At 48.4% G+C, this 1,007,521-nt stretch overlaps 14 protein-coding genes and 1 long non-coding RNA gene across 42 annotated transcripts; 5 read left to right on the top strand and 10 right to left on the bottom strand.

The window, feature by feature from the left end:
• Positions 1–11,627: 11,627 nt before the first annotated feature.
• On the bottom strand, positions 11,628–28,360 carry HTR3A (5-hydroxytryptamine receptor 3A). Its single transcript, XM_075909264.2, has 9 exons — positions 28,294–28,360; positions 20,427–20,593; positions 19,649–19,693; positions 18,509–18,618; positions 16,333–16,502; positions 15,612–15,772; positions 13,959–14,169; positions 12,537–12,770; positions 11,628–11,926 (listed from the first exon to the last, which is right to left on the bottom strand). Exons 1-9 carry the CDS (start codon positions 28,358–28,360, stop codon positions 11,628–11,630), a joined length of 1,464 nt encoding a protein of 487 aa, XP_075765379.2.
• Positions 28,361–46,106: 17,746 nt separating this feature from the next.
• HTR3B (5-hydroxytryptamine receptor 3B) lies at positions 46,107–74,971 on the bottom strand. Its single transcript, XM_089773284.1, has 10 exons — positions 74,890–74,971; positions 71,693–71,698; positions 63,438–63,598; positions 57,197–57,241; positions 56,435–56,544; positions 54,738–54,907; positions 53,963–54,120; positions 48,327–48,537; positions 47,118–47,318; positions 46,107–47,035 (listed from the first exon to the last, which is right to left on the bottom strand). Exons 1-10 carry the CDS (start codon positions 74,969–74,971, stop codon positions 46,764–46,766), a joined length of 1,416 nt encoding a protein of 471 aa, XP_089629410.1. The 3' UTR covers positions 46,107–46,763.
• An 8,718-nt stretch (positions 74,972–83,689) lies between these two features.
• USP28 (ubiquitin specific peptidase 28) lies at positions 83,690–132,092 on the top strand. 14 transcript variants are annotated; one of them, XR_016347861.1, is made up of 26 exons: positions 83,690–83,844; positions 95,618–95,695; positions 97,715–97,847; positions 103,147–103,252; positions 104,529–104,691; positions 105,861–105,947; positions 106,620–106,757; positions 107,260–107,333; positions 107,670–107,749; positions 108,253–108,401; positions 110,970–111,097; positions 111,292–111,387; positions 111,940–112,116; positions 113,158–113,378; positions 114,266–114,336; positions 116,494–116,722; positions 119,496–119,699; positions 120,534–120,673; positions 120,857–121,042; positions 122,359–122,454; positions 125,027–125,205; positions 125,298–125,376; positions 126,002–126,081; positions 127,728–127,851; positions 127,976–128,099; positions 128,941–129,077. XR_016347861.1 is itself a non-coding variant. In XM_075909764.2 (26 exons), the coding sequence occupies exons 1-26, from the start codon at positions 83,788–83,790 to the stop codon at positions 131,018–131,020; spliced, it is 3,447 nt and encodes a 1,148-aa protein (XP_075765879.2). In that variant the 5' UTR covers positions 83,690–83,787; the 3' UTR covers positions 131,021–132,092. The 14 variants fall into 14 exon arrangements, 13 of the variants coding, with proteins under 13 accessions (XP_075765879.2, XP_075765880.2, XP_075765878.2 ...); XM_075909764.2 differs by lacking the exon at positions 127,976–128,099 and adding an exon at positions 130,845–132,092 and having other exon boundaries at positions 107,673–107,749; positions 128,941–129,139; XM_075909765.2 differs by lacking the exon at positions 127,976–128,099 and adding an exon at positions 130,845–132,092 and having other exon boundaries at positions 120,579–120,673; positions 128,941–129,139.
• A 3,471-nt stretch (positions 132,093–135,563) lies between these two features.
• On the bottom strand, positions 135,564–136,954 carry CLDN25 (claudin 25). Its single transcript, XM_075909779.2, has one exon. It carries the CDS (start codon positions 136,936–136,938, stop codon positions 136,249–136,251), a length of 690 nt encoding a protein of 229 aa, XP_075765894.2. The 5' UTR covers positions 136,939–136,954; the 3' UTR covers positions 135,564–136,248.
• A 17,275-nt stretch (positions 136,955–154,229) lies between these two features.
• On the top strand, positions 154,230–165,215 carry LOC102445763 (G protein-activated inward rectifier potassium channel 4-like). Its single transcript, XM_089773264.1, has 3 exons — positions 154,230–155,255; positions 159,158–160,412; positions 164,633–165,215. Exons 1-3 carry the CDS (start codon positions 155,040–155,042, stop codon positions 164,998–165,000), a joined length of 1,839 nt encoding a protein of 612 aa, XP_089629390.1. The 5' UTR covers positions 154,230–155,039; the 3' UTR covers positions 165,001–165,215.
• A 4,204-nt stretch (positions 165,216–169,419) lies between these two features.
• Positions 169,420–191,364, top strand: ZW10 (zw10 kinetochore protein). The gene is made up of 16 exons (XM_075909237.2): positions 169,420–169,624; positions 170,059–170,193; positions 171,880–171,981; positions 172,811–172,888; positions 173,022–173,181; positions 175,248–175,388; positions 176,847–177,038; positions 177,996–178,159; positions 179,463–179,645; positions 180,131–180,369; positions 182,476–182,547; positions 184,292–184,461; positions 185,337–185,467; positions 185,956–186,087; positions 189,489–189,691; positions 190,941–191,364. The coding sequence occupies exons 1-16, from the start codon at positions 169,508–169,510 to the stop codon at positions 191,059–191,061; spliced, it is 2,340 nt and encodes a 779-aa protein (XP_075765352.2). The 5' UTR covers positions 169,420–169,507; the 3' UTR covers positions 191,062–191,364.
• Positions 191,365–219,447: 28,083 nt separating this feature from the next.
• On the bottom strand, positions 219,448–333,558 carry LOC102462950 (tubulin-specific chaperone cofactor E-like protein). 3 transcript variants are annotated; one of them, XM_075909746.2, is made up of 31 exons: positions 333,347–333,558; positions 331,575–331,649; positions 326,550–326,699; positions 321,393–321,532; positions 318,475–318,656; positions 316,250–316,506; positions 311,531–311,657; positions 308,645–308,761; positions 287,332–287,396; positions 282,991–283,124; positions 280,907–281,194; positions 271,554–271,691; positions 270,013–270,178; positions 265,712–266,124; positions 264,718–265,288; positions 260,833–261,425; positions 257,826–258,399; positions 254,563–255,173; positions 252,485–253,046; positions 247,118–247,317; positions 240,781–241,164; positions 239,142–239,428; positions 236,649–236,929; positions 233,627–233,737; positions 229,096–229,298; positions 228,118–228,281; positions 227,118–227,366; positions 225,729–225,891; positions 224,455–224,542; positions 222,744–222,860; positions 219,686–221,284 (listed from the first exon to the last, which is right to left on the bottom strand). In XM_075909746.2, exons 1-31 carry the CDS (start codon positions 333,486–333,488, stop codon positions 221,184–221,186), a joined length of 7,653 nt encoding a protein of 2,550 aa, XP_075765861.2. In that variant the 5' UTR covers positions 333,489–333,558; the 3' UTR covers positions 219,686–221,183. The 3 variants fall into 3 exon arrangements, with proteins under 3 accessions (XP_075765858.2, XP_075765861.2, XP_075765859.1); XM_075909743.2 differs by lacking the exons at positions 308,645–308,761; positions 311,531–311,657; positions 316,250–316,506; ... (3 more) ...; positions 331,575–331,649; positions 333,347–333,558 and adding an exon at positions 288,468–292,730 and having other exon boundaries at positions 219,448–221,284; XM_075909744.2 differs by lacking the exons at positions 219,686–221,284; positions 222,744–222,860; positions 224,455–224,542; ... (19 more) ...; positions 287,332–287,396; positions 333,347–333,558 and adding an exon at positions 299,064–302,426.
• A 214-nt stretch (positions 333,559–333,772) lies between these two features.
• LOC112547518 (uncharacterized) lies at positions 333,773–412,452 on the top strand. The gene is made up of 4 exons (XR_012897767.2): positions 333,773–334,361; positions 344,053–344,222; positions 375,513–375,615; positions 412,240–412,452. It is a non-coding gene; the product is annotated as an uncharacterized LOC112547518 (long non-coding RNA).
• On the bottom strand, positions 351,775–720,749 carry GRIK4 (glutamate ionotropic receptor kainate type subunit 4). Its single transcript, XM_075909747.2, has 20 exons — positions 720,596–720,749; positions 580,775–580,906; positions 478,779–478,943; positions 465,537–465,634; positions 460,907–461,072; positions 450,553–450,731; positions 442,239–442,292; positions 422,202–422,363; positions 412,231–412,383; positions 410,200–410,304; positions 396,664–396,771; positions 395,345–395,548; positions 377,294–377,407; positions 368,795–368,904; positions 365,668–365,841; positions 365,055–365,220; positions 360,850–361,075; positions 358,729–358,857; positions 354,031–354,149; positions 351,775–352,928 (listed from the first exon to the last, which is right to left on the bottom strand). Exons 2-20 carry the CDS (start codon positions 580,854–580,856, stop codon positions 352,563–352,565), a joined length of 2,880 nt encoding a protein of 959 aa, XP_075765862.1. The 5' UTR covers positions 580,857–580,906; positions 720,596–720,749; the 3' UTR covers positions 351,775–352,562.
• On the top strand, positions 565,673–568,088 carry LOC149521708 (uncharacterized). The gene is made up of 2 exons (XM_089773389.1): positions 565,673–566,510; positions 567,031–568,088. Exons 1-2 carry the CDS (start codon positions 566,021–566,023, stop codon positions 567,489–567,491), a joined length of 951 nt encoding a protein of 316 aa, XP_089629515.1. The 5' UTR covers positions 565,673–566,020; the 3' UTR covers positions 567,492–568,088.
• A 19,273-nt stretch (positions 720,750–740,022) lies between the features above and the next one.
• On the bottom strand, positions 740,023–852,969 carry ARHGEF12 (Rho guanine nucleotide exchange factor 12). 4 transcript variants are annotated; one of them, XM_075909528.2, is made up of 41 exons: positions 851,158–852,969; positions 806,874–806,897; positions 805,690–805,778; positions 804,062–804,118; positions 791,191–791,289; positions 790,663–790,712; positions 789,727–789,784; positions 788,776–788,954; positions 788,016–788,093; positions 787,261–787,380; positions 785,825–785,959; positions 783,731–783,802; positions 781,852–781,944; positions 780,755–780,865; positions 780,293–780,391; positions 778,890–778,932; positions 778,394–778,499; positions 777,642–777,779; positions 777,107–777,139; positions 776,084–776,198; positions 774,404–774,509; positions 773,845–774,054; positions 773,016–773,145; positions 772,210–772,245; positions 771,290–771,444; positions 770,736–770,882; positions 768,854–768,939; positions 767,469–767,594; positions 766,247–766,361; positions 760,073–760,173; positions 759,783–759,860; positions 757,095–757,170; positions 756,565–756,732; positions 755,922–756,009; positions 752,940–753,029; positions 752,705–752,784; positions 752,140–752,361; positions 749,361–749,843; positions 745,886–746,196; positions 744,983–745,055; positions 740,023–744,381 (listed from the first exon to the last, which is right to left on the bottom strand). In XM_075909528.2, exons 1-41 carry the CDS (start codon positions 851,187–851,189, stop codon positions 744,371–744,373), a joined length of 4,623 nt encoding a protein of 1,540 aa, XP_075765643.2. In that variant the 5' UTR covers positions 851,190–852,969; the 3' UTR covers positions 740,023–744,370. The 4 variants fall into 4 exon arrangements, with proteins under 4 accessions (XP_075765643.2, XP_075765641.2, XP_075765644.2 ...); XM_075909526.2 differs by lacking the exon at positions 851,158–852,969 and adding an exon at positions 832,099–833,691; XM_075909529.2 differs by lacking the exon at positions 804,062–804,118.
• Positions 852,970–856,834: 3,865 nt separating this feature from the next.
• Positions 856,835–880,044, bottom strand: LOC102463935 (TLC domain-containing protein 5). 7 transcript variants are annotated; one of them, XM_089773303.1, is made up of 5 exons: positions 879,906–880,031; positions 874,015–874,214; positions 870,235–870,617; positions 858,854–858,978; positions 856,835–857,401 (listed from the first exon to the last, which is right to left on the bottom strand). In XM_089773303.1, the coding sequence occupies exons 2-4, from the start codon at positions 874,211–874,213 to the stop codon at positions 858,886–858,888; spliced, it is 675 nt and encodes a 224-aa protein (XP_089629429.1). In that variant the 5' UTR covers position 874,214; positions 879,906–880,031; the 3' UTR covers positions 856,835–857,401; positions 858,854–858,885. The 7 variants fall into 7 exon arrangements, 5 of the variants coding, with proteins under 5 accessions (XP_089629429.1, XP_089629430.1, XP_089629428.1 ...); XM_089773304.1 differs by lacking the exon at positions 856,835–857,401 and adding an exon at positions 857,411–858,684; XR_016347837.1 differs by lacking the exons at positions 870,235–870,617; positions 874,015–874,214 and having other exon boundaries at positions 857,390–857,401; positions 879,906–880,044.
• A 4,733-nt stretch (positions 880,045–884,777) lies between these two features.
• TLCD5 (TLC domain containing 5) lies at positions 884,778–893,023 on the bottom strand. The gene is made up of 3 exons (XM_075909629.2): positions 892,869–893,023; positions 890,594–890,793; positions 884,778–887,717 (listed from the first exon to the last, which is right to left on the bottom strand). The coding sequence occupies exons 2-3, from the start codon at positions 890,787–890,789 to the stop codon at positions 887,179–887,181; spliced, it is 735 nt and encodes a 244-aa protein (XP_075765744.1). The 5' UTR covers positions 890,790–890,793; positions 892,869–893,023; the 3' UTR covers positions 884,778–887,178.
• A 3,453-nt stretch (positions 893,024–896,476) lies between these two features.
• POU2F3 (POU class 2 homeobox 3) lies at positions 896,477–977,802 on the bottom strand. Of its 4 annotated transcripts, none has more exons than XM_075909801.2 (14): positions 976,301–977,802; positions 961,334–961,387; positions 960,519–960,587; positions 943,681–943,715; positions 922,418–922,522; positions 919,718–919,820; positions 915,957–916,039; positions 913,205–913,387; positions 909,883–910,024; positions 907,813–907,949; positions 904,973–905,134; positions 901,107–901,173; positions 900,037–900,172; positions 896,478–898,538 (listed from the first exon to the last, which is right to left on the bottom strand). In XM_075909801.2, exons 3-14 carry the CDS (start codon positions 960,577–960,579, stop codon positions 898,499–898,501), a joined length of 1,254 nt encoding a protein of 417 aa, XP_075765916.2. In that variant the 5' UTR covers positions 960,580–960,587; positions 961,334–961,387; positions 976,301–977,802; the 3' UTR covers positions 896,478–898,498. The 4 variants fall into 4 exon arrangements, with proteins under 4 accessions (XP_075765915.2, XP_075765916.2, XP_006133699.2 ...); XM_006133637.5 differs by lacking the exon at positions 976,301–977,802 and adding an exon at positions 969,618–969,821; XM_075909800.2 differs by lacking the exons at positions 961,334–961,387; positions 976,301–977,802 and adding an exon at positions 969,618–969,821 and having other exon boundaries at positions 896,477–898,538.
• Positions 977,803–977,945: 143 nt separating this feature from the next.
• Positions 977,946–1,005,316, bottom strand: OAF (out at first homolog). Its single transcript, XM_075909804.2, has 4 exons — positions 1,004,755–1,005,316; positions 982,749–982,883; positions 981,710–981,890; positions 977,946–980,282 (listed from the first exon to the last, which is right to left on the bottom strand). The coding sequence occupies exons 1-4, from the start codon at positions 1,004,977–1,004,979 to the stop codon at positions 980,008–980,010; spliced, it is 816 nt and encodes a 271-aa protein (XP_075765919.1). The 5' UTR covers positions 1,004,980–1,005,316; the 3' UTR covers positions 977,946–980,007.
• Positions 1,005,317–1,007,521: the final 2,205 nt, after the last annotated feature.

Below are 1,007,521 nucleotides of genomic sequence, written 5' to 3'. Positions count from 1 at the left end.
ATTCCATGGGGGATTCTCACCGTTGGGCAGTAGCCTTGGGCCAGTGAAAGGTTTGGCCCCTTCTGCCCAAATAGGGAGCAAACAGCACCCACCTGGTTCCCATCCAACAGGATTATCGGGAATCTGGGTAATCTGGTATCGGAATAAACTGAATCCTGGTACTTACAGAGTAAACAGAGAAGCAAGGAAACAGCCACGGCAAGGCAAAACAGGCCTTTCAGGGCAGGGAGATGGAGGTGAGAAATGAATTGGAGGTAACGGATCTAATCTAGGGGAGACTGGTAGAGGAAGATAGCAGGGGGAAGAGAGGGAGGAAGGCACTGGAGAGAAGGGAAGAAGGTGTGTGGCTTTTGTGTGTGTGTGTGTGTGTCTGTCCTCTAAGTGTGTGCATGCCGGTTCTAGGGGGTGGGGGGGAGGAGCATGCACATGCGGTGTGCATGTCTCTGCCCAGCCTGCGCGTCTGCGTGCTGGTTCTCTTCCCCCCTTCGTGTGTGCATGTGCCCGCAGGCCTGCACGCGCCTCGGATCTCCGCCGCCTTTGCTGGCTCTTCTAAATGTGTTCTGGGCTCACCAGGGAGCTGAGCAAGTTTGCTTCAATGAAAGTGAACTCGTTCATTTAAACCTGACTATAGAGTACTCCGGCCCCCTGCTGTGTTAATTATCCTGTAGTTCTAAACTGATTGCTGTACACTAAGCTTAAACCCTCCTTTATTTATTTACTGACTACATTAACAGCAAAGCCTGCGCTCCTTTTATCTAGTTGCAAACTGTATGGCATGCTGCACTCATGCTCTTATTTAGCGGCGCGATACAATCCCATCATGGGGTGAGGCAGGGGCTGTAATTAATATATTTTCTCTCTGCTTTTTCCTCCCTCTCCCTCCCTTTCCTCCAGCACAAGGCCCTGGGAAGCAAGAGCAGCTTGTGACAGCACCTTGGTTAAAAAGCCCCCTGCCCATGTGGGTTTGGAGGGGGGGCAGGAGTTGACTCTCCAATAGCCCCTCTATACTGCTCCACCGATGGGGCTCAGTGCCCCCACATGCAAACAACCCCCCCCGCCCCCCACCGCCCATCTGCCCTTCACAGAGCTAAACCCCAGCTGAACACACGCAAGCGTGCCGCTAAGCAGAAGCTGCCTCGTGGGTAATTAGCACCGAGCTCTCCCAGCAGAGGGCGCCGCTGCCGTTCTGCATGACCTACTGCAACCCCCGCCAGGACAGCCCAGCCAGGCTGTGGCGTTATGGAAAATGTCCAATACAGTTAAAGGTTAATTATGGGGACGCCCCAGTGCAATTAGTATCACTTCATGCAAGGTGCTGTTTCCAGCTGACATGGCTGATGAAAGGCGCAGTCATTATCCTGGGTGCCAGCAAACTCCTGTGTCCCTCCACGCCCTGTGTCCCTCCCTTCATCGACTCGGTCTTACTCGCCCCTTCCCAGTGCGGCTTGACTCTTCCTCTTCTCCTCCCTGCTGTCTCAGTGATGCTAGAGCGTCTCTGGGGCAAAACAGTCTCCCCAGGTCACCTCCCGTCCACTTGTTTTCTTCTCTCTCAGGACCTTCCTCTTCTCCTCTCCCTGTCTCTGCTTGCCCCCTGTCCTCACGCTGAGGTGTTGGTGGGTACGGCGCATGCAAGGTGCTGGGGGTGAAACATGACGGCTTTGTCTCCGCACGGGAGGCCTGTGCCCAGCGCCTCTCCGAATCGGGCCCTGGAGGGAAGGCTGGTGAGGTTGGGCGCTCAGCAAAGGGGACACCCACTTATCATGCATGGAAAAGCAGGTCCCCGAGTCGAGTGCCCAGAATCATGAGTCATTTTTGAAACATCTCGGCCCAAGGGCCTGGTCCCCGCCTCTTGCAGTCTGGGAAATGGGAACAAGTCTCACAAAGCATCAGTGGCAGGAGCCCAGTCTCTCGAGTCCCTTTAAGTGTCTCTAGCCGAGAAAAGACATAAGTCCCTTGCTGGGAATGGAAGGTGGAGCGAGCTCGCCCCCCGCGGGCGTGGGCTTTGGGCCTTGCAAGGGTGACCGGTGATCTTGCATGATAGATAGCCCCCCCTCGCCCCGGCCCTGCATCTTGCCTCACAGCGAGGAGGGAGCCCCCGCCTGGCCCCCTGCATCTCCAAGGTTTTTCTACAGTCCTCAAAGTTCACCGGGGTTCCTCAAAGAAAACTTCCACTGTCCTCATGAGGGCTTTCGGCTGAGGGGGCCTGATTCCAGCCGGAGCAAAGGGCTAGGCAGGCTTGTTTGCAGCAAGCCTTGCTCCGTGGGCTTTAATCCCTGGTTTATCCTGGCTGCGGCCTTCCCTCTCAGGCCCCCTTAATTCCATGCCCCTCCTCCCCCCCCATACCATAATCCACTGGGATCCCGCGCACAATAGCTATAAAATCCTGGGGGCTAGTTGGCCTATTAGCGAAGGCCCTTCGGACCGAAGCGCAGCGGCCTTGTGCTGGGAGGAATGCGGACTATTTATCCTCCCTTGGGAGTGACCCACATTCCTCCCGGAGACCACCCAGCTCTCCGCACAGGCAGGGGCGCTGAGGAAGGGGGCTCAGGCGAGGTTAAACGCCCAGGTCCTTGTGAACGCCATGGGTCGAGCCCTCCCGGCGGCTCCCCCTGCAATGCTGAGGCCTCTCGGGGCTGCTTCTTGTGGGCTTCCACGGTGGGCTGTGCCAAAGCTGTAGGGTCGCCCTTTGGGATCGGTGAGCCAGTTGGTTTTGCTATGGGGGGGGTCGCCCTGTGGGCTACTTGAGCTGCATTAGCTAGGTGCAGGCGTGGCCACTGGGCCGTGTCACCCCAGTGCCCGCAGGCTACGTCTCCGCACGGCCCCGGTCCCGAGTGTTTTCTCTCCTCGGCGCAGCTGCTCCTTTGAGATGCGCCCTGTCCCGCTCCAGAGAAACACTAGACTCCACTGCCACCGTGTGGGGAAGAAGAGCAGCGGTGTGGAAACGCCGGCTGGCGAAGGCCCAGCAGGAGCCGAGCAGGCCCGTGGGTAGGTGTTTATTAGCATGAACTGACCCAGCGCGCCGATAACGCTCCCAGTGGCCTTGCTGCTCTGCTTTCTGGCTTAGCACCAGCTGCCTCGGATGCTGGGCCGCTAAACTCCGACTGCCACAGCCAGAGAAATGAATGCGTCTCCCAGCTTCCCCTGGGCTCCCTCAGATTGCAGAGACGAGCCTGGCCCTGCGACCCGGGGCAGGGAGGCTCCCTAGGGGCTGAGCCAGCTGTGGGCAGTTAATTCATTTCCCCTCGCTGCCGAAGAAAGGGCGCTGCGCTGGGGGGTGTTAAGTCTGGCAGTGAGCAGCAAGGAGCAGGATCTCTGGGGCGCAGGAGAAGAGAATTGGGATGCACCCCCGTTTCCACGGGGCCCGGGCTGCAGTGACATGAGACACACTAGACTTTTGCTGGTGACTTTGGCGGGGGAAGAGTCCTGGCCCTTAGAGGCTCGGCTGTGGTGGTGATGGGGGGGGGGCCTTTCAATCTCTCTGCTGCAAAGAGAGATTGAAAGTCTTCCCCCCACCACCACGGCCAAGCCCAAGTTGGGCCGGTCCCACCTGATCAATATGTTGGAGTCGACGGGTGCTGAAGTTGTCCACGAGATGCTGTACTCGAAGACAGATGCTGACTTTGCATTCTGGCGAGCGTGGCACAGACTGTGCAGCAGCCCTGGCCAGCAGGGCGAGCTCGACGTGCGTTGCGTTGACCCCATGGCATCCAGAAGGGCCAGTCGGACGCCGCCGGGAATCAGCCTTACTCAGGAACGGTCAGACGCTCGGCCAGTCAGAAACCCGTTGAACTTTCCAAAAGGCTTTTTGAACGGCTGTTTCACGTTGGCAGAGGCAAAACCCGGTATGCCAGCATGGAGCATACCCTGTCCACAAACGCCGGGCTAAGACCCATTGCCAAGGTCGCTGAGGTGAGGATGGTCCGAGCTCTAACCTTGACCAACATCCTCTGGGAGCTGCTTTACCACGAAGTTTTTCCCTACCAGCATTTTGGGCAAGTTAGAAAATTGTCCCCTGGAATGGGGCAGTGGTTGCATTAAATTAGGCACAACTGGCTCACTGCTGCAGCCACCCCTCAACGGGAGTGGAGATGAAATCCTTCTGAGCATTTGGCCTAACAGAAAGGAAGTTATTAGCGAAGGGCCATTGTTACAGGATCAAGGCTTTGTCTGATCATCCACGGAGCAGCTGGGAGCTATTATTCGGTGACAATGTTCTGTTCCATCAACATTATGTCCTCATTAAACCTTTATTAGTAGATTAGATTCAGATTTATTGATTTTTTTTTTGAGAGCGAGAGGGGAAGATCCAGGCTGGCGATCTCAAGGAGACCTCTCCAACTTTCCCCGCACTCTGAACTTCTCCACACGGACTAGAAGGGGAAATCTTAACCTCGAAGAGAGACACCCGAGCCTCTTGTACAACCCTGGCGCCTGCCCTTGGAGTAGACGTGTGTGAACAGCTGAACGATCAGGCAGTATTTCGATAATACTTCAGCCTCGTTTTGAGGGAGATACCCAGGTCTGGTGGCTCAGGCACTGATGTAAGACTCCGGAGTACTAGGTTCTAATTGCCGCACTGCCGCTAACGTGGGGTTGCAATCTGAGTCCGTGCCCTCCTGAAGAACGGTCGGTGGTTCTCTCCCTGTGCCAAAGGGGAGACACGGCAGAGAGGGGACCACCACAGTCAAAGCAGAGCCTGACCACCTGGCCACTCGGGCGCCCTTAGTCACGCAGGATAGTTCTGCTGGAACCAGTGAGCGGGGGTGCTAGTGGAGAGGCCTTGGATCAATGGTTGTAGCGGGGCTGTTGGATGAGTTCTGGGCGGAGGGATGCAAGGGACGAGATCGGGGCGGGTGGAGGACAGACCAGAACAGAACAAGAGAGCCAGGTGGAGAAACAGGAGAAGGGGAGGAAGGTCAGTCGCTGGGAGGGGTAAGAAAATAGGCGCAGGTTAGAAGTCAGGTAGGTCGAGGGTCCCCCTGCCAGTGTTTGATCAAATGCCATGGGACCATTGCCACTGCAGCCCTGTTTGGAAAGCCGGGGACTCCTGGGGTTCAGAGCCTGTGCTAGAAGCACCCAGCGCCCCGTCCCAATCCCCCACTGCAACTCCTTCCCCCTCCTCTTGCAGCCAGACAGAGGCCTGCCTCCTGCAGCTGTGACTGCCCTGCCCTCTCCGCCTATGTCCTTGCCTGCTGTTTCTAGCCTGCCTCCCTCCTCTGCTGCCTGCCGGTTCCCAGCCTGGTGGTGGGACGAGGCGGGGATCCCAGGAAGGGCGGCAGGCTGCTTAGCCTAGACCCCAGCATGCGTTGATCTGTGGGGCAGTTCCAGCCTACCCCAGAGGCCTCACCTGCCCTTGTTCTCTGGCCTCAGTGGGTTTGTCTGTGGGCAGTGAGGCGCCCAGCCAGGCAGACGTCGACTCCAGATAGCTTGGCTGCTCCTGCAGTGCCAGCGGAGGCTTGTGGCAGCTCCCAAGCTCAGCCCAGGTGCAACTACATCCACACGGCTACGTTTAGCACGCTCGCTTCATCCCTGTGGGCCCCAGTGGGCCGACGGGTGCCGGCTTCAGAGGGGAGTTCAGACTCACTTGGCCACTGGCCTGTCCACCCTGAGAGGGGGCCGGGTGGGAGATGGCGTGTCCAACGTGGACGCCTGCCTGCTGGGCCTGTGCACCAGGCATGGGCCAGCACTGAGACTGTGGCTGTAGACCTGGCCATGCCATACAGCTAAGCGGCTCCATCCCCACGTAACTGACTACCCAGCAGGCAGCTGTACCCCTGCCAGCCGTCCTGTTGCTCCGTGGTGCCTGTGCGCCTGCTCCTCCATTTGCTCGGCCCCGGTGTCCCAGCAGGAGCGAGTGCAGGGCACGGGGATGGGTCCCGGCTGAGCCTTGGTTCTCTGGAAGCTTGAGCTGGGGGGGGGGAGGTGGGTGTGGTTTGTCAGCTCTCTGGGGTGGGGTCACACCCTCTAGGGGTCTTGGGGCAAAGCCTCAGGGACATAATTCCCTCCGCGTTCTCCTCCCCGCCCACACCTACGTGGTAGGGCCAGCTTCTCTGAGACCAAGGAGCTGCCTCTGCAGGCAGGGGGAGTAGAGTCTGGCTAGGGGTCGTCTGCCCATCTGACCTCAGCATAGCCTGTGGCTTGGCTTGTTGCCACAGTGCTGTCTGGCTGCTGGGACACACTCCCTCCCTCGCCCCAGAGCGGGGTGCATGCCGCCTGCGTAAGCACAGTAGCGATTATTTGGGGTGGCTCTCCTGGTGCCATCAAGGGCTTGGCACAAAGTTGGTCTTAGCATTCGAAGGCAGCAAGTGAAACATGCTTCCCATCCTGCTCCCAAACATTCCTGCCCCCCAAGATCTGCCCGGCGCGTTGCACTGGCTAAAGGGATGGTCCTTTGGGTTCTACCCAGTCTTACATCACTAGTTCCCCTGACCCCAGGATCTCCCACAGCCATTGGCTCTGCTGGACAGGCAGCACCTGGAGACGTTCCAGCGGGGCGAGTCCCAGGCCTCTCCAGGACTCGCTCTGACGGTAATTCTGTACGAATTCCTCTCCCAGGGTAGCAAAGGTTGCCCCCTGCATCCCAGCTCAACCCGTTGCAATGGGAGACCTAGCACTGGAGTGAGACGGGGGCTATTTGCGCACCCAGCAGCGAAAGCAGCATTCCCATGCCCACACCGGGTACCGGCGAGGTCCGTGCCGACGTGAGCCCCTCGGCGGGGAGGGGCCACTTCAGTGGGCCGATTGGATTTGTCTGTTGAAGCGTTTGATGTTACATGAAGGCAGCTCATTCCGGAGGATGTTAATTGCCCGTTGCAGTGATCAGATCTGTAGCACCATCGATCTCAGCGGGATCAATGGACTGATTTAGTGTCTTACTAACTCTTTAGCTGGACACCTCATCAATAGCCAGCCACTTACCGGCCCTCCGCACATTAACACGGGTCGTGCTGCCGAGATCCCGCCCTGCCCTGGTCGCCAGCTGCCACTCATGGCTGAGTTTTCTTGCAGGTGAAGACTTGGACCTAAGCTTTGGAGCCAGGCCAGCCGCCGGCCCACAAATAGAGATGATACCTGCTCAGTGCAGGTTCTCACGGCTCTGCCGGGTGAAGGGGAGGCTGCTCTGGACAGACTGCTGCCCAAGGACAGCGAACTACATGAGCACGTGGGGGACACCCGCACGGACCCTGAGGACTGGGTGAGAGATAAAGGGGAAGGCTGAATTGAGGAAGAAGGGGAATGGATGTTGGGTGGCTACATAATGGGTAGCAGGTTTAAAACTAATAAAAGGAAGTTCTTCTTCACACAGCGTGTTGTCAACCTGTGGAACTCCTTGCCAGAGGAGGCTGTGAAGGCTAGGACTATAACAGAGTTTAAAGAGAAGCTGGATAATTTCATGGAGGTTAGGTCCATAAAAGGCTATTAGCCAGGGGATAAAATGGTGTCCTTGTCCTCTGTTTGTCAGAGGCTGGAGAGGGATGGCAGGAGACAAATCGCTTGATCATTGTCTTCGGTCCACCCTCTCTGGGGCACCTGGTGCTGGCCACTGTCGGCAGACAGGATACTGGGCTAGATGGACCTTTGGTCTGACCCAGTACGGCCGTTCTTATGTTCTTATGTGGGAGGAAGATTCACATGGCCTTGTCCTAGTCAGACATCTATGGGGTTCGGATGGCAATGGCTCTGAGTTTTGAGCTAAGTATCTGCTGCCTCCTCTCCCCAGTTCCTGCCTGTGCCCCGCATGGCATTCAGAAGGTTACAGCATCTCTGGGAACCCAGAGCTTTTCTCCAGGAGCACTGTGTTTTCCTGGCAAGCAGTAATTGCTACATGTGTATTCCTCCTCTTGAGACGTTTTTAGCAGGTTTTATGTCCTTCTGAGGTCTCGTATTTTTGATTTTGTATATATATTTGTATTGCATTTTTTAAAAATTTGTAAGCCGCCTCGAATATTTTAAATAGAGGGGTGGGGTAAACATTTTATGTAAATAAAATTGCTTTAATTAGTTAATTACAATTCAGTAGCTCTGACTCTGAAACAGTCAGCACCAGACCCCTGGTAGGAAGCTGTGACAGGGTGGACTAAGCCCTGAGGCCCCCTGCTGGAGTCCTGCCACACTCTGCCCCAGAAAAGGGACAGTAGAGAGGTCCTCCAAGCAGGCTAGAGTGGCTGCATGGGAAGCAGCCAATAAGGGGCCAGGAAGGCCCATAAAAGGCTCTGCAGAATGGAGCGGTAGTTAGTTGCTGTATAGTGACGAAGGAATGGAGACTAGCCAACTGGTTGGGAGACTAGTAGTGCAGTGGACAGCTCAGTGTGGAAAGATCACAGTAAATAGAGCCCTGCGGTAAACGCAAATTGCACAAGGCCATGGGAAGTGGCCCAGAAAATTAAAGCACCAAGTGACACATTTCCTTTGGAGTCTTAGTACAGCGCTGTCCCTTGGTGCTGTGCACAGTGGAATTAGCCCAGGGCAGGTTCACACCTGGGCCCTGGAGGAGGTGGCAAGCAATCCTGTCAGCCCACTGATTTCTTCCCCTTAGCCTGTCATCTCTCCATGAGTGCCTTCCAGCGACTGGCAGCAGAGGGAGAATCTGAGGGAGGTTTGTCGGCCAAGCACGCAATGTGGGCAGGCAGGGAAAAGAGAGATGTGGCTGGTTCTGATGAAATAACAGGTCAGAGAGAGAATCAGAAACAGGCCCAGGCCCCTAGTGCTTTGTTCAATGCTGATGGAGATAGTGAGAGCAACTCTGTGTGTGATGGGGACACCATCAGGGCTGTAGCTGAGGCGAATGGGGGGATGGGAGGAGAGGAACTAGGCCAGATGTGCAGGCAATAATAGGTGCTAGGTGGAGTCAAAGAACAATGAAAACACTAGGAAGCGACCTGGGAGGCAAGTCCCTGTTCCCACCTTGCTCCATTTCTTCCTGCGCTGGCCACAACTTGGTTCCATTCAGTCACCTCTGGCATTTCTTGCCCCCTCCTCTTCACACCCCGTCCCACCATGCAGCCTCATCCTTTAGCGCTGCAAACGGCAGATCTGTCTGAGTCAGCCATATGAGACAACACCCAGACCGAGCGCCCAGGGACTACAGAAGTGTCCAGTGACTGCAGGAGGCTTGGTGTTTCTGGATCCAGGAGAATGAAGTGTTGTATCCTCCAGTGTGGTCCTGGTATTGCCCTCACCTCTGCTTTTCTCTCCTTGGTGGGAAAAATATATCATTTCGCCATCTGTGCTTGCAGGGGCATGGGTGCTCCCGGGTTTAGTATAAATCCCAAGGACCCACCCAATCAGGGTGGGAGAGGAGAGATATGTGTGAAGTATGCAATCAAAATGATTGGGGGGCTGGAGCACATGACCTACAAGGAGAGGCTGAGGGAGTTGGGTTTGTTTAGTCTGCAGAAGAGAAGAGTGAGGGGGGATTTCATAGCAGCCTTCAACTTCCTGAAGGGAGGTTCCAAAGAGGAAGGAGAGAGGCTGTTCTCAGTGGGGACAGATGGCAGAATGAGGAGCAATGGGCTCAAGTTGCAGTGGGAGAGCTGGATATTAGGAAAAACTATTTCACTAGGTATCCCGGAAGAACTCCGCCGCGTCCAAGGAACACGTTTGCTCTTCTGCTTTTTTTTTGTGGAAGAACAAATGCGCTCTTTTGGAGAGCCCTGTGTGCCTCGTTCTAGACTGGGCCAAATGGCAGAAAAGTGATCTGAAAAAGCTACGCAAGTTGCAGAGTGCAATTTGCATAGATTTTTCCGACAAAGGACTTCATTGTAGACCTAGCCTAGGAGGGCGGGGAAGCACTGGGATGGGTTCCCTAGGGAGGTGATGGAATCTCCATCCCTAGATGTGTTTAAGTCTCGGCTTGACAAAGCCCTGGCTGGGTTGATTGAGTTGGGGTTGGTCCTGCTTTGGGCAGGGGGAAGGACTCGATGACTCTTGACGTCTCTTCCAGCTCTAGGATTCTGTGATTCGATGCACTTGGAATTCTGGGGTTCTGCGGTGCCCAGGCTACGAGGCAACCGTGAGCAACGTGCTCGCTGGCAGAGAGGCAGGGATGGTGGCAGTGACTTTACAGTATTGACACCAGTCCACATGGTGTTGGACTCCCAGCCCACCCTGTCGCCTTCAGTGTCTACGAGGACTTCATGCCCCACCGCAGACTCAATGGGCAAAGAGAACAGCTGGGATAAAATGACCAAGGAACTCAGAAGAGATGGCACAAGGGATATTAAAAGGGCTCCTCCTGGCCAGCACCCCCACAGATGCCCCAAGGGCTTAATCATAGTGTGGTCATACTGAGGCACCCCCCTCATGCACCAGGATGCCAATGTGCTAGGTGCTGCCCCAATACAGCAGGGAAAAAATGGTCCCTGCTCTTCACCCCCGTGCCCAGCGGTGTTGCGAACAGGCTGCTGCCTGAATTAGCTCAAAGGGAAGGAGCAAGAGAGTTCTCAGCAAAGTTGAGAAGCATTGAACCAGCCCTGGCGCGCACAGGGTTAGATCAGCCTTCTCCTGAGGGCTCTGTCCCTGGTGCTGAACTCCTCCAGTGCCCATGGTGTAGGGTGGGATCTCTGCTCCCGTGGAGCAGGGTTAGGCCCATGCTGAATAACGTCACTGGAAATGTTTTCCCAATTCTCTCAGCTCTGCCCTGCTTTCCTGTGGACAGCTTGCCCAGGGGCTGCTCCAACTTTGCCCATGGGCAGCTACATGAAGTCACTCCGTGGACTTCAGTTTACTTAATAAAACATCCACTTTATTGTTTAGTTTTTCACAATCTCTTGGGTGAGGCCACTGAAACTGGTCCCCGCGGGCCGTACACAGCGCGTAGACTACAGGGGATGCTATTTACAAAGGAGCCATGCCATCGAATTACCGGCTGTCCCTGGCAGCCTGCGGCTCTAGAGCCTTCACAGAGACTTGCTTGCTACACAGGAACTGGAAAGAAATGCTTAAGCGAGAAATTCCTGCTTGCTGAATTATATGGTAAGAGCGAGGGCGAGAGATGTAAGGGGCTGGGAATGCACATGGATTGCCACAGATGTCAGGAAAGCGCCCTCCTGAGCCAGCAAAGCACTGAGATGGCATGGAGAGGCCTGGGTTAGGTGGCTGGGAGTCCCGCCCATGAACCAGTGGATGGATGTGAGCCTTCCCCCTCACCTCAGTTTGGATCTGGACTGGGACTGAGTCACCCTTGAAAGGTTCCAGTCATCTCAGTGGCCAGGAATGTCTGAACCTGGGAACCGTGCACCATCAGGCTCCCCTGATTCCTTCCCACCATCACCTGCTTCTGCCGTGTCTGGATGCACAGAGGGGCCAGCCTCTGTGTTGGGCCATTGCTCTCTGCTTCCTGATGGAAATGAGAGAGGGGTCGGAACGGGACTGGGGGAGGAAGGAATTGGAGCCTGGAGAGGGGTTAGGCCAAGGTTAGTGCTGGCTCAGGTTTAATCAAAGCTTGTTCATCTCTCAGCCTTGGTGGCTGGAGCCCTTCCACTCCTGTGCCAGTGCCGCCGAAGAGCAGTTAAACCCTGGATCGCTGTGTTTAGAATATACAGGGGAGCCCGTGGAGCTGGGAACGACCCCTTGAAAACGTGGCAATGGCGCATCCCGTCACTTGGGCCTGCGCGGGCCAGCAGGGCTCATGCATACTGCCAGACAGACCAGAGGGTGCCCAGCGTGATGCTGTAGGCCAGCACGGCCACCAGGTACGCCCGGAAGAGCAGCACGTCCAGCACGTAGCCCACTTGCAGCCACTCGCGGGCGATGTCCCGGAACTCGTCACGCTTCTCCAGGAACTGGCGGATGGCCGCGATCTCCTGCAGGATGCTGTCCGCCACCGGGGAGCTCTCTCCTGGCACCGGGGAGGCCGGCGCCGGCCTTGCGCCCGCCGCCCTCTCGAACTCACGGAGATTCTCGCAGCCGTAGTGGTTCTGCTTGTCTGCAGGAATGAGAGAGGATCCTGACTCTCAGAGGTCCTGGCATGTCCCTGCTGATGACACTGTCCCAGCGGAGGGGTTCGCAGCCCCCCTGCCCAGTGTCTGGCCCCAAACTCACCCCTTCGAGCAAACAGACACCAAGGGTTAAATCCAGTGAATCTGATCACTGACGGTCCCTTTTTTCTATGTGCTAGGCCAAGGAACTTGTGTTCTCCAGAGGGGTCATGCTCTGGGGCATTTGCCCTGAGACTGGCGGGGAACCCGGCCACTCCAAGTCAGTCACTGTCTCCCGAGTGGTGTGGCCCAAAGGGGATCCTCCTCTCCTGCTCCTTCATGTGCCCCATGGACTCCTTGGACAGAGCTGTTCCCCGGGCTCCCGCTGAGTGCTCTCATGTTTGGGGCTCAAGCCCTGAGAGGTTTGGGGCTCCACGCTGACTCCATTATGCAGGCTCAGGTGTTTTGCTGCCGCACAATGGTTCAGCTCCACCCAGGGAGCTGAGAGTTCTCCCTAATGCTGTGTGGCTTGTTCTCTCTACGGTGGCGATGGGAACATGCTGCGAAATGCCAGATTCCTGTGGCCCTGGCACCCTTCCCCAGGGCCCCGGCTCGTACCTGTGCTGTCGTCGTCCTCCGGGCGCCGGCTGATCTCGGAACTCTGGGTCCTGCTGGGGTAGAATTTCTTCCTGTTCCGGATGCAGAGCAGGATGGTGGCTCGTTCCAACACCAGGCGCTTGACCCAGTCGGGCACGTGAGGCTGCAGGTCCTGCTTGTGGACCAGGCGCACGATCAGGATGGTCTCCGTCAGGCTGATGACCAGCAAGGCCATGCACACGACAAAATAGACGCCTGGGGGGAGAAGGCCATGGCCGTCCACGTTCAGCAACGGTCAGTCTCTCGGCTAGCGCTGGGCACGGAATAGGGCTGGGCCAGGCTGAGCTCTCTGGTCACCTCTTTCCGTGAGGTTAGATCTTCCTCTTGCGCACTGGGACACCAGGCAGCTCAGCGAATCCCTTCAACTCTGGCCCAACCATCACTCTGGCTTTTCATGCCTACTTGCCCACCCCACAGCTCTAGCTGTGTCCCTCAGAGCACTGATACCCCTGTCCTGATACCCACCCTCCTCCCGCCAGTCCTCCAGGGGGGCCAACAGCCTTGCCGGCCCCTAGACAAAATGGGGGGGGCAGCTCCATGCTCCTGGAAGGTGCGGGGGTGGGGACAGCCAGCCATAGCACCACCCACACTGTGTCGCCTTCCCCCTGCCAGTCCTTAGCGCTGCCTGGAGAGCACTGCCTGGGCCTCTGGCAGCTATTTAAATGGGGCTCTGGCCATCCCAGCTGTGGCAGTAGCAGCATGGGTGACTGGGAGCCTTGGGCCCTTTTGAATTGCAGGACCTGGGGCAACTTGCAGTCCGCAAGTACACATGCATGCCCTGTAACTCTGACCCTCAGCAGACCCCGCTAGTCCAGCCTTGACCTCCCTAGCCCCACACAGCTCTGCCAGCACACCTCCAGCCTAACCCATCGCCCCTGTCTCCTGCTATCCCAGCTCTGGTCCTCTCCCTCCCACCCACCACCGCTCTGATACTGGGCCCCACATCCAACCTACCCCAAAGTTCCCTCTAATTTTTTCCAGACATATGTGGAATGCATTTTCTTATGTGCACTGATGGATGTGCACCACCAGTAGAAACACAAGCTGCCTGCTCAGGCACTGCGGGCACTGTGCTAATCAGCTGGGTAGCAGCCGAATCTCTCCTGGGTGGCCACCCAAGCACACATCTTATAGGGAACACTGAGCCACAGCCCCCCACTTTTGTCCAGTGCACTTTCCTACCAGCTCCTCTGTCCACACGGTTCAGCGGCCCCTGATTATCCCCACCCTGAACTTTGTGGCTCTGGACTCCGCGAGGGAGATGGATGCTGGCTTTCAATCGGGGATGTGTGAGCACCCAGGTAACCATGGTGACGGGGCTCGACCGCCGCACTAGCCAGCACCCCGACAGCAGACGGGGTGGCAGAGCGGGTGCTGTCGTACCTATCAGTGGGGTCCCGATGGCCGTGGCCGGCAGCGTGTCTGACACGATGATCAGGAAGACGGAGTAGCCCAGCAGCAGGGTGATCTTGAAGGAGACCCTCTCGCCACTGTCGGGCGGCAGGTAGAACCCCACGATGTCCATGACCATCAGGAAGATGCTGGGAAGCAGCAGGTTGACGGCGTAGAAGAGGGGGCGTCTCCGGATGACCACCTGCCAGCACAAGAGGGGAGGCACGTGGAGGGCCCCAGCAGGGAGTAAAGGCTAAACTGCCTGGCTCCCCCTCACCTCCTGGCCAGGCACCCATCAAAAACAACACGCCAAGAGCTTTGCAGGGAACCAGGGGTTTGGCTGCTGGGCTTCTAAGGCACCTCCAGCATCGGCCTCTCCACAACTGTCCCCCTCTCGGATGTCAGCAGCATTAGCCCCTTCTCACCCCGAGTGGGCTAATGCAGGAGCCCTGGTCTGGCTTCAAACAGGTGGCAATAGCTTGGCAGGGCCTCTGTGGAGCTGAGGTGTGTTACTCCCTTACTGCCCCCATTCTAAAGGTCGGGCCCAGGCCCGTGGACACAGCACAGACTGAGAGCCAGGGCATCCTACGCAGCTGGCCTGCCTTTCCGTCTCATCTGTGTCGCTGCCCCACCCGGGCGCACTCCGGGCTCCTCACAGATCATCACCAGCTGCCCAGTAAACCGAATGGTACGCCGCACACCAGCTGTGGCCGGGGTCCTTGGACCTTTGGCGCTGGAGAGCTTTAGAGCTCCGTGGCTGTGAGACGGCCCAGAAGCAGAAGAAACTGCTCTGCCCAGGAAGGGTGCCCCAGTTATGGAACCACGTCATGCTGGGGGAAATGGCCACTCATCTGGGTCAAATAAACAGATGGGGATTTGGTAGCAGCCTTCAACTCCCTGAAGGGGGGTTCCAGAGAGGATGGAGAGAGGCTGTTCTCAGTGGTGATGGATGGCAGAACAAGGAGCAATGGTCACAATTGGGGGAGGTCTAGTGTGGATATTTGGAAAAACTCTTTCCCTAGGAGGGTGGGGAAGCGCTGGGATGGGTTCCCTAGGGAGGGGGTGGCATCTCCATCCCTAGAGGTGTTTGTCTCGGCTTGACAAAGCCCTGGCTGGGTTGATTGAGTTGGGATTGTTCCTGCCTAGGGCAGGAGGCTGGACTTGATGATTCCTGAGGTCTCTGCCAGCCCTGGGATTCTAGGATCTATAATTCCAACAGGATCGGCGCTTACGCTCTGGGTGTGTTTTCTGGATGGTAGAGTAACTCTGGTTCAAACGGGGTGCTGAAGGGGGGCTTTGCTGTCTGTAGGCAGCAGTGGAGACAGCCACCCGGTAGGAGCCAGGCTGAGTGACCTCATTTGCCTCTTCCCAGTGAATCGGGTCCACTCAGTGCACCTCCCACCTAGGCTGCTCCCTCACTGTACAGTGTTCGCCTTGAGTCCTGCAACCGCCCTTGTAATCCCCAGCAGGGTACGCAGCTCGGCGCGTGCGGAAGGGTTCACTTAGCAACCCCTCTGCATCATCTACAGCCAGATGATCAATCGCACAAGAAGCAAGCAAACGGCACCCATTTGCCTTCTGCCTCTTGGGGCTTCCCCTGCTCCCGTTCTCCCCACACGTGCCCTGGCGGCGGAAGGCCCTTACGTAGAACTTCATCTCGGCGTAGCTGTCGCTGCCCTCCACGCTGAACTCCTGGAACTGGCTGAGTACGTAGAGGAGCTCCCACTCGCCCTGGTTCATGAAGACGCTCTTGTCGAATTTCACCAGCTCGGGCTGCCGCCACAGGGAGATGTTGATGTCACGGACTAGGGGGGTGGAAGAGAGGTGGGCATCATGGGTTGGGGCCCAAAGGGGGGACAGCCTCCCTCAGAAATGCTGCTACGCTGCCCAAGCCCCAAGCTGCCTTATAGCTTTGTGCATCTCCCTTCCAGCCCACGTTCCTCCTTGTTCTCTAGGACGGACCGTCCTGAGTACGTTCCCTATGTACTAGGGCCAGTTAGTGGGGCGAGGCATCACCTGCACGGAACCAGCATGTTCCCAGGGGCTGGGATTGCTCCAGGTCAACCTGTGCCCTGCTAGCTCTCCCCACGCCTTGCCCCTCCTTGGGCTGGAGGCAGCAGCACTACAAGCTAAGCCCAGGCTGCCTGTGCCAGTGAGACCCTGCTGGTCGGGGCGGGGGCATACTGTAGTGGAAACGGTGCCTTTTACGAGGTCCATGGGAACAGAACTGAGACCCACCAAGTGGCTGCAAGCTCTGGAGTCCCAGACAAGGTCATATTGACCTCCTGGGGGCTGTCCCGAGCCCTCCCCTCCCATCCCTGGAGGGCTTGGTGCAGCGGGGATGGTCGGGACACCTGCCACGTACTGTTGTGCAGCCAGCTGGTGAAGGTGAGCGAGCAGTTCTGCACGTCGAAGGGGAAGTTGTAGATGTCCAGGCTGCAGGCAGTCACCACCTGGATGGGCTTGAGGTTCTTGACCTCCCCATGGGAGCGGACATAGACGTACGGGATGTCCGGGGACTTGCCCATGTCCACGCTGATGGAGACGCCAAGTAGGATCCATCCCCGTCAAAGAGAAGAAGAAAAGGCAGAGCCCTCTGGTGAAATGCCAGTGTGCTGCAGTGACTGGGAGCATCCCGAGTCGGTGACAGCTCAGCATGTTTCTCTATTGGGAACGGGAGCAACTGTGACACCCCTAGATGTGACCCTCGGGTTCCTGGCAGGGTGTTGGGCAGACAAAGCTCAGACTGGATAGCAGCATGAGCCCACACAGAAGTCTCTGTTGAGAGCCTGTTGCTGCCGGCTGACTCCTGCCCAGGAGCTGAGCAGCCCAACCTATCCCTTAGCCAAAGAAACCTTCCAGGTTATTGGCTCTGTGAAGCCATCTCTTCTCTCCAGTGTAAACCCCCCCCTTCAGTTCCCCAGCGTCACCCCCACTCAGCCAACCTATCGCTCCAAAGTCTCAATGGACGACACGCCTCTTTGGATGGCTAGCGCTACAGTGCAAGGCTGGATGTACAGCTCCAGCCCGGCACAACATGTCTGTGCTTTGAACAGGTAGGAGTCTGCCATAGTCGAGGGTGTTTCCTAGGATTGTTCCTGTGCTACAGCTTCCTCTTGTTGTCACTTCAAACCACGGAAGGGTTTGCTTGTGCCAAGACAATGGGATGTGCCTAGAATGGGACTGTTCATAAAGGCAAAGAGAAAAGAGACAGAATCCCACCTCCCATCCAGAACTGCCCGAGCCCCCCCTCCGGTGCCTGTTAGGGAGGCCGGGGGAGAGAAAGGACTGAACCTCCTGGCCACCACCAATTCATACAGGGACGTTGCTGGCTGTTCCCCTTCGCTAGAGGGGAACAGCCAACATCCCTCACTCTGGCTGGGGAGTGCAGGGGGCAGATAAATCTGGACCTGCCCCAGCTGGGGGACATGTACCCTTCCCCAGCTGTGCACCCTGGAGCTGCAGCAGCCATGGAGAGGCGCTTCTCACCTGGCCACAAGCTGCTGAGGTAAGTGAGAGCTGGGGTTGTCCTCTCTCCCTAGGGCAGCCTGCATCCAGAACCCCTCCGCCTCGGCCCCACCCCAGCGCCATGATACAAAGGGAGCACGGGCACTTGTATGTTCCATAAAACTGCTTGTCTGAAGGACCCGCACCAAGCAGCCCGTCTGGTCCCTTCCCCAAAGAAGCTCCTACACAGTCAAAGGACAGACCTGTCGTGCAATGGTTCCCCATGGTGACCAAGCTCTCGGCCATGTCTGGGAACAGTGGGTTTCTGTCTGTCACACGGTTATCAATACCCCACAGGAGAGCTGTGTCCTGAGTCTTCCCAGCCAGCAGGGGTGGGAAAGGCCTCGAGGAGGCGGGAAGGGGCTAGTGAGCCAGTAGCTGGGGATTAATTTTGATTGGTTCTGGTTTTGTCTTTGGAAACAAAGGGAGGGCAATGACTTTAGCTGGGGGGCTCTGATTGGTTGTTTTTTGGGGGGAGGGAGTTGGTGAGTTTGAGACAGGCCTATACATTTGCAGTTTGTTAGCATTACCAGAGGCCATTCTGAATGGACCGGCTCCCTCTGCTTCATCCAGGGGACACCTCGCTGAAGTTATCCCGCTGCACAAAGCAAAGCCGTAAAGTTTTTACGGGCGGCGGGTGCCTGCGCTCGTGAAAGCTTCTTACGTCCTAGCAGAATAGCGATGGGGAAGAACAATAGATTTCTTTCCTGAGGAAGTGTTGGCAGTTCTGCAGCTGCCCCTGCATTGTGTTTCCTGTACAAAACCTTCCGCTGAAGATCTGAATTCCTCCCCAAATGCACCCCGGGTAATTATGAACATTTATAGTTCGCCAGCATTGGAAATGTCCCAACTCTGAGCTATTCCCATCTGCAGTGTGCGGGATGTGGGGATATTGCCAGCTCTGTGCAAAGCAGCAGCAGTGCTGGGAATATCAAGTGGGATGTGAACTTGCGGGGAAGAGGAGAGAGAGTTAAATCTCACAGCTTTCTTCTGGGGCCTGGTAGGCAGGAGTCCAAGAACTTGGCTGCACTTACAACTCATTGATGAGGATGTCCGGCACCCAGATGCTCTCAGTGGGGAGGGACAGCTGGGTGATGTTATCAAAGTCCTCTGGGTTCCACCTGAGAAACTCGTCAATCCAGTGCTGCAGAAGTCAGATAAGAGGGGACTTAAGCAGGCGGATCAATTCCAGGCCAGTGGCCCATAGGTGCATTCCCCGCCTCTGGCAGGAGTCTTAGATACAAAGCAAGGCGACTCTTTCCAATTATGGGACTTGCCCCGCTGTACAAAGCTTTCAGTATTCACCCGTTCCCCTCTAATCCTACAGCCGCTTGTTATCCTCCAGTGGTTTCCACCTCGCTGCCCTAAGCTGGGCAATTTATTGTCCGTGTGCCCATTCTCAGAACCAGAGGGTGCTGGGTTTTACGTGCTGGCTTCACCATGCATACGGGGATGTCTCCTTGGTGCAGGAGCAAGCCTGTGCATGGTTTTAATCTTCTGGAGCCTCTGTGGATATATTAGCGTCCCAGCTATTTGTCTGGCTGCATTCATTTGGGGAAGGACTTAGGGGAGCTGATAGCTAGCAAGAGTTCTTAGGGCTCTCCCAACCAGGCAGATGCATAGCCAACGACAAAAGGAAGGTGTACTCGGGGAGCTCTGGGGGAAAAGAAAATGAGGAGAATAGGGATTCCCAAGAGATCCCCCATTGATTCCAATGTCCCACTATGCTCTTTCTATCCTGGACCCTGGGGAGTGGAAGGAAACTCCTACCTCTCCATATGAGGGAAAGGGGAGTGGAGATACAAGTTGGTAGCTGGCCAAGTCGTCACTGTCAAGTGATGGCTGGTTGAGCTACAGACACTCCCGAGTGGCCTTCAATGAAGCAGGCAACATGTCTTCCTTCACAGAGCCATTGACAATTTCCAACAGAAAGTCCTGATGGGCCAGCACCGGCCAAGAAGCACCCAGAAGCACCTGGTTCCTGAGCACAGGTTGCTGCATGCAGCATGCTCAACGGCTGCCTGAGAACTCGCCACGTTACTGTGGGTGCCCCAGCTGCAGAGCTAAACGCTACTGACCGTGGAAAGGACCTGGAGAAGTCCCGCCAAAGGAGAAGGGACGAGTAACCCGTTAAACCGGGGCTTTGTAAAGCTGGGAGGCTCCCAGCCACTCACCTGCTGGTACCAGATGTAGGTTGTCAGCACCTGATTTTTTTCATCCTGTTGGAAATAAAAAGCAAAGGTGAAATTGACAAAGGGTGTTTGTGTCTGAGACCGGCATTCGCTGCTGCTCACGGAGGGGGCCCGATGTTATCAGGAAGGGCTGGGATACGAATGAGATCAGATTCCAGATGTCAGTGAGGAGACAAGGGTAGAAGACAAGGAGACGGCAAAGGGTAACAAGCAAAAGAGCCTCTGATTGTGGATCCCTTGGGGCACTGAGGGACTTTACGTTCTTCCACTTCCCCCCCAGAAGGCCTGGCTGTCCTCTCACTGACCTCCAGATACAGCCATTGGTCTAGCACCTTTTAAAGCAAACTTCGGAATACGGGGCGTGCCTGGAGCGTCTCTGATTTCCCCCGAGAGGCCCGGCATTCTACCTCCGCATCCACACCTGGCTGGCTTCTGAGGTCGAGCTTTTCTGGCCTGGTGCATTGAATGTTATTGAAATACACCCAGGCCATGTTTTCAAATCCCATCTGTGAGTGGGGGGCTGAGCGCTTTGGAACCCCACACCTTTAATGAAGTACCGCCGGGGTTTGAGCCCTCGAAGACGTGGTGCCAAGTGATTGGCCCTAGTTTACCGAAATGGGATGCGTCCCCTCACTTCACCCTGGGTGTGGAAAAACTTAGCGACATGTGAACCGTCCCCAGGCTAAGCGGTACCTTCCCCCAGTCCTCAGCCTCAGACATACGAGGTCTGTGGGGCTCAGTGGCCACGCAGAGGACTTACCACGCTGAGGATGGCATAGACCATGACATCGATGGCTACGTTGGTTGTTCTTCTCCAGTCCTGAACTGGACGGACGCCCTTTTTGTAATGAGTCAGCAGGTAGTCGGAGAGCTGGAGTAAGGCTGGCTTGGTGCCGTTCCAAGTTGTCTTGTTCCCTTTCCGACTGGCTAAGGGGGAGAAAATGACATTTGTCCTGGACTCTTTTCTGGGTGTGAACCTTATCAGTACGTCCCTTGTCTCTCCATGTGGCTGCATCATCTACACCAAGTTAAGTGACTTGGCTCGGGGAAAGCGGTAGGCTTGCCAGACGCTTTCACCAAAAATCCCGAACACGGCAGGAAAAGGACTTGGTTGAGCAAAAAAAAAAAAGGGGGGGAGACAAAACTTGTTGATCAAAAAAAACCCAAGGAGACGAAAGAACAGGAGAACAAAAAGAAACACCTTTAAGAATCACCGCGCTCCTCACTTCCCCCCGCTCACGCCAGTCGCTGCAGGGGAAAAATGTCCCCATCAGCTTTCCATCCAAGAAAAACAGAATATACCAGACATTTTACAAAAATTGGACACCTGGCAACCCTAATCCCGCCCCGGACTGGCTCCATGTGACTCCTGACAAGGAGAGAACAGTGAAATACTGCATTGGCTCATCGTGGGGTGCATGGGCTAGGTGCAACGGGGCAGCTTGCCTTGTGGGCAGCAGAGCCTGGGGCTAAGCCAGCCCTGATTACACGACCGGCCCCAGCTGGGGGAACCAGGTGATTCCAGTACGAAAGGAGCGGGAAGCGGCAGGGAAGGGGACGCGAGGGCTGCAGACGCTGCAGGGTGCAAGAAAACGCCTGCAGGACTCCTTCCGCAGGAGAAGAGCTCAGAATCAGGGGAGAGCAAGACGGTTCTCCAGGCAGACAGGCCTGGGACAGGCCCTATCCAAACAGGGAAGAGACTGCAGTAGCCCAGCTGGAAAGGGCGGTGGAGGAGGACGTACTCCAGACAGGCGGTGCTGAGGAGCAGGATGCAGGCATGTCGGGAGGTGGGGGATGTGCCCCCCTGCGGCGGGGATGCAGACTGAGTTTGCGCCCTGTCAAAGGCTCTGTGCTGGTTTGGCTGAGGAGGGAGACACTAAATTGGGGTTGGAGCCTGGACGGCCGTCCTGTACCCACAACACTAGAATCATAGAACCATAGAGCTGGAAGAGACCCCAGGAGCCATCAAGTCCGGCCCCCTGCCCAAGGCAGGACCAATCCCAACTAAATCAACCCAGCCAGGGCTTTGTCAAGCCGAGACTTAAACACCTCTAGGGACGGAGATTCCACCCCCTCCCTAGGGAACCCAGCCCAGTGCTTCCCCACCCTCCTAGGGAAATAGTTTTTCCTAATATCCAACCTGGACCTCTCCCACCGCAACTAGATGAGACTCTCGTGGGGATTGTTTGAACTACCTATAAACTGTAGGTTCTCCAAGGGCTCTGAGGAGGGGAAACCGAGGCAGGGTTCTTAGCAACCTCTGCCCCAAAGGGGCCCTTTGGTGGTGGCTGCCTGCTTTACCAATGGGAACAGAATTTACCACAAGGCTGACTGTCAGATTAAAGTTGTAATTTGTGTTTTCTTTGCAAAAGGCCACCCTCCTCGCTCAGTGGCTGGGGAGCTCCAAGCCCTGTTTCCTTGGCTGTGGGAGGGAGCTGGGTGCAAGGTGCCATGTGAAGGACTCGTGGCTCCCAGGTCTGTTTATCTCCTGGTTCAGGGCAGAGGAGAGGCTGCTCAGGCCTGGGGAACACACCTGAACCTCTTTAATCCGGCACTGCTGGGAAACAGGGTTTGCCAGATTGCAGATTTTGCCAGGCCAGGGAGGGAATGGCAAAATCTGGTACCTGTGTCCCCGGCCGCTCCCAGGTACCAGCCTCCACTGCTATGGGAGTGGCAGGGGAAAACCTTCCAATTGAGAGCATTGCTGCACTGCCAGCGCCACAGCCAGGGGGGCGGGGGAGCAGTAGCATGCAGAGCCATTTCCGCCATGGCCTGTCCATGCCCTGGGTGTTCCCAAATTAGGGACACCCCGAGTAAAATTTCCCTGAGTGTTTTTAAATAATTTTTGCCCTGGGAAGTAGAAGGGGCAGGAGTAGGGGAAAGATGCTGAAGGAAAAACCAAGGTGTTTACCTCTTGGTTTGATTTTTAGAGTGTATCTGTGTGCCCCGAAGGCCTGACCCAAAGCCCACTAAAATCAATGGCAGTCTTAGCATGGACTTCAGTTGATGTTGGATCAGGTCCTGAGAGCTTCATACACTGCAAAGGCTTCCAAGTGGTCCTAGCCAAAGATTTCGCTTCCAGACTCTCTTGGAAAGCAACAGCAGAGCAGCTGGTTTGCCTGGATATCTGTCAACTATCCATTCCTTGGCTGGTTTCACGCTGCCCGGCCCCCCCACTCAGCTGTGAGGCGGGGACCGTTTAAGGTCTTGCTCGTGCACCACTGAAGTCAATGGGAGCCTCGGCAAACCCTAGGAGCCTACGTTTTCTGCAAGCCGCCTCCACGCAGCATCCTGGTGTTCCTTGCTGCTCGGCAGACATGCTAGCTGGGCTCCTCCTCACCTTCGGTGTTGAGCTGACCCAAGGAAAGGAGCTGCGGCTTGCAGCTCTTCTACCAGCCAGAGAAGCGCTAGCAGAGCTTGTGTGATTAAAAACGAAGGAGGGGCCCGTTGCAAGTTGCGATCGCTGTGACTCCCCCGCCTTAGCAGGCTCGTAATGAAACGCTGCTCCCGGTGTGAGGCCTTCACACCAATCAGTCACAATATTACTGTTAAACCTTCACAACGAGTCCGGCGGTAGGGTGGGGGGAGGGACTGCGAGAGAGTGAATTTCCAGGCGCTGGTCCTCATCGAAGGGCTGCATTTAAAGAGGCATGGCTTGGTTGGTTTGTTCTTGCCGAGGGAAAGCTTTTTCAGATAGTGGAGGAAAAATGTGAAGAGCAAGGACAGTTTGGGGTTGAAGTGCTGGTCTGGGACTTCCAGAGATTTAGCTTCAAGTTCTCCCCCTGCCACAGAATCCCTGTGTGACCCTGGGCAAATCACTTAATTTGGGTCTGTTTTCTATCTGTAAAATTGGGGCAATGATCCTTCCTTATTTCCTTCCACGCCAAATGCAGTAAGAGTAACTGGTGGGGGATAGGTTTACTGTACCCCTGCCAGTACCTGTCCTGGAGAAAGGGGTTTGAACCCTTTCACCAGAGATGTGCTCATCTCGTAGTTAACTAGCCATACTCGTTAGTATTTAGACTTGATGGTATCTTGAAAGTCGGGTCTCTAAAACATCCCACAAGCTCTCTGCATTAATGCTGTGAGTATTAATCGCATAATAGATTGTCCTCACACCTCTGGGCAACATTCCTGTTTGCAAGGCAACTTGGGAAGTGAAAGTCCAGTCAACGCCTCAGAGCCATCTTTTCAGTTCAGCCTGCAAACATGGCCAACTAACACCAGAGCACAATTCCTATGGAATCAGAGGAGCTCGTTGGAACAGATCTCTAGGAACTTGAGAGAAGCTGCCTAGAAATGGACCTTTCATCTTTTAACAAACAAAAATGCTTTACATAGGGCCTACAATGCCTCCAAGTTAGGGCTCAGACCAGCCCATCCCCCGGTCTGTGTAAGGCAAAAGAGGATGAGAAAAACACATGAGAGCTGCAGAAGGAAAAGAGGCTGTTTGTGCTGTAGATTCTGTTGCCCTCTCTTCCAAATGGGCCTTAATGGTGCAGCTGGTCAAAGCTGGCTCACGAAGGTTTGCTTTTGAGGCCTGCCTTGCCAGATTCTGTGTTTGCAGTGGTGTTGTAGCCATGTGGATCCCAGCATGTTAGACAATGTGGGTAAGGCAAGATCTTTTATTGGGCCAACTTCGGTGGTGAAAGACGCATGCTCCAAAGAGTTTTTCTTCAGATCAGGTCTGTGTACATTCAAAAGAGGAGAGAATTTGGAAGAATTTACCTACATCAGTAGGTAACCTAGCCTGGGGGTGAGTGTGCGTGCACATACGTGTAAAATAAATAAAGCTGGGTGGGAAATACATTTCCCAAACTGAGAATAATTCAAAATTTGATTTTTTTTCATCCAAAATCACAAATGTTCCCAAATCAGCCTCCTCCATCAAATGGTCAGGTGACTCAAAGAGTTTAGCAGCGACCGTTCTGAAACAATTCAGTTTTCTCTTTTCCTGCTTGAATTAGCTTAAAGTTGGAAATGGAACCTGGAAAATTGGCATTTTTTGTTTCAAAAATGTCAAAACTTGGACAAGTTTAAAACGTCTTCTTTCAAGGCTCACTAGCACTTTTTGGATAAGTAGGCTTTTTTCATACAAATGCCATTGCTCAAAAAAAAAATCCTGATTTTCTTTAGTGTTTCATGAGCATGCCTTGCCTGGTTCCAGAGGGTGTTTCTAACTCAAGCCATTGCTGTACTGCAACATGCATACTGCTAGTTTTTGCATGCTTAGCCCTTGTCTGACTCTTGCACAAGAAGATTTACAGTACGGCGTGGTAAGAGAGGGCTTCTTGCGCAACAGCTATGCTCTTTTTCAGGTGTAAGCCCTCTTGCGCAGGGGCTCTTGCAGAAAAGGGCAGTGTGGACACTGGGTGGGGGTTTCTTGTGCAAGAAAGGCCTATGGCTAAAATGGCCATCGGAACATTCTTGCGCAAGAGAGCGTCCACACTACCATGGATGCTCTTGCGCGAAAGCACACCTCACACATGGCAGCGTGGACACTTGCGCAAGATACTGCCAGTGTAGACATAGCCTAGGTGTGTGGGTTACATCTACACAGCACTTATTTCGAAAGACAGTGCTCTTCCTCCGATTTCCCTTATTCCTCCTACACTGAGGGTTACAGGAGTCAGAATAAGAAGTCCTCCAGCTTGACTGTATTTTGACATTATTTTGAAATAACGGCCTGCTGTGTAGACGTGGACTACGTTATTTCAGAATAGGGTTGCAGTGTAGATGTACCCTTTTGGGGAGTTTCACCTTTGAGCCTTTCCCTTTTGCAGGCAATTTTGGGATGAGAAAAGGCCAGCCCAGCTCTTCAGCAGTGTTGCTGCTGGACAGCTCCCAGCGCAGCTGCCAGGAGCTTCAGCAGGAAAGGGAAGCCAGGATGCAGAGATTTCTCCCCCCCCCCTCCCCCCCCCAAGCCTAGAGAGTGAGAACCGGTACAGGTGGCTAGGAGACGACTTGACATTTAGGGTGAAAACTACCCCAGTGCTGAGAAGTCAGCTTCCATCCTGTGAGTGGCGGGTTGGCCTTGTAGCCCCTTTTTCCATTCGATTGGAGTCTTCAATCCATGAGGACAGGGGACTGGACTCGATGACCTCTCGAGGTCCCTTCCAGTCCTAGTATTCTATGATTCTATGATTCAAGCACAGACCTTTGTTGCTGAACTATGCAAATCAAATCAACCACAGTCTTTTTTCCAGAAACGAGAGCCTGAAACATACACCTTTGCAAGTTCATTGCATTTCTAAGGAAAGACCAAGGTCTGATTTGATGGGATTCTGCCCCCCACCCCTCTTTGCCTACATATCTGAGGAGAAATCCTCATTTTTCTGCATCAGTTTCGCTAAACAAAGAAGCTGCCTTTTTCCTTCCAAGTGTTTTCTATTGTGGCTTCATGCACAGGTCTCCTGTGTGGAGAAATGAGACATATTAAGGCGAGTTTCCCTAGAAGCGCGGCACTGTTGGCACGTTGCTACTCCTACCCCTGGGCTCCTGAAGGCAAATTGAGTTTTCAGTAGCCCTGTAGCTCGTCTCATTGTCGGATGAAAAAAGAGAAATTGTCAGATGTCATCTAATCCTGTCTCTTGTCTCCCAGTGTGTAGGAGAAGGTGTAAACCCCCAGCGATACATAGCAAATGCTTGGAGATGTGTATAAAGCAGGATCCATGGGGGTGATTTTTTTCCTTCAAGCTTCCTGCTGATGTTGTTTCTAAAACTCTGTGTTTCCTTGAGTGGCCAGGTGCGCTTAGGAACAGACCCATGGAGAGGGGTGCTCAGAAGAAGGGAATGGAAGGGAAAACAGTCCAGCTCCTCATCTCTAGTGGGCTTGGCAGCACACTGAAGAAGGAGGGTAAGTGCCCAAAGCTGATTAGTCATTTTCAAGCCAGATGCTAAAAGTAGACTTGGCACTAAGGTGAGGCTGGGCGAGGATGGGGTCTGTATTATGTGTGGAATGGAATTGGAAATAGCATTGCCTGGCATGGGAGGACATGTGGGAGCCAGGTGCACAGCACAGAAGGAGGGTGCACATGTCTGCATGCACAATGATGTATAAAGGCATTCGTGTCTCTGAGAAATTCTTGCTGTTGATGGTGAGTTTCCTCGGTCACCCTGTGGTTTTTGTAGGGGCGGGGGAGGGGAGTGGGGTTTCTCTCTAGCCCCAGCTTTCAAAGTGAACAACGCCATGAACAATGTTGGTGGCTGGAGGGGTTTAAGATGGGACATTTGCTTTTCGTGGAGCAGCCCATTAGTGAAGCATGAAGTGATTCGGGCGGGAAGGGGCCAGCATTCAGCTGCCTGCTGCATCCTCTGCTGTCTAGGTTGGGTTCTGGCCTTGTTAGACCACTTCTGGGACAGTGGTTTCCTAGCTGATCTCACTTTTTGCTCTGTCGTTGTGTTTCTCTCCCACATCCCCATTAAATATATTTGGGGCCCGCTGGTAAAAAATCCACTGAGGCTGATTACTTCTCTTGAACTATGCTGGTGTCCCTGGCCTCTGTTTGGCAGAGGCTGGAGAAGGATGGCAGGAGACAAATCGCTTGATCATTGTCTTCGGTCCACCCTCTCTGGGGCACCTGGTGCTGGCCACTGTCGGTAGACAGGCTACCTGGCTAGATGGATCTTTGGTCTGACCCAGTACGGCCGTTCTTATGATTTACTCCAGCTCAGAATCAGATCCTCTCCTTCCTGGATTTGTCATTGATTACTCATGACAACAATTCCTTCCTTCCCTCTTTTGTGGCTTTGCTCTAATGATAAACTAGTGCGTGAGTTTGGGGGGCCAGAAATGATGGTCAATGAAAGAGTATTTCCAACCTGCCTTTAAAGGAAATCCCAGCTATCCCCTTACAACTGCATGCGTACCTGAATGTTGCTTCCCTTGCTCAGAAAAGTGCACAAAAACAATAAATAATCATTCCTAATTAATCACGGACAGATAGCTGTAGAAGTCTGTGTTGTTTGGAAGTAGGAGCATGGAAAAACAAGCCCAGCAGCTGTTTTGTTAACTGGCATTGGAAAAAATGCAGTCCTATGTTATGAAAAACAAAGCATTTGTAGTGATAGAAATGTAGCCGTGTTAGTCTGGTGTAGCTGAAACAAAAAACAGGACTATGTAGCACTTTAAAGACTAACAAGATGGTTTATTAGGTGATGAGCTTACGTGGGCATCTGTAGGGAATCTATTTACCCAGCTCAAACACTTGGGCAACAGGTTCCAAACGGATACATAAATCACTGTGTTCACTCTCCACTTTTAAATTCTCTCTCACTGAACAAGTTTAAACTTTTCAACTCTGCAGCCTTTTAACCAGCAAGTCTACAGCTGAGTGGTACTAAAACACCCTTTTAGCCTGTCACACCGGCTAGTGCTTATTTCTCTACTTCAGAGCCTGACCTGCAATTGTGGTATTCCTATGAACTTGCAGCATCACTTAACCTTTTCCATAACCTGGGCGGAGGGTTTCCCCCTTTTTCAGGCTGTACGGACCATTGGTTTCAGAAAGAAATGCATGAAATAGTCCAAACCAAGGTACCAGGTTTGTGTTAAAACACTCCTTAGAGAAGCCCCCTTCACCTTCCCATAAGTTTTCTTACCTTCACTTTCCCGTAAGTTTCCTTACCTTCACTTTGAAACTTGAAAGTGAACAGCAGCAGGGCAAGAAATGCCCAAGGAACAGACGATGTCATGGCTTTGATCCAGAGGGTCGCAGTCTTTCTTTGCTCCTCTTCCCAACGACTCCACACGTAGGACTGAGTCTTCTGGTTTTCCTCCGCTGGCTCTCCTTTTCTACTCTCCCAACTCTCCCCCTTCTCCCGCCCTTCTATCCTTCCCTCTGCAGAGAAAGGGAACCGCGTCAGGGCAGCAGGTATACCTTTTCCTTTCTTCCCCCCAGCGGTCAGGTTTTTGAAAATGCCTAATTAATCTTGCAATCAGACTCCTCTGCTGCATCCAGTTTCAGGCTGAGAGGATAAAAAAAAAAGGAACACACCCACCCCGACTGATGTCACACAGGACAAATGCACAGTGCCTTTCTGTCTCTTTCCAGCCCCAGCATGTCTGCATGAGGTTAACCAGGGAGGCAATTTGTTACCTGAGACTTAGCTAAAAGCTGTTTCAGATAGAATTGATGGTGATGGTTTTTCTATAATTCATTTTCAATGTCTCATCTTTGCTGTGGACAGAAACCTCCAGTTTGAGATTGGAATTTAATGGGGATGAATCATGTTAACTATCTCTCTGCTAGTGCGTTGTATGAAAAGAGAGTAAGGTTTCCTGCAGCTAGATTTAATAAATTACTTCAATGTATGTATTCCATGCACACGAGACCTCTGTTAAAGCTCATGTGGCCAATGCAAGAGCATGGCGACTTTAAAGTTCACCCACTCAGTTTTGATTTGCCTTCACATAGGAGCCACCTGTGGGTAACTGGTGTGTGGTCACTGAGAGTTGATTTCACACTCTCTGTTCAGTTGAACTGGCTAAATTGATGCGGCTGAATTGATTGCACTGGGGTTAGGCCTGTGTGATGGCAAGTCGGGGTTCCCCTCGATCCTGGAGCCCTGTAGCGGCAAGAACAGACTCCACCAGCCAGTAGAACGGAGAGGGTTTATCGCGTCTCCAGGATACAGCACAGCATAGACATGATGCGGTTACAGGAGTCAAGGCCAAAATGCTTCAGACCTCTGAGGTTAGGGGGTCCATGCCTCCCCCTCCCCCCCCCCCCATATCCCTCAGTCCTCCGCTTAGGTTGTTCCTGATGTATCTCAGTGTTCTGTACCTCGGTACCTTCGGTGGTCTGAACTGTCAGGGGCAACGTTGTCTGGTCAGGGACATCCTGGCACGCTCCTGACAGGACATCTACTCAGTCAGTGATGATAAACTTTCGGCTGCGTACGTAACTATCGGTATTCCCTTTATCTAGAGCGTTAGACCCCATGCACTTGAGTCAACACAGGAGATCTTTGGGGCTGTGTCTAGACTACATGCCTCTGTCGGCAGAGGCATGTAGATTAGACACACAGGCAAAGTCAAATGAAGCCGCGATTTAAATGATAGCGGCTTCATTTAAATATACATGGCTGCCACGCTGAGCCGACAAACAGCTGATCATTCCTCGTGGGATGAGGTTTACCAGGGCTGCCGACAAAGGGCTTTGATGTCAGCAGGGGAGCGTCCAGACTAGCGCGCTGAGCGGACAAACAGCTGATCAGCTGTTTGTCGGCTCAGCGTGGCAGCCATGTAAATTTAAATGAAGCCGCGATCATTTAAATCGCGGCTTCATTTACCTTTGCCAAAACAACAAATTTACATGGCTCCGTCGACGGAGCCATATAGTTTAGACGTACCCTGAGAGGCCCCGGAAACGACAGATGCAGACAAGGTTTGAAATCAATCGAGCAGGTTTATTGTCAGATGCGAAGCTCTACCAGTTGGTAACAGAGATCAGTACAATGTTACACCACCGGGCATTACGGCCCGCGTTGACAAGGTACCAACACCGGGCCAGCCTATTGCCATATAACAGATATTAACAGCAGTCAGTTAAAGTTAAGCTACTGTGCGTTCTGTAATGACACCTGCCAATCAAGCACCTAGTGCGCCCCCCAAGGTCGGCCGGAGAGCACCCTTTGCGGTGTCCTTTTATAGACCGGTACAAACAACTTACATCACTTCTTTACGTACCAGGTTGCCACCCTCTGTTGCCTAGTTACCACCCCTCACCTTACGGAAGGGGGGCTTACTTACTATCCGTCATGCTGTCAATCTCGAACCTAGGTCGCTATACGCATTAGTTTTTGGGGAGTCTTTGTACCAAGACATTTCTTATTAAGATGTTCCGCTCTCCCCTTTGGCTCACAGTCTGTACCCAGTGCCTCCCTGTGGCCTTCCATGCTCCACCTAACTTACACAGTCACACAACTATCAGTAGGGCCTCTTTCTTGGCTCTTGTGTTACTGAATCAAAGTCTTGCTCACTAGATTCTAGGCCTGTTGCTGTTTTCATGTTACAGGCCTCTATTCAGGCCTGCTGACTCCATGTTACTGACCCTCAACTTACTACAGTTCCCTTCATGGTTTCTAGCCAGCAACTGACCCTTCCCCCCCCCACAGCTGGTGTTCGTCTCCACCTCCCTCCCTTTGTCTCTCCCCCTGGGAAGAGCTTTGCTGGGCCTAGGTGTCTGGGCCAGTACACATGTGGGTGAGTCAGTGGGAATTACACATCACAGCTCAGGGGGACACCGGGTTACAGGGCAGACAGCCCCCCCGCAACGTCACAGCCTGCTGATTTGGATGTCTCTGCTCAGGCATGTAGGGAAGAAAATAGATACATGTGCATGGTGCACTTGTAACCACCACCAAGGTGGATTTGAACCTCAGGCGCTGACTATAGGAGCCTCTACCCTCTGAGCTAAAAGCCAGCTGTCTCCTAGCCTGTACTGTAGAGGTCTCTTGATCTTAACTGTTGCAGTGTTCTAGGTGTCACTTGCATTACTCAGTAACCACGCTAGGTGCATGGGTTACACACACACCTGTCTAGGATATTACAACTCTCTGATTACGTCTTCCATTTATTTGTTCCTTTGTAGATACAAAAAGACGGTTTTTTAAATAATACAAATGCATACAGGGATAAGGACTCATTAAAATCCCTGGTCTGGACACCCGTATCACTCCAGTGACTGCAGTGGTGTGACTTGCTCCTGATTTACACTGATGCAATTGAGGATGGGATCAGGCCCTTTGTTACATTTCAAACTAGAGCTGAAAACATCTTCCTCCTCTTGTCCTTCCCCCTTACTACCCGGTTTGTGTCTTTCTCCCTGCTTTTGTGTCACTCTGGCATGTCTACACTACATTCCTCTTTGGAAAGAGGAATGTAAATGAGCCCAATCAAAAATGCAAATGAAGCGCGGATTTGCAAATCTCACGCTTCATTTGCATTATGGCGTGAGAGCGCTTTTTCGAAAAAGGGTTTTTCAAAAAAGAAATCGCAATCTAGACGGGGTTCTTTAAAAAAAACAAAACACCCTTTTTTGAAAGAACCTGTACTCCTGGAAAAAAAAGAACCCGGACTCCTGAAAAACCCTTTTTCAAAAAAGCATGCTCACGTGATTATGCAAATGAAGCACGAGATTTGTAAATCCACACTTCATTTGCCTTTTCGATCAGGCTCATTTACATTCTTCTTTCAGAAGAGGAATGTAGTTTAGACATAGACTCTGAGGTTTATTTCAGGATTGCACTGCCAGAAGGGACTACTGTGAAAATCTAGTCTGACCAGCTGGACAACATGGACCTAAGGACAAGCCCAAAATAATCCCTTGAGCTGATCTTTTAGAAAAACATCCAATCTTGATTTTAAACATTGATGGAGAATTCATTGCTAAGTTACACCTTTTTTCCAGTCTGGATTTGTCTAGCTTCTGGATCATGTTCTACCTTTCTACACGAGATGGAAGAGTCTTTATTTAATGTGTTCCTCAAGTAGGTACAGGTTGCATCTCTATAAACTGGAACTCTCTGGTCTGGCAACATTGTCTGAGGGGTGAAGCCGACAGCAAAGGGGCCTGAAATGACCTCCCCTGGTTTGGCAAAATCTCTCATCCGGGTCCAGTCAGGTCCCGAGAGTGCCAGACCAGGGAGGTCCAAACCTGTACTCTTAGGCTACAGCTACACGGCCACTTTTTTGTGGAAGAGGATATGCAAATCATGCTCACATTTGCATATCTTCTTCCGATTCTTTTTGCGGAAGAGGTTTTGCTGCTAAAAAGCCCCATGTAGACGGAGCCATTTGTCAGGAAAAAAACCTTTTTCGCAAGATCCCTTATTCCTCAAAAATCGAGGTTTACAGGATCTTGCAAAAGGCGGGGGGGTTCCAACAGATTGCCCCGTTTACACGGGCTTTTTATCGGCAAAACCTTTTCCGCAAAAAGAATCGGAAGAAAATATGCAAATGAGAGCGCGATTTGCATATCCTCTTCTGCAAAAAAACAGCCGTGTAGCTGTAGCCTCAGACTGTCAAGTTACCCTTTAACCTTCTCTTTGCTGAACTAAATAGATTGATCTTTGTGAGTCTCATTATAAGACATGTTTTCTAAAGGTGGCTCCTTTCTGACCCCTCTCCAACGTATCACTATCCTTCTTAAATTGTGGACATCAGAACTGGATGCGGGATTCCGGCACCAAATACAGAGGTATAATAACCTCTCTCCTCCTGTTTAAGATTCTCCTGTTTACGTATCGAAGGGGAACAGAAGCACTCAGTGCCATGTAGTGGCCAAAAGAGCTAATGCATGGTGTCCTGGTAGCCCTTTTGGCTGCCACATTGCACTGAAAGCTTTCTGTTCAGCTGATGATCCCACCTGATTTGTGGGTTTCTGTACAGTCTGCACAGCAGATACTGTACAAAACGAAGTTGACCTACTGCTTCCAAAGTGCAAAGCACACATTCAGTGTGGCGTGTAATGGTCAATGAAACTGGATATCTTTATTTAAAAAAAACCAAAACAATCCTCTCTTACCAAAGCCAAATGGCAAATAATCAATATGTACCAAACAAATGAACTTTTAAATGACTTGATCCATGCAGTTAATTCCCCATAGGCAAACAAAACTCAGAGAGCAAAACTATCCCTTGGATATTTACGGAATAATCTGATTGTGTTTATGTGCTATCACAGGGGTACTCTTGCAGCTAGCCAACGGTTGGGGTTTTTTATGTGTTTCATTCTTTTTAAAGTTTTCTCTGGGTCTTTCTTATTTTTATGGCAGTCACATGCAGGAGCTACAGCCAAGGATGTGCCAACCCCAAACATTCAAAATCATGAGTCAGGCCTCAAAAATCCTAGGTCTGAAAAGTCTCATGGCTTAATACATTTTTGGTGTCTTCTTTTCATTGTTGTTTTTGTTTAGGGTTTAATTTTTTTCAGTAGAGAGATGCAAATCTTTTCCTTATCCGTGAGGGATAGAAACTATTTGAAAAGAAACTCCAAAAGATGATGCCAGGGGCTGCAACTTTAAGAAGCCCTAAATACCAGGAGATTTACAGCAAAATCGTGAGGCTTGGTAGCTGCCCTGTAGAGATGTCAGAATTTAACCGGTTAACCGATAAGCTGATGCTTAACAGTTACTCTTGATGGTTAAACTCTACATGGGCCAGGATCTGGGAACCAGCAGACCTGCCAGGCTGGAAGCGAACTGTGTGACCCATAGAATTTTGATTGGTTCCATGGTTAATATTTTTATACTTTTTTTACATCCCTGCAAGTGGGGCCTTTAGCCTCGGCTGCAACTAAAATGATCATTATTAAAATTGAGACGCAGGTAAATAGCAATGGGAGCGGCTGCTCACTGTTGAGGGAAAGTACATCTCCCTGTGGCATGGATAAAGTTTTTCAGTTAAGTGCCATGCCGTAAAGAGGACTCCTAGGGGAGCAGCAAAGAATTGGGCTCTAACTGAAGGGAGCAATCCAGGACCCCAAGGGGCTGCAAGGAGTGTGATCACAGGGTTGGGGGGTTGTTTTGTTTTTTTGCTCACAGATGCTACAGCCGTTGAGCCTTCCCTGAAGAAATTTGCTATTAATGGAACTGATGGCAAAACAGATCAGCAGGAATTGGCGCCCTCGGCTGCGGCACGGTGCAAATTGCATCAGATGGCAGCGTGGAGTCACTTAAACAAGATAAGAATTAGTGCGGGGCCCTGATGAACTCCCGCTCGGCTGCCAGGAGTTGTGTCAGGGAAAGGGAGTGCAAAGCCAGGGCTAATTTGATTTCTCGGCTCTGCGAGAGGACGACGAGTCCCCGCCCGGGGAGTGCAGACAGCTCAGAGCGGTTGGCTGTTATTGAATCTGGATAATAAAAAGCACGCGCAGGACTGCTGGCACAGATCCAGGGACCATGCCCCATGCTGCCAATACTGCCCAGCTGCAGGTATGCCCAGGTGGGCATTGCTAACGCCCGAGTGTAGCTACTGCAAAGGGGCTTCATCTGGGAATGACGCACAACGACCACCAGGCGAGGGGGATACGGTAGGATGATACATCCAGCAACCATCTCATGAATGGGCTCCCCTTGTTGCCAGCTTCTTCAGGGGCTGAGGACTACACCGGCCATGTGGACGATCTGCCTCCTTGCCTTTTGAGGGCACATTGGCTGTCAGGAGAAGGTTGATGTGTGGGAGCTAGAGAGGAGACACAGGCCATCTACCCTGGCACACTGCATTCCTGCCCCTGCCTTCCTTGCACCTGCCCCATTCCTGAACTCTGCAGAGTAGCTGTCCTTGAAGGAACAACCCTGAAGGCGCATAAAACCCTCTGTGAAGCTGTGAAGTGTTAGCAGATCCCAAAGCCCTGGGACTCGTCCTTGGGACCATTGATAGCCCATACATCGGAGCCATCCATTGGAGAGAAGAGGACAGTGTGTTCCTGCACCTGAGTCCTTCGGCCTTGCTTGCACGTTGGTCGCAATGTCAGGCAGGGCTGAAGTGGCCAAGAAGAAGGAAAGCCAGGGTAGGCTATGGGGCAAAGCCAACTGAGGGCCTAAGAATCAGGGAGAAGGTGGCGTAAGGCCTGGGCACAAAGTGTGATTGTGGTGCTGGGCCTGGCGTGAGGGGAAGCTGAGCTAGAGTGAATGTAGCCGCAAAACTAACTGATTTTTCTCCCCTGGAGTTTGTCTTCATTTTTCAAGAGATTTTAATGTTACTTCTTCAGCCCTTCTAATACTGGATGTCTAATTAGTGTGCTGTATTACACACACACACACACACACACACACACACTGCACGTTAGGGGTTGGTCTGTTGCAATGGATGCCCGCTGGAATGGATGTGTTTTCATGGGACGTGATCTAAATTGGCAGCGTCCGGATCAGATTTACTTTCTGAAATGGCGTAATGGGATTTTATTAGCTTTGTAATCTGCTGCATGGTAATTGCTTTTCTGGGAATCAAAGCACTTGGCATCCAGAGACTTTAAGAACCTCAAGAAGAAAAGCTGCTTTCCATCACGGTTTGCCCTGTAACTAAGCCTGAATGGTACCTAGCTAGTGCGGCTCTTGATGCATCACAGAGTAAAACTTTCCAGAGTTCGGGGTGCCAAAGTTTTGAAAATGGGACTTCTGAAAAGATTAACCTTGGTAAGTTATCCAAACCAGGGATAGGTTAGCCGGAGCCGGTGTCAGAAATGGACAGTGGTACAAAATAGATGGTGTTGAGTCGTGAAGAACAGGGCTGGAAACAGCGTTCATATCCCATGAGAATTTGAGGGGTTTTCTTAGGGGGTTAGGGAATCTGTCCTGAATCAGGACAAAAAGATGATATCTTGAAAATTTTCATGAACCATAGATATGCAGATCAGGTCAGTTGAAATGTTTTGTTTCAGTTTTGACCTTTACAAAATTAACCTCTTTTTAAGTATACATTAAATACAATTTCTAAATGAAATGTCATTTCAAACTTTGTTTTGGAAGAGTGTTGAAGTAGGACTGTAGGCAATTCCCAAACTTGCAATTTCAAACTGTCCATTTTTTTGGTCCAAAGTGAGAGATTCTTCAAAACTGGGAAGCATCTGTTTTGAAATTTTTTCCAATGGAAAAACATTTTGTCAAAAAGATCCCAACACAGCTCCAGAGAAGACTCTCTTGGGTTTCCTATTCACCATTGCTAAATTTTATTAGGCACACTAGCAAGTGAGAGAAATCGCACACCACGCTATATTCAGCCATCAGAAGGAGTTACCTATAGTGGTTCTTCATTTCCTGGCTTATGCTGTATCCAGAGAAATGAAACACATTGGCTACGTCTAGACAGGCATGATTTTCCGGAAATGCTTTTAACGGAAAAGTTTTCCGTTAAAAGCATTTTCGGAAAAGAGCATCTAAATTGGCACGGATGCTTTTCCACAAAAGCACTTTTTGTGCAAAAGCGTCCGTGGCCAAACTAGATGCGCTTTTGCACAAAAAAGCCCCGATCGCCATTTTTGCGATCGGGGCTTTTTTACGCAAAACAAATCTCAGCTGTCTATATTGGCCCTTTTGCGCAAAAGTTTTGTGCAAAAGGGACTTTTGCCTGAACGGGAGCAGTATAGTATTTCCGCAAGAAGCACTGATTTCTTACAGTAGGAACTCAGTGCTTTTGCAGAAATTCAAGCAGCCAGTGTAGACAGCTGGCAAGTTTTTCCAGAAAAGCGACTGATTTTCCGGAAAAACTGGCCAGTCTAGACACAGCCATTCAGATACAAATTGGAGCACTGGTTGCGTTGGTATATTCACTCTGAATAAACTTTTGGTTTTAGACTTCAGTGAAGAAAGAATTTGCCTCAAATGTGGCCCTCTCACATGATCCAGCCATGGTTGCCTTGGAGCTGTACAGAACCTGACGGAAGCTTTCTTTAAGGACTTTGTGAAGACCCCTTTATCCAGGTGTGCTGCATGCTTTGCTTAGGTAGGTTAAATCTGCATTGTTCACTGCTAGGGCAATTCGTGAAAGCATCTGCTTGTCTCCCATCTCCTGCTTCGGAGCTGTTGGCAGGTTTTCTTTCTCTAAGTCCTGCAGAGTGTTTCTTCTCAGTGTAAGGCGCAGACTCAAGATTTCTGACTGAGGCCGGGTGGGTCATGATCATGCTGGTCTTTTGTTTTCCTCCCTTCCTATCTGTTTGAGCGCCTCCAGCCTCCATCAATATGGAATTCAGTTGGAATGAAACTCCTCGCGTGCTGTTTACTTGTCCCACCCTTCAGTTTTTGTGTCGAATGTCTCTAATCATTGGTCCCCTTGGGACAGCACTTGAAGAACAGCGGAAGCACTTGGTACATTGGCTCGTGTCTTCACATTTTCTCTGCTGTTTCCTCGTCACTTTTTTCTTTCTGAATTGAGGGTGAATCGGATTCTTGTAACAGTGATGCTCTAAAAAGCGATCAAGGTAGAGTCCAGCCCAGAGCTGCCAGTGGCTGTACAGCCATCGGTCCCTGCTCTGCTGATGTACCTCAGTCCTGACCTATGTCCCACCTGGCTATGCCAGTCTGAGAAAGCTCTGCAGCCCAAGATTACAGACCCCGTCCCCCCATGTTTTCACTGTTCTGTTTCATACTGGGGAGGCATGTGATTGAATAGTTCGAGCAGTGGGCAGATAGGCATGTCTTGGCTCCCTTCTCAGCCCACTCCACAAACTTGCTCTGTGACCTTAGGCAAGTCACACTCTGTGCCTCAGTTTCCCCATTTGCACAATAGAACGAATTGCCTCTGGAACTGCAGCTCCCATTAATGAGCTGAGGATGAATCAATGGCTTGCAAGCAATGTTCCTTCTAATCTTTTTCCATCCATGTGTGATTTTTTTCCAATCCATGTGCAGAATAAATTGTGTTATGTGCATCGAGGCATGTGTGACTGTGCACCAACAGCAGAAACACAAAACCTAGCTGTAGGGGCTCTGCTAATCAGTGGGGCGGTATTTGAATATATCCTGGGTAGTTGCACAAGCCCCTGGCTTACAGGGAACACTGGTTGCAAGGCACTTTGTAGGCCCATAAAGCATTGGATGGAGCTACAGAAATGCAAAACTGGATCTAATATTTGTCCAGCAAGATTCGTTTACACTTGAAAGTGAGGGTCTGCTCTGGAAAGTGACTAAGGGGCACCCAGCAGTTCTGCATTTGTCTCACAATAACTTCTTGGTCCAATTTTCAAGGGAAACTATGGCTTCTCCCACCCGTAGCCATGCGCAGTCCAGTTGGCGTCAAAGTCCAGCCGGCTTGGTGTCACTGCCAGGGATACAGATCCCAGGGACTAACTTTGCCTCTGTAACAGTGTTCCCTGTAAGCTATGTGCTTGGCCCGCCACCCAGGCGAGATTTGCCCAGCTGGTTGGCAGAGCACCCCCAGCATGTCGTTCTTTGTGTGGTGCACATTCACACATGATTAGGTGCACATGACAAAATATATTCTGCACATGGATGGGAAAAATGAGAGATACCAAGAGGCCTGTAAATAGTCACTTTTCTGACCATAACTACATGGTCAGGCTGCCACGGAAAATAGAGACTCTGTGTGTAACAGACTGTAGGCGAGAGAAGGAAACTTAATATTTCCCAAGAAGCAGAGTAAAACATCCATTCTATTTTACCTGCTCCCCCCCCCCCCCAGGGAAGCTACACCCCCACTCAGGTGTCTGTACAGTAACCCTTCACATTACACTCTCCCTAGCTCCATCTTGAATACGATCAAGCCCCAGCCGAGAGGGATTCGGACCATTAATGCTGCTTAGGTCATAGTTTAAAATCACCTACAAAGGCAATAAAGCAGCCTCTTGAGTCCCACCTCCTGGGAGACGTCGGAGATGGAGAGCCAGAGGCGGGGGCATAAGGAAGGACAGGCGAATGGGAGGTTTAAAAACGAGCTCAGGGTGAAGCAGCAGTTGGTAAATTGCAGCTCACAGAGTCATTTCTTCTTTCTATGGAGACAGCTCCCTATAAAGGCTAATAGGTTTTTGAAGGATATTGGGCACAGGAAGACGGGTTGCGCTGCTAGGACTTTAATTTAGCTTAGGGAGCCGGCTGGCGTTCCCACAGGGCAGGGAAACATGTCGTGGCTCCGGCGCTCTTGTGGCCTGCCGACGCACACGTGGCCTTGAACCGATCTCGGCGCGTGGGGCTCTTGAAGCCAGTCGATACTGGAGAACAGGAGCTGAGCTCGGACCACGGACTGATGCTGCCGTGCTGGCAGTGTCCTGCCCTGCCCCGGCCTGGCTGGCGCCCCTTCGAGCGAGGCTGGTAGGCCGCAGGCCTCTGTCCCCGGTAGCGCCTCATGTAGAGAGGAGTGCCGGTGAGAGGCGGTGTTTGCCAGGAGTGAGGGTGAAGTCGGCAGCTTCTACCACAAGAACGGAGCCTCCAGCAGAGCTGGTAGGGACCGAAGAGGTGACCAGGCATTCCGGCGTGTATGGGGCGGGACGTGTGGATTTACACCTTGTGGGCGCTGCTTTACCCAGGATGCTGGACAGACCCCAGAACTCAGTGAAATGCTGCTGACGCCATTGGACAGTGCCTGGGGCTGAGGAGACGCGCAACCCAGGTGCTTTGTAGACCCTGCAGGGGCTCCGTAGAGGGTGCTCGAGGCCTCGGAGTCGAGAAAGCGTCGTCACAAGCCTGTCCGCCCTGGCCCCACCATGACGCTGAGGCTGCCTGCCAGGGAGTTGATGCCTCAGGACTGTGCGTCTGCTGCGGTTTGACACGCCGAGGCCTGAAATAAACACTGAGGGATGTGTCGGGGGGGGGAGTAGAGTCAGAGTTGCTAGTTCCAGTCACGTGTTGGAGAAGGGGGAGAGAAGCAGAGAGCTTGGGAGTTCTCTCGCCCAGCCGGCGCTGTTGCTGGAGCAGCCGAGGCGACAGAGCGGGCTCTCTCCAGACACTAGGAACGCGGCTTGCAGGAGCCTTGCTTTGTCCTCCTGGCGCCGAGTCTGCGCTTGCCAGCGGGGCCTGCCCCAGGAGCCCACCTCTGAAACGCCCAGGCCTCTCTCCCGCGGCGACGGGCCCACGTTCGGCAGCTGGGGCAGCATCAGGCAGGCAGCCTCTTACCCCGTCCAGCCCTAGTGGGGAATGAAGATGCGCTCGGCCCAGTGTGTTGCACGAGCGTGAGCCCCTCCTCGGTACCACCTGCCCTCTGAATGCCTCCCTCTGCTTCTCGGTCGCCTTTGAAATCTCAGCCAGAAACACCTCCCTGTCCCTTGCTCCACGGCCTCTGAACCGCCCTTCCCTGGCAGTTCTCTGCTTGGTGGGGGTGCTTCCTGCTGTGTTCTGGGAACCAGCTCCCACAGGCGCTGCGTGACACAAGGAAGCATCAAGGCCCGGCCACAGCTGGAGAAGCAAACCCTGTTGGCCAGCGCTGCGGTTCTGGTGGTGGTGGTGTGTGTGTGTGTGTGTGTGTGTGTGTGTGTGTGTGTGTGTCCCCGTCCCCAGGGTTTACTGAATGATGTGTGTATGTGTGTGTCCCTGTCCCCAGGGTTTACTGAATGGGGTGGGTGTGTGTGTGTGTGTGTGTCCCCGTCCCCAGGGTTTACTGAATGGGGTGTGTGTGTGTGTCCGTCCCATGCTGCGGTTCTGGTGCAGGGTTTACTGAATGCTCTGTGTGTGAGTGTGTGTGTGTGTGTGTCCCCGTCCCATGGCCCATGCAGCCCCTGGGTAAAACGTTGCTGTGATTGAGCTTTATGGCCCTGCCAAATGAAGCACAAACTTAAGTATATCACCTCCCTGATCTGATCGGTGGAGGCTGGGAGCTGGTTTCAGCGTGAGGCTGAGCTGAGTTACACATTCCACTAATCACATCACTGTCATGGGTCATTTCCGATACTGATGGTTTTGCTCTGTGCTAGGAACCAGACTCTCGTAAACGCCTCGGTGCTGCATTGTCGTACTAATTATGAACACATAAATGTCTCCTTAGGTAAATAACTCACCGTAAATAGAGGTGGACGCGTAGACGAATGGCTTAAATGGCTTTGGTCATGTGCTCGGGGATGGGAAAGCCACAGGGCGCCGAAGCAGCGTGAAGAGTCGGGCCCCATTCAGTCGGATCCCTGCCCTGGGATCCCCTTGCAATCGCACCCGCAAGAGGGCGGCTTGGTGTTTATAGAATCCCAGGGCTGGAGGAGACCTCAGGAGTCATCGAGTCCAGCCCCCTGCCCAAAGCAGGACCAATCCCAACTAAATCAACCCAGCCAGGGCTTTGTCAAGGCGAGATTTTAAACACCTTTAGGGATGGAGATTCCACCCCCTCCCTAGGGAACCCATTCCAGTGCTTCACCACCGTCCTAGGGAAATAGTTTTTCCTAATATCCAACCTAGACCTCCCCCGCTGTAACTTGAGCCCATTGCTCCTTGTTCTGCCATCCCTCACCCCTGAGAACAGCCTCTCTCCCTCCTCTTTGGAACCCCCTTCAGGAAGTTGGAGGCTGCTATCAAATCCCCCCTCACTCTTCATGCCAACTCTCTCCTTGATTCCTCTGCCAGTGAGGGCTGGGTCCCCGTTGGGTGCCAGCTGGTGACTTGTCCCTTCCCCACTGCTCCCCATCAGACTCCTTTTACATCAGCCACCCGTTGGAAAGTAGGAGCTTGGGTCAGTACCTGGGAGGGCTGGATGTGATAAAATGTATCGTCTCCCATCCCCGGGTGCCTGGTCCAGCCAGCCCCCAGGACTTGCGTGTTGGTCTCCTCCTCCATCACAGTCTGAGCAAAGGGATCGGCCCATGGGGGCGAGAGAACGAGGGTGAGAACCTGTTTGCTGCACCGTGGCAGAAGCAACCTGCTGCGAAGGGGCAAAGGAAAGACCCCGAAGCAGCTGGGAACCTGCCCATGGAGCCAGGAGCATTCTGTCCGCCCATTGCAAACGAGAACCGTGCAGCCCAGAGACTGAACAGTGGTTCCCAATCTTGTCAAACATGTGCACCAACCTGGCAGGCGAATAGCTCAGCTGGAGTGGCCAGTGGACCCCCACCCCCCACACACACCTCTCCAACCAGTGTGCCACTTTGATGACGAGTTGGGGGTCCCCCCGATCCTGCACCCCGTCTGCAACAAGAACAGACTCCGCCAGCCAGTAGAACGGAGAGGGTTTACTGCTTCTCCAGGATACAACCCAGCACAGACGTGATGGGGTTACAGGAGTCAGGGCCAGGATGCCTCAGACCCCTTGGGTTAGGGGTCCATCACCCCTAACCCCTCAGCTTAGCCTGTTCCCTTCATCTTTCCCGCCAGCAACTGCCCCTTCCCCCAACACTCCCTTCTTTCGTTCCATCCCTTCCCTTGGCCGATAGAACCGGTTCCGTCACTGTCATGGGGGCCCTCCAGACGCCCGCTGCTGGGCAGTGCTCACAGACAGAGGCCATAGGGGTCCTCCACAGCCCAAGCACAGCAACCGGCAAGGTACCGACACGACATCACAGCCACTAACCCCACAGTGACCCAAATCCCAGGCTCATAACTGGAAGCAAGCTAGATGGGAGGCAGACTGCTGCATCTGGTGCATGTGGCCGAGAGCCTGCGTCCATAGACAGCCAGGAGCTAGGCCTGCTCAAAGGAGAGCACTAAAAATAACAGGGTAGCCCAGGCAGCCCAGACAGCAGCTCAGCCTAACCCCCCGAGCCTGCACCCAGAGGGTCAGGAGGGACTGTACTGTCAGCTGGCCCACGCTGCTGGCCTTGCTGTGCGGCTCCATGCCACTGCTGGGAGGCCTGCTCCTAACTGCCACGTAGCCATCAGGGCTCATCACTAAGGGCAAGATAACGATACCGTCAATCAGTTTCTATCAGGCCTTATGCTGTGAGAAGCCTCGTGGAGTTTAATGGAGTGAACCACAATCTGGAACCCTTTAGATTCCTGGGGTACCAGAGAGAAACAGCTGACGCATGAATCCAAGGACCGAGGGATGAGAACTGGTGAGCTTGGAGATGGCACAGGGGGACAAAAGGTTGTTGTATTCCATTAAGGGTGGCATCTTTCCAAATCCCAGGGGTTTTTCTGCTCCTGATGTCTATTCCTCAATGGCACTTCTGAGGCATAAGGACATCCCTTTCAAACTGGGCCCCAAAATGTTTTTAAAAAGCCTTTTTATGCTGAATGCACTAAGAAATGAATGCATTTCCATGAACCAAGCCAACTAGAACAGTCGTTTCTAAACAAATGAACACTTAGCTTCAACCCCGACAGTGCTGAGAAGCCGTTAGGGAAAGTGACTGTCAGCACTGGTGGACGTTCCCACTGTTTGCATTTCTCTCTGTTTGGACAATCACTGTATAAAGGCTGCCATGTCATTTGGATGTTTTGACTGTACATTTATTTTTAATATTCTAAAAGCAATGCACCTCTTACCAGCATGTGATCTCTAAGCAGATGGCGTGTCTCATAATTCATAAGCCTGATTTCAACTGCAACTGAACTAATCATGTGTATGTTCTGTTGCACAAAGTGCATGCACACAAGGGAAGTTCATTTCAATAATCTTTGATCTGGCCCAGCCAAGGCAGTGGGGGATCAGTAGGAGCTTGATAATGTGATGTTTGCAGAACCCAAATAAACTGGATTCCCCTTATGGATACACATCTCAAGAGAGTGTCTGTTGCCTTCTACACAAAAGTGCTTGACTGTAATGATGATGACCAAAGGCTAACAAAAGATCCCATTGGGGATGAGGAAGTAAACAAATCAGTCTCTTCCAACTGTGATTTTCATTGGCTTTATTCATTTTCATGAGGGCATGTGATTGTGAGAGGCATAATGGACCCGAATATATATATATATCAGCAGCATTCTGAAAACAAGATTTTACTAGAGTGATAAGAAAACAGCTGCAAATTGTCTTCTGATCTCTATAATAAAATTAAACTGGAGCAATAAATAACCAGCCAGGGCAAGCATCACCATAGGAGGGAAGATGGGGCTTTTCCACCATTTTACTGTGTTTCGTTAGTTAATTAATTAGCAGCAGCGCAAAGTGCTGGGCTGCTTGGAGGGGACAATTGTAAGTGTGTTACTGTAAAAAAAAAAGTGTTCTGAAATGGTGCTTGATGTAATGCACACAACCTGACTTTGGCGTTAGAGGGTGTCTACTCCACCCTGCCTTCTGTTCAATCTCCTTTGGAGAGCTCTCTGATAACTGATTGCCACGGGGGCGCTCGGATAGTTGCAGAAATGGGGAAAGCTCCACTTTAAATGGACTCACTTTGACAGGGTCATATTTGTTAGCAATGGAAAGCTCTCTGCCCACAGGCCCTGAATCAGAATGTGGACAGGTGATGTCTTTCCACGAGTGGACATGGACCTGTGTGGGTGGAAGGAGGGGAAGCAGACACTGGCGTAATGCTGAGGAGGAATGGCTTATCACAAACCAGCCAGAGCATTGCTTGTACTGGATAAAAGCCTTTGCTGTCAGCATAGAGATGGTATCAGAGGGGTCGCCGTGTTAGTCTGGATCTGCAAAAGCGACAAGGAGTCCTGTGGCACCTTATAGACTATCAGATGTGTTGGAACATAAGCTTTCGTGGGCAAAGACCCACTTCGTCAGATGCATGCATCTGACGAAGTGGGTCTTTGCTCATGAAAGCTTATGCTCCAATACTTCTGTTAGTCTATAAGGTGCCACAGGACTCCTCGCCACTTTTGCATGGAGATGGTAACTCGGCCTCAGAGGCCAGCAACAGGGCAGACGGGTTGTGCGTTGGGTGCTAGGAAGGGTTGAGCACTGTGAGGTGACGTTTCCTGTTCCTGGCCTTTAATTCAAAGAGAGTTTGCAAGGATATTTGGCCCTCCTACAAGGCCTTTCACCTGGGGAGCTCCAGCTGCATTGCAAATGCTCCCCTGCCTTGTGAAGCAGGCAGATTTTGGCTCCATCTAACAGAGCAATACATCACGCAACAGAGAGGTTTAAGTGACTTGCCAGGAGCCACTCGATGACAGAGCTGAGACTAGAACCCAGCAGTTCTGGCTTCCAGTTCCAGTTGCTCTGAACACTGACGTGCTTAAGCATTTGGCTGGCTGTGCATGGACTTAAGCATGTCTTGATGTGTTTTGTCAGATCTGTGCCTATGGGCTGTTGGTTATGCCAGTGTTTCTCAACCTTTTTTTTATAAAGTACCCCTTTTTTTAAAAAAAATTATAAGTACCCCCAGTACCTACAGTTTTCAGACCCACCATTTTTTTTCTACCGTTGCAACACATTTGTTTAAATAAAATTGTAGCCGGGCAGGTGATGACGTTTTTGGGTGTAAAAAGTACAAAAATAATAAAATGCTTAAAACTTAAAACAAAAATTCAGTTTTCTCCAAATTTCAGCTGTGTTGACATACCCCCCCCCCCCCCCCGACTTCTCTCGAGTACCCGAAGGGTGTGTGTAGAGTCTAGACTACAGGGTTCTTTCGAAAAAAGTGGCCTTTTTTCAAAAAAAACTTCCCCTGCATCTAGACTGCTGCTGTGTTCTTTTGAAAGTAAATGTCTTTTTTTGACCATGGAAAATCTCTTTTTACGAGGAAGGATGCCTTTTTTCGAAAGTTCTCTTTTGAAAAAAGGCGCTATGTAATGCAAACTGTGCTTTTTTGAAAGAGATCATCCGGACTGCCTGGGTGCTCTTTCGAAAAAGTGGCTTGCTTGTTTGAAAGTAGTGGTTGTAGTCTAGACATTCTTTTTCAAAAGGGGCTTTTTCGAAAGATACTTTCGAAAAAGCCTCTTTCGAAAGAGGCTTGCAGTCTAGATGTAGCCGAAGGGTACTCATACCACTGGTTGAGAAACACTGGGTTATGCCACTCAGCCCTGTGTAACGCAGAGCTCACCACTAAAAGTGTTTCCACAGATGCAGAAAGCAAAAGGTCCCATGGTGTCCGGAGGGGTGGGAGGGGGGGCAGAGGCTGGGAAGTACCTGCAGTTCTGGGTATAGGTGAGAGCTGACTGAGTGCATCCCACCTGCTCGACTGTGGAAGCCGGAATGTCTCAGCCAGCTGTTGGGAACAGAGGAAACTCTGCAGGCATCTGGGTGCGCACAGTCTGGGGAAGCGCCTCCCAGCGGAAAGTAGGGAAGATCAGGACGAGAGAGGTTGCTCCCACTGGTGGAAGGGGCTGGGTGGGGGTGGCTCACAACCTGTCTGATGTTCTTCATTTCCTTAATAGCAGTGGAAGCATTTCATGGGCAATTGGCGCTCAGCATTAGCGCGGCGGTAATGAGCGGCAAGAGACCGCGGCAGGTAACGGCTCTTTGTGGGGCTTCTGTGTTTTGTTTCGTTGTGAATTTTAATTCTGGAGGGAAGGTGCTGGAGAGATGAGCTCGGAGACCAAACTCTCTGCAGATCGGCAGCACGGGGAAGGCCTCCTGGAGGGCGAGGTGGAAGGCGACACGTCATCGCTAGCAGCAGGTAAAGATCAGCCTGCTCTAGATCAGACATGCTGCCTTACCGGTGAAAAGGCCTGCACCCCCCCCCCCCCCCCGGGGGCCAGCTAGTCCCTCTGACCTGGATATGGAGCCCAAGAGATGGACACTCCGTGTTCCATTCCCTGGCCCCGTGAGCCCAGAGGGTTCCCCCCTGCATTGATTGTACCTGCATCCCTGGTGTTAGCCCCGGTGCCATCACTGGGAACTCCAGACCACCCACAGGGAGCAGAGTGTGACGGCATACACCCCCAGGGTCAGGACGTACACCCAGAACAACAGTCTGTCCAGCCGGTAGCACAGCCTGAGCCACTGGACTTCCAGCTGGCTGGCCCCTTCCAGTGCACGGAGCTGGGAGCCAATCCGGAGGAGCTCTGCCAGGATCTTCTCCATTGTGGCCTTCTGGGACATCATCGCCTTCCGAGGCTCCTCTCCGGTCCCTTCCGCCTTTTCCCCAGGCCACGAGCAGCCTGCAAGGACAGCAAAGCATGTTCCACCAGGCTGCAGTTCAGATGTGCCCGGGGTGCCCAGAAAACCCAGCCTGGCCTGTACCTGCACTGTCGCCCGTGGCTTGCAGCCTGGGAGCCTGGGCGCTCTCTCCAGGGATGCCTCCGTCTACGGCACTGCCCACCCTGCATCTGGAGAAGAGCTTTTCCCGCACAGGGTCTTCCCCCAGATGAAGGAACTTTACCAGCAGGATGGACTTGGACAGGCTGAGAACCAAGAGGGCCATGCAGACTGTGAAGAACACGCCTGAGGCGATGAGGGAAGAGAAAGGGACGTTACTGAGTGGGACACGAAACTGCAATCCCTGAAACCGTCCCCCGCGGGGTGTCTCCACTGCAGACATGGGGCGGGGGCACCTGAACGTGTAGCTAGACCCAAGCGAGGTTTGATCTAGCTCGGGCACAGCTAACTCAAGGAGCAACAGTCGGGGAACCATGGTGGCAGCGTGGGCTGGCCACTCAAGCATGGACTTAGAGTCGTTTGTTTGTGTGGGGCTACTCTGCTGCCGCAGCTTCCCAGCTCGGTCGGAGCTAGCGCGGGTACGTCCTCACATGGTGCGACCACCGCTCCCGGTTATAGTGCGGCTGCGTGCTGAAGCTCTGCCCGCCCTGGGGCTTTGATGTGTTTTCAAGCAGTGTCACCAAGGTTTGCATCCACTGGGTTTAAAAAAAAAATCACTGCCCTTCATAACCTACATCAACCTGGCTCTGACTCGCACAGTGCTTGAGAAATACACATCCAGCCCCCGCTGGGCTGGAAATGTGAGACACCCAGGGTGAGGGCGGTAGCCCCAGCGGCTGAGCGGCTAGCAGAGCCAGGCAGGATAATGGTGGTGGTAGGGTTTGCAGTGCATGCAGGGGATCTGCAGCACTGTTCTTTCCCCAGAGGTCTGTTGCCCGAGGATGTGCTCGTCAAATCAGGGTGTGCCCTAATGCAGAGTACTGGCACCAATGACGGCTGCTCAAGACAGGCCCTGCTAGGTCAGAATAAGGCTCCTACTCAGCAGGGGAGAACTGGAGGAACGTCACTCAACACTTCCCTGCAAGGAGAGTGAATAGATCCCGGAAGTGTCTCCCTAGGGCAGCTGTTTAATAGTGCCCAAGTCTGCCCATTTTAAACCTCATCTGGAGTCTGAGTAGGAGAAACTCGTGGCTCTTCCTCATCTCTGACCTCTGGTGTTTGCAGATGAACAGCCTCACGTGTTCCCATAGAAGAGAGTCCCTACCATCACGGCCCTGGCCGGACCCAGCTCACCAATCAGGGGAGTGCTGGCTGCGGTGACTGGCAGCTGGTCTGACATGTTGACTTTGAAGACTGTATAGCCAACCAGCACGCTGGTCTTGAAGGTTATCCTGGTGCCACAGTTGGGTGGCAGAAAGAAGCTGGCCAGGTCAATAAGCATCAGGAACAGGCTGGGGATCAGCAAACTGACCACATAGAGCAGGGGCCGCCTTCGGATAACAACCTAGAGCGGAGAAGAGAAGTCAGTGCTAATTCTAGGCCTGGCCTGAAAACAACGGAGTGCGGGATTTTTAGCGTCTTTGAAGATGCGGCGCTGGGGAGGCTATTCTGTGGATGCAGGGTGGAGCAGGGGCGGGGGAATGTTACAGTGCCAGAGAGAGACATGGCCAAACCTTTTGTGAATTCCCAACCAGCTTGAATTTTCTCCTCACAAACCCGGAAGGTTTTGGAGGCTGGCAAAAGCTTTGGGGAGGCTTGTTCACATCTCTCTCCATGTGGTTCCGTTGCCTCTGGGCTTTGCAGATTCAGACAGACGTTGGAACAAAGAGTAGTTGCTTTTGCCATGTTTGTGGCTCAGTAATGATGCTAACCCTCCTTGCCATTCATCCTGGGTACAGCTGTGCAAACCTTCCTGCTGCAAAGCCAGTAGCCTGGAGAATTCACCTAGTCTGGGCTTCAAACGCGGAAGCACAATCAGCTGTGCCATGCAACAGTGTTTGGGGCCCTGCGAGCTTTTAATGAAAACCCAAAGCCATACATTTTACTGTCTCTCTCTCCCACTGGGCATGACATTTTTGAGACTCCAGTTCACGGCTTTGTAACTGGGTCCTTCGTGAGTTTTCTAGGGGGTGGAGTGGTAAGTTCTGGGTCCAGTGATCATCTCCAGATCTATCCACAATGTAGTTTAACCCAACTTGTTGGGCTTGGTTTGAGTCGTGCCATCGCCATGATGGATCTGAAATTTTTTTAATCAAACCCCACCGGTCTCAAAGCAGATGATGAGAAAACAATTTCCACAAGAAACTGCTGCAAGACAGAGAAGCGTTTTTAGTAGGGCTATCAAGCGATTAAAAAAATTAATCACCATTAATTGCGTGCTCTGCCCCTTTTAAATGCTGCGGCACTTCAAAGGGGCAGGACAAATGAAGCCGGGGATCAGCTGGAGTGCCCAGCTGATCCCTGGCTCCATGTTGCGCTGCCCCTTTGAAGTGCCAGACCGGCACTTCAAAGGGGCAGCACTGCATGGAGCCTGGGGTCAGCTGAGGACTCCAGCTGATCCCGGGCTCCTAATGCACTGCCCCTTTGAAGCACTGGAGCAGCGCTTCAAAGGGGCAGAGCAGCATTAATGCCTGCGATTAACATGTTAACAAAATTAACGTGTTAATCATTCCCTGCGTTGATTGCAGGCGTTAACGCACATCAATTGACAGCCCTAGTTTTAGTGAGAATCGTTTCCGCTCAGAATGTCAGACTGAGACGCAGAGGTGAGGAAATTAGGCCGGATAGCCTGTTCCTTCTTTCCACTTGTGAGAGTCCGTGTCTTGAGCAGCACCAATGCAATTGCCCCTGTCTGGCCAGTGGTGCCATGTGCCTCAACGTGGTGCTCTTGAAGAGCAAAGTGTTGGCCCTGTGTGGCATGCTGCCATGTGAGATCTTACCCTTCTTGGCAGGGGGAAGGAGAAGCAGGCGCCTTGCAGGAGTTCCATGGGAGAAGCATCTGTAACTGGCTGGGTCCTGCACCCAGGTTCACATGTGGCACAATACAACCAGCTTCTCCCAACTTCACTGCCCTGGCTCTGATAGCCAGACACCAGGGCAGACGTAGCTAGTCCATGGAGCTCCCAGCTAGACATGGGATTCCCTGTGGCTGCATTCTGTGTCTTAAGAGCCGGATGGTGCCTAGACCCCCCGTTCTTCCCACTGAGCTAGCAGGCGTCCACAGAGGGTCGCCTCCTCTTGGCTAGGCAGGTAGGGCGGGCACTGAGTGGACCTCAGCTGGAGTCACTCTGCAAATCTTACACCAGCCAAACCCCATCCTCTCTAACAGGCGACAGAAGTTGATGCCTTTAAATTCTCCAGCACCGGGAGGAAAGCACTTTCGTTTCAGTCGTGTTCTCCATTAGACACCCTTCAGGTGTTAGCAATATTATGCCACAATTTCATTATCCATTAACGCCAGGTAATAATAAGTACACAAAGGTATTTGCAGCCCATTGCTGGTAATGAAGAAGATCAATCTCATTCCGAGCATGTACAGCCGCCGCACATTGGAGATGGAATATTACCCAGGGTTAGGCATGAATTGTCTCCGTGATAGCAGACCCCACCGGCACTTAATTTTGCATGACTGTCTTTATGGCGCCGGCAGAGATTGACACCCAGACACAGGTTTGCCGCTAAGTTTGGTACGTCCTCCCTCCCCCACCACACACGCCTCAGCCGCACAGGCTGCGATTTCTCTTGCAGATGGGAAAGTTGCAATGTTCTCTTGCCTGGGCTTCTGCGGCAGTCAGGTGACACTGGCCCAAAATCTGGTCCAGTCATGCAGGGCTGACTTGTGATGTTTTCCAGCTCAGCACGCAGGCTCAATGCCCAGAGGCCCCCTTGGTGAGTGACTTGGGGGCACGGCTCCCTTGGTTTGCCCTTGGGGGAATGGGAGGGCACTACCGACCTGCCAGTGCAATACACCCCATCAACCCCCAGCTTCCTACAGCACATCCCTGAGTCTGTCACTCTCTAGTCCACTTACTTTCCTGCTGTCCAGGACCCCGGTGTTTGTCTGCCGCCCCCAGGGCTCAGAGGAATGGGTCCCAGGCTCAGCACTGGCATACTGGTCGTGACAAGCATCTGCATGTGGGGTCCTCCAGCTGAAAGCAGCCCCGGCACCAAACATGGCCTGAGGCCTGCATTGTACCCGGCAGGTCCCAGGGGCAAGTGCCAAGGGAGCACCTACATTCGGCTGGGGCCGAACAGCGTCTATACTGTAGGTACAGGAGCAGGAAAGAAGGCAGCTCCAGTGAGGACTGCTTACATCATACAGCAGGTAGGCAAGTAATTCGGTCACTTAAGAACAGGTGCCTGAGCGCTAGTGCAACGTAACATTCAGCCCCAGGGCAGGCACTGGATTTCCAAGGCAAACACACTCCAAAGTCTCCTCTCTGCACCAATCTGAGCCACCAGAAAGGCTCCAGCTGCTCAAGGCAGTAGTGGGTGCGCCTGCGAATGGCTTTTTGCAGAAATGCAAACAGATGAAACCTCTTCCTTTCCCCATGGAACACTGCCAGTTTTTCAACCACAGCTCGGAACCAGACACTTGAAACACTTTAGGGTTCGGATTAAAACCCAGAAATCTTGTTCCTGGAAGGGGGCTGGGTTTTATAGACATCTTGAACATGGTAATAGAAAACACGGGAAAATTCAGCTACGCGTTTGAAAAAGCCACTTCCCGTCAATTTTCTTGTTCACGAAAAAGGAGGCCCTTTTCCCTAGCACAGGTTGGGTTCTCCCTCGACTGGCGGGCCGTTCTTATGAAGCACTGACCAGCCAGGTAAGGGTTCTGAGTGTGCATTAAAGTTAGCCCTAGTGGGCCTGATCGGAGGGACACGTGGGTAAATTGCAAATGACTGCACTGAAATCTGGTAAAATACCCTGCATCTTGGCCCTGCACTCAGTCACTGTTCCCGGGTTCCTTTGTGCCAGGTCTCAGAAACCACCCGGTTTGTGCTTGGCTCTGGGGTATGAAAGGCAGGGGGAGGGGCTGAGCGTATGGTGATTAGCAAGGGGGCCTATTGGAACCTGGTGGGGGCTGGGCAGCAGTCCACGAGACCCCAGCTGTCTGATAAGCCTCCGGTTTCCTGAAGCCCCGACTGTGGAATTTCCAGCTTCCACCAAACGGGTGCGTATTTCAGCTGCGAGCCAGATCAACAGCTCACCCTTCGTACTTTTCCCTTTAAATGCGCTTCATTATTCGCACCAGCATTAATAATGTTTGCAGGCTGCTAGCTTTAAAATTAATGAGGTGTTTAACTCTTAGTCAAGAAGCTCATCAAAACAGCAACACATTTTCGTCCTCCAGCACGCAGTGTGGACAAATTAGCTGCTTCCCCTCCACCCTCCAGCCTTCTCCAGCGAGGAGATGGGAGCCACTGGCTGTCTCCTAAATGCTGCTGCTTGGAATGTAGATGCTGCATCACACAGGAAACAGATGGACAGCAAGTGTCCATGCTGGTGTGACGGGGACAGAGGGAGGAGACCACCGGCTGCAGCCCGGTTCAGTGTCAGCGCTGGCTGATCCGTCCTGCGCTACACGCTGACCGCCTTGGCAGCTGGCACCCTAAATCCCTGTGTGCAGGCGTGATGCTCTGCAGGCCAGGCAGTGGGGTCTGCAGGCTCCTAGGCTACTGTTGGGTTCATGATGCCACTCAAGCGCTCTGGCAAAAACAGGGAGCAGCATATGGCTTCAAACACCCCGGCAGTCCTGCCCATGGAGGTCCTACCCGGAGGAACCTATTGAGTGTCCCGTCTTGCCCAAGCACAGGGCCATCCTTATCCATATGCAGAATATGCAGCTGTGCAGGGCACCAGAAAATTTGGGGCACCGCTGGGTCCTAACGCCCTCTCTCCCGCCTCTTCCCAGCCCCGTTCTGTGGCTCTGCTTCCTCCAGAGAGCCAGTTCATTTAAAAATGAAGAGCCTGCCAGACCTAGGAGCAGAACACAGACCCTGCGACAGCGCCATTCAAGTGGTACTGAAGCCATTTAACAGGCATAGGCCAACCCCAGGTCTATACGGTTAGTGTTGGTCTACAGGACCTTAGTTTAAAATTTGCTTTAAAACTGTTTCATTAGTGTGTGGGGTGAAGATTATAAAACCACATCTCTACAAAAATCACCATCCCCTCCAACTGCCATTGGGCAGAAGAGCACCGGTTTAATAGTACTGCTTCATAGTACCACGTAGGGTCCCAGAAATCCTATGGGTGGCTCTGCTCAAGCACACTGTTTAAGGTGTAGGGCAGGGGTACTCAACTTTGGAAGTCCCTGGGGGCCAAAATGATACTCACAGCACATGCCAAGGGCCGCAACTTAAGTGTGGTTGCATGTACATGCAAATATATATGCAAATAGCTTCTTTCACGCTTATGGGCATGAATACAAAGCACTTCCCACAATGCCCTGGTACTCTTGGTACCTCTTCACTGGGGGCTAGAAACGATGATGCCCTGCATCTGTCTGTTCCACTTAGGCCTCCCCACCCTGCCCAATGGGAGAAGACCAATGGGGGTTGATCTCCAAGAGCCCTTCTCTTGGGTCGGATCATGTGGTAACCAACCGGGGATGTTCCCAGCATGCAGCTGGTGGTGCCTCTCTTGTCTACCTCATCCTCAATGCAGGTACTGGGGTATTTTACAGCATAACCCCCTGGTGTCTCCCTTGCTCCTGCCCTCATCTGCGTTTACCCTCTGCGTGGTAGCCACCCACTTCCCAGTGGTGGTGAGAACGTGCGGCACAGCGAAGCCCATGTGCTCATGATGGACTCCAAGACTCCGAGGCCCAGCGCAAATCGTTCAGAGGAAGCAAATCGAAGGAGGGGAGATGGAAGGTGCCAAGAGGAAAGATTAGAGGCAAAGGAGAAATAGCGGAAACCTACGTTAAACTGAATCTGGGCAAAACGTCCCGTCTCCGTGTGCAGGACCCAGGGATGTGAGGGCACTGACAGCAGCTCCCACTCGCCGTCCTCCAGGAACAGGGTCTGGTCGTTCTGAATGTCCTCGCGGCTTCTCCAGAAGGCGAGGTCCACGTCCTCCACTGAGAATGACACGAGCAAAGGGCTGGCAGTCAGGGACAGGGAGGGCCTGGGAACAGAGAATGTTCTCACCCCATTTCCTGCACAAGCTGCTAGTGGCCACTGGGCTGAGGAAGAAGCTTCGCTGGCCTCCTCGAGGGTCCCAGCAAATGGCGCAAGCCCCATCCATGCAGGGATTGCTGTGCAGAATGAACACGACTTGAACTAACTGGATCCCTAGCAGACCCGTCCCCATATCTCTCAACTCACTTTTCCACCCCACCGGGCTGCAGGATCTTGACTGTGGCCATTGCGGTGGGTCTCTTCTCAGCCAGGCTGGTCTTTTATTGCTAGGGGAGCCCGAGCAGAGGCAACGTCCAGCATGACATGGAGCTGGCTGCCCTGCTAGTACAAGAGCAAAGCAGCATTGGGGACCTACGGGTGCAATCCATAGGGCACCTCCCTGGGCAATGCTGAGCTACGTCCTGCAACCCAGGCTAGTCGTGCTGCTCTTCCCACTCCCCAGCTGTGCTTCCCAGGAAAATAACCCTCACTGTCCATAGGAGGCTGGCTGGCTCTTGCGTGTGGGAGCCAGTCCTTGCACATGCTCCTTTGCTCGGCCGAGGCCTGGCCTGCCCACCTGTGTGCAGGATACTGCTGAAGGTCAGGCTGCAGTTCTGGGCATCGAAGGGAAAGGCGTACGTCTCCAAATGGCACGCAGACACCACCTGCACGGGCTTGTGGTTCTTGATCAAGCCAGCAGCATTCAGGTAAACGTAGGGGAGATCGGGAGACCTGTTGACATCCACCCTGGGCAGGAGAGGTGGGTTTGTCGCACAGGGACGGGGGCGGGGAGACACGAGGCCTTTGTTACGTAGGTAAAGACAGGGAGGCATTGAAGCTTGAAGAATAGAGGCCAAGACTTTCCAAAGTGGCCAGTGATTTATGTGGCCTCCCTGGGTACGTCTAAACTACATGCCTCCGTCGACGGAGGCATGTAGATTAGCCAGATCGGCAGAGGGAAATGAAGCTGCGATTAAAATAATCGCGGCTTCATTTAAATTTAAATGGCTGCCCCGCTCTGCCGATCAGCTGTTTGTCGGCAGATCGGGGCAGTCTGGACGCGCCGCGCCGACAAAGAAGCCTTTCTTGATCGGCACAGGTATGCCTCGTGAAACCAGGTTTACCTGTGCCGATCAAGAAAGGCTTCTTTGTCGGCGCGGCGCGTCCAGACTGCCCCGATCTGCCGACAAACAGCTGATCGGCAGAGCGGGGCAGCCATTTAAATTTAAATGAAGCCGCGATTATTTTAATCGCGGCTTCATTTCCCTCTGCCGATCTGGCTAATCTACATGCCTCCGTCGACGGAGGCATGTAGTCTAGACACACCCCCTGAGAGGCCTGCTTGCTGGGGGTTGGACGGGGAGGTGCTGAACACTTTCTAAAAATCAGGTCTCTTCAGAGCACCTCAGATAGGGGCCCCCAAAATGTTCCTTTTCAAAAACGTGGACCAACGTCCACATCTGTGCATTGCTCCCGCCTCCACCCTCCCATAAAGCACTCTGCAAACTACTCCCACAGTGTCGCAGCAGGGGAACCAGGGACTCAGGCTTGCATGGTTGGGGTGGAGCTGATCTTTGGCTAAGACCCTGTGAGGACATGGAAAATGCTAAGGGCTTTTTTAATGTGGACAGCGCCAAAAGCCGAGTTGAACTACTTTGACTTCAGCTACACAATTAACGTAGCTGAAATTGTGTATTTTAATTCAACTTCATCCCATAGTGCAGATGTACCCTCAGTGAGCAGGAACGCAAGTGTCTGAACTCTCATGTGATACTACAGGTGTAAGGATGGTCCAATGACCAGGGGCTTAGTAAAATCCCTAGGTTCAAATCCCTGCTCCATCTGGATGACCTTAGTAACATCACTTAGTCTCTCTGCCCCTCAGTTTCCCATCTGTTGAATGGACATAATAGCAGTGCCCTGCCTTGTTACCATGGATACTGTGAGGATGAAGCCATCCAGCTACTGTTGTGGGGGCCAGGGATGTATCTGGCGAAGAATACCTGTGGCACTCAATTTACAAGGCTCAGAAGGAGGAAGTGCCAGGCTGCAGAGAGGCTGCCTTACACCTGAGACTATTAATCCAGTGCCTGCCAAGCTTTCAGACAGCGAGTCCAGAGCCATCAGAAACAAGCAGCGGTCTGTTCTTTCACATGGAGGTTTTTGGTCTTGCTGTGAGCAGCGGCATGGTTTGCACTGATCAGCCAAAAAGAAACCCGGAACCCACCCCAACATATTGGAGTGCAGTAAAACTCCGACTCGGTCCAAACTCACAATTCATTGATGATGATATCCGGAGACCAGATGGTGCTGAGTGGCAGGGAAATCTCCCTGATACCGTCATAGAGGCTGGAATTCCAGGTAAGATATTCATCCTTCCAGGTCTGTGGGAGGGAGAATGGAGAGCGTGATTCCCCAGGTGGTTTCCCATATTGTGACTTGGCAGGGTGGGTTAATGGAGGTGCCTTGGTGAATCTTGAACCATTTGGTTTCATGATTTAGGGGACGGTTGGTCCAGAGAATATCTCTATATTGGGAATGTGATCATTGCTTGATCACCTGAGCTAATGGCCAAGAAAGAGAGGCTCAGGCTAGCAAGCGAATCCTACTTTGCTTTCTGCGGGATAGAATTTTATAGGTGTGTAGGGTGGATATTGTCATCGGAACGTGGCCGTTTTGCCTGTTGCCAGGATCTGTACAATCAGCCACTTTCCTCCGCTCTACCATCCCCATCTTATTCGTGGCTCAGAAAATGCATTTCTTAGAGCCTGCATTCTCTGAGAACTGCCTGTGTCCAGAGGGGATTCAAATGTGAAAAGAACATCCCTTCCTCTCCCCCTTTCCTCTCCCCCCGCTTTTTATTCATTTCAGGGTCAACATTGTTGTGCTGCCTTTGGGTGAAGGTGCACTCTGCACTGATCGTTACAATATTAACTGAGTCAGAAAGCAAACAATGTATAGTAAATGCTATAGGGCAATTAAGTTCTCTATCTGCTTTAACATCACATGTAGTTGGAACAGGAAGTATTCACTTACCTGCCGAAACCAAATGCTTGTTGTTAGCTTTTGATTCTGTGTATCCTGTAGGGGGGTGAAATAAAATCAAATGTTTAATGAACTACACAACTGACTTAATGAATGGTAAAGAGACAAGCCAACTTAAAAATCACACTGCTCTCAAAACAAGCAGGCTCTGCTGTTCCTGTTGGTATTACACATAACATCTAAGGTTGCTCTACATGAAAGAAATTAGCTAAATATTATCCATTATTTCTTTAGTGTAGTGTTTGGTACATTCGTCCCATAGAGAGTCATTGGGGTTTTACACTGAAATCCATTAGGTGCTTTTGAAAAATCTCTCCCACTCTTTGTATATTCTCAGTTTCAAAAATGTCCCCTCTATAATCAGGTAGATCCTGCAATTACCTGCTCCCAGCTGTAATATCTGCTACAGAGGAGAGTCACATTGGCTTTTCCAGGACTACTCACTGTTGTAAGTGATGTGCCTGGTAGCAGCAGTTTGCAAGAATGGGACTTGAGCGAGTGAGCGTCTCCTGTGCTTTGTGTGGGGCTTTCATGCAGTAACATGGGATCGAAGCGCATTGATGAGATAGGAAAATAGCATGAGCCCTGTGTATACAAATTTGTGTACATTTTGTAAACACCTTTCTTTGGGATTCAGCTGTGCTCCCGTGACTCTTACCTGTTGCTTTTGTTGTGTGAAGAGCTAAAGATACAACAGCAAGTGTGCTTGTAAAACCACCAGACCAGCCAATCAGGGAAGACTTTCAACTCATTTATTTGATCATTTCAGAGGGGTAGTTTTCTATGTTAGTTTTCTAAGTTTTTTCATTCATTTGAAACTGACAAGATTTCAATGTGATGGCATCCCTTTACATTTCTCTTTGATAAAACCAGGCAATGTAGAAGGATCCTGAAGTCTGTTTGGCCATCACCTGGCCTCGTGCCTGCCTTCAGCTCCCATTTGTGATTTCTCTGACAGTGCAATCCTCACTGCAGTAAATTATCTTTGATAAAACAGCACTTTGGCTGCACTTGACACTCTAAATGAATCATCAGTTGCTCTTGCACCCTAATTAGTTACTGTGCCATTAATCAGGCAGCTAAGCATAATACCATATTCTCAGCAAATTCAGGGCTAAAAATATGAAGCTGAGTTTGTATTTAATCAGAATAGTCATAATTTTTCAGAAGGTGTTGCCTCAGCTGCTGCTGTGTTACATCTTTGTCTGTGTGGATTTTCCTGCATAAAACAGAACGTGTGACCTCAAACTAGGTGTATTTTTATGGCATATAGAAATTGCCTGCCTTTGGAATCATTCAACATATTTTCTTTTTCCTCTTTGGCTCTTGTTTGTACTGTGGTAGAATCCTGAGGCCTCTAAATATACGCTTAAAGCTTGGGAATGTGAGCAGTGATGCTGCATTACTTGCAGATATGTAACTGTAGGATCGATGCTGTATTAATTCTTGAGGAAAAAAAGTTTTCTCGAACGACAAGTATCTCAGGATGAAGCAGAAGCACAAGTTGTAGAAAGAAGGCTCCTGTGGAATACAGGGTAGGAAACTTCTCCCAAAATAGATTTGGAATAAAGAAACTAGTTGTTAAGGAAGTGTGACTCCCATCTTGGTGGAATGAGAGAAGATGCAGACTGGGAGCTTGGAATTTGTATATTCGTGCCATTTGGAAAGGGGATCAAGCTTTTCCTGGAAAAGGTGGTGTAGGAAATCACTGGAGACAAATGAAGGAATGGCAACACACCTTCCAGAATCCCTGGATCATCACACAAGCGATTGCATTGAGAAGAAACAAGCGTGGCCTTTGGGTACTCGAGAGAAGTCTGTGGGGTACATCAGAACAACTGTAATTTGGAGAAAACTGAATTTTTGTTTTAAGTTTTACAGCTCTATTATTTTTGTTCTTTTACACCCACAAATTTCATCGCCCGCCCGGCTACGATTAAGTTGTTTACACAGATGTGTTGAAATGGTAGAAAAAAATGTGTGTGTCTGAAAACTGTAGGTACTGGGGGTATGTATCATTTATTTATTTTTTTTAAAGAGGATACTTGATTTTAAAAAAAGATTGAGAAACACTGGCCTATTCAAACACCTTTGCATGGAATACAAATGACCTCTTTCCCCCTTTAAGGGGAGACGTGCTTCAATATCCCAGACAGGACTTGGTGCACACATGCAAAATTAAAAAATGATGTATCAGACAAGCTCCCTTTTGTTTGGCCACTTCCCTAAGCTCCTTTGTAACGGCTCAATACCCAATATGTCCTGTTCTGGAGGCTCTCATTTGCCTGCCTAAGTAATGATCTAACAGGTTTTTTCCCATACACATCTATGATCCCATGAACATTCATGAGCTGTAAAAGGTGAATTCCAGCATAGACAACCTTCACCTAGGGGAGAGCAGGCTGCCGTTTCGTTCACCTGATCGAGTTGCCGCTTATGGTTTACAATGCTAGACTTGTGCAGAATAGATGCCAGGCCAGTTCCAGATTTGGACAAGAGAGGGACTCGGCTAAAGTTTGTCAGTTCCGCCGAGTGGACAGCAAAGAGACCGGCCCCCTACAATTGACTTGACTTGAAGATATTGATTTTTGTTGCAGAGAATGACTTTTAATGCACTTTCAACTAGTGTTCCCTATAAGCTGGATGCTTGTTGAGATTCAAATGCCTCCCAGCTGATTAGCGGAGCATTCCCAGCTAGGTTTTCTGTTTGTATGGGTGGTGCACATTCACACATGGCTTGGTGCACATAAATTATTCCATGCAGAGATGGAAAATATCTTCACATGGATGGAAAAGATTAGAGGGAACACTGCCTTCGATCCTCATAAATCCTTTGATTACATCTTAAACCAAAATGATCAAACTGCAGTATCATAGGCCTACCAACTGTGAAGCATCTGGATCACCCCAGCATCTGGATTTGCGGGTTCACTCCTTCCAGCTCCCCCACTAATGCATATAGTCCTTGAGCATGCCTTCATGGGGTTCAGCAATGGTGCCATCAGCACTGTGTCTCTTCCCTTTTTTTTTTTCTCACCGAAAAAAGCTGTTTGTTGACAGCTATCCTGCACTTCCTGCTAGATTTCCTCCCTTGGCCCACAGAGATCCCAGTCTTGGAGGAGCCAGGGGTGAGAGAGGAGGAGAAAAGATGTCTGAGGCTAAAACTTGAATCTTTTTTGTCAAGTGAAACAAGAAGTTTCTCAATGCCAGCTGGCTGGCGTAATTGGTTCGCTTGTGGTATTATTCACGGCTCTTCCCTCTTTCTTTTTCAGCTACCTTCCATCTTGCTTGTTAAAAGCGAAGGATATTTTGGAGAATTGGAATTCATTAGTCTTCCTAACAGAGGGAGACTACTTAGACTTAAATTGGTGGTTAGCAAATATACAGATAATTCCCACACATGCTTATTTATTGTCTCCAGTTCGGCAGACTATAGAAACAGATGCCTCAGCGTCTGTCTGGGAGGCTCTAGTCAATGGAGTGGAATACAAAGGTATCTGGGATTCGGAATTGACGAAACTCAATATAAACAAATTGGAACTCTTCTCCATTGATGAGATTATCTCCCTAATCAGGTTTCCCCAAGGTACTCATAATAACTTGATATTCTCAGACAAGACTAGTCTTTTATGGACAGGAAACAGGAGGCAAAAGATCACAATAGAAGTCAGAGGCAGTGATGAAAATAGGGTGAGAGCGCGTCACACAAAACAATGGTTGCTGAACAGTTTGTCTATTAGTACATGCACCTGCTGGAGTCTCTACTGCATCAAGTCCTTTAAAGCCTACAGCTTCTTGATGACACTAGCTCTGAAGCCAAGTCTCTGATTAGATTTATCTGAGAGCACGAACATGCATTTGTTACAGCCAAGAAAGCAGAGAATACCCTGGCTCTTTGTACTACTGCACTCCTGGTCTGGTAGAATCACTTCGCCCAAACCCCACGAGCTGGCATCTAACGGGGTGAAGATGATGAATTCAGAATGTGAAAGCTTTGCCTGCATACTCTGTAATTCACCACTTCCTACTGTGTACCAAAGATTAGGAGGGTCTGGTTACAGTTAAAATAGCTTTAAAAGCAAAGCCCTGCTAGAGCTTCCGATAGAGCCTCTTTCTTTTAGTTACTGTCACCCCAAAAGGCATTTTCCAGCTCTGCTATGTCCCATTTTCTCCTTGTGCAGTGACGAGGGGAGGTACAAGGCAGGAGGATGTGCTACGCCCCTCTAGAAAAGAAGAGGCCCTCACTCCCTTTATTTACACCCAAACTTCAGATCTTTACGTGCTCTGAAATGCAATCTCACTAATTAAATAGCTGCGATATTAGAGGCAATTACAGTGTGTAGTTATTTGTTAATTCATGTAGCATATTTCATATAATTAATACTGTGCCTCATTCCCCGCCTATGCTAATACACTTGCCTGCGCCTCAAATACATTTCAGCAGCTCCCAGAATATCTAAGCAGCTCAGGTTATCTGAGGAGGCAGTTTGATTGGCACAGGCCTTCTGACTGTGCTGCCAAAATGAAAATTCATATTTTAATATACCCTGATGTGTGCTATTAAGAACATTTTGGTTCATTAAAAAGGAAAAAATTCTGTGAGTCTAATTTAAATCTCACTGGCTATTTTTGTTGTCTCTTTTTTTTACTGCTTGTGTTTCCTTCATGTTGGACGGTGTCATTGACTTGCTCAGTTCACTTTACTTAAAGTCAAGTTTCTTTCAAGGCTATTGCAGAAAATTGCCATAGCTGGAACAACATTATTCCCAATGGACCACCCATACACATTCCACAGTGGCTGCAGCTATTTCCCCTGTGCTATGCTTCTGAAATAGCGGGGGGGAGGGGGAGAAGCGTGATACGTTGTGAATGTTGAGTTTGATTCCTGCAATGATATTAATAGTACCCTTGGAATATCTACACTTAAGATCAGTAGACCCTGTGATTATAGAACCACAGAACACTAGAACCAGGAGGGACCTTGCGGGGTCATCAAGTCCAGTCCCCTGCCCTCATGGCAGGACCAAATACTGTCTAGACCATCCCTGACAGGTGTCTGTCCAACCTGCTCTTCAATATCTCCAGTGATGGAGAGTCCACAACCTCCTTAGGCAATTTATTCCAGTGCTTAATCGCCCTGACAGGTAGGAAGTTTTTCCTAAACCTCCCTTGCTGCAATTTAAGCTCATTGCTATTTGTCCTGTCCTCGGAGGCCAAGGAGAACAAATGTTTCTCCCTCTTCCTTGTGACACCCTTTTAGATACTTGAAAACTGCTCCCGTGTCCCCTCTCAGACTTCTCTTGAGACTTTTGTGTCATATCCCAGTAACAGACAAACATTGGGCTTCTCTGACCTGATCTGGCTGCAGCTGTTTCTTAAACGAAAAGGCATGGAGAGTCTGTTGCTCTCTCCCTCTAGCACTGTGACGTGTAACACACTCAGCACATAGGGGCCAGAAGCATTTTGTCCATTCTTTGCTGCTCCTTCCAAATTTCCTGGCACTTGGAGCTTAAGTTTCTGACCTCTTCCCCAATCTGTATCTGTTTATATCATTTTCTGGAATCCCAATTGTCTCCAAAAGCACCTAACCCCTTAGGCCAATGTTCGTTACATGGTGGTCACGTCTGCTCTGAGCTCTTTGTGAAAATGTCACTTCCTGGTTCTCTGTACCTAGCAAAACATTATTTGAATGTGGGTTTCTAAAACTAAAAAGGGGAAGTTTTAAACCTGGGATTTGCAACATAGCTTAAAAGAGCTAACACCCAAGTGATAAATCCCATTCAACTGAGATGTTGGACTCTTTTAGGTTATTTGGTAAATCCCAGGTCTCAGTCTCTCAAAACTGTGCTAACTGAAACTGATCAAAATAGAAGATTTACAAAAGTCTGTATTTGTCTGTCTGTCCAACCTTTAGCAAAACAATCTATTGCTAAAAATATGTCTTCCTTGCACTGAGTCAAAGGATTATTTCTACGTTTTCTCAGCCTGAATTCAATTGACCATGCTGCTTTTAAAAATTTCTTTCTAGCATTTTGAGATTCCAGGAACTCTGATTTAAAAGGAGCAAGGTGGAAGGAGCAAAGTGGTTTGTCAATAAACACACAGCTCCTTCTGCAGAAAAGCAGCACGTGCAGCCCCTGACATCCATTCAACTCCAGTCTCCACCCAGCGGATGCTACTGTATTATGAACAGCAGGACGCTAGTTGTAAATAAGCTTGAGGTTCTGTTTACCACATCCAGCACTGCATGGACAAAGAGATCAAGGTAAACGGTCGTGGCCTTTGACCAGTTCCTGACAGGTCTCACTCCTTTGTTGTAATTCAGCAACAGGTGCCTGGTCAGACGGTGCAAAGTAGCATTTCTGGGCCGTTGGGGATCTCTGGTTGAGCTTCCTGAAAAACAAATGAATTTGCGTAATTAGACATGGCCAGCGGAAGAGGAAAAGTGGTTAGCTCTTGCTGTTGTTGCTGAGGCTGGGTTTATTTTTGTACGGGCTGAATCACTGCGAATGGAGTTGGGGCAGAGATGGGAATTTCCTGCAATATGCGTAGAAGAACCTGGTTGAATTTGCTGGTGTCGTACTTTAGGTCGGGAGGGCATGTAACCTTTGTAGGGGGAGATGTGATAGAAGGGAGGCCTGGGGAGTCAAAAAAAACTATGCTGGAAATATACCGGACCAACATGGGACGATGCGTGGAAAGTGGATTTCCTGGGGAATCTCTAAAGAGAGTTTAATGCAAGCTCTGATTATGCAAAAACCCGGCCCCTCCAAGCTTGGGGGGGGGGGGCATGTTCTTCTACTGACATGATCTAGAACACCAAGCTCTGAGGCCCAAAATGTACAAAGCAATAGGCTGCTCTGCCAAGTTTGTGTTCTGGCTCTGGCTCTGGCTCTGGCTCTAAAATGGATGAATTTGTGACCCCAGGGAAAATCCAATGCTGAGCTTGAACTTCTCGTGTTACACTGTTCGTAGCCCTCAGACAAAAAGTGATGCTGAGGTGCTGGCCTGCTTAGGCATCCTAACTTGCTGGGGAATAGCCGAGTGTGAAGCAGAAAGATGTGATGCCTTAAGACCCCAGTTTGGAGGAAGTGCGAGATGTGTCTTTGCCCAATAAAGATGACAACTGAGAGCCAGAAACCTTTGAATGGGTGCCCTCCAGGGACCACCGAGAGGGGCAATACAGGTGCAGTTACTCTGAACCTGATACAGGGATAACAAAGCACTTTACATATAGGCCTTTGGTTTGCATCTAGCATCGGGCTGGTAGTTGCCAAAAGTCCTTGGCTCCTGAGGATTGTTTGGCGGCCTTTCTGAAAGGAATGGGTGGCTTGAAGTTCTCAGTGTACAAAAAGTACCCCGTTCAAACAGTGCAGTGACGGGCAGAGAGAGGCACCCGACAAACGGATCTCTCCCGTGCAAGTCCCTTTTGCTCCACTCTGGAGCACATGGGGCAGAGAGCGTCTGGATCTGTCTGTGCTCTCCCTGCTCTGTGGATGCTTGGAGAGAGCCAGTCTCGGGATGAGGCTGATACTGTTCACAGGCACTACGTTCACATTTTTCATTTTTACTTTTGGGTAATCGATTGGTTTCTTGTTAATGACATTTCCTTCCATGGTCAGTGGGTCTCATTCAAGATTTAGACAAGGAAGCTTCCTGTGAACTCGAATTTAGTGAACCCAGGAAACAATCTGATTTGGAAGCTCATGAGATTGTCTGTCTGATCTTTCCTCCTTCCCTCCTAACCCACACCCCTCAGATGCACTAACCCGAAAAGCCAAATCCATGTCTGCATAGTAAAAACAGGGGGTGGGGAATCCAGCTTGTCCTGCAACAGGGCTCCATGGTCCTTGAGCCGTACGGGTGGAGGGGAGGGAGAAATGAAGACCAGCAATTGTATGTGACAGATTTCTGAGTGCTCCCTCTGAAATGCAAAACGATAGTTTGCTCACAAGCTCCGGCAGGCCTTGGGGAGCGCAACCTCATTGGGCTGAAACAAATTGCCCAGGCACGTGAATGAAATCTAATCTGCAGTGTCCCATGCGCGCCGTCGCCTGAGCACTCGGTGCTTCTGATGGCGGTTTTGATGAGCTGCTGAAGGTCTGAGAGATCCAACAGGAAACTGTAAATGAGATCTCTCTTCCCGGCACGCCAGGCCTGCTCATGCCCATTCCTTTAGGAAGCATGTGGTGCCGCTAGCCGCCAGAGGCGGCAATTTCTATGATTTATCAATGTCATGGAGAACAAAATGCTAACGACTCTACTGTCGGTGCCCTGGCCTGGGCCGAGAAGGAGTCACCTTCGATCTCATCAGCGCTGCGAGCCAAACGAGCGTTTCATTCTCCCGCAGCAGCCTCGCCTGTTCAGTGCCCCGGGAAGGCCTCCCCCTCGGCACCGTTTTCATTTGAATCAGAGCAGTGCCTAAGATCCCAGCTGAGACCCCTTCACGCTTCCTGCCAGCTCAGCTAGGGGATCTGTCTATTACAGGCCTGCACAACATACAGCCTGCAGGCCGCATGCGGCCTGAAGGGGCTCACTGTGTGGCCCATGACGACTTTCGGAAACAACTTTCGCTCTTCTCCACCTCCCTCCTCTCTTCCGCTCTCCTCGACTCCCCTTTTGAATGCGGCGCTCTCTTGTGCCGGCACCTCTCCCCCTGACATCAGGGACGTATGCACGTTCTGGCCCCGCCCTACGTCCGCGTGCGGCCCCGCCCCCGCTTCTGGCTCCAGTCCCAGGACTTGGCCCCCCTGCACGCCGCTCAGCTGGGCGGCTGCTTGTACGGCGCAGACCGCTGTCAGAATGCCATGCTCCCCGTGCAGCACGGGGGCCGCCCCGTCACAGCTCGCCAGCTGGTAAAATCTACGCCCCGTCGATATTATAACTTGGATCAGAGTTATTTCTTCTCTTTGTGTGCGAGTGTGAGTCTTTGCCTTGTGTGTGAATTTATTCAACAAAATCTTGACACGCCTTGTTTGGTTTGTTTTTTTGATTGACAAAAATGTTTAGCCCGCGTGTTCGGTATTTTTTGGGAGAGCATCTGGCAACCCTACTTGCAGCCCGCAGCTGTTTTCTTTGGAGTAATATGGCCCTCGCCGCTTTCCGAGTTGTGCAGGTACTATTGGCTTGGGGGCGAGGGGACAACTCCTGCCTGAGCCTTCCCTGTGTTCACTAAATAAGCACAGCTGCCTGAGCAGGGACCCCACTTTTTGGTTAAGTCAGCACCAGCATTCGGACCCTGGAGATCAATTTGCACCAATTTGTTACCTGCCGTGAACTGGGATCCTTTCTTGAGAGGCCAGCAGATCCTGTGACGGAAGCAGCACATTCCCCAAGATGGCCTGGGTCATAGTGGGCCAGATTCTCAGCTGCCATAGCTCTACTGCAATCAACAGGGCTTTGCCAGGGGTGAGCCAGGTAAGCGTCTGATCCAGCCCATTTCAATGGCGTTCTTCTTGAGCATTCTCCCTTTCCTTGCCTTCGCTCCTGTCCAGCTGGACACAGCTCTCTGCAGTGCCCTTCTAAGTGTTTGCTATTGGACAGTGGCATGAGACGGAGCCTCTGCTGCAGGAGCTGCTATTGCTTCATATGTGAGCCTGGAGAATAAGATAACCCCAGGGGCTGAGTTCTTCCAGCTGGAGTCACTGTCATCAGCCACCCTGCCTGGAGGAGGGAGCATAGAGTGCAAGACCAGCGTAGACTTGTCCATCGAATCCAGCATCCAGATTCCAACAATGGCCAGCACCAGATGCTTCCAAGGAAGGAATGGGTTTGATAGATGTAAAATCATCTGTACCCCCATAAAAGTCCCATCCTTATCCCTAATAATTATGTATTAGATAAAAACCTCATGTGTTGGGCTTTATTCTCCCAATCAACACTCTTTTTTGTTAGCCTAGTATAAGCAATTCTGACTTGGCATTCTTGTTATCCACAGAATAGTCCAATTTCTCTTTGAATCTTGCCCCCTTCTTTGCTTTTAAGGCATCATGAGGCAGTGAGTTCCACAGTCTAATTTCACAGCAAGCGGGGGTAAATATGATCTTTTATCCATTTCAAAGCAGGGAATGCAACTCCAGGATTCACACCCCCTGGTTAATCTTTCTAACCCAGTGGTCCCCAACGCGGTGCCCGTGGGTGCCATGGCGCCCGCTGGGGCATTTATGTGTGCCCACCAAGTGCTCAGGGCCAGCCCCGCTCCGGGCACATGGCGAATGCACGGTGCCAGTCCTGGGCACACAGCACCAGCCCCGCATGCATGGGTGGCCCCGCTCCTGGACGCGCGGCTATGGGGGCCACCGGCCACGGGTGCGTGGCAAATGTGCGGCCCCGTGGCTATGGGGGGCGTCAGCCCGGGGCGCATGGCGAATGTGCGGCCCTGGGCGCAGGGTGAATGTGCGGCCCTGCGCCTGGACACATGGCACATGGGGGGTGCTGGCCCCAGGCGTGCAGCAAATTGGTGGCCCCACCCCCAGATGCACGGTGTATGGGGTCATCGCCCCTGAGCACATAGCACATGCACAGCCCTGCCCCCGGGCACGCGATTGGCCCCGCCCCTGGGTGCCCGGCAGCTCCAAAAGTTTGGGGACCACTGTTCTAACCACTCAGAAGGTCAGGCTGCTTTCTGAGATATATAAATTGCAAAATAATTGCGTTTTGGTTCTGAAAGCAAATTGGCCAGAGCAGGATTAATTACAGCAGAGAGAGATTAAGAATGTAAGTGACCATTAATTAACACGACATTATTCCTCTGAGAGCTAATGTGACATTCACATGAGCATTAGACCAATCCCAAATCAGCACTGTCTCAACGGACACAGAAAGAATCCACCAAGAGCAGCTCAGCCAGGGTTTTCTCTGGGACTTCTCACGGCATAGGAGTATAATGCAATAATCTATGCTATTTATCACCATTAGGAACATTTTGGACCATTGAGGGTGGGGAGATGCTTGTGAATGGAAACAGACTGGAAATTAGCCTCTTTTCTATTCCGTCTTCCACTTCTGGATACTGTCGTTAACCACTCTGGTCTGTGTCTGTCTCAGGCTCTGTGACCCAGATCAGAAGATATTGAGGCTCCTAACTTGCATTGCAGTGAATGTGGCATTGCTTGGAGTTGCACACAACGTTCAAGGGGAGGCTAATTCCAATGTGACGCCGCATGCTGGAGGGAAGAAGCAAAGATTCTGATGGAGCAGGGAGGCAGCTGAGCCCTCTCCTACAGATCAGGATCATTCCTGTAAGGGGCACAAGGAAATCACATGCCTAAGTCTCATGGATTCCCTGGCCAAAGAGGCAGATTGATAAAGGCACTTATATGCCCAACGCCAATTCATTTCAATTGGTTTAGCAGGAGGGCTAAACACCTGGGCTACCTCTACACTGGCATGATTTCCCGGAAATGCTTTTAACGGAAAAGTTTTCCGTTAAAAGCACTTTTGGAAAAGCACGTCTAGATTGGCAGGATGCTTTTCTGGAAAAGCACTTTTTGCGGAAAAGCGTCCGTGGCCAATCTAGACGCTGTTTTCCGCAAAAAAGCCCCAATCGCCATTTTCGCGATCGGGGCTTTTTTGCGGAAAACAGAACGATGCTGTCTACACTGGCCCTTTCAGGAAAAAGTCTTTCGCCCAAATGGGAGCAGCATAGTTTTTCCGGAAAAGCACTGATGATTTTACATTAGATCGTCAGTGCTTTTCTGGAAATTCAAGCGGCCAGTGTAGACAGCTGGAAAGTTTTTCCAGAAAATCAGATGATTTTCCGCAAAAACTTGCCAGTGTAGACACAGCCCTGGTTTTTACAATCTGGTCCAAAGTCCTCAGCACTCTGCAAAACGGAACTTGTCAGGAATCAGGGAGCATTCAGTGCTTGCACTCCATATGAATTTGGGGGATGACACATGCACTCCTTTTTCATTGCCCTTAGATCAGCTCTCTCTGGACCACTGTGCAGTAGGTTCAGTCTGTCTGCCTGGAATGGGATTTCCATGAAATTACAGTTCCTGTCTGCGTGAATCCTCCCACAAGTTCATCTGATTTAGTGAGGACAGTGCATGCCGCAGGTCTTGTCACATAATTTCACAACCACGATGATCAGCCGCTGGAAACACTTGGATGCTGCCAAAACCCCCAACTAACACACACACACTGCACACCCCAGGAGCAGAAGCGCTACTGAAATACAAGACCTACTCCGACACCAGCTGCCAACGCGCTGTCCCTGTCCAGACAGATTGTTCTGGTTTTCAGGTGACCCCTGGTATAAAAATCAGGAAGGAGGATATCTCCATTTGTACTGGTGAGAGACACAGTCTGATACATGCAGTCAAATGCAAGGAATTATCTGTAGATCTCTGCCGCTGAAGGGAGGAAACTGAGCCAACTCCTCTTCTGCCACAGAGACAGCAAAGTCACGTCCTTGCAGAACTCTTCCAGTCTGTGCCTACGCTGCATCTACTCTATCCTATAGGCCAGCACTTCTCCCTGCAACATGCTAACTTCTGGCTTCATAGAGCATTGAGACACCTGGGTTTGAGTCTGATCTCTGCCCTGCTTTCACTGTGTAACCTGGGACAAGTCACTCATCGCTTTTGGGCCTCAGTTTCCCCCTTGTAAAATGGATCTAGCTATACTTGTACCTCTCCATCTGCCTGTCAATATCATGCCGATAGCTATATTATCTGACATCGTGAGGCATTTGTAAAGCACCTTGAGATTTTCTGAGGGGTGGTTATTATCTGGTGTGTTCACAGCGGCATGTGTTTTTCGTGGTCCTCTCTCTAATGTGACCTGTGCAGTGTATAACTTGTAAGCTCAAAGGGAATCTGCACAACAACATCAGAAGGCATAATCCCCCTGCAGATTCCAGGGGGAAAGTTCTACTCGATGGAGTGAATGACAGCACAAAAAATGATCAATTGTAGGATGCTGGCATTGAGTCACGATTCTAAGATTCTGCATCCACTCATCACCCTTGAGACAATGCACGAAGGTGACACCACCGGCCTGCATTCCAACCCCACGTTTGGAAACGTTATAGACTGAAACTGAAGTGAGTCCCATTTGCAGCCTTGCACAGAGGTGGGATTCTGGACCCAACGGGATCTCTCACCTTAGCAAAGCCGCCCATTCAGATTTTAGTTTTATTAAAATAACATTAAACTCCAACCTTATTTACAAGGAGAACTGAAAAACCTTTTGAGCATAGGTTTGGCTCAATTTGGTGGGAGACTGATGATAAAATAATAAAAAGCCCTGGGGACTTTTCAGAGACATGAATGCCAGTGAAAACGAGAGGTCTGTTCCCCTGAATTGTAACATGGTGTGGTGGCACGTTGGGGTTCCCCTCGATCCTGCACCCCCATAGCAGCAAGAACAGACTCCACCAGCCAATAGAATAGTGAAGGTTTATTGCCTCTCCAGGATACAGCACAGCACAGACATGATGTGGTTACAGGAGTCAGGGCCAGGATGCCTCAGACCCCCTTGAGATGGGGTGCCGGGCCCCTTAGATTCCTAGCCCCCTCCTTAGTCTGTCTTCTTCATGGTTCCAGCCCAAGACTCCCCTTCCCCCAACACTCCTTTCCTTAGTTCCCTTGCTGCCCTCAACCGGTCTGACCGGTTGGGTCTTTGTCTCTGTGACCTAGGCAGCCCACCTGCTGGGCACTGCTCACAGACAGAGGCCAGTAGGGGTCGCCCACAGCCCACAGCATAGCAACCAGCAAGGAACTGACACTACATCACAACATGTGGATGAATCAATGGGAATCACACATCACAATGCAGGGGGACACCGGGTTACAGAGCAAACAGCACCCCCGCTACGTCACACACGGCCCATGCAAACCTCCCAGCCTGAAAAACTGCTGAGGAACTTTACATAGAAAAAGTCTCAGCGGGGCAGCTGGGTTAATCTGTAACTGTACAAACAACTAGTAGTCCTGTGGCACCTCAGAGACTAACAAATGATTTAGGTTATGAGCTTTCATGGGTAAAACTCACTTCACCAGATGAGTCAGTCGTTACATAGAAAATAAGCCACTAACTCACTCCTTTTTTAACCCTTTCTTTTCTCTGTTACGTGCTGGAGATAGTCGCGGCTATGTGCGTCTGCAGTATGAGGCTTCTGTGCATCGGTACCACGCACGTCCTAGTGCGCTGTAGACCTCTGAGACTTTGATGGCTTACCCCTTGAAAGCACTGTCACTTTCTAGACTCGTAGTCAGAGGAATGCTTGCAAAGATCCTGTTCATCTTAATTATATCACAAAATTAGACCCATCAGAGAGGAGCAGCACCATGGGGTCACCTATTCAATGCGTCCCTTCAGGGGTAGCACAAGATGGCCCCTGTAGTATGAATTCTAGTCAGTTATAAAAAGAGAGTACATAGTGTGTGGGTATACATACAGTAACATTATATATATAATACAAAATCATATGCAGTGTTTGCAGGCATGGGTTACATCACATATCTTATCAAATAAACTTACCTGAGGCTAAGAGGTTAAGAAGAAAGAGGGACATGAACACAGCCGCCATCTCATCATCTGCAACATCTGGCTTTGTCCAGCACTCCCACCATCTGAAGCTTTTGAAAGTGAAAAGTAACCGTGTCTCTCTACCAGGCACCGTTCCTCACTAGAGTGGCATTCTGTCTAAAATATCCAACGGGGGCCGAGGTGAATGGAACGGTTACCTGGACATTTCTGGGCTCTCCTCTAGCTCTGAAATACCCCAGCCCCTACTGATCTGGAATTGGATTATAGGCAGCGTTTTAATTTCATTGACATTCTAGCGCTAAGTGAATAATGGAATCCAAGGCTAGTCCCCAGGAGAGGAAATACCATGCTAATATGATTTCCTTTAGTGCTCTTACCTGAGGCTGTGCCTGTCGCTGACTTACAGCATGCTAATTCCATTAATAATTGAGGCCCAAATAGCTGCTTTAAATCAGACTTGTGCGGCAGCGTCTTCAGCATTTGACAATAGTTACTGCACTCTTGAATTACCCTGGATAATGGAAACCCGCTATTGTTTAATGAAGAACAATCGCTAACAGTGCAGGGGGAAAAATCCTGTCTGCTTTTTGTCTTTCCTGACTCTCTTTAATTAAAAGATGTATTGCACTGTGATTAATGGAAGCGCTTGGGTAGGGGTTTGTTTGGCACATTTCAGAAAGGGAATGAGACGCTCCCTGACAGCAGGATGATTTCAAAGGCTGTTCAGGCCCCTTCCAAACTGGCATCTACAAATAAAAGGGGGAGCTTAAGTGGCATGAATGCACTTGCTCTGTCTCTGGCTTTATGGTAGAAATGGGCCCCCTGGATCCAAACACCTTTCACGTTGCAGCTTAGGCCCGTGGCTGGTCGTTATGCTGCGGGTTAAAACAAGGAAAGGGTGCTATCTAGGCAGCTGCGATGTCGTTGGGGACGGTGTCGACCCAAGCAGAAGTAGAGCTTCTATCCTGGCGGTGGCGTTTTCTCTGGATAGTGGGAGATGTATCCAGTGCTGGTTTTTATCCCCTAAGGCCACCAGTGCCCTGGCAGAATGTCCCCTTTCTCCCTGTTCTCTGGGGACTGTGAATGTATCAGTCTGGCAGATCGGAGGAATCCAAGTGACCTTTCCTCTTGTTTGGTAACATGTCCTGCTGCCCCGTAGCCAGGAGCGAAGGGGGGACAGGGCGTCTCCATAAAGGTAGACATGGGAAAGGTCTCCCCAAGGGACAGTGTCTGAAAAGTCACCAGGGTGGCGACTCCGACAGGACTGAAGAGTCTGCTCCATTGCTGTCTGTTCAGACACACCAGCCTCTCCCCCTTTCTCCACTCCTCCTCTTCAGAATCCCCAAAGAATCACAGGCTCAGAGCATCAACGGTATCGTTGTCCAGCTCCCACTCGCTCCATCTGGCATGCTGACTGTCACCAGGCAAAGGTGAGAGCGAGTGCGTCTGAGATGACCCACTTGAAGGGATGCGTGCAAAATTCCTGTGCACAGAAACCTTCTCAAGGTCCATCTACCCTGCGGTAAGAGACCCGTGGCATGGCAGTAGCAGGTCTGGGTCGGCTGACTTGGGCTTGCAGGGACTTGGGCTGCTGAGCTATAAAAAGGTGGTGTAGACGTTTGGGCTCTCAAACCTGCGGGGGACAGGGAAAGGGAGTCTGAGCCCATTCTCCAGCTTGAGTGCAAACATCTACAATAACGAGAAGTCCCGTGGCATCTTACAGACCAGTGTTTCTCAACCAGTGGTATGAGTACCCTTAAGGGTACTGGAGAGAAGTCTGGGGAGTGCGTCAACATAACTGAAATTTGGAGAAAACTTAATTTTTGTTTTAAGTTTTACAGCGCTTTATTATATTTGTACTTTTTACACCCCAAAATTTCATCACCCACCTGGCTGCGATTAAGTTGTTTAAACAAATGTGTTGCAATGGTAGAAAAAATGGTGTGCGTCTGAAAACTGTAGGTACTGGGAGTACTTCTAACTTTTTTTTTTAAAGGGGTACTTTATAAAAAAAAAGGTTGAAAAACACTGTTATAGACTAACCGATTTATTGGAGCATAAGCTTTTGTGGGCAAAGACCCACTTTGTCTTATGCTCCAATCCATCTGTTAGTTTATAACAGTGGTCCCCAACCATTTGAGGTTGCCGGGCGCCAGGGGGCGTGGCCATTCGCCCGCCGGGAGCCAGAGGGCAGGGACACTTGGGCCCCCGGGGGCGGGGCCCCCTCCAAGGGCCACACGCCCAGGGCCGACGCCCAACACCCCTCCTCCCAAGCACCGCGCACCCGGGCCCTGCGCTCCCCCCATGCGCCCAGAGCACGGGCGGCCAATCCACGGCACTCCCGGGGCTGGCGCTCACCATGCGCCCGGGGCCGGCTCCGGCACCATGCATGCTCCACGTGCCTGGGGCCAGGCCAGCCCCGAGCACTTGGTGGGCGCACACAAATGCCCCCACGGGCGCCATGGCACCTGCGGGCACCGTGTTGGGGACCACTAGTCTATAAGGTGCCACAGGACTCCTCATTGTTTATGCAGATCCAGACTAACACGGCTACCCCTCTGATACTTGTCAACATCTACAATACTATTTTTAGCCCGAGCCCACCAAGCCTTGGTCAACAGCCTGGGCTCTGAGACCTGGCGGGCTGTGTTTTTATTGCAGTGTTGACTTACCCTCATAGGCTCAAATCCTATCTTTCTTATTTAGGCAAAGCATCCACTGAAACCTCTCCCAGTGATGTCAGTGGAGGATTTTCCTGGGTAAAAGTGGCAAGGTCTGAATCAAACTGCAAGCGTTTTGATCCGAGAACAGAACCATTCTACGTTCTGCCTCTGTTCATTCTCTCCCACGGAGTGTCACTAGATAAGTATTTGTCCTACGGCTGTGCTGAGATCTACACAGAGATACGTAGAAAGCCTCTTGTCCACCCTTCTTTAATATGTTCTCTTGACTGTCTGCGTGCCACTGAATGGCCATGGTTAATGATTTACAATCCATCAAACCTTCATTAACTAAAGTACCCTCAGCCTTGTGATCCCAGCATTATTATTCCTAGCGGGTAGACAATTGTTGCTAGAATGTGTTTAGCTTTGTAGAGACGTTGATACCAAGGCAGTTCAGTGAATGCTAAATCCCACTCCATCCATCATTCTGGAAAACACCATACAAGCATCTAGCTCAGCACTCACCTGCATTTGCAGTTTGTTTCCCTCCACGTAGCGTCTCTCTAAGTCGGCTGATGTCTTCGTTGGGCATTAGTTCGATGCACATGTTTTATGAACGTTCTTCTCGTGGACTCGTTCTTTAAATCCACTTTCTCGAACAAGAGAGCAGTCCACTTCTCCACGGACCTTGGATTGTTTGAGGGAGGACTGGCCACTCACCACAGAATTCTCCTGTGCCGTTTTCTCTGTATTCCTCTGGCTGGGGTAAGAAGGGGGAAAGACTTTGCCTGTGGCAGACAACTTGAGGAAAAGGGACTGCTTAGCTTTGGAAAATAGAAACTCTGGACGTGATCTTGGAGATTTTGTAAGGGATCTGCTAGATTCCTACATGGAGAGGGTATTATATGGACCCATTGTTGCATGCTGAGAAGGGGGAGACCGGAGTAGGCCCTTAGAAGGACCTTTTCTTTCTAAAACAAAATACAGGACTATGTAGCACTTTAAAGACTAACAGGATGGTTTATTAGATGATGAGCTTTCGTGGGCCAGACCCACTTCTGTGGGTCTGGCCCACGAAAGCTCATCATCTAATAAACCATCCTGTTAGTCTTTAAAGTGCTACATAGTCCTGTATTTTGTTTCAGCTACACCAGACTAACACGGCTACATTTCTATCACTTTTCTTTCTAAGCACTCAAAGGGGGTGCGTCTAGACTGGCAAGATTTTGCACAAAAGAGGCCACCTGTCTACCCTGGCCATGAGAATTTGCGCAAGAACACTGACATTGTAATGTACAAAATCAGTGCTTCTTGCGCAAATACTTTGATGCTCCTGCTCAGGCATAAGACCTCTTGCGCAAGAATACTTGCCCAAGAGGGCCAGTGTAGATAGGAACGTTAATTTCTTGCGCAAGAAAGCCCGATGGATACAATGGCCATCGGAGCTTTCTTGCGCAAGAGAGCGTCTACACTGGCACGGATGCTTTTGAGCAAAAGCAAATCTTTTGCGCAAAGGCACATGCCACTATAGACGCTCTCTTGAGCAAATACTTTTAACGGAAAAACTTTTCCGTTAAAAGTATTTGTGCAAAATCATGCCAGTCTAGACGCAGCCAAGCTGTCTCGACTGATCTCCATAGAAAGGAGCCATGAGACACTGCTGAAAGGAGAGGAAGGCTGTGACGCCGGAAGCCTGTGTGGAATTGGGTATTGCCATGGAGCAGAAGATTTGGGAATTTACTCGGATCTGCCTGCTGCTGTCCTGTGTTTTTTTCCTATTCTTCACCTCCCTAGATGGTAGGGCAAGCTGGGGAATGTGTGTTCAGTCACTTGCTGTCACCTGCTGATGGACACGAGCAGCAAGGATAACTTGTTCTTCCTCTTCTACGCCCAAACGACTCCAGATCAGTTCTGTCATTTTGATTTTGTTCTCTGACCCACGCCACCCATTTTCTTTCTCTTGCCCTCCAGGTTGCGCCCCGAGGTCACCCTGTCCTGTTTGCGTTGGAGAGCTGGTGGGGCTTTCTCCAAAGCATGTCAGCATTGCTCCTGAACTGACAGGCTGCGGCGCTGAAAGATGCATCCTCCCCTACCCGGCGGGGCTAAGCGTGCTTGTTCTTGGAAGGATGGGACAAGAGAGACCAAAAGATGTTTGCAGAGGAGGTGGGGGTGTGGTGGTTGGGAGCTTCCTAAAAGAAACAGAATGTGTTGCCTCGTGGGGATACCGTAGCACTGGCTAGGCACTCCAACAATGGAAATTTAGGATGCTCTACACAGAGTACATTTACACTGCACTAAAATGGGTCTGCTAACACAGGCTCATAGGAGTTGGGTTGTGGGGCTGAAAATTATAGCGTAGATGCTCAGGCTTAGGCTGGAATCATGGAACGCTAGAACTGGAAGGGACCTCAAGAGGTCATCAAGTTCAGTCCTTGCTCTCACGGCACCAAGCACCGTCTAGATAATCCGTGACAGATGTTTCTCAAAGGGTCTCAGCCTGGTCTCCTGACCAAGCCTGGGCATCTACACTGCAAGTTTTTCACCCTGCAAGCCCAGACCCAGTCACACTACAGGTTTTCATTGCAGTGTAGACAAACTGGGGGGGGTCACTGCAGAAGAACCTTGCAGCTGCCCCTTTGCCTACTGCATGGTGCATCCTTGTCTGGTGTCCAGGGTGAGCTGTGCTGGGAATGTTTCCTTAAATACCCTTTGTATTCAAGTCACTGGGAAGGCAGCGAAGTAGCCGTGGCCCCTCCCAAACGGATGGCTGCTTTAACAGGCTGCAGAAGAGTTTATTATGCAGACGTAATAAACATAATAAGGAATGTGTTTATTATGCAAACAGCAACTGAGTTATGTGTCTTTTAAGACTACTAAATAGTTTTTAATTACTGCTATATCAGTAAATCCCATAAATATGCAAATGCAATTAGTTCACAAAATAGGCCCTAAATATCTTTATTCCTCTCCAACAAAGTTCTTTGAAGTTAATCGCCAGCTCCTTTTGTTCACTCCCTTGGCAGTTGTGCTGAAATGGATGGGAATTATGACAGATGTACAAAATCAGGAGGACCAGATTTTTTTTCTGAGAGCCACATCTGGACAGGCAGGGACAGAAGACTAAGGTGGGGGAGGAGGGGAAGTGGCACAGAGAGGTTGAATGAAGAGCTATTTCCTTCCCAACTGGAAGCTAGACCATCTTGTATTTCCATGCCACATTTGTGTTCCGTGGTGTTCAAGACATGTAGCTCAAGATAACCCTCTGTACGGCACAGATCATAATTAGAGCAGGCCAGAAGATGACAATCTTGGTTCAGGAGAAGTTTTTGAGGCCTTGGAATGTGTTTGTTCTGAGTTGGAATCAAAACAGAACCATGAAATGCCAGTGTGCCAAAGGACAGGATTTTAATTTCCCTTTTGCTCTGGTTAGAAATGGGCAGAGCACCCTAGACCTCAGGAACTGTCCCAGCAAAGGCTTAGTTGAAATGATCCTGTGCTTGCAAAAACATTTGCACTTTGACCAAACAGCATATTTCAGCAAAAATTCATTGAGTCCCAAAAATGTTCCAACCAGCTTTACATATAGCTTATGAAAGAGCACAGAAACGAGGAGGCATTGGCAGTCAGTATCAGTGTATTTTAACACTCTTATGCAAAGTCATTTTTCCTGTCCTAAAGAGTTTGGACTTCCTAAGATACTCCATAACTCCAGAGTCCCCCTCCCTGCCATTCCTCCTGCCCCTTTGTTCTCCCTATTGTATGCTTCTACCAGATGTGGCTGTGGCTCTCGTGGGGGGTGGTGGGGGGAGAGATGGAGGACACAATCCCTCTGTAATAGCAGTCACAGCAGTGGGAATAACAGTCACAGCCTTCTATTCCAGGATACATCCCCGGGAGTTGAGTGAGAGGCTGTCCATGACATCCCGTTCCCCCACCCCCGACGGCACACACATTCTGGGGCACCTGGGAGAGGAGGCTATGGAACTTGGTGAGGTGCATGGGGATTCTGTGCTCCAGATGCTTTTTCCGCACCTGTACTAGATACCTCAGAAGTTGTTTGCTTCCCAACCAGCCTCAACACCTCATCCTGTGTCTTGCACGCATGTTCCTTGCAGGCTCTCCTCCTACTCAATGTGGATGGTTGTAACATTGTTCTCCTCCAGGCATGTGGGGCTGTGACCCAGATAGACCATTTGCCTTTTATCTTCTGGTACGCCTGCCTGAGCTCCTTTATTGTCATGCGGTACTGCTGGGTGTCCCCAGGGGAACTGACAGCCTCACCCCGCCCTGGGCAGGATGGAGTAGCTGGCTCCGCACCCCTGGAAGGGGTGGGAACTCAGGCAAAAGGGGCGATGCTGATTCATGCCTGGTGTCGCCTTGGCTGCCCTGTTTCTGGCAGCGAGTCAAGAAGCCCAGTGTGGCTGGCTCTGGGTCCTGCAGAAGGGAGATCCACGCCTGGAGGCCAGTCAACTGCTGTGCTCCAAAAAGAAGCCAAAAGCCTGTGCGGCAGCCCAGCTGGGGGCAGGCGACTAAGACTTCGGAGACAGGAGGGGTCCCTGCAGGAAGTAGGGACTTCAGGCAGCAGCCTGAGCCAAGAGCTGGAGTGGAGACCAAGCAGCAGCCTGGCTGGGAAGCCGAGAGCCAGTTTTCTTGACAATTTCACAGCTCTGTGATGACAGCCAAAAATGTAAGTAACGCAATGTTGACAGCAGTGGTGGACAACCTGCAGCCCCCAGGCCGCCTGCAGCCTATCTGGGTTCTCCGTGTGGCTCACAATACATCGTATCGTTGCCCATACGCAGGTTGCCAGATTCCACTGCTTTCTGTCCGTGTTGTTTTTTTCCTACCAGTATTTAAAGCGACACCAAAGGGTATGTGAAGTGAGGAGCGTGCTGATTGCACACAACACCGAGAGCTGTGTGCTTTCTGTGCATCCTATCAAAGCGCTGCTATGGTTCAATCAGTACCCCCCTCTCAAATTCTAGGCACACAAGCGCAATTAGCAAAACTACCCTGGCCCAGGAGACCATCTGGGTTACAACAATCTTGCAGTTCCTTGAGATGGAGGGTCACTCCCGTGGCCTACTCACTAGCCTAGGTTGCCCATCTCTAGTCTATAGGGACACTGTGTTGCCCTAGCTACATTAACTTAGGCCCTATGGTGCTCGTGGAGATGGAGTTATTTGGTTGGTGCAGTAGAGCATTTGCATTGGTGGGAGCAACACTGTAGGGTGTTTGCTGACATAATTAGGTCAATGTAAGGCAGCTCATATTGACCTAACACTGTAGTTTAGAACAAGCCTAAACTAAAGTTCCAGCTAAACTGTTCTATGAAGTCAGCATAGTCAGAGTGCCATCTTGTGGCACTGGTGACGAACTTGGCTTTTTTTTTTGCATTACTGTCATGATCCGCCCTAGAAAAACGCAGTAGATCATGATATAATTTGATAGGCAGGGTGGGAATGATGATTCCATGCTGTGGAAACCGACTACATGAAACATGTTTCTTTTTGTGTAACAGAAAATCAACAATGACTCAAAGCTCTCCTAGCGCTCTGAGTAAACCAGCTCTGTGAGAGGAGTAGTGAACAGTGGTGGGAGCGTGGTTCCCATTGCTATAGCCTGGTTCATAATGGTATTTTACAGTGCTGTAACTTGCTGCATTGGAAAGAAAGAGGGTTTCACACCCGAGCCAGAAAGTTACGGGGCTGTAAAGTGCCAGTGTAGACTTGACCTAACTTCCTAGGCTTTCTCCGCATGATAGGTAGAATTATCAGTTTGTGAATGCTCGAAGAGGCTTGGCACTTTAAACAGAGAGGCAAGAAGAATCACCCGTGCTGTGCTCCTAATACTGACTGTCTAGTGAAAGTCAGTTGCTAACAGATCATGGAACATCTACCTGCAGGGGTACAGGCTTTAGGCCTACAGAAAGGCAGTCGTCCTAACATGGAGTTCAGTTTCATAAGGCACAAGCAATACATGTCTCTATGAAGAGAAAGACATACTATAGGAAATAGCCTGTGGTGGATGCTAATAGCTAATGCAGCTCCAGCCATTAGAAGGCAAAGTAGGGAAAACACTTCAGCCAGAGCTGTGCAGTTTCATGGAATACTGGCAATTAAAAATATGGCCTGCTTTTTAGCTAATGAAAGGACATTTTGCACCACATGGTTAACAGAGAGGGGGCCTAAAGTTAGGGGGCTGTCTACAGGTTGACCACCATCCCAGGGAAGGAGTATTTCATTGGTGCACAGCTTCTCTGCCACATCTCTCCTGCTATAGGATCTGTAGTCACAGGAAGGGTTGCGGGGGAAACTTGACCAGTCCAAAAGCCAAATGGCCTCCTTAGCTACCCCACTTTACACCTGTTGTTTGGTGTCTTACAAAGCCAGCCCAAGATCAGGAATGCAATGATGGAATAAAGCTAGTCTGGGATTCCCTCCTGTGACCTGTGCCATTACCCATAGCAGAGGATTTAGCCATGTATATATTGAAAATACACTTCCTCGGTGCAACGTCTCAATAAAACTGATATAATTTTACCATTTCCCTTTATTTTCCTCCATTGATGTGGGCATGTTTTTCACTGCAATCAGCTGGGCCAGTGAACAAAACAACGAGGAGTCCTGTGGCACCTTATAGACTACCAGATTTATTGGAGCATAACCTTTCGTGGGCAACGACCCACTTCGTCAAATGCATCCAACGAAGTGGGTTTTTGCCCATGAAAGCTTATGCTCCAATAAATCTGTTAGTCTATAAGGGTACGTCTAAACTACATGGCTCCGTCGACGGAGCCATGTAGATTTGTTGTTTTGGCAAAGTCAAATGAAGCCACGATTTAAATGATCGCGGCTTCATTTAAATTTACATGGCTGCCGTGCTGAGCCGACAAACAGCTGATCAGCTGTTCGTCCGCTCAGCGCGCTAGTCTGGACGCTCCCCTGTCGACATCAAAGCCCTTTGTCGGCAGCCCCAGTAAACCTCATCCCACGAGGAATAATGGGGCTGCCGACAAAGGGCTTTGATGTCGGCAGGGGAGTGTCCAGACTAGCGCACTGAGCGGACAAACAGCTGATCAGCTGTTTGTCGGCTCAGCGCGGCAGCCATGTAAATTTAAATGAAGCCGCGATCATTTAAATCGCGGCTTCATTTGACTTTGCCTATGTGTTTAATCTACATGCCTCTGACGACAGAGGCATGTAGTCTAGACACAGCCTAAGATGCCACAGGACTTTTCGTCGCTTTTGCAGATTTAGACTAACATGGCTACCCCTCTGCTACTGAACAAAATAACTGTTTTATTTCAATTTCTTTCAGGATGTTTTTTCTAGCTTTCCCATGCTATCTCCAAACTACAATATTTGGGTTTCCACAGGGCACGGGAATGTTTTTAGGCAAACAAGCATTGTCTTCGTTCACATTTTCAAAACAATTTCAGGACAATATTTTTGGAAGATTAAATGCTTTTACAAATATTTTGTTACAGAACATAATATGTTTGTTGTTGAATGGCGTGACAGCACCAGAATCAGGCATGTTTCACCAAGGTTTTGAGAATTGCACTTTGTGAACATGAGAGGACAAAAGCCCAGCAACTCAATAGTTGTAGTTTCAAGTCTAAAACATCAACCAGCAGAGCTCATGTTTCCAGGGCTGATTCTCTCATCCTATTAGTCTTTATGTCGAGGTAGTGCCTGGAAGCCCCAGTGAATGGGCCAAGACCCAGTATGCTACAGGCTTTCGTGGGCCAGACCCACTTCCTCATGCCAGAAAATTGGCATGACCATTATATATATATATACACACACACACACACCATGGTATATGCCAATTTTCTTCCACAATTTGACCTGAGGAAGTGGATCTGGCCCACGAAAGCTCATCACCTAATAAACCATCTTGTTAGTCTTTAAAGTGCTGCATTGTCCTGTCTTTTGTTTTAGCAAGACCAGGCGAACACAGCTACATCTCTGTTACTATACTACAGGCTGTGCAAGCACAGACCAAAAAGACCACCCATCCCACAGACCTTACAATCTTAGCAATGAGCTCTTAAGTTTACATTTTTCAAAAATATATAAAGAACTGGAGCTTGGAGCTTGGCTAGTCAGTATGATAATTAATCAACTCAAAGAGCGAGGATGTTTCCAGGTATTAACTAGACAGCACGTGCTGACTTTGAGAGCACGTGGCCGGCTGCATGTTTTTATGAGTGTTGCTGTGGAGGGGAATACTGCCTAAGGAAAGAGGGAATATGGGCCATGAGTTACAGCAGTAGCATAGGAACAGAGCGGCCTGGCTGAAATCCCTAATGTGCCAGATGAGGACAGTGAACTGCCCAGACATTGTGGGAACAGCGGCCAGGTAATTACCTTAGATAGCTGTACTGTGCTATGGGCGCTTGTTTGCTTTTCACATTGATTATAGCCAATTTGAGCGTTGTCAGGAGCTGCCTGGAGTAAGTGAGCGGGGCCTGGTGTGGTGCTAGGTTCCTATACTGCTGTGAGGCGCTGGCATGGTGACGTGCTGGTACCCGAGCAGTCTGGGGGAGGAGGGAGCGGTGCCAACGCAGTGCCAGGCTGCGGGAGGCTTGGAGTGAGCAGCCCCTCACCTGGGGCTAGATCCTGCGTGTGCTGGGACCAGGCTGTGTGGCTGGAGCCAGGCCAGGATGGCTCAAGGGGGGGAGAAGGCAGCATGTGAGTGGGGGGGCGAAGGGCTGCCCCAGTGTGAGTGGGGGGAGGGGCGATCTGTGTGGGGGAGGGGCTGTGGGTGGGGGGCAGTCTGTGGGGGGGTGAGAGGCTGGGGGGGGGCTGTGTGTGGGGGGGAGAGGCTGTGGGGGGTGAGGGGCTGTGGGGGGGCAGTCTCTGGGGGGTGAGAGGCTGTGGGGGGGTGAGGGGCTGTGTGGGGGGGGGGGGGTGAGAGGCTGTGGGGGGGTGAGGGGCTGTGTGTGGGGGGGGGAGAGGTGGGGGGGTGAGGGGCTGTGTGTGGGGGGCAGTCTGTGGGGGGGTGAGGGGCTGTGGGGGGGTGTGTGGGGGGGTGAGGGGCTGTGTGTGGGGGGGCAGTCTGGGGGGGTGAGGGGCTGTGGGGGGGGGGGGCAGTGTGTGGGGGGGGAGAGGCTGTGGGGGGTGAGGGGCTGTGTGTGTGTGGGGGGGTGAGGGGCTGTGTGTGGGGGGGCAGTCTGGGGGGGTGAGGGGCTGTGGGGGGGGGGGAGGCTGGGGGGGTGAGAGGCTGTGGGGGGGAGAGGGGCTGTGTGTGGGGGGGGAGGGGCCTGCGCCTATCCGTGGGCGGGGCTACCCGATGGCAGTTACTGGCGGGGGCGCGCCGCGTGCCCAGCCTCGGGGGAGCGGGGAGCGCGCGGCCGGGGCCGGGCGCGCGCGGCGTTTTCCCGCGGCCGGTGGGGGCGGCCGCGCGGGGCCCGGGATGACGGCGGAGCTCCAGGCCGGGGCGGCGGAGGGCGGCGCCGAGAGCCAGGGACCGGTGAGAGCCCGCGGGGCCGCCCCCCCCCCCCCCCGAGCCCCAGCTCCCGGGGCAGGCCCGGCCTGCGGCTCTGCCCCCCCCCCTCCCAGCAGCCACCGGTTGCCGCAGAGACCTGGCGGCGGGAGACCCTGGGAACCCCGCCCCCACTTCCCCCCCCATGGTCAACCAGTTACACGCAGCGTTGCCCCCTGAGTCCCTGGGGGCAGATCCTGGCCAGCCCCCCCCTTGGGTTAGTTGCCCTCCCTAGGGGGGCAGTGGCCACTTTCGGGGGGGGGATGCTCCATGCCCCTTGGGTAGGGATCCCCCAGGGTGGTTTTCAGGGGAGTGTTGAAATCGACATGCCCCTGGCCTAAAGCAAGCGGGGGGTGGAGGCTAGTCCCTGGGCAACATCTGTTCCACACTCAAAATATTAACAAGCCCCAGTAGTTCCTTAGTGTACTTATTTTCCAGAATTTAAGCTAAAAAGGTGACCCCTGCCAGCTCAGAATGAGCCATCCCAGAAAAGTTGAGCCTGTGCTCAATACTTTCTCAACTTATTTTCCAGAATTTAAGCTGAAAAAAGTGTTCCCTGCCAGCTCAAAATCAGTCATCCCAGAAAACTTGAGCCTGTGCTGTATACTTTCTCAACTTTTAAATTAATAAAGTAAAGGGTTCATAATATAATATTTGGGACTTGCGCAATGTATACCCATTTAGTGCATGTTAAACTTCTTTGCCTTACGTGCTTACAGGTATTATTACAAAGTTAACCATGTTGTGGCATTTACTTTATCAGCTTTTCATGATGTAATGAATTTATTTTTTGAAGGGGAAGAGATCTCTTTGGCAGACTTGCAGCATCTTTGAGGAATGATGTTTCCTATGATAAAGGGATGATTTGCTATATATGGATGCTAACATTAGTCATGTTCTTCCATCACTGTGCTGCAGTAACATCCATGTATTTGAGGCTTAACACTTCATGTAATTTTAAAACAGTTGATGTTAGCTAGCTAGTATCAAATGGGAAGAATTTTAAGACTTGTCAGATCAGAGATATTAATAAAGTTGTCTTCAGCTTTTTGATGGCAGTGCCTGAAACCTAAGTGTGAATGTTCCTTGATTCTGATCAAACTGAAGTCTTTTGTGATGTCTTCATTTTCTTCCCCATGCCTGTGCATCTGAGAGAGAATGGAAACCGCTTTCATAACACCTTGACTATGGAGCTTCAAGTGTCTGCTGAAGATCTTGCTTGGAAGTTTCAGAAGGGTAGCCGTAGAGCCATGTCTCAGAGGGGTAGCCGGGTTAATCTGTATCTACAAAAACAGGAGTCCTGTTGCACCTCGTTGTTTTTGCTTGGGAGTGACTGTGCCAGAAAAGCACCCCTGTATTCACGCTCCACGGACAATTGTAATAATTTTTGTACACCATATACCTTTTTAATGTGTCATTAGAGAGCTAGTTAATTCGTTGGTCAGTAATGTCCTGGTGAAATGTATGTGGCAACAATATAAGTAAAGTTATAAATATACGCTAAATTCATGACCTATGTGTGTTTACCATAAAGTTTGGGGAGTGGGTAAACCTGTTTCTCAGAGACAGAGGACAAAGCTGGTGTCATTTATCAAATGGCCCTTCTTTGTCAAGAAAGAGGGACATGAACAGACAGATTTGCCTCTTAGCAAACAACATTAGGGAACATCTTTCATCACCAGGTTTCTTGATTGCAAACTCACAGTGTATTCAGGGAGTAATCCTCAGGAAAATGCTTTTCAAAGGTTGGTTGAACTGTAAAGATGAGGGGCAAAACCACTCCAGTTTATCTTTTCCTATCCATCTCTCTCCTTTCTACCCAAACCACAAAAGAAACAGTCCTTGGATGTTGGGAGCAGATGTTGGTCTGCTAATTTGCTCAGCAGTGTTGCTGGAAGCATATGGTAAGGGTCTTCAACTTGAACCAAGTATAATTTGTTAAGCTTAGTAGTAGTAAGCATTTTGTTCTAGCTAGAGACATAAAGGGTAACAAGAAGATATTCTACATATATATTAGAAGCAAGAGGAAGTCAAAGGACAGGGTAGGCCCATTGCTCAGGGTACGTCTAGACTACATGCCTCTGTCGCCAGAGGCATGTAGATTAGGCTACCAGGCATAGGAAAATGAAGCGGCGATTTAAATAATCGCCGCTTCGTTTAAATTTACATGGCTGCCGCGCTGAGTCGATCAGCTGTTTGTCAGCTCAGCGCGGTAGTCTGGACGCATGGGTGTCAACATCAAAGGCATGTGTCATACCTTTGATGTCGACACCCGCGCGTCCAGACTACCGCGCTGAGCCGACAAACAGCTGATCGGCTCAGCGCGGCAGCCATGTAAATTTAAACGAAGCGGCGATTATTTAAATCGCCGCTTCATTTTCCTATGCCTGGTAGCCTAATCTACATGCCTCTGGCGACAGAGGCATGTAGTCTAGACGTACCCTCAGTATAGAGGGAGAAACAATAACAGGAACCTTTGAAATGGCAAAGGTGCTTGATGACTTTTGTGTCAGTTTTCACCAGGAAGCTGGATGGTGACAGGATGCCTAACATAGTGAATGCTAGTGGAAATGGGGTAGGTTTAGAAGTTAAAATGAAAAAAGAACAAGTTAAAAATTACTTAGAAAAGTTAAATGTCTTCAAGTTACCAGGGCCTGATGAAATACCTCCTCTATCAGCGTCTTGAGTATTCTAGGATGCATCTGAGCCTTTAGCTATCATCTCTGAAAAATCATGGGAGAGATTCCAGAAGACTGGAAAAGGGCAAGTCTAGTGCCCATCTATAAAAAGGGAAATAAGAACAACCCAGGCAACTACAGACCAGTCAGTTTAACTTCTGTGCTAGGGAAGATAATGAAGCAAGTAATTAAGGAATTCATCTGCAAACATCTGGAAGATAATAAGGTCATAGGTAACAGTCAGCATAGATTTGTAAAGAATAAATCATGTCACATCAATCTGATAGCTTTCTTTGATAGGCTAACAAGTCTTCTGGATAAGAGAAGGCAGTGGACGTGGTATACCTAGGCTGTGTCTACATTGGCGTGATCTTGCTGCCTGTCTACACTGGCCGCGAGTTCTTACACAAGTACACTGACGTTCTAATGTATGAAATCAGTGCTTCTTGCGCAAGAACTCTGATGCTCCTGCTCAGGAATAAGCCCTCTTGCGCAATTGTTCTTGTGCAAGAGGCCAGTGTAAACAGGCAACATGAATTTCTTGCGCAAGAAAGCCCTATGGTTAAAATGGCCATCAGAGCTTTCTTGCGCAAGAGAGCGTCTACACTGGCATGGATGCTCTTGCGCAAAAGCACATCTCTTGCGCAAACGGACATGCCAGTGTAGATGCTCTCTTCTGGAAGAGTTTTTGCACAAGAACTCTTCTGCAAAAGAGTTCTTGCACAAGATCAGGCCAATGTATACATAGCCCTAGACTTTAGCAAGGAATTTGACACAATCTCACATGACCTTGTTATCAATAAACTAGGGAAATACAACCTAGATGGTGCTATTATAAGGTGAGTGCATAACTGCCTGGATAACTGTTTTCAGAGAGTAGTTCTCAATCATGCTGGAAGGGCATAGCAAGTGGGGTTGTTCAGGAGTCTGTTTTAGGACTGGTTCTGTTCAATATTTTCATCAACAATTTAGATGATGGCATAGAGTACATTTATTAAGTTTGCAGATACCACGAAGCTGGGAGGGGTTGCAAGTGCTTTGGAAGATAGGGTCAACATTCAAAATGATCTGGCCAAACTAGAGAAATGGTCCGAAGTGTATAGGATGAAGTTTAATAAGGACAAATGCAAATATTCCACTTAGGAAGGAACAATCAGTTTCACACACACAGAATGGGAAGTGATTGTCTAGGAAGGAGTACTGCTGAAAGGGAGTTAGGGGTTATAGTGGACCACAAGCTAAATATGAGTTAAAAAAAACCCAAACATGATTCTGGGATGCATTACCAGGAGTGTTGTGAGCAAGACACAAGAAGTCATTCTTCCGGTTTACTCTGCGCTGATTAGGCCTCAGTTGGAGTATTGTGTCCACTTCTGGGCACCATGTTTCAAGAAAGTTGTGGAGAAATTAGAGATGGTCCAGAGAAGAACAACAAAAATTATTAAAGGTCTAGAACAGTGTTTCTCAACCTTTTTTTATAAAGTACCCCTTTAAAAAAAAAAAAAAAGTACCCCCAATACCTACAGTTTTCAGACACAACATTTTTTTTTCTACCATTGCAACACATTTGTTTAAACAACTTAATCGTAGCTGGGCTGGCGATGAAATTTTTGGGTGTAAAAAGTACAAAAATAATAAAGCGCTATAAAACTTAAAACAAAAATTCAGTTTTCTCCAAATGTCAGTTGTGTTGACATTACCCCCCCCCCCCCCCCAGACTCCTCTCAGGTACCCCTAAGGGTACTTGTACCACTGGTTGAGAAACACTGGTCTAAAAAACATGACCTATGAGGGAAGACTGAAAGAACTGGGCTTGTTTAGTTTAGAAAAGAGAAGACAGAGAAGGGACATGATAGCGGTTTTCAAGTATCTAAAAGGGTGTTACAAGGAGGAGGGAGGAAATTGTCCTCTGTGGCTTCTGATGATAGGACAAGAAGCAACGGGCTTAAATTGCAGCAAGGGATGTTTAGGTTGGACATTAGGGAAAAAACTTCCTACCTGTCCGGGGTAGTTAAACACTGGAATAAATTGCCTAGGGAGGATGTGGAATCTCCATCACTGAAGATATTTAAGAGTAGGTTGGATAGACATCTAGGTTGGGCTTGATCCTGCCGTGAGGGCAGGGGACTGGACTTGATCTCTCAAGGTCCCTTCCAGTTCTAGCATTCTGCGATTCTTGCAACTATTTCTGACTTTAGTGTCTAATACTTACTTAGAACCTATCTCCTTGTAAGTAAGGAAACTTGTTTTATTTTTCCCCTTTAATCTAGAATTGTGAATTATATGGAGCTATACCTATCTCATAGAGCTGGGAGGAACCTTGAGAGGTCATTGAGTCCAGGCCCCTGCCCTCATGGCAGGACCAAATACCATCCCTGACAGACTTGCCCCAGATCTCTAAATGGTCCCCTCAAGGATTGCACTCACAGCCCTGGGTTTAGTAGGCCAATGCTCAAACCACTGAGCTATCCCTCCCCTGTTTGGGTAGCTTCATTTAAGTTTGCAAACTGTTGTATATTGATCTCTTTAACAGGCCTAATATACCAGGAGAGGCCTGGACAATGCAGAACACTTTTTTTTTTTTTTTTGAAGGGTTGGGGGAGAAATCCAGGACTGGGCGTTTGTTGAGGTCACCTTGCAAGTAGTAGCCAAGGCTGCTGAAAGGCAGCATGTGGCTTGGTGTTTGTTGACAGACTGCTTGGGTAAGAGTTGCTGGACCAAGGCCATGGCTGTACACAGACACTCAGTGTGCAGCCTGCCACTGTTCGTGAAGAGTCCAGGTTGGGAGCTACAGCAGCAAAGCATTCTGAGGCACTCCGGGTTGCCGGGTGGAAGTGACAGTACCTCGCTGGCTTGAATTGCTCCCCAGAATGTAATAACGATAAAGAGTGTTTCCAACTTGTGTTAATGGGCATTTTTTTATGCAGTGGGTTTTGGATCAGGCTTGTGATGAACAAAGACCTATGATTGGATCTGTAAGGTGGGAGCAGTAAAATTATCCTGGGGGAAAGTAAGCTTAGTGTGAGGTTGCTGACTGACTGTGCAGAAGACTGAATTATTTTATGGTAGGTATACCGAGCAAGTAGTGAAAATGTAAGTTTCCCTCATCACTGCTAATATGCCTCAGCGCTGATGTGGAGGGACATGTGTAATGTGAGGAAGAGTTTGAACTTTATGGTTCATTCATTCTAGGGATGTAAGTGACTTGTCGACTACCCAATACGCAAATGCTTATCGGGTAGTCAAGTAGGAATTCAACTAGTCCCTCCCTCTCCCCCTTGCTATTGCTATCAGAGAGAGGCAACAAGTGGGGGGAGCATGAGCCGGTGCTGGGGGTAGTTGGCTTAAAAGCCAGTTCCCCCCAGCACCGTCTCCGCGGCGGACAGGGGAAGCAGAGGGCAGCGGGGAAATGGCGTGAGAGATAAGATAATCCATTCAAGGATAATCCATTCAAATTTGCTCCAAGTTGAAACTAGACAAATTGAATGTCTTCACTATTGGGAAGATTGACGCTGCAGCAGTCAATCTTCCAGAGTTTGATTTAGTGGGTCTAGTAAAGACCCACTAAATTAAACACTGAGAGCTGGTAGGCCTCAATTCATGAGGAGTAAGGAAAGTTAATGGAAACATTTGCTCCTGTCGACTTTCTGCTGTAGAGACAATGCTGAAGGTTGTCAAATCCAGCTACGCAATTAACATAGCTGGAGTTGTGTATCTTAATTCAACAAAGCCTTAGACTGGACATAAGGTGTAAATTTTTAACTGATTAATTTACTATTGGAACTATTTATTAAGGATTGTGGTCGAGTCTCCATCATTGGCAATGTTTAAATCAAGATTGGATATTTTTATAAAATCTGATCCAGGAATTATTTTCGGCAAGTTCTCTGGCCTAAGTCATGCAGGAGACTGATGATCACAATGGCCCCTTCTGGTCCTAGAATCTGTGAAGTCTGTGGATACTATTTCTGCCTTTAAAACTCCCCAGTAATTCATTTTACCTCTTGCTTTTATTAAAACACCCACCGTTAACTTCAGTGCCATGTACCAGGACTCACCTTCTAAAGTCTTTTTGTGAATGTAGATTGTACTGCTTGCCTTTAAAGGACTTAATTAAAACTGTATGTATGTCCATAGACATCTGTAACATGAAGAGAACATGAATAGATTTACTTCATATCTCATTTAAGTTTGAAAGGCCAGGGACTTGCCTAGAATACATTCATAAAAATTGGGCCCAATACAGGATGTTCAGGGCACCTACATTGTTTAGATAATTTAGCTGTTCCTTTCCTCTCTTCTTTGCTGTGGTGTATTCTAACTCTTATGGGTTCTACACTGGAGAAATCAGGGGAAACAGGTGATTGATTTTGTTTGTTTCTAATTGTACATTTTTATGCTGTCCTAATGTCAAAATTGTACGAGACTGGATGTACATTAAAGCCGTGGCCAGCTATTTTCATCCTTCAGTCTAGCTAGGTATTGGATTGCATAAGATCTTGCTGCACAAGTGCTGGAAAGGTTGTTAATATCTATCTGTACATTTTTAATCTTTTTAGTATCTATTTTCCCAGAATGATAAATGTGAAGTAAAACTGCATTGGGTAAAGGCCACCTATTTTGCGTGCTTTTTCCATGCAGGCCGCTTCATGCAAACTGTTATTTTTGCAGTTCCTTTCTGGAACCAGTGTATCCTGCCTCTATCCTTTCCTGCTTTAAATCCCTCCTCAAAGCATAATAGTTCAGGTAGTTTATATGCCCTAGTCATTTTAAAACAACAAATCTAGGACTCTCATCTCTTGCAAGGGCTTGTCTACACTAGGGATGCAATAGTGAACACATGTACATGGTTAACTGATGAGCCTGGTACTCCACCAGGACAAGAAGAGTAGCTAGCATTGACAGGAGATCAGCCCCCACTGACCTTCCCACTTGCAAGACACTGCAGTAAGTACAGACGGTCCCCGAGTTGCGAATGGTCGTGTTACGACCGTTCGCATTTACAACCAGAGCTCCCATGGAGCGCTCGTGAAGGCGGTCCCCGAGTTATGAACGCGACCCGTGCTTACACACAGCGAGGTCGCTATGTAACTCAATGGGGTCCGAGTTACGAACAAATGGAGTTATGGCCAGATGTTTGGTCTGTAACTCGTTCGTAACTTGGGGAGAGGCTGTATGTCAACTTCAGCTACGCTATTTATGTAGCTGAAGTGACGTAGCTTAGGTCAACAGCGGGGGTTAGTAGCCATATTACTTAGTTGACCACACCATCATCTTCCCCTCTGTCAGCCACGTGTTGTTTATTGTCCTCTTCTGTTGCTATAGACTTAATTTATATTGTAAGTTCTTCTGGGCAGGGACTCCCTTTCTTGCAATGTGCCAAGCATGTTCCTGGGGCTGCCATATATTATAATTGTTTCATTTACTAATGTCAAGTTTCCAAAGTGGCACAACACAAAACAGTCAGAATAGAGTGGTGATTTTTAAACTGTTTAATATATATGACAGTTAAATACGCCAGTGTGGATTTGTTGGCACTTGCCAGTGCTTGTTTGCCATGAACACAAGTCCTCTCAAATATGTTGTGTAGAGGAAGCCTTCAGTTGCTAAAACCCTTGTCTTATGACTGACATGCTAATGCAGTAAAATGTGTCCTCACAGAGCACCCAAAGAACCATAAAAAACTAATTGGTCCTCTCCTTGTTCTCCCCTCCCTCCCCCTGCAAAATGCCCTGCTGAGCAAAAGTTAATCAACAGGACTATAACTTGGTGTGGCTGCAAAATTAGCAACATGATATAATTGGTTTGCTTTTGTGAAAGTATTCAACCCTGATCCTCAGAATGTTGGCATTTGATCAGCATGCAATTTCCCATTGTACTGCTGGTAGTCATAAGAATTTCCTGTTTCTTTTCTCTCATGATTAGCTTCAGGGTTGGGGAGAGTTTAGATTCAAGAATTAACCTAAATGTATATTTGAGGGTGAGCAGTAAGAGTGTTGCTTTCTCAATAATTTTTTATTTTTGTCATTTTAGCTTTTTATATATAGTAGATTATGAAATGGATAAAGATTGTGAGCTCTTCAGGGCAAGCACTGTGGTTCACCCATTTCTTTAAAGCCTTCTGTACATTGGTGTTTCTCTGTATTTTATAATGTTTCACAGTGAAAGAGCATCATTTGAATGATTGCTGTTTGTGCTTTCGATGGATGGTTGGAAACAAAGGTGACTTGCTTAATTCTCATAGGAAAACATGATTCCAATTAGATCTGAATGTGTAGATTTACTTTTATCAGACAGTGGGAAGAATCTTACAGTGGAATCACAGAGCAGTAGATTTAGGATGAAATAATTGCACATGTTGGTGAGATTAAACTTTCTGGATAGGACTGAGGGTGGGCTCCGAAAGAGCCTGGTTAACATCCAGTATGTCAAATGTTCGTGGGGATTTCTTTATGGGTGCTAATATCCAGGGGCGGATATAGGGCAGGGCGAACGGGGCGCCCGCCCCGGGCCCCGCGCTTCAGAAAGCCCCGCACATGCGCGGTGGCGCCGCTGTGCATGCGCCGTGGCAAAGGGGGGGCCCACGGAATTACGCTGCCCGGGGCCCCGCAAAACTGTCATCTGCCCCTGCTAATATCCTTCCTACACTCCTGATGGTTGCATTACAAAAGTGTATCTCACTCTCTTATTCCAGAAGCTTCAGGGGGTTGCCGAGTTAGTCTGTACAGAAAAAACCAACAAATGGTCTGGTAAAACTCCAATCATCTTAAGAAGTGGGCTGTGCCCACGAAAGCTCATGATACCATCTACATGTTTTGTTAGTCTATAAAGTGCTACCAGACCATTTGTTGTTTTTCTTTTATTCCAGTTGAAAGAAACCAAATGATAGAGCTGGAAGGCTGCTGAGCTGAAATGTTTCTTAAGAAGGAAGAATTGTCATGGACTAGAATAATTAAGAGCTCTGACTCTTCATGAAGAATTGACCTCCCCCTCCCCCAGCTCACTTCTGTCTCTAAAGTTATTCATAGCTTTGGGATGCTTAGACAGTACAGCTGATGACTGTTGCTACAAAAGGACAGTCCTTTGCTTCAGTGTTTATTCTAGAACTGGTAGTTAATACAAAGTAACTAGGTCTTATGAAACATTTATTAGGTTGAAGATGTGTAGTGGATGATTATCATTAGGCTTGGCAGAATTCACTTTTTTGGTAATTTTTTATGGGTAATATTGATTATTTTAAACTTTTTTTCATTTTTTTTTCTGATTTTCAGTTACAGGAAATTATGGGACACCAAACCAATAGTTATTTAATGACACTAGGTATTGAGAGTCAGAAAGATAAAGCTTTATACCCGTTAAAACACATTTTGTCAACATATGTCAAAATATATAAAGAAAATAGCTGTAAATCAAACTCTCATAAAGTATCAATCAGCATTTTCTTACTCTTTGTGCAAATTTTGATAATTATGTCACTTTGTGTCTGTGTGGTGAAGTTCAAGTTTGACATTGACCAAAAAAATATAACCCTTCCACAGCTCATTCAGGCATGTATTTTAGATACTTATCTTACTCCATTGACCACAAATTCTTTGTCCAGTTATCCTCATGCATTTTGGAGTGGATGAATGCTTTTGCCTACTTGTAAGACTGAAAGGAGTCTTTCCCCCATTCTGCTGTGGGAACCCTAAGCTTTCAGATCTGACAGACCAAATGCAGACCTTTCCTCCTGACTAATATTGTTTTACTCATTCTGAAGGAAATAGGACCTCACAGTGCAATCTGTAAAAAATAGGTGTAATGAGCGCCCTGGAGTTAATAACTTTTAGCAGGCCAGCTTCTGCACCAGCTCTAGCGGTCAAGGGCAGCCCTTTCTACCTATTCCCAATAATCCATTCTGGATGTTGTATAGGCCTGGATTGCTCTGAAAAGGATTCTCAACAGTGAGAATCGATCTCAACTTGAAACCAAATGCAGGCTGGAAAAAAAGATTTCTGGCCACCAAAGCCATCTGCAACTTCTGATCCCTTGCTGCTCCTTGAGCTTCTCTCAGTTGCACACTTAATTGACAAAGAGTGTCTATCTTCCCAACATACAAAGAGCATATATACTGTCCCTACCATGCTCTTGAGCTGCTTCTGCAACCAGCCAGAATCACCTCCATCTTATCCAGTTTCAACTTCATCAGTCTCATTATCATTAAAGCCCCTGTTTTGGCCAAGCCCTGGAAAAGTAGACATTCTATACACTATCCAAATGCAGTGAAAAAGAACTGTGAAACTGCATATCATTCCCATATTGACAGCTCCACATCCCAGACTGCCCTGTTATCCCCATAGAAACCTCAGACACAGTAAATATAAGGAATAAAGCCCTGAGGAACCGTGCATAGGGTCATAGATGTGCAATTTCTATTTTTGTGACCTAATTTATTCCTAATGTTTAACCAGAGAGAGAGAGAGAGTTGAAACCTAAAATAATGCTTCTCATGGTCAGGGACTGGTTGTAGTCACCATATTGAAAGATTTTGGGGATGGTAACTCAACCAACAAGCAGCCAGCTACCCAAAAATTCAGCGCTTCTTGTCGGAGGAGGGGAAGAGGATTTTCCAGGTCCACAGTGCTGAATATCTCTGGCACCCTTATTGTAAGTGAGAAGTGACACACACAAGTGGCATGTGTAACAAGGCTTAAAATAGCCCCCCACCAAACCCACATAAATTCCTTGGGCTCCTTATATGTCCTAGTGCACATGCTGCTTCTCTTTTGAGAGGATTGATTTACATGGGGCCCTGATGCCTCCCCTCCCCCCCAGTGTAACTATTGGTATTTTTACCGTTTCTCCTCAGGCCATTTAAAGTGCTCTTTTAAATACGGACAAAAATTAATATTAGTCTGAAAGTAAATTGGAAGAATTCTAAACTATTCAGCTTGAAGTCTGACAGTGTCGTTATCTCAGATTGTTCAGTCTTGCGTCACTGTGTTAATCAGAATTACAAGTGAGCCCCTGACAAGCGTGGCAGAAGCTCCGTGTCTTTTTCATTCACCTCCTTACATGAGCTTTCTTTGTCCTTTGTAATACAGAATTGGCAAATGCTCTTAAACCGCTTGCGAGAAATCACAGGAATTAAGGATTCCTCCTTTCTTCATGCAGCCCTGAAGGTTAGTATGTTTTTTGTGAGATGCTGTGAGTGTCGTCATTGCTCTGTTGAGTGGAAATCTCTGCTGACTTTGTCTTGTTGCTTGTGCTAGTTCGAGCTTTAATCTGTATATAAGATTTCAAGAGCTTTCTGTAAATTTTGAACTCCAAATAATTGTTTGGCATTTGTAATATGCAAATATTAGAACACTGCTTGATTTTTAAATGCTCGAAACTGGACTTGACAAAAGTAGTAGAATATGTGCTATAGGGCACAATCTTGTATACAGGAGGATGGACCAAGTCACCTATTACGTTTTCTCCTGTCTAATTTTTGTTGTTTTAAATACATGAAACCCCGACGTGGGTGGATATAAGAGTACAGCATATGGCTGAAAGAGAGTAACTCTTCTTGGGATGAATATCCATTCTTCTAAATTTTGGATCAAACTACAATAGGAGCAATTCCCATACTTTTCCAGCAGTAGGCTAGAAGAACCTGCAACTATGAGTGTTATGCTGAGATGCTATAATCATTTCTGAGAAACATTGATGTTTGGCCTAAGTGGGCTTTTTCATGTATGTTCTGAAGCATAACAGTAAATAAAAATGTGGTGTAAAGTATGTTTTCCTTCAGCTAAATGGTCTTCACAATTCTACACAGCTGAAACATCCACCACATACTTGTGGTTTGTGCTTTCAGACTTGTGATCATTTTTCCAGAACTGGGAGCACAACAACAGATGCTATAAAGAGAGGCATAAGAGAGAATACTGGGTAGTAGTAATAAAAAATAAGAAACACCCTTCTGGAAAGATCCCTATTTGTAAATCACAATGTGCATTATAAATTGAAACAGAAAATTGGGAGGGAATTGAAGGTAGTGTAGTACTAATATTATCCAGTCTGGAACCATAGGAGATAGGCCTTCTCTTGAGGCCTGTCAGATGGAAGGTGGCTGTTGCTGCTGATTGTGCATGAGGAGACCTTTCCTTTTTTTAAAAAGTAGGAAATTAACAAATAGCAAACAAAAACATCCCTTTGATGTTTCTTCAAGTGGGAATTGTAAAATATTAGATTAATTCAAGACAATTAATTGATTACAGAGTTTTGGGAGAGAGAGAGCTTTTTGCTAATACATTTTAACATTGCTTTGTTCCCTAAATCGTCATAGGCCTACCCGAGTTATTGTAAGTTCTTTCTCCTGTGAAACCGGCTCTACTGTCTGTGTTTTAGCATGTGGTTCTTGTAGTGCCTTTACTTACTCTTAGTGTGCGTCTACACTGCAGGGCTTAACTCTAAATAAGCTACGCAAATTGGGCTCCGTCAGTTGCATATCTTATTTCAAAATAGCTTATTTCGAAATAGGGAGCGTCTACACAGCACTTATTTAGAAATAGAGCACTCTTCCTCCAACTCCCCTTATTCCTCGTACAGTGAGGGTCACAAAAGTAAGAAGTCCTCCAGCTTGACAGTATTTTGACACTATTTTGAAATACCTGCCTGCTGTGTAGATGCAAACTAAGTTGTTTCGGAATAGCTCTAATTTTGAAGTAGTGTTGTAGTGTAGAGGTATCTTTACAGTTATAAAGCAGTTCAGAGGACCGCACTTCTTGAGGACACAGTGCTCACGCTCATTAATATTGCCTCAGCTGAAGAAAATGCTTAAGCACATGCCTAACTTTAAGCACATGAGTAGTCTCATATCTATGGGCTACTCATGTGCTTACAGTTAGGTGTGTGCTGATATTAGAGCCTGTGACTGTTCTAATCTCTTTTAAGGGAGACAGGTTTGACTTAAGGATACTTATGGTAAAGGATGAATCCTAACTATTTATCATCTGAGAAATTTCAGATTTACAATTTTAACTTCTTGGCAGTCGGTTTTTTCCCATGGCTGAAATCTGACTTGCTGTTACCGTGTTCTCTTTCATGTAGATGGTGTTTATTTTCACTCAGATGTATATAAAAGAATCTAGAGTAATGCTTGGCAATTCCTCCTCCGTTCCCTACTTCCCCTCCTCCCCATTTTCTCCTCTTAGGCGGCTAATGGCGACCTAACAGATGCAGTCACCTTCCTTACTGAGGAGCATGTTAACGAGCCAGGCCAGGAAGCCGTTGCTGTGGAACCGTCTGACTGTGAAGGGAGTGCTGTGGGCAAAGAGCTACCCACCAGTAGGTAGTTTATTCTTATCTGGAATATTGTGTGCACTTGTGGTTGCTCTTTCTCAGAAAGTGCTACGGGTTTACCACTAATAAGGAATTACTGGAGGTGAAATACATTCCTGCTGGGCTAGCATAAGGCCTGTGCCCCATATAAGCCTCGCTTAGCCCCTTTTCACCAAACTGACAAACTGTCACTTTTAATTTCAATAGCAAGGCAACAAGGAATAACTAAGTCCACTTGATAGCTCCTCCTTTTTGTTTCACCCTTTCTGTTGCATAGGCCAGAGACAGCTCAGGTGGCAGGGAGTCCTTGCTATTTGAATCCAATGTCAATTAAGTGAAGTGGTTAAAGAATATGAAGGCTTAACAGGATATGATGTTGCTCAAAATGGGTTCAATTTAATGGACCTCTTTATTAGACAGTGTTCATTTGTCTTGCACAAATATGTGCTAGACTCTTAGATTTTTTTTCTTTGTTCATTGCTTTACAGCATACTTTTTCATCTAGAATTTGGATATGGCACAGTCACGTGTAATTCTAGCAGTAACAGATTGTTCAGTAATTGTCATCCTTACCTTGACATTAACTGCGTATTTTAATCTGATTCTCATTTATAATCTTATTTAACTCTTGTTTGTTTTCAGGTGAATGATATTAAGAGTGATTCTTGAGTGTTCAGTGGGGTTTTATTTCTGTGGCTCTCTTCAGGCTCATGGGGTCAGATTCTGTATGACCAGTGTTTCTGAGAGTAATTGCACTAAGCTGACATTTTTTCCCAGGTCAAGTAAACACCTCTTAAGTAATTGGCAAAATGTCCTGTCTTTCATGAACCATGAGTTTCATGGTAGAACTAGCAAATACTGGTTGCTGATGACAACATAAGGATAAGAAGGAAATAAAATAATCACTAAGTAAGGTCCTGCCATCCACCAGTCAGCACGTAAAATACAGGTGGCCTTGTTGTACAGGGTTAGAATAGTTTGGTTTCTGAAGGGCTTTAGCCAGGATTGGGACTAAAAAGCACTCACTGGGGAAGGCTTTGTAACTCAGCCAAAAGGAGCTCACTGTTTTTTATCCATTTCTAGTACTCTTCAGGTAAGGAACAACTATACCGAAGACTGGAATGTAGTGCCATAAGCAGCATTCAGGCCACTTGCCTGACTGACATTATTTTTATTTTTAAAATCGGTTGTCTGATAAGAAAACTTCATTTGCAACAGCTGTTCCCGGAGGCTCATGTTTTTCACTGATCACTCCCCCAGCACTGAGCACCTTTTGTGACCTTAAGGCTATGCCTTAGCTTAGAGAACTGAGCATCCTTGTTAAGACATGTACTTCTTTCTACAAATGCCTGTTAGCAGCCTGGGAACAACCAGTTTCTTTTGTTACAAGAACTTCTATTCAGTTTCTCGTTCTACTAGAGAAGTAGTTCTTCATTCACTCACATGTTGACAATTTTTGAACTTACTTTAGCCTCTAGTGCTCCAAGTACCAGTAGGATATTAGTCCTAAGTATCTGTGAGTATGTCTGTACTATAAATGATACTGATGTTAGAGTAACAATGAGCTACACAGGCACTACCAAGGCCCACTGATAGTCAATAGGGCTTAGTTGATTTTTAACATTTTACCTAGAGCAACTGGTATAGACAGGCTTTGATGGCATTAGGTAAATATCCTATGCCCCATCTGCATTTTATATTACACAATCGCTACCACACTCACAGCTGTGTTGCTGATGTTAATTGTTGTGAAATAACTACTGATTTTCCCCCTAAACATAGCTTACTGCAGTTTCTTCCTGGAAACAAATGCCAAAACCTGCATTTTGCAAGAAGCTTGGTTGGGAATATAGTATCTGGTGGGGGTGGGGATCCATGCTTCACATATCTGTAGCTCAAATACGTATTTTTAACATCTGGGTGGGGCTTACTTCACATTTCAACAGGTTCTCGCTGCTCAGCAGCTAAATCTGTTTAGTGTTACTGCACGGCTGAGTAATGCTACTGACAGTTAGAGCGCATAGACAATAGGCCAGATGACAGTCTCCCAGACAAATTACTGTGAACTAAGAGTTTGATTACCAGGGAATTGTTTTTAAAAGCAATTACATGCTTTGAAAACAAACAAAAAATATAACCCAAGTATAAATATAAGGAAACTTGTATATAAATCTAAACTTGCCAGTAACTAGAATGAATTTCTTTTAATCATGTGAAAGACAAATATTCTGCAAAAACTGTGTCCCCTAATTGAGCTGCCTGTTATGCACTAAACAGGTTTATAAAATAAACACCATATTCACAAGTAGCTGGAGTGGGGAGGGCAAGCAATTACATTTTATTCTGTTGTTTAAGGCCCATCTGTTTCAAAACTGCTGCCTACTTCATTCTCTTATTCCCAAATAGGTGGCAAACAAAGTGAGCTTGTAATTGGCTGAGCATTCCTAAGACTCGGTTTAGGACCAGTGGTATAGTGTCTGACTTGAATTTGACTCCGGTCTTTGCAGAAAACATTAACAAACTAAACCCCTTTATTTCTTAAAGCCATTTTGGTAACTAACACTGGGGGAGTGGTAAAAAATGAAGACCACTGGACATTAATACAGAGCAATATTGCTTTGATAAAGCCAAATGTAAATGTATGCATCTTGGAACAATGATTTTTAGGCTATGTGTACAGAAGCATTGAGTCTGAAAAAGAGTTGGGTGTTCTGTTGGATAATCAGCTGCATGTCAACTTCCAACATGACGGTGTGACTAGTAAGGCTAAAGCAATCCTTGGATGCATCAACAGAATTTCAAATAGGAATGGAGAGGTTATTTTACCTCTGTACCTGGTGCAACTGCTTTTGGAAAGCTGTCAGGTTGTGGCGCACATTGTTAAGAAAGGATGTTGATAAATTGGAGAGGGATCAGAGAAGAACCATAAGAATGATGAAAGTGTTAGAAAGCATGCCTTAGAGTTATAGACTCCAGGAGATTAATTTGTTTACCTTCGCGGAGAGAAAGGTTAAGGAAAGATTACAGTAAAAAAGTACTTAATTGGGAAACAAATATTAAATAATGGGTTATTCAGTCTGTCTTAGTGAATCATGTTTCACCTTTCTGACTGAAAGTTGAAGCTAGACTGGAAATAGGCATACAGTTTTAACAGTGAGGGTCATTAACAGGGTTCCCTGTAAGGTGTGCACCTGCACAGGCGTGCGCCAAGAATTTCAGTCCCACACACCCCCTCAGCAGAGCTGCTCAGTGCGGCCCCAGCTGCTCCCAGGGACAGAGCTGCATGGCAGGTGACTGCCTCCCCACAGGAGTAGCTGGGCAGCCACCATGAGGCCCACGTGGCGCCTGCCGGAGCTGGAGCCTGAGCCGCAGTCCTGAAAATAGCACCATGGCCCGACTCCAGTCCCAGTACACGGGGTAGCTGCCCGCTGTGTGGCCCTGCCCCTGGGCACCGCTGGAGCCGCAGCTGCTGGGGCCGAAGCTGCAGTACAAAAAATAGCACTTTGCGTTGTATCATGCAAGCAAGGTACTAACAAACTTCAACAGGCCTTTATTTACCAAAGGTGAAACCTCTTTACAAAGCTGCTGCTGCCCCCTCTGTAGCTCTTACTCAGCCCTGGCTCATCTCCTCCTCCTTCCCCCACTGTTTCCTGTGCTTCCAGACTCCCAACAGCCAGTGCTCCCAATTCTAATAATTACAAGCAGCATCTAAAACACTACCCTTTGGCCCCGGCTTCAGTCCCGCACACAGGACAGCCGCCCGCCATGCTGCCCCGCCCGGCAAGTGCAGGTGTCAGGATGGCAGGAGTTAAGGGAAGGGGCAGGGGAATAACTAAGGGGAAGGTGGGGGTGAGGAGAGGAAGGGACTGGGGCTGAGGGGAGAGGAAGGGGTCAGGGCAGGAGAAGAAAGGGGAATGCACTCAAGGGGAAGGGTGGAGGAGAGACAAATGCCAGGGGACCAAGAGGAGACAATAAGGGGAAAGGGCAGGAGGAGCGGGGGTTGGGAGGAATGGGAAGGTGTCAGTGGCAGTGGGAAAGGGGAGGGGACAGAGTGATGTTGAGAGAAGGGATGGGAGGAAGGAAGAGGAGGGGGAGGAGTGGGTGTTGGGAGAAGAGGGGTTGAAAGGAGGGGTGGGCATGAGGAAGGCAGGGGATGGACAAAGTCTTGGGTGAGGGTGCAGGGGGCGTGAGGAGAACTGGGGCAGAGCGTGGTGAGGGGATGGGCACCAGGGAGGAAGAGGGCAAGGAGGGCAGTGAGGGAAGGGAGAGGCACCAGGAGGGTTCAGGGGGTAAGGGAAGGTGCAGGTTCCAGGGGGATTTTGGGGGTGAAGCAGAAGAGCAGACATGGGGAGAGGAGTGGAGTGGAGGTACGGGCACCACAGGGCAAGTGGGTACAGGGAGGTGTTAGGAGAGGGGATGGGGAGGGAGGCTAGCGGAGGGGTGGGCACAGAGTGGAAGGGCAGGTGCAGGGGTCAGAGGGGATGAGGAGGGCTGGACAAGGAGGATGAGGAGAGCTGAGGGGTGTGAGAAGGGCAGGAGCCAGGACAGCAGAGGAGAGTGAGGGGTGGGGTGGGAGGGCAGCAGGCACCGGGGGAGCAGAGGGGCCAAGGGGAGGATGAGAGACATGGCAGCAGAGGGGAAAAGGGAGAGGTTTAAAACTTGGGTGCCACAGTGGCACATCCAAACAAGCGCACGTGACTTCAATATTAGTGCACAAGACAAAACTCACTCTGCTCCCGGATGGAAAATCCGAAGAGGGAGCACTGGGCATTGAGCACTGGAACTATTAGCACGAATTGTGGGGGATTCTCCATCGCTGACCATTTTTAAATCGACTGGGATGTTTTCTAAAATACATGATTTAGGATTTTGTGGGTGTGGAGGGAGTCCTGTGGCCTGCCAGAGATCTGATTAGATGACTGTGATGGTCCCTTCTGGCCTTGGAATCTGTGAGACTGTGGTACTAGCAACTTTAAGGCTCTTTCATTTTCAGTTTCCTTTTCTTAGACCAGTCCAAACTGCTTCTTACCCGCTTACCTTAATGAAGAGGCAAGGAAATCCTGTCTTTAAATAGCATTGTGGCGTGCATAATAGCTCACTTCTAGATTACAGAATATTTGGTTGGTTTTTAAACTAAAAGGACACAAAGTTAATTTAATTTTTCAGTAGAAAGTTGTGATATTTCTACATTTAGATTTAATGCATTAATGAAGCAAAACTTTAACATTGTTTGGTTCTTGGATTTCTTTTTAGTAATGTTTCACTGCTTCTAGCGTAAAACTGATAACTCCACTTCAATTTCCAGATGCAATTGATCTAAAACCTGATAACAAAGATGACCTCCAGGCAGTCATTGCTCTCAGCTTATTGGAGTCTCTAGAAGTTCAAGCAGTGGAAAGAGATGCTAACAGGTCAGTGAACGAAGACTTTGTTTGTTTGTTCTTTGCTTATGCATGCACCCTGGGACTTTATTCAAAGAGCTTTCTGTCAACTGTAAAACAAACATTACTCATTGAACTTAAGAGCAGTTAGTGGTATTAGAAGGTGCTTTGGCTGTTGCCCTCTGGGAACTGTAGCCTATGTACTTTGTGTTGGACTTGGAGGGACTGCTTTAGTGGCAGCACCACAATATCAGATTTAAGGACCGACGATAGTTCCCTTCATGGCCCATCCTGTCCCTGCTGCTACTGCCTTTGTGACCAACATAGTGGGTTTGTGGCACCTGTCCACTAAGATCCGTACAGAGACCTCCTGCCTCCATTTCATTTTACGTAGGTTACTAAACACCTATTTACTTTGTCCATTTTTAACGGGGGTGCATTTGTTGAATTTGTCTTCATTAACTAATAAAATACGCTCCGTCTGCAAATCTCATGTGCAGATATATGAAAAATAATGCCTGAGGTACTGTTACACATGCTACCCCCAAATCTCCTCCAAGCCCTGTTTGATTCACCCACCAGTTACAACTCTTCTTCAAGAATGGAAACTCTGTGATGATTATGAGTATCTATCAGCACAAGAACCAGCGCAGTGGGGCCCTGGTTTGTAATAAGGATGTAAAATAGCATTTAAAATATAACTGGTTAAGCTATATGTTTAACCAGTTAACCACCTCCATGGGGAGAGCCGTTGGAGCAGTACACCTCAACCATGAGGTGGTGTGATGGGCCCGGCCATGCACCGGTTAACCCATTTCCAGTAGGCATCATCTGGTAAGTGTGATGCTTACCGGGTAATCGGCTATCAGGGTTTCCCAACCTATGGGTCAGGACCCAAATATGGGTCACCATTACATTGCAAAAGGATCGCCAAGTGTCTCCCCACGTGCCTCTCCTCTCTCCTCTCCCCGTTTTTGAATTGCCTTGGGTCACCAAATCTTCCTGAATTGTCAAAATGGGTCCCCATCTGGAAAAGGTTGGGAACCGCTGGGCTAACTGCTTACCTATTTACATCCCTAGTAGTGCTGGAAGTGGTAGGCACTGTATGCCGATCTGTGAGTCAGATCCATGTATGTCTCCTGTTCAGCATTGGATTACAGTAGCATCCAATTCCTTTGGTCTATTCTGTGTTTTGACTAGCCAGCTTACTTACCAAAGTGAGTGTGTGTCCTTTTAAAAAAAGCTGACACAACTTACATGTGATGCTTTCTTGCAATGTGACATTTGCATTCTTGTTCTCTGACAGGGCCCACAAAGCAAACGCTGCTGAAAACAAAAATCGCTCCAAAAGAAAACGGTGTGAAGTCTGGGGGGAGAATCCCAAGCAGAATGAGTGGAGGAGAGTGGATGACTGGCCTGTTGGCATGAAGAACATTGGAAATACATGCTGGTTTAGCGCAGTCATACAGGTAGTGCAATGGTGACAGTAATAATTTACCTGTTTGTAATGCTTGCCACCTTATGATCAAAACATACATTTCTTGGAATTAAATAAGCTTTGCAGCATTTTCATGGTGGAAGTAATTTCTGCTTTTTTGAAGGTGGGCAAATGTTGGCACAGAGAGGTTAGGTGATTTTTCTCAAGGTCACAGTGAGCCAGCTTGCTATTCTGTATTTCTCCATATTCCTATCAATAACTTCATATTAATATAAAAAGAAAAACTGGGTATCTTCACCCTGGGATGCAGTTTTTTGGGAGACCACAATACAGAAATAAAATTTGAGAGCAGATTGTGCAGGTCTGCCAGGTTTCTGCTTCTAATTTTAAACAAAAAGGATCGAAAGTACGTGGTTCTTTGTGTGGCAACATATTTTACTCTGATCCTGTTCAAAAACAGCAGCCAGGTCATCAGAGCACAAATGAGATATAGAAAAAAGGCTATATAAATATATTCATGTCTTTATTATTATTTACAAATGTGTGTTCTGTGACATGGTGCAATGGCAAAATGTCTTGAAAGCCAGATTGGTAAAGTAATGATCATGTAATTTTACTGGAATGAACACTGTCTCCACATCACATGCTGTATCAGATTCCAGTTAATGGAGTACAGTGGCTTAGATGCTTGCACTAATAAGAAACTAGTCTGGTGCATTATTAGTGATTATTATGAGTGATTAGTAAAATGAAAAGAGACAGCAGAAAGAAAAACCCAACACATTGAATTCTTCAGGCTTTTTTACATCAGCAGATAAGTGTCAGGCATGCTTTTCCCCCCATTTTGTGGCAAAGTGAGGAACAATTACAGAAATGCTTCTGGAGTAGGGGTGATTGGTTCCTTTGCCTCTCATTCAGATTTCCAGTATGAAATGGAAGGATGCTCCTCACGCCTTCCCAAGAGGTTTCTCTTAATTTACTGTAAACATTTAGGTGGGTTGGAGGGAGGGAATTGAGTGTTCAGGACGGGTAGAACTGTTAAAGGTTTATACTACTTAAGGAGAAAGTCATCCAAGAATTTGGGGGTGAGTAAGAAAAACATAAAGTCTGCAAGAATGACTTGGCAAATGAAGATGAGTCCCAAGTCTAGACTTGCGTTGACCACCATGAAGTGTCTTTTTAACTCTTCTTTCCTGTCAGTCTCTCTTCCAGCTGCCGGAATTTCGTAGGCTGGTCCTTGGTTATTCTCTCCCACAAAGTATGCTTGAGAATTGTCGAAGTCGCTGTGTGAGTTCTCATGGAAACTCCTGACCCTTCTGGGGGATTCTGGCAATTAGTATTGGTGACTATAAAAACTGACTTGCTACAGGTAGACAAGGCTGGGAAATCGCTCTTTGAGAAAAATGTGTGGTCACAGAAATGGCTGAGAGTCTTTCCTATAGCTATAGCATTTCTCAAAAACTAGGAACTGCAGAAAGAGTGGAAAATCTATGCCTTGTTAATCTGTTTTAATGATTCCAGAAATTCAGAACATGTTTCCGTGTTCTCAGTCTCCTCTTACGTCCCCTTAATACCCAACATCTCCAGCTCAAGTCTGAACTTCAGAATATTAGAATACAGGTTGACCACTTTATTCTGCATGCCATATTACTTATGGCACCTCTTCTAATCCCAGATTTTCAACGTTGAGGAACTACTGCAAATCTTTCAGTTCTCTCATGTACTTGACTCGAGGCCAAATCTGCTTTCAGGAAATATCTTTGCATCATAGGAAAGGAGATACAGGTTCCTAACACAAGACATTTTCTTCTGAGCCTGTCCATTGTATTACTGTCCCTTGTGCTGGCCCTGTTAATTTACTTTTTCATATATGTGTCTGTCTTGTATTGAGCATCTTGTAATGCACGCTCTTACTTTGAATTGCAGTAAACTATTGTGATCTCTTCTTTTCTAACGCAGGAAAAGAGAAATATTGCATTCATGCAGGAACTTCAGTGTCTCTTTGCTTTAATGCTGGGGACACAGCGTAAATTTGTAGATCCGACTGCCGCACTGGAAATTTTAAAAGGTGCATTTAAATCTCCTGACGAACAGCAGGTAAAATGGATAAAATGTCTCTTTGCTTTTCTCAAAACAGACCTAACAAAGATATAAACAATCATGTTTCACTTAATGAAACTTTAAATCCAAACGATTGCCTGTCTCTGTTTTAACTACAAGTGTGTGTAAAACCACCTCTTAAAGGTACATGATAGTGAAATGTACATGCATACAAAAAAGACAGTTAAATAGCCAATGTGAAATTTGTCCCTTCACTGCTATCTGAATTGCTGGTAGGGACCACCGGATTTGGAACTTGACTTCTCTATGTTCTCAGCAGAGTTTCCTCTGACTTAGTACACTGCTTCATAAGGTGTTCATCTTTGACCTAGAATAGTAGTAATAACAGTTAGTTCGTATAGCTCATTCACATGGTTCAAGATACCACAATAGTTTTGTGAGTATATTTGAAAAAGTGCGCGATTTTAATAAAACCTATTTACATCAAAACATTTTCTTGTTAGAATCTTTCACACTCCAGTTTCTGTCTCTCTTCCAGCAAGATGTGAGTGAAGTCACACACAAGCTTCTGGATTGGCTAGAGGATGCATTCCAGTTGTCTGTGAATGCAAAGTAAGTTTTTATTGTTTGAGATGTTTTTACTTACTGTTCAGCAAAATTGATTTTTAATGGTTGATAGATGCTAGGGTTTAAATTAATATTTTAAGCAAACTAAAAAACCGATAATTTGCTGCATCAGTCAGGATAATTTCTTTTTAGTAGGGTTGTTAGGAAGCATTTATTCGGTAATCAGGTAGCCGACAGAAATTTTGTCAGTTACATGATTAACCAGTAAGCAGCTCTGCATTTAAAGACGCTTGAGAGCTGGCTGGCAGGCACACTGGCTCGGTCCTGGTAAGTGTAACTCTCCCATATGCTAACACAATGTGTACACTCTCCTTTTGAAAGCAGCAGCCCTCAAGACAAATCAGAAAACCCAATGGTGCAACTCTTCTATGGGACTTCCTTGACTGAAGGGGTCCACGAGGGTAAGTAAGGGATTTTTTGTTTTACTTTTAACTTTCTTTGAGTGGTTTGAGTGATGCTGGAGTACAGATTTACAATGTGGTTTGTGACATTGTGTGTTGTTGCAGTTTCTTGGTGAGATTATCTGATTCTCCCATATTACAGCAGGCATACAGATAATATTATTTCTATATAGTTGTCCTGCTGCTGTTGAATGTAATGTGAAGTTTGTTCTCTAAAGGATAGTATCCTCTATTAAAATCCTCACCTTCATGAGCATAGAATTGTAAAAAGTTCTCACCTCGAGAGAAGATGAGCCAGAGCGAGCTAATGTCTCTAGGGTAATGCTATAGCTAAACTGCCTACCTGCTGCCTGATGAAAGCTATCAGGTGATTTGCGGCTAGATCTCATGAAGTGTTATAAGCTATTGTTTCGGTAGGAAACGTATTGTTGCATATGCTGGAGAGGAGAGAGGTTTTAGTTGTTGTTTTAAGGCAGTTTGTGTTTTTCTTCCCCTTTATTCAGGCAAGACCTTTTCAAAGATAGAGACCTTTGGCCAGTATCCCCTTCAGGTAAACGGTTATCAGAACTTGAACGAATGTTTGGAAGGGGCCATGGTAGAAGGAGAAATCGAACCACTTCCTTCTGATCAGTCAGTGAAGTATGGACAAGAGGTTGGTTGCATGTGTTATTTGCTCTTCTTCAAAGGAAGTCAGTGCAGTGCAGGGAGGTCCCATTGTATCTTAATAACTTAAAATGGTGGCTGTAAACATTCCCTCTTCACCATATGTAAAACAGTTCATGGTCAATCTGTTGAATGTACATAATGTTATATGTGAGCTGATAGCCAAGCCACCCCGCCGTAGTTCGTTTGTAAAGACATTGTTGTCCAATGTAACTTACTCCAGGAGTTTACCCTTTTAAAAAGGTGCCTGCTTCTGATGTAAGTGTGATAAAGTCTCTTTCTTTCTATTGAAGCCTACCTGTACCTGAGTAGGGAAGAACCACTGCCTCCATATTTTCGGAGGGTAAAAGTACAGTGCTTAGCTCTATGGTATGCCATTTGGAATTTGTATTTTTTTTCTCCCTGTTCTAGTGTGCATTTCATTGTAACTCTTAACCTTCTGCCTGTTCTGATTTTTTTCCTTTTTTTTAATTACTCAAATCATAAGCTGCTTAACTTTGTGACAAAGTAAAAAGTTAAGACACACACACAGCATTCAGCCTCACTTTATATATAAAAGCAATAGATAAATTACACTGCAGAAAAGAGCAAATAAAATGATGGAAGGATTCATGTATTTTGAAGGCAGACTAAGGAAAATTAACTTATAACTTTTAAGTTATATTAAAAGGATGCTGGAAGACAACTCTGAAGAAATTTTTGCAAAGGTTGGTGATAAAAGGAGGTGGGAAAAAGAAGTTTCACTCATTAGATGAGTGCCTGAAAGATGAATTGAGTGACTTGAACTAAAAAAAAGAAAAAGAGATTCAGCTTCATGATGAGTTTGTTTATAAGGCCCATCTAATTTTACAATGGGCCGCTTTAGTAACTGCTGCTCCTGTGTTAGTACCACTCAGACACAGCTGATGCAGACTTCTGGTCAGATTGGTGTAATGCAAGATCTTGGGCAGTATGAGTAAGAGGGAGCTAAATATTTGATAGGAAAGATCTTTGGCTTTTAGATGCTTTAAATCGATAACTGGAAAAGTAAGGGAAAGTGTCTCAAACAAGGACATAAGTTGGGGGTGGGCAATAATTTTTTGACAGGGGCCACTTCAAAAAATTTTGAAGTGGCCCCGGGCATGCTCCTGGCAGGGCAGAGGAAACTTCATGCATTTACCCCCGCTCCTTGGCCCTAATTGGCCTAGGGGTGGGGGAGCAGCAGGGCCGCTTGACGAGCCGGATCTGGCCCACGGAGATCCTTTTGCCCACCCCTGACATAAGTCAAGGAGTATTGCTTTTATTTTTAAGAGATGTGATTGGAAAATTTGTGCTCATTAATTTAACTTCCCAGGATATCGTGACTAGAGGACTGCATGATAGGGGACATGGAAAATAAAGTGCATTTTATCTTTTGAGACATTAGGTGAGTGTTTTGAAGTCTGATATGTAGCAGGATTAAATAGAAACCTGTTTCTTCACCTAGAAAACAGTTTTATAAACATTTCCTTTTTGTTTGTTATGAGGATGTTTGGTTGACTTTTTTTTCCGAAAGGGCTATGATACATGGCAGCTTCCCTTTGTATACATTAATACTGGTCCTCAGAGTAAATAGTATTGGTTCATTTTTATTGTGTGGATGAATTGTTGTGTCTTGGCTTTCTGATATGGGTCTTTTAGAGCAATACAGACGGTCTCCGAGTTATGAGTGGTCGATTTATAACTGTTCGTACTTACGACCAAACCTCCCATTAAGCGTTCGTAAAGGCGGTCCCTGAATTACGAACGCGATCCGTGCTTACAAACAGCGCAGTCGCATGTAAATGAATGGGGTCCGACTTACGAACACTTCGAGTTACAACCAAGTGTTTGGTCCATAACTCGTTCATAAATCGGGGACCGGCTGTATTAGTGTAATGTAGTGTAGTGTTGGATCCAAAAGGGGGAGGGAACTGTCTGTCTGGCACTGTCTCAGAACGTGTGAAATATTCTTCTTGCAATGGATGTTAGAAATATTCTTGAAAGCTGGGAGCAAGGGGAAGTATAAATGCAAATGCAAACAACCTTTTTCAATGTGGCATTTAGAACAGCACTCCAAATACCAGGAAGTTGGCTCTGTCATCTGCGCCTCTTACGCTATACAGTTTCTGAATAGACCAAGAGAGTAGTTGAGTGCACAGAGGTTGGTTAGGGGCTGCTGTTTCTTGAAAATGTGAAGTAATTCTCCTTTTCCAAGGCTCTGGGCCTACTCACATTGTTTCAGTGTAGCATCTGCCAATTTACTCTAATTTTGCTTCTTGATTGGATGGTTGTCTCTCAATCTGTGTGGCCTGGGCATCAAATATCGATTTTTGTGGATATTATTTAGCTATGTTTTGTATGGTGAAGGTCTAAAATCAAAGTGGAAGTCTTATATTTTGTAAAATTAGGCTTTCTAAATAGCATGTTGATTTACTACACACTTTCTATGTTTGAGGGGAAAAAGTTATTTGGGGCAGAATTACTTGTTGATGTACAATGTGCCATTCAGGAATCCTCTCAAAATTTGTGCCCTCATGGGGGCATTTGTCTTTTACAGCGTTGGTTTACGAAGCTTCCTCCAGTATTGACCTTTGAACTCTCCCGGTTCGAGTTCAATCAGTCACTAGGACAGCCAGAGAAGATTCACAACAAACTAGAGTTTCCCCGGACTATTTACATGGACAGGTGAGATGTTCCAAGATTGTGATGTATTTCAAAGCTGATTCTTCACACTTTGCTCTGGTTTATTTTAACTAGAGAAATAGAGCACTGGGTGAGTCTCTGAGCAGGGAAATGTATGCAAATGAAAGACCATACATAGCTTGAGGTATACGAATCTCACTCAGTCACTTTTTTCCGGGGGGGCGGTGTTTGTTTAGGTATTTGTACAGAAGTAAAGAGATTATTCAAAAGAAGAGAGAAGAGATCAGGAAGCTGAGGAAACAAATAGCGATTCTGCAGCAGAAATTGGAAAGGTAAGCATCCACCTTTCCCCCTCTTCCAGAATTGGTGTTTTTCTTTTTAAACAAGGCATAAAATTGAGTAAGAGCGATTTGTGTTCAAGATCTTAATTTAAGTAACACAACAATTAGTTATTAGTATAACCAGCAACTACTAGGCATTTATATTTTATAATAAATACTAGAAGACTTACCCAGTGTTGCTCGGGTCCTTCAGGGAAGGGGTTTAGGGGACTGCTGGAGTCAGGGCAGGATGTTGAGGATTCCAGGGGCTCCGGGCAGAAGGTTGGGAGTGTGAGAGGTTCAGGAGGAGCCGCCGGGGAGGGCTCTCCCTCCCTCCTGGTCCCTCCTGGGGCAAAGGAGGGCATTCTCCTTCCCCCAGCCCTTCCTGGTCCTAGCTCTTACCACTTAGAAGGCATTCTTGAACAAACAGGCAGACAGACAGACAGATGGACATTTCTAAAATACATAAATTACGGCTTGCTCATACTGTTTTCCTCTCAGCGTAACATGAGTTGTGTGAGGATTCCCTTAACAGAACTCTACGATCTTGCTTTTGTTCTTTAGATACATGCAATATGGCTCTGGCCCAAGCCGTTTCCCATTACCTGACATGCTGCAGTATGTTTGTGAATTTGCCAGTACCAAGCTACCATTAGTTCCCTCTGCTCAGGACTCTCGGACAATGCCAACTCAGTCCCAAGCTGAGTGCTGTGTTCTGAATGAACCTCTGCAGCAAAACAGGTGAGGAAAAGAAAAGGGTTATTGGCTAAAGAAAGAACTTTCATCTTTAAGGAGCTGTCAAGTCAGTAGTGGGCAACCTGCGGCCCATTGGGGTTCTGCGTGTGGCCCACGAGACTTTTTGTTTACCGTGGCCCACACACAAGGTTGCTGGATTCTGCTGGTTTTTGTCCATATAATTGTTTTCCTACCGGTATTACAAAAGTGACATGCACTTGAAGCAAAGGTACATGAAGTGAGGTGCGTGCTGATTGCACACAACATTATGAGAGCCGTGCGCGACCTCTGCATCCAATCAAAGCACTGCTATGGTTCGGTTGGCACACCCTGCAAGTTCTAGGTACGCAAGCGCATTTGGAAGGACTACCCTCTCCGGGGAGACCGTCTTGGTTAGGACAGTCTTATAGCCCACTGAGATGGAGGGCTACTCATGCAGCCCATGCACTAGCCTAGGTTACCCTTCACTGTGTTACGCCGTGTGATTCGGTTGTCTAGGCACTTAGAACCATGGGGACGTGTAGTATGAAAACTTAATAAAGATAGGCCAGGCTGTTGAATATCCTGCTCCCAGATGGATGCCGCCAATCTGTGCTGCTAACACTCTGCAGCCAGTTAGTGCTTTTTTCCCACTCCAGAAACACAGCCAAACTGCTATATTAAAGCAATAATCTTGAGATAATTTATGTAAAATCTTTGCATAGTGTTATCATCTTTTGTTTCATCAGTCATTAAAATAGTGCAATATTGAATTACCACAAATCTACCCACCATGGTTGGCTTGCGCTCTAAATTTTAAGCAAGCAAATAAATGAGTTCTCCAGTAAAATAGGAAGGGATTGTTAGTGTTGTGGATTGTGGACTTTAATAAGCTTAAATGTTGCCAAGCTGTTTCCTGGCTAGTGAATAAGTATAAGCATGGCATCATCTCACATAGAAACTTGTATGTTCAGATCTTGAATATTTTTAAAGCAATATCTACTTGAGAGTGCCCTCTGGAAACAGCAGCCTGAAAGTGTCCATCAGTATGTGGCTTTTGCTTTATAGTGTATTAGAAACAGAAAGTACCGAGAGCATTGAAGGTGCTGCATCCATTTTGATAAACCCTTCACCCCAGCAAGAATGTGTGAGCAAGATGCCCCAGCCCTCCTATTTACCAGCGGAAATGTCTGAATGCCCGGCTCCTCATGTGGTCACCGAGGAGGAGATGAGTCTTGTGAGGACATGCCTGCAGCGCTGGAGGAGTGAGACTGAACAGGACATGCAAGGTTGGCCCAAGTATTTATCACGTAGAAAAGATTTACCAGGTGTCGCTCGGGTCCTTAACTCAATTAATTTTTGTTTTTCTTCGTTTTAAATCATTGCTTTGGGGTGGGGCTGCCCAGGGAGACAGGAAAAGCCCAGCCCTCTCTCCCCACAGTAGCTTGGGGCCAGGTGAGAAGCACCTCTCCATGGCTGCTACAGGTTCAGTAGGCACAGCCAGGGGAGGGGTGCATGTCCAGGTTCATTTCCCAGCCAAAGTGAGGGATGCAGCAAAGTCTGCACTTTCCCCTCGCTCCCTGATGAAGGGGAACAGCCAGAAATGTTTCCGTACCAATGGAGAGTGAGGCACGCCAGTCCTCCTCGCTCTCCCTAAAGGGTGCATGGGGGGGTAGGAGGCGCGGGGTGGGAGCAGTCCTGGAGGGGAGTGCACCCCATCCACCCTCTTTCACCTGCCTAGTGATTTGGTTTCTTTTCTGTTTGGTTTCATGAGAAGCAATCCCATTCCAGGCACATCCTATTTTTCTGGTACAACCAAACCCTTATCTCACTTTAAGCTGTGATAAGAGGAAGCTGCATACCACATTTGATGGTTTTAGCACTTACCGTGTAGGAGTTCTTGAATGGACTTATAGATGGATGGACACAGAGAGACAGATATGTACAAACTCTCTTGAATATATAGTAGAAGATGATGTGCAGTATACACACAGGGCCCTGGTCTATTGTAAGATAAGCATGCACAACTTTCCATTAACTTCTGAGGCAGTAACTGCAATAGTGTACGTGAGGGTTGGGATGGGTCTGTATTCTTATTACCTCCATGCTCCCATGTCTGGGATGAAGGGTGGCGCTATATAAAACAAAGTTGATCAGTGTTTGTTTTCCTCATTAGATCTGAAGGACCGTATTACCAGAATCAACCAGTCCATTGATCAAATGTATGGTGACCCTGTTCTCCGTCAGGTAGGAAGCATGGCTTTGTAGGGGTTACATATTAAAATGATATAGTGCTGCTGATGCGTAACTGTGGCTCACATTAATATTAGGAAAAGCTGCATGCACAAACAGAGGAAGTGGACAAAAAAGAGTCTTATGCTTGTTTTGCCACGTTTTGCTTTAAAACCAAAGACATGCCTTTGTGAGATTGGAAGTTACTTATTTGGAATGGTATTTTTAGTAGGTTAGTAAAAGCATCCATGAACTTGAAAACAAACTGGACATAATTTATTTAATATAATCTAAGATAAATGCTTGTCACTCTTAGTTTCTCCCATTAGCACTTGGATACCTGTACATGCTAAGATGAATTTTGTAGAGTTATAGACTTCTGGATTGATCAGACACCCTGAAAGATGAACTCCCTATGTCATTGCATAGTGGCAGAGTTGTAATGCTCTAATACAGGGGTGGGCAATAATTTTGGAAGGGGGGGGCCACTTCACAAATTTTGGAAGTGGCTGCAGGCCACTTGGAAGGGGCGGGCCCTTGGGCGGAAGGGACGGAGTTGAGAACTACCCTGCTGGGTACGGTGACCTTATTTTCTGAACCAGCTGCAACTAGTAAGAACGGTTTACTGTAAATTATAAATTAGATTAAGCGTTTTAACTTTTGCATGTTAGTTTATCAAACTTAATTTTAAATAAAGTAAAGTATTATGTCCAACACGAAAGGTTTCAGTGTTTTCTCTTATTTATGGCAGGGGTGCAGGGTTGGGGGTCACTGACCCACAGAAAAATCAGTTGGGGACCACACAAGTGAGAAACAAACTAACTCCTCCAAAACCCCCCAATACTCACTGATGTGGCCCCAACTGAGACACAGGGTGAGGGGAAGAGAAGGAAGGAACTGAGGTTCAGGGATTCCCATAGACCAGATTTACTTTTCTGGGGTTCTGGAGTTAGTGGATATTATGGACCCCCTTAGGCTCTGGGGTAGGGACAAAATCCAGGAGTACAGTGTGCAAGACAGATCTGCCAGCAAGTAGGATAGGGATGGGGTGCAGGATCTGGGGTGCAGAAGCAGTCTGGGAATAGGGTGTCTGGCCAGGAGAGAGGGTGCAAGAACAAGGGAGAGTGTTGGAGCAAGCTGTGGGTGCTGGGTCTTGGAGTGGGGGAGGGAGTGACAGGATGGGGGTAGGGAGGGACTGGGCATGAGAGGGAACCTTACCTGGCTTCGTGCCCCCTTGCAGCAACGCTGTCCCAGCCAACCCGAAGGGAGGCCCTGCTGCTGTGGTGGCCACACAGTCCAGGGCTGGTCCCAGAGGCACTGCGACCACGGCCGTGCAGCCTGGGGTCAGCCCCAGGCCACGTGACCATGGCAGCAGCACCTCCGGGGCAACCTGGGGATGCGTGGCCATGGTGCCTCCAGGGCCGGCTCCAGGCTGCGTGGCTGTGGCAGCAGCGCCTCTGGGGTCTAGCCCTAGACCGCGTGGCCAAGGTGCCGTTGAGGAGCCTCCTCCCCAGTGCTGCCTCCTCTCCAGCAGCTGCACGGGGGGGAAGAGGGGCAGTGCAGCTCAGGCTGAAGCCTCAAGCGCCAGCACAAAGCCTTCAGCTGTGCCCAGGTCGCTCAGCTCTGCACAAGCTCAAAGGGGATGAGGAAGCCCTGTGGCCGCAGGATGGGAGAGGAGACAGGAGGCCTCCATCTCTCACAGCCTTGTGCTTTAATTCCGTTAGAGGTATGCTGTTATAGGCCACCTTGCTTGAGAATTTTTGTTGCAGATTTGATTGTGGAGGGTGTGGCACCAAGCTCCAGTTATCTTTCCCCCCAGCAATAGAAAGCCAAAGGACTCCTATCTGCACATCATGGGCCTTGGCAAGCATTTTAAAAAGAGCTGTAGTAGTAAGAAAGTCATCAGATAATTTAGATGAAATATGGCAGGTCTGGGTACCAGTGAGCTGGTCAGATTTAGGATGTCACAGTGATGCTGGTAGTGGATAGAAGTGTGTTTAAGATGAGCTCCTCAAGGGGAGGAGAATCAGTTTGCATCAGGAGATTGAATGTATGAATTGACAAATTTTAAACATATGACAATTGTGAATGTCTTCATAGATTTTCATAGGAATTCAGAATACTTCATTCATTAATGATAAGCCTAGAAATCATCTCAATGTGAATTTTCAGGTCCCTTATCGCTTGCATGCTGTCCTGGTTCATGAGGGTCAAGCAAATGCTGGTCACTATTGGGCCTACATATACAACCAGCCCCAGAAAAGCTGGCTTAAATACAATGACGTCTCGGTGACAGAATCATCCTGGGAAGAACTAGAGAGAGATTCATATGGAGGCCTGAGGAATGCCAGTGCCTACTGCCTGATGTACATCAATGATAAGCTACCCCACTTCGTTTCAGGTACTGGAACAAAGACACTGGTAGCACTAAGTCAGTTGTGCAGTGTGTGTTGCCCTCAAACCATTGAACTACAAAAGGTGCTTTTTAATGTAATGTTTAATAGGCAGCAAGTTTAAAACAAACAAAAGGAAGTTTTTCTTCACTCAGAACACAGTCAACCTATGGAACTCCTTGCCAGAGGATGTGGTGAAGGCTAGGACTTTTAACAGGGTTCAAAAAAGAGTTAGATCATAGGTTCCCAAACTTGGCAGGGGGGCATGAAGAGATTTCAGGGAGGGCCCGAAGCGACCCAGCCCTCTTCCTCCCGCCCCTCCCCCAAGAAAGAGCCCAGTTTGTCCGGTTAAAATAATAGGTCAGTGGAGGGATGATAGGAGTTACTATAGAGAACTTTCTGGGTGTCTGGCTGGTGAGTCTTGCCCACATGCTCAGGGTTTAGCTGATCGCCATATTTGGGGTCGGGAAGGAATTTTCCTCCAGGGTAGATTGGCAGAGGCCCTGGAGGTTTTTCGCCTTCCTCTGTAGCATGGGGTACAGATCACAACTGGAAGATTCTCTGCATCTTGGGGTCTTCAAAGTATTTGAAGGCTTCAATATCTGAGACATAGGTGAGAGGATTATTCTAGGAGGTGGGGGTGAGATTCTGTGGCCTGCACTGTGCAGGGGTCAGACTAGATGATCATAATGGTCCCTTCTGACCTTAAAGTCTATGGCTGTGTCTACACTGGCATGAATTTCCGGAACTGCTTAAAACGGAATACTATTCCATTTTAAGTTTTTCCGGAAAAGGAGCGTCTACATTGGCAGGCTGCTTTTCCGGAAAAGCCCTTTTTCCGGAAAAGCATCTGTGGCCAATGTAGACGCGCTTTTCCGGAAAAGAGCCCCGATCGTCATTTTCGCGATCGGGGCTTTTTTCCGGAAAAGACTAGTGGGCTGTCTACACTGGCCCTTTTCTGGAACAGTGTTCCGGAATAAGGACTTATGCCTGAGCGGGAGCAGAATAGTTTTTCCGGAATAGCGGCTGATTTTGTACAGTAGAGCATCATTGCTTTTCCGGAAATTCAAGGGCCAGTGTAGACAGCTCGCAGCTTATTCCGGAAAAGCGGCTGATTTTCTGGAATAAGTGGCCCAGTGTAGACACAGCCTATGAGTCTATGAGTGTCCAGGGCAGACTTCAAAATGGCCACCTTAAAAGGGCAATGCCTGCTCTGTGCTTAAAAGGGCAACTTTTTTTGGCCCCAGTCGGTCCCCTTTTTTTTTCCTCAACAAGTTTTGCTGCTAGTTTTTAGGGGGAGGGCAGGGTTGTGAGAGTGTATCAAAAATCAAAAAGGGGGCATGATGCCGAATCACTGAGCTAGATAGATTCATGGAGGTTAGGTCCATCAATGGCTATTAGCCAGGATGGGTAGGAATGGTGTTCGTAGCCTCTATTTCTCTGGATGGTTTCCATGGTGGGTGACGGGAGGGATCACCTGAGGATTACCTGTTTTGTTCCCTCCCTCTGGGGCATCTGGTATTGGCCAATTTCTGAAGAAAGGATACTGGGTTGGATGGACCGTTGGCCTGACCCAGTCTGGCCATTCTTATGTTCTACTTTTTTATTTGGTTTCTGATAGCTAGTGGTAACATAATATACAACGCACCCAGTCGCTTATACAGCCTAACATCCCTCCTGTGCCTGAGATGAATTATCACTAATGATAACTGATCCTTGTAATTGTGTGTTTACAATGCGTGAGTGTGTAAGCAGCTACTTGCAAGCATTAGCATACATGTGGCATTGTACAGCTGTTGGCCATCTAGCAGAGTCTAATGATTTCATACATGGCTCATTTTGATATAATAGAAACAAACAATGCAGCAAGTAGTACTGCAGAATCTAGTTAATGGGAATGTGTAAGTTGAAACAAGTTCTTGTTTGTCTTTCTAGTGCTATGGCATTTTAGTTTCTAAAATGAACCAATCCTGCACTTTTAATTAGACTTAATATACATTTTGTGCTTTTAAAGACCCTTGTACTTTTACATATTTTTTATAAAGGAAAGAGTCCGAGATAGGGCATTATTATTTATTAGTATTAGATATATTCATTTGATTAACTTGAAGATTTAAAAATCAGTTCGCCTTGCTTTCTACCCTAGTTATGTTTTTTCTTGAGCAATACTATATAACTAAAATGCCTTTATTAACCCCAGTGTCTTAGATATTTCAGTACATGTATAAAATCACTTCCTGCCTGGGAATCCTTTCTGTTTCCTACCTCTGGTATTATGTAGTTTTTGAAGTGCAGAATTTTAAGCGGATCTCCCAAGATTTTTGGTTACCATCGTTTTAAGCCATATCTATAGCATTATGATAGGCATTGGTAAAGAAAAATCTATGCCCTCTCTCAGCCCTGATAGCTACTTGGAATGGGTTTACTGAGCTCAAGAGTTCCATGCGGTAATGTGCTTTTTTATGGTTAGTTATTATTTGTGTTACCATAGTGCATAAGAGCACTAGTCATGGACTAGGACTCCATTGTGCTAGGTTCTGTTCAAACATAGAACACAAAGATGGTCCCATACTCAAAGAGCTGACCATCTAGCATCTTCTCGTACCTTGTTTACGCAACATCTTGAATTCAAATTCCAGGAAAATGTATTTGTTTACTACTTTGTTTTTCCAAACCATTTGATCAGTCCTTTTAACACTTCTAGATATTCCTCATTTGCAGCAATATTTTATCCTGCTTCTGTATGATTTGTTGCTAACTAAAAATCGTGCTTTTCTCCAGATGATGATGATGATGCAAAAGCAGGACACTTTCAGAAAGAAGTAGAAGCCCTGCCACTTGAACTTCAGAATTACATACAGGAGGACAACTGGAGGCTTGAACAGGAGGTGGAGGAATGGGAACAGGAGCAGTCCTGCAAGATTCCTCAGATAGAGTCTTCAGCTAATTGTGAATCTCAGGATTTCACTTCTGAATCGAGACAAGGTAACATGAGATGGGTGGGTTTTCAGATCATGTTCCATATCTCTGTAATAAATTCCACCATAATCTGAGCCTTTCATAACAATTTTGAGTGCCTGAGTAAAGCTACCAACTCACTTCAGTTACTGAGTTCCCATCAGCAGGAAAAAAACAAATGTTGTGTTACTCGTGTGAGCTTGTGCTGATATCTACATAGGAATAGACATGGCATCCAGTTCGAACATTTTGTTGTGCTTCACAAACGCAGTTGTGTGTAATATTGCCATTGAAATGTAGCCACTTCGGTTTAATAAAGCACTGCTTTGTACAGTGATTTAGGTCAGGACATAAAGAAAAATCTTTTGAAAGGGGTGTGTATTAGTGTATTAAAAATTGCAGTACAGATGTTGCAGCTTGAACGGAGATTTGCACTAGCCATTCAAGCTCAGATCCAGCCTGAGCTGTCTCCTGAGCTGCAACAGCACCACTTCTATTTTTAGCATGCTAGCTTGAGCCCCACTAGCCCAATTCTCTCTCCCTGGGCTGGGAGGCTTGTTGGCAGCTGTATTGTGTGTAGATGCACCTTACTAGAGCTTACCGTGAAGAACCTGTAATTCCAAATGTTGACTTTTTGAAATGTTGAGTGGTTTGCAAGGAAAATTTGAGCTGGCTCTTCGGTAAGAAAGGAGGCTGCAACCAATTACAAGGTCATAGAAAGCAGAGTCGCATGCTTAACAGTGGAGCAAAGCATTGGTCCCCATGCCTAGTCAATATAAGGTACAGCCATCCTGTTTACCATTTTCCTCTCTTCCATTTGGATTTGTGCCTTCCTGCTGACATTACTGACTTTCCAATCAGACACATCATCAGGCTGTGAACGCAGCATTTGCTCGCTCTCCTCAGAACATGCCAGGATCACCAAGGACCAGACTGCCCAGGCCATTGCAAATACAGCAAATGCCTACGAGAAGAACGGTGTGGAAGCTGCTCTGTGTAAGGTGAGACTTCAGGACATAGCCCTTGAATCAGCTGGTTTTGCATCTTTGTGTTAACAAACCTCTGTCTCTCGTGTGCTTGTAATTCTGCAGCCCTGCTGCATTGAGCCAAACCCCTTTCTACTTCACTGTTTGGTTTTGGTTTTTTTCTTTCTTATTCTCTTTCTCCTTTTTCTGCTGCCACAGACAAAGGAGGCAGAACCAGCGAAGGTCCAGCTGAGAGAAACGGCCCTGACAGTACAGTCAGAACAGCAACAGGATGCTAAGGGGACAGAGTCTGCTGCCCAGCCTAGCTCGCAGGTTTCTGAAGTGGAGATCCCCAGAGTGGGGAAGATTCTGGTTAGATCCGATGCAGATGGATATAATGAGGAGGTACAGAGCCCAGTGCAGGAGCTAGTTCTTTTTCCACCATTAATCTTTGCAATGCACTGGTGGGCTGCTTTGGGGCTTTCTGGAGATTTGTGCAAGCGATGGTTTGGGCATGAAGCAGTGTGTAGTTCAAGCATGTTTTTCCCTCTGTCATAAGCAGAGAGGTTGGATCCAGTTGTTTAGCAAAGCACTTTTTAAAACAATTTGAAACGGCGTCAGAAAAGTCACTCTGTAAAAGCAAAACCAACCAGGAGTCCTGTGCGTCAGATGAAGTGTTTTTTACCCACAAAAGCTTATGCTCCAATAAATCTGTTAGCTTTTAAGATGCCACAGGACTTTTCGTTGTTTTTACAGATACAGACTAACACGGCTACCCTTTGAGATCTGTAAAAGCACGCACTCCATCTTCTTACACAATAGATCCATTCCAGTTTTTGATTGTAAGTCCCCTTCCTTTCCTTCCTATCACTCATATCTAAGCTATTTCTAGGGCACCTGGCTTCACAAGGGGTTTATGCATATTTTTTTCACCCAGTAGTCAATGGATTTGATGCTATATAATCATTTTAGTTGTCAGACGACAATGTCATATAGTCAATGCCGTGTGACTTTTCCAGTCATAGGTACTGGATCAGCTGCTGGCAATTGAGTCCCATTATGACGTTCAGTATATCACATCAGGCATCTTAAAAATGTTCAGTCTTTTTTCTAAGTACAGTTGCACATCAGCTACACAAATCTCTCTGCGAGAGAATTAATTTGTCCAGACAGTTAGTTTACATGGGAATTGAAAGGGTTTGGTGTGAGTCTAGCATTGTCTTTTTCATAAATCAACATTTATGTTTCGTCTCAAGTGTTTTATCAGTGCAACAGCTCCATCTGTTGAGCTAGATGTGACCTGATTGCATTAAATATACACTTGTGTTGTAACGCTAGCAGAGTAGAATGCTCTTGCTTCAGGCTTGCTCTTCTATGAAATGGTAGTTTTACAAAATACTCCACCAACATGTTTAGTGTGCTCTGTATTTTTGCTTACTTTCACTTTGGGGCAGAGAGCATGCAGGACTAGTTGGGGCGCTATAGTGAAGGGTTCAAGCAGCATGAGTAGTGCATGCATGCGGTGGACATGTAATTATTGTGTGCAATAAAATGAAATTTGTAGCCTAATGGCAGCTCTGGGGTGTACCATCTCCATTCATATCTGGACAATTTTTCCTTACAACTTTACCTTTCTTGAACATTTTTTTCTTTTATCACTACAGCTTTTCTTCTGTTCCTCTCTGTTTTTGTGTGTGGGTTTGTTGTTATTCTTGTGGTAGGTGATGCTTAGCCCAGCCATGCAGGGTGTGATCCTGGCTATTGCTAAAGCCCGTCAGACCTTTGACCGGGATGGGTCTGAAGCAGGGCTTGTTAAGGTACCCTTTTATTTTCCTTTTCTTACATCTCTTAATGCACAAGTCTGATGTTTTCACTGCTGTTCCAACATGTTACAAATGTGAGTCGGTTAGTTCTCCCTCTTCCTATGTTCAGCTATGTTATTTTTTTTTCTTTCCCACATTTCTGTTTATCCACTCCATTACTTGTACTGAGAGGGCTCTGTTAAAGAGAAATTGTCAGGCTAAAATCATTGCAGTGTATAAGCATCCTTTCTTGTGTTAAAGATAATGCTCTAATCTGAAAGATTTTCAAAACTCTGATTTGCCTTCCACTGTCACTACTGTTTTACTACTTGCAGTTCTCTCAGTTTAGACAAGTAAAATAAACGTTTCTGTTTCCACTCCATTTCTGGTCCTCACTGCAAGAGTCTGCAGTGTTTAGTTTGCACAGAATGTTTTTGTTTAAAACCACACGTGCACACATTGACTTCTAAGATAATATAGAAATATTTCCAGTAGTCCTGGGTTGGGAAAAGTTTGTTGTTGCTCCCTTTCCAAGCTTGCATTTGGGGGCAGATTTAATCTAATGTCCATTTAAGTGTTAATATTTAATGAAAATGTTGGGTGTGGGCAGGTATGTAAGTCCAAATTTGGTGAATACTTATGTTGGCATTTACCTTTAGTTACATTAGTCAATGCATTCCTTGAGTCAAGTTAAGCATATGCATTGCCCTCATTTGTTTAAAGCAAAGGATTGAGAGTCAAGAGACCTATGTTCTTGTCTCATCTCTGATCATGACTTGCTGTGGGACCCTGGCCAAATCTCTCCACTTCTCGCTCGCCCCAAGTGCAAAAATGATACTTACTGTCTCATAGGAGCATGTACGGTTTAATTACGTCTGAAAAGCACTTTGGAATCCTTGGGTGGAAGCTGCTTTGTAAGTGCTCAATATAATTATCGCCAGAAAATACAAATTAAATTTTAATCATCACCAGGCCATATGTGGTGTGTAATTAAATTTGGGCCATAAACGTGCACATTTACTGTAGGAATTTCTGTAAAATATGTCCTCCTAAGCTTATGCAATGGGAAGAGAGACTTGAAAGAGGAAAATATTCCTGCACAGAGAGCAAGTCATTGCAAGTTCAGGCTAGACTTTGTAGATTAACAGCCAACGTTGAGAAAAAAAAGGCTTAGGAAAATTAACCCAGCTCACCCTCTGATTGGCTTCCAAGTAGTCATAAATTACACCAGTGACTTTATCATTGTAATTGGGAACGACAATCAGAGGTGACTTTTGGTTTACCGTCTGTCATGTATTACGTCTCAGAATAACATTTTGCCCGTTATATTCTTGTTCCTCTCCTATTTTAACAAAGATTTGAGATGTCCATGAAGAGTTCCTTAAAATGAGCCACTGGCAGTGAGATATCTGACAGTGCCTAAGGGAGTTAGACGCCCAACCCCACTGAAAGTCAGTGGAGCTGGTGCCTGCCTCTCTTGGGTTCCTTTATAAAGGTGATGGGTTTTGCTCAAGGCATTGACTGATGTGACAGCCTTGTCCTTATGTAGTAGGGATGGCATACCAGTTGCATGGAACTGTGTTCTGAGTTGGGACAGAAAATCCTCTAAGATGTCTGGTTAGTCTGTTGTGCTCACATGCTGAGGGTCATATTGATCACTTGATTTGGGGGGAAATTCTTTTCCGACCCCAACCGCTGTGACAGGGACCTTGGGGGATGTTTTACTTTTTTGTTGCATTATGGGACATGGTTTGCCTGCTGCGGTCACCTGATCAAATCTCATCTAGTCAGTTCCCTGCCATCAGAGGGATCTGGGGCGTTGGTGGCACCTCAGTCTCTCCTGTTCTTTGCCCAAGGCACACAACAGTGTAGTCTTCTGAGCACTAAATTCATTAGTTCAGGGGTGGCCAACCTGCGGCTTGTGAGCTGCATGCACTCTTCCCCCCTTAAAGTGCGGCTTGTGAAGCCACCCCTGTGCCCCAAGAAATAGTCCCTAGCCCCCGGCTTCCTGTGCTCATCAGGGAGCTGTCTGGTGCGGTGATTAAAAATGGCGCTGCCAAGATGGCAGGGGCTGACGGAAACCTGATGTGGCCAAAAAGCCTTTGTCTTTTTTTTTTTTTCTCAATAACTCGGGGTGGGGAGGGTGCGGGCTGTGCAGAGAGCTCTTCCTTTTTTTCTCTCTCAACAAAAATTGCTCAAAAAAAATTCTTGTGTGGGTCTATGCATTTTTTCCGCCACTGTTTTTGGCTCTCTTTGTTTAATGGGTTGGCCACCCCTGCATTAGTTTAACTGACTGCTGGGCTCTGCATATGTCTGGAGGATGTATAATGGCATATCACATACAGGGCATCTCACTAGAAGATCTAATGGTTCCTTCTGACCTTAAACTCTAGGAACTGTGTGCCCAATGGAATATTCCCTAAACAATTGCTAGCTAGTGTAAGTAGCAGTAAGGCTTCTCTGCACAGAATCCTGCCAAGTTATTGGGTAGGCATAGCCTTGTAATCAGCCTTCTCACTGCAGGTTTAAATTTCAGTGTGCAGCAATAATAAAGAACGGGCATTTAGCATTTGCTTCACATTGCTAGGCATTCCGTGAAGAATACTCCCGACTGTATCTGCTAGCTAAAGAGACCCCCACACCTCACAGTGATCCTCGGCTGCAGCATGTGCTCATCTACTTCTTGCAGAACAATGCTCCCAAACAGGTAGTGGAGCGGACCCTCCTGGAGCAGTTTGCAGATAAAAACCTCAGCTATGATGAAAGGTACATTCCACAGGGTCCGATATAACGACTTGCTGATCTGGGATTCTGTAGTCTCATCATTCTCCAATTTCTCTGTCTGTTTCCCTGAGCAGGTCAATTAGCATTATGCAAGTAGCACGCGCGAAGCTGAAGGAGATTGGTCCCGATGATTTGAACATGGAGGAATATAAGGTGAGGGACTAGACCTTCTTCCTTTCTCTCTAATGCCTTTGTGTTGGAGGTGTCTCAAAGCAGTGAGCAAGATATTGGCAGGGCACTGGCTGTGCAAACACAGCAACCATTACACACCAGTGGGCCTCTGCTGTATGCTCAGAAGCATTAGGAGCTGTTTCCTGGGAAGTGCTGATCAGGACAACAGGGGTTTCTATTTAGCTCTACTCTTTTCAAAAGGTGCTGTGGGATACTGTGTATGAGCAGAATGGGATGTGTAGCTAACCTCTTCCCCCGTATCCCCCAACAAAGCACCAACTGCAGGAGGGGGATGTGGTTTGTGATTCACGCTTTTTCTAGAGGATGCATTCGGCACGCTCAGTTTGGAGTTAAACATTGCCCGAGATCATCTGTCCTGCTGTGTTCTGGAGCTTTATGGGGAAACAGAGAGGATGAGCATGTTGGGATCCTGTCCTAAGCTTGAGTGAACTCATGTTCCATGTCAGAGCTCTCCCTGCCAAAGGCTGAATGAGCTAACACATCAGGTTTTGCGGGTGTATGTTGGGGGAGGGGTGTCCCAGACACTCATGCACATGAAAGCTTACAGTTGATTAGCCTGTAATATTTCCTGTTCCCCCCCAAACAGAAATGGCATGAAGACTACAGTTTGTTTCGCAAGGTGTCTGTTTATCTGCTGACCGGATTGGAACTCTACCAGAATAGAAAGTAGGCTTAATTGAATTACTTTTACATTTTGGATGAATCCGTGAGGTAACTGATACCTTAAAAGCACGTGTTCCTCTTCCTATTGCAACTTAGGGCCCTTTGTGCTTTGTTGCCGACCTGCCCGTGCCCCTTGCTGTAAAGGCTCAGAACTGACCTTGAGCCAGAGTGTAACTGTTGTGCTGAGTCAGGAGATGGTTTTATGCCATGGCCTCTTACAGTCCCCAGTGTGTTTTCCTTAAGCAGAACTTTGCATTCTGGTCCTTGGAGAGGATTTAGTGCGTTAGCTGCCATTACTGCTTGGCTCTTCGCAAAGTGGGATGAAAATAAAACTCTTGTGTTTGAAAACCATTTGTCTCATATCCTGGAATATTGATGTGCTCACTGGGACATTGAACTGAAAAGTTGGGCTTTCTGCTCTCCCACCCCACATACTGTGACCAGACAGCTGTATGGAGAAGGAGAATTCCCATCCCCAGAGGATGTCAGAATTCGGTTTGTTCCAATTTGGAATGCAAATTGCAAGTTTTGGAATTCTCAGCAAATGGAATGAGCCCTGGCTCTAGGAGATCTTGCTTGGCAGGCCTCCCTGGAGCCATGGACGCTGGCAGCCCTGGGGTCCCCAACTCCAAGGCAGTCCAGCAGGCTGATAAGTTGGCAGGAAATTAGGCAGGTCAGGGAGTTCTCCATCAGAGCTTGGTTCAGCTTCAGTCTCACAGAATGTTTAGGTCATAGGTTCCCAAACTGGGGGGTGCACGAAGAAATTCCGGGGGGGGGGCGTGATCCCCTCTCCTCCTCTCTCCCTCTCCCCCCCCCCACCCCGGTCAATCCCTCCCCCAGAAAGAGCCCGGTCCGTCCAGTAAAAAATTTCGGAAAATACCATGTGATATGTCCAGTATTTTCTGTTCTTCCTGGCTCGGGCATCCACCAGAACACACATAGCACGGGCTGGCTGGGGCGGGGGGAGGATGGCGCATCCTGGGCAGATTTCAAAATGGCCACCTTAAAAGGGCAACTTTTGAGGGGTGGGGGGGGTCAACAACTTTTCCCAGGGAATACCAGCACCTTTTTTTTTTACTCTGGTCCTGAGAATTAAAGGGCCCACGACTGTTTTTTGGCCCTAGTCAGTTCCTTTTTTTTTTCTCAACGAGTTCTGCTGCTATTTTGGGGGGGGGGCATGAGGGTTTCTCAAAAATCAAAAAGGGGGCGTGATGCTGAAAAGTTTAGGAAGCACTGGATTTAAATGAACTCGCAAGTTCTGATGAAAACGTATTTCATCAGAATTTTGTCATCCAGCTTGAAATAAAACCCTGGAGTCTATAAAGAAAAATACTGTCCTCCAAACTTGTAAGAGTGTCTTTCATCTCCAATTTCCCGTTCAAACCAGGAGAAATCTAGTCTAAAGTCTAAATACAGGAGTTGAAACCAGACTGTCCAAGTTTCCCTGGGGCATAAGGAATGCAACCCTGCCTAGCATAGGGGATGCTCTTGAGAGGACGGATGAATGAAAAACAGAGAGGGGAGCAAATAACACTGTCTCAGCTGGGGCAGGGGCCGGGGGATCTGGTGTGTGTGAACAGCTTGACTATAGCTTTTGGAATGTGTGTTACCTGGTGTGATGGTCCCCAACACTCTTCTCCTTCTTCAAGGTATCAGGAAGCACTGAGCTATTTGGTGTATGCCTACCAAAGCAATGCTGCCCTGCTGATGAAAGGACCCAACAGAGGGGTGGATAAATCACTGACTGCTTTGTACAGAAGGAAATGCCTCTTGGTTTGTATCTTTGCCTCTTCAACTGAAAGTGAACAGTCTCGGTGGCAGACTAGTCAGCCTTAAATATTCAGCCCTTCGAGCTCACGATTTCCGTTCACATGTGAAAACTGTGTCTTTTCTCCAGGTTGCTCAAAGGCTAAATGCATCACGCACCTCCTTATAGACACCGTACGAGGGCTTGTTGTTAAACGGCCTTTTAGAGAAGGGATAGATGCTTTGGATTTCCAGCCATTTGCTTTTCACAAAGGGTAATATCTCTTCTTCCTTCCCTGGGGGGAGCCAGCATTGCCTCTTCCTTTGTAACCAGTGTGAGTCTTTTGCTGGGCATTGGGGGATGCGACTCGCCTTAGGAAAGGAATAAGCAGCAGTGGACTGAGACTTATTTTTAGTTTGTGCTTCATTGTGGCTGCTGCTGAGGCCAACGTAATTATATCTAAGGCACCTATTATCATGGCATCTGCTCCTCCTGCCAGCACTCGACAGAAAATCTAGGAAGCAAAATTCAGGGAAGTGATTTGAGTTTGGATCTCAGGGAATCCATTTGGGGTTCCTGGAGCTGTGTCTTAGCATCTCCAATACAAAGATGTTTGTTTACTTTAGAGAGAATTTTGGAGCAATTTATTCTCTCTCACCTAATCCATCGAAGGTGGCAGTCCCCTAACTGTGGCGTGTGCCCACATTCGGGGGAGAGGGGACAGCGGCAGGCGCTGGGCCAGTCCCACAGAGGAGTGGGAAGGGGGCATCACCCAGCCCTGCTCTGCCCCAGCTGCATTCCAGCCTTGCCCCCAGTTGCAGTGCTTTCTGCAGTACTGTGGTGTCATGCTCAGCCACGGCCCCAGCTGCGGCTCTGCTCCCCACCACAGCCCCGGTGCTGGCCCCTCTTCTAGCCTGGACTCAGGGGAGAGGGGCGACCAAAACAGTTTGGGGGTCGCTGTTCAAAGGGTTACATGACCTTGGTGCATACATGCAGCGCCCATTATTCTCAGGTGGAGGAGTCATGGGTCATGTGCAACTTTCCCAGGAGCCTGTTCATTCTCCGAATTCGGAGCTTTCTTTTCCAAATCTCTACGACCCCTAATTCTCCCACAGAAGCTGAATGACATGGCAGCGGCCCAGTTTGTGAGCAGCGCCGAGGCAGATGTGCTGGAGGGCGTTAACATCCTGAATGAGCTGATCATCCCCTGCATGCACCTCATTATCAATAATGACATCTCCCAGGATGACCTGGATGCCATTGAGGTCATGAGGAACCGCTGGTGCTCTTATCTCGGACAAGAAGACATGGATGGTAGGAAATTGCCGAGCGGCTTGCTTCCTTTAAAATGTTGAGTGGTCAGGATGTTCTACTGGTCTAAACTGGAAAAGGATTTATTGCCCATTTCAAATCCTCCTGAAGAGTCTTAAGATTTGCCCTGGATATGTACCATGTGCCTGCCTTGGCAATTAGACTGGCACCAAAAAAAGTGTGCTCATATTTAGAGTGAATTGTGTTATGGAACAATTTGATTGTCCTTCGGCCACAGAAAACAGATTCTTGACCATTGAAGTGTAAGAAGTAAATGATTTTAAAATATGTGAAATAGGTAACTTGATTTCATCTGTCCTTTAGGATTAGCACTGAAAGCTACATTTCAGCCAGTGCGATTGCGCTGACACACTAACTGTGTTTGTTCTGCATTTCCTTTCATGGGCCAGAGTTACGCTGCCACGACTCCTTTCGGCCTAGGGAAGAGAACAGGCTTGAGAGTCTTAACACTGCTCATTTTAACCAGCAGAGGGTAAACTTGCTGCAGGAGAATGAGGTAGAAATATGAAGGATTGTTCCTCAAATGCTGCTGCAAAATAGAAAGCTGGAGAAATTTACAAATTTGATCTTCTTATAAACTCCTCCATTTAAAGGACACCTAAATGAGAGATTTGAAAGGGGCAGGCAGAATGCAGCAGTTTCCATCTCTCCTTGTGTTGTGGGGGCCGAGTCTATTGTCACTGCCCTGTTTAGTCATGTTGTATGTAAAACGGTTTGTGTAGTAGACTAATTCAGTTGATTTTTCATCTGTCAGAAGAGGAAAATGGAGAACTGTGCCCTTTTATATTTGCTCTTCTGTTGGGGCTACAGTACTGCATCTCTCTCAGAGAAAGGGGTGTCTGCTTTTGCATTTTCAGAGGGTAACAAGGTTAAATTAATGGAGATTGCCTATCTCCTAGAACTGGAAGGGACCTTGAAAGGTCATTGAGTCCAGTCCCCTGCCTTCACAGCAGGACCAAGTACCATCCCTGACAAATTTTTGCCCCAAATCCCTAAATGGCCTTCTCAAGGATTGAACTCACAACCCTGGGTTTAGCAAGCCAATGCTCAAACCACTGAGCTGTCCCTCCCCGTGAGGTTGACTTGTTTGATGTTGGGCTTTGCTGGACCAGCACTTGAAAGGTGATCATTTGTGAAAGACTAAATAATGCCTGGCCCATTCTAGATATAGTGCAAATGCAGGCTTGTAAGATGGGGAGTGACTGAGTGGTAGCACTCTGAGGGTTAGAGAATTAGGTTTGGAGTGACTGTGTCAAGTGGCCTGGATTAAGAAAAGCCAGATTGGTAGTTGCACTAGTAACATACTCCAGATATATTGCTAGTAACTTCACATCACTGGTTTGCCAAGCAGCTAGATTGTAGACTGTACATGTGTGCAAGACAGGGGCAGGGAGTGAGCTTGGTTTGTTTTTCTTTTCTCCCTTTTGAAACATATGGTATTGGTTCCGGAGAGAAACAAGATACAGGATTTATATAGACCAGTGGTCTGGGCTGGGTTGACATTGTCTCTCCTCCATTAAACAGTACACATCACTGTGCGCTCAGGGTGAGCCGGGTTAGGCTGTGGTAGATAATCACATAAAAAGCATAGTGGGGTTTTGGGTTCTGACACTAAAACCGGCTGTGTTTGGCCTTTTTTGGTAACTTCCTGTTTCAGTGCATTTGACTCTTGCATCCTCCTCCACAGCGAACCTGCAAATGAAGTTGGGCGAACTGCTCCCCAGGCTCCTGGACTGCTCTGCAGAGGTCATCGTTCTAAAAGAACCCCCGAAGATCCGGCCCAACTCCCCCTATGACCTCTGCAGCCGCTTCGCAGCCGTGATGGAGTCTATTCACGGGGCCTCGCCTGTGACTGTCAAATAAACATCCAACTTTCCGGCCCTAGATGTGACACGTAGTAATCCACCTGTCGGTATAATGCCCTGTGTCAGACCACATTTGAATGCAAGAGGGAGAATAGGCAGATAAAGATGTTTCATACCCAGATGCAAGCCATGGGTGTTGATCCAAAGGAATGCAAAGCAGTATTGCACTTTTAAGAAATAATTGTCAATTATGCAAAGGACAGGAATCACGGTAGCAAGATGGCACAGCATATGGCTGGTGGTAACAGCTGCTTCTCATCCCCACAACAAAAAAAAGGGGTTGTGTCTTCGTTTCTTGCCACTTTCAAAAAATGTCCCTTAGGCGCAGATACTTGGGATGGTCACAACGGCCGAACAGGAGAATGGTTCATTGACAAATAAGTGACACTTCTTAGCTTTATTTCCAGAAAGTATGTCCTCGCCTTTCTAAATTCTTAACTGAAAGAACTTATCCATTCAGATCTTGCCAAAGTACTGCTGGCAGGAATTGATTTGGGAGACTGAGAGACAGTGAGGATTGATGGAGCACAGTGTGTATAAGACAGGCAGTCATGCATGCAGCTGCATATTTTACTTGAGTGAAGTCAAACAGGAAGTAAAGGTGTCTCTCGTCTTTTTACCTGTCAAACAAATATGCAGGGCTCTTTTTGTGACAGACAAGCAAATACTGACATATGATGGAACCTAATTTTAAAAGATTGTCTTCTGCACCGTATCACTGTGATGATAATTACTAACTAGCTAAAGGAAATAAAAGCCCCAAAGGGAATTCCTCTCTCAGATCTGAAAATACTTCCTTCTCCACCAAGGTTATTGGTGAAAAAATTGAGCAGTGGACAATAACGTTAAAGCGTGTATATTTGTAATTTTTTTTGTAAAAATTTACTGGGGGAGTGAGGGACAGAACCACAGCGGAACACTTTTTAAGGGCAGCCTATGTTTTATTTGAATGACAAAATTGTTGAAACCAAAATGTTCTGAATAAATGGGGGAAAGAATTCCTATTTGATAGGACTATGCAGGTTTTATAAATGTGCAATAAAACCATTTGTTCTATTTTAGATGTGAAATAGCTCCCTCTCTGGTTTTTTTCCTTTGCCGTCAAGTTTTACAACACTTCTGTGCCTTGGAATGAACAGAAGAAATGAGAACATTGGCCCACAAGATCATTTTAATCTTTCGTAAATTACAAAGGTTGAACCTACAAGATAGCTTTGAGGCCGGCCTGCCAAACCGGTGCTAGTTCCTCAGTGAAGAAAGAATGACATCTAGCGGCAGAGAGGGTTCTATGCTTTGTTTGTGTATGGTGGGTGGTTTGCTTTTTTTTTTTTTTTTGCGGGGCTGTGTGCTGGGGATTTTGTGTCTGTGTATTTAAAGCAAATGGTCCTGTTTGGTTTCTTTAGTTGTTAACTAAAGGTAGTACTGTTGATTCAATCCATCAGTCATTGACTTTGCACAAATCTGTCACTAACGACTTGGCAACACTATTGTTTCTAATCACATATTAACATACTCTAAATTGTAGAAAAGATACAGAAAAAATATGGTACTAGTCACGTTCTACCCTGGGGTTAAAAATGGTTAGCAACAAACCTAGGGTTTAAAAACAACCAGCATAAGCACTTATTGTTTTTGCTATAGTTGTCAGTGCATCAGAGTCTCTTGTGTCCTAATGTAAGTTAAAGAAGGGTGAAGCTAGCTGTAATTTTTTAGTAGCTTTGCGTTGCTGCTTCGAATTTTTCTCCTGGCTTGTTTTGTGTCTGAGTGTGTGTTTGTTTTTAGTTTCAAGATAAATCATATAAATGTAGTTGCACATTCCCTTTACTCTGGATTAGCTTTTCAGTTGGAGACAAATTTCTTGAATCCTTCCTTGGGGCTGTATTCTTTGTCCTGTCAGACATCAGCCCATTTCACAAAAATTGAGGCCTAGACAAATGGAGCCACTTGTAGAGAAACTTTCTGTATCCTACTTCTGGGTGAAATTCACCCATGTTGAACGTTGGATTACCTGAAGCTCTTTCACCCGCTTGTCCTCCACTGTACGTATTCCAAAGAAGTTGACACACGCTGCTTATTGATGCTACCTGGTTTCTCTTGAAGCCTCCTTCTTAGGACAGGCCACCCAAAACTGATTCCTTTAGAGAGCCCCACTTTGTATTGGAAGTCATTTTGCAGTAGATTTTATATATGCAGAATGCCTTCAGGAAGCAGCCATTTCCAAGATTCTGCAGTGAATAATTCAGTTGGATTAAATTAGCAAAGAGGGGGGAGAAACACTGTAAGATCCTCCAGCCAAACTGTTTATTCATTTGGGACTGAAATCTTTGAGTTTCATATTCAGTTGCTAACATCAATCTACATTATAGCAGAACCATTACCCTTTTTATAGTTAAGCTTCTGTTAGCATTTCCCTAGCAAAACATAGATTTATTCCAACAGTTCAAAACACAGCTGTAAAAATAAAATACCTCCCAGATGGAAACTCGATGGGCAAACTGAAGATAGACATTTATAGGCCCGGGTTAAGAGTGCAAGGAGTGAAGGGCCTTTGATATTTCAACTTCCTGGCCTTATTTGTGTTTTTTATATTGTCCTACAGGGCTTGCTTTTGCAAGGTGGGCTGGTAGTGACTCTCTCATAGCCTGGCTATTACTCTATTATCATCTAGTTCCAAATCACTCCCGAAATCTGTTTTTGGTAGTTTCAAGTCTGGCTTGTTATGGGAGGAGCATAGTGTCTGAACTATCGCTAACTCTTTGTCTCCCCTGTCCTCCAAGTATCCATCTATTTTGCCACACAGGTAATTTCTCGTCATGTCTTTACTCCGTGACTCTGATAACAATATTTGCCATTCACCACCACTGTGGACTCTCTCTTATCCCTTGTGCAATGTTGGGAGTCTCGTAGAAGATGTGTCATTTTAAAGACCCCGTCTGTGCAATAACCATACAAGTCATTGCCCTGCAGAAAGCTATTGCGACCAAATAGGATTTCCCCCATTCGCATCCTCGTGTATAGAATGTCACTCTTTGTATACTCATGGGGATATTTCCCTGCCCCATTAAACTACTGCCAAAAATATAATAACCAACAGATCTCCAATCGCCACACAGCAAACATCAGATATTAGGAAATTAAAGGACCTGTTTATTATAACACATATATGCTTGAAGAGCCCAAGCTAGTGCCAGGGAATTTCATGGAAATCCTCCCATTGACATTGGATCAAGCTTTAAAGCCACAAACACAAACAAGCTTTAAAGCCACAAGCTTTTAGCCCACGGAAGCTAAAAAATCTGGACTGTCACCACAATTCTGTACTCTCACTTTTCTCTTCCCATTATTCTCCGTGTTGATTTCCCAGGGGTGCAGATCACAGTAGCACCCGACATCCGAGAGTCTCCTTTGCCTTTGTCATTTTGGCAGGTCCCTGGAAAGCAGCGAACCGTGTGTGTGAATCTTTGAAAAGCACATTCCACCAGGCAAGCATGTCCTCCTGGCCCGCTGCATTTTGCATCTCTTCATCCTTATTACAGAAACAAGACTCTCCGCTGCTGCTCATACAGCCCCTGAATTGTCTGTTGTCAATTTCCACGGCAACCATCCCTGTTGCCACAAATGCAGAGTTTTGACTGGGTGTGGGGCAGCAGGGAGGGAAAGGGGGTTGGTTGCTTTTGGGAGGCAAAGTCAGTAGCAGAAGCAATCCTGGTTCTGTGCAAACTCAACCGACAACGGCAAGCAGCAGAATTGGCTGAAGCAGAATGTCCGTCAGCATTTTCGGTGGGTTCCTTTCAGTTCTTTTTAACATGAGGTTTAAGGTTCTAATATGTACACACTTGGGACCTGGTCCAAATCCTGTTAGAGTTCTTCTGTGGATGGTGGATTAAGCTGTGAGTGTGAGACTGCATCCCCAATTATCCATGCAAGCAAAATTCCCATTCATTAAAGAAATACTGCATCATTTCAAGGAGGCAGAGGGAGGGTAGATTATTCAGAAAGATCAGGCTTCCTCAATATCATTCTTTGGCCTGTCTGCAATGTTTCTAAAATGTCCGGGGTTCAGCCAGGCTAGGAAAATCTCTGCGAATAACCTTGCTCTATGCATAATGGTATCTCCACTGGGACAAAGAGAAGATTACAAAAACAAACTTTTAAAGCCAAAAGTGAACTTCTTTGTTTCTCCAAAGAATTCTGGTTTTGGATGGGAGCTTTCTTGCTTTGATCTCATTGTCACAGACCTTATCTTAAGCAAAGGTTTTAAAAAGAACAAAACAGAATTGTTGAATAGTTCTGTAGCATCACATTTACTCCTGATCAGGCTAAAACAAGTATTTAACAGCTTTATTCCATATAACTCTTTGTAGTACCAGTAAGTGCATACAAACGTGTGTGTGTGTGTGTGCGCGCGTGCATGCGTGCGCGCGCGCCAAATGAAAATTTAGAAGATCTTCAGAGGAACAGTTCAATTAAAATTGTTATACACAAGTGATCTAAAAAAGAATTAAAATGGATAGTTTTCTAATTGTGGATCTGATATTTTTATGATTTCACTGAGTAGTAAATATATGGGTGAAATCTGCCACTGACTTCACATCTTTCATAGACATGGAAAATGGATTTTTAGTATAAACTGGCTTTCTATAAGAAATTTTTTGCTAGATGAACAAAAAGATGCCACTTTACTGCAGCATTGCTCTGTAGCTAAAATCTTGCTAAAATCTTCTCCTTTTATGCTGTTCAGGATGCAGTTACTTTTTGAGAGCACAGAAACATGTTGCCATAAAATTGAATAACTTGTGGTGGAATTCATTCCTATGAATAGATGTAACTTACCTCTTCCTTCTCCCCCCCTCCCACCTTTTTCTCCCTACAATGAACATTGAAGTATCAAGAACTATCAGAACTGTGTACAAATGTTACTTTCATATCAGAAATGTTCAAAGATGCTCAAATAGACTAATCAATAAAATGCTGCATTTAAAATGTCACTAGAGATATGAAGTGCTCGTTAGTTTTCTGTGTTCACCTTGTTGATTCGGTAGTTCAAGGCTCAGTCTGCAAGGGTCAAAGGAAAAGTGGTTGCTATTTAAAAGTTTCAAACACACAGGAGGAGAAGACCAATTGCAAGACTTAATCATTCCTTATGCACAAAAAAGTAGCTAATAATTATGAGAACTGCCTCAAAATCTGAACTAGAGAGCTGTAGAGAATCCTGTGCTGAAAGTCTTAAATTACCAGATCTGCATTTTTGGGGTGCGAGTGTTGTCTCCCGTGTCGCGTTGCTACTGGATCTTGCAGCGTTGGTTCGTGGCAAGCTGCTAAGGGCATTGATGGCATTTCCGTCCCTTTCACACAACTTGAGGCGATGAGGAGCAGCCCACCTACTACCAGGAAAAATCCAGCAAACCAGCCCAAGAACATTGCTTCCCCAAATTCCCATCTAGGTACAATTTCTGAGACGGTTTCATCCCAGAATTCATTCACAGTGGTATAAGCGACCCAGGAAACTGGAACGAGGGTCATAATTCCTGAGATGCCAAAAATCACTCCTCCGCAAAGCGCTAGCTGTTTCTTTAGAGAGGTTTTTTCTTCCCATGCCTTGCAACAGTCCAGCCCACAACTGGAAATCAAAACTCCAAGAAGTCCCGATCCATTAGAGAAGGACATCAAAATCCTGGACACCCGCAGGTCCAAGGGCAGAGCCAAGAACGACTCGTAGCTTTTACACTCCATAATCCCTTCCTCTTGCATTACGCAGACTTGCCAGAGCCCCATGGTCCAGATCTCCATTTCATTCAAGTCCAGGTTGAGGTTCTTCCAGAGTGGCACGAAAGTTGTAACGCAGGATGAGACCCATCCAAAGAATGAGAGAAATATGCTTCCCAGTTGAACCTTCGTGTTACAGCTCCAAGCCATGCTGAGGCCGTGTGAGTGAGCTGTGTGCCGGTCAAGATGAGTTTGGGTGTTTGAGCAGAAGCTTTTGGTATTAACTCTTTTGAAGCTGTGCTACAGAGTTGATTTCCATGAGTATGCTGTTTCAGTTGGCGGGCTATTGACTGAGCGCTGTTATTTGTTTCTAGCTTTCAGAGGAGCAGCGTGGGGGAAATTTAAGCTTATACCACTAATTCCTGGGTGTGGCCACAATTATTTTCATGTTTTGTTGGTTTTACTGGATTAAAAAAAAAGGAGAAAGGATTCTGGCAGGAGTGCTTTCCAGCAGGCCAGCCAATTCAGTGCTGTACGGCAAGGCATCAAATGATCAGCCACTACTGCCGTATGTGAGCTCACGTGAAAACAGCAGCTATGTGACTCTGCAACTACTGCAGCATGGGTTTCAAGCAAAACACACTAACCTAGCCCAGCCCACCTCAGCCCTCTTGGGCAGGTTCAGCTGCTAAAAGCAGGCTGTGAGTGAGGGTCTGTTAATAACTGCAGCTGAGATTCCATCCTGCAAGTAGGTGTCCACGGTGCATTCAGCACCTGAAGGATGGACTTTGCAGTATTTGGAGCAAGTCTGGTCTTGGATCTGGTTGTCTCTCCAGTCATTTGGTGCTCCTCACTTGGGGGTCATCCAGCATGCTGGCCAGGCTTGTACGGTTAAAGCCAGTACTAGGAGCAATAAAGGCCTTCTGTTGACTTTTCTGCCTGTTCTGCCTGTCCGGGTGATCCTGGCATGAACCAAATGCTCCAGGAGCCCTGTGTGAGGGCAGGTGGAGTAAAGCACCCAGGTGCATTTCAGCATTGAACATGAGAGAGAGAAGCAGCATCAAGATGGGCATGGGGAGACGGAGGCGGAGGAATCGGTTCTGTGCTGGTGGAAGAGCAGAATTGGTGCAGCTGGATTGGTTTCAGGTTAGGGATGTTAAATATCGGTTAATTGAATAGTCGATTAACCTCATGAATTCTTATTGGTTACTCAACTATTCTATAGTCCCTAGAGGTGGGGCCAGAAGCCAGTGTGCTCTGGGTCACTCCCGAGGAGCCCCCTGCCACTCTGCACTGCTGCCTCTGGGGCCAGCTTAAAAACCAGCTCCCCACGTGGACTGTTTGCCTGTCGCCCCGCGCTGCTGCCTCTGATACAGATGCAGCAAATTGGGATGGCAGCAGCCCCTTTTCCAGGGGTGGGCTCTGAGCTCCTGGACCCAGTGCGAGATGGAACTGAGCCGGGCTGCCTGCCCGCCTGGCTCCTGACACACTTCAAATGCAGAGTAGTAGGGGTAGGTCCCGGACCCGGCACAAGCTGGAACTGAGCCAAGCTGCTGGTCAGCCTGCTGGAAAATGTGGGGGGGGCGGGGGGCGTGTCGTCTATGGCATTCACCGATACGCTTTTGCTTATCGGTTCATCGACTCCACTATGACGTCCCCAGTTTGCAGGGTGTTACCCCTAAAACCGTTTCAGCGGGAAGAGGAGGGCGTGGCACTCGGCCAAGGCTGTCACAAGGCAACCCAAAGCGCTGCTGTCTGGCAGCAAGTCCCGGAGAGTCCCGGCCCCCAAGAGGATTAAGAAAAGGCTGATTAACCCCGCCCCTGCCAGGCTTCAGATACACTGCAGGGAGAGGCTTGGCAGAGCAAGTGCCTCTGGCGACATGGCCGCTCCAAGAGTTTCTGGGATGGGGGCGGGTGAGACGAACCCTTGAACAGCCAGAGAAGATGGGGAATACTTGAGCCAGGCCCCTCCCCCTCTCTTAATGATTCCAGCCTGATGAACGACTCTTTATCCCATTCTCAGAGGCTTTTAAAGTGCTGGCTCCTTTTCAATCCGTAAATAAATACCCAAGGAGCGTGGAGTGGCACAGGGAGATATCAGAGGTGGGCAGGCCTTTCTGAGAAACCCCTTTGCCTGCATCTCCCGGGACTCGCTCGGCAGGCAGGGGAAACGCTACCTGTTTGCGCAGGGCGGGGGCTGGGAAGGCTGCCGTCTGGACAGCGCTTCCATAATACGCGGAGTGACCGCAGTCAGCTCAACTCGCCCTTTCCCTTCCCAGAGCTGGAGGCCTTTTACAAACGCTGGTGAATTACAACTTGCAAGCTGCACGAGGGGGAGCCAGGGAGCGCGTTCTGGGATCTGATGCCAGGGTGGTGGGCCTGATGCAAGAACCTGAAAGGAACAGCTGGCTGTGTTACAGGGAGGGGGCAGAGCAAAGCAAACTCACTTGCCCCAGGTTCCACCCTCTGTCAATGACAAGAGTTGGAACGGGTCTTGACTCCCGGTCCTGCTGCTTTAACCACTGGGGAAACCTCCTTTGGTACATATCCTTGAAAACCATTGTCTGAATTCACCTCACCAACTGCTGACGTTTGTAACCCGACAGCCCTAGGGGGAAGGAGCCCAGGGTCAGCGATCAGTTACGCTGAATGGGAACCGGTTCCCAATCATAAAACTATATCTGGTTTGTTTTGCATGATTCTATTATTGAGTCAGGCCCATTGACCCACCAGCTCCTCCATCCCCCACCCAGGAATGATTCCAGCCTGAGGAACGACTGGTTACCAGTTGCTTCCAAGGAAGGCAAAACTTGTGTCCCGTTGATGACAATCTTCATCTTGCCTCTCGCTGGTGAGTAGCTTCTGGCTTGAGTCAGTGCCCAAGGAGATGGTGAAATCCATTCTCGCCCCTCCTCCAGATGTTGCAGATTCCATCCTGAACCCAGAAACTCTTAGCCAGGCCTTGTTCTTATAGTCCCACTGGACAGCAGCAAATGTCAACCCTTCTAGAAGGGGAGCCCCCGAAGTTGAACCCCTTCCCAACCTTCTTTCTCAATGGGCTCTTAGTGCAACTGCCTCTTTGGCCTTGGAGCCTGATGGCACGCCACAGCCTCAGAAAAGGTTTTGCAACCTTGGATCCTCAGGAAAACCTCATGAGCTGGTCCGTGCTGTTATCCCCATTTTAGGGACAGAGCGACCAAGACCCAGATTGGTGCAAATCTATCCTAGGAATTGGTGGCAGAACTGGGAATAGAATTTAGGAAATCCTGGGTATGGGTCCTGTTTTGCAGCTGAAATAAAACACTCTGTTGTTGTTTTTTAAAAAGACGGAATACGTCATATAGAAGGTCTTAAGTTTCTGTTTACAGTTCATTCCCCGTCTGTTCCTCTGTGCACTGATACACCAAGGGAACACAATGTCCAGCTTTTAGAATTTTGTCTTTATTGGGGGATTAGCGACTCTAATCTCTCACTCATCTGCCTCCTTTGTTATCGAGAGGGATATTAAAGGGCAAGACTTAAAATGACTGTCTCCCCCTTGCCATGGCGGTGGTGGTGGTGATGCTGCAGCCATTCGACACCACTTGCAGGGCTGGGCTCAGGGCATCTCCACTTTGGATTTTCAGGTGGTGTCCATGTTTCGTGTCTGGGTCCCCCTCCAGCCACCTGTGCTTTTTAATGTGGATGGTGGGAGGGTCAACCCAGCGCTGAAAATCCAGAGGTGGCTGGAATGTACCAAAACTGAAGCTCCAGGACAATTTGGCACAATGGGTGTATGGAGTTCAGCTCCCAATGTACCTAGTGCCTTGCGCTTTCTGGCCTAAATGGAACCTGAGCTCTTTCTGAAAGTCCGGTCCCAAGTGCTCTTGTTCCTCGGCTGGAACCAGCGGCTGCTATTTGGTAACGTCATCCGGGGAGCTTTGGCATTGGTGCAAGCAGCTGGAAGGGTCCATGCCAACAAGGATGGGGGTGCACAGGAATGATCCACCCTTCCCAATTGATGTCGAGCCAAGAGAACCTCTTCAGTAATGAACCCTTGGGCGCCTGCACTTCTCTTGGGAATAGGGTTGCCAGGTGTCCAATTTTCACCTGGACTTTCCATTATTTGGGTCTCCTATCCGGGGACACAACTTTGGTCTCCCCCCCCCCTTTTTTTTTCCTCGACAGAATTTTTTCCCAGTGTTTTTTTTGGGTGGGGAGGGGTGGTATTTTTTGTTAAACCATCTGGCAACGCTACTTGGGAAGTATGGCGCACTTGGAAAAAAAGTGTGCGTCAGAACTTGTGTGCGCGCGTCTGAGGCGTTGCTAGCGCCGCGCTTTCGGGCAAACAAGCCGTGTCGTCTCACCCCGTGGGAAGGGTTTCTGTCGCTCTGTTCTCAGTTGTCAGCGCTGCTGCTTCGCTGCTCCCGGACCAGGTTCCCGCCGGCCTTTGCGGCTGAATGGCGGAGGAGAGCTTGGAGCCTGTGGCACTGAGCTGAGATGCAGTTCTTGTGTCCCGGCGCGGGGGGCAGCCAGGTGAGGAGACGCCTCTGGGCATGAAGCTTGTCACTCGGCCAGGCTTGTGAATCAGCACACGGCAGCAACTTCCGGATGGGCACCGCCATTCGACCTGCCCGCCGGCGGGCGCTCAATCTGAGTCCAAAACCCAACCTGTCCTGGGTCAGAGGAAACCAGGCCAAGCCATCTTAGGGCAGTGCACCTCCTCCACCCACTGCCAGGGAGCCATTTCCTCCGCCCGCTGGGGGGGAATGGCTCTGGCGGGGAGGGGGTGTTCAAAGGAGCCTAAGGGAGTTAGGTGCTCACCCCTGGTGAATTTCAGCTGGATTTGGGAGGACAAACACCCCAGCCTTTCAACTTGTGGGCAACACAAAGCCTGGCCCAGCTAGGATTGGAGAGGGAGGGCAGGTCTTTGCTGAGATCCCTCCCCCGGAGTCAGGCAGCCCAGCGGAGTAAAATCCCTGCCGGCCGTCTCCGAGTCATGCCGGGGGATGCTGCCCCGCGGGGATGCCATGCAGTGCAGCTGAGCCAAGTGAAGACCAGAACTGTGTCACGGGAGGGGCGGCGGAACCTCATGGACAGCTCCGTGTTTGCTGTGGGAGCAGTGAGGCCCCGTGCAGGGGTGGGGGGTTAGTTTATTGCTGATCTGTAGACAGCACAAACCTGAAACCCCTGGGGGGGGCTGTTTTAAGGGGGGGGTCTCCTGGGACCTTTCCTTCCGGCTGTGGCTGTGGCTCTGCCTCTCCTCTGCAAGCGGCGAACTGCTCCCAGCCTGTCGCTTTGGAATGTCTTGGGGAGCAGGCGCCGCTCCCCGCCCCTGCCGTCTGCCTTCCCTAAGGCCCTGCGGGCAGCCAGGATCCTCACCCGCACCAGAGGCCAGGGAGGCTGCTCACAAAGCCCCTTCTCTTTGCATGACCGATCCCAGACACCGGGACACTGACGTTCCCGAGCAAAACCTCCCTACGGATGCGCTGGGCGATGCCTTCTGCTCCCCTGGGGAGCGCAGGAATGTCGGCAGGGGATCGGCTCCGGGGGCGCCCCTGCCCCCTCCCGAAGCGCGGTCCAGGGCACTGCGCATTCCCCGGTGACGTGCGAGGTGGCCTTGCACGCCCACGGAGCACGAGAAGCCGGTTTCACTTCATTCTTCGGTACCTGTCACTTGGTTTGCAGCGCTGACACTTGGCTCCGTGCCCCCCCCCTTTGTCTGGCTCGCGCCCCCACCCACGCCTGCCCAGAGGGGCTGGCTCGGCCTCTCGGGGCCGCACGGGGCGGAAAAATGAAGCGAAGCAGGCTCCTCGTGTTCCATGGCCCCTCCCCCGGTGCTGGGGTTCAGCCCCCAGGCCCGCAGGGTGTGGAAGCCCCATGCTGAGTTCGGGGGCAGCCCTGGGTCATGGGACCCGGGAGAAGAGGGGGATTGCTGGCCGGGGCAACAGAACCATCCACTTGGTTCCAACTTCCTCCCTCCAAAAGGCGCCTTCAGCAGCCACCTGGGGCAAGCCCTAAGGGCCCCGTTCTGGCGTTCCCCCAGGGATGCCGCAGCCCCCGCTAGCTCCCCGCTGCACTGTGGGCGCTGGGCCGGCGCCCGCGTTCTGGTGCGTGACTGGGGATCTCACTAATCCCGAGGGGAGGGAATTCTGCAGTCGCTTCTGGCCGGGGGCCATGGGGCCCGGCTTTGGCAGCTGCTCGGTTTGAGCAAACGTCCTGAGGCCCAGAATGTGGGGGGGGGGGGGGGGAGCAGCTTCTGCTGAGCTTGGTGGGAGACTCCGGCTGCTCTTTGGCCGGACTCATCCAAGGGGGAGCCAGTTCCCAAGCTGTCACCCGGCTACGGCCAAGGGCAACCTGGGCGTCGCTCTGCCAATGACAGGACGGTGGGGTCGCCTCAGTGCGGCTGGAAGGGGGGGCCCACGAGACCCAGGGTATGTCTACACTACCCCGCTAGTTCGAACTAGCGGGGTAATGTATGCATACCGCACTTGCTAATGAAGCCCGGGATTTGAATTTCCCGGGCTTCATTAGCATAAGCGGGGAGCCGCCATTTTTAAATCCCCGCTGCTTCGAACCCCGTGTAGCGCGGCTACACGGGGCTCGAACTAGGTAGTTCGGACTAGGGTCCTATTCCGAACTACCGGTACTCCTCGTGAAACGAGGTGTACCGGTAGTTCGGAATAGGCACCCTAGTCCGAACTACCTAGTTCGAGCCCCGTGTAGCCGCGCTACACGGGGTTCGAAGCAGCGGGGATTTAAAAATGGCGGCTCCCCGCTTATGCTAATGAAGCCCGGGAAATTCAAATCCCGGGCTTCATTAGCAAGTGCGGTATGCATACATTACCCCGCTAGTTCGAACTAGCGGGGTAGTGTAGACATACCCCCAGTCTCCCAGCCCCGGGGGGAGAGTTCTGGCTCTGGCCCATCCCTCCCCCATCCCTTGCCCCTTGCTAATGTCACCTCTCCCTGGCCCCCTCCCAGCCATGCCGGGCATCTGCCCCCTGGACTCATTCCCACAGGCTGCTAAGCCGACTGTGACAGCAACTTCCAGTCACTCCTGCCCTGGGATGCGTTGGCCATACTGAACATGGCATCCAGCGGATACATCCCCGGCCCGTGTGGCCCAACACTTGCTCACTAGGAAACTGTGCTCGTTACAGGTGACCCCCCACACTTATGACCTAATTGGTTTCTGGAGAACTGTCGTAAGTCGCGCCCTTAATTCCCACAGGTACTGTAATAAATGGCGGAGCCATTCCTAGAAACCCAGTTCATTCCCTAAAAATACCACCATGGAAATGGAGGAAAACGGGACTCAGTCGTTCAGATAATGCACACACATAACGAAATGGGGCGGAGACGCGCGCGGGTCAAGCAGCAGCTGCAGACTGGTAAGTCTGACTAACCTTGTGCGCGTCCTGTTTTGGGAGGACGCGTGGAGTCGGTCGTACGCCGTCATAAATGCGAGCTGTGGACATAAATTGGGGGGGGGTTAGGAGCTATCTCGCATGAAAAAAATGGTCGTTAATGCGGGGGGTTGTAATTCGGGCGGTCGTAAGTCGAGGGTCACCTGTATTTCTATGGCTACCGTTATCCCCGGGATCCCAAAGCATATCGCAGGACTCAGTCCTGTTGTTGAGAGGGTTGTTTCCAAACGACCTGCAAGGTATTAACCGGGGAGCAGAGGGGAAAGTAAATGGGTGCACGGCTCTGGCCAGAGCTGGCTGAGTTGCAGCAAAAGCCAGCAGGGAGCTATTGAAAGAGCTGGTGGGGACCCGGGTTGCAATGGGACAGACATTGTTTACCTGAACTCTGACTGAAAGTTACCGAGAGAGATTAAACTGTATTAATAACCCGTGGGCTGTTTCAGGCACTGGCTAAGCAGTTATATATAACCGGGATGCCACCTGTGCTATTTTTAACCGCCTCTCTGTAGGGATCTAGGTTTAAATGTAGCATGTGGCTGCTTTTAACAGCCCGGGGAGCTTGCACAGCACGGAGACGGCAGTGATAGGCCGCGGGCTCGATCGGTACCATTGCCGGAGAACACACGGCCGGTTTTAGATCCAGGATCAGGAGCAGTCACTGGGCAGGCCTGTGCTAAGGAACCACCTGGCTGAATGAAAGTCACGAGCTGCCAGTCCTTGGGTGTTGTCCCAGCTGAGAGATGGCATGGGGGGAGGGGGGGTGATGTTCCCGACCCACAGCTGACGCCTCCCAGCCAAAGACAGAGAGGGAAAAACCCAGGCTGTGGGACCTCCTGGATGCCAAAGCAGGGACAATCCCCTGTGGGAAATTCCATACCGGACTGGGAAATCCCTTCCAGCCTTCCCCGGCAGGCAGGGGCCCAGCCCAGCTGTGTCTTTGGCTGGACCCTGTCCCTGCCGTCGCCCTGCCGCCTCCCGCTGACTGGGGCTCGCTCCCTTGCTGCATCGTGTTTTTACCCAAACCGTGAGCTCTTTGGGGCAGAGCCTGTCCCCTCCGGGGTGTGTGCGCCCCCCCGATCCCGGCCAGGGTGCTAGGCAGTATGTAGTGCTCCCTACAAAAGCTGCATGGGGAATCCCCAGGCAGGAAGGGGCTGAACCTATAAACCCTTCCCCGGGTGGGGGGGGCTGATTGTGGCCCCCTGCCATGCTAGGACACTGATCCCCTATTAGAAACCTAGGACTGGGCCTTTCCCCTTTCTCGCACCTTCCAGCCGAGGCCCTTGGGTGCGTCGCACGTGGGCGCTCGGCAGTCGGGCCGGGCGGTCGGTGTGATCCCACGGGGCACAGATGGGGAAATGAAGAGGGGGAGACCCTTCCCAATGGGGCTAGATTGGGGCTGGGTGGTGCTACCCCCCCACAAACAATCCACCATCCTGAACGTCTCAGACGGAGAACCGAGGAGTCCTGTCCCCCAGCGCTTTAGCCAGAAAGTGTCCCGGCTCGGTTCCTTGGGGCGGGAGGTAGCGCCCATTGTGCTGACGGCGAATGGGGAAGCCCCCTTCTGCGTGTGGCACAGGCCGGCGCGGCAGCCCGGGGAGATGAACCCTGCCAGCTCCTGCGTCTCCCCGGCGGCCGGTCTCCTTGCCCAAGCCTTCCTGATTAAATCATCTTGAGGTAATTCTGCATGTCATTGAGCCAGATTAGCGGGTGACCTTCTCCCAGGAGGGGATGGGGGCAGATGCCGAGCGCCCTTCGCCTGCTCGCTGCCAGAGGCTTTGCAGCCAGACCTGGGGGGAAGATGCATGCGGGCGGCTGGGACTCCAAACCCTAGACTGGCCCCGGCCCAGCGACCCGGCTCCGGGTTGTGCCGAGAAGCTCCGTGGGCGAGTTGGCCGGACAGAGGGGGGGACATCTGCCCTGGCAGGGCCCTTGGCTGTAAAGATGAGGTAAGTGCCTTGCTTCCCAAGACGTCTGCAGACGGTGGGCTCGGAGCTGGGCGGGGTCTCGTGGCTAAACACAATCGGGCCCTAGGAGGAGGTCTGAGCCAGCCCCCGTTACGGAAACCCAAGCAGCTCTGCGGCGTGAGGCCGCTCGGTGGGCGTCGGGAGGGGGGGAAGCGCAGCACAGAGTGGTGGAGGGGCGCAGTGCGGCTCGGAGTGGGCTCCGGCAGGCGACGCGGGCTGGTTTGCGTGGCCTGGTGCAGCAGGGACGTTAAGCCGGCGGCTCCCCCTGAGAGACGCCTCCACAAAAGGCTGGTCGGACGCCTGGCTCCCCTGGGTCAGGTGGACAGTGTGCCGGACGGACGTGGATCGCTGGGCAAGGACACAAAACTGCAGCTTCCTGCTGCCGGGGGGGCAGGGGAAGGGCCTTTCATCTGAACCCCACGCTGGCCCTCTGAGGCCCAAAATTCCCCCGGTCAGCCATTTCTGCCGGCAGCACTGCTCCCCTTGACTTTGAGTGGCCAGAGAGTGCCTGGCTTCCAGGGGTGCAGGGTGGGCCACCTCCCCTGTCATCCCAGCTGCTGCCAGGCAGGGTCTATCGGACCCAGCTGATGGGAGCTCGGGGCTGGCCTGCTCCTCGGGCTGGTGAACTGGGCTTGGCCCCAAGGAACTTGTAGCAAGACCAAGGGCTGAACAGAACCAGGACAAATGGAGACGGGGCATTAGCCTGAGAGGCCGTCGTTAGAACCTGAGTGGCGCTCACGCTGCGGGCGGTTCCCACACACTTCTCTGAATAGCAGCATCAGCCGGCTGAGCTGGGGTGGCAACAGTTTCTCTCTTTCTTATAAAGCAGGGCTGGGGAGCCTGTTCCGGGTCGGGGGCCACTGACCCACAGAAAAATCAGCTGAGGGCCACACACAAGTGAGAAGAAAAAAACCTCCCCACCGCCGTCGCTGGCCCCTGACTCAGAAATAGAAGCGTCCCGCGAGGGGAGGCAGCTGGAGCACCAGTGTGGGCTCCCCAGTGCTGAGTGCGGATCCAGGCAAGCCAGGGGGGCTGCATCGGGTCCCCAGGCCTTAGCTTCTGCAGCTTTGTTATAAAGTTTGAAATATTGTGTCCCATGTTGCATGTGGCCTAGAAGCCGTCCCCAAATATACATTTGGGCCCAGTTCATCCACCAAGGGATGACAGAACATGGCTGGAGGGGAAACAAACCCAGCTCCCTACCAACCCTGGCTTTCCAGCAGTAGGGTGACTTTGACCCATGGGAGAATTGTAATGACAACTTAAGGTAAATCTGCCCCTAGCTGGGATAGGAATGTACAAGGGCTATGAATCCTCATGCCTCAGGGCATAAACTGATCAATATCTTAGAAGAAAGATGGTCCAGTTGGGAGGGTGCAAGCCTGGGACTCAGCAAATTCCAGTTCAGTTGTCTGCCCTGCCACAGACTTCCTGTGACACCTTGGGAAAGACACTTAGCTGCTCTCTGCCTCACTTTTCCATCTGTAAAATGGGGATGACAGCACTTCCTTACTGCTTGGGGTATACTAATGCTTGTGATGGGTCCAGATCTTAATGGGGGCTAGATATGTAGCTTAGATAGGCAGCCCCTGGGGACAGGAAAGTAGCCAGGATACGCGTGTGGGGAGGAGACAGGCTGGAGCTACCCAGAGCTCATTCATCTCTTTCTCGGTGTGAAAGCTTGTCTCTCTCACTAGCAGAAGGGGAGTGGGCCAGCGGCAGGGAAATCACCGAATCCCTTTCTCCACAATGGGGGTGGCCCCATCCTGCCCGGGATAGAGACCCAGGACGCTGGGTGGGTCGAGATCGGGAGCTCGGTGAGATGAGTCCCCGCTGGGCAGGGCCAGTCCTAACCAATTGGCGGCCCCGGGCGACTGCCCGGCTCGCCCGTAGGGTTGCCAAAAGGTTTCAAAAAAAATACCGGAGAAAAATTTGTCAAGCCAAAAAAAAAGGGGGGGGGGGTCGGGGAGTAACCAGGGAAACGGGGGAAGGATTTGGGAGGTCGGGCTGAAATGCAGTCGCGGCCTGCCCCTAACACCGGCTCAGTCGGCAGCACCTTGAAAATGGTGGCCCTGGGTGATGCCCGGCTCGCCTGCCCCTAACACCGGCTCTGCCACTGGGGTAGCACATCAGTGTGAATCGGGAGAGCCACCCCGGCCGGCGTGCCATGGTCTCAGCAATGGGGTGTTGAACTGAGCACAGCGTGCTCAGGGCTCTGTTGGGGGCGTGGGGGACTCCCCCAAAGGCGACACCATGGATCTGGCTAGTCCCGCGTGTCCACCGTGTTCAGCAGCTCATTGACCTAGTCGGGTGCACAAACTGGCAACCCCGCATTAGCCGTAATCCTCGTCGGGCCCGGCGTGGGGCTTGTCTGGATGAACCGGGAGCGCGGTGCCAGCCGGGTGCCAACGTGGGCGGCTCTTGAACCTGCCGCGCACGGCGTGGACCCTGCTGCCGCATGCGCACAGCCCCCGAGCGCTTTGGGAAGGGGATAGGTCAAAGCAGGAAGTGGTAGTGTGTGGTAACAGGGTCCCCATGGACCACTAGCATGCAGCAGGCTAGTACGTGGTAGATTACACCCCAGCTTGCCGCACACTCACTGTTCATCCAGACAAGCCCTTGGATTATTGCAGCACCTCAAAGCGCTGACGAGCTAGGTGTTGTATAAAACAGATTGCCAGGGATAGCCCCTGGTCTAAAGAGCTTACAGTCTAAATAGACTAAAAGAGGCAGGAACAACAGAGGGGCGCAGGAATTGGTCCTAGAGCGATTAGAACTGAGGTCTCCTGACTCATAGTCCAGTGCGCCCTCCACTAGGTCACACTGCCTTCTCCAACAGCCCTCGCGGCTGAATTTTCTACAATAATTTTCCCTCCTCGGCAGTGCAGTCTGGCTCCCTCAGGCGTGGCCTCTCCACGTCTGTGAGCGGTGTGTGTGCACTACCCTCGCACAACGTCTGTTCTCAGCTGGCCGCTGCGGCCAGGAGAAAGGGAATCGTTAAGGCCCGTAATGGTTTCTGAGGTAAATTACCCATCGCAAAGCCTGAGACACAAACCTTCCCGTCCACGTCCTGAGAGTGAGAGAGAGGAGACGCAGGGGTCGGTCACGTCTCCTCCTTTTCATTCACGTGCACAGATAGCTGCTCTTTTGGGCCGCTGGAGGCGGGCGTGGACGTGTGTGAACGCTCGCGGGGACTGGCAGGAGGAGAGTCAGAACATGGCATCTGTGGGTTCTGCGTTCAAATCCAGACTAGGTTGGTGGTGGCCAGAAACTGCTGCCGTGTGATGGCCATTCCCTAGAACAGGGGCTGGAGCTCTTGGGTCAGCCAGAGAACAGCTTCTGGGACTGCAGTAGGGGGGTGACCCCTTGTGCTGCTCCAGTGGAGAGAACAGCCAGAGTGGGTCGGCCCAGGAGTCCATCTAGCCCGGCGTCCTGGCTTCTGACGGTGCCAGGCGCGTCAGAGGAAGCGAACGGAACCGGGAAATTATCAAGTGATCCATCCCCCGTCGTCCAGTCCTGGCTTCTAAGGGTCGGACTGTAGGGTCGCTCAGACGGGGGTTGCATGCTGTGGATCTTGGCTCATAGCCATTGATGGATCTGGCCTCCATACACTTACCTGGTTCTTGGAGCTAGTGTACAAGAGCCACTAATGGGAGTTTTGCGAGGCGGTTCTCCAGGCGAAGGAGGGGCGATGATGGGAGCCTGGGGGTAAGCTGTTGTTTGGTGTGTGGGGTGGGGAGGGAGCAAGCAGTTGTTTGGGATTTTTGGTGTGTGTGTGGGGGGAGGGGGGGGTTGCACTCACTGCCTGCCTGAAAGATACCGTCTGCTGCGCTTGCTTGTCTGTTGGGAGGTCCATGTGCTGAGCTCGGCTCATGCAGTGCGGGGAGAGAAGCAAACCCACGCGATTCGGTGGACTAGCCACCCAGCTCGTACACAGGCTGCGGGGAGGCGAAGCCACGGAACGTGGGAGCAGCCCAGGGGCTGACATTTGGTCACACAAGTTCCCTCTCTTGGTTCTGAAGAGCGACCGAATCCAAGCACCTCACGTGTTCCCGGCCAGTTTGCAAACATGGGGATGGACTAAACTCCCCACAAAAATTGCTGGCTGCGAGTTATTCGCCCCGCTGTGGCGCAGGAGCACTCTGGGCCTGTGGACAGGACGGGTTTTTACTAGGGAGGGGAGCAACTAGTCGACTATCCCATAAGCTTATCGGCAGGGCTCACAAGCAGCAGCGAGCCCTGCTCGCCAGCCACGTGGTTCTGCACTGTGCGCATGCACAGATCGCTCTGCGCCGGCTCCTCCGGGGTGTAATCTACTCGCCTCAGGCAAGTCAATTACATTATTTGTCGAGCCCTGCTTACCAGAGCATTGACTAGTGATGCAACTAGTCACTTCCCCTCCCCCACACTTGCTGCCCCTGTCAGAGAGAGGCAACAAGGCAGGGGAGCAGGAGCCAGTGCTGGGGGGCAGCTTAAAAGCCGGTTCCCCCCAGCACCATCTCCGCTGGGGGCAGGGGAGGTAGAGGCACAGCGGGGACTGAAGCCGCCTTTGCTTGTACCGCTTCTGCTGTGATTCTGCTTTTGAAATGTACAAAAGCCCCAGCGAGACTCTTGTACATTTCAAAAGCAGAAGCCCAGCAGGGAGCGCAGGGCGGGCGGGGAGCCCCCTACTGGTCCCACGCTCCCTGCCGGGCGTCCTTGTGAAATGCTACAGTTCTAAGGCCGACGCCCTTATAGACTAATCGAATAGTTGATGGAAATTTCATCGACTATTCGATTAGTTAATCTAAATTTAACATCCCTGGTTTTTACCCCAGTGCAAACCCCTGTGTGCAGATGCAGTTCCAAACTGGGCAGAGCTACAGGGGTGTGATATGGCTACGTGGGGAGTTCGCACTAGCAGGTCTCTACCAGAGATATGGCCTGTGGCCTGCCAGCGTGGGAAGACTGAGCAGGGGTGGTTGTAACAGCAGAGAATGGAAGGAAAGGGCCGTGGGCCTTTGCTTTTCCCTCTTTCTCACTCTTTCGGGAGGTGAAACATAGAATCACAGAACACGAGAACTGGAAGGGACCTTGAGAGGGGATCGAGTCCCGTCCCCTGCCCCCACGGGCTAAGAAATAGCTTCGATCCTGCCCAGAGCCATGTCCAGGGCTCTGTCCTTGACGCAGCATGTGGCAGGATATAAGCCTTGCTCCTCACTGTTGTAGCCATGCCCGGCCCTGTCTGGCTTGGCCCTTTGCTGCCGGGCGCCTCTCCCTTGGGGCCTGGGCTTAGGAACAAATCGGTTTACTGACTCGTCTCAAAGCAGGGCCCGCTCTGGGCCACATGACCCGTTCCCAGACTCTGCGCCCTCGTGGCCTCTGCCAGACCCAAGAGCAGCTCCTGGGGAAGGCCGGCTCGTCTTGGTGGGACGTGGTGACTTCGATCCTTGGGGCCGTGCTGTTCTGTCTCCTAATTGGCTTAGCCATCTGGTATTGCACTGAGACCCCCCGGCAGCTCCTCGCCCCACTTCTGCTTTCAATCCATTATCTTAATGCACTTGGCTCGGGAGGGGAGAGCCCACACAAGGGCCGAAGCCAGAGCCACCTCAGGGCCTGGCTCCCGTGTCTGTTCTTCGCTGCCTTTGCAGAGGCCTTCCTGGCCACGATGCTGGTGGGATGGAGCCCTGAAGAGCTAACAGAGGGGGATTTGGGGCTCCTGGGGCGGTGCTTGGCCCGGGACCATCCATGCGCCGTGTGGGGGCATCCCTCAGACCTCTCTGCATAGCCCTGCCCCTCCCCCTGCAGATCTGGCAGAGACAAGGTGGGGCAGAAACGGGCGTGGGAGAGACATGAAACACCAACGAGCTAGACAACTGGCAAATGTTGCCAGTACCATTCGGAAACCTGAGAGCGCTCGGCCGTGTCTGGGCCTGGCAAGAGCCAAGTGTTTTTATTACTCATATCCATAATTATGATGAGGTTATGATTTGTGTGAAGGAAGCAAATACAGGCCCCACTTATGGACCCTGGCTAGGTTCCCCACGGTATAGGGCCAATCTCTTTCTGGGTCTCAGTTTCCCATTGTTAAAATGGGCACAATAGCATTTCTTACCTCGTCGGGGTGCGGTACCTCTTGGCCTCACACCACTGTGCTATGTTCCACGGTTGGTAGATCCGGGTTCAAAAGGGTCCTTCCCCCTGGTTCTAACAAAGGTGCTTCTGTACCTGGCAGGCTTCCCGGCGGGAGGAGATGTAAGCAGACCCGGCCGTTCTCACCCAGAACGAGGTGCCAAAGCCATTGTGACCTGCCGCGGTGACATTTTTCTTGCTGGCCTTGGGGCTGTTTGTGTTTCTAAGTAGCAGTTTGGGTTCCCTCCAGCTTCCCTTTCTATGAAAACCTCTATTAAAATAAACACGACTTTTTGGAGTGCGTGAAACGCGATCGCAAGACAAAGCGCTGCGGCTCTATTGACGTCACGCACGCTGGCAAAGGCTTCAGACGTCTGTTTTCTATCAATGAAACCCTTTTATTAACCTGTGGCTTTGGGCAAATAGTGGGGCTGTCATTAATGAATGGCCTGTCCCTCCCTCCTCTCCCCCCCCCCCCCCCCCAAGCAATCATGCAGAATGATAAGCTCAGGGAACTGATTTGCTGGGGATTTATGTTTCGCTTGGTTAATCCACTTCCGAGCCCCACATCGTGTGTCCCCCTCCCCTTCCCATCCCCCCACCCAGATTGTATCTGAATCTTACACAAGGTGCTGCGTCTGTGCTAATGCAAAGTCTGCCATTCATCTGGGACTCGGCTTAGTCCCTCGGCGCTCGGGACAGATGCTCTGGGTTGTTAATACTGCACAGCAACAGGTGGGGGGGATTTCAGCGAGGCCTTTCGGGGCGCTTTAGCTCTGCAGCCTTCGCACAGCTGCAGAGGAAGATGAGAGGAAAAGTCACAGCTCTCGAGTCAGAGACCGGATCCAAGTGTAGGCAGGAGAAGACCCGGGTAACACTTGCAAAAGGATCTAAGGGACCGAGTCACGTAAGTCCCATGCTCAAAAAGAGGGTTGGCAATGTTCCCTCTCATCTTTTCCATCCATGTGCGGTATAAATGTGGATATGCGCTGAGGCATGTAGGAATGTGCACCACCCGAAAAAAAAAACCCTAGCGGCGGGCGCGCTGCTAATTGGCTGGGCGGCTCTGGAATGTCTCCTGAGCGACCGCACAAGGCCACAGCTCACAGGAAACACTCAGGGTTGGGCACCTATGTCAACACTGCAACAAAAAGACCCACAGCAACAGAACTCCGAGTCCCGGTCAGCTGGCTCAGGCTTGCAGGGCAAAGCTGTGCAAGAGTTGCCTCTTCTTGGCTGCAATAACATGGGCTCTGATGCCTCCTGTCCTCGCCCGCCTCCCCTGGGGCCTCGGCTAGTGGGCAGAATTCTTCTGGCTGCTTCCTCTTGCCATCGCAATGCGAAACCCCCTTCCCTGTCTCGTTTGAAATGGGGCTCGGGCTCCCTGCACATTGAGGAGCTGCTGAGTGGGCACCGCCCCGTGCCCGTCTTGGGAGGCGGTTGCCCTGCTGTGGCTAAAACAGGGCCCGCCTCCCGTGTGGACGTGCGGCGAGCCCCGGTGAAGTGTCTCCATTGGGTTTTGCGCTGGTCTAGCTATAGCAATATAGCTGCATTGGTGCAAATTTCCCTGGGCTGCCTAGAACGGTTTCCCTTAGGCGATGTCTACACTTGCAGCTTCTTGCGCGAGAAATATGCAAATGAGGCTAAGCGTGGAATATCACCGAGCCTCATTTACATGCCTAATGAGCCGCCATTTTGCAGAAGAGGCTCTTGCGCCAGAAGGAGCTGTCTACACTGTCTACACGGCCCCTTCTTGCGCAAGAAAAACCTTCTTGTGCAATGCCGCTACGCCGATTATTTTCAGGAATAACGGCATTGCGCAAGAGGGGTTTTCTTGCGCAACAAGGGGCAGCATAGACAGCTCCTTCTGGCGCAAGAGCCTCTGGCGGCTCATTAGGTATGCAAATGAGGCTCGCGATATTCCACGCTTAGCCTCATTTGCATATTTCTTGCGCAAGAAGCCGCGAGTATAGACATCGCCTTAGAGAGGAAGGGGTAAGAGCATTCACCTGGAGACCTGGGTTCTGCCACCGCCTTCTCGTGTGACATTGGTCGAGTCACTTAGCCGCTCTAGCAGTGGTTATGGGGAGGTACTCAGCAATCTCCAACAAAGCACGTTGGAGGCTCAAGGGACTGTGGTCTTAGCAGTTAGAACAAGTGTCGGAGACTCAGAACACACAGATTCATGTCCCAGATCTTCCACACGCTCCCTGTGCGACCTTGGGCAGGTGGCTTATTCTCTCCGGGCCGCCGTCCCCAGTCTGCAAAATGGAGATCCCACTTCTTCCTGCTCTCACAGGGGGATGCCAGGATAAAGCCGACGATGTCTGAGCGGCATGTAGATCCTGCTGTGAGCAGGGCGACAGAAGCAGCTAGCTTACAGACTGATCAGCGGAACTTCCCCCCGGCTCGGGAATACTGGGTTCAAACGCAATACACGTGCAGGGCTCTCCTGGAGCCTGTCAGACTGAGATCAGACTTTCTCATGGCACCAGGGTAGCCTGTTACAGCCCCTCGGTGCGCCACCCAGCCCTGGTCAGCTGGACGTGGGGTCTGCAACACGAAGCCACGCTCAGAGGTGAGGATCTGGATTCTGCCACGCCAGCCGGGCTGCCCTCTAGCCTGGGGGCAGGCAATGGAACCCGAATCCGGCCTGTGTTCTGGAGTAAGGCCCCCAGCCCCATCGATAGTGATCTGGCTTTTGTCACAGGACTCCCCCACGTGTGCTGGTTACCGTAACCCCCCCCCCTTTGTTTTTTCCTGTGGCAGGATCCCCCATCGGAGAAGGTGCAAAGCCCTGGGGTAGCCCCGCCCGGCCGGCCCAGCCATGGTGCTGCCCGTGGCCAGCAGCAGCATGGAGCTGCAGCAGGACAACGGGCTGTGTGTCCGCAACCACGTCGGGAACTGCTGGCTGAAGCGTGAGGAGCCTCGGAGCCGGAGGAACTCCATCCCCCCGGTGCAGACGCCCACCGCCAAGCACATGCTCGCCTACCTGCCCCGGCCCCCGACGGACACCAGCCGATACGGCACCTTCCCGCAGAAGGTAAGATTCCAGGGCGCCGTTGGACGTGCGGCTCCGCCTGGTGCAAGCAACAAGCCCCGCCCCTTTTCCTGCAACTCCCCTGATCACCCTTGGACCACGTAGCTGGGAAGCAGAACAATGGGACAGGCCTGGCCCCCGTCAGCGGGCAGGTCGTTCCATTCCGCCTCGCTCGCTTTGCCCCCGCCATCGCGGTGTCACCCGGATCAGGAGTCTTCTGAACGGCCTGTCTTGTGCTGCTGGGCAGTGGGAAACGGCCGCCGGGCTGCTCCCAAGTGGGGGCTGCGTCTCCGCACGGCTAGGTCGGACACGCTGGCAGAGCCCTTTGGCTGAAGGGCGCTATTGGGGTTGCCAAGTATCTGGTTTTCACCCGGACAGTTCGGTATTCGGGTCCCCTGCCCAGTAAAAAAACAAACAGAAAATACCAGACATATGAAATGTCCGGCATTTCCTGTATCCCTCCGGCAGAAGCCTGACGGGACAGTTTTCCCATGCCACATCTGCTGGGGGCAGGGTAGTGAGGAGCACAGGGCCATTTAAAGGCACAGCGACCTTCCCCCCCCCCCCCCCAACTTAGTTTGCCATGTTTGGGATTTTTGTTTAAAGCAGCTAGCAAGCCTAGGCCCTATGCAAATAATATTGGCTGCAGCCAAGCCTGGAGTATATTGTCTAATAGGGTAGCCAACTGTTGGACTCCACTCTGGGTTCATTCTTAAAGATGTTCAAGGGACTTCCTGACCAAGCTTAACCGAATTTCTTGGCTAGAGACAAAGCAGTCCAACGCAACAAGGGGACATCCCTATGCCCCTGCCTGTAAACAGTTCTTATCTCGCAAAAGATGTGCTTCAAAGACATGTATTTCAGTTACAGATTGTCCCTTGGTGATACCCATAGGGGGAACCGGCTCGGGCGCCCCCGGAGCAGTGTGCACGTGCCGTGCTATATAGGGCACCTCGGGTCCCCTCCCCCTCTGTTCCTTCCTGCTGCCAGTAAGTGATTGAACTTGCCCACCTCAGTGTTTGCTGTCACTCCCTTTTCCAGTCCATTGCACTCTGTTTTCCCTGTAAATAGTTGCTACTGTTAGTTTACTGTTGTTCGTTAGTTAGCGTTCGGTACCATAGGGACAACGCCTCAGGCTGGGACATGCCCCGGTGGCTGGGCTTCAAGTCCTGTTGCAGTCGGCCCACGGCAGTGAGCGACCCCGACTGTGACTGTTTGGGGTGCTGAGGAGAGAGGCACATTTGCAAATGGATTGTCTTGCACCAGAAAGGACAGGGGCATCGGTCTTGAGGCTCTCCCAGTGGAACCCGCCTTAGCTCTGGTGCATGACCCATCACACCGTGCACTGAGCACTAGCATGTCGGTGCACCGTGCCCCGCTAGTGCCGTTGGCCACCCCGCACGCGTTAGCCCAGGAAGGGTAGAGGCAGATCTCCGGGGCCTAAGAAGAATGAGCCCAAGATGCCGGCCGCCGCTGACTCTTCTACTGCAGCCCAGCCAACCTCCAAGGCTCCTTTGGAATGAGGCTCTCCGCCCCGCTCTCCGAGTAGCGTTGAACACCCCCGAGAGCCCTCGACGCCAGAGGCCTTGCAAGCGGCCCAGGACATCATGTCAATACAGGCGCTGCCCACACCTGTAATCGCAGGACCACGCCATAAAGGGAAGCCTCCCACGGCACTGCCCCGTTCTCTGGGGACATGGCTCCCTTTCGAGAGGGACATCCAAGGTCTCCTCTGCAGGGGGAGGGAGGCGCAGAGCCTGATGCCGTCCCCTGAAGGATAAAGGTTCCACAAACGACTTGAGGGAAGACTCGCCGAGACGTAGGTGCAGCTGTCCAGTGGCATGTACCCTACTAGCATAGATGCTCTACCTGGGACTGATCCTCACCACAGTCGGAATCTCGTTCGTCGGGCAGGTTGCTGGTACCACTCCATACAGGACCTCCCCTCTGATGGCATGGCCCTATTCAGGCCCACGCCACCCCCTGCACACTGGCATTATACCTCCCGGAACCTGCACAAAATTTAAGCCACAAGCTTCCCTTCCTCAGCCTTACCAATCCCGACAGGACGTGGGGCGGAGCAAATATAAGGGGTTCAGGAAAAGGCCTCAAGCGTCCTCCGAGTCAGGCTCCACCCATCCAAGTGCCCTTTTTGAGAGGACACCCGAGGACAACGTATCTCTCTGACTGCCAGATCCTCCCCCGCATTATTCTCTCACTGTTTGCGCCTCTTCCTCCCTGCTTGGGGCTCTACGGACCTTTAGGTCCCGGGAGGGTGAGGCAGGGCCCTACGCGCCAGTTCACCTCCACCCATCCCCCATCCCTTTTCAGGGACCCTTCTGAGGACATGCAGGAAGTCGAAGGGTTGCTGTGAATCGGGGCAGTGAAGGAGGGTCCCTGCTCCAAGAACCAAGGGTTTTATTCCCTGATTTTTTGGATCCCCAAGGCCAAGGGCGGACTGAGCCTCATCCTGGACCTTCGCGACTTGAAGGTGAGGCTCAAATTCCGTATGGTCTCCCTGGCCTCCATCATCCCCGCCCTGGATCCAGGAGATTAGTGCGCTGCCCTCGAGCCAAAGGACGTGTATTTTCATATCGCCCTGTTCCAGGGGCGCCGTTCGTAGTAAGCACCAGCCACTCCCAGTTCACTGTTCTCCCGTGTGACCCCACCACGGCCCCTCAGTGTTCACCAGATGCACGGCGGCAGTGGCGGCCTTTACTTTTTACATTGACAGAGCAAAGTCGTTCTGTAAGTCACCAAGCTCCTCGTCGAGAATGAAGCTCCCAGTACCCGCACAGAGGATCACGAATTGGCTAACTTCATGCATTCAGATGTGCTCCCAGTTGGCACGGGTCAGTCACCCCCACTGCTCAGGGCACATTCAACCAGAGCGCAAGCCTCTTCCGCAGCCTTCCTCGCCGACGTACCAGTCTAGGAGCTCTGCAAAGCCGAGATGTGGTCCGCCGTGCACACTGTGCCATTACACAACAAGCGAGGGAAGAGGGGGCCCCGAGGTGCTCTATACAGCATGTCGTGTGTGTGCCACTCTAGGGGGCATGTGAACCAGCTCCCCTGTGGATACTGCTAAGGGACAATCTTCCGGCACCAGTGCATGTGGCGAGCACACACACCTACACTGAAGGGACGTGAGCGGCACATCTCAAAGAACAACAGGCTTTCTTTGTTCTGCACGTCTCTGATCTCTGCTTTGGAAATTACGTTCAAAGCCAGCTGGGTGCAGAGATGCATCCCAACCTGCGCCGAGACGCACCTTTCTCATGTCTTGGCCCCCACGGGCTTCCTGTTTTCTGATGCCAAGACGGACTTCAGCCTGGCAGACGGCTGCGGAATACCTGACGTCACGGACGAACAGAATTGTAGAGTGAGAATCATTGTCCGTTAATGTATCTTCCCAATTCTTAAATCTGCCTCGTGCATCTCTCCAGTGTATATTGTATTAATACTGCATGCATAATGCCCATTCATGTATATTCATGTGGACTGGAACGTGCCCAGGCGTGGGTGGGTGGCTGGCGAGTCTAAAGGGTATCGAAGTGCTGAACAAGCTGCAATGAGTTTGCCCTACATAACAAAATTCTTGCCATTTCCCCTCCATTCTTTACCTCTTGCTTCCTATTTCCCATCCCTCTGGTCTCTTTAGTCATCGGTTGTTCCTGCACAGAGATGAGGCTTTTACTTAACTTGGTTGTAGTGAGGACTGGGGACTCCGTCTGGTCTCAGTGTTAATAATTGTGTGGGGGGAAGACAGCAGCTAATGGCCCAGCTGGGACGGGGGCCCCGTTGTGCTGCACTGTACACCCAAAGAGTAAGGCTTAATTAGAGCAGACAAAGGATTGGCGGGAGAACAGGTACGTGTCTCTTGACTGGTTCTTTTCCCCTTGCAGCCTGAGATGATGGTCGTCCCCACGGCTCTCTTGGAAGAGCGCCAACAGCAAACAGACCCTGCGGCTGAAAAGAAAAATGCCCTGATGTCAAACTTCGTCCCCCGCTCCTATGGCTCAAACATCCCCAATGACAGATCAGCCCTGCCGAGGAGACTCAGTATGGTGGAGCAGACCAGCGCAGGGGTGGTGGTACCCATCAAGCACCGGCCCAGCGTCTCGATCAACACCGAAGATCTGCCCAGGTACCGCCGGGCGTCGCGCAATGATCCCCTGCCTCCTCTCCGGGACATCAACACCCGGTGGTACCCACGGCACGCGCTCAGCGTGCCCAACATCCCCACCTCAGCCCGAAAGAAAACGCCTACCCGGAGCTTCGTATCGGTGCCCCCCTCGGAGAAACCTCAGACCCGGCGTTGCAAGCTGATCCACGATGATCGGCTGTTCACCACCGCCAACAAGCAGCAGCGGCAGCGCTACGTGACCAAAATGGGCAAGTGCCAGGTCAATCTAGGCCGCATCCACGAAAAGAAGAGGTTCCTGTCTGACATTTTCACCACCATTGTGGACCTCAAGTACCGCTGGTTCCTCTTCGTCTTCATGATGTGCTACATCATCACGTGGGTGGTCTTCGGCATCATCTACTTCTTCGACGCCTGGGTCCGGGATGACGTCAACCACATAGGAGACCCGGAGTGGAAGCCTTGCATCGAGAATGTGGACAATTTCATATCTGCCTTACTCTTCTCCGTGGAAAGTCAACGGACCATTGGGTATGGTTCCCGGATTGTGACAGCCAATTGCACCGAGGGCGTCATTTTGCTGATGGCTCAGTCCATTGTCGGCTCCATGATAGACGCTCTCATGGTGGGGTGCATGTTCGTCAAAATCTCCAGGCCCAAGAAGCGCGCCCAGACCTTAATATTCAGCAAGAAGTGCGTCATCTCCCACCGGGATGAGAAACTCTGCCTGATGTTCCGCATCGGAGACCTCCGGGACAGCCACATGGTGGACGCGAAAATAAGGGCCAAACTCATCAAATCTCGGCAAACCAAGGAAGGGGAGTTCATCCCCTTGGAGCAGTCGGAGCTGAACCTGGGCTATGACACGGGGGAGGACAGGCTGTTCCTGGTGGAGCCGCAAATCATCTGCCATGTCATCAGCGAACACAGCCCCTTCTGGGAAATGACGGCGGAGTCGCTGAAGAGGGAGCAGTTTGAGATCATCGTGATCCTGGAGGGGATCGTGGAAGCCACAGGTGGGTGCTCCGAGGTGGGCGTGGGAAGGTGTTATCCTCCCCCAGCTCAGGGGCTGCCCCGTACTGCTAGGCCCAAGGGGCACTGTTATTGGTTTTCCTTCCTTTCCCCAACTACCGGGAAATGGCTGGCAAGGGGGTCAGGGGTCCGCATTGGTATGACATGCCCTCCTTCTGCATCCTCAGCCAGTCTCCTCAGGGCACCCATCAGGGCAAGGAGCCCTCCCTGCCTCCCAGGCTGGCTGTGGGTCTGAAAAGTGCATTGAAGGTGGGACGCTGGGCGGTGATGAGTATTATTAACCCATTGCTCTGATCCAGGACAGATCCAGGGTGTCTCGCAAACAGGTGGGGGCGTGGGGTCGAGGGCCCGGCAGTGCGATCTGGTGCAACGGGAAGTGCCATATCAGACTAAATGGCCCAGTCACCTGACCTAGATCCACCTCTCCCACTGGTTGGTCCCCTCATCTGTCACAGTGAGGCTGAGGGCGGAGACCCCCCTAGATAGTCTGTCCCCCTGCTCTAGTGAGGTGGGGCGGACGTGAACTAGGCGCTCTCAATCCCTGCATGCCCATCAACAGCTACTTAACACGCTTGAGCTGACTCATGGATTTGTTTGTTTGAAAAACATCCAAAACAAACTCTTCAGGCAGCCGTTGGCACCTGGGCAGCTGGGCAGACCTGGATCTCATGGTTACATTGAGCCTTGGCACCATTCCTGGGGACAAGGCAAAGAGTCGCTGGAGTACAGACTGTCCTTGAAGATGCAGCTCCAGATGCTATGGCGGGACATGTCCTTCACCTTCTAGGTGGAGCGGGGCAAAAAACAGATGTTTTGGTTCGCGGACTGTTTTTGAAAAGTTGAAACTAACCATTTTGGGTCATATTACAAATGAACGTTGAAAACATTTCCGGTGATTCAAAAAGTGAAAGTTACGAAAAAAAATTCACTTGCCCCCAAACTAAATATTGGTTTGATTGTGAGCGTTTTTAAATGCTTGGAATGTGTTACACAAAAATAAATGTCAAGGAAATTTCAAAACGGAAAGTTGATTTGAGAGAACCTGAAGTGTCTCGTTTTGAAAATGTCAAAACCAAACGTTCTGATTTCTTGGGTTTATTTTCAGAACAATTTGGCAAAACAGAAACAAATCCACGAAATGATTGTGTCACCAAATGAAATTTTTTTCCCCCAGGGAAACATATATTTTGGTGTCACAATTTCACCCAGCCCTGCTTCCATGTTTTACAGGCCCTAGGAGTTTTAGCCAGTTCTCTCTGGTTTCACCACCCTTGTAGTAGCAGTGATTTTCAGCAGCCTGTCAGTTAACCCTTCTCTCTGAACGTCTCTTAGAGTGTGGGCTCCCCATTGGCTGCTGGTGAGTCTCCCTCAGCCCTGCCTGGAAGAGAAGCACCATTAGGAGTGAGAAAGGAATCCACAATCCATGGCCCAGTCAACACCACGATGGCAGGCAAAAAATGAGCCAGGACAAGCTCATCAGTCGAGCGGGCTCTGGGGAACAGTATTGAACCCTTCCCCTTGAGGTCATGGGCGTGAATTGGGCAAAGGTGGGTAATGAGGAATGGCCAACAGTTAACGCCACCGGATGGTTGCTGGCAGCCAACGTGAGGCCTCTCCATTAATCAGTGGAAAAAGAGGGGCATTGTGGAAACCACCATCGCCTCTGGAACTGGTTGGCCTCCTTGCTGGCAGTCTCAGCAGAATTGCTGTGCACTGAACGGGCCATGGAGCCTTCTCTGCATGTCACAGCCGGTCCCTCCGGCTCGGGATTGTAGGTCATTGAGCTAACGTGGAGGAAGCCTGCTGTGGCTACCCACAGGGTCAGTCCGGCGCTTTTCACCAGCATGACATTGACTTAAAAACGGTAGGGAGCTAAGGAAGGGTGAAAGTAGGCCTCAAATACTTACCATGAACGCGTTAGAGAGTAATACGGTTCAAGACCACAAACTGCCAACTCCCATGATTGGGGAGAGGGGGCACAATCCTTAAAACCCCAGACTCTGGAGTCACGAGATGAATGAGGATCTCCACTTTTGCCTTCATAAACACTCATTTTCTAGCCCTCACGGTTGCTGAGAAAAGTGTGAAAACAGGAATCGGAAAGACTCCAACCCGAAAGGCAACCAGGACAAACCAGAAAGGGGTTATTTTTAAAAATATCTGTATTTGGAAGCCCATCTCCTGGGGTTTTGTGGGGGGGGAGGAGTGTGGGATGAAGGGGGGCTGCTTTGTGATTTTTAAATGCCTGGGGTTGGTGACATTGGAACTGTGTTCATTACAGGTGTGTGGATGGCTGATCTGATGCAACAGTGCTGGATATGAAATTTTCATTTTGATATTTGAAGCTTCGTTTTCCTCCATCCCTTTCAAAAACCCGAGATTTTTGTTGTTCACCAGTTCCCCACCCCTCCCCGCTGTCTCTCTTTCCCATACCTTCTCTTAGAGCACCCGGCATTTCTGACTCTTCTGCCCTGCTCCCTCCTTGTAGCATCCTTCAGTACAGACTTCCCAGCTCTGGAATAGGCTATCAGATGAGTTGAGCTCCCTCTGCTGGTCTTTAGCTCATGGGCTAAGTTTTCCATTTTCATGCGTGTCTCCCCAGTGTTTCAACCACATTCAACATGAAATTAGGCTAGAACGAATTCTTCCTGGAACAGTCTTGGGTGGGACTAGATGGATAACGCAGGAGCGTCAGAAAAATGGTGATTTAAAAGCACAAGTTGGAGGTTTCCATCTATAGTTAAAACTTGGGTGAGACTGTTTCCTCCCCAGCGGGGGAAAACCCTGCTGTCTTATAAAGCAGTCCGGCCCATTCTGAAGATAACAATAGTGGTTCTTCACACGTTATAAGGCTCAGGGATGAATCCTCTCTAGCAGGGGCAATAGGCCCATGTGCAGAACTATTTTCTTGCTCGCTGTCAGAGGGGAGGCAAGAGCTCCTTACAATCTGGTGGCAAATATTGACCCACCATTTCCAAAGCCTCTCCCAGTGCCTTATGGATCCAGTTCCTCCCAGGGACCAATGCAGACTTGTTCTGCACAGAGCATCCTCCAGAAAAGAATTCTCTCTAGCCTCGTTTCATGGTGAAACATTGGGGAAACATGCATGTAAATGGAAAACTAAATCGCTGCTGTCAATCTACAAGACTCTGACTGCAATCCTGGAAAAACTCCCGTCATTTGAAGAAGTGGGCTGTGCCCACGAAAGCTCATGATCCCATCGACATGTTTTGTTAGTCTATAAAGTGCTACCAGACCATTTGTTGCTTTTTAAATTTAGCAATCCTAGGGCAAGTCAGAGTTTGAATAAAGGAGAAAGCCCCAATGGCCGAAAATCACAGACACAGTTGTTACACTAGCCCAGTGTTTCTTATACTGTGCTTCACGGCACACCGGTGTGCCACGGAGAACAACAGAATTCAAAATAGCCACCCTTAAAGGGGCAGGCAACCTTTTTTTTTTTTTTTTGGCTCAATAACTTCCCCCCTGATTCTTTTCCTCCCACCCCCGACCTCAACAAAAAATCCTTGGTATTCCTCAAAAAAAAAATTATTGTTTGGTCTTCCTCGGTCTAAAAAAGTTTAAGAAACGCTGCTCTAGCCTGTAGCTCGGAGCCAGAACAGAATTGGTGTCCTATTGTCTATTTATCAGTATTTTGCCCAGTCTAGTTTTTAATATCTTGATTTGAGTGCTAGTAACTGCTCAAATACCCATTTAGCCCAGGAAATTTACCATTGGGAGGAATTCCCAGGTGGTCTAGACTAGAGGGTTGTGTCTACATTGGCATCCCTTTCCGGAAAAGGGATGCTAATGAGACACTTCGGAATTGCAAATCCGTGGGGGTTTTAAATATCCGCCGCGGCATTTGCATTTACATGGCTGCCGCTTTTTTCCGGCTCGGGGTTTTTGCCGGAGAAAAGCGCCAGTGTAGACGCGATTCTCCGGAAAATAAGCCCTTTTCCGGAGGATCCCTTATTCCTACTTTCAAGTGCCAGCTGGTTCAGAGGAAGGTGCAAGAAACCCTGCAGCTATGGGATAACCTGTCCCCAAGCAAAGTTTCCTCCTGGCCCCATTAGTCAGCAGTTATCTTCTGCCCAGGAAACATGTGGGATCACATCAGTGCCATGTCCCTTGAACAGCGTGCAGTGCAACGCAACCTGCCCGGCTGATGGTCCTGACAGCACATGCTTCTTTCTCGCTGCAGGAATGACATGCCAAGCCCGCACATCGTACACGGAGGACGAGATCCTTTGGGGACACCGCTTCGAGCCCTGCATGACCCTGGAGAAAGGCGCCTTCCGGGTAGACTACAGCAGGTTCGAGAAGACGTTTGAGGTGCAGACCCCAGCAGCCAGCGCCAGGGAGATGCACGAACTGAAGGAGATGGCACATCAGGACCAGTCCACCCTGAGCTTATACTGGGACCACTTGGTGCATCCCTGCTTGTCCGCGGAGCTGAATGACGTCCTGCTGGACGAGTGCCCCGGGGAGGAAATCCTGGCTAGACTGGATGCCTCTAACATCCTAGAGGAGGAGAAGAGTGCTGAGTTCCAGACCCAGCTCAGTGTCTGAGCTCCCCCCAGAACAGAGGGACAGGAGGTGCCTCTGTGGGTATCTTGTCTGCCCCAAGGAACAGGGCTGCAACTTTGCATCCTGAAACATCCCCGGGGCAAGGTGCATGGCTGCTCTCCAGCCAACCTGAACGTGCATTGAAGTTTCCTCCAGTTAGCTCTGGGGTGGAGCCGTTCTTGTGCTGCATCTCTACAATATAGGCACTTAATGCTACCTTGGGGACGGGGGAGTAGCTGGGGCTGGGGCCATGTGGAACAAGGCCTTGGGCTACACAGCCCAGGGGCTCATCAGCCATTGATGGTGATGGTGGAGGACGTCACCTTCCCGGCCAGGGTAATGTGATGCCCCCGGCGAGGTCGTTAGCAAGAGGGGTCTCACTTGAGACCTCTAGATCCAAAAGCGTAAGCATCTACTGCCTGCACGACATGACCAGGTTTGCCTGCTCCAGGGCAGTGACGACTGCACGTGTCTAGCGGAGCGTGGCAGAGCACCCCTCTTGTGTCGGCAACAGGAGAGAAAACGATGCAAAACGGAGACAATCCTACTGATACGGCCCTCGGGCTGAGTGCATTCTCCTGCCGCCATGCCGTGTCCTTCACGTACTGTGGGGACTCAGAGCTGTTGCTTCCCCCCCAACGCAGCTCAGGCCTCACATGGAAAGTGTCTCACACTGACAGTGCCATATGGAACTCTCTCTGTCTCCTTCCTTCCTGTCCCCAGCCTCTCCACACATCCAGCGTCTCCGGCTCGCACTGCAGCTAAGTGGAATTATTTTTGCAAAGTGTCTTGTGATAAGGTCACAGAAAAAAAACAAAGTCAAGAGGTGATTAAAATCTCTTCGAAGCACAGAGCAGGGTTGTGTTGGTGTGTCTCCGGGTGTGTGCATTGGGAGGTCAGACCTTCAGTCTACAGCACCACGGGCTGCTGTGAGGGGCTGAGATTGGGAACCGGAGCCTTTTGCCACGCGGATATTGGTTCAGAACTGAGCCCCGCTCCTCACGAGTCTCAGGCACCTCACTCCCCCTGGAATGAACAGGAGTCGAGAGCATGAATGCCTTGGAGGAGCTGGGCTTCGGTCCCTCGCTCCCGCGCTTATAGCAGGAGCAGGCTGAGGCACGGCCAGCGACATGCCTGCAGGTCTTCACGGTGGGGGAGAGAAATGCTGCGGCAGCTGCTGGTGCGTGTGGTGCAGCATTCTAGGAACCGCCAGTTTTTGCGGCAGAAAATATGCTAATGAGGGACTCATTTGCATGAGCTGTGATCTCATTTGCATATTTTCTGCCGATCCAGTTTTGCGCTTGCTTGTTTTTGCGCACAAACAAGCCACAGGGCCATTTTCTTTGGGCGCAAAAACCCTTTTTTGCGCAAGATTCTTATGCTCAAAAAAGGAGGTTTCCCTCCCCTCCCCCGAACTGGTTAGGCTTCAGCTTTGCTTCTCGTCAACCCCACGTGCAGCTCCACTTCCATTGGAAACATCTTCTGTCGTTTCCATCCATCCAGGCACACGGGTGGGGCTGGGCGGGGGAGAGAAGAGGACAACTGCCTTAGGACCTGGGGCTCCTGGCGACTGACAAAATGGCCGTGGCCAGAGCCACAGGCTCTGTAACTCACCACTACAGCGCTGCATAGTCTGCTTCGCACAGCACTGCAAGGAGCCCCCAGCCCTACCCCATCCAGGAGCTCAGAGCTACTGCCCCCTGCGCTGAGGGGCCGTGGCTGTCCTGCCTCCATCCATTAATCACTGGATTTGCCCCCTCCACAGAATAAAGGAGCAAATCCATCTGTACTGCTTCTGCCCCAGCCTGTATCTAGTCTTATGTTAATAGTGGGAATGAAGTTATAGTTTTCATTTTTACTGACAATCTGGCTCTTCAGCTCACATGTATAAAGCCAACGCAGCGGGCCATGAGATGCCCAAGCTGCTGACTGCAAGAAACTCCGTATTTCTTTGCAACTGGAGCTGTAGGCTGTATCATTTGTCTGGGACTAGCATATAAACATGTTAGCTGCGAGCAGCAGCCTAGGATAGTTATTTAATGAAAGCGAAGGGGAGAGGGTGTAGATAGGTACTGTTAAAAAAATCTCACATGACCAAAGCAAGTGTGAAAGATGGCCGGCTGCAGCCTTAACACTGGTCCTTTCCCTCTCCTCGCTGTATCGGAAGGCAAAGCAGCAGGGCTTGCACTGTCTGAGATATTTGGCATCTCTGCATGCTTAGAGTCTGGTATATGCAGCAGGGTCACCATCAGATGTACAGATTAACTCCATCCATCTCCTGCATCCCGTGCAACAGCTGAAATGGAGAGGGGAGCTAACAGCTGTTCTTATGAGTTCCCTGCAGTTGCGTAACAGAATGGAAAGTGGGTTAATCTGTTTCCTTTGCCTTTATTTCATAAAAAGGGGAGATTGCTAAGGGTATTATCTAAGTCATATGTTCCTTGCTGTGTTCGCCGGGTGGGATTATCTCCAATATTATGCAAGCAACCGAAAAGAACCCTATTTACCACTTGCTGATCCCAGGTTTACTTGGAGCTGTTTTTAGTTTTTAATTGTACTGAAGTCTGCAGGGAAAAAATTGCCAGTCTGATACAGCTACAATCTGTGCATGCTCTAGTCCCTGGGCAGCTGTATCTCTAGTTAATCCCCTGTCCTGTCCTGTCCTGGCTAACCCCTCACTCCACATGGAAAATACACTCCCGCCTCTCCGTTCAGCAACAGCACACAGCTACACTGTGGAGGAGCTGCTAACAAGCAGCTTAAAGACCTGGGAGGTGTTGCTACATGTGAAAGAAATGTCATTTCTTGCATCCAGCTATAGAATCGCAGTAGTAATGGGTCCTTCTAACCCTAGAAGCAGCCACTCATTGGCTGTGTCTAGACTGGCCAGTTTTTCCACAAAATCAGCTGCTTTTGCGGAAAAGCTTGCCAGCTGTCTACACTGGCCGCTTGAATTTCCGCAAGAACACTAACGATCTCATGTAAGATTGTCAGTGTTCTTGCAGAAATACTGTGCTGCTCCCGTTCGGACAAAAGCCCTCTTGCGCAAATCATTAGTTCCCACCAGCTACACTGCTGGGGCAGGCCCTGCATACCCAGGGCTCAGGTCCAGCAAAGGTCAAATAGTATTTAAAGGTTACCTGCAGCATTCTGTATCTTTCACTGTGCAGGTATACAGCTAGCCTCGAAGGTTTGGCTCCAGAGCAGTGATACTCGGCCCTCAGTGGTTGAGGGGCCAAATTAGCAATCCACATGACCGAAGAATGACAGTGTGAATTCATTCTTTCACGTTTACATATAAATCTGCAGTAAATGAGATGGAAAATATTTATATATTCCCACAACAGCCATGGCAAAAGCATCCTTATCACTAAGAGGACCTAAAACAGTGCTCCCCAACCAGTAGATCAGGATCTATGGTAGATCTTGGAGCCTCTGACAGGCGATCTTGACTAGTTTAGGCAAGAGGCTATCAGGCACAGCATGGTCAGCTGCTCTTTCCCCTCTGCTGCTCATCTCCTGCCCTTTGCCGTGGAGCTGCCCCTACCTCTGGGGAGCCTTCTGCTTTCTAGGCAGGGCAGGGAAGGAGGAGGAGGGGGCTGATGTCAAGGTGCCCCCTCCCACTCTGTATCCTTTCTCCACAAAGCAGAGAGGGGGGTACAACAGGACTTGGGGTGGAGTCTGCTGGCTGCTTTAGGGAGTGGTAAAAGACCAAGGGGGTGAGCCTGCCTTAGGTAAGCAGTGCCCAACTGGAGTCCACAGCCTGAAACCCTTCTCCAGTCATGAACCACTTCCTATACCTGCCCTAGCCTCCCAGAGCCTGCACCTAGAGCCCCCTTCTGCAACCCAACTGCCTGCCCTGAGCTCACTCTCAATCTTACCCCAAGACCAGAACTTGCACCAACCCGCTGCCCCAGCCTGGTGAAAGCAGGGAGGATGGAGGGGGGGGGCAGGGTGTTTGGGGGGAGGTAGATCTTGCATTGCACGTAAATTCAAAAAGGGATCTGGAGCTTCCAAAGGCTGGAGCCCCCTCCCCTCCGGAACCACCAGCCCAAGAGCTGCAGGAGACAGAAAAGCCCCTTTGCAGCTTCCCCCTCCCGCAGTCACTGCCGGGGGGGGGGTCTCAGTGCGCCCCGGGGCTGCTGCAGCGGGCCGGCCCCTCCCCCACTTCGCAGCTGCTGCCTCGGCAGGGCGAGGAGCGGCCCCGCCCCCTGCGGGTTGCAGGCCCCGCCCCCGCCAGCGGCCCAATCAGACGCGGGGCTCGGCCGGCGGCGGACGCAGGGAAGGGAGAGGAAAGCAAAACAAGATAGGTTTGAGCCAGGCCGCGGCCCGTAGGCTCCCCCGGCGCGGTGCACGCTGGGCGGTGTAGTCCCGCCCTGCCCCCCCGAGGGGCGTTGCTGGGAATTGGCGGCCCGGCGCTGGGCGCGCGGACTCGCTCTCCCGTGGTGCCGCGCGGCGGCGGGCCGTTGGGCGAGGAGGCGGCCGGGCCCGAGCCGGGCGCGGTGTCCCCATGGCCGCCCCGTCCGCCTCGCTGGTGGCCGCGGTGCTGGCGCACTCGGGCCGGCTGGAGAAGGAGGATCTGGGCGCCCGCATCGCCCGGCTCTCGCGCCAGGTGGAGGAGCTCAAGGTGGGGGGGGGGAATTGGCCGAGTTGGGGAGAAGGGGGCGGGGGGGGGAAAGAGGGGGGGGGGGCTCTGGGGAGGGGGGGAGGGGGGAATAGGGGCGGGGGGGGGGGGCTCAGGAAGGGAGGCGGGGGGGCTCTGGGGAGGGGGGCGGGGGTGACACTGGGGGGGGGTTCCAGGCGTTTCCGGGCGGTGCCGCTGAGGTTCATTTCCCGGGGGGGGGGGCGTTGGGCTCCTGTCCAGTGTCTGTAGCGAGGGGGGGGCTGTGGGTGCGGCTCTGCTCCAGCTCTCGCCTGTGAGGTCCCCTCGCAAAACCGTCCTGCCCCTCAGCGCTGTGGGTCGCAGGGGGCTGCCCTGGGGAGAGGGGGTTTGGGCCCTGGGCTTTCTCTCTGGGGGGGGGGGGTTGCTGTTCCGCTCCTGAGTCCAGCCCCTCTACCTAGGACGAAGTCTGCAACATGATTAACAAGAAGTACAACGAGTTCCTCCCGAGCATGGAGAGCGCCGAGGACTTGGTGTCGCAAGTGGACAGACTGTGCAGCGACATCGACCTACTGAAATCCAGGATTGAGAATGAGGTGACAGCAGCAGTTCTGCATTATCTGAGTCTAGCAGCTTTCCTCCTGCATCACCCCAGAGCAGTACAACTCCACTGATGTGTAGCATGCTCATGGCTGCACAGGAAGGCAAGGGAAGAGGAAAGCAAAATATGGCTAAGGGCTGCTGGGTGAAGCTCCACCTCTTATAAAACGTGTCCTTGTCTGAAACATACTAATTTATAATGTGTCAGACCTGCAATATAAATAGAGGGCAGCTATAACTTATTCATTATTTATGTAATTGTATGTAATTTTCCCCAGTGTTCATTACAGTAGTTTCACAGCCCATCATGTATCTTCTTGAATTATTCTTGAAGCCTCCCCCATTGAGATACAGAGGAATAATCTTTATTTTGCTGATAGGGGAAACTGAGGCACTGAGAGGCAGTGTGTTTTGACCGAAGTGTAACAGTGATTATGTGTTTGCAGCTGAGAAGTGAACCTTGTGTTACTATACATTGATTGCAAAACTGTCCACCTTCCCCTGGCTACTGACCTGCTTATATTTTTGAAGTGGGTCATCTAATCCGTACCCTTGGGCTAGTCCTCACAACTCTCACCTGTGTTACCACTCTGGCTTCAGAATGCTACTTAGAAAGGCTCTACAGTAGGTGGGAGACGAATCTGAATCCTTTCTTTGCAAAGGAGCATGATCGTCTCAAAAATTATGTGATGTGAAAATAATTTTTACATCTGATGCTAATTATGCTGTGTTAAGGCTGAAAGACTTAACCGTTCGCTTGACTTGTCTCTTTATTTGCTGTGAATTTATTTTATGTTTCTCAGCATAGACAAATAACAATCACTGAAATCAGTTTCATTAGTCAAGTGTTGCAGGAAATTGTTTGTTTATTTAACTATTGGGGGATTTTTTAAAAGAAGAAACTCCTGTATTGATCTTGGATGGCTGTGGAAGCTTTTTAAATGTATACTTTTGGCCTAATTCAAGTTGACATTTTTTAAATTTAAATTTAGAGGACTGTTAAAGAGACTCTAGAATCTCAACAATGTGTTTTGTTTTGTTTTTTAAACTGCAGTTTGATAGAGCCATGTTTTTTTTAATTCAGAAATTCCTGTACAATAATACTTCTTTTAAAACTTTTTGGCTACGTCTACACTGGCCATGTACTTTGAAGTAGGAATAAGAGATCCTCCGGAATAGGGCTTTATTCCGGAGGATCGGGCCAGTCTAGATGCTTTTTTCCGGCTTATCTACAAGCCGGAAAAAAGCGGCGGACATCTTTATTTAAATCCCACAGGGGATATTTAAATCCCCCGCGGATTTCCCTATTCTGAAGTTGAAAATTAGCATGCCCCTTTCGGAAAAGGGGCCAGTGTAGACGTAGCCTTTGAGTTTTTCTTCTCTGTTGTTTGAAAGAGTTTTTCTCATGAGACTAAAACAGGCTGAGCATATAGAGAAACTGTTATACAAATTGCTGTTGAATGCACTTGGTAAATACACTGGGAAAATAGAATATTTTTTCTTACTAATTCCTTGCAGTTATAATAACCATAGGTGTTGTTTGTAACTTTGGGAGGTACATCCATATTATGCAGCATGGTGGTGTTGCCATGTTGGTATTATTTTTTCAATGGAAACAGCTACATAGTCTTTGATTACTGTAATGAGTTGATGAATGCTTGATGTCTGTGTTGCTTTTCTAGGTCCAGAAAGATCTGAATGTGGCTGTTGCAGAATTTACTGAATTGAAGCAGCAGTTGGAGCGAGACTCATTGGTTCTAAGTGTGCTGAAACAGTTACAAGAGGTGAGGAAGGAGACTGGGAAAATGGCTTCAGATCACTACATGTTTCTGTTTGTTTTTTCCATTCACATCTGCTTGGGTCTCCGTAGTGAACTAACAATTGTGACTCTTCTGTTCCTAGTCATGTAATTTTTAAAAAAATGCGCCCGCTAATCTTAGAGCTGAAATTGTATTTGTGTGTGATTGTGGAATCATAGAAATGTAGGTCTGGAAGGGGCCTCAACAGGTCATCTCATTTCATTCAGTTCCCCACACTGAGGCAGAACCAAGTATTAGACCAGTGGTTCCCAACCTGTGGTTCGCGTACCCCTGGTGGTCCATGACTTTACTGCAGGGGGTCTGTGGAAAGTTTTAAAATAATGATTGGCCCCACCGTGGTGAGCCCAACCCTTTCTTTTCTTTTTCTTTTCTCCCCCAGAAAGAGGAGTCTGTGAAATGTTAATAGATTGAAAAGGGGTCTGTATGCTTGCAAATGTTGGGAACCATTGTATTAGACCATCTTGAATAGGTATTTGTCCAGACTGTTCTTAATGACACAGGTACCACAGTCATCCTAGGTAATGGACACAGTACTCCAGCTGAGACCTTATTAGTGTTAAATAGAGTACGAGAATTACTTTGCATGTCTTCCTTACAATACTCTTGCTAATTCATCCCAGAGTGATGGTCACTTTTTGCAACAGTGTTACATCGTTGACTCTTATTTAGATCCTTTTCTGCAGTATTCCTTGTGAGGCAGTAATATCCCATTTTGAATTTGTGTTATTGATTGTTCTTTCCTGAATGTGGTACCTTGTACTTTTTAAATTTAACTTCTCTTTAACTCTTTCAGTTTGATACAACTATTAAAGACTACAGTACTGCATTACTGGAAAAGAAGTATGTAGCAGCAGCTCGCCATCTGAAAAAGGTAGTAACAAGCTTCTCTCCTATATGTAATTAATAATATCTTGTGATATTATCCCTGTCATTACTTGCCTGTCATCTGATCCATTTGCTTGGTTCCTATGCTCTGTGCATAACTACCTTCCTCTTACTGCTAGGCACGAAGTAGTCTGCAAATGCTACAATCCCGCAAAGGCTTTGAGCTGAAGGTTCTGAAAGCGCTAGGCATGGAGCTGACGGTGCAGACCCAGAATATGCTCCATCACCTGGGAGAAGAGTGGCGACAAATGGTTTTGTGGACGCTTCCTCCTTCAAAAGGTGCTGTACATTTCAGTTTGGTTCAGTGACTGAAATGATCCTGGCTCAAAATCCTCTTCAGAGCTAATCAGTTAGGGTAAATCTACACTGCAGAGAGATTTCAGGATACCAAGGTATCCCGAAATAACTACCCCATGTCTTAGAAACACACCTGTTGTTTTGAAATAATGGGCACGCTATTTCACCATCCCTGTAAACCTTGTTACGTAAGGGTTAAGGGGTGGCTTGAAATAACGTGTTATTTCGAAATGTGGTTCTGTGTAGACAGCGCCAAATTTTGGAATAGCCTTGAAATAAGCTACACAATTTGCATAACGCAAATCGCATATCTTATTTTGAGTTTAGGGTGCTGCATAGATGCACTCTTAGTTAATATAGGTGAACCAGGGTGGATTCAGCTACCCCTTCCTGCCAGTGGCATACTTCTAATGGCATGGGATTGCTTGGAGGCAGTGCCCTTTGGGTTTCACACCATGTGGAAGGAGGTTTGGAGCTATACAGGCAGCTTGCTACATTCAGTGGCTCTTAAAATGTATTTGACATGTTTTTTCTGGCCCAAACAGCAGTATTTCCTAGGGAGTGATATGAGAAGCCCTGAGAGTTCTCAGCCTCTAGTTCCTTTGTCAGTCATGAGGCCAAACCTGAGAGGCTGTAGGATTTCTTAGGCGTTGTTGGTGTCAGGTTGTGTATTATTGAGAAACTGACTTGCCCCATTAGCTGGGTGAGGCTTCTGAAACCTTTCATCTGGATGAACATGCTCACCTAGCAATGGCTTGTTTTGCAAGTTACTCCGCCTCCTCCTGTTCCTTAGAGCCTTCGGTAGTCCCAGGCAATGAGGGAATAGCAAAGTGTCCTTTGGGATAAAAAGTACTTGAGGAATAAAAGAGAGAAGATGAGTTTCATCTGACCTCGTTTTTCAAACTGTTGCACTGATAATTGAAGCCATGTCTGAAGCAATACTGATCATTTAATACATTCGGGGTGTTACCACTTCCTCTGTGCCATGTGTCTGCTCTGAGTGAGCCGTGGGTGTGAAGTATGTCTGATGCACAAGCATTTTTCCAATTCGGTTTTGTAGGAAAGTTCTCATCCTAGGAGACACCCTTCAGTTAGAGCTTTCATGTGCCTTCCGTTTCATTTTCTTGTCTATATCTATAACTCCTTGAGCACGTTAGCAAATCCAGATTGCTTGATCTCAGCCTTCCAGATTCACCAGGAAAATTTACCGGGCCAGGCATTAAAAGAGGATCACCCACTCCCCATGATGACTATAAACACACACTAATGATATTTGATTTCTGATGAGTAGAACTGTGCGAAGCTGCTTTAGCTGTTTAGGAAAATGTAAACATCTGACACACAGGCAGTGCCAGAGGTAAGTACTTCAGTGTCCTCTGAGCCACAGCGATGCCTCAGGTAGTAAAACAAACTCTTGCCTTGGTTGAGATTATATTGGAGGAGGAAAAGTAATTATGGCCTAAATGTTCTTTACGTCCTAAATTTGCACAGAAATTGAAATGGGGGAACTACTTCCAGACCCATGTAAAAGACCAACACAAGCAGCTTGCAGGATGCTGCTCTTCAGCAGAGAAGGATTCTGGTGCCAAGTCCCTAGGCTGGCAAGAGCTGATCAGTACAGGCAACCCCCGACTTACAACCAACCTGCTCCGGCCGCCACCTCCACCCAGCACAGCCCCCGGCCAGCTCTGGCCCAGTGAACTGGGGACTACACCTCCCAGGAGGCAAAGCGGACCAGGAACGGAACCCTCATTTTATCATTGCGGCTAATGGGAAATAAGGGTTCGACTTACGACAGCTCGACTTACGACGGTTCTCCAGGAACCAATTAGGTCGGAAGTGTGGGGGTCGCCTGTATATGGAGACCAGGAGCTTGATGCTGTATCCCAGACATCCTTGAGATCTCTCTGGTTTATGGTCGGAGAACTGAGGGGAAGAAAGAGGAGCTTAAAGTTTTGCTTTGGTGCCCGTCCGAGTAGTTCTGTAGACTGTCCGCTCCTCTCTAGCCCAGTTCTCACTGTAACGGAGATGGTTATGCTCTCTTTTAGAAATCAGCAGTGCAGAGACGGTGATGCAGACGGAGTTGCACTTACACACCATGCCAGTGAAGGACGATCAGATCACTGGTGCTTCTGTGCTCCAGGCATTTGCTATCCTAGGAGAGCTGCGCTTCAGGCTTAAACATTTTGGTGAGACAGACCTCTGTGTGTCCCATGTACGGAACAGAATGTGGTAAGAGGGAGGCATTTTGTTGATTGCCAACCCCTCGGTCAGAGAATTCAACCCTTCCCTTGCCACACTGGCCTCTTCCCACGGCCAGGGTTGACTTTCCGCAGGCAGCCCCTCTCTGAGGAGTCTCTCAGGAAGGAAGGATGTTTTGTTTTCGTCCCCTGTTGTGTTTTTATTTTCCCACCCCCTTGCCCATTCCCTCTGCCCAGTGCTGAGGGGCTGGTAGTACTAGAGGCAGTATTGTTCCCCTCGTGTGGCAGCCCCCTGGGCTGGTCCGAGTGGTGGAATTGCAGATGCACAGGGATTCCCATACTGGAACAAAACCTGCCAAACCACACGCCCTGCCGCATCCCTCTCGGACCTGCTATGCCCCCTGACTCGTGCAAATTGAATCCCATGACCTCTATTCACGTGCAGCTCCCTGGAATTATTTATCCCTGCCTGTCGAGTTGTCTTATTACCTCCTTTTGATCTGTGGTTTTGTGGCTCAGTGGGCTCATGTTTAAACCTGTTTTCTGGATGCAGTCCCCTCCCTGGCAGAGAGCCAGGCATTTGTTTCAGGCTGTTGCAGGTGATTATAATGGCAAGTCGCAGTAAAGCGATTAGCGAGCTCTGACAGTGGCCAGCAGGTAGTGTCACCTACCTGGCTTTGTAATTCTACTATATATTTGTCTTTCTGTGAGCCTGTGTGTTTGGAAGAACTTCTCCTCAGTGGTACCAGCGAGGACCGCCAAATTCTGCACGCAGCTTCCTCTTATCGTAACTTAAAGCAAGGTCAGGGTTTGGATGCGCCTGGGATGGGATTACTGCTCCTTAAAGAGGCAGAATCACCAGGCAGGTAAAAGGGCTGGCGGGGGGCTGCCCCCCGGTTCACATGGGAACATTACACGGGAAGGGGAAAATAGTTCCCCTTCGTCAGGGAGCGAGGGGAAAGTGCAGTTGGCTGCATTCCTCACTCTGGCTGGAGAGCGCAGGGGACAGATGAACCCGGATCTGCCCCAGGCAGGGACATGCACCCCTCCCTGGAGCTGCAGCGGCCACTGAGAGGCACTTCTCACCTAGGCCCAGGCTTCTGTGATGACAGAGGGCTGGGGTTGTCCTCTCCCGGGGGCAGCCTGCATCCTGAACCCCTTTTCCCCCACCCCAGAGCAGTGATTCAAATGAGCATGTGCATTTTAATTGTATTTTCCAAACCCCCTGAGTGAGGCCGAGGAAATCTTCTAGTAGTTCATCATTTGATTTATAAAATCATGGGCTCTTTGCAGCTACCCAAGGGGAATATTCTTCATCTCGAATCTGAGCAACCCTCAGTCCAAGGTGCCCATCCTAGCTAGTCCCTCTTGGGCAAAGTGGAAGCAAACAAGCCGACCTGGCTGCCTACTGATGCTGAAGATCAATTCTCTGTCTCCCTTTCTCAGGCCAATTGCTGCTGAAGTACATCCTCAAGCCCCTGATCTCTTATCCCTCCCTTCGACCCCTGCTGAAGGAGCAGCCTGACGCAGCTGTCTTGCACTTTGAGTCTGAGAAGCCTAATCTGGAGCATTCGTCCCCGGTGGAGGTTTTTGGCAAGATCAAGCTGGTGCTTGAAGTTCTTCACAAACACTTGTTGAGTAGGTAGTTTGTCCCCTGCGGGAGATGCTGCTCCCCACAGCTGGCTCTTCTAGCTGTTGTGGAGGCCTCTGGGAATGCTTAGCAGTAGAACAGCCTGGTTTCCACCAGGCCCATGGAGCCCTTGCTACCCAGAACAGTGCTATGGAAGTGCCCTGAGATGTTCCGTTATAGCTCAGTGCGGTTTGCAAAGCTTGGCAGCTTTCAACACTGCAAACCTGCCCTCGGCTCCCTCTCTTTGGGCCCCTTTAGTCTTTCCAGCTCGGTGTGCCTCCTCCCGGTGGCTCTACAAATCGGCTTCCCGCCTCTTTGGTGAGAAGTGTGACGGGGGGGTCACTAATGCAGAAAGATGGGAATTCCTGAGAATGGAGTCCCTTCTTAAAAACCCGTTGAATTTCCTTGTCTCTGAAGAGCAGCCGACAGTATTAAATGGCGAAGGTGGGGTTTGAGTGACGGCAGCTGCAGAGTCTGTGAGCATTCAGGGAAAGCTCCAACCATGAAAAGGAAGAACAAAGAGTGTTTAGCTTGTAGGGCATCTTAGAAATGCTTTATTTCTCTACAGAAAGAGCTCGCCTCAGACGGCCAGTATTGCAAACTCATCACTTTGTGAGAAGCTCTGGGGCTCTTGAGGAAAAAAAGCTGGCACGTGTGATACGATCTATGGACAATTCTGTGTAGGACTAGTCTTGTGGAGGGTCTCTTGACAGTGTGCGAATGGGGCACATTCCAGGCACTGAGCAAACTCCTGGGAACACAAGTTTAGCCTAACAGGGCAGGGAATCCTGTAAGCCTAGCACATGGCCTGAGACCAGAGAACATCAGATGAAGGTGCAACCACTGACCATTTCTGTCCTGAGCTCACCATGGGGGTGTGGAAGGGATTGAGGGGTTCAGAGAAGATCTGCCCCTTGCATCATGTTTATAATATCCATTTGGGCTATATTTTTTTTTCAATTCAGATGTGTGTCTCGATGAGTGTGGGGAAGACGACAAGGACTCCAAAGTGGTGGTGTCAGAGATGCTGGGTGACATAATCTGGGAGGAAATGTCCGACTGCCTCATTCGGGACTGTCTGGTGTACTCGATTCCAGCCAGCAGCAGCAAACTGCAGCAGTATATCGAGGTAGGACTCAGACCTAGGCCTGAAATCCATGCGACGTAAAACCTGGAAAGGCAGATTCTGCAATCCCGGGAATTGTCTGATCTTTAACCTCTGCTACGATAGGAAGGTCCAAAGTCAGTCTCTGCCTTAAGCTGTGTCTCCTATTCCTGCGGCACCAATGCTGGTGCAGTGTTTTTACTGTGTATTTTGCTCTCTTCTGTAATTGAACATGCAAATCAGTCCTATGCAGTTGAAGAGAGCAGCATCCAGTCTGTGCGCTCCACTCCAACAAGCTTAAGACGTTTGGCTTTTGCTAACAAAGCTGCAATCGGCATGAGCCCTCGAGCAGAAGAACTCCCCTTATAAAGAAGAGAGGGTGGCAGTGGGGGTTGGGACTTACTCCCTCCTTGGTCCAAAATAGCCCAGATTTGGTGTCTTGCAGGGTATGTTGCCGAGTGAAGGCATCCTTGCTAGTAGCTGGCTGACCAGCCAGGTTCTAATGGAAATGATTTCACTGCTGTAGAGACTTAAATTGAATTGTATTTACAGTGTGATTAATGGTATTACAGGGTCTTTATTATTTTAAGTCTAAATTTAAACAAACAAACCAACCCAGAACTTAATCCCACTTCACAAATTCTATTTGGTGCCTAATTTCTGTTGAAGTCAATGGGAGTTAGGCACCTAATCAATATTTCCTGTAGTCGTATCCATCCATGGTGGATTTGTATCCATCCATGTGTGGAATAAATCCTTCTTTGTGCACTGAGGCACATGGAAATGTGCACCACCAATAGGAACAAAAACCTATCTGTGAGTTCTCTACTAATCAGCTGGGCAGCATTTGAATTTCTCCTGAATGATCACACCAGTGCCCAGCTTGCCGGGAACACTGCTTCTACCCGCCTTTGAGGTTCTGGGCCCTGGTGCTGGTAAAAGGTGCCAGATTGACTCCTGGATCTGGGGTCTATTTCCCAGAAGAGCCAGTAACAGCAAAGCTTCTTTCATTCCACTTTTCCACGGGGTGTTCCCTTTTTTCAGCTTCAGTCACTCCTTGGCTCTGTGGTTGAGATTAACTGTCTCCCCTTTGTCATCAATGTCCACTGTAATATTTGTGTGCTGAATGCATGTTCCTGAGCCATTGACTGAAACAGACATCTCACATGAGCCATGGAAGCGCTGTCAGGTGGTTACAGTTTGAGATCATTACTGACAAATCAGATTCAAAGCTGTAATCTCAAACTTCATTCTACTGCTTGATTATTAGCTCATTGCAACTCATAACCCAGAATAGTGTGAACATTGTGCTCAAATGTCTTCTCAGGTGATTAAATCTACAGAAGAATTTGAGAAGAGCTTGAAGAACATGGGGTTTTTGAAAGGAGATGCCACGGACTTACTGAAATACGCCCGCAACGTCAATTCTCATTTTGCTAACAAAAAATGCCAGGATGTGATTGTGGCAGCCAGAAACTTGATGACCTCCGAAATACACAACACTGTAAAGGTGCTAGAGATGGCAATTTACAATGCATCGGTGTAAGAAACCACCTAGCTACTGAAGGAGAGTAGCTTAAAAATAAGTCTGTGTTTTATAGAGGGTTGTTTTGGTTTTGTTACTTGTGTGAATTCTACAAGAAATAGTTGCTGCTGAAAGTTTTGAATAGTGCATTTCTGTAGGGCTGCTTAGTCTAACTACCAAGCCAAATATGAGTTTTAAAATAATGGAATGAAGCCTCTTCAGGACTAGATGGCTGGTTTTACATGTTTCTGTTACGTGATGCTTAAGAACGAGATTGTTGACTATTATGTATCACACCTATGGAGCTGTTAGCATGCTTCATGAATCTGTGATCCTCTCACACTAGCTCTGGTGGAGTCCCATGGAATTCACAGACTGGTGTGCACAATAGGGTCTTTGAAATTCATTGTTAAACTGTATCCATTCTCTAGGAACAAGGTTGTGATGTGCCGCTTTTCTCTCCTCTACAGGTCACACCTGATTGCTCCATAGCAATACCAAAACTGCCCAACACTGGGGCGGGTGATAACGTAAAAGCCCCAGAAGCCTCCAAAACAGCACCCAGTGAGCTGACGCATTTGGAGAATGAGGCCAAACTGAGTCCTCATATGTTCTCTCTGCCTACCTGCCGCATCAGTGCGTCTGTGGAGAAATTGATGGACTTGGCTTATCAGACCCTGTTGGAAGCTACCACTAGCACAGATCAGTGGTAAGAATTCAGATTGGTGAATGAAGCTGAAGGGATGCTTTTGAAATCGGTAGCTGTTTAAAGGACCAATGCTAGCAGGGCAGAGAACATCATTCATGTAAAACAATCAAGGAGAAATTGTTAATGAAAGCTGCTGATTTGCCGGTTGGAGAGCAAATCTTCACATTCATCCAGCAAACAGGAATAACCGCTGTGCAACTTGCGGTGCAGCCAGCTCCCCGGGAGCAGAGCCAGAGGTGGGAGTCAGTACACACTGGAAGCCGGCTTAAAAGCCAGCTTCAGGTGCGCATTAGCTCCTGGGGAGCCGGCTGCTGCTCTGCACTGCGGGCGCATGGAATTGTGTCATCACTTACGTTTTCAGTGGTTACACAGTTACCTGCTTTTTCACATCCCTAGCCAGTGTGGGGGAGGGTGAGCCGTCTGCTGTCCTACCTGAATGAAAGCAAAGAACGTGAGTTGTGTCTTTGGCAGAGATTTTAAGGATCCAAGGCTGTATTTGTCTGGCCTGACAACTGACGACCATGTCTGCAGCGACAGAGTGTTAATTTTTCAGGCATTTGTGTGTGTGTTGCGAGGGGAAATGCCGTCTCACTCCGGACATGTGGGCTGTGATTTTGTGTGTATGTTGCGTGGGGAAGTGCCGTCTCACTCCGGACATGTGGGCTGTGATTTTGTGTGTGTGTTACGTGGGGAAGTGTCGTCTCACTCCGGACATGTGGGCTGTGATTTTGTGTGTATGTTGCATGGGGAAGTGTCGTCTCACTCCGGACATGTGGGCTGTGATTTTGAAGCTTGCCTCTATCTTCAAAGCCCTCTTGGGTAGCACTGCACAGATAGCAGGTATGCAGGTGATGCCAGCGCCTCGCCCTCGATGTGACAAGCTTACCAGAGAGCGGAGCTGTTCCCTCCACAGGATGATTCCGGGTGGCTGCCCCAGACCATGCGCTATGGGGCGCCCTGTGGCAGCCACCTCCACTGTCCTATGGACGAGATGACAGGCCCAGTGCATGGTGGCAACAGGGTTCTTCTCCCATCCACCCCCACTGTCCCGCACTCAGTGTCCTGAACAGCCACGGAGCCTGCTCCACTGCTCTGTGCCGCCCTCTCCCAGCCAGCTGCGCTCCGCCCCTGACAATTCATCCTGAGCAGCCGGGGAGAAAACGAACGTGCGTTAAATTACTTGGCTTGTCTCCCTAGGTCAGGTTACGGTTAGGGTAGCTTTCACCTCTTCGGTGGCTTACAGAGCATGTTTGCTTTCAGAACAGGCTGCGCTCGAGGGTAGATGGCACATGGCCTGGCACATTAGGGTCCTGACACATACTCCTGTTCACTACCGTAGTGCAAATAATCTACAGGAGTAGTGGTTGCTAGTCACCACAACGTGTGCCTCCTGCTGCTCCCTACCACCTGCTGATTCCCCAGCTCCAGTAAGGAAGATCGTGGAGGCTCTTTTCCCCCTCCCTTGAGGAAGAAAACGCAGGGCAAGTGGCTGTCCGCAGCTCCGGAATGAGCAATGCTTTCAGCTGTGCTTGTTCCCTTTGCGGCGTGGCAGAGGTAGTGAGGACCAGGGTTATCGTACCAGCCTTGACCAAGCAACTGAATCGTCTCCTCTTTGCAGCCTAAAATGGGATTTCAAACGTGTCTTTGTGTGTGTCTACCCTGGAGCTCGGGGTGTGATTTGCGGCACAAGGAGGCCGACACACGCTAGCTCTGATCAAGCGACTGTGCTAAAAAGTGCAGTGTAGGTCCAGTGGGACAGGCGAGCCAAGTGAGCATGTATCCAGACTTTCCCATGGGCCTGTACTGGGCATGGCCAGCCCATCCTCTCACCTAGGTAGCTGTGGCTGCACTGCTGTTTTTAGCATGTTAGCTCGATCTGCGCTGCCCCAGATGTGTCTTTCCCAGCTAGAAATAACACCTCCAGCCGAGGTCCTGCTGGAGCTTTTGAAAATTATCCCTTCATCTCTCCTGGTTCTGTTTGACTTCAGGGTCCAAGTCAGCCATTGAATTCTTCCTACTTTCAGCCCTGCGTTAGGAATGCGCCAGTTGCTGCATGCATTAGATCCGATGGGAAGATTGTTAACAGGAATCTTGCTTGCCTTGCAGTTGTATCCAGCTCTTTTTCTCGGTGCGAAATATCTTCCATTTGTTCTATGACGTGGTGCCAATTTACCACAAGTAAGTGTGTGAGTGTTACATGGGTGCCTGCCTTAGGGAGGTGGGGGGAGCCAAGCTATTGATTTATACTCCTCCTCAGTTCTGTGTTTGTCTTGGGTGGGTTTTGGCATGGTGGACAGATACTCCCTTCTCCTTTGGGAAAGAGCACTGAGCCCCCTCCTTAAAATCACCTCATGGAATAATACCTAGTTTCTCTTTGGTGCTTTTCATTAATAGGGTCCCTGCAGAATCTGTCTCTGTAATCTTACTGCAAGGAAACTGGTTTGTATATTTCATGTAGGCAAATAAACTATTTATATCCCTTCTGGACCCTGTGTATGCTGGAACACAGATAGTGCTGGCTACAGCTAAAGCATTATCAAGCCCGTTGGAACATCTCTGGCTACGTCTAGACTACATGCCTCTAGCGACAGAGGCATGTAGATGAGGCTACCAGGCATAGGAAAATGAAGCGGCGATTTAAATAATCGCCGCTTCATTTAAATTTACATGGCTGGCGCGCTGAGCCGATCAGCTGTTTGTCGGCTCAGCGCGGTAGTCTAGACGCGCGGGTGTCGACATCAAAGGCATTTGTCGACCGCCCAGGTAAGCCTCCTGGGATGAGGTTTACCTGGGTGGTCGACAGATGCCTTTGATGTCGACACCCGCGCGTCCAGACTACCGCGCTGAGCCGACAAACAACTGATCGGCTCAGCGCACCAGCCATGTAAATTTAAATGAAGCGGCGATTATTTAAATCGCCGCTTCATTTTCCTATGCCTGGTAGCCTCATCTACATGCCTCTGTCGCCAGAGGCATGTAGTCTAGACGTAGCCTCTGTCAGCTGTCATCGGAGATGGCCTAACCTGGCTTAGTCAGATGCTTCTTTGTGGGCAGGAATTTGAATCCCAATCTAAGCAACGATTTTTAGACTCACCCCTACATGGGAATGGTCTGTATGCGTTTTTGTAACAGCTAGGTTGGAAACTTGCCTCAATCCATTTGCAAGCCACAGCATGGACATGGCCAAAACCTTTCAACCCCACTGTGGCTCGTTTTGTGATGTGCTTCCCTCCCCCAACAGCTGGTGTCTTTCCCTTGGGGAAAAGCAGTGGCAGGAACTGGATTTGAGGACCGAGAGCCCTGCTACAACCCAATGCTTTTCCTCTCCTGCTTCTCAGGCTTCACTTGACATAATTTGATTCTAGACCTGGCTAAAGTGTGTGCATGTCTACACTAAAACCACTACAGACCTGTGCTGCTGCAGAGCCTCCATGTGGCTGCTATCTACTGCCGGCAGGGGTTCTCCTGTTGGCTCAGGTAATCCACCTCCTCAAGAGGCAGTAGCTAGAGGATGGAAGAATTCAACCTACTTCTGTCTATGCAAGGAATTAAGTTGACTATTTATGCCGCTTGGGATAGGACTTTTACACACCCCTGAACATTGTAGCCAACCTCTTCTGCTTGTGTAAAGGTCTACAAAGGTGATTATGTTGTGCTGCCCTCTCAGCGTTCACTTCCCATTGTACGTGAAAGTCCAGAGGCCACATGCTTTTATTCTAATTGTCCCTCGTGTTGCTTTTGATTAGGTAGCAGCAGCATTGATCTGAGAGTGAAGAGAGCTTCTTGCTTATTGAGTGTCTAACCTGGACCTTTTCTGAACTATAGAACAATATCAGGGCGTATTTTTATGTTTAGAGTCCCAGATCTGATTCAAAATGTCTCTTTATTTCTTCCCTTCTCCTCCTCCTTCCTCCTCGGGTAGAGAAAAACTTCAGAAACTACCCCAGCTGGCGGCCATTCATCACAACAATTGTATGTACATTGCCCATCACTTGTTAACCCTAGGACACCAATTCCGATACCGCCTCACCTCCGTACTGTATGATGGAGCAGCTACCTTCGTGGATCTGGTGCCTGGCTTTAGGAGACTTGGTAATTTTACCTTTCATACTGAAATACACTGACTGGCACAACTTCCTCTCGTCCCAGTGTTTATGTTGAGAAGTGTATAATCGAAAGGGAACTTGGTGGTGAAAGCAGGGGGCTGGGAATTAGGAACCCTGGCAGCGTGTGACCTTCAGCCAGTCACTGAACTTCTTTGTGCCTCATTTTTTTGTTATCTATATAACAGGATAGTGCTTCAATGAGGGTGGTGGCTGAACTAGCTCTGAGATGTAATTCAGCTTAACAGGGCATTAGATGAAACGTGTTAGGAAGTGTTGAGAGTGATCAATATTAGAGTAATATTGGCCAAAACATGGTTTATTCTGCATCGATCTCCAGTCTGGTCTGTCAGTCTTATTGCTTTCAGTGGGAGTCTGCATAGCTAGGTTTCCATTTTCAGTTCCCTGATGGTGTCACTCAGGAGGTGGTTGTGCTAGAATATGGCTATGTTTACACTGCAGGGAAAAGTCGGGAAAAGATACGCAAATTGCAAACCGCAAGTGCATCTTTTTATACTTTTCTTCCGAAAGAGGCTTTTCCAACATTTTGCACACGCGTGCGCACACATATTTGTGGATTGGATTTTTAGGAATCAGAAGTGGGTGAGATCTCACATACTGGGGCAAGGGGTGAGAGGTTTCCCTAGCTCTGTGCCGAACGATATATGCCTGGCAGAACGGTACCACATACCTGTTCTGTGAGACAGGGAAAGGTAAATGTGTTTGTCTTTTAAAATGGATCCTAGTCTAATGGCAGGCTTGTGTTCCGGGGCTGAATGTCTCCGAATAGGCACATCAGATATACTGCTTACATCGTCTGAGGCTGTGGAATAAATGGCTTCCTCTTCTCGTTTGCTCCGCCAGGGATGGAGTGTTTTTTGGCCCAGATGCGTGTGCAGAAAGGAGAACTCCTGGAGAGATTGTCAAATGCAAGGAATTTTTCCAATTTGGACAACGAGGACAACTATTCTGCAGCAAAGAAAGCAACACGACAAGTGAGTGATGCCAGCCAAAGGGCAATAAGGATTCTAGCGTAAGGGATCTCTCTCCTCCTCCTCCTCCTCCTTCCCCCCCCTCCCCCCCCCCGAGTAGTAGCAGTAAGAATTCTTAGCATGGATGTAATGCTTAGAATTACAATGGAATTGAAAGAACTTGTTTTCATTTGGGTTTGTTTCCCTTTTACAAAAACTGAAAAATGTTCATTTGGATTCCATTCACTTCAAATCAATATGAAAGGGTGTTTTTTTTATTTTGAATTACTTTTTAAAAAATTAGATTTTGGTAAACTTTCAATTTTTTTCTATTTTGTTTGAGCTGAGTTGGTTTTTTTAACCTCCTCTAGATTCAAGCCCAAAGTACTATTTTTTTTCCTTAATCCGATACCTTACTCTGCTTTGGAAAATGAGTTTATAGCTGTGCCCTATCATCTTTAGTGTCTATCTTTGTTTATGATTCTGGCTAAGGTGGAGTTGTTCTCTTCCAGGTACTGCACCAGCTAAAGAGACTTGGCAAAGTATGGCAAGATGTGCTTCCAGTCAATGTCTACTGCAAGGCCATGGGGATCTTACTGAATACAGCGCTCAGTGAGGTTATTAATAGAGTCACGGCTTTAGAGGTAAGGGGTAAATCCAAGTGCTCTACATATCAAGGATCAAACGTTATAAATAAGGTACTTGATTACCTTGCAGATGAGCTTGCAAGAGTCAAGTTTCACGGCCACTATTGACTTTCCCTGATATCTAGGATCCAGTGTAACAACAGAAATGCTTCAAGCTTCCATCATCCAGAACTGACCGAGACCATGCACACCAACTGGGTGAAATCCTAGTACCATTGAAGACAATGTTCAGTCTCCTATTTGCATAGTGGAGTAGGCAGATTTTACTTTTAAGTGGTGCCCTCAGGACTTAGCAAAGCGTACTGGGAGGATGGAGTTTGAAAGGCATTTGCAAAGTTTCAAAGACAGATTCTCTGAGTCTTGTGTAGAACAGATGTAATTATTTTGAAATTTCCTGAAAACCAGGGAATTGGAAATGTTTTAATTGCAGAAACATCAGAAACACAGGGATTCCAAAATGAAATGTACTTCTGGGATTTCCAGCAGCTGCTCAGTGAAATGGACATAAAACTTTCCAGTTTCACTGCTGCCCACTACGGAATAGCAGCTGTTAATCTGATATGAATCATACTAGCTATTGCATGGTATTTCAGGGTCTGCTGGCTCAGGGGACCCCCAAGACTTCCAAATTCCCATGCCAGCTGGCTCCTGGGCCTTCCCAACCCATGCAGACTGGGGAGACAGACAGCCTGGTAGTCCTGCTCAGTGGCTGGGAACCTGGAAGCTCTGAGAACCCCCGCTCCCTGCTGCAGAGCATGGGGGCTGTGCATGAATCTCTGCATCCTAGCAGACACCACAGACTAAAATGAGTGCAGGATCTCCATTGCAAAAGTATGCTGTATTTCCCTATACAGTGTCTGTTAAGTGATTGATAGGTTATGCTGGGACAAGAAGTAAAATGAGCATGTTTAATTGTTGAAAGGAAATACCATTTCATACCAAATGACAGAAATATGCTGATCCAGCTGAGATCTGTCTTCTAGTCTCCCTGAAGAAAATTAGACTATGGACACAGGTTGGGAACTGGCAGGCCCGTGAACATGAGAGAAGACTGAAAGAATTTGGAAAGGAGAAAATAGAGGGGACATGATAGCAGTTTTCAAGTACCTAAAAGAATGTTACAAGGAGGAGGGAACAGAACTGGACACAATACTCCCAACTAAGGCCTAATCAGCGCAGAGTAGAGCACAAGAATGACTTCTCATGTCTTGCTCACAACACTCCTATTAATGCATCCTAGAATCATGTTTGCTTTTTTTGAAACAGTGTCACACTGTTGACTCATATTTAGCTTATGGTCCACTATGACCCCTAGATCCCTTTCTGCCGTACTCCTTCCTAGACAGTGCTTCCCATTCTGTATGCGTGAGACTGATTCTTCCTTCCTAAGTGGAGTACTGTGCCTTTGTCCTTATCAAACTTCATCCTGTTTACCTCAGACCATTTCTCCAGTTTGTTCAGATCATTTTGACCCTATCCGTCAAAGAGTTGCAACCCCTCCCAGCTTGGTATCATCTGCAGACTTAATAAGTGTACTCTTTATGCCAATGTATATCATTGATGAAGATACTGTACAGAACAGATCCTAAAACAGACCCCTGCGGAACCCCGCTTGTTATGGCCTTCCAGCATGATTGTGAACCATTAATAACTACTCTCTGAGAACGGTTATCCAGCCAGTTCTTCACACACCTTATAGTAGCCCCATCTAAGTTGTATTTGCCTAGTTTATTGATAAGATCACGTGAGACTGTATCAAATGCCTTACTAAGGCTAGGTCCACTGCTTATCCACAAGACTTATCCTATTAAAGAAAGCTATCAGATTGGTTTGACATGATTTGTTCTTTACAAATCCATGCCGGCTTTTACCTATCACCTTATTTCCTTCCAGATGTTTGCAGATGAATTCCTTGGTTACTTGCTCCATAATCTTTCCTGCCACAGAAGTTAAACAGAACGGTCTATAGTTTCCTGTGTTGTTTTTACTTCCCTTTTTATAGACGGACACTGTATTTGACCTTTGCCAGTCTTCTGGAATCTCTCCTGTCTTCCATGATTTTTCAGAGATGATAGCTAAAGGCTCAGATACCTCATCTGTCAGTTCCTTGAGTATTTCATTGGGCCCTGGTGATTTTCAGACATCTAACTTTTCTAAGTAATTTTTAACTTGTTCTTTTTTTATTTTATCTTCTAAACCTATCTCCTTCCCACTGACATTCACTGTTAGGCATTCCTTCATCATCAGACTTCTTGGTGAAGACCGCAACAAGGAAGTCATTAAGATCCTCTGCCATTTCCAAGTTTCCTGTTATTGTTTGTCCCTCCTCACTGAGCCTACCCTGTCCTTGGTCTTTCTCTTGCTTCCAATATATTTATATAATGTCTTCTAGTTACCCTTTATGTCTCTAGCTAGTTTGAGCTCGTTTTGTGCCTTTGCCTTTCTAATCTTGCTCCTGTATACCTGTATTGTTTGCTTATATTCATCCTTTGTAATTTGTCCTAGATTCCACTTCTTATATGACTCCTTTTTGATTTTGAGATCATGCAAGATCTCCTCTTTTGCCATGCTTTCTATCTTTCCTATGCAGTGGAATAGCTTGCTTTTGAGCCCTTAATAATGTCCATGCCAACTCTCTTCAGTTGTTTTTCCTTTTAGTCTTGCTTCCCATGGGACCTTACCTACCAGCTCTCTGAGCTTACCAATATCTGCCTTCCTGAAATCCATTGTCTCTCTTTTGCTATTCTCCCTTCTACCGTTCCTTAGAATCATGAACTATATGATTTCATGATCACTTTCACCCAAGCTGCCTTCCACTTTCAAAATCTCAACCAGTTCCTTGCTATTTGTTAAAATCGAATCTAGAACAGCTTCCTCCCTAGTAGCTTTTTCAATCCTAGCATGACATCACCCTTGTTTACCCTTTTAATGTAACCCAGAGACTCTCAACACATCTGTCTCCTACGTCCATCTTCACCTCAGTCCAAGTGTGTACATTTTTAATATTTCAGGCAATACCTCCTCCTGGTTTACCCCACCTATCCTTCCTGAGTGACTTCCCTGTAAAGTGTTCAAGCTTGTATAATAATGTCCCTTGCTTCTCAGTAAGATGTTCTGAATTCCAGTGCTCTTTGAAACAAGCATAGATACTGTGCTGAGCAGATGCCAAGAACTTGTTCAAATGCACACATTCATAAATAAGGGGGTTTTTTGGGTTTTTTTTGGCGTGGCAAATTAGGAAGCAGATGAAACCTGGTGTGTCTCATGGTATGTTAAGTACAGTTCAGATGACTGATTTATCATCTTCACAAAGCTTTCTGTTCCTTTCATGTCACTTTCTGCCCTAAGCACCGGAAAACACTTAATTGTTCATTTGCTCCCCCTCTGTGCAATTCTAGGATATCTCTGCTGAGGATGCAGACAGATTGCACTTTCTATGCAGGGCTATACTGGAAGAAGGACCTCTGGTGTTCACTCCATTACCCGAAGAAAACAAAAATAAGAAATACCAAGAGGAAGTTCCAGTCTATGTTCAGAAATGGATGACGTTCAAAGAGCTGATGATGATCCTACAGGCCAATCTCCAAGAAATAGTAGATCGGTAAGCATCTTTCTTCTAATACACACACACACACACACAAAATTTTTTATAAAAGTATTGATAGATCATGCCATCAAATCTGCAGTGTTCTCAATTCAAGGAATGCTGTGGGCTTGAAACTGCATTAATTTTAATAAAGGATGTCAAATAGTTTTGGATATTGCAACTACCTATAATTTCTCCTGATTGGTTTTTGCAATTTTGTGCATTTTGCATTTCTTTGCGAAAGAGCAACGCAAATGAGAAACTGGCTGAGCGTGTAAGGGAGAAGTGAAAATGACTATCTACAAAATGCTGCCCACAGGCAGAAACCTGTCAAACCAGACCTATTTTTTTCTCTCTTCTCCCATAAATAAACATAATCTGGACCTGCCTTGTGTATATCATGGCCTTCTGTCCACCACTTTGATGTTTTCTGTGCCTACTTCCTGTTGTATTTTCCTGTGTGGCCAGTTTGAACTTGAAGATGCTGTGTCTTGCTCCTTTAGACAGGCAAGGGAGACTCGCATGAATTTTACAAAAGAGTTGGACCCAAAAACCTCAGAAGGCAACAATAACTGGCAACAGATGCCTGGAACCAGGCTGTCCCCATACTTAGTTTCTCCAGAAGCACCTTTGACGGGTGGGGATAACCGACTGTCTCAGCAATCTTAGCTTAGAGGCACAAAGCACGTGGAGAGCAAATGGGAAAAGCAACTTCTCCTTTAGACCCAAATGCTCTGTCACAACCCGCCCTCCGAGCGCCTCACAACAGCTGTCGGAACAATTTGGGATCATCCTGAATGCTCTGGTTCCGCCCCCGGCCTTGCTGTCCCAAGAGCTGGTGACTTGCGTGGACACTGTAAATGCAGGCAGAGCAGGCTGTAAGCTGATTGTGAGTTTGAGGCAGAGCAGAGGGAGCACTGTGTGTAGTGAAAGTCCCCAACAGCAGGTTGCTTTGTTCATATGGCCATTTACCAGTGGACACAATTTGTGTCCACCGTGCATGCCGGCAATCAGCTGCATTTGAGGCTGCAGGAACAGGCAGTGCCTCCTCGCTCTACAATTAGTTGTAACCATACCAAACGTCATTTGGCTGTAGCAAGAGGAAGTCATGCAGGGTAGAACTGTGCTTGTCATGGAAACTCAGCAGCTTGAAATATTCAGGAGTGTAGGACTGTTTGTGGAAGGAAGGGCTATAGATCTGGATTGGTTATTGGTATTGGAGTTACACAGAGCACTACACTGTTTCCCTTTTCCTCTCTTCCAGATGGGCAGAGGGCAAAGGGCCCCTCGCAGCTGAATTCTCCCCCGTGGAGGTAAAGAGTTTGATCCGAGCCTTATTCCAGAACACCGAGAGGAGAGCAGCGGCCCTTGCCAAAATTAAATAGCCTGTGATTAGTCCTGCACAACAGACTTTTCCCAGGTCTCAAATTATCTGGATTTTACCCTTTTTATACCAGGCTAAATCTTTACAAAGGCACTTTCTGGAGGCCTGGCCAATGGGGAAGAAAACCTCTTGCACCTCAGCATTTATAAAAATCAATGCAGATTTGCTTCCTGAAACAAAGGAAAATACTGTGGCAGTGGCTCTTATTTACTGCATCCACTTCCCAGAGAGCGCACTGTTACGTGACAAAAGAGCTTGTTTGTAGCACAGAATACATCAACATTTTTCTCATTTATTTGTAGAACAGACTGCTTTGAGAAGTTTTTTCTGTCTGCTGTTATGCAAGTGCTAAGATGTCCACTTCCTAAAAAAACCCACACACATATTTGAGCTCTGCACGGCAGAGATATAAGCCTAAAGTAACTTCAATGACAACACACATTAACTCCTTAGAACAATAATGAATGTTGGTAGAAGGGCTGTAGAATGTCTTGTCTGAATAGAGGGTATGTACAGCAAAATATCCCCATGTAACCCACTATAGCACTACGAGCTGTTCAGCGTCTAATGCAGTACCTCTCCAAACTATATTTCTCACAAAATAGTCTCAGTAACTTGCAGCCTGAAACATCCCTGTTTCCCTGAGCGTCTCTGCTGTGTTCAGTGCTCTGCTACTACATTTGCCCACATCACAACTGGGGGTCTTGGAGCCAACTCAGATCCTCCCGCCGGCAGCTGCATCTCCTCCTTGCACAGCTCTCATGGCCACAATGCACGGAGGTGGGGTTGTTAGCTGGAGCAGGCACCAGGTGAGGCCTGCAGAGACTAGCTATCCTGTGCTGTCTGAAGAGGGGCATTGCTAGCAGTTTCTCACTTGTTTTCTTTACAAACATCTTGTAGCCCATGTTATCCAGCAATGCTCGTGTGACAGTACAGGGCTGACCCTTCCTCTTCCTCCCCCCCATGAGACAGAGCCTGCCACTGCAGGTGGACTGGACTGCAACTTAGCTACTTTCATATCTTGCAAAGGACACTTCATTCAGCTGCTGCTGGGTTGGTCATTAACACTCTGGCTGGTCTGTTCTGTCCATGCCATGAATTCAAAGTAATGGGTCTAATTTATAAAGCCAGACAGCAGAGTAGCTACCTCCTAGGCAGTTCTGTCCTGCAGCTGAGCTTTGTGTCTTTGACCTGACAACAGCACTCTCGTGCAGGGAATGGGAGCATGTTTATTGGTGACTGGTAGGTCACTGATGTACCACAGCAAATATTTTTCACTTGTGCTTGGGATAGGAATAAATCCCTTTTCTGTTGCACAAAGGTAGGGGGGAAATGAGCAGTCTCTCTCGCCTTTCCCTGATCTGACCAACATCAAACCCCAGTAAACTGAGCACCCTTAGGGAACTTCTACAGTGGGTTAGTCAAATTAAGATACACAACTTTAGCTACGTTAACTGTGTAGCCGAAGTTGAAGTATCTTAACTTTTGGTGGTGTCTACACAGCAGGACACTGAAGGGAGAACATGCTTCCTTCCCCGTCCCTAACTTGTGAGATGAGGGCTACAGAAGTCAGAGTAAGAAGCCCATTACTTAGAAATGCCACCACTGTAGACGTGTCCTTGGGCTCTACAACCATGGGGCACGGTCCTGAGCTGCAGCTCCCATCCCTTCTTGTCAGGTGACCTGGGGTTACTTCCAAGGGCTCTGCCATGTGAATGCAGGGCCAGGCTGGCTTGGGACCTGGCCTGGTAGGTGAAGCTGCAGCACAGCGGGTTGGGTACAGGTTTGGAGTCATTGGGTGACTAACACCGTCTCTTTCCATTGGGGCAAACTCCAGGGAACTGCAGCGGCTTTGTACACGGCCGTAGTGCCAGCTTGGAGTCAGCAGGCATGCAGTGCTAAGTTGGACAGTGACAGGAGGGTGCGTTAGCTCAGTACAGGGCACAGACACACCACACAGGATTCAGGGGCACTAAGGATGGGCCTACTCAGCCCCATTTTAGGCACCACAAAACCCTGGCAACCAAGGTTTTGCTCTAAAGGTCCCCAGACTGCCTCTGTCTGTGAGGCACTGGCTCACTGGATGCCTAAGCCCCCTTCTCAAACCAGGCACAGAGGTATTGCCCTGCGGCAGCCCGCCTCAACTTGCTGCAGCCGGGCAGAGAGCGCTAAGTGGTTGGGGTGCTCAGCCAGGGTCTGGAATGGCTTGGCTCAATTTCCCCTCCTCTGCCAGCTGAGGAAAGCAAGATTGAGGGCGACCCCCATCGTGCTTGCCCGTAACCCTGACAGGTGCCCCTCTAGGAGACTCCCCCCTCTTCACATCAGGCAGAGGGGAAAGTGGAAGCATGGTCACCCCCCCCCCCCCCCCGCCCACGTGACAGGTGAGGCACCAAACCTCTGGGTAAAAGCCACATAGGCCTCCACGTCCTTCCCCTTCGGCCCTTGTGCATTTTGCGGCCTGATAGGGATTACACGGCAAAGGCATGTGGCTGGGTTGCTGCTGTTAGCTAGCCAGTGGTCAACAGCACAGCCTGAGACTCCCTTGGTAATCGAGACCATGAGGGGTGATGCTTGCTGAGAAGGTACTTGAACCTCCATTCCCCTTCTCCTCGGTGACAATCCAGCCCCCGGCATAAGACATGTTCTTGGGGGGGCTGGTGGTGGTTACAACTCCTTCGACAGAACTTGTCCAATGTAGGGCCATATTCACTAGGACGTATCACCAGCCAGCAGCTCTGTGCAGACTCCTGCTTTGGATCCACAACCAGACGTTAGGGGGGCGGGGGCCGGGTTGCCTTTATGGTGCTGGAGAAGGGCTTACAACATTGGTCTCGTGTGTCATACAAATGGCCTCAGAGCTGGCCTAGCAGGCAGTTAGAGGTGGAGGGTCCCTTTGGGCTGGGGGGTCAATAAATCTGAAATGAGAGCCAGCCACTGCCCCTTTGCAACTTGCTCCCTGGTCCTGCGGTTTGGGTGCTTGGTGCAGACACAAGCAGGGTCGAATCCCTTTGAGAGGCAAGTGATAGGTGAGTGCTACCTGGGGCAGGGCATGCTCTCAGAGCCCTTGGCAGTGTGGGGGTTACGGTGCTTGCTTGGTGTGCAGGTGCCCCTGGATCAATCCCCACTCCTCCGGTGAGAGTGTAACCCTCGTACTCTAGTAAGAGGTGTTGGCAGACCCTCTTGCTATTTTTCATTAAAAAAACTGTGCTGCTGAGCAGTAAAACCGCCACGATCAGGACACACGGCCTGGCTGCAGCAGGCACCCCAGGGCACTTCCCTGCTCTTTTGAGGGGTGTGATCTGGGGCTGCCACCTCCTGGGGAGAGTCACCGGTGAGCGATCCCTATCTCCACCCCCTCACTGGCCCAAGAAGTCAACCGCCTCTTGAGAAGGAGCAGGGGTGGGGACAAGGATGGCCCACCCAAAGGGCAGTCACCTAGGAGGCAGGGGATCCCGGCGCAAATCCCCACCAAACAGCTGAGGGGTTCGAACCATCTCCTACAACCCAGGCAAGTACCCTAACCACTGGGCTAGAGGTGGAGGTAGCCTAGAGCCCAGCCCACAGCGCATTTCGCTAAAGAGGGAGGCCGGCTCACCCAGTCACAGACGCGGGGGCAGGAGCTAGCACAGATTGGAACCCATGCAGCAAACCCAGAGCCTAGCCGCTGGCCTACAAGAGGGACCTGCAGGTGCGCTAGGTCCAGAAATGGAACAGCACCAACAGGACGTCCACAAACGGCCCCAGAGCAGACAAACCCACACCTGTGCAGTCCAAGGCTACAGTGGAACTGCTGGGCTATCAAGGAAGCCTGAAAGACGCCCTGGCCAAACCAGCATTTAATCACAGTGGCACAGCTTCCACAGGCAAAAGGGAGGCCAGCCCCACATAGCTATGGGGGAAAGCAACCCAAAGTGCTCCTTACAAGACAACTGATGGGGGGGGGGGGGGATTTGAACCCACAGCACCTGCACACAAGCAAAGCGGTTTAACCACAGGGCAAAATAAGGGCCTGGCTCTGTCTTAATATCATTTAGCTAAAATGTATCATCAGCGTCAACAGCGAAGTCACAGGGGCCCTCCGCCCGCTGTATAAATCAGACACATACACAGGCTGTATGATCCCCACACCCACCAACCAGCGGCAGCAAGGGGACCCACCGCCCTCCAGGAAAACCCACCACTGGCCTGGAGAGGAAGCCTCACCTCAGGCCAGCGGATGCACCTCCCCTGGAACAGGGCAGCAGGCGAGCCTGCTTCACAGCCCCTCTCCTCGGGCACATTAACACCATAAATGGCCACACTAGGTCAGCTCAGTGGTCTGCCTAACCCAGGCACCAGTCGTCTGATAGCGGCCGATGCCCAGACGCTTCAAAGGGAACGGACAGAAGAGAGCAATTCGCCAATGATCCGGCCTCTGTCGGCCTCTCCCAGTAGCTGACCGCGGGAGGCTTAGGGACACCTGGAGCACAGGACTCTGTCCTCGACGATCGTGGCTAGAAGCCCTTGGTGGGGCCATTCTCCACACAATGCTTGTGTTTTTACTGAACCCATTAACAGGCTGGCCTTCGCAACACAGACAGGCTAGGCTGACAGCCTGGCAGGAAGACATACCGCCTTTGCTTTGGGTGCAATCGGCTGCTCTTCATGCCCTCGGGTCACGCTGACGCTTGCGTTCTGTGAAGGGGTGAATAACACGACTCTTCATGCAGCCTGTGGAACACCTCGTCCGAGGGTGTTAAGCCCAGGACTTTAATGGGATTCAAAAAAGAACCAGCTAAATTCACAGCGGTTAGGTCCATCTATGGCTACAAGGCAGGATGGGCAGGAACGGTGTCCGTAATGGAGAGCAGGAAAGGGCTCCCTTGACGATTCCCAGTTCTATTCACTCCCTCTGGGGCCGCTGGCATGGCCGCCATGGAACGACTGGGCTAGATGGACCTTTGGTCTGACCCGATATGGTTCTTATTCATTTCTCTCCACTGTGTACAGAGCTCTACATATCCCCACCCCCCGCCTTTCCCATGGTTTCCAAGCTGGAAAGGGAACAGTCCCAAGTGAGGCCCCTACCCACTAGGGTAAAGGTTCCATCCGTGGCCACTAACAGGTCGATCGCGAGGCAGCCGGGTCCCCCTCCTCCCCCCATTTCCCCCTACACCCGACAGGCCCCACTACCTACCTCCAGTGAAAACGGAGGCCGTGCCGGCTTCCCGGGGGTGGACGGAAGCCCCGCAGCTTAGCATCACTTCCGGGGGTTCCGGAAGCGCGCTGGCTGCTCTGCCGGGTGCGCTGCGAGAGGGGGGTGTTGACCCCGGAGGAGGAGCACGGTGACTTCCCTGCACCGGCGCAGGAGGGGTGAGTCCGCCCTGGGGCAGGCACGCGCGGAGGTTTGGCTGAGCCACAGGAGGGGGGTTTGGCCCCAGGACAGATGGGAGCAGGGGTCGGCCCCAGAGGAGGCACGCGCCAGGTTCCCTCGGGGGCAGGGAGGGGGGAGAATCTTGGGAGGAGGCAGGTGCATGGGACTCTCTGCCCCCACTGGCCCCCAATCCCTCTCCCCTGCCTCCTGTTCCCTCTCCCCACTCCCCCGCCTCAGAAACCTGTCCCCACTGGCAGCCCGTCTCCTGCCGTCCCAGCACCCTGTTCCCTCTCCCCAGCCTCAGAAACCTGGCACCCTGTCCCCTGCCGAAGCACCCACTAGCCCCCTTCCCCAGTACTATGTCCCCTGCTTCCACCAGCACAGTTGGGGCCACGTTAGTGAAGCTTGGGGGGAGGTTGGAGGAGGGTTTTTTTGCATCGCATTTGTGTGGCTTTTCTTGGGTCGGTGACCCCTGACTCAAAACAGGTTCCCGCCCTTCTCAGAAATAAAGACAATGCGTTGTGTTTGATACAGTATTTTATTTAAAAATGAAGCCTGGCCAACCAACGGCCAATTGGGGCCAAGCCCCCACCTGGCCACAGCATCATAACACTCCTGCACCCCCTTTCCCCCAGACCCTACATCTGAGCCTATCATAGACTGGACCCCCCTGCCCTGAGCCCCTCACAGACCCCAATCCAAATTCCTGAACCCTCACATCCAGAAATCTGTGGCTTGCTTAGTATCCCAACCCTACATCTGACCCCATCACTCCCCAGCCTGACGCCCCCTCCCCAGCCAGCATCCCCTTCTCCACCTCCTCCTGCATCCAGATTTCCTCCCAGAGCCTGCAACTCTCATCCCTTCCCACACCCAAATCCCTCATTCCCAACCCAGAGCCTGCACATCCTGTCTCAGCCCAGCGAGGTTACGGCTAGTCTGCAGGAGTTTTTCAGGATTCCGGATATCCCAGAAAAACTCTCTGCATCCAGGGATGCATTTGTTCTTCCGCTTCCTTTAGTGAAAGAGCAAACATGCTCTTTCGGTCTCCCCTATATTCCTCTTTCTATGAGTTTTTCTGACATTTGGTCCAGTCTAGACAGGCCAAACGTTGGAAAAACTTCTTCCTACAGAAGAATTGGGGGGGAAAAGCAGCAGTAAAAGGGTTAGGGATAGCAAGTGATGGAGAGTAAAGAGGGCGGGGCTTCAAGGAAGGGGCGGGGCAGTAGATCTTGGCTTATTCTGTCATTTAAAAAGTGATCTTGGGTATAAAAAGGTTGGAGACCACTGGGTTATGCAGTTGGCCTCAGCCTCCTTCCCCCTCACCTGTTCACTGGTACCTCAAGAAAAACACGTTAGGCACCTGAGGGTTTCCTGGCCAGAGATCGTAAGCAGAGGTCAGTGCCTGGTTCGATCTCCGTCTCCCTGCCTGAGGAGTGAGTTGAAAAGGATTCCTTACTCCCTCACGTGTGAGCCCTGTGAGAGATTGCCCGAGCTGGGTTGCACTTCGTAGCGTCTTGAGGCTGTGCCACTGCTATTAAGTAGCAATCGGGCCAAGCACCAGCTTCCATCTCCGTCTATAGTCCAATGCTCTGAGTGCTTGCCAGTAAAGCAGGGTCAACTCCTTCTTCAGCTTGCTGAGAAAGGACTTGAGCAGCTGTCTCTGAGGTGACTGTTCAAGTGCTGGCCTAAGGAGTACGGCCTTTGCAGTTCTCTGCTCCTATTGTTCCACTTTCATTCCATACGCCCTGTGCAGTGTGGACGTGTGCTGAGGAGGCTGGGATTAGAACCAGACTTCCCCTTTATGCTTGCTGAGAAGGGATTTGACCCTCTGCCTCTTAGCTCTCAAGTGCTGGGCTAGGTGCTATTCTGAATTTTGTCTCCCATGCTGTTTTCTGTGGTAGCTGCTCCCCTTTAGGCCAAAGCTACAGCAAGCAGTTGGCTGTGTTCCTAGGCTGTTGGAGGTTGGGTACTCAAATCTCTGACTCTTCCTTGGTTGATCTCTTACCTCTCAAGTGACCGGCCTAAGAGCCGGGCTAGAAGCTGTTCCGATGTGCTGGCTCCCTCAGTGCGTTCTATTGAGACTTCTGTCACTGATAAGCCAGCCGCGACTGAGTGGGAGCCCCTCTGTGGCCTAGAGATGAGGGTGCTTTCCCCTTTGCAAATCCTCTTTATACTTCCCGAAAAGGGATTTGAAGGATGAACTTCTACCTCTCAAATGAAGGGCCTGAGTGCTGGCCTAGGACGTGGAAGGGCCCCTCAGCCTTTCTTGTTGGCGGGGGGGGGGGGGGGGGGGGGGGGCAAGGGGGAAGAGGGCATCCAGTAAATATGAAGTGAGAGCTGGCCAGTGCCCCTTCGCGACTTGCACCATAGTCCTGTGGTTTGGGTGCTTGGTGCAGTCACAAGAAGGGGGATGGGTTCAAATCCCTTTGCTGCTGCCTGAGATGCAAGTGCTACCTACCTTGCTAGTGCTCCTTTAACAATATATTAACTGGGGCAGTGCAAGCTCTCTGAGTCCTTGGCAGTGTTGGGCTTAGGGTGCTTGCTTGGTGTGCAGGTGCCCCTGGATGGACTCCCCACACCTGATGGGAGGGGGTGTGTGTGAGAGAGTGTAACCCTCATACTCTAGTAAAGGCCATTGGCAGACCCGCTTGCTATTTTTTTAAAGGTTTTGTTGCTGAGCAGTAAAGCCCCCAATCTCTAGTCCACTGTGATCAGGACACATGCACCAGGCCTCTTGAAAAACAGAGGGGGTGAGGACAAAGATGACCCACCCCAAAGGACAATCACCCAGGAAGCAGAGGATCCCAGCACAAACACCTGAAGGGTTCAAACCAGCGTCTCCTACAACCCAGGCAAGCGTCCTAACTACTGGACTAGAGAGGAGGTAGCCCAGAGCTCGGCCCACAGCACATTGCACTAAAGCGGGAAAAGCTTCAACAGGCAAGAGAGGGGCCGGCTCACCCAGTCACAGAAAAGAAAGGGGACAGGAGCCAGTGCAAATTGGAACCCACGCAGTCTAGAGAGCAAGCCCAGAGCATAACCACTAGCCTACAGAGGGAACCGCAGGCCCAGACACTGAAATGGACTTGTATTGCTCTCAGATGATACGGGGGAAAGCTGCTGACTCCATAACACAGAATTGCTGCTGTGTCCCCACCTGTTCAATCCTGGATCTCAGTAGGTCGATGTCGCTGCACAGTCTGTCCACTTGCGACACCAAGTCCTCGGCGCTCTCCATGCTCGGGAGGAACTCGTTGTACTTCTTGTTAATCATGTTGCAGACTTCGTCCTAGGTAGAGGGGCTGGACTCAGGAGCGGAACAACAACCCCCAGAGAGAAAGCCCAGGGCCCAAACCCCCTCTCCCCAGGGCAGCCCCCTGCGACCCACAGCGCTGAGAGGGGCAGGATGGTTTTGCGAGGGGACCTCACAGGCGAGGGCTGGAGCAGAGCCACAGCCCCCCCCTCGCTACAGACACCGGCCGGAGGCATGGGCGAGACGGGCAGCTGCCCAGTGCGCCAACTGATGGGGGGGGGGCGCCTGATGGCAGCTATAAGGGACATGTGGTGTCCCTTACAGCTGCCATTAGGCGCTGCGTGCCCGGCTCCTGCAGCGCTGGCCCGCCCACATCCCCGTGGCGCCGGCCAGCAACGCCCTTTCACCCATGGCCGTGGGGCCCTACATGGCCCGGCGCACGCGCCAGCAGCGACAACCGGGCTGGACTGGGCCATGCTTGCACCGTGCACCCTAGGGGCGGGCCCCGGGCTGCGCGCCAGTGGCCATAGCTGGGCCGCACATGCACCGTGAGCCCCGGGAGCGAGCCTGCGCACCCTAAGGGGGCGGGCCAGCTCCCCACGGGTGGGCCCACGCATGCACCGTGCACCCAGGGGTGGTGCCACGCACCCGTGCCCGGGACGCCAGAATACCTCGGGCCGGCCCTGATAAAGAGCATGTGTACATGTAACCTACACACCTACTGTAGTTCACTGTCCCATGCAGTGGCACCTAGACCACAGCAACAGATAAGATTTAGAGACCTCTACAACATAAGCTGAGCGCCAGCTGGCTTTATAGCTTAAGCTATAGAGGCTCCTATACTGAGATCCCAGGTTCAAATCTGCCTTGTGGTGGTTACATATGGTTGTTGCTACATACACAGCAGGTGGCTCCAATGAGTGTTTGCTCTCCCATTTATGTTTCAGTCTTCTGCAGAGCTTTGTAACTGGGGGGTGGCCAACTAGCTTAGTAAAGAGGAAAGGCATTTGCTGACACACCCTTCCCTCTACTTCCCCGAAACTGGCTTATGGCTATCAGTGTGCATTACTCCAACATGCTTTATGCAAAAAGGTCATGAAACCTATCCATTTTACAATTACAATCTGCTGAATTGGTGTGTCCTATTTTTGTGCATATATCATCCTTGCTTGTGAAGTGAGAAATATTACGTGTGAGTCCCTTTATAAGTCTAAAGGTGCTAATGAGGGCTATTCGTGATTCTTCAGGTACTTAATGACTCAGTACTCAAACCAATGACTTGTATATGGTCACGTTTGTCCTGTAAACCCAAACTATGGTTGGTCCTAGAAAGACGTGTAGACGCTCTCTTTCGAAAAAGCACCGTTTGCATGCAAAAGCACCTTTTTTCGAAAGAGTACTTTCAAAAAAAGGCATTATTCCTCGTAAAACGAGGTTTACCACCATCAACAAAACTGCCGCGTTCTGTCGACAAAACCCTGTGGGCTAGACACACCCCCAGTGTCAATTCTTTCCTGAGAAGGAGCGCAGCTGCTGTACATTTCTCGCCTTCATTGACAGTGTCCAAACCTCATAAGCTTTCTCCGTAAACTTTTACACGGGGTAAGGCTGATTTAGTTTGGATTTTGGCCCCTTTTTGGGGGGTTGCTGAGCCCACCCAGAGCTGGTTCAGTGTCTGTGTTGCTCAGATAGAGGGAGGTAAGCTGAACTCTGGGCCGTGTCTGGGGGAGAACACAGAATCTGGCCCAGGAGGACAGGATGTCCCATTCCTTTCTACCAGAGAGCAGGAAGCAGGCATCAGTGGTTTGATCAGCACAACAGGGAAAGCCCTAAAGCAGGCATGTCCAAAGTCCGGCCCGCGGGCCAATTGTGGCCCGTGTTCCGGTTTAATACGGCCCCCCAGGTAATTTGGCAATATCTATCTTTTATGGCCCCCAACGAATCCATATGTATTGAGATGAATACATTGTAAAATCTCAGTTAATGTCAGTTGGTCTAAATCAGTTATAAATATATTTGGACACAACATGTATACTTGGTGTTATGTTCCTGTTCATATTTTTTGAAGTTAAAAGTTGACAGACAACCTTTATTACCAATAATATGTAATGTACTTTACAATGTTCCTGACATATTTCAGCTTCCTGGATTTTTTTTTCATCTGGCCTTCAGATATGAAAGGCAGAGTGATTTAACACCTGTTTAGATTTGTCATCCATGTGACGAAATGAAAAGTATGCCGTTTGCAATAAACTTTGCATAAAATAGTTAATTTGCATTTAATTTTAATGGTTCAAAGAATGTCAGGCAAAATGGTCGGCCCTCACGCGTGTTCACTTCATCAAATCTGGCCCTCTTTGAAAAAAGTTTGGACACCCCTGCCCTAAAGGGAGTGCTGCGATGTGCTTCCTCCAGTGCCCCACCCCAGACACCAGTAGCCTATGGAGAGAGAAAAGTGTGGTGGTTGCTAATACAAAAACCACTCTTGAGAGACGCACCTGAAAAGATGAAATTCAGGAAAACAGTAGCCTATTGTGTGAAGCCCCCCATGGCCCACGCTGTCCCTGGAGGTAAGGGGAAGTGGCTAAGAACTTTGTATCTTTCTCCTTCACGTGTTCCATCTCAGCCCAAGCAGCGTATGAGCCCAACTGCTCCCGATGGGGGCAGGTTCCTCCTTAGCTGGTGCCACCGGTAGGTAACGGCTGTTTGTTACTAGCCGTGGTGCTCTAGGTGTAGCGGTGAATGATAATTAGGATCACAAGCTTTTTAAACAGAAAGGAGTCTGTCCCACTTGCATATTCAGCGTCCCTCTGAGATGCTTTTCATTCAGGCCTGTGCCCTGAAGGTGAGGAACAGACAGGAGCTAACGTAGCGTGAATGGTAGCAGCCCTGGCCTGCTAACTCCTGCACCTGTAGATACATCTCTGTATTAATCAGAGATCTGTGTATTATCATAGAATCAGAGAACACTAGAACTGGAAGGGACCTCGAGAGAGCATCAAGTCCACTCCCCTGACCTCGTGGCAGGACCAGGCACCATCTAGATCAGGGCTACTCAACATGCGACCCGCAGCCTGTTTGTTTGCGGCCCGCGGTGCAGTTTGGGTTACACGGGGCTCAACACATGGCCCGCAGGTGGGAGCAGCAGGAACCTTTGCCTGCAAACCCACACCCCTCCCTTCTGGGTGGTCTGGAACAACCTCCCCCACTCCCCCTCCCCCCTTTAATCTTTAAATAATATGTTTTAATGGGTTTAATGGCTGGTGGGGAGCTGTGCCAGTCTCCACCAGATAAGCTTAACCAGTCTCACCCTCTAGTCTCTGGTCATCTGAAGAAGTGGGTTGTGCCCACGAAAGCTCGTGATCCCATCGACATGTTTTGTTAGTCTATAAAGTGCTACCAGATTATTTGTTATTTTTAAAGTTTATCCTCTAGTCTAAACATTCACATCCCCAATTAAAACTAGATTGGTTAATTCGACAGAACTACAAAGGGGAACAGATACCAGGTTGACTGGAAACATTAATTTTTAAAATTAGAAACAGCCAACATATTTCATGCCCGTTTTTTTTACTGAGTTTTTGAAGCATGCAGCCTAAACAAAACCTGATAGTGAATCCTTTCCCGCAGATCACTAAAACCAGGGAAAGGGCCAAGCTAGCCAAGAAGAGTTAATTATACTGTTTCTCTGCATGGCCCAGTTCTGCCATAGACCTGCTGGATGAGCTTGGGCAAGTCAAGTCACTGCTCTGTGCCTTTGTTTACCTAGCTGTAAAATGGGAAGATACTGCTTGTAAAGGAGGTTGAAATAAAAACATGAGAAGTGCTATACAATAGAGCAACAAGATATGATTAAAATTGGATAAGGAGAATTAGAGGGAGCACAGCAAGTTTGGAAGTCAGACTTTTCTGTTTAGCTTTTCCCCAACACATTAAATACAGACTTGCATTTTGAGTCATATGGCTGGTATCGTAACTCCCCCGCCGCCCGCCCCCAGTAATGTCACTATTTATTGTATCTGCATTTGGCTGCTACTTAACTAGAATGGGGGCCTGCATATACTTGAAGGTCACTACGATCCTCTAGCTAGCTTGGCTCCTGCATAACACAAGTCAGACAATTCAACCTGATCTCTCGAGCCGTCGCATAACAGTAACATCTATTATCAGCTGATGTGTGGCTATGCACTACTGCCTTCTGCTCCATGCACTCAGAGCTGTTCAACTGTGTGTCATATGCCCTTTACTGCCAATGGTTAAGTTTCCTTAGCTCAGTGAGTGGGGAACTATGCTTTTGGGAACAGAGATCAGAGTTTGCTCTCTAATATGATGCATGCGGCCAAGATGCCAGGCATAAAATGATCATGAAGTTATCAGATGATTTTGAACTCTTAACATAAGAGCTTCCATATCCCCCTCTCTGCAGGATTATGAAGTGTTCATGGCAAATTTGTGGGCTGGACGCTACCAAATATTACTGCCAGCCAAGATCTGCATTACTCAGCAGTGGCAACATCAGCATGGAAAGGACCATGGTTAAGTATGGTGTTGGGGAGAAACCCTAATTTACATGTTAGGCTTTTGACGGACGCTGCAAACATCGGCATGGTCTTTGCGGTGATAAGTGGTCTGTGTTCTACCGGCTGACAAGCCTGCAATTTTCAGCCTCAGCCTAGAGTAAATTAAAAAGTTCAAGTTACCTTGAAAATAGGTTTGTAATGGAAATAGCAGCTCAGTCTTAGCTGTGCTGTCTGGAATGAGATGCTCCAGGCAGGCTGAAAAATAGCTCTCTCTAGCGGGTACATCTATTTGCATTTTCCACTCTAGACACTAGGCCAGGTAATTGGCTTTCAGTGCAGGCATTCGCCACCCACAGCGCAGGCACTCCGGTCGGAAGCCACTCTGCAGAATTAGCAATCACCAGCGCAGCGAGGGGAATTAGAGGGCGTGGCTCTGATCAGTCCGTGGTCTCCAATCTTTTTAAGCGTGAGATCACTTTTGGAATGTAAGTGCAATCCAGGATCCACCTCAAACCCGAACACCCTGGCCCTGCCTCCATCCCGCCCCCTTCTCTGAGGCCCCGCCCCTGCTCACTCCAGCCTCCCTCCCCCACCCGCACTCACTTTTATCAGGAGGGGGTGCAGGGATTTGGGGTACAGGAGGGGTTCAGGACTGGGGTTGGGGCTCAGAAAGCAGGCTCCAGCTGGGCACAGGTGGCTTCTGGGGGGCGGTGCAGGGCGCTAAGGCAGGCTCATACCTAACCTGGCCTTGCACCACTCCCAAAAGCAGCCAGCAAACTCTCTCCAATCTGCCTGCCTGCAGAAGGCTCCCAGGGGCGAAGGGCACCTCCAAGGAGAAGCAGCCCCACAGTGCTGCAAGGGGCAGATGACGTGCCGGCACTTGAAAGCCTCCTGGATCACCTGTCAAAGGTTCCAAGATTGACCAGTAGCTCCCGCTCTACTCGCTGGTGACCCCTGGGATAAGTGAAGTGGCTAGATTCCTGCTCCCTTTTCAGGCCATCTCAGTGCTAGTTTCTATCGCTTCCCTGGGCAGTTTGGCTGCACGGGCAGGAGGCAAGGCGGTAGACGCCAATGCTGCCCGGAACCAGCTGTTTAAGTGTGAGATCCATGCACAAGGAGAGGGCTGCAGGCTGAGCCATCTCCGTCCTGCAAATTGCACAGGGAAATTGCACAGGGAATCGGCCCAAAAGCACAGAACCGAGCTGCTCTTGCACAACCCCTCGCCCCTCCCACACACACATACCTCCCCTACTTAGCGTCCACACAGCTTGCTTTCAATGGGGCTGCACTGTCCAGGAACAGGAAACGCACAGGCTGTGTCTAGACTGGCCAGTTTTTCCGGAAAATCAGCCGCTTTTCCGGAAAAACTTGCCAGCTGTCTACACTGGCCGCTTGAATTTCCGCAAGAACACTGACTTCCTACTGTAAGAAATCAGTGCTTCTTGCGGAAATACTATGCTGCTCCCGTTTGGGCAAAAGTCCCTTTTGTGCAAAACTTTTGAGCAAAAGGGCCAGTGTAGACAGCTCAGATTTGTTTTCCGCAAAAAAGCCCCGATTGCGAAAATGGCGATCGGGGCTTTTTTTGTGCAAAAGCGCGTCTAGATTGGCCACGGACGCTTTTCCGCAAAAAAGTGCTTTTGTGGAAAAGCATCCTGCCAATCTAGATGCGCTTTTCCGAAAATGCTTTTAACAGAAAACTTTTCCGTTAAAAGCATTTCCGGAAAATCATGCCTGTCTAGACGTAGCCCCTGGGTGCTAACACTTGGCAGGTCCTAGCAGGGACAGCGTTGGGGTGTGTGAAGGAATGGCTGCTCTGTGCATGGGGGAACCCCACCTGTAAATGCTGGGAGGGTGGAATCCCCATGGAGACTTCCTCCCCTCGTCCTCTTGGGTACGGGAGGGGGAGCATCCAGGTCTCAGTTTTCAGTGCAGTAAACAGTCAGTACCCTGAGCACCTTGTTTCTCCTGCAACCTTTCTAGGGACGTACTGCCCAGCACCATTATTACTCTGACCTCACATGGCTTGCCCAGATCTTTGTCTACCCCTTTTATTTCCAAATTCCTACTGGAGGCGCTCGTGCCCCATGAGTTTGTAAAGGCGCATGAGGTCCATGCCTCTTGCTCTTGTGACTACCAGTGTTGAATTCCTGGGTGGGGCTTTTGCCATGCAAAACGCTTGCATGAAAGAGATTCTAGGCTAGGCTGGTCCTCTGGGTCTGGCTGTGATTTCTGCACTGAGGGTGGCGGTAAGACGTGCCTTTGATTTCTATGGTCCTTTGTGGATTCCACAGTGACTGGGATTATAGCAAACAAGCAGCTCTGCTAATGTCTAACTGTGTTCATTAGATCACAGCTTTTCATCAAAAGAAGAGGGGTCTTCAGGCACTTGCTTGGTTTTGTTCCTCGGAGGGTTTTCTGTGCAAGCAAAAATACATCTGAATTGCATCTGGCTATCCTCTTTCATAGGATCAGAGGCAGCAGCCAGTGAAGCCTCGTCATGGGAAACCATCAAAGGAGGAAAAATCCAAGTGAGTCATTAAAATTGGTCCTTGCTTGCATTGCAAATTCGCACCAAACGATCATTGATCCAGTCGCTTACAAGCACAGTTTGCTAGCGGAACAGGTAGGATTGCAGGAAAGGGGCTTTTGCTTGGCAAATTAACTGAGGCATAGGGAGTTCCTGAGGCATGGGGACATTCTCTCTGAGGAGGGGAAGGTACTAGGCTAGGACTCAGGCGCCCTGTGCTCTGTTCCTGGCTCTGCCTCCGGCCTGCTCGGAGACCCTGGGCAAGTCACTGTAACAAGATAGGGGTAATGATACACTAAAGCCCTTGCTTCCATGGGAATCAATGTGGCCCAGAACCTATGGCTGTACAGGTGAGATCAAGAGCATTGGGGTTATCATGGGCAACTCAGCCCTTTCTTCTACCTTCACATCTGTGCTCTGAATTAAACCCCATTCGCCACCCCTCCCCCAAATACAGGAACAGATGTGACATTAGTCATCGTTACACCAGCCACGGCTTGTGCATTATCATCCTTTTCCCTTCCCCACACCTCTTGTCCCTGCACCAGACTGGGATCCGTCTAGACCAGGGGTGGGCAATACATTTCACAGGGGGCCACCTAATGAATTTTGGTAGGTGGTCACGAGCCAGCTCAACCCCAGAAGGGGCAGAGCCTGAGCAGAAGGGGTGGGGCTGGGGACTAGCCTCCCCCCAGATTTGTGTATCATAGAATCATAGAGCTGGAAGAGACCTTAGAAGGTCATCAAGTCCAGCCCCCTGCCCAAGGCAGGACCAATCCCAACTAAATCAACCCAGCCAGGGCTATGTCACGCTGAAACTTAAACACCTCTAGGGATGGAGATTCCACCCCCTCCCTAGGTAACCCATTCCAGTGCTTCCCCACCCTCCTAGGGAAATAGTTTTTCCTAATATCCAACCTGGATCTCTCCCACCACAACTTGAGCCCATTGCTCCTTGTTCTGCCATCTGCCTCCACTGAGAACAGCCTCTCTCCAGCCTCTTTGGAACCTCCCTTCAGGAAGTTGAAGGCTGCGCTTTGAATTAAAAACACAGCAAAGGGCTCCAGCTCCCAGCCCTTCTACTACCGCAGAGCCTGGCGGCTGCCTAGGGTTGCTGCAGCTAGTTAAAAGGCTCGCGGCTCCGTCCCCGGCAGGGGTAGCGCCACAACCTGGAGCCATTTCAATCGGATCCTGCTGCCTGAGCCACCCCCTGGAAATTCAGTGGCATGGGCAGCAGGATATAAATAGAGCGGCCAGGTGTAGTCCCCAGGCTGCATCTAGCCCAGCCCTGGTCTGAACAGACATTTACTACTCTGCAGTCGTATGGTGCCTGATCCAGCAGGGCTTGGATCTCGGCTGGTGCTGGGGCACTGCTCAAAGCGTGATTAGTAATGCAATAGTGGGCAACGAGTCACTTTGCTACTGACGCCTTCTTTGCCGTGTAGGCCAAGACCGGCCGAAAGTGACTTTCCTAAAAGTAACACAGCACCCAGCCAGCCCTTGAAAAACAAAGCATCTCGTACTGGGTCAGACCAAAGGTCCATCTAGCCCAGTAGCCTGTCTGCTGACAGTGGCCAGCACCAGGTGCCCCAGAGGGGGTGGACTGAAGACAATGATCAAGCAATTTGTCTCGTGCCATCCTTCTCCAGCCTCTGACAAACAGAGGCCAAGGACACCATTTCTATCCCCTGGCTACTAGCCTTTTATGGACCTAACCTCCATGAAATTATCTAGCTTCTCTTTAAACTCTATTATAGTCCTAGCCTTCACAGCCTCCTCTGGCAAGGAGTTCCACAGGTTGACAACACGCTGTGTGAAGAAGAACTTTCTTTTATTAGTTTTAAACCTGCTACCTGTTAATTTCATTTGGTGTCCTCTAGTTCTTCTATTATGGGAACTAATAAAGAACTTTTCTTTCTTCACCCTCTCCACACCGCTCATGATTATTATTTACCTCTATCATATCCCCTCTCAGTCTCACAGCACGGAGGTGCGTGCTGGCTGGGCCAAGTCACTGACATGGGGTATCTATGACACCCCATCGCACGCCCGGCACCTTCGTGCATATTGCCATGGACTCGGTGTCTATGGCACTTTACAATTCTGTGCCATGCACAAGAAGCTTGCGGGGGGGAGGGAGAGGGTGACACAAAGTGGAGGTTTACACAGTCTTGTCTGATATGCAAGTGCATGTAGCTGGGTGTCGACATTGCTCGCCAATAATAGGAATTGCTGTTTGCAGGTAATTAGCACTCACAGGACACAGCGTGTGTTGAACGATGGGCCAGGCACGTGCGCCACATTTCCAAGCAGCACGGCAAGTGGAGTGGAACTAACGCCTCTTCCTGCTCTCCACGAGATTACAGGGAATCATATTCGCTTGCATGACAATTAATATTAATTTGAGTTGCAGCTTTATGACTTGGGGGGGGGGGGGGGCGTAGGGAAGGATGGTTCTGCAGAAATGCAGCGTTAGCCCTTGGAGCAACTGGGCATCTTCATTCTAGCCCAACGAGAGCCAGTGCTTATGGCAACAGCCTGATCTGCTTCAGCTGCACGTCCCTTCCTCCTCGGGCCCCCACCTGCCTCCCTGAGATATTGACGTGTAGCGACTCAGTGCTCACCGGCCCCAGCCAAGCTCCTGGGCCTGCAGGGCGCTCAGCCTGCAAACAGCTCCTGCCCTGACGAGAGGGAACCAGATTCTGCCATTTGACTCTGGGCCATTACAAACATCGCTCTAGGGCCAGAAGGGGCTACTCTGCTCTCTCCCTGCATCTGGGCCGGCAAACCTCCCCCATGCAGCCCCACACAAAGCCTGCCACTTCTCCTGAGCCTGCACAGAGTCCTGCTCCTCTCTCTCGCACTCACACCCACCCAGAGTTTGGCCTCGAGCTTCAAAGGGTGCAAGTCTTGCTGTCCCCTCTGCATTCAGTAAGCGACAGGACTGTGGCCCTGAGTTACTGGTTGGCTGTATTGCACATGTCTGAGCTAGAGATTTCGGACTATCGGGGCGGTGGCAGACTGGAGGGCATGGGACAGCTGGTGCTGCTTTGGGGCATGACGACACTGGTTAGCCACTGGTGGAAAATTCCCCTGCTTAGTGGCACAGAGCAGCTGTAATGGACCCTTTGCCAAGTCTTCTCAGGGCCCAGCTTAGGCCAAGTGTCCAGGGGCAAGAGGGGTGCCCTCGTGCAGGGATATCCCACCCCTGTTAGCTCCTGGGGAGAGCTGGGAGGAGACTGGCAATTCTGTTTCATGGAGGGTTTTGCTATTTTGGTCACTGGATTCGTTCAAACCCCAGAATTTCTGCATGACAGGGCAATTGAGTCTAGTGGACAGGCTGCCCTGGGGGTCCCTGACCGCATGGCAGTCCAGCTGGCACGCTGACTTCCCAGGCCGCCCAGCAGCTCAGCAGGCAAGCAGCCATGAACCCGGACTTGCAGGCTCCACACCAACAGGAAAACCAGGTAGGTTTCCGGTGCAACCCCATTAGAACGCAATGTGTCTCCTTGACACATGGCTGCTGCACCTTCCTCCCAGGGACTCAGCATGGGACCATTGCCCACACGGCATTAAGGGGGCATTGCTCAGCTGCCGCGTGTGATGGCAAGCAGGCAAAAAGGGCAGTTTTAATAATCCAGGGAGCCTGAAGCTTCTGCAAGCGGTTTCAAACACGCTCCCAGCAGCCCAGCTAGGCCACGCCAGAGCTCAGTGACCTTTTCTGTTTGCATGCATGGGAGCACAGCAGGCTGAACAGGCAGCCGGTTGGGAGCGGCAAGAAAGGTTATGAGTGGCTGCCAGAAAACAGTTCCTTTTGAAAAGTAATTAAGGCCGCTCTTCTCTCTCTCTCTCAGGTTTGCTAGCGAATAACGTATTGACATGTTTCTCCTGGAGCATTGGATCGGAATGACTGGTGCAGATAAGGTGGGATCTTAGGGGCAGGAGTTGCATTGCAGAGAAAGAGCCTTCTTCTTAAAACCATGCTCCATTCTGCTTATTTAATAACTGTCAGAGCATTCCACGTGTGCTTTGCCGAGGGGAAGCCGTGTAACACTGCTACCAAGTGGGCAAGTATTGCTACCTTCTCCAGGGAGGCAGCATGACCCAATGGGGGTGTAGGGCCCTGTGCTAGCAGTCAGGAGAACAGCTCTCTGTGTGACTATGGGCGAGTCATTGTGCTTCTGTTTCCCCCATACATGGGAATGAGCCCTGAAGTGCATTGAGATCTACAGAGGACATGTGCTATCTCTGAGCTAAGAGTTGTATAAGAATGAAGGCATGGGCCTGACCCTTTGTAAATAAAGCTATCTGGCTCGATGCCCAATTACACTGGAGCAGAGCTAAGTGACTCTGCCAAGGTCATATCGCAAATCAGTAGCAGAGGTGGAAACAAATTGCTGGGCTCCCCGACCCGAACCACTACATGCACTCTCCTGTAACAAACTGCAGGGCCACGTCACTGCCATGTAATCCTTTGATGTGAACTTCATTCACCAGTAAGGGGACTGTCTTTGGAGGAATGTCACTAAACAGGGGAAACTGGGAGGGCATGTAGGTTAGGGACACCTGGTTCTATTCCCTACACTAGTCACTGGCTCCCTGACTCACCTTGAGCAGATCACAGCGTCTGTGTGCCTCGGTTCCCCCATCCACCACACGGTTACTTTAATTTTGCACTAGCACCAAGTGTGTGCAGTATACTAGATAAAAAGTGCTCCAAAGCTCTTCCACTTGAAGGGCTCAGCCCAGTTCGTATGAAACCAACAGGCACAAGATCAGTCCCTAGTGCAAATGCCTGCAGTGCTGGAGTCACACAAGCAATCACAAAGCCTGAAATGCTCCATAGGGTCCAGGAGTTTCTCAAAGTGGCACCAGCTCTGTACACTGGTGTGCCAACCACCACTGTATGCCGGTGGCATTCTTGCAGCGCCCGGGAGAAAGGCATGCGGAACAGAGCCTCCACACGGAGGACTGGAAATGCATTTTTTGTGCCCCACAATAGGTTGACCCTTTCTGGTCCAGCAACATCCGTGATCCGGAATCACTTCCGTGACCTGGATGTCCACTCATCAGGAGTGTGGCCAAGTCTCCTGCAGATCCATAGTCAGTTTACAGCTACCAGTCCTGGCTCTCACTGTTCTGTGCTGTTTAGCCTAATTTACACCGAATGTCTAAGATCCCTGCAAGCAGTGGAAGTCTTGGCAATGCTGCTGGACCAGGGTAGGCAATTTTTGGCCGGGGGGCCACTTCAAAAGGAAGGGGCGGGGCCAGGACGCTTTGGGCTTCCCCACCCCCAGATCATGATTGGTCTGGGGGTGGGGGAACCCCTTTGACCCCCTCTTCCCACTAAGCACCCAAGCCCCTGGCGGTGGGAGGAGACTTCCCGTGCTCCCCCACCCCCAGGCCAATCAGCGCCTGGGGACGAGGGAGCACGTGAAGCCTCCTCCCGCCCTGCCAGGAGTGTGCGGCGGAAGAAACTTCGTTTGCTTCCCCCTGCCCCCAGGCCCTAATTGGCCTGGGGGGGGGGGGGTGGCAGGGCCTCTGCGGGCTGGATTAACCCGCTTGGCAGGCCGGATCCAGCCCTCGGAGGCCCTTTTGACCACCCCTGTGCTAGACTAACAGCTGTTACCTTTTTTCCGAGGTGTGGCTCCTCCACGCTGCTGCTCAGACACCTTACCCGAATCCTCGTCTCTCCTCCCAGGTTGGATGTTTGATATTCTCATCAGGCAGTTCCCTAGCATTCAGGAACAGCAACAGCAAACTACTTCGGAAAATGTTCCCCAGGGAGATTTCCATCAGAAAGCTTTTACAGAGGTGGGAGGTTACCTCGGTGTTTTAGATGAGTCTTGTAGTTCCCCTGTACAGCAAGGATGGGAAAATCCCCCAAATCCACGCTGCACTACTTAGATCGATGCAGGACTAATTAAGAAGGAAGGGTTGAATGTAACAGTCAGGTATTATAAAGAGCCGTCCTCTGGATTATTTGTTTCTGCTAATCCCAGCCTGCTCTTTCCACATAGTAAGATAGAGACAGGCCACGATTAAATATTCTGAATTTTTTTTAACCCTTAGAGGGCTAAATGTCTTTTCCTCCCCCAGGCCTCTTCTATACTAGACTCTTCGGCTATGTCTAGACTGCCCCTCTTGCGCAAGATAATATGCAAATGAGAGAAAGTGGTGAATATTGCCACGCCTCATTTGCATGCTTAATGAGCTGCCATTTTGCGCAAGGGGTTTTGCGCAAAAAAGGAGCCGTCTACACAGCTCCTCTTTGCGCAAAACCCTCCTCTTGCGCAAGACCCATTCTGCTTTCTTTCAGGAAGAATGGCTCGTGCGCAAGAGGGGCGTTTTGCGCAAAAAGCAGCCGTGTAGATGGCTCCTTTTTGCGCAAAAGCCCCTTGCCCAAAATGGCGGTTCATGAAGTATGCAAATGAGGTGTGGCGATATTCACCGCTTTGCCTCATTTGCTTATTCTCTTGCGCACGAGGGGGCCGCCTAGACGTAGCCTTGTTGTATCACTGCACCACTGCAATTCTTCCAGCTGCATGGGATGCTTTTGCAGGTGATGCTAAACACCCCAGATTCCCACTGTCTTTGCACAGTCATTAGAGATCCCATAGCACAACTCATCACAGGATGCAGGGACACCTGGGTAAATGCCTAATTGCCCCACCCGAGGTGGCAGCATGTCAGTGGTTTCTTATTTACAGTGCTTACAATTCCACCTGGCACACACGGGGATGGTACGTTAACTTGACAGGAGCACAGCAACATTTCATAGTCATCTCTGTAGGTCAGGTGGAATTTTAAGGCTTGGGGGCTGCACATAACTCTCCACCATGAAAATCAGTATTGGGTCGATATTTTCTTTGTCAGCTATATACGAAACAGCCACTAGATGGCAATAGAGCAAGCAATTTTAAATTTATGGCTACGCGGAAAGAAAAATAGACCCTAAACCCCTTAGAATTTACAGACTTTCTGTGCCTAAAGGTTTTTATTTCTCCAGACTCTTAGCACCTTGAATTTGAATGGATATTGCTTTGTCTTGGATTACTCCAGAGACACACAGTTCTTGATAGAATCTGAAACAAAAGCTGTAGCTTGACTTATATCCCTGAAAATTAGATGTCTTTCTGTGTGGCACGTCAAGTCTTCTTTGTTTAGCATCACTTGCTATAATATGTTGGTTTAAAGAAAGCATTACGCACCCTTTTTGTTTCCAGATCCGCTTCTGGCCTCTGTGTATTGTCCATATTAAGTCTGGGATTTCTCTTGTGTGTTCTAGGCTTTAGAGGTTATCTTGACTGAACTGACTGACGTGACAGAGGAAGACATGGCAGATCTACTGGAATATGAAAGCAGCAGAGGTAGGCAGATGCATTTCTTAAAGGCTGCTTCTTGCAGAGCGGAACAGTTCATGCACCTGCCTTAATGGATAGCAACGGGCCATGAAGAAATTCAGGCTGGAAGCGAAAGGAAGGCTTATTAGAGGGGGGAAGCTCCAGAGCAGCTGCCCAACGGGAGCGGTGGGGGCAAACATCTTAATTAGCTGCGGGAGACAGACAGGCAGATCTCTGAATAGCCTGCAGGAGGGGCTATTCCATCTCGGCTCCCTCTCCAGCAGTGTGTTCTATTCTTCCATCTCCTCTGAAGCAGGAGGGACGTGGCTCTGAGGTAGCACCAAGCTTAATCTCTCTCAGATGCTTGGCTAGCTCATTCTGAGGGCCCAACTCACTTAATACTAAGGTGGGACCAGGAAGAAGTTTTCCCCCAGCTCAGTGTGTCCCAGGTCAAATTGTCAGTAACCGGGGGAGGGACAGAGCAATCGACTCACAACCTTGCCAAGCCCAAATTACTCGTCTCCTGAAGGGAGGCAGTTTTCCCCTCCAGAAACAGTTACCATGCAGGATAGGACAACAGTAGGGCTAGATCTACACTGGCGGGTTCTCGCGCAAGAACCCGCAGAGCGTCCACACTGCCCACCCGCTCTTGCGCAAGACGATTTACAGCATGGCGTCAGAAGACAGGGCTTCTTGTGCTATGCTTACACAAGTGTAAGCCCTCTTGCACAAGAGGGCAGTGTGGACGTGCGGCTGAGGTTTCTTGCGCAAGAAAGCCCTATGGCTAAAACGGCCATCAGAGCTTTCTTGTGCAAGAGAGTGTCCACACTGCCAAGGATGCTCTTGCACAAAAGCACATGGCAGCGTGGACGTGTTCTTGCACAAGAGTTCTTGCACAAGAACCCTTGCACAAGATGTTCTTGCACAAGAACCTGCCAGTGTACACATAGCCTCGGTAGCCACTTCCCTATTGAGGCCAGTGTTCCAGTTAACGCCCCTATGCCAGGAATAAGACACCGTCTCCAACACAGCTACTCAACACATGGCTTGCGGGTCACATGCGTCCTGCGGCCTGTTGGTTTGCAGCCTGGGGCTGGGAGCTAAAACAAAAAAAGGAGTCAATAGACTGGTCTCCTGTTGAGATGTGTTTTTGTAGTTAAATTCCTGGGCTGTCATTGCTCATTAAAAGTGCTGTCAGATGAATGGAAATTGGGTAAATGTTGCATTTTATGAATATCAGCAGAACTGACTTAAACAGGGCCTGTGTGTTGTGTAGCCTTGCCTTAATTTTGTACTCATGCTCGTCAGTGTGAGAAGCTATTTGCATCTATTTGCATATCTATTTGCATGTACATACAACCACTCTTAAGTTGCGGCCCGCGGCACGTGCTGTGAGTGTCATTGTGGCCCCCGGGGCTTCCAAAGTTGAGCAGCCCTGGCCTACAACATAACGCATCTCAGGCTAAGCCCCCAAACAAAAGCAGCACAAGGCCTGCGGTCTGTCTGTCCAGCATCCTTCCCCCTAGTCCCAGAACCAGTCCCTGCTTGTGGCCGATACTTGTGTTCGGTGCCATCTAATGGCAGGCTCATGCTGGTGTCTGTTGCTTGGTCAGCGTATACAGGCCAGGCCAGCTAGTATAGCTGCTGGGCTTGGGCCTGATGTTAAAGGCAGACACCCTCTACCTGCTAGGTGACTTCTCCCACTGCCAGGCCAAATGGAGACCCTTTCCCCTTCCTATTCCACGTATCCCTGCCTGAATCAGACCCTGTGCTCTCACTTCCTCTACTTCCCTTCCTGCTAGACCTAGCTAGGGCCCCAGCCCTTCCCTGGGATACTCCCCGTTCGACATGGCTGGCTACTGGCCCAGCCTTGTGCCCTGCCTCTCTGAGCCTTGATTTTTTTATTTGATGTTTTTGGCTCTTCTGGTTGCTGCTCCAAGAGCGGCATCTTTGCCTCCCAAGAGCCGTTTGTCAGGCCCTGCTGCACTGTCCGGGCCCCCATGTCCAGTCACACCGTGGTGGAAGCCAAGCATGCTTTGTCTGTCACTTTTAATACCTTTTTAGATGCCTGATTGGCAGAGAAGCATGCGGGGCAGAGCTCAGGGTGGACTCCTTCCCCCGTTCATCACCACAGCATGGAATACACCTCTCTCCATATGGGTGGAAGGCTGGCAGGTCAGCAATCCTGCAGGGCAGTATGCATCTTGCTGGGGGAGCTGGATTCCTGTGCTCGTGGGCACTAGCCCAAACTTCTTCCAAGATCCCAACAACCACCAATCCTTTTGTTAAGTTCAGTGGAAAAACCCAGAGCAAGAGAAGGAAGGCACCTGGGGTCTAGCGGCTGTTTCTGCTAGGTAAGGGACAGCAGCTGCACTTAGAATTCACACCTAGCCTTAATCCAAATCAGCTTTCAAATGGAGACAACATGTAACACTTTCTCCGTGCTGAATATAAGCCGGAATCATGCCCGTTTGGAGGGCTGGAACATGTACCGAGTGTTAAAAGTGTCTAATACGATCGGGTTGTACCACATACAGTGTGTGGTACTGCAAAGCCCCCAAATAAATACTAAGTAGGTGAGGGGTCTCCAACCTTTTTAAGCACGAGATCACTTTTTGAATGTAAGTGCAATCCAAGATCTACCGCAAATATCAATGCCCTTGCCCCGCCTCCTTCCCTCCCCTTCTCTGAGGCCCCGCCCCTGCTCACGCCACCCTCCCTCTCTCACTTTCATCAGGCAGGGGCAGAGGGCTGAGTGCAGGCTCTGGTCTTGGATTAAGGGCTCTGGAGTGTGAGAGGGGCTCCGATCTGCTCCTGGGGCAGGCCGTTGGGATGTAGAAGGGGGTTCTAGGTGCAGACTCTGGGACCATGTTTGGATACAGGGGTGCTTACGGTTCAGGAGGGGGGGGGTCATGACTGGGGTAGGAGTTCAGAATGCAGGCTCCAGCTGGCCACCGCTTACCTCAGGTGGCTCCTGGGTGGTGGGGCAGTGGGGCTAAGGCAGGTTCAGCCCGGCCCTGGCCCTGCACCACTCCCTAAAAGCAGCCAGCGATCTTCCCTCCCAAGTCCTGTTGTGCCCCCTCTCTGCTCTGTGGAAAAAAGATACCGAGTGAGAGGAGGCACCTTGACATCAGCGCCCTCCTCTCCCTCTCCTGCCCTGCCCCAGGGTGGGGCAGCTCCAAGGCAAAGGGCAGAAGATGAGCAGCAGTGTGGGGAGGGGCAGCTGACGTGCCGGCACTTGGTACCCTCCTGGCCAAACCAATCAGGATCCCCATCAGAGGCTCCAAGATCTACCAGTAGATCCCGAGCTATTGGTTGGTGAGCACTAAAGTAGGGTGTCGTCCATCGTATAAAATGCACAGCGCAAGACGCTGCATCAGCCAAAATCCCTTTGCCAAATACTGCGAGCGATAGGGTTGTTTTTCCTCTCTCAGTTGTGTGGGTTGGTTTATTGTGCTGCTGTTTTATGCATCAGCCAGACTTCAGCATGCAAAATTAAACCATCATGGCTAGGAAAGAGCCATATTAGTCAGAGCGCAGCCATTCCCAGCTCCCTTGTGCGATTGCATGAGAGGAAGTGACATGCAGGGAATGAAGGATCACTAAATATTACATGGTGATTGCACTGTCCTGTTTTTTGTCTTTCAACACTTCACTGCGATGGCTTATCCAGCCCGATTTGTCAATGTGCTGGGAAAAGAGGTTCGGGCATATAATACAAGCTGCCTGCGTTTCCCTAGATGATACAGGATTGCAAAGAAGACGATACAGAGGAGCTATTCCACTGATCTCCCCTGTATGATTTAGGTGTCTGTGTTTTCTAAAAGCAATTTGGCTTAGGAACGCTACACTGGAAATTTTCTTCCTCCAAGGTATTTGTCATCATTCCCTCAGTGAAGCTGCATAAAAACATATTGAGCCGGATTCTGACGCTTCTCCTCCCCTCTTCTGCTGGCTTTGTACAGCTCTGGCAGTGCAGAGAACTGGCCGAGGCAGCCTCTGGTTTAGGATCATAGACAGAACACTGCTGCACTCCAGCAATGTTTAGGTAGCAGAGAGGGCCGGTAGGGTGTGTCTGTACTGCACCCGTAGCACGAAATAAGCGAGGCAAATTGCGTAGCTTATTTCGAGTCAATTTCGAAATAGCTTATTTCGATTTCAAAATAAACCGCTATTCCAAAACGCCCCTTACTCCTCGTGGAATGAGGTTTATGGGGATGTTGGAACAGCGAACCTGTTACATTTCGAAATAACAGGCTTGCTTCAAAGGCACGGAATAGCTATTTCGAGATACCGGAAGTATCCTGAAATAGCGCTGCTGTCTTGACATACTTATAGAGGGCATATGATAGCCAGCACGCTTTAGAGCAGCGCTGAGGTTTCTCTAAGTGGTGCTAGGATCCAAAGTTCTGAACTGGGGGAGGACTCGAAGGGGGCAAAATGCCACTTTTCCCCCTCACCACCGCTGAGTACAACTTAGCCACTGCATTCTCCAAGTATTGGCCATCCTCATTTTGCACATGGAGGAAACGGAGCCACAGAGAGGTTAAGTGAGTGGACTAAGTTCATGCTGCAAATCAACAGAAGGTCAAAATATAGAACACAAACTTCCTCTTTTCACCACCAGGCCAAGCTTCCTCTTTCAAAGCACGAGGAAGGCAGTGCCATCCCCTAACAGCGTTACCGAGAATTGACTTGGCTTCAGCCTTCTTCAGATCTGGTGGCCACGTCATTAAGAACAGGATTAAAGCAAGGAAGGGAACCCTCTTCCCGTATGTTACGGGATGCAGAGGGGCCCTTCTGAGCTACACTGAGAACCGAACAGAAGCAAAAGCACAGATTAGCTGAATAGATCCCAAGATCAGAGGGACCATTATTATCTAATCTGACCTTCTGCATCAGCCAGGCCAGAGATCTTCACCCAGGCTGTGTCTAGACTGGCAAGTTTTTCCGCAAAATCAGCTGCTTTTGCGGAAAAACTTGCCAGCTGTCTTCACTGGCCGCTTGAATTTCCGCAAAAGCCCCGACGATCTCATGTAAGATTGTCAGTGCTTTTGCGGAAATACTGTGCTGCTCCCGTACGGGCAAAAGTCTTTTTCCGAAAAACTTTTGTGCAAAAGGGCCAGTGTAGACAGCAGAGAGGTGTTTTCCGCAAAAAAGCCCCTATGGCGAAAATGGCGATCGGGGCTTTTTTGCGGAAAAGTGCGTCTAGATTGGCCACGGATGCTTTTCTGCACAAAGTGCTTTTGTGGAAAAGCGTCCTGCCAATCTAGACGCGCTTTTCCGAAAATGCTTTTAACAGAAAACTTTTCCGTTAAAAGCATTTCCGGGAAATCATGCCAGTCTAGACGTAGCCCCAGAGATTTCTGCTTTGAGCCCTATGACCTGGAGCTGCAAACAGTGCACATCTTTCAGAAAGGCATCAAGACTCTTAATTAAAAGATTACAAGTGATGGAGAATGTACCACGTCTCTTGGCAATCTGTTCTGATGGTTAAAACCCTGCATTTTATTTCCAGGTTGATGTTCTTTGATTTGGAATAAAGAAACAGCCCTGTCTAAGAGTAGGGAATTCATGTGACCTTGTGTCCTCAGCTTTAAATAAGAATGAGCATTCAGCACACCCGGAAATGAGAATATTTGAACACAACATTTATTTAAGAATAAAACATGTTTAAATTACCTGGCTGATTCATATAATAAAAAAAAGGAAGGGGGAAGGTTCACCAAGATGTGAACCAGAAGAAAACCCAGTGGCCAAAAGCTGCTTTTTGAGTACAAAGCGATCATTATTTGCAGACAGCAGACGCATACTGTTAGAGGAAAGGAACAGCAACTGGGGCTAAAAAAAATTTAAGATTTCAGAGCGTGTCAAACCTTTCAATCATCTTGGCATTAAATTGCATCGGAGACAATTCATTCCTCTCCATAGGCACATTGCTACAATGGGCTTTAATGGCTGTTTGGCAATTGAGAGAACGAGATGAGTACAAGCAGAGTGGCGTTGTGACGAGTGCTTGCCTCTGATCAATTACGTTTCTTACTGATACTGCGTCCTCGACAGACTGGGTGTTCTTCAGTAAGTAACAGAACCCCCATGGGGTCAGGAGCAGAAAATGTCCCTGCTGTGACCAGCTCATGGTCTAAAGACAGGACAGAGAAGAGAATGAAGGTGAGTGACGGGAGTCGGGTGGATCATTAACACACTTCGGACCAGAGGAGCAGCCTGGGTCTCAAATGGATTTGAAAGCAGGGCTGAGAAGGAGTTTGAATGGTGGGAGGACTGATGCTCAGGGGGCATGTGGGCGCGAACAAAGGAACGAAAGTGGTGACTACGCTGTTCATTGCATCCATCCTAACGATGCCGAACTGGTTTAAGACCGGGTTCCGGGATATACCCCTGCGTCCACGCGACCGGTGTTCTAAACTATTTCCCCGCCTCCCACAACCCTCGGCACAGCTTCCAAAAGCAGTGGCGATCAAAATGCCTCCTAGACTAGCTGAATAGTCTTAACCTTTCTGTTTCCACAGTGGTACCAAACCCATTCAGACCGATCGGCTTTTTAGCTTGCTGAGAGCCGTGGCTGCGCCAGCCAGTTCATGCACCCCCTAAGGGCTGAAGTGGTTCTTACACCAGTAAATTTCTCTAGCACGGTCAAACTTAGAGGGCGCAATCCAGAGGGAGGCCTGATCCAAAGCCCACTGAAACACCGCTATAGATTACAGTCGATGTGAGGCTCTTAGTGGCAGGGTCAGGAAAGGGGGAGCAAGAGGGATTGCTGTGAGCAGAGAGGCCGGGGAATGTGGTAAGGGTGTCAGACAGGTGCCTGTAATGAATGTGAAATCAGAGGGGAAGCCAGTGTGAAGACTTGAGAAAAGAGGAAGATCCTGGTCAAATGTTTTCTCTTGTGGGAAATTCCCCATTTCTGGCTGCTGTTCCCTCCCACTGTAATAAAGTAGCTCGTCACGTCATTTAAATTGCTTGACCATGCAACTGACTTCGGTGCTGTTAAAAGCATTTGTTGTCGTCTGTGGTACAGGCTGTGAGTTAGGGGCACATGCTTTTATCCTACAGGGATTTAGAGTAAGTAAATTACAGTACTTTAAATAGAAGCCTTGAATTGATTACGAGGTTGGGTCTGATTCATAGATAAAACGCCATAGTGACAGCTGGGTTACGATGAGAAGAATGAGCCAGGCCTGAGGTTCAGCGGAAGAGCTGGAGGCTACAGAGAAGACAGAACAGCGTTAAAACCCCCCAAAGGCATCGTTACACACAAGCAAAGGCGGAATCATTGAGAGATCAAAACGGGAGAGTCTCGAAAGGCAAACTCCTGTGCTGTGACAGCTTACGTCTGCCAATCGAGGACGCGAGTGATAGTGATATCCCCGTGCAATTTAATAGCATCCTTCAGCCAAGGAGCCGATGGTGCTGCACAAGGCCCCTGGTGACAAAGGAGGTATTGTTATTGTCACAAATGAGGAAAGCAAGGCCCTGCGTTTTCAGAAGTGCCCTGCGCACGTGACTTTCAAATTCTATTGACTCGATTTTCGGAGGTTCTGAGCACCGGCATGTCCCGCTGACCTCAGCAAGATGCGTGTGCACTCAGCGCCTCTGAGACATGTTAAAATCAGGTCCCAAAGTATCTCCTACTTGGGTGCCCAAGAAAGGAAGCACCCCAGCCTCGCTGGTGTTTGAGCAGGAATGGCTTTCCCAGGAATCAGGGTCAACACCTGGAACAGATTCCAGGAGCTGTGACTTCTCACTACCCCTCTCCCTGTTCTAGCTGCTGGATGCCAGTGCTTCCTCCCCCTCTTTCATTCCTTTCATGTTCTGTGAATCAGAGAATCCCAGGGCTGGAAGAGCCCTTAGGAGTCATCGAGTCCAGCCCCCTGCCCAAGGCAGGACCAACCCCAACCCCAACTCAGCCCTCCCAGCTGGGCTTTGTCGAGCTGGGACTTCAAAATCTCTAGGGATGGAGATTCCACCCCCTCCCTAGGGAACCCAGCCCAGTGCTTCACCATCCTCCCAGGGAAATAGTTTTTCCTAATATCCAACCTGGACCTCCCCCACTGAAACGTGAGCCCATTGCTCCTTGTTCTGCCATCTGCCAGCACTGAGAACAGTCTCTCTCCATCCTCTTTGGAGCCTCCCTTCAGGAAGTTGAAGGCTGCTCTCAAATCCCCCCTCACTCTTCTCCTCTGCAGACTAAATAGACCCAACTCCCTCAGCCTCTCCTCGTAGGTCAGGTGCTCCAGCCCCCCAATCGTTTTGGTCGCCCTCCGCTGGACCCTCCCCAATGCGTCTACATCCTTTCAGTAGCAGAGGGTCGAGAACTGGACGCAATACTCCAGCTGTGGCCCCACCAGTGCCGAATAAAGTGGAATAATCACTTTGACACACTTCTTGATTCATTTTGGTGGGCTCTTATGTCCGTTTCTTTTTTCCAGACGTTCCCTTCAATCTCATTCCTCACTCATCTCTCTTAATTTTGCAGATGGGCCCAAACCCTGGTGCTGGGTCTAGTTTTGAGTTGTGTGTCTTAGGGACAGGCCTATTTTTCTCGTGTTCTCCCAGACGGATTTGAAGGAAGAATCACTTTTCCTCTGCATCACAGTGCTTTTCTGGTTCCCCCTACCCAGGCCGATTTCCAGCCTCCCGAAGGCAGCCCTTGACATAGTCACCTCTGCAGCTCTTGCCATCTTCTTGCAATGTCCCGGTGACACAGCTGCACAAGGGCCCATCAACCCTGCTCGTGCAGATCTGCTCGCAGCCTCCGTTATCCTCACACCAGTCTAGCCCTGGAAGAGGAGAGGTCGGGCGGTCAGCTAAGAGCAGCTGTGGCAGTTGTACGGAAAAGGGCAGAGCAAAGCTTGATAGCTACAAATAACCCTGAGAGCATTTCCTTGATTAAATCATTCCGCCCTTCTGCATTTACATCCAGCTCGAAGGTGTAACCTGCCACTGAAGAGTATGGGGGCTTTGTCAGACTCACCCACGCCGATTCTTTGGAGGGCTCTGCACATCACTTAGCACCGGAGATCCTGCTCCCACTTAAACCAATAGCAAAATCATGGACTCCAAGTGCATTAATCTGAGGTCAACACATCAAGCCAAGCCCTCAAAGCATAAGCTAGTGCAGTCTTGATTGGCCATGGGCTACTCATCAATCAATTCTTCCTCCAGACTAACACAGAGAGGTGGAGCTTGAGGAGAGGGTGAAAGATGAACCTCTTGCTGGTGAGGATCATGGGGAAGTGGAGAGAAGGTGGCGAAAAAGACCCGGGGGAACAGAAGACGGTTGTGGTGGAAGAGAATTGCGATGAACGGAAAACAAACGAGGCAGCTATTCCCTGCAAGAGCCTCTCTCAACCTTTGTTCATTTTCTGTCCCCTAAAAATTTTGGAATGGGAGTGTGGACTCCTTTGGACACTTTAGACGTGTTCTAGAGCAGTGTTTCTCAACCTGTGGTACGAGTACCCTCAGGGGTACTGGAGAGAAGTCTGGGGGGTACGTCAACACAACTGAAATTTGGAGAAAATAATGTGTGTGTTACGTTTTACAGCGCGTTATTATTTTTGTACTTTTTACACCCAACAATTTCTTTGCCCGCCCGGCTACGATTAAGTTGTTTAAACAAATGTGTTGCAATGGTCGGGGAAAAAAAGTGTGTGTCTGAAAACTGTAGGTGCTGGAGGGGTATTTATAATTTTTTTTCTTGAAAAAGGGGTACTTTATAAAAAAAAGTTTGAGAAACGCTGTTCTAGAGCTCTCAGGGAGCCGTGGCCTACACAGGCGAAGAGTCACTCCCCTAAACATCACCTCCCTGGGGGCTGGCAAGGTATGCTCAGCATTTCTAGTAATGGGAGCATCTCTAGGGGGCATCCAGTGACGGGGATGCCTGGAACTGGTGGCTGCTTTTGAGAAGCTGGGTCCAGGGTAATAGCCATACCTAGGAGAAAGAGAAGGGGAAGGATGGATGGACAGACAGAAGAGGTGGTAATGGGTGTAGGACGGATGCTCAGAGAGGGGGTTGGGGAGAGTAAGTGGCTCCTTGAGGCTTTCCCTCATGCACAGACTAAAAAGTGGGGGTAGCTCAGAAGAACCAAAAAAATGAACCAGACCATGAACCGAAGTGAAACTGACCAACTCAGCGTTAGTGCCCTGCTACATAAAATATAACAAAACAGGAAAAGCAAATGGTGAAAACTGGACAGTGAAAATCAGATACTTCCTATCTGAATACATTCGGATGAGGTTACGAACACCAGAGAAGGGCCTTTTTATTGAATCTTTATGATTTAGCTTGAGCTTCTCCGTTTAATAGTCAAAGGTCCAGACTAGCTTCTGCAGGAGGGCAAGTTTTTCTCCGCGTTCTTAGCGGTGCTCACTTACGCTTTCTCCGGATGGGCCCTACCGAGATGATCTGCTCCTTGGGCTCTTTGGTATACTCAGCGGCCATCCTGGAATTCTGGGGGCAGTTCTGAACAAAAACAAGCGCACGCGGCGGTTACGGCAAAGCTCTTGTGATTATGGTGCACTAGCCTCTAATCTCAAACCCTGCTCCCATTCAGAGCTATTGCAAGGCCCCCACTGAGGCTGTAGTGGTGTTGGATGCTCCCATTCAGAGAACATAAGAACATAAGAACGGCCGTACTGGGTCAGACCAAAGGTCCATCTAGCTCAGTATCCTGTCTACTGACAGTGGCCAGCACCAGGTACCCCAGAGAGGGTGGACCGAAGACAATGATCAAGCGATTTGTCTCCTGCCATCCCTCTCCAGCCTCTGACAAACAGAGGCCAAGGACACCGTTTTATCCCCTGGCTAATAGCCTTTTATGGACCTAACCTCCATGAATTTATCCAGCTTCTCTTTAAACTCTATTATAGTCCTGGCCTTCACAGCCTCCTCTGGCAAGGAGTTCCACAGGTTGACTACACGCTGTGTGAAGAAGAACTTCCTTTTATTAGTTTTAAACCTGCTACCCGTTAATTTCATTTGGTGTCCTCTAGTTCTTCTATTATGGGAACTAATAAATAACTTTTCTTTATCGGCCCTCTCCACACCACTCATGATTTTATAGACCTCTATCATCTCCCCCCTCAGTCTCCTCTTTTCTAAACTGAAAAGTCCCAGTCGCTTTAACCTCTCTTCATATGGGACCCGTTCCAAACCCCAAATCATTTTAGTTGCCCTTTTCTGAACCCTTTCCAAGGCCAAAATATCTTTTTTGAGGAGAGCTATTGCAAGGCCCCCACCGAGGCTGTAGTGGTGTTGGATGAGCATCGATAAGGGAAAATTCTGGCCTTCTTCCCCCCCGGACTTTTGACCTGAACTTGTTCTACTGGGTGGGAGTCCATGCACTGGGGCAATCTGTGTGCCAGGTTCTAGAAGGATGTGTGTGGAGACAGGAGCGGCCCTAGATGAGCTGCCGGCAACTGGCACCCTAGGCGAAATGCGCAATCGGCGCCCCCACCTCCAAACCCCTCAATGGCCGTTTAATTTGGAGCCCCGGGCAACTGCCTAGTTTGTGCCTATGGACGGGCTGCCACTGGGTGGAGAACAGAGGAATGTTACGTAGCTCTATTGGGCGTTGTTCTCCTACCACACAGCAGCCTTGGAGGAATGAGTCTAGCAAGGAACACCCTCCCGGCCTGCACACACGTACTATTTTGCAGGAGTATTTTTCTGAGTCACAAAGGGAGACGGCGCAGTGGAGATGAACCTCGTCGTAATCCCCGATGAACTTGAAGACGGTGACGTGAAAGCGACAAGTCAGGGACACCCCATTCTCCTCAATGCCAATGGTATTATCCTTAATATTTTGGCAGCTACAAGAAAAAACAAACAAACGGTGTCTCAGCTGGGTTCAGTAAATTCTCAAAGATTCTACAGATCCCCAGTGCTTGTGGGTTATGGCTACAGAGAAACTAAATCATTCTGTTCACTAGCTGTTACTTGAACTCTGGGGGAGAAGAGCTTGGACTGTTCTCCCCTTATGAGCTCTCTCAACCGTGGAGTGTTCAGAATCCAAGCCCCATTTTGGTTGCGTGAGGCCATGACTTATTAAAAAAACATTTCCCCTTAACTGCTTGCTGCAGAGATGTAAGTAAACTGATGCATTGTCAAGCTTTTCTGATTATTAATAGACTTCCAAATTCTACTGCTCCTGCCATGCAAGGATCTCAGAGTCTTTACACCAGTAATTAATTACAGATCATGACACTCCCAGAAATCCTGAGAGGTTACCAGATGCGCCCCTGTCATACCAGGATTTAATGTCAGAAGCAAATGCACAATGTGTTCTGTTCTCAGCCCTGACCCTGTCCTGGTGCTACAGAAATGCCCACTGACTTCACATGCTCAGTCTGAAACACCCAGGGCTTAATTTTTAAAGGCGTAGATCTCTCATGCTCCAGGAACTTCAGCAGAAGCTGTGTGAGCTCAAAACTATCTGAAAATTGTGCCGTTTGGGTGGGCCCTAAACTCGGGGAGCATTTGAACATTTAAGCCCTTCCCTTTTCTATATCAATTTCTACATCTGGGCTATTTTGCTAGATTGCATCCCTTTTTCGTAAAAGGGATGCAAATTAGACGTATCGCAATTGCTAATGAAGCGGGGATTTAAATCTCCCCCGCTTCATTAGCATAAAAATGGCTGCCGCTTTTTTTCAGCACGGAGCTTTGCCGGAAAAAAGCGCCAGTCTAGACGCGGATCTTTCGGAAAATAAAGCCTTTTCCGAAAGATCCTTTATCCCTCTTAAAATAGACAGCCAACTGCAGCCTGCTTTTGGGTTCTTACAGTGTGCACGTAGGCGTAACACATGAGCACCTCTGGCTTTTTCCTTGGGATGTTAGGAATAGCCACAGATGCACAAATCAGTGATCCTTCTTTTTTGGTATTGGCAGCAGACCTTAGTGCATGCACCAGAGGAAGAAATATTCCTCCTGTAATGTTCATAGGTTCAGATCATATGGGGTTGTACACCAGCCAATGATTTGTAAATCCCCAAACAAAAGCCAAACCAAGAGAAAAATCTTGCCAGATGTCACTGACCCTCCTTCAATGATGAAGTATCTGAGTTTGTCATTGCTGTCCCGAGAAGGGGTTGCATAACATTTGTTCAGCGTTAGGATGAGGTGGGTAGAATCTGCCCCAACAACGAAGACCCCGACATAAAGCACGTCCCGGGTGGTTAGAACCACTTCACCCTGCCGGTAAGGGTGCTTATAGGATGAGTTCTTGTACAAGGCCATCTTGGTTATGAAACTGCCTTCTTGTGTGGGGACTGTCAAGTTAATCACACTGAAGGAGAGAAACAAAGCTCATGAGAAAACAGCAGAAAGACGATTCTCTACAAAGGGGGAAGAGAACGGATAGGGCCTAAGGGAGAGGGACTAGGAGATGGAGCTTTTCATGTCGACATTTATACCACTGAATACTGCAAACCTGAAAATTGTTACTGCCCAATGGATGTTTGGTGGCTGATGTGGCACCAGTTTGAAGCCCTCAATCGTACAACTGCTCCCATAATTATCATAGACTGACAGGCATATAACCGAGTCCAAAGGCTGAATGGGCCATGCAGATTCCCTAAGAGTGCCCCCAATAGGCCAAGGTTGAGATACACTGGCGGAACAGCATGAGAGAAACTAGCCCTCCCGTGGCCCGATACTGTTCCTGTAATAATCATCCGTTTGACCTCCTTTACAACAGAGGCAAAGGAATTTCACCCAGGAATTCCCGCATCAGACCCATATCTTTTGGTTGAGCTCAAACACACTTTTTGGGAAAAAAAAGGCCACTCCTGATTTAAAGACATGAAGTGATGAAGATTCCATCGGGACCCTCGTTTGTTAGCTGTTGTGGTTAGTTACACTCATTACTAAAATTAAGCGAGCTGTCTTCTCCAGGTAAATAGAGGAGACTTCAGCCTCCCTGCTATCATGCCTGCCTGCTTTTTTCTCTCTCTCTCTCTCTCTCTCTCTCTCTCTCTCTCTCTCTCTCACACACACACACACACACACACACACACACACACAAAAGTCAGTCTTACCTAAGCATTGGCCTCACTACCGAATCCAGAGAAATTTTGATATCAAGCTCATACGCGCACGAGAATTCCACATTGATAGTTCTGTCCCGGGTGATTATGTTTCCAGTGTTATTTGCACTTTCAATCCACACAGTGTTTTTATACACGATGTGAGTGCCATTGGACTGTGCAGGAGAAAAAGAAACAAACATTATTCTTTTTTAGTTCACAGCTCAGAAAGCAGCATATCTAAGTCATTATGTAAAAATAATCTGCAGACTGATTGTGAACTGTTTCAGAGGCAAAGTCAGCTTTTTATTTTATATTGGTGCCGCGCTTGGTACAATGGGGCCTGGATTCCTGCCTGGATTTTGTGGACACTGAGGTACTAGATTATAAATCACAATGATAAATCAGTTTGTATCTTGCTGCTAGACCGAAAAAGATTCTGCCTACAGTTACATTTATAACAGCACTATTCATCATAATGGATCCCAACCCAACACATGCACACTACATGCACCACTAAGATGCAACCACCACTGGGCACAGCTCATCATCTGTTTAACAGTCCTCACAAATACCATGTCCCAGTGAAATATTAAGCAGGCGAAATGGAAGCACCCAGGCTGGAATTTGGACAGAACGCAAGTGCTAACACCTTGTATCTTCTACCGTGCACACACACACACGTGTTTAGAGCTGTCTATTAGAACCCAAATATAGAAAGAAATAACCCACCCCGTGAAGAGTGTGTATGTGATCATCCCCTAATGTAATTTAATGAAGCACTGAAGCATTATTAAGGCATTGTGACATGTGAGCTCAAACAATAAACCTGCCACTAAAAGGAATGCCCGTTTCTCTCTCTCCTTTCTTTGCTTTCGGTTCAGCTCTGTGGCATGTTTTTCCATGTATCACCCTAGCAGCATTTGCTTTGTAACAATGCGCCATTAAACATGAGCTGTCTCCCCCGGCTCCTCTCCCGGCATGTCTCACCTGCACAAGGTTTCCGCAGTTCCCCTTGGTGTTGTTGATCTGGAAAGAGATGAAGTCTTCCCCTTCGATGCCGGGGCAGTGACGGTCATTCACGCGCACGCCTTCTCTCTCAAAGCCAAGCTGAAAGAGCTTGCATTTGGAGATGGAAACTTCCATCTGTGCCGCCTTGCACGTCACCTCTGCGTCGATGATGTCGTGCGTGTCTAGGGACAGCACAGGTGGTTTTAAAGGACAGGAGCAACTCAGAGTCAGCTTTGAGCTGGCCAGCCAGGAGGGGAGCTTCTGGGCACATCAGCATTAGAGATTATAGTAGAGGTGGCAACCTGCAGCCAGATGGCTGCATGTGGCCCATGAGGGTTCTGTGTATGGCCCACAAGACATTTGGTTTACTGTTGCCCAGGCTACCAGATTCCCCTGCTTTCTGCCTGCATAGGTTTTTTCCTATCGGTAGTACTAGACACTCATGTAAAGCCAAGGCATGTGAAGTGAGCTGCCTGCTGATTACACAAATATTGGACTGGAAGAGCCGTGCGCTTCCTCTGCATCTAATCAAAGCCCTGCTACAATTCAATCGGCACACCCCGCAAATTCTAGGCACACAAGCACAGAGAGCAAAACTACCCTACTCTGGGAAACCATCTTGGTTAGGACCATCTTGCAGCCCACTGAGATGAAGGAGGGCCATTCATGCAGCCCACGCACTAGCTCAGGTTGCCCATGACTGGATTATAGATCTGCCGGTGATTGTGCCCTCAGGAAAAGCGGAGCCCGCAAGAGATGTATCAAACAGAGACGAATCTGACCCAGAACGTGAGGTGTGACAGTCCAACCGACCCCACTGACCTTGGCAAATTCAGATCCGGATCTAAAATTCATGACTCCGACCCAACTCTGGAATGTCCTAAACTGACCCCCATACATAAGCTAAGCGACAAAATGAGCCACAGTACCCAGAGCTGTTAGATGAGATGAGCGCGGAAGAGCTGAATTGCTCAAAAGAACAAACTCTCTCTGTAGGCTCAGTTTGCACCCAGAGTTGAGTGGCAGGGGCAAGGTGGATTGGCTGGGAAGGCGAATGCTCAGATTTGCTCCTGCAGTTCATTTCGTGGCTGCAGGTTGCTCCCCTCCTCCCCGACAAGGAGACTGCTGCCCAATCCTGGCCGAAAGCATTTACAGTGGCTGCATAGGCCGCCGCCTTGAAGGTGGCCAGCCAGCCAGTTATATGCTGTGGGCTCTTCCATCCATACAGCATCAGTGAGTCACTCCAAAGGCAACCCTTGGAATTCAGAGCGAGATGGTGTCTGACTCACACATCGTGGGCGGGAAGTTGGGTGACCAGAGCACACATAAAACTGGGATGGGGTAGGGAGACAACAGACACCTATGGGAAGCAAAGCCTTGATTATTGGAACTGTCCCTATAAAATCGGGGCATCGAGGCACCCTAGGCGGGAGGTCCACCACAAAGGGAAGCGTGACAGAGCCGAAGGGGATGGCTTAGTTGTCTCAGCACCAGGTATATTGGTAATGAGATCTGATCATTCCGAGTCTATTCTCTGGAGCAGTCGGTTGAAATCCTGGCAGCACTGACTCATTCATCCAAGGGAGTTGACGATGGTGCTTCTAGGCCTCAACATCTGAGCTGTGTTGTGGACGTTAAAGATCACAGGAGAATTTTTCTAACAGCATTGGTGGGATATTCTTGGCCTGACGTCCTCTCCCTGGACACTCTACAACAAACTGATCAGCTACCACCTTCCCGCCAGGGGTGGCTGCATTTCACTGATGCATGTGGAACAGCCTCCCACTGGGCAACGCATCAGGGCGTCTGATCCCAGAGCTAAGAGCATGAGCTGCTCCTGTTTGAGCTCACATCTAGGCCCCCGGTGTGAGGGGCTATAAGGGCTCTTATTCTCTACAGATGGGTACCAGGTACCACGCACCCCGGTGGGTTATATAGGTAGCACTTTGGGAAGCTTTCGGATAAAAGGTTCTGCATGAACATAAGTTGTTGTTATTTGTAGTGTGATAGCCCCTAGAAGACCTACTCCTGGACCAAGACTGGTCTGCACTGGGCAGACACAACAAAACAGCAACTCCAAAGAGTTCACTGCTTAAGTATTATTATCCTTGTGATACAGACAAGGAAACTCATGCACCGAGCAGGGAAGGGACTTGCTATAGTCACACAACAAGTCTGAAGAGCAGAACTCCTTAAGTCCTGACTCCGCAGGCATTGGCTGTAACCACCTGACCACGTTCTCCTAATCCCCAGGACTTTTCCGGAGACTTAGTATGTAATTTTTATCGGAATGTTATTTGTGCTGCCTTCAGAGTTTCATTATTTGTGCAAAATGGAGCCCGGCAAATTAACTGTAACTTCATTAAGATGGATATACTCGGAGCTTCGGAGTGTGCGTTTGCATATATTACCAGCACTGCCGGTGCAGAGCCCTAACCGAGCTGTTGCGATTGCACTCTCTGTGCTGCTTCTTCTGCCTGCTGCGTGGGTGAGTCCTTGTGGACGTGCCTACGAGCTGGCTATTCTTCTGCATCATCGTGCAGGCCGTTCGGAGGACGACACGGTCAGAAAAGTTGCTAATGTTTCCTAAACGTTCTCGGCACCTCACTCATGTCCTGCAGCTTAAGCTGCCTGATGCTTCTTCGCTCTTGGAGTTGTAACAGAACAGGCCCGAGACGTCAGGACACCGGTGATCTTTTCTCAACTCTGCCAAAAGTGATCTCGAGAACATCTCTTAAGAGCTCTGTGCCTCAGTCTCCCCATCTCTAACGTGGAGATAGCACTTCTCTGTCTCCCAGGGTGGGGAATTAATTCAGTGTCTGGAAAGTGCTCTGAGATCCTCAGATGGAAGGACTAGAGGATGGGAAAGTGACTTTATTTGGAAGAGTTTCGGATAATGCATTTGTAAAGGTCCTTTGCATGGGGGATTGATAGGACACAGCTCAGACCCCCCGTGCTGGCTTACACAGTTTCGGGGGGAGCAGCGATTTTCTCAAGGATCTCTGAGCAGATCTAGGAGTGGCTTTAGTCACTCTTTGTCACACTTGTTTCTGTGGCTCCCTCTGTGGAGCTCCTTGCCCAAGGATGGTGTGGAGACCAGGACTTTAACAGGGTTCAAAAAAGAACTCTGAGGACTGGGGGTTCTTTTCTCACCCGTTTCTTTTTTTAACATATGCCAGATTGAAGTTGACATATGTCATTCTCTCCTCTACCTTAGACTAAGCACGTTTCACATGGGCTGTGCTATCATGTCATTCAAGCCGGGGGTGGGGGCGGGGGTGTGGTGGAGGGGGCGGGGAATGCACGCATGGTACAGAAGATGCTTCAAAAGTAGCTTGCAAAACCCAATGCCTCTGGACCCTGTTCATGGGCCAGCTGCTCCTCGTTCCCCATAACTGCAAGGTGAAGAACTGGGCAGATTTTTATTACCAGTGAACTTTAGATGACAAGCAATTTCTATCTATTGACTGAGGAGGAGAGGACTGGGCAAAACTGATTTTTGATTTTTAAAAATGTATGCATGCTTTTATGGATATACTCGGAGCTCCCAGTCAATTGAACACAAGCCTGGCTGAAGTAGCAGAAAACACGTCATAGGACACACTCCTGCCCTGGACGACTTTTCAGTGTCTAGGACTGAATCTTCATGTGGGGTAGAGCTGCATAGCTTCATCAAAATCAGAAGAATTACGTCAGTTTACGTCTGTTGAGAATTTGCCCCTGAATTTCCTTGATTGTATAAAAGTCTGTTCAAGGCGGGAGTCGAACTTCTGGTTTTGATTAGCATTCTATTATGTTACTCCCCAAACTAACATGTTGCATGGTTTTGCATTTTCCGATCTTGCAACTTTGATGAGTTGTAACATTGCATCATTCCATAATTCTATTAGAAATCACAAGAAGCATGCACTGTTTTGGGAATACATATAAATTGTAAAGCGATTTACCTTTTTTACTTTTTATTGCTTGTTTCTTTATGAAAAATCAATAAAAAAACACCAAAGATCTCTCTCAATTTTTTCTAGTGGAACCTGATTTTAGATGAGATTGGATATGTTGGGAGTTACAAATTAATCCTACCACACCGTGCTCTCCCACAGCACATTCTATCTGAAGATCTCACAACACTTTCCAAACAGTAGTGACGTTAGCCTCACAATGCCAATGTGAAGCAGGTATCATTAGTCCTGTTTTACAGATTGGGAAACTAAGGCACAGGCAAGTGACTTGCCCAGGGTCAAAATGCAAATCAGTGGCAGGGCCATGAGTAGAACCAAGTCTTGGTATTTTAACCACATAAACACCTTTCCTCCCTGGCATATTGTAGTGCCACTGGATTTGAGGTTGGAACTTTGTGTGAATCTGAGTGGGAAGTGGTTGCTGAAGGAATTGGCTTATTTAAGTCCCATATAGATATAAAAGACCCCTTTGTAACTTAGTTAAAAAGACCAGAGCCAACAATGCAATTAACCTCCTGAGATGCGGAACAGACGCATGTGAGGTCACTCACTGTTTCCATAGGGTGGAGGTTCGATACAACCACACAATTCTCCTCCATTGTCAAGTTCACAGCTTCTGTTGGGACAGTCGGCCCCCACACAGGGATCTTCAACCACTCCTGCTAAAAAGGAAAAGACAGACAAAGACACCAACTTTATTTTCACACCAATATCCAGATAGTTTGTTATTACACCACTCAGCCCCTGAAGTGTTGCTAACTTGTGCAATTTATGCTCGTTGATGGGTTTAAAGCACCAGTTCTTGGAGTCATATGAACACATGACACACTCAGCTTTCCATTTAAAAAAATGTAAGTTTCTAGACCTCCTGGTTGCAGAGAAAAGCTTGAAAGCATAAAATGAATCTGACCTAAAGACTCGGGAACTAGAAGGCTAAGAAAAATAATCTTCCATATTATTTTTAAATTCATGTGTGTGTGTATATATATATATATATATATATATATTTTAAAAATCACATGATATTTTTAAGCATTTCTCATGATTTCTTGGTGCTGGATCTGTGAATTTCTGAGGTTAATAATGCTGCCCTCAAAGTCATTACTCAGGTGAGGACTGGACTCCCACTGAGTCTAGAGAAGGTAAAGTCCCCAATGCATGGACCGATATGAACAAACAATTTATTCAGCGTAGGCTTCTGGCTTTACAAACAAAGCATCAGCTATAAGTCACCAATGGGAGAACATCTCCCATGTTCTTAGCCCTAGTTGAGGCAAATGCTTGCCAGAGCCAGTGTGCCTTGGAAGTGTGTGTGATCCAGCTAGTATAGACTACATGGGAGACCAAGTTGCTTCCAGACAGGGTCAGTGTCTTGTTTCTAGACCTGGTTGGAGACTGAACTCCCTACCCCCACCACTGAAAATTTCCACTTTTCAACAAAAACTTGAAAACCAAAATATTTGTATTCCAAAGTGTTATTTTCATGCCTCATGGAAGTTGGAGGTTAGGTACCTCAAAGCTCCTTTTCTCCTCTATAGACCAGGATCCCTGGTCAGACTATGTTTCCCATGATGCACCATGCTCTCCCCTTTTCATTGGTGAGAGGATGCATCACAGGAGTCCTTGGTCATGCTGTATCATGGGAGTTGTAGTTTAGCTGGGGAGCCCCGTCCATAGAGGAGAAAGGGGACATGGAGAAAGCAAGCTACTGCTCCCATGAGGCACCATGGCAGTTTATCTGAATGAAAAGATTTTGGTTTTCAGGCCTTTTGTTTTGCTATGAAACATCAACATTCGCCACAGAAAACATGGACTCTCTGTGAAAAAATGCCAAAATACCAAACCCCCCACCCTCCCAGAAAATAAAAAAAAAAACCACTGAGGAAAACATTCTGTTGAGGGGGGAAAAAAGGGGGGGAGACCAAAGTTGTTGAACAAAAAATAAAAAAGGACACAAAGTTATTAAGGAAAGAAAAAAAATTAAAACAGCATGGCCCCTTTCAGAGTATCTGCAGTCAGAATAAGGATAGGAACAGGGGAGAAGTTGAGCACTAAGACCCAGGGGAGGCCATTTTGTTTTCTTGATCAAGCCAGAACGCAGCTCCCTGCGGAACCAGGTAAGCAAGGGGCCTGGGGGCAGGGGGCTGGGCCCAGTTTCTGAGTGTGTCGTAGGGTTACCAGGTGCCCGGTATTTTCGCCTCATGGCCGGGAAAAAAAATCAGAAAATACCGGACATTTTGGGTGTCCGGTATTTTCTGAGTTTTTTTTTTTTTACCGGACAGGAGGCAAAAATACCAGACTGTCCGGGTCAATACCGGACACCTGGCAACCCTAGAAAAAAATCCAGTCATTTCAAAATCCAGTATCCCACGGGAAACAGTTCAGATGAAAAAAATTGTAACCAAAAATACTTGTCCCCTCTCCTCAGGCTAGGACAAGCTCCCACAGCAGTGCCTCCGCTGACTCAGCCATCTTGGGAGCACATGGGGATGGAGGCTGCCTTTAAGGTAGCCAGGTTCCACATCATCTAGGGGAACCTATTGCTAACTGCTCCGGCTGACTGCTCCGATTGACTCTGCAGTCTGGCTTGCTGCAGAGCATGGTGCTTCTATACGATAAGCGGTACCAGGCCTTGCCCACGTGGGAGGCCAAAGGGGCAATTGCTCCAGAGTCTGGCAATTCAAAAGGACCCGGGGCTCTCAGCTGCCACAGCAGCTACTGCCGCAGGGCCGGCACCCCAGACCCTTTAAATTGCACCTAGGTGTCCGGTTTTCACCTGGACAGTTTGGTATTCGGGTCCCCCGTCCGGTAAAAAAAAAACAGAAAATACTCAACATGTGAAATGTCCGGTATTTCCTGTTTCCCTTGGACAGGGCTGGCCCAAGCCCATTTGGTGCCCCGGGACCGGGTGCGCAGCACTGCCCCTGGGCGCACGGCACATGCGCTGCCCAGCCTGGCCTGGTCACCGCTGCTGGCGTGCACGCCGAGCCGTGCAGAGCCCCACGGCCGTGGGGGGTAGGGCGCTTCTGGCTGGCGCCACAGGGCCAGCGCTGCGGGAGCCGGGCGTGCGGCGCCTGATGGCAGCTATAAGGGACGCCACATGCCCCTTACAGCTGCCATCAGGCGCCCCCCATCGGTTGGCGCCCTGGGCAGCTGCCCGGCTTGCCCATGCCTGCGTCCGGCCCTGCCCTTGGATGGAAGCACAGTGGGGACTATTTCTCTCTGCCCTGTCTGGCGTGGGCGGGGGAGTGAGGAGTGCAGGAAGCCTTTTTCTTTTGCTTAACAGCTTTAGTCTCCCCCTTTTTTTTCCTCAACAGAATTCTTTCCCAGTGTTTTTTTTTGGGGGGGGGGGGGGATTTTTTGTTAAACCCTCTGGCAGCCCTAATTGCCCTGTGCGGTGTGATGCACTCTGGGAAGCACTGAGAGCTGCCCCAGCTCCGCCCATTCTGCCTGAGGCCCCGCCCCTTTCGGGACATGGAACCACCCTTTCTCCCTCCTCGCATAGCGGCCTGGCGAGTCTGTCAGCCCCCTGGGCAGTACCAGGGAACGGAACAGGGCTAGAATAGCTCTTACAGCAATTCTCCTTCTCGATCCACTCGGTGCTGAGGATCCCGAAGGAGCGGCAGGCCTCCCCGTAGGCAGCGAGAGAGCCGCAGAGCTGGAACTTCTTCTGGTTGTAGCAGCCGTCGAGGAAGCACGACTCGTAGAAGGGCAGGGGGTCCAGCAGCCCGTAGCAGGGCTGAAAGAAGCCTTTCATGTCCGTCAGCTTGAGGCAGTAGCCGTCGCTCTGCAGCTTCTGGATCTGCACGTTGTCGCAGGCGGCGGCATACTGGGAGTACTGAAGCTCGTTGCAGCTGGGAGCGAGGGATTACACAAAGGACATCAGCCTGGAACTGTGTGAAACAGCCAGTCCCCAAGTCCTCTCCTGAGGTGAACCCACAGGCGAACAGACCACTCAGGTCACCTTGTTTCTGCATTATTACCCCACCTGGCCCAAGGCAGACTGTCCAATCCCGTGGGTTTCCTAGTTCTTTTCACCTCTCATTAGGAGATGCTCACGTGTCCAGGGTGAAACTCACCCCCGTGCAGAAAGCCAGGGCAAGGATTATGGGCCTCTTGAATCCCATGTCAGCCAGAGGTTGGGCTGCAATCCTCGGGCTGGCCCTTTTGAAGAGGAGATTTTCCCCTCATCTTTTATAAGCATCTCTTCATGCCCGAGGCCTCTCTTTCCATGCGCCGAATTCGCCCCTTCCTTGCTGACATCCACAATCGCAGGCGCATGGGATCCGCAAATGTGCTGACGAACCCAAGTGCCACTGCTTTACGCACTTTCCCCATCCCGCCCTCTTTGATTAGGAGTTTCAAAGGTACCCAAATCCTACTGAGCATGAGCAGCATTTGATCGCCTCATTCCTTTAGACAGAACTGTGTAGCATTCTGAAGACTAACAAGATGGTTTATTAGGTGATGAGCTTTCGTGGGCCAGACCCACTTCCTCAGATCAATTTGTGGAAGAAAATCAACACAACCATATAAAATTGTGCCGATTTTCTTCCACATATTGATCTGAGGAAGTGGGTCTGGCCCACGAAAGCTCATCACCTAATAAACCATCTTGTTAGTCTTTAAAGTGCTACATAGTCCTGTCTTTTGTTTCAGCTACACCAGACTAACACGGCTGCATCTCTATAATTTCTTTAGGTTATTTAGAAAAGTCCTGCCTTGACACCTCCTGCTCCCACAGCTAACTCTGACTTGCGCCAACAATCACATCTGTAGCCGTCACCATCTGAATGGCAGAGTCTGTGCTCCCCATTCGCCACGTGTGCCACTTTGGCAGGTGCAGAGGGAGCCTTTGAAAACCTGGCCTAATCCCCGCACTCCTTAAACTCCTGCGAACGCCCGTAGGAATTTTGCATGTGTAACTCGTGCCCACGCGGCACGGCGCTCTTTCCCCCTCTACCATCGGTGGGGACATGGAGAGCTAACAGAGCCGGGTCCTTCCGCTCAAGCAGTAGCGGCACCTGGTCCAAGACATAGCCAGGTTCAACCCTCACGGCCTATGACCCGCTCCAGGGGTGCAGCAAAGTAAGTGGTGGCCTGTACAGGGATTTGAGCTGGGGAGATCTCTGCAGTTTGGGACAAACTTCTCCATTCAGGGGAATGAATAAGCCATACCCAGCTGGTGGAGCGTTCCGGGCCATGTAGAAAGATTGACATACCCGCTACACCATGGGTTCCCAAACTGGAGGGTGTGAAGAAATTCTCGGGGGGGGGGGGGGCATGAGGCAATTCCCCTCCCCCTATCAGTTCCTTTTTTGGCTCAACAAGTTTTGCTGCTATTGGGGGGGAAAAGGGAGAGAAGGGGGCGGGAGGGTTTGTCAAAAATCAAAAAGGGGGCGTGATACTGAAAAGTTTGGGAACCGCTGCGCCACGGGGTGGTAGCGCACCCCCAGGAGAGCAGGATATTGGCGCAAAGCTGCCTTCCAAATGGGCAAGTCCAAGGAGCTTTATCCCCTTTTACACCAAGGCTCCTTTACCCCATTTTGGCAGTCGAGGAGCCCCAAAGTGGGTGTATACGTAACTTACACCCACTGGAAGACCCTTTTGCAGAACCAGAGTGGCACAATATGGCCTTAGTGTACATGACCCCGCAGGGCGAGGGAACGGACTTTTTGTCGTATGTTAGTACAGCCCCTAGCACAACCGGGGCTGGCATCGAGGTGCGACTGCCACACAAATGAACCTCACTAACGAGAGTGAAACCAGCCGGGCTGTAGAGACGTTACTCTACAAATCAAGGCAACTGCAGTGCAAGTGATCTCATTTCGATGGGCGAGTTGAGCCCTCCGACAGAATTCTGTTCGGGGCTAGACTCCATGGTGCGGGTCACACCCCTCCGGATGATTGTTTCCTAATAAATGCAACAGGGCTTCTCTTTCCGAGCCTATCCCCCTGCCATGAGCTGTGGATGGGCCCCGGGACACAACATGGGCCCCCACGAGTGTCAATGGCCAAACACCCACTGGCTCCCAGAGGAGTCTACACCCCAAGCCCCAGGCTCACCTCTTCTGCATGCCGTTGGTTTTCCAGCTCTGGGCCAGCACCACGCTGCTGACGACCGGCTTCCCCCGCAGGGTGACGTAATCGTCCGTCTGGTCCCCGTTGAAGTTGCCGCACAGGCCGCACACTTTGTTCTGCAGCCGCTCGCTGATGCTGATTTTGATGACGTTGAAGCCGTTGTAGAGGATCTGGATGTCCGGGCTGGTGTCGATCACCAGGAAGCCCTCCAGGCTGTAGATTTTGGTGGACAGCCCAGTGACAAAGGGGATGGTCACTTGGGTGCCATTCACCTACTCAAGGGGAGGAGATAAGGCTGAAGCCACTCACCTCTCAACGCTCTGCGACTGTACCGGGTAGGCACAGGTCCCCGTAGCGGGCAGCACAGGGCATGTTGCTGCCAGCTCCTCCTTGCCTTCCCTGCATCTGGCCAGCTCCGTACGGGAGGTGAGACGGGGCCAGGATCCTGCCTCCTCCCTGTCCCTTTTGGAGCCTTTGAGCATCAGAGGAGGACGTACTGCCTGGTATTTGCAGTGGATTGTGCCAGCCCTGAGCACAGGGGAAGCGCTGGGAAGCAGGGACCCTCTGTGTGCTCAGCCCCTATCACCAGGGCGCTGGCCTCTCGTTGCTCCCGCAATGGAAATAATCAGGAGCCGGCGCAGCCGAACTCCGTCCTCAAACCCGTCACACGTGACGGCTGCAGGGGAGACGGGACGGGGGAGGAAGTGCTGCAAACACCGTCCCCTCTGATCAGGCCTGCCGACAGGGTGGGGCAAAGAGGGCCACTGGCGATTCAGAAGGGTCCAGGGCTCGCGGGCACTGCCACAACAGCTGGAACCCTTTCAATCACCGCTGGAGTGCCAGGCGGCACATTCCGGGCAGCTCTGAGGGCTGGCTGCCAAGCCCCACCCCTTCCACACAAGGCCCCGCCCCTTCTGGAAGCATGAAGCTGCCCCTACCCCCCACATTGCCCACGGGCCCAGCAATCCTGTCGGTCCCCCTGCCTTTATCTTCTGTCTGCCCTCAAGCAAATGGCATTGCCAGCCACTGCTTTCCCCACCCCCAAGCAGAGCTTCCGAGAACCTAAAAGGGGAGACGAGCCAGAGACTCCATGAACTCACTAGAGCCTTTGCTTTTGCCAGCTTCCCTGATAAAGAAGGCGCTCCGATACTACGGTGATGGGCTGAACACAACACCCTAACAGAGCCAGTGTACAGCCTCTCCCCGGCTTACGAACCGGTTACGGACCCAGCAATTGGTTGTAACTCGGTTTGTTCGTAAGTCGGACCCCATAGAGTTACACGCCACCGCGCTGTTCGTAAGCGGATCGGGTTCGTAACTCGGGGTCCGCCATTTACGACAGCTTTGGTCGTAAACACGAACGGTTGTAAGTGGACTGTTCGCATCTCGGGGACCGGCTGTAGTCAGGGATATTTTCCTAGTGCGGGGAGCAGGGACAACCAGGATTGGAGCCTTTCCACTTTGGAGAATCCCAACCCAGCCCCGTCTCTTGGGGGCCAGATAGTTTCCCTCCTCCCTGTCCTGGTGAACTCTACCCCACCCCTGCCAAAGCCCTAGAAATCAGCCAGTCCGAGGAGCGGCTTGTCCCTTGGGAATTCCTGGAAACCCCCGACTAACGCTTTACCTTGATGGTGTTCCGGTCGCTGATGAGGATCTGCTCCTCGTTGATGTAGAAATACACCGGGGAGATGACGGTGAGGTTGGGCGACGACCACTTGTCGAAGTTGATGATGAGCTGGAAGGAGAAGTCAGGGAGCTTCTGGCAGATGGTGGAGAGGACGAAGGCGCAGTTGGCTGGGAAGTGGAGGATGGCGCCGTCGAAGGTGCGGAACACCCCGCCGCCTGCCGCCAGGCAGTAGGAGCTCTTGGTGCTGAAGCAGCCGCGGACGCCGTTGCGGAGGGCACACTCCTCGTCCGACTTGCACTGCCGGGGGTCGCACTGGATGAGGTTGCGGCGGAAGCAGCGGCAGCGCCGGGTGCAGTCGCTGTTCCAGAACAGCTGCTTGGGCTGAAGAACAAAGCGAGAGGAAAAGCCATTTTACTGTGGTGGGGAATGAACCTGCGAGAAGGCCCATTTCCTGAGCCTCTGGGCTCACATAAAACTGTAGTACTCTAGACGCTCTCAGCACAGCTTCTCACCAGATGTGCTGGCCCAACCTTGTTGCAGTTGTATTCTGGTAATGCCTCGAGGTTCCAGCTGTGATCAGGAGCCAATCATAGGGTTAGAAGGGACCACCAGGGTCACCTAGTCTAACCCCCTGCCAAAATGCAGGATTGTGCTAGGCACTGTACATACACACCGTAAAAGAGAATGCCCCTGAAGAGGTGGCAATCTAAACAGCTCAGATTGACAAAGGGCGGGAAGGAGGAAGGATTATCTCCACTTTGCACTTGGGGAGCTGAGGCCCAGACAGATAGGTGACTTGACCATGGTCATCTGGAGAGTCAGTGGCATGAACCCAGATCGCACTATAAGTCAACTGTCCTGGTCTCTGTCAGACCTAGAGAGATTGCATTAGGGTCAAAGAAGCGCTCTGCTGCCATCTCCACTGGAAATGTAAATGGCAGCTTGTCAATTTGGACCACACAGGCTCAGCTAAGCTGCACTTCCGGATAGAATTTATGACACACGGTTAACACATCAGCCAGTAGAGGGCAGTGGTGACACGTAGCTGCTAGCCGTAATGTGGCAATCTCCGATCAGAGCATTGATTTATCCCGTCCAATCGCACCCTGAGATGTGGCCAATACCTGATCCTTCGGCACAAACTGAAAAAAAATCCTATAATGCCAATAGCACAGTATTGTACACAGAGTCTTTGTGGAGCCCGGGCAGTTTCCAATGATGCCCTAAAGCCTGAAACTTAATTAGCCTTTTGCAGAAGCACACACCAGCGATGAATCACCCTGAAATCAGGCAGGCCTTTGAAAAAGTCCATCCGCAGGATCCGCCACTACGCAGCGCGATTCAGTGGACAAAAGGGCGACCACCAGATAAAAATAATCCAACTTCACTGGAACCTTTGCAAGCTGCAAAAGGGAGGAAATTTGAAGTTGCCGTTTCCACAGCAACCCTCCCCTCTTTCATTCAGGCTTGCCAGGCTATAAATATCCTGTTGACCAACTTTTTGTACAGAACACAAATTGACTGTCTTCAGCCCCTGTATCAGATTCACAGAATAATTGGACGGACGGGCTTGCTTTGCTCCTGATAAGAATTTAGGCACTGCAGATTCTGAAGGAGAAAAACAGCCCTCAAAGGAGGATGGATGAAGACGACGAGTAAACAAGCCAGGCTTTGGGGAAAAGCATCCTGCATTGGGATAATGTTAGCACAACAGACGTGCCGTGGTGGGTTTTTTCCCTCTGTCGAGACATGCATTCAATCTCTTCCAGAGACAGATTTTCAAAGGGTGGATTCCTCCCATGAGCCCACCATTTTCACCCACGCATACATACTTTCGGGCACAATCGGTCTGTATGTGTGGAGTAGTGCCTTGGGCTAAATTCCATCGCCCATGCAAGCAAAGGATGGAATCTAACGCCCTTGCTTGCAAATAAGCTTGAACAACGGCATGCAAAATGGTGTGCTGGGAAGCGATGAGAAAGGTAAGACTTGAGACGGAATGGTGACATTCCTGAAAAGCCAGGATCGAAGAGGCCAGTTTTCAAACGTGGGCTTTATTACTACCCTCTGGTCTACAGCAGAAGTTGTCAACTTGACTGGTTTAGTTACAGTGTGAATCCCCCTCTTGGAGATATTGGAGCTTCTGCCGGTCCCAATGTGCGTTACCAGTAAAACTGTGTCTACACTAAAGCTTTTGCTGGTACAAAAATTTCAGGGGGAGGGGGGAATCATTCCCCTATTCAACACTACCAGTTTCTAGGCCTGCCCTTGGGCAGCTAAGCCCACCCCAGTTCTGGACATGCAGCTCAGCAGAGACACATGCTCATCTGACACCCCTGAGCCAGTGGACTCAGTCATTTGATATCCTTGTTCATCAACTTCCTTTAATTAGTGTGAATTAAGCAGAGAACCCAGGAGTCATGACTGCTAGTCCCCCTTCCCTAAGCTCCCTGGCCGTTTCTTCCCTATGTCGCTAAGTAACAACATAGAAACAAGGTGGGTGCGGTAATGTCTTTTATTGAACAACTTCCTTTGGTGAGAGACAAGATTTCAAGCTAGGGTGACCACGTGCAGGGCCGGTCCGAGCCATTAGTGCACCCCCGGGAGCACGTCCCCACCCCAGGCACTCGGCGCATGTGTGGCCCCGCCCCCACCCAGTCCGGCAGCACTGCGTGGCACCCCCTACAATGGGGCGCCCCAGGCGGTAGCCTGGTCAGCCTGTAACTTGGGCTGGCTCTGACCACATGTCCCTATTTCCTAGGGACACTCCTGATATTTGGGGCTTTTTCTTATTTAGGCACCTATAACCCCATCCCACCTGTCCTGATTTTTCATGCTCACCATGTGGTCACCCTATGTCAAGCTCTGTATTTACCTGAAAGCTTGTTTATCTCATCGACAGACGTTGGCCCAATAAAAGATATTACCTCACACAACTTTGTCTCTCTCATATACTGGGACTGACTCGCCTTAACACTGCGACACACAAATAACAACATACAACTATCCCTTAACTGGCCTGGCATTCTCAATTACTCTGTGGCTAATGTCCTTCCTTCTCAAGCATCCCTCGTTTTAGTCCCAAAGTGAGGCATTTGCCGCATCAGCTGGATGGCCTCTCCCAGTGACTGTTGAAAATGGTTTTCAGCAGAAATGCAGCACCATGGACCTAAAGGGGCAGTTACTGATATTCAGGGAAGGAATCCCTCTAGGAACTGTGTAGCCCTCATCTGAGGGCTTCCTGTGCCCCGTAGCTGGGTTTGAGCATTTTGAGAAATGCTAACCAACTTCTGGGCCTAACCGAAGCCAAGAAGGAGGAGAACGAGATGTGAGGTGTAAGCGACTGTAAAGCTGTATGGATTAGCAGCATGACAGCAGCAGACCTGTTGCTATGCCATTATCACCACCTCTTTATTACGGTAGAGCCTCGGCGCTCCATCAAGAACCACAATCCTTTTGGTGCTAGACGCTGCACACACACAGAACAAGACAACATTTTTGCATCTAAAGCAAAGGATTTTGGTCAATGAACCTTTCCATGCTGCTAGCTAACAGCAGCAGACGCTTGACTCTTGGCAAGAGACCCTTCTCGGCAGTTCTGACAATCTACAACAGCCTTCTCCACGTCATCCCTCTCCTGCCACATCCTCTTGATTCTTCTCTTTCCTCTGCTGTTTATTGTTTTAACCCTGTGAAATCCATCATGAGATTCAGAGAGCCTGACTCCTGCCTCTCACTTACATCAGTGACAATGAGGAGGAACTCAGTAGAGTTGCCTGGGTTTAAAAAAGGGAGAAATCAGCTACACCGATTCATGCAAATGCTGCTATGCGAATTAAAGTTTCATTATGTTATATTTTTACTGCAAGCTAGACGAAGTTTCAGTCTCATTATTAAAAACGTGTCGTTCCGTTGCAAGGATTAGGCTGATGAATATTACATAACCTGAAGGACTATATGGCTAAATACATTAAGGTTATTAATTATGCTAGGATCCGTCTCTAGATAACGGCAGGGAAACATACTCTGCATTCCTGCTTCACAGCAGTGTAGCTCACACAGGCGAGAAACTGTTAAATGGGCCCACAAATTATTCTCCAGGAAGATTTCACCGTCCCACAGCCCCAGTGGCAGAGAGCAGAACAGAATTCTCATGTTTACACCCAAAGTTTATTGGAGGCCTGTCCAATTAAGAGGCAGCAAGGGGCAGAAGAAATAATAGCAGATGGAAAGTGTTTCCTTTCTCTATTTCTATTCTTATTTAGGAACCATTTGGTTTCCAATTCCGGGAAGAAAACTGCAGAATTTGCACGGTGTGTACTAAAATGTGGTTTTTTTTCCCATGAGGAGAGCCTCTGAAAGGCACTTTCATTTAGATACAATATTGCCATCTTCCCAGAAGCTGTTAGCTAAGAGACAGAGAAAAAACAGAAGGTGCTTACTTCAGAAACAAAGGAGGGGAAAACGGGCCTTTTGTGCACAGGGGGACCAATCCGCATTTTCCCGGAGGCTCAGTTTACAACACTAGGGTGGCACCAAGGGGTCTTGAAGCGACTGGAAATGACACTGAGGTCCCTTTGCTTCCACAAAGTGGTGCAAAGCAGCACCAGGTCCAATGGTCCCTTGAAGCTGCAGGCACACGGCAGTAGCAGAGTCATCTGGTAGCTGCTCCACCTCTCATGCGGCGGAGAGCGTGGTGGGCACCCAGGTCCCCAGGCTGCTGTAACCCGCAGCTGCTCTTCTTGGAACAGGGGGGCAGGAGGAAGGAGAGGTAAGGAGAAGGGTGAGGGAGGCACTGAGTCCTGCTGTGTGTGCCAGACTTTCCTGCAGGAACCCAGAGCAGCAGCTCTTGGTGCCACAGGAAGCCTTGAGCCAGCTGGGAGGAGACAGCATCTCCTGGGGGGCTCTCCTTAAGGGCTGAGGCTCCGGGGCGGAGGGGTGTACAGGGTCTCATGGGGGAGAGGGGAGGGCAAGGTTCTTGCTTTCCTGGCTTTTCTCACTTTGGTTTCCAAAACTCGGGAGAGTTAATAGGGCCTCCGCCCACGGCTATGCACGCGTGTGCAACCTGTGTTTATACCCATTGATTGACACCTGGCACTTTCCAACACCACACAACATCGTCAGACAAAAAAAGTGCGAGCTGGCCTAAGGAGTGCTCAGGGGAGTTTGCAGCCCACACAGAGCCAAGGGGGGGATCTTAAGAACATAAAAACGGCCAGGCTGGGTCAGACCAAAGGTCCATCTAGCCCAGTGTCCTGTCTGCCGACAGCGGCCACTACCAGATGCCCCAGAGGGAGGGATCACAACAGGGAATCTGCATGTGATCCTCCCCTGTCACCCACTTGCAGAGAAACAGAGGCTAGAGGCACCATCCCTACCCATCCTGGCTAATAGCCATTGATGGACCAAACCTCCATGAATCTATCTAGCTCTTTTTTGAACCCTGTTAAAGTTCTAGCCTTCACCGCATCCTCTGGCAAGGAGTTCCACAAGTTGACCGTGCGCTGAGTGAAGAAAATCTTCCTTGTGTTTGTTTTAAACCTGCTGCCTATTAATTTCATTTGGTGACCCCTAGTTCTTATATTGCGGGAATAAGTAAATCACTTTTCCTTATTCACTTTTTCCACACCAGTCATGGTTTTATAGACCTTTCTCGTATCCCCCCTTCGTCTCCTCTTTTGTAAGATGAAAAGTCCCAGTCTCTTTAATCTCTCTTCACATGGGACCCGTTCCAAACCCCTCATTATTTTTGTTGCCCTTTTCTGAATCTTTTTCTGGCCTTGCTTTGGCCATGGGTAAGTTTTCCAAAGAGAATCCAGACAGGTGGTCATTTAAGAATTGGGTACCCGCTACAGGATCAGGGTCTGGGAGCCCAAGTGCCTGAGGCCACTTTCCGAAGAGATTTGGAGCAGGCCTGCACTCCAGCAAAGGCCTGGCTGCAGCCACGCACTAGCTTTAATCTAGCTACCCCAGACCGGGCTGGCGTAAGCTACGGTTGCTAACGGCCGTCCTGAAGCCAGCATCGGGATGTCCACACTTGCGTGGTACGTGGCAAGGTCTTAGTGCCAATGGGAATCTGGCAGTGGGTTGTTTCTACAGGGGGTAGCTGCACAGGTATGGACCCGCCCCCTGTGTGGATGTGCTGCACTAGTATAAAAAGTGATTTGCACGGGGGAGCAGTTCCCGGCTGATGGGCATCACTTTTTACACTAGTGCAGCACATTTAGCCCTATGGAATCAGGGAGAGAAACCAACTCAGCACTGTCTGAAGAGGAAAAAAGGGGGAACGAAACAAGGGAAGGAGGGAGACGAGGGAAGAAGGGGATGATCCTACCTCGTAATATTTGCCATCTAAGTAGCAGCCGCAGTTGTGGGGGAGGATGCAGCTCTTGCCGTTCAGGACGTACCCAGAATCGCACTGGCAGCCTTCCACGCAGTAATGGTTACAGTCGCTTTTCAGCCGGATGGCGGCGCAGCGGGGCTGGCACACAGTCACACAGCTCTCGTAGTGACTGTTGGGGGGGCAGCTGACAGCTGGAAAGCAAGGCACAGGGCTCAGCCTGCAGGAGAAAACACTTTTGACGGACGGATCACCCCTCCCCCACAGCAGCGCAGGGCCGCAAGCGTCACTCTCGTGCGAATACGGAACGATAGTGTGGAACGGCAGGTGTTCGCACGGACTCCCTCAGCTACCTAGCCCCCCAACTCCAAGGGCTAAAGAGAAGCAAGACAAAGTTTGGCACATCCAAGGATCGCAAAGCACCTTGCGGACGCTGATGAAGATACATCCCCAGCAGGGTAAGGCACGTTTATCTCAATGTTACAACCGAGGGAAACTGAGGCACAAAGGAAGAAATTGATCAAGGCAAGGAAGAGAATCCAGACAGCTCAGATCTTGGTACTTTTTAGACTATCAGAGACTGATTCCCCAATGCCTTGAGCCCTAGGCATTAAATGTGGATACAGTCTTTCATCTCCACTTGCTAAACACCAAGGGAGAGTGCTGTTCTGCTCTGCTAAGTCACAATTTATATTCCACCCCAGAAAAGGCTGAATTTTACTGGTGAGTGAAGTCATCTTGATATTAGGTTAGCTTCATTTGGGATGGAAGCTGCTGCATTAATGTAAGGTGATCAGCACAGCCCTGGGTTATCGTGAGCCACACTCAGAGCCAGTCTTAGGGGTGGGCAAGCTGGCCAGTCACCTACGGCTGCCATTTTCAAGGGGCCGCTGACAGAGCCAGTCTTAGGGGCGACCTCCCAATTCCTCCCCCCAGGTTTCTCTGGTTACTCCCAGACCCATTGCCTGATACATTTTTGTCCAGTATTTTTTTTTAAACCATCTGTCAACCCTACGGGCGAGCCGGGCAGTCGCCCAGGGCCGCCAATTGGTTAGGACCAACCCCGGCTACACTTAAAACATTTCCGTTTCAACATGAAATCCCGTAAGGCTTCCGTGGTGAGTTCAGCGTTGGGGAGATGGGGTCCCCCTGTTTAATCTTTCACCTCTCGAGGGCCAAGCTCCAATCTCAGCTCAGGTGGGAACAGTTGGCCTTCCATCCTTAGCCCTCATTGTACACAGGACAGAAACCATCTCGCATGGCCAGTGGTCTTTGCCTGGGAAAGACTCGTAGGGCTCCGTCTGGCTATGTCAGAGGCCCTCTAGCAGAACTACTACCCCGCTGTATATCAGCCACGCAAGCGAGCATCCAGCAAAACACATTCACTTAATGTACTGCTTTCTTTTCCTCCTCCTTCTCTATGCTTCTCTGGATTCAAATAGTACCTAGAAACCACAGCCAAGATCGGGGCTCTATTAGTCAAGGCATAATGCACATGCTATGAACCAGTCTCTGCCCCAAAGGCCTTACACTCTTAAAATATAAGACTGAGGAAGAGGAGGGGAAATGGATGGACAGAGAAGTAAGGTGATTAGTCTATGGCCAGAATCAAGACTAGACCCCAAGGCTAACAGAGAGCCAACCTAGCACCTTATCACTAGACTACATTATCTCTCTCCCATCACCCATGCCGGCCTCCCTCTAGTGTCCCCACCTCTGCATTGCCTCGCCTGCCTTCTGCGCTGTTCAGCTCACAGATACAGAAATGGAAGCCAACCCCAGCTTATGCCGTGCCTAGCTCCAGCCGCCATGAGCACGCCCCGGTGCTCGACAGCATTATGTTTTCAGTCATGACTTTGCGACTAGAAAAAAAAGAACGAATGAAATTTAATTTTAAATCTTGTTAGTGATGAAAATTACTTTTCGTCTGATTTGCCAGATTGTCTGTCTGCTGGAGAGGTTTGCAGCTCCATGTATGAGGGAGTGTAATTGAACGATGCATTGTAATCTTATTGACAATAGCAGGCAGTGTCATTAGAACAAACACATAATCTTCCCCCTCCATATAACTAATCAAATTCTTGTTTAACAAATGAAGAATAGCTGCTGTCTTTTGAACTTTGGAGTTAACCCATTCCCTCCTTGGATGTGCTGCAAGGCGCAAGATGCTCTAAACTGTGTGGCTCCTGACTATTCAGCTATGCTCTTTGTGAGTTGTCTGTGGAGTTTGAAGTGGGGCCCTTCAGCATAGATCTTGCATTAAAGGAGTAGTTCAATTAGCAGGCAATAGTAGTAGGCTATCATCAATTGGCCCAGCCAGTGCTTTTTTTGTGATGGTACTGCCTGGTACTCAGTACTGGCATCTCCAGACACAGTACCGGCACCTCTGTACCCAAATGTTCGACAGTCGGCTGGGTCACATGTCTTAAAGGGGCCGTGTGTCTTAAAAGGGCAATGCCGGTTCCTACCCTGTCTTTTTTTTTTGCTCAACAACTTTTCCCCTGGAGTACCGGCACCTTTTTTTTTTTTTTTAAACAGAAAAAGCATTGGGACCAACCATTACAAGTACATCTGTATAGGGGGAGCCAGCTACAATACTCTCATGTCCCTTGTGCAACAGAAGCACCACCCCCTGTATGCGTACCACCCCCTCCTTTGTGATGGTGTCTGAGCAGCTCACAATCATGAATGTATTTATCCTCACAGTACTCCCGAGGACAGCACCATCCCCTTCTTACACTGGTGAAACTGAGGCACACAGAGAATAAGTGACTTGCCCAGGGAGTCTGAGGCAGAGCCAGGAATTAACCCTCCACCTGCTGAGTCCCAGGCTGTGCTCCCTCCATTGGGCCACGCAGAGGAGAACTTCACCACATCCCTGGGCTGTTGCTGAAGCCCTTGGCTAGCTAAGATTGCAGCATGGTCCGGGGACGGCGTTAAAACTCAGCCAGGTTCCTTAGCCACCCGAGCCACGCTCGGACTTTGCTGGGGTGCGACCCTATTGCAAACAGGTCCCTGACAGCTGAACTCGCATGGACAGGATCCCTGGCCCTGTCCACAATACATTTGAGCTACCAGGAAGAGCTGGCTAGACAGTCCTAGCTTGGAGGGACTGGCTTCCAAATAGAGCTGAGCCCCGGCAACTCCCACGGAAGTGGCTACCCCACACGTGCCAGATCCCTGTTGTTAAACATGCCACGAGGCCCAGCTGCAGGTTTTGTGATGTGGTTATCACACAAGAGGCTGCTGGCCCAGCGCACACCACGCAGAACATGGCTGAAAGACGGTCCCCGAGCATGCCAACGTGTTGTGCTTTGAGCCGGCTCGGGAGCAGACCTGAGCAGACAGAAACACAAACCAACAGCCCGTCTACCAACACAGTCACACCGGGGAATCCGGTTATAACTCACTTGCCTGCTAACCCGTTTACAACCATGGCTCTCGACTGTAGCGCTGACTGGACCGTACCTACGTTCCAGACCCAGGAGATGTCTGGTTTAAGTTTTCGTTTGCACCAGACTTTAGCCTATGTTCAAAACACAGCGAAGGGCTAGTGTGCAGTACAGGCTGGAGTGCTGCAATAGGATCCATGTGGGGAGATGCGTTGGTACCAAACCCATGGTCTCGCCATGTGATGGACTGCAGAAGTGGGTTGAACCCCGATTAGGGGTCACTTCTCACAGTTGCATCTGCAGTGTAGACAGGGCTGAATCGAAGGCGGCGGCGTGTGTAGCACCAGGCTGCTAACTCGGTTCTCAGGAGAATAAAAACCCTGTTCTTCCAGACTGGGGAGACCAAGCTAGAAACCTCCTTGCATCAACCCCAATAGGTCGCTAATCCTAGCACCTGAGTAGACTAACATACAAACAATGCCCCTTGACTATTACACCGACAGGCCCAGCATTTCCCAACAAGCCTGGAGAACTACCCAAGGCAAATGTAATTCCTGCCAAGTGCTTAGGAAACCAACCGATTTAGTGGCTGCCCCATAATTCATCCTCCCACAACTCCATTTCCTTTATGAATATGTTGACATGAGAGATAATCTCCCATGACGCTGGCACTCATCTCTTTCACGCTGAGTTGTTTGTTGAGCTATTTTTCTTCCCTGTCTCTTGTCACTAGTCCCATTCAAGCCATTATTTTGGGGTTTGTCATTATTATGGGACCTAACCCTGGTGGTTCTCCTTAAGACTCCCACGAGTGTCCGGGATTCCTCATCTCCATGCTCACCACCTCTCCACCTCAAAAGCCAGACAGCAAGGCGCTTCTATTCATCCCCCGTGACAACACCATCCGCGCATCTCAGAACGTTCCAAAACATTTCCTGTTCTACAGAGGAGACGTTCTACACCACAGGCCAGTGAGGAAGCTGGAAAGGGAACTCAGGTGTCCTGGTTCCCAGTTCTGTGCCCTACCCACTGGGAAACACTGTCTCGCAAGACTCAACCCTGCACAGCGGTGTCTAGAGGTTCTCACAACCACACTTTTGGTGGCCTCAGAGGACAGCCACCACCTCTTTCTGGTGGCTGCTCTGACCACTTTCCCCAAAATCCCTAATTAACGTTGGGAAAAGAAAACAGGCACATGTCTGTGTCCAAATCATTGTGATTTTTTTGTGTAGGGTTGTGGGTTTGGGGTTTTAGGCAAACTCACACAGAATGTACACTTGTCTCTATGTGTTACTGGACTGAAACAGACACTACCACAAATCAGGCGCTTTGCATGTGTTGTCTTTTGTTGTTGTTTCTTCTGTCTTTTTTGGGGGGGGGGAGGAGGTTGCTTTTTCCTTGCGTCTGCTGCTGTGAAGAGTGATAGCTATGTGATGGCTAATATCGCTTTTCACAGATGCAGACTTGCTAGCTGGCTGGGAGGCCCTGGAGAGCAGAATTAACGCACACGCCAATATCCCTTTTCACACCAGATTTACTCAGCCGTGGCAAGCTGGGGAGGCGGGGAGGGAGGCAGGAAGGGCCAGGGGCAATGGGAGCAGGCGGGTGGTAAGCCCAGGTCATCGATGCAGCAGGGGTCGGGGCCATGGGGGATCCTGGGGCCAGAGCCCATATAGCAGGAGCCAGGACCCTCAGGTCGGGGTCTGGAGATGGAGCCTGTTCCTGTGTGGCTGGAGCCCCACAATCAGAGCCTGCCACCCACCACCCCAAGGCAGAAGCTGGAAGCAGGAGGCCCACCACCCCCAGGACGGTGGGGAACTCACACTGGCTGCCTGCTCCTCCAAGGTTTGTGGCCCCAGGAGGAGGCAGCCCACGGGGAGGGTGAAACCAGCTGAGGATCTCGCCCAGAAGCAGACACTCCCCCAACCGATTCAGAGGGGCAAAGGGAGAAGGGGGAGGTTGTGCTCACAGCATGAGGTGAAGTTCCTCCAGCCGGTGACGGCTATTCCCTGGGTCTGGCAGGTGCTGGCGTAATTCTGCAGCCAGCTGCAGGCGGTTTGGACAGCTCCCCCGTCGATGCAGGTGTCGAAGAGGCAGTTCTTGTAGAAGAAGCCGGGGTGGACTTTACTGTGGCACTTGCCGAAGACGCTGCTCTTGCTGGGGATCAGGCTGCACAGCTGCTGGGGTTTCCAGAACCCTTCCACCTTACTGCAGGTGGGACACCGGTCTCCACAGCCCACCTGGCAGAAGGTGTCCCGCTTCACCCAGCTCTGCCCGAAGTCGTTGACGCTGGAGGCCGCCAGCCCGGCGGACGTCTCCAGCTCGTCGCTGGGATCGCCATTGTAGCGGCCGCAGAGGCCGTAGGTGTTGTTCTGGAGGCTTCGCGGGACGGTGATGGAGAGGAAGGTCTTCCAGTCATAGACCACCTTCAGCCCGAAGTCGCTCTCCACCACGATGTGGAAGCCGAAGGCGAAGATGTTCACCTTCCCTTGGCCCAGCTTCAAGGGCAGGTACAGACGCTCGTTGTTAATCTGCAAGGACACAGGAGAGATTAGTGATCCGCGAGGACTCAAAGGCAGGATGCAGGGATGCCATTTGTTTTAGGAGAGGCGCCTCGTTTGTGGGCCAGGCGTGGACTGTGATGCAGCTCTCAGAAGAAGAAAGCGATAATAATTATAACGACTGTAGCCTGGATGAAGCACTGGAGGAGGCTATATTTTACCTCCACGCTTTTTCTGGACTGGGCTTCCCTATTCCACCCTGCATGCTGTTTGTGAGCACCTCTGTACCAGGACTGGGGTAAACGGTGCCAAGAAACCAGCTACGCAACAGGGATGTCTGTACTGGAGTCGCAGGGTGCGACTGCCACTCGAGTAGACGGACCTGAGCTAGCTTTGATCTAGCCACCTCGAGTGCCTGAGCAGTGAAGCTACAGTAGAACAAGCCTGCCTAGACCCCAGGGAACGACGCAGGTGGCTAACTCATGCTGAATCAGTTGCTGCTGCCGCTTCACTGCACTGGTACCCAACGTAGCCGTATTAAAATTAGCTCATAAGAACGGCCAGACTGGGTCAGACCAATGGTCCATCTACCCAGTGTCCTGTCTGCTGGCAGTGGCCAATACCAGGTGCCCCAGAGGGAGGGAACACAACAGGGATCCCTCCCCTGCCTGTTCCCAGCTTCTGCCCAACAAAGCCTAGAGACACCCTCCAGGCCCATCCAGGCTGCGCTTTGAACTTCGACGTGTGGACAAAACCCCAGTTACCCAACAAGTCCTCCCTCCTCGTGCAGCGCCCGACTGGAGTCCCCCCGAGCGTTTCCCACGCACAGACAGCTTGCGGGCGTGGGCCCTCCAAGGTCACTTGCTGGGGCTTTACCCTTCCAGAGAGCACAGCTACAAACAGCAGCACTGGAATCATTTTCGGGGGGGGCGGGGGGGGTGCTGAGCTGTGTCCCCCCCGACTGCCCACGCCCCTCCCTGCCCCAGGCTGGGACCACAGCTGGAGGTGGCTGCAGAGTCCTGGGCACCGGCCAAGAGCAGAGCCCCAGGCCCAGCGGGCAGGACCCCAGATGGCAGCAGGGCCGGTGGCTAGGACGCTGGGTGGCAGCGGGTGCAGGTTGACAGCCAGGACCCCAGCTCAGGGCTAGAGGTGGAGATTCCAGGTACAAAACCTGAGGTGCTGCAGCGCCTCCTTGCACCGTTATTCCCCGCAGCTACGGGCACAAACACGTCACTGTCTCTGGAAAGCGATGGCGGCAGCACCGGTGAAAACAGAAGGCCCCTTAAGGAAGTGAAGGCAACAGGCAACTTCCCGAAACGGGCAGCCGAGCATGCGCAGATAGGAACGATAGGAATTGTGGAGACAGGATGCGTGTGGGATGCAAGAGCTGCAGGGGACTTCAGACCATCAGTGAGGATCTACCAAAACTTTACAGCTTAGCCTCAACTCCTGCCCTGGCCCCCGTTAGCTGGCCGCGTGTACTGTGCTCAGCTGAGTCCCGCCTGCTGCCTGCCCCGCCACCCCTCTCCCCGCCCAGCCGACTCACCAGCACGGTGTACTTGTAGGCCCGATGGATGACTATGTTGTAATTGAAGACGTTCACCTCAACTTGTTTCACCCACAGGGCCAGGGACGGGTCCCGATCCTCATTCTTGGCCGTGACGGTGAACAGTGGGAAAGTATCCGACCTCTCCACCCGCTGCCTGGAGATGGTCGTGCAAAGGACCAGAGGGCAGCTGCTCTGAAAGTCGAATGAGAACCCGTCGAAGGTCAAGTAGTGGCCGTAGCCGGACACGATGCAGGAGGCGTCCGTGCGGGGCTGGCAGGAGTAGAGCCCGTTTTCCTCCAGGCAGTATTCGTCGTCCTTGCAGGAGATGTTCTCGCAGTGCACGCTGTTGTCGGACCCGTTGCAGTAGCAGAAGAACTGGCAGTCGATATCCATCCAGAAGGTTTGGTTGGTGAAAAGCTGGTGCCCTTCAAAACTGCAGCCACACTCGCTCCTGGGGACGCACTGGGCGCCTTGGAAGGCAAAGCCCTCGTCGCACTGGCAGCCCTCCGTGCAGGTGTCCACGCAGACGGGGCCGATGACCAGGGCTTCGCAGGTCTCCATGCAGGTCATGCACTCCTCGAAGTGGCTGTTCTCGGGGCACTGGAGAGCTGGAGGCAATGAGCACAGGCAGCGTCAGCGTTACCGGAGAGGAAGGGGCCTCGCTCCCCGACCAGAGCGACTCACGTCAGAGCAGAGGATGAGACCAGGGGCGCGCGGGGGGCTGGGGACTGGGCCGCACAAGGGACTGTAAAAGAAAACAGCGCCACCCCCGCCACTCCCCTGCGCCTCCCTGTCCCGTTTTCACCTCCCGCCGCCCACTCCTCCCTCCCCACCCGGCCTTCGAAAGCCGGTTTCTGCTCATCCTCTCGGCTCTGCAGAGGCTTCCGGCCGCCCAGTTCAGTATTGCCCTCTGGCGCCTGAGAATCTCCCTGGACTTTCTCCCCCTGGCCTCCCGCTCAGAGCCCCCTCCCCCTCCACCCCATCTCTCTGGTCTTGTCCTTCTCCCTTTCCCTTTGACCTCGATCTGAAACAGCTGCCTCTGCCAGAGACGCTGCGCTCCCACCTTCCGCCCTGTCTCCGGCCTTCAGCTCTCAGCTGCCACCTTGTCTGAGACTCACCTTCCTCCCCCGCCCAGCACTTACTGCCCCCCCCCCGGCTGCCAAATACCCCCCAGCAAGTGGCAACCAGGCTCTTTGCCCTTCCTTCAAGTGCCCCGTATCCCCAGGCCTTCTCCTTTTACTTCCTCTGCCTTCCCGTTCTCTTTGTCGCTTTCACCCACTCTCAGCTCCACACGTTACCCTTGATTGATGCGTCCCCTGCACCGGGACCAATCGCCCCTCTGCGTATCCACTCCACCTCCCCTCCGCCTTTGGGAATCCTTCCCGCCTTCTCCGCCTCTCGGCACCTTCCCAGCTAGGGATGGAAGCGACTCCTCGACTATCCGATAAGCAAGAGCTTATCAGATAGACGCCTAGTCCCTCAACTAGTCACTCCCCCCCTTGCTGCCTCTATCAGAGCAGGGGGAGCAGGAGCAGGAGCCGGTGCTGGAGGGATCCAGCTTAAAAGCTGTTTCCCCCCCAGCACCATCTCCGCAGGGGGGCAGGACAGGCAGGAGGGTAGCGGGGACTGGGTGTGAGCTGGGAATCAGCTGACTCCCAGTCCCAGACGCTGCACCTCTGCTGTTTAAAAATCAGATGCGCAGCTGGGGGGACCCGGCGCAGGCCGGAAATCAGCTATCCCAGCACGCGCAGCGTCCCCCCTGCTGTGCGCCAGCTTTTTAAATGTATTAAGAGTCTGTTGGCTCTTCATACATTTAAAAGGCAGAGGGGTTATTCCCAGGGCTGGGGGCTAATCCTGCTGCAGCTCCCTTGCTTATCGGCTAATCGACGAGTCGATGGAAAACCCATCGATTAGCGGATTAAACTGCAGTTAACATCCTTATTCCCATCCCTCGTGTATTCATGCGTGTCTCATCTCCCGGATCTCAGCACCATGTCCTGGGAGATGCTGAGCATTCTCTAACCACACTGGTGTCAGCGGTAGCTCTGGGCACTCAGTACCTCACTGGAGAAGAGCATAGGCATGGGAACTAGGGCTGTGGGGGGTGCTGCAGCACCCCCAGGCTCCCGGCCTACCGCTCAGAGTCCCGACTGCCTCCCCACATGCCACAGGCTCTGTGCCAGTCGCATGCCCAAGGACCCAGGTGCTGCCCTGCACGCCCGGTGCTCTGCTGCCAGCTGTGTACCCAGGGTACTGGCTGCTGACCCACACTCTTGGAGCGCTTCCATGAGGAGTAATGGTAGTTCGAACTAGGAAGCCTAGTTCGAACTACCTAGTTCGTGCCGCGTGTAGCCGCGCGGCACGGGGTTCAAACCAGCCGGGATTTAAAAATGGCGGTGCCCGGCTTATGCAAATGAAGCCCGGGAAATTCAAATCCCGGGCTTCATTTGCAAGTGCGGTATGCCTACATTACCCTCCTAGTTCGAACTAGCGGGGTAGTGTAGACATACCCTTACTATCTAAATAGGCAAGCTGGACAAAGGTAGGGGGAAATAGAGGCACAGAGCAAGAGCGTGACTTGTCCGAGGTCACAAAGCTGAACCAGGAATAGAAGGTCAGTTCATATGACTCTGAGGGCCCTGCCCATTAGACCATGCTGCCTCTCCTTCCCTCTCCCTTCCACAGACTCCCATAGGCTCTCGGAGAGATGAAGGCTGGTTCATTGCCTCTTATGTACTTCTGCACTGTGGTATTTTTACATTTGCTTTTGAATTATGAATGTTGTAACATCAACGGCAAGTTGACAGCAGTAGCAAACAACATGACTTATCTAAATTACCCTGTGCTGATGGCTTCCACTATTGTTAGAATCCATCTGCAGTTCTGGAACACTCGTACCCAGTGTAATAAAACTCCTGATGTCTCCTGAAATGTTATCATGCAATTACTTAATGGGAGGACTCTTTCTCCAAGGGAAAGGAACGGCTTAAAAAATAGCCCGAGCACAAAAAAGCAACAGCTTTGTGTCTTGGTGTCCAAACAAGATTATGTTCTTAATTTGTACAAGTTGCCCATTTACTTGCCAATTCTTCCAGACAAGTACAAATGTGTTCTCTCTGCGACACAAGACTCTACTTTACTATGATGCTAATGGGGCAGACGCAGGTGCTCATCTGAATAAGCTGAAATTGGCGAAAAGCCACTATGAAAACAAACAGCTCTCCCCACCCAACGCCGACCGAAGACGTTCTCCAACTTACGGCAAAAGTTGAAGCTCCTCCATGGGCCGACCTCCACTTCAGCGTTCTTACAGGCGCTAGCGTAACGAGCCACCGAGTCGCAGAGCTCCGACTGGTTCCCCCCGCTCTGGCACAGGCGGAAGAGGCAGGTGCGGTAGTAGGCCGAGGCGTTGACCACGCCGTGGCAGTCCAGGAAGGAGCTGTTGGTGGGGTCGTTGATGAGGCCACACTTGGCGCGGCTCCTGTAGGACTTGAGGAGCTCTGAGTCGTTGTGGCAGGCCTTGAGCAGGTCCCCACACTCCCCATTGCAGATCTCGTCGAAGGTGGTCCAGCTCTGCAGGAAAACCGCCAGGTTGTCCGTGCACTTGCCGTTGGGGAAGCAGAATTCGTCGCTCTTGTTCCCGTTGTAGAAGCCGCACAGCCCGCCGGTGCAGTTGAAGTAGGTGGTCGAGAGGCGTATCTGCAGCACGCCCAGAGTAGAGTACTGGATACTCACCAGCCCCGCGGCCTCGATCACCGTGCCGTTCTTGCTGCGGTAAATTTCCAGTTGGCCGGAGGGGAGGAAAAACGGCAGCTCCACGTCATAGCCATTGACCTGCAACGGAAGCGCACGGTGGGTGTGGAATGCTCACCGATCCCACCGCTGGCACCATGCTGTGCTATTGTACTGCCCCCTCCTCCCGCAGCCCACGCAGAATGGACAGCGAGCACCTCAAGGGGGGCTACGTTATCATAGGGTCTCATGACGCTGCTGCTCCTTAAACCAAACCCACGTGCTGCCTGAAAACAGTCCCCGTGTGACCAGCCCCATGCCACAGCACGAGAACCTCTGACCCACAGTACATCGCCCTGGTGAGAGCCGAACGGAGGAGCTAGTGGAAGAAACAGGACAATAAGGGAGGGCCCCTCGTAGCTAGGAAGTAGGCCAATCCGGTTGAATGTGAATTGAGGCTGTTTTATAACAAGCCCCTGGCCATCTGGGAACCATACAGTACAATGTCTGTATTACAAACACTTTGGGAGCAGGGACTTTTTACTCCATGTTTGTGCAATGCACAGTGGGGTCCATGTGCATGGTTGGATTGCTAGGTGCTACCACAATATGCATAAAGAACCTGAGCTAGAACCAAAATTCTCCGTCAAGAAAAAGCACAGGTCTCTTACACTTCAGCTATAGGAGAGTCCCCATTAGCAGTATGGAGCCTCTGACACACAGGAGAGCTGTTCTGATTGCAACCAGCAGAGGGCAGGGATGTGCTTGCACACTCCCCAGCGTGTTGCAAAGCAGTGGTAGGGCTGTGTAACTGCAAGCATGATGGAAGAGTATCACACAGCTGCATGTACAACAGCAACACCCCTTCCATGCGGGCATTGGTGGCAAGTAAACCTATCTATTTTGAGTCTGAATAAATAAGAATTGCAGCCAGCTTGACAACCCATGTGTCTAGAGCCCATTCATCTGTAAGCAGCTCTTGCTCAAAACAAGGTTGCAGGGACAATTTGTAGGTCACACCGTGGATTTTGGATTTTTTTTTCAATGCATGTGTCCTGGCCCAGGTTGCTCATTCTGGAAATCAAACAGCGATTTATCTAACCGACAGCAACGTCAACTCCAACTGGGATTTGGCCAATCAAGCTGTGCTCTTGCGGCGTCTTGCATCCTCCATCCCCACTAGCAAACATTCAGCAAGTGGGGCTTAGCTGAGATTTGCAATAGCGACGTTAGTTAAGGACGCACGAGTCAGAAGTGCATCCTTGCCTCTCTCCTGTGGTTGTCCCCTGACTCAGCCGGGCTAGAAGAGCAAACGCTACAGTAAAGCAAGCAAAGCCTCACAGGCAGCAAAACTGTTAGGTAAGAAGGTTCCGTGTTTTCCATAGCTGCTTTGTTGACTTTAACTACACTGTAACCCCAGGCTGTGCAGACAGCAGTGTTTTAATAAAACCCACAGACTCGCAGTACAGGCATTGTACATTGATTTCTACCTACATCCCTTTCATCTTGGCATCCATTCAGATTGTCCATGGGCCAGTTGTTCCCAGCACCAGCTTTCCCACATGGCATCTGGACCTGCTACAAATTAAACCCTTCATCTTCCATGCTCTGTCTCATTCTGGAACATCTGTTTTCTCTGCTCAGCCTCCCAGCCCGCCCTCCTTCACCTCTCTCCGTTAGAAGAACAAAACAATCGGTTGCAAATAATCCACCTGCAGCTGGGATTTCTCGGTTGAGCAGGGCTCAGGCTTCAGGACTGTAGAATTACAGTGGAGATGCTTCAGGTTGGACTGTGAGACCCGCCCGACTCATGGGGTCCCAGAGCTTAAGATCAAACATCTACCCAGCAATTTTGCAGCCCTGCAGCCTGAGGGAGTTGACACAGGCCAGCCATGGAGTTTTACTGACAGAAACCCGCAAGGTCTTTGGAAAGGACAGAGGTTAAGGATGGGATTGGGGGGCAGGTCTTTTGAAAATCCCAACCTAAATGTCCACCGGCATGTTTTGGGGTTCACAGTGTTGTCCAGTGGGAAGAGTTAGAGCTGCTGGATTCTAATCCCAGCTGTGCCACTCTGCCTCAGTCTGCCCCTCTGTAAAATGGGGACAAATTATCTCTTTCTGGAGAAGGAACTGTGGGTTCACCACTTATAACCTCAAGCCATCCTGCCTAGAGTAATGGCAAAATTGATTTCTAATGGCCCCAGTAGAGCAATCTTTTGTCAGTCCTCAGACCCTGGGCGCATGTGGGCACCTACCCATGGCTACAGCCTAAAGGCCTCATGCTTGGAACGCCTCTGAGCACACGGTACATCTGGCCTGCTACCGGACCTCCAGGGACGGGGGCACCACAGCGCTCACCATTAGCTCCTGCAGTGGAGTTGGTTACAAATGACGTGCCTCTGTTGAGTCACATGTGTAAAGAGTTCAGCAATTCTCAGATGGAACACACAACGGACGCACAAAGCTCTCTCAGCAGAGAGAGACGCCCTTCTCCCTTCCCCTCTGTGGAAGATTGCCCCTTGCGGGGATTCTTACTTTGATATCAGATGTGCTACTGCCTCCAACTTTGACCTCCTGACCGGCCACCTGGATCCTCAGGGGTCGTAGCCAGCTAGGGCTGGATTCGGGTTTCTTTTTGCTGATGTCGACCTCCAGGAAGTGCGGCCGGTCAGAGCAGGTTTTGAGCAGGGTGTAGGAATGCTCTGGGGGGAACACGAAGGCCACCCCGTCGAAGGACTGCAGCACCTGGTTCTGGCTCACCAAGCACAAGCTCTCCCGCTTGGGGTAACAGCCCCGATAGCCGTTCTCCACCGCGCACACCTCTCCTTCCCGGCAGGTGGTGTTCACACAGCTGATCTCTGCCCCGTCCTCGCACCGGCACCGCACCGTGCAGTCCACGGTGGCCCAGAAAGACTCTCCGATGGCATAGTACCGGCCGTCCACGTCGCAGCCACACTGGTGGAGGGGGACGCACTGGTCCGTGCTGAAGACGTAGCCTTCGTTGCACTCGCAGCCCTCGGTGCAAGGGGAGCTGCAGGACAGCGGAGCTGTTAGAGCCGAACACGTCGCCGGGCAGCTGCTGGTGCAGACCGAGTAGTGGCTGAATTCTGGACACTGGACAGCCGTGGCTAGGAGGGGGAAGGTGGAGGAGACACTGTTACAAGGCAACTCATGCTTTGGGGACCGTTTTCTGCTATAGGCCTGAGCCTCTGGGGGCATAAATCTGCATTGAAACAGATTGTCCCTTTTGCACCCAAGTGTAGATTTTAGCCACCATTGCTGCTATCACCTAACCCTGATTTCAGTGTAGCTGTGCCTAGTTCACACAGCAGAGAGATGAAAATGGGGCTCTCAGTAGTGCAGAATCCACATGAACCATCCTTTTCTCCCATTCCCACCCATTGCATTTCCTGTCCCATTGCAATCCCGTAGCAGCCTGAGTTTCTCTCCCACAGCTCCTCATCTGGGCTCCCCCTCTCTCCTGGGGTTGTCCCCTGACTCAGCCGGGCTAGAAGAGCAAACGCTACAGCAAAGCAAGCAAAGCCCCACAGGGAGCAAAACCGTTCGGTAAGAAGGTTCCGTGTTTTCCATAGCTGCTTTGTTGACTTTCACTACAGTGTAACCCCAGGCTGTGCAGACAGCAGTGTTTCCTACTACAGAAACATCAACTGGTAAGAATAAGAGATGAAGGGAGGGGAGGAGGAGAAGAGGGGGAGGAGGAAACAAGAAATCAGGGAGGAGAGAGACTGCAGAGCTATCCTTACTCATACACAGAATATGCAGCTGAGTAGGGCACCCAAACATTTGGGGTATTTGCCAACCCCAAGTACATACTGTCAGTTTCTGAATTTACCGTGTCATTCTATAGGACCTTGGTTTAAAATCTGCTTGAAAACTATTTCATTAGAGTGTCGCTGAAGATTATAAAATCACATCTCTAAAAATATCAACATTCCCCTACACCCGGGCTGTTGTTGGGCAGAGGGGTACCAGTACAACAGTACTGCATAGGGCCCCACAAATCCTCAGGATTCCCCTGAGAGAACGGGAAGAGACGAAGAGAAATCAGGCATGACTAGGGGCTGAGGCATAGACTTTCCTAGAGAATTTTATGGACTCAGATACCATTCAGGTGGTGGCAGGAGGAATATATCAAATGGAATATGTCAGCCCCTTTTAACTATTTCATTTTTAAGATGCTAATAGACTATTTATTGTTTTTTAAGTTTTTCCTTTTACAGACTGGCTCGGCTATCCCTTTGAAACTTATCTACCCAATGTCCTTTTTCCCCTCCCCTCCAAGTTTTTCCTCCTTCCCTTCTCCCCCATCTTCCCTTATTTATTCTTGGTTCTGGACTTCCAACTCTCTAGTCATCTGAAGAAGTGGGCTGTGCCCGCGAAAGCTCATGATACCATCTACGTGTTTTGTTAGTCTCTGAAGTGCTACCAGACTATTTGTTATTTTTTAAGTTTTTCCTGTTACAGACTAACTCAGCTACCCCTCTGAAACTGTTATGTGATTTTATTAATTATGACTATTTCCTTATTAATCTCCTGGACCATTATTATTATTAGGCAGTCATATACCATAACGATAAGCGAGCAAACATATCTGCCTGTCCGTCTACCTATGCATAGCAATGATGAACAGACAGAAAGGAAGTATGGTGATGGTAAATAGAAACCAGACATTAGTATTCAATATTATCGCTGACATACTATATGGATTCTCTCTCTTTAATATCAGTCCCTTACTGCTCTCTCGCTTATCCTCAGGCAGCATTGTTTGCAGTGTTGTTGCCAGGTTGGTCTCAGGATGTTAGAGAGACAAGGAGGTAATAACTTCATTGGACCAGCTTTCATAGGGGAAAGAGACAGGGTCTTGAGTGCCAAGGCTGAAGAAGAGCTTTGCATAAGCTTGCCTCTTTCAGCAACCAGCATCGTTCTGGGATGCACTGACAGGAGTGGTGTGAGCAAGATGACAGAAGTCATTCTTCCGCTCTGCTCTGCGCTGATTAGGCCTCAATTGGAGTATTGTGTCCAGTTCTGGGCACCGCATTTCAGGGAAGATGTGGAGAAACTGGAGAAGGTCCAGAGAAGAGCAACAAAATGGATTAAAGGTCTAGAAAACGTGACCTAGGAGGGAAGACTGAATGAATTGGGCTTGTTTAGTTTGTAAAAGAGAAGACTGAGAGGGGACATGATAGTGGTTTTCGAGTACCTAAAAGGGTGTTACAAGGAGGGAGAAAAATTGTTCTTGATCTCTGAGGACAGGACAAGCAGCAATGGGCTCACATTGCAGCAAGGGAGGTTTAGTTTGGACATTAGGAAAAACTTCCTAGCTGTCAGGGTGGTTAAACACTGGAATAAGTTGCCTAGGGAGGTTGTAGAATCTCCGTCACTGGAGATATTTAAGAGCAGGTTAGACACCTGTCAGGGATGGTCTAGACAGTGCTTAGTCTCTCAACGTCCCTTCCAGTTCTAGGGTTTTATGATTCTACCTTGTCTCTCGTCGCCAATGCCACATAACGAGATTGCCATGACGAATGACTATTACTCCCCCAACTGCTCTGTGGTTGACCCAGCTCCACCCGCTGGTCGGCAGAGGCGATTTACCCTCTTGCTTTAACCAGTGAGACAGGTTGCCGATGGCAGCCCAGAAAAAGGCAACCGTGCCCCTTCTGCCATTCTGAACTAGGATACCTGTGTTGCCAACGCACACTGGGTGCATCAGCTTTAGCATCCCTGGCAGTAGGTGACAGTTCAAAGAGAGCGAGGTGAACGTCCTCCATTATACCCTCTTTCTCTCTAGATCATTCTTCTTTTCTGAGGTGAGGTCCCCCCACCCCCGCCCTTGCACTCCGGGAGTCAGACACGAGTAAAAGTCCTTTCCTGACACGTCATAGAGGAAGGGCGGCCTACACCCTGCAGTATGAGACATGGGGCCCCATTCTCCTTGCACTCACTGTGGTGTAAATCAGGAATAACCGTGTCAGCTGAGTTACCTCTGGACAAAAGTGGGGCAAAAGAAAAAGCGGGTTGAGGGCCCTTGAGTTAGCATCTCACCAGATGGCAACAGTCGTTACGTTAGCCAGCCCTGACTTGCGTTCAGCCACCATGCGCGACACCAGCCTGGCGTTCCGCTGGGCGCTCGAATTTCCCTCTATTTGTTCAACACTCTAACTGCCCTTTGGCTCCTTCAGGCCTCCCTTTGTCCTTCTCGTCTTGCATTTCCGGACTGAAAGGAGGGACTGTTTGGCTTTCCCTGCAAATCTGGCTGCGTCAGTCAAGTTCCTGCCGGCTTGTCTCTTGACTTACCTCAGGCAGGGTGTTCACCTCAACAGGAGTCTGCTGCAGGCCCCTGAAACCTCCTCCCACCTCCCGAGGGCGGCCTTTTGGCTGGAGTACATGCTGACTTACCACACCCTGTCTGGGCTCGCCAGTCTCCCACTGGAATCCCAAGGGCTTGGCACACCAAGGCGTAAGCCTGGATCGCCTGGCAGAGACTGGTGCCGTTGTCCCGGATACTGCATAGGTCATACACACAGCTGTGGACAAAGGCCGTAGGGTCCACAATGGCCCCGCATTCCCACAAGGGGCCATTGGTCTTGTTGATGAAGCCGCAATAGTCGGGCGTGAAATAGAGAGACTCCATTGCCGCGTCACAGAAGCTGCAGTTGTCTAAACAGCCTGGGGAGCATTTCCACTCGGGGTGGTACACTCGCCAGCTCTCCCCCAGGTCCAGCACGGACACCGCCAGCCTCCCGTCTGAGCGAAGGGTATCGTCCTGAGGGTCCTTGTTATAGTTCCCACAGAGGCCACAGGTGGCGTTGATGTAGGTGCCCGGGACAGAGATGGAGGCATAGTGTTGTCCATCATAGGTCACCAAGACACCAAAATCAGTCTCCACCGCCGTGGACAATCCGCTCTGGTAGATTTTTATCGCTCCCAGTTCCAGGGAGAGGGGTAAGGACATCACCAAGTCGTCCACCTGCAGGAGCAAAGCAGAAGAGTATAATCTCGCAAAACGGCAGGGTTACCGCACTGTTAGGAGCTCAGGCGGGTGGTTCTGCAGAAGTTCCCCTGCAGTAGCTGAACTGGATCCCAGAAATGGGCTGCTTCCGATTTTGGAATCCGAGCAAGATGGTGAATTGGGATCCAGCAACTCCAACCCAGGCCCAACAAAGTTCGGAGAGGGGGTTAGATTTTAGGGGCCTGGTTTGGGCCTTTCTAGTTGTCAGCATGACCTACACTTACACTCCCCACCCTTTCCGAGGAGTCTTACAAAGACACTGGCCCAGATTCTCAGCTGGTACAAATTGTCATAGACCCGCTGACTTCAATAGAGCTACACCGCTTTGCATCAGCCAAGGATCCGACCCAAGGAGTTTTCCTTCTTTGCTGGGGCTCTTACCTTCACTTTCCCAAAGCTCCCTTTGGGGATCACAATCTTGTGAGAATAAACCTCCACCGAGATATCCTTCAACCAGGAGACAGAGGAGCCCCCTCGGTTCTCATTCTTGGCCTCCACGCTGAAGAAAGGCAGGTTTGATTCTGGCCAGCACTGCCTGGTGAGGAGGTAGGCGCAGGAACCCTGGAAGTGAAAGAGGAAGCCATCGAAGGTGTGGTAGTGTGGGTCTCCGAACACCACGCAGGTGCTGCTCTCCACTGGCACACACTGGTAGAACTTGTCCTTCGGCTCACACACTTCGTAGGGGCCACAAGCCATCTCCTGGCAGAAGATCTCATTGTTAAAGTCCAGGCAACGACACTTGGTGGAGCAGTTGGCGTTGTCCCAGAATATCTCCCCTGGGTGGAGAAACTGCCCTAAAAGAACCCCGCATTGCGTTACTCGTCAGAACACAGAACTCTGTGACATGACACAGAAGAACATTCAAGAGTTCCACGTCATTTGTTCTTTCTGATTCAGGTCCAACCATTCAGAAAACAACCCTTAAGAGCCGGACTGCCTGCTCGGTACTGCTCAGACAGGGCATCCGACGTGATACAGAACTTGCCGTATACAGAGCCTTCTAGCACTGCAACACTTCACATCCCAATTCAGAAAAGCAATGGAAGCACCGGCTTAACTTTAAGCAGTTGAGATGTCCCATTGAAGTCAATGGCACTACTCATATCATATGTTTAACATTAAGCATGTGCTGCAGTGATTGGGTGAATCACGGTCTGTTAATGATGGGGAAAATCAGGTCAATTTTCTAGTTTTGAGAACTGCTCAAACTATTTGGCAGTGGGGGTAGAGGAGAAAGGTAGGTGCACGTAACTAGTTTGGGTACATGAACCTTCTCTCTGGAATTTAAGGTCACTATGTTAAATCAATCTGTTTTAGTTACCCTTTATAACGGTGACTCTGAATCTACTGACATCGTTCTGTAATTACACGGTAATCAATCTTTTGGATAGCTATAGTTATTCATTTCACACAAGTGGAAGGTGACAGTAATTAAGGAACAAACACAACATCACCTGAGTGTCTGATTTCTGAAAACTGTATGTACTAACTATAAAACCAAAGGCATGGCTGGCCTTGGGTTATATGAATTAGCGATTATTAATTATTAAACAGCAAACTACACTGTTTTGTGAAGTCTGGTTCATATTTTTCTACCTGAATGGCTACGTGAAAGGAGAAGAATTTAGACTGGCAAAAGCGAGTCCCCAGTAGAATCGCTCCATCTGCTCCTTCTTCACACCCTCTCTGTATTTGTTTTTCACTCTTCCCACTCTCTGCTCATCCCTCCCCAGATTTTCCTCTCTCACACACACTCTCTGTTCCTTTTATCCCTTATTTGCAGCAGAAAAATCTCTCCTAAGCATAACGAGCCCCCAATTATATTTGCTTTGGAGCCAACCTTCCAAGCCCATGGTATTTGAGTGGGTTCCAAATGAGGCAAAACAAACCTGCTCAGACCCACTTCCTACCACCAGAAATCTGAGATTCTTCTCTTACAAATGGTATTGAGCTAGGAGCGGGGATTTCCATATTCAGCCAAGGGATTTCGATGCACTGCTTTCCTTAACCTGAGGGTGGAACTGCAGGTCGAAGCCCCTTTGCAAATGTCAGCATCGGTGGGTCAAGTTTAGAACAGAACGGCCACACTGGGTCAGACCAATGGTCCATTTAGCCCGGTGTCCTGGCTTCCGACAGCGGCCAATGCCCCAGAGGGAGTGAACAAAACAGGGAATCATGAAGTGACCCCCTCCTGTGCTGCCCATTCCCAGCTTCCGGCAGACAGGGTCACCAGCCCTGCCTGTACCTCAGCCCTTGAACTTTTTTATGGGCTCCGCAGGCCTTTTGGTCTTGGCAGAGCTACATCAGCACCAGCTGAGGGCTGTATATAAACAGACTGCACATCTCAGACCAGGGTGCATTTTCAGTCCTCGACACTTCAGGCTTTCAGCAGCAAGTGAAAATTCTGTCTCCTTAGAAAGGTTTCAGGAGCGAAGGAGACACCTGGGAGTTTTATTTGAAAATGATAATGCCATCATCTGTCTGCACCGCATGGAGCGCTTCTATCCCTTTATACTTATGCCCGGGTAGTGGCACACCGGGCAGTTGGTCCTGAATTGATCCTGTGCATAACAGTGGCAATTCGTAATTCAGAAGCAAGGGAAAGGAAATTGGGATTTTGTCTTTTTACACCGATGGCATTTCCCTTGGGCCTGCCAGAAGAAACTCTTTTGCTGCCGATACTCTAGCTTATATGCAATGCAAAGTACAGGGATCACAATCCTCGCTGAGAATTTAAATCCTTAATTTCAGGGTTTATAACTTTGGGGTGGGGCAACGCAGGCTTTTCATTACAGTCGGATACTAAAATCACAGAAGGACGGGAATGAGGCCAGCATATATTATAGCTTCCCGGTGCCATTAATGAGTTACACAGCCGCATGTGAGACAAAAGAATGGACTAGCAGCTCTTTATGGGCCCATTTGCCTCTTTTAAAATGCTGGGCAGTTAGGCCTTCTTCACGCGAGCAAATTGTCCTAATTATCAACACGGGTGCCAAACGCAGCGACGGGTACAGCAATCACAGTGGAGATAGGAAGCCTGCTTTTTGCACTCATCCTGCTTGAAACCAGACAAAGCTGCCCCCGTGCAAATCGCAGCTTAGCCTACATCTAAACTAGATTCCGAATCAACACTCTGAGATCGATCTGCTGGTGGTCGATTTAGCGGGTCTAGTTAAGACCTGCCAAATCGACCGCAGATTGCTTTCCCGTCCACCCTGTTACTCTAGGGAAGTCAGTGGGCGAGTTTCTCCCATCGACCCCCACAGCACAGAGCCTTCAGTAACTTGATTTAAGGTAAGTCAACTACAGCTATATTATTCTCATAGCTGGAGTTGCATAGCTTAGCTTAAATCGACTTCCTGTTATAGTGCAGATGTAGCCTGATAATGGCCTACCCCACCGATTCCCAACCGCTGGGCTGAGGACCTCTGGCTGTCGGGCCGGGGCGGCTCTGGTGGCCGGGGCTGGGATGCACAGGTCCAAATGTGGCTGTTGGGAGAGGCATATCCTGCCCCACCTCTCAGCCAACCAGCACTGGGCAGGGGCGGGGTCTCTTCCCGGACACGGAAGAGTGCTTTGCTGAGTGGCAGGAGGTCTATGCGGAACCTGGCACGGCAGCCTTAGAGCAGCTGCGACCCAGGCAGAAGCGCTCAGCTGGTGGGTGGGAGGCAGCGCAGGGCTAGGTGAGGGGTCGGGACAGGCACTGGGGGACCCAGGGTCAGGGCTAGTGCTGGCAGGCTCTGGAGGTGGGGGGCTGATACTGGGGGGCACTGGTATGTCTGGGATTGGGAGCTGGCACTTGGGAGCTCTGGGGGTGGGGCTAGTAGTGGGGGGCTATGGGGACAGGGCTGGCACTGGGGGATTCTGGGGACAAGGTTAATATTGAGGACTAGGGGTTGGCACTGAGGGAGCTCTGGGGGGTAGGATTCAGTGGGGCTCTGGAAACAGGAGGCTGGCATTGGAGGGTCTGGTGGTGGTGGGCTCTAAAGAGTGGGGGTGACACTGAGATATTTGGGGTGGGGGGCTGCCACTGGGGGGGATGCAGGGGACTCTGAGGTCGGTGGCTTGTGCTGGGGGCAGTGGAGGGGTGGGGGGGCTCTAGGGGTTAGGGCTGGCACTGGGAAGTTCTGGGGGCTAGGGCTTTTGGCATAACAGTAACATTTTATTTGCGTATTTGCATACTCAATATTTGCATAATGAATATGAAAATATGCAAATAAAATTTTGCCAAAAATTTGTGAATGGATTTGCCAGTCCCTGGTATAAAAAAGGTTGGGAACCTCTGGTTTACCCAACCTATGCCACTAAAGGTTTGCTACCCAGGGATGAAGTCTTGGCCTCACTGGCAAAACTTCCATACACCACAAAAGGGTCAAGACTTCCCCCTGGCCCAGGAGACCATCATGAGAAAATGCAGTCACTTGGGCACGGTCCTCCAGTGACTCAGAACGTTAGCAGCCAAGTCTCCTGATTCCGAGTTCCCATGCTCTAACCACTAGGCCAGTCTGCCTTTCCAAAGAGGCAGCCTGCATCCCAGATTGTTAACCATCTACCTTTATGTGCATTGCAAAGCATACAGGCAATACAACAGCAAAGCAGCATACTCTGCCACTGACTTTCAAACGGGCTCATCTTGTGTAACTTGGTAAATTTCAAAGACACGAAAGAGCCATTTTTACCTCTCAGGCTGCAGCCATTGGCCGGGTCAATTTCTCTCCCATCAATTTTGAATACCCAGCGTCCCGGGACATTTACATTAGTTGTGTCTTCGATACTGATTATCTCTGGGGTCCTGGAACCTGGAATGCTAAAATAATTGGTGCTGTTTCCACCATTGAATCCTGCCTGAAACACAGAAAGAGCAAACTTGACCTCAAAACACAGTAACCATTCTTCCCTTAAGTCTGTTCTCTCATATTTCTTACCTTCGCTGTCATTAATAATCCTGATTTGTCTGCAAATTTCGCAGGTAATTATCTCATGCTCACCTCCTCTCTCAATTACGTGATCAAGTAAGATCCAGATGGCAGCTCCAGCAACAGTGTACATACAAAAGTCCCACCGGGAAACTATTTAATTGGAACTGACTGATTTTTTTAACTTACACTTAATGATGTATTATTATTATTATTTTAACTACAAAAAGGCTGCTTTGTCAAAAGGAAATCTTCTGTTTGTGGCTGTTTTATCTGGCTGCTTGCTTTGACACACAAATTGAAAATGATTTTTTTTGTTTTGCTTTTAAAAAACAAACATTTTCAGGAAAGGCCTGTTGTTTTCAGGAGGTTTCAGTTTGCAGAAACCACACAAAATATTCTTTTTCTTTTTGATTTTCAGAGAAAAGCAAAACAATTTGTGGAAGGAAGAAGAGAAAAAGAAAAGGGAGTGAGGCGATGGATGGATAGATGGGGTGGGGGAGACAGTGTTTGGATTTAAAAAATGGTCACTTCACAGCCAGCTCTCAATTTCATGTGTCTGTAGCTACCTTTACAAGGTTAGGTATTCAACTTTTATCAAAAGAAAGAAAGTACATTGTTCTCTTCTCATCTTCATTTCATCTCCCTCCTCTTCCCCATATAATCTGGGAAGAAAAAAGAAAACCAGCCCCAAGGATGCATCTACACAACAGGGCTAAACTCAAAATAAGCTACGCAACTCGAGCTACGCTAATTGCATCGCATAAGTCGAAATAGCTTATTTCGAATTTGGGCGCGTCTACACAGCACTTATTTCGAAGTAGAGTACTCTTCCCCCGACTTCCCTTCCTCCTCGTACAATGAGGGTTACAGGAGTCGGAGTAAGAATTCCTCCGGCTGGACATTATTTCGACATGATGTCAAAATAACTGCTTGTGTGTAGACGCGCACTTTGTTATTTCGAAATAACGTCAGTTATTCCGAAATAATGGTGCTATGTAGACATACTCCAAGTGACCAGCCAATCTCCTCTGTGCACCTGCAAGTTCCCTTGGTCTACAGATCCCCAACTGATCATCCTTGGGGAGTGTACTTGAGACCCCTGGATCTAAAGGCATAAATCTCAAATGTTTAAGCTAAACAACCTGGTCTAGCTACTAAAGGACAACAAAAGTTGTGCTGCGTTAAGGCAAATCATGACTTTACTAGGTCTCATTTCTCTGCTGACTTTGTCAGGACAAGGGCAGTTTGGAGGGTAGAGCATAAACAGAGATGATCACACAGATGCACAGAAAGGGTTTTACCTGGGCCACCACTCCACCGAGTCCAGTTAAAGGATCGCCCCCACTTGCTGTTCCAGTGGTCCAGGTTATTGCTTCATAATTAAACATCGCAAACGTGGACACCCCATCTGAAATCAGGAGCGCTTGAAAGGTGTTCACCTATTTAAAACACAGACAGGCATGCTCACAAAGCGAGGTCATCTCTTCCTCATCCTTTGCCCACGTTTTCTTCTACATCCATCCCTCATGAAATGCCATCATGAAGATTCCTAATTAAACAACCATCTGATAGCTGTTCAGCTCCCCTTAACCACGTCCCTAGCTGTCCAGAGCAGTTCCATGGGGGACACCACAGGAGACAGATTAGAGCTGTGATCTGCTTTCGCACCAAGAGATGGCAGCATGAGAACAAGTACCGACAAAGCAATTAGCTGGACTGGATTGCTTCAGCCTGTTATCTTAGTGTTATTCTAGCTCAGCTTTATTCATCACAGTGTTATCTTACTGGGTTACCTTCCCCATTCAGATGCTATAATCATATTAACAATGGCTTCTACAACAGTCAACAGCGTATTGTGCCCACGGAAATCTTGCTTTCCCAAGCTGCAAAACTTTACTGACAAACATCACATGGTTCTTAAGCAACTCTCCAATTTTTAACTATAAATGTTTCAGATAAATTCACCGGGCAACAAGCCAGCACCTCATGCTAACAGGAGGTACCTTGTCACCTCCTAAAGACGACACAAACACGAGCTCTTGCCGATAGGATCCCAGAACATTGTTCATTAAGCCCTGTCCTACCTAGATCCATGTGAGATATTCCTGCGTCCCTGGGAATGCATTTGCAGAATCTGCTCCTATGACCATCCTGGCAAACACCACTTGAAGTAATTCAAACTTACCCATCTAAATTCCACCTGCAATTCCAACTGGTTTTGGTATCCTTCATGCCTTATCCGAAACCATTCTTCCTTGGTCACTAAATTCTGCTTAGCAGTCATGCTTTCATCCCGCCAGACGGCCGTCTTTCGATGATGGGTGAAATGAACCACGTATGTTCCCTCAGTTACTGAGGGTGTAATTAATCGAAGTCGGTCAATGTGGTTTGAGATCTTTGCATGGCTAGGGAAGGGCACCGTATTATCATGTAATGTTAAAAAGTCCAGATGACTGACAAACACATAACACGTCATCCAGGACCAGATAGAAAGGGATAGAAAATAAGACACAGAATATCTTACTGCCCCTGTATAAAACTATGGTACGCCCACATCTTGAATACTGCATACAGATGTGGTCTCCTCACCTCAAAAAAGATATTTTGGCCTTGGAAAGGGTTCAGAAAAAGGCAACTAAAATGATTAGGGGTTTGGAACTGGTCCCATATGAAGAGAGGCTAAAGCAACTGGGACTTTTCAGTTTAGAAAAGAGGAGACTAAGGGGGAATATGATAGAGGTCTATAAAATCATGAGTGGTGTGGAGAGGGCCGATAAAGAAAAGTTATTTATTAGTTCCCATAATAGAAGAACTAGAGGACACCAAATGAAATTAACGGGTAGCAGGTTTAAAACTAATAAAAGAAAGTTCTTCTTCACACAGCGCGTAGTCAACCTGTGGAACTCCTTGCCAGAGGAGGCTGTGAAGGCTAGGACTATAACAGAGTTTAAAGAGAAGCTAGATAATTTTATGGAGGTTAGGTCCATAAAAGACTTTTAGCCAGGGGATAGAAATGGTGTCCCTGGCCTCTGTCAGAGGCTGGAGAAGGATGGCAGGAGACAAATCGCTTGATCGTTGTCTTCGGTCCACCCCCTCCGGGGCACCTGGTGCTGGCCACTGTCGGCAGACAGGCTACTGGACTAGATGGACTTTTGGTCTGACCCAGAACAGCCGTTCTTATGTTCTGAGCCTCCACTGATGTGAGCAGACAGAGCTCTGCTGAAATCTAGGTAGCTGTGCCGATTTACAGGATCTGGCCCACTGGAAAATGGCCCATGGCAGTATATGCTAGTACATAGATATAGATAATAGACAGATAGAACCCAAACTCTGTGACTTCCACTCCATGCATCTGACAAAGTGGTTTTTACCCACGAAATGTTAAGCCCAAATAAATCCGTTGGTTTTTAAGGTGCCTCAGGACTCCTCATTGTTTTTGCAGAAACGGACACCCGCAGCCACCCCTCCGAGTCATGTCAAAGCACTATTGGCTTGGGACAGACTTCTTATGGTCAAGTCGTGCCATTTTGCATTTTTGCTTAAAGTGCATCCATGGTTTTGAGCATCATTTTCAAAAGAAACCAGAGGCGCAATTGCACTCTGGGTTTTCATTATTTATTTAGTATCATTTGTGGGGTGGTAACTTCCAGCAGTCCCAGTAATGGAGCACGACCCCGCTGTGCAGGAAAAGAACCCAAAGATGGTCCCGGCCCCCAAAGAATTTACAGTCTAACTATAAGACATGCGGCAACAGGCGGCTACGGACAGACCAGCGGGGGAGTACAAGGAAAGAGCGAGACAGTATTGGTCAGCGCAACAGGCCGTGATACCAGCTCACCAGTGGCCTAACGACTATATGAGTTTTCTAGGCAGGCAGAGTCTGAAGAAGGATAATGCAGATGTTAATGGGGATCAACACCCTGCTGGGCGGGGCAGCATGGGAGACAGCATTTAAATTGAACAAGCCGGCAACCACTGGGCAATCAACAGCGGGAGTCGACATTTTGATGATGAACGAGAGACAAGCAGGGCAGGGATGTGCCTGGAATGGCACTGATGTCGAAGACAGGTAGCTTGTGTTTGACGTGCTGGAGACGGGGCAGCCACTGTCTTTACCTGCAGTAGATCAGGGATACAGTGGGCCCAACAAGTCTCAAAACGCACCCCAGTGTGAGAAAGAAATGCCTTTCTAACTTCCACTGACATTTCTATGGATTTTTTTTTAATACGCTGACAGTCGATTCTTTTTTTTACCCAGCCGATGTATTTCCTGGTCTTTGTCAACTCAATTTCCAGTACTGCAAGATAGCAAACTTAAAAAGCGTAAAATCTATAGCCCGCAGTGCCTGTTGGAATGCGGAACATGACGGGGGAAAAAAATCTCTCTCGGCAAGTGATTTTCCACTAAGTGCAGCCAGCCCCGTGACGGGAATATTCACCCCAGTGCAGGGGAGTCGACTGTGTGGACTCCTGGCAATGTGGGAGGGGGTAGCTCTGTGCTGCTGGAGGGGGCGGGGCCTCGGGCAGGAGGGGTGGAGCCAGGGAAGCCGGCCCTCCACGTTGCTGGACCCCTGCTCTGACTGCCACTGCTGCCACAACAGCAGCAGCAGGGCACCCCCGGATCCCTCTGAATCACTGGTTCCCAGGGCAACTTCTTCCTTTGTCTCCCCGCCGTGCTAGGGTTACCAGAGGATTTCAAAAAAATACCGGACACACGATCTCAGATGGGAGGGGGCCAGCTGGGAGGAGGACGTGGCGAGCGGGGCTGGCCAGGGGAGATTTTGGGGGGAGGGACGGCTGGTGGGAAGCAGGGCTGGCCGGGAGGGGTTTGGGGGGAGCGGGACTAGCTGGGGGGAATCGGCCAGCAGGGAGTGGGGCTGGCCAGGAGGGGGTCAGGAGGAGTGGGGCTGGCTGGGAGGAAGACTGGGGGGCGGGGGGAACCGTCCAGCAGGGAGAGGGGCTGGCCCAGGCACACGCAGATCCCGGGGTGCTGCCTGTCCCGCGCATGGTCCTGGCGGGGCGCATGGGCATGTCCGGCCCCTCCTCTCTACTGCATAGTTGCGTATTGCCCAGCTGGTAGACACTTCACGCAGTGTGAGCGTGTCTACCAGCCAGGCAGTACGCAAGGATGTCCTGATACTCATGCTAATAATAAAAGTTACTTATTTAGAAAATACCGAACATTTCTATTTTCTCACTTTGTTTCCCAGACAGAAAGCTCAAATACCAGACTTTCCGGTTCAAAACCGGACACCTGGCAACCCTAACCCCACCATCGGCAGGCCTGCCCCGGTGAAAGAAGCTTTGGGTCTGATCCAAAGCCCATTGAAGTCAATGGAAAAATCCCATTGACATCACAGCCACTAGATCAGGCTCTTCAGGTGCAGCTGTACCTTAAACAGGTTTACATAAAAAAGCACCATTTTACCCAACCAGTCCCCTGCCCCCAGGTCCTGGGAAGTCAACGTTAAGGTTCCAATCAATGTCAATGATTCACTGGGTGAGGGAATCCAGAGGAGAGCAACAAAAATGATCAAAGCATCAGGAAATCTGGCCTATGCGGGAAGATTAGGAATTCTGGGTCTGTTTGGTCTTGAAAAAAAATGTCAAAGGTTCCAGTTAGAAAATGTTGAAAGGAAACTATTCAATTTTGGAGGGTGGAGCAGGGAGGCTAACCCAATTATTCAGCAAAATCAGCACAAGTTCACAAAGCGTATCAGTGTCTCCAAATCTGCATTTTTTTGTCTGAGAAAGTTTTCAGCTGAAAATGTTGGCCTGTCTCTAACCCCTGATCCCATGTGTACTGAGTTACTCTGCAAAGCAGGCATTAAGAAATGTCGTGCAGGTTTTCTGCATTGAGGTGAATTCCACCTTCCAAAGTTGCAGATTCTATTTTACATGTCCATCAAAAGCATTCCCTGATATTGTACAGAAAAGATGCTATATACCAAAATAAATTGCATTGTGTGCAACTTTTCCAGCAATACAGGGATCTCAGTACTGCTTCTGCCTCAAAACAGTTTGAAACGGTGTGCCAATGAGATTGGAAAAATGCATTAAATTTCAAACAATCGCTAACAAATAGAAAGGAACAGGGTTCTCTGTCATCACTGACTTCTTTAGAGATCAGACTCTTTTGTGTCTATGGCGTGACAAGGCAGCTAATCCAGCCCAATCGTCGGCAGGGCTTCCCGACCAATTATGATAAATCTTTTACTGCATTGATTGTCACTGTGATAATGCTGTCGATAATCTTTTTGATTTCCTACATCTATCTGGGATTTCAAAGCAACCGTTCAATTCAGACTTCTGAAACATCCAGACTGCCCACTCAGATTAACATGGCATAGAAATAACTCCATAGTAGAAACCCATAAAGTTCTCAAATGAGCTAGGTTGCTTGTGCCCCCAAAGGTCCTCATTTTCTGTTCCCAGGCGCAGATTTGTAAGAGAATGGATTGATTTCAGCCACAGATTAATTTATTGTGGCATTCTGGAGATGAGAGTTTTCTTCAGAAGCAGCTTCAGGTAGGGAGAAAAGAACTTGCTTTGCCTCATTTTGAAGTCAACCTGGCCCGGGATGTTTGAGTCGAACTGAAAAAAATTATCGGGCTCGCCTTTAACTCAGAGTAGGAATGGGAGGAGGAGGATCAGAGAGTGGCAGAGAGCGATTACAAAATCCAGGTAAGGGGCAAAATAAGATGCATGATGGAGCAGTGAGTGGGAGAAAAAATTAGAATGAAAACCTACAGTCCTCCATCCTTCCTGCCCTTGTACGCCATATGTTTCTTTCTCCCCCCCCCCCCATTGTACTTGGTCTTTTATTTACCTTAGAGTATCCACAGTGCTTGGTGCTGTACAGTTAGGCTACGTCTACACTGGCATGATTTTCCGAAAATGCTTTTAACGGAAAAGTTTTCCGTTAAAAGCATTTTCGGAAAAGCACATCTAGATTGGCAGGATGCTTTTCCGCAAAAGCACTTTTTGCAGAAAAGCGTCCGTGGCCAATCTAGACGCAGTTTTCCGCAAAAAAGCCCCGATCGCCATTTTCGCAATCAGGGCTTTTTTGCAGAAAACAGTACTGTGCTGTTTACACTGGCCCTTTTGGGCAAAAGTCTTTCGGAAAAAGACTTTTGCCCAAACGGGAGCAGCATAGTATTTCCGGAAAAGCACTGACGATTTTACATGAGATCGTCAGTGCTTTTCTGGAAATTCAAGTGGCCAGTGTAGACAGCTGGCAAGTTTTTCGGAAAAAGTTGCCAGTCTAGACACAGCCTTAGAGTAAAATAGATAGCCCCTACCATGGGCAGTGTGTATACGAGGCAAGGGGAGGCAATGCCTTCCCTGGGTCTTAGTGCTCAACCTCTCCACTCTTCCGATCCCTATTCTGACCCTTCTTGAAAGCTACAAATAGCAGGCTGTTGCAGTTTGCAGACGGGTGACTCTTAGGATCTGTTAACTTAAGTGAATAGCCTTCCAGCTTGCCAGACCTATTAGCATAAGATCGAACCCATGAAAGAGCCATTAAGTGTCAATGAAACTATTTAACAGGCATGTGCCAACCCTGAATTTACTGACAAAACCAGTTGTGCATTACTATGTCTACAGGACCTTAGTATAAAATTTGCTTTAGGTGTTTCATTAGTTTGTTGCTAAAAATTATAAAATGACATCTCTAAAAAAATCCACACATATTTAGATGCACAATTGAGTATTCAGCATTAGGCATAAATGCTTGGATCTTCAGACATACAGATTTTAAAATAAATTCTTCAAAAGACCACCATTATCTAAAATACACATTGTAATTTTAATTAAAATGTAAACTTGCTTCCAAAGTCTTCCTGTACTTTCTATCCATCTCTTTCCATCCATCCTTTCACCTCCCTGTTAAAGAGAGCCCTTAAACTAAGGGACAACATTCCTTTTTTTCCAGTTAGCTGAATAAATGAGTTTCCTTTTTATTTCTGACTATTTGATTAACTAATTTTAAGAGACTCCTCCACCAAAACCAGGACCTTACTAAGATATAAAATCCATTGTTATGCCTAAAATTTTTGGGAATATTTTTATCAGCAACATTTAGTGAAATATCATAAACATGTCTTGTTATGAAAAAATATCACACAATAAATTAATGCTCCTTTTTTTCCTAAAAGCAATGAACTTTGTTATGAACACACTAAACCGGTCTCACGGGTTAATGTAAAATAATGCCTTTGTTTCAGTGAGTTTAAAATCTGTAGTAATCTGGTAATGATGACTTTATGAAGGCTTCAGAGTATATTTATAAAATCCGTTTAGAAATACTGATGAAGAGAATGTAAAACAGAGAAGGGCTGCATCGTGTATTCCATAGTATTTAATGTTGTATTCAGCAGGACAACTGACTTGTTCTTACTACCAAGTTTTTGCAAATAAATCTGACAAAATTCATGGTATATATATAAAAAAAAAAACTATAAATGACATTTTTATTCCCAAATTTTAATTAAGTACCTTCTGCACGTCCAGTCTTCACAATCTGGCATGCAGTGGAAAACGTGCTCCATTTGCTTTAGAAATTTTAGAAAAGTTTTTTTTTCCTTCCAAAATGTCGTTTGCTACATTTGGGTTCAGGGATTTGGCTGCTCTTGGTGGGCAGAGAGAAGAGGGAGACCATGGGGAGGGGGCGGGGTCTGGATGAGGCAGGGGTATGGTATGGGTGTGGTCACAGGCTGGGAACTTGACTGGCCAAGCAGCAACTTCACCCACCACCTGAAGTTCCTACCCCAAAGAATTTATAACCCGGTACCCGGTTACCCAAATCGTGCAATGCTCTCCAGGCTCAGAGACTTCTCCCACGCGGAGCCCCACTGAAGCCAAAGGAGGCCTACTCATGCCGATCACATCTCAGAATCAGGATCTCCCGTGGTATATTCTTTGGGGCAGGGCCTCTACTAAATGCCTGTACAATGCCTGGCAGCACAGGGCCCCTAGACACCGCTGTAACGGAAACATGTGTAGGTTCACATGACACACAAACACATTCAAGTTGTTGTGCAAGACTCTTGTTTGTATCAGATCAGCTGTTGTGAGCCTACTGTTACGTTCACGGCACAGGGAGAGAGATTTAAAAAAATCATAATACCCCGTGCCTGGAAGGTTGTGTAGCACTATTATATCTCAGACTCCAGTACCCTGACAGACAACATCCGAAAACCGGCCAGAGAGCAAGCAGACTGCTTCCTTAATTCAGAGAACCACAATTCATCCCATTTTGCTCTAACCTGTCTGCCTGTCGACTGACTGATTGCAGCCTTCCCCACAGAGCTCCCTAGGTCTGCAAGCAAGCTTAAGAGGCCACTTACAAACTAAAGTGACAGCCAACCATTCCAATGGAGTTTTCAATTACCCCACAGCTACAAAAACTTGTCTTTAAACTGAATCATACTTTGGAAAAAAAATGAAGGGCAGGGGATTACAGCTTTGCAACCTCAGAGTTTCATACAACTTCAAAGGAAACCAAATTTCTCATGCCCCTATTGAAAGAGAAACTGAATCAGCATTCTGCTAATAAATATTTGGCCCGTCTTTATAAACTGGGTGGAATCCAACATCTGAAGGACTGAAGAAGCAGATAAGCATGATGTCCATTTTACAGATGGGAAAACTGAGGTACACAGACATTGACGGGACTTGCTCAAGGCCACAGAGCAAGGCATGGATAAGAAAATTGACTGAATTTTTGTATCTAAGCAATATGTAATCATAATAATAATTAGCTGCTCCTGTAAAATGACTGCAGTCTTGAATTGAGATTACAGACCCACTAAATTAGCTGCTGTACAAACACATGGTAAGAGACGATCATTCTTTTCTTTGACAATTTCAAAAGTTAACTAGATGTTAAGTAAGGGTGGGAGAAAATAATTATATTTACTGATGGGAACCTGAGGAGCAGAGAGATTAAGTAATTTGCCCAAGGTCACCCCAGAAGTAAGTGGCAGAGTTAGGAACTGAACTCAAGTGTCCCGCATCCTAACTCATCCATCTGTCCATTAAGTTAGGCTGTGTCTTACCAGTGTAGAATGCTTCTATACTATCTTAGCGTAGCATGCATAGCAGGAACACAAATACTATGCTTACTGGGGCAATAACAGGATAGCAAATCTACTCCGCCAAGTGAAAGAAGCTATCCTGGTAAACGTGGTACGAGTAGCCTTAAGGGTACTTGAGAAAAGTCTGGGGGGTTACGTCACCACAACTGATATTTGGAGAAAACTGAATTTTTGTTTAAAGTTTTACAGCACTTTGTTATTTTGATCCTCTTTACACCCCAAAATTTCATCGCCCGTCTGGCTACAATTAAGTTGTTTAAACAAATGTGTTGCAATGGTAGAAAAAAAAATCATGTCTGAAAACTGTAGGTACTGGGGGGACATTTTTTTTTTTTGAGAAAGGGGTACTTCTTTAAAAAAGGTCGAGAAACACTGTCCTAAGGGGTTTTGATGGCACTGCTCTGTCAGTCAGGTTCACACCCCGTCAAACTCCCAACTGACATCACGCTCAAGAGTCTGTGGCATAAACCTGGCCCCCGCATTCCTGCTCCAGAAATCAACACCCTTCTAATATCATCGCACGAGCAAAGAGACTGAAAGGGGGTCTCGCTTACGGGGGTCGTGCTGCTGCCTCCATAGAAGGTGACCTCGTCCCAGGTGACCACGAAGAGCCAGACGGCGGAGAAAGAAGACAGGTTTCTGAAGTATTTCCGGATGTCTTTGGAGACTTTCTTCAGGAGGGCAGGGTCCGTGCTCTCCCGGTAGTAGATCTCTCCTCGGATTCCATTGTGGACGTCTGCCCAAAATGGAGCAATAAAGGCTCGGCCATCGGCAAGGGGGAAAGGCTCTGGGGTGAACTGGCTGACCAGCACGTTGAAAGAAATCACGCCATTGTTGTTGACCTAGAAAAGGAGGAGAATGGTGTGATTGAAGCAAACCCAGGCCTTGACTGCGAGCCGAGAACTGTCAGCTGAAAATTATTCCCGGGCTGATGGCGGTTTCGGTGAAGGCTGGCGTAAGCAATGATGTGATGTAAATAGGCCTATCCATCTAGGCCCCTCATCGCTCTAGCGAGCGAAGCCTTTGCTAAAAGACCGTGAGCCGGGGCTAGGAAGACAGAGATCGGGAACTGCCCCGATGAAGGCTACTTGGCCACAACAGTGCTCGGAGAGGAGCCTCTGTGTATCCACGCCTAAGGGGAACAGTCTACCAGGGAGATTTTGTGCCTGACACAGCTGGCGCCAGGTTGCTGGGTGAGGGCCCATTGACAAGAAGAGGGGACAAAGGGAGCGGTTGCCCCTGCGCGTGGTGATTCAGAAGCTCTCGGGGTTCCCAGCTGCTGCTCCGGGCCCTTTAAATCGCTGCTGGAGCCCGGCACGCTCCGTGCACTGATGCCCGCCCCTTCTTCCTGAGGCCCTGCCCCTTCCAGGGGCTCATAGCCAGCCCCCCCAGCCTTGCATAGGGGCCCAGCGAGGCTGTTGGTCCCCCTGGCTGGGTGTGTTCAATTGAATTAAGTTTTAGCGAACCGTTCTGCAGGGTCCTCAGTACTGGTCTGGTTTGATCCAAATAATTTCAGGGACTTGGTTACTGTCATGTTTAGGGTGATGATACGTCCTGTTTTTAACGGGACATTCCCTTTGTAAGACCTCTTGGCGCCCCAACTTTTTTTTCAAAATGGGCACATTGTCCCGTACTTCCCCTGCAGGGGGCCGGGGGTAGGAACCGCCCATGCTCAGCCGCTGAAGCCCCAAGCACTAGCGGTTCCCCTCTTCTCTCCACCCTGCATACTGCAGGGCACTTCATCCCTGCAGTAGGGCAGGGGGGGTAGGGAGCCACTGGCCACTTGGAGCTTCAGCCACTGGAGCCCTGAGCGCTGGAGGCTGCCCCCCACCGCTGCAGGGCTAAGCGCCAGCAAGCTCCCTCCCCCACACTTGGTGTCCTGTATTCGGCATGGGGACATATGGTCATGTCGAGCCGTCAGTGCTAGGACTTCAGTGGATCCAGGGACACTAGTGCTCGCGTGCTGGGCACCAGACAACGCAACAAATGCGTCGACCACAAGTGAGGATGGACAAAGGCCACTTGAAATAAAACCAGAGATTCCCAGCCTGAGCCTCCATGCCTAGTCCTTGCCTGTGCGTGGATAGCTGATGCTCAGAGAGCATGGGTCTGAACAGTCCCCCTTCGAACAGCTGGCACACCCAGACCCCACGTTCCAATCCTGCTGCTGGGCTGACGGGATTGGTCAAAGGCGCACAACAGAGCTGGCAGTTTCCTTCCCCCATGCCCGTCTTGCTGTGAGGCCAAGAGAAAGCAGCAGCAGCCCAGAACTTTTTCAGGCACCGAGCACACAGTGGAAGGAAACTTTGCCCCCGCTGCATCTGCACGCTCTTGTTTCTTGTCAGGCATCGGGACTAATGCTCACGGCATCAAGGCCTTCGCTTTGGCATTTAATCACCTGCAAAGATAATTTATTGCCGGGGATATTCCCTCCCTGTGAACATTAGCCCATTAAACACCCCTTTGACTTTTTTAATCATAAAACCTATCAGTTCATGTAATCTAAGAACTTGTCAGGTAGGCACCGATAAATCTTCCACATCTTGAACACCGGGAGCGCATGCTTCAATTGCAGCTGCTAACGAGGGGGAAACGAGTACAAGAGGACAGCATCCACTGCAGCCTGGCCTCCACTTACATAAATGCTCCGGTACGGGACTCCGAAGAAGACCAGCGGAATGGACAGCTTAATCTCCGAGGAGCTGCCATCGTCCACTTTGGGCGTTTTGGTATCGTTCTGCCAGAACGGATACAGAATCTCCATGGACTGAGCTGGAAGAGGAGGGCACGGTTATTGGAAGGAACTGGTCCCGTTCTCGCTGGCTGCAGCGGTACAGGATCAGGCCCACAGCATCACGCACCCTGATGCGCTTTACATACTTGGTGCAACACTCACTACTGAAATGCAGCCACCTCTGGGGGGGTGGATAATGGCAGCTGCTTAAAAACATGCCCCCGCACTGGGCAAGAGTTTAGAGCAGAGGGTGAAAAGAACAGACTCTGCAACTGAAGCCGCAAGAGGGATTTTATATGGGTGGAATGTCACTACCTAAACTGGAATTTGGCCAGGCACATTTGATGGCACTTTCCCAGTGGCAGTAGGTGAATTCCTGACTTTGGAAGGCAGGCTAAGGCTAACCCCCAATCCCACCGACCCAGTCCCCCCATTGTGGCCACTGGCGCCTGCTTCTTGGCCCCGGAACCCAAGGTTGCTGGGCAGCGCAGCTCCAGCTGCCCCCTGGGCACCCAAGGGCTGGGCAGGTGGCCCGGCCAGCCAGCCCGGTGGCCCGGCCAGCCCTGGCACCCCCCACCCAGGCAAGCCTCCAGCCCAGCCTGAGCCCAGCCCCAGCTCTGGGCTGCTGGAGCGCCCCCAGGAGTGCACCACAGTCCTCAGCCTGCCTGTCCCAGCCTCTACGAGCGGGCAGGAGGGGACCTAGTATATAGAGAGCATGTGCGGGGCCTGACCAAGCATTTTAGGAAGGCAATGCTTTCCCCTGCCTGTGATACCCACCTCCCATGCACCTCCCCTGTATAAACTGCGACAGGATCCTTCACGCACCCAAATGATCAAAGGCCTCTGTTCCAAACTGCAGTATCTTCTGCAGCACAGTGCCTCCTAACACCATGGCTGGGGCATTAACTCAGCACTCACAGACTCACAGACTTTGAGGTCAGAAGGGACCATTATGATCATCTAGTCTGACCCCCTGCACAATGAATCTCACCCACCCACTCCCGGAATAATCCCCTCACCTCTATCTCAGATATTGAAATCCTCAAATGGCTTAAAGACCCCAAGATGCAGAGAATCCTCCAGCTGTGATCAGTGCCCCATGCTACAGAGGAAGGCGAAAAACCTCCAGAGCCTCTGCCAAATCTACCCAGGAGGAAAATTCCTTCCCGTCCCCAAATATGGCGACACTCTTTCAGACAGAAGAGCAGCAAGGAATAGGGAGAATGGTCCAGCGGGCAGGTTGCTAGCCTGCGACTCGGGCGACCCAGGTTTAATTCTCTGCTTCTCCTCAGCTTTCCTTTGTGACAAGCTATTGAGTCTTTCTGGGCCTCCATTTCTCACGTGTAAGATGGGGACAACAGCACTGCCCTGCCTCACAAGGGAACGTAAAGATAAATACGTGAAATATCGGAGTAATGGGGGCCAGATAAATACCTAATATAGACAGATGGATAATGACATCTGCTGAATTAATATCCCTCCCTGTAGCACTCTGCCTTTTTCTTTGAGCTCTTCTATTCACATAGCAACCAGGTCCGGCCTTGCTCAGCTTATGACAGGATTCTAAGGCAAAGTCTGAAATGCTGCTGTTAGGAAATATTTGATGCGCTATCCTATTGGGGGTTTTCCACTAAATTAAAGATGTCACCACAAGTATCTTCTTTCTCCCTATGTCTTTTGACAGAAAAAAATTAAAAGCCAGTTTTCAGCCAATGATTTTCCAACAAAAAGATGAAATTTGCCACTGAAAATGTTGATAAAAACTAGGCCCGTTCAGTGAATTTTCCCACGGGGACTAGAACTCCATTTTCCACCAGCTCTAATTGCTAGGTATACAGTAGCGGATTATGCCTCCATAGAAACAGCTAGGCGGCCAATAGTGTGCCATTCACAGACATCTGTTATAATATAATTCTCCGTTTATTTAGCCCTATGAGGTTATCTACCACAGAGGGAACACACTTTTCCTTAACGAGAAAAAGAAATGCACCGTCCTCATTATATTCAATCAAAGCTGACCTGCGGAGCTAGCCTCAAAACAATTCTAGCTCTGTTTAAGTTGATTCAGGATATTCTTTTATCTTCTGGGTCCTAACCTGCAATTTCATAGGCTGCTAGCTGATGGGCGATTGCTCTGAGCCTGGGTTTTCAAAAATGCAGTGGGTTTTCTTCCTATTCTGTGCAAGTATAAGCTGCTTGGCTGTTGTAACATTTAAGAGCCTTTTGCTGCAATCTGGTTGATAATAGGGACGGGGGAAGCTGACCCTTTTAGGAAGGTTCTAACCAATAGAGCTTTCTAGCTCAAAAGAAAAATACCTGATCTGAAATCAAAAGTCAAAAAATGGCTTTTTTTTTTTTTTTAGGAGTGTCTTTCTGTCTCTCTCTCTGGCTGTGTCTACACTGCACCCCTTTTCTGGAAAAGGGATGCAGATTAGACACATCAGAATAGCAAAATCCACGGGGGATTTAAATATCCCCCGCGGCATTTGCATTTACATGGCTGCCGCTTTTTTCCGGCTTGGGGATAAGCCGGAGAAAAGCGCCAGTCTAGACGTGATTCTCCGGAAAATAAGCCCTTTTCCGGGGGATCTCTTATTCCTACTTGAAAGTAGGAATAAGAGATCCCCTGGAAAAGGGCTTATTTTCCAGAGAATCACGTCTAGACTGGCGCTTTTCTCCGGCTTATCCCCAAGCCGGAAAAAAGCGGCAGCCATGTAAATGCAAATGCCGCGGGGGATATTTAAATCCCCCGCGGATTTTGCTATTCCGAAGTCTACATTAGCATCCCTTTTCCGGAAAGGGGTGCCAATGTAGACACAGCCTCTATGTATTAATTTCCACACTGGAGAGAATTATAAGTGGTGTGTGACAGAGTCCTGAAGGCATGACTACACTTATATACATATTTGGTAAGGGCTATCACAAATATCCTATTGCCGAGTAGTAAAATAAGTCATTTCACAGCTGTTATGTATCCAGCAGGCTATTACAGCTGAAGTCACAGCTATAAATTATTGATTTTTTTTAAAGTGTGGTACTTAGCACAACCCTTTAAGCAACCACTTTTTAAGCACTAGCATTGGAGTATAACTCTGCATGTGTAGCTTCTCCTGTCCAAATATCCCAATAGGCTTGGCCAGCAAAGGAATCTAGTCTCAATGCCCAGAGCTGCAGGCAGATTATCCTCATTTTGCAGGTGGGGAAACTGAAGCACAGTGGTTAAGTTATTTGCCAGTCGCCACACAAGCAAAACGGCAGGCATCAGGATCAAAATCTCAAGCAACACAACCTTAACCACACCAGGGTTAAATCAATCCTGTGCTGTAACTATGCGGAGAGTTACAACAACAAAAACACTGCCCTCCCACAAAACACCTACCCACAACCGGCCCCATTCTGCTGTTCTCGACCCTCTCGATAATCAAGTTGAAATTAAAAAAAAAAGAACGCAATAAAAAATCTTCTTCAGATTTTCATGTGCCTTTTACAAAACCACACACACACACAAACTTGACATGGATGGAACTTTTGTGGAGTGAATTATCTTAATACATGTTTCCTCAAGGCTCTATAAATCATCAGGGAATATCAATGAGGATACACCTAAGATTTGGAATATGGAGGACTCCACAAACTAAGCCGAAGCTCAAACAAATGTCATTTAACACAGTTGTATGGTAGCTTGACATTTCTGCAGAATCTTTCTTCTCACTCGACTTTCATTCTACATAAGTTTGCCTGGCAAGCCAACTATCCAAACTCTAGGGAAGTTTTAAAGTCCTGCTTTCATGACAACAGTGGTATCATCCCAAGCTCCTGAATTGTGCACGAGGAGCTCAGAATTGGGTAGAGACTCTTTAGTCTGTTGGCTACTTTGACTTCATATTTGAAAGAGAAAGGGCGAGATGTCAATTGCTCTAGCTCCATTGATTTCAGTGAAATGATAACAATTTATGAGCTGAAGTTCTGTCTCTCTCACTGTGAATAAATGTCATCTGTGGAAAAATGTCATGTATATTTACCAGGTGAGGCACACAAAAAATCTATTTGTTTTCCCTTTGGTATTATGATTTAAAAATAAATTAGTCTTCTATTGTACTTGCTCTCAGACAAGGGGCTGTGTAGAAATTTTGCAAGGCTTGTTATGAACATGAAGTTTGCATGTAGCAAATTTCCGAGGCAAGCGCTTTCCTATTGTAAATGTCGAGTATCAGTATCCGAGGACCAAAAGTCAGAAATACTAACCTTGCTGCTGTACAATGATGAACACAAAGGCCACCCAGGTTCTAATGAGTGACGGATAATTCATCCTAAAAAGAAAAAAAAAAGCAATGGATCATCAATCCAAAACTGTATCTGCTAAGCAAATCTCAGGCTGATTGCTAATAGGGCCTTGCAATTGTGTGATCGCTCCAGAGATGCAGAAATTTGGGAAATGTCTAATCCATGAACTAGACCAAAAATGATGAGCTAGGTAGGTAGTGTAATGAAATCAAGGAGGATAAAACAACCTACCCTACAGGTGCTCTCAGGTTAAATGTACAACACAATTTCAGAAATAAACCAGCATGTTGGAATTAATGAATAGCACTTAGCTCCTAGTATGTATTCAACCCCCCTATTAATCCAACACAATTCTTTGCTGATTGGCTTCAAATATGGATATTACTGCTGGCTTTAAGATGAATAGCTTTGCATTGTTAGAAAATGAGAACGAATTATGAACTGTAGTGTGTTTATATAGTTAGAAGACTTCAAATGTTAGTTTAACTATTCCTTCGTACTGAGTGGTAATACAATGATCACTTAACATTTTTGACTGATGTGAAGGAAGCCCAAATGTTTACACAGATTGACAACTTCCTTGCTATAAAGAAATCAGCTATATACAGAGCGGTGAATCTGGGTAAATTAAAGAGAAATGTTGTATGGTATTTTAGTTTCTTTTATGCCTGATATTTGTTTTATGTTATTTATCAAATAGGAAGTATGACTAAAGTAGCTGTTTTGATTTCATTACTTTATCATTTTTATTCATTAAAGAGAGGGAAAAGTTTCTTGTACACACTTATATAAAGCTACAGTGTATACACAATATGCACAGGGGGTATATGACATTCAAGTATAAATTATATAGTGACCTCTTTACATAGAGATAATAGTTGCACTTCTATACTTGACATTAAATGTGTATCTATTCATGCATTATTTTACATCTATGTCTGTATTTCAACAGTATAGACATTAAATCTCTACATAACAGATCTATAGATCTATTTATATAATGGAGTACACATATCTAGTTGTATTTATTTCTAAATGTCACATATAATGTAGATGGATAGCTGGACACACTTTCTATAGATCTACATATTACTTACACTTGAATCCAATTACAATGATGCTTGAAATAGTGAAACACCACGTATAATCAAGTCGAATGATAGTTCCAACTTCTCCACTGCTTCTCAAAGTGTCAATTGCAATTAGATTGAAAAAATAATCTTGCTTACAGCAAAGTTGTTCTGGGGTGAGAAAAATTAATTTAACTATGAAAGGATTCTGCTGTATTCCTTACTGTATAAAAGAAGCACGTATCATGCTAGGGTTGTATATAGATCTTAAATCTACGTTACTGTGGATTCATTAACTGAGAACACACACAATGACTAGCAGAGAATATAAATGTACTGCATTAAATCTTAAAAGATGTAAGTCTGGGGAACCAGCACAGAAAATAAAGGAAACAATGCTTAATTTAGTATATCTCATAAAAAAGCAATTTCTTTAAAAAGTATTAAAAAATACCAACCTGTTTTGAAGAGAAGGGAAGAAATTAAGTCCGAATTTTTAAATTGTATCTTGGTAAGCCAGGGGAAAACTTATGTCAATGAAGAATACATTTCAGAGCTCTTTAACCAATTATCGCTGATGTCTGAAATGATGTCTCAATCCCTTTTGCTCTTTCAATTGAAAATTCAGTTTTTCTCTGTGTTGTTTTAGGGCCAGAATAGTGTTGAACTGCGATCACAACTTTTTCCTCTATTAATTAATGGTAAATTAATCTACAGATCAGGTTCTGGGCTGTAAAAGTGAAGAGATTTCTTTCTGGCAGAACCCCCTCCCCCAACACTTCAAGTAGAGATAGATAGAAATGTCAGTAACTTGGAGCTGGATTTGTGGCTGTTCTGATCAGAATCGTTTTTCACTAGAGCGAAGAAAAAAAAAACCCACAAAAGAAACAAGCCCCTTCCTCCTTTGTGTAAGTGGAAAAAAAAGCTTCTATATAGTGTTACAGAATTAGCATTAGACAGCATAGGGATAAAACATGAAACAAAGTTAGAAATGTCAATGACATTAATTTCCCATCAAAGTCTTATTTGAGTTTACATAAATCAGCTTAGTTCAGGCTTTGGCAGAGAGGAGAATAAAAACTATCTAAAGAAAACAAGTTCTTTCCAAAATCTTCAGATTTTATTTCTTCTCCCGATCCTCCCAACCTAAGAGGAAGTGGGACTGACCTGCTTTGGAAAATGGATTTGGAGAAAAGAAAAGCCAGTATTTATATTGCAGTGGCATATAGAAGTCAGCATCTCATTGTGCCAGGTGCAGAATAGACACCCTAAGCGAAGACCCCGGCCCAAACTGCTGATAATGAAAGAGCCTGACTCTTGCCCCCAGCTGAAATCAATGGGACTAAATATTTTAAAAAATCAGTCCATTTGTTAATGTAGTGCAGGATTGGGGCCAATAAATCAAACAAATTTGCTGAGTAAGAGCACAACAAAAGGGGGAGGGGGAGGCAGAGCAGAAACTCTTTAAAGGAAGACTTTAGGTTTCAAATACTTCCCCGCATGCTTAATGCCACACGTGTGCATCGCCCTGCGGACTTTAGTGGGGCTACCGGTGTGTAAAGTCAAACATGGGAGGAAACGTTTGCAGGATCTGGGCCTTACAGTAAGTTACAGAGACAAACCCCTTACTTGTGAACCTGATTCCCAGTCTATTGAAGGGAAGAAAGCCCTTCAGGGGGAATCTAGAGATTCTTTTAATACTACCTGCCATTCAGAGCATTTGGATTCCTTCCAAAGGCAAAAACAAAACAAAACAAAAAGGCCTCTCTCTCTTCAGACGGCTCTTCACAGATTACCTGCAAAGGGAAAATAAACTGGGCTTGTACTCCTGTGTGCTGCGTTATGATGAATACAGAAAAACGGAACATACCCTTTTTTCCTCTGATTGTTCTGGCTTTAAAATTCAGCTTCTGTCCGACTTAGGAAGTCCTATGATAACTAAAGTTGCTTTAATTTTACATCTTGCAATTGGGAGTGAACTTTCTATCATCTGGATTTTTTGTCTCTTTTGGGTCAGGGCCTCTAGTTTTGTTATGCCCTGGCTAGATAGCATTGAGCACATTATGCCTCACCAAATGACTAGTAACAGTATAGTAATATCTTTACTTTCCACGCTGAGGCTCAACACAAGCAAACAATTCAAAAATGCTGAGTTAGATGTTTCCAGTGGCTTGTTCTAAACCAAGCGAGCTAAGGTCAAAGTCGTGGTCAATTATTCCTGACCACATAGATGGGAACTACCGTCTTTTAGCGAATATACCCCGCACCCAAATATACCCCGCACCTGAATTTACCCCGCGTTTTTTTTTTTTTGAGTTAAAAAAATCTTGTATACCCCGCACACGAGTATAACCTGCAGGGTATACAAGGCTGTGCTGGGGGTATATTTATGGTGCGCATGGGGGCGGGGCGGGGGGGAATTAGCCAGCCACTCACCGCCCAGTTCCTGCGCAGCTGCCAGCCTCCAGCCGGGGGAGCGCTCACCGCCCAGTTCCTGTGCAGCTGGATGAGCGCTCCTCCTGCCCCTGCCTACGGCTGCGGAGAAACCGGGCAGTGAGTGCTCCCCCACCTGGAGGCTGCGCAGGAACCGGGCAGTGTGTAAAAAAAAATTTGTATACCCCGCACCCGGGTTATATTCACAAAATTACGGTAGGTCAAATAATTTCCCAATGTGAGACTATGAACTAGATTTAAAAAAAAAAAAAACAGTTTTCTGAACCCGATGCTGGAGTCTGGTGGAAAGTCGATTTTTTCCAAATACAGATTGAACCTTTCTAGTCTGGCACCTTCGGGACCCGACCGGTTCTGAACCAGAGACTTTGCCGGCTCATGGGAGGTCAATAGTGTCTAGCAGCATGACCAACACTTCCACTGCTTACTGGATTCTCAAAAGACATTTGGGGTAGATTCAAGCTAAAGAACAGCCCACAACAGAAAGCCAGGACGGGTGATTTTAAATAAACTTTATGGGCCCAGGAGAAATGTGGCCACACCCATGAAAAGCGGACACCTGGCTAACTAAGATAATTCCAGACCATGTATGTTTTTAGACCAGAGAGATTCAATCTGAAGTAACTTCCACCAGGGAGAGTGTCACCCATCTCCCAATTACACCTCCCCTTATTGCTGAAAGCAAGAGAGCTGACCTGCTCTCTTACAATTGCTGCCTGCATCTGCATCCCTTCCTCTACAATATGGGTGTGAAAGTTTAACCATGTAAATGTTTAACTTAAAAGCCTGGGCTATATCAGAGGCAGCATCTTAGGAGTGGCAGCTGGCTCCCTGGGAGTCGGGCTGCAGGCAGGAGCTGGTGCTTGCTGGAAGCCAGCTTAAAAGCCACCTCCTGGCACACACCAGTTCCCAGCTACCTGCCACCCCACATGTAACAGTGTAATGGCTGAATTTTTCAGTAGTTACATGGTCAATAAATTACACACATTTTAATGTCCCTACTCTACAGAGCTTTAAAGCTCTCTCTGTGCTTCAGGACAGGTTCCTGATTCTGTTTCAAACCTGGCTGACAAACCTAGAGTTTCATCTAGGAAGCACAGATATTAAAGAATGAAAACTACCCAGCAGATGGCTTCATTCGGCTTTGCCAGTGCAGGACTGCTTCCTCCCTACCCTGAGATTATGCCATCTATTCTAATTTTAAATGGCATGAAATGGGGCTGTGGGCTACCATTCAGCAGGAGAATAGAGCTTCCTGTCAGGGAACGGTTGCTACTATTCAGATAATTTTTCCTTTCAATTTCATCTCATTATCCCATTTATCTCTAGGGCTCCTTTGGGATGGGCAGCCTGAAGGCCACATGCGACCCATCAGGGCTGTGTATGTGGCCCACGAGACATTTTATTTACGGCTGCCCACACACAGGGTTGCCAGATTCCGCTAGTTTCCATCCACAGACATTTTTTTCATACCGGTGTTATTAAAGCGACAAGCACGTAAAGCCAGGGCACATGATGTGAGGCACATGCTGACTGCACACAACAGTGACTATGAGAGCTGTGTGCTCCCTTGGCATCCAATAGCAGTCCTGCTACAGGTCAGCTGGCTCACCCTGCAAGTTCTAGGTACGCAAGCGTAGTGAGCAAACCTACCTGCTGTGTCTACATTGGCATCCCTTTCCGGAAAAGGGATGCTAATGAGACACATCGCAATTGCAAATCCGCGGGGGATTTAAATATCCCCCGCGGCATTTGCATTTACATGGCTGCCGCTTTTTTCCGGCTTGGGGATAAGCCGGAGAAAAGCGCCAGTCTAGACGTGATTCTCCGGAAAATAAGCCCTTTTCCGGAGGATCTCTTATTCCTACTTGAAAGTAGGAATAAGAGATTCTCCGGAAAAGGGCTTATTTTCCGGAGAATCACGTCTAGACTTGAAAGTAGGAATAAGTAGAAAGTAGACTTGTCTAGACTTGAAAGTAGGAATAAGAGATCCTCCGGAAAAGGGCTTATTTTCCGGAGAATCACGTCTAGACTTGAAAGTAGGAATAAGTAGACTTGTCTAGACTTGAAAGTAGGAATAAGAGATCCTCCGGAAAAGGGCTTATTTTCCGGAGAATCACGTCTAGACTGGAGCTTTTCTCCGGCTTATCCCCAAGCCAGAAAAAAGCAGCAGCCATGAAAATGAAAATGCCGCAGGGGATATTTAAATCCCCCACGGATTTGCAATTGCGATGTGTCTCATTAGCATCCCTTTTCCAGAAAGGGATGCCAATGTAGACACAGCCACCCTGTTCTGGGAGGCTGTCTTAGGCTATGTCTAGACTGCAAGCCTCTTTCGAAAGAGGCTTTTTCGAAAGATACTTTCGAAAAAGCTTCTTTCGAAAAAGAGCACCTAGACTGCAATCTCTTCTTTCGAAAACGTGAGCCGCTTTTTCGAAAGAGAGCACCCAGGCAGCATGGATACTCTCTTTCGAAAAAGCACAGTTTGCATTCAAGAACGCCTTTTTTCGAAAGAGCACTTTCGAAAAAAGGTGTTCTTCCTCGTGAAATGAGGAGTACCACCGTCAAAAGAGAAGCTGCATTTTCTATTTAATTTCAAAAGAACGTGGCTGTAGTCTGGACGCAGGTGAAGTTTTTTCGAAAAAAGGCTACTTTTTTCGAAAAAACCCTGTAGTCTAGACACAGCCTTAGTTATGACAATCTTGCAGCCTGCTGAGATGAAGGAGGGACACTCATACGGCCCACTCACTAGCCTCGCTGCTGTCGAAGACACTTCAGTTGCTATACTCATAGCAAAGATGGGTGCATCCCTAATGGTAGGTCTACATTGCGGTCATGGGCTGTGATCACTGTTCACAGACATACTGGAGCTAGATTTAATCTACCTAGGTCTGTAAACGTAACAGGGAAGTTACAGCAGCGTGGTCTCCAGCACTAGAGAGAGACTACCCCGGTTCCAGGTGGGCTTGTGTAGTAGCACAAAAATATATGCTTCTTTGCTCTGCCGCTTGGGCTAGCTAGAGATGTTAAAGGTGAACCAGGTAAGAGGTTAATCAGTAAGCATATGCCTTATCCGCATGCTTACCGGCTAACCCAGGGTGGGGAAGATAGCCTTCGTGGGATCGATCCGGCTCGCCAAGACCTTTGATCCAGCGCACATACGCTCTGCAGCTCTCCCGCCCCCAGGCCAATTGAGATCTGGGGATGGTGGAGTACATGAAGTCTCCTTCCCCTGACCAGACACACGTGGTCCCAGAGGGAACCACCAGCTGTTCGAAACAGCTGGCAGTTCTCTCTAGGCCAGTGTTTCTTAACCTATGTTCCACCGCACACTGGTGTGCTGTGAACAACTCACAGGTGTGCCGCAACCTCTTGTTTTTGTCACTTCGTTTTTGTCTGACAACTATTTTTTTTTAAAAGAAAATCTTCATCGGTGTTCCACATAAAAAAATATTGTTTGGTGTTCCGTGGTCTCAAAAAGTTTGAGAAACGCTGCTCTAGGCACTGTGCACCCCTGGCAGGGCAGGGGGCAAAGACGTCACGTGCGCCCCACAGCACCTGATTGACTGGGGGAACGTGCCAAGTCTCCTCCCACTTGGGAGTTCAAAACAGCTGGCAGTCCTCTCTAGGTGCCACACACCCCTGGCAGGGTGGGGGGAGGAGGCAGAAAGACTTCCCCTACTCTCCCCACCCCCAGGTCAATCAGGATCTGTGGGCGAGGAAGCACATGAAATTTCCTGGCCCTGCCCCTTCTGGGGCAGCCCACAGCCACTTCTAAAATTCATACACTGAAATTTCAAAAACTATTGCCCACTCCTGGGCTAACTGGAGCCTCCCGCGCCCACACCCAGAGAGGCCCGGCAAACAGGGTCAGAATGGGCTGCGGGCCCTGACGAGCCCCTACCCCCGGGGCTGCAGCAGGAGGGGCAAGTTAACTATTCTGGGTGGTTTTTCCATCCCGGAGAGCGCGGGAGATGGAAGCTAGCTCAGGTACAGCTACTGGAGCTGCAATCACATCTCTTGCACTACAGACAACCTCTCCGTCTGCCTGTGGCAAGAGGACCATTCACTGATCGTGGTACTAGATCTAAGAATTTAGTCGTCTGTTCTGTACAAGAGACTCAGGCCATAAGAGGGATTTTTCCTCACTCCTCCAGGCGGCAGGTTAGTCATAGAATAATCCAGATTATGTGATTTATTTAATATGCTCAGATTCTACAGCACAAGAGGGAGATACAGTGTGCTGCGTGTTGACAACACACAAAAGGGACCTGGATGTCGCATGGGGACTGGGGACGATTAAACCTTAACCTGTAAGTCACTTGTGGACACCTAGGGTGTGTTTAGACTACGGAGTTTTTTTGAAAAAAAAAGTGGCCTTTTTTTCCACCTGCATCTAGACTGCTGTTGCATTCTTTTGAAATTAAATTGAATGAACATGGCAGTTTTTTTCAAAATTGGTAAACCTATTTTTACCAGGAAGAAAGAGCTCTTTTGAAAAAAGGCGTTCTTGAACGGAAACTGGGATTTTTGGAAAGAGAGCGTCCAGATTGCCTGGGTGCTCTTTCGAAAAAGTGGATCGCTTTTTTGAAACTCTTGTGGCTGTCTAGACGATCTCTTTCAAAAGACACTTGTAGGCTAGACATACTCTTAGGGCTATGGTGTTTTACCCATGAGAGCTCATGTTACTATATATTCGTTAGTCTGTGAAGTGCCACATGGCTACACTTTGGGGTTAAGTCTTTCTGCACCTCCACGGGTGCCATCAGTGCTAACACAAACAGCGCAATGCTCCAAATCAAGTCACAAGCTGAAGAAACAATTTCTTACTTTTAAAACCAATTTCATGTACTATTTTTATTACAAGCAATAGCTCCAAGCTATTTACAAACAGCCAAAACCATGCCATTCAATAACCTGACCTTAATTGTAATGGCTCTGTCTTTGTGGATAAAACTAATTTGACTTGAACGGCATGGTGAAGGGGCTGAGTCATAGCTCATGGGCTTTAGTTCCACTTGTGCCCGGATCATCATGCCCCGAGGCAATTTTGCTCAGCAGAAAATTAAGTACAGCAGCTTTGGGACTTTGTAAAGCACAGTAAGAATCCTCAAATAGAAAGTGCGCCTTAGTATCCACTGTGGTGATATTCACAATTGTATTAAAAAGCTATTATCATCAGTGCAGTTTAAGTTAACCAAAGTATATGGAATCAGGCTTTATAGTCAAGAGGGCAAAGTAGCAAATTATGTTGCATAGGTGCTTGGTGGATGCAGGGGAAGAACAGGGATGAAGAAATAAGAGCCCAGGGTAGATTTTCCAAAGCACTTAGCATTGTCCCAACTCTGCTCCTACTCAAATCTAGGCGAGTGTTACCACTGATTTTAATGGGAGGAGAATTAGGTCAACACTAAAAGCTTTTCAAAATCCAACTCTAAAGGTGTGAGCTCCTGCTGACTTTATACCTGAGCTTAAGATAATGGCATGGGAACTTTGAGCAATGACAATTCAAAGTCACTTTCAAGCAGCCTCAACAATAGGAATCTTTCAGGACCAAGACAATGTGCATTAGCTTTTGGAGACACAATCTGCCTTCATAGATATTTATGGCACTAAGGAACTGATGTACTAACTAAGGCAGAGGGGAAAGTAGATCTGGGGGGCATAGAAAAAGGTTTGCTATAAGTAGTAAACAGGAAAAATTGGCAAAAACCTTCTGGAAACTTTATTTTTGTGTGTGCAAAAGTTCAAATAAGTTTATTGAAATGATCAAACCAATTACCTAATTTATAGGAGTTGCTCTGCAAATTTTGCCATTGAAGCAAATGTAGGTTTTTGGAGCAGGAAGCACATTTCCCCTGACTTTTGAATACCCAGGAGAGAAACCAGAACATTGGAGAAAAGGGAGATCTGGAACATTTTTTTCTTGCTAACAATTACAGGCAGTCCCCAACTTACGTGGATCCGACTTATGTTGGATCCGCACTTACAAACGGGGCTTTTCTCGCCCCGGAGCTCACGGGCGGCGGGTCGCCACCGTGTCCTCCAGGGCGAGAAAAGCTTCTCCCGGTCTCCCTGGTCTGCTGGGGGGGTCCAGCAAAGCCGCTGGCCCCCCCCCACCCGCAGCAGACCAGGGACACCCGAGCAAAGCCGCCCAGGCGGCGGGAGTCCCGCTGCCTGGGCGGCTTTGCTCGTTTGCTCTGGAGAAAAGTCGCCCAAGCAGCGGGACTCCCGCCGCCTGGGCGGCTTTGCTCCTGTCCCCCTGGTCTGCTGGGGGGGTCCAGCGGCTTTGCTGAACCCCCCCAGCAGACCAGGGGGACAAGAGCAAAGCCGCGGAGCACGCCTGCAGCGGGACAGCCCGGGCGCGCCTGGGCTGTCCCGCTGCGGGCATGTTCCAAGGCTTTGCTCCCCGTCTCCCTGCAGACCAGGGAGTCTGCTCTGCCCCAGGCTTCCTGGAATCAGCCGCTGATCAGTTTCAGCAGCAGCTGACTTGGGGACGCCTGGGTTTCTTAAGTTGAATCTGTATGTAAGTCAGAACTGGCATCCAGATTCAGCCGCGGTTGAAACTGATCAGTTTCAGCAGCGGCTGACGCCAGTTCCGATTTACATACAGATTCAACTTAAGAACAAACCTACAGTCCCTATCTTGTATGTAACCTGGGGACTGCCTGTACACAGATTTACAAACTGTGCTACAGAATAGACCTTCCTGTTTAAATTATAGTAAAAAAAAAGAAAAAAAAAAACTTCCAGTAACTTCAGGAGACAAATCAGTGAGGCAGAAGGTTGAGAAAGGGTTGACTACCTTCTCCATATAATGTAGAGGGAGTCTGGTTGAACATCTACAAAAGACCAAGTCAAAGCATGCCGTTGCATGTGCTGAGAATACACAATATAGCCTCCGGGAGGCTTTGCATTTTCAAATCTGTACCCAGACGAAACAAAAAGAATGTCAATTACATGCACAAATGGCAACTGGCGGTAGAGCAATTTAGCACTTAGGATCCATGCTTGGAATCTTTAGGGTCCCACCTACTGGGGGCAAAGAAACCAGGAGCAAAATGTTTTCACTAGCTACGATAGTGGAAGGTTTTTCCATCAATATAGTTAAGCCACCTCTCTGAGATGTGGTGTTAGGTTGAGAGAAGAATGTGTCAATCTAGGTGCACGTACGCTGGCAGTAAAGCGGCAAGGCACTCAGGGTGGGAAACTTCTCACAGCCCTGAGCACTGTCGCCGTGTCAATCTAATTTTTAAGTGGATACCCTCTGTATGATTAGTTTGTTAGGCTATGTCTAGACTACATGCCTCTGCCGACAGAGGCATGTAAATTAGACTACCCGACACAGTCAATGAAGTGGGGATTTAAATATCCCCCGCTTCATTCAAATAAAAACGGCCACCGCGCTGTGCCGGCTCAGCTGATTGTTGGCAAGCGCGGAAGTCAAGACGCGGATCGGTCGACAGGGGAAGCCTTTGTCGACTGCTCCCTTATGCCTCGTGAAACGAGGTTTACAGGAGCATTCGACAAAGGCTTCTTTTATCAAGACGCGGAGCGGTTGACTCGCACGCTGTACCGACAATCAGCTGAGCCGGCACAGCGCGGCGGCCATTTTTATTTTAATGAAGCGGGGGTTATGTAAATCCTCGCTTCATTGACTATGTCGGGTAGTCTAATTTACATGCCTCTGTCGGCAGAAGAATGTAGTCGAGACATACCCTTAGTGTCTTCCCAAGATACAGTACAATAGGCCTAACCGCCCACCACCCAGAGCATGAACTTAACTTCCATGAGGGTTGATAGAAATTTCCAACATGCATGTACACGAGAGTGTCCCTTGTTACAATGGTACATCCCATACATTTGCTGTTGTAAGCCATCCAGCTGTAACATCTGGTCAAATCATAGATATTCAAGACACACACAAATCAGAAAGCAAAATGTTACAGCAGCTAAGCCTCATTATACAAACCTGTACAATGTTCGGATCCAATTCCCATCTACTTCCTTGTAAACCAGATAGTCAGAAAATCCACTCTCTGCAAAGTACCCAGGGGATGCTTTTGTGCATGAAGGAGCATCAACAGCAAAACAATAGCTGGCAAAAGTAGCACTTGGTTAAAGGACACAGGAGCAATAGCGATTAAGTATTTTTTTTTAAATAAAAGGACATAACGCTGGACCATTTATTCAGTTGGGAATGTCTACAAATACAGAGCATGTCAGCATTCTGAACGATTTGGCATCAAGTGGAATTAGGTGAAAATTTCTGCAGTTTTATTCCCTTTTAATTTTAGGCTTCTAAAATTCTATGAAATTGCTCAAAAGCAACCTTGTTTTAAATGGCAACATCTTGCAAAAATATGACCCCTGGTCATATTTGGGAGATGGTCCACTTTTGAGCATTTTGAATGTTGTGCTGTCCGCATCCCACTCTCTATTCCAAGGGCTGGGCATCTGGATGTGTCAATCATTCCCTTTTTGGGTGTGGCCTTTTTTCCTACACAGCTGAAGTCTACTGAATTTTTTATGCAAAATGCATGTTCTGCTGGCTGGAGAAAATGTGGATGATTCTATAATACTGGCTAGAGAGCTCCTGTTCCCTGGAGTGGCGAAACTGTAGTGTCTGTGTTGTGGCTTTGGCAAACCCGGATCTGGTTTATAGGACAGTGCTAACTTTCAGATCTCTGTGACATGGGCATCATCCTCGTGAATTAAAAACCCTTCTGTTTTTCTATTCCATTTCCCCATTCCTAACAGGCCCACCATAAAAACAACATTTAACTGTAGTTCAGAGCCAACATGGTGACAGCACCAATTTTGTTTCTGGGTAGAATTAAAACTTTCCACAGGCAAACAAATTTACAAGCACATATTTGGCCTTTTGTAGGGTCCCATCAAATGCTTTAATTTACTTTATTTCCTCTTCTAAAACCAACATATTAAGTTGTGCTAAAACAGTTGGTCAATAATTACAGTGTCTTGTTAATACCAGTAACAATGCCATTAAATATACCCAAGATAGGTGGTTACTGTTCTATAGATATTCCTTTATATCTGCATCAGTCACAGAACCTGCATAAGCTTCTAACTGATGGGCAACACACTCGTACAATAGGTCAACAGGAGAAATAGGCTTCTAATATTAAACAACCATATCTTCATAAAACTTTGTTTTATAATAAAATATCTTATTAAACACAACTTCCTCTATGTGTATGTATGTATATATCATACATGCGTTTGCTTGGCCTTCCACTGCAGGGCAGCAAATGCATTTACTTCCCAAATGGGCAGAAAACGCATCCCCAGTCATGCTCCAGCTTATACAGCAAATTCTGCAGCAAGAGTCCTTAAAACTTTATATTACACTGTCACCATTTCATGGTTCTTTATTCCTACTGGATCAAGCCAGGTACTGTGGTTTCCATGTTATACATGCAAGCCTTGGTCTGTCTTCTATTGCTTAGCTTGAGGTTCCCAGGAGACCAACTCCTGCCGCAGAAGACCAGGCACAAATAATTAACCCATCTCAAATCCTCTTATTTCTATGTTTACACTAGATGCGGAACCACTCTCAGATGAATAGTTCTGAGATACTGAATCTGCAAAGTATGAGATTATATCCCTCCCTGGAGAATCCAGGTAAAATATGAAGAGAATACACAACTCCAAGAATATAAAGGAGTTCAGGAACTCAGACAAAAGCGTCACGAGAAAGAAAGTACCTAGGGGTGGGGGAGAGAGATGTTAAAGAACTAAGGTCAGAAGTTCATATGTAACTAGAGCCCAGACTACATTTTAAAAAAAAATGTTTCAAGCAGTGTAGTTAAAATCACCGTAAAATCTTCAACTTGTCAAGGCGACAGAGGAAGGAGGGAGGACAATGTAAAGGGAAATAGCTGTGTGATTTACAAGAGAGATACATAAAAGGGCAGAGGATGTCACAACAGGATCATAAGCAAGAGGAAAAAAGGGGCCTATTTAAAACCAGCACACTATGCCCAAAGAGAGTTTGGCGGGGGCCAAGAGGGAGTTACTCTGGATAACAACATCTGTTTTTATACCTGTGAGTAGTTTTTCATCTACTCACCTTTGACAACTCATTTAAATAAAGCGGATACCTATTTTAAACAGAGGGTGCACATTAATATAGTGGGGGTAAGTGGTAGATTAAGGTAGGTTCCTGGAGCATGAGTAAGGATAGAGCTTTATATTAAGGAATAGGACTTTGTAAGGAGAACGATTTTAGTCTTTCTACTCTCAATACAAATTGTCCAAAGGGTAAGTGCTTATTAGTGGATCTTGCAAACAATAGGGAAAGGACATTCAAAGCAACTCCAGTATGCCATTCAGCATATTGATGTGCTGTTAATTTGGATTCCCAATTGACACAACATCCATCCAAGAACAGCCAGTGTTTTCTGCAAATTAGCATATAATCCTATCTGGCCAAAATACTGTTAATTCCAATCTTCAGTAACTTCAGACGTGTCACTCAAGTACACACAATGCTAGAGGTCTAGTGAAGTTGAACGGTTTGTGCAAGATCAGAGTAGAACTGACTACTCTAGATAGTGAGTTTTGGGAGTAAAAGGTGTCTCCCACCCCAATTTGGATATTTTCGTCTCCCATTGTATTTACTCTTGCAAACCCAGTGGAAGTTTAAGATGCTCTCAATTCCTGAGATCTAAATCAGGCTGAATACTGCTTAAAATCCTTTCGCTAACTTCAACAATAAAAATTTAGAGACGTCGCTTGGCTGGATAAAGACCAATTCAGCTATTTGTATAGCCAGAGTCAAGTGCTAAGTCAAGTCTTTAAACTAACAGAAGTACTGACCAAATTCTATATTGCTCTCTGACTCCCTTGTTGATAGACCATAATACCACTCTTAGCTTGAAGAGCTGACCATTCATGCTAAATTCACGAGTATACCGGAGCAGTAATGAGAACATCAAGCTATCAGACATACTGAAACATACATACACACACACACACACACACACACACTGAAGTCAGTTATCTCCTCTTAAGTTCATTTGCATTGAATGGTGGCATGCGTCTCTCAGATTTGCACACGCTACCTGGGCCAAGAAGTCAACTGGTATAAAAAACAAACAAAACCTCAACCAATCAACCAACCTAAAAACCCTGCAAAAAATCTTTAACTTGTGTGTGTGTGTGTTTATGTGAGTGCACAAAGCCAGAAGAGACTATTTAGATTTGGGCTCCACAAAAAATTTGTCTCCATCCTGAATGCCATACGAATGTAATGCCCGTGAGTTGTATTTCATCTCCTCAGGACCAAATGGAGCTTCATGGTCAAAGTAGTAGAGCAACATGTTGCTTGTTGACAAATGCACTACAGTTTTTAACTGTTTCTTTAATTCTGCCACCGTCTGATCTAGACGGATGGATATCTCTTCCACCTTATCTTTAAAGTGAACTTCAACCTTCGCACTGCTCCTGGGCCGAAGATCCACTACTGCTAAGGGTTCCAGCTTCCCATATTTTGTTACGAGCTCATGATACCTACAAAATAAAAAAAGAACAAATTATATCACAATTGCGCATACAATTCTATACTACTCACAAATTACTTGTACTCTGTAACTATAATATGGACACCAGCCACCTACAGATTTCCAAAGATTTGCAAATAAGCTGCAAAGCTTAATACCTGTGAGACAAGTATAGTCACCAATTTTGTGACTGGTAAACTGACGGGATTTAAGGAGTTTGGCCAAGACACACAGTGAACATAAGAACATAAAAATGGCCATACTGGGTCAGACCAAAGGTCCATCTAGCCCAGTAGCCGGTCTGCTGACAGTAGCCAGCACCAGGTGCCCCAGAAAGGGTGGACCGAAGACAATGATCAAGCGATTTGTCTCCTGCCATCCTTCTCCAGCCTCTGACAAACAGAGGCCAGGGACACCATTTCTATCCCCTGGCTAATAGCCTTTTATGGACCTAACCTCCATGAAATTATCTAGCTTCTTTTTAAACGCTGTTATAGTCCTAGCCTTCACAGCCTCCTCTGGCAAGGAGTTCCAGAGGTTGACTACGCGATTCGTCAAGAGCCAAAACAGAACCCAGGGTATCTTAACTACAAGTCATTTTAACTACTAAACCACATGGCACTTAATTTGATTGTAGTTTTAGAGGTAAAAGCTAATTAACCTGAAGTGAAATCTGTAGTGAAGAAAATCCTACACTGGGTAAGGAACGTTGTTTAAGAATTCAGTAATGTAAAAGTAATACAGGCCCCTCCTCATACATGGACACTGGGCAGGAACAGCAAAACATGCACCAAATATCTCATCGTATATCTGCCATTAAATTGTGGCGATTTAAGAGAGGACCTCATTATAACGCACTAATTCATGAGGCCATATTCATTCCAGGTGAAAACTCAACAAACAAATGGATTTCTATGAAGGATGAAGCTAGATTATGAAGTTTGGACTTTTGCCATTTTCCATACAAAGCCTGGGAAGAAGTACACATTTTGATAGGACCTGCAATACTAGGAACAAAAGCAGAAAGGCCAGCTACTTTAGCAACCTTGTCTCAGACTCTGGCCAAAGCTGCACAGGAGCAAAGATATTAGACTGAATATAGTAACTGGACAGAGAATGTATCTTGTTTTAGAAGAAAGTATTATCAGCAATTCAAGGTGTGTATGGCATACCTGCTTACTGCTCTGAAAATATGCTTCTCGTCAGTTAAGGAAACTGAGAAGTTATTTCATAACTAGGAATTCAAACCACCTATCCTGAATTTGGGAGAATACTGTTCTAACAATAGCTAACGATAGCTTAAGTCTTTTGCCCAAATAGGTGGACAAAAAATATCAGAATGAAATAATACCAAATACATACATACATAATAATACAAAGCACTTTGGTCAAACTTTTCTAACACAACTATGAGAGTTTGGGGGCCTCAATTTTCAGGTACTTCAATGGAGCCTGATTTTTAGGAAGTACACTGATCAGAAAGTCATTTGATCAGAAACAATGTTAGACATTCTATGAATCTAACAAGCAGCAGGATGGAACACCGAGCCTTCCCTGACTGGAGGAGGATGCAGAGAGAAATACTGATTTGCTGGACATGTGTATTTGGTGGAACTGTGAATACAACTAAAAGCTTAGCTACATGAGGAAACTGACCAGTAGAACCATAGCAATCTAATTATAGCTCTGTTGCTATGCTGCTATAATTCCCCAACGGGATACTCTATTCCAGAATAAAAGTGAGTAATTATACCAGAATAAGGTCACTTTTATTCCAGGATTGCATCCACCAAGAACTATACCGCTGCAGTTCTGCCGGACAATTCCCCTAGTAAACAAGCCCTAAGAATTGCCTTGACAAGTCCAGCCACATTCCTTAAGAACACAAGACCGGCCAGTCCAAAAGTCCAGCTAGCCCAGTATCCTGTCTTCTGACAGTGGCCAACTGGAAGAGGCAAGTCTCTCCTCTACTCCTTACCCCGTAGCTAGTATCTCTCCCATCAGGAAAGAAAAGGCAGCATCTCTACTGACGGGCTGGGAAAGTGGCAAAAAGTCAACGCAAAGTACAGGGTAATTGAAATGACAAAGCTAGAGAGCTGCAGACAGGAGGTAACATTTCAGAGGCTCTCCACAGTAGGCTGCACAGAAAGCTCCTTTTGTTTCCCATCTGACTCCGAGCTTAACGTGATCAGTGCTGTGTCACTGCCCCAGTCAGGGGATGATGGATTCTGGCAATACGGGAGCCCCCAAGGACTCATGTTAAATGTCGGAATGTTTCTTCACAACAGCAGGCCCTCTGTTTGCACCCTGCATGAGGTAACGGCATCAGTGCACTAGGATTTCCCTATCATCTCAGACAAAACGAGCCTTCAGCGGGGAGGAGTGTCCAAATACAGGCCACTGCCCTGTTTTCACAATGAGCAGGGAGATGTAATCAGGCCCATTTAGAAAACCATTAGCTCTGAGGGGAGGAAACATATTCCCCATATTTTACAAACAAACACTTAAATTAGCATTAACCACCTTGACACCAGGAAGGAGGATCTCCCCCGTGACAGACAGAGAGAGAGAGAGAGAGAACGCAGTTCCTGCCAATAGGGTTGCCAAGTTTGGTTCAATGTATTCCTGGAGGCTTCAACATCATCTTTAATTCCTGGAGACTCCAGGACAGTCAGAGGGTTGCAAGCCACATGGCTTTGGGCAGAAAAGTAAGCGGCTGGTTATGCAGAACACGCAACAGAGTCAGGAGGTGTGTGTGTACCTTAGATGCACCGATCGCCTGCTGCAACAGGGCTGCAGGCATAAAGTGAGGATACATAGGGGACCAGTACAGCAGTGGAGGAGGAGAAGGGGAAATGAAAACACACGCTGTAACCATGCTGTGTGTTGTGAAACATAACGGGAAAGGGGCGGAAGGGGGAATCTCACAGACCATTTCTTGTACCATAATCAAATTCTGCAGTAAAACTGCATTCCCCCAAATCAATAAAGACTAACACATAGTACTTATTTAGTATTTCAATACCAAGGTACTAGACGCCTCTGAGATTTAAATAATCATCTTCCACAGCCTGACAGACACTGACTGCCAAAGAAGATGCTGAAGTAATAAACCTGGCTAAATCAGTTTGATGTTCTATGTAAGAACAGTGGCCCAGAACAGCACATAAACTCATTAGAAACCCACCAACAAGAGGCATTTCTCAAGAAGCAGGCTTCCGTTTTAACTCAAGCCGCTGACGGATGGAAAGTTATGCTGTATGTTTCACTTCTTTTCCATCTCATGCAACATGTAGCCTGTGCATACTTACAATGCAACCTGGCTGACTGAAAGAGACAGCGTACTGTTTTCTTCATACATAATGGGACATGCCGCTCCAGATAAGGGAGTCATTTTGGTTTGTAAGCTTTTCATGTACAGACATGTCCCGCTCAGCTGTTTTGGCAGAATTTCCATGATCCCTGTATGAGTCTGCATCCCTGCCAGTTAATCAGCTACACTTGCTCTTGATCTAATTAGGAACAAACTTTAGAGATCAGTTTGAGAGCAGATGCCGGATTTAGGGAGCAGGGGAAGGTAAGAAAATTCACCTTAGAAACAAGCGACACCAGGTGTGTGGAGGAAACTGGGGTACACGTGTCCAGGAAGTGAAACCTGAACTCAGCATTGGAGACAACTCAGCCATCTGTAGCATGGTCTGAAAGGCACACGGGCTCTCTGGAGTGGAAAAGAACAGCCGTTAATGGCTGCACAAGCCTCGCGGAGAAGCTGAAGGGATGAGGGCATTCAGACAAAGAGCGCATTGATTAGGAAGATGGACACGATGCTGTTTCAAGGCCAGGAAATGGAGGAGACACAAATTCCTTCATTTTTCCGTTAGTCTTACACGGATAGCATCAAGCGATAGCAAGTTTCTCAGCAAGGCTTTGACCCTAAGTCTGAATCTTCTTTACAGGAGTGAGGTTTCAAATGACGACAGCATCCAGAGGACCTAACTAGAGTCAATCCCACTGTGCTACATGCTGCACAAACACATAGGAAAGCACAGTCCCCCCACAAAGCTGACAATCAGCTTAGAAGCTGAATGTGGAATTGAGTCTAAACCTAATTCTCCTTCTCTCAACAATGTATCATTTAATTACATACAGGGCACCCTGTATTTAAGCAGAGATCCCTTTTGCTGAAGTAATTCAGAGGCTGCATGTAATCGACTAGTTAGTTCTTTTAGTCACAAAGACACCCAAAACACCTTTTAGTCCCAAAACACCTTTTAGTCCCAAAACACCTTTGGGGTCAGTTGTGACTTGAGCGCTCTCACGTACTGACTGCAGAGAAGGTAAAACTGCAGAACTGTTTCTAGGCAGTATTGCCTAGTGGTTAAGTAAGGGACCTGTAACAACATATTTTTCTGTAGCCATATGGGAAGCCTAAAACCAGACTGAAGAGCAGCAGCCATTAGGTGTAAAGTTTGAAGTCACATACTCACAGTCTATCTAAATTGCATTAAAACAGTGTCACGCCAGGCTGGGAGAAGGAGATCTTGTCCTAATGGCACCTACTGTCACCAGATAAAGAAACATCTCAAAATGGGCAGAGAAAACTTAGTTTAACAGCATTTAGTCTGGCAAGAAACTGTGCAATAGTTGAGGTTATGGAATCGTTATTCTATGATTATGGTCCTCACTTTCCTGTTGTTTCTGTGATATCTCCATCTGGTTTTTAATTGTTTCGGTCTGCTGTATAATAAAGTTTGCTAAGTGTAAATCAACAAAGGTAGTGAGGTCTGATTGGTTAGGTAATTCTGTTACATTATGTTATGATTGGTTAGTAAAATTATACTAAAAATAATTGGTTAAGGTAGAGCTAAGCAGGAATCAAGTTTCACTATATAATGGGGTCCAAGGAGAACAGCAGGAAAAGAGGAAAGGAAGAAAGGAAAAGCAAGAAGGAAGGAAGGAAGACCTGGAAGAACTCACCTCCAAGATACAGCCGAAGACCAGAGCTGCCAGGACTCCTCTGCGTGACTATGATGAGCAGCAGCTAGTATCCAGAGAGACTGACCTTGCCTGGCCAGCTGGGGAATTCTGCCTGCCTTTATCAGGATCGGTGAGCATGACATAGTGGCTGTGTCTACATTGGCCCCTATTCCGTAATAGGGATGCTAATGTAGCACTTGGGAATAGGCAAATCCGCGGGGGAATTAAATATCCCCTGCGGGATTTGCATTTTCATGGCTGCCGCTTTTTTCCGGCTTGTAGATAAGCCGGAGAAAAGCGCCAGTCTGGACGCGATCCTCCGGAAAATAAGCTCTTTTCCGGAGGATCTCTTATTCCTACATATAAGTAGGCAAAAGATACTGCAGACCCACAGGAAGTTACACCCTGAGCCCTAGGAATTGGGTAAAGGTGTATGTCCCTATAAGTGTGAAAGGCATAAGGAAATTTGTGTGGGTACCAGACTGCCTGTCCGGATCCCTGGATTCCATTCTCAGTTCTGCAATCGACTCCCTGTGTGTGACCTCTTGTGTCACTTAAGTAAACTGAGGTACAGAGAATTTATCTACTTCCTTACTTCACAGAAGGGGTTTGTGAGGCCTCATAGTTTGTATAACGCACTGGGTCACTGCGAAGTAAATAAAGTCCTAGAAGCAATGACTCGATGCTTGATCCAGCTTTCCTCATTCCATTGGGAATGAGTCAGCACATACAGGTACCAAAGGCTACTGTTCACACAGCTTCTGTCAGAGTTCATTTGTTTACTGAGATTATCAGATAAAAATCTTACACAAATTTGAAATCTGTTTTAGGTGAGGGAAAGCTCTTCTCTCTATGTACATTCCACACAGCAGATGGCAAGAGGATTAGCCATTTTCTTTTGGCACCAAAGAGAAGGATTAGCATGGGCTTCAAGAGACTCAAGAATGCAATTGGTCGCGGGGGCTGCCTCTAAGACACAGGCATGGAAGAGGGCTGGAATTTACATAGCAGTTAGTCGGTAAAATATCGAACATACCCTGCAAAGACGTATGGTGAGAAGATCAATTAGTATGGAGTGAGGGGGGATAAAATGGTAGGAGGGCAAGGAATTCTTCGGCATTACAAGCCCCAGCCCTGATTTCCAGTGTCCTTTCAAGCTTGTAAGACACAGTTTGAGTGGGACACTTCCAAACATCATTCTCCTTTCCTACGCACTGCACTTTCCCCAAATCCCAACACTGAAGTACGCACCTGTATGGAACTTCCTCCTGCGGGAAGTCCAAGTAATACCGAATGAAGAATCGCTCCGAGTCTTCCCGCTCCCCATCGGTAACAACACTGCCATTAAGCTTGATGATAGACGGCAATCTGCAGGAAGACACGGAGGAACGCTGTTAACGAGGATATGCAAACCTATCTCTGATGATCAGCAAGACTCTAGAGCCAATAGCAGCATGTGATTTTATCCTCAGCTGAGATCCCAAAGTCTTACTCTCCAAATACTATACAGCATACCTGTCAATAATTAGAATGATGTATTATCTTACTTCTGTGCTATGTACTATATATTTGAGAGAGTTTGTTTATTCCCCCATCTGCGTGTGTGTCTGTTCAAGAATTCCTCCTAAACGGTAAGGACTAGGACACCAAATCTGGCATGCAGCTTCCTCTTATGGTCTCAGGAGTAGCCGTGTTAGTCTGTAGCTATAAAAACAATGAGCAGTCCTGTGGCATCTTACAGACTAACAAATTTATTAGGTCATGAGTTTCTGTGGGTAAAAGGACACAAATCAGCCATGAAGAATGGTAACACATAAATCTGTGTAGGAGAACAATTTAACCACCCTGGACATTCAATAATGCATTTAAAAGTAGCCATTCTTCTACAAAAGAATTTTGTCACAGTAGGAAACAGCTGAACTGGAGTTCATTTACAAGTTCAACACTATCATAAAGAATAAAGAACACTTGAATAAAGATCTTAACTGGTTAACACCCTATAAAGGCAATTTCCCCACCTTTGATATTTGCATCTCCACATCAAATACTGACACACATCCACCATGGCTTAATGAGCTTCCCTAACACAGGTACAACAACTGAAATAGCTTCCTATGTTGTTATAGATACACCTCAGATTCTGTAATTTCCACTCCAACTCATCTGATGTAGTGGGTTTTACCCACAAAAGCTCAAAACCTAGTAAAATTGTTAGTCTCTAAGGGTGTGTCTACACTGCACCCTTAGCTCAAAAAAAGCTATGCAATTCGACCTACACAAATTGCAGTTTATTTCGAGTTAATTTCGAAATAGAGCGCTATTCCAAAACATCCCCAAATACGAGGTTTACAGGGACATTGGAATAGTGCACCTGTTATTTCAAAAGATATTTCAAAATAACGGGTGTGCCGTCAAGACGCAGAATAGCTATTTTGGGATAATGGAAGTGTCCCGAAATAGCGCTGCTGTCTAGAGGTACCCTACGGTGCCACAGGTCTGCTTGTTGCTTCCTTCTCTGATAACATACAGCAAAGTAAGGGTTTGGTTGTGCCAGGAAAATGGCATGTGCCAGAATGGGATTGCTTCTGATAAAACACCTCAGAATAGAGGATCATCACACAGGTGAAAAAAGCTGGCTAGGGGCACCCTGTCTGGAACTGCCCAGCCTCTCACACACCAAGAGCCCTTCAGGGAGTCCGAGGCGGGGGAGGGGGGGAGAAGGGAAGAATGAAGCTTCCTTCCGCGTCCCCCCCCCCCTTCCCCAAATTCATACAGCAACGTTGCTGGCTATTCCCCTTCATCAGGGTGCAAGGAAAAAAGGTAGTTTGCTTCATTTCTCACCCTAGCTGGGGAGTGCAGAGGGCAGATGACCCTGGACCTGCCCCAGCTGGGGCACATGCTCCTCTCCCCGGGATGTGCCTATTAGAACTGCAGCAGCCATGGAGAGGTGCATCTCACCTGGCCCCATGCTCCTGCAGTAAGAGTGTGCTGGGGTTATCTTCTCTCCCTAGGGCAGCCTGCATACAGAACCCCTCACCCCCAGCCCCACCCCCGAGCAATGATTTAAATGAAGAAAAACAAAATGAATCGAATAAGGACCTGAGCAACGCTGGGAAAAATCTTCTGGTAATAAATATTTAGCACTAGTACTTAACCCCGGGAGTTAGGATTCCTGGATTGCATTCCCGGCTCTGGGTGGCTCCCTTGGGACCTAACATGCACCCTTTAAAAACAGGGCCCATTTCAGACACCTCAAATTGGTCCCCCCAAAAGCCTCAGTTATTTCTCAAAATTTACACCATTACCTTCCACATCCTATGGCAAAAATATGAGATTTAACTTCCTTCAGTTAAGGTTCATTTTGTGGCCCAAAGAAGTTACATATTGGATACAATAGTACAGTATATTAGATGGGTCAGCGTATTGCAAGTATTAATTAGAACTGATCGACACTGTCACTGACTTTTTTTGAACTATTTTTGTAATTTTTTTTCTTTTTTGTTCAAAAAAAATGTTTCTTTAAAAAAAAATCTGTTTTCAGGACATCAAAAAGGTAGTTTTCTATTTCCTTCCCCCATCTCTTCCCATAATAAGGAGAAGGTGAAGGGGTAATTGCTTTTCTTTTTCGACAAAGCAAATTAAAATTTTGTTTCATCCAAAATATTCCATAGATATTTACATACCATTTTTCTACCAGCCCTAACTGGTACACAGTAATACATAGTATTCTATATAATATTTTACTGGTTTATAGCAATACAGTGCAGCATATATAATTACTGCAGTTGGTTCACTCACACCAAAGGGGTCACTACACATTTTAACCTTTTACGGCACACTCGACCAAACATCTTATGCACCTTCCTGAACAGCCAGGTAACCCACCCCTTGAAACTGAGGAACACCAGGAAGCGTAACCCCAACTCTCATGACACTGCCCTTTTATCACCTACTAAATGTTGCATTTAAAACATGAGTGACTGGAGAAGTGGAAACATTCTCAAAGCAATATTTATGGTACAAATAGAGAAGCAATACAACAAATGTTTCCCAATCTAGTGCCTAACTTGGGAATATCCACCTATGCGATGTTGTATCTGTTGAAATAAATATTTAGACTTTCTAATGGACAAATACCTGGCTATTAACAGCTTCCGGCGCTCTTCGGTGGTATAGGACTGCAGAAGAGGGATTCCTAGTAATCTCACTTCCTCAAGCTTAGGGAAAGAGTTTAGTTTGTCAATGTCTTCCCAGCAATGCAGACCTGCTTTAAGAATTGAGTAGTTTAAAACACAGAGCATACACAGTATAACAAAGACACCAGCTATAGGCAAAAGGTCATACAAGACAGGTGTAGCCAATTTGCTCATTTTATCATTGTGTTATTTAGCATATGAGTTGACTGTTACATTGTTCCCTGAATCTCTCAGTATGGGGGAATGACAATCAGAGTTTGTCTGACAAGTCAGTGACCTGCTAATGAAATGCTGGAGACTGAATTCCTTTATGTTGCTCCTTCATGTGCCCACATTAGCTCACCCATGCTGTCCTACCATCTGGAGGGACCATCTATGACAAGGGAGTTCCACCGCCATAGCCTAGTCAGTCCTTGGCATCTCTGATGAATGACAATTAGCATCACATAGTATAGCAGTTTTGATCAAATGGACTCTGGTTAATTACTGTGGAAGCCAAAAATCAAATGGTAGCTTTCAGGAACAACCATGCTAGGTCTTCATTTGAACTCAGAACCTGCAGGTAGTCAATTCCCATGAGCCATCCAGCCTTTTAATGAAAATATTTCCCCCCAAGCCAGCTTTCCGCAGATCTGTGCTGCATTCTGAGAATTGAAGCCAAGTGGTGAGCAAAGGCAGGGATCAGATGACAATCTATTTGATTATGTGTTCAAGAATAAGTCTGATGTTTATCTTTGATTCCTTGTGTTGTGGCAGAAAACAGATACTTACACAGGATACTTCTTACATGCATGATTAGCTCTTGTCTAATGTACCCAGTATTACACACTTTTATTAGAAACTGGTCAGAGGCTTTCACCACTTTAATAGCTCAAAGGGAAGCAGTATCTGTAAAAATACCAGTTCAAATAAAAACTGAAGGTCTGGTTTAAGCAAACCCAAATCAGATAATCAAGTCAAGACCATAGAGTTCCAGGGACTGCAGTGGTTTCAGAAGGTAAGTGATCATCCAGACCAGAATCGCAATTCCTTTGGGTAGCTGGGCATACTGAAGAGAGCTACCGACTCTTTCTTCCATGGCAAGTGTAATGCACTGGTCAAGTCAACTTGCAATTAAAATGTATTCCTTGTGTAATGAAGTCAGTCATGTGTGCACACCACGTGCACTGGGATACAAGTTAGAACTCGTGGTCATGACTCTGCTACCCTGGTGGACATAGTAGAAAATGACTGATAGGAAACTGGGTCATATTCAACTTCTACTTAAGCTGCTGTTGAGAATCTGGTCTTTGCGGGGTACTGTGTCTGAGAGAAAGCTAACGGAGGCAATTCCATTTGAAAACCAAACAGGTGATTTATATTTCTGGAGGTGTCCACTCTGACAAGAAAATCTAGTTCAAGTCCTATCATCCCACATTGAGATGTTAATATATGGAGATATACCATCTCATAGAACTGGAAGGGTCCTTGAAAGGTCATCAAATCCAGTCCCCTGCCCTCACAGCTGGACCAAGTACCATCCCAGACAGATTTGCCCCAGATCCTTAAATGGCCCCCTCAAGGATTAAACTCACAACCCTGGGTTTAGCAGACCAATGCTCAAACCACTGAGCTATCCCTCCCCATTACAATGCTTATGAAAACCCATCACTTTCACATCACTGGCGATCTCTGCTAACCCACAGCAGCCAACAAGACAAGGGCCAAATTAATCAATATTTAATATGCAAAAGCCTCCGCAACATCAGTTCACAATAGCTGCTGCATGGGGAAGAACAGCAAGAATTAGACTGGGACATGCCGAGATAAGGCTTAAAAAAAAGATTTAAAATAAGCAGAGTGTGTTGAGTAATAAACCCAGAAGTCTATGGTCCAATGCTTTAATTCACTTACATTAGGATGTGAATAAGACCACATCACTATCAACTATTCATTCTCCAGAAAATTGAAATATATGTGATCTTGTAGCAGTGGCCATAATTTCAGGACATGCTCATGTTATTTTACCAGTGAACCATAGCGACATTCTTTCAAACAGCAGTCTCAATTGAACTAATGAATTACCAATGCTATCCAAAACACAGTGGTGCATTTCATCGATGACACTTTTTTTTAATTCCACACCCTGCCTTTATGTAGGCAGTTACACTGGCAACTCAGGAACAGTTGTGGAGAAGATTTATAATCATCAGTTTCCAAGAACTCTCCATCCTCAAAGTTCCCCTTTATTCATGTAATTTAGTTCATGTTCTCATTGGGCTTTCTGTTCTATTTTCAACTTGAGGCTCCCTCCCACCATCCATATGCTGCCTCATCTCCAGGGAGCTTGGCCAAACTGCCTTCTTAGGAAGGCCCTCTACATCACTCAGCATTTTTCAAGTCTACAGAAAAGAAACCTTTTAAGTCAGTTAGCTGCAGTTTTATTATCCAGGCTATAAAAGAACTGTTTGGTGCTTTCATTGTATAGCATGTTGATACTTGTGAAAGGGGTTTTATTAATACTTTAATTCCTCTATGGCTTTGCATAATAAACCAACAGCAGCAATAATGGATCTATACTAGAAAGTCTTTAACGTGTGCTTTGATTCTTGTAAGTTAGGGGAGGAAAAGGGCCCATGACTGATGGAGGTTATCAGGCAGCCAAACTGGAACAAAAGATCACCAGGAAATTCATGGAGTTCCTTAAAACTAAGAGACTCAAACACACACTAGGAAAACAGCTGCAAAGGAACAGATTTTTTTTTAAACACAGCACTTAATCCCTAGGTTATCCAAATCCAGTTCATGAAGGAGTCACACTTGGGGGTTGGAAGCCAAATGTCATTTAGCACCTATGATCTGTCCCATAATTTCCTATCATTGGAGCCTGGAGGTACAGGTTGAACCTCTCTAGTCTGGCACCCTTGGGACCTGACCGGTGCCAAACCAGAGACTTTGCTGCACTATGGGAGTTCAATATTATCTAGCAGCATTACCAACACTTCCACTGCTTACTGGGCTGTTAGAAGTTGATTAGGACCAAATTAGAGCTAAATAACAGCACAAAACACAGAGCCAGGACTAGTGGCTATAAACACATTTTATGGAACTGCGGGAAACTTGGCCACACCCATGCTAAGTGGCCACCCAACTACAATCATGCTGGACCAGAGAGGTTCAACCTGTACCAATTGTGTTCATTGCTATGCCAGTTGCATCTCAACTTTCAGAAAAGAAAACTCTCTGGGGCAGCTTTGTAAGCCAAAGCATCTGGTGCACCAACTTCCATAAATACAGTGAAAGAATGTAATATATAAACACGGGTGAGGGGTTTTGCTCTTCTTGATCCTCTATCTCCCCAGTAATCTACATGCAAATGTGTGTGCCTGTAAGCGGACATTGGTCTCTTGAAGTTGATTAAACTGTAGCCTCGCTTCAGACTGCAAACTGGCTCCTCAGGTACCCACATTCCAAACATCACATCTTTATTTTTCCGGAAAGCATGGTGGGAGGGGGCCATAGCATTCGTAGGAAGGCTGTATTTTTCATTACTGCCACCAGGGGTATGTCTTCATCCAAGTCCATCAGTTGGATACCAGCTCAACTTCCGTAATGAATCTTGCACACTTGGGAATGAACTATTACTTAAAGAGTGGGAAAGAGCCAGAAGAGGCAGGGAAAGCAAAAAGAAAAAGAAATAGGTAGCTTATTTATTGTCTTCTCCTTGCTGTGTTTCTCGAGTTATCAGACTGGCATCTGTTTGTGTGTTTTGAGATCAGTACCATTAGCTATTCCTAAGCCTCAAAGTCACATGTAGTGAGGAGTTCATTGTGATGTCTGTTCATCAGTCAACATCAAGCTGATACACAAGACACCTATCTATCTGAAAAATTGCATCCTGGTGGCAAAAAGTACTGCAGGAAGCTCTTTTGTATGCTTCCCAAAACAGGAAATGTGACAATCAATTGCAATACGGCAGATGATGTGCATGAAATTCTCTCAGGTTCATCTTCACCATTCTCATAGCATTCTAGCCAGAGACAGGCCATGACACAACCCAAAGAGGGAAAAAACTCTACTTACAGCAGCAATGGTTTTTCAAGATGCTTTGTCTATGTGGATCCCATTCCTGAGATGTATGCAACCCATTTGTACAAAGGTCTCAAAAGTGTACCAAGAGCAGAAGCCACATTTTGGAAAATTTTAGAACTAACTGTCACAGCTTGAACACCTTTCGTTGCAGAGAAATAGGGCTCTAATGTGGTTTGGGCATAGGAGGAGTAGGGTTTGTGTCAGAATTGTCTCTAGTCCAATTAGTGACCGAACTACACTAGTCGGACAGCTTGTATTACAGTCCTGCATGGGCTGCACTTAAGCATAGTTTCTAGACTTTGTTTAAAGACGGAAGATGACTGTAGCCTCTGGAACTAGTATGTCCAATAAGTTTATCCTACTAAGAAAAAACAGGCATGTGCTTTCCCCATTTTCTCTCATCTACTTAACACACAAGTAGCCAGGAGGAAGCAAATCCACTACAGACTGCCAACATGTAGGAAGCTACTATCCAAACAACATACTTCTTCCCACCCCGGAAAAGCACATGCTTCAGTTTGCATGGTTTAGATAAGGGATCATCATTTACACACGGAATAAAGACAACATGCCGATTTCAGTACCTCACCTGATCTGTGCAAACTGATAGATCGCAGGTTTGGGAACAGCCTCGCCAAAGAATCATTTGATTCTTCAATGGTTGTCAGGTGATTATTGGCCAGGACAAGCGTGTCCAGGGATGGAAACATAATTCCTAGCTTTCGAATTTCAGTCCAGTCTTGAAGGTTATTGTCAGTTATGTGGAGTAATTTGAGAGACTGACAGCAAACTGGAGAACAAGACACTGTTTCATAGTCGTTAAGGCACAAGAAGAGCTCCTCCAAGCTGCACACAGAAAGAAACATGTTTATAGCCAGGTTGTTACCTGAAGGCTTCTTATTCAAAGGGAATGGTCTTACCTACAGGCCATTATACACACACTTTCCAAGCAATACTTAAATATGGCAAGCCCCAGCCCTCTCTGAAACCTCAGTATAGCTAGGACCTCCTCTAGCATCTTTCAGTCAGATGGCTGGCACAGTGCTACAAACTCCAGAGTACATTTTCAGCCAGGCCTCTACTTAGACACCATTTGTGACTTTGTGCATGTGTTTCAGAGGTGCCTGTACCCACTCTGCCAACTTGTTGGAATAAATATCGAAAGGCTACTTGAAAAACACACACATGAACATAAAGAAATGTTGTAAGAGTTTATAGCCAATAAAATCCACTGGCCAGGGCCACCTAACTGGTGTTGCTGGTGAAAACATGCATGCTGGGTTGGTTTTTTTTAGCAATGTCTGCATTTACAAGGGGAGGAGTGCACAAGTGGAGGCTGAAAGTCCATTCAGGTGTTTTACATGCATGGACATTCCCAACATCAAAGTCACTGGGGACGTACTGTACACCAGGCTTAAAATGAACACCAGGAACATTAAAGACTGTTACCACACTATCTCCCTCAACTTCTGGCCAACAGTCATTCACCACTCATGTGAAAACTTTCAGGGTGAAAGGCATGCATTTATCAGATGACAGCGGTGCTAACTGCTTTAAATAAGGCATGACAAAAGTATTAATATTACAGTGAAACATTTGTTATCCGGCACTCTGTTAACCGGCATTGACCCCAGCCACAATACTGTCACATCTTCAGGTGCACATGCTTGGCTTAGTTTACCATGACTGGCTTAATTTTTTATTTAAGAAGTACTAATTATCTTTAACTCAAAATAGAAATGAGACACCAATCGCCTCTCGCTACACAACTACCACTATTAAAAACCTGAGTTTTACTATTATTGTCCATTGGTTTTTCTTAGCTTGATGGGACCCTCCGATAACCGGAATGCCCTAATCCCCGAGCTTGCCGGATAACACAGGTTTTACTGTACAGGGAAATCTTCTGAACTGAGAAAAGATTCTGATAAACAGCCTAGCATCCCAAAGAAGAGGCCAACAAAAAAGATTCAGACTGAAGAAATTTAAAAAGAAATATTGAACTGAATAAAGAAATGGGAATAAAAATGATGGTCAGTGGATTTTTTCTTTTAATATTTAGCACTTTTCTATATTAAGATGGGAACTTAGAATTTCACATCTGATTAAATCTTTCTCAGAGTTGGCAATGGCTGAATATGTCTCTATTAAACAGAATTTATGCTACCATTGTCCCATTTAAGCAGCAATCATTACTGTTAGCTATCAGTAGGCTAAATTGGCTCCCTGGGAACAGAGTGGTGTCTCAATTAAGGGCGTAGTGGTTAAGCAGTACACTGTAATAATAGATTTCTTTACAGATTTGCATGAAGAGGAAAGTGATATCCAATTTAAATTGCAAAGGCATTTCAGGGAGGTAGAAAGCCACTGCCAAGGTAGAAACTGGACAGGACCTTGAGATTAACATGTGAAAAGTATGATGAAATCTTTAATGACAATTGACCAGACCTGAGATTTATGTCCCATCCAAAAGCCATTAACACGGTGCATTGCCATTTGTCCAATAGTGGCTCAGTGGAAAAGCCTGTCACATGCTGAATCATCTAGGCCCTAATTCATTAATGCATGCCAGTATTTAGATTTATGCAATGTGTCTGCGCACCCATGCTAAGATCTTGGCAAGATCAGATATAGAAACGCAATAAAACATTCAGTTGGCCCAATGGCAGGAGTTAAACCCATCCAAGTCCCAAAGAAACCAAGTCCTGGTCCTTTGCTCAAACCACTCACCCCCACCCAGCAACCTTTCCTGCTATGAGCTTTGTTCACATGCAGTCGGCATTTCTCCTTCCATACCAGACTCTCCCTGCTTACTCTGGTAATTCCTGCAGTATTGTATGGACCGTTTCCCAGGAGGCTTTGCTGTTGTTTAACACCAGTTTGCGAACACCAGCGAAAGACCCAGCACACGTTCTCTCTAAAACTGACAAATTCAGAGGGTTGGAACTCAGGTTTAGAAACTCCAAGTGGGGAACATTTGACACAATTTTACTGACCTAGTGGGGGAGAAAAGAAAACAAGAGAAAGAAACGTATCAGGAGGTAATCAGACCTCATTCAATAAATATTCCATCTTGTAGAAAGAGATCCGCCAGCAGGCCTGGGAGCCAAAGAAATTATATGGATTAAAAAAATAAGGCTTCTAGATAGCTATCTGTAATTCATACTCAGCTATTCACTGATCTCAATGGATTGGCTAATTGCACGTTCACCTCAACAGTTCCTTTAATTACACTCTGAAGGCAGCTTGATAAGGAAAAGCAGATCCCTAGAGAGAGATCAGAAAGTCCACCTGAAAACCAGCCTAAGAAAGAGCAAAGCATAGAAGCCAGCATCTTAGAAGCCCACCGGAGAAGCAAGAGCATGTCCCTGGAGCATATGATTGTTACACAGCTGGGTTGCTCCCTTATTCCCCACCAGTCAGAGACCACACACTTGCCTACAGTAAAAAGCTGATAGAATTTCTTTGTACATGGCACAATGGATTTCTTATCAGACTCCATTAACCTGTGAAATCACCAGCTCTCTCACTCACATGAGGTTGGAGTTGGAAGATTATAATTCAGCCCATACATACATGGAACAGTATGTGGGGCTAGCCATTCCGTTAGCCTGTTTCAGGTGCCTGCACACATAGCTTGGCGTTAGGATGAATGATCAGGAATAGAGAAGAAAGCCAGGACATATGTATCAAAGGTACAGAATATATTAAGGGGCATGTGATTGGGTGTGTAGAAGTAGGGAATGCAAATGTTTTGGGGGAACCGTAGCAGAGAAGCAGGCTGTATACATGGGATGGGACAGGTATAGGGAGCACCGCCTGGGGGAGGTGGCAAATGGGTGTGTTACTTTTACTATTGCCTTCGGACATGGCTCATAACTAAATTGAGCATGACCACAAATAAGCATTAATCCAGAACTGACTGATAGAATCTAAGTTACCAACCGGTGGACCTTCCGTCGGCCCATATAACATGAGCTGCTCCTGCTCACTCCTGTTCCTAGTGAACATGGGTCACTGCCACAAGATCATCCTCACAGCCAGCACAAATGGACCCTAATGTTGACAGCTGCCACAGAATCTTAACAAGCCCATGGAAACCAAACTCCTATTCTAACCCACAGAAAAGGGCTCCTCCGGGTAAGTGGTGAGCAAAAAGTTGCTTGGGAGCTTACACAGTCCCTGGCCTAGCAGACCTGTTCTGTGGTCAGAAGACTTACATCATACACTATCCATCTGCTTATTGTTTAGTGATTAGGAAATAACCTAAGATACTTTTTTTTAATAAGGTTAGGTTTCAGTTCAGCATTTTCTATCTCAATTTCCAGGAATGAAGAGTGGGCTCACAAACATAGAGCAGGAGAGGATCCAAGAGAAAGGATTTTTCTACTACTACTATATTGCATTTATGTAGTGCATTTCATCCATGCACCTTGCAGCTCTTTACAAGCATTAATTAACTAACCCTCAGAAGACCCCTTGTGAGGTAGGCAAGTATTATTAACCCAGTTCTGAAGAGGAGAAATCTAAAACAGAGAGGATAAAATGGCAGAATCAAATCGCCGAACTGGGAGTAGGACTCACGATGCTAAGCTGCCAGTCCTCTGCTCCAACCCTTTTGCTTGCTCGCTTTTTGTTAGTGATCTATATTGCTCATTAACCTCTTGGTGCATGGAATGATTGTTCCAGTGTTTTGCACTGAAGAAAAGTATATTTCTCACCCGCAGGAGTAGTTCAAAAATTACTCAAGAAACAGGTTTCCACGCCTGAGCGCGGGTCTATGCTGTGAAGTCAGGTTTGCTTAACTACATTACTCAGGGCTAAGGATATTAAGAAGCAGGTAATTGACTAATCATGTACTCAATACAATTTGTATCAAATACACAATTAGTCAATAAGCTGTGGCTCAGCAGGTGAAATGTAGCAGGAGTCAGGCACACAGGCAGTCCAGCTCCTATTACATTTAAACTGCAGAGCCGCAACAGGGATAGGTCTGGGACCCGGTGCGAGCCGGGACCCAGCAGTCCCGATTTACACCTGTCCCAAACTGCTACAGTTCTGCCTTTAAATGTAGAGAGAGCCAGGTGGCTCTTAAGTCGCAGCGGTTTGGAACCTGGTGCGAGCCAGGTCTGCTGAGTCCCAGCTAGCGCCAGGTCTCCCACCATGCACTGCAGAGAGGGTGCTGGGGGGAGCCCTGATTCCCCCCTCCTTGCTGCCTCTGATGCAAAGGCAGCAAGGGGCGGGGGAAAGCAAGTAGTCACATAGTGAATCAACTACTCAATAAGCCTAAGCTTATCGGGTAGCCAACTACTTGAGTACTTGCTTACATCCCTACTCAGGGCTACGAAAAATGTCATGCATGTAATTATGTTGACCTAAGTCCCAGCATAGACACTGCTAGGCCAACAAAAGAATTTCTGTCAACATAGCTACTGCCTCTCAGAATACAGACAGACAGAACCACCTCTCACGTTGCTACAAGTGTCTGTGCTACAGCTGTGCCTCTGTAGTGTTTGTTTCCGATGTAGGCATACCCTGAATGTGTCAGCGCGATCAAGTTTATTTACTTTGACAGCTACCGAGCAATACACATGATGTTCAAATGTGAACTCTAAAACAAACACATTCACCTACTTTAAACAACTGAGATGCTTGTATGTCTAACAATATAAATACAGTAATAGGAGCGGTTATTCCTGCTATTTAGCAAGGCACAGGCATAATCGCTTTACCTCGTGCCAGTTGTCAAGTTTGTTGTCAGAGAGATCCAGCTCAGACACGTGAGCACAGAAGGCAGCGATTTCATTCTCCTCTCCTGCGCAGGTTATTCCACAGCTGTTCAACACCAAAACACTTGGAAGGTTGAGGCGATCTAAAACGGGGAAGGAACAAGATGCCTTCCAGTCAGCTTCATAAGATCATCCCTTATCGAAGAACACAAGCAAGTATGACACCCAACAAAGGAAGGGATTAATAAATAAGGTAGGAGTCACACAGTGATTTATATCTTCCAAGCAAATCCGGTTGTGATCTTACATTTTAAAGACAGATAATTGTATTAACAAGGAGGAGTCCTATGGCACCTTACAGGCTAACAAATTTACAAGTTTCCATTCCTGCATGTGACAAAGTAGATTCAGCCCACAAAAGTTTTATGCCCAAATAAATTTGTTGGTCTTTAAGGTGCCACAGGACGCCTCATTTTTGGTGAAACAGATAAACATGGCTACTCCACAGGCCTCTGTACTAACAAGTCCACTTTAGATGGTTAAAATGAGGGAAAATTATAAACACATGAAGTGATTTCACTACATATGCTGTTTGATTACAGTTTGTGTTTTCTCTCACTTATCTCAGTGAAACCATATTTCTCAGTCTGTTTTAGTTTATCATCAGTTTCTAATCAACTTTACTTTAGCCCGGGGTGGGCAAATTCTGGCCCACATGCTGGATCTGGTCTGCAGGGTTAGTTCCTAGAGGGCTCCACCCTCCATGTTTCTCTCTTATTGGAGGATTGCAGCTCTGGTTGGCTGCGAATCACCATTCATGGCCAACATGAGCGGTGGAATGCGGCGTCACGGTCCGTGGTGCTTCCTGCTGCTCGCTTTGGCTGTAAATGGCGATTCGTGGCCAACCTGCTGAGGCGCAGGTAAACATAGCGGCGGTAACCCACCAGGGACTAACCCCACGGGCTGCGTTTCTTTTATTGCCCACCCCTGCTTTAGCACAAGGCTGCAACATTTCAGTGGCAAACATGGCAAAAGAATGCTGTTTTAAAACTGCCTCCACTGAAACATTTAACAGGGGGAAAAAAAAATCAAAGTAGCATTTTTATTGATCTTAGGTTTTCTAAAAGCTTGATTGTTATAGAACCTTACACAATTTAATATGGGCGTAAATTGGACTGAGAGTTCCTTTGCTCAATAGAACCTTCCTGGGATGCAGCTATTGTGCCTATTATGAATAGGAAAACAGACAATTTTTGTATATGGTAAGTACCCAAACATCCCACCGTAGTCTCGTAGTATCTCTCTATACATTTTAGAGAGTTTATGCATCTGTCTTTCTGTGAGTCCGTCCATCCATGAATCCATTTGTTCAAGAAATGGTAAGAGCTAGGACCACCAGATTTGGTACGCGACTTCCTCTTATCCTAACTTAAAGCCAGGTCAGGGTTTGGCTGTGCCTGGAAAAAATGGGATGTGCCAGACATGGGAAAGGAGGGGACTGATAGGACAGAAATGGGACCGATAGGAGGGACAGTAATTCTGCAGAGCAACCACTGGGGGCAGCGAGCACGGGGGGGGGACAGATAGACTGTAGAGTGACCACAAGAGGGCAGATGGCTGCACCAGGAAAAAAAGTGGCCAGGTGGGAACGGGGCTTTCCACACTGCCAGCCACCGGACTGGGTAAATGGCCCCTCTGCCCCAACCCTCTCCCCAAGCAGGGGCTGGGGTGTACAGCCCCTCACCCTGAGGAGCACCACTGGGGGCTGGACTGTGCAGCCCTGACCCCTGAAAGAGCCTGACCCTTGGAGGAGCTGGAGTACCATCCTGGATCCCTGGATGCACACCCCACCAGCAAGAGCTGCGAAGGCCCCGGCAGCTACAGCACCATCCTTGCCGTTGTGAGCAGCCCCAGAAACACCACCTCCAGGACTATGCCCTGAGCCTCCTCCACCCCTCCCAGCTCCATGCCCTCACTGCTGCATCCCCCACTACCTGCCTTGAGCCCCCCAGCCCCTGCCCTGACTCCTGCACTTAGGGTTGCCAGGTGTCCAGTATTCACCCGGACAGTCCGGTATTTTCAGCTCCTGTCCAGTAAAAAAAATTCAGAAAACATTGGACACCTGAGATGTCGGGTATTTTCTGAACTTTTCCCCGGCCAGGAGGCGAAAATGCCGGGCACCTGGCAACCCTACAAACACTCAGCGCCTGCCCCTCTCCCCCCCAGGCTCCCAACACCCCCAGCCCCCTGACCCCAGCCCCAATGCTTACCTGGTTCCCCAAGGCTGCCAGCACAAAATGGCTGCTGGCCAGAAGACCTAGGGGAAGCAATGTCTGGGTCTTAGTGCTCAACTACTCCGCTGTTCCTATCCCTGCAGTTAAAGGGGACATGCTGTTTCATTTTAAATTTTTATTTTTTTGGCTTAATATGTCCTTGGAGTCTTTTTTTTTTTTTGGCTCAACAACTTTGGTCCACCCCCCACCCCAAATTTTTTCCTGTTTTTTTTTTTTGGGGGGGGGAGGGGTGTTCGGTATTTTTGTTTCAACCATCTGGCAACCCTACCTGCACCCCCCCCCCCCACATCACCAACCCCAAGCCATGAAAGACCTGAGCAATCAGTCTTCTAGTTCATTATAAGTGTAGCTTCCTAGCACTTCAAAAACATCAGGCTATAAGTGATATGGCCTAAGACACAAAGGTCACAGAGCCAGGGGAAAAAAACGACTTCTAGTTCTGTGTTGTGACTACAGGCAGTCCCCGGGTTACATACAAGATAGGGACTGTAGGTTTGTTCTTAAGTTGAATCTGTATGTAAGTTGGAACTGGCGTCAGCCACTGCTGAAACTGATCAGTTTCAACCGCGGCTGAATCTGGATGCCAGTTCTGACTTACATACAGATTCAACTTAAGAAACGCAGGCGTCCCCAAGTCAGCTGCTGCTGAAACTGATCAGCGGCTGATTCCAGGAAGCCTGGGGCAGAGCAACTCTGCCTCGGGCTTCCTGTAGTCAGCCGCTGGTCAGTTTCAGCAGCGGCTGACTTGGGGATGCCTGGGGCAGAGCAGCTGGGGTGCTGTTGGGTTGCTCCAGTAGCACGGCTCCTCGGCGCTACTGGAGCAACCCAGTAGCACCCCAGCTGCTCTGCCCCAGGTGTCCTGATTCAGCCGCTGCTGAAACTGACCAGCAGTGGCTGAATCAGGATGCCTGGGGCAGAGCAGCTGGGGTGCTGCCGGGTTGGTCCGGAGCGGCGCTGCGGGACCAACGCGGCAGCCCCCAGCTGCTCTACCCCAGGGGTAAGCAAGAAAAGCCTGGTCTGCTGGGGGGGGCACTAGCTGCCCCCCCCCCCAGCAGACCAGGGGGACAGGAGCAAAGCCGCGGAGCACGCCCGCAGCGGGACAGCCCAAGCGCGCCTGGGTTGTCCCGCTGCGGGCGTGCTCCGCGGCTTTGCTCCTGTCCCCCTGGTCTGCTGTGGGGGGTCCAGCAAAGCCGCTGGATCCCCCCAGCAGACCAGGAACACCAGAGCAAAGCCGCCCAGGCGGCGGGAGTCCCGCCACCTGGGCGGCTTTGCTCTGGTGTCCCTGGTCTGCTGAGGGGGTCCAGCGGCTTTGCTGGACCCCCCCAGCAGACCAAGGAGACCGGGAGAAGCTTTTCTCGCCCCGGAGGACACGGGTGGCGACCCGCCGCCCGTGAGCTCCGGGGCGAGAAAAGCCCCATTCGTAAGTGCGGATCCGACATAAGTCGGATCCGCGTAAGTCGGGGACTGCCTGTACTAAGATATGCTGCCTCTCATGGAGGAATTCTACTGCTAAGAATTCTCTCAAAAATGTATGGTGCGTAGTAACAGGCCACTTCAACTTGGAAATTCAGCATATGGACGAAACAAATGACAAGCATCGAGCACATTTTTTTATTATTCACTCAGGTAACGTTCTTTGAGATCTACTTCTCATATGCACAAAATAAGAGATCATTATCTTCATAAAGAGCTCTTTCCTCTATTCCCTTATGCTTCCTGGTATTTGGCAGTTATTGGATAAGAGAGGAACAGTAAGAGTGGGGGATTAGTGGAGGAGGATTTGAGCTTTGAAGTTACTTAGCTCATTGATGGTAAGTTATATTAAATTATACTGCTGTACTTACGGCATTAAGTTATCTGAGGGATGCCTAGAACATATGGACAGGAACCTTCTTGTTAGCTTTTGTAGCCATTTATGTAAATAGGAGGATATATTGAAAATGTTGTTAAGGTGATTCTTCACTGACGTTAGCTTTGAGTGGCATATGCTACGTTTTGCCCTCGACTGAATTCTCTCATTTTTGTGCTCTTCTGCCAAACCCAGTTATTTTCATTTCCACAACACTGAAATTTCCTTGTCTTCTCCTCTCCATCCCCCCCCCCCCAAAAATCACAATTGTCTATTGTGAATTTAAACAATAGTCACAACTGGAGATGGAGGTTGACAAATAAGTGGCAGCTAAACCATGAGTTGTTAGAATCCAAAGGGTTGCAAAGTTCACCCAGTTCTAGATAAAGCCTTTGAAAAAATCCCTATTTCATCTTATGAATCCATGGTTCTCAACCAGGAATCCAAGGTCGCCCTGGAGGCCACAAGCAGGTTTCAGGGGGCCCACCAAGCATGACCAGCATTACACTTGCTAGGACTCAAGGCAGAACGCTGAAGCCCAGCCATGCGGGCTGCAGCCCGGGGCACCAAGCCCCACTACCCGAAACTGAAGTCCAAGCCTGAGCCACTTAGCTTTGCAGTGCCTCCGTGAGTGTGAAGCCCTGGGCAATTGCCCTGCCTGCTGCCCCCACAATGCCTGCCCTGGGTTTTATATACAGAACAAATACTGACACGGTACAGCAGAAACATGGAGTTTTTAATAGCGTGTTGGGACAGGACCTCAGAAAGAAAAAGGTTGGGGACCAGTGTTCCCTCTAAGCTGGAGGCAGCTCAGCTTCTCAGGTGATCAATCAGCCCTGGCCAGTCAGGGGCTCAGGACTCCATGCAGGGAGCTGACTAACTGGGTGGGGCTGATTAATCACCTGTGAAGCTCTGCTGCTCAGCTCTAGAGGGAACACTGCTGAGGAACCCTGAGGCATGGGACAAAATGATCCTTCCCTCCAAACTCTGTATAAGCAGATCCAGTAGGAACCCTACCTTTCATAGGCGAACCCTGCGGCGTTGCTGGGACGTGCACCCCCATTCCAGGGCCTCGACGATACGGGAAGTTCTCGGGGCTGTATTTCTCACAAAGAACTTGCATGAAACTCCTTCCACTGGGCTGATCCATGTTCCCTTCTTGGAATTCTACGGTCAATGCAGAAAACATCAGATAATATCCACAATCCACTGCTCGTCAGCTCATCTCCAGATGGCAACAGTGAATCTTAGGCAACTCCTTTAAGTAACGGACAATTTTTTTAAAAAAAGCTAAGGACAGTTTGGGAGTAAACAGAGCATAACACGTCATTGCTCCATGCACAAGCACCCTGAAATATTTCCAAGACAGTGACTCTCAGCAAAAAAGGGCTGCTTACTGATCTTAACAGTGACAATGAACACTTCATAGACTACCTGAATCGACAGATTTGAATTCTGGCCGACACAACTCAGCCCTACCTCTCTTCAAAGGGGATATACCACGTTCCATGAAGTTTACTCTGCTGGGATGTTTTAAACGCGATCATAAAAACTGAAATCCTGCCTGCTCTAAATGCATGTAGCTCTTAATGTACCTGGATGTGTCAGAATGAATGGAGCTATGTGTATAGTATGATCACTAAACTGCATAAGATAATTATTACACACCCAAAGAAACAACATATAGCTATTGACGTGCACAAGACACAGTAATTAGAATTCCAAAGTGATTAATACAACTATGCCCATGACAAAACAATAAAAATCCTACACTAGAATTGAACTGCCATTGTCATCATAACAACATCTTGCACTTACATAGTTCCTTTTCTCCACAATGACTGCAGAGTACTTCAGAAACATTAATGAATCCTCATAATGCTCTTGTAAGGCAGGTAAGTGATGCCTCCATTTTACAGAAGAGGCAGCTAAAGCACAAAAGTGTGAGACTTGCTCCCATTGAGAGGATCTGGCATAGCCTAGATCAGAATGGTAGGGTACAGGTTCTAATCCGAACTATTAATCTTAGATATGTCTCCCATGTTCAGTGCCTCATTCACAGTAAGCTTTAGCCTGAAAAAGAACATCGGCCTTTTCCATCCGACCACTGCCAAAGGTGCTAAACTGGGACTGCTTTCCAGGCATGGAGGAAGGGCTGGAAGGTAGAGGCTTTGGATTAGGATGTTTATACTATGCCATGAATCAAAAGCAAAAACACATGAAGAAATTGCTCGGCCACCCATAAAAAATAAATTTCACTACTTCAATTTTGCAGCTCTCGAAACTATTTCAAAGACACATGTCACTTGGGTATTTATGCACCATATGAAGCGAGGTAAGATGGAAAATACGAGCAGAGGCTCTTTATATGCCAAATCAAAGGGCTTTGTGTACTGTGGTTTGCTGACCTTTACAGAATAGTATCAAATGTCGACTGGCAGTTACTCAGTGCCTAGATACCATGGTGACTAGCATTCTACATGTATCCCAGATAGAAGTTAGCTCATCTGTCCTAATTTCCAACCCAGGGCTCTGAACATGGCATAATATTTATGAGAAAAAGAAATAGTGTTTCCTAAAGTCAAGGGAACTGCAAAGCAAAAGAGTTTGATAGAGTTCCAGAGTCCTAAATGACAGCCTGTAAGGTATCTTGGATGAGGAGAAATCCAGAAAGACTAGTGATTCTAACAGCCCAGGACAGAAGTCTATAGTGACTTAGAGCTTTGAAGATGTTGAACAATACACAGATGCTAAGAATTATTTTCCTCTCTAAAGTCTCTGTGTGTTTCAGAACTTTGTCTTTCTAAAGCAAACAATGCCATCCCACCCTTTCAAAGAGTCCCCAATTGCTTCTTCTAAGGACAGGGAAAGGACAAACATGAGCAACTGCAAATTTCTGCTGCAGTTAAACTCAACCTAGAGAGAGAGAGAGAGAGAGAGAGAGGACCCCCCCCCCCCATACAGGAAACCCTTATAATTCTTGGTAGATAGTAAACAGTGAAATTTGCTAGTTCCTGCCACCTCCCCAAGCCAGGATGGGAGACACCCACAAATCATGAGGGTCTCCTGTATTAAACTCAACCTGACAAATCATGTCAGGACCTGATGTTCTAGCAATTAGAGCAATGAATTGGAACTCAGAAGATTCGGGTTCTACTCCTGGCTCTGCCTCTAGAAGAGCTTGGGCAAATCACTTCACAGTCTGATGCCTCAGTTTCCCTAACTGTAAAAGTGGATAAATGACACTAAGCTCCTTTGTAAAGCACTTTGAAATCTCCTAATGAAAAACATGAAGAGCTAGATGGTATTGTCATGTTTGCAGGATCAAGCCAATGAAGTTCCTCAAAGGAAAAAAAATCATATTATACAAAACCTATCTCAAATTATTTTCCCAAATTCCCTGAGATGCAATAAAACTAGCATAAATGAGGTCAAATTTGGGCCACTGGTGTCTGAGTTTTCCAATAAGGTATAAATAATAAACCATTATCTATTATCAATAGAAAGGTCAACTCCAGCTTGTCTATTTCTCTTCATCAATCTGAACTCCAAGAACCTGTTTTCCCTCTACTTAACCAGACTGCATATATGTCCCCTCTCCATTGCAATTACTTCTTCCTTAGATCCTCTGTAGGTGTAGATGGATGGTAGATTATGAAAGGAAGAACAAAACATCTGCTGGATAGATTTCCTTCTGCTGTAAATGATCTGTCTGAAAAGTGTTACTTTGCTTTTTCCTGCATGAGATATCTCCAGTCTCAAACAGCTAGAGTACCTCTATCTATGGATGTGAATGTTTAACTGATTAACCAGTGGGGGCTGGAGCAGCTCCCTGCCTGTTGCGAGCATGGCGCTGCTGCAGCCAGCCCCACAAGAGGTTTGCTGCGGACATGGGCTGCGCTGGCCAGGATGGAGCAACCCCTGCCTGTGGTGTGGTGGTGGGGGGGAGAGAGGAAGGGTACTCCTGCCTGGCAGTAGGCAGAAGGGAACACTCCAGCCAGATTGGAGTTTCTTTGCCCTCCCCGCCACCTGACCCGCCTTTAATCAGTTAACCGATTAAACAATATATTTGACTAGTTAGCCATTCAAACGGTAGTTTACATGCCTAGCTCTATCACAAAGGAATTACCATCATAAGCAGCGAGACAACTCAAACCCACCACCGTTCTGCTTGGCAGGGAGGGATTCAGAAGCCTTATGCTACACAGCACAACACAATATAAGGGGGATAAAATTATCTTCCACTGAAATTCCACGTGTGTTGACATTAAAGGGCATTTTTCTAAGAATTTGCCACTTTGTTCTCAGCCAATCTTTCTTTCTCCCATACTCTATCGCCATATGAGGCTGATCACCCATTAAATGTACACTCCCCCTTACAAAGCAGCTTCATTTCAGTGGTACAATGTGCAGTGTTTGTGAATGACAACATCCCAAGAAGGGTGTTTCTCTCCTGAAACATACATCTCATATTGAGAATCAAGATACATTGTTGGGATGCATCATGCTAATGATTAAGGCTTTGGCCTGAAATGCCCTGATCTTAATATACACTTGAGCTCTGTCACACAGAAGAGACAAATATTTGCTGCCAAACTTGCATTCAGACCTTTATAACAATAAGTTTTTAAACAAAAAAGACACTCACTCACCCATAAAGCGCGCTCTCTCTCTCCCTTTTACTTTGCTTTTTAGTCAACTCCACTGCTGTTCATGCACTGAGCTAACATTGGTTGGTAAATTCCATGAGAAAAAGTCACCTCAATACAACACTGGAAAATAAAATCAGAAATACTCCACTAATATTTAATTCTGAATTTTAGCTTAGCAAATCAATTTTGTCTGCAGAAGACAAATAAATTGCCTCCCTAGGCAATTTATTCCAGTGCCTAACAATCCTGACAGTAAGGAAGTTTTTTCTAATGTCCAACCTAAACCTCCCTTGCTGCAATTTAAGCCCATTGCTTCTTGATCTATTATTAGACGTTAAAGAAAATATTTTTTTCCTCCCTCCTTGTAACACCCTTTTAGGTTCTTAAAAGCTGCTATCGTGTCCCTCTCAGTCGTCTCTCTTCCAAACTAAACAAACTTAATTCTTTCAGTCTTCCCTCATAGGTCATGTTTTCATTTTTCCTTTTAGCTGTAGATCGCTATTCCTGGCCAATGGAAGGTGCAGGAAGCAATGCCCTGGTCTGTGTTGCTTCCAGCCACTTCTATTGGCCTGGAACTCTGATCCGTGTCCAATGGGAGCTGCAGTCACCAGTACCTGAAGAGGTGCACATAAATATAGCAGCAGCAGCTATCCAAGGACTAACCTTAGCAACCAACCACTATTTTATTGCCCACTCCAGGTTAACAGAAAATGCAAGGATAGCATATGGTATTTCAAAATATGTCTCTTGCATAAAATGACATAATAATTTGCAATCTGAGCATCTTTACACAGCTAATCAAAGGGACACCAACTAGTTTTAGATCTAAAACTAAGACTTCAAGTATTAATGTGGAAATAACCACAAAATCTACTCTGAAAAAAGTACCCACAATATTTTAAAAGTGTCAATGGAAAGTATTTTTCTGGATTTAACCCTCTCTCTAAAGTGCTGTGAACTCAACCAAAAGCTGTGAACTCAACCAACAACTGTATGCTACCCACAAGAGAACCAGAAAGTGAAACCAACTAGTAACTAGAGTGAAACTGACACATCCTACTCAATGAAATACAAAACAGACAACCCAAGGGAAATGAAATGTAAACCAGATTTTTATGCTTTTGGTTTCAGTGATCTAAGGTGCACAGAGGTCAACTTTCATGAAGTTCCTATAGCATGAAGCTCCCTCTGCCCCAAAGCAGAGCCTATCCTGCTAATCAACAATGCATTCTGACATGCACAGGGACATACAAAATACTGCTTAAGGGATGAATGCAACATAACATGCTCTTTGCTTACTGAAGTTAAGATATGTGTCTTCCATGAAATACTGGGGAAATTTATTTTTCAAGACCTTTAAAATACTGCACACAAAATAACTCCTACTCACTGTTATAAGGATTTTGATCGGAGTTGCTAAAGCACATCTGATCACCGAACCATCTATCTGAAGTGGTTAATGCGACTGGGGAGAAAGAAATGGACCATGTAACTGATGCTAGTCATATCGCTTAACATGCATGTAGAATGGACCATAAGCCCCCATGCAGTACCAACTGGAGAGGATACTCCTCACATCCTGTCCTACACTGCTATATAGTGCTGCTCTGTGCTGTGAAACAGATGCCTATGATGCCTATTCTACCCTAGGTGCACCTGCATTTCACTGTGGGACGGAGAGGGCACTGAAAGGTTTCTTTAGTTAAATTTTATGAAATATTTAAAAGTCCTTAGAGAGAGGAAGCAACAATAATGTTGTTTAACTCTGGAGAAAGAATGCACCATGGATATGTTTAAAAAAAAAATCACATTAAACCAATGTAGTTTCCTTCTTTGTGGGGTAACCTGCTTCATGGACAGGGAGAAAGTAGTAGAAGTAACATATGGACAGTAAGGCTCATGGTGCAGTTCCACATAAAATCCTCATCAATAACATGGGGAAATATGGTCTAGATGAAATTACTAGAAGGTGGGTTGAAAGATCAAGGAATAGCTATCACAAGTCACTGTAAATTGGTAAGTTATAACAAGAGGTCCTACAGAGATCTGTACTCTCTGGTACTATTCAATACTTTCATTAGTGACTTGGACGAAGGAGTGGAATGGAGTATGGTGATAAAGCTTGTAGATAACACCGGGATGGGAAGATTTGCACGCACTTTTGAGCATAAGGGTAAAATTCAAATTTATCTTGATACACTGGAGAATTGGTCTGAAGTCGATAAGATGATATTCAGTATTGACAATTGCAAAGTACCGCACTTCAGATGGAAAACACACACATATAAAATATAGTAGGAAATAACGGGCCAGGCAGCAGTATTACAAGAAAGGATCTAGTGGTTATAGAGGATCGCAAATTGAATGAGCATTTAGTGTGATGCTGTTGTGAAAAAAAGCAAATGTCATTCTAAGATGTATTAACAAGAAAGAGAGTCCTATATAAGATACAGGAGGGAACTGTTCCACACTATTTGACCCCGGTTAGGTCCCAGTTGGAGTACAAAGTCCAGTTTGGGGCACCACCCTTTAAGAAAGAAGTGGACTAATTGGAGAGATTTCAGATGAGAGCAACAAAAGTGATAAGATGTAGAAAACATGATCTATTAGAAAAGTTGAAAGACATGGGCATGGTTAGTCTAACCAAAGGCTGGGTTTGCAAATACATTAACAGAATCATCAAATTTTCTGCATGTCCACTCAAGGTGGAACAAGAGGTCAGCTTACTTTAGAGCAAGGAAAATATAGGCGGGATATTGGGACTAACTTTTGTTATTGTTAAATAACTTATCGCTGAAAGAAAGTTACAGATGGAGGTGGTGGAATTCCCCTCCTTTGGGGGGGGGGGGTTCATGATAAATTAGACCAACAGCTGCCACATATGGTCTAGGAGAGGATGGGGGACCTCAGGAAATGGACTAGATGACCTTTCAACGTCCTTTCCTGTCCTACATTTCTACAGTGGTAAGGCAGGAGAAGGGTGGAATATTCTAGGCAGAACTAAAACTGGAAAGACGTTAACACACAGCGGAGACGGAGAGACCCCCCCCCCCGCCATCTCTCGGGTTACACGCATCGCTTGTCCTTTCCCACGATGTAGCAACCCCCCCGGCCACTCGTGCACTTGAGGGGCAGCGCGCAGCCTCGGGGGAAATAACAAACCGGCATCTAGGTGAACGGGCGGATGCCGAACTCTCGGGGCGGCCCCAGAAAGGCCTTTCCGCGATGCCCCCACAAGCCCCCCCGGGCCCCCCCCTTCCCCAGGCGCAGTCCGCAGAGGGCGGGATCCGGAGTCACTCCGCATTCGCCCGCCCGCCAGGGCCACGGCCCCCGCGACTGCAGCCCGGGCCCTTCCCCCTGGGCGGGGCCCCCCCCCGGCACGGCCCGGCCAGTCGCAGCCCCCCCGGCTCCCCGCCCTCGCCCCCCGGCTCTCACCCGGCCCCGCTCTGCCCCCGCCCTGCCGCCGCGTCCTGCATTGACCCGGAAACAGCTTCTCGGCAACCAAACATCACGTGAGCGCCGGGCGGCGCGGGTCACGTGAGCCGCGTGCGGGTGGGGGAAGCCAAGGGAGGTTACCATGGAGACGGAGGGGCGTCTCGGGGCCTGGCAGGAGCCGCGCTGCCTAGAGTCCGGCATGCATTGCGCTCCCCGGCCTGGCGGTGCTACAGGGGCAACCGCGTGTCCCCCTCCTCTCCCCCGCGGCCCCCTGTGAAGGGGACAGCATCCCAGTGCTGCCATGGAGTCACGCTCCGTGACGTCACAGTCACACGGGGTGACATCATAGGATGCCAAGGAGACACCATCTTGCTGCTGTTGCGTCACACTCTGTGACGTCACAGTCACACAGGGTGACATCATAGGGTGCCAAGGAGACACCATCTTGCTGCTGTTGGTCACACTCTGTGATGTCACAGTCACATGGGGTGACATCATAGGATGTCAAGGGGACACCATCTTGCTGCTTTTGGTCACACTCCGTGATGTCACAGTCACACGGGGTGACATCATAGGATGCCAGGGAGACACCATCTTGCTGCTGTTGGTTACACTCAGTGACATCACAGTCACACAGGGTGACATCATAGGATGCCAGGGAGACACCATCTTGTTGTTACTGCATCATCTGTGAGCAACAAGCTCAGCAGAAAGCAGCAGGGAAGGCCTCTGGCACATGTAGGTGAGTGGTGCTTACTTCTGGTGATGATAGTATTGCCTCTGTATACATCCATGGGATGCCCCCCTCTTGAATACTGCATGCAGGCATGGTCGCCTCATCTCAAAAAAGATACATTGGCATTGGAAAAGGTTCAGAAAAGGGCAACCAAAATGATGAAGGGTTTGGAGCAGGTCCCATATGATGAGAGATTTAAAAAGACTGGGACTTTTCAGCTTAGAAAAGACTAAATCCTCCTTAGCTCCTTAGAAAAGGAGGTTTACGTGGTGTTTTGAAAAAGGGCTTTTCCCCCCAAAAAATCCTTGTCCAGACTTTCACTTTCAAAAGACCCGCTTTTGAAAAAGTGACCAGAAGAAGATGTGCAAATTCCCGCAGAATTTGCATATCCTCTTTTGAAAATAAAAAGTAGTCTAGAATTACCCGAAGAGGGGATATGAGAGAGGTCTATAAAATCATGACTGCTGTGGAAAAAGTGAGTAAGGAAAAGTGTTATTCTTATTCCCACAATATAAAAACTAGGGAAATAAAAATAATGGGCACCAAATAAAATTAATGGGCATCAGGTTAAGGAGAGGCAGACCCCACAGAGAATGAGGAGATGATATAGTTACAGCAGTTCTCAAACTTTTTGGGCTCCAGAGCCCTTTACATGCGTAAAAATTTATGCGGAGCCCCAGCAGTCCACTGATTGTACGTGTTGTACCTATCAATGTTTCCAGTTTGTCAACTTCACGGAGTCCCTGGAGATGTCTCGCAGAGCCCCTAGGGCTCCGCAGAGCACAGTTTAAGAAACACTGATATAGTAGATTGGTGTGGAGCTGTGGAGCTAGTCTACAGAAACTAAGCCACTCTGCACTGGACAGGGAAAGATAGAAATAGTGAGGGAGGCATCGGACCAACAGGTGTTGATTGATTATGATGATCAGGGCTCAACAAACCGCTGAATCTACTCTTTCATGGTGAGTAGATTTCAGCCGGTTGCTCCGTGCACCCTATTCAACGGCGCTTTGCATGTGCGCAGTGCCGGGGCTGGTGAGTAGCTCTTGTCGGGGTTTGTCAAGCCCTGATGATGATGATGTTTAAAACAAACAAAAGGAAGTTTTTCTTCACTCAGCGCACAGTCAACCTGTGGAACTCCTTGCCAGAGGATGTTGGGAAGACTAGGACTTTAACAGGGTTCAAAAAAGAGCTAGATAGATTCATGGAGGTTAGGTCCATCAATGGCTATTAGCCAGGTTGGGTAGGAATGGTGTCCCTAGTCTCTATTTGTCTGTAAATGGGTGGCAGGGGAGAGTTCTCCTCAGGATTACCTATTGCATTCCCTCCTTCTGGAGCATCTGGTATTGGCCACTGTTGACAGACAGGATGGTGTGCTAGATGGACCATTGTTCTGACCCAGTATTGCTCTTCTTAGGGGAAGGGGTACTAAGAAAAGTGCTGTTCATTTTTCAGATCCTTGTGCTGCACCCTGCTAATTGTGTTAACATTTAAATATCCATTTATAGAACAATTATTGAACAATTAATAATTATTAATGAACTAAGAGGTGTAGCCAAGTTAGTCTAACTGGAAAAACTTAAAAAACAACTAATAGTCTCTAGCCTACTGCAAGACTAACAAAAAATGTAGATGGTACCATGAGCTTTCTTAGGCACAGAAATAAGACCATTAACACTGGTCCCAAGATGCAGGGGAATGCTGTCAGTGTCAAGACATCTGACACTCTTGGTAGCATGAGACTTTGCATCATCACACTCCTTTAAAAAGTCTAAAAGCTATGTTAGTCTACCTGCAAAAGCAACGAGGAGTCCTGCGGCACCTTACAGACTAACAGATTTATTAGGGCATAAACTTTCTGATGAAATGGGTTTTACCCATGGAAGCTTGTGCCCTAATAAATCTGTTAGTCTCTAAGGTGCCACAGGACTCTGCATTGTTCCTTTAAAAAGTTATTTGAAAAAGGTCTTTGGAGATGCTAGAGAAGCAGAATCTTGGATCCGAACCCACTTAAATGAGAGGGAAGCTTAGCTCCAGACCCAAATAGTGCCACTCAAACCCATCTCTAATCAATACCGATTAGGGATATAAAATCCCATTTAATCAGTTAACCGATTAAACGTTATGTTAACCAGTAACCTGCTTCAAAGGGGGACAGGGGCAGGGGTTGCTTCAGCTATGCCAGGCCTACTGTAGGACCTGGGCTGCTCTGAGTGGGCTGGAGTGCCCCACTCACCCATGGCATGGTGTGTTGCTCTGGCCATGCTGGGCCCACTGCAGGTTGGGGCTGTTCTGACTAGGCTGGAGTGCCCCCTATTTGTGCTGAAGCAGGTTCCTCCGGCTAAGCCAGACCCACCGTGGGTGGGGGCTGCTCTGACCCAGCTGGCCACTGGTTAACCATTCACATTCCTAATACAGACTAGGAATGTAATAGTATAGTTGATTAACCGATAAGCAAAAGCAAAAGCTTATCGGTTAATGCTATAGACTTATATGCATTTCCCTCTCCCTGCCAGTAAATTTTTTAGCAGGCTGACCAGCAGCATAGCTCAGTTCTGGCTTGCAATGGGTCTGGAACCTACTACCCCTGCTGTGGCTCTGCATTTAAAATGTATTAGGAGCTGGGTGGACAGGCAGCCCTGTGCAGTCCTGGCTCATGCTGGGTCCGGGACTTATTCCCGTTTCATCTCTGCATATCAAGTGTATTAAGAGCCAGACAGGCAGGCAGCCCAGCTCAGTTCCGGCTCATGTTGGGTCTGGGAGCTCAGAGCCCCCCTAGACAGGGACTGCTGCCATCCCGCACTGCCATCTCTTTCTCAGAAGCAGCAAAACTGACTCCTCTCACAGACCATCTCTCACCTGGCACCCTGTGCTGTTGCCTTTGATACAGTGGCTGCTGGCCTCACCCCGGGGCCTATGGAATAGTTGAATAAACAATAACATTTCATGAGGTATTTAACATCCCTAATACAGACATGTCTTGCTGTAAATACAAACCATACAGTGCTGTAATTGCCACAGATAAACATAAAAAAGTATTCTGTGAAGGAAAAAGCAATTGCTCTTTCATCTATATTATATTCCAAGTTCGGAAAAAATACAAATGAGAGACTATATAAAACGGGGGGGGGGGGAGGGAAAGAGCAACAAGGATGGAATTTTGTTCCCCAAATCTGAAACCAAATCCATAGGCAGTTTGGAGAAAGGTTTTATGTTAAGGATTGCACTGCCTTTCTACCCCATCTTTTTCACCTAATACTTACAGAGGCTTGTAGGAAAGCCTAGCCATCATTATAAGTTTGTTTCTGCTGCTTATTCCCTTGGGGATAGCTCCCTCCACTGCATGCGACTTTCAATGATGTCACAAGAGAGGATGATAAGTCACGGAGGGGATAAAGCAGCAGTGCTGGAATAAATTTGCCTGATAACAAATCTTCCTGACTTTCCATAAACATTCTCAGTAATATTAGATGATAAGAAACAGAAATTATCTAAAATGAGGAATTTCACTTCTGCTGCAAGTCATCAGTGGAAGAAATTTGTCGGTAGAGTTATATCAAGGATGAAATTAAATATGTCACAATGTTTCCGTAAGGCATCAGCAACTCTCCAGCCTCTCTAGCACAACACTACTGTTACAAATAGGCACTCATCCACAGCCCACCAAGACAAATGAACACAATAGTATAATTATGGATGCTCTCCAGATATGGAAGGAAAGCTGGTCTACTGTTTAAGCTACAGGTCCTATTTAGGCTGCAGGAAACCCACACTCAGTTCCTTCTCTAATATAGGATTCCCACATGACTTTGAGGAAGACATTTAGTTTCTCTGATTCTGTTTCTCTGTTAGGAAAATAGGGATAATACCTCTTCCATTCTTCACAGGGATACTGGGAGGACAAATACATTAAAGATGTGCGGCATTCTGATACTGCAGTGATAGGGGCCATCCAATTTATAAAATCTTTTGTGATCTCTTTGGGATAATAGCCTTGTCATCCTACCTATCTCAAGTGCATACTGTGCTTTTTGTGTAATACAAGTAATAAAACAAACTGATTGAGCTGAGGGCAAAACTCATGAGATAGAGCCATATCAGCTGATGCTCCTCCACAGTGAAACTCCACACCAGAATCACAAGCCCAAGCCTGTTGGTTTTCAACACATTCTGCTGTAACTGTAGCTGTTAACACAGTATCTAGGCACCAGTGCCAAGGTTAAGTGCTTCATGAAGCTAGTTCAGAACTGCCACTCCTTGATTCAGAACTGCCACTCCTAGTTCAGCATCTTTCTCCGATTCCCCACCTCTGTTCGTTGCTGGGCAAGAAGGTTTTTAAAATAAAAATATTGGGTTTGCCACTGTAATAAATCTGATAAGAAGGACATTGATTTCCTGGTCCCAGTCACCTGTCTTGATTCAGGGTTACAAAAAGTTACTACTACCCTGACAGGAACTGGTCAGTTACCAGTTGCTGTCACAGCAGGGGGCCTGTGCTTTCACATGGTCTGAGTTGTATCCCAAGTGTCACCCTGAAGTTTTGGTGTGCGTCATACCCATGAAGCCATAGCTATGGATTTGTTACCATGGAAATGTTCAATGTTAGAAGCTAAGCTATCAACACTCCAAAACACACACAGCTTTTACAGGGTTGGTTTTCTCTTTAACAGAGAAGAAACACTTATCTACATTCCTCTAAATGGCTTATTTACTTCCTTTTATATATTCCTGAGAGTGCTTTGTCTCTGTTTGGTTTGCTTCCCACCTCCTCGTGTGCTTTAGTAAGATAAAGGACCCAGATGCATTCAGAATATGCAGTCTTTTTCTTACAACTCTCATGTTTTTGCACAAGATACCCGAGCTATTCAATCACTAGTAGAGAAAGAGTAAGCAAGCGCCTTAGCTCATAACTTATGCCATCAGATGGCATTTCAATACCACATTTATTTTAATTTCTGTAACACTATATTGCAGCTTCAGCTTAACATAAGAGATTTCATTGTTGACCACTCCTGGGTCAATAATGAGTGTGAGATTATGACCAATGTATTCCCTGGGCCAGTGTTTCTCAACCTTATTTTATAAAGTACCCCTTTAAAAAAAATTAGAAGTACCCCCAGTACTTACAGTTTTTAGACACACAACATTCTTTTCTACCATTGCAACACATTTGTTTAAACAACTTAATCGTAACCAGGTGGGCGATGAAATTTTTGGGTGTAAAAAATACAAAAATAATAAAGTGCTGTAAAACTTAAAACAAAAATTCAGTTTTCTCCAAATTTCAGTGATGTTGACATAGTCCCCAGACTTCTCTCAAGTACCCCTATGGGTACTTGTGCCACTGGTTGAGAAACACTGCCCTAGGTTAAATAAAAGTCTATTTTAATGGGGACTGCAAAACTCAGGCTATGTCTACACAGCTGGGGGTTTTTTCTGCAGAAGATATGCAAATTGCACTCTCATTTGCATATCTTCTGCCAATCCTTTTTGTGGAAGAGATTTTGCCGCTAAAAAGCCCTGTGTAGACAGGGCCATTTGTCAGAAAAAAACCCTTTTTTGCAAGATGCCTTCTTCCTCAAAAAACGAGGTTTACAGGATTTTTCAAAAAAGGTTTTTTGCCCCCCACAAATAGCCACACGTAGCATTTTATCAGGAAAACCTCTTCTGCAAAAAGGATTGGTTTGGCAGGAGATATGCAAATTAGAGTGCGATTTGCATCTCTTCTGCCGGAAAAAAACCAGCAGTGTAGACTTAGCCTCAGAGAATTGTTAATGGGATATAGTCTTTCACCCCTGGATGCCAGTTTGAATTCAGCCTAGCCTTGATGGTGATTGAAAGTGCTTGTCTGTTAGCTGTCTCATGGTCCATGTGAAAAAACATGGTGGGTTTTGATCAAATCCCTAGTAGTTAAGAATCCACATCACAAAACCACACCATAGTTGGCACTGTGTGCTCCCCTTCACTGACAATCTCAGAGACCTCAAGGACCAAATAGGTTATGGGAACTAAATTCACAAGCTTACCATTTCCTCTAATGGTTGAGGACCCTATTGGTGGGAAAATATGGAGGAAGATTGCACTGCTACTTAGCGGTGCCATTGCTTTTCTGTGAGTGGATAATAGGCTTCACTCAATAGGGGTGAGTCCTGCACCATTCATTAACAATACATTCAGGGCGGGTTCAAGGCTAGTATAATCCTTATTTAAAATACATCTGAATAATGAAAGATGAATTAGTACTCTGGATGCAAACATCCCCAAACCTAGAAAAAAGTTGGCTCGAGAGTCATATCCCACAGCCCATTCCCAGCTCTCCTGTACCATATTTAAGTTTCATGTAATAAGAATGGTGTGTACTCAAGGGAATGAGGTACCCAAGCTCCAGTGATTTTCGGTAGTATTTGGGTCCTTTATTCACATTCCCAGCCACTAAAAATAATAGTTAGCACCTTTAATCTAGTGATCCAAAGGCATTTCAGATAGGTAGGTGAGTCTCATAATCCCAGATTTACAGATGAAGAAACTGAGGCACAGAGAGCTAGTGAGTAACTTAAGGTCACCCAGGGAGTCAGTGGCAGAGCCAGTACAATTTTAATATCCACTGCTGCTTTCAAATCATCATTTAAATATTGAAATAATTCCTATTCAATGTTATTTATTCATTTTTAACAAAAATGTAAACATCTGTAGCTTGTTACTTCTTTTTCGGTAACTTTCACATCTTATTTGCATGTTGTTTTGGCAACCACATCTTCCTTCACTCTTGGGAATTATCGTTCAGTTTCTCAGAGAGGCTTGCTTCAGTTTTCTCACAAATCTTTCTTCCTTTCACTTTTTTTGGCCAATTTAATTATTTAATAATGAGAAATAAATTTGGAGCTTTAATAAATGTTGAGAGATGAACTTTCATTTTGGCTCCAGACTAAGAGGGGGAGTTAAAGATGCAAATCCATTTACATACCATCTAAACATGAACGTTAGAGCAGCACTTCCTGAAAGCCTTCCACATCCATTGACATGAGGGTGGATATGTCTATTCTACATGTGCAAATTAATCTCTCAACCCAAGGCCACTGATTTGGGGCAAGCACACTAAAAAGAGCTGGAAGATTTTGAGGGCTCTGAGCAGCTTGCAATACTGAGCCTTTTTTAAAAAAGTGATGCTATAATATAAATGTGCAGCAATGGTAGTTCTCAGATATTTATCCAATAACTTTAACATCCAACTTCACTTAGTTGTCCCCAACTGATCGGCTCAAAACATCTTCTCACTAAGCCATTACTTAAAAAAACAATTCTCTATGACCTCAGATTTCACATAAGAGCTTCATGAATCATTTTGTGGGTCTCTGTAAGTTATCCAGGACTAAATGCACTTTCACATTACTTTTCAGTTAGGCATCACAAGACTATAATCATTTAAAAATAATATCACCAGCCAGCAGATATCACTTGATTCAGCACTTTTGACTCGACTTAAAATCAGATTGCAAAATAAAAAATAAATTAATAAATCACAACACATTTCTGCTATTTTTATTGGTTTCTGAACTCACCTTGAGATGATCAGGAGACAAAATGGACTTTAACCATTTTGTTGAAGATTTGTCCTGCTTTCCTGGCTAACCATTAACAGCTAAAGAAGGGAGCTTTTCACATAACTCCCTGAAATGCACAGACTTCTTATGCTGTCTGTTTGCTGTCTGTTTGCCCAAGGATGAATCTTACTCAGTGAATATGCTGTGTAACTGTAGTCACATCCATCCCAGGATATTAGAAAGAAATGGTAGGTGAGATAATGTCTTTTATTGGACCAACTTCTGTTAGAGAGAGACAAGTTTTCAAGCCACACAGAATTGGTCCTGTAAAAGATATTACCTTGTTCTAAGGTTGCCAGGTGTCCGGTTTTGAATTGGACAGTCCAATATTTGAGGGTTCTGTCTGGGAAAAAAATTAGGTATGTTTTATTAGTATTAGGAGTATCAGTATGTAGTTGTGAACTGCCTGGCTGGTAGACATGCTCACTCTGTGTGAGCGTGTCTACCGACTAGGCAGTACGCAACTACGCGAGGTCCGGGGGGGGGCACCGGGGTGGGAGGGAATCCCTGGGCCGGACTTACTCGTGCTTCGCCGGGACCATGCGCTGGTCAGGCAGCACCCCGGGATCTGCGTGTGCCCAGGTCAGTCCTGCTCCCCACCAGCCGATTCTCTCCCCTCACTCCTCCCCCCCGTCTGCCCCACTCCCCCCAACCACCTCCCGGCTGGTCCCCCCCCCACACACACACTCGTTCTCCTCCATCCTCCTCCCGGTCTCCCCCGGCCAGCCCCGCAGCCCCTGATCCCCCCCTCCGATCTCCCCAGGCCAGCCCCACTGCCCCCCCGCCCCTCCCTGCTTCTTGCCAGCCATTTCCCCTCCCCCCCCCACACCCATCCTCCTGGCCAGCCCCCCTCCTCCATCTGAGATCAAGTGTGTCCGGTATTTTTTTTGAAGCCACCTGGTAACCCTACCTTGTCCACCTTGTCACCCAAACAGTGAATAAACAATTGAGCTTCCAGGCACTCTGCAGGGTTTAACTTGCCGTTAGCTACATGATATTTCCTAGTTTTATATCGCTTAAGTCCAGAAGGGATCATTAGATCATTTAGCCTGACAGCCTGTATATCACAGACCATTGCATTTCACCCTGACATTGAGCCAAAGGATTTATGTTAAACCAAAGCATGTCAGTCCTTAGGGGAATACATTGTTGTGTGCCCTGGCAGAGAACAGGAGAGACTGAGGTGCCACCAGTGCCCAAGGCCCTGGAGTGGCAGAGTACTGATTAGGAGAATCATGCCCAGATGATCCCAGCAAGTGACTTTCTTCCTCCCACCATGCCCCGGCCGGCCCACATGGTCCCTGGATAGGGCAGTGATGGTATGAGACTCTGGCAGGGACTGCATGGGGAGGTTGATGAATGTTCGTTATATTTAAGCTGTCTCTGAGTTGTGTTGGTCTGATCTGGCAGAATTGGCAGGTCTGTTAATTTATCTGCATGTTTTATAAGCATGACAAGGGAGCCCAGAACACTTCAAGTGGGGTGTTTTTTAGGGATAGTTTAGTGATCACAGACTAGGACCCCATTGTACTAGGCATGATACAAATACAAACTGCAATGGTTCCAAAGCATCAGTGTCTGCCCAGTGCAAAACCAGTGCAACTGGTACTCAAACCTATCTGAGTAAACTGCAGTCAACAGTATGGAGGCACTGCGGCCTATTGGATGGAGGTCGAATTCAGGGTTCTCACCCCAGCTGTGCCTGCACTGCGCAGAATTAGCAAGCCAATTCATGCTTCAGTGCCTCCTCTGTAAAAAGGGGCTAACAATACTTGCCTAGATTTATTGAGACAACATCTGTACAGCATTTCGAAAGTATAGGGTGAAGTCCTGGCACCAATGAAATCATTGGCAAAACTCCTATTGATTTCAAAGCAGGCCCAGGATTTCACTTGTAAAGTGCAATCTCTGAGTGCGGAGTTGTGTTATTAGACATAGCAGCGACTGTGGAGGACCAAACGGTGCTAATACGAAGGCCACGGTCACTTAGGATGTGTACCCCATCAAGCGGGGTGCCTGGTATGATAGCCTTACAACATGGCCCCACTCAGAACAGTGCTGGAGACTGAGAAATGCCTTCCTTGTATCTTCCACAGGACAAAAATCTCTCTGTGCTCTCAAGCTGCAGCCTTCCATTCAGTTCCCAGAGCTCAGACACTGGTTGTGCTAAGAGATACCTGAGAGGGCACTGTAGGCATAGCATGCAAATGAGCTCAGCAAATTCTGGATTCCTTCCACACAATAACACACCTACGAGACACAGCAGGTATGAAATGTAAGCATGGGTACAGGTTATGCTCAGAGTCCTCACTGAGCTAATAAGAGTCCCAGGTGCAACCCACTCTAGACCCTCCTCACTGGCGAATAACTCCTTTAGTAAGCTGAAAGCTGGTCTGTAATTCTCCAAAGAGGAGCCTGCACTTTGTCCTCTGACCTGATTCTAGTTCATTCTCTGCCCAGAATGTAATACAAGAAGGAGGAGCAGCCAGGAGAGAATCCGCTGTTAGCTGCTCCTCACAACACAAGGTCTGACAGCCAAGAGCACAAGTGGCATGGGAAAGTATTAGCTTTCTAAATCCATCTAACCCAAAGCATTTACGGACCCAGCTAGAGGGGAACAGGTGATGGGGAACAGGCACAGAACAGGCCGGGCCTTCCTTTGCCAGTCTTGCCAGAGTGTGGCTACTTTTGGAGTTGGGAGGAGAAATCACAAGCTTTGTAGTTCTCCCTGATCTTGGAAAGGGACTTACTCATCCCAGGAGAACAGGGCGGATGCAGACTGGAGGGTTGTAAATGAAGGTCCTACTCTTGTACTGCTCAAAGCAGTGAGAGTTTTGTATACAGATTGGCAACAGGATTTGCCCCTTGGAAAGATGCCGGCCTATTTACGGGATTCTAGCTTTCCTTTTATTGAAGCAATTACTATTAGCTAATACAGTGTGGTTCTCCAGCACCTTTCATCAGAAGCTTTCAAAGACCTTTGCAAATGCAAATCATGCTATATACTGGATCCTTAGTAAAGAGGCATTTAGCAGTGACGCTTTGACCTCCATTTTGGCTGCCTATAGGCTAAACCTGCCATGGCTGTAAATGGTGCAAGAATAAAACTGGAGAGTGTGTGTTCTTCGAGCCCTGCATCAATCCTGTGAGCAATAATTGGAGCATCTCTTGTGTTCACCCTCATATATGTGTTCGGGCCATTTACTGTCAACTCTGGAAGAACAGTAGATTTTTGGCATACATATCAGTCATCTCAACACTCACCTGGGAATAAGAGAAGTCTTTTTTTCCAGCTTTTGGTTTAGAAAGAATTACATCCAAATCTCAGCTCAGCAAGAACTAAGCATGGAGAAAGTCAAAGGACTAAACTCAGCAATATTATCTTGCCCTTAGATAATAAGGCTGACATGAGACAGGAAGTGTTCTTTCTTTGGGGTCGAAAGCAACATGAGTTGTTGCGGGTCTGCAAAAACATAGGACTAGATCATAAAGGGGTACAATCCACTGATGTCTATGGAGATGTGTTTTTTACTCTGTGGTGCATCTGACTCATTATGTATTAAACCTTCTTTGTATTTCTCTTCAGTTTGTATTGCTAATGCACAGGTTGGTCTAGATCCTAAGCTGGTGTAAATCAACATAGCTCTCTTGAAGTCCATACCAATTATAGCAGTTGAGGATCTGCCTTTTGAAGAACATGAGTATTTCAATAACACATCTGTTAGAAATGATTCAAGTGTTAATACTTTTAAATTCCAGAGGGCAACTTAAAGCAAACATTACCACTGCACCCTAGTTCATGAGAACTGGAAAGCAGAACTGCCTAGAAACAACAGTGTAATTAACTATCCTATACACATTAATCCAAGAAAATATATAGTATAAATATAGCATAAATAGTGCAAAAAGCAAATATAAAATATTTTCAGTTTTACTAATCCAAATTGTAATTTGTCATGGTGATAACAGTATTTGATGAGTGTAGTACAAAAAAAAAAAAGATATAGAAAATATATAATCACAAATAGGACATTGTCTCTCTTCAAGCTGGATACTGACATTTGGGTCTTAGAGGATTGACACAGCTCTGTTCATAACCACAGTGCTGGAATATGAAGTAACTAGAATATTGGGTTTATACAGTTGGCTTCCTTCCCTTTTATTATCAATCTCTCTTGCCCAGATCTTTTGGGAAGCTGGTTTTAAGTTGCACTTTATGCTGTTAAATGGCTGCCATGTTCCACCTTAGGAGCAAACATTACTAGGGTTTCAGCCGATCCCTGCCTATAGTTTGCGAAGGACTTTTATCCCAAAGATGCAATATTGTTTGCTGTAAAAGAGACTATTAATTCAGCCAGAATGGAGTGCATTCCTTCCTGAAAAATCTCTCAGAGTTGTATCCATTGTACTGATCCAGCTGATAAGAGACTGAATTTCTCACCATGGCATCAAATATCAGAGGAGCCTACTTTTACTGAATTCATCACTGCTGCTTTCAGGTATGTGTTTTCAATCAGTTCGTGGCCATCAAATCATAATGGGATTTCTGGCACTTTGGGTGCTTTATATTCTGCTCAGCAGGCATTTGTGCACATTTATCCTCCCCTTTAGAAACCGTATTCAAGTTCCAGCTTCTCCTTTAATTTACAAATTATGCCCACCAGCATTTAAACTTTTCCCTGCATGGCAATAGCATCTTTGGAACAGAATTTATAAGACATTGGACTTTTAAGTATCATTGTTCTCCAAAGTTTTCTTTTAGACTTCTGGTTAGAATGTGGTTTAGAATTTTTGCAGATTTAGTATTCAATTCTGATCTCATTTACACTGCTGTTACATCAGCAGAATTGTGCTTGCTCCAGTGGAGTTACTTTTATTAATTTACAGTGATGTAAAGTAATGAGACTTTTAAATGTATGACCACATCTGCAATTCTACTGAAGTCAATAGAACTATGCCAATTTTACCCCTGCTAGTCAAGCCCAAAAGTCATATCAGCAGGGGTAGAAAGGACATGTGGGCTATTATAGGAAAGTAGTTAGGGACAAAAGGATCTAAATCTAGTAGCTATGGTTTGTCTCTTTAAACAGGCTTCCCCCCCCCCCCCGCTGTTCTTACAGGCAACATATAAAGAGGTCTCCTTAAACTTAATGTTGGACCCTGCCTCTGTTTTCTTGCATATAGTGACGAACCAACTCATTAGCCAGCTGTATCAATGAAAGGAAGCTCTTTTCCTTTCACAAGAACCTATTTACTGGTCAAACAAACATCAGTCAAAACACCACACCAGTCCTGCTGCATGGCTCCTTGTAAGGCATCTATTTCTAATGCTGGTTACATAGCAAGTTCCCCCACCTAGCTCTTTCACTTAGTTGACATTACTAAAACCCTTTCCTCACCCCCAGACCCACTCTATACCCTGTAACTCTCATCTCTGAGCTAATTTCTTGTCTGACCTTTCTCTCACCTGGAAGGCAGCAGCTGTTTAATCACAGGCAGAAGGGCTAACCCAGTTCCTTTTAAAGGGCAGGCCCATCCTATGATGTCACCACCATCAAGGAACATTTTTGGTTTTGAAACAGTTAAATGGTTTTTTCCACTATTATCCCATCAGGAGAATTGAACTAAAAAGAGATCAACTTCTCTTTTGTCATTTTTAGCTTGTCGCAGTCCTGCTGGCACAAGCCACAAAATGACCCTCTTGTGTTTTAAGAATGCCATGCAGATCGGTGGCAACCATTTGGCCAGTCTTGCAAAGGCCTTAGGTCTGCATCAACACCTTCCCATTTCCCACTGTTAGTCACAGGCTGGAGTTCAGAGAGAAAGTATCCCTTTGGTACAGTGTGAAAATTAAACCGCCTGGCATGCAAATCCAATAAAACTTTCATCATGACAGAATCCCCCAGAGTTTTAGTTATTCTCATACTAGAGCCTTCTAACCAGTCTTACTGGCCAATCTGCAGGATGCATATTTTCATATTCACAGGGGAGAAATGTAGCCAAAGGCATTTAAGTAACAGAAACACTCAGTTTACATGTTTCAGAGAGGTTGCAGTGTTTACATGCCTGCTGGGTTCTGCAGTGAATTTCTTGTAATGGAAGAGGGAGGCAGAGGGCTCTGGTGAACCAATTAAAAGTGATTAAAGCCAAGTATTAGAGTTTAATTGATCTAATCCTCACCTCCCAGTAGACTCCACAAAACTTAGACCTACCCTCATTTTATCACGCAATGGCCATGCTGGAAAAGTGCAGTGTGGATGGCAAACAACTCCAAATCTTGAACTTCATTAACATGTGAGAGGGATTGGCCAAATGAAAGAGGCGAGCAAAATGGTAAAGAACAAAGAGCTGGGGTGGGGAGGAGGGACAAATGTCCCACTCCATTTTGCCTGTCTCTCCTCTGTTTGAGTACGTGTAGGCAGGCCATCCTTATAGGCTGGAGCACTCTATTCTGGAAAGCAGTGACTTTGAAAATGATTGGAGGGAATCCTGGTGACACTCAGCTGAACATGAGTTCCCATTGTGATCAGGGTGCTCCTGCTAGCTGCATACATAGGGGACTAGCTAGCAGGAGCACAGAGGCTATTGTAACCTCTTTAATTCGTGCATCCACTACTGGATGCTGATGCTAGACAAATTCAGACTACAGACTAAGCTTTTAGTGGCGGGAGTAATTAAAACATTGGACCAATTTACCAAGGCTTTGGGAGGCTTCCTCATCATTGATCATTTTTAATTTACAGTGGGAGGGTTGGCTTTATTTTGGAGCAGTGTGATGATCTACATTGTTATAGCTCGGACTAGATGAACACAGGAGCCTTGTCTAGCCTTGACTTGGGTGCACCATGTAAGCCCCCCCGCTCTGCGTATGGCCTGAAAGATGCCGGCCAAAGCCTTCCAACCAAAGTAGCTTTTAGCTATCCACTAATATTTCAAGGTTTATATTTTTATTGGAAACACGCTGCTCAAACAAAACACGCTCCCCCCCCCAACCCCTCAGTTCACAGACTCTGATAGAAAATACAGCATGGGAGAGAAAAACCAACCAAAGAAAAAATAAAATTGAAGACAAATCAAGGGTGAACCCAGATGGTTTATTTTTCCTTATCCTCAATCCGAGGGATGCCTTGGTGATCCATAGCAGGCATAGCAAAAGGAAAAATGTCTGGCACTGTCAAGCTCCCTCTCTTCACTGCAGCAATGGGGGTGGGAATCAGATGTGATGCATGATGCATGGGAGCCTTTTCCTTTGCTAATCTGTAAATAAATGTTCAAAAGCAAGTTTCTTTTGCTGAACGGTGCCTAGTGCGCGTAAGAACGTGTTGGCCTTCAAACAAACATAATGTTGTCAGATGTCTCCGATGTTGTCAGGAATGGCGAATCCTAGAATGAGGGCGTTTGAGGTACCATTTGTCTTTAAAATCACGTGCCCACCTTCCCTGGTGGTAGAAATCCACCCAGCATAATTGGCTTTAATGCAGCGGCACTGACTTTCACCAGTGGAGGAGCTGGGGAAAAGAGTCTAGCTAGATGGTAAGATTCAGATCCTCCAGAGTATTTAGGCTCCTAGCATCCATTGAAGTCAGTGGAAGTTAGATGTCTAAATACCGTTGACAATCCGGGCCTCAATTTGTGTACATTGAGCTGGCCAAATTGATATCAAAGTAGCTGCTGTAATTCCTATGGAAGATCTGAGCCCAGGAATGTAACTAGATGCTCTTATAATGCCATTGGCTTTGGTAGGGATCAAACCTGAGACTCTTGAGCTAAGCATGCCTCTTACTAGCTAGCTGGCCAAGCCATTACTAGACGGGGACAGAGTGCCACACCAAGTAAGTAGGAGTTATAGACCCCTACCCCAGAGCAGGGAAGTACATCTTCAACTTCAAAGAGTTCCCAGTTGAATTTCCCACATGGGCCACTACGTGTAATACCATTGTGGATGTCTTGAGCAGAGATCAAAGCCGGAACCTCTGGAGCTAAGCACACATGCCTCCACTGCATGAGCTGAAAGACAAATCTGTCTTCGCTCGCTGAAGTAGGCTTATCAATCTCTAGCTGGCCTAGCTACAAAGAGATGGAGGACATACATTGCTAGCATTGCTTCCCTGACCAAGCAGGAGGGATAATATTTCCCCCTCTTGCCCACCTATTAGCTAAATGCTTCCAGAAAGATTTTAAGCAATTGTCAACCTTCTCAGGACTGATGCCATCAATATCTGATGGGGCTAGGACAAATCTTCCCCCAAGAGCAGAATTAGTCAGATCTGTCTGGTCTTTTTTCCAAGCCCCCTGTGAAGCCCCACCCCTGCTATTCTGTCTGCGATCCTTGCCAACCCATGTCCTTTTGTCTGCCTTTGCCACGCTTCCCACGGGCATGGAACACACTTTCTGAACTGCTCAGCAAAGCCACTGTTCTTTTCTCTTGAAGACTCACTTCCATGATGTCACAGTAACTAACAAGCCCTGTTATTTGAATATTGTATTATCAGAAAGTGGTCAAGTCTCCCATGCACATTCTACGTGTACGGTTGGTTCATCTTGTCTCTACCCTCCCAGCTCTGTTTGTGTGGCCTGTTTAGAATGCGAGCTCTGTACAGGTTTATAGATTTTGAGGCCGGAGGGGACCATTACGATGATCTAGTCTGACCTCCTGCATAACCTAGGCCAAAGACCCTGGTTGAAAAGAGGGATTGTTCCCTTCTTTTTATCGTCTACATGTGGGGGTGCTGCCAAAAGTACTATTGTGTAATAATCTCCAGTGCCTATCAATGGTATCCATCTGCTATGGGGTTCTTTATACCTTCCTCTGAAATATCAGGCTACAGGTAACTCGGACATTGTTCAGATCTGCTACAGGGACTCCTGTGTCCAGGAAAACCATGTTAGAATCCTGTTTCCAGCAATCAGACTTAACAGAGGCTGGGCCTTACATTGTTCTGCTCTCACTGCAGCATAGGACCAAAAAGATTGTCTTTTTTTTTCCCCCTACAGTGACCATGTATCCTGCTCAGCTTTTTTCTTGTGTTTTCTTCGTAATGATTACAGACAACAACAGCAAGGGTTTTAGATTCTATGCAAGCAGCTAGATGTTTGCAGAGGCCAAAGCATCAACCTACTTCTGGAAAGACCTAATGAGCTGAAGTACCTCTCAGATCGCCTAGGGGCACTGTCGGGCTGTATCCAGGCCATGAATGATGGGCCTCAAAGCACCTGAAAGCTTTAAAAGTATGGAGTGGGAAGGGAAATCATAATTGTACAAGGGGATCTTTTATTTCAGGACAGTCAAAAACAAAACAAAAGAAGAGAAAAGAATTCAACAACAGGATATACCTTTGCTCAAGGTTTGTGTTTATCACGACCCTCCATAATTTCCCCCTTTTTATTTTACAATCAGAAATTGCATAGAATTTTGTTTTTCAATCAGAAAATTAAGCTCTTCAAAGTAAACCCCACATTTGTACCAAGCAGAGGGCAAGCTGCTGCTATGGAAGGAAGGATTTTCTCGCTGAAGACCCGGAGTGATTCTCCGTTTGAATCTGACCTCCCTGCCGGAGGTCCTTCGTTCAAGGACACATAGTAGCAAGGAACCCTCCAAGCCAAGATGCCCCGTGGGTCACACATAGGCCCAACTACTGAGCCTGGGGACAGCAGTAAGTGTTCATAGGGAAATGTGCAGTACCTGTGAGCATCTGTTTCTATCATGATACCTACGACTGTACTTTCAGAAGCCTGTGACAATGCAACTGCCCTCTGTTGGAGGGAAAAGGCAGCATTCTTAAGAGAACAATTGGAATCCAACAGCACCTTCTGCTCTCCTGCCAGTTACATCTTCTTCAGTGCTTAATGCTCACCCCACACACTCAATCTCCCAAACAGAAAAAAAAAAAGAAAAGAAAAAAGACACAGAACCCCTGAAATTCCAGGTGTTCCAAGGCCTCTTTGAATTCACTGTGTGTGTTGGTTGGTTTTTGGCATTTTAATTTTTATTTTTAATAACTCCTTGAATAGACTTTCATTTCATCCACTGCTTCCATCTCTTGTTCCTCCCTTCCACATTGCTGCAAAGGAAGGAGCGTTCAGTACCTGAAATCTGGTGTGCTAGAGACTCCAGATCCTGAAGTACCAAAAATAAAATAAAATAGATTACTCCTCCCTTCCCCTCCCCCCACCCCATCAAATAAAAATACCAACTGAGTCTGTGAGATCAGGTCAGATGGCACTAGTGTCCTTCTCTCCTTCCCTAGCATGGGGTAGTTCTGACAATGTTTCTTGCCCCTAGCTGGGGCAGTTCTGGCATATGAATTGCCCTCTGTGTGTGCTGTCCCCACCCCAAACCCAGATTTTTGAGGTGGGGGGAAACTGCTGAAGAAAGGTCACCCAGAGAATCTTCCACCTCGCAGTTCAGAATCCAGGTGGGATGAATGTCCTCTTAGATAGGAGGGGTACCAAAAATCTCTGGCTGAGTCTGGTTCTCTGCCTGAAGGTTTGTCTTGCTCCCGAGGAGCTGGATAACTGCTTTTAATTTAAAAACAAGTCTGACATTATACAAGTCCATGTTCTGTAAAATGGAACATGAGTTTCTTTGTCCACCCCTGCCCCAACGCTACTCAGGTTCGCTGCTGTTGGTGGTTTTCTCCCATTCCAAGCTCTCTTCGCTTCGTGCAGGAGAACCCGGAGCTGGCCGCGCCCGGAGGCCCTGAAACCTCCGACACTCCGGGCACACCCGGATGTGTGTGCAGCCTCTGGCCACCAGGGCGGCTTCTTGTGCAAGTCTTTGCGCCAGCGGGTCTGGCTCACCGCCCCCGCACAGTTTCCCGTTGCTGAGAGTGGCTGTGGTGCGGGGTCGGCGCTCCTCAGCAATAATGGGCCGAGTCCGTATCATCCCCCCTCGCCTTCGCCGAGGGTGGAAACTGTCTCTGCAGAGGATGATACTGCGCAGCTCTGTTACCATCTCCTGGCAGACAGACACCTGGAAGGCACACACAGGCAAGAGGTCAATTTCCAAGACAGTACGCAGATCCCAAAATCTGTACCTCTTCTGAACTGTTTGGGATGCCAAAACTAGAGCATGGGATCTTCAGCTGTTCTCATACTCAGCATCTAACATTGACACTGGTTCTAAATTCTACTAACTGAAATGCCCACTGATTCTGGACCCCAAAATCCACCAAGGCCTGTACATGTTCTACAATAATCTTCAAGTTTGTGTCAAGGATCCTTAACTGTTCTAGACCCCACCAACTACACTTGAGCTATGTCTACACTTCAGGCTTCTTGCGCAAGAACTGTTTTGCGGAAGAGCTCTTGTGCAAAAGGTCTTCCACTAGAGTGCATCCACACTGACATGTGCTTTTGCTCAAGAGCGTCCATGGCAGTGTGGACACTCTCTTGCACAAGGAAGCTCTGATGGCCATTTTAGCCATAGGGGTTTCTTGTGCAAGGAATTCATGTTGCCTGTCTACGCTGCCTTCTTGTGGAAGAGCTCGTGCGCAAGAGGGCTTATTCCTCGTGGGGAGAGGAATAATTCTTCTGGAAGAAGCCCTGTTTTCCGACACTGTACTGTAAATTTACTTGCGTAAGAATGCGTGTGCAGTGTAGACGCTCTGCAAGTTTTTGTGCAAAAACAGTCATTCTTGCGCAAAAAGCCTTCAGTATAGACGTAGCCTTGGAGTTTCCATATATTCTAGACCTCCAACAACCACAACTGGAATTTTTATATCATCTAGATCAGTGGTGCGCAGCCCCAGAGGGTTGTGACCCCCCAAGGGGGTTGCTGATGTCTTCCCAGGGGGTCGCGGTGCTTAGATCCAGCCGGCCAAGGGCTGGGCCCCGAGGCGCGGGAGCCGCAGATCAAAAAAGGTTGTGCACCACTGATCTAGATCATACTAACTGCACATGAGATGCTTGTAAGTCCTAGACTTGGCTGAGTGCAGTGGAAATTTTACATACTCTGTACTTGGAATTCTTGTGTGTCTTAAGTCTCACCGCCTGCAATGTTCCTACCTAGACACATTCCTCACAAACATTAATCTATATACTCCCTTCAACATCAGTGACAGGCCTGAACCTACCTCTGTCTGTTCAGAGTGTCGTAGGCTCCACAAAAATTCCAGCATTGCCATAAAAATTGCTACGATTAAGCCACATATGAGAACCACAAAGATGCCACCAATATTCTCCATTCCCAGACCTGAAATAAAGGAAAGAAAAGAAATAAAGTGGAGAGGAAGAGGCAACAAATGTGGTCGGAACCTCAAAGAAATCTTGACTCTTTTCGTCATCTAATCATCTTTGACCTCATCCACTCAGTACTATGGGCCCTTTGCTAGCTAATCAAAATTAACTAGCTCAGCTGGAATGGTAAATACCAAATTACTTGCAGTGATCTGCCTGCGATCGAGGAATTCTTCTTAGGAATTATGGTTTAGCAAATAACGTCAAACAACAAATACCTCCGAGAGAAGAGTAAAGCGGGTTTTAGACAAACTGAAAGCAGGAAAAGGTTGAAAGATTAATCAGATAAATTATGTCCTAGAAATTATTTACTCAGCTGTTATCATGAAGTCAGTAAATGGACAGGAGAGAGCAGCATTAACAAAGCAAAGAGAAAGAAGAGATGGAAATGAGTATACAGAGAGGGCAGGAACAAGAGCAATTCATTCACATGCAGTAATGCTGATGGAAAATGATTACTATTTACATCTAGAGGACCCAACTGAGATCAGGGCCCCATTGTGTTAGGTGTTGTACAAACACGTAGTAAGATACAGTCCCTGGCCCCAAACATCAGAATCTAAATAGACAAGACAGCCAAAAGGAAAAACAGAGGCACAAGGAAGAGAAGTGACTTAGTGAAGGTCACACATTAATTAGGTCACTGGTGGAACCAGAATCCAGGTTCCCTCAGTCCCTCTCTGGTGGACTATTCACTAAGACCATGCGTCTCATAGCACTGACGCAGCAAAAGGGCATTTCTTCATCTGTCTTAAACGGCACTCAGCCCCAGTGCTCAAGGGGAGCCCCGTACTACCAAAAACTTGCGCCAGGAAATGGCCGATGATGTCTCTTTCTAGGTACTTAATATCAAGGGTCACATTCCCTCCATCTCAGTTACAATAGGACTAAAGTGCAGTAACCCCATTGGCAAGGAATTGCTCTGCATTAACACTGGCATAAGCAAGACTGGAATCTAGAATACTGACTCCACTTACAGCAGGGGCAAATTTGGCTCCAAGGGCCAGATCTCCAGATGGTGTGAACAAGTTAAGCACCATTGAAGTTAATGAAGCCAGAGCTCCAAGTGAAGTAAATCAGGCTAGCTTCACTGATGGCACTCTGGGCCAGGTTCCCAAATGATATAAACTAGTCTGGCTCTATTAAAATCAATGGGCTGGATTCTGAGGTGATGTAAACTGGCTGGTGTAACTCCAGTGGAGTCAATGGGCCAGTCTCCAGATGCAATAGATTGACCTAGCTCCACCAAAGTCCAATGAGGCTCTATCAATTTACATCTCCTTGTAAATTTGGGCAGTCCCAGAAAGCTACTCAGCTTCTCAGCCTTGGACACACTGATCCCTCCCCGCTGCCTTCTTTTCTCCCATCCTTGTAGCAGCTGCGGAATAAGGCCAAAAGGTTCCCCAGCTACAGTTCAGGGGGCCGTGCCATCACTCAGCACGCAGGGTCCCAGAAATGACTTCTTTTAGTAACACTGATTGTGGGGTCACGGGTTGCCTGGACTGTAAATTGCATTAATTCCAATGAAGCATGCGATACCTTGCACTGAGGTGCCTGTGTGTGGCTATTATTCAGCCAGAACACCTGTAAAATCTCCCTCTCCCTTCTGTAACATTAAATCAAAGTGAGAGAATCAATGATTTACTGACCTCATCTCTGCATAGCTTCCCACATAAAAACTCCCCCCAATCCTTGTAATTTGCTGACTTGCTTTGTTTGAAAACTCACAGGATGGCATTTCCCCCTGTTCTCCATCATTCTTTTGGCAGCCCTCTTGGGGTGCTGTCACCCAGTAAATCAGACCTTTGTACAGAGGGATGCTTCTGCTATGACAGCAATTACAAGGCATAAAACATATTCCATAATCACGGCCCCTGCCCAGCTCAAATTCCACTCCCCTCCTCAACTCACAACCCTGAGTCTGCCTTAGCCTCCCATCATCACAACCCAGTATCAGCTCAGACTCCCTTCATCCCCACGTTTAGCTCAAAGACTTCCCCACCCTGACCCTCACATGCTTGGCTCTGTGTTCCTCTGAAGACTTGGTTAGACTATAGCTGGCTTTTCATTTAAAGCAATAATCCCTCCAAGAACCTTTCATTATCTCTGTACAGCCCTTGTGAGTTAGTTATCACTATTTCAATTCCACTGAGGAAACTGAGGCATGGAACAGGGAAGTGACTTGTGCAATGTCATGCAGTGAGTCAGTGGCAGAGCCAGGAACAGAACCCAGGAATCCTAGCTCCCCAGACCCCTTGCTCCACCTATCCCCAAATTGGCCCCTCTTTCTGGTTTTGCCCTTCAGGGTCTGTCTGGAGTTTTCTCTCTGCTGAGCTTGCCGAGCAAAAGGCTCCCTGCACCCCTCCCCTCTTTGGAAGGTAATGCATTTAATAATTTATCAGTTGGTTTTCATCCCTTTGAAGCTCGGCTCTGCATTTGGGATGTCAAGATTAAGCAATTAGCGCTCTCGCAAGTCACTGGGCAGCCGTTTCTGTCCAACAAGGCAATCAGAGACTCTCCTGTAATCCAATACTCCCAGCGAGAGGCCTGGAACTAATGGCTGGAAATAGGAATTATTGTGTGATTTTTAAAAGCGACTTTTAGAGAATTCAAGCTACTTGTGCTGAGTCTGTTTTGCTCACAACTGGGGGCTACTTGCAATGGAACAGAACAGCCCCAAACCAGGAGCAGCATATCTAGACATTCCCCCACTCTCGTACATTTCTTCCACTGACATGGGGGTTCTGGTTAACAGGTGTGAATGGAAACCCTGCTGCCAAACACCCCTATGCTTTGGGGAGGGCATGAAGTACAGGACAGGATGCATTTCCAAATGGCTTCAAGAGACTTATCTGCAGCATTTTTCCAATGCCCATTATTGTAGGATCAGAACATCTCATACACTTTAATGTATTGATCCCCATCGCCCCCCTGTGAGGCTGGAAGGGCTGTTATTCTTGTTTCACAAAAGGGAAACTGAGGCACACAGACTCAGGATTTGTCTACACTTAAAAATTTAAAGCGCAGCTGCTGCAGGGCTTTAAACTGAAAGTGTGGCCAAGGCAGGAGCACTGGGAGAGAGCTCTGTGTAAACCATCTCCACCAGGGGAGTAGATAAGAGAACCAGGAAAGCAGCTGCCAGCACTGTAGCTTGGTTCACACTGGTGCGTCATAGCATTATAACTTGCTGCGCTTGGGGGGGGGGGGCGGTTCTGAAACATAAAATGACAGTGCAGTAAAGTGCCAGTGTAGACTTAGCTTAAGTGACTTGCCCAAGATCACAGAGGAAGTCTGTGGTGGAGCATGGACCTGCACCAAGTCCCCCGTGCTCTAAGCTAGTGATCACTGGATCATCCTTCCTCTGGGAAAAATAAGGGGCTGACCCACAAACCTTGATCCAGGGAGTTTGGGATCCAGTTCCAGATGTCAAACTTCTATAATTTCCAGCAACCAGCATTCTTCCCTATCATCTGCAGTACACAGCAGTGTTTTCTGATAGCAAAGCAGCATATGGAGGAAGTTTCCATGGCAGACAAAGCCCAAGTGTGGTCCATATAGTCATAAGAATGGCCATACTGGGTCTGACCAAAGGTCCATCTAGCCCAGTATCCTGTCTGCTGACAGTGCTAATGCTAGTTGCTCCAGAGACTTGGGACACCATCCCTGCCCATCCTGGCTAATAACCTTTGTTGGCCTTATCCTCCATGAATTTAACTAGCTCCTTTTTGAATCCTGCCTTGTTTGAAGTCAGAGTTATAAACCGGGATGGCTAGGGGGAAACCCTCACAATAGATCTGCCAGGAAAATGAAATGGCAATCACAAGCATACTTGGCTCTGTCTCCAGGCTCATAAGGGTCAAAACGGTGTTCTCTCAGCCAGGGAACCTTTTAACCACACAGAAAGAAGAAGAAGAAGAAGGTTGTTTAAGTTAGGGCAACTGCCAGAAACATAGTGATTGCTTTAAGCTGGCCACAGTTTCTAACATGAGCCAAATGCCATTGCTTTTATGGCAATTTGCATTGCTTTACCTAGAAGGACTTGCACTTCCATTGTAATGCCTTATTAATAAAGTCCCCATTCCCCCTTTCCTGTTCAGAAGGAGCTTTAGATTAGACGTATTAGCCAAAGGTTCAGTGATGAAATTCCATTTTCTCTTAAAAAAGCCCAGGATTTGGATGTGATCCTTTCAGCCATCTAAGCATTACACGGGGAAATAGAACATTCATTAGAAGCTAATTTAGCCTCCATATGCCTCCAATATTTGTCATTTGTTTGTTGCTACTATCTTTGCCCCAGGCAAAAACACACAGCATGCGACTCAGCAGAGCTGTTTGGTTTTCTCCTTGCATTATTAAGGAAGAAATCTCAGGTCAGAAGAATTGCAAAACCAAACCAAGCCTCCCGTGGGTATTGCTTGTGGCTGGTGCGTGAATTCATCCTGCTAGCATCTATAATCATGGGACTGCTGCACATCCTTATGAACAGACTCTGCCTCATGCAGGAGGCACCTGAATCTCGGAGAGTCAGGATTTACCTTTGGCTCTGTGGTCTTCCTCTTTGGGACATTTGCCTCCTTCCCACCACTTTCGCTTCAAGATTTCCAGGCGGTTGTTCTCTTGCAGCTGGAGAATGGCCAGGTCAAACTCATCTCGGAATATGGAGCCTGCAATACCAAGCCAAGTGGGGGAGGGATTAAGATACAGTGTGGGCATCTTTCCTCCCCTCCCACCACGGTCACTGCCTTGGATAGGTGCCTGAACTGGAGAGACAGCCTCCTCCCACTTACAAGCAGCTAGAGGGGAGTTTGGTTCCTCATTCAGCCTTCACCATTGAGACCACCAACAAATCAGTGCCAGCTGGGGACGATGATTCTACACTGTGAGCTAAGTGGGGAACAAAGGTCCACAGCCAGCATAAGGGAGAAACTTTTGGTCACTGCCATGCTGGGCAGGACTCAAATGGGCAGCTGCACATCTCATTCCCATTCCCAAATTGCCTCTCATTGTTGGAACTGTAGCTCTGTTCTGGCCCTCCGTTCCGTATGAAGTGGAGAACAAGAATGGAAGCCTCCCTCTGTCTATTGCAGCAATTAATCTAATGGCCAGGGAACCCAAACCATCACTGGAAGCCAAGCTCAAGCTGCCAGCTCCCAGCTCTCTCTGTCCTCTCCACTAGCAGAGATCCAGAAGATGGACCCTAAGACAGACTGCGCGGAACAGCAGAGTAAATTCAGAGTAACTCAATGAAATTCCACCAGTGTAACAAGTAGCAGTTCTGTGGTTTCACAGGTCACAGCCAGCTAGTTTAAGCCTGAAATTTAGATTTAGCAAATAAAAGGTGTTTTTAAAATAAAACCTAACTGAAATGTTAGAATACACTTAAAAACCAACAAATGGTCTGGTAGCACTTTATAGACTAACAGAACCTGTAGATGGGATCATGAGCTTTCATGGGCACAGCCCACTTCTTCAGATGACTTCTTCAGTCTATAAAGTGCTACCAGACCATTTGTTGTTTTTTAAGTTTATCCTTTACAGACTCACTTGGCTACCCCCTGAAGCTGTTAGAATACAGTTATTCTAGGATTTAAACCTTCCTCCACAATAGTAACAATCAAAGACCACACTCAGCAGTGTGTAGGAGAACCAGAAAGGAAGCTAATAATGATATTACTTCATTATTGCTAATTCCAAGTATTCAAAATCATGAAGCAGGCACTCTCTACCCCCAAATCATGAGACTGGCCTAAGAATCAAGAGATCTTTATAAATAACAAATGGGGGCATCCCTTTTCATTTGTCAGCAGGAGTTGGAATCTTTAAGGTTCACATCTCAGGCTCAGCTCTTTAACCAAGAGGGCTTAAAACATTTTCATCTTCCAAAAATTGAAAGCTGAGAGTCTCTGCTAATAATCTGAATCCAGACTAAGACTTTCAGTAACACCCCAGACTGTGACAACATTCTTTGTGTTCTCAGCATTATTATTTTACAGTTGAGCATTGGTGCTAGAACAGTGGTGGGCAATCTGCAGTCCACCGGGGTTTTGTGTGCGACTTCTAAGGCATTTTGTTTACCAGTGTCCACGTGCAAGGTTGCCAGATTCTGCTGGTTTCTGTCCATATAGGATTTTTTTTCCTACCAATATTACTAAAGTGACATGCACGTAAAGCAAGGGCATGTGAAGTTAGGTGCATACTGATTGCACACAACATTGGCTGTGAGAGCCACGTACTCCCTCAGCATCCAATCAAAGCGCAGCTACAGTTTAATTGGCGCACACATGAGGGAGGGTCACTCATGTGGCCCACTCCACTAGCCTAGGTTGCTCAGTGCTGGACTAGAAGCAGGAAGTGAAACCAAGAAATCTAGTTCCACTTTGTGCTACGTGAAGGGCAAAACAGCAAACTACAAGCAGAAATGCAGCAAAAGATAACGGCATATTTTAAAAATCTTTCATTTTATATAATCTGTGGGGATGCAGCTGAACCATTAAAATACATTTGATTTTTCCTCTGGATAGTGTCTTTTTAAAGGCAAAGCGACACATGGCAGATCTGTGAAAAATGACATCGCTCCTAGAGCCGTTTCAGCCTTTTAAATGCTTTGATCCTCTGCAGAGAGCGGAGAATAGCTATAATTTTTCTTCACCGCCTACCGACTGGCATGCCAATCCCGTAGCCCTTGGTGTCCAGAAGGCCCCCGACCTGCGTGAGGTTGCAATTGCGCTGGCGGTAATACTCGTTCATGGTGGACTCCAGCAGGAAAGCATAGTTGGAATTCAGCACCCTCGCGATCCCTTCCTCTGTGCTCTTCACGAACACGCTTGGCTGCTTGGAGTACATGTAATTCCACATTCGCTGGTAAGTCTGGTAACGGGAATTCTGCAAGAAAGAGAAAGGAAGAGGAGCTGTCGCAAGGAACTTGATAGGTTAGGTCCTAAATTACAGTGTATTGAAATATAAGGGTGAGATTTTTGCAAGGTGCTTAAGGGGGTCAGATGCCCAATTCCCTTAGGCTCCTTAGAAGCTCCCAGCGTAAAAACATTTTTAAAAGTTAAAAAACATGAAAAATATGTTTCCACAATGACATTTAAAGAACTAAATCCAGTGGGAAATGTTTTTGGTTGGTTGATTTGCTTTTAAAACCAACACTTCCGCACAACAATTGCAACCCAAATGTTGCTGCACTGAACTACTGCGTGAGAATGAAAATTGTAAAGGCCCCAACACTCTAGGCCACAAAGTTTGGGTCTGGAACCAAATTTTCTTGGTGTCTGAGGTTGTTTGGATGTGGGGTTTTGGTGCAGTTCATTGACTTCAGTAAGCTTTGAATCCAGCTCCATATTTGGAACAGGAATAAAATTCAATCTGAATTTTCCTCAAAGTTTACAATTGTTAGAATCTAGGGGTTTGATTCCAGTTCTGTGTTTGAAACAAAAGTGAAACTGACGAGGCTAATCTCTACTGCCTGAGCTGAGTGAAGGGGGAAAATTGCATAGAGATTGAAATTAAATTGAAGTTAAAATGTACTCAGATTTAGCATTTCTAAGGCAGGTCTATATTACAACTGGAAGTCACCTTAAGGTACGCATAGATAATGTAGCTGGAGTTGACATACCTTAAGCCGAATTTCGGTGGTGTCTACACAGTGGGAGATCGATGGGAGAAACACTCCCATCAACTTCCCTTATGCCTAGTGACTGCAGACAGTACTGCGGTTGACAGGGGTGCTCTCAGCATTTTATTTAGTGGGTCTTTACTGGACCTGATAACTTGACTGCCAGAAGATTGACCACCACAGCATCGATCTTTGCGGCAGTGAAGACATGCTCTAAGTAATTAATTATTATTATTATTTAGTGTAAGGGGCTCTGTTGCCCTGCATCTTGTGCAATCACTTATACCAATGCAAAGTGATTGCAAATGGGGTAAAATGCACCATTCTGATTTATTTTCTACTCAGTTTACACTGGTGTAAACGACTGTGCAAGATGCAATGGAGGCTCAAGCCAGTGATTTGTAACTTGCAATGTCCCTGAAGAGAACAGGACTAACTAAATGCATTAGGCACAGCTTTTTATTCACTCACGCTCTGTTCAATTAGTGTTAGACACAGCTTTCTGCTTAAACGGCCCTTTTCCAAACCTCTTGGGTCTGCAAAATTGGGCTAGAAAGATCAGACTCACTCATGAGATTTCGAGGGCTTCTTGCTTCAATTCAAACCGAAAATAAAGTGAGAAAAGCGCTCTCCTCTTGGCATTTCAGCATTTAATAAATAAATAATCCTAGTACAGCTTTTTTTGTGTTCAGAGCACTGTGCAAAAGATTAACCCACTCTTTCCCACGCTGGACAGTGCAGGGAAATGCCCAGAACTCTACGCTGGGCTCAATGGTGTGAAAACCTTTGCAAGTGCTTGATTTGCCCCGTAGCAGACTAAGACCATGCACCAACCCAGACATCTGTTTGTGCAAATCAGCACTGGCCAACACCTCTGTGCTGATACAAACTGAGGCTGGCAATTGCAGAAGTTAGGGCTGCCTTACGACACAAACACTCATGAAAAATGGGCTCAAAATACTTAGCTGTCAGAGTATTATCAAGTGGGTCTGGCATCTGGCTATGAACAACTTTACTACATACTTTCTGGTATTCTTCGATCCAGCTGATCTGAATATGTGCAGTTATACATTCGCCTGGGTGTCCTGCAAAAATATCCCACCGCTCTAGCCATCTAGCTCCCAAGGAGAGTTTCCATTGCTTTGCTAGGAAGTGCCTCCTTTAAATTCTACCTCTTAGCTTTCCCTCACTTATCTCAATTCTGGCACAATCTAGTTCCAACTCTTATCCCTGAGCAACTTGATCCATATCCTCAAAAGCAGGATCTAGGCCTTTGTGCCCAAACCTGAGGATATTTCCCCTTAGATTCAGTCTGTTCACTCATCAGAAGGTTAGGCTGAAAATGCAGTCTGAATGAAGGAGTGGAGAATTTGGCCCACTGAAAATAAAACCAAGAGAAAAACAGAAATTTCTCTGTAAATCTCACAAGCTCAGATCCCCCTCTCTTCCCATCCTAATCCCAGTTTACTAATTTTTGTATGTTATTAATCTACTGTGCATAGCACTGTTCATACAAATGGAACCATATAAATTACCTCACTGTGGTATCAGTAGCTATGAAATGGGCTCAAACTATTATGGTTGCTAGTTGCTCTGTGTGGCCTACTAAGTTACTTTCCTATCATGCTAGTAAAATGTTTGTGTTAATGTAGATTAATTCGGTACTAGTTAAAAGCTGTAATGCAAGAAAAAAGCTGCTCTCAGCATTCCCGTAGGCCCTTTGTGTTAGCTTGATTGATGTCTGGGATCAGGTGTAATACACTAGGCCTTATGTCTGCCCAAGTTTGTGAAGGATGCAAATACTAACAGCAGCACACAACTCCTTGGGGGAGGGCTTTGTCATTAACCTACCTGGGAACAGGTCCATGCCCTTTCCTAGCTAGGGCCAAGACATGTGGGTATATAAGAGTCTAGAAAGAGCCCAAATTAGTGGTCCTGCTGCTTGTACCTGTCAGTGGGCATATGCAGCTTGCCTTCCCCCACACAGCCAAACACAAACCTGCTGGGGCCGTACACTGACTGGGCTGTGGCAGTCCAGGTGCCATTAGGTGTAGGAGCAGCATGGGTGCAGTATAGCCCAGCCCTAGGCTGTCTGGTGAGTCAGGTTCCCCTGCAGTGCAGTGGTCCCTGCTCTAGGGTATAACAAGATGATACAGCCTCTGAATGCACCTTCCATTGAGTGCCATGTCTGCACTACAGTCAATTCAAGGGCAGAGTTGCACTTGAATGAGAGAACAGATATAAGCTCACAGTCCGGGTCAAGTAACATAGGGTTATATTTTATCTTTTGTCCATGCTGCAACAGGCTGTTTGCAAGATCAGCAGGAGCTGAGGTTAGCAGATTTCCGTGGTTGAGACATAGTCTCACCCAGACACCGGTCATAGCTTATTTATGGCTTCCTGGGCCTGAAAAGGGGGAACTTAGGTCTGGACCTCTCACCCACACAGGATGGCGGGATAAATACCCTCAGATGTATTATTAAATATAAGTCCCAAATAATTGGTTCAGGATGAGTTGAGCAATTAAGACACAGGTTGCAATAGATAACCACAAAGACCCATGGCAACAAATTGACGTATATGATAAGTTAAGAGCAATGATATATTGACCAATAAGAAAAGAACACGTCAGCATTAGAAATACCCCCTATTGAATACGCATAAAACATGTTATCGTCAGCGTCACTTGGTATAAAAGTGGGACCACAGCCGAGGGTCGATAGGGAGGAGAAGATGTCGTCCGTGGAAGGGCCAGAATGACGGGCCCTGGTGATGATGGGGAAGGTGAAGGTAACGAGAAAGACGATGGGCTAACACCTAAGATTGTTCTAGAAGGAATGATAAGTAGATGGTAAGGAAATATGAATGGACATTCCCTGTCTTATTAAATTGAGGGGTTTGTGACTGTGCTAACTGTATTCATAAACTGTATATATTGTAAATACACAAGAGTTTCTATGTTGTGAGCATTGCAACCGTGCACATCAGGGTTCCCAATCATAGTATAATTGAATACTGGGCCTGATCCTGGGACAGAGAACCTGTTAACCCTAAAGGTGCGTAATTAGAATTTAACATAATCTTAGATACCAGGCTACATCTGGGCTCTCCTAGATTTCTTTGTGCCCTCCCCCACCCCCCAAATCGGACCCACCAAAGACAGGACAATTGGCATTCCTTGGGAAACCTTTGATTCTAACAGAGGGTTCCCCCACTCCCTGATAGCAAGCGAATAGGGTTCACCTGGAAAAAGGTCATGCTGGAGCCTCCATGAATGGTGCCGTACTCAATTGCTGTCTGGTCAGCCAGATCGTCCACCGATTCAATGGGCACGTCCATTCGCTGCACGGTCAGGAAGGCTGCCAGGTTGGCCGTGTAGGAGGAGATGATGATCAAAGTGAATGCCCACCTGGGGATGGGAGGATGAAGAAAAGGTGAACTGAGATTCCCCCTAGAGTTAATCTGATCTCAATCCTCTACACCTCTTGCAGTGATAGGACAAATGCTTTGAGGTGCTATGGAATTGCTGCTCCCACTAACGGCCCAGTGATAGGCCGTTGTCCTCTGAACATCCAGATCTTCATCCAAAGCTTACAGACCAAGGGAAATGGATTTGGAGCCAGTAGGTTACCAGCTCTCTGCTTGAGGTTGGCCATAAGTTTCACAGGGAGAATTCTGGATTGTCCCAAACCGGAGGAGAGTGGGTTGTCTCCGAGACTTATCTGCTGTTGGCCAACATGCCCTTATAAAAATACCAGAGTGTTTTATCCTAACACTCCAGATCAATACAGCTTGCAGCAATGACACTATCACACTCTGGAGGCTGCTTGCAATTCTGACAGACATGTTTCCTTACCAGACTCCACTGACGCACCGTGTGGACAGAGCTCGAGGGGCAATGGTAGATCCTTGCTGCATGAAACCCCCAACTGGAAACCACAGGCTGTTGCCAAGAGAGTACTGGTTGACTAGGAGATCACACCTCCCTGGCGAGCAGGGGTGGGGGCTGTACCACTCGTACGGCGTCAATCTACAGTGACAAGAAACCGAGCCAGATACACTCATGTGACTGGAAATACCGCACACAGGAGGGGGAAAAGAAACGTGACAAGGCTCTAACTGTCCAGGAGGCAGAATTTCTAAGCAGGAAACTCTTTGTTGGCAATTGGCATCGAGGAGTTCATTGCAGAGTTGTATGAAATTTTTGCCACAAGAACTGGAAGCTGCTAAGGTAGAGCTTCTTGTCACAAGATTTGCAAAAGGTTTGTATGGCATTTAAGCAAATCTGGATCCAGCTTCTGGAGTGCCCTGAACCCCTTTCCTGGTGTCAAACCAAGAATGCCACATTTGCATGGACTCAGTGTGCAATCAGGGGAACTCCAGCAATGTCTGCCATGTCCTAACCCATTGGGGGAAAATCAACTCCAAATGGAAAACTCAGTGCAAAACTCACCAGGCCACGCTGGCCGACACCAAAGAGAAAGAACCGTAGAAAGGCCTGGTGCAGGGTCCAGTTGAAACACAAAGTTGGACCCTGGGGTTTAGAAAGTACCACGTGCTCCGATTAGCTCACAGGAGTGAAGCTGAGAGCCACATGGAACACACTGTAGAAAGGATCAGCCTGGCTGTGGACCATTATTGAAATGACTATAGCTCAGATGTTACGGGTGGCACATGCTTTGTTTCCCACGTAGGATCAGTGCTAGGGTTGGACAGAACTTACTGGCATCACAGAGGAGGTGTTATTTGAGCACCTAGTTCATGAATCAGCAAAGTGGCTTTCACCCCCACCTCAACTCCTCCATCTCTTATCCCCCAGGCCCACGTGTCTTTTCTCACCCCCTTTTCCCTAGTAGGGGGAGATAGTTTCTTGTATCCGGCTTGCTGTCCCAGGCAGCATCATTAGAAAGGGCGCTTGGGCACACATGCGTTGTCAGGCTGGAACGTTTGTCTTTTTCCTGCGAGTGAAACTCCTTTCGAGTGAGTGCTCCTCCTCCTACAGATGGAGGCCCACGTGGTGGCCCGAGGGATGGACAGATAAACAAACTGAATCTTTGCAAGGGGGCTGGATTTCAGCTATGAAGCAGGGGTTTGGGATTCTAGATGGCTCTTCATTTTAACTATTTCTAGAGCTGGTGTAATTCCCTAAACTCCAACTGGATTTGGAAGCAGCCTTCTGAGAGAGGGATCTAGGAGCTGGGGCAGATGGATTCTAGCAGGAGGAACCGTATGAGCTGCCATAACAGAGGAGAAGGCTGAAATTGGGGTGCATGTAGTCTTATTAAAACGCCACTAGCCCACACTGACATTAATCTTGCGACTCTAGAGAGGTGGTGTTTCCCTCTCTTTGGATGACTGACAGCAAAATATTGTCCCAACAGAAGCTCTTCTTCCAATCACAAAGGCCAAAAGATCCTGCAGCAAGCTGCAAACTCCTGACCATGTTGGGAGTAAGGATGTTAAACTGCGGTCCATTGACACCCCTCCTCCCATCGGGGGCTCTTGTGCATTTCAAAGCCATGGAGCCCAGAGTTAGCAGGGGACTCCACAGCTGACCCTGGTTCCGGGAGGCATTTTAGCAGAAACTGGGATCAGCTGGGGACTCCCCAGCTGACCCCGGACTCCACTGCACTGCCCCTTTGAAATGCCAAGGCGACATTTTTAAGGGGCAGTGCCGCACAGCTGATCCCCAGCTCGGCTGTGCAGCGCTGCCACTTTGAAGTACCCCTTCTTCCCCCTCCCTTGCTGCCTCTATCTGATAGAAGGCGGGAGGGGGGAATCGACTAGTCAACTGACTATCCGATAAGCATTTGCTATACTAGTCCTTAACATCCTTAGTCGAGAGAGTATTTTCTAACAACCTGCCTCCACTGAGATCAGAATCCTTGTAAGCACCATTCTAGAGAATCATGTTTAAAACATGTACAGAAGAGTTCCCTGGCTCCAAATCTCAGTATACAGAGTGCCTGACTGCATTGTTAAATGGTTTACAGAGCTGTGTTATTGAAGCTGTGACATGATTTTGAAAACCATTAAAGCCCTGTCAACTATACAACTCCAGCCAGGCCAGGGGACCTAGTGACTACACAGTTCCATTTTGTAATCAGGTCGGGTTTTAGCCATACCCTGAAACAGTTTTTAACCCTTGAGCATGTTGGTAGCACACTGCCAGAACATGAGAGTACATCTGAGGAGCCCATCTAGGCTCCCAAAAGGACCATGTTGTTACCAGTCCAGGGAAAACAGCATTATAATATGGTCCCCGCTCCACAGCTGAAGTACTGCAGATGAGGCTTCAGTAATATGATTGCACCTGGTTTATGCTGGCCACAGGTAACCCGAGTTGACATCTGACCAGCAAGACTAATGCTTACACTGTGAATCACCAGAAAGCTGCTAATGCTGTTCCCAGTCTCTGTACAGTCAGGGCCTTGACAGGGCAGAAGAAACCAGTGCAGATCCTGGGAACACTTGTATATTTGTTTTCCGAAGACAATCTTTACATCCTGCCATCTGTCCGGATCTGCTGCCTTCATGGTTCCCATTGAAAATGCTCAGCTGGGTTTCTCCGTGATGAATTTAGCATGCAAACAGAGCAAGGCTTTGCCTATTTGTGCTGAATGAGACCGAATCTCAAGCCACCCGCTTCCCAGACTTTAAGTCTACCTCTGGCACTGGCGAGTGCCAGTGCAGCCAAACACATGGTAATCTGACTAATCTGCTCCTGCCCCTTATTGCAATGATGCCAATACTTCTCAGTGGGAGGCACAGGGCTGCCATTTGCCTCACGAGCATGTGTTTGGGACAGAGAGATGTGGATGGTAGAGGCTAATCCCCATTACTATTTCTCCCAAACTTCTACCCGCAGCCAGAGACCCCTGCCAATCCCACCCCTCCCTGCACTCCCCCCATGGAGTTCTCAAAGTCTGACACTAGGTGGCACCAATAGGATGGGAAAGGAACTGCAATAAAAGTAACAGTACCGAGCAACCAGGAAGAGGACACAGCTGACAGCCAGGTAGGCAAGTAACATGAAGAGCCAGACACCAGGAGAAAAGGGGTCCAGAAAAGAGAAGTAGCCAGGTTTGCGCCCCTAAGATGGAGACAAAAAGAGTCCAGCATGTTTTTGGGCTTTTTTTTTTTAATCAAAAAGTCAATTTTTCAAAATAACACAAATACATAGACCCAACAGTGAAATCACAGGAGCAATGAAGCATTAATAGAGGCAAACAAGAGAGTGGATCAGCAAATGATCTGGAAGAAATACAGGTGGGGCAAAAGGAACAAGGCATTAAGCTCTATGGCAGGTCACCAGAAAACAAGCATTTCCAGAGCAGCCCTCTTCTTTACCTCACTTTCATTATAATAGGAATATAGGAACATGAGAATTGCCAGACCAGATCAGACCAGGGTTCCAGTTAGCCTAGAATCCTGTCTCAGACAGAGGTCAGAACCTCCTGCGTCAGAGGAAGGAGCAAATAAACCCTGCAGTTGAGGGATAACCTACCCTCATAGGAAATTCCTTCCTGACCATCATTAGTTAGAGGTTGGCATATGCCTTGAAGCATGAAGGTTTATATCCCTATCTGCCAAAATCACTTCTGGCCTAAATCCACTGACTTCCCGGGTGATACATCAGTGTGGAAGTTGACTCAATATTTTGATCTTACTTTTCTATAGCAAACTTGAAGGATTTCAAAAGTGTGGTCCCTGATCATGCAGTCCTTACTCATGCAAATAATCTTTATTCAGCAGGCTGGTTGTGGTAAATGGAAACATTTGTAAGTGAGAAAAGGAGCGTCAGATCCCACTGGAGTAAGAAGTGGAGAAAATGTTTGCATAAAGTTTTGTATGAAAAAGAAACATTTGCTATGTTGTTTCTGCCGCCCTTGAAATGTTCCTTTTCTGCCAAATTCAGTAAAATTGTTACTTTATATCAGGAAACGTGTCTGAATTTCATGTGTTTTCTTTTTCACACCATTTTTTCCCCTTAAAACACCTTAATTTTAGAGCAGAAAAAATTGTGAAATTTCAAGTTTTCTTCTTGGGGTGAATCTCGAATCTTAAGCATATTCCATTTTGCTGAGAATTCTTCACTCCCTCCAAACCACACACAAACAGCACCTCTGAAATGAGGAGGGCTGGAATCCATCCGCACCACTGCATACCCTTGGGGAGTAGTTAAAAATGAGGCAAAGGACACTAGTGTAAAGACTTTCTCATTCTGAATAATCTCAACAGGTTCCTAATATCCATGCAAAGAAGAAAGCATCTTGTGACATGTTATTCAGAGAGTTGAGGCCTTTGCATGAGCATTGTGGGTGCTCAATATTTGTGCAAATCAAGCTACTTGTTTTTAAAGTTTTGGCGGAAAGACACACACCAGTATCATCTCTATGGAATCCACTTCCATCATCAGACTCCCAATTTTTAGCTGTCTTTAAACCCAAATTATTTTGGGGCTTAAAAAGCAATTATCTCCCCTTCCTCCCCCCCAAAAATATTCCCATAGAAATATAGCCACAATATTTTTTCCAGGCTGAGAAATGCCAGTGACTGTTAAGGGAAAGTGTCCTGCAGAGTCAAGTTTCACAGTGAGCTGTGCCTAATTAGAAGCAAAAATGAATTGTCATAAGTTTTTTTAACTTTGGAAGTTCAAAACCACTTAGGATGTTGCTCAAATATAACACTAATTTTTCAGCAAAAAAGGCCTTGCTTAATTTGTGCCCTACTTTTGGGTGGTGTTCCAAAATCCCATTTCCAAGATCTACCATAACATCTCAAGACCCTGATAATACAAACCAAGGCCCAAATTCAAGTCAGGATGGACCAAAAAACAACACCACCTGATTCAATATGCAAAGGAATGGCTCAGGAATGAACCATGAAACAGATGCATTCATCTTTTGTTCCTCTTGCTTCCCTTCATTACCCATTGTAGCAGTCTGCCCATCTTTACATCTTTCCTCGGCGAGGAGGAGGAGTGTGACAGCTGACATTTGAAATGAACTGGGGACCCCTAGAACTAAATATATTAGCTCAAGCTGCTAGAGACTCAGGAACCAGGCACTCAGGGATGTAACAGACGCACATCTGTGAAACAGAAACAATGGGGAGGTGCTAACATGCTGACCAGTGGTTTACACTTATATCACTGTGCCAAAGCTACAGCTGCTAGATGCTGCTATTACAGATTGGAAGAACCAGCCTGGGCAAACTCTGCAGTCAGCATAGGTGCAGCAGGTTAGAGCTTGAGGCACAAAAACCCAGATTGAAATAAGCAACCAGCATCTCTGGAAAAGGGAGACTTAGCTAGAAGGAAGTCTTGTTCAGACTTGGCTATTATGTGATTGTGGCCTAGAGTAACACCTTCTCTGTGGGACATTTTTTTGGTCCTTTCACCAACGTAATGAGGAATAATAAATTCTCTTTCTTTTACCTTGTTGGGAGGGGACACTTTGTTTTTCTTCATAAGCTCGCCCGGCCGCTTGATCTCTGCGCCAAGTCAAAGCCAACACGTTTGCACATGTGACAGCAGCTATGCTGAGGACTGACCTGGGGAGCTGCGGAGCTAAAAGCATGAGCTGTTGTGGGCACCAGAGCTCCCCAGATGGGGCTGTAGCTGACTTAGCTCCTTTGGATCAGGCATCGAGAAGGGATCTCCCACACGCTCCGCAGTGGGCTACACCGCCCTTCCCACCCTGGAATCCAGATGTCATATTTTGCACAGCTCTGCTAGTGACTAGGCGAGGCAGAATCTATCACACTGCACACTTCGTAGTCCAGAGCTCACGCTTCACTTCCCCACCAGCTGGTCTATGGGACCAGCCCTGGAATGACACTGAAAATCAGCAGAAAGCTGGTAGGAACAGGCCACTCCCAAGCTGGTGCCACATTCAGTGCACAAGGGCCAGGAGGTTGCACTGTAGAGATCTCAGCTTCCCACTGCACTGGGAATGCCGGGGGCACAAAGCACAGGGATAGGGGGTGAAGCCAGAACAAGCTAGGAGTTGTGCTGATTGCGCTTTCACCAGCCAGTGCGGTTCTCGTAGCCTCAACTGTAAACTAACGCTCCCACCGGCTGGCACAACACACCAAGGAAGGCAGGAATGGTAACCCTGGGAGTGATTCCCGGCTCAGAACCAAGGAGAGCCATGCATACCTCCCTGCATCATCTACAGAGCATGATCCCTCACTTTCACAGGCCTTGGGAGGCAGGCCAGTCCTCGCCCACAGACAGCCCACCAATCTGAAGCAAATTCTCACCAGCAACCACAGATACTCTAACTCAGGAACCAATCCCTGCAACAAACCTCGGTGCCAACTCTGCCCACACATCTACACCCGCGACACCATCACAGGACCTAACCAGATCAGCCACACCATCATTCATTCACCTGCACATCTACCAATGGAATATACGCCATCATGTGCCAGCAATGCCCCTCTGCTATATACATCGGCCAAACTGGACAGTCCCTACGTAAAAGAATAAATGGACACAGATCAGATATTCGGAATGGCAATTTACAAAAACCTGTAGGAGAACACTTCAGTCTCCCTGGACAAACAGTAGCACATTTAAAGGTAGCCATCCTGCAGCAAAAAAACTTCAAGACTAGACTTCAAAGAGAAACTGCTGAGCTACAGGTCATCTGCAAATTTGACACCAACGTTTAGGATTAAACAAAGACTGTGAATGGCTAGCCAAGTACAAAAGCAGTTTCTCTTCTCTTAGTGTTCACACCTCCACATCAGCTACTAGAAGTGGGCCTCACCCTCCCTGACTGAATTAACCTCGTTATCTCTAGCCTTATTCTGGCCGGCATATTTATTCCTGCCTCTGGAAATTTCCACTACATGCATCTGACGAAGTGGGTCTTTGCCCACGAAAGCTTATGCTCCAATACATCTGTTAGTCTATAAGGGTGTGTCTAGACTACAGGGTTTTGTCGACAAAAGTGGACTTTTGTTGACAAAACTATACCTGCCGCTGAGTTCTGTCGACATAACGCTGACAGGACTCAGCAGTTTTGTCGACGGCTGTAAACCTCATTTTACGAGGAATAACGCTTTTTGTCGACAGAGTTCTGTCGACAGAAGGTGTTATTGCATCTACACTGTCCTTTGCGTCTACGCTCTCATGTTGATAAAGCGGCTTGCTTTGTCAACAGAACTGGATGTAGTCTAGACACTCTTTGTCGACAGAAGCTTTGTCGACAGTATCTGTCGAAGCTTCTGTCGACAAAAGCTTGTAGTCTAGACGTACCCTAAGGTGCCACAGGACTCCTTGTCGCATCTACAGTGCAGTTTCTCTCCAGTGATAAACTAAAGAAATTGCCCTGAAGAGGCAAAGTGGCCCAACGTACAGAACAGTGGGCTGAAAATAAAAGGATTCAAGTTCTAGTCCTGTCTCTCCATTATTCTAAAAAGGTTCTTCTACCACTTCCATTGCCATGTCTAGACTACATGGCTCCATTAATGGAGCCATGTAGATGAGTTTACTAGACATAGGAAAATGAAGCGGCGATTTAAATAATCGCCGCTTCATTTACATCAAAATGGCCACCGCGCTGTGACGATCAGCTGTTTGACGGCACAGCGGGGCAGTCTGGACGCGCCGCGGTCAACAAGGGCAGCCTCTGTCGTCTGCTCCAGTAAACCTCATTTCACGAGGCATATCGGAGCGGTCGACAAAAGCTTCCCTTGTCGACCATGGTGCGTCCAGACTGCCCCCAAACAGCTGATTGGCACAGCGTGGCGGCCATTTTGATGTAAATGAAGCGGCGATTGTTTAAATCGTCGCTTCATTATCCTATGCCTAGTAAACCCATCTACATGGCTCTGTCGACGGAGCCATGGAGTCTAGACAGACCCTAGCTGAGCACCTTCCAGTCGTGCATTAAGTAATGTGGCTACTAACATTTTCCATTGACCTGCTGGATGATCATGGGCAAGTCACGTCCCTTCCCATCCTTTGTCTGTCCCGTCTAGTTCGAGTGTAAGTCTTCGGAAGTAAGGACTGTCTCTCCCCATGTGTCTGTGCAATATGCAACACAATAGGGCCCTGCTGTAAGACAATACGATCCTGCTCCACTGCCCCCAGATCCCTACCAAAAATAGCCCCTTCCTCATTCAAACACACTTGCCTACAGCTCATGTTCATTCTCTCCAGAGTATGGCTGGACAAAGATCGCGGGGAGGGGAGGAAATGACTCTTTCTCAGCAGCCCATGAGTCAGAAAGTCCATTAGAGTCCCTGTGTCAAAAATCCATACTTGATTATACCACACCAAGTGAAACTGAGAAAAATGACAGCCCCATTTAAAGCTGCCATATTTTGTTATGTGTAATAAAAAAGACATACGCAGCAGGGTGGTTCGATGGAGGGGGGGGAATGATTTGGAACTGAAGTTATACAGAAAATAAAATACAATGTCATTAAGCGGGGCTTGGGGCTGGGAGGAGGGGCGGGGGGGAAGACTGGGATGTGCAGATGACTCTTCCACAGGAAATTTATTTGTAGTTATTTGTTAGGAACTGTCAGATCAGAGCCGTGGGTTAACATACGGGAGCTACAGTTCTCCATGTTGGAGGGGAGGGGGTAGGAATGGGAAAGCAGAAGAGCAGATGGGGATCTGGAGTTGCCTTCATCTGCTCTGCAAACTGAATCCTTCAAGGAAAGCCATGATTAGCTAGCATGCTGTCCCCTGTTAAATAAATATTTACTGGTTTAATTAGTCCATTGCCACACTGCTCTTATGCGCTACCTTCCTGTGAAGTGGGAAAATCCTACCCACTCCCAGAGGGCGTGAGTTCTGCTGCTTGAGCAATGGAAATGGTTGGTGGCATTCCGCTGCTCTGGAATCCAGCTCTGTGTGTGTGTGTGTGTGTGTGTGTGTTGGGGGGGGGCTGTTTTCTGGACAGTGGAGTTTGGAAGGATCATAAATGAGAACCGGTCTGTGGATGGGATCTGGTGCATCCACCAGCAATTGAACACCACTGCCCCCAACGCAACTAGGACCCAGGAATTACTCCAGCCTCAGTGCTTCAGGACCCATGGGACGGCGTTTGTGCAGGGTGCCTTTCACCGTGCTGCTGGAGACAGACAACTGGTCTGATTCCGTGTGATACTTCCAACGTACTGATGCTATTCTATGTGCTGATGCTTGAAGAGGTAGCTGGGGATTTAGCCCTGAGTAAGAGAATATTTGCAAAACACTTCTTAGACCTAAAGCCATTTCAAATTTTGGCTAGATTCAGGGGCAGCCACAGTTAACGCTGCACCCCTCAGGGTGTGTAACCTTCCCATAAGCCCTGTACTAATATCCTCACGACTTCCCTGCATGACAGGTAAGTGAGGCTTGTTATCACCAAGTGGCCGTGGGGGAAGTTGCCCAAGATCACAGAGTAAGTCAGAAGCAGAGCATGCTCAATTATCAATTCCCCTCCCTTTAAATAAAAACCAGGACTGTGTAGCACTTTAAAGACTAACAAGATGGTTTATTAGGTGATGAGCTTTCGTGGGCCAGACCCACTTCCTCTGATCAAATAGTGGAAGAAAAGTCTGGCCCACGAAAGCTCATCACCTATTAAACCATCCTGTTAGTCTTTAAAGTGCTACACAGTCCTGTTTTTTGTTTCAACTGCACCAGACTAACACGGCTACATTTCTACCTCCCTTTAAATGTGTGTGAGGAAGAGAGAGAAAACAAAAACCACCAGAACCCAAACAGGCTGAAATACTCGGACACACAACCGGGCCATGGAAGGAGCTGGGGGATCCAGAAAGCATGCATTGTAAGGTAGGAGAATTTACATGCATTTGATCTTGGAACGCATGAAAGGATCTGATCCAGTCTGATCGGTTAACTCATTCATCCTTCCTTCTGCACGTATAAGAGGAAATAGAATTTTAACTAGATTTTAATTACTTGTTTGTTCTTGGCAGGAGACAACCCGGCACACAGATACGTATGTGCACGCTTGTTTACGTTCGTGTGGGATGCTGCATCTTTGCTGTGTGTTGAGACAGGGCAGGGACAGGGACAGAAGCAGCTTTAATTGTTTTATCTTGTTGTTGTTGAGCGGATGGGTAATCGAGACTGTATTTCTTATCACCCACGGAGCCATACAAAGCACATATCAAAACACAGACGGGGTCTATTAGAGCATCTTGCTATAAACAACCTCAGTGCCACAGCCTGTCCTCGGTTACCCTGGGGAAGCTCTACTGACTCCATCTGGCTCTCCGAAGCGTTAACTGGCAAGAGCTGGAGGTGGGGTTCTGTTCCCAGTGCTGCTGTTGACTGCCTGCTCCACAATAAGTCATTTCACTTGGCTGTGCCTTAGTTTCCTGGCCATCAACTGGCAAAAGTATCTGCCCACATTTACAAAGGGCTTTGAGCTCTATGCCTGAAAAAGCATGATACAGAGTACTATTTGTATCCAAAAAACAGCTCCCCGTGGCAGCACTGGTTTTGGGGATATTGGATCAATACAGAGATAGAGTCATCTGAGTCACTAACTCACCTGCTGACACCATTGACACTCCTCCACTGAGGGCCAGACTCGCTAATAATGACTGAACTGAGCTGTGCCTCACGTAAAATCCAATCTTACCCCACAGGTGAGTGGAACTGGTCCCTACTGTACAGCACTCCTGTCTATTTTAGACAGGCAAACTGTAGAGCTCTCCCATCCAACTACTAATCAGGCCCAATCCTGCTGATCTTCAGAAACACGATGAAATGCTGCCAGGAAGTAGTACAGCTGCATAGCAACAAGCTGCTGCCTTTGCAATGCTAGTGCACCTGCTCCATTTGAAATCGGCTCCAAAGCCCACTGACCCTAATGGGAGCCTTTCCATTGACTTCATGAGCTTCGGAGCAGCTAAGAAGAGCCGCAGCAGGACTACAGTTGGACTAGGGCAGCTGATTCAGGCTTGCGGGGCTAATGCCCCGGGGCAAACAATTGCTGGTAGAGACTCACGCTCAGACTGTAACCCGGGCTCTGAAACTCGGCAAGGCGGGTGGTCTAAGAGCGGAAGCGCCAAGCGTCTACTCTGCTAGTTTTAGCCTCGCTGCCCGAGCCAGAGTCGGCTGATATAGACACCAAGACACAGTGCTGGGGGTGTTGTGGGGGAGGTGTTACTGCAGGGGAGGTGCACCCTTTGAGTTGGGTGGAGCCAAATCATGCAGCTCTCTGTGCACTGAGCTCTTCCTGGAACCAGTGAGGGCTCCGGTGGGATTGGGCACCGGGAATGGAATTCTCTCTACATGGAGTCCCTGCAGCTGAAACAAGGTGCGGGGGGTGAGGGGAGGACAGGGGAGATAAAGCTTGGGAGAGGGGAGGAGTCTATCACATTTGTGTTTAAATAACACCGATGTATTTGTATGAATCATTCATTATTCCCGTATAACTATATGCATCTGCATGCAAATAACTGCAATGACGTACATGGTTATAAAATAAGTCTCTTACCATATGAACTCGGTAGAGAATGCTAATTCCCAAAGTCATGAAAGGTTTAGAGAAATCAATCACCTTCTCCCGCTCAGCTGTGATTGTCAGGCCAGCCACTGCCAAATCCGCTTTCTAAAGAGGAAAGAATGCAGAGATCGTCAACAGCCTGCCCCCAAAGGCTGGATCCTGAGGGAGAGGGGGGCGGAGAAACCACACCTCTGGCAGAAGGATCCCCAGCCCTGAAGGACGTGTCCCTGCAAAATCGGCAACACTCAGGGCCAGAGAGACCAACCTATGCTCTGCCTGTAGGGGAAATCCTGGCCTTGTTGAAGTCAATGAGATTTCTGCCACTGATTTCAATGAGCCAGGATATTTCCCTCCTGGGCGTAACTTCACTCCACGCAGGGGGCTCCGGGTAAGGGCAAGGCCCCACTGAGGCAGTGTCAGGCCTCGTGCAGGGAATCTGCATAGGGTGCATTCCACCCTGCATTCAGGAGCAGTCAGTGGTCACCAAGCCTTGGGCCACGCTCAGAACAAAGAGCAATTCTTCCTTTTCCAGGGTCAGGGGCTGGAGACACTCACCCCCCCCCCCAGGCTTCCTCCCTCTTCTTGACCATCAGAAGTGGGGGCACAAGGGAGAGTTCCCAGACTCTGTTATCCCAGCCTCAGTTTACCCATTTGCAAAATATGACTTTGTTCCCAGGCTCTACAGACCATGGAGGTCCTTGGCCGTTCTCACAGTTCCCCACCCCGCGGGCATGTTTTTCCCTTTGATGGTTCTTCACACTAAGAGCTCTGAGGTCAGACAGCATAAGGATGTCCTTCTATGAGACCCTGAGCTGGTCCCTTGTCCGTCATCCTAACCACATATCCAGGCCACTTTGGAGCCTGGAGTTTTCCTTGCTCCAATGCTGTGGAGAGAATTTCAGTCTCCACAACTTCCACCAGCCCTGAACTTTCAAAGCTTAACATGAGGTGAGGGATGCTATGAACTTACTCCCCACCCCCCATGTATTTATTCTTAGGAAGAGGCTTTATATGCCTTATTGGGGCAAAGCTAGCATCCCCACCCACCTTTACCCCATCCCAGGTGTGTGGCAATCCCCAGATGCTAGGTGGGGGCAGGGTTTGGGGAGGCCATACAAGAGGACACACCCCTCCCACATGGCATGGGCTGCAATTCTGCAAAGAGGCTTTGGGTGGAGTGAGGCAGTGTGGGGGAGCAGCACAGAGCTGAAAGCCAGAGCATAACAGCAGATCATCTCGTCTGATCTGCACATCAAACGCCCATCCATGCAACCCATCCAGTTCCTCCGTACTCACCTGGACTAGACTAAAATATAACAGCCCTCAGAGACTATTGTGTGGCATGGGCAGAGAGCAGAAGAAACTAAAGTACTTTAATGCCCAAAGCCTCTGGAATGGCAGGGAATTGAGATAGATATAGATCCTCTTAGCAAGTACCCGGTACCCTCTGTGGCAGAGGAAGAGGACAAAAAAGAAACCCCAAGTCCCTTCCAATCTGATTAGGAAATTTTCCTTCCTCGCCCTGAAAGTGGCAATCAGAATTACCCGCCAAGCACCAGAGAAAGAGGATTTCAGTCCAGCCTCAGAACACTGGCCCCATTCTCTCCAGAGTCCCATCTCCAGCCCAGGTCATCTCTGGCGCATCAGAGGAAGGAGAAAATAAAACAAATCCAGAATGTGTCGCAGCCATAGCTGTTTTGTGGCTTGAGAACCCCAAGGAATTGCAGAGAAGTTTGGCTGTCTGGGCTGTGAGATGCATAGGAGACAACAGCCTACTATTGCTGTCAGCAAATATATTTGATCTAATATGAACAGAAATGCTTGCATGAAATAAATTATAACAACAAAAACATTTTCTTCCTTTGCACTAAAGGAACTGCTAGCTAGAAGAGTCAGAAAATGAAACTGATAAAATGTGAAAACAGTCAGCTTAGTTTCATTATTTAAGCTAAGTGAAATGCAAAAAGCAAGTGAAATAACCCCCATCAGCAGAATGTGAACTATCAGCACTTGAACACAACTTCTACCCCTTGAGTTAAAAGAATCTCTCCATCAGCTGGCAGCAGAAGCAGGCTGCTATCGTTTCTGTGAGCCAGCCACTAGAGGGCAACACAACACACCTTCTCACAAGGTTGTAAAATATAGGTAAGTGCTATCAATGGGGTAAAGCAAATCAGATTTTTTAAAAATCCATCGAGATTTAATAATTTTCTAATGCAGATAAGTGATTATAATTTTAAACATGAATTTTATAGTTACGCATCCATTTAATGGCTTCAATTACTTTTTTTTAAATGAAGTCTGAACTGTTCTCATATATATTATATATATATATGTATTCTGCTACTTACAGGGTAAGAGGGAGCTGTTCCAATCATGCAGTTAGAAAAAAAACCCACAGCTTGTGTTTGCCATCCCTGAGTTTCATGAGGTTTGCAAGGCAGTTAATGCACCATCAAACCTTGAAGGCCTGATAAAATATGCAGCTTATTTCTCCCGATCTGTGCCCTAGTTATAAATGCACCGTGAGATGGCAAATTTGCATGTGTGCTTCATTCTGCATGCTGCCTGAACCTGCTGCTATTGCAGGATTTTCTTTAGAATAACTGGATTAATCATCTTCTGGCAGAAGTGGGGGAAAAAACCCTTCCTCCATTCAAAGTCTCTGGTCTAAAGGGCTATAAAATGTAGAAAGAGCAGCAAGAAGACAAACCAGGTGGTGGTGGTGGTGGTGGAGGAGGAGGAGGATGAGGTGGTTGTGGTGGTGGGGGGGGGGGTGAGAGAAAGAGAAAGAGAGAAAGAAAGAAAGAAAGAAAGAAAGAAAGAAAGAAAGAAAGAAAGAAAGAAAGAAAGAAAGATCTGCCCTTGAATTAAGCGGGTGCGTGGGTCCAGGAGAAGTTGCTATCCTAGGTGCTGAGTCCTTGGGTGCTCCGGGGCTGGAGAACTCATAGGAAAAAGGCAGCCTCCCAGTCAGCTCCTCCCTCACCTGCAATGCCTCTTGCCGAACCGGCTGATCAGAACTTCCCCCTCCCTCTTACCCACTTCAAACAGCTGTTCTGTGGCATGCAGGTGAGGGGTAGACGTGAAGGCCGGGAATGCTTGGGAGGGGGTGGAATGGAGCAGGAAGAAGTGGGGCAGGGTGGGACTTTGGGGAAGGGGTGGCGCACTTCCTGGGGACAAGTATCCTCTAGCACATTAGAAAGTCCGTGCTTCTGGGTAACATCACATTCTGGGCGCAAAAGATTTACTGGAGTAACCAGTGCCTGATGTTGTAACTGTTTGGAGGCCGCTATAGACGACACTTATGAAATTCAGGAGTAGAACTAGTCACAAGTTGGGGGATTTCTACCTATCCAGCAATCCATCATGACCTGGCATCCATCTAGACCCTCGATCCACTGGTGCTCTATAAATACCACCAGACTACAAAGGTGGCATCTATTGATCTGTGTGGCAGGGAATTAAAGGAATTCTATCCTTCGGGGAAGCTAAGCTAGACCAAATAGGAGCTCTCTGAACACTGTATCTGAGATGCTAACCGGAATAGCACTAAGACTGCTTTTGTCCTACACCAGCAGATAAGTTTTTTTAATCCCTTCTCTGGCTGCAGAGCTTCTGTGTCCTTGGCTCTTCCCCGTGCCTCCAAAGGCCAAAGGGGTATCTTCCCTGCTTCAGCTCAGACGTGGGCACCTTTGGCCTGAGACGTGGTTGTGATTTACAATCAGCTGTGTGCTGCTGCGGCATCTCTTTCCAACGCACAGTTGCAGCCAGCACAGAGAATTCTGGGATGCATGTGGATCTGTGTAGCTGACTGAGCACAGAACAGGAACATGCTTTTCCAGGAGGAAGCGACAGTGAGAGGAGAGGGCTAGACCGGAGAACACACAGGAAGCGCTCCGCCATGCGAACCTTCTCTCTGCACAAAAGGTGTGGTGTCGTTATGAAGAAAGAGGTTTGTGATGCCACCTAATGGTCCGATCCATTTCAGGAACAATTTCTGTGTGATGGCGGTTGAGCAAAAGATAGGTGGGAGGCAAGGGGTTACTTGCAGGCAGGAGAGGTCAGCACCTAAGTATGTGAGGAAAGCAGCACCCCTAAGAGAGAATCATGGTCAGACACCGGTAGAGGCTCCATGTTTGTTACGACATCTCTGAGAGGAGGAAGGAAATCAGATTGTTCTGGCAAGAAGCAAAGCAGCCTCTGCAGTCCTGGAAGACTTTGTTCCAAGGTTACCGCGTCTCTGTGTCACAGTAAATCCTATTGCTTGTACTCTACCTTGAGAGGGCTTATACAAATATGACGAGACTGTTCTCCTGAGACTGTGGAGGTAGGAGTAAATATCCAGTTTCAGTGATGAAGAAAGAAACACCGATACGAAGGAAGCACAAGTGTCCGTTATTCTGAATGTTGGCCCCTTGCACACAAACTCACAATGTTTTCTTCTCTTGGCCAGGAATTATTTTGAGCATCTCAACCTGCTGCCTGAGAGTCAGATCCTCAGCTGGTGTAAATCAGCATTGCTCCACTGATGGTAAAGCACCAGCAGTAAAGCAGCCACAGTTAGCCAGCTGATATAACGCCCCACCCTCAAAGAGCTTTCATCTGATGCAAAGCAGACATGCTCAGCATCAATTCACCCTCAATCCTGGAGACCACAAGTTTAAAACTAATAAAAGAATGTTCTTCTTCACACAGCGTGTAGTCACCCTGTGGAACTCCTGGCCAGAGGAGGCTGTGAAGGCTAGGACTATAATAGAGTTTAAAGAGAAGCTAGATAATTTCATGGAGGTTAGGTCCATAAAAGGCTATTAGCCAGGGGATAAAACGGTGTCCTTGGCCTTTGTTTGTCAGAGGCTGGAGATGGATGGCAGGAGACCAATCGCTTGATCATTGTCTTCGGTCCACCCCCTCTGGGGCACCTGGTGCTGGCCGCTGTCGGCAGACAGGATACTGGGCTAGATGGACCTTTGGTCTGACCCAGTACGGCCGTTCTTATGTTCTTATGTTCATAAAGGTGAGGAGGGGATCTTGGCAAAGCTTACTGCATCTCTGGCTATCCTCAGCTCGGACACACTCCTCCTTTCCAGCTGGCACAGCTTAGAGCAGCCCCGGGCTGCTCTAACATACACAACGCCTAGCGCAAGGGCGGGCAATGAGCAGCCTGCATCCTGGTCATGGTTTGCCTGGGCTGCCAGACACTTGATTTACCTGCAGATCACCATTCCCGATGAATGGGAGCTGCAGGAAGTGGTGTCACAGACTGTGCCGCTTCCCGCAACTCCAATTGGCTGGGAATGGCGATCCGCAGCCAATGGGAGCTGAGAGCTACTGTGCCTGTGGGCATGCAGATAAATAAAGCGCATGGTGGCCTGCCCAAGGTAATCCTGGTGCACCCAGCCCAAGGGCTGCTCGTTGCCCACCCGGGTCTAGTGCAAATCCATCCCTCTGAGTGATGCAAAGAGTGGAAACTTTGTGACACAGAGGACCCGGGTCTTCATTTCTTGATGACTTTGCAGGACCAGAGGCTCTCGCTGTCTCTCCCTGGGAGACCAACAAATTAAGATCCCAATGGTATTAAACTTTGGTGATCATACCTATTTGTATTCTGTGCCTGATTATCATCTGATCAGAGCTTGCGCTTTTGCCTCAAAATGGCTAAGAGAGATGTTTTCTCCCCCCAATGGCTCACTGAAGTCAACTCATCTTAGTAACACTGGCAGCTCTGCAAATGTTAACACTCTAGCCTCACTCCCCATGTGCTCATTTCGATTTCATCCCGCTGCTTCTGGGGGGAAGATGTGCCTCTTCTTTCCTCGCTGCTTCTGCACTCTGATCATGTTCAAGCATCAGGTGTTCCCCTCCCTTTCTGCCCAAGAACTGGGTGTGCATCTCATGTCTCTACTGTCTACCCTCTTCCCGTTATCAATGTTAAATAACCTCAGAAAAGACACAGTGTGTTCTTACAGCGCAGCCAGATGTGTCCAGAGCAGAACACTGATTAAATGAGAACAAAACACTCGCAGGATCAGAGGACCCCCCGGTGGAGTGGTGTTTGGAATAAATCGTACAACCTGCCTTAACGAAAGCCACCTTGGCTGCTGCCTGTGCTCAGAGCACACACCCGGAAACGCACTCGCGCTGCAGCTGAGACTGTTATTAACTGCTGTGGCTGAATTCTGAGTGGTTACGCTGTGAGGCAGCCTTAAGAAATAAAACACTATGATTTCCCATCCAGAGGACACGGCTCTCTCCTCCGGTACTACCCTTGCTGACGTGGCTCATCCTGCCGCTAATGGGGACAGATGGCGCATGATGTCAGTCAACAGTTTGGTAAGAAAAGATCTTGTGCAAAAAGTCCTCTGTGGCACGGAGAACAGCCCTGGGAGATGATCCCTATCCTGGCCCTTCCTAACAGCAATGCCTGTTTACAGAGCACTTTTCAGCAGCAGATCGCAAAGCGCTTCACAACTTTATTTCCTCACAGTACACCTATGAGGTAGGGGAGCATAATTACCCTCATTTATAGATGGGGAACTCAGGTACAGAGAGGCTAAGTCACGTGCAAAGTCCTTGGTGGAACAGGGCTCCCAGAGCCCAAGCTTGGTCTTCTACTTCTCACAAGCTTTCTGCCAAGCTGGTGAAACAAAACTCAGTGAAACCCCCAAAGACGTAGTGGTTTGAGGCACATGGTTGTGTGTGTGACTTCACCCCTGGCTGACACGCCTGGAGGCACTTTCGACAGCACCCGTAGGAGAGTGAGTACTGGACTTCCAGTGAGACCTCTGCTCCTAAATCCCTTAAGTGCTTCTGACAACTCCAGCCCTGTTTTATTCACTGCACAGAGATGGTCAACGTTGGGGCAAACTTCCTCCCGCAGTGCCCGACGTGTGTGCTTCGCCCCGGATCATGTCTGAGATAGAAAAGGGCACTTCAATCTTCTTGACTCATTCAGCTCTTAAGACAACTAAGGGCCAATTAGTGCCATCACACGGCAACTACCTTCTGTCACTATGGAAACAGGCTGGGTTCCAGCTGAAGACCTGGACAATCTAGATGCAGAAGTCGCCATGGATCATCACCCGCCGAGTCCATCCAAGGGGAATTCATCCTGCTTTGCTTATGAGTCAGAGGGACTAAAGCTAGAAGCCCCTGCACTGGAGGGAGCGGCTGTGGACGTGCGATATTTTTTCACCTTGTGCTAGGGATGGGAGAACCAGTCTGGACAAAAGCCGGGCTGCCAAATCACTCCCTCGCTCTCTGACCAACCCCAATCTCTTGACAGCAAAGGAGCAAGGGCATTTACGCTCCACCTGCCCACTGGGTTGGATGGGGCCTGCTGCAGCTCCTATTGTAGTCAATGGGAGCAACAGGATCAGGCCCTCGAGTTTTCTGTTCAGCCACAGCACCATGATCATTAGCAGGACAAGCTTCTTCTCTGGCCCCACCTCCAGCAGCCCCAGCGCGGAGTGACCAGCTCCAGAAATGGAAGCAATGTCCCGTGGCTGTGGCCCCTTCGGTCCTTGGTAGCAGCAGCGAGGATGCAGAACTGCGGGATGTGCACATGCATCCACTGGAAACCACCGCACAGCCACCGGCAGGGGCGCTTGCAAGGCAGGCTGGGTTCAATCAGTGGCCTAACAGGAAAATGCTCCACAGCCCCTTGACAATCTTCTAAGCCCTGCAGCCTCAGCTGGTCCTACGAGGTGTCCGATCAGGGCCGGGCAGCCTGCAGGCCACACGTGGCCCATTGGGGTCCTGTGCGCAGCCCGTAAGACCGTTGGTTTACTGTTGCCCGGGTGCAGGGTTGCCACATTCGCCTGCTTTCTGTCCGTGTCGATTTTTTCCCACTGGTGTTACTAAAGCGACACGCACGTAAAGCCAGGACACGCGAGGCGAGGTGCTGATTGAGCACAGCTTGGCTAGGAGAGCCGGGCGCTCCCTCTGCTCCCTCCCCACTACGGTTCAGTCGGCACTGCCTGCACGTGCTAGGTACGCAAGCGCAGTGAGCAACACCACCCTGTCCTGTCCTGCCTTGGTTACGGCAGACTTGCAGCCCACTGAGATGAAGGAAGGTCACTCCTGTGGCCCACTCACTAGCCTCGGTTGCCTGTTGCTGTGCCAAGTGCTCTCAGCTGCCAGCAAAGTCAGTGGGAGTTGGTACCCTACACTAACGGTCTGCTTGGGCCTAATCTGAGAGCACCCTGAACCCATGGGACCGCTGTCAGGTCCCGTCGGGTCGGTGCCGTCAGCCCTCTCCACGGCAGGAGACTGACTGCTCCGAACCAACCCTGAGAGTATGTCTTGTGGATTGCATCCGCCGGAGCCTCATACTCAGAGTCAGGCTCCAACCGGTTTGGTAATTGCCAGGGAGACCCCACCCTACCAAGGGGGGTTCAGGATTGGGCAAGGAGAGAGTCAGGCTGGCTGGCAGTGAACGATCCTGGAGGTCTGGTTCTATTTAAAGGAGCACACGTGCGAACCCTTTCTGCCTTTGGGCTCCACTGGGGGTCAGCCGGCGCACGTCAGCCTACAGAACAGACCCAGCACGATGTGAATCTCCACGTACGGAGAGTGAGGAGCGCTCTGCAGGATGTCAGAGAGGGCAAACAAAGACACCTCTGGTGGAAAAGATGGCTGCAAATCTTTGTGCTTAGTTCCCCGGGGTCAACGGCTCACACGGCGGACTGTGTTTCTGAGATGGTGACACTCCCCTGGTTTTTCCTCCTTCCCGCTCCTTTCCACCCCCAACAACCTATTTGGCTTTAACACCCATCAGATCTGCCTATGCAATATCATCCCACAGATGGACTCCATCCTCCCTGCTTTTTTGTACGAACACTGGCCCCAGCGCCCTGCTACTACGAAGTAAAATACAAACTGCTGCCAAGAAAAGGGGAAGACACAGGTCACGTCCCCTGCCGGCCACCGGCACTTTGCGTGGTTTTAAAATCGCTGCTTTGCAGGTTCCTCCATTTCTCTTTGCACTTGATTCGCCGCCTCCTGCACTTTTAAGCCAAGTTCACGCTGGCGAAAGGCTGGACCCAGGAGACTGGCAGCCTCTAGTTAGCCACGAAATAGGTACCACCCATGAACATGCATCTTCATCCAAAAGGGAATTCCATTTTGAGAGCCCATTCCATGTGGGGCCTGTCTGCTCAGGTGTCCATTGGGGTGACAGGCACCCTTCTGACTAGGATATGGGCTCATGCTGCAGGCAGCTATCAAGCGGTAAGAACTTGGATGGCTGCTCTCTTTAGCATCAACCCCCAGGACCCGGAAAGGAAACGCTCCATTGGCTGGCAGCAGCCCTGCCGGGCCAGCTGCTCCCACACATTTTTGATCACAGCAGAACTGACACACTCAAGGCATCTTAGCGCACTTGGTGCTGCGGTACCAGCCTTACACTGGAGCACTTGCTGTGGCGCTTGGCGTTTCTGCCTACCACTCCCCGCTGCACCCTCCTCCCTGAGCAAGTCCCACCTCCCTGTCAGTGGGCGCCTGAATCCTAAAGTCAGGAAGAGCTTGATACACAAGATCCGCTCGAGTTTGCTTGTCCCACCTTGTTAGAACTGATTCTTGGGGGTTGTTTTAACAGAGGCCCCAGGATATGGCGGCAGAACCTACAGGACCAGGGCTCAATTGCATTGTGTGCTGCACTCCCTGGTAGGAAGACACTATCCCAGCCTATCGCAGCTAACCCAAGGAACGCTCACAGGGTGGCTCTCGTACCCACGACGAGGCGCGTTCGAGAAATGATTGAAATGATGCTTACGGCACGCTGCCAGCGGATCAACAGCAGCTGGCAGGGGACGCTGGGTGCAAAGCTAGTCTGCAAGGCAGGGTGCTCACAGAGTTGTTACCTAGTCCTCCCTTTCTAGCAGTTTGTTTCGTTCACATGTTGCACCTTGTTAACTTCGACTATAAGTGCTTTGGGGCAGAGGCTGCCCACTCCATGGCAGAGCGAGGCTCTCATGCCTGCTTCGAGCCTAGAAGCCACTATAATAAAAAACCAATGAGGAGGACAGGAGTGACGTGTAGGGACACTGCAGCGGAAGTGCCTGCTGATTAAGTTGCACGGTGAGCAATTTGCCCCTGAGTTTAGCCTCACTCCTTATGAAAATGAAGGATGAGGGACAGGTGGCCTGGAAGCCTCTGATAGCTGTCGCTTCTGAATCCTTCAGAGCAAGCCTTGCTCCCCAGCGCTGTCACAGCAAGGGAGTTAATCCCTGAAGTCTCATCACAAGATGACGCACAGGCACTGCAAAGAGACACCGAGCATAGCCAGCCACTCGGTCCCGAAAGGCAGCCAATGTCGTCGTACGAGCATAAAGGGGAAGCTGTCACATTGCCTTGAAAATACAGTTATTGGCTTGTAGCAGGCTAGTGAATGCATTCCGGCTCCAGGAGGAGAGAACCATCAGCAACTTGCAGTGAGAGACAATATTGTAAAAGGGGGAAAAATGAGACACATTCTTTCAGCCCACCCCTGCCGGCTGAACACAAAGCGATGTGCGAGCGGTGTTATTCTTTCCCATTCCTTGTGATAGTCAGTGCTCATACAAGGTGTCAGCCTGACAACTGGAGATTGAAGTCTTCAATCCAGCCCGAGCGCGGGAGTAGCAAAGCAAGTTATGAGGATGCCGTCCTACTGTGCCGCATTCCCGAGCCCACCTCTGAATGCCAGGAGAAAGGAGGCCAGTCAGTCTTCGTGACTCTCGATTCACAAAGGCACCTATTCGCAAAGTGGTTTCTAGGATATGAAAACTTTTATCAGGAACTGGGTGAATTCCTCCTAAATTAATTTATTCTCTGCCAAACAACCACCAGATCGTAACCATCTTATGTGACCGCTGGCCCGAGCTGCATCCAAACCGCTGACCTACATATGAATGACGACAGCCCATTCACTCATCTCCTGAGTCAGTCAGTCTGTGGATTTCTCAGCTCTTAATTCGTTTTGCGTGCAGGTCGATAGATATGTACTTGTCTATTTGGGTCAATAGCAAACTTGTATTTCGAGAGCATCCTTTTCAGTTATATCTGAGGACCCTGCAGAATTAGCCATAATAGAATTACCAGCACTCAAGATTTCATCAGTGGCTGGTTAAATGAGAAACAATACAAGAAATATCTTTTCCTTTCAGCATCTAACTTCTCTGTGGAGATTTAGGGCCTCGGGAGCTGGCGGACGTCAAGTCAGATACTGAAGCGGGATATTAAAATAGGGCTGAATCGGTTTTCTGACTTTCCTAGTTACACAGGCTAAGATTATGGTAACCAAATCTCATGCTTCTGGCCATGAAGAAACCTCCTTGCAGGAGTCAGGAAGGAATCAACCTCTCACCAATGAACATCATTCCGTAAGCAGTTAGGGACAACGCTTTCCTCTGCACCATCCGGTACTGGCTACTGTTGTAGGTAGAGTATCACAGCTGATGGACAAGCGGTCTGAACTACTAGGGAAAATGCCTGACTGAATAGCACAGAACTCACAGCCAAAGGGTGCAATCCTAGGAGGGCTCCATTGGCTTTGAAAAACTTTGTGCCCTGATTCTGGGCCGCTCAGAGTTGGAGGCTGGCAAGACCCTGGAATAACTGGAGGCCTGTCTGGCAGCCTACTGGGGCTACCTGAGGGGCACAGCTCTACATGGGATCTCCGCAGAGCCCCTGCCCCGAGTTCCAGTTCCGCCAGGGCTTTCGAGGGGATCCTCAGAGAGCAGGCTTGTCTCTTTCATTCTATGCAGTGGAAATCTTCTGCTGGCCAGAAACAGAGCATTTGAGGCTTCTTTACACCCCCCCATCCCCACCCCCTCTTATCATTTGATAAGGAGCTGAGAGATGATCCTTCTCCCTGTGTTGTTATCAATGATCATTTATGGGTGGGGAGAGCTTCCTCTTCATCTAGTCCCACCAGCTCAACCAAGAAAGGTCCTGGTCCAAAATCATACCTGCTCAGCATTATGGAGCTAGCTTTCTGGTGATGGCCATTAAAGCTTAGATCCTGCAAACACTTAAGGCACGAGCTTAATTAATAGTCCCATGGGTAGTCCCACTGACATCTACAGGGCCACATAGGTGCTGAGTGTGAAGAACATGCAAAGTATCTGCAGGATCAGTGGTGCAAACCCCGTTCCTCCCCCAACAAAAGCTGCAGAGGACAAAACTGGCAGTAAAATGAGGGGGTGGGCTGCAGATCAGGAAGCTAAGGTAATTTCACAGATGGATTTGCTACACAAAAGTGCATGTTTTATTTAAAAGAAAAACAGGCACAAACATGCACGTGCATGCCCGGAAATGACTAAGTCCCATTCAGTGAGTAACCAGAGCTCAAAGTCTGTCCTAAATACTAATGAGGCACAAAGCACATTGCTGTTGCGAACTTAATTCCAGTTTCCCAAAATGCTCTAAGCTGGGACCCAGGCACAGGACTGGGATACCTCAAAGCTTTCAAATGGGAAGGGACGTGAGCAACACAGTGCGGTGGCTTCAAGGCCATCCCTTATGCAGATGGGCAGGGTTCCAGGAAATGTGGCCCCTCTCTGCTCTGCCAGCTGTGCAGCTCCACTTCCTGCTGGGGATTGTGGGGGTCAGTTCAACCACTTCCCCCAAGGGACAGGGCTGAGAGCCAGAGGAGAGTGAGTTTGGGGACAGCCCAACCCCCGCTGCCTCCCTGCCCATCTCCTCCCCCCACCACCTGCTGTTCCAGTGACCTCCCAGCCCTGCAGCTCACGTCCCCCCCCTCCGTCCCCTCCCTCGCCTTGTACAGGCTGGCTCTGCATATGGCACCAGAACTGCCAACCTGTAGTGTAAGCATGATTGACCTTGGAGCAGTGCGAGCTCCTGATGGAAATTAGCGAGGTGAATGACCTTTCGTCTACAGGAATTCAGACCACATAATAAAGAGTAGGAATACCTCACACTTATAGCCCACTGCTCATCTACAGTGCTCAAAACGCTTCAACGGGAGGTCAGTAGCATTCTCCTCATTCCACACCCGGGGAAGCAGAGGCACAAAGCAGCGAGGGGACTTACACCCGGTCGCCCATAACAGAACCTTTGATTCCTGAGACTCAGCTCAGTCGCTAGCCGTGAGGACCGCTCTCCCCCTTTGCACTGGATAATCATAATGGTCCTTCCTGGCCTTAAAAACGTATGAAAAATTGTGTCTGGCCAGAGACGTGCACCGGTGCAGGTACAGTACTGTCTAGACTGGGAGTCCTGCCAAGTGAATTATTATTCAGTCTCTTGTGAATTATTATTATTATTTCTATTGCCGTTGTGCCTAGACAGGTCATTTGTCCGGTGTAAACTGGACAGTCCTGGTTTTAAATAGTTTGTCCCTTGTCTGCTACAGAGACAGAACCAGACATGGTTTTGCTAGTCTCACAGGTAGGGGATGGCATTTTGTAAAGCACAGAGACCACCCTGCCACCGTTATGCCTGCATGACCATGCACGCACCATTATCCTGTTACGCTGGATGCGGTTCAAACACAAGGTGGCACATTGCAGTTCAGTACAAGACTAAGCCCAGAGAAAGTATCCTGTGTACGACCTTCCTCCCATGTCCGGGTACTGGTGGGCTGAATGTGAATAATGAAATGGAATTAAGAATGAAGTTACATTTGTGCTGAACGTCAGGAAAAAAATAAACCTTCCTCAAGTGTGAGTGCTTTCTGGCCGTAGGATCTCATCACAGGAAGAGACATTTGCAGCTGGTCTGGAGGCTAGGGCATTTATTCAAAGTGGTCTGAGGTAAACAGGATGAAATTCAATAAGGACAAATGCAAAGTGCTCCACTTCAGAAGGAACAATCCATTTCACACATGCAGAATAGGAAGTGACTGATTAGGAAGGAGTACTGCAGAAAGAGATTTAGGGGTCATAGTGGACCATAACCTAAACAGGAATCAACAGCATGAAACTGTTGCAAAAAAACAATCATTCTGGGATGTATTAGCAGGAGTATTTTAGGCAAGACATGAGAAGTCATTCTTATGCTCTACTCCATGCTGATTAGGCCTCAAGTGGAGTACTGTGTCCAGTTCTGAGCACCACATTTCAGGGACGATGTGGAGAAACTAGAGAAGGTCCAGAGAAGAGCAACAAAAATGACGAAAGGTCTAGAAAACATGACCTCTGAGGGAAGACTGAAAGAACTGAGTTTGTTTAGCTTGGAAAAGAGAAGACTTAGTGTGCGTCTACACTGCACTGCAGTGCAAAATAAGATATGCAATTTGAGCTACACAAATTGTGTATCTTATTTCGATCTTATTTTGAAATGGCTTATTTTGTAATTCGGCGCTGTCTACATAGCGCCAAATTTTGAAATAACCTGCTATTCCGAAACGTCCCTTACTCCTTGTGGAATGAAGTTTACAGGGACGTCGGAAGAGTGAGCCCATTATATTTTGAAGTAATGGGCTTGCTATGAAGGTGCAGGATAGCTATTTTGGGATACTCCGGTACAGGCAGTCCCCGGGTTACGTACAAGATAGGGACTTGTTCTTAGTTGAATTTGTATGTAAGTCGGAACTGGTACATATAGTAGGGAAACTCTAGCCAAACATTTCTCCAGAGCTCAGTTTTATTCTCCCACACCTCACTTCCCTCAGTCCTTTATTCTCAAGCTGAGGTGTCTGCTGAGAAAAGCCGCTCCGCGTCTCCCTGGTCTGCTGGGGGGGGGCACTAGCTTCGTGTCTCCCTGGTCTGCTGGGGGGAAGCAGCTAGTGCGGGGTTTCCTCACCCCGTTTGTAAGTAGGGATCCGATGTAAGTTGGATCCATGTAACCTGGGGACTGCCTGTATCCTGAATAGCATTACAGTGTAGACGCAGCCTGAGAGGGGATATGATAGCAGCTTTCAAGTACCTAAAAGATTGTTACAAGGAGAGAGAGAGAAAAATTATTCTCCTTACTCTCTGGGGATAGGATGCGAAGCAAGGGGCTTAAACTGCTGTGAGGGAGGGTTAGGTTGGACATTAGGAAAATCTTCCTACCTGTCAGGGTGGCTAAGCACTGGAATAAATTACCTAGGGAGGTTGTGGAATCTCCGTCATTAGAGACATCGAAGAGCAGGTTGGACAGACACCTGTCAGGGATGATCTGGATGGTGCTTGGTCCGGCCACAAGTGCAGGGGACTGGCCTGGTTGAGCTCTCAAAGTCCCTTGCAGTTCTAGGATTCTATAAACTAGACATGATGAAATAGGGCAGTCACCAGCCTGTGGCTCCGGTGCCCCATGTGGCTCTTCAGAAGTTAATGTGCATCTCTGTGCATGGGCGCTGACTCCGGGGCTGCACCTATAGCTGCCAACTTTCCACTGTGCTGGAGGATGCTCACCACTCAACCCTAGCTCTGCCGCAAGCCAACTCCGCCCCCCCTCCCTCCACTTCTCCCCCTAGGACCTCACACCGTCCTGTGCCCTCATTTCTCCCCCTTCTTCCCAAGAGCCTCCTGCATGCTGTGGAACAGCTGATGGTGGCAGGAGGGAGGCAGAGGTGCTGACCAGTGAGCTCACCAGTGGGCACGAGGCACTGGGCGTGGGAGGGGAGCTGATAGGGGCTGCTGACATATTATTGTGACCTTTCTGCCATGTCCATTGGTAAATTCTGACTTCTTCTTCTGAGGTTCAGGTTGGGCACCCCTGCTATAGGGGTAACCCTGCACTGGAGGATAGAGTCTGAGCCAAAGCCCAATGAAGGCAACTGAAAGATTCCAGTGGCCTAGAAAGACCAAGGCTAAACATGCATTTCTCCTGTCCTTTTTCATTCTGTTTTCTCCTGCACTGTCCTCTTGGCACAGGAACAGAGCCCCTCCTGAGCGCACGTTAAATGAGTTATAAATACTTTGGTGCTGTGTGGAGGTGGAGATGAAGTTCAAACACTTATGTCCCCAAAAATCAGCAGCTACCATTTAATAGAGAGGCGCTGTCAATGTGAGTAGTCCAAAAATGTCACAGGCTTATTTCTTTCTTCCCTTTGTTTACAGAGATCGCACACTGCTTTGTGTGCTTTCCTCCTCACCTTCCGAGAGAAATGTCGCAGAGCCAGTTTATATATAGAGAGGGATAAAATCTATGCCAGCAGCCCCGAGGATTTCCACACAATCGTATAGAAAACTTTAAAAAAAGAAGGCAGGATCACAACAGAGGGCGGGTGGATCATATCCCCCTGGGGAAAATGGATGTTTTAGGAGTTAGGAGGCTAGCTTGAAAGAGTTGCTCTGCCATACAGTTCTTCGGCAAATCATTTAGACTCCGTGCCTTGGGATAACTGTACTTCCCCTACTTCATGGGGACAAGGGTCTGGAGAGGATAAACACATTAAGGGCTTGTCTTCATGAAGTTTGTGTCAAGCTAGGGTGTGAATCTAACCTGCCACACAGGGTTGGCAGGCACTGTGCTGATGTATGCGAACAGTAGGTAAGTGTGCTTTGACCTCGGCCACTTTGAAACAGGAGTAAATTAAAGTGCACCAAGGAAGCCAGCTTGCTACAAACTAGATGTTTGTGTGAACAAACCGTAAGGACTGTGAAGCCCTCAGCTTCTACAGTGACAGGCCAGATAACTCCAGGTTGAACCTTTCTAGTCCATCACACTGGTCCAGCAACATCCACGGTCTGGCAGGATTTTACTTAGCCAGATGTCCACTTAGCATGGCTGTACCCAAGTTTGTTGCAGTCCCATAAAGTGTGTTGACAGCCACCAGTCCTGGCGCTCAGTGTTCTGTGCTGTTCCTTAGCTCTAATTTACCCCTAAATACCTGCTAGGAGCCCAAAAAGCAGTGGAAGTGCTGGTAACGCTGCTATACAAAATTGACCTCCCGTAGTTCGGCAACGTCTCTGGTTCGGCACGTGCCGGACTAGAGAGGATCAACTTGTATCTCAGAGTGATTTTAATGGAGCTATGATGATTTCCACCAGCTGCGTTCTGCAGTTCAGTTCTCATAAGCATGTCTATAACACCAAGCTAGTGAGCACACAAATACTTGTTGCAACAGTACCACGCTTACTAATTTGCTCTTACGTACTTGGTTTTACCAAGGACCTCAAAGCATTTTTCCAAACCATATTCATTTAAGCCTCAGGGGTCCTGTAAAAAGGACCCATTTTGGTGGGGAAACTGAAGGATGGAGAATTGATGGAGAATTGACACTGATTTGCCCAGGCTCGCACAGTCAGGGAGTCATTGGCAAAGCCAGAAACAAAACCCAGCAGAGCCCTCTGATTTCCTGCACAACCTTCCCAGCCACAGCTCAGAACAGCCCCAACCCTTTTTTAGACCCTGAATCCTGATTTCTAGCCTGCTCCAAGCACTAGATAACACTCCCCATCCCCAGCCTGGTCTAGGTCCTGGGACTGGTTGAAAAGTTTTTGCTGTTACTGCTTCTTGATGGGAAACTTGACTGTTCAACAATTTTTTTTGCAGAAAGTGTCTGCTTTTTGCCAAAGCTGTTGTTTCTCCACACTTAATGTGTTTTGGCCAATATGTGCTTTTCTTTACTGAAAAATTGCAATTCTCTAAAGGGGAGGGGCAGGGGAAACCATTTTCCAAACAGCTCTGCTCAGAACTCTTGACTCAGGCAGAGTTTCCTGTAAGCTGGGCACTTGGGAGACCACCCAGAAGAGATTCCAATGCTGGCCAGCCAATAAGCAGTGTTCACCGCCACCCACAACCAGCAGCAGATGGTGCACATCCACATCTGCCTTGCTGCACATAACAAAATTTATTCTGTACGTGGATGGAAAAAAGTAGAGGAAACAGGCCCCTACTCCAACCACCTAATCACATTCCTTAACACAACGAAGGCAAGGGTTCAGAAGGTCTAGTTCCCACTCTAACTGCTAGGGAACACTGTCACAACGAGTTAAACGGCATTTAACATTTTGAACAAAACTTTTTAATGCAGAGCTTCATGTCAGATTCTCATTCACTGAGTAAAGCCACAATTATCATCATCTTATGGACCCTTACAAACACCAAAACCCTTTGCTGGTGAGTTATTTCACTCTTATAAAGGCTTAAAACAAATGCCATCTCACTCACCCGAGCGATGAGCTCGCCGACCATGCCAGTCCAGGAGCCGTTTGCCTCGGGCACGCCGTACACCCCGTCACCCACCAGGCGGATCTTGTAGTTGAACCGCAGGATCTCCGCCAGCTCCTTCAACATGTCCACGCAGAAGCCTTCATAGCGGTCATTTCCCTCTAGTTCCTGGTGGTTCCACTTCAGCATTAAATACGGGTTTTCCTGCATCGAAACTGGGCAGCTGTCATTCCCATCTTAGCCATGAGATCACCACAGCACTGCATTTAGTGCGAATCAGTAAGGATAGCTGATAAAGGGAGCTCACTGGGAAATGGCATGGCAAAAGATACTGGCCAGCCCTTAGTCCTGCTCTGTCCCGCTAATCTCCTTGCAGAATTGGGGTGCAAGAGGGCTCAAGCACCAGTTGTGGATTCTGCTTGCCCAAGGAAATTCTTAGGTGGTGTAAAGATAGTGTAGACAGATGTGTGTCGATTGTTCCTGGTCCTTCCTCTGTCGGTGGGTTCTCTGGACATGACTGATCTAGCAAGATGCAGAGGGCATTCTAGGGACTGGTCAGAGTGCCCACAACTCCAGCAATCTTGAACTATCGGGAAATAATTTAGAGCAGCCCAAAGGCTGCTCTGAATGGTGCTGGGATGCGCACGTCAAAATGTCTTCCACAGTCACGAGCATAGTAGCTGGAGAGTTAGGGGTGGAAAAACCATATAAGGACACCTCTGCTCCAGTCTGGGTCTTGATCCAAGCACTGCTCAGCTGGACTCACGGAACCGGCTGCTCATGTGTTTCATGGGTTTGTATACGTGAGCAGCAGAGGCCAAAGTAAAACCTCAATAGAGTTGTGAACTCTGGACAAGACGGAAGGGCAGGGGCGAGGCTAGCGGTGGCTGCATGCTCACAGTCCCAGTCTATTACAAATATCTTCATCTTAATCATTTTTGGTAATTTTTATGAAGAGAAGGGATAACTCTCCCACCCCCTCTAACAGCTGTATCCGGAACAAGAACACCACTCGGAGATGAATGTAAAATTGCAACTTATCCCCATCATGGCCCTCTCCCCAGCTGCTTCCGAACTCATCAAATACCATTTCCATATGAAACATCAACTTGAGTTTAATTACACTGTCATAAATTGTCCTCAGTGCTGTAATTAGAGATTTGATCGTCTGTTTTTTATGAAATCAGCGTGCAGCGCTGAACGCAGGGGGCAGAAGAGGGGCGGAAGAAGGGAATAATATCCTGGCTGATTGAGTCTGACATCCCTAGATGCCAGACTGGAGACGTGCTGACAGGAGTGGCCATGACCCCCTCACTTACCAGGATGGTGGTTACAATCAGAGTGGTGTTGAAGAGACTATCCGATATGTTGGAGGAGAAGATTCTGTCGTCCATGGTCAGTCCTTCAGAAACGTGCCAGTGGCCAATCTGTAGAGGGAAAGAGCAGACTAATGAAATTTACAATGCAAATTGCCGTACGCGCCCGCCATATGGCTCCGGTGACTGCCAACAATCAGGCCAGCCCTGTGAAAAGTATTTATTAATGCTCCATTACCTTTACAGCGCACCCCACCAACATTACAGCAGAGAGAGTCGTCCGCTGTTAGGCAGCCTTGGCATACGCCGCCCGTGCCACAGTGCAGAGAACCACCCACATTCAAATCACTCGCGGACGATCGCAACCAGCACCTGATTCGCAGAGGGGCTCAGTAGGGGCTTATTGCTAATCGAGGCGCCCGGACAAAACCTTTGTCTTCATTGGTGTGTTTTTAACACAAAATAACTGCACACCTGAGCTATCCCATGACAATCCCGGGGGAACAAGGCACTGTCGTCTGAGCCCAAAGTAACAAGGCAGGATCGATGCTATAGCCCTGCCTGTGATTTCTCGCCCCCTTGGTATCTTGTGGTAGAAACCTCGGTGCCGTCTCCCCCTCAGAATTTTACCTCAGGAGTTCTATTCCTGGTTCTGCCACTGATGTACTAGGCAGCCTTGGGCAAGCGATTTACCCTCCCAGCTCCCTGTTGGAAAGGGATCACAATAGGTAACTGATCTCAATGGGTGTCAACAGACTCAAGTCTTGGTAAAGTCCTATGACTTTGGAGGATCAGCCCTACAGGCAGTAGCTGCCTGGCCTCCATTACCAAAAATCAGTGGTTCAGTGCTGACACCGATGCCTTTTAACCATCCATGCGGCTTCATCTGAACATGTTTAGAAGCTAACCCAGAGCCTCAGCAGCACTGCACAGCGACTAATCTCCTCAAGACCCTGCCAATGGTATTGCCTGGAGATTAATTAACCCCCAAGTTTAGGGCCGGATTGAGGCATGGACTAGCCAGGCAGCTGCCTGGGGCACCAACCTATGGGGGGTGCCTGACGGCCGCTGTAAGGGATGCACAGCGCCCCGTACAGCTTCCATCAGGTGCTGTGCGCTCGGCTCTCAGATCGTAGCCTGCAGCAGCTCCCAGCGGCCACCCTGCAGTGGCTGCCTGGGGTGGGGGCCGCGTTAACCCCTGCAGAGCCGGCCAGAAGCGCCCTTCCCCCCACGGCCACAGTGCCCTGCATGGGCAGGCTCAGCCTGCCCCGGGTGGCCCCGGGCTGCGCACCAGCGGTGATAGCTGGGCTGGGCCAGGCCAGGCACGTGCATCCTGCCACCGCCAGCTCCATGCACCCTCCCCCACATGCCGGCACGGGGGCGGGGCCATGCCTGCGCCCTCCCCCACACGCTGGCACGGGGCCGGGGCCGTGCATGCGTCCTCCCCCACACGCTGGCACGGGGCCGGGGCTGCACACGCGCCCTTCCCCAACCTAGGGCACAATTAACCTGTCTGCCCGGGGCGCCGGAATGGCTCGGTCCGGCCCTGCCCAACCTACAGCACTTGGGCTAATCAACCCAACACTTTGACACCGATCCACCCTATCGAAACCTCTGTGTTATTGTATTAAAAGCAATGTCCTGGCCAATGCCATGGAACAGAGACATAAAAACTTTTCCTAATGTCCAACCTAACCCTTCCTTGCTGCAATTTAAACCCATTGCTGCTTCTCCTACCCTCAGAGCTTAAGGAAAACAATTTATCTCCCTCCTCCTTGTAACAGTTTCTTATACATTTGTAGACTGTTATCATGTGCTGCTCAATGCAAAAGAGCCATCTGAGTGTTCAAGTCCATAACATACAAGAGTCGTTACTAGAGACCCGCGGTCAGTGCAGTCTGTGTTGGGGTCCTGCAGGGTAAGTGATCCTTCCTTGTCCTTGCTTCACCCACAACTGGCCTCTGCTAAAAGCAACCAGCCTTTTGATTTGGCCCGTTAGGCTCTGATTGACATCTGCTTGCTCCCGGTCCTTCTATGTGCAACTTTTTTCTTGCAGGTTCTGCCTGCAGCTGATCATACAGTGCCTCTCTGGGCATCCCTTGGTGGCCGAAACCCTGACATGGGGTGTGCCAGGCACTTGCTGCCCACTGCCTGGGCACACCCTGCCCTAAGAAAGTGTCCAAGCAGACACCGTGGGCAGTGGGCAGCAAGCTCTTGGCACACCCCACATCGGGACCATACAGAAAAAAATCCCCCCTCTCCTTCCCTCGAGGTGGCACATCCAGGTTGGAGAGGGAACAGGAGAACCACATGGCAGCGTGTGGTAGCCCATGCTGTATCTGTTCTGCCGGTAGCTCAGGGAAAGTGCACCCTCTAGGGCATGGGTTCCCAAACTGAGGTGCATGAAGAAATTCGGGGGGAGGGGGGGGGTGCAAGGCGACCCAGCCTCCCCACCCCCATCACGTTTTGCTGCCCTGTTCAGTTCCCTTTTTTTTTTTGCTCAACACATTTTGCTGCTATTGGGGTGGGGGGGGAGGGTTTTTCAAAAATCAGAAAGAGGGGGCGTGAGGCCAAAAAGTTTGGGAACCACTGCGGGTCTAGGGCCATCACAACATTAATGCTGCTCCGGACAAACACTCATCACATAAGGATTTCAACATGCATTGCACCCACTAACTTGTCAAAGCTCATAGCTCCTCCACGAGGCCAGGAGTGGCTGTCAGATGGGGAGACTGAGGCACAGTGACTGGCAGCAGGTGGCAGAGCACAAGCTGGAAACAGAACCTTGGCTTCTAGCCCTTGTGGACCTTTATTAGAAAACTAGCCTCTGTTTAACTCAAAATCATCTAGTCACATCACTGCAACCCTCTACTAGAGACACTGAAATGGCTTTCATTGCGCACTGGCTGAATGCAGTAATCAGCCTGGGGCAGAAGCCACGTGGAAGTTCATGGGCGTTTTGTCATTTACTTCTATTCATGCAGGATCAAGTCTTTAAACTCGTGTTTCACTGGTGTAACACACTGGATTTTAGTTACACTGACTTTATCATATGGCATCATAAGACATATGGCCCCAGTCACCGGCTGTAACCACTAGACAACATTCTCTCTCCCCCCCCTGTGCATCTCTAAGAGAGCGATCTGTCCTCAGCATCGCATTACTGTGTCAGATCTGATACACAGAGATTAGTGACAGATTATCTTTAATTTTAACAACTCTCGCTGTTGTCAGACTCTTCCCTCCCCTGCTGGCATCCTGTAATTGACTGCCTCCTCCTCCTCTGGCATGACAGATGATTTGACCCTTCTTGTAGCACAGCACTGAGGCTAAATACATCAATATGCTGAGATTATTCCCACCCTGCACAGCGCTTGGCACCGACTCCCTTGATGGTACATGGTACAGTAATGGCACTAATTGACTCCCCGCAACGCTCACTGTTTCTGAAGTTCAATGTACTAGAAGATTACTAGGACTCTCAGATCTTTTGTCTCTTCAGTGCAGAGGCAAGAGTAATTTCAGATAGAGAGATATGGGGACGGACAGACAGACAGACAGACAGACAGATAGGCTGTATGGAGATAGATGGATAGATAGATAGATAGAAGTGTTTCCTGTAAGCTGAGCACCTAGTCTGGGTGGCTCACTGCCATAAGCTGCATAGATGTACCCTGACGAAGCAGGGACTCAAGAGACTGGGATTCAATTTCTGGCACAGCTACAAGCTCCCCATGTGGCCTGGGGCAAGTCACTAATCTAGACCTCAGTTTTCTCATCTGTCAAATGGGGATAAGAGCCCTTCCTATGTCTGTCTTGTCTATTTATAATGTAAGCTCTTTGTGGGCGAGGACTGTCTGTTACAAGGTGTATATACAGTACGTACCACACTGAGACCCTGACCTCTGTTAGGCCTCAGGACATTCCTGTGATACAAATAATGTGTATCCAGACAGGGCAACTGATCAGTAAAGAGCAAGACCGCAGCCTGGGCTGAGAGCTTCCATTTACTCCCCAGGCAGACAAGGTCTCTTGAATTAGCTGCCCCACACAGGAGCCATCACAATGTGAGACACTCACAGAGATTTATCCTCTCCATAGAAAATGGCTGCCAGCTAACGTGAGAGGAGCATTGTGTTCTGGTTCCGTTCCTTCAACGCGTTCCACTCCCCTGGTTGACAGGGCTCAGCACGAACCGCCCTGTGCTTCCCAACCCCTGAAAGCGCAAGGTGACAAAACACCGCTCAACCAAAGTGCCTTTTCTCCGGGCTCCCTGCAGGCCTGAGCAGCCATTGATACCTCGGAGGGATGACAGGGTGAGACCCTTCTGCAATCTCCTGAGGCAACAAATTTCCCCCCACCCTCGTATGTTTTTCATCCCCTCAACATGGGGCCAGGGTAAAGCTGGGACCGGATATGGACACCTTGAAACAGCCAGGCACTTCCAGTGCAATGCCCGCAGATTTCCTTTGAGCTCTGATTAGCAAGCAGTGTCCTGCTGAGCTCATTCATCACCCCCCATCCCACACGCCTCACTCACGCCGGAGGAAGAGAGCGAAAGCAAGAAACGCAATTATTCCTCCCTGAGTTTGCATCTGAAGATCCTTGTCGACGCTAACAGGAAGGGGAAGGTTCCAGCAGGAGAGATAATTAGGCATTTGGCAAAGGACTCTATCAGGCCAACGAGAGAGGGATTAGAATCTCTTGCAGAACAGAACTTGCAGAAATCTGGACTTGAAAAGGATGCCAGAAGACCCCTGTTCACAGGACAGTCAGCTTTTCCGGAAAAACTTGCCAGCTGTCTACACTGGCCGCTTGAATTTCCGCAAAAGCACTGACTTCCTACTGTAAGAAATCAGTGCTTCTTGCGGAAATACTATGCTGCTCCTGTTCAGGCAAAAGTCCCTTTTGCGCAAAACTTTTGTGCAAAAGAGCCAATGTAGACAGCTGAGATTTGTTTTCCGCAAAAAAGCCCCGATCGCAAAAATGGCGATCGGGGCTTTTTTGCGCAAAAGCGCGTCTAGATTGGCCACGGATGCTTTTCCGCAAAAAGTGCTTTTGCGGAAAAGCGTCCGTGCCAATCTAGACGTGCTTTTCCGTTAAAAGCATTTGAGGAAAATCATACCAGTCTAGATGTAGCCATGGAGGGTCATTTATTAAACCTACATGACAGATACTCATCGCAAACCTGTGGAGAGACTCTCCCTAAGTCTTCTGGGTCTGCCTTCCAGCTAGGGCCTCCATACCTACTCTCCCTGTGGGACAACCCCAGCCCTTTCTCCAGCCAGGATGACAACGTCCACATCCAGTTCATTCTCCAGGGCCTCTTAGGCCCATTCCTTAGCTTTTCACACAGGGCACAGTCAACCTGTGGAACTCCTTGCCAGAGGATGTGGTGAAGACCAGGACTTTAACAGGGTTCAATAAAGAGCTAGATACATTCATGGAGGGTAGATCCATCAATGGCTATGAGCAGGGTGAGCCCCGCTCGCCAGCCGTGCTGTCTGGCGTTCTGCACATGCGCAGATCGCCCGAACCCGGCTCTTCTGGGATGTAATCTACTCGCCACGGGCGAGTAGATTCCATAGATTGTCGAGCCCTGGCTATTAGCCAGGATGGGCAGGAGGAGACCAGGCAGGAATGGAGTCTCTAGCCTCTGTCAGAAGCTGGGAACTGGAGACAGGGCGTGGACCACTTGCTAATTCCCTGTTCTGTTCACCTGGCATTGGCCACTGTCAGAAGACAGGATACTGGGCGAGCCAGTCTGGCCATTCTTATGAGGCAATAACTGCCCTTCCATGGCCTGCTCCCCAGCTGGGGCAAGTCCCCCCAGGAGCAGTCCACCGAGGGCCTAATCCTTTGCTGATAGCCTCTCGTGAGGTGCTGAGTATCATCAGAGCATAAGGAAAACCACGGGAGACGAGGACACTCATTCATTTGCAGGGTCAGGCCCAGAACCCTCACCAGAGGCTGGGAGCAGAGGAGGGGGGCATGTAGAAAGGGAGGAGCACGGGACCCCGGCAGCTGCTTAGCCATTCAGATGCTAAAAGGGTTGGATGGGTTGAAGTGGTGGTAATTGCAGAAGGTCTCTGATCTGTCAGCTGGTAGCTCATCTGCATCTCTTCCACATACCAATTAGGCGCCTCTTGCTATCCCCACCGCTCTGTGTCAAGGCAGGGAAGCGTTTTTGCACAGAAATGGATAATTGGGCACCCCCGCGCAGGGAAGGAATACGGGGTCTAGTGCAAACAAGGCTGTGAAGATTGGTGGGTTCTAATCCCCGTCTTGCCATTCATCCCCCCTCCGTTTTTCCTTCACCTGCACCGCATAGTCCAGCTTCCCCTTTTAAAGTGCCAAATTCCAGGCCCCGGGGATTAATCTAGACCTCAGGGAGATGCTACAGTGCTTTTTAAATGGGAGAAGGGGAGAAACAGCAAAAAGAAATGTACAAAATCAGCCCATCCGATCTCCAGATCCGCGATACATGCTAACGAGTTGGTACCTTATCAGGCTCTCGTACAGCCGGGGAAATATTTCCACAAGTTAAACTAAATACGGAAATGTGTTCAGCGCATTACATAAATATATTACAAATTAAACACTTCAAGCCCTGGCTCTCATGCCCAAAAGCAACAAGGAGCTGGTAAAAAAAAATCTAAGAGCCTCTAATTTGTTTGCTAGCTGAAATCTGGATCAGCTTCAACTTCTGGTGAATTTTCTCTCAAAGCTGATGAGCTGGAAGCCCCTGTGGCTGAAAGAGACAGACACGGGCAGAGAGCATGAGCCCGTTAAACCGACAACCCGGATGCTTCAAATGACACGAGACAGAAGTTCAGCTAATTTGACCCGTGGGAGAAGTTTGTCTCCAGGACACAAGTGTTTGCTCCCCAGCGGTGGGTTTACTTAAATGATTTCTAACCATTCATTTAACTGTTCATTTATTTACTCAATATCTAAGAATGTGGGAATTTCTCCCACGGTTGGCTGAGAAGAGGAAAATTGGAGAATAATCAGCAGTCCACTAGAGCTGTTCTAATCTCAAAGCCTTATGCTACTGCTGGGGTTTGAGGGCCCTTGATTCCCACTTGAAAACGCTGAGCCACCGCGCTCAGCACTTTTGTGAGAGCCAGCACAGGATTTCAGAAACCTGGGCCAGCACCTTCTGCTGGGTGAGAGGCACCCAGCTGGGCTGCGTGTAGTAAGGCAGGAAGTCGGCTCCACAGTTGGATGGGCTCCAGGTGAATTGGTGAGGCTGGTGGGCTGGCCTGTTTCATCTGGCACGAAGCTCAAAACTCAGGAGTGGGAGGAAGACATGGTTTGGGCGGGGGGAGAGCCTGAGCATGGGGCAGGGCAGCAGGACTCGAAGGGCTTGTAACTTGAGTGGCACTGGGTCCTGCTTAGCCCTAAAATGCCCTCTAGGCATTGGCCTGACCCCCAAGTAAGCGGCGTAGGCTGCCTCAGAGGGAGAGGCCCCGCTAAGGAATTACGCTGTCACTCGAGGCGGGCTGCCGGCAGCTGGTGCCCCAGGCGGAATGCACGATGGGCGCCCCCGCCTGTACAGCCCTCAACGGCGTGACGTCATCATTGGGCGCCCTGTTTAACGCGGATCCCTAGGCGACGGCCGAGTTGGCCTATACGCACGGGCCACCCCTGCTGCCACTGGAATACAAACCAGTGGTCACCTTGACAGGCTTCTGACAGGGAATGTGGTTCCAGGCCACCAAACATCCTGACCAAGCAGCTGAAAGCAGCGGGGCCTTCTACTGTCCGGATGCCTTGTCAGCATCAGCTGTAGTAACTGATCACCGCTCGCTGGCAGCCTGTTTGCAGTGGGAGGGGCGGGGTGCCTCCGAAAAGCAGGCCTCTTACTTAGCTGCCCACGGCACATCACCTGTGGGTGAAAGGACTGCTGTTTTCTGGCCCCACCTGTTGCTCCTAGTAGATTGGGATTTTCAAGGATGTTCAGAAGGTTCTTTCACGGATCCCATTCACTTCACGCTCTGCTCTCGAACTCTCCTCACTGGAAATTCCACGTGCTTTGGGATCGGTCCCGTACGCCACAGCATCTCTGGTTCCTACGGGCGTACATCCGAGTCAACAGCGGCGACGGGAAATAATTCCAGTCAAAAATTTGCTCTGTAGAATCCTTGCTTCTGGTGAGAGTTTGTCAGAGAGAAGCACCCCACAGGATTCAGATCCAGGGAGAAGTCTGCAGGACCAGCCATTAGGGAAAAGCAAGGCAAAACATTTTGCTGCTTTGTAAACCAAGCCAGCTTGATCTGGCACCAGTGATTAACAGGGAACCCCAGGATGCCTCTGATCCAGTCACTGGTCTTTCTGCAGAACTTTACACTGGGGTATTGTTTTACCGCAGAATGTTTAAACACGCAGATCCTAGGGGGGTGAAACATGTGTCTGGACCACTTACCAGGTGTGTTCAACTAACAGAACGTTCTTTCCAACCCCTAAACGAGAGACGAGGTGGGGAAGGGGATATCTTTTACTGGATCCACTTCTGTTGGCAGCAGAGATGAAATCTCAAGTTCCACAGAGCTCTCTGGTATCCTGGGACCGACTCAGCTACAGAATCACTCCAAACCCTAAACGCAACTGCCCACCAATGGCAACACCTGGATCAGGCCAGTCGGTTTCAAGGAGCTGGAACCGAGCTATAAAGCTAGCAGGGATCTCCCTGCCATTGAAACCTGACTGCTGAGCTCTCAGCAAAACTTGTGTTCAAAACGATCTGCATATGTAGGGCAAAACTCTCCCTCATATTTACAATGTATTCACAAATATAGCAATCATGTTATGTGTTAAAGCCATCTCTTACCCTGGCTCCCGCCTCATGGCTACCCACATTCCTGCCGATGGGATGGCTCTGTCACTTCTGCTCACAACACATGGGAGGGACTAGGGCATGGCCAGGATGCTGTGAAGGACCGCTCTCTGGGTGGGACCTGACATCTCATTTCCCTGCTCAGCCAGAGGGAGCTGAAGCCGTGTCAGACCAGAGCTGTCACACGCCAGAGTTAGAAACTGGCAGGCAACAGTTCAGCCCCGGCTAAAAGTAGCTGCTGCGGCAACGTGAGAGGTTTCCTGAGGCCAGCACCCAGACAGAGACGGGTAAGATGCTGCTGCTTTTATTCTGTGAGGAGGGACTTCGAGCTTTCAGACGTCTGGATGAGGGCCCGGTGGTCTCAGAAATGAGGGATCTTTCCACTGGGCTGCTCCATAACTTCCCACGGAGCTGCCCCAATAGGAGTACTGAACATGAGAACCCAGGTCCGAGGCTCTGTACGCGGCTTCATATATCGGGTTTGCTTTCTCCCAGAAAACACCATCTCTGTGGACCTGCTGCCTCCAGTCCTACAGAGCCTAGGCCACATTGAAAGCTGGTGTCTACAGGTTAGTGCCATCATCTTCATCATGCTGCCTGAGTTTGGCATCTTGCTTCTGACGCTATTATTTCTTCCACTGGCCTCCTCTCTGCCCCACCGCACAATCTCGCCGTTGTGGGACTCTCCTCTGATGCTCCCTGGCCATGTGGCACGGCCTCGCTCTGGAATCTCTCCACCGCCTTGCAAACCTGAGCTGAGATCCCTCTTTCCTTTCCAGGCTCATTCCTAAATAAACATGCACGTCTTTATTACAAATAGATAGGGTTAGAATAGAGGCAGCGTGATCTAGTGGGTAGAGCTCTGGACTTGGAATTGGGGAAACTAGGCTCTATTCCTAGGTCTGCTATTGACCTCTTGGGTGATGTCAAGCAGTTACTTCCCTTCTCCGTGCCTCAATTTCCCCATCTATATTATGGGGACAATGACACCGATCTCATTTGTAAAGCACTTTGAGCTCTACTATTATAGAATTTCTTGCATCCTTACTCGACACATCCGGTGCTGGCTGTTGGAGACAGGGTACTCCGCGAGATGGACCATGGGTCTGATCCAATCTGGTCATTCCCAGATTTTTAACAAGGCGAGGGAAGTCACCTTTACCCTCTCTGTTTACCCAAAGCTGAAATGGCAGCAATATCATTGCGGGAAAAGAACGAAAATGAGCACCAGAGAAAGGTGAGTAACGCGTCCCACCGCTAATGAATTAAGAGGCGGGTTTTGGCTCCGGCTGCAGAACTCAGAGGTCTCTAATGAAACCACCGTGACACAACAGGGAATCTCTGCTGATGGCCGGAGATACACCAGGATGCCTAGTGAGCACTGGGAGCAGCAAATGTACATTCATAGAATCACAGCACCCTTAGGTCTAGAAGAGACCATTGCTCTATTCCCCCTTAGATCTCACAACCAGAGGGTCGGGTGTGAATTCCCTTTGGGGAATGCCTGCTCTGCAACTGGGGGGACATCATGGCCTGGCATTCACGGTGCTAGCTTGCTGAAAATAGCAGTGTGGCCATAGCTAGGCATCCTGCATTCTCCCCGCCTGCTGGGGAGACATACCCTGTGTGTGCAGGGCAGGAGGACTCTCAGGCTGTGTCTACACTGGCGGGTTGTTGCACCAGAAATATGCAAATGAGGATAAGCGTGGAATGTTGCCGAACCTCATTTACATATCTAATGAGGCGCCATTTTTGCAGAAGAGGCTCTTGCGCCAGAAGGAGCATCTACACGGCCCCTTCTTGCGCAAGAAAAACCCTCTTGTGCAATGCCGTTATTCCCGAAAATAATCAGCGTAGCGGCATTGCACAAGAGGGTTTTTCTTGCAAAAGAAGGGGCCGTGTAGACACTCCTTCTGGCACAAGAGCCTCTTCTGCAAAAATGGCGGCTCATTAGGTATGCAAATGAGGCTCGGCGATATTCCACGCTTAGCCTCATTTGCATATTTCTTGCGCAACAACCCGCCAGTGTAGACATAGCTTCACTGGCCAGCTCCTCCCTTTGTCAGCTTAGGGCTCTGGCAGTGAAAAGACCGGCCTTGCCCAGTTCAAGAGCCAGAGAGAGCGGCATTCGGTGACTACTATGATAGCATAAGAGAGTGAACCCTGGTTGAGTGGGGGCTGCTGAATGACAGCGGCAGGAGGACCCAGCACTGTGCTGCAATCACACGAGAGCAACCGAAGGGCAGGCAGGTGTCAGTGCAGGAGCGTACGGTGCACTAAAAATGCAGCGTAAACAGAGCGATGCCACGGATGAACTATTTTCCCTCTTCTCTGCTGAAGGGACCGTGGAGGCACAAATTCAATCAGTCGATCCAAAAAACATCACTAGGAGCTGGGAAGCCGAGGTGCTTCTTGCAGAAAAGGAAACACGCGGCGGAGCGCTACAGATGATTCAGTTGCTGGTCACTCGCACTAGTCTGCTTGGAGCCTTTCCAACTGCCTCTCGTCAGGCTGTGGGACGAGACTCCTGCTTTGCATTCGCCCCATTAGCCTCCATCTCCAAGAGAGTCCAGCCTGGGGAGGTGCTGGGGAAGGAGGATTCACCTGCGGCTGGTCGGAGTTGTCCCCTCTCCCCTGCTCTTAAGCCACCCCTCCCTGGGTACCCATAAAGATTCATTGTCCAAAATGAGGGCCTAAAGTTAGGCTCCTAAATCCTTACTGAGGCCCATAAATAGAAGGAGCCTGATTTTCAAAAATGCCGCTTTCCTACAGCCCGTAAAGTGACTCTAGCGGGGTTTGTGGGTGCTCCAAACTTACAAAGGCTGGGCCAATTATATAGGCCCCGGGGTTGGAAACCAGTGGGTACTAATGAAAGTCATGCGGTACCCAACAGAGGGAGAAGAACAGTTGTTAGCTCCCATCCAATGCAGAAGGCGGCAGTGCAGTACAGGGAGGAAAACCAAACAGTAGGAGGGATTGGTTAGAGGTGCGGATTACAGCTAATTAGAAACCAGAATATCCATTCCCATGGGAAATTCCAATATCTGGGGGAGGGAAAAGGAACTTTTGAAATTGGAATGAAAAGGCTGAAATTTCAAAATTTCCCACAAAAAGAAAAATTCTCAAATATTTTGATTCAGTTGGAATCTCTGAAACATTTTGTTTCAGGGTTATCATTTTGATTCATTTTATTTAGTAGACTTTTCTATTCCAGCTTTCCAGTTCAAATCAACTTTTCATTTTGAAAGTTTTATATACATAAAAAAATTACCCACATTAGAATCATAGAATCATAGGACTGGAAGGGACCTCGAGAGGTCATCGAGTCCAGCCCCCCGCCCTCAAGGCAGGACCAAGCTCTGTCTACACCATCCCTGACAGATGTCTATCTAACCTGTTCTTAAATATCTCCAGAGAGGGAGATTCCACCACCTCCCTTGGCAATTTATTCCAATATTTGACCACCCTGACAGTTAGGAATTTTTTCCTAATGTCCAATCTAAACCTCCCCTGCTGCACTTGAAGCCCATTACTCCTTGTCCTGTCCTCAGAAACCAAGAGAAACATTAAAACAACATGTTTTGATTGACCCAAACCAAACAAATGTTCAGATTTTTGACACTTAACAATTGTGGATACTTTTCTTTTTCTTCCTGGTTTGGGAGGGAAAATTTTGACATATTGAAAATTTTCACAGCATGGAAAAAAATTTCAACTATCTTACTCTAATAAGAAAGTCTTTTCTTGGTTTAAGTGATGTCTTTTGACAATGAGTTAACTTAAACTGAAAAAAAAGTCCATCATATAGGAAAATAAAAGGGTCTAGACAATGGATAAAGCCGATATAACTATATCTGTGTAACTGCTAAAACTTGCATGTAACTTTCCCTGAAATCAGTCAGGCATATGTTGAAGATGAACTAAAATAAACCACTTTTAATCTGAAATAAGAAGGTCCACAAGGCAGTTTGCAACATTTTAAACCAGTGCAAGTTTGTGCGACAACATTGCCAGTGCGCATGGGTAGTCACTGAATCTTATACTCTAAGGTCTGGTCTGTAGCAGGCAGGTCAGTGTAGGATATGCAAATGCATAGCTGGAGTTGGCTTACCTTAAGCCAGTGGTCCCCAACCTTTTGGGGCTGCCAGGCGCCCAGGGGTGGGGCTGCTCACGCACCATGGGGCCGGGGGTTGGCCGCCCACGCGCTGCGGGGCTGGGGCCGCCTACGCACATGCGCCGTGTGCCCGGGGCAGGGCCGGCCCAGATCATTCGGCGGGCGCACATAAATATATTAGACCCACTGAACTGAACGCTAGAAGATCGACCTCTGGAGGGTTGATCTTCTCACTAGTGTAGACATGCCCTACGAAGGAGGGCAGCAGGGGCTGCTCCTGGGTGTCCCTGGTCATGCTGGAAAGAAATGGTCCCTTAAGGCAGTAATGTAAATGCTTGGAGATGCCCTGAGGTGGTCTATTAGCAGAGCAACACAGAGTTTCACTGTAAATTTCTTTCCAAGCCACGAACAAAGAGAGCTACAGCTAAAAATACCACTGAGGTTGTTCTTCACTAAAGGTCAGGCAGGCAAGGGATCCTCTCCACTCCCACTGGCTTCAGAGGAGAGGTGGAAATGGGCTCTCGGCACCACCCCGGAGGCACCCAGCACCTGGCCGGTTCAGACCGTAGGAAGAGGGCAGTCTTACCTGTCTGAAGCCATTTCGTGTGTACTGCAGGATTTTCAGAGCATAGTTTGACCGCTGACCTTTGCTGTTGAATTCGATGTGGCCGGTGAGACCTTCCAATTCTACCTGTCCAAGAGAGAGTGAGTTACAGCACCAGATTGAGACTGTTCTCCCCTATAATCTTGAGCAGAGCCTGTACAAGGCTGCTGTTTAGCTAGGACAGAGCTGTCGAGCTTTCACATCTATCCTCTCATTAGAGCCAGGAGTAGAAATCAGACAGGGAGGAGGGGGGGGAACGTCCGAAAACAAAACAAAGCGGCACATTGTAAATTGCACGGTTTCCAGAATTCCATTTCGTAGGAAGGTTCCATTCATTTCCTGTTTCGCCCCCTCCTCAACCTGCCCTTCCCTGGAATGTCACTTCGTCTGCACGGCCCCATGGCTGTGCATTGCTCAGCAGCCTTTAATTGTGTCACATTGAAATAGGCAGCTGGGGAGTCGGTAGCAAACTGTGCCTGAAGCTTGGGCGAACGCAGGCATGAAGCTTGGGCGAACGCAGGGTCACATTGCAAAGTGTCCCTGGACGAGAGTCCAATCTCGCACAATAGATGTAAATGCTGGTTAGTGCTGCTCAAGCACCTTGTCAGCAATGAGCACACGTTAACGATGTAACAGCCGCGAGACGGTCGTTCATTTTGGGGTTGGGGGAGTTTCTATGAATACTTGATTACTGGGTGATTTGCCTGCCGTTGCTCAGGTCCCTAACTCCATTGGTTTTTGTTTCCCTTCATTTAAATCATTGCTCTGGGGTGGGGCAGGGGAGGAGGGGTTCAGGATGCAGGCTGCCCCGGGGAGACAGGACAACCCCAGCCCTCTCTCACCGTAGCAGCTTGAGGCCGGGTGAGAAGTGTCTCTCCATGGCCACTGCAGCTCCAGCAGGCACAGCTGTGGGAGGGGTACATGTCCCCCAACTGGGGCAGGTCCAGGTTTATCTGCCCCCTGCAATCCCCAGCCAGAGTGAGGGATGCAGTAAACAGTGCACCGTCCCCTCACTCCCTGACAAAGGGGAATAGCCATGTCCCCAAAAGAATTGGGGGGAGAAAGCCTGAGCCCCCCCCCCCAAGAATGACTGGGGGGTGGGAGGCTCAGGGCTGGGGCAGCCAGCCTATTTCACATGCCAGGTGATCCTGTCTCTTTTCTGTATGGGTTTATAAGATGCAATCCCATTCCAGGAATGTCCCATTGTCCTGACACAACCAACCCCTGCCCTTGCTCTCAGTCGTGACAAGAAGAAGCTGCGGAGTGAACGTGGTGGTCCTAGTTCTGACCGTTTAGGAGGAGTTCTTGAACAGACAGACAGATGGACAGACAAACGCTCTCAAATATACAGTAGAAAGATGGGGCAATGAAGATGTAGTTAAATCAGGACTAGGTTAAGGGGTGTGTGTGTGGGGGGGGGGGGAAGGTGGGTGTCAGATATCGAGAGCAAAGCCATATCAATGCATCTTCTACCATCCTGGGATGAAATCTCATGACATTTTAGTTGCATCCAAAGCAGAACCAGAAGAAACAAAAAATGGGAGGAGGTTGGATATAAACTAGACCCATGTTACGTTCACTTCTGGGACTTTGAAATGAAACTCTTGAGGAATGTCAGGGTTCAGACCTGGGCTTCTATTTTGACCCTTAGCAACTTTTGATCCATATGAGTTCACAACACCCTACGTCCAAACAAGGCCACCTCATCCACCCCCCCACAGGAGAAATTAGACTCAGGTTCCCTGGGAACCTTCACAAAACTTAGCCCAGATTCATGTTAAAAGTTTGCTGAGTTTTGTGTTTGCAACAAAGCCTGAATTTCATGCAGTTCCAAGGCTATCAATGAATATTTCTCTTGTGGCTCTTTCCTCTCCCAGCACTCCTTTCGGACAGGTTGGTTCCCTGCGCTCTGACTGCATAGGCATCATCTCTCACACAGTGACATGCGCACGACTTCTGCTCCTGCAGTGAAGGGGCGAACTGAGAAACCAGCAAACTTCAGTCACTTCTCACCATTCGCAGGTAGTTCATCAAGCTGGTGCCGTGTTGCCAGATCTGTGCGGATCCACAGGACAGCGGCTTCACACCAATCTCCTGGCTCCGGTTTAGCTCCTGCACTGCTGTCACCACAGTGTAAACGGCATCGAACAACAAGGCAGAGGAGAGCTGTGGACAGGAGAGAGGGAGAGGAGGGAGGCTCAGAGGAAAATGAAATAAGACTCAACGTGCACTGAGTGAAGGCCCAAGTCTGTTGTTTCTGCAAGAAGTGTGAGTGCAATTACACAAACATTTCCACACCCATAGGCTACGTCTACACTGGCATGATTTTCCGGAAATGCTTTTAACGGAAAAGTTTTCCGTTAAAAGCATTTTCGGACAAGCACGTCTAGATTGGCAGGACCCTTTTCCACAAAAGCACTTTTTGCAGAAAAGCGTCCGTGGCCAATCTAGACGCGCTTTTCCGCAAAAAAGCCCCGATGGCCATTTTCGCGATCGGGGCTTTTTTGCGGAAAACAGTACTGTGCTGTTTACACTGGCCCTCTTGCGCAAAAGTCTTTCGGAAAAAGACTTTTGCCCTAACAGGAGCAGCACAGTATTTCTGCAAGAACACTGACAATCTTACATGAGATCGTCAGTGTTCTTGAGGAAATTCAAGTGGCCAGTGTAGACAGCTGGCAAGTTTTTCCGCAAAATCAGATGATTTTGCAGAAAAACTTGCCAGTCTAGACACAGCCATATTGTTTACCAATGCAGATGCTTGTATCTGCTCACATGCCCTACAGCCACTCCATTCAGCATCAATGACCCTACCATATATGAGCTAGACCTATCTCACAGAGCTGGAATGGACCTTGACAGGTCATTGAGTCCAGTCCAGTCACCTGCCCTCATGGCAGGATCAAGTACCATCCCGGACAGATTTGCCCCAGATCCCTAAATGGCCCCTCAAGGATTGCGCTCACAAGCCTGGGTTTAGCTGGCCAATGCTCAAACCACTGAGCTACCCCTCCTCCCTGGTGGTCCGCCCGTGAACCACCTCACCTCACCTCGCATCCCATGTCCAAACTGGGCTGGGGTCAGTGATAATCTAAGACAGACTGCCCAGCGCCTTGGACAGTCACTCATGCTTGTGCCAAGCGAGCCCAAAATGCTGCCTTTCTCATCGGGTCCAGAACTAGATACGCTCCTGGGGGACAGGCCCATTAAAAGCTGGGGGTCCAGTAGGTGAGAGAGGCAACGTTACACTGTTGGTGACCCTCACCCTCTGATGGCTAGAAGGTGGGGGATGGACGCCAGGGGATGAATCGTTGGATAATCGCCTGGTTCGGTTCATTCCCTCTGAAGCATCTGGCCCTGGCCACTGTCAGAAGCCAGGATAGGCAAAGAATTAGTCACACCCAGCGCAGCCTTTCTTATGTTTTTAGGTGTGAATCACTGCGCCAAGACAGGCCAACAGACTCCTTTGACCATCAGTCTCTTGGCATCTTCACGTCAATCATTGTGGCAGGTGCAACCAATGTTTCCACTAAATCGTCCCCATCCATGTGCAGAATACATTTTATTATGTGCACCAACGCCTGTCTGAATGGGCACCACTAGGAGAAACAAAAGCTAGCAGTGGACACTCAGCTGGGCAGCGTTTGAATGTTTTCTCAGCGGCCACCCAGGCGCTCAGCTTACAAGGAACACGGGGTGGAACTCATGTTGCCATTCCTGATTGAAGTCCATTCCTTGGACTTCCTCCTCCTCCTCCTCCTCCTCTTCGCATGCTCAATACAATACCCTCCACTTCTCTGGAAGTTTCTTCTTATTGCTCTTCATGCCACTTCTTTCCTCACTGCTGCACTGATCCCCTCCCCTTCTTTGTCCTCCAGTCCCTACACTGGCCTCTGCAATCCATAGTTCTTTGGTCCCCTTTTCTGCAGCCGGACTAAAGGAATTATCCCTGCAGGAGATTTCAGAATCCATATTGGCCATCCCCAGCCTTTGATCCGCTTGCTTCTAATCACTTCTATTTACCAGCTAGGCAGAGCATTTCTCCCTCCATGCACAATTGTTTTGATGATTTTGAACTAGTTAACAATTGGTCATTTTCTATCGCCTCTTCATTGTTATAACTAAGATTTCACTTCCAATGATCATCACTTCCTGACGGCACAGGAATTTACATGCCAGATCCCATTACTGTCAATGCTCCAGTTTCCTATCTACCTCTTCAAATCGCCTCCTCTCTACCATCGCAGGGTTTAACGACATACGTGCTCTTTAGCTTGTTGATCCTTCCTTCCCCTTCCCCTCTCTGTGGCCACTTATAGTTCAACTATAGCTACTGCTCAGGTCCTCTCAGAGTCTGGTCTCATTGATTCACTTCCCAGTCACCCTTGGGGTGGCGCAGAAGGGAGACCCATCTTGTTAAGCAGAGACTTTAGCTTCCGCCAGGTCCCTGTGTGAATAAAGCCAGCCAGATTTAACCTGTTGGGGTTTGATCCTACCCCTGCTGAAGTCAACAGCAACAGTTCAGCTGGCTACATACAGTAGCTCGGTATCAGGCTATTAATGAAACAAAAGACAGGACCATGCAGCACTTTAAAGACTAACAAGATGGTTTATTAGGCGATGAGCTGTCGTGGGCCAGACCCATTTCCTCAGATCAAATTGTGGAAGAGAATTGGCATGACCATGAGGAAGTGGGTCTGGCCCACGAAAGCTCATCACCTAATAAACCATCTTGTTAGTCTTTAAAGTGCTGCGGAGTCCTGTCTTCTGTTTCTGCAAGATCAGACTAACATGGCTACATCTCTAAGGCTGTTAATGAGCTACTCAAAGCTTTACGAGGTGTAGGCTGGCACTCTGAACAATGCACCCTGCCACGCTTCACGCTAGCAAACCCCAACCGCTAATGATGCTGGTAATCCCAGCTTCCACCTCCCACCCCTCAACACCTCTCCCGTTCGTTCTGTCAAAGTAGACACAACTCAAGACAGGTTGCTGGTCCGTCAGGCATCACCCCACCTAATATGAGGTCCCTCTGCTAGTCTGTAAATGTTCTGACACCACCATCCTCACCACAATTTGGAAGCACTTTCAGGAGCAATGCGACATGAGCAGCGATTGCCATGTGTTGTTCGGGATTCAATTATTCTCACCTGGAGCAGTGATGATACGACTCACCCTGGGGTCAGTACCTGATGTCGGAGGGCTTCCAAGTGCTCTCCTAATATGAATTAACTGAGCTTCAAGCTGTGCCTGGCGAAGCAGTAAGTCTCTTCGTCGTCACCGTGCAGACGAGTAAACGGAGGCGCAGAAGAGGATGAGTGATTTGCACAATGGCACATGGGGGGTTGTGGCAGAACTGGGAATAGAACCTAGACATCCTGATTCCCAATCCCGTGATCTGAGCCATCAGATACCATGCCCGATCTCTCTGCCCATCCCTTTGTGTTTGGTGATAGGTCTTCTGACGTTCTCCCTAAACAGTCACATCTGCACCAGAGTTCCCCTCCAAGGTTCCATTTTTCCGGAGTTGCTAAAGGACTGAATACACCTCATCTTCCCCCGCTCTGTTACTGACTCAAATCGTCCTGCTACATGCCAAGCTCCGTTTCTTGCTCCTGCCACTGGGGCTACATCTACACTGCAGGCTTCTTGCACAAGAAGCCTTTTGCGCAAGAGTTTTTGCACAAAAACTTCATGTGCAAGAGCATGTCCACACCTCAAAGGGCATTGCAAGGGCGCTCTTGCACGCTGCATGGATGCTCATGCTCTTGCACACTGCATGGACGCTCATGCTTTTGCACACTGCATGGACACTTGCACATGCTCTTGCACACTGCATGGATGCTCTTGCGCAAGAAAGCTCTGATGGCCATTCTGTGAATGGCCATCAGAGCACCTGTGCTTTTCCCCATACCTGTGCTTTTTCTTCTTACACAAGAAACCCCTCTGGAGCATCCACACTTGCCTTTTTGCGCAATAGCTGTAGCGCAAAAGGGAGTTACGCCTCATAGAAGGAGGTTTACCTACAGAGGGCTTTTTCCAGTGTTCTGCTAACTGCTGATTTACTGGTGCAAGAGTGCATTTGAGGTGTGGACGCTCCACAGGTTTTTGCACAAAACCTTGCAGTATAGACGTAGCCTAGGAGTTTTTCATCCTCATCTGACTGTGCGCTTTGGCTCCTGTTCAGCAAAACACATCTGCACATGTTTAACGTCACTGGGACTTGCGTGTGCTCTTTGCTGTGCCAGGGCCCTTATCAGTAGAGATGGGTCAAATTCTGATCTGGTTTAAGAAGATGCAGCTCCACTGACATCGGTAGAGTTTCTCCCCCGTGGCTCTGAAAACCGGCCTCTGTTGCCTTCGGTCTAGTTTTCATTTCCTTTTTCTTTGAGCAGCTAATGATCTCTTATTAGCTACTGAGCAAGATGCTCGGTGATCTTAGTGAAGCATTTGACATTATTGATTGGGATATTTTATTCTTCTGCCTCAGACAATTTGCTGGGATTTCTGGCGTTACACTTCCCCTTTCAAACAGGCCTTGCTTTGCTGCCAGAGGTGACTTCTCCTGCAAAGGGGAACCTCCCTCGCCCCCAAGTCCTGCACTTCCTCCCTCTTTTCTCTGATTACAGGCTTTCCTCTCGGACACCTGATTTCCAGTTCCAATGCTGTGGGCCGGGCCGTCCCTCGCCACACAGGTGCTCAGAACGAAGTAAGGGCGGACAAAGTCGGTTAAAGAAGTAACCGTGTAACCACTACAAATCTCAGTTGGTTACGTGGGCTATGAGCACTGCAGCATAAAGCTTAAATCAGCTTTATTCTGCCCCGAGCCCACCCAAAGCGTCCCTGGGAGCAGGGCCGCCAGCTCCTGCTTGCTCAACTTCTGGGGGGCTTCGCTGCAGCTTCTGCAACAGGTGTGGGGCAGCAGACTCTGCCAGCCCCGTTCCCATGGATCCAGGTACTGGGACCCAACATGTGCCAGGACAGAGCCTTCTGGCTCCTAAACGGCAGAGCCTGCAGCTGGAGGCAGACGACTCCCCAGACAGGCAGAGTTTAACCGGTAACATTAACCTATAAGCATGTTGGTTCATTGGTCAATCGGTTTAACTCTAGCACCCTAGAACTAAGCATGTAGGCCAGTCTCATGATCGTAAGGGGCCTGATTCGGGGCTTTTGTTCCCTGGGGGTCGGCAAGATTGCAACGTGCACAAAAAGGCCCCAATATCCACCCTCAAATATCCCCACCAGCTCTCCCCTTTATACCAAGCACCTGCTTTTAAAGCCCACGATGGACTTGCCCTCTTCAAACTCATGGACGGTATTCTGCTCTGGTCCTCTATGCGTCCCCTCTGCTTACCCCGGATCAGGATCCCCTTTCACTTCTTTTCATCTCTGCTGGTGCAAGAGCCTTCTCCTCTGCTGCTTCTGTCATCTGGAGTAGGCTTTTCTGTGTCCCCTCTCTCCGGCTCCTTTCAGATCTCAGCCAAAAAACCATTGTCTCCCTTGCCTCTACCTCCTAATTTCTATTCCCGTCTGCCGTTATTTATTTCCAAACTCTGTTAACTGTGTTTAACTCAGCAAAAGCAAATGGGGATGTAGTTTGCATGGAAGACACTTGTGCGCAAAATTAAGTCGCAATTCATCATCACACAGCTGCTAGCCGATCTTCCGACCAGCCGGTTTAAAACCCATCAGCTCTGCTTTCTCAGCTCCTCTTCGACTCTGCCCCTTACCACTCCTCCTCTGACTTAAAAAAATGTCTTTTTTCCTTCTGACATTTAAAAAAACCCAGTTTGTGCATTAGCTCATGAGTTTCTTGCTTTTGTGCATTTTTTGTGTTATGTTGATGCCGTTTTGGGCCAGCTTCGTGGTATACAGCTGCTGTGAAACACTGTATGTGAAAGGCACAATGGTTTTGATGGTGTTTCCTGCTCACATGGTTGTGGGGATATGAGTAGAGGTGGAGTAAAGGGCTCCTCCACCCATCTCTTGCAGAGATGTCACGGCATAGCTGGAAAGCCCCCAGAAAGGGGGCTGGAGGATGGGGCATAGGTAGAGCAGTGTCCCTCTATGTGCTGGTCAGCTGCATGGCAAGTGATTGCACCCTGAATTTCAGGGGCTATAGGGAAGTAGAAAGGCCACAACTGTTACCAAGCTCTGGGAGAAACTCGCCTGCAAAGATGCAAGGAGCACACAAAGCCATATAGCTCCCTGCACATCTGCTGAGCACAAGCCAGCTGAGCTAGTGGGGATTAACGCTGCATGGGTAGCAATTTACCCTCCCCCTGCCCAGCACCAACGAAGTGTTCCAGAATGCCGTGTACTTTTCTGGTGCCCTCGATTCTGCCCCCTGGCACAGATCAGCTCCTCGCCAGCTGCAGCACGGGCCTGTGGCTAAGATCCACCAGTCTCGCCCTGTGAGGATACAGCCCTGGGAGAGAGCCCCATGGTCTGGATAGTGCACTAAAAATAGCACGGTGGATGGTGCAGCTCCAGCAAAAGCCAGAATAGCCACTCGAGTGCGGACCCAGGAAATGGGCGCGTCTGAGCCACGAAGGATATTGCTAGTTTTACCACGCTACCCTCAGTCTCTCTACAGGCTGGGATGTTGGCTTCTGGCTGCACTGTTGACATATTTACAGAAGACAAAGAGATCCATCATAGTCTAGAGAGAAGATTTTGTTCTATTTACCAAAATCTCCTGCATCGAGGCCATGTTTACAGTCAAGCTGCTCTTCGAGGACTAGAGGCAGGTGAGGGGGAGTCATTCCTGAAACATTGTCATCTGTATATTTGCCCCCAAACATAACACAGAGAATTAAAACCATAAAAACCCTGTGAAATAGACTTTACAATCTGGATTTCATTCAATGAAATAAACACTTAATTACAAACATCTGTTTCAGCCTAAATTCTAATTACCTAATCTAGCCATCTGTAATTTTAATGATTTTCTCTGATTTCTTTTCCTTGCAATGTGATTAATGAGAATGGCATTTGAAGAAGTAGCTTCCCCCCACCCTTCCTTAGATACTTTCCCCGTCTCTAGCAAGAAAGCCTTAGGAACTTACAGTTTGCCCCTAACTTCCTGTCCAATCTGGCTGTTGAACTGCTTTCTTTACACAATACCAGAAGGCCTCGGCTTTCCTACCCTGCAGAGGTAAACCCCTCGAGCCCTACAGAAACACTGTTAACATGGATGTGAACTGCAGCAGGTGTTTAAAACAAAAAGCGAGGTCTATTTAACGTGCCATGATAATGCTCCTCGTGGGACCGTGGTGATGGGGGAAACGCACAAGGAGACCTACGAGGTCACTAAGCAGGAGGGCTACGTCTACACTGGGATGATTTTCCAGAAATGCTTTTAACGGAAAAGTTTTCCGTTAAAAGCATTTTCGGAAAAGCGCGTCTAGATTGGTGTCATGGTGCACACGCCCCCCAGTAGCCTCAGTGCCCCCTGACTGTCTTCACATGGCCCATCTCAGGGCGAGTTACAGTCTGTATGGGTTGCTCATCATCGGCTTCACAGCAGTTTATACTGGCCCTTTAAACAGGCCAAGTCCACAAACAGATTCTCGTCGTAGCTGGGCACCCCCCGGTAGGGGGACCCGGGCCTACCCTACTCCACCGGGTCCCGGCCCAGGGCCCTGTGAGCAACCGGGTATAGGGTCACTCCCTCGGTGGGGCTAGCTAGCCAAAACCCACTGAGGCTCTCGGGCTAAGAGGGGCGCCTCCCGCTCCTGCCCTGGGCCACTTCCTACCTGGCCTTGCCCAGCTGGCTGCGAACTCCAGGCCGGCGTCCCCTCAACAGGTAGTCTCCAGGTGACACCAACTCGCCTCTGCTTTCCTCCAGGCCTCTCCTGGAGTCCCCGGCAACTGCTGAGGGAGAGCTTCCCTCTCCTGCAGCTGTATCCCTCCCAGGAGCTCTTGCTGCCTCTGCAGTCAGCCCTACCCTTCCCCTTCCAGCAACTGGGCCTCTCCTTTTATAGCTGGCAGCTGGGCTCATTAGCCTAACCATCTCAGCTGGTCTTCCAGCTTCCCTCAGGCTCCGGGCCTGAGCCTTGGGCTTAAAGGCCCAGTGCAGGGCAGGCGCCCTGTCACAATTGGCAGGACGCTTTTCCGGAAAAGCACTTTTTGCAGAAAAGCGTCCATGGCCGATCTAGACGCGCTTTTCCGCAAAAAAGCCCCGATGGCCATTTTTGCGATCGGGGCTTTTTTGCGCAAAACACTACTGTGCTGTTTACACTGGCCCTTTTCTGAAACAGTTTTCCGGAAAAAGACTTTTGCCCGAGCGGGAGCTGCATAGTTTTTCCAGAAAAGCACTGACAATTTTACATGAGATCGTCAGTGTTCTTGCGGAAATTCAAGCGGCCAGTGTAGACAGCTGGCAAGTTTTTCCGGAAAAGCGGCTGATTTTCCAGAATAACTTGCCAGTGTAGACACAGCCGAGAGGTATAGAATCATAGAGCTGGAAGAGACCTCAGGAGTCATCAAGTTCAGCCCCCTTCCCAAGGCAGGACCAATCCCAACTTGGGGTTAAAACTCTGGCGTGGAGCTCAGACTCTAGATTCATTTCCAGACTGCCACACACATGGCAAAAATCATTCAGCCCCACTGAGGTGATGTTGCCTAGTAGTTAGAGCACTGGACTGCTAAGAGACTTGGATTCTATTCCTGGCTCTGCCACTGGTTGGGTCACCCCATGCCTCAGTTTCCCCACCCGTAAAACAGGGATAATGATACTGACCTCCTAGATAAAGTGCTCTGAGGTGAGATGAGCTAGATATTGTTACTCACTCTCTCTGTGCAAAATGGGAACAATGATCCTTTTCTCCCACCCTTTACCCCTGGCTATTTAGACTGACAGTTCTTCAGGGCAGGGGCTGTCTCTTGCTATGTGCACACTGTGCCTAGTGCAATGAGGTTCTGCCCCCAGCTGGAGCCTGTACGTGCTACAATAATAACGCCGGGGGGGGGGGGGGCGAAAGGTGTGAAAGCCCCTCCCGTCCCATGGTCCTCCATGGGGATGATTCTGGCTGGTCGGGGGAGGCAGGAGCAGTGCATTGCCCCAGCCTCCACCCCTGTGCTTTAGCCAGCCAAAGGAAGGCTGGACTGATTCCCCCCCTCTCCCCTAGGCATGAGGCCGGGGTGGGGCTGGGCCTTGATCCTGGCGGCGAGTGGGGGAGGGAATCAGCCCCAGCCTTCCCCAGGCCGGCTGGAGTAGGGTTACTTGGGGGTTGCTTCCCCATCCCCCTTCCTGGGCAACATACTTTGCACAGCCGCCGAAAAGCTTCCCCACAAACAAGCTTCCTCCTCCCCACTCCCGCCACCTCTTAGGACCAGCCTCGGGGCTTCTCCTCAGCTGGGCAGCTCTTCAGCTCCGGGCTGAATTCTGCCAGACACCAGCTTGCAACTCCTGCTGAAGCCAAGGGAGCCGGCAGAGGGAGGACTTGATGGATGCTACCGACTCCCAGCAACTCTCTGCCCGGCTGCCAGCAGGGCCTGTATTTACAGGGTTGTTCATTCGCAGGCCGGAAATACGGACAATTGCCAGAGCTTGCCGTCCAACTTGGAAGGCCTCAGCTGCGTGAGTTGGGGGGGGAGGGTGGCACCGAAAATCCAGGCTCTCTCCTCAGCTGCACGACCTGGCAACGCCTCTTCACCTTCTCAGTGGGGCTCCTCCTTTTGAGCGCCACCTCTACGCTGCTCGGCTTGTTCCGGCTGCTCCTGCCCCTGCTTGCAACGCCTCCCCCTCCATAGCAACACCCACAGGCAAAGTCAACCCTGCTGGGTTCTCACTGCTGCTCCTTTGACCTGCCTCCCACCTGCACGGCTTGGCTCAGCCCCCGCCTCCAGTTCTCCAGCTGCTTCCATTCACTGCCTTCCCCTGTTCAATCCTCACCCGCTAGCGCATCTCCTTTGCCCCGGGCTACCCCATGACAGGTTCTGACTGCTGTTACACGTGCAAAGATGGGAGTCGTTTTACTTACTGCGGGCCCCGTAAAGGGAGCATGGTCACAGTTCTCCTGCCATGACTGGTTGAGGCTCTGGACAAACTCTTGGAAGAAAGCATGAGACTGGTTGAAGATGGAAAATCCCAGGATGTTAACTCGGTCATCCAGAAAGCTGTCCAGCTGCTGGAGCGAGAACTCCTAGAGCATCCCAGCAAACAGAAAAGAGCATTAGGAGACAGAGGCAGATTCTTCAAAGGCTCTCACAAAACCAGTCCCACTGCACAGGGCCAGCCTGGATTGTCTCCCACGGCTGGTCAGAGGGAATTTGCTCGACGCCCTACTTCTTGAGGGAAACTTGAGGCAATGAGACCCCAAGGCCCTTTGCCTTTGTGGTACTGGGGGGGAAGGCAGGTGATCTTGTGATTAGAGCCAGAGACTTGGAGGCAGAAAGTCTCTGGTCTTTTCCTAGCTCTGCTATCGACTTGCTGGATGACCTTGATCAAGTCACTTAATCCATCTCTCTGTGCCTCAGAAGTTTGTCCATCTGTAAAAGGAGAAAACACCACCTCCCGCACACAGCTAGTGAAGCTTCATAGGGATCCTCAGATGGACAGTTACGACCAAACATTTTTATGTAGATAGCAAGCTCTTTATGGGCAGGGAATTTTTTTTCTGTGCTTGTATAGCGCCTAGCACAGTGATGGCCTGCTCCACCTCCAGGGCTCTGGGGTACTCCAGCCATATAATTAATGCATAATAATCAAGGCAAAGCAGTTGAGTTTTATTCCACTGACACCCACAGGGGAAGCGGTGGTCCCAGAAAAAGCCCGTTTACTGGGCGACACAGGTGTCTTCGTCACTAAATACTTTTTCTTTTTGGTTGCAGCGGTTACACCTTTGGAAGCTACTTTCCCCGACCAGCACTAATATGAATTCCTGTGGGCTCAGTGGAATAGGAGCGTCCAGCCAGCCCTGCCACATGTGTGCTCACACACCCAGTATGTCACTGTGTCAGAGACACAGCTCCTCCAGCAGTGAGTTCCTACGGGGATGAGATTCAACACAGGATTAAGTGTCTTTTGGGCTCAAACGCATGACCTTTAGGTCACATGAAATTACCTGTGAACTACGGATGCATCTGACTGATATTATCTCCCTGACAGGTTATCCGTTTACACACTGAACCCCTGTCAGCCCTGCAGAACAAGGGCCGAAGGCTAACGAGAGTCAGGGCTAGAGGAGATTCTACATGCAGATAGCGTGGCACTCACGCCCCCTGCAAAACATCACCCTCTGCCCAGCTGGAACCGTGGACAGGAAGGCAAAATGTTTGGGATTCAATGGGCCCTGACCTGAGAGGTGTCCTGAGCGCTGGCTGGTTTCATTGTGGTGGGGGGGGGGAAACTGAGGCACGTGTTCCAAGTGTCTGCAGATCTGCAGCTGAAGCCAGTGGGAGCTACAGGTGCTCAGCACTGATGAAAATCAGCCTCTTGAAAAGTGCCTCAGGACGGATCTACCAAAAATCAGTGAATTAAAAAAGAAGTTTGGCCTCTGTGGTGCTGATTTGAGGGCATTCAGCACCTTGCAGACCTGGTCCCCTAGCAATACAAATACCCAGCTTTTATTTAGCACTTCTCATCTGCAGTTCCCAAGGCACTCTGTAAAGTCAGCCAGCAACATGATCCCCCTTTTACAGATAGGGAAACTGAGGTACACAAAGAGGATGCGACTCGCCCAAGGTCACCCAGCAGACCAGTGGCGGAGAGTTGAGGCCAGAGCCTTGAACATCAAACTAGTGCTCTAACCATTAGGAACCACTGCCTCCTTTGCTGAATAGTCCCCTAGCCACCCTGACAAAACAGACACAAATGCGCTCCAATTAACGTTTAACAAAAGACGTTTCCAGCTCAAATTACATTGAGACTTTGCACTCCACGGCTCTCTCTTTCTCCAGCCCTAATCCCCCCTCCCACTTTTCTAGGCTAACCTCCATCTGTTAAAAATGTCTCTGCTTATCCATCAGATTCAGAGGGCTTCCATCACCCTGATATCTGGGCACCACATGGCCTGCACCTAAAATCCACCCAGATAGCAGCCCAGCCACCCTCTACCCCCTGGTCTGACTCCAATCCCAGCCCTCTCTCAGAAAGGTTTTTCTCCAGCTGTTCTCGGGACAACTCGGTGCACCCCGCACACAAATGAGTCAACGAACGGCGAGTGGACTCGAGAACGGGATGTGGATTAAGCAGTCCCTGGAGAAGATGCTTTATTTGGAATGGAATCAGAGGGATTTGGTAAGGTCGGGGGAGCAGTGGAGGGCAAAGAGGTGACAACACCTGACTGATTTAGAAGCCGCCTGTTTAGCCTCTGTCCCTGATTTATTTATTTCTTACACGGCTGTTGAGGCCACTTGACATTTTCAGACCCACCGTTTTCCAAACAAAAACTCATTTACAATTCAAGCCCCGCGCTACCCAGCTGATTCCCAGAGCTTGGAGACCCGTCGCTCAGCTCCACTCTGCCGAAGGGGAGGCGTGGATTTTCAGTGGCTTCGCTGCGTCGGGAGCGGTTCTGCTCGGAGGCTTTCCGCACACCGTTGCAAGGCTAATGGGGACCTGGGGGTGGCTGCCCTCAGAGATGGTGCTAGCTAGGTTCTTCTGTGGCTGGATCCCGAGCGGCTGAGTAGCCTAGTGGTTAGGTCACTGGTTAAGCGGGGCATTAGAGAAGTGCTGTCCCCCTGGCCCAGGAATTCCAACCCCCTCCCTATTCAAGTCCTTAAGTTTGGGGGGGGGGGTCCTGAGAGTCTAGCTTCTCAATTGGTTTCCCCCCTTTTCCCAGAGGAGCAGAGGTTGGGGGCTTACTTGTTCTCATGGCTGCTGAGCTGGCAGGCTCTGGCTTGTGTTCTTAGACTGCTGAACCAGGCTCCTGCCTCCTCCCTAGTCAGCCCTAAATGGAGCCAGGCACCTTCCTTTTCTCCTCCCCCCAGGCCTGGCATTGTGGCAGGTAAAGCACGGCAGGGCTAGTTGGGCCCAGAGGCTTTCTTGAACCCCTAGGATGCTGGACCCCCCCTTTCTCTGCTCCCTCACAAGCTCCTCACGTGTCTGAATAGATTTAGCTCCATGACACCCCCACGAGGAAGGGAATTACTATCCCCATTTTAGAACTGGAGAACTGAGACCATACATGGTTTGCGGAAAGTCACGTGCATGCAGAGTCCGGGGCAGAGCCAGGATTGAACCTACATCCAGCCTCACCTTGCTAAACAGAAGCAAAAGGTGTTGACGCTGCATAAAGGTGTTGACACGACAGAAAATGTCCACGTTAGATCAGGATTAGCTAATATGATCTCACCTCAACCGCTTCTCTTATCTACGGTATTTACCTGGCATGCACTACCATAATGTCTGAGTCCCACAGAAACTTTACAGTATTTATCCTCACACAATCCCTGGAGGGTGGGCAATGCTGTTATCCTTGCTGTACCTATGGGAAACTGAGGCACCGAGAGGCAAAGTGACTTGCCCACAGCCACCCAGGGAGTTTGTGGCAGAGCACAGAACTGAAGCTGGGTCTCGCGGGTCCCAGCCTAGAATCCAAACTGCTGGATTATACTTCCTCACTTTGGCTTCATCTACATTGACAGTTTTTTTGGCAGAAAATATGCTAATGAGTGACTCATTAGCATAAATCATGATCTCATTAGCATATTTTCTGCTGTTTCTTTTTGCACAAGGGGTTTCTGCACAAAAAGAAGCAGTGTGGACGGGGGGTTTTGCAAGATCCTTATGCCTGTCCCAGAAAGGCATAAGAATCTTGTGCAAAACAGAGTTTTTGCGCCAAAAAAAACCTGTCCACACTGCTTCTTTTTGAGCAAAAAGAAACAGCAGAAAATATGCTAATGAGATTTCAACTTATGCTGATGAGTCCCTCATTAGTATATTTTCTGCCAGAAGAACTCAGAGTGAAGATGTATCCTTTGGGTTTGCTAATCCCAGTTTGATTGCTGTCAATGTTCCCTCACATTTTTTCCAGCCATGTGTGGAATAAATGATGCTATATGCACCAAGCACAGGCAGATGTGCACCACCAATAGAAACACATGCTGATGGCTGTGAGCGCTCTGCTAATCAGCTGGGCAACATTGCAATTTCTCTTGAGCAGCTGCCCAAGTGCTCAGCTTACAGGGAACACTGCTGCTACACCATTTCAAGCCGGAGGGCTAATATGCTGCATACCACGCTACATCACACATCATGTTCTGTATGAGTTGGCCAAACCACTGCCTGAGATGAGAACTACCATCCCGTGGGGGAAGTTTGGATCCGACATTTGCAGCTGGGACCCACCCAGCTGTGGACTAGCCCCTTTCTTGAGAGGGTGTGGGCTAGGATGCAGTTCACTCCCAGCACTTCTCTGTTGCTTACGGATGAACCAGACGCATCCTTGCCTTGAGGATGCCACTGGTGTGTTGGCCCTGCCTGCCCTCCAGTCGCTCCTCGCTCTGAGTCACATGTGCCTTTGCTCTCTCCAGGCTGTGCTGAGGGCAGGCTGGAAGGCTGCATGTCATGTAATCGCTCCCAAGAGCAAGGAGCTGCTGGGAGACTCATTCATACCTGTCAGCAAATTCCATTTAGTGGGATCCTCTGAGCCCTGAAACCTGCCATCCCAGCCCCCTCTTCTACCCTGTCTCTCACTGATCGATCACCGTGGCCAGAGACAGGGTCCTTTGTCCTTCACAGCCGCTCTGCACTCCCCAGACCTCTCTCAGGACAAGAACTCTGCCATGTCTGCTTTCCCAACCACGTGCACTCACACAAGAAAGAGATGTCTTTGGTCACTGGGGTACCAGGTGACCCCACAAGCAGGTGCAAATGACAGCACTGGCGTTATTGATCGTCCTCTTACTCGGAGGGGAAGCGAGGCACAGAGAAGTCAAGGCCAAAAATGTCTAGTGGCCGCTCATTCTTAGGCACCTGATTCAACTTGATGGGGTGGGAGAGAGGAAGCTGGAGGTCAGAAAATCAAACCCTGAGCACCCCAATCGGTGGAACCTCTCGAAAACGTTGGCCGAGCCAGTGGCTTTGCAAGAGCATCCGTAGCAACGTCAGGGAATAGAACTCCTGACGTCCAGCCCATGGCTTTAACCACAAAATGAGTCCGGTTAAATCACTTAGCAATTACATGGAACTCTTTATTTGCAAAGCTCAGGGCCCCCATTAAACTAGAAAGGGGTTCCCTGGAAGACAGCATTACAGGAATTATTACAGGCTGGGTGTCTGTACGCCATGCCGTCAAACTTTACGGCACCGGGCAAACCTTTGGAGGGACCAAAACCTTTATTTCACCCGGAGAAGCTGCCTAATAAAAGCAGCACAGCCAGCCTCTGTAAATCACATACTCAGCATGGTGAGCTTGAACTTCATGTCATGCCCAGCTGTGCCTGATGAGTTTGAGGAGCACAGGGCACCTTCTCCATTGCTGGGCCATAGAAATCCATCACCAACTTTGAGCCTCTTGCTCAGTGCGAGTCTCTGACTCACACACACCTATTAAGGGCCTGATCCAGATTGGGGCTGAGCTGATTTGAACCAGCGCTGGAGACATGGCCGCTGTACCGCCTCGAGGGAAGCTTTATTTTAAACTCTACTGCCACCTGGCTAGGTCCGGCCGTTCTCCTTCTATAATAAAACAGCAAAAAGATGCTGCTGTCACATTAGTTCTTGCAGCATAGTCTCTTACAGCACTCTGTTTATTCATTAAACTCCACAGTCACCCCTAACAGGTAGTGGTGGTATTACACCCATCCTGCAGATGGGTAAATTGAGGCACAGTTGCTAAGGGCTCAATCCTGCTTCAGTTGAAATAATGGAAATAATGGAAAAGTTTTCTTTTACTTTAGTGGGGTCATAATTCAGCAATGTATTTAAGCAAGTGCGTAAAGTTAAACATGTGCTTAAGTCCTTTGCTCTTCAGCAGTGCACTGAAGACAGCTACTTAGCATTAAATGTGACCAGCAGGGATTGAACTGGGAACCTCCAGAGCTGAAATCATAAGCTAAGAAGCCTGGCTCTGTAGCTGGGCACTATTACAATCTATAGCCTCCGTGGCCCGACAAAGAAGGGGACCTCTAATGCTCACCACTGGACCACACAAACACCTACTTAAATGCCACTGAAATCAATGAGGCTCAATTAGTAACACCAGTCACTCCAATTTCAAGAACCACATCGACAATCACAGCTTGGACTAATGGGTCTCCGCATGGCGCCAGAGAGCAATTTGGGAAGAACCGTATTTACCGCACTGATCACAAAGCTACTTCCCTGCTTTGAGTTAAGCGAGTGGAACTTTCTTTCTATGCCTGGTGAGGTGCCGCCTGCTACCCAAGAGTTTCCTCCACACGCCCTGGACGCCCACCCTTAGGATGTGGCACCATGCGCTCAGACTCGCAGGCTGACGCAGAAATATTTCCCTGGCGCTGCTTTTGTTTCAGAGCATCTCTGAATCGGCCCTCTTTGCTTACAGTTGCCAGAGCTTAATTATGAATATAACATTTGTTTTACTAGACGAGTCTCTGGCATATGAAAGACATGACCGATCCCTCTCAGTTGGATACAAATCAAATGAGCCTGGAATCCAATTGTACCAGCTTTTGCTAAGGCTTCTGTGTTGGATACCTGGTCCTGCCGCTTGATACTCAGCAGTTGTCATGGGCATCTCTAATGGAAGCGATCAAGCTTTTTAATGTGCCATTGCTAAATTGGCCCTCTTGCACACCCGTAGAACAATGCCGCAAGGACCGCAGCATTAGACGCTTGGATTTCTGTCTGCAGACATATTCCATGCTGCTTCCAGGTTTTGCGCTGGAGGAAACTGTGTGCAGTGTTGGCTTTCTCAAGTCACACATCCACTTCGTGATTGACTGTCGCTTCGTTATTTAACATGCTCCCGAGATAAGTGAACAGCTTGATGGCTGGGTGCGTGCGACCTTCCAAGCTTACTGCTGGATCTTCTTAAAGTTTCCGAGGCACTAGCTGATACAGATCCTCAATTTTCATTCAGCTGATGATAAGGCCAAAGTCATGAGCCACCAAAGCAAAGCAGTTTGTGAGCTCTTGGGCCCTATCTACGTTACATGGAAGATCAATGCTGCCGCAGTTGATCTTCCGGGGTTTGATTTAGTGGGTCTAGTATAGACCCACTAAATCAAACTCAGAGGGTGCTCCTGTTGGTGTGGTACTCCTACTCCGCACAAGGAGTGAAGGGAGTGTTTGCTCCCATTGACCTCCTGCTGTGTGTACGGCACAGAAACATGATTTAAGATGTGTCGACTGCAGCTATGTAATTAATGCATCTGGAGTTGCAGATCTTAAGTCGACCTTCTGCTGTGGTGCAGACCAGGCCTTGTGCTGCTTCAGTGTGTCACAAGGCTCACTCATGGGCATAGAGCAGCTCCCAGATCAATGCTCCCATCACCTTGCTATCTGCGTTGAGAGAGATTAAAGAGCTAGGCAGCGGGCAAGTGTATGAAGATGCCATTTGAAGAGCCATAGAAGGCTTCCTCTAGCATCACAGTAAAGACGCTCAGGGTGAGCAGAAACTTTGCTCCGCCCCATTTGTGATCGGACACGAATCTGTTAAATCACCAATGAGATTTAAACAGCTTTTCTGAATTGGCGCCGACGGTCCCGATACTCAATGGAATTTAGATTCCCACCTTCCATAGAAATCAGATAGAAGCCTAAATATCTCGGAGGTTCTGGGCCTAAACGACTTGTCCCCATTCCCAATGGCAGAGGCAAGGACAGAACAAGAGAGTCAATTCCAGGTCTCCTCTCACCACCAGACACCCTGCCTCAGTGTAACACTCAAGCTTGATGGTGGTCTTAGGATGTTCCTTTGACTGATTCCAGTCTAAGACGTGCCTCACCTCCTCCCCACGAGATCCGCACACTATGGGTTACCACTAACAGGAAGAGGGAGGACTGAGCAGCGTGTAGGTGCATGGACCAGAAGTCAGTACCCCTGGGTTTTATTCCCCGCCCGGGTTCTGTGACCTTCGTCAGATCACCGTTACTCTCTCTATTGCCCCCTTTGCCCACTACTGAGCTCACCAGGGAGATGAGATAATTAATATTTACAAAGAGATTCAAGAGCCTTGGTCGAAAGGCATTAGGCAGAGTCGTCCGATTGCCATTTTAATAACCTGATGACAAGTAAACGTATTTTAAACTCACGGCTCAGAAGCCTTGGGATTTATCTGCATTGTCATGCTGCTGATCACGTCCGTGATTGGCTTCTGGTAATTGCTTATCTCTTAACGTCGAGAAGGACAGTTTGCTATTGTTAGGTTCTCTGTGCCAGCTATTGAGTTCCTTCCATTTCTATCAATTTGGCTGGCAATATTGTTCTGAGTCCCTTTCCCATGCACGGAATCTCTCTCCTTTACAAGATTCTTATCACGCTTTTAATCAGCCAGGTTACCCACGATGCAAAGAAACGGGGCGCCTGCCTCCACCCTGGGAAGTCTTGGCAGGATTTGCTCTTTTTGATTTTGGTGACACTGAGACCTTGACACACACATGTATCTTCCCCTATTGATTACTCGGAGGGCTTTATTGGATTTCCAGATTTGCTGATTAGTAGCCTTTAAATGGTCCTCAAGTAGTGTTGCTGCTGCTGTCCGGGTCTGACAAGCTCCCTGACCGAGGCGAGGCGAGGGGCGGGAGAAGAGGGGGCGGAAATTGCCCTGTGGCCCAGTAATTCAAAGGAGCCCAGAGCTCTGACCACGACTACAGCTCCTCCTCCTCCAGGTCCTTTAAATCAGCCAGCTCACCATGTTCCATGCTCTGAGCAGTGCTAAGGATTGGCTGTCCTTGGCCCCGCCCCATTCTGCCCTTGGCCCCGCCCCTTCCCCAAGCATGGCCCCGCCCCTCCCCACCTTGTCTGGGGCCCCTGCGGAGGCTGTTGGCTCCGCTGGTGTCTGAGATTAGATTACGGGCCAGATCCTCAGAAGGCACAAAGTAGCCAAACTCTAGCGACTTCGCTCTGATCTGCCCCAGCTTCAGATCTGGCTCGTTGACTTTAGTGGCGCTGGGTTGATTTACTACAGCTGGGGAGCTGCCCTGTGAGACTAGAACATACTTGCTTCTTGTTTGGTCTTTCCGTGCGTGTGGATCTTGGACTTTGCTTTTCATCGGGGAAGGAGAGGGGGGCTGGAAGGGTATTTAGTAATGGCTCAGATCCCAGATTCCTTATCATTCTTCTCTGAGGCACAACCTCCATTGAATTCACTAGCGGTTTTGCCCAAGCAAAAGCTACGTAAGGATTTGGGTTAACAATTTATGTACTTTGAAGTTACACAGCAGCTTTCATGCGAGGATCTGAAAGTACTTTATCAGCATGGGGACGGATCCTCAGCTACTATAAACTGGCATCTCTCGATTGACTTTAATGATAATTTACACCAGCTGAGGTTAACGAAGGGGGGGACACTTCCACTATTATTATCCCCATTTTAGTGCAGAGGATTGCACTTCCAGCCCTGTTTCATAGAATCACAGAATCATAAAATACTAGGACTGGAAGGGCCCTCAAGAGGTCATCGAGTCCAGTCCCCTGCCCCCATGGCAGGACTGTCTAGACCATCCCTGATAGACATTTATCTAACCTACTCTTAAATATCTCCAGAGATGGGGATTCCACAACCTCCCTGGGCAATTTATTCCAGTGTTTGACTATCCTGACAGTTAGGAACTTTTTCCTAATGTTCAACCTAAACCTCCCTTGCTGCAGTTTAAGCCCATTGCCTCTTGTTCTATCCTCAGAGGCCAAGATGAACAAGTTTTCTCCCTCCTCCTTATGACACCCTTTTAGACACCTGAAAACCGCTATCATGTCCCCCCTCAGTCTTCTCTTTTCTAAAGATTATAGTTTCTCAAGCTATGAAAATGGACAAAATGGACACAGCACCAGACATCAGTGTAACTTCACTAGCCTTCCGTGCGTGGCCCTTGGATCATTTTATGAATGGGACATCTGAATTTGCACAGCTTTGTTCCTTAAGACAAGCAGTTCCACATAAACCTGAGGCCCCTTTCTCCGTGAAGCATGTTAGTCCTCTCTCTGTCCTACGTTCGGTGTAACACCAGGAGCAAACCTGCATTTGGAATTCGATGCTTTCCTCTTGTGGATTTTGTTGCCTTCAGGGTCTATAAATGCTGAACTGCTGAGCCTATTAATCATTTTTGAGTTGCTCTAAAAACATATTTATTTGGTCACTAAAGTGTACAGGATTATGCTAAATGCCTTATGGCTTTTTTTTGAATGGCTCAGTTCGCTTACAATATATTAACTGAGTATACTGTATAATAAGCTGCAAGTAAAAAATCAATTTCCCTGGCAGAAGAAAGTCATCTGAATGACAAATTATGGCTTTTTCCCTGCGTGTGTGGGCTCGTTTAGACATTTTTGGTTGTTTGAGCGGTCTAGGAGCTGTCGTCTTAATGACCTTCAAAAGTCATTTCTAAAGGATTTCTTGGGATCATCACCTTTATCAACGGGTGAATCTCAAAAGGCCCAGAATTTCTAAGCAGAACAGCATCCAGAGCTTCCAATCTTGCTCCTAAGTTCATCCAAACACGCTGGATCCCTTGGGACCAAAAAGCAACTCCCTGGTGCAACTCCACTGAATTTAATGGAGTCGCACCAGGGACCTATTAGGTCTTTTTGTGTCTAAGACAAGAGGAAGTGAGGTTTTTTCAAAGTCATTAAGGATATGTCTACACTACAGCACTAATTCGAACTAACAATTCGAATTAAGCTAATTCGAATTAGTGCAACTAGACCTAAAAACTAATTCGAATTAGCATTTTGCTAATTCGAAATAGCATGTCCACATTGAGTGGACCCTGAACCGAAGTTAAGGCTGGCCGGAACCAGTGCCGGCAGGGCATCAGGTTAGGACTTAGAGCGTGGAGCTGCTGCCTCAGGCTAGCCGAGGGGTGTGCTTAAAGGGACCCGATCCCCAGCCTGGACAGAAGGACTAGAGGACACCAAATGGAATTAATGGGCAGCAGGTTTAAAACTAATAAGTGAAAGTTCTTCTTCACACAGCACATAGTCAACCTGTGGAACTCCTTTCCACAGGAGGCTGTGAAGGCTAGAACTATAAAGAGAAGTTTAAAGAGAAGTTAGATAAATTTATGGAGGTTGGGTCCATGAAGTGCTATTAGCCAGGGGGTAGGAACAGTGTCCCTGGCCTCTGTTTGCGGAAGGCTGGAGATGGATGGCATGAGACAAATTGCTTGATCATTGTGTTTGGTACCCTCCGGGGTACCTAGTTTTGGCCGCTGTCGGCAGACAGGCTACTGGGCTAGATGGACCTTTGGTCTGACCCAGTACGGCCGTTCTTATGTTCTTATGTTCTAAGATCAGGGTTCAGGGTCGGCGTCTCACTGGAACAACTTGATTTTCATGCAAACCTGCTCCTGGGTGGCCAGGCTGGCAGCTCTCCTGCCCTAGACAGCCGCATTCCTCTGCCTAATGCGGAGATCGTGGACTTTGAAGGCTTCCTCCCAAACCTCGATGAGGTCCACGATCTCTGCACTAGACCAGGTGGGCGCCCATCTTTTATGGCCCTGGGCAGGCTCCTGGGAGCCGCCAGCCTGGTCCTGGGAAGAGGCGGAGGGCTGGGTGGCAGCGGGTGGCTGGCTCATGCCATGCCAGGTGCAGGGTCTGCTGGCTGGGTGCTGGCAGGCTTGCACCTGGCACGGGCACCGTAGCCAGACCGTGCCCGTTTAAGGGCTCCAGGGCCGGGATGGGGGCAGAAGAGTTTCCCTGGTGGTGCCCAGAGTGGCCACCAGGGCAAGATGGGGAGGGCTAGCCTCCCACTAGTTCGAATTAAGGGGCTACACAGCCCTTAATTTGAACTACTTAATTTGAACTAGGCGTTAGTCCTCGTAGAATGAGGTTTACCTAGTTCGAATTAAGCGCTCCGCTAGTTCGATTTAAATTTGAACTAACGGTTTGTATGTGTAGCCCCTATTAAAGTTAATTCGAACTAACGGCTGTTAGTTCGAATTAACTTTGTAGTGTAGACATACCCTAAGGGATTTAGACACATCCTCCATTAAAATGAATGGAAATTGTGTGTCTAAATCTCTGAGACAGCCTGGAAATGCCCCATCAAGAGCTTTCTTTCAGGCCCCAAGTCTGGAGAGAAGTCTCTTGCTGTCTCTGATGGCACCCCAACATTTCTCCTTTGGCCTGGGAACAGTAGGTTATGAGGCCATTGCCAAATTAAACATACTGGAGGGGAAAGAAGTTAAATACTTTTCAAAGCACAACAAAGTTATGCTCAGCTATAGTCTTAGTTATGCCAACAAGGGGTACAGAGACCTTCCTCCATGAGCCTCAGAGACTTCCCTCCATGGCTGACTCTTGCCTCATGCGATTTGAATTGTAAGTGATGCTTTGTGCCATTTGTATTTTAACTGTGTTGTCTTTTTTTAGACCTGATGGGGGCCATTCACCCCAAGCGGAGTAGTGACCCATGACCCTATGTACCATTTACACTCATAAAAGGAAAAAATTGACATGGCACAAAGGGCCTTTTTTGGACCCTTTGCACTGGAATGAACTCCACCCAAGACAGGCATTCGAGATTGCCTCTGCAAAAATCCAGTTTGGAAGGATGTCGATATCAGTTTCATTCAGGCCTCTCTCTATCGTCATCTTTTTTTTATTATCGCAGTACAAGTAAGATCAGGGCCCCATCATGCAAGGCACCGGACAAATGCATAGTATGATTCAAACGTCATATCAAGGAGTTTACAGCCTAAAAAGACATGTCAGGCAAAGAGTGGAAGGAGAAACAGGCAGTGAGAAGTGAAGTATCTTGCCCAGAGTCACATGGCAGGTCAATGTTAGAGCTAGGAATAAAAATCTAGTCTCTCCATTCTCAGTCTAGTATCTTAATTCACTCTGCCACTTTCTGAGCCTTCCGGAGGCAGGCATGAGATAAACGAAAGAGGCAAAGGAATTTACAAACTAAAGTGGAATTTTTCGAAGCTGTCTAGGGCAGTGCTTCTCAATCTTTTTTTATAAAGTACTCCTTTAAAAAAAAGTAAAATTGGAATTACCCCCAGTACCTACAGTTTTCAGACACACAATTTTTTCCTACTATTGCAACACATTTGTTTAAGCAACTTAATCGTAGCCAGGCAGGCGATGACATTTTGGGATATAAAAAGTAAAACAATAATAAAGCGCTGTAAAACTTACAACAAAAATTCAGTTTTCTCCAAATTTCAGTTGTGTTGAAGTCCCCACCAGACATCTCTCAAGTACCCCTAAGGGTACTCGTACCATTGGTTGAGAAACACTGGTCTAGGGGATTTAGACACTGATTTCCATTTATTTTGAACTGGGCATCCAAACCAATTGGGCAGCTTTGAAAATCTGAGCCTATACATAGAAGTATCTTTTCCCTTCACTGAAAAAAGCCCCGCAGATTTATGTCAACTCTGGCAATGGAAGAAAGGAGCAATTATCAGAGCATAGCAACACCACACAATACTGTCAAGGAACAAAACAACATACAATGAATATACTGTCTGACTCCAGGCTCTACTAAAATTCCTTCACACCTTCCTTCTTGTATTCATAATGTTAACAGTTTCAATTATTCCCATCTAATCTCCCTGATAAACGTTTTGATATTTAAATCCAGCCTCGGGTCCATATATTATACATATTTTTTTAGAAAGGGCAACAACAACAATAAGAAGCTGCAGCTACATGGAATTAATGAGCTACAAGGAATTAATTCTATCACAGGGTTTTGGAGACATCCAAAGCCTCTTGTGATCTGCTCTGGTGGTTTCAAACATTTCCAGGGCTAGGACATGCAATTATTTCCTTGCAATTCACGGTAGCTTATCTGCAAATACTCTAGACGCACCGTTCTTCTTCTTATAAATCAAATGCCAACATGTCTCTATTTCCCCCTGCCCCCACAAATGGTTATTAAGTCAAATTTCTCTGCCAAACACATTTTTTAAAATTAGGAATGTAAGACATGATGACTAGACTGAGACTTCGGCAGCATACTCACATAAGCATACCCACATGAGCATATCTAACAGAGGCAGCAGTGGGGGAGGGGGCAGCACTGGCTCCTACTCCCCCCTTGCTGCCTCTGATACAGAGGCAGCAAGGGGGAGGGAGCAAGTAGTTGAGTACTAGACTACTCGCTTACATCCTGACATTACACATGCTAAAGGCACAGTCTCGCCTTGCATCTTTCAGACACGTGGAGGGCAGGGGAGGCCGATAGTTGTTTGTAACCATGTGAAGCAGCCATATTTCCAGCTCAGGGCTCTGGTTCTCCTCCCTGTTCGTTCACATTTACGTGGTCACTTTTCATCGTAAAAAAAAATCAAAGTGCTTGACAAATGTGTACATATGCACAGAGTAGCAATGACTCTGGGGGGAAGGTGAAAAGCCTTCCGGTGTATAACACTTTGGCTGTGTCTAGACTGCAACCCTTTTTCGTAAAAGGGATGCAAATTAGACATATCGCAATTGCAAATGAAGCGGGGATTTAAATCTCCCCCACTTCGTTAGCATAAAAATGGCTGCCGCTTTTTTCCAGCTCGGAGCTTTGCCAGAAAAAAGCGCCAGTCTCGACGCGGATCTTTCGGAAATAAAGCCTTTTCCGAAGGATCCCTTATTCCTTATTTTAAGAGATTGGCGCTTTTTTCCGGCAAAGCGCCGAGCTGGAAAAAAGCGGCAGCCATTTTTATGCAAATGAAGTGGGGGGGGGGATTTAAATCTCTGCTTCATTTGCAATTGCGATATGTCTAATTTGCATCCCTTTTATGGGAAAGGGATGCAGTCTAGACACAGCCCTGAAGAGGTAGCGAGGGGCAGGGACCATCTGGGCAAGGATACTGGAATGGATGTTTCATTACAAAAAGGATGTTCCTGAGAGCGTTATTGTTGCTGGGCTAGCCAAGATGGTATTTTTAAGATTGCCCCCTTTCCCCAACAAGGGAGCTATGGCCAACTGAAAACTGGGGGCAGCGGGGTAGGAGGAGTGCAGGTCAAAAGACAGGACCAGGACCAGGACCAGGAATGAATAGAAACCTTGGTTCTACTCCCAGCACTGTTGCTGAGCTGCTGAAGGACCGTGGGTAACTCATCCCGCTCTGTGCCTCAGTTTCCACACCTGAAATGCAGAGATGCAGGCCCAGCAGCAGATGGGGCAAAGGGGGCAACTGCTCCAGGGCCCATCAATTCAAAAGGGCTCAGGGCCATCACGACTGTGGTAGCAGCAGCGTCTGGATCTGTGGGCCCTTTAAATCTCCGCCGGAGCCCCATGCAGCGTGCTCCAGGCAGCTCTGAGGGCTGAGGGGGGCCCGGCATGATCTGGGAGGTGCTGAGGGCTGGTCCGCCTGGACCTGCCCCTTCCACCTGAGGCCCTGCCTCTTCCAGGAGCCCAGAGCCAGGAGCCTCCGCAACTTGTCCAGGGTCCCGGTGATGCTGCCTGCTTTGAAGCTCTACGGACGGAACGCGCCACACATAAACTCTTGCAGTAGATATATTCTGATTCCTGGCCAAGCGTGAGGGAAACATGGCCAAACCCCTCCTGGTGACAAAGACGATGGAGAAAGCTGAAAATGAATTCACAGCGTCCCGTAAGTTATTCCCGAAGGTATTCATTCCTCTCAGAGCCCTCGCATCTAGCCCTCGGCCTGTAGAGTCCTGGGAGATTCTTTCTTTAGCTGCTACAACCTTCTTCTGGAGGTTGGCATCTGCTTCCCCATGCCAAACTTCCTCCCTGCTGCATTGACTAATTAGCAGCGTTTAAGCTCTGTGACTCACTGATCATTGCATGCAGCCGCCAGCCTCCCAACGCGAACCGCTCTGCGTTCAAAAGCTGGGCAGTCCCAGCAACCTGCCTCCAAAGGAGAAAAGCAATAACGCCGAGGTGTAAACTGCCCAGCTTTCAGGAAGCTCTGATGGCAATAGCTCGAATGAGTTTATTGCCCTGGGATACGCCCTCCAGCTCCTCCTGCCAGTGCATAACTCAGCCTCCGACACCCCCTTCCCCTCCGTTACGTCTCTTAGCGCTGATTATTTTCCCCGGCTCCCATTAGTTTCATATCCGTGTCCTCTTTTGGCAGGTCCTTCCGCCATTTAAACCAGCCTTCAGCTTGCCCTCGGAGAGAACAGTTCACAGCGATTTTATCTTTTCTATTAGGCAGTGATTGCAAAACCTCAGTGGGTTCATTAGCGGCTTGATAATCCCTCCAGATTTATTAGTTTAAATTGCTCGCTTCCATCTCTCATCCCCATTTAAATTTACTAATTTCCTTAAATATCTCTTCCATCTGCCCAGGTTTCGCCCGGCATCACCCTTCTTCTTAATAATCCTTGTCAAAAATCCAGTCAGCTCCAGGGAGAGCTGGTCTTTTGAATAAAGTGGAAAAATAAACGGAGGTAAATAAGATGCTTTTCTTGATTGATCTCAAGCAAGTGCGAATGGCTCTAGGAGCCGCTGCTTTTTAATCTCTCTCTCTAAACTGGGTTAGAGAAACTGGTGTCAGATCCCAACGAAGAGTCAAAGCCTGAGCTGCCCCACATCCGGATTCAGAGATGTTACTCCTGTTGTGTATTGTGGAATTCCCCAGGCGGTCCAGTGACAGAGCATTTATTATGTGTATTACGGTAACGTCTCCAAGCCCCAATTAAACATCTGGGTCCAACTGTGCTAGGAGACACGTGACAAAGGCAATCATCTCAGCCTGCAATTTCTCATGGCCTACATGTCACAGGATGTGGTAGGTGAATGAGACAGATATGCTGGGTGGGGATGATATGGGGGGAGGGGGTTGATTTAGGCTCTTCCTTTACTGGGTACTACTATGGCAGAGAGCAGAACTCACACCAAGAACAGCCTAACACACAATTGTGGGGGGAGGGGGGAGAGTGCGCTTGATTTTCATAACAACAGATCTGGTAATAATACATTGCACTCCTCTCAGGGAGCCTCGGGGTAATACATTTAGCCTCTCAACACACTTTGTCGACCGCTCCTGTAAGCCTTCCCTTGTCGACCGCTCCGCGTCTAGACTGCCGCGCTGGGCTGGATCAGCTGATTGTCGGTACAGCGCGGCGGCCATTTTTATTTTAATGACGCGGGGATTATTTCAATCCTCACTTCATTGACTATGCGGGTAAACTACTTTACATGGCTCCATCGACGGAGACACGTAGTCTAGACACACCCCATGACAGGAACACAAGGAGGTCGTTGGTTTTCATTTGCCTTCCCCTGGCTCCTGGGACACAGGCTACTTGAAGTGACAGGCCACATGGCGATGATACCTCCACACATAATCTAACCCCATTCTTAGGATTTTGAGTCTTGGGCAGCTCTCAGCCTTGACATAGGAATGGTCCAACAGGGCCTTCTCTGCCTGGCAATCGTATCTGGACTCATGAGTGTCTGACAACGGCTTTTGCTCCATACTCCTTAGATATGGCTGTGGAAGAAGGGTCCCTTCTTATGGTGCTGGTACTTACACCCACTACTGATCATTCCAGAGTTTGGAAACCAGCTGTGCTGATACCAACTGGCAAAGGAAGCCAAGTACAACGGCAGCCAGTAGGGACAGGGACCACATGATACTGACTAGGACTAAGAGGCTGCCATATTGATGCTCAAGAGCACTGTGAATTAACTGAGCCTGTGGCTCACCAGGCCTCATGTCCCTGTGGGGGGAGGAGGGAGAAACTGATAGTGGTTGGGTTTGTGAAACAATCAAAATGCCCATTGTTGGGCTTGGAGACCCATCGAAACAGAAAGGGACACAATGACACTTCCGGGTATATACGTACAGCACCCAAGGTGGTACGGCTCGGATCTGTGCGTCGCTTTGTGCGATGGATCAGAGACGCACGATCCCTGGAACGAGGAACCCGGGGACTAGAAATCACAGTCTGAAACCCCCACCCTCTGAACACCAACGAACCTGGCAGTGGAGGCGCCTAGCAACTTTTGCACTCCAGATTTATGTTACCAGCTGAGCTCCTGGAGAGCTTCTTTCCTACTCTCCCAGTTGCCAGCCACTTGTACTGAATGAATTAGGACTCGGACCAAATAGACGAGTCCACAATGGGAACGGCGTTGACTCGGGTTCGGAACCATGGAGGGAACCCGGAGCGAGAATTGGGACAACGCTAGCACAAGCAGGGAACCTGTGAAAGGCATTTTTCTCTCTCTGACGCCTCCTTTCACACTCCAGCTCTTCACGCCGCTCCCCCCCACTTGCTCTAAGTGCTCTTGCCCGTCCATTTCTCTCTCGCCTACAGTTGGATCACCCTCCCTACACACTTGGCTCCATCTGCTTCCGTCTGTCTCCCACCCAAATACATAGACACGCAGCATGCTTCTTCTCTCGGCTTTCCTGGCACGCGTGCACACGGGCATAAATATTCATAGAAATTATAGAATCAGAGAATCGTAAGGGTTGGAAGGCACCTCCAGTTAATCATCGAGTCCATCCCTCTGTATCAAGGCATGATAGATTTCATTATCCCTAAACCATCTCTCCTAGCTAGGTGTCTGGTCTCATCTGAGCTAGCGCCAGAGATAGCAATTTCCCCACCCTCCTTGGTGACTTGTTTGGAAGACCTGCTAGAGCTAGGGAGTTTTATCCTGGCTTTCTCCCTGCTTCTGCTTAAGCCCACTGCCTCTTGTTTAGCACAGTGCGTGGGAATCTAGCCCGGGAGTGATAACAGGAGCTGTAAAGCTAAATCCAATGAGCCATGTTACAAAATATACCTCTCTCCACCTGTTGCATTCACACTATCCCTCTGGATTGTCTCACACACACACTCAGTCTCCCTCTCCCGCAATGCACAGTCACGTCCCCCTCGGTCACATCGACATATGGCTCATATCCCTCTCTGTGTGCAGTTGCCTCAGACACTCTGCCATACTCTGACTACAGAAACAGCCTAGTCCCCTTTCACCCAAGCTAGAACAACATGCGCTATATAGATCTGTGCTGATTTCTGCCAGCTGAGGACACAGCTCACTTTCTTGCAGAGTATTTTTGCTTCAGGAAAACATGGCTGGTTTGGTATGGGGGGGAGGGGTTGGATTCACCATCTTCTGTTGGAACTTACTTTTCCATCTTTGAGAACCACCAAGGGGCCAGTGGAAAGTTTCTTAGAGGGGTGATTTAACTTTCCAGTCTGGGTTTATGCTACCAAAGCCTGTGGCCTTTGCTCAGACAAGCACTCCTAACACAATGGCTAAACAGGTATTGCAGGATCAGTCATCCCTCTATTTTTCCATTCATGTGCAGAATAGATTTTGTTCTGTGCACCAAGGCATGTGCAGATGTGCACCACCAGTAGAAACACAGGCTGCCGGCTGTGGGTGCTCTGCTAATCAGCTGGGAAGCACCTGAATCTCTCCTGGGTGGCTGCCCAAGCACATGGCTTACGGGGAACGCTCACTTGATCTAAACCCCATTGAAATCAGTGCAAAGATCCCCATTGTCTTCCAAGGACTTTGGATCAGGCCCTTTGTGTAGGGCCTAAGCTACAAATAATGCTTTTATCTCCCCTACCACCTCTTTATCCCAGCTCATCCAGGGGAAGAGGGATGGTCTTGGGGCCAGAGTCTGGCTTTCCCATGCAGGAGATCAGGTGTCTCTGTTCCTAGCTCTAAAGAGCCCCATGTCTCAGCACATGCAGTACGAGAACCATTTTGGTGCTTGTGTCTATGCCGGGTGCCCATTTCCCAGTCTACGGAACTAGTGGATTAAGCCTTTTTCACCGCGCACGTCGGCAGGTGCTCTTGTTCTCCTCTGAAGTTTGGATTTCTGGACCCCACACCTCCCCAGACCCTTTCCCCGATTTTATGAATCTTCCTCTACCCTCCTGAGACGGTGGATCCACCCAACACCACCAGCCACGCTCACAGAAGGAGCTGATCAGCTGTCGTTCACACGACACTACATGCCGGGGAGAGGAGCCGAGCAAACGTCTTACCAGATTAGTGAAGATGTATGTGTAATAGGCGGACGCCATTCCCAGTTCAGCTGCCTGTGAAGGAGAGGAAAGGAGATTAGGCAAGTGAGTGACAATCTTCCATCTCAGCGGCAGTACCGGGGGAGATGGTATCAGACGTGTTTCCATATCTATCACTTTGCATGAAGGACTCTCCTGTCCTTTTCAAAGCCATAGAAAGGGTAGGACCCTGAAGCACCATTTGCCCTACTAAACGAACGACTTGAACGCTGCTTTTCAGAGGTGCAGTCAATGGAAGCCGCGGGCTATTCATTATTACTTAGCTCTATTATTTCAGTGGTGCCTAGGGACCCAAACTGGGAATAGGGCCCCATTGTACAAACAAATAACCCAAATTCTCACTGATGTTTTTAAATCCCAGAGCATTAGGCCCATCTAATTCCACTACGTGCATGATGAAGGACAGAGGATTCCTCCCTCCACCTACCTCTAATCTAGGATTGAGAGTAGACAATTCATCATGGGTGACTAAGGAGAAAGGGAACCAGGAAGGAAGATAAAACAATCAAAACAGGCCCATTTGCATAAATTACTAGCAACAGTGATTTTAACAGCCCTCGGTTGACAGATGAAATGTTGAAGATCAAACTCAAGGAACGGATGGTCTGGTCTGCGCACAAATTTGGTGCCAGGGACTACGATGATTAAGACAGGAATTCTTTACATTGATGTATTTATAGTGGTACAACACAGTAATTCCCAGTGGTGCTGGAAAAAAATGTGGGTGTGGATGCTGAACCTGATTACCCCTGTCCATGCCCCTCTCCACCCCAGGCTGGGGCTACAGCTAGAGGCAGCTTTAAAGCCCTAGGAAGGGGCAGAGCCCCCAGGGCCGGCAACTGAGACTCTGGGCATGGAGCTGGTGGCCAGGTGTCAGCGGGTCACCTGGGTGCAGGCTGCTGACCGGGATCCCATGAACGAGCCATGATGGATGGAAAGCCTGGGAGTGGTGCAGCATCTCTGCACCCTTGCTTCCCACAGCTATGGTTATACCACTATAAAAGGTGCCTTATACTAGTTAGAGATGTTAAAGACTAGTCGACTAGTCGATTCCTCCCGCCCTTGCTGCCTCTAATCAGATAGAGGCAGCAAAGTAGGGCCGGGGGAGAGAGAGAGAAGGTACTTCAAAATGGCAGTGTCGCAAAGCTGACCCTGGGCTCCATGCTGCACTGCCGCTTTGAAATGCACAAGAGCCCCCGCTGGGGACTCTTGTGCATTTCAAAGCTGGCACCCACATGCACCCTGGAGTCAGCGGAACTTCCCGCTGGCCCCGGGCTGCATGCGGAGTTCTGCATCCCTCCTCTGAAATGTACAAGAGCCCCAGTAGGCTCTTGTACATTTCAGAGGAGGAATGCGGAAATGCCTATCGACTAGTCAAGTGGAAATTCCATCGACTACTCGACTAATCAATTAACCTCTAGTTAACATCCTTAGTACTAATTCAACATCTTCCCCTTCCCATGCCGAACAGACTCTTTATAAAGGAGCAGCCACACTTGGAGGGATTGCACCAATTTAGCTGTATCAGTAGAGATAAGGGAGTACAACTTAGGCCTCAGTTGGAGTATTGTGTCCAGTTCTGGGCACCACCATTTCATGAAAGATGTGGAGAAATTGGAGAAAGTCTAGAGAAGAGCAACAAGAATGATTAAAGGTCTAGAGAACATGAGCTATGAGGGAAGACTGAAAGAATTGGGCTTGTTTAATTTGGAAAGGAGAAGACGGAAAGGGGATTTGAGAGCGGTTTCCAAGTATCTAAAAGGGTTTCACAAAGAAGAGGGAAAAAACTTGTTCTTCCTGGCCTCTGAATATAGAACAAGAATCAATGGGCTTAAATTGCAGCAAGGGAGGTTTAGATTGGACATTAGGAGAAACTTCCTGCCTGTCAGGGTGGTTAAACACTGGAATAAATTGCCTAGGGAGGTTGTGGAATCTCCATCTAAGAGCAGGTTGGATAGACATCTATTAGGAATGGTCTAGATTGGGGTTCCCAATCTTTTTCGGTCCCCGTACCCTCTTGGCTTTTAGTAAACCTTCCCGTTCTCCTTATTCAATATGAAAGGAAATAAATTCTAGATTCTAGAATCCACAACTCTTTTCACTAACACTACTACTTTTGGAATATTTCAATTAGGATAATCTAGTTATTTACCAAATATTCCCCGTATCCCCTTGACAAGCTTCTCGTACCCCCTGGGGGTATGTGTACCCCAGGTTGGGAACCCCTGGTCTAGATGCTTAGTCCTGCCGTGAGGGCAGGGGATTGGACTCGATGACCTCCTCAAGGTCCCTTCCAGTTCTAGTGCTCTATGATTCTATGAACTTGTGTAACCAGTCTGTAAAAGTAAAGGAAGATATAGCAATATATTGTTGGGGGAAGTAGAGAGACTCCCCTGAAAAGTAATTTTCATTCTCTTATATCAGGTGGCTTGGCACCCCTGACAATTTCAATTAAACCCAATGTTTATTTTGCACTGTGACGAGCCAACCTTCGAATGCGCTCAGATTCACACTGTGCAAATCGCCCCCAAGTCATTCGGGGAGCTCCTTCTTTTCTCTGCCCTCCAGCTGGAGGCTGATGATGTCAGGCAGTGGGCGGGTGAAATCAACACAGAAGAGGTGGAGTTCTTGGCTGGATTAGCCATACCAGCAGCAGCTAACGATTCAAAACAAGGCAGACGCTACTGCTCCCTGTAAACATCCACCCTCCACAGTGGAACTTTTCCCACTCCCTTCTCTCAGTCAGATTCCTGCAGTCTAGAATCATAGCTCTGCAAGGCTGGAATCAACCAACTAGTCCACCTGCTGTGCTGAAGCAGGATTAAACATACCTACACCATTCCTGGCACTCGTTTGTCTAATATACCCCTAAACACCTCCACAGCTTCTCAGAGACGCCTATTCCAGAGCTGAACTACTCTGACAACTAGAAAGTGGGGGGATTCTATTATCTAACTTACATCTCCTGGCTGTAGATCATGCCAATTACATCTTGTTCTACTCTAGGGTTGCCAGATACTTTCACAAAAACTCCCCAACATGGCAGGGAAAAAAACTGGTCGAGCAAAAAAACAATAACAAACAAACAAACAAACAAACAAACAAAAAAACGGGGAACTAAACTTGCTGAGGAAAAAAACCCAGGCTGCTGTGCCTTTAAATTCCCACACTCCCTGCTCCCCCCATCCCCACTAGATGAGGCAGGGGAAAAATGTTGCCGGCCTTCTGTCCAAAAAAACCAGAAAATATTGGACATGTCTTTGTTTTTTACCGGACAGAAGATGCAATTACTGGATTGTCCGGGCGAGAACCGGACATCTGGCAACCCTATCCTACTCTCAGTGGATATGGAGAACAATTCATCGCCACCCTCTTTATGAGCCCATTGTTTTGTGCCCTCTCAGCCTTCTCAAAACAAAACATGCCCAGTTCTTTTGAACCTTTCCCTGTAGCAGCGGCATAATCAGAAGGGCCCACTTGGGTGGGCCCTGACTTCGGATGGGTGGGTGGCGATGGAGGGTGGGAAGAGGGAGACAGGAGGGCTGACCAGGCGGAGAGTGGTAAACCCTGGCACGTCGACCCCGGATGGAGCGTTGGGCAAACTGGTGAGGTGGGGCAAGTGATAGGGAGTGAGGCAAGTGTGTATCTGTCTATCTATCTTAGGTTTGCCAGGTGTCCGGTATTCACCCGGACAGTCCGGTATTTTCACCTCCTGTCCGGTAAAAAAAATTCAGAGAATACTGGACACCTAAGATGTCCGGTATTTTCTGATTTTTTTCCCCGGCCAGGAGGTGAAAATGCTGGGCACCTGGTAACCCTACAAACACTCAGCACCCGGCCTCCCCCGCCCAGCACCCATGCTTACCTGGTTCTGCAAGGCTGCCAGCACAAAATGGCTGCCGGCAAAAAGACCAAGGGGAAGCAATGCTTCCCCTGTGTCTTAGTGCTCAACCGCTCCTCTGTTCCTATCCCTGCACTCACTCTTAAAGGGGACATGTTGTTTTAATGCTGGGTTTTTAAATTTTTTTTGCTCAACAGCTTTGGTCCCCTCCCACCCTGAATTTTTTCCTGGTGGTTTTTTTTGTTGTAGGGGGCGGGTTTCGGTATTTTTGTTTCAACCATCTGGCAACCCTAGTCTGTCTGTCTGTCCCTTTCTCATTCTCGGCAGCATTTGTCTCCCCCCTCTGTGCTCCTTCGGCCATGTTTTCTGGGTAGGCCTCAGGGCAGGCCTACAGGTCATCTACCACCAAACAAAGGGAAAGAGTCCCATGCACATAAAACCGAAGGATGATATCTTCCCCACCACCTGCCTGGGACTGGGTGTCGTCCTGTTGTCTGCCCTGAGGTGTCAGTCCTTTCCCAGCTGGCCCTCAGGTTTGCACTAGCCTGGTAGCAGCATCTCTTTCTCTCTCCCCTTCCTTTTCTCTCACTGAAGGAGGGGTTCTAAAAGGCCCTATGCAGCCCGTAACTGAATTCAGGGGTCCCTCATTGACCTGAGGTAATAGCCTTTAAGAATCAAGGGCTAGCTGCCTCCAGACACCCTCTTGCAGCCGCCCTGCCTGACTTTGTCACACCATCTTATCCTTTTTATCCATCGTTACGAACATAACAAATCCACAGCCTCTACTGATGCAGGAATGGCAGCTGTGACACATCCTCTGCAGGGAAAACGAAAAGGAGATTTTGTAGCCTGGTAGCTATTTGCGGGAACTCTTTGCTGATAAGCTGAAGGCTGGAAAATGAAGTACAAAAGGATGGGGGGGGGAGGGGGATACTCACAGGAACTTTACCACCAACATCACTGAGCACTTATGCACCACATGTAGGGGAAGAGCCTCAAACCACTCTGGACTACCTCTGCTAGCCGACCTTGACTTACCACTAGCTTCAGGGAGATCCGAATTTGGCCAAGGTTGAGTGCTTTAAAAATCCCATCCCAAGAACTGAGAAGTGCTTTACAGCAGTGTTTCTCAACCTTTTTTTTTTTTATAAAGTACCCCTTTAAAATATATATAAGTACCCCCACTACCTCCAGTTTTCAGACACACACAAAAATCTTCTACCATTGCAACACATTTGTTTAAACAACTTCATCATAGCCGGGCGGGCGATGAAATTTTTGGGTATGAAAAGTTCAAAAATAATAAAGCGCTGTAAAACTTAAGACAAAAATTCAGTTTTCTCCAAATTGCAGTTGTGTTGACGTACTCCGGACTTTTCTTGAGTACCCCCTAAGGGGACTCGTACCACTGGTTGAGAAACACTGCTCTACAGTCACTAAGCAGCTAATCTGCACAGACACCTCTGTAGCACAGATCAATAGGACTGCATTGTCACAGATGGGGGAAGGGAACCCATGAGAACATAACTTGGCCAAGAACACACAGCAAGTCAGTGGCAGAGAGAAGACTGAATTTTCCAGCTTATATATACTCTGAGCACTGCCTTCCACCACTAAACCAGAATAGCTCTAATTTGACCGCTGCCCTGAGCAGTTCTGCACTGGATCACGACCTCGGGTCAGCAGCGTGTGCTCTCTCACCGACTCGCTCTGAAGTCAGAAAATGTGATTTCAGGGGCAGAAAATCAAAGAAAGCCATAAGTCATCTCCATCCATTTAACATGCCGACCGGCAAACCTGGTGCTATCTAAGAAGCAACCATGTGTCTCTAAACCATATGTGGAGAGGCTGTAGATTCTGCCTCATTGTTCAAAGAAAGGTAGCACAGGCCAAGAAAGGGCTAGTCAAACAGGATCTGAGCCAAAGATTTTTACAATTAACATCAGTCTTTCTGTTTGGATTGAGCCAAAAGGAGGAAACCATTTTATAGTCATTATCTTCATCCATTGCCCTGCTTGCTCTCCCAGTATATTCCAGTTTCGCCAGTTGCAAGAAGTTCATAAACCGTAAGAGCATCGTTCATTCTCTTCCCCCTTGAATCCTCTGCACAGGGCGACTGCATTAAATGTTATTGAATTCCTGCAAAATCTTCTCAGTCTTTGACATCTTCATCGGTCACGGCCTGAGAATCCCCCAGAGATGGGAAGGGAGAGTGAATGTGTCTAAAAAGCCACTGTGCTCTGTAGCTGTGGAAAATTACTATGGTAACAGGCTGAGGGGATAGCCCTCAATCATGAGAGAGCTCGTTCAAATCCTTTATTAAATCAGAGACTAAATATATAAATAAAGACAAACCCGCCCCCCACTGAACTCTCATTTTCGACTTCCCACACATCGACTTCCCGCACATCAGAAGCTTCAGAGGGGTTAGTGAAATAACAAAAATTAAAAAAGAAAACTTGTGCCTGGGTGAAAATCACTACGATGCTCTTGTGTGTGCAATTAAAATGACACTGGAACGGATTGATGAGCGATCCAGCTAATGTCACTTGCCACAGCACAGACTCTATTAGCAGTTTCAATCTCACTTGAGTCTCTGGACCGAAGTCTGGCAGCTGTACCAGCAAAGATTAGCAAGGGGAAATTTTTGAATGGACGCACATCAGACGACATGCCTCACTTCCCAAGAGGAGCTCTCTATAGTTGAAATTCTGCCACAGTTTCTTTGCATCCCCAAGGCAACATTCACAGTCTTCTCACCACAGTCATAAAGGCAAGGGAGCTAGGGCTGGTCAGGAATTTTTCAGTTAAGCTTTTTTTCCATTGGAAAAATCTCGATTTGTGGAAACCGAAACATTGTGTGGGAAAGGGTCAGCTGGGATGAAGTTGCCATTTTGGGAAAAGTTTTTAAATGGTCAACATGTCCAGTTTCCTCGTCTTTGTTAGAAAGACTTATCCTTTTGAAGTGTACGTGAATTTCGTGGGGGGCAAGGAAATCTAATAAATAATTATTATAATAAGTAATGAAAAGGTCCAAATCAAAACAAAATGTTCTGACTGACCCAATCCATTTTTTTCCTCCACATTTTCGAGATTTTGACTTTTCATCTAGATTCAGGCTGGGGATGTTTTCCAAAATCGAGGAAATTTTCCTGGGATGAGAAAACTGTTTCCTGTCTAACAGGAATCATAACCCGCTGGAGAACATGTGCTACAGGTGTCCCTCTGCCAGTGCATATTAGAGTCGCAGCTTGGGTGAGTGGGTTCTTTAGCTCAATCTGTAGCAGCTCTGGAGGGTCTCACTTCAATCCCCAATGAGTCAGCCAACATGGCGGTGGTCACTCAAAAACGAACCACCTCTGGTAGAGTGGTTCCGTGGTGCATGATTCCGTGGTGCATAGTGCCGTGGTGCATTGTTTCCTTGTGGACACGTTTCAGAAGGGTAACAGTGTTAGTCTGTTTCAGGAAAAAAAACAAGGAGTCCTGTGGCACCTTGAAAACTAACACGTTGATTTAAAATAAAGTTTTTAAATCAATTTGTTAGTCTTTAAGGTGCCATAGGACTCTTTGTTCCTCGTGTGGACAAAATTCTTTGTGGAAACTAGCATACAGTTCCACAGCCAATAAGACTGACAGTTATATAGGACACCACCAGCCTAATACATCAGTCCTAGGAAACATGCTTTCTAGTCTTAGCCTGAAGATGATGCACAGTTGCATGTCCCTGATCCAAAACTTACTGGAATCGGCAGAGAATCTCACTGGCTTCTATGGGCTTTGGATTAGGTTTCTTAGATGTTTGATTCCATATTAACACACCGGTTACACTACCAGGAATCCCTAGCCTAGATCCTTTCGTATATTGAGAGATGAATCGGGGGAGCCAAAACTTACATTTATTTCATTGGATAATATGCTAAAGAGTCTTCTGTTCCACATAGGCTCCTGAGAGCTGCACTATAATGGACACCCAAACTGGAGCCACTAGCCAGATCAAACCTAGCTCTCTAAACACACACAACTGTATGGCAGACAATGAAAGCAACAAACCGACTCTGGTAAAAATAACGAGACAGGGAAACAAAACAGAGATGTACTCAGAAAAGAGCCCCCACTGCCGGCTGATTGATTTTCAAAAGCACCAAACTGCCCCTGGTAAAAGTCAATAGAAGCAACAAGGGTTTGGCCCCCTGGCTGCCAACCATACACCTCTTGGGCCTGCACTCGGATCCTTTTATCTGTTTCTTTTAGAGCCAGAATCCCAGAGGCAGTGAGCAAACTGCTTTCCCCAGAAACGCAGCATCCATCAGTGGAAATCTCCCTGTAGCCTAGATAAATTTCAGCAGCACGATAGGAATTTTTAAGCTCTGGAACCGTACAATGCGCACGCAGAGGCAAGGCCATTTATGAAGCTGTAATTTCACAGCTGCCTACCTTCTGGAGGATGATGTGAGACATTGAGGCATTCGCATGGACAATGATGGTGGCAGTTTTGTCGTCTCTGATTTCTTTTAGGAGGGGGGTAGGGTCCCGGCTGTCATCCAGCATCCGGACTGAGAGGGTGTCCTTCGAGATAAGGAACTGACGAAGCAACTTCTCTAAGTTTAAAAGGCCTTCAAATAAAAGAAACACAAACATGCTTTTTTAATCAAGAGTACCCCACCCAGGACAATAGCTATCCTCCCCCAAAGCATCCAGTCCTGTGCAAGGCTGGTAAGACAAGCAGCGTAGGAACATGCTGCAAAGCAAAACAGCCCCATCTAAGTCCCAGGGTTTCTCATCTGGCCAGCAGGGGGTGGGAAAGGATGGAGCAGACGTAAGATCATCTTGACACAGGGCCCTTCTGAAATGCGTTCTTTACACAGCTCTTTGGGGGGACTTGCCATTCTGTGTACGTGTAGCTTAAGCACAAAGGGTCTTGATCCCAGAGAGGCGCTTTGAAGTGCTACCCCCGTAGCACAAGTAATAATAATTATAGTAACAATACTATTACTCCTCCACCTCCTCCTCATCATAATCAAGAACCAAATGTATTCTGCAGAAAAGCTCAAACACTTGTCTTTCTCAGCAATAGAAGTTGGCCTAATTGAAGATATCCTCTTCCCCAGCTGGTCTTCCTAATACCCAACATGGCCACACAGCAACCAAATGTATTCTAGGCCCTGACAGCGGAAAAGGAGAACGAGGTAGAAGGGCAGCACGGTGCAGTGGGTGGGGCTCTAGGCTAGGTTTTTGGGACCTCCCACTTCTCTGCGTGCCTCTCCATCACCCCCTTTTTTACTCTCTTCTCTATTTAGACCAGTGATTGACAGATCTCAATGGTTCAGGAGCCAAATTAGCAATGAACATTATCCAGACGAGCCACAGCAGCATGAATAAGCAGGGGAAATGTTTCGTTTTTATATGAGCACAGTATATAAGTTAGTAACAAGTTGATAACATAATTGGTTAATCACATAGTAAAAGCATCCTGATTGGTTAATAGCTTGGTTGGGTTAATAATTAAATCACACTGTGTTTTAATATCATGTGCTGCCAAGAGCCGCAGGAGACACATTAACGAGAGACAGTCTGAATATCTCTGATTTACACGTTAAGTTTTTTGGGGTAGGGGTTTGTCTCCATCTTGCTCTGCCTCTGTGCTCTTTGGCCCTTCTGTCATATAAACAACAACCACAAGAAAGTTCCAAGCCCAAAGACTTTACTAGCCAGAGTCCTGATTCCGCAAACTCTTGTACGTGCAATGAAGCCAGTAAAACTCCTGGCGTGATCAAGGACATCCTTAGGATTTATGGGGCGCTCACAGCACCGTAAAACTGGCACCCCTATGCCCAACAGCAGCCCGGGGATGGGAGGAGGATGATATTTTTAGAGATCTGATTTTATAATCCTCAGCACCACGCTAATGAAATCGCTTTAAAGTAAATTTAAACGCATGTCTTGTAGACTAACACGGTAAATCCAGAAACTGACAGTACATACCTGGGGTTCGCAAATGCCTGTTAATGGCTTCATTACCACTTGAATGGCTCTTTCATAGCTTCAAAGTTCTGCTCATGGTTCTGGCAGGCTTTGTCACTTGTAAGTTAACTAGATCCTCTCTGGAGGAAGCAGAGCCACAAACCAAGGATAAGAAGAGCAGGTTGGGGGGACAGTAAGACCCAGCGATGCCCCACATTTTCCTGTGCCCTACACAGCTGCATATTCTGGATATAGGAAAGGACAACCCTGGGTGTGATGGAAGGTTCTGTAGCATGTGGCCTTATCCAAGGTTGGAAAGGGAGGAGTTTGTCTGGTTAGTTCTATTTTCAAAGGAGGAATTGGACTAGTTACCCACCAGCGTCCCTCCTAAAGGGAAATAGCCAGGAAAACCTTCCCACAAGGGATGTGAAAGACTAGTCGACTATCGGATAAGCAGATGCTTATTGGATAGTTGACAGGATGTTCGACTAGTCGCTTCCCCCGCCCCCTTGCTGCCTCTGTCTGATAGAGGCAGCAAGGGGTGAGAAAAGGGGAATAACTTCAAAGCAGCAGCATGCACAGAGCCAGGGTCAGCTGCTCTGTGCGGCGCTGCCACCGAGTGCCGTGGGGAGCCTGGCGTCAGGCTCCTTGTGGCATTTCAAGGCGCCAGTGCTGCATGGAGCCCGGGATCAGCTGGGGACTCCAGCTGATCCCAGGCTCCATGCGGCGCTGCTGCTTTGAATGCCGCGAGGAGCCCGCAGCCCCCATGGGAACATCTATACTTGTATTTTTAGCCCTGCGGCATATGCCCCGTGACTCCCCATCACTTGATCCAGCCCTGGAGCACACTTCCGCGGTTCTGCGTTTCGCAGTGTAGACCTACCCTCTACGCTCCTGTGCTTCGGGCCCAGGTTCACTCCTGAACTAAGTGTCATTTTGACTGCACTAAACCAGAAGGCCGAGGGGAGGGAAGCGATACAATGCGGTCCATTGCAACGCCATACGAGGTGGCTGCTCTCAAGAATGCCCAGCTCTTCACAAAAGGCAACAGCTTCGTGCATTCATGGGATCAAGGAGATGAAAGGCATCTCATTCACGGAGTCTGCTAACTCGTGTACGTGCATGCCCTCCCCTTGCCCTTCCTCCTTTATCCAGAAGAAACTCAGCTGGGGACTGAAGCAACTGCAGGCTCCAGGATGGAATTAACTTTCTAGTTTATTTCTTAATGGAGGGTGAGATTCTAAGAGGGCTTATCTGCCACTTGAGTGTTATTTTACGAGTTTTAAGTGGTACTTAAGTATTGTCTAAGATTCTGCCAGAACTCTGCAGTTTAATTTCCCCCACACCTGCAATCTCTTTGCCTACCAAGGATCAGAGACGCTTCCAGCAATAGCTGTGGGTTATAATTTGAACCACGTTTATTGCGGTAGTTTCTACAGGCCAGCCAAGAGAAGGGTCTCATTATGCTGGACCCTGCTCTGGAGAGTTTACAATCTATAGACAGCCCACCCACAGGAAAGGATATAGCTACAACTCCTCTGCCGTTATTTAGGCAAACTCTGAACCTATGCTCATACACAATAGATTTTAAAAGCTTCTCTGCTGACCTTGATTCCAGTAAATCTTCAGAGAAGGAGGCTTTTGTGTTTCCTTTCTCTTTCTAAGGGTCGATGGAGCCATGTAGATTAGGCTGATCGGCAGAGGGAAACACCTGGTTTCACGAGGCATACCTGTGCTGGTCGACAAAGGCTTCCTTGTCGACAGCGGCGCATCCAGTCTGCCCCGATCTGCCATCAAACAGCTGATCATCAGCTGGTCGGCAGAGCGCGGCAGCCATTTAAATGTAAATGAAGCCGCAATTATTTAAATCGCGGCTTCATTTCCCTCTGCCGATCAGCCTAATTGACATGGCTCCATTGACGGAGCCATGTAGTTTAGACACACCCTAAGAGTGGTTCGGTTTCATCACAATTTTGCATTTCTCTTGGTTAAGAAAAACACATTTAAGAGCCGCGGCTCCTTGCATCTTTCTTTGTGAGCAAAACTGGAAGGCAAGTTCCCAAGCTGCTGTTACCGACCTGGGTTGATCTTAAACTGCAGGCTGAACCCTTCTATTCCGGCACCCTCAGGACCAGGCCAAACCAGAGAATTTGCTGAACCATAGGAGGTCAGTATTGTCTAGCAGCATGACCAACCCTTCCACTGCTTGCTGGGCTCTTAGACGACATTTAGGGTAAATAAAAGCTAAAGAACAGCACAGAGCACTGAGCACCAGGACTGGGGGCTGTAAACAAACTTGATGGGAGATCTGGCTAAGTAAAATCATGCCAGACCACGGATGTTGCCGGATCAGAGAGTGCCGGACTAAAGAGGTTCAACCTGGAGAGGCCTGGTGGTGTCTCTTTAACGGATGCCCCAGCAGTTTAAATCACAAGAACTGGCACCGATTCATGGGAGGAGAATCACAAGACTATTGGGAAACCCTGGGTCTGTCATTTATTTGGAAGGCATCCCTAAAGCAAACATGATGGGAAGCTTCAGGTGAGATTGTGGTCCCTCTGGTGCTTGGAATCATACATAGTTACGGTCAAAGAACAACCCGGCCAGAGCAATGTGCCGAGTAGGCAGGACAAAGGAAGGATTACTATCCTCATTTCAAAGGGGTGGGAAACTGAGGCACACGCAGTCACGTGTGGAGCCAGAAATTAAGCCTAGGCCTTCTAAGTCTCATGCAAGTGCCACAACAAAACAATCCATCATCTCGGGGCACGTCTAGACAACATTTTTTTCCCTAAAAGGAGATAAGCAAATTCAGTACTAATTTGCATATCTTTTTCCGATTGCATTTTCAAAAGCGGGTCTTTTGAAGTGAAAATAGTCTGGTCGCGTTTTTTTCAGGAAAAAAAACCTTTTTCAAAAAACCACGTAAGCCTCCTTTTTTTAGGAAGGGCGATTTTTTTGAAAAAGGGTTTTTTCCCCCAAAAATTAGCACAGAATTTGCATATCTCCTTTTGAAAAAAAAATCTAGTCTAGACATGCCCTGAGAGACCAGATTCAGCCCCACAACTTCCCTCTGCGGTAGGTCAGTGCCATTAACCCCATGTGGCACGTGGGGTAGCGGACACCCCAAGAAAGAAAATAATTTTGAAGAGCTTCCATTCCCATAATTCCTAGCCCAGAACAACGTCCCTCCCCACAATACAGCAGGGGGACTCTCAAGAGGCAGGCGCTGGGTGTTTATGGAGTAACAGCCATTGGGCATCTACAGAGCGACACCACAACCACAAGGATACATTAAAACTCATCCTGCAAGGAGTGGCTGTAGGCTTTGAGGACTCCCCATATAGAGTTGCCAGATGGTTTAACAAAAAATACCGAACACCCCCCCACACTCCTCCCCCAAAAAACACTGGGAAAAATTCTATTGAGAAAAAAAAAGCGGGGGGCGGGAGGGGGGGGGACCAAAAAACAAACAAACAAAAACCCACCATGGCCACTTTAAGAAATGCTTTTGAGGCTTTTGCCCCTCACAGGTTGCCGGTGGTCACCCGCCATCTTGCCTCCTTGCACCGGGCTGGACAGCTTCCCTGCGGAACCCGGTAAGCACCCAGGATTTTTGCCTCCTGGCCAGGAAAAAAAATAGGAACATACTGGACATTTTAGGTGTTCGGTATTTTCTGATTTTTTTTACCAGACAGGAGGCAAAAATACTGGACTGTCCAGTTCAACACCTGACACCTGGCATCCCTATCCACATACTGTACTTCCCTCTACGCCAGCTTCAGCGGCAAGGCTAATAACACAACAGGAGGTAGTGTGGGATGGCAGAAAAGTCACCGGACCAGCAGGAAGGAGAAAAGGTTTCTAGGCACAGCACAGCTGTTGACTTGCTGGAGGAGTCACGTCACCGCTCTGTGCCTCAGTTTCTCACCCGCTCTCAAGAGCTGACTCTCACTCTGTCTTTGCGCAGTGAGTCCCCGATTTCAGCTGGGGCCTCGATGCTCTATTCTAACCCCTAACAAGGACAACAGGGTGGTGGATGCTGGTGCCTGATGGGTTAAAAGCCAGTTTCTCCGGTCTGCAGAGAAACAGGCCTGAGCCACACAGCAGACAAAATCAAATGATTTTCGCTCTCCGCCACTGTGGACTCCGGGAACCCATTCGCTTTGCTCAGGATGCCTCTGCCCACATTAATACCGAGTACAGCCAGACTGCAAGTCCTGGGGGAGGGGCTGGAGGACGCCTGCCTCATCGCAAGCTGGTTAACGATGTGGAAGGCCAGCTGCGGTGATGTTACTCCGGGGAGCCCGTTTGGAGCCTCCTGCCTGCTGCGCTGTCACGCTCAGCCTCCCTGGCAAGCAATGACGGTGGGGAAGGAGCCGGAGGCCTGGCAGGCGGGCTCAGAGCTCACGCCGGGGTTCTCAGCGCCGCGGTCCAAGCGAATTAACACACGTGGAGGCAGACGAGCCAGGGGCCCGTCCTCCAGCTCCAATGCTGGGGCAGGCGGCGGTAGTGGCTGCTCACCGCCAGGCATTGCAGAATAGGGTTCTCCTGACCGTCTATCCAGAACATGGGACAGTCCCCTCCAGCTGCCCTCCTGGGAACGCCTTCGGAGCGGTATCATTTGCTATTCTTTCATCGCCTACTCTGCTGGGCTGCCCAGTGATGGGGGAGGGGAGGAGCCAAGGAAGCAAGGTCAATTTATACCAGCCCCCCCCCCCCGCCCAATGTGCAGAAATGCACCAGGAGAGAAAGAAAAGCCAGTAGGAGACGCAGAAGGGGCAGCGCCTCAGGCAGAAGGGGCAGGGCTGGGGGCAGCCAGTCCTCAGCGCCCCCCAGAGCATGACACTCTGCTGCCCCCCCCCCACCCCAGCAGCCCTCAGAGGTGCCCGGATCTTACCATGCACCGCTCCAGCAGCGATTTAAAGAGCCTGGAGGCTCCAACGGCTGCCATCACTCCTGTGGTAGCAGCAACAGCAGCCAGGAGCCCCGTCCCTTTTGAATGGCCAGGCCCGGGGCAACTATCCCCCCCTGTGTCCCCCTCCTGCCCCCTGCCAGCAGGCCTGCCTAGCCCATCACTGCTGGCAGACAGCCTGGAGATTTTCTGGGTCACACTCCACGGTCCAATTTCTAAACCAGACCAGGAACCATGGGAGGCGTGAGGAGGCTCCACCAACGCACCTGGTTTCCTCTCCTCCGGCTCGGCAGAATTATCATTCCCAGCACATTATCTCCTACCCATCGCCCTGTCAGTTTGCGCCTTCCCCTCCTCTCGGCGTGGGGAGGGAAGAACCTGTTCTCTGAAGAGATTCCCTTTTTGTTCCAGTGACATGAGAAAGCGGACCGCCTGCCGCTCGCAGACTGACACTTCAGAAGGCTGTTTTACAGGCCAGACATGAGCAAGGACTTGTAGACCCCTCCTGGCAACTTTGAAGTGCATAAACGAGGGCCACCAAGCGTGGAGAGGAACGAGCAGGCTTGGATGCGGTCTGCGCCATTCACTGAGGCTCGTCTGGGGGCAGCAAAGCAGGAATGTCACCCTTACCAAGCACGGGACCAGCTCGGAGCTTGTGTCCGGGGATTGGGAGGCAGGTTCATCCAGTCAAATTAACAATCAACATCGCCCAAAAGAGCTACCGCTGTGTGAATTCATGGTTTCATTTACTGCAGTACTGTATATTCACATGTAAACAGCATGAGGGGGAAATATTTCGTTTTTACATGCAGTATTTTTATTTTATCAACTACAACCGGCTAACAACGTAGTAAAAGCATCCTGATTGATTAATAATTAAAGGACACAGTGTTTTCATATCCTGCTGCAAAGAGCCACAGGAGATGCATTAAAAAGCCATTTGTGACTCTCAAGTCTCAGTCTGAGTATCACTGGCTACAGCGGGTGAGTGGGACGCAGGAATATGGCAGCAAATAATGGAGTTGTCAGTCTGAAAGGAATGAGCTGAAAAAATTCTGGTTCAGTTTGAACCAAAAGCTCCCCCCCTCCCCCCCCACACACGTATGTCTCTGTTTTAACATGCACGCGACTACAATTTAGTTTTAAGTTGATTCCAAACGATTTGGGGGAGCGGAGTTGTTTTAAGTCGAGTATAGTTTTCCACACATGCACCCGCTTTATTTTCAGTGGGCCGCATGGTTCATTGGAAACAAAATAGTCAGAACAAAACGTTTCCACCAAAACCGTTTGTCTTGGTCAACGGCAGCCTTTCGCTAAATCCCGCTTGGAGTCAAAGCGTACGTTTGGGGACCTGAAAAATGTTTTTCTATGATAAAACTATTAGTTCAGCTACATTCACCCAGCTCTTCTCCAGAGTCCTGAGCTACATTGATCGCTTTCCCCATCGCACAATGGAGATAAGAGTACGCCCCATCTCTGTCACCCCAGGGCTACTGGAGAAAGCAGGACCTGTGCATGCATGCGTGTCCCTGCATTCAGCTTCAAGCCCTGACTGGAGCAAACAATGACAGCACAGGGATGCCATGGCCCCAGAGAACCACAGTGGAGATGCCACCTGCCGGCAGTCCTCCCTCTGCTGCTCACAGAAGGTGAGCTGTTTGCACCAGTCGTTATGCTGTCGCCGAGTTGTATTGGTTCACCTGTACTTAGGCTTGGGTGAGAACTGTGCCTATGTAACCGCCACTGGGTGGATTTGAACCTGGGACCTCTGGAGCTTAGTATAGGAGCCTCTACCCTCTGAGCAAAAAGCAAGCTGGCTCTCAGCCCCTGCTGTAGAGGTCTCTTGGTCTTAGCTGTTGCTGTGGTCTAGGTACCACTGCATGGAACAGAGAACCACACTAGGTGTGTGGGTTTATGTAGGTGTCTGTGTATCCTCATGCACAGAGCCGTCTCCTTTGCCAGGAGCCACCCCTGGGACTTGGGTTGAATTAAGCAGCTTGCTTTGTCTCTGACTGCCAGGGTGCAGATCACAGCTTGCACAACACATGGAGGGGATTGTGGTAGCAACAGAGCTGAGCTGGAGCTGCCTCTCGATGTCGCAGGTTTTATAAACACGCGCAGCCCTCTCCAGGTTAGGGCGAACGATCCCTGATCTCCTCCCCGAGATGGGGAAACAGAGTCACGGGGTCGGCGTCTGCTCCCGAGTGCGCTGGTTTTGCACGGGCACAACGCCCTAGATGGCGAGAGTTTCTCCAGCACAGCTGACAGCTGGCCCACAGACAAGCCTTTTGCAGGGTCACAGTGTGAGTCAGTAGCAAGACCAGGAATACTACCTGGGAGTCCTAGCACATGGATCCGTGTAAAACCAAACAGCTGAGCTTCTCTCCTCCTTGGGCTCGATTTTCTACCTATCGCCCCAAGAGAGCATTTCTGACCTATTAACAGCCAGGGCTGGGTCTGGGACGAGGTGCCTCCTACTCGAGCCTAATGACACTCTATCCCTAGGGGGTAACATCCTCCCGCCAGCAATTGAGTTTTCCAGCGGTATCTGATTAAAGCGATCCAGACTGATTCAATTAAGATTGGACGTTGAATAATTTAACACGAGCCATTTGGTTCCTGAGATTTTTTCGATTCGGTTAAATGAAGGGATCAAATTAACCAGGGGATGAATTAAGTGGGAGGACCCCGAGTGGATTGGCACGTGGGTGGGAAGGTACAGTCAGACGCCTGGTTGTGGGGACGCATGTTCCGGAACACCGTGTATCGCTGCGGGGCGGGAGAGGGGCGACAAGTAAACGCGGCACATTTGGGATTTAAAAAAAGATGATGTGAAAAACAGATTAATGGCAAAGCTAATGTTACAGCAGGAAAAATCAGAGTAAAAAAACCACCAGAGTTTAGGCTTCAGCAACGGCACCTTTGCAGCCCTTGGACCAGATCCTCCATTGGTGTCAACTGGATTCAATGGGGATTTTGCTGAGTTACAGCAGTTAAGGGTCTGCTCCTCAGAGGGTGCACAAGGCATAAGGACCCTTTTGCACCACCCTGGAGCTGGCCAGGACAGAAGTCCTATTGCTCTGCTGAATGCAAGGACAGATCCAAGCTGCTACAGGTTGAACCTCTTTAGTCTGGCTCTCTCTGGTCCAGCAACATCCGTGGTCCGGTTAGCCAGGTGTCCACTTACCATGGGAGTCAGCAATTTTCCTACAGTCCCATAAAGTTTGTTTACAGCCACCTGTCCTGGTGCTCACTGTTCTGTGCTGCTATTTAGCACCTCTATCAGATCCCCACCTTAATCTCCTCTTTTCTAAGCTGAAAGGTCCAAGTCTTTTTAATCTCTCTTCACGTGGGACCCGTTCCAAACCACTCATCATTTTTGTTGCCCTTTTCTGAATCTTTCCCAATGCCAGTTTGAGATGAGGCGACCACATCTGTATGCAGTATTCAAGATGTGGGCGTCCCATGGATTTATCCAGAGGCAATAAGATAGTCTCTGTTTTCGTCTTGATTCCTTCTTTAATGATTCCTAACATTCTGTTTGCTTTTTTGACTGCCGCTTTTCCTATTATAGAAACCCATCTGGGAGGTAAAACCCCCTCTATGAAACTAACAGGCAGCTAATGTCTATCTCCCCACTGCTGCTAAAAACATCTGGACTTGGTTCCAGGTGTGGAATTCCCTCTTGCAGGCCCTCACTCCACAATGTTCTCCTCTTGCCCCGACAGGACAGTCCTGCCATTAGCAAAGGGGACTATTTTATGCCATTATAATCAGAGAAAAGCACAGCCCTCCTAGCTGGCACCTAGAGGCGTTTTTACACTGCAGGGAGAAGTAATCGTGGCAGCAGGGAGATGAAATGAGAATCAAGAGGTGCAGCAGGGGACGTTAACACAAATCGGAGTGACTCACATTCAGCTTTGGCACAGATGAGGCAGGCAGTGGTGCAATTGAAGAAATTCAGGATCCCAGCAACGGCCACGCTGATGTCGGTGTTGCTGGGGTGGAGGTTCAAGGTGGTGAATCGTTGGAACTGGAACTTGAGGAATTCCTCTGGGGCAACTTTGAAATGAGGAACCTGAAAAGAAAGAAAGAAAGAAAGAAAGAAAGAAAGAAAGAAAGAAAGAAAGAAAGAAAGAAAGAAAGAAAGAAAGAAAGAAAGAAAGAAAGAAAGAAAGAAAGAAAGAAAGAAAGAAAGAAAGAAAGAAAGAAAGAAAGAAAGAAAGAAAGAAAGAAAAGTCAGTTGCAGAAAACACATTTCTCCAGTAACAAACAGTAAACTCAGTGTCATGTGTGAAGCACATGAGAAAATATAGCCCAGGGAAATGGCCGAGAGTATGCTACTGAATGGAGGAGACAATGGATGGAAACAGAGGGGCTGACTCTTTGGCTACATCTACGCTGCAGAGTTATTTCGGAATCAGCTATTCCGGAATAGTTATTCTGAAATAGCTTATTTCAAAGTAGCACGTCTACACTGCAGGGAAGCCTCAAAATGAGTCTGAGGCAGGCTTCCCTCATGTAGACGTGCTATCTCGATTTAGAGCCCCAGGAGGAATAACGTAGAATGGCCCTGGGGAGGGGCTATTTCAAAATAGCAGCAGTGGAGCATCTACACACGCCTTATTTCGAAACAGCTATTTCAGAATAGGCATTATTCCCTGTAGAATGAGGTTTACAGAAGTAGGAATAAGCCACCCATTATTCTGCAATTATTTTGAGACAAAGGAATTGCTGTGTAGCCGCTCGCATAGTTATTTCGGAATAACAGCCATTATTCTGAGATAACTTTGCTGTGTTTGGTGCTCGAGCACCCATGAAAAAAATATAACGGGTGCTCAGCACCTACTAGTCATAGGGGAGGTGAGGCTGAGGGGAGGTACTTGGGAGAAAGCAGAGAGCAGTAAGCAGTGGGGGTCTTGTGGGTGGGGTTGGAGCAAGGGCAAGGCCTCAGGGGAGGGAGGGGGTGCAGCACTCCTGGGGGAAAAAAAAATCAGTGCCTATGGATGGAACCCTATATGGGTTTTGGCTATAGCGCAGCCTGGGAAGGAGAAAGTCACAGCTGGAAGGAGAGTCTGACTGGGAGTCACGGGGCGAAATGGAGCAGGGAATCCCTGGCCGAAACCTTTAGGAAAGACGGAAAGAAGAACAAAATGAGCCCATGCCAGTGTGTTGCAGGAGGAGGAGAAACAGATGCAGCTTTGTGCTGTTTGATCTAACGGGAAGTAACAGGCTAATCCAGAGGGATCAGAGCTACCAGGCCTAATAATATTTCAATTGCCATTAACTCATGGGAGTGGATGCACCGGTGAGACACTGCATCCCAGGGAATCTGGACCATGTGGGACCAAAGAGCCCGTGTTGCCCATGGAACCAGAGCGAGGGGGGACCAGCAAGGACGAGAAACGATCGGTTGGTTTTCTAACCACATGGCTTATCAGGAAGAAACAGGACACCGCAAAGGGGCACAGCTGGTTTTGCTTCATTAGAGCAGTGTCAAGTCCTCTTTGCTTCCATTAGTGGCGCTTCCAGGAGCTATCGCCCCACGCCTCTGATCCGTCTCCTCCGGGGGAAGGCTCGCGGTGGGCAGCCATGCCTGCTTTATTGGAGGCATAAAGCTGTTTTGCTAGTAATAGGAAAGTTAAAGAGTAATAAGCTGCTATCTGCCTTGATCTCACTCTGCAGCCACTCCGCCCGGGCTCCGTTAGCAGGGAGAAAAGCCGACTGTACGTCACAGGCAGATTCCTTTAACTGATGTAGATGGGACGGCTACGGTCTGTGCTTGTTGATCATTCTCGGAAGCCAGATGGAGTCTGAGGCTCGTGGCGAGGAGAATAACGAGCCAGCGAGAGGCACAGACGGAGGTGTGCCCTAGAACCTCAGCCCACGCCAGAGCCAAGAGAGTTCATTCTTTGGTCCTTTCCAGAGGCTTCACGCCAGCATCTGCCATTGGCTTCAGCACCACCGTCTTGAGGTCAAAGCTCTGAACGGTGGCTCAGGAGATCTACCAGCTCCGCCACCGAGGTCTGGTGTCCCGTCAAGCAAGTCACTTCGCCTCCGTGTGCATGCATCGGTGCAAGACCGCCTCCTTGGCCTGCCTTTCCTGCAAGCTCTCCAGGACAGGCAGGCTTCCTACCTAGCACAGGGGGCCAGTCCTGGTTCATGGCAGTGGAGAGGACCAGGTCCAATAACCAGACTTAAGACCGGATCCGAACTTCCTAGAACTCCAGTTTTGATTCGGGCCTCCTCTAAGAAGAGGAAGGGGACTGCTTGGGGTGGGACAAGGGGATCTAGCTAGAAACAACCGAGTGAGATCACAGAGGGATCTCGTTAAGAGAGGGCCAGGAAAAAAATACTGATGATCGGTTATGGCAGACTGGTCTTTGCCTGTGAAGTGGCAGATATTTGAGGCAGTTCACCCTGCAAGGGATCAAACCATTAGAAAAGATGCTCAGGGAACAGGGCGTAGCAGATCTCTTCCAGCCATGATGCCTCTGATTCTAGGTAAAGCAACACAATTCAATTGCAGATACCAGCTATTTACTGTGTTCCATTTCTGATGCGCCTCCGCCCTGGAGGCACCGGAGACAAAGTCCGGTAAACATCTGAGGGATGTTATCAGGCTACGAAGGGATGAACTACAAAGAAGAGAACTCAATTTCTTTCCCCCAGAGCACAGGCACCTCGGCAGCCGAGGGTTTATAAAATATTAAAGCAGAGACATAATCTAGGGGTAGATAAAAAAAGGTTTGTCTTGAAGGAACATCGCCAGACAAAAAGGGAGTGTAATCTTCCAGGAGGATCATGCACAAACTAATGACTGCTGGGCGCTTCTGTGCTGTGTTATGTTGCCCAAGCTTTTGCGATTGCCACTGATGAAACAGTGTTCGGGCTTTGTCGGATCCTCGAGAAGCCGGAGTAATGGGCAGTGCAGGAGAAAGTGGGAGATGGGGCAGGACTAGCAGAGAAGCAAAAGGAGATGTGATGAGAGAGACGAGGAAAAACAAGCAGGGTAAGACAAGGGACTAGGAAACATGGCACCAGACACTATATTATAAATTCAAGTGCTCCTTGCTGCAGCCCATAGATGGCTAGAGGAAGGAAAGCCTAGTGGATAAAGCACTGGACTGGAACTCAGGAGAGCGGGATCCAAGTCTCAGCTCTGCCACCGACATCACAAGGTAACCTGGGGTAAGTTGCTTCACCTGTCCAATGTTTGCTCTAACTTTTCCATCCAGGAGCGGAATACATTTTGTTATGTGCACTGAGGCATAAGCAGATGTGCACCACCAGTAGAAACACAGGCTGCTGGCTGTGGATGTTCTGTTAATCAGCGGGGCGGCATTAGAAGCTCTCCTGAGTGGCCGCCCAAACTCCCGCTTACAGGAAACACCGCCTGGGTCTCAATTCCCCAGCGGTAAAATACAGGTAACAGAACTTCCCTACCCTGCAGGGGCGCTGTGAGGATAAAGTCTGCCAGCAGTTGTGAGGTGCTCAGCTACTAGGGTGATGCAGGACTCTGCAAGTGCCCAGAGGGGCAGAAAGAAACGGGCATAACAGTAATTAGCCTCACACTGGGGTCTGAGAACACGGAGAAGGGAGCCTAGGGCCGGCAGAAGAGCAGCCGCCAGACTCCTAGAGAAAGAAGGAGAGCAGCAGTAAGGAGCAGCAGGAAGCAGAAATGGGTGGAGGAACAGCAGCAAGGCCTTGGATGACACCTGTGAGGGAAGAGACTGGCAGGAAAGCAAAAGATGCCGGCTGGGACCCAGTGAAGGAGACAGTGACTCAGGAACAGGACACGTTCCCTGCTGGTGCTGCAGAAGAGGCGCTCGCTGCTGTAAGGCAGACAGTCTAATGGGATCAGAGCTCGGAAGGCAAATACTAATCTCATTTGCAGTTAATAAAGCCATGGAGAGATGCTGCGTCATAGGGAATTCCAACAACGGCCAGCAGAGACCGGGAAGTAACCGCTCCACCTGGAGTCCATGGGGCGAGGGCGAAGGACAGGAATGATTTTCCAAGGGGACCACTTCATGAATTTCGACACGTGTTCACGGGCTGGCTCCACCCTGGAAGGGGCAGGGCCTGGTGTGGAAGGGGCGGGGCTGGGGACTAGCCTCCCCCTAGAGTGGTCTGGGGCCAAGGGCTTTGAATTAAAAACACAGCCAAGGGCTCGTGGCTCCTGACCCTGCTGCTACCGCGTTGCCTGGCAGCTGTTGGGGTTGCTACCGTTATTTAAAGCCATTTAAATAGTGGGCATCTTGCCCAGCCCTGGCCTTGAGTCATGTAATAGGGAGACAATTTGCAGTGGACATGAAAATGGGGCTAGAGTGGGGGAAAAGAGGCCAGAGGAACTCGTCCTCACTCCTTCCCTCCCCCCATCCTCCACAGCAGAGGGTTTCCTCTTGCCCAGGGTCCCTACCCCCGGCAGAATGCATGTCACACCCCTCCAGTGCAGCACCCCAGTCCCATCCGGCACAGGAAGCCCTGCAAGGCCCCTCAGACAGCCCCAGGATGCTCCCACAAAGGGCACTTCACTCACCTCCTTCTCCCCACAGATATTGCTGATAATGGAGCTCGAGGCTGGACTCGACGAAGGTCCCAGGACGGCGACCACCCCTTTCGGAAGGATCTGGCACACTGGGGTCACCGTGGAGAAGCACAGAGTGGGAAAGGAAAGGTGTCAATCAACAAGGGTGTAGCCCAGATTTTCAGTACACATTCATGCCGATTGTATCTCCTCGCCCCTCTCCCGGGGACTGAGAGGATAAATTCATCCATGCTGGACAGAACCCACAGCCTCTGTGCCCAGGACTTCATGGAGTCATCACCGCGCCATTCCTTGTACTTCCCAAGTCCCTGACCCACAACCCATCTCCTGTTCCCTACCCTCCACAGTCCCACTGCCCTATATGCAGCCTCCCAAACCTTGCGGAATCCCCACCACCATGTGCCCAAGCCTCATGTCCGCTCGCAGCAAACCCTCCCTCCCAATCCCAGGGAATCTCCTTAACAATCACGCTCCTCCATCCCCAGCCGCAGCCTGGTCCCTTTGCCCCCAACATTTCTCTTCAGACTTGACCCTTTTTGCATCTGCGTGCATTGCTGCAGAACATCTTCCGTTGATGGTCAGGGAAGGTGCAGAAAGGAGGAAATAACCCTGGTTAAAGCAACATCCTCAGAAGTCAACCCCATATAAACGTGCTAGCTCATCCTCCGAAGAGCTAAGCAATGATGTGCATTGAATGACTGTCCTCGGTTGGGTTGTGCTGCGTGTTCTGCTCAGTGGCAGTTAGCACTCTGGACCCAGTGGGAAGAAGAATAACAGGACCCTCAGAAATGGACAGAGCTCAGTTCTCCCCCTCTAAGCCTCCTGCCTCAAACAGGAACTTTTTGTGCTTTCAACCACAGCATGAATGAGATGAATAGGGCTCCAAAGGCCATCCAGTTGGTGTCACCTCCCTGGCTGTTCCTCAGGAGTAACTTGTATGAATGAAGTTTCCATAGATTGAAACGAGGGATGTGAAAGTTTAACCACGTAAATAAGTCTGGGCTTATCGGTTAACCTGTTAGACGCAACCTCCCTCCCAGGGAGCCGTCGGCCACCCAGCACTGCTGCCTCTGACACTGCTGCCTCTGACACAGAGGCAGCAGTGCTGGGTGGCAGCTGGGAGCCGGTACCCATGGGGAACCAGCTTAAAAGCCAGCTGCAGGCACACCACCTCCCAAAGAGCCACCTGCCGCCCCACACTGCTGGTTCTGATAAAGAGGCAGCAGCGCAGGGCAGTAGGTAGGAGCCAACTGCCGCCCGGTGTGTAACTGCATCAGTGATGAAATGTTCAGCCGTTACTCAATGACACGTATTTTAACATCCCTATTTGAAACCAGCAGTTTTGCCAACCAGATCGAGAAGCCCTGTGCACAAATACAAAGCTGAACTTGCTCTGCTAGCACGAATGCGGATACCGATGTGTTCACCCGAGTTATTTGCTCTCCTTACACAGCCATCTTGTCAACAAGTTTTCAGAACAAAGTATTTGTGAACTTTCTGATCAGAAAAAGGTTGCACATCTTAACTGTGATCTCATACGTGTTAAGTAGCTTGTCCATATTGGGGGCATAATTCTTGCTTTGGGTTCTCCATTCAAATCCCTCACAACAGTTGTGAAAGTCAAGATTCATTGGCCAGAAGTTGAACCTGGATAAGATCAATGTGGCACAATGTTGTTTTCCTTAAACAGTGCGGGCAATGAATCATTGGGGCTGTCTTACTAAGGGGTATGGTGAATTCTTTCTCACTTCAATCTTTAAATCCAGACAGGATGTCTTCCACAAGAAGTCACTCGCTCATTCGCCAGTAAGCTATTGGACTCAGTTCCGGAACCAGTAGGTGAATGTCATGCAGAATGTCAGGCTCTATTATCATAATGGTTCCTTCCTGTCTTAAAATCTACTAAGTAGATGTAGTGGTCAGAGCAGAAACCTGGGAGCCAGGACTTCTGGGTTCTGCTCTAAGCCCAGCTGACGACTTGGTCCCAGATCAGAACTAGACATCCCTGCACTAAAAGCAGCATCTGTTTGACAGCACAGAACAACTCTGTGTAGATTGAAGCCAGGAAGAACATTTCATGGAACCTGCAGTGGGGAATACTTAGGATGTAGAGCAGAGCCAGAATTTGGATGTAGAGCAGTGCCTGTTAGGATGTAGAGCAGAGCCAGAATTTGGATGTAGAGCAGTGCCTGTTAGGATGTAGAGCAGAGCCAGAATTTGGATGTAGAGCAGTGCCTGTTAGGATGTAGAGCAGAGCCAGAATTTGGATGTAGAGCAGTGCCTGTTAGGATGTAGAGCAGAGCCAGAATTTGGATGTAGAGCAGTGCCTGTTAGGATGTAGAGCAGAGCCAGAATTTGGCTTCCTCCTTTTTCGAAAGAGGGCAAGTATCTAGGAAGTCAATTTTAGGAGTCATTTAAGTCTCTTCTGCTCCAAACCATAATGCCCCTAATCACCTAAACATTCAGTCTGCTCCTTAGCATATTGCCAGTCCCCTTCCCGCAGTTCCTAGATGTTGCACTAACTTCTGTCTTTGGCACTGGTGTGACCACTGCTGGAATCCCGCGTCCAGATCTGGAATCCACAATTCAAGAAGAATGTTGGTAAATTGGACAGGATTCCAAGGTAGGAATGTGAACCGTTAACCGGTAGGGGCTGGAGCAGCTGGGCAGGGGTCTGCTCCAGCACCGCAGGAGGCCTGCTGCAGACAGAGGCTGGCCCAGCCCAGAGGCCCAAGCCCCCTTTAAACAATATATTTAACTGGTTAACCAATTACATGGGATTTTCCATCCCTATTTCAGAGAATAATAGAAGGCTTGGACCACACCCCTTATTGCGATGGGTGCCGTCTATTTAGCTTGATAAAGAGAAGGGTCGCCACGGGGAACAAAAAGCTGATAATTAAGGACTTGTCAGTCTAAAGGGAAAGAACCAACGGCTGGAACTTAGAGTTGGACACATGCAGGCCAGGAATACGGGGTGTTATTGTAACTGCCAGGCTCATTCACCATTGGAACATCTTTCCCAGGAAATGAAGGGTTTTCTATCCCCGGCCATGTCCAATCAAGGCTGGATATTGTTCCAAACCCCCTGCTCTCGTTCGACGAGGAGATGGATTCAGAGAAGCCCAAGGAGCGGTGTTCTACAGCAGGTCAGAGTGGACGAGCACCCTGGTCCTTTCTGGACTTAGCATCCATGAACATGTGGGATGTCGGACAAATCACCGTACCTCCCATCCATCTGTAAAAGCAGGAGGATGCTAACTCTCCAGCACTCACAGGTGCCAACTCTGTGGGTGTTCCAAAATGAGTGGGTGCTTAGCACCCACCCGCAGCCGGCTCCCTTCCTCCCAGCCAGCAGCAGGCCCGCCGACAGAGGGCAGTGCAAAGAGGACAATTGCCCCAGGTCCGAGGTTCCGGCCACTGCTACTGCGGTAGGGGTGGCAGCTGCGAACCCCTTTGAATTGCCACCTGAGTGCCGCCCAAGGCCACGCCCCTTCCAGGGCCGATTGTGGCTGTCAGCCCCACTGCCCAGCACCTCCTGTCTGCTGGTAGCCCCGCTGGTCAGCTCCTCCCCGCACCTCCTGTCTGCCGCTCTCAGCTGTTCTGCAACATACAGGAGGCTCTGGGAGGGAGGGGAAAGAGCAGGGATGAGACGCACTTGGGGGAGGTGGTGGAACCGGGCAGGAAGAAGGGGGCCAGAGGTGGAGCGGGAGGAGGTGAGGTCGGGGCTAGGAAGAAAGGGTGAGATGAGTCAGGCCTGGGGTGGCACAGGGCAGAGGCAAGCAGAGGAGGGAGCTTGTGAAAGGGAGAGGCTGTGACCGGGGGTGGTGCAGGGTTTGAGCACCCCTAGGGCCTGGAGGAAGCTGGTTTGCTTAACTCGTGTTTGCGAAGTGCTCTGAGTTGCTGGGGTGAACGATACCTTGTGTCACATTACCGAAGTGGAGGGAAGCAGCCAGATCGCTGCTGCACCCCTAGGTGGGGGGTGTTGGCCCCAGAAATTGGTATAAAAGGGAGCCATGTGGGGTATTGAATGGGAGCTTATTGTTTGCTGATCTTATGTACGCTATTTATGTGAGTGTATAATGTCTGTGTGTGTAGGTAGGAATCTGTAATCTGCGTGGAAGCTGAATATTTCTCTGAATGTGGTTAAGCATTGCTATGGACAGGCTGATTAGCCAGGCCCTGTAGGACAATGGCACTTGATGGGCCAAGGACACACCCAAAGAATGGGGGCTGTCACCTGAGAGCAGCCAGCAGGAAACACAGAGATTGGCCTCTGACCAGGTGACCTGCTGCATACAAGAAGAGGCCAGGAAGGAGGTATAAAAGAGGCCATGTGGTCGATGCCATTTTGGTTCTCAACTCAGCACTTCATCCCAGAGGCAGCAGTGCAGGGATCGAAGAGCCTGGAAGACCTGTGAACCCATCCTGATGATAGGATGTGCAACAAGAACTTTTAAACCAGCAGCTGTAACATCTCTGCTAGAGCCTGCATCGAGAACTGGGAGATTCGGTGCATGTAACGTACCATTCCTTTAACAACCTGACTCTCATGCTTTTCTTTCTTGTGATAATAAACCTTTAGTTTTAGATTCTAAAGGATTGGCCCAGCGTGATTTGTGGGTAAGGTCCAGAGGGTAAATTGACCAGGGATCTGTGGCTGGTTTCTTGGAACCGGACAGAACTTGTTCGGGGTAGGTGGGATTGGGTGCTAGGACCCCCCACCTGTGTATGAGGCCCGGGGCCATCTGGGGCACGGATATTGCTGGGGTGTTGGAGGGGTTTTGCTCGTGAGGCTTCAGGCAGGCAGCTGAAGAGCTCTGTGGGACTGGTTTGTGGCCTGTTTGGAGAGGTCACCAGTCTGGGGGCTGTAAGGAGCCCCGGATTTGAGCAATTCGCCCAGAGCGGACGCCCTCAGCTGTGCCCAGACACGGCCCGGTCTGTCACACCTTGTGCATTGCAAAATCAGGCAGGACATCGTCCCTGCCTCCCGGAAACTACATCCTCAGATTAAAAATTGGATAGCGCCTAAAAAGTTCAGCAAAATCCAAGCAAACAAATAAAAACACATAGCCACACCGAAAACCACATTCTGACAGAACAGCAGGTTTACAAGGGAGATTTAATCCCATCCTCTGCCTCCTCCTTGTTAAAAAAAAATGGTGTCCATTTAGCACTAGCAACACATGGCAAATTAATCCCACTGAAAGCCTCTGGCCACAGCGCAAGACAAGGCAGTACAAGATCTCTCCTATTTGCCTCCATGTTGATGTGAAGGAATCAGCTGCAAGCCAATGACTCACCGGCTGCCCTTTGTGCTCAACCTCACCAGAATATAATGAAAGAGTTTTGTGGCCGTGGGGAAATTGACTGAGGTGGATTGAATTCTTTATCCTGGAGGACACCAAACACCCATTAGGTCACCAATGACCTGGATTTGCACAGACACCTTTGAGGTGAAACACTGAATATTCTACCACCAAATTCCTGAGTCCTCCTGTCCCCAAGTAAGCCTTCTAAGTTCTTGCAGGAAGCTCAAATGCTCTACAAATGTCTCCTCTCGCTGTTCTTCATTCAGCTCAGTCTAGTCGTACGTGTGGTGTTTTACTCCAGAAGCTTCACACTTGCTTCTCTGTGCTTAGAAATTGGGAGACATTTAAATCTCTTGAATAGCCCTTTTTGAATAAGAATATCGGCAATTTGCAAACTGTGCATTCTGTTTTAGAAACATTCATCAGTCCCCGGTGACAGCTGGGCGCCTTCAATTATTCTGGAGAGTATCAGGCATCCGCCAGCATCCAGGAAGCAAGTACAGGCTCCCTCTCCTATTTGTGCACCTTTGAATAAGTCAAAAGTCCTAGGGGGGATTTTTGTCATGCATGCAGGGGAAAGTTTGGTGAACACTCTCCCTTTGTCTCTCAGGTAGCCAAGAATAAAGAGACTGGGAGAATAGGTTAAGTAGTCATAGCAACGGAGTGGCAAGGATTGTCAGAGGAAGAACAGGCAGCTTATCACTCTCCGGGTGAAACATACTACGGAATTAGAGAAAACACGCTGCAACAAAGTGGAGGTGCCTGCGGCAGAGGATTAGACCATGTAAGGATTGCTCCTCTTGTAACCCACACACTCTTCCTATCTCAAGGTACTTTACCCATGGAGATGAACTGCAGCAGGTAGCTCACACCTGGACTCCAAATCCTCCCCACTACATCTCCCCGTCTTGTGAACTCGGAGACTAGCGCACATGAGGATGCAGAATTGTCCACACATTCATCCCTGGTGTAAGTGGACTGACAAAAATGGATCCAGAGAGAGCCAAATGCTAGTACAGCCACTGGCATAGAAGGCTATGTCTAGATCTCACGCCTTTTTCGACAGAGGCTTTGTCGACAGATACTGTCGACAAAGTCTCTGTCGAAAAAGAGCATCTAGACTACGATCAGTATTGTCGATAAAGCAAGCCGCTTTTTCGAAAGAGAGTCTAGACACGCGAAAGAGTACTTTCGAAAAAAGGCGTTATTCCTCGTAAAATGAGGTTTACCGCTGTCGACAAAACTGCTGCGTTCTGTCGACAGAACGAGACAGTAGTGTAGACGCAGATACAGTTTTGTCGACAAAAGCCAACTTTTGTCGACAAAACCCTGTAGTCTAGATACACCTGAAGAGTGGGAACTTCGATAGATGGATATGGTTCAGACTAAATTGGTGTAGCACTTCTGATAGTCCAAGATCTGGGCCAATCCTCACACGTGTTATGTTGTATATACCACCCGTCATGTCTCAGCAGGATCGTTTGTTGGGAAAAAAACCCTTTTGCACAAGAGCCTGTAAATCTCTTTTTTTGAAGAATAAGGGCTCTTGCACAAAAGGGTATTTTTTCCCAACAAATGGCCCTATCTACACAGGACTTATCATCGTAAAAACCTCTTCCGCAAAAAGGATCAGAAGAAGATATGCAAATGAGAGTGCGAGATATGCAAATAAGTGCTCCGTTTGCATTTCCTCTTCCGCAAAACACCCACAGTGTAGACATAGCCTCAGCCTGTCCTGCTGAAACAGACTCCTGATCAGCAACGTGTACTCTCTCCAGGGACAAATGCATCTCGCCCAACACTTGCAGTCACATTCCAGCAATGTTCTCCAGGCGGTAGGTTTAATAAGCAAGTGGAACACAGCACGGGAAGCCCCTAGCTTAGAGCAGAGGCAGAAGTTAAGCATTGTCCATTCTGACAGCAATTCACCAGCCACACTGGAGCAAACTCCATCTTCAGGCTCTCTCTGACTTCTTCCGTGGTCACTTCCCAAAGGAGAGAGCTCTCAGCTTCTGCCAGCAACTCTCCTCCTCCAACCTTGCACCTTTCAGCAGAGGAGCTGACAACCACACAGGGCCCCGGAGCAAGGGGCAGGGAGGGGCGGGTGGAGCCGCACTCCCAGAATGGGCGGAGCCTCAGGCGGAAGGGGTGTGGCTTGGGCCAGCCAGCCCTAAACATAACCCGGACTGTGGCATGCTTCCCCTCCTGCCCCCGAGCTCTTAGTGCTGCTGGGAGCATGCCGTGCGGCACTCCCGCAGAGATTTAATGGGCCTGGGTTTCCGGCTGTTGCTGCTGCTGCTGCTGCAGAAGAGGTGGCGGCTGGGAGCTCCGGGCTCTTCTAAATCACTGGGACCCAGGGCAACAGCCGTCTCTGCTGTTCTGCCCCCACGACAGCCTTTCAGGAGCTGGGATCTTTGCTCTGCTTCCGTGCCGAGAGTCGGGAAAACCAGCCTCCTGCTGGCTCCCTGGGCGCTGAGCGTCAGTCTCGTGGCGACAGCTTTCCAGGGTCTTCTCCGATTTCCCATCGATGGGGGTCACCTTGTCCGTTCTTTCAAATGCTCCATTCCCAGGTGGTCTGCTCACACAGCTCGGCGGCCCACACATCACTAGGGCTCTTAGTCTTCCCGGCGAGCAAATGGAACCTCTCTCCCCACTTGGTAGCAACGCAAAATAGGGGGCAGGAACTGAGGCCCATTCAGGATTCATAAAAACATTGCAAAAAAATCCCACTTTGATCACACGACCGACCCAGCCCTGGGGCATCGCAGCTGCTGTCCTAAGTGGATGTTGATACAGGCATGTCGAACTCATTAGTGGCATTGGCTGCTCTTTGCTGAATCAGCACCTACTGATGTATATGAGCAAGGGTGTGCACGTTCAGATTTTAAACAAATGGACACACAAGTAGTAACTTCTGTACATAAAAACATAACGCAGTTTGGATGATGCATGCATAACTAGCTAATAAGGATGGTCACATTCATATCTAAGCACGTTGCAAATTCATCCCTAAACTATGTCACTATAGAAAGCACTTCACACACCTGTAAGGGGATCAACTGCTCTGGAGAACGTGGCAGCTGTTTAGTAACATGTTACAACCCTCCACAACAATTTGGGACAGGAAGTAAAGAAAAATCTCAAATCTGGATGAAGCTACACAAGAGGATTGCAAATGCAATTACCCCAGTTGGAATTTGAAATCTACCCTCTCAACTCTTGTAAAAAGCACTGTGGGATTTTTACTGGCCACAAATGGCTACACTTTGTTTCTCTTCTGAAAGACGACAGACACTTCCAGCAACACAGTGACCCCAGTGGCATAAGAGGGTGCTGACGCTGAGTGAGAACACCACTTACCGAAATCACCAACACTATTTCCTGCAGCATCCTACATGTTGCCACATCTGCTTACGGACCTGGCCAAGCCATTCTTAGCTTGTGAAATCGGATGGGTTCACAGCACAATGCGCCACAGCTTATGGAATATGGCAGCATCAGCTAAGCACTTAGAAATATTATTTTTGTGTACATTAAAGCCAGAAATCCCCGTTGCTCATGATAGTGGCTAAAATGCCTCTAGCTGTTTGGATTAGGTTCTTAGAAGATGTATTAAACCAGAGCAGACAGATTAATAAGTAAGAAAAACAGCCCCTTCTTGGACCTTAAGAGAAGGTGTTTTAGATAAAGATGCGAATAAACAGCCCATTTTGGATCTCTGTAGAGAGATTTGAAAAGTCAAACAGACTGAGAAAAGCAGGCTTTACCTGTAATGACAAAACTGCCCCATCCATAACCCTTTTACCGCAGGCTTACTTCAAACCATAGTAATTTACAGATGCTTTCCTACAAGAACAAGTTGATACATTTGCTTCCCTTTAGATATAGAGCAGCAGTGGCAAACCATGCATGAATTTGATTAAGACTTGTTCATTTTCTATCCGTTTTACGAACGGCATATTTGTAGCCACATGCAATAAAACACCTCAGTCAGACTTAAAAAAATAGTTTTAAAATAAGACGAAAAAGCAACCCACAAGAAACCTTTCTTCTCTCATAATGTTAATCATATGTGATATGAAATGTCATTTTTGGATGTAGTAGCAACATTCCTAGAATCAATCAGTTACATATACTAGCTGTGATATTTAGCAGCAATTCAAAAACTGTGAGATATGAGAACAACATAAAAGAGAGGTGCAAAAGTTTTGCTGTCATAGGTTAAAACACCTAAGCTACTTTTACTAATATTAAATGCAATGAAAACATTTAAAGACAAATGCAAAGTGCTCCACTTAGGAAGGAACAATCAGTTTCACACATAGAGAATGGTAAGCAACTGTCTAGGAAGGAGTACGGCAGAAAGGGATCTAGGGGTTGTAGTGGACCACAAGCCAAATATGAGTCGTCAGTGTGATGCTGTTGCAAAAAAAGCCAACGTGATTCTAGGATGCATTAACAGGTGTGCTGTGAGCAAAGCATGAGAAATCATTCTTCAGCTCTACTCTGCACTGGTTAGGCCTCATTTGGAGTATTGTGTCCAGTTCTGGGCACCGCATTTCAAGAAAGATGTGGAGAAATTGGAGGGGGTCCAGAGAAGAGCAACGAGAATGATGAAAGGTCTAGAGAACATGACCTGTGAAGGAAGACTGAAGGAATTGAGTTTGTTTAGTTTAGAAAAGAGAAGATTGAGGAGGGACATGATAGCAGTTTTCAGGTATCTAAAAGGGTGTCATAAGGAGGATTGAACAGGGCTGCTCTAAAAAGGATATCATTTAGCATTTGCAGTGTTCTTGCAGGCTACTTGAGACATAAGTTGGGTGAGGTAATATCTTTTATGGGATCAACTCTTGCTGGCGGAAGAGAGACACTGTTGAGCTGACACTGACCTGAAGAGGAACCCTACGTAACTCTTAACTCAAATGTCTCTCTTACCAGCAAAGCTGGTCTAATAAAAAATATGACTTCACCCATCTTGTGTGTCTGTATAATTTAACATCCTTTCTCTAGGCTTTTAAAACCAACTGGTACAGGAGAATTACAGCCTTGCTATATTATGCTAAAAAGAAAAGGGGAGGGGGAGAACGGGAGGGATGTAACACTTCAAATAAGTAGGCTGTTTTATAACGGGGACGGAGATCAATTCTTTTCTTCTCCTCTGAGAGTTGGACATGAAGTAATTGGTTTAGTTTGCAGCTCGGGGGATTTAGGCTAGATATTAGGAAACACGTCCCATCTCTATGGATAATTAAGCACTGGAACAGGTTACCTAGGGAGGCTGCGGAATCCCCGTCAGTGGAGGTTTTAAAGAACAGATTAAACAAACACCTACAAGGGACAATCTAGCTATGCATAATTCTCCCTCACTGTTGAGGCCTGCTCTGGATGACTTCTTGATGTCTCCTGCAGCCATGCATTTTAAATAATTCTATGGGGTAAGCTTAAAAACATTTCTACTGGGAGGTAATCATATTCTGATGAATTCTAGGGGATATGTCTCTGAGGGGCCGTAATTATAGGTTTTCAAGATTTTGGCAGGGCTAGGAGTACTACAAATTACCAAAGGACTTAGGTGACCTCTGACTTATTAACACACCTCAGTGATAAAAGAAATAAAAATAGAGTCGGCTTCTATGTCATGGATGTTGAGTGTCAACAACTGGAATCTAGAGGAAGAAACCTTAGGGCATATCTAAACTACTCATCAGTCTACATTAGGGAATCTGACAGCAATATAGGGTGTAAATTTCCTCTAGGAAAACAGCTCAAGAGTTTTAATATACAATGTGCCATCATTTAAAAACATCACTTAGCACCTAGAGTAAACAAATACGTTGAAGTCTGAACCAACTACCGTGTTTGTCTCTGCTGACACCTAGCACTAAGTGGAATTTAAAAATCTGTCAACTGAGAAATGTGAGCTAACGTTGTAAAACCCTCTCCCTTTTCTAAGGCATAGGCATGCGCAGGGGGTGTGTGTGTTAGTTGTTAATTTAAAAAAATTAAGTTTAGTTAAATTTTAGCTTCTTTAGTTTGTTTGATTAATAAAAATAATGTCCTTTATGATTATTCAATAAATGTTCAATAAACGTTCGCCTATTAAAAAAAAAAATTCCCTGGGTGCACACCCTAATGAAATGTGCTGCGCATGCCTATGATGCCTTCAGTGGATCATGTCTACACTTATAAAGCTAGAGGTTACATTGTGCTTCGGTGTGGATGCTCATTACGGCAACCCCTTGCTGTAGTTAATCCACTTCCCTTAGAGGCAATAGCTAGGTTCATCCACCTAGAACTGTCAACCACCAGAAGAGACGTGGGCTTAACGACATCATCCAAGACTGTGGTTTGTTCACCCTCCTGAAGAACGTAGCAGAGTCAATCTAGTTATCCAGAGTACACCAGCCCTGCTAGGCAGCTCTGCAGCGGAAATTTTGTATTCACCTGAATTTCAGACTATGGCTACACTATCAGGACCACTTATGTCAGTCCGGAGTGCAAATAAACTGCCCCTCTAAGGTTCTTGCACTACATTGGCAGCTGTTTCTTCTCTTCGGGGAGATGGTTTTATTATGCTGACCCAATGGCATACAGCGTCTTTGCCCGACATGGTACAGTGGCACAGCGAGACCTTAAAAGATACCCTCGTCTATGGAGAAATGTGGCAGGCCGTTAACTTTAGCAGCATGGTGATGTGTCCGTGAAAAGGGTAACACACCTTTAAACAACTTGTGAGTACCACTAAAGGGCCCACACACTTCCAAAAAGGAGACCTACTCAGTTCCTATATCCTGGGTAGCTGTGACCAACTGGAGCCAACCACATAAGCAACCAAATCGGAGGTTCATTTAAATGCACATCCAAGAATGTAAACTATGCCCTCAAATGCCAGCAATGCCCCACTGCAACAGATATTGGACAAACTGGACAGTCCCTACAGGAAACAATTAACAGACACAAATCAGATATCCGTAAAGGGAACATACAAAAACCTGTTGGGGAACACTTCAATCTACCTTGGGCATTCATTAACACATCTTCAAGTGGTTGTTTTGTTACAGACCAATTCCACAAGCCAAATACACAGGGAAGGACTGGAACTACAATTAATTCGCAAGTTTGATACTCATGCTAATGGACTAAATAAAGATAGCTGATAGCTGGGACATTATCAACCTACCAAACAATGAAGGTGCCAATGATTCTTTGTCTGTATTGTATCTGGTGTTAGTACAGTAAAACTCCAGTGGTCCTGCATCCAATGGTCCGGCACTCCTGATGGTCTGGCACCATCTGGAACCCGGAAGTGCTCTGGGCAGCCGGACAATTGGAGCTGCTCTGCCCCCGGCTTCCCCATTCAGCCGCTGCTGAAACTGACCAGTGGCTGACTCGGGGAAGCCAGGAGCAGAGCATCTGGGGTACTGCTGGGTTGGTCCCATAGCGCCGCCACTTGGCACTGCGGGACCAACCCGGCAGCACCCCAGCTGCTCTGCCCCCGGCTTCCGCGAGTCAGCCGCTGCTGAAACTGACCAGCGGCTGACTCCGGGAAGCCCGGGGCACAGCACGCTCTGCTTTAAATCCCGGCTTCATTAGCAATTTCAGCGTGCTTGATTTGCATCCCTCTGTCGACAGAGGAATGCAGTCTAGACGTAGCCTAACTTAGCTACCCCCTGAAGCTTCTATGCCTTTAAAACACAGTCAAAGCTAGAGAGCCAACAGTCTAGAAACATGGGCTTTTGATTCTTCCAGTGCTTGTGACAGTAGAGCTAACTATAGTGAGCGGCCCCCTTGGATTATAAGGAGACTATTCTCCAAAGGGAGCGTCACACTCAATAGCAAAGTTCTGCAGAACCAGCCACTGGAAACCTGCCGTGTAGACACAGAGGCAAAGAACGAAACGGTCACATGGTAATATACGTACTGGTCTCAGCGGTCTCATATTCACTGTCTCTCAGCAGCTCAAAAATGTCCACCTCCACTTTGGCTTTCCCCGCGCGCTCTGGTGCACGGTTGATACGATTCTTCGCTAGAGTAATGGACAGCCTCTCGCCTCTGCTGCACTCCATTGGGTCATCCAAAATGGCCGCTAGGAAACAAGGCAAAAGGTCAGTAACTTGGAAACGGCAATCGGCACAGAATAGAGCAGAACCTAACCATTCCGCCGCCACAGGCTTGTGATGACGCAGCAGGCAGACAGTGAAAAGCCTGACTGTCGTGGTCAATTTTATTCGTCAGTTTTCAATATTTATATAAGCGCAGGAACCAGCTAGATAATTATATCGATAAATAAGGCCCCGATCTGGCAGCTGGATCCAGGCAAAACCCTCCCACTGATGTCCTGAATTAGCATCAGGCATTGGGTAGGTATGCAGTGAGCCCTGACGTGGGCATTTCCACTAAGCCCTGTTTATTTTATGTCACTTCACCCAACCTCACCCACTCTGTCTCATCTTCTTTCACACTTAGATCGGGAGCTCACCAAAGCCAAGACTGTCTTACTTGTTCTATCTTTCTAACTAGTCTCTGCAGCACCTAACACAGGATGGCCCTCGTCCTGGATTGAAATTCCTAGGTCTACCCTGGTACAAAGCAAACAGGAAGATGCTGTGTCCTTGGATGCCTGGGCAGGGACAGGTCCAACACTTCTATAAATGACCAGAGCAATTATGATTTATTGAGATTTGTGACTCTCTCTCTCTCACACACACACACACACACACACACATACTCCCAACACAATGCACTTTGTTCATTCATTTTCCATAGTCTCTGTGCCGCACTAACACCAGCGCATCAGCTCTCACAGTCTGGATATTTCCGGAAGCGAGTGGGCCAGGGTGCGAGTGATGGGAGAAATATTTTTCAACAGAAGGCACTTGACTCTTGATCTCATCTCCTGGGGCCAAGTTTGCTGCGCATCAAGGCGTGGTGCAAAACCATCTGCCTATTCAAATCCATCTTATGCAGGGGAGAGATTAAAGAGCCCTTTTTGTTTGTTTGCTTGTTTCTAAACAGTAAAAATAGATTGGCGTTTAGCAGTAATCCAAATACTTCACAGCGCGTCAGTAAAATTTCTGCAGTTTGGTTTGCTGAGTCTTGTTAATAACAGCTCATTGCAGGGCTTAACTATTAAATCTTAGCTGGGAAGAGCACATCATTTTTTGGTGTGTGACTAATAAGGGGCCAGATGCTTATCTACCTCTTACAGGTTTGATACCAGCATCTCTCTCACCAACAGAGAGATACATGGGTGTAAATCAAGCCTCAATGACATTGGAATCAGGCCCTGCGGTGCGTAGGTTAGCAAAGGATGAATTTGGGAGGCTCTGCTGTATAATGTCTACACACACACACACACACAAAACCTAGAGCAGTTGGGGAAGCTCTGCTGTATAATGTGTACACACACACACACACACACACACACACACACACACACACACACACAACCTAGAGCAGTTGGGGGCCTTGTTAAAACTCTGAAAGGCATCACTTTGCTGCAGAAGTTGTTTTTTTTTTTAAGAAAAAACAGACAGCGGAAACAAAGCAAATTGGCTGTAACCTGAAACACAGTGTTGCTCTAACAGCAGAGGGAGAAAATAAGAGGATATCTGCGCAGAAAGGCATAAGGGAAGTTAAAGGAGATGTTGGCTAGGTCAGTGGGTTTTAGCCTATGGTCTGCAGATCCCTGGGGGTATGTCTACACTACCCTCCTAGTTCGAACTAGGAGGGTAATGTATGCATACCGCACTTGCTAATGAAGCCCGGGATTTGAATTTCCCGGGCTTCATTAGCATAAGCGGGGAGCCGCCATTTTTAAATCCCCGCTGCTTCGAACCCCGTGTAGCGCGGCTACACGGGGCTCGAACTAGGTAGTTCGGACTAGGGTCCTATTCCGAACTACCGTTACTCCTCGTGAAACGAGGAGTACCGGTAGTTCGGAATAGGCACCCTAGTCCGAACTACCTAGTTCGAGCCCCGTGTAGCCGCGCTACACGGGGTTCGAAGCAGCGGGGATTTAAAAATGGCGGCTCCCCGCTTATGCTAATGAAGCCCGGGAAATTCAAATCCCGGGCTTCATTAGCAAGTGCGGTATGCATACATTACCCCGCTAGTTCGAACTAGCGGGGTAGTGTAGACATACCCTGGGACTCCACAGTCTATGTGGAAGATTGCCATCCTCATTCAAAAACGTTCAGGGATCTGCAAATGAAAAAAAGATTGAAAACCATTGGGCTAGGCAAGAAATCCCCAGCTGGGACCAGAAGACTGCAGAAGTCACCCCATGGAACCACCACGTGGGACAATTAATAGTCTGTCCTTGTCATCAGAACTTTAATGCTGGGTCAGACCCACGGTCTACCTAGTCCACTGTCCTGTCTCCAGTGGCCTGCACCTACTGCTTCAAGGGAAGGTGCAAAACTCCCAGGGTAGGTAGTTGTGGAATAACCTGCCCCCCAGGAGAAGTTTCCTCCCAATACCCTATTAGCCAGGTGTTTCAGGCTGAGACTCCTGAGGGGCTTAGAACTAGCCCTGATTCCAGGATAATTGCATAAGGATTCAGTTGTGGGCATGCATGGAGACCCATGCAGGCGATAGCCACACTTGCACTGATCTTACGGAGAGGAAACGGTTACTGCTGTGGGAGGGGCTCATGTTCCCACAATGCATTGCAGGCATGGCTCCCCTGGTGGCCAGCAGGGGAAAGCACACCTATTGCATTTTGTTGTACAGGGGTCGGGTACCCTGCTTCTAAGCTCCTCTCCATGCAAGTCGATCTATGGAAGGCACAATGCTTGCATGCCTCACCCTTTCCTCATCCGCTGGCACAGCCCAGAGCTATCCTCACTATTACCCACGTTGCCAAGCCTCCAGGATCGGCCTGGGGTCTCCCGGAATCAGCATCAATCCCTCGGTGATGCCTGAAAGCAACCCTGGAGCTCAGAATAAGATATTTTAAGGAAATGACATGACATGTTGGGGGAAAATAATCTCCCAGAATAGCTTCCGTCACTGTTGGCAACCCTACTTGGGAACCTGAGAAACCATGTAGGCCAATCTAGCCTGCACTGAGAGTTTATAATAAAATACCCACTGGGATTTGGGGTTTCTTTTCACACAGGTCTTGGAGGCAGCAAGCCACCCTCTCCCCCTCCATCAAGGGATACACACAGCGAGGAGCATTTTCCTCACAGAGAGGCACCGAGGCATGCCCACAAATGGAGCACAGGCGAGAGAAATAAACTGGATAGCGCACACGCCCCGCTCAGTTATTCAGGTGCGTCTCCAGCTCAGCTCGAAAACGACAGCCACTGCTACACTGGGCACACAGGCAACAAGCAAACCCACACATAAGTTCACAGCTATCTGAGTGGACCTAATGAGAAACGCTCCCATTTGGCACATTTCACCCGCAGTGAGAGATTGTTGGAGTTTAAAGATGAGGACTGTCCAGGGCGTGTTTCTGGAGCACTTGGGCAGCTGACAAGCAGAATCATCTTTACAAGGTTTTCTTCCCTCTCCCATTCCCCCCGCCCTTTCTACTTCCCCTCCTGTCTGACATTTACATGGCGCTCACACGACACAGGGCTGGTGGAAGACAAGTCAGACTTTGGAGTGGCAGCTGTAAAGTCCTCAGTCATTTGGGGCCTGCACTTAGCTGATGGTATAAGGAGCAGAGTACAAAAGAGACGTGATATGTTGAAATTTCCAGTCAGTCCCATTTGTTTATTTTCTTAGGTCACCCAAGAAATCGGCCTGGCCATGTCACAGATTGTACCAGGAATAAATGAGAAAGAGAGAGAATATTGCAAAGACTGGTTAGCAGTTACATCTGCTCATTTAGAAGATGCAGACGCTAGGGTCTGCACTTTATATTGTCCATATTATAGGTACTTGAATACAGTGGTAACATACAACAGGGAGACAAACAGATGGGTCTGTCTAGGGACAGATGGGCAGGCGAATAGATAGATCCACTCCAGAGCCTCCTCTTCCCGTTTTGCTCCCGTTTTCAGGGTGTCAAATCCAGCCAACTTCCGATCAGGAAACACATGGCAGCTAGCTATTCTTGTAAGATGTGTCTCCCCGCACAGATGTTTTGGCAAACATTCCCACTATTCCTTCAGGCAACACCAGCTACTCTGCTCCACTTACATACACGTTATTTGCAAAGCCTGGACAGTCAATCTTCATCTTCATCTTTGTGACAACATCACACGACCTAACCAGATCAGCTACACCATCACTGGTTCATTCACCTGCACATCTACCAATGTAACATATGCCATCATGTTCCAGCAATGCCCCTCCACTATATACATTGGCCAAACTAGACAGTCCTTACGTAAAAGAATAAACAGACACAAATCAGATATTCGGAATGGCAATTTACAAAAACCTGTAGGAGAACACTTCAGTCTCCCTGGACTCACAGTAGCACATTTAAAGATAGCCATCCTGCAGCAAAAAAACTTCAAGACCATACTTCAAAGAGAAACTGCTGAGCTACAGGTCATCTGCAGATTTGACACCATCAGTTCAGGATTAAACAAAGACTGTGAATGGCTAGCCAAGTTCAAAAGCAGTTTCTCCTCCACATCAGCTGCTAGAAGTGGGCCTCACCCTCCCTGACTGAATTAACCTCGTTATCTCTAGCCTGCATATTTATACCTGCCTCTGGAAATTTCCACTACATGCATCTGAGGAAGCGGGTCTTTGCCCACGAAAGCTTATGCTCCAATCCATCTGTTAGTATACAAGGTGCCACAGGACTCCTTGTCGCTTTTGCAGATCCAGACTAACACAGCTACCTCTCTGAATCTTCATCTTGTGATGTAACTTCCTTCGTAGGCCAGGAACTCTGACTGCAGGATTTTGTAAAGTCAATATGCCTAGTGGCTATTGTGAATGATAACATTGCCAGGGGAAGGAATCGCCTCCCAACTGATTTTTTTTGGCTTCCCTTTACTCCCTTTCTTCCATCACGACAGCAAAGAGAAGCCCCAAATCAGCCACGGTATCTCCAGAACCAAATGCAGCAGAAGCTGGGTCTGAACTTTGTGGCTTATCCCGTTTTCCACAAACTCTCAATCTGAATGCCCCTGAATTTGCAGCTTGCACTGAGAACACCTGTGTGAGGGGAAAGAAAATGTCCTACCAGCACCCAGCACACTGCAGAAAGTTAGCGGTAGCTTTAAACACGGGCAACGTAAGTGCCTTCCCCAAGACCCCGATGTGTACAGACTAACAACATAGAGGCCTGCTTATCTCCCTCTGATAACAGCAATAGAGAGTGGATCCCAGATATCTCCTAAAGTTCATCATCCCACTAGATCTAAATAAAGAATAAAGAAAAGTTATTTATTAGTTCCCATAATAGAAGAACTAGAGGACACCAAATGAAGTTAATGGGTAGCAGGTTTAAAACTAATAAAGGAAAGTTCTTCACACAGCGTGTAGTCAACCTGTGGAACTCCTTGCCAGAGGAGGCTGCGAAGGCTAGGATAAAGAGAAGCTAGATAATTTCATAGAGGTTAGGTCCATAAAAGGCTATTAGCCAGGGGATAGAAATGGTGTCTCTGGCCTCTGTCTGTCAGAGGCTGGAAAGGAATGGCAGGAGACAAATCGCTTGATCATTGTCTTTGGTCCACCCTCTCTGGGGCACCTGGGGCTGGCCACTGTCGGCAGACAGGCTACTGGGCTAGACGGACCTTTGGTCTGACTCAATACGGCCGTTCTTATATGGGATAGATGAGCACAAGATCCTAGTTTCTTGAGCTAAAGGAAAATCTCCATAGTTCATTGTAGTATAGGAACTAGGACACACAGTGAAGCCTTCATGATTCCATCTTCAAAGCAGAACACACCCCCATGCAAACTAGCCAATTCCTTCAAATATTCCTTTCTAATTCCCTGTAGGGCTTGTAATTTTGTATCTTTAGTTTTTGCACATGAGACTAGTTAATTTTTACCAAATATTAAACCACCCCATGAATCTGACTGGGTAATGAGGAGGAATTGAGTTTTATTTATCATTCCATCTGGCAGGACCAAAAGATTAATTTAATATTTTAAAAGGTTGATTTTAAAACTTTATGTCTGGGGATACATTGCCAAATGTAGTCTAATAACAGCATCATTAAATGCAGACTAACGTCCTTATTTAAATTCACTTTCATCTCGTCCCATCTATAAAATATGGAGCGATGTATCTAGTAAATCTCAGTCCTGAAAAATTTAAAGTAAGTCTTTGAACTTTGTTAGCCTAAGAATGGCTTTACTGCTTCTCTCGCCAGCCACAACGTGTGTCTCCTCCTCAGAAGTTTCAGGGACTTTTCTGTAACAGAATCAAGGGCTAAAACTTGTAAATGTGGCTACTGGTTTGTGGCTTGACTTGGAATTTCAGAGTTATTGCGCAACAGCCATTTCTATTGGAGTCAACGGGAGGTGGAGAAGCTCCATGCTTCTGAAAATAAGTCCCAAAGGGCTCAAGCAGAGCTGGCCAGAGAACTTTTGTGGTTCTCGAGGGAAATTTTGAAAATGGATCAAGTGTTAATTTACATTTTTCCTAAAAAGTTTTCAGCCTTGCAATAGGGATGTAAATGGTGACCTGGGTCACCGGTTACCCGGGAAGTGCTAGGGCTTACCGGATAGGTAACCGGTTAATTGGTTCAGGGGCAGGAACATGGACAGGGGGCACAGAGTGGCAGCTCCTGCAGCACCGGCCCCAGCCACATCAGCAGCCTTGCCCCAGCCCTGCCACATGCCAGGTGGGACAAGCAGGAAACCCTCCGCATGCCGGTCATGGGCAGACAGAATCCCGGCCGTGGCCACGGCCCTGATCTTGAGAGGGAGCAGGCAGGACCCCAACCACAGCAGCTCAGCCCTGCACCCTGGGTGAGGGCAGATGGAATCCCAGGCAGCCAGGATGCAGCAGCAGCTGTGCCCCGGGCCCGCCAGTTAAACTTTTGCATTTGACATCTCTAGTTTGACACCCCTCGTTTGCCCTAACCCCCCCCCCCCAAATTTGCCAAAAACTGAAACGTTTCCATTGCGTTCAGGCTATCAACGTTCACATTTGGGTTGCCAAAAATGTATTTTTCATTTTCTCCCCTGTCAACTCCCCCACCCACCAAAAATCCATTACACTAAAACAGTCTGGAGACATTTAATTTAAGACATATCCATGCGGCAACATACACACACCCCACCACTCCATTTTCTCTTGGAAATTTTTTTCAACAGTACATTTTCAACCAGCTCTAATTTTAAACAGGGGCCTCAGATTAATGAACACTTGAAAGCTGAGCCATAAAAACTACATCTATTAGTTCACCTGGTGATCAGAGGAACAGCTGATCTCATGCAGCCAACTCCTCCTCCTTCCGACCGCCAAACTGCACTAGAATAGTAGCTAAAAAATAGTCTGTCCTTTTTTAATATTCCTTTCAGTATGAACGGTTGCTGTCGTTGTCATGGGGAAGATACGGACAGTGAATGGGAGTGGAGGTGTATTCCAAGGCAAACGTAAACGGTTGTAAAAATGTTTGCAACCCCCTGATGTGGGCTGTTCCCTACCAAAGATGGTTTCTACAGCACATTTTCTAATCTTTTTAAGCAGTCTCCCAAGAGACGGTGGCTTCTGCTACAGAATCGTGGTTGATTATCTCAGCGTATAAGTTCCTGATCCTATACACACACACACGGGATTAGTTTTAAACAGGGGGAAGCAGAAAACACAGACAGCATGAGTTTTACTGTAGCATTTTCAACCTAACCCCGGCACACATGCAAGAGTGCCACTCTCCTCCAATGCGTCTCCCCTACTCTTGAAGGAACTCCTCTAGGAACAAGACAAATGCCCATTCTCCCTGACTCAGTGAACCCTTGTCCGTTCTGCTGACACTGCTGACCCGAGGACCGGTTAGCTTCAATCGCTGGGGTTGTTTTAGTGGTGTGGAGAGCTGTCTGCTTGGAGCTGCGCTGAGACGGAAGAACTCACCCTATAAAGACCCCCAGCCATTTTCAGATAGCAATTAATTTCGTCTCCTGCTGTAGGCTGGGATCCAGCTGCCGTCTACGAGGCTAAAAGCTCTGCTTTGTATTCATCTGAGCCGTCCGCTCTCCTTGTGTTTTTATTCTGTGAACTGTATCGTAACATAAGCCAACAGATGAGACAACTGCATGCTTATGACATAGACCTTAGCCCATCCCGTGCTGTTCAGCACACTGGACTGCCCACATTCTGTATGCTTGCTTATTAGCTGCCATGTGAGCTAAATCCTCCCATTTCAAATTAAACTTTCCATGTTGTTGATAACGGTACGTTTCCAAGTCATCCCAGGTTTACCCCCGTTTCTGGCTTCCAACTGAGAGCCAAAATCAGCAGTCGGTTATTGGAACACATGTGCTAGCCACTCATGTCTTCTTTTACAAATGATTTGTGTTTGAGACCTCGCCTTAGCCATTTTTTTGACCTCATCATTCATTTTTCTATCCTCCTAGCCTATTACATATCACTACTTAATTCACAATCCAATTAAGATCTAATGAATTGGCATTTTTACAATAACAACAGGGTACAGATGGCACTGGAAGGTTTATATACTGCTACAACAAAACTGTTTTGTTGACCTTGAGTTTATTAAGTGTCATTACATCTCCTAAGATGGCTTTCAATACCATTGGGGATGTACTGACAGCCTACAATCAGTGAAAAGCAACTGTTATTTCCATGCGAGGGCCTTGAATACACAATGTTATGGAAGCAAGAGGAACAGAGTTCAATTCCTAAAATCCAGTGGCTAAGGTCACTGCCTTTAGAGCCGAAGGTTGAGTGTTTGAGACCCACCCTCAACCAATGTGGACCTGGCACCCTTGGAACTAAGGAAGGATAAGGGGGACCCAGATTGCTGGGGGGCCCCTCCAGTGGCACAGTGGATAAGGTACCTACTCTCGGATCCAGAGATCAATGGTTCCAGGGCTGAGGGCTCCAGAAGCTGGTGGTGGCTGAGTCAGGAAGCTGGTGGTGGCTGAGGGTTGGAGTCCAACACCAGATTCCTGAGTGCTAAAACTGGCATCATTGGAAGGTAGGGAGGATAAGGGAACCCCTGAAGGTAGGGGGGGTTGAGGACTGGAGTCCTGCCTGTCCCAAGGGTACTTATCAACAGTGCTCCCTGTAAGCTGCATGCTTGTGCAGCTGCTCAGGGGAAATTCAAATATTGCCCAGCTAATTAGCAGTGCACCCCCTGCTAAATTTTGTGTTTCTGTTGGTGGTGCACATTTGCACATGACTCAATGCACATAACATTTATTCTGCACACAGATGGAAAAAATCCACACGTTGTTGGAAAAGATTAGAGAGAACACTGCTCATCACCCAGGGCTCTAAGGGATGTCACATTTTATGTGCTTATATCCTAAATGTATTTCCAACCCCTGGTATGTTCCCAAGATGATTTGTAAGCTCAGAACTGAAACGTATCTGAGTTCAAACCAGACCATGCAAAAGAGCTAGGTTCCATCCAGAGTAGAGATGTAATCAACTAGTTGAGTAGTTGACTACCCAATGTGACGACTCGCTCCCCCCCCCCCCCCCCGCTACCTCTGTATCAGAGGCAACAGTTGGGGGAGGGGGGAGTAGCAGAAGCCAGGGCTGGGGGTGAGCCAGCTTAAAAGCCGTTTCCCCCCAGCACTGCCTCTGCAGTGCAGGGGAGAGGACAGAGGAGGCAGATCTCCAGAGTCCTGGAGCCGGAGCGAGCTGAGCCAGTTCGCGCTGGCCTCAGGAGCTAACCCCACTGCAGTGTTGCACTTTAAAATCGCCCCTTATCAATTAATCGCGTAGTCGATGGAAATTCCATCGACTACTCAATTAGCCAGTTAACCGTTACGTAACATCCCTAATTCAGCTGCATGCTAGCACTTGAACTGAATTCGGAACCCTGGGTTTTCAATCCTGCATGGACAAATGATTCTAAAGCATGTGATTTTATGCAGCTAAGTCATTGGTCCTGAAGTGGATTTAAGCATCATGTGCTGTTCTGAAACATACTAACCCCTGTGAAATGCCACCCACTAGCAGTATTGCTCTGCCACAGAAAATACCTCTGCACTGGGGATTGTCCTCAAATCCTCCCCCGTCTCTTTCCCATTCTTCTTGGCATGTCGCAGGCCTGTCATAGGCCTGCTGTGTTGCTATTACCACCTGATTTTGCCTGCTGCTAGCTCACAATTTAATCAGTTTTGTAACCTAAAATAGTTTGGATAAGGAGGTAATTCCAATTTTTGGGGTTAGGGTAAAGATTTGCTTATTTTGTGAATTTCCCCTCTGCTGGATACAATATCAGCCCTTCAGGCTGTCAATTTAGTAAACTGCAAGGAATTTACGAACTCCCTCATTACAGGTCTTTCAAGTCGAACTCCAGTGGCGAAACAGGTGCGTTTGTGGTTCCATTTTAGTCTCTGAACTGCTGGTTAGGGAAAAAATATATAGTCTGCTATTACTCCAGAAGAAAAAAAGAATCTCAACGGGAGAGGGAGAAAGATATCTAAACTTCAGACTTGCCTTCCAAAGAGACTCGATAGCGTTTGTCAGATCAGCATAGCGGCGGGCTATTTATTGCTTTCGGCCAACATTGGAAAGCTGCATTTCAATGGACCTCCTCTCTCGTGTATGAGATCCAGAGAGACTGAATTCAGAAGACAGAGAATGAGGTGGGGGGAAATGGGAAGTCAGCACAGCGCTTTGTATTGCCACTGCCTGAAATGCAGCATCTCTGTTCTCTTTCTTAATAACTGTTTTGCATGCGTTAAACAATAAAAAAATAGCTATGCAACAGCTGCCCCCAAATTGCCTAGGATGCAAACAGCAGGTTCCAGCTCTTTTTGAAGCCCCAAGTGAGCCTGCCCATGACTACGGATAGGGTTTGATAATACTCCAGAGCCACTTGTCTATCAGATAACCATGGGGAGGTCTTATCTTTGTACCCAGGTAAACATGATTCATCTGGTGCAGCTGAGGAAGAATGCTGCCAGCTGACTGGATGCTATTTCCTCCTTTGCATAGGCATACACACGCTGCAATCTCAGGAAAGGCAGTTCTTCTTGCATGAAGAGCAGTGGGCTGTGGTATCTCTTCCCCAGGAGCTGCATCCATCTGTCACTGAGGCGAGACATTCATCTTCGCATTGGAAAAACGAGCAGGAAAGGGCAACACAAAAGATGAGGGCTGTGTCTAGACTGGCAAGTTTTTCCACAAAATCATCTGCTTTTGTGGAAAAACTTGCCAGCTGTTTACACTGGCCGCTTGACTTTCCGCAAGAACACTGACGATCTCATGTAAGATCATCAGTGTTCTTGCAGAAATACTATGCTGCTCCCGTTCGGGCAAAAGCCCTCTTGTGCAAATCATTTGCGCAACAGGGCCAGCGTAAACAGCACAGTACTGTTTTCCGCAAAAAAGCCCCGATCGTGAAAATGGCGATCGGGGTTTTTTTTGCGAAAAAGCGCGTCTAGATTGGCCACGGATGCTTTTCCGTAAAAAGTGCTTTTGCGGAAAAGCGTCCTGCCAGTCTAGACGTGCTTTTCCGAAAATGATTTAACGGAACACTTTTTCGTTAAAAGCATTCCGGAAAATCATGCCAGTGTAGACGTAGCCGAGGGGTTTGGAACGGGTCCCATATGAAGAGAGATTAACAAGACTGGAACTTTTCAACTTGGAAAGGAGGAGACTACAGGGGGATAGGATAGAGGTCTAGAAGATCATGGCCCATGTGGAGAAAGTAAATAAGGAAAAGTTATTTACTTATTCCAACAATATAAGAACTAGAGGTCACCAGATGAAGTTAATAGGTAGCAGGTTTAAAAAAACAAAAGGATGTTTTTCTTCACTCTGTACACAAGGAACCTGTGGAACTCCTTGCTAGAGGAAGATGTGAAGACCAGGATTTTAACAGAGTTCAAAAAAGAGCTAGATACATTCATGGAGGATAGGTCCATCAATGGCTATGAACCAAGATGGGCAAGAAAGGTGTCTCCAGCCTCTGTTTATCAGGAGCTAGGCATGGGTGACGGGATGGATCACTTGATGATTCCCTGTTCGGTTCACTCCCTCTGGGGCATCTGGTATTGGCCATTGTCAGCAGACAGGACACTGGGCTAGACGGACCTTTGGTCTGACCCAGTCTGGCCGTGCTTACGTTCACAGACCACTGCACTGTTGAGTGGTTGGTTTGGTTCACTCAAGGGTGAACGTCTCAGTGGCATTCGAGACACACTGGGTCAGACCCATTCAGCCTCGCCTGGTACGTCAGAACCACCAGTGCCGACCAAAAACCTTTACCCAGGTAAAACAAAGAACCATTCATCCTGTCATTCTGATGGCAGGTGCCTAGGAGAGGGGTCTTGCCCCCGCTCCCTTCGCTACACAGGTGGGAACAAGCACTGTCCTGAGACAAGGTCCTGGCTTGCTGACAGAGATCTGCCTTGCAGAATGCAGATTTTGGGGGAGCTGGCAACATGAGCATGACACAAAAACAGTCTGTTGGAACCAGAGACGAGTCTGAGAAATAGCAACGCTGGCTCAGAGTATTCTGTCTCTTGCAGACACCAGGCGGGAAATCTTGCCCCACGGATGTCAACATTCCAAGCCCAGATGCAAAAACCATCAAACTCTGGCAAAGCTCCAATTCGGTGTCACAAACCACATGGCTTGAGAACTGGGAAACCCAATACAGTCCCCAGAGACAGGAAGAGGGACTCAGTGCGGGGACGCAGTATCTTTTGAAACTGATTGGGGGGTGTGGTGGATAATCAGCAGAACACGCACTCCCAGTGCGACGCTGTGACCCAGATAGCTAATACGACCCTGGGGCGCATGAACAGGGTCATTTCCAGCAGGAGTCGAGCGGTTAATGTTTCTCTCTGTCTTTGGCACTGGAGCAATCACTGCTGGAATTCCACGTTCAATTTTGGTGCCTGCAATTCAAGAAGGTCGGTGACAAATTGGTTGTGAGAAGATCCACGAGAATGATTAAAGGGTTGGAAAATATAGACTCAAGGAGGTCAATCTATTTAGCGTAACCAGGAGAAGCTTAAAGGGTGACTTGATCACAGTCTATAGGTACCTATATGGGGACCAAATATTCAATACTGAGCTTTTTAATCTAGCAAACAAAAGTGTATCACAATCCAGTGGCTGGAAGCTGAAGCTAGACACACTCAAACTGGAAATAAGGCATAACATTTTAAGAATGAGAGTAATTAATCCGTGAAACAATTTGGCCAGGATGCTGGTGGATTGTCCATCACCGGCACTTTGAAAATCAGACCTGGAAGCTGTTCACAAAGCTCTGCTCTGGGAATTATTCTGGCGAAGCTCTCTGGCCTGTGTAGTACAGGAGGTCAGACTAAAAGATCCCAGTGATTCCTTCTGGCCTTGCAATCAAAGCAGCTGTGACAAGGTCATACAGCGAGTCAGTGGCAGAGAAAGGTTCAGACTGCACAGATGATGTGTTTGCACAGCACCATCCTGACCACAAAGAGTCGGCCCCTGCAGTAAGGATCCTGTGGTTTAATTCAGACACTAGCTATTCAGTTCAGAAATAAGCCAGGCTACATGAAAGCCCATTCTCTAAGGAACAAAATACAGGACTATGTAGCATTTAAAGACTAACAAGATGGTTTATTAGGTGATGAGCTTTCGTGGGCCAGACCCACTTCCTCAGATCAAATAGTGGAAGAAAATTGTCACAACCATATATACCAAAGGATACAATTAAAAAAATGAACACATATGAAAAGGACAAATCAAATTTCAGAACAGAAGGGGAATGGGGGGGAAGGTAAATGTCTGTGAGTTAATGATATTAGAGGTGATAATTGGGGAAGCTATCTTTGTAATGGGTAAGATAATTAGATCCTTTATTCAGACTCAGGTGTAAAGTGTCAAATTTTAGCATGAATAATAGTTATTCATGTTATTCATGCTAAAATTCGACACTTTACACCTGAGTCTGAATAAAGTTTCTATTTTCTCATTACTATTTTCTCAATTTGTTTCCCGAACAGAAAGTTCAAATACTAGACTGTCCAGTTCAAAACCAGATACCTGGCAACCCTAATGGGGAAGGGTGGATAGATGCCAGGTGGCCAAGCACAGTTCAGTGTCTAGGCAGCATTTGTTTGGTTCAAGAGAACAGAGAAGGAGTTTGTAGAGTAGGGGATGATCGTGAAAACATGGGAAAATGATACCAAGGGTGTTCATTTCAGGTTAGTGTGTGTGTGTGTGGAGGGGGGCGGGGGGGACCAGAAGAGAGAAGAGGTGGTAGATAACCCACCACCCGCCTCACTCATATCCCAGATGCCCCGGACATATAATTAAATTGCACAAAGGTGATTCATTGAATCTGGAAAATTGTGACCAGCGCACTGGCTGATGCACTTCAGGATTGTTTGCTCTGCCACTGGAAAAAAACCAGCATTCCCCACTGAGACACATCAAAATGAGATGCTAAAGAATTTCTGCATCACTTGCAGAAGCCTTTCAGATCCAATTTCCCTCAGACTGTTCCTCCTTTCACTTTTACCGAGCCCCCAGGAATTTAATAGATTATTTTAATATCTCCCAGCCTTCTCTCTGGTGTGCTGCATTAATTGAGTTTTTGCTAACTCGTCTCTGCTTCCAGAGGTGAAGCGAGGGAAGGAGGCTTTCCTTTGGACCCCTTTAAAAGGGTTTCACTCCCTTGCAGTCCTCTTAGGGTGTGTCTAGACTACATGCCTCCTTCGACGGAGGCATGTAGATTAGCGAGATCGGAAGAGGGAAATGAAGCCGCGATTAAAATAATCGCGGCTTCATTTAAATTTAAATGGCTGCCCCGATCTGCCGATCAGCTGTTTGTCGGCAGATCGGGGGAGTCTGGACGCGATGCCCCGACAAAGAAGCCTTTCTTCATCGACACAGGTAAGCCTCGTGAAACCAGGTTTACCTGTGTCGATGAAGAAAGGCTTCTTTGTCGGGGCATCGCGTCCAGACTCCCCCGATCTGCCGACAAACAGCTGATCGGCAGATCGGGGCAGCCATTTAAATTTAAATGAAGCCGCGATTATTTTAATCGCGGCTTCATTTCCCTCTTCCGATCTGGCTAATCTACATGCCTCCGTCGAAGGAGGCATGTAGTCTAGACACACCCTTAGTGGCAGAAGCACTAATTGCACCAGTCGCAGTGTCTGTGTCTGCTCGCTGTTGACAGGGCGTGTGACCCTGCATTTAATGGGGGAGAATTCAGAGCTCTGTTACATTTGCAAAGGCAAAGCGCTGCTTCCAGGTGACACCAGATTAGCACTTACTCCATTTCTTCTTAGCCCCTCTCAGCCACAGGAAGACTGCTCTGACCTCACTCCAGAGCTGCCTTCGTATTATTTCAGTTTGGGTCCAACAGCGGCCCTGTGCCTACTACACACTCTTATGTGGGCACCCAAGAGTGCCATTTTGGGAGGGCCAGGGGGCAGGAACTATGCATACCGGGATGCTGCTTGCTTTTCCCCCCCATCCTCCTGACTGTCTGGGAGCGAGGGGAAAGTACACAGATTTCGTGAATTACTCCTCTGCTCCTCCCCTTCACCAGCCAGGAGCGAGAGGCATGCACAAAGCTGTGAACTTTCCCCTCACTCCCTGACAGTCGGGGAACAGAAGGAAAAGCAAGCCCTATTCCGGTGTGCGCGTCTTCGGACCCCTCCCACCCCCGCTCTCCCAAAATGGCGCCCTTGCGTGCACCGGTCCAGGGACACTTCTAATTGGTGCATGCGTCTTAGACAGTGCTCCGGGACTCTGAAAACTTACCAGATGTGAGAAGCTCCGTTCCAAACAAAAAGGGGCTGCATGAATGTGTGAGATTCAATGCCCCCAGGGATACAACCTCTAGAGGTGAGGATGGTCCGGCAGGCAGGCAGAGAAGACGGCTCCGATAAGGATGTCTAAGTACCACCTGTCGTTTATACAATACTTGGCAATGTTACAGTGCCTTCCATCCACGGAGCCTCACAACAACCCCGTGAGAACATAGGAACGGCCAGACTGGATCAGACCGATGACCCATCTAGCCCAGCATGCTGTTTTCTAAGAGTGGCCAACAGCATTGTCTCTCTTGGGAGATGGGCTAACTAAGCACATCAAAATTTAGGCTAAAACTGTTCAAAATGGTCATCTGACTGGAGACTTCTCTGGCCCGCTGCAGAAGGGCTAACAACCCGCTATGCCAGCTGACGTCAAAGCACACTGTCACATCTGACAATTTGACCCTTTGTGACTTACTCAAGAGCACGTGGTTGAGAGTAGATCCCAAATCTCCCTACACCCAGTTCTGAACTTTAGCTGCTAGACATGGCAACATCTCTTAGGGGCTTACACGGCTCCCATTACTGCAGATCCACGAACGTGATTTATGCCATCAAGTGCCAGCAACGCCCCTCTGCCATGGACATTGGCCAAACTGGACAGTCTCTGTCTCAAAGGATGAATGGACACAATATTCAAAATGTATCAGAGGGGTAGCCATGTGAGTCTGAATCTGCAAAAGTGGCAAGGAGTCCTGTGGCACCTTATAAACTAACTGAAGTGTTGGAGCATAAGCTTTCGTGGGCAAAGACCCACTTCATCTTTGCATCTGACGAAGTGGGTCTTTGCCCATGAAAGCTTATGCTCCTACACTTCAGTTAGTCTATAAGGTGCCACAGGACTCCTCGCCGCTTTTGAATATTCAAAATGGTAACACAAGGACACTTGTTGGGGAACATTTTAACTTGCCCAAGTGCTCACTCATGGAGCTCAAAGGCTGTGTCTAGACTACATGCCTCTGTCGGCAGAGGGATGTAGATTAGACAGATCGGCAGAGGGAAATGAAGCCGCGATTTAAATAATCGCGGCTTCATTTAAATTTAAATGGCTGCCCCGCTCTGCCGATCAGCTGTTTGTCGGCAGAGCCGGGCAGTCTAGACGTTCCCCTGTCGACACAAAACCCTTTTGTCGTCCGCCCCGTTATGCCTCGTGGGATGAGGTTTACCGGGGCGGTCAACAAAAGGGTTTTCTGTCGACAGGGGAACGTCTAGACTGCCCCTCTCTGCCGACAAACAGCTGATTGGCAGAGCGGGGCAGCCATTTAAATTTAAATGAAGCCGCGATTATTTAAATCGCGGCTTCATTTCCCTCTGCCGATCTGTCTAATCTACATGCCTCTGCCGACAGAGGCATGTAGTCTAGACACAGCCAAAGTGACTAGCCTCATACAAAGCAATTTCAGAAACCAGCTGGAGAGAGAAGCTGCGGAACTTGCCGTCATTTGCAAATTTGACACCTTTAATCAAGGTTTGAACAAAGACACGACCTGCCTGGGCTGTTACTCTCCACACCCTTGTGCCATCTAAAGCTAAAGATTGGGCACTTACAGTCCACTCTATTAGTCTCATTTAGCACGGACATGCTAATTGACAAGATTTTTTTATCTTTCTCTTTCCCTCCACATCCCCTCTCTTTCTCCTATTTATTTGTACCTCTGGACCCCTTGCTCCAGTCATCTGAAGAAGAAGGTTGTGCCCATGAAAGCTAGGGTGGCTAATGTAGTCATTCGAACTTGCAAATGAATCCCGGGATTAAAATATCCCGGGCTTTATTTGCATGTTCCCAGACGCCGCCATTTTTTAATGCCCAGTAGTTTGGACTCCCTGCCCACGGGTACACGCGGCACGGGCTAGGTAGTTCAAACTAAAGCCCCTAATTCAGATTACCATTACTCCTCCTGCAATGAAGGAGTTTGAACTAGGGTGGCTAGTTCAAACTAGGGAGGCTAATGTAGACATACCCTTAAGGTGCTGAAGGACCATTTGTAGTTTTTTAAGGTTTTTTTGTGTGCATTTGATATCTGAGTAACTCAAACGCATTCATGTATTGGCCTTCATGATGCCCCTGTGAGACAGCACAGGGCTCTTATCCCCATTGTCCAAGTGGGAAACTGAGGCCCAGAGAGACTAACCTTAGGTCACAATCAATCAGTGGCAAAACAGAGAAAGGGACCCAGATTCCCCAAGTTGCAAGTGCATGCTTTAACTGCCGTAAACTTCTTTTCTAAGAATACCCTGAGGTTTCCAGTACAATGTTGCTCACCTTGCTACACACACAATTTTTGCTGGCTCATTGGGTGGGCACTTCATATTGATTCTGCTGTATCTGAGAGAGTGAATAGGTAGGAAAAGGATGAGAGAAAGAGGTTTAAAGATGATGAACAGAAACAGGGAAAAAATGGAAAGAAACCCAAGAGGCAGGAAAAATCAATTGTAAAAAGTAAATTAAAAACCACAAGATGAAAGAAATGCGAAGAAACATATCGCAGGAGACGGAACTCCTCAAGAATTAAGCGCGAGGGACGTACCCAGAGATAACCGGGCTGTAACGTGGAACAGACTGGTAGGATTAGACTGAAAAGCAGAGGTTGAGTGGAGGCTCTCATAAGTGAATTACATCCCCTGTAAGTTTATGATGATGCTTCTTAGAGAGGATATCGAATTAGTTACATTAATCCAGCGAGGAACCAGATCAGGTTCACTATGATAAGCATAAACAATAGAATTATCCAAAGGCTGCAGATTATGTTATATATAAGCCAGGATTTGAGTTGATAAGTTAAATAAAGTTGTGGTTCAGACAGTTAAATCCGTCTGGCCTCTGCCCACCTTAACAAGAACACCTGAAGCAGAAGACAGCAGCCCCAGACGCTCAAAGTCTGCCAACAAAAATAGAATCTTAACAAGTTTGGGGAAAGACCCGGCTCAGTTTGGAATCCGGTTGGTGGCTCAGGCATTTCTTTGGGGGATCACTCCTGATGCAGTTGGAGGAAAAGCTTGGTTTGCTGTCAGATAGGGTGCATCTACACAATACAGCACTCTAAACTCGAAATAAGACACGCAATTTGTGCTACGCAAAGTCTGTATCTTATTTCAAATCTATTTCGAAATAGCTTATTTTGAAATTTGGCGCATCTACACAGTGCCAGATTTCAAACCAACACACTATTTAGAGCCATCCCTTAACCCTCGTGGAGCGAGAGTCACCAGGATGGAATCATAGAATCATGGAGCTGGCAGAGACCTCAGGAGTCATCAAGTCCAGCCCCCTGCCCAAGGCAGGACCAATCCCAACTAAATCAACCCGGCCAGGGCTTTGTCAAGCCGAGACTTAAACACCTCTAGGGATGGAGATTCCACTCCCTCCCTAGGGAACCCATTCCAGTGCTTCCCCACCCTCCTAGGGAAATAGTTTTTCCTAATATCCAACCTAGACCTCTCCCACCGCAACTTGAGACCATTGCTCCTTGTTCTGCCATCTGCCACCACTGAGAACAGCCTCTCTCCATCCTCTCTGGAACCTCCCTTCAGGAAGTTGAAGGCTGCTCTTAAATCCCCCCTCACTCTTCTCTTCTCCAGACTAAACAAGCCCAAATCCTTCAGTCTCTCCTCATAGGTCATGTGCTCCAGCCCCCGAATCATTTTGGTTGCCCCCTGCTGGACCCTTTCCAATGCGTCCACATCCTTTCTGTAGGGGGGGCCCAGAACTGGACACAATACTCCAGATGTGGCCTCACCAGAGCCGAATAAAGAGGAATAATCACATCTCTGGATTTGCTGGCAATGCTCCTCCTAATGCAACCTAATATGCCATTAGCCTTCTTGGCTACAAGGGCACACTGTTGATTGTTATTTTGAAAAAATATTTCAAAATACAGGGTGGCTTGTGTAGATGCAGGGGAGCTATTTTGGGCTACCTGCAGTATCCCGAAATAGCCATGCAGTGTAGACATACTCATATGGATGCCGGATTTCACCCAGCTTTCAATAAGCTATGAAGGCATCGAAAGCGACACTGATAATGGCTCTACGACCAATCGGCTACACGAGATGCACTTCCTCATTCAGGTCCTACTCCAGCCAGCAAAAATGGTTTGGAAAAATATAGCCCTTTAGCATCCTTTGTCTTCTCTGAGCCTCCCCCACCAGGAGGGCAATTATACCTATTTTGACTAGCACCCCTTTCTTTCCTAGCATTCAGATACACAGCTTGGTATGTCACTGCCAGCTAGATGTACAGGCGCTAGCTCCAGCTGAGCAGGCATGCTAAAAACACCAGTGTAGCCACAGCAGTGCAGGTTAGCCAGCCAAGGCCTTCCCTGGGATCTCAGCCCATTTGTACACTCTGGTGGCTAGCCTCTGCGGCCAGCGCCCCGCAGTAGCCCCACTGCTGTTTGTAGTGCACGCGCTCCGTACTCCGGGTGTCCTTAATCTGGGAACACCTGTGCTGCGGACCCTGGCAGGCGGAGAAGGAAGCGGCTGTGTTGGCCCGCTTCACACCCCCGCCCGATGCAGCTGGGGGAATGATGTGTTTCCCCAGAGACTTTTCCCCACCCAAAGCAGCAGGGCGCAGTACTGGAAAGCATCAGGGAGCGTGGAGGTGCCTATGCCCCCAGGAGCAGGGCACCAGGTCAGCGTTCCCCCGCCTCGCGGTCAGACCCTACAGCGCCCTCCCTGGCCCAGCAAATTCTTTAGTCCGGCACATCCTGTTTCCCAGGGTTGCCGGATTAAAGAGGTTCAAGGGTATATAGATCGTGGGAACGAGGCCCATAAAACACAGAGAGATGCATATGTGGGCCCACAGTGGTAAACAGCTGGAGAAGCTCTCTCATAGCTTCCAGGAGAGGTGCGTTGAAGGGGCGACGGAAGAAGAGCAACCCACAGAGGCTGGAAGAAGCTGTTGTCCAACCTCCTCTTTTGTTATTCATAAACCCCGCAGGAAGCAAAACGAGTTCACCCGGGAGGACAATGGTAGTTTTGACTCCAAAGGGAGCAGCCTTGCGTCTCTTTGGAACGACTTTCTCAACAGAGCCTCATAAGAAGGTTATCGGCTCCTTTTCCATGCTTCTCTATTTCTCTCCCTGTCTTTTCTAGTCTCCCCCTCCGCTCTTTTAACGCAGTCTTATCAGATTGGGCGCTGAATAATAATAATAAAAATAATAAACCTTGTTTACGACTGGCTGTGGAATTGGGGCCTGTTTCCTTCATCCATTTGCCATCCAAGAAATTGCCTTTTAAATGGATAATGATGATTGCAAGGGGCCAGTTATTACCTTGAAACCTCACATTTTGATATAGCCAATACTGTTCTGTTATATAAATAACAGTTATTACTGTAAAATGATTCCCCCCCTTTGCACATCCAAAGAGTTCCTGCAGGAGACGGCAAGGAAAATGAATTCCATTAATATTACACTTAGGCCCTCTTGCTTTTACACTTTTAACTCCCATCATTAATCTTCTAATGTGTCTTTAAACAAATGTCATTTATTCCACCGCGCCTGGCCTGCTATTCTCCCTTGTCCCCAAGTCTCCCTGCCCGTTTTCTGTCCTTCAAAGTGAAACGTCTTTACCTCCTGACCCATCAGCCAAAGCTGTGTTCCTGCCAGCCACGGAAGGAGTGCTTCTGATCTTTCCCAGGCTGCTGGTAATTTACAAAAGCACCCACACATGGGAAACACACGAGAGTTGTGAAATCAGTGTTTTCATCCCCGGAGTAACCTTGTGGTGGCAGTGGGGAACAAGAGACATAGGGAGCCTCTGCTTAGAGATGTTAGCTTATAACATGGGTCTTCTGAGCACCAAGCTAGTGCCCTAACCACTAGACCACGGTTGGGGAACATTTTTTGGGTTGGGGGCTGCTGACCCACAGTCGGGGGCCACCCATAAGTGAGAAGCAAAAAAAAAAAAAAAACACCACAGAAAAACCCCAAACCCTCACTGACGTGGTCCCCGATTGAGAGGACAAAGACACTTTCCACATTTCCCTCACACGCCAGTGCCTGCGAGAGGGCCCAGTCTCGTCGATTTTCTGTGCTCCAGTCCCACAGGGAGGCGACAAAGGGGCTGGAGCACAAGTGCGGATTCCCCAATGCTGGGGTGAGCTCTGACCCCCGGGGGCTGGATCCAGGCAAATCTGGGGCGGCATCCGTACTCAAGTCTTAGGTTCCCCACCCTACACTAGCACCCCACCCTGATCTCCCCCGCTTCATTAGCATAAAAATGGCTGCCACTTTTTTCCAGCTTGGAGCTTTGCCGGAAAAAAAGTGCCAGTCTAGACGCGGATCTTTCGGAAAATAAAGCCTTTTCCGAAAGATTCCTTATCCCTTAAAATGGAGCGGGGGAGATTTAAATCCCTGCTTCATTTGCAATTGCGATACGTCTAATTTGCATCCCTTTTACGGAAGAGGGATGCAGTCTAGATACAGCCTCTTATGTCTTCCTGCACAGATACAAGGACTGGCCTGGTCCATTACAGACACACCCATAGGTTGTCCCATCTATTCTGCAGATTCACAGGAGGGGTATGCTAAGCCAATTATAGCAAGACAATCTGCAAACCTCAGCTTCTAGCATACTTAGTTGCCATAGTGACTATTAAACATGTGGCATACGGACATAAACTGAAGTTGAAGCCAACTATGCAACTTTCTGTTTACCAGCTCTTTTATGAGCACAGCATAGACAGGGCCAAGCGTGGCTTAACACTGGGCCAGTAGACAACAACTTTCACTTCATGAAAAATGTCACAGTTTTGCTCTTTGTTTTTCGCTCTGGTGTGGCATGAAAACAAGCCCTGTTGAAATATTTCACCAAAACCAAATAAAACGATGAGAGAGACCCACCCACTTCAGAAAAGCCAAGCACCCCGTGGATAAGGCACTGATCTAATACAGGGGTTCCGAGAAGAGCAACAACGACGATTAAAGTTCGAAAACATGACCTAGTCTTGCGAGTCAAATGACTTTCCTATCCATGGAGCCTCTCTGTGTAGGAGGGAGGGGAGAATAAATAAAACCTTTCCTTGATTTCCAAAGTGACACTGCAGGAAAATTCCCAGGGCTGAAGACCGCACACAGCCAGTAAAGCAGACACCGATGTAAAGCAGAAACCGACGTGCATTACGCTGCGTCTACTCATTGTTAGGAGAAGGAGGAGGATCTATCTTTTCACTTGGCATTTGCTTTGAGGAGAGACTTGCACATGGGAAGGGCTGAGCTGAGCTCTCTCTCTCAAGCTACCTCTGGACTCTGCAAGGTTTTAAGGCGAGAGTCAAGATCTCGCCAATAGAGGCCTGTTGCCATGCTGCTTGCAGCCACACTAGGTCGAGGAACTGATCGCTGTTGGAGAATGTCCATCTCGTACTGCATTTTGATCAATCAGACCCCTGATCTCTGAGGCATGTTTACAAGGGGACTTTCTGATCCATCGGCTCTTCGGCAACTCTTACTCCCGTTAGCTGTTGTCCTGGCAACATCAACGTACTCATACTAGAAGACTTACCTGGAGTTGCCCGGGTCCTTCAGGGAAGGGGGCTGGTGGTGTGGGGGGTGGAGGAGTCAGGGCAGGGCCTTGGGGATGTTGGGGAGAGGGGCAGGAGGTTAGAGTGTGTAGGGAAGGTGCGAGGGGGTGAGGAGGGAATCAGGGCAGGAGTCTAGTGGGGCCTTCTCCCCCCCCCCCCCCCGTCGGTGGTGCTTTCTCCCCCTCCCCCAGCTACCAGGGGCCTTCACTCTCCCCACACACCCCCAGCTTCCAGGGGACTTCTGTCTCCCCTTCCCCCCCGCTGCTGTTCCCAGCCACCAGGGGCCTTCTGTCTCCCCACCAACTTCCCTCTGCTGCTAGGTGCCTTTTCTCCCCCTCTCCCTCCCCCCCCACTCTGTCCAAAGGAGCGGGGGAGGATTTGGGGCAGGCAAGATCACAAGTCCCATCCCGGTGGGCCACTCTCTTCGTGGTGCGGCTGCCCCCAGTGCACTCTCTGCAGTATAGCTCTCCCCTGCGGGTTTGCTGCCCCCTGTGGCCACTCTCAGTATCACGTCCCTCCTTTCTGTGCCCCTCCATGTCCATGTTCTGGAAAACAGTCCCATTCCTGGCACCTCCCATTGTCTTGGCAAAGCCAAGAGGAAGCTGCATACCAAATTTGGTGGTCCTAACTCTTACCATTTAGGAGGAGATCTTGAACAAACAGACTTACAGACGGATGGACAGACAGGTGTGCATTTCTAAAATATAGAGAAAATAGTTCACTCTGGGGCTTTGTCTGCACTGCAGGCTTCTTGTGAAAGAAGCTTTTTGGGAAAGAAATCTTCTGCAAAAATGTCTTGCACAAGAGCGTGTCCATACTGCAAAAGCACATCAAAAAAGCGATGAACATTTGCTCAAGAAAGTGACCAGACTGCAGGGACGCTCTCTCAAAAGGAAACTTTGATTGCTATTTACAGAATGGGCACTAGGGCACTTGTGCTTTTTTTGATTGTCTCTTTTTGTGCAAAAAACCCCCGTTCCCTGTCCACACACGCCGTTTTGTGCAAGAGCTCTTGTGCAAAAAGGAATTATTCCCTGTAGAAAGAGGAATAACTATTATGCAAAACCCCCTCTGTTCTTTTGATCTTTTTTGTGCAAAAACGCGCTTGAGGTATGGATGCTCTGCGAGTTTTTGTGGAAAAATTCTGTAGTGTAGACATAGCCTGGGAGAAATTCAGCCCTGTGCAGAAGGCCCAATCTAATAGGCCTTAAGTGGGACTAACTTTGTGCATAGGCCTTTGGGTGGGGATCCCTGAACAGAGGTGAAATTCATTCTCTATTCCAGGGTTTCCCAACCTATGGGTCGGGACCTAAATATGGGTTGCCATTACATTTCAAAAGAGTCGCCAAGTGTCTCCCCACGTGGCTCTGCTCCCCCACTTCCCCCCGCTTTTGAATTGCCTTGGGTCACTAAGTCTTCCTGAATTGTCAAAATAGGTCCCCAGCTGGCAAAGATTGGGAACCGCTGCCCTATTCCGGTTGTTTTTAGAAAGAGTGAACCTGATTCCGATCTTGCCAGGCACTGTTGCAACTCCACTAATTTCAACTGTGTTACTCCTGACGTGTACTAGTTGCAAATGGCAGCAGGATTTGGCCCTTTTATATTCCTGACAGATTCTAATGATCAGGGAAGATCCCAATAAAAGAACAGGTTCATCTCAGCATCATTCTGCCAGCTAGATGCAGAGCAAAGTAAAATAGCCAAAGGTGTGGGGGGGGTTCTATTTTTAATCTGGGTTCAGTATAGGGGGCATTAACTCTAAATAAATTCTGTTTACTACTGTTACATAAACTTCCTGCTGCTGGCAATCAAACCTCAGCGAGGGCCAGTACTTCTGAGCAGTTTCCAAATAGGCATGTTATTTAATTTTGCGAGAGTGAGGACAAATGCGGCATGAATCTCAAACTGGCAGCAGGGGCCTTGCAGCCAGGAACTGCGGCGTCTATCCCCAGCTCTGCCATCGATCAGCTGCATTAGGAAAGTCATTTAAGCAAACCGTGCCTCAGTTTGCCCATCGGATAGCCAGTTCCCTGTTTGACAATGGGATTGGAAGGTTTAAAGTTTAAGTACACCATGAGCCTCAGATGGAAGGCTCCATACCAGATCTCGGTGTTACAAAACAACAGAAAGATGCCACCTCAAAATAAAATATTATCCACTATTTCCAAACCGACAACGGGCACAAGCCATCCAGCCAACAGCTGTATCCAATGTGCATCGATGGGCATCATCCAAAGAAAACAATTCAGCAGGAAACTAATATGAAATGGCAACAGACGCTTGCATTTGAACAGGCATCCAAGACCTATGCCGAAAGGCAGCAGGTGCCCATCCAAATTGGCAGTGGGTTTCCAGCAAGCGCCCAATGCAAAAAGCAGCATGTTACCAATCAGAACTGTGCAGATAGTTGCTTTCAAGCATATTCAGTGCTGGAGAAAGATGACAAATCATATCCTGTTCCACCGAACGGGAGCAGTGGCCGGGAATGCCCGTCCCACGATTCTGTTCCCTGTCCATGGGTCTGAAGAGGGCATTAGACCTGGTGAGATCGGATCAGTCAAATCAGGGATTCCCTGCAGGGGCTGACAATGAAAGGAGCCTATTGAGACTGGACTGAGTGCCCATTTCCTGCCAAACAGCAGCATCCAGCTTACAAGTAGGCTGTCCGTAAGTTCCACGGAGGAAGAGGCATTAGGTTCATAAAACTTCTGGACATCACAGCAGATGGAGTACACAATGGAATCTGGACCTTTTTTCCAAAAGCTACTCCTCCCCTCTAACTATTAGGCAGTCCCCTTTCTCTTGGGTTGATTCTAGTTTCCATGCTTCTCCTTCGTATGCGGGTAACTAGGAGTTCTCATATCTTACCATAGAATCATAGAATCATAGAGCTGGAAGAGACCGCAGGAGGTCATCAAGTCCAGCTCCCTGTTCTAGGCAGGACCAATCCCAACTAAATCAACCAGCCAGGGCTTTGTCAAGCCGAGACTTAAACCCCTCTAGGGATGGAGACTCCACCACCTCCCTAGGGAACCCATCCCTGTGCTTCCCCACCCTCCTAGGGAAATAGTTTTTCCTAATATCCAACCTGGACCTCTCCCACCGTAACTTGAGACCATTGCTCCTTGGTCTGCCATCTGTCACTACTGAGAACAGCCTTTCTCCAGCCTCTTTGGAACCTCCCTTCAGGAAGTTGAAGGCTGCTATCAAATCTTCCCTCACTCTTTGCTTCTCCAGACTAAACAGACCCAACTCCCTCAGCCTCTCCTCATAGGTCATATGCTCCAGCCCCCTAATCATTTTCGTTGCCCTGAGCCAGACCCTCTCCAATGTGTCCACATCCTTTTTGTAGTGGGAGGCCCAAAACAGGACACAATACTCCAGATGTGGCCTCACCGGAACCAAATAAAGGGGAATAATCACTTCTCTGGGTCTGCTGGCAATGCTCCTCCTAATGCACCCTAATATGCCATTAGCCTTCTTGGCTACAAGGACACACTGTTGACTCATATCCAGCTTCTCATCCACTGTATCTCATCATAGACTACAGGGAACGGTCAAAAGAAGATATGCAAATTCAATGGGAATTTGCATATCTCCTTCAGATCACACTTTTGAAAGTGAAAGTAATTAAGGCTTTTTCGGCGAACCACCCCCTTCGTCGAAAAGCTGCACTTCCCCAAAAAAGGAGGTTTACGCGGCTTATCAACAAAGGCGTGGGGGGGTTCGCCAAAAAAAAGCCAAGTCTTAGTCTTAATTACTTTCACTTTTGAAAGCTCCGCGGAATTTGCATATCTTCTTTCAACCGTTTCCTGTAGTCTAGGTGAGCCCTCAGTGTCCAAACACTTACTGCTTTGGAGATGTGTATGCATACCCACAGAGTGCTTGGTGCTGTCCAAACATATATTGTAGGAAAACAACCTACACATCTCCTTCTAATTCTCTTGCATTCCTGCAAAATTTCCATCACACACACTCTAGCTTGGCTGCAGACGCCCTGTGGATTTAATCTTTCTTTTCCTCAATTCCACATCTATAAATCAGGGACAGAGTTTCTTTTCTTAGAGCCTTTGGCCTTTTTTTTCTATTTAGATTATAAGCACTTTGGGTCAGTTATAAGTATGTTTGTACCGCGCCGAGCACAATGCAGACACACACATACACAAATAAATTAAGGGAATTATTTCAGGTAACAAAGTTGCTTTAAGCAGCACAGGCTAATAGCTGGAGCAGGGGACTAGGAGCCAGGATTCTGGTTCTGTTGCCTACCCTGCTCCTGAACTTGGGTAAGTCAAGTCATTTCTCTGTGCACCTGTAGGGATCAAAATACCAAACCCACCCATGTTCTTTGCAAAGTACTTTGAGATCCTGGGGCTCCAAGGACCACACTCGTTAGCCTGACTTTTTCGACACAGGTGGACATAATTCCACACTAAAGCCAGGGATTAGCACTCTGATCAGGACAGTCTAGGTTTCAATTGCCTTCCACCTGCCCACCCCGGCCCTCCCTGCCCGGGGAAAACAGGAAGGCTGCAGGAAACACGGAACTCATTGCCACGGTGGATGGAGGGGGGTTGTTCTTTAGCAAGATGAGTCACTGATTTGTAATCTTCTCCCAGCTTTGCTCCGATAGCGGAACAGATACCGGTCGAGATTCTTGGATTCAAGCACAGATGATATCAGCCCACCCTTGCTTTTCAGAATCTTAATTGTGTGTTCCTGGCTACAAACAGGCCAAGCTTTCTGCAGAAATCTTCTCCCCCCCACCCCCTTCAAAACTCAGCCTGCCTATCCCAAAAGCCCTTGGCTGTGTTTGTCGTGTTCCCGATTAAACATCTAATGAGGAGTTTGAATCAATGAGACCAACCAGGGAAAGCAAATTGGTGCCAAATGAGCCCTAACTCCTTTCCAACTTACAAATAAAAAGGATTTTGAGGGAGGGGGAAGCAGGCTGTGTGGGGGCGTTCAAGCCATCATTTAGCCTCGGGAACACACATCACGTATGCTATACATTGAAACATACTTGCTGTAGGGTGTAACCTGCATTAACATCATCCCTCCATGGGCAACACCCTCTGCTAAGCAACCACTTTAGAAAATCCAAAAGTGGCTCACAGTACACCTGAGCATGACCCTCTAGACAAACTTCTACTCAGAGTGACTTTTTGCACATGCCTTACATGGGCAACTTTGCTCAAAAGGTTGTTTTTGTATGATAAAGGTCATTTGAAATCAGTTCATTTGAGGTATAAAAAACCCCGAGGCAGTGTCTAGACTGCATCCCTTTTCTGTAAAAGGGATGCAAATTAGACACATCGCAATTGCAAATGAAGCAGGGATTTAAATCCCCCCCGCTTCATTTGCATAAACATGGCTGCTGCTTTTTTCCGGCTCGGAGCTTTGCCGGAAAAAAACGCCAGTCTAGACGCGCATCTTTTGGAAAATAAAGCCTTTTCCGAAAGATCCCTTATTCCTCTTAAAATAAAATAAACAGCCTCGTAGTCCAAGCTCACTAGCCTGCGTCCGCCACCCACAGATTTAATTGCAGTGTAGCCATACTCTGAAAAACCCACTGCCCACGCTGCTGAATAGAGCTCGCCAAAGGCACCGCTACCTCTATTCATGGACTACTCCTCATTTCTCATGCAAAGATCTTGGCTGTATCCAGTCATGAGGACTTATAAAGAACCTACCTCTGCAACCCACTCGACATCAGACCAGACCGTCCTGACGTTCCATTTGACAAGGATCAAAAGATTTTCAGACTTGGCAGGCGATGAATAGAATACCTGCACCGAGAAGGTTGCTGATGCCTATTTGCTTGATATTTCGGGTCCCAATTAAATCAATTAGTGTACACATTTCACACTAATATTGGAGATGCAGAGGATGTTTTATTATCTACATAGAAAATCAGTTTTGAGTCCAGATGGCCACTGGAGACACTGTAATTACCACACTGTCACTGTAGCTATGCATGTTTAGGCCAGTTTAAGTGGCAACAGCAGCGTTTATCTGTTTGGAGCCCAGCCGATGCCATCTGGGCACGGCTGGGTTCATTGTCTGCCTGGCATTGATGGAATAAACACCGCTCCCCCATTCACATTATTGATCGTAATTCTCCGCAAGTACAAAAGGGGCCCAGAGTGCAACACAAAAGACTAATAGATCTCTCAGGCATAGAACAACCCTCCGGCACCAAGAGGAAAAGGTGGGGCTTGTATTTGTCCCTCGCAAGACAGGTCTGAATGAGTAGCTGACCAACTCCCACGGAAGAGACTGACCTAAAGGGATCATCAAGCAAGGCTAGTCACAGTTCTGTCTCTCTCAGACAATGGTGCACTGGCAGGCAGGGCTAGTGACAGACTCTGCCAGGCTTTGGGTGGTATGGGAGAAAGACCTCAGCTCCGTGCTGGCGGAAAGGGTGGAATCTTGGGTGAAAGGGGTGGGGCTAACGGTAGGCAGCCCTCAGCGCCTCAGCCCCGTCTAGCCGAGGCTCCACCCCTTCCGGGAGCACATAGGCACCAACTCCTCCCACCGCCATTTTGCCAAGGGGCCCACTATGGCTGTCTGCTCCCCTACTGTCCCGCAATCGTGGGAGCATCCAGCAGCCGGGCAGGGACTGGTGTGAAACTTAAGCAGCCTCAGAGCACTTAAGACACCCCCTACTAAGCCTTGAGGGAGACGTTCCACCCGCTAACGCCAGGCCTCAGCAAGGTCTGCTTTTCCCTGGCTGCACTGGCCACGGGGATGTTGGAGCCACTTACCAAGACACCTACATCCGGCGGAGGAGACCTCGTGTGACTTGCCACGTCACACCCAATTCTGTGACCCCCAGCTGATGCCAAATCCCCTCTCACAAACTCCCACCCTCCCTGGCGTGACTAGTGGTTGCCGAGACGACCCAACGTCCTTTTTGCCAGGGAAAGAGCGTGCCATGAAGGCAGCCAGATAGCGGGCAGACTTGGAGGCAAGGGGAGAACTGCCGCATGGGCTGTGGCCAGAAGGCAGGCCCTGGTGGTTAAGAATCGCCCCGCGCCTTGTTTGCATTCCTCTTGCTGTACGGCAGAAGTCACGGTGCAGAAGTAGCTGCCTCTAAATAAGGCACGGCCTCATTAATTTACCTTGAAACATTGTCCCTTGAACTTTGTTAAGGACAACATAATTATGGAGCAAATCTCATTTGGAGAGATTTAGTGCTCTGAGGACTCTGGAATAAAGTGGGCAGCGATCCTTCTTTATTAAAGGGGGAAAAAAGGTTGAACGTGGACTTGCTGGGCCGGAGACTCGTAAGATGTAAAACAGTGCAGCTGTGCTGATTTACACCAGCTGAGAAGCTGGCCCTTTCCCCTGCAGAGATGGAAGAATAAGAGCTTCCTGCTGATACTCACAAAAGGCAAATCCAGCCTGAGTTTTAACGCAACCTCACACAGTCAAGAGCCTATCCAGGGGAAGAACAAGGGACCGCATCAGTCCTGCCTTTGTTCTCCAAAACCCAGGAAGGAGTGCTGTCTAGTTATTTGGACTGAACGGGGTACCTGGATTCTAGGGGTGTGTCTAGACTACAGCGTTTTGTTGACAAAAGTGGACTTTTGCCGACAAAACTATACCTGCATCTACACTGCCGCTGAGTTCGGTAACATAACATCGACAGAACTCGGCAGTTTTGTCGACAGCGGTAAACCTCACTCTCACAAAAGGAATAACGCCTTTTGTCGACAGAGTTCTACACTGTCCAGTGCGGCTACACTCTCATATCGACAAAGCGGCTTGCTCCGTCGACAGAACTGGATGTCGTCTAGACGCTCTTTGTTAACAGAAGCTTTGTCGACAGTATCTGTCAGCAAAGCCTCTGTCGACAAAAGCCTGTAATCTAGACGTATCCTTGCATTCCAGTCTCAATTCTGCTCCAATACGTCTGTTAGTCTATAAGGTGCCACAGGACTCCTTGTTGCTTTTGCAGATCCAGACTAAGATGGCTACCCCACAGATACTAGTCTCAATTCTGCAACTGTGACCCTGGGCAGTCATTTACCTGCTCTGTGCCTCAGTTTCCCCATCTGTAACACAGGGATAGTATTTTTCTTTGCAAAAAGACGAAGCACACACTTGTGAGCTGAGACCTAGGCCATACGGGATTGTTCCCTCTTCCACCACAGACCAATGTTCCCTCTAATCTTTTCCATCCATGAGCAGATTTTTTCTATCCATGTGCGGAATAAATTGTTATGCACACTGAGGCATGTATGAATGTGAACCACCAAGAGAAACACAAACCGATCTGTGGGCACTCTGCTAATCAGCTGGGGGGCACTGAAATTTCGCCTGAAGGATCAGACAAGCTCACAGTTTACAGGGAACACAGACATAGATCCCTTGTGTGATCTTGGATAAGTCACTTAGTCCTTCTAGGTGTGTCTACACTGCAATCATCTGCAGCACATGTGTACATAGTTGGGCTAACTTTAAGTTAGTTAGCTTGGGTGCCAACAGCACTGCAGCACCAGTGGCATGGACTGCAGAACAGGCTGGCTACCCAAGTACATGGCTTCCAGTGAGCCTGGATACATTCCCAGGTGGTTAGCTTTTGGGTCACTGACTTGCTACAGGTATACCCGACCGCTAGCCAGACTGCAGCTAGGACAGATGCATCTACACGTGCCACAATCACACCACCAGGTGCCCTGTAGGCACACGCTCAGTGTCTCAGCTCCCCATTTGTAAAATGGTATCAATGAGCTGGAGAAAGGAGTAAACAGCGAGTATCTATTCACAGGGCCTTCTCCCTTTGTAGCCTTGGTTTACCTTTCTTATTGAGGAGATCTGAAACCAGCACAGATGGAAAGAGCCGCCTGTCTGAGAGGGTAATTGCAGGGTTCTACTGTCTGGAATTATATAAAGCAATTTATTGTTCCTTTTCTTTCCCCCATTTGATGTTTTTGAGATCAGCGGGGAGGGAAGCAAGGAACTTGCTTTTAGATTTGGGGTGGGGTTTTTTTTCACTTTAGCAGAGAAAGATTCAAATGAAAAGAACTCAACTAGCACTTACTGGGAAATTGCATCCAGGGAGAGCATGCTGGCTGGGTTGTTTTTTTCCACTCTCTAGGTCTATTTTCCCATTTTCCTAAACTGTTGCCTTAACTCATTTCTAAGATAAGACAAATTGCTTTTCTACATTTCCAAACTTTTAATAAAATAATCCTAATATGTAATGGGCGAATAAAAGTAGGGATGGAAAAAAAAATCTATGAGGAACCACAAGCCCTTGCACTCCCACTTGCAAACCTCCATCAGACTGCATGGGAACACAGACCATTCTTCTTCCCTGGAGGTCACAGGTTCAAACCCCAGCAGGTGAAACTCAGTTTTTCACCCTTCTAGGAAGGATACACTGAGTTCTGTGTAATTTATATCTTTGGGTCTTGCAGATATCTTACCAACTGAGATTCTGATTGGATATTAAAGTATCCATGGGAGTTTTGGAGAAGGAGAATGAGGGACCTTTCTCCAAGAGTCCTAGGCCAAATTTTCTCCTCCTCCAGTTGGTAGCAGTTCTCCACCCCAGAAATGGCTGCATTTCAGTGATTCTGCCTGGATAAAGTTTACAGAGTGTCCAGGAGGTTCAGAAGTGCTCAGTATTTGGCTTGCATTTTCTTCCACTGAAGTTCACCATTGCCTTCAATGAGAGCAGCTAGACCAATGCAACATTCATCAGAAAATCCCACTTATAAAAATCTGAAGTCGGAAACATTTCATCCCTCTTCCCTCATACTGCTTGTGTTGAATGAGGAGAATGTCCTTCCCTTTTCCATTATAGCACTTTGACAGGGAAAGGTTAATATGAGGAGCACAATCGGAAAGTATGGGTGATTGCAATCACTGGGAGCAATCATAGGGCCTGTGCTCCCCAAGACATAAGACTGGATGGTCATAGTGGACCCTTCCGGGGGAATTTAAAACCTGAATCTGAATTTTACACTTTGGGGCCACTGCTAGCTACTGTGAGTATGTCTAGACTATATGGCTCTGTCGACAGAGCCATGCAAACTAGCTTACCCGACATAGTCAATGAAGCGGGGATTTTAATAATCCCCGCTTCATTAAAATAAAAATGGCTACCGCGCTGTGCCGACAATCAGCGGATCTGGCACAGCGCGGGAGTCTAGACACGGATCAGTCAACAAGGGAAACCTTTGTCGACCGCTCTTGTAAACCTCGTTTCACGAGGCATAAAGGAGCCATCGACAAAGGTTTCCCTTTTTGACTGATCCACATCTAGACTCCCGCGCTGTGCCAGATCCGCTGATTATCGACACAGTGCGGCGGCCATTTTTATTTTAATGATGCGGGGATTATTTAAATCCCCACTTCATTGACTATGTCAAGTAAGCTGGTTTTCATGGCTCTGTTGACAGAGCCATGTAGTATAGACATACCCATGTGTTATCAAGAGATATAATAAACCCTTGTACTGCCAATGGGGAAATTTATCAACATTTATCAAATCTGTTCCTTTCCTGCATCCTCCTGGAGGGATGATTCTGTAACACCGATGCTCTCAGATCCAAATCTCATTGGACCACAAGGCTAGTTCGTCATTGGATTTTATAATTTCACTATAAACCTAAATAAATGGAAGAGTTAATAATCTAGATTCGCTTGTAAAACTCCACACAAACAGAACAGAACACAGACGATCTGGTCCAAACTTCCCCCTTTTCCTGTGATTTGCACTTACTGTTAACTTAACGAGACCAAAAACTTGAAATTTCATCCTAAGCTTTCTTCTGAGCTGGTCTGCTCCTCAAATTTTGCCCTGCAAAATCTCTCTCACTGCCACACTATTTTGGAATAACTAGCGCTATTCCGAAATAACTTAGTTCGCATCTACACAGCAGGCAGTTATTTCAAATTACTGTCAAAATGCTGTCAAGCTGGAGGACTTCTTACTCCAACTCCTGTAGCCCTCATTATACGAGGAGTAAGGGAAGTCAGAGGAAGAGTGCTCTATTTCGAAAGAAATGCTGTGAAGATGCTCCCTGTTTCTAAAAAAAGATATGTAATTGATGTAGTTGAATTTAAGTAGCTTACTTTGAGTTAAGTACTGCAGTGTAGATACAGTCTCACTGTCCTTAGCTCCCAATACCCCAGTGTCTGTCTGTCTACACTGCACACGTATTTCGAAATAGCACGTCTATACTGCAGGGAAGCCTCAAAAATCAGTCCAAGGCAGGCTTCCCTAATGTAGACGTGCTATCTCAATTTAGAGTCCCGGGACGCACTGGGGAGGAAGAACTTAGAATAGCCCTGGGGAGGGGCTATTTCGAAATAGCAGAAATGGAGCGTCTACACACGCCTGATTTCAAAATAGCTCTTTCGAAATAGGCATTATTCCTCATAGAATGAGGTTTACAGATTTCGGAATAAGCCGTCTGTTATTTCAAAATTATTTTGAAATAACGGAATGGTTATGTAGATGCTTGCATTGTTATTTCACACTAGTTATCTCAAAACAACGGTGCGCTGTAGACGCACCCACCAGAAAGGAAAAACCCAATCCTTTCCACACCCCTGGCGTGGAATTAATAGGACTAACCTGGTCTCATTACCAGAGGGTATGTCTACACTACCCCGCTAGTTCGAACTAGGAGGGTAATGTAGGCATACCGCACTTGCAAATGAAGCCCGGGATTTGAATTTCCCGGGCTTCATTTGCATAAGCGGGGCTCTGCCATTTTTAAATCCCTGCTCATTCGAACCCTGTGCCGCGCGGCTCCACGCAGCACGAACTAGGTAGTTCGAACTAGGCTTCTTAGTTCAAACTACCGTTACTCCTCGTGGAATGAGGAGTAACGGTAGTTCGAACTAGGAAGCCTAGTTCGAACTACCTAGTTTGTGCCGCGTGTAGCTGCGTGGCACAGAGTTCGAACGAGCGGGGATTTAAAAATGGCGGAGCCCCACTTATGCAAATGAAGCCCAGGAAATTCAAATCCCGGGCTTCATTTGCAAGTGCAGTATGCCTACATTACCCTCCTAGTTCGAACTAGCGGGGTAGTGTAGACATACCCCTCGTGAGTTAGCAAAATAGCTCTACGTTCATATGCAGAGTCTCAGAACATCCTTTTCTTAATGTCCTGGTCCTATCTGCTGCTAAAGGAATACACTGGAATATAAACTGGGGTTATGGTCATCATTCCATTAAAACCGTTTTGTCTTCGGCAATCCTACAGTAACATCAGCTGTTCTTCTGGAGGAATTCTGAACCTTAAAATCCCTAGGTTTGCTCATTACTGCAGTAAACCCATTTGCCAATGACATTCAATAGCCTTTCAGATCAACAGAAAGCAACTCGCCATATTCGGAAAAGGTAAAAAGTGAGCAGGCAAAGTTTGCAGACAATAGAAAATGACTCAAGATAGTTAAGTCTAAAGCTGACAGCAAAAAGCTACAAAGAGATCTCAAAAAACTGGATGACAAAGCAAGAAAATGGTTGATGACATTCAACGGTGAAATATGCAAAGCTAGACACACAGGAAAACATCATCCCAACCTACAAAACGGTGGGGTCTAAATTAGTTGCTCCCACTCAAGAATGAGCTCTCGGAGTCACTGTGGGTAGCTCTGTGAAAACAGCTACTCCGGGTGCTGCAGCAGTAAAAAAAAGCTAACAGTATGTAAAGAACCATTAGGAAAGGGATAAATCATAAGCCAGGAGATTCAATAATACCAGTATATCAATCCGTGGTACGCCCACAACTTGAATACTCTCTGCAGTTCTGGTCATCCCATCTCAGAAAAAGATATATTAGCATTTGAAAAAGTACAGAGACAAGCAAAAGCAAAATCATTAGCGGGTATGGAACATCTTCCCTGTTGGAGGAAAGATTAAAAAGATCGGGACTGTTGGCAGCTTGGAAAAGAGATGATTAAGGAGAGGCAACGACAGAGGTCTATAAAATCATGACAGGCTTGGACAAAGTAAACTCATACACACTTCGAGTCACATGCACATAACACAAGAACCATGGGTCACCCAATGAAATTAATAGGCAGCAGGTTGGTGACAAACAGCATTTCTTCACCCAACACACAGTCTGCCTACAGGACTCCGTGCCAGAGGAGTGTGAAAACCAAAAGTATAACCGAGTTAAAAAAGGGAATTTGATGCGTTCATAGAAAAGAGGTCCATTGATGGCAATTAACCAAGGTAATCGGGGATGTAACCCTGCACGTGGGGTGTCCCTAAACCTCTGCAGGAAGCTAGGACTGGATGACAAAAGGTGGAGCACTCGTTAATTGCCCTCCGTTGCTCTCTCACTCTGAAGCACCCGGCATCGGTCACTGTCAGAAGACAGGACACAGGGCCAGATGCTCTGACTCAGTACGGCTGTTCTTATGTTCTTAGTCTTTGATCCGGGCACGCATCCAGCCGCTTGGATATTTTATGATGCCCTGTCAGGTGGAGCTGGGTTTGAAAAGGCCAATACAGGAGCATCTCCAAAGGGTTTCCTTGGTTGGCTGGTTGTTGTTTTAAATCTCTCTCCTCCACTGCTGCATTAGTGTGACTGGCAGTTCCTTCATCGCGCCGCAGAGATTTCAGTTAGACATTAGGAAAAACTTACCAACTATCAGTGTAAACTCTGGGCCAGGCGCCCAGTGGAAGGTGCAGAATCACCAGCATTGGAGTTTTTAAGAACAACGCCCCAGCAGCGATGATGTAGGTTTCCTTGGTCCTGCCTCAGTGTCTTCTTGAGACCCCCTTTCAGCCCTACATATGTGTGACTCAATGGGTCTGGGATGTAGCCCTATCAGGTGAGATCCAGGTCCCCCTCTGTGCTGATTCCCAGAAGGTCTGAGTCATTTTCAGGCCAAGGTGGACAGCTTTCGCTGTTAGAACTGGGCCCCCTGTTCTACCCTTGGTGCCTCAGCCAAGACAGCAGCCATCTCTGAAGGGTGGATTCAGCAACCAGCGTCCCCCTCCCCTCCGCCTAAACTAGCCTGCCCCCAACACCAGAAGCCAGAGAGGAAATGGTGCAGAGGCCTCACTGTAGTTGCAGTGATCACACCACTGGCCCCTGCAGGCCAGCCTCGGGGAGAGCCTCTGAACAGAGCGGAGTCAGTGCAATGTCACTACAGTAGCAATAAAGAAAAATCTGCCCTGACAACCACAATAACACAACCCGTGGATGCTTCTTTAGCATCTTTCCCCCAAGGGATCTTATAGCTCTTAACACATAGTAACTACTGAGTCCTCTCCTTAGCCCCCTGTGGCAGGGATATAGTACAATAGCTGGGTAAACCGAGGCACAAAGCAGAGGGCTGGGGTTTTCAAAGGTACAAAAAATGCTAGGCACCCAACTACCATTGAGCATCCAATATCCTGAGCCTCTTTTGAAAATCCCAGCTTTACCCACTTTTAATGTAGGGTGCCTCAGTTTACCCACTTTTAATGTAGGGTGTTTCAAAGGCATGTTAGGGAGCTGTCCCCTATGCCACACAGTGAGTGGCCGGCATGACCGTAAACAGAACTTACATTTCCCAGGTACCTTACTCTATCTATGAGAGCACAATTTTCTAGGGCTTCCCTGTATTTCTCTTCTTTGTACAGTGGGAGCACCTACAAGTTCCAATCAGGGATCAGGTCTCTGTAGACACTGGACATTGGGGATGCTGGAAATTTTTTTCATCAAAACAAAAGGAACATTTCCACAGGAGTGGAAGTTTCTATGGAAAATTTCACCTATGGGAAAAAAAACTTTTGAAATTAAAATTTTCCATGTGTGTGTTTGGGTGGGGATGGATTTTCTGAGCAGATCCAGTGTAAACACAGGGAAAATCCAGGTTTATCCCCAAAGAGCTCATAATCAAAGTTCTAAGAAGAATGCCTAGCTCTGATATAGGCCCTTTGCATATGTACCTCTCAAAGCATGTTGCCCTCTCTAATGCATTTATCATCACTACCCTGTACAGTAGGTGAAGTGACTTGCCCAGGGCCACAAAGGAAGTCGGTGGCAGAGAATGGAATTTAACCAAGTCTTCCAACTCCTAAGCTAATGCCCCAACTATTGAGCTCCCCCCTTCTATTGAACACCAAATAATCAATAGATACAGCAAGGGGGAGAGCTGAGGGTAGCAGGGAGACTGAGCACTAGTGTAATAAGCATCAGATCACACCAGCTGTCTAGCCATTGTCAAAGCACTTTGTATTATAGCAGCCCCCTGAGGCTTCCCAGTAGGATCAAGGCTTCCTGAATAACCCTGCTATCTGGAATCTATGGGAAATAATATTTGCTCTATTTGATTGTATAAAGGTAATTTAAAAGCAAACACACAAGAGCGTCCATGTTTCTTATTTCCCTTGTTATGTAAGGAAGAGATTCCCATAACAGAAACGCAGCCCGGGGGGAGAAAATCCATATTGCTTTGCCGCATGCCCCAGAGAAACAATAGAACACTTTGCAAAAAGGCAATTCATAGTAAGCCGGAGCCAAACAAAAATTCATTGTTTATTGATCTCCAAAGCCTAGCTGCATTGGCAGAGCACAATTTGCCAGAACAATGACAAATGAAATGCTTTGAATGGTAACCTTGAGCGCACCTACCAGTCCTTGGGCCAGATTCTGACCTTTGCAGTACCAACAGTAATTAAGACAAGCAGCTAGTCCTTTAACTGTACTCCTCTGTGAGGGCCCAATTCAGTCCTGTGCCAAGGCACAGCATGCATGTGGCATATGAGCAATGTGCTGGCTTTATGCTGTCCCTTCCCGGGGGGAGCGGAGTCTTTTTCTCCCCTCCCTCCATGCATTGGCTATGTCTACACTCGCGGCTTCTTGCACAAATAGATGCAAATGTGGCTCGGCAATATTTCACGCTTAGCCTCATTTGCATATTACTTGTGCAAGAAGCCGCAAGTGTAGACATAGCCATTGGGTTTGCTGGAGTTGCACTAAGGTCAATGGCAAAATTCTCCCTAGCTTCCCTAAAAGCAGATGGGGCCCTTACAGATCAGCTGGTTGATGACCAGGTCTTTAAAGAGAGGCTTGTGGGAGTAGAGGTGCACAAAAAACCAATCCTTCAGTTCAGCCCCTGAAAAAGTTGGGTTTTCAGTCCATTTTGGGTCATTTTCAGGGGTTCTCTGTCCACTCGTCTTTTTTTTGGGGGGGAAGGATTAATTAGCTAAGTGTTTGAACGATTTGAAATGAAAAATCAAAATCTTTTACTGCAAAAGGAAATTCTTTAACTTTTTGGAAATTCCCCCCCCCCCCCCCTCTTTTTTTGCCCAATGCTTCATCAAATTGCAAGAAGTTTTGGTGCCCTGAACAAGGCATTTTTTGGAAAGGATTTAAGTGAAAGTCCCATCACCCAAACTATTTAAAACTAAGCAAGACACAGTAGAGAGGGACCCTAGATCGGCCACGGTGAGCTGGAAACAGTGAGCAATTGATCCTTCCCTGTCTCACCAAACAGTGTCTTGATCTGTACCGAGAAGTCGGCTATTAGGCAAAATTTATTCTTGAGAAAATCCATATTTATCTTCTTTATTTCCATAGTTATCTATTTATTTGCATCACTTGAGTCCCACTAAAATCGTAAGTGGGACGTACACGCTGTACCCACTTTGTGCTGCTTCTCTGTGTAGAAGTGACTTCCCATTAGATCCAAAGTACTCTCAATCCCAATCCCAGTACTATTCTCTCTTATTGCCTCGGTGCTGCCTGCACTCCCAGACTCATCGCCCTTCCAAGCCCAAGGTGGAAGGGAAATAGATCCACGTTACGCCACCCAAGGCACAACACACAACTCTCCCGAGCTGTAATTAGAGGAGTAACATCAGCTAAAGTCTCTTTATTGCCTCGCTTTTTACGACAAAGCAGAAAATAAATAGCATCTGCTCCTTCATTCCTGGCAGCAGGTGTTCTACCTAGACAGGTATTTCAATAATAATTACAATAAAATCTGCCAACCTTTAATTGCATTCAGGATTTCCCGCACAATCCATTGCCACACTAGAAGGAAGGATTTCGGCCTGGGATGGATCCTTCAAAGGGATTTATTGTACCATATTGCACTTTGTCCCTCTCTGGGGCTGGCTAGTCAAGGATCAGAACACACAATGTATGAAGCCTCATGATCGCTCCATACTTCTGAGGGACTGGTATTGTTGTCCCCATTTTACAGATTAGAACACTAAGGCACAGGGCTGATATAGGACATCTACTAGTCACACAGAATCAGCCACAACGTTGGGAATAGAACCAGACCCTTTTGTCTCCCAGGCCTATTCCTTAAGCACAGAATAATCCTTCCTCCTTACGAAGGCATCACTTTTATCAGAAGTCTCTTCTTGCGTTGCATCAGCATGGAGTGCTTAAGCCAGAACCCGGACTCTGCACTAGAAGGCAGGTGGAGATATGCAAATGCAAAAAAAGCAATAGTTACCAGTCATGCAATAATAACTGTACTTTGCATTTACAGAAGGCCTTTCACCCTCGAGCAATCCGAAAGAGCTTTACAAACCGTGGATCCAATTGTACCCTCATTTACATCCCCAGTAGCTCCACTGACTTCCATACACAGAGCGTAAATCAAGACAGAATTTGGTCCTTAAATTATATAGAAGGTTCACTTCACCTGCTAGGGGAAATGCAGCCAGCTAAGGGATGAAATAGAAGCACTTCATGTTTATATCAATTTAGGCTATGAAGGGATATGCAGTATGCAACTAAACAAGAGGGAAAATGTGGGACTGCAGCTTATTCACCCAAGTGCTGGAATCTAGCCAGTACACCACAGTTAATCCTCCTCAGATCTGACAAAAAATACAGCAGGAACTTTGCTGCACAGGGGTGGTCAAGGCCTCAGCACAGGGGAACCTCCCACACTAAAAACACCCCCGAACACCATGTGGGGGTGAGCAGCAACTCAGAATGGAGAACACAGCTACTGAGTCCCCGTCATCACTGCCTGCTGCAGAGCGAGCTCTTAGCACCCGGCTCCCTGGCGCCCCAGCCCCAGCCCCGGCTGGGAGCAACACTGGGACCAGTTCCCTGATGGCATGCCACACATTTTAATTGTGATATTTTGCTGCTGGATAGTCCTCCGCTGCTCCTCCATATGTTCTGGGCATTTGCATAGTCAGCAGTCCATTCGCCCACGACATTTTGAAGTTGCTCGCTGGTCCTACACCCACTGGAACCCCAGCTGCTCACTCCAGCCCTCCAAAGCCTTCATTGAAAGCCTGTTCCTCTTCCCACCTGCTCCATGTGGAGCGTGATTAGCCCACCTGCACCATGATGAGTGTCAGAAGGAGGGACGTTCAGCTGGAGAAAAACCCACCCTGCACATCCACCCTTTGGTTAGAGGGAGTATATGACAGAGGTTAGTTCCTGCAATATCCCTCAGATATTACACAGATGAGCACATGAGGAAACGCTATAAACAACAGCCCATAGGATTTTCCACCATTTATCCCAAGGGCGGCCAACCCATTCTGGGCAAAGAGCCAAGAGATCAGTGGATCCAGCACGAAGAGCCAGGGCAAAGTTGTCGAGAGGGGGAAAAAAAAAAGCTCTGTCCCTTTAAGAAAACGCATTTAAACACGGTTAGAGACTTTTTGGCCACATCAGGGTCCCACTGGCCGATGCCATTTTTAATTCTACATCTTTAACGGCCGTGCCGGATGGCTCCCCTGCCCAGGTCAGCACAGGGAACCGAGAGGAGAAGGCTATTTTTGGGGACTCGGGGGAAGCTTACGTGCCATGGGGAGGGGCTTCGCCAGCTGCACCTGGTGGCAGGGGAAGCCACATGCGGCTCGCGAGCCTCGGATTGGCCATGGTTGGTTTATCCCATAACTACCTACCATAGGATTTCTGGTATCTTCCCCTGAAGCAGCATTCACAGTCTTTAATGCAGTGTTTCTTAAACTGTGTTCTGCGGCACACCAGTATGCCGTGAGGTAGTCGGAGGTGTGCCGCGGAGAACAACAGAATTCAAAATGGCTGCCCTTAAAGGGGCAGGCGACTTTTTTTCTCAATAACTTCCCCCCTGTCCCTTTTTCCCCCTGGCCTTTTTTTCTTTTTTTTTCCTTCAACAAGAAATCCTTGGTGTTCCTCATGAAAAAAAATTATTGTTTGGTGTCCCTCAGTCTTAAAAAGTTTAAAAACCACTGCTTTGACGTGTTTATCCTCTGAGGCAGGGCAGTGCGATATCCCCATTTTATAGATAGGAACTGAGGCAGACAGACTGGCCCAGGGCCACACAGGAAATTTGTGACAGAACAGGAAATTCAATGCTGGGCTTCCCAAGTCCTAGCCTAGCTGCTGGGCCATCTTTCTTGAATCAACCCATCAATACTTACTCAATACATCTGGCTGCAATACAGCAAGCATTTGCTGCTACAGTTTTAGAAATACAAATTGTTGGTGGGGGCGAGGTAGAGGGGGGTGGAGGGGAGAGGAGCTTGAGGGAAAAAAAATCTGAACTTATTTTCTCAAAGAAAAAAAACCACATTTTTTTTGGCTATTAGAAAATTGGAGAATTTTAAAAGGAATCCCAAACGTCCCTGATATTTTTTTTTAAGTCCGCTTGAAACTATTTCAGAACAAAGTCATTGGACTCGTTCCATGTTTAAATGATTCAGAGCCAGAGACTAATCCAGCCCTGCCTGGAAGACCTAACAGCATCACATCCCAGCATGGAACATCTGCAAGCCACTGCAACATGATGGACCACACTGAACCAGAAGGCAAAGCTGTGGTCCCAGATAGAACCCCTGTGGGCCGCTGCAGCCCCCTGAAGTGAAGAAGGCCTGGCCCATCCTCCATTCCTGGTTCAGGTAAAGCATCAGGCTGTGTCTAGACTGGCCAGTTTTTCTGGAAAATCAGCCACTTTTCTGGAAAAACTTGCCAGCTGTCTACACTGGCCGCTTGAATTTCTGCAAAAGCACTGACTTCCTACTGTAAGAAATCAGTGCTTTTTGTTGAAATACTTTGCTGCTCCCATTCGGGCAAAAGTCCTTTTCCACAAAAGTTTTGCGCAAAAGGGCCAGTGTAGACAGCTGAGATTTGTTTTCCGCAAAAAAGCCCCGATCGCAAAAATGGCAATCGGGGGGTTTTTTTGCGGAAAAGCGCGTCTAGATTGGCCCCGGACGCTTTTCCGCAAAAAGTGCCAATCTAGATGCTCTTTTCCGAAAATGCTTTTAATGGAAAACTTTTCCGTTAGAAGCATTTCCGGAAAATCATGCCAGTCTAGACGTAGCCACAGTGTGCAGCCAACTGAAATGTGTCTCCTTCATGCCCAGTTCTGCAGCCACTGGGGTCTCTCTCCACCTTCTCTTTCCTGCTTTCAACTCTTTTCACACAGACTTTATGATCCTCTCAACCAAGCCCCCTGACAAGTTATATTTTGCAATAACTAAGACAAACGATAATGCAATATTTCAAATTCTGGGCATGCCTGTGGTTGATGCTCTTGTGTTTACAATGAACGTTGGAGACTCAGACAATAATTTTTTAAAGCTTGTTTTATTGACTGATGGAATCCTCCTGAAGTCTGCCCAGGAGAGAGACAAAGAGATACATGCAGGTGGGCACACATGTACACACACAGAGAAAATACACAGGTTTGCAGCTTCAGTTTTCTCCTGGTGCAGCTGACTCAGATATGGATCGTTCACCCCCCTCAAAAAAAAAAAGTTTGAGTTTTTGGTCTCAGATCTAATTTCTCTGCCAATTTACTCAGTATAAAAATTCTTACCCTGGGCCATTTCTTCTCTGCTCTCTCGGTAGCCTCTCTCCACTGAGTCCCTGGGGCCACAAAACATCAATACAAATTGCATGCTCCTTTTATTCAACCGTTTTGTTTTGCTTCTCCTCTCTCAGCAGGAAAGGAAAGTGAGAGGCTGTTTGCTGCAAGAAGAGACATTGTGCCAGAGGACCAGGAACTGCCAGTGCTAGGAGGATGTGGTTGGTCTCGATGCCCTGCCAGTGGGAACTCTTGCGTTTCTGTTGCGCTGATTGCTCGTACAGTTCAAACCCCGCCGTGCATTCTCTCCTCGTTCGTGACAGCTGGAAGGCCAGTGTGCAACAATCCAGTTGTTTCTCTTCGTCTGCAAAGCCTTTTTTAAAAATAAGCTTCTATGTGTTTTGGCTGCATCACCACACTAGGAAGCAAGATTTTCATTCTTGGGGTCACAACCCCTCTGCAAAAGGTTGTAAATAGATGTTAGAGGTTATGGCCAGTATTCCCTGTAAGCTGAGTGCGTGGGCAGCCTCCCAGGAGAGATTCAAATGACCCCCACCCCAGCTGATCAGCAGAGTGCCCAAATCAAGGAGCATGTGTTTCTATTGGGGGTGCACATCCAAACATGCCTTGGTGCACATAATACAATTTATTCCGCATGTGGATGAAAAAAAATAATAGAGGAAACACTGATCTTGGCCATCCTGCCCTTCCCAGTAGGAAGGGAGATCTGAAAGGGTGAGGGCCACTGACCCTCTGTGTATTGCCCCCCTCTGTTGCCTGAAATCGAATTGTCACAGCGTGTAACACGCCTACCACTGCTAGTGACTAACCAAGGCCACGCAGATCACGGGCGTGTTGATATATTTGCTCTTTCATCAAAAGATCTCGAGATGTTTTTATTTTCAAACACTAAATAACTGAAGCCCCGTGACGGTGACGAACTGGGAAATATCTTTATTGTATTTTTATTCACAGGGTGCACGCCCCTGTGTGTGTACTTTTGAGAGATTAGCTGCTATGGAGTTGGGTGTTAAAGGAACTAAGTAGGAAAGATAAAACAACACAGAAAGTCCTGGAGGAAACAAAAGAAAAGCTTATTATGGAGAAAATACCCACAACTGGCTCCAGGCAGGCTGAAAATGGTTCAGCCTGACACTAGGATCAAAAGACAGATCATAAACATTAGAAGACCTTGGTCCTACAAAGGGCAAGGGGGAGGGAGGGATGGCTGGCTAGCGACTGCCCAGGGAGTTTCGGTGAGGCCTCCCAGGCTGGCAAAGAGACACGCCATGAGAGGGACATCAAATTGTGACCAAGACAGTTTACTTCTCCCAGCCAAAGATGGGTGTTAGCTGGGCAGAGGGGAATTCACAAAAGCTGTCAAGGGATGATTAAGGTGTAAGAAAACCCCACACATGTAGGCCGTCAATTGTTTTTAATTGTTTTAAAATGCGTGCTTTGGGGGACTGAATAAATAATATTTTGTTTCAAAGAGAGTTGGCTTTCATCCGCCCCGGAGTGAAAGGTCTCACTGGCAAAAGGAAGGCTTCAAAGTACAGTTTGCCCTGTAATCATGACAACATGGCACAGATGGGTAAACTGAGGCACGGAACTGTTCAGATAGGTAACGCAAGGAAACCCAGCCTGTCACTAGGAAATCCTTGAAGTGGGCCCAGAGATGCAGACTCCCAGTTCCATGCAACACCACTTACAACTTTTGATTATTCAGCAAAGGCCTCTCCATGGCAGACACACGGATTTTAAATTGATCTAGATAAGCTGGTGCAACCCCTCCTGTAGACTGAAACCCACTTATCCTTTGCTTATCTCAGTTTAGCTTATTTTGTTGTCTGATGCTTCGGTCACAAGGTCCTTTGGGCAGGACTGTCTTGCAGTTAATTAACCATATAGCACTTTGTACAGCAGGCTCGTTATATACTACAACACAAACGAATCATAGCCTAGCAATATAACCCAGTCAGTTAATGCAAAGGTTACATTGGTTTCAGTCAAATCAATTTAGTTAAACTGATGCAACCTTTTTGACCGACAAGGCCTTGGACCAAGCTCACGCCAGAAAGATTCCCAACTCCCTCCCTCTGATTCTACCCTTCTGAAATTCGAAAGCCTTCAACTTTCCGATATCATTTGTGCGCTGCCTGCGATACCACCCGTCTCAGCCATGCCGCCAAAAGATGCACTTCCAGGAGAGGCAATGACATTGTCTTGCCCTGATGGATGCAAACTGAGCTGTAGCCTGTGTCCCAAATACTGGGATTTGTACATTACCCATCTCTTAAGATGCCAAGGATGATGAAGTCTTATTTGTGTGATTTAGCACCTCCTTCAGCTGAAGATAACCTTCTTTCAAGGGAGTGGGAGCAAGATATTGAGAGTAGGTGACCTCCAGACATTTCTACCAGCATTAGAAGTTACAAAAAACGGGTTGGCGTGTTCCGTCCCAGATCCAGTCGTGTTCTCCGGCAGCCTTCCCAGACATTTCCTTCAGAGTTACGTTAAGTGACTGCTGCAGGAATTTCAATCATCTTTTAAAGGGCCATGGCCATAAATCACATCAAGACAAACTACAGTGAAGAGCTGTCACCACAGAATCATAGAACACTAGAACTGGAAGGGACCTTGAGAGGTCAAGTCCAGTCCCCTGCAGTGGAGGGGGAAGCAGAGCAACACGGCCCCAGATTGCTCTGCCCTCCTGCCTGTGTTGCTCCCCTTCCTGCCAGCGAGTGTGGGGGCAGTCCCACCTCCTCCCCCGAGCCATGCGCTGGGAGGGCAGGGTGAGCTGAGGCCTTGTTGCTATGGTGAATGTGGGGTGGTCAGATGCCTGCTGCAGGTGCCAGGCCCTCCCAGCTCGTTTCCATGTCACCCAGAGGCTCTGGTACCCCCTTTGCCCCTCCCACACATTGCATTTGGGGGGCATGTGCCCCCCTTTAGTCACCCTCGCACAGCGAGACTCCCTAAACCACATCCTTCTGTGTAGCGGGAACACCACTATCTGCCTGCCGCACCGCGAGGTTGGGCAGCTTAGCCCACTGATATTTGTAAATTGCTCTGAGATTTCTGGATAAATAAAGCCACATAAAAGTGTAGCGGGGGGGGGGACTCACCGTTCCCCCGAGCAATGGCTCAGCGGGCTGCTACTGTTAAGACACAGCAGTTTCGTAGCCAATGGTACGCCAGGGAGCGACACCGCCACCGTCGCTTCCCTCCGCGTTTCACTGCCCCGTGGATCCGGTCCTCGTTTTGCAGTTGTGTGGGCTGCAGGGGGCCCTGAGGCTGAGGGCAACCCCAACCGTAAACTTCGAGACTCTAGTTGAGGGTCTTACCCGTTCAGCCACTGCACCTCATTTTCGAGCATGCTAATACAGCTTACAAAGGGGGAATAAATGATGGGTAAATGATTCATAGACTAGATAATCAATCGGTCGAGTGTCCGACAGGTCACTATGTCCTTAAACCATCTATAATGCACGCAGCTCAGGTCTGTCATTGGGCTAGGAATGGTTAACCGATAGGGGCTGAAGCAGCTTCCTACCTACCATGGGCAGTCCCATGGGGTCCACTGTAGGTAGGGGCTGCTCCGGCTGTCTTGTCGGAGCAGTGCCTGTCCGTGGCGGGCCCAACGCAGCCCAATCCCCTCCCTGCCACCACAGGCTGGGACTGCTTCAACCCCCCGCTCACCCCCGTTCAATCAGTTAATCCAACTCACAGACCAAGGCGTTGTACACAGAGAAAGCAAAAAGATGGCTCCTGCCCCACAAAGCATAAAATCTTCAATTCTCCATTCATTAACTCTCGAGAAATGACACCCCAACATAACTCTCATAGATTTTTCTCCCGCTGTCATTAACAAAACCTGATATAAATCTCCTTTTCTCACAGGGAGCAACTTTATAAACACGTTATTGCTGCTGCTGCTATTTTTGCATTATACCTTTGGATTCCCAATATGATGCTTCTTGTCGCAAGAACGTGTTATTAAGAAGGGAATTTGAAACCCCACTGGTCAACTTCCGTAGGCAGTGCAAAGCTCGTTTTAATGCTATTTTGCCTAAGCAGCAGAGGTTGGCTTTTTTAAAAATTAATTATTATTATTTTATATTTGCTTTGCATTCCAAACAGCTGGGCAGCATCACTGTTCTGCTTCACTGAGTTTTGCGGGGAACATCAAAGTGCCATTACCCAAGTGGCTCCGGCAGCTAATGTATCATCGTTTGCTTTGCAGAGGGTGGATTGTTCTCTTCTGCCTGCGCACAGCAGAAAGATATTTGAACAACATTATACAATTCCTTTCATCCTCGAGATCTCTAAGCACTTTACAGACTGATTGATAGGCCCCAAGGTTCAAATGAACCTGAACTCTGTAGAGGGTTCAAAAGCCCCGAACCAGAGCCAGATGTTCTGCATTTGACACCTGTCTCAACAAAGCGTGAAAGCAAACTGCCAGATGTGAACAGCTCTAAATTTTGCAGGATATCTGAATTTTGCAGCCAGGGTCCATTTCTCTACACACTCTGCCACCAAGGAACACTCATCTCATCAAAATGTAACCACTTCTCATGTGAAATATGGCAGCTGGTACTCTGGAAAGAAGAAATTCAGTACAAACTTCAGAAGGGTTCTGTACATGAAAAATGTAATTGTTTCAGTCTGACTTTGGTCAGTAACCCTTTCTCTTGTTTAAAAGAAAGCAAAGATCATAGACTGTTTCCTTCCCAGCCAAAAATCAGGTTTTTTTAAAGAGCAACCAATCTCGTCCTCATCAACGTTCATGATTTTAATTGCAAATATTTGGTGTTTCTCAAGCCACAGTTCCTGCACTCATGTAATTGCCCAAGAATTTCAATTTTCTTTTCTTTTTTTTTTAAATACATTTCTGGCCCAAGAGAGAGGTTGAAAGCGTGCACCTCAAATGCTCTACTGCTAAACAGCAAATAAAAAGATTTTAAAAATTGTCATTATCTTAAAAAACACCTCATGATTTTTAAGCTAATCTCATGAGTTTTGGAGGCCCGACTCATGTTTTTACACGAAGAGGGGGACAACACCATGCTAGGCCATTGGCTCAATATTAACTCAGAGAGATGAGCATCCCCTGTTGACTCACTAACACCTGCCATCATCATACCCCACACCAGGGATGGGTAAATAGCAGCCCACAGGCTGGATATAGTCTGCCAGAATTAGCTCGTGGCGGGCCTCCACACCACTATATTTACCTGTGCCTCCACAGGTATGGAAGAATCACAGATCCCATTGGCCGTAGGTCACTGTTCCCAGCCAATGGGCACTGCGATCACCCATACCTGCAGAGGTGCAGGTAAATATAGTGGCAGCGGCGCACCAGGGGAGCACTAGGTGTGGACTGCCCCAGGGAAAAGAGCGCCACCTGTTAATCGAGCAGTATAATTTACCAGAGCACGGCATTGTTCTCATCACAGGGCCTACTCTTCTTGAGCACTTGAATATCTAAGAAGATCAAAATGCAAGTTTCTGCTTGAAGGTAACTCTTCGGTTAACTGCAAAATATACCAGGCAGACAGACTGTAGCCCTGGCTCCTGGACAGGACACGTATACTCAGGCAGGGAGAGAGAGAGAAAGAAAAAAACCCTGCAGAGATGTCAGCCTCAGGGAAACTCAGCCCAAGTGAAAACATCAGCGTTAAATTAAAGTTCTGGTAGCTGTCTCGCTGACTGTCGGTATCTCTATCCCCAGCCAGGACGGATCTTCTGCGGGGAGGAACCGCATGGACATTAAGGACGTGGAAATCCAGAGTGTTAAATGCTGTATCAGCCTTTGGTCCCCCGTTATGAGCCAGCACCATGGCGCGTTTGTCAGAGTTAACACCGATGCCCTCAGAATGAACATTTTATAACTTGCGCTTGTTTATCTGTGTCTCTATTGCTGCTATTAATATTTAATGTCTCCAGAGAAAAGGCTCTTCTCCAGCATAACAAGCCCTACTGCAATATTAATCAGACCAGAGCTCAGCTCGGCACTCACAGGTTCCCATGGCACGCTCTTAACCTGTGGGCTGCCAAAGGCAGAGAGGGCTGGCGGCGAGCCAGAGCCGCGGCGCTGGAAATGCTGGCCTGCCCAGGCTGGAGAGAGGGACACTCGGAGACAAGGTACAAGCACAGTCTTCCTCTTGGATGTCAAACACCACCCATGTTAGGTGGCTAGAGCATCCTCCTCTATCCCCTAGAAACTCATCTGGCTTCCCACGACCATAGAATCTGAGCACCTCGCACCCACGAATGGCATAGATCCTCACCAGCCAGGGAAGTATTATCCCCATTTCACAGCTGGGAAGTGGAGACACAGGGCAAACTGAGGACTTATCTGTCTGGCAAGTTAATGCAAGCCAGGGTATGAATCCACAACACACCAACTTGCTGCTCAGGAATACCCCATGCGGGCCTCGACAGAGCATAGTGAAAGTCCCAGAGTGTAGCTTAGGCCATGTTCTGTGGGTGGTAGCAAGACCCACGCAGAAGCTGATTTCACGGCAAAGTGGTGCCCAATAGATTCACGCCATAAGTCATACAGGAAATCTACAGCTGAGCTGGGAATTTAACTCAGGGCTCTTGAGTTGCAGTATTTCCTATCCGTGATTAGACCAGCTTTCTTATCTTCCAAAGGGGGAGGAGGGAATGCAGGAAGAAGCAAATGCAATCCATCACTGCTTCCCCTATAGAAGCTACAAGTTGGTCCATAGATCTTTGCTGTTAAATAAGAAAGCGCTGTTTGTTAGAATCCCCATTCGACTCTGCTTTGTCTCAATCAGTTTAGAATCCCCCCCCTTCATCTACACATGATCATGAATTAGTTGTTGCGTTAGTTGGGACTGGTCCTGCTTTGGGCAGGGCGTTGGACTCGATGACCTCCTGACGTCTCTTCCAACTCTACGGTTCCGTGATTCTATGAATGAAGGCTGGAGGTTTCATTCTATAAATGAAAATTTCCAGGAACCAAGATCTGTTGGCAGGACTCTATGCAAAGGTACGAAGGAGAACGCCACAGCCAAACCTCACTGAGCACAGCGTTGCTGCTTAGACCTAACACGGTTAAAAAAGCAGCCCCCAAAAAGGAAGTGGTGACATGAAAGGATTTAGGGCCTGGATTCCCAAACTGGGGTGTGTGCCCCCCGGGGGGGGTGAAGAAATTCCAGGGGGGGCGCGAGGCAACCCAGCCCCCCCCCCCATCACATTTTACTTGCCTGGTCAGCTCCTTTTTTTTTTTGCTCAACAAGTTTTGCTGTTGGGGGGGGAGGCATGAGAGTTTTTCAAATCAAAAAGGGGACGTGATGCCGAAAAGTTTGGGAACCACTGATTTAGGGGAAACAAAGAATCACGGGTTACATACAACACACGTGCCCCCCACCTTTCCATCCATCCTTAAAACCTAATTAACTCGGCAAAGACAGGATCACCACATGGCCCAAAATACCTGTGTGGAAAAGAGTTAATTAGCCCAGCCCCTGGAAAAGTAGCCACATGACTATATCACCACCATATGATTGCCCCACAAAGGCAATTTCCCAAGAGAGGCCAAAGATTGGATTCAGGCATGTCTCTGCAGGGAAACTGCTCCAGAATTAGGTAAAGTATGAATTCAAAGTGCTAGAACTGTTCCAGAATAAGAGCACCTGCATGTGTTATTTGAGATTAGCTACTCTGGACAGTTTCGCCATGTAGACAAGCCCTTAGCTGATGCTTGGCCAACACTTGGCAGGCGCCTGGTGCTCTAGTACAGAGACTGCCCCTTCCCACCCCTACAGGGGGGTGTCTTAAGGCCAGAGGTGTCACCGGCAGGCAAGATCAAGGAAGCTTTCCTTAATCTCCTTGCTGTATCTGCTCTATTGAATACAGAGTTTCAAGTCCATCGACTTTCGCTGGCAATCAATTAAACTGCACGTTCTGTTTGAAGAATTATATTTTTAAAGGCAAGATCCGCTCTGTTTAGCGTTCAGGCTGCCGAATCTTATCTGACCGCCAGAGCCAGTTGTTCCTTTATTTACTAGAGGCCCATTCTAAACCCTTTCGGATCAGCGCTGGGGTCCAGCAATCACTGCTGCGATTGTAGCTCTAATGCAGTCCCTGCGGACCCACGAGGACCATCATTCAGCTTCCACCCTTCATTCCATCCTTCCCATCCCCCACAAAACAGAAGGCATATTATGGGTGCTGCAGAACATGGGCCAAGCCCTCCTCTCCCCATCTAGCTTCAGGAATTGCCTGTTTCTACCCATAGCCTCCTGCAATCTAATTCCTGGTCAGATGGCGCCAGGCACCTCCTTGCTCAGTGCTCACTATTGAATGCAGCGATCAGTCTTTGCTTGGCTCCTGCCTGCGCTATTCTTTTGGAGATACTCCGGGGGATAACACGGCACTGAACTTCAGAGGGTGCCTGCAGAAAACAAGACGTGAGTGATGGGTTCTGAGGCTCGGGCTACTTCTGCGACTGTATCAGATGAATACCGGGAGGTATTTCTACACAGATTCACATCAGAACGTGGGAGCTAAAGTCTGGTTCTGGAACCGCATGCCGGCTCTTTACCTCCCACCAGCGTACGTCTAGATTGCAGGTTTCTTCTGAAAGAGAGCGTCCACACTTCAAAAGTGGATCAAAAAAGCGATCTGCTTTTTCGAAAGAGAGCGTCCATACTCATTGGACACTGTCGCATGTAAGCTGTGATTACTATGGGCGGAATGGCCACCAGAACACCTGTGCTTTGTCTTCTTCCCTCTTCTTTCGAAAAAAAGTCCCTGTTCTGCCTCCACACATGCCTTTTTCCAAAAGAGCTCTTTCGCAAAAGGCATTCTTCCTGGTAGAACGTTTACCAATGTTGGGAAAAAACCCTGCATTCTTTCAATTTTCTTTCGGAAGAACGCAATTGCAGTGTGGATGCAGGTGAAGTTGTTTTTTCCGGAAAAACGGCCATTTTTCCGAAAAAACCCTATAGTCTAGATGCACCCCCACTATCAAGCAAATTGGAAGCAGATGGTGTCGTTCACCTGTAGGTCACTGGTTTGAAGTCCACCCAGGGATAGATAATCAGCTGGCAAATGTTTATTGGCCAACATATGATGAGTGTCTGGGTTTTTATCCAATTTTGAGATGAAGGAGGATGGCTCCATCACAGAACACAGCCTCCCTCACCAACACACATACACAATTAGCCCGCTCCTCTAGACAGTTTCATTAGAGACCAAGGACTGAGTACGTCCAGAGACAGAGCGCCCATCTCCAAGAAGATGGTACCACAAGGACAGGGCTGAGATACATTGGTGGTGCAGGCTGTGTTGTGGGAGCTTGCCTTTGCTGTTCTTATCCCATCAATAAACAAAACCGCCATCTCTAGGGCCAACAATTCACCAAATCCTAAAGGGACCATAAATAAAACAGGAACTTGATTCTCCCTTAACCACTCACTGCGAGAATCTTCACGTCCTTTTTAGAGAAGGAAAACCAGAATCCCAATTGCCTTGGCTTTTTGACCAAGTGCACAGAAAGGTGCTATGGAATCATGGAGTCATAGAAATGTAAGACTGGAGATGACATCACAAGAGGTCATCTAGTCCAGACCCCAATGCTGAGGAAGGACTGAGAAAACCTTTCACCATCCCTGACAGGTGTCTGTCTAATCTGCTCTTAAATATCTCCAGAAATGGAGATTCCACAAGCTCCCTGGGCAATTTATTCCAGTGTTTAACCACCCTGACAGGCAGGACGTTTTTCCTAATGTCCAACCTAAACCTCCCTTGCTGCAATTTAAGCCCATTGCTGCTTGTCCTGTCCTCAGAGGCCAAGGAGAACAATTTTTTACCCTCCTCCTTGTAACATCCCCTTAGATACTTGAAAACCGCTCTCATGTCCCCTCTCGATCTTCTCTTCTGTAAACTAAACAGGCCCAATTCTTTCAGCCTTCCCTCATAGGTCATGTTCTCTAGACCTTTAATCATTCTTGTTGCTCTTCTCTGGACCTTCTCCAATTTCTCCACATCTTTCTTGAAACGTGGTGCCCAGAACTGGACACAATACTCCAGCTGAGGCCTAATCAGAGTAGAGCGGAAGAATGACTTCTCGTGTCTTGCTCACAACACTCCTGTTAACACCTCCCAGAATCAGGTTATTGTTTTGCTGCTTCGCTAGGCTCACTTTTATGTTTGTGCGCTTATTTCCTAACGCGTGCATTGGACACGATACTCCAGCTGAGGCTACAGAAACACCAAGTAGAGTGAGACAATTACCTCTATTCGCCTTCCACACAACACTCCTGTTGATTCCGTCCTGCATGAGCTCAGCCTTTTGCATATCTGCAGCACACTGTTGAGTGATATTCAATTTGTGATCCACTCTAACCCCCACGATGCTTTTCAGACTGAAAGAGCAGCAGCCATGAGCTGTAAAGCAGGGACTCGCATACTCATATTCCATCTAACCTGCATTAAAATAGTGAGATGCCAGGCTGTTAAGAAGGAGAGCCTGTCCTAATGGCACTCACGGTCAGCACATAGAAACAGATGTCAAGGTGGGTTAACAAAACTTTGACTCCTTTCAGTTGTTGGGATTGTGGAATACTCATTCTATTAATATGGTCCCCACTTTCCTATTATTTGTCCGTAGGATTTCTGCCTGGTTTTTAATTGTTTCTGTCTGCTGTATAATTACATTTGTGAGGTGTAAATCAATTAAGGTGGTGGGGTTAGGGTTGCCAGATGGTTGAAACAAAAATACCGAACACCCCCCCTCCCAAAAAAAAACACCAGGAAAAAATTCTGTTGAAGGGAAAAAAAGGGGGAGGGGGAACCAAAGTTGTTGAGCAAAAAAAAAAAAAAACGGCATTAAAACAGCATGTCCCCTTTAAGTGTAGGGATTGGTTGACTGCTTCCCCTAGGTCTTTTGGCCAACAGCCATTTTGTGCAGGCATCCTTGGGGAACCAAGTAAGCGTGGGGGCTGGGGTGGGAGGGCTGGGGGTATTGGGGGCCAGAGGGGGACGAGGGGGAGGGGGTGGCCAGGTGCTGAGTGTTTGTAGGGTTTCCAGGTGCCCGGCATTTTCGCCTCCTGGCCGGGGAAAAATTCCGAAAATACTGGACATTTTAGGTGTCCAATAGCCTCTAAATTTTTTTAACGGACAGGAGCCGAAAATACTGGACTGTCCGGGTGAATACTGGACACCTGGCAACCTTAGGTGGGGTTTGATCGGTGACGTAATTCTGTTACAGCATATTAGGACTGGTTAGGAACATTTTTGTAAAAAGTACTGGTTAGGGTATAGCTAAGCAGGACTCCAGTGTCACTATACAAAGTGGGGTCCGAGAAGGAGACCGGCAGAGAGGAAGAAAGGAAAAGAAGGAACAGAACGAATAAGAAGGAAAGACCTGGAGGAATTCACCTCCAGGACGCCACCAAAGACCACAGCTGCCAGGAATGCTTTGCATGACCGTGACATGCAATAGGGCTGTAATATCTCCCATTTAAAATGTTAACTGTTTAAACTGTATATTTAACCGGTTCATCAGCCCAGTGTGTTGTGCTGCAAGCGGGGGGCTGCTGGAGCGGCCCCTCACCCCCGGAACAGTGGGACCACCTGGGTTGGAGTACCCTCCACATACGGCATAATGCGGATGGGGGCCTGCTCCGGCCAGGCTGAGCTGAGCCCGCCATGACATGGACAGAGGCTGTTCCAGCCAGGCAGGTGCTGGATAACCAGTTGCTACCCCAGCAAGCATGCCAGAAAGGTGAATGCTTACTGGGTAAGCTGTTAACCGGTTAACCCTTTACAACCCTAACGTGTGGCAACCAGAATCCAGATAAGACTGACCTTGCCTGGCCAACAGGAGAAGTTTACCTGCTTTGCTCAGGATGGGTGAGAGCATGGCCCTGTGCACACAGCATGTGTGTTCTGCTTGCTTGGGAATTGTTAATAACTACAGAGTAAGGATACGATTGTGCAAAGCGCTTTCACTGGTAAAAGATCCTGCAAACCCACAGGAAGTTACACCCGGAGCCCTAGGAATTGGGCAAAGGTGGATTTTTAAATTAACGGGGTTGCACCTCCATTCCACTATGCAAGTATTCATGAAAATCTTGAACAACACCAGAATCGGGATATATCCGGAGGGACCCACTAGATACGCTCTCCCAGGTTTAACAGCAGCCCACGGATAACTACTCATGCTGTGCAGTCTTTCAAGTAGTTGTCCACCCACCTTTTAGTAATTTCATCTAGACAGCATTTCCCTAATTTGCCTATGAGACTGTCATGTGGGACCGCATCAAAGGCCTTACTGAAATCAATATATATTATGTCCACAGCTCCCCTAGCTCTGCGAGGTCAACAACCCTGTCAAAGAAGGAAGCTGGTTTGATTTGGAATGATTTGTTCTTGACACGTCCATGCTGGCTATTCCTTTTAACCCTATTATCCTCTAGGTACTTACAAACTGATTGCTTTAATGATTTGCTCTAGTATCTTTCCAGGTATCGAAGTTAGGCTAATGGGTCTGCAGTTTCCTGATGTATTGCTTTATTGTACGTCCTAACGTGTGTGTCGTGGCGCATCAAGCCATGCTATAGCCCTCTGGGGATCTCAGCACACGACATGGCTTGCATGCCATTTGGATTTGGACTCAATATGGAGAATCCTAAAAAACCTGTTTGAACTAGGCACCACTTTTTTTGGGGGGGGGCCATGTCTTTTCAACCAAAGCAAAACAATTTGCCTGGAAATGTTTCCATTTGGTCAACTTTTTCTGGGTTTTCAAAAGCAATTTAAAAAAAACAAACAGATTTAAAAAAATAGTAAAAAAATATTTGGTATTTGAAAAGATTACATAAAATAAAAAACTGGCCTGTTTTTGCAGGACACCAATCTTATTTCAGTTTTTCATCACAAGACAAAAAAAAATTTGTATGCGAATAAGATTGATACCCCTGTACCTGTAGCCCCATGAAGAGGTCATGCTCATTTAACTATAGCAGTTTGAAGCTGGCTAAAAACTGTACATAGACCTGCCCTTGGTATTTTGCTACCTAAAAACAGCCACCTACAGCATCCCTCTGAAAAAAGCATTCTGGGGTCAATCGAGACACCCTGCTAAGATCTCATTTTCTTCAAGAGATCCGTGCAGTTTTTGAGCTCTTGGAGTTTAGTTTCAACTAAAATTTGCAGCATGCACTTGACAGGTACAGCTGCCATTAATAACACTCTAGGGTGCACTGGGATGTGTATGTGTTGGGGCTGAGTTTTGTTATAAATTGCCACACAACTGTCTGAATGGTGAATAGAGTCCTGAATTCCCCCACCTGCAGCATAGGGGGGGGGGTTCATTGGAAGAGAAATTTTCTTCCCAAAACACCAGTTGCCAGCAGAACACGAAGCAGCTGCAATTAACCTCTGGTAGGTGAGGTCCTGCTGCTTCCTGCCGTCACCACACATTCTCCTGTCCTCCGGAGCCATTCAAAGTCTTCCCTGGAGGAGCTGTGGATGTCTCCCAAGCTGGCCCTGTTCCAGGCGCTGCCAATTTAGAGAAGAGAAAGCTGCACCAGCCAATTTATTTGCTGCCGAGGTGAAAGTCTCACCCAGTTTCCTTTGAACTTCTGTGTTTGTCTTCCCAAGCTGGTATTTGTAGTAGGATGTGTGTGTCCTCAGCCCTGCCGTGCATTAGGAACATCTGTAAATGGGGCCAGGGGGTTATTCATGGGGGGGAAAACTTTCACAGCTGCTGAGGTTTTAAAGCCAATTTAACGCTGGGGAAAGACACCAGGTTTCTCGCGGCAGGGTCAGAAGCCTTCATTTGATCCACACCAGAGGGACTAGAAGTGGGCCATTGGTACAGCTGGGGGGGAAGGGGATCTAAAGGGCAGAGCACTTCTGCTGAGGCTGCCAACGACTGGGCCCATTCGCACAAGGCTGGAAATGGCTCTAGGACTCGGATCCGTGTTCACGGCGAAGCAGAGGGAGACCGCCCAGCTGAGTTCACATAGGTGCCAGTGAACTGAACTCGCCGCTGACAGAGGCTAGATCCAATCCAGCCAGCTTGTGACAGCAGGTTCCCAGAATATTCCCCTCACCAGCCCCCAGAGCCATCCAACCCCATAACCGCACCATCTGGCTGAGCCTTGCTCGGCCCATGCAGCACCCAGACGATGTGTGTTGTCCAGGACATTTACGACAAGTGTCATACAAAATGCATCCTGCCCCTGGCTCGGAGTGATCGTGGCACAGTTCCGGCACTTTACATTATGGCTCCACTCCATCCGGTGCCTAGCACCCCATGGGGATTTCATTCCTCTGTTGCCTTGATTCAAACTGTCAGATGACCTAGCAGCAACTCCCAGAGGTTCTGAAGTCTTCTCCCCATCCCTCTGCTAAGTTGCTCAGACATCTCCATGCCCATTTATAGTTAGCCAGGCAACAGCCACTTTTTCAGTTTGGTTGACTGCCAGTACACAAGCACCTCCCCCTCCCCAGCCTTTTCCTCTGATATGGGATTTGCACATTTGAAATACAGCACATGTGACAAAGGGCAGCAGAGGACAAGGAATGTGCAGCTAATTCAGGGTGGGCAAAATCAGGCCGGGGGGCTGGATCTGGCCCACTGAGCTTTTCTCTCTGGCCTGCCCAGCTGATTAGCATACTTACAGCCACCAGTTATGTTCAGCTTTCCCTCCCTACACCTTGCTCCGGCCTGCAGCCCAGCTGCTCCCAGGATTCTACTGCTCGCTGGGCAGAGCAGGGAGGGGGAGAGGGAAGCACTGAAGTCAGGGTGCCCCCCGCCCATTCCCCATCTCCGCAGAACAGCGGCCGGGGAGGAGACACATGGTCCCCGCAGAGCTGCTTCAGTCTAAAGTGTGGACGGTAGGTGACCCAGAGGAGGGCAGGACAGATTTCCCTTAAAGAGACAGCACATGGTTTGACTCAGAAACTTACTCAGCAGCAGGCACGACATACACTCTCCATGGAGTCATACACGCCCAGTGTGTGCCACACACACACACTGAGGCTGCCATATCCACATTGCCGCACACACTCATTCTGCGCCACCAAGTCCGTCTCACACACGCAAAGTGTCTCTTTCACACTCACATACTCTCTTTGTCTCTGTACAGCCCCCAACCCACCCTTCTGCCCGAGGCCCTGTCCCTTCCTAGCACGTACCAAAATTAGTGAAGTGACCCCTCCCCCCGTGGCAATGATTGCCCACCCCCTCACTAAATGGTGAGAACAGACCACTCAGGAGCAAGGAGCAGTGCTAGCCCCACTGACTAGCTTTGAGACCCTGAACCGGGCAGGCTATCCATAATGATCATGACAATCTTTACCTACCTCAAGGGAGGAGTTTGATGCCTGCAGAGCTTCCTGGAGGTGATCCAAGACTTTGGATTTAACTCCCCCAGGAACGAAGGGCCAATGAAAACCTCGGTCCCTTTTGTTCCAGGACCAAGGTGTATTTCTTTGATCTTGCCTTCTTTGATATAAGCACAGTGCAACAGGTATATTTATCGTAAAGCAAAGCAAAACAAAACAAAACACACACTACGAAAGCAAGGCGTCTTCACTGCACATGCTTCTCTCCCTGGGGAGAGGATGGGAAAACAGACACCATGTAACAGATGTGACTGTAGTGATGAACTTAGAATAGAATAGAATAGAATAGAATAGAATAGAATAGAATAGAATACTCTGACATCCTCAGATGAAGATCACAGAAGCCTGATGTGTCATTGGTTAGAGACAAGCCCAGAGCAGAACCCCCCTCTCAGCCTCCCTGCACTATGAAAGGCAGTAGGGGGGGAAGATGAACCATAATCCCAAATTTCACGGTTAGGGCCTCTCTCTATGAATGGGTGGGTCGGTGAAACGCAGAATTCCAACAATTCTGAACTTGGTACGTGGGCGTTGAAACTGCAGGATGAACTGTAATTTGGTTGCTCTGGTTCATCTCACTGATTATCTTTTATCACTGCCTTTGTAATTCACAAGTGCTTCAATCCCAGAAAACAGCTAGCCTTGCCTATAACCAAATGATCCTTCTACTTTTTTCCATCCGTGTACAGAATAAAATTTGTTACATGCACCGAGGCATGTGCTGATGTGCACCACCAGTAGAAACACATGCTGCTGGCTGTGGGCATTGTGGGTGCTCTGCTAATCAGCTGGGCAGCATTTGAATATCTCCTGGGTAGTCATCTAAGCACTCAGCTTACAGGGACCTCTGGGTAAAACCTTTGGAAATGATAGCAACAAGGGAGGTTTAGGCTGGGCATTAGGAAAAACTTCCTAACTGTCAGGGTGGATAAAAACAGAAATAAATTGGGAGCTTGTGAAATCTCCATTATTGGAGATATTTAAGAGCAAGTTAGATAGACATCTGTCAGGGATCATAGAATCATAGATATCTGGAACTGAGAGAGACCTCAAGAGGTCATCAAGTCCAGTTCCCTGCCCTCATGGCAGGACCAAGCACTGTCTAGATCTTCCCTGACAGAGGTTTATGCAACCTGCTCTTAAATGTCTCTAGGGATGGAGATTCAACAACCTCCCTGTACAATTTATTCCAGTATTTAATCACCCTGACAGTTAGGAAGTTTTTCCTAATGTCCAACCTAAACCTCGCTTGCTGCAATTTAAGCCCACTGGTTCCTGCCCCGTCATCTGAGGCCAAGGAGAACAATTTTTCTCCCTCCTCCTTGTATCACCCTTTTAGATACTTGAAAACTGCTATATTATCCCTTCTTAGTCTTCTCTTTTCTAAACTAAACAAGCCTAATTCTTTCAATCTTCCCTCAGAGGTCATGTTTTCTAGACCTTCAGTCATTTTTGTTGCTCTTCTCTGGACCTTCTCCAATTTCTCCACATCTTTCTTGAAACGTGGTGCCCAAAATTGGACACAGTACTCCAATTGAGGACTAATCAGTGCAGAGTAGAGTACAAGAATGACGTCTCAGGTCTTGCTCACAACACTCCTGTTAATACTCCCAGAATCATGCATGCTTTTTTTGCAGCAGTGTCTTACTGTTGACTCGTATTTAGCTTGTAGTCCACTAGGGCCCCTAAATCCCTTTCTGCTGTACTCCTTCCTAGACAGTCGCTTCCCATTCTGTATGTGTGAAACAGATTGTTCCTTCCTGCCTTTGCATTTGTCCTTATTAAACTTCAATCTATTTACCTCAGACCTTTTCTCCAGTTTGTTGTTCTTTTTTCCTTTTTATAGATGGGCACTATATTTGCCCTTTTCCAGTCTTCTGGAGTCTCTCCTGAGTTCCATGACTTTTCAGAGGTGATAGCTAAAGTCTCATCTAAAGGGATGATCTGGATAGATGGTGCTGGGTCCTGCTGTGAGGCTATGGGACTGGATATGATGACCTCTCGAGGTTCCTTCTAGTTCTATGATTACATGGAATCCCTTCCCAAGAGAAAAGCTGGGTTCTTCAATGCAGGAGGCAGTTTCATTTGTTCAGTTCCACTCAGGGGGCAGGGAGGTAAACAAAGGGCCATAAAGCACAGTCTCATGGCCCTGGCTAGAGGAAGATGGATAAAGAAGCTTGAAGGAGTCAGCTCGCTGTGTCAATTAAACGCTGGGTCTCTCTCTTCCTCATGCGCCCTGCAGATAACCAATGGCAGCATCCTCCAGAAATGCACCGAAGAGAGTAAGCTCATTTGGGGGGCACAAATCCCTCCTGCTTTGTGCTAATATTAGGGATATCCAAGTTCATCAGTTAACCAGTTAACCATTTAACTGGTTAACCAGCTGAATCGGGATTCAGGCTGGGGTCCAATCCAGCCCGACTGGAACAGGCCCCAGCACGCAGGTCTCCCACTTCCAGCCCTGCACTGAGGCTAGCTGCCGGCTCCCAGCCCTGTGCAGGAGCTGGGGCTAGCTGCCGGTTCCTGGCCGTTTCCAGAGCAGCCTCTGCCTGCAGAGCACCCAGGCCTGCCGTGGGCAGGTGCTACTCCAGATGAGAGCTGGGCCTGTCAGAAGCAGGCCCCCTGCGGGACGGCAGATGGGGAGCTGCTCCGGCCCCCACCAATTAGCAGTGAACCGGTAAGCATCACCTATGTCGGATAATACTTGCCTATTAACTGGTTAGCCTGTCACATCTGTAGTCTCTATCTGCGGCACACTGCAGTGCGTACAATAGTGCTAGCAAGGTACCCATCATGCATTCCTCCTATTTGCCTGTGCTGAGCCATGTACGCATTAATGTGGGCCATTCACCCAGCAGCCTCAGCTTCCCCATTGGCATGGCCTCCGCCCCTTCCCTTCAAGAACAACAATTATCTCCGCGCGAACTTGCGGGCCGCATTCCATTATCAAATCCATCGTGCGGCAGCTCAGCCTGAGCCCCACGGATATGCACCGGGCAGAGATCAGACCAGCAAAGCTGGTGAAATCAGAGGTAATGAAATCAATTTTCAGAGGAAAAAAAATAACCCAGGCTAATGCAAAAAGGGAATGAGATTGACAAACGCCGGCGAACTGCAATGGAAAGCTCATGACTCAAGGCAAACCACGTTATGCAGAGGTTGCAGGAGCCTGGGCCAATTGGTGGAGCCGCACCGTTTCCTTTGGGAGCAGATCTTACTATGCAAATGCCTTTCAGAGGTATCTGGTCCTACTCTTTGTCCTCATGATGCTTGGCAGAAGATTATGAAGGTAGTTGGTACAACAGGGTGCTGCCACACGACCCCTTGGGGCTGCTTCCTGGGGTGCTGATAAAGCTACTGACACTCACCTCCATGCTCTCTAGGGCTTCTCACAATGCTGTCCTGCTGGGCCAGATCTTCTTGTCTCCCCCAGATAAGGCCCAGAGTTGAGATCACCAGCCCTCCCACCCCTAAGAGCAATGCAGACACTGAATCACTTCAGCTCTGAGGAGAACACAGTTTCAGGCACAGCTTCCAGGAAACCAACCCCCAAATGGGATCAGAACCCAAGTAAATCCATCTTTCACACATGTTGAAAGCCCTTTCAGGCAAGCCCCCTTAAACAATGAAAGGAGGATGTACACGCTGATGGCTTGCCCAGGTAACAGTTATTTACACTGGGCTTGAGAGTAAATAAAAGTGATTCCACTGAGCACAAACAGTCGAATTTAAGCAGTTGCAAGTGAAAACAGACAGAGCAAAGTCAGTTACAAATTTAAAAGAAAAGAAAATGCACAGCTATTTCTAGTTCACTAAAGATCATAGCAAACTTATCCTAAAACTGTTCTTATTGGGGCAAAAGCCTCCAAGTCAGGGAAGATCTTTTTTCCCCTGCGGTCTCTGGCCCTCTTAGGATATGCCATTGCCAGTCAAAGACCAAGAGACTGCTAGCTTTCCAGTTTAAGCAGACTTCCTTTTGGGAGAGAATTCTTTGTTTCTACATAAGCCCCCTGCCCCTTCCATGGTTAAACTAGTATATCAGTATAAGTTGGTTTGGTCATGTGTCTTTCCAGGAGCAACCACTGCTCAAACTTACAAAACAAAACCAGGCTGTTTACAGGTCATTCCACTGATTGCCCAGATATTAAGGTGTCCGAGCATTGGAAACACCCTTGATGGCTTTCATTTGCACATTTAAAACCATAAACCCCTACCCCATATCTCTAACTGTACATACAAGAGTGATACACACACCAAAATAAGATCTACAAATCCAGCAGACTGGCACATTAAAATTGATAGGTTCCATTATTTTGTGCAAAGCATCTTTGAGTTACTCGTATTTGTATCCACAAGACAATGTTATGCAGCAAGAGGGGGGACGTGAACGGTCACAGCTGGATAGCTTTGCAATATTAAGTAACTCCCTCTTTAGGCCATAGGGTTGACAGATACTTTCACAAAAAAATCCCAAACATGGCGGGAAAAATATTGGTTTGGGGACCAAACTTGTTGAGAAAAAAAAAAAAGGTCACTGTGCCTTTAAATCCCCACACTCCCCACTCCCCCCACTCCTACCAGACTTTTTTTTTTTTTACTGGACAGGGTCCACAAACAATGGACTGTCTGGGCAAAAACCAGACACCTGGCAACCCTATTAGGCCAAAGACATTGGTGCAAACAAGCAGGACAAAGTCGTGGCAGCATTTTGCTTATGCAAGCTAGGAATGGGCCCGCAAGGGGAGGTAGATTCCTAGTGCCACACTGAGGCTGTTTAGAGTTAGATTGGGCCTGATCCAAAGCCCATCAGAGTCTCCCACTGATGTGAATGAGCTCTAGGCTTAGACTGCTCTGCTGCCCAGGCCTGTCCACTATTCAAACCATCTTGCTTTCATGGGACTAGGCAATAGCTCTGTGTTGACCCATAGCCGCGCACCTCACCGATTCACTTGCACACCTGTCTACACGCAGGACACCATCCTTCCCTAGCTGCAGAGGACAATTGTGCACCTAGGTCAGCTCACAAGTGGGCACCAACTTGGATCAGAGAGAGCAACAGCGTGCTTCATTGGCACATCCATGAGCACCACGCTACGCTTCCTTACTCTGCAGCCACACACACCGAAAACACGCCGGGCTGTGTCGTGGCTGCTTCAGACTGACTCACTACACAGGCCACCGAACGCTCTGCAAATAGCTTCATTAAGCTGTTTCTGGCTGTGCCCACCTTATCTACTTATTAAGCTAGTCGGCATCCAGCTACAAAAGCCAGGGATCACTTAACCGGCTGTGCGACGAAAATACGCTATGCAAATCCCAAAGGGCTCCGGTCAGGACCGCACCGCCCCTGTCTCTCTCCACGCACAGAAGACTCATGAACACATCACTGCGCAGAGATATGGGGTCACCCTCCAGCTCCTAGGGTTAATTGGCCCGCTGCATCTCGGGGGCTGCTATTTCCTTTAATAGCCAATTAGATCATGTTAGCCGCATTGTCATTTTCAACCGGACTCCCAGCAGCAGTCCTGAAGCTGCAGATTCCCTGCCGTAGCCCTTCCTGCAAAACAGCACAATCGTTCACCTTGCAAACAGAGCACCGGCCCCGCCGACCAGAGCTTTATAGCTCCAAGACCTGAAGATGTCAGCTACCTGCAGGGAGCCCATATACAAGACCCAGTGATGGCTTAACAAAGGGTGAGGAACCTAAGGCATGGAGGCCGGATGTGGCCCCTGGGTTGCCTGGACCCAGCCCCCAGAGGCTCACGGCTCCCCCCAGCATTGGGGAGCCCACGCAGGTGCTCCAGACCCCTGCTGGTCTTCCTCGGGGCTGGAACACACAAAATCTACAAGCCTGGGCCCCCTCCCCCCCGACTCTGGTGTGGGAGGGGAAGGTGCGGAAGGTCTTTCTCCTTCTCAGTCAGGGGCCACATCAGTGCGGGTTTGGGGGTTTTGTTTATTTTGGGGGGGTGGCTTCTCACTTGGGTGCAGCCCCTGACTGATTTTTCTGTGGGTCAGACCCCAAAAACGTTCCCCCGCCCCAGGCTTTAAAGTGATCGGCATCCATGCTGTTCTTTGTTGCTCCTAATAGCCCTCCACCACACGGCACGCAGACCCATTAGTGCCTGACTGGCTGCCTAGAGCCCTCTGCCCGAGTCGGTCAACTCTGCAGAACAGATCGATAGAAGATGGCTAATGAGGATGCATTTCACACATGTCACAACATGGTCAGGTCTCTGATTCAGTCTCAAGAAAAAACCTATTGTACTGAGGTTTTTTTTATTTATGAATAAGACACCGCCTGGCTCCTTATCATCATCTCTCTGCTTCACACTCCCTCCCTTTCTAGCCTAACTACCACTGGGACCCAGGGACAGTGGCCTGCCTTCCTGCTGACCTACGTAAATGAAGGTTCTGACAATCTCTGTCGTGAGCGCCCTCCGAAATGAGACAGTGGCGGTGGCATAGTGGCCTGGCCACAGACACCCTGCTAATGAGAGGACGGAGCAGGCCTCTCGTGCTGGTGAGCCACGTGGAAATCCTCACCTTGCAAAGCGGCGCAGCGATATGCACCAGCCTGGCCTCCCGGGGCTGGAACGCAGTGAGAAAGCTGGACGTGCCCGGTGGCAGCTCCGTCTGCCACACCAAGCAGGCATGCCAAACCTGGGGCGCCGCTGGGGCCGCAAACAGGCTCTGTGAAGGTTGCTCATGAGGGGGAATAAATGGAGAGAAGTGTGAGTCTGCTGAGTCCAAGCTCAGAAAGGAGTGGAGCCAGCACACAGCCTTGTTATGCTTAGAAATATACATCTCCCCATCACATACACAAGCACATCTACAACATCCTCACACACACACATCCTGCAACACACAGCACTAAGATCCTCCCTCTGCTTAGGGCTATTAAAATGCATACATTTTTGTAAACATGTAACCATTGAATTTTTCAGTCATTACCCATTTATGTGGTGTGCATGGGAGATGGCCCCTGCGAGCCGGCATGCACCAGGAGCTGGCTTAAAAACCAATTCCCAGCACCTACTAGCTTGTGCATGTAACTGTGAGGTGTACACGGTACATGTTCACATCCCTGCTTGTACTCAGGGATGGCAGTAAGAGCCCACAGTAAAACTGGCAAGAGGTTTTGGCACTAAGCAGCCTGCACACCACTGGAACAATCTTTGCACAAAATATGCTTTGGAAGGTATCATTTGAAAACTAATAACTTGCTGATCATTACCGTTAGGTACACAGTGGGTATTAACAGTTATGAATACATGCTGGAATTCTGACTACAGTGTTTGTCAGCCTGGAACATCGGGGAAGTTGTTAAACAGACCTGTGCAAACGAAGGAATGTTTGTTTACCTAAATTCACCCAAAAGCAACAACCAGCCAGAACCCTCACACTAGCCAGTAGGGGAGAGGACAGCATGGTGTCCACACCCAGCAAGACAGAAAAGCTTGGTCAGGGATTTACTTTTTAAAGAATATAGTGCACAATTTTACTGGTCTATAAAGACAGGGGGCCTGAAAGTCCAGTGGCGAGCAAGAAACCGATTGTATCCTGCATTGCTGTATTGTACAAATGTACAGAGTTAGGTCTCTTCTGAAAGCGAATGACAGGCTGGGATAACTATCATGGTGAAATCTCTGGATTAATGCTATGGGAGGAATTATGAGCCCTCACCAGGGCAGGGCAGGAGCAGGTGCACAGTTTAGCTGGGTCTCAGGAAGCCCATTGGGGTGGGGGAGGAGCCAGACATGACCTCACCTGGTCTAGCAAAATCCCTCATCCAGGGCCAGTCAGGTCTTGAGGATGCTGGACCAGGGAGGTCCAACCTGTATTTCTAGTGCATGATTCTGCCTAAAAGAGCCTAACGTGCTTTACAATCGGTTATGCCAACTCTACAGAAGCATTGCCTCATCCTTTCTTGGAATAGAGTGCATTAGCCATGCAGCAATGCACATGCACAGTGTGTAGGACAGGAAATGATGAAGAAAACCATTGGCAACTAAAAGTATGTAGGAAAAAACTGACATGGACAAAATATGGTTCCCCAATTTTGGACACTGTGGCTAAAGCATTCTCAAGTCCTACCCCGGTCTTTTTTCATCACAGAGTCAACCTGTGGAACTCCTTGCCAGAGGACATTGTGAAGGCCAAGACTATAACAGGGTGCAAAAAAGAGCTAGATAAATTCATAGAGGATAGGTCCATCAATGGCTACGAGCCAAGATGGGCAGGGATGGTGTCCCTAACTTCTGTTTGCCAGAAGCTGGGAAGGGGTGACAGGAGAGGGATCACTGTCCCTCTGGGGCACCTGGCATTGGCCGCTGTCGGCAGACAGGACACTGGAGGAGATGGACCTTTGGTCTGACCCAGCCTGGCCGTTCTTATGTTCCTCACAAGCGGAAGCGCCTCCGTTCTATAGCTCATGTTGGCATTTCCAGCAGCAATGACTCGAGGACTCTCCAGGTGACAAAGCAATGAGCTGCCACTAGCCAGGATTGTAACAGAGAGAAGGTGACCTGCAAGCACTCAGCCTCAACAAGTTACAGCAGCATCTCTTAACCACACACTGGGGCATCTCTTCGAATGCTGACGCCCACACCAGATTGAATCAACTCCTCATTCATAGCTGCTTTCTTGGGAACGCTTAGGAGCTCCTTGAAGTCCTCCCATGCGAGGTCCCTGCCTGACTTTGCTTAGCACGTGAAATCAGACCAGGTGACAGCCTGGGGTGACGTCACTGCAGGTGATACCGACAGGAGGCTGCTGGTTAGAAAAAACAGTGCAGAAAAACAAAGCTACAAAGCAAGATCACAGGTGTGAGCCGGCTTGTATTGAATTCTCAGTAAGGCTGCTCTTGCAGATCTATGTACTATTTTGGAAAAGAAAAGAAAAGAAAAGAAAAGAAAAGAAAAGAAAAGAAAAGAAAAGAAAAGAAAAGAAAAGAAAAGAAAAGAAAAGAAAAGAAAAGAAAAGAAAAGAAAAGAAAAGAAAAGAACCCAAAGGAGGCCAATAAAAATGATTAAATGAATTAAAAGTCATGATCTGTAAAGAGAGGTTAAGGGGGCATAAAAGGGACATACATCATATGTAGTGCTTACCACAATGCTAACTTGAAGGCAAGGGGTATATTATTTCTACCATAAATATGTAAGAGGAGGCCACGTAAAAGATGAAAACTTATTTGCGGTGGCTAAGGATGCTATTAAAAGGAGAAACGACTCAAAATTACAGTGAGATTAAACTAAAAACTCCAGGAAAGGAGACCACGGTGAGGCTGACTCAGCTCCCAATGAAGCTGGGAAAGACGCCAATGGAGCAAAGCTTCCAGCCTTGGGGGCTTTGGAAAATCTCACCTGACATACTTTGTAGCAAGGTCATGAATGGAACCAAGGGGTCACAGAGGTTCCATGGCAGCTGGTGTTCCAGGATCAAGTATGTCCTACGGTCTGGCGGAACTGTAGCACTGCTTAGACTTGGGGCAGACGACCTCCCCTTCTGCGCCAACCCAGACCGCTGTTTGGGCTGCTCTGTGACGACTGGGTTTGGAGCTCCCGTGCCGTTTAGCATGTGCACGGCTGATTGGTAAGTGGAAGGCGAAGATCCCAGGAGACTTGGCAGGGAAAGATCTGGAGCAGTCGAGTCGAGACCCTGACCTCCCTGTGAACCACTGAACAAGATAAAACCAGATGTTTCTAGGGCAGAAGAAAGGACAAAAGGAGGAGACCTGGGAAATCCTCTCCAGATGTTGCCTAGAATTTGCCTAACCCAGGATCATGCACCCATTGCTCCACCTCCCACTGGTACCCAATTCTTGGTTACTATTTGCAGGGACGTGCGCACACTCACACACCCACCCACATACACACACAATGCCTTGGCAATCCGTGCTACTCCCAGAGCAAACACTGGCATCGGGTTCATGTCTGAGTACATCAGCTTGTGGTTCCTGAGAAAGGTGCGGCTGCTCTTATGGCTGCAGCTGAATTCCACAGCTCTGGCTTCCTGTGCCCTTTACACACATGCCACTCAGCAGCACGCCAATGCGCCCGCACTGCTGTCTTCCATCGCCCCCGCCCCTGTGAGCGCTTCACCCCCTGCATGCACCTTCACGGCTGGGGACAGGTCCTGATAGGCGCGGTATCAATGTTTAGACATGCACTGTCACGCTGCAGTGCTTTGTGCAAACTCATTCACGGTAACAGACATGTGCTTTCATTCACATGCCTGTTCATTACCATACACCTGTATTCTTACTGCAGTATTCTATGCACCACATGTGCACACAATCACTATCCGAGCACCCAACAGCACTGCAATGCAAACCCACGCACTATTATTCACATGCACCCCTCCGTTATATTCCATTTATGACGCACAAATCCACAGACATCCATTACTATTCACCTACCCTCTTCCTCCTGCAATCTGTGGATATGCATTCCCTTGTCACCACGATTCTGATGTTTTGACTGCTGTAGTTCTTGGACCCCGGTTCATACACATGTGCTATTCAGGAGGAAGTGTGAGTTTAATGGATAGTGTGCTAGAGAGCAACTCAGCAGTTCTAGCTTCTATCCACAGTTCTCCTATGCGACCGTGGGCACGTCACTTCCCTTCTTGGTGAACCTGTTATCCCTCCCATCTTGGCTTTTTCTTCTGTATTTAGGCCACATCTATACTTACTGTACCAGCAATCGATCTTCTGGCATTTGATTTAGCAGGTCTAGTAAGGACCTGCTAAATTGAATGCTGAGAGTGCCCCCTCCCAGTTGGCGCCGGTACTTCTCGATTTGTGAGGAGTAAGGGAAATGGACAGGAGCATTTGCGTTCTTCAGCATCTCACTGTAGAGACAGCACCAAGCTTGGCTTAAGGTCTGTCGACTCCAGTGACGTTATTTACATCACTGGAGTTGCGTACCTTAAGCCGACCTTCTGAGTCTAGTATAGACCTGGCCTTAGACTGTCACCTCTTTGGGGGCAGAAACCCTCTCTTGTTATACATGTTTGAACAGCACCTAACGCAATGATCTCAGTCATGGGCCTCTCAGCATCCTTGTAATAGGAACACATAATAAAATTAGACAGCGCACTCTGGTAGCTTCTGTGGGAAATACGACTTCACATATATTACACCCAGCTCTCATGGATGTATTCTCAGCACTCTTCCTTCTGTAGACTGATGTAAACCAGGTTTGAGGAGGGTCGCATTAAAAACAGATGAATTGTTTCCCACTCTTGTCCCCGGCTCTATATTGGCTTATCTGAGCGGAAACGTAATTTGTTTGCTGTTATCGCAATGCTGCCGCTCACCCCGGAGATTAACATTCTGACAAAATCATTAGAAACCTGATCGAGTCGTGAAATTTGCAGACTGTTCATGCCTCCGCCTAATGCCCGCCTCCCTCCCAGGTGAATGCTTCACGGCCACTCATTTCTCAGGTCCCTTCTGGCGCTCCCCATGGAGACGCCTCGCCTTGGGGGCCCGGCTCACCCCTATACCCCCGGAACGACTCCTGGAACTCACCGAGAGGCACTGAGGATTCTGTAGCACAAGGCTTCGCGGGGGAGAAACCTCAGCGCTCTGCATCCGTCTCCACCCCCGGGGGAGTCCTGACATGCCCATCCATGTGGCCCTTTCTCCTTGAAAGGGCCAAGAGTTACAACCATCTCTGAACAGCTTCAAAGGGACAACGCCAACTAGCCCTACAACCGCAGCCTCCTGACACGCTACAATCAGATGCCTGCTGGAACAAGCCTGCCTTCTCTTAGTGTTCATCGTCTGTCTTAGCCTGCCCACGGATCTCTGGTGTCCTCCATATCTCACTCAGTGTTATGCTCTACCGCCTTTCCCTCCCTCAGTTTACCCAGGGCCCAACTCTGACCTGCCCCCAGAGGGCCCAAGAATTCTCGCGCTCTCATTGCTTGCTCTCCCAGGTTCCCAGCTCTGCCAGTAGCAGGCTCCCCAGGTCTAGAATGCCATCAGCCGTTAAACCTCGATGGTCTCCTCCTGGCAGGCTATATTGATCATTCGGGATGAAGCACGTGGTGCTAGATCCCTGGTTCACATCTCAGCAATCCACTGCTAGCTCTTCCTTTCTCTTAGGTATACCCTTTCCTCCAGGCAAACTACACAGGATGCCATGTTCCCTGTAAGTTGCGTGCTTGTGCAGCTGCTCAGGAAAGATTCAAATGCCTCTTCCCCTAGTTGATGAGCAGAGCTCCCACAGCTCGATTTTTGTTTCTACTGGTGGTGCACATTCTTACATGCTTCAGTGCACACCAAAATTATTCCGCACATGGATGGGAAAGATTAGAGAGAACACTGTACAGGAGACAAAACATCCAAGCTGTCACCTTGGTATGACTGCACTCCTCGCCCCAGGATACCCTTTTATAAACTGACAAAAACCGTCATTGTCACTCCCAGGAGAAAGGGAAAGAGGAAAAAAAAGTCCCTCTTTTGCTAATTCACCACAGAGGATCCAGTTAATGCAGCCTCCTTCTCAGTGTTAAAACTCCTTCCACAGGCTAATGAAAGATTTGTTTCCGATTGCCCCTCCACCAAAGTGACTTGATCAAAATTTCTTCCCATCCGTGCCCTAGGTGGCCCTGAAATTTGAATTTCAATTTGAATTCATTTTTATGGTTCAAGTAAACTTCTAAAATACCCTCCTTTGGGTCTGTGCACCTCTTTCTCTCTCTCTCTTTCTCTCTCACTCTCATATTCTATATAAAATGTATTTTTAGCAGCGATCGCTACATTAGACAAAAGTCGCCCTTTCAAAGAGCAGTGTTATTGCCGAGCGATATTACCACAAAGAAGAAAATCGCTCCTAATTTTTATAAATTATCTCATCATCTACAACTAATTAGCAGCTGCCAAAAGCTGGGAAATCATTTGTTCCCCTAGAGACACTTTTGGCTCCGAGTTCTCCAGCGCGGCCCTGGTCCCTCATGGTCCAAGATGACAGCGTAAGAGTCGCGTTTGGGCTCCGCCGTCTGTTGCATTACGAGGTCACAAGTTACACACAAACACACACGCACGTACCATAGCGGTGCCGTTGAATGGTTATGAAAGTAGCTTAGCTGGAAACTTTATTAAAATCCAATTGAACCAGGCTGTTGCCATTCTCCATTCTCATTACCCTCTCTCTGCACCTGTGTGAATGTGTCCATAAAACCAAATGAGCAAGCAGGCAACAGCTAAATGGCACTTAATCAGAAGAGAATGTATGCCCCACTGGATAGTAAACAGTTGTTAGGGCAGGGGGAGATGGAAAGTATGGAAGAGGGGAAATAATAAGCTATAAATGGACAACAAAATAAATCTACTGTCATTCCGAGCGAGCGAGCATCTGGGTAGGTGCCACCTCCAATGAGCGGTGAGCAAAATATTTATTTGCCACCAAGCACCTGGCAGGAGAGGAGGGACGGGACTGTGTCTGGGAGCTGAATGCAGATTTCCTTGACCTTCCACCTCCCTGCCTGCCTGGAGAGGCAATATCAAAGTTGAGTCCCTGGCATTTTCAGCTGTTACGAAATCCAATCTGAAGCATATGACATTTAAAGCCGTGGTTTCGACGGAGTCTGCCCAGGGCTGCGTGATCCGAGAGGGTCCCTGGCACTCGATTTTCCACTCCAGCAGGTGCCCTGTGGAGACAGGGACCGGCAAAGCTCTGGAGTGATGGGTTATACCTCTGAAGACGCCTCGGCCTTTCTTCGTCACCTCTTTGGCTCCTCAGCCCAGCTCTACCGCATCTCCCTCCTCTGGCAGGCAAAGAGGTACGCAGGGGCTGATGCTCGGAGCATTTAAAAGCAGGATTTGGTGCTAGAAATCCTGAGGGGCACACAGGCCTCAGGCTTGGGGAGCGTCATGGACCAACGCGCTGAGCCTCAGCATTAATGAGTGTGTGATTAAGGACGAAGGGAGCCAACAGTCTCGCCTCTCCCCTAGGCTAGATGCGTGTGTGAGGGGCTGGCTTCGTGTGCCTGGAAAGGGTGAGGCCTTGGACAGAAGAGGCAGAGGCCTTGCAAGGGTGTTACGCACCCTGGGGCAAAGGCAACATTTGTGGGATCCCCCCCTCCCCACGCTGCCGCCACGCGGCTAGGCCCCAAACCTGGCGCACGGCTGAGCCCGACGCTGGGAGGAAGGGGGGAACTTGTACCGTGTTTTCCCCTGCCAGGTGCATTTGTGGTGTAGACATACCCACAGGATTGTTATGCTGAGAGGTGCTGGTGACTGCTTGGATCAGAAACAGCTCGGACACTGGGTGTGAACACCCAATTCACAGCGGGCTTAACAGTCAGAATGAGTCCGTCAAAAGGTGACTGTGAACTTGCCGAAGACAGGGTGGGCGGAAGACTTCTGCCGAGTTGCGTGCATGGACATGGGCAGAAGACATCCAAATGGAAAACAGAGATAATCAGACAGGCCAAGAGAAAAAGGAAGGCAGTCAAGCTGCAGCTGAAAAGCACAATGGGAATTGTGATGCTGGAAAAGGCTAAAGAAAGCACTTTTTGGTCCGGGGCTGTAAGAAGAGAAATTGCCCCTTTTGCTCTTGGTTCCTCCTGCATTCAAATGAGCAGGACTTTGAACAGTGCTCGTAAATAAGCAAGGTAGCATGATGCAAAAAATGATTCTACTTCCCGCTGGATCATCCCCAGGACCCCAGAATTTGACTAGACTTTTAGGTCATAAATGGGCCATGGGATTTTTCCTGCTCTATCTTAAGCAGTTAAAAAACAGCTGTGCTTTACCCCAGAAGTGGCTGCATGTCCGCAGCAAGATTGGTTCTTGGTGCTCTTTCATGCTGCTTTGCCAAAATGCAGCAGCTTTTTGAGGTTTGCCTGTTCACTACTTTTTCAGCATATTTATTATTACATTATCTAGAGACACCAGCTGATCTCAGGACATCGATGCACCTGGCACTGTACAAACAGAGAGAGAGCCCTTGCCACTTACAACCTAAATAGACAAGGTGGACAAAGCATAGAAGACACAGAGAACATGGGATGTTCACATAGGAAGCCAGTAGCAGAATCAAGAACAGAATCTGTGTTTCCTGTCATTCTGGTACCCATTAGTCCATGCTGCGTTTTGAGTATCACATGGATTTCTCCCACCCACAAGGTCTAAAAACTAAAAACAATTCCCCAAATGACCTTTAAATGACAAGTTTAATGGCTCTCGCTCTCCACTGTCTTTAGCAAATGCACCTAGTTTGACCCAAAATAGCCAAAATAGGCCATCAATTCTATAGTCTGTTAAGCAGCAAAAGAAGCTCTGACTTGATAAACAGTAACGGCTCCTTGGGAGCCATTATGGGCTATTGAGCAAATGAGATATGTTATGAGAAAAAAAGGTCTGTATTTACACAGGAGCTTGTAATGACTCCATCCATCGTGGCAGCTTCAGGCATTTTTGGCAGGACAGACTCTTATGCTAAATTTTACTCCCTTGACTTCATTTTATTTCCTTTTATAAAACAGAGCGGGCGGCTAAGAACAAGCCCCGTCTGTGTATTTTCTTTCATGCTTTCTGGGTTGCACTCAAGACTCTTAATATCATTCCAATGCAGGCGTGAATCTGGGGTGGCTGATAGCTCGATCTGTAAATATCCCATATTCTGGGACACAGCGGTGTGTTCTTAAGTAGGTTCTGGGGTCAGCTGGGCCACTGAAGCATGCAGCTTCTGTAGCTAGCATCAAATGTCTCACCTCATTTTTCAGAGCCTTTTTCCCCTCCCTCTCGCTATCCAGCAAAGGTAGAAAGCTAAATAGCTATCTGGATTATTGTTTAAGTTTGTTTCACTGTCAGCTGGCCTTTGACCCACTGAGCCTATGAGTTTTTGATTCATTTTGTAGCAACTGCGAATGGCACATTATATAATAATGGGCAGAGACTCATGGGTCCATATTCTGTGGCTCTGCTTTGGTAGTCGAGCATGTCGGATGGAAGCAGAAATGCAGACCAGGTGGCTCCTGGGGGCTGTGTTCTCCAATATTACTGTACCACTGCCCCAGAAGGTGCTGTTCTGTTGAAAGGGCATTTCAAGTGCAACGTAAAACCATGGACCTGACCCCTCTGTGGCCATTAAAAGGTCTTAAAACACTTTTCATAAGATTCCAGTGCTGCTATTTATACAGCTCGTGCTATGAATTTCTTGTGCCGTTTCAATTGGACAAGGGATTCCTCAATTTGGTAAGAAAGCACAGATCCATCATACACTGTTAAACCGCTCCTATGATCTGCCCCAGAGTTGGACGCATTTCACTGATGGAAACAATAAGTCCCATCTATAAGCAGGTGAAAGTAATATCGTATTCTATCACACATCGAAACACATTTTCTATAAAAGCATCTGACCCTTTTGACAGGAGAGCGTCCTAACATCAATCGCTCTCTTTAAATCTTGTGAGCAACATTATTTGTGACACTTCATTTATGACTTATTAAAATCTACCGCAGCAGCATCTAGCCACCCTACACCTGGACAAGGTCCCTGATATGCTGGATGCTGTGTGAACACACAACAAAAAGATCATCTCTGCCCCCAAGAGATCACCATCCTTATTTTTGTTTCCTCCCTTCCCCACCCGTAAGTCCTTTATTTCTTTTCAGGGGGTGGTTAGCTAAAGTGGGAACTCAAAACACAGACCAGGATTACTCTTTTCACCAGGAAGCATCCCCCGAGTCTCCAGTTCTCTCTGCAAACTCACCTCTCATGTCATGAAGACACATCTGTGCCCAGCTGCTGCTCCCAGAACATCCTGCTTCTGAGAGCAGAGACTACGGCCATTCATATGGGACATTCAACTCAGGTCACACCATTGGCACTTCATTTCCATGCTATCGGGGTTCTTTCCTGGGCTACTTAGATTTCCTGGGCTACTTAGATTAGCCCTACCAGAAAATCCACTGTAATCTTCACATCAGAGAGCTGAGGCAATAACCTAGGCAGAGTGCTTCCTCAAAAAAATGATCTTAACCCCATCACCGCCCAGCACACAGCCATGCTGTTTGCACACAAAACCCTCAAGCCTCCGTGTGTAACACTGACTGCTCCACGTTTTCAATTAAGATCTCTTCCCTGCAATTCTGCCTGCCCACTGCTTCGTTCCTCGCTAATGAGACACGGCGTAAGATTTATATACATGAGTAATGGGCTTTCCAAATGCTGCCACTGGAATGAAATGGCCTTGCATAAACACCCATGCATGGAGATCTTCAGACCAACTCTGATGGGGCGGACAAAGCCCGACCTCCCTGCTCGAGGCCTTTCAGCACGCTGGCCAACAGTGGGAGCAGAGGAGAGGTCCTCCGAGCAGGGTAGAGGGGGCTGCTTTCACTGCAGCCAATCAGGATGTGGCAGGCTGCTATATAAGGAGCTGCTAGTTAAGATCTGTCAGTTCCTTCCTGGAGCTCCACCCAGGCAGACTTCCGGGCTGACTGGGGAACACCAGAACCTTGGACAGCTCCGAGTGGGAGCTGGACCCTCGTAACTGAATGGAGCTAGATCCTGTGGCTAAAGGCTAGCCAGCGACAACTCTGTGTAACCCTGGACAAGGAGAATTCAGCAACAAGGCCCTAGAGAAGGACTGGATGAAATGGCATCCCAGGGAAGTGGCCCAGGGACGTGACCATAATTACGGACTTTGAAACTAGGCAGGTAACTGCTACGTATAGGGTCCCTGGGCCAGGACCCAGCGGAGTCAGTGGGCCTGGGTCTCCCCTAACCTCCCTGCAAATCATACCCGAGCAAGGGGGGTAAAAGAAGAGGCCTGAACCTCGGCCATGGACTGGACACTGACTCGCCCGCAGACAGGTGAGTTAAATATTGAGAGACCCCCTTCAGCCACCATGGGGAGCTTGCACACAGGACCGAACTGGTTACACCAACAAAGACAGAAGAGTACAGGGGGTTACCCAGTCTCAGACCAGGGCCTGGGGCACACCCACGCACACACAGCTGTCCAGTGAGTGCCCTAACCATGAGAGAGATTCAGTTTCAAGCCCCAACTCTGTCTGATTTGGGCACATCCCAAGGGAATGTCCAAATCTATGGGCTATTGGTCTCTTTCTTTTTCATTCAGTTTTCTGAATTACTTCATTTTCATGCCAATGACTTTTGAACTCTGGAAATTTTACACCACACAGAATTCTTGTTTTCCAGACAGCCTTTGCCGCTTGTCTCTTGCAACAGTTCAGCTAATATTGTTTCTGACCAAATCATGCTGCTGGATCAGACACGCCACGCCTACAACCACAGTCCATTATGGGACATTGGATGTAGCTATCTCATAGTGTTGCCATACAATGTCCCTAGGGTGAAGCGGGAACCCTGAAGCTACATTGTGGGACTGTGTCTGGAGACAGAGAGGAGTTGTAATGTTCTAAGCGTTGGGAGAAACCACTATTGATTGCACCAGTTTGGTTGTCCATGCCAGGTCCTATAAAGAACCACCACACCCCAGGGTGCAAGATGCCTGGCATGGTTGTTGCATGTGTAGGCAACATGACGTTGCTGAGACGTTGCAAGCTCTTGAAAGGCAACAGCCTGTTTTGCAACCAAGCAGTGTGTTATTTACCTACATGCATAAAAACAGCCCTTCCAGTTAGTCTCCCAGAAGCAACAATCATGCTAAAAACCCCACGTGCAATGGACGTTAATAGATCAGAACTGAAATTCAGTGCCAGAAGTCTGCAACTGCCAAAGCACCTTGGAGACAGGAGACATGGTACGAAGGAGCCAAACCACAAAATAACCTGTTTTCGTTCAGAGATGGGCTGGGGCTGGCTGGGCGAAAATAGCCAGCATAACAAATGCATGAGGAAATCACAGAGGTGAAAGAGGAGCAGGCCCATGTTGTGACTGTAAAATGAAATTTTTCAGGAACGGCTTTAGTGCAGGCTGGATGCCAAGGAAAACATGCTGGGGAATGGAATGACTGCTGCACATGTGCGCACACAACACACGCACTACCCTTGCAGGTTGTGAATCACTCTGAGCGGCAGGAGGAAGCAACAGAAGAATTCCTTCCATTCAGGGGCAAATTCCCATACCAGAGCTGGGAATGGGGCAAGGATACTCGAAACGCAATCCCCCCAACTCACTTCCATTGCCAGCTTTCATGTTTCGCTGCCAACTGGACTCCGCAAAAAGTTTGCAAACCTTGCCAGCTCCGCTAGCAGGGAACCTGAGGTCGGCTCCTGGGTTCCCGTTGCAGCCTGTGCTTCGGCATCGGTCTGACATGAAACTGGGAGGCAGCTCTGGGCAGTGCACCATTCACGCATCCCGGCCATTGAGTTTCTGCTATAGTGGCCGGTTTATGGCTATTCCAGCACAGGTAAACTGAGCATGCGTGTGGACTGAGCCCTTCTCTTTCCAGCTCTGCTGTGGCAGACCTAATGCAACGTCCTGAGCACAAGCCTCAAGAAAATACAGTACCCAATCTAAAGGCCAACTGGCTTGTATGTGAGTCCTTCCAGTTTACTTCACATGGGCTCTAATGGGCTAAAAGCACCAGCGGAGAAGGGGGTTGGGGATGGCCAATCAGGGGCCAGTGGGAAGGGAAATGGCGGAGAGGAATGCTGCATAATCTTAGGGTCCCTTATCATTTAGCTCCAAGGGGTTACCTAGAAGACTCGCATCCAAGCCAGAGTGGTACCCAGAGGGTCTGAACCTCTTTCCACTGAGTGGGGCCTCCTGTCTACCTCGATTGGAGCAAATGCATCACCCTGTAGCCCCAACAGCTCCACACCTACAACTCGCTTGCTGTCTACCCACTTCAAAGCAGTGACAGGTAATACACGGGGAGCTCATGAGATCAACCGATGAAGTATTTACGACTTCGTATTCTCTCCCCAGGTTTCCTTCCCACATTCAGTTCAGCTTCTGATGGTTTTAAAACCTCGGCGTGTGTGCACTCACACCCACACAAGCACAATTCTGTCCAGGGCTGTGGCACCCCCAGAAAACAAATCTGCTCCACACCACCAATATGGACTCTTAGAGCACAAGATGCCCACAGGTGCTGACTCTCAGGGAAGATGAAGAGGCACTTGTGCTCCGAAACACAAGATAACCTATTGCCGGGATATGAATTCCTCTCCAGAGAGAAGCTGGAAAGCCATTTATTAGTTCTCCACTCGCCACAATCACCTGACTGTGCAGCTCACATGTCCCCACCACTCAGGGCTGGCAACTTTACATCTATCTTCTCCATGTCAGAGAGGGTCCCCAACACACTTCTCCTACCTAGGCTGCCAGGGAATTTGTTGTAAGAGAGGCAGTGAGGTCTGGCTGCCAAGGCACTGGATAGAGATTCTTAACTCCCTGGATTCTATCCCCAGCTCTGCTCCTAAGCCACTGTGCGATATTCGTAGTATCCCAGAACTGGAAGGGACCTCGAGAGGTCATCGAGTCCAGTGCCCTGCCCTTACGGCAGGACCAAGCCCCATCTAGATCATCCATCATAGATGTCTATCCGACCTGCTGTTAAATATCTCCAGAGGTGGAGATTCCACAACCTCCCCAGGCAATTTATTCCAGTGTTTAACCACCCTGACAGGTAGGACCTTTTTCCTAATGTCCAACCTAAACCTCCCTTGCTGCAATTTAAACCCATTGCTGCTTGTCCTATCCTCAATGGCCAAGGAGAACAATTTTTCTCCCTCCTCCTTGTAACCACCCTTTTAGATACTTGAAAACTGCTCTCATGTCCCTTCTCAGTCTTCTCTTTTCTAAACTAAACAAGCCCAATTCCTTCAGCCTTTCTTCATAGCTCATGTTTTCTAGACCTTTCATTCTTTTTGTTTCTCTTCTCTGGACCTTCTCCAATGTGTCCACAGCTTGTGAGTCGCTTCATCTCTGTGAATCTGTTTCTCCTCCCAAATACAAATAATTACAAATAATAATATTGGTCTAGGGCCTGATTCTGCAGTGAAAGTCTGGGCCACTTGGCTCAACCCAGGATTAGACCCCTGCCTTCTAAGGAGTCTGTCTGTTGAGTTTCCCTAAGCCGGCAATAGTTAGCAACTCCTAGGATTGGGCCCTGCCTTTCAGGTAGATTTCCAGAAGCATCTGGCGCAGTTACGCTTTCAAGGCCCTCAGAAAAACAGACAGGCCCGACTCACCGGCAGAAAGGCGGGTTACAGCTGTGTTTACCCTGGTGGCTAGCTACATTAGGCAAGAGCATCTGCTCTGATGCTTTTAGCACAATAGATCTGCTGTGGTAAAAGAGGCTAGTTTCTCTATGATAATATCTCTCTCTCTCTCTCTTTTTTTTTTTTTTGCCTTCTACATGCAGGAGGTTCAATTCCTTTGTGTCTCTGTTTTGCAATGATTACAGGAGCCTATGATTCTATTGGCCATGGGAGGGCTTAAACGATGCACAAATCTCTGAGCTGGCACATGGCACCCGGGAGAATTTTCCCCATAACGACCATTAGCTAAGCGGCAGCAGTACTGGTCTGGGTCCCTTCTGCCGGCGAAAGCGAGCGAGGTAGGAACGGAGAACAAGCTGCTCTTCAAGCAGCAAACAGGATCCTTCGTGGAATCTGACACTCCTCCCAGACCATTAATTACCAACCCACCAGCATGCCCCATATTCGGGAGCAGATCTGCAAGCCCAGCTCTTGCACTAGCCCCCCATCCCGTCCCCTAAAAAAGCCTGCGCCTTTCCTTCAAGAATCCCAGCCGCAGCTTCCAGCTCAGCTTATTAAATAAAGCAGTGTGCTAACAAGGGTAATCCACTGATAATTTCTCTCATTTAAGGCCTATTTCATCTCAACCAAGTAGACTTATTTCCATTTAACATTCTTAATTCTTTCAGCGCTTTCAGCCTCCCAAATTGGCTTCGACAGCCACATTGACATTCAGCCATCATTTTCAGATCAAGTTCCATTTCGTCTCTCCACACCCCCACAGCTTCGAAAGTGCAAGTAGAATTCATTAACATTGTCCTTGGGAGAATTAACCATTCCACCCCGCAGCCTTTGCCGGCTGAGAGCCATTGGCTGGCGGGGGGCTGAACCGAGATTGTCTACCGCTGGCTTGTTTCACTTCCAGTGTGGATCGTCAGCCCCCTCTCATCCCACGCACACACCCACAATGTACGGGACTCTAACTGAGCCCTGTGCCGATATCAGAGCAGCTGCCCTGCTACGATTTGGTGGCCGATTTGAGCACATCATTGTGATTTCATTCGCCAGCCACGGGAGAAAAGTTTGCCTGTTAGATCCCCACTGTGGGTCAGATTTATGAGGGACAATCCCACGCTCATTTCATTCCAAAGGACAAAAATCCCGCCAACACAGTCCGTTGCACTCATTGGGTTTGGAGAGGATCCCTCCCAGGGGACAAATGCTCCCATGCATTTTAGTGAAGCCTTGTGTGTCTGGGCTAAGCCATATGAGAATTTGGGGAGCCCAGGTCTCGTTAGTTGTGAATCCAAATCCCTTACACAGCTTTGGAAATCTCAAACTCTGTTACTCACTAAAAACAAATTTGCCATGAACCCCAGTAAGCAGAAAACAAACCACAACGTTCCATTATAATCCCTCAATCGGAGAGATTCTTTCCTCACTCTGCCAAGTCTCCAAGAGGAGAGACTGCCAAGAAATCAGACCATAGCATCACAAATTCCTCCAGGCAGCCAAGAAAATGAAAGGAAAGGAGAAATATTCCTTCCCCCTCCCCCCCATCAGCCAAGACTGCACAAAAATCTATGACATGGGAATCCCAGGAGAGCCACCAAATAACTATGTTCCGGCATCCTGAAACTGCACTGCATCAGCATTGCACCAAGAATGTGGATAACGATGGAACATCAGGACGTCATGCCACAATTAACGAGTCTCTCTCTCTTTCTCTGTGGCAACATTCAGTGTAATAAGTGGCTTTTCTGTGCCACAAGCCTGCAAGACACTGATCTACATATTCCACCTGGCCTGAAATACATTCCAGCCGGATGAACAATCATTCAATGACATTCCGCCTCTTTTGCTGGTGAATTCCTCTCTGCACGTTGCCTCGCATTTATTAGTTATCTGACATTATTTGCCCAATAACTTCTGTAAATAATGCTTCATCTGTGACTATTGAATGAGAAGGTTGCTGCAAATAATTGCAATCCTTATGGTTTCGATTGGCCATGGAGGTCATAGGGGTATATTTCACTTTAACTGGACTGGCAGAACGTTTACTTCTGTATTGTGAACATTTCCGACAACCAATTAGAAATTCACGCTCTGTGAATATTCAACTCTTTGCACTTGAATATCACTGTGCCCCTCTCACGCTCCTGACAGGAAACTCAAGCTGCTGGAATATTCATCGAGAATGAACATAAACAGAGACGTGAACATTGTGCATAGGAAGCCTTTTAAAACCTGAAAAATATTCGGCAGTATTTGCCCAGCTGTACCCACAACCTACTGGCTCCATTGTACAAGCAGATAAACAACGTTTAGTGCTTGCAGTGCTTTTCTTCGGGTGATGCAAAGCACTTTGCAAAGGTGGGAGGAAGGATACTCATCTCCATTTTGCAGATGGGGACAACACCACACAGAGGGAAACTAAGGTCTGTATTTATCCCCATACTTACACAGTCCCATCACTTTGGTATTTGGGCACTTTCCAAGTGCCTATGGATTTTATCCTCACACGGTGCCTGTGAGATAGGGAAATATCATGAACACCCCCTGTTTGAGAAGGCAATGAAAAATGACTCACCTGTGATAGAACTGGGAACAGAACCTAGATCCAGCCCAGCACAGAATCATAAGATGCTAGAACTGGAAGAGACCTCGAGAAATCATCAAGTCCGATCCTCTGCCCTCGCAGCAGGACCAAGCCCCATCTAGATCATCCCTGCTAGATGTCTGCCTAACCTGCTCTTAAATTTCTCCAGAGATGGAGATTCCACAACCCTCCCAGGGAATGTATTCCAGTGTTTAGCCACCCTGACAGTTAAGAAGCTTTTCCTAATGTAAAACCTAAACCGCCCTTGCTGCAGTTTAAGCCCATTGCTGCTTGTCCTGTCCTCAGAGGCCAAGGAGAACAATTTTTCACCCTCCTCCTTGTAACATCCTTTTAGATACTTGAAAACTGCTATTGTATCCCCTCTCAGTCTTCTCTTTTGTAAACTAAACAAGCCCAGTTCTTTCAGTCTTCCCTCATAGGTCATACTCACTAGACCTTTCATCATCTTGGTTGCTCTTCTCTGGACCTTCTCCAGTTTCTCCACATCTCTCCTGAAATGCGGTGCCCAGAACTGGACACAATACTCCAACTGAGGCCTAAGCAGTGCAGAGTAAAGCGGAAGAATGACTTCTCGTGTCTTGCTCACAACACTCCTGTTCATGCATCCCAGAATCATATTTGCTTTTTTTGCAATAGCGTCACACCGTTGGCTCATATTTAGCTTGTGGTCCACTAGGACCGCTAGATCCCTTTCTTCCGTACTCCTTCCTAGACAGTCGCTTCCCATTCTGTATGTGTGAAACTGATTGTTCCTTCCTAAGTGGAGCACTTTGCATTTGTCCTTATTAAATTTCATCCTATTTACCTCAGACCATTTCACTAGTTTGCCCAAATCATTTTGAATTTTGACCCTATCGTCCAAAGGACTTGCAACCCCTCTCAGATTAGTATCATCTGCAAACTTAATAATCAAACTCTCTATGCCATCATCTAAATCAATGTTGAAGATATTGAACAGAGCTGGTCCCAAAACAGATCCCTGCAGAACCTCACTTGTTATGCCCTTCCAGCATGATTATGGACCGTTAATAACTACTCTCTGAGAATGGTTATCCAGCCAGTTCTGCACACACCTTATAGTAGCCCCATCTAGGTTGTATTTCCCTAGTTTATTCATAAGAAGGTTATGCGAAACCGTATCAAATGTTTTACTAAAGTCTTGATATATCAGAACTACCACTTCCCTCCTATCTACATGGCTTGTTATCCTGTCAAGGAAATCTATCAGATTGATCATTCTTTACGAATCCATGCTGGTTGGTACCTATCACCTTATTATCTTGGAGATGTTTGCAGATTAATTCCGTAATTACTTGTTCTGTTATCCTCCTTGCACAGAAGTTAAACTGACTGGTCTGTAGTTTCCTGGCTTGTTCTTCTTTCCCTTTAATAGATGGACACCATATTTGCCCTTTTCCAGTCTTCTGGAATCTCTTCCGACTTCCATGATTTTTCAAAGGTGATAGCTAAAGGGTCAGATAACTCCTTTCTAAACTCCTTGAGTATTCTAGGATGCATTTCATCAGGCCATGGTGACTTGCAGAGATCTAACTTTTCTATGTAATTTTTAACTTGTTCTTTTTTTTTATTTTAACGTCTAAACCTACCTCATTTCCACTGGCATTCACTAGGTTAGGCATCCTGTCACCATCCAGCTTCTTGGTGAAAACCGAAACAATGACGTCGTTAAGCACCTCTGCCATTTCTAAGGTTCCTGTTATTGTTTCTCCCTCTTCACTGAGCAATGGGCCTACCCTGCCCTTGTCTTCCTCCTCCTTCTAATATATTTGTAGAATGTCTTCTTGTTTCCCTTTATGTCTCTAGCTAGATTTAGCTCAGTTTGTGCCTTTGCCTTTCTAATCTTGTTCCTGCAAACCTCAGTTACATGACCGTGCTTCCTCCCCAAAAAATGTGTCCCTGCATGCAAATGGTCTGGCACCTCGTGATGTTTGTTCCCACTCATCCAAATGCTGGATCACTTCTCAAGGGCAAATACCACAGGCAAATGCTCTGGAAGGCAGGATCCATCCCTCATGATGCCTTCATCACCTTCAGCCTTACCAGAGAGTCTAAGGAAGTCCATTCTCAAGCGTCATATCCGTTCTCCCTGCCCACTGCTATACCCCACGAGGACAGTACACACATACGCGCTCACTTGTTCTTTGCATTATCAGCAATTTGCAATAGGCCAGGAAGCATTTGTCGCTGCTTTGGCAGAAGAGATCCTAGATAAAAATAAATGGCAGTTGTCTGAGTTGTTCCAACTCTCGCCAGGTTTTGCAAGGAATCTCGGCCATTTGTTTCCGTGAGGCCTTCGCGTGGGAGACACAGGGCGGGGGACAAGGGCGCACGCAGCCAGGAGACACGCTTTGCAGTCGAAGGGATGTGCCCGCACAATGGAAGTATAGGGGAGGGGGTCGTCTATGTTTTCTGCCACCATCACTGTCACAGAGGTGCGAGCAGGGCTTGGCTGTGCTCACTACGACAAGAACAGCAGACTGGCTGAAGCAGGAAGCCAGTGACTGGGGAGCAAGTAGGACTCCCTAGCTCAGTCTAGTCTTCTAGCTAGCGTGAGTTCCGATGGAGACATCCAGGGGAAGGGTAACAGCATGGGTGCCAGTTGCCAAGATGAGGAGGAGGAAGGATGCATCCACTGCGCGGGGGGGGGGGGACCGCACACCGGTGACCCAGAAACTGCCAGAGAAGAGTGGCTGTAAGAACTACTACAATGCCCTTTCCCTGCCTGAAGATAGTGGTGCAGGGGGTGCACAGCTATCTCCCCTAGCTCCTTCCGCCACCCCCATTCACAGGGAGTTTCTGCCATAACTTGGCTCGGAGGAAGCAGCTGAGATCAGAGCAGATGCACACACATCATTAGGTACCAAGCAATTCTAAGCAACTGATCTCAGTGAAGAACGGAATGCAGGAGAAAGGACTGGGAACAGCTGGTCCAGGCAGAGCTGTGGGTATAATTTGGGCAGCCCGGGTGTCCATTGCTGTTTTGCTTGTCCTGCACGTAAGGAAGAATTCAGCTTTGGGACTCTGAACACTGATGTTTTTAAGTTTGAATCACTACAAAACCAATAAATACAAGCCCCAGAAAGAGGTGATTTTCCTGCAGCGAAGACCTTTGTGACATGTGTCTCTTTAACAGCATTGTCCTGGGACTTCCACAGAGATTTATTATGAGGAGACTGCAGTAAAAACTAGAGCCACTATGTGCCAGATATATCCTGGACAATCCTCATGGACTTACGTTTAATACTTTGGGGGTCTATTGAATTGAAAGTGTGTGTGTGTGTGTGTGTGTGTGTGTGTGTGTGTGTGTGTGTGAGAGAGAGAGAGAGAGAGAGAGAGAGAGAGATTGCAGGTAGCATTTCTAGGAGACTAAGGTCTTGTCTACACTGCCATGTTTTGTAGCTAAAAATTGACTGTTGGTGACAAAACAGTGAGGGTATGTCTACACTACAAAGTTAGTTCGAACTAACGGACGTTAGTTCGAACTAACTTTAATAGGTGCTACACTAGCGCTCCGCTAGTTCGAATTTGAATCGAACTAGGGGAGCGCTTAGTTCGAACTAGGTAAACCTCATTTTACGAGGACTAACGCCTAGTTCGAACTAGCTAGTTCGAACTAAGGGCTGTGTAGCCCTTTAGTTCGAACTAGTGGGAGGCTAGCCCTTCCCAGGTTCCCCCTGGTGGCCTCTCTGGGCACAACCAGGAAAACTCTTCTCCTCTCCCCCAGCCCCGGGCCCTTAAAGGGGTAGACTCTGGCCAGACGGCACTTGAGACAGCCAGCCCTGCCAGGAGTCTCTGCCCCGAAGCAGTGGCCCCACCATGAGCCAGGCAGCCAGTGGGAGTGACATGTCCCCTGCCCAGTCCCCCAGCACCCAGGGGCCAGCCAGGGGCCGTAGACGGCGCGCGGCCTCCTGGACTAGTGCGGAGGTCATGGACCTCATTGAGGTTTGGGGGCAGGCCCCCAACGTCCATGATCTCCGCACTAGGAGGAGGAATGCGGCCGTCTATGGCCGCATAGCAGCCGCCATGGCCACCAGGGGACACAGGCGCACCCAGGAGCAGGTGCGCATTAAAATTAAAAAGCTGCGCCAGGCGTACGCCAGGGCCACCAGGGGTGGCGCCACAGCAGGGGCTGCCACCTGCCCCTACTTCTCTGCCCTCAACCGACTCTTGGGGGGCAGGGCGGTCCGTGCCAGCCTGGGGGACAGCGAGCCGGGACTGGAGGGCCCTGACCCGGGCACACCGGAGGGGCCACCGCAGGATGTCCCAGCACCGGAGTCGGCAGGGTCGTCCAGGGAGACCGTACCGGGTAAGTAGTTTGAATTAAGTAGTTCGGGGGGGGAGGTGGGAGGGAGACCAGGGACCGCGCGCGTGGGCCATGCCTTCCACGGATCACGCAGACACCTGTACACGTGCGAGCACGTGCCATGCCACCCTTGGGCAGGTGGCTCCAGCTGCGTGACACCCAGGGGCCATTGCCCAATAGGCACATGCTTGTGCAAAGAGACGTGACATGCTCCCGACCCCGGGGCAGGACCCAGCAGGATGATTTCCCTTCACATGTCCCCTCTACACGGAGGCAGGGGACATCTCCCCTTTCCCCCCACCGCCCCGGCCACACTATACATGGCACAGGGACATGGGTGCGGTCTTGGGGCAGCTTCCAGTCCCGGGGAGAGCCAGACATCCTGACCATGGCCTCTGTACAAGCACAGCGGCTGTGACGGTGCAGGACATGGTCACCCTCACGTTGCGGAGTTGGGGAGGGGGCTGGGCATCATCCTCTGCGTCCCCAGGGAGAACTGACCCCTTCTCTTCTTTCTCTACAGCTGCACCAGCTGCTCGTGCAGGGCGCACCACCCCGCCTGGGACATGCTCCCGCACCCGCGGCCTGCTCCGGACTGCCAGCACGGAGCAGGAGTACCGGGACCAGCACCTTGGGGCCCTGCGAGCGGTGCACCGCACACTGCAGGCCTGGATGCGGGAAGACCTGCAGGTCCGCCACGAGCTGCTGTCTGAGGTCCGAGGGCTGAGCACCAACCTGCAGCTCCTGCTGCAGAGCATGGTGCCCCGTGCTGATCCTGCACCAGCTGTCCCCCCAACTGCTGTCCCTCCTCCCACTCCTGCTCCCCCTCCCACCTCTCCCTCCTCAACCCCCACAACCTCTTCCTCAATGTCCACACCCCCCACCTCAACCTCCGCACCCTCCACCCCATCGCCCCGGGGACGCCGAGGCCCCCTCCCTCGCTGTACTGGGAGGCGGTCGGCCCGGCGAGACCCCCACCCCTGATCCTTCAGTTTCCCCACCCCCTCCTTTCCCTTGCTTCCCCCTTTCAGCTCCCTCCTCCCAGTTTTCCCCCTCCCCTCTCCCAGCCTCTCTCTTCCCCTCTCCCACCTCCTTTTCCCAGTTTCCCCGAGTTTTGTTAAATAAACAGAGTTTCTATTTTTGAACACATGTGTCCTTTATTTTGTACATCAATAAGAAGGGGGGCTAGGGAAGGGTAAGTGGAAGGAGGTGAGGGAGGAATGGGGCACGAGCCCCCGATGGGGAGGACTGGGCTGGCTCTGCGGGTTCTGGGGGTGGAAGCTCTCCTGCAGCCCCCCGATTGTCCCCTCTCCCCAGATGGCAGCCTGCGGCAAGTGCAGCCGGGCTGATGGCCGAGTGGTGTGATGTGCCCAGTGTGGGTACTTCGGGCACTCCAAGCCAGGACTGGTTTGTAAGCGGGGCACCCCTGAGAACTGTCTGTCCGGGGTGGGGGTCGGGACCCTTTAAGCACAGCCCTCGGCTAGCCTGAGACAGCATCTCCACGCTCTAAGTCCTCCTCTGATGCCCTGCCAGCACTGCTTCCGGCCATCCTTAAGCCCTGTTCAGAGTCCACTCAATGTGGACTTGCTAGTTCGAATTAGCAAAACGCTAGTTCGAACTAGTTTTTAGTTCTAGATGCGTTAGTTCGAACTAGCTTAGTTCGAATTAACTAATTCGAACTAAGTTAGTTCGAACTAGCGCTGTAGTGTAGACGTACCCTGAGAACATTTACACTGTGATGAGACTTTTGTCAGGAAAAACACCCAGCTCAGGCAACAAAAAAACTTCCACTCCGTGAGAGACTTTTGTCTTTTCCCTTCCCTTTATTGTCAACCAAGAGCCAGTGTGGGCTCTGCTGATTGTTCTGTGGAGAGAACTGGCTCCCGCCAGTATCCCACAATGCCTGCCCTGATGGCTCTGCTCAGTGTTTTGTGATCTCTGCTGCCTGGCAGGCACGTGCCCCTCCCCTTTTAAAGCTCCAGGGACTATCTGATAGCTGAGTGAGTTGTTCCAATTGGGGAACAAACAAACAGCAAATCATTGGAATGCTCCTGTTCTGCCCGGCTAGGAACACAGCGGCAGGCAGGCCACTACTGTGGGGGTGGGCTGGCGAGACGGCTGTGCTCCTCCGACATTCCTCAGCACAGAGAGCTCACAGGACTACAAGGGAATCTCAAGAAGTGCAGGGATAAGCTCTGCCTTCCCACTGCACTGCACTGCGGGATACTTACCCACAATGCTTTGTTCCATCTGTTGACAGGGGAGCTTGCAAGGTGGCCTGGAAATGTCGAAATTGGGAGGCAGAAAAACTGGCTTGACTGTTTCTCAAGGCTTTTACAGCTGGGCTACAAGCTGAGCGTGCCCGGCAGGATCGTGGGGCAGGGCTCCTTTAGACAGGGCAACCTGGCTACACCCTGTGAGTTCAATGTGGGGCTGGCTCGCCCCATCACAAGCACACAGATGTCTTAGACAGCACAGCACCAGGAGGCTTTTCCCACAGGGCTTGAACTCCTCTTTATCTTGGAAGGGCCCGCTCTGTCTTGGTTGTCTAGAAAGACTGGCGTCTTTAAAAGTCCCATCAAGGACTTGAAGGCTCGGGCTAAGAGAAGCATCATTTTTATCAACTGCTCTTTCCCCCGGCAGACAAGCTGGGTGAGGTAATATTTTTCTCTGGACCAACTTCTGTTGGAGAGAGAGACAAGCTCTTGAGCTTACACTGAGCCTTCTTCAGGTCGGAGACAAGTTTGAAAGCTTGTCTCTCTCACCAACAGAAGTTACATTTACCTCAGCCACCTTGTCTCCCTGGGACCAACATAGGTACCACAGCTCCTGCTAGGCAGTCAGTCACTGTGAAACGGATTAGTTGGGGAGAGTCAAAAGAAATCAAAGGGCATTTCCCGAAGATGAATTATTGAAAGGTTCTGACATATTTGTGGTGGTTTGGGGATTTATGCACATACCTCAGGGAGCATAAATAAAATATCACTCTAATCGAGGAGCAGAAAAAACAATATTAGGAGGCTGAATAGCTAACAAATGAATATTATACTTTGCTGCACCTTCCGCCGCACGCCAGTAACAAATAAAGAATAACAATGAATGTATTTCACCATAATGGACTTGACTGGAGTTTCTTTTACAGGGGGAAAAAAAAGAAGAAACATTTATAACGTCACAACCAGACAAATTTAGGAGGACATGCATCAGCAAGGATTTTATTTATGTTATGTTATGTTCCTCTCTTTCCCTCTCCCCCAATCTAAACATTCCTTTAACAATATGATCTGACAAGTGGGAATGAAATATCAGAACAACAATGACTAAAAAATTCTTCCATTGACTAGCTACCATCTCTCCAAGAGGAGAATTACCTTCACTGCTACAAAAAAAAAAAAACCCTTCTGTGAAGGCAGGAAGCATCTACACCACCGTGCTACCGAGCAGTGTTTCTCAACCTTTTTTTATAAAGTACCCCTTTAAAATAAAAACATTTTAAGTACCCTCAGTACCTACAATTTTCAGACACACACATTTTTTCTACCATTGCAACACATTTGTTTAAACAACTTCATCATAGCCGGGTGGGCGATGAAATTTTTGGGTGTAAAAAGTACACAAATAATAAAGTGCTGTAAAACTTAAAAACAAAAATTCAGTTTTCTCCTCTTTTCAGTTGTGCTCATGTACTCCCTCAGATGCTTCTTGAGTACCCCTAAGGCTCCTCGTACCACTGGTGGAGAAACGCTGCTCTAGAGGCACTGCCGCAGTGCCTGAATTGTGCTGCTGTAGTGTAGACAGACACCGAGCGTCACAAGTCCTGGTTTCTGGCTCCAGCCCTCATGATTCTGATTTGCAAAGGCTCAAACCCCTCCCCCACTCCCAGTTCCTCATGCCTGCCTGTGAAAAATGGAGATGAAGATACTGGGCGTGCTGCTTCTTATGCATTGGAGGAGCTCCTCTAAAAACTACATCTGCCTCCAGACATTTAAGCTTCACCTCTGCTGTGATGCCTACAAGATGCTAGGCAGGGGGTATGCAACAGCTATTCTTTATTACACCACACGGTCTGTAAGTTCTAAGGATGCAAGGGAGTAGTCGACTACCCGATAAGCATATGCTTATTGGGTAGTCGAGTCAAATACTCGCTCCTTCCCCCCCCCCTTTGCTGCCTCTGTGTCAGAGGCAGCAAGAGGGGGGAAGCGGGAGCCAGTGACGGAGGGGGGGAGCCAGCTTAAAAGCTCCGTGGTGCGGGGGTGGGCAGAGCCACAAAATTCTGGAGCCAGTGCGAGCTGCCGCCGGGAGCTAACCCCCACTGTGGCTCTGCATTTTAAATGTAGGGACTCTTACTACATATAAAATACAGAGCCACAGTGGGGTCAGCTCCCGGGGCCGGCGCAAGCCAGGCCTGCTTAGTCCCGGCTCACGCTGCCCCCATGAGCTAACCCCACTGCAATTCTGCTGTTTAAATGTAACAGGAGCCAGGTGGTAGAAAGCGCCCCCTACCTCCCTTATCGACTAACCAAGTAGTCCATGGAAATTCCATCGACTAATCGATTCGCTGATTCACCGCAATGTAACATCCCCAGTAAGTTCCACTGGGCAAGGACTGCCTTTTGATGCTGCATGTGTGTAGGGCCTAGCACAGTGAAGTCCGATTCCGAACCAGGGCCTTGAGACACTACTGCAATCCAGCCGGAAAGCAGTTGGAGACGTATGGATGTAAAGTGATATGTTATTTATAATAATGGCTCTGCACACACCTGTCCACTTGGGCGTGAAATTGTGTGCTGCAGGGGCGTCCACCATTTTCAAAGGATTGCCTGAGCTGCAGGTGATTTAAAAAAAAAAAAAAAAGGATTATTTTTAATCCCTTAACAAGACTGCTGTTCAAGTCCGGTATACAGCTAATCACATATGTGTTTTATTGACCTACTTCTTTTCCAGTTCAGCTGTTCTCCTCTCCGCTCTGCTCCCCTCTGGCTAGGTGTAATTAGTTCCTCTTCCTTCCGAATAGGCGGTACTTAAACCTGTTGTTCCCAGAAATAGGTGTGATAAGTGGGCAGGCAGTGCGCTAATTACATTTAGCCAGAGGAGAGCGGCCCAGTTAATGCCCCACTGGGAGCTTTGTTTTCTTAAATGTTATTCATATTTGTAAGTGGAAAGGTTTTCCAGCAACTGCTCCTCTTCCTAGTGCATACAGCTCCTTTGTTCCTGGCCTGGAGCGTTAACCCCGCTTCCGCCACCTCCCTCGGGTCCCACTGCAAAATGAGGCCCTGTCCACACGTGGGGACAGCTATCCGTGGCCAGCGGTTGTTGTAGTTGCGTCGATACCCATCGCGAAGGCCTCAGTTGTGCTGGACAATTGTGTCGCACAAGAGAACGTGAGCACCTTGTCTGACACGACGCTAAAGGCTGTTTGGAGTGGCGGTGGGTAGCTGTGTGGAGCGAGCTGCTGGCAGTTACGTGGGAGGGGTAACGAGGTTGGCTATAAGCCCCTATAGTTTTAATCATGATTTTCCTTTTCATGGCTATTAGCCACCATGATCAGGGATGCATCCCCATCCTCTGGGTGTCCCTATGCTAAGGTGACCATCCAGGCCATTTCGGCCTATGCCTCTGATTTCCGGATTAAGGATGTTAAGTATCGGGTAATTGACTAATCGAATAGTTGATGCATTTTTGCATCGACTATTCGATTAGTCAATAGGGTGCCTCCGCCTTTGAAGTGTAGCTGTTGCTACACTTGAAAGGCAAAAAAAACGAAGCCCTGGGGACTCCCCTGCTGACCCCAGGCTCCGTGCCACTTTGAAATGCCACGGGGAGCCCGGGATCAGCTGGGAGCCCTGCCTGTCGGGGTGGTTAAACCTTGGAATAAATCACCTAGGGCGGTTGTGGAATTTCCATCATCGGAGGTTTTTAAGTGCAAGTTAGACGGACACCTGTCAGGGATGGTCTAGACCAATGGTCCTCAACACGGTACCCACGGGTACCATGGCACCCGCCGGGGCATTTATGGGCGCCCGCCTAGTGACCAGGGCCGGCCCGAGCCATTCTTGTGCCCCGGGCGCCCGGCGCATGCGCAGCCCTAGCCTCTCCCAGCCCAGCAGCCCCAAAAGGTTGAGGACCATTGGTCTAGATGGTGGTTGGTCCTGCCATGAGTGCAGGGGACTGGACTTAATGACCTCTTGACACTCCTGCCAGTTCGATGATGCTGTCAGTGCAGAATTGTGTTACCCTCCAGTGGCTTTCCCACAATGCCTGACGTGGACCACTCTGTCCCAGTTCTGAACTCCACTGCCCAGAGGACATAGAGACCAGAAGCCCTTTCCTGCCTCCCCCTTAAAACCCTGTGAATTTTTTAAATGCCTTTTCCTGACTGTCCAGTACAGCAAGCACAGATAGCAGCTCTCCACTGTTGTGTGCAACTGACCAGCCGACCGCACCAGCCACATGCTCCAGTTGTGCCCTGGCTTGGTGTAGCCAGGAGGCCCTGGATCTCCCGGGCCTGTGAGGAGAGGAGGTTGTGCTGACACAGCTACTGATCAGCCATAGAAATATGGACGTCTACAAGGAAATTGTATGTGAGATGCCTGAGGAGGAGCGTGAAGGGGACAAGCAACATTGGTGCGTGAAAGCAAAGGCGCTGCGGCAGTCCAGGGAGGCCAACACTCAATTGGGCGGCAAGTCACAGGCCTGCTGCTTTTACAAAGAGCTGCACGACATACTGAGCGGAGACCCGCCATCCCACAGACCACTGTGGACTCGTCCAAAGAGTCTGAGACGCAGACCCTGCCATGAACAGTGAGGACAAGGAGGAGGAGGAGACAGGGTCTGGCTACATCTTGAGCCTGGACCAGTTGGAGACTCCACTGCCGTCTCGGCAGTCAGGTGTGTGTGAGCCCGTTGCAGGGGAAGGAACCTCGAGTGAGGATAGAAACCTGTTTCCCATTATAATGGCATATTGAGAGCTCTCCAACTTAAGACAAGGCTGCTGACTTTTCACCGGTTGACTCCTGCTAGAAAAGGTGGCTGGTACAACAAAGGGAAGCAACATCATCATCCGCTTTTCATTCCCCTGGAGAGGGAGGCAGGATCAGCTGAGCAGCTGTTTACCTATCCAGGGATGTGCCTTGAACCCTCCCAAGAGAACTCAATGGAGTTTCCTTGGAAGTACAGGTTGGATGGACTTCCCTGGGCCGACACCCCCGGGACCTGATCCATCCTGAATGAGGGAATTTGCCGCACCTGCAGCCAGCTCGCTACTTCGCTGTTGGCTCTGCTTCTGGCACCAGCCGGGCTGCCTGTGTAACCCACACACCTAGCGTGGCTACTGAGCAATGCAGTGGCACCTAGACCACAGCAACAGTTAAGACCAAGGGTGTGTCTAGACTACATGCCTCCTTCGACGGAGGCATGTAGATTAGCCAGATCGGAAGAGGCAAATGAAGCCGCGATTAAAATAATCGCGGCTTCATTTAAATTTAAATGGCTGCCCCGATCTGCCGATCAGCTGTTTGTCGGCAGATCGGGGCAGTCTGGACGCGACGCGCAGACAAAGAAGCCTTTCTTCATCGGCACAGGTAAGCCTCGTGAAACCAGGCTTACCTGTGCCGATGAAGAAAGGCTTCTTTGTCGGCGCGTCGCGTCCAGACTGCCCCGATCTGCCGACAAACAGCTGATCGGCAGATCGGGGCAGCCATTTAAATTTAAATGAAGCCGCGATTATTTTAATCGCGGCTTCATTTCCCTCTTCCGATCTGGCTAATCTACATGCCTCCGTCGAAGGAGGCATGTAGTCTAGACACACCCCAAGAGACCTCTACAGCAGGGGCTGGGACCAGCTGGCTTTTAGCTCAGAGGGTAGAGGATCCTATCAGGGCTGGCCCAAGCCATTTTGGTACCCCGGGCCCGGGCGAGTGGTGCCGCCCCTAGGCACACAGTGCAGGCCCACCCCCTCTTGGGTGCACGGGCCCCCCCTGCACACACGGCGCATGCACTGCCCGGCCCAGCCACCACTGCTGGCGCGCAGCCTGGGGCGGGCCACACCTGGCCGTGCAGGGCCCCGCGGCCGTGGGGGGAAGGGCGCTGCTGGCCGGTGCCGCGGGGATGGGGGAGGCTGGCGCTGCGGGAGCCAGGCACGTGGTGCCTGATAGCGGCTATAAGGGACGCCGCGCACCCCTTACAGCTGCCATCAGGCGCTCGCACATCGGTTGGCGCTCCAAGCAGCTGCCCGGCTCGCCCACCCCTTAGTCCGGCCCTGGCTCCTATACTCCACTTCAGATGTCCCAAGTTCAAATCCACCTGGTGGTGGTTACAGCTGCAGATAGTCCCAGCTTGGCAGCAGCCCCGGCCCAGCTCCTCTGCCATGGCCCGGTCCCTGTGCTGGGATCCCAGCTTCAACTTCAGCTCTGGCTCCAGCCCCCTGGTTCCCCTGCCAGGCTGCTGTGCATCCCCAGCTCCGGCTCCCCGCTGGGATCCTGTGCAGCCCTGGCAGGCTCCCAGCACAGAAGGGCTCCCAGGTGCCAGCCTCCTGCTACCTGATTCCTGGCCACCAGGGCTCTCTGACCCAGGAACACGCATGGTCCTGCTGGACCACAGATGTTGCCGGACCAGAGAGTCTCGGTGTAGGGAGGTGCAACCTGCACTTGGCAATCCTCTCCATCCAGCAGCCTTATGTCTTCCTCCTTAGCCAGGCCCTTTCCCCGCTGGCCAGTGATAACTTCACCTGGCACCACTGCAGACCAGAGGCCAGTGGCATACCGGCCCAGGCAGCCTTGAGACAGCAGCAGCAGCTGTGTGCTCTGTGCCCTCATCACCCTCAAGAGCAGCTGAAATCACCACGACTAGTGGAAAATGGTGCCAGGATTCCGTGCCATTGCTCTATTCTCGTTATTCCACAGGGCTGATCAATTCTCTCATGTCCCTCACCTCTGATGGGCCAGACTCACCAGGGCTTGTGCTGCGAGTGGCACCACCCACACGCCAGAGCACAAGTGTCCATAAGCACGTCTTGTACAAAGCCTTAGGGGAGCAAGGGAAGAGAAAGCACCGAACCTTCGCTTGTGCTTTCCATTGTGACTGTACTGACAATGGAACCTGTCACAGCCTTCCCATGCTGTATGAAAATTGGCTTAAAATTGGCTTATGAATATGCATAACTCAAAGACACTTTATGCAAAACAGGTCATGTAACATACCACTTTAAAGCTACTATCTGCTGATTGTGCATATCCTATTTTTGTTCACGTATCATTTTTGTATGACATATGAAGAGTGAAACTATTTTTAATTCTAAATGTGCTAATGGGGGCCATAAATGAAACTTGAGGAGCTTAATGGCTCAGTACTCAAACCAATGACCTGTGAATGGTTTTATTTTCCGGTAAGTCCAAACTGTGGTTGTTCCTAGGAAGACATATGACCTTGCCCTCTGGTGCTGGAATCCATCTTGAATCTGGTATTTTTCGATCCAGATGAGGAGTGCTAAACAAAGGGTTCCCACCATGGGGAAAGAGCATTTAAGGAATGAAAAGCGATCAGTCTGTTGTCTTCAGCTGGCTTTTGAAATTGCCTCCCTATCCTAAGAAGATACACATGAAGAAACCTGGAAACAAAGAACTGTAGTGAAAAGGATGAAGGCAAAGCTCCTGGGCTCAGGTCACAAAAAGATCAACTCTAGCCTGAGATAAGAACAACAGTTTAGGGCAGGGGTGGGCAGAAGGGCCTCTGTGGGCCAGATCTGGCCTGCCAAGAGGGTGGATCCAGCCTGCAGAGGCCTTGCTGCTCCCCTTCCCCCAGGCCAATTACGGCCTGGGGGCAGGGGAACACCCGCGAAGCCTCCTCCCATCCTTCCAGGAGCATGTGGCACTCTGAAGTGCGGCACACTGCTCACAGGGTGGGGACAGAGCGGAGGAGACGGCTTTGCATGCTCCCCCGCCCCCAGGCCCTATTTGACCAAGGGGCAGGGGAGCATGGGAAGTCTCCTCCCACGCCAGGGGCATGGGCACCTAGGAGGAATGTGTGTGTGGGGGAGGCACTCCCTCCACCCCCAGACCAATCATTGTCTGGGGGTGGGGAACCCAGAAGTATCTTGGCCACCCCTTCCGCTTGATGCCCCGCCCCTTCCGCTTGATGCCCCGCCCCTTCTGCTTGATGCCCCGCCCATTCCTGTGCAGCCAGGGGCCACTTCAAAAATTTTATGAAGTGGCCCCTGGCAAAAAACTATTGCCCACCCCTGGTTGACAGTAAGAATTTGCATGTAACACATTTCTTAGTGTATTAGAATTAGCTGACGTCTTTTATTTATTTTAACCTAGTGACTTATTTTGATCTGCTGTTTTCACTTGCAACCACAAAATCCTGCATTTTATACTTAATGCAAATACTTTTATTTCTTATCAAGCCCAGTGTAAATAATTATTACCGGGGTGGGAGGAGGGTAGGAATCACTGTGGAACTCTCTCTTTCAAAGAGTGCTAAGCTTACGTGCGTTCTCTGTCTAAAACTTTTGCCCAGAGTAAGATGGATTTATGTGGGGTTCTGTTCCCTTTTGGTGGTGGTAAAGGCTTGAGAGCTGAGCCCTCCCTGAGCTGAACTGGCTCAGCATCTGTGTTGCTCTGCTGGGGGTGGTGACCCCAACTCTGTACTTTGGAAGGGGGAGACCTGAGCTTCTGGCCCAGCAGGACAGAATAGTGGGGTGCCCCACAGAGTTTGATCAGCATACCAGGTGACATCCCCAAGGCTACTCCTGAGAACCAACCCATCACGGAACCTCTGGGTGTTTTATCTGCAACAGCTGTACTTGTGGCTTGCAAGGTACCTCACCCACATGCCTGGACCACTAAGCCAGCAAAGGGGGAGAAAGAAGAGGACCCAGGTGACAGGTTTAGCCAGATCCCCCAAGCTGGTGCCGCAACGGGCCTGTGAGCAGAGGCCTGGAAGGTGAATAGTTCAGACAGTGTGGAGAAGGAATGGGCAGACAGGGGAAAGGCGCAGGAAAAGGAGAGGGAGATGCCACAAACGCAGATGCGTCAGATTCCTGCAGTGCTGTCAGCTCAGCAATTATGGGCTCACCTCCCACTGAAGTCCCCCAAAAGAACATTTTACACCGGATGCCCACACAAAACATCCCCAGCGCCCACCCAGTTATTTGGCCCGGGCAGACGATTTGCCCATAGACAAAAAATGAGGTTCTGTCAGCTGAGTTAATGCCATGCAGTTGTTACACGTGAACCACAAATGCTGGAGATACAAAATACCCAGCATCCACTCTGGAGAGCTACGAACTTTCTGAGTTATTTTCTTATGAAAAAAATGTGACGCAGCTTCCCCTCCCCCATTGTATTGTTCTCTGCCAAGTATGCAGGGGTTAATTTCTTTCTTGAAGGAAGACAAGCACTGGAGTGGGAGGAAGTCACTGAAAGCATGAATGAACTAAATTCACTGGGGAATAATTAATGCAAATCCCTACAAGGTAAACAAGACTGCAAAAGCACTGACCCATGGGGGAAATGGAGGGGCTTGGTTTTGAGCATGTTCAAGAGGCCTAGCAAACAAAGAAGTGAAGTGATCCAGGAACAGATATGACAACAGGGATCGACCCCCCTGCAGGCAGGCTCTGAAACAGAGCTGGCTGGAAAATGATCATCTGAAAAGCCGATGAAAAAAGTCCTTTTTGCAAAACTGGAATTTTCTACAAGCAGAAAGTGAAATTGACAAAAGCTCCCCAGGAGAGCTGCCCAGCTAAGTGCTCTTAGCCCCTCCAACCCTCTCGTTGATTTCATTTTCCAAGCTCGAGGCCTCCAGGGCAAGCAGGAAACTGACAAATTCTCTCCGGGTTGCCCTAAAAAGGATTTTTTTCTTGAAAGCTCTTCTTGCAAAAGCCTTCACAGTTTTTACATTTTTACCACGTTTGGGACAAATTTTTTAAAAAAACAGGAAATATTTCCTTGGAAGGGATTTCCATTTTCCAGCCAGTTCTAGATGGAAGGTTTTTTTTTTTAAAAAAACTTACCAGGGTCTTCATAAAGAACATGACTGATACCTGGCAGTGTCCTTGGCCTCTCTTTGTCAGAGGCTGGAGAGAGATGGCAGGATACAAATCGCTTGATCATTGTCTTCGGTCCACCCTCTCTGGAGCACCTGGTGCTGGCCACTGTCGGCAGACAGGATACTGGGCTAGATGGACCTTTGGTCTGACCCAGTACGGCCGTTCTTATCTTATGTTATGTCTTATGTTAGCTCTGAGCTGGGTTTTTGCTTGGAAGATACATTATTTCCTGTAATGATTTTGTTCTAAGTCTCTTCTTGTCTCTAGGTTGGCTAGTCACTGGTTATCCAATCTTCCTTGTAGCCCCGGAAATGGATAGAGGAGCAAGTGCTGATTTATATTCTGAATTGCTAAATGTGGTCACAAGGACAGGAAGAATTGCAGCCTAAATCCCCCCCACTCTGGAGAGAGGAGAACTTGATTTCCCGCTCTCAGAAAGGTGATAGTTTATGGCAGGGGTGGTCAAAGGACAGGCTGCAACCTAGTATTAGGTCATGGAATGCCAGGCACTAGGTCGCTTTTCTGTAGGGTCACCAGGTGATTAGTGGGGGTTGCTAAGGCAGGATTCCTCCCTGTCCCGATACCCCAGAAGAGCACTGCAGCAGGTCCAGCTCCACACACTGCCTTCTCCCTTCACACTGCCAGCTCCCCACTCCCATTGGCCGGTTGCCGGCCAATGAGAGCTGGGGTAGACAATGCCGGCATATAAGAGCAGCGCGCACAGACGCTTGTGCACTTCTGCCTAGGACCCGCTACTGGCAACTCCCAGGGCATAGTGTGGTCTGAGGCGCCAGGGCAGCAAGACGCCAGCCATAGAATCCCCCACTGCTCTGTGGGTCTAGGCAGTGTTTCCCAATTTTATTTGGCCACAGAACCCCTAGAGTTGCCTTAAAAAAAAAAAGGCCCCTGCCACGTTTTATTGACCAAAAAAAAAAAAAAGCCCTCTGCCATGGCTCTGTCTCTTTAACATGGGGCCGGGGAGTGCCAGCTCTTCGCGGAACCCTTGCTTTCACATCGCGGATCCCCAGGGTTCCCCAGAACACCAATTGGGAAACACTGGTGTAGGGTAAGCCCGTGCCCAACCCAGCACCCCAATCCCCTGCCCCAGCCATGAGCCCATTCCTGCACCCCAAACCCTTCATTCCCAGCTCCACCCCAGAACCCACACTCCAGTCAAAAGATATAATTAGGTTGGGCCATCACAATTTTTCTTCAATGGGGTCATGAGAAAAATAGTTTGAAAACCACTAACTTAAGGCCACAAAGGGCTTCAAGTTGTAGTTACCTCAGGAATGAAGACATCCCTACCCCCAGCCCCAACCAGCACAAGCAGTGTTCTACTAGCAAAGGTAGAAGGGGGTTTCTTCCAGATGTCACCGATATGTGAAAAGGAAACCGATTAGCCTCTTATCAGCTCCAAAGAGTCAATAAAAGCAACCCCAAGCTCCAGGGACAGCAAGCAGGAAAGCAGTTTCCACCCTTAAAACAGCAGAGCGAACTGTCAGGACAAGGTGAGTTTCATTCCCAGAGCCTCCGACTGCCTTTTTCTCTAACCCGCACAGGCAGCAAATAAATGCTGATGATCCCGGTTTCACAAACTCCTTTTTATAAGCGTGGGTCCCTCATGAATTAAGCATCTTGGCGAAGTTAATGGTTCTATAATGCGGCTAAATGACATTCAACCCGGGTTTCACATTTTTCACTCTCCCTGGTGCGAGGACGAAAATATATTGCTGGGGAAAGACTTTTTGCTGTTTGCGTAGCGCTTACAGGGGAGCGTTCGGCATCGGAGACGAGGAAAATCCAATTGTATTCCGTAGCTCCTCTTTCCCAAGGGGCTTGCACCACAAATTTATATATAAAAGATTCCCACAGGGAAACATTAACTTGATGAAAACAATGCAAACATGAATACTCGCCACCAGCTGCATTTGATTGATGCTCCTGCAGTGGCGACACTATTCCTAGCAGGGAGCTAGCGCTAGGCAGCTACAGAAGCCTCGCTCACTAGACGGCTGGCTTGATGGGGAAAGTTTGGGGCCCTAAATCACAGGCTTAAGCATGAGCCTTGCTTTACTTACTCCGCACACGGGCGCTTGGTAGGACACACTAGTGACAGCCGACTCGGGCCTTGTATTTTTATCGAGAGCAACCAATGCCTCCCAGCTTTGGATAGGGGAGGGGGGTTCAAGCCAACGCATGCAGGATTGTTACTCACCGATCCTCAGGGAGTGGGGGCTGGCAGCGGACTTCATTAGCCACACCAGAAGGAGCACCAGAGGCGCCAAGACCCGGGGCATCTTCTATAAATCCTCATGGATCCCTGTGGTGGCCTGGGCATGACATAGCTCTGCAAAGAAGAGAGGTTGCATGGTTAGCGACCCTGCTGTGAAACCCGCTGAGCATGCAAGAGCACCCTGGTGGCAGGGACAGTTCATCTCGTCTCCCACAACCAGACAGAAGCAGGGCAAGCATGACAGTGAGCCAGAGCCGCTAAGCACACGTCCTTGACCCACCAACTCCCCAGCTGGTTCAAAGCCCCAGTTCCCACCTGCAAAATTGGACCCAGGGACTCCATTCAAAGCAGAGTGGTGGAAGGAATCACTTGGATACACAAAGCAAGACAGTATCATAAAAACTGGCACTTAGATCCCCTAAATACCTACATAGCAATTTAAGCATCCACCCATAGGACTAGGCACCAGTGTTCCCTGAAAGCTGAGTGCTTGGGCAGCCATGCTGGAGAGAGCACCCACAGCCTCCAACCGCCAGCAGTACATGGTTCTATTAATGGTGCACATGCCTTGGTGCACACATTTATTCTGCACATTGATGGAAAAATTAGAGGGAACATTGCTAGGCACCCTCACTGATGTGCCCGTGTTTTGAAAACTGGAACAAAGAGGAGATACATTGGTCAGGAATAAATTAGAAGTCTGGATGAGCAGAGGGGGCAAGCTACCTGCATAGCTTGAAGATGGAGCTGGATACATTTGTGAATGGGATTATATGAAGAGCCGGCCTGTGATAGGAAGGCTGAAAGAATTGGGTTTGTTTAGTTTAGAAAAGAGAAGATTGAGGGGGGACATGATAGTGGTTTTCAGGTATCTAAAAGGGTGTCACAAGGAGGAGGGAGAAAACTTGTTCATCTTGGCCTCTGAGGATAGAACAAGAAGCAATGGGCTTAAACTGCAGTGAGGGAGGTTTAGGTTGGACATTAGGAAAAAGTACCTAACTGTCAGAGTGGTTAAACACTGGAATAATTTGCCTACGGTGGTTGTGGAATCTCCATCTCTGGAGATATTTAAGAGTAGCTAGATAAATGTCTATCAAGGATGATCTACACAGTATTTGGTCCTGCCATGAGGTCAGGGGACTGGACTCGATGACCTCTCGAGGTCCCTTCCAGTCATAGTATTCTATGATTCTATAGCAGCGGACAGGACTTGATGGCCCAGAAGGTTGCTTCCAGTCCTATAAAACTTGCTTATTATATAAAAATCAAGAGCAAGTACTTATGCCATTGGGCTTCCTCGATTGTGAGTGTTTGTCCTCCACTTTCATAACCCTAGAAGAGGTCTGAAGAGACAGATCTTCTTTAAAGAGCAGTCAAATACGGAGCAAACTCTCACAAGCATGGAAGAAGGAGACATGCCCTACGGCTGTAGCTGACCATCAAAGCTGGAGGACGCGGTTTCAAAAGCTGTCACCTGGAAAACAGACATAGCCAAGCCACCAACCACACCACAGCCCCAAGCCTTGATTCAGGAGCAAAGCTATGCTCGCCGCATTACTCTCTGAGCGAACATCAGAAGGTTGGGATGCGTGTTTTTTTCATTAAGCCTGAGGTGCTAATTATCCATCCTAATCTGTCACCGGTCATTTTGCTGATCTATAGCTTGGGGCTGTTACACAACTGACAGTGGTTTTCCTCCCAACCCCAGGAGGCAGCTGCAGAAGTGGATAAAGATCACAGCGACTCACTGGCGCGAGAGGAAAGGGGGAGGAGAAGAACAGATTGCTAATACAGCCAAGGGCAGTTATTTCCGTGCAGTCCCTAGACACAGGGTTTAAAAGTTTCCTGTGTCATCTCATTACCATTATAAACACATTCCCACACAGCCGGAAACAGACATAGTGCTTCACAGCTGGGGAGTCAGGCATGCTCCCATCTACACAGGACAAGACACTGGCCAGTCAAACTGGAGCAACGACGGGGAAGAGACCGTCAATGACAAGAAAAGCAGGAAGGACTCTTTGGAGGAAGGGAGGGGAAATACTGCATAGGTGAGACCAAGGAGAGGCACAGCATGATAGAAGGGGAAACAGAACCCTTTGCTGCTACATAGCTCGGGGATCCAGGGAGCTGCCAGGCAGCCAGAGGGCTGGAGTGGTGTGGAATGAAAAATGAGGGACAAGGCGGGCGAATAGGACCAAGGTGGCAGTGATCGTCTATCAGAACCTCCCTTGGAGGCCTTCCGCAAAACCCATCCACTGCAGCTGAGCTGACAGCACGTACGTACCCCAGAGGGGCATGCTAGGGTCAAGCTCACAAGCAAGAAGTTTCTCGGCTTCTGGAGATGGGGGACGTTCAGCTCTGAACTCGGCTCAGATCTAAAGCGGCACCTGAACAACCTGCCAGATAATCCATAGGTGAGCTAAGCTGGTCCTACCCCAGAGAATTAGCAGGGGACTGACCTCTGGGAGACATTTCCCAGAACTTCACTGCACTGTATCAGGTTGGGGACTGTTGGGTCGGAGTTAGCGGTTCCACTTCTTCCCTGGTTTTCTTGTTTCGAGCATACGGCTAATGAAGCTTTAATTGTCGGTTCTAATTTTCTTTGCATGGTCTAATGCTGGTTCGTCCCAGGTCTTGGACTTTAATCTACCTTAAGCCACCGGTTCAGACCCACCCCCAATTGGTAACGGCTGGAGGTGGTTACCATCGGACGGCATCTTGGTGACCTGAAGGAAAACAAGCTGGCTGGTCTCCAGGGGAAAAGGAAAAGACACGGCCCACTTGGCCTCCTCACTGGCAGTCCCAGCAGAGCAACTTAAAATTCAATAGGCTGCCGTGCGCTCCCGTTCTTCAACAGGGATCCAAGTCCAGACGCACACCCACGGTCAAGGGTGTGTGGGGGAAGATTGCGTTGCTTGCTCTGTCGTGTGGCTGAGTACTGACCCCGGGGCTGTGCATTTTGGCAGGGCCCTGGTCTCTTATAGAGACCTCGGAGCTAGCACAGCACGTATAACTTGCCAGGTGGGATCGTCAGAAACTATCAGCAAATCCCCACCTTGAAAGTCAACGGCAGAGATTTGAGGACACTGCGAATAGACACGTGGTGCTCAGAGCTCTTTTGAAGGAGGCACTGAAAATCCCATCCCCTCTCGTGCACTCCTAGAATGATAGGAGTCATTAAAAAAGGGATAGAGAATAAGACAGAGAATATCTTATTGCCGCTATATAAATCCATGGCACGCCCACACCTTGAACACTGCATACAGATGTGGTCGCCTCCTCTCTAAAACGGTATATAGGCTTTGGAAAAGGTTCAGAAAAGGGCAACAAAAATGATGAGGGGTTTGGAACGGGTCCCATATAAAGAGAGATTAAAAAGACTTGACTTTCAGCTTAGAAAAGAGGAGACTAAGTGGGGATATGATTAGAGGTCTACAAAATCATGACTGGTGTGGAAAAAGTGAATAAGGAAAAGTGATTTACTTATTCCTGCAATATAAGAAGTAGGGGTCACCAAATGAAATTAATAGGCAGCAGGTTTAACACAAACAAAAGGAAGTTTTTCTTCACTTGGCGCACAGTCAACCTGTGGAACTCCTTGCCAGAGGATGCGGTGAAGGCTAGAACTTTAGCCGGGTTCAAAAGAGAGCTAGATAGATTCATGGAGGTTAGGTCCATCAATGGCTATTAGCCAGGATGGGTAGGAATGATGTCCCTAGCCTCTGTTTCTCTGGAAATGAGTGACAGAGGAGGGATCACGTGAGGATTTCCTGTTGTGATCCCTCCCTCTGGGGCATCTGGTATTGGCCACCGTTGGCTGACAGGATACTGGGCTAGATGAACCTTTGTTCTGACCCAGTATGGCTGCTCTTATATGACTTTATCCCCACGCACACCGGTCCCCAGTGCCACTTGGAGACTGCAGCAGGGAGATGCCGGATGAGACACAGTTCGGCCCTGATTCGGCACTGTACCAAGCATACCTTCATGTGCTTGATTTAGCCCTAGGGAAGCACGTGTGTAAATGCTTCCCCGGACTGAGACCTTCAGCTACTTCACTGATGTGGCTGAATCCCTCTAGAAACAGGCTCTGCGAGGACGGGGGTGAACGGATGCTCCCTTATCCAGGCTACTGAGCAACACTGCTGCTGCTCCGTGCCCACTACTGATCCTCTAAGCAGCTCCACATGGGGTAACCATGTGGCAATGGGCCCATTGATCCAGTCTCACTACTGACGCCCAGGTTCCATGGGGTGGGGGTGAATGAGAAACCCCAGAAGAGTCAGACGCGAGCTCCCCAAACCTTGCCTGCCCCTTGGAAGCAGAGCTGCATTTAGAACTTGGCAGAGACATGGAGGAGAGGCCAGGATATTCATTCAAGGGTAGAATTTGCAGGGCACTTCCTCCCCCTCCTACAATTCTGTGCCCACCTTCCTTGCAAGAAATGAAAATCATGGGAGGAAAATACAGCAATGATGGTGCAACGTTAAACATAATTAAAAACAGTCGGTGACCATTCCCAATCATCATTAGGAACTGCCCAGGAATGTTCTCTGTAATCTTTCCCATACATGTGCGGATTTTTCCATCATGTGCAGAATAATCTTTATGTGCATCAGGGCATGTATAAAGTGCACCACCAGTAGAAACGAGGAACCTAGCTATCGGCACTGTGCTAATCAGCCAGGCAGCATTTGACTCTCTCTGAGCTGCCGTACGAATGCACCGCTTATAGGGAACACTGGTCATTCCGCCACATTCCCAGCAGAAGCAGAACTTGAAAGGGAAATAAAAAGGAAAACAACATTTGCAACAACCTTTTGCAAAGCAGCCAGTGTTCTTGCAATAAATCCACAGGCCCAGTTACTGTATCACAAGCCACAAACAGGAGGGAAACTCGGATGAAGAACCTTGCTTCCTCAGCTCCACCGGCTCTGGCCTCTTCTCGCTTCACTTCTCTTCCCACTGAACACTGGTAATGTCGGGTCTCACAGCAACTCTACACACACAGTCACCAGAGGGCACCACAACGCACTCGAACACAGACTCACTGCCGGAGCCAGTGGAGGAAGTGGCTGATACAGCAACTGAATGGGCCGCACAGTTAAATAAGAGATGTTTTTAACAGGCCTCATTAACAGCTTCAGGGAGAGGAGATTATAGCTTACAGGCGAAACTACTATCCCATAGAATCATAGAATCATAGGACTGGAAGGGACCTCGAGAGGTCATCGAGTCCAGCCCCCCGCCCTCAAGGCAGGACCAAGCTCCGTCTACACCATCCCTGACAGATGTCTATCCAACCTGTTCTTAAATATCTCCAGAGAGGGAGATTCCACCACCTCCCTTGGCAATTTATTCCAATATTTGACCACCCTGACAGTTAGGAATTTTTTCCTAATGTCCAATCTAAACCTTCCCTGCTGCACTTTAAGCCCATTACTCCTTGTCCTGTCCTCAAAAACCAAGAGGAACAATTTTTCTCCTTCCTCCTTGTGACACCCTTTTAGATATTTGAAAACCGCTATCATGTCCCCCCTTAATCTTCTTTTTTCCAAACTAAAGAAGCCCAGTTCATGAAGCCTGGCTTCATAGGTCATGTTCTCTAAACCTTTAATCATTCTTGTCGCTCTTCTCTGTACCCTTTCCAATTTCTCCACATCTTTCTTGAAATGTGGCGGCCAGAACTGGACATAGTACTCCAGCTGAGGCCTAACTAGTGCAGAGTAGAGCGGCAGAATGACTTCACGAGTGTTGCTTACAACACACCTGTTGATACAACCTAGAATCATATTTGCTTTTTTTGCAACAGCATCACACTGTTGACTCATATTCAACTTGTGGTCCACTATGACCCCTAGATCCCTTTCCGCCATGCTCCTTCCTAGACAGTCGCTTCCCATCTTGTATGTATGGAACTGATTGTTCCTTCCTAAGTGGAGCACTTTGCATTTCTCTTTATTAAACCTCATCCTGTTTACCTCTGACCATTTCTCTAACTTGCTAAGGTCATTTTGAATTATGTCCCTATCCTCCAAAGAAGTCGCAGCCCCACCCAGTTTGGTATCATCTGCAAACTTAATAAGCGTACTCTCTATCCCAATATCTACATCATTGATGAAGATATTGAACAGTACGGGTCCCAAAACAGACCCTTGAGGAACTCCACTTGTTATCCCTTTCCAGCAGGATTTAGAACCGTTAACAACAACTCTCTGACTACGGTTATCCAGCCAATTATGCACCCACCTTATCATGGCCCTATCTAAGTTATATTTGCCTAGTTTATCAATAAGAATATCATGCGAGACCGTATCAAATGCCTTACTAAAGTCTAGGTATATGACATCCACCGCTTCTCCCTTATCCACAAGGCTCGTTATCTTATCAAAGAAAGCTATCAGATTAGTTTGGCATGACTTGTTCTTCACAAACCCATGCTGGCTATTCCCTATCACTTTATTACCATCCAAGTGTTTGCATATGATTTCCTTAATTACCTGCTCCATTATCTTCCCTGGGACAGTTAAACTGACTGGTCTGTAGTTTCCTGGGTTGTTCTTATTCCCCTTTTTATAGATGGGCACAATATTTGCCCTTTTCCATCTCCCTTGAGATGATGAAGTTTTCTCCATTGGCAAGAATTCCCTTAAAATACTGACTGAGTATTCCACCCAGACATTTATTTGATCTTCCTGCAATCCACAGGGAAATCATCTAATTTCTCTAATGCATGGGGCTGCCTGGAGAGCAGCAAAATTTTGAGTCTGCCTTTGAAGTCATGGAGAGATTTCTGGGAGAAGAGACAAAACTTTTGGCTACTACTTTCAGAAAACCTAGAGCTGATTCTCACCATTCTAGATCTCCGTTGCCTGCCCTGCCACAGAATTCCTGTGTGACCCTGGGCAAGTCCCTTTGCTGCTCCATGACTCGGTTTCTGATCTGTAAAATGAGGATAATATCCCTGCCCTACCTCCCTGGGTGGTTGGAAACACATGAAAAATGATGAAGCATTTTGAGATCTCCTGACATAAAGAACTACATAAGAGATTGGGGGTAATGAAATACAGTAAAACTCCAGTTGTCCGGCATCCAGTGGTCCGGAACTCCTGATAGTCCGGCACCACCTGGAACCCGGAAGTGCTCCAGGCAGCCGGACAATTGGAGCTGCTCTGCCCCGGGCTTCTCCAAGTCAGCCGCTGGTCAGTTTCAGCAGCAGCTGACTTGGGGACGCCTGGGGCAGATCATTTTGAAATAGACAAAATGACTTGCCTGGGATCTCATAGGTATGACCAAGAAAGAAACTGAACCCAAGTCTCTGGCTAGTGCCCGTAACCATTGAACCTCCCTCTTGTGCCATTCAAACCCTCCTCTTTGAAAACTGGGACCAAGCAACTTAGGGCCAGACCTTCCAAATCAGCCGTGAGGAACCCCAAGTCTCCGAAGCCAACTCCTCAGGTTTTGGGTACTCCATGCAATAAAGGGTCTGAGATTTGCAGAAGGCAGGTGCGTGGCACATTCTGAAAATCATACTCCTTTAAGGTGTCTCATGTTAGTTTCCCAGAACCCTAAGCCCCTTAAAATCAATGGTCCCCTTCCGAAAGTCCGGCTTTAAGGCGTTTTTGTTTCTTTTGGAGATAGAGGCAGAGCGCTAGCAGGGATCGACGAGCCCTCACATGCTAAGTGTTTGGTAAGCCTGTTACTTCGAAGTGTTTGCAACAGTGGAATCAGACAGCAGAACAAGGTATCGTTTGAGCATTTTGAAGCCATTATTTCAAAGCTTCCCAGATTATTGACAAAACAGCAGGATCAAGTCAGGCTGGTAGTACAGCCAGGCAGGGGAAACCGGCCTGCTCTCGCCATGCTGCCGACATGCACGCACCCACAGCCTCTCAGACCTCCTCTGAATGAAAATTAAACAAGATGCTGAGGAACAAGAACCTGTGACTCACACGGACTCCAAGGGGGCCCAGAGCCTTGCAGGACTGGCTCTAACGTCATGCGAGAAGCCCGCTGAGTTTTTTTTTAAGTTCCCTTCTTACACCGCTTCAATTCAGATGTGGTGATGCTGGGAGCAACTTCCCTGTTTCCTGTACAGGATATCAGACTGGTATTTGCCTTCCTCCTCCCCCAATCCCTCTCTATCTCCAAGGCCACCTAGGAGAGAGAGACATTCAAACCAAGGCGGGGGGGGGGGGGGCAAAAGGGCCCAGGGCTATGGGCCGCCGCTACCATGGCAACAGCAGCGCCCAAAGTCACAGGGCCCTTTATATCTCCACCGGAGCACCATGTGGTGTGGTCCAGGTGGCACTGAAGGCGGGCTGCCTCTAGCCCCGCCCCCTTCTGTCTAAGGTCCTGCCCCTTCCAGGGAACCCCGTCCTCCCCCCCCACACACACACACATACATTGCTCACTTCCCGCCAGCCCTGCTCAATACTTTTTCTGTCTGAGATGTAACAGAGAAACCTGGCAATTGCTCACCTCTGCTGTCTCCCCCACCACAACCCTGTTGCCGTTTTCCAGCCAGGTTCTTCAGCTTCTTGCTTGGTCTGAACAGCAACCAGCCCCTCCCAAGCTACAACCTACCGGAAACTAGCAAAAGAATTGGAAGCTTCTTTACTGCAGCGACCGCTTTCACCTGTCACCTGAGTTCCCACCCCCTCCCCCACCAATCCACCTCCTCCCTCTTCTTCTGTGGCCCATGTCTTATCTTCCTCCCTGACCTTCACATTGCTGGCTGGCAATGGCACGGGTGAAGCTGTGGAAACAGCAGCACACGGCTGCATGGTTCCATCTCTGGGAACATTTCAGTGCTGTCAGCATTTGTTACATGAAATGTAAGGGCCTGGGGCTGCTAGAGTGGAAGCAAAGGGGGCTGGCCAGGGATGCCACAATAGCCCTGTCATGAAAGAGGAAGAAGAGTGAAAGACACAAATCCCGCTCAGCAGGTGCTGGCCCAGCTCTTCTGATAGAGAAAGAGGCAGGATAAAGTTGTTTATCCTTTGACTAGTCCCCTCCCCCCAATCTATGTACCTTTCCCTTCTTCAGCACAGCTTCACGTTTCTCTCACACTTTGCATTCCCACAGGATTTCGAAAAAGAACCCAACCTGCCAGCTCGCCACAGCTAGAACTTTACCACAGAAATGCAGCCACCTCTGGGGAAGAGCGCAGCAGCACATGAATAACACACAACATTGAGATTAGGGCAGGGCATGAAGAAGGCTGTCATAGCCAATCAGAGCTGCAGGGGGAATTCAGTTGAAAAGGATCCACGCAGATATTTCGCCGGGATAACTAGATCTGATGTAGCACTTTCCTTCAGTAATTCTCAAAGTGATTTACACAAGGAGGAAAATACCATTTACCCCCATTTTACAGATGGGAAAACTGAGGCATGAAGAGTTGATGCAGTTTATCCATGGTCACCCCGCAGGACCGCGCCAGAGCTGGGGTTCTAACCTAGATCTGCTGAGTCCCTGTCCAGGCTTCTTATTCACTAGGTTAACAATGTCCCTTTCTTGAAAAAGTTTCACACGGTGGGCTGACGGAATTGCCAGGCGCCTGGCCACGCTGTGGGGTGGGGGCGCCGTGCTCTTGGAAGAGGCAGGCCCTTGTGTGGCAGGGGCAGAGCTGGGTCGCCTTGTCCCACCAGTGCTTCAGCATTGCCCGGAGCATGCTGTATGGGGCATCAGCAGCAATTTAAAGGGCCCAGAGCCCGGACACCACCACAGCCGCCCCTGGCACTCCCCAAGCCTGCAGCTGTGCAGGGGGAGGAATCTGGAACTGCGTGCTTGTGAATTGAATCAACAGCCGCAGAGAACTGGGTGAGAGAGCCAGGCCCTAGAGCCCTGCCCTCCATGGCTTGCCATCGAATGCCACCCGTTAGGGGACAGGGCAGACTGCAGGAGCCACAGCGAAGCCGCTGCCACAGCATCGCCAGCCTGGAGTTAATGGCAAAGTGAAAAGATAAATGCCCGGCACGTGCTGTGCTTGGCTGCGAGGCCAGCGGGGTTGTAATTACCTAGAACATGGAGCACAGGGGGATGCCGCGGTCACCAGACCCATTATCCACAGCTCAGACTTTGATTGCTAGCCTGAACCCCAGGACCCGCTGGCAGGGAGAGCAAGGTACCTTGGCATTTACCAGCTTGCAGGCGCTCAGCAAAACCTCCCCTCCTCCGCCTCTGGGCACACACATCACCCATCCGGATCACCCGCGTGGACCTGCACAGAGAAACCCTCCCCTCATTCCACACCCCCCATCGCTGGATCCATGCAGTGTTTGTTAGGGGCAGACAGAACAGCAGCAAGAAGCGGACTCTTCGTTCGGCGCACCAGAGAGTAGCCACGCGTTGAGGAAGGCAAACAAGAGGTGCCTGCAGCCGACTGGAAAGACGGAGCTGCCCTTCCCTCCCAGCCTTCCCAGCTCATCTCCCTCCCCTGCTCCAAAGCCTCTGGCCCACTGAATTGAGACACCAGCAAACAGCAAGGAATTTTCCTCCAGGGTAGATTGGCAAAGGCCCTGGAGGTTTTTCACCTTCCTCTGTAGCATGGGCCACAGATCACAGCTGGAGGATGCTCTGCATCTTGGGGTCTTTAAACCATTTGAAGGCTTCAATATCCGAGATATAGATGAGAGGATTATTCTGGGAGTGGGTGGGTGAGATTCTGTGGCCTGCGTTCTGCAGGGGGTCAGACTAGATGATCAGAATAGTCCCTTCTGACCTGAAAGTCTATGGCTGTGTCTAGACTGGCCAGTTTTTCCGGAAAATCAGCCGCTTTTCTGGAAAAACTTGCCAGCTGTCTAAACTGGCCACTTGAATTTCCACAAAAGCACTGACTTCCTACTGTAAGAAATCAGTGCTTTTTGCGGAAATACTATGCTGCTCCCGTTTGGGCAAAAGTCCCTTTTGCGCAAAACTTCTGCGCAAAAGGGCCAGTGTAGACAGCTGAGATTTGTTTTCCGCAAAAAAGCCCCGATTGTGAAAATGGCGATCGGGGCTTTTTTGCGCAAAAGCGCGTCGAGATTGGCCCGGACGCTTTTCCGCAAAAGCGCATCGTTATAACGCGAATTCCGCACCAATCTAGACGTTCTTTTCCGAAAATGCTTTTAACGGAAAAGTTTTCCGTTAAAAGCATTTCCGGAAAATCATGCCAGTCTAGACGTAGCCTACGAGTCTATGAGCAAGGGCTGCTCCTCCCTTCCCTCCGATGGAGAGTTACATTTGCAAAGTTCCCCAGTTCTCCCAGAGGGTTCTGTTCCCTGCTCCCCTCTGTAGCTCTCACTCAGCCCTGGCTCATCTCCTCCCCCCTCCTTCCTGTTTCCTGTGCTTCCAGATTCCCAACAGCCAGTGCTCCCAATTCTAATAATTACAAGCAGCATCTAAAACACCACACGCTCCCTTTCCGGGAGCACTTTAATTGCCACTAATGTCCTTAGTCACAAAATAATCCAGGTGATCCCGCAGCGCATCCTCACATAAAGCGCTTTCTCTGTCACCCTGCTCCGGCTGGAGCTAAGCCTTCCTGCCCTGCTTCCTTCTCCTGCCGGCCCCCCTTCCGATTCCTCTTGCAATCAGCACCAGACTGTGACACCCTCTCCCAGGCTCCTGCATTTTAACGCCATGAAATACGCCTTCCGCACAGCTTTACATCGCATGAGGCTTTGGGGCGGGGCTGGGGTATTTGCTAACAAACCACACGGTCCTCTGGGAAGAGGACATCCCTCCTCGTAACAAAGACAAACTGCCAGCCGGTGTTCCCCGGAAGCTGAGCACTGGGGCAGCCAGAGAGATTCAAACGTCACCCGGCTGATTAGCAGAGCCGGGTGGTGCGCATCCACACATGCCTCGGTGCACAGAACATTTATTCCGCACATAGATGGAAACCATTTACGGTAACAGTGGCTGCCACAGCAAAAGAGAAGGAAAACTAATTTCCCCATCTATAGCAAATGGGTGGGTGGCGGGGGGGGGGTTGCTTTAATCCTCCTTTTTATATTGAGCAAGAGAAGGGAATGCATGCACGGAACAGCGCCACGAAACCATCTGTCCACGGAGAACATGACCCACAAGCCGAGACTTCCTAGAAAGAGACAGGTGGCCTTTGTTACAGTTTAAGAGCGGTAGCCGAGTTAGTCTGTAACTGGAAACACGTAAACAACAGTCCGGCAGCACCTTAGAGACTAAGGAAACATGATAATGAGCTTTCGTGGGCCCAACCCAGGGTCTGTCCGTGGTCTCGTGGCCTCCCCCCAGCCAGCAGGTTCCCAGGGAAGCCACGTGTACATCCTGCATGTAGCACTGAAGACATTCCTAGATTACAAGCTACCCTGGAAAGCAAGTAGCAGCTGTTTGAAGCACAGAGCATCTGCTATTGTTTGACCATACTACTCTAAACACACTTAAGAATATGACCCTGCCAGAGAAAGAGAAGGTAGATGGAAAATTCAGGTTCCATAAATCACTTATAAGAGGTAAATGACCTAAAATCTTCCACTGCTCTCAAAGCAGGAAGGGTCGTTTTTGCTGTAAGCACTCTGGCTCTGATTTTTAAAGGCAGTTAGGCATTTCTGCACTTACCATTTCAACCTGACTGATTTAGGAAACCCAAATCTCTTTCCAAAGCGATGTAGGACTCTAAATCCCATTGGCTGACGATGGAATTTTTTGGCTTCGAAGTGCCTAAATCCTTCTCCAGGATGAGTTAGGCTCCTAAACCAGTTAGGCATTGCAACTTCCGAAATCTGGGCCTTCAGCGAGGCAAATTCAGACGGATGAAATGAAGAGAGATTGTGAGGACTGAGCGTAAGGTTCATTACTCAGAGCTAACAATTGCTCTTGAAACGACTTACACATATTTGATGAGTCTCTTTTATCGTACTAGCCAACCCACTTCCTTGTGTATCGTATAGTATCTTTCTGACACATTGAGATTTCTGTAGGAAATTTGTTATTCATCAAACCCATCAGAAGAATAAACTGTTAAGCCATAGAATGCACGTGGGCCTTTTCTACCGCTGCATGTCTAGCGGGAGAGATATCCCTGAAAAAGCAAGCGTCTCCCACACAGCTCCTTTAGTCTGGGGGGCAGAGGATAGTCCTGAAAACGCCCCCTTTGTATGACTGAGAACCAAATTCACCTCCTGCATCAATGCTTCTGGATCCAACCACCCAGCTCTGAACAACACTGGGAATTCGCATTGGTGTAGTCGCATCTCCATCCCCAAGAAATATCGCAAGGCCGACCTAACTCTTGATGTAGACAGCGCTAGGTTGAAAGCAGAATTCTTCCGCCAACCTTGCTGCCACCTCTCAGGGAGGACGACTGTTATGTCAACAGAAGAACCCCTCTTGCAAAGGTAACGTCTACCCCAGGGCTACTCAACATGTGGCCCGCGGCCCATTTGTTTGCAGCCCACGGTGCGGTTTGGGTTGACGTGGGGCTCAACACACGGCCCGCGGGTGGGATCCTTTGAACGTGGCCTCCACTGGGAACACGCTCCAGAACGGCAAGGTGTCTCCCAGGCGGAGTGAGCATTAAAAGATGCAAGCGGACGGGCTGGCTGGAACGGACGGGTACAGGGTGTCAGCTTTTCTAGCTCCCAGGGAGGAGGTACCTGGAGCACGGGAGCATTGTGTGAAAGAAGCTATTTGCATATATTTGCATATACAGGGCTCGCCAAGCGGCAGCGAGCCCCGCTGCACATGCACTGACCATGCTGCACGTCCGCACCGGGCAAAAATCTACTCACCAGGGGTAAGTAGATTGCCTGATTTGTCGAGCCCTGTGCATATAGATTTGCATGTCTATGCAACCACACTTCAGTTCCAGCCCTCAGCATGCACTTTGAGTATCGTTGTGGCCCTTGGGGCTTCCAAAGTGGAGTAGCCCTGGTCTACACAGTATCGCTGTAGTGCAGTGTTTCTCAAAGACTGATCCAAGACTGTTTTCCAGGAGGGCCATGGTCTCAGGGCTTAGCCCCAAGATCCCACGTAGGTGTTCCAGCCCCACATGTCCCCCCGTGCAAAGTTGGCTTCCTACTGTGGGGGGAAGCCCCGAGCTTCGCAGGCCAGGTCCAGCTCATAGCAGGAGGAAGCATCTTTGTACGCTGCCACTTCTTTTTTCTCCAGCGCAGGAAACGACTCACCTGGAGGCTTTCCCTACTGCCCCCATGGGCTGGAATCCCAGCCAGACTCCTACTCCTAGCCCGTTCCTGCACCCTACCTCCCACCCAGAACCCGCACCCCTACCCCGTCCTGCACCCGGTTTGTCATCCTGGGTGGTTGGCTGGTGGTTCGCAGAAAGTTCAGCAGTGAGTCGCGGGTCAGAAAGTCTGAGAGCCGCTGCTGTTGTGGTTTAAGTGTAGACCTGACGTGTCTTCTCCACTTGCAGATAAACAAAACCACAGCCCACTGGCTGCAGGCTCCCTTGAAAACCGGCAGTTGCTCTTGCACTGGGAGATTGTTTTAACCTTCTTGATGCAATCAAGAGAGCCTCCACGTCAGGGGTGGGCAATAATTTTTGCCCAGGGGCCTGTTCAAAAATGGTTGAAGTTGCTTTGGGCCACCCCGGACAGGGTGGGGCCTAAAGGGGAAGGGGCGGGGCCTAACCAGGGAGGGGAGGGGCTACCCCACCCCCAGACCATGATTGGTCTAGAAGTGGGGGAGCCCCTTTGCTCCCCCTTCCCACTAGGCACTCATGCCCTAGAAGAGGCTTGGCACGTTCCCCCACCCAATCAGGGCCTGGGGGTGGGGGAGCGCGGGAAACTTCCTCCCACCGTGCAAGGAGCACGTGGAACTTTGAAGTGCCATGGGCTCCTTGCAGGGCCAGGGCAGGGCGAAGGAAGCTTCACGCAGCTCCCCCGCCCCCAGGCCCTGATTGGCCTGGGGAGCGCTCAAAGCCTCCTCCGTGCTCCCCCCCCCACCCACCCAAAAGCAGCACGCAGCACTTCAAAGCACCACGTGCTCCTAGCAGGGCGGGAGAAGGCTTCCTGCTCTCCCCCTCCCCCAGGCCCTAATTGACCTGGGGGTGAGGGAGCAGCAGGACCTCTGCGGGCCGGATCCCTCTGCTTGCCAGATCCGGCCCGCGGAGGCTTTTTTGCCCATCCCTGCTCCACGCCAAGTGGTGGTTCATTTGTGGCTTTGGTCATGCTGGATCGCCTTGTGTTGCTAGAGGAAGTCTGGCAAATAGCGAGGAAATGCAGCCCGAGCAAAGCTACAGTCACTCTTGCAGCTGAAATTTTAAAAAAAAAAATCGAAATGCTGCAGAACAAGGAGGAATTCTGGAAAAATGGGCAGAAAAAAAAATCAGCAAACAACTTAACAGGGTCTTTTTCATTCTTTTGACAGACACGGTGAGTGATTTCCCTTTGCAAAGCTTCATTTGTGGAGAGGGTTGGATTTAAATGAAACTGACAAGAGGGAAAGGTTCTGAATCAAATTGCAAGAGTTGGGCGTAGCTGGGTTTGATTGTGTTGAGTTGGTTTTATATAATTTTTTTTGTAGTAGAATCTAGTTACAAACCACCCAAAGATACATGTTCAATGAAACTGCAATTGAAAACGTACAAGGAAATACATTATCCCCCATCTCTCTCTCACACACACACACACTCGATTCACCTGTGGAGTACATTGCTACTAAGCCTCATCAGCTTTAGTGGGATTCATAAAAGGAGGTGACAGAAAAGGATGTGATGCAGAATTATAATAGTTAGGATTACAAGGCTCCAATCATTTTGAATGGGGTATCAGCCCTCATGCTTCAGGGTGCATGCTAACATCTCCCCAGTGGGGTTCAGGAAGAAACATTCCCTAGAGAGGCAGGTTATTCCATAAAGGAGGTCTTCTTGAAGCAGCTGGTATTGAACTAGATCAATGGTTCCCAAACTTTTCGGCATCACGCCCCCTTTCTGATTTTTGAAAAATCCTTTCCCTTCCTCCCCCCCAAAATAGCAGCAAAACTTGTTGAGCAAAAAAAAAAAAAAAACCGGGGCAGCAAAACTTGAAGGTGGAGCCATGTTTGGGAAGCCATGAACTAGATAGAGGACTGTGCTGATCCAGGCTGCAGTTTCTAGTTTCTGTAATAACATCCCCCCCCTTTTAGAATTGTCAACAACGCATCTTTACAGGAACAAAAGACAGAACCATGTAGCACTTTAATGACTAACGAGATGGTTTATTAGGTGATGAGCTTTCGTGGGCCAGACCCACTTCCTCAGATCAATATGTGGAAGAAAATCAGCTCAACCATATATACCAAAGCAATACAATCAAAAATTCACGTGTTTGCTTTTTTTTTTTTTTTATTGTATCACTTTGGTATATATGGTTGTGACAATTTTCTTCCACTATTTGATCTGAGGAAGTGGGTCTGGCCCACGAAAGCTCATCACCTCATAAACCATCTTGTTAGTCTTTAAAGTGCTGCATGGTCCTGTATTTTGTCTCAGCTACACCAGACTAACACGGGTACATTTCTATCACTATTCTTTAAAGGAAGACACTAAATATCCTACTTTATCCCTTTGTCAACCAACATTCACCCTGTGGCTTTGCTCCCTGCATTATCATCACAGTATTTGCACTGTGGCTTTCCAGGAATTAACTCATCAGAGGTGAGAGACAGTTGGGTGGTATCTTGCTTCTCCAGGTGTCAGCAGGATAAAAGCACCTCTCTCTCTCTCTCTCTCTCTCCCCATCACATCCCAGTGAAGACACGGCAGCAGGAAAGGTCATTCAGTTAGCACATCTCGGCATGGGAAGAGACCATACGCAGGGAAGGTGATATTAAAGATAAGCACCTGTTGGGCTGAAATATGAAGTGGATTCCCCCCCTCCCTCTGGCTTTGTTTTGTTCGTTTTAATCTCCCCCCTCCCTGCCAGCTGCATACCTTCAAGAACGAATGTCAAGAAGAAAAGACTCCTGGGGAGTTTGGAAGTACAAAGACGAATAATCCCTGACATCTTCTCATTTCTATGAGAGGCCCAGCTCCTTCCAGTACTACGTCGTAGCGGGACACCGACACATGAGCAACGCTTCCAACGCTTCCTTGCTCCAAATTTTTGAACGGCTCAGAATTTATTATCAACAAACAAACAATGAAAGTTTAAGCCCCGCAGCCTCCGAGTGCTATGAAGAGCCTTCCCACTTCAGACGCACTTTCGTTTTCGGTGGGTACCTTCTAGGAAAAGGCCAGGAGGAGGCTGGGGGGGCGGGGTTACAGGTGCAGAGGAGGCCGTGCTGAGGATAGAGGCAGATTCGTGCCCAGCTGAGAAGGGCTGATGCTGCCTGTGCTCTCCTAGCTCCTGGGATTTACAGAGCTGTAAAATCTTAACACTGCTTCAAATATTTAACTGCTGTAAGTGTGCTGATCATGAGAATTACCAGGCTGCTGGCGGCGTATCTTGGTGACAGCTTCTGGTGAAGTCTGACTCTAAAACCCTCCCTTCGCCCCCACAGCCACACACAACTCCCCACCCCCATCTTGTCTCTCCTGCACCCTGGCCTCATACATCCTCATGCTGACTCTCAACAAGGCTGGTGCTTTCATTGCCCTAGCACAGTCATTCCCCAACTTTTTGGCATCACGCCCCCTTTTTGATTTTTGAAAAACCCTCACACACCCCCAAAATAGCAGCAAAACTTTTTGAGAAAAAAAAAAATTACAGGGGCAGCAAACCTTGATGGGGGGGGGGGGAGAAGAGGCTGGGTCACCTCACACCCTCCCCCCCCAATTTGGGAACCCATGCTGTAGCAGAAGGACCCCTAGTTTGCTGCAAGTCACCACTTCAGTGAAGCTATTTCTGAGGAGTCTTGCAGCTCTACATACGCTAATGTGGGTGAGTGGTGTAGTATGGGGGTGTCACCCACAAGAAGAGAGATTAGGTGAGCATAATCCTAATCACCAAAAGTGGAATGAAGCCAGGGCCCTGGAGCGAAAAACCCAAAAGAGCTATGAGATCTTTAATGACCTGGAAATCATCTACAAATATGACTGATACATTGGGCTTGAACAAAGAAATTAACTGGTTGGCGCATTACAAAGCCAATTTCTCCTGCTTCTAGCATCCCACATTTTGCACATCAAAAGCTATGAATGGTACACATCCAACCCACTTAATTAACCCCATTAACACAGGTCCTACAATTGACAGGTACTACTTCTGCTGTTTTATATATATCTCTATGGCTACAGCTACACTGTAGCCTTCTTCCGGAAAAGCTTATGCAAATGAAGGATGGTGTAGAATATCACCACACTTCATTTGCATAATTAATTAGCAGCTGCTTTTGCACAAGAGCTTTTTGCACAAAAACCCTCTCTTGCACAAGAGCCGTTCTTCCTGAAAAAATGAGGAAGAACGGCTTTTGTCAAGAGAGGGGTTTTGTGGGAAAAGGAGCTGTGTAAACGCCTGCTAAATAATTATACAAATGAAGGGTGGCGATATTCCCGGCCACGCTTCATTTGCATAAGCTTTCCCAGAAGAAGGCTACAGTGTAGCCATAGCCTATGTGTATCTCAGCTTCAGTTATTTCCACTCCAACCCATCTGATGAAGTAGGCTTTACCCACAAAAGCTCATGATTCTACACATTTTGGTTAGTCTCTAAAGCTACGTCTAGACTGGCAAGATTTAGTGCAAATACTCTAAATGCAAGAGTTTTTCCATTAGAGTATTTGAGTAAGAGACTGGCACGTGCTTTTGTGCAAAAGCATCCGTGCCAGTGTAGACGCTCTCTTGCGCAAGAAAGCTCCAATGGTCATTTTAGCCATCGGGCTTTCTTGCGCAAGAAATGATGTTACCTGTCTTCTACACTGGCCTCTTGCACAAGAACACTTGCGCAAGAGGACTTATCCCTGAGCGGGAGCGTCAGAGTGTTTGTGCAAGAAGCACTGATTTCATACAGTAGAACGTCAGTGTTCTTGTGCAAATACTCATGGACAGTGTAGACAGGAAGCAAGATTTTGCGCAAAAGCAGGCGCTTTTGCATTAAATCTTGACAATGTAGACACAGCCTGAAGGTGTGTCTAGACTACGGGGTTTGGTTGTTTTTTTTAAAGTGGCCTCTTTCGAAATAACTTCCCCTGCATCTAGACTGCTGCCACGTTCTTTCAAAAGTAAATCAAAAGAATGCAGCAGTTTTTTTGACTATGGAAAACCTTGTTTTACGAGGAAGAACGCCTTTTTTCAAAAGCGTTCTTTCGAAAAAAGGCGCTATGTGATGCAAACTGTGCTTTTTCGAAAAAGAGCATCCAGATTGCCTGGGTTCTCTCTTTCGAAAAAGCAGCTTGCTTTTTCGAAAGTACTGGTTGTCGTCTAGATGCTCTTTTTCGAAAGTATCTTTTCAAGTATCTTTTTACAAGGGTCAACAGTGCGCCCTTGTAGCCAAGAAGGCTAATGGCATATTAGGTTGCATTAAGAGGAGCATTGCCAGCAGATCCAGAGATGTCATTATTCCCCTTTATTCGACTTTGGTGAGGACACATCTGGAGTACTGTGTCCAGTTCTGGGCCCCCCACTACAAAAAGGTTGTGGACGCATTGGGGAGGGTCCAGCAGAGGGCAACCAAAATGATTAGGGGGCTGGAGCATATGACCTATGAGGAGAGGCTGAGGGATTTGGGTCTGTTTAGTCTGCAGAAGAGAAGAGTGAGGGGGGATTTGATAGCAGCCTTCAACTTCCTGAAGGGAGGTTCCAAAGAGGATGGAGAGAGGCTGTTCTCAGTAGTGAGGGATGGCAGAACAAGGAGCAATGGTCTCAAGTTGTGGTGGGAGAGGTCCAGGTTGGATATTAGGAAAAACTATTTCCCTAGGAGGGTGGTGAAGCACTGGGATGGGTTCCCTAGGGAAGTAGTGGAGTCTCCATCCCTAGAGGGGTTTAAGTCTCAACTTGACAAAGCCCTGGCTGGGTTGATTTAGTTGAAATTGGTCCTGCCTAGAGCAGGGGGCTGGACTTGATGACCTTCTGAGGTCTCTTCCAGCTCTATGGTTCTATGGAAAGTATCTTTCGAAAAACCCTCTTTTGAAAGTCTAGACGTAGCCTAAGGTGACACAGGACCCCTCGTTGTTTTTAAAGTTATAGACTAACACAGATCCCCCTCTGAGACTTTTTAATGGCCACAGACAGTCAAGTTGCCGGTTCTATATCAGTTCAGAGGGGAAGGCACCTCCAGCAGCACAGAATCCCCTCATCACCATCTGTGGCGCTGGCTAAGTATTCAGAGGGAAGAACCTCACCTATGGAGTCATTAATACCCATTTCCTTCAGCTTTCCCTGGAGGTTTCCAATCCTCATTCTGACCAGGCTCTAACCAGCTTAATTTAAGAAATGACCCTAAATTGTACCGTAGAAGTGCCTAAAGGTTCCAATCAGGTTGAGTAGACCTACCCAGGCTATCTATGACCTAGCTAGCTCCCGTAACAACAAGCAAGTTGCCGGCACACAGGTGGTAGAAACTGTCACAGCTCAGAGTAACACTACGGCTGTGTCTACATTGGACCCCTTTTCCGGAAAAGGGATGCAGATGAGGCAAGTCGGAATTACAAATGCAGCGGGGATTTAAATTTTCCCCACTTCATTTGTATAAACATGGCTGCCGCTTTTTTCCAGCTCGGGGCTTTGCCGGAAAAAAGCGCCAGTCTAGACAGGGATCTTTCGGAAAATAAAGCCTTTTCCGAAAGGTCCCTTATTCCTGATTTTAAGAGGAATAAGGGATCTTTCAGAAAAGGCTTTATTTTCCAAAAGATCCCTGTCTAGACTGGCGCTTTTTTCTGGTAAAGCTCCGAGCCGGAAAAAAGTGGCAGCCATGTTCATGCAAATGAAGCGGGGAAAATTTAAATCCCCGCTGCATTTGTAATTCCGACTTGTCTCGTCTGCATCCCTTTTCCGGAAAAGGGGTCCAGTGTAGACACAGCCCACCTGTATTTCCCTGCAGGGGTCTAGTAAGGGCTCCGAGGCTCGGGCTTCCAGCTCCCCTGACACTGGGATATTTTCAGACTGCCAGATTCCTGCCTTCTCCATGTTACTCCCAGCAGAGCCAGGCTGTCCGAGCCCAGCTGCTCACTTGCCCTCCAGAGACGGTTACTAGAGGGAGCTCGTGGTTTCTGACACCACTTAGAGGAGTACCACGTAACACCAGTGCCAGAGGCAATGTTCATTACTATTCAATTGCTGTATAGATGTACCCGTGTATCGCCTTGTTCCTGAATAGTCCCAACCACCAATCTGGGCTCATAGTTGCTTCCTTCACATGGGAAGCCATAAGATGGCATCTCTCCTAAGCACTTTGCAATCATGAGATAAAAAAGGATGTCAACGTGCCAAGCGTGCATTATGGTGCTCCATACCGCATGCCACTGCACACTAATCCTATCACTTCCACTTAGATCAGGTCAAGGTGGGGCAATGCATGAGAAGACCGACAGCTTTACGATTTTACTCGCTTCCCACTCAAGTGTCTCTCATCAGAGCATGACAGAGGCATCCACGGTGATAGACAACATTCCTAGGTCCTCAGCTTTATTGTTATGGTAGATAGAGATCCTTTGAGAAAGCCATTACTACGCCAGGTTCGCAGCGGAAGGCATTCTACAGAATCACAAAAGCACTAGAACTATTCAGGAAATGGTATCTCCCCCCTTGAAAACATTTAGGCTACGTCTAGACTGGCATGATTTTCCACAAATGCTTTTAACAGAAAAGTGGACGCTTTTCCGCAAAAGCACTTTTTGTGGAAAAGCGTCCGTGCCAATCTAGACGGGGTTTTGCTCAAGAAAGCCCCGATCGCCATTTTTGCCATCGGAGCTTTTTTGCACAAAACAGTTTTTAGCTGTCTACACTGGCTCTCTTGCGCAAAAACATTTCCGGAAAAGGGCTTTTGCCCGAATGGGAACGTCAAAGCATTTGCGCAAGAAGCACTGATTTTGGACAGTAGAACATCAGTGCTTTTGCGCAAAATCAAGCAGCCAGTGTAGACAGCTGGCAAGTTTTTGCGCAAAAGCACCTGCTTTTGCAGAAAAACTTGCCAGTCTAGACGCAGTCTTAATGTATTGCATTTCCCCCAGTTTGTGTCAACCTTTTCCCATTTTGCTATTGAAAAACCCCAAAACATAGGTTGTTGGCCATCAATCATCATTTCTTTCTTGTTTGTTTGTTTGTTCGTTTGTTTACGGCAACTGATATTTCAGTTTAAAGATAAAACAATTTTGGTTGACAAAAAAAAATGACAATTAGTCCATTTTGGGGCAAGTCAATTTTTCAGGAAAAGCTTAAGACATTTTAAAGAAAATGGGTATCGTTCCTACAAATGTTCATCTAACTGGAAAGTCAATTTCCATTGGAAAACACCAGTGGAAAAATTCTGATCAGCTCTTTGAAAAAAACAACAAAACACCTTGTTTACTGTGAGTCTAAATGTGGCCTCTTTGCTTGTTCACTCTTTGAATGAGATGGGTTCTACTGCATGAATCAGATCTGCGAGCATTCCAGTGAAGTTTTTTAAAAAGAAACAACAAAAAAACACAACCACGCCACCCTTAAATGTGTCCTTCTCTGAGCAAGAGAAGGTAGATTAATCTCTTTACGTCACTTTCATCTCTAGACGAGTTTGAAAAAACAAAAAAGCAGAGTGACTTCTACCAAGGCAACCTAAAAGAAGCAGTTTATGGCCAAAAAGCTGGGTTTGCTTCTTTTCATGTCTGCCAAAACTGTAAGCAAAGCAAATAGATTAATCTTCCATCTCTTGCCCAAAGATTATTTTGATACATATGAGAGCTCAAAGAGCTTTTGTCTGAGCTAAGGAACAGACCAGCTAGGAATCACTCTCTAAGATACTTGTGGGCTAGGCTGGTCTGTGTGTTGTACTGGAGCAGGAATTTCTGCGTATGTAAGTAGGCAGCTCTAACGGTATGTCCAGGGCTTGTCAAACGGTGGCAAAATCTGCTTGCCAGCACCACACTGCGCATGAGCAAGATTCGCATTGCGCATGCACCCACCGCTGGTAAACGGGATGACCAGCTGAAATCTACTCACCACAGCCGAGTAGATTCAGTGATTTGTCAAGCCCTGGGTATGTCTACACTACAGAATTTCGTTGGAAAAACAACTGTTTTTCCAACAAAACTTGAGGAACGTCCACACTGCAATTGCATTCTTCTGCAAGAAAATCAAAAGAACAGAGGGTTTTTTCTGGCATTTGTATTCCTCAGTCTATGAGGAAGAAGCCTTTTTACGAAAGAACACTTTCAGAGACACGTGTGTATGGACGGGGAAGAGGGAGTTCTGTAGGAAGAAGAGGAAAAAGCACAGGTGCCCTTGTGGCCATTCCGTTCATAGCAATCACAGCTTACATGCAAGAGAGCGTCCATTCAGTCTGGATGCTCTCTGTTGAAAAAGCAGATCACATTTTGGATGCATTTTTGCAGCGTGGACACTCTCTTTCAGAAGAAGATTTTTCGGAAGATCTCTTCTGAACAAAGCATCTTCCAAAAGAAGACTGCAATCTAGACGTAGCCTAAGAGAGCTGGAGAGCACTTTCAAGCGTACACATGGAAGAGGGCATCACGCCTAAGCATATGGCTAATGCTTTTGGGAGAGCACAGCAGGTAGCATGAAAGTGCAAAAATGTACTCAAGGAAGCAAGTGGAGTGAACAGGCTAGTCTACCAGAGAAAGACCATACACAAAAGAGCAGGTGTGCACGCATGCAAGAGAGGATGCATCAGAGAAAGTCCGAGATATTGCAAAAACACCTGCAGAAATAGCAATACACGTAAGAGAGAGCACATGTACAAACATGAAATGCGAGAGCATAGGAAAATGTATAACCCACGCACCTACTGGATGTACGGTCCCATCTAGTAGCACTGACACCTCTGAGAGTAAGTCTACACTGCGGTGCTATTTTGGGATACTTCTAGTATCCCAAAATAGCTATTCTGCATCTTTTGAGCAAGCCCGTTATTTCTAACTATAACGGGCTCACTATCTGACATCCCTGTAAACCTCGTTCCAGGAGGAGTAAGGGACATTTCGGAATAGCGCTCTATTTCAAAACTTGGTACTGTGTAGACAGCACCAAATTTCAAAATAAGTTATTTCGAAATTAACTCGGAATAAGCTATGCAATTTGCATAGCTCAAATTGTGCAGCTCATTTCGCGCGCCAGGCACAGTGTAGACGCACCCTGACATAGAGAGTATAAAAGTCTCAGAGGGGTAGTCGTGTTAGTCTGAAACTTTAAAAACAATGAGTAGTCCTGTGGCACCTTAGAGACTAACAAAAATATATAGCGTCATGCGTTTTCGTGGGTAAGACCAACTTCATCAGGTGAGTTGAAGTGGAAATAACAGAAGCCAAGATATGTATAACAGCAAAAGAAGTACTGTCTGTTGTAGGACCGGTGTTAATGAAGATAAATAAAGGGGCTAGCTGTAACCCATACATAGCTTTTGATGTTAAAAAGCAGATGTCAAAGGCAGGGGGAGGCTTTCAAGTGTGTGTGACAGTTCCTCATCCCCACGCTTTAGGGAATTGACTTATGGACACAAAAATGCATAACTCAAAGAAGCTTTGAACAAAATATCTCATGTAACCTATCCATCTTAATGTCTCAGTCTGCGGGTTCTGTGTATGTTATTTTGGTGTATGTATCGTTCTTGTGCATCAAGTTAGAGGTACAGAATGGTTTAGTGCAAGGGTTCCCAACCTGGGGTACGCGTACCCCCAGGGGGTATGAGACGCTTGTCAAGGGGGTATGGGGAATATTTGGTAAATAACTAGATTATCCTAACTGAAATATTCCAAAAGTAGTAGTGTTAGTGAAAAAAGTTGTGGATTCTTGAGTCTAGAATTTATTTCCTTTCATATTGAATAGGGGGTCCGGGAAGGTTTACTAAAAGCCAAGGGGGTACGGGGACCGAAAAAGGTTGGGAACCCCTGGTTTAGGGTTTTAAATGTGCAAATAAAAGCCAACAAAGGTGTTTCCCTCAATGTCTGGGTGATCACCTGTAAGTCCTTTACGTCTTAGTAGCGGTTGATCTTAGAAAGTCACGTGACCTCCTTCACTGTTAGGGGCTGGCCAGGTAATTTTCCTTGGAAGGAGAGAACGTAAAACAGGGAATTCCCGCCTGAACGGGAGGCTATTTAAGATGCAAAGTTTTTCGGTCTTTGGCTGGCATGGCATCCCCTAAAGGCCCCAGGAAAAAGGGGACTTCTCTGGAGTGGATGCATAGCTGGAATAAGAACAGTTTTAGGGTGAGTTTGTAATACATTTGTGACAAGTGTTAGAATTAGTTATGTGGTTTTGGTTATTTTAAATGTGCAATCTGCTTTGCTCTGCCTGTTTTCACTTGCACCCACTTAAGTCCTACTGTTTGTAATCAATAAAATCACTTTTATTTACTAACAAGCCCAGTGTAAATAATCGTTACCCGGGGGAACCATCAGTGTGTACATCTTCCTTTGGTTGTTAAAGGGGGCTCGTCTAAATCATTCATTTGGGGGTCTGATCCCACTTGGGGAATGGCAACCCAGGAAGCTGGGCCCAAATCTACATTTTCCTGGGACCTGACGTGTTTCAGTGTCTATGTTGCTCCTCACTGGGGTGGGGATCTCAGCTCTGTGCGGGGAGACCAGGGGAGGATGGTAGGAAGCTCCAAAGAGCAAGGAGGTGAGTGTCAGGGGCTTTGTCAGCACCCTGAAGGGGTCATCTTTGACTGCCCCCCATCGCCGTGCATTAACCAGTGAGTGTTTTTATTCATACCTCGGCTAGCAGTGGTAAAGTTGTAGATGAATTCCAGTTCTCTGTAATTGGCTGGTGAAATTGGGTGAGAGAGTATAACGAGTCTGTTCCACAGCCTTAGCGAATAGCCAGCTGGCTTTGAACTCATGTGGTAGAGCAGGGCTACTCAACATGTGGCCCGTGGGCTGCATGTGGCCCGTTTGTTTGCGGCCCACGGTGCGGTTTGGGTTGACGCAGGGCTCAGCACGCGGTTGGGATCCTTTGAACATGGCCTCCACTGGGAACATGTTCCACAACAGCAAGGCATCTCCCAGGCGGGGTGAGCATTGAAAGACGCAAGCAGATGGGCTGGATGGAACAGACGGGTACAGGGTGTTGGCATTTCTAGCCCGCAGGGAGGTGATGCTGGGACTGCCGGGCATTGCATGAAAGAAGCTATTTGCATATATTTGCATGTACATGCAACCACACTTAAGTTGGGGCCCTCAGCATGTACTTTGAGTATCATTGTGGCCCCTGGGGCTTCCAAATTTGAGTAGCCCTGTGGTAGAGGCACTACGCTCCAGAGAGCCCACGTTTGATTACGTGACACATGCACACGAGCCTGCACGTTCCCTCACGCGAGAACCTGACCTTGGAAGCCAAGAAGTTAGGAGGCCACGCATGCAAGAGTAGGAAGGGGCATAGGAGAGCACATGGCTAATTGCACACATGCAATCTATGGAGCAGCTGAAAAGCCTGCAGCCACAATAAATAAATAAATAACTTCCCACCTCCCAGCAAAGACGCTCCGACGCACGAACCAAAGTTCCGGATGCTCCATTTACAAGAGATTTATTTGGACGAGGGAAGCTTTTAATGTGGGTGGTTGTGCAAGAGGCACAAAAAGATTTCAAACCAGAGATGTGTGTGTGATGAACGGTTAGACGCCAAGCAGCATCCAATTAGAGGCACGGCGCTGAGGCCTGGCACAGACGAAATGTCACGTTCCCGGCGGTGGGGTGGCAAAGAATGGGCAGATCCAACCAGAATTCCTCTTGCTCGCAGTAAAAGGCCGAGGCTCACTGGTTGCGGGCGAGGGAGGACTGCAGGCAGCCTGGGGCCAACGCACGCACGCCACTGGGGCAGATTCCACTGTGCAACTTTTCTGTCAGACTCTCTAATCTTCCCAGCTGGATCATGGACGTGGGAGATTGTGCCAAGGATCTGGGATCTTTCATGCCATTTGAATAGAGATTTGAAAAGAACGGTTGTTGTGGGGCGAAGAGAAAAGCAGTCTGCCTGTCTTTGGTATGTCTCTGGTCCCCATTATCTGCGTGCCTGTATGAGTTTAGCCCCTTAACATCCCTGGGAGATAGGGCAGCAGAATGGCAATTTCACATGCGGGGAACTGAGTTAAGGCAAAGTAGCAAACCCTTCCATGGTCTTAGCTAGCACTGAAACCATCCTTCCTCTTTGCAGGCTGCCGTGAACGAAAGCTGTAGCAGAGGCATACTTAGGTGGGCAGCGCACAGGACTGGCAGACTGGCACCCTCCAGGTTCCTGAGTTTAAAGCCAATTCCCTTGCATGAGGCTTTGGTCTGACACCCACAAGCTGTATCTACAGAAGTCGACAACACCTGCTTAGAAAAACTTCCTACTTGCCCAGGGAAGTGGATTTTCAGGCTCTGTCCATGCTTAGATACTTAAAACGATTACAAGATAGGGGAAGCAAAACATTTCTCTTAGAACCGCTTGGAGCAAGTCACTTACTGTCTCTGCCTCGGTTTCCCCATATGCAAAATGGAGACAATCACCCTTACCGCTTGCAAGGGGTTGTGAGGAGTGAATCATATTTTCAGAAGAAATGTGAAGGAGGAGGGGGGTTTGTAGTCTGGCGTTGCTTTTCAAAGCCCCCTCAGAGATCTGGACCCCCTATTCTCGTAACACTTTAATGCTTTGAAAATCTTACCGTGAAATAAGAACTTTGCCATTGACTTGAACAGAGGCAGCATTTCCTCTTCAGCCGTCAAGTATCGGGTGGGTCCAAGTGGGCCAAACCCTTCAGTATTATCCAGTGTGGACTCGGTCCTTACTCAGGTAAAACTCCCTCCAGTTCAGAATTATTATTATTATAATGGAGATTGCCTGTCTCCTAGACCTGGAAGGGACCTTGAAAGGTCATCGAATCCAGTCCCCTGCCTTCACAGCAGGACCAAGTACCATCCCTGACAAATTTTTGCCTCAAATGGCCTCTGCAAGGATTGAACTCACAGCCCTGGGTTTAGCAGGCCAATGCTCAAACCACTGAGCTATCCCTGTGGAATTGCCCCAGTAGTGGGATGAAGCTCTGTGTAGTTGTGTCTCAACACAACTTGTCTGGAAGCACCAACAAGCCCAGCTGGCCTCCGACGGCCAGATGCCTACTGCTCTTAAGCACATCTTATTTTGTGTTCCCAGCTGTTGAACGACAGCGCAGCAGACTCAAGAGAGACTCCCCACCAAGAGAAAAGCTACAAAACTCTCCATTTCCACATCGCCCCCTTCCACAACTCGCTGAGCCTTTGCTGGGGAAATTCCGGAATCCAGCGGGGCGTGGAAAGACACAAAGAGTGAATGAAAACAGTTATTCATGTCAGCGTCAAGCTGTTCTCGCTCCCATTCCTGCAGCGGGAGAGCAGTTCGCTATGACAACGGAGCTCTCCTGGCAGTTCACAAAGAGTTAAATCCCGACTGCAGCTGTGTTTTTTACCCCTCCATCAGTCGGCTTTAAATAAACATCCCAAAAGTGCTGACAGAGGGAAGCAGAAATGTGGAGAGCCCTGATCTACAGCCAGGGCATAGGCAGGTCTGTTCTGTGCTACGAGGGCCCTTAATTTAAAACCTCCGCTCGTTCCTACATAAGAACGGCCAGATTGGGTGAGACTAAAGGTCCGTCCAGCCCAGTGTCCTGGCTGAGGACAGTGGCCAGTGCCAGATGCCCCAGAGGGAGTGAACACAACAGGGAACCGTCCCGTGATTCCCTCCCCTGCCGACCGTTCCCAGCCTCTGACAAACAGAGGTTAGAGACACCAACTGAGGTAGCCACCGTGGGGCCCCCCAAAGCTGTGTGACCAGGGGCCTCCCTAGACGAGCTGCCAGCCACTGGCGCCCTAGGCAAACCATGCAATCGGTGCCCCCCCCAAGCCCAAGGGCAGATATCGACTGAGGGATTTGGTTCTGTGCTGGGGGGGGGGGGCGGGGATGGAGTTCTGGGGCTGGGGGCCGGGGAGAGGGAACAGGGTGGCGGCCGGGGGTGAGATTCCCCTGCACCCGCCTCCTCCCAAGATCCCATCTCCCCAGAGAGAAGCCGGCATGCGCCTCCCCCAGGGTGACCCCCCTCCCCCCACGGGGCAGGGGAACCCCCCCCACGTTCCTTCTTCCCCGGGGCCGACCCCCCCCCCCCACAGCACAGGGGAACCCCCCCGCACGCTGTCTCTCCCAGGACTTACCCCCCCGCTGGCCGCAGGGAAGCCGTGCTCCAGGTAAGGCAGGGGAAATGGAAGGGGCAGGGTTTGGAATTTGGCTCCCCATGCAACTTGGCGCCCTAGGTGGCTGCCTAGTTTGCCTACAGGCACAGGCCACCCCTGTGTGTGACCTCAGTGCCGTGGAGGGGAGGGCTCTGGCTGGAAGTAGGGGTGCAGCCACACCCAGGGCCAGATTAAGGCCTGGGCTAGCCGGGCAGCTGCCCAAGGCGCCAATCTATGGGGGGCACCTGATGGCAGCTGTAAGGGGCAGCGCCGTGCGCCCGGCTCCTGGATCGCAGCTTGCAGCAGCTCCCAGCGGCCACCCTGCAGCGGTCGCCCAGGGCGGGGGCCTCATTAACCCCTGTAGGGCCAGCCAGCAGCACCCTTCCCTCCATGGCCGTGGGGCATGGCCTGGCTCGGCCTGCCCCGGGATGCGCGCCAGCGGCGGTAGCCAGGCTGGGCACGTGCATTCTGCCGCCGCTAGTTCCACACACGCCATTCCCCATGAGCGGGGCGGGGCCGCGCATGCGCCCTCCCCCAACCCGGGGCACAATTCAACTGTCTGCCCAGGGCGCCAGAAAGGCTCGCTCTGGCCCTGACCACACCCTTTGGCTCGACGGGGTTTCCATCACATATGAGGTTCGCAGTTTGGCTCGATGGCTCTTAGCTCTCCCGCTATCCACATTGTCCCAGTGCCCCTGGACTGAGGAGCCTGGCCACGCTGCTGCTCCGCTACACTGCTCCTTTTCACACAGTGGCTTGAGCAAAGCTAGGACGTCTGCCACCCGCCCCGGGATGCCCCCTTCACTGGATGGACTCCCTTGCAGAGCATGGTCTTGCTTTGGAAAGGCTGTTGCACAGCTGAGTCTCAAGCAGCGTTCCCTGGAAGCTGAGCTCCTGGACAGACACCCAGGAGAGATTCAAATGCCGCCCGCATCCCCCACAGCCAGCATCGTGTGTTGCATGGGTGGTGCACATGCTTCGGTGCACTTAAAATTTATTCCACGCATGGGTGGGAAAAAAATTAGATGGTCCATTGATCTCAAGCCCAGGTTTGGAAATCATCTGCTGGGACCATGCTGTGCATGACTGATGGTTGCGTTCTGGAGGTGATACTGCGTGTACCTGCACACATCCATGAATGTACTGTGCAGAGGATGGGGCTTGGGAGGAAGACTGTGTGATAGCCGACACAACAAAGAAAAAACAGGGTTATCGCACACCCTCGACAATGCATTAACACCCGGAAACAATCTTGCCTAACACCCACGAGGTGTGTCTCATCGTTCTTTCGAGAGGGAGTTTAAGGAGAAAGCTCAGCTATGAACCATCCGTGTAAAAAGGACGGGTGCATAAAACGTTGACACCCTGGTGCACTAAGAATACGCCCACCTATGACTGACGCGCCGGATTAGCGCTAGCCCAGAAACGCCCTCAGACTTGTCACCGTACGGGACCGTGCCTGATGACAACCCCAGGAAGCCGCTTGTTCAAAGCCGAGCGAACGCAGGGCCCCCTTCGATGGCTGTTTCTCCTGAAGTAGCAGCGTCGCTCCAATCAAGTTACGGCTCCGCAATCACTCGAGCCTCCGCGGGAGAGAGGTAATTTCTCTGGATTGCCAGAGTGGACATTTGTCTTGATGTCTCTGTTCTCCGAACTGTTTCACGGACAAGCTGCATTTCAGTCGCCCCCTCCAAGCCCAGCGGTGACTGCTCGGGACGACAGATGTGGGAAGTGGAGGCAGCCGACCACACGTCTCTGCCTTCTGTTACTGATCCGGTCGTGGGGCTTGCAAACTTTGCTCTCTCGGAGCTCGTCTGTCCAGCCCGGCGAATTAGTGAGCAACAAATGAGGGTGTGGACCCCAGGACCCAGCTGCTATGCCCGAACGGCTGCCTAGAGCGCTTTGACAAACTGCGCAGTCTACAGGGCTAGCGTTTGGAACGCCGGCTTGCCATGCACCAACTCGCCATGGTGCGGACTCCCTCGTGTGATTCAGAATTCCTTTCCCCCGCTGCTAGCCACTCTAAGCCTGCCCTCTTTCTTCTGCTGCCTTCCAAGGAGCAATAAAAGATGAGCACCTTGGCTCCACTGGTGTTTTAATGCAGGCCTCAGGGACAGATCTCATTGAGCGCCATGTCCTGGGTATCTATTTTAGGTACTTATGAGAGCCCCATCACAGTCATGTCTGGACACCTCACAATCCATGATGTATTTGCGCTCACAACAGCCCTGGGAAGTCGGGCGACACAATTATCTGAGACACCCAACGGCAGCCGAAAGACGCACGGAAATTTGTGCCAGAGCAGGGAACTGAAATCAGGTCTTGCTTACTAGCATTCTCGCCACCTCTGGAAGGGACAGAGGGAGCTGTTGCAGAGGACAGCAAGACAAAGTCCAACAAGGCATCCTGGGGTCTAATGAAAAAATAATATTTGACATTCACACAGCCAAACGGCCACATGCAGCTGCACTGAAATGCAGCCACCTCTGGGGTGGGAGGCAGCAGCCATATAAGTTCACAATGTGTTGCTCTGCAGAGAACACGAAGGGAATTTTAGCCCAGGGCCCTAGAACCGACTGCTTGTCTTCAGAACAAGTGCCTTGAAGTCTGTGGGGCCAGAGATCCTCAGCTGGTAGAAATCAGGCAATAGTCATCAGCTGAACATTTGCCCCATTGCATCAATACCGCACAGATGGCTTCAAACATCACGGTCTCCCACCCTTTGGCACAGACACACATTGTACTGCATGGATTGCTAAGTACCTCTTTTAGAAATACGAAAGGCAGAGCTGCTCCTGGGGGATTTGAACCTGTGGCCACTCTTCATTTGAAATGCTAAACCTTCGCTTTCCTCTCGGAGCCCAATCTGCTGCTAAGTTCCTTGTTCCCAGCATGGCTTGGCCGGGCCTGTGGTGCTAGGAGAAAATTCTCCATCTGGCTCTACCCTCTCTGGACATCCAATACAGATCAAATCTACAGTCCTGCTCCTCGCCATCCCAGGAACTCACACTGCAGTGCACTTGACCCAAAACTCCCTCCGCTGGCTGGTAAGGGAAACAGGTTGGCAGCATTGAAATCTTCGCTCTGTCTCTCTTCCCACACCCCCTCTCGCGGTTTCCTCTTTGGCATCTTACTGCCACTCAAGTGGAAATTGGTCTCCGGGGAGGCGAGGGGGCATGGGATTTTCAAACGCCTCTTTCTTGAGCTGACAGCAGCTCTTTCAGCCCAAATGTTGTTGAAAAGACTCCTGGAGACAGATATGTATTTTTATGCGAGCTCCAAAATGAAATCTTTTTAAAAGCTCGTTTTCTTAAGCACTTTGAAATAATTAAAGTCTTCCATCAAATTACACCAAAGATCTCTCTATGAAAAGCCTTTAATTTCCATCCATATAATGTAACTTCATCCTAAAGATGAACTTTGTGGTTTTTTTTTCACGTTATTAAAAAAAATACCATGCCGGGAAAATTTAATTTGATTTTAGCCTCACTAAAACGTTGGACTGTGCAACATTTTGTCAGCAGATCGCAGCTAAATCACAAACCCACCGGCTTCCGCATGTCATGTTCAATCAATTCAGAGCCTGCAGGAACCAACTCGGAGTATACACATAGCCCTACAAGGATAAGCCACAGTCACTGAAAAATGTGAGCATCAAATCCTTCCTTCAGAGCAGTGGTTCTCAAAGAGGGTCCGCAGACTGACTGTTTTGCAGATGGGCCGCGGGATTGGGGCTTGCTTCCCCTCCCCACCCCACAGCTGGTCCCCCGCTGGCTGCAGGCCGGCCCCTCCTCTCCGCTGCATGGGGGCACATGAACCACGGTGCCCCTTACCCCATACACAAGCCAGCTTCCAGATCCATAGAGGTGTGAGGCTGACCAGTCAGTTTATAACCCTGAGGCTTCAGTCTGTTACGGGAGATGTCAAGACCAACCAGCTGGCTTTGCAGGACGGGTTGCTGTTGGCCCCAAGAGATGATATGGATGGATGACTTTGGAACCATCATCTCGTTCTCCCTGGCCACACCTCGCCCCCTTGCACCAAATATTCTCCCAAACTGTGCACCAAAGCCTCATAAGTGTGGAGGTGGGGGAGGAGAGGACAAGAGGACAACAGGGTCCAAGCATGATAAGCTCACTCCCAACACTCTCCCTTTCACTTTGGCTTCTACATTCTCCAGGCCCCCACGGGGCAGAGACCGACAGAGTGCCAGGAGAAAAGACTCGGGCGGAATTTCCAGAGGAATCAGAAACTAGACACACAGATGCTTCTCCAGATGTTTCTAGCTCAGCTTGCTGGCCCCGGGAGGGGCGCATTGTTTGGCTAACCGGCTGTGACATTTTGGCAGCTTCACCAAACAGCATCTGAGGGTCACACCTCGGTAACTGCCGATGCTGTAAGCAAGAACGAATAACCGTGCCCAATGAGGCCGGGCCAGCCTTTGTAAAACGCTGGGAGAGCAACAGCCGCGAAGGGCTAGGGACGGCCCAAGTGCCAGGAGGGTGCAGGCGAAGATTGTAGGCTGCATCGCAGGGTGAGCCAGTGGGCGCAGGAACAGGAGGGATATGTGGGGTCAGCCAAGATCCAGGCCTGTGGGGTTGCTGCCTTCCTCTTGAGGATCACCTCTGCCCTGGGTCCCACCTCCCCCCAAGCTCCAGCCCTACTTCTGATGGGAGACGTAGCCTTGACACGGCCTCCTCCTACGTCTGGACCAGTGCTCACCAACCAGCAGATCAGGAGCTACTGGCAGATCTTGGAGCCTCTGACAGGTGATCCTGACAGGTTTGGCCAGGAGGCTGGCACTTCATCTGGTCCTGCGCTTTGCCTTGGAGCTGCCTCCCACCCGTTGGGAGCCTCCTGCTTGCTGTGCAGGGCATGGGGAAGAGGAGAGGGCGTTGATATCTGGGTGCCCTTCTGCACCCCCCGTCCCGTACCCCATCTCCACAGAGCAGAATGTGGGGACAGGGATAAAGAGAGTTTGCTGATTGCTTTTGGGACTGGTGCAGGGCCAGGGTAGGGGTACGCCTGCCGTAACACCACCGCACCCCCATTCAGAAGCCACCTGTGATACGCAGTGCCCAGCTGGAGCCAGCATTCCGAACCCCGGTCCCAGTCCTGAACTTCTCCTGCACCCCAAACCACTGCCCCAGCCCTGAGTCCCCGCTGCACCCACCCAGAGCCTGCCCCTGAACCCCCCTCCTGCACCTCAACTCCCTGGCCCAGGCTCAGCTCAGAGTCCCTCCCACACTCCAAATCCTTTAGCCCAAGATCAGAGCCTGCATCTCCTTCCCCTCAGCCAGCCCTCTGCCGGCTGTCTGATAAAAGTGAAGGAGAATGGGGAAGGGAGGATGGACGGAGTGGGAGAGGGGCGGGGCCTTGGAGAAGGGGCGGGAAGGAAGTGGGGCCAGGGTGTTTGGGGTTGAGGCAGATCCTGGATTGCACTTAAATTCAAACCGTGATCTTGTGCTTAGAAAGGCTGGAAATCGCTGGTTTAGACTCTCAGCCTGGCAGGTCACCTCCAGCCGGTCCGCGCGGCTTTCACCGCCCCCGCGATGGCGGACGCCCATGTGCCCCGTCACGACACCATTCGCTCAAGTTTGGCCCAACCGCCTCTCTGCCACACCAGCGATGGGGGCCCGTTGGCGAGGGTGCCACCACCCAGCTCCCCCGTGAGAGCCAGCCCGAGGCACTCCGAACATTCCCGTTCGGGGGCCGGGTCGGAACCGGCCTACTCAGCGCCATGTGAGAGGGAATCCAGACACCGCACGTCATGCATGCTGCACGGGCCTTGTGCCTGTTGTGTCGCGGTGAGCTGAGAAAGCAGGCAAAGCCCGACCCTAACATTTACTGGCCCCCGCGGATTCATCTCAGACCACCGCCAGCACCCTCCGTTATGATTTTATAGCGACGATTTGCCATTTAATTTCCTTTTTTACAGCGGTATTAAAAAGGGAAGGTTTTAGAAACCTGCCTCAATTCAAACTCTCCAGAGGCAGAGGCCCTGTGTGGTGGACTGGACAGATGTGCATAATCGGCTTCTCTCTGACAAAAGAGGGGTGTAACAGCTCCGGTGGGGGCAAGAGTCATCCCTAGTAGGGATGTAAAATCCTGTTTTAATTGGTTAACCCATGAAAGGGAGTACAGGAGCTGCTCCAGCCTCCTCCGCCCCCCGGTTAACTAGTTAAACATTCGCGTCCCGAATCCTTAGCACAATTGCGCCAAGAAAGTCTGTGGAATGAAAGCAGCCATCACTCTCACTCTCCACACAACGCCACATGGCTTCTACTGGCCTTCATGCAAAGCCACTGAATTGAATGTTTCCCTTGACTTCAATAGTCCCCAAATGACACCTTTCAAATCCCGTTCATCCATAAGCATGTGAAAATAGCCAGCCTTCCCACCCCACCCGCTCCCCTCCCCACATTTTCTCCACGCGCTTCTGTTGGGAAGTCTGGCTCCTTTCCCCCTGCTCCTCCATGTGCTCTGCCAGCCCACACCCTGGCTCCCACTTTAAACCCGTTCCCCTACCGCACTCGGTTTTCACCCCCTGACACTCAGAGCCAGCAAACGCTGCCATCATGACACGCAGCAGTGTCGGCACGCACAGAGGTACAAGAGCGGGCGGGGGCAGCAAGGAGCAGGAATAGGAGGGTCAAGATAACTCCCCTGAAGTCATTACAACCTATTATTAAGCGGAACGTAGAGGCTCCTTATGACTTGGGTTATTGACCCGGTGCAGTCTGCCAAGTAGGTTGGTACAGGAGGATTCAACCTGTCGATTATGACACTTTGGCGTTCTGCCAGTCTACCCCATTGAAGTAGTCATAAAGACGCATCTGTAGGTGGATAACCATAAAGAACAGGTAGTTACGGCTCCCATTTGACCATGAGGCCATGCCTCGGCTGCTTTCACAGCCACTGGAACCTCCCGGCTGATCACATCAAGTCAGTTGAGTCACATCAAGCCTCACTTGCAACCCTTCCACAATACAGTAAAACTCCAATAGTCCAGCATCCAATCGTACGGCACTCCCGATAGTCCAGCATCAAAATGGCAAGAGCCTAGTGAGCGAGCTTCAGCAAAAAACGAGTCACAAAACAGCAGCGGCATCAGCTGAACCGAGGGTAAAAAAGGGTTAAAAAAACTAAAACGTTACAGTATACTGTATACAATATATACAATAAAAAGGGTTAAAAACACTTTATATACAGTTATACTGTATACAGTATATGTATATAACCAGTTTATAGTACCTCCTGATAGTCCGGCATATCCGATAATCCGGCACCACCTAGGTCCCAAAGGTTCCAGATTATCGGAAGTTTACTGTATTTGACAGAGAGCAACCGCAGCACAAGTGCCACCGATATGCAGCTACTTCTGGGGTAGAGCTCAGCGCCCGCCACGAAAGCCATGGAAGAGGCAGCTGTGCCCAAAAGCACCTAGTCAATCTGGTGAAAAGCGCCAGGGGGTCTGTAACATCCTCGCTGCCCTCGTGGAAAATGCCCAGGCTGCCCTGACGAGAAAAGGGCCCACCGAATTGAGCAGAGAGGGATGAGGTTTCTGTGCAGTGTGTAGGCCAGCCTACGGGGTTTTATGCCGAGTCAGTCCCAGGACACCAGACCGGCAAGGAGGATGAGGTAATATCTTTTATTGGACCAATCGCTGTTGGTCAGGGAGATGAGCTTACGCAGAGCTGAAGAAGAGCCTTGTGTAAATTCCAGATCTCGTCTCTCCGGGCCCAACGACAAGGGGGGGGAGGGACCATGGCTGCAGGGGCCAATGATCTGGGAATCCCAACCACCGCTACAGCAGCAGCCCCATCCCCAAACCCTTTAAATCACCCCCGCTTGCCCAGGGGCCTGGCAATTCTGTCCCCCACTTCCTCCCCCCGTGTCTCTCCCACCAAACGAAGTTGGTCCAATGAAAGAGATCCCCTCCCGCACTTGGTTTCTCTCTAGGATTCTACAGCGGCATAGAATTCGCCAGGTACATTCTACTGGCGAGAGCGAGGAAATGTCAGACCCACCCCACTCCCCAAATGAAGTTTTCACAGGAGGAGTGAGGTCAAAACTACGCCCGTGCTGGGGGTGGCTTTTCTAGGTAAAGAGAAGATTTACCTGGCGTTGCCCGGGTCCTTCACCCGAATACATTTAAATCATTGCTCTGGGGTGGGGTAGCGGATGAGGGGTTCGGGATGCAGGCTTGCTGAGGGAGGGAGGCCAACCCCAGCCCTCCCTCACTGTAGCCCAGGGGTCATCCACTTTTTTAAGCACAAGATCGCTTTTTGAATTGAAGTGCAAGGTAAGAGCCACCTCAGACCCGAATCCCCTGCCCCACCTCTGTGGTGCCCCTTCTCTCAGGCCCGGCCCCTGCTCTCTCCATCCTCCCTCCCTTTCATCAGGCAGCGGCAGAGGGTTGGGGGTGCAGGCTCTGGTCTTGGGTTAAGGGATTGGAATATGAGGGGCTCTGAGCTGAGGCGGGGGCAGGGAGTTGGGATTCAGGCTCTGTAAGAGTTTGGGTCCCGGGGGGTTGGGGTGCAGGAGGGGTTCATGGCTGGGGCAGGGGTTCAGAGCTGGGTCCAGCTGGGCACCGCTTACCTCAGGTGGCTCCTGGGGGGGGGGCAGTGGGGCTACGGCAGGATCACCCCTGCCCTGGCCGGGCACCACTCTCCAAAGTAGCCATCAAACTCCCTCCATCCTGTCGTGCTCTCCCCCCCTCGCCCCACCCTCCGTTCTGTGGAGCTAGGATACAAGGTGGAAGAGGGGGCACCCTGACCTCAGCTCCTCCTCTCCCTTCCCTAATCTGTACCCCAAGCAGGAGGCTCCCTGGCAGGAGAGGGGGTAACTCCAAGGCAAGAAGCAGGAGATGCGCAACAGTAGGGGGAGGGGCAGCTGAAGTGCTGGCACTTGGCAGCCTCTTGGCCAAACCAGGCAGGATCCACTGTCGGAGGGTCCAAGATCTACTGGGAGATCCCGATCGACTGGTTGGTGACCACTGCTGTAGCCGCTTGGGGCCAGGTGAGAACCGCCTCTCCATGGCCACTGCCGCTGCAGCAGGCACAGCTAGGGGAGGGGTGCTGGGAAAGAGACCGACACACAAACAGAGATACTCTCTGAAATATAGAGTAGATAAATGTCCCTTTCTCCTCTGCTGCTGGCCCAACGGGGTTATAACAGTCCCGGTCCCCATCTCTGCTGCCCCCGGTGGTCATTTTGCAATATAACTTTCCCTACTACCAGATCCTTCCCTTTCCATTTTATGAGAAACAGCTGAACTCCCGACACATCCCATTGTCCTGGCACAACCAAACCCTGCCCTTGCTTTAAGCGAACATCAGAGGAAGCTGTGTACCAAATTTGGAGGTCCTGGCTCTGACCGTTTGGGAGGAGTTCTTGACCAAATGGACTCACATACAGATGCACATTTCGAAAATATATAGGAAAGACGACTAAGACAACCAGCGCTGAACCTCCAAGCTTTCTCCGTAAGTATGGCAGTTCCCAGCATTTCCTATGGACCCCTCTACCTCTTGTTCTCTCTCATGGGAAAGCCACACCTGTTTTTGGGTACCTTAGCAGAACTAAGTCACCTCCTCCTGCCACCATGAGTGAGCAGAAATTACTCTCCAGATTTATTATAATTTGCCCTGTGGTGGTGCCACAGGGTATGTCTACACTTGCACCCTCTTTCAAGAGAAGGATGCAAATGCAGCTGAGTGAAATTGCAAATGAAGTGCAGATTTGAATTTCCCTCGCTTCATTTGCATAGTCACGGTATGGCGCTATCTCGAAAAATGAAACGCTGTCTAGACATGGTTATTTCGAGAGAAAACTCTTCTTCCGAAATAACTGGTAAACCTCGTTGCAGGAGGAATAAGGATTATTTCTGAAGAAGGGTTTTCTTTCAAAATAACCGCGTCTAGACAGCGTTTCTTTTTTCAAATAACGCTATTTCGAAATAGCGCCATAACGCGACTATGCAAATGAAGCGCGGGAAATTCAAATCTGTACCTCATTTGCAATTTAGCTCAGCTGCATTTGCATCCTTCTCTCGAAAGAGGGTGCAAGGGTAGACATACCCACACAGAGTCCCCAGTGGGTTACGTGAGCATCCAGAGGCCCAACCTTGCTATGCACTGTACAAACATACAAGGAAAAGACAGTCCATGCCCCCAAGAGCTTGCAAACTAAGGATAAAATGAGACACAGGCAAACCAGCGGGGAGCATCAAGTACCCACAAGACAACTACGACAAGTGAGAGTGGTATATACGGTCGTGCCAATTTTCTTCCACAATTTGATCTGAGGAAGTGGGTCTGGCCCACGAAACCTCATCACCTAATAAACCATCTTGTTAGTCTTTAAAGTGCTGCATAGTCCTGTCTTTTGTTTCAGCTACCCCAGACTAACACGGCTACATCTCTGCTAGATTTATTGCAAGGATCCTAATTCCTGTAGAGCAGTGTTTCTCAACCTTATTTTTATAAAGTACCCCTTTTTCAAAAAAAAAAAAAAAAAAATTAGAAGTATCCACAGTATCTACAGTTTTCAGACACAAAAATGTTTTCTATCGTTGCAACACGTTTGTTTAAACAACTTGATCGTAGCCGGGCAGGCGATGAAATTTTTGGGATGAAATTTTTGGATGAAAATACAAAAAATAATAAAGCGCTGAAAAACTTCACACAAAAATTCAGTTTTCTCCAAATTTCAGTTGTGTTGATGTACTCCCCAGACTTCTCTCGAGTATCCCTATGGGTACTCGTACCACTGGTTGAGAAACATGGCTGCAGAGAAAACAGGCCAATAGAAGATTCCTCCACCCGTCTGCGGTTTCACGAATCTTGGCCCCCCCATACAGCTGGCTTGAAAATGATTCGACAGGTTATAATGTTTTTATTAAATTACACAGCTTTTCCGAGTCATTTCCACTGACCGCCTTTCATCTAATTCCTCTTAAATTCTTAAAGACTTTTCTGTAAGAGGAATAAAGGAATCAATTTTGCTTTGGTTATTTTTACTACAAAAGTAATTAGAACCCACCAAACAAACAAACCATTTTAGAAATCAGCCAAACCCCCATCGGATTAAGATCGCACATACAGCCACAGGATACGGCTGCAATGGCAGGAGATGCAGCCAAGTGAGTAAGGTAGGATGTGCCATCCAAGGACTCTGGGGGCTTTCTTTGAGCCTATTATCATTGCAGACAAAAGGAACAGAGAGAAGGCATTGGTGTGTCGCGGTTCCATGCAAATGTAGCCTAGCGGGAGGATGGGAGATGGGTTAATAGGTTGCCAGACTGGGATAAATTCATCAGAATTCTGACTGGGGAAGGTTCTTCAGGTAATTTAATTAATAAAGTACATTCTCATTCATCAACATTCCAAAAGTCGATAACGATTAAACACCTCGAGCAGTAATCACAGGGGCTTGTTTGTTTGATTTTGTTTTTTCTTTTGACAAACGGGATAGAATTGAGAATATTTCTACCAAACCAGTGAAAATAACATCACCAGGTGATATTTATTAATAAGAGGCTGGGGTGGGGGGAAAGAGAGGGGGGTTACATGGCCATTCTCCCTGGGATTGTGCATATTCTTAGATTCTCATCAATCAAACATTTTTAAAACATTCAAATATGCAGAGTGGATGGAAACAGACTCGCCTCCCCCCGCCCCTCTGCTCTCCTACGGTGACTTTGCCAAAGGAAAAAAAAAAATCACACGTGGCCAAGGGCGGCGATATTTGTTGTTTTAGCCGGCTGTTATATTTAGTTATAGATGTGATATAACTGGTGTGATGGCCTTCCGTTTCTGGAGGGAGTTACACAATCAACAGCCAACGCATGCATCCGCCTACAGCAGTTATGTTACAATACAAGGGATGGATCCTGCTTCCAGTCACTGATAGGTATCATGCTGGGGGCATCTAGTCACCGCTTCCCACTGCTCCCATTGGCCGGGAACAGAGACCCATAGCCACTTGGAGCTGTGGGGATGGTGCCTGAGGACGGTCAACACCAGCAAAACATCTCTCGGCCTGCAATCGTATTACCCTGATGGGCCACAAGCAGCCTGCAAGCCGCAGATTACCCACCACTGGTCTGGGGCTGGTCCACAGAAGAAGTTTAAGACACTGCTCCAGCCGCCTGCTAAGCAAAACTATGTTTTGAACCTCTCCAGTCCAGCACCCTCTGGACCTGACTGGTTCCAAATCAGAGAATTTTCCAGACCAAGGGAGGTCAATATTTCAAGCACATTTAGGGTTGCCAGGTGTCCGGTATTGAACTGGTAGTTGGGCCTTCCATTTGGTAAAAAAATTCAGAAAATACCGGACCATTTTTACACTGGTCCCGGAATGACGTTTTCTGTTGGCCCTCGTCAGTTCCTTTTTTTGCTCAACAAGTTTTGCTGCTGTGGTGTTTTTTGTTTTGTTATCAACAGAATTTTTTCCAGGTGTTTTTTTTTTTTTTTTTTTTTTTTTTTTTTTGGTGGGGAGGGGGGGATGTTCGGCATTTTTTGTTAAACCATCTGGCAACCCTACACATTACCAGCACTTCCACTGCTCACTGGGCTCTTAGAGGGTATATAAAGGGTTAATTAGAGCTAAATAACTGCACAAAACACTGAGAGCCAGCCTGGTAGCTGTAAACACACTATATGGGACCACGAGAAAACTTGGCCACACCCATGAGAAGTGGAGATCTGGCTAACTAAAATCATGCCAGACCATGGAGGTTGCCAGACCAGAGAGTTCTGGACTAAAGAGGTTCAACCTGTAGTGCGTGATGAGCCCCACCGACTAGCAGAAATGGAAGAGACTTTTGTTTTTACTATTTTTGTAATATATTAAAAATATAAAAGCCGAGAGTCTCTTAAAATAACAACTCCCTGGATATTTAGGAAAAAAGCCCACACTGCTGGTATTGTGGGCTGAGCATAATTGCCTCCCTCTGACTGGATTCAAGCCTCAGGCTGCCCAAGGATCTCACTTAGTTATAGACTCATAGACTTTAAGGTCAGAAGGGACCATTATGATCGTCTAGTCTGACCCCCTGCACAGTGCAGGCCACAGAATCTCACCCACCCCTCCTAGAATAATCCTCTCACCTATATCTCAGATACTGAAGCCTTCAAATACTTTGAAGACCCCAAGATGCAGAGAATCTTCCAGCTGTGACCTGTGCCCCATGCTACAGAGGAAGGCGAAAAACCTCCAGGGCCTCTGCCAATCTACCCTGGAGGAAAATTCCTTCCCGACCCCAAATATGGTGATCAGCTAAACCCTGAGCATGTGGGCAAGACTCACCAGCCAGACACCCAGAAAGTTCTCTATAGTAACTCCTATCATCCCTCCATTGACCTATTTACCTCTGATAATGAATGGTCAATTAGTTACCAAGATCATGTTATCTCATCAAACCATCCCCAAACCCATCTAGTTTAATCTTGAAACCAGATAGATCTTTTGCCCCCACTACTTCCCTTGGAAGGCCGTTCCAAAACCTCAAGGATGTGGCCAAGTCCTTTCCACACTAAAGCTCGGCATGGTATTGAAGCTGGGTTTCTTGGCCCTGGGATGGACGTTGCTCAGATAGGTTTTAAATCCTTAGCATCAAATCTATGTGGTTGGATTCCTTCACCAGCACAGGGTGCTGCTGAAATCAGTGAGCTCAGAAAGCACCCGCTTGGGTCAGATGACAGAAACAGGGCTTACACTGTTGACCGCCCTTCTGCCGTTGACGGCCCTTCCAAAGAAAGTTTCGCCTGCATACTGTCACCGAGGGGTGCGGAGTCATGGGGCCCCGCACTCCTATACACAGCCAGGTGGAACAGAAGGTTTATTAGTCGACAGGGACACTGTGAAGAACAGATTAGTCAGCACAGAAACCAGAAGCAGCCAGCGCCATGCATCTTGAGAGGGGGACACGGGCCAAGGCCCTGCCCCCCATCTCTGCACCCCAAGCCAGCAAGACTCACTCACACACCCAGTAGTCCATCTCAGCCCCTGCAGCCAGCCCTACCTCCAGCCTCTGTCCAGCTTCCTGGCCAAAAGGTGTCACCTGCTTACACCCCCATCCTAGGCTCAGGTTACAAAAAGCATCCGCCACTGTGTATGTGGGGCAGGCTATCGCGTTGCAGAAAGGTCCCTCCTTGCAGAAACTGAAGGACCTCGCTGGCCTCAGAGCAGTACAACCCCTGGGGGAAGGCTATCACACCAAAATTCCCTCCACCATCTAGCTATTGGTGCAGTGTCTGGGGAAACTGAGGCACACACAGGCGGTTACTATAGGTCAGTAGAAATCACATGCCGCATAAAGCAAACAGCGCAAATACAATCCCCACATCACCACGCATACACTCAAGGGCAGGAGGGGTGTCCAAGACACAAGCAAGCAACACGCATATCCAGGACGTGTGATGGAAACGAATACAAACAGCAGCAGCTCTGAGGTAAATTCACTGCCCTTGTTCAGAGTAGGGATGTTAAATATCGGTTAACTGAATAGCCAATTAACCTTGTGAATTCTTATTGGTTACTCGACTATTCTATAGTCCCCAGGGCGGAGCTGGCAGCCAGTGCACTCCGGCCCCACTCCTGGGGAGCCCCCTGCCACTCCATGCTGCTGCCTCTGTATCAGGAGATGGTCTGTGAGAGGGGCCAGTTTAAAGACCAGCTCCCCATGGAGACCGGCTGCCTGTCACCCTACGCTGCTGCCTCTGATACAGAGGCAGCAGCGAGGGGTGGGAGCAGCCCCTGTTCAGGGGGGGAGGTCTGAGCTCCTGGATCCAGTGCGAGCCAGAACTGAGCCAGGCTGCCTGCCTGGTTCCTAATGCACTTTAAATACAGAGCCACCGTGGGCAGTAGCCTCCCCAGGAATTGAAACTGGGGGGCGGGGGGGGGGGGGGTACGAATGTACAGGGGGTGTGTAAGGGCCGATGAGGGGTGAGACCGTGAGGGTGAAGGTGGGCTGTATGGCACCATAGTTGACAAAATTGGGGGGGGGTTGGGGAAATTCAGGGGGGTATACACTCCCAGAGGGGGGTATAGGGATATCCCTGACAGTGGGGGTAGGTTCCAGACCCATCATAGGCCAGGTCTGAGCTGGGCTGCTGGCCAGCGTGCCAAAAAATGTACTGGCTGGCGGAGGAGGGGCGGGGAGAAGTGTGTAGTCTAAAGCATTTTTGCTGATTGGTTAATTGACTACACGATTACAGTCCTAATTCAGACACAGAATGAGGAAGAAGGGCCCTGAGGCCTGCACCTCACATGGACACACACAATCCTTCCAACTGCTTTATGGGTTAATCAAAGGTGTCAGCCTCCAGTCCTTCCACAAGTACAATTCATCACAACCATCCATGTTGCATGGATCTCAGCGAGACAACTACCCATCAGGAAGTGAAGAAAACCTCTACCGAGCTTCTAGTATGTTCCCTTTTACTAGCCTTCTTTCCCAGAACACAAACGCCAAATAGAGCATATCATGTTCTTCATCATCTTCCCAAGTGGGGAAGAAACAGCCTTTCCCACATCTCTATTTGCTTTGGGCGTTGGCATTTCAGTTACACCCCCCGCCCCCCCAAAAAACCAACAAAACAAAACAGGGGCAGAATAAGGATTAAGACATAAAACTTTATTGGTTGATTTAAAATGATGCTCCGAAACAAAACCCTCTGGATTGGAAACCGTGTATTTCAAGATGTAAAAAGATGGAAGAACACGAGGCGCACACGGAGGAATAAACAGCCTCATCGCAGAGCGTCTAGTTTGTCTTCATTATGCCACCGAGAAGGAGTTAATATACAACATACAGTGTATTAATCACCCCGGTACATTCCAAGCGCGAAATGCATCATTAACACTCAGGTTGTTTTCAATTAGTTTGCGGCACTGGAAGGAAGGGAGAGGGAAGGCAGGTTTTCTCACAAAAGTGTGCTGTATTTTTGAAAGTCTCAGGATCATAAAAACTCTTGCCTATCTCCCACATACGGAGCCCTGCTGTGATGAGACGCAGAGCAGCGTTCAATTAGCACGGCTATATGACAGTGGTGCTCAAAGAATGAACCAAGTGGTCTGCAGCTGTCTTATAGGTGGGCTGTGAGGTCAGGGCTCCCTCCTTCCTCCCCCATAATAGGGAGTATGTGCTGGCACTCCAGACCCACATGCCCCCCCGCAAGGTTAGCTTCCCACTGCTGGCAGGGGAGGGTAGCAAGCTTCATGGACCAGATCCAGTTCACGGGAAGAGGAAACGGATCCGCATGCTGCTGAGCTGAGGAAATGGCCGTGCAGGAAATTGCCCAGCTGGAAGCTATCCCCGCTGCTCCCATTGGCTGGAATCTTGGCGAGACCCACCCGCCCTCAGCCTGCTCCTACACCCTGCCTCCCAGCCAGACCCTGCTCCCCCACCCTGTCCTGCTAAGGTTGCCAGGTGTCTGGTATTGAATTGGACAGTCCGCCTCCTGTCCCGTAAAAAAATTCAGAGGCAAAAATCCCGGGCTGTCCGGTTCAATACGGAGGCAGCCTAGCAACCCTAGTGCTTACCGGGGAGCTCTACGGCCCGGTGCAGGGAGGTAAGATGGCAGGCGACCGCCAGCAGCCTGTTAGGGCCGAAAAGTCTCATCACGCTGTTTTTAAAGGGGCCACGGTGGGGGGGGTTGTTTGTTTGGGGTTTTTGCGCTCAACAAACTTTTTCCTGATGTGTTTTTTGTTGTTGTTGAGTATATTTTCTGAAACCATCTGGCAACCTTATATCCTGCAGCCATTTTGTCATCATGGGTAGTTGGCTGGTGGTCCACAGAAAAGTTTGTGTTGGATGGGCTGTGGGCCAAAAAGTTGGAGAACCACTGCTTTATGACAAACCTTTCTCTGGTACCCAGCATATTCTATGGGCAACTTTTTCAAAAGCAACTAAATGACTTAGGAGCCTAAATCTTATTGTCAAAAGGGACTCAGGCATTAGGACCAGATTGTCAAAGGGATCTGGGGTGTCTACAGATACAGAAAGGATCTGATCAAGTCACACTTTGGAGAGGCAGGAGCATTAATATTAATATTAATATGACTACATGGGGGTTCTTTGAAGGGGTTAATAAGCAATACCCATTTGCTGTTGAAGTTTTTAAAATAAATTAAGCCACTGAATTGGTAAAAGCCGCTGGCTAAGCACCTGGAACACAGTTGCTGAAGTCCTAAAGCAGCATTTGACAGTAGCCATTCTTCTGCAGGAGCAGAGAAAATAACTTCCTCATTCCAATTCATTCAACTAGGGCATATCTGCATTACCTGTCAGATCAACAGGCAGTGATCAATCCAGAGGGGATCAATTTATCGTATCTAGTATAGACGTGATAAACTGATCACCTATTGTGCTCATGTTGACTGTGGTACTCCACCAGAACGAGAAGCATAGGTGGACTTGATAGAAGAGCGTCTGCCATTGACTAACCACAGTGAAGACACCACAGTAAGTAGATCTAAGTACATCAACTTCAGCTATGCTATTCATGTAGCTGAAATTGTGTAACTTAGATTGATGTCCTGCTGTAGAGTAGACAAGGCCTTCGTTTAATTAAGAAGCAACAGAAAGAATAAAAACGACACAGAAGAGGATGAAATCTACTAGTTCTAACACCTTGAAAGATATGATGACAAGAAACAAACAATCAGTCAACCAGTTCACTAATTACTTTCTTTAATAACTCAGATTTTAATGCAAGCTTGTTTTAATAAGCTTTGTATGTATCTAGGACAGTTAGTGAAGGTAATTTTATGTAACTAATAAAAACAAATGTTAAAATATTGTTTTCTATATTTAACTGAACTCCATTTTCCATCCAAACAGAGCCTGACACAAAATCTTAAAAATCTATCTTCTAGTAAATTAAAATGCAACATTCACTATTTTCTAAGATAATTAAAATGTAAAAATTAAGAATCTGAGTAAATGTATGCTAAGCTATACAACTCATTAAATAAATGTGTACAGATATAGAAAATTCTCTTAGGAAGAAGTAGCAAATTCAGTGCAAAGGTTATATTTAGTTGCAAACATATATTTAGGTACCTAGTAATAGAAATGTAGCCGAGTTAGTCTGGTCTTGCTGAAACAAAAGACAGGACTATGCAGCACTTTAAATACTAACAAGATGGTTTATTAGGTGATGAGCTTTCGTGGGCCAGACCCACTTCCTCAGATCAAATAGTGGAAGAAAATTGGCATGACCATATATACCAAAGGGATACAATGAAAAAAGTGAGCACATATAAAATTGACAAATCAGATTTTAGAACAGAGGGGAGATGAGGGGGGAGGTTTAGGTGCCTGTCACTTTTGAAAATGGGACTTGGCAACTTTTAAATATTTTAATCTTCACCTATTAATATTCCTGCCTTTCCAAAGCTTGATCTGGTCAGAGCCTAACTACATCTTCTAACTACAGGCCATATTTTCCATTTAGACACCCACGTAAATGGGCAGATATTCAAATGAATTAAGTTTTAAAAAATCGCATTAGGTGCTGAACTCTTAAAAATCTGCCTCTTTTTTGGAAATTCCAGAGCTTTGTAAATAGAGATCCCATTGTTAAGCCTAGGTCACCATTTCAAGGCCAACTCTGCAGGATAATCTCTAGCTTCTATGAGGAGCACCAACACCTGGGTGGCCCAATGGAAACACAACCCCAAGCCCAAATGCACGGTGTAAGCTCCAGATCACAAGGAAGGCCCATTTCTTCCCAAACCATCCAGTAACTGGTTTCCAGGCCCCTTCACAGTGGAGCACCACTCCGCAAGCCAAAATCCCAGGTCAGGGCACAATAAAGATTAACAATTCAGGCACTTCCAGAAATGCAACAGAGCTCAAACCAGCCTTCTGGAACCATTCCACTCCCTAAACTATGGAACCGAGATGGGACATTGTAATCTGACCCTCCCTACCATGTGATGAACCACACCTTCGATACTCTCTTGAGAGCATCCCTGAGGTGACAGGCCTGATGTCCTGCACCCAAGCCCAACTGGATCTTTCCAGGGCAAGACTGGATTTGTGGCCTGGAGTCCTGCCAGGCCCAGCTCATCCTAACATCTGTCAGTCCTTTTGCACCAGGGACCTATGACCAGCAAGACGGCGACAGTAACACAAAACACAGCATCTTCTAAACAAAACCCTATTGATGCCTCCCCAAGAAATACCAGGCACACAGTGCAGAGGGGAAAACAACAGAAGGCCTCAATGCATGGTTCCTCTTTCTCTAACTTTCCACACAGCTTTGGTAAGCACCCCTAGTCTGCTCAGTTAACTCCATCTCTGGCAGGGAGAAAAAGACTGAACTCCTCTATTTGATAGAGGCAGCAAGGGGGAGGGGAGGAAATTGACTAGTTTTTGCTTATCGGATAATCGACTAGTCCTTAGCATCCTTAGTTGTGTCCCCTGTATGGCTCCAGTGCAATAGAGAATTTACACAGGGCTAGCTACAGCACATTTCATCCTACAGCCCCTAACACAAGGGGCACGAGTGTGTCTCTCTTCAAGGAGGAATGGACCAAACACTGGAATTGAAAATGATTTGCCCACGGCGATGCAGCGAATCAAATAACTGAACTGGAAATTCAACTCAGGTGTCCCGGTTCCAGCCACCTGCTCTCCCTGGTTGTTCTGGCTGCTTTCTACAAGAGTCTGCAAAGGCTGGAAAACTCTTTGTGCTGATGATCCCACACAGCAGATCAGAAAGCAACAAGATTTTGATGTTTCTCCCCTAAGGGTGAAGCAATAACTAAAAACTCCAGCACGGCTCAGGACTGAGACAGATCCTGAGCCTTTTCTAATTAACAGGACTTATGTGCATCGTCCCCTAACTGTGGCAGCAAATCCCCTCTAATCCCCTCATTATATCACATGAGCTGCTTAACAAAACAGTCTTTTGTTTAAAGACGGCACTTACAGAGACAGACGGGACTGCCTGCCATAGCCGAAAATTCACAGCCGAACTGTAAATGATCCTTTCACTTCCACCATGCTCTCCCTTTTAGGTGGCTTGCGTATATCGGGCCCAAATGGTTCAATAGATAAGCTGACCCCCAAGGCAAACTGTCCTCACATGATCGCCAGTCTCAAGACTTGAAGCCACACGATGGAATAGGTTGCTATGGTTGCCAGAACTTAATGCAAATGGACGTAGGTAAAGAAGAAAGTAGTTCAGAAAAAAAAAAGTAAGACGAATCTGGGCCTTTTGCCATGAAAAAAGTGAAGTTGTCCTTGACTCCAGTAGCAAATGAGGCATGAAACATATCAAAATGGGATATTCAATATATGGACATATTTAATATTTTATGAGACTAGAAATCTTGTTACAAAAGGTTTGGACAATAAATCAAGCAATGAGAGGTGCTTTTTTCCCCCTCCCATTGTGAGTAAAGTTGAGCATCTGTACAATTTGCAGGAAGAAAAAAAGAAAAATCCCTGTGCTCATAAAGGAATCTGAAAACCTCCCATATGAAACCAGAGATGAACAACTTAGCCATCAAGAGTAAAAGGCATCAAGAGTGAAGATCATCATAAATCACAGGCTTTATTCCGCTTACACACGGATCTTTATATGATTCTTTTTCACTGAGCTTTAGTGGTTCATAGATCTCATGCTAGCCCCTTGCACTAGGGGTGAGTTTCACCACCAGGTAGATTAAGCTAGTTAACACTTTGTTTTATTTTTCTCATTTGTGGTGTATCACATGAGTCATAAGCATTGTTTCGGCTCTCTGAATAGAGAGCAGATTTTCAAGGCATAGAACGCTGAGCATTAATTAGCAGTGCTGCCAACTCACAATTTGAGTTAAGTGATTATTTGATTGATTTCTGGCCTTGGTAGTAGCGGAGAGAAGCTTGAAAGCCGAAATGAATGCTCCCGAAAAGTTCAGAAGTTTCTCTTTGTTGTGCCCTGGACTATCACTGTACACCAGAGTCAATTCTTTTGAAAGCTTGGGCCCCCATTTTGTAATGGATACCCATGCACCAGTTTTGTGGAAAAGCCCCGTCCCCTGGATTTTGCACGGTTCCAGTTGTGGGACTGGGGCCTAGGTTAGCACAGATTCAAATATTTGGTTCAACTTTCACTATGGCCAATGCCCAGTAATAAAAAATCATGGATCCAGCCCTCAAGAGTTGTGAAAGTGGCTTTAAAATGAGATTTATAAATAAACAAACACACACACAAATAAATGAGAGATTCTTTTTACTTCATTTTAATCTCTGAGCTGAGTAACATTTTCAACCTCCCTGGAACCAGGAGGGCTGGAATTTAAGTGATAATTGAAATTCTCACAAAATCACAGGATTCCAGGAGGCTGGGATTTGGGGAAATTGACCAAATATCGCAAGACTAGCTACTGTATTTTCATTATTAGTGTTCTTTATTTATTCCTGTCTCTGGTCAAAATTTTCAGGGTTTGGGCAAATCCTCTTTTCCATTTCTGCAGACTCTTTGTAATGCAGAGATTATTGTAATGATCAGATAAATAGAGATTTAAGATTCTTTATTTCTCTGTAACCAATTCCAGTCTTCCTGGTACAAAATTTAAATCCAATACAAAAATGGAATAAACTATTTTTTTAAATCCTCAAGCTATGGCATCAAGACATAATCCACAAAGCAGGTAATTCAGTCCTTTGTGACTCAGAAAGAAACAATGATCGCTGAGCAACCTCCTTGTGAGACGCATGTCAAATCCAATCCTAGAACTCCAATCATAGCTATTGATCCCTCTAGACCTTCCTTCAAAAGAGTTTTAAAACCTCCTATCACCATTTCACAGCTGATGAAAGCAAATTAATTCAAAGCAGAGGGGGGGGAATATACCAGCAACTTTTGAACCAAGAGAATTCATCCGGAGGAGCACAGCTCCCACATAAAAGAACCCATCAGTACAGCTTCTAGGAGAGAGATCAAACACACATTTTCCCCATCCTCACATTTCCAAATTGCACACATACATGCTTTCAACTTTTCATTACTTGTTCCAGTTAAGCATTCTTGGGGAAATGAGTAACGCTGAAAAGGGAAAATGACCTTAGGAAGGTCTTATCAACAGTGGAAAAAACAGACTATGTTATTACATGTGTTAACGAACAAATTGTAAACATGCACTTAATGCAGATAAGGGCATAAACATCTGCATTTAATGCAGATGAGGGCTGGGAGGTTTAAGTCCTATCAGATAGACACAGTTTGTCAGCTGGACATGGTTAATTCTCCAAGAATAGCAGATTTGAATGTAAGAAGGACTTCACTTGTCTGCACTGAGTATCACATCCTATTTGTAGGGCCCTTCCAAATTCGTCATCCTTTTTCAGTCCTAGGATTTTAACAATAGTAAATATTTTAGCTATTGAAATCTGAAATTGTATGGTGTAATTGTAGGAGCCCTGACCCAAACAGGAGCTATGAGAGGTCTCGAGGTTAGCGGGGGTAGGAGGAAATTGTGGTATATTGCTATTCTTATTTCTGTGCCGCTGCTGGCCAGGAACCCAGCTCTGAAGGCAAAGCTACTGCCAGCAGCAGTGCAGAAGTAAGGTATGGTGTTGCCATCCATACTCCTTCATTCTGCCTGCAGAGCAGAGCCCTCAGTCAGCAGCTGCCGCTCTCTGACCACCCAGCTCTAAGAGCAGCAGTACTGAAATAATAGTCACTCTCTCAATGACTTAATCACCTGCATTCTGCTACAAAGACCTTTTACATCTGCACTGAAAGCGAATCCTCTGAACTGTCATTCATGTTAAAATTCGACACTCTCCGGGAAGGAATGAACAAACACTCAAACTATCTTACCCATTACCAAGATAGCTTCCCCAATTATCACCTCTAATACCATTAGCTCACAAACATCCCACTCTCCCCACCTCTAATATCATCAATTCACAGACACTTACCTTCCTTCCTTCCCCCCCCCCCCCCGCATCCTCCTCCTGTTCTGAAATGTGATTTGTCCTTTTCATATGTGTTCATTTTTTTTAATTGTATCCTTTGGTATATATGGTTGTGACTATTTTCTTCCACTATTTGATCTGAGGAAGTGGGTCTGGCCCACGAACGCTCATCACCTAATAAACCATCTTGTTAGTCTTTAAAGTGCTACATTGTCCTGCATTTTGCTTCAGCTACCCCAGACTAACACGGCTCCATTTCTATCACTGAAATAATAGTGACATGGGTATTACCACCCTTACTACTGCACTGCTGCTGGTGGGTGCTGCCTTCAGAGCTGGACACCTGGCCAACATTACAACCACCACTGTCCAGTTGCCCAGCTGTGAAGGCAGCGCAGACGTAAGGGTGGCAATACCGCGACCTTTCTAAAATCACCTTATGAACCCCCTACAGCTCCTTTTGGGTCAGGACTCTCAATCTGAGAAAGGCTGGTCTCTTCCACAATAGTGAAGGGGAAAAGCAAGAGGTGGCCACCAGATCTCATAGGCGGCCAGCAGATTGCACGGTCCATCTTGCGTTTTGCATGGCTGTGAATTTGGTAAGGCCTCTGCATATTTGCCATCATGTTATTTAACACGTTAATTAACACATCTTATAAAACAATCCAATTGCCAGTGAAAACTCGTTTCCAGATTGCTTTGTAGGAGGTTTTTTCCTCCTTCATTTCACAGAATGCTAAAATACAAGAGACCAAACTGATCCATTGAATTACAAGTGGGTTACACCAGGGATAAATCTGGCCTAACAGTTTTTACCCACCTCTTGGCCATTTCCCTGCGTCTGAAGGATTGTTCCCTAAATATATTTGTAGTGCTTTTTTCCTCGTCTACATTTCAACGCCCCAAGCAATGGCATTTCCATTGCTTCGCTTAGAATTTTATTGCTCTGTCTAATAGATTGCACCCTATAATGGTTACATACTAACAGCAGATGAAGGCTTAACAATGTTCAGCAGAGAGACACTGTCGCTGCTCCATTCACCTGTACATCACGCCAAAAAAGTTTAACCCTCTTTTTTTCCTAGACGGGCAGCAGGATACAGTATTCCCTCTAATTTTTTCCCTCCATGTGAAGAATAAATTTTGTTCTGTGCACCGAGGCATGTGTAGAAGTGCACCCTCAGTTGAAACATGTGCTGCCAGGCATGGGCGCTCTGCTAATCAGCTGGGCAGCATTTAAATCTCTCCTGAGTGCATACCCAAGTGCACAGCTTACAAAGAGCACTGGCAGGATACCTTCTTTCTTCCCACTCATTCTTCTGCCCTAGCAAAGACTACGCACATTGGACCATCTCTGTGTTTAAATCATTGTCTCTACATTGCCCTGGCTTCCATCTCTCAAAATCCATCCTGGGTTAGCCGGGTACTGGTTTGAATCAGATTTAAGAGGGGAATTGGGGATCAGGGAATGCCCTTTCCCCAATGGGACAAGCAGAACATAAGGGTCAGGCTGGATCAAACCAATGGTCCATCTAGCCCAGTTGCCTGTCGTCCGTGGCACTAAGCCTCGTCACACTGTTCTGGCCTGGCAGTGGTCCTAAAATGAGCATGTCTGTAATTTTCATCACCAGAGCGGTGCTCTGAGAATCATGCCTTTCCCTAGAGCAGGAGCGGTCAACCCGCAGCTTGCGAGCCGCATGCAGCTCTTCAAAGGAAAAATTGCAGCTCCCGCACCTGCGGCTGTTCTGCTTTCCCCTGCTCTGACCCTTTTTCCTTGTCTGGTCAGGATGCCGCTTGGGGCAGCGAGATCTGACGCTGCGGCCGATGGAAGCCTGCTTGGGCCACACGCGGCTGTTAAAGGGGCAGCTTTTGGCTTTTTTTTTTTTTTTTTTTTGCTCAACTTCTTTCCCTCAGCTCTTTGCACTGTATCCACCGCTATTTTAGCTCTGTCTGTAACGGGTTGGCCACCCCTGCCCTAGAGGGATGCCCAGAGGATTGGTAGCTTGGTTTGACCACTCAGGTCAGCCTGCCCCGAGTGTGAGTTTCCCTTTTCTCCAGTTACTGCATCCTCACTGGTTTTGCCCCTGTCTGTGTGTATCTGGGGACAAATCCACTAGTTCTTTGGGCTGCAGTTCCCTATGACACTTTCCCAACCAATGGCGGGAGATGTTGTCCATCCTTCATGGGGACTATCAGCAGCTGAGGGACTTAAAATGTGTCTTCACTGCCCAGGTAAGGTTCTATCTGGAGGTAGATGGGAGTGCAGGTTCTACCCTATTTGCTTAGCTGGGTAAACCTAGATGCATTTCCAAACCCAGGTAAAAACTGTGTTAATAGGCAGGCTGGGGAGGGCTAAAAGCTCACGCAAAAGGCCCGTTAACTGTGCAGAGAAGACAGACCTCATGTCTCTCTACATAGAGCCAACCCAATACTTGAAAAGTCTCTTGATTTTTGGTACAGCAAGTGACCAAGCAGCACAGATCCATCCTTAGCGTCAGCCACCTCTGCACACAGCTTTCCTATCAGCTCCTTGCAGACCCCCACAGACCTATTGCACCATAACTCCTTACTCCAGGAAAGATCCACTGGCGTACTTTCCCCCCCTAAACCTAACTGCTTCATCAGCCTCCGACTCACTTGGTTTGTTAATGTCTTGGGAGAGGGAAGAAAAAAAAACACAAGGGGGAAGAGAGGTGGGGGGAGAGAAACAAGAAAGACATTTCCAGCGTATTCCCTGCCTGAGCAATCCATACGTACAATGTACTCAACACAATGTCTTGATTCATTTAATGGAGAAGCAATTAGGAGCAAAACCAGGAATCTGAATATGTAGACATCATCCTTCCTAAAAGGAAGTCAGATTTCTAATTAGTGAAGGAAGCCGCGTTGCTGGAATTCTCTCTCCAAGCAGCCGTTGCTGTGGGATTATCTATTTTGTAATTTCTCTTTTTTCAATTCGGCAGTAAAAAAGGGCATTTTAACAGCCTGCGTGTTTGGATAAAGAAGGCCGCATTGTGAAATTTAAAATGGTGGAGGCAAAGAAGGTGGGGGGTGGGGGAATTCTAGAGCCCCACGCTAACAAATAAAATCCCCCAGCAAGCAACAACAAAAACCAGCCAAACAAAAAATTTCTAATCGGTTAAACCAGCCCAGTAAAATTGAGTGGCAAATTCTTCCCTCCACCTGCATCCAAAAAAAAGACGATACGTTGATTCCCATTATGCAAGCACAATATTTCTCCAGACTTCCCCTCCTTCCCCCGCTCACGTGCCCAGCCAACACCCCACCATGTCCAAAGTTAGCAGAAAGCAAGCAGTGTCATCCAAAGAGATATTACATGGGAGCTCCCCTGCTCCAACGTCCTTCATTTCAAGAGAAATCTTTCAGGTGAGTCTAAGAGGTCTCAGCTTCTGGGGGTTCGAATGCCCCAATTATCCTGCTAACTGGAAGGAGAATACCAGCTAGATGTCTCCCAAGGAGTGTCGAACAGGGTGGCCTGACCCTTTTAAAGGGCCAGCCAGCCAATCCTCAGACACAGCCTGGAAGGGAGTAAGGGATTCTAGAAGTCAGCAAGTGGCTCATCTAAGGGGAACGGCAGTGGGAAGAAGCCGCAGGGACAGTGTCCTGTAGCAGCCCCACAGGAAGGTCGACGGCATCAGGTGGGAAGCCCCAGCTAGAATTTTTTTTCCTTTTACCAGTCTGATCGTTTGGTTGGTAAATGGAGCCGAGCGCCGTGGATCAAAGACTAATTCCGTGTGGCTGTTGGGGAAGTTAGCGTATTACAGTGTCCCAGTACGGAAGAAAGTGAGAACCTCGACTATTTTAAACCCAAAGCTACCAATATCCCTCCAACATTCTCTCTCATTATTCGCACAGACACACTCCCAATAAGGCCCCCAGCTCAGTTGTGCCTCTAGCCCAGTATTTCTTAAACTGTGTTCCATGGTACACCGGTGTGCCACGAGGCTGTTGGAGTTGTGCCGCGGAGAACAACAGAATTCAAAATGGCTGCCCTTAAAGGGGAAGGCAACCTTTTTTTTTTCCCCCTCAAGAACTTTCCCCCAACCCTCCCCTTTTTTTTCTCCTCAACAAAAAATCCTTGGTGTTCCTCATAAAAAAATATTGTTTGGTGTTCCTCAGTCTTAAAAAGTTTAAGAAACACTGCTCTAGGCACTACCTCAACTACAACAACGGCTGTGGCAATTGTGCGATGTGGACAGCTGGGAATTGTGTAGGCTCCGGCCAACTCATTTCACGCAACCATCCAACTTTTGCCACCACTGATCCCCAGCTGGATCTCACTGCGCCATGAAAAAGAGACTCCACAGTCCTGACATTACTGAGCCAAACACCATCCTGGAGGATTAATCTCACCCGCTAAAAAGAAAAATAATCCAGCTGTCAGATCAAAACAAAACCAGAGTGACTTCAGAGCCACGCCGAGCATTGCACAAGCAAGACATGACGCTGCTTTTCATCAGGCCTGGAGCATTTCACCACTTTGTTGCTCACAGAAGGTGCTGCAGGGGTCACATTAAACCATTCAGATAAAAATGATTCCCAGAACCAAATACGGGAAGGTAACGTTTTCAGCAGGCTTCAAAATCCCTTTGCATTAAAGCAACAGCACATAAAGACACCCAGACTAGTTCTCTCCTCCTCCCAGCTTCTGAATTCTGGATTTCTACATCAATGACTTCATTTCTCACCCCTCCAATGGGCTCAAGAGGCACAGGCAACCCTTTGCAATGAAGGAAATGTCTGAAGTTGGCAAAGAGGAGGCAGGAAAAAGGAAGGCAAGGTGCACCAGGGCAGAGAGCGCGAGAGAGACGGCAGTTCGCTGTGGCCTGGAGGAAGGAAGGCACCTGTGTTGTGTTTTCGGATAGCAGAACAAGGAGCAATGGATCCAAGTTACAGTGGGGGAGGTTGGATATTAAGAAAAGCAATTTCACTAGGAGGGTGGGGAAGCACTGGGATGGGTTCCCTAGGGAGGGGGTGGAATCTCCATCCCTAGAGGTGTTTAAGTTTCAGCTTGACAAAGCCCTGGCTGGGTTGATTTAGTTGGGATTGGTCCTGCCTTGGGCAGGGGGTTGGACTCGATGACTCCTGAGGTCTCTTCCAGCCCTGGGATGCTAGGATTCCATGCTCCTCTGAAGACAGATTCGGTCCCAAAGAATGGAATAAGGGTACGTCTAGACGACACGCCTCTGTCACCAGAGGCATGTAGATTAGGCTACCAGACATAGGAAAATGAAGCGGCGATTTAAATAATCGCCGCTTCATTTAAATTGACATGGCTGCCGCGCTGAGCCGACAAACAGCTGCTCAGCTGTTTGTCGGCTCAGCGCGACAGTCTGGACGCGCAGGTGTCGACATCAAAGGTATTTGTCGACCACCCAGGTATGCCTCCTGGGATGAGGTTTACCTGGGTGGTCGACAAATACCTTTGATGTCGACACCCACGCATCCAGACTATCGCGCTGAGCCGACAAACAGCTGATCAGCTGTTTGTCGGCTCAGCGCGGCAGCCATGTCAATTTAAATGAAGCGGCGATTATTTAAATCACTGCTTCATTTTCCTATGTCTGGTAGCCTAATCTACATGCCTCTGGGGACAAAGGCATGTAGTCTAGACGTACCCTAAGGTGCGATATCACTGGTGTGCAGCTCCAACACCATCCTTATACTTTATGGGGCTCTACAAAAATAAGCTCCACTGCCACCAGGCTTCTGCTAGGGCCCAGGGCCTGCCCCCTCCCCAACTCCTCTGTGCAGCTGGTACGGGGGGCCTGGGATTTCCCTTCCTCCTGCCTGCCCTGCACAGCTTCTTCCAAGTTCCTGGGGCTTCCCTCTTCCCCTCCTGGAGACTGACCTCTGCTCACTCTGTTCTGGGCACCGCTCTCCAAGAGACAACCATGGTCTGATCGATAAAGTGCTGGACTGAGAATCAGGAGAGGGGGTTCTAATCCTATTTCTGCCTCTGTTCTGCTGTTAACTTGGGCCCAGACACTCTTCCTCTCTACACCTCAGTTCACGTCTCCATGTACCGGAAGATCGATGCTCCAGCAATCAATCTTCCGGGGTTCAATTTAGCATGTCTAGTAAAGACCCAGTAAATTGAACACTGAGGGCGCCCCCTTCCACCATAGTACTGCTTGCCCCTGTGGACCTTCCACTGTGGGGCCTCTCCAGAAAATCAATGCACGGTATGTCGACTCTAACTATGCAATCCATGTAGCTAGAGTTGTGCATCTTGCATCGATTTCTTCACCAATGCAGACCTGACCTCAGTTTCCTCATCATTGAAATGATTTGACCTTTACCACCAGCACTGAATTCACAGAAAAATAGGAAGGTGAAAAAGCCAATCAATGGAGGAGATTAGTCGCCACTGCCGATGAAAGGTGAATTTATTCCTATGTATCATTCATAATGACAGGGAATTTTTTTAATAAACAGGAATTTTTATGAGTTTTTTAAAAAAGAGTTTTAATAACTGAATTGACAAAAAATGCTTCCAATTTTTTTTTTTAATCAGTTCTTTGAAATTACTCCCTCAAAAAATAAAAGGGGGAGTGTTTTTATTTTTATTTTTACAAAGATTTCCAACTTAAAAAATAGAAAAAGAAAAACTTTTTGACAGAAAAGTATCTCTCCTGTCTGCCTGGAAAGTTGTGAAGAGGAAAAACTTTGGAAAGTTCACCGAGTTGTTTGGATTTAAAGCACCACAAGACTGTAACACGTTTTGCATGGGATTGCCAAGACAATAATAATGATTCAGTCCCACCATTATGACACAATCCACCTGAGGAATCTCAATAGAGCTCGACCAACACACGCCCCTCAACACACGCGGCAGCATGCACACTTGCTGACATCAATGCGACGGGGGACGGTCACAGAAGACCCCTTGGGGGAGTCTCCCGGAGTGTTGACATGACATTGCCACTCACCTTCCTGCTCTCTGGGGTTTCTCACCACCTGGTCCTGCTGGGCCAGATCCCTGGTCTCCCCCAGCCAAGGCCCCGAGCTGAGGTCCCTGCCCCATCCCGAGAAGCAGTACAGACACTGAACCTCTTCAAGCCCAAGGAGAGTGCAGTTTTGGGCCCAGCTTCCTGGGATATCACTGCCCAGATGGGCTCCAACCCCCAAAGGAATTATTTAGATAAGTCCCTTAGCAATGACAGGGGGAATGTGCACATTGGTTGCCCCTCCAGGTAACAATTATTTACACTGGGTTTGATAGAAAATAAAAATGATTTTCAGGGCCGGCCCACAACATTTTGGCACCTGAGGTGGGCAGCTCAAATGCCGCCCCCATTCCTCCTCGCTTGGGGCAAAACTTTGAAAGGTCTCAATTCTGCCTCCTTCCTGTTCTACTCCTCTTGTGGGACTGCTCTGCTACCGACCCCAATAAAGGAGAACTAACAGCAGCAGACACAGTTTTCTACACTCTGTGTCCAAGAGGCACCCCTCCCCTCCCCCAGTCTGGCACCTGAAGTGGCCGTATCAGTTCGCCTCATGGTAAGGCCGGCCCTGAAGATTTTCCTAAGTACCAGCAGTAGGATTTCAGTGGTCGTAAGTGAGAACAGGCAGCGCAAAGCAGGTTACAAATCAAAAGAAACAAAAGCGCTTGGCTAATTCTACACTGAAACCTCAGCACAAACTTTCCAAACTCAACCTAAAACCTCTTTTCCAGCTGCCCCTCCAAACCAGGGCTGTCTCCCCACCCTGGGGTCTTTGGCTCCTTCCTTCAGATGCAGCCCAGCCAAAAGACCCAGGCAGTGCCAGACCGAGCCATACTTGTACCCCAAGCAGTGGGGTCCCGCCCTCGGATGCGTGGTGCCTGATTGGTAAAGGGCACCATGCCCCCATGCGAGTGGTAAGTGGTAAGGGGCACCACGCGCCCAGGCGTGTGGCAGGGGCAGATACAGGGCAGGGCAAGGGGGTGGCCGCCCTGGGCCCTGTGCTTCAAGAAGCCCCATGCATGTGTCGTGGCGCCACCGCATATGCACCGTGTCAAAGGGGGGCCCCGCAAAATCGTCATCTGCCCCTGCGGTGCGGCGCCCCTTACCACTTCAATCGGGCGCCCCCCATAGGTTGGCGCCCCAGGCAGCTGCCCGGCTATCCCCCCCCCCCTTAATCTGGCCCTGGACCCAGGCCCCTGTTTTCCTATTCTTTTTTAAGGAATTGAGGTCACTCCCTACCAACCACTGCTCACACTTAAGGGCCAAAGAGATTGTTTAACAGTTGCTATCAATGCATGGAGGGTAACACCCTCGCTGCCTCTCATCCACACATTGAAAACCCACAAAGTATTCCCCACTCTGTAGGTCTAATCTTACACACACAAATGACCCATACGTCAAAGTAAGATAAAGGGAACCAGCGGCTTATGCCATGAAGATTGATGGGTTACATGAAAATAATTTGCTCAAAGCACCTTTGAGTGATGTATATTCATGTCCATAAGTCCATTTCATAAAGCATGGGAGAGGGTCCATCACAATCAAACCCATGGAGAGCAACCCAAATAGGCACAACAATGCATGCACACACATGCAAGGCAAGTAGACCCGCTGCTACACAAAGAGAAGGTAACTGAGGCGCACACAAACACACTGTAAACAAACACACCCACAAGGCAGTTCCAGGTGAATTCGTTTCTACTCCAATCTGTGGGTTGCAGCTCCCAGTTCTGGACAGGAAACTGAACGTCAGGAATATCGTTTGGCAGCAGTCAAGTCAAGTGACTGAAGAAGGCTTTTTGAAAAAGCCCTCAAGAATTGGACTAAAAAAACCCAGCATTAGTGTTGGGATTAGAACGATCCCGTAATAATTCACTCAGACTCATTTACGTCAGGACAGACTGCCCGATGGCGATGGTGCGGCGGCTTTGTATTACTCCGCACTCGTCTGCCAAGGGAGGTCAGGAAGGGAATTTTCATGCCTGGAACCAAGGGAAGCACAGACATCTGAAGAGTTCATGCTGCCTCCAGCGCACTCCTATGTAGCTCAGCCAAAGCAAGCGTCTCTCTTCAGTCCATCGCCTGAGACACCCGGAGCCAGGGATTTTCACTCAGACACAATAGCATTGAGTCAGCCCCAGAGGGCCCTCTGAGGAGAGCTCTAGCATTTGACAGCTGAAATGGTTTGCATAAACTACCGCCTCCAAGTGACCCCTGAGGGGCCTCACCCCCCAAACACACTGGAACACATTCACAAAAGACGCCCACTGTCGGAGAGATGCTCACACAGACACAAAGCCCACAGGCAAAATCTACACACGTGTTCAGAGACACATGCACCACACACATAGAGCACTCTCCAAAATCAGTCCCCCACACGTGCTAACTCATTTCCAAGTCACACATGAGACAGAACAGACATGTAGACAAGAGATTGCATGTACACAAGGGGGGAACACGTGTGTATAAGACATGGGGTAGGGAAAACTTTTGGGGGCTGGGGGCTGCTGACCCACAGGAAAATCAATTGGGGGCTGCACACAAGTGAGAAGCAAAAAAAACCAAAAACAAAACCCACGCCCAGGCTAGTTGTTTTTGTGTGCTCCAGCCCCACAAAGGGGCGGCAGGGGGGCTGGAGCACCAGCGCAGGCTCCCCAGTGCTGGGGGGAACCCTGAGCCATGGGGGTCCAGATCCAGGCCAGCCGGGGGCCGCATCCGGCTCCCAGTCCTGAGGTTCCCCACCTTTGGTCTAGACATTCACAAATATTGTGCAGAGATAAACCTGACCCGGCACACAGATGTGAAAACACAAATCACATGCAAAACAAAGACCAGAAGCAGCCACTGAGCATATAAGTGGGTTCTTCCTGTGCACAGACAAATCCACTACAAATCCGCCATTCCAGCTCCGAGTGCTGCAAATGTTTAAATTGGAGAAATGTCTGAGAAGCGGAATTGCCCCTTCCCTTTGCATACAGTTCAGGGGCATTTGCAAGCAAGTGTGAAGCATCCAATAACTGAAATCATGTCGGAGAAAATGGAGTCCAAAATCACTAGGGGAAAACTAGCTAGGAGCATGTCTGGAGAGCAAAGGTTCCCCTAGATTACATATTCCCTCTCCACCAAGCCAAAGCGTGATCTGGCTCTTCTCAACTCTCTCTCCTTCAGTCCTTGCTATTCAGTACATTTACATCGGATTTCCTCGGTGCTTCCACTCCTCTTATTTCATCTCAATCCAGTGTTGCAAACCAACCCATCATAAACAACAGCTTGATTACAGAGACTGTTACTTCTGATAAATAAAAGTGTATAATGTTTATGTAGGAAGCCAGAGACACCTCTATATTTTTGGTTTTGTAAAGACAAATCACCTCGATTGTTTAATCAATAAAAATGCCTCTCCGACTCCTACTGTTATTACAAAGCAATTTCAGAGAGAGTGAAAAAGAACCATTGCATCTATATCCTTGTCAAAGGAGACAGTGGCTGATTCAGCCAACAGACGAACTACCTGGTCATGCTCTCTGCTAGACTAAGAATGCTCAGTCTTACCCAAGACCTTTCCCACAGCAAAACAAACCTGGAGCTTGGCTCGCTCTGTCTACAGCTGGCTCATCCTCAGCTCCTAAGCACCTCCTTAGCATTATGACCGCATCGGATTTGTGTAAACGGTTCTGTTTCTCTAACTGGGGATCAACCCCAGAGCAGATTAAAAGTGCAAGCAGAAAACACAGAGAATGTGGGGAGTGTAAACTGATCCCTGGCCATTAAAATGAGAGCAGGGGATGCTGAGGTTCAAATTACACAGGCATCAGAGCTGGAGATCTGGGAACACTGAAAGCTAAAGCAACGGGAGGGGAGTTTGTTTGTTTAACATGGAGATATACCCTCTCATAGAACTGGAAAAGACCTTGAGAGGTCATCAAGTCCAGTCCCCTACCCTCCTGGCAGGATCAAGTACCATCCTTGACAAATTTGTCCTAGATCCCTAAATGACATCCTCAGAGATTGAATTTACAACCCTGGGTTTCACAGGCCAATGCTCAAACCACTGAGCCTAAGGGTAGAGTTGCCAGATGGTTGAAACAAAAACACCAAACACCCGAAAAAAAACACTGGGAAAAAACTCTGTTGAAGAAAAAAAAGGGGGAGGGGGCCAAAAAAATATTAAAATAGAACAGCATTAAAATAGCATATCCCCTGTGAGTGAGTGCAGAAAGAGGAACAGGGGAGGAGTTGAGCACTAAGACCCAGGGGAGTCATTGCTTCCCCTTGGTCTTTGTGCCCAGCATTTTCCCTGCTGGCCGGGGGAGAAACTACCCAACATCTTAGGTGTCCGGTATTTTCTGAATTTTTTTACCGAACAGGAAGCGAAAATACTGGACTGTCCGGTTGAACTCCGGACACCTGGCAACCCTACCTAAGGGACTTGCCCACGGTCCCACAGGGAGTCTTGTGGCAAAAGCCAGGACACAAACCCAGGTCGCTGGGAGCATCCTGCCACCCCACCCCCTCCACCATCTCAATGTAACCAAGAGAAAGGAAGAAAACCAGCAGGAGACGCTGCTGCAGAAAGTAGCGTCCTTCACTCCCCAAAGAGGATGCTGTTGGCACCGAGTAGGCCCCAGCACCGGGATGCCACTAGCAGAGGCCACTGAGCAGAGGCGGGGGCAGAGGGACACTCACAACATTTCCCCATATCACTGCATGGGCTTTTCTGACCTGCTCCTCTCCCGTCCGCACCGAGTTGGGGAAACAGTAGATTCAATTGAGTGACTCATGTACGGAAAACCATCTTCCTTTAAACAACAGTCAAAGGCTTGATTTTTTTTCCTACGGTGCCCCTCCTGGAGATGTCAGTTTGCCCATCTTTTGTGCCCTTCTCTCGCCGGCTCCTTTCCAGATCACCAGCGTGTGCACTGCTTTTTTCTTCTCCTCAGTTCTCTCTTTTTGCCTAGTCGTCTCCTTCTCTCCCTGGGCTCCTTTATCTCTGCATCTCCTGACTGGAGGAATGGCTCTCACCTAACAGTCAATGAGTCTGATCCCAACGATGCAAAACAGCAGCTCAGCACATCAAATTCCCTCCCTCACTCCCATCCCCTTAAGTCCTGGGAACAGAACTGGCACTTTTCCCTCCTGGGTTACACATGTGCAGTGGTGAGAAATAAGCACATCTGACAATACTTGACAGACTCACTGCTCGACCCACTCTGCAGCCCTGTCTGAGCCCAGCAGCAAACAGCAAAGAATTGCAGGCCAGGAAAATGAACACTTCATTGGACTTAGCCCATGGAAAGATGAAGTAAGTTTAGGAGCCTGGAGACAGTCAGTTATGGGAGATAGAGGCTGGTGGCAGTGGGTTTTCTTGTGCTGCAAGGAGCAGTGAAGATGGGACTGGAGGGGTAAGAAATGAGTGTGAGGAAGGGGAGGAGGTCAGGCTACAAAGAGAAAAGGATAGACTGGAGGGAACAAGTCTTCACAGGAGCCTCTACTAGGTCTGGGGTGTTCAACCCGTTCTGAAGCAGCAGCCACTATAGCAGCTACTGCTAGAGCGAACTAGCCACACTCAACCAGCCAAACAGCCACACACAGCTAGCGTGTTGGACACCATGGTACTGGGTATTTTCTCCAGCTCTGACGTCTAAAGCGTGAGAGGAAACTGAGGAGACACATTCATTTCTTCCTGTTCCCTCCACTCTTCCCCTTGCTGCCCAAGGCGTTTGTAGCGGTTCAAATAATAATTAAAAAGGGGATAAAGATCCAGAGTTTCTCCATCCCTTCCAGTGCCTCCTCCACCCTCCCCTTTTCTTCTCTCAGATGCTGGCTCAGATTTAGGTTCCAGAGAATCTGCCTGGAATTACATTACATACACAAGTTCAATTCATATGCTAATGGACTGAATTTTGATTTAGGTTGGTGGGGCCTCTACCACTGAGTATGCTAACTACTTTCTGAGTAGTATCCTTCCTGACCTAGCAATCTATCTATTGACTTTGAACTTTATCTGTTTAGGTTTAGCACCCATTCTCTGGATACTTAAAGAAAAAAACAGGAAGGGGGGTGGGAGACAGAGCAACATTCTCCCCCCCCCCCCCCCACACACACACACACTTTCCCTTCTATTTATTTCAAGTTTTCAAATCCCCTACTCATAACTCCAGCCATCTGAAGAAGTGGGCTGTGCCCATGAAAGCTCGTGATCCCATCTCCATGTTTTGTTAGTCTATAAAGTGCTACCAGACCATTTGCTGCATTCTGTTGTTTGACAAGTTGAGTGATGGACACAGTGGGGAAACAGGACCCTGGCCATCCAACGACGGATCTCGAATGTGATCTTCCCCTCCCCCTAATGCCTACCCACAATCCTCTTGCTGCTGCTGCGCCCCCCACTCTGTCCCCAATAGCTCCAGGGCTGCACTTCAATTCCCACCCTATTCCTTCGCACCACCTCTGCTGAATCTCGGCTTCTCAGGCCTGCTGCAGCAGATCAAGGATACAGACAGGATCCCGAGGCTGCGGCTGCAGTCTCTAGAGCGGAGTTAAAGCGGTATACAAGCCACCAGATCTCTGGGTTGCTCCAGTCCTGCTCTGGCACACGGCTTGTTCATTAAGCTCCCGGCCAGGCTGAAATACGGCCTCTTACTCATGTCTGGCTAAAAGCTGAGATGACTGGCTGCCAGGGTGAGTTTGCCCTAGCAGGTGAGAACACACTAGTTCAGGGATCAGGCTGGCAGGGAGACAGGAACAGCTGAGGTTGGGTAGGGACACAATCTCCCTTCTAATGTTTCATGTCCAGGTGTGGATGATTTCCGTTGCGTGCACCAATACGGAGGGGATGCATCGCATAACAAAAGTCATTCCACGCAAAGACAGTGTGTGACGGGAGCGGCGCCGCAAGGTTGGGGTGTGGGACGGGGCTCACGGCTGGGGCAGAGGGTCGGGATGTGGGATGAGGGCGCTGGCTAGGAGTGCGGGTTCTGGGGCAGGGCTGAGGGTGAGAGGTTTGGGATGCAGGCTGCCCTAGGAAGAAAGGACCACCCCCAGGTCTCTCTCACTGCAGCCAGGAGAGAGGCACCTCTTTGCAGCCCCGGCAGCTCCAGCAGGCACAGCCGGGAGATGAGCATTTGTCCCCTAGCTGAGGCAGGGCCGGGCGAGGCTGGGTGGGGACCCAAAAAGGACACTAGTCCCCTGTGAACGGTCCCTATCCCTGCACCCAGAAAGCTCCGAGACCAGAGGAGAAGGGTCCCCTATTGTAACACACCCACACTCTCCATGACCCCCCATTCCAAACGGCTGCAGCTGCAAAGCTGAGTCCCCAGGGGGACAGGAGGTGACGTGCAGGGTCGGGGAGTCGGGAATCCCCCCCACAGAAGCAGGAGATCTAATGTGGTTTCTTAGTGCAATCCCTGGGCATAGGAACCTACTGATCTTGGGTTTTTCTCTGGCTCCCGTCACCCTCCCCCCTCGGAGCTGCTTGGATTTTTATTAAGGGTTGGCAGAGGGACAGAGCGCAGGGAAACACCTCTCCTTCCCCTCCCTAAACCCCTTCCAGTCCCGGCTCCAAAGACTTACATCCTCCTCTGCCCCCAAACGTGCCTCCTCCACTCTCAGCTTCCCCATGGTTTGGATCCTCACTCATGCCAAAAACTTCTGCTGTTCTTCTGCAGCAGTGCGGGCATCCCTCCTCCTTAGAATTGCACAACGAATCCCCAAGCAGGAACAAAGGAGGGCAGAGGTCACTTTGGCAAAGAGGTTGACCTTAGATTTATTACAGCCTGCGCTTGTCTACCCTCATGATCTTGGAGGCAGAACCTCCCCCTGTCGAGATCAAAACCCCATTGTGCTAGGTGCTGCACATACACAGAGTAAAAGACTCTGCCTACCCCAAAGGACTTGTGATCCGCACACACCAAGAGCAAGGGGAAAGGCTGGAAAAACAAAGATGAAGTGAGTTGCCCAACGTTACACAGCAGAATCAGGAGCAGAGCGAGGCACGGAAACGGGGCCTGACTCCCAGTCCAGTGCCATACCTACTGATCATGCAGCCTGCCCACAAAGAGGTTAGCATCGCACCTCTCAAATGGAAAGCAGGGTGATGTGCCATTCGGAGCACCAAGGTCCCCTTCGGATTGCCACCTGATAGGCTGATCATGCCACTGAGTCCACCTACCTGCCCTCAGGAGCACCTCACCTCCCAGTCCTGCAGGGCCAGGACCTCTGCGGTCCCCCAAACAAGGCACAAAGCTGGGTTAACAGCCCCCCAGCAAAGCAGCACAGATGCTGAAATAGTCCAGTTCTGGGAAGGTTCTGTTATCAGGCCTTGACAGCACCCGGGAAGACAGTCCCCAAAAGGGATCAAATCACCAAATAAATCTGCCTTACTCTGTATAAAAGTCTCACACAGAGAAAGCTCAGAAGGCTCACTCTCTTTATCAATGAAAGAGAGAAGATGCACAGCTGTGGCTCCCCCCTATATCCCCCCCTTTCCCAGTAACAATTATTTACAACTGGGCTTGATCATAAACAAAAGTGGTTTTATTAAGTACAAAAAGCAATGATTGCAAGTGAAAACAGATGGATCAAAGTGAGTTACTAAGCCAAAACAAACAACCCCCGCCAATGAAGCTGAATACTCTAAGAAACTTGTTACATGCAAATTCTTAACTTAAGAATCGTTCTAATCATCTTTTTCACAAGCTAGGCAGCCTCCTAACTTGGGTCCAATCCTTCCCCTTTTTCAGTCTTAGATGCATCTAGCAGGCACCTTAGGTAATAAGAGAGGGTGGTCTCCTGGCATCTGGCAATGGCCCCGTTGTTCGGTTTCTAACCTTTATATCCCCTTTGCCCAAGGCGGGAACTCTTTGGGTTCCATTCCAACTTTTCTCACCTTGAGTGCAAGATCCCAGATGGATTCCAGCCTCAGTGGTCTGGTCACATGTCTTTGTAGGACCAAGCATAGTTTGGGCTTACAGGAAAAACAAAAGCCATTCACAGATCACTGCCTTGAGCACTGGGCCATTATGTTTCCAGAGAATCACTAATGGCGCTCATTAGCACATTTAGAATTATAAACAGATTCACACTTCATATTTCATAGATGCAAGAATGACACAAGCACAGAAATAGAATATACACATTCAGCAGCTTGTAACTTTAAAAATTATATGCCACATGATTCATTTTGCCTACGGAGCCTTTGAGCTATGCATATTCATAAACCAATTTTCATAAAGCATGGGGCGGGAGGGCCGTGACAGGATTAACAAACATCCTGTCCAACTTTCCTCTGTCTTAGCCCTGGAGCATGACACTCGATAGACACAACGGGCAGGGCAATTTGCCCAGAACCAGCCATTAGGAAATCGCAAGGCCCGCCTTGGCGCGAAAAGATTAGCACCGCAAGTCTGATATCTCCCCTAATGTTTCCTGAGCAAATCCATTTTGTGATTTTTTTCCCCCTTTTTGTACTGCCAAGCTGTAATATCCTAGCAAATTTGCAGTCAGCGACAATAAAAACCACATCACAATAAACTGCCCAAAAGGTAGTTAAACTGAATACATTTTCAATAAAAGAGAAAGGTAACACAATAAAACCATCATTTTCACTGAGAAATCTAGATCTCTCCTGCCAGTCTCACTCACAGGCACCTTGCTAACTAGTGCAGTCTCTAGGTGTCAGGTTTTGAGCCAGGTGTCTGGTTTTGAGCCGGACAGTCTGGTATTTGAGCTTTCTGTCCGGGAAACAAATTGAGAAAATACTGGACATAGAAATGCCTGGTATTTTCTAATTAAGGAAGTTTTATTATTATCATGAGTATTAGTACGTAGTTGTGTATTGCCTGGCTGGTCGACATTCTCACGCATGAGTGTGTCTATCAGCCGGCAGTATGCAACTACGCAGTGGGGGAGGCGGGGCCAGGGCAGAATGGAATCCCTGGGGCCGGACTCGCCCGTGCACCCCGCTGGGACCGTGTGCGGGACGGGCAGCGCCCCGGGATCTGAGTGCGCATGGGCCAGCCCCTTTCCCTGCCGGCCAGTTTTCCCCCGCTGCTTCCCTCCGGCCAGCCCCACTCCCCCCAACCCCTTCCCGGCCAGCCCTGCTTCCTGCCAGCTCCGCTGCCCCCAACCTCCTCCCGGCCAGCCCTGCTCTTCTCCCAGCCCTGCTCCCCTTCCTCCCATCTGAGATCAAGTGTGTCCAGTATTTTTCTGAAATCGTCTGGTAACCCTAGCAGTCTCAGAGAGCTGTCCTGTATTCCCAGTTGTTGTGAAGGGCTCTACACAGGGACTATTAAACAGCGCTAGGGGATTTCCCACTGTTTCACTCAGCTTCTGCGTTCTAGTCCAGCAGGCGCATGGGGACAGTCTGATGCCTTCCCTTGGGATCGGGGTCCATGCTGGGCACACTCCAGATACGGGCACATGAAGGAATGATGTTCATCTATGGAACGGAGCCCAAAAGAGTCTCAGAATGCTAAGAGGCACACAGACTAGAGGCACACAAAGATCACTTGAAATGCAGCCATCTCTGGGGTGGAAAACAGCCCCTCTTCAGCGGCGCACAGCAACGCTACACAGCACAGGGCTGGTCTATCCTACAAAGTCAGGCTGACTTAACTACACGGCTTGAGACTATGAAAAATGGCCCGCTCGGAGATGCGAGTTAACACATATTACGCCATTGTGTAGACAGCACGAGGTGGGCGTAGATTTTTCCATTAACCCAGCTACCGCCTCTCAGAGGGACGGATTTATTGTAGCGATAGGAGAGCCCCTTCTGACGCAGTGGGGAGTGTCCACACAGACCTACCCGCAGGGATTGCCACACGGGGTCAAACCAGGGGTACATGTGGTCCGGTCCTCTGTCCCTGCCAGCAGCCAGTGCTAAATGCATCCGAGATGGGCTACAGAAAACCTGCCCTGGTAGTTTTGCCCCAGAGCGAAGCATCCCAGTTCTGAGGTAACTACATCCCTTACCCCCTCTATGATCTACTCAGGCACTGCCATCTCAGACCTCTGGGTCCTACCTGTCCCCATGCATTGGTCTGTCTACCCATTGCACATCACTGTGGTTATGGCAACAGACAACCCCCCAGCATCTGCGCTTTCCTTTTCTCCAAAGACTATGGCTAGCGTCGGCCAGTAGTTACAAGGAACCAAACTGTTCCTTCAAAGCAGTGTACAACTCTTCTAAAAAATTTTAAAAAATGCACCAGACAATTAAAGGATTTCAATGCATTCAATGCATATTATCAGTAGCCTGCCCTTGCCCCCTGCCCCGGCAGTCTTCCCAGACATGTTCCAGTCTTTCAACAACTTCTCTAAAGGATTCCCTCTCTCGGTTATCAGGCCATGCCAGTTTTGCTCCCTCTGTCAGATCAAGCTCAGCCTTTATATCCCTCCAAAAGCCTCTGTTCTCAGGGCTTCCAGGATAGCTCGAATAGCCTTTTTCTGCGAAGGGTAAAGACTCAAAACCAAGTATCAGTATAGCCAGTACTGGTAATGTGCATCAATTGCCCCATAGTGAGGAAACACAGATACTGATTCCAAGGTCTGTGAACATTCTAAGGGCTTATTATCTGCCCCATCTCAGTATAACAGTCTGACATTTTTGTGCTTTTGTGGATTAGCTTGAACATATAGTTAACCTTTTAAAAGATGAGGCAATCTATCTTAAAGATGCAGCCTGTCACAGTAACTTTCCTCCTGACCGCTATAAATCAGAGGATAGGTTATGCCCTGAAGCATGCGTGTTTATAATTCTTATTTATTCCATCATTACTATTATAACTCCAGCTATTCTTCTGAGCCATATAAAAGGCCACTCGTGCCCTCGAAAGTTATATAACAACATGGACAATGAATTCCCCAGGTTAATCATGCAGCGTGTGATATAGTATCACCTTTCATCTGTTTTTAATTGGCTTCCATCATTCACTGTCCCCAAGTTCCCTGAAAGTGAAAGGCAGCTCATTTTAAAAAGTGAAAAGAGAAAAAACACTTTTTCACAACAGATTACAATCATAGAGCTGGAAGAGACCTCTGAAGTCATCGAGTCCAGCCCCCTGCCCAAAGCAGGACCAATCCCAACTAAATCAACCCAGGCAGGGCTTTGACAAGCCAAGACTTAAACACCGGTAGGGATGGAGATTCCACCACCTCCCTAGGGAACCCAGCCCAGTACTTCATCACCTGCCTAGTGAAATAGTTTTTCCTAATAACCAACCTAGGCCTCCCCCACTGTAACTGGAGACCATTGCTCCTCGTTAGTTCCAGAAGAATCCCAGATCCAGAGGAATTGTATGCAGCTGGCATGCAACTAACCTGCATTTGAGTTGAGGGAGGCCACCTGCGTTGACACCCCTTCCCCTCTCACAGAAAGTACCACAACCCCCTTAATGCCCAAAAGTCCTGTTCCCAATCTTGCTACACTCAATGGAAAATCTCCAGCATTTCCGGCTTTGTTTTAAATCTTCTCAAGGAGTTTGTCTTGCGCTAACTCAAGTTACACCCCACATCCTGCCCCTGCTTGAAGTCCCATTCATACACAAATCCCATTAAACGTGGTGACGCTTTCGGAGGAAACAAGCTAGCTCAGGGCTTGTCTAAACATACAGCGGTGCAGCCATGTCACTGTAGCGCTTTAGTGAAGATGCTACCATGTCAATCGGAGAGCTTCTGCTGATGGCCTGGTTAGTCACCTCTGCAATCTCTAGGGAAGTTCTCCCTCTGATAGAGAGCTCTCTACCGGCAGGGAGGGAGGTTAGGTCAATATTACATCATGTAGGGATTTTTCACACCTCAGAGCAACATAGGTCCCCTGAGATAGGTCTGTTCTCTAGTGCAGACCTGTGGCCCAATGCCCCAGCTGCTAACACCATCTTTCTGAGCTGCTAACACCATCATTCTGAGTTTTCACTGCTATTGAACCAGCGTTAGCTCTCGGATTAAAAATACCCCCTTTCCGCAGTGTAGACATACCCTGAGTGGTCTTTCGCAGGCTGACTCGCTACCACGCGACCAAGAGAGGGGTAGTCTCCTGTGTAGGTATCTTGACTCAACTCCCAAGTGAAGACAAACTCCAGCAGCTCTTCCCCCGCTTATCTCCACACAGAAGCATTGAGCGCAGCATTGACTGAAGATGCATCATACTGACCATGTGTCTTTTTAGCCCATCCCACGACTGACCCAGCCTGACCCTGCTTAGCGGAGACCTGCAAACATCAGAGAGAGTGTGCACGAAAGGGAAAGGGGTAAAGAGAAGAGAGAACGCTGCAATCTGGCTAGCCACAAAACCCAACCTCTCTCCACCCTGTAGAATTGCTTTCCCCTGTCATTCTCCATTTCCAGCAACACCGCTCTCCCGCTGCTGCCACGGCTGGGTACGATTGCCATTCTAGGCACACGCTGTCACACGGTTGCAAAAAGGGACAGTGCTGTTCCATGCCTCCTCCAGCATCACTCCAGCCTCCTCCCTGGCCTGGAACTTCAATCAAAACCGTTAATGCTTCTACTGCCGAGTTCTCCCAGCGAGCCCCAGGCAGGAGAGAGGTAGGTGTGAGACACTGGAAAACATTTGTGTGCCTTTCGGAAGTGCTCCATTATAGAGTGTGTGTGTCCATAACGGCCTTTTATTATTCCTTTAATTTGAAAGTTATGATTGCGCGTCCTTAAGACGTCAACACTAAAGCATCCCATTGTCCTCTTAATTAATTCAGCAATCTTACTGAAATAATAGGAGTCATGATTGTAATGCCGAGCTCACCCCTGGAACACTGGAATCAACTAATTAAATAACAATCAGCACTGCCGTTTGCATTTCGAAGATGGACTATTCCTTTTTATTGCGGCAATTAGAGAGCACACTCCATAATCAGAATGAAATACAAATTTGCTCGGGAGCTCAGTCCGTGATGACGATTCAGACTCTGTTTTCTTTGCACCGTGCCAAAAAGAGAGGGGAAAATTGTCTTTTTCCTCCACCGCTCTCACCCCCACCCCGCGGAAGAGGCAAACACGAAGGGCATTGAGAAGGAGCATTAGCTGCAGGCATGGCCCTGCCATGGGAGACATTGTCTGTTTTCAGCTGAGTTTGGATAACCTCTGTGCTTTTGATCAAGGTCCCCTATAATCGTCTCACACGGCATTCTTTATTAAATAAGCCAGCAGGAGCTTGTCTACACTGGCATTCCAGCCCCGATGCAAACTGTGCTCCGCTAGTGACGCTGCACCCATGCTAGGGCAGGGGTTAGCAACCAGCGACCCATCGGGGGGGCTCTGTGTGTGGCCTGGGGGATGTTTAGTTTACTGTTGCCCACGCGCTGGGTTGCCAGATCCAGCTGGAGTCTGTCTGCGCCGTGGTTTTCCTAGCGGTAGGACTGAAGCGATGGGCACGTGAAGTGTTTGCAGACTGCAAACAGGTGCTCCCTCCACATGCAATCAAAGCCCTGCTACGGTGCAGCTGGTACCCCCCCACACAAATTCTAGGCATGCCAATGCAGAGTGCAAAACTACCCTGTTCCGGGATCCCATCTTGGTTACGACTGAGCATCCCATAGAGATGAAGGAGGGCCACGCATGCAGCCCACTCACTAGCCTAGGTCACCCATCTCTGCGCGAGGGTCTTGCATTGATGTAGCTCCACTGGCAGAAATCCCCGTGGAGACCACGGTTAGACAGAGGGAGCCCAGCCCTCTGCAGTGAGGACAAGGCTGAGAAAGTCAGGGTTCCCAGATTCTATTCCTGGCTCTCCTGGTTAGGTTACAGCCTTGCTGTGCCTCAGTTTCCCCTTTTGATGGATTTAAATCACTTACTTCCCTCTCCCAGGTATGTTAATGTGTGTTCAGCATGTTGAAAAAATAAAATGCTTGATGTAAGGGCTAAATATTATAAAAGGTGACAAAAAGAGGCAGAAAGCAGGTCTTGAAAGCAAGCCTACGTTTATGGGAATAAAATGTCCGTTTCAGAACCACTACTCTCATTTTAAGACATTTGGGGCTGCGGCTGATTGCCAATTCACTCAAAATACCTAGGCTGGTTGTCAACACTAGCATGCATGTGTGTTTGTTCTAGGCCACCAATGCTTGTTCTTCACCCCTGGGGCCAGCCTCAATCAATTAACCTGGCAAGAAAACCTCTCTAATCAACACAAACCTTTTGAGTGTTTCTTCACCGCCAAGTTCACCTGGGTGATCAGCAACGTTCCCTGCCAGCTGTGCACTTCTGTGGCCACTCAGGAAAGATTCACATACTGCCCAGCTGACAAGCAGAGTGCCCACAGCTAGGTTTGTGGCACCGAGGCATTTGCATGTGCCTTGGTGCACATAAAAATTATTCCGCACACGGGTTGAAAAAACCTGCATATGGATGGAAGAGGTTGGAGGAAACATGGGTGATCTACACGTGGGGTTGAGCCTGTACACAGCGCAAAGTCCTACCTGAGTTACTGCATCCTCACAGGTGCGGTCCTGCCACACCAACACAAGTGTGTTGCTAGGATACCTGAGTCATGGCCCAGGGTTCTTTGTGTGGCGCTGAGCAGAGGCGCTCTAGCATTCTTTATTAGCGAATGGTGGATCCCCTGCCTGTCCTTGGGGACATGCTGGGGGAACGCATGAGAGGACTGTCCTACCAGCACACAAACAGCACAGGCTGCACCTCCACTACAAAGTGGGTGCGCTACCAACCTGAGTGAAAACAGCATCCAGACTCCAACCCATACCCCAGGACACATCGCTCAGGTCTAAAGCACCAGGTTAGAGGGTCTTGTGCGTGGACAGGAAGAGGCTATAGCAATAGCGGAGCAAGAGCTCAAAAAAGCAGACTTCTTGAGCTCTTCTTTCACTAGGAACCTAGACTGGGAGGTTGATATATTTTCCTAATATCCCTGTAGCAACGTCCTGTGAGATACACAACACCCTGGACACAGGAAAATGACCAAAGTGACTTGCCATGGTTCCAAGTTGCTTCTGCAGAGCTGGGTTCCAGATTTGCATTTCATTTTTACCGGCAAATCAAGAAATGTAAAAGCACGAAAACAAATCAACCAACCCTCCTCCCCCAACCACGTTCTCTGGGTGTGTCTAGACTACACGGCTTTGTCAACAAAAGTGACCTTTTGTCGACAAAACTATACCTGCGTCTATACTATCACTACGTTCTGTCAACAGTAAGTCGACAGAATGTGGCAGTTTTGTCGATGGCGGTAAACCTCGTTTTACGAGGGAGAATGCCTTTTTTCAAAAGTACTTTTTCAGAAAAAGGTGCTATTGCATGCCACCTGTGCTTTTTCGAAAGAGAGTGTCTACACTGGATCTGTCGACAAAGCCTCTGTCACAAAAGGCGTGCAGTGTACACGTAGCCTCTGAGTGCCCAGTTTGCCAGCTGGACTCATCTGCCAGCCCGGTACATGAAGCATCACCCCCAACACACAAACTGGGGTGAGCCCTTGCTACTCAGACTTGACTGTCCCTTCCTCAGACTGGACGGCACCACCCTGAGAAACATCTCCGATGCAGGGGGCATTCTGCCAGCCCTTGTTCCTGTGTTCCTTGCCCCAGATCTAGCTGGTCCCATTCACAGAACAGGACTTTCACGCACATCCTTTCACTGCCAGGCCTGCACATTCCAGCTGGGATCTGAGAGTCATGCTGGGTCCTTTCTTTGTCATACATCGTCCCCAGTCATAAAGATCCGACAGGCCAAATGTTGCCTGCTGGTACATGGGCCCATGGTTTCCCCCTGTTGAAAATCCAGCCCATTATCTTCATGGATTTGCACAAGCGTCACTGACTGGAGGCGAGCCAGCCACCTGGGACTCAGCCGTTGGTGCGTGAGCCAGGAAAAACTCTTGCTTCCTCTCCCGGGGCTGCTGTCTCTTTGCAGGAGCACCAAAGTGGCACAAACTTATTTTTATCACACGCGCTAGCCTATCGGACTGAATAGACACAGGGAGCAGATTTGCAGAGGGCCATGTTTACACAGGCCTTTGCCAGTATTTAATTGGTATTTAATATCACCAATACCCCCTAGAAACACGGCAACCCCACCGCCCGCAGCAATTGCTGGCATGGAGCGACAGGCTGGATGCGCAGGAGACCAAAGAGTTCCACAGAAAGGGAAGCAGCGGCTGTAAACAAACAAACCCACTGTGTCAGCCGAATGCAACACAAGGTCAGCCCCCCACCCATGCTGCTCTTGTCTCGGTAATCACAGCATCAGCCAGGGACAGCAAAGCCAGAGCTACGCAGAAATGTGCCGCTTGTGTGCTGTTTTGCAGAGGATTCGCTATGCAGGGCTCCCTTGGTTTCACACCCTGCAGGACTTCCCCCCCCCACCCCGAGCGCTTTCTCCGGGTTGGCTTGCAGTTCCGGGCTCCGCGGGAGTTAGTGGAGCAGCTCACCTGGCGGTTACTGACACTAACACACGGGAAAACACGGCTCAACATCTCAGAGCGAAATTCAGAACCGGAGCTTCCCAATTCTGCCCAGCTTCCTGTCGAAGTAGCAGCTCTCACGATGACCGTGCAAAACTGACTCTGGCTACTCATCGCCCAGATAGGCGCGCCCATCTTGTGATACCTGATGTGACGTAGTGGGGGTGCTGTCTGCTCTGTAACTCAGGGCTCCCCTGCGCTGTGAGGTGTGATTCCCATTGACTCACCCACATGTGGATTGGCCTAGACACCGAGCACCAGCCTGGGCTGATAACAAGTCTCTTCCCAGAGGGAGAGACAAAGGAAGGGAGGCGGAGACGCCACCTGGCTGGGGGGCAGGGTCTGGGAGCAAGGCAGTTTCTGGCTGGGAAACATGAAGGGTGCTGAGGGTTGAGGTGGTGATGGACCCCTAATCCAAGGGGTCTGAGGCATCCTGGCCCTGACTCCTGTACCCACATCACGTCTATGCTGGAGAAGCAATAAACCCTCTATTCTACTGGCTGGCAGAGTTTGTTCTTGCTGCGACGGGGGTGCAGGATTGGGGGAAACCCTGACGCGCCATCACACCTGCTCTCTAGTCCAGACTTGGGCTCTTTATTCCAGCTCTGGCTTTCCTGGTGAACATTTCATCTAACTCAGCAATGGACAACCAAGGCTAGTGAATGGCCCGCATCTCAGTGGGCTGCAAGATGGTCCTAACCAAGACTGTAATAGAAATGCAGCCATGTTAGTCTGGTCTTGCTGAAACAAAAGACAGGACTGTGCAGCACTTTAAAGACTAACAAGACGGTTTATTAGGTGATGAGCTTTAGTGTCAATTTGATGTGTTCCCTTTTTTTGATTGTATCCCTTTGGTATATACGGTCGTGCCAATTTTCTTCCACTATTTGATCTGAGGAAGTGGGTCTGGCGCACGAAAGCTCATCACCTAATAAACCATCTTGTTAGTCTTTAAAGTGCTGCATGGTCCTGTCTTTTGTTCTAACCAAGACAGTCTCCTGGGACAGGGTAGTTTTACTAACTGTGTTTGCACACCCAGAATTTGCGGTCTGTACCGATTGAACTGTAGCAGGGCTTTTATTGGATGCAGGAGCGCTTGGTTCTCAGAGTCAACGTTGTGTGAAATCAATGTGCACCTCACTTCATGGGCCCTTGCTGCACATGCCTGTCGCTTTAGTAACACCGGTAGGAAAAAAGTGACGTGGATAGAAACCAGCGGAATCTGGCAACCCTGCGCGTGGAAAACGGTACACAAAATGGCTCGTGGGCCACAGACTGCCCACCACTGTTCTCACTCTAGTACACACAGTTTTCCTGGAGATAGCTAGAAAGCAAATGGATCATTTTCTGTTATGGTGCCCCATTGCACAAGGTACTTTATACAGTAATTACTCGTTTAACACGCGCCCACTTAACACGTTTTCGCAATAGCACGATTTTTTTTAGGGAACGTTTTTCAAATAACATAACCGTCCCCGAAATAACACGAAAATAATCAAGTAGTGGACTACTTCGCACGGCAGTATAAGTTGGTGAAAACAGTGGTAATACACATGAGCGGATGAATTCACATGGTCACAATGCTCCTCCGTCCACTCACACGTTTATCTTTGTGTTTTAACAAATCGTGGCAACTTGTGTTGCTAGATATCGAATGTTGACGTTGACGACTCAGCACCAACAAAAAATTGACTTTGCCACCACCACCTGAAACTCAACCCCCACCTTTTCCATTATTTTTAATGGGAAAATTGACCCTGCATAGCACGTTGTCGCTTAGCACGAACATTTTCAGAAATGCAGGTATAGTGTTAAATGAGGAATTACTGTACACACATAGCAAGATACACTCTGTTCCAAAGTGCTGCTACCAATCTAAACCCTACTCTCCATTCAGATTCTGTACCAGTATGTGGGTTGGGGTGTGATTTTTTTGTTTTACCTTACCAGTACAAGTCCTAGAGTTGTATATGCAGTATAGCTTATTACCCTTCCCACAGAGGAAAGACAAAACCTTGAGTCCCTTTATACCAGTGTAACTGTGTCTACACTAGAAGACTTACACCACTTATGGATGCTGGTATAGTATAAGTGGTACAAGTTGTGTTTGTAGATATGGCCTAAGAAGATGAGGCAGACTAAGGATGGGAGAAAAGGATGGTTATTCTCCCCCATTGTACAGGTGGCGACCTGAGGCAGAAAGGCCCTAATTGAAGAAAGCACTCACACATAGACTTAGACGTAGGACTTACACATATCCTTCTTTATTTGGGGGCAGAGGAATTAACTGCCTTTCCTAGGGAGACTGTGCCAGAGCCAGGAATTTAGCACTTCCTCATTTAGCATCTGAACTGTACAATAAGAAGAGGGCCTGAAACATAAGCCCAGTCTCACAGGCCTGGAGGAAAGTTGCCAAGTCTTTGCTAATATAAAGCAAAGTTGAACTGTGAGAGAAAGAGGCAGGCCCTGCTCTCTGAATCTGGCACGGACAGGGCTGATCACCCCTCAAAGGGTCTAGGCACAAGTCATGTAAACACATTCCAGGACGGTACCAGAACAGGAAACATCCTGGGACAAATACCCTCCCCACAGATGACGAGCACATACTGACCCATGCTAAGGAGCTCATACGCGCAGCCAAAGGGTTGTCCGCACTTGACAGAGCAGGATGCTGCACCAGGAACGTCAGACGACACCGGCCTGCCTCTGTATGAGGATATATCCTCTCATCGGGCTCACAGGTGCCGAGTTAGCTTGCGATGAAAGAAAGCAGAGTCCTCGGCGCAACAGATGCGCTAGCAGGAAAAGCCGGGCCTCCCGCCGCAGAGGCTGGGAGGTCAACGGAGGCCAGCGTGAGAAGCGCAGAATGAGGTGTGAAAACCCAATCAGATAAAAGGCAGATGTTTGGAGAGGACTGGAGACAGGAGGAAAAGAGAGGGCAGAGAAGCAAAGCAGGCAGCTAAATGGAAAGAGATTGGTGTTGTGCAGCTGTCACAGACTGTCAGGTAGAGGAAGCAAGAGTAGCTTTAAACTGCACAGCCATCGAGGCCCTGTGGAAAAGCCAAGGCACCTTCGCACACAGACAGCCGGGAAAGAAGCCCCTTCATTAGGTTTTCCCCAGTCACGGTCAGGCCAGGCGGGGTCAGTCTTTCGGCTACGTTTGGGGGACCAGCCCGGCAGGTGCATTAGACCCACCCGGTTGGCAGGACTGAGGGGCGGAATTTCGAGGTAGGTTTGTTGAGAAACCAGGGAGAGAGCCTGGTGAGACGGCAAAGCGGGTCCACAGCGCAGCAGAGAGTCGGAGGATGTACAGCTTAACCCTTAAAACGCTGTCTGTTCCGGAGAGCTCTCAGCCTTCGGGAGTGGCTAGTCCCTGAAGGTTTGGAGAGCCCTTTGTAGGGGGAAGGGTCACGTTGAAGAGCTAATCTTCTAGGTAGAGGCCAGCTCCTTCCAGCCCCACTTTCTTCCTTTTAGAAAGCTCTCCACCTCCCCAGAACTACTCCCTTATCCGGCCCTCTCTGTTCGAATGCACCGTTCTGCTGTCTTGCTGAGTTCCAGCTACCGTGATCAACACCAAGTCACGTTTTAGTCAGGTCAGAGACCACCTTATCGTCACCAGATCCTGACAGGCCTGGACTGACAGTAGAGATGGGACCTCTGTCCCTGGCATGGTTTGAATTCATGGGGTGACAGGGCAGCATCCTGCTTGCACTCCAGGGGGCTGTCTCTGCACATCACCGGTGCTGTGCACAAATTTCAGGTGAGCGCTACGGCAGCATCTGCGCTACACACACAAACAGCTGCGATGAAATAGGTTTGCGGCCAAGACACATTATAACTAAATAGGGATGGAATTTTTCCAGTAGGTTTGTCAGGTTTGGTTTAAAATGGCCTATTTCGTGTCTTCGAATGTTTCCAATTTTTGTGCAAAATCCCCAACGTAACGTTTTTGAGGGGTTCCTCCCCTTTTCAGTGGCTAGAGGAAAGAAATAAAGAAAAAAAGCGCGGGGGGAGGGACAGGTTAAAAAAAGCAAAAAAAAAACTTTTTGTTTTTAAATAACTAGATGAAAAGTCGTTCCCCCTTTAAAAACCTCCAGATTTCATTTTATTTTATGCTGTGACAAAATCTACTATATATTTGAGAGAATTTGCGTGTGCATCTTTGTCCGTCTGTTCAAGAACTCCTCCTAAACAGTAAGGGCTAGAACCACCAAATATGATATAGAGCTTCCTCATATCATACCTTAAAGCAGGGGAGGGCAATAATTTTTAAAGGGGGGACCACTCCAAGATTTTGGTAAGTGGTAAAGGATTGTGATTTTCTATCGAGTGGGAGCAAGGTCTGGAGACAGAGGTTAGGTGCAGAAGAGAGCTTGGAACAGGAGAGTGGGGTGCGGGAGAGGATGTGGGATCTGAGAGGGTGTTTGGGTGAAGGAGAGGGTTGTGACCTGGAGCTGGAGATGGGGGTGCAGAGTCCAGGAGAGGGTATGGGTGCAGGAAAGGATTCTGGCCTTGGAAAGGGATGTAGGAGGGGGTGCTGAGTCTGGGAGGGAGTTGGGGTGTGGGAAAGGGTCGGACTCTAGAAACAGGCTCCAGCTGAGTGGCGTTTACCTGAGCAGTTCCTGGCCAGCAGCCCAGCAGGACACTGAGGCAGGCTTGCCTGCCTGCCAGCAGCTGCAGACAGCTCAAAGGAGCTGGCTGTTCCATGTGGCTCTCTGCAGTGGGGGGAGGAAGGAGAAGGAAGGCGTCGAATGCTGCCCTCACCCCCAGCACAATCTCTCAGCTCCGGTTTCCAGCCAATAAGAGCGGAGAGATTGTGCCGGCAGCAGCGGCAGCACATGAGGCTTCCCTTCCCCCACATGTGGTAAACAGCCACAGGGAGCAGCCAGCCACTTTGAGCGGTGTGGAGCCGCCCCGTACTGCAGGGATGGGCCACGAGCCAGATTAAAAGGCTTGGTGGGTTAGATTGGGCCCACGGGCCATATCTTGCCTGCCCCTGCCTTAAAGCAAGGTGAGGGTTTAGTTGTGTGTTAGGGGGTACAGGAGGACTGATCCTTCCTCTCCTGATCTGTATTGGGACATATGCACAGAACTCCTCCTAAACCGTATGAACGAGGACCACCACATTTGGAAAACAGTTTCCTCTTCTCATAACTTCAAGCAAGGTCGGGGTTTATAATTATAATTAATTAATGGAGATTTCCTATCTCCTAGAACTGGAAGGGACCTTGAGAGGTCATTGAGTCCAGTTCTCTACCTTCACAGCAGGACCAAGTACCATCCCTGATAAATTTTTGCCCCAAATGGCCTCCACAAGGATTAAACTCACAACTCTGGGTTTAGCCGGCCAATGCTCAAACCACTGAGCTATCCCTCCTCTTGGTTTGCTTGTGCACGAGACAGGAAGCGTGCTGAATCTCCACCTCCTCCCCCACCCCGGTTCATATGGGGGCGTGTAAAACCATCCAGAGAAGAGACAGATTCACCAGGCAATTGAACAAGGCTGGCTGGGGGCACCCCCTGCACGCGCCCGAGACTGCCCCAGCCCCGAGCCCTCTAGGGAGGGTGGCAGTAGCTACAGACCCACCCCCCGGTTCATATGGGAACATTGCTGGCAGCTCCCCTTCATCAGGGAGCGAAGGGAAAGTGCACAATTTGTTGTATCCCTCACTCTGGCTAGGGAGCACAGGGGACAGATGAACCTGGACCTGTCCCAGCCAGGGGACATGCACCCTCCCCCCGGCTGCACCCGCTGGAGCTGCAGCAGCCATGGAGAGGCGCGTCTCACCTGGCTATGGTGAGAGAGGGCTGGGGTTGTCCTCTCTCCCCAGAACAGGCATGATTGAGTTGGGTTGGTCCTGCTGTGGGCAGGGGGCTGGACTCGATGACTCTTGAGGTCTCTTCCAGCCCTAGGAGTCTGTGATTCTATGAACAGGGATTCAAATGAAGAAAAACAAAAATTAACTGAGTTAAGGACCTGAGAATGCTGGGGAAATCTTCTAGTCTTTACTATTTTGGGACCAGCTCAAATTACAACCATTTATTTTTTCCTCCAGAGACTGCTTAGCTACCTGTGTAAGAGCCACATAATCAGTACGTACAGGGGATGAGGCAGGACTCACAAATTTGGTCACAAGATGTCTCTCCGTCCACCCAGACAAGACAAAACTGGGCGATAAAGTGACTTCTGGACAAAGGGGAAACAGAGGCACAGAGAGGCTTAGTAGATACAGCACTGGATTGGGGCTCAGGAGATCTGGGTTCAATTCCTGGCTCTGCCACTAGTTGGCACTGGGATGTTGGGCAAGTCACTTCCCCTTCCTGTGCCTCAGTTTCCCCATCTGTAAAATGGGGGAAACAAAACTGACTTTCTGTAGGAGCAAGGAATTATCAGCATCACACAACAGGACTCCCAGTCTAGTGTCCCAAGCACAGCTGCTCAGCAATGAGGTTATGCTTGTAGCATACAGATGCAACTGCTTGACTCAGTAATCTGGCTTGTATTATAGCCCTCTAAACATAAGCTAGTACCCTATTTGATTATACTATTTATATATTCTATATATTACCATTTTATTGCTTTATAGTGCACTTACTGGCTGGAAGGCTTTTCCTGTAATAACACCATGCATGCAATCCGCTCTCCTGACTGGCATTTTGGATGACAGCACATATTGCCTAGTCTGTCTCTCTTTGCTTGCAGGCGAACTATTTATCCTCATTTTCCTTCCCAATCGCATTTTATGTACTGCCATTATTTGCTATTATGAATATCATGGGCAAACATGGTGACCTTGAAAGACTCACGTCTAATATGAGGACTGTGAATGTAAGATTAGTTGGACCAGACTTTTAGACATGAAACAACATGGGATTGACTGTCCACTAGTTAATGAGAGACATTATAGAAGAAAATGCCCTGTCTGTTATTTAGGCTATTCCTGACCTATGCAGGATTGTTCTCTTCGGGTACGTCTAGACTACATGCCTCTGTCGCCAGAGGCATGTAGATTAGGCTACCAGACATAGGAAAATGAAGCGGCGATTTAAATAATCGCCGCTTCATTTAAATTTACATGGCTGCCGTGCTGAGCCGACAAACAGCTCATCCCAGGAGGCATACCTGGGTGGTCGACAAATACCTTTGATGTCGACACCTGCGCGTCCAGACTATCGCGCTGAGCCGACAAACATGGCGACAGAGGCATGTAGTCTAGACGTACCCTTCATTTCTCAGTGCTCTATCCAGCCAGGGCCTAACTGTCAAAAATTCTGGAGCTCACTTATAGAGAGGTGCAGAGTGGACTAGTGGGTAGAGCACTAGATTGGGAGTCAGGTGATCTTGAGTCTATTCCTGTCCCCTGACTGCCCCTCAGAACTCCTGCACCTTATCCAACCCTTTCTGCTCCCCATCCTAGTGCCTCAATTTTTCCATCTGTAAAATGGGAGAAAATGATCATTTTCTTCATTACAAGCGTATGTATTTTATTTCCTTGATTTTTTATTTGATTTGTTCCCTGTTAAAATGGCAGCGAATTGGACAAGTCCCCATTTGTTTGAGCGCTGTTCACAAGCAGGGAATAGCAGCACTTAAACTTACTCTAATCTTAGCACGTCACTGGCCTGCTGTGTGCCCTTAACCAAATCACTTTGCCTGTCTGTGCCTCGGTTTCTCTTCCCACCCTTTGTCTCTATTTTATTAGCAATAAATAACACAAGGAAGTTGGGCTATTGTGATAGAAGCAGAGCCAGGAAAGAGCTTTCTACTGAGCATGCATAGAGATAAGGGTTACATACTGGGTGGTCTAACAGCCTGGCCCCAACTTGTGTTCCTGACCCCAGTCACATAAGACTCAGCACTGTCATCTCAACTCCTGACCTGCCACTCCTCATTTCACTCATCACACTGCAGTTTGTCTTTCTTTTTCATATGGTAAGTTCTTTGGGGCAAGGACAATGCTCCTTCTAATTTTTTCAACCAAACGCAGAATAAATTTTGTTACTCAAGGCATGTGCAGATGTGCACCATCCACAGAAACACATGCTGCTAGCTGTCAGGATTCTGTTAATCAGCTGGGTGGCATCTGAATCTCCTCTCCTCTAGATGGCTGCCCATATGCTCACCTTATAGGGAATGCTGGACCGGTCACACATACATCACCTACCATAACGAGTCCCTGATCTTAGCTGAGGCCATTGGCCCCTCCTATGCATGCTTCATTACTCCTCTTCCTCCTTCATGTTTCAAATTCCCCATATTACAGAACACTGTCATTCCAGGCTACAACTCTGATCACACCCCTAACCAACAAAAGTTTGACTGACAAAAGTGCATCGCTGAAAAAGCAGGATTTCTTTAACGAGACGAGGCAGAGGAAAAGGTGTGGCCGTAATTAACGAGTTAAAAGCCCAAATCGTAAACCCTATAACATCAGTGTTAGCCTGATTAACCAGTTTGAGTTGGGCGAGTTCCCTTCCACTGGTATCTTCTGTTGCTTCTCTTCCAATATTTGCTCTGTTAAACGCTTTGCGCACCGTTTACCAATGAGAGGATGATTCAGAGGGAGCTGGGGCTATTACAAATTCAGGCGGCACGGCATACCACTTGCCTGTCATGTTTCCCTCATCCTCTCTCTCTAATAAAATCTGCCACACTAACACAAAGGCAGCTTTTATCAGGTCTCTCCTGCCACCTTGCATCCCCCACTCGTGCAGTTGTTACAACTTGTCCCGATTCTGCTCGCTAATTAAAAAGAGAAGGAAATTCTGTAGCTAATCAAGGAGGTATTTTTTCCCCCCTTGGTTCCATCGTCAATATCTCTGCAGCAACTTCACGCTCGCTCTGATGTTGCTGTAACCTCCACGGTCTCAGCCCTAATGAGGACCGACGTCTATGCAGCTGGAACGGGAGTATCAACTGCTGTCGGAATCTTGGGCGTCCCTTTCGGATTCCAGCACAGCTCACGGACGAGAGCTCCCCTGGGCAATATGACAGGAGTTGTACTTCCCTTCCCACAAATGCTGTCATTTATTATGCAGAGGCAGGGAAAGCGCAGGGAGGGATGTGGGGGGTTTAGGATCTGGGTCTGAATAACAAATGCAGGAGGATAAAAAAAACAAGAAAAAGAAATGCACAGAAACACGGGAGATCTTGCTCTCTCTGCGTGCACAAGGATAAATATTCAGTAGGTTTTCCTTGGTCAGCAGGATTCTTCAGGGGCAGACGGGCGTGTACCCAGAAAAATGGGAGCTCCCCCTATCCTGACCCACTTCCCCCACCCACCTGGCACTCCTGCCGGGAGCTTGGAAGTCCCTGTGCCTGACCCCACACACACACACCCACCCACATAAAAAAAACACTTATTTAACTTGTGGAACTCCTCGCCACAAGCAATCACTGAAGGCAAGAGGTGAAAATGGTCAAAGGAGAAGATAAGGGGCCGTAGTGAAATTATTTCAAAATAGCCCACTTAAGGGTTCTTGGAACAGTTTGCAGGGGCCTCTTCCCAGTGTCTCCTTATCCCTTTCTGGGTTTCTTTAACCATGCTTACAATATTTGTTGTAAATCTGTCAGGGATGGTACTTGGCCATGCTGTGAGGGCAGGGGACTGGACTCAATGACCTCTCAAGGTCCCTTCCGGTTCTATGAGATGATATATCTCCATATATTTATTCATATTTAAAAGGACATGGTGTCGATTAGATTCTGAGCAGCCAGGGGTACTTGGCGAATCACTTCACTGTAACACACATAGAACTCGGGTGAAAAAGAGCAATGCACAAAGAAGTCACAATGCTTACTTAACTCGGGGAACTCCTCGCCACAGGCAGTCACTGAAGGCAAGAGGTGAAAATGATCAGAGGAGAAGATAAGGCGCCCATAGTGAAACTATTTCAAAACTGCCCATTTGAGAGCCCTTGGAACGGTTCTGACAGTGATCAGTGCCAGCACCCTGGATACTTGGAAGTAAACGCCACTAGGCAGATCTGCTGTCGCAATTTGTCCATTCTCATGGAATCCCTCACATCTGCAAGCGTCCGATCCGTGGTTATGCCTCTTGCCCACACTGGGAAGGGGCATTTTGTGCAAGCAAACAGATGCCGTTTTAGTGATCACCAGATATTGCTAGAAACCTGGCTGTGACGATGTTTGATTCAATTTTTTAAGCCTTCATGTATTTCCCGGAAGCGTGGGCCCAACGTGGAGCCCTTTTGCTGCAACAAGGCCTTGGGAGAAAATAAATAAATAAATAAAGCATCTTAATGTTGCCGTCAACATTTACAAATTCTGCTGGATCCATCTGTCCAGTTAATTACTTTGCGCAGTAGCCTGTTAGCTTCATAAAAAAAAAAGATGAAAAAAGACCCAATTATCATTCTGGGCAGCTCCCTGAATCCCAGGGCAGCAGCACATCCCCAGCCTCAGCCTTTGTTGCCATTTTCAGCTGACTAACAGCAAGAGAGAAGAGCTTGGCAAGACATTCTTTATTCCGGCATGAAGAGGGCCGATGAATTTCCATCTCCCGCAGACACCGAGATCTCTCTTTTAGAGCCATCTTTAATGCTGCGAGAAGCACCTATCTGCTTCCCTTCCTCAATCCTTCTTCTTCCCCGTCTCCTCCTCCTTGTCACACATCCTCATCCTTCCCTATCTTCTTCCACATCCTTCTCCTTCTCCCACTACCACTGTTGCCTCTAATTTTGTCCACCCAGGTGAAGAATACATTTTGTTATGCGCACTGAAGGGTGTGCACCACCAATAGAAACACACACTGCCAGCTGTGGGTGCTCTGCTAATCATCAGGGCGGCATTTGAATCTCTCCTGGGCAGACGCCCAAGTGCTCAACTTACAGGAAACGCTGCCCACTACCCCTTACCCATCACCCACCTATTTCTCTGATCGCTTCTCCCATCGCCTCCTTTATTATCATCCCCACACCCACTGCTCTCCAAGGTTAGTTCTAAAGATCAGGTCAGGATTAGCCGCTGGAGTCTTCTCCCCACCTGGCACCTCAACTCGGACACCTGAGAGCCACAGGGAGCCATTATGCCAGCGTCCAAATATGCGAGGGTATTGCAGGTGCCCCGGTGGGTATCCGGTGGGCCCCACGCTGGCAGGAGGAGGAACCCACCTCTCCCTTTCATCCGCTACTCGCCTGGTTCCTCGCCGCTGTTCCACGCGCGCACACGCGAAGAAGCGCGCCAATGGATGCTGGTGTCAGTCAGTGGAATAAAGGCAAGAGACTGCGCTCGGCCTCTGCTTCAATGAGAGCATTTTCCCCAGAACAAGGGGCTGAATTCAGCTGCTTGGTGCGGTTGGATCACAGTGAGTTGCCGGAGTAACCAGGACATGAAAGCCGACAGGGCCATCCTCCAGGAGAGAGAAGGGCAGCTGCTTTCAGCTCCAGCGCTCACCTTCGCCCAGCGCCTCAGAGGCCCTGAAGATGAGGAGGGGAAGCCCCACGCCCTTCTGGGGGGAACACGCCCCACGCCCTTCTGGGGGGACTTTCCTTTGCCCCCACAGACGGTGGGGGAGGGCTCCCCCCTGCTTTGATTTGGAGGGTGCTTTTCCCTTACCAGAGCATTTGCATCTCTAAGGCTCTGGTCTGAGCCTTGTGAGACTTGAGTTCAGTTCCTGGCTCTGTCACAACCCTCTGGGAGCCCTTGGGCAAGTCCATTCCTCTCTCTCTGGGCCTCAGTTTCTCCATCACCACTGTAAGCTGCCCGCTTGGGCGGCCACCCAGAAGAGATTCAGATGCCGCCCAGCTGATGAGCAGAGTGCCGGCAGCCTGTGTTTCTATGGGCGGTGCACATCCACACACGCGTTGGTGCGCATAACAAAATTTATTCCACGCGTGCATGGAAAAAATAAGAGAGAACATTGCCCATCACTGATGGTAATTAATCCAGGGAGGATGTCTTCCCTCAAGATCTGCTCTAGGAATGATTTCGGGGCAGCTGCATGACCTGGTTTATGCAGGAGGTCAGAGCAGATGAGCACATGACTTTCTTCTGGCCTTGCAGTCCATGCCCCTGTGGTGCCGAGGTACTTGACAGTCACGGTTACAATAGAAGGGCCCGGTGCTGAAAAGTCTCCTGGGCTTCTCTGCAGCAAGCTTGGCGGGCCAGGCTCATGTGAAAATGCCACAACGCTGTTGCGTGGAAGCATCACGAGAAGACGGGGGAGGATGAGACCTTTGGGTCATCTCCTTGGGAGGCTAATGCATGTGGCTTGGAGGTGCCAGAGCAGATCTTTCTTAAAAAGTGCATTTGTCTGGTGTGGTGCAGCCCGGCTGTAGGGTCTCAAGAGCCCAGCAAAACTCAGGGGTTAACAGAGATGGATCTCGTATAAAAGGGAGGAGAAGATTTGACACAATCCATGGGGGACACATGGGGCTGTCCCTTACGGTAGCTAATCTGAGATGCTCTCTTGTCAAGGTTTGCCTGTACCGCGTAACATACATCGTGGTTTCTTTTTGTAAATGGGGAGTTGAGGAACCATGTCGTACAAGAAACAAGGGCACCATTGAAATGCCCCTAAATAAGTATGTAAGAACATCAGAAAGGCCAGGCTAAATCAGATCAAAGGTCCATATAGCTCAGTATCCTGTGTTCTAACAATGGCCAATACCAGAGGCTTCAGAGGGAATGAACAGGACAATTATCAAGGGATCCATCTCCTGTCATCCAGTTCCAGCTTCTATAAGCCAGAGGCTTAGCAACATCCACAGCACGGGGTTACACCCCTGACTCACGAAGTGTGAACAGCCGTTGACAGACCTATCTCCCATAAAATCATCTCATTATATTTTTGAACCCAGTTATACTTTTGGCCTTCACAAAAATCCACTGGCAAGGAGTTCCACAGGTTGACTGTGCATTGTGGAAAGAAATGTTTCTCTGTTGTTGTTTTTTTTAAGTAAAATCAAAAGACAGGTGCAGGCTCAGCTCTGCACACACAACTCTCTCTGCCACACCCAGCCCTCCCGTCCCAAGGAGATCGGCCTCCCCTGGGTTCCAGAAGAGCTCCGTCTCTCTGCTGACTCCCACACGCCGCAGCTCGCCAACCCAGCCACGCATGCTGGCTTGCTCCCTCACTGCCTGTTTTGCAATTTTAATTTCTCACCTTCCTAAACAGCGAAAGATTTATCATGCGCTCGACAGAAATATTTAATTTTCCAAATGTCTTTTTATTCCGAGGCTGTGGCAATCCTGAGGTATAATGTTTCCACACTAATGCCTTCCAACTCAGCAGCAGAATAAAGTGCTGGCAGAATTAAGCGCCATGGGTGGCGGGGAGCAGAAGCTGGGCTGATGCGTGCACGGCTCCCTGCGAGGTACACGCCCCGTGTCTGGGGCAATCCTCCCGGAATCTAGGTTGGCAAATCCCCCCTCAGAGACAATCTAATTGTAGACCATTCACTGGCCCCATTACTACTACATCCCAATTTCGTATGTACCTCATGTACGCCAGTGAGCTAGGGCAGGGGTATTATCCCTCTTTACAGACAGGGAACTGAAGCACAGGGAGACAGCACTGGCAGACATACACACACTAACTCTCTTCAGTCTGGCACACTAACAGCAGCTGCGCACTAGGGTAACCACTAGGGATGTGAAATCCTGGTTAAACGGTTAAACCTTAGGTTTAACTGGTTAACAGATTAAGCGGGATCGGGGGAGGGGGAAACCGCTAAAGCCTGGCTAGAGCAGCTCCCAGGTAGCGTTGCCAGATGGTTGAAACAAAAATGCCGAACCCGCTCCAAACAAAAACCACCGGGAAAAAATTGTGTTAAAGAAAATAAAAGGGAGGGAGGGAGACCAAAAGTTGTTGAGGGGGAAAAAAAGGAACTTCAAGACTTAAGCAAAATAAATAAATAAATAAATGCATATAAAACCAGCATGTCCCCTTTCAGAGTGAGTTCAGGGATAGGAACAGGGGAGAAGTTGAGCACTAAGACCCGGGGAGTCATTGCTTCCCCCCTTTTTTTTTCCTGCCAGCAGCCATTTTGTGCCAGCAGTCTTGCGGGACCAGGTAAGCATGGGGTCTGGGGTTGGGGGGATGTGGGGGTTGGGGGGCCGGGAGGGGTTTGGGGGGGAGGGAAGGCTGGGCGCTGAGTGTTTGTAGGGTTGCCAAGTGCCCGGCATTTTCGCCTCCTGGACAAGGAAAAAAAATCAGAAAATACCAGACATCTTAGGTGTCCGGTATTTTCTGAATTTTTTTACCGGACAGGAGGCAAAAATACCGGACTGTCTGGGTGAAAACCAGACACCTGGCAACTCTACCCCAGCCCGCAGGGCTCCTGGCTCCCTCTCCTTTGGGCAGCTAGCTCCTGATCCTCTCCCTCCCCCCTGCAGAGATGCTCCTGGGTACCAGTGAACCAGTACCCCGTAAGCATCAAAACCGGACACCTGGCAACCCTAGAGCTAGGCCAAGCCTCCGCTCATGCTGCCCACCACAGCGCTGTCTGCCCACGGAGGGCCGCACGCTCCTTAACAGACACACCCCATGGGACTTGCCCATGAGGCCTATGGCAGACCTGGGATGTGACCTTGTATTTCCAGGGTGAGCACCCTAACCCCTGCCCCATTGCTCAAAAATGTCTTCCGGGGACACTTCTAACCAAGGCAGCATTGAACCAGACACACTGTCCTTTAGCACAATAGAGGAAGGAAGGGCCCCTTTGAGATGGCCCTCGTGCGCTGCACGGCGGTGTGTGGGGCTAACGACTGGCAAGTCTTGTCTTGGTAGACAGAGGCAAACTGTGAAGCCAATCCACTCAAAGCTCTATGTGAGCTAAGACTCTGAAATGGGGTTTCTGGTGGCAGAAAGTCTATCCAGAGAGGTCCCAGCAGGAGAAGTTAACCAGCCTCCCTTTCATCTGGCAGCCAGTCCCACCCTGAAAGCAGGCAGTAAAGTTCCTGGGAGTGACAGCGAACACCTGCCTTTCCCCGTCCTTTACCTAACAAGGGCACAGTTAAGGATGATTTGGTGCCTACAAGTGAGAAAGTTTCTGTTCAACTGTTTGTGGGCATATGCTGAACATTAAGTTTGGTATCAAAAGAGTTTCTGTGACCTTGGCTTGAGGTTTCCACTCTTAAGAAATAAAACAATCCAACATTAACATATCCAGTTAGCAGTCCAATTAGCTCACCATCTTCATGGGACTGAACTTATTACAGTCATCACACACACTGCATATCTAACACATGAAAATGACAACACAGGCTATATGAAAGTCTCTAGTTCGGCCACCGCAGAATGAAACACCCTAAATCAACAGCTGCCCTTTAAAAATTCAGGCCACGCCTTGTAAAGAAGTGCAAAATATTAAGCTTTTAAATCCATATTTTGGACTAGAACTAGGCAAAACTTTCCAAACACAGTAGCAGCTCAAAAAAGCAGTTTTAGGAGACACCAAACCTATTTGTGAATGGAGGCTGAATTTGGGGATAGTTTCAAACAAAAGAATAAATAAATAAAAGGAGGGGAAAGCAGGATCAACACACATACACACACACACACGTCTAAACGTTTCCCCTTTTGGTTTTCAAGCAACATTTCATTCAGAAATGCAGCTAGATTTATTTACAAACAAGGAAAAAAGAAAACCCACCCGAAAGTAAAACAAAATGCAAAGCCAAAACAAGATAGTTTAGGGTTAATCTAAATGTTTTGTGTGACCCAAAACTATGCAATTATTTTGTTTTTCATTTTGGTGAGAAAAAAAACCAAAACATTTTCATTTCAGGTCAACCGAAACACTTCCCCCTCTCCCCCTTCCCCCACCGCTCGCCTTCCTGCCAGATTCTTCATTTTGGCCACTGAATCAAAACAATAAAATAAAAGAAGTTTGTTGCTCAGCTCCAGTTTAGGCATCTAAGGAAGCAGCCTGGTTTTCAGGGACGATAAGAACCGGAAATGTCATTCCTTTCAACAGACCCCCTATACCCAGGTTCTTATGTAAGCATCTAACTAGACCAGGTGTGGGGAAGTAGAGATGCGTCAGTATCCCCATATATCTAGTGCTTACAGTTCAGTTCAATGGCTCTCAAGTCCTCAGCTACACAAATATCCCCAGTTCCCCTGCTAACTCTGTGTTTGATGGGGCTAGCTTTAGGTTCCCAGCATGCAAACCCTTCGCTTGCGGCATTAGGAGTACAGAATGAGAGGAGAGCAACCCAGAGGTCCAGATGCCATGGATATATCAACAGCCAGTCAGTCCTCAAGCAACATGAGTTTGGTGCATGGTGGGGAGAGGGGAAGGTTGCAAGATAATGAAAGATTTGGAGTATGCCAGAACACAAATCAATAAACTCTCTGAGCAATAGCAAAGCAAATGAGCGACTGACGTACAATCTCACACCTGTTGCTGAAGCAGAAGCTCCGAACAGCCGGTATAGTCACAGCTCCACATCTCAGCTTCGTGCCTCTCCATGGGGATTTTCCCAGTTGCCATCGGAGCAAACCCAGTTCCCAGAATGGTCCTGCTTTGCTTGCTTAGAATCATAGAATCCCGGGGCTGGCAGAGACCTCAAGAGTCATCGAGTCCAACCCCCTGCCCAAAGTGGGACCAACCCCGACTAAATCTTGTCAAGCTGGGACTTTAAAACCTCTAGGGATGGAGACTCCACCCCCTCCCTAGGGAACCCATCCCAGTGCTTCACCACCCTCCTAGGGGAATAGTTTTTCCTAATATCCAACCTGGACCTCTCCCGCCGCAACTTAAGACCATTGCTCCTTGTTCTGCCATCTGTCACCACTGAGAACAGCCTCTCTCCATCCTCTCTGGAACCTCCCTTCAGGAAGTTGAAGGCTGCTGTCAAATCCCCCCTCACTCTTCATTTCTGCAGACTAAATAAGCCCAAATCCTTCAGTCTCTCCTCATCGGCCATATGCTCCAGCCCCCGAATCATTTTGGTTGCCCTCCACTGGACCCTTTCCAATGCGTCCACATCCTTTCTGTAGCGGAGGGCCCAGAGCTGGACACAATACTCCAGATGCAGCCTCACCAGAGCTGAATCAAGGGGAATAATCACTTCTCTGGATCCGCTGGCAATGCTCCTCTTAATGCAACCTAATACGTCATTAGCCTTCTTGGCTACAAGGGCGCCCTGTTGACTCATATCCAGCTTCTCATCCACTGTAATCCCCAGGTCCTTTTCTGCAGAACTGCTACTTAGTCAGTCGGTCCCCAGCCTGTAACAATGCTTGGGGATTCTTCCGTCCCTAGGCAGGACTCTGCACTTGGCCTTGTTGAACATCGTCAGTTTTCTTTCTTGCCTGCTCCCTGAAATGCACCCTCCTCTTATGGTTCCGGCAGCGCTACTCTGACTGCAACTGATTCGGGGCTTCTGTCCTGGGTGTAATCCAACATCTTCCTAGCCCTAAATGCATCCACGGTCCCTGCTTTGGTCTCCCTCCTCAATGACAAATACTTTGTAGTACATACGGCTTATGCACTTTGCCTCTGAGGATCTCATAGGATCCATCCAATCCCAGCCGTTCTTCGCACCCCTCTGGGAATTAGGGATGTTTTGGGGAAAGAGCCACCATATGAAGTGAAGACCTCGGCCCAAAAGCCGGGAGCAGGTCAGCAGTGGAGTTGGGAAACAGAGTCAAGAAAAGCTGGCACCAGGCTCTGTGCTTGGAGCACTGGCTGATGCTTCCTCCCCACACCCAGGCCTAAGTGCTGACCTGTAATTAATTGAGCTCTTCTTCTGGGCTTCCCCACCCATCACAAACACTTCCACAGACAGCCCCACACCGGCTCATCTGCTACCCCCAGCCCGAACGCACTGGGTCCTCCACTGGAGGAACTGGTTGAGAATTTGAAAGTGGAAGGCAGCTTGGGTGAAAGTGATCATGAAATCACAGAGTTCATGATTTTAAGGAAGGGTAGAAGGGAGAACAGCAAATTAGAGACAATGGATTTCAGGAAGGCAGATTTTGGTAAGCTCAGAGAGCTGGTAGGTAAGGTCTCATGGGAAGCAAGACTGAGGGGAAAAGCAACTGAAGAGAGTTGACAGTTTTTCAAAGAGACATTGTTAAGGGCTCAAAAGCAAGCTATTCCGCTGCATAGGAAAGATAGAAAATATGGCAAAAGACCGCCTTGGATCAACCAGGAGATCTTGCATGATCTAAAAATAAAAAAGGAGTCATATAAGAAGCAGAATCTAGGACAAATTACAAAGGATGAATATAGGCAAACAATACAGGAATGCCATAGTGGGTTAGACCAAAGGTCCATCTAGCCCAGTGTCCTGTCTGCTGACAGTGGCCAATACCAGATGCCACAGAGGGAGTGAACAGAACAGGGAATCCTCAAGTGATCCCTCCCTGTCATCCATTTCCAGCCACTAACAAACAGAGGCTAGGGACATCAAACCATACCCATCCTGGCTAAAAAGTATGATGGACTTAACCTCCATGAATCTATCTAGCTCTTTTTTGAACCCTGTTAAAGTCCTAGCTTTCACCACATCCTCTGGCAAGGAGTTCCACATGCCTGTGCGCTGAGTGCGCTGAGTGAAGGCAAAAAGTCCTTTCGCATTCATTGAATGACTGCTCCCTATAGCTCCATGTTCCTTCATGCCTTTCAAAATATCCCTTGGTGTGTCGCAGCCAAACCAAAAGCACACAACCCCAAATACAAAGCAATCCAGGTGCCCTCACATGATATGCAGTGTGTCATAGGCAGGACAGAACGGGTAGCATGCCAATGCACACACCCCATTGCACCACACTGGACCAGACAGGCAATGCCACACCAGCCAAAACAGATTCTCATTCTCGCTCTCTCACACACACACACACACACACACACACACACACACCATTTACTTGATGATCTGCATCCCCCTGGAGTGCATCCCAAGTGCGTGTCTCGCACCAATGCAGAGCTTTTAGCTGCTCCATCCACGCTATCTCCAGTTCCACCCCCAGAGCAAAGTTCGGTACAAAATCCAAAACATTTCAGCGTATCCAAGCCCAGCACCTCAGTCATCTCACTGGGGATGCCTGAAATACCAGATTTACACAAGTCAATGGCTTCCTTCAATTAAGCAAATGTCATGTCAGCCATCTTTCAGTGGGCAACATTTTCTCCAGGACAGGGATTTGATTTTAAACATTTAAATTGAACAAATGTAGCTCAAAACAACAGGTGTTTATCAAGAGCAAACTATTGATTCATAGATTCCAGAACACACATATTGGACAACGCAACTGTTGGAAGAAATAAAGTCAGGTCGGATTTGACCCTGACATTTTAAGCTTTGTATAATAAATCTTTTGCAAGCACTTAAATAGTCTCACTAAAGAGCCAATGGAAATAGGTTTTAAAGCAACCATTCTCCTAGAGCATTTGCAACTCCAAACCCTGCAGCCTTGAGTGCTACGGACCAGCCACTCGCTGAAAACAACAGCACAACTGACTAGTTATCATAGAATACTAGGCCTGGAAGGGACCTCGAGAGGTCATCGAGTCCAGTCCCCTGTCCCGATGGCAGGACCAAATACTGTCTAGACCATCCCTGATAGACATTTATCTAACCTGCTCTTAAATATCTCCAGTGATGGGGATTCCACAACCTCCCTGGGCAATTTATTCCAGTGTTTGACCACCCTGACAGTTAGGAACTTTTTCCTAATGTCCAACCTAAACCTCCCTTGCTGCAGTTTAAGCCCATTGCCTCTTGTTCTATCCTCAGAGGCCAAGATGAACAAGTTTTCTCCCTCCTCCTTATGACACCCTTTTAGATACCTGAAAACTGCTATCATGTCCCCCCTCAATCTTCTCTTTTCTAAACTAAACAAACCCAATTCTTTCAGCCTTCCCTCATAGGTCATGTTCTCTAAACCTTTAATCATTCTCGTTGCTCTTCTCTGGACCCTCTCCAATTTCTCCACATCCTTCTTGAAATGTGGTGCCCAGAACTGGACACAATTCTCCAACTGAGGACTAACCAGCACAGAGTAGAGCGGAAGAATGACTTCTCCTGTCTTGCTCACAACACACCTGTAAAGTTGTGTGATTATAGGCTGGCCCTGGCTCACATTTTTCAGAATCATAATGGATGTTGTGTCTTTAAAAGCACAGGTGGTTTTGCTATTTATCCAGCCATAGGGGGAGAGATTAAAAAAACGGGACTGGTCACCTTAGAAAAGAGATGAATAATAGGGGAAGGATGGAGGGCTATAAAATCCTAGGTTTTAGGAAAAACTATTCCCTAGGAGGGTGGGGATGGGTTCCCTAGGGAGGTGGTGGAAACTCCATCCCTAAGTAATGTGACTGATTTACTTGGGATTGGTCCTGCCTTGGGCAGGGAGCTGGACTCGATGACCTCCTGGGATCTCTTCCAGTCCGAGGATTCTATGATTCTAGTGTGGTCGTTCTTCAATCCCAGCTCAGCTAGAGGTTTCCCCTGCGACCTTGGGCAAGAAACAGCCCCTGTAGAACGGACAGAACAATGCGTCCTGTGTCTACTTTGCCTGTTTAGACTGTTAATTCCTTGGCGCGGGCCCTGCTTTCTCCCAAGTGTCCTCACAGCGCCTGGCACCGTGGTGTTGAACCGAATTGGAGCCTCTCGGTGCTGATCAGGTGAATTTGGAAGGAGATGCTCAGGCACAGCAGGTCTGCCCTTCCCATTCTCCGGAGCGTACGGGAGGTTGGCGGAGCTCTGCAAGAAGAGCAGCATCGCAGCTAGCAAAAGCTGGAGGTGCTGGGATTCGGACCAAAACCAACGAGAGCAGATGGTCTCACAGATTCCAGCTCATCTGCTGAGCTTCGCCTCATGGAAGACAAAGCTTGAGAGAGAGAATAAAACCAGGGTACCCACCCAGCCTCCAACACAGAGCAACTCGGCCGTCACTGCTGCACTGCATTCTCCCTCGCTGGTATGCTCAGATCAAGGGGCAATGATCCAGACAGGAGACACCAGTAACCATCGGCATAAAACAACCACACAGCAAAACAAAGGGCGTCCCAGGCCAGCCTCGCTGGAGGCCAGACTTCATCAGGTGCCCGGACCTTGGGGAAAAAGGCAATTTAATTTAGCTGCTTGCATACGAGTTTCAGATGCCTGCTGGAGAGGTCATATATTCATAGCCCTGGGTGTGGTAATGGAGGGCAGCCTTCTGGTTCTGAGATTGTCCTGGGACTCACAAGATCTGATTTCAGTTCCTGGCTCTGCCACAGACGCCTCGTATATCCTCGGGGAGTCACTAAATCCCCCAGACCCAAGTTCCCAGTCTGTAAAATGGGTGCAATAGTCCATCCTTTCTCCCAATCCTTTGCCTTATCCATTTTCAGGGCAAGTGCACCAGGCTCTTTAGGAGTTTGTAGAGTCGCTAACACAAGGGGGCCTTCATCTCAGCCAGGCACTCCAGGTCCTATCACCTTTATAAACCATAATACAGATGAGAACACGAGTGTTTCACGTGTTGTGACCTCCGCTGCCCTGCAGGCTTGTGCCCCTCCCCTTTCAAAGCTCTGGGAAGTGTCTGCCAGCTGAGTGAGCTGTTCCGATTGGGGAACAAACAAAGAGCAAATCGTTCGAGTGCTCTTGTTCTGCCTGGCTAGGAACACAGGGGCAGGCAGAGGGCTGTGCTGCCTTGACATTCGTCAGCAGAGAGAGCTCCCAGAGCTACGCGGAATCCCAAGAAGCCCAGGGGGTTAACTCTGCCTTCCCACCACACTGCCCTATGGGATGCTAACCCACACGGCTTTGCTCTATCTGGGAGCTAGCCATGTGGCCTTGAAATGTCAACAAAGGGAGGCATGATAGCTTATCAAAGAGAAGATTAAGAAGTGACTTGATTGCAGTCTGGAAGCACCTCCATGGAAGAGAGATTTTTTGGATGGTAGAGAGTTCTTTGATCTAGCAGACAACGGCAGAATGCATCCTGGCTGAAAGCGGAAGCTAGATGAATCCAGGGCTAAAAATAAGCCCCCATTTTTTTTACAGAATGGAGAATTAACCACTGGGACCCCTTACTGGGGGATGTGATGAATTTTCCAGTATTTGGCATATTTGAATCAAGACTAGGTATATATCTCTCAAAGGGATGCTCTCAGACCTCCAGAAGTTATGGGCATGATGCAGAAGCCACTTGGGTGAGATTATCTGGATGTAATATTCAGGATGTCAAACTAGATAATACTAATGGTCCCTGCTGGTCTTGAAGGTCTATGACTTTCTGTATTGACAAGGTCAAATGCCAAAAAAGGGGTGGGGTGGGCTTAGGGAACATCCTGGGAAAGGTTTCCACAGGGTCCCTCTCTAGCTTGAATGTGGATATGTGTGTTCTGTAGTGTAAGCCTGGCTCTGGGCTGGGGGTCTTGTTTCTCAGCCCAAACATTAGCATCCACGCGGCTTTGTAAACCTTGTTGCTGGACTTGGGTGTTGCTGAACCAGCCATGTGAGCGCGTCCATACTGCACGGTGCAGACCAGCCTGGTGCATGTCGCCAGCACTTTTGTTGCCAAACCTTCCCAGGGTCAACGTGGTCTAAGTCAGACGTTTGTACCTTGGGAAGTGCCGGTCATTGGTCAGCTGCCTGCAGCCACAGCGTGGTGCTAAGGAACTTGTGAGCATCCCAACAGCAGCGCAGCACTCCCTGGCCCGGGGCTCGTAAAGCCTGTGGCAGAAGGGATCTTGCCCAGGACTCTCCCACGAATTCTTTTCTCTATGGCTGACCGAACATTGGTCCATCGAAACGGTTTGGACAGAAAACCGATTCTCCACTGAACAATGCGTTTCACCGTCAGTGCCTCCTATCTGCCGAAAAAATGGCCGGTTTTGAAGTAATCCCACAATCAGCTAAAAAGGGAAGCACTTTGATTCTGCTATCCCACGGCCGTAGTTCCAGGGTTTTGGAGTTTGGGTTTCTCATGTCCCATTCTCTGTCCTGGGCTGAGCTCTCCCTGTGTAACCTCCACCAGGCGGATTTGGACCTGGGACCTCTGGACCTTGGTATAAGAGCCTCTACAGCAGAGGTGGCCAACCCATTACAGACGAAGAGCCAAAATAGTGATGGATACAGCACAAAGAGCCGAGGGAAAGAAGTTGTTAAGCAAAAAAATAAAGGGGGGGCTGCCCCCCTTTAAGAGCCACGTGTGGCCCAAGTAGGCTTCCGTCCACCGCAGTGTCAGATCTCGCGGCACCCTGCCCAGACAAGGGAAAAAGGCCCGTGAGAAGAGCTGCAGGTGCAGGAGCCGCAATTTTTCCTTTGAAGAGCCGCATGTAGCTCGCAAGCCGTGGGTTGGCCACCCCTGCTCTGCAGCTTGAACTATAAAGCCTGCTAGCTCTCAGCTTGGGTTGTAGATGTCTCTTGTCCTTAGCTGTTGCTGTGGTCTAGGTGCCACTGCCTGGGACAGTGAACCACACTAGGTGTGTCGGTAACACAGAGACTCCCCAGATGCAACCCCCACCCTCTTCAGGAGAGGGACTGAGGAACATCACTAGTCTGACCAGGAAAGTCACCCCATGGGCGCACGAGACACCCGAAGCACAGCTCTAACGAGGCGTTGCCGCGGCATTTCTGAGTTGAAAAGTTGCTACTTGCGGCTTTCCCTTGACAAATCACACTTTTCGGTGAGCAATTCCCAGGGAGGAAAAGCTAGAGCACCCTGACCAGTTCTAGTTGCCTGGCCATAAAAGATGCCCAGCAGAAAACACTATTAGTCATGACCGGCAAACTTGAACCGAGTAAGGAATCCAATGACTAATGCAAGACTCCAAACCATAAATCTCAATAATGGAGAAATCAGCAGTCAGTGAAAAACGTCCATGCAAAGAGAACTCAGGAAACAGAAGCACACGTACATAGACTCACTGGCCACAAGGGACCCTCATGATTGTCCAGCCTGACCTACTGTACATAGCAGGCCCTAGAACCTCACCCACCCTCTCCTGTAACAGACCCTTAAGCTCTGGCTGGGTGGCAGAAGTCCTTAAATCGTGGCTGATGTTGTAAAGGCCAAGACCATAACAGGGAAGTGACGTAGTGGGGATTGTGTTCGTTCTGTTTGCTTTGTTGTGTTGTATGTGATTCCTACTGTAACCCTGTGTGTGTGCACCTCAGTTTCCCTGGGCACTGCTCTGGTCCCTAGCTGGGGATGGGAATGCTGGGTGTGGCTCTCACTGAGGGGGAGAGGCTGCCCCAGGCTGCCTCATTTTAGCACATACACAACGATAGCTCAGGCTGTCTTGTAATCTGAGCCTAGATGGAAGATCTGGGGACACCTTTTAAAGATTTCAAGTTGCACAGAACCCACCATTTGCAATAGTTTAACGCTGCAAGTGATGCATGCCCTACGCTGCAGAGGAAGGTGAAAACCCACAAGGTCGCTGTTAGTCTGACCAAGGGGAAAATAGCTTGCTAACCCACATCTGACCCAGAGTCCGTGGACAAGAACTAGCAGCCACAAGTGTCTACCTGGGGAAAAAATTCTCTGTCGTCACTCACAGGCCTCCCCAAGTAGCAACCTAGCACTGACTGTTGGAGGCACATCGACACAAAAGAATCGGGCTAAAATGATCATTTGGACAAGCGCACTTCTGTCTCTGTACCGGAACCATTGCTTCACATGTCCGCGGGAGAGACACTGGACACATTCAGAGAAGCAAAACTTCTCTTGTTCAGGATATTCCATTTTAGTGCTTTTCCCCCGCAGCCTATCTGCAGTTCTACCCTGTGCTAGTTACAGTGTAAGAAGCAGTGTTCAGTCATATGTAATACTGTCATGGAAGCCTGCTTTTCATGGCCCAGATTTAAACCTCTCCCCGTCCCTGTCCCACTTCAACTAACACTTCCTCTGCTGTTCAAAAATCAGCCTCTAATCCAGTGTTTCCCCCATTTTATTTGGCCACGGAACCTTTTTTAAACTCAAAAGAATTTTGCAGCACTCCTAACAACAGTCTAATACAGTGGTCCCCAACACGGTGCCCGCGGGCACCATGGCACCTGCGGGGGCATTCGTGTGCGCCCGCCAAGTGCTCGGGGCTGGCCTGGCCCTGGGCACATGGCGCATGCATGGTGCTGGAGCCAGCCCCGGGCGCATGGCGCATGGTGAGCGCCGGCTCCGGGAGCGCCGCCAATTGGCGCAGCGCTTGGAGGAGGCGCTGGCCCCACAGCACTTAGGGGGGGAGCTCCGGCCCCGGGCACGCGGCGCTTGGGGGGGGGGGGACACCGGTCCCGGGCGCGCGGCGCTTGGAGGTGGCCCCGCCCCCGGGCGCGCGGCTATGGGGGGCCCCGCCCCCTGGTGCCCGGCGAGCGAACGGCCACGCCCCCTGGCGCCTGGCAACCACCAAAGGTTGGGGACCACTGGTCTAATATATGGAGCTGAAAAAGTAGACCGCAAATAAGTAAGGATAATAATAAACAAATGCTAAACAAGGTCATGAAATCAACATTTAGTTGAATTGTGCATATTTAAAAACAGAAATCACATAATATTAATAATTTTTTTAAATCATAAAATGTTATTGTAATGGCATTTTCTCACGGAACCCTTATTTTCACTTCCCCAGGGCTCTGTAGAAAACCATTTGGGAAACACTGCTCTAATCTAAATTCTCTTGTGTAAATACAGCCACACAGACTTTACCTATGCTCCAAAGGGTGGAGATCCTTTCCAACTGTTCGACACAAAGACTAATCCTTCCCTATTCCACTCTTCCTGCAGAACATAAGAACATAAGAACGGCCGTACTGGGACAGACTAAAGGTCCATCTAGCCCAGTAGCCTGTCTGCCAACAGCGGCCAGCACCAGGTGCCTCAGAGGGGGTGGACTGAAAACAATGATCAAGCAATTTGTCTCCTACCATCCTTCTCCAGCCTCTGACAAAAAGAGACCAGGGACACCATTTCTATCCCCTGGCTAATAGCCTTTTATGGACCTAACCTCCATGAAATTAACTAGCTTCTCTTTAAACTCTGTTATAGTCCTAGCCTTCACAGTCTCCTCTGGCAAGGAGTTCCACAGGTTGACTCTGCGCTGTGTGAACAACTTTCTTTTATTAGTTTTAAACCTGCTACCCATTAATTTCCTTTGGTGTCCTCTAGTTCTTCTATTATGGGAGAACTCCAGAACACCCAGTACGCGCAAGAAGTAAATGCACCAGCACCAAAGGGGTGCGGCTTTCAGAAAGTCACTGACCCTAACAGGCAATGATCCCTAAGACAGAGATTCCACTGCATAAAACAATTCAAGGTTATAAAGAGCCTTGGATAAGAGTGGACTAAACATTAGCAACACCTCATTTTCACACCTGAAAGTGACACGTGCACCCATGAAGCCGTAACACAGGGTGGTGCCCATCCTCACCACTTTGGGGATGTATTTTTTATAGCCCCAACTCCTGGAATCAGGCAGCTGTCAGAATCCCTCAGATTTCCATTTTTGAAAAAGCTTCTAACCGTCATGGTTGCAGGGAAAAGTGTAAAAATGAGGAGTGCAACCGAAAGGATCGGAAACAAGATGGTAATGAAGAACACCCACTTTAAAAAAAACAACTCATGTTTTTAAGCTAATGTCATGATTTCTGAGTGCTTAAGGTTGGCAAGCCGGGTAACCAGACTGAGAGCATTGCTTCGAGAGTGCATGCCAATTCTCTTCCAGAATATGATCTGAGGAAGTGGGTCTGGCCCACGAAAGCTCATCACCTAATAAACCATCTTGTAAGTCTTTAAAGTGCTACATAGTTTTTTCCTTTTGTTCTAATCCATACACGCGCTCGAGCAGTTAGTTGACTAACTCAGTAGATGGGAACGCGGCAAAACTACAATCCTATGCAAACACTGGGGCATGTATGTTCTGTTCCCATCCGACTTTTCGACAGCTATTAACCCTCTGTGTTATAATCTCTGTAGTGTCTATGCTACAACGGCGGAGCAGCAGCTGTGCCCAGGTAGTGCTTTTAACATAGCCATCACCTCCGACTCCCAAGCTGTTCCCGTGGCATCAGTCCACAAAGCCACCATCAACGTCTAAGGACTTGTCTACACTTAAAATGCTGCAGCCGGGTCACTGTAGCACTTCAGTGTAGATGCTACAGGGGGGCTTCCCGGTGGTGTTGCTCATCCACCTCACAGAGAGACAGCAGCTAGGTCAATGGAAGAACCAGCCCTTGGTTTTATTCATTTTCAGATAAATTAACTGGCTTATCCTGACTGTCCCCTGCGGCCAAGCACTTAGAGAGACTGGCTCTGGTAAACCACTGCAGCGGCTAGGGCCACCTGGCTGAATGAAAGCATCCACAGGAGGTTTTAATGCACTTTCAGATCACACCTGTACTCAACTGGTCTTGTCTGAGGCCTTGTCTACACTAGCAAGTTTTGTCACCAAAAGCTGCCTTTGGACCACAAAACATGAGAGCAAACTCACTAAATTGTGACTTTTGCCAGGTTTCAGTGATAAACTAATTCCATCCCTGCAGGAGACTTTTTTCTTTTCCCCTCCCTTCGTTGCCGACAAAGGCACAAGGTAGACATCACCTGCTTTAACTGGCCTCCGGGAAAGCATCCCGCAATGCTCTGGCTAACCTGCCCTGCAGCCAGGTAAACAAGACTCCACCCCCTCTCCACGCAAGCTCCGGGAATTTTCAATTCCATTTCCTGTTTGTTAACTCGGTCATTGCATCTTCCCAGATGAGCGTGGCTTCAAACACTCTTCCACTTGGAGCACTGCAGACCTGTTGGATCTGAGGAGTATATAGGGAGAGGAATCTGCAATCCCAAATGCACTTGACCCACTGGAATTGGGATACCTATGGGCACATTTCTCAAGGCTTGTGTGAAAAGGGCTGTTACCTTTCAAAGGCCCAGTCATGGTAAGAACTGATCAATAACAGATAAGTTTCAAAAATCACCTTATTTTGTGTTCTGCAAATTAATAAAACCACCACTTACAAGTCCATGTACAGGCATTTGAATCGTTTTCTTACTGGCATATGTGGCCACAAATATTTAGGGACCAGGGAAGCATCTCCACTACAGAGATACATCACTGATGCTTAGTATCAAAGTGCTTCCTCAAAGACTCCCTGATTTCAATTGTAGCCCCCTGGCTCCTCTGACAATCCTAGTATCTGGCTGCTCAAACTCAGCGGCTAATCATTCTGCCGCAGCGCTCCGCCCCTGAGCAAATATATCACCCTTAGACTCACAGAGATTATGCAAAACGCAGCATGCAGCTATGACCATGGAAATATTATCCTTGTTAAGATCTAGCCTGCCAAAGCAACTCCTGCATGCCTTTAATCTGCAAAAGGCACATTCAACCATCATCCAACACCTACTCGACCTGTTGTTAAAATGCTCCCTACTGCTGTCCAGGTGCCCCGTATAAAGTTTCATGAGCCTGGGCTGTAAGAAATAAGTCAGGTCCCCCAGATTACCAAGGACATTTCCATATCTCCCCCCCCCCCTGTAATTTTGTGGTCTGGTAAAAAAGTCTTTGCTTGCAACTTTCTGTACAGGCTGCTGTCCCTGAAGATGCGTGTGTCATGCACCTTTCCAGACCCCCTGCACTGATGTCTGTGACATGCCACGGAGAGCCACGAGTGTCTGGAAGACCATGAAGAAGTACCCTTCCTCTCAATGCATTGCATCACAAGGTGGCTGGGTGCCAAAACTGGAATGTGTGTGCCATCTATCGTCCCTCCATGGTTAGGGAAACCCATCTTTGCAAAGCCATTCACTATTTCACACGGATTTCCCTGAATCAAGGCCCTTTTTACGAAGAAGTGATGTATTGTCCTGCATACTTGCATTAATGCAGTCCCAGTGGCTGACTTCCCCTCTCCAAATTGATTTGTAATCGACCAATCGCAGTCTGGAGTCGCCAGCTTCCAGACACCGATTATCATCTGTGTCTCTAGTGGGAGAGCAGCTCTCATTCTGGTGTCCTTGCAAGTCAGGGCCAGCTCAGCATGGAGCTCCAGGAAGGTAGGTTGCTTTATGCACCCTCAAGTTTTATAGCCGCTGCTCTTCATCCCACACCTGCATGACAATGCAATTCCACTAATCCGTGCTGGATTCCTTAACCCCAAAGCGGTGATCCACCCTACACAGCTGTTCTGTGAATGCAACAAGCAATTCTAGAGCTGGAGCACATGACCTATGAAGAGTGGCTAAGAGATTCGAGTTTGTTTAGTCTGCAGAAGAGAAGAGTGAGGGGGGATTTGGTAGCAGCCTTCAACTCCCTGAAGGGGGGTTTCAAAGAGGATGGAGAGAGGCTGTTCACAGTGGTGATGGATGGCAGAACAAGGAGCAATGGGCTCAAGTTGCAGTGAGGCAGGTCTAGGGTTGAATATTAGGAAAAACTCTTTCCCTAGGAGGGTGGTGAAGCACTGGGATGGGTTCCTTAGGGAGAGGGTGGAATCTCCATCCCTAGAGGTTTTTAAGTCCCGGCTTGACAAAGCTGAGGTCTCTTCCAGCTCGAGGATTCTATGCTGTGTGTAACACACAGGATGTTGGGTACCTGAGAGATTTCCTCCATCGGTAACTGAACAATGAACTGTGTTGCCATGTGCAACGTCCTCACCACACTTAGCAGAGCATGGGAGGGGCGTGTGGGATCCAACCCCCCTCACTGCTGGAGTGTACTGCTCAGTATGACAGATAAGAAAACGACATGAAAGGAAGCCAGAAGCCAGTGAAAGGCGGGATACCACACAATGCATCATGGGACGTGGAGCATGGTCCCGAGATGTGTCGCACTCTGCTACACCTTCCCACAACCCCTAGCGATGGAACGTGTCACACTGCATTGTGGGATACATTCCCACAGTGCACTACTCATGCTGTCGATGATGTTACCCCCAATGTGGATGGAATCTTATGACTCTTTTGCAACTTTTTTAATGTTGACTTTTGAGTGTCGGCGTAAGTTTGGCCACCAAAACTTGGTAGCGTAAATAAGGCCTGAGTGACCCCGACTTTCTCCCTTGTGCTGTGCAATTACAGGCATGAACCATGAGGATCTTCCAAAGATATGATAATATTGCAGAAGGTCTAGGAGCTGCAGAGTGAGTTCTTATGTAGTGTGATAATTGGCTGAGCCTCCAAAGGATAAACATGTCAAGATATGAAAATCATTTCTTCTCTTACCAAGGAAGCAAAGAAGTGATTGAAAATGTCATGCTTTGGATGCATGAGCAATAGTCTCTTAACTCATTTTCCAGAATAAATTTTATCATTTGTACTATTTAAAAGCTATTCCAAGCCAGACAAATTGAAAGCAGGAGTTTAAACATGCCAAAAACTGTACAGGAAATATTAATTCCCCCCTATATAGTCAACTGTTTCATATTTAGAATTATTAATTTTTCAAAAGTGGTTCAATACACCAAACACTCCCTGTAGCTGTGAAGCGACTTTAGAGATAGGCTAATGGCTTCAAACAAGGACTTCCTGTGAAATTAGGCACAGAGGACATAACTGGATATGCAAAATTGTATATGCATTCCAATCTCATTCCATATGAGTTATCTTTCAAAAACAAGGCAATAACATTGGATACATCAGGTTATGCTATGCAATGTTCCCTCTAATTTTTTCCACTCATGCGCAGAATAAATTTTGTTGTACACACCAAAGCATGTGTATGTGCACCACCAATATAAACACATGCTGCTGGCTGCATCAACCGGGCAGCACCTGAATCTCTCCTGGGGGGAGCCCCCAAATGCTCAGCTTCGAGGGATCAGCGATGCTAAGGATACGTAAGAGGAAAAGGATTGTTGTCTAGTGAGCCGAGACCAGTGTAGCTTGGCATCAGGATTTCTATTTTCTTCTCCCACCTCTGATTTGTATTACAGCAGTTCCTAAAGAACTCAGCTGAGAGGACAGTCCCATTGTGTTTGGTGCTGTACAAAAACGCTGTCCTACCCTATAGACAATGCTGCCAATCTCCACTCTGCCACTGATTCACAGTGTGACCTTGGCCAAGACATTTCACCACGGTCACCCTTAGTTTGCCCATCTGTACAAACTGATTACTAATGCTCCCCACACACAAATGCCAGCGGGGGGCCTGAAAGGCTGAACGGAAGTGCTGAAAAGTGCTTTGATGGTATCTGATAAAAGGCACTATACAAGCACACATGTTTTGTTAGTTGACCAGAATAACTTCCCCATGATTGCTTGGCTGCATGGCCATTGATGTTACACCATAAAAGCCCTGTTTGGATTACATTGGTTTTTGTCCATAAGATACAATTCACTTCCATAATTGAACTTGCAGCAACAAAGAACCTTTAATGAATCAATCCGTTTCCGGGGAAACACACACCCTAAAATCCACACAGACAAGTGATACTGGACCAAGTTCAAATGCCTCCCTTAGTTAAGTTGTCGTCTATGTCCACTTAAAAATCCCTGAAGCATCAGACCCATTAAAGATGGTTGTTAGAGAACAAGGACAATGCAAAGGGCTGAGATCATGCCAAAAAGAAATGATGCTAATTATACAGCTGGGCAAAAGAAAACATTGAGTAGGGAGGGAGAAATTACCAAGTCAAGATGGAAAAAATGACGCAAAAGCAACTAAGCTACTTAATCAGTGGAAGGCCATCCGCTTGGAAGGAGAGTAAGAGATTGCATCAAAGTGACAGAATCAATGAACACTCAAATTATCAGTTACATTATTACTAATTTACATGGGGGAAAAAAGTTGTTTTTGCAACTAGTTCTCTCTCCCTCACACTGATACAAACCTAATTCTCACCAATGTCTGGAAAGCATCCATCCCCCAGAAATCAAACTCCAAACTGACACGTGTTACCCATGAATCCAGCAAAACTCAATCAGAGCAGAGAGGATGGAGGAAAAGTGGCTATGTTGTCATTCACCGAATGCATTTAAGAGGCAGCAGTGCGGTCTGGGGTATGGAGCGCTGGACTGGGAACTGCGAGGTTTGTGTTCTTCTGACTGCTCTGCCATGTGATCCCAGGCAATCTCTCCCAACTATTGTCTATCTTGTCTAGTTAAACTGTAACGTCTTAAGGGCGGGGATCAGGGGCGGATAAGAGTTTTGCGGGACCCAGGGCAGCACAGTTTCGTGCATGCGCGCTGATGCGCGGTGACGCCCATTGCATATTCACACCAGCGCTGGCACAGGGCCTACTGAAGCACAGGGCCCGGAGCAGCCGCCCTGCCCTATATCCGCTGGTGGGGATTATCTCTTGTTATCTGTATGTACAATGCCTGGCACTGTCTGGATCTTGTCTGGGGACTCTGCCCACTATTGTAATGCAAATTAGTATCTATGCACTGAGTATTGTTAGGGCCCTACCAAATTCACGGCCATGAAAAATGCATCACAGACCAGGAAATCTGGCTTAAAATCTGGTCTTGTGTGTGCTTTCACCCCATACAATAAAAATTTCAAGGGGAGACCAGCGTTTCTCAAATTGGGGTCCTGAAGCTGCAGGTGGCTATTTTAGGGAGATTATGGTACCGCCCCCCTCGTTTTTGTACGGCCTTCCGAGCAGGGCAGCCAGAGAACGGTGGCTGCTGACTGAGGGCCCCGCTAGGCAGGCAGCAGCTATCATGAAATAGCTGAAATCATGAAATGTACCATTTTGAAAGCCCTATGACTGAAATTGACCACAATGGACTGTAAACTTGGTAGGGCCCTACCTACAGCAAAAGAAGACTCCAGGGAGTGTATTTGTGTATGTGTCACACACAGAGAGAAAATGTGTGGTGTTGTCTATCCCCTTCCCTGTGAATGGGCCACTAAGGGCATGTCTACACTGGGGAGTTATTTCGAAATAACTCCTCTTATTTCAAAATAACGAGGCAAGCGTCCACACGACCAAGCCTGTTTTTTGAAATAGCAGGCTCATTATTTTGAAATAACAGCTCCTGCTTGTGAAGAGGAATGAGCTCATTTCAAAATTATTTCAGGAGTTGTTATTTCATTTCCAAATAACCTGGTAGGGTCGATATAGCCTCAAAGAAAACAACCTACTACCGCTACCAATAACTCCTTTAACTCAAAGGGCTGGTCCTCTATGCGGCTGCTGAGAGCCCCAGGTTCCAGTTTTGCTAATGGCCTGTACACAAAGCTTGGTTGTATAAACTTGATTTGAAGATCCTGCCTCAGGAGACTCTAACTGGGTGAGAAGATGCCGTCTTGCAGTCCAACGAAGACAAGGGTACTGGTCAACTGTTACTGTATTGCAACTCCAGCATCTTGACCCAGGGAAGATCAGGCTCCTTTGTTATTCCAGTGGGGAAAAGCAAAAGAAAACTCGAGCAGTGAGACACATTCGCATGGGCTGGCAGAAGCTCTCCCCCATTCCTTGACTCCGTTGTCATGCTCCAGGAGGAAGAAGGGTGAGTGATCTTTACCCATCCTTCAGATCCTTTCAGCACACACTCACAAGTCACTGTAACACCTCTAAGGCTATATCTAGACTATGTTCCATTTTCAAAAGAGGATATGCAAATTCTGCATATCTTCTTTTGATCTCCCTTTCGAAAGAGGATCTTTTGAAAGTGAGAGCAATCTGGATGCGGGTTTTTTTCCCCCCCCAAAAAAACGCTCTTCCTTAAAAAATGAGGCTTACGAGGGGTTCCCCCCCCCCCCCCCGAAAAATAGCTTTTTTCTCCAGAAAAAACCATGTCCAGACTACTTTCACTTTCAAAAGATTCTCTTTCAGGAAAAAAAAACAAACAGTTTAAACGTACCCTGAGAGACCAGCTCTGCAGCCCCCATTTTGGGGGTCTCCACAGCTGGGCGTTTGTTGGGAAGGACAACAAGCTACGAAATCCCTGGCCCTGGATTTAACACCCCAAATCACGTGAACTTGCAGCCTCCCAGCTCACAGGATTCCACACAGCCCTGCAGGGTCCCTCTCACCATTGCTCTGTTGGGCAGGGGTGACAGACACAGGGCGGTTTGAAAAAGTAACTTTTCCAAACCCACTGCATGCTGTATTAACGCGCCTGCCACCGACAGGACAGAAACCTTCATCGCCTTCCCTACATTTGCTAACCATGTCTCAGGTGACGGCATGAGGGGTTTACATTTCCAATTGCTTTTATTTCTGTGCAGGCAACTGCCACAGGTTCTGCAGCAGCTTTGAACCTCTAACACAGGGTTACTCAATATGCGGCCCGCGGTGCAGTTTGGGTTGTCGCAGGGCTCAGCCCGCAGCCCACAGGTGCAATCCTTTGAACATGGCCTCCGCTGGGAACATGTTCCACAACAGCGAGGCATCTCCCAGGCGGGGTGAGCGTTGAAAGACACAAGCAGACGGGCTGGCTGGAACAGACAGGTACAGGGTGTCGGTATTTCTAGCCCCCAAGGAGGAGGTGCTGGGAGCACCGGGGCATTGTGTGAACGAAGCTATTTGCATATATTTGCATATACATTTGCATGTATCTGCAACCACACTTAAGTTGCGGCCCTCAGTATGTCCTTTGAGAATCATTGTGGCCCCGGGGCTCCTACAGTTGAGTAGCCCTGATCTAACAGCTGGTTTATCAGGGAGGGAGGGAGAGGGTTGATAAAATCAACCCCCGGAGCCTTGTAAGCACTTCATGCGTGAAGGCTAGAAGCGGGGAAGAATCACTCAATGGGTCAAATGGGGGGAAAACAGAGTTCATTATGTTTACACGCGATGCAATGACACAGCCGGAAAGGTTACATAGGGTAGGTGTGGACACAAAACCGTAATATGTATAATGACACCAGTCCGTGACTACAGCCCAGTTCACATGGGGGTATTAAAAGCCTGAATCTACCTAAGCAAAATGCTTGTAGACAAGAGTCAGTAAGAGCAAGGAAGATGTGGGCAAGAGACTGTCTTTTTGTTCTATGTTTGCACAGAGCCAAATAATTAAATGAATTGCATGTTTTTAGTCACCTTTCTGCAGCCGGCACAGGGGAGACTCATCCAATGGGTTGGAATCCAAGTTCAGCACCCAAAAATGATAGGAACCTTCTACCAACAACTTGACCCAGCAAAACCACACTGGCAATGAGGCTACAGAAAGATGGAACCTGGTAACAGTCTTCAAATATGTTACGGGCCACTAGAAAGAGGACAGACAACAACTGTCTTGCATGGTCACTGAAGGCAGGACAAGCAGTATTGAGTTTTATCAAGGGAGACTGAGGCAAGATATTAGGAAAAACTCTCTCATGTTTTGGGTAGTTAAGTTCCATAATTGGCTTCCAGCAGACCTATAGAACCCCCACCACTTTTATAAGAACAGGTTGGAGAAACACCTGCCATGGATGATCTAGGTTTGCACAGTCCTGCCTGGATTTGGCCACTCCTTGACATCCCTCCCTGCTCTGCAATTCTATGGTCCACCAATTAGGGGTCAGGCACTCGCCTGGGACTCAAAGGAGCCAGGTGCAATTTTTGTTCTGCCACAGACATCCTGCATGCCCTTGGGCAAGTCACATAGACCTAGAACATCCCAAGGTATTTAGGGACCTAACTCACATTAATTTCAATGGTATCTAAATACCCGCGAGGCTCTGGACCTAGTCTTTCGGTGCCTTATGCCCACATCTGTAAGAAATACGGAGGGAATAGCCCCGCGTGTTGTAAGGGTAAATACACTGTGTGCTGCTCTAAGACACTACAGAGCCAAGGGATCTGTAATTAGACAGCTTATTTGAGCACTTATAGCTTGTCTACACTGCACACTAAACATAAACATAGGCTCTGACTCAGGTTTGAGCCCAAGTACCGCTTTTGTCCACACACAAATCAGTCTGACTCATGTCAGCAAGCAGCTGGGACCCAAGTTTTACGGGGGTGGGTCAAAGTCCAAATCCCCACTGTGACTTGGGTCCTGTTATTTTCTATTACGGATGCAGCTCAAACGACAGACTCAAATTAGAAGGTCTGCACCGTGCAGTATGGACGCATTCACATGGCCGGTTCAGCAACACCCAAGTCTAACAAGCAACAAGGTTTACAATGCTGCGTGGATGCTAATGTTTGGGCTGAGAAATAAGTCCCCCAGCCCAGAGCCAGGTTTACACTACAGTACACACATATCCACATTCAAGCTAGAGAGGGACCCTGCCCATAACTTCTGGAGGTCTGAGAGCATCCCTTTGAGAGATATATACCTAGTCTTGATTCAAATATGCCAAACACTGGAAAATTCATCACATCCCCCAGTACGGTGTCCCAGTGGTTAATTCTCCATTCTGTAAAAAAATGGGGCTTATTTTTAGCCCTGAATTCATCTAGCTTTCAGCCAGGATGCATTTTGCCGTTGTCTGCTAGATCAAAGAACTCTCTACCATCCAAAAAATCTCTCTTCCATGGAGGTGCTTCCAGACTGCAATCAAGTCACTTCTTAATCTTCTCTTTGATACGTTATATAAATGGAGCATCAGTCTCTGTTAGACCAGATTTCCAGAGCCTCAAATCATTCTTCTCGCTCTCCTCTGAACCCTTTCCAGATTGTCAACATCCTTTTAAAAGTATGGGCATCAGAACTAGATGCAATATTCTGGCATTGTCTCGCTGCTGTTATATGCCATAATTATATCACCTCCCTACTTCTAGTCAATATCCCCCTGCTTACCAAGCCAGGAACAACATTTGCTCGCTTAGCCTCCATATTCCACAGAGCTCACATTCAGATGCTTTTTGGGAAGATAAAGTTTATGGCAAACTTACCACCCTAGCTTGGCTGCTCACAGAGTTCCTCTCTAAGCTGCTCAGCCCACACCCCAATCATCTCTCCCTGGAGTCTTACTCCCACTATACTTATATCAAGAGCTAATGAGCCACCTGCCTTGATGAGTCAGAATAAAATCACTTCCCCAGCAGGATAAGCACCTGTTAACAAGGTGGAGAGTTTGAGACCAACACCGCCTGAATTTCACAGGCTCACGCAAGAACATCGAGAACCGGATCTAGACCCTACCTGCAAACATATTCAGAGTTGTGGAGGTATTCAGACCCATGAGTTTGCTTACGGGACTTCTATCCCTAGTCCTAGCATTGCCAGTTGGAAGCTAAAGTCTCAAATTTTTCCACTGATAGAAAGAAAGAAACTGTCACAGAAAACGTGTTGAGTGTTAACATCTTAAGACAAAAAAAGAGGCAGATTTCTGAACTGTTTGCAACACATTATGGAAATACATTCTGTGGGACTATTAAGTACGGGGGCTATTGACTGGATTCGCAGCAGCTCAATGGACTAGCTTGCAAATATGTCTTTAGACAACTCTTAAAATGCAGATTAATTAGCTAACAGACCAGAACATGATATTTTTCACAGAGCTTTTAATGATCTGTTACATAAACAAATATCCAGACAGTTTTGTTTACATTTGTATTGGCTGCAAATTTTCTTCAATAACCAAGTGATGACTGAGAAAATTAAAATCTTGTTTAAGGCTCGCCAGGAATGATCACACATCAGGCATATCAGCCCAGTTCATAGAAAACCAGCTCTCTCTCTCCAGAGCCTGGCACCAAACTCCTACTGCTACAGTGTTCTCACACGAGGCTGTTTCCGGAACGTGAAATCTGAGCCCTGACGTTGATAAAGGCGTCTGTTTTGCTGTTTAACTACCAGGCCAATATACAGCCAGACCCACTGAAGTGGGCAGGGCTTTCCACTCCTCAGAGCTAGGGTCTCAAGCCTTCTGCAGGCTTCAGTGGCATAGAATATTAGAACTGGAAGGGACCTCGAGAGGTCATCAAATCCAGTCCCCTGCACTCATGGCAGGACCAAGCCATGATAGACGCCTATCCAACATGCTCTTAAATATCTCCAGAGATGGAGATTCCACAACCTCCCTGGGCAATTTATTCCAGTGTTTGACCACCCTGACACATAGGAACTTTTTCCTAATGTCCAACCTAAACCTCCCTTGCTGCAATTTAAGCCCATTGCTTCTTATCCGATCATCAGGGGCCAAGGAGAACAATTTTTCTCCCTCCTCCTTGTGACACCCTTTTAGGTACAGGCAGTCCCCGACTTACGCGGATCCGACTTACGTCGGATCCGCACTTACGAACGGAGCTTTCTCGCCCCGGAAGTCGGGGCGAGAAAGCCCCGTTCGTAAGCTGCTCCGGTGCCCCTGGTCTGCTGGAGACCGTCTCCAGCAGACCAGGGGCACCGGGCGGGTTCCCGCGCTTCTGAGGCTTTGCCAGAGCAAAGCCTCAGAAGCGCGGGAACCCCCGCTGCTGCCGCATGAGACCCGGTGCCTGTGGTCTGCTGGGGACGGTCCCCAGCAGACCACAGGCACCCGGACTGAAGCCGCAGCCACGGGGGGGTCCCGCGCCTCTGAGGCTTTGCCAGAGCAAAGCCTCAGAGGCGCGGCACCCCGCTGCCGCTGCGGCTCTGCTCCCCGTGTCCCTGGTCTGCTGGGGGGGGGGGGGGCGCAGCTAGTGTGCTCCCCCCCCCCCCCAGCAGACCAGGCTTTTGTTTTGGACTCTGGGGCAGAGCAGCTGGGGCGCTGCCGATTGGTCCTGCAGCGCCCGTGGGCACTACTGGACCAACCCGGCAGCACCCCAGCTGCTCTGCCCCAGGTCCTGATTCAGCCGCTGCTGGTCAGTTTCAGCAGCGGCTGACTCAGGACGTCTGGGGCAGAGCAGATGGGGTGCTGCTGGGTTGGTCCAGTAGCACCCCAGCTGCTCTGCCCCAGGCGTCCCCAAGTCAGCTTCTGCTGAAACTGACCAGCGCTGACTACAGGAAGCCCCAGGCAGAGTTGCTCTGCCCCGGGCTTCCTGGAATCAGCTGCTGATCAGTTTCAGCAGCAGCTGTCTTGGGGACGCCTGGGGTTCTTAAGTTGATTCTGTATGTAAGTCAGAACTGGCGGTCAGTTTCAGCAGTGTCTGAATCTGGACGCCAGTTCCGACTTACATACAGATTCAACTTAAGAACAAACCTACAGTCCCTATCTTGTACGTAACCCGGGGACTGCCTGTACTTGAAAGTTGCTCTCATGTCCCCCCTCAGATTCCTCTTTTCCAAACAAAACAAGCCCAATTCTTTCAGCCTTCCCTCACAGCTCATATTTTCCAGACCTTTATTTGTTTCTGTTGCTCTTCTCCGGAGCTTCTCCAATTTCTCCACATCTTGCCTGAAATATGCTACACAGATGTGGACACACTACTCCAATTAGTTACACACAGGTCAGCTTTGCGAACAGGGGCAGCTAACATGGAGTTTTGTGAGGGAGTTCTCCAGGTGAAGGAGGAGCAATTCCGGGACCCTTGAGGGAAGTGGCTGTGTGTAACGCGTGGGTTTGTGTTTGGGGGTTACTTGTTGGTTGCCTGAAAGAAACGGTGTGCTGAGCTTGTGTGTGTGTGTCTGTCTGTTTGTTCGGAGATTCGAGTGCTGAGCTGTTTGTTTGAAGGACCGTGTGCTGTGGCCGACAGTCAGAAGCTGTGAGCTTCTTAACAAGGATTAGAAATCTAGAACTCTCTGTTCATTGGTCAAGCCTTAGCCAAGAGGCAGGGCTATCAGGAAGGCCAGGGCTTTATAAAGCCTGTTAGTAAGTGACCAGGCAGCTTTGCGAACAGGGGCAGCTAACCGGGAGTTTTGTGAGGGAGCTGGAAGGGGGCGAGGACACTTACCACTCTTTAAAACTTTTAAACTAAAACCAAAACTTCCTGATTTAAATAAAAACCCCTATCAATAACCTAATCAGCTGTAGGAGAGAATGCAGGCCGAAGCCCAGCAGCAGAGTGGGGGCTATCCTGTTCATTGCACCCAGCATAGCATGTATGATTCCCTGCCCCGTGGGTGGGTGGCGTACGTGTTCATTCGGTGCAAGAAGCTCCTGGCCCTCAGAGACCGCGCACGTGCTCTGGAGGGCAGGGTGGCTGAACTGGGGGAGCTAAGGGAGGCCAAGAGGTACGTAGATGAGGCTTTCCGGGACACTGCAGCACTGTCCCACCTCCAGCAAGATAACAGCACAGGGGCTAAGGAGGGTGAAAGGCTCAGGGAAGGAGAACAGTCAACTGGAGCAGAGGGAAACGATCCCATAGTTGGGACCCTCCTTCCAGAGGACGTTGTGGTCTCCTCTCACACTGCGGATACACCCCCGGGAGAGGGAACTCCGGTCGTTAGCGTTAGTACTGGGGGATTCAATCATTAGAAGCACAGAAATCTGGGTTTGCGATGACTGCGAGAATCGTATGGTGACTTGCCTGCCTGGTGCGAAGGTTGCGGATCTCTCGAGGCATCTAGACAGACTTATGTGTACTGCTGGGGAGGAGCCGATGATCGTGGTACATGTAGGTACCAATGACGTAGGGAAGGGTAGGAGAGAGCTTCTGGAGGCCAAATTTAGGCTACTAGGAAAAAGATTGAAATCCAGGACCTCTATGGTGGCATTCTCTGAAATGCTTCCAGTTCCGCACACAGGGCCAAGTAGGCAGGCAGAGCGTCAGAGTCTCAATGAGTGGATGAGATGATGGTGTAGAGAGGAGGGGTTTGGATTTATTAAGCGCCGGGGAGACTTTGGGGATAGGAGGAGCCTGTGCAGGAAGAATGGGCTCCACCTAAACCAAAATGGAACCAGACTGTTGGCACTTAACATTAAAAAGGTTGTAGAGCAGTTTCTAAACCATGGCTACTCAACACGGCCTCTTTGTTTGCAGCCCATGGTGTGATTTGGGCTTACAAGGGGCTCAACACATGGCCCGTGGGTGGGAGCCAAAATGAAAAAGGAGTCAATAGAATGGTCTTCTGTTGAGATGCATTTTAGTAGTTAAATTCCTGGACTGTCATTGCTCATTAAAAGTGCTGTCGTATGGTGGAAATGGGGTAAAGGTTGCATTTTATTAGTATCAGCAGAACTGACTTAAATGGGGCCTGTGTGTTGCGTAGTCTTGCCTTAATCTTTGTATTCATGCCCGTTAGTGTGAAAGAAGCTATTTGCATATATTTGCATGTATATGCAACCACACTTAAGTTGCAGCCCTCGGCATGTGCTGTATCGTTGTGGCCCCTGGGGCTTCCAAAGCTGAGTAGCCCTGTTTTAAACTAAGGGCTGGGGAAAAGCTGACAGGTGTGGAGGAGCACATGGATCGGACAGAGACATCTCTTAGGGGAAGGTCTATTAATAGAGAAGCTCTGTGTTCTAGTCAGGAGGAGAGGAGGGAAGTATGGATCAGATCAGATGAGACACAATCAAATGAAAAAGAGTCTAACACATCAGGAAATGGCAGACAGATAAATAGTGACAAATTTTTAAAATGCTTATACACAAATGCTAGAAGTCTAAATAATAAAATGGGTGAACTAGAATGCCTAGTTTTAAAGGAGGATATTGATATAATAGACATCACGGAAACTTGGTGGAATGAGGACAATCAATGGGACACAGTCATACCAAGGTACAAAATATATCAGAAGGACAGAACAGGCCGTGCTGGTGGGGGAGTAGCACTATACATGGAAGAAAATGTAGACTCAAGTGAAGTAAAAATCTTAAATGAGCCAAAATGTTCCATAGAATCTCTGTGAATAGTAATTCCATGCTCCAATAAGAAGAATATAGCACTAGGGATATATTATCGACCATCTGATCAGGACAGTGATAGTGACTATGAAATGCTAAGGGAGATTAGAGAGGCTATCAAATTTAAAAACTCAATAATAGTGGGGGATTTCAACTATCCCCATATTGACTGAGTACACATCACCTCAGGACAGGATGCAGAGATAAAATTTCTTGATACCTTAAATGATTGCTTCTTGGAGCAGCTGGCTCTGGAACCCACAAGGGGTACGTCTAGACTACATGCCTCTGTCGCCAGAGGCATGAAGATTAGGCTACCAGGCATAGGAAAATGAAGCGGCGATTTAAATAATCGCCACTTAATTTAAATTTAAATGGCTGCCGCACTGAGCCGATCAGCTGTTTGTCGGCTCAGCGCGGTAGTCTGGATGCTTCACGGTCCACATCAAAGGCATTTGTTGACCTCCCAGGTATGCCTCCTGGGATGAGGTTTACCTGGGAAGTCGACAAATGCCTTTGATGTCGACTGCAGAGCGTCCAGACTACCGCGCTGAGCCGACAAACAGCTGATCGGCTCAGCATGGCAGCCATTTAAATTTAAATGAAGTGGCGATTATTTAAATCGCCGCTTCACTTTCCTATGCCGGGTAGCCTAATCTACATGCCTCTGGCAACAGAGGCATGTAGTCTAGACGTACCCAAGGAGAGAGACTATTTTTTATTTAGTTCTAAGTGAGCACAGAATCCGGTTCAAGAAGTAAATATAACTAGTCCGCTTGGAAATAGTGACCATAATGTAATAAAATGTAACATCCCTGTGGTGGGAAAAACACCTCAGCAGCCCAAGACTATAGCATTTCATTTCAGAAAGGGCAACTATTAAACAGAAATTGAAAGACACAATGACAAAAGTAAAATCTCTGCAAGCTGCATGGAAACTTTTCATGCCACTGGACGATCGAGATGCTAAAGGAGCACTCAAAGATGATAAAGTCATGGCAGAGAAACTAAACGAATTCTTTGCTTCAGTTTTCATGACTGAGGATATTGAGGAGATTCCCAAACCCGAGTCATTTTTTTAGGTGACAAATCTGAGGAATTGTCCCAGACTGAGGTTCATTAGAGGAGGTTTTGGAACAAATTGATAAAATTAACAGTAACAAGTCACCAGGACCAGAAGGCATTCACACCCAAGAGTTCTGAAAGAACACAAATGGGAAATTGCAGAACTATTAACTGTGGTTTGTAACCTAGCCTTTAAATCAGCTTCCGTACCTAATGACTGAAAGATAGCTAACATGACACCAATATTTAAAAAGGGCTCTAAAGGTGATCCTCGCAATTACAGACCGGTAGGTCTAACCTCAGTACTGGGCAAATTAGTTGAAATATTAGTAAAGAATAAAATTGTCAGACACTTAGATGAACATAGTTTGTTGAGGGAAAGTCAACATGGTTTCTGCAAATGGATATCATGCCTTACTGATCTACTAGAGTTCCTTGAGGGGGTCAACAAGCATGTGGACAAGGGGGATCCAGTGGATATAGTATACTTAGAGTTCCAAAAAGCCTTTGTCAAGGTCCCCCACCAAAGGCTCTTAAGTAAAGTAAGTTATCATGGGATAACAGAGAAGGTCCTTTCCTGGACTGATAACTGGTTAAAGGACAGGAAACAAAGCGTAGGAATAAATGGTCAGTTTTCAGAGTGGAGAGAGGTAACTAGTGAGGTGTCCCAAGGATCTGTCCTGGGACCAATCATATTCAACTTATTTAGAAATGATCTAGAGAAAGGGGTAAACAGGGATGTGGCAAAATTTGTAAATGATACCAAACTGCTCAAGATAGTTCAGACCAAAGCAGACTGTGAAAAGATCTCACCAAATGAAGTGACTGGGCAAAAAAATGGCAAATGAAATTTAATGTTGATAAATGTAAAGTAATGCACATTGGAAAAAATAATCCCAACTATACTTACAATATGATGGAGAGAGAGAGATTGGAGTCAAGAGAGAGATGTTGGAGTCATTGTGGATAGTTCTCTGAAAACATCCCCTCGCTGTGCAGTGGCAGTCAAAAAAGCAAAGAGAATGTTAGGAATCATTAAAAAAAGGATAGAGAAGAAGTCAGAAAAAATCTTATTGGCTGATGCCCACATCTTGAAAATTGCGTACATATGTGGTCACCTCATCTCAAAAAAGATACATTGGCATTGGAAAAGGTTCAGAAAAGGGCAACAAAAATGATGAGGGGTTTGCAATGGGTTCCATGTGAAAAGAGATGAAAAAGACTTGGACTTTTCAACTTAGAAAAGAGGAGACTAAGGGGGGAGATGATTGAGATCTATAAAATCATGACTGGTGTGGAAAAAGTGAATAAGGAAAAGTTATTTACTTATTCCCACAATATAAGAACTAGGGGTCACCAAATGGAATTAATAGGCAGCAGGTTTAAAACAAACAAAAGGAAGTTTTTCTTCACTCAGCGCACGGTCAACCTGTGGAACTCCTTGCCAGAGGATGTGGTGAAGGCTAGAACTTTAACAGGGTTCAAAAAAAGGGCTAGATAGATTCATGGAGGTTAGGTCCATCAATGGCTATTAGCCAGGATGGGTAGGAATGGTATCTCTAGCCTCTGTTTCTCTAGAAGTGGGTGACTAGGGAGGGATCGCATGTTGTGTTCCTTCCCTCAGGAGCATCTGGTATTGGCCACTGTCAGCAGACAGGATACTGGGTTGGATGGACCTTTGGTCTGACTCATGGCCGTTCTTGTGTTCTTATGACACATTTTGAAGGTTTTCACTGATTTTTAAGGGCAGAAAGGACCATCAGCATCCTGATCGTTCAGTCTGACCTCCTCCTGCATAGCCCGGGCCAGAGAACCTCACCCAGCAGTTCCTGCATCAAGCCTGGAACTTTTGGTTAAATTATAGCAGCTCCACCTTTGATTTCAAGACTGCAAGGGATGGAGAATCCACCACATTCTCTCCCAATGGATAATTACCTTCCTTGTTAAAACTGTGTGTGCCTTATTACTCCCTGAATTTGTCTAGCTTCAGCTTCCAGCTACTGGATCTTTTTATGCCTTTGTCTTTTCATTTTTCTTCTAAGGCAGGCAAAGTTCCAATACAATATTAACAGCTTCACTTGCACATCTATTTATTACTTAGTCAGAATGAAGTAAATATTCATAAGAATCTGGCTTGCTGGCTGGAGAGCCCTCCTCCTCCAAGTACACCAAAAAGGGCACCTACATTTCTACATCCAAGTATCAAGCCGCTTTTTGATGCTTCTCCTGCATGTGTCTCGGCCCACTACAAGGACAGGCCATAATTATGCCTCCCTCTGCTAGATGGAAGAGAAGTTGGCACTCAGAACCAGTGCAATGTGAGTGCAAAATGCCCTGGTCCTCACCTGGTGGTGTTTCTACTGCTGTAATAGGGACGTAAAATCCTGCTTAATTGGCGACGCCACTTAAACATATTGTACTGCTCATGTGAACTGCTTAAAGGGGTGCAAGCAGGAGGCATTTCCCTCCACCCCCGACCTGGGAGGCTGATGTTCAGAGGAGCGGAGCCCTGCAGCTCCCACTGAGACAGGCGTTCTCGTCGCTCGGTGTCACCATATTGGAGGTAACTGCAGCTCTGACTCGTTCCATGGTCTGCTCCACAGGATGCACCCTTGGGTGCCAACTCTTTATGCCAGGACTCGCGCCCCTCTCCCTCCTAACCAGTCTGGGCTGCAGTAAGTTCCCTCAGCACTTGTAGTTTTGCGCTCTCCCTCTCAAGGGCTAAGACGGGGGATACTGGAGAGCCTTCCACAGAGCAGAGTACATTTACTTTAGCACAAACGCATCCCACAGAAAACAAGCCATAAAAGGTTTAAATGTATATTGAAGCTCACCAGATGTTCCTCAGTCTTTCCTCTGGGGACCCTGATGGGTTCCTTCAAACAGCAGGGTCTGTCCCCTCTTGGTTAACAATCCACCTCAGCTTACAAAACGAGGACCCTGATAACAGTGTCCCTGCTATTTTTTTCCACCCATGTGCGGAATAAATTTCCTTATGTGCACTAAGGCATGTGCAGATGTGCACCACCAGTAGACACATTTGCTGCCATCTGTGGGTGCACTCTGCTCATCAGCTGAGTAGCACCTGAATATCTCTGTGGTGACCCCCAAACACTTAGCTTACAGGGAAATCTTCCTGTTAAGCATTTGATCCCGGCCCTCCTTACCATGTGGTCTTTGCTTCCTGAATCTCTTGACCCTGGTCTCAACCAGCCGGTGCAATTCACCCCAGCAGGTGCTTCCAGGAGCTGTTTATCTGTCCCTCAATGATAAGCAGTTTGAGCCTAGTTCCTGGATGGAGCTCAGCTAGCCAGCCAGCCTGCAGACCGTGGCTCACAGGTGGCGTTTACCCAGACATTTGTGAAGCAGCTTTGATAGCCTCAGGATACACCGGCCTTCATCCCAATCTGTCACTCTGAGCACCTCTGAAAATCCGGCCCAGATACAGTAGCCACTTATCTTGCTTTGCCCAGGATCTTTTTTTTTTCCCCCAGACAGATGCCCTGGGAAATGCGCAAGGCTGCTCAATTCACCCTACCAGCTCGCCAGTTTCATGGACATCCAAGTGGTCCATTATTTCTGCACATCACAGATGACAACCTGGACCCACACTAACTTAGGCTGTGCACTGCACATCCACAACAAAGATTTGGTGTAGAGGCTACAGGCTCCCTTGTTAGTCGGGAGTCACTTCCCTGCCATAGATGGTGCGAGAGACACATTCAGTCTATAAAAATTCCTCATTACGATGAATGGATCCGAATTTGCCTCCTGTCATTTCTCGACGCTAAATCCCATGACAGCGGCAGGATGGAAAAGCTGCCTTTTAAAAGCAGTTAAAGCTTCACAGAACTGCGGCAAAAAAAAAAAAAGTCCAAGCAACTGTGGGTGGGAAATCCGTGTTATGACTTTCCACTCAAGGGGGGTGGGGGGGCTAAGACCTCGCATGACTCCTTTGTGCCTGGAGTGAAGTTTTGCAGACTTGTCGTAAACCCATGAGAAATAGGGTTTACAAGCTCACAGCAGCATTTCCATTCACTCTAGCCTAGCTAGGGGTTGTCAGTGTGGGATTCTCTCCTTATTTATGCATAGACATATACATACGAAATGAAGTCAAGACAAAGCTTCTTTGCTTTATTTCCACATCGCTGTGCCGGATGCTGAGCTAACCAAAGACACTAAAAGGGGAGATGGGTGAAAGAGAAAAAAAATGCGCGTCTGGCTCTTTGCCTCATGAAAGATGCAAATTAATTCCGCAAATGCAATTTCAGTAAAGATGCAAATCCCCCACCCCATGCTGGAAGGCTCACTGATGCTCTGTTGAGACACGGGTTGGAAATCACATTATGCGCCTGCTTCTTTGCAGGGCAGTCAGAGTAAGCAAGGCCAGGATCTGATAGGAGAATTTGCAGCTGAGCAGAAAAAAAAAAAGAGTAACAGCTGTAAAAATCCCCCACGTTTTTGGTGATAAAATGTTCTCTTTTGAGTGTGCAGTTCCAACAGTTTTCCCCTAAACACACACCTGGTGGTGCTTTTCACAGCTTTGGAGGAGCCACCTGCTAGCTTCACCATTACCTTAACTCTATTGTTGATTGTAGGCTGTGCGCATGGACGATTAGCAGAGCGCCCACACTGCACAACAGGTGTTTCTCCTGGTGGTGCACATGCCTCAGAGCACATAAAATTGATTCCACATATGGATGGAAAAATTAGAGGGACCATTGTTTTCCTCCCCTGCAAGTTTCACACTATATAGAAACCAAGGTTGGGAGTAGTCTATGGCAGGAGAGAATACTGCAAACCCTCTTGTGCTTCCCAGCAATGTATCAACCTGTCCGCAATGCTGTAAGTGGACAAAGAATTTCCTTGCTAATACCTAAGACAACCACAGAGCTCAAAGTTCTTTACTACCGAGAGATCAATGTTTCTGGTTTAAACTTTTCTCTTTTCCCTAAGGGGAAAAAAATGCAAATTCAACATCATCGACAGGTTTCAGTGAGTTGTTCATGTACGTGTAAAAAGAAAAAAAATGGAAAAAGTCAAAACATTGCTGCAACATTTTTCAAAGATTTGGATCCAACATGACTTTGAAAATGCCCTTCCATTTGATTTAAGAAATTAAAAACATTAAAAATACTTGAAATAAAAATGAAACTTGGCATACAAATTCTTCTTCAGCTTTTTGTGTTGCCAAAAATTTTTCAGTGTGGATTAACCCCGAACTTTTTTTTTTAAACTATCAGAGAACCAAAAACAAAAAATGGTAATTTGCACAGTTCTACTCTTTACCACGGAAGAGATTATTGATGGGGAAACTGAGGCATGGGAAAACGACCTGCCTCACCCTAAGTCACCGAGCAGGCTATTGACAGAGCCACCGACGGACCCCACATCTCCTGAAACCTAATCCAGTGCTCTATCCACCAGATGCTACTGTATCACACACTTTACCATGGTCTTTTAGGCCACTGGTTTTCAAACCTTTTCTTGCAACTCAGTTGAAGAAAACTTTTGTTGCTCACGACCCAACATCATGATATCTTTTGACTAAAGTGTGGGTGGGGGGGAGGGCAGGAATAAGGGGTCTGGGGTGCAGGAGGGACTCTCAGGGTATGTCTAGACTACAGGCTTTTGTCGACAGAGGCTTTGTCGGCAGATACTGTTGACAAAGCCACTGTCAACAAAGAGCATCTAGACTATAGCCAGTTCTGTCGACAAAGCAGATCGCTTTGTCGACACAAAGTCTAGACGCTCTTTTGAAAAAGCACAGTGTGGATGCAAGAGTGTCTTTTGTCAACAGGACTCTGTCGACAAAAGGCGTTATTCCTTGTAGAATGAGGTTTACCGCCGTCGACAAAACTGCCGCGTTCTGTCGACTTGCTGTTGACAGAACTCGGCGGTAGCGTAGACGCAGGTATATTTTTGTCGACAAAACCCTGTAGTCTAGACACACCCTCAGGGAGGAGGTTCGGCGGGGGGGGCTGAGAGTCGGTATTCGTGGATGGGTATGGGCTTACCTCCAGCGGTTCCTGGTCAGTGGTGCGTTAGGGGTGCTAAGGCAGGTTTCCTGCCTCTTCTGGTCCCACAGACCATGCTGTGCCCCAGAAGTGCATCTCCTAGGCGGAGACACACAAGCAGCTCTGCACACCACTCTCGCCCACGCCCCCCAGCTCCCATTGCCTGCAAACTGGCCAATAGAAGTAGCAAATGGAGCCCCCTAGCACCTCTGCCTAGGAGCCAGGCTTGCTGCTGGCTGCTTCCGGGATGCAGAGCGGTCCCCACTCATCACAGGTCACCCTATAGCAGTGCTGGGTCAGGACCCATAGTTTGAGTCTATTCATATCTGCTCTGCAGCCGATGATCAAAACGAGGAGCACTTCAGATAAGCCCATCTGCCACAAGGTCAGACTCTCTTTCCAGGCTAACTTGTGTTCACAGTGAACTCGCTCGCCCTCCCTCCCCGCCTATCTGCCTTTTAAACTACTGGTGCATATGGAAAAGGTTATCTTCCCCCAGCTCGCTTGCCGCGTGCTCCTCCATCTCTGTCCCTTGGACGAGCCCGTAGATTCACAGCTCGTCTGTCTCTGTGGGAGAAGCCTAGGTTTGGGTTTGCCGGCGTGCATTACTTTGCACACTGATTCCGGTTCAATCCCAGACGCCGGAGTGCAGACCAATCCCCCGGCGGCCTTCAAACCAGCTGCCATGCCTCTTAAATCTCCTCCGCATTTAGTAACCACGGCGAGTTCTTTCCAACAGCAAAACGGTCTCCTGCCCCCTCCCGGGTCCGCTTCCTCCACCGACTCATTACATATAAACAAACAGCTCCAGTTTCCATGCAAGGGCCTAGCTCCCCTCCCGTAACCTGTTTGCCCTCCGAGCCATGACGGCTCTGTGTTCTATTACTTACCTAGTTAGCCACCACCAGAACGATGCTGCCCCTTAACCTGCAACTATTTATTTGCCTCACTCTATCATCTCCTTTAATAGTCTCTTATGAAGGACCTAATGAAAAGCTCAATGAAAATCCAAATACATTATGTCCATCGGGTCATCATTAGCTCTTGTTTCATTAACTTGGCCAATTATCTGTACCAGGTTAAAGGTGGCAGATTTCTGCCCCTGTCCTCGCACCAGCCACATGCGTTTGACCGGCAGATCTAAGCATTTGAGCCTTAATTAGACCGCCAGTTGCCATGGAACAGAAGTGAGATTCACTAGGCTAATTTCCTGGAACTTCGGTGTTTATTTTACATCTTAAAGGCATCATGGACTCAGGTCAGCCCATCTGCAAAGCGGGTCCCCGTAACAGTATCCTTCCAGCCTCAGGAAAAGTTGCACCTTTACAGTGAATATTGCACAGCCATGTTACTATCTCTGCTATTCCCACTTTATTTACTTCAGAGCCCTCAGATGAACCATCTGGTTTCTGCTGATTTACAGCACCCAAGTTTCCCAAGTCGCTGTTACTTCCCCTTTAGAGCAGTATTTCTTAAAGTGGTCCATGGACACGCTCTAAGAAAGCTGCTACCAGGCCGCTCTGCTTTGTTTACTTACCCCTTCCCACAGCTCCCCTTGGATCCAACGGCGAACCGGGGAGCTGCGAGGCTCGGTGGCCGCAGAGCCGGTAAATAAACCGACGAGAGCGACCTGTCAGAAGTGATCCGGGGACCACTTTGTGAAACACGGCTTTGGAGGACTCGCTTGCTGTTAATTCCTGTGCCTGGGAATTTCTCCAGCATCCACATGCAAAACTGTCATCGCCCTTCCCCTCCTCACTTCACTTTCCTCTTCAATCGTTCCTTGCACAACTTCAGCCCTACGGTCTCCTGTGCGGCCTTTTACTGTACAGGCTGAACCTCTCTAGTCCAGCACTTTCTGGTCCGGCAACATCCGTGGTCCGGCATGATGTTAGTTAGCCAGATGTCCGCTTATCATGGCAGTCAGCAAGTTTCACACTGTCCCATAAAATTTATTTCCAGCCGCCAGTCCTGGCTCTCAGTGTCCTGAGCTCTAATTTACCCCTCAATGTCTTCTCAGAGCCCAGTGAGCAGTGGAGGGTTGGTGATGCTGCTAGACAATAGTGACCTCCTGTGGTCCAGCAAATTCTCTGGTTCAGCATGGGTCAGGTCCCAAGGGTGCCGGATTAAAGAGGTTGAACCTGCATCTCCCAACTTTGGTATTATTCTCCTCCATGTCATTAGATACCTAGGACCAGATCTTCTGATGGTTTCAACTGACTTAGCTGCGCTGATGCGGTCACAGTGGACACCACCTGGATCGGGTCCCTACTCTCGTACCTTTCTTCACCATTGGCATCTCACCCCCAGCATTGCCCTTGCTTTCCGGTCCAGGGTCTTCAGGCACTACGAGAATGCCTTGTTCCAGGCCTGAGAATCTGGCCTACTTGAGGCAGAGTGACAGGTCCATAAGGCAGGTCATGGCTCCTACGTTCTCTAGATTTTAGCTCTATCACTGGCTGGCTTCCCTTGGGCAAGTCACTTCCCCCCTCTGTGCTCCCAATTCACTGTGAGTAAAAAAAAATGGGGAGAAAACCCCTCACCCTCTTTTGTACATTACTTTGACAGGGGAGCAGGACAAGTACTGCAGGGATGCTCCATTTTCTTCACTCACACTCGGCCGCTGTCTAGTTGCCTGTGTTGGTTCCATAACTCTGAGATAGACAAAGCTTCAGTACCTGCCAGCTCTTTGGGCTACCCGTGGGATGCCGAACATGGGTCCGTCCTAGTGTTCTCTGGAAGCTGAGTGCTGGATGGGCACCCAGGAGAGATTCAAATGCCGCCCAGCTACAGGGGAGCCAATAGGATTGCTTGGCCCCTGGTCCATGTGTGTGTGGGGGGGGAGGGGTGGCTCTGCACCCCCAGAAGGAAGGCCTTGGGATACATTAGTATCACTGGATCCCAGGGTAATTGTCCCCATTGATGGGCCTGCCCAGCTGATTAGCATAGCTCTGGCAGCATGTGTTTCTCCTGGTGGTGCACATCTGCACATGCACATAACAAAATTTATTCCACACATGGATGGAAAATGTAGTGGGAACATTGGTCTGTCTCTCCATTTCCCCCCCCCCCATCAGCCTCTAGACAACCAATTTCCTTCACATTTTCCAGCTGTTTATTAATACCATAAATTAATTATTATTATTAAACCAACTGTTTATTAATACCATAAATTATTCCTCCAATCCAGGTCCAACATACTAGACAGTGCATTAAATATCGGGGTCATTAAAACTGCTCGTTTGGTTCCATCATATCTTGCAACTTCCTTCAGCTCTGTTAACTGAGTTCTTTATTACTGTTTGGAACTAGTTCCCTATGCTGCACTCCTACAGTCCTATTAATATTTCCACTCACGGGGATTTATAACCAAATAAATTGGACTTTGTGGCCTCCTCTGCATTGGAATAACCAAGTGATAGTATCTGGAGTCTGTGTTCTGTATACAGAAAACGCCCGTTCTGAGAACCGACTTTCTCATTCCCTTCGGCAAGGAATCATGAATATTCCCCCGATTCCTATCCATCCTCTGTGGCGAGGTGATACCACTTATGTTGCTCTCTTCTGCCTTAAACAAGAATTTCAGTTGCTTCCCCACCTGAAGGTCTGTGAGAGCACAGAGCGCGGAACATGTGGGTTGCCTGAGAAGTCTCCAGCAGGGAACAGGGCACACTTCTGAACAGGCGAATGCAGGGGCATATGACTTTCTATCTAGCGGCTTACAAAGCAGAGGTCTGATTTTTACAAAGGCTTGGCGCTCACAATGTCCCTTCTAATCTTTTCCATCCATGCGCAGAATATTTAAATGTGCACAAATGTGCACCACAGTAGAAACAAAAATCTAGATATGAGCACTCTGGTAATCAGCGGGGTGGCATTTGAATGCTTGTACAAGTGCCCAACATACAGGGAACGCTGCTCACAACTCCAGCTAAGATCTCTTGGCACTGGAAAAGGTTCAGACAAGGGCAACAAAAATGAGGAGGGGTTTGGAACAGGTCCCATATGAAAAGAGATTAAAAAGACTGGGACTTTTCATCTTAGAAAAGAGGAGACTAAGGGGGGGATATGATAGAGGTCTATAAAATCATGAGTGGTGTGGAAAAAGTGAATAAGGAAAAGATATTTACTTGTTCCCACAATATAAGAACTAGGCAGCAGGTTGAAAACAAACAAAAGCCATTTTTCTTCACTCAGTGTGCAACCTGTGGAACTCCTTGCCAGAGGATATGGTGAATGCTAGGACTTTAACAGGGTTCAAAAAAGAGCTAGATAGATTCATGGAGGTGAGGTCGATCAATGGCTATTAGCCAGGATGGGTAGGAATGGTGTCCCTAGCCTCTGCTTCTCTGGAGGTGGGTGACAGGGGAGGGACCACGTGAGAATTACCGGTTGTGTTCTCTCCCACTGGGCATACAGGATACGGGGCTGGATGAACCATTGGTCTGACCCAGTCTGGCCATTCTTATGTTCAATGAAAGGGGAAGGTGCTCAGCCCCTCTTTAGACTCAGCCCTTTGACTTTCAGGACTTTGCTTCCCTATCAAGCCAGGATGCACCATCACCAACAGCATCCCCTCCACACACACAACCCAGTGCTCACTCTCGCGTTTGTGGGATCCAACCGCCAAAGGCAGCTGCTCTCTTGCGGTTCTTTGGCCGCGAGTAGATGCAAAGAGAGGCCAGGATGCTGGGAAAACGAGCTGAGAAGAGCTGTCATGCAGTCTAAGGCACAAGGGGCTAGGACTTGAGAGGCCCCAGATCGTTGAGTGACCTCGTTCTCTCGGTCTGCGGCAGTTCCCCGTCTGTAAGATGGGGACCACCCCACGCGCTTGCCCCTGGTCTGTTTCATGTCAGGGGACTGTTAGCCCCTTACTAAAACTCTGTGGGAGCTTTTGGTTTGCCAGCTCCCAGTGTCAAAAGGGGAAGGGTCCATGAGAAATCAGGGTCCTGAGACAATGGAAAGCAGCCAACACTCCAGCTCGGCCTGATTGACAGGTTGGACAGGCCAGTGAGGAAAGAGAGAGGCCAGGCCCCGTCCTCCCTGTGAGCTGGGATTTTTCTGGGTCTCTCTGAGCAAGGAGAGAGCTGAGAGTCAGCTAAGAGGAGCAAGCTGTGTGGATAGGCAGTCCTGCAGCAACAAAGCCAGGCGCACACAGCCCAAGGAGTGCAAGCTGTGCTGAGGGGCAGTCCTGCAGTGACAGAGCCAGGCACACACAGCCCAAGGAGTGCAAGCTGTGCAGAGGGGCAGTCCTGCAGCGACAGAGCCAGGCACACACAGCCCAAGGAGTGCAAGCTGTGCTGAGGGGCAGTCCTGCAGTGACAGAGCCAGGCACACACAGCCCAAGGAGTGCAAGCTGTGCTGAGGGGCAGTCCTGCAGCAACAGAGCCAGGCATACACAGCCCAAGGAGTGCAAGCTGTGCTGAGGGGCAGTCCTGCAGCGACAGAGCCAGGCACACACAGCCCAAGGAGTGCAAGCTGTGCTGAGGGGCAGTCCTGCAGCGACAGAGCCAGGCACACACAGCCCAAGGAGTGCAAGCTGTGCTGAGGGGCAGTCCTGCAGCACCAGAGCCAGACACACACAGCCCAAGGAGTGCAAGCTGTGCTGAGGGGCAGTCCTGCAGCACCAGAGCCAGACACACACAGCCCAAGGAGTGCAAGCTGTGCTGAGGGGCAGTCCTGCAGCGACAGAGCCAGGCACACACAGCCCAAGGAGTGCAGGCTGTGCTGAGGGGCAGTCCTGCAGCGACAGAGCCAGGCACACACAGCCCAAGGAGTGCAAGCTGTGCTGAGGGGCAATCCTGCAGCGACAGAGCCAGGCACACACAGCCCAAGGAGCGCAGGCCCTGTGTTGAGCAGCAGACGGGCAGTGATCAGAGAGCCAAAGGGGACAGAGAAACAATACAAGGAGCTGGAGACGGGCAATGCAGCACAGCCTGCTGCTGGGTGTGGTGAGCAGCTGGGACCAGCAAAGTGTGGGGGGAGGCTCTGGGCAGGGAGATATCACCAGCCAAGAGGCCTGCTGGGAGAGGGGTCCTGCCACCTAGAGCCTGAGGCTGTGTGGTCACTGCCAGAGCAAGCGTGTCCAACCTGCAGCCCCCCTGCAGCACAGCCAGGAACTATAAGGGACCTATAAGGAACAGACTGTGAACTGTCCCTACACTCTGCAGATGGCTGTTCTGATGTCCCCATGGTACAGAGCAGGGCTGTGAGTTCTCATTTAACCACTCTCAGTTTTTTCTTATTCTTTTCTCTTTAATCAGTTGCTGTTTAATAAATTGTATTTGCTTTGAACTTTATGAAATGATCACTGGGCCAAGAAAGCCTGCAGTGTGCCGAGAGCACCCCGGAGTGGGGACGCCCTAGCCCCTGCCCCAAGTGACTACAAGGTCGGGGATTAAGCCCCAGGAAACCTGGGACCAGTTTTGTCGGGGTTTCGAGGACTCTGCTACTCAGGAGAGTGGAGGGGGAGCCCTCAGGACCAGGGAGGCTGTGGGGTAAAGGAAGTGGGAGCGGGGACTCAGATCCTTTCACTGGTCCATTTCACCGGGGTGGTGTAGAACTCAGGAAAGTTCCCCACAATAGCGGGGGCAGGGACCATCTTACTCCATCAACGTTCAAAACTCTCACCATGGAGGCTACTGCATCACTAATGAGTAATAACAACAAACCAAGAAGTCCATTATATAGACCTGAGACGATTAACATCACTGCTTCTATCCCTCCCATACCCTACTCCTAAACACAAAATGACACTCCTCAACGCAGAATGACACTCCCTTTCCGCGGGGGAAGCAGACTGAAAACAGAGGGGGAACACGGCCCCTCTGAACTGGAAAGAGAAACCCACTTCCACTCCGCCTTGCATGTAGCCCCCTCCTCCCTTCTCCCCCACCTTCTCTGCTTTCAAATCCCTCCTCAGAAGCCACCCCCTTTCACTAAGGCAGGCCTGGGTGAAAGACGGTCTGCGGGCTGGATCTGGCTTGCCAAGCTACTGGATCCGGCTTGCCAAGCTACTGGATCCAGCCCGCAGACGCAGCGGGAAGCCCCAGGCACTCAGAAAAGTGGCTACCCGGCTGTTTCTCTTTCACCACTGTGAGCGCAGAGGGAAGCAGGGAAGGTTTCAGGTGCTGTCCCCACGCCCAACATAATCCCATTGGCCACTTTCTGGCCAGAAATGGCCAATGGCAGCTGCCTATTTGAATAACAGGCAGCACGCAAAGCACCATGGCCCCTCCCCTCAGGCTCGTAGTTATTCACACATGCACGTGGCCCTACAGTCCATGCAGGGCAGGGCAGGCAGGGAAGTTGCCTGAGAAATGCGCTGGGCTGCTGGCCGTAGTCGCCCAGGTAAGTCTCATGGCCAGAGCCTGCCTCTGGCACCCCGGCCTCTCCTTTCCCCAACCTTCTGCCCCTCCTCTCTTGCCCCCTAACCCAAACCCTCTGCCCCCTTCCTGCACCAATACTCCCTCCCTGATCCAGCACCCAATCCCCTGCCCCTGCTCTAGGTCACACGCCAAACTCCTGGACTCCAGGTCACAACTCCTTCCTGTCCTAGGTCACAACCCTGCACCCCAGGTCACAACGGCATCCTTCACTCAAGCGCCCCCTCCCACACCCCTCTCCCTCCTGCACCCCAGTCCCTTATCCCAAGCTCTCTTCTGCACCCAGCCTCCCTCCCAGACCCTGCACCTCCTCCATTAAGATCACGGACCACTTTTCAAAATCTTCGAGAGGCCCCCCATCAAAAATTATTGCCCACCCCTACATGAAAGTCAATGCAGGGGGGACTGGTTAATGGTCCTCGGTGCCTTACAGGATTGGGCTCCATTTAATCCTCTCACCTACTTAATTACATGCTCTTTTTTTAATTAACTGTTTGCCTTTCCATTGGCTTCCCCTAAATTTTAACCAGCCTATTTTATTGATTTCTTATCCTCGTAAATTCTCCTCTTTATTTCAGTCCTTAATGTTGATTCTAAATGTGTATTTACTCCTCTTCCCTACTTTCTCACCTCTGTCACTTTCAGCTCCTTCTCTTTCTACTCCTGGGTATTTTCTCTCCTTTCTTCACTAACAGGAAGATCCGTCCTCAAACCAGACAAATCTCTTTCCACTCCCCAAGGAGCCAATGTTCACTCCGCGTTCCTGACCCAAACTTCCAACTTTCCATCAAGCTCTAGTGGTGGTTCTGAAAGGCTTTGTCAAGACTGCAGACTTCCTTCGGAAAAAGCTTTTCTGGAAGAGATCTCCTGGAAAAAACTTCTTCCAAAAGAGAGCGTCCACACTGCCAAAGCACATTGAAAAAGCGATGTGCTTTTTCGAAATATAGCGTCCACATTCATGGGACGCTCTCTCACATTTAAGTTCTGATTGCTGTGGATGGAGTGGCCACCAGGGCAGCTGTGCTTTCTACTGGAGGCCTCTTCTTTTGGGAAAAAAAACCCTCCTTCCCATCCACACATTCCTTTTTCCGAAAGTGCTCTTTCGGAAAACACGTTCTTCCTCGTAGAAAGAGGTTTACCGCTGTTGGGAAGAACCCCGTGTTCTTTTGATTTTCTTTCAAAAGAACGCAATTGCAGTGTGGACGTAAGTGACGTTTTTCCGAAAAAAAACTCTGCAGTGTGGACGCACCCAAAGGGTGGTCCGTGGACAACGGTCTTACAGGTGGGTCATAGGCTCAGGGCTCAGCCCATTTCCCCCAGTGTGGGGAGCCCGTGCAGGTGTCCCAGCCCCACATGCCCCCCTTGCGAGGTTGGATTCCTGCTGCAGGAAGCGGGGAGCCCCAAACCTCGCAGGTTGAATCCAGCTCACAACCCCTTTTTGCGCAATGCCGCTACGCTGATTATTTTCAGGAATAGCGGCATTGCGCAAGAGGGTTTTTCTTGCGCAAGAAGGGGCCGTGCAGACAGCTCCTTCTGGCGCAAGAGCCTCTTCTGCAAAAATGGCGGCTCATTAGATATGCAAATGAGGCTCGGCGATAGTCCACACTGAGCCTCGGTTGCATATTTCTTGCGCAAGAAGCCGCGAGTGTCGACATCGCCTTTGAGCATCACTGCGGTAGAGGAACTGGTTCCTCCGTGACCGTTCACAAAGCAGCCCCCCTCCCCTCTGCCCAAGTAGGCACTGATCAGCAACTGGGCTGACGCATCCCTTGCGGTACAGAAGGGACACTGGGCTATGGTGGACATAGCCGGGGGCTCCTGCACACAGCACAGGGCTGTGGTTCTGCCTCATTCTCTGCCTCCCTCCTGTCAATGGACGGGATTTCCCCTGATCCTGGCTGATTCTTAACTCAATGGCTCGCCTACTGCGCCGTGACAGGGCTAAGTAATCGGCGCGCACATGGGACTGGGCAGATGGAATTTCTTGACACACTTTAGTAGACAGATAGCAAAGCAGCATTGTGTACAGCTGCCTGGATCTTCCTTTGATGAGCTCTCCAAAGACCAATTCCCTTAAATCTTCCGCCCCCCGCTTACCAATTACCAAATGGTTTGGGGCTTCTGGGTATTCAGGCTTACGTGGCTCTGACCGACATCTTCCGCTCTGGTTTTCTTGACACAGATAATGATCAGCAAGAAACATCCTGTCAACAGGAAGGTGAGACGTGTTCCTAGGCACTGGAGCGCCGGCACTCAGATCCCCCGCAACGTAGCAAGACTTCAGCGTAAAGATGTTAAGGACTAGTCGAGCAGTCCAGTGGTGTGCAACCTTTTTTCATTTGCGACCCCCACAGGCGCTATCGAATTTGGTTAAGCGGAAAAAAAAAAAGGAAATGGCCCCTTTAATTGTCGGGCCGGTCTTCTGCCACTCCCCGCAGCCCCGCTGCGTGTACATCTGACGCCGAGCCAGGAAGCCAGGAAAAGCGGCTGGTCAGATCCAAGCGCTGTGGCCCCCTCAGGAAAGCAGCTGCGATCCACAGGCTGCACCGCTGCACTAGTCGACTATCCGATAAGCAAAAGCTTATCGGATAGTCAATCGACTAGTCAACTAATCGATTTCTCCCACCCCATGCTGCCTCTATAAAATAGAAAGGGTACTTCAAAGAGGCAGCACTACACAGCTGAGCTGGGGATCAGCTGCGTGGCGCTGCTGCTTTGAAACCCCAAGGCGGCGTTTCAAAGGGGCAGCTGTTGCACAGCTAATCTGCAGCTCAGCTGTGCGGCGCTGCCCCTTTAAAACGCCGAAGTGCCCTGGAGCCTGCGGTCAGCTGAGGACTCCTTGGCATTTCAAAGGGGCAGCATCACACAGCTGAGCCCGAGATCAGTTGTGGGGTGGCTGCCCTTTTGAAACACTGCCTCGGTGTTTCAAAGGGGCAGTGCTGTGGAGTTCATGGTCAGCTGGGGACTCCGTGTAGCATTTCAGCAGACCCCTGGGGTTTCGCGGAAATGCCACATGGAACCGGGATCAGCTGGGGAGTCCCTCGCTTACCCCAGGCTCCGTGGCTTTGAAATGCACAAGAGCCCCCACTGGGCACTCTTGTACATTTCAAAGCAGGCACCCGCACGCATCCCGGAGTCAGCAGTACTTCCCAGTGGCCCCGGGCCGCACCTGGAGTTCCACATTCCTCCTCTGAAATGTACAAGAGTCCCCAGTGTGGCTCTTGTACATTTCAAAGGAGGAATGCGGAAGTGCCTATCAACTAATCGGGTAGACCAGCATGTCCCAAAGTGTGGTCTGCAGCCCAGTACCGGCCCTTAGAAAAAAAATACCAGTCCCTAGAAAAATTATCGATCCTATTAATTTGTGTGACAGGGTAGCAGCACCCCACACTGCTGAGTGCGGTAGCACGGCCCTCTTGGAAGAGAGCCCGTCACCGCGGCGTCTCTGCCGGGCATGCTTCTGGGCTGCGGGGCTAAATCCGGCTGGCGCTAGGACCCAGGAAGAAGACCAGGCGCTGTGCGCACCGACGCAGAATGCCCGGTGCCGGATGCAGCCGGGGGAGCCAGTGCCAGCCGATAAAGCATCCAGGATTGGGGCTGGGGGGCGGGGGAGGAGGGCGGAACAACCTGCCGGACAGGTAATGAATATGCAATTATGCAAATAAACGTTACCAGTCTTCCAAAAGCTTGTGAATGGGTTTACTGGTCCCCAGTATGAAAAAGATTGGGAACCACTGGGGTAGACGATGGAAATTCTATTGACTTCTCGACGAGTCAATTAACTGCAATTTAACATCCTGACTTCAGCGGCCTGCCCTCTGAGTGAAAGGAAACTTTGCTGGACAGCTCCCCTGCTCATCTAGAAACGTTTCTCTCCTTTCTGGTCCCCGAGCGAGGAGCTGGAATTGGCAGCATTCATCTGCTCTCAGCCTGGCTCATTATTTTGAAAATGTCCAACCTATTGTGGCACCTGCCTCTGAAATCGGAAGGGGCAGGGCGGCTCTGTATTGGGACGCAGCACGCAAAGGGTCAACAGGCTACATTTTCAACCTCCTCTCTCCAAGGATTTCACGCAATTCGTTTTGCGCAGCTGAAGGGTTCCAAATGGACAACCTACACCCACTTTATCTCCAGAACGGAGGCACTGACAGTACAATTTTCCTCTATGCCATCGCTAACTTTAGTATTTCAGGCTCCATGGTCCATTCATCCACTGCTTTCTTCCAGGGGTACTAATTTATGTCCGGTCTGGTGATGTAAAAGCCTATCCACCAGGAAATAGACTCTGACTAACAATTCTTTTCACACACACCACCAAGCCGCGCTTTTACAGTTCTCAGACATTATTAATCTGGACTGGATTGGAATGAGAGACGCAAAGGGGAACGGGTCAGTCTCTCTTTCCCTCTCTCGGCTGTCAGCCCGTTCCCTGAACATACAACAGTTAAACTAACATGCGTTATGTTCAAACTGTCTCACGTCAAGAAAGCATTTCAAGTTTGCTGCCTTGGCCCTGCAGGGGACGAGCTGTAGAGTCAACTAACAAAGCACTTTTCTATTCTGCTGTGAAACGTAGCGAAAGAAAAGGCCCAGCACAAAAATACCAAGTCTTGTTAACAGCAGCCTCCTACCTCCACGACCGTACACATGTGCCTTAGTGGCTCAGGGAACTGGCTCCTGCTAGTGGTTTGAAAAGGAGGATCGTGCAGTACGCTGTGGGTATCGGGCGCACCAATTCCTGCTGGAAGTAAGAACAGACAGCTCTGCCCTCCTAGCTGTCTATGGCCGGGTGGAGGCACTAGGTCCCAGCTCTGAAGCATTTGGAAGAGAACAGAAACTGTCCTGTTACTACAGTAAGGCATAGGCCAGGGAGGTGGGGAATCATGTTTGGGTCAGAGGCCACTGAGCCACCGAAAAAAATCAGTCGGGGGCCGCACACAAGTGAGCAGCAAAAAACAAACCCTCCCGGATGTGGCCCCCAACTGAGAAGAAGAAAGACGCTGTTTGCATTCCCCTTGCACACCAGAGCCTGGGGGGGGGGGCAGCCTAGTAGATTTTGTGGGGCAGGGAGGGGCTGGAGCACACAAGTCGGGTGCTGGATCCAGGGAAGTCGGGGGCTGCACCTGGTCCCTGGGCCTTGGATTCCCCACCCCCGGAAGAGGCACCTAGTAACTACTTCCTGCTGGAGGCTAGAAGGGGCAAATTCTAGCCTGGATGCTTCTGCTGCAGGACCTGGGCATCGGCTCTGGATGGAGGAAGGAGAGGGAGAGAGATTGTCCTGGATGCTCCTGTGACAAGCCCTGGGCATTGTACACTGCCTCCTGCTAGAGGCCTGGAGGCAAAGCACAGCCCCTGTGCGCCCAGCAGATAGCTCCTCAACAGGAAATGAGCAAAGTACTGAAAATTAAACAAGCCCAGCCTGAGTAATGTGTGCATATTAGATTAACTCTCCCGAGGGTCGCGACCTTGAGGAATGAATCCTGCCAGTTTGGGGAAATAATAAACCTGATTAATGATGAGCAATGCGCAGCATCTACAGCAAACATCCCTCCCTCTCCCTCCGCCCAAAAGCCTGCCCATTCAGTCGCAGGGTTTGCTTGAGCGGATGCGTTTCTGTAGTGGCAGAAGATAGCTGGGCCCAGGGAGGGCTTTGGAATCCAATTCTCCCTCCCACCTTGCAAAGCGACACTGGTTACAAGCAAGGGTCTGCACAAGGATGCCACCTGCATTTCCAGGTAACCTACACACACAGAGCACCAGCAGTCCCAGATACAAATCATACCAGGACAGATTCACCCCTGGTGTCACTCCATTGAATTCAGTGGAGTGGCATTAGGGATTATTTTGACCGTCTCTTCTCAACCAAAAGACACTGAGAAAATAGCCATCTAAAGGTATTTACGAAAGTGCCAGTGACTGCAATCTCCGCTCACTCCAGTGGCCTCTTCCAACTCTCTGGCAAGCATCCATTTCTGCCAGCTCTGCTCCTGTGCTGGGTGAAGCTACCTCCCCCAGCCTACGGCACCAGGGAAGTCACGTCCTGGTAACCCACTGGAACGGGGCTCTGCGTTTTATTCCTGCTGGCCTCGGGTTTGGGCTCTGCCCAAGGCGAGGGTACAGAGCTCCGTTATTTACAGCTCTCGACCTGCTAAAGTATCGTGGCCACAAATAATCTGCCGCAGGGGCTAGCGGGAGAGTTCTTTGCAAGCCCTAACGCAGGAGATAACGGGTCACAACAACGCAGCTGGGAAGCCGTAACGCAACGGGACGGTTCTGTAGGTTACGTTTTTTTGAAACAGTTTAGAACTGTGAACTCAGCGCAAGTCCAGAGTCCTCCAGGGGCCGGGACTCCCCCACCTCCAAGGAAACCTTTTCAGAGACCCTCCTGGGGAGGCAGTATCAGGAAGTGCCCTAGGGCTCAGGTTGGCCAGGGAGACAGACATAGAGAAACAGATGCCATTTGAAAGACTCTTTGTAAGTAACCATGACTTTCTCAGCTACCTCCTGAAGCATCATGACTTTATAGCCAGTCATACCACCCCTCCATCCATCTCTCCCCCACCCATGCCTCCCTGGTATTCCTCCCTCCAGCCCACCCCCCCTGCCACATCTTCTCCTTTAAAACTCCCTCCCATCCCCCCCCCCCCCAGCCTTCTCTCACCTATTTCTCTCTCCCTCGCCCCCCATAGCATCCTACCAACCCTGCTTCTCCCCCCTTCGCATCACTTCCCAAGGGCTTACCTTGCACCGGGTCTATTTTTATCAACAGGTAATTTTTAAAACATTTTTTTTAATTATCCTGATGAAAGCTCAGCTGGAAACCTGAGTCATTTCAAGCGCTCCGCAGACCCAGCCAGGGCACTGCCAGCGCCTGCAGCCGCTTCCAAAGAGGCTCACACCACTAGCCCCTGCTGCCCCCAGCACCCACCCTCCTCTCCCGGCTCACCCAGGGACCCCGGAGTCGCTTCTTCATTTCTTAGCCCCCCCCCCCCCCCCCACACACCGCTCCCCCGCAAGTAGATGCTGGGGCTTACTCCTTCTCCCCCAGCTACCCCCCCCCCCCAGCCATTGGGCCCCGGCGGGGGAGGGGGCGCTGACACCCAGGGCAAAAGGGGGCCGGTGCAGGGGGTGGGGAGCAAGGGGAGGCGGCAGGCGAGCGGCACAGGACGGGAGCGGGGCCCGGGCAGGGCGCACGGAGGCAGAGCTCGGGGAGGGACCGGGGGGAGAAGCTCTGTCCCCCGCAAGCGGCTGCGGGAGCCCCCGAGCCCGGGGCTGCGGGGCGGCCGGTCCCTACCTGCGCGGCTCCCCGGGGCTCCGGGCGGCGCAGCGGGCGGGAGCCGGGGCTTTTCCCGCAGATCCGGCAGCGCTCTCACGCCGATCCGGCAGCGGCGGCAGCCGGGAGACCGTGTCCGGCAGCACCGGAGAGGAGCGGAGGGAACAGGGGGGGCCCCCGGTGGAGACCTGGGGAACTGCACGGGGCTGGGGGGTGCAGAGCCAGGGGAGGGGAGAGCGGGATGGGGGGTGCAGGGCCAGGAGAGGGGAGAGCGGGATGGGGGGTGCAGCGCCAGGGGAGGGGAGAGCGGGCTGGGGGGTGCAGGGCCAGGGGAGGGGAGAGCGGGATGGGGGGTGCAGGGCCAGGGGAGGGGAGAGCGGGCTGGGGGGTGCAGGGCCAGGGGAGGGGAGAGCGGGATGGGGGGTGCAGGGCCAGGGGAGGGGAGAGCGGGCTGGGGGGTGCAGCGCCAGGGGAGGGGAGAGCGGGCTGGGGGTGCAGGGGGGGGGTTAGTGCCGGGGGAGGGGGCCAGTGTCCGGGGAGTGCAGTGCGGGGGGGGGGGGGTGCAGAGCCGGGAGGAGGGGTCAGGGGGCAGTACTGGGGATGGAAGAGGGAGACGGAGAGGGGGTGCAGTGGCGGGAAGGGGGGTGCAGAGCCGAGGGGAAGGGGCTACGGCTGAGGAGGGGGATTCAGTGCTGGGGGGGAGGGGACACTGGGGGGAGGTGCAGTGTCAGGGAACAGGGGGGTGCAGTGCCCGGGGGAAAGGGGAACGGCGGGGGGTGCAAAGCCATGGGAAAGAGGGTATGGGGGGCGGTGCAGTGCCCGGGGGAAGGGGGCACGGGGATGCAGTGTCGGGGGGAAAGGGGCCCGGCGGGGGGTGCAGTGGTGGGAGCAGAGGGAACGGGGGTGCAGTGCCCGGGGAAGGGGGCTCGGGCCGGGGGGGGGGGGGGGGGTGCAGTGGTGGGAGCAGGGAGAACGGGGGTGCAGTGGCCGGGGAAGGGGGCCCGGCGGGGGGGGTGCAGTGGCCGGGGAAGGGGGCCCGGCGGGGGGGTGCAGTGGTGGGAGAAGGGGGAACGGGGGGTGCAGTGCCCGGGGAAGGGGGCCCGGCGGGGGGGGGGGTGTCAGTTCCCGGGGAAGGGGGCCCGGCGGGGGGGTGCAGTGCCCGGGAAAGGGGGCCCGGCGGGGGGGTGCAGTGTCGGGGAAAGGGGGCCCGGCGGGGGGGGGGTGCAGTGCCCGGGGAAGGGGGCCCGGCGGGGGGGGGGGTGCAGTGCCCGGGGAAGGGGGCCCGGCGGGGGGGTGGTGCAGTGCCCGGGGAAGGGGGCCCGGCGGGGGGGGGGGTGCAGTGCCCGGGGAAGGGGGCCTGGCGGGGGGGGGGTGCAGTGCCCGGGGAAGGGGCCCCAGCGGGGGGGGTGCAGTGCCCGGGGAAGGGGGCCCGGCGGGGGGGGTGCAGTGCCCGGGGAAGGGGCCCCAGCGGGGGGGTGCAGTGCCCGGGGAAGGGGGCCCGGCGGGGGGGGGTGCAGTGCCCGGGGAAGGGGGCCCGGCGGGGGGGGGGGTGCAGTGCCCGGGGAAGGGGGCCCGGCGGGGGGGGGGCAGTGCCCGGGGAAGGGGGCCCGGCGGGGGGGGGGGTGCAGTGCCCGGGGAAGGGGGCCCGGGGGGGCGGGGGGGGGGTGCAGTGCCCGGGGAAGGGGGCCCGGCGGGGGGGGGGGTGCAGTGCCCGGGGAAGGGGGCCCGGCGGGGGGTGCAGTGGGGGGGCGCTGCACGCACGGGGTGCGCTAGGGACCGGCCTAGCCCCGCGTGGGGGCCGGAGCGAGTCGTGGCGAGGGGCGCGGGGGCCCCCTGCCGGGGCCGGGGGGAAGGAGCCAGGCGGGAAGGGGAGCACCGGCCGGGCCCCCCGCCAAGTGGCCATTTAACCCCCGGGTCCCCCCTTTCCAAGTTGGGGGGCAGCCCCGCAGCTCCGGCCAGGCCTGGGCCCCCGAGGGAGCCGGGGCTGCGCTGGCCCGTCCGGGCGCGGTTCCCTCCGGCCCGGGGAGCGGCAGGCTGGCGCTTTGGACACGACCCCCCAGAACCCCGCAGCCCCGGCTCCGGCTGCCCCCGCCGGCTGGAGTCCCACGGCGGGAGCAGCGCCGCAGCCCGGCCTCGTGGCTGGTTCGTGGTTTGTTTTATCATTTCATGGCGAGACACATAAAAGCTTTTTACACCTTCCATGAACCGGAGCGAGAATTAACCAGCTCAGCCCCCCCGCTGGGCACAGCCCGGAGAGACGAGAACAGCCGCGAGGGGGGGGGGGGACACTGCCTCCGACATCCAGACACTGCTCAGAAGAGCTGCAGGGACGAGCTGGAGGGGCTTTGAACCCCCCCCCACACACACACACACACACACACACTCATTTCCCTTAGGACAATAGCCACAAGGCCTTGAAGTTGCCCCCCTGAACCAGGCCGGTCATTCCTTGTGCTGGGCTTGAAAGAGCATTTCACCAAGGGGGGTGCTGCCTTCACCTTTCATTCAGCCTCATGCCCCCCCTCCCCAGATTCATGGCTGAGACAGCACCTCATTTTGAAAACAGAGGGGCAAGGCGGTGCTGGGCAGAAAAGAAAATGAGTCTGGCTTGAAGTCAGGGCTGGATAATTGGGTGACCACAAACAACTTCTGCACTTCAAGCAGCTAAAATTGTGATTCCACCTTCAGGCAAGCTTCAGGGCATAAACTGGCCACAGTAGGGGAATCCTTCAATATTCTCATTGTAGGTGTGATCAGGAGGGGGGCTGAGTTCCTGCCATTCAGCTTGGCATTTTCTGTCCCTGGAGAGATTTGCATTGCAGGCTGGATAGTCTCTTCCTGCAGTTCTTTTCTACAGAATACAGAAACATGCTCTGCCTTCAGGAAAGTCCTTCAAAATGTTCTTGTGAGCTTCCCCCTTGTCTGGAGGTTGGTAAAAAGATGACTTGAGAGAGCTGGATAGCTAGGACAAGGCCTAGACTTCAGAAACTCTCAGGATTAAATTCCCAGCTCAAGTGATCTAATAAAGCTCTTGCCCAGCTGAAAATCTTTCCCTTAGCATTTAATAGAAGGCAACAGCAGCTGGAGAGAACATTCCATGAAAAGAAGCATCCCAAAGAAAAGTTCCTGGCTGCAAAGGCCTTGGTAATCCAGGATCCACAGCAGCGTGGGAAGCGGAAACACAGGAATGCTGGAGTTACAAGCCTCTTGTTCTCCCATTTTCCCCTTTGTCACCTAACGTGTTCTAGCCCGACTGGCAGGAAGCTTGGAATAGGCTTCATCGAATCATAGAGCTGGAAGAGACTTCAGGAGTCATCAAGTCCAGCCCCCTGTTCTATGCAGGACCAATCCCAGCTAAATCAACCCAGCCAGGGCTTTGTCAAGCCAAGACTTAAATACCTCTAGGGATGGAGATTCCACCACCGCCCTAAGGAACCCAGTCCAGTGTGTCACCACCCTCCTCGTGAAATAGTTTTTCCTAATATTCAACCTAGACCTCTCCCACTGCAACTTGAGACCATTGCTCCTTGTTCTGGCACCCGTCACTACTGTGACCAGCCTCTCTCCGTCCTCTTTGGAACCTCCCTTCAGGAAGTTGAAGGCTGCTATCAAATCCCCCCTCACTCTTCTCTGCTGCAGAGTGAACAAACCCAAATCCCTCAGTCTCTCCTCATAGGTCATGCACTCCAGCCCCCGAATCATTTGGTTGCCCTCCGCTGGATCCTCTCCAATGCGTCCACAGCTGGGGGGCCCAGAACTGGACACAATCTTCCAGATGTGGCCTCACCAAAGCTGAATAAAGGGGAATAATCACTTCTCGGGATCTGCTGGCAATGCTCCTCCTAATGCAACCTAATATGCCATTCGCCTTCTTCACTACAGCTTCTCAACCACTGTAATGCCCAGGTCCTTTTCTGTAGAACTGCTATTTAGCCATTCAGGCCCCAGCCTGTAACAATGCTTGGGATTCTTCGAAGACAACGAGCTCCTTGTCCTTTATCAATTTCCTTTGATTTCACCCTTCCTGAAATAGATTGTTTTGTTTGATACATTTGGGTCTCAAATTGGTTCTAGGATAATTCAGTAGGGAAATTAGTGCTAGTAGGTGCTCCCATCCTGTTTACAGAGATTACACGTACGCTTGGGGGCCGTGGTGGTAGATGTCCTACAAAGACATAGGAAGAGAGATACAGGAGACAGGTAAGGACAATCCCTCCCCAAATAGAAAGGTGGGCTAACAGTGCCTGACGCAAGGGACGATCGTGGGCCTGGTCCACCATGGAAAATTCTACAAGCAGAGCTGGGCACGGGGTGAAAAAAAAAAAAACTTTCCCCAGCTGATGTAGACACAGCAACGTCAAGCGAGATGTTTTCTGAGATGCTTTTCCCTGTTGTGCAGAGAGCAGATATTCCTGTAGGTAGACGCACCCCAGCCTCCAACATACATGGGGCACAGTTCCAGCAGTGTAGTCGCCGTGGGGGCAATAAGGCTTTGGTTTAACGTCACCCATCAATCACCATGCTTAACAGCACCTACCCGTGCGGGCACTGGTGAAGCGAACACACTTCCTGCTGTGACTGTGGCAGTTTCTGGCAATGCCTCTCCCCCCTCCCCTCCCAAAAAAGTAGGTAGCAGGGTCAATGCACAAATTCTTCTGTCAACGTAGCTGTGGGGTTGAGTCAGACTCAGTCCCAGGCCTGAGAGCTGCAGCTATTTCACCCATGAGGGACAACACTAGGTCCACCTATCGTGTAGGAAGACAATGAGTAATCCTGCTACAATAAGCACCTACTACGGCTACATTACAGCGAAGATCAAAGCTGCTGCAGTTGATCTGCCAGGGTTCGAATTAGCAGGCCTAGTGAAGACACACTAATTTGAACTGAGAGGGCACGCCCATTGAGGCTGGTAGTCCTTTGAATAGAGTAAGGGAAGTCAAGCTGTGTTCCCATCAACTTCCTGCAGTGTGAATCGCACCAAAATTTGATATATTTCAACTCAAGCTATGCACTTAACGTAGCTGGATTTGCATACATTAATTCAAACTTATCCCCTAGCGCAGACCGAGCCTTAGAGACCAACAAAAAAATATACATATAGGCTATGTCTAGACTGGCATGATTTTCCGCAAATGCTTTTAACGGAAAAGTTTTTCCCAGTAAAAGCATTTGCGGAAAAGAGCATCTAGATTGGCACGGACGCTTTTCCACAAAAGCACTTTTTGCGGAAAAGTGTCCATGTCAATCTAGACACGGTTTTGCACAAGAAAGCCCCGATCGCCATTTTCACAATCAGGGCTTTTTTGTGCAAAACAATACTGCGTTGTCTACACTGACCCTCTTGCACAAAAGCATTTGCACAAGAGGGCTTTTGCCTGAACGGGAGCAGCATAGCATTTCCACAAGAACACTGACAATCTTACATGAGACCGTCCGTGTTCTTGCGGAAATTCAAGCGGCCAGTGTAGACAGCTGCTTTTGCGGAAAAACGTGCCAGTCCAGAGGCAGCCATAGTATCATGAGCTTGTGTGGGCAAAACCCACTCAGAGCAAGAAGTGGGTTTGGCCCATGAAAGCTCATGGTACTATATGTGTATGTTTGCTGGTCTCTAAGGTGTTACAGGACTACTCTTTTAAAAAAAAAAAGTTACAGACTAACAGCAGCCCCTCAAACTACAGTTTAGGTGCAACTGCTGAGGCTTATAAGGTGCAGAACGAAAATCAGATGAATGCACAAAATGATCAAAATAGAGAACCAAAAGCTATACTCATAGGAATTGCCCTACTATACTAGACCAGTGCTCAGTCCAGTGTAGTACCCATGTCTGACACATTTGCAACTAAAACTACAATTTGCTAAACAGCTTGGCCCGTCTAATAGGATATCATCCATTAACCCCAACATCCTAGCCAAATCTCCACCCCCACACCCACTAAATAACATTGTATTCACTTAGGTGCCTATTATATAGTGAAACAAATTACTCCTGCACTTTCAGCAGCACATAGGGTATTCCTCTCTTATCTTAAACAGTCATGTAGTTTAACTCTGTGCCCTGTAAACAGCTGCTGCATTTAACTCCAGAGGTGGCTACATTTCAGTGGCAGGGTAAAATAAGCAGGCTGCATTGAAGTTCGTTAAATCCATAAAGCGCTGTGAAATCCTTCCGGATGAAAGACACTACAGAATCCAGACACTTCATTACACAGATACAGGGGCAAAAAGCTGTGTGTGTGTGTGTGTGTGTGTGTGTGTTTGTGATTTTTCTTCATTAATGCTCAAAATTGGCAAAAAAAACCCATGTCCACATTTTACAGAGAGGCTCAGCCTTGAGAGGAGAGCTGGAGTGTAGAGTACACATGTAATGCTAATTGCAAAAAGAACAAAACAAAAAAGCCACACCAAACCCACCCACACACACACCAAAAGACATACCCAGAATTTTGACTGAAGACAGCTACAAGGAGTTAATCAAATCAACTGTGTATATAAGGAACATTTTGTGGAAAATAATCCGGGCTGTTCTTTCATTTGAAAAAGTAGAAGAAAACCTGTTCAAATGTAATAGAGGATTCTAGACGGGGAAAGGGGCTGTGACCCCAATCTCAAAAGCACTTACACACATGGGTCACATTACTCGTGTGAGGAGCTGCATTGAGTTCATGGGGCCAGATCCACAGCTGGTGTAAATGGGGTCACTCCACTGAAAGAAAGGGGATTCTGATCATTTACAGCAGGTGAGGAAAGAGGATCTGGCCTCGAGGTCTATTCACATCGGTAAAAATCAAACAGACGAGTGTTCGCAGGCTCCAACTCTGAGTGGGATGAAACTATGAAGTACTAAAATAACCACCATAAAGGTCACTGATGCCAATACCTTTTCATGATGGGTTTGGTGAAGTGAATAGCTGTTCGCCAGGTACATAGATGATGCGCTATATGTGCAGGAAGTGCCTTTTCTTTGCATACGGAGCCTTGTACAACGGGGTTGAATCACTAGTAGGCGAATGTTAATGCAAATCTATATCTGTATATTTTTAGAGTGCGTCTGTCTGCGTCTGAGTCCATATGTTCAAGACCTCCTTCTAAATTGTAAGAGCTAGGATGACCAAATGTGGGAGGCAACTTCCTCTTACTGTAACTTATACCAAGGTCAGGGTTCGGTTGTGCCCGGAAAACAGGACGTGCTGCGAATGAGACTATTTTCCATAACGCAGAAAGGGAGGGAGCAGAGGGACACAAAAGGGAGGGGCATGGGACTGAGTGGCCACTGGGGGCAGCAGCAGTACCAAGAGTGGCCAGCAGGGGTAGGACTCAACCCACTTGCCTGCCTCCTGCCTGGGTAGCTAACCCCACCCCCTCTGCCCAGCTGGAGCCGGCCCATAGAGCCCCAGCCCCCATTGGACAAGATTGCAACCCCAGATCTCACCTTCCCCAAAGGGGCCACCCTCTGGTGATGGCAGCCCTGACTCCGCAAAAGGAGCCGCTGGCTGGGGAGCAGTGCCATCCTCACTGCCACAGGCGGCCGCTGTGAGCCCCCCCACTACCTTCCAGCCCCCGGCCTGAGTCCTGCACCTCTCACCAGCTTTGACTTTCCCACCCTCTGCCCGCAGCCCCTCATCAGTCGACCCCAGCCCTGGACCTCCCACCCCTGCCTTGAGCCATCCCCCCACACTCCTCCCAACTCTGTCCCTCCCACACTCAAAACCTCACTGCAGCCTTCATTTTCAAAAATTGCAATAATTGAAATAGAACATGGACATTCTTCCATTATTTAAAAAAAAATAATGTTAAAGGCCCGAGCTAAGCCAGATACAGCTGCTAATAAAAACGTAAGCGCTCTTCTTCTGGCATGACATCTTCCAGGCACTAGAGCATTGGACTAGTCAAATCAGGACCTAAGCCTAAACGTTAGATCCCGTTATCTGTTCCCACATCCCTCTTCTTTATGACGGGCCTACTGGTTAGAGTGGAGGAGCGGCTACCCCTCCTCATGGCATTTCCTAACCTTTGAAGGATTAGCTTTGCCATCACAACAAAGATTTTTTCCTCTTGGAACACGATTATGTTCTGACTCACACAGAATCCTTCAATAGATGAACTTTCCCTACAGCTAAGCCAAAATCTTCCCCGGCCCAGACTCTCCAATATCACCCATTGCCTGAACTCTACCTTCATTTATTGTATTCTAGCAGTAATGTGAGGCCCTCACGGAGGTTATGTCAACACTGCAGCTCTGTTCCGGGATATCCTGGAAAAGCAATGCCGTGTCCAAGGAACACACCCACTTTTCCTTGTACGAGGAAGAAGGGATGTACCAAAAAAGGAATTTTTTCCAAAATTTGGCACTGTGTAAACATGCCAAATTTTGGAAAAGCCTCTTCTGAAAGTAAAGTGGGAAAAGAAATGCAAGTTTGCAATTTGCGTATCTTTTTCCAACTTTTCTTTGTAGCGTATAGGCAGCTTGAGAGCAGAGCCGCATTGTAGGAGTTGCTGATCGTACCCATGGTAAGACTGTATGCAAACTAGCTTACAGTATCAATACACAAAGGTAGGAGAAAGGAAGGATTGTTAACCCCCTATTAAAGATGGAGACTGCAGGTCCACGCTACGGGGGAGGATTGGCTTAAGGTATGCAATTCCAGCTACATAAAAGCACGTAGTTGGAGTTTATATACCTTAAGCCGAGCTAAATTGAACTCCAGAAGATCAACTGCTGCAGGGTTGATCTTCCGGGAAGTGAAGACATGGCCTCATGAACAGAAACATGGTCTAGACACAGATATTAAGCCCAGATCATTACATTCAGGGGTTTGACTCATTGATTTCAAGTGGGAATCAGGTGTCCAAATAACCACTGTGGATCAGGGAATTCTAGAACTTTCCCAAAGATACCGGAGTGGGGGGCGGTGTCCATGTAGTGACAGGAAATGAACTTAGCTCTCTGAAGGTTGCGTTTAATACCGTAACCATATTTCTTTGTCATAATAAAAAAAAACCACCAGACCGCTGTTTGCAAAGTAGTGCCCTTGATTCAGATTGTCAGATTCTTTATTGTTCTGGTGTTCATTCCCTTGTAATTACTGCCATCAAAAGATGTTTTCTTCTGTATGTTTCATTCATGTGCCAAAGAAAAAATAAAAGTAGTCAAAGAAAAAACACTCCTCTTTGAAATGTGGTGAAAGCACAAGAATTAAGACTTTAAAATGAGAAACACTCCAGAAAAAAGGACCCTCCCTGCATGAAGAATCAAGTTGATTTAATCGGCAAGCCAACATGCAGCATGGTTAAGTAGACACTATAGCGAAAGGTTCTAGTCCTAGTTATGCCATTGACCAGACATGGGACCATGGCGAAAGCATTTTTACACTCCGTTCCTACTCTCCCTCTTGCACCGTTTCAATACACAAGGTAATTTGTTGAAACCAAACTCATCTCTTGCTCTATTTGGACAGTTCTAGCAGAATAGGGTCCTAGTCTAGACAGTACTGCAGTATGAACATTAAACATCTGTTCCGGAGCTTCACCGCCGAGTAAATGTGGGCAGCAAAGCTACGATTGTACAAGAACACTGCAAAGACCAAAGCTGGAGCTGGCCGAGATAAGCAGAATTTTCCTTTCCCTCGAATACAAAGCATTTTAAAACCCTTTGAATGAAGCCAGAGAAGTGAAGAACCACAGAAAGCAGCCGCTGTAGAAAGCTGAAAGACATTGGGTAGAAATAAAGTGACAAAGTTCAAATCCATAATTGATCTTAAAAGGCGAGTGGTTTCAACACACACTGCCATATGGATAAACTAGAGGCCCAAGCAGAGGAGTGGCTTCCAGAAACTCACGTTCTAGGCCCATGTTGGACCATGACTCCCGGTCAATTGTTTTGGTCTTACTTTTCAATATATAATGCCTCAATTTGTGGCCAGTTCTTTGGGCTGATTTTCAGATACGTGGAGCACCTTCATCTCAGAGTCACACTGGAAGCCCAAGTACATCAAGCCCAAAGTATCTTTCGAAGTTGGGTAGGAAGACCTCTTGAGGTCACTCCATTTCTAGGATTCACTTTTTTTACTTCTTCCAGTTCCTGAGCCTTTAGGATGTTCTCTGAGGTCATATTTTTAAACTTCACTCTGTAAGCCCCAGGACTAAAAATGCTCTTAAGAGAAAGATGAGTTTCTTACATTCACACAACTAGCAGTTGAGGCTTTAAGAAAACCACCAAATCTCCCACCAGCTGCAATGTATTACTATGGAACCTGACCTGGCAAAATCCTTGAGCCTTTTCATCTGAAACAGGCCAAAGCTGAACACATTTCAAGTACCAGTTCTACTACAGAAAGGGAGGATGGGTCTCTCAACTACCAAGTTGCCTGGCATAACTCTGGTTCTCAATGTGCATGGATTACACTGAAAAAAGCATACAAGTATCAAGAAAACAAAAAAGAAAAAAGCAGTCATGTAGCACTTTAAAGACTAACACGATAGTTTATTAGATGAGCTTTCGTGGGGCAGACTCACTTCCTCCGATCATATTCTGAAAATGAATAGGTCTGACCATTTTGTAACAGAGGGGTACAATGAAAGAAGGTTAAAAAAATTACAAACTGACAATTCAGCTACATAGAACAAAAGTTGGGGATGAGGGGGAGAAGTGACAAGGAAGAAGGAAATTGCTATTATAAGAATCAATTAAGTGGCTAATCTGGGGTCACTACGTATATCAAAAGGTGGGGAGGCTATCTTTGTAATGTGTAAGATAATTATCATCTTGATTAAGGACCATTTGCAACATGTTGAATTTGAGCATAAATAAAAATTCTGAAGTCTTCCTTGTCACTTCCCCCCTCGCTCCCACCTTTTGTTCTATGTAGCTGAATTGTCAGTTTGTAATTTTTTAACCTTCTTTCATTGTGTCCCTCTGTTATAAAATAGTCATACCTATTCACTTTGGCTATTTCGAAACAACAGATGCTGTTAAGATGCGGTTATTTTGAGAGAAAAGCCTTCTCTCGAAATAACTGGTAAACCTCATTGTATGAGGAATAAGGGTTATTTCAAGAGAACGGTTTTCTCTCGAAATAGCCGCGTCTTAACAGCATCTGTTATTTTGAAATAGCGCCATAATGCAATTATGCAAATGAAGCATGGGATATTTAATTCCCGGCTTCATTTGCAATTTCTAATGTCTTCATTTGCATCCCCCTCTTGAAAGAGGGTGCAAGTGTAGACATACCCTTTCAGAATGTGATCTGCGGAAGTGGGTCTGCCCCATGAAAGCTCATCACCTAATAAACTATTTTGTTAGTCTTTAAAGTGCTACCTGACTGCTCTTTTCTTTTGCCAAGATCACACTAACAGGGCTACCTCTCTGACTCAGTATCAATAAGTGCAGGCAAAAATTGATAATGTGGGTGCCAGCTCTAAGAGGCAGTTCTATGACCAGATTTCTGTGTTGATCTGGTCTCTCCTGATCTGTATACGCAGTAAAAAGGTAGCAAAACCTCTCACTCTCATTCAGTGCCATCTAATTAGACTTCAGAGCTAGGATGAGTGCGTGGGAGGGGAGGGGTATGCCCAGATATCAAAGTAAAATTAAAGAGACAGAGGAGTGTTTAATCTCATTGTCTTCATAAGGCTCATATTGAGGGCAGGTGGAGGAACCTAACTATGCCTTTGAAAGTGGCTAGAAAGCAATAGCCCAAACTGGAGGTTGAGAGTGGAAAACAAAGCTTTCCTTCTTCATGTTAATTCAAGGCTGTGTTATTTCAGGTTAGGAAGCGGAACCTGTATTCAAAAGTTTCGGGGGGGGGGGCGGGGGGGGCAACTCCACCCCACACTGATTAATAGCCTCGAATAACAATAACCTCATCATATGAATTACGGCAAAACCTCCAGAGAGCCGACAAATGTAGATTTACTCTCCCATCCATGAAGCTCTATTATATGCCATTTATTCAGAAGCTCTGAGTAAATACCAACAAGGAGGTTTAATAAACTGATCAGTGAAAATGTTTTGTGCTAAATGAGCCACAGACGGCTGGGAACAAAGCAGTTGAAAAGGAAGCCATGGAGAGATTCTGGGTGTTTTATTCTGCTCAAAGCCCCACCAATGATTTGCAGCTGTAAAGTATCAGCTGGGTGGGTGGGGGACAAATAGGTGCTCTCTCACAGGAGAGAGGCAGAGGGAGGCAATTGCCAGTGTATTGCTTTTCCATGGCACTAGACAAGACGCTCTGGCTGCAGACATGCCCAGCAGGGGACAGTATCCAAAATTGCTTGCCAAGCGAAGGCCAAGTAGGTCAGCGGGGTTGAAAACCTGTTTGCCAAGCTCTGCGCCCCAACAGGGCAATGCAGAATCATTTGGATGGTGCTAGTAGAAGGCAAGGTTCCAGCTGATGCACTGTTCCATCAGCCCCTCCCCCTCAGAAATCCCTTTACATTTTTCAGGCCATGGCTCATGTCTCCGGGGGACCTACATCTCTGTTCTCCAGTTCCAGCACAGTAACCCAGTTCCCTTCTTTTCTGCCAGTTTACAGGCTGTGCTGGCCTCACACCAGGAGTCAGAGAGCTGCCTATAAAGGGAGAAAAAAACCCCAACACACCCCCAAGCATTGTGTGTCTGTACTTCAAGGTTTCTTGACAAGAAGTGATGAAAGTTCACCAGCCATGCAGCTGATCAGCATTAAACTCACCCTGTGGTTACAGAGAGACAGACAGGCCATGGGTCCACATTTTATGGCCCTGTAGCCCTCTCTGTTCCTCAGCCTGCACATAAAACACCTCTGCTAACAAGCTACTTCAGCCTGAATTCCACATTGGAAGGCTTCAGCCTTAGTTAAATTCCCCCCAATTTTCCCCATGTACAGGAAGAGAGACTGTCAGCTGCAGGCACCGTCCTGGCGTTAAAACCCCCCTCCTGTTCTGTGAGGTACAATCTATTGAATAGCAAAGAGTCTTTTCAAAGAGTCCTCCTCTTATAGCAGGGCCGGAGAAATCTTAAAAGGCCACTGCTGTTGTCCATTACTAACGAGTCCAGAGACAAAAGTTCAACACACAAAAAGGTACGCGGGCCCCAGCGGGGGAAAAGATTTTCCTTCCTTTAAAAAAACAAACCTAAGTGGATTTGGAAAGTTTTAAAGCTGGAGACTGCCAACATCAAAATGCAGACACACAATGGGGGTGTCTCTCCAACCCCCCCTCCCACTTCACTTGGGCAGTCACTGGCTGTAAATATTTGATCACACCTAAATTGGAGATATCAGAGCTCGCTACTTCTGCGGGACACATTCTCTCTGCATCATCAGAGAAACCGGCTCGGCCATTCATTCACTTACAATAATCAGACCAGCTGGCTGGATCCTATGCCAGAGACTAGACAGCTTTCATTTTAGGCCAACCTTCAGAAACATTTTAGGAAAAGAACTGCACCGACAAGCTGACGAAAGGAAAAAGGAGGCAGTGGGACTGCACAAGGCTGCCGATCCTATAGAAGATCTTAGCTGGAACGAGAGGGGATATAAATCCTGCCCTCGCTCTTTGGAAACCAGTGCTAGCTTGCTTGCCAGTTTATTGAGAACAAGGAAATACGTAGGAGGCAAAGAAAGGCAGAGGGAAGGGGAGAGAATCCCCGGGCATGAAGCTTAATTTTAAGGCCCCCTGGACCGAGCTGGGAGTGGAGCACACTGCACGTCTATTGCAAAGGGGATCCTTGCAAAGTGTAGATTGCAAGCTCTTTGAGGCACGGACTGTCTTTGTGATGCGCCTGTACAGCACCAAGTCCAGTCGGGTCTGGGGCCTCTAAGCATTATTCCTGTGCAAATAAATATCACCCAAGCCCTAATATCCCGGTCAGGTAGGCCAGAATGTTGCAACAACAGTATAAAAAGGCTACCAGAGAATTTAAGCAGGCTTGTCCAAAGTGTAACATCTGCCAGACTCTTGGGAGTTTTAGATCCCATTTCTCTACTCCAATAACAGTGGCAGACAGCAAGCTGGGTAACGAATCCCAGAGACCTGACTCTGCCGCTGAAGAAGTCCTGAAAGATGCAGCACCTTTCGATTTTTACAAAGCTCCTCCCCCTAATCTGGGTTCAAGGTCACAGCACTTGATTGGTTTATTTTGACTAATTTATTTACCAGGGTGCAGCAGAGGGAATAGATAAAAACAGCATTTAAATAGGCAAAACACAGAGAGCCTCATTAGGCAAGCACTACAGAGCTCAGATTACCAATTGCAATAAAGCAGTGTAGGCACACATTGCAGGAGACACACTGGACTCCCAATGTTTGGTAAAAATATCAGCCTTGGCTTTTCCACATTCGTTATCTAGACTGGGGCCTTGTCAAATGTCAGGGAAGCCAAAGGGGGGCAGGGAGAGGGACAGCATTAAATAATGGGAATTTATGTAGACCACCTTCGGAAGATAATAAAATACAGGGCCTGGCACAGATCTTCACTATTAAAATCTGCAACTACCCTCAATAGCAAGGCCAACTTTTGCATCCCCTTTCAATTTCTACTGAAGGAAGGAAAAACGACTGCTGAGCAACACACATTCCCGTCTCCCCCCACAATTTACAGTCTTCTGTAGTGTGGATTTTACCACGGGAAAGTCATTGGCGGTCTTCCAGGTGTGTTTATGCTCCAATCCAATGAGGGATTATAGTTTGGGGGGAGGGGACCTACCCATCTTAGGCCAGCTACAGCTAGCAGTGGGGATGCCAGGGCAGGAGATTCTGTACAACCCACTGAAGGACATGCTCAAATCACCTGCACTAAAGCGCAAGCAGCCGCATCTATGCTGCTACTTGCATCCATGCTGCCATAGGACAACTAGCACTGCTACACCCAGCTGAGCAAGAGTGACCCGATGTTCTGAATTTATAGGGCCTGTCCTGATCTCAGGAACGTTTTCTTATAAAGGCACCTCTTACCCCCCTCCCCAGCTCCTGTCCCGATTTGGGGGTGAAACAGCCACATTTTTACCTCTCCAATCCAAGCTCCCTCGTTGGCCAGCGTTCCCTATAAGCTGAGCACTTGGGCGGCCACCCAGGAGAGATTCAAATGCCGCCCAGCTGATTAGCAGAGCTCTCCCAGCCAGCAGCATGTGTTTGTACTGGTGGTGCACATCTCCACATGTCTCTGCACGTAAAATTTATAGCGCACATGGGTGGAAAAAATTGGAGGGAACATGGCAATCACCAGAGATTACTTCCATGGATGATACGGCTCAGCCAGGCACTCAGGTACTGAAGTTTGCCCAGCCCCTTGGGTCTGAGCGCAGGTGGCTAGCTTGAGCGTCCGCTGGACCTGCCCCATCCGCCCTGCTATTTTTTGCACGCTAGCTCGGGCCCTGCTTGAGAGAAAGTCTGTTTATCCAGGAACACCACAGCTCTTTATACGCCTGGCGGGTTTTGTGAGAGCTCCATTTTAAAACGACGCCTGAAGAAGTCTGACTTCTTCCCCGAAAGGCCAAGTTTAAAAAACAAAAAAAAAAGCACATCCAACAGCCGAGCATTCACTTTGGGGGAAGCAAACAAGCAGTAACATGAAGGCCTAATGGAGTTTTATAGCCACCTGAGAAATGGTTTGACAGACACTTTGTATAAAGCTTTAGCCTCTCTGCGAGACAACTCCAGTGCTCATAGTTATGTGTAAGGGGGAAAAATAGCCCAGGATACCTGGATAACGAATATACTGCCAGATCCTTCACTTCAGCACCTTATTAAAAGGCCTTGCGCTGTCAGAATATTTTATGCCGACATTTAGATTTTGCTTAAAAATACGAGCATAAAAGTTTTTAACTCCCTATCCCCCAAAATTTAAATTGCACTAGGCAATGCTTCAGGCTGGACTTAAACATCCTGCTATGGTGCTGGAAACCACAAGGCAACCTCATTATGTAACAAAGCAAAAGTAGGAGAAAGTGCAACTGACTAGAAATGAGAAGTGAAACTGACTGATCTAATTTCACTCCCAAATAGACCCACTTCCATGTGTCTGAAGCGCTCGTGAAGTTCCTATTTGTGTCACAGGGAAGGAAATGGTTTTTTTTTTTTTTTTTTTTTTAAACAAACAACCCACAACAACAAACTCTCCAGTAAAAGAATACATGGGGTTACACTCCTATCCAAAATACAGTGTGAAGACTGAACTCCCATTGGCAAACCCCTTGTGACCCATTAACTCCCCAACCCTAATTAGTGAGGATCACGAGTATCTTACAGATGCGAGCAGCAATACTAATAGATCACTTGCTATTGGGAACCTCCTGCGGTATAATGCTCCCGTTTACAGACAGAGGTGCAGCTTTCATACGCGTGCGGCTGAAAGTCCAATTGTTTGACTTTCATCACCAAGAGAACTCCATCTTTGGGACCAGCAATAAAACACCACGTCGGGGCATTCCTGGCCTCAATGCAAATGAAAGGGGCGATGGCACCAAGGAAAGTCCTTTGTAGGGTAATTAGGACAGTGTTACTTGTGTGGAAGAAAATGGTTCATTTCCCAGGTCAAATGCTTCCCTTTGCCTGGGCATAGCTGAATGCACTGAACTGCTTACACGCCACTTATCCGCAACAGCTAGCCTGTGGATTTCCCATTGAGACTGCCACACGCAGCCCACAGGAGCAAAGAACCACAGTCAAAGGATGTGACACACAAGAATATTAAATACACTTATTGATCACAGGGAACCAGCATTGTGGGATGGGGGGGGGAGGTTAAGCGCGGGTAGTGCCATGATCAGGCTTTTCCTAAAGCCTGAGCATTCATTAGACCAGTGGGTCCCAACCTTTTTGATACCAGGGACTGACAAACCCATTCACAAACTTTTGGCAGACAGTAACGTTTTATTTGCATATTCATGTATTCATTATTCAAATGATGAAAATGCAAATAAAATGTTGCCAGTCCACCAAAAGCCCAGCCCCCCGCACCAGCCCTAACCCCAAACCCTCCATCCTTTCCCCCAGTGCCAGCCACTGACCCCCCAGTCCTCTGCACTTAACCCCCCCAAATGCCAGCCCCCCACCCTTTAGAGCCCCCCCACCAGCAGATCCCCAATACCAGCCTCCTGTTTCCAGAGCCCCACTGCAACAACCCCCCCAGCCTCTCCCAGTGCCAGCCCCCCAAATTAGCCCCATCCCCAAAGCCCCCATGTCAGCTCTGCCCTCATAACCCCACCTCCCCAACAGATCAGTCTCCAGAGCCCCCCAGCACTAGCTCTGCCCCTGGAGCCCCCAGTGCCTGCCTCACCCAGGCCTACGCTGCTGCCCAAGTAACTGCAGCTCTGGGGGCCAGGGCTGGGGTATACCGCTCAACGCCTCCCCTCCTGCCGCGGCTGTTGGGAGAGGTGCGTCCTGCCCCACCTCTCAGCCAGCCAGCACCGGGCAGGGGCGGGGTCTCCTCCCAGCTGCAGAAGAGCGGTTCACTGTGCAGGGGGAGGGCCGTGAGGCGTGTGGTCTCCTGGTCGCGGAGAAGCGCTTCCCTCCCGCCACGCAGGGAAGCACTCTTCTGCGGCCGGGAGGAGACCTCGCCCATGCCCAGCACTGATTGGCTGAGAGCCAGGGCAGGACACACCTTTCACAACAGCGGCAGCAAGAGCCATGTATCTCAGCCCTGGCCTCCAGAGCCGCCGCAGCTGGGAACCATTGCACCAGACACAGCAAACTATCACGAGCATCTAGTATGCATTACAACATGTTTCAGGGGAATAAAAGACCTGTGAGATGATCTCGTCCATCCCGCACCTGATACTGGATTGTTTTCCATGTCATCTCCATTGTTTCACCAAGACACATGGAGAACAACCTTATACTCACTGGCTGTGTCTAGACTGGCCAGTTTTTCCGCAAAAGCAGCCACTTTTCCAGAAAAACTTGCCAGCTGTCTGTGGCCGCTTGAATTCTGTGGCCGCTTGAATTTCTGCAAAAGCACTGACTTCCTACTGTAAGAAATCAGTGCTTTTTGCGGGAATACTATGCTGCTCCCGTTCGGGCAAAAGTCCCTTTTGCGCAAAACTTTTGTGCAAAAGGGCCAGTGTAGACAGCTGAGATTTGTTTTCCGCAAAAAAGCCCCAATCATGAAAATGGCCATCGGGGCTTTTTTGCGCATAAGCGCATCTAGGTTGGCCACGGACGCTTTTCCGCAAAAAGTGCTTTTGCAGAAAAGCGTCTGTGCCAATCTAGATGCTCTGTTCCGAAAATGTTTTTAACGGAAAACGTAGCCACTCAGTTAAAGCTTCAGGCAATTTTAAATGCGCCGAGACTGGAATTCACTGGAAACAAACATTTTACCGAACCAAGAAGTTGGTATTTATGTCTTACCAGGAGTTGAATGGGGTACAGATACCTCATCATAAAAGGCACACGTATCTAGGGTGTGGTTGGAATACCATTCACTATCAGCAGGAGGTACCTGTATAGAGCAGGGCTCATCAGCACTAAGTGTCAAGTGAGAGAGAAGTGTTAAGGGGCAGGAAGTGTGGAGAACAAAAAACAGGTGTTGCTAGTTGGGCCATTCCTACCAAGCTGGGATTATCTGACAGCCAAGTGGCACACAAGCAAAGAGACACCGGATTTAAGCATATGCTCTCAAAAGGGGGAGTGAATCAATGGATCTTGCTCGCATTGTGTCACAGACAGGCAACTGAAAACGGAAATGTGCACCACAGCCTGTTTCCATGACGTGAGTTTCTTACCAAGTTATATGGTCTGCTTCAAAGCCCATAGGAACCAACAGAAAGTTTCCTATATACTCCCAAGGGGCTTGGACAAGGCCTATGTTAATAAAGGATCTTTGACCACAGATATCAGAAGACACCAAAATCAAGTGGACTGATAGCAGATGTGCGAAAGGCTCTATGAGGAGAGAGGTTTTGGTGTCTGGAAACATTCCCGTGTTGCTTGTAAGTTTAGGGAGGGGGCCAGATAAAGATGGCATCCGAAGTGAAGGTGAACTCACTGAACACGAACAAGCAGCTCACCTGGCCAGAACACTTATTTCTGTGGAACCAGCAGGGACCACTTGCCTGTACGAAGCAGAGATGCTGGCCGCTCAGTGGGAGAGGACGACGGTGTGGAACTCCAGAGCCAAAAAGCAGACTCTTTAGCTTGACAAGGCTTTGAAAGCATCCTCTTACCAGCACAGCGGCACACCGTTCTCCAGCTGGCCAGGGTACACACCATGTCTAGACATAGGTTACTTGGAGCAGAATGTCTAAACCGTCACGGATACCAACGGGGGCTCTGCAGGGAAGAGTTACTAATCAATAAGAACAATAGTGTTAACTGTGAGAAAGAATCTACTCCCCAAGCAATTGCATCAATGGTTGTACCAAATAAAAAGCTTCCACTGTCAATCAAGTTCTCTCTTTGGAACAGTTTGTCCTGCCAAGGTCTGGGCAATTAAAAAAACCCCAAAACAAAACAAAAAAAGCCAGTTAAGGACTTGGTTCCTTTAAGCTTATTTAATGATATTTGAATGCTTAGATTTTCTATTTCCCAGCTCCTGAAAACAGAAATATTTTAAATGACCAATATTTAATTCCAGAAACATACAACCTTATTCGCTAAGCCATAAAAGAGCTATTTTACAAACATACATCTGGATAATTAGAACAATAAAGTCTTTAGACATTCAAACATGATCAGTAAAAATACAAGATTATTAATAAAGATTTTTTTTGTATTTTTAAAGACTATTTCCAGACTTTTTTCTTCTTCTCTTTAAAGTAAATCTCTGTTAAGAGTACATGATTGTAAGGTGTACAAAGAAAATAAAAATATTCTAGTCGGAAGAGAATTCCAAAAGACTTAATTCAAAATAAAAACAGCAGTGTGTTGGCTGCAGTATCCCTTTTGCAGTACATCTGCTTGTCAGTTGGCACCTGGAAAAGAAAAGGATTTCTTGGGGGAGTGGAGGAGGCAAGGCAAAATCAGTTACCATCAACACGGACTCTAATCCGGGCTCACCTACATAGGCACCTGGGCAAGACAGCTCTTCCACCCAAAGGGGCCTAGTTACTCTAAGGGTCTGTTTTATGGATGTTGTGTTTCTGTTGGAAACACTGGAAAAAGGCGGGGGGATGCAGTGTAAAAGTTGACCAGGGTGTCTACATTACTCAGACCCTGGGGTTTCACACCTAATCATCCTCTCTGTTCCTGCCCCTGAAATTTTTGGATCTCCTCTCCCTACAGAGAAAGCAACACAGAGAAACCTGAGCAAATGTTGCCTAAATAATATTGCCATCTGTATCATGCCCCTTTTTGTGGGGCAAGATCCTCGGACCGTTACAAACACATACAACCAATTCTTTGTAGCCCCACAAACGAGATCCCGTAACACCAGATAAACACGCTCCTCAGAAGGACTGCAGAGTGCACTGTAGCAACCTTTCCTGATGAAAAACCCCGAGGCATCTTTTCTTTTAGAAAAGCACGGAATCGTAGCAGAGACTGCTACCCAATCCAAAAAGGGAACTCACAATCACAGGCCAGATCACCTCGAGCCGGGCTGGAAAGGGGAATTTACGGAAGGGATAACCCATGGCTACAAAGCAAATACAAAGGAGAAAATGGAAAAGTGCATTTCATCTTCAGCCCTGCAACTCCACTCCAAAACGAACCACGTCTGGAGTCTGCGATACAGTAGATGTGGAATCCCCAGTGATTTCAGGTCACCGTGCTGGGGAAATCAAGGAATAATGCCCTTAACACGAGATTGATCAATATGGGAAAAGCAAGCAGGAGTAGGCATAGCGCAACCCATCACTTCCCGGGAAGCTGGGTTCTACGTAGTGCGCCTTTCGTTGCTAGTTCAAGAAGATTCCCAATATCTCCTCTCTGCCACTCCCATCAGCCTGAAGATTCCCTCGTTTCCCACCATTACCACAGCTGAGAACTGGGACCCTTCCCCTTACCCATCTGGAGAGGCTGCAGAGGCAACATCCCACCTCCCCTCTTGCAGGACCAAAGGCGATGGCTAAGCTAACATTTTCAGGGAGCTCTCTTCCCCCCTGCAACTCCAGTCATAGTAACATGAGAGCAAGTCTAGATGACACAGTAAGGGGAACAGCTATGCTCTGGCTTACCAGCCCTTCCACTGTTGCCACCTTCTGCGGAGTTGCACCAACACTGAAAGGTGGGATAGCTTCCCCTCCCACCCTCACGCGCACACAGAGTGGAAGGAGAGTCTCCCCCACCCCCAAGTACTAGTGCAGGCAAGACAGAGGAGTCAGACAAGCCAAGGCCATGGAATTGCAGACTGTACCCTAAGCCAAGCCAGCATTACAGGTTTTTCCTCTCTGCGCTCTTTGTGCGTCATGAATACTAAGATTCCTGCACCTATTAAGAGGCTGGTGATCTCAGGACTTGGTCTCAAGTTACAATGGCAAAGATGATCTCGTAGGCTCCATCTTCACCAGGCTTTAATCTTGTGTGCAGACAGGGCATCTGAACTCTCTTTATTCACTGCAGCCAAAGGCAGGAGGGGATCTAGGCTCAAGCAGATTGTGGACTGCTCTGCAAACGAATTATACAGGCTAGTATGGTAGGGCTACAGCAACTGCTCCAATTCCTGGAGCGGGAAAATCCGATCTCCTGTGCATCCTTGTCAGAGACGTGCACCACGCCGATGGAGAGAAGAGGGCGAGGGGGAGGAAACAATAGCCATAACATGAAAAGGGCATCAAAACCTAAGCCTGGCTCTGGATCAATACATCTTTGTGGCAGGATCAGGCAAAAGGACATGCCGCATGGTATCAGGCACCATCTGTTACAGCAGTTTAATTTCTGGCTTCATTAGAGCAAGCCTAGATGTTTAAAACGAACCGAGCCATACGGGTGGGTGCAGACCTCCTGCCCGTCTGAGCCTGGAAGCCCCTAACGGACGCTGAGAGTATGTTGATAGGGGTGTAACACAGGACTCCGTAGTGTGGCACTAGCCAGAGGATGCTTCTGCCAGTCTAGACAGAAACCACCGGGCTTATGGAGATCCTCCTGGTGAAACATCAAGCATCACTTCACTTCTACGAGAGAATCCTCCCTGCTCTACAATGGCCCCAGTTTGTGAAGTGGATCCAAACTCTTCTCTGTTCAACCAGTATCAACCTGGAGAAGCTCTTTTGTTGAGAGAAAGCACACACCCAATTGGCTTTTGCTTCACAAGAGTGGAAAAGCAATGTTGATTCTCCGGCATTCGCTACAGGGAAAATGGAGCAGGAAGAATGACCTTTACACTGACCAAAGATACTTCCAAGCACATCATGGTCCATGCAGTAACGCACACTGTCTTGTTACAGCATTCACATGGCAAGAGGATTTATAGGTCTGGCATGTTATTCGGTTCCGGTTGGTGAAATGGTCTTAAAGTTGGGTCCCCTATTGCAGAAAGAAAGAATGAATGTACGGTGCATACTTTAACGTAGCTGTGATTCCAGACGTTTGTGAGGCTAGGAAAATCCTGAACCATCTGTCTCCTAGCAGGTTGTGCCCACCCTAGTACCAGTCTCAGGGCAGGCACTACCAATAACCAGTCTGGAGTGTCTAGTGCTAGTTCTGTTCTCAGCTTGCATTTTTGCAGTGTTAAGTCTTTTGCCCACTCTGGAATGAATTGGCCTATGAGAAGTGCTAGAGAAATGGGTCCGGTTCTAGCAGTTCTTCCTTCTCTGCAATGCACCTATCTGTTCCAATCCGAGAGCACTTTGGTACAATCAGTGCAAAAAAAAAAAAAAACCAACAACAACAACATAAACACCCCCCACCGCCATGAAACTCAGCAAGATACATCTCCAGGTACTAACATTTACTGGCCCTATCATCAGCAGTACCTGTGACTGACTAACATGGCAGCCAAGGTTCATTCAGTAGTGATATAGTGAGACACCCTTTCCCGCCCCACATTTCTGGGTTTGCATTTTTTCCTGCTTGATCCAGTGAACAGTTATACAAGTGCTGGAGCTCCAAATATTGTTGATCGTTTTAAAATCAGAGCCCGTTATCAAGGCCCACAAAGTCAAGAAAAAAAATTAAACCCAGCTTTCTCCTTCCTCCTGCCCACCCATCTCCTTCTCCCCAAGGAGACCACTGAGGGGGGGAAAATGGTTTGTCAGTTTCAAGTGCCTGGCTATTTAGTGCATGGAGAATTCTCATTGCACATGAGCTACGAAGAACAGGCATTCGCTCCAAACGGAACCAATTCACAGGCTGTTGAATGTAGCTCGTTCCCGCCAAAGGTCATCAGAAAACCTTGTTAAATAACTCTGTGTGGCAGCTGGGTTGCCAGCAGGGAGCATGGAGTCCAATCCAGTGAAATCAAGACACAAATACATCCCTCCCCCTTTCTCAGCTCTGAACTCTGGTTTTGGAGCAATAGGATCCAGGGTGCACTAGATTCAAAGGGCTAGAACCGCCACTACCCCATTAAAACAATAAGCAAATAAAAAAAATTAAAATGTGCTTTTGATACACGGAATGAAGTCAAATAAATACATTGATTTTTTTAAATGTCTAAATACATTTTTATATCCTACACCCAAAAGCTCTGTACATTTGGTTTGGTTTTTGTTTTGTTCTGAGTCAAAACAGAATTTCTCATAGCAAGAGGAGGAGGCGAGAACGGAAGAGGCTCCCTTCACTGACACACTAATGCAGCTGCCGCGTCCCCACTTTGCTGGAGCATGCTTAGCACTTGGATGGGCCGCAGACAGCACGCTCTCGTCCCACAGTCCGCATGGAAGCGAGGAGGCACTGATGTGAGGCCAACACGCTCATCCAACCTTCAGCCGCTTCCAGAAAACATGACTAACTTTCATCTGAAAGGGAAAGAGACGGTAAGGGAGAAACAGGCCACGAGAGGAGTGAGCATCGCCAACCCTTCAGAATGCGCCGCCAATTCCAAGAGCACTGGTTGCGGGGATAACAGCGTGTGCCAGCATCACAGATATCTGCTCAAACCAAATTGAAAGGGAGCCAGGATGCTGCTGTGCATGGTTTCAACAGGGCACATGGTGCCTTACACACCAAAAAGGGAGAGGGGCCTATCCGGAAGATGTTACCATCTAATTCATCTGGCTTCAGTCCCCAAGTGGATCCAAACCACAAGCCGAGCATCTTATTAAAATGAGGATTGCAGCTGGGGGAACCGGAAAGTGAAGAGATGCGCCTCCTACTTCACTCGTTCCAGTGAAGACAATGCATGATCAGCAGATCCAAGATGGATCGGTTTGATTTATGCTGTTGTGGAACCAGCAGCTTCCAGACAGGCTGAAGCCATAATAAAAATCTCCCAAGGCTTTTGCTTGAAAGATTAATAACTGTCGTTGTCCGTGGTACTTGGGGTCAGCATCCAATGACAACATACATTATCATTTAGAAAGAGCCCCTGGGAGAAGGGATGATGTGTTGTTCATGTACCTGAATGCTCATCTGTGGGGGCTGATCCAGTCGGCCTTTGGCGAAGGAGAGTGGCGTAATTTTCCTCAACTTCCTGAAAGACAAAACCCACGTGGCTCTTTATTTCTGACCTCAGTGAATCTCTAGCGCTAAGAGCAGGAAACAATGTAATGGGAGGTGACTGGATTGTAATACTCATGTTGCTAAATACTTTCCATCACTAACTCCTGCGAGAAGTTCCTCCACTGGGGAAAATCGTCTAAGCAATCCCCGATTCCTTTTGGATCTTCTTTACATTAGAGCAGGAAAGTTCCCTGTTGCCACAATTAGCTGGCCTGTCTTCCAGAAAACAATACTATTCACGTTCTGTGTGGCTGTGGCAGACGAAGAATAAACCTCAAAATGGGATAGAATCCCCAAGATGTAGCGAAACTGACTTTGAAATACTCTTGGCACAATGGGGCTTTCCACTCTGTTTTTACATTAGCATTAGTAAGTAGTAATGGGCAAGCATGTCCAGGTCAGTTATTTATATTTCTTATGCCTTGGGGTAGGTCTACCTTCCCACTCTTTTTTCAACCTTACTGTAACACCCACTGCATTCATTTCCATTTCTCACTTTGGAGAACTGTTGCATCTCCAAACTGTTTGCAACAGAACATACATGTATTTAACATCCACACACGTGTCTATAGTGCTCCTGGTTTCTCCTGTCCATGGGATTTAGGACAAGGAAACCGTTTCAAACCCATCCATGGAGATCATCCAAGCATACACTCCTGCTCTCTCTCTCTCGTCTGATCACACAAGCACTGTATTCATGATCTTACACTTCTCCTGGTTCGTGTCTTCTCCCCCCAATTTGCACCTTTTAAAAACACTACATAAGCACTGAAATCTGAATCATTAAAAAAAGCGGTGTACCTTTAGGTGTTCAAGGTTAGCCTCTATCTTCTGAATGTACTGCATCACCTGGATACGTGACTCTACTGAGAAGTGGGGGCTCTGTCCATCGGAGCACAATTCGTCCACCTGTGCCCAGCGTGAGGCCATAAATTCCTCAGCAAATGAGGAGCTCCCTTCGTCTGACTGGGCGTCTTGTGGGGAAACTGGTTGCTGGTTTGCCGAGTCCAAAGAAGAGTGACCTGCAGTGTACTGCAGAACTAGCGAGGATACCTCCTCATCCGTAGAGCTCTCCTGCACAGTTCCATATCCATCAAGGATCAAATAATTTCCTATTAAGAAAACAGTTTTGTACTAGCAACGCCAGGTCAACAAACTGCTAAAAGTCCGTGAACTAGAGAGACAATTTAAAATCAGACTTCAAGGGAAGTGGTGAAAAATTCATCTCTTATGAAGTTTTGGAACAGACTAGATAAAGCATCAGAGAATACCTGGCAGAGCCAAGCCCTGAACTGGGCTGGATTAGACTGGTTCGTAATGGGAACCATTAAAGATGTATGTAGGGTCTGTTTGAGAACCATATGGTCTGTTGCTCGGTTTTTCTCATCAGAAATATTCAATATGCTGTTCATTACAACAATAGAATCCATGCCTTCTCGAATCATACTGCTAAGTGTCTAAGTGGCATTCATTCTGCTGTTTCTGAGAGATGTTCAGATCAGTTATGCTCAAATTTAGGCTGGCATTAAAAAGTTCTATAAAATAGGCAATATTAATGGGATGCCAATTTTAAAAAAGGCATCAGAGGACTAGTAATTACAAGCCAGTAAATGTGACTTCAGTGTCAGGTAAATTGGTTGAAACCATTGTAAAGAATAGAATGATCAGACACAAACGAACATGCTTTATAAAGGGAAATCATGCCTCAATCGGAATTCTGTAAGGGGGTCAAACAAACATTGATCCACTGGCTACAGTGTACTTGGACTTTCAGAAAGCATTAGATAAGATCTCTCACCCGGGCTCTTAAGCAAAATAAGGGGTCATGGGATTAGAGGGAAGGTCCTCTCAAGGACAAGTAACAGGTTAAAAGATATGAAACAAAAGGCATAATTTTCCTCCATGCATTTATCAGTTCTTTTTTGCTGAATGTTAAAGAACACCATCCTCCGGCAAGGAGTTCTACAGGTGCACTGTGTGAAGTACTTCCTTTTGTTTGTTTGTTTGTTTTTAGCCTTCTACCTATTGATGTCATTTGGTGACCCTTAGTTCTTGTGTTATTGGAGCAAGTAAATAACTTTTCCTTATTTCCTTTACTTATTTACTTGTCACCAGTCAATTTTATAGACCTCTGTCATACTCTTCCCCCGCCCCGTCTCCTCTTTTCTAAAATGACAAATCCTAGGCTTATTAATCTCTCCTCTTGTGGCAGTCATTCCCCATATCCCTAATAATTTCTGTTGCCCTTTTCTGATCTATCTTTTTGAGATGAGGCAACCATATCTGCAGACAGTATTCAAGATGTGGGCGTACCATGGATTTACACAGAAGCAATAAGATATTCTCGGTCTTACTCTCTACCCCTTTCTTAAATGGATTCCCAACATTGTTAGCTTATGGCTACTACTGCACATTGGAGTGGATGTTTTCAGAGAATTACCCCAAATGACTTCAAGATTCCTCTCTTGAATGGTAACAGCTAATTTTGTCCCCATTGTTTTAGACGCATAGTTGGGACTATGTTTTCCACTATGCATTACATGGCATTTATCAACACTGCTGTACAGTCACCTAGTTTTGTGAGATCCTTTTGAAGCTCTTCACAGTCTGCTTAGGACTTCACTACCTTGAGCAGTTTTGTATCATCTGCAAACTTTGCTTTCCCCTTTCTCCAGACCATTTATGGAGTGTGTTCAATAGGACTGGTCCCGGTATGGAGCTGTAGTGGACACTAGTTACGCCTCTCCATTCTGAGGACTGACCATTTATTCCGATCCTTTGCTTCCTGTCTTTTAACCAGTTATCAATCTATGAGGACCTTTCCTCTTATTTGGGGACTGGACTCAATGACCTTCTGAGGTCTCTTCCAGCCCTATGATTCGATGATCCCATGACAGCTAATTTTGCTTCAGAGCCTTTCATGAGGGACTCTGTCAAAGGCTTTCTGGAAATCCAAGTATACTATATCTACTGAATACTGCCCACATGCTTGATGACCCCCCTCAAAGAACTCTAGTAGACTAGAACCCCCCCGCCCCCCCGCACAGTTATCCCAAGGGGTCACACATTTGAAGTGACATGGTCTACGTTGCGCTATTGAGACTCACTGTACAGCACCAAACCATCATTTCTCTGCTCTTTGAAAATAACGTTCTGTCTACATATTTTTATGTAGCAAGAAGGAAGAGATGAGACATTCCAGTTTGCTGTCTAAAGGATCCTGAAGGAGCTCTATATACATAGTCATGCCTCACAGGTGACTTCCCTACAACCAGGGATGGAATGTACAGATTGTGTAGATAGCTCTTAAAGCCAACGCATTACGAAGAGCAGTGAGGACACAATGGTCTGAGCTCCAGCAAGGGCTGTACAAGGCTGCCTGAACTCCTGGGTACAGCCACACTTAGCTAGCCCAAGCTGATGCCTCTGCAGTCACTACTATTGGTAGCGTGTTAGTGAGATGGAAAATGATATCGGCAATCATGGTGTAGGATGTAGCCAGAGTTGGATCTTCTGACATGTGGTGGAGAAACATTTCAGGAAGTGCTATGACTACATCCAAAGAGAAAGTTATTTTGTAAGTTTCGGTATTCAACTAAGTCCCCATGATGTTCTGCGGGGTGACAGAGCATTGATAGTTGGTAACAAGCATATGTTGCCATACTTTTGGGAATGGAGATGAGCACCACCACTTAATGGAGTCTGAAATGGGAGACTGTGGGATATAGCTTTGGAGAGATCCATGGTAAAAGTATGCTGTCTGCAGACTCTCCCTTTTGACTCACATGGGCAAGAGCCAGAAATTCCCAGTTTCTTCAGCTGTAACCTGTGCTAAACCATTAGCAATATCTGTTTCTCCTTTAATTAGCTACACTTCAGGGGGTTGTGGGAATAAATTAGTTTGTGTTTGTACATAACTTTTAAAATATAACACACTAGTTATTAAGACACGTTCAAAGATGAGAAGAGCTATGTTTAAGTGTCCTCTATTGCGTCAGCAAGGGAGAGTCTACCAGGAAAGCATAACCAGGGCTCGCCAGCTGTGCTGTCCAGCAATCTGCGCATGCGCAGATCACCCGAACCCGGCTCTTCCAGGTTACAATCTACTCACCACGGGTGAGTAGATTGTACAATTTGTCGAGCTCTGAGCATAACTGTGCTTCACTTTAAGAAACATATTTCCTATAGATTTCTTATCTGAACACAATAACGTGTCTGGCATTTGAGCGGGATTGGCTATAAATTTAGTGCAGCGTGTACAAAAGGATATGCTCACCTGAGATCCGTATGTGTACCTCCTCTTCCTCCTTTCTCTCCATTACTTCACCTTCCAATGGAGTCTCATCGCTGTGGGCCTCATGAGCATCAAAGAAGTGCTCTCCATTGTCATCAGCACCCCCCCCTTCCAGCTCGGTGGCAGGGGTCTCCAGGGTCATACTCACATGGTCCGTGACTAAACTGTTACTAGACCTGGTGTGTCTAGATCCCAGCTGCACAGCATCCTGTGAAGCTGGGAATTCGGCTGAAGTCCGGAGGCCATAACAAGCGGAGGATTCATTAGTGCCTGTTCTGGGATGCATCCCGTCTGTTCCAGACTGCTGCATCTTGTCATCAGAAGGCTGTAGTCCATCCTGAACTCCACTCTGTGCCTGGGCCCCTCGGGAAACGGTCCTAAACTTAGGAAAACGCTGCCAGCCTTCCAGCGTCCCCTTCTCAGACATGCCCAGATGCTGCATCAACAACTGCTTTAGCAAGCCCACTGCAAGGAAAAGGAGCACGGAACAGTCACGCAACTGTATACGCCGTTTCCACTGTGTCTGCAGTTACACTGATGTTCCCTGGGCTCTTCCTGAAAGAGCGCTCTATGTGACTTCTTCTCTCACTGCTACTGCTGCAAAGGTGGGGGACGGGGTACAAAGAAACAGTTGGAGCGTTGTGTGTCTTGTATCACGGGATCTCAAATTGTTTCACAAAAGGTGAAACTAAGGGGGGGAACTAAGGCACAGGCTGGTTAGCGATAGCCAAGAGAACCCAAATCCCCTGACTTCCAGTCCCCAGTTCCAATTGCTACATGATGCTGGCCATGCTGCTGTCCCCTTGAACCTCACGTGGGGTGTATTAGGAATGTTCCGGTTATCAGACCATTAACGTCACAGGTTGAAGTAATGATCCTACTGCAGATTCAAGGAAAGTTACTTTCCATGGCATAACCTTCAAGGTCTAAATGTAGGGAGAGTTTGCATCCCAACAAGTCCATACAAACATTCATAATATCTAAATTATATGGGAGAGTCTTACTTGGTCTTTATCCTAGGATTCTTTGGAGTTTCAGGTGAAAATGACTACGTACCAACAGAGACGCATAATGTAGTCTTAAGGGCTTAGGACAGCTTTAAGTCCATAGTCACCTAATACTCACTGTTTGAGAAATGTTATCCTTCCTAACACAAAGCAGCCACTCAGCTGAATGGAAGGCATTTGCAGAAAAAAGAAAGTGACCGATTGCTATTGCCAGAGGGCTTCTTGCTAAACTGTAGCATTCAGGACAGACATTAGGTCACTGATATTATCTAATGTGCCCTCCCCACTCAATCTTCCTTTAGCAAGAGCTCACGCATTAGAAATACAGGTTGGCTCTCACCTGACCGGTCCCGGAAGAGGGGATTTGCCAGACAACAGGAGGTCGTTCCCCCCTCCCCCTCCAACACCTGCCCCTGCCCAAACCTTGCTGCCGGGCAGCATATGGCCGCAGCCACACTGATTATGCCAGGTTGCCATGGCTGGCTTCCACTCCCGGGCTACTGCAGCCACAGTCCTGGCCCTGCTGCTAGGCAGCAGACAGTCCCAATCGTGCTCCATCCACCTGGCTACTGAGGCCCTGCTGCCAGCAGACTCGCAGGGTTACACTGGGCTCCCAGCTGCTGGCCCTCCTGTCCCAGGGCTCTCTCACCCAGGAACATCTGGGGTCATGCTGGACAACAGATGCTGCCGGACGAGAGAATCCTGGATTTGGGAGGTGCAATCTGTACTTGAAAGCACCCAGCCTTAAAACAATGCATTGGATCCTGTAAAAATCTGATAATATGGTTCAAAAGACTGAGTATAACCTATTAGAGACTGGTGGAGAGGCATGAGACAAGAACTCAGTCCAAGCAGGTATATGGCCCTCTTAGCTCCAGGTAATGAGGAAGTGTTAGACCACTCCCAGTAGCACAGCTGAGTTTTAGAGGCACCATGGCCATCTCAGAGTTATGAAGGACGCATGTTTACGTGCCATATGAACATCAGCACAGTAGCTGAGAGATCATATTTAGGAACATAGGAATAACCATACCAGATCAGATAAGTGGTCCATATAGCCCTGTCTTTGACACAGGCCAATACCAGACTTCTCAGAGGAAGATGCAAGACATCGTCAAGTGAGAAAACATGGAACAACCTGCTCATAGGGGAAGTTCTGCCTAAATTCCTTAATTAGAGGTTGGTTTGCAGCCTATGGCATGAGGTTGGGTGTCACTTTCATACCAGATACAGACACAGACACCCCTTCATTAGTTTGAACTCTAGATGTACTTGTAATCCAAACAAATGTACAATCCCTTTTTGAATACCGCTGGCCACTCGCTGCCTTAAGCAATGAGTCCCACAGGTTAATTGTAGGTTGCTTAAAAATGTTTGTGCCTGAAATAACAATCCTCAGCACTTCCTGCATGAAGCTCTGTTGTGTTCCTCCACCTTCAAAGCACTTCGTTCTCTTGGCGCACAAAGAACACCTCATTAATTGGTGTTATTTTTCCAGTGTGATAGATGGGCACACAAAAGGCAGAGAAAGACTTGCCCGAAGTAAAGAGCCAGTATCTGCAATGTAAGTGAAGCTCAGTCTTCATGTCTAGCCCACTCTGCCTTGCAGCCAGATAGGAACATAAGCGTTTCTACCCTGGACCGACAGAAAACTCCATTTTAGCCCCTGGGATCAAACGGTGGACCTGAAAATTCCCAGATCCAAATCAAGACTCACCAGGGCTACTTCTGCCCATGGCATTGCAATTACTTACAGTCTCTTAGCGCATTCAATGCCCAGCGCTCTTCTGAGATCTGGAGAGGGACTGCCGGTTCAGGGTGAGCAGAGGATTCTCCAACCGTCAGTTCTGTCTGTTGATCTCTCTCAAAATGATTTTCAGCGTCAGGATCTTCTTCTCCCTCGGACTTCTCAGCCATGATTGCTGAAGGAGACTGAGCCTTCAGCATCAAGGGAGGCTCAATTCCCAAATCTGTATCTAACCAACAGAAGAGAGATCATCAAGTTAAATACCCCATTCATATGTTCTGAATTACCTATAGGTGACAACTAAACCACTTTCTCTCATAAGACAATTTAGGGGAATTTGAGGATGCATAACTCAATACCCTGTGCTATAGCTAATTAGCTGAATCTCTGCCCAATCTCCTTACCCGGTAATGTCAAGGTAGCTGGGAAAGATAAGGTATACCTCCGACTGGGTTTCGCCTGCCCACAGGGCTTCTAGTGAAAGCTTTTCTGAGCCAAGAAAGATCCCTATCACATGCAAGACATAGCCCAGCATTCTTGTACTGCATCTAGCATGCTGACTATGCTCTTACCTGGACTCTGCATACTGCTGGCAGGGATGTCCCGCTGTTCTTCTTTCAGCTTCTGCTGCTCCTCTTCCTCATGCTCCTCACTGCAGGAAGAGGAAAAGGACACCACTCTGTGAATCCAATGCATTTCTGCCACCCTAATAGCGTCATCAATACTTGGGTTATCCTGTCCAGGAAAGGGAATTGAAAAGCTACTGGAAAAAAAAAAAAATCAATACCAAAGCTTATTTTTACTTACTCGCCAGGTCCCGACTGTGGTAATGGAATTGGCCTTTTTGATGCCTCAACTTTTACTGTCCCTGCCATCTCAGCTATCAGGTCCTGCCATCTGCAAGAGACCAAAAATGAGACTACCACCAGACACAGGAAGCACAAAAGGATGCTCTCATGTAATATATTTTAAACCAGCTAATGTAACTGTGGATATTCTTAAAGGAATTAACATTTCTATTTTTTCTATCCTATGACATTGTTTGCCTCAACATCTCGTGGCAGTGAAGTGAATTCCCTGGGTTAACTACGGTGATCTCACCAGATACAAGGCAGATGCTCCAGCCCCAAGAAATGAATGCAGCAACACAAGCAGAAACCATACAGATGCAAAAGTGGGAGATTCAATCCAGCAGCCAGAAAGGAAGCAGATGCAGAACACTATACGCAATCAACTGACGCTTACCTATTCTGCTGTGGATTGCAAGTGCTTGGGATCTGTCATTTTACACAGAACAGAGAAGAGATTTTATTCTTTTCCATCAAGTTCTCAAGGTGACAAAATACAGTAAGGAAGTTTGAAGGAGGAGGGATTTCTGCTGTCTCAATGTAGTTGCTTACTATAGGATGCTTATTAGAATGGAACCAGTTCTATGAATATAGCCCTAAAAGCACTATATATAATGGGTAGCAGGTTTAAAACTAATACAAGAAAGTTCTTCACACAGCGTGTAGTCAACCTGTGGAACTCCTTGCCAAAGGAGGCTGTGAAGGCTAGGACTATAATAGAGTTTAAAGAGAAGCTAGATAATTTCATGGAGGTTAGGTCCATAAAAGGCTATTAGCCAGGGGATGGAAAGGGTGCCCTGGCCTCTGTTTGTCAGAGGCTGGAGAAGGATGGGGCACCTGGTGCTGGCCACTGTTGGCAGACAGGCTACTGGGCTAGATGGACGTTTGGTCTGACCCAGTACGGCCGTTCTTATGCACGCTCTGTTCTCCAAAAAAAATTTTTTAAACGAAAAAGCATAGAACACAGACATTCCCGAAAGACAGCTCTAATTTCTGTGCTTCTGTATTTAATAGTCCATTTGAGACGTCAACTCAATGAATAAAAGCTTAGTGACACCGAAGAAGTCTTTGTTATCCTAATTGCACCTCATTTGAAGGAAGGACCCACAAATTTCTTTGTCCCCATTGAACATTTAAAATTTCTAATTAATGTTTTTACCTCTAAAGGGAATAGCAGTGCTGGTTAAGCGACGCCAGACTGACAGTGCTGGGAACTGAAATTCTCTATTGCAGAAGAGCAAGTACAGTATGGACAGCAGCAATGAAAACTGCCTCTCTACACATACTAATTATAAACCCAGTTCTGGAGGGATTTTATTTAGGGGGAAGGAGAGAGTTCACTCCCATGGCTCAGTAATCCTCTGGCCTCTGTGCAGACAGCCAGTAACAGTGGCAAGTTACTGTCAAAATTGCAGATAGTCCACATGTTGCAACATCTCTTCACAGCTAACCTGGGTGAGCTCCACCAACTCATCTCACAGAACGCAGGTCATTCAGCCATTTAAGGGCAAGTTTTGCTTACTGGAGAATAGGGGTCAGTTTCAAATCTCAAACCACGGCCGCTGAAAGCGCCTATCTCAGTACCAACCACTAAGCCATCAAGTCTCCCAAGACAGTATTTTCCTGGTCTACAATTTACCCGGGTGCATCCAAGAATTACCCGATGTTACTTGGGCCCTTTAGTCAATTTTTGTTTGTCTTCATTTAAATCATTGTTCTAGGGTGGGCTTGGGGATCAGGGGTTCTGTATGCAGGCTGCCCCAGGGAGAGAAGGGACAACCACAGCGGGTTGGGGCCAGGTAAGAAGTGCCTCTCCATGGCTGCTGCAGCAGGCACAGCTGAGGCAAAGGTGCATGTCCCCTACCTGTGGGACAGAGATACACAAACAGACAAACTCACTGAAATATATGTAGATAGCTGTCCCTTTCTCCAGCTCTGTCCCCCTGCTGGCGCAATGGGGTTATAACTGTCCCCACTCCATCTCTGGCCCCTTGCTTCCCCCACCACTGTGGTCATTCTGCAGTAAAATTCCCTCCTACTAAACACCTCCTTTCTATTGTAGGAGTATCAAATTCCAGGCACATCCCATTATCCTGGCACAACCAATCCCTGACCTTGCTTTAAGTGATGATCAGAGGAAGCCGTGTACCACATTTGGAGGTCCTAGATCTCACCATTTGAGAAGAGTTCTTGACCAAAAAACTGGACTCAGACAGACAGATACTTATTTCTAAGCTACATGCTGAGATGGGGTGCCAGAATGTTTTTGATGCATTGGTTTCAAACTTCCATGTATACAAGCAATTTGCATCAAAGCTAACAATCCTGGATTTTCCTACTGACCATGCATTTTATATTGCACCATGCTGATGTACATAGCACTGTGCAATAGGTATAAAGTAGCATACAAACAAAACCATTTTTACAGTCCCATGACAAAGCACTTCTACCAAAGATTGTGAAGAACAGTTCAGACAAGAACTGGAATTCATAAGTGGCAGCGTGTTCCCTGCCACTCGATAACATGTCCCAGAATGCTGAAGGTAACCTGGACAGATGGCAGATTCTAGGATTTTGCATAGAGATGCAGGACTATTGCATTGATTCATTTGACAGTTATACCACATGGGTCTCATTAGCCCCAACTTACAAGGATTTAAAAAAAGAAGGGCACTTGTAAAGCAAGAAGAGGGCTAGGAGTGAGACGCGAGGCATAATGGAAAATTTCTAGCAACCGCCTGAGCTGGCAAAGAGTGCCAATTGTTGTTTGTAACACTTGAGGAAGATTCCTGATGGGGTGACAGGTTTGGACACTAGCGCTGTGCACGAGCGGAGCGCCAGATAATTCACAAGCCCCTCTAGAGAGGAACTACGACTCTCGTAGTGGGATGTTAGATTTCTCTCTTTCCCCACAGCAGAGGTAACGGAGCCTATAACTTACACAGTCTTTTCAGAAACGGTCTGTGCCACCAATTCATAAATCTGGGCACCATTTTCTGACATGGAGATGACGAAGAAAGCTTTGTTATCTGGAAAGACACAAGAGGAGAGTCATTTCATCTGATGCCTTGGATAGTAAAAGCATATGAGTATCTGTCTGACTTCAGGGGATTTCAGATACAATTGTTCAGGCCAACACAATATACTGCAGGAAGATTCTGTCAAGTCAATTAGCAGGCTAATTACATCAGTACAAAGGAGTTTCAGTCTCAGACACAAATGTGACACTGGGTTCCAGGCCTCACGCCCTCCCTCCCCCCCAAAAAAAGAAAGAAAAAAAAATTAGCTATTGGTCCTCATGGCTCTTCCAGCCAGCCAGCTTGCCCTGTCACCTTTCCCTTCTCCTCTGGCCAGAATGTTTTATTTCACAAACATTAACAAGCGCTCAAACACCTCTGTAAGGATACTGCCCCGTTTTACAGAGAGATAACATACAGGCAGGTTAAATGGCTCATCCAACATCAATTAAATCCAGGAGTTACAACTCCCACTTTCCCGCTCCAGCTCCTAAAGCCTCCATCCTCAAAGGGCCTTTGTTTTGCATTTCTGCTTACTCCAAAATTGTGCCCATTGGTTGCACTGACCTGTGGCCACCTGGCGAACCAGCACAGTGTTCAGCTTGATAACAGGACTGAATGTGTGTTTGATGTCAGAGGCGGATGCCAGGATCTTACTGTGACACCTCAGCACCAGTTTATCATCTTGCTTTTGCAACAGCACTAGAATATCCTCCAAGAGCAGTGTGTAGAGATCTGCAAAGGGTTAAAGTAGGCCGGGAATGAGTTAAGGAGTCACTCCTACAGGAAAAAACCCAAAGTGATGCATTTTCTATTCTGCATGCAGACAGTCAGAGCTGTGCCAGCCTAAGCAAAGCTTGCAACTCTCTCTCAGCCACAGCAGAGAGCTACAGATGGGATTGGCACATCTCCCGAGCGCCTGGGATACTCTGGCATGTGTCAGATTTGACAAGAATTACTGAATCAGCTCGAGGAGCCGACACGCACGTGAGGAGGCTATGGTACGACCCGCAGTTGGGAATCACAGCTACGCTGTATCCTCCCCCACCCATGGTCACGGACCCGAGGGTAAGTCTGCTGGTGGAAGGAGGGCTCACCAATAGTCTTGTCCCGATTAACCTTCCAGGTCAGAGGCCCTTCGTGAATCATCTTCCTCTTGGTTAAGTCCAAATTCTGCCAATCCAGCAGGAGAGAAAATGAACAAAACCAACATTCATAGAAGGTCACCGCATGAGACCATTGGAGGCAAAGGTAAAAGGCACTGCTGCCAGGAGACCAGGAGGTGAATCCAGAGCCAGGGAAGATTTAGAATCTGTGGTAAGTGCATGAACGTAGGACCTGTGGGTTGCTTCAGTCTTTGGCACTCCCTGACCTTATGCCATAGGGAAGAAATGGCTATTTTCCCTCTTGTGAAAGGACACGATTCTCCCAGCCAGTTTCAGGCACAGGGGGATGTCAGGCCTATAAATGGAAGCTTTATGGGCAGGGTGAATGTCAGTGGCACTGGAGCCAGGACCGTCCCACTTTTAACTTGGGCATTGTTTGAAGGGACAGGGGTCTGCACTGTCTGCAAGCCTCAGGCAGACATGGAGAGCACCAGCTGGGGCAGCACTCCATGAGGAAGGGAGCTTGCCATGGTTATCAGCTCCCTAGCTCCAAAGTGCAGCCCCTGCCGGCGACAGTCCATGCCTGCTTGAGGCATGCAGTCTGGGGGGTGGGGGAAGGTACACTACCCTGTCCCCTAAATTATGCCCAGGTTAAAAAGTGCCCCCCCCCCGACTTCTACAAATATGTTGGCACCCTCAGTCAATGTGATAACAGGGGATGCCCTGCCTGTGGCAAGAGGGCACTGGGAAGGTGAGCAGTGCCCCCCAAGCATCATGGGGTAGTGGCCAGTGAAAGCTCCTGGGTAATCTCAGAGCAGGACACATGGAAAGAGGCTGTGGTCTACAGCTAATATCAGGGTATCTGATGACTGGATTTAGCCTCAAACTAGTGGGTGGATCTATAGTGGGTTTTTCATAGAGGGGACAGTTTCCAAGGTCTGTATGGAAAATCAGGCTGGATCCTGTGGTTTATGGCTTTGAAAATTAGATGCAGGATGAAACTAAAAACTGGAGACTTTCTGACTTAAGTATCTTCCAGTTATAATGAGGTTCTGTTTGAACTAATATATGGAGATAGACCTCTCTCAGAGCTGGAAGGGACCTTAAGAGTCCAGCCCCCTGCCCTCATGGCAGAACCAAGTACCATCCCTGACAGATCTGCCCCAAATTCCTAAATGGCCCCCTCAAGGATTGAACTCACAACCCTGGGTTTAGCTGGCCAATGCTCAAACCACTGAGCTATCCCTTCCCCCCACAATTGAGTGGTTTGTGTGTAAAGCCTCACGTGGCCTAGGAATTCCTGGAGGCGGCGCAATTTCTTTTCACTGAAACTCCGAGGCATTATCATGATCGTGACTGTTTCTAGCAGTATTTTGTTAACCATGTACACAAATAATAAGAACTTATTTAAGTTCATTACTGCTTCAAAACATGCACCACAAGAGAGGACTGCCCGCAGCAGACTCTGAGGAATTAATTGTTCTGATAATCTGCTAGACTTCATAACAGCATTGAATTATTCATTCATGTTAGGGCTCCTAACTCATCTGCAGACAGTGGAGGCAGTCATTTTCATTAGCACTTCCTTCCAAGTCTTAGAAAAATCTGCCATTTTGATATAAACTATTTCCATGGGTTCTTGATTTCATGACTTAAAGAATTTGTGCGCCTTTTTGGTAGTTTGGAAGACCAAGCAAAAGAGTTTTATAGTGAATTCAGTGAACCTTAAACCATAAAAAAACCTCTTTGAATATTATAGCATGTTAGTGACCACGTGGAAGTTATAACAGTGCAAGAGAGAGTATACACCCTATGAGAAGAGGAACGCACAGTGTATATCCTGACAATATTTTATACATTTATATAAAAAGGCACTGCCCTGACCCTAGATTTTGGGAGCCCTTTTTCCCCCTACAAAACTTTATCAAAAAGTTACGAACTCCTCTGCTAGACCCGCTGGAGTTTAAAGAAGACGTGCCACCAAGCACTCTAGGTCCAGATTTAAAAGCTCAGCTGCCTCCTATATCATCGGATCTTCTACGTGAATCAAACATAGCGACAAGTTCCGCGTGCAAAGCCAACAGCATCTCTAAGCTTTAGTTCTCCCCGAGAGCTTCCCAGTTCTGTCCGCAGCACTTGCAAGTATGAGAGAATGTAGCATGAGGTGTATGAGCTCTTTCAGAAGGGGATATGAATGCTGTCAATCAGTTTGCTCTATGTGACATACAAGTGAAAACCTAGTATTCCATAGCAGTTTTGTTCCATGACATTTACAAGATCCACAAAAACTCTTTGCTTTTCTCGATTAAGTTCGTGGAGACTTTCGAGAGCTACTAAGTGTTCCATATCAGATGGGGTAGCTGTGTTAGTCTGAATCTGCAAAAGCGGCGAGGAGTCCTGTGGCACCTTATAGACTAACTGAAGCGTAGGAGCATAAGCTTTGCCCACGAAAGCTTTCCTACACTTCAGTTAGTCTATAAGGTGCCACAGGACTCCTCGCCGCTTTTTAAGTGTTCCATTTAACCTTTGTCTGAAATCAACTGACCTCTCACCAAAGACTCTTCATGAGACATTTAAAGTGGAATATGTTAAACAGAAGGGTATAGAAGAAACTATCACCAATTTAACTACCGGGGGTCACAATCCCAGCCCGGCAATCATTTCCGCTCTGTCACTCACCCTGTGCTCATCCAGCATAGGGTACTCTGACTGCTTCAAGTAGGACAAGTCAAGGCGACGCTGATAATCTTCCAGACGCTGGAACACACATAACGAAGACACGGTTACACTGATTTGGGACAACTTGGAAGAGTCAAGCAGTATATGCAACTATTGGAATGTCTAGATCAGAGCTAGGGATTCCCCAATGGGCTTCATTCCTTTAACCAGAGTATTAGCAATTCTGGATTTTCTCTCCTGATTTCCCCATGATCCACCCTTCCCATCTCTTTCATTCCCGCCCCTCCTACCTGCTTATTCTCAGATTCTTTGACAGCCTGATTCACATAGTTAAGGATCTGACGGCAGTGATCTGCTGCTTTCTTCACTTTCTCCTTCTCCTCAGGCCGTTCTAAAAAGGGCACAGAAATAAAGAAGAGGTGATCTCCAGGGGAGGGATAAAGGGAAAATTAATCAAGCACACAAAACCACAAAAGTGGCCATCCTTGATCAGACCAATGGTCCATTTAGTCCAGTATCTGATGTAGCATACTGGTGTCAAGTTCAAAGAATGAAGCTGGACTACTCAGACTTCTAAAAAATGCACTGGCAGACCCAACGGGGGTGGGGGAGGAGGTATTGAGTGTAATTAGTAGAATTAACCGATAAACATATGCTTATCAGTTAATTGTTTAACTGGCTACACTATTACATCCCTATTATGGATGGCAATGGACACAGGTCCATGATACCAAATCAAACAGTAGAAGTGGCATTATGTGAACGCCTCCTTCCTCAACCCCCTCAAAAACCAAAACAAACCAAAACAGGACATAAGGACTTTCCAGAAAATGTATGCACTTCATCAACACCTGCCCAACGAGAATTCTGATCTCAGAGTAGTTTTCTAGATTTCCATTGTAGTTCCCAGGGAGGTAGGTCAGGGCAGAGAGAAAACGCATAAAAAAAAGTGCATCACTGTATTTATGTGCTGGAAAATATTCAAAGAAATGGAGGAGATAGCTCAATGGGGAGTGCCTAACATCAGATAAAACTACTTAGACTTTGAAATGAATGTGAAAACGTGATCAATCGTTAATGGCAAGCAACCTTGACTAAAAATTAGAGAAAAAGAAAAACTGCAGCTACATACTGCAAACTCTTCCATAAAGGGTGAGCATTCTAATAATTGGAAGAGAGAAAAATTCTGGGCAAACAACACTGAAGTGATGTTATGGTTTCCTACAATTGCCATCTTGTTTATTTTGTTTGGCATTAAAGTGATGTGCATCCCAGGCTACACCCATCTTGACAGGTTACCACATATCCCATAACAAGAGAAGAAACAGATACCCATCCACCCAACACTGAAGACTGTGAACCTTACTGATTCTCACCAACAGCAAGGCCTGTTAAGAATCTGTGACTTTTGCTAATTTGCATATACACAAGTACAACAGGGGAAAAAAGGGATCACATTTATTTTGCCAACTATGGATTAATTTTTATTATCTGTGATTACTATATGCTGGAACATGTATATTCGGTACAAGTAATTAAATATGAATAAAATCAGGTCTCGCTACAGCCAGCATGTGTTACTGAACCTTTGTTGAGAAGGGTGCACCTGGGATTACTGCCCAAGCTTTGGTGCAGTTTGCAGGCTAAGCAGGGAGAATAATGGATTTTTCTGTTCACTGGCCATAAAAAAAACAACTGTTCCAGGTCAAATCCAAAGTGGAATTTTTTCCAAAGTTGAGAGAGAAATGTCTCTAATCCATCTCCCTGTGCTAAAACAAGGTCTTTCTGACAAGTGTTTGTTTAACCTGTTTTTAAAACCTCCACTGACAGGGACTGTGTCACCTTCCATGGAAGCTCGCTGCAGAGCTTAGCTACTTGGATATTTAAGAAAAAATAACTGTCAAACTTGAATTTTCCATGCTGTACACGAAGCTGCCTGCTACTTGCCCTACCTTCAGTGCACATGGAGAACAACAACTCATGAGTCTTCCTTATAGCAGTCCTCAATATATTTGATGACTATTACAGAACCCATACGTTATTTTTTCAGGACTAAACATACCGGCTGTGTCTACATTGGTGCGATCTTGCACAAAAGCGGCCGCTTTTGCGCAAAAACTTGCTGCCTGTCTCCACTGGCCACATGTTCTTGTGTAAGTAAACTGATGTTCTAATGTATGAAATCAGAGCTTCTTACGCAAGAGGCCAGTGTAGACAGGTAACATGAATTTCTTGTGCAAGAAAGCCCTATCGTTAAAATGGCCATCAGAGCTTTCTTGCGCAAGAGAGCGTGTACACTGGCATGGATGCTCTTGTGCAAAAGCATATCTCTTGCTCAAAGGCACATGCCAGTGTAGACGCTCTCTTCTGAAAAGAGTTTTTGCACAAAATCGTGCCAGTGTAGATGAAGCCGCCCAGTTTAACCTGTCCTCATAGGCCAGGTTTTCTAATCTTTACACACCTCTTCCCTATTTATTTGTCCTTATCTTCCCTACAGCATGGTGCCCAAACTGGGCACAGTATTCCGGGTGAGATCTCACCAGTGCTGATTAAAGCAAGACAGGTACCTCCCGTGTGTTACCTATGACGCTCCTACTAATATAGTCCTGAACATTAATCTTTTTTTTATAACTACATCACATTAGGCAGGAACTCATTTAATTTGTCCATCTATTATAATACCCATATCCTTTTCAGCAGTACCACCACTTAGCCAGTTCTTCCCCATTTTGCAATTCTGCATTTGATCTTTCCTTCTAAAATGAAGTTATTCCCGGCTGTCTTGATTGAACTTCACCTTGTGGATTTCAGACCAATTCTCTAATTTAAGACCTTTTGGAAAACAGGATTAGAATTCGAAAGTGCTCAGAACCTCTCCCAGTTTAGTAGCATCTACAAATTTTATATGCACGCTCTCCAGTCCATTATTCTACACATAAAAGAAATTATTGGAAAGTACCAAAACCAGGATGCAGCCCTATTAGATTCAACCAAACAACAAACCATTGATATTTACTCTGAATAGCCTTTCAACCAGAAGCCCAATTTACAGTAATTTCATCTAGTTTGCTTATGAAAATATCGTGTAGGACTGTGTCCAAAGCCTTACTAACAATCAAGAGATATATCTACAAACTTTGCTTGTATCCTCTAGGGCAGTGTTTCTCAGCCTTTTTTATTTATTTATTTTTTTAAAATAAAGTACCCCTTGTTCAAAACAAAACAAAAAGTTATGAGTACTCCCAACACCTACAGTTTTCAGACAATTTTCTTCTACCACTGCGACACATTAGTTTAAACAACTTAATCATCGCTGGGCAGGAAATGAAATTTTGGGATGTGAAAAATACAAAAATAATAAAACACTGTAAAACAAACAAAAAATCAGTTTTCTCCAAATTTCAGTTGTGTTGACGTACCCCCTGGACTTCTCTCGAGTACCCCGAAGGGTACTTGTACCACTGGTTGAGATACACTGCTCTAGGGCAGCAGCTCTGTCAAAAAAAGGCAGTTAGATGTGTTTGGCATGTGTTAGATGTGTTTGGCATGATGTGTTCCTCATAGATCCTTATTACTGAAGTTGGATTGACTGGTTTTGAACTCCCTGAGTCCTCTTTGGAAAAGAAGTGCCAATAGATTAGCTTTTCTCCAGTTCTCTGGGACTTCACCCATCTCCACGAATTCTTCAAGAATCGCTAAAGTTCCAAGACTGCTACAACTAATTCCTTAAATATATTTGGGTGAGCTTCATCTGCCCTGCTAACTTGCAAAAAAAAAAAAAAATCAACCTTGCCTAAGTAGTCTTTAACATGTTCTTTCCTTATTTTGGCTTGCAGTCTTCCTCCCCTCTCCCCCTCATTGAAGTTAGCTGTATTAAGTTCTTGGTCACAATTTACCTTTTAAGCAGAGTCAAGCAAACAAGGTATTAGAACACCTCAGCCTTCTTGCTGTCATCTGCTATTATCTCTCCTTTCCCACTAAGTAAGCAGCCTTCATTTTCTCACACTCATAATGCATTTACAGAACCTCATTTTATTGCCTATGTTCCTTGCTAAGTGCAACTCATTTTATTCCATAGTCTTGCTGCTTTTGTCCCTACCTGTTTCTGCTATTCTTTTGTTCTCAATTCTTACCAACTTTCACACTTTTTGTAGGATTCATTTTTGATTTTCAGGACATTAAAGAGCTCTTGATGGAGCCATTCTGGCCTCTTACTAATCTTTCTGTCTTTCCTTCTCATGGGGATACTTTGTTGTTGTGCCTTGAATATTCTAAGACATTGCCAATTCTTCGGAACTCATTTTTCCCTTAGATTATCTTCCCATGGGACCTGATCTACCAGTTCTCTGTTAAATTCTGCCTTTGTGCAGTCCACTGGATTTATTCTGCTGCTTTCACTCTTTCCGTTCCTTATAATCTACTGTTTCATGATTATTAGCACCCAAAGCATCTTCAACATTCAGATTCACAGCCAACTCCTCCCTGTTAGTCAGAATCACATTTAAAATGGTTGTCTTCCTGGCTACTTCCTGCACCTTCTGAAATGAAAAGTTGTCCCCAATACATTCCCAAGAACTTTTTGGGTATTTTGCTGTACAGGCAGTCCCCGAGTTACGCGGATCTGACTTACGTCGGCTCCGCAGTTATGAACGGGGTTTGCTGCCCGTCTCCCTGGTCTGCTGGAGACCAGCAGACCAGGAAGATGGGAAGCAAAGCCTCTGAGGACGCCGGCAGCGGGACAGCCGCGGCACGTCTGGGCTGTCCGCTGCCCGCGTGCTCCGCGGCTTTGCTCCACGTCTCCCCAGACCAGGGAGACGGGGAGCAAAGCCGGGGAGCACGCAGGCAGCGGACAGCCCAGACGCGCCGCGGCTGTCCCGCTGCCGGTGTGTTCCGCGGCTTTGCTCCCCATCTCCCTGGTCTGCTGGTCTCCAGCAGACCAGGGGGACGCCTGTGGTAGAGCAGCTGGGGCGCTGCTAGTTGGTCCCGCAGCGCCGCTCTGGGCGCTACTCGACCAACCCGGCAGCACCCCAGCTGCTCTGTCCCAGGCGTCCCCAAGTCAGTCGCTGCTGAAACTGACCAGCACTGACTACAGGAAGCCTGAGGCAGAGTTGCTCTGCCCCGGGCTTCCTGGAATCAGCCGCTGATCAGTTTCAGCAGCAACTGACTTGGGGACGCCTGGGGTTCTTAAGTTGAATCTGTATGTAAATAGGAACTGGTGTTCAGATTCAGCCTGTTGAAACTGATCAGAGGCTGATTCCAGGAAGCCTGGGGCAGAGCAACTCTGCCTCGGGCTTCCTGTAGTCAGCGCTGGTCAGTTTCAGCAGCAGCTGAATCTGGACGCCAGTTCCGACTTACATACAGATTCAACTTAAGAACAAACCTACAGTCCCTATCTTGTACGTAACCTGGGGACTGCCTGTATTACTTTTTCAGCAACATCTGTGTAGCTCTAGTTCCCCGTTATAAAGTCTTGTGTTTTGGATATTTATATTTGTTCCAACTTAATTGTTTTTAAATTGAGGCATTGAGAAAAGTTTAGAGAATGAGATTCACAAAACGGTTGGGATGAGCAACTCTTATAAATCAAACATATCACTGGTGTCAGGGTTTTCTCCTGATGAGAGAGACCTGGGTTCTATCTGATGTGTAGGAAGCATGTAAGCTTGGGTCTCCCACAACCTAGGAGAGTGCCCCAGCCATCAGGCTATGGAATAGTCTAGCATGGGTCTTTCTTAATTCCTTCCACTGACAGTGTTCTACTGTGAAGAAAACAATAGACACTGCAGCAGAGTCTTGGGTCTCCCACATCCTGAGTGCCATCCTGCTTCAGAATCAACCACCCTGAAGCAAAATGAAGTTTTTCCTAACAGTGCAGAAGGAAAATGATCATGTCAAAACAAAACCTAAGTGTTCACATTTTTCAGTTTGGTTGAAGCTAGTTGGCGAACTTGACAAGTTCGTGAACAGTTTCAGGTCCATCGTGACTGCATTTGCAAATCAAGTGCCCAACTCTAGTTGCACAGTGTGCGTTTTAGCGACATACAGGGCTGCAAGGGTCTGCAGCATGTCTCCACCTTACAACCGCCCCTGGAAGACCTGAAAAGTGGTATGAGTAGATGGGTTAAAAGTCTACCGATGTCCGCTGTAAAGACAGAACCTCGGCAACGTTCATGCTTAGATACATGACAAGTACATTAAAAATGCTTACAGACTGAATATTTAAGCTTTCGTTTTGAACCTTATTTCCCAAGTGGTGTTCTCGCAGGGAGTGGATGTTAGAAAAGGCATCAGAGAGGCTGAAGGATTCAAGCTGTGGAGCAAAAGGGAGCCAGGCCGTGCAGAGAGCAGTCCCTGACCCATGGCGGTGGCCGATGCATTATGCATACATTTTTAAGCACCACATTTCTTTGGCAAAACTGCCACGATTCACGCACGATAATGGTGCCCCAGTGGAAATGCTCTACCTGAGTACTTGGCGATATTATCCAGCAGAAGGGGGTACTTAGTCAGCCTCTGCATCTCAGTGGGAATGATATCCTTCAACTGCAACCGGCGACACAGTGGATTGCTCTCAGCATCCTAAAATTAAACAGCGTAATAATGGCATTTGTCATTTTTATTAGGACTATAATTACCTGAACATGTACCATCTATTCATCATATAAATGTCTATTACTTCACATTTCCGGTAATTAAATACAAGACAAGAAATCCCTACATTTATCACTGAGACAACACAGCCCTTTCTTTCTCATTTGCAATTACATATAGGAAAAGGTTCATCACAAAAGCAGTGGCTTCCTTCCCTCATTACTTCACACAGGCTAGTACCATCCATAATCCATCTCAGTCACTGCCATATAGGGAAGACATCAGCTTCGTCTTCTACACTACGAAGACACTGCACTGCATTTTTCAAAATTATATCAGTCCTTGTATTACTAGAGTTCCCATCCAGAGTCGGTGCAGCTAACTCTCCTTTTCAGATGGCACACATCCCAGTGGGAAGGATCTACCATGTCTCTTGCATTCAGGGCACACACCCAATTGCTTACTCTACTCTGCTCCATACACCACCTGTTCTCAATCAGCCATCTGCACAATGGAACAGGGATGGGTAACTAAATCCTCTAACTCAGTGTTTCTCAACCAGTAGTACAAGTACCCTTAAGGGTACTCAGGAGAAGTCTGGAGGGTACGTCGACCCAACTGAAATTTGGAGAAAACTGGACTTTTAAGTTTTACAGCACTTTATTATTTGTGTACTTTTTACACCCAAAAATTTAATCGCGCGCCCAGCTATGATTAAGTTGTTTAAACAAACATGTTGCAATGGTACAAAAAAACTTGTGTATGTCTGAAAACTGTAGGTACTGCGGGTACTTTACCACCTTTAAAAAAAAAAAAAAAAGTGGTACTTTATTTAAAAAAAAAAAAAAAAGGCTGAGAGAAACTGCTATAATTGAACCAGTTCCCTCTACAAAATCATTCTCTTTAATCCTCAACCTTAAAAGTTCACCTGTCCAAAAGCGATTAACAGAAAATCTGGTGTTGGAAATAATCCCAATCCAATGGCAACGTTCGACATAATCCTGCTAATTGTATGAACCTTACATACACCTCCCATTTATCCTTCACTGACCATCAAGCAAACCTGGAACCAGCTCCAACCTGAGTGAAACTCACCTGCACAAACGTTTGGAAACGAGAGTCCTTCTTCTGCCGTGATTTAATCACTTCTAGAGCAAAAGGTTGGTTACTACAAAAGGTGGCAGTTGCGTGTTTCAGGTTCTCCTCTCCTGCGCCACTGAACTGTGCCAAAAAACAAGGGAGCCAAAGTTAAACAAACAGGCATATGCTAGCGGGAGCTCTGACACACGGCAAGGAGGCTGCTCAGACTTAACGCCGAGCCGTTTACACATCCTCGGCTTCCTCACCCCAACCCTTTGCAGCAAAGAAGCTCTCCAGTTAGACCTGCTTTTACACAGCACACTTTTCACAATCACCATCTATCTATAGCCCTGGCAGACAGAGCTGCAAGGCACTGAGCTCACTAACTCAGAAGACGACACAAGGCCATTGCTTGGTTCATCAACACATTGAGTCCAATCTGCATACACCAAGGCTGATTTTGACTATTTATACCAATAGAAATAGTCCAGATTCCTCCTTCACTATTTTACTTCACTGTTGACCTGTAAACAAGTCCAAAGCCACCTGCTACGATGCCTCACCGACTGACATCCCAAGCCTTCCTTCCACTTACTTTAAAAGGTGCCAAGGAAAAAACAAAACTCAGCAAAAAATTACATCTTTATAATAGAGAGGAGACCCAAAACGTTTGGCATTTCCCTCCATCAGAAATATCAGGTCTGTGTTGTCTTCTTTTGGCTACAGGACTGGAGAACTGATGGGATTAACAGATCACAAGAGACTGGGAAGTGAAGGTGGTTTAGCCAGACTCGGAAACTCTAAATTCAATAGGTTTCACAGGACATCAAGAGAAAGTCTGACTCTGGGGAAATAAGAATTTTTATGAAGGATTTGAACACTGACACTCCTTCCACTTGGGTCTGAGGGGAATCTCATTCCAGTTTTCAAGTCATTTTAGGAATCCTTCCGCAAGATGCAATACTTAATCTTCTCAATATTTCCAAGTAAAAAGGATAAATAGTCCAACCACCCAGCAAAGCCCATTCACCTTCTCTCTCAAACACAGGCCCCCCCCTCTCTGTCTTCCACACATCATAAAGAAGCAAAAGCATCAGACAAGTTTTCCCCTCTAAGCAGGTCACCTTTAAGGAAATGACTCACGTGTTTATCTTAGCTGAATAAAGCACTCTACTAGAAAAAGCGCTCACCCAACTCTGTGCTGAGCTCCCTCCACCTTCTAACAATCCCATGTCTCTTCCTCCACGTTAGTGCCACAGAAATACACAATTTCAGATATTATGTACTTAATGGAGGCAAGTTACACTGGTTTCCCCAGAGCTGTATTTACTATTGAATTGGATTCTCACTTTCAGGAATAATTACATTTTTGAACAGGGAAGAAAAGAAATTCAGCTTACCCAGGTTAGCAAGTCTTCCCCAATCTGATCAATAACAGACGTCTCATTCCTTTTACGGACAGCTTTCATCTGATCATTCAGCCCAGCTAGAGGGAGCGGGAGGTGAAGACAAAAGAAGGCAAAACAAATCGGTCATTTATTTCAAAACAGGAACAAACCTACTAGGAGAGTGGATGGCAAATTAAAGTGAAATAAAGCAGAGTGGTAGATTGCAGACTAAGGCTATGTCTAGACTGTAGCGTTACATTGGAAAAAAGATATGTGTTGCATAAAAAAGCCTCCGCCTGAGCTCACTAGATTTATATACATGGATTTTCTGAAGCTACACCAAACTGTAAGGTCTAAGGTTTTAAACTGCAACTTATTGTGATCCTTGTCAATCTTTGTAATCTGAGTAACTCTCAAACTTACTGTAAACTGCAATTTTGTAATTTGTAACATGCAACCACCTTGCTTGTAACTTTCCCTAAACTGCATTCTCCCCCGTGAATGGAGAGAGAGTGTGAGTGTGTTTGAAGAAGGCTTAGAACAATGGACCACATGGCAATGAGTCATCGCAGTCTGGGCATGCTCCCTGCTGGATAAAGGGAAGTCTGGGCATGCTCCCTGATGACAAGGTGAATGAGTCAGGGGGCCATTCAGACAATACAAGGAGAAGGAGCACATGTGAGACACTTTTTTTCCCCCCTTCCCCTGCTCCTGAGAAGCTCCTCTCCGGTGTCTCTCTCTCCTGACCAGCTTCCCCAGTCACGATGAGCAGACAGACCCTCCAGGATCCACATGCTTTGGCTCCTTCTGCACTGTGTAAGTGTGTGAGTGCCTGAGGGCAGGAATGAATGGGTGTGAATGAGTGAGTGAATGGAGGGGTGTGTACTTGCGTGCATGAGAGCGAGAGCGAGAGCGTTCTATCTTCTTTAGCTTAAACCTTTGGTGGCTGCTTTCTCCTCTTTAGTTCTATTTAGTGGAAATAAACCCATACTAGTGTAACCCTGGGTGGTCTCCAGTGAGAATATTTTGGGGGTAACAATATGCAAACTGTGAACCACAATTTGCATATCTTTTCCTCCTTTTTTTTTCCCCTGGAAGAGGCTTTTCCAAAATTTGGCCCATCTACATGGGGCCACATTTCAGAAAAACCTCCTCTTTGGGAACATCCCTTATTTCTCATGCAATGAGGAATACAGAAATGCCGAAAACATGTCTGCTTTTTCGGAAAGTTTTCTGAAAAAGCGGACAAGTTCCTTAGACATGGCAGAGCTTTTCCCTGCAGTGTAGATATAGCCTAATATTGGTAAACAGGAATGACCAATAAGAATGAGCAATACATAACTCCTACAAGAATTTTTCCAACATTATTTTGTCTACTTCACAAGGAAGAGGTTGAATATTATTCTAATATTACAAGGTGGGGAAACAGACACAGTAAGGTAGCTTGACGAAAGTCACACAATGATACAGATGGAATCCCAACAGTCCCTTGTTCTAACCATCAGGTAACTTTGCTTTCCAGAAGCATCAACATCCAAAAATATACTGGTCCTGTTAGTAGCCCTCTCCTATCATTCTCCTGGGCAGCATCTGTCTAGTTTGCTTTTTTGCATGTGCCTAAGAGTGTTCATCTCAATATTGCTCTCTGTGTGAAAAGCGAGTGTACACCACCTTATAACAGATCAGAGATATGGATAAGACCAAGAGTGTATCTGGTATCTTGGCAACAGATATGCTTGTAAACCAAATATGAAACGATGCATGCAATTCGAGAGCTGTGTGTGGTTGCCCACTATGTGCGAATATACTTATGCAAGTATGCATATCTAGATTTGCGCATCCGGCCCTATAATCGTGAACTAGCAGAGCTGAAAGGTGTCTCGTCCACCCTTACTATGGAGCAGAAGGATATCCTCCAGGTTTGAAAAGATTTTCCGCAGGTCAGATGGGGTCAGGATGCCTTCCCGGAGCACACGTTGGTAGAAGACCTGATGCAGAACCTTCAGCGTGCGGACGTGAGCTCGCTCCGTGTAGAACAGCTCTGAAGAGGAGGAAGAAATACAGGATTGTTACTGATTCAACACAGTAACGCTGCGGATTCCAACATGGTCTACCACGGGAAGCCATAATCTACCAGCAACTGAGTTACTTAATACATTAAGCAGTTTAGAGAGCATCTATGAACTCCGGGTGAGGAACATGAATCTGTAAAAATCTGTGCCCTGTTTCTGCTTTGGGGACTGAGTAAGTCTAACCTCTCTGCATGTTACCTACTGTTCTGTACGAACGTCATACCATCAGCTTGCAATGCATGAAGTTGGCAGGCCAGAAACTATAGCTTGTACCTCACTGGGAGCCCCTTCAGGTGAAGCAAGCATTCATTTTATGTTTTGGGAAACTGTAGGTTCCAGGGGTTGGTGGGCAGCAAAGAGAAACATGTGAACTCACCATTAATCACTTCCTGGCGTTTGATTTCATAGGGTTTCAGCCCCAGCAGCACCTCTTGGCTTACCAGCTGCTGCCAGTTGGGAGGATCGGTCTCAGTATCAAAATCAAACAGCTCGTCCTCACTCTGAATATCCCCAAAGCCCACACTGTCCGTCCTGAAGTGAGAGAACACTCTAGTCAGACGCTTTCTGATTCAGACACATGGGGAAGAAAATGGAAATGTGGACGCAGAAGGAGAAGAAACACGCAGTGGTAAGATGTTAAAGAAACACCCAGAGAAGCTGCCAGATGCCTTCTGGTTCAAAATGCAGTTTGGTACTTAGCTTTTTTAGAGGGACCTTTTCTAAGGCTTAGCATTCACTCTCACAACACCCTCTGCACTGAGTGCTGTAATCCCCATTTTACAACGTGAAGTCATTTGCCCAAGGTCACACAGTAAGCCAGTGGAAAGGGGTGGGAGGAAAATCACCTCTTCCCTTGTATCTGCAGGTACCATCATGACGACTTAACAGAATCCAGCATTCTTGATTCCCAAACCACTGTAAGTGCTAATAATTAGTGCTTTTCCATCCAGACATCACACCCTGGATATTCATTTCCCCTTCACCCTGCACTATACTGTATCTGGGTGACAGAGTGTAATTTCATACGTATATTATGATCTCTGAAATTATTTTGAACAGGGACCGATAATGACCACTGAGCTCTACTCTGGAAGATGGTGGCTTAGCGGATAGCACACTCAACTACGTCGGAGATCTGGGCTCAATTCCCAGCTTTGCTGCTGACCACCTGGTTAAGTCATTTCCTTTCGCCATGCTTCAGGGGATCATTAGGCTGATCTCCTTTGTAAAGCGCTATAGCCAGGTTTGACTAGAGAAGGACGTCTTTAATTCCTACCAGCTCATCACTATACTCACTTGCGGAAAAGCTTTGGTGTTCCCAAGTCGGCTAATCTAAAAAACAAAAAGCACATCACATTAGAAAGCTAGCACAAGTAATGGGATTTCACTCCATTCAGTGGAGTTCCAGAGTGAAATCTTAGGGACTGGTTTTTGTCTCTAGGCAATTTGGTATTATAACCCTGATGCTGAATAGAGAGTTTTCAATACAATTTCAGTGGGAGAAAATGAAAATCTCAGGGCAATGTCACAATTCCTCTTTTCCCCATAGCACATCATATATATAGTAGCCAAATGTCTGAGAGTCTGTAACACTTTAGTGCCGAGCGCCACAGCAGTAGGGGAAGGGGGGCGGGGTGGTGACGTACACAGCCCCGCCCCCTGGCGGTGTACGTCACTGGGGTAGGGTGTAAAAATACCTGGACACCCTTGATTGGGGGCGGGAGGGGGGAGAGACCGGCCGGGAGAGGAGCAGGGCTGGTGGGGGGATGGAAAGCAGAACTGCGGGGGAGGGGGACAGGTCAGAGGCAGCAGTAGCTGGCCAGGAGTGGGAGAAGAGAAAGAAAGAGATGGCAGAAGGCGAAGAAGAGCTGAGAGAGGGGGAGAGAGAGAGAGAGAGAGAGAGGGGAGAAAAAGCGCGAGCGCTCAGGAGAGAAAACAGACGTGGAGGAGAGACCTGAAAATCCCGTCTTATGACGGGCTAACTGGCTAGTAATGATTAGAATAGCCCACGCTGCCAATACTATTCTACAGACCCAATATAACAGCTTTAATTCTCTTTGCTATTCCTTTCCCAACTCAAAATAACCTGTGCCCATGGATACCTATCTAGTTCTCCTTCCTCCTCTTGCAACTGGTCCAGCGGAGGAGATGGGAACTCAAAGATGGTGTTAGGTGTGCGGGGTGCACCATCCGTCGAGTCGCTCAGAGGTGGAGCTTCAGACTGCTTGGGGCCTGAAAAGACATTGGTCAAGAATTTCCAGGAGAGCTCAACACACAAAACTAATGTTCACAGGAGACATTTTGATTCACAGCCTCCTTCTCACGGAGGCCACGGGAAGAGGAAAAAAAAGAAATCAACAATTCCTGAATTGGGAAAGAAAGAAGCCCTAATAGAGAAGCACGTGGATAGTGCATTCATCTATCTCTTCAGGGCTGGGTGCTTGAGCACTGAAGTTGGGATGGTCACACAATTCAATATTTGGAAGCCCATGTCAAGCCACTTCCAAGAACCCCATGACACAAATCAGCACAGACCGCTGAACACAAAGGGACGTCTAGACTACGAGCCGATTTTTCGAAAAAGTGAGCCGCTTTTTCAGAAGTCTAGACGCTCTTTTGAAAAAGCAGTTTGCATTCAACAGCGCCTTTTTTCAAAAGCGTACTTTTGAAAAAAGGCGTTATTCCTCGTAAAATGAGGTTTTACTGCAATCGAAAAATGCCGCGTTCTTTCGATTTACTTTCGAAAGAACGTGGCTGCAGTCTAGATGCAGGTGAAGTTTTTTCGAAAAAACCCTGTAGTCTAGACACACCCATAGCATCACAGGGTCTAAAGGCCTCATTGACAGTAACATACCCTCGAAATGAGATAGCAACACACACATCCCGTCTACAATACAGCATGTAATACTCCCCTCTCCAGCTTCTTCTCACCTGTGTCATTTTCCTTGCTTCCGTCCGGTGAGGCAAAGGGCCCCATAGCTAAAGGAGACATGGGATTGGCAGGAGGGCACGTTTCCGTGCCATCGCTAGAGGACCCACTCTGGCGCATCTTGACTGAGTCCTGCGGCTCTGGACTAACTGAAGAGGCAGTGGATAAGTGCTTTGGATGACGCTGCTTCTGTATTTCCATGGCCCTGCCAACTGAACAGACACAGACCAGACAGATTGCTGGAGACTTGCGTCTCTCCAGAAACCGAGGGATAGAGCGCCTCAGGGAGATTTCAAGGAATTATTTCATTAGCTTACTTAAAAAAACAAAACCACATTTCAAACTGAATGGCTCTCCGGTTAATGAATGGCAATTGAAGCTCTGAGACAAGAGTGCTGCGCAGAGCTTCTTAGGCTGACATCTCAAGTACTTTACGGAGGTCACCGAAACAGAGTGTAAATATCAGTGGGACAGAGGGATGCAGTGGATGAGGATAGGTGCATGGGCATCTGATTTTCAGACAATAAGCAGGCAAAATACATGTCCCATGGTCTTACATACTTGCACTGCTGTCATGGCGACTCGGTCTCCTTTGTGGTCCCAGGATACTGGTGAAACCTCTCCTCTTCACCTTTTCCTCCCCTTCTTTCTCTTTCTTTATACTTTGCTGTGGTTAATGCAGAACCAAAGAAAAACCAAATAAACACAATTGTAACTGACTCCTGGGGAAAATGAATCTGCTACTTCTCAGAACTCTAGAAGTTCAAGTTGGGAGAGACCTAGTCACACTGTCCCAAACCCTCTCGCTACGTCTACACTGGCAAGATTTTTCACAAATACTTTTAACGCAAGAGTTTTTGTGTTAAAGTATTTGCACAAGACAGCGTCTACACTGGCATGTGCTTTTGCACAAGAGATGTGCTTTTGCACAAAAGAATCCGTGCCAGTGTAGACACTCTCTTGCGCAAGAAAGCTCCAGTGGCCATTTTAGCCATCGGGCTTTCTTGTGCAACAAATTCATGTTGCCTGTCTACACTGGCCTCTTGCGCAAGAACAGTTGCACAAAGAGGGCTTCTTCCTGAGCGGGAGCATCATAGTTCTTGCGCAAGAAGCACTGATTTCACACAGCAAAACATCAGTGTTCTTGCGCAAGAACTCCTCGCCAGTGTAGACAGGCAGCATGTTTTTGCACTTTTGTGCAAAATCATGCCAATGTAGAGACAGCCTCTGTCAATGCAGGACAGTTCACAACAGAACTTAGATTTCAAAGGCAAGAAGAGCAGTTTTAAGAGTTGTTTCCTTACCTAAAGATTTTACAGGACTAGAAATATGAGAAGAGGGGGGCCAGAAGTCAGGCAGACAAATTAGAGAAGAACAAAGCTAACATGTCAAAACCTAGGCTTTTAAATCCCTCTTTAAACACATGACATTCTACAGCAGTGGTTCTCAGCCAGCAATACCTGTTCCCCTGGGGGTACAAAGAGGTCTTCTAAGGGGGCACATCAACTCATTTAGATATTTGCCTAGTTTTACAAACAGGCTGCATAAAAAGCACTAGCAAAGTCAGTGCAAACTAAAATTTTATGCAATCACTTATTTGTACAGCTCTACATACTATACACCAATATAAATATTGCCAATTGATTTATTTTATAATTCTAAGGTCTAGATGAGAATATAAGCTATTTTTTACTAACAGTGTACTGTGACACTTGTATTTGTGTCTGATTTTGTAAGCAAGTCATTTCAGAGTGAGGTGAAACTTAGAAGTACAGAGCATCTCCTCTGCACATCGCCCCGGCTCACATGCATTCCACACTGAAGCTGCTGATGCTTGTAGGAACTGATGAGTTATAAATCCTCTGACTTCCCACTCTTAAGTCGTGCAAAAAAACCCAACAACCCCCAATTTGCACAAAGGGAAGTCAGCTGTGGGGGGAAAAAAATCTTCCGCTTTAGGTTGTTTTGCTACAACGCCAAGATTTCTGAATGTATCTTGGACTTGTAGCAAGGACGGTGGTCTGTCCACCAAACAGAACCGGCTCCGGAAAGGGGCACAGCAGTTTGGAAAGGTTGAGGACTACTTAAGCCCAGCTCCCATTGAAGTCAATGGAGGCTGCAGGGACCCAGGACCACTGCAAAACAGGCCACTTATATTTAGGCACTCAAGTCTGGAGTCTCACTCACACACTACACACGATAGAAGAGGTTGGTCACAGATTCCAGCTATGCCGCATTTACCTTTATCTTTGGCAGGAAACCAATACGTCCACGCTTCTGCTCCAAGCTCCGGGGCTCCTTGACTCTCACACCCAGATTTTTCATGTAGGTAAGGATCACATACTGCATGGCTGAGCTACAAGCCAACCAAAAGAGAAAGGGGGGAAACTGGTAACCAACCTCTTAATTCTGTACACCAATTTTATCATTAACAACTGGTTTTCTAATTAAATTTCTTCTCTGGTTTAGGGGCACCAATTCATTTTGATACGACTCGGTCACAAGAGACCACACCTTGCCCATCACAGAATCAGTCCTGTTGTGTAAAATATAATCCCAGGTACCTGCTGACAGCGGCATCCTCTGTAACACTGTTCTTGGTAAGGGGTACCTGTCCCCGTGGGGGGGTACATACAGGTCTTCCAGGAGGTACATCAACTCATTTAGATATCTGCCTAGTTTTACAACGGGCTACATAAAAAGCACTGGCAAAGTCTGCACAAACTAAAATTCCATGCAATGACTTGTTTGTATTGCTGTGTGTATTACACTGAAATATAAGTACAATATTTATATTCCAATTCCTTTCTTTTTGATGGTACACGGGAGATCAGCAATTTGTCAGTCAGTGTGCTGTGACACGTTTGTATTTTTATGTCTAATTTTGGAAGCGAGCAGTTTTTAAGTGAGGTGAAACTTAAGGGCATGAGGGACCAAATCCAACTCCTGAAAGGCTACGTTAATTTGGAAAGGTTGAGACCCACTGCTCTGACATTTTTAGGCAATTATTCAGAAAATGGTTTTCAGAAGTTCCAGAACAGTAAGCACGCTAGTAACGTCGCACTACAACTTGCTCTGGTACAGTAGGGCTCCATTCAGAATGAGCTATGATAGAGAGCACCTCTGGAAAATGATGTTTGCTGCTACAGCCAGCAGAGGGCTACATTGTCCTATTCAGCAAAGAGTAGGACACAGAGCCAAGCATCCGCAGCTAGGTGAGGTGATTTTATTCAACAAGCCAACACGGTAAGACAGGTACATTACCTCTTGTCCTCTTCCAGAGGCTGAGATGTCAGCCTGCAAATGAGAAAAGAGACTGTTTGAAGAACTCAAACCAACCCCGAACACTCTTAGTCAGACGGCGCCAGCACAGCAGCACATAATTTGGATAGTGCCTCCTCCCTGAATGCTAAGAAATCCCAGCCAAACTCCACAGGGAGAAGCCTGCAGCCGCTTCTCTAAAAGTCAGTCCTGAGGCTGCAAGTTTCTTTGAGCCAACTGAAAAAAATCCTGGATCTGACACTTGAGATTCCAAGAACGGAACGGCTCTTTAACAAGTATTCCAGGAATAAGCAATACTGGACTATCTGGGGTTATTTGCTCTGGAATATTTTCTGAAGGCCTCCATTATAGTGATGGTTAATCTCACAGCAGCTAGAAGCTAACTAGGGAAGAGGGGAAATGTGAGGATCTTGAGTTGTTTTCAGTCCTCAACTCCTTTGCCTTGCTCTTGTCAAGCTTTGAGCAGACCAAATACGGTCTGCATGTTACTCCCACATTTACACCCGCTGGTACTTACAACACCTCCTCGATTTTGGTAATGATCTGCTCTGCACACGCTCGCTCTTTCTCCAACGTGATCCGGTCACGGACACGTTCTGCATCCAGCTTGGTCAGTTCATTTTCGGCCAGTGTCAATCCCATGCTACGTTTCTGTCTAAATAAGGAGAGAAAATAATAAACCTGGGGTGACCTGAAGAACTGGCCTTCCCGCATTTAGAAAGCTCAAAAGGTCCAGTCCGACCTCTCCTTACCAAAATGCTACATGGCCTTGGGAAAAATTACTTCACCTCTCTGTGCATCATTCATCCTAGCAGCAAGTGAGAGCCAATCCCCCTTCCCAGAGCAAGGTGGCCACACTAACTTGGCAAGTAGAGCTTCATGAAACAGCCACTTCGGAGGTCAAAGGGGGCAGCCAAATAGCTGTACAAAAAGTGATGCCCCATACAGAGAGAGGGGGAGGTGGGAAGTTGGCCAAGGAAGAGAGGAAGGCTGATCTGAGCACTATGCACTCAGTGTCTGCGTCAATCAAGGTAGAATGCAAAGAGCCCCGGGCCCTTCCAAGCAATCATGGATAACCATGGAGTTGCTCTGATCACAAATAGCAGAGGAGCAAGCAAGCTCCAAAAACATGGAGGATTCATCTAGGCCAAAGATTAATAACCAAGTCCTGGAAGTTTGAACTTCTCTCCATACGAAACGCAGAATGTTAAGTTGGGGCAGGGATGAAGTTGAGCACTTGGTACAAGCTGCAGGAGAGAGTATACATACCTGAAATCTTCCAGATGCCTCTGGACATCTGGATAAACTTTATCTTGCATAGTTTGGATATAATGGCGGTGCAGCTCCTCTGGAATGAGTTCGGGCCTTCTTTTTTCTGCAGGTAAAGGAAGGAAGGAGCAGCAGGGTTTCACTTTATAACACTACAGAACAGTTACTCCGTATTAGCATAAAGCCACCCATGTAAATTCCATGTAGCATGCAATCTACCAGGTGGAGGTACATTAAGTGCCAACAGCATTAGCTAAACCCAATATCAGACTATACCAGTACAAGACGTAGGTGCCCATGCCTCCCATACATCCATACAGCAGTGTGTACAGAATGTTCTTCACAATCAGAACAGTAACAGGCTCACCTCCCTGTCTCCCCAAGTTTGATACAGAACATTGTAGGTCTCAGACAGCCACAGGGAGAGCTCTTTACCAGCTCTGTTAGGACTGTCTCAAACAGTAGGATTTATGCCAATAGACACTCAGGACCTTACCTAGATCTACAGAAATTTCGTCTGGAACTGGAACCTTCAGATTCTGAAGAAAAAGAAAAAGCAAATGTAAGAGTGAGAAACCACATGACAGACTCTTTTCTCCCTCTAAACCACAGGTTCATCAAATCTGAGCACTAGCTGGAGTTGCTAAGGCAATTCCCTCTCCACTCATCTTAGAGATTTTAAGGCCAGAAGGGACCATCGTAAATACCTACTCTGAACTCCTGCACAACGTGGGTGAAAGAATTGTCCAAAACATTTATTTCTAGAACAGATCTTTTTGATAGCATTGCACTTTTACTAGGTACAGCAGAGAGGTGATTTCACCTTCCTCCAAGGTATGTGGTGCAGACCTCTGCTATAGGCAGGACATCAGATGGATAAGCCCCATGGACTTGCTTATTATGGCAAAATTGAGGTTCCTCATCTTTGTAAACAGATGCACAAAATTCCCACATTAGCAACTTTCACTTCAATTTAAGCAGCAGAATCCAGCTCTATTGCAACTGACAACTGCCCGGGTTATCTTTACTGTCCAACTCTGTCCTTTGATAGGAAATGGAATAACTGCTCATGAGTCAGAGAGTTTCCAGAGCCCTGAGGTTCCGTGCAGATTTATTCTTACATTCAGTGCTAAGATTTTAACAAGAAGCTGGGAGTAGCTATTTAAGACAGACAGGTGTATCTCTACCCTGGTACTGCCTGAGGTGGGGATGAGAAAACTAGGAGTAACTTAAAAAAAATACGACAGTGTTTGAATGCTAACTGAAGTTTTCAGATTTCTGAGCACTGGTGGCAACACTATGACAGCCATTTAGTCATTTCAGTTTACACAACTCTAAATGATCATACATTTTAAAATCTGCAGAAGTAAATCTCAACTTGACAGACCATAAAAGATACAGAACAGGAGAGACACCCACGTATGGTGTAAAAAGGCTGTGAGCAGCGTGAATTCCCAGAAATCTGAGGCACTGAAGAGAAGGCTGTATCAGCTTTAATCCATAACAACACAGAGCACACACATTATGCATTTCTGTAGCGCATGTCATTCTGAAGCTCCAGTTACACACACCCACACGTGCTACCCCCCCAATGTAATACAGCACGTCTAGGTTGTAAAGCACCAAATAAATGTAATGCAGGAAAAAAAAAAATCTTCACAATATGTGCAAAGAGTGAGGACCAAGAGGAGTTCTGGCCTACTCTTGACACCCCAGACACAACAGATTTTACCACCAAAAACTGAAGGGGCTAGGTTCTCCCTGCCTAAGGTTCCACAGTACCTCCTAGAGAATTTCTAGGAGCTCTCCTGCACATTCTTTTGTGATGTACAGTTGTGGGGGGGAGGAGGGATGGGGGGGAGGATGGACAGAGAAGAGTATACCTATCTTGGAACCTACCGCAGCTCGGTCCAGAAAGAACTGGTTAAACTCAAGGAAGACACGACGAGTCTCTTTGGAGTTGGTCTGTTTGTACAAGTCTGTGTAAAGGTAACAAAGCTAGAAGGAAGACAGAGAAAGACAGAGTGAGAGCTCTCCTAATTCTACCTGTGAATTTCTGCCCACATGTTCAGGGAAGATAAACCACTCAAAACTCCAGTTACTGGTGAAGAACTTGCAGTGTGGCTGTGCTGAACAGATGAATACTTTTAGCGGTCATTTTATTTATCTGACATTTCCCTTCAGTTACTCAAAAGCCCAGTGCACAAGCAAGAGCTGAACCCTCACAAAGCGAGTTGCATTTTTCTCACTGCCCAAGTAGCTGCACTATCTGGGATTATGCTGCTTAAGAAGCAATTCCAGAACACTCAGGCCAACCCCGTGAATCTGGCCCAGTAAAACCATTCCCAAGTGACAACTTACCAGTGTGGCTGGGTCAAACTGTGACACCACATGATGCAGGAACACAGCCAGGTGAGCGGGGCGAGATTTCAGCAGCTCAATGTTCTGGAAACAGCTGCATTGCCCATTGATCTGTAACGACAGACAGTCCACTTCAACTGTACCCAAAGACCTGTGAGAAACCTGGAAAACTTCATGCCAGTTGATTGATTTCTCCTTTCTTTGGTAAGCAACAGAGCAGCACCAGCCTAACTCCAGGTTCCAGGGACTAATCAGAAAGAGCTCAGCATCCACCCACTTCCTGGTCTAACCCGTACAGCAGGGCTACTCAATATGCGGCCTGCAGCCCGTTTGTGGCCCACGGTACGGTTTGGATTTACATGGAATGCAACATGTGGTCTGGCCCACAGGTGGGAGTCAAAACAAAAAAGGAGTCAATAGACTGGTCTTCTGTTGAGATGCGTTTTAGTAGTTAAATTCCTGGACTGTCATTGCTCATTAAAAGTGCTGTCATATGGGTGGATATCGGGTAAATATTGCATTGTATTAATATCAGAAAACCAACTTAAATGGGGCCTGTGTGTTGTAGTCTTGCCTTAATCTTTGTATTCATGCCTGTCAGCGTGAAAGAAGCTATTTGCATATATTTGCATGTATATGCAACCACACTTAAGTTGTGGCCCTCGACACGTGCTGTGACTATCATTGTGGCCCCAGGGCTTCCAAAGTTGAGTAGCACTGCCGCACAGTTTAGTACTGTAAAACACTGTCACACAAGACATAATGGAATAGAATCCAGAGCAAATTACTATATCAAGACAATTCAATATAAACAAAGATATTAGAAAAAACAAGCTGCGACAGTGAAAAAAGGCCAGTTAAAGCTAGGAAAGTAAATAAAACAGATGAATTTCTGGCAAGGTTAAAGTTATGGAGAAAAAGAAAGGTAACAAAAAATCATATTGCATTTTAGAGCAGATTCTTAAAGACTACTGGACGAGAACTGTCTATTAACAACATGGCATGATGTGGTCACAAGTTAGGTCTAAGGCAAGTGTTTAGATGCAGCTGCGCCCTCTCTCAAAGAGATGGCTTTGAGACAGAACAGAGACACCCACCTGCTCCTGTTCAGTGTCAAAGTCGTCATCCTCTGCGCCGATGATCTGAGGTGCCATGCGGGAGGAGGGACTCCCTACACTGGATTGAGAATCCTGAGGTGTTCAAAGGAAAAAAAAAAGAAACACAGTGCAGAAAGCGCTTAATGTCTCGGGGAAGGTTTCTTTGTCATCCGTCTATGGACTATCATGACATTTTCACTGCTAACAGTTCCTTTTGGAACCCAATCTAGTCTTCAGCCACTCCTCCTTGTCCCAAATTTCTCCCTCAGGGATATATTTGAGCTGGCTAATGGATGGGCACCTTAGTGCAGTCAGGACAGTATCCTGTAATACCCTGACTGAGTTTAGTTTAAGTATTTTACAAATGCAGTGGTTCACGTGGAAGTGAGGGATTGCATACAGTTACATGGAATAGGGAGACTACGGCCCTTCAAGAATTAACAACAGTAGGGTTGGTTAGGCAAAAATCACTGAGGTTGCAACACATGCAGAGTGCTGTCGTCACTTGGAGAGAAATTCATCTAGAGTGGTTCAAACTGGACTCCCAGGGATCAACACACACAGAGAAAGGATTTTTGGATAAAGAGCTTGAGTTTAAAATGGATCCAGAGCTTGCTCTCTCTCTGATGCGGGGGGGGAGGGGGGGGCTTGTTGGAGTCAAGGGGTGATCTCTGGAAAGCTATTACCATGTGTGTATGTTATTTTATTGTTTATAATGTGGGGGGTTTGTGGGTAATGTATTTATCTTAAGAATAAATGTGTTTGCTTTGAAAGAGCTGCATGGTATCTCAACTGTGGCAGCAAAGCAGGCCAGCTCTGGCAGTGCAAGCAGGGAACGGGGCAGTCAGATAATACCCCAGTCAGGAGGAAGAGAGGCACAAGTCTCCACCCAATTGAGCTGTCAGCTGAGGAACATATAGCTTATAGTGGGTGCCCTTGCTGGACATTGCAAGAGGGAAATGCAGATACCTGAACTGTAACATACGATCTTCTCTTAAAACAAACAACAATGCTCAAAAAAGCCACCACTAACAGGTCTGAAACTCACATTCTATAGATTGTTTGTGTTCTCTGAATGTCACCCAAAGTGAGAATGGGTGCAAGCAGGCATGCTGCAAGGTGGCATACACCTAGCCAGTTCCTGCTGCAAGTGGAGGCATTTGACTCGCAACAGTTCCTGAACATTTTCCAAAAACTGGTTTGTGTGTCACCTCCTTAAACTGCTGTTAATGGGAAGAGCACTGAGCTGACATACCCCCAGAGGTGCATGCACTGCAAGTTGGGAACCCCTGGAATCAGGCACGATTGAAAATTAAGGGTGGGAGAGGCATATCCCCTAGAATTCTTCCTTGGGAAAATTATTCATTCAAATAACCAACATATACCATTGACCAAAGTTGCTTCCTGTCACCCCCCATTCACAATGGCATCCCTGATGGTCCTAGGCACACAGTGATTGCATGTCTCTAGGCAAGAAAGCCTTCTTCCATCTAGGGTGAGCTGAACGAGTACGGGCTTAGAGGACAGTTCCACCCATGCGAAAGACAACTGTCTTACAGCAGATTATATAGGTCGGATCATTTAATGGACCCATTTTTAAGCTTCATAAACATTTATTCAGCCAATTAAAATTTCCCGCACAACTCTTGAGCATAAATTGACCTTTTGCCTTAGAAAATGAAATGTAATTTAGACAAGAGAAAAATAAAGCCTCGTTCGCCAGCCGTGCTGTCCAGAGATCTGCGCATGAGCAGATCGCCCGAACCCGGCTCTTCCAGGTTGCAATCTACTTGCCACGGGCGAGTAGATTGCATTATTTGTTGAGCCCTGCTTATTACAGAAGCAGCAGCTATGGTCACATGGTGTGTTTTCGACTCACAGTATCTTGAATCTCACTCTTCTCTGGACTCTCCTCCAGGTAAATCCGTTCCTTTGGGCCACTGCGGGGACTCTGGGAAGGAAGAAAGGGCAGTTCTGGTGAGCAGCAGCAGGCCCAGAAAAATAAGAACTGTGGACTAAGTTCACGAATTACAACAGATAAATGTCACATTGCTCATATTCAGTGGACTTCTAAACAGCTATCAAAATAGGCAAGAAAAGTTAACACTCTAAATAGATACCCACTCTCACACAGATCAATAAATAGCGAATGAATACATTTCTAGGGTACATGGAAGGAACTGAGTCAATTAAACTATTAATATTGGTAAGCAATTAATATTGGCCAAATTTCCTTCATTACAAAGGCTACAACAGGTTTAACCTCTCCAGTCTGACACACCCTAGTCCTGCAACATCCGTGGTCCAGCATGATTTTAGTTACCTAGATGTCCACTTATCATGGATGTGGCCAAATTTCCCAGTTTGTTTACAGCCCCCAGTCCTAGCACTCAGTGTTCTGTGCTGTTATTTAGCTCTAATTTACCCTTAAATGTCTTCTAAAAGCCCACCCAGCAAGCAATGGAAGGGTTGGTAATGCTGCTAGACAATATTGACCTCCTATGGTTTGGCAAATTCTCTGTTTCAGCACCGGTCAGATCCTAAGAGTGCCAGACTAGAGAGGTTCAACCAGTACCTCGAGTGGCAATTTTCACCCTGACCAATCCCCTTAATGTAAGTCTCTCTGATGTTATGTTGCACTGGATTTCAACTTGCTTTCATTTGTGGATCTCTAAACAAAATTACAAATGGAGGTGCAGGTCTTTTGGAAATCTTAGGCGCCGACGACAGTCCTTCAGGGGTCTTTGAATGCAGATTGAAAACTACTGTTACACTGTCCATTTACACCCTCATTTTTATGCCACCTTGGTGGCTTTCTTTTCTAGACACTCCTCCTTTAATTTCCAATTACAGGTGGGAGCCCTGCCCAGCTAGATGCCAACACCTGGGTTAATCAAGAAGAAAAGGGAGAGGAGTCAGCTGAGATTCCAAGCATTTGACAACGTGATTCCCATTCTCCCCCCATCCTAATAGGTGAAGATTTTGAAACCTGTGACAACAGGTTATAATGGAAACCCATTTGCTACCTTAACTATAATGGGTGGGACTACTGCTGGCTGTCAGTAAAAAACAGGTTCCCTTTCAAAGTCTTGCATCTCTTGAGCTGGGCTCTCTTGTAGAGGGAAGAGATCCCCTTGGCCCACCCTTCTCATAAATCATTTTTCAACTCTGCAAAGATTGTTTCAGGATCTTGGGTGTATAGTTTTTATGAAGTCTTAACTTTATGCTTCAGTAAGATTATAGGCCTAAAATTGAAAAGCAATGACATAATTACTTGGCGGAGCAGCTCTCTCTCAGGGATATCAAAGTATTTAAAAAAAAATATGGAATTTCACACAATCCAGTAGGAGGAAGTAATTATCATGCCCAATACATAGATGAGAAGACTGACCCAAAAGTTAAGGGATACATCCAAAGTTATAATAGCCCCCGTTCCAATTCCCCTGCACACCAAGACATTTCAGCAAAGGGGTCTTATTAGTACTGAGATAGCTAGCTGATGGGTCATTACAAGAAAAGGCTCTTGCTACTAGTAAATGACTGATGGATATCTGGTAGGAGTGATGCTTTTCCTCACACTCATGGCACCTTGCCCTGTGTTTCTGAGTCATTTTAACCACAAATGGAATATTAACATGTTCTTCCAGATACTGAAGTTTGCCTCATTTCTGTAACACACTGGCATTCATCTCTCTCTGCCTGGTAACAGGGAATGCGCCAGAAAAACCCAACCCTGAAAAACATGGTATTTTCCTTTTACAGTATCTCAGGGAAGACTAGTACTGCAAGCTTCTCATTAGCAGTCTTTGGTACATCCCTCAAGGCGCTGCACGTGTACTGTGTGTGGGTGTGTGAAAGAGAATACATGCATAACACACAGGGGGCATACCTGTCAACCTAAAACCTTTGATAGGGAAAGAAAAAAAAACCTCACAAGGACAAAGGTAGAGCTTTGGAGTTATCCTATACTCACATCAGCAATGTCACTGTTTGGCCGGGACCCGTCACCACTACTGTAATCTAGTTTGCTCAGCCCATCCCCACTTTCTGCCTCTCCTTCACTGATCTGCAGCGATTCCGTCACAGGTCTGGAGAACAACACTCCATCCTAAGAAAGAGAATATTGTAAGAGCCTGGCCAAAGCAGGGCGCTGAGGTGACAACTGCATGTTTACTGAGTAGAACACTTATGATTAGCAGGTACAAAATCTGACCTCAGCTGCTTGATCTGTAAAACGCCAGATGAAGTGGTGAGGGATGCTTTTCTAAGAAATAACATGAAGAGCACAGTGCTCATGTGCAGTCTTACAATATGCAATGTGGAAAAATTTGTTTCTACTGGTCAACAGGAAATGGGGGGCATGCTTAAAAGTGCTGCACTGTGCTTGCGGGACAGGGGCAGAGTGGAGAAGGTTTCGTGCGCTGCCCCGATCCCAGACCTTAATTGGCCTGGGGGCAGGGGAGCATGCGAAGCCTCCTCCCGCCCTGCCAGGAGCACATGGCGCTTTGAAGGAGAGCGCGAAGGAAGCTTCATGTAGGTCCCCTGCCCCCAGGCCCTGATTTGCTTGGGGGCAGGGGAGCATGTGAAGTCTCCTCCGCTTCCCCCCGGCGCGGCATTTCAAAGCGTCTCGTGCTCCTTGCAGGGCAGAAGGTGGCTTTGCGTGCTCCCCTGCCCCCAGACTCTGATTGGCCTGAGGGTGGGGGAGCATGCCAAGCCTCTTCCAGGGCATGAGTGCCTAGTGGGAAGGGAGAGCAAAGGGGCTCCCCCACCCCTAGACCAATCATGGTCTGGAGGAGGGGTAGCCCCACCCCTTCCCATTTTGGCCATAACCCTTCCTGTTTAGGCCCCACCCATTACAGGGAGGCCTGGGGCTACTTCAAAAAATTTTGAAGTGGCCCCTGGGGCAAAAATTATTGCGCACCCCTGGGCTAGGAGCTCCATCCCTACCCATCCTGGCTAAAAGCCATTGATGGACCCATGCTCCATGAACTTATCTAGTTCTTTTTTGAACAGTTAAATCTGCAATATCTGATAGACTATAAAGTAAAAATGAAATAAAGATACAGAAACAAACAGAGATCAAATCACTAACATACAATTGTACCTTATTGATTTAACACAGCCTCTCCCAATTTCCTAAGACAGAGGAACTGTGCATTGTAACTTCTGATTAAATACTGTAATTTTATCATATACAGAACTGTGAGTTACCAGCTTCTGTGAGCCTAGCAACAATTTTTAAAAAAAAAATTATGTATGCATCTGGACTGCTAATGAAGGTAGGCGGTGCGGGTCTGTGGGTGGAAACTGGCAGGAACTGGCAGGAAACACCCTGCTTTCACTCACAAAGCTTTTCATACAGTACACTTAGCTGGAGTGGACAGATAGGATTCTCAGCACTCGCATTACCTGAGTAGAACCTGTGGCTTTGGACAGCTGCTCTTGCAGCTGAGGGATGTGCTTCTTAGTTTCCTGTATCTCCTTGAGAAGTCGTGGGGTGGGTGTTCGGCTGTAATCTTCCTGCAAGGACTGAAAAATGTAATAAGCATTTGGTGAGCTATTCCTGCGACAGACGCCTAGAAGCTGCAGTCACTGACTCATCTTCATGCCAGCGGCATGTCTGAGAAATACTAATTACAAATACCATTTAATGGAATTATTTGTACATCTATTACTGTTGCAACTGGGTACTACAGCACCTACAATAATATGCACTCCTCTCTCTTCTCCACAACCTAACTATGAAGAAATTCCCACTGAAGGCCATATTCCCAGGGCTGCTCAATTCAAGAGATACATCTTTTGCCATACCCAGAGGCAAGCAAATTTGGAGCCAAATCCTGAGAAAGGAGCTGTGGGTTCGCACCTGTTTCCTTCAACAGGATTCACAGATGTTTGCATCTCTCAGGATTGGACCAAAGGAGGAGATGCACACATAAGCCTCCCAAAGAGAAGACTTCCTGCACTCTTAAGCATTCAACTGTCAATCAGTCCCGAACACCTTGTCTCCACCATGGTGATGGGACACAGGCAAGCTCCCCCACAGTCATGATACAGACCATCTGAAAATTGATCAAGTACTCATGAAGGATTCAATAGCTGGTCTCTATTTTCAACTCTTCCTTCTGCTCCCCCTCCCCCCCCCCCCCAGCTCTCTCCAGTACCTGCAGCCGTTCCTGCTCATTCTGCAGCATCTTTCTCAGGATCTCCACTTTCTGGTTGTGAACAATATTGTTCTCCTCCTGAGAAAAATGGACAGATGTTAAGGCACTCAAAGGAAAAACATGGAAATGCTCACTCACACCCTTTCTTAAATACAGGGTCTCTACAAACCCTTTCAAACTGGTTCAGCAGTTTCCTCAGTCACTATCCTACAGTGACTCTACCCACCTGCCTTTGAACATAGCCGCCAGAACTTTGTGTTTATCTTTTTTAAATCCCTCACCCAAAGCAATTGCTCATTTCCTCACCCCTAGAAGCCTGTGTTTCTTACAGTTGGTTGCTAACAAATGTTATGGAATTATGGTTACGGCTAGAGGCAGCCCATGTGCAAATAGTGGTGGAATCTCCATCCCTAGAGGTTTTTAAGTCTTGTCTTGACAAAGCCCTGGCTGGGGGCTGGACTTGATGACCTCCTGAGGTCTCTTCCAGCTCTATGGGTCTATGAAATATCCATCATGAAATTTTCTTAGTAAATGTCCAGGAGGACTGCACAGTCCTACTATTCCAGCCCTGCTCTCTCTACATTCCTCCACATATACGATGCTTAGCTGAATGGTAGTTTTGCCATTGGCAAGTGTCCATTATGAACAGAATACAAATTCCAGCTGACCAAGAATGGAAAATAGCTCTCTGGAGATGAAACATTAGTGTATTTTCCCACTGCACAACCAACCCTGCTCCAAAGGGCCCGTCGAATCTTACCCCCATCAGCACAGGGCTAGTAATCCTCTCTGCGTTTCCAGATGTCCCAGGTGAATGGGGAGATGTCATGATGGGAGACATATGCCCAAATGCTGCTGGATCCACTTCAGAATCGGCTAACGGAATCTGGGACGACCCTGGTGGGCGCCCCTGCACAGTGAGAGCTACATAGGAACCCGCTGGGCAGAGAAAGAACAATTCACATTTCAGACCCATTTACACTTGACTATTCACAGCTCTCAAGAGACAAGCAACAGACTATGCGTCATGTTAATCTGTCAAAGGGTGTTTACTCCCACCAAGAGCCTGAAAATGCTGTGAGTTCTGCTCCAGAAAGCTCTTTTAAGCTTCAGGTAGCCCCAAACCTATAATCACTTACACAATGACAGCATATGTTTAAGTCTGCCAGATAAATCTATGTTAGGATACATCTCTGTAGTCACCAAGGAATTAACATGGGCTACTTTGGGAAGAACTAACACATCCCTTTCCTGCATGAATGAACTAGCACAAATTCCCCTACTGCAGCATGACAACCTACCTACAGGAGATACAGCTTGAATGACAACTATCAGTCACATGCAAAGGCCTGACATACCTTAAAGAGGCAAAACAAGGAGAAATGAAGCCGATGGGGGAGTTGGAACAGAAGAGAAGGTAGTTTTGGCCATAGGATAATGGTAGGAAGAGAAAGAGCAAAAAAAATCCGTATCTACCGAAACATCATCAAATCTTCCCCTAGCCTTCAAAGAGCTTAAAAACTACATTTGACCACCTCTACTTTAAACATACCCTGCACTGTCAGACAGGTGGCATAACAGTCAATGGCACAGCGAGACTCCATTACTAACTGCCTGATAGCGGAGGTAGTATTCGCACCTCTTAACCGATCTTCTCCTTTATGGTTTCAACGAGTTCATTGCAAATATGCATTAGTCTGCATTTACTTACACTTGATCAGCTTCACCACGTCTCCATGGTTTGAGTTCGTCACAAGAGTCCCATTCACCTGGGGGGAAGGGGGGGAAGCAGAGCATTAAACTTTTTAGTCTCTGCCTTAGAGGGACTGCTCCATCGTGTCTCAAAAAACGAAGAGTGAAGCCACTAGACAGAGGTTTGCTCTCACTTTCTTCATGCCCTTTAATATACGAACAGGATGCTCCCACTTTCGGGTGCCACTTGAGAAGGCAAATTGATAAGGCCTCCCTCCCACTATAAACATGTTAAAAATGCAGAGTGGTAGTTTGAAAGGAGAAATATGATGCTTTCCCTTTGCTGATAATCTCATGCAGAAAGCAGCAGTGCACTAGAGCAAATCTTGGTGAAGAAAACAGTAGGGAAGCAGAGGAAAATCTAGCCTTGGCTCATTTAGTTCACTAGTTAATTCACTTGGGTGGAAATCCCAGCTGAATTAGAGTCAGTGGAAGTTTTGCCATTGACTTCAATGGAGGTAGGATTTTTTTAGCACTGGTTCCCTGGAGGATTGCACAGCCAAATGCCTAGATTTATTATTTGTTTACGATCAAAAGGGAGAAGACTTAGAATACATGGGGAATCAAAGTGTGTTTCAATTTACGGCAAAATTTCACTGACTCTCCCTCTCGCTACATTCATTGGCCTTTCTCGGCGTGTGAAATCTGAACTAGTGGAGGTACAGAAGCTTGCAAGGGATGTTCTGAAATGAGAACAACCACCTCCATTAGAAAGTTATATGCCAACTGACATTACACAGTCAGCGGCTCGTCTCAAAATGGGAAAATAGATTAGAGAAGCGTGCAGATCGGTGGTCCCCATTAAAATACCTGCATTTGCCAACAGTTAATAGCAGTTACTACTATATTAGATTTCTCAGAGATCGTTTTCACTAATCGCACTAAGCGCTCCTACCTTGATGATTCGATCACCTGTCTGCACTCCAGCCCGCATGGCTGCTCCATCTAGAGGAGAGACACACTTAACATCCATTTCTACTTCCAGTGACTAGAGAAACATCCTCCTCTTTCTAATCCTGCTCATAAACCCCGCCCCTTGTACTAGCCCCAGCCCCCGCTCTCCAACGCGGAACTGAGTTATCTATAGAGGACATTCGCATGAGCCTGATGATTCCAGGAGTTACAGTTTCACATTGCAAGTGACGCATCATGACCACATTATAAAAACTCATTTATTTTCTGTCCCACACAGAATGGAGAAATTGCTGATTAATTCAGACACTAGAGAGACGGGAAGCCTCATGCAATCCAATGCTACTCTTGTCTGTCCTCATGCATCTGACCATCGATCTGTGATGGCTACAGCTCCTTGCCCTGGAGGATTGCTATTAGAATCTCTCTCTTCCCCTCTCACATGCTTCCCTGCCCTGGACAGAAGCCCTGTGGACTGCTGTCTGCTAGCACATTTAGCAAGTCAGCTTACCTTCTTTGACTGACTGCACAAAGACTGGATTGTCTCCACTAACTGTCAGCCCAAATCCATTTTCATCCCGCTGGATAATAACACAGCGCTGAACAAGACCTGCACAAGTAAGGTGGGGAAAGAGGAGACGAAAGGGGGGGAAAAATACAAAAACACACAAGCAAGGCATCAGTCCAGAACCTTATCCTGATAGACCGCCACAAGACATTGAATGAAACCTGTACTAGAAGACAAAAATAGGGCATACATCCAGAAACATGTGTGGCAAGCTCACTGAATTGGTTACATGACACAGCGACACACAGCAGAGATGCGGGTAGCTTTGGAACATCAGATGAGACTGGAGGTAAAAGCGACTGTTAAGGAAAGCAACTATGAACATGAATCATTGTGCACAACCATGCTCTGCCCAGCCCAATAATTCTCTGCATAGCACCTAGATTTGCCATCATATTCTATGCACCTGATAAATAAATAATACCGAACAGCATGTTTATATATGACCAAATACCGAACAGCATGTTTATATATGACCAAATACCGAACAGCATGTTTATATATGACCAAATACCGAACAGCATGTTTATATATGACCAAATATAAACAACAAAAAAATCCCCAACCCCAGGGATAGATCAAGCTATAGTCAGCAGATTGTGTTGTAAATTTTTACAAATCAAAACAAGTTTGCACAGAATATTATAAATGTAGGGTTGGGGGGGAGGGGGAGAGGTGTCTAGGTTCCATAGGTCATCTAATCCTTTCCTTCATTCTAGGGTAAGAGCAAGTAAACCAGGGCTGGGCTTTTCAGCCTATGGTCAGCAGACCCCTGGTGTCTGCACACTATGTCTAACATGTTCAAAGGGGTCCAACAATTCTATTCAAAAAAATTTTGGTGGGGGGGGGCGGAGGAAGAGAGGGTTCTGCAAATTAAATAAGGTTAAAACCACTAACCTAGGCCATCTCTGATGAGTGTTTGTGCAACATGCTCTTAAAAAAGGCCAACAACCCATTTTTAACAATGGAGATTCCACAACCACCCTTGGTAGCCTCTTCCAGAGCTTAATTATCCTTGTAATTAGAATGGTTTTCCCTAATGTCTAAACAAATCTCCCTTGACGCAGATTAAGTCCATTACCTCATCTCACCTTCAGTGGATATGCAGAACAATTAAGCACCGTCCTCTTTTTATCATCAGACCTTAACATTTTTGAAGTTTATCATCAGGTTCCCCACTTCAGTCTTCTTTTCTGAAGACGACATGTGCCCAGGTTGTGTGTTTAACCTTTCCTCACAGGCCTGGTTCTCTAAATATTTTATCTTTTTTTGTTGCTTTTCTCTGCACTCTCTCCAATTTGTCCACATCTTTTCTGAATGTGGTACCTGGGATTTAGCACAGTATCCCTGCTGAGGCCTCGCCAGTGCCAAGAAGAGTGCGATTACCTCTCACGTCTTACAAACGTGTCCATTAATATACTCCAGAATATTAGCCTTTTTGCTAATTGCTGACTCGTTCAGTTTCTGATTCTTGACAGCCCCCCCACATTCTTTTCAGCAACACGACCACTCCTCCAGACAGGTATTCTTCATTTGTAGTTGCATGATTAATTTCTTTCTTATAATGATGTACTTTGCAGTTGTCTATATTAGATTACATGCTGCTGACTAATTCTCCACTCTGTCAAAGACTTTTTGAATTCTAACCCTGTTTTCTCAAGTGCTTGCAATCTCTGCCAGATTGGTAACATTTGCAAATTTTGGGAAGATGTACTCTCCACTCTACTGCCCATATAAATTAACGATAATATTGAATACTATCAGTGCCCAGGCTGACCCGTCAGACCCCGTAGAGACATTCTACCAATGGCTTGCTGTCAAACTGGTAACTTCTCTGTAAATATGATCTTTCAATCAGTTGTGCATTCATTTTGCAGTAACTTTATCTAGATTACATCTCCTTAGCTTGCTTAGGACAATGTGGGACTGTGTGAAAAGCCTTACTGAAATCACAATACATCAAGTCTACTACTTCCGCCCTAGCCACCAGGCCAACAAGCCCGTCAAAGAATAAGGTGGGTTTGGCATGACTTGTTCTTGACAAATCCATGATGGGCCTGAGATGGCTACTCTTTATAACCTTATTATCCTCCCTGTACAAAGCAATTGTTTACAAATTTGTTCCAGTATCTTTCCAGGTATCAAAAGTTAGGCTGACTGGTTTATAGTTCTCCAGATCCTCCTAGTTTTTCCCCCTTTTAAAACAGGGGTACTATCTTTGCCATTCTCCAATGGTTTGGGACTTCACGCATCCTCCATGAATTCTTGAGGACAGTTACTAATTCCTTAAATACCATAGGACGAGTTTCATCAGGTCCTGCCTGCTTAAAGACATCTAAATAATCTAAATATCCTTTACCCTGCTCCCTCTGCCCCGCTTCATGTCTTTCTGTAAACAAACTAACCTCTTAGGGTTCTTCAGCTTCACAGGGAAGGTATTAAACAAGGCAGAGATATGGCAATAAGGGCAAAGCCATGAGCCACATTTATTTCGACATGCAACTGCTCAGAAACTAGCAACAGCTAGTTTCCCACTGAGTGGCAGAGCAATCCCATGATCAAAGTGCAGGCCCAAAACTAGGAAGTTCTAATCCCTGCTCTTCCTTTAATTTGCCACAAGACCTAAGCAAGTTTTTGCTGTGCCTCAATTTCCAAGTCTGCAGAATAAAGATATAAAGACTGCTGCAGAGGTGAATTGGTTTAGATTTATACCACACTTTGAATAGCTAGTGTTCTCTTGGAAATGGAATGAAGAAAAACAAGGGCACCATATTTCAGGAAAGATGTGGACAAATTAGAGAGGGTCCAGAGGAGAAAAACAAAAAATTATTAAAAGCCTAGAACACATGACCTACGAGGGAAGACTGAAAGAAATGAGTATGATTAGTTTTGAAAAAAGAACACAGGGTCATAACAGCTGTCAAATACCTAAAAGTTTGTTACAACCTCTGATGATAGGACAAGAAGTAATGGGCTTAAATTGATGCAAGGGAGTTTCAGTTGGACATTAGGAAAAACTTCCTATCAAGGTGACAAGGAACAGGAATAAATTGCCTAGAGAGGTTGTAGAATCTCCATCACTGGCAATATTTAAGAGCAGGCTAGACAGACATCTATCTGGGTTGATAGATGGTGTTTGGTCCTGCCGTGAGGGCAGGGGACTAGATTTGATGACCTCTCGAGGTCCCTTCCAGTTCTAGCATTCTAGGATGCTTCTTTTACAGGCGAGAGGGAAGTACCCCATTCATTCCTACTTTTCTCTGTTCCAAGCAAGAATTCATGCTAATCACGGCGAGAGTCTCAAATAAGGACACCTACACACCGAGAACCCACATTCATTTTATACACTCTCCTGAACAATTTCAGAATAGTAAAGTCATCAGCTTCAACAAGCCTGGGAGCTTCCAGTCAAAGATTCCACATGCTTTACCCCTAGCCAATCTTCTGTACTATCCATCACCCTTATTAGTTAATATGTAAATACAAAATAGCAGCTCTTTAGAATTAGACTTCATATTTTGCAGAAGGAATTGCATTTCCCTGAATGTCCATACAATGCCTAGCACAACAGGTCCCTACTTTGATGGGGAACTTGACTTATTGCAATAAAAATAAGAAATAATCTTTATAGCAATTTACACTCTACCAGCTAACAAAACAAAGGACCGTTCTTATTTTTAAATCATTCATTCATGCAACACCAGGCAAAACTCTTCTACACAGATGCAGTGGGGAAAAACAGGAGTGGCTCTCCCAGCATCATGCAGTGACCTACGTTTTGGATATGTCTTGTGTGAAGGGGAGAAGAGAAGGAATAAAGTGCGGAAAATATTATCCCAATAGGGCTGTATGGCGGCACGTTGGGTACACCCCCGATCCTGCACCCCGTCCGCAGCAAGATGAGACTCCGCCAACCAGTAGTATAGAAAGGGTTTATTGCTCATCCAGGATACAGCACAGCACAGACGGGATGTGGTTTCAGGAGTCAGGGCCAGGATGCCTCAGACCCCTTGGATTAGGGGGTACATTGTCATCACTAGACCCTCAGCCCTCAGCTAAGGCTGCTTCCTTCATGTTTTCCAGCCAGCAACTGCCCCTTCCCCTGAAACCTGGTGTTGGTCTCTGCCTCTCTCCCTTTGTCTCTGCCCCTGGGGATTCCCCTGTTATCTCCTCAGGCTGAGCCCAGGTGTCTGGGTTAATACACATGTGGATGAGTCAGTGGGAATCACACATCATAGCGCAGGGGGACCCAGGGTTACAGAGCAGACAGCACCCCCACTACGTCACATATCCCATTAGGGCCATCCCCCTAGAATGTTGTTTGAAAGGATGAGTGGTAGTAAGGTGGGAAGGAAACCTTGGGCATGATTCTGGTCTCACACCACTTGTAGAGCACTATGGCTATTGCTGACTTCACTGGAGTTACTCCCAATGTAAATGAGCATAAATCAGAACACACTTCGTCCTGTGCTGTCTGTGGAACCTCTGCTGCCTTCTACTCATCATCTAGCAACAAATCTTTCCCTCCCACTGTAAAGGAGAAGCAGTTCTGTTTTCCTCAGTGACAAGCAGCAAACTGATAGAATGGAACCAAGAGAGGAATGAGAAGAGGGGGCTGAAGAGAAGCACTTCCCTTTACACCCCTCGTTTTCCTGATGAAAGAACATCCCTTTCTTTCCCTCACCTCCAATTTCTATACATCACCAAACTTTGCTAAGCATCACTTCACAAGAATGATGCCCCAGGGCAGGGTGGAAAAGGGAACATGTACTGTTTCAAAGGGCCCTTTTTAAAACTCTGCTGCCAGACCTTCAGATTTTATGAGTAAGATCTCAGGCAGTCTTTCTACTAGTAAGAAGCCTTCCTAGTTTAAAAACACAGTACAGTTCTGCCAGTGCATAATCCCTTCATTTCCTGTGTGGGTTGGTTTTAAATTTCTAGAATCAGTAATACTAGAGATGGTTGTGTGGAAGAGTTTGCTCCCCAAATAAACAAGGTGCCAACTGCACAAGGGAGTACAATACACTACCCAAGACCTGTTTATTGACATGCAATCCACATCCTAAACTACCCAAATGTAGCAAATCTGGTTAGATTCCTTTATATCTCACCTCTACATTTGACTCCTGGTCTCCTTTGGATTTTACAGATATAGAACAAGCCAGCAGATGCAGAAAGATGGAGGGGAGTCTAATTAGGACCACAGCAGTCAGAATTGGTTAATTCCCATCTCCTCCCTACAGTCATCTACAAAGACACATGGGCTTGATTCTTTTCCTAACCTTAAGTAAAACACGGCATTAACAACAAAATTCAGGTCTTCACCTGGAGTACTGGATATCCTAGCTGACAAAAGGAACCCAAACCAACCATACGTGCTTGAAACAAAAACTGATTACACGATTGCTCTTTATGTTGCTTTCTTGCACAAAGATGGAAGGCCTCATTTTAGCTACTGTCAGAAAGGATACTCGACTAGCCTTCTTTAACCAGTAGAGTAATTTCTATGTCTGTGCCAGACTATGGCTATACTGCCTTTTTTGGTGGAGGAAGACATGCAACTTGCACTCACATTTGCATATCTTCTTCTGATTCTTTTTGTGGAAGAGGTTTTGCTGCTATTTGGCCCTGTGTAGACGGGGCCAAATGTCGCCAAAAAAAACCTCTTTTGCAAGACTCTGTAAACCTTGATTTACGAGGAATAAGAGGTCTTGTGAAAAAAGGTTTTTTTGCGACATTTGGACCAAATAGCAGCAAAACCTCTTCCGCAAAAAGAATCGGGAGAAGATATGCAAATGCGGGCACAAGTTGCATATCATCTTCTGCAAAAAAATGGCAGTATAGCCGTAGCCCCAAGGAGGGGAACAAGTGTAAGACTCAAGTGCACTGTTTCATTCTGCTCTGGCAGGGAGAAGGAATAACCATGTTCAAGTTGGCCATTTGTTCACTTCTATTAATTAAAATCCATTAAGCAACTGACTAAGGAGTTTTAACAAAATACTGTTATTCTGTTCTTGATGCCTGTGCCTGTTCTTATGAAACTGAGATTGCACAACAACGTGTGATCTTGCATTTGAGACTTAACTCAGTGGCATGCAGCTCTGATGATCTGGAGAACCGTGACGGATAGGCGTTATTAAAAACCACACCCAAGACAAGTTGCTGGATGTTTTCAAGGAGCTCTGGCACAGTTGTGATTTAGTGACCAATGTTGCCATGAAATATTAGAGCATCACACTGATTATGTTGAGTCTGGTGATTTAGTGTGACACAAAGTGCAACAAGTTAATTATCCCTGACAAGTTCATAATGAAGTGGGAGCCTTCAGTCATCTCCCCTGCCTTTACATAATTCATTCCAATCCTTGATGTTCCTACTTCATGGATACGAGTCCATGCTTGTAGAAGTGTCTTGAGACATCTCTCCTGAGACCCCTCAGCTTGCAACCTCCATCTTTCCAGCCAGAGACCAGGGTGAACTGTAGCTCCGTAATTACATTTATCACCAAGAGAACATTTTGTATCTCTTGGTAACCAGCAGGGACAAGAAGTGAAAATTAGTCTGCTCTGGGGAACAAAGGTATGTCACCTTAACTGTGATTCCTATACTTAGTTTCATATTATGCAGTCCTTTCAGTGAGGTTTTTTTTTTTTTTTTTTTTTTTTAAAAGGACAAAGTCAAGAAAAATCCCTTCTCATACTCAGCGCAAACAACTACTGTGCTCTTGGCCGGAGGCCATATTATCTCAAGATCACCTTTTAGTTAAGCAGGTTTGAGCATAGTCAGTATTAGAAAAAGAGTTCCAAGGAAAGTCTAGACACTAGTTATTCAGTAGGTGGCACTTTCCTCTCTGATTCACTACTGGACCAATACCACAAGGCTAACAAGTGCTGTGATTGGATGACAGGAAGAGTCAAGGTCCTTGCTTTTCATGAAACAAAAACCAGGACTATGCAGCACTTTAAAGACTAACAAGATGGATTATTAGGTGATGAGCTTTCGTGGGCCAGACCTACTTCCTTGGATCAATATGTGGAAGAAAATCGGTACAACCATATATACGAAAGTGATACAATCAAAAAAAATGAACACATGTGAAATTGACAAATCAAATTTTAGAACAGAGTGGGGATGAGGGGGGAAGGTTAGTGTCTGTGAGGTAATGACACAGGGGTGATAATAGGGGAAGTTTCTGTGAGGTAATGATATTAGGGGTGATAATTTGGGGAAGCTATCTTTGTAATGGGTGACATAATTAGAGTCTTTGTTTAAACCCATACATAAAGTGTCAAATTTAAGCATGAATGACAATTCTGAAGCTTTTGGTTGAAGTCTGGAGTTAAAGTCTCTTTGAAGCAACATGCATCTTCCACATATTGATCTGAAGAAGTGGGTCTGGCCCACGAAAGCTCATCACCTAATAAACCATCTTGTTAGTCTTTAAAGTGCTGCATAGTTCTGTCTTTTGTTTCAGCTAGACCAGACTAACACGGCTGCATCTCTATCACTATTCTACTTGCTTTTCATGATCACTGACATAGCACGGTACACATGAACCTCCGTGTTTTGGGTGTCCCTAATTCAGGAACATGCACGGTACAGATCCTAGCAGGCAGAGGAGGAAGAGGCTCTGCATGCTACCACTCCGATTCTCCCCAGATGGGGGAAGGCAGCATGAGGCTTTTCCCCACCAGTGCCATAATGGGAGACAGTGCCTGGGAGCAGCAGGAAGCAGAGACACGTATGCCCCCCAGGAGCAGAGTGCAATGGAAGTGCCCCCATCCTCATCCCCCGACTCTGCAGTACACTCCCTGGCCTGGCAAATTCTTTAATATCGCTTCCCAGGGTTGCCAGATTAAAGAGCCTCAAGTGTATTTGCAAAGGTGTTTGACCTCTGACAGTTTGTACATTTACATTTGGACCATTTAAGAACTTCTCCACAGTTTCAACTGGAGAGGATTCTTATTTTCCCCTCCTGCACAGTGTGTACGTGAAAGACTGTGGAAGCAGGAAGAGTGTCTTTCACCACCAAGGTTTAGCGATGAGTCAGAGCCATTAGGGAAAATCTGAAGTGCTTTGGGGTCTTTAAGAGGGCAAAGTTGTATGGAAGTGTTAGCTATTATCAGAGCTGGCTTGGAACTGTCTCGTGAAAAATGCAGGGGATGTGGCCAAAAAAGAAAAAAAAACACAATATTTTGACCAAATTTTGGATATTACAGGTTTTGAACTGACCCAGAAAGTTTCATTTTGAATCAGTTCAACAAAACATTCAGCCATATTTGCCTAATAGGACTTCAGGCAGCCCAGTACAGGGGTTGAGAATAAAGGCTCTAAATTACATCTTCCCTTATGCAATGCAGATTTCCCTCACACTGTGTAGTGACCATGGAGCTGCACATCTCTGGGTGCATTATGAAACTTGACCCCTAAGGGGAGAAGGGGGCATTGCGCTCTTGAACTGAGCACTCTTATGATGTAATGCACCACAGTGAGGGAAAACACAGTTTTACATTGAACACACTTCAAATTAAGTGTTTTGGGTGAGCTTATGCTAAAACCAACATTTTTGATCTCAGGAAGGATGAAATATTTTATTCCAATCACAGGTGGCAAGATTTTTCTGAATTTCCTTCCATCCCAAATTTGAGTGGTGTCAACCTTTTGCCCCAATTTGCAGCGAAAACTAATTTTAGAACGTCCCATAGGATGGAAGTTTCAAATTTCCCTCAACTCTTGCTATTACTTCAATTTATGGGTTCATAACACAAATATTCCAAGATCAGAACTGTGCAGATTCTTCCATTAATATGGAAACAGAAGTCATTCCTCTAACTCACAGGGAAAGGTTAGTACAATTTTAATGTGAGCCTAGATATCCTTATTTTATTTAATTTTTATATATATATATATATACACATATACACACACACACACACACACACACACACACACACACACACACGCGCCTGGATCTTCTAACCATTAAATAGAAGCATTTGCTTCCATGGAAACGGCACATTCAATCCCTGTGGCTGAGTGCCCCATTATGCTCCAATATGTTTTTGGCCATTTTAATGATGAGGGGGTTCCCAACAGTCTTTTCAAGACATCAGTGACTGGAAAGAGTGGGTTTATCAAAGGCACAAGGCTTTATGGCTCCCTACATCAACTTCCTGGAGAACAGAAACAAGTTCAAGGTCTCAGTCCTTATTTTCAAAGTACTCCAAGATCTAGTCCCACAATATCTGAAAATCTCATGCTTTGAGATGAAGACCGTGGTCGATAATTACCTGGTACTATCAAACGTAACAAAAAGAATAAAGCTAGTCTGTGCAGGAGACCGCGAACCTGTCCCAAAACCATCAATATTCTCACTACTTCACACTCCAAGTACAAGGTGCATTTCTTTGATCTTGCCTTCTCTAATGAAACACACAGCAACAGGTATAGTTATATAAATATATTTTAACAAGACACTTCCACTGCACACCCCTGACCATTGTGGGAAAGAGGAGAAGAGAACACATAAGACGTGACAGATGTCTGATCAGTTGGGTTAATGCACTGCTGGAAGGTGCTCAGACAGCACGATGACAAGCACTGCACAAAAACCTATACAGACTAGAACAGAAATTATGGGAAGGACTCAAGCAAACAAAACAGGAAGAGCAAAGAAAGAAGAATCCTCTAGGGCTCCATCAGGGTTGTAACAAGACTACAAACTCTATTTTCAAAAGCAAGTGAAATGCAACAATCTTCACATCCTAAGAATGGAAATGAAGAAATTAATACCCAGGGGGTCTAGCCTGCTTTATGGAGCAAAAATACCCAGGACATTATGTGCAAGAGAAAAAGATATTTTGCAGAAGAAAAAAAATTGAAGAAGGATATGAAGAGAATTCCCAAGATGCCAAAAACTATTTGCCACAAATTAACTGAAAAACTGGAAAAGTTAACTGGCATTTAGCCCAAGGTCCTGATCTACCTAAAAGCAGTTTACATGACTAAAATTGCACTCCATGAATGAGACAAAAAGAAGCACCAAAAGATTCAGCTGTATTATAATGGCACCCAACAGTACTGTGTTACAGTGTTTTACTGAATACACAGACCGGAGAAGGATAGCTGGGTTTGCGAAGGAGGAAGTCAAGCATTTAAAGTTAGCTCTATTTACTACCAATTTCTCGTCATGAAAATGCCTATCTGATTCCTCAAGCAACCAGATGCCTGTCTGATTCCTCAAGCAACCAAAAGGAGTTTCTCAAAGACCCTTGGTATATGGCTCCCTCACATAAGAATTCCAAGAGCAAGAAAGAACACACCAAGACACCCCATTTTCTTGTTGCACCTCAAGATACTACTATTACTAAGCACCCAATGGCAAGTGAGACAGCACTGATAGCTAGTTACTGGCAAAAAATATTAGTCCATTATTTCTGCTTGGACTCTTAAAGTTTGGTCCCGTCCAAAGCAAACAGCAGGTTTCTCCACACGTACCACAGGGCTGGGGAAAATACAGAGGGGAGAGAGAAGGAAGGGTTAGGTCCAACACAGCAAAAAGCCACTGGAAAGGAAGGAGGATTGCAAACTGCTCTCCTAGCTCCTGGCCACAGACAGAGCATCTGCAGGAAATTTTGGCGGAAGTAAAGGCTTAAGTTAGGAAGTCATCTTTCTCTATGAATACATGAAAAGCCAGGACACTGTACAGAGTGAGCAAGAAGTATAAACACAGATACATTCCAGTAGGCATACCAAGCATTTCCTGTAACTAATGGAACACTCTGAATATGCGACAGTTAAGCAGCTTGAGATAGACGTTAGTGGCGGTTCAAAGTATTTGGATATGGTCAGCATGGGTCACTATCTAGCCAGCATTCACTATGAAGCAGCCCTAGCTAACTGGGAATTGGTAAAGGGTTCCCCAGTATTAGTCTGTCAGCTGAAACATTAAAAAATGCTGACATTTGGCCTTCAGGCAAGAAGTTTCCTTTTTCCTTCCTCCTGGAGACGGCAGATATGCACACAGCTACATCAGGGCAAGCCTGACTTGACATCAGCTTCCAGCTGCACTTAAACAGGCCATGCCCTCTCAAAACTAGTTCTAGAGCCCTATGGAAAGTGGTGTGGCAAGCTTTTTAATCTTCTGTGAAATGTTTAGGGTTTTAACTGTTCCGGTATGTATCAGAACCCCCTACTTTTGCAGCAGAAAGACTAACAGGGACCATCAATACAGCCTGGCTCTATTGTGACAAGACACTGGGACTGCTACTGGAAGAGCCACTTCCTTAGCAAGCAAATAGCGAGGCGCCAGAAAATGGAAGAGCTGAAAATGTATCTGACTGCTTTTAAAAGGGATACATGCTCTCTGTTTCCATGAAGAGGAGACAGGGAGGATGAGGGCAGGAGGGTATGCCTTTCCCTAAGGACTTCTGGGGTATGTGGGGTGGGAGAGATTGTATTCTGGTGTGTTTGCGCCATGGATCTGTAACACTCCTGCTGAAACTGAAGCACGAGTATGTGGAAAAAGCCCCTGCATACAACCTGTGTTCCTTACTCCAGCTACCATATGACCCCAAAGAGTTCAACAACAAATCAGAGCAGCCACAGGAGGAGAACTCAGGGAAGCATGCATAAGCAACTCTGAGGTTTGCAACATCTCAGCACTGGTCCTGGGACGAGGGCAACTGCATTGCAGGAGAGCCAAGTCCCAAGGAAGAGTGTCAGGTATGGATTCTGCACCAGAGATATTCTCTAGAGACTTAGAGCTAGAGACAACTGTGCCTGGGCTCTTCCCAGCTCCAGTTCACTTGGAAGCATGCAGGATCCAAAGGCTGGTCCACTTCTCAGAGTTGGAAGATTGTCCACTAGACAAACTCAGCCAACTCAATGACTGATTGATCATCTACCATCCCCATAGGATCCAGAGATGCTTACCAGCTGTAAGCCCAGCCTGCCTTCTGATTGCACATCTTTTGGAGTGTTACCGGAAAAGCAAGCCACGGTCATACCACAGTAAAAAGAAAAGCACTCTTGATGGAGGCTAAAAGAGGAAGATGAGCAAGCACAGGCTATTCTTTGAAAAATATTCTTCATTGTGGCACATCCTGGGGGTGAACTGGGAAATACGATGTGAGCTTTTCCTGAGAACCAGGTATGTGCTGATTTCCACTAGCCTAAAGACCCCCAGAACGGAAGCGAGCAGCAAAATGTGAGTTCAAGCCATGCTAGCTTATCAGGATGAAGCAAGTAGAGTGAATATTCTCCCCCCAAAATTAAATAAACGTGTTTATTCTTTTGACTATCTGTCTATATATCTCAGTCCCTTGCCAATCCCTTGCATGGGATTGATGTGAAACGGTTTTTCCATTTCATAAAAATGGAAATAGTGGAAAAATCTGCAAAACAAAACCCTGCTAACCCAGCCAGCTCAACTTTCATGGTTAAAACAAGATGTGGACAGTCAACCATTGGCACCAAAATTCTGTAGAGTCCAGTCTTACTTAAGCATGTTTATACACTGCCATAATTATTTGGTGATAGATTCTCCCAACACAGCAGTTCCAGCAAGTTTCCCCAACTGGTAACAGAAGACAAGGTAATATGGAAGGAAGACAGTGTGTGCTTCCTATACATGGGTTAGTATCCAGTGCTTACACTCCGACACACCTAAAATCACATTAAAAACCCAGCTTCCCTCTCCCTGCTGCAAAGCAAGCCATGCAGAGCAAGCAAAAGGCAAAGGCCTTGGGTGCACAGGCAAAAAGCATGGAGCAGATAGGAAAGATGCAAGGCTGCAGCGGCTGCTTTAGCTTACCATACGTCTCGGATCTACTCTCCTCCGAGCTAGACTTTGTCTTCTTGGAGGAGCTATCTGCACAGGAGCAGGAGAAAAGGAAAGAGATATAGAAAATATGGAGACCAAACATGAGAAAAATAAAACTTCAAGAAAAAAAAACAGAATGATTTCTACGATTAGGTTAAGTCATGCAACACACAAATAGGGTAAGAACAACACAGGTGATAACACTTGGAACAAATGTGAACACCACACATCACCCCACACTGTGAGGGTCTATAACAGAAGACAAAAGTGCAATAATTGAAGTTCTCCCCTATGCTAACAAGTGAACTAGAAAAAAGTTATTCTGGTTAAAAGTGTTGGAGGTGTACAGACCCCCGGGCATTCATCATAAAACAGCTTACATACACAAAAGTGCACAATGCTTTGAATCCATCTTTAGAAAGGCAGGAGCGTAATGGAGGCTAGAAAAGAATCCATCTATCAAAGTAGATCACAGATACCTTACTGCTGAGGGGAGACAAGAGCCCTCAAAAGGCTCAAAAGGGGCACTGGGATTAAAAGATCCCAGGATCATCTACTTCGCTTTCCAGGCAGCCAAATTCTAAACCTGAAGTTCAAAATCCTGTGACCTTCTCTCACTCATCCCAAATCAAAATATTTTACCTAACCCTAAAGAGACTGCATACTTATGCAATTCCTCCTTCTATCACCCTGCCCCTCCCCGAAAAAGTACACTTCAGAAACCCATTTTAAAGTATTTTTTCTGCACATCAGAAAGAAACCTCACTGCTAGTGGCAGAACAGTTACACCAGTTTGCAAACAGCTTGAGCCACTCTGTGCAAGAACATGTCCTTCATGCCACACAGCCTACAAACTTCATATTCTTCTCTCACCTGTTGAACAGTCCCCTATGGAATAGCAGGATCAGAGTGCACAAACATGAGAAACGCACACTGCATGGGGGCCAGTAGGCTTACACACAAGAGCCAGCAGACAGTTTAACGAACACACAACAGTCACGGAGTTAGTGGTTTAGTGGGAGATGAAAGAATCTTTGCATGCAGTCCAGTGCCCAAAACAGCATTAGATTCTAAAGTTGACAAAGAGGTTCTAGACTTTACAGGAGGAGGAAAAAGAAATAATGGACACCATGTCCATCAAAAATTGTACATAAAACTTCAATTCAAGTGCAAGAGAAAAAGATATTTTGCAGAAGGTTATCTTCCTTAAGGTTGCAGAGGTTAAAAACTCACTGGAACTGAAAGTCAGTTGCTGCTGTGACCACACAACTTTTACATATCCACATCTCCAACAAGTAAGGCCAAGCCACAAGCTAAAATATTTGCTTCCTGAACATTTGGGCTATTTATTTTGTTTCTCAAAAATAAGAAACAATTTAGGTCATTTAATGGCACTACCAGTCTAGATTTATTTTGGAGCAGGTGAAAGCTATCACGTACGAAGTCATGCCAAATTCAGTCAACCCACCTTCACTGCCATGTCTCAGTATATTGGAAAAGCTTTGCAATCCCACTACACAAAACAGGTGCTGAATATTACTCCGATAAGAGCTCATTTCCTACAATTCCCAATAACTTTTAAAAGCTGCACTCTCATCTGGGAAGTTCTGAAGCTTTACCTGTAGGATCAAAGTCGTGTGTACTACTGCAGCGTTCAACCTTCTGTTTCTTGTCAGCTGGAGTCTCTCTGCTCAGAATGCTGCCATGCCTGTCAAACAAAAGCAGCTGATTTTGGATCACTTCACCACAGGAGTATCAATTGTAGCTACAACTTCACAAAGAAGCTTCAGGTAGCCTCAATAACCAAACAGAATAAAGATACTGAGTCAGCATTAAGCAACATTTAATTTAAAGAGTTAAAGACAGACACCAAATTCTGAAGGGGAGAAGAAATTCTCAGGTAAAAAGTGCATTTAACCTTTTACCTTTGAGTGTTAAAAGTAATTAAGCTACCTTAACTGATGGTGCAATAACTTGTCAAATTTCACTGTAAAAATGAATTTATAATTTACAAGGGGCAAAAGAGCATGCAAACGTCACCAGTCCCCCCAAACCTTGCCTATAAGTTTCACTTTAAAATGGAGACAGAAGGAAAGATTTAAAAAACAAAACAAAAAAAAAGGGGCTTTGTGCCACAAGAGCATGTAATCACGCACCAAAGTAGGGTGTATCTAGACTACAGGGTTTTTTCGAAAACAACTTCCCCTGTGTCTAGACTGCCGCCGCCTTCTTTCAAAATTAAATCGAAAGAACACTGTTTTTTTCGACTGCGGTAAACCTCATTTTACGAGGAAGAACGTCTTTTTTTTTTTAAAGTACTCTTTTGAAAAAAGGTGTTCTTGAATGCAAACAGGGCTTTTTCGAAAGAGCATGCAGACTGTCTGGGTGCTCTCTTTCGAAAAAGCGGCTCGCTTTTTTGAAAGAAGTGGTTGCAGTCTAGACGCTCTCTTTTGAATGAGGCTTTTTCAAAAGATACTTTCGAAAAAGAGGCTTGTAGTCTAGACATAGCCCTAGAGTCAACCATCTCAAATCCCAGATAAACTGAGCAAATGCTAAAGAAACTTCACATGGCAACACCAATTCATGCACTGTAAATGTCATCAGCTCCCTTTCAACAGATTTCAAGACCTGAAGGGACCACTGAGACGATCTAGTCTGAACTTCTGTATAACACAGATCAATCTGTGCATTTGATTTACTTCAGTGAGCGACGGACAATTTCCAAATATGCTTTTTTAAATTACTGCAAGCTTCAAGATGGCATTTTTGCATAAAGATAGACAACCAAACCCCATTATCTTACCTTGTAGGTTTTTTGAGAGGAAACCTGAAATAAAAAGAAAAAAGAAAGTGTAGTTGAAATACATTTTGCTCCATAATATCATTGTTAATAAAGACGTTTTGCACTTCTGTAATGCCTTTCATAAGATTATCTACAAGTCCTTTATGTTCCTAAAAGAACGGCACAGCCCAAAGATGGAGTTATCACCAACCAGTTCAGTTTACCCAATTGTAAAACCAGGATAAATAAAACTGGTAAAATTTACGTAAGGTCTCACAGGAAGCCAAAGGCAGATGTGGGGTTAAAATCCCAGTACACCAGACCCTTGTTCTTATCAACACTATACCTCCAAGAACATCTTTTCTCAAAGGAGAAGCAAGAATGGAAGTCATCGATTTAGGCAACTAGACAAAGCCATTAAGAGACCTAGAGATTCTGTTCCTCTCACTGCCACAGAACTCCTTTCACATGTAACAAGTTCCGTGTGCCTCAGCTTGCATAGCAGGAAATACTAATACCATTTTGCAGAACTCTCAGCAGTTTTAGGAAGCCGAATTCATTACTGATTGTCAAGTGCTCTTAGATTCATATCTGGATAGCAGTGCAAAAGTGGCTAGTATAATAAAATGAATATAGATAATTTAAGGTCACATTTTGCCCTAAATTGTTTTTACCTATTCTTTCTAGTAACGCTTAACCACAAATGAAAAATTAGAGGGAAATATTTTCCTCTGTCCCCTTCCCCCTCTCCCCTACGGTTTGTTTTCTTTGTGCATTTCACAGCACTCTGAGTGGAGTTGGTTTTTCCTGTTTGTCTGGGTTCTTCACACAGCAACAGAAGGGGGGGAAAAAAGAAGACTAAAATAAAGAAGCTGCAACTCAATAAAAGTTGGAAGGCAATGTTTTTAATGATTTAGTTTTATCTAGTACAGTGTTTCTCAAACGGTGCCCCAGGGCTCCGCGAGGTTGACAAACTGGAAACATAGATAGTTACAACACATACAATCAGTGGACCACTGGAGCTCTGCATAAATTTTTTACACATGTAAAGGGCTCCGGAGCGCAAAAAGTTTGAGAACCGCTGATCTAGTATATTTTAACTGCATCACATTCCTTCAATAAATTGTGCTGTATCTCCCAAGGAAAGTTTATGGCGTTAGGAAAAAAAAGGAAGGGTGTATTACTGAAGCAATTCAGTCCTGAGACTAGCATCTCAAACCTCAGATTCAAACAAAAAACTCAATGAGCCACATTCAAAATCAACCTCCTCTTCCAAATGGTTTTCTGAATTAGCAAGGAAACCTTTCCTCCCCACAACTATGACTGTTTACAAGAGACACTTCATGCTGAAAGTTTTGTTTCTCTTGAGGAAAAAACAATTGACCATCTTCCCAGTACCAATTGCCTCTCCAGTAGCATAAACATAGGTGAAGCCTTTACAGATGTGTGACACATTGAATTTAATTACCATTTAAAAGTTTAGTCTGAATTTAACCTTATTCACCCAGTTAATCCCTCTCTTCGGGTAAAAGGGATCCACATAAAGGTGTACATACACACACAAAATGTCCAACACTTGTGCCATCTGCTACTCAAGCATGCAGCTATCAACAAATCCATACCTTCCCACAAAAGGGTGGCAGCAGTGGAAAAGGAAACTGAAATGACATCTCTCCAAAGGAGCATGTTTTCCCTTAAAGCCAAAGCACACTGGCTGAAAATATAGCCAAACAAGAGGCTGCACAAATCCATTATTGGCTTTTTCTTCCCCAAAAAGTTCAGGAAATCCCTAGCTCTAAATTACCCCATGTCCTATCTAAAAAGCCCAAAGAAGAAATACTTACCCAGCCCAACCTCTTCGCATTCTGCTCCATTTAGACAGCACGTTCGCCCTCTCATTCTAAATCTTTACATAATCCTATTCTGGCTGGTACAGAACTAGATGTGTATAATCAAGGAGACAGCCTTGACCCCAGGACAGAAGAAAGGCAAAGGTGTTTCAGGCAGCTAAATGTAACCTAGTGCTACAGTTTTGATGATCAAGTGAGATGCTGTAACCATGAGTCTGACTCAACAGCAGAATGAGAGCTAGAATGAGGATCTAGAGACCAGGATGGACAAATCCTCCCAAAGACAGATGCAATAATACTGTCTCCTACACAAAGTTAGAGCATCACAGGGTGCATTAGAAATACTGGAGTTACATTTGATAGGTGGGGCACCCAAATTTACATTTTGTTATAACCTGTTTTGTAAAACAATATTAAATAGAAACATTTCTATGAAAAAATTTTTTTTTCCCCTACAGTGTTTCTAATTCTGGCTATACTCGTATGATGCAAGGTTTTGAAAGTGAAAGACTGCAAACTAAAGTAAGAACCAGCTCTTTCATTTACCATTTCAGTTTTTGCACTTCTCTACTGCCTCCCTAACAGCATAAATGGGCAACAAATTAGGTTTATACTACAATTTGTTTCATGAAGAATACATGCTTATGAGCTTCAGGATTTTCCTGTAATTAAATTAAGACCCTGATTCCGCAGACGCTCTTGTACAAGCTTCACTTCAAGCACATGAACACTGCCATTAAGGTCAACAGAACAGCTGATATGCTTAAAAGTTAGGCATGTGCTTAAGCACCTTGCTGAATCAGGCAGGGTCCAAGTCTCAGAGCATTCCTATATGACAAGTGATTATTATCCAGTGTTTACAATGGGCCTGCTCATCCTGGCAGAATTAATGCCAGAGAAGAAAGCAGATTAGTGCTGAAGCCTGTGGAAAAGAAACCAATCCTGGGATCACATGAACACAGTGTTGATCACCTTTAGCCTCTGTCTTTCCCTCATGAAAACTCCACTCTACAGAACAATGCCGCATGCGTCAAGGGGCGCACTGTTCCAGAAGGATTCTGGGATAGATTCCCGGAAGCTCTCCAGCCACTGGCTGCAAGCCAGTTTCCTGAGTTTCTTTTTTCTCAAAAAAGGGGGAGGGGAGCGAGGAGAGGGAAGCAGGGCAAGCAGCAGGTCATGATCACAGTGAAGCCTCTCACAAGCCTACGCATACCGAGCAAATTCACTAGCAATACAGGAAGAGAGGAGGAGACCTTAAGCTTCTTTCCTCCTGTGTTCAACTGTTGCATTTCTGCCTTGTTTGACTAAGCTTCACTTCAGAAGGGTCTGCTCAAACTAAGAGTTCTGGAGAGGCACGTGGGTCTTTGTTCAGCTACACCAGGGGTAGGGATTGTCAGGGCCTGGGGCGTTGCATGTGGTGCCCTGCTTGCCTGGATCCAGCCCCCGAGACTCATGGCTTCCGCCTAACACTAGGGAGCCTGTACTAGCACTTCAGCCCTGCTCCCCGCCATGGGGTTGGAGCTCGCAAAATCTACTAGCCAGGGCCCACTCTAGGGTCTGATGTATGAGGGGAATGTGAGGAGTGTCTTTCTTCTCAGTTGGGGGCCACGACAGTGAGAGTTGTTTTTTGTTTTGCTTTGCTTCTCACTTATGCGTGGCCCCGACTGATTTTTCTGTGGGTCAGTGGCCCCTGACCCAAAAAAGGTTCCCCACCCCTGAGCTATGTCTTAGAGCCGAACCACTAATACTCCCTTCAACAACTCTGAGGCGTGAAGGAGTTCCACACCATTGAGTTATAGAACCCCAGAAGTTAAGGGATGGAAGAGATCTGAGGAGTTTAAAGACATTCACTCAGACTGGGAGCATTCAGCACAAATTTCTCCTCTTCCCACTGAATAATTCATGGTACTTCCTAGTTTGTTGAAGATATCCTTCCATGCTTAAATACCAAGTCAATCCTATACTGAGGTAATAAGTGCAGTATAAGAAACTAGACTGAGAAATTACACATTGAAAAATGTACCTCAAAAGAGATTCCAGAATGATGTAGACAGGGCTGCTATGTGACACAGTAAGATGTGGACTATATGATTTTCTTTAAGGTACCTCAGAATGCAAGCCTGAACCAGGAAAAGCCAGAAAGATTTCTTTCAAGGAAACAGGGAAGAATGGTGCTGAACTGAGATACAAAGATAAAGCACTTTAAAAAGTGACTAATATAACCTTGTTTCTCTGCTAGATGTCCATCACAGTGTGCAAGTATTCAGCAGGCATTCATATGCGTAACTTGTTTTTCATTAGATGTTCACCTTTCATACTACAGAAAGCCACAGTGGTTTTTAGAGTTAGTGGTGAAAGCTTACCTTGAGCTCTCCTTCTTATGTCCAAATAACCCAGTAAATTTCACCTACTGTTGGAAACCTACTATAGGCTGAGGCAAAACAGCTGGAGATTCAGCTCTAAATCTGACTGATAAAAATCCTCAGATGCTGTCTGATGTGCTATTGTGCATCAGCACATTTTCAAAACTAGTCGGTCAGCTCTGACTCCCAAATACCAGAAGTGATTAAGAACTATAACAAATTCCGTTGTCAAGCCATTTAAATTAGGGATGTAAGCAACTAGTCAGCTACCCACTAAGCCTAGGCTTATCACGTAGTCAAGTCATTCCTCAACTAGTCACTTCCACACTCCCTTGCTGCCTCTGTATCAGAGGTAGCAAGGGCGGGGGGGGGGGGGGAGAGAGAGAGAAAGCAAGAGCTGGTGCTGGGGGGAGTCCAGCAGGGGAGGCAGAGGCACAGGCACAGGGGGGAAGGGGAGGAAGAGGCACAGCTGGGTCCCAACTGCAGCAGCTTTGCTTTTTAAATGTAGTAAGAACTATGGGCGGCTCTTACTACATTTAAAAGGCAGAGGCACAGCCGGGATAGTGAGCATCCTGCCCTTATTGACTAACCATCATCTACTCAATTAGCTGGTTAACTGAAATTTAACATTCCCAATTTAAATTGCATGAATTATTTCACTTAATATGTCAGACTATTCAAAGTATGCCTCTGTCATACTTAAGTAAAATAAGTTAAATAAATAGTAATTGAACAAAAATGCACAGCCTGTAATATCAGAGATTGAATTATTTCTCTCACATAATGCTGGACCAATGCCTAAAAAGCACCACCTAAGCCAAGAGAAAAATAATAGTTTTAAGACTGTGTGTGTCAAAACACATCAGGGCTAGGAAGGATTCCCAGCTTTCCAAAAGTACAAAGCATTCCATTCTAGCCCTGAAAGATGAAGATATATCAGGTCATAAATAGCACATTGTTCAGAGAACCATGTTGGGTTTTATTCCCGCTTGATTTTTAGCAAGATTTTAGTACCTGCTCTCAAACTCAAAGGACAATTTTGATTCAAACTTGTGCCCCAAACTTAGAAACACCTGTGCATTTGCTTAACTTTTAGCCATATTTACTTCTCTTGGCCTACTTACATATGTAAAGTTAAGATTGTATGTAAATTGTTGTTTGTAGGATTTCAAACAGTTTTTACAGATTGTGTTGGTATGAGTAATTTATAACAAGAAATCTGCTCAAGAGGGATGAGCAAAAACTGCTTGCTTGACAGAATTATTCTTTAAATAGTTGCACTGCAAGCATCCTGGTTACCTAATAGTAGTCATTTAGAAAAAGAGGTTGCTTTTTGCAGAGCCCTAAACATGGCTTTATGATTTTTCCTATCCATGAGTGAGGAAAAAAAGGAAGAAAACAACTCTCAGTTGTTCTGCTCTAAAGAGAGACTATTTAAAATAGCACCTTGTGATCCAATAAGAGTTTATCACTGGGTATTATTCAATAATGGGGTCTCATATTAGGGAGAAGCATCTGCTAACACCACACTAATTTAGTACTTTCTACTTCATTTAGTCCTGCAGAGCAAATGCAGCACAGAGAAGGAGCTGGATTCTGTTCTGGCTCATGCTTACACCAGCAGACCTGGTAATTAGGATTTAACAGCTGGACTAAATTTGACTCTCGCAACACTCATGCCAGACCACACAACAGCCGGCACCATCTTATCACTGGTGTACCTTCATCAGACATGCACTTCAATTGGACTCTTAGACCCAAGACGTGTTGGTGGTCAGAAAAGGCTACATTTTACTTGTAAACTGAGCAAATTTGAACTGGAATCTTTGAGCTACAACAAACATGAGTGATGTCATTTCATAGTAATTTTTCAAAACAGATCTCCACTTCAAAAAAAAAAAAAAAAAAACCCTGAAAGATTTGTGCTTCTCACATTTCTCTCTCCTCCCTTTCTCCCCCCTCCCCCCAGGAAGGCATTTGTTTGCTGAATTTCAAAGCTCTGAGAAGAAGGGGCTTATAGGATAGTGCCCACGTGACCTGAATCACAGCAGCACCATTATGACCTTAACATACAGCTCAAGGCAGTCTTCTGTCACAACAAAATTGGGTGAACATGCTCTGCACAGGAGGGATGGCTGAATAGAGGAACTGATGGGATAGCAAATGACAAGCGGACAGAAAGAAATGCAGATATGGCAAGTGGCCAGCTATTAGAAACCAAGAGAGAATGCAGAGAGAAATATGGTATTTCACTGCACTACCCACAAAACCCTGCTGTGACAATATCTGCTTACCTAGGTTACTTTCACTAGGCACCATTGACCCAGTGCGGAAGCCACCTATGGCTTAGAATTTACCCATTTAAAGATCAGTCTCCAAGTGCAGGGACCCCTTTCCTGTCATCTGGGAAATGCCGTGCTTACAGCTGTGGGAACCATGAAGCTTTTTCCAGTATTTAAAAAAAAAAAAATAATAATCTGACAGCCTTTGAGGACAAGGGGTTTCAAAAGCGAAGGGGTTTCAAATGCTGGCTGCAAAGAAGAAACTGAGCTGGAAAGTGTAGCCAAGTGGTATACATTGCTGGGACCCCTTGCAGCCAGACAGAGATCTGATGCACTTGCGGCAAGGGGGAAGGGAAACTGAACTGGCTGATAAAGAAAAACATCCATGTTATTTTAGTAGGAGTCCAGAGCAGCAGCCACAGCTGACAGAATGACTCATGGAAGAATCGCTCATGGCATTATTAGCTTTAGATTACTGGCAGTTCTGCAAATGGGTCTAATCCCCACCGTCAATGCAGAGACATTGGAAACCAATGACTGAAGAAGGCCGGAAAGCCTGTGAAATTTGGTCCCTTTGTGTTGACTCCATGTGATACTCTTCACCCTACAGAATCCCAAGCAGAACGTTAGTAAGGATCGCAGGGTTTGGCTCTTCATAGTTTTTGTTTTGGATGCCATTGTGTTTTGCTTTAATATGCTAACATTCTTGTGGGCTGCTGCCACAATCTTGGGAAGAGTTTATGCATTTTTATTATTTTAAGTTTCAAAAATAAGCACCTCACTGTTGTAATGAAAAGCAAACAATTAAAAAAAAAATCTATCAATGGTTTTCCTGAAAGGCCCATTATGAGTCGAGCTAAAGGAACTCTACCAATGGATGCTACGATTGTTATAGCAGCAAAACTGGGCAGGAATGGAAATCAGCAAAAATCTAAAGATCACAAAATACACCAAGCCTTGAAAACTACATGAATACTGTACTGCCAAAGCATCATCAAAAGAAGAGATTCCCAAAAGGCTGGGACTCCCCACGGGAGACATCCCAACACTAGTCCTAGCAAAAGCACCTTACTACCACAGGGAAATGTCTCTGATAACTAGTCCCAGAATATTTGGGACTTGAAAAAAAAAAAATGCTGCAGGCAGCTTTGGAATAGTGGTCAAACTGGCACATACTGGGGGTGAAAAGAATGTTTGTTGCTGTGTTGCAGTGCCATAGACCTTGGCAAGCTTCATCTCTGCAGCTGCCAGGAGATATGGGTGGGGACAAGGGGAAGCAATGGAACAGACAAAAAGGGCGGGGGGGGGGGGAGAAGGATGAAAATAGAAGGGAGGCATCAATGCTCTTCAAACACTTCATGAAAAAAGGAAACAATGCCTTGGTTTCCACACTAGGAGCTCTCTGAAAGGTATCAACAATACTGCTGAGATGGCTTTTGCCAGCTTTAGCAAACCGTGTAGAAAAATGGATTCCACTTTAAAAGAAGTGTGTAACAAGTAGAGGAGGGAGGGGCTCATGGAGGGGTGAGGGGTTCAGAAAATACTGATAACCAACAGCAATTTTGCAACTGCTCCTCTCTCTGGGCAGCCTTCCAATGTGTGGGTTAATATTTCTCACAGCAGTATGGGTTAGGAGGGGGGAAGCATCTCTAGTGAAGTTTCAGCCACAGTTCAGCCATTCAGTACCACAGCAGCCAAGTGCCTCAACTCTGTTCCATGACACAAGCGCTTGGATTTTTCCAAGAGCTGATGTCAGGGCTTTTCATGGAGAAAGAACTGCATTTACAGGGCAGGCAAGCAAGGAGGGCTTCCCCAGCAGCTATTCTCAATGTGGCCTTTGTGCTGTTCTGCTGCTGAAGCCAGGACCCTGCAAGAGCTTTTAGTCACTGTAGAAATTCTGCAATTGGGAGGGGACAAGTTAGTCAGACAAACAAACATTTTCAGCACCAAGTACTGTTCTTCCACGAGTGCCAGACTTCGAAGGTTTAAAGCATCACTGTTTCCCATCTATGGGGCTTGAAGTTACAGTACCTTTCCAGCACAAGGAAAACTATTGTCCAGTATCTACACTATTGGGTAGGAACAGCTATACAGAACACAAACAGTGTCTAGAAAACACAAGAGATAGTAATGTAACAAACTGCTGAATTTTCCCTCATTCCTGGGGTTTTATATAGGAGGCCTGAAAGATTCAAGCAACAGTGTCAGGTTCGTCTAAGGAAAAGGATACATCGGAGACCCACAGCTAAACCCCATTCTGAAATCATGGACTACCACCCCCAGACCGTGGAGCACATGCTGGGGTTAGAAAAAGAGGGGACTAGCTCACCTTTTCTCCAGCTCACAGAGAACAAATGGGAGAGGATGACAAAATGAATTAAACAAACAAAACAAAACACGTAATCATTCATTTTCAAGACGGACAACCACTCTCATAACTACTTTACCTGAAAGAAACTGCTGTTAACAGAGAGAGATTATGCCATCGTGAACTGGAGAGCAAGCATCTACAAGACCCGTCCATTTGCTGCTAGCATTCACTGCATTGCATATTTGAACAAGGTCGGTAAGAAGGCTAATTAGCCCTTAAAATCCAGGAGCAAAGAGATTCCCAGATCTACAGAATTCATTTCCTCTACCTCCCGCTTAACTGCTAACACCACTAGTTAATTCTGTACTATCTGAAGAAAGCTTTTTTCTATTTGTACTTCTTGTCATTAAGTTTCTGCTTATAGGGAAAAACCCAATATACACCTCTCAGGATCATAACTAGTATCTTTTCTTGCATTTTTTCCCCCTCCAGGATCCATTAAAAAATAATTTAAAAATTCCTACAACTACAGATAACCCCCACTGCACAAGAACCATAAAGCAACTAGGTTCCTTGGGAAGTAAGGGTCAAGCAGTGAATATTAACTTGCTTTTCCATGGTGCAGCTAATTACAGTTTAAATGCAATGTTTGCTTTGCCTGAAAATAATTGCAAGACAAAGCTGGCTCACTGGAAAAGCTCCTGTGTTACATCCCTCTTCCAACACCACCTGGCCTACAATACTTCTTGAAAGGTTTATTAGTCACTCACAGGAAAGGACACAGGAGAAAAGGATAGGATAAGGAAAGGATACAGAAACAAAAAACACTGCCAGTCCATTTTATTCAGCTAAACCAATCACTGGAAATGTATAGCATTCAAATGCCATGGGATTTGCTTTCCCCCTCAACTCATTCACAAGGACTTGAAAATCAGCCATGTTACCCCACCGTATCATGCAGCTTTCATGTTTCATTAGACACAGAGACTAGGTCTTTATTAATGCTGTATCTTATTTGTGGCAGTGGTAGACTAGCAACAAGTTCTAAGACAGCTTTTAAAACAGCAAAGATATAGTTCGGAAGGGAAGAAGAAAACAGGTCATCTGGAATCTACTATATATTTGAGAGAGTGAGTCTGTTTGTAGGTCTATTTGTTCAAGAACTCCTAAACAGTAAGAGCTAGGAACACCAAATTTGATACATAGTAGTGCTACTTAATTTTGGAAGCCCCAAGGGCCAGTGATACTAACAGCACAGCACATGTGGAGAGCCGCAACTTAAGTGTGGTTGCAAATACATGTAAATATTAAATATATCTGCAAATAGCTTCTTTCACAGTGACGGGCATGAATACTAAGATTAAGTCAAGACTACACAACACGCAGGCCCCATGTAAGTCAGATCTGCGGATATTAATAAAATGCAGTACAGCCTGTCTCTGACTTACAAACCGGTTACGGACCAAGCAATTGGTCGTAACTCGGTTTGTTCGTAAGTCAGACCCCATTGAGTTACACGCGACTGTGCTGTTCGTAAGCGCGGATCGCGTTCGTAACTCGGGGTCCGCCATTTACAACATTTTTGGTCGTAACTGCGAACGGTTGTAAGTCGACCGTTTGCAACACGGGGACCGGCTGTATTTCCCAATTTCCACCCATATGTCAGCACTTTTAATGAGCAATGACAGCCCAGGAATTTAACTACTAAAATGCATCTCAACAGAAGACCATTATACTGACTCTCACTGTGAAGCGTGTTCCCCGTGGAGGCCATGTTCAGAGGACCCCACCTCTGTTGAGCCCCACAAACTCAAAACCGCACCACGGGCTGCAAACGGCCCGCAGGCTGCATATTGAGGAGCCCTGATATATAGCTTTCTCTTATCATAACTTAGCAAGGTAAGGGTTCGGTTTTGCTTGGAAAATGGGACGTGCCTGGAAAGGGTTGCCTGTGGCTTCTCATAAAACCACACAGGAAAGAGACAATCACCAGGCAGGTGAAAGAGGCTGGCAGGGAACACCGCACCTACCTCCAGGACTGCCCCAGTCTCAAACCTCTCCCCGCTCCGGAACCATTTAGGGAGGGGGGGGGACCTCAAACTACCCCACCCCCACTTCCTATGGGAACATTGTTGGCTATACCCCTTGCTCCCTGGTGAAGGGGAAAGGGCACAGTTTGCTGCATTCTTCATCACTCTGCCTGGGGAGCGCGGGGGGAAGATGAACCTGGACCTGCCCCAGCCATGGGACATGCACCCCTTACCTAGCTGTGCCCACTGGGGCTGCAGCAGCCATGGAGAGGTGCTTCTCACCTGGCCCCAAGGTGCTGCAGTGAGGGGGCTGGGGTTGTCCTCTGTCCCCAAGTCAGTCTGCATAAGGAACCCCTCATTCCTAGCTCCACCCCAGAGCCATGATTTAAAATTAAGCTTGGACATTTTCAGTGTAATTTTCAAAAATGCAAAAATTGCTTGTGTCCTCAATTCAATTAACACCAGGTAAATCTCCTAGTACACCATGTTTTGAGAGCCTCATTTTCTAAACACTGTCTCCAAATGTGGAAATTTGTTTTTGTGTTGTACACAAAGGCAGAGGACAGTCTAGGCCCTTTGAAAATCTATCCCTCATTAGTCGGTTGGTATAGTAAACATACCTGTGCCACAGCAAAGCCACACACAGAAGTACACTCAACACAGTCATTCACATCCATCCTACACAAAAGCACTAGCCACAAGTGAGTAACTGGGTCCGTTACTCAATAATGGGCACACTCAGAGAAGCAACTAATAGAGTACTCTTGCTCCCACTGAAATCAAGAGCTTTGCAATGAATTTCAACGGAAGCATGATTAGACCTTTCCGCAGACTTTGTAGCTCAGAAAGCTCATTGACATACAAGACTCAGCACTATTTTCCCATCCTATATCTAGGCACAGATTATACAAAACCACAAAACACACTCCCCCAAATGACAAACACACCACCCACAACATCTCTCAGGCAGGGATGCCAATTTATATATTTTCCATTAGCAAAGTGTGACTTTGTCTTTCAGATCATTTATTTTAATCAAGTTTTCTTAAAAAAAATGTTTTCCCTCATCCTTGGGATTATAAATGCACATCTCACTTAACTAGAGCCTAATGCAAACAGCTGACCAGGACATTTCCTTTGATTTGGGAACTACCAACAATTTTATAAAATAGCTCAGTGACACCTTAATTCATAGAGCCAAGTTTCAAGGCCAGAAGGCACCATTCGCTCTAAACTCCTGTGTGACACAGACCACAGAATGTCCTACAGTTACTCTTGTATTGAGCCCCACAGACTGTGTTTGACAAAAGCACATCTTCCAGGAAAAGCATCCAACTCTGGATCTGAAGATCGCCAAAAGATGGAGAATCCATTGCTTCTTTTGGCAGTTTGTTTCAACTGTTAATGTATGTTATTTGCCTAATAGTTCAATGCTGGAACATCAGAATTTTTGTGTCGGCCAACCTAGGACTGCTTCTTTTCAGCAAAAAGGGCAACCAAAGTAAAGTGCATCTTCCACCATGACCAGCCCCTCCCACTGAGCCTGAACCTAATTTGTCAAACCACACTCATTTGTCTGTGCTGAATGGATGGCAAGGACTTTTATGACCTTTGCAAGACTCCTAACATTTGCCTGCAGCATTAACTAATCTACGCATGTCCAAAACTAGCCAAAGGCAAAAGAGGTCCTCAGAGACCTCTAATTTACACTAGAGAAGATCTAGACACATCGTGCTCCACCAACAGCATCTAAAGCAGACAGCCTTGGGAATCACGGCCACAGTGCTATCTAAAGGCCTTGTCTATACTAACCTCCAATGCCGTTCTAATCTACGCCACTTCAGCTATCCTATTTGCATAGCTGAAGTCCACACACTTACTGTGATGTCGTGTGGGGTAAGGTCGGCAGGGGCTGCTCTCCCATCAATGCCAGCTACTCTTCATGTCCTGGTGGAGTACCATCATTGACAGGAGAGCACTCTTAGATAAATGCATCTTGTCTAAGCAGACACAATAAATCAATGACTTGTTGATCAATCCCTGCAATGTTGACCCCTGAGATAGTGGAGACAAGCCCTTACCTACAGTGTGAGGAGTAACACTTCAGTCCTATCTACAGCTTCCTTTCCACTACTGGGTCCAAGTTCCTGACAACTGTGAGAGGCCCCTAATACATCTTGATTTGCAGTCCAGTCTATACTGGTGGTGAAACTGCACTAGCAGTGAGTTCATGCTACGAAGTTGGCTAGCTCAGATGCAACCACTGAGAGGAGACAGAATAAATGAGAATGTCATTTGTAAGCCACAACATCTGAGATAAGCCAATAAAAGAAGAAAAAAAAGCTCTTCAAAAGTGAATTATATTTGTCTCTTTTATTAATCCCACCAATGTCTCATCCTATTAGCTTCAAGACTTCCCAGAAAAATTTCTACCCTGGCACAAGATCACATGAGAGGTTTTAGACAGATTTTCTTAATTCTGGCAAAGGCAAGTAAAATGGGGTTAAAAAAAATTAAATCAAACTTATGTTGGAAAACCAATTTTAATCTTAACTATAATGACAATAATCTCTATTTCTGTATCTTCTTATTTGTATAGCACCTACAAAATCAAAACACCAAATGCACTGAATATGCAAAACAAATGCACTGAATATGCAAACCTTCTATCTTCCACGCCAATTAAATGCAGCCTGAGCTAGAAGTCAGGAAGCAACCTATGCACAGTATACTGCATGAGTGAAGAGTGCAAATTCTCTACGTGTATTTAAACAAGGCTTTGCTCGCTCACATCTCATTTTTCCCTTCAGTTTGTTCTTACAGTGACGTTTCCATGCTGAATCCAAGACAAACTAGTGTCAGAAGCTAGATCAATCACATTTTAGCTTCAATGCAGGATTAAGATCAGTATTTTCTGTTGTGAGGTAGGAAGAGGAGAAATAGGGAAACCAGTTTCAGTTCAATAATAAAGCCATGATGATGGAGACATACTTTGGGATCCTCAGAAAGGCATGCAACAACAATGCATCAGCAGAGGTATAATCATTATACTTCTAAGGCCATTTTTATATTAAATATTCTCCTCCCATCTCTCCCCCGAGTTCTCCTGTGAAGCTATCATTAAAAAAAAAAAACAAAAAAAAAAACAGCCTTTTTCCTGAGAAATACACCAGCTGTCAAGAGGTGGGAGCAGTTGAATTCCTCAAGACTCATGTCAGCAGGATGGAGATAATCAACCCATTTGGGGAAAAAAAAAAAAAAAAACACTGTCTGATTCAAGTTTTTTCTGCCAATGCTTGGCAGAGTACAATAAATGCTGAGGACTAATGAAGACCCAGGGCAGTGCTAAGCACTGCCAACTCTCAAGGACTTCAGAGAGAGAGAGAGCAGAGCCTCTCACAACATTCAGGATCATGTCCCAATACTTTCCAGAGCTGCCTCTTCATGCCAGGGCCATGAAAACATTGCCTTTGTGTGAAGTGTCTAAAAATGGAAGTGCCACCTATACAGCATCCCCCGTCAAAGGAAACACAGCGATATGTTTTTCACATCATCACCCTTCACATATAACCCCAACATGCATACATTAACAGATATGATCACAAATGGATACCATAAAACTCCCCACAGCATCACAAAGCAAGACCGTCGTGTCTTCATCCACATCATGGTACTGACATTATACACTGAATAAATGGCAACATTATTCAGATTAATGCTGTACGAATTCTGTACCAACGTCACCACCCTGAAGAGAGGCCATTAGCTCTTTTCCAGTGCTGCAATTTTGTTTTCAATAAAACAAGACCCAATTATAAATACAGAAATAGAAATTACAGGTAAACCTTTTCAAAACATCATCTCTTTTAAAATGGTTTCTCAAGCACCAAGTGGCAACTAATTCATTACCGCTATAAAAAAGCATCAGTGATCAAATCTCACTTCAGGTAGATCACAAATGCTGGTTAGGAAGATGCTGCTAGAATGCATAAAGGCTTGCAAGCAGTTCAGCACTGAGCACTGACAAAAGGGTAGTGCTGTCTACATTTTTTGCAAGACATCTTTACTAGCTGTCAAAACCTTTGTTCTCAAGCAGACAAACAAAGGCATGCATTTTCAAGATTAGTGTATTTAATTGGCAATTTAAAAACCAAAACACAAAAAAAGAAAGAAACTGCAGGATCACAACATAACTGTGCATGACACAAAGCTTTCCTCCTTTTAATTCATATCAATATTACAAGAACATTTCTGCCTCCCCCAGCACTCAAACGTAAGAATATGGTGAGAAGAAAAATGCAACACGGAGAGGGAACAAAGGCTTCCAGACATTACCTGGATCACAAGACAAAACAGCAGGCAAGGGAGATCTCCAAAGGCCCATTACCATGGAGTAGATCAATCTCAAATCCTTTCCAAAGAGCACAAGCTACCCCTTGTTTTTGCTTTTTTTAAACGCTCATCTGACATTCCTGGAAAGGCATTTGATTGTTTTACTGACCATCTGAGGGATGGGAATAAACTCCACCTCTTCTCCCCCATCTCCTCCCAACCATCATGAACAGAAACCCAACACTACGCTACTCGTGGACAGGCAGAGAACAGCAGCTACATAATTGCCCAGCAGAACGCGTGCTGCAGGGCAGCAAAGGACAGCCTGGGGTTTAAAACGCAGCATTTCCAAATATTCTGGGACGAACAGGGAGGGATCTAAAACAAGGACATGTCAAGTCACTCTATTGAGCATGGTAACTGAATGCAATAATGTACTCATGGCAAACCCCCCTAACAGGGCAACAGCAGGGCATGGTCATCACATGCAGCCCCCCCCCCCCCTTAATATCACGTGGCTGATTTTGTTTACAGACTTTTTTTTAAAAGGCACCCACCCACCGTGATACCTGAAAGCACAGAATTCTTTTCGGAAGAACGCACCTTCCCCATTGTTTTCAAGAGAAGGGAGGGAATAAAATCATCTCTCTTTTTGGGGAGGAGGGATCAGCATGTCACCACAGAGGGGAGCAAGCTCACTGCCCTTTTGCCTATGTGACTGGTTCAGCAGTAGGGAAAGAATGTAGTGGTGGGGTTGTTTCTTTTTCTGCCCCAATAATCTAATTAGGTTCTCGAGAGGCGCTAGCTAGCAGGGTAGAAATTTCTTCACGCTACACTGTCTGTGTGTGTTTGATTAACGTAGATCTTCCCAGGGCTCTAACCATGCCTCAGGCAACACGATGGCCAGCACTCCATTAACAAGCATCTGTGGCACTACAGACAGCACAGAGAAAGAATCAAAGCCTTTCCCAGGAAACCGTCTAATGTCACAGGAATAGGTTTAGATCATTTGCTCTTAACACTGTCCTTAACTCAATGCCACCTATTTCCCATGTCACCGTGCTCGTGAAAAAGATGGAACTGGAAGAGGGGTAAGCAACCTCACAATTACCTACCAGGCCCATTCACTAGAATGTCAGTGCTCCTCAGCCCAGTTTGTGTAATACCACATTGCACTGAGCAATTACCATCTGACAAAACTATGATCATGGCTACAAAGGAGACACAGAGACAAAAGAATCCACTCCTACCTCCAAATCTATCTGTTCTACAAGTCTAAACATGCAAAACCCCCATCCATACATTCCCAGGGAATCTATTTTCCATGTCTCTAGATTTTTTTCCTGTGGTTTTCATTATCATTTTCTAAATAGTATTGGCTGTGTTTAGCATGGTCTTCAGCTCTGGAACATGTGTCTCTCATTTTTGAGGGATTTCTCAAAAACAAAGACATCATGGGCTCTCAGAAAGGACCCTAGTAAGAGGGGAAAATACAAAAGACGGTCGGATGCTCAGAAATTCACAGGCCAGTAGTTCTCATTGAACACAATCCCAGTCTATTAGAGAGAGCAGAAATCCAACAGTCAGTAATGTTTTAACCTGTGCTCGTCAACCACCACCTCGAAATCGCAAAGCAGCACCTGCACATCTACTTTGTTCATGCATCATGTGTGCCAGAGGACCACCCTTCTCATAAGAGCTGGGGCAAGATGTAAAAAAACAGGCTATTTTTAACAATGGTCATTTTAAAGTCAAGGATTCCCAAATTTACCACCTCCCTTCCTCCCGCCCACACTCCTACTGACATTCGGATAAAATCCATACAGTAATAGCTACCCCACAAGAGGAGCTAATTTACCAAAGTACTTCTTAAAACACTGGCACTGATATTTGGCATCTTTGACTTCACTAAAGAGTTATAGCCTAGAGCAGGGCTTCTCAACGCGGTCTGTGGACCCACTCTGAGAAAGCTGCTGCCAGGCCACTCCGGTTTGTTTACTTACCGGTTCCAGTCATGGAGCCTTGCCACTCTCATTGGCTGCAGTTTGCCGTTTGCAGCCAAGGGGAGCCGTGAGAAGGAGCGGCCCAAGTCACGTGGCTTCCTGCGGCTCCATGCGGCTGAAAACGACAAATGGGCGCTGCAAGGCTCCGTGGCTGTGGACCCGGTAAGTAGGGTTACCAGGTAGACCCCCCCCTCCCCCCCAAAGAATCCGGACAAACTTGATCATGGGCGGGGGGAACCAGCCGGGGGGGAGGGCCTGGCCAGGAGGAAGGGGGGGCGGAAAGCAGAAGGGGGGGCGGAGGAAGGGGGGGCAGAAAGCAGAGCTGGCCGGGGGGGGGAGGGGGCGGAAGTGCAACAGCGCTGGCCAGGGGAGATCAGGAAGAGGAACGGGCCTGCAGGAAGCAGAGCTGGGGGGCGGTGCAGGGGGGCTGGCCGGGGAAGATCAGAGGGGGAAGTGGGGGAGAATCGGCCGGCGGGGAGCAGGACTGACCCAGGCACTTGCAGATCCCGGGGCGCTGCCTGTCCCACGCAGGCTCCCGTGATGCGCAAGCGAGGAAGAGGCTTCCCCTCCTCCTCACACTCAACCAACTGAGGGTTCCTGGCAGCAATCGCAGCCCCACCTTCCAGCTGGGACTCCCAGCCGGTCCTTTGCCCATGCCAGGCTTCCGTCTGGTGCGCAAATGGAAAAAAACAGAAAATACTGGACATTGCATGTGTCCAGTATTGGCTGATTTTTTTTACCGTACAGAGAGCGCAAATACCAGACTGTCCGGTACAATACTGGACACCTGGCAACCCTACCGGTAAGTAAACATACTGGAGCAGCCTGGTAGCAGCTCTCTGAGTTGGTCTGTGGAACGCATTGAGAAACGCTGGCCCGGAGTAGGAGAATCAGTGTGGTCTAGCAGCTGGAGCATGAAATGGCAAGTGAGAATCATAGAACACTAGAACTGAAAGGGACCTCGAGAGATCATCAAGTCCAGTCCCCTGCCCTCACAGCAGGGCCAAGCTCTGTCTACATCAGTGTTCTCAACCTTTTTTAATAAAGTACCCCCTTTTTAAAAAAAACTTTAGAAGTACCCCCAGTACCTACAGTTTTCAGACACAGAACATTTTTTCTACCATTGCAACACATTTGTTTAAACAACTTAATCGTAGCTGGGTGGGCAATTTAATTTTGTACTCTACACCCAAAAATGTAAGTGCTAGAAAACTTTTAAAAAAATCAGTTTTTTCCAAATTTCAGTTGTATTGACATACCCCTTCCCTCAGACTTCTCTCGAGTAACCCTAAAGGGACTTGTACCACTGGTTGAGAAACACTGGTCTAGATCATCCCTGACAGGGGTCTACCTAACCTGCTCTTAAATATCTCCAGTGATGGAGATTCTACAACCTCCCTAGGCAATTTACTCCAGTGTTTAACCACCTTGACAGGAAAAATTCAAGATCTATTCCTGGATCGATTTTCCCTCTGTGCAATTTTGGCCAAATGATTTGTGCACCTTTGATAGCCTAGCTTTAAAATGGGGGTATGCACTTGAGGGATATTTGAGGTTCAAAATGTGTTTGCGATCCAATGAAAGTACAACACCGCCGAGAAGCATTATTACAACCTTACAAAGCTCTACTCGCCCATTCACTCAGGGAGAATATTTACGTTTTCTTAAATAGTTATGGAAAATATTTTACATCATACGTGTGAGATTAATGAACAACTCTTATTCTGAACTTGTAGAAATAGCAACATTTTACAACTCAATGGTTATATTTTCAGACCCCACAAATCAAAAGTCTCATGATGGTACCAGGACCCAGGAAAATACTGAATTGTATTTTCAGTCTGAACCATGAATTCTAAATGCTTCAAAACTACACATCATAGCCTGTAGTCCATGAAAACTGAAACCCAGAAAAACCCTCTTTATTTGAAGAAGTTCTATGAAGCTCAGTTGTCCTGCTCAGGAAAAGTGACGGAAGCATGAGAATTGGCAAAAAAAGTGTCGGTCACAGGAAGAGATGGAAGCTTCCAGGGGATTTGAACACAGGATAGAGAGATGATGCATGCAATTCTTAGAACTCAAAATTCAACATGCCTGATTCTCAATTACACTAAGGCTTATTTTACACTGCCAGGCCTCAGCGTACGAAACAATCAGACCAAATGTGTTTAACACATTCTGAAATATAGATTGCCAGAACCACACTGTTCAGTGTCTGTTCACGCCAAGTAGCAATTTTTTAAACCAATTCCCACCCCATCTAAAACAGACCAAATTTAATGACCTTCTGTACATGACATGAGGTCCCTCTACTACTTACTCACTGCGGGAAAGGGCAAAGTCAGAGCTAATGTTTCTGAGGGGAAGACTAGCATTATCTGGCTTGATTGTTATTGTGATTGTTTTTGTTTTAGAGATACGGAGTAGCTGACAGCTTTACTTCTGGCTGACACTGGCAAAACTACCCACAGCTTGCAATGAAAGCTAATGTATTGTTATAGATCAGAAGATAAAGTGATTAAAAACTCTTGGGAGAGCAAAGGACCCAGAGTGTTCTTTTCACAAAGGACTTATGAAGATACCAGGATATGGTGTAAAATGAAGGGATCCAAAAATGAACATTCATAGACCGCTCATCTTATCTAACAACCTGCCCTCCAATATCTCCATCCACTGGTGCCTCTGTACCAAATTAAACCTCCTAACCACACAAAAATCTCATTCAACAGCCCACGATGCCAAAGTTGGCTGGTGCAGCTGAGTGATAAAAGGAATTAGAAATGGCTCTGATTTATTATATCATTTAGTCCATGTTTGCAACCTATACAAGGTTATTCTCTACTGTTCATCTCCTAATGTTTCTAGCCTCCCTCTCCCCCTCCCCCCAAGGAAGTGAAGGAAAGGAGGGACAGAATGAGGGAAAAGGGATGCTTTTCTCTTAAAAATAAGAAACCCTCTTCCCTAAATCTCAAAGTAGACATTGCTTATAAGCCCATTCCAATGTTAGGTATGAAAGGGCTCTTCTATTCAGATGTGGAATAAAATGTTACGTGCACCATGGCATGGGGAAATGTGCACCACCAGAAGACAGACACAAAAAAAACCCACTACCTGTGGATCCCCTGCTAGTTAGCTGGGTGGCATTAGAATCTCTCAAGTAGCCACACAGCTTATAGAGAACATAGATTATATAAGCCTTGTAGGTTAGTCAAATTCTATTTTCCTTTTGTGTTTCTTTCTTGCAGTTACACATCTATTTCTAAAGCATGGGATCAGCGGCATCTGTGGACCAGTACCCATTCTCCACAGAACAAACATACAAAGGGAGGAGTGGACTATATCCAATAACTTTCATTTTGGCCCTGGTTTCTCCCATCGCATCCTTTACTTTTGATGATATGCTTGCCTGCTCAAGCACTCACGAGACATGAACCCTGCAAACAAGCAGCAGAACTCTGCTTGTTTTGCTAAGAAACAGCGTTAGCAGCGCTCTGCTGGTTAGGATGGGATATGGTAAATATTTATGCGGAATTCACAGACCTTTAGCCCAGTAAGGAGTCAAGCATGGGAAAAGAGCAGCTTCCCAGAGCTCCACACAGCGGATGTGAAGAGATCCCCAAGGAATGGAGTCCACATGTGAGCAAAAAACTGCAGGGCAGCAACAGAGAGTTCCATTTCTGTTCACTAATGCCTCTAGCTTACCTTTTACAACTTTCTGCTGGATTTTCACCAATACTGCAGCATGTAAGGCTTGAGTCAGCATGGTGCCAAGCCTTTTCGGCTTCCATGCCACTGGCTCAGCACACATCCTCCAATCAAGCCAGTACTTAAGGAACACCCAAGTCTCAGTCACAGCTGGATGAAACTATCCCCTGACCCCAAAAAAGTATGCACAACATAGGGGATTTCCTCAAGGCCACATTAAGTTTATACCTAATGCCAGACCCTGCTGCTTCAACTAAGCTTTCACTTGTCCATTTGTCCAGTTTCACAAAAAAAGGAGAGAATTGCTATCTGTACTGCAAGGTCACTATTAAGAGAAAGAGGAAAAGAAAAACAAAACAAACACAAAACAAAACAAAACTTAGGGCAGAGTCTCATTCATCAAATCACTGCTGATATTTGCAATTGACACAGACAATTGGAGTAATAAATAACGAGGAAGACAGGACAGTCATGCAAAGCAATCTGCATCACTTAGTAACCAGGCCCATTCTAACCAAAGTGCATTTTAATCCAGTCAATTGCAACCTGGGAACAAGAAATGCAGGCCATACCCACACGATGTGGGAAATGCAGCAACTCTGAAATGGGCTTAGGGTTATAGCAGACAAGCAGCTAAATTTGAACTTGTGATGTGACAAAAAGGTGATCCATGGAGCAGGGAGCTGATGATACTCTTTTATATGGCACTGGCAAGACATACACTGGAATACCACATCCAATTTTAGATTTTAAAAAGAACTTTGAAAAAATGTGAGAAGGTGCAGAAAATAACCCAAAATGTTATCTGAGGACTGTAGAAAGTGCACAACAATGAGATAATTCAAGAATCCAACCTCTTTAGCTTTACATATAAAGACAACTATGAACTGTCTTAATTACAGTGTATAAGGACCTTCACAGGGAGACAATATTAGGTATGAAAGGGCTCTTTAACAAAGAATAAGAAGCAGGGGCTAGAAGCTGCAGTCAGAAATTCAAAATTAGAAACCTTGAGCGAGAGAACCCACAGGAACAAAATCCCAAAGGAAGTGGGTGATTTGCCATCTCTCAATGCCTTTTGATCAAGACTGGATGATTTTCTGGAACATCTGTTTCAGCAGAATACAAGTTATGTTTCAGTCAAAGACAAGCTACTGGGCTCCATATAGGGGTAACTGGAAAAATTTAATTACTTCCGATATACAGGATATAAGCATAGATGGTGTAATAGTCCATTCCAGCCTTTTAAAAAACACACACTATGACTATTGGGGCTGCTAACAACAGAACTCTATTTGGTAACAAGTCACCACTGCTAGATAATTATCCTAATTAGCTCATTTTAAAATATGGAGGAAATATAACAGCACTTATTTGCTCAGCAGCAAGATACTGAACTAGAGCTGAAACAGGAGTCAAGTATTTGATTTGAAAGTGTTATGTCTGCTAGAAAATCTCCAGCTCAGTAAATGATTAAGATTCCAAGATTGCCAAAGTAACAATGTTTTTGCAAAAGCCCATCTAAAGGTCTTTTTCTCTAACACCATTTGGAATTGCAGCTTACATTTGTATCATTAAAGCTCATGCAGAGCTTTTAACTTGCAAACAGTGTCACTTATCACACCATATGCTTGTAGAGATACCAGTATTCAAGAAGTCAGCAATTTCTTAAGAAAGAAAAATGTAAGTTACAGATGTGGAAGACTGAGAACTTCAAAGTGGCTAGGATAAAGAAAACAAAAAAACTACACATTTTTTAAATAACTCTGTGGAACTAGGGATGTTAAATTTCAAAGTCAACTAATCAAGCAGTGGATGGAATTAGTCAATAAGGGGGGCGCTTGCAATCCTGCTGCGCCTCTCCCTTTGAAAGGTACAAGAACTGCCCGTGGCTCTTGTACCTTTCAAAGGGAGAGGCGCAGCTGGGACGCCTCTGCCTCCTCTGCCCCTGCAGAGACGATGCTGGGGGAACCGGCTTTTAAGCTGGCTCCCCCCAGCACTGTCTTCTGTCTCTCTGATAGAGGCAGCGAGGGGAGGGGCGGAAAGCGACTAGTTGAGTGAGTACTCGACTATCGGATAAGCTTATGCTTATCAGGTAGCTGACCAGTCGCTTACATCCCTATGTGGAACACTAGAAAATATTGTTTAAATGTACAAAAAAAGTCTGAAGACTAGAATGTTATTGCATGGTAAACTCATTAATGAATAAAATATTCATATTTATGACCCAACTTCTTGAGTTAGATCACATAGGACTGAGGATTGACACACCTGTAATTCCCTTACCACGAGAAGAATGGAATAAAGTTTCTTTATCAAACCAGGTCTATGCCCTAGTCTTTTTTAAATTATTACTTAATTTTAGTACTCAGGTTGCTAAAAAGTAGCCTATTAATAGCAGCTCTTGCAACAATGTCCAACAAATCAGTGTCCTTTATATGAACTATTCTGGGTGCAAGTTACTGACAAGGTTAACAGGCCTCCAATGAAGCCTGTTTTCCCATCTTAAACAAAAAAAAACAACCCCACAAACACACACACACACACACACACACACACGCGCGCGCAAAAAAGTAACTCAGGATGCAGGATGATCTAGTATAATACACATGCTAAGCAACTGCATATAGTCCACAAGACCAATTCGATCTTCCTGAAATACCTGAGAGCTAGTAGGCTTTTAAGTACGAAGAGATGACATAATTATGCAACAATCAAAATAAATATTAGAGACTGATTCCCGCTCCTTTTTGTTAAATATTATTTGATTATCAGAAAATAGAGGAGTTCTTGGTTCACTAAATTTTCATTTTTCACAGCTACATAAGAAGCAAGAGAGTTTTTTCAACAAAAGAAGTCTGAATACTGCATTCAAAACTGTATTTTTCATTACAAAAAAGGCACTGCTCTCCTGTTTGTAACTTATACTCTTAGTTTTGCTTCATATGTCTACATGCCTTTGTCCTCAAAGCACTGCAACGAGCTATCCTCCAAAGATGGCTTCATACCGTAAAGACACACAAAAGCTGTCAGCATTGCAGCTGTCATCCAACACACTTGTTCCACCACCTTTCAGTCACTTCCTTTATGCTACTTGTACAGTTACGCAGATTTTAAGCGCAGAGTGAAATGTGGGGCTAATGTGTCCTCTGTGCCATCCCCTCACACGGCCCCCAAGATATCCCTTTAAGAAAGTTGCACTCATAATCCACACTATGGAGAAAGCAACTTTTAGGCTATAAGGCTCTGCAGATCAGCCACTTTCAACATGCTTTTCAGGAAGAACAACCAATGCTTTGCTTAACAAATTAGCAATAATCTATGCATTTGAAAATCATTGTAGTACATAGTATTAGTCAATCAGGCTGAAGAAATTCAAGATAGAGGCCTCCTCCTAACAGAAACCTGAGCAAATTTACAGTAGACAATTTATAGAGCGAGTTAAGTAGAAGCATAATGTTTAAAGCTTACTACTTGACACTTTCCTGGCCTTTCAAAGGATCTCAAACAATTTCTAAAAAGTAAGTTTCTAGCTCCACTTCACAGATTGGGAAACTGAAGTACAGAAAAGGGAAGCGACATGCCCAACATCACAGTTCAAGTCAGAGGCTGAAGTGGGAACAGAACCAAATTCTCCGTCAAATTCTCTAATCACTCCTCTCACAGTTTTAAATTAGTTTGGTTACTGTAGCGGGTGGCTCTCGTCGCCACGTCGCCTTTTAGGTCACTGCCCTCCGGCAGTGACAACCATAGCCTCTAAGCTTTCCCCTTCCGGGGGACTGACGGGTTTGTGATAGGCCGGTAGGCCCTCAGGAGGCGGCTCCTCAGCCCCCAGCGCAGCGGGAGACGCGCCTGCCTCCCTGCGTTACTGCGCCTTAAATTAATAGGCGAGTCTCTCCCGGCCTTCCTTCAGGTCCGGGTCATAGTCAGTCTAGTATTGCACAGGTCAGGGCCTGGCACCCAGTCTAGTCCAGCCCCTTTGAGGGGTTCCGCCCGACGCACGGTCGGTCTCAGCCGCACCGTAGGTAAACCCGTGCCCTTGAGCAGGGCGGGCCCCCAAACATAGTCTATTAGGCCAGGCCCTCAAGTTGGGCGGCCCAGCTAACCCCACACCCATTGGAGCCCCTCGTTGCGGAGCAGGCCCGGGAGGGCGTCGGCAGCCGCGGTGAGGGGGGAGACTGTCACCCGGTTCAGGGTGGCAGGGGGGGCGCAGGCCCACCCACCTCACTGCACCCCGGCCCAGGGGCCCTGAATGCAGCCGGGCGGCTGCGCCTGGCTCAGCAGGGCTCCGGCCCATAACTTGCTGGCCGCGGGCGGCTCCCCGCCCGGCTACCCCCTGGGCCACTTCTCGTCTCTCCCTTCCCTGGTACCTGTAGCTCCTGCAGGCCCGTCGTGGAGTCGAGGTCGGTGTTGTCCCAGCAGGGTCCAGGCGGCCCAATCCAGGGGTCAAGGGGTCGGAGCTCTGTAGCATCCCGCAGGCTCGTCCGGCCCCGGCGTTCCAGTACCCATTGGGGGTCCAGCCGGTCTAGTGGTTCGGGACAGTCCTCTGGGTCCTCGGGTTGCTCTGCTGGCTGGCGTGGCAAGGCCTCAGTAGTCCCGGCAGGGAAGCCTTGGCGGGCCTCCAGGGAGGCGGCTGAGGACGGCCTAGCCCAGGTCTTAGCCTCCCCAGACAGGAGCTCTGGACCGGCCTCCGGCTCCCTCGGAGGCTGGGCCCTGACTGAGCTCCCAGGCAGCCTTCTTATAGTCCTAGTCCCGCCCTTTGACTTCTGGTCAGGTGAGGGGGCGGGGCTAGGCTGGGCCCAAAATGGCTCCCAGAGGGGTTCCTCCGCCTCCAGCTCAGTGGGTGGCCATTCCACCCCACTACAGTTACCTTAGCAAGGACTCCTCAGAGAAGACAAGTGCTATACCTCTGAATATAGAAAATACTCTCAGAATGTTCAGACTGAGGGAGGAAAACCAAGAAGAATGTCTCAGCGGAATGGTAAAGATGGGTAGAGGATTACAAGAAAAGATTTAGAAGTCTCCAGGTTCCAGATGGGTCACAAGGGAGAGATATCCTCAAGACAGTATTTAGGGTCCTAGTGTAGAACCCAGAGTACGTAGGTGTTTCAATGAGGACTCCGATTCAAGATTCATTACATGCAATGAAAGAGCATCTCTACAACACCAAACGGCCAAAAGGACAATGAGAGACGAGCAATCAGATGCAGGATCAGCACTACACAGCTGAAATAACTTCTCACAAGGGAACTAAATAAGAACCCCAAAAGTGAGAAAAGTTGCAAGGTGAGTGGGGAGGGTGAGAAGAAACTACATCATTGAGTTGTGAACTCACAAAAGGACCCTATTTATCATTCACCTGAGTGATTCACCAGACAAATCCACTAGCTCTACTCAGTAAAACCCACCTTCTGAGCTCCACTGAGAGGAGCACATAGCTATTAGGATTAGATTTGCAAGACAGTCTAGAGAACCAGTCATTAAAAGATGGAGCTACATCTGTCTCTTTCTTATGCATGCCTGTGTTAACACTGAACATAACCTGCAGTGCTAAGACATTTCTTTTCATGTAGTGGAAACCTTGAAGTTGTACCCATGCTGTGGCTGAAACTGTCAAAGCTATAAATGCGCTTAAAACTTACTACTAATAGATATTATTTTAAGCAGAGAATTTGAGTATCTGAGGGAAATTGGTGAAGTGCCCAAGAATACTAGCCTACCACATCTAAGATTACAAATCACACAGCAGGCTGCTTTAGGGCAGCTCCTTGGGGATTTCTTAAGGACCACGATAACATCTTCAAGTTTTGGTACAAAAATGGAAGTTGATTACTCAGTGAAAAGAAAGGAGCTGAAACACTGTATGAAGACAGTGACAAACCAACAGAAAACACAATGCCCATAGAAGCACACAGCAAAAACTATTTGCCTCCTGCACCACAGCTGACTTGATCACTTGCCTGGGATGGCTTCTGATGCAAGACAGCGGTATATGCAGAGCTCCTCTTAAAAAGGGGGTCATATTTCCTTTCTTGATATTTTCCCTTAATCAATTTCAAAGAGGTATTCCATATTTTAAAGTGCATGTTATACAAATTTATGTATAATATTGTAGAACGTATAAAATTTCTGTTTACCCTGTTCTCCAATCCCTTTCATCAAGAGCAAGTTATCAAACAGCAGCCAAAATCCTGTCTCAAATAAAGAGGGGATAGGAAGGCAGACAATGGCATGGTTTTCAGGTCCAGTACCTCAGTATAGCACCCGCCAGCATCAGAAGCTCTCCAGCAAATAAATAAAAATGCTTTCAAAGCAAATAAACTTGGACAAGCACTCGTTATGGGCCAATTATCAGAAAGAAACAATGTCTGATTTTTTTCCTCATAAGATTTTTACAACAACATTTTCTCAATCTATTATGAAATCCCTCCTTTCCCAATCTCCCCAACAGATCAATACAGGAGAACTTTAGAGGCACCAGAATTTTGACTCCATAAACAGGAATATTTCCACTAATGTCATCATTACAATCTTCCTGTTAGATCACTAGTGCATCGCTTCACACTCCCAACTTCAGAATGCACAGACTACACCCCAAGACATCAATACCTGTATTTGTGCTCCCAGCTACTAAAAATAGAATTCCATCCCCAAGGACACGAGTGGCCGTATTCACCATCTTGTTCCCAGGATGGGACAAGAACAACACACCAGTGTTGACATTTCAAGTTCCCAGTCCTTGTAGACAGTCTAGGATCATGATCCAGATGCATTAGAAGAACTAATATGATTATTCCATCACTCCTGAGGCTGCAGTGATTACAACAGTTTTCTACACTTAAGGTTCCCCCTTTGCCCCAAGCTAATAGTCAATAGTCTTTTCTGCCACAGCAGTGACAAAGAGTTAACATGCCTAGCACACAAATAATGCTACAGCAAGCAAGGAGGGGGATAGGCAGCAAGGTTGCGGGGCAGAGGAGAGGAGAGGAATGAGGTGTTGAGGCTTGTCTGCATGGGGAAATTTACTAGCATATTTTACTGTGCTACCTCTAATTATACTGTTTTAACTCCCTCTGTAGACACGCTTATTCCAGAATAAGAGTGTGCACACAGGGAGTTATGCCAGTATAATTATCCTGGCTAATTTCCCTGTGAAGACAAGCCCTTAGTTTAATAGTTCCTGATGGCTGATTCATCTGTATTTTTAAACTTTGCTCACTAGCTGAGAAATGCATTCCCTCCTCCCCTTTGCAAGTTATTTCCTATTTTAAGCTTGGAAGGAGGAACAGTCCTCAAATCCTCAACAACTGAACAAAGTTTAAATCAATAACTGAAATAATCTGTCAACTAATATTGGATAATTACATGTATGATGTGAACTATAGGAGTTCCCCCCCACCCCATATACTCCAAACACAAACTCAGCTAACCTGCTGAAAAGCACTCAAGGACTCTGGCTGCTCCTATCCCGCAGGTCAAACACACCTGTACATTTGCTAGAAGTCACAACTCTTCAGACACTCTATGGCGGCATTATCCAAATGCCAGCAAATAAACCTCTCAGATTCCCACACTGCCCTGAGTGCCAAAGGTACACATTACACAACCAAGGGAAGCTACCCACAATCAAACCTCTTCAAAGGATGAAGAATGTTGTGTGCCACTGTAATGTGCAAACAGCTAAACACATTCTTCATAGACTAGGTTACTGAAACAATACAGATTTCCACATATACAGGAACTCAAACAGTTCAAGAGCCAGACCAATCAGTCACTAAAGTATTGACAAGGAAGAAAGGAAATATTCATTTTAATTAATTTATGAATAGCCTGCAATAGGGCAATTTCCCTGCTGTATTTCCTGTTCAGACTTCTGAAATAGAATAATGTAATCAGACTAACTGCAAAATGGAAGTTGGAGTCACTTGGTTATAAGTAAAAGTGCTTTAATCTAAAGCAAGCATCTCCCTACCTAATGGAAGAGAAGGGAGGGGGAAGGGCAGCCCTAGAAGATGAAATGTATTTGCCAGTGGGAGTTTGTTCCTGCTCATTATCATTTGTCTGAGCTGAGCTAACTGTCACGGACAAACAGATCCTGGGGCCCTGGTGGAGTCCTCATCACTGGAAGAGATCAGCCCACAGATTTAGGTTATTGCTGTCTCATATTCATACAGCTACTGAGATTCTACACACTCCACTGGAGAAAGAACAGAGACCAGGGGAGAAACCTCTGAATGACAACATACCTCCAAACCAGTTATTAAGGAATTGAAGAAAAAAAAAAAAAAAAAAAGATCTACGTAACACACTGCTAGGCCCCAAGTATTTGAGCAAGTCCTTCATATCTATAGACCACTGGAGACTGACCAAATGGTTTCTGCTCTTCATTCCGAAGTCCTGAGCCACTCAATTTGGGGACAGGGACTTCCAAAGAAAAGGCCCGTGAATACATGACGCTTTGTCTGGAGATTCTCTCTGTTGGGACTCTTCAGCGCTCATTGCAAGACTTCACTGTACTTCTGTGACTACACTTACTTCCTGTTTGTTCCTTTACTATTATTTCCCTCCTTGCCCACGTGACAGACTGCTGTATCTGGGCTGACCTCCATCTTGATTTAAAGTTTAAAAAAAAAAAAAAAACATAAAAAAACCACACAGTGCAGTGTGTTCCAGAAGAGAGCTTTTCAAAAAGTTAAAAATACAGCCCAACTTGGTGGGAAAGTTTTCCAGTGACACCCACCAGAGAGTGTGTGGCTGGAGTTAAGTCAATGGGGTGATCCTCAGCAAATTCTCTACAGCTGATCCAGAAACTCACAATGTTTAATCTCTCAGGAAGCACAGGGCAGAACTGAAGGAGTGGTTTCCTCCTAATACAAACAGCAATAGGTGGAGCAGGATTTTAAAAGTGCTTCACAAGCACCCGGACTTTTTCATCAGTGGAGTAAATAAGCAGCCTTGACAAAAGAGCCTCCCGGCAGCTATGGAGCAATAAATGACAAAAATGGCTGAATTCCAGACAACATCACTCAAAATTGGAAACTGCCTGCAACACAGACCTGTTGCATAGTTATTTTCCACCCATCCAGAATCTGTTTCAACAATGACCTAACAGTACTGCAACACAACTGAGAGAAACAGAGAGCCTCCTCCAGAAAGACTTTTCCCAACTGTCAAAACAAACACTGATCTGAGCACACTGACGGTTCACCATTCCCTTGGCACCTGCCAGCCGGCATTACGACAACCCACAATTGCAAAAGGAGTTGTAGCCAATTGCAACCTGCATTTCAGACTCCCACGGAGGGAGTTTAGTGCTTAAAACAGACGGATGGACGGGGAGTCAAGACTCCTGGCATCTATTCCAAATCCTGTCAGTTTCTATCTAACAAACTTGATGGGCTGGTGTAAAAGGCCCTAGATAAAAAACAAAATATTGTTATACCTTCACTGAGCCCAAAACTTGGTAAAATCTATTGGAAAAAAAACAACCCAGCTGTAAAGGTATGTCATAACATACATGGCTGCAACACCACCAGTGAATGGCCAAAGCAAGTTAGGGATGTTAAATATTGGTTAAATGAATAGTCGATTAACAATGAATTCTTATCAGTTACTCGACTATTCTATAGTCCCAGGGGGAGGGACCGGCAGCCAGTGCACTCCAGCCCCAGTCCTGAAGCGCCCCCTGCCACTCTGCGCTGCTGCCTCTATATCTGGGGTGCCAGGCAGGAGCTGGTCCGTGAGGGGAGCCAGTTTAAAAAACAGCTCCCCTTGCAGACTGGCTGCCCATGCTGTCCTGACAGAGGCAGAAGTGCAGGGTGGCAGCAACCCCTGTCCAGGGGATGGGAGGGCTGAGCTCCCAGATGTGTCGTGAGCCAGAACTGAACCGGGCTGCCTGCCCGCCTGGCTCCTAATGCACTTCAAATGCGGAGCCAAGGTAGGGGTAGGTCCTGGACCCGGCGCGAGCCAGATTGCTGGACAGCCTGCTAAAAAGTTTACTGGAGGGGGGGGGGGGGAACATGTGCAGTCTATAGCACTGACCAATAAACTTTTGCTTATCAGTTAATCAACTACACTATTACATCCCTAAAGCAAATCACACGGATTTTTAAATTCAGCCTTCCATATTTTGAAGGAGACTGACATGCTTGCATCCTCAAGTCAGAAGTTAGTGCTTTGTTCATCCAGTAGCTTCCCTAACAGTGAGCTGACTTCCTCCTAAAGATCAAATATACAAATTTAACCAACCTGGGCAAAGAACTAACACAGGAGTTAAATAACAACCGCACACTTATACTGCACCATTTAAAGGAGCTCAAAGCACTCAACAGTAAACCTCACACTTCTGTCAAGTACAGATTATCCACATTCTCAACGGGGATATTGAGGAAACAGAAGTTGAGGCAACCTTTATCCCAAACCTAATCAAGGCTAGAGCTAGGAACAGAAATTAGGTGTTTCTAGCCCCATCGTCTGACTACAGGTTGGTGCTTCTCACTGCAAGTGAGCCAGATACTCAGGTATAAAAGAAGCCTCTGATAGTAATGTTTACTTCCTCAAGTCTGTGGTCTTTGACGCCTTCATTGAAACACGGAATGACAGAATTAAAGAAAACCTAATTATAAAGAGCTAAGACTATAAAAGACTCTTTCAGCAGCATCCCAAGTCTACCTTATTCCACCTGTCAACAAAAATGGAAATAAAAAGATAGTGTTGGTAGTACAGTAAAACTCCAGTGGTCCGGCATCCAATGGTCTGGCATTCCTGATGGTCCGGCACCATCTGGAACCCGGAAGTGCTGAACAATTGGTGCTGCTCTGCCCCCGGCTTCCCCGATTCAGCCGCTGCTGAAACTGGTCAATTTCAGCAGCGGCTGACTTGGGGAAGTCTGGGGCAAAGAAGCTGGGGTGCTGCCGGGTTGGTCCTGCAGTGCCAAGGGGCGCATCCCCCCCCACTCCACCCCAGGCGCCTCATAGCGTCCCCCCTTCCAATAGTCCGGCATATTTGATAATCCGGCACCCCCTGGGTTCTAAAGGTGCCGGATTATCGCAAGTTTACTGTACATTCACTCTGTCTAAGATCTGATCAACACCCACAAGAACCACTTCCGTTGCAGAAACCAGAGAGTGTACAGAGAAAGCCACAACCCATCGTCTCGTGTGTCTCAGCAGACTATGGAACAGATCATCAATTTTAGAGTTACAGATCACTGTTAAACGATCTGTCGTTATCATCTTTGGGATACAGAAAGCTCTGATTCACTCTCAGATGCTTCAGCAGATGAGAGCTCTCATTGTTCAGTGCATCTTAAGGAGTTCACAACACATCAGTTTCGCCACACACCTGCTTCAGTTTCCAGTGAAAAACGTCCTTCCCCCCATTACTTTTCTTCCAGAAAGCAGTCATTAGGCCCCACAGTCTGGCACAGAAGAGGGAAAAAATATCTGAAAACATTTTAAGATATACCAGGGATAAACGGTTGGTTAAGGTGTAAATTAGGGATGTTAAAATGCATGTAATGAAATAACTGTGTAACCACTGAAAATTTCAGCAGTTATACATGGAGTGGCAGTCAGCTCCGTGGGAGCCAGCGCACTTGGGGAACCAGCTTTTAAGCCAGCTCCCTACACTTATCAGCTTCCACCTGCCTCCCGTGCTGGTGGCATAGAGGAAAGGGGTCAGACATACCAGGAGCCCGCATGTAACCGTGAACGTTAACTGATGAGCCCAGACTCACTGGTTAACCATGCACACAGTCACACTTTCACACCTCTAGTGTAAATCCTAAAGACGACATTCGTGAATTTGGTTTCTGAACTCAAATTTCCAATGAGAAGTTTCCCCCCATCTACACAGGCCAGCCAGAACTAAGTTACCCAAAAAGACTGATCTTGAAGACCAATGTGTGACACAGAAAAGTGTCTCATACAACCGTTTAAGCCGGGGCAAAGGGCAAAACAAAACAAAACTGTCAGGGTGTGTCTAGACTACAGAGTTTTGTCGACAAAAGTGGACTTTTGTCGACAAAACTATACCTGCGTCTACACTACCGCTGAGTTCTGTTGACATAACGTCGACAGAACTCAGCAGTTTTGTCGACGCTGGTAAACCTCATTTTACGAGGCATAACGCCTTCTGTCGACAGAGTTTCTGTCGACAGAAGGTGTTATTGCATGTAAACGGTCCTTTGCGTCTACACTACCATGTCGACAAAGCAGCTTGCTTTGTCGACAGAACTGAATGTAGTGTAGACGCTCTTTGTCGACAGAAGTTTTGTCGACAGTATCTGTCGACAAAACTTCTGTCGACAAAAGCCTGTAGTCTAGACGTACCCTCAGAAGGAACTAATGGTACCCATCACCACCATGCAGCTCCTCTGGGCACGAATATCTACCCCCACATTTCAAACAGACATCCATATACCTCCACGGTGTTGCCAAAAAGCATAGCTGAATATTGTGACCCTCAAAGGAGTGTCATTCTCCAGCAAATTCTCTCTTAACTTAGATCAATGGTTTCTCACCCTTTAGTTATAGCTTGCTGTTCGGAAAATGAATTGCAGAAGGGCAGTCCCTCCCATATCCTGTGGTTGCCTCCTGTTTAAGTTTTCTCCCTCATTTCCTATCTGTTTTTCTTCTTATCTCACCCATTCCAGCTTTTTCTTGTTCTTCTTTTGCTCTTTATTTTTTGTTAACTCTTCTCCTTTGCCCCTCTCTGATAGCTTCAATCTCCCTCCCCACTCACCAGAAGGTTACATGTTGCTGGACATGGGACAGGACATCTACTGACACCTGTACTGCAGGAGTGAAAAAGAGAGACACTTGGGCTGAGCTTTCCTGAATTTTCCAGGATGAGCAGAGACCAGCCAGCTCCATTAGGGAACACAATCACAGCAAGGAGAAAGGACTGGCACTTTGTATGGACCAGCAGGTTACAGAGTCTGTGTGCAGGCGAATGAGCCAGATCTAAGATGCTGTACCTGACCTTGCACTGTGTTCCTTCTGAATCGGTCTAGTGCTCCATTACTGAGATCCAACCACCTCCCTCCAGACTGATAAACATTGCCTGAGGTCACTTCATGCCTTCCAGCCCCCTTCCAGCTACTAATGCTTGTGCAAAATTCCATGAAAACATACCTAACTCCTCATAGCTACAGGCTTCCGTCCCTCTACACTGGGAAGTCACCCAAGTGCTTTGGCATGTGACTGCCTGCAATATCGCAAATCAGGACTCAGTGCCTACAAACTAACTTGAGATCAGTGTCATACATAAACAGGAACTTTGTTAGTTGGACCGGTGCACACAGCTTCAAAGAGGAACATTACTTGGATAAGAAGAGTCAAATTTCCACCACACACCCCATGTATATTTCTTAAAGTCTGAGGCAAACACTTGGAAAGCTCAGAAGCCAATTGAACCAACTCAAGTATCCAGCTCCAGCAAACCTACTCCTCATTCATATGGGTTTAAGCAGGCAGCCAGACAACCCACTATCCGGGATTATCCCTTTGACAACTAGCACAAATCCTGCAACCTCATTATCTGCACCTAGGCAGGCTCTTGTACTTCATACCACATCTTCTACATCACCAGTGAGTTCAGATAATAAAAGTCCTAATGTTGCTAAGCTGTTTAAACAAATGTAGAGGCTCAAAGTGCATCTCTCAGGTCAACCTATTGTGTTGCAATCCACAATCTCACACAGTGGATGCTGCTGCGTTTGTGACAGCAACACTTCAGCCATCAGCAGGACACCTGACAACATGTAACTGACGAACAAGTAATAACCCAGGTAGAGGAGATTACCCGGAATTATATTAGAACTTGAACGGTCATTACTATGTGGGAGCTCACCTGTTAGAAATCAAAGCCTCGATATTCAACCCCAGGGACAGCATTGGTCATCTGAGGTCGCAGTTTTGGAGAGCAACTTTAATTCAGTCCCATTTACACTGAAGAAACCGGAAGTTAAAGGAACCCAAAGCAATGTCCAGCAGACAATTTGTAAGGGTTTGCCAACGAATGAAAGAAGCAATATCAGATTCATATGGTCAAACATTGCTAGAGGAGCTGCACGGATATGCAAGATGACTAGGTTCCTGCCAAGTGAGCTTATAGACCAAACAAACACAATACAGACAGACAAAGGGTGGGGAAAAGGGATGCAGCACAAAAGGGAGGGATAGAAGTGGGGATGTTTGGCGCACATTTTGCTAAATGCACAATTTATGTTAAATACCATTTGTTTTGCTTTTACTATTTATAACTGTGTTTACATTTAAATGTAAACAAAGGACAATGCCTTTTCCTGCCATGCTTGTTTAAAAATATAGTGTTTTATTTTAATGTTTTGTTTAACACACACACACACACACACAAAATCAACACAAACTCTGCCTTTTCCTGCTGTCTTCTTTATTTGCTGTTCTGTTTTAAGCCTGTTGCTTGATTTCTATATCTTGTGGTAGCCTGTTCTGCATCTGATGCCTTCCTCCTCTTACTTATTTAACACATCTTTAATACATCTTTATATCCTTTTCTTAACTTGTAAAAACTCTTGCAACCCTGCCCTTATTCTCAGACTGCTATTTTTTTACTATTTTTATTCACAAACAATATCTGCATTCGATCTTTGGAATAATTAAGGGCCCGAGTTTTGTTAAAGTGAGATTTTAAATGGGATATAACAGTTATGTCCAGGCAGGACTATAAAAAGACAACACATGCAGAACTGCCAGCATGATTCAGAGAAAAGGTTAGACTATTAATTCTTATTGGCCTCTCGCATACATAAACCCAGTCTTTGCAAAATAAATAACGGGGGTGAGGGAAGTGAAGAAACGCTCTTTGGCCCGGTCTACATGTAAGTGTTAGGTCAATGTAACAACAGTGCTCAAGGGTGTGAAATATCCGCACCCCAGTCTGCCACAGCTATGCCAACGTAACTCCTGGTGCAGATGCCACTTCTGTCAACCTAGCTACCATTGCTCTGAGAGGTGGAATCCTAGATATTCCCGTCAATTAGGCAGTCTCTACATTATGACACTACAGTTGTATTACATGTCTATACTATTGCTGCAAGGTAGCTGTGGTCTTAACCGGGAGTAAAGCTTCCCCAATTATTAGCAATACTAAGGAGAAGCTGATATGTTTATCATTTCCTCATCAGCGAGTTTCTTGTAATAAACTTATTTACCTATCACCGTGCAATGTCAAATGCATTATGCTCCCGAATCAAGAAGTACTAGGAGGCTATATTAGTAGTATTCTTAGTGTGTGACTACACAGCACCCTAAACTCAAAATAAGATGCACAAATTGTGCATCTTATTTCAAAACGGCTTATTTTGAAGTTTGGCACGTCTACACAGCACCAAATTTCAAAATAACTCGCTATTTCAAGCCATCCCATATCCCTCGTGAAACGAGGTTCACCAGGATGGCGAAATAGTGCACCTATTATTTCGAAAAGTATTTCAAAGTAAAGGGGAGCTTGTGTAGACGCAAGGTAGCTATTTCAGGATACCGGTGGTATCCCGAAATAGCCATGCAGTGTAGACTGATGTTAAGAATTTAGCGAAGGTGAAAGGAAATGATTTTTAAGTCTTAGAGACTGAAGTCTTTTCTCTGTGCACCAAGCAGTAACACCAGCCACAAAAGTCCAAACATATGCTCTCAGGGCTGTTTCAAGCATATTTCCCATCTAACCTGAAAGAGCCACATCTTAAGGTAGGAGTGGGAAAATCAATTCCTATTACCAAGGTAAACCATGGCCTCTCTCTTGATGCTATTAACAGAGCATCCAGTGAGTCAGTATCACGGGTGCTGATTGTCTCAGGGGGTTGTTTTGTGTGATGCGAACGCCGGTCACAGCTCCAAGGAGGCGATTATCAATTGAAGACAGCAGTGAAACTGTCCAGAGTCACGTCAGTTCCACTCCGATTCTGCTTGGGAATGCTGTGAGCAGCTGCAAAAACAAGCACCGAAGAGTCTCACTGAAAAGGAGGACCTGTAAGAAGTAGGTTTACGTGAGGGTAGAGTAGTGGACCCCACATCCGGACAGTCACAAGACTTTACGATACAGATGGGCATGAAGCCAGCAGCCATTAGGAAATTCCAGCTAGTGAAGAATTGTGCAGCACATTTCCTCAGCAACTTAAACCACCTGCCCATCAGTTTCTCCACTGGCTTCTCATGAATACACCATCAGGTTCAAGGTCTAGACCTTACTTTCAAGGTATTCAATGGCTTGAGCCCAATCTAACTTAAGGATTGCATAAAGATGACGAAGACCATGGTCAAGAATTCCGCTCACCAGGCACAATGGAACTTTAGATCATATGGATGAAGTTCATTTGTGCAGGCGATAGCGCTCTCCCAAGGGCTGATCTGACATACTAGAAATAAATCCCACAAGAGCCAAGGACCCTCACCAATCTGACCAACTTCTGCTGTAAGTGCAAGGCATGGTTCTGCATTCTGCCTTCTCCAACACACACAGAGCAGAGCGGACATTTTAAAAAACCCTTACCGAAACCAAACACTCCACTGCACATATCCTCTCCTTAGGGCAAGAACTGTAAGAGAGAAACAATGAACCATACATGATAGGTCATGTCATCTAATACACGGCTGGAAGGCATTCACATACTATAGTGATAAGAGCAGCAGAAGATTTTTTTTTTTCCAGGCTAGATGAGATGGGGTGGAAAAGCAAAAGAGTACCTCTGTCTTCTAGAGGTGGGGATATTCAAATGTATCCCATACTATTAGCATGAGTACCCAGAAGGACTGTGTGTGGCAGGAATCAAGGAAACCAGGTTTGGGGCTGGGCTTCTCTGGACTTAGTTATCATCCTTCAAGTCTTTCATAGCTACCTCTGGCTAGAAGGAGACCAGTCAGTGATCTAAAGCCGGTTTCCCACAAACATGTACTGGATGCAAAGAGGAGCTCTGGAAGGGAAAAGCTTGACACCACACTGCAGTTTGACCCAGACCTCCCTAAGCAGCATAAACTTATGTCACAATAGAAGCTACACATCTTTACTTAACAAACCATGTTATTTCTATCTCCACCCAAATAATCACAAGATATTCCCAGCGCTATTCAAACTAGAAAGTCAAGCTTACCTCACTTTCAGTCTCTTTAGCCGAAGATTTCATCCACTACATGCCAAAAGCTGGTGGTTCCTGTCTACCCCCTAGCCTACAGAACACATCACAACAAGCACCCTATCAATAAAAAGGCCAGAATACAATAAGCAAGCACAAAGACTGTATCATCTTATGTTCAAAATGAAATGGAGACAATACCAGACAGCCCCAGAAAACTTGCACTGATGGATGGATGTAACAGACCAGTCGATAACTAAGGAAAGCCTCAATGATATCGTGCATGAGTACTAGATTTAAGGGAGTAGGTTAAAAAAATTAATGAAATGAAAACACTGTTCAAAAAAGTGTGGCTACCTATTCAGTAACTCTTTTGCAGAGAAGGTCCAGAATGCCATAGACAGAGAGGGGAGGAAAGGATATTTTGCCACCATTCAGCTAAAGGAGACTTTCCAATTACCAAGGGGACATTTAAAAGATGTGCTTCCTCTGTCTAAGCAGATTAGAAACAATTAAGGCCTACTTCAATATCAAGTGATGAGAAAATCAGCAATTAAGTGCTTCCCAAGGGTAATGATGAGTAAATTCTTCCCACTGACACACGCCTTATTTTACAATTTTGGTGGCACAGACTATGGCCCTATTATAAATAAAAAAAACTCATTTGATAGCAATTGCATCAGAACATGGACACTCCTTAAAAAATACCTACATTCTTTACAATACTTTAGCCACCGCACATACGCAAATCTGCACAGCCTACATCAGTATTTCTCAACCAGTGGTACGAGTGCCCCTAGGGATACTCGAGAGAAGTCTGGGGGGAGGGTATGTCAACACAACTGAAATTTGGAGAAAATTGGATTTTTGTTATAAGTGTTACCGTGCTTTATTATTTTTACTGTAATTTTTACACCCAAAAATGTTATCACCTGCCCGGCTACAATTAAGTTGTTTAAAAAAAATGTGTTGTAATGATAGGGAAAAAAGTGTCTGAAAACTGTACGTACGGGGGTACTTTATTTTTTTTAAAAGGGGTACTTTATAAAAATATAATAATAATAATAATAATAATAAAAAGGTTGAGAAACACTGGTCTACATAACCATGCAATCTCCTTGCTCAGATATGTCTGGAGCGGGTACAGGAAGAAAAATACAGTAACTAGGTTACAAAAAAGGAAAACTACTCCATCTAAACATTTCTACATTGTTATACAGAATACAAGAAGGTTCCAATAATCATAAAGCAACTAATCACAGCCTGCAAATGCCGAATTTCAACCATGTCCCAAAAGTCCCTGAAAAGAAGAATAAAACCCTTATCTTGCTCAGCCATGTGTCGCCTTCCACAAATGGCAGACGAGAGCAACGCCCAAAGCCAGCCTATTTGATTTTACCCTGGGTGAGAGGAACTCTGAACAGAGAAGGCATGTGAACATGTAGCCCTGATAGAAACATAATGTAAGGAAGGTCACGCGAAGGTCTAAAGCCAACCTAACCCATCTCGGCTTAGCATAGATCCTACAGCTGGAAATACTAACACAGTGGTCTCCAACCTTTTTAACCACACGATCACTTTTTCAATTGAAGTGCAATGTAAGATCTAACTCAGACCCAAATATCCTTGCCTCACTTCCTTCCCGCCCCTTCTGAGACCCCACCCTGATCCACCCCTTCTTGGAGGCCTCACCCTGCTCACTCCATCCCCCTTCCTCACTCACTTTCACCAGGCTGCAGTAGGGATTTGGGGTGCAGGATCTAGTCTTGGGTCAAAGGGTTCAGAGCATGGGAGGGGCTCTGGCCTTAGCCCAGAGTGGAGGATTGGGATTCAGGGTGGGGGGGGGGGGGAGAATCAGGGTGCAAGCTCTAGGAAGGAGTTTAGATGCAAGGGGACTCCCATCTGGGGCAGGAGGTTGAATGTAGGAGGTTCTGGGCTGGGACAGGGTTCAGGAAGCAGGCTCTGGCTGCGCACCACTTAGCTGAGATGGCTTCCAGATGGTGGGGCAGTGGAGTTAACTCAGGCTCACTCCTGCCCTGGCCCTGCACCACTCCTAAAAGCAACTGGCATGTACAGCGGTGGCTCCATGTGCTGCCCCGCATCTACAGGCACTGACCTAATAGCTTCTACGAACCAGGGTTCCCCGGTATTGATCAATGGGAGCTGCAGGAGTGGCATCTGCAGGCAAGGCTGGTATTCAGAGACCCCCTGCTCTGTCTCTCAGGAGCTGCAGGGACATGCCAGCCACTTGCAGGAGCAGCAATTACCACAGGGATAATGACTCCAACCACAACAGGTTAGGCACTTTATAACTCACTACTCAAAGAATTATACTTAAGCGTAAAAGAGAAATGAAAAGTATGAAATGCACAGACCAGTCAAAAACAAACACACTTTGCAAGCAGTAAAAGTAAAAACAACCACCCACGTGTGTTGGGTCAGGAGATGAGTGTGAAGGATGTGTGTGTGTGTCTCATTCTCACAACACACACACACACACACACACACACACACACACACACACACACACACAGAGTAAGAGTGACAAATTTGTATTGTCAAGCTCCCTCCATCCTCTTCTCTCTATGTGGAGTTAGGGTACAGGAGCAGGGACAACCTGACATCAGAGGAAAACACCCCCACACACTTCCCCTCTCAAGCCCTGCACAGCAAAGAGGCAGCTGCTGGAGGGCAGCTCCAAGGCACAGCAAGGGCAGCATGACAGTGGACGGAGGGGCAACTGAAGTGTCAGTGCTTGATGGATTCCTGGCCAACCAGTCAGGGTCACGTGTCAGAGGCTCCAAGATCTACTGGTAGATCCGGATCTACTTGTTGGTGACCACCGCACTAACAGAACAGCACCAAGCCAAACGTTCATTCAGTACCAGAAAAACTGACAACTAGTAAGGAATTTAATAGATTGAAAAACGGGAACATATAGAAAGAGTGAAGTATGTATAGCCTGATTAAGAGATTATTAAATGAAGGGTGCGTGGTCATTTACATGCATGAAGGGTGTGAACACCAAGAATGAACAGCCATTGTTTCATATAGTCCAACAGGTGACAGGACTCAACTACAAAGAGAGAATCTCTTGGGAGACTAGCAAACCAGCTAGAAGTAGGGAAGGGAAGCCTTGTTGTTTGGGGTGTTTAAGCTTCTGAATTCTTCCCATGCCATGCCATGCCATTTAGGGCACAGGGAAGGTTCCATTATCCCCATCTCTCTTGGAACACTCGTTGGATGTGCAGTCGTTATTTAATGAAACAAAAGAAGAAAACCCCAAACCCCTCTCTCCAAGCACTGTTTGGTACAGATATTCTTTTAATTGCCTCTTTTTAAATGTTTCTCTAGTGGCCCAACAGAATGCCTGCCAGAGCATTTGCTCCATCTTCATTCTTAACATGTCCTGAATATTTCCATCTTCTTTTCTAGGTGGCTTGGAAGATAAGGCATTGTTACCTCTGACCAATCTCAGCACTTATGTAAAATTCATTTAATTCAATACCTAGAGTTTTCTTGAGGCATTAAGGCACTGGCAGAAAAGATGCTATAAGAAACACTCCTACTTGAGTGGGAAATAGGCTAAACAGAAGATGGAAATGCCTATGATCAAACAGAGCTCTATTGATGGCACACAATGTAGTTTGAGACCAACATCTCAAACTCAGCCAACATGAATTGGCTGCACTGGATTCCTGAGCAGACCCAAGCACAGCTGCAGTAATACCTACAATCCTTCAACCTTCTTAAACAGAAGTAGCTATGGCACAAGAGAAAAGGAGAGGGCTGTCCGGATTTTGTGACTTCGCCTGTTGTCAGTTTTGGTGTTGTTCCAGTGACTATTCCTATCTTCATCCTAAATTGTAAACTAGTGCCAGCAATGAGATCAGAGGCAAAAGCTGTGAGCAGGACAGCAGGTGTAACCCAGGCCAAAAAAGAATGTCAATCAGATCTCACAAATCAATACCACTAAATTAGGTGGTAGGTGGGGAGGGGAAGAGAAGGTGAAGGAGATTATGCATATGGACAGCAGATCTTTTAAGAAGCTATCATTATATTCCCCCCCCCCCACACACACACACACAAAAATAAGGCCCATAGCACAAACCAAGAAGGATGCTGACTGGCTCATACTGTCCACCCTATTATGCTCATGTTTCTGTCTGGCACGTGGATGTTTAAACTTTCAAAAAGGCACTCTACCAGAGAAGTCAGTAAAAAAAGTAAAAACCATCATTGGCAATCAGAGAGTTTAATCTGGAACATGCTTTTATATTCTGTGGACCTAGTGACTTGCATTTAGATTATGGGAGTATAAAGCAAGTGCAATTAGGAGCAAGGGAAAATACATTTTTAAGCTTAATTGGACAGAGAGCCTTTCAACAGCAAAATGCAGGACAATGTAGCACTTTAAAGACTAACAAGATGGTTTATTAGGCCAGACCCACTTCCTCAGATCAAAAGCAGGTTGTCAGGACAGTGGTGACCAAAAAGACACCACTATCTGAGGGCTGTATGGTGCCATAATGAATGAATGCATGATCTCGTTCCAATTCCTAGTGGGTAAGATGTCCATCTCACGAGAAGACATTGTCACAGTTGGCATTTTGTCAGCTGACTTAGCCAAGGAAAAATGGGCCATGAAAACAGAATTACCCTCTCCCCATTAGAGCAGGGGTTCCTCCAGGTCAGCAGTGAGTCACAGTGGCCAGGCAAAGGACCAGCCTCCCCACACCTGCCACTGCCCATGCTGTACTCTGTCAGGATAGAAAGCTTCAGTTTCCAGGGCTGTCAAGTCAGCACCATTATTTTTATTCAAAGCTGTTAATTGCACATGGCACAAACATGCCTGGGACGTGACAAAGCAGCAGGAAGTGGAAGCACTTACATTTTTGTACTGGACATTCTAATGCAATAAATGGAAAATATTTTGTTTTATTAACAACCAACTCCATTACCTTCATGTATCCCCTTCAGACACAGCAATGGTGTAAAGATCCTATTGTCCCTTATGATGCCTTTCAAGTTGTTTTACGACATACACAGCAAGGCGAGAAATGCATGTAACGGATATAACCGTACAGACTTGTACAGATATGCAAATCAGTGTTAGTGCACATGGTCTGTAAGAGACAGACAAGTCAGCATTGATAGAATAGCAGTTACTGTCCCAACTATTACATTAGAAAAATGAATTTTGCTAAATTCATTGCAAATGTTCAAGGTTGGGAAAACAAACACAAGCAACATAACATAGCGGACCTGATACTTGTTTATATCAAGGCCCCTTTACACTTCTCAGGCAGTTTCACACGCAGGAAAGCCCCTTTACACTCCCAGATTAGAGTAAAAAGGCTTAAGTGTCTCTTCTAACTATCCTTGGAATCTACAAGGTTATTCCCAGGTACTGGAAACAGTGAATCATGCTCCCATCTCAGCTGCAATGACTACTGCTTCAAATCTGATGTACAGATCACATCAGGCTCAAGTGGTCAAAACTTTACTAAATTCCACTAACATTTTATGGCGTTGCTTCCAAACAACCTTGTCTGAAAACCTCAGATGAGACATTTCTTTCCTGTTTGCTTAGAAATGGAAATACAACTGAAATGCTCTCCTCCTTTCACCTTGTGCTCATCCGATGGCTCTGAGACTAATGTCCAAATCTCTCCTAGCAGAGAATAACATTCCAGCCCCTGACTCTGACGAACCCAATAAAAGCAAAAAGCACAAAAAATGCCAGAGAATAAAATGGTGGTTTTTACACAGAAGCCAAGAGAAGGAAGAAGTCACCTGAAGCAGACAATTAGAGAACACCGCTACAATACAGTGGACACATCTGGGCAGACATACCAGCTGATTAGGTAGGAATTCTGTCCTCACCTGAAGTGACCTTTCCCTGAATGACTAATTTGCTGACCCAATAAAGAACAAAAGTACATTACATACACACTCAAACCTAAAATAAAATGTTTATGGCCTAAATTACATCCTCTTCTCAAGACGACCTAATCCCTAAATTATACCTAGAACAGATTTATTTGAGCACATCTACCCCTACCAGACCAGTTCAGAGACTAAAAGAGGATCCCCAAATTCCTACAGATAGTGGACCTAAATGTTTTGATTTCAAATTTAACCTATTGTCAGATGCTCCAAGATACTTACTGATTCTGAGATCAAATTAATCCCATTTTCCTGAGCCTGTCAACCCATCCCAACCTCTGATGAGGTCACTATATCCAAAAAGAAGGCAGCCAACTTTGAAGCAGAGAAACGGCTTTAAAATAAAAGAGAGATCCTGTTTCATACTAACCTGTCCGTGATTGTGGACTGTGTGCCACTCATTGGAGCCCTGGGCAAGGAGTCGTCTTCTTATCCAATTTGCATTTTACTATTATTGCACAGATCTCACAGATGCGTTGCCCCCCACATATACAACAATGCTCAGGATCCAGTCTTTCTCCAGAAGAGACATGCACAGAAGACAAATTCAGTTCAAAAAACCTTCTCTCAGTCAGAACATCCAGATCAAAAGGGCTCATAAAAAAAAAAAGAATCAAAAAAAGAATCTAACCACCACACACAAGTTCTCTCTTGAGCAAAAATTTCCCAAAAGGGAGAGAGAAATCTTCAGATGTGATAAATCCTCTTAGGGTGGTTATGGGGAGATCCTGATTGGAGTCTAAAAGGTGACTTTGTTCAACTGGACTCTACAGGAATATCTGACTATTTACTCTCGATGGAGAGGCAGGATGCCCACTCCTAAACCACCAAGGTGGGGACTCCTGTGGATAATTGGGGGGAGCCTATAAACCCTCCCCTATGGGGAAGCCTACACAACCCTTCTTATGGGACTATGGGGATGCCCCCACATCTGATCACTCTCTCAAGGTACCCCCTCCAGACACTAGGGTCCCTTATCTGGGGGAGCCAAGGCGTGGCTCACAGCTTCCCAGTGGCTCCTTCTCCCCCTGGGAGAGCAAAGCAGGACGCATGTCCCCTTGGGCAGCTGCCTGAGTCCCCCTAGGCCCTGTGGCTCTCAGGGCTCCATCCCCAAGAGCTGGGCTGGCTCCCTGGGATCTCAGGTTCCAGGTCCAGCAAGGACCCCCCTCAGGCTGGTTGCTGGGGTCCTAGCCCGGTTCGCTCCCAGCTGGGTCTGTCCCCCGGCCTAGGGGAGGCTCTGGCCAGTGTCTGGGGTCCTGCCTTGGTTCGCTCCCAGCTGGGTCTGTCCCCCAGGCTTACTGGGGCAGGGAGTCTCTGGCTGGTCACTGGAGTCCTGGCCCGGTTCGGCCCCAGCCGGGTCTGTCCCCGGCCCAGGGGAGGCTCGGGCGGGTCGCTGGGTCCTGGCCCGGTTCGGCCCCAGCCGGGTCTGTCCCCGGCCCAGGGGAGGCTCGGGCGGGTCGCTGGGTCCTGGCCCGGTTCGGCCCCAGCCGGGTCTGTCCCCGGCCCAGGGGAGGCTCGGGCGGGTCGCTGGGTGCTGGCCCGGTTCGGCCCCAGCCGGGTCTGTCCCCGGCCCAGGGGAGGCTCGGGCGGGTCGCTGGGTGCTGGCCCGGTTCGGCCCCAGCCGGGTCTGTCCCCGGCCCAGGGGAGGCTCGGGCGGGTCGCTGGGTGCTGGCCCGGTTCGGCCCCAGCCGGGTCTGTCCCCGGCCCAGGGGAGGCTCGGGCGGGTCGCTGGGTCCTGGCCCGGTTCGGTCCCAGGGGAGGCTCGGGCGGGTCGCTGGGTCCTGGCCCGGTTCGGCCCCAGCCGGGTCTGTCCCCGGCCCAGGGGAGGTTCGGGCGGGTCGCTGGGTCCTGGCCCGGTTCGGTCCCAGCCGGGTCTGTCCCCGGCCCAGGGGAGGTTCGGGCGGGTCGCTGGGTGCTGGCCCGGTTCGGTCCCAGCCGGGTCTGTCCCCGGCCCAGGGGAGGTTCGGGCGGGTCGCTGGGTCCTGGCCCGGTTCGGTCCCAGCCGGGTCTGTCCCCGGCCCAGGGGAGGCTCGGGCGGGTCGCTGGGTCCTGGCCCGGTTCGGTCCCAGCCGGGTCGGTCTCCGGTGGCTGCGGTGCCGGCGCGCGGCGCTGTGCGGGGGGGGGGGCGCTGTGCGGGGAGCCGGCCCGGTTCCGGTTCCGGTTCCGCTCCGGTTCCGACCCCCCGGCCCGGGCTGCGGCGGCGGCTTTTTTTGTGTCTCTTTACTTCTGGGAGCCGCGTCACACCCCCCCGCGCGGATCCCTGCGCCGGCCGCCTCACCGCCCTGCCCGCCGCCTCCGCCGCGCCGGCAAAGGAGTCCCTCAGCAGAGCCTTCCCCCTTGCACCCCCCCTCCCCCGCCAGCCCAGCACCGTGCGGGGGGGCCGCCAGGGCAGGGTTTGGGAGGAGTCCCCCTCGCACTGCAGAGCAGGGACCCCCCCAGGAGAGCGGTGCAGCTAGGGGCCCCCACGAGCCCCCCAGTGCTGCAGAGACGTGACCCCCCCACTCCGCAGTGCAAGGCAGCAGGGTGCAAATGTCTCGGGCCAGAGATCGCCCAGGTCCTGGCTCCAAAGGAAATACTGTGAGTGGATTATTATTAAGGCTAATAAATAAGAAGAATTAGGGTTGCCAGATGGTTTCCTGGCATGACATCGCAATCTGCCTGGCATGGTATTTAGAAAATACCGGGCATTTCTGTTTTCTCATTTCTATTGTCTCAATGTGTTTCCGCAACAGACAGCTCAAATACTGGACTGTCTGGTTCAAAACCGGACACCTGGCAACCCTGGTAATATTAATAATTAATTAATAATAATAGAAACAATAAATAAGTAACTAAAAAGATGTCCCAGTCCATTCAAAAGCTGCTGGCGGACCAGATTTCGCCCGCCGCCTGCCTCCTGACTATCCCTGGAGTGAAGGAGCCCTGTTCTTTCAATGCACTCCCATGAGATGATGGGAAACTGAGGTAGAGCATCCCAAAGGAGGGGGTACCATTAGCTCTGACTGCACTGAAGATTGGGTATCCCCCACCTTAATGACATGCAGATAGGGATCCTTCCATCCCAAATGCACTGAAGCAAAGGATCCCCCCTTCCCCCATGCAATGTGGAGCCAGAAACTGCTCCATATATCCCTCCTGAATGCACTGGAGAGATTCTTCCCCCTTATATACTGAAGCGCTGGGAGCCTCCCATCCTAATTCACTGCAGACATAGCAACCCCACCTTACCCCTTTAAAAAAAAGGCAAAAGGGTTTGTTCCCATTGAAATTAATTGGTGCTTAGCACCTCTGAAATATCAGGCTCCAGGGTGTCTCATGTGCGGGAAGGGGTGAGTGCTGAACACTGTAAGCACCCTGACTCAATTATTCCCATTGGAAATTGTGGCCTTGACAGCTTCCCAGCCAGTAAATGGATTTTCTGTCCCTTTCTAAGAGGCGAGCTACGTATTAATAGCTATTTCCTTCCAGTCAGCTGCATCATCAGTTGCTGCATCTTGCTGCCTTCAAAGCTCTCCCTTGATCTACCCCTCCTCAAGCGATCCCTCCTTTCCCCATCGCTACACCCTCTCTTTTCTGTACAGCTACCTTACGTTTTGTCATGTCTTATGCAGATCATTACTCTTTGGGACAGGGAGAGTCTACTGCTCTAACGGCTGCCCTGACCCTCTGTGATAAGTAAATACATCAATGAAAATAAAAAGGTACTCACAGCTCCACAGTAACAATGGGGATGTCGGTAATAGGATGGTTTAATGACCATAGCTTTTTTGTGTGTGGCTTCGCATCACATTGGGAATGCTCCTGAACTGGATAGCAGATATCTCACTTAATCAATTCTCTGCCCTTGCAGGTGCTTTGGCTGCATTTTGAGGCTCCTGTTCTCTGCAGATAGCACCTACTCCTTTTGGTGCCTGTGCGGTGTAATGCTTTGGTGAATTCTGGTTTGGCGGGTGGGGTTTACGGTGGGGAGGGGGCCTGGTTGTGGTCGTGGTCTGTGCTAAACAGGAGGTCAAAACTGTACGAGCCAGTGGCACCTTCCTGTCTAGGATGCTATGCCTCATTTTCTGATTGTTTCACAGGGAGTGATTGATTTCTACACCCGAGGAGAAAATCTACAACTGTTGACAGACCAGAAGGGTGCCCAGTTTTCCAGGTAAGGGCCTCCCCTTGCTCCTACTGACACCAAAGGGAACAGGAGAAACCAATACATTAACCCTAATGCCCATTCTTGCATTTGAATGTCTATGGAGGTGGCTCTCCCTCACTTGTTCCCCAAGCAATAGTCACATCATTCCTTAAAGCTACTACTTCCCTGACACCCCTTTTATGCCCCCAGCCCAATGTATAGAACACACAAGGCTTGGGAAGAGGTTAAAATCTGTATCAGTTTGCCCACCTGGTCCTGTTTGCGTCTAATCTCTATTGTCAATGTCTGGTAGGACAGATTGTGCAAGCAACATACAGGAAATAACAACAATAAAGCCAGCAGCTGAGTTCTGCGTGATCTAACCCCACGCACCCACCATGTCTCCTCCCCACTCCTGTTGGTACCAAGCATCCATCTAAGTGCCATGTTCTTGCCCCCATACTACAAGGTCATGACATTCTGTTAGCAAAAGTCATATTGCCAAGGATTCAAACAGTAACCACATTAACAAGTCCATGCAACATGCCATGGGGTTATGGCTCTGCTCTGTTAAGCAAAGTTTGATGGCAGCACCTAATCGATCATACCCAAGATCTTAAGAGCAATACTCTAATACCAGGAGTGCCTGCTAGTCTTTTTTACCAAATGCCCTGAGATCAATGTACACACTGCTTTTGCCAAGCCGCAAATGCTTATGGCAAGGCCAAAGCGACTCAGGACACTGGCCTGTTACCAGATCACAGGGGATACAGCACAGTGCCCTGCCATAAATAAGCTACTGGACTGTTTTACCTCGTAGTATAACATTTTTCACTAGGGATCTGGTTCGCTTGAGCGAAGAAGGGACAGTGTGTTAGTGCCTAATTAACTTCTTGTTTCTAAAAGTTTCATTGCAAGAGGGGAAGTGGGGAATGAAATCATTCTCTGGATGATGTGTGGCAGTTGCATAGGAACATAGTGGTTTTCCTTCGTGGTTTCCTTTTAGCTAATGATGCTGATGGTATAATCTGGGGAGAAGGTGAGTTTCTGACAGATACCCCCCTCTTCTTTATGACAGAGCCAATAATTGCATATTGGAATGAGTTGCCCTTTTATTTGATTTCTTTAATATCTTCTATTGTGCATGACAAAATAATCACATTACAATAAACAATTAGTAAGAGGAAGATATCACCATCATCATCATGGCCAACCTCAGAGGGACAAAGCTTCCTTGCAGATCAACCACACACTAGATCTTTTAAGTTGATCTGCTGGATTTTTATTTTTGGCCCTTCGTTGGCAGTCTTATCATGCCACCCAAGCTTTTGGCAACCATAGTTGCTGGCTGAGTAGCAGCATTCCTGCTGAACATGCTTCATAATTTCCCAGTCTTCCATCCTAATATGTTTGTAACAAGAAAGCGTATACACAAATACAGTACAGAGAATGAGCCTGATCATTATCTGTAATAAATCTGCATAGCTCCATCGAAATCAATGGGGCTACCCTGATTTACACCAGCTGAAGACTTGCCTCAGGGCTTGTTTCCTCTTATCCCAAGATCCACGCTTCGGAGCTCAATCTCTCAGGGTTCGATTTATTGGGTCTAGTAAGGACCTGCTAAACCAACCACTGATGGCACCCTCATCAACCCTGGTACTCTACCAAGTCACAAAGAGTAAGGGAAGTCAACGCGAGAGTTTCTGCTGTTGACCACCCGCAGTTGGGATGTCTTGGAAATTTGACCTAAGGTATGTCGACTCCAGCTACAGTATTCATGTAGCTGGAGTTGGGTATCTTAGGTCAACTTTCTCCACTAGCAAAGACCTGGCCTCAATGTTTAAAAGAATCATTCTACAAAAGCACATCCATGATAAAGCAGAAGTCTACATTTGCATGTAAGATTAACTTTCTCTGCTAATGGTTCACATAGACATTTTAATGTTTAATTCCACAATTAAGAAAGGAAACAGCTAGTCAAAGCAAGCCCTTGTACAAGTAGTGTTTATCTTTTTAGCAAATGTTGATTTTGGTAGGCATCAATGGTGCGTTCCTTCAAATGTAACATTTATTCATTTAATATCTGTGTGTATTTATGGCATTTCTGCTGCTTGGGCAGTTTTACAATATGAAATCCAGCAGCTAAGATCAATAAGCAATTACACGGTGCACAACCAATTAAAATAGATTTTTTTTTCTATAAAAACCTCACTTAGCCTGCAATTTACAGTTAGTACCTTCATGGAAACATATATTAGAAAAGGAAAAGGACTATTAAGTTATATAATCCATTTCTGCAGAGCAATGCAAGGTTGTTCTGTACAGCATATTCCCCAGTGTCCAGACCAGAAGAAAATGCATCAAAGCACTAGGAACTTCTTTCATTGAATGATAATAATCCCATGGACCGGAACTCCACAGCCGGTATTGCAGTAAAGAATTGATTAAGAAGGTCAGTTCCTCTGACGTCTCTTACTCTGGACTCCTGGAAGGACAAACCCAAGTCAAAACGGTTATGCAATGTTTATTTCTGAAAATAAAGAACGAGATCCAATCTCTCCTGCTCCCATAGCTCATACTAGGACCTGTTGCCATCTGCTGGAACATCCCAGAATCACAGTTCCCACTTTAAAACCTCCCATCTGGCCAAGGGGCCCATTTTAAAAGTCCGCAGCTTTGCAAGGAGTCCTTTAATCAAACTTCAGATTATGGAGTTTATAAGAGATCTAGTTTGCTGACTCTCTAGGAATCAGCTCCTATGTATTGCTGAGGATGTGCCCAAGGATGGAATCCACACAAAGTCTAGACTTGAGCAACTAAGGACTACACAGTTTTTGTGGGAAAAAATGGGCAAACAAACCACTGTAGTAAAGCACAGTTTAATTCACTGGATTTTTTAAAACATACATGTGACTAGGACTCAGTTATCTGTGTGTAGGATTCAGGACTCCCTGGAGAATTGGAATTGAGAAACAAGGAGCACCAGTTCACGGAGGACCAAAGAACAAAAGAAACAGCAAGACAAATGGAAAGCTGAATTCTCAACTTCTCCATTCTCCGTACTTCCATTTAGACATAAGACTGGAACACAAATACACACTGAGCTCTGGATTCATTGTGCCAGATCCCCAGCTCATGTAAACTGTCATGATTCCATTGACTCCAAATAAGCGACAACAGTTTACAAAAGTTGAATATCTGGTTCACTGTGGTTTATTTGGTGTGCCTCTGGGCACTGTGACTTTCAAGCCGGAAAGATGCTAACTTCCCCCATACACAATGATCCAAACCAACCACAAGACCATCTCTGGGAGAATTAATTGAGCTGGATCTGCTTGCAAGAGCAGTGATTCACTAAGTTAGAAACTCTGTTTTGGAGATGGTAAAAAAAGCAAATAGAAAAATAACATTTGGCAAATTTCCCCCTCCCCCTTCCAATTTGGACAAAAAAATCATTTTTTATTTTTTTAAAATAATAGTTCCATAGCTGACTGAAAAAAAAAACCAAGAAAAATATGAAAAGCTCTATTTTCACGTGCTGTCAGAATTCTAATTTTGAATAATTATTTCTCCTCAATATTGAATATGTTGAAAATCTTTGTCCAGCTGTAGTCTCCTTATTTTTGTTAGCCAGTATATGTTCCTTGTCAATTTAGCTGAGGTATTATTAACATTTCTGGACACTTCTTTTCCACATTTCATTGTAGATTCAGTACAAACATCTCCTTCTTTTGTAGGTCTGTTGGGTTGTTTTTCATTTTTATTCTTCTAAAAATATTAAGAATTACATTTAAAACAATCAGCATTCAGAAACATTTCAAGTTAGGTATAAACAAAGAAAGAATTTTATGAAAGAGCTTCTGTTTATGAGGAATCTACATCCTCACATAATGTATATTTTTAACAGAGTAATTAACCAAGAAAACAATTTACTTACAAATCTAATGGTTTCTCCATCACTTGCAGTATTTAATCCAAGGCCAGGTCATTTTCTAAATTACGTTGTAGCTCAAACAGAAGTAAATGTCTCCACGGAGATCGCATGGGAGATGTTCCTTTGGCCTGTAATTACAGGAGATCAGACAAGATGATCATATTGGTCCTTTTGGTTTTAAACTCTATTAATCCTAATTCCATTTAGGGTTGAAGCATGTGAGATATTTTGAGAGTAGAGCATACTCTGTGGGATTAAGGCCTCTCTCAACCTCAGCTGCTGACAGGTGATGGATTTAGAATTGGTGCTACAAAACATTAATATTTTCCATTTAAGTTACACCTTCCATTGCAAACTATACACTGCACCAGTTAAAGGTAGCTGTCTCTAGAAAGTGACCACTCTTTGGACTCCTCCACAACAGGATGTGAAGAGGAAAATCTGCCAAAAGATACCCAAGGAAACACATAATGTTACAAAATGTACCTCAAGCTTTTAACACGTAAGACCCACGGAGAGGGCCTTGGTTGGTGAGGCCTCAGCCTTGACTTTTTAAGTCTCTTGTACGAGTCTCCCACATACTGCCCTTAAGTTGTTGAGGAAGGACAAAAGGCTGAGGCAATGTGGCTAGCATTTCAACCTGCTATGCCATGACATTTTGGTAACATAGGCTGGATTCTTATCCCACTCCCAGCCATCTCTGGGTGCATCTACACAGCAGCGTTAGTTCGGAATAACGGCCGTTACAGTGGGGGTTACAGTGGATGAGAAGCTGGATATGAGTCAACAGGGCGCCCTTGTAGCCAAGAAGGCTAATGGCATATTAGGTTGCATTAAGAGGAGCATTGTCAGCAGATCCAGAGATGTGATTTATTCCCCTTTATTCGGCTCTGGTGAGGCCATATCTGGAGTATTGTGTCCAGTTCTGGGCCCCCCCACTACAAAAAGGTTGTGGACGCATTGGAGAGGGTCCAGCGGAGGGCAACCAAAATGATGAGGGGGCTGGAGCATATGACTTATGAGGAAAGGCTGAGGGAATTGGGTCTGTTTAGTCTGCAGAAGAGAAGAGTGAGGGGTGATTTGATAGCAGCCTTCAACTTCCTGAAGGGAGGTTCCAAAGAGGATGGAGAAAGGCTGTTCTCAGTAATGACAGATGGCAGAACAAGGAGCAATGGTCTCAAGTTGTGGTGGGAGAGGTCCAGGTTGGATATTAGGAAAAACTATTTCCCTAGGAGAGTGGTGAAACACTGGAATGGGTTACCTAGGGAAGTAGTGGAGTCTCCATCCCTAGAGGGCTTTAAGTCTCAGCTTGACAAAGCCCTGGCTGGGTTTATTTAGTTGGGATTGGTCCTGCCTAGAGCAGGGGGCTGGACTTGATGACCTTCTGAGGTCTCTTCCAGCTCCATGGTTCTATGATTCTTTATTTATTTATGCGAGCGTCTACACAGAAATTCTTTTATTTCAAAATACATTCAAAATAATGGATGGCTTATTCTGACTTCTGTAAACTTCATTCCAGAAGGAATATTACCTATTCCGCAATAGCAGTAGTGTGGACATTCCACTGCTGCTATTTCGAAATAGCCCCTCCCCATGGCCATTCAAACTAATTTCTCCCCAGTGCTACCTGGGGCTTTAAATCGAGGTAGCGCATCCACATTAGGGAAGCCTGCCCCGGACTAATTTTGAGGTTTCCCTGTAGTGTAGATGTGCTATTTTGAAATAAGCTATTTTGGAGTATTTTTTCCAGAATAGCTTATTTCGAAATAAGACTACATGTAGACTGCAGTGCTTTTCTGGGATACCAGAAAAGGTATCCCGGAAAAGCAACGCCATATCCAAGGAACGCGTCCGCTTTTCCGAAAAAAATTTAGGAAAAGCAGACACATTCTTTCACCATCCCTGTAAACCTCATTGTACAAGGAAGAAAGGAATGGCTCGAAAAAGCAGGTTTTTCCAAAATTTGGCGCTGTGTAGATGTGCCAAATTTCAGAAAAGCCTCTTTCGAAAGAAAAGCAGAAAATGATATGCAAATTATGGTTTGCAATTTGTGCATCTTTTTCCGACTTTTCTTTGTAGTCTAAACATAGCCTAAGGGTGCAGTGTCGATGTACCCGCTCTGGCTACAGAACTGCAGCCAAAGGGAACACAGCACACAGATCTACCGCAGAGCAGCCAGGCCGTGGAGCTAATCCATTCGTTTTAAGTTTTTAACTTGCAGACAGATCAATCAGCAGCTCGTCAGCTATTTTCACTCTGCAGTGCAAGAATCCATCAGAGCTGAGCCATGTGCTGCCAAGCCAACTGCTCCCCGCAAATCACAATGCTGGATCTGACCGACCCACTTATAAAAACATGGGCAGCGGTCCCCTGACTGTAAATGGAAGCTCTCGCCACAGCCTGGCTTTGTGGCAGAGAGCAGTAAGCACCGCCTCTCGCTGGCTCCAAAATGAAAGTGATTCTATTAATTTTCCACACAGCTAGCTAGCTGCCCCTCTGTTGGGAGTAGGTTAAGGCAGGTTTGGCTCTCACGCTTAGCACTGCTGAAATCTTCCTGCCTAATTGATGTTGGTAACTGTTTGGGCTTCAGTTAATTCAAGCTCACCGGTGCATTATCTCATCTGCTCCGAGCAAGGGTTTGGTTCTGTATTCTTTGATCCTAGGGAACTTACTTGTGGCTATCGCCTTCTGAGCAGTTGGGATTTTACTTGGAATTTGGCCTTTTCCTGAGATTTACCTTATGACACAGTTGTGAGATGGCTCCAATGCTAAGGCCAGGGGCAAGACTGCCACGTGTCTAACAAACCTAACTACAGTATCGAGCCATCCACAGGAGAGCCTACAGTCAGACATGTGACTGTTGCTTTTATCCGCACGTTGACTTAGACAGGATCTGTTTTAGAAGCTGATATGAAGCCTGATCAGTGACTATTCAAGGCCATTTTGATGCAATCAGGAATTTGGGGAAGGAAGGGTGGGAGCATTCTTGCAGTCGTGCACATAGCTATGTAACCATGATGCTCTCTTATATGCTGCACCTTTAAAAAGCCAATGCTTGAAAAAGCGGCAGTGATGGGCAACCTAGGCTAGTGAGTGGGCCGCACGAGTAGCCCTCATTCAGCTCTGTGGGCTGCATGACTATCATAACCAAGACCGTTTCCCATGCAAGGGACTGACAGGAAGGGGCTGGGCCTCAAGCAGAAGGGGCGGGACCAGGACAACTCAGCACTACCCAGAGCATACCACACATACAAATTTTGTATGCGTGCAGGGTTCTGCGCATGCTCATAAAAAGCAAATCATTTCTAAAATGGGATGAGGATCAGGCCCATAAAAAGCTAATTCCTTCTATGTTAATTCACTAGAACACATGCACACTACAGTTTGGAAGGAGAAAGATGACAGTATATGGGGATAATCCAAAGAGTTCCGCCTTGCCCAGAAATTGCTCATGCAACTCAAGGCTGATGCAGATAATTTCTCTCGCTAAAATTTGATTTCTTTGGAAAGGGCAGCAGACTTTGCAATTTTATTACCAGCCAAGCTACACAAAGTCTGGAAGTATCAGAAATGCAGTCAGGACTTTCATGAGGCTTAAAACATTCTCTCATTTTTCATACCCAAGAAACAGACCTGCTGACGGCGCTGGAATTAAGTCTAGACGCTAACATCTTAAAACATTCTGCTTTTTCATCTGTTGTAAGGGAATAAAGCCCTGAATATTATATAAAATATCAGCCTCACAAAACATAAACACAGGGATCAGTTACAGAAGTATGGCAGAGGATTGAAAGGGAAGGTTATATATACTGCTTTAAGATCAACAGTGGTCATTTGAGGAAAAAAAAGACTTTTTAAAGAGAATGGGGAGGCATAAAATGAGAGAGGTTCCCGGGACACTTGAGAACCCACTGTGTCCACGAAACCCTAAATGCCAATTGAGAAGGATGTTACAAGAATATCCTGATTCTGATATGTTCATTCTGGTTCAGCAAAGACTGTTAGGTGAGGTTTTAAATGAAAGCCGGGTCATGCCGATTGTTAATGCAATTGTGAAACGTACATATAGATACCAGATCAGGAGTTACGTACGTCTATTGAAAATGTGTTTTCAAGTCTATATCAAGGCAGAGTTGACAAACGGGTTTTCTGTCAGACAAAAGACATTTCTTGACCTGTCTCTCGGTCGGCAGGTGAAACTAAGCAGTGTAAGCCAAAATGATGGCAAGTTATTTACATGGGATGTCAACAGCAGGATCTGAAATCAACAGGGAGGCATCACATTGGAGAATGTGTACCGGGGAAATTAGCCCGTTATTTAGTTCTCTAGAACAATGGTTTGCAAACTTTTTTTTTCTCATGACTCAGCTGAAAATAAAAAATAAAAATAAAATTATGGGAGATTGCCTATCTCCTAGAACTGGAAGGGACCTTGAAAGGTCATCGAGTCCAGTCCCCTGGCTTCACAGCAGGACCAAGTACCATCCCCAACAAATTTTTGCCCCAAATCCCTAAATGGCCTCTGCAAGGATTGAACTCACAACCCTGGGTTTAGCAGGCCAATGCTCAAACCACTAACCTACCCCTCCCACCTGAAGAAGATTGTTGGTGCTCTGCGACCCAACATAATTTGACTAAAGTGTGGCCTCTGTGTCCGTAAGAGGGCTGAGGATGACAGCTTCAGCTTTGGAAGCGGGTCAGGGCTGGGGCAGGAGGGGCTTATCTCAAGCAGCTCCCGGTCAGCGGTGCAGCAGAGGTACTAAGGCTGCCTGTCTCTCCTGTGACCGCAGACCAGGCTGAACTACAGAAGCAGCCAGCAGTAGGTTCCCAACCAATAAGAGTGCGGAGCTAGTGCTCAGGGCAGGAGCAGTGGGGGGAGCCCTGTGTGTTCTTCTGCCCCACGCCCACACCTAGGTGCCAGGCCTGCTACTGGCCGCTTCTGCGGTGCAGCACACTCTGAAGTTCTAGGACAGGCAGGAAGCTGCCTTAGCCCCCCTATTGGTCACCGTGCAGCAACGAGACCCAGTGCCTGACACTCCACCCCCCGTCGTGGGGCACGACCCCTAGTTTGAAAACCCCTGCTCTAGAAAGCCCATTCGTTTAGTTTTCTGTGTAACTGTTTGCTTCTGTTATCTGCACACACTCGCTCTTGGAGAGTTGATAATAAACTTGCTGTTTTCACTATAAACATATCCAAGTGCTGTGATGTTAAGTGACGGGCTGATTCTGAGATGAATCACCTGAAGCGGGTACATGCTGTTCCCACCACGGTGGAGGCAAGCAGCCCTGGTATTTCTGTGGGTACAGGCTGGACGCTATGGGGAAATGTTCCAGTGAGGCTCTGGATCCGGGAGGCACCGATTGCATGGCAAAGTAAGGGCTGCCTAACCCAGAGGTGAGTGCATGGACAGCTGAGAGGTTGGTGGCATAAGGGAGGGGATACCCAATTAAGCACAAGCAAGTTTTCCTCATGCTGGAGGCAGGGGCAGTGGAGTTACAAGACGACTCTCAATCCCGTTTCGCGGGAGGAACCATGTTAGTCTGGAACTGAAAAAAAATAAAAAATAATTTAGTCTTGCAGCACTTAGAGCAGTGATCACCAACCAGTAGATCTTGGAGCCTCTGGCAGGGGATCCTGACCGGTTTGGCCAAGAGGCTGTCAAGTGCTGGCACTTCAGCTGCCCCTCCTCCTACTGCTGCTCACCTCCTGCCCTTTTCCTTGGAGTTGCCTCCTGCTTGCTGTGCAGGGCAGGAGAGGGAAAAGAGGGGTGCTGATGTCAAGGTGCCCCCTCTCCCACCCTGTCCTATCTCCACAGAGCAGAACCAGGGCACAGCAGGACTTGGGATGGAGTTTGCTGGCTGCTTTTGGGAGCGGTGCAGGGCCAGGGGTGAGCCTGCCTTAGCCCCACTGCACCACCTGAGGTCAGCAATGCTCAGTCAGAGCCCACATCCTGAAACCCTACCCCAGTCGTGAACCCCCTCTTGCACTCCAAGCCTTTGCCCTAGCCTTGAGCACCCAAACACCCACCCAGAGCCTGCACTTAGAACCCCCTGCGGTACCCCGACTGCCTGCCCTAAGCTTAGCTCAGAACCCCTCTCACTCCAAATCCCTTAACACAAGACCAGAGCCTGTGCCCCAGCATGCTGCCCTTGCCTCGTGAAAGGGAGGAAGGATGGGGGAGGGAGGGAGGGGGAGGGAGGATGGAGTGAGCAGGGGCGGGGCCTCAGAGAAAGGGAACACAGGGGGTGGGGCCAGGGTATTTGGGTTGGAGGTAGATCTTGGATTCCACTTAAATTAAAAAAGTGATCTGCTTTAAAAGGCTGGAGACTGCTGACTTAGAGACTGACAAATCTCTAAGGGTACATCTACACAGAAACATTATTTCAAAATGACTTAGTCTGTGTTTACGCAGCAGGCAGTTATTTTGAAATAATGTCGAAATACCATCAAGCTGGAGACCTTCTTTCTCCGACTCCTGTAACCCTCATGGTACGAGCAGTAAGGGAAGTCAGGGGGAAGAGTGCTCTATTTCGAAAGAAGTGCTGCGTAGACGCTCCCAATTTCGAAATAAGCTATGCAATTGACGTAGCTCAATTTGTGCAGCTTATTTCGAGTTCAGCCCTGCTGTGTAGACGCACCCTAAGCGTTAGTCTCTAAGATGCTGCAAGACTATTCGTTATTTTTTAAGTGTTCTCAATCCTGAGTACCCTGAAAACTGTTTCACCCATCACTTGCTTAATGTCCCCCCCTTTCTCTCTGCCAGCTTAGGGCTAGATTCTACTCTGTACCTTTTAAAGAGATGCCACCCAAACAGTAAAGTTTGAGTGTAGGGGTACATCTAGACTGCAATCACGTCTTTCAAAAAAGTGAGACGCTTTTTCGAAAGAGAGCACCCAGGCAGTCTGGATGCTGTCTTTCGAAAAAGCCCTGTTTGCGTTCAAGAACACCTTTTTTCGAAAGAGCACTTTTGAAAAAAGCCGTTCTTCCTCGTCAAATGAGGCTTGCCACAGTCGAAAAAACCGCTGTGTTCTTTCGATTTAATTTCGAAAGAACGCGGCGGCAGTCTAGAAGTTTTTTCGAAAAAACCCTGTAGTCTAGACACACCCTCTGGCTTTGTACCATCTTTGCACCCTCCATACTCTGGCTGCTATAGGGACGGCATTGGGCCCCTAGCATAAGTTAGAACAGCCCTGAGAAGCATTCATATCTAAAGCAGCTTCCTCAGGGCTGACTATAGCAGGCAATCTAGAATTCCTGCAGTTCTGAATGCTGCAAATACCCTCCCCCTCCCAGGTCCAATGCTGGGTCTTAAATATCAAGGCAGCGTAGGATTCCTTGCCTTGGCTCTACTCTGTTGCTGTGCCAGCACAGTTTGCTGCCAGTTGTGACTCCACCACAGCTCTTCTACACTGCTGGGGTCGTGTGTGGATCCGACTCCACCCCTTGAAAACCACCCGAGTGGGCCCAGAGACCTGCAGATGGCCTCATTCAGTCCAACTGGCCTTGGGACCATTATTCTCTTCTACACTGGCATGATTTTCCGGAAATGCTTTTAACGGGAAAGTTTTCCGTTAAAAGCATTTTCGGAAAAGCGTATCTAGATTGGTAGGACGCTTTTCCGCAAAAGCACTTTTTGCGGAAAAGCATCCGTGGCCAAGCTAGACGCGCTTTTCCGCAAAAAAGCCCCGATCGCCATTTTCACGATCAGGGCTTTTTTGCGGAAAACAAATCTCTGCTGTCTGCACTGGCCCTTCTGTGCAAAAGTTTTTCGGAAAAAGACTTTTGCCCGAACGGGAGCAGCATAGTATTTCCGCAAAAGCACTGACAATCTTACATGAGATTGTCAGTGCTTTTGCGGAAATTCAAGCAGCCAGTGTAGACAGCTGGCAAGTTTTTCCGGAAAAGCAACTGCTTTTCCGGAAAAAGTGGCCAGTCTAGACACAGCCTCCTTGTTTTCTCCCAATAACACTCCTGTGACATGGAGTCTGCCCTCATTTTACACATGGAGACACGGAAAAACGTGGTGGGAAAGAGAATTGCTCAAAGCCCGTTACTGAGACGTTGGCAGAGAAGGGCTGGTATGCTCAAATGCTTTATCCATTGACTGGTAGGTAGGGATCGCAAACATTTCACCCATTCTAGGCCATGCTGACTTGTCTGGTAGGCAGCACTTTACCTTCAAAAAGAGAAACCGCATGAGAGAGAGAGCGTGACTCATTTCCTTCCATAGTTAAAGTGCCTTTTATTTTATAAAACGTAATACAAAGCGTCTACACCATCCACCGGAGGAACATTAGTAATTATTACACAGTAATTCAAACACAACTTAGTATTTCGCACTAGTCCTACCCAGCAGTTCCAGACACCATGGGGTAGCCCTTCTACTCAGTGTAATTTAGGACAGTCTCTCATACCAGGGGCTTCACTCAGATGGGAAGGTATCTCCCCTCTCTTTGGGTGCACGATTCTGCCCTGGAGCCCACTGCAGGCACTACCGTCATGGCTACCTGCCCGTTTGTGCATGGATTGGCATCAGCTGTGAATGCAGCTGCACGCCACACTTCTCTGATAATCTGGGTTTCGATCCAAGCCATCACCTTTCCTGGCTGGCAACTAGAAACTGCACTGAGCACATGCCAAGCTCGGCTTCCTACTAAGCACACTCGAGACTGCCCCCTGCATGCCCTCCTTGCGCAAACCCTTTAGTGACTGACGGAGCTCCACATCGAGAAGATTTTCAGATTCAGGCCACTGTAGGAAGATTCCAAATGTACTTCTGCAGTCTCCATTTGGTCAAACAACCCCGACACCTTTGCTTTAATCAAACAGGAACTTTACCTGAGAAGAGATGGCAAGAATGGGCCCGAAATATATTTCCAGTTTATGGTATCTACTGGTACCTCTCAGAATCCTGCTTATAAACAGGGTTCACATACATCTCACCCCTCTGGAGTTTTGTGATTTGAGTAAGCCAACGATAGAGAAGTGCCATGTGTGAGTGAGAATGTTTCGTCTCAGTTACTGTTAATAGTTGATACCATGGGGAAAAGTTCTCAAATCACAAATCTACATTTACACAGCACTGCTCACCAGAGATCTGAAAGCTTACACCATAGGTGGGTAAAGTGCTTTATTAATGATAAACCTCAAGAAACCCCAGGGGAGGTAGGTCAATATTATACCCATTTCACAGACGGGTAAACTGTCTGTGGCAAAGAGGTCACATGATACGCACATCAGTGCCGGGGCCAGGAATAGAGCTGAGGAGTTCTGATCACTACTCACCTGTGCTAACCACAACCACCTCTGTCCTTTCAAGAATGAACATCTGTATCGCTACACTGAGCAAAACAGGAGGAGTTTCCCTTTAAGGACTGGCCTGCCTTTCTGCCAGCTCAGTACACCTGAAGCCGGAATGTGGCAATTTCCAGGTGAGTTCTTTGGTTGCAACAAGCGACGTCTACCGCAGAACTGAAATAATGAACCATGGATTTCTGCGTGGCATAGAAGGCCACCTGTAAAAGGCCAGGATCAAAATAAAATTGTGCTTAAGAGACTGCGGCAAGATAAACATTACAACACAGTTTCCCCAACACAGCAGAATCTGTACATGGAGGCAGTGTGAGTGACATGGCACTCCCCTGTGCAGGTCAACCTGCTATCAGAAAGGCAATGCTGGTCCAGATTCTGGTTTCAGATACACTGGTTTCAATCCACAGGGAAATGCACGGCCTTTACTTTAGGTTAAATGAGGTCAGGATCTGGTTGTTACTCGGCGAGCTGCCAGTCCCATCCGACTTAAGGGATTTAGTTTTTAAATTAATTTACTGCTGGTGGAAGATGTCATTCTGACAAGCCGAAATCTGTCACTTATCCACAAGCCAGAGCAAGGGAAGCAGCAAAGCAAGCTGCGTCTGTGCCAGCCCCTGTCTCTGGACTGACGGAAAGCATTGCAAAGGGGAATTCAGTCTCCACAGGCAGATCAGCCTACCACCGCAGCCAGCCAGCTGGGAGGCTAGCTCTCTAGTCACGTACTGATGTGGCCTTTTGTGACGGGAGCACTTAGCCACCTGACCACCAGAAAGGGAACCAAGAACGACACTGTGGGTATCATTTGCAACGATCAGGGTGAGAAGAAGTGAGCTGGGGAAGGGAGGAGGAGGGGAAAAGCAACTGTAAGCTCTTTGCCTCTCAGACTGCCTCATTGTATGTGTTTGTACAAGCCCTTGATTCTGACTGGGACCTATGGGCATGACGACAACATCAAATAAATAAATAAATAAATAAATAAATAAAAGCAACCAGCAGAAAAGGAATACGGATTTACCTGCTATCTTCCCTGCACTTGCATTCTGACTCAATCACCAAGCTTCTCTCTTCCAAAGGAAATGCTAAGATAATAATAAATAACTACAGGTTGAACATCGCTAGGCCCACACTCTTGTCTGGCAACCCCATGGTCCGGCATGATGTTAGTTAGCCGGGTGTTCACTTAGCAGGGGTGTGGCCAAGTTTCTTGTGGTCCCATAAAATTTGTTTCCAGCCGTCCTGGCTCTCAGTGTTCTGTGCTGTTATTTAGCTCTAATTTGCCCCTAAATGTCTTCTAAGAGCCCAGTGAGCAGTGGAAATGTTGGTAATGCTGCTAGACAATACTGATCTCCTGCAATTCGGCAAATTCTCTGGTTCAGCATTGGTCGGGTCCCAAGGGCATCGGACTAGAGAGGTTCAACCTGTACTACATTTTGCATGTATAGAATCCCTTTCATCCAAGGAACTGAAAGTGCTTGACAGAGGTGGTTTGGCCTCATTATTCCCATTTTACAGACGAGGGGATTGAGGCATGAAAAGAGCTAAGTTGAGAGTCGGTGGCAGGGAGCCAGGAATCCTGACTCCTACTTTGCCTACACCAACCACTGGACCACACCTCTTCGGAACAGGGAATCGGAGCCACACTAGGTGCCTGCACCGGACAGTACATTGAGATCTAGTGCTAGATCTTATCTCCTTCAAGATTATGCTAATGCTGAAGGAGGCAGCCACTAATTCCATTATTTATATCTATGCTGCAGCTTTAATTGTAAATTAAGCCCTTTCCTGACTCACAAAGCTTGCTGTACATCTACATACACCCTTCTGATCCAGTCTCTTCCAGGTACTGTACCCCAGACCTACTGCACCTACGGCATCCACAGCATTATCCCAGCAATGAACTTGGAAGTCCCGATGGTTAATGACTCTTCAGATGACCATTTTTTTCCGAGTACAGCTCCTCGCTCCTCCTGCTTCGCCAGGCATGGTATTTCTTCATGCTTTTCCTCCTAGCAAAGCGGCAAATGCTGACCATGAAAACCCAGGAAACCACATACATGATCACTCCTCCCACCTTGATGAACCACCTGGGTGTGGGTGACACAAGTTCGCAGTACATCAGCCAGGCCCCGACCCCGATCCGCACGCCCGTGAAGAGGGCCACGAAGAAGAAATCCACCACGTCCCCCGTGAAGCTGTGGTACAGTCCTGTCTCCCGCAGGAACCAGCGGGCCTGCAGCAACGGGTTGGTGATCTCGCTGCCGAAGAGGACAGCGTTGACTTCAGCGGCCGACTCACCCAGGGACAGAGACACCGCGATTCCCAAGATGCTCACCGTGTGATGGGCCAGCATCAGTGCCCCCTCTGCCTGGAAGTATACGCACCAGCCCAGGTCAAAGAGGAAGTAGCCCAAGCTAAGGCAGAGCACGTGCACCTGGAGGGTTGTGTTTGGTGACCCTAGAAAGGAAAGACACCAGCGGGTGCATCAAAGTGAGGAGATGCCTGTCAGGGATGGTCTAGACAGTATTTGGTCCTGCCATGAGGGCAGGGGACTGGACTCGATGACCTCTCGAGGTCCCTTCCAGTCCTAGTGTTCTATGCCAGGCAGGATCAGAGCAAGGGCCATGGGGTTCTCTTCCAGCAATGACCTCTTTGCCTGGCACTGATCAAGGGAAAGCTGAGAAAGTCATAATAACAGCCTCTACTCTTGCAGAATGCATCCCATCCCAAAGGAGCCCAGGGAGCATCACAAATCCCCCCACCCACCCCTTCCCAATGAATTGCTTCCCTACCAAATATACCAAGGCCTGGTATGTTCAGGCAGAAGCCAAATAGACACTGGCACATAATACTGCAGTGAGTGGGGAGGAAAATCCCTTCTCTAAGGGACAGCACTCCCCCCTTCTCCCCATTGCCCCCCGTGGTGATGTGACATGCACGGCAGACAGGACCACAACTTTTAAGAGGGAACACTCTGTCAGGATTCAAACCTGGGGGTCCCAAGGGTTTCCATGTAAGTTGAGTGCTTGGCTGGCCACCCAGGAGAGATTCAAATGCTGCCCAGCTGATTAGCAGAGCGTCCACACTGCCCACAGCCAGAAGCACATGTTTCTACTGGTGGTGCACATCCACACGTGTCTCAGTGCATGTAACAAAATGCATTCTGCACATGGGTGGGAAAAAGCGGGGGAACATTGGCTATGGGCCTGATTCCTCGCAGTGCTAACGCCTTTTTACGTAAGTCCTAGTGGTAGAAAGAGGTTGCTGGGAAGCAACACGGACTCCCTCCACCCTGGAAATGTCTCCTATGGCCAGCACAGGGCTAATAGCTCTCTGCTACCTCCACAGGTACAGGATTGTTCGAGGCTAGGATCTTATGCCTCCATTATTCTGCACCTCTGCAAAAAATCCCACACGGTCCTTTGAAGAAAAAGCTGAAGTCAGGGCAGCCTTAAGAACGACATCAGCCTGCACTGACTGCCGGTGGCCTCTGAACAGGGGAGGCACATGCTGTGGCACACCCCAGTGCATGAAGCTACGCCTACACATATTTAGAAGCTGAAGTTTATAACTCCAGGCTACCCCCTCTGCTGTGGTCACAGTCCCTGGGAATGTTTACCAGACAGCTACTAGCCAGAGGCTGATGGGAGAGATAAAAGGGGGAACCACACCAGCTGTGTTCAGAGGCTTGAGCCTGGGAAGAAGCCCATTGTCCCGCAAACAACTACCCCAAATCCTCTATGACTGAAATGGCAAAGAAAGTCCTGGGATTCCTCCCTGGGCCTATCAGCCGCAGGTGCACAGATTCGCTACATTAGAAGCTTCTCTTAGGCTGTTAGAATTTGGCAGAATGTTCCCTCCCTCTCTCTCTTCCCATGTCAGGGAGAGGGTTTGGCCTCTGTCTCTCCTTTGTGAATAGCTCCCAAGTCTCTTCCACCACTGCTCAGAGCTTTTCCAAGCAGCTGAGTGAAATGGACAAGAGGTTGGTAAGTTTCACGGCAGTTGCTCAGAACCTTGTGGGCAGGGGTCAGGAGTATCAAAAATTGTGTCAGTTTCACACTAGGAAAAGGCTATGAATAGCCGCAGAGGCTCTTAGACTGTGGGTCTGCAGGCTGAGGAAAGCAGCGCTGCATCAGGCTACATTTGAAAGGTTATCTTTGCAGCTCTAAAGCTTACACATTTTTTTTTTAAACAGAGGCTTCTATTCTTCAGAAATGTATGAAATACTCCCTCTCCCTGTGCAAACAAATCAGGCTGTCTCCTACTCACTAGCAGGTTTCTCACATTCCCCACATACTCGGTGAATGTCAGCTTAGTGCAAGTGACATTATCATAGAATCACAGAACATTGGAACTGGAATGGACCTCGAGACGTCATTGAGTCCAGTCCCCTGCCTTCACAACAGGATCAAGAACTGTCTAGATCATCCCTGGCAGGTGTCTGTCTAACCTGCTCTTAAATATCTTCAGTAATGGAGATTCCACAACCCCCTTAGGCAATTTATTCCAGCATTTAACCACCCTGACAGGCAGGAAGTTTTTCCTGATGTCCAACCTAAACCTCCCTTGCTGCAATTTAAGCCCATTGCTTCTTATTCTACCCTCAGAGGCCAAGGAGAATTTTTTTTCTCCCTCCTGCTTATAAAATCCTTTTAGATACTTGAAAACTGCTATCATGTCCCCTCTCAGTCTTCTCTTTTCCAGACTAAACAAGCCCAGTTCTTTCAGTCTTCCCTCATAGCTCCTGTCTTCTAGACCTTTAATCATTCTTGTTGCATATTACTTTGCCATAGGGATGTTAAAGACTATCATTTATAATATAATATATCATTTGCTTATCGGATAGACTTTTGACTAGCCGATATCCCTCCCCCCTCCGCTGCCTCTATGAGAGAGGTAGCAAAGGGGGGGAAGGGGTACTTCAAAGTGGTAGCACTGCACAGCTGTGCGGCAGCTGCCCCTTTAAAATGCCGCCTCTGTGCATTTCAAAGGGGCAGCTGCCGTGGAGCCCAGAGTCAGCTGGGGACGCCCAGCTGACACTGGGTTCCGGAGAAGTGCCATGCAGAACCCAGGGTCAGCTGGGGAGTCCCCAGCTGACCCCGGGCTCCCGGTGGCATGCAGCATAGCATGGAGCCTGGGGTCAGCTTTGAAATGCTGGGGACTCTTGTGCATTTCAAAGCAGGCAGACCGTGTGCAGCCCGGAGTCAGCGGGACTTCCCATTGACCTCCGGCTGTTTGCAGAGTTCCGCACCCCTCCTTTGAAATGCAAAAGAGCCCCTGCTGGAGGAGGAAGAAGAGGAATGTGGACGTGCCTATCGACTAGTCGACGGAAATTCCATCAACTAGTCGACTAGTCAATTAACCACATTTTAACATCCTTACTTTGCCACATCACTCATTTCACAAGTACTGTACACCGGCTACTTGCTGAACTTGCCCCCAGAGGCTGCCATAGAACTAGCAACTACTTACTTCACTCTGCATTTGGTGCATCCATACCCTGAGTTCAAAATGCCCAGCAAAGAGCATGGCTATGTTGCAATCACGGAAGAGTTAGCCATCGCCGAGCTGATGGAGGGGCAGGCGAGAGAAGCGGATCTGAATGAAGCCATTCCAGAAGGAGCAGGGTATAAAGAGACTTAAGCTGAGACCAGAAGGTGACAAGGGGAGCACTAATGACAGGGATCTAGCTTCCTCCCCTTTCAGCACCAACTTCATTTTGACTGGAGTTGGAGCCCAAGAAGGAAACAGCCAGCAAGCTCTCATGAGGAAAAGAGGTGAGCTCCTGTTACTCAGAAGACCCCACTTTCTGCCTGCGGGGGGGGGGGGGGGAGGGAGGACTCCCATAACACACCTGGGTGAGTCAAAGGCCAGGGGCCATCGATGAAACCAACGTAAGCAGAAAGGCAGGTGGCGAGGACACCGTGGGTCAGAGTGACCAGGCGGCAGCTCCATTCATAGGTACGGTGCTTATACTTATGGCAGAACCAGGTGTAGAGAGACAGCCAGGCGATCAGACCGCAGGTCACCCGGAGGGGAATGGAGGCCATCATCCTTCACCAGGGCAAGGAGACAGAGAAAGATAAGTTAATCTAGTCACATGCACAGCCAATTAGCTGCATTGCAGCATTTCCAGACTTACCCCTAAATTGCTCTAACTCCTCCATAGAAATTAGTACTGCCTGCTGCTGCTTGTTGTAACAAATTATGTTGAAGACACCTGCCGCCATAGCAGCTGAGCATGTAGCAAATCCTATTAGGGCTGCCGTTTTCTCTCTTCCCCTGCCTCAGACAGAGCCATTTTACTTGAGTAAGGAACCACTGCAGGCAGTAGGCTATAATACAACAGGCTGCAGCCTCCTCAGATCTCCAATCGCTTCCCAAAAGGAAGTCAGCATCATAAACTCTGTGTTTCAGATGGGGACCCTGAGCAATAAAGGGGTGATGTGAATTACCCCACGTTAGACTGTGGCTCATTGGCAAGGTTTGGCACAAAGCTCTCTCGCCTCCCAAGTCTGGAACCTACTGCCAGGGAACCCTCTCTATGCCCGACTGGAGAAGGCCTGTCTGAAAGAAGTGGGTTCTGCAGAGCACCCTGAAGGGGATGAACTCCCGGTGCTGGCCCAAAACTGAGAAAGCAGCCTATGGGGAAAGGCAGCTGAAGCAACCTCATCAGTCCGACCTGTTGTGGGGAGATATGCTACAAAGGTTGCTCCTCTAGGTAAAAGGTTAACCAGTGTACTGATTGGGTGGAGCAGCCCTACCCATGGAGAGGTGGGCTGGAAGAGCCCCCAGCCACCCTGGCCACAGAGGTCCCTGCCTGGAGCAGCCCCCGACACAGGACTGAAGCCCACCATGGTTAACTGGTTAAATGATTAAAATTATATCGTTGAACTGGTTAACCAGTTTTAACTCTAGGCCATTATTTCCTAGCCCAGCTGGGCCCCTCAAGACCAGGACTTGGAAACAGACCCATTAGCAGACTGGCAGCTATCTGCTCTACCTAAGTGGCAGGCAAGTTCTAAGATTTCACTCCAAGTAAGAAAATCTTTCCCGGGCCTCAACGTTCCTTCTCCCCGCCACATCTTCTGCAGTTGAAAGGTCTGCCCATTGCTTCATCTACCCTGCCTTTGGCAGTCTCTCAGCTCCACCTCTGTTGAAACAAGAACAATGTTTTGCCCTCATATGGGGTTTGTCACCCGAAGAGTGCCACCTACCACAAACATTAAGCAGCCCTTTCAATAGCTCAGTGAGTAAATTCTGCTGGACCATTTCCAGATGTGTAAACAGGAGCGCACAGACACGGGCAAGAATTTCACTTGACCCCTACAATCTCCTCCGCACTGGGACTGTTGCATCGCCTTTCCCTTTTAGGTTCTAGTCCTCCACATGCCAGCACCCCTCTCCCTCTTCAAGTCAGGGCACAGTTCAAAATTGCTCATCTATTTGAAAACCCTCAACTGAACCGCACAGATCTTCTCTGGTCCTCACCTCAATTCAGCTAGAACCCAACCTCTTCTTTCTCTTCAGCACTGCTGACATGAGCTCTTGCCACGCGGAACTGCCTCCCAGCATTTCCTTGTCAATTCTCTATCTAGCTTCAGATCTCATCTGAGACCTGTTCTCCTTTGCCCTCTGATTCTAGTGAGTTTTCCCCCCTCCCTCTGTGACTTAGTGGTTAAATTAAAGCATTTTCTGGGTACTTTGTGTGAAAGAAACTCAATAAAACAAAACTACATTTTAAAACATTACAGATTTTTCTTTCAACACACACACACACACACACACACGTAGAAAGCACACCCAATTTCAAGGGCAACTTTTCAGTGATGGTGCATTGTAGGTGGTCAGATAGAACAGCACATTAATGGCAAGCAATCTATACCAGGCCTGTCCGAACTACCCAGAAGTGATCCTATACCCAGCCCTGGCATACCTCTTTATTTGGATTACAAATACACTGACGGGCCCCATTGTGTGATGTGCGTTGCCGACAAGAACGGAGTCTCTCCCCCAAAGATCACACAGACTATGTGCATCAGAGAAAGCAACAAGTGGATGATAAATAAGGAAGTAAAAATACCTACTCTTATATAACTCCGATCAGTAGCTCTCGAAGTGCACATCAATCTTTTAATGCAGCAGGTAAGAGGACAATAAAACATGCACAATTTAGCATAAGCAGCAAAAATTGCAGCTCACCCCTGCTTACTCATCCAGCTAGCTGTATCCCAAACACCTCACATTACTTATTCCTATGACTCAGAACCCACAATCCTTTGCAACCCCAAAAGATTGAGGAATATGGAGGAAGGGGGCTTCAGGGATAGTTTTTTCAGCTATTCGGTGGAGTGGGGATGCACAATTGGCTATCTACATAATTCCTTTCTAACCCATTTTAAACGGCCAGTTTGCCCATAATTCTCTCCAGTCACTCATTCATGAGTTAAACGGCCTTTGTCTGTTTCTTTATATTGTGGACTTAACAGAATGTTTTTACTAGTTTTCCACATTCTGCATAGATGAAATCTCTCTCAAACCAATACACACTGGACAGACTAATAGACACATTTAAGTGTACCCTTGAGTGAAACAGTAACTCTGGATCAGTCTCTGGCAATGTTTTTTAACACATATGTTATCATGTTAAAAACACCTATGTTTCCTTCCTACCTACATAACCACCCCCAGAAATGTAAACCAATGGATGGTTACAGCACACCCTTGATTGCTCATTGCTGTTAGGAAATATTATCATGAACTCATGGAGGAATGGTGATGTCCCCGAAAAAGGAGAAAGGCACCTACCTTTACAAAGGGAACAAAGTGGACCTGGGGAATTACATAGACCAGTCAGGCTAACTTGAAATGCCTGGAAAGCCACTAGAACAAATTATTAAGACACCCAATTTGTAAGCATAACTGGGTCATACAGAATAGCCAGCATAGTAATCGAGATCAAATCATAGCAAACTAACCTAACTTCCCTCTTTGACAGAGTTCCTGGCCTAGTGCATGGCAGAAAGCTTTAGATGCGATATATCTGGGTTTTACTTAGGGATTTTTGACACAGTGCTACTTCAAATGCTTATAAGCAAACTAGGGAAATGTGGTCTAAGGCTAGATCTAGACTACACAATTTGCATAGCTTTTTTCGATTGCTTTTCCGGAAGAGGCTTTTCTGTTATTTGGCCCCAGCTAGATGGGCCAAATGGTGGAAAAGCCTCCTCTTTAGGTGGAGCCCTTTTTCCTCATAGAACAAGGTATTCAGGGCTCCCCGAAAGAGCACGTTTTCTCTGCCGTAAAAAAAAAAAGCAGACACGTTTCCTGGACGCAGCGGTGTTTCTCTGGGATGCCTCCGGTATCCCGGAAAAACCTGCCAGTCTAGACCTACCCTTGATGACACTATCATTATGGGAGTGCACATCTGTTTGAAAGACTGTATTCCAAAAGTAGGTCAGCTGTTTGATGTCAAACTGGGGGACGGAACCAAAGTGGGGCTCTATAGAGGTCAGAACTAGGTCTAATGCAACTCAATAATGACTTTTATGAGTGGAATGTAGGCTTATAAAATGGTCAGATGACAACAAGACAGGGTTTCTCTTTAGCGAATCCAGGCATAAGTGATTTGGCCAAGGTATCACCGAGATTCTGTGAAGGAGCCAGAAATTGAAAGCAGCTCTTCTGACAGCCAGCCCAGTATTTTAACCAGAAGAAAATCCTTCCTCTCCAGGATAAAACATATCACACAAGGGCCCCACCTCCTTACTACTGCTCTCCTAGCTCACCACAAAATACTCCAATTTACTTTATATTCAGCCTAAACACAGAATGTTGAAGGGTAAAGACGAGTGTGCTGCATGAGTGCAGTTCAGTTTTTATCTCCCCATTTGTTATAGCAGGTGCCAACATCTGTCCTAAAACCTTGGGAATAAATGGGCATTCTTGTTTCGTTGGAATAGGACAGATGGCCAGTCTTCTGGGATACTGCTGAAGCACAGGGTGCAGAGATGGGATTAGTGGGGCAGAAAAAACCACATGGGGTTTCACAAGGCAAGACCTGAGTGTAAAGTTTGCATCACATTTTTCCTACATAAGGTGGAAAATAGCAGGCGGGGCAAGACAGGAATGAAACAAAATTGCACAGAAAGTTGAGCCGTAGCAAGGAATGTTGTAATCTGGGCCTTCAAGGCCTGAATTGCCTTTGGGGCCAGTCCCCGGGCCTCTGTCAAGACCGGTACTGAATACAGCTCAATATAGCCAGTCACCAGAAGCTGTAAAATATCATTCAGCTCATCCGAGCACTAGGCTGCACCAGAAGATGTGGCCAGGATAATAAATGCGGCAGGGAACACAGCTCCCCACCCTGCTCCCCGTGCGACAGGAGGCAGCCCCAAATGAGCCTTAGAATAATTAGCTACGGAATGAGTGACTGAGCTGGGAGACGGATTTAGGAGCAGTTAAAGCGAGGTCCCCTTTCGCTCTTCATCCACGCTGGCTCCCGAATCTGAAAAGGAAGCAGCCTGCAGGGGCTTGGGTCTCTTCCCACACCCTGTGCTAACCAGAGCCCGAGAGAGATGGGGAACCCTTTACTGCCACCCTGAGCCCAGGCAGGATGAACGAGCGTGTGCTCCCTTGGTCAGGAGAGCTGCAGATCTCTGTGCACCCCTTTAGTCTACAGGGTTATGGGCCCCCATACTTCCCCTTTGTTCTAGGGCATGGGTTCCCAAACTGGGGGGCATGAGACAACCCAACCCTCCCCCCACCCATCAAGTTTTGCTGCCCCAGTTAGTTCCTTTTCTTTTATTTTTTTTTGCTCAACAAGTTTTGCTGGGATGTGTGTGTGCGTGAGGGTTTTTCAAAAACCAAAAAGGGGGCATGATGTCGAAAAGTCTGGGAGCCGCTGGGGGCTGGGGAGCCCACATGCCCCCTTGAGCCAGCGGATGGAGCCCCCTGCGTGCCCTATCTGGTTTAGAGGGATAGGGGGTCCCCGTGCGCTCCCCCTTGTCCAGAGAGATGGGGACTTCTGTGTCTCCCGCCCGGTCTAGAGGGACCAAGCCCCCCCGTGAACCCTCCTTTGGTCTAGGGTGATGTGCCCCATGTAGCCTCTTCAGTCTAGAGGAGCCCGAAGCCCCCGCATACCCCCATTGGTCTAACGGGCTCAGGACCCCACGCACCCCCCTTCTGCCTGGGGGGGTCAGGACCCCACGCACCCCCCTTCTGCCTGGGGGGGTCAGATCCCACGCACCCCCCTTCAGCCTGGGGGGGTCAGACCCTACGCACCCCCCTTCTGCCTGGGGGGGTCAGGACCCCCACGCACCCCCCTTCTGCCTGGGGGGGTCAGGACCCCCACGCACCCCCCCTTCTGCCTGGGGGGGTCAGGACCCCACGCACCCCCCTTCTGCCTGGGGGGGTCAGGACCCCACGCACCCCCCTTCTGCCTGGGGGGGGGTCAGACCCCACGCACCCCCCTTCAGCCTGGGGGGGTCAGGACCCCACGCACCCCCCCTTCTGCCTGGGGGGGTCAGGACCCCACGCACCCCCCCTTCTGCCTGGGGGGGTCAGGACCCCACGCACCCCCCTTCTGCCTGGGGGGGTCAGGACCCCACGCACCCCCCTTCTGCCTGGGGGGGGGTCAGACCCCACGCACCCCCCTTCAGCCTGGGGGGGTCAGGACCCCACGCACCCCCCCTTCTGCCTGGGGGGGTCGGGCGCCGCGGGGGGTTCCCGGGGGGGGGGGGTTACCTGGCCCCAGCTCCAGGCCTCGGCCGGCCCCCGGCGGCCCCGCGAGCAGCGCGTCCGCCGGAGCCAGGAAGCGGCGCGCGGCGCAGGAGGCCCGGAGCGCGCGGCGTGGGGGCGCCTGCTGGCCGGGCGGACCGACTGCAGCGCGGGGGGGGGGGACTCCCTCAGCCCCTCCCCCCCCAGCGTGCGGGGAGCACTGGCCCCGCCCCGGCAAGGCCTGGCTGCACTGGGCTTGATGTGCCCCCCGCTTGTCTGGATCCCCCCCCACGGGACTGGAGCACACAAAACCCATTAGCCTGCCCCCCCTCACTCCCCAGTATTGGGGACCCCCCCACGGGACTGGAGCACACAAAACCCATTAGCCTGCCCCCCCACACTCCCCAGTATTGGGGACCCCCCCACGGGACTGGAGCACACAAAACCCATTAGCCTGCCCCCCCCCCTCCCCAGTATTGGGGACCCCCCCACGGGACTGGAGCACACAAAACCCATTAGCCTGCCCCCCCACACTCCCCAGTATTGGGGACCCCCCCACGGGACTGGAGCACACAAAACCCATTAGCCTGCCCCCCCCTTCTCCCCAGTATTGGGGACCCCCCCACGGGACTGGAGCACACAAAACCCATTAGCCTGCCCCCCCTCCCCTGCCTGGGGGGGTGGAGCACACAAAACCCATTAGCCTGCCCCCCCCCCCCCTTCAGCCTGGGGGGGTCAGGACCCCCACGCACCCCCCCTTCTGCCTGGGGGGGTCAGGACCCCCACGCCCCCCCCCACACGCCCCAGTATTGGGGACCCCCCCACGGGACTGGAGCACACAAAACCCATTAGCCTGCCCCCCCACACTCCCCAGTATTGGGGACCCCCCCACGGGACTGGAGCACACAAAACCCATTAGCCTGCCCCCCCCCACCCCAGCCCCAGGACTGGAGCACACAAAACCCATTAGCCTGCCCCCCCACACTCCCCAGTATTGGGGACCCCCCCGGGCTGGAGCACACAAAACCCATTAGCCTGCCCCCCCCACCCCCCGCCCCGGACCCCCCCACGGGACTGGAGCACACAAAACCCATTAGCCTGCTGGGCGCAGGAGGCCCGGAGCGCGCGGCGTGGGGAGGGTCTTTCTCCTTCTCATTGGGGGCCATGCCCCTGAGGGTTTTATTTGATTTTTGCATCTCACTTGTGTGCGGCCCCCCCTCCCCCACTGATTTTTCTGTGGGTCAGTGGCCCCTGGCCCAAAAAAGCTTCTCGACGGGGGAGGAGAGCTGTTCAACCCCCCCCCCCCCCTTCACAGATACAGGGAGTAGGACAGGAGGGACCCCTACCCCTAGAGACATGCAGTGCTGAGCTAGCGAATTGTATCCTTTGGTATATATGGTTGTGACAATTTTCTTCCACTATTTGATCTGAGGAGTGGGTCTGGCCCACGAAAGCTCATCACCTAATTAACCATCTTGTTAGTCTTTCAAGTGCTACATAGTCCTGTTTTTTTTTTTTCTTCCAAGGATGTTACAGTGGAGGCTGCTGCAATAAAGATCCAGTCTTCTAAGGCCACCCCTGCCTTCTTTGTGCTACATAATGAAAGTGGCAAATGTTTTGATGTGGTTTCTTAAAACCACATTTAGTAGTTGGCCTCCACTCAACCAACCCAGGCTCATCTCTGCACCCACAAAACCCTCCTCGGGGTGTGCGTCAGCTTTATGAAGGAGATAAAAGCAGGCCCCCCCCCTCCCCATCTGCCACAAAAGGAACATTTATCAAACTTTATCTGATGGTACATCCAAGTCTAGTCGGGTGTGGTTTATGCGGAGCAGTGCAGCTCAGTTCCCATATGCATGGTGTCATGGACATGCTCTACATATCACTCAAACCTGGCTTTCTGGTAGATCAGGTATAGGCTCCTATTATTTCAAAACAGCTCATACTTTAGGGGTGAGGAAATTAAATCCTCCATAGCTTAGGAACAAACCTATACCTCCCATACTGTTTTTCCCCTTTTTATGGGCATGCTTCTTTGCTGAAGTAGGCAAGACCAGTACAGACCCTAGGATCTATTCCTATTTGAGAAACTATAACAAACTGGCTGAGTCCTGACGTTTGATCTGCTGCTGCTAGTACCCTAGGGTGTGTCTAAACAACAGGATTTTTTCAAAAACAGTGGCCTTTTTTCGAGAAAACTTCACCTGCGTCTAGAGTGCTGCTGCGTTCTTTCGAAATTAAATTGAAAGAACACGGCGTTTTTTCAACTGCAGAAAACCTCATTTTACGAGGAATAACGCCTTTTTTCGAACGTGCTCTTTCGAAAAAAGGTGTTATTGAACGCAAACAGTGCTTTTTCGAAGCACTGGGTGCTCTCTTTTGAGAAAGTGGCTCTCTTTTTCGAAAATACTGGTTGCTGTCTAGACGCTCTCTTTCGAAAGAGGCTTGTAGTCTAGACGTACCCCTAGGTTGCAAGAATCAGTATTGACAGCCACAGGGTTAGAACTCTCAGGTGGTGCGTTCCTTTTGGAAGACTCAAGCATGAACACAACAGCATAGTTAGCAGTAGCACAGCACTATTGAGGCCCCAGCGGAGATCAAGGCCCCAGTAGTCTAAGGAAACAGCTACAATATGGGCTAAAATTGAATTAAGATACACAACTTCAGCTGCATTAATTGCGTAGCTGAAGTCGAAGTACCGTAACACAACTTTTGGCGCTGTCTGCACTGCAGGAAGTTAAAAGGAAGATGTGAAATGAGGGTTACAAAAGTCGAGGTAAGAAGCCTGTTATTTTGAAATAACGGGCTTGCTGTGTAGGTGCACACTCTGTTATTTCAAAATAATGTGAGTTATTTCAAAATAACACTGCTGTGTAGACATGCTCTAAGTGAGCAGCTGTAGAAAGAGTCCTGAGGCAGGATAGAGAGGAAATTTTATACCTATGCATGGAACAATTCAATTTTTAATAATTTTCACATTATTTGTTTATTTGTAAGCATTTATTAATTTACATGTTCACTGTTGTACTATTTTAAGCTTATCTTTATCAAATTTTCACAACTGTAGCAAATTAGAAAGGACCAGTTAATAAACAGAGCCACTTTATAAACAGTTAAAACACATAGCCAATATTCCATCAAAACATATAGGCTGTATCTACACTGGCCACTTATTCTGGAAAATCAGCCGCTTTTCCGGAATAACTTGCCAGCTGTCTACACTGACCCCTTGAATTTCCGGAAAAGCACTGACGATCTAATGTAAAATCATCAGTGCTTTTCTGGAAAAACTATGCTGCTCCCTTTCGGGCAAAAGTCCTTTTCTGGAAAACTGTTCCGGAAAAGGGCCAGTGTAGACAGCCCAGATTTCTTTTCCGCAAAAAAGCCCCGATCGCGAAAATGGCGATTGGGGCTTTTTTGTGGAAAAGCGCATCTACATTGGCACGGACGCTTTTCCACAAAAAGTGCTTTTCCGGAAAAGCATCCTGCCAATGTAGATGCACTTTTTCCGAAAATGCTTATAACGGAAAAGTTTTCCATTATAAGCATTTCCAGAAAATCATGCCAGTGTAGATGTAGCCTTTGGCTACGTCTACACTGGCTCGTTATCACGCAAAAACTATTTTGCAGAAGAGTTCTTGTGCAAAAACTCTTCCAGAAGAGAGCGTCTACACTGCCATGTGCTTTTGCGCAAGAGCATCCATGCCAGTGTAGACGCTCTCTTGCGCAAGAAAGCTCTGATGGCCATTTTAACCATAGGGCTTTCTTGCGCAAGAAATTCATGTTGCCTCTTTACACTGGCCTCTTACGCAAGAACAGTTGCGCAATAGGGCTTGTTCCTGTGCGGGAGCGTCAGAGTTCTTGTGCAAAAAGTCCTGATTTCATACATTAGAATGTCAGTTTACTTGCGCAAGAACATGCGGCCAGTGTAGACAGGCAGCAAGTTTTTGCGCAAGAGCAGCCGCTTTTGCGCAAGATTGCGCCAGTGTAGTCACAGCCATAGAGTACGCCTCCTTAAGTAAAGCTCTGAAAAAGTTCTCAAGCCACATTTCTCTTCCTTTGTGTATTGATAACTTGATTATTATGGATAGAAATGTCACTTTTGTTGTGGTCAGTGAAACTGAAATTTACCAATAAAAATCTACTTCTTCCAAGTCTAATTATGCCCATTGTATAGATAGGGAAACAGACACAGAGAATAAGTGATTTGCCCAGTGTCTTATAGGTAATCTGTGACAGAGCTAGAGATTGAATCCTGATTTCCTGCATCCCAAAACAGTAGTATCATCTGTAAACTGCCCTTTCACCTGCATTGTTTCTTTTTTCCATAATACCAATTGGTATGAGAGTTGTAACATGCCCAGCGATGGCTCACTTGATTTGTTAGGCCGCATGACTTATACATCTCAAAGATATTCCTTGCCCAAGAGTAAGAAATGGCTACAGCTTGGATTCCTGTAGCGCCCCTCAAATTACAGCCAAGTTGACTGAAGATTCTGGGCACTTCCTTTTGATAAAATGCCTGTAGCTTTATCTGCCAAATATTCCACCTTTCTGGGCCACCAGCTTGTTTTTATTAAAGATCAAATCATTTAAAGCAATAGCCGATTTAACTTACAGCAGACTCTAGCTGGGAAAGGGGATGGTGCATTCAGAGAATTCATCATCTTCTTACACCTGTCTGTTAAGCCCACAGCAGGCTTGGTAGTTAGGCTCTTAGCCTGCCTTCACATGGATGCTTCCACCATCTCCTGCAGCCGTGGCCCAAAGAGGAAGGGTTGTGTGATTCTGGAACGGAATAGCTAGAATGCATTGGCTTTAGCAGAGGCGTTAGCCAGCAAGCTACAACTCAATACTGAGTCCTACCACCCCGCTTTTAAAGAGACTCGACACAGCAAGTTCACATTACAAAAGATTTTATTACAAATCTTATCAACTGGTGGAGCTTTAATAATTAAGCTCTGGCAAGGAGTTCGTGCCTAATGCTAGTCCCGTCCCATAACCTTGGCATATCCAAGGGCTCCAGCTAATTTGCATGTGTATTTCCAAGACGACACCATTTGTATTCCAGGCCACGAGGCATTCAGCACACATTGATTGAACCTCCGTCCAGGCAGCCTCTTCTCTTGCTTTTTCTTCCAACCCCCCTGCGTTTGTCTTCGCTCTCGTTGCAGCTGCAGCTTTCCTTCCTGCCCTCACAAGAGCTTTCCATCCCCTCCAGATACTCTCCCTCACCGCCTCACCCCTCCAGCTCCCCTCACACGCTTGTGCATTCCCCGCCCCTGCCCTCGTCACGTTCTAGTGTCACTTCCCCCACACTCAACCCCAGGGGCTCCAACAGCCTCTGCGGCCCCTGGGCAAACTGTGGGAGAGGCGGCTCCATGCTTCCGGAAGGGGCAGGGCCCCTGGCAGAAGAAGTGGGGCCAGGGCAGCCAGCCCCGATTGCTGCCCCCCTCCAGCCTTTAGTGCTGCTCTGTGTGTGCCGTGTGGAGCTCCAGTGGTGAGTTAAAGGGCCCGGGGCAGCCAGGAGCCCTGGACCCTTTTGAATCAATGGGCCCTGAGGCAACTGCCCCCTTTGTCCCCACCCCCCACCAGTCGGCAGGCCTGCTCAACCCCAAGGCAGATAACAGGACAAAGAGGGGAGCCACAATAGGCTCCAAATAATAAGGGTGGAGACCTCAGCTGGCCAGAGGAGCTGTATTCCCTATTCCCACGGTAGTCATTTATCCTGGCTTCCTACTCCCCCAGCAGAAGCAACACCACAGGTTTGCTAGAGCAGAAGGAAGGCTGATCCTCCCCTGCATGAGCTCTCAGAGTGGACCACGGAGGAGGGGAAATCGTAGGGAGCCCGAGGCCAACCCACGGCCAGTTGTTCTTTGGCTGCAGCAGGAGAGGTTTTACAGCTGGGCTGAAATCGGTGCTGTCATCTCAAGCACGATGCCACCCAGCGGTAAAGCCTGAAGGTAAGGGGGTGGGTTGTCCTGTAGACTAGGGGATAGGGCGTCCGCCTGGGGAGGGAAGAACGATGGGTTCAACTCCTGCCCCCCGGAAAGCAGTGTGACAGCCAACTACTCCAGTGGAAAACGGGATAAGGGTCGCCCTTAAAGGTACGGTGGTGGGGTAGGTTCTGGCGTGGACTAGGGGACAGGGCATTTGCCCATGCAGGGAAGGGTGATGGGTGCAAATACAAGTGTCGAGAGATTAACACACAAGCACCCCTGACTGCAACAGATCCCGTGCCACAAGGCCCCGGAAGGGACACTCCATTGAAGCCAACACACCCGCACGCAGATATTGAGTGGTCACACCTGCCAAACAGTCTCCACTTTTCATGTAACCTTAGCAACAAATGAAAAGATGCTGGTGTTACACCTCTGGAGACGGCTCGTACCCAGAGCAAGTATCTACCAGGACACAATTCTCCTGTATCCTCCTCACCTGGAAGGATCCCTTTAGCAGCAGGGTGTGAGGCGGGCTTGTGTCTCCACAGCTCCTTCCATCGGGGGTCTTGCATGGCTGAGAATGCCAACAGGAAGCACCGCACAGGAGCGCCTTCCTACAAGGAAGTGAACCAAGATGATGGGCCCAATTCTGATCCCACTTGTGCGGATGCAAAACCAGAGTAACTCCTCCGAAGGGACGTTGCTACAAATCAGACCAGAATCGGGTTGTGAGTATAAACCCAGACCAGCAGAAGCAAGACTCAAGGGGAAGAGTCATTTCATTAAAAGCAACCAAGCTAAGACATTGCCTCAGCGATTAGCCCTAGAGACCTACCCCTTCACAAAACACCCTCACTTCCAGACACCCAGCTCAGCCACAGTATGTACTTGGTGTTTGTGCAGTGCCTCTCATTCCAGTGTGTATTAGGTTATTGCATAGCTTGGGAAACCAAGGCAGAGGGTAAGTCACTTTGCTGGGTCACGCAGCTGGTGGCAAAGCTGGGAAGATCACACTCCACCCAGAGCTGGCTCTGGCCATAACACAACACTGCCTCTGAGGGGTAAGTTGGAGTTATACAGTGTGTCTGGACCAGGCAGCTCTATCACCCCATAGGAGACCATATCGGTGCTGGAGACGTTTGCACCTTCACACGTTCGGCCAAGTTATTTAGTCCTCTGCTTACCCCTTTCCCCATCAGCATTTGCTGGCCACCCAAAGTACCATTCGATTCAGGCTCATCCCAGGCTAGCTCATGACAGCCAACGTGAAAGGGTCCATTTCACATTCCTGCTGGGATTGAACGGCTGCCTAAGTCAGAATTCCCAGTAGACACACGCCGAGTGCAGTCAGCACGAAGTTAATGAGGTGTTAGGCGCCCGTTTGTTGTCAGGGGCACGTCCCCGCTGCTCCTGCTCCTCCAGGCCTGGTACTTTTTCAAAACTTTCCTCCTAGTGAAGCTGCAGATTCCCATCATGAACCCCAGGGACACTGCGTACATAGCCAGGCCGCCAGCCTTCAGCAACCACATGGGTCTGGGCGAGACGGTCATGGAATACATGATCTGCGCTCCCACCCCGATCCGCAGCACCATGAAGAGAACCACAAAGGAGCAATCCACCACGTCTCCCACGAAGCCGCGGTAGCGCCCGGTTTCCCGCAGGAACCAGCGGGCTTGCAGCAACGGGTTGGTGACCTCGCTGACGAAGATGATGGCGTTGATTTCGGTGGCCGACTTGCCCAGCCCCAGCACGACCATCATGCCACATATACTCAGTGTGTGATGAGCCAGCAGGAGACCTCCCTCTGTCTGGAAGTACATGCACCAGCTGAGGTCAAAGAGAAAGTAACCCAAGGTAAGGCACAGCATATGGACCTGGAGAGGAGTGTTGAGTGTCCCTGAAAGGAAAGAGATGCATTAAACCGAGAGGAAACCTCTCTCAGGCTACGTCTATGCCGCGGCTTTTTTGGCGGAAGATATGCAAATGAAGTGCTCATTTGCCTATCTTGCACTCTCATTTGCATATCCTCATCCGATCCTTTTTGCGGAAGAGGTTTTGCTATTGAAAATCCACATTTTTTAATGTGCCATTTGTTGGGGGGAAAAACCCTTTGGCGCAAGATCCCTTATTCCTCAAAAAATCGAGGTTTACAGGATCTTGTGCAAAAGGCTTTTTTCCCCACCGATAAATGGCCCCATGTACACAGGGCTTTTTAAGGGCAAAACCTCTTCCGTAAAAAGGATCGGAAGAGGACATGCAAATGAGAGCACAGAATATGCAAATGAGAGTGCACAATATGCAAATGAGTACTTCATTTGCATACTGTCTGCAGAAAGAAAGCTACAGTGGAGACATAGCCTCAAACACCACTTACACAGTGGACCCGTAGCAATACAGCTGAAAAACAATGGCCGCTTACTCCGTAGATCTGCTCTCTGATTGTGGTGTGAACAAGGAAGACGCTCCCTCCCCAGATTTACTACTATGCCGTTAGCATAGCAGAGCCTCCGCAGCTCAGAGAGAGATGGAGGTGGAGCCAAGGTCTAGTCTGCCAATGGAACAGCAGAGGTGTAAGTGAAGGCAAAAATCTCCAAGTCAGAAAGGAACCAGCTTGACTCTCAGACCCCAGGTGAAGTCTGCAGACAGCTGACAGGCAGAAAGATATTTTAACATGTACATTTACCAAGCAGGATTAGGAATTGTTGAGAGACAATGAACATGGAAAGGAAAGGAATCAAACCAACTGTCCTCTACATCTTGGGCTTGTGGGATGGAAGACATTTTGTCCCTCAGAGATCTGCCACCACGTAGTTCCCCTTTCTACAGTCCCAAGCGGATAGCCCTATAACACTGCGGTACTGTACTTCACTCGTGGATGTTAGCGGATGTTTCTGGGTCCTACTGAACATGCTGTGATGAAGCGGGGATTGTGTTCACCCTCTTTGGCTATGTCTGTGCTGCACCCCTCTTGTGCAAAAACTTTGCATATTGCCGCACTTCATTTGCATAATTAATTAGGGGCCACTCTTGCGAAAGAGGCTTTTGGGCAAAAAGGAGCTGTGTAGACGGCTCCGTTATGCACAACCCCCCCCCCTCCCCTTTTCTTCCTGAAAAAATGAAGAACAGCTCTTGTGCAAGAGGGGTTTTTTGCGCATAAAGGAGCCAGCTACACAGCTCCTTTTCGTGCAAAAGTGGCCCCGAATTAATTATGCAAATGAAGTGCGGCAATGTGCTAATCCACGCTTCATTTGCGTAAACTTTTGCACAAGAGAGGTGCAGTATAGACGTAGCCTTACCATTGGAATGTGGCATGTGATTTCTACTGTCCTATCATAACCCCGTGTGTGCCATCAGTAATAATTGAAATGTAAAGAGAAGGAAAGCAAGAAAAATGTTGCTTGAGAACTTAAGATAAAATGCAGGAACGCAGACTTCTGAATTAGGCTTGTAGTAGTGAATGACTAGTTCAATCAGCTGGAATGTAGGCTATTTATTTTGTATACCTTGACATGTAACATTGATATTTTGTGTTCTTTTTAGTTTTATGTAACCATGTGGGTCCCAAGATGACAGCCACAAGGTGGCTGAGGGGGATATCTTTTTATTGGACCAACATCTGTTGGTGAGAGAGCTAATCTTTCAAGCCACACAGAAGCTTCAGGGGGTACCGAGTTAGTCTGTAACAGGAACAACTTAAAAAATAACAAATAATCTGGTAGCACTTTAAAGACTAACACAACATGTAGATGGTATTACGAGCTTTCGTGGACACAGGCCACTTCTTCAGATGAATGGAGTGTTGGATGTCCAAAACCAAGAACAACTATTTGGTTTTTTTAAGCTACACAGAGTTCTTTTCCAGGTCTGTCAGCCTATGAGCTCTGTGGAGTTCACAAGCATGGCTCTTTCATCAACTCAGGTTGGTCAAATAAAAGATATTCCCTCGCCCACCTGGTCTCTCTCAGTTGGAGTTTTCATATCCCTAAAGCTCAAATACTTTGAATCTCACCTTCTACTGGCATGAAATAATTATCTGACCTTGCCACAGAGTTTGCCGCAACTGTGAAAATGTAAATGCAAAACAGCTTAAAAATAAACAGTCACGATTATCCACCAAAGTTAGTAAAAATAAACACTGAATTCTAGCAAGCCTATTAATCCTGCCGCTTTGGTGGCTTGTAGAGTATGTGTAGGAGAGCAGCGCCTATCCGTACTGGAGAGCTCTTGCTGTTTAGGAACCTGATATTTTAAGTTGCTGCCATGCATTGTCCTCACAATAACAGCAGAACCCTAATGGGTTCCAGAGGCTGAGCGAGTCGGGCAGGATATGGGATTAAATCAGAGATGGGCGTAAGGCAAGGAGTTAATTCTTGATGAAGTCCAAAAATGTGCACAGTGCATTGCCTAACAGCTTGGAGCAAGGCCTTGCTCCAAGGAATTTCAGCATATGACTGGGGGAAACAGTTGAAAAAACAGAGAGAGAGGAAAAGTTAGAGAGCGATGTGTCTGCAGGTAGCAATAAGCAGTCAGGGATTGGAAAAAAAAAAGGGAGATGGGTCTCAAAGAACAGATTGCAGGGAGTCGGCCTACAGGCAGGCAAAGAACACCTGGCTCCAACAATGGATGACAGCATGAAAAATTGGGAGACCTGGTGTAGACAGCAAGAGGTAGCAAAGGGAGCTCTAAGGACAGAGAACTGATCACCGACTGACACAGATGCTGCCTTTTTTCAAGTCACCACCTGTCCCAGGGCAAAACTCCACCAAAACAAACCTGCGTGAGTGAGAGGCCAGGGGCCATCGATAAGAGCGATGTAGCCGGAGAGGCAAGTGATGAGGACCCCATGCACCAAAGTGACCAGTCGGCAACTCCACTCGTAAGTACGGTGCTTGTTCCAGTAGCAAAAACAGGTGTAGAGGGAGAGCCAGGCAGTCAGACTGCAGGTCGTCTGGAGAATGAGGAAGAGCATCCTCCTAGAAAGGATAAAGAAAGAACGTTATCGGGGAACAATCTTACCTCTGATCTTCTCCATCCATGTGCCGATTTTTTCCCATCCAGGTACAGAATAAATTTTTATGTGCACCAAGGCATGTGTGGATGTGCACCACCCATAGAAACAAAACACCCCACTGTGGGCATTCTGGTCATCAGCTGGGCAGCACTGGAACGTCTTCAGTGAAGGGATAAATCCAAAAAGACTCCCGACCCTAAAGTGAGCTCTGATCAGCACCAGCAGCTCCACCCAAGCACTTTGCTGGAAAAAGACATCTCGGAAAAAGACATCTCGGAGCCAGCCTCCAGCCTCTGCTTCCATCATCATGCCAAACCTTTTTTGCGCCTCGCTGGGCCCTCTCCATGTGCCTGTTCAGGTTACTGACACCTCAAGAGATTTCACAAGCCTTAGTCTCACCACAGCCACCTGACCCATTTCAAGCAGGCTAATGGAGACCCGGAGGAGGGACACCCACCTTCCAGGGGTGCATCCCATCCTGACTGTGTGGCTGCCCCTTTTTGTGCCCGACAGGGGAATGTGCTCCACACACTTGCAAGTCTATTGGAGAGATCATCATTCACACGGGAATGGCACCTGGGTGCCAGGGCCCTATGGCACTAGGGACGTTGATGCAACTAACACACAAAGATAACCCTGGCCGCCGTGCTTACACTCCCCAGTGTCTGCCACTGGTACGAAGGCCCACAGAAATGACGGTTTTTTAACTGATCCCATGACTCTGGCCTCAGCTCATCAACAGGAGGTAAAGCCAGGCCTGCTGCAGCCAGTGCATAGATCTCTACTGCTTGTCTTCAAGTGCATTAGCTGGCTACTTTAACTGCCTGGGACCCTCTGGGCATCAGCCGGCATGTTGCAGGACAAGCAGCTGGATGGGGAGTACAGGGTAGGAGAGCAATGAAAAGGCTTTTTGCTACAAGGAGGTAACTGTAGTATTCTAGCGTCGATGTAACCCATGGAGCTGTTGGGTGGGGCGCATGGTCCATCTAATAGTGGCACTGAGACCACTTACAGAGAGAGGATGAGTCTGCTCTACAGCCTTAACTGAGAAACAGCTAGCTTTTAGCTCTAGCTGTAAAGGCTCCTACACTAAGCTCTAAAGGTCCCAGGTTCAGTTCCACCCGGGCGTTATAGCAACACAAGCATAGAAAAGCTTTGGGGGACGTCTACGCTAGGCAGCATTTGACCAACTACACCGTGTCCTGTGCTAAAAGTCAGCGTGTGAACACGCTGTTGGCAAGTCTGCCCACCAAATACACACCCCACGCGCTTTCACTTTGTGGACACGAGAGCCCTCCAGCCGACAAAGCAGCGGTCGCATTTTTACTTGCCATGGCAAAACTGTGTCAGTCATGGGGCAGGGGAGGGGGAAGGAATAGGGGAGTTAAGCACCCAGGAGCCACAGAAGTGTTGTCGATCAAGTGTAACATGCCCATGGGTAAGCTGGGCAGGTGATGGGGAGGCAAAGGGGTGGAGCCAGGACCTCAGTAAGCAGCTGAGCTGACATGAGCAGGGGGCAAATAGTTTGGGGGGGGGGGCGCGACTCCTCTGGCTACCCCCCCTCTAGAGCAAACACACCGCCACAGCAAGACTAGCCCTTGCTTCGTGGGGCACTTGCCACAGCAGCCACATCCCTGACAGGACGCAGGGCAGTGAGTCGGGGTGCCACCCCCTCCTGTTCATATGGGGGGGAAGAAAGCACAAGGGGGATCCCACACGCTGTTAGCTCCCCCCCCAAGCAGCCCTCAAGCCCGTCCCAGCGTGAGACCCTCCCCTCCACCGGGGGGGGGGGATCCAGAAGAGGCCCTGCCTGGCAGGTGGGGGGTTTTGACAGGGCAGCAGCCCCCCCCCCGAGCGCCAGGAGGGAGCCCCCCGCCGGGACAGGGGAGGAGCCGCCGCGGTCCCCCCCAGCCTCACCCCAGTGAGTCTCCTCCAGGACGCGGGACGCAGCGACCCCCCCGCCGCGGTACAGGGCGTCCCGCCCCCTCGGGCCCGCCGGGGAAGGACGCCCCTGCAGCGGCGCCCCCCGCGGGTTACCTGGCTGGTCCCGCGGCGGCTCGGCCCCTCTCTCCCCAGCGCGGCGCGTCCGGCCTGGCGGCGCCCAGCTGCAAGAAGGCAGCGGGGGCGGGGCAGAGCCGGGCTCGCCCGCTCAGCTGCTGGCGAGCCCGGGGGAGGGGTGCGAGCTCAGGGGCGCCCCGAGCTGCAGGGCTGGCAGGGGGCGGGCACAGCCCTGGCTCTGTGGCCTGCGGGCGCGGCTCGCTGCTGCCTGCACCCCGGCTCGGGTGCGTGCTCCCCCTACGGCAGCGGGGGGCCCGGCCCGAAAAGGGGGGGCTCTCTGCCCCACCCCCGCTTCTCTCCGGCCCCCTGCCGCGCCCGCCAGGAGGAGGGGTGCCCCAACACAGCCGAGGGGGGCCAGAAGGAGGGGGTGCCAGGAAACGGGGCGTGGGAAGAAAGAAGAGACTGGGGAGGCATGCGGGGAGGCGGCCTTTATACGCTCCTGGCTCTGTCGGTATTTTAATAGGGTCCCTGGGAGGCTAGGGCAAGACTTCAAGCCTCTTTCCAAAGAGGCTTTTTCGAAAGATACCTTCGAAAAAGCGTCTTTCGAAAAAAAAGCATCTAGACGGCAATCTCTTCAAGAGAGCACCCAGGCAGTCTGGATGCTCTCTTTCGAAAACGCCCTGTTTGCAGTCAAGAACGCCTTTTTTCGAAAGAGCACTTTCGAAAAAAGGCGTTCTTCCTCGTGAAATGAGGAGTGCCGCCGTCGAAAGAAAAGCCGCGTTCTTTCGATTTAATTTCGAAAGAACGCGGCTGTAGTCTAGACACAAGTGAAGTTTTTTCGAAAAAAGGTTACTTTTTTTGAAAAAACACTGCAGTCTAGACACAGCCGGAAAGACAGGAGTAATCACTAGTTTGCTCAGGCCCATGGCTGAGGGGGAAACGGGGTCCATCAGATGGGCAGGCACTAGCTAGCAGGGTTCCCTCTGATTTTTTTTCCATCCACCTGCGGACTAATTTTTGTTATGTGCTCCCAGGTATGTGCAGATGCGGAAAGGCCTGCTGCTGGCTGTGGGCTCTCTGCTAATCGGCTGGGCAGCCTTTGAATCTTTTCTGAGGGCCGCCCAAGTGCTCAGCCTGCAGGGAAGGGGCATGCATTGTGTCAAAACTCCCCTACCCCTTCCCAAAGCATTGCTGCTCTCTGACTGTCTTTCCTATTGCCCTTGGCCGGGTATTTCCCAGGCGATGTGTGCAGATGCCTGGGTCCCTAATTATTTTCCAAAGGGTCCCTCCCACTTCCTTGAGGTTGCATTGAAAACTAGGAGCCCTGTTTCTAGAGCCCTGCACAGACACAAAATCTGTATCCCTGACTATGCAGATGTGGATACCCAGGACTATAAAGATCTGTGGATTTGCAGGGCTCTATCTGTTTCCTTTGACAGCAAGGCTAGTCCACTATAGAGTTAAGCTGTGCCAGAAGAGGGCAGCAGCTGGCTGCCATGGTTCTTCCATGGCCCCTAGCACCAGTGTCTGAGAGCTGTGCGCCTACTGTGTTTGGTGGACACAATCTAGAACTCCCCGAGCGCCGCGCTGATTGTTTTCCAGTGAGTTGTGGGAAATCGTGTCAGCCCTGGGCTCGAGAGAAGGGAGTGTGGGAAGGCTTTGGCAGACTAGCAACACTCAAGTGACTGAACCTGGACTGCAGGAAAGTAGGTTACAAGCTGGCGTGTGAGCGGCACTTGGGCTTTGGCCTGTTCTGCAGACTCACCACACTCGGGAGAGGTTTGGTGTGGACAAGAGGGGGCGAGGGGCAACAAGTAAGAGCCTGAGTTAACTCTGCAGAGAGGACGAACCCTAAGTGACTTGCCCAAGGGCACAGAGAAAATTTGTGGCAGAGCAACGACCTGACCTCCACCCCCTACACCCCATGTCTTCCAAATCCCAGACAAGCCCCCATGTCCCTGGACCAACCACCCCTTCTCAGGATTTTTAAGGAATCCTGGTGTAAATCCCCCAGGAAAAATTATGGGAAAAGCAAACGAGGGAATTATCAGCAAGGAAAACAAAATAAAACTTGAGTAAAGTTCCCACACCTTTCACTAGCCGGCTCTGCCACGGCAATGCTGAGAATGGCCGTGGGAGGGGACGCTGTTGTTAGTTATGACAAGCACAGCTAACTTCTTGGAGGTGCCTGGATCGTGAGAGGATGCAGCCTTACTTCTAGGGTACGTGGATGCTGTGGTCCCGGGGGTGAGAACCACTGGTGCAGACACACCTGACTGTGTTACTGGAGCAATGCAGTGGTGAGGATTCAGGAAGGTCTAGCTGCCTGGGTTTGTACAGTTTTGCTGCTTTGCACCGGAGCTTACAGTGGTACAGGTACAGTGTAGGCATGGCCTGGGACCAGAGATTCTCCAGCCTTCTTCAGCGTTGGACAACATCTCCGGGACTGGCTCCTGGACACCTTCCCCCCCGCAGCCCCATGGCCACCACAGCACCCGCATCAGTGGGGGGTAGGAGAGTTTAGTTAGTACCTTTAATGCAACTTAGCAGGTGACGGGAGGAAATGGGCCAGCACAGCAGCATGACAGCTAACACCCTGCAGCCATGAGGGCTCTGCAGACCACAGTTTAGGGGTCTGTCTGAGACAAGAGCAAGACCAGAGCATCCTACAGAAAAGAACTAGTATAGCACAGAAATACTATTAGCCCGCTCTTTATGAAGATTTTCCTTCTGTCTATACTTGAATGTTCATAGCATCACATTTGTTGGCGTCCTTTCGTCTGCGAGAGATGGTGGGAACTGTAGATGGTTTGCAATGTCTCATGTGGCTGAATAGTCCAGTCTGAGGGTGTGTCTAGACTACATGCCTCCGTCGATGGAGCCATGTAGATTAGGCTGATCGGTAAAGGGAAATGAAGCCACGATTTAAATAATCGCGGCTTCATTTCAATTTACATGGCTGCCGCGCTGAGCCGACAAACAGCTGATCAGCTGTTTGTCGGCTCAGCGCGCTAGTCTGAATGCTCCGCGCCGACCTGAAAGCCTTTTATCGACATCCCCCTTATGCCTCGTAGGATGAGGTTTACCGGGGATGTCGATAAAAGGCTTTCATTTCGACAGGGGAACGTCCAGACTAGTGCGCTGAGCCGCTCAGCAGGGCAGCCATGTAAATTTAAATGAAGCCGCGATCATTTAAATCGCCGCTTCATTTCCTTTTGCCAAACAAACAAATCTACATGGCTCCGTCGACAGAGCCATGTAGTTTGGACGTACCCTGAGATATGAATGATCTTTGGAAGTTGTTCTAAATGTCTGTATTATGGCCGGGAGCTGCTTGCTTCCTACAGGCTCTTTTCTCTTCTGCTGTAGGATCTAGCTTCGCTCATGGCCTTTGATACTCTGATGGTGGTACACGTTACAATCACTTGCCAAGATTTCCCATTGGTCAGGATCTATTCCTAATTCCTTTGTCTCTCGCTTGGATGTGTCTCTGTAGCAAAGCTTGGGACATCCTGTTGTTCTTGTTCCCTGTGCTAGCATGTCCTTGGGTACACGCAGAGGTGAAAGTAAGCAGGTGCGCAGCTCTGGTAAGAGCTGTCTGAGCTATGGCAAAAGCCAGCTGGGAGCTATTTAAAGAGCTGGCAAGGACCTGGGTTTCAATAGGACAGTGCCAGTAAGAAATGTTGTTACTTTCCCTGCTGGGTGTGCGTCTATCTTCCCGCCTCCCCTGTGACCAGCCAGCACAATTGTCTTTGTTTGAGCAGGGCGGTTGATAAATTTGCTCTGTAAAGAATCTGTCTTGGTGACGCTATCTCGCCATTTGACATTGAGTATGTGGCATTAACAACGGAGGTGGAAACATTTAATCTTTTCTCCATGCTTCCCTACCATACAGAGAGTGCTGAGGATGCAGGCTTGGCTCACTAGCCTTTTGGTTTATAGCCATCAAATAGTGAACATACAAATGGGGAACAAAAAATTTCATTTTCATATGCAGGTAAGGTTTCTCGTTAGTTCTCAGAGCCCAGCCTCCAAAATGTATTCAGTCATGGAACTTGGTCTTAAACTCTTAAAAATTATTTTTGGAAGTGAAATGTAAGCAGGCCTACCGACAAGGGAGAACAGAGGGGGCTGCAGACTTTCTGGGTTTAGGATAAAAGCCTTACTGTGGCAGAAAATTACAGAATACGGGTTCTATAAAATATACACACCTAAAATTTGCAGTGTTTACAGGGTTGAGATCTGTGTGTGGAAGCAACTGAAAATTCCTAAAGATCATTAATTCAACCCTGGATTGTAGAGCTGTTTGGGGGGCTTTTTAACACAACACTGAATCAAGGAAAAAATTGCTCCAACCACTAATAAAACAGGGTTTTTACTCCTAAAAATGTAGGTAGTGCTTATATAAACATAACAAGATATTAGAAAAGGAAATAGAATCAATATTGCACACTGGAATGTCTATTTACACTTTCTGAACAAGATCTCCAGCTGCTGTTCATCACTGAAGTTCCAACGCAGAGCTAAGAGGAGCTAAGGGGCTTGCTCCAGGACATGGTACTGTATTTTGTGTCTGAATTCCACTCCAGAAAATGAAATCTCTGTGCCTTTCAGACAGAGGAGCTGCGAAACAAACAATTTCCCTGCTGATACTCTGTGATGCTGGGCTGATTTTCTACACTTTGGTTTTTAATGAAAGTAAACACTACACACACCGAAAAATAGACTCCGCAAAATTCACACCTGTGTTAGACAAACTGTCCTCCTAGGAATGGAAGAACATACCACAAAGGATGGGAGGACTATGTACATGTTTATAATTCAGCACAAATGAACAGCACGCACCTCCCCCCCTCACAAAGTTAGGGAGATTTTGTGGTTTGGCATCTCACAAAGCTCAGTGGATAAATAAGAGGGAAGCAAATAAACATAAGATAAAATCCCCAAGCTTAAGTGGGCCAGAATTTCATCCATCATCTGAGAAGTTGAGGATTGGAGCTGAACAATTACCAGAGCAGTGTCTTTACAAATAAGATGCATTTTCAAGGGAGAAAATAGTCAAGAGGCACCTTGCTCTACACATTTAATGAACGGAAGAGCAGAGCTCTAGAAAAGGGGGAAATCATTCCAAGGACACCTGTTTAGTAGAGAATGATGCACAAGGATAGTCACCTGGGTAGCTGATAGGACACCAAAGCTCATATCTACCTCTTTGGTGACATGCGTGTGGTCACCTCGGTGCAGTCTACGGGTCTCGGGGACACGTGTGTCTCATGTGTGTGGTCAGACACGGCACTGCAGCCCCTTCTCATGTGAAGCCCTGAAATGAGCTAGGAGTGGGAAGGAGTGTCACAAAGAGACTGCCAGGCAATACAGAGCAGCTATCCACAGGCGATGGGCAGTGTTTGGTGCTGACAGGGCCAAGTGGGGGGATCCTATTTTTTTGGTTAACACCTGGAAGGGTATTAAATGTCACTGCTGGAGCGGAGAATCTCCTGGGAGGCTCAGTTACACCTGGAGTCTCTTAAGTATTCAGCTGTGCTGGGCTCCAATAAGCAAGGCTTTTCCTTCTGCTGCCCTTTGAAGGCACCGTCGCGCTAAGCTTTGCCCCAGAAGTCAGTCCATAGCTAGAAGTCAGGGCTCCCTTTATGCACGATGGACCAATCGCCTCAATGGAGATAAGTGGGTTGATTCCATCGGTACCAAGCTCTGAAACAAAGGAAACAGCCCGTTCAAATGCACCATTATTTTCCTCCCCCCTGGAACACAAGCCCAGCATTATTTCATGTGTAGCTGTACTTAGCCAGCACCCAGTCCTCTGAACCCAGCAGGGGAGGTCAGAACAAAACCCACGGTGGGCTGCACTAGAACTAAGTAGGGATGTGATAGTGGAGTGGATTAATCGATAAGCAAAAGCTTATAGGTGAATGCTATAGACCACACGCATTTCCCCCCTCACTTGCCAGTATGTTTTTTAGCAGGCTGGCCAGCAGCCCAGCTCAGTCCCGGCTTGCTCTGGGTCTTGGACCTACCCCTGCTGCAGCTCTGCATTTAAAGTGTATTAGGAGCCAGGCGGGCAGACAGGCAGCCCAGCTAAGTTCCAGCTTGTGTTGGGTCCAGAGGCTAGACCCCTCCCCCGCAGACAGGCTGCCCGGGGACTATAGAATAGTCAACTAACGGATAAGAATTCATGAGGTTAATCGACTATTAAATTAACCAATATTTAACATCCCTAGAACAAAGACAGTCTGCTCCAAACGGCTGCCAGGAAGCATCCGCCTTGCTCAGATTGCACGCATAGGGAGTCACGGGGGGGATGCCAGAAAAGATCCTGCCTCCTCTCAGGTGTCCAAGATCAGAGCATGTTCCTCCATGACTCAGGAGGAGGCACAGTAGCTGCCGTAACACCCAGCAGCCTCTGGGCTCGTTCTCTGCTAACTGAGGGCATGAGCAATGCTGCTTGGGAGCAGCCACAACTGTGGCCGGGGGAGGAGGAGGACACCAGCAACAGCACTGAACTGAGCAGTGGGCCCTGTGGAAAAAGAGCGTTTAGACTACAACCAGTTCTGTCGACAGAGCAAGCCGCTTTTTCGACAGAGAGTGTAGACGCAAAAGACAGCGGAGACGCTCTCCTTTGAAAAAGCAGTGTGGGTGCAAGAGCACTTTTTGTCGACAGAACTCTGTGGAGAAAAGGCGTTATTCCTTGTAGAATGAGGTTTACCGCCGTCGACAAAACTGCCGCGTTCTGTCGACTTACTGTTGGCAGAATGCGGGGGTAGTGTAGACACAGGTAGAGTTTTGTCAACAAAAGTCCACTTTGGTCAACAAAACCCTGTAGTCTAGACACACCCAAGTGTAGGAGCAACAGCAAAATGGATCCTCTCCTCTTCCTCTCTCCTTTCCTACTGCCGACAGAAGGAAAGCGTCACGGCCCTGTACCTGCCCCCAGGCCAAATCTGTGTTAGCAGGACATTTCAAGCAAACGCAGCATTTTCTCTAAGTATGGAAGCAGGAAACAGCCATTCCTCACACAGCCTCCGAGCAAGCATGAACAGCCTCAAACCCTCATGGAACAGCCAATGAACCCAATGGAACAGCCTCATCTCACTGGGTTTTTCTAATCCCATCCTTGCTACGGGTGCGGCGAGCCCTCGGGGTTCTGTCTCCTTCCCTGGGCATTCGTGCCAGGCGCTCCCCATCGCCTTACCCAGAAGGGTTGAAGCTGGACGAGTTCATTGTGGCTTTGGAGTTGCTCTGGGAGGCACCGGGGCTGCTGGCATGGAGCCCTGTGCTGGGCGAGGAAGGACTGCTGCTGGCGCTTCCAGGGGAACACGAGGATGTTACTGTCGGAGAAGAGCAAGATGAATGAGGCTCAGCGCATGGGGGGCAGGTGCATCTCTCCCCCAGCTCTCCCGCAACAGCGAAGGCGCATTCACCGTGCCCTGGTCTGATAGGCAAAGCGCCCGCACCTGGGAAGTCAGGGAACATTCTCCCTGCACACGGCTCCTCCAGTGTGGGACATGCCAGGACTCTGCCAGAATCTTCCTCCCGGGACACACCCTGTGGAACGTGTTCCCAGCCCCAAACCCTCGGCCAGGACTTTGAGGCCGTGGCAAAGCAGGTGAGAGGGAGGGAGTTGCTTTTAGGGATAGAACGGGAGGAAGGACGACAGCAAAAGGAAGGGCAGAGACTGAGAGAGCAGTTGAAGGAGATTTAAAAAATAAATCCCATTCTGGGGAGATGCATCTTGTTCCACAGCCCTTCACGTTAGCACAGAGAGACCTGAGCCCCTATGATAATGATTATCATCATCATCATGCCTAGGAGCCCTAGTCATGGACAGACATAGAACAGACAGTCCCTGCCCCAAAAAACTTACAATCTAGGTCTAAGACAAGAAATTGAGGGGAGTTGGTTCTGGCTCTAAGTTCAGGAGTGTTTGGATCCAGGGTTTTTTCTCTGGTTCCTTCCATCCCTTAATACCAGCATTCCTGGGAATGTTCCACCCAGCGGGATTTCCTCCACGTGGCCAGAGTGAAGATGTGGATTCCACCATCTGCACCCCTCCCTACTCATTTGGCCATGCCAGGAAGCTAATTACGGTCCCTGCTAATTACGGTCCATGCCAGGGCCCCTGCTTGGATGGGCTGCAAATGTTGAAACACACGACGCCTTCGGACCAGATATAAGGCCGAAGTGCTGATTGGGGGCAGAGCCAGAGGGAATTTGTGATCAGTGAAAGAAAGGAGAGGGGAGCAACCCTCAAGCCGGGCTTACCTGTCCCAGGCATGGTACTGTGGATCGGATTGACGGAGAGGGGGCCCAGGGACCCTGAGGTAGACACCTGGACGGGAACAGAAACCAACAGAGACACATGGTTGTCAGTAAGAGCATCGATACCAGAGTCCACGCACACGCCTCCCATTCCCTTATTACACGGTGCTCACGCCCACACAAATCTCTGATCCAGATACCGTTGGGATTCCCACAGCTGGCTCCATTAGTATTGCAATGTGGTGCACCATTCCCCCGGGCAGCGGGGCGCTGTGTGTGTGTTTGCAGACACTTCTGCGCAGGATTTACCAGCTACTCTAGACTGCCAGGGAAGCTGCCGACCTGCCTTCATAGGAAACTCGTGGGAGCCAAGTCAAGGGCCGTAGTGATGGAAGTGGGCAAAGCAATAGGGAGTGTCTCTTTTATATGCAGTGTCCCCAGTACTTGAGAGCAGCCCACGCTCTGTAGTGAGGCCATGTGGGCAACCTGCAGCCCCCGCAGCCCCTGTCTACCCCCTCCCCCTCACGCCTCTCGCCCCACACTTCCTACTCTCCCTCCCCTCCCAGCACTTTCAGAGCCGATTTGTGGTCCGTCCCTGCTCCGGCCTCTCCCGCCCAGAGCTTGACTAGCCACAAATAGGTCCGAAAGTGCTGGGCGGGAATGGGGGGAGTAGGAAATGCAGGGCTCGAGAGGTGCGACAGAAGGGGGCAGAGTTGGGGTGTGCCGGCCGCAGGCGGGACCCAAGAGGGCCGCGGAGCTCAGGGGGCCCCCCGCTGTGTCCCCCCAAGATGAAGGAGGGTCACTCCTGCGGCCCATGCACTGGTCTGGGCTGCCCATCACTGCTCCATGGGGATTCCAATGGGAAGGCGAGACTCTGCCCCTCCGACCCCTCCCAGAGCACCCAGAGAGCAGAGCGCCGCGGCTGGACTTCAGGCTGGGAGGAGTTATAATGCTGCACTGCCAGGGTCGGGGAGGGGTGGAGGAAGTTGCAGTGATGCCTCCATCTGGCCCCAGATGACCTGACTCAGCAGCGCACCTACTTGGCTCTGTTTAAACTGACTGCAAAGTCACTCTGACCATCATATTAGTTAGCCTGACTTCTCACGGCCGTGCTCTAACACGTCTTCATTTCCCAGTCCATTGCATCTGGCTTATGAGTGGGCCTCTCCTGTTGTCCTGTCCTTGTAAATTCTACCACCCGACTCCATGGCAGGAGGGAAAAAGGGACAGACTGGCGGACTTGTTCTCCAGCCACTATTCCAGAGCAGGGCAGTGTTTCTTCTCAAACTAGCCAATTAGCCCGTCATAAGCTGGGATTTTCAGGTCTCTCCTCCACGTCAGTCTTCTTTCCTGAGCCTCCGGTCTCTTGCTCCGTCTGTCTCTCTCTCTCTCTCTCCTCCTCCTACTGCCTCCCCCCGCCCCTCTCTCTCAGCTCTCCTCCGCCTCCTGCCTCTCTCTCTGTCTCTTCTCCTCCCCCTCCTGCCTCTCACTCAGAGGACTGCGGAATCCAAACAGCCGCTTGCGCCACTTGCTCCCACACGGCGGCCTGGCCGAGCGGCGCGGAAGTCAGCCAAGCGCCAAGGTGGGAGGCAAAGGGTGGCAGGGCAGTGACGTTCATGGACAGAGGGTGGGGCCCGGAGCCACTGTCATGCCACACGTCACCGCCCCACCCCCTTCCTCTCCCGCCGTGGTGCTCAGCTGATTTCTGCGCTGCTCTGCTGGGCCACCGCAGGGGAGCAAGCAGTGCAAGCGGCCGTTTGGGCCCCGCACTCCCCATGAAGCACGGGTTGCCCAGAGGGAACAGCCAGCATTTCGGCAACAGCCCCGCCCAGAGGGAACAGGCAGCATTTCGGAGTTACAGACTCTCAGACACTGGGCTACTATATATATGATGCTCTGCAGTGAGCAGAGTTAGTTAACAACATGGAGATTAAACCACCATCAGTAGGTTTCAGAGTCAACAACCCACGGAGATGAACACAGGCAGTTCTCTCCTCCCTGAGCTATTGGGACAGATTCAGTCTACGTTAGCACTGAACATTTTCTTTACAACTGTAGGGGCTAGAAGTTTCGAGCCAAATTTTTGGTGGGTGTAAATCAGCTGAGCGCTTTACTGATTTACACCAGCAGGGGATCTGGTTCTTATGTGAAAACAAGAGAATGAACTATTACGTTCGGTTAAGAGGGATGAGGCCGTCAGACAAGTGCAGCCTGGCATGCTGAGTATCAGCTCAATCCAGCCCCTGCACACCGCTGTTTTCCTTCCTGCTTTCCCTGGCAGTGCTGGGGAGACAGGGCTTCTCAATTCCATCCCCAACCCTCTCCTCACTGAGTCAGTGCTCACCGCAGCCCCAGCTAGAGGGAACGGCGCTGCAGGAAGTGAAACTAATGAGTCAGTAGATGGTGCTCGTCCCGCCGAACCGGTCCAAGCCCTCTAGGAGCCTCTAGGGCGCTGTTGAAAGTGCCGTATTGTTGGGTGCAACTTCAGCATGAAAACAAGTCTTGCCCATCAGTTGTCAGGGCATTAGCCCCAGGAACTCTAGGGTAATTACATTGCGCTCACGCAACCCCTCTTGATGTTTCATCTGGAGACAGGATTCTTCTTACTCCCTGCCCTCAGCTATTGCAGAGTTCCAGTACCCAGGCTCGCCAACCGGGGGGGCAAAAGGGGAAATTGCCCTGACGTCCGGCGATTCAAAGGGGGCCCAAAACTCTTGGCCACCACAGCTACAGCAGCGGCTAGAGCTCCAGGTCCTTTAAACCAGTGTTTCTCAACCAGTGGAACGAGAACCCTTCGGGGTACTCGAGAGGATTCCGGGGGATACGTCGACAACTGAAATTTGGAGAAAACTGAATTTTTGTTTTCAGTCTTCCAGCGCTTTATTACTTTTGTACTTTCTACACCCAAAAATGTCATCACCCGCCCGGCTACGATTAAGTTGTTTACACAAACGCGTGGCAATGATAGAAAAAAATTGTGTGTCTGAAAACTGTAGGTATTGGGGGTACTTATAACTTATTTTTGAAAAGGGGGTACTTTATAAAAAAAAGCTTGAGAAACACGGCTTTAAATCACTGCCAGAGCACCATATGACAGCTGAGGGGGAGGAGCATGCTGTGCTGCTCCACCCCGCCTCTTCTGCCCAAGGCTCCGCCCCTTCTGGGAGCATGGAGCTGGCTCTCCCCATACAGCTTGCCCAGGGCCTGCATGGGCTGTTGGCTCCCCTGCCTGTGCCCTAGCAGCTGTCACATTCCATCTTACACGTCAGCAGTGGGCACAACACATGGGAGTCTGCAAAAGTCCGGAGCTGTACAAATGTACAGGGTCATCCTCCGCTGCCTCCTTCCCCTGCAGGGATAGGTTCCCCCAGCGCCCTGTTGTGCTTGCTGCCTGGCAGAGAGTACCGTAAATTAGCAAATATAGCCCGCGGGTTGTCCATGTTTTTACCTACCACGCCTCCCCCCGCGGGGTATATATGTCCGTGTCTTATGCCATTTGATTTTTACTCATATTACAAGACGACAAGATCAACATAATAAAATCAGCATCTTCTATTTAATAATAATTTAGAAAGAGCAGCCATGTTGTTGTGTTGACTAAAATAAAATAAAAGTTAAAACGTTACTTATTGTGAAGCTACTAAATAAATAAATGTTAATACAAGTGGCAACCACATCAAAGACCACCGGATTCTTTTATGAAGGCAGCAGAAGTCTCTGCGGGTTATGTACGTCTGCGGGTATTCTAATATATTTTTTACACACGATAGAAAAACTGCAGGTAATGCATGAGTGCGGGTTATACTTGGACATGTGTTATATTAGCTAATTTACGGTAATCACTCCCCCCTCACTCCACCAGGTCTCACCAGTCTGGAGTTGTAGATGGGGGATTTTAGCGGGGATGGCACCGGACAGCTGATTCGCTTCTCCTTCTGACGTCGGTTACAGAACCAAACCCGAACCACTTCCTTTTCCATGGAGAGCTGCTCTGCGATCATGGAGATCTCTTCCGAGCTGGGCTTAGGGTTCTGGTAAGAGAGGGCATGAGGTGAACAAAGAAAACCCTACAGAACTCCTCTAAAAACAGGGCTACTCAACACACGGCCCATGGTCTGCATGTGGCCTACGGCCTATTTGTTTGCAGCCTGTGGTGGGGTTTGGGTTTACGCGGGGCTCAACACGTGGCCAGCGGGTAGGAGCCAAAACAAAAAAGGAGTCAATAGAATGGTCTTCTGTTAATATGCGTTTTAGTAGTTAAATTTCTGGACTGTCATTGCTCATTAAAAGTGCTGTCGTATGGGTGGAAATGGGATAAATATTGCATTTTATTAATATCAGCAGAACTAACTTAAATGGGGCCCGTGTGTTGTCTAGTCTTGCCTTAATCTTTGTATTCATGCCCGTCAGTGTGAAAGAAGCTATTTGCATATATATGCAACCACACTCAAGTTGCGGCCCTCGGCATGTGGTGTGAGTATCATCGCGGCCTCTGGGGCTTCCAAAGTCGAGTAGCCCTGTCTTAAAGCATCAAGGGGCTATATGATCTGTTTGAGTGGCAAGAGGAAGAGAAGTCTGGATTTGCTTTTTAACTGGGGAGAGAAGATCTGGGTTCCTCTATGGGAAAGAGCAGAGATCTGGTAGAAGGTCCACATTTTGAATCCCACTAGTGAAAGTCTAGTGGAGTCATTAATATAATATATGGAGATATACCTAGCTCATAGAACTGGAAGGGACCTTGAGAGGTCATCGAGTCCAGCCCCCTGCCCTCATGGCAGGACCAAGTACCATCCCTAAATATGCTAGGTGTACCCACTAGGCACAGAAGGCACCGAGCATCCCACCTTAAGGGCCTCATGTCAGAATTTAAGGAGAAGCTGCCACCTAAGCTAGGAAGTCTTGTGATGAAGGGACTCAACAGACTCCAATGATCGGGGTTCTACCCTCGAGCGCTCCCTCAAACTTCCAGCATGACCTTGGTGCAGTCACTTAATCTCTGTGCCTCATCTGTAAAACCGGGAGAGTGAAACCTCCTTTCTCTCACCCTTTGTGGATATAAAACTCTTTGGTGCAGACACGCTCTTTCTATATTTGGACAGCACCTAGCAGCATGGGGCTCCGATCTCAATTGGGACTTCTAAATACTAAAGAAAACAAGAGCCTAACACTAGGCAATTGAGAAACTTTCCCATTTCTTAAGGAGTCCTTGAACCGGAAACTCCACACTGCCCAAAGTGGGCATGCTCCTGGTAATTTGAGAGAGGCTGTGTATTGTTCTTTTACCAGCCCTGGGAGGATTGGTTTGAATTAAGGCAGGAAGGTAAAATCTGGAATCAGCTGAAAATTTTCCATCTAAATGGTGTGTGGGGGAAGTGTGGAGGGGGAGAGGATTGGGAGGAAAATGGCATTTTCAACTGAACAGATTTGCTGGCAAGAAGTGTCTGCATTCTAGGGACAAATTCTGGTCTCTCTCTGAAAATCTGAATGTTCTAAAATGGAGAAGTTTTGATTCTGAAATGTCACCGTGGTGCCACATGCAAATTGCAGTTCAGGAACCTTATGCTCCCATCATCCTCTTTAGACTGATCTCCCTAGCTGGAATTTCATCTCCTATGATGCACCATAAGACAGCCATAATGCACCCCAGAAAGAGGGCAGACCATGCCGACCAGGGAGCTCAGCCCATCAAGGAGGATGGGAACAGAAGCACTAAAACTACAACTCCCATAAGGCCCTGTGGAAGTAATTCAGAATTAAAATATTTTGATAGCAGCCTTCAACTTCCTGAAGGGAGGTTCCAAAGAGGATGGAGAGAGGCTGTTCTCAGTGGTGGCAGATGGCAGAACAAGGAGCAATGGTCTCAAGTTGCAGTGGGGGAGGTCTAGGTTGGATATTAGGAAAAACTATTTCCCTAGGACGGTGGGGAAGCACTGGGATGGGTTCCCTAGGGAGGTGGTGGAGTCTCCATCCCTACCGGTGTTTAAGTCTTGGCTTGACAAAGCCCTGGCTGGGTTGATTTAGTTGGGATTGGTCCTGCCTAGAGCAGGGGGCTGGACTCGATGACTCCTGAGGTCTCTTCCAGCTCTGGGATTCTACGATTCTACTTTTGGTTTTTGCCAAATCTCAAAATTCTCTGTGGAACAAATTACCATTTTCCAACCAACTCTAACTAAAATCCTGTCTCTTTCAATTTTTCCGAAGCAGACACCTTTTTGGGTAAATAACAGATTTTCTTAATTTTCTGGCAATTCTGAAAAATTGAAAAAAAATCATTGTGGGTCAAACCAAAATGGCAGTTTTCTTTTTGAAATTTTTGATGAATCAAAGTAATCAAAATATTTCATTTGGTCTCAAATGAAACATTTCTTTTGGAGGTTGAGCATCTGACATTTAGAAAAGTTTAAAAATAAAATTTCTAAATGAAAAGTAATTTCTGATTGAAAACTTTGCATTAAAAAAAAGTCACTACAAAACATTTACTTGAAAAAGAAAACCCCAAACAATCTCCCGAAATGGACGTGTTTGTGAAATGTTTTGATGCTCCCAAATCTGCATTTTTCATCAAAAAAAGTTTCCAGTCAACATTATTTTGGTTAAACAAAACCAAACCCCTAAAAGAAAAAAAGAAAATGGCTCTTTGTTTAAGAACTAGCAGGAATTTCTAGCTGGGAGATACAGCTCACAACATACAGTAAGATTTCTCCCTCACATCTTGAAATCTCTTCTCCAGCGTGGAACGAATGTTAGTCTCAATGCTGGTCCGTTTCTTTCTCTTCCGCCCAAACATTTCGCTCACGGAAGGGTAGGAGTTAGGGGTACTCACGGAAGAGTCCAAAGGAGTGGATTCTGGGGAAAAAGGGGGAACAAAGGAATTCAAGATGATTCTTTGTGAGAGTCAGTTTTTTTTTTCTGATGCCAACCACCTGTGACAATCTGCTGTCCTTGAAACGGAGAAAACCAAAAGTTTGTTCATGCCCCTAAGGCAAACATGACCAAAGTCTGCAAAAGGGCCATCCCAGAAACTTGAGTGCTGGCAACAGGCACCGAACATATGCCAAGCTGTCTGAAGGAGCTGCCTAGCAATTACTCCCCTTGGGGTTTGCCGCAATGATCATGAAGATTTACTCATGATTTATTGAGTTTTACTCCCTGTGACAGGGCGCCTGCCCTGCACTGGCCCTTTAAGACCATGACTCAGTCCCTGAGCAAGGGATGGGAACAGAGAGCCCAGCTGAAGCTGTTAGGCTAGTGAGAGCCCAGCTGTCAGCTATACATAGAGAAGCACAGTTTGCTTAGGAGGGAAGTCAGCGGAGGGCTGACTGCGGAGTAAGCAGGCGCTCCTAGGAGGGAGACATGCTGGGGATAGCCAGCAAGGGCTGGGAGAGGGTCAGCCAAGACTCCCCCTGGCTAGGGGCTGGAGACAAAACCCTGGTTTGGAGGCGGTTCACGATGTCGAGTAGGTAAGCAGGGCAGTTGAGACAACCCTGATGCCAATGATGAGCAACCCATATGGACTGTAACTTGCCCTGAGAGGGGCTAGATGAGGACAGTCAGGGGGCACTGAGGCAGGGTGGGGGCCTGCACCCTGACACTCCCGTAAAAGATCCTGCTACAGAATACACGGGAACCCTTCCTTCTAGCAGTAACACTTTGAAAGTTGCCCAAACCCCTTCTGCGATTGATGCTCGTCAGAAAAGGAGTGAACGTTTCCCCCAAGTATTGTTTCCCACATTTTTGGTGACATTTCCCAACCAACCACCGTGAGCACTTACGTTTTCAACTGTCCATAAAACTATTTAAAGGATACACAGCGGAGGACTGCTGAGCTATGGTGAATAGGGAGCTCTCTCAATAATAAATATACAGCTCTAACAAGCATCAGTAGATCTTTGGGCACTTTATAAAGAGGTAAACCGCAATTGACCCCATTTAGAGACGGGGAAACTGAGGCAGAAAGTAGCAAAGTGACTTGCTCAAGGTTACCCAGAAGAAGAGCTAGGAATAGAACTAAAAATCTATTGCATCTGAGGGCTACACCCTGTCCAAAAGAGCACTACTTCTCCAGGGGCCGAGATGGGTTTCTGCAATAATACGACACCCTGTTTATGTGGCTTAGCTTGCAACACCAGGATAACTGGTGTGACGGCGCGTTGGGGGTCCCCCGTCTCCTGCACCCCGAAATGGCACAAACAGACTGCACCAGCCGGTGGAATAGAGGAAGTTTATTGCCTCTCCAGGATACAGCACAGCACAGATGGAATCTGGTCACAGAGCTGCGCTAGGATGCCTCAGGCCCCCTTGAGTTGCAGGGAGACTGGGCCCCTAAACTACAGCCCCTCTCCCTAGGCTGTCTCCTCCATGCTCCCAGACAGCAACCAACTAACTCTCTTCCAGCCCTGCCCCCCAGCAAGGGCAGCATTCCACCTTCCTTTGTTCCTCTCCATGGGGGGTGTCTGGCCCTACTGGTTTGCATAGTGACTCATCCTGTTTTGCTGGGTCGTGGTACCCACGGCAGCCAGTGGGGGTTGCCCCAGAGCCAGCAGCATAGAAACCAGCCAGGTACCCCCACTACGTCCAGGATAACTGGCAATGGGATCATGGCATAGTCTGAGACCCTGTAAGGTCAGGGTGCATTCTAAGTCAGTCTGCCCTTTCCCCAGAGGACAGTGGCCTGTGACCCCCTCAGTCTGGGAGTTTTTGCACGAACTATAGCACCTTGTGCGTTTGGCTACTGAGGTCCCCAGTTCAGCCCTCCCGCAAGCCGGGCGCCGGGCCCTACCTGCATCGCTCAGCCACTTCTCCAGCAGGGGTTTGAGCTTGCACATGTTTTTGAAGCTCAGGTTGAGAGCCTCGAAGCGGGAAATGGTGGTCTGGCTGAAATCATTACCGTATAGCTTGCCCATGGCCAGTCCGACATCGCCCTGCCAGGGAAAAGGAATGAAAAGATTAGCCGAGGAAACCCACTTGCACCTCCCTGCGGCTGGATGGTTACATCCCTCCCGGGAAACGTCTACAGGGACAACCACCCAGCTTCCTCTCCCAGCCTAGTCTCTTCCACTGGAGGAGTACGGGGGGGACACAGACTCCCACACCCTGGTGATCCCCTAAGAGGTAGCAGGCACGGGCGCCGGGTTTGCAGAATGTTTAGTGGTGCCCTGAACGGGTCCAAGCAGATCTGTCCTGGCCACAGGATGGACCAGGGCATCCCCCCTGGTCCTGTACTTTGGGGAGCTTCAGGGGGACACGGGGCTCTGGACAGTCAACAGTGAGTGACCCAGCTGCACCCCGTCCCGCCAGCTCCTGGCATTGCCAGAAAGAGGCAGGGCAGGGACAGAGGAGGGGCAGGAGGCAGCAGAGGTGGGGCCAGCACCAGTATTCACACGGGTCCCCCTGAAACACAGAGTCCCCCAAAGCATGGGGCAGTTGCCCTGGTTTGTTCTATGGCTAGGACAGCTCTGAAAATATAAGATCAAACCTTGGTGGAGCAGGTCCTTGTTCCCAAATACTGGTGGAACACGAGCCCCACGGGCCCATATAACTCGCCGCCTGTGGTGGCAGGTGATGGTTATGCTTTATTGGAGGCTACATATAACGCACCTTCAGGAGACGTTTGCATCCGGCGTTCATCTGTGCTTTCAACGGGGTGTTCCCTTATGGGGCACATTGTACAACCCCTCCCCATGTCCCCTCCACATCAAGCCCTCCTCCTCCTTTGCATGCCCACATCTGTATCTAGCCCCGGTCCTCCTCTCCGTGCCCACATCTGTATCTAGCCCCGGTCCTCCTCTCCGTGCCCACATCTGCATCCAACCCCTGTCCTCCTCTCCGTGCCCACATCTGTATCCAACCCCCGTCCTCCTCTCCGTGCCCACATCTGTATCCAACCCCCGTCCTCCTCTCTGTGCCCACATCTGCATCCAGCCCCGGTCCTCCTCTCCGTGCCCACATCTGCATCCAACCCCCGTCCTCCTCTCTGTGCCCACATCTGCATCCAACCCCCATCCTCCTCTCCGTGCCCACATCTGTATCCAACCCCCGTCCTCCTCTCCGTGCCCACATCTGCATCCAACCCCCGTCCTCCTCTCCGTGCCCACATCTGCATCCAACCCCCGTCCTCCTCTCCGTGCCCACATCTGCATCCAACCCCCATCCTCCTCTCCGTGCCCACATCTGCATCCAACCCCCGTCCTCCTCTCTGTGCCCACATCTGCATCCAACCCCCATCCTCCTCTCCGTGCCCACATCTGTATCCAACCCCGGTCCTCCTCTGCATGTCCACATCTGCATCCCCCGTCCTCCTCTCCGTGCCCACATCTGTATCCAACCCCCGTCCTCCTCTCTGTGCCCACATCTGTATCCAACCCCGGTCCTCCTCTCCGTGCCCACATCTGCATCCAACCCCCGTCCTCCTCTCTGTGCCCACATCTGCATCCAACCCCCATCCTCCTCTCCGTGCCCACATCTGTATCCAACCCCGGTCCTCCTCTGCATGTCCACATCTGCATCCCCCGTCCTCCTCTCCGTGCCCACATCTGTATCCAACCCCCGTCCTCCTCTCTGTGCCCACATCTGCATCCAACCCCCGTCCTCCTCTCTGTGCCCACATCTGCATCCAACCCCCATCCTCCTCTCCGTGCCCACATCTGCATCCAACCCCCATCCTCCTCTCCGTGCCCACATCTGTATCCAACCCCGGTCCTCCTCTGCATGTCCACATCTGCATCCCCCGTCCTCCTCTCCGTGCCCACATCTGTATCCAACCCCCGTCCTCCTCTCTGTGCCCACATCTGCATCCAACCCCCATCCTCCTCTCCGTGCCCACATCTGTATCCAACCCCCGTCCTCCTCTTCGTGCCCACATCTGTATCCAACCCCCATCCTCCTCTCTGTGCCCACATCTGCATCCAGCCCCGGTCCTCCTCTCCGTGCCCATATCTGCATCCAACCCCCGTCCTCCTCTCTGTGCCCACATCTGCATCCAACCCCCATCCTCCTCTCCGTGCCCACATCTGCATCCAACCCCCGTCCTCCTCTCTGTGCCCACATCTGCATCCAACCCCCGTCCTCCTCTCTGTGCCCACATCTGCATCCAACCCCCGTCCTCCTCTCCGTGCCCACATCTGTATCCAACCCCGGTCCTCCTCTGCATGTCCACATCTGCATCCCCCGTCCTCCTCTCCGTGCCCACATCTGTATCCAACCCCCGTCCTCCTCTCTGTGCCCACATCTGTATCCAACCCCGGTCCTCCTCTCCGTGCCCACATCTGCATCCAACCCCCGTCCTCCTCTCTGTGCCCACATCTGCATCCAACCCCCATCCTCCTCTCCGTGCCCACATCTGTATCCAACCCCGGTCCTCCTCTGCATGTCCACATCTGCATCCCCCGTCCTCCTCTCCGTGCCCACATCTGTATCCAACCCCCGTCCTCCTCTCTGTGCCCACATCTGCATCCAACCCCCATCCTCCTCTCCGTGCCCACATCTGCATCCAACCCCCGTCCTCCTCTCTGTGCCCACATCTGCATCCAACCCCCATCCTCCTCTCCGTGCCCACATCTGTATCCAACCCCCGTCCTCCTCTTCGTGCCCACATCTGTATCCAACCCCCGTCCTCCTCTCTGTGCCCACATCTGCATCCAGCCCCGGTCCTCCTCTCCGTGCCCACATCTGCATCCAACCCCCGTCCTCCTCTCCGTGCCCACATCTGTATCCAACCCCCGTCCTCCTCTCTGTGCCCACATCTGTATCCAACCCCCGTCCTCCTCTCTGTGCCCACATCTGCATCCAGCCCCGGTCCTCCTCTCCGTGCCCACATCTGCATCCAACCCCCGTCCTCCTCTCTGTGCCCACATCTGCATCCAACCCCCATCCTCCTCTCCGTGCCCACATCTGTATCCAACCCCGGTCCTCCTCTGCATGTCCACATCTGCATCCCCCGTCCTCCTCTCCGTGCCCACATCTGCATCCAACCCCCGTCCTCCTCTCCGTGCCCACATCTGCATCCAGCCCCGGTCCTCCTCTGCATGCCCATGTCTAATCCTCCCCACCTGGTGCCGCTCACGAGTCCACCGCTCCTCGGGAGATTTCCCGTGACCCCTCACCTGTGTGAACCCCAGCTTGATTCGCCTCTGCTTGAAAGTTTTAGCAAACTTCTCCAGCTCCTCCAGGTCGCTGGGCTCGTCAGACACCGCAGAAGACGGCAGGTGTTTTGCAGCTTGCAAATGCTGTGGCCCCTCCATGTGCGTCTCTAAAGATGACCCAGGCAGCCCTGAACGACCCACGGCCTGTTAAAAACACAACCAGAGTCCCAACCATGGGAAAACCACAAGGTTCCCTGCACCGGCGTTTATACAACACATTACCGAGCGTGGCTGCGGGTGGATAAACAGCAGCCATATCCGGCTGCAGAGGAGGCTGCATGTTAATGGTGGGTAAAATGACCCTTCCAGCTGAGTGTGGGATGAGATGGGTAGGTTGTTGTAAGGGAGGTGGGCTCAAAGTTCTGGGTGTAGGTTGGGCTGCTAAAAAAAAAAAGCTGTCAAACAAATCCTAGGGAAATTATGGGGAGCTGGTATTCATTTGGGTAACAGTTATAAAGTAACAGCAAATACCTGGTGTGAAGGGAGGGCATTGAAAAGAAGACTGAAAGAACTGGGCTTGTTTAGTTTGGAAAAGAGAAGTTTGAGGGGGGACATGATAGCGATTTTCAGGTATCTAAAAGGGTGTCACAAGGAGGAGGGAGAAAAATTGTTCCTCCTGGCCTGTGAGGATAGGGTAAGAAGCAATGGGCTTAAACTGCAGCAAGGGAGGTTTAGGTTGGACATTAGGAAAAAGTTCCTAACTGTCAGGGTGGTCAAACACTGGAATAAATTGCCTAGGGAGGTTGTGGAATCCCCATCACTGGAGATATTTAAGAGCAGGTTAGATAAATGTCTATCAGGGATGGTCTAGACAGTACTGGGTCCTGCCATGAGGGCAGGGGGCTGGACTCGATGACCTCTCGAGGTCCCTTCCAGTTCTAGTGTTCTATGATTCTATGAAAAATGAAAGGAGGGACCCTTGACCAGCGTTCCCTGTAAGCTGAGCACTTGGGTGACCACGCAACAGAGATTCAAATGTCATTCAGCTGATTAGCAGAGTGCCCACAGCCGGCAGCATGTGTTTATATGGGTGGTGCACATTAACATGTGCCTCAGTGCACATAAAATTTATTCCACACATAGACAGAAAACAAACGAGAGTGAACACAGCCCTTGATTTGTCTGATCAGATGCAAGCGTTAAGGAAACAGCGGCAGGAGCTACTAGAAGGTCCAAGCCCAGGGAGTCTCTGCATAGCCTTGTGGGTTGGGCTGTGAATTTCCAAAGCCAGGGCTGGTCTCATTTTGAGACCCATCTGAGCCTCCCAAGCCTGACTGGGTGTAGGAAAAAGGAAGACAAAGTGTCTGCGTCAGGGTTCCACTGTGGGGCCCAGGCCTGGAGAGAATTCAGTTTGCCTGATGAAGGTTTTTGGCAGGCCAGGGAGGGTCACCCATAGCACACCAGTGCCCACAGAGAGAAGTGACCAGACAGCACCAGTAGCTCCTCAAGCGCCCTGCCTCCGCGTGACCCCACAGAGGGACCTAGGAACCGGAAGGCTTTGAAGGAGCAGTTGGGGCCACACTCCATTCATGCCCTAGAGCCATACCTCAGGGCAAGTGGGAGGGGCAGGTGGCGCTCTCCACACGGTGCCAGAAACTCACGGCCCGGGTGCCGAGAGCCCACGAGTGGGCATGAACGGAGGCTGCCACAAAGGCAGACAAGGCCTCACAAGCAGGCACAGAGCGGAAAGGTGTCGGGCCGATTGCTGTGGTTTGCATAGCACCTGCACTGGGCCAGGTGCTGCACAAGGCTGTAAAAGACACCGGGGAGCTCTGTGATCTCAGCAGGAAGCAAGAAACAGGCCGGGGCGTGGAAGGGAGGCCGCATGAGGCAGTGAGACCGAGCTGTGGCCTTTGGCCCCAGCCCTGCGACTGCAGTTGTGGTTGCTTGGGGGGGTGTCACAAGCACTGTGGCTGGGTGGGACGTAGGCAGTGGGTAGAAGAAGCAGGGGAAGGCAGTGACTTTCCAAACTGCTTCAGCAAGGCTTCCCGGGGTGGAGTGTGGGCTGGGCCCTGCCCCACCCGCCTGCCCTGTGCTCTAGGGCTTGTGGGGAGGGCAGAGGTGCAGTGAGGGTGTTATGCACCCGGGGGCACAGGCAACATTTGCACACCCCTCCCTCTGCACGGTAAGGCCCCAAACCTGGCACATGGCTGAGCCTGACCCTGGGAGGGGGGGGAGCTTGTACCGCATCTTCCCCCGCCCCCTCCAGTTTGGGGCCAGGCCCCCGCACGCACTAACCCGCTGGCAGAGATGGAGGAGGGCCAGCTGGGGGTGGGGAGGAGGCTGCAGCCGGCGGCGGCGTGCAGAGGATGGAGCTGGTGAGCCGAGGGATGACAGGGGGAGCAGAGGGGGACTAAATTGGTGCCCCGCTAGTGTGGCACCTGAGGGCAACTGCCCCCCCCCCCTTGCTACACCACTGGGGGAGGGGCTGGAGACTTGCCCTTGCAGTGGGGGGTGGCTTACAGAGAGGAAGGGGAGCTGGAGCCCTGCCCCTGGGCAAGGCCTCATGTGGATGAGGCAGGGCTGGGGGGTTGCCTCCCCCAGCCCTAGGTTCACTCACCTGGGTTGCAAGGGGAGGCAGGTTACCTCATCCATACGGGAGGGGGGGAGCGTGGCTCCCCCCAGCCTGGGCTTCCATCGGCTTCCCTGTGGCAAATGGCCCGTAAATGAACTCAGCCCCCCCTCGAGCTGAGGAAGCCAGCGGGTAGCTTACCTGGGAGGCGAGGCTGGGCCCCGGCTGCGAGAGGAGGAGGCTGCTCTGTTGCTGGGGGAAGGCGAGGATGTTCGGCTGCAGAGCTGAGGAGAGAAGGGGAGAGAAATGCGATGAGTGCGGCGTCTCCCACACTCGGCCGACCTAGAGTGGATAGTGTTGCTGTGACAGTGCCCAGAGAGGAGATGCTCCGACTGTTCTGTGGGACACAGACACTGTGCCATGGTCCCATGGGCAGAACGTACGCCGTCTCCAGAGACCGCCGCGTACTTCTGCAGCAAAAGACGGTGCAGGGGTCCCCCTGACATCAGTGGGGCTAGCACACATGCTTGAAAAGTCTCAGGGGGGTCGCCGTGTTAGTCTGTGTCTGCACACACAACGGGGAGTCCTGAGAGAGCTACGTCTGCACTGCACGGCTATTTCGGGCTACCCGAGGGATCCCGAAATAGCTACCCCGCGTTAACACGACCCGGCTGTGATTTCAAAATATTTTCCGAAGCCACAGGCGCGCTATTTCACGAGGGATAAGGGATGGCTCGAAATAGCATGTGGTTTCAAAATCTGGTGCTGGGGAGATGCGCCGAATTTCAAAATACGCTGTTTCAAAAGAGATTCGAGACAAGAGACGCAATGTGCGTAGCGCAAACTGCGTATCTTATTTCGAGTTTAGGATGCTGTGTAGACGCACCCTAACAGATTCCTTAGGGCATAAGCTTGTGCCACTCCAGTTCATCTGATGAAGTGGGTTTTATCCACAAAAGCGTATGCCGTAATAAACCTGATAGTCTAAGGTGCCTTAGGACTCCCCATTGTATTTACACATGCTTGAGCATTTTACTGATTTGGGACCTTAGCCTTTGAACTAGACAGACATTTTCTTATTCTGATGGGCACAACAGTCCCCAGATGTGTCCCGGTGATAGTTGTATACTGCCACCATCTGCTTGTTAAATAGAGCTTTTTATCCATAGACCTCCAAGCCTTTTACAAAGCAGGAAAACAACATGATCTCGATTTTATAGATGGGGAAACTAGCCTCATAGGTGCGTCTAGCTTTTTGGTACTATGGGGATGGGAAACCTAGTAATACCATTCATGATTGGTAGCAGATTTCTGTGCTCTGGCACTGAAGGTCCCTGAATTCAAACCCCAACAGCTAAATCACTGCTAGATATTGGTTCTTGAACTGTGGTTCTACCTTGCCAGCTCTCTTCTGTTGATTATTCTGACGCATCAAATCTAAAATCTGATTGAGCTCTGTTGTGGTTAGTGGGCCTAAATATTTACCCTCAATTGTTAAAAAAAAAAAAAAAAAAAAAGCCGCAACCACTTATCACTTTTTGCCTGCATGGGACCTGACTGTGGAAATAGGTCAAGTTGCTTTCAAGAAAGAATGTTATGAATGGGGCAAGAAAACCGGACACCGAGATCTGAATTTGTCCAAACAGAAAGAGGCCCGCTGGTAAGATTCGAGGACTGTGTTGGGGTTAATAAACAAGAAGAGGTGGGTCCAGAAATTAATGGATCAAAGCTGGGTGGCAGGCCTACTAGGTTGACAAGGAACGAACTATGAAATCCCAACCCAGAGGGAGCAGACCAGGCTGAAAAATTTCCTCCCTGTGATGAAGGCTTTGTTCTAGGAATCTGGTTTTTCACCTGAGAGTCCTGTATCATCACAACATGCAACCCTAAGCCGATCACTGGGGATGTAGAATTGCCAATGCTTCAGAAGCACGTACAATCCTTTTCTGTCTCCCTTTCATTTTGCATTAATTTCTGCCCTTCTGTTTCTTTCCTCTTATCGCTTCTAGGGTTGCTAATTTTAATTCTACGCATTCCCGCAGGATTCCTCACATGGCAATCTTTAATTAGAGATTGATCTCTAGTTCCTAGTGGGTTGGCAATCCTATTCTCTCTCTCACTTTCTCGGCTTTTCATCGAATCCTGAAATCGGCCACACTGCACCAGCCCAGCGAGACGAGATGGCTAAAAGCTTGATCTGACTAAGGGGAAAGCACTCAACCAAATGACATCCCAGACCAGAATGTGAGCCAGCCTCCAAGCAGCAGGTGTTCTGGTTAATCTGCCTGCCAAAGTATCCCTTAGTCAAAGGCTGCGGAAGTCAGCCGAGCGCCACGGTGGTAGGTGAAGGGGCGCAGGGTGATGATGTTCACAGCCAGGAGGCGGGGCCTGGAGCCACTGTCACGCCGCACTTCTCATTTTCCAGGCTCAACCAAACCTTGACCTTGGTTTAAGTTAGGGTAAGAGGAAACTGCATTCCAAATTTGGGGGTCCGACCTCTTATGGCTTAAGAGGAGTTTGTGAACTAATGGACAAACAGATGCACAGACAGACACTTTCTCTCTCTCTCTCTCTCTGTATATAGATAGATAGATTAGATTAGATTAGATTAGATAAAAACAAAAAACATTGTTTCCCCAACCCCTATCTCCCCCCCAGAAAAATGAAAGCTTGTTACAAGGATAGTCTAGACATTTACCAGAAATGCAGACTTGTCCGGGAGTTAAAATTATGATCTTGATTCAGAAATTACTGGGTGAAACTAGATGGCTCATGTTATGGAGGACATCCAAATAGATCATCATACGGGCCTTCGTTGTACAACCCTCTCAATCTACCATATCAGGACCCTCCCCCCCAGTCTCCTATACTTTTATCACATTTAGACTCAGAGTGCAGCTTTTCCTATCGCACATGAGTGCATTGCCAGCGGTTCAGTGATAGATTCTTCTGATCTCACCCGTTCCAGATAATTAGCTTAGTAGGATTATTGTTACATGTACAGCAAGTAGGTTTTTTGACATATTAAGCCATTATCTCTGCCAGGTGCTACTGATTAAGAGCCATCAGCGCTAGACAAATGGTCACTCAGTCTAGACAAAATGAAATAATTTTTGTCCGGAGCTTATACATTGTCACACCCTCGGATTGCATGTTTTAAAATACTGGTGGGCTCAAATCTTGCAATCTGGTCCAATCAGGGGAGCATTTCTGAGCACTGAAGTCAAAAGATACTCAGCATGAGCATGAGGATCCATCTAGGTAGCTCCAATTGTGGTCTTGGGACCTGCCTTTGTCCTTCCATGACTAACTCTGGCCCAAACTATGTATAATGCACAGCTGATTTTTTAAAATACGACCACTAAAAAGAACACACGTAAGTTCGAAGCTAGACCTGAGTCTCTAGAAAGGCAGAGCTCATGGGTGTTTTCATGTCACCCTGCAGACACTAACCCAACCAGATGTGGTACTGAATTTCAAAGGGAGAAAGTTTCAGAGGGGGAGCCGAGTTAGCCTGTAACTGGAAAAACTTAAAAAACAACAAATAATCTTGCAGCACCTCAGACACTACTAAAAATGTAGATGGTTTCACAACCCATGAAGTGCCCACGAAAGCTCATGATCCCATCTACATTTCTGCTTAGTCTCTAAGGCACTGCAAGAGTAGTCCTTGTTTTTTAAGTTTTTCAGCCGAGGCACTTCTGTAAGGCAGGCCTGAAAGCAGCGCACACGGCCCCTTGGTGGCGCTACTGCTGCACACAGGAACCATTCCCCAGCTGTTTTCGCTGGAGAGAGGAGAATTCAGTCACCCAGAGGTTGAGTTTGGTTTGCGTTCTGGTTGGATCAGCTTTGCGCTTTGGGTTGGCTTTGGCGATACAGAGAGGAATGGCGAGGCAGCAACAACAGGAGCAAGCCAGCGAACCATTTCTTGGCCTACATCTGGAGCGATGGCTATTCATTACCTTGTTGTCCAGCCTGGGCCTGGGAGAGCAGGAACTGAGGAATGGATTGAACAGGGCCAGGCACCAGTACAAGCTGCTGCAGGGTGTGAAGGGAACTCATATCCTAATGAAGAAACAGTGCGGATCAGATGCGTCGGCCCTGCAAGCAGCCCTCACAACTTTCCCCATCCCCCCTTCCCCTTAGTTGCACTTAACACCCCCTCCACCTCCCCCCCTTATCCTCCACCCCACTTCTCCCTTCAACCACAGCAGACGGCAGCTCAGGTGTGGTAACTTCATCCTCCCCCCTCCAACACCCGACAGCTGCACTCCCGGAGCTGCCTGACGTTTTTCACCCAAACCTTGTTCAATATTGAATTTTTGCGTACAGGGAATTTTTTTCCTTTGTCAAAAAAACAAACCTCCAAACTCTCAATTTCTCTCAGTCAACTGACATCTGGAGTATCGCGTCCAGTTCTGGGCCCCCCACAACAGAAAGGACGTGGACACATGGGAGAGGGTCCAGCGGAGGGTGACCAAAATGATAAGGGGGCTGGAGCACGTGACCTATTAGGGAGTTGGGCTGATTTAGTCTATAGAAGAGAAGAGCGAGGGGGGATTTGATAGTAGCCTTCGACTACTTGAAATGGGGTTCCAAAGAGGATGGAGAGAGGCTGTTCTCACTGCTGACAGATGGCAAAATGAGGAGCAATGGTCTCAAGTTACAGTGAGGGAATCTAGGTTTGATATTAAGGGAAACTATTTCCCTAGGCAGGTGGGGGAGCACTGGGATGGGTTCTCTAGGGAGGGGGTAGAATCTCCATCCCTAGAGGTGTTTAAGTCTCGGCCTGACAAAGCCCTGGCTGGGTTGATTGAGTTGGGGTTGGTCCTGCTTTGGGCAGGGGGCTGGACGTGATGACTCCTGAGCTCTCTTCCAGCCCTAAGATTCTAGGATTTTTTTAGTTTAAAAGTGAAACATTTGGGTTTTCAGATGCCACCTCCTCCCCCCCCCAAAGAACAATGAAAACACATTACTGAAGGGAAAAAGGAGAGGGGTTCAGATTTTGACAAAAACTCAGAACATGCAGAAAAATGCCAATTTCAATACAAATGAACAAAAACAAAATTTCGGTTTTGCTTGGAAACCAAATCCCCATTTCACATTTGGCTCTCGACTGATTCTGGGGAGGAGCAAGGTCTAGGACTGTGAGTGGTGATGATGTCCACCTGAGCCTAATAGATCTTGCTTAATGCTGCTTAGCAGGTGAGAACTCCCAGCCCCCACCCAGGGCTCTGACAATACACACGGGGTGGGGGGGGGGAAGGGGAGGCAAAAATGTTTGCACTTCCTACAGACACCTCAATCACCCATTACACCCCCATGTGTCCTAGCTCAGACTTCTTGGGCGACTTTGCCCATAGGTGGCTGGACGTAGGGGGGAGGGAGTGTGTGAAATTCACAAGGTCTATGCACCAGCTAAGCACGTAAGGATCAGTTAGCTACATCCTTGGCACCTGCCTTTGGGGTCAGAATTTAAATGCAGAATTCAGCAGACAAGGAGCACCCAGTGTAGGGGACCATAAGTGGTGTCTAAAGCTGGGTCTGCCCTGGGGGAGAAAAATCAATACAAGATATGCAACTCCAGCTACGTGAATTATGTACCTGGAGTCGGCGTACCTTGCATCGATTTTTTGGGGTGGCCCCATAGAAAGAGGGAGGTCGATGGAAGAAACTCTTCTGTTAGCATCCCTCACTCCTTGCAGTCGTGAGTTGTTCTGGGGTCAACAGGGGCACCCTCAGGGTTTGATTTAGCGGGTCCATACCAGACCTACTAAATCGAATGCCGGAAGATCAATCTCTGGAGGGTCGATCAGTGTAGATGTGCCCTAAAAGTCTTGGGCAAGATCTCTCTGCTGGGGATAAATTTAACCCTTTCATCCCAGGTGCAAGCATAAGGGAGGAGATTTTAGAAAGCACAAACAGCATTTAGGCATCGAATGCTCATTGGAAGTTAAATGAGAGTTAAGCACCTAATTGCTACATGAGCCTTTGAAAAATCTCCCCCAAGGAACACATTCCATCTCGGGCCTAACTTGACTAACATCGATAGAGCGACACTAAAGATGACTCTGATCCTTGCAAGGCAAATTGCACCAGGATTCACAGTTTCTGCCTCTGGAATCCTTCTCCACTGCCATACCAAAAGGCATGCCTAGCCCAGCACTTCTTTGAAACAGCTGTCAAGCAATGAATGCTCCAGACCAGTGGTGGGCAACCTGCAGTCTGTGGACTGTATGTGGCCCATCGTGGTTCTGTGTGTGGCCCACGAGACATTTTGCATATCATTGCCCATGTGCAAGGCAGACAAAGTTTTTGGGCAACGTCGTTTTTTTCCTATTTGTATTACTAAAGCAACACACACAAAAAACCAGGGCACACTATGCGAGGTGCATGCTGATTGCACACAACAGTGACTATGAGAGCTGTGCATACCCTCTGCATCCAGTCAATGTGCTGTATGGTTCAACAGGCATATCCTGCAAATTCTAGGTACCCAAGCGCAGTGAGCAAAACCACCCTATCCTGTCTTGGTTATGACAACCTTGCAGCCAAGTGAGACCAAGGAGGCAACACTTGCAGCCCACTCACTAGCCCAGGTTGCCCCTGACTGCTCTAGAGCCATGCCATGAAAGCATTCTTGAGGCTGCTAAGCCACTTACCCCTGCAATTTGGCTTCCGTGCATCATTGACGATCCATGTCCTAGGTGGCCGGATCTGGGCTGTACTGGAGATTGCAAGGAGTCGCTGAGGTCTTCGGTTTTAATCTGCAGAGGAGAGGAGACCAGATGGGTCAGCAGGGAGCATGTGCAGATGACATGGAGTCAGAAGAAGTTGAAGAAGATGCAAGCTCAGAGTTTGAGAAACCTCGAGTGGATATTCTCGATTGTCCCCATGCTCTGCATCCCACCAACTGTGATGTCACGTAATCTGACTCAGGTCTTCTAGGTTCCATCCCTGGCTTTGCAGCCATGTCTGTGAATTTGGACTAGTCACTTCTCCATTCAGCCTCAATATCCCCACCTGCCAAGTGGGTGCAAGTCTACTGACCTGCTTGACCAAGGGAAGGTGCAAGGTGTCTTTAATTAAAGGCCCTCTAATTAAAACACTTACGTTCCACTGACTGCAATGCTGCTTCATGTTAAATAGGTGTGTAAATAGTGTGATGAAACAGGGCCCCGAAACATTTTGTGGATCTTGGAAGAAAAACCCCAGAAGGAAGTATTAACACAACAGGGAACACATGGAAATTAGTGGGGTGGCTGAGTCACTTTCTAGGAACAGCGTCAGCTGCACCCTTCTGTATTTCTGGTTTCACTGCTGTTCCAGAGGCAGCAACAAAGCACATGAAAAGCAGCCGCATCTGACAGTGGTTGCCAGCCTGAAATTCACCAGTCCTGGCTCTAAATCTGCTTGCCCCCACTGATAATGGAAGAAGAAATCCTATTTGATTTGCCCAGCAAAAGAGAGAGAAAAAAAAGAAGCAATCATATTTGATTTGCCCAGCAAAAGGGGAAAAAACATTATTTGCCCAAGCAGGTAATGAGCATGTTGAAGATTGTATTGGAGTCACCCCCAAAACCTCTTGTTCTGCTTTAAAGTTCAGGCAAGACTCAAACCCAAAAGACCTTGATTTCTAAGCCAGGAACTTGGCCAGAGATCCATCCTGGGGCTTTGAGTTTGTTCTGTTCTTTGGTCTCCACTTTAATTTTTATTGTCGCTGCTCCAAAACAAGACAAAACCCATTGCTTCTCATTGTGTGGGATATACCTTAACATAAGAACGGCTGTCCTTGGTCAGACCAAAGGTCCATCTAGCCCAGTAGCCTGTCTCCTGCCATCCTTCTCCAGCCTCTGACAAACAAAGGCCAAGGACACCATTTTATCCCCTGGCTAATAGCCTTTTATGGACCTAACCTCCATGAAATTATCTAGCTTCTCTTTAAACTCTATTATAGTCTCAGCCTTCACAGCCTCCTCTGGCAAGGAGTTCCACAGATTGACTTCACGCTGTGTGAAGTCTGGAGCCCCCATGGGATGGACAATAGGATTTTGGAGCGCAAAGAGAAAGGAATGCTCCCACTTAAACATGGGAGGCTGCGGTGAGAACACATCAGGTTACGGTCTTGCTTATACTCAGCTGGAGGGGATTATAGAGTGTACGTATAGGGATCCGAGAGAACTTTTTAGCCTCATTGAATCGGGTCTTTTCTTGAAATGGATCCAAGTGGCAAAATTCTGATCCAGAGCAAAACCTTCCCCAAGCTTGAGGGCACTGGATCTGGCGTCCTAGTTTGGGTCCTCTCAAGAGACAGTCCTGATCCAGTTCTAACCTTTCCCAAGCCATGAAAACGCTATGCTTTGGCTCAGGGATGTGGGCTATCACTTGGAATCTGGGCTGGATCTTGCTATCAGCAGCAGTTAATGACAGAATCTAGTATCACTGAAGAAACAAAACCTTTTCATCCTCCAGTATTCTGGGGTGCTAGTTCCGACAGGGAGTAATACAGCCCCCTACCAGCAGAGAAAGGCAAGAAACACAGTTTCCCCTCAAACAATAAGCAACACACACTTTTTTTCAGCGGCAAGGACTTTTCTTACAGATTGAGGAAAAACAACAAAGAAAGAACAAATATAAAGGTCCCTGTAAGAGAGAGAAAACACAATCTCTCTCACTCTGAACTGAAGCATATAAAGGAAGCTGCCCCCATAAAGATCAATGTTCACATTTCAAGGAGTAATAGACAGACAAAAACAGAATTGCAACATCTCTTGTAGGTCATATGCTGTAGTTACGAACACTAGCATACTATGCAATTTTAACTCTTTCCAATGACAGCTCTATCACAGCTAAGTCATCTGGTTCTTTCCCACTTCTCAGGAGGGAGTGCTCTACTAATTAGATGGTAAGAACTTTTGATCACTACCAATCATTCTGCATTTGAGTTGGTGACCATCAAACAAAAGGCCTCATGGAACGCATCATTTGCTCTTTGTTGAGCCAGTTACTTAACTCTTTCACCCTCTCCAAGCGCTTTCCTTCCTGAAGGTAGATGTATCCGAAACAATCCCATTTTTTTTAAAAGTCACCCCTCCTTGCAATCACTACAATTAAAAGATCCAGCAAACTACTAAGGGACTCATGTATCTGTGGCTTACGTGACTCAGGAAGCCAAACGCAAGCAGCCACTGCGCGCAAAACTACCCTGTCAACTAAGACCGAGGGGTTTTCTCCTGCGTGAGACGCAATCCCAAGTGGAGCCAAGCATCCAAGAACCACAAGCCCTTTCCAAACTGCAATCAATGTTTACAGCTGCTGAACGGAACGCTTTGGACGTATTCCAGGAAGAAAAGGGTGTGTAGCTGCATCCCAACAACACAAAGTGAGATCAACAGATGAAGTTGGCAAAAAACAACAAAAACAAAAGAAAAAAAAAAAAAAAAGAAAAATCCGTTTTCTAATTTTGAACCAACATCTCCAACATCTTGTACCGTTCTCCCCCCCCCCCCCCCCACTTCTGGAATGTGCCAGCTTTCTCCCGAGAAGATGGGAAGGAGAAATTATTCTCTATTGCACCTTAGTTTGTTAATTTGAGACACAAATGTAAGCCATCTCTCCCCCACAAACTTGTTGTTTCTTAATTGTTTACTACAGTATGTTTGTGATGTATCCAAGTCACAAAGCTTGGGATATTTATGCAGCTCCTTCCACCTTAGGTTCCTCCAGAGAAAACTTTATAGTGTTTCCAGTCTCAAGCCTTCAACAACAATGAATCAGGCTCCCATCATGAGATATTAAATCATCATATTTTTACCTTTCTGGTTTCTGAGTGCACCTGGGTCAGGTTTTCAAGCATTTTCACCATAATCAAGAGAGCTATAAAGCTACCTTTTAAAAAAATGCAAGCAGAGATTCTCACATAATCCCCTGACTCTGGAACCTGGAACTTTATGAAAAAGCAGTAAGTCCTGTATCCTGTGATAAAGTCTGTGTCACAGCTCTTGTGATTATAAGCAAGAGAGCAAAATGAAAGTCGGATTGGGCTGAGTTTCTCAGGAGAGGGGGGTGGAAGTCAAGGTAGATGAGGAAAACTGAACAGAAAAGTGGTAGGGAGAAGGTTGGTTTTCCTCTTCTCCTGCGTTAAATTCAGGGAAACGATGCAATCTGCCCAGGAAAAAATGCAATGGCACAGCAAACTCTTTGGAATATACTCACTGTGCCTCAACCCACAAGGGGATGAAACAAAATGTTGTGCCACAAACAACAAATGCTACTAATATACAAATCATTCACATCTGGAGGAGGGACTAGAGCTCTTTTAGATCTTCAAAACAATAGCTACTTAGCACTTAAGAACATCAGAACGGCCAAACTGGGTTAGACCAAAGGTCCATCTAGCCCACTCCCCTGTCTTCTGACAGTGGCCAGTGTCAGATGCCCTAGAGGGAGTGAACAGAACAGGATCCATCCTCCGTCATCCATTCCCAGCTTCTGACAAACAGAGTCTAGGAACGCCATCCCTGCCCATTGATGGACCTATCCTCCATGAATGTATCTAGCTCTTTTTTGACCCTGTTAAAGTTCTGGACTTCACCACATCCTCTGGCAAGGAGTTCCATAGATTGATTGTGCACTGCATGAAGAAAAACTTCCTTTTGTTTGTTTTAATCCTGCTATCTGTTAATTTCATTTGGTGACCCCTAGTTATTATGTTATGGGAACAAGTAATTAACTTCTCCTTATTAACTTTCACCACACCAGTCCTGCACTTGAACTTAAGGGGATCTCTTAGGGCTCCTATAATAGTAAGGCAATTATCCTCTTTGTGATCCACTATAGGGTGACATGAATACATGCATGAAGTGACTGCACTGAAGGATTATGGGGGTGCAGGAAGGGAATTGCTTCTGCAAATATCATCTAGATGTTCTCCCTACCTTGATATAGTTTGTTTGGGGGCAACCGACCCCAAGTGAAAAGCAAATGGAGACCAAGCTGATTTAAAGGAGATCTCTTCCCTCGTTAGCCAATTGATCCCTTCCCTGGCTGGCTGCTTGGGTCTGCTCACCCCAACAGCCAAACCGAATCCTGGTGGGAAAGAAAACCAAACAAAGCAAAACCTAACAAAAACAAATGGTGGGTGATAGAAAATGATCAAAGCTGTTTGGCTTCCTTGTGTAATCCATCCACGGAAGGTGTTACATAAACATTTCACAAGACGGAGAATTATGAAGCCAACGTCTCCCAACCTGCCTGCAATTACTGCACAAACTCTTCCTTACCCGTAGAGAGAAGGTTAAAAAAAAAAAAAAGGAGAACACATCTGTTTTGTAACCGATCTATAAACATTTGGCAAAGGCTCTGCTCATGAAAACATCCTGGAGACATCCTGCAAGCTGTGAAAGACCGGGCTCACGCAACGCGGTTAGAAAAGAGCAAGCTAGCAGCTCAGATCCTACAGGATAAAAGCTATGTCCTTAACAGCTAGATGGCCAGATAACTAGGAAGGCAGGTCAGTCCTATGAGCTGCATGCTGGAGTCCCAGTGCTGATCTCAACACCCACACTATCCAACTCCTCGTAAAACACGGCCTCAGCTCCTCTTTCTTAGCATTGCTGAGGCAACGTGAGTGCTCTTCCATCACCCTCTTGGCAAGGTGGGTTTGTATTTACTACGAGTGGGGAATCCTTAAAGGATTGGGTGTGACGGAGCACCACCAATCTGGATGCTTCTTCTAATCAACCAGACCAGAGCAATAATATTAATAACTTTGCAATTTCCATTCCCACGTGTACTCAAGAGCACTGGAACAGTTTACATAGTGGAGGTGCTGGAAACTGCTCAGCAAAACAACAAATCTTGTATAGGATAGAAACTACTTCAAGTCAGAGGGTGCTAACACACCCTTAGTTCCAGCACCTATGCATGTACTAGCCTCGATGCACAGAGAAGATTAAGAGATGCCAAAAAGTCAGGAATGTAACAAAAAATCACTGCAACCTTTCCTCACCCATTCTAAAGTTTGGCTAAGTTATGGTAGGAAGTTTAGAAGCAGGGTTTGCAAAAACTTTCAGCACAATGTGGCATTCAGCGTTAAGTCAATGTGGAATGCTTTGGAAAACCCCATCCTAAAATGCGCAAAAGTCAGGACACTGAGACCAGGTTTACACTATGGGAGAAAGTCGGCCTAAGATTTACAACTCCAGCTTCAAGAATAATGTAAACTTAAAAAACAACCAATAGTCTGGTAGCACTTTAAAGACTAACAAAACACGTAGTTAGGATCATGAGCTTTCGTAGGCACAGCCCACTTCTTCAGATGACTGGATATCCAGAACCAAAATTAAACAGGGGAGAAGGGGGAGGGGGATGGGAAGGAAAAATGGGAGTGGGAACAAAAAGAGGAAGTGGGTACATAAATAGCAAAGGGGAAACAGAGTTGGCATGTAACAGGCAAAACTGTCTATACGCACCTAAAGACGGGATAGTTAAAAGAAGCAGATAAGGACCATTAGTTGGCATTTAGGGTGTCTAAACTATACCCCTCTTCTGACAGAGGGATTAGGCACATTGCTATTGCAAATGAAGCGGGGATTTAAATATCTCGCGCTTCATTTGAATAGAAATGGCTGCCGCTTTTTGCCGATGCGGCACTTTGCCGGCAAAAAGTGGCAGTCTAGACGGGGATCGGTCAACAAGGAAAGGCTTTGCCGACCGATCATGTAAACCTCGTTGCATGAGGCATAAGGGATCAGTCAGAAAAGGCTTTCCTTGTTGACTGATCCCTGTCAAAATTGCCGCTTTTTGCTGGCAAAGTGCCGTGTTGGCAAAAAGCGGCAGCCATTTCTATTCAAATGAAGCGCGGGATATTTAAATCCCCGCTTCATTTGCAATAGTGATGTGCCTAATCTACATTCCTCTGTCAGCAGAGGGGTGTAATTTAGACACACCCTTGGAGAGGAAGAGTACTAACACCAGAATCTACACAAAGAACCATTGGCACTTTCAATGGTTGGTTGATAATGTCCCAGCCATCCGGTATCTGGATCCAGACCATTGGCACAAGAATTCAACTTGTGAATGAATTGTAGTTCCATCCCTTCCCTGTGTGTTTGGCTTGTGGAATTGTTCTGTAACAAAACTGCAACTTGAATAATGTAATTCAAGGGTGGGGAACTTAAGGCTCAGGGGCTAGATGCAGCCCCCGGATTGCCTGGATCCAGCCCCTGAGGCTCAGGGCTCCCCCCAGCATTGGGGAGCCAATGCTGGTGAGGGGTGGGTTTTTTTGTTTCTCACTTGTGTGCAGCCCCTCGCTGATTCTTCTGTGCGTCGGTGGCCCCTGACTGCAGGAGGTCAATGGGAGAAACTCGATTTCCCCTTACTCCTTGCAACACAATGGAGTACCAGGGTCGACGAGGATGCCATCAGCAATCGATTTAGCAGGTCCTTCTTAGACCCACTAAACTGAACCCTGGGAGATTGATCTCCGGAGCCTTGATCTTGGCGTAAGCGAAGAAGTGATAGTTTCCTTCTTAACCTTTAAGTACCTACATTACACCTCATGACCGTTATCTTATGAAAGTCAGCCTAATGGGATATTCCTTACAGTAAAAGATCAAATTCATGCTGCTAATATTTAAGCCTTGGTATGGGGTTGTGGGAATCAAAACTTTAAATGCACAAAAATTGCACCTTAAAAAATCTCAGAGGGGTAGCCATGCTAGTCTGTAACTTTAAAAACAATGAGTGGTGCTGTGGCACCTTAGAGACAAAATATATAGTATCATGAGCGTTCATGGGCAAAACCCACTTCCTCAATATATTTTTGTGAGTCTCTAGGTGTCACTAAGTCATTGGCCTTAAAAATGTTACCTGTAACTTTAACACACATTTTTGTATGGAGTTTCCCTAAGTAGTTTTGTTTTTGTTTTTAACAGGAAAAATAAAAAGGCAAAGGGATAGTCCCTCAAAGAATGAATTATTGACATCAAACAAATGTGTGTAGCACAGGGCAATCCAAATAGGAGATGAAACAGACACACAGAAAGGAAAAAAAGGAGAAAAACAAACACACACAAAGGAACAAATGAAAAATCAAGAGTTGGGAAGACTATGTTGATTTTACTAGCTGATCAGGGAGATGTGCGCAGATAAAATGTAACTGTACAATCATCAGATTAAAGGGTGTTTGTTTATTTCAATGTAGCTTATCCCCAGACACCCAGAGGTGTGTGTTCAGACAGCCCAGATCTGGGAAAAGATGAACGACGAGCATAGCTGTGTGCTATTCTTTCCAACCAATTCTAACTTATTTATGTCTCAAGCCGGCGTTGCTCTGAATTCGGTGGAGCAAGCCACTCAGCTAACTACACAGACAGGCTAAGCCAGTGGGTTCTAAAATGAAGCCATCTGCGTTGTCCAAGCAGCAAGAGACCCAGAGAGAGAGACGTGTAGAAAGCAGTAAGGGGAAAAGCCATGTTTGATTGACACTCTGTGTACTCAGCACAGAACTCTTGCCACCATTCCTTCACGGCCTTCTCCATTCATCCCAAATCCAGCCGCCAAACATCCCCTCATCTCTTGCCTTTCTGCCTGTGACTCCTTCCACAGCACAGCTCTACTCTCCCTTCTCCAAGCCCCCTCCTCTCTCCAATGCAGGCTCTTCATCTTCAAAGATCTCCAGAACTTTACTGCTGCCTAGATCTTCGCTCTTTGCTCCTCTGCCCCCTGCCTGGGCGGTGTCAATGCCTTTGGTTTAGTTCTCAGTTACAGACTCCTTCTATGCTACACTGCACACTTAAAAGGGCTCCCCCGGGTCCAATTCTGCTCCCTTTGAAGTCAATGGAAAAAAGCCCCCATTGATCTCAGTGGAGCCAGGACAGGTACTTTAACATTCTCAAGAGAGTCCTCATTCCAGGAACCCACTAGCGGGATGGGTAACCTCTGCTCCGTGGCAATCAAGGCAGGGACCACGTAAAGTGCCAGGACGATGCAGCACTCACATCTCCTGCTCAGTCATTCAGGCCGTGGGCAAGAGTGGCATTTGCTTGGCATCCACGTAATGAGATGTGAGAACCAGGAGCAGCCACCCCCTCGCTGCAAGGCGCCTCGCGCCGTCTCCCACATTAGAAGGAAATGAGATAAGCCGCAGCAAGAACCTGTGACTATGGATGGCTTAGTCCCAGTTCCCCTGGCTTCGTGATTGGCTCAGGCTAGTTTGGGCACCACTGGGAGTAATCCTGTCCCAATGCCAGAAGGAATTGGGACATGGGAACAGCAGCCAATTTATTGTTTTAAATACATACAAGGAAAATAATTAGAGACATCAGCTCTTCTGTGCAATGGCGGGGGTGGGGAGTGCAGCCTAATGGTGAAAGGAGGGGGCTTGGAGCCAGTGCTCCTGAGACCTAATTCTAAATCAGTCGCTAATTTGATGGATGGCCAGCCCCGGGGCTGGATTTCGAAAGACGCCAAATCCCTGCAGCTCCCACTGATTTCACAGGGAGTTCCGGTTGCCCGGTACCTCGAAAATATCAGGTCTGATGCTGGGACTCCCAAATTAGAGGCCTCGTTTGAAAACCGGAGCCTACCCCTTTGTGCTTCAACTTGCCTTTTGAAAAATGGGCGCAGCACCCCTCCTTCCCAGGGTGCCAAGACGCCTTTAATTAATTAAGCACTTTGCCAGTGTGTAGAGATCGTCAGATAACAGGGCCCTAGAGAAATGCAGAGCTGCGTTATTACTGGGGATGATCACTTTAGATCCCAGCAGAGCAATTTCCATGCGTTTTGCTTCATCCGGCTCGGCTGGAGAAAGAGCCCGGCAATCTAAATAAGTGTCATCTGTGCCTCTGAGCCTCGCTTTTACTGTGCAAACAACTGCTAGGCCCCGGTAAACAGCTTCCGAAAGCCAGCCCGGCCCACTACAAGCTTGAAAAATATTTACCCAAGGATTATTTCTTGGAGTAAGGAATTTGCATGAAGACTGCCGGTGAATGGAGAAACTTAAAAAACAACAAATGGTCTGGTAGCACTTTAAAGACAAACAAACCATGTAGACGGTATCATGAGCTTTCGTGGGCACAGCCCACTTCTTCAGATAAGTGGAGAGTGATTGGCTGTTCCTTATGTCCGTCTGTGCGTATCGCCAGCTCCTGGAAAGCTGGACCCTGCCCGTAGTATCTGGGAAAATGTGCCATAGGAGAGGATTTCCTGGGGTAGCCCAAGGCTGCATAGTAGGTGTAGGTGCTGGTGAATAGGTTTCGATAGAGTATAGGAAGGAACTGGCCGCTGACTGCAGGTTTAAGGGTTTGGACAAGGGGATATCGGAAGGTTCCATCTTTGGGGCCCTCCAACTTTGGGGCCAGCTGTTTGTCGGGTCTCATTCCGTCCACCCATGGATAATACATCCATGTCCCTAGGGTTGCCAGATAGTTTCACAAAAAATACAGAACATGGCAGCAAAAAAAAAAAAACCCAAAACAAACACGGGGATAAAAGTTGTTGAGCCAAAAAAAAAAAAAAAAAAGAGTCACAGCGCCTTAAATTCCACCCCCCTTGGCAGTCTCCAAAGAGGACCAAGGAGAAAGAATGCCCACCTAGACCAAGGTCCCTTCTCACTGGTGATGGTGACGGGGTTCCCCGAGGACAGGGCTGCATCCAATTAGCAGTTATGGCACCAGCAAACGGGACTGACTTGCACCGCTGTGCCTAAGTGCTCTCTGCTGACATAGGCAATGTCTACACCAGTGGTCCTCAACGTGGTGCCCGCGGGTACTATGGCGCCTGCCGGGCCATTTCTGCACCCGCCGAGTGATCGGGGCCGCCCCCGCCCCTGGGAGCGCAGCGCATGGACACTGCTGACTCCTGGGCACGCGGGGTATGGGTGTCCCCACCCCTGGGCATGCGGCACAGAAGCAGCACCAGCCCCAGGATGCAGCACATGGGTGGCGCTGGCACCAGACACGTGGCATATGGGTGGCCCCGCCCCCGGGCGCGTGCGCAGTCCTGCCCCCAGGCATGTGTACGGCCCCGCCCCCGGGTGCCCAGTGCATGAGTGGCCCTGCCCCTGGGCACCCGGAGCCTCAAAAGGTTGGGGACCACTGGTGTACACTATAGCCAGCCACACTGGGTCAGAACAACAGTCCATCTAGGCCAGCGTCCTGTCTGAAAGAAGCCCGTGCTAGTTGCTCTGAAGAGAGCCACTATCGATTAATGATTTTTAAGTGCAAGGCAGCCCTGATGTTCCCAGTTCAAGACCTTTCACCAGCTCTACAATTCTCTCTCTCTCCCACATGAACGACGTTATCCAGTAGATTCAGACTGCAAAAGGGCATGTGGCATAGTGGCCAAGTGAGCAAATCAGAGGCGATGAGTAGCAACCATCAGCATCAACAGACTGCTTGCACCTGGAAGACAGAGACTCAAGTGTCTGTGTTGGGAATAGCTACTGCACGAAAAGGCTGTTCTCATGGGAATTTTGGCCAGGCTAAAAACCCTGCACCCATGCCACGGATGAGCCAAGTCTGAAAACTTGTTTGGGGCACGAGGAGTCCCAGCAAACCACTGACATTTCACGGGCTGATTCAGATCACTAGTGTGTTCTAGCAAATGCTATTCGTGACCTTCTGTTTGCAGATGACTGTTCATTGCTGGCTCACTCAGTGAAAGATGCACAGGAGATTTTGATCACTTTGTTACTTCTGCTCACTGCTTTGGACTCACAGGGAGCATCAAGACGACAGAAGTTTTGCCTCAGCCTGTCTGGAAAGAGCCCAGCACTCCAGTGATCACTGTCCTTACAGCCAGAGCTGGCCTAAGCCACAGGCTGACCGGGCTACGGCCTAGGGCGCCCCATTGTAGGGGGTGCCATGTGGGGCTTCTGGGCTGGGCGGGGGTGAGACCACGCATGCACCGGGCACCGGGGGCGGGGCCATGCATGCACCACGTGGCCAGGGCCTGGAGGCACCGTGCATGCCCCACACTCCCAGGGGTGGCGCCGCGCTCCTGGGGCCCGGGGTGCACGAATGGCTCGGGCTGGCCCTGCGTACGGCTGTTGACAAGTTCTGCTACCTGGGAAGCGTACTGTCTTCTAGCATAAATGTAGATCATGATGTATCTGCTCGACTAGCCAAAGCCAGCGCTGCCTTTGGAAAATTGACCAAACGCCTATGGAATGACCATGGTATTACACTCCATACCAAGATAGCAATTGGTCAGGCAGTTGTCCTGAATGTCCTGCCGTATGGCTCCGAGTCCTGGACAATATATCATCGCCATGTTTTGAAGCTCGACCAGTTCCATAGGCGTTGTGTGAGGAGACTGCCCACGTGAATTGGTGGGACAAAATTCCTTATACGGAGGTTCTTAAGCTGCGTGGTGTCATGGGCGTGGAAGCAATGCTTATGAACAGTTTCACTGGATTGGTCATGTTATGAGGATGGATGATACACGGATACCAAAGATGGTCTTCTATGGCCAGCTTGCTCATGGAAAGCGCTCTATCGGGGGTCAGTATAAGCACTATAAAGACATCTTAAAGGCCAATCTGAAGTCATGTGGCATATCTCCCAGTGATCTGGAAACTAGTTCAGGACAGATTGTCCTGGTGACAAACCATTGTACAGGCTCTTCATTGCTTTGAGAGTCAGCGTATCCAGGCATTGCAGGAACAGCGCAGGATCCAAAAAGAACATACAGCGCCTGCAGTTGGCAGCTTTTTATGTGACATCTGTAATGAGCTCTGCCGATCAAGGATTGGTTTAGTCGCTCACCAACGGCATCACAGAAGATGAGATCTGTCCATCGACGGCTCAGTCCACGTGTTCTAGCAAATGTTTATCGGCTAGCGGACTCAACTAGTCACTTCCCCCCCGCCCCACACACACACTGCCACAGGCAGAGAGAGGCAGCTAGGCAGGAGAGCAGGAGCCGGTGCTGGTGGGGGACTGGTAAAGCCAGTTACCCCTAGCAGCATCTCTGCAGGGGCAGGGGAGGCAGAGGCACAGGGGGAAATGCCATGAATGGGGACTGAAGCAGTCCATGCTTGCGCTGGTTCCCACTGCGGGCGCTTCTGCTTCTATGCTCCTTCAGGGCTCTTGTACAGTTCAAAAGTAGAAGTGCCGCATGGAGCACGGGGCAAGCCTCGATCAGAGGCAATCAGCCCCTGTCCACATGGGTACCAGCAGGGAGCTAGGCTCCCCGGAAAGAGGGGCTGTTGCCGCCAAGCAACCCCTGTTGGCGGCGGCCAGGGCTGTCTGCCATGAACAGGGGCTGCTGGACTCAGCGCGAGCCAGCACCGCGCAGTCCCGGCTCGCGCTGATCGCTGCGCCTCTGCATTTTAAATGTAGTGTGGGTGGCTCCGGAACTGGCACGAGCCAGGACTGCTCAATCCCGTCTCGAGCTGGCTCCTGGAGCTGCCCCCGCTTGCGCTTATCGACTACTCAATAGTCGATACAAAAGGAATCGACTATACGATTCGCTAGATCATCGCATGTGAACATCCTTAGTGAATTCACTATCAAGGACACCTTCAGCACAAGCGGATCAGCATTCAGTTCCAGTGTGGAGGTTGATCTTCAGCCAGAATCACTCCTAGGCAAGGATGAGCCACGCGATGGCATGTGGAACCTCTCTGCCCCGTGCTTCCTCCCCAGGCAAAACCACCCGTGGACGTGGACGGAAGTGGTGGCAAGAAAGAATATGGAAGGAAGGAGCAGTAGGCACCCTGTGGGCAGACTGAAGGAGCCGTGGGACCCTATTGGGAAGGAGGTGGGATTTTAGCCTTTCCTCTACCAACAGGGAAGACCAACGGTGGTTTGGGAGAAGAGGTCCCTCTGCATCCACAACCTAACCCAAAATGTAGGAGGACAATCCCTAAAGCCAGGTCTTACTGTGGGCTTTTTCTCCACCTGTTACATTTAGTAGGGGAACCAGATAACAGGTCCATGCTGAACGCACAAGCGCAGGGACTGGATAGGGGAGAAACCTGAAAGGGAAAGGCGTCCTTAGCTCACGTTCTCTCTGTTGGTACAGATGTGGCGAGAGTACCGCTGGTTTCCAGCCAAGGAAGTTATTTCCCAGTGTGGCTCCAAGGGAGGCAAAGCAACTCTAAGGCCCTGGACAACACTTCAGGGCAAAGCCGGAGAAGAGAAATTGCAATCTGAGCTGACACCTGGAGGGATGAGGGAAGCAGGATGCGAATTAACACCAGGGAGGAGGGCAGATCAGGGAGGGGATGGAAATCTCGAGGGCAGGATGAAACCTGAGCTCAGCTGATACCTGCTGAGGAGAGCAAAGCAGGAACTAAATTGACATGTGGGGAGCACATGATGTCGGGTGGGGGCGGGGGAGGCAAATGAAGTGAAATGGAACAGGATGAGAACAGCTCCCGAAGGGACGGCCCAGCACAATTCAACCTTCTGTGAGGTTTTCCATCCGAAGGGTTGAATAATAAAATGCTTACCGTCTTCAAAGAGACTTATGGGAGGGAAGAGATGCCGCTGGTTAGGGAAGTCACAGGATCAAAGTTCATTTCCCTGCTTTGCCACAGACTGTCTGTATAACCTCGGGCTTGATTTTCATGACTATCCCTAGTTTCAGAGACAGTCACGGGTGCTCAGTTTGCACATCTGTGAAATGGGAATAATACTTCCTATCTCTCAGGGGTGTCACGGGGCTACACTAGCTACCAAAGTGCCATCCAGTCCTTGGATGGAAGCAACTATGCGAGGGCAAAGCATTATTAGTGATTTTTTTTTAAAAAAGGCCACTAGGAATTTTAGGTCTCTCCGGTGGAATTAACGCACCCTGTCATGTCATAACAAGGTTATTTGCAGTGTTGTCCTTATTGGATTGGTCCCGGGATATTCGACAGGCAAGGTGGGGAGGTCATCTCTATAAAGCCTTGAACATCCACAGGTATCTGTTTTATGGCCACAGGTACCCGCATCTGTGGGTATCCGCGGATCATTTTTGCGGATGCAGAAGCCCACACCAATTTTGTATCTGAGCAGGGCTCTACATCTCTTTTATTGGACCAACTTCTGTTGGTGAAAGTTCATGTTTTCCCCCCACAGAACCTAGTCCAATAAGACACGACTTCACCCACCTTGTGTCTCTCATATCAATTACATGGAAGATCAGAGGTTGCAGAACATTGGCTCTGAAATCATTCCCTTTTGGAAAATCAGTGTCAGAGACAACCTCCTCCCCTCCCCCCGCAAGGCACCTGACATGAGAGTCATTTAAACCTCTTAAAATCCAAGGTCCCCTGACAGGGCCAGCATGTGAAATCTCTATTCCAGCAACTCTTCCCCCAAATACGAAGCAGCTGTCCTAGACCAAGCTGCCATTTGAAAGGCTGGGATTTCAAGAGGGGTGAAATTCTCCCGGCTGCAGAGGGCTCTGAGTTTGAGGGGTTAAGTGGGACTGAGTAGCACACAAGCTCTCTGCATAATGGTGAATTTCACACGTTAGAAGCTTTGCTTTAGAGATTAGGGGAGGATTATCAAAAGCCCTGGGCACTGGCTGGTGTCATGGGACAATGCTTTACCCCGTCTTCCACTCAGAGCACGCTGAGTGCTTTGGAAAACGCAAGCCATCTGCATCATGGCCTCAAACCAGAGCATGGGACTAGGATTTAGAAGACCTGGGGACTAGTCTCTGCCCTGCCACTGGCCTGCAGGGTGACCATGGGCAAGTCCCTTCCTTCTGTGCCTCAGTTTCCCCATCTGCAAAAGTAAGGCTGGTGACACTGGCCTCTCTTTGTAAAATGCTTTGATATCTACTGACGGAAAATGCTAGATATGAGCTAACTATTATTAGTAGGTCTTATTACCCTTTGGTCACATCTAGCTGTGAGTGGATGCTACCTTTCCAATTCTACATCTCCACGCTATCCCCTCTTCCCTGTCTCATACGACCTACACTCAGGAGCGTATCGTCAATATTCAGAGGAGAACATAAACCAATAGCAAAACTCTGTTATTCCCAGCCCTGGATTTCCTGTGCATTCTGGAAATGTCACTTGCACTGTAAGCTCTTTGGGTAAGATAGTTTTTACATTTGTACAGCTTCAAACCCATCCTTAGCACTAAACAAATAGCATCTGATCTGCAGGGATTGGCTGCTCAGATGAAAGGCAACCAACATCACACCCTTTGACGCTATCTCCACGCTGCCCTGCTGCATCCATTGACCTTTCAACCCTAGTTCAGTTCTCGGCCCAGGTCCCAGAAAGCAATTTTGTCTCCAGAATTGACTTGAGTCAGAAGGATTAAGTCAAAGAGAAAATTCTCTTGCTGTGTGCAACAGCGCCCTCCTCCCCGAGTGCTTCATCACAAAAGTAACAACACAGCATCCCATTGATAGACCCTAAGCTTGCTTTGGAAAGTCCCTTGGCCAGGGACGGCCCATGAACCTAGGCAAACTAGACAGTTGCCTAGGGTGCCGCTGGCCTGGGCACCCGACGATGATGTCACGGGGCACACCGTGATTACGTCATGGCCATTGATGGCTGTGCAGGCGGAGGTGCCGATCGCGCCTTCTACCTAGGGTGCCAGCTGCCGCAGCCGGCCTCAAATCGCTCCTGCCTTTGGCTCCCACTAATAGGAGAAAGGGGAAATTGAATCTCCTGTTTGTTCAGAGACCTGTGTGTTTGTCACCCTCTGCCAAGGCGATACCTGCAGATCAGCTTGCCAGCGTATGAGAAACCAGTCATGCGGAGGCTGGTACATTCGTAGTGTACCACTATATCTACTGTGTATTACAAATGTATATAGCCTAACACTATACACTGGCTGAACCTCTCTAATCCGGCACCCTCGGGACCTGACCGGTGCCGAACCAGAGAATTTGTCAAACCATGGTAGGTCAATATTGTCTAGCAGCATTTCCAGCACTTCCACTGCTTACTGGCCTCTTAGATGACATTTAGGGGTAGATTAGAGCTAAAGAGCAGCACAGAGCACTGAGCGCCAGGACTGGGGGCTGTAAATAAGCTGTATGGGACTGTAGGAACCTGGGCCGTGCCCATGCTAAGTAAGGACATCTTGGTAACTAAACTCACGCTGGACCACAGATGTTGCCATACCAGAGTGCGCCAGACTAGAGAGATTCAACCTATATCATTTACACCACACATGCCCGCCCTCGAGCGGAGGAGGGCCAAAGTGGCATGCAGGTCATACCCTCTTCCAGAACTCTCAGCCTACACCCCAGAGCCCAGGTCCCAGAAAACCGTTTAGTCCCCAGAAGTGACTTTAGGAACCTCCCCACCACAAATACTTCATCACAAAATTACTACTCCAGCATTTCTTTAAAGACTGAGTATTGCCTGCACATTAAGACCCTGTAGGACTATGCATCACCGCGCTACCAGGAGTCTCCCACCACAACATGTGTGTGGAACATCTCCCCCAAGTTTCCCTAGGGTGCGGAGCGGATGCTTGGCGGGTGTATCGGTCTGACTTTGTGCTGCGTGCCAAGTGTCACCAAGGAAATTACGGCCAATCCTGTTTAGTTTGAGGAAGAAGCCATGTTTGCTGAATCACTCACTGAAACAGTTTGGGAAACATCCCACACCCCAGGGGAGAAAGTCTATTGCTGCCGGTTTCCCTTGGTGTAAACAGGAAGCAACCCGCATTAGTCGCTTTAGCCAAAAAGCCAAGCTAGACAGGTAGAGCAGGGGCTGCCAGTCTCTCTTTACACACACACACACACACACACACACACACACTCTCTCTCTCTCTTTCTCTCTCTCTCTCTCTCTCTCAAGCGAGGAGATGCCAGGATTAAGGTTGCCCACGAGAGGAGAAGATGGGTGGCTAAACCTCCCCAAACCCAGGGCTCCACCCAGGCTCTGCCCCAAGGCCCTGCCTCTCCCCCAAAGCTGGAGTGGACCCAGCTTGGGGCTGGCCAACAGTGACCCGGGCAGTGGGCAGCTTGGGATGACTGGTGGCCCGGAGCAGCTGGGGCAGGCAGGTGGGTGCTCAGGGCAGCTCAGTCCGGCTTCCTCCAGCTGTGAGAGGGCTTGGGGTTCTGGCAGTGGGGCGGGGGCTGAAGGGGCGGGGCTAGACGCTAGCTTGCCGCAAGGGGAGGGCTTCATGAGCTGCCCATGGAGAAGAAGCTTCAGATGATGTGCACCCAGAGCTCCAGATGAAGATGAGGACACGGCAGCTGTTCCAGTAAGCCCCGAGATGTGTTTAAGCTCCCGATAGCTTCAGCTCCAGTTTGAAACCCCGAACTGTGGACTAGCAGCGGAGACGCCACTCTAGGGGCTGACCCAACACCCACTGAAGTCAATGGAAAGATTTCCACTGACATCAGTGACTGCTGAATTAGTCCCTCAACGTCTAGGTGGGACTGGACAAAAATGTTACCCCCTTCCCTCGGCCCTCCTGCTCCAAATGGGAGTAAACTATGGATGGAACTGGAACAGAGAGAATCACAGAGCTTACAGATGTAACCACAATTGCCCTTGCTTTCATTGTGTTCGTCTGTATCAGAGAGGTACGGATCTCACCTGCATGTAAGAGCATTATTGGCTGGGTCATCACTGAGACTGAACTCAGATTTGAAAGGATAAGCCTTATCTACCGAGCTAGGCTATGTCTCAACTGCAGCCGGTATCCTGGAAAACCTCTGCCACGTCCAGGGAATGTGTCTGCTTTTTCGGAACAGTTTCTGAAAAAGTGGGTGCATTCTTTCAGCATCCCTGTATTCCTCATTGTATGAAGAATAAGGGATCTTGTGAAAGAGAAGGTTTTCCTCACATTTGTCCCTGTGAAAACAGGCCAAATGTCGGAAGAGCCTCTTCTGAGAAAACAAATGAAAAAGGTAAGCAAATTGCATATCTTTTTCTGAAAACCCTCCTGCAGTGTAGACATAGCCCTAAAGAACTTCCAAACTCTGCCCATGATGTGAAGCAGACAAAGAACCATGCTTGGTTAGCCTGGGTTGCCCACAGCTGTTAGTCACGCACATACACACATAGGCTGTGTCTACATTGGCACCCTTTTCCGGAAAATGGATGCTAATGAGACAAGTCAGAATTGCAAATGCCGCGGGGGATTTAAATATCCCCCGCGGCATTTGCATGAACATGGCTGCTGCTTTTTTCCGGCTCAGAATAAGGGATCTTCCAGAAAAGGCTGTATTTTCCGAAAGATCCCGTCTAGACTGGCACTTTTCTCCGGCAAAGCCCCGAGCCGGAAAAAAGCGGCAGCCATATTCATGCAAATGCCGCGGGGGATATTTAAATCCCCCGCGGCATTTGCCATTCCGACTTGTCTCATTAGCATCCCTTTTCCGGAAAAGGGTGCCAATGTAGACACAGCCATAGGGTATGTCTAGACTGCATCCCTCTGTCGGCAGAGGGATGCAGATTAGGCAGGTCGACATTGCAAATGAGGCAGGGATTTACATATCCCATGCCTAATTTGCATAAAAATGGCCACCGCGTTTTGCCAACTCAGCACTTTGTCTGCAAAAGTGGCAGTCTAGAGGGGGATCTGTTGAGAAAGAAAGCCTTTTTCGACAGATCCTGTAAATCTCCTTGCAGGAGGCATAAGGGATCTATCAAAAAAGGCTTTCTTTCTCAACAGATCCCCCTCTAGACTGCCACTTTTTGCCGACAAAGTGCTGAGTCAGCAAAACGTGGCAGCCATTTTAATGCAAATTAGGCGCGGGATATTTAAATCCCTGCCTCATTTGCAATGTCAACCTGCCTCATCTGCATCCCTCTGCCGACAGAGGGAGGCAGTCTAGATACGTAGCGGCCTGTTACCACTCTGGACTCTACCATGTTAGCAGACATGATTAAGCCCAGGACATTTCATCCGTTGCTTACATTGAAAGGACTTTGGTTCAGAGACTGGCTTTTGCTGGGTGTATATATACTCAGCAAAATGAAGCCATGATTTCAATCAAGACCTCTTGCATTGATGTTGCTAACACCATGAGATATCGGATGTGCAACTAAAAGCAAAAAAGCTGAGTTTTGTCCCACCTCTTGTTACAGACTTTAAATGTGCCAAAACATTGCCCCTGCATGTATATATTTTCATCTCGAACACGGGCCCTTTTCGGGAGAAGTAGAGTCTCTCTTGTTGAGAAGTGGCTTCCAAAACCTCATTTTTCCATATGTTCCCAATGAGGGATAAAAGGACAAGAATTCTTTTGAACTTCATGGAAAGCAAAATCTAATCAGCATCAAGCCACCAGAAAATAAAACAGCAAATAGCTTTGTGAAAACAGTCACAACAAAACGTTTCAAAAGTTTGCACAGTCCTGGTGACAACAGCGGACGAACGTACTACACAATGGGTCTCGTAAGGAAAACTCATCGGCTGCTCACTAAGCATGAGCAGGACATTTTTACTTCACGAGCTGTGGTCCAGACACTGTAAGATGGGCTCCAGGAAGGCACCATGGTCTGCCAAACAGCTTGCAGGATCGGGGCCCTAAAGATAATGAGCCATGCCCTTGCAACTTAGCCTTGGAACACCCAACCAGGATCTGCCATTTTTGTAGTCTTGCCATGGAGAAGGTTCACAATCCAGAACAATGTTGTACTTTCACTGCCTATTTCTATCTCGAGGGAACTTGCACTTATGACTAGTTATGAGCAATTCAGCTGATCTCTTTAGCTCACGGATGTTCCCTGCTGTCAGTTCTGGCGTCCACGGAGTCAGAGTCACAAGGCTTTTTGTTTGTTGCGTGGTTTTCCGATGGAAGACAACGGAACGTGTTATGACATCTTTGTTAGGGAGGGATTGATCCATCCAAACTCCGAAAAGACAAAGCAAACAAACAGATAAAATGGCCCGGGGCAAACCCCGCGGCAGAGAGAACGCAGTGGGAACGGGGAAGACACCAGAACAGCTCACCCAGCACCAGGGAGATGACTTTGCAAGTGACTACACAGTCCTAAAAGCTGAAGAACATGAAACTCAGAGGCAAGTGGGTCATGAATGCAACACCTGCTCAGATTCCTAATGACAGCTCTGAGACAGTCACCGCGTATAATGGCTTTCTCCTCCCCAACACAATGGCTAGAGGCCAGAGCTAACCTACATATCTTCCTCCTCCCACAGTTGACTAAGGAGGACCTGATCCAGAGTCCACTAAACTTGGTAGAGGTCTTCCCACTGGGTTCAGTGAGCTCTGGAGCAAGCCCTGTACCACTTTCTGTCGTCTCCCTGAGGAGCTGGGAATGACAGCGTGAGACGTGCTGACTTGACCTGCGTCTCCTTAGAGGTTTGATCTGGGACTCAAGATTCTGGGGGGCTTCTCATCACTGTCTCTCTGGGTAATCAGAGGTGCAGAGGGTGTCTCAGCTGCCATGGCTGCAGATACCACAACCAGACCCATTGACTGCAAAACAGCAGCAGGAGAGAATCCACCGACCTGGTCCAGAAGGATTCACTTATGTCTGGAAATAGCCTGCCCTGCAGATCTTCTTAAGGATCTACATTTATCTGATGTTCCTGCCCACTATTATCTTGCAAAGGGAAACCTGAGACTTTTCAGCAGGAAAATAATGGTGTTGACCAAGGTACTGCCAGAACCCAAACCACTCTCTCCAGGCCTGTTCCTTAAACTCAGGTGCATCAGCTCTGTGCCCTAGACACGTACGCCCTGGGTGAATGGCAGCTATATCACACACAATAGAACATCAATAGCACCCAGGAACTGAGGCTGCCTTCTCCCCAGCGGAACAAAAATCCCTTTCGTGTGGTTAAAACAAAGAGCATGTGGATTTAAATCAAACTTTAAATCAACAAAGTGTCTATGGGCTAGAAAGGCCAACGGAGAGATGTAGCATCAGGCATCCTGAGCCATGAGGGACAGTTCCTGGGAATCCAAGGAGATCAGCCGATGCACTGACCTGCCTTGCCAAAGGAGAGGAATGTTTGGTAGCTCTTACCTGTCTGTTAAAGTCCAGCCCATTTCGTTCATTTCCTACAACGAGAAGAATAAGAATGAATCTTGGGGAGGCGATAAGGTGGAAACCCCCCCCCCCCCCATCAGGCCTTGCTGCGCCCAGACCGGTCCAAACACACACGAAGACCTGCTTTTTCCCCACACATACAATTTAATGCAGGACAAGATACAGTAAGTGTGAGCAACAAAGGCAAGGGGACAGGATGGCAGGACGGAGGCAAGGTGACTATCGTGTGGTTACCAAGGGGTCGATTGTACAACTCGATGGCTCCCGAAGGTACCTAAATCTTTACTGGAATAAATAGAACTAGCTCTCAAGGGGAGCCCCACAGAGGCGGGCCTGGAGAAGGCAGCACCCTTAAAGGTTACCGAGGGAAGGTGTTCCTCTAGCTATCAGACAGCTAGAAGCAAGGGCAGAGAAGCTGTGGGAGAAGCGGGCACACAGGTGATGAGGGTGATGAGACCACTCACCTGTGATTCTTGGGAAGATTTGTGGTGCTGAATAATTATGGGAAATCTGAGGGACTGGAAGGGGGTTGTATTAAAAAGGCGACTGATTCAAAGGCCACTAGGCAAATGCAAGGGGAATCAGACAAGATCCAATCCGAAGACACAGCATAAACCCTCAAGCGTTTCCCTTGGATGCCGGAACCCACATCATCTCCTCAACCCTGAATTCCCGAGTTCATTGGAAGTTGGAATCCAAACCTGGACCTGAATTTTCAGCCACCCTCTGCAACGGCTTGAGCCAAACTTCCCAGATCAGGACCCCAAACTTTAGAGGGTTCAGTGCCTGGATCCTAATTTTCCAGTAAAGGCTCCTTTCTAAGCCATAGCTGCTGCCCTTCTCAGATTCACACCTTCTCCTGCTCATCTCCCCGCAAACGCAGACAGCTGCATCATGGCCCTCCCCTTTCTGTTGTGCTCCCTCAAGGACTTTACAAGCTCTCGGACTCAGTTATTTTACTGTAACAGACACTAGCTGGGAAGTGCTTAGGTTTTCCAAAACATCTGGGTTGAGATTTTCAAAAGGAGACTAGGGGGATTCGGCACCCACTGGAAAGTCAGAGGCATTTGGTGTCTAATGCCTTGTGGCTCCTTTGAAGAAAAGTTTGAGGTTAGGCAAAGAAACTTTCCTTCTATTGATTTGAGCCAATAACATAAGAACATAAGGCTGTACTGGGTCAGACCAAAGGTCCATCTAGCCCAGTAGCCTGTCTGCCGACAGTGGCCAGCACCAGGTGTCTCAGAGAGGGTGGACCAAAGACAATGATCAAGCGATTTGTCTCCCGCCACCCCTCTCCAGCCTCTGACAAACAGAGGCCAAGGACACCATTTCTATCCCCTGGCTAATAGCCTTTTATGGACCTAACCTTCATGAAATTATCTAGCTGCTCTTTAAACTCTATTATAGTCCTAGCCTTCACAGCCTCCTCTGGCAAGGAGTTCCACAGGTTGACTACACGCTGTGTGAAGAAGAACTTTCTTTTATTAGTTTTAAACCTGCTACCCATTCATTTCATTTGGTGTCCTCTAGTTTTTCTATTTATGGTACTATTAAATAACTTTTCTTTATCCGCCCTCTCCACACCACGCATGATTTTATAGACCTCTATCCTATCCCCCCTCAGTCTCCTCTTTTCTAAACTGAAAAGTCCAAGTCTCTTTAACCTCTCCTCATATGGGACCCGTTCCAAATCCCTAATCATTTTAGTTGCCCTTTTCTGAACCCTTTCCAAGGCCAAAATGATTTCCCAAGGTCTAATACTAAAAACCCACGTGTCTGTCTGGTTCCTGTCTACACAGGCTTGCACGATTGTCATCGCTTCGGAACATGATGCGCCTACAGTAAAGGAGTCTTGTTTGAAATCTAGGTTTGCCCAGCACCAGCCAACTGGAAAGAAAGCTTGCGGAGTCAGATTCCCTACGGCTGCAAAGCATGGCTACTCCGGGACCTTCCGAGGATCTCCCCTGGTTTCTCTCAGCTCAGCTCTTGGTGTTCTGCCAGATTCAGAAGGAACCTAACCCTCCCGAGCCTGAAACTCTGCTCCAGTGCTGGAACCCATCATTCCTAGACACAGTCTAAACCTGCCAGAGGGAGTCCACTCCACTTTAATCATGGAGGTGTGGGGCACTCAGGGAAAGCGCCGGTACTGAAACGAGGGAACGTCATGCTTTGAGATGGTCTTCTCCCACCCTAAGCCTGCTCCCCCCAGTTCCCTCTTTGAGGTGTGCTCGGGTGGAAGGAATAAGCATGGTGAGCTACTAATAACACATCAGGCGGCGCTCCAACCCCTCCCCCTGGTTCATCTGGCAACCAGCAAGTTTGCGGCTGCTTTGCATAGAGCTGGCACCAGCTCTGATGCGAGTTAGCCTGGGGCGGTTTCTCTAGGGATGGGATGGGAGAGCAGCAGCAGGATTCCGGCCGGATTTTTTGCCTGGAGTGTTTGGTTTACCCCCGAAAAGGCCAACACACATGGTCAGCTCACAAGCAGAGCAGCCCCGTTCGGGTCCCTGGCATCACCTTCCCCACCAGTGCAGCCCCCATGCAGGTACCCTCTGTCACCGTCACAACCCATGCAAAAATAAGCAGAGTAGGAATGACCGAACAGATCATGCTGGGAGGATAGGGAGTGGTACTGCAGAAGGAAGTCGAATAGGGTCTTAAAGGGATCAGCCTGTACCATAGAATCTCTAGGGATAGAAATTCCATGTCTGAGTAATAAGAATGTCGCAGCAGGAACCGACCATCTGACCAAGATTAGAGGGGTGGCCGTGTTAGTCTGAATCAGCAAAAGCGACGCAGAATCCAGTGGCACCTTATAGACTAACAGATTTATTGGAGCATAAGCTTTTGTGGGCAAAGACTCATGCATCTGACGAAGTGGGTCTTTGCCCACGAAAGCTTATGCTCCAATAAATCCGTTAGTCTATAAGGGGTCACAGGACTCCTCGTCGCTGACCAAGATTGTGACTGTGATTGTGAAATGCTTAGAGAGACGAGAGAGGTCACAAAGACAGAAAACCCTGTCTACACAGGCTTGCACGATTGTCATCGCTTCGGAACATGATGCGCCTACAGTAAAGGAGTCAATATGGGGGATTTCAACCACCCCCATATTTCTACGACTGACCATGCCACTGCGGGATGTGCTACAGAGATAACATTTCTAGACATCAGTAATGGCTCCTTCTTGGACCCACAAGGAGAGAGAGAATTCTTGATTTAGTCCCAAGTGGCCCACAGGTGAATATAACTGAACGACTCGGTAATATTGACCATGATGTATAAATTTAATGTGCCTGGGGTGGGGGACGTGAAGATACCAAAGAAATCCACCACAGCAGTCTTGAATTTTTTAAAAAGGGAGCTACACAAAAATGAGGAGGCTAGAAACATGGACATTAAAAGGAACAGTCACAAGAATGAAATGCCTGCAAACTGCATGGAAACTTTTTAAAAACACCATAATACAGGCTCAAACTATATAGGGCTAAACAATCATTTTCATTAAAAAAGTAAGAGGATGAAAATGCCACCCCTGGCTAAACAACAGAGTAAAAGAAGCAGTTATAGATAAGAAGGCATCCTTTAAAAATTGGAAGTCAAAGCCTACCAAAGAAAATAGAAAAGACTCTAACTTCTGGCCAAGTGTAAAAACATAATCAGCGAGCCCAAACAAGAATGTGAAGAGCAACTAGCACAAAGCACAAAAATAACATCCCTGCCCATCGTGGATAATAGCCAGTGCCACCAGCACAGCTCACGTATGGATCATGTATGGATCACCAGTGTAACCATTATAAACCAGTAGAACTCCCCCAGTAAGAATTTTTAGCACGAGCTCTAGAGTCTGACTTGCTTTAAGCATCACCCGGACAGATACCATTGGGCCTGGAAGGGCAAGTTTCCATTACACCACCCCATATCATTGGGGTTCAGCCCTGACCCAGGGAAGATACCCACCAAAGGGCAAGAGGGAAGCTCCATTTTCATGGCCCTTTTCATCCTTGTTTTCTGTTGAAATGGCCAGCAAAAGGGGCTAGTTAGTACTCATTGCGGTGGGCGATTTATTGCATGGCCCAAGACTCACCAAATCAGTTCATGTAGGCCACTGAAAAGCTCTCAGGAGGAGGAGGATGCTTTTGAATCCCCATCTTCTTCCACCAACTGCCATTGGTAAGCAGACAAGAATAACTTCTCCAACAAGAAACTATGGACCAACAGTGGCACAGGGAACCACAATGATGTGACAGTCACCAAATTCAGCTACTGACAACTGGTGATAGGCCAGCTTTAGCCGCAGGAAGTGGAGGATGTGGCATTGGGTTTAGAAGACAGCCCATAATGCAGAAGGCATATACTGCTTGCTTAGTATTAGCACCAGAACAGTTATCATATAATTCTATTTGCGGTGCTTAGTCCTGCCGTGAGGGCAGGGGACTGGATGGGATAACCTCTCGAGGTCCCTTCCAGTTTAGTGTTCTATGAAACACGAGCTGGCCAACAATACCTTGATGGCAGAATACTGCTCCCCCAGCACAAGGCCTCGTACTGCTTGAATGTTGCCAAAACTGTGTTTTGAAACATTAAGATGCGCTGGAGACTAGCCCTGTGAATTAGGGGTACGTAGGTGCGAAAGGATGGGCCCCCGACCTGGGAACGGTGTAGATTGGATGCAGATCAGAGAGCATTGTCAGCACTAGGTTCAAATTCCATGACACCAAAATGGGAGAAATCTGGCAAGATCAAAAGATTCCCACCACCTTGGGGCCACAATAACATCCTGCCACATTTGAACTGGAATGGGGTTGTGATGAATGGGAGGGGTAATATCCTTTGGTGCATATTCCACCCATTCAGTTACCTACAGTCTTTTCACAGTGGTTAACTCTAGAGACTGAGTCCTAATTGTCTTGCCTGTCAGAGTTCAAACCATAGAGACCCCCCAGGAATGGTAGGGAAGCAGGAAGCGAGTTGGCAGGAAGATAGGAGAGCCAATGGAAACAGAGTGGCTAATCCCAGACACAATGCTATTCACCCACTATCCCAGGCTTCCCGCGGGTGGCTGGGTTGCGTCCCGTTGCATTGGATCATGCCATGTGAGGCAGAGGGCCTGCTGAGGGAAATTCTGAGACTGTTTCCCTATTAAAACATAAGGTCAGTTGCTGCTGACTCCGTGGGTCAGTCCGTCTTTCCTCCCTTTCCCCTTTCACAGTGAAGTAGGCGGGCAAGGTCTACGATATGGCTCACAGGCAGAGACGTTTCATTGGCAGAATGTCTCTGTTCCTCTTTGCAAATGGAGAAGTAGAGGTGGCAGCCAGCTCTCATGGCAACAGGGAGAAAAGAGATCAAGAGTGTTTTTGGCAAGACAATACAAGCTTCTGACACACGAATCGGTCTGACAACATCTTCTTCTGAGACCATGCGCTTTTCATCCACAGGGGGCATCCATGTGTCAAGGAAGCAGCCTACTAGAGGTGTAGACAGAATAAACTCCCCCCAAACCTAAATTAACTCACCCTCCTTTTGAGTCAGCTGTACAGAATGGAGGGGGATTTGGCCACCAGGAAAATTTGGATCTGGACTGCACACTGATGCAAAATTAAAACTGTATAAGGAGAGGCTGGGGAATTTATAGGGGGAAGTGATTTTCCATTGCTGCTCTGGAGAATTACATTCTGTGCAGCTGAACAATAAAGAGGAACCATGTCAGGTAAGGAATAATGCTAGACAGACATTAAGTGTGCTAGCTGCAATTATTTATACAGTAAAATGCCATTACAGCATCATACAGATGCAGTAGAAAGAAAATTAGGCAATGGTATGATTTATAAATTGGAAAAAATTGTTAGGAAATTGGCTTGCTCACATTAATTGACTGTCTATTGATGAGATTGTCATGTCGACTCACAGAATATTCAATGCTCACTCAGCAGTGGGGAAGGAAAAAAGTCCAGCAGCAATCATTAGAGCTATAAATGGCATTAGAGCCAGATGACAGAAAGGAGCAAAACCTCTTAGCTGCATTGAAAAGGACTTGTAGAGTGCATCTACACTGCACCTGTAGCTTGAAATAAGCTATGCAATTTGAGGTACGCAAATTGCGTAGCTTATTTCGAGTCAATGTTGAAATAGCATATTTTGAAATGTGGCGCTGTCTACACAGCACTTACACCAAAATAAATTGCTATTCTGAAACATCCCGAGAAATGAGGTTTACGGGGTCATCAGAATAGCGAGTTGGTTATATTTTGAAATAAGTGGTGCACTCAAAAGATGCGGAATACCTCCGGTATCCGAAATAGTGCTGCAGTATAAATGTAATGTTTTATAAGCATCAAGTTAAAAGTAACGGAAAAAATAATGGGCTACTATTTACAGTTACAAATACATTTGATGATCAAAATGAAAAGAATTATAAAAGTCTAGTAGACTCCTGGGTATTTACACTGTTTTTGCATCTCACTCTACTTGAACAATTCACAGAGTTTATGATCAGATGTGACCCACACTTGCATAGAAACAGGCCGCAGATTCTATCTTCTGATTGCACCAAGACCATCATACTTGTGGCTGAATTAACACCACCATCTAGCTGACATACAGTATGGTCCACCATGGATCTCAAAGCACTTTAGACAGGAGGAGCAGAGCAGTATTACCCCAACTTTACCAATAGAGAAACTGAGGCACCAGGTGGTGTCAGGACTTGCTCAAGATCAGAGCAGTCCTATGGCAGCCCATCGTCTCCCCCAGAGCATTGCTCTAAGCCAAGGCAACCGAGTATCGAGATGACAGTCACAGTTGGTGCAGGAGCTAACTGTCACTCCCTGCCGTTCCGTTTTCTGTTCTCATGCCTTAGAACAAAGAGACTATGTTTGAATGGCTTATGCATAAGGGAATGGTTGTTTAAACAAACGTGCACAAAAACATCTCTGTACATATTCAATTTTTGTAAAAAGTTCATTTATTCATAACCTACATCTGGGGCCAAATTTGACCCAACCACTCCTTGAACATACATTATAAATTCATTGGGGGGAAAGAAAAGGCCTATTATTATGCTATTGCACAGTGTCTGACACAGTGGGCCATCTGGAGCTTGAGGTCTCTGGATGCTAGTAGAATACAATAAGTAACCGTTCTAATAAAGGGTTGGAAATTGGCTGCCACACAATACTGCTCTATCAGACATAAGAGCTTCTCAGGGGTAGCGGAGTTAGTTTGTAACAGGAAAAACTTAAAAAACAACGAATAGTCTAGTAGCACCTTAAAGACTAACAAAACACACCAGTCAGGGTTGTTATTAGGTGGACTGTGGTAATGCTTAGGATTCCCCATTACTCCAACCCATCTGATGAAGTGGGTTTTATCCACGAAAGCTCATAGTTCTATATATTTTAGTCAGTCTCTAAGGGTACGTCTAAACTACATGGCTCCGTCGACGGAGCCATGTAGATTTGTTTTTTTGGCAAAGGGAAATGAAGTCGCGATTTAAATAATCGCGGCTTCATTTAAATTTACATGGCTGCTGCGCTGAGCTGACAAACAGCTGATCAGCTGTTTGTCAGTTCAGCACACTAGTCTGGACGCTCCCCAGTTGAAATGAAAGCCTTTTATCAACATCCGCGGTAAACCTCATCCTATCAGGCATAACGGGGATGTCGATAAAGGGCTTTCAGGTCGGCGCGGGAGCGCCCAGACTAGCATGCTATTTGTCAGCTCAGCGCGGAAGCCATGTAAATTGAAATGAAGCCGCGATTATTTAAATCGCGACTTCATTTCCCTTTGCCTACAACCCTCATCTACATGGCTCCATCGATGGAGCCATGTAGTTTAGACACAGCCTAAGGTGACACAGGACTACCTGTTGTTTTTAAAGTTACAGACTAATATGACGACCCCTCTTACCTGCAGTTACTTCACTTAACAGAGAAGATTCTCTCCTTCTGTGCTCAGCGGCGGAGTCTGATCCTTAATGGCTAGCAGAGAGCATCCTCCGTGTAAAGAAAAGTCAACTGGCATCAAGCGGCCTACACCTAGCTCCTACACCAACTGTCCCATATGCATCATGGCGGCATGCTGGGAACTGGATGGCATTCACCAGTGCTACACATATGGCCCACAAGGGTGTGTCTACACAGCAAAGTTATTTCGGAATAATGGCCGTTATTCCAAAAAACCTATGCGAACGTCTACCCAGTCGTTCCATTATTTCAAAATAATTTTGAAATAATGGATGGCTTATTCCGTCCGACTTTTGTAAACCTTATTCCACCTTTTGTAAACGCCTCTTCCAAAATAGCTATTTCGAACTAAGGCACGTGTAGACGCTCCCCTTCTGCTATTTGGAAAATATCTCCTCACCACGGCCATTCTACGTTATTCCTTCTGGGGCTCTAAATCGAGTTAGCACGTCTATATTAGGGACTCATTTTGAGGGTTCCCCGCAGTGTAGACGTGCTATTTTGAAATAAGCGATTTCAGAATAACTATTTCGGAAGAGCTTATTCCGAAATAACTGTAGACGTAGCCCTAGAGACCATACGCAGTTGGTGTAAGTTAGAGTAGCAGCTAAATCTGCTCTAATTTATGATCGGGGCTGAGCTAGACCAAATGTGCCAGGGAAAGCAGGGAGGCATAAGTTGGAGGCCCCTGCCACGTCCAGGCCTTCTCAGTGCAAGAGGTAGCCTGGCTCCCAGTTTCTAGAGCCAGCGCAATGAGTTTAACATGTCGGTGCGCGGAGCAGCTAGCTCACAAAAACGACACCGAGTGCCTCTCTTGCTGTGTGGAACAGGGATGCCTTGCTGATGAATAACCTTATTGGCTGGAGTGGTCTGTCTTGTAGCATGCCTCTAAAACGTCCTCCTCCTTCATGGGACCAGTTGACAGAGCGCAGGGAGATGCACCCAGGAGTGAGGCCACAGGGCAGCAAGGAGCCGGAGAGACAGATGCTTCCCTCCCATGTTATGCAGGCTGCAAAGGCAGGAGAGGGAGTTGCCTAGGACAGGGCAGCCAGGAAGACAGGAGGGCAAAGGGGTGAGCAGATGGTAGGCAGGGGAGAAGATGAGGTGAAATAACAGGGAGGAAGCTAAATGAGGGGCAGCATGAGACGTGAGACACCGGACAGAGGTAGGCAGAACATTCAGTAAGACCTTGCAGCCTCTACCTCATACTCACAAAGCCATGCCGGGCCTACATCCCTGGTTGCCATCTTGGAATCCCCCCCCCCCCCCCCCAGCTTCGATGTAAGAAACATGTTAGGGGTGAGGGCGGCCCCTGGGATTCTCAAGGAAGTTGGGCAGGGCTTCCGGAGTCAATTCACAAATGACCCAACAGACAAACCTGGAGTCAGGCTGATCTACCTGGGCAAGAGGCTAGCGCGGTGCATTTGAACTGAGCAATGCAACTGGAGCAATACCCCTCCTCCCCCGCACACCCCGCGCCTCGGCCCGGCGCTGAGATGCTTCCCAGGGCCTCGTTTTGGTGGCGCTGAAACCGTGGCGGTCGAAAACCCATTTCAGTTACACCCGAGCCACTCTCCTCTCTAGACAAACGCCTCAGCAAATGCCTGTGGCCACAATCCTTCCCTGCTAGATAGGCGCACAGTCTCCCCATGAGGAGAGGAGGGAGACGGGGTGAGGGGGTACACGCCGGATCCAGAAGGGATCCGGGGTTGGACTGGTTCCTATGGGCAGCATTTTGCTTGTGGAGTCAGAGGTGTCTGGAAGAAGACAGAGGCCAGCGGGCCTGCCTTCCAAAACCTCCCTGCTTTCCATAGAGCTCCAAACAGGGTGCCCTCACCCCTCCGATAATGTCCTGATTAGAATAAAAGCCGCCTTTGTTCCCCCTCCCTGCTTTGGTCCTCTCCCCTCCTTAGCATGTAAAGCCCCCTAATCACCTTCATTTGAATTTCAAATAACCCCCCTCCCGAGCCTCTCCCCACACCCCAACTGCCTCCAAGCTGGGCATATGGAAATTTCTCCTGCCTTCGACCCAGCTGCACTATGGAAATCAGCAGCCGTATGCAAATCCCAAACAGGCCCCAGCGCCATAGCAACCAGCTGCTTCCAGGCTGCCTTCGTTTTATCTGGGCCCCGCCCTGGGGCTGCTCCATGCGCTGTGGGGGAGAGGCAGGAAAGCTCAGGGGGGTGCTGGTGGGAATTGTTAGGTGGGTGAGCAAAGGTCTGGAATGAGTCCAGCTGGGGTTCCCCTGCCCTGCCGCACCCGGCCCTGCCTCCCCATTTCAACCCTGCCCCAGTGGGGAGATGCTGGGTTAGTGCCCCCGGCCTTGTGAGCCACGGAGGCAGACAATTAGCACCCCAGGTGTAGTGGGATGTTGCACTCTGCCCGGCTGTGCACTGAGAACCCACCAACTCATTTCACATCAAACCCTGTCCTGCCACCTGGGAGTAACGCTATGAGAAGACGGTTCCCGTGGCCTGCATTCAACCCCTGTCCTAGAGGTGAAAAGCCCCCATCCCCACCCAAGGAGTCTGGAGCCAATTACCATTCAATTAACCGTTATTGGAAATAGCTCCCCGCAATGGCCAGGCCCCCATTATGCTACGTGCCACACAAATATGAAGGGGATGTCTGCACTGGTTTTGTGGAGATGTACCTTCCCTGCCTTCGGCTGAGCCAGCTGGATAAAAACAACAGAGTAGCCACAGTCGCATGGCTAGCAAGACAGGGCAGTGCCTGACCACGTTCCTGAGGTCAGGGGTCAGGAGTGTGGGAAGCTGGCAGACGATATACTGCTATTTTAATGCACTAGTTTGAGCAAAGCTAATGTGCGTACATTTTCCTGAGCTGGCAATTCCACCTCCAGCCCCAGGACAGGCGTAGCCGTAGGGAGAGACAGTCCCCGGTCCAGAGAGCTTACGCTCTAACTAGACAAAAGAAGGGAGAAAGGCGGGGGTTTTTGCACCCATTTTACAGAAGGGGAAATTGAGTCACAGAGATCATCTGACTTGCCCAAGGACACACAGAAAGTCTTTGGCAGAGCTGAAGACTGACCTAAGCTCCCCTGTTCTCTTTGACAGACCCTCTAGCCGCTAAGCAACCAGCAGAGTTGGTCGAGATTAGCGCATCAAGTCCAAAAGCAACGAGTGCAGACACTAGAGAGGGGGAGAGCTTTTGCTTGCAAAGTTTTTGCCTGGTGCAATGGCTTTGGTGGCCGAGGCTTCCTCCCATCTCAGGAACTGCCTCCAGTCTCCTGCTAGTGACGTTTGGGTGAGAGTCACCCTTGCGGCCGACTGACTGGGGACCACGGACGTGAAGCTCTCTAGCTGCGGTGGCGACAACTCACATCCTCTGCCGATGGGCACAGAGGAAGACCTGTAACCCACCCTGGGAAGGGGGAGGATGCTGGTAGGAGGCCAGGATAGGATCCAAGAGGGAAAAGAGAGGTTCGCAAATCAAGGGAAACAGGCTTGAAGTGCAGCTGCAATCAACTAGCCTTTGATGGGAGCTGGGGTGCTCAATTGGACGGACCTTTGCTTGGGCTCTTGGAAGCGTCTGGTGAGAAACCCAAGACACACAGGTTAAGCGTCTCAGCATGCGGCCTAAGTCAAGTCCTCAGAGTGAACCAGGGAAGCTAGGACTCCTGCCTTCCAGGCCGGTGATCCAGCAGGCAGCGGCTGAGTCGCTGCATTTCACAAACCTGGGTGATTGTTTTTAGGGCTTTTCCCTCCCCTGGAATCCAGTCTCAGCCCAGCTGCACAAACCCATCCTGAGAGCTATGGCCTGTCCAGGAGGGCTGTACAGGGCCTGAGGCCTGGCCACACAGATTGGCGTTGTGTTGCCCTAGGATGCCCACACGTTATGCGCGCCCTGGTCTCCTGCGAGGCTGTACAGCTCCTCACTTGCCCACAGCAGGGTGGGGATGGAAGATGTTCCCAGTGCCTGCAGCCATTCTGTTGCTGACAGTTGCGTTTGAAGTGTTTCCCTGTTGCGCTTCTGTTTAAACCTTGGCTTCCCACCCTCACCCCAAGTGAGCGGCAGTGAAATCTAACTAGCAGCTCTGCTTGGTGCGACTGGAGGTTCTGATCAGAGCAGATAACACAGCCCAGGCCAAACTGGGGAGAGGCACACCTAGTCTTTTCATTGCACCGGGTACGGAGAGTTTAGGCAGCCCTTGGATTCGGCAGCTCTCTGCTTGCTGGCGTGGAGAGCAGGAGTGAAGTCAACCCCCATGTTTGCTGGCATGGCTTGTGTCAATTCTCCCTGTATGAACTGGGCTCAGAAAAGGGACAGGCAAGAAAAGGAGGAACCGAGAGAGCAACACTTTCATAATTCCTATGGCTGGAGTGCAGCTGGCACCGACAGCTGCCTCTCCCCAAATACTGGTGAGATCCAGCACCTCAGCACGGCTCCCAGCGAGGATCTCCTGGTGCGAGGTGCAGGCACGGCCAGCGGGAGAGACACGCCGAGAACACACCATGCGTCGCCGCGCAAACAGGAAGGGGACTTTCAAATTTCGAGAAGAGCGCACGGGCGGGTCTTGGTCACCTCAGCGGAGTCCCAACACAGGACTAGCAAGGCCAGAACAGGGCATTGTGGGAAGGGTGCCAGAGGCCAGTCCGGATGCAGTACTACACCACGGTGTCCACACCGGTACCCCTGTGCACTATCTAGAGCACAGCAAGAGCTACATGTCTCGCGGAGGTGCTTAACCTGGAGCGCACAAAGCGCCTTGCCAGGGTGAACACCGCGAAAGTTACAAAACTGAGGGTTGATTTACTGCGCAGCAACTTGCCAGTGGGGACGTGGCCTTAGACGCTCCATTCTTTCATGCCTCCTTCTTCCTCCCAGGGTACATCTACACTGCAACACTATTTCAAAACAACGAGCGCTATTCCGTAATCACTTAGTCCGCGTCGACACAGCTGGCAGTTATTTTGAAATAATGTCGAAATACGGTCAAGCTGGAGGACTTCTTACTCCGGCTCCTGTAACCCTCATTGTACGAGGAGTGAGGGGAGTCGGAGTGCTCTATTTCGAAAGAAGTGCTGTGTAGACGGGCCCAATTTCGAAATAAGCTACGCAATTGACGTAGCTCAATTTGCGTCACTTATTTTGAGGTAAGCCACCCAGAGACACCATCTCTCAGGCCAGACCAACAGATCCAGCACAGCAGAGGGGTCTATCGCCATGACTAACCCCCATATTTTCGTTTTCAGTTATCTATCCTTCCCTTCCCCCCTGCTCATTTCAGGATTACGATGAGTGCCTTACAGAGAAACACACGGGAAGACCTCAGCCCAGCTGGACAAGGCTGTATACATTCATTCCAGTAGAGGAGAACAGGGCTCCAGTAGGTGCTAGACATACACACAGTAAGAGGCAGGGCCAGCCCCGATGAATTGACCATATACCACAGCCTTCATTACCACAGGGCACACCACTGGATTCGGAGGGATCACTCCTGGAAGCTGGGAGTAGGCAGCATCCAGAAGAAAGGCAGACACTACATTAATGTAGATGTTTCACGTGGAAGGATGGTCCAGTGTTTAGGGCGTGAGCCTTGGTCTTGGGAGACTCAGGCTTAATTCTTGGCTCCATCACAGATGGCTTGAGTGAGCTCAGGTAGGTCCCCAGGGGTACATTGACACTGCAGCTAGAGGTGTAAGTTATAGCTCAAGGAGATGTACACACACTGCCTTTAGCTGAGTGAGCACGCTCCCGGTAGGTCTACACTGCTCGCTGCTGTAAGGTGTTGAGCACTAAGGGGAGCTGAAGATGCACCCGAGCGGCTGAATGTAACACTAAGTTGGTTGACATTTCTATCGATTTTTTTGTCTTTTAGGATGTAGGGAGCAGGAAAGGACTCTTTTCTAAAACAAAACAGTCTCATCCCCAACTGTTGACATTGTCACAACGGCTCCTCTTGGGTCAAACCTGTCATGCCTTTTCACTAACTCAAACTTCAAAGCTTTGTATAAATAGCACCAGTTTCTGGAGACAAAAATGTACTAACTTCTTTGGGGGGAAACAGAACATTTTTTAAAAAAAATTTCCCCTTTTTCAAAGAGAGTCCATTAGACACACTTTGAAATGAAAACTAATTAATAAGTTAATACTTTGTGTTTCCCCTCTGTGAAAATAGGTCATCATATTTCCACCAGTTCTGGTAACACAGGGAAAAGTAATGAGTTATGTTTTGTTGACAATTCCCATCAGAGCCTTTAGCTTTGTTTTTTAGATCTAGAGCCAGATCTACGGAGGTATTTGAGTGCCTGAAGAGGCAGATACATGCCTAACCTGCTTTGGCACTCCAGAAAACCCCAGATGTCTAACTCCCATTAAAAGCCAATGAAATTAAATGCAGTTCATACTAGGCACCTATCTGTCTCTTTAGATGTTTGTAAATCTAGCTCTAGAACTTTTCTATTCTTTTATAGTTACAGCATTTGCAGCTTGGTAACTCTTGCTGGGAGGAGACAAGATTCCTGGGGGGGGGGGGGGGGGGAGAGAGAGCTGTTTGGTTTGTCCTAACTTATTTGATTTTTTAAAAATGGAAGAAAACCAGCCCTCGATCATCAGCCTTTCAAAGGGGAATTCTCCATTGGAGCTTGTAAACAAAATAGGTTACTATTACGAATTGCAATAGTTCTGCCCCGACAATATGAATCATTTAAAATAATATGAACTTTCCAGGAAGTTCAGTAAATGTGTCTGGTTATTTATTAATTCACGGGATAACAGTTTCTTAAAAATAATATATGGGACTAGATCCCTTCAACTGGCTTAAATCCACTGGCATCAGTGGCTAGAGATTTGACACACAAAACTCAACCCAAAAGTGTGATCCTATGCTGAGGCCCCGTACATTCCATTGAAGTTTGGGAGGAAGGGAAGGGAAGGGAAGAGATCTTAGCAATTCATAGGATCTAGGCTTGAGTGTTTATGATAGCTAGGGCAAAGGCCTTGGGGATAATACCATGAAGCTAGAATTTCACTGCAGTATCTGCTCACATGTTGTCACACTTTCTCCCTTGTTCGCTCACTTCTGAAGTTCCTGAACTATCAGGCAGCCACAGAGGTTAAGAAGAGTCTTTAAAAAAACCTAACAACCAGTTTGTGGCTTCCGATGGAACAGACGCATTTCCTCCACAACTGACTTTACTGACTTTTATTTCTCTGCACGACTTCAAAGCCCTTAAAGCAGTATTCCCGCCGATCCAATTATTCATTCATGTTTAAAACAAAGGTGCTTTACCTGTGAGCATTCCAACTCATCACTATCAGAACCAGCTAGTTTCTGGCTTAAATACAGCTAGTTACTAAGCCAGTTTAAAATGCATGCATTGTGTCTAGTGAGGCCAATTCTGATCTCAGCTCTGCAAGTTTCCTATCAGTAACCCCACGGACTTCAACAGAAACTACTCCGCAGTTAACCAGATACAACAGGTCCCATCACTACATAAAGAATTGATACTAGAAAGAGCACTTGAGTCATGTAATGAGCTATGGGTCCCCAGGCTTGAAACAATTAAAATGAGATTACGGTTATCTTCCAGGAATTAAGAAATATGGGGACAGAGTTTCACAAGAGTTCAACTCCCATGTAAGCACCAAAATAACTGGCCAGATCAGGAGCACATTGGGCGTGTGATTGTTTGGAATATTTAGCCCTCCCTGTGAGCATGGAACACTTACAAACCTAGCTCTGAATTCTTTTCAAAATCACCAGGGAAATCCGGGCATTAGGATTTTTGACATGGGCTTCAGTGGAGTGAGGATTCTGACTGTCCTCTTCTATGTAGAAATTTGCGATGACTAAAGGAGGCAGTTCTGGCTACCCAGAAATGTCCCAGGTCTGAATTCTAATATCTAAATAAAGGGCTAGTTCACATCCTATTAAAATGTATTGAAGATGATTTGGCTGTTCCAAGATGATCTCATCTTCCCCACGTCTTTTTAAATTGAGGACATCGGAACAGCCATGAAGTCGCTGTTTTGTTGCAATGTGGGCAGAGATTTTTCACTGCCTTCAGCGGCAAACGAGCTCGGCACAACACATGCTCCTGGGTTCTGAAAATCTTTTTAAAATTTTGGGCCCAGATTTTGACGCCTGCGTGGAAGAGGAGCCCTTTTGAAAACCCAGCCCCAGTTGTGAGCGCCACCCACTTAAAAATATGAGCCAGAGCTCTTTGGAATCTTTCTCCGTAAATCCCTGATCCAATGCCAATTATAGTCTATCAGCGCCTGCTTGAATATTGCAAAAGATGAAAGCAACGCATCCGGTATATTGCAGACTTTTCTCCAGTGGGACTAGAGGATTTGGCACAAAATTGTGCTACATTTGCATCCAAAACAGTTAACCCTAAGGTCCCATTCATCGGCACTTCTTATTCAAGGAGCACTGGAGTAAAATGACTGCCGTACTAATCCTTATAATAACTTTACAGATTCCAAGTGGCATATACATCAAAGAGGAATGTGACCCTGGGAGTTTTATATGAGGAAAGGCTTCTAAACAGGCCCGGAAATACAATAAAGACCTATCTGCGTAAGGCTGGGTGCTTCAAGAATCTATTAATATTATTAACCCAGTTGACCATCTGTTGGGTCTATTTCAGTGCTCAATCATGACGAGCATTACTGAGTTTTCAGCTGGTCGCAGTGATTAAGCAACGATCTTTCATTCTGATCCAGGCGTGAGCTCCATTCTACCCCAGCGCAGATTCTTGATCAACACGCCAGCTGGTGTGAAGAGTCCGACGCAAAGCACAGAAGGTACTGTCCAGGCACTGTTTCATGCCTCCCCCTGCTAGCCCCCCGAGGCCGGGAATGGAGGGAGGGTTTCTTACCTGGTTCCACTTGGTCAGGTTCATTCCGGGCTTCTGTGGAGTCTGCCACCTCGCTACTCATCTTGAGAGCTGAAAAGAAGTCACAACTGATTTTAATATCAGGTCACAGACCCAGGCAACAGGCACATGTGGGTTTCCACCGAACAACACGAATCCATGTGTAATTACAATAAACCATCAGACTTTCAAATGCTCTCTTCCTCAGCATAGAATATTCATCAGCTCCAAAGACGCCTTTTCCCTTCGGTTGCTCGCCACAGTTCCCTCCTTTCCTTCCCCCTCCACAATACACCGCTGGCCTTCTCGCCTCTGGCATCGTTCTTTTCTGGCATCATGGGGAGTCTCTGGCTATCGGGGTGGGGGCTCCCCTTTCCTTATTGGCCCCTCTCCCTAGTTAGCCAACGTACACAGCTCTGAGGAAAATGCCGAACCGTCGTCGCTGCTCAGTTCGGGGCCCATTCACTAGCTCTCCCAACCACTTTCCCCCTCTCCCATTGTTCAGTCCACAACGACGATGTGTCTGGTGCTGTACAAAACAGACAATAAAGGCCCCTAGAAGAGGCCCGCACAGCAACGAAGAGATGGAAAACCTTGGACGGAGCTTCTCTTTCGCCTTCTTTCTCCTGCCGGCTACCTCCCCAGTTCGATTTGTCCCCTCACTCTCACTGCTCCCCCCTTGTTTGCTCTTCCATGGCCCAACACACAGAGCCTGCCCCTCCATTACAAAGTGAGGTCCCAAAGCCCATCCGGAACACACCCGTCTCCAGCATTTCTGCCTGAGCCCCTTTTTTAATCTCAACAAATCAAACATTTACCCTTAAAGTGACAGCTGCTACCACACCTCAGGTCAGAGCCTTCTTCAGGGGCAGCTGAAAGAAAGGGAAGGGGAGAAACAGTCAGCTTTACCCTAACTTGCCGTATGGGTCATCTCTGTATCGAAGACCCGAAGTACAGAATCAGTTGAAGGAGGAAGAATACTATAGTCAAATTCGCCTCGACTCTCCCTTTCCCCCTTTCAGGAGAATTTTAACCCTTTTCCAACCCAGCTGTACAGTAAATAAATAAATAAAGAACAAACTGATTGATTTGCATAGGCTTCCAAGAGCCAATCCCCATTGAGGAAATACACTGATTTGCATGAGGCAATAATAATACAATATGCAAGCAACATATGTGTACTCATGTGGTTTGGCATGGATAAAAGACACAGGTGGAAACCTTCCCCTTAAAGAGACAGTGCCCGATTCAGGCAAACTTTTTTAAAAGCATAAACCAATTATTTTCATGCAGCTGGGAGACAGAAGAAATGAATAGTTTTCATAGCCACTCCCCCTGTGTTCACTGATGCCGATGCTGCTTGATGATATTCCAATGAAGTTTTAATTTCTTGGATAGAAAATGTCTCTTTTGACCACGTTTAATTTTTTCTATTGTGTTTATAACATTTTGTTGGTCAACAAGTTTTCAAAATGGAACCTGATGTTTCATTTTGGTAGAGGAGAAAAGTAACTCCAAGTTTAAAAAGTGTTTTCTACTGGAACAAAAGTTAAAAGGGCGGGGGGGCAAAAGTGGTTTCTGGCTTACCAAAGCTCCATTTGTGCCTGGATTTTGGTTGGGGGTCTTTAGGCAATCAGCATACAATCAATTGTACTGCTGTCCTGCCTAGAGTCCAGACTGAGATTGCAGTTTCAGCTGGGTGAGAAGTGCTTTTTAGCCCCAGGAACCATGTTGACCAAAAATACAAACCAAAAGATTTTTGTTTTGTCAGCAGAAATTCACAAGCTTTTGGGATTTCATGAAAACAAAAAAGCTCCCCAAACTAAAACCAAACATGCAAAACGTGGGCTTTGCAACAACCCTCCACCCTCTAAAAAAGGAATCCAAAACGTTTGGACAAAAATTCCATTTAAAAACCACACCCTAAAAATGCCTTGTATTTCTCGGCCATCCAGATCAGAGGTTTTCAACCTTTTTGTGGATGCTCAGAAAGTTTCAAATGCAAAGGCAAACTCCTTCGGCACTCAGACATAATCTGTGAACTCCCAGGAGTCTGTGGACCATCGGTTGAAAACCACTGAGCTAGAATGCGAATTCTGATTTTGTTTGCAGCAATGTAACTTTATTGGCTTTGGGAGAGTGACTCCTTGTGTACACCATTGGGAGAGAAGACTCAGGCCCTCTGTTGTTGGAATTTTGGGGGCTGGGACTCTTGGTCCCAGCTTCAGTGCTGCCAACTCCCACGATTTTCTTGCCAAGTTTTGGATATTTGCTGTGTCTGTGAATGCCCCAGCCTGAAACTATCAACTTTCATTAAAATATATATATTTCTAGCCCCTGTGGTTGAAAAACAGAAATTGTGACACCCTACAGGCTCAAATAGCAGAAAGAATTAAAAAACTCCAAATATTCATTTTTTAAAATCTCATGATTTTTAAGACAGTTGGGGGAAGATGGCTCTTGATTTTTTGGAAATGCTGAAGCTGACATCCTTTTGAGGATTCCTCTATAGCAAGCGAGAGATAAACCCAGGCGTAGATGACTAAAGAAATGCCAGACTGCCTTGTGCTAAAGGAAACACCTCTTTCGTTACAGATTAAGAGCCCTACCAATACAAATGTGACATTTAACCTGCATGAGAAAACACAGACACAGCAGTAAACAATCAATTCCCCCAGATAAAGTCTGCTGTTGTACTGGAAGCCAATTTAAATTCATAATCTTCCTACAGTTTCAAGTTTCCACTACAGCTCTGCTAGGTAGGATGTTCACACAGAATAAGCAGGATAATATACTTGATGCAAGAAAAGATTTTCTAGTGTCGTGTGGATATAGGTCTCCCAGCAAATTCTCCTCATGGAGATGCAGCTTCTATGCAGAATGCTGAGAATATAGTTTATACTAGTTCTCCAAATAAAATAGGGTATACAGGCAAGCACAACTAGCCATCTTGGTCCCAGGATATTAGCAACAAAAGATGCGTGCGATAATATCTTTTACTGGACTGATATCACCTCATACATTGTGTCACACACACACACACACACACACACACACACACACACACACACACACACACGTTGCCAACCATCAGTAAATTTATGGACAGTCCATAAAAAATTAGCCGAAATTGGACATGTCCATAAAGTTCTTAAAAAAATTGAGGTGGCCGTATATTTCGTAAAAGTGCAATAAAATTTCAAAAACCAGCAATTATTCTATAGAAATTACATTTCTTCTGTGCTGCTTCAGCCATTTTAATGTGGAACAGTGGAAATTGGATGTTTTAGTTGTTTATTTATGGTTAACAGTATCAGTATTCGAATGTACGATCACAAAATGGAAAACTTCCAGGACCATGCCTAACTAAATGAAAGTGAGTTAAATAGCATATTGTTCTTGTGATCTATGAATGACAAGAATTTACTTTTCACTTTTGGCCATTTATGTCGTTTTAATATAGTATAAAAATTATGTCCGTAAAAAAATGTGTCTTTCTGTAAATTTTTCCCATTTTCTCCGTAAATGAAATTTCTGTGGGTTGGCAATCCTGACTCTCACACACACACGCACGCACGCACGCACGCACAGAGTTAGCTGGCTTTACTGCACTTTTAAAGATAGATCTGGCCTGTGGCTTTACAGAGAAACTATTAATCAACAAATCATGTTAGCTGACATTGTCAAATGAGTCTATTGAATGTCTCTGGGGTTTAGTTGCTCAGTTCACATGGGCACCTCACCAACAGAAGTGGGCCCAATAAAATATATTACCTTACCTACCTCTCTAATTCACATAGGCTGCTTTGACAATTCTATTCATCGTAAAATACAAAAAGCAAACAAACAAAAAACGAACTAAACATGAGCGTGCGTACATCCCCCTCTTTGCTGCAAAACAAACCACAAACAAACTCCAAAGGCTTTTCCTAATCTGACACAACACGAGGGCAAGATGTTCAAACCTATGAGCTAAACATACTCCTACTCCCATATTTAGACCCCTAAATAAGAGCAGTCTGATTTTCAGAGGTGGCATGTTCCTCCAAGCCACTCAGTGACAAAAGGTTTCACTGTTCTGTAACAGGCCTGACAAACTCACTACGCCTAACCCTTTGCTTTTATTAGTATTTATCCAAGACTTCAAATGACAGCTAGGCTCCTGCTGGTTGTGACTATCAGTTGTGTGCTGGCTGTATAGACTTTGCTTAAGGGAGCTGTGTATCAGTACGGAAAAAACATATCCTGAGCAACTGCATCACGGCAGGCATCACCAGCAGACACAGTTTCTCTTTCAGACCAGGAGCGTTCATGCAAATGAAGCATTGTCCCGTTCCACAGCGGGCCTTCCCACAGTTTGAATTGCATGCGCAAACAGCAAGGCATGAAGCCCACAGGAACACACCAGAAGGAGAAAAGTCTTATTGAGGGTGCACCTGGGCTAGAATTGGGGGGACATGTAACATACTTTGGGATCCAGGCACTGTGGAAACCTCTTGAAGGGCCTGGGATGTCCATGAGCATTTGAACCTCAGTTTTGACTGAAAACTAACAGCTCTGCCCAAAAACGATTCCTGAGGAGAAAAATCTGCTTTGCTATATAGGAAAGGAAACCACCGGGAAGTGTAAAGCTAGGGTTGCATTTTGCCTGTGAACCCATTTCTGTTCCTACTCATCCTTATTCCCCAGAGCTGTTAAATCTTCACTTTGATTGGGTCACTCAGAGTCTAGGCCAGTGCCGAGACAATATAAAAGACCCGAACCTGAGTTGTTCCAGACCAGCTGCGTGTACCTGGCTCTGTTGGACACAGCTTGCCTAGTAATTTCAGTGAGTGTCTAGTGACCGGCTGGACACTGCAGACTGCTCTGAGGATTCAGGGGGTGGTGTGCTCCTATCCTCACTAGCCTGCACTGAAATGGGGCGGCCTGCAAGTGAACGGGACGTGCATAGGTTCAGCACCACTGAGAATCAGCCTGACCTTATTATGTACGAAGGTGCCGATATAAGAATTTAGAAGCCTGCCTTCAGCGCGTACCCTGCCAGAACTAGAACACGTTTGCGGTGGATGGCAAACCCCTCCCACAGTCAACATCCTTTCTATCCTAAATGGCAAAGAAACGACTCTGTTGGTGCAAGTCTTCTGATTTCGAGGCAGTTATGCCAGCAGGGAATTTGGTCACCGAAACTTGCCTAATCAGTAGAGCTGGTTGGGAATTTTCTGACAAAATGTTTTGGTTGAAAAGCTCATTTCTGATTAATTTTTCAACAACATGGGTTTTTTTTTCAGAAGAATTCTGAAGTTGTCAAAACATTCTAAAGGAGAAAAAAATAACTATAACTCAAGTGTGCTGGTTCTTTGCATTTTGCAATTGAAGCTACTAATAGTTTTAATTTTTTCAAAAGTGGTTGAAATCAAACCAAAACATTTTGAAATGACGGCGTCCACCTCTTTCAGTTAACCAAAACCAAACCATTTCTCAGCCTCCGGATAGTTGTGAGAGTTCAGGTTTTTGTCCTGTTTCTGGATGGGCACATTTTTTAAAATCTGTAAAAATGGTGGAGAATGTTCTGCCTGGCTCCATTAATCAGTTTCATTTGTGTATGTAGCTACTTTCACCTAGGGATGTAATAGTGTAGTCGATTAACTGATAAGCACAAGTTTTTTATGCATTCCCCCCTCTCCCTGACAGTGAATTTTTTATCAGGCTGGCCAGCAGCCCTACTCAGACCAGCTTGCGCCTGATCCAGGACCTACCCCCACTACAACTCTGCATTTAAACTGTATTAGGAGCTAGGTGGGCAGGCAGCCTGGCTCAGTTCTGGCTCACACTGGTCCAGCAGCTCAGATCTCCTCCCTGCCCCCCCCCAGACAGAGGCTGCTGCCACCCTGCACTGCTGCCTCTGTATCAGAGGCAGTAGCATGGAGTGACAGGCAGCCGGTCCATGAGTGGAGCTGGTTTTTAAACAGGCTCCCCTCACGGACCTGGTCCCGTCTGGCCCCCCACGCTGCTGCCTCTGACACCGAGGCAGCAGTGCTGAGTGGTATGGGGCTTCTCAGGAGTGGGGCTGGAGCATACCGGCTGCCAGCTCCACCCCTGGGGACTATAGAATAGTCAAGTAATCGATAAGAATTCATGAGGTTACTCGACTATTCAATTAACCAATATTTAACATCCCTACTTTCACGAGCTGTCTTTCCTGCCTTACATTTCTGCCGAGTTTGGGCTACAAGCCATAGGGGAGAAGTTTCCATCCAGTCAAAACCAAACAGTTTTCATTGGAATTTAACACGCGATTGAAACATTTCTAGAGATCAGAGGGTTTTTCTTCTCAGAGTCAAATATTTGACTTCAATGACACTGGGTGACAATTTTTTTTTAAAAATTACAACAAAGCAACACTTTGCGAAGATCCAAATAGCCACAGTTGTGGGTCAAATCATCAGCTGGAGTAAATGAGCTATGCTGATTTATACCAGCTGAAGCTCTGGCCTGTCTATGAAACCCAAATGTATCTAAATGACAAGAGCAGACAATCAGTTCCTCCCTCGCCTACTTGCCAATACGCGAGTCTGGATTTGGGTGTTTTTATTGCAACTTTCAAATCGCTTTTGAGGGCCAGGCAACCTACAAGGACAAACTTTTCTTTCCGTGCCCTGAATTGCCATCGATTGCTTGGGAGAATCATAGAATCATAGAATAATAGGACTGGAAGGGACCTCGAGAGGTCATCGAGTCCAGCCCCCCGCCCTCAAGGCAGGACAAAGCTCCGTCTACACCGTCCCTGACAGATGTCTATCTAACCTGTTCTTAAATATCTCCAGAGAGGGAGCTTCCACCACCTCCCTTGGCAATTTATTCCAATATTTGACCCCCCTGACAGTTAGGAATTTTTCCTAGGCAAGGCCCTCAACCGGAGTCCTTTGTAGGTGAAATGTTACAGACTGGTTCAAAGTCACATGAGATTAACAGGAGTCTTTCTGGTGACTAACAGACCCAGGAAAGCTTTTAACGGCCTCCACCAAAGTTTCAGATCAAGTGGGGCCATCTGAGCCACCAGCAGTGTCCATGACGCCGCAACGAGCCTGATTCAAAAGCGGAGGGGTTTGCTCTGGAATCAGCATTCCCTTCTGCTCCCACGACTTATGGGGATACCTGTGAGGCAACACTATGCAACTCCCACGTCACTTAGTCTGGCAGCCAGAAGGAACCACAGGGCTAAGTGCGTGTCCAGCTACCTCAATAGAGAATCTACTTTCTACTGACTGCAACCAAATCTTCCCTGCTCTCTTTGAGGAGAGAAAAGAGCAGGAGTGTTTCCTGCCACGCTGACGGCTGGGCACTGCCTCACTGCGGACATGCACGGTGCGTGGAACATGTCACTACCGTTGTGGGCCCGGCCCGGGGGCGGGGTATTCCCAGTGTTAACCCTGTACCTAATCATAACACAGAGTAGCCGCGTGTGTGTAGAATGGGCACGGATTCTGAGGGCCTCCACTTTTTGCTCCACGTTAAATACCTCGAGCCGGATTTTCACAGGCGCTGCTCCCATTGACAGCAGTCTGGGAAGTCGTCCATGCCCCAGCTCTTGTGAAAATCCGCTCCTAAAAAAATCCACGTCCACTTTGTAATCTTTTGGCCCGGCACCCGGCCTGACCCAGAGAGCATGCGGAGTTTGTGGGGAGAAGCCGGCCCTGCTCACACCTGTCCGGCCCCATCCAGCCGCTGCTGACGGTGATGAAGTAGCTACTCCCACTGACACCGCAGTGAAGTCCGTATCCGCGGAGCAGAGCCGCTGCGCTGCGTTCGATTTCGCGCCTGCTCTCACGCACCCCAGTGAACGCTCACAGCAGTGTTGCAGCCCACAACAGTGGGCATGGAAATCTCCTGGGACAGGGGCCTGTGTTTATCGCCACGGAGCTACCCCCCTAACGCGCCCTGTGCCAACAGCTGGGCCTACGCTCGCCTGGAGACCGCTCGCCACGCCCCCAAAGAAATGCACCCCCAGATCATAGCTGCCCGCACGCACCTAGATCTGCGTGTCCTCCAGCACCCCCCCCCACCTGGTTTCAGGGGGATTGTTTTGCTTGTTGCACTCACCCCAGACCCGAACCCTGTCCGCACACAACAGTGCTAAGCTCCAAGAGGGTGGGCTTCTTAGGGCAGCTGGCTGGCTTGTCAGCGGGGGGCAGGCGCTGCCCAAGTGAGCACAGAGCCTCTGCTGCCCCCGCCGCCATGCTGTGCAGCTGGAAGGTGATTTCCCAGGTCTATACTCAGGTTTTAAGCCGAGCCAGCGACGTCACTCAGGAGTCTGGAAAACACACGCCCAACCTCCCGATGCAGGCAGCCCTAGGTCGACAGAAACCCCCTCCTGTCGCTGTGGCAGGCATCCACACACAAGCACGGTAGCATTTCACCCCACTCCATGCCTCCCCGGCGCCCCCCCTTCTTTGTCTTCTCTGCCCCCTTTTCTCATTTCAAATCTCAGCAACAGCATATGACCCCTCCCCATCCTTCACCTCCCCCCTCACCTACAACAGGGGTGGGCGAGACATGGCCGGGGAGCCAGATCCGGCCCGCCAAGCCTTTCAGTTCAGCCTGCGCCCCCCCCACTGGGCCCCCAAGCAGGGAGCAGCCCCCCTTTGCGCAGGGGGTGGGAGGGAGGGAGGGAAAGGAAGAAGCTTTGTGTGCTGCGAACCCCCTCCTTCACCCAAACCCCCTCTCAGACCCCACAGCTGCTCCTGCACCCCAGTCCCCTCCCCTGAGCTCCGTTCTGTACCCAACTTCCGTCCCTGACCCATGACCCTCTCCGTAGGAAAGTGTGGCCCTTGACCACCCATTATAATTTTGGAGGGGTCCCCCATCAAAAATTATTGCCCACTCCTGCCCTAGAAGCTGCTAACTCTTAGCAGCCACCGCCAGTCCTTAGCTTCACCTCCTGCCCCCACGTGCAGGAGACCTGAGCCAACGGGGTGGCGGTGGATGGGTCATGCACATTTGGAAACATTCCCTAGCCCACTCCCAGCTTGACTCCGAAGCCTCTGCCGCCTGCTGGGTTGCACCAGAGCCCGTCCTCCCTTCCCTCTCTCCGGGACCTCTTACCTGTGTGCACAGACTCCAGAGTCACCATCCTGCCGGTGGGACAGAATCCACAGCATGCCCAGCCTCCTACCGCCGGCCCCACGCGGGCCTGTGTGGCTGCCAGTTTGCCGCCACCCCCGGAACCAGGCTCCAGGCAGTTCCAGAGCACCTACACCTGCATTGCCCGGTGCCACACTGGCCCAGGTGAGCACGCTGTGGACTTGGGGCCACGCCCCCCCCACTGCGCGGCTTGGCAGCATGCAGCTGTTCTGGAATCCTGGCCGGCAGCCCATGCAAAAAAGCCAGGATTTGCATATGAGCAACTCTGGAACTGTTGAGTCCCTGAAGCACTAAACCGGGGGTGGGGTGCTCAGGAGGATGCGGCAGCCGTCTCCGTAGGCTCAGCGCTGCGTACACCTGCCTGCCCTCCCACTGCCAAGCCTGCAAAAGAAGGGCCTTTGCGGAGACCCTGTAGGAACCGAGGTGGGCTCCCTCACATCTCTGTGCAGCCCAGGGAGGTCTGGGTATGCCGGATGGAAGTCACCAAAGGCCTGAGAGCCAGGACTCTGCTGCCCAGACTTTAGATCTTCCAAGCCCCGAACAGACATAAGTTTCTACTCCAACCATCGGATCCAGGTGGGTGACTCCTGCATCCCATGGGGATCTCTGAGGTTGGGCGTCTGCCCCGGCGGATCCAATTGCCGGGTCAGGGTAATTAATTAAATGAGCCCTGCAAACCCAGGGTAATTAACGTTCGAACCTGCAAGACACCCATCTGTCTAATGGGGAAAGGCAAGCAAATGAGGTAATTTCCCAAAGAGCCGAGGCAAAGTCGGGTCAGAACTCAGGAATTCCTGCCTGCCAGACCCGTGGTCCGTCCACTAGACTCTACAGCCACTTTATGGCACCGCTAGCCTCCTTGCTGCTCCCCATCTGCTGTGGCCAAAGCGGAGGGACTTGCGCCAGGAGACTGGAAAGGCAGAACGAACCACACGCGGCTTCTTTTGGATGAGCTCACAAGGTGCCGACACCAGAACCCTGCTGGGGTGCCTCTAGAGGAGTCACTCCATATTTATATCAGCATAACAGAGGGCAGAATCCGGACCCCGTCGGGTGCCCGTGCACCCAGACCCCAGTCTCTCAGCAGCCTGGGTGGGCCCACAGCTCTCATGGAGATTTCACACACTCTCTCAGCGCACGTGAAAGGCCCACGCATCTGCCCCGAACACCGCCGCACGCCGCTGCTGGGCAAGTGCGCGCTACGAAACGAAGTCGGCCTAAGTTGCGTGGCTGTAACACGTCCACAGGATGCTGCTTGTGCCGGGGAGGTGTGTCGCCACCAGAAGCCCTGGCACCCGTTTACCTGCCAGTGCAGGGCCTCCTGGGCCGAGTTTGGAAAGGCAGCCACAGTCCACGTAAGCAACACCAGGCCTACAGAGACGCCGCCTCGGCTTAATTACGTGGACTTAAGCACCAGGCTGCTGGTGGAGGCAGAGTCATGACGTTGCTGGAGTGGCACAGGCAGAAGGGATATTTTAATGCAGTCCCCCAGGGTCGACTTATCCATTAGGCACAGTAGGCACAGTGCCTAGGGCCCACGATACTTTTAGGGGCCCACGAAAATGTTTGAATTTCTTTTAAAATCAGAAGAAAAAAAATGAACTTTTAGGGTCAAAGAAAATGTTTTAATTTTTTTCCTCACATCAGAAAAAAGCGAAACTTTTAGGGCCCACGAAAATCTATTCAATTTTGCCTAAAACAGGAAAAAAAATAAAACGTTGAAGTATTTAAAGTTATATCCAAAATCATTTTTAATTTTTTTTATGGAGGAAGGGGCCCACGAAGGCAAAAGTGCCTGGGGCCCACGAAAGTCAGAATGCGGCCCTGCAGCCCCCGAGCGGGAGTAAAGTGCCGCTGGCTCTCTAACTCTGCTGTGGAGACAGACCTCGGCGTGTGTATTCGCTCCCAGAAGCACCTGTGACTCCTCTCCCCCCGACTCTTTAAGCCAGGCCTTCTCGTTCACGGGCCCTTTGAACGTCTGAGCTTAGCTCTGCCCAGGCCTCTGTGCCGGGAATCCATCCTGACGGTTTATGAGCGCTCCGTCGCTGCCAGGTGCAAGCTATCACACATCCATTTCTCTCTCCCTCGCCAACTTTCCGGAGCACTCAGCTTTCCCACACGCCGCACTTCCTGTTCCATGGAAATACAGGTTTCGCCCAAGCATGGGAGGGATCATTTTGCCCAGCGTCCAAACCCCCTGGGTTTGAGAGCCTGAGTCAGGCGGTGCAGCGGGGAGAGACGGGGAGTAGGAGGCGATGGTGCGGGAATCCCCAGCGTGGGGGAGAACAACAAAGCTTGTGAAGGAAGAGACAAACAAACAGGGCAGGGAGACGGAGAGGGGAAAGCAGAGGGGAAGTCGTCGGCGGAGGGAGGCGATTCTAAGGAGAGTCTGGGAACATTTTAGGCACTCACGGCCCAATTTCAAAGGACACAAGTTAGGAGGGGAGCTTTGCCCACATCAGAGAGGGGGCAAGATTAGGCTGCATGAGCTGTTCATTTGTCTCTTGCAATCAGTGCGGCGTGCAGGGCCAACCTCGCTTCTTGGGCTCTCCTGTACCACAAGGGGCAGTCTCTGCAGCTGGGAGCTGCTCCAGACTTGTGTCCTGGGTGGATCGGGCACGGAGGAGACCACCGCATATGCTGACCAGGGAACTGATTGCACATGCAACCTTCTCCTCACGCGATACCACTAAGTTTGGTCAGGAGCCATCTTCTAGGGCATGGGCTCAGTTCTAATGTGCTCTTCCTCCACCCTTTGCTCCAAGCAGGCAGCCATCTGTGGGGCTGAACGCAGTGCTAACACCACGCGCTTCTTGCAGGACAGGTGGCTGGCCTGGGCCCTCTCCTGTACCTTGGATGCATCTGGCTAGCTAGCTCCTGCCTTGCCACCTTTCTGGGCAGATGCACAGCACCTCCTGCTGGTCCATTAGGGGACTTTTGATGTGAATTCCACAAAGGATTAAATGAACGCACACACACACACACACACACCCACCCACCCAACCACCCCCTGGGGAGGAACATTTTAACATACCTGGTGAGTCACTCATGGATTTTAAAATAGCCATTCTTCTACAAAGTAATTTTACCACCCAATTAGAGAGAGAGTCTGCAGAACTGGAATTCATCTACAGATGAGACACCATTACCCAGGGCTTGAACAAAGATTTTGGGTACGGCTAGACTTTAGGGGCACATTTGCACTTCTGCTTTTTTTTGTGAAAGAGCAAACGTGCTCTTTCAGAAGCCCCTGTATTCCTCGTTCTACGAGGAAGAAGGGGGCTTTTGAAAAAGGGGGTTTTCCCGACATTTGGCCCAAATGCAAAGAGCATTTTGCGTACATTTTTCTGACAAAAAGTTGTAGTCTAGCCATACCCATTAACTGGTGGGTGCATTACAAAGCCAATTTCTCCTGCTATTAACATCTGCATTTCCACATCAAAAGCTATGTATGGGACACATCCAGCCCATTTAATTAGCCTCATTAACATGGGTCCTAGAATTGACAGGTATTACTTCTACTGTTATATACAGGGCTCGACAAATAATGCAATCTACTTGCCCATGGCAAGTAGATTGTAACCCAGAAGAGCCGGGTTCGGGTGATCTGCGCATGTGCAGAACGATCTGTGCATGCGCAGCTCGCCGGACAGCGCGGCTCGCAAGCAGGGCTTGCCACAGTTCAGCGAGCCCTGGTTATATATATATATAGGTTTCTGTTCTTTCCACTCCAATTCATCTGATGCAATGGGTTTTACCCATAAAAGCTCATGATTCTATATATTTAGGTTAGTTGCTAAGGTGCCACATTGAGAGTGAAACCAACTAGAAACCATTCTTAGTAAAATCCACAGGCAACATTTTCACAAATAGTGATTTTGGGGGCCTCAGTTTCCCAGAAGCTGATTTGAAGAGAGGCTGAGCATGGGCATTTCCTATTTATTTGGACTGAAGTTGTGATGCGTAGTACTGCTGCAAGTCAAAGCAGCAAGCTGGGCACCCAACTCCTACCCAAGCTGTTGCAGGTAAGAGCAATAGCCACTTTTAAAAGTTTGGCTGCATATGCTGTTTAAGACCATTCTTGGGATTTGTCTGCAAGAACATTTAGTTTGAGACAAGTCGATGTAAATCTACGACGCAGTAATTGTATGGACCAAAGTACCCCCTCTAATCTTTTCCATCCACGTGTGGAATAAATTTTGTTATGTGCACCAAGGCATGTGAGAATGTGCACCACAGAGAAACACAAACCTAGCAGTGAGTGCTCTGCTAACCAGCTGGGTGGCACTGGAATCTCCCCCGGGCGGCTGCACAAGCGCCCAGCTTAAAGGGAACACTTGTAGGCCCTGCTGCCCTTCACTCAAAGGCCTCTAGTGGCTTTTAACCTACCCCCATTTCAAAGTGGGAGTGGATTAGTTTAACCTATTGCAACTCAAACTTTGCTGCATCATGTAGCTAATCTAATATATACAGGAAAATGTTTGTATGTTTGTGCGCTAATAACTTGGGCACTATAAGAGCTACCACAACCAAACTTTGCATGGGGTAACCTTTCCTCCAGGAGAAGGTTTTAAGGTACTTTTGGACACAATCTGGCCCAAGCTCAAGCTGTATAAATCAAGAAGTAACCCACCGCGCTGCACTGCGGGGGCTGCCCTGCCCACCCTAGGTCCTGTGCCCACCACCTGCGGCCCCCAGTGCCATCCGGGACTTCCCTCCCCCACCCGCGAGGTTACATAAGCGACTCTCTTCCCTCCCCTACCCCCACTGCCACCCAGTGCCCCCACCCCCATGTGCACAACAGCTTGGGCATCCACCCTGCCCCCCGCGTCACCTGCAGCCCCGGACGCAAGCTGGGGCGCCCCTCCCGCGTGTAACCTCCCCATCACCTGGCGTCGCACCACTCCCCCCCGGGGATGACGCGGACCTATATTTTAATCCCTATAGAAATCAGTGCAACTTTTCTACCATTCAAAAAAAGATTATGGACTATGGGTTTTCTACATTTTGTTCCTCCGGTTTCTCGAGTAACGCCAGGTAACTCCAGCTAGTAGTTTAGATTATCCACTCAAGACCCTACTACAAAGCATTGTTTAAAATAACACGATTGTCCATTTGGGGTAAAACAGGGCAGGTGAAAGCAGCGGGTGAATCACATCTAGACTAAAGAGGGATTTGCTTTCCATTGGTCTGGATTCCAGTGCAGACACTACTGCCAGAAACCCGTACGGTAGCCCTTCCTCAGGGAATGACCAATCCACACTCATCCTTGCTTATGCTTCTTTCCCTCCACCCACCAACATCTACCCTCCTTTGGCTAAAGCTCCTGGGATGAGGCTTGGCGTACAGAGCATGGCCTTTCACATAGGACCTTAAAACCTAAGCCCCCATGTCACAGTTGCAGGGCTGTTAAAGATATCCAGATGCTTTTTGTGGCAGCATGGATTTATCCCCTTATTCTGAGCCAGTATTTCCTCACCCAGTGTGCAAGCTGCCAGTTTGCTCCTGCAAACAGCTGCCTTTCAGCAATGTTGACTGTATAGATGCACTGTGCAAGCCTGGTAAAGAAAATATTTGTGCCAGATGAAATTTATTCTTCTCCTGGATGCATTAGTCCCATCTTATGGGGACTGGGAAATAGCAAGAGATCTTGCAAAGAGTGGTGAACACCTTTTAATTTGGAATAGTGATAGAAATGTAGCCGTGTTAGTCTGGGGTAGCTGAAGCAAAATGCAGGACAATGTAGCACTTTTAAGACTAACAAGGTGGTTTATTAGATGATGATCTTGCGTGGGCCAGACCCACTTCCTCAGATCAAATAGTGGAAGAAAATAGTCACAACCATATTTTAATTTGGAAAGGGGCCGGGGTAGAAAAGTCTTTAGTGCATGAGATGTAGCTTTCGGTTGCACTGATTGAATTATTTTAACTGGGAAGTTTATTGCCACAAATTCCCACCTCAGCTGAAGCATATTCTTCCTGTAGATGCACAGATGTTTTCCTGATTCTCAAAGCAGCTCAGGTGTTGGGGACTTTCAGGTCAGCAGCACACTCTAGTGGAGACTTCCCAAACCACACTGCAAGCCCGCTGCTGCACTTGTCTCACTAAAGAAGGCAGCAAAAACTGTGAGGTAAAGGAAGGAGCCAGCATCCCAGCTGGGGAAGCTCAGGAATTTTGGGGGAGCTGGCATTGCTAGGCTGATTTACAAGAGCTGAGAATCTGGCTGCTGCTGGTTTCCGCCTCCTGGAGCCAAGCAGAGAGACTTTTAAGCAGCAATTTTGCAAGAGCCAGGTGACTTTTGGTCCATAGTCTGCCCCTGGGGAAAATCCCAAACTTTAACCGAGGGGTTGGCATAGATTCGGGAAACCCCACTGATTCCAGATCAGGCTGCAAACAAATACATTGTAGAAAGCAAAGCGGTTTAAAGTCTGTTTCCTTCCTCTGTTACCTACCAGGCCCCAGCACTGGGCTTCCTCTGCTGCCTTTATTGGCTCTCTAACACCCACCATGCCTTGCTGCAGGCAGGGGCCTGAACTCCTGCCTCCAGCAGTTCAAGGTCTTCGGGCTCTTGGCAGAGTGGATGGAGTATCCCTGTGCTTGGGCAGGGTGCTGTGATCTCTCTCAATTATGGGGAAGAGCTCACCTGTAACTGCAGCCCACCGATATTGCAGGATCCGTCAGTAGCACTGCTGGCTGCTTTGCTGCTCCGGATGATCAGTCTAACCATGGGTGGTGGGTACATAGGCAAGGAAAGGCATGGCCTTCCCAAAGATGCTTACGCTGCCCAGGAGCGGTTGGGGCTGCATCCTGTGGCAGTCCCAGGCCTCAGCTGGCATTGGGTGTGGCTTAGTTGGGGAGGGGAGGTTGTTGAAGGGGTGTGGTCTCAGGGAAGGGGTGTGGCTTCAGGAAGAAGGGGCGGAGCTTCATCTTGCCTTCCTCAGCTGGGTCTTCACCTGTCACCCATAAGTCTAACCCAGGGGTTCTAAACACATCATGGCACCGCAACCCCTTCTGACAACAGAAATTACTATATGACCTCTGGAGGGGGGACCAAAGGCTGAGCCCACATGTCCTGGGTGACAGAGCTGAAGTCTGAGCCCCACTTCCCAGGGCTGAAACCTTTTGGCTTTGGTGCCTGGGTAGTGGGGCTAGTGCTTTGGCTCCAGCCCCAACAAATCTGAATTAGCTCTGGTGGCCCCATTAAAATGGAGTTGGGACCAGTGTTCCCTCTAATTTTTTCCACCCTATGTGAAGAATAAATTTTGTCGCATGCACCGAGGCATGTGTGGATGTGCACCACCGATAGACACACATGCTGCCAGCTGTGGGCGCTCTGCTAATCAGCTGGCCGCCATTTGCACCTCTCCTGGGTGGCTGCCCAAGTGCTCAGCTTACAAGGAACACCGGTCATGACCCACTTTTGGGGTCCTGACCCACAGTTTGAGAACTGCTGGTCTCATCCTGAGCTACAGGTCTGGAAAGCAGCCACGGGGAAAGAAAAAGCAGCATGTGGGTCTCCAACAGAAGGGAGAACTTCTTTCTAGTAAGGCCATTATCCAATGACGGATGGGCAGAACCACCCCCCTCAAAGGGCAAGGTGATGGGAGGGGTTGTGGACCATGGGGAAATGTGGGCTTAGATACCCAGGGGATGGGTGTTCTAGGAGCATCTTAGAGAAACAACCCCTGTGCTGCTGAGCGTGTACGGGTGCTGCAGGGACTGTCACGGCACCCCCATCTCTCGTGGGACACACAACCGCAGGCTGTCCCGGGACCCCCGCCCCCGACTGCTCTTTGGCATGAAAGTCCACTGCAGCATGGCTGAGAATCCTCCGGTGTCCCCGTGGGATGGAACAGGGGAGCCATGGAGCCCAACCACGGTAGGGGAGGAACAGAAAGTCCCCTCCTCGTGCCCATGGGCAACCCCAGCCAGTGACATGGCCTAAAGCATGGAGGGAAGCAATCCTCGGGTGATGGGTAGAGGAAAGACAGGCACTCGGTAAGCAGAGAATGGAAACCGCCCGACAGAAGAGGGAAAGGCTGGGCCATTCAGATGATCGGAGGAGGAAGAGGCGGGACGGGGGCAGATGCACAGTGATTTGCCCCCCCATGCCGGACAGCTGTGGTTCCCCCTGAAAGATAAAGGGGGCGTGCTGAGGCTGCCTTCCTCCAGAGGGTAACAGAAGCCCAAACTTCTCCCCGCACCAGTCACGGGATTGGGACTGAGATGGTAAAGACCTATTAAGCCCAAACCGCGGCGGGCAGTCAACAACAGACAGGACTCCGCCGTAATGCTAAAAAGGATTCTTTATTGAGATGTGGGGGCCCTGGGGTTCCTCCCTAGCATCTCAACAGCTAGCGCCATCGCACCAGGTCTCCCCGGATCCTGGCCTGGATTCAGGAAACGTGGAAACAGGGCCGGACCAACCAATACACAAAATGATGCAGCGGGGTAAGGCACCAGGAATTTTGGAGCTCCAAATTGCCCCGAATTTCATGTGCCCTAGTAGCTGCACGTTGTGTATCGGCTTCACTAGCCAGTCTCATGCTGCGGCCACCTCCCTCCGCCCCGACAGGCTCAGTGTTGGCTCCTGCTGCCGGCCCCATCCCCTGCTCGGCCGCCCGCCCACTGCTCCTGCTGAGTCCTCCGGCCTGCTTGCTCCCCTGAGGTTGCGGGTGAATTTTCCATCTTAAGGCAGCAGCCCTTAATCCTAAGGGTACGTCGACACAGCAGCGGTATTTCGGAATAACTGACGTTATTTCAAAATAACAAAATGGCGTCTACACAGCAAATCGTTATTTCGGAATAATGTCGACCTGGAGGTCTTCTTACTCCGACTCCTGTAACCCTCATTTCACGAGGAGCAAGGGAAGTCAGAGGAAGAGCGTTCTCCCTTTGACATCCTGCAGTGTAGACAGCGCCAAAAGCCAAGTTAAGCGATTTCGACGTCAGCTTCACAATTGTAGCTGAAGTTGCGTCGCTTAATTCAACTTTAGCTCTGCTGTGTAGACGTGCCCTAAGGAACTGGACGACAAACGCAGGCTGAGAGTGAGTTGTGGATGCTAGGGATACATCCCAAACCCCGTGTATCTATCTTACACATGATAAATAATTTGCTTTAAAAATCTCTTCACGTTTCTATTTTTTTGGTTACTTCATGTGGCAATATTTTCTTAAAAAAAAAAAAAAACCGTTCCTCTTACAAGATGGATACAAAAATAGTTCTATGAGAAAATTAAAAAGAAAAAAAATCTCAAATAGCTTTTTTTTTTGGTCTGCAATGCCTGGATTTTAGGCAAAAAGGCACATGGTGGCGTTACAGCTCCAAACTGCAGCTGCTCTCGAGTGTGAATGGTGTCGCCCTGTTGGTATTTTCCCCTCGTGCTCCAGCCCCAGGGAAAGCAGGATACAGGAAGGACACAGCAGTCCGGGAGCGCCTTTCCGCTGCTTTACACAGAAGCAGGTCCCAACTCTCACCCAGAGGCAAACCAAGGCAGTGCCAGGGTCTGACAGGCGGAAACAGGCTCCAAGCGTTTCTCCATCCTCTTCTTTCTCCACTAGACCAGCACCACCAGGGGGCAAACCCAAGCTGGGATCCCCACTCCCCGCCACCGTCGCTGTCTTGGAGCGGTGGGGGACGTGTTTGACAGGAACGCAAGAGTCTAATCCCCAGCGGGGGTCAGGAGAACAAGCCAAACCAGAGACGGCCGGTCGAACCTTTCATGCGCTGAGGTGGGGGTATGGCAACTCCTGATACCTATGGCTCCTCCGAGGAGAGGGGACAACGTCCCATGTGAGACTGTAACCACAGCAGGGCTCTTGATCTGTGGGCCTCCTGGCGTGGGAAGGACCCCACACGCCGTCTGGTAGGTCGAGGAGGCAGGGAAGGGGCCAGAGCTGCCCCCCCCTCAGGGGAGTGGGGATTTTTTTTAAGATAAAGCCCCCGGGTCACATTTGGCTGGGTGAACGGCTACACACAAAACGGCTCCATCTCTGAAGAGGCTCCGTGCCCCGGCTCTCTGTCTCCTCCCCGCAGCTGGGAAAGCTGCCCGGTCAAAAGGCACCCCTTGTTCCCACAAACCGTCCTCTCCTCGGCCTCCTTCTGGTCCCAGGCTGCCCTGGGGCGTCGGGCAGGGCGCTCCTCAGACATGGACGTGGAGCCTGTTTTCACAGTGTGAGGCAGCATTAGGGGACCAAGGAGCAAGGGCAGGGAAGAGCCTCTTGGCACGAGATACCTCCCTGGCCCCCTTCTCCCTCCGGGCAGCCAGCTCCCCACCGCCCCCGCGAGCATCATGGAAGGACAGCGGGAGGCAGAAGAGCCGCCACTTGAAGAGATCCAGCCAGAACCTGCTAGGTCTCCTCGTCCCATAGGCACAGCTGCTTCTCCGGCACGTAATAGTCAAACCGGTAGCCCTTCTGGCAGCTGCGGATGCCGCACTTGTAGGAGGAGACCTTGCCGCTGACGTCGCGGCTCTTGCAGTACTTGAGCATGCAGGGGTACCACTCGATGCTCAGCGAGTAGCTGCAGATGCAGGGTTTCCAGCGGTCTGCGCACAGTTTGCAGCGCTGCAAGTCGGGCAGGTCGGCCGACTGGGGCAGGACCTCAAACATGGAGCCATCCACACCTGTGGGAGGAAAGGAGAGACCCGCGCTCGGCTTACGATGCTGCTGTGAGAGGGTGGAGGAGACTCATAAGGAGACCGGCTCAGACCGAAGCAGAAGGCTAGGAGGTGCGGGGGACTGGGAATACGCCGTAGGCCTTTTCCCCTCTCCGGCACCATTTCATAGAATCATAGAACACTAGAACTGGAAGGGACCTCGAGAGGTCATCGAGTCCGGTCTCCTGCCCCCATGGCAGGACCCAGTACTGTCATCCCTGGTCGATGTCTATCAAACCTGCTCTTAAATATCTCCAGAGATGGAGATTCCACAGCCTCCCTAGGCAACTTATTCCAGTGTTTAACCATCCTGACAGGTAGGAAGTTTTTCCTAATGTCCAACCTAAACCTCCGTTCCCTCCCTTTCATTTATTCGGGGGCTGGAGCACATGACCTGTGAGGAGAGGCTGAGGGATTTGGGTCTGTTTAGTCTGCAGAAGAGAAGAGTGAGGGGGGATTTGATAGCAGCCTTCAGCTCCCTGAAGGGAGGTTCCAAAGAGGATGGAGAGAGGCTGTTCTCAGTGGGGACAGATGGCAGAACAAGGAGCAATGGTCTCAAGTTGCAGTGGTGGAGATCTAGGTTGGATATTAGGAAAAACTATTTCCCTAGGAGGGTGGGGAAGCACTGGGATGGGTTCCCTAGGGAGGGGGTAGAATCTCCATCCTTAGAGGTGTTTAAGTCTCGGCTTGACAAAGCCCTGGCTGGGTTGATTGAGTTGGGTTGGTCCTGCCTTGGGCAGGGGGCTGGACTCGATGACTCCTGAGGTCTCTTCCAGTCCTATGATTCTATGATTCAAATCTGGCCCAGAGAGGATGTGACTGAAAGTTACCGAGGGTCGCTCAGTCAGACGCTCTATGAAATGGGATGGATGGGACTCAGCCCAGCTCTGGCTGGTGTCCGCATCATAGAAGCCGCTGCTTTAATTAGCATTAATTGCCCTTTCTGCACTTGGCTTGTGACCTCGGCCAAGAATTGAGCAAGTCGCTCACTGACCATCCAGTCATCGTGTCCAGACATGTCTAGGATGTTGAACGAGGTCAGGTCACAGGGGAGAGGCGGGTAGGGGAGCAGGGTTTCACACTAGGGAGACATCAGCCCCAGAAAATAACACACGCCCATGGCTTCGTTAAAAGAGCCGTGTGTGAAAACCAGATGCGGAGCAAATGAACCGCTAGTCCCTCCCTCCCGCCAGTAGCGTGCAAGGGATTGGTGTGCACTCAAGATATCCACCAGCACACTCAAGGGCTGTGCGCACTAATACTCCAGCTACACTAGGGGTCAGTGTGAACCAGATTATCCACTCACAGCGCCGGGGGGGGGGAGGCCCTGCAGCGGCTTGCAAAGTTGGTCGCAGTGTAAGTGCTAGCAGGACCTGCGCTAAGGAGACGCGTACCTTTCTCCAGCCAAAATTTCACATCTTCTTCTCGGGTGTAGATAGCCTCTTTGGCCTCCGAGCAGATGTTGTGAATGTGAGGGCTCAGCTGGGCCCCTTTGCTGAAGTTGACAGCGACGTCCATGCTGAGATGTTCCAGCCCCCGCACCTCTTCCGCCTGACGCACTGTCTTGGGGTTTTTCTGGCGAGGAGACAGCGGCGGCAAAGCTCATTTCTGCTGCATTGTGGGTCACAACTATGGTCTGCCTCCCCTCCCCCGAATTAGCTCTTTTGGAACATCCCTATTTTTTGCCAACTTACATGCAAACTCACTGCTGTGGTCCCTCCCTCTGGGGCATCTGGCACCGGCCACTGTGGGCAGACAGGATGCTGGGCTGGAGGGACCATGGGTCTGACCCAGTCTGGCCGTGCTTATGTAACTTCAGAAATACGTGTGCAGCTAGACTGCTTGGTGCAGGGCTGGCCTTACCATGAGGCAAACTGAGGTGGCCAGACTGTGGGGGGTGGGGGGGGCGCCACTAGGACCCAGAGTGTAGAAAACTGTGTCTGCTGCTGTTCGTTCTCCTTTATAGGGGTCGGTGGCAAAGCAGGCCCACGAGAGGAGCAGAACAGAACTGAGACCTTTCCAAGTTTTGGCCCAAGCGAGGGACATGGGGGCATCCTTTGAGCTCCCCGCCTCAGATGCCAAATGATGTGGGCCGGCCCTGGATCTGGGCTGGGATTCCCTCCAAACAACGCCAGAGCTAGGCCTGCATGGTGCTTGAAGGAGTCTCCAGAGAGGAGGTCTTAGCCACTCCAGTGCTGCAATAGTGGCTGTGCTGGCCTATGGTTAAAGGCAGCCATTGCTGGTTTGGGCACACACTGGGAAGTGGTGGCTGGTGGCTGGGCCAGCGATTGGAGGCCACTCAATTGGGACCGGTCCCTGAAAAGGCGAGGGACCCCGACTGGCATTCGTCCTTACAGGAGCGCACGTAGCCCCAGGAGACCAGGGATCACATGCCAGGGAGGCCCCGGGCCATCCGGTGGGGCTGCCTCTCACCTGCCGCAGCTTCGCCATGGACTCGCTGGGAATGATCTCGTTGCGGTGAAGCCGCGTGACAAAGCAGAGCGCCTGGAACTGGCTTTGGCCCCTCTCCAGCTCCCCCAGAATCAGCGCACGGAAAATCTTCACCTCCTGAAAAAACAAATTCCAAAATGTTCACCAGCACCCCCCGGCCCGACTTCCTCGGGGGCTGGCGGGGGGAGGTCAGAAGGCGCCGGACGGTGGCCCCCGCCTCAGCGGGGATGAGTCGTGCACCGCCACCCCCATTCCCTTTCCACGTTCCATTGCAAACATCCCTCGTGTGGGTGAAGGAAGAGCAGACAGACTCAGGCATCCCGCCCTGAGCCGCTCAACCATGTGCAACTCAGTCAGGGGAAGGCTGTGCCCACTGAGCAGTGGGTGGGCCACAGATAGAGGTCGATGGGCAACCCTGGCTAACCGATGTGGCTCTTTGGTAATAGAAGCTCATGCCTCTAGCTTCAGAGTCGCAGGTTCAATGTCCGCTGCGGACAACCCACCCAGCAAAGCAGGGAATAGAACTGGCTTAATGTTCGACCACGGCTGCAGCAGATTTATCAACCACGATGGCCAAGCCAGCGCTAGAGACAAACAGAGCCCCAGTCAAGTGTGCTACACAAACATCTGCCTCATGCTATGTGTTTGCCGTACCAAGGAGTGACACCAATGCTTTAGGATTGCTGGTTTCTCCTAGGGGACGTTTACCGTGCACCCGCAGCTTGAACTAAACAACGCAAATTGCATAGCTTATTTCGAGTCAATTTCAAAACAGCTGATTTCATCATTTGGCACTGTCTACACAGTGCCACGTTTCCACAAACCCTGCTGTTCCGAAACGTCCCTTAACCCTCGTGGAACGAGGTTTGCAGGGACGTCAGAATAGCGAGCCCGTTCTGTTTCAAAAAGACACGGGATCGCTATTTCGGGTTACCGCTGGTATCCCGAAGTAGCTCTGCAGTGTAGACCAGGGTTTCTCAACCTATGGGTCGGGACCCAAATATGGGTCGCCAAGTGTCTCCCCAGGTAGCTCTGCCCCCCCCATCTTCCTCCTCCCGTTTTTGAATTGCCTTGGGTCACCAAGTCTTCCTGAATTGTCAAAATGGGTCCCCATTTGGAGAAGGTTGGGAACCGCTGGTGTAGACGTAGCCCTATAAACCAATGATCCTCAGCTATCCCCACCATGAGGGTGTGTGTGTCCGGTGAGTGCCCCCCGCTTTCCTGTTTGGGTTGGGCCCAGCATACTGTGCTTCTGCCCTGAAACAGCGACAGGAGAGGTGGATCCATCTCCTTCCGGGGGCGGGGGGGTTTCTATCCTGCCCTGGGCTCCCCCGCTGCTGTGTGCTTGGACCTGGAGAAGCAGCAGTGAAGGGAAGGGGAGGGTTAAAGACAAGGCATGGCTCCCTGGGGCTAACTGCCTACAGCTGCTTCTCCTTCCAGGCCTGTAAAGAAAATGTCAGTGAGGTGGCAAGAGATTACAGCTTTCCCTTCTCCCCTCCCACCCTTCCTTCTCCAGGGAGCGTTACTGATGGCCTGGACAGCAGGCTTCACGCTGCTCCCTGTTACGGACACACAGCCTGTCCTGCCAGTCAAGTGTGACCAGAAGGAAGTGAGCAAGAGGCAACAGAGAAATGACGGGAGAGCAGGGGAGGGAAAGGGCCAGGAGTGAAAGGAAGAGACCATGGGCGTTCGCTACACCCCACGGTTGCATAGGGGGCACCTCACATCTGCACCTGAGTGGATGGGACATCTCATCCCCCCAGTTTCAGCAAGGATCAGACACCCCAGAGGTACACCCAGACTTGGACCATCTGGGAGGACACCCCATTTCCTACCTAGCACGGCTCATGATGCAGCCTCAATATACCACTCCCGCACCCCCAAATGTCCCACCCGTATCTACTAGGATAGGACACCCCACTTCCTCCTGTCCAGACAAGTACCTTCTCCCCGTGCACCCCGACTGGGCACGCCCAAATGCCCCACCCATATCGACTAGCACAGGGTACCCCACTGTAGCCATCACAGGCTGGGTTTTCCTTCCGACTGCGGGAGCCTGGGACATCCCGCTGCAGAAGAGAGCAAGGGGAACAGGCTGTGGGACGAACTCTGGAGAGCACCAGGATTGCTGCTGAGAGATTTGCTCTGGAGAGGAAGTGTGGAGGGAGAGGGGTCCTGAGTCATGCAGGGGAAACGGGAAAGCAGAAACGCTGGACGCACGGACGTTGCTGTGATATAAATGGCTCAGAGGATGTCACCAGAGACTCACGATGGGGTGAGTCACCTGGTCACGTCTCAGCCGCATCCGCAAAGGGGAAACATTGAGACAGACTCCATGACCCTCCAGATCTGCTACTCCTGCAGCGCCCATAGTTACAGCAGTCGACGCCAGCCCCTGCTAGGCATTGGCAATTATTTGTGCCACGGATGGGAAAAGGCGACACAAAGCGTGGGTTGGTGGCGAGGAAGGACCAAACTCAAAAGTCCTATTTGACCCCCGGGCTGTAAATCCGGGCACAGCCAAGGGAATGGGTTCCTGAAGCGTGATCAAAACAAAACCAAAAGAACCAGCCAACCCAAGGCCAGCGTCCCGGTGGAGAGCGGTTTCCAGTGCCGTTACTTTAAACGGAATACAAAACTCAACATGTGTTGATGACGCGTTGTCCAATAAAATTACAGTATGCAAATTAAGCGAGCTTTCTCACGTATCACCTGGGGGGTCACCTATCATCTTTGCCTGCTAAGCCACCCACGAGCGCCAATAGGGACAGAAACCGGGTAACCGCCCCACGCTCGAAAGACGGGCTAAAGAACAATCCTCGTGAGCTGCCTGTGTTCTCTCTCTAGGGTCTGACACTGTGCTTGCTGCCCTAGGACACTGCTACAGACCTGCTGCCCCTAGAGAGGGCAAATCAAAGATCACTCCACAAGTTTGCCAGTCTAGGGTGGCCATGCTCACATGGTCATGGACCAGCCAACTGATCTCTCCAGTCATCACCTCTCTGTTGTGCAAAGAACTTAAAATCAAACGTGGGGGAGGAGTCTACTCCTGCTGGCACCCTTGCGAATCCAGAATAAAGCCATTAACGGCAGTGCAGCTGCTGCAGGCTTACCTCCTGAGCAAGGGTGTGAAGTCTGGCCCCAAGATTAAAAAATAAAGGCCAAGGTCACCCCAAAGTGGAGAGTGTAGGGAGAGGGCTCTCCATGTGAAGGAGGGGGACTCTGATTGCTTTGCAGCGCTGTTCACAGCCCCACCTCCCCCCAAATCTGAACAGAGCTTTTCCTTCATGTGGACCCCAGAGCTGTGGAAAAGGCAGGGGGTGGGTGGGCTGGAGGAAGGGCCTTTGAGCCACATGGCCCATATTCTGGTCCTTGATGAATCCTTGGGACTTTCCCTGGAGGCAGCTGCAGCCGGGGGAAGACGCGTGGCAGTGTAGCTCCAGTAGCGCTGTGGTATCGATGAACGTTGGAGACGAGGTGTTGGTGCTGGTGGTGGTGGGGGTTTGCCATTTGGTGTGTCTGTGGTTTTTGAGCTCCCTGCTCTTGAATGGGTGGCACACGGAATTAGCACTGGAATTCATGATCCCTTGCGTAAAGACCTGAGTCAAATATCAGAAAAGGCCATTGACTTTGACTTAATTAACATCTCTCCCCGCCATGGCCTGGCTCCAAAGGGCTTTAGATCAGGCTGCTCCTAGAGATGGGTTTGAAGTGCTCAGCAGGTTATACAATGCCTCGAGTCCCCGCTGCCATCCCCCCAGGGGAAAGCCAGCTGTGTCTCCACACGTTGTCCCGTGAGCTTCTTAGGCTATGTCTAGACTGCAAGCCTCTTTCGAAAAAGAGCATCTAGACTGCAAGCAGTACTTTCGAAAAAGCAAGCCGCTTTTTCGAAAGAAAGCAGCAAGTGAGTCTGGATGCTCTCTTTCTAAAAAGCCCTGTTGGCATTCAAGAACGCCTTTTTTCGAAAGAGCACTTTCGAAAGAAGGCGTTCTTCCTCGTGAAATGAGGTTTACCGCCGTCGAAAGAAAAGCCGCGTTCTTTCGATTTAATTTCGAAAGAACGTGGCTGCAGTCTAGACGCAGGTGAAGTTTTTTCGAAAAAAAGCTACTTTTTTCGAAAAAACCCCTGAGTCTGGACACAGCCTTACTGGTTAACCCATCTTCCCCTTAGCCCAGTCCTGTCAGCAGCCGGCCATTTCTCGCAGGAGGGACAAACATCGGACACCACATCCGGCCTCTTCACACTATGAGCAAACCCAGAGGCACATTTTTCCTCCAAGTTGCTATCTTTGAGCTGTAATCGTAGCCCTCCGGGGGCAGCTGGTCACATCTCCCAGCCAACATCAACTAAAAATATCACGGCCTAGGCCCTCAGCTCCTCAGCAAGCTATTAACCAACAGCAATTCTCCTCCCTCTTGGCTCTCAGTACAGGAGAGCAACTTTTGACGCTCCTTCTGGTCTGCCAGCATCACTCTCTTATCTGCCCTGCAGATGGACTTTGTCATTCCTTCATTCTACCCCGGCTCCTTACCAGCTACTCCCTGGTAGCTGGCATCAGGGCGCCTGGGATTATGGGCCAGCCAACAAGATGCTCATCTCTGGACCCAACAAATGGCAGAGCAGAGACAAAAATTCATTGATTTTTTTGTCTGACAAATCTGCCACGCCGCCCAGGTCAGAGAGTTCCGGTCTGATTCCTGCAGCCGGTATCCAGTTAATAAGTCACTTGCGTGTCAAAGTTCGACTCAGAACTTATAGCTACTCCACTCGGGACGCGTCACAAATGTGTTCGGCTGTGGCCCAGAGAGCTTTTTCTTCTCGCATTGGGTGTGAGTCAGAACAGCTGTCGGGGACTTTATGAAGCTAATTTGTGTCATAGGAGGAGCAAGCTTTCTGCTTTGAGGACATTCAAGTCCTCTGGGAGAAGGGTTAGGTACAGGGGACTCATTCGTTGGGATGATCACGTCTAAGAACGTACTGGATGGTAAGAGGAAAAAGCCGGCTGCTGAAAAGGAGGAGGAGACTCTGTAGTTTTAAAGGAAGGGCTCTTTCGATACAGCGTTTGGCATCACAGAGAGACTGGTAATGGGAGATGAGGAGCAGCAGCATAAATCCAGCAGACACCGTCTGACAATGGTTCGGTGGCCCGTGTGAAGTGGTCTCCGTTGGGTCCCTAGCGGATGGATGTCTGCATCACAACCCCCCCAGTCACATTAGAAAGCAGGTTAACTCATTGGGTACTTGTGCAGTGAAGCCAAGGCCTGAATGGATCATGGATACTGAACGCCCATCAACAGGGGCCACTCTCCTGCGTCGAGATGGTGGCTCGTTGGTAGGCGAGCGCGTGGCATGGAAAGTTGGTAGTCATGCTTCCTTTGCTGTCTCTGATCCTCTGCGACCTGACTGTTCATCTGGTTCTGTTCTGCAGAGCTAAATTCACTTACAAAAAGAATGATCACTCGACAGGACTATCCCGTGGGTGAGCAGGCAGAAGACACACTGGCCAGGAAGAGGCCCGCTAAGCTGCTAAGATCTCCCCCCCTTCGGATATCTGGGGCATTCCTGTGACCTGGCTCACAGTGCTTGGGGTAAGACCACAGGGATCACCACAGGGATCCACCACAGGGATCAAACGCCCACGTCCCAAAGCTCTGAGCAACGTCCTCTCTGGGGCTCTCCTGAGCCACGTCATCCATTCCACTACTTACTCACTGTCTCCTCTCCCACGTACAGAAAACAAAGGGATGTAGAATTCCAGGCACATCTGGACAGCTGAAAGAACAGCTGCAGATTGAGACATGGCTCCCTTCCCAGGGCCGGAGCAGGGATTTTGCTGGGTGTGTGTGGTTTTTTTTTATGAAATGGAAACTGAACAAGAGGAGCAGGAAATAGAGGGAATTTAAAAGAAAAAAAATCCAATTAGTTCACAAGCTTGATCTTTTTTTTTTAATCATTGCCTTCAGTCCTCGGGCTGGACGGGCAACCCACCACACACCAGGGATACCCCTGACATGACTCACAGTAGCCTTAAAGGCATCACTCTGAGGTAGAGGCTGTTGCTGCCTTTTGGGTCTTCAGGCAGAAACTGCAGAAGTATCGTTTCCAGAATAAAAGTCAGAGAGCAAGAATCCTTCCTGAGATCTGGAATTCCAAGCCTGAGGCTATGGATAAAGCAGGACAACAGCAGGGAGCTGGGGGCGGGCAGGGTAGAGGCAAAAAGAAAGGAAAAAATTTGCACAAAACATGTTTGCAGAAAAGAAATTTCATTCTGTTTTTCAAATACTCGATTGAGAACGATCTTCTCTCAGCCTGGCCCCGGCGGTATAGCCCAGAGTCACTGCAGACTCTTCCAAATTGAGGCCCACTGGTTTTGATTGGAGTTCCTCCACTTTGATCTTCCACGACATGCAAGGCCAAGCAAGACTCCAGCAAATAAATGAAAATCCCAACAGTCCCAAACCGAATGCTCTTCCAGTTTGATTTTACTTGAGAAAAATGAGACCCAAGGCTGAGACAGCCACATTTTTTTGCCAGTGAAATCTGAGAGTTTAGCTGCCCATGAGCAATGGATTAGGAAAAAAAAATTAAATCCCCAGGTTGAAGGGGAGTTTTGCAGACTGACATGGAGTTGCTGCAGAGCTGGAGAATTCTCCTTGTTGTACCCACCAAGAGGTATGTGTACGTCAGTACTGGGTCTTTTGTCTTAGTGGCTGGTCCCTTAGTGGCTGGTCTACTTCTCATGGCCACAGTGGAACTGGATGAGTAGGGGATGATTTTAGCACTGATGGTCCCCAGCTTGAACCCTGTTGCTAAAGCAAAGCAAATGCCCCCTCGCAATCTGTGCACCTGGGTGAGATGGAGCATGTGGCTCTTCAGAAGAGATGGAGGAGCAAGTCTAGGGCTGGTAGCAGCAGGAGCAATGTCACCCGACCCAACAGCATTGAGCTGAAGTCGGGTGGCATTGAGCCTGCTTGCACCTCAGCCATATTTAGCCCCAATGCCCAGGATGAGGGGAAGAGAAACATGGCTCACACTAACACATAGGGCTGGATTCTGTATGAATCTATCCCCCCTCGCTGGATTGCAACAGGATTGCAGGGAGGTAAATCAGTGCGGGTTTGACCCCCATGGGCACACAACCTTCTCCATAGAGCACAACAGAATGTCAAATATAGTCACAACCTGCAGGGGAGTGGGGGCCACACACTTTAGCAAAGCCCTAGCTCTCTCCGACCCCGTCTCACTGGGACCATCCTCAGACGCACGCTCCCGGCTCCTCGCCCGCTGCTATTTCGTCTTTTTGGTGATCGTCAGCATATCCCTTCACCCCCCTTTCAGCTCGTTCCCATCACACCAGCGAGCGTGTGACCCAGCCCTGCTGCAGAGCCAACCTAAATATTTATCTGTCCAGCTGCGTGCACTCGGTGATTTATAAACCATGCGCTCCGAGTGGTCAGAGCCAAGCGAGAAGGAGGCCTCACATCTGGATCACTGTGTAAGCATCTTCATCAAATGGGCTTCTAGGTGGGAGGGAGAAAGAAAAAGGAAAGGCAGGGAGATCCTGCAGCAGAGAAAGGAGGAGGAAGAGGGACAGGGAAGAAGGGGGTAACAGGGCAAGGAAGTGGGTCAGAGAGAGATTGGGAGGAGGAGAGCCGGGGGAAAGAAGATCCCACAAGTGGGGGATGCGGATGCAGGAAGGATATCAGAGGGTCTCCATGGATTAACTACCTCTTCCATCGTATTGTCCATGAGATAACACGACTACTTTCTCCTGCCCCACTGATCTGCTCTCCTGCATCCTCCCCGTGAACTCTACTTGCCAGACTCCAGGAGAGACCGGTGTTCTTTCCCCAACCTTCCCCTCTCACAATGCTCCACCCACTGGAATCAGAAAGGGCTGAGCCTGGCCGTCTGAGACGCTAAGGTAACAACACGGTCAGATCTGGATCTAAATGAACCTCGTCCCACCAACCACCCCGGCTTCTGAGACAGCAGGACGTCAGCCCTGCGTGTCCTAGCCTGCCACCATCCAGCTCCCAGCCCGGAAGTCTCAGGGCCCCGATGAGGATCCTTGTGCTACCTGGTCAGAGCTGCATTGGTCGCCAGCTTCCTCAGAGCCCCTGGACTCAGGCCTCTCCTCTGCAGTGGCCAAGTCTTCACAGCGAGCCAGCAGGGAGACCCGGGGGAACTCAGGGCAGAGAGATGGTTAGGAGATTAAGTCTGCTGGGGTATGAGCCTCCCAGCCTGGCTAGACAGCCTTGTGCGAGCTGGACTCGAGCTTGAGGTATCAGCATGGATGCTGCGGCTCCAGCAGACTCACCGCCAGACTCCAGAGGGCTGGGAGGGCCTGAGCTGCCACGTTTGCACTGCTCGTGTTAGTGCGTTAGCTTGACCCCTCTCACACAAGTCTGTCCAGGCGGGTGGGGTGGCCCTACCTGCATCTCAACAGACTCTAGGAGGGCCAGTTTCTCGGTCCTAAACCCAGCCGGGGTCACTGCCTGGGACGTCCTTCCTCAGAGCAACAGACCATGTCTTCAGGAACCACAGCTGACCTGCAGCATTGCCCTGATGTGGCAACAGACTTTGCCAGCTCTGGGCAACATTGTGGGGGGTGGGGGGGAAGGGAGGGAGGCTGGCTCTGGTCCCGCCCCCTGGGAAGGGGCAGGCCCTTGGTGGAAGGGGAAGGGTCTAAGGGCAGCCACCTCTCAGCACCAGCCGGACCACACTGCACCTTCCCCTGGCAGCCTTCAGCGCCGTCTGGACCCCACCGCGCAGGGCTCGGGCAGTGATTAAAGGGTGGTGGCCAGAGTCCAGGGCCCTTTTAAATTGCCAGGCCCTGGGGCAGCTGTCCTCTTTGCTTCCCCCCGTCAGCAGCCCTGGGTGGCTCCCTTATTGTAACCACGCCGGCCTCTTGCCCACGGCGGCCATGGTGAAACAGCCTTTAGGCCTCACCGATTCCGGGCATCAGGACTTGCTGAGCAGAAATGGGTCCCAGCGGCTGGTCCTCAAAAACCAGCGGGGGCCAGAATCCTACCACCCTTCCCCAGGGGACACCAGTCGTCGCAAGGAGACCCACTAGATAAGAGGCGGCTGAGCTGTGGGTACAAATGCACCGCAGTAGGGGAAACGCTACCATGGACTATAGCTTTACAGAAATGCAGGGCGCGGTGATGGGTTTTTGCTCCCCCTCTCCATGGCCCTCAGCCCCCATTTCAGCTTTTCTTCGCAATCTTCTTGAGACTCTGGGGCGAGCAAGACCCCCTGAGCTGCCAGCGCTCTGATCTGTGTCTCCTCCTTCGCTGAGGCACCCACGGCCGCGAGTACGGCCTCAGCGGGCCCACCAGGAATTAGCACCGTGGCCAGGAATGCTGGCAGCCGCAGAGTCAATGCCCAGCTGTAAGAGAGGGCAGAAAGTGGCCCACCACATTGCTGCAAACTAGGAAATTCCCCACCCTGCACACACACTCGTGACCCGGCCAAATCCAGTCCCGGGCACGTCAGTGGACGCCTGTTGTGGATTCAGAGAGACCACAACCTGGCGGCATGACAACTCTCCATGCACTTACACCCCTCTCAGGTCCACATCTACCCTAGGGCCCACCCTCTGCTCGGGGGGGGGGGGGGTTCTGTTTCCATGGTCCCTCAGCTCTCCCAGCAGGCTCCCCTCTCGGTTTCCCTCTGCCCCCCGACTCATTCAGCCTTAGCAGAACTTCTCCCCCCCACGCTGCGGCCGAGGGGAAATCCAGGCGTGACCCTAGCAAGAATCCGTCATGCAAATCGATCCGCCGGCAGCCCTTCCCGGACTGCAACCCCAGCCCCCTCATCGCAGGCCCTGCCAGAGAAAGGTGACTCAATGCGGAGTGAGTTCCTGGCCAAGTCGAGCGAGGGTACAGTAACCGGCTGGGGATTTCTGTCAAACTTCCCGGCACGGGAACAAGTTCCAACAGGACACCGGAACCTCCCCAGGTACTTTCTCTCCAGGACTCGCCACGTTAACCCTCGCAGGACGTGCTGGCCGCCCCCGGCTCTGACCCGTGTGTCTGAACTTAGGGGCGGTGAGTACAGTTACTACCGGGGAGCCAACGGCCCTGCCGGGCCCCTGGGGAAGGGGTGTGTGTGTGGGGGGGCGGGAGGGGACTGTTCCAGGCTCCCACAAGAGGTGGGGCTTCAGACAGAAGGGCGGGGCCCAGGGCAGCTAGCCCAAACCGCGGTGCCACCCCCCTCCCCGAATCGCCTAGAAGAGCATGCAGTGCGGCACCTCCCTCTCTCCAGACAGCTCCAAGAGAGGCCCAGATTTCCAGACATCAATTTAAAGGGCTCGGGGCACCAGGTGGCTGGAACCCCAGGTCCCTTTGAATCCCCGTGCTCCAGGGCAACTGTCCACCTCCCCCTCCAATCGCCGGGCCTGGTGACTACCATCGCTTGGCAGAAACAAAGAGCAGGCGGCTCTAGCGCTCCTCCAAACCGCTATGCCTCTAGCCTCCGGGAGGAAGCCCTTTCGCCCAGTGAGAAAGGCCTCTGAGGCCCAGACGTGCACCCCACAAAGGCCTGACTGGGCCCATGTGGGCCTGCGAGGCCGGTCACGCTACCTGGCCGCACCTGCAGGGACAATCATGCTCAATGGACCCTGAAATCCAGCTGGGCAGGAGCAGGCTGCTTATGACCCAGAAGGGGAGTTTGTCTCCGAAGGGGGCTACAGGCAGGGAGTCGCAGTCACCCGCAGAGAGGCGGCGAGGAGGAAACCCAGCGGAAGAATAAGCCCAGGGACCCTAGCCCTGAAAAAAGGGCCAACACAGAGAAGTTGCAGGGAAGAAATCCAGAGAAGGCTAGGTAGGGAGGCGCCCAGGCAAAGTGCAGCAAAGGGCAGAACTGTACGGACGTTGGCTGCAGGTCACAGGATTCCTGGATGGGAAACGAGGGAAGAGGGAGGTCTGGACTCCCTGACCAGCCACTGAGAAGGGGTGTAAAGCCCCCGGCAGGAGGAGATATGGATAATTCAGCGTCCGGAGGGATGTGCTGATCACTGCGCCTGCAGACCTGAGCCAAGGCTTAGGAGTCCTTTGGTGGATTCGTTTGTCGAGCTTTTTAGCCCCCAATGGATGGACGTTAATATCGTGACAAGGCCAGAGAGCCAAATTACAGAAGAGAGACCATCCCAGTGATGGAGTCACTGTTAGCACGGCGCACCAGAGAGAAAAAAAGCTGCTCCCTCTGGCCACAAGGAGGCGCCCCTTCAGTCACCAAACCCTGTTACTCTCCACTAGAGGACATCCTGTTTGGAGACGCTCCCTTGTCCGCCATTCAGCCTCTCCTCACTCCATCACCTTGCTCCTCCCACTGGCTTCATCCCTCTCCACCAGGGTCCAGGTGCTGAGAGGAGAGGGCAATTTCAGGCTGCGTTGAGGCCTGTCCCAGCAGGGAGTAAAGACGAGCCCATGGTCACAGAGGAGATTGTGCCTCGGTTGCCCAGTCTTCGTTTTGGGTATATTTCACCCAGGCATGCAAGTGTGTATTTTAATTTGGTCCAGCTTTAATGGTTCTTCCAGTGCTTCTCTATGGAGCAGAATGTTGGCGCATGATACAATGAGACCTTACTAAATTGTCTACATTCCATACCAAGAATCTTAGAAGAAAAATCAGGATATTTTGGCCAAATAAAATTTCCAACGAAGACCTACTGTCTCAGTGTAAACAAGAAGACATGGCCACTATAATTATGAAAAGACGCTGGCAATGGATAGGTCACGTGTTACGAAGAGAAGACGGATCTATTACGAAAATTGCACTCCACTGGAAACCAGATGGGAAGAGAAAGAGAGGAAGACCAAAAACAACCTGGCGCCGAACGGTAGAACAAGAATTAAAAGACCATCATCACACTTGGGGAACAATAGGCGCTTTGGCCTGCGACCGACAGAAGTGGAAGGACTTTGTTGCTGCCCTATGCGCCATTGGCGTAACGGGCAGTAAGTAAGTAAGTTTAATGGCAAAAACAAGCTCTGCCACACTTCAAATGTTTCCAGGCCCACCCTAACTTAGCAGACGTCTTTTCACACTTGAAAAGTAATACGAACGTTAACTGTAGCACATTATTTAAAAATAGCTTTGTAACCCGAGTGGCAGACATTTTAATGAGGAAAGCTATCCATTTCTCCCTAATAGTTTTTACATGTCTTGATGATCTTCAGAATTCCTATTGCTATGAAATGCTGCAGAATATTCATTAAAAAAATACTGATGGGGCTAGAACTATGAATGAGCTATGGAGTTTCATGGTCTAATTCCTTAGCTGGAGTCAAGATCAAATGGCCAAAAAGTCATTATGGTTGTTCAGTCATGCACTCCTGTGGAATGAGATGGTGGTCTCAATTCACTTCCCAGTGGACATGTCTACATCAAACATGCCAACTGTACACTTCCATCTTGCACACATCACTGGAAACACCACATGAGCCTCCTCTCGTGAGTTGGAAGATTGTATTTTAAGTGGTTTGCCTTTCACAAGAAACAAGTATAGGAAAGTGCTCTTCCTGAATAGAGCCAACAGGTCAAAGAGTATCTTGCACCCTATGTCGGGCAGTGCATATTGCTCCCAGTTTGGAGGAAACAGTTGAAGTGGGTTAGTAATTTCCAACTGGCTGTTTGCAAACAAAAGAAATGAATAGCAATGAGATTACGCGACTTCCTCACCAATTATCCTACCTCAGAGCTCCAATCAGCTCTAAACACAAGCCTCATTATCCTAAATTGACAACTAAAGTCACCAAAATAAAATGGTTAATCATGCATATAATAGTGACGAGCCATAATGTCACTGCAGCAAAGACTGGAATAGTTTGGAATTTTGTTTTTCACTTATGATATTACAGGAAGCTCCCAGAAGATAATTTCTATAAGACCTTTATTACTGTATACATTTTTAGTATGTTATAACAAAATCATTTTACCAATCACTGTTTCCACTCAATTTTTTCATTAACCTCTCTTATGCACACTCATTGCATGACTATTTTGAACTCCTTTATATTTAAAACAATTGCAGTCCAGATTTATAAAAAAAGTCCTTCCCCCCCCCCCCCACAAGAAATACCTGCATACGGGCCTGCAACGGGTCTGATTTTGATAAGACCCGAAACTCTAAGTGAAGTCAAAGGGAACTGTGGGTGCACAACACCTCAGGGGGGGAAAAAAATCAAGCTCTAAATATCTCCCACTAGAAGAAACACAGTTATTTCTTGCTGTTCAAACAATCAGCTCAGTTAAAATACAGGGGTTTCAAACTGCAGGTCTGCCCAACAGGATAACCACCAATTCAGAACTCTAGCAAACCGCGCCCTCCCCCAATATTTAGAAAACACCTATTTTCATAATGCAACAGCAAACTCTCTAATGTTTAACGTCACAGCGAGAGACTTGCAGAGAGCCGAATTGATGGTTTCTACTCTGCCTGGTTACAACTCCTCAGTTGCTCCATCCCTCCTATGGAGAAAGTTAAAAAGCCTCCGATTATCTCACAGTAACTTGCAGGGAATTGGTGTCATCTTTTCTATGGCAGAGTCTGCACGCACTGTTAGGAAGCCCTGCAAAAGCAAACTGTTCTGCAACTTGGATTCTGCTGTTGAAAATCCTGCCTCTAAGGCTTTGGCCGCAGAGATTTCTGTGCAACAATACCACCGAAGCACGGGGCAAAGTTCAGCCGAGAGGGTCCTGATGGTGACACCAGGCATTCTAGCAGCCCAAGAACAGGACACTAGTGTGTTCTAACACATGGCCCCTCTCCAAATGAAATTAGCGAAGGTCAGGGTAAGGGAGCGCCCCCTGGCTTGAAGCAACCAAACGCATGGCTTCTATCACGTAAGAGTGGGGAATGGCCCCCAGCATGCCTGGACCTGGCCCCCGACGCTCAGAGGTTCCCTTCAGCCCTTCCACCCAGACCCTGCACCCCACTTCTGCACCCTACCCACCCCCAGCCCACTCCTGACCGCTACCATCCTCCCCGATCCACCAACCCCCAATCCACTCCTGCACCCTCCTTCCCACCCTGATCCTACAGCCCAAGCCTGCTTCCCGGCAGCCTCCTCCCACACACTGAACTCCTCATTTTTGGCCCCATTTCAGAGTGTAGGGGCCCCACAAAAATCTACTAGCCCAGGCCCCCCAGGTTCTGGTGTGCGAGGGGAATGTGGGGTTTTTTTTTGGCTTCCCACTTTTGTGCAGCCTCCAACTAATTTTTCTTAGGACAACAGCCCCCGACCCAAAAAATGTTCCCCACCCCGGACGTACAAGGAACTTTGGTTTTGTTCGATGGCTTTCAGCAGCCTCACTATAAAAATCATTCCAGCACCCTGCCTATGCACAAACAAGGGAGCGAGCACACCCCAAAGAAAGCAACCAGCTCCTGCCCCCACCCTTAGCCATCCTTATAGCCCTCAAATTCAATACCTGGCTACAGGTGATGAGTTTCCTGAGGCAATAGCCAGGTGGCACCAGATCTAAGGATCATCCAGGCCAGTCTCCCATGAGCGACTGCAGCCAGCTCCAGCTGCTTCAGCAGAAGGTGTAAGAACCCTGCAGCTGCGGATGTAGGATAAGCTGCCTTCATGTCCCTCCACAGTAATCTTGTCCTCCTCTCTGAAAGTCAGAGGTCAGCTCAGGCCCGGAAGCAGGAGGTTTCACGTCCCTTCCACGATTTTATCAAGATTAGTTAGGGCATTCTACAGACCCATGGGGGAGGACTTTCGGGAAGAGTGGATTTCCAAACTGAATGCATCAACTTTTGGGGGCAGAGGCTGTTGTCTACTCCACGTTTGTACAGCCCCTGGCAAGAAGGAGCCTTGACATGGCAGTAGCCTTGAGGCAGACTCACAATGCAAACCACAATCGACTCGATGTTCTCGGGCCTTGTGACACGAGGCAATCCAGCTGCGTGGTGCCATGCAGCTTGTGCCTGTGTAGTCTGCTTCCACGACAGCAGCATTGTTCTCAATGGGGTTTTTTCTTACATAATCTGTTGTCCTTCTCTTTTCTGTCTTCCTCCACATGGTAGCAAGCCAAGGGCTGGTCTAGGAATGTTTTTTCTCCCCCTGACATCTGTAAATGTGTCCAAACCACTTGAGCCTTCTTTCTTGAATCACTGTCTCTACAATTTGTTGGCTGCTCCTTTGTAATACATCAACATTAGTTACTTTAGCCCACCAGATGACACCAAGTATTCTCTGCAAACACTACTGAGGGACTGAGTTAAGTTTCCTGTTGTATGCACCTAGCCTTTGCCACGTGTCAGAAGCTCTCTGACACGGCCTAATTTGTGCCTTGGTTCTTGTGTGAATCTGATTTTTTCCCCAAATATTTACTCATCTTGAACACAACAGCAGCAACCTGTTGGCAGCCATGATGTTCCTGGCATGGCAAGGATTAAAATCGTCTGCCCACTCCACATGCAGCTCCATGCACTAATGTATAAGGATAATCAATTACCTGCCTCATTATGTTGACTCTAGTGTTAGCCACCCACTCTGTTCCCAGGATGCATTGTGAAAACCCAACCACTTCTGTAGAGATGTGGCCATATAGTTTAGACTCAACATTTGGGCTTTTTTTTTTTAATAACTGCCAGCCATAAAATAGAAACAGAAATGTTTGTTGCATTTTTGAAGGAATGAAAGAGAGATGTTTATTGTTACTTCAACTATTTCTCCTGCAGTGCTAAAAACCCAGACATGTCAGGCACTAGCGCCTGGTAATACACACACACTTAGCCCTTATAGCATTTTCACCCATTGCTCTCAAAGCAGTTGAAAGAAGTGGGCACCACACTACTGTCCCCATTTTACAGCTCGGGAAACAGAGAGGTGAAGTGACTTGCTCAAGGTCACCCAGCAGCTCAGTGGCAGAGTCAGAATCAGACACCTCGTGTCCTGAGATGTCATCTAATGCCCACCCATCAGAGCCTGCTGCCTTAGAGAACCAGAACATGAAATTAACCACACTTGGGGAGAGTTCTTGAATGCCATGTGTTTACCTCCCAGATTCTGTCCTGTTCCAACGGCTAGTAAATCCCCAGCACATGTTAGAGCAGCCCCTGGGTGAGTGCTCCTCCTCAGCACAGTTTCCAGCTATTACTCTTCCAGTCCCTGACATGCCTTACAGAGGGGTTGGGCAGCATGGGAGCATTGGGGAAATTTCTCTGGGTGCTGTGGCAGCAAAGGGTTGTAGTGGGTGGGGCCTGGATTGTGTATTTCTTTTGGCAGGATTCATGAAGTGCAAGTACACAGAAGGGGGGAAAGGTCAAGCAGGTTTGTAAAATACTTTCAATTTCAATCCTGCACTGGAGAAACATTCCCCTCATACAGAGGCCGCGGGCAAGCACCATTAAAGTGCCTTGTCCAGCCCCAAGACAAGGCATCAATGCGGTTAAGTAGTGCATAACCCTTCTGCATCAGGATGAATGTCACGCAAGTGGCCCAGCAAAAGATAACTGAACCAATGGCTCTGGTGAGGCCACATCTGGAGTATTGTGGCCAGTTCTGTGCCCCCCACTACAGAAAGGATGTGGACGCATTGGAGAGGGTCCAGCGGAGGGCGACCAAAATGATTCGGGCGCTGGAGCACATGACCTTTGAGGAGAGACGGAGGGATTTGGGTTTGTTTAGTTTGCAGAAGAGAAGAGTGAGGGGGGATTTGAGAGCAGCCTTCAACTTCCTTAAGGGAGGCTCCAAAGAGGATGGAGAGAGGCTGTTCTCAGTGGTGACAGATGGCAGAACAAGGAGCAATGGGCTCAAGTTGCAGTGGTGGAGGTCTAGATTGGATATTAGGAAAAACTATTTCCCTAGGCGGGTGGGGAAGCACTGGGATGGGTTCCCTAGGGAGGGGGTGGAATCTCCATCCCTAGAGGTTTTTAAGTCTCGGCTTGACAAAGCCCTGGCTGGGTGGACTTAGTTGGGGTTGGTCCTGCTTTGGGAAGGGGGCTGGACTGGATGACCTTCTGAGGTCTCTTCCAGCCCTGGGATTCTATGAAATGGTTTCCCTGTTCACAGTCATATCACAGCAGATGCCAACAGATCAGACTGTTCAATAACTTCCCTGGAAACAATACAGACTTGTTCCTGCTAATACAATGCACAGGTCCAGCCTAGTTTTGAAAGCCCCAAGGAGTCAAGCTCTCACTATATCCCTAAGGAGATTATTTCAGATATGGTGCTTAGGTACATACATGGCTTCCCCTTAGCATGGTATTTCTGTGCCCTGCAAGCTTTATCAGGAAGCATCCCCATTTTACAGATTGGGAACTGAGGCATGCAGAGTCTGTGGCAGAGCCAGCTCACCCAAGTCTCGGGCAGGCACCTTAACTATTGGACCATCCTTTCTCTCGGTTTCACAGCCTACCGTTTTCCATCAAGAGGTTGGGGGAGGAGAAGAGCAGCAATTTGCCTCAGCACAAGCCAGAACACTGGAAAAATCAGGTGTGTGAAAAGCCAGCACTGAGAAACCCAGCTCAACAACCCTCTCTGCATTTCCCGAGGCTAGCAACCCAAGGGCTTCGCGCCAGCCAGGGGAAGCAGAGCATCAGAGCAGAGCAGAGTTCAAGGTGGTAACGCCCACGAGAGGCAAGGCGAACAGGATCCCCAGCAAACAGGCAGCTCATTCCCATCGGCACTGTAAATTCTACTTCTCAGGTTATGTCGGTCTGATTTTTTTCCTTTAACTATGTTCCCAGGGAACTATTTAATAAAAAAAAGTACGTGCCAGCTCTGAGCTGATGTCAAATTAAGAACTGTCCCCAGAGTGTTCTGAATACGTGGCGAGGTTTTCTTTCGCAGGTACGTCTCAAGTGCCCATCTTACAGTGAGGCGAAGGGGTGAGGAAGGGCGCCCGAACAAACAGCACCATCAGCACTTAGCCATGTGCCATCCAGAGCCCCTAGAGAAGCTCCTGCCAAAGTCACAGTCCATTTTGGTCAGTTTCATGGTCCAGGGACTTTTTAAATCGTCAATTTCATGATTTTGGCTATTGAAATCTGACATTTCATGGGGTTTGAATATGGTTCCTGAGCCCAGGGCTGGTCTTACCAGGTGCCCAACTGTGTGTGTGTGTGTGGGGGGGGGGGCACCACTAGGACCCAGAGTGTAGAAAATCGTGTCTGCTGCTGGTGCAGATGTATTCTCTCTGCTCTAGATGCACAGAGATGGTGGTGTGCCATGAGAGGAGTAGAACAGGAAGGAGGCAGAATTGAGACCTTTCAAAGTTTTGGCCCAAGTGGGGGGAAATGGGGGCGTCATTTGAGCTCCCCGCCTCCGGTGCCAAAATGTTGTGAGCCGGCCGTGCCTGAGCCAAGAAGGGTCAGGGAGGGGACTGCAAGGTTACTGTCAGGGAAATTGCAGTACAGTAAAACCTTGCCGTTCGCTGTGGATGCGTTCCCAACACCACCGTGAATGGCGAAATCTGCAAATACAGGGGGCAGGAGGAAGGGGAGCGAATGCTCCATTTCCCTGCAGCTGCCAATCGCTGCGGTGAGTGTGGCGGGGAGGGGTCCTCGCCCCTGCTGCTGCCGCCCCACAACAGGCCTCCTGGAAGCTGTAACCCTCCCCAGGCTGGGGGATGTGGTGCAATGGGGGAGGGGAGAGACAGGGCAGGAGGTGGCAGGACTCTGGCTTCACGTGCAAGGAAGCGAAACCCTAGAAGGTAAATGGGTATCACACCAGACCAGCTGAGACCCCTCAGAGTCTTGCAGCTATCCCTGTGAGCAGGCATGACACCCTCAACCCCCCATGACGTGGTCAGCCCTGTTCAAACTTGTCTCATCCCCTACACAACATTTGATCACAAGTCCCTTTTTGGTCTTTTTTCTAGCCTAGCAAAGGGTCTTAATCCAGTTCCCTGGAGCGCATGTCCATAGTGCAAGCCACTTCCTCCCCCACCTTAAACCTTGCTCTCAGGAATCTGAAATCACCCCCCATCTTTAAAGATGGTCCCTCCGTGCCAGGGGTAAGGCCAGTGGGCAGGAGATGGTGGTAGAAGAGAAGATAGAAGCTGCACTGTCCTGCCAGCCCAGCACCTTTCTTCAGCATGAATAAATGCCAGTTGTTGAAGCATCTGTGATCTGCTCATTGCTGTACAACACGTGGAAGTAAACACCCTCTGCCCCAAGGAACTTAGGCTGTAAAAGTCGCAGCGAGGATGGAAATGCCATAGGGAGCTCAGAGAAGGGAGTTAAAATCCATAATCAGTCCCAGTGGTGTACGGCTGCACTTTTTGTTGACCCGGGAAAATCCAGGCACTTTCCAGATCCTTTAGATAGACTATGGGGGCTCTGGATACCTCTGGGGCAGGACCCTGCTAAATTCATGGCCATGAAACACTCATCCCGGACTGTGAAATCTAGTGCTCCACCCCCTGAAATTTGGGTGTTTAGGGGATTGCAGTTTTTTCCCCCCTATCTGCACTGCCTTCAGAGCTGGACGGTCAGAGACCAGTGGCTGCTCGCCAGGCATCCAGCTCGAAAGCAGCAGCACAGAAATGAGGGTGACACGGGGGTGGGTCACTTTTGGGGGGGCAAGGCTGGTTGTGGAGTAGTTGATGTGGGTGACAAGGCCCCAAGGTTTGGGGGTGCTGTGATCACCGCCTCCACGCACACAGCCATCCCAAGCCCCTATAGCTGCCAAGTGCTGGAGAGGGGCAGAATGGGAGGTACCCCAGAGCTAGGTCACACCCACCTCCACCAGCTGTGCAGAGGGGTCGCAATATCACACGTAGCCTTTCTGTGCTGCTGCTGGCGGTGGCACTGCCATTAGAGCTAGGTGGTCACACGGGGAGGCTGATGACTGGGAGACCAACTCTGCAAGCAGCAGCACAGAAGCAAGGCTGGCAGCACCATACCGTGTCATCCTTACGCCTGTGCCGCTGCTAGCGATGGTGCCGCTTTCACTGGCCACTGTTGGCAGACAGGACACTGGGCTGGATGGACCTTTGGTCTGACCCAGTGCGGCCTTTCTTATGTTCTTACAAAACAAAGCACCCCGAGTGATCATTACACAAAGCGGTTTAGTGCCATGGGAAACTCACCCATGCTTGGTACAGCTTCCGGAGAAGCCCCTCGGACACAGACCCTCCCTTCTCCTGCAGGGAGCTGTGGGTTCTCATGCTTCATCTTACGGAGAGGGGCAGCTCCCCTGCCTAGACTCCCTCTTGTACCAAGACAGATGGGGTGGAGAGGAGAGAGGGAGAGTTTGTTTGTCCCCCTCACCTCCAATGCAGCTGCAATCCCAGAGAGCACTACTTTGCCCCAGCTCACCAGCCGGCCTTCAGCACACCCCAATGATCAAGGAGACGGAGGAGCAATTTCTAATTCCCCACGAGGATGGGAACTCCCCAAAGTGCTGTTCTACCCAGAGGCGATCCAACCCATCAAGGCTGCCACGCACAGATAAGGAAGGCTGCAAATCAAGTTCCTTCCTGGCTCTATGCCTCAGTTTCCCCCAGCTGTAAAGTGTGCCCCACTGGGACCTACCCTGGCACAGAAGTTGCTACTGAGCAGACAGGCTCTTCCGTGCAAACCCCATCCCGTTTAGAGCAGACTCCTGACCTGCCAGCCCTGCCTGCGAGTCTCTGTAAACATCAGCCAGCTCAGCCCATCTCCCACGCGATGGGTCCAGCGTTCCCAGGCTGTAGCCCTTTGATCTGCTGGGGAATGCCGCGGGAGGCCAGATAAACAAAATACGCTCTGGATTATCCCACGGCAACTGCCGACAGCGCTGGGGGCTCACGAGCAGCAGGATGTCCCCCCAGGCTGATAGGATGGGAGCAGTGTCTGCTGGCTTCCACTCCCTACTTCGGGGGGCTGGGGCGAAGGGACAGAGGGTGGATCATCTGGAGGTAGCAGGAGGGGGAGAAGCCAGTGAGACCCTGCCCATCTCTGTTCCCTACTGGGCTATGGAAAGGAGAGGCCACAGCCTCAGCCGGGGGTTTCTCCCCAAGCTCTGGCTTAGAGAAGAGAACACAAATCTGCCCCAAAGAGGGAAAAGGTCCATGCAACCGCCCCCCAGCCCCGCATCCTGCTGCTGCAGCTACTGAGGGCTCCAAAGGGGACCCAGCCCAATGAGGATCAGCTCACACTCCCCAGGTGTCCCTAAGGGGGTGAGGGGAGGGGAGAAAGCTCAGAGGGCACCAAACCCCTCCCCGCTGGGGCACACCCTAGAATAGATCCTGGGAGCAGGGGGTGTCAGACCCATTTCAGCTTCCCAGGCCTGATCCATCATTTTCTGGGAGCAGGGAGAGGCTGAGCCCCTCTTCCCCCCATGCTAGGTCCCTCCCTCCACTGTGGGGTCTGAGTTCCTCAGCCCTCCCATCCCCAGTCCCTCCCCCTCTGTGGGGCCCAAGCTCCTCTGCCCCCCATCTCTGGTTCCTTCCCCTCTATGGGGTCCAAGCCCCCCTGTTCCCACTCCCCACTCCCTCCCCCTCTGTGGGGTCCAAGTCCCCCGCCGTGGGGTCCAAGCCCCTCTGCCCCCCATTCTCGGTCCCCCCTCCCCCTCTGTGGGGTCCAAGCCTCCCTGCCCCCCATCCCCGGTCCCCCCCCTGGGGTCCAAGCCCCCCCGTGGGGTCCAAGCCCCTCTTCCCCCCATTCCCGGTCCCCCCCCTCTGTGGGGTCCAAGCCCCCCCCCCGTGGGGTCCAAGCCCCTCTGCCCCCCATTCTCGGTCCCCCCTCCCCCTCTGTGGGGTCCAAGCCTCCCTGCCCCCCATCCCCGGTCCCCCCCCTGGGGTCCAAGCCCCCCCGTGGGGTCCAAGCCCCTCTTCCCCCCATTCCCGGTCCCCCCCCTCTGTGGGGTCCAAGCCCCCCCCCCGTGGGGTCCAAGCCCCTCTGCCCCCCATTCCTGGTCCCCCCCCTCTGTGGGGTCCAAGCCCCCCTCCCCGGTTTCTCCCCCTCTGTGGGGTCCAAGCCCCTCTTCCCCCCATCCCCGGTCCCCCCCCGTGGGGTCCAAGCCCCCCCGCGGACCTGTCGGAAGTCGGCCGTGAGGGTGATGAGGGTCCCGTCCCCCTTGCGCAGCTCCAGGCCGATGCAGTCGGCGCCGCTGTCCGCCTGCAGACTCTCCTCCGTCACCTGCCCATCGGGCAGCCGCACCCGCACCCGCAGCTCGGCCAGCGCCCCGGGGCCCGCCCAGCCGGGGAGCAGCCGCAGCAGCAGCAGCAGCGCAGGGAGCCGGCAGCCCGGGGCGCGCATCCCCGGCAGCGGCAGCCCCCCGCGCCCAGCCCCGCGCCCCTCACCCGCCCCGGGGCGCCCCCCGCGAAGTTTCCAAACTTCGGCGGAAAGTTTGGCGGCGCTCCCCGCCCCGGGCCGCCTCCCCCTAGCGCCCGCTGCCCTGCCCGGCTCCGCGCTGCCTGCACTCCGGACAGCACATGGGCTGCGGCGCGCACTTTACACCGCCCGGCGCATCCGTGCGGTTGCCCGCACTGAGTGCCAGGGGCTGGGGCCCTCCCCGCTGGGAACCGCTTTGCCTCCCCCCTCCTGCCCTGCCGCCCCCTCTCCCCCGGCAGCCCGGCCCCAGCCTCCCGCTGTCCCTTACTTGGGGCTCTGGGGCTGTTTTTCGCTTTTCATTCAATCCCCCGCCGTCACTTCCTTCACTAAACACAACCCACAGAGACCTGCCTTAAAGAGACAGCACCTCGCCCTGTGTGAAAGGCAAACCCACAGCTGTTCCCCAGCAGCCAAAGAGGGGCAGAGGGGGAAGGGAAAGAGGAAAAGGCAGCTTGGTGGAACAGTTCTGTCTCCTCCAAACACCCCCCACTCACTCTGTCCTCTGGATTCATGATCATAGAGTCAGCGAACACTAGAACTGGAAGGGACCTGGAGAGGTCATCAGTCCAGTCCCCTGCCCTGACAGCAGGACCAAGCACCATCTAGACCTTCCCTGACATGTGTCTGTCTAACCTGCTCTAAAATATCTCCAGTGATGGAGATTCCACAACCTCCCTAGGCAACTTATTCCCGTGTTTCACCACCCTGACAGCTAGGAAGTTTTTTGATGATTTACACTGGCTGGGACCATTTTCCCTTGGCGGTAAGTCCAGATCCACGCTGCAAGTTTCTCTTTCTTTCCCACAGCCAGACATGGCTTTGCCCTTTCATTCTGAAATAAACAATATTGAGAAGCTGTCGGGTAAACAAAGCCAGCAGAGCAACTGAGAAAAAGGTTCATTTCTAAATGTGGAATTGTACATTGACAAAATTCACTGAACATGCTAACTCTTATGAGCGACCAGGGCCAAATTCAAAGGTCCGTGTGGATGCAAATGTCACATATGCTGGCCCTTGCAATGTTCCTCTTACACCAGTATAGATTTTCTCTACTGTCCCTTACTTGTGCGCACCCCCGTTTACCAGAACATATTACCTACAAGCCTACACATTGCTTTTGAATCTATCCCACAGATTCTTGCCCTGAATTGGTTACAATGTAAGTTTCCAGATCTGCACTTGGCTTACATTCAGTTCTTCAATCAATTCCAGATGGGCAGACATTTGTAACCCGTGCAAAGCCCCGTTGCTTTCCAGGAGGATCTGACCACAGGATCAGGGCCTAAACTCAGATGAATCACATTCCACACAGAGGACAGCGAGCTATTGCTAGACGTGGGAAAAGACATAACTCTCAGCCCAGAACAAAACTCCAGAGAAAAATCCCATTTGCTTTACTCTAGCCGCCTTGCAATCCTGGGAGGAAGAGATAATTAAGTCCAGACACGAAAAGAGAGGGAGGTCAACGAGGTGGAAAAGATACCAGGAGATTGTTCCAAAGGGTTGAAGCTGCAGAATTGGCTCTTGCATGCAGAGCAGAGACATTATGAAAAGGGATCCAGAGTACACCACTGTCTGATACAGGGAAAAGAGGAAATTCCCTGAGGCCAGCTAGAACAAAACCTTGGGGGGAGGAGGAGATTCCAGAATGATGAGCCGTATTCTACTCACATCACCGTGGAGTTAAGAACATAAGGGTATGTCTACACTGCCACCCTAGTTCGAACTAGGGTGGCTAATGTAGGCATTTGAAGTTGCAAATGAAGCCCGGGATTTAAATATCCCAGGCTTCATTTGCATCTTGCTGGGCGCCGCCATTTTTAAATCCCCGTTAGTGCGGACCTCGTTCTACGAGGAGTAACGGTAGTTCGAATTAGAGAGCCTAATTCGAACTACCTACTCCGTGCCGCGTGTAGCCGCAGGCACGGAGTCCGCACAAACAGGGATTTAAAAATGGCGGCGCCCGGCAAGATTTACTGGGGTGTGACTGAGAACTGAGACCAGATTGCAATTTGGACTATATATCTATGCAGGGGGATATGGAGAAGCACAAGGGATAGGTGGCCCCGTTGATTTAGGTCCATAGGTGTTAATGGATGCTTGTGTACTCACTTTCTCTCCAAAGCTGGTGGGAAGGGGAGGAGGTAGATACCTGGATCTGCCCCTCAGCGTGTTGTACTAGATGGCAGGGGTGAACAGGTATCATACTTTTCTGCTAGCACATCCCACAGCAAGGTGCAAGCAAGAGGTCACTGAGACACAGCTACTGTGAGCTCTCCTGAGAGCTACTCCTTGGGTGCAAGAGAGAACTGTCTTTTGCTCAGGCTTGAAGAGAGATGGAGAGCTAACAAGGAAGAGAAATGACAGATAGGCATCTGAATGACTTAGTGGATAGTAGAGATTAAATAGACACTAGGGCTGTGTCTATACTGGCAAGTTTTTCCTCAAAATCATCTGATTTTCCGGA

The sequence above is a fragment of the Pelodiscus sinensis genome, chromosome 25 (assembly GCF_052426305.1).
Source record: "Pelodiscus sinensis isolate ZL-2025 chromosome 25, ASM5242630v1, whole genome shotgun sequence".
Classification (NCBI taxonomy): domain Eukaryota; kingdom Metazoa; phylum Chordata; order Testudines; family Trionychidae; genus Pelodiscus; species Pelodiscus sinensis.
This window is presented reverse-complemented; position numbering and strand designations above follow the sequence as displayed.

Coding starts and splice junctions, on each gene's coding strand:
- OAF (XM_075909804.2), bottom strand. CDS start 1,004,979: ATGCGCGCCCCGGGCTGCCGGCTCCCTGCGCTGCTGCTGCTGCTGCGG. Junction 982,884..1,004,754: donor TCACGGCCGACTTCCGACAG/GTCCGCGGGGGG, acceptor TTGTTTTTTCAG/GAGGTGAAGATTTTCCGTGC. Junction 980,283..981,709: donor GAAATTTTGGCTGGAGAAAG/GTACGCGTCTCC, acceptor TTCCTCCCACAG/GTGTGGATGGCTCCATGTTT.
- HTR3A (XM_075909264.2), bottom strand. CDS start 28,360: ATGACATCGTCTGTTCCTTGGGCATTTCTTGCCCTGCTGCTGTTCACT. Junction 19,694..20,426: donor TCTATGCCATCCTCAGCGTG/GTAAGTCCTCTG, acceptor TATTTCCAACAG/GATGAAAAAAATCAGGTGCT. Junction 14,170..15,611: donor ACGCCGAGATGAAGTTCTAC/GTAAGGGCCTTC, acceptor TTGTGCTGGCAG/GTGGTCATCCGGAGACGCCC.
- ZW10 (XM_075909237.2), top strand. CDS start 169,508: ATGGCCGCCCCGTCCGCCTCGCTGGTGGCCGCGGTGCTGGCGCACTCG. Junction 177,039..177,995: donor TCTTCACAAACACTTGTTGA/GTAGGTAGTTTG, acceptor TTTTCAATTCAG/ATGTGTGTCTCGATGAGTGT. Junction 185,468..185,955: donor CAAAGAAAGCAACACGACAA/GTGAGTGATGCC, acceptor GTTCTCTTCCAG/GTACTGCACCAGCTAAAGAG.
- POU2F3 (XM_006133637.5), bottom strand. CDS start 969,645: ATGGTGACTCTGGAGTCTGTGCACACAG. Junction 910,025..913,204: donor TCAAGCTGGGGTTCACACAG/GTGAGGGGTCAC, acceptor TTTCCCTGGCAG/GGCGATGTCGGACTGGCCAT. Junction 907,950..909,882: donor GAAGTGGCTGAGCGATGCAG/GTAGGGCCCGGC, acceptor CTTTTTCCCCAG/AATCCACTCCTTTGGACTCT.
- TLCD5 (XM_075909629.2), bottom strand. CDS start 890,789: ATGCTCTTCCTCATTCTCCAGACGACCTGCAGTCTGACTGCCTGGCTC. Junction 887,718..890,593: donor CTGGCCTCTCACTCACGCAG/GTTTGTTTTGGT, acceptor CTTTCCTTTCAG/GGACACTCAACACTCCTCTC.
- LOC102462950 (XM_075909746.2), bottom strand. CDS start 333,488: ATGCGGAGTGACTCCGGATCCCGCCCTCTGCGGACTGCGCCTGGGGAA. Junction 224,543..225,728: donor AAAAATACTCCTGCAAAATA/GTACGTGTGTGC, acceptor GTTTTTGTTCAG/AACTGCCCCCAGAATTCCAG. Junction 222,861..224,454: donor AGGGCCCATCCGGAGAAAGC/GTAAGTGAGCAC, acceptor CTCCTCTTCCAG/GGCTAGACTGGTGTGAGGAT.
- HTR3B (XM_089773284.1), bottom strand. CDS start 74,971: ATGTGCATCGAACTAATGCCCAACGAAGACATCAGCCGACTTAGAGAG. Junction 57,242..63,437: donor TCCATGCAGTGCTGGATGTG/GTAAACAGAACC, acceptor ACCCCCCTACAG/GATACACAGAATCAAAAGCT. Junction 47,319..48,326: donor AGCCAGCACTCCCCTGATTG/GTGAGCTGGGTC, acceptor TCATCGCCTCAG/GCGTGTTCTTCACAGTCTGC.
- GRIK4 (XM_075909747.2), bottom strand. CDS start 580,856: ATGCCCCGGGTCTTGGCGCCTCTGGTGCTCCTTCTGGTGTGGCTAATG. Junction 442,293..450,552: donor CTCACATCATCCTCCAGAAG/GTAGGCAGCTGT, acceptor TCTCCTTCACAG/GCAGCTGAACTGGGAATGGC. Junction 368,905..377,293: donor TTCTCTACCGAGTTCATATG/GTAAGAGACTTA, acceptor TCTCCATCTTAG/GGGCGCAAACCTGGCTACTT.
- LOC149521708 (XM_089773389.1), top strand. CDS start 566,021: ATGAGCCAGGCAGCCAGTGGGAGTGACATGTCCCCTGCCCAGTCCCCC. Junction 566,511..567,030: donor GTCCAGGGAGACCGTACCGG/GTAAGTAGTTTG, acceptor CTTTCTCTACAG/CTGCACCAGCTGCTCGTGCA.
- LOC102463935 (XM_089773302.1), bottom strand. CDS start 874,213: ATGATGGCCTCCATTCCCCTCCGGGTGACCTGCGGTCTGATCGCCTGG. Junction 870,618..874,014: donor CTGGCCTTTGACTCACCCAG/GTGTGTTATGGG, acceptor TTTCCTTTCTAG/GGTCACCAAACACAACCCTC.
- USP28 (XM_075909763.2), top strand. CDS start 83,788: ATGACGGCGGAGCTCCAGGCCGGGGCGGCGGAGGGCGGCGCCGAGAGC. Junction 95,696..97,714: donor TTCTTCATGCAGCCCTGAAG/GTTAGTATGTTT, acceptor TTCTCCTCTTAG/GCGGCTAATGGCGACCTAAC. Junction 127,852..128,940: donor ACAGAAGGAAATGCCTCTTG/GTTTGTATCTTT, acceptor ATTCTCCCACAG/AAGCTGAATGACATGGCAGC.
- ARHGEF12 (XM_075909526.2), bottom strand. CDS start 832,199: ATGCTACAGAGCTCCGACCCCTTGACCCCTGGATTGGGCCGCCTGGAC. Junction 781,945..783,730: donor AGAGTGAGATTCAAGATACT/GTGAGTCGAAAA, acceptor TGAACACCTCAG/GATTCTCAATCCAGTGTAGG. Junction 756,010..756,564: donor GGTTCGCCAGGTGGCCACAG/GTCAGTGCAACC, acceptor GTGTCTTTCCAG/ATAACAAAGCTTTCTTCGTC.
- CLDN25 (XM_075909779.2), bottom strand. CDS start 136,938: ATGGCTTGGAGCTGTAACACGAAGGTTCAACTGGGAAGCATATTTCTC.
- LOC102445763 (XM_089773264.1), top strand. CDS start 155,040: ATGGTGCTGCCCGTGGCCAGCAGCAGCATGGAGCTGCAGCAGGACAAC. Junction 155,256..159,157: donor ACGGCACCTTCCCGCAGAAG/GTAAGATTCCAG, acceptor TTCCCCTTGCAG/CCTGAGATGATGGTCGTCCC. Junction 160,413..164,632: donor GGGGATCGTGGAAGCCACAG/GTGGGTGCTCCG, acceptor TTCTCGCTGCAG/GAATGACATGCCAAGCCCGC.